The sequence below is a fragment of the Cnephaeus nilssonii genome, assembly GCF_951640355.1.
Source record: "Cnephaeus nilssonii genome assembly, chromosome: 8".
Taxonomy (NCBI): domain Eukaryota; kingdom Metazoa; phylum Chordata; class Mammalia; order Chiroptera; family Vespertilionidae; genus Cnephaeus; species Cnephaeus nilssonii.
The window spans coordinates 13,776,330-14,929,762 of NC_137079.1; the positions used below are offsets into that span (position 1 = coordinate 13,776,330).

The window sequence follows — 1,153,433 nt, forward strand, 5'->3', positions numbered from 1 at the left end:
CGGTCCTTGGGGAGATCAGGTGGGAGAAGCAACTCCTAATTCCATAGCTGGGAGCCAGGGTGGTGTTAGTTGGTTTCTCCAGCTGGCAGTCTGGGCTCTGAGTCTCTGATGGGAGAGCACGTTGGCATTGGTAGGGGCCATGGGAGGGAAAGGAAGATGTTCTCTAATGCTCTTTGTTTCAAAGATCTAGACAAAGATCATTGGATCTTTTCTAATCTGGTCCATCTGTACTGAAGTTATGCTAATTCCTTCAAGAGACTGACAAAACTGGTTATCGATAGCCTTAATTTTTAAAAAAATATATTTTTATTGATTTCAGAGAGGAAGGGAGAGGAAGAGATAAAAACTCCAGTGATGAGAGAAAATCATTGTTCTGCTGCCTCCTGCAAACCCCTCAATGGGGACTGAGCCTGCAACCTGAGCATGTGCCCCAACCAGGAATCAAACCTGGGACCCTTCAATCTGCAGGCCAATGCTCTAACAACTGAGAAAAACCAGTAGGGCATAGCCTTAATTTTTAAGAACTATGCATTTATACCTTTTGTGTGTGTTTCTGTGTATGTGATATTTTAAAAGGGTATTTCAAAGAGAAGAAGAGAGGATGAATCGGTAACAGCTAACGGGCACCACAGTGCATTAATCTTTGAGCTTTTCTCTTTTCCTCTCTGTGCCTTAGACATCTACTAAATATATAGTTGCACTTGCCTTATCAACTATACAAAACTGTAAGGATGGAATGAGATAACTTATGTATTAACACTTAAAGTAGAGATGCCATGCAAAAAGGAAATGAACTCTGGGACTGTTTTTCCTCTTTGTTCCCATTAACGACTAGCAGAATGCAAAACTGAATTATATTTTCAATTTATATTTAAGTAACTTATGTTAAGATGTGTATCTTCTACCACTTAACCTTTGTGCCCTGACAGCAGCATATGATAAAATGAAATCTCCCTTTGTGGGTAATGAGGGCTGAGGTCCAGGACTTGTGGACTACAGGAGAGTCAAAGGCATCTTATGCCTTGTTTCTTCATCTTTGGAACAACTGGGTAACAACTCTTATCCCACAAAAAGCAGGTGAAAGTAATCATGCTAGTTTGCATTTTCTGGGGTGTTGGTACACTTTCTCCTAGTTGTTACACTGTTAGGGATGGAGGTTGGAGATTTTAAGCAAGACAGGGCCAGAAAAAGTCTCTGCTTTGGTGCCTTCTTTCTTCTAAGACTTGAGCTAGAAAAACTTTGTGAGACTTAAGCAAACGTGGAAAATATTAGTATATTTTATGGACTTCATGACCGGCTGGTGGTACACACAGTGATACCACATTATTGTAAAGGCAGATATAGTGACACCCAGAAGTTAAATTGTATAATGAACATAAAAGAATAACTAAAACTAATAACTAAAATTTCAGCCTCATTTTTTCCCAAGGTACTCTGCCCTTTTCATGTAGTAGTAGGTTTAATCATATAGAGATTTATGTGGTTTTATTAGAAACTAGAGGCCCTGTGCACAAATTCGTGCACCAGTGGGGTTCCTTGGCCTGGCCTGTGGGATTGGGCCGAAACCGGCTCTCCAACATCCCCCAAGGGGTTTTATATTGTGAGAGGGCACAGGCCGGGCCAAGGGACCCCACTGGTGCACAATTGGGGCCAGGGAGAGACAAGAGAGGTTGGCCAGCTGGGGAGGGACTGTAGGAGGGCTCCAGGATGTGTCTGACCTGTCTCGCTCAGTCCTGATTGGCCGGACCCCAGCAGCAAGCTAACCTACTAGTCAGAGTGTCTGCCGCCTGGTGTTCGGTGCACGTCAAAGTGAGTGTTTGAGTGGCCTTAGCATATCATTAGCATATTGCACTTTGATTGGTTGAACAGATGACTGGACCCTTAGCATATTAGGCTTTTATTATATAGATACCACTATGATTATAATATTCAAAGAAGGCTGTAACATTTATTTTGCAATGGTAGAATGAAAAATGAATTATGAAGAAATATTTAAATGATAATATAGCTCACTGACAAATTATAGACAATAGAGATGAGACAAAAATAGTACTACAAATCTCTCAATGGTAAAAATTGATTTGATTGCCTAGTGCAGTGATACTACATTCTAATACTTCTTAAACACTAAATAATGATAACGCAGAGAAAGTTAAAAAAGAAGTTAACTAGGTTGAAATAAATATAAATAACTATGCATGGGCAAATAGGAAATCTAAATCATACATTTTGAGATACAATTGGATTGAACTTTGAAAAGAGCATATTGATGAATCAAGTATTGCAAAGATATTTCAAAAAATAGTATTTCCTAATTTTCAAGCAGCATTAAGTACATTCACAATGTTGTGCAACAATCAATACTACCTAGTTCCAGAATATTTTTGTCTCTCCCAAAGGAATGGGAGGCCATGTGCTCACATTTTTAGGATATCTGTTTTTTCATAATGGACACTAAAAATATGCTAAAGATCGAAATGCCTTCTTCCCTGAGGGGTCATAGAAAGAAAGTGAAGCTACATCATCAGAGGTAAAAATTTGGCACCATAAATTTTTTTTAAAGGAGGGGAAAAAAGCTTTAAAATGAGAGTAAATCTTGCTTCACTATCAGCAAAAAAGCTGCTGACATCAAAGCCATCACAAGTTAAGATGTTCTACTGCCCTTTGCATGGTGATAAGCTGAAAGCACTTTACCGTTCAGAAATCTCTGTGCTTTGGAAAGGGAATTGGATGAGCACATCTTTTCTATATCTAAAAACTATACTCTAAAATTTAATAATTTGAAGACCATTAATTAACCTCATCTCTTAATCATTTTAATTTGTCTCCCTTTCTCTGCATTGGCTTATTTTGCTTTCTGTCCATTTTCTCTTGCTTTCCACACAAATTATTTCCTTTACTCCTACACAAAGGCATAATCTATAATAATCTATAATAATAAGAGGGTAATATGCTAATTAGACCGGACATCATTCCAGATGTCCTTGGGGACAAAAACCGGGGCGGGCGGGAAGCCGGTGCCAGCAGCGGGGGAAGGAAGGCCTACTCTTGCATGAATTTCGTGCATCGGGCCTCTAGTGCAACCATAAAAAGGCACATTCAGGAGTCATGCCCCCCTTCTTCAAAAGAATTAAATGTTGCCTTTTCACCGTTAAAGATGTTTATGTGTACATTTGTATGTACATATCTGTAAATCTACATATTCATCATTATGTACCTAATTTAGACTCTAGTGGTTCAGATGAGAGGACCATGTCTTATTGAATAACATTGGTTATAGGGAGCCAAATATTTTTAAATAGCTATGTACATAATTTCTTGGTGGTGGTAATAAATATAAAATGTATCATTTAAACCACTTTATTCAAAAATAATTCAGCAGCATTGAGAACATTCACAGTGTTGTGCAACAATTAATACTATCTAGTTTCAGAATATTTTCATCATCCCAAAGAAAACCCTGAACCTATTAAGTAGTCATTTCTCCTTCTCCTGCCCTCAGCCTCTGGCAACCACTAATCTGCTTTAAGATCAGTATGGATTGCCCTATTCTAGGCGTTTTATATAAATGAAATCATACAATATTAGGCTTTTTTGTCTACCTCCGTTCACTTAGCACAATGTTTTCCAGGTTCAGACATGTTGTAGCATCTACCAGCAATTTATTCCTTGTTGATTCCATTCATCAGCTGGTGGTCATTTGGGTTGTTCCACATGTTGGCGATTATACATAGCGCTGCTATGTACATTCAAGCATATGTCCTTTGTTTGACCACCTGCCTTCAGTTCTTTGGGGCATACACCTAGGAGTGGAATTGCTGGGTCATATGGTAGTTTATATGTTTAATTCATTGAGAAACAAACTGTTTCCAAAGCAGTAAATTTATTTGATATTCTCACCAGCAATAAGGGCTCCCTTTTCCCTCGTATTCTGGTCAATACTTACCTTCCTTTTTAAATTATGTCCATTCTGGGGGTATGAAGTGGTATCTGGTGATTTTTGATGAGCATTTTCCCAATAACTAGTGATATTGAGCATCTTTGATGGCCACTTGTGTATCTTTGGCCTAATATCAACTCAAGTCCTGTGCCCACTGTATTAGTTTCCTAGTGATGCTATAACAAAGTACTTCAAACTGGATGACATAAAACGGAAATTCATGGTCACATTTTGGAGGTTAGAAGTCCAAAATCAAGGTGTTGGCAGGGCCATGCTCCCTCTGAAATCTTCATGGGAACCCTTCCTGGTCTTTTCCTAGATTCTGGTGTTCTGCTGGCAACCTTTGGTGTTCCTTAGCTTGTAGACATATCATGCCAGTCCTCTTTTCATATGGGCTCTTCCTGAGTCTGCTTCACACAGCTGCATTTATATAAGGACTCTGCTCATATTAGGTTCGGGCCTACCCTACTCCAGTATGACCTCATCTCGCTAATTACATCTGCAACAACTCTATTTCAAATAAGCCATTCTGAGGTACTGGTATTAGAACTTCAACATACCTCCTTTGGGGGAAGGAATACAATTCAAGCCATTAACATCCAATTTTTTTAAATTGGGACTTTGCCTTTTTTGTTGTTGATTTGTATAACGTATTTTATATTCTGGATATTAGATCCTCATCAGATTTGATTTGCAAATATTTTCTAAGAATTGTCTTCTCATTTTCTCAATAATGTCCTCTGATTTTAGTTTTTAATTTTGATAAAGCCCAATTTACTTTATTTCATTGCTTGTGGTTTTGGTGTCATATATAAGAAACCATTACCAAATCAAGATTATGAAGAATTATGCATGTTTCCTCCCATTAAATTACACATTTATCCTTATGCTAGTCTATTTGGTGCCTTGTAGTTGTCACTACCGATATTTCTATTACTGTTGCATTGTAGTAAGTTTTAAAATTGGGATGTTTGAGTCTTCCAAGTTCCTTTTTTTCAATGTTTTTATGTCAATGCTATATGGCTTAGTTTACTATAGTTTTGTAATATAGATTAAAATCAGAGTGTATGCTTCCAGCTTTATTTTTCTTGTTCAAAATTGTATTGAGTATTTGGGACATTATGTACTTCACACAAGTTTTAAGATTGTTTTTCCCATGTCTGTGATAAATGCCATTGGGATTTTAATAGGGTATGCATTATATTTGTAGATTGCTTTGGGTAATATGGTCTTTTTAATAACATAAATTCTTACAATTCATGAATAGTTTCTTTCAATTTTAGGTTCAACAGTGTTTTGAACCCTTTTTTTCTATTGGAGAATGATGGTAAAAACTCCTATTCCACCATTTTGTTAGCATCATTTCCTTTATTTCTTCACGTGGCTTTGAGTTCTTGTCTATTCTCCTTTCATTTCATCATGAATAACTTTTTTAGCATCTACTGTAGGTAAGTTTAGTAGCAACTGAGCCACACCGGCCAGGTTGGACTGTACCATTTCAATTAACCTAGCTTCAAGTTCACTGGTTCTTTCTTTTGCCTGTTCTACTCTTGAATTCCTTTAGTGAAGTTTTCATTTCTATGGTGTTGTCCAACATCAGAATTTGTATGACTCCGTTATTTATTAATATTCTTTATTTGGAGAGACATTGTCCATGTGATTCCTTTCATTCTTTGTCTATGGTTTCCTTTAGCTCTTTGAGTACATTAAGTACAGTTACAGTACTGATTTAGCAAGTCCACTGTCTGTGCTTCCTCAAGAACAGTTTCTGTTCATTTCTCTTTCCTGTGACTGGACAATGCTTTCTTGTTTGAATTCCTCTTTGTATGTTGCCCCCTTTTCTTGGCAAACTGGCCATTCTGAATATTGTGGCAGCTCTGGAAATTGGATTCTGCTTCCTCTCCAGAGTTAGCTTTTGTTGCTTGTTGTGGGTTAGGTTGCTGAGTGACTTTCCTAAACTGCTTGTAAAAACTATAGTCATGTGTGATCTATAGTTTCCACATCGTTAGTTTAGTGGTCACCTCGTGGTTTGACAGAGCTGTCCTGACAAGCCTGGAAACAAAAAGAAAAAAGGAAAACAAAAGAAAATCTTCTCCTGGTCTTGGCAGACTGGCTCTGTGTGGGGCACCCCTTCAACACTTACCCATGGTGTTTACAACTCAGCTTTAGCCTTCACTTCTGCTTGGACTGGGGGTATAGATCAGCAAGGGGTAAAAGCTTAGGGCCTTCTCTGAGCATGCATCCTCTCCTGGATATAGGCATGTCCTTCTAGATTCCTCTTAGACTATGTGGGCGCTTTCTAAAGCCCTTATTGCCTGAAGCATTTCCCTCCCCAGCTTTCCCTCCCCGACCAACCTTCGACCTTCGACCTTTGCTGCCTATTTGTCCCAACTGTTACCTTTTGCCCCAGGCAGCAGCATGTTCAATTACCTTAATGTTTTAGGCAAATACTCTCTCTGCACAGCTACTTTTCCATCCTCCTGAGTTAAGTGAAATAAAGGCAAGCCCCTTGCATCAGAACTACTGAGAATCGCTGAAGAGGTCACAACAAATACCATTCCATGGGAAGAAGGTCCATTCTGTTCCCTGTAGAACTAGACACCCATGCTAGTAATACAGGCTGCCATTTTTCAAGACCACCGCTGACCAGGGAGGAAGGGGTGAAAAGAAAAAAGATAAAATGCCATTAAGCTATACTACTGGGTTTCAGTCATCTTTTTATTTCTGAAGCATTCACTACATTGCTGTATACACCTTGCACTATTTTCTGGACTTTCCACATTGATTCTGACATTTTTTTGCTAATTCTGCCCCCCCCCCCAGTGTTTTATATGGAGGGGGATGGGTCCCCAGAGTTCCTCACTCTACCATTTTCATTGACACATATGCATAATTTTTTATTTTTATATTTTTGTTGATTTCAGAGAGGAAGGGAGAGGGAGAGATAGAAATATCAATGATGAGAATCAGAGTGGCTGCCACCTGCACACACCCCACTGGGGATGGAGCCCGCAACCCAGCCATGTGCCCTTGACCAGAATCGAACCTGGGACCCTTCAGTCCGCAGGCTGACGCCCTATCCACTGAGTAAAACCGGCTAGGGCCATATGCATAATTTTTAATGTAAGTAAATACATACACCAATATTTAGGTGAAAATGACATTTTCCTATTATAGTCTAAAGTTGTGATATTTTATTAGCTGTAAATAAGGACTCTATAGTTACATGATATAAACATTTGTATATATTTCAGGCATTTAAGATTAACAAAAGGAATATGCAAAATTCACATGTTAGGTGCTCATGAATTAAATAAGAGAATTTAGGGACTAATATGCATATACTAGTATCATTTAAGTGTAACTAGCCACTAAGCTGACCCTTTCCTACTATTAGAAAAATATATTATTAGCTATATTATTGGCCTGACCCAATATAGCTTCTTGCTGGAAGATGAAAAACATCTTGTTTTCATATTTAAACTTAATGAGCTCTGTGGACTCTAAGGAACATTAAACCTCAAAGAGTTCATTGAAATGTTTTGTCCCTAGATGCTCTAGCTAATGTGTTTGCCCCTGTCACGATGTTAAAACACAATGTTTAATGTCACTGACCTCAAGACAGTATGTCATGCCTTATTTAGAATAACCATTCCCTTCATGTACCCTTAGGATGGTTCTCATAATAGCAAGAAAGGAAATACTTGTCAATCTCTGTAGTTACAAAATTTAATCTCCCCAAATCACCATGCTTGCTGACAAGGAATATTACTTTATTTGCAAAAGAAAATTACAGTAAACACACAACAGTATTGGGCTTACTCATGTGAATACCTAATGCAAGGAACAGTGTGCTGAGAAAAATGCAACATGTTGTTGATTATGTTATAAAATGAAACTCTTTTTGATGGAATTTTATATTAGGATTTTTCTCTAAAACGTAGTAGAAGAGAAATATTTTCAACCCTATCTGGCGATTGTTAAACATATATTTTTAAGGGAATCTTTAATACAGTGCATCTGGTTGAAAAGTGACTTTAGAGAATATAACATACCACACACAAATTAATTTTTCAGTTTAAATTGTTTGGCAAAGGTAATGATGTCATACATCATAGATGTATCTTTGCACATTACATTCTGAAAGCAAACTACATTTGAGCCAATATTTGTTTTTTGGAATTTTGCCCATAGAACTTAATAATAATGACTAGTCTCAAGACAAGTTTATTTCCCTCTAGAATCACTCCCCTCAAGTAACTATTGCCTATAGAGAATCAATAGCTTTTTAAATGATAGAATTCTGAAAACCAACCAACCAACCAACCAACCACAACCCACTGTTTGTGGTGGCAGGTATTCAATGTTCAGAGATTATATAATTTAGGCTAGAAAACGTTTGCTAATATGGGACAGGGAGGTTCTTTTCACCTGGATCACAGTATCTGAGAACTGACTTTGCTCATGATTAAACACTATTAAGCTTTATGGAGAGAACAAATATGTGTTAATATCTTTAGTCGATTGCACACTAACTGGAAAAATTTAGAGCTTTAAAAGGACAAATACACGTAATTATACTTAGTAAATAAGTGTTTATAACATTTAGCAAACTCCAACTATAACGTCTGTTCTACATGAACTTTAGGATGTGAAAATGCTCAATGGACTGAGATTCACAAGTCAAGTGCTACCTAGTAATAGGCATTAAACCAGTGATTGTGTTCCCTTATTGCTCTTCCATAAATGCTGTTCCAATACTAAATGTATCAATCTTTGAACAGGAACTAGGGGAATTAATATGGTTTTTAATAATAGATTTGGAGATAAGTTTAGCATAGTTCTGAATTACATAACTTTTCACTATTGAATATCATCATGTTTTGAAAAAAAGAGGTTTCATACTGCTAGCACAGATATTGCCCCAGGATTGAACTTAATATGCTCCTGTATGCTTTTATATTTTCCATTCTTTATTGAATTTCATACGTACAAAATAAGTAAATTCTGTGGATGTACACCGGTTCCTATTTGAGAATATAGCTAACAAAGTTGTTCGTGGTCTATTATTTGGATCTTAATAAAAATTAGATAACAAAGCCTAATGAGGAAAAATAAAAAGTATATTGGGCTGTTTCTAATTCCTTCTTTGGGTAGCACCACAGAAGTAAAAATTCAGGTTTGAGGTTTAAAAGTCTAGTTATAAGCTCTGTTTTTTATTCTTTTTGGCTTTCAGCTTGTAATATTTCTATAAGTCAGACAAAATTTACATTTCCTGTCTAATTTACAGAATTGCTGTGAAGGAAAAAACACCGTAACATATGAGAAGGTGCTGTATAAACAATCAGAAACAGGATATGCAAACATGATGTTGGACTCCTATATCTGGTTTTCAAAACAGCGTCACCGAGTCACTCACTCATATCAGGATAATTCAGGGAATGAGGTTTTGATGGCAACACGGGGGAAATGGAGAGAGAGTTCTGTGATTCTAAGTGTGGATTCCTAGATGACACCTCTGAAGTTGGAGAGGAACGAATTCTTAGTTCAGGTGCTGCTTCCATTGCCGATGCCTTTGAGGCATGTTGATTTGGCCACGTTTGCTTTCGATTTATAAATGGAAAGAACCTACCTTTCCCAGGTTAGGCATCCAAGTTGTGGGTACTAGTCACCCAGCTCCCAGTCCTGCACACCTTCCTCTAGTTAGGACTATTTAGAACAAAACACTATGTAACCATCCATATCCTTTAACTTGAAATTGCAATAAATATAATTTTTCAGAGCATGACATATTCTCATGCATATATCTTATCTCTGTACAGCCCTAGGAATTTATTGACACACACTTATTTTCCCCTTAGTAACGCTGTGGTTTTTCTTACTAATAAGAACATTTAAGCATGAATTGACACATTGTCATTTATTTCAGTCCTGGAGCACACATTGAATATGATGATATGCTTGAAAAACACAACAGTATTTCCTTTGTTCTTTCCAGTGCTAATATTAAATTTAACCACACATTTCTATAAATTAAATTCACTGGGAAATCTCACATTTATAAAATTACACAAGAATAAGCTACATTATCACAATCAACATGGAAATGTACTGAAGAATTCAAAGTAGAGTGTCAGGATCACTTTATCTTCATGGTAAACTTTCACTTTATGGAAATCCCACTTGGCTTCATTTAATTAAAAAGCTGAAAAAGAAAAATTATGGTGAGTGGAAGTAAGGAAAACAATAACTGTTTATCCCATTCTAAATTAGTACATATAAATATAACAAAAAATGTCATAATTACATCAATTCACCTCATTTTAATAGTTATATGAGGATAATTGTGCTGAATTAGTTCCTGGAATGGGGTCAGGCTGGGACTAAATGTAGGTCAGTGGTGGGCGAAGATGCTGATAAGAACTTGTGTGGTGAAGTTTGGGTAAAACACGCTATTTCTGTGGGCCACTCTCATTGTTGGCTAGACCAGTGGTTGGCAAACCGCGGCTCGCGAGCCACATGCGGCTCTTTGGCCCCTTAGAGTGGCTCTTCCACAAAATACCACAGCCTGGGCGAGTCTATTTTGAAGAAGTGGAGTTAGAAGAAGTTTAAGTTTAAAAAATTTGGCTCTCAAATGAAATTTCAATCGTTGTACTGTTGATATTTGGCTCTGTTGACTAATGAGTTTGCCGACCACTGGGCTAGACCAATGGTTAATCACTCAGACTGGCAATACAGGGGAAATAAAGGAATGGACTGAAATAAATATTTAAAGTGGGTAATTTCAATGCCCTAAATATTTTTATCATTCAATTTACAATTCACTTACATAATATAAACAATTGATGATTTTTTATGAAATTTATAATTTCATTATATTGAACCAGAAAGAAAGTATAATAAAAGCATCATCAGATTCTGATGAAATGGTGCAAATAATTCCAAGTCCCAATGTTAGTAAAGAGAGGTTCTTAGATTCAAGCTCAGATTTGTGTGACTTCAGAATCAGAGCTCTTAACTAATATACAAAATTATATATTGAACTTGAACTGATCTTCTGATTCTAAATACTATTTTCCATGAATCTTAAAAACAGGAAGCAAAGTGATAGAATTAAGAGGATGCTTCTTGTTACTTTCCTACTTGAGACTTGATGTGTCATAAATATTTTTACAGAAACGTTTTGAAGAAAACTTCACCGTGAGTGAAAATGTCAGTGGAAAATATTGGGAAAGTAATTACCCATAAGTGAACACTATCATGTATTGCTATTAGCATTTTGCTCTTCTTAGTAAATAGCACAAACCCTTAAGTTAATCTTTATTTAATACCCAAAATAAATTCAGTGCTACCACTGCAATAATTTTTTTTTAACTATGGCTCAGATGGTAATTAGATCAAATTCTTAATATTGATGTTTCCCTGGTAGTTTCAAGAGACTCAGGAGTCCAATTAAATTCATCAAAAGGTTCAGGGAAAATCTGTTCTTCACTCAACTCAATCATGCAAACAAGTTACTTAATCTTCAGTGTAAAGAAAAATCCTGGTTAGAAAAAGGTAGATTAAATATAAATGAGTTTACAATATTTACATCAGAATTAATTATGATAATAGTTAGTTTCAAACATTTATTGAGTAATTAATACTATGTGCCACTGAGTAATTAATACTATGTAATGACAACGTGCCATTGATTTTACCTGCGTTCTCTCATGCAATCCTTACACTAAGCAAAATAAATATGTAAAATTTTTCTGTTTACAAATGAGAAAACCAAGGTTTAAGTTAAGTAACTTGTCAAAGGACACAGCTAGTAACAAACAGATCAGGGATTTAAGTCAGGAAGTTTAAAAACTTAAAAGACAATCTGGGAGAACTGAGTGATGGTATGAAACATTGATACTGTAGGAAAAAAACCTTGAAGACTAAAAATGCGGGGAAGATTTATGGGCATAGGATAACATTTACAGTAGACTTTTATCCTCTTCAGCATATAGACTGGCAAAAAAAAATAGCAGTATGAAGTACTGAGAAAATGTGAAAGGTATAAATGTTTAAGGTTTTGTGAGGTTTAAGAGAAAATAAAAATGAAATAAAAAGATCACTCTATATAGAGAAGAAACTAAAGACTGTAGATTAAACAGAATCCAAAATTGTGAGGAAAGTGAAAAATTAGTTTACAAATAATGATGGTCGTGGTTCTATGAATCGGGTATTTCTTGGCACAGGAAATGCCAGGATCTGCCTCCACTTCCCCAGCTTCTCTGCTAGGCTGTCCGATTCTGTTTCGTGGCAGCTCCTCCTCAGGGTTTTCATCTGAATCAGGTCAAATTGCATATCCACAACCACTCCTGGGCATGGCTGCCATCTCTGGCTTCTCACAGGAGATGTCATTTGCATGTCCAGCCCCAGGTGGCCCGCTGAGGGCAGGCCTGTCCCTTACTTAACTGGTGAGGACTTGACAAGGGAGTGGGACTGGTCACATAGTAAGGAAGTTCAATGCCACACTTATGTAGACATAACATTAGCAAGCGTGGGCTGCGGGTCAGAAATGCTCACTCTGTATACCTAGGGGGAGGCCTGGAATATGTATTTGAAAACTTCCTGAGGATTTATGTCCTCTCCTGGTGAAGAAATAGAGGACGGGAGAGAATTCTATTAAATGACAACTACTCCTTGGGACAAAGTACTGACTTGAGGAGAAGTCTTCACAGCCTAACAAAATCAGTGCCGTCAAATGTAATACTGTGCAATGAAACTAGGAAAAACTTAATTTTCTCTATTTTCCCTACTCATTACTCTGCTACGTCAGAGAACAATGTAGATGGGGCATAAGTAGGTAGTTGGTACACAAGGAAAGCTAGAATTTGCTCCTCACTTTCCCCATTTCCTGACTGTCAACTAAATAGGGTTTAAAGAATCTCCTAACACCACCCCTTTCTGTCCTTTACCTTTAATAAAAAGAGATGCCTTTTCTTTGGCATATTGTAAGTGCTGTAGATTGAAATGAGTTAATTTTTTTCAGTGTTTTTGGCATCCTAGATAAAAAACATAATTAAAGGGAATACAAATACTCATTTACAAACTAAGACTCAAATTATATAGAACCATGATTCTCAATCCTAGGGTAGGGGAAAGAGAAAAATGTAGCTTTATCTTTCTTGGGCATACTTAACCTTAGATTTGATTAGCCTGATCATTTCACATTTTCAAAACCAAAATTGGCTGGCTATCTAATGTCAGGAACAAAATGAAGAAACTGGAGACTTTACTTGCTCTTTTTATTACTCTAGTTGTCCTGGGAGCTAATGTGCTTGACAACATTTACACTGCAGACAGGATTTAAGGCAGATGATCCCACAGCTCAGACATGTTACATTTCTCCACTCCTTGAGTACATTTATCTTTACGTGCGTGGGAAGAAGAGAGCTAGAATCGAGCCTCTGCCATGTGAGAAGGAAGGTGGGGTTGAAGAGGCTTACTCCTCCACTAAAGCACCACAGGCAGATCTCCCCGTTACGGGATTAGTTTTGTCCCCCAGATAAAGCCGTGAACTGTTGCTGTCATACACATAAAACCATCTTAAGATAACTGAATAGTTCACATGAGGAAGAGATATAAGGTCTGATGAGATTTTACTTTCTATCGATGTATCACTAGTTGCACTAACTCAGCAGTTTTAACACTGAAAAAGGAAATATAGGCCCTTTACTCCCTAATTAAGAGAAGGATGGATTAAGCTATTAGAAGGACCCCGTAGAGAAAGGAAAACATTTATTCTCCTAAGAGAAGCTGAAGAAGGAATATGCTCAAGAAATAAATTTATGCCTAGTTCATGAAATGACCAAGTATTATCTTGCTCACCAATTGTATTAGGTTTTAGTAAAAGTCTAAAGTTTGGTTATAATGAGGTGATTTGAGAATGAATTTTCAACAACTGCCTACCTCCAATCATGACAGTATGTTGCTGGAAATTGTATTAGATATTCATGATGATAACTCTAGTGACCAGAGATTATTTTAGCATTTAATTTTCCTTTCAAGTTGGCTTTTCTTATTTGAAAAAGCTAAAACTTTGCAGAATTCAAAAGATGATGCAAAGTTTAGTACAAAACTTAACAGTAGATTATATGAGAAAAAAACTGAAAATGCAGTCAAAGCCATGATAGATAGATAATCTAAAATAAAAAGAAATTTTGATGAATTCAACAAAGCTTAAAACCCATTTTGTTATGTGGATATGCACATATACGTATATATGAACATCTCTCTAAAATAAGTTATACTCTGCTTGGGAGCAGGGACCATGTCTTCTATCTCCTTTGTATAATCTATGCTGAACACATAGCAGGTGCTCACACTTGCTTAACTGAGTTTAAAATCTCTGGGAAAATGTGTTAGTTATTTACATCAATCCTTGAATATAAATTAACCACTGAAATTCTGTTTATTAAGAATGAATACAGTCACGTTAGTATAACATTACCTATAAGGATAGCCGTGGTACTTGGAACGAAATATCGAAAGCAGAAAGCTGAAGAAGAAGACCACCAGGCCCAATCCCACCAGGCAAATGACTAGAGAGACAGAAAATACCATCAGTGTCTAGACACATGCAACCCAAACGTCTACATTTTAAAATGCATTCAATAATCACAGTGTACTTACATCAATAGTTCATGGCACACACAGGTCCAACAAATCAGATAATCCAAAATACAATGGATTCACTATTTGCCACATTCTCCCCAATGAGCAGGTATGTTTTGGGTATGAAAACAACCAAAGTAACTGATCTAAGTCTTCTGATAGTTTTCCTCTCTTAACAGAATTCCTACAAGTACTAAAATGCCCCAGGCGATAAAAACAAACAAAATATGTGATAAACCACAAATGAAATTATTCCCTGTATTATGAAGCATTAGCTCTATTAGAGACATCTGCATTATTGGAATGCTAAATATAATTTTATTCTCAGGGCCAGCAGTATTTATGAAAAATAACTTTAGATTATTGCATCAGTAAAAACCTGTTACTTACAAATAATTCATTATAATGTATAGAAAGCTAAGAATAAAAGTTTGAAGAGTAAAAGGGAGTATATATGGTATGGTATTCTCAAAATAATGGCCTAGAAATCTGTTAGTCAGTTTTCATTCAACTCTGTAGGGATATTATTCTCTCTGATTTGAGTACAAATTAAGTCATAAGCGCTTAATAGCATTCAATTGTAGTCTCTGTGACATTTCATTTCAGACAAGGCCATATAGGTGAACTTCCAAGGACAAAAAAAGGTGCTCAATATCACAAAATGAAAAAATACTTTTAAAAATATTGTAGAATATCCAATATGCTAGACACCAGGCACTAGATGGAGCATGTAACAACATAGCTAACAACATAGCTTTCAGCAGTCTTACTAAACCCAGACTTAATTGCATGGTGCTTTACTTTATACCTTCCTACATTTAGTACTTTTATCAAACACTTCTTTCCTTTTTCTTTATTTTAAAAAGCTTTTCAGAAGCTGAATAAAACTTTTCCTTTGCCATTCTTAGTAGCCTCATTTGGATATGCGCAGTGGGGAATGAGGCTCAAAGTATGTGAACACATAAAAATATTTACTTGATTTTCTGTAGTGGAACAAAATAATGCAACCAAATACTTGTATATGGATAAGGGAGAGGAATTAAATGGTTGGTGAGGAGTTAGTAATTACTAAATGAATCACTGCAGCCCATCCCAGATAACACACTTGTAAGAAGCAAATGCTATGACACAGAAGCATTCTGACCTGGTCAATAATAATGACAGTGGTTGTATTATATCAATCCTACCAGAATAAACAAATAATTTAAAAATATAATCTCTCTCTCTCTCTTACACACACACACACACACACACACACACACACAATTTGGCAGTGGGGGTTGGAGAATCCTATATAATAAAAGCCTAATATGCAAATTCTTCCCTAGACAGGGAGTCCGAGAGGGAGTTCGACCAGGAGGTGGGGCTGGCCAGCCAACCGCCCCGTGGCCCCTCACCCCAGCCTCTCCACCCCAGCCGGCAGCAGTGGCAGGCAGCCATGGAGGGAGGCCCCGGCTGGCGGCGACGGTAGCTGCTAGGGACCCTACCTGTGCACGAATTTCATGCACTGGGCCTCTAGTTATATATAGAAATATCGACCAAGAGAGAAGAAGTTGGAAGTAATTGTTTCATAGACATTGTGTGATTAAAATATTAATACACATTTATTACTATTACTTAAGCCCGATATGATAGGACATATGGTAATATATCATCACATAAGAATTTGCCTCATAAATGTTATTTATCAATCCTAAGAGCATCACATTGTTTATTCAAAAGATATATCATGAAGTGATATATCTGAACAATGCTTAGCTAAACAAAGTAACATGTTTATTTCTTCAAAATGGTGTATAGAGGACATAATGGAAAATGGTAAACTAAACTGTATATTTCACCCAATACATTTCAACACTTATGATACCTAAGTGTTCAGAAATCACTATGATGTACTAACAATCATTACCCTACCTACAATCCCATAAAGTAAGTCTTTTATTTTAAACTAGAGGCTCGATGCACAAAATTCATGCATGGGTAATAGGGTCCCTAGGCCTGGCCAGCAATCAGGGCTGATCTGTGGGGTAACTGGCAGGGTGATCAGGGGGCCCCCACTGGCACCCACCTTGGCTGGCCTGGGGCCTGCGGGCTGGGGGCAGGTCCTGTGTTGAGCGTCTGCCCCCTGGTGGTCAGTGTGCGTCAGGGTGAATAGTTGTTCCACTGGTCATTCCATTGTTCAGTCGATTTGCATATTAGGCTTTCATTATATAGGATAAATTATTCATCTTTAAACTTCTTAATGAATTGTTAGCCTTTCTCAGGTACCTGTGCTCCTCATACATAAAATCTGGGTTTTAAAAAGGGCTCAGAAATGCACACCTGATTCCCGTGGCATAGAAGACCTACCATTTGACAGTACATCTCTCAGGCTCCCCCACAGCATCCCCACCTCTCCCTGCAGGGTGCATGGTAATCCAGAGACTAGAGCCTCCATGGAGCTGGGCAGAGCACCCCTGACGAGGGTAGAGATAATTTCTCCTTTCTCTGCAGTTCCACAGAAAGTCATCCAATCCCATTCGGAAGGAATATATTTTTAATTATTTGCACACATCTAAGAATAGAAGAGTAAAAAACACTGCAACCTTCCTCAACCAGAACATTTCTTTAGGAGTTTGTTTACAAAGGACTTTTATATTTCCCATTTGATTTAAATGAATCTTAAGTCTAAAACAAAATTATAAAACAACAGCAGAGAATTACTTCGTCTTTTTCCAACATCTCCTTTGGATGTTGCGGCTTCATTTAGAAGAACCATCCCCATGGTGATAGCAGCGTCTACAGTAATTGTCAAGGAAAAAGAGGCAACGGATGCAAATAAAACAAATTAATTTTTTTTTATCTGAACACAATGTTTTCTGTAGTGGAATACTTAAATTACAAATGCACACAGGTAGATACAACTTATTCTATTCAGATAAAATAAGTAAAATTATCATTCTTTGTGTATTTAAATCTACCTTGATTTTTAAAAAAGTATACATTTTTATTAATTTTAGAGAAGAAGGGAGAGTTAGAAACATCAACGGTTAAAGAGAATCATTGTTTGGCTGCCTCCTGCACGCCCCCTACTAGGGATCGAGCCTGCAACCCGGGCATTTGCCCTTGACTGGAATCAAATCCGGGACCCTTCAGTCCGCAGGCTGACACTCTATCCACTGAGCCAAACCAGCTAGGGCTAACTTGATTTTTAAAATATATAACCTAAAACCTTGTTAGATTTTGCAAATAATTGAAATGCTCTTAAATTCCAGGACCCTCACAGCATGTATGCTTTATGTGGACTCTCAAAACCAATAATGACATTTCACATTATACATAAAGATAGTATAGAATCACAATGACACATTACATTAGCAGTCACAGAAAATTAAAATGTATTCAGCATAAAACCAAGTTTGGTCAGAAGTCTAAAGTAACAAGAGAAAAAGCCGTTATCAGCCCTGTTGCAATAGCATCACCCCCTAACCCTCCCCCGGCCTCCCCACCCAATACATGTATATACATCACATACTACCACTAAACTTTTGGGGGTCCATTATACCCAGTTTGAAAACCAATGAAATTCAGATAATTACTAAATTCCTTGAATTTCAATCATGCAGTGATGGCCTGAAAGAATCATGTAAGAGAAGGAATGTTTCATGCTACCAGTATGATAAATCTGTGGAATTTAAGGGCTCATTATTCTTAAGGTGTTTTGGACAGTCTACTGATATAAATTCCCTTGAGCCCATAGTCATAGGGCATTGCTAGTAATGAGAGGAAATATTAAAAGCTTGTATCATTCAACTTGTTCCTATGTGGGTAATTTCTACTGCTTAGTGCTTTGGAGCAGACGGCTATGACTATGTAAGTCCTTATTAAGGAGTCAAGTTAGGATTCTCCTTTTATCTTTCTCTGGAAACACCCTTTTTATTCATGTATACATTTTAATCTATACATATGATTATAGTTACTATGACACATATTGGCAAATATATGAAATATAAATGTTTTAAAATGACCTTATATAGGTATTATAAATAAAGTATTCATTTCATGATTTCATCTGCTAAGAAGTTGCTGAAATCTATACTAATAAAAGGGTAATATGCTAATTAGACTGGACATCTTCCAGGCGACCTTCTGGACATCCTTCCAGACAAAGCCATGATGGCAGGGCTGAGGCAGAGGCGGAGAACAGTTAGGGGGATCAGTTAGGGGGATCAGGCAGGCAGGGGAGAGCAATTAGGGGGATCAGGCAGTCAGGGGAGAGCAGTTAGGGGAATCAGACAGGTAGGCAGGCAGAGGCTATTAGGGGAGATCAGGCAGGCAGAGGAGCAGTTAGGGGCATCAGGCAGGCAGGGTGGTGAGCAGTTAGGAGCCAGCAGTCCTGAATTGCAAGAGGGATGTCCGACTGTAGATTTAGGCCTGATCCTGCAGGCATTGGGCCTAAACCGGCAGACGGACATCCCCTGAAGGGTCCCAGATTGGAGAGGTTGCAGGCCGGGCTGAGGGACACACTCCCCGCCCCGTGCACAAATTTTGTACACTGGGCCTCTAGTTTCATTAATACAATCATGGGGGAAGTGGCATAATTTCTATTCCTGGGGAAAATATGATTTACAAAATGAAATGGATCAAAGACTTAACCATAGATCTGATTTAATAAAACTGCTAGAAGAAAACATAGGGAAGAAGCAACTGTATGCAGGCAATTGGGATGAACACCACACAGGGATTCCTCTCATTAAGCCCCATAACAATGCTGTGAGGTGGGTACTGTTTTATTCTTGTTTGTAAATTGTGATAACGCAACTTACAGAAAAGTTAAATAACTAGAACAAGGTGTTAATAGCGCTGGAGCCAGAATTCAAGGCAGGCCATCTGAGCACAAAGCCCATTTGCTCTTTTCTTCTTTTTTTAATGGTTTGAATGTTTTTATGTTAACACAAATTTAGTTTAAAAAAAAAAACAAAAACCACACACACAAAAAAACAAATATTTCTCACAGATTCAGGAAGCTTATCAAACCCAAAGTAAAATAAATTCAAAGAAGACCCATCTAGGCACACCACAGTCAAATTATGGGAAACCAAAGATAAAGATTCAATATTGAAAGCAGTAGAGAAATAAAAGGCATTACATATAGAGAAAGTGATATGCTTTGGCCAACTTCTCACCCAAATCAATGGAAACAACACAAAAGAAATTACATATTTAAAGTGCTAAAAAAATTGTGAACCCAGAATTCAATTATCTAATGAAAATATTCTTCAAAATGAGGGTGAAATAAAACCATTTTACTATAAACAAAAACTGATAGAATATCTCAGCTACAATGGTTAAGAAGGTTTTTATGTCTGAGGAAATTATACCAGATAGGAACACAGATCTATAGAAAAAAATGAATAGCATTAGGGTAAATTTAAAATATATAATTTTTCTCTCATCACATCATAGTGACCAGTTGTTCAGTCAACTGGATGTACCAGTCGCTTAGGCTTTTATATCTATAACTAGAGGCCCGGTGCACGAAATTCGTGCACGGAAGGGGGTTGTCCCTCAGCCTAGCTTGTACCCTCTCCAATATGGGACCCCTCGAGGGATGTCTGACTGCCTGTTTAGGCCCGATCCCGGTGGGCAGTTGGATCCCTAAACGGGCAGTCAGACATCCTTCTCATAATCCAGGACGGCTGGCTCCCAACTGCTTGCCTGCCTGCCTTCCTGATTGCCCCTAACCGCTTCTGCCTGCCAGCCTGATCACCCCCTAACCAATCTGCTGCCAGCCTGTTTGCCCCCAACTTCCCTCCTCTGCCGGCCTGGTTACCCCTAACTGCCCTCTCCTGCAGGGTTGATCACTTCCAACTGCCCTCCCTTGCAGGCCGGATGCCTCCCAACTGCCCTCTCCTGCTGGCCATCTTGTGGTGGCCATCTTGTGTCCACATGGGGGCAGGATCTTTGACCACATGGGGGCAGCTATATTGTGTGTTGCAGTGATGGTCAATCTGCATATCACTCTTTTATTAGATAGGATAGAGGCCTGGTGCACGGGTGGGGGCCAGCTGGTTTGCCCTGAAGGGCATCCTGGATCAGGTGGGGGTTCCCTTGGGGTGTGGGGTGGCCTGAGCGAGGGGCCTGTGGTGGTTTGCAGGCCGGCCACGCCCCCTGGCAACCCAAGCGGAGGCCCTGGTATCTGGAATTTATTTTCCTTCTATAATTGAAACTTTGTAGCCTGGAGCAGAGCCAAGCCTGGGGCTCCCTCTGAGGCTGGCAGCCATTTGTGTTGGGGTTATAATTGAAACTTTGTTGCCTTAAGCGGGTGGGCCCGGCCAGGGTGTGCGGAAAGCTTTGCTTCCCGTTGCCACCGGCAACCCTGGCCTGCTCTCTCAAGCTCCATTCTGCCGCCATTTGTTTGAATTTATTTACCTTCTATAATTGAAACTTTGTAGCTTGAGTGGAGGCTTAGGCCTAACAAGGGCAGGTGGAAAGCTTGGCTTCCTCTGTTACCTAGGAAACCTTGCTCTCTGTGGCTGTAGCCATGTTGGTTTGGGTTAATTTGCATACTCGCTCTGATTGGATGGTGGGCGTGGCTTGTGGGCGTGACGGAGGTATGGTCAATTTGCATACTTGTCTATTATTAGATAGGATAATAAAAGCATAATATGCTAATTAGACCGGACATCCTTCTGGACGACCTTCAGGATAAAGCTGGGGGTGCGAGGGAAACCCGGGTCCTGGGTGCAGAGGAAGGAAAGCCTACCCTTGCACAAATGTCATGCATCGGGCCTCTAGTATAGCTATAAAAGCCTAAGCGACCATTATGATGGGACAACCAGCCAGTTGCTACGATGTGCACTGACCACCAGGGGCAGATGCTCAATCCAGGAGCTGCCCCCCTGGTGGTCAGTGCGCTCCCACAGGCAACCTCCCACGGTCCCTCCCCCTGGCCAGCCCCAATTGCTGGCCAGGTCGAGGGACCCCACCCATGCATGAATTCGTGCACCAGGCCTCTAGTATAGATATAAAACACATTAACAATAGTTCAAAGGGTGGTGAGTATATGAAACTAACTTTCAAGGTGTTTATTTTTTATATGACTGAGTATAATATTTACTGTAAACATGTGATAAGATTAGGGGAAATATTTTAATTAGAAGTTATTGCTTACTCTATTTCAGGGGTCCTCAAACTTTTTAAACGGGGCCAGTTCACTGTCCCTCAGACTGGTGGAGGGCCAGACTATAGTTTAAAAAAATAACTATGAACAAATTCATGCACACTGCTAAGTTGGCTGCTAAGCAGGACAGGCAGCGGCGGCAAAAACACCCGGCGGGCCAGATAAATGTCCTCGGCGGGCCGCATGTGGCCCACGGGCCGTAGTTTGAGGACCCCTGCTCTATTTACATTCCAAGTAATATTGATGCACTAAGTTTCAACTGACAATCTTTCTAATTGTTATATTTTTTTGTTTGTGTTCCTCCTTAACTGTTTCCATTTGTTTTGTTTTTTTTTAGCTATAAAACAATTTATTATTTATAATCCCAATAAATATCAATGGCAAGTGCAGCAAAATCTAGACATTAAGAAAAATATTGATTAGTTCAAAATTGACATACCTCTTGAAAATTATTTGTATTTATGTGAAGTGAACTGCTCAATACTCACTTGAGAATGTGATGATGATCCCTGGTGTTTTTGTTTTCTGTTTTGTTTATTTTACTTTATGTATTTATTTTAAAAATGATTTTAAATAATGTTACATGCAATAAACATTAACATTTCAAGAAAAACAATCTTAAATATGTTATATGCAAAAAACAGTATCTCAAGCAAAATGATTTTAAATGTTACATGAAATAAACGCCAATTATTCAAGAAAAACTATCTTAAATATAATATTACATGCAATAAACATTAATATTTAAAGAAAAAATAATATTACCAAAACCTTACTAACATAGAATGGTATCACAAAAGTTGTAGGAAATATTAAAAATCTTGGCAAATAACAGGATTACTTCTATTCTAAAATATTTTTCTTCTGGCTCTATTTTTGTTCATCAGTTTATGCTATTCATTATATTCCACAAATGAGATCATGTGATATTTATCTTTCTCCAACTGGTTTATTTCACTCAGCATAATGCTCTCCAGGTCCATCCTTGCTGTTGCGAATGTTAAGAGTTCTTTCTTTTTTATAGTGGCGGAGTATTGCATTGTGTAGATGTACCACCATGTGTTTTGTTTTTTTTTGTGTGTGTGTGTTTTTTTTTAAATATTTTTATTGATTTCAGAGAAGGGAGAGGGATATAGAGTTAGAAACATCAATGATGGAGAGAATCATTGATCGGCTGCCTCCTGCACACCCCTGACTGGGGGGTCAAGCCTGCAACCCAAGCATGTGCCCTTGACTGGAATCAAACCGGGATCCTCCAGTCTGCAGGTCAATGCTCTATCCACTGAGCCAAACTAGCTAGGGCTGTACCACCATTTTTTAATCCACTTATTTGCTGATGGGCACTTAGGCTGTTTCCAAATCTTAGCTATGTGTAAATTGTGTTGCTATGAACATAGGGGTGCATATATCCTTTCTGATTGGTATTTCTGATTTTTGGGAATATATTCCCAGAAGTGGGATTACTGAGTCAAATGGGAGTTCCATTTTTAACTTTTTTGAGGAAATTCCATACTGTTTACCTCAGAGATTAAGAATTATAAGTTTGTCAAATTTTAACTGAGCACAGTAGTTTGGGTCCATTTCTGGGTTCTCTGTTCTGTTCCATTGGTCTATATGTCTGTTCTTGTGCCAGCACCAGGCAGTTTTGAGAACAATGTGTTTGTAATATAGCTTGATTTCTGGTATTGTGATCCCTCCAACTTTGTTCTTTCTCAGGATTGCTGCAGCTATTCAGGGTCTATGAATTTTTGGAGAGTTTGTTCTAGGTCTGTGCAATATTCTGTTGGTATCTTAATGGGGATTGCATTGAATCTATACATTGCTTTGGGTAGTACGGACATTTTAATGATGTTGATTCTACCAATCCATGAACACATTATATTCTTCCATTTGTTTATGTCTTCCTCTATATCTTTATTCAATGTCCTGTAGTTTTCTGAGTATAGGTCTTTTACCTCCTTAGCTACGTTTATTCCTAGGTATCTTAATTTTTTTGTTGTAATGGTAAATGGGATTATGCTTTTAGTTTCTCTTTCTGTGATTTTGTTGTTGGTATATAAAAAGGCCATAGATTTCTGGGTGTTAATTTTGTATTCTGCTACATTGCCAAATTCATTTATTAAGTCTAGTAGTTTTTTGATGGAGTCTTTGGGGTTTTCTATGTTCAATATCATGTCATCTGCGAATAATGAGTTTTACTTCTTTTCCAATTTTATTTCTTCTTCTTAACCATTATGCAATAGAAGCCCCCTCTCTCTCTTTCTCATCTTTTCTTTTAAAATACTAAATATATTTGACATATAATGTATAAATTTTAAGACATACATGTTAATTTGATACATTTGTAAATTGTAATATAATTGCCATTTAGTGACAATTAGTACCTCTATCATGTTATATAATTATCTTTAAGGTTAGAATAATTAAGTTTGATACTCTTAGCAAGTATAATATTGTCTATATTCGATGTACTGTGCATTAGATCTCTAATTAGAGTACCTGTTTGTAAGTTTGTGTCTTTAAACAATAGTTGTCTTAACCTCCATTGCTTCCATCCCTTGGTGACCAGCATTTTATTGTTTTAACACATTTAGTTTTCTTAGATTTCACATGTAAGTGATATCATGAAGTACTTGTCTTTCTGTGTGTCTGACTTATCCCATTGCACATACAGGTTACCTGCGGGTTTCTCATATATGGCCTTTATTTTGCTCAAGTTTGTTCTGAGTAAAGTTAGTCAGCTGAGGTTTTTTATCATGAAAGGATGTTGTTTTACTATTTTCTGCACCTACCGATATGAGCATGAAATTTTTTCTTTCATTTTAGTAATATTATATATTACACTTATTTTCATATGTTGATCCATGCTTGCATCCCAGGGACAAATCTTACTTGGTGGGTGGTGTACAATCCTTTGTATGTGTTCTTGAATTTGGTTTGCTAGTATTTTGTTGAGAACTTTTGCATCTATATACATCCGGGATATTGGTCTATTAGTATAATTTTCTTGTGGTGCCCTATATGGTTTTGGTTAGCAGGGTAATGCTGGCCTCCTAGAATGAGTTTGGAAGTGTTCCTTACTCCTCAGTTTTGGAAGAATTTGAGAAAGACTGGTGTCAATTCTTCTTTAAAGGTTTGGTAGAATTCTCCAGTGAAGCTATCTGGTCCTGGAAATCTGTGTTGGGAGATTTTTAATTATAGATTCGGTATCTTGACTCATTATCGGTCTGTTCAGATTTTTCTATTTCTTCCGGATTTGGTCTTGGTAGGGTGTGTGTTTCTAGCAATGTATCCACTTCTAGGTTATGTGGCATAAACTGTTCATAGATTGTCTTAGGACCCTCCTTATATCTGCAGTATCAGTTGATCTTCTGTGTTAGTCTAGCTAAAGGTTTGGCAATTTTGTTTATTTTCTTAAAGAACTTTAGTTTCTTTGATCTTTTCAATTGTTTTCCTGGTTTATATTTCATTTATTCCTGCTCTGATCTCTATGAACCCCTTCAGAAAGGAAAGTTCATATCCATAAATATGTATATAAAGAAATGCAAAACTTGGTAAACCTTTTACATATAACCCTAAAATAGGAATTTTAAAGCGAAGAGATGCCTAGGTACAGGCTGTGCACAACCCCCAAGTAAAATATCTTATTAGAAAGCAGTAGGGTCAGAAAATAAGTATGATCTCATCCTCGGAATGTTTCCTGCAAAAGTACTGAGAAATGAGCTGTGAACCTACTTTAAACTTGATGGTTAAAATTAAGATATAAGAATTAAACTAAAATGGCTTTAAACTCACCAACCCTCCCTCTTTTATTTGAAAATACTTTTTAAACTTAAGATCTTTGATTATTGAGAATCATTGGGCTTAAGTTCCATAGTATCAAAGGAAATAAAAGTTTTATATTAAAAAAAAGAGTCTATGTAATACTTATCATTTGAGAAAAATAATTCACATTTGTGACAAACATTGGTAGATGAAGGATTAATATTTAAACAGAGGAAAAAGCTAGATGCTCATCTGTCAGAGTTGATGTGTAGAACTCCCTTCATTGGGTGGAAGGTTGAATAATTAAGGAATGCCCCTAGAAATCTGGGAGATTCTATGTCTAACTCTTGGATAACAGATGCTTTTCTGCCATTAAAATTATGGCTGGAGCCAAATTGGCACATTAAAAGAGTATATGAGATGTCAGTATATAGTGGATAAACCGTAATGTTTCTGAGACTTGTTCTATTGTTCTGAGATTAATGCCTACACACACACACAGTCTAGTCCATGTATTATTCTGCACATTTGTATTAATATTGTAGCAATATATAAGGTACTTCAACCACTTGTAGACTGCACAGTTTCTCTGCTGAGCCTGCCAATCATTATCTTATTGCTTAAAAAGTCAAAACACTGACATCCCACATAAACTAGAAGGTGCTATTTGTGTAAATTATATATAATAACCAAAGGCACTGGGCATCCTGCTGAACTAATAACAAATGCATTTGTACTGCATTATAATTCATTCTCAATTGCACATGATGTTAGGTTCACTGTTGCTCCTAGGAAGAGAATCACCATTGCCAATTTAAAGATGAATGAGAACAGATGTTGAAAAATATATTAGCACATTACAGAAGACTTAAAGGGATCTAAATCTAAAATTATCTTCAACTTGCATCCATCATTAATTTTCTCCTATGTTTTTGTCTTCAATATAACACATTAAAATAAAAGAAACATTTTTATCTATCACAGATTGAAAATAAATGCAGAATCAAAGACTCTTTCATGATAAATGGAAAACAAATGTTTTCTCAAATGAAAAGCAAATGTGATCTTTATAATTATATATATATATATATATGTATATATGTGTGTGTATATATATATATATATACATACATTGCTAGTATAGCCTTTGCCATTCATATTAGCACTTTTACTTCCAACTGATATTATCTATGCCATCTTCTTCAGATCTCAGACTTAAAGGACATGGGGAATCATGGGACAGGTCAGAGTTTGTCTAGTTGGTAGTAAAGCCAATACAATACCTCATGTGTCCTGTACCCAATGGCACACAGACTGTAGCTTGGTGAATTCAGGTAAGGTTCAAGTTTCTTAGCAAGGCATGCGTACATTTTCATTACCCAGCCAAATCTCCTCTTCACAATTTGTGAATATTCTCTCTCATGTTATGTTTCTTTACCTGTTGTGCCTCCTACTAGAATATTCTCCCTCACTTATTCTCCAACAGGAAAACTTCTTTGGCTACTGCAGCAAAATGGACCCAACAGTCAGTTGAACTACCTGGACATCCAGGTGGCTCTCTGCTTTCTTGCTACATCTGAGCACTGAGTTTAGCACTGGCCACTGCAGGATAATTCTTTTTCTATCTGTATACTTTCTTGTAAATAGCAAATATCTTATTTGCATCAGGTACTGAAACATAACTAAACGAAAAATAAAGAAAAATAAATTTTTACTGGGAAAACATAAAGGATTATATAAATTCTTCTTGGTTCACATATCTGTATTAAAATGCCATAATATTTCTTATACTTTTATATAGTTTTCTTTCATAGACTACTTAGGATTATTCTTTTTTCTTCCCTAAATAAGAAACAGAGAAAATAAAACACTACTAATAGGGAGAAAAACATTATTTGTAGTAAATATAAGTGTATAACCTATGACATCAAACAACTCCATCTGTTCTTCCTTAGGTTTTTTCCAACAAACTTTTGTATATAGCCATTGCATCTAATCACCTGGCTTACTAACTTAGGAGGAGAAAAACAAAAGGCAGAAATGGTCTCTACAGATTTTTTTTTCCCATAAGGGAAAAATACACACATAAATTGCAAGAGAAAAATATATAGTGTTAAAAAATTAGCAGACTACCAAATAAAAGTAAAATCACAAATTATTACATAATGGCTTCTTTAACTTTTACTGATAATTTTAGTGAGTCTACCATTTTAAAAGAAATGTTCTTTTTCATAAATATCTATGAAATAAAGCAATAAATAATTACTGGTAACATAAAGAGAACAGGGACTTCTAAGTCTTTTAGGTATTCCTGTTAAACTCTGTATGGAAGACTTCACACTGCTTATGGAATTTCTTTGCATCCTAAACTCAGCCTCATGTCAATGAGCCATGAAATGAAACCTTGGAGAATTCCTGCATATAATGGAGCTTTCATTTCTTTTGGGAAGTACTCCTGGTGTGTTTAATAGACTAGCTGCTTTGAATAAAGCATGCTGCTAAAATGCTACATCAAGGATTGAAACAGGGCAGAAAAAAATTATATATATAAATAAATCAGAGCTAAAAAGTGACCTGCAACAAATATTTTTTCTTACCATTGTACTTGAACACAAAGGTATTCTGCTTCATAAACATACAATTAAGAGACGAAGTAAGAGTAAATATGGCCTTGCCCACGTTTTTAGATATGGAGATGTTCCTATAAACATGTTTGCACATATTTCATTTTCTCACTAAAAGCCCTTCTGATATGCAGAAAGGATTAATATCTTACCATATTAACATTGGAACACAGAAAACTGTAGTTACTGATGAAAATCACAAAATTTGAGAATGTTTACTAAAATGTAGGTATTTTCAAGTCCAGTCTAAGAGGCACAGTACAACACGCATAAAAATACTCATCTTAGTCATTTCTTAAATTTGAAGCCATAAAAGATAGGGGTAATTAAATAAATGCAAACAAGAAATGGACGACAGATATGCACAATTCCTTGTATGCGCTAAGGATGTGTGGTCACGTGTGGGAGGAATAAAAAGGTTGAGAACTGGTACGAGGAAGAAGAGGGTCAGGGCTGCTCAGTGAGCTTTAGGAAGACACTGGAACACAAAATGAAGTCATAGTCTCTCTCCTCCAGCTTCATTTCCAAAGTCAAAACACCACACGACTCACACAAACCTCAGTGTTACCCCAAAATACAGCTGTTTGCCTAAAAGGTAACTCCCCACTCAGAGAATTTTCAGTTTGTCTTAAATACTTGAACTTCCTTCCTCCGTATGCTGCTATCTTCTTCTTGACCCTTCTCCCTCCAAATCCCAAGCTGGGCAGAATTACCTGATTCAAAACAACGCATCTGGTATGTTCCAAAAAGAGATTCTAACTGTCCTACATCTCCCTCTTCTGACTGATCATAATATTTAAGGGGACCAGTACTAAAATAATGTTTTTCATCTTGCTTTTTACAATATTGTATGCTCCTCCCCCCACCATTAAGATCCTATGGGAAAAACCATACAAGTTTCACAAATAACTTCTAGCCAGAGATAACCAAGGCAGAGCAAAAGCTCTACTTTAACATCCATTACTCAGTAAAGAAGAGAAAATTAGAGTCTGTTAATGATTCAGAATAAAAGCCAAAATTATAATAGGAAACAATTAGCATAGAAATCAGAAAATTACACATAGCAAATTTAAAATATAATGTCTTTTACAAGTCTTGGTATTTATTATCGGGAGATAGAGAATTAATTTGACAGCACATGGTTTTGTCTTTTTCAATCATCAGTACTTTAAAGGATACTCAGTACCAGAATGATGTGGGACTCGGCCACGAACTGGGCCTGGCTGCTTCCATGAATGTAGCTCTAGAAAAACAAGACAAAGAAGCAAATGTTACAATCTGTGGAATTAGGGATTTTTTTGTATGTTGTAGTTTTATACCATGATGATAATGGAAAAATCTATTAACTAAGCTCCATTTGGAGTTTTTTTTTTTACTGAAATGATTATTTGTTAACTAGAAATAATAGATGGAAGTGTTGGTGACTGATATTACTGTAAACTATAGGCAGCAACTTAATATCAATGTGAACTTATATCTTGTTCAAAGGTTTACCACAAACATACACACAATGTAATAGCAAAAGTTATAAATTAGAGCAAGTTAAGTTTACTAAGTTTACTGAGTCCATTAAAATAAGTCAATAATAATCTATCAAATATTAAGTCACTCTTTTCCACATTATCAAAATAAGAAGGTAGCTTTATAAGTGCATTCATTTTATTAGAACATTTTAATTGATTTTAAAAATATTAAAACTGTTTTAGCTCATTGAGAAATGTATAGTTTTCCATACTTAGTAAGAACTGTATTAGTTGATATCGGTAGATTACAGAAAATCTGACAAAAATCATTTAGAATATTTTGCTTCTAAAAAATCTGACTTCTGCATTATTTCAGCTGTTAATTTCTCATGAAAACTGGTTGCTTGGCAGTTATTTTAAATAAAAATAGTTGTCTAGGTTTTCTGTTCATAAAAAATATTCGAGAGAAAAAAACCTCACGATATAAAATTAATATCCTCAATCTTACATCACATATGAAGAGTAATTGTATCATTCGAGAAGAACCACTTTAGTCCTCTCAAAATTTTCCTTTGTTTTTATTTTGACAATACTTGTGGATGGAAGCATTATGCTTTACTGGAGAGAGTATTTCTGGAAGTATGGAACAGAGTGCAGACTTTCAGAGGGAGGGCGGGGAAACGTGAGTGGGTGGGAGGTAATCAACCAATGACCATGTATGCATGCTAGTATATGCGTAACCCATGGACAGGCTGAAGGCCTGGGGCTAGGGAGGGGATCAATGGGGGAAAAAGGGAGACATATGTAATACTTTCAACAATAAAGCATTATTTTAAAAAAAGAGAGAGAAAAAGAAAACAGTGAATAAAGCAGACTATTTTAGGCTTAAAAAAAAAAGAGAGAGAGAGAGAGAAATTATTCCTTCTTGGCCTTAACCCTAAACACATCACCAAATGTCTCAGATATTCAATAGCCCCTCATTTATAGAATTAGGAACAAAATTAGATGATTCCTACTATCTCTTTGAAGTATATAAAGTCTTTTTTTTTTTTAAATTCTGTCTTGGTATTTTCATGTAAAGGCTGTTCTTTATACTCTGATCTAAACTATCTTTGCTTCCATCTCAAATTTCTCAATAATTTCATAGTGCAACTGCCTCATCCAAAGAGATATTTAGATGTATAAGCACAGCTTCAAGCAAACTGGCTAAAAGATAGTCATTCCTTGGCCATTCACATTATAATTTCAGAGGAATCCTATCATATGTTTTCTTCTGACTCTATAAGGATGCCACTCTATATGGAGATAAGCACAGTTTTGAAAGTCATAAACTAGCTAATCATTTAAGACTTTTAACATTAGTAATGAATGACACTAATGTATCAAAACAAATACTGTAAGCTATGTTGGACAGCAATTTATTTCTGGTTGGAAGCTAAGACCCTCAAAACTAAGAAACAAATGTTTTATTCTAATAATTGTAACAGCAAGAATAATAGTAAGTAGTATTGTACCAAGTATACTAATAGTAATATCTACCAGTTATCCAGCACTCATTTTATGTAAGACACTTAAAAGTTTTCATGCTATATCTCATTTAATTCTACTAATCCTACAAGGTAGGCATTTTTATTACAGCCATGTTATATTTAGATAAGGTAAGTGAGGTTTAAGAGAAACTTACCCAAGTTTTCACATCTAGTGTGTGTAAATGCTGGAATTAGAACATAGGTCTCTGATTTCAGATTCTGAGATTTTATTAATTATGCTACCTTGTTATTTACTGGATGCTTCATATATGTTATCCCATTTTATCTTCATAACCAGAGAGGCCCAGTGCATGAATTTGTGCACCAGTGGGGTCCCTCGGCCCAGCCTGCAGGATCGGGCTGAAACTGGCTTGCTGACATCCCCCAAGGGGTCCCAGATTGCAAGAGGACACAGGCCAGGCCGAGGAACCCCACTGGTGCACAATTGGGGCTGGGGAGGATCGTGGGAGGTTGGCCATCTGAGGAGGGACCGCAGGAGGGCTCCAGGGCATGTCCGGTCTGTCTCGCTCAGTCCCAATATGCCGGACTCCAGCAGCAAGCTAACCTATCGGCTGGAGCGCCTGCCCCCTGGTGATCACATCATAGCGACTGGTCCACCAGTCGACTGTCTGCCCCCTGGTGGTCAGTGCACTTCATAGCGAGCAGCTGAGCAGCCTTAGCATATCATTAGCATATTATACTTTGATTGGTTGAACGGTCAACCAGACACTTAGCATACTAGGCTTTTATTATATAGGATAACCATATAAAATAAATATCAACATGTCATCTTCCAAATAAGGAAACTGGGATTTAGAAAAATTAACTTGCTTAAGATTGCATGACTAGTAATTGGTGGAATTTGGACTGAAACCTGTGTTTAATTCCAAAGTTCATACCTTTTCCACCATAAATTAATGACATCAAAAGACAAGAAGGCAATCAAGTGAAACATTTTATAAAAGCTTTATCTGGCAATCACATAATTAAACAACGATCATTAAAGTAAATAAAGTCAACATTTGTATGACTGAAATATTTAAACATATAATACTGGATATTATACCTAGATTTATATAATGACTAGAAGGTAGTTTGCCTATATTAGAATCACCAATTTATAGAAGAAAGAACTTGAGATATTTTCTAGGTGAGGGATTTCAAAACTTTTTTAAGTAATAGAATCTTCTCTGGTCAAAGTCATCAACAGACGTCCACTTCCAAATTCTATGGTCGTACCTCACTCTGACTGGACTTGATCTGGTAAATCTGCTGCATGGGGTCCCTCTCCTTTTTTGTAATACTTCCTTCCCTTGACTCCTAGGATGCCGCTCTAGATTCTCCTACTTTACTGGCTCCTCCCCACCAGGCACTTCGGCTGTTCCCTTTCATCATCCTCACTCTAAATTCTGGAGTAACTAAGAGCTGCAGAGACTTAAGCCATTTCTCTAGATCCAGCCTTCCCAGGTGTTCTCCTCCAGCTCCATGACTTTACTGATTGTTTCTACAGTGATGATTCCTCCATTTCTATCCCCAGCCCGGTCCTTCAGATTTGCATATGGTCTGATATATATTCAGCTCTGTTTGGTAATCTAACAGACATTAATAGATTCTACTTTGAAGTGTAAAGCTAAAATGGTCAAAACAAACTTTTGATATGTCCACCCACCTTTCAATCCCAGAAACATCAACTTGCTTTTTCCAGTTATTTAGGCCAAAACTTTGAAAATGTTCTTGTCTGTTCTCTCCTCTCTCCCTTTACATATTGCCAATCATTGAGGAAAAAATGTTAATTCTATGTTCAAATTCCATTCCAAATCCAGCCACCCGTTACCACTTCCCGGAAGCACTGGCAGAGGAGCCTGAGGGTTAGACCAGCCTCACCATCTGGCCCGAGCAGTCATCTCTTCCTTACATCATTGCAGGAACCTCCTTTGTTCTTTCTGCCTCTACCCTACAGGCTAATTGTTAGATGAATCCTGTTAGCACTAATCAGGTTCTATTATTACTATCATTACCCTACCAGAACCCTTCAATTCTTTCCCAAATGTGTGAGAAAAATATATCATTAAATATATATTTTTTTGCTTTGAGACACAATGCTAGAGAACCAAAAATACAGCTAGATTAAAAAATTCACACTTGGTCCTTAAAGACCTATTTCATGCTAACAAATCTACAACAATTGTGGCTTATTTCTTGTATACATGTGGCAGTACAGAGTAAAGGCTTGCACAGAATCCTGAGTCTACTACCTGCTAGCTGTGTAATCATGAACAAGTTTCTTAGTATCAATGATCTCATCCTTAATAGGAAGATATTCCTCAAAATATTATCCTAAAAATCACGTAAGACAAAGTCATGTTAAGTAATCAGCACAGTACCTGTTGTGTTTTTTTTTCTATAGTGAGTAATGAAAAATAACCAAGGATAAATCATTTTAAAGTCTATTCCAAACAAGCTATTTCTATTTTCTAAACATTAGACGAGGATGCTTAAATGCCATTCAGAAATTAATTTTATTTTAACTGGTGAATATAGTGTGTTAAACTGGTATTTTGTAAAGATGATACTCAGGAACCTTTACTAACATTTAACTGTTGTTCATCATCTTCAGTTATCAAAATCACATGAAGACCAGATACTCAAAAGACTTCAGGCTTAAATAAAGTAGAATTCATTTAATATATTTCTATTGGACAATTATTACATCTCAGCACTGATTTAGCAATGGAGATCCAGCATAACAAAAAACAGAAAAAAACCCAAAAAACTCCAAAATACTATATTCTCACAAGTTTATACATCCAAACTGTGAGAACACATTTTATCTATCAAAGTGAAACAAAGAGATTATTGGGACATACTAAAAGCCGTGAGCAAATACAAGAATAAAAGGGCAATAAACATTCCAGAGGCCTTAAGTATTGACCTTAGGAAGTTACCTTTCCTTCAGGGCCGCCTACTGCAATGGCTTAATCTAATTAAGATTTAACTGAGGTCTACAATTTTAAGCTGCTCTTAAAAATTTGTATTTAACTGATGCATGCAGTTTGAAGTAATATGTAAAGCAATGAAATCCCTTTACAGCTTGAGCATGATGTTTACTTATATTCTTTCTCCCTCTGATTTTTACTAATTCAGATAAGGGGGATATTGGTAAAATGGTAATTTAATCCTAAATATATACATACTAGAGGCCCAGTGCATGAAATTCATGCACAGTTAGGGTCCCTAGTGGCTACCAGCTGAAGGCCAGGGCCCTCTCTTCCCCTGGCTGGATGCTGCCACCACAGACCAGAGCCTCCCTTTGCACCCCCCTTGGCCTGGTACTGCCTGCTCACCTGCCCCACCATCCCTCCTCGGTCCCGCTCTTGTCATCGGGGCCCATTGGGGCCGGCAGCACCTCCACTGCCACCCACTGCCAGCGCTGCATTGCTATGCTTGCCATGTTCCGCACCACCCCCTGGTGCTCAGTGCATGTCCAACACCCTGTTAGTCGAAGTCTCGCCCATAGGGACATTTTGCATATTAGCCTTTTATTATATAGGATTTAACTTGATCTTATAACCACAGTGCATTTGCAGATCAGATGGCTTGTCAAGAAGAAAATTTGCATGTCCTTTGATATTGGATGCATATCTATTTTTCCATGGAGATAAATGGCTTGACAAACCATTAATATAAATGTTCTTTACTTGTTCTGTCCATTGAACACTTCATAGAGCATACGGATCAAAATCAAATAAAAGAATGACTAATAAATACTACTTTATCAGAAAGTTCATTACCACAACTTACTTAAAAGCCAGTTTTATACAGAATATTAGATGACTTGAAGTTTGCAGAGCTAACATAAATAATATATATGAAAAATACTCTTAATTTCAAGTGACCTCCTTGAAAATAAATTAGTATATTTTGTTTACTACAATGGTCCTAACAGCTGTTACATAACGGTATCAGAAAAGGAAATGGAAAATAACCAAAATGTAGTACATGTCAGAAGATAAAAAGAAACCTCATTCCTTTTATTCCTCAATTCTTGGAAGGTAAAATCATTATATTCTGCTTTTTCAATATTAAGTGTGTGGGCAGTGAGTCATCAGTAAGGAGTCCTTTTATGCAATGGATGTTCTAAAATATGAATGGCCAGCGTCGCCCACTGGGCTGCTGTCTGGGAAGGCGGTCGCTGTGATGAAGAGCACACTGAGCTTGAAAGGCAGGAGTCCTGGTTTCTAGCGCGGATGCTGTGCATTCAATTTGAGAAACTAGTTGTTAATCTTGGTCCGTTCAATCACTGGAGCCTGAGTCTCCTAATGTGTGAAATAAAAACTTGAGATCGATTTTACCAAGAAAACAGGGTCATATAGCAGTTTATAAAATGGATTTTAATCAAAATGTCTGCCTATCCTGGATCTGCTACAAGTATGACCTGGAACAAGATTACTCTAAGCCTCAAACTGTTCAACCAAATAGCGGAATAAACAAAATGTGAAAGTGACTTAGATAATACAGGTAAAAAACTTTGTATCAGGCTAAAAACCCAAAAACAGTCAGTCAGTCTGTTATCTATTATTAGTCACTTGACTCACAGATAAGCATAATGTCCTCTGGTTTATGACTATCGTTAATCAAGAATAGTAGATATGCCTGAGTTAAATTCTCCTGCCAGTGAATAATTGTTTTTAAACTTCTTATTCAAGTCTCTTATATACTAAGCTAATATTAACATTATCATCTATGGAGCAAAAGCAAGATATAAACAACCAATCCGTTTGATAAACCCTAATAAAGACTTTTAGTTAAATGGGCTTTCAAGTAAAATCAAATAGTACCAGAAGCAGAGTACAAAATGCTGTTCAGTGATACATATATTAGTATATAAGCCAGGAAATAACACTTTTGAAGACAATGATATATAGGACTCAAATTAATTATTTCTTCCTTTTTCACTGACAAAATATATATTAGCATCTATTTGCTTTGGTATAAGTTTCTTAAAAAGTGTGCTTAGCCAATCCTAGAGAGATATAAGTGATCTTGATCATTTTAAAAGCTGTAAAGTATTTTAAAATTATTTCTGACACCAAGAAAATGGCAAACGGATAAAACAAGGATTAGATATTGTGGGTGTTACGTAAATGACAATTTGTCTAAGTCCAAAATCAAATCCACAAAAGTGGATTTTTAGGTCCTTTTTTCATTTTAAAATACATGATTATAAAATGAACCAAGAACTGGTCAATATACATTTTCTTTCTATTTTCTTTCTCTGTTCTTACATACATCATGAAAAATTACCTGTGTAAACTCTTTTAGCCTTTTCATCCTTTTTTTTTACTGCCTCCCAGTACAAGGACAACAGACACTTGACATTTAAGAAAATCTTTTAAGTATAATCTCTCAACTATCTAGCATATGATGCTTGTTGCAATAGTGGGAAAAAGAAAACATAATTTACTATAAACATAAAAACAATACAGAATGCAAGTCTTGTATTTTCTTTGGCAGCACTTCCTAAGGAGACAAAAGGGTTGCCCCACTGCTTTTAAATAAATTTATGTCTTTAAAGTTAATCTTGGCTGTTTAAGATTTGCCAGCAGAAAAGCCACAGGTTTCTTCAAAGCCTATGTAAAATGAGGGATCCACTTTTTAAAATTATTATTACTTTATTATCATTAAGTAGCCCTCATAGTATATTTCTCTTAGAAACTTACTTTCATCACTAGCCAGTTGTCACATTTAAGGAAAAATTAATTCCCCCAATTCCTCAGGACCTTAGCCTCCAGATTTCTAAACAAAGAGCACTAGATTTAGAATACAGCTTTACAGCATTATATGAAAAGTAACCTGTCTATATACAGGTAGGCTTGTATATTCACCATTGTGGTGAATCTAAATGTTAATGAACATGGACACCTCAGTAGATAAAAAAGAAAAGCAGGAATGCAAAGTTGAATGTGCACAGTCAATATCTTCCCATCACTTACACCCAGGGTATTACAAATTTTTGTGTGTGACAGAATCTACCATGTGATTCTAACTGAATAAGATGGTATTTCAAAATATGAAAGCGAGTAGGAAAGGAATAATGACACCCTAGTTCCGAGTCTGCTTTGTGCACTAAGGTATCCAGAACACTAAAATAAAATAATCTCTATTCTCTCCTTTTCAGTTTCTTTCTGGGAATATTACTGTCCAGGAAAGGATTTGTTTGAATTGTGTTTTTAATAAAGACCCAATTGATTGGTTCCATCTTAAGCAGGATTAAAGCATCATATAATGGGAAGATCCTAGGATGCCTTTAAGTATTTCTATTAATTTTAACACTAAGTAAGATAGCATATCTCAACAGTTCAAACGAATCCTTTCCTGAGCATTATATCCCACATATGAGTGAGATCATGTGATATTTATCTTTCTCTGACTGGCTTATTTTGCTTAGCATAATACTCTCCAGGTCCCGCCATATTGTCTCAAAGGGTAGTTCTTTTTTTGAGAGAGAAGAGGACACAAAAATAGCATTGTGATAGCTCCTTAAAAAGGCGAAAGATTTTTGCGATCTGAAGAGAAACCAGAGTATGTGTGATAGCTTTTTAAACAACATAAACTGATGAACAAAAATAGATCCAGAGACAAAGAAACACGGAACAGACCATCCAACCTCAGAGGGAAGGCAGGTAGGGTGGTGGTAAGAGATCAACCAAAGGACTTGTTTGCATGCATATTAGCATAACCAATGGACACGGATACTGGGGCGGTGGGGGCTTGTCCTGGGGGGCGGGAGTGGTGGCAGGGGGCAGGGGTCAATTGAGGAAAAAGGTAATACTTTAAACAATAACAACAACAACAAAAAAAACTAGAATAAAAACATATCAGAGCCAACTGAAAGAGCTCCAAAGAATCAAAGCTGGATTAGATTTAAGCCAAAAACTAAAGTAGTATGGATTATAACTTCAAGTATGAAATAAATAAATATATATATATATATATATATATATATATATATATATATATTGATTAAAAAAACAAAACAACAACAACAACAAAACAGTGTGGAGAAGGCAGGCAGGTAGGCTTCTGTTGAGCTGATGGCAAAGGGAGATATCCTGGGTCACAATGCTCCTGAACAAAACAAGTGGAAATACCAAGGTATCTGTCACTCTGACATTCTAATAAAAGATTCCTCTCTTTCTGGTTAGTCATACATTTCCAGCCCTTTCCTTAAGGGTCTTTCCATTCATCAGCCTGCATCGACTCCTCAGAGTCAGCACTAGTCCTTGCTAGGCTTCTACACCAGTGGCAGATGTGACAGAGATCAGACACTAGCTGGGCCAAGCCTTCTGGGTTTGCCTGAAAGAAGAGATATAAATAGGTAATACCTACATCCACGTGACAAAGATTGCCACTGTGTTTGATTTCCCCAGAGGCTATATGTACCTCATGCTTGAAATTCCTAAGTACTTCATTAAATATTTGGCTTGAACTAGAAGATGATTACAGCACACATGAAACAGGTCTTCGTGAAAACACTGATAAATCGGATCGCTTGCCACTCAGGATATTTTGTCTGTCAGATGTCAGCAATAAGACACTGAATGTGGAGTGAGGTACCCTTACCTTCCCCCGCCAGACTCTTCCATTTTACTTATCCCACTGGAGCGTTAAAAGGTTGACCACTCAACAATGGGGTGTTTGTTTTAAAAAACACCCAACCGATTCTTAGACTCCATCTATGCAGATTCTCATACAGTAGGTCTGTGGCAGGACCAGAAATTTACCCTGTTCAGAGCCAAAAGCCATTTCTACCTACCTACATTTTACAAGAGGCTGTATGGGGAGAGGGGACGTGTATTTCTGTAAAAGCTGTCAGAAAGGCTGCATATTCAGAGAAAAATACCTTACTAGTAAGAAGTGTTTTTAACAATAAGAGAATTGTTCCATTTTCAGAGAAAGCATCTTACTAGTAAAACTTATTTTTGACAATGACTTCCTATTTCAGTTGTAGTAGCTTAGAGCTCCATGGCCACACGCCTATGAAGAGTGCTGCCTCCAAATTGGGCTCAAACCACAGAAGAAAGTACAAGATGCTTATCAGCAGGTACAACAGACAGCATCACAGCGTATGTTTACAATTCCAATTTCAACCACCCTGTCTAGTCCGGAGCGGTGAAGTTACAGAGGCAGATGCTGAGCTATTGGAAATGGGAGAACCACACGGCTGGGAGCGCCTGCCCAGGGACATGGAGCAGTGGGCCGAGTTTGGACAGCTTGGCTCCAGCCTAGGTAGGGTATGCTTGGTCTATTCAAGCCCTTCTTCGCAAAATGTTGTCAGTCCTGATAATAAAGGAGAGAAATCTCTCTCCTATGAGATTTACCTGAATTACAGTGTTGGTAATCCATGTATTTTAAGAAGGGGGGTAGTAACAACAAAATAGACAACATCAAAAACCACCACAAAAACCTCCAATCAGTGCTCGGGAAATCTTAAGCAGAATATGCTGAAATAGTTCAATACAGTTGTCCCTACCTACAAGGCCAGTGAGAACAGAGTGCAGGCTGGAACACTTGTAGGGTACCATAGAACAACCCCAAGGCCCAGACACTGGTCATACAGTTAGCATTTGAAGAAGCACAAAAGTGGTAATATGGCCAATGAGAGAGAGCTTCTCATACCAACCGTATACCTTCAAAATTCTAAGAATAAAAATATGACAACATCATAAGACTAAGTTTCTTCCAAGTCTACAGCAAACATTTAAAAAGTCCCATGCTTCACCTTCTAGGTAATTTAGTAATTAATATTTTGTTGACAACAGATTTCTAGACTTATTATCAATTTGTTTTATTCAGTAACAAAAGAAAACTTGAAACATTTTGTATAATTGCTCTCAACAGAATTTTCTTTTGTAACTAAAGTAATAGTATCAAAATGAAAAGCTGTTTGTTATATTCTACAACATTTAACATCCAACTGAATAGGTTTTAATGTGAGAGATACTGAATATGTAAATCTATAATGCTTTAAAAGCTTTGCTAGCTGTCATATAAAAAGGATAATATAATCACACTGAGGGTTTTTTTCCCTCTTTTAATCTCCAGAAAGAAAAAAAACATCAAGGAAGATTAATATTCTCATGTCATTATTATAAATGTAAATCCAAAATGCAAGAACAATGACAACAACAAAAAATTAATGCAGCTTAAAAGTTACATCATTCTGTTACAAATAAAATCACTCATTTCATATCACCCAATTTTTGCATCTTATCATTTGTCTAGAAATGTATTAAGAACATAATTTCTCTGCCCTAATCCAGCTTTGCCAATATTTGAATTATTTCCCCTGGAAAGCCATTTACCTCTGTAATTCATGTGCCTGGTACAGATAGCTTTTGTTATTTATAGGACTATTAGGTGATAAAAAGATGTTATCAGGCAAACTCTATGAAATGCATTGACACAAAAAATAAACAAGAATCACTCTGTTTCTTTCGAAGCTCAGTCTTGAACATCTTTTTCCTGTTTTTGCTGTATCTATAAAAATGGAAGTCCACATTGCCAATTCTCAGTAAACGCTTTGGTAATTCTGTATATGTAAGCATATTCACATAGATGACAAATACCCTGTGTGGCCAGGCCATTATTTCTTCATAATAAACCTTTTAGCATATGCTAGATCATCTTCTGATCATTATTTGTACTTTGTACTTATTCAAATCACTGACTCATTGATTGCAAGTTGAGCACAATATTGCTGAGTCTGAGTCCCATTGCACCACACTGGACTGTCTGCTATGACAGTGTTTCCAGTCCACTTCTTCAGACAGCTTTAGTTTACATCCTTAACACTCCTCTCACATTGTGCTAAAAATGACACTTTCTCTAAAATTCGCCCTATGCCACTGCTTTGCAAGCCCAGAATCATGCACTTCCCCCACATGCCCAGGACCAATGCATCTTGAAGAGCAGTGTGGAAAATCACTGCCTCTAAGTCTCTGACATCTGATCAGAGACTTCATCCTGACATCGGATGTGAAATGTAGTGCAATGGTACGATAAATGAAACCTGTCCCAGAAATAAAAATGACACTGATCAGGATTCAGATATTAGACCCATATAGCATAGCTGACAGTACCATGGCTTTGCAGGCCTTGAGAATGGGTTTAACTAATGATGGATGTTACTGGCTGAACCTGCTAATCTTCCAAACATGACATTAAGTTCTTGGGGTAATTTTCTATTTCTTTCAGCTTACTATTCAAGGCTACAAATGAACAACATTCATCATTATATTTCATCAGTATACCACCCATGTGAATCCAGGTATATGAGAACTATTTTATATGTAATAGGCTGATACACAACTTCTGGTTCTACTATAACAGCTTTATAACCCAAACACAGCAGTCATCTTCAACAGAAGCACCGCACTCTAATGGTCGAGGACTCTGGCTCCAAGTCAGGCCTCTAGGGTTGAATTCTAGCTGTGTGGAAGTGGGCACATCACTTAACCAACCGATGGTTCAGTTTCCTCATCTGTGAAATCAGGATGCCATAATAATACAAAGCTTTTAGAAAGGCATGCCATGAAGTAAGCCTTCAGTAAGTGTTAGCTTTATAGGTGTTCTTATATTTATTTATTCCACAAATATTTATTCAACATCTAATGTGAGAGGTTACCTTTCTAGTCCCTTGAAATAAAATAGTGAACAGAGCAAGTATCTCTGGTTTACGTGTGTGTGTGTGTGTATGTGTGTGTGTGTGTGTGTGTGTGTTGAGGTGAGGGCAGGGAGCAGGGGGTAGAGAGACAAAAACAAAATAAATAATATATGAATATATAATATATGTACATATAAATAATGTAAAATAAATTGTACCATAAGGACATTAGATATACACACTGATTTTGTGGGAGTACAGACAAGGCAGCGGGAATAAGGACCAACACAAAGTCCTTAAGGTAGAAATGTGTTCAACGAACAGTAAGGCCAATGTGTTGGTGAGGACTTCCATTTCACTGAGTCACATGAGAAACCATAATAGGAAGGTTTTGAACAGAAGAGTAGCATGATCTATGTTGAGAATAGATTATGGTGGAGCAAGGATAGAAGCAAAAAGAGGTTACTACAATAATCCAGACAGACGGTGTTGGTGAAGTATGTTAATGGCAGGTGGCAAGAAGTTATTGAATCCTGGATATATTGTGAAGGAAGAACAGTATTTTTTTGTTTCCTGTGTGTTTTATGCAAAAGGAGAGAAACTTTATAGATAACAGAATATGTAATAAAAATTTAGTTAAGGCCCAAATTCGCAGTAAATATATATTGCAGTATTTATACTACTACAAATCTAGAACATTTACTAGTACATGCAATTGGGGATACATGAGTTTAAATAAAATCTGCATAATCAGTTACATGTAGGTTTATTAAAGAAAAGAGGTCACCATAATGGTAGCATATACTTTAATTATAAAGAAAATATCTTACATCATTTGTTTGTGAAAGTTCTATTCTCTCTTTACATTTTCTCCTTTGGGAGATTCGTACTCTTATAGTCAACAGCTCTTCTGTAGCAAAGACCTATTCCCAACCAGGGGTATGTTTTCACATCTTATGGGGTAACTACTACTTGCATATTTCTACTGAAATATCCCACATGAGTGGCACTAACACTATAAAATTAAATTCTTTTAAATGTCAATGTTCTCCGTAACAACTACCTTATCTTTGCCAGCTTCCATGCTTCTGTCAATAACACAACCATTCTTCTAATGACCTAAGTTTCCACTTGGATATCCCTGCCTATTCTAGCTAAATCTTCTAAAAGCTCTCATCAGTCTGCTGCTCACAAACCTTTGAAAATTTAAAATTGCCTCTAGGCCAGTCAAATCCCTTGGCAATATAAGTCAAATGCCTTTAAATCAATCAGTCCAACAACCAATAAATAAATCCAACAAATATCTATTTGGTACTTAATAGGAGATACCGCACTCCATACAATGAGAAAAACGAATAATTATAAAACATGGTGTTTCTGCTCAATAGGAAACAGCATATGTGCATGGAAAGCTATCTGATCACAAAGGCCAAGTACAAGGAGGCCACTATGGTGAATGCTCCAGATGTAGTAGACCAAGATTTGAGTCTGTGCTGGAGTTGCCTCCTTTGTAAATGGGAATACTACTACTATCCTTTTTATTGTGAAGTGCTATAGAATTAAACATTATAATTAATAGGTACTAACTTGCATGATACTTAGTAAAGACTATAATGTTGGCTATGAATTTAGCTATGTGTTCTAGGGAAATATAAAAGATGAAATTACTGTAGGCTGAAATAGAAGGAAGAGACTCCAAAGATGGTTAACTGTAAAACAGGATACTTCAATGTGGATTTTGTAGTGCCCTGCTGTTGTACTTGAGCCTTCATTGTTTTGGGCATGTCAGTGGGTGGAACAGACCATCAGGCTGACTGGCTGTGAGGGCTGGGTGTGTCTATAGTGGAAAAGCTGTTATGTGGGGCTAACCCCACTGGAGTTACTTTAGCAGGGCTCTGGTGGCAGGTGAGTTCACCCTTTGGGTGTATTATTTGTGGAGTTGGTTGAGTGGTGCTCTGGTGTGGTCTGAGGCCAGCCACCAAGTGTGTTGGTTCTGGAGACTTTTGGGAGGGGTTCCAGTGCAGGCTGTCAATTGTGCCCAGCTAGGGGCCACCTACCGGGAACTACAAAGTGATGTGCTGTTGGTTGCCACTTGTGCTGGCCTTGGAGGTGCTTGGGAGAGACTATGCTCCCACTTGATACCCTTAGTGCAAACATGTCAAACTCGCGGCCACAAGGCCTTATGTCTAAATAAGGTATGTGGCCCGCCAGCTGGGCTGAGAGTTTGACATGCTTGCTTTAGTGGGACCCACATTGTTAATAGAGGCCAACTGCTTCTTGAGCCATGTTTGTGATTGTTTATTTGAAGTTATGTCTCAGCTAACACTGGACACAGCTTAGGTCAGATGGCCACCTGATGGGAATTACAATGCAAACTGAGACTGGTTGCCTCTTGTGCTGGGCTTAGGGCCACTTAGCAAGATGCACAGGGCCCACTGAAGCCAACCCCTGACAGTCTGAGGTTTGTGGACCTATAAGGTATTATAGAAAAGCCCACAGCGTGAGCTGAGGCAGGGGGGTCCTGGGAAACGCTCAGGCCAGGCCCGCTGGTTGGGTGGGGTGGATTCTCGGAATCACCAGGGTTGGGTGAACACTGTTAGCTAGGTTAATGGAGAGCTCAGATTTGATGCCAATCTGCACCTGAGGGCTGGGTGAGATAAGGGCTCAACAAAAAAGCAATGGTGCTTATCCCCGGAGAGAGCCATTCCCGACCCCTGCTCCTTCCAGCTTTCACCCCGAAGCCAGTAAATTTAGTTCCTTCCTGTACGTCCCTGGTGATCTTCAAGCTGCTGCTCCCTCCCTGGAGCCCAGAGTGAGTGAGTGAGTATGTGAACGAGTCTGGCTTGGCCCCTGAAGAGAAATGCTTGGGAATCCAGTAGTTCTTGTCTCACTCGGATGCAATCTCCGCTGGCTTTCACAGCCTGCTGTTATGGGGACTCTTCTTCCCCACTAGTGCCTGGGGATGGGGAGCTGAGGATGGGGTTAGGGCTCCTGGCTCCATAGGTGGGACCCTCACTGCCCAGATATCTCTCCAGATTCTTAATTGCCACACATGGGTGTGGGGCCAGCCTGTTCCCATCTCTGCCCCTCCTATCAGTCTTGTGACTTTTTTTTTATATCCCTGGTTTATAAGACTTCTCTTTAGCTAGACTCCATGATGGTTGTTCTATAATTTGGTTGAAATTTTGATGTGGTCGTGGGAGGAGGCAAGCACAGCATTTACTTACTCCACTATCTTGACTGGAAGTCTGCATAATTATTATTTGATTATCAAGTAATGAAATATTTATCTTTGTATTAGTATCTATCTTGTATTACAGACCACATTTTATTATAAGTTGGCTATACAATAAAAACACTGATAATAGTGTTATCTTTTCTCCACTCTTGCAAACATAATTTTAGGATAAAGGTTTCTTCTATTGACATTTCAAATGCTTTTTAAGTATTCACATTATGACTTTAACATCTGTTTGATAAGTGCAAAATCACAAGGAAAGTTTGAACTGAAGGGCACTTTCTTAATTAGCTTAAGAATTACTATTTTAATATCTAATTGAATGACTTTGTTAGATTATACATTATAGAAAATCTTTGTTCTATTTCCTGGGAAAGCACTTCAAATAGAATGTTGTTAAGAGAGATAGTATTTTCTTCTTTTTCGTTGCTTCCTATTAATAAAAATAAACACAAAGAGCCCTGGCCAGTGTGGCTCAGTTGGGTGAACATTGTCCCATGCACCAGGAGTTGCCGATTCCCAGTCAAGGGCACATGCCCTGGTTGTGGGCTTGATCCTGGGTAGGTGGTGGGCAGGAGGCGGCCAATCAATGCTGTGCAATTACATCAATGTTTCTCTCTCTAAAAAATCAATAAACTATTTTTAAATAAATACAAAGAACAGTTCTACTAGGCTCTAAAATGAAAATAAGCACCAGATATCTTACCTAATAATAGAGAAACATGTAAGTTGACCGTACCTCCGCTACACCCACAGCCAATCAGAGTGAGTATGCAAATTAACCCAACAAATATGGCGGTTAATTTGCATACATACCTGGGTCCCGGGAACCTCGGCACCCAGGTCACTCCCAGCCGGCCATTGGGAGGGGCAGGGGGGCCCCTTCCATAGCCTAAAGCCTGGGGCGCAGGCTTTAGGCTTGGGAAGGGGCCCAGCCTGTGATTGGAGGTGCCGGGGGTCCCCCTTCCCAAGCCTAAAGCCTGAGGTGGAGGCTTTAGGTAGGCAGGGGCCAAGCCTGGGATTGGAGGGAAGGGGAAAAAAAATCAATGGAAACATATCCTCAGGTGAGGATAAAAAGAAAAATAAAGAAATGTCATATCCTATGAAAGACACATCTTGAAAATGCCTAAAGAAAGTTGTCATTTTTTCATGGTGAAGGGACTGGAGTTCATGTTGATGAAAATACCTTGGCGGCTACGGTGACTGGCAGTGGCTGCAGCAGCGGGGTGATGGGGCTTCCACCTTCCCCTGATCAGCCCAGTCGCATCCCGCAAAGGGAGGCCAGACTGGAGCTTAGGTCCGCTCTCACCAGGGTGTGAGCCTAAGCCATTAGTAGGACATCCCCTGAGGGCTTCCAGTATGTGAGAGGGGGCAGGCTGGGCTGAGGGACCCCTCTCCAGTGCACAAATTTCATGCACCAGGCCCCTAGTATATATCCTATCTAATAAAGAGGGAATATGCTAATTGACCCTCACACCATCACAAAGATGGCAGCGCCCACATCCAATAAGGAGGGAATATGCTAACTGACTGCCATGTCCTCAAAGATGGTGGCGCCCACAGCCAATAAGGAGGGAATATGCTAATTGACTCCCACGCTCTCAAAGATGGCAGCGCCCACAGCCACAAGATGGCGGCGCCCAGTCCCCTCAGCCCCACCAGGGTGGCAGGCGCTCGGCAAGGCTGGACCCGCCCCCAGGCAGGCCCGGCCTTGCTGCGCGCCTGCCTCTAGAGTCCCCCGGTCCCCTCATCCCCCCAGGGCCGGCCCGAGGCACAGGCAAGCCTCATATAGAGGCTGCCCAGTCAACGCCCGAGGTGTAGGCAAGCCTCGGATGGTGGCTTCCCAACTGCCCAGGGCCGGTCCAAGGTGCAGTCAAGCCTCAGATGGCAGCTGCCCAGCCAGCCAGTGCCGCCTGAGGCTCAGGTAACCAGGGCCGGCCGAGGCTTGCGCTGCTGGCATTGGCATCAGCAGAGGTGTGATGGGGCATTGCCTTCCCCTGATCGCTGGGTTGCCTCCTGCCCCTAAGGGCTCCCAGACTGTGAGAGGGGGCAGGCCGGGCTGAGGGACCCCTCCTCCAGTGCATGAATTTTCATGCACCGGGCCTCTAGTATATATATATATATAAAAAGATAGCATAAATATATACCTTAATAGCCATTCGTTATTCAAAGGAGCACTATGCTAGATTGGAGTATTGGGACAATAAAACGTTCAGTGCCTGTTTCTAGATTACAATCTAGCTCAATTAGGTACAAAACAAAACTGTTTCTCTTAGACTCTGTTGAAATCTGAGATTCAACCAGGCACAATATGAGCATCTTAAAAACTGTATTTAACTAGCATCTAAAAATCTGAATTTACAACATATAAGAAAACAAGTAGTAGAAAATGGATGCCTTGAATTTGATCTCTGTTGAGTCATAGCACAGAGATTCAAGCTTTATAAGCAGGAAAGGGAATATGGAGTTTTACCTGATTATAAATAAGGCTTGGAGCATGAGGCAGTGGATGACGGCATAAAACTAATTCTGTGTCTAAGAAATGTGCTAACTGAACAGCCCCACCTGCCACCCCGCTGGAGGGAGCAGTCCTGAGGAGATGCAGGAGGCCCCTCTTCTTCTCATCCATAACATAGGGTCACGCTCAGGGACAGAACGCAGTCTGCTGAGAAAGTTCTATCAGAACAAGCTGTCAATGCTTGAGCAAGAGTCATTTTAAAAGTAGTTTGGTAGCTCTATCCTATTATAAAAATTGGTTACATAAAGATTTTATTCAATGTGTATGTTAATTAACATATATGGCATTATTGTTAGGTAATCAAATCCTATTTAACAAACATGTTCATCCAGATTTCTAAAATTGGGGAATCAACAGGCAAGAATCTCAGCAGGTCTTCCCTGGCCCAGGGTCTAAATTAAACAGTAACAAGATGGCCTCTTTGTGGCCTCCTTTGCGTAGCTGTTTCAGCTTCTAGAAAGGACTTGTAGAGCCAAGTGTCCTGAGCCTCTCCCTGCCTAAGCGCTAACTACCCAAGGACACGGGCTTATTTAAGAAAATAGGAAATCCTAAAGCTCTCTGTTATCTGAGTTTCTGCCGGCAATAGTTTTCTAATCTTTTTTTGGAAACCACTAACCTTTAGAGGAGGGATTACTTCAGAAATACCACTAGCTTTTCTGTGTTAACTTGAAGTATGGTTTTACTTGCACAGACTCATGACAAATACTTTCTTCCCCCATTCACTTCCAGACAGTACAGCTATGAAGCAAAGAGCAGGTGTTCATTTCTAAGTTACAACACAATGACAATCCCTGGACAATACAGTTCCAAGAATTTTGCACATAATTCTGGTGGTTTTAACTCCCCTCTCTGGACCACAGTTGCCTGTCATTTTCAAGTGTGTCTAGTAATGCTGAAACCTAATGAACCTCAGGTTTAACAGTCTGATGTAGCTACTGGAAAAGCTAAGAGAAAGTTAGCTTTGTTTGTATTACTGATGTTTATTTGTTTATTTGAGCAATATAAATTACCTAGAAATAAAGGTCATACTTCTACCCCTCCCTGTTCAGAACACATCTGGAGTGAGCATGCAAACTTGAGCACCTGCAGTTACGCAGGGGGAAGCTGACTCAACTGCAGAGCAGGATCGAGAACAGTGACCAGGCTGGGGAGTTACAGATCTGCCTGTGACAGCAGGTGAAGGAAGTGGAAATAGGTTGCCTAGACAAGAGTCCAGAATGATAACCCCCCTCCAATGTTTGTGCAGCTGACCTGTGGATCTTAGAAGGCATCACTCTAGGAGACTGGGGGGTGGGGGTGGGGGTGGGGAGGCGGTATTACTAGCATTATGCATTTCAAAGGAACAGTTTTCAACTCAATACAAGAAACATCTTCCCAACAAATAAAGCTAAAACTAGCTGGCTCATGAGGAAAAAGTTATCATCTAAATTGTTTAATAAGAGGCTCAACAACTATTATTTACTGTAGATGTTGTAAAAGGGTTTCTAACTCAACTAGAGGATTCTGGCTTTGATAACTTCTAGAGTATCCTCCAACTGGAAGATCTATGAAAAGTCCCTAAAAAATAAATGCCAAAGTTCAAAAATGAGTCCCATCCAGGCCTGAAAACAGAATCTCTTTATTTTCACTCCACACACAGTATTGGTTCCTTATATAATGGTTCTTTCATTCTCATCCCATTGCTATTACCTCGGTTGCAGCCTTAATAACTTGAAATTCATCAACAACCTTTTAACTTATCTCTGAGAACTGAGACCATCTGTGTCAACATGACTTAATAGTTTCTTCAAAGAAATCTTCGCTTGGTAAAGATAAGATTGTAAAGCCAAAAAATAAAATAAAATAACTTCACTGCTTGCTTCCGGAAATTCTTACAGATCAATTTATCAGAGACAGTCCACACACCTGCAACAAACAGCTTACTTTAAGATTCTTGCCTCACCATCTCCAGAAAACCTAAGCTATTCTGATATATATATATATATATATATATATATATATATATATATATGCGCCTGTATTGAAAAGCCCACCTTTAAACCATTTGAGTCCAGATCCCAAGATCCTATAAATACCCACCTCCTTCTTTTTCCTACTTCTGAGAAACTGCAAAGCCTTTCCTCCTGCAGTAAATTCTAGGGCATTTAGCTTTGTTTGACTAACAGGTTGTCTGGTGACACTGGGGAGTTCAGAGTCTCCACGCACCAACATCTACACTGAACCACTCTCTATCCCCTCCACCCCCCAAACACCTACTCACCTACTGCAACATTAACTTCCTTCCTTTACAAATCATCTTCAATCTCAAAAACACTGTTAAGTAAAGGTATCCAGACACATACTATCATTCCTTTTCAAACAGGAAAATTAATCTATGGTGACAGAAATCAGAACAGTGGCTGCCTTGAGGGAGAGGAATGTAAATGGAAAATGGCCTGAAGAAACCCCTGGGGGGATACAAATATTACACTGTTTGTACACTTTACTTCCATATTTTTTTATTTAATTTTTTTATTGTTGACACTATTGCAGATGTCCACCCAGCCCCCCCACCCCTTAGTTAGAAGTCAATTTAAGACTTCTGACTCTGAACAGATGTTAAGCACTGCCCAAACCCTGGATGTTACACACAAAACAAACATAAGAAGGTTCTGTAAGGTAGAGAGAAAGCACACAGGTTGGGCATCTTAGGAACCAAGGAACAATGAGTTCTCTGAATTTTTTTTTGCACTTCTTATGTCCTGGACTGGATGATATTGGAGAAACCAGTATGTCACAAACATCAATGGGCACAGAGTTTTAAAAAAACCTCAAACAAAAGCCTGCTCTTTCTGGCCAAAGGACCATTACAAGGAAAAACAAACAAACAAAAACAAACAAACACTTTTAGGCAAACATTCTCTCAGGTCACTCTTTTTCATATATGACCTCACAATTTCCTACTGCTCATATGATTGAGAAAAAATTCCGAAAGGGCTTCAAGGCCCTTCATAATCCAGCACCAAGTTTTCTTCAGAGCCTCAATTCAACACCCATAGGCACATTAACTGACTTTCTGTCCAATCTGTCCTCTCTATCTTGAATGTACTTTCCACTTGTCCTTTAAGTGGTGGACTATTAGTTTTCCTACAAACTCACCCTGAGAAAAACAGTATTTCATTCCTCCTTACTCTGTACTCACATACTTGGTTTTTATAATGATTACAGCTCTTGTTATGCTGATAAGAAGTGAACTGTATATTTACATCTCTAACTAAAGTATGAAATTTATGAATGTAAGAATTAAGCCCAGAATATTGGTATAATGCCAGAGCAACATAGAGTGAAAGCTGCACAACAGTTATTCACTGAATTGGACAGAATTGATTTGAAATGTAAATACTGTTGGTGGTGTAGCATGAACTTCATTTTTTCTCAGTCAGTGCCTCTGGTTTCGTGTGTCAGATTATTTGGATTTGGGTGGATTTGGATACCTGTAATATCATCGGTGAGGCTGACTGCTGTTTAGGACAAGGTATATGCAATCTCTACAACTAATAATAGCTTATATTCAAATATATGCAGTAAGTAGATTGCAATGTTAGAATATCCTTAATGTTGACCCAAATCCTGCTTATGAAGAATGAGCGAGCAAGATGTTTTATATGGGTTTTTGTTGTTTGTGTAACTTTTTTTTTTTTAAACACAGAATGTCTTTCCATTTATTTACATCTTTCACAATTTTTTTAAAATCAGTGTTTACAATTTTTAGTGTACAGGTCTTCCACCTTCTTGGTGAAAGTAAAAATTTAGAGATCTGTGAATGGGAAAGTTAAAAAAAATATAGCTATCCTAATATCATGTTTTACAAAGAACTGTGGGTGGGATTGCTAGCACAATGTGCTGACTGGAATCAAGTAAGTACAACATCCTCAAAGTTTTCAGAGAATTTTATTGTCATTAAGAATTAACACTCTGGACTGAAACAAAAACAAAAAACTGCCATTGATCTAGGCTTACATCAATCCTTGAACTGTCAATCATCTGCAGACAGAAAGCGGACTTAGGAAGCTGCTCAGGCCTGAAAGACAGCATATACTTCTACACCAATTTTTCAGATGCGCTCACAAACAATCATGAGAAAATGAAGAATCTCCCAATGGGCCACAAAGAACTATGGACAAGGGGGCTACTGTCAGGTATCAGAAACAGGCCTTTGTGAGTAATGCTCTCTAACACTAAGGGAAACTACCTTCACAATTAGGGTTCTATGGGGTAACAGAATTGCTCTGGACCAGACCAGCATCGGCTGTATGTCTTTACTATCCCCTTGCTTCTATGACATTTGTTGTAAGGACAACCATTTGGTCAAAAATATTTTTAAAGTTCTATTACAACTCTAAGTGCTTTGTACTTAACATTAGATTTTTCCAGTGCCTTCATTATGACTTAATAGAAAGGCTGTTCTCTTTGTGACCTGCACTAACTCTAATAAACCACAAAGCATTTCAGTGGCTTGTCCCTCTTGTCCAAACTTATGGGAGGAAAAACGTCATGCAATATCAAGATCTAAAATTCATTAGGAAATCCAACCATAATTAACAAAGCAATAAGCTTCATTCTGCATTTAAGCTGTTTTCTGGAGTAAGTACCACTTTTTAATAAAGTGTTTCTCTGTGTATTTTTCTAGCTTTACTGAGATACTAGTGGCCCGGTGCACAATTCATGCACATTGGAAGGAGGCCGTACTCCCTCCTCTCTGGTTTCGGGGTGCGTCACCTGAGAACCACCACTGCCAAGTCACCGCAGCTTGGCAGTAAACTAGTTCAGGGCTGACAGTGCCCCAGCAACAACGTAACCCATGTAACCCATGGCCCGACTGAAGGTGGAATCGCGTGGCCCCTGGAGGAGTCAGGCTCCCTCCTCTCTGGTTCCGGGGTATGTCAATCGAGAACTGCCGCTACCACCGCGACTCGGCAGCTCCTGTGTTCAGCGTCTGCCCCCTGGTGTTCAGTGCATGCCATATGTACCAGCCGGTCGAACTGTCGGATGGTCACTTAGCCTTTTATATATAGAGATGACTGACGTATAATATTGTATAAGTGTAATACGTACAACCTGTTGATTTGATAAACATATATTGCAAATTGAGTAACACTATAGTCCAGTGTTAATTACCACCATCCAGTCACATAATTACCAGTTCTTTTTTTGCAGTAAATACATTTAAGATCTACTCTTTTAAACTTTCAAGCATATAATAACTTATAGATCTTTTATCTGGAAGTCATTACCCTTTGACCAACATCTTCCCATTTTCCCTACCCACAACTTCTGATAACCATCACTCTACTCTCCGTTTCTGTAAGTTTGTTCCTTTTTAATTCGACATATATGTTATAGCATGCTATCATACTGTATTTGTCTTTATCTGTCTGGCTTACTTAACTAACCATAATGCACTCAAGTTTCATTTAAGTTTCCAAAATGGCAGGATCTCCTTCTTTCCATGGATTAGCAATACTGATATATATATATCCATATATAAAACCACTTATTCATTTAGAGGCAGGTAGTTTGTTTCTATTTCTAGGCAATTGTGAATAATACTGCAATGAACATGGGTGGTGGGGAGATCCTGTTTTCATTTCCTTTGGACATAGACCCAGAATTAGGATATTTGCATCATATAGTTCTATCTTGAATCTTTTCAGGAACCTCCATATTGTTTTCCATAGTGGCTGTACTTCTCTACAGACTCAGCTTTTTATTAAGGAGTCTTCCTCTCACTCCCATTTCAAAGGACAACTCTGGTGGTAAAGTAGCTTTGTTGGGCATTTCTTTTTTTTTCTTCACTTGAATATATCCTCCCTCTTTCTTGGCCTGCAAGGTCTTTGCTGACAAATTTGCTGATAGCCTTCCAGGGATTACCTTGTATGAGACTTTTTTTTTGTTGTTGTTGCTTTTAAATTCCTCTGTCTTTCATTTTAGACATTTTATTATTACATATCTTAAAAATGATCTTTCTTACTGAAATTCTGTGGTTACCTACTAGCTTCAGAACCTGTATATCCAAATCTCTCCCATATTTAGGAATTTTTCAGTATTTTCTTATATAAACTTTCTACCCCCTCTACTCCTCTTCTCCTTCTGGGACTCCAATGATCCATACATTATTTCTTTTGATGGTGTTCCATAGGTTTTGAAAGATTTCTTCCTTCCTTTTTATTCTATTTTTATGTTGTTCCTCTAATTGGGTAATTTCATTTAATCTGTTCATAGCTCACTGATTTTTCTGTTTAGTCAATTCTGCTGTGAAAGTTCTCTATTCGATTCTTTAGTTCAGCGTATCTTATTCTGCAGCTCTGAATTCTTTTCAACACAATAAATAGTTTTGTTGTGGGGCAATACCTGGTTCTCCACTCCCTTGGGGCCAGTTGCTGCAGGTTTCCCGAATTCCTTTGGTGGTGTCTGTTTCTGATTCTTTGTGATTGCTTAGAGATGTGTAGGTGTGTAAGCATTTTAAGAAGCAGTCATCTCTTCCAGCTTTCATGGGCTGACTTTGATAAGGAAAGCCTTTCACCTGTGGGCGGGTGCACATGGAGTCTGCTGTCACTGGAGTCTAGTGGTCCAGGGCACCAGGTGTGGGATGTGTGGTACCACTAGGTGGGAGGGAGGGGAATGATGTGTCTTCAGCTCAGGCCACAGGGTGTCCAGGCTTGCACCGTGCACTGCAGAGCCCCAAACTGGCTGCCAGAATTGCTCCTGGGCCCCCCCTGAGGGTGGGACAGACTTAGTTGGTGTCTGACCTGTGTGCAGCAGCAGAGGCCAGGGATGGCTGCAGGTGCAGTCCCAGGCTTGGGAGGAGGGGGAGAAACTCGGGCAGCTGGCATCAGCTAATGCAAATACCTGTGGGGTGAAAGCTGGCAAAACATGCAAGGGGTCCATGGATCCCTGTGCTGGCTGTTGGCTTCCACAGTGATGACACCGGCTGTGTTTTCCCCAGAGCTGGTCTCTGTAAAAAGCAATCACTCCCACTGTGTGTCTAATAACAGCCCCTACTTTTCTTTCTTGATCGTGGCTGGCTCCGGACAGCTTAGCTCTGTTGGTCTCGGTGGAGTGAAATTGAAGCACCCGTCACAAGGTTCCTCAAAATGCTGGACAGGAGAATTCTTTCTAGCTGGGAGCTCTCCCAGGGCTGGGCAATACCCACATGCGATTGGATAACACAGGCAAAATGAAGCCATTTTCCTTCTATTTTTGTGCAATTACTCTCAGGTTTGGTTTTTGTTCCACTGTGTTGCTAAAACTTTCTAAGTGGACTCGGGAGGTCTCCCAGAGCTGTTTATATCTGTGGATAGCTATCTATCCAATCGCTGATCTTTGTGGGGGCCAGGGAGGCTGCGTTCCCTCATGTCACCATTTTTTTTGCAAGTATAGCAATTTTAAAAGTCACATTAGTTATCTCAGACCATTCTACTCTTATTAATACCAGATTTTAATTACTGATAGCTGAACACTTTGTTGACTAGAGTTTACTAGCATTAATAAAATCGGAGAAAGAGAGAGAAAGAGAGGCATAAAGATTTGAAAGTTTCTAGAATGAAGAAATACTAGGAGAAAAATGCAAAGTATAAAACTTTCTGTAAAATGAGAATACCTTCAGTGATATCTTAATCAGTAATGAAGTCTAAATCACAACCTAATATTACAGGTAAATGACTGCTACTTATATTTACAGTATATTTTAATAAACTGAGTAGTTTAAAATATGTTGAAGATGATCCATGTTTTCAGGACTTAATATATTAACCAATAATCAAACTGGAGAAAAATAATGCTTTCTAGTGATCAAAACCTAAAATATAAACAATACAAGAACACTGTGAAGACATTTCAATGAAAGGTATGGAAAACACTTCACTTTTACAGAAAAATGAGGAATGGTACGGGAGAAATATCTTTATTATCAAAATATACAGTCAGATACTATAATCACCTAACAGCACATACTATTTTGAAACATGATATTTCTTCCTTACATCTAAGGCTTAAGAGAGTTTGTATGACCGTAACAGCCGTAGGGCTCCTGAAAGACAATTGAGTGGTGTAGCTCTGTCTATCCCACTCTTTCACATTCCAGACACTGTTAAGCTCTTTAAAGCATGTACCATCTTTGGTCCCATGTAACTGAGCATATGAGAATAAGTTGTAGGTATTAGTGTGCATATTCAATTAAACTGACCCAGACAGATAGGTACAGTGGTGTGATTTGACCTCATAGAATGGGCAAAGCGTTCCTGAAGATTTATAGTTTACATTTGGAACCTGAACCTGTAACTTAATAAGTACATACATTGCAAATCAAGTTTCAAACACAATATTATTCCCTTATTATTAAAATATTATTTTCATCCTTTCAGTGAACGAAAACTATAATGTTACCTAACTTTCAGGGCTTTTGACTGATTCCTGCAAAATCTGATGTAGGACACAATAATTTTATTTCTTGGCAGAAATAAATGGTTGCTTTTCATAAGTAATTGCTTCTTTGGGAGATAATTACAGCTTTTTTGCATTATTAATAGCAGCTCTGCTAGTACATCTATTATAAAATTAATTTTAAGAATGAGGCTTATTTTAGAATATTATAAATTTCAACAGTTTTTTAAAAACTTTTTACACTCGGATAAAAGAGTGTAAGTTATAGTAGATGCATATAGTATTTAAAAATTGTTTCAGAACAGTCCATGGTATATATTAACTCTGTATTTCAACACATAGTTTGGGGTAAATCCAAATGAAGTATCTTCTGAATAAGTGCAAATCCTTTTAAATATATTAAACTTTAGGCCTGGCCAGTGATGCTCAGTGGTTAAGCGTCAACCCATAAACCAAAAGGTCACAGGTTTGTTTGATTCCCAGTCAGGGAACATGCCCAAGTTGTGGGCTCGATACCCAGTAGGGGGTCTGCAAGAGGCAGCCAATTGATGATGTTCCCCTTTCATCAGTGTTTCTATCTCCCTATCCCTTTCCAAAAATCAATAAAAATATATGAAAAAACTTTAGTACATGTACTTGGAAGTCTATATAGTCTTTTTTATTTCATCTAAATTTTTTATCCTAAATTTTCTTTTTTCTTTTTCTTTATTGTTTAAGGTATTACATTTGTGTCCTTATCCACGTCTACATAGTCTTATAAAGAAGCTATAATAATGAAGCTATAAAGCTGAGGAATATTCTGATTCTGTGGTCAAGATAATTTCATTTTATTAGTGGACATGATTATGCAAAAAGATGATGTAAAATTGAAAGGAATAAGCAAATAATTACCACGGCCATTCAAAGAACTTCATGTTCACCCAAGGTCATAAAGAAACTACTTCACCAAAATAGTGACATTTTAACTAGGAAGAGAGGTTTTAAGTGTAGAGAAAGGAGGAATGTCATTTCAAGATTACTTATTATAAAAGAAAATGTATATGTGTTCACTGAGAAGCCAAATTAACAGAGAATAAAATAATCTGACTCATTATTTTACCTGGATACCATTCTAATATATGCTTCAGGCCATTAGCTAAAACGACCTCAAAAGTTGAAAATATTTGGGGAAAGGGAGGAAATAGGGGAGAGAGAAATAAAGAAAAGGCGGATGTCAATAGACAGATATAGATCTGTTATTTTAAAATAGCCTGATTTATGCAAAATAATGAGAAATTTCTCCAAGGCACATATATCATTTCTTTCCTTTAGGGTTATTAATTATTCTGAAATTTTAGAAGTCATTTATAACTAAAGCATAATTTGGTCTACAACATGACAAAACTATACTGTGGGATTTTTTTTAATAGAAGAAACAGTACATTTTCCTTCTGTTTTGATAAATATATGTGACATGAAGATATGATTTGTTTAAGACTTTATGGGGTAAAAAACTTCCTTAAACTTATAGAAACACTAAAACAGAAACATGTTTTATTAAATGACATTTAATTTAATCTTTTTTAAACTAAATTTATTGGGGTGACAGACATCCTATATAATCCTATATAATAAAAGGATAAAAGGGTAATATGCAAATTGACCCTAAAGGCGGAACGCCCGATCCCTATGACATGCACTGACCACCAGGGGCAGATGCTCAATGCAGAGGCTGCCCCCTGGTGGTCAGTGCGCGTCCACAGGGGGAGCGCCGCTCAGCCAGAAGCTGGCTCATAGCTGGCCAGCGCAGCGGTGGTGGTAGGAGCCTCTCCCACTGCTGCATCAGTGCTAAGGATGTCCGACTAACGGCCATTAGTCGGACATCCCCTGAGGGCTCTGGGCTGCCAAAGGAATGGCTGGCAGGTGGATATCCCCCGAGGGGTCCCCAACTGGACAGGGTGCAGGCTGGGCCAAGGGAATTGCCCGCTGTACGAATTTAGTACACCGGGCCTCTAGTTTTAATATAACGTAATCTTTAAGTTTTATACAAATTTTCTCAAAGCTCCTAATCTTTTAATATAAAGGTGATGCAAATAATATGAATACTGATGTCATAGTCTTAATGCTAATTCCATCCAAGTTTATGAATATTATATTTAAACTAGAGGCCCGGTGCACGAAATTCGTGCACGGAGGGGGGTTGTCCCTCAGCCCAGCCTGTACCCTCTCCAATCTGGGACCCCTCAAGGGATGTCCGACTGCCCGTTTAGGCCCGATCCCTGGGATAGGGCCTAAATGGGCAGTCGGACATCCCTCTCACAATCCAGGGCTGCTGGCTCCCAACTGCTTGCCTGCCTGCCTTCCTGATTGCCCCTAACCGCTTCTGCCTGCCAGCCTGATCACCCCCCTAACCACTCTGCTGACAGCCTTTTTGCCCCCAACTTCCCTCTGCTGGCCTGGTTACCCCTAACTGCCCTCTCCTGCAGGGTTGATCACCTCCAGCTGCCCTCCCTTGCAGGCCTGGTCCTTCTCAACTGCCCTCCCTTGCAGGCCTGGTGCCTCCCAACTGCCCTCTCCTGCTGGCCATCTTGTGGTGGCCATCTTGTGTCCACATGGGGGCAGGATCTTTGACCACATGGGGGCAGCTATATTGTGTGTTGCAGTGATGATTAATCTGCATAGTACTCTTTTATTAGATAGGATAGAGGCCTGGTACAGGGGTGGGGGCCAGCTGGTTTGCCCTGAAGGGTGTCCCTGATCAGGGTGGGATTCCCTTGGGGCGTGGGGTGGCCTGAGCGAGGGGCCTGTGGTGGTTTGCAGGCGAGCCATGCCCCCTGGCAATGCAAGCGGAGGCCCTGGTATCTGGGATTTATTTTCCTTCTACAATTGAAACTTTGTAGCCTGGAGCAGAGCCAAGCCTGGGGCTCCCTCCGAGGCCCGCAGACATTTGTGTTGGGGTTATAATTGAAACTTTGTTGCCTTAAGGGGGTGAGCCCGGCCAGGGTGTGCGGAAAGCTTTGCTTCCCCTGTTGCCACCGGCAACCCTGGCCTGCTCTCTCAAGCTCCATTCTGCCGCCATTTGTTTGAATTTACTTTCTATAATTGAAACTTTGTAGCTTGAGTGGAGGCTTAGGCCTGCAACGGCTGGCAGAAAGCTTGGCTTCCTCTGTTACCTAGGAAACCTTGCTCTCTGCGGCTGTAGCCATCTTGGTTTGGGTTAATTTGCATACTCGCTGTGATTGGATGGTGGGCGTGGCTTGTGGGTGTGTCGGAGGTATGGTCAATTTGCATATTTGTCTATTATTAGATAGGATCATAGATTATCATTACAGACTTGAAATATGATGCTTGAACAAAGTGCATTGAACAAGAAATATTGAGTCAGTAAACTTTTCATGGTCTTATTTTAAAGTTGCAGAAAATATAACTTTAAAATGCTTTTTTAAAAACTAGACTGAATATGCTTATTATGTTCATATAATTAAATTAATTTTGATAGGATGAGAATAATTTCCTTGGTTTTTAAGGACCACTGGGGTCTATGTAGTACATTACTCTTTCCAATGTACTAAATAATTTTCCAAAATTGGAAAAAGTCTGAACAACATAAACAAGTTAACAAGTAATTTATCCCTTTCTCTGCAGGAGAGTCAATTCTTCTTCTCTTTGTTTTCCTTTTTTCCCCCCTCTGTATTCTCAGAGTAAGTGTGACATATTAAACACATTCTCATTTTGTAGTTGTATAATCCCTCTGTGTATGTGCTTTCAAAATTTTAATTACAAAGTACAAACGAACCTTAGGAGGGAAAAACAGTATTTCCCCTGATATACTTAACATTTTTGAAATGCTGAAAATATAACTTGAATTCCTATTTGCAAAGAATATTTATTCATCTATTCAGCTATTATTTATTTAATGTATGTCCTGTGTGAAATGCTTTGCTATGAAGTAGAATACAAATCCTGTGGTCTATCCTAGGTAACAACAGTTGAAAGGAAGTATAGCAGCAGTTTGGGTTGGCTACAAAAATTGGTAATCAAGATCAGTCAGAGGTCAGAATCAAGAGTGCATAGAGCTAACTGTGAAGATGGAAGTCAAACTAAGTGGACAGAAAGGCAAGGAGTTTTACCAAAGGCCAACTAGGCAGACAAAAACTATGAAAATCAAAAGACTAAAAAGGCAAAAGAAGTAAAATGCAGAGTCATAACAACAAAGTGATCATGGTACTGAACAAAATTCTAAAACAATTCCAGCTTCTAGTACCAGCAATGCAGTAAGAAGCAAGGAAGGCTTTAATGACTGGGATGTGGGCAAATCCATATACAATATTTGTGAGCTCCATGATGTATCTGCAATACTAGGGAAAACATAGTGCCTGGAATTCTTTTTAACAATATTTTTATTGATTTCAGAGAGGAAGGGAGAGAGAGAAAAAAACATCAATGATGAGAGGGAATCATTGATCAGCTGCCTCCTGCACGTCCCCAACTGGGGATCGAACTGTGACCTCTTGGTTGATAGGTCAGATGCTGAACCATTAAGCAACACTGGCTGGGCTAGTGCCTGGAATTTAATGGGCTATCAACAAATATTGATTGGATAGAAAAATAATGAACAAATCAAAGGGCAAAATATCAATTATGAAATCTATTATAAAGTTTCTGCATATCTTTAGTATATTAATATTGTGTTTCTAATATTTTGTATAAAAATTTTCTTCATATATTGACCTTCTCTTTTCTGGTGGTATGAAGAGTACAACAAAAGTAGTAAACTTCCCTGTAAATATATTTATACAAAAATAATTATAGTTAGCTTGAATAAGCATATATACCATAATTTTCAACTTGTTACTAAAATATGTCCCTCAAAGAGCAAGCTTATGCAAATCCCTGAGGCATGAAAGTATAAGGCTGTTAGGCTGCCTGAAACAGAAAGTGTGCTTCCTTAATGATAAAGTCTAGCGTATGCTACATGCCATTTTGCAATAAAATACTTTTGCAGTGCACGTAGAACACAGCTCTTAGTTCTATTAACAACTGAACTGCAATGCAGCGGAAACTTTTGGATTGTATTTGGTAAACCCACAGCAATCTTTAGGCAGCAGATAAAGGCCAAATCTTAAAAAATGCATTTATTTATGTTGGGAGTTATAACCTAAGTATAAGCTTTATCTCAATGAATGCATTTCATTTAAAATGATTGTTTTTTTAACAACAAAAAATGTCTTTATGCCCCAGGTAACTATCCACTTGTATAGGTTCCCTTTAGCTACCCAGTAATGGCTGCTTCTGTGATGACTTTTATGCTGTTAAGTGGACCATTAGTACTTGTGTCACTTCGTAGCATCTTAATAGGAACAAACAAATAACTTGCAATCAGCACAGCACCATACTGCCTGCACTATTCCTTTTCTTTCTCTGTATTAATTTAGATTTTAAGTTCAATACAGTGAAACTTATTCTGGTAGCATTTTTAGATTCATCTAGACATGTTTTATTCCACAATTAGCATATGAATATGTTTAATATTTTTAAAACAAATAGCTAAATGAAGACCCAACAACATCCCCCCCAGTCTTATCCACCCTGCCTAATGTAGTTAGTTCAGTCTAGTTAGAAAACATAACTAGTCAAGCTAGAATCACTAGTCCAGAGAAGACAGACATAGGTTCGTTATGCATCGATTCAGTTCATGACCAAAAACTCTTACCCATTCTGGCCAAAGTGTCCCTGAGAGTATACTGCTGGTTCTGAGGCGAGTGGGCAGGAGGGGTGACTAGCTCAGAGGACTGTCATATATACCACTTCTCGAAAATGCAATGCAAAACACAGGCCCTGTTGCCGGAGCATCAATAACAAACCTACTATAAGGAAACACGTAATCTCTTCATCTGCATAAGAATTGTTACAATGTGTAATAAGAATAATATCATTTCTGATGGATACTCTTTAACTATATGTACACTTTTTTACATTTGCAGGATTGTTTACAAGACATATGACATTGGCTTAAAAAATTACCCATGATTGGTGAGACATTTTGAGTACTATTTGTTGCTATTTCTTGCAGAGCATGGTATCTTAACACCACCAATTCAGAAGTATAGTTCTTCCCAATGTCTTTCCTTTGCTTTGGAATCAACTAGAAAAGAATAAAGCTAGCACATCACTGGGCGTTGCAGTGTACACTGCCTGTGTGTGCCCTGTGTGTTCTCTGGCCCCTACACCTTCAGCCTGGCTCCCACCACCAGCATGGCATTGCCTGCTGGATTTCTTTCATGGCTGACGGCCACCAGTGTGGGGCAGTAATGCCTTCCCAGGGAAAGGGCGCTCAGCAAGTGGCTGAGGAGAGGTGGCATATAAATACCCAGCTGCCCTCGCCACTTGTTCTACACTGGCTCCCGGAGATCCCCAGCACTAACTGACACTTTTTGACTGCTTTCCCTTTCTGTACTCAGTTTTCCCCTTCTGCCCCATGTTTCCTTCTCCTCTGATATAAACTATCGTCCCCTGAATCACTGTCTTTGAGAAGAACCCTCACTAAGATTTTTAGAAGTGCTAATACACGTAATATCATATTTTATCTCATAGACAACTGCAAGGTAAGACAAGCTGTATTAGACTTGTTTTATAGAAGAACAGACAGACTAAGTAACTTCCCCCAAATAGTATAACTGGAAGAGGCAGAGCTTGGGACGAACTCAACCTTGTTTTCTTTCCCTGTTTATTCTGAAGTATTCAGGCAAAGAGTTTGCTCTTAACATAAACCTTTTATAAGTGTGTAAAATGGCACAGATTAAATCATGTTTATTAAGGTATGTTAAAGAACACTATTATACCCAAACTACTTACATCAGTCATATTTACTGATGACATTCAATGTCTACAATCATTCTAAACATTAAACCATATATATATATATATATATATATATATGGAAGTAACCAGTGCTTAGGATCACAGTGATATATATATATATATATATATATATATATATATATATATATATATATATACCCATATTTTCCGGCGTATAAGACGACTTTTTAACCCAGGAAAATATTCTATACGCCCAGTCGTCTTATATGCCAGAAAATACGGTGTATATATATATCACTGTGATCCTAAGCACTGGTTACTTCCATATAAAACACTTTTATAAAGTCATCCTTGGGGTATATCTGCTAGATGAGATGATATCCTTGGCTGCAAAATAGTATGACAAAATTTTTCTAAGGTTCTCTAGCCCTAAACCAAGGTCTCTCCTTTTTAACACTTACGTTTTGTGCCTGATGACCCTTTGTTGGGGGCTGCCCTTTGCACGGCAGGGCGTTTGGCAGCACCCCTGGCCCTACCACTAGCTCCCTTAGTGGGTACTTGTCCCACAGCTGTGACACCCTGGGAAGGAGGGAGGGTGCATCCTTGGTTGCAAAACACGAGTTTTACAGCCCAAACATACCTTCACTTCTTCCTGACAGACAGCCAATCTACGAAGGCAATGATGTTTAATGTGGTCTTGGAACATAAACTATATCTACTTTATAAACTATATCTACTTTGATATTTTACTAATGAAGAAATGTTGCACCTAAATGCTACCGGGTTCCATAGTTAAACATGTGGAAGAAATAGCAGTGGCTGTGAATCTTACGTTTCTACAACATGACTTAATGGTGTTACACAGAAAAAGCTCTGGTTTTGCATGCTTTAGCCCAACAGTGGGCTCTCTGATCAGTCCGTGTTCCCCACTAGTAGCTCGATCGAGCCATCAAGGCATGAGGCAGAACACAAAAGGCTCTGGTAAGAAAGGGGACAAGGAGAGATGCCATGCCTTGTTAAATGCAGACAGGGATTCATCAAAATGCAAAACAGACAACAACATTACCAAGTGCAGCTATTAAGCCTAAATGCCAAAGCACAGAACGCCCATTACCATCCGGATCAATGGAAATGGACACTGGCACACAATTTCTGTGCTTAGGAACTTTGAAGTTCATTTTAGGTTTTCACCAATTTGCCTACATCTATTCCTATTTCCTCTTGTGACGGTCAATACTACTGTGGCAATAATATATAAGTAGAAAAAACAGTTTATGCATATAAATTTGATGTAGGTACATTGGCTGATTTTTAATTCGAAATTAAAGCAGTCCTGACACTAAAAAAAGGAAAACCCAATATATATTGTATATTATGTGCACGTTCATGGCAGAGGTAGCAAACGAGGAGAGAAAGAACTCAGATTCACATATACAACCCTTACTTCCTAAACACTAAACCTAATTCCTGGTTCCTAAATGAACAGAATGGCAGTTCAGAGTATGGATGCTTAGGAAGTGCACCTACCACTTGTCCATTGTGCGGGTTCTTGTGAGCATAGGGCGGTCCACGGATATGATTCCACATCTGACCAGAAGTCATAGCAAAGACTATACACTGAAAGACAGGGTGCGATGTGTTTCCATTATAGTCACAATCTGGCTCATTCTGTTAACATTATACAACTTACGCTGTTTTACAAAATATAGGGGGGAAAGTACAATGTGATAACATACCAGAGATACCATGGCCCAACCAGTCTTGTTATAGATGAACTCCAAGTTGTTCCTTCTTAAATAGAGCAAACCACCAACAAGTGACACTAACAGGGCCAAAGCAATGGTGCCAGAGTAGTTGGGTGGTCTGAAGACTCGAATCTGCAAAAATGCAATGAAAACTTTAAGTGAAAGAAAAATATCAACTTTTTCTCCTGACCACATTCTAAGTCCTTCTAATCTTCAATACAAATAATTTAGAAAGGGGACACCTTACTTTCAGACCTTGCACTAACATTCTTTTTACTCCTTATAAATCAAAAATATATACCTTGAAACATCATGGCAATGTAAAAGGTCTTGCTCTTCATTTTAGGTGATTACAGTAAAACATATGGGAAACTACTTTTGCATATTCAACCCAGAGCTGTTCTGATTAATCCAGGGAACATGGGATCATATGGCAAAGAGTAAAGGTGAGATGGGAGCATAATATTTGTATTATTTCAAATTGGGACCTTTGTAAAAAGGCTTCTTAAAAACAGTTTTATTGATAAATAATCCACATAGCATACAATTTACTACTCAAACTGTACAATTCAGTTTCGCATATTTATTGATATATGCAACCAGAAGTCAGAATCAAAAAATTACAATCATTTCAATAGGAAGTCCCATACCCTTTAGCATTTATTCCTTTTACCCTCCCTCTAGCCCTAAGCAACCACTAGTATACTTTCTGTTGCTATAGATTTACCTATTCTGGACTTTCATATAATATGTAGTCTTTTGTTATTGGTTTCTTTCCCTTAGCATAATGTTTTAAAGGTTTACCCTTGTTGTAGCATAGGTCCATACTTCAATTATTTTTAAGGGTGAATACTCCATTGTATGCGTATATCACATTTTATTTATATATATGCATATATGATGACAGAAGGATACGAGATTTTGGGTGGTGTGCACACAATGCGATATACAAGTGATGTATTATAAAACTGTATGCCTGTGACTTATACAGTGATTTCCTCTTTTAAAAAAAAGTTTTATGGCTAACTAGTTGATCAGTGATCGTCAACCCATGGTCCAAGGACCACTGGTGGTCCACGAGGTCTGAAAGGTTGGCGACTGCTGGTTTAAATCATCCTTGATTATTTCCTTAAGTTAAATGACATGCAATAAAGATATGACACAGAATAGTTATACCACTTTGCAGTGCCAAGAACAGTTTAAGTGTGGCATTTTCTTACATGGCTCATGAAAAGAAGGTGTTATCACATTTGTATCTGCCCAAATAATAGATAAAAATTATACATTTAGCTTTTTAATTAGAAATTGATTATTAATACCACTAGCTTTTAAATTAGAAATTGATTATTAATACCACTGAGTAACATTCAGTATATTTTTTAGCCTCTGAAATTACTTTGTGCCTCACATACAGTTTAATAGTTCTTAAACGATTTTTAGAATAATGATATTTTAAATTCACCTAATTTATAGCTTACTAGTGGCCTGGTGCACGAAATTCATGCACATTAAATGGGACTTAATTAGAGGAAATATTTTAATATTGCTATTTGCCCTTTCTCTATAATAGAAGTGTCAGAGATAAAAGAAAATTAGTAAAATGGATATGAAAATCTTCCTCCTGTCAGAGTCTGGGGCACACCGTGGGACCCAGAGTCAAGTCTCCACCCACCCACATGCACCTCAAAATCCCGTGAGACCCAGACCTGGCCGGTACCACCTCCGTCTCCACTGTGAGCGCAGCCATCTTGTGATGGTGTGAGGGTCAATTTGCATATTACCTCTTTATTATATAGGATAGCTATGAGACAGTTTTCTCTAAGTAAGGAAAAATGCTGCATAGAGAAATTTTAAAAATCCTGTCGCCTTATTACAATGCTCTAACAAACCAAGCTAATTAGCCTATTATTTAAAACTGGGGGGGAGAAATACATACATGAACATCCGTTCTGTCAGCAATCCACTTTGCAAGCTGTTCAGCTGCAAATCCAATTCTTTGAAGGTCAAAAGTATCAGCTCTCTTGGGTCTGCCTTTTGGAGGGAAATGCATGAATGTAGGAGCAGAGTTCATGTTGAGCTATAAAACAGAAAAACATAACGTTAAATATAATATCTTCATATAGTGTCCATCTAACAGCTCATGTATTTTTCTCCATGAATTTTGGAAAGATAGCATTTATTCGAGAAAACCCAGTGGCTTTCCAGAACTTAATTACTGTTTTATTCACCTTAAGGCACTCCTGAGTAAAAAGAACTTATAAATTAGGCTGTGTGCTGAACCTCCACATTCAACTGACATCATTCATATTCTATCAGCTATTTCATTCTTTTTCTACCTTAAATTCCATAATTAGAGTAAAATATGAAGTAATTCAAAGTGCAAAACAGAAATATTGCAGTGCATGGACTATTCTACTTCTTGAGAAAAAGTACTGGCATTTGATGAACAATATAAATATACTCTAGGCCTGGTGCATGGACTATTCTACTTCTTGAGAAAAAGTACTGGCATTTGATGAACAATATAAATATACTCTAGGCCTGGTGCACAGAATGTCCTGTGTGGATCGGGCCAAAACCAACTCTCTGACATCTCCCAAGGGATCCCGGATTGCGAGAGGGCAGTTCTCAGGTTCCAGGTGCTTCACCGGAGAACCACAGCTGTCAAGTCACCACAGCTCAGCAGCTCCTGCCCCCTCGTGGTCATTGCCCATTATAGATACTGGTCGGATGGACACTTAAGCTTTTATATATATAGATTATGGAATTAATTTCAAACAAATTATAAGTAGATTGACCTCTCTTTAAACTTTAAAAATGCTGATGACTGTTACAGAAGCCAACATTTTTGCTCTAAACAATCTGAATTTATCAGACTGAAGCAGAAATCCACAATGATAGTCTTTTTCTGTTTAACTTCTCTATTAATTCAACTGTCTTAAAAATGGTTATATCTCATCTCATTATTATTTTCTAAATGCAATTTCTATTTGAAAAGTGTACTGAGTAAAATAATAGTATAGTATAAATGGTGCTTATTAATAATAAAATATCTGAAAACAAATATTAGATGAATTTGCATTGAGGAGAGAACTGCAAAAATATATACAGATTAAATTCTTGCTGCCCAGGAATTACAAAAAATGTCACAAATTAAAAGCCAAGGGATTTTCGGCCATGACTTGAACTATAGATCAGCATTTCCCATAAGAGCACGGTTCACATCGAGGTAAAGATCCAGCAGTGGGATGCATGTTGTGGACATTTAATTAATGTTTGTTAAGTGGAACAAAACACAGTTACAGGTTCCTTTCTTCCCCGTTTTCTCCCACTCCTGACTGTGTTCATGTGTGTTTCCCCGACAGACAGATGCACATGGGATAGCTACAGCCAACATGGAAATAGAAGATTTCAAGGAAGAAAGTCTCTGCAGTGGAACAATCACAAAACCCAAACTAAGGCTTAACATCCTAGAATTTTAAAGCTAAAAAAATCATATAATTCAAAGTTTTCATCTTAATTAAAATGTACAAATTCCCCAAGGCTACAATAAAGCAGGGTACAATGCAGGCCTGATCTCTAGTCCAGAGCTCCTCCTAACACACCATGTTCATTAACTCCTTGGCCTGTTGTCAGGCACTTAGCCTCAGCCATTGCACAGGAATCACATGTAATTGAAGTTACTTGCCCAGCAAGTCCCCGGCGAGCAAAGAATCGCCAAATTTCTGCACTTGTTATTAATATTGTATTCCAACACCACAATACTGCTGACAGTGCTTTAAAGCATCAGTTTAGAGAGAGTACTTTAACAAAATGTGATTCAATAATTGAGAAAAAAGCGTTAAGCATTAAAAATCTCTAAGTGGTTCTCATGTCAAACAAAATATATAATTCTGTTTTTGTGTGGATTATAATTACCCATAAAAATCATTAACTGCTATAACTTTTATACATTTCTGCATTTAAACATGAAAACTCATTGCTAAGCCAGGGGCTAGGTTTTGGAAAAGACAAAGCGGTTCTATATTCGTAATTCTGCTGAATCAAAATTAGCCTGAGGAAATTTTTCAATTTAAAACAGTCTTGACTTCAGCTCTCATATCTATGCCAAACTTAAAGTTTAAAGCATATAATATAGAAGATTTCAATGATTATCTCTAACCATACAGCCATCTGGTTATATACTGGCAGCCGATAGTCACTGCCGGCACAAAACAGGCTTACTTGGTCTCACAGTTTTGTTTAACCTGAATTAGCTGCCAATATTTTAAAGACAGAGAAATTGTATTGGGATCTCTTCTTGAAAACCACATCTAGATGGGGCTTGCATTTCTTCAGTCCTGGAGCTGGGCTGTGGCTCCTCAATTTGCTGCAGTCCCCACCCACACCATACTGTTTCCTCAACAGTGAGCCAAGGATCAGCTGCATGGTATGTAGCTGATTTTATTTCTTACAGTAGTTAGGAGAATAGCGAAATATATGGCTCCATTGAAGATCTATTTTTTTTAAAAGACAAAGAAAGACTTCGTTGTAATAAGTAGAGAGAGCATATTTTCTCATGCAAGTGAAGAACTAATGTGTTAAATAGGCTAAGGATGTACATAAACAAAGATACCATAACAAAATGACACCAACCCAACCTACTCTCTTTGCTTAGTTTAATGTCTGTCCAGGGCAGACATTTGGGCTTGAAGCTTTTGCTCTAGCAGTCAGATTGGGCCTGGATGACTGTTGCCTATATATGGTAGAGAGGAGTCACACATATAATGAAGAGCACTTCCATCTGATGACCTCTAAGAACAATTATGAGATCCTATAGAGACCTATAAATTATAGGAAGGAATATGTGGCTCTTATAGTACTGTAATTTTCCTTTATAAGGAAGTTCATTGCTCAATATTTGATTGAATATATGAACAAAAATAAATATTGCCAAAATGCAAAATAAACTTATGGAGAAAGAAACAAGCATACTAAAAGAAAGACCAAGGGTAAAGGGTACTGAAGGCAAAAGAGGGAATTTATCTTATTCAACTAGAAACTGGCAAAGATGAATAAATAATCAATCTGGGAGCAAATAAGCAAAAAACTCACTAAGGACACTTTCCAGTTAGTGAGCTAAACTCCTGACAAAACTAAATGGTTCTCCATAACCTGGCAAAGCATTATGCCAGAGTGCCATATGTGAGAAAAATAAAATAGACCAAGATACTCAAACTAATCAATGCCTGGCACTGCAATAAGTTTTACATTTGAAAGGCACCTATCAAGCAGATAAACATTAATAACTGCAGGGTAAGAGCTAGAACTCTGGGAACCAGAGTACTGAACTTATAACCTCCCACAAGAACTTCACCTTGCCATACCTTAATTTCCTGATCTGTGAAATACCCATAACAATACCTTTCTCAGTGGGTCATTGGGAAGCTAAATGAAAGAATATACATGAAGCACTAAAAAGAGTCCTTGGGACCTAACTCCTTGCTGTTAGCAATGACAATGACACAAATTGATGACAACTAGCATACTTATACCACAATTCTGTACCTTGCTCTATGGAGAAGACTAGATGACAACCTATTAGTCTGTTCAGCTGCTGTAACACAATACCAGAGATGGGGTGGCTTAAATGACAGAAGCGTATTTCCTCACAGTTCTGGAGGCTGAAAGTCTAAGACCGAGGCTCCAGGAAGAGTTGTGGCTAGTCAGACCTGTCTTCCTGGTTGGAGATGGTTACCTTCTTTGTGTCCTCACATGGCTTTATGTCTGTGCACATATACTCCTCGTGTCTCTTCCTCACAACCAGATCTAGGAAGTGGTGTCCTCTGCAGACACCAGTTTAAGGAGGTAATTAGGGTTAAATGAGGACCTACTGGATTAGAGTCCCATCCTTATGATCTCATTTTATGTTTATTACCTCCTTCAGGTCCCTGTCTCCAAAAAATGGTCACATTGGGGTTAGGGCTTCAACATATGAATTTGGGAGGGACACTATTCGGTCTACAACAGAAAATAGACTTTTCAAAAAATATTATTTTGTATATAAAGTTATATATCTGCCATATGGAAAGAAGTAAAGTTTAAACACTGAATTTTAAATAAAATTTCATACATTTATGCACAATACTACCTTAAACCACATTCAATTAAATATCAAAATAAGGTTAATGCATGTAAACCGCCATTGCATGATGACAAAACACATTTCCTCCACAATCCAAAAGTTAAAATGTGTTTACTGTACTTGCTAATGGCAAACACTATTCAATGATAAAAATAACATTAGCTGTATTTTAATCCCAACAAGAAATTTATTATAACTGCTACTGTATTAACTTACTTAATAAATGGTATTTGTATCAGGCAAACAAAACATATCAGCCATAACCAACTCTATTAACATATTAGCAAAAGAAAATATAACTTTTACCTGTTGAAAAACATCTGTCCCCTCATCATAGTCCACCATACTGAAGAAGAGTTTGTTACAGAAAGCAGATGAATAGCGCCAGGAGTTAGCCAGGATTTGATATTCTTCATTAGCTTGCCTGATCAGAACAATGGAGCAGAGTAGAAACATCAGTATTTAAGCACTAACAAAGCTGTTAATAAAACAGGCAATTCTAGGGAAAGAAGTGGCCAGTTTTCATATGAAAAGCAAGCTAAGAATATATTTTATATTTTTAATTGGTCGTAGAAAATAAAAATGTGAAATATTCCATGATGTGAAAATTACATAAAATTCAAATTTTATTGTTCATTAATAAAGGTTTACTGCTACAGAGCCACATGAGTCATGAACATATTTTTTCTGGCTGCTATTGTGCTATATATAGAAAGGCAGAGTGTAATTATTGTAACCAAAACCATGTGGCCAAAAGCCCATCTTGGCACTTTCAAAAACAAGTTTAACAACTCTTACTCTAGAGGATAAAATTATTTTGTGGCATCTCCTATATATATATTTAAATTCTCTGATAACTTTTAGTAAAAGGCATAAAGCTATTTTTAAGAATATTTGCAATTCACTTTAACAGAAAAATAATAAACATGAGAACATTTTAAAATTGTAAACACAGTTATACTACACCTTTTTATAGCCCATTTATCTAAAAATGCATTTACATTCAAACCTAAAGGTAATAAATAAATTAAAAAGGCACAAAGAAGCCAATGACACAAACAAGCCTCCTCTAAGAGCATATTTACTTCTATTTTCATTTAATTTCTATTGGACATTTTGTTGATTTTCCAGATAATAAAGCACTATATTTAGGTGTAGGAATGGAAACTGAAATGGTGGTATTGGAGGATGTAAGCATAGTAATTGAATAAAAAAACAGTGATTGCTAAAATGTTAATAAAAAGAGAGAGATCTTCAATATAGTAGTAGCTGATTTTTCACAGGAGTTTTGAAACTAAAAATGTAAGTAAAGAAATAAAAGAGTATACTTCCACAATAACAAAAAGCCTTCAAATAAAAGTCAGCAGCAGATAAGAAATTTCAAGAATATCTGGAAACAAGTTTGTGTCAAAGTTCTGATGGAGAAAGCCACACTCTCAAGGGACACTCAGGTGCATGACCAAGCTAGGAAAAACACTGGATCAGAAGCAGCAGAGACAGGGTCTGAGATTTTATCTCAATAATTAACAAGCTAGCCTGTAGACTATTTCATGGATGCTGGCAGAACACATGAGACTCCTGGGTGAGAGACAAAGGACATTATTACTTCACTAGAGGCCTGGTGCACGAAATTCGTGCATGGGGCGGGTTGAAGGGAGGTCCCTCAGCCCGGCCTGCACACTCTCCAATCCAGGACCCCTCGGGGAATGTCCGACTGCCGGTTTATGCCCACACTTTTAACAGATGACAGCTCCCCTGTTGTTTCTTTCTTTTCATGCTTAAATTCATTGGGATTAGTAGGTATTCAAAGTGTGTATACATTTTGGGGGGACATCCTGTATATTTCTAGTCAACGGTAGGTTTGGAACCCCCAGACAGGGAACCCTGCTCACTCCCTGCATGTCTCCCTACTCCACTTTCCACCTTCATGGGCAGCGGGAGAATCAATATTTTCTCTCATTAACTCGGAAAAGCACACCCTGTCACCCGCTGCCCGGCAGGAGCGTGCTAGGCCCCAAGCGAGCGAGGCTCAGTCAGAGCGGCCTTCACTCATGGGCACTGGCACCCTGAGTGTACATTTCTCCTCTGCAGTCACCCCGACTCTCCCTCCATTTCACTGAGAGGATGGACCTCTAGGTTCCCATTCTCGAATGCCGACTGAAGGCACCTCAGCGAGGGCTGCCCACACCCACGAGACGTGTCTGTCCGCATCTGCTCCCTCCTCAGCACCTGCATTAGCCCAAGGAGGCGATCTTGTTGCCGCACTGGCCTCCAAGGGAAGAGGGCGTCACCACTCCACCCACTCACTGTCATCTCACAGGCACTCATCCCGAGCACCCAGAGCACCCAGACACACTACAAATGACGTGAGCATGCCAGAGGGGACATGCACACATCAGGTGGGGGATGTAGGCACACCGGGGTTGACGGAAGTGCAGCAGAGGGGCAGGGGGGAATGTGTGCGCGCTGTGGTCCAGGACTGTTGCAGGCGTGCATGGGTGACAGCACACTGGGGGGGGGGGGGGGGGGGGGGGAGGGGGAACGTCCTCACGTGAAGGGGGAAGGAGGGCAGAGGATGCATGCACTGGAGGCCTGCGCCTGCACAGATCCACAAACCGGCGTGGCCAGGAGGACGTCAATCTGGCCCGCCACGGTGGCTGTCCCTGTGATTGCGCACCTTCTGGGCCAGGAGGGACTGGCCCAGCCGCTCCTCGGCACTGATGGCCCGCAGGCGGTATTTCAGCTTGGCTTGCAGGCTTCGCTTGGCGCAGCTCACAGCTGCCTCCCCCATGTGGGGAGTACAGGCTACCCTCTGCTGGGCCCAACTCCCCCACCCCTGTCCCCGCTGCCGCTTGCCCAGGGCTAACCATGGGCAAGCGGCAGCGGCCATTGGGAATGCTCACAGCCGCTACCATGTAGGGAGTACAGGCCACCCTCCCCCTGCCCCAGCCCCACTACTGCAAGTCCCCACCCACCCGCGCCTCTTGTGCGCGCTGCCTGCTGTTCTGGTCGTTACGCATGAGGGCATCCTGGACAATTTGCATATTCCTCTATTATTAGTATAGATGTTATTTGCATCAATTTCCTGTGCCTCACAGAGTGACACAAAAGGTATTTGTGGATGCCTGCACACACAACAGACAGTGATACCAGAGAGGAATACTGAGTTTGAGGGACTTACCGTATTTTCCGGCATATAAGACGACTGGGCGTATACAAGATTTTCCTGGGTTAAAAAGTCGTCTTAGCCAAAACCGGTTTGGCTCAGTGGATGGAGCGTCGGCCTGCGGACTGAAAGGTCCCAGGTTCGATTCCGGTCAAGGGCATGTACCTTGGTTGCGGGCACATCCCCAGCAGGGGGTGTGCAGGAGGCAGCTGATCCATGGTTCTCTCTCTTTGATGTTTCTAACTCTCTATCCCTCTCTCTTCCTCTCTGTAAAAATCAATAAAATATATTTAAAAAAAAAAAAAAAAAAAAAAAGTCGTCTTATATGCCGGAAAATACGGTACTGTTTTTATAGTGAGTGATAACAGGGGAGACATGAGCTCACTCCCTCATGCTTGTCCTTGCACACACAATGCTTTGAATTATTGGTATATGCAGTGAGAACTTGCAGGATGCTGGGGCCCATGGCAGACTGCTTCTCCCAAATGTAGTCACATGCACACACAAAGAACAATATAATATAAAAAGGGAACAAAGAAAATAAGCACTTACAAATTTTAAATATGACTGTTCAACCTAAATACCAATATAAGAAGATAGAGTTCAATAAAATTCACAGGACAAAAAGTGACACAGGTGGATTCTATTAAGGGTAAGGAGAGGAAGGGACCTAGAGATTTAATCCAGTAAAGACAATTTTCAAGCAGAAAGAGACCCAGAGTGAAAAGAGAGAAAAAGTAAAGGGAATATTTCTGGAGACATAACACAATTCAAGAAGACTAAGTCTTCAAATTAAAATTATTCCCCAGGTTCTGAGTAAGAGGAATAAGAAAAGACACACACACACTAATAAAGAAAAAAGATGCAAATTGACCATACCTTCGTGTTGCCCACCAGCCAATCAGGAGTATGCAAATTAACCCAACAAAGATGGTGGGTTAATTTGCATATGCAGGCACCACGCCAGCTGCTCAGGGCCTCTGGGCAGCTGGGAAGGTGGGGCCGGAGCTGAGAGGCAGTGCCGGCAGCCAGGGAAAGGAAGGCCCATTCTTTCTTGCACGAATCTTCGTGCATCGGGCTTCTAGTATATATAATGACATTTCAGAACATTATGGATAAAAAAAGATTCTAAAAGTTTTCAAAGTAAAAACATATGTAACAAAGGCTACCAAGGAGAATGGGATTGGACTGGTTATTAGCAACACTAGATAACAGGACAATTCCTTCAAAGTTTTGAGGGCATGTTATTTTCAATCTTAAATTCTATATCAAAATAATTAAGTTTGAAATAAATATGTTCTAAGGAACCTAAGGCATGTGAGATCACCTTAGGATATAATTGATAAAAAGGTAACATGAACAAAAAGAAAATAAGAAAACCTGAGACTATGACAGAAGCTCTAAAAGGTAGGGAACAGGGCAGCTAGAAGTATGGTAAGGTAGGAAGAGTGGAAGTTATATAAGAAAGCTCTGAAGTACAAATTAGAATAGGACTTTACTTGGACTTCAAGATGAAGAGAATAGATTCTAAGCAATCATTAGAATCAGAAAGAGTTGGAAGGTACTAAAACTATAGTAAGTAAGACATTTGGTCCCACAAGAAAAACGACAATGGAATGAAAGTAAAAGGTAAGACCTAAATGTGAAGCAAATTAAAATTTATCATAATTTTGATTAACTGATGATGAAAAAAGGTTAATTATTTTGAACATTTTCTTTTCTGTGGAACAGGGGACATAAACAATGCTTTAGAAAAGGAACCCTAATCATAAGCTACTACTTTGCAGTCAATGCTATTTTCGTACAAGTAACATAAATGCTGCCTATTACCTTTCAACTTTCTAAATAAACCTATACACAGAGCACAGATGTAATTACAGTTATAGTATAGAATGGAAATGCTATCAACTATGACAACATGTAAGTACAGTGACCACAACTTGGTAGGTAAAAGGGAAGAAGGGGAGGTGATGGGAAAGGGTGCACCTGCTAATCTTCATGTTATTAATTAGGGAATCAAAAGATATCACTTATAGATAATGGACAAGAAAAAATATGATAGTAAAAAAATAAAAAGCTACGAAAATGGTAAGGGATGAGATGAATTAAATTCTCACCTTTCACAGTAAGAAATGTAAAGATCAAGTCTTTGTAGGAAATGAATATGAGTATTATGAAGTACTGTTATAAGAATAACTTTCAGAGATATGAAAAAAATCACCAGAAGACAATACAAAGGGATACTAGTGACTACAGTTGAGCACCAGGGATAGGGAGTGCAGTTGTTCATTATAGGCCCTTTTTCAATTAACAAGGAGCACATAGTAATTCTGTGATTAAAATATATATTTAAAATGGCTACATATGAACAGGGCTATAATCTGAGATCATTTACGTTAAGAGCATCATTTTATTAAAGCATAGTCCAAAAATTGACCATTGTAATGATTAGCTTAGGACTGCATTGCAATCAGTAGGCAGAAAATTATATAGTATATTTTTAGAATATGAACAATGAAAATAGTCACAAACTTTTAAAGTTTCGGTGGTTAAATAAGATTTAATTGTAATTCACTGAAAAAGCATTTACTGAGCACCTAAAGATAAGAAGTGAGCTAATCTTCAAGGTCTGCTCTCGAAGAGTTGTTTTGTGTGGTTTTTTTAGTGGGAAGACATAATAAACAACCAAATAAAATACACACAAATAATTGAAAGGTGAAATATCCACTGAGGAGAAAATGCAGTGGATGATATTACAGGAAATGAGGAGGACCTACTTACATGGTATGGTCATAAAAGGTCGCTCACATGAAGTGACAGTAAAGCTCAGATCCCAAGGTCTGAAAGCTAGAGAATGGGCAGTTCAGGGAGCAGGAACCAAGCCCAGATGTCTGCAGAGGGAAAGCACTTCAGATGCTGGCAACTATGCTGGGTATGAATGAGAACGCTCTGTCTACTGGAGGAATGCAGAGCCTACAGCCTCCCTCACTCCCCATAAAACAGGGCCTCCCTGCTCCTCTTCCAACACTAAAAAAATGAGCTAAACGCAACAGGAGCCCTAAAATCTGATCTGATTTTTTTTGTCACATGGAATACTTACAATATTACTGGTAAGTACTCATCACTGATTTTCAAAGAAAAAATGTATAATAACCGTACAGTGACTTGACCCTGACAATGGAGTAGGTCTGAGCCTCTTTGCACACTAATAAACCTTTAAGAGACCAGTGCTACCTTAAAAAATCATTAGAAGAATGGAATTATAGTAAAACACTATATAATTTTGCACCAAAATAATTTTGCTTTTAAAATGTAACTTAGGGAAATAGCAAATCAGCAAAAACTGACATTTTTTTATGATATTCTAAGAAATGGAAATGCTTTGTTCTGAAAAAATATGCAGGGAGAATCAAATTTTAGTATTCAACATCTGTGTATAGTATCTAATGGAATTAGATAAAACAGAGATAATGTTCAATTTCTTTTCCTCATAATGTTCGAACCTAATACAGACCTACTAGACTCTACTAAGCATACATTCATGCACTCGTTAATTCACTCCACAAATACACAGGAGTGCCAACAACATGTCAGCTGATGCAGGAGTAAATAGTGTGTGCAAGGTCCCTGATCTCAGCGAAGAAAAAAAATGCCAGTGAGAAAGAGAGGCCTCACACAAGGAAATACAAAATTTCAGATAATCCCAAGTACTCTGAGGAAAATAATAAAATGTGATAAGGAATATTGATGAATTAAAGAGAATGAATTCATTATGCCTTCAAACTCTGTATCATCCACTTTTTCAGCTTGACTTCTCAATGATCAATCTATCATCTGTTCCAAAATCCTGAAAAGTGTCCCAGTGCCTGCATCATAAAGACAATAGGCAGAGTAGAAGACAAGATCCTCCATACCCTGGGCACAACTCATGTCTACTATCTATGTCTCTATGAACATACCATACTCAAAGGGCCTCTCTGTTTTATGACATTCCATGCTCATTCTTTAAGCATTAAATCCTTTGTTTGGAATGCCCTCACTTCTTTCAAAAGCTGCCTCTCCTTCAGAAGTCATTCCCATCTCTACCCCTACCATACTTGTTCAGGTAACTGTCTGAAATGAAAATTCTGTTACTGTGTAGTGCTACTTATTTTAAGTATGTATCTGTATCATATTATGCATATTATGTTTACACATTGATTGTTCAATGGCTGGGACCCAGTAGAGAACAGGCATTAAATAAAGTTGATGATGGTGATGGTGAATAATATACTTTCCTAAATAGACAATATATCATTTATACCCTAAAGCTAATGAATCACTAGAGACTCTGAACTCTGGAGAGCCTGACTAAAGTCCACTTAGTCAGATTTAAGTCCCAAGATAATGTCTCTTGTAAGACTAATTTGCTTTATTGGTGGTCTTAGGGAGAAAAAAATAAACACTTTAAATCTATGTACCATCATAAATAAATGCTCTTTGTCAAGAACAGTGGTCATGACTTAAAAGGTTGTAATGACTAAATTATCCATCAATCATGTTCTTAATGTTAATTTCATATGCAAATACAGAATCTAGATCTTAATTATCAATGCTATTTATTCAGCATTTTAATATATGCTGCAATAATAAAGAAGTATATCTCAGGTCCCCACCTGTAAGAAGCTTGTTATAGAAAGGAATAGACACATACTAATACATAAATAAGATATATATGTATTTTAAAAGGTTGCAAATCATAGGTGCTATGTGAAATATAGAGGAGGGCAAGATCACAGTGGACTTGGGCAGTTGGACAAGGTGAATATAAAATGTAAAACTACTCAGAAAAGAATGGAGGAACTAAAATTATAAGAAAGAACAGAAAGAATATTAAGGTAACAGAATTAGTGTAAACAAAGACTACCACGTCTGAAATATGTATTATGTGTTCACTGTTAGAAAATAAGACTGGAAGCTCTCTTCTGGTGGAGAGATAAATAGGACCTTGACTTTATTCTGTAAACAGTGAACAATGAGGAGTGTTTTGAAGGAAGGGAATTATGCAAAATGCTAATTAAGAAAGCTGTATCTGGCAACAGTGTGTATAATATATTAGAGGAAGAGAAAATAAATGTTTGGAAACTACTCAGAATCCTATATAATAAAAGGCTAATATGCAAATTGTCCTCTCGACCTGGAGTTCAACCAGGAGTTTGACCAGGGGGCGGGGCCGGCCCACCAACCCCCCACGGCCCCTCACCCTGGCCAGCCAGGCGGGCCAGACACCACCTGTGCACAAATTTGTGCACCGGGCCTCTAGTGTTATTATAATGGTCTAATTGGGAAAACATATGAAGCTATTTAAATAGACTACAAATGAAGATATGACCTATTTCTTACATATTCTCCTTCAGAAACTAGAGCACCAAACTAACCAGCAAAATTTTCTACACAAGTTTCTCTACTTAGGAATATATCTACCTCGAATAGAGAATTTAGGGGAGCCAAGCAAATTACATTTTTCAACACAAATAAAATACTTAGAGAAAACTAAATACTGACAAGGAAAATGGGGGCTTTCTTCTGTTGGGTGTAATTCACTAGCAGTAGGGTCACTGAACAGATTTGTTTGTTATTAAAAATAATTCAATGAGCCTGAGAAATATGAATTTCATGTGATGAAATCTATTCAGAGTATAAAAGACTGATTAGAAAGAATGTGCCCCAATAACATAAACTCTGTTTTCTAAACTTAACTTTATTACACTTATCCCCTCAGTCCAATGTCTTACTGATTAGTAGGGGACAGAAGAATCCTAACTAATGAAAAATAAGAAATTCACTGGATTCTTGCACATGTTGGTGTCAGCTTGGACATTATAACAAGCAAAGTAAGGCATCACTAGTGCTTATTAGCACACTTCAAACTTCATTGCCATCTAAATTGAAATCTGAAAATCACAAATGCTCCCAATGTTTCAGTCAAGTAAGTATTTTTCCAACATTGTTAATTAAAACAAATATTTTCTGTTTTGGGAGTTCACAGGATTATTAGGCCAAATTTTATTACTTCAGTAAATTGTTCTAACCTGAAGAGGGCAGTCAAGTTGCACTGAAACATTAGGGAAGGTTTAAGCAATGTCTGCAGGGCACAGTTGTGATCAATCTGTTCTAGAAAATCTTCTCCATTTTTATTATGGAAAGAAGGAAAAAAAATCATTTAATCCAAATGCTATAACTTTTTATATTATAATCATTTTTAAAGGTTATGTAAAACTAAAAAGAATTAACTCATCTCTAGCTGTATATATTTAATATATTCTCCATGACATTAATTTTTAGCTTTAATTCCCTATAAAATAACAGATTAATATCAAAATCCCAAGTATCCTTTTTATACTCATATTTCATAGTGAAATATATATGTATATAAATACATATTGCATGGTGATTCAAAAGTATGTCATTATGAAACCCCACATTAATCAATTTCTATAGACAGTGATAGATATAAAGAGAGATCTATTGTGAGCAGAAGAACCTATTAATTATGGTCCTGAAGAAAAAAACAAACAAACTGGCTGGCAAAGAGCACCCTACAGAAAGATTTTAACAAAGTGGTTTCTCTGGTTGTGCTACACATACCCAGGACCCTACTGAATACAATGGAATATATTACTAGTAAATAGACCCAATGCCTCTGAAGAGCTGAGAAATCAACAGTTCCCTACCATACTGTAGGGAATTCAGCTTAATTCACTACTTGGTAAGATAAATTCAACAGTTCTCATGTATAGTTCATTATGCTCTGTATTTCCTATACATCTATATTTTCCTTTATCCAACCTAAGTAGTTATCTTTCCATAGGAAACAACTCTAACATGTTCAAAGTGATGAATAGAAAGGACCTACAACCAAGATTACTCTACCCTGCAAATTTAGAATCGAAAGACAGATTAAAGACCTTCCCAGACAAGAAAAAGCTAAAAGAGTTCATCTCAACCAAACCAGTATCATATGAAATGTTAAATGGTCTTATTTAACAAGAAAAGATCAAAACTATTAACTATAGTATAAACATGGCAATCTATACTAATAATAGAGGAATATGCAAATTGTCCAGGACACCATCACATAATGACCAATCAGGATGGGGGCGGGGCTGTGGCAGAGAGCTCTCAGCACACCTGTGCCAGGGGTCCAAAGGGCACAGAGAGGGAGAGCAGATAGGCAGTTAGGGGGATCAGCCCAGGAGGGAAGGGCACATAGGCAGTTAGAGCGATCAGACCAGGAGGGGAGGGCAGTTAGGGGGATCAGGCCAAGAGTGGAGGGCAGTTAGGAGGATCAGGCCATGAGGAGAAATCAGATAAGCAGTTAGGGGAGAAATCAGATAAGCAGTTAGGCCAGGAGGGGAGAGCAGATAGGCAGTTAGGGGGATCAGGCTGGCAGGGAGGAGCAGTTATGCAGTTAGGGCGATCAGGCCAGGAGGGCAGAGCACTTAGGGGGATCAGGCCAGCAGGGGAGAACAGTTAGGCAGTTAGGGCGATCAGGCCAAGAGGGGAGAGCACTTAGGGGGATCAGGCCGGCGGGGGAGCAGTTAGGGACATCAGGCAGGCAGGCAGGTGAGCGGTTAGGAGCCAGTGGTTTCAGATTGCAAGAGGGATCCCGGATTGGAGAGGGTGCAGGCCGGGCTGAGGGACTCCCCCGACTCCCCCCGTGCATGAATTTCGTGCATCGGGCCTCTAGTGTATACATATCTATCAATACATATCTACAAACAATGAACAAGCAGAATAGAAAAGAGTTATAGGCACAGATCACCACCATTGCTACCTGACTCCACTACTGTAATTAAAATTAACACTGCAAGGTACCCACCTGGAACTGAGTACAATTTCAAGCAGAAGATGCAATACAAATTGGACTTGGGACTCTTACCAGAACTTGGCCTGTTTACTTTGTGGAGGAGACCATATTAGTCAGGGATTGTCCCCATCCATTTCTAGCAAACTGACTATATTACCCTACGACCTCCTCTCAGGGCTACTACTGGCATCTACTACTGTCAACACCATTCCCAACTAAGATGTCACTGTTGCAGATAAACAATAAAGTAGGCTTAGAATATCTGGTTAAGCCAGAAAGCAAAGACTAATAGAGAAACATCATGCAGGTCAAATTTAGGGTAACTTGAATAACGAAGAAAAATATCTATAGTAATGAATTAGTGAATAAAAGAATAACCTTTGAGATACTAGTCCTATAAAGGAGAGCTTTACCTACACCTCTCTTTCCTCTTTTGAGCAGCTCAGGGAATTATTATAGAAGGATCGACAGAATTTTAAAAAAAAATCACAATCACTAGTAGCAAATTTAGGCAAAGATTATCAATGGATGCTACAATCACTGGGTGAAATGTTACTGAGAAACAGGATAATTACAAGATCTCAAAGTATCCCCCTCCTCATTCACCCTCCCCCCAGTACTTATTACACAGGAAAAAGGACATGTTTAAACAATACAAAATGTGGAGATCATCACCCTAATGAGGCGATAGATTTCATCACTGGCGTTTGAAGAACTTAACATTATGTGCCTCCTGAGATGATGCAATAAGTACACAAATAACTGCAATAGGACTCCTGCAAAAAGTAATAACTGCATTTAATCACAAGGAAACAAACAACAGACAGATCCAGAGCATGGGACACCACACAAGGCAACTGGCCTGGATTCTTTTTTAAAACAAGAATTTTAAAAGTGAAAAGAAACTAAAGAAGTCTAACATTCAAGTGCAATTAATGAACTTTGACAACATCCCAAATAGGAGGAAAAGGCTATAAAAAACATTTGGAGACAAATATAAAATTTAAATATGGACAGTATAGCAATACTTCATTGAAATCAGTCAATTCACTTAAAAATAATAATGGTAAGGTAAGAATTCCCTTTTCTTAAAAGATGCATACTTCAGTATGTAGCAGTTATATTTCATGACGGCCAACAATTATATGTACATTTGCTGATATGTGAGTCATGTTTGATGTATACTTAGAAGAGCAAAATCAAATGTGTCAAAATGTTAATAATTCGTAAATCTTGGTAAAAGGTAGACTGTGTCCTTGCACTAATGTTACAATTTTCTATAGTTTGAAATTAAGATAGGGGACTAATGTTGGACTTAATATACAAATAATATACAAAACAGAAAGAGCTCGAGACTGTTAAAAAGGAACACGGACAATTGAAAGGTTGCTGAAAAGAGTTGGGGTTATCCACTCTCAGCAAGAAACACCAAGGAAGAAATTTAATATGCTTAAGTTATATCATATGACTTAACTTAAAAAATAATAAACTAGATTGAGCTCAGCAATAACCCTAGAAAATCCTTTATATTAAACTGGTCCTGGATTCAATCAAGCTTGAAACAGTTCTCAGGTATTAGACAAACCAGGCAAAGAATGTGTGAATACCATGAGGGTTTGTCAGTCTTTCACAAAGAAGTGAAACCTTTTGTTCTTGTAGCCAGGCATATTAGGGTGACAATAATTAAGGCCATAGAGAAATATTATCTAAGGAACAGAGGAAATGATAAGGGCTATAGTCCCAAAACCATTTACCAAGCACTTACAAGAGCATTAAGTGATGTACAAGGGTAATTTTATCTATACACAATTTTCACCTTCTGTGCTCACTTTAAAAATCTAATCTCATAAGAGACATGACCTCGCTTTAATGAAACAAAAGGCTGATAGCTCTTTCTGCGTAGTTTTGGCCAGCTATCTCCAACGTGCCAGTTCCTGTTATGAGATGTTACCCTCAATAAAAGCTTTTCATGATCTAATGAGTTTAATAAATGCTGGCGATGGATTCCTGCCCTTAAAAATTAATAATCTTAATTGGAAACACAAAAGCAAAATGCAAATTACAGTTCACAGGATAAAGGCAATGATGAATGTGTACACTTTAAAAAAGCGTTAAACTCTATTAGCTCCAGAGCCACAAATCCCAACCCTGACAGGTATTAGCTGTGTGACTGGGTAAATCATATCTCTCAGCTTTGAGGTTCTCATCTATAAAATGAATTTTTTCAGACCTAACCTTTATAGTAGTAAATATATATATATATATATATATATATATATATATATATATATATATATATAATGTCCTATATCAGTGGTCAGTAAACTCATTAGTCAACAGAGCCAAATATCAACAGTACGACTTAAATTTCTTTTGAGAGCCAAATTTTTTAAACTTAAACTTCTTCTAACGCCACTTCTTCAAAATAGACTCGCCCAGGCCATGGTATTTTGTGGAAGAGCCACACTCAAGGGGCCAAAGAGCCGCATGTGGCTCGCGGACCGCAGTTTGCTGACCACAGTCCTATATAATAAAAGGCTAATATGCAAATCAACCGAATGGCGGACAGACTGGTCACAATGACTTGCTCTGACTATCAGGGGGCAGACACTCAATGCTGGAGCTGCCCCCTGGTGATCAGTGTGCTACCACATGCGGAGCACCGCTCAGCCAGAAGCCAGGCTCACGCCTCCACGGCAGCACTAATGATGTCCACAGGGAGCAGGCCTAAGCTGGCAGTCGGACATCCCCTGAGGGCTCCCAGACTGTGAGAGGGTGCAGGCTGGGCTGAGGAACCCTCCCTGAGTGCATGAATTTCATGCACTGGGCCTCTAGTCTGTCTGTCTGTCTGTCTCTCTCTCTCTCTCTCTTTTTATATATATATATAAAAGGCTAAGTGATGGACTGTATGTACGTCCAACCGACCTGCAGGTACATATGACACGCACTGGCAATTTAAAAATAAACATTGACTGACTCGCACATGCACGATACATATAAAGCTCTCGCTGGCACCAAACACATGTGTGTGTTTCAATATGTCATTGTCAATCGTGAATTTGGTTGACACTTCTATTATAGAGAAAGGGCGAATAGCGATATGAAAATATTTCTTCTAATTAATGTCCTTTCAATGTGCATGGATCCATGCACCAGGCCATTAGTATCCTATCTAATAAAAGAGTAATGTGCAAATCAACCATCACTTGGCTACACTCACAAGCCGCGCCCACCAGCCAATCAGGAGCGAGTATGCAAATTAATCCAACCAAGATGGTTGTGGCCACGGGGCGAACAGGAGGCTTGGGTTGCCCCCAGCGATGGAGGAAGCCAAGTTTCCGCATACCCTGGCCGGCCAAAGCCTCCACTCAAGGCTACAAAGTTTCAATTATAGAAGATAAATAAATCCCAACAAAAATGGCTGCGGCCACAGAGCAAGCAGGAGTCTTGGCTCCACTCAAGGCTACAAAGTTTTCATTATAGAAGATAAATAAATACCAGGGCCTCCACTTGGGTCGCCAGGGGGTCATGGCCAGCCTGCAAACCACCACAGGCCCCTCGCCCAGGCGGCCCCATGCCCTAAGGGAACCCCCACCCTGATCTGGGCAAACCAGCCGGCCCCCACCCGTGCACCAGGCCTCTATCCTATCTAATAAAATGTTAAGAGTAATATGCAAATACTTTAATATGTTAAGAGTAATATGCAAATTGACCATCACTCCAACACACAAGATGGCTGCCCCCCCTGTGGACACAAGATGGCCACCAAAAAATGGCCAGCAGGGGAGGGCAGTTGGGAGGGACCAGGCCTGCAAGGGAAGGCAGTTGGGGGTGATCAAGCCTGCAGGGGAGGGCAGTTACGGGTGACCAGGTCAGCAGAGGAGGGAAGTTGGGGGCGACTGGGCCTGCAGGGAAGGACAGTTGAGGGGGACCCAGGCCTGCAGAGGAGAGCAGTTGGGGGGGACCAGGCCTGCAGGGGAGGGCAGTTAGGAGTGACCAGGCCTGTAGGGGAGGGCAGTTAGGGGCAAACAGGCTGGCAGGGGAGCAGTTAGGCATCAATCAGGCTGGCAGGGGAGTGGTTATGGGGTGATCAGGCTGGCAGGCAGAAGCGGTTAGGGGCAATCAGGAAGGCAGGCAGGTGAGCAGTTGGGAGCCAGCAGTCCTGGATTGTGAGAGGGATGTCCAACTAAACGGGCAGTCGGACATCCCTTGAGGGGCCCCAGATTGGAGAGGGTGCAGGCTGGGCTGAGGGACACACACCCCCGTGCACGAATTTCGTGCACCGGGCCTCTAGTATACATACATATATATATATATATATATATATATAGTCATATATATCACATATTAATATATATGACAACATAGAACTCTAATAGTTTACACATAGTAAACAATAATTTTATCAGATGAGATGGATGTTAGCTACTTAACATTTAATATGTTAATGTAACAATTTATTCAACTCACTTATAAAATACCTTTTTAATCACTAAAATTTTCATTTATTTTGAGTCTAATAATATATCAATCTCCAAGACATCACAAATATTTGGTTATATATGCATCCTGCATGACTCTACGTATACTTTTTTATTTTCCTTCACCTGGACGTTTTCTTCTTATACTTATTGATCCACAGTAATAACCTTAGAAGAGGATATTTTGTTCTCAGAATTTTTTGTGACTTCTGGAAGAGATGAGTAACTTTGTGGTAGAGTACATCTAAAAGATTTAGCAATTATGGGTAATATTCCCTTTAATACAATTTGATAAAGGAAGTTGGAGTTAACACTTATGGGAGGGAGGTGAGAATTGTATTGAGTTGTCTTAATTAACAACTTTATTTGGCCCAGGAGTTCGATGTTAGCACTGAAGAAGGTGAGAATTGAATTCTGAAATTTGTGAACAAACTGAGTGTGTGAAGGAAGAGCAGCATGATTTGCTCAGAGAGCTCACAAAGAAGCCAACAGCTCATTCACCAGCCTAAAGCAACTGGAGAATCTAAGTGTGCATTAACTGTAGAAGAAAATGTCTTAAAGAAAAAGCTGGAAGTCTCACAAATGAAAGCACAAAGATTTTAAAATTATAACTATAAATTTTTACAAATATTGTACAGAATTATAAAAATTATAGCAGTTTTATAAAAAAAATGGCCCCAAATTTCATTGACACTGAAGAACCTAGAATTTAATTCATGTTAAAAAAAAAATGATGGTTGCTTATGATAGGGTATCTCTGTCAATGAATCTACAACTCCGTTTGAGGCTAAATTTAGAATATATAAGAGTATAATTGAATAATTTTTCTCAACACTTTACCTTTTCTTAGTTGAGATCTCTTTGATCTACTCTGCCAACTATCCTATGGGTAACAGTACTCTCTTGGCTCCATAATAGTAAATCTCAGAACAATGCTCATTCACAATTATTTAACAAATCTTCCTTTGACATTTCTATTACTCTATAATATAAATGTATCATCCTCATCTAACAAACTCCAAGGCATCCCTCTATCAGCTCACTTAATTTTTTTCCTCTCCAACTCCATTATCACCCTGAACAATTTCAGTACACATGATTTAATCTAGACATAACCACAGCCCTATAAGTTTCTCTACAACATCAACAATCACCTATATTATACTTCAGTAAATTACTTATAAATTATTTATTAAGTAAACCCTGTATGACATCTTCTTAATTTTCAACCCCATCCTATTTTTACACAAAATCTGTTCTTCACTCTCATTAAAATAGAACTTAATTGCTTCACATCTAATTTATCAGCTGTTCCCTGGCTTCCTTTGATCCCCCATCCAACTTTGAACCCATAACCACACATTTCAAATAGGAATACTGTATCACTAGCACTCTCACAGCACTTCCCTAACCCCTGTACACCATCAGCCAAACATGCTAACCCCTAAGGAAGGTTTTCTTGCTCCTAAATTGCTGAGTATTGGGACAGAAAATGGTCTAACTCCAGATTCCTCACTAAGAAGTTGGGTATTCTGGTTTCAAAAGGGATCCTCAATACTATATGGTCATCCAACTAGTCTTCCCAATCCCATTGCTCCTCAAGAAAAACAAAGAAAAACTATGAATCATGAACTTGCTTCTTATCTTCCCTTTCTCTCTACTGGTTACATACTGGAATTACAGAGATCATGTCTGTGTAAATGTCATTGCCTTGGGGCCATCCCAAAGCAATTAAATCAGAATGTCTGGGTATGGGAATCATATATTGACTCTATATTTTTTATTCCTTTTCAAGGCTTCCCCTGTTCTTTCTCCCTTCTCTAACAACCTACCACCACACTGATTTGCAAATTATTTTAACTTTTTATAATTACTTCAAATGTTTTCTCTCATAAATCTAGAATTACTCTAAAATATGAAATTGCGTTAGAAAACCAGAGGCCCGGTGCACAAAATTCGTAGGGGTGGACATCCCTCTCGCAGTCCGGGACCCTCGCTCCTTACTGCCAGCCTGCTTGCTGCTCCTTAGCGCTGCCCCGGAGGCGGGAGAGGCTCCCACCACCGCTGCTGCGCTCGCCAGCCGTGAGCCTGGCTTCTGGCGAGCTGTGCTCCCCTGTGGGAGTGCACTGACCACCACGGGGCAGCTCCTGCATTGAGCGTCTGCTCCCTGGTGGTCAGTGTGCATCATAGTGACCGGTTTTTCTGGTTGTTCCGCTGTAATGGTCGCTTAGGCTTTTATTATATAGATAGTTTATAATAAGCAAACAAATAAATAAAGGTTATTTTGAGCTCTGTTATTTAAAAAAATTAAGGGTCCAACCCGGGCCAGTGTGGCTCGGTTGGTTGGGTGTCATCCCATACATACACCAAAAACATACCCAGGTTTCAGGTTCAATCCTCAGTCAGGGTGCATGTGGGAGGCAACCAAATGATGTTTCTTTCTCTCTCCCTACCTCCCTTCCTCACTTTAGGATCAATAAACAAACAAACAAAATTAAGGGTCCATATTTGAAAATTCATTTAACAACATAATATGTTAAGCAAAATCATTTAACAGTATATTACGGTTAATGTTATCTAAATATTTATAAGTATATGTAACTGTGAAATAAATACTTTGATAATAAGGTATTTTTAGATTATACCTGCCAGAAATACAATCATCAAATAAATGTATTTCTTCACACAGTAGTGAATATAGAAATTCAATTAATTCAATATTTAGGTGCAAGGAAATGATTTTCCTAAAACATATTTGGTATTATAGCATGGCAAAAGACATTTTGTAGTTTTAGGGGAAACAACTCTTACACAAAAATGTCAATTAAGGTGGTATTTTTCCTGCCTAGGGCTTCACAGCATCTCTTAAGATATATATATATATATATATATATATATACCTTCCCTATCCATACGTGCTAGCCCAATTCTGACAGCAGTATTAATGCTCACTTGAGTCCTGGTCCTCAAATTTGCTAGGAGAGGAACTCGGAATCATCTGAAGTGCTGTTTTTCAAAATACTTTTGTTCACTATCCTCTCTACCCACTGTGAGCCATGCCCTATTATGTATACTTACTATTAGGTTGTGATGAGATCCTTCTTGAAAATTTCAGAACACTGAAATTCTCTTTCTGTAAACTCCTATGAACAGAACTGTTTTGCCTTTCTCATTGACTATGTCACTAATAACTTCCATTTCCACTAGAGCTAACAATGATTCAGACATTTTTAAAAAGTCTACAGATGAATATACAATGTGCAGAGTTTGGGTGTGGAGTTACCACACAAAAAGCAATTGTTTTTCGGAAAACAGTGGTCAAGTGGTCAGCTAAGAAGAAACAGACAATGGTTAAGGAAAAAAAAAATCTCTAGGCCTGAATGGTTTTGCTGAAGAATTCTATCAAACATTTAAAGAAGTAGTAACATAATCTTCTAAAATTGTGTAAGTTTTCACAATCTCTTCCAGAATAATAAATGGGGAGATAACATTTCCCGATTCACTTTATGAGGCCAATATTACCCTGGTACCAAAACTAGACAAAACAACATTAAAATGATATAAAAAGTAACCCAGATCAATATCTATCATAAAGTTAGATGTGAAAATTTTCAACAAAATATTAGCAATCAGAATCCGGCAATGCATAAAAAGAATAATATTCCACAATTAAGTGGGATTTATTCCAAATTATAAGACTGGTCCAACATTGGAAAATCAGTCAAAGTAATTCACCATATCAACAAAATCATATCAATTCACATCAATAAAAACTTAACAAAATCCAACACCCATTCAGGATAAAAACGCTCAGTAAACTACAAATAAAGAACTTCCTCAACTTGATAAAGGACATCTATGAAAATCCTATTGCTATATCATACTTAATGATGAAAGACTGAATGCTTTCTAAGATCATACCAAAATTTAAAACTAAATTCTTAGAAAAAAACATAGGGAAAAATTTGGGGATCTAGGGCTAAGCAAAGAGTTCTTCAATTTTATAAGGAAAGTAAGAAATGTAAAAGGAGAAAGTTATAAATTGGACCTCGCCAAAATTAAAATCTGCAAAGGATTCCATTATAAGCATGAAAAGAAAGCCATGGACTAGAAGAAAATATTTGAAAATCACATATCTGATAAAGAACTAGCATTTATAATACATAAAAAACTGACAACTCCAATTAGAAATGGGCAAAAAAACATACATATTTCACTGAAGATATATGGATGATAAATAAGCATGCAAAACAATATTCAACAAGAGAAATAAGCATATAAAAAGATGTTCAATACCATTAGCCATTAGAGAAATGCAAAGTAAAACCACAAGGAGACAGCACTCCATCTCTATCTGAGTGACAACAGCAATGCTGGTGAGGAGATGGAAAACCACCTCACTTGCACACCGCTGGTGGATGTGTAGACTGACACAGCCACTCCGGAAACATTCAGAAAGTTAAAGTTTCTTGTAAAGCAGAACAGGCAGCCACCATACAACCCGAGCACTATACTGTCTGGTGTTTATCCCAGAGAAACAAAAACTTAAGTTCACACAAAAACCTGTATAAGAAGTTTCACAGCAGTTGTACATGTCATGGCCAAAAACTAGAAACAACACTGATGTCCTTTAACATATGGATGGTTAAAGTGTGGTATTTCCATATCATAAAATATTACTCAGTAAAAAAAGATTAAACTATTGATAAACACAACAACTTGGATGGATTTTAAGGGAATTACAGTAAGTGAGTGAAAAGCAAACCAAAAAGGTCATACACTGTATGATTCCATTTACATAACAGTCTTGACAAAATACAGAAATAGGGAACAAAGTTTGGAGGTCGGGAGTGGAATGGATGTGGGGGTGGCAATAAAGGACAACAAGAGGAATTCTTATGGGGATGGACCTGTTCTGTATCTTGACTGTATCCATACCAACACCCTGCCGGTGAGAGTGTGTATAGTTCTGCAAGATGTTACCACTGTGGGCCAACAGGTAAAAAGTATATGATTTGTTTGCATTTTCTTTTTTTACAATTGCACATGAACCTACAATTATCTCAAACTAAAAAGTTTCATTAAAAAACAGCATTTGCTACATATGTACTTGTACTTGTCCAAAATTTTCTTTAGGATATTTCTACTGAAAAATATTTCATGCATTTCAAATTGTTTACTTCTATTTCACAGGAAGCAAGTTCTAGTCATTAGAGAGATTGAAAACTAAATGGACTTCCCTAGTAAGTGTGTCCTCTCTATAAAACTGTTATAATAGATTAGTGTAAAGGGACTACTTCGCTGTCTACAAGATATAATTAGGTGAACCACAAGGCAATATTCAAACCAAATTCTATCACATTCTTACCTTCAGATAGGACATACTGATAACTATTTTTCATGATTATATATGAAAATGGTCAATAAAAATGTTATATAATACAAGAACATTGGCCTATCAATGTCATTTCCTAGAATACAATGATTTTAGCTTACTTTTAAATGCTCATAGTTATATATGACTAAAACATTGAACTGTTTTATTCTGTTATGTACATTTATCTTACATATAGTAAAGTAAATATATAAGCACGCAATAGTAGTTTTTTTAAATTTTAAATGCTTGATTACCTGCACACAGAACACTGCCGCTGAGGCTGAAGAGCCGTGAACATAACAATCATAGAATAGTTTCGAGGTGGTGCCTTTATAAATTTTCGGAATTTGTCGCCATTCATTCGGAAGATTGAGCGCCTGGAACTCCATTCCATCAACTGTTCTACTTTTTCGGCTAACAGATTCTGCAATTAAATATAGGAATTTAAATTTACACAAGGTTAAAGTCCTTCAGTTTGTATTTCATATAAGCAGAATTACATGAGATTATATTTTAGCGAATGTTATTTTCTGTTAAAAGTCCTTGTTTTGGTGAACAATACCAGATGTAGTATGACACATCAATATCACGTATTCCCTGAGATCCACAGATAAGAGCACATCACCTCCATGGTATTCTTAGCACAAAGGTAAACCTCAATCTAATCATGAGAAAACATTAAACTGACACAAGTTTAGTAAGAAGTCTATAAAATAACTAACCAGTGCTCTTCAAAGGTGTCAAGTTCATGAAAGACCAGGAAAGGCTGAGGAACAGTAACACGGAGAAGAGGGAGAAATGACAACTAAGTGCAATATGGAACTTCTCGCAATCTGGGACCCCTCGGGGGATGTCGGACTGCCGGTTTCTGCCCGATCCCCGCAGGCCAGGCAGAGCGACCCCACCAGTGCACAAATCCATGCACGGGGGCTCTGGTATGCATATAAAATCTTTGGTTAATCTCTTCACACACACCCCCTTCCCTCTGAGATTCTTCAGTCTGTTCCATGTTTCCATGCCTGTGTGTCGAGCATCTGCCCCCTGGTGGTCAGTGCGCATCAAACAGTTGCTTAGGTTTTTATATAGAGAGATACATGTTATTACTTATTAACTTCTAAAATAAAAATTAAGAAAGTACAAGATCTCTATTTTTTTTTGAGTACTCACACAAGGTTAACTTTTGTTCCAATTTCCACCCACAAGGAGCAGTGTGTTCAGTTTTTATATCTCTTGCCTCAAGCAACTTTCCCATTTTAAAGTCAATAATCCAAGAGCAAGAAGCACCTGAAACTGCTATAAGATGTATGGCTTTGATCATCATTTCAGAGCACTCTCTGATCATTTGTCACTGATAAAGAGCCAATGACACTTAGCTACACTCATTTCAGAAATCATAAAAAATTGAGTTTATTTTTTAAATGTAGCATTATCATTCATACTTTAATATAAGGCTTACAACAAACAAAAAGACATGTTTAATGAGTACTTCCAATGTGTCAGTTACCATACTAGGCATACAACATGTCAGGTGCCAACCAACATCCCTATTCCATAGAGAAAAAATTCAGGTTCAGAGAACCTAAATTACTTACTTAAGATCAAATTACTAAGTGGTTAAGCCTGAATTCAAAGTTGGTTTTTCTACTGTTAATTCCTAGGCTGTTTATCCATGTAATAGTGGTGTGTGTGTGTGTGTGTGTGTGTGTGTGTGTGTGTGTTAAATGTTCATGTGTGATATCTCTATACACACATATAGTCTTTAAAAAAAATCTGGGGAACCATTTAAACAAAAGTAGACTTTTCTACACAGTGAGATAGTTTATTATGAAAGTTCCTCTAATTTAATTCCCTGATTAGGCTTAGAAAATAATTCTTTGTAAGCATGCATTCTTTATGGTAAAAAGTAGGCCAGGTAAATAAGTTAACATGTAGTTTCCAGATGCTTAAATGTTTTAAGATAATACAGAAAGATGTGTTTTTAAAGTACCAATACACTTGAAGAAAATAATAGCAAAAATATTGAGCATTAAATATGGATTTAGAACACATAATTAAAGAGAGCTGAGTTCCATATTCTCTATTTAGGAAGTAGTGTGCAGAAGTGAGCCATGTGATTAGCTGTCTCCTTTGTACTGAAAAAAAGGTCTGGGAAGGGAAGGGCATCATGGTTACTCACACTTTCAAGAGCATCCTATATAATAAAAAGCTAATATGCAAATTGACTGAATAGCGGAATGACCGGTTGCTATGATGTGCACTGACCAACAGGGGGGCAGACGCTCAGTGCACTCCCACAGGGGGAGCTCTGCTCAGCTTGAAGCCAGGCTCACGGCTGGCGAGCACAGCAGTGGTGGCAGGAGCCTCTCCCGCCTCCACAGCAGCGCTAAGGATGTCCGCCAGCCAGCGTAGGCCTGCTCCCCGCGGAGAGCGGGCCTAAGCCATCAGTCGGACATTCCCTGAGGGTTCCCGGACTGCGAGAGGGCACAGGCTGGGCTGAGGGACTCTGAGTGCATGAATTTCGTGCACTGGGCCTCTAGTCTATTATAAAGAAGGTTGAGATAATTCTCCAAAGAAAGTATTGTAAGCTGATATAGTAGAAACATTCAGTAAGGAACAGAAAATTGTTCAATGTGAATTCAATGACCTAAGAAAGAATCACAGGTTGAGCTACAGTCTCCAAACGGTTTACTCCACTGCTGCATTTCTCTGGGACGGGACTGTAGCCCTATTTAAGGGCCAGGTTAGGTGCATTTGTCCCTTCGACGTATGTATTTCCATTTCAGGGCCATTTGTGCTCCTCTCTGTTGGCATTTTTTCCTTCTGCTACCATTTCATTTCTGCAGAACTGCTTTCAGACTTCACCACCTTCTCTGCTTGGCTGTCCCTTTTGGTCTCTTAAAGAGAGTAATACTCAGGAACCTTGATTCCCTATTCCCAAGGGGAACAAGGAAAAAAAATATAATTTCTGGGGGAACTTTGTGTGGTACATGTTGAAGGTATCTCTTGATGACACATCCATAAGATGGAATATAATGTAACCTTTTAAAACTGAGAAAGCACCATATGTCTATTTTTAAATTAGAAAAGAATTCAATGGCTCAAGTCAAATGATGCTTCCGTATTTATATGCAATGTGACCTTACAAAATTATTTCTCTGGATCTCAGTTTCTCTATCTCTAAAACAAATAATACCAGACAACAATGTTGGTAAAATTAAATGATTTAATGTATGGAAAACTCATATCAAGCATCCTGCAAAGGACAGGCACTCCAATTTTGTTCCCTTCTCCTCAGGTTAATTCCTATCAGCAACACTGAGAGGAACAGTGGCTCCTGAAGGGACATCTAAGTGGAAAATTTTTTTTAAAAAATAATCTCATTAATATCTTAAATCTCAGAGCTATCTAAAGTTTTCCCAGTACTTAGTATATGACAAGCACTGTGCTAAATTTATAAATGAACATTGTGGATTACTGCTTACAGGACAAGCATTGTGTTAAATTTATGGAAAATGAAAGAGGAAGGAGTATAGCAGGTCCTCCACTCAAGGCCTTATGGCAAAGAAGCTCTAGCAGTAAAAATAATGCCTATATTGGCATTACGGTTATAGCTTTGGTGTTAAATGCCTTAGTGCCATCAGGATAAGATGGCATATAAGATCTCATGTCTGTGAACACTAACTGGATGGTAATGGCTAATTTAAATTTAGCACAGAGGAAAATTCTGAAACCTTGACAGGGGCTATGTAAAGAGTGTGTGATCAATTGGATTTTGTTGGCCAAGGCCAGGATATAGGAACAGGGGTGTCATAAATCTACCAGATCAGAAAAGACAAAAGAAATCTAATATTTAGAATCTTAAAAGAAGAAACCCTGTCCTTGTTTGTTACATTGAAAAAAGCAAGAGCTAGCAGGTCCCACATATTAATGAAGTTAAGGTAATCAGTCATATTAACTCTAGGTGTCCAGCCTATATTTTTATTTTAATATTTTTTATTAAAACTGAATTTTAAGGCAAGTAACTATAATAAACAAACTGGCATAATCTATAATCTATATGCCAATCCTCAACATGATATTACTCAAATTGTTCTCAATTCATGTTTCTACAAACCAATTCCTAACAAAAATACAAATAAATAAATGATACATTTCACTAAGCATCATGAAATAAAATTGTTCATTCTATAGTAAAACTTACATATGGAAAAAAAAATCTCACTAATCTAATACTTTTATATTCATACTAGAGGCCCGGTGCACAAAATTTGTGCACAGAGGGGTGGGGGTGGGGAGGCGCAGCCCGGCCTGTACCCTCTCGCAATCCAGGAACCCTCGGGGGATGTCTGACTGCTGGTTTAGGCCCAGTCCTGCAGTGATCCCTGTGGGATCGGGCCTAAACTGGCAGTCAGACATCCCTCTCGCAATCCAGGACTGCTGGCTCCTAACTGCTCGCCTGCCTGCCTGCCTGATTGCTCCTAACCACTCTGCTTGCCTGCCTGATCGCCCCTAACCACCTCTGCCTGCCTGCCTGATCACCCCTAACTGCCTCTGCCTGACTACCTGATCACCCCTAACCACCTCTACCTGCCTGCCTGATGGCCCCTAACCACTCGCCTACCTGCGTGACTGCCCCTAAACTACTCTGCCTGCCTGATTGCCCCTAACCACTCTGCTTGCCTGCCTGATCGCCCCTAACTGCTCGCCTGCCTGCCTGATCACTCCTAACCGCCTCTGCCTTGGCCCCAACCACTGTGGATTCATTCAGAAGGACGTCCGGAAGGTCATTCGGTTGTCCGGTCTAATTAGCATATTATGCTTTTATTATTATAGATGTTGTTTCCAGCATTTTATCCCTAGGTACATTTTAATGATGACCAGATGCACCAAAACAAAGATATACAGGTGGTCTCATGTCTTAAGAGACATCTACCAGAGGAATAGCCATTCATGTGCCTGTGTACCAGTCACCTACACAGTATTTACTCAGGTACTTGCTATCATCAAAATAGCCACAATATAATTTGCTTACAGTAATTCACAGGATATAGATTTGGAGTGAGAATAAGAAGTACATGTTGAAGGTATCTCTTGATGACACATAGAAACCATGACCCCTTCTGTCTCCCTGTATTTTGGGGGAGTCTTACTTTTCAAGACTTTATATCTAAGAGGTTCACTCAAAGCCCACTGACAAATCAAACAGAAGTAGCCAGATGCGTGTTGTTTTGCATTTGGGAAAAAAACTTATCTTCAATTCCTGAAAGTATCTGTCCCTACAAATCCTTATTCATTTTCCTTAATATTATACAATTCCTCTCAGGTTTGAATACAATATAAAGGGCAATTAATACTTCCAGAAACCAAAATACCAGAGACCAGGCACTCCATCACCCCATGTACATTACAAACTGACCACTAAAGACCACCAGGAGCCTTAAGGACACTCAGAAGACCACACAATAAATAAGAAAATAGACTATTTTGATTTAAAAATATATTAAATGCAAATAATACATATGCCCGGAGAGGGCAAGGATTCAAACAGGCAGTTTAATCAATTAAGAACTCAGCAAATTATGGTATTTCTGCAGGAAATTAACACTCTGTTGGAAAACTCAACTATCATTACTTCAAAGCTGCAAAAGTAAGAGATTCAAAAGACCTTAAATAAATCATCCTGAAAGTTTTTTGATGTATTTAATATCAAGCTCTTTAAAATTACAGAGGAATAGTGGAAATCCTCAGACAATTCCTCCTCAGAGAAGACACTAAAGATGACCTGGTCCGTGAGAAGTACATCAAAGGGAATCGGCATTTGTGACAGGGACAGGGGTATCTGCAAGTGGGAATAGGCTTACACACGTTTCCTAAGACCAACATGTCAAAATAGTAGTACCTAATTCAACTCCCATCTGAATAAAAAACGTAGAAATAAAGTTATTTGATAAAACATTTATTCAAATAGTCATGCCTCTTTTAGAAAAGAGAAACCTTGCAACACTGCAATATTTCGTTAAGTGAAGTATTTCTAGAGAGGCAGTAAAAATATTTTTAGTTACACTCATGTAATTAGTGGCTTTACCAGAATTGGGAGTTATTCTGTTTTGTTTTTTTTTTTACTACAAAGTTAAGACAGTTATTTTGTTTGGGGTTTTTATTTAATTCATGTGGTATTTTGTTGTTTTGGGTTTTTATTTAATTCATGTGGGCTGTCTACGTGACAATTTTTCACTGTAAATTGCTTTAATACAATACTCTCCTGTCAACAGATAGCATCATTAGAATTTTGACCCCTGAAGGATCAAAATATGAAGACATTTTAATAAGGGACAGTCATGAAGGGGGCTAAGTGAGCATCTGTTTTTATTCCATTGCATTAGTTTCAGTCACCATCTTTATTGAACTCCGTATCTTTCTGTTAAATAAATATCCCATTTTAAAAACAGGCACCAGTGACAAAGACTCACAGCAGCTGCAAGAGGAGAGAAGAAACCCTTCCTACAGCTGTACACAGCCATCTGGCCTTACTCTCCTGGGGGCCCGGATCCAGGCAAGGTGGCCATTACCAGTGTTAACGTATATAGCAGAAATCCTATTATAATCATACAATACATCACAAAATAACATATTTTAGAAGCCAGGTTTGTATATAACTCTTCACTAGTAATAGCAACATATAATGTGTTATAGCTAAAGAAAATGTTTTCTACAAGAATATGTGAAAACAAAAACATCAACTATTAATTGCAAAACTGAGAGATGATTTTTCTTAGCAAGTTTATTCTTAAGTCACACAAACTGATCAGTGAAGTCTGTGATGGTTAAATCATTAAAACCAAGAAAACCTAAATAGAATCCAACAGCAAACAAGCCAAGAGCAAAGCTTTAAATGTACTTTAAATGTTTTCCAATGCCTTTCATCAACCAAAATAAGATTTGGTCTACTGAATTACTTCCAAATGACAGCAGTAAAATATTTGGGGTAGAGCAAAAGATTTCCTTTAGTTATTTTGTATAAAAGGTATTAAAATTATCACAGCTACCTACTAACTCAAATCTGTATTACCGGCAGAGGCCCAAAGATTTGTGGCCCCAAGCCTCCAAAGAAACTTCTCATGTGGGGTTTTATGTAGAAATCATCCTGTATACTAAAAGGGTAATATGCAAATTAACCCTAATGGCAGAACAACGCACTGACCACCAGAGGGCAGACGCTCAATGCAGGAGCTACCCCCTGGTGGTCTGCGCACTTCCATAGGGGGAACTCTGCTCAGCCACAAGCCGGGCTGACGGCTGCGAGCGCAGTGGCGGTGGCGGGAGCCTCTCCCACCTAGCCGCCTCGGCAGCACTAAGGATGTCCGACTGCAGCTTAGGGCTGCTCTCTGCTGGCAGGTGGACATCACCCGAGGGCTCCCGGGCTGCCAGAGGGATGTATGACTGCCAGCTTAGGCCCTATCCCCCAGGGAGCGGGCCTAAGCTGGCAGGTGGACATCCCCCAAAGGTTCCTGGGCTGCCAGAGGATGTCTGACTGCCAGCTTAGGGATCGGGCCTATGCCAGCAGGTGGACATCCCCCGAGGGGTCCCAGACTGTGAGAGGGTGCAGGCCGGGCTGAGGGACCCCCTCCCCCCTGAGTGTACGAATTTTTGTGCACCAGGTCTCTAGTTGCATAATATTAGAGAAAATATCCTAAGTTCACACCCGGCCCGAGAACAGAATGAGATGTCCCTGCCACTGTTCCATTTATCCCTACAATATCAAGAATGGATCATAAGTGAAATGTATTATTTATTAAAAGCACAACAGTAATGTAAGGTAGCAAAGCAAGCAAAAAAAATGAATTCAGTACCGAGTAGACCCTCTTAGCAGGGTCCAGGACTACTTGAGGATGAACTCAAGAGATAAATAAAAATAAAGAAATCAGACGAAGCCGGTTTGGCTCAGTGGATAGAGCGTCGGCCTGCGGACTCAAGGGTCCCAGGTTCGATTCCGGTCAAGGGCATGTACCTTGGTTGTGGGCACATCCCCAGTAGGGGGTGTGCAAGAGGCAGCTGATCGATGTTTCTCTCTCATCGATGTTTCTAACTCTCTATCCCTCTCTCTTCCTCTCTGTAAAAAATCAATAAAAAATATATTTAAAAAAAAAATGAAATCAGGAAGAGAGAATCTATGGGTAAAATTCCATTTCATTGCAAATTCATAAACAGATTTACCAAAACACTCTCATTGCTGACATAGGTCTTGGTCCAGACCCCGTTCCCCACCCACTGTGGCAGAATTACTCTTCTTAAAGCATTTGCTATTATGATCAGAGAGAGCAGTCCAGGGCAAAGTGTATCATTAAAACTTGAGAGTAGTCTGTACATCTGGCCCCATGTTTAGTGTGAATATTCATTTGCTAAAAATATTATATAAATATTTTGCTTAATTTAACACATAAATGTAATATGCTATATTAAAAATACCAATGTAAAATGTTAAGAAATAATATGTTATACAATGGTAAATCTTTCAAAGTCACCCTAAAAAGACATATAAAATTTTAATGCATGTACCCTTTAGTGCAGCAATAACATTTCTAACAATGTATCCTCAAGAAATCATCAGTTAAGGCACATGTGCTTATATATAAGCATATTCACTGCAGTATTGTTTATAATTGCAAATGTTTGTTAATCTTATGTGTGCCTATAAAAAGAAGATCGCTTAGATCATAATATGGCACGGAATAGAACAGGATCATCCTACCTAGTAAAAAGGTAATATGCAAATTGACCGTACCATCAACACGCCCACAAGCCACGCCCACAAGACAATCAGAGCAAGTATGCAAATTAACCCAATAAAGATAGCTACAGCCACAGAAAGCAAGGTTTCCCAGGTAACAGAGCAAGCCAACCTTTCCGCAAGCTGTTGCAGGCCTAAGCCTCCACTCAAGCTACAAAGTTTCAATTATAGAAGGTAAACAAATTCAAACGGAAATGGCAGCAGAATGGATCTTGAGAGAGCAAGCCAGGGTTGCCGGCGGCAACAGGGGAAGCAAAGCTTTCCGCACACCCTGGCCAGGCCCAGCCTCCACTTAAGGCTACAAAGTTTCAATTATAGAAGGTGAATTAAGTGCCACAGAAATGGCTGCCAGCGGCGGAGGGAGCAGCAGGCGTGGCTCCGCTTCAGGCTACAAAGTTTCAATTGTAGAAGGAAAATAAATTCCAGATACCAGGGCCTCCGCTTGGGTTGCCAGGGGGCGTGGCTGGCCTGCAAACCACCACAGGCCCCTCACTCAGGCCGCCCCATGCCCTAAGAGAACCCCACCCTGATCAGGGACACCCTTCAGGGCAAACCAGCTGGCCCCCACCCGTGCACCAGGCCTCTATCCTATCTAATAAAAGAGTAATATGCAGATTGATCATCACTCCAACACACAATATAGCTGCCCCCATGTGGTCAAAGATCCTGCCCCCATGTGGACACAAGATGGCCACCACAAGATGGCCAGCAGGAGAGGGCAGTTGGGAGGCACCCGACCTGCAAGGGAGGGCAGTTGAGAAGGACCAGGCTTGCAAGGGAGGGCAGTTGGAGGTGATCAACCCTGCAGGAGAGGGCAGTTAGGGGTGACCAGGCCAGCAGAGGAGGGAAGTTGGGTGCAAACAGGCTGGCAGGGGAGCAGTTAAGCATCAATCAGGCTGGCAGGGGAGTGGTTAGGTGTTATCAGGCTGGCAGGCAGAAGCGGTTAGGGGCAATCAGGAAGGCAGGCAGGCAAGCAGTTGGGAGCCAGCAGTCCTGGATTGTGGGAGAGATGTCCGACTGCCCGTTTAGGCCCGATATCACCGGGATCGGGTCTAAACGGGCAGTCGGACATCCCTCCAGGGGTCCCAGATTGGAGAGGGTACAGGCTGGGCTGAGTGACAACCCCCCTGCCGTGCATGAATTTCATGCACCAGGCTTCTAGTAGTCAATAACAAGATGAGACAGACTTACCTAAAAGAATAGTCACATTTACCTTTAAGTAATTCAAAAGGATTACTTTTCAGTAAAGTACTTATTCATATTTCAAAATAGATGTGATTATTTGTTGAACTTATTTTATGTACACGCTAAATATCTGAAAGGACATACAGCAAACTGATAATGGTTTATCTCTAGAGAAGGTTACTTTATAAATTTCCATGTTGTTTTAAATTTTTACCTACATTACTCTGTAAACAACAGAACAACAGTTATTGCCCCCTGGACAAAGACAGTGGAAGATATTGAAAAAACAGTAGCTAAAAGATAAGATATTGTGATTTCTCCAGGAAGAAATGTTTAACGCAGCCAGGGGTGGATCAGTTACCCTATGCCTCCTTGCTCTTCCCATCTATTGATTGCTCCTACACTCATCTTCCCATCTATTGATTGCTCCTACACTCATCTTCTCATCTATTGATTGATTCTACGGGTATTCTGAAATCTACACTCACTTCACTTCAATATAATCCTTACTTTTGGTCAGGTTGGTATTTGAGAAAATGAGACTGTTTCATTATACTCTAACGTGCAGTTACTACCACATTAATCTTTAGTAATGAACATCTTAGATCATTTCAGAAAAAGGACCTGGAGTATGTATAAAAAAATCTTTCAGTAACCAGGGTTTTATGTATCTCTTTACTAAGAAACTGAAGAAAGCAATCCCAGAAATTTCAAGTCTAATTTAGTGATCCAATAATGTAAAGGGATAGAAGAAATCAATATAAGCCCAAAAAATAAAACTATTTTCCTGGCTCTAGCAAAATAGTTTTGAGTTTTTCTGGTGATAAACATGCCAGAAATGGACAGATTGAATTATAGCAGAGTAACAGAGTTCTAACCACATTAATGGAGTTTCCATTCTGCCACCATAAACATCAACCACTATTCAAAGGCTTACTTTTACAATCTAAATAGAAAAGCAAAAAGAAACAAATCCTAGTCTAATGTCCTCCTCCAATATCATATTAAAACTTTTATATAATTTTGTTTTAAAAACCTATGCATTTATTTTCATTGCTGTAGAGGACTCCTTCATATTATTTTTTATTTCTCTTAACAACGGTCATACAGGTTTTTCCCATTTATTTTTTTTAATTTTTATTTCATTGTTTAAAGTATTAGAAATAGTAGTACATATGTCTCCTTTTTTCCCCATTGACCTTCCCCTGGCCTTCCCGAACTGCCAGCACATGCCCTCACTCCCACCCCCCAGTGTCTTGTGTCCACTGATTATGCTTATATGCATACAAGTCCTTAGGTTAATCTCTTACCTCCCCCCTCCGCTACCTCCCCAGCCTTCCCGCTGTAGTTTGACAGTCTGTTCGATGCTTCTCTGCCTCTGTATCTATCATTTTGTTCATCAGGTTATAATGTTCTTTATTATCCATAAATGAGTGAGATCATGTGGTATTTTTCTTTCACTCACTGGCTTATTTCACTTAGCATAATGCTCTCCAGTTCCATCCATGCTGTTGCAAATGCTAAGAATTCCTTCTTTTTATAGCAGCGTAGTATTCCATTGTGTAGATGTACCACAGTTTTCTAATCCACTCATCTGCTGATGGGCATTTAGGCTGTTCCCAAATCTTAGCTATGGTAAATTGTGCTGCTATGAACATATTTTAAAAATTTATCTTTATTGTTGAAAGTAGTACATATGTCCCCCTCTTTTTAAAAATTCTGTTATCTAAGTGCAGATATGCAGTGATTCACATATCTGTATATTATACTTGAATGTCTGCACATCTCCTACAATATAAATTTCAAATGCTTTGAATAGCATTTCAGACTCTTCAAGCCTTGGCTTCCATTTATACCTGTCCAGCCTCGCCTCATGTTAATCCCAACAGAATCCTGCAAATGCAAAAGGACCCACTACTTGACAGTCCCTGAACGCATTATATTTTCAGATGGTTGTACCACCTGGGGTTCTCCATTTGTCTTCCTTCCCCACCACCACCATCACCACCACCCCACAACACACACACACACACACACACACACACACACACACTCCATATTCCAGAACACAGCCTTCATCAACATGTCTAACTCCTCCTCATTAGTCAAGACTCAATTCAGTCAATTACCTAACTCTGAAACCTTTCCAGTTCTTACCATACAGAGGCATGGACATATCCTTATAGATCACAAAGTGAACCTACCTATACTTATCTTATTTTTGTTAGTTTTTATATATGTCTCCATCACTAAACAGAGTCTCTGAATAGGATATGCTTCAAATTTCCCCTAAAACTGTAAACACCTGCAAGAGTGCTAGTACACATTTGATAAAATTATCAATAAATAATCAAAACAGATAAAATACTATTAAAATTTCTTATATGCAAGTTGAATTTTTCCCCACTTTAAAATACAAAGAGAAAGAAAACAAGACATCCCTGTCCTCCTTGATCCGTCTGCCTTTAAGTCAATGCTTTGCTGAGGTGAACAATCTTACACCTACTCACTGACACATCAATACATTGGCCTCTACCTAATTACTCAAATTAACTATGTCTATGAGGTTCAAAATGTAGAATGTTCAAGAAATATTAAATAAGTTTAACATCGACTAAGATCTAAATATTTTTAACTTCCATAAAAACATTGAACAGTTATACTACTGTGTTTGATCACACTTCCCATAAATAGATTTTAAAAAATATATATTTTATTGATTTTTACAGAGAGGAAGGGAGAGGGATAGTTAGAAACATCGATGAGAGAGAAACATCGATCAGCTGCCTCCTGCACACTCCCTACTGGAGATGTGCCCACAACCAAGGTACATGCCCTTGACTGGAATCGAACCTGGGACCCTTCAGTCTGCAGGCCGACGCTCTATCCACTGAGCCAAACCAGTTAGAGCAAGTAGCTGTTTTTAACATTTTCTTGCAAAATATGGCCCCGTTAGTAGAGGGCAATCTACTTATACCACCTGTCTTCAGCTCTGATTCAGCACATCTGCTTACTCAGGTGATGTTCCCCTTCCTTCTTCTTCCCTTTCCTGGTTTTTCATCCTAAAACTAGATCCTCATTGAAGAGAGTCTCTTCTTAAATAAGAGGGATTTTTTGTTGTTGAGAATAGATAATGGTTCATGCTTCTTATAAATGTACTCTTTTAGGAGTTGTCCAAGAAAGAAAAGAAATCCTTTTTAAAAAAAATCCATTACCATTCCCTTCCCTAAAGAATATAATTGGAGTTGGAGGGGATGTAATTTAATTAAATCTCCCACACAATATGGCGTGTACAATATCCTGACAGTTGGTAACCAAAGGTGAACACTTCTAGTAAAAATTAGTTTGCTATCTCACCAGGTGGCCAATTTCATTTCAAAACTGCGATAATATTTTACATTCTTCCTTTTAGTGGGTACATGTTTACACATGTAACACCCATCTACTGGAACTACTTTTGCCCTCTGGAGCAAAAGTATTAACCATAAAAGATACGTTTAAAAATTCAGAGGGAACAACGACTAGCCTTTATCTTTCTAAGCTAAACCTGTCAAATTAGTACTTCCAACATCCCCCATGTGACACTGCTTTCACACTCTACGGTCCCTGTCAATCTCTGTCCATCTCTGCATTGGCTCTTGCTTTCAAATCTAAAGTGAATGGTATTCACTCTTTATTTTATTACAAAGTGACCATGAATTTATAACACACTTTAGAAAGTAATCCAAAATAGTACTGAATCCTATAATTATTGTGATTAAATACTAAATGTTTAATGCCCTACAATGAGCTTCAAGGGTCTGAAATGCTATTCACAACACTAAGTTTATATCTGTAAAGTGCTGAAAACAGCATCTTTCACATAGTAGTGGTAAACAAGTGTTTGACAAATAACATTAACTGATCCATTGTTTGTTATATTTATATTGATACATTTGTTTGTATGGAAAATAATACAATAATTAATAAATAAAATAATGCAAGAATAAAGTTTTGCATACTCACAACTGTAAACCTACTTTTGTCCCACCCTATGTAGGAAATGCGTATGATCACATGTAAGAATAGTTAACCTAGTCAATACTCGAGTTTTTAAAAACATTTTTACTTTCTTCAATATCAAATTGCCAAAAATTGAAATCTAAAAACCTGCCAAAAATTATACAGCACTATTACCAATCTGTAGTTAGAACCCAAATTAGGATCACTAAACCATTAGAAACAAGAGAAGAAATTCTAAAGCATCTTCAGAAAAAAAAAAAAAATTATCCTATTTTCCCAGCATGGGATGGAATGTAGTGCATGTGGCAGGGAAAGAGAAACCTCATCAGCAGTGACTACTCCTCCTACCAGAAATGTTCAAAGCCATTGACTTATTCAATTGATATTTCTAAATGCTCCCTGGCTAGAAGTCAGAAAATTTTGGGAATGTGAGGGAGTACATGTATCTTAGGATGTATCTTAATGCAGTATCATTGCCACCTTTTGTTTCATTCATAATTGTTTGCAACTAGTGTTTAAAATGACCTTGGGGGGATAATTCTTTAAAATTTTAGTTTAGTTTAGTAAGAATTTAACATAAGATCTACCCTCTTAATGAAATTTTAAGTCACCTGAATTATTGTTGACTATAGCTGCAATGTGGAATAGCACATTTCTAGAACTCATTCAACTTGCTTAACTGAAACTTCACAGCCGTTGATTAGCAGTAACTCCCCAATTCCCCACCTCAGTGCCCAGCAACTACCATTTCACTCTTTGATGCAATGAACTTAACTATTTTCCATACCTCATATAAGTGGAATCATGCCGTATTTTCTTTTCGTGACTGGCATTTTACTTAGCATAGTATTCTCAAGGTTTATTCATGTTGTCACATTTTCTTTCCTTTCTATGGCTGACTGTGCATACCCCATTTTCTTTGTCCAGTTATCAATTGATGGACACACACTGTTTCTGCATATTGGCTATTGGGAATAGTGCTGCAATGAACATGGGGTGCAGTTATCTTCTCAAAATGTTTATTTTAATTTTTTTTTGATAAATACCCAGAAGTGGAATCACTGGGTTATAAGGTAGTTCCATTTTTAATTTTTTTGAGGAACCTCCACACTGTTTCCCATAGTGGCTGCACCATATTGCATTCACATCAGCAGTATGCATTTCAACACATTAACAAGAAACCTTGTGGAAAAAAAATTTAAAAACAATCCCATTTACAACAGCACCAAAAATAACAAAATACTTACAAAACAAACAAACAAACAAACAAAAAAACAGCAACTAAGGAGGTGAAAGATTTGCATAATGAAAACTACAAAACATTGAATAACTTAAAGTAGACACAAACAAATGGAAAAAATCTTGTGTTCATGGACTGGAAGACTTAGTATTGTTAAATTGTCCATACTACCTAAAGTGATCTACAGAATCAGTGAAATCCCTATCAAAACCCCAATGGCATTCTTTTATAGAAATAGAAAAAAAAAACTCCCACAAAACTCTACAATTAATACAGAAGCACAGAAACCACGGTCAAATCAATCCTGAGAAGGTAAAGTAATATTGCTTGTCTTTCAAACATTATTACATTTAATTTCAAGAACCAGTAAAAACCTTAACTACAGCCTGTCAACTGTGTATGCCTTAAACCTATGAAGTAATATGTAAAAAAAGAGCAACTGTGAGAGGGTGGGTACACATTAGTTGTTACTTCTCATTTTAAACAGCATAAATATTTATGTCATTTATTAAACAAATAACTTTAATTAATAGGCGCTACCAATTTTAGTGGGGCAGCACAACCACCATATGTACATATTCTTCACAAAGAACTGACCTCCCTACCTGGGAGGAAATTCACCTAGGAGCTACAGACACAATGGGACAATCAGGGAGGAGGGCTCACCAATCCAGGCTCTCACACAGATCAACCCTGGTTTCAGTGGAGAGCAAGATTTCACAACCCTGTCAACCACATCCCAGCTAGTTTGGTCTCAAAACATGTCATACTATCTCAAAATTAAATTGTTATACTAAGTTATTAACAGTTTAGAAGCCACTGGAATTGTGGAATGTGTAGAATCTAAAATTAGGAAGAAAGATAAAAAAGGGTCAGGTTCTTCACCAAATAGTTCATAGTATTATTAAGTCTCCCATGTATTAATTTCATCATCTGTCCGGTGCATAAAGTTTCGCTAAGATGCTTTCTGGAGTCAGATTTCCAAAACGGCCTTGAGGGGAGCTGGGCAGCCCCTCTTCCTCAGCAAAACAGAAGGCGACTGGTGAAAATTATCAAGAACAATCCTTCTGACTCTCTGGAAGGTAAGGGCATGCAAAACTTGAGAAGCCTTTATTCAAGAGAATCCAAGGAATCTTGGTAAGAATAGCAGGAATCCATGGCATTTAAGCCAGAAATGCTTTGTTTTGCAGACTTTCTATTCTGGGCAAAGCATCTAAGAAGGAAGAGGAGACTCCTTCCCCTCACCCAGCCCCTGTTCATAGGCAGAAGGTGGGGGTTCCACTCTTGGAGGGGCAAGCTGAGAAGACTAGGGGCTACCATTTCCTCTAACTCCCACTCCTAGAGGGGAGATGTTGCTCAGGGAGAGACAGGCCGCCATCTATCTCCACCACCCCCAGCTCTAAGACAGTTCAGCAAAGGCTGTCAGGAAGAGAAGCAAGACAGGAGGAGAACCAGCAGCTCCACAGCACTGCCTGAGGTACTATGCAAAACAAGAGAGAGCATAATGGCAAACAACTGGAGAAAAAAATAGACACTAGAAACAGCAAGGAAAACAATGTACTCAGCATAAATCTAACTGAGGGATTCAGGGTAAGAAAAGGGCAAAAAGAGCCCTGCACAGATGACACGCACCCCTCACAGTCTGGAACACTGCACCTGCTCAGGAACAACTAGGAAAAGTGCCTGCCAGCTGCTAATCCCTGGCTAAATGCAGGGCAGATAGGAAAACTCCCAGATTCGAAGACATCCCTCAAACCTCACACAGATCACTGGAAAGCATGGAAGACTGAGTGGGTCTGGGCTCTTAATCACAACCTCTAACCAAAACCTGGCGATTCCTAGGGAGCCAGGCTTGAAAATAAAAACAAGGAGGAAAAAAACCTAAGCCTTAAAATCAGAGGTTGATCCCTGCAGGAAAAACAGATCACTGCAGAATTAATCCAGGCAAGCCACTACGCAAATAAAAAATTTAAAAGAAAAATTAAAAAGACAACTTTTGTGCTCAGTAACAGCAAATAAATAAAGATCCAAAGTATAATTACTTTTAAGTTTCAACAAGAAAAGAATACTAAGATCAGTCTCAAAATCTGAAACTGGTAATCATTTTCAGTTGCTATTATATTCATTTACAATTAATAATTATTTTTATACTAGAGGCCTGGTGCACGAAATTTGTGCACTGCGGGGGGGGGGAGGAGCCTCAGACCGGCCCTCTCGCAGTACAGGAGCCTCGGGGGATGTACGAATGATGGCTTAGGCCCACTCCCCTCGGAGAGCAGATCAGGGCTTCTGGCTGAGCAGCACTCCCTCTGTGGGAGTGCACTAACCACCAGGGGGCAGCGCTGTGTTGAGCATATGCCCCCTGGTGGTCAGTGCACATCATAGCGACCTGTCATTTTGCGTTCGGTCGATTTGCATATTAGCCTTTTATTATATAGGATTATATAGGATATAAATCATAAATTTCTGATTCACTTTTATAACCCTTTCCTAGATTTAAAATTCACATTAATCTAAGGTTTAAAGGTATCTTTTAAAAGTCTAAAATATGTATAATTTCTACCAAAAATATCTTCTATATATAAAACCCTAATATGCAAATAGACCGAACTGTGGAACAACCGAACCACCAGTCACTATGATGTGCGCTAATCACCAAGGGGCGCACAGAACATGGCAGGCGTTGGCAGCAGGTGGCAGAGCATGGAACATGACAGGTGTCGGCCACGGTGGGATGGTGGAGCAGGTGAGCGGGGGCACCAAACCAAGGCAGGGTGCCGGTCACTGTCACTGGGCTGAGCCTCTGGTGATTACCGAAAATCCTTCGCTCCTGTGCACCGTGGTCCTGCCCGGTGCTCATACCTGCTGCTGGCTCCGTTCGCACCCACTGCTGGGACTGGAGCTGTCACTTGCACTCACTGCCGGCACTCGGTGCTGGCCCTGATCGCTTGGCACCATCAGCAGGTGCAAGCAGCAGCTGCTGGGCCCCATTGCCCCTCAGGGGCTGCCGGCCCCACTTGCATCCACTGCTGGCGCCAGCCCCAACCGCTCCACGCCGTCAGCAGGTGCAAGCAGGGACAGCACCATCAGCACGTGTGAGCGGTGGCGGTGGGAGTAGGGCTGCAGGCAGACAGAGGACCGGGGGCGCAGAGGATGGGCAGAGACCTGCCCCTGTACCCACCACAGCCTCGCGGGCCACAGTTCCTTTCAAGGTGCACGAATTCGTGCACTGGGCCCCTTGTAAATTATATATTTGTAAAAGAAGTATGCCTCCAAGAAATTTAAATATATATATATTATTCTCATAATTAATGAAACAATATATGTATATGCATATATAATATATTTAACTTCTTAATATTTAAATTAGTTTCCATGAAGAGATTCCATTTCACTGAAAAAAAATGACAATTTTAAATAATCACTGCAAAATGAAATCAAATTATTATAGCTCAGTAAACTTTTAATAACATACTGGCCACTTTACAAGGGAGCCTCTGTCATCTTTAAAACTAAGTGTTAAAAATCAAACACATTGCTTCTCGGCCTTTTGGCTAAGATCAGGTGAAGTATCAAACACACAAAAAATGAACTTTACCAAACTCCTATTGTTTCCCAATACACAATATATTTATATACAAAAATATGTATACATATGCAGAAATTATTCAGTTGATTGAATATGTCCCATAAAATGTATACTTTAGATGACAGCACAGTATGTTTTTAAAAATGCTCATTGCTTTTGATTACTAAGCCTATAGTAAGTATAAAATTTTTCAAAACAACAAATCAAGGAAAATTTAAATAAGAACTAAATGCTCAGCAGGAAAAAAATCCCCAAAGTTAAACTACCTTTTCTCCTTCAAAAAAATCTTAACACATAATAACACCAGGATAGTTAGTTCCACAGCTGGAGACATCCCTTACAACTGTAAGTATGAGGTTAGACATGCTTATTAGCTTCTAATTGGCTGATCCCTCTAAATGTTTCCAAGTGATTTACACCTACATGAAAACCCATTTGAACACAAAGTGTAACATCTAGCTTAAAATAAAGTTTTACTGACCTACTTCTCTAAGGTGGTTACAGTAGACTGAATATTTGTGTCACCCCCAAATTCACATGTTGAAATCCTAACTCCCAATGTGATGGTACTGAGAGGTAGGGCCTTTGGGAGGTGATTAGGTCATGAGGGTGAACTGGATTAATGCCTTACGAAATGAACCCCAGAGTTCGCTTGCCCTTTATGCGCCCTGTAGGTTTAAATGAGAAATCAGTCATCTGCAACCTGGTAGAGGGTCCTCCAGAACCCGACTCTGCTGGCACCCGGATTGGACCTCCAGCCTCCAGAAATGAGAAAAATCAGTCACCCAGGCCATGGTGCTTTGTTGCAGCAGCCCAAACTGACTGAGACAAAGATGTAAACCCTCCCAAATTCTCAAGAGGATTGAGACAATGTTAGTTACAACATGAGCTCTAGCTCTTAGAGAAACAACTGTGAGTCAAAATCCTGAAGCAAGTTTTGAGAGGCAGTTTCCAGAAAAAATAATGAACACAGAAATTATTCTCCTGGAGTTAAGAGGCAGCTGAATGGTTTATAAGCCACATCTATTTTCCAGGCACACCTTACCCTACCTGCTCAACGAGGAAAAGAAGCTCCGGTTTTAAGAAAGGGCCTGAGCAGCCCTAGCCGGTTTGGCTCAGCAGACAGAGCCTTGGCCTGCGGACTGAAGGGTCCCGGGTTCCTTCCCGGTCAAGGGCACATGCCAGGGTTGCGGGCTCCATCCCCAGTGTGGGGCATGCAGGAGGCAGCTGATGAATGATTCTCTCTCATCATTGATGTTTCTATCGCTCTCTCCCTCTCCCTTCCTCTCTGAAATCAATAAAAAAAAAAAAAAAAAAAAAAGGGAAAAAGAAAAAGAAAGGACCTGAGCAAAAGAGACTACCTGATGACCTCTAACTGCCCGAGGGAAGAGGTGAGAGCAGGGCAGGGACAACTAAGCATAGAATAAAAGAAGTTGACCATGAGGGAAAGAATGATGCCTCCTATGCAATTTCCCCATTCTCATGAAGTATATTTATACTTATAATCATAGTTGTACCATTTTAGTAACAATAATGAGAAATGCAGCAGGTTAATCTCAAAAGATCTTGAGGGTGGTGGTGGAGGATGGAAGGATGGATGGAGGAAGCTATCAAGTGGCAAAAACTAACAAAAATTAAGAAGTGGATTAAGGATTTGAATGCCAGTTAGGCTCCCTTAACAAGAAAATGCTTAATTCCCCTTACTGTGTCCACCTAAGCCTGATAAAGGATTAAAAAAAAAAAAAAAAGACAGGAAAACTTCCAGGAACAAAATATCACCCCAAAGTGGCAATGGAAAAAGCTAAAATTACCTAAGGAAAGGATTAGCTTAGCCAGCTTCTTCGTTCTGTACCTGTACTATGAAGATAAGTGTGTATTTCACCAATTTGAATTTATTTATATATATTAAATTCTGTATTACCTTCTTAATCAAAGCTGAAAAAGTGATAAATGGATTTCATATTTATCAAAACTCCTTTAATTAAAAATGACATAAGCCTGGTTCAATCTAGCATGGTTGAAAAGGAACTGTATATGAACATACAACAGGGAAGGAAGGAGGGAGACCTGGTTTCAGGGATGACTGGATCCAAGAGCTTGATTTATTTTCTGAATCAGTGGCACCTAGAACAAAGACTGACATAGAGTCAGTACTCAAATATTTACTGAAAATCTCTTTGTTTATCTGCTTAGCTTCTGTACATCAGAGTTTTTCATGCCAGAAGTGATAGGCAACCTAAAATCACATCCTTCCAATTTCATGCGCCAATTAGCAGTAAGATAACCTTGCTGCTGGTTCCACTTAGAAAAATCCCAATGAATGACTCAGTCACTTGCCTCACCGTGTACCAAATGTGACAAGTGGGATACGCAGTTCGAGTAGCCTGGCCTGGTAACAGACTTACCTGTGTGGTCATAAAGGAGGAGCTGTTAAGAAAAAAACGAAGAGGGAAAGGAGGGGAGGCCTACAGAGAACACAGATGGTAAGTACTCCTGCACCTCTATTTAATGTGACCTTCCTTACCAGCAACCGAACACAAACAAGCCACTCAACTCGGCAATTTAATCAAAGGTTTCAGCCACAGTAGATCCTCCTTATCTAAGTATTCAATATGTGCCCAGCAAAAATACAAAGATGCATAGAGAGGCAAAAGCTATTTATGTTATATTCACTAATGTCCAACCACTTATGAAAGTAATACCTATGCAGACATCCATTCTTATTTCACCCAAGCATCTATCCCTACACACCATGTCACACTATTTTTTGGTCATTCTTACCTTTAACTGCAACCTCATAAATAGCAAAGGTTTTAAACAATTTTATTTTTTTAAACTGATACAGGAGAACTACTCAAATTATATGCCAAACCAAAGACAAATGAGGACCTGTGAGAATTATTACAATTAACATATGAAAAGAGAAAGACAAAATGGCATTAGGTACTTCAAAAAAGAATGATATAAATCTGCAAGAACTAAAAGATGCCCACTGAAAAAACTGGTAAGCCTAAGGATATTTTTGTGAAAATGACCTCCAGAATTATGCTCCAAAGGTCAAGTACTGAAGATGTCCATCATGCTATAATATGGTTTTATTGACAAAAATCACAACAAAAACATCACTTATTCATTCATTATTCTTTCTAACAGATTATGACTACTTGCAACTAAAAGTTAAATTTTAGCATATGAGCAACTGACTGAAATTTTATCATTTTGACTTAATTTTATATAAATGACCTCAAAGCTTTTTTTTCATTTCTGTGAAATACTGTTCATCATTTTAACTAGATTCATACACTGGCCTCTTTCCAAGTACTATTTATTTGAGTTAAAGGGGGGGGGGGGAGGGTGAGCTTGTACATTTCAGAAATGTTTGCTACTACTCTAAGTATTAAAAAAAAATACTTAAGTATCTAATCTGAGCAATACACTGGACTAAGTTCTAAGGGAGATTTGAAGATGAATAATATAAAGGACATTATGCTAATATTTGAGAGGATAAAAAATGTGCTATGAAGACATCCAGAGAGTGATTGATGGTGAATAATTAAAAGAAAACAACAATAAGAGAATATTTTTAATTAAAAATTTTAACTTCTGTGCTCCTTTGAAAATAAAGCTCTTCCTACTGCCATAGTGTTTTCCACTCTTTCCTTAAAATGAAAGATAAGGTGTGAAAATTGAAAGCCATCTTTGATCTAGCTCAACTCTGATTTTTTTTAGCTAACAAAGTATTGTCACAGAAAGATGGATGGCTTGGCTTAACCAAGAGGACAGAGTCAAAAGATAAAGCAGCTATGACTAGAACCTTTGTTGTGGATCCCCAATTGGCTGAGCCAAGAGCAGATTCATTAAAGCCCCTGCTGGTAGCCATTACTAACTGAAGACCAAAAGAGGACACGATCCGAATTAAAAGAAACTATGATGCATGCTACAACTTTCAGGAAAATGTATCTCTTGTGAGGCAAGGTAAACAAGTACATATGCCTACACTGAGGCATACCTGATGGGAAAAGAGGCCAATATTTGAGTCACAGCTCTGTCCCTTACCAACTGTGCCACCTTGAACTTTGTGCGGTTCTCTCATCTTGAAGAGATAATAATACCACTTATTCAAAAATAATTCTATAAAAAATAAATTAGATAATGCTGTGGTTTTAAAGCTATGTTCCTCGAGACACCAGCCACTGAGACTTGCTTCTGAGCTCTAGAAACATTTTAAATCTGTTGGAAATATGCCAGTAATCAAACTGCTGCATCCCATAAGAGAGAGGGTATACTATTAAAGAATAGCTACTGAATTCCACACAAGTCTAGACCTTGCAAGAAGTAGATTACATGAGCATACTGTTCTAAATATGCAAACAGCAGCTATATTTGATAATGTAGAGGGAAGCAAATGAGGATGCATACCAATGAGTTAGTTCAGAGGCTGAGATAGTGATTTCTTAATAGGTGATGGACAAAATGTTAGGAGTCGGTTTTCTTTGTAAACTATATTCATAAACATAAATACAAGGAACACATACTGCTCTAAATCAAGTGTGTAAATACACAGAAAGAGATGAGACTTGTTTTAGTATTTAGTTTTATCAACTCTAATTATGAAGAGTAAACCAGACTATAGTACTGTAGCAAAAAAATAGGGGCAGCTTAGAACATCACTGGGGAGACAGGAAAACCAAAGGTAAGGAAAGCAGCTACCCACAATCTCAGCATGCATCACCAAAGCAGGTGATTCTCAAGAGCTTGCCTGGACCTCTTACAGTTCTTAAAGACTTCCACCAAGTATCTTGGTCTACAGCTGCTGGGTAGTTGTGATAGGCTAAACAATGTCCCACCCCACCCCACCCCACGTATTTTTTAATATATATTTTATTGATTTTTTACAGAGAGGAAGGGAGAGGGATAGAGAGTTAGAAATATCTATGAGAGAGAAACATCGATCAGCTGCCTCCTGCACAGCACCTACTGGGGATGTGCCTGCAACCAAGGCACATGCCCTTGACCGGAATCAAACCTGGGACCCTTGAGTCCGCAGGCCAACACACTATCCACTGAGCCAAATCAGTCAGGGCCCACCCCACATATTCACATCCTAATCCCCAGAAATTTGGAGCATATTACAGTACATGCTAAAAGAAACTGTGTACATGTGACTAAAGATCTTGAAATAAGATTAGCCTACATTAGCCAAGTGGGGTTTCAGAGAGGGAGGATCAGTCAATAGTAGATGTGAGGATGCAGCAAGAGGCTGGAGTGATGCAGGTAAGGAATCAGGAAGAACGGAGGCAGCCTCTCGAAGTTGAAAAAGACAAGGAACTTCCACAAGGAACCAGCCTTGCAGACCCCTTGACTTTAGCCCAGTGAGGCTGATTTTAGACTTTTGATCTCTAAAGGGAGGATAAATGTGCAGTTTTAAGCCAGTACATCTGTTGTAACTTGTTACAGCAACCACAGAAAACTAATACCGTGACCTCCTGAATCTACCTCTCCTATTTCTGAAGAGCCGTGGCTTTCTCCTCCTTTCCTGCCTCAGGGGCACCTGGCCCAGACCCTCACAGGGAAGCTGGTGATGAGTCGATGCAGAAGAGTCCTCTGAGCAGGTGGCAGTAGACCAGGCAAATCTTTATGGGCCAGGCTGGAGATGCCTGGAATCCCTTCCAGTCACATGCCATTGCCCAGAACTCGGTCCCAGGGCCCTACATGAATGTGGAGGAAGCTGGGAGTGCAGTCTAGCTTGTGTCTATGAAGAAGAAAAAACTGATGTAGTAAACAACTGTGGCACACCATCAAAGAATGTAGAAAAAAATATAATAAAGTCTGATAAAAAATATTAAAGCCACAGCCGGAAAGCAACAGAAGTAGCTCTCTAGAAGCTGCTGACAAATATGTCCAATCACTGTGAATGCACTAACAGAAGTGGCTATTAAAAAGATGTATGCATCTTTAAAACCACTATAGAATAATGCCATATAAAGTGTCAATTTTATTATGGCATTATCTTTAAATCTTACACTATTCAGACTTAGTAATGAGAATGTAGACAATGGATTTCATAATTTACTTTTTATACTATCAGTCTGTTGGCAGGAGAATGAAGAAGGTAAGGTACTACAAAGAATATTTTAAATGAGACAAGAAATCAATTTTTATTTTAGCTGATAGAGAAATGTCAACTCAAAAACAATATAGTTGTCTCAACTTAGGTATGCTCCTAATGTTCTCTATAATATTAGTAAGGACAATTTGGAAATGTAGGGTTCACTGCTGTGAGGCTTACAAAGATCCATAAAAATGAAAAAACATCTGAACTTACTATTCAGAATAAATAATTTTGCTATTTTGAAACTGCAAGTAAATATCTGATAAAAGAATGGTAGTGGTTTATATTATAATGGGTGGGAGGAGAGAGCATTTCTATAAAATTCTTAATTCCTTTTTAATGTATAATTGCTAGTTTCCCCTGTGAAAAAGAAAATATATATTACTATTCCAAACTTCTTTATCAGTTTAATTAGTATCCTGAGAAAAGCTGGTTCGTGGGTTGATGCTCAATCACTGAGCCACACTGGCCAGGCACATGCCTGGGTTGTGGGCTCAATCCCCAGTAGGAGGCATGCAGGAGGCCACCAATGGATGATTCTCTCTCATCATTGATGTTTCTCTCTCTCTCTCTCCTGCTCCTTTCCTCTGTCTGAAATCAATAAAAACATATTTTAAAATAATAAAATAATTCTTATCATTTCTAACTACTTATTTTTGTGAATAATTATTTCTCAGTACTATGCAATTTCAGAGTGATTAGCTTTATACACTATCATACCTGTTTATGTTGAACTTTGTAAACCACCATTTAAATATATATATATATATATAAATCTAAAAAATGTGAGCTTAACCAATTTAGGAGTTAGAATTCTAAAATAATCCCCAATGACCCTTAAATAATTCCCTCTCGGTGAGCATGGACAAGATTGTAAATGTGTCAGAATAACACTCCCATAATTATGTTACCTTATATGCCAAAGATCTGCAGATGTCAAGTCCCTAATCAGTTGAGCTATTCAAAAGGGGAATTATATTGGGTGGACCCAACATAATCAGGTGGGCCTAACCTAATGGGCATTTTCAAAGCAATTAAAAATGTCAGAGAGGCGATCCTGCTGGCCGGGAAGGAAGCAAATAGCCATGTTTTAAACTGCCTATGGAGCGTGGCTCAAAGGGCCTAGAGAGCATAGACAGCAATAAAATACGAAACCTGGTCCTATGGCTGCCAGAAACTAAATTATGCCACAACCCGAATGAGCTGTAATGTGGACCTAGAGGTCCAAATGAGAATCAGCCTAGCCACACCTTACTTTCAGCCTGTGAGGCCCTGAATGGATAACCTAGCTAGGCCATGCTTCTGACCTATAGAAATTAGGAGATTTTTAAAAAAGTAGGGGAGGGTGGTGGTGTTATTGGAGTTATTTTAAGTCACTACATTTGCAATAATTTGTTATGCATTGATAGAAAACTAACATACAGACCATCTTTGCATTTATATCCCATTTCTTAAATGCTCATATAGATTATTCATCTTAAAAGGAGCATATAAGAGTGATGGAAAGATCAATTGCTAAGCAGTTCTATTACTAGCTATATATACCACACTCTCTAAGAGATGAGATTATTTTAGACCAGGACATTTTATGTACAATCTACAAACAATATCTCAGAAGAAATCCATGAGACTACAGTGGTTGGTAAAATCACCGCAGTTCTTAACTTCAGGCAGTAATTCTGTAATGACACCTTGATTATAAGAAAATGCTTGGAAGAGCTTTTCTCTTCAAAAATCTCTGAAGCCAGAGACTCCTGCCTCATGGTTAACTCTGTTGTTTTTCCAGTTGCTTCTTAGGCATAAAAGCTTACTGAAAAGTTTATTATTACCTCTATTTGTTAACGGTTTTGATCATTTATATGCCAGAATCATACAGTATTAATATATTTTTAATCAGAGAACTATGAATTATTTAAATTCATACTGGCTTATATCTTATAAAATGATCCACAGCTGAAACAGTCTATAAGAATAGCTAATGCTGATACTGCTAAACAAAAGGCTGCAATTTGTAAAATATCATGTTACCAAATTTCTACCAGATCCTTTAAACAGAAGCAATATTCCATACATCTATGAAATACTGCAAAGGCAAAAAGTTTATCTGATTCATAAAAATGTCATAACATCAGAAAATTGGTTTGAGACCTTGAAAGTAAGGTATAAAAAAAATGAAGGTTACCATTAACTGCCTACCAATTTCTCATTTTAAGACTGCAATACTGTCATCATATCAAAGGGGAAAACTTACGTAAAACTTTCAGAATCACAACTAACTCCTTATGTATTACATATCTGTGATGAGTGTTCACTCCCTTAATCTCTTCCTCAGACCCCAGAGCTCCTAAAATGGAAACCATTCTCCTTAATTTTCAGTTGGGGATGAGGGTAGAGTTAGCACCCTCTTACTTCTGTGTCCTCCCATAAAAACTCCTGCTCCTTTAGCAGTCATACCTTAAAAACACAACATTGTCTAAACTAGTTTAGACACTGCTGTCTAATGAACTCTTGGTCACGACCCTTCACCCTCCCATTATTCTGAGTATTGAATAAAGTCCATATAAACCATCTTACTTACACCTACCCTTTCAGCTCCATGTCCCCATCAGTTCCAACAGTAACGTCAACACCACCTCAGCCACCCACTCCCAGGGTCTCATCTGTACTAACAATGGCCGCAAATTCACATTGTGCTCTAGAGAAAGAAGCACAGAGATCCAGCCATGTGAGCACTGAGGAGGAATCCCCATCCGAAACAGGAGGAAGGGGTAACCTGTCTGAGCTGATGTTGGAGGGAAGCATGTATGAGTGGTGAGATATGAAACAGGAGAGTTACACAAAGGCTCACTCAGGAAAAGCACTTAGAAAGCAAGCAAAGAACTTGGATTGCACCCGATAGGCAGTTCAACCATATTTAAACAGTACTCCTCAAAGACAGCACTGGTCAGAGAAGTCGCAGGGGGTATCCTTAACTGAGGTGGGGGAACAGGTGGTGCAAAAAAAGTCACGAGGAGTAAAGGCTTAAGACTAAGTGAAATGTGCCCACATTGTTGGCTTTGGCAAACAGATGCGTAAAAATGCTTTAGCTAGTGTTAGTAACTGTAGGAGGCACAATTTGGAAGGGGGGTAAAGATGAAACAGAAACTTACTTTAATACTTTCTTAATCCATGTAACTGATCATTTTCTTAAAGAAAGGATAAATTATTATAATAGCTGCTTTTGATGATGGCAAAGTCAGTAAGTCCACTGGAAATAATTACAGAATTTGAGCTCTTTTTATATTATCAGAAGTGGCCATTACAGATTAAAACAATTCTAAATGAAGTTGATTAGGTGATAAGTGTTAATGACATAAGAAATAGAAACACCATCAAAATAAAGAAACTCCATGACATACCAGAAGAGCAAATGACATACCACTAAGAGGCTAGTCTCCCACAGTCATATGACAACATGAATAAGGACTCAAAAATTAGTTTCTAATGACTGCATTCAACATAATTAAGGAAAGTGACTATAAAAATCTCTAGTCAATTATCTTTGCCTGTTCACTTATTTCTCTTGACTATATTCTTAGAGAATATAACAAAACTAATTATTTTTTAATGAATGTAAGTATCTCCATCAAGAAACACACACACACACACACACACACACACACACACACACACACATCCATACATGCCACCAATTCTTTCATGATGCAAAGTGTCCTACTGGGAAGTTCTCAAACAATGCAAGAGCTTGGAATTCTCACTGTTTTATAATAAAACTAGAGGCCCGGTGCACAAAATTCATGCACTGCAGGTGGTCCCTCAGCCCGTCCTGCGCCCTCTCGCAGTCTGGGACCCCTCGCTCCTTACTGCCCACCTACAGCAGAGGTGGGAGAGGCTCCTGCCACCGCTGCTGCACTCGCCAGCCATGAGCCCAGCTTCTGGCTGAGTTGCAGTCCCCCTGTGGGAGTGTACTGTCCACCACAGGGCAGCCATTGGGGGATGTCTGACTGATGGTTTAGGCCCGCTCCTTGCAGAGTGGGACATCCTTAGCGCTGCTGTGGAGACAGGAGAGGCTCCGCCACCGCCTTTGCGCTCGCCAGCAGTGAGCCCGGCTTCTGGCTGAGCGGCGCTCCCCTGTGGGAGCGCACTGACCACCAGGGGGTAGCTCCCGCGTTGAGAGTCTGTCCCCTGGTGGTCAGTACACGTCATAGCGACCAGTCGTTCCACCGTTCAGTCGATTTGCATATTAGGGTTTTATTATATAGGATACTAGACAATTTATTCCAGTAACTACATAATTTATAATTATTATATAGTCAGTGTATTTAGCAAAATAATTAATTTTTAAGAGTATTATCACATTTTAGGACCTCATCATGTATAATGCTTTCATTTAAATGCGGAACATATAATAATAGCTACCAATTATTAATCATCATGTTCTACACATTGCACTAAGCACTTTAGATAGTCTTATATCTGTATTTTAAAGCAGAGAATCTAAAAATCAGGAAAGTAAGGTGGTTTGTCTCATGTCATACAATTAGACAGGAGCTGATCTGTAACTGAACCATCTGTTTGACTCAACAACCTATGGTGATAACTGTTACTGTCATAACTATTTCTTCCTTAAAAGTGACTAAGGTCCGCCTGGCCAATGTTGCTCAGTGGTTGAGTGTTGACCTATGAACCAGGAGGTCATGGTTCGATTGCCAATCAGGGCACATGGCTGGGTTGTGGGCTCAATCCCCCTCCCCGCCATGTGGGGCATGCAGGAGGCAGCCGATGGATGATTCTCTCTCATTATTGATGTTTCTATCTCTCTGAAATCAATAAAAATATATTAAATAAATAAATGTGACTAAGGTCCATTCTTGATTCCAGGTTCAACGTCAGACTTCAATTTGGCTTCCCCAGAAAAAAGGAATACATCATTCATAAGTCAGTAATACATAATGTAGTAAATTAAATTCTAACTGCCTTACTTTCTGGTTCAATGGTGTCAAACCTCACACTGGCATGCGGTTCTAAACTCAGCAGAGACATATGCTCAAAAAAGTACCTCATCGGTAACCAACCATTTCCCAACATTTCCAATAAAGAATGTTTTTCTTCCTCTATTGGAAGAGATCAGTTTTTTAACCGAGTACCAGATAGAGAACTGAACAAGATTTCAGAGATATGGGTGCTCATTGAGTATTACAACATCAACTATTTAAGTTATTTTGCTCTTCTTTACCCTTAAATAAAACAGGCGCATTCTGCAATACCTGCATATAATACAGGCATACCTCAGAGATATTGTTTGGTTCCGGATTACTGCAACAAAGCACATCCTAAACTTTTTGCTGGTGGAGGGGCTTGCCCTCAATTTGTAAAAAATGCAACATCTGTGAAGTGCAATAAAATGAGGTATGCCTGTATTAGACTCTCCTGCCTAAAAGAAATAAAAGCAGTTTTGGAAGACAACTTTTTTTAATCCTCAACAATTTTCTCCCTAATTTTTCATTTAAAAATATTTTAATTGAGATGTTATTGTAATGTATAACTATGATAGATTAACAAAGTTTTTCACATAAGTACGCATAATTGCAGATGCTAAGATGTTTTGCGGATGTGCACTTTTTTAGGCCTCTTTTAAAGGTTTTCTTTCAACTGAAAATTACTGTGATCACAGTGTTCTTTCTAGGAGATAAAACAGAATTTCCTCATCGTTTAATTGTTGTCTGCTGTGGTAATCGCCCCCCAAAAATACTACTTTCTTAAGACAGACTATGAAATCTAAAACTCTTGGACCATGGTATATAAATACCAAATGCTAGGAGCCATATCTTTAATTTATATGTAAGTACAGTTTTAATTTAACAATGGTTCTTTTCTAAACCTCTCACCAGAACTCCACCAAGAATTTTATATGGCCCACTTTCATGTTAAAATAAAAAAGTTAAAGGGAATAAAGAGGAACAACTGTAATAATCTGAATAAATAGCAACTTGAATCAATTATTTTCTGTGTGTGGCTTTTTGTTTGTCTGTCTTTCACTCTCTCTACCCCGCTATCAAGGAAGTTGTGTAATATTTGAAACCCGAATTATCTTTTGAGCCACGTGTGTCAAACTTCACCAGGAAAAACCATCTTGAATTATACAAAGAAGATACTCTTACTACAATGATGTACAATTGAGAGGCCTTACTGGCATTTCCAAAATAAACATTTGTCTGATCCTGCTAGATCCCAGGGAAAGACGGATTACTGAAATTTGCAAATAACTCCACTATAAATAAAATCAGCAACTTCGACCCTCACCCTTATCCAAGTTAGTAGAGGCCTAAGACTGGAATCAGGTGACCCGACCTTTACAAATATATCTGCATAAATGTGAGGTCACTCTCACAATTACACATGGAGTTCAACATACAAAAATAAAAAATAAATAAACAAACATACAGCTATAAAAATGTATAAGGAAGACTGCAGAAGAGCATGCACTCTCCATAGGCTCTGTGGCCTCCAGAAAGGGGAAAGGAAGGGAGCAGGGACAGAGGCACAGACACTCCCAAAGGGTATTTCACACCCAAACCCTCAGGTGCATGACTCCAGGGCCTCAAGGTCCTGCTCCAATTTAGGGTCAAACGCGCCCGGGTCTGAAAGGTGTGAGATGCTCAGGGTCCACGGAGGCTTCCTCTTCCGAGAACGCCCAGGGCGAACCCCACCTGGGAGACCAGGGGACCCCAAGGCCTCGCCCCAGGGCTTCCCGCCCCCTCGGCCCGCCCCAAGGCCAACAGCACCCAGGCCTGGCGGCTGGGTTGCCTAGCAACGCGCCCGCCCAGGGAGTCCGTTCTACCTCTTTCTTCTTCTGTCCGCCCCCGAGCTGGATGCACAGGAGCAGCAGGAGGAGGAGGAAGGGGAAGCTCCCGGCGGGCAGGTGCCACAGCCGCCGCCCCGCCGGCCTGCGGCGTGAAGGAGCGCCCCTGGCACCCATCGCCGCGGGGTGTCTCCTCCACGCTCGGTAGCCGTGCGCGCCCAGCTCCGACCGGCGCCCGACACCGGCCACGCTAGCCGCCGCCGCCGCGAGCCTCCCGCCCGTGCCCTCCTGGGTGCCTGCGGCGTCGCCGGGGACCCGTGCGGCGGCCGCGGACGCGGAGGAGGAGGGAACTGACGGAGCATCCGGGTCGCGGGGAGAGGGGCCTGGGACGCCGGGGATGGGGCAGGAAGTGGGCGTGGCCAGGGAGCGGGAGCCCGCGCCCCGCGGTTGCCGTGGAGACCCGCGCGGCGGGGCGGCGTGCATCTCCCGCTCCTGCCGCTGAGGCCAACACTAGTCCGAGGAAGACGCCGGGGCCCGTGCGGCCAACACTACCTGGATCCACATCAGACCCGTCTCCTCGGATGGAGTGGAAGAGCTCTGAGGAATTAGGACCTGGCCACTCTAGTCAAAGGCGCAGTGCAGGCTCCTTGGGTGCATTTTTAGGGACGCGGCTGTGGCTCACCCACGGAGCCCTCTGAACCCCTCTGACATAATCCCCAGCACCTGGAGGCATAGAAGCCGCCCACAACCGCACAGCCCTTCCTTGCACCTGCAAATGAGGAGCAAATCTGCACACCTTTCTTTAGTTCTTTCATGAAGCATTCATGGAGCACCCAACTGCAGGTACTAGACACTTGGAATGCAAAAATGAAGAGGACGCAATTCAGGTCCTGCTCTCTGACACTCCAGGAACAGCAGCAGCAGGCTGTTGAGTGAATATGTGAGATGAGCCAGGTGCTGTTGTCATGCTTCCTCGGTAGCCTTCATTCCTCCTCTCGTCTAGCTCAAGAGTTTTTTCATTTGGATCAGGACCACATTTTGGTAGTCTGAGGAAGCCGACTGACCCGGTCTTAAAATAGTACTTGTCAATGCATGAATTAAATACAGAGGATTCCAAGGGAATCAATTACAATTAAATGCCATTATCAAAATTGAAACAATTCTTCCAACGGGTAGTCAACCAACATTTGTATTTTGGAAATCCTGGAAAGCAATGTGGATGTGAGAACCAATGTGTAAACATTCCAAGTTCACATTGTCATTGAGATATGCAATCTAGCAGCATACCTAACAGCAATTTTAATATAAACTAATTTTGAAGTAGTGATGATAATATTTCGAAATATCTGCTACCATTGTACTGTAACATGAAAATATCTGTCATTTCTACAAGAAACAAAGCCATATGCACGTCTAATACTACCATGTTTTACTAGTATTGCCTGACTTCATGATTGGAGAAAAGATTTTCATCAAAGATTAATAGAAAAAAGATTTTTTTTTGTTTAAATTCAAGGTTCACAGATGCTCTGAAATTCCATGAACTCCAGATTAGCAACTCCTGCTCCACAACTACCCCATCAGATAAATCTTACCAGAGCAATTTTCAGATAAAGAAATCAAGGTCAGAAGATGTAACTCGAAGTCATGTAACTAGGAAAGAGTAGAGAAGGAATTTGTATGTTGACAGCCTCGCCCCATAGCCTTCTTACATACTGTGCTATGCCACCTTCGTAAAAGGAGTTGACAAATACAGTCCAACTTCGTTTCTCCAACGTCTCCCATCTCAAACAGTTCCGTTCTCCACCAAGTTGCTCACAGAAAAAATATCTCCGCTGTGGAACCAAACTTGGTTTTCGAACTGACAACCTTTTCCAGCTGATACCTCAGCATGACAAAAAGCATCTCTGAGGCAAAAAAGGAGAGAATGCTTTTGTAGCATAATTTTAAAACATAAAGAGGCCATCGATGGTGCTAATGTTGCTAAGGGTGTGAAAGAAACAATGATCACAGACAACTGAAGAGGTAGAAAAACTTGATTTGGATCAAGGAAAAGCAGTCAGTGACAGCCATTTCGGAAGCAGTGATATATAAACAAGCAAAGATGTTGCATGCTGACCTGAAAGACATTGTGGACTGAATGCTTAAAATAGACTGAAGGATAGTAGGGGGTGGTTCAATAAATTTAAGAAAAGAAGTGTTTATTTATAGATTAAACAGTACATTGGACATGCACTGTATATAAGAACTTTTAAAATGGCATCTTTGGGCATCTGGAACAGATTAATTCCATTTACATTATTTCAATGGATAAAAATGACTTGGTTTTCAAACAAATCACTTCTCCAACAGCCTTCCAGAATGAATTAAGTTCGAGAACTGAGGTTCCACTGTAAATCTCTCTTCTCTATCTCCCAGGCTTTTAATTTCCCACTCTTCAGTGAGCATTTTTGTCCATAGTCCCCCCCCCCCCCCCAAAGAATAGCTTCTTGCTTTTTTCCTTGGGACTTGTGAAAGTGGCCTCAAATTTTCTCTATTTGAAGACAACAGTAAATGTATGATCTATATCAGCTAAACATCCTCATTGATACATACCATAATCAAAATTTATCATTAGCCCCTTTCTCTCCCAAACTGGTCTTAATCTCTTTATTGTAATTAAGGGTACCCCCATCCCCTTAACCACCAATTTTCAGAGCTTCCATTTTCCCCACTCTCCAATCACGCTGCCACCTATATTTGGTTTTGAAGTTACTCCGACTCCAGTGTCTTAGGAATATGACTTCCTCTACTCACTTTGTAACTCTACCATCCATTAGAAAGACATCAGACATCATCAGTAGTCTGTCTTCCTTCCCTTGTTTATAATCTTACCCTTCTCTACCAGCCTAGTCCAAGACTTCTTAATCCTGCTTCTTTACATTCTATTCTTGGTAGAGCAGCTAGAAAGATAATTTTAATATATAAATCAGTGCAAAGTATTTTCTCTGTCCTTAAGCATAAAAAGCAAAGTCTTTTCCATGCCCTCAGGACCCGACATTACTTTGCCCCTGGCTCCCTTTCTAACTTCATTTCCTACTTTTCTTGCACATTCTAACTGCTCCAGCCAGGCTGGCTTTCTTGTTTTCCTCAAATATGTCAAGTATATTCTGCCTCTGGCCTGTTCTAATTGGTGAAACTCTTTACTTAGATTTCCCATGGCATACTTGATCATTTGATTCAAGTACAGGCCCAGATATCCTAAAATGTTATCTCCTCATTCCTCTTTCTAAAAAACTCTTTACCCTTTCTAAAAAATAAAATAAAATAAAAAATACACATACCCCTTTAACTTTTTAATATAACTTATCACTACCTGAAATTATGCTGTTGCTTTCATTATTTCTAGTCTCCCTCATTAGGATTTACACTCCATGAGACAGGGGCTGTGAATGCACACTGTCCAGAATCATCCCTGTTTTTCGTTTTTTATCGTTTCCATCACTCATTGACATTATGCTTTTGTATTCATTTTCCTGTCCTTTCCCATTAGGATGTAAACTACAGGAAGGCAGGGGCTTTATTTTCTTCATTTTTGAATCCACACTACACAGAATGGTGCATTTGTTGAATGATTGGGCGAGTTTATTCCCTAAAGTACAGCACTGATTGAGTCACTATTTTTAGTCCACAGACTTTCAGTCGGTCTTCACTAGGTTCAAAAGGAGCTCCAAACTATCGATCCTGGCTCATAGCCAAATCCAGCCCTTTATTCCTGTTCTAACACAGCAGGCTTCAACTGGAGTGTGCACCAGGAACTATATAGACAATTGTTTTTAGGAGAATTAATTTCCAAAAATCTCAACTATCATGTGTACTTTCCTGAAATTGATGGACTTAGGAAAGTGCCTGAGGCAAAGGCTATGAATTGTTCTCTTTCTTAGGACAATTGCCTTTTCTCTCTTTTCTCCATCCAGCCTGAGTGGTGAGCTGAGGTGTGCTGCCCCCACTAGTGATAAAAATAATAATACCAATCGAGGGCAGCAGACAAAAGGACAGTCTATGTGTTTGCATAGATATTGAAAAAGTGAGTGATTCTAGTGACTTAGCAAAAACCTTTTTGCTAATCAGAGGTTTCCAATTTTTTGCCTCCAACTGGAGGACATAATCCAGTGGCCCTATAGACAATTTAAAAATCATTTGGGGAATAAAATGCTTTGTAATTTTTGGCACATTACTCAAAAGGAATTCAAAGGATTGAGTGATATTTTGATAATAGACTTCTATTCCTCTCTACTCATTGTGAATAGTTTCTTAGCATATAAGAAAAATAAAAAATGATAATAAAGTGATGCTGAATATTATCTCTCTTGAGCAATAAATAATATTGATTCATAGGTATATAAACTGATTTTTAAAAAACTAAATCATGGTAAAGGTAATGTCATAATAAAATTTAGCTCATTAATATTTTCTCAAATTCATAATGTTATTTTTATCAGTTGGGTAGTACTAATAAATAACCAATGATAAATCAGTGCAAAAGACATTTTAATATAACCTTATGATCACAGTAGTTTGTTTAAATCAATTTACACACCTTTTTGCCAGGGAAAAATTGTTTTCAAGCATTAAAAAAATCAATACATGACTTTCAAGCATAGAAATATATAAATATTACATTAAGATAAAATTGCATCAAACTATACTGCTGGTGGGAGGGTAACTGAGTTCAACCACCTTGAAAAACTGTTTGGCAGTATTTACTAAAGCCGAATATATCTACCTATGACCTAGCAGTTCCATATGGACATATGCTGTATTCACCAAATGACATGTACACATTTGTATAGCAACTTACTTTCTAAAAATCCAAAGCCGGAATGAGATCAAACAGCCATTACTAGTAAAACAAATAATTTGTGATACAGTAATATTATATATTAATGAAAATAAACCAGTGACATCTATACATAATATGGATGAATTTTACCACATAAGGACTCAGCCACAAAACTAGTGTATTTTGGCTGATGGAAATAAATGAAGACCAAACAAGAACAGGCAAAGGCTAATTATTCAGAGCTTGCTTATAGCAAGGGAGTCCGCCACCATCACCTGAGTTTTGGCAGAGACAAAAGCAGGCAGAGGAGTAGAAAGGATTAATAGTAGAAAAAGGAAGGGCTTCAGGTTGTGCCCTGATTGGAGGCCATTGGCATGGGGAAACGGGGAGTAGGCTAACAAGAAAGATGTCTTCTGTGATTGGTCAGTGGTGCATATTTGGCTTTCTCTAATTGGTCCTAAGTTGGAAACAAGGACAAACATTTGGAAAGCTGTCAGTGATTAATCAAGTCCTGGTCATTTGGGGCTAATTGTAACACGACCCCCGCCTGAGGTTTCCGGCTGGTTTTCAGAACCAACCATGCTATTAGGCCTTTGGAACTTTCCACCCCACTCCCTGACCTCCAGGGAGGTAAGAGGGACGGCAGGTCGAATCAATTGCCAAGGGTCAATAATTTAACAGTCATGGCTATGTAATGAAGCCGCCATAAAAGCTTTAAAAGAATGGGTTCAGAGCGTTTAGGGGTAGGTGAACACGTGGAGAAAGTATAGAAGCTCTGTACCCCTTTCCCTTGACCTGTGCATTATTTCCACCTGGCAGCTCCTGAGTTATATCCTTTTATAATAAATTGGCAATCTATTAAGTAAAATACTTCTCCCAATTCTGTGAGCCACTCTAGCAAATCAATTGAACCCAAGGAGAGGGTCTTTAGAACTTCCAATCTATAAGCCAGTTGGTTGGAAACACAGGTGCGAGGATTTATATAGAATTTCAATATCATAACCTGGGGCCCAACATTTGGATTTTTGCAACCTGAGTCCTGAAGCTGTTTTGGAAAGCTTAACTTTGCCCTTCGGGGCTCTGAAACCACCTCAGAGCAAACAGCCTTCCTGTGCTGATTGTACTGGTTGATAAACTGTACCCACTGTGTGGTTGATAAGCAGCACCCCCTGTCCTGGAGCTGCTCAACCAGAAACTAGGACTTGGATAAACGCCTGACGGTGTTACCCATTGTTCTTACCATTGAAAGTCCATTTGCCTCCACCAATCAGAAAATGAGTAATGTGAGTTTATAACCTCGTTTCCCTAGCAGCCTTTCTCTTTCATGATCATCATCTGCAATTTATTTCTTTTAAAATTCCTCCCTCCCCTCCCATGACCCCACGTGGAAGCCTGTCCTTGGATCATAGGGAGGGCTACGTCCTCTGATCCGCAAATCATTCACTTTACAAAGTATGCACCCAAATATTTCCAGTATGCACCTGGCACCATACATAGTTATTACAATATAATTGACTATATTCCCTATGCTGCATTTTACATCCCGGTGACTAATTTTTAACTACCGATTTGTAATTCTTACGCCCTTCACCTTTTTCACCCAGCTCTCTATCTCCCTCCTCCCTTCCATCTGGCAACTATCAGTTTCTTCTCTGTAGCTATGATTTTATTTTCTGTTTTGAATGTTAATTTATTGTTTTTTAGTTTTTACATATAAGTGAATTCATATGATATTTGCCTTCCTCTGTCTGACTTATTTCACGAAGCATAATATCCTCTATGTCAGTGGTCTGCAAACTCATTAGTCAACAGAGCCAAATATCAACAGTACAACAATTGAAATTTCTTTTGAGAGCCAAATTTTTTAAACTTAAACTTCTTCTAACACCACTTCTTCAAAATAGACTCACCCAGGCCATGGCATTTTGTGAAAGAGCCACATTCAAGGGGCCAAAGAGCCGCTTGTGTCTTGCAAGCCGCAGTTTGCCGACCACGGCTCTAGGTCTATCCTTGTTGTTAAGGATGTAAAATTTCATTCTCTTTTATGGCTGAGTAATATTCCACTGCATGTATGTATCATAACTTATTTATCCATATAGGTCACTTCCACATTGTGGCTATTGTAAATAATGCTTCAGTCAATATAATGTTTGTCTACACTAGGTATTTCAAGAGTGCACACATACCAACAAAATATTTTTTTCTACTCTGCAAAATTCAAGCACTAGGAAAAGAGAAGGAGAGTAACAGGAATAGAAAAAAATATGAAGTGAGAAGCCAACTTCAGACAAAAATTGAATTATTGTTGTAAAGGGCTTATTAGCTCATATCTGCAAGAAGAGGAGACAAAGTTTAGATGTAGGAAAACGCATTTTGACATATATACACACACAAAATTAGAGAGTGTCCTTGACAATTTTATCTAGCCATAAAATTTAAAACCCAGTGTTTTTGAACCCTGAAGTATAGAAATGAAATTGAAGAGGGGTCTTCTAATGAAATAAAATAATCTCTCTGTTGTAGACAAGACAATCTCTTCATGAGAGTTTCTTCCCATTTTGTTCCAAAGGAGCCATCAAGTAAACATCTTGCTAATGTCAAAAGTTCCCCCAGTAGTCACTGCAATTTCAAATTGTCTCTGGGAAATGTCACCAGTCAGATGGTATGTAAGCATTATATTTACTTTTTTCTCTTTATTGAATTTATTGGGGTGACACTGGTTAAAAAAATTATACAGGTTACAGGTCCACAATTCTATAACATATCATTTGTACACCGTATTGTGTGTTCACCACCTTAAGTCATGTCTCTGTTCATCACCATTTATTCTCCCAATACCCTCCTCTACCTCCCCCACCTCTACCCTCCCCCCAGCAATCATTACATTGCTGTCCATGTCCATGAGGTTTTTTTTCTCTCTCTCTCTCTCTTTTTTTTTTGCTCAATCCCTCTACCACCCTCCTCAACACACCTCCCTGAGCTGTCAGCCTGCCCTCTATCTATGAGTCTGTCTCTATTTTGCTTATTAGTTCAGTTTGTTCATTAAATTTCACATATGAGTGAAATCATATGGTACTTGTCCTTCTCTGACTGGCTTATAAACCATTAAGGGAACAGGGTTTGGACCTGAAAGAGGTGCAGTTTTAGACAGAAGTTCCAGAACTGCAGCAGTCTGTGAGGCTGGTACTTGTGCAAACTTGTGTCTCTGGAATTTGCCTTGATCAGACGCCACACAAACCCCCTGACTCCAGGCAGATGAAATTAAATAAATCATTTCCTTACAAGACTGAAGGAAAACTCATTTGGAAATGGTGACCTAAAGCATTTTTATCCACAGAACACCGTGTGAGGACACCTGAATTCCTCCTTCCTCAGCACTGGCTCAAGGGGGGACTTTCCATGTCTATTTCTGTCCTCTCCTTACAGACTGTTCCTCACATAGACTAGAAAAGATTATGGCCTGGCCTGCATAGCTCAGTGGTTGAGCATCGACCTGTGAACCAGGAGATCATGGTTCATTCCTGGTCAGGGCACATGCCTGGGTTGCAGGCTCCATCCCCATTGGGGGGCATGCAGTAGACAGCCAATCAATGATTCTCTCTCCTCATTGATGTTTCTATCTCTCTCTCCCTCTCCCTTCCACTCTGAAATCAATAAAAACATATTAAGAAAAGTAAGAAAATCAGATCTTGGAAGTAAATACTGCAAGGCAAGAAAACAGTTCACCAAGAAGCAAAACATATCTGATCATGGGACTAAAAATGTCAAGATAATTTATTTCTAAGTGAAGAAACAAAACAAAATAACCCAAATGCTGAACAATCACAATGAAATATCAATCAGAGCTCAGTTCAACATAAAATTAACCTCCCATCCATGGCCAGCATGACACCTTGAACACGTAAACAGATAGAGATTTGAAGGGTCTTCAATGTGCATGTGATTCCTAAGCCTTGTGTCCTGCTCCTACAGTAAGAGTGTCTGCTGAACTTGGTGGAAACTCCATTTCTGTTAATAGCCTCCAGCCAACAAACACACTTGAAGGGAAACGAGGTTGGGTTTGTTGGCTCATTATTATAGGATTTAGGCTTGTGTTTAATCTTTCAAGGAAGTGTGGTTTTGCTCTGGATTGAGAGCCATCACAAGCAGAGAACATTCCATGACAGGGTATCTTTTTTGTTTGTTTGTTTTTAAATATATTTTTATTTATTTCAGAGAGGAAGGGAGAGGGGGAGATAGAAACATCAATGATGAGAGAGAATCATTGATTGGCTGTCTCCTGCATGCCCCCCACTGGGGATTGCGCCCTCAACCCAGGCATGTGCCCTGACTGGAATCGAACTGTGATCTCCTGGTTCATAGGTCAATGCTCAACCACTGAGCCACGCTGGTCAGGCTTCCATGGTAGGGTATCTTAATAATTTTTGTCTAGAAGGTTAAACTTTAACCTTCGTGACCCATAGGTTGAGAACCGCTGCTATAGAGCCTTAGACCATCAGAAAACACAGATATTTACATTATGATTCATAACAGTAGCAAAATTACAGTTATGAAGTAGCAATGAAAATAATTTTTTGGTTGGGGGTCACCACAACATGAGGAACTGTATTAAAGAGTCGCGGCATTAGAAAGGTTGAGAACCACTGGGTTAAAGGAACAATATAGAGCTAAAGATAAAATTGATTTTTAAAAATGGAGCAGTCACTTTATTAGCTGGGAGAGGCAGATGCTTGGTCATATTCATGGTTTGTATGGTGCTATTGTTCTTGTCTTTGCTCTGACAGATGATGGAAGGGAATTATTTTTGTCTTGCTCAGTCACCGTCACGGAGTGGACTTGTTTGATGTTCACATTCTGTGAAATCTTTTAGCTTCAGCAGAGGAATACTAAGGCCTCTTGTCAGAACCAGATCAGCTCCAAGCTGACTGAAGCCAGGAGCTGATTTGCTCTTTCTCATCTTGAGCAAAATTATCTTAATTTTCTATTTAAAAAAAAATCATAGGATTCTTATGAGGATAAAAATAAATAAAACATGTAAGGGGATTATTACAAAGTTCAAAATATATACTCTTCATAAATATTTGGTAGTGTTCTGATGATCATTTACTATTGCATTGAAAATATGTTTGTTCCCCTCATGCCGAGGACACTCTGAGGGCAGGAACTGGGCTTTACTTTACTTTGTATGCCCTGCACCGCTACACAAAGTAAACTGTTTGTGAACGTGGGCTCTGGAGTTGGATTCTTTGCTCTACTTCTTAACTATCAGTGTGAGCTTAGGTAGATTACATCACCTCTCTGTGCCTCCGCTTCTTTATTTGTAAAGTAAGGGTCATAATAGTACTATGAAGATGAAAGAGTGAATACATACAGAATATTTAGAACAGTGCCTAAGACATTTTAATGCTATATACTAACTTCCATTGTGGTCAGAGGTACTACATAAATATTTAACTGAATCTATATACTAGGGTAAATACAGGAGTAGGAGCAAGAGACAAAATATATGCATAGTTCTGCCCTAGCCTGTTTGGCTCAGTGAACAGAGTGTCGATCTGCGGGCTAAAGGGCCCCAGTTTCGATTCCGGTCAAGGGCACATGCCCAGGTTGCGGGCTCAATCCCCTGTGGGGAGCATGCAGGAGGCAGCCAATCAATGATTCTCTCTCATCATTGATGTTTCTCTCTCTCCCTCTTCCTTCCTCTCTGAAATTAATAAAAATATATTTAAAAATATATATATTATGCACAGTTCTTATCTAACAAGCACAGATATTGGAATGACATGTCAAAGTATCTCTCTAGTTGCTTTGTGGAGAATAGACCACCAGGAAAAGGATGTGAACAGAGACTTCAGCCCATATCCTACTACTGTGTCTGATACAAAACAGGAGCATACAAGTTTTCCCCCCAGAACTATCATACAGAGGCTCATGTTGATGATACAGAACTTGGAAACCAAGGGTTGGAAATATTAGGCATTAGTATTTAATCCTAGCTGCCTTTTCTCATTTCCCTAAACATACTCATTTGTTAGATGATATATCTAAGTTATTTTAGTATTTTCAAATTGGATATTTAAACCAAGTTTTCTGTAAAGAGTGTTTCCTAGAAATATTCCAGAATATAGTCTATTATTTTTAACTGTATCTTAATAAATAACTGAAATATATTTTTTAAAAATATATTTTTATTGATTTCAGAGAGGAACAGAGAGGGAAAGAGAGAGAAACATCAATGATGAGAATCATTGATCGGCTGCCTCCTGCATGCTCCACACTGAGAATCGAGCCCACAACCCAGGCATGTGCCTGGACCCAGAATTGAACCGTGACCTCCTGGTTCATAGGTAGATGCTCAATCACTGAGCCATGCCGGCTGGACAATAACTGAAATATTTAAGTACGATGTCTATGTAATCAATAGGAAGTAAACTATTTTTATAAATATTATTAGACCTCAACCTAAAATCATGTCTCATAACATTAAATTAAAACATGCCTTTTTATTCATATACTTTAGTAGCATTTGTAAAAACCCATTGTATATGTATTTTTCATTACTGTTTGATTTCTGACCTGGAACTTTTATAAAAGCCAACTTAAATTAATATTTAGAACACAGGATAAAGAACTAGTGGAGAAAAAGATTTATGAAAAAGAATCATAGTACTAAACAGCATACACCTGTGCAATTACATTTTCAAACTTATGTTTGGGTTGTTTTCAGAGCAACCTTAATGTCTGATTTGATTATTGACCATTTGGTTATCTCAAACAGCATTTCACTTACTTGTTCAACATATTCCACGTAACTGGAGATGCCAGAGGAACATATATTAGGGTAAAAAAAATCATTTCAAAGAACTGTTCATTGGTTGACTGAGGGGAACATGGGGGAGGACATTATTTTCTCACATTCTTGTATGTTAGATGCTCTACTCTCGATTCCAATAATTACAGGCTGTTGTTGTTCCTTGCAATTAAGCCCAGGTCAAAGCTCAGAGTCTGGCCACTCTTTGGGAGAATGCAGACAGAGTTTTCTAGATGCATTAAGAACATTCAATTTATCTTAATGAAATTATACAGCAGGAAGGTAGGGATATGGACAAATGATTGAAGCTATTTAATTCAAGCAATCTGTAGCAATTTCTTTAAAAAGGAAAAGACTCCACGAGGGTCACAGGCGTGTGTAGAGAGTGTCTCTGAGCTTCTGCAAGTAATTGAAGAAGTGTTCTCCAGAGCCAGGGAAACACTGGAAAGGAAACTATGCGGCCAGGTGAGCAGGAGAGATAACTTCACTATCCTTATTATTCCAAACAAATTGTCTGAGCTTGGGCAGATGTGAGTTTGCTGCAGAATGCCTAACAGTGTTATTTTGATTTGTGGTTCTCATGGCTTAAAAATACTGTGATTTGTTAGGATACAAGTGAATAATTTAACTTATTTTTTACTTCCTTTCAATTATCTTTTTTTTTTGGAATTACACACACACACACACACACAAGATTACATTAAACTTTTAAAATTAATGAGTAAACTATACACTGAATCTCCAAATACACAACTGCCTTCCTAATTTATTTCCTAAACTCACCAGATAAGGTATCTTATTTGCTTATATTCATGTGTCAATATTTTATTTTACTGAATAAATGTTCAATGTAACCTTGTCATTTTCAAGAAAAGAAATGAAGGGTAGTTGTGTGTGCTTTTTTTAAACACCACAAATGCTAAGCTGAGAAGTATGAGTTTATTTTCATATTAAAAGTATTACCCTGAATTTATAATCAGTCGTTAAGTTTTATTGGTAGAATATTATAACATATTCAGTTGGTTTCCTGCAAGAGTTCATCATTTATTCCAGGAACTAAATGCGTCAGAGGATATTTCTCTGGGCTAAAAGCAGGGCTTACCAAGAAGCCCTAAAGTTAAGTACCACAATTTATTAGTCAATGGATTTAATCTACAATGATTTTAGTACTAAAAATTCATTTACTCATTAAAACTATATATAAATCAACATAGGATACAGAAAGGGAGATGTATAGTGAATATTTGTTCAAAATGAGTGAAAAGGCCCTTTAAGTCATGGATTTATTTTATCCAATGATATTGAAACTGTTTCTCATAATGGGGCTTAATTGCAGAGAGTCCCTGTGCCACTTTGAACAAAGCAAGCTTCCCAGCACTGCTGGGGGATACATGGGGGAGGTATCCCTGAGTAACTGGCAGCTAGATGTGAGAGGCAGACTCCTAACTGCGTGTTCTTTGATTGCTCTGGAATTTTAAACCATCTAAAGGTTTTACTGTCTGAAAATAGGTACTTATTTATAAGCAGAAAAAGAACGAATAAAGCAAACATCAGGAGCATGCAAGCTTCACGAAGAAAAGGGTTAATAATGTTTGAAGAACAATTTTAAATCGACAAGACCTGTATTTTCTTTATCATTAAGTGAACAGACCAATCGTGTGTATCAATCTGCAAAATATAGGAAATCTTTAGTGACCTGGCATGATTGACATGGAGAATTCATCAGTTATTCACATTAATTTAAATGTTTTCATACACTTTGCTGATGAGTTCACACAATTAAAAATTCTAATATAATAATTATACTGAATATTTAAATTATACCAAATATCATTTAGTAGTTATGATCCAAAGGCTTCTTTAACATCAAATGGTAAGCCCAGCCAGGGTAGGTCACTGGTTGAGAATAGATCTATGAACCAGGAGGTCACAGTTTAATTCCGGTCAAGGCACATGCCTGGCTTGCAGGCTAGATCCCCAGTGTGGGGTGTGCAGGAGGCAGCCAATCAATGATATCTCTCATCATTGATGTTTCTCTCTCCCTCTCCTTTTTCCTCTCCCTTCCTCTCTGAAATCAATACAAATATATTTTTTAAAAAAATCAAAATATGATTTATCATCATTATTGGTATTTCAGCTTTACTTTTAATCCCTGCTGTGTGCTCTAATCCCCTTAATGCTTCCCCATCACTCAGGTTTCACACCCTCACTCTCTAGCTCTGGTCCCCATCATTTTATACAGGGGCTCCTATGATAACCCTTCTGCTGTTTCCCTCTGTATAGAATCTAGTCCATTACCAAGGTGAATTTCCCCGGAGCAGCATTACATTTATGTCACCCTCCTGCTTGAAAGTCATCATGGCTTCCTAAAGCCAGTCTGACTACATTTCAACTTCCCCGGTCCTGGGTTCCAGCCTTTGTCTTTCTACCTGTCTCTTGTTCCTTTCACTACTTTGTTGCTACTTGCTTTCCCATTTCAGCAAACGGACCCCATTTCCCTACCCCACTCTCTGTGTTGTGCCAGTGTCTTTGCTCCATTGGGCTTCCTGACTAAGAGGCCCTTTCCAGTCCACAATGCTCAAACCCCCCTTTACCATGGATGACCCAATGCAAGTAACTGTGTCTCCAAGAAGTCTTCCCAGAATCCTCCAGTCCACCAAGAGTTGTCTTTCTGAATTCTTTGCCTAATCCTAGAATTAGACAATTAGCGATACGTTGCATCAGTTCTCAAACTTTCTGAACTCAGACCCCTTTATACACTTAAAAATTAGTGAGGACCTAAAGAGCTTTTGTTTATGTGGGCTGTATCTATCAATATCTGCCATATTATAAATTAAAACCGAGGAAAACTTTTACACAATTTATTTAAGAAGAATAGTAAGTTCATTGTTTGTTAACAGAAATAACATCTTTATTTTTTAAAGTTGGAGTGAAGATAGTAACTTTTTTTTTTTTTACATTTTTACCAATCTTATTAATATCTGGCTTAATAGAAGATAGCTGTATTCTCATACTGTTTCTACATTTAACCTGTTGTGATATCACACATCATATAATTTCTGGAAAACTCCATTGTATACTTGTGAAAGAATGATAGTAAAAAGAGTTTTCCATGGAATAAACCATGGGAAGTCACATATAGTCACAATTATTCAAACATAGTTACCCTCTTTGTGGCTTTAAATTTCCAATAAACTTTCTCTCAATACTAATAATGGATATCACTTCCACAATGCCTAGTCTTAATTAAAAAAAAATAGTTCAATATTAGCATAAGCAAAAGCCACTGAGTTTACATCAATGTAAGACATTATTTTTGTTTTAAGTCCATAATATAGTCTATATTCAAAGGAAAATGACCTTAGGAATTACTTAAATCACAACTAACTCTGTCTATTAATTGTCCTGACTATTCACTGTTATTATGGCTAGAAAGTTGTAGATTTATTAAAAGATATTATTCATAGTACATAGGCTTACTCTTTTTAAAAGTGAAAACTAACTTCTATTTAATATTACTACTTTCAAAAATACACAATTAAGTATTTGGTATGATCACAGCACTTAACATACACAAAGAAATAAGTGATTCTATTAAACTGTTAGGATTATGGACAGTTTACTCCTCTACTGAAAATATTTTTAATGTTTTTCTTAAGTCAATTATTTGGAAGTTTGGTAATGCACTTATTATTTAATCAACAATTATTTAGCATGCTACTATAGGGCACATGGCACACTGGTGGGTAATCTTAGGATTTAAAATAAGTAAAATAAGTAATCTAGCCCTCAAAAAGCATACATATTTTTATGGAAGACAAGGCAAGCACTCATGAAAGTTACATAAGGAATCTATACTAATAAAAGCGTAGATGGTTGTCACACTGTCACGCCATCACAATCCATCACCAGGGTGGGCAGGGCTTGATTCTGCTTGTGTTGGCGGAGGAGGGGGGGGGCGGGTCCCTGCAGCTGCTCCTTGCGGCTTCTGCTGGGTTCCCATGGCCCCATGCGTGCTGCGGAGGTGGGACCCCTGGCTCTGGCCTACCTCTTTGGGGCAATCCATCAAGGAGCCCAGGATGGGTGGGCGGGGCCTTCCTCTTTGAGGCGATTGATTGCGGGGCTCCCACACTGTGAGAGGGCACAGGCCAGGCTTGGGGGGACCCCCTCCGAGTGCATAAATTTTGTGCACCGGGCCACTAGTAAGTAATAATACAAGAGATATAGGCTCTGCTTTGGCAATCACTTTCATCATTTTATTGTAAACATTAGCTAAGTTTTTTTCTCTTCCAACAAGACTCTAAGGACAAGAATTTTGAATGTGTCCATTTCTACAATTCCTAGACCTATTACATAGTAAAAACATTGTATTTAAAAAAAAATAATGATAGCATTAGTGGGCAATTTCCTATGGGTAGAGGCAATAATAGGTTGCAGGCTGGAATCAAATAGTTAGAGAGAAATATGAATGCATGATAAAAATTATGGAGGGGTAAACCCATGAATCTCCTCTATCATTTATAAATCCTTATATTTCCAGGTACATGCAATAAAAATATTGTTATCATATGCAGAGGAAGGTATGTTTCATGGCAACTTATAGACTTCTTTTATTTCATAGACATATAGATAGCATTTAAATAACAAGTAGCTAAGAGTAGCCAAAATTTTTCTTAGAACTATATTAGGCACTGGACCAAGAGGTTTGCATGAACTATCTCATTTGCAAGTGAGGCAATGAAGGCTTTCAGAGGTTTAATGTCTTGTTCAAGGTCATAATGCTGTTAAGAGGTACAATTAGAAGTAAAATCCAATTTTACTGTAACATTAATCTTGGTCTTCATGATGTCAAAGATATTTAAACATGTCTATCTACTTACAAAACTAGAAATATTTATTTACAAAGGCCATATCTTATTCTCTTTTGTCTCTCTGTTGGTATTTCCTTAATGCCTTGCAGAAAAGGAGTGTTTGTTGAATTTGAATTCATCTAAAACATGATGAAAAAGGTATCATGTGACTAGATAAAAATTAGGAGATGAATGGATAGCAGAATAAAAGGCAAATTGGAAGGATAAAAATCTAAGAATCCATTGTCAAAGTCTAGGTGTACTGCTGTTGGGGAAGGAGGGTTCAAAAACAATGTCAGTGAAGTGGCCATTCTTACAATCTACTAGTGAGCATACAATCTCCTAATTCTATTATCCAAAGGTGCTCTACTTTCTTTTTCTAGGTATAGTGAGAGTTAATAGTAGCTATAACCACATGCCAAGGCTATTTTATTTCTTATTGACTAAGACAGTCAAAGAATGAGATCATTTTAATGCATAGGAATATTTAAAACTAGAATAAGCATCCAGCTGCCTTTAATGGTAGATATATACCTTTCTACAACTATATCACTATTGTTATAGTGCTATAATTTATAAATAATAAACTAATTGATATCCTGTATATCAACAACACAGAAAAATATGAAAAATGATAATTATATAAAATATACTTCTGGGATTAATATAAAAAAATATTTCAAGCCCCTGGCCTGGTACAATTGGATAGAGCATCATCTCAACACATCAATGTTGCAGGTTTGATCTTGGGTCAGGGCACGTACAGGAGGCAACCAATGAATGCATAAATAAGTGGAACAAATTGATCTCTCTCTCTCTCTCTCTCTCTCTCTCTCTCTCTCTCTCTCTCTCCCCTTCCTCTGTATCAAAAATCACTTAAAGAGATTTCATCTTTTCTTATGGCTGAGTAGTATTCCATAATATACATGTACCACAATCCTATACGACATAGTGCCATTTGTGACAACATGGATGGACTTGAGAATACTACACTAAGTGAAATAGGTTAGTCAGAAAAAGTTAAGAACCATATGATTTCACTCCTATGTGGAATATATAACTGACAATAGTATGAAGGTTGCCAGAGGGAAGGATGTGGGTGTAGTAAAGGGTAAAAGGGGCCAAATACATGGTGACAGATGATTTGACTTTGGGTGGTGAGCACACAATGCAATATACAGATCATGCATCATAGAAATGTACACTTGAAACATAGATCTTAATATCCAACTAGTGGCCTGGTGCACAAAATTCGTGCATGGGGGAGGTATCCCTCAGCCCACCCTGCACCCTCTCCAATCTGGGACCCCTCAGGGCATGTCTGACTGACAGGGAATGTCCCTGTGGGATCAGACCTAAACCGCAGTCAGACATCCCTCTCGCAATCTGGGACTGCTGGCTCCTACCCTTCCAGCCTGCCCGATCACCCCTAACTACTCTGCCTGCTGGCCTGCTCATCCCCAACTGCCCCCCCTGCTGGCCTGCTTGCCCCCAACTGACCCCTTCCGCTGGCCTGATCACCCCCAAATGCCCTCCCCTGCCAGCCTCATGGCCCCCAACAGCCCTCTCCTGCCGGCCTCATGGCCCCCAACTACCCTCCCCGGCCACGGGCCCATCCACGCCTGAGTGACGATGCAAGCAGTCTTCTCCCCCACCCTCGGCCACTCCGTGCCCTCTGCCCAGAGGCCCTCCACAGCCGGGGTGGAACACTTGCCTCGTCACCACGGTGACAAATCAAGCATTCTGCCAGGCTGGCTGCTCACACTGCCCACTCTCAGCAGCTGCCCCCTGGAACTGGGGAACTCCGGCGGGGCTGAGAGGACTGGGTGCCACCATCTTGTGGCTATGGGCGCCATCATCTTTGTGACGGAGTAACAGTCAATTTGCATATTCCCTCTTTATTAGATAGGATATCATCCCATTAAATTTAATTTAAAAATTATGAAACAATGACAACAAAAATACATTAATTTTATAATATTTGTTAAGTTTCAATTATGGTTTTATCTCCAAAAAGTTTTAAACCTATCCTAAAATTAGCCAAATAAGATAATAAAATGCAATCATTATTCTCACAATCATGACTCCACCATCATGCTCCAACAATTTAATTAAAAGATGGGTGATAAATCTTATGTCAGCAGATGTGAATATGAGAGTGAGCAAGTCAATGAGCCAAAATACAGGATGACACAACACTGTTGTAATAATGTCTTTGTTGTATAAGCAAATGCTCTTTTATGTCTTATTTGCATACAAAGATTTCATTTATTGATTCAATTTTAGGATAGTCTTGGGTTATAGGCATAATTCAATGAACAATTTCAAATAGAAAAGAGAGAACAATATAATTTAGATCGATTCTCTTTTTATTTTAAAAATGGAATTGATTCTTCATATTTAGATGCAAATGTAAGCATGAAACTTATGTTTAATTTTATGAAAGAGATGACATATTGCTAACATGCTCTGTTAGGTATGTACTAACAACACCCTTAAATAAACCTTTAATGATATAAAACTGCTTGTAGCCCTATTTTTTCTCTCAAAATTCAAGTGCACTGCCATGACTTGTAACCATTCCAATTAATATGTAGTTTATTTAATGTGTCTTTACAAGTCTACATAAAAAAAAGAAAAATACATAAATATTATGGAAACTGAGAGTATCTTTTGATAAGGAGAAGTGACTTGATGACATCCTAGTCCAATTCAATTAATTAAAAAGAAAATTCTCTATAATACATGTGTGTATATATACACATACAGTATCACATATATTCGCTATAATATTGTATCTATATACTAATATATTATAATAATATGTTATTATATTAGTAGATATATTTACTACATATATATATTTTTTTCCTCTATTCCAGAGAATAAATAAAGATTTTTAAGGGGGCTGATTACATTAATTTTTTTTCATTTCTTTTTTTTTTCTATTTTTAACTTTTCTACTTTTTTCCCTGTATATCATACTATAAGGATAAAATCATAACATGTATAACTTGAGATTATGATAAATATAAGAGCAAGCAAATTAAAAACATATATCATTATGTAAAATACTTCCTTTTAAATGATAAAAGGTAATGATTATAAAAATACTAGAGGCCCAGTGCATGATTAAATCATGCACGTGTAGGGTCCCCTAGGCCTAACCTGCCATCCAGGCCATATCCACTGCCCCGCAAAGCCTACCACGCTCCGCGGACACTGCTAGCAGCCTGCTCCCCGCTTTTGATGGCAGGGGGTCCGCTGGTGCTGGAGTGGACACACAGCTCCCTACTTTCGATCACAGGGAAGCTGTCTGTCTGTCCGCTGATGCACCAGGCCTTTCAAAAGCCTCTGGCGCGGCGGAGGCTTTCAAAAGGCCTGGTGCTGGAGTGGACAGACAGCCAGCTCCCCCGCTTTCGCTCCCTGCTTTTGATGGTCCGCAGCAGGACGTGGGCTCGCTGCCCCAGAGGCCCCTTCTGTGCCGCAGCACAGCCATGGCGCAGACACTGAGCTTGAGCCACCACTGGCGACGCGAGCTCAGCGTCCCACCAGCCCAATCGGCCACCCTGGCCACCCCGAGTCCCTCCCCCTGCGCCTCCTGCTGGCCCAATCATGGGCATAGTGGAGTGATGGTAATTTACATATTACCCTTTTATTATGTAGGACAGTGATGGGCAACCTTTTGAGCTTGGTGTGTCAAACTTCGCCAAAAATCTGAGCATAACTCGGGTAGTGTGTCACTTTGAGGAAAAAACATTATTTTGCAAATGTTTCATCCTCGGCATGCGGCCGTCTCAGCGGCTGCGTGTCATCAGAAATGGCTACGCGTGTCAGTGCTGACACGCGTATCATAGGTTCGCCATCACTGATGTAGGGTATTAAACAAATCATAAAATTAGAAAAAGGAGATTTCAAGATATAAGCACAAACATTATACTAAGTGAAAGAAGACAGACACATATTGTATGATTCCATGTATATGAAATCAACAGAATAGGTAAGTACTTGGAGACTGAAAGGAGATTAGTGGTTATCAAAGGAGGAGAAAAGCAAGAGTAGGAAAAGACTGCTAATGCACATAGAATATTTTTTGGAGTGATGGAAATGTTTTTGGAATTAGATAGTGGTGATGGTAACAAAACTACAAACTTAGTAAAAATTATTGAATTATATACTTTAAAGGGGTACATTTTATTGCACATGAATTATATACCAATTAAAAATCAAAATGAAATTTAAAACTGTATCATCCCTCATTTATTTCAAGATGACACACATACACTATTATGTACAACATTGATAGAAATCTGTTATTTATGTTTCAGGAGAAAAAAACAATCAAAAAAGCTCAAAACTTGGAAATATACAATTGAAGGTGAAATAGTGATATAGCTCCTGTTTAACAATGACTTTTAAACATCTTTTTATTGATTTCAGAGAGGAAGGGAGAGAGATAGACTTATCAATGAGAGAAAATCATTGATCCATTGATTGGCTGCCTCCTACACACCCCCCATTGGGGATCAAGCCAGCAAGCCAGGAATGTGCCCTGACCAGAATCAAACCATGACCTCTTGGTTCACAGGTCAGAGCTAACAGTGATTTAATGTGATGTTTATCAACTGTGTAATATGCAGTATTAATTGAAATACAAATAAAGTCTTCCTTTATGGTATATGTCATTGAATTTGATCATTTTGCCAGGAAGTACAATTATCTAATAGCTGTGTGCAAACCCTACATGTAATGTTGTGGTTTTGTTTGTTTTTTACCTCATATTAAATACTAGGGGCACAGTACAATTCGTGCACCTTGAAAGGAACGGTGGGCCATGAGGCTGTGGTGGGCACAGCGGTGGGTCTGGAACATCCTCCATGCCCCTGCCTGGCCCCTTCCCACCGCAGCTCCCAATCCCCTTTCTGCTGGCAGCCGCCACTCATACCTGCTGATGGCGCTGAGCGATTGGGGCCGACACCCACCATGTTCCACGTGCGCCCCTGGTGGTCAGCACACGTCACAGTGACCGGTTGTTTGATTGTTCAGTTGTTTGGTTGTTTGGTTGTACTGCCATTTGGTCTATTTGCATATTAGGGTTTTATATATATAGGTTAGGAAGCTCTCACAATCACTTAGGCAGTGATGGGCAACCTTTTGAGCTTGGTGTTTCAAACTTCGCCAAAAAACTGAGCATAACTCAGGTAGTGTGTCCCTTTGAGGAAAAAACATTATTTCGCGATATTTATAGTTTAAATAATATAAATGTTTCATCCTCGGCATGTGGCCGCCTCAGCGGCCGCGTGTCATCAGAAATGGCACTGACACGCGTGTCAGAGGTTCGCCATCACTGACTTAGAGTTTAAGTTGTTATCACCTTAGCTTTAACTTATGTGTGTGCATGCATGTGTGTATGTGTATATATGTATATATGTAAAACCATGCTTGACTGTGTGTACCTGTGTGATTGTCAATAGAATAGGGAGGAATGGTGTGGAAGCTGGCTTGATGATTTTGATGCATACAAAGAATACTGAACTAGTAAGTAGGAGTTTTGAGTTCTTATTTCAGTCTTGGGAATAACTTTTCATGACCTTACAGAAATCAATTTACTTCTTTGTTCCTCAGTTCTTTACCTATAAAATAATGGAATTGGAATAAGGTAAATTACGGCAAATAGGTATAATCTCAAGTGACAAATCTGAGCTTCTGGTGAGGCTCCCTAGAGTTCTTTGTTCAGAAAGTCCAGGTTCCCAATGAAAGTGCAGGTATAAATTAGTGACGTTAGTGATTGTTATAAGGGACAGAGGGAATCTAAGCATTGGTGCTATGAAGTAGAGGAATTTTAGAGACCTTTATATTTCTAAATTTTGTTAAGATTTTATTAAGGTTTTTGTCCAGTTGGTATACAATTCAACCAATTTTATTAAAAAGAACATAAAGTTAATCATCTCACCACTTAAAATTAAACTTAAATAATATGAACATTCCAACATTATATCCTACTGTTAAAACCATAGACTCATTTGGAAATATATTATTTGTAGTGGATGGTACCTGTTTTTATATTTTGTCTGATTGTGTATTACTCATCATTTTTATTATTCAGCAAACATTGAGTGAATAGTGAGTGGCCATATTTCATAGGATTAATTGTCTAAATATAACCTGTCTAAAGATGAAGCATTTTTTGCCTTCCGGTTAATGGTAGTGTGAATGTGAGAGAACACTTCAAGTAATGAATAGCAGAACAGAGTTTCATGGAGAAGCCAAATGCTTTCAGCTCCAATTTATAAACCTACACACTTTAATTAAGAAAAGTAATCTGCATGGTAATAGAAACCTAAACCATTTTGGGGGAAAATAATCACCTGCCATAGTACCAAGCGGCTATGTATGTATCAAAAGAAATACAAAGAGCCCAAATGTAATATATTGTAAATGAATGATGCCAGGAACAAACAGAGTGAGAAGCAACAAAGGAAGCTAGAAAACAAAGTGAAATTGTCGAATATTAAGGTCAGGTGAGAACAAGAAGTTGAAATGAATTCTGTATATTGGTTGGCAATGCGTTCCTTTGTAATTGTTTTAATGGCCATTATATGCTGAGTACATCAAGGGCAAAATATAGGAAACATATATCAATTCTAAGATCAGTGAAGCATTTCTGATATACTAGATGAGGATGAATCAAATTCCGTTAACTCAACCATGAAAGTCATTAACAATAGGTAACTATGAAAATCTATACTAACCTGACCTCTTTATATACTCCTCTGAAGTCCCCTAAAACTTTTTTGGATAATTTTACAAAACAGAAAATTCTGGGAAAGTACTAAGAATATAGTAAAATTTTTGAATAATAAATTTCTTGTGTCATATACTGCATAAATTTTTGGGTTTGAAAACACTTGATTAATAAAAACTCCATTGCCATCTTACTCTAGGCTGGTGTTTGGACAGCCTACAAATTTGGTTTCAAATTCTACAACTAATAATGAACCAAGGGAAATAGAACATTTGGACATTTTCTAGAGTCAGGAAGACAAAACATTCATACTAAATATAAGAGAGTAGAACTTGAGTAAAATGTACATCTAGTTTATCTACCAATCTTCCTTAAATTAGTCCATCATTCAGAGGTGTTACTCCTCAATGGAGCAAGTTGGGGGGTGGGGGAGGGGAGTATGTTTGCCTTTGGCAGTATTTATATCTCCTGGCAGCTGGTAGAGCTGGATTAAAACTTCTGAAACTTTGTTAAAATAATCTACTATTGATGTTTCATGTCCTATTCTTTGTGTTATTGTTGATTAATGACTTAAAATGTAATTAACATTATTTAGTGGGGCTTTTTTTTTGTTTATTATTAAAGAGGAATTTTAAAAGGACATGATCAATCTATCAGGCTTAACCAGATTATACTATATTTTGGGAAACTGAGCAAATAAAAAACATTTATTTCTTGTATGAACTTTCTCAGACCAACTAAAATGTTGATTTTTCTCTTCTTTGTGATAACAGTGGCTTGTTTATGATGATCTAAATTCCAAATTGGCAGTTAGATTGTTGATTGACTAAAGAATCCCAATGTTTTTGATTAAAAAAAAACAACTTTCAAAATGTGAAAACCATAAGAGAAAAGAGTCTGTGGGACCTTTGGTGATAAATGGAGAACAAATGACATACAATAGGGCCTCTTGAGAAAATTAAATGTGCATTAAGTATGGAATAAGGCAAAACCTGACTTCCCCTGATCTGCTCACTTCCTTCAAATTTACTCCAAACTTGTGAGTAAAATAAAATCAGCTGCTCAGGCCTCTTTGCACCTGAAAGACAGCTTCCTGCTATCCAATCTGCTGGTCTTCTGCCATCAGAGGCTCTTTATCAGGGTTGGCTTGGAATCCACAGGACTGATAAGGACAACACCCTATTATCTTTATTTATGTGGATTTAATGTGCACTGATCTCCCCTGTCACCTTCCACACTTACACTCTAATCTCTGATTAACTGGCTGCATTCACTAGTATTTTGCCCTAATCTACAATGGCTCTCCATCTACAGAAATACTTCTGCTATTGCCATAGGAATTCATGGTTTGTCATAATTTCCCTGAATGTCCTTTCCTCCTATATAAGTTGAGGTTCAATTAGGTAAACAGAAACACTATGGAACAAAGGGATTTATTATATGGATTTGAACTTACACATTTGTAGAAGGAGTCTATGGAAGGCTCTAGTCTCTGGGTCTGAGGGTGCCTAACCGTCACTCTAGGTCAACAGGGCCAACAGTTGGGAGGAAAAGCTTGAAGGGGAGAAAAAGAAGCAAAACCGAAATGCATGAGGACCAACCAGAACTTGTATATTTTTCATTGTCTCCAACTTTGACAATGCAGGCAATCCGCAAAAGGAGATGAGAAAACCTAAAACACCATTTATTTACAATTTTCCACTTAATCCATACCTGGACTTGTGCAACTAATCACGGTTGAAAAAAAAGACAAAACCATGTTGAGTGATTTAACTTCAACTTCATGGCTAGTAGACTGAATTGGATTCCTTGGCTACCATTCTACAGCTTTCTGGTCCCTGCCCTCTCCCACTCTCCTAGAATAATATTTTAAACCTACTCCTCTCTATTCTAACCTTAAATACTTTCTTATTTTCACTTCAAACTTTTGCTCTTGCTTCCTATTTGACTGAGAAAATAGAAGCAATGAAAAGAAAACTTTTGCAACTCACCACCCCATCTATTCATCTCTGCAATCTGTATTCTTATGATCTCTTCCATTTGGAAGCTATAATCTCAAGGCTGAAACCTAGACTTTCAAATAAATCTCATCCATTTCTCTACTCAAAGGCACCATTTTAGTAAGTTTTAATCCCCTTTCCCAAATTATCAATTTTTCTTTCTTTAATACAAACATACTTTTGCCTTTTCCATCTTAAACAACAACAAACAAACAAACAAAAATCTTGTCTTGAGCACACATTTCCCTTCCAGCAATCTGCCCTCTTTGGCAGCAAAACTCTTTAAAAGAATTGTCTATAATTAGTATCTCTAATTCTCCTCCCATTCTTTTAGAAATGAACTCCAATTAGGCTTTAAATCCTGTCACTCCAATGAATTGCTCTCGTCAGGGTCTCATTCACCAAGAGGTTATTCCTTCTAGGTATGTAGTGTTTCAATAAGTTTTGTGAAAAGAAATAGTTATTCCCTTTCTTCTAGGATATCTTTTAAAGATGTTTCTGTAGCTAACAACCTTTCGAGATAGGAATAGTGTCTCATTCTGGGACAAAAGTCAAGCATTATAAAAAATTAGATACTGCCCAGCCAGCGTGGCTCAGTGGTTGAGTGTCGACCTATGAACCAGGAGATCAAGGTTTGATTCTGATCAGGCACATGCCCAAGTTGTGGGCACATCCCCTGGTGTGCAGGAGGCAGCCAATCAATGATTTGCTCTCATCATTGATATTTCTATCTCTCTCTCCCTCTCCCTTCCTCTCTGAAATCAGTAAAAATATATTTAAAAAAATAGATACCTTAAATCCAGGGATTTCTAAAAGGTGCAGGCGTGGTGGTTCCTTATATCCCTATATTTAATTTACCAGTTTGGTGCCCATGCAACAACCAGGAGGACCCCAGAACATGATGACCATCGACTCAATCAAAACAAACCCTCAGTGGCATCTGCTATGCCAAATGTGCTCTGTTTTGGCTAGAAGAGATCAATGTGGCCTCAGGTACATTGTATGCAGCCATTGATTTGAATAATAGGTTAATTCCATTCCTATAAAACAAGAGTATCAGAAATAGTTTGCATTTACACAGAAAGAACAACAGCATATATTTTCAGTTTTGCTGCAGGACTATGTTCTCTCTCTCATTCTCTGTTGTAATACAACCCAAAAAGGTCTGTTTTGTCTGGACATTCTACATGGTGTTAAATGCAGAATGTGTAGACAGAACATTGGTCCATGGCATAATGCTGATCAGATAAACTCTATAAAGATTTAAAAGTCTGCCTCATCAGTAAAAATTTTAGGGGTCCAGTGGTCAGGGACATTCTGAACTATCTCATTAAAGGCAAAGAACAAATCATTGTTCTTTCATCTCTATTATGGCAAAGAAAGCATAACACCATGCAGAACTCTTTGGGCTCTTAAGGCAGCATATTTCATACCTGGGAAAAATAGTCCAAGCTATAATCTGGATAATACCAAATGCTGCCAGATATTATTACCTGTTAGATAAATCATTGCTCCATGTCACTCGGTTTATTTCAATAAGACTCCATTGACATACACATACGATGAAGGAATTCAGACCTAAAATTAATTGGCTGTATTTGGCACACTGAAAGACCACTGGAAATGACATAATCTCGTAGAAACTTGAGGACAGCAGCCATACAGAGAGTGCAGCAGCTGGTGGAGCAGCAGGCTGGTATGGCGGGGTTATTCTTGAACAAAGATTTCAAGCATGTTATGAGTCTAAAGAGAAGGAAGTACAAATAATACCATGTTGTGCAAATAGCAGCTGGACTTGTAAATCAAAGGGCAATTCTTATGTGCACAACTCACTGAAGAGGTTGTAGCACATTTACTGACTTTTTCAGTAAAATCCATTGGCATAGTCCTTCTGCCTGGAAGAATGGGGTAATGAGACATTCTTATATCTTACTTTCCAAACCCAGTGGAAAGTAAAGATTATAATGGGCTAATTGATTACTAAGAAGGAACATACATATTTTATATTCTAGCTGTAAAATTATTTTAAGTTTTATCTTTTGTGCTTACATTTTTGACTTGTTGGACTTTCAAAATATAGCATCATTTTTTTTTCTAACTGGAAAGTTCAGTTTCTGAAGGAAAAACAAACTATGTTTTATATTTATTTTAAAATTTTATTACATCTTCATAATGCTGTTCCAGTACCAAGAGTTCAATAAATATTTAGCAATTCATTTTTTAAGTTCATGTTTAAAAGTTGGACTCATACAATGCAGTAAAGTAGTACAGAACCTGGAGTCAAACCACAGTAGAATTTTATTTTTTTAAATTTCTTGATTAAGGTATTACATATGTGTCCTTATACCCCCATTCCCCATTACTCCCCCCCCACCCACCCACCCAACAGTAGAATTTTAGCTCTTTGATTCAATGTGTGACTTTGGATACGTTATTTAAGCACTCTAATTTTTTGTATTTTTTAAAAAATAATACCTACCCTGCAGAACTTTTACAGAATTAAAGATTATATTTGTGAAGCACCATGCACTGTGCATGGAACACAGTAGTGTTCAAGAAATGGCAGCCACCCCTTACCTGTTTTGCCTATTTTACAAAATGTATTTTAGCACTTGGTGAAGAGGGGAAAGCATTATCACTAGACAATCCACTCCCTTATTTTTGGAAACTTTGCATATTTTCCGTCTACACAAGGATAAAACGTAACATGGATATCACTAAGTGATATCTTAAAAACTACTTAATTTGTGTGTGAAGTAATCTGCAAAGTCACTACATCAAATCTCCTACTCATGCATGACCTGTAATATTCCTCGGGCCTTCCAGTTTCTGTTTGAACACTTCCAGATACAGGACTCCTACCCCCTCAAGTCTTCAGTTTTGAGAAAGCTCTTAACATTAGACCATTTCATCTTTAAGGTGAAAACAAATTAGGAAGCTCTTTCTCTTCCTCTCATTGGCTTTCATCCTACCTTCTGGAATTGTATAGAGAAGCCTCTATTGTATACAAGACCTTTGAATAATAACATGGAAATACTAGTAACATTGAAAAGCGATTGTTAACTGCCACATTAGTGTGATTGATATGAGGGGTGGACAGTCAGGAAAGACTTCAAAAACCAGCTTTTATTAAGTTAGTTCTAACTCCTATTGCCCTTCATATCATCAGTCTACCCAAATAGGCCTAGCCATTCACTATCATATTGAAAAAGGGTAAATAGCAAGGCAACCCATTTGGCTTTAAAGATAAAAAGCTTTGGAAAACAATAGTTTGATATTTGTATGTGAATATTTTCAGGTTAATTGCAAAAAATCAAGTAGTAGAAAGTAGGTCAGATCATTGAAGGAAGAAAGATATAAAACAAACTATGAGGGTTAAAATAGAAAACAACAAAGTAAGAAAAAATATTCCTCAAATATAATAGGCAATGACGAAAAGAGTATTTTATTGCTGAGCTAGAGAAGAAGGAAAAATGAACAATCTATGTCCTACTAAGGAATGAGAAATTTATACACTCCTGCCCCTTTAGAAAAGATTATGTGTTAGAGTAAAGGCCCGGTGCACAAACTTCATGCACTTGGAAGGGGGGGTCCCTCAGTCTGACCTGCACCCTTTCACAGTTCGAGAGCCCTCGGGGGATGTTGGACTGCCTGTAGTCAGACATCCCCCGAGGGGTCCTTAGTGCTGCCACAGAGGGGGAGAGGCTCCCGCCACCACGCTGCACACATCACCCTTGAGCCTGGCTTCTGGCTGAGTGGTGCCCCCGCTGTGGGAGTGCACTGACCACCAGGGGGCAGCTCCTCATTAAGTGTCTGCCCCTTGGTGGTCAGTGTGCTTCATAGCAATTGGTCGTTTGGCCATTCAGTCAATTTGCATATTAGCCTTTTATTATATAGGATGATTGGCTGAATCATCCTCCAAGTATATTCAAAAGATGCAAGATTGAGGCTATAAGGAAAAAAAATATAGGATATCTGAATAGCATACTTACGGGACTACAGATACATTTGCATTGCTACTAGCTTCCATTTTGAGAAAAGGAATTTAGAATAAATTCCTGAAAATCAGTAAAAGGACAATAATATGTTTATCTTAGAAAATGTAGGAGAGGAAGAGAAGATTATTCTTGGAAACTACAGAATGTTAAAACCAAGTACAGGGGGCCCTTGCTTTGTATAGTTCAGATATGCAACAGTTTCAGTTACCACATTTTAATTAAATAATACCCATCCCACAACACATGCTTCCTGGCTAAAGTACTGCTATATGTTAACCTGAACAAATGCATGGAGTACAAACTTAGCGGTTAGCTTTTTAGTCCACTAATTACTACATAAATAATAGATGTGCATCATGATCAATGACCAATCACATCTCTCCTTTCAAAGCCTGTTATTGATTACTATGCATCTCTCATTCAGTGCATGCACAGGCAGCAAAGTATGTACTTGTGTTGCTTCCTTGTCTCCCAGTGATAAGCCCACGTGACATTCTAGAAACATAGTAATTGAAAGAGGGAATTAGCCAATGAAGAGGGAAGTGCAGCAGAGAAACAAAAAGTGACAACACGGAAAGTGAAATTCTAATGGAGCATTCGTGGAGTTAGAGAAGAAAGGGCTGATAATGGGAATGTTGACGTCGCTGCTGCTCCAAAGACGAGACATGCAGCCGGAGGAACTTCATGAAGGTGAACTTATAGGCACAAAGGACGAACGTGGTTGCGACAAAAGTGTCCTAGAGGCAGTGATGCTGGAAAAATCTCCATTTTTAAAGGAATTCTGAAAAAAATAAATAAATAAAGGAATTCTGGGAGATATGTTCTGACACTGAAAGTGCAAAAGGTAAATAAAATAGCGAATCCAAACTTAGGACAGAGGGGTATGCCTCCCCAGGGAAGAGAAAAGGTGCTTGTCCAGACCATAAACAATCCTGGGAAAAGAAAGCAACGCTGTTCAAATTACTTTTGATAAGTTATTTTGCAAAACTGTGTACAAAAAACATTAATTTTACTGGGTTTCATTTCCCTATTTATTTATAAGCAACAGTACGAAGTTTTTTAAATTTTGAAAAAAATGTTGAAGATCAGTGAACAATCATAATTTTTCCCACTGATTATTAAGATTGCTTTGCATGGTTACAGTTTACATAGTCATTTTTATGAAGAACAAGGTGCTCATACTTAACTTTACAAAAATAAACCTCTTTTCTACTAAGGAATGAGAAAGGGATAGATATGTTAGATCTCAATTTAGTGAGCACTTAGATGTATCTCAGATAAACAACTCTTAAGGGGTTGTTGTGCATTTACTGTATTTTCTATTGTTCTAGGAAATGTGAAGAAAACAGCATTTGCTTTAGAAAATAATCATAAATCAAAATGAGCAAAATGAGGCAACTAGAGAACAATTAGGTATTGAATTCTATTAATTACTAATAAGGAGAGATGGATGTGATGACAGGTTTCTGGGGGAATTGGGCTTAGAGCAGATTGGGGATTTGAGTTAAGACGTGAATCATGTGAAGGCTTGGGAAAAGTGGAGAGGGTTATTTTAGAAATGAGACACTTTGCATAAGCACAAGATCATAAGCGGCTTTGTTTTTGTTCATGTACCTGATATTTCTAAGGCATGGAGTAGCAATGAAGTTTGCCAGAATGTACAGAGAAATATTTGGGGCATGACAAAGGGAAGCATAGATCCTCTGGAGCCAAATGCATTACCCTCTGGGGGTCAGTGCTAGGTCGGGACAAGGTAAGGGCAAGATAGGATGTCAGAAAATAGAGGGTGAACTTACCACTCTCCAAGGACCACACAGATACTGAAATCAAAGGCTAGAAAAACAGGAACTTAAAGAATAGCATGAACTCTAAGAACACCAGTTTTGCTCCTTCAAATTTACATTCCATAATATATATATATATATATATATATATATATATATATATATATATATATATATAATTTTTTTTAAGGAAGGAATCAATTTATAATTTCCAGTCTTATTTAGCCAGTGACCTGAAGATGGCAGCATTGCATTCATTCACTTAATTAAATGGGGGTAAAATAAGGGGATAAGACAGTTGTTGAAAGAACTCAGCAAAAGTACAAGAAAAATGACTGCTCTATGGAAAAATGGATGGAATAACACATCTTCAAATGATAGCTCATAGATGATACATAATTCTCTAATTAATGGGAAGAATGTCAAAGATAGTTCATCTAATATATCAGAACTAAAAGTAGGTCTGCACAAAGCTGCCTTATTTAATCATGAATAAGATGTATAAAATAACATGGTAAATATGTAAACATCCTAGAGTCACAATGATGAAAAAGAATAAAAAGGATAATGCTGTAAAAGATCAAGGAATAGAGACTTTTCCTACAATGCATTATGTAGTAGAAAATCTTTAAAGAATATGAATTAAATTAAATAAAAACTGATGACAAACAACAGATAAGACATGGCGAAAAATAAGGGAATATAAAGAAAACTTTTTTCTGATGTGTGGACTGAAAAAAATAGAACACAAAACGTAATTAGATATAATATGGTATAATTTTCCAGAAATGAACAAGAACTTATTCCAAAGGGCATCATTTATTCCAACAAAAATTATTGTCATTGATATGTATCCTAGTAAATAATTGAATACTTATAATAATAAAAGACTTCTTCCTAATTATAGAAAATAAAAACAAATCACTTCCCAGCAGGGAAAATCAGACTGACTTCAGACTTTTTCACAGTAACATTCACTGCAAGAAGGGAATGAAGCAAAGACCATGAAGGAAAGAAAAAAAGTCTGACTGTAGAATAAGTATAAATGCAAGAAGCAGATTTGCTTGAACATGAAAGATCTCAAGTAACAGATCCTGGACAGCCCCCTTAGAACAGAAAAAAATATATATATAACAACAATAAAATCTACTTGATGGTAAAAACTCTCAGTCAACCAAGAGAATTCAGAAATGGAAAGTTTGTTTTAAAGGGCTGGTGTAGATTATTAAATCCATTTAAATCAAAAGTAAAGTTAAACAATTTGAAAATGTTTGGTTGTACAACCAAATATAAACATTAAAAACATCACTAAAGTAAACATAATATAATATACATGACAGGATGGTCTAAGAGGAAACAAGGAAATGTATAGCAATGCCAAGTATCTATCTTTCATAGTAGAAAAATTAGCAACAGGCAGTTTCCTTTATTCTTAATCTCAGAGGTCTTTTTATAAAGAACTAGCGTTCCCGTTGCAGGAAAAATCCTGCAATAGGGTTTCCTGCTGCACTCTCCCCCACCCCGCCTGGGCTCCTCCCTTGTCCCCCGCCCCGCCTGCTCTCCTTCCTTCTCCCCCGGCCTCGCCTCCGCTCCTCCCTTCTCCTCCCCCCCCGGCTTGCTTGCTTCTCCGCAGCTTTGCTCTCTTCTGTAGCTCTTGGCTTCTTTCTATGCTGTCTTGATATGCAAATTAGCCACCATCTTGGTTGGGGTAATTTGCATACTCATCCTGATTGGTTGGTGGGCGTGGCTTGGCTGATGGGCGTGGCGAAGGTGCGGTCAATTTGCATATTGTCTATTATTAGGTAGGACTAGAGGCTCAGTGCACAAAATCATTCACAGGTGGGGTCCGGCCTGCCTGGCCCCAATTGGGACACATTGGGGCTCGGCCTGTTGGGAGGAGGAGATGGAGGGAGATTGGCCAGCCAGCCCACCCCAATTGGGACCAATCAGGGCAGGGCTGGCTGGGGGAAGGGGCCACTGGTGATTGGCCAGCAGGCCCCACCCCCGATTAGGGTTGGGGGGCCAATTGGGGGCAGGGCCAGCCATGGGGAGGGGCTGTGGGAGTTAGGCCGGCTTGCCCCACCCCCGAATGGGGTAAAGGGTGCCAATTGGGGGGTCAGTGGCCTGGCTGGCTGGCCCTGCTCCTGACAGGGAGAGGGGGGAATCTGGGGTGGGGCCAGGTGGTAGGAGGGGCTACCGGAGGTTGGCGTGCTGGCCCTGCCCCCTATTGGGGTGGGGGGTGATTAGAGGTGGGGCTGGCCAGGGAGAGGTGCTGCTGGCTGATCAGGGTGGTGGGAGCCCATCAGAGGTGTGGCCAACCAGGGGGAGGGGCTGCAGGCGGTTGGCCAGCCAGCCCTGCCCCCTATTGGGGTGGGGGTGTGTGATCAGGGGCTGGCAGGCTTGTGGGGAGGGGCTGCAGGCCTATCATGGTGGGGCAGGCTGAACGGGGATGGGGCTGGCCCAGAGGAAGGGAGAGGGCATTTGGCCATAGGCCCACTCTTAATTGGGGTGGGAGAGTCCCATCAGGGGCAGGCAGGCACGGGGGAGGGGCCTCGAGGTTGGCCAGCCGGCCCCACCCCCTGATGGAGCCGGTTTGCTGGCCACAGTGGGCGTTATAGTGACAGATCTTTATGGTTGTATGGCCGTTACAGTCACTGGCTTTTTATATATATAGATAATAACTCATGATGTTTAAGAACATTTATCTGAAATTTAAAAATATGTTCAGTTATACCCCATTTTCTTTTTGTGTGAAATACAATTAACAACAAAATTTAATAGGATTTAACCTTAAAAGAACATAATATTAACACAGTCTTCTCACATCATATTTCACGTTTCTTCTCTTATTCAATATATGTGATTGGAAAAATACTTTTAATGTTTTGCAAATGTTTAGGTGGTTTTTTATTCTGTAAATGTTTCTAGTTTTAAATAATTTTTCCCACCTAGAATTTTTATGTGGTTTGAATTTTTATGTTTTGTACAGGTAATATTTTCATTTATTAACAGTCATTACTTAAAGTAATGTATATTCATTGTGTAATTTTGGAACACAAGAAAATTGAAAACAAGAAAAAATATCACTTATTCTATCATACAAAGACACTGCAATTAAATTTGTGCTTCCTAGATTTTTCCAACTTTTTTCTATCTTTAAAAATTTCTTACATATAAATTTGTTATATTTTATGTAGATCATGCTTTACTCCAGCACAGAATTAATTTTCTAGGCTATTATAAACACTATATAAACATCCTTTAAATGACTGTATAATATTTCATATGTCATAATTTAGATTAAGTATACCTCATACAGTTTTTCAATTATACAGCCTTGAGTGTTTTGTGCATATGATTGTGGGAACAGAGATTGGCATGCTGATACTCAACTTCTTCTTTAACTATATTAACTTTTACCCATGAAATCACCATGTCTCGAAGAATGAGGACTTGGAGCATGAGGTTGAGTGAGCAAGATTTCTGGACTTAAAATGAACCAACCTAATTCATAAAGCTTTATATACCCATTTTATTAATCAAAAAATAATTTAATTTCCTATTTTCAAAGCCACCATAAACAATATGCGGAAGCAGGTACTCAAATTTTACTCCTATGGTGTAAAGAACTGAAGGATTTAATAATACATCAATGATATATACGTACATATATAGTAATCAGAGTAAGCTGTATGCTACAGAAACAAATGATCTCCAAAATATCAACAAAGGTATTTTTCTTGCTCACCATAGATTCCATTGAAGGTAAGATTCAGATATGCTCTGGGTCGTCTTTATGCTAGGATCCAAATAAACAAGCCTTTCTGTTGGCCCAGAAAGAAACTCACTACAGACTGATTCATTTGCCTGTCAGCATAACCATTATTGCTTGTCTCATTTTCGGTTCTTATAAGTGTATTTCTAATAGCACATGATCTCACTCATCTAGGGGAAATAATGAACAACATAGACTGATAAACAAGAACAGACCCAGAAACAAGGAGGCATGGATCAGACTGTCGAGCCTCAGAGGGAGGGTTGGGGAGGGTGGAGGTAAAGGGGAGAGATCAACCAAAGGACTTGTGTGCAAGCATATGAGCCTAACCAGCGGTTAAGGACAACAGGGGGGTGGGGGCATGCGTGGGGAGGAGTGTGGGCTGGGAATGGGGGGATGAGGACAAATATGTGATACCTTAATCAATAAAGAAATAAAAAAAATAAAATAAAGATGTTTTGCTTTGCCAAAAAAACAACAAAAAACAAAAAACAAATAAACAAGCCTTTACCCATAACAATGCTCAGGAAAAAGAGACCACGTGAGCCACGAGGTGGCTTTTAAAAGTTCTGCTTATATTTCATACTGAGGACCAAAAGGCAGGCACGTATACAGATAATCTCCCCATAGAGAAGGAAATGGGAGTGAGGCAAAGTAGATTATTTGGCTAGAAAACTAGATTAGTCCTGTGGACTGAATTGTGTCCCATTCATATATTAAAGAGCTAACCCCTGACTCTCGATCCCAATAATTACAGGCTGTTGTTGTTCCTTGTGATGAAGCCCCGAATGTTACTGAATTTGGAGTCAGGGCCTTTAAAGAAGTAATTAAGGTTAAATGAGGCCATGTGGTGTGTTCTAATTCAATCTGACAGGTGTCTTTATGAGAGAAGGAGATTAGAACATACCTAGAGATGCCAGGACCATGTGGGCACAGAGTAACAACCATGGAAAGAGGGAGTGAGAGGGTGGCTGTCTGTAAGCCATGGAGAGAGGCCTCAGAAGAAACCAACCCTGCCAACACCTTGACCTCGGACTCCTGGCCTCTGAGAAAACAAATTTCTGTTGTTTTAGCCACTCAGTCTTATATGACAGGCCTAGCTGACTAAGAGAAGTACAGCATTTCTTTTAAAAAAAATATGTTTTATTGATTCCAGAGAGAGGAAGGGAGGGAAAAGAGAAACAACAATGATGAGAATCATCAATTGGCTGTCTCCTGCATGCCCCCTATTGGGGATTAAGTCCGCAACCCAGGCATGTACCCTGACCTGGGATTGAACAGTGACTTCCTGGTTCATGGGCTGACACTCAACCACTGAAACACACCGGACAGGGAGTATAGCATTTCTTCATGAAAATTTCTGTGGATATTTTATTGATTTTTTCCCCCGCATCATGGAACCCAACTGGGAAATAGGCAAGAAAAAGAAAAAGAAAAAAGCAGGAAAACAAGGACATAATTTTGCCAACATTTTCTTATTTATGATCTAGAATTCTTTGACTGTTTATACAAAAACACCATGTGTTCATGCACAAGTATATTTCTCACTATATTTATTTATTATAAGTTGTTCACTGTGAAAAGTAGGGTCAATTTTCCAAGTTAGTTCATTGATTGCAAGTCATTATATGCAGAATGAAACTATCTCTACAATGAAACTTTGATGTCATGTTGTAGGCAGAGTTTATTGAGTATCCATTCTAGAAAACTTTTAAAAAGGGAGTCTTGGGGGTGGGGTACATACATAATAGAAAACTAGATGTAGGCACATTTACCCTCTGGTCAATGAAATTAGAAAATTCCAATATTTGAGCACATTGTAGAATAATTTTTTTTTTTTGGTAAATAACATTTGGAAAATATAAGTGAGCTCTCTCTTAAACCTTAATATCTGAGGATTTACTATCTTCGGTGATATAGCTATTGTTTTCCTTAGAGGGAAAAATCACTTTAATAAATGAAAGGACCATAGTGTGTTAAAATCAAAACACCCTCTAAACCTCTGAACTATACAAAAAGAATAAAGTATAATAGAATACAATATATTACAAAATATACACATCTTGGCTGATAAATGTATTTCCTAGGAATTATTATAGATTTTTAAAATATTATACTCTGCTCACTGTTTATATTGAATTAGATATTACTAACTTTTTTTTTCTTTAAATGGATTTTTTTCTTACACAAGAGCATAAAACCTATTTGAAAAATCATACAATTACTTAGTCATTCTTTGGGTAGAGGCTGCACTTGGGTGTGTTAAAAAAAATTCACTTTACTCAGAATGGAATTTTTAAGTAGGAGCAAACAAGTTTTATAGGAATAATTTTAAAGATATCTTTGAAAGCTTGATGTACAGAAAGCCAAAAAATACCTCATTATGTTGTTAAAGTTCCAGAAGTTCTACGCTACTGAGCTCAAAATGTTCATCAAACTGAGTTATCCTTGTTAGAACAATCTAATTAGAAAGAAATATATTCTGGAATCACTTAAATCTATCAGGGGAAGAGAATTAATGCAGCTATATCATCTAGACTTTCAGAGTGCATACATCCTATTAATGCTAATTACATTTATAAAATGCAAATTACTTACTTCCCTTTGCTCTGTGTATTTATGTTAATGTGCACAATTTTAACTAAGGCAAAAAAACACTTAAGCCGATAATCTTCATATAAAACTAAAATGATTAGTTTATTTAAAAAACAACAACAACCCCAGCTATTGTAATGGTGTGTATCCCAAAGTACTCTAAAGTTTTAATTTTCCAGTTTATTTATTTAAACTTTTTCTTTCAACTCCAAAGAAATAAAAGTACAGGGTTAAACAGTTTCTGATCTCCAAGTTTATCTTGGGGAATTTAAAAATCACTTTTGGGATTTAGATAAGAGGCTGAGAGATCAACAGAAAACTGACAGATGGGAAGAATAATATTGGCACTAATTAACTGAATCCAAAGATGATACTACCTCAAATGCTGCCTTAACTATCTAAGCCCGTCCAAAGGGCATAGGGAAGCTGTGAAGAGCACTAGCTCCATCCCTGGGGATGGACTGATTTGGATTCTGGTCTTAGCTCTGCCCTTTACAAGTTCTATACCTTTAGGCAAGTTTCTTACCATTTCTAGACTCATCTATAAAATGAACCCAGTAATCATATAAGCCACTTAGGGTTGTGAAGACCAAATTGGATCATTTAAGCCTGGGGCTTAGTGCAGTGCCTGTCAATGTAACAATTGCTCAGTAAAATTAGCCATTATAATCATGTTGCATCAAATCATGTATAAAGGGGATAGCTATAAAAAATAGTAGTTGGATTGTAGCAGTTGACAATTATAAAAAGTAGATAGTAGCAAAATAAAGTAAATGAATTTCTGTATCAGCCTCTATCAAAGAGAGTTGGCTTGAAGATAAATGAAGAATTGCTTCATGAGCAGAGTGACTGAAACACTGCTAGTGATGGTTGTAGTGAGGCCGGTTGGGATGCTCAGCGTTGGAGTGGCATGGGAATGGGATGTGAGTGTGCTTGAGAACAGAGGAAGAATATGAGAAGGGATATGATGAAACAAATCCCAAATTCTCCTAGTTACTTCACATATTTTAAAATCAGTCTCTCTCTCTCTCTCTCCCCCTCTCCCTCTCTCTCTCTTTTTTTTTAATGTTCAATTTTAAATTTTTGTACTGTGACAAAACAAATGCACATATTTACCTGTTAAGAAGTAGCACCCATGCTCTAGCCGGTTTGGCTCAGTGGATAGAGCATCAGCCAAGAACTGAAGAGTCCCAGGTTCTATTCCAGTCAAGGGCATGTACCTAGGTTTCAGACTCAATCCCTGGCCCTGGTTGGGGCATGTGTGGGAGGCAACCAATCGATGTGTCTCTCTCACATCAATGTTCCTCTCTCTCTCACTCTCTTCCACTCTCTTAAAAAATAAATGGAAAAATATCCTTGGGTGAGGATTAACAACAACAACAAAAAGAAGCACCCAGCCCCTTTGGCAGTAAAATTCTACAATACCTTCTCTGAATTTTCCCAAAAATGAAGTTAAATTCCAGGATGCATGCTTCTTATCCTGTACCTGTTCTTTTTGATACTCCTAGTGAAATTCAATTACTGTGCCATTAAAGTTAGATAACTTTGTTCAGCCAAACGCGTTTTTTTACTTGCTCTGTGAACCCATAGCTCCAAACCAATGCTTTGAGTGCAATACCAACAGGACTTCAACTCAAGGAGCAAATTCAGATGAAGCCAGCTTCGTTCTATAATGTTTTCAAATAAAAGCGATGAAGGGCTTTTCTGGCAAAAGGGCCAGAAAAAGGGCCAGTGCGAGTGAAGAGTGTGGATGTAATGCCCATTTATCTCTACCATTTCTTTCATGACCTGCATGAAGTAGCCCCTGTAACAGAACTGCAGAGCGGCAATATGACCCAGGAGTCCCTCTTCTGGGTATCTACCTGAAAAACTTGAAAACACTTATTGTGAAGATACATAGGTACCACTAAGTTCATTGCAGCACTATTTACAACTAGAGGCCCAGTGCACGAAATTTGTAAATTCGTGCATGGGGGTTTGCGTGTGTCCCTCAGCCCAGCCTGCTCCCTCTCCAATCTGGGACCCCTTGAGGGATGTCCGACTGTCCATTTAGGCTGGGCAGTCAGAATCCCTCTTACAATCCAGGACTGCTGGCTCCCAACTGCTCGCCTGCCTGCCTGCCTGATTACCCCTAACCGCTTCTGCTTGCCAGCCTGATTATCCCCTAACCCAGTGGTTCTCAACCTTTCTAATGCCGCAACCCTTTAATATAGTTCCTCATGTTGTGGTGACCCCCAACCATAAAATTATTTTTGTTGCTACTTCATAACTGTAATTTTGCTACTGTTAATGAATTGTAATGTAAATATCTGTGTTTTCCGATGGTCTAAGCCGATCCTGCTAGCAGTTCTCAACTTGTGGGTCACGACCCACAGGTTAAGAACCGCTGCTGTAGAGCCTAAGACCATCGGAAAACACAGATATTTACATTACAATTCATTAATAGTAGCAAAATTACAGTTATGAAGTAGCAACAAAAATAATTTTATGGTTGGGGGTCACCACAACATGAGGAACTGTATTAAAAGATTACGGCATTAGAAAGGTTGAGAACCACTGCCTAACCACTCCCCTGCCAGCCTGATTGACGCCTAACTGCTCCCCTGCTGTCCCGGTCACCCTAAACTGCCCTCCTCTGCAGGCCTGGTCACCCCTAACTGCCCTCCCCTGCTGGCCTGGTTGCCCCTGACTGTCCTCCCCTACAGGCCTGATCCCCCCACAACTGCCCTCCCCTGCAGGCCTGGTCCCCCCAAACTTTCCTCTCCTGCTGGCATGATCACCCATAACTACCCTCCCCTGCTGGCCATCTTGTGGTGGCCATCTTGTGTCCTCATGGGAGCGGCCATCTTTGAACACATGGGGGTGGCCATCTTGTGTGTTGGAGTGATGGTCAATTTGCACATTATCTCTTTATTATATAGGATAGCCAACACATGGAAACAACCACAGTTGTATGATGGATGACTGAAATATAAAAATTATCTCTGAAATTGTAGAGTCCTAAAAAGTTCTGTGTTTGCTTAACATCATTGTAATTATATTAATTATATGAACAAAGAATAGGTCAAAACTTTCCTCCAGTTGATGTGTATAGCTTATTTCACCAGATGTAAAAGCAAAATAGGATGGAAGCTGGAGACCGTTGGGTCCAGTCAGTAGATGCTTCGGTTCACTACATTTCTAAGCAGATTTTATTGTTTTCAAATGTACCTGGCATGTTTCTTAATTCTTTATGGCTAAGGTCATCATGAAAGAGAGTTATGATATTCATCTGTGGCTATTATAAGTACTTAGAGCTCAACTATTTGCTTTTGAAGGATGCAGCTGTGATAAAGATTTTTAACTTTTCCTTGCACTATTTTAGAATTTTGAAAGCATTAAGGAAGTGCAGTGCAGGTGAAATATATTAGGACGATCATCTTATAATATTAAGAGCTAAAGCTCTATCCAGATACTAAAAGGTATATGTATAGCTAAAAGCAAAACTAAGATAAGAGAAAGTGGCAAAGCTTGTCTCCACATCCTTCAAGCCATGTCCTCTGGGTAGTCCCAGAAACCAGTCACCTTATTTCTTCATGGAAACCAGTTTCCCTATCTCTAGTTTCATATTTTGTCCTGCAGTCAAAATCTCAAGAACTCAAAAAAGATTGCCTTTCCTGCATACTAATCTATTTAACTCACGTCTACTGAGCAGAAAATAAATGCACTCTATTCAGAGAGCAGGATAATTCCAACTTGGATAAGTAATGCCAAAACGGTAGTTTGAGAAATAGACAGAGTAATGGCTCTGTTATCAGCTAGATCTTTGTTTTAAATTTTCTACTCATTACTAGCAAGTGATTCAATTTTTCTGAATATCAGTTTTCTCATTTGTGAAATGGGGTTGCTGTGTGGACTGGAGACATTGCATGAGACAGGCCAGCAGTGTCTGGAACAGTCTCAGGGACTTAATAATTCCAGATATTATTTCTGCTGATGACCTCAGAAATTTGAGGTAGGCCAGTGGAAATGTTATTTTTGGTACTCCTACAAAACACTTAAAGGCCAGTCTTGTACAATTCATGAGACTACCTTGATTAAATGTGGTGCTTTATAACAGTAATGCACTCAGCAAATTAAATACTTTCTTCGTGCCAGGCATGATCTTCTTTATGATAACAGTCCTTGACTTTAGTATAGGGTTTCATCTTTCTCAAATGGCATTAAAAAAACATTATGGTATGTGATTTTCTCTTGACAATCCCAGGAGTTAGGCAGAGCATACATTATTATCCTCATTTCAAAGACGATAAAATTGAGTATGGTAGTCAGGGTACCATATGGCTCATTCAGTTTAAGTAACATGAAGAGAGTGTAGTCGACACACTATTGACAATTGTGTGGTCAGTTTGAGTACCCCAACAGCAGAGGCCTTTGGGTCCCTGTGGCCTGACGGGCCAAAGAGTGGTAGGAAAGGGTTACTTCAATCCAGGGAGAGAAGGCTGCCTGATCAGACCATGACTTGGTTTAAGAATGCAGTCAGTTCACAGGGATTCAACAGGAATGAAACCAGAGTAATAAATATATGACCATCCTCTTTCTCCCTTTGGTCTACTGTGGTTGCTCCCATAAGCCAAAATCAACGGGAAGCCAGGGGTTAAGGAAGCCCACTAACATAGTGCGTATCAGTCATCCCACTGGGTTACAGAGCAGAGTGGTGAAGGGCCAGTGGCTATGAAGGGCAGCAGGAAACTGTCCAGAACACTGTGTTTTAACAAGGTCAGATGCTTTTGGCTAAGATTATACAAATTTGGAAGGGAACTAGACCTCAGGTGCTTTAGATGATAACTCTTGCTTTTATTGGTAAAACATACCATGTCGTCTTTCTTTATTTTACTAAGTATCTTCCTCCAATGCTTGTTCCCTTTAGTCTTTATTTGTTTTCTTCTTTTTTAAATTTCTTTATTAAGGTGTTACATATGTGTTCTTATTCCCCCATTACTCCCCCCTGTCCCCCAACTCATGCCCTCACCCCCTGTTGTCTGTGTCCATTGGTTAGGCTTATATGCATGCATACAAGTCCTTTGGTTGATTTCTCCTCCTTACCCCCACCCTCCCCTTACCTTCCCTCTGAGGTTTGACATTCTGATCAATGCTTCTCTGTCTCTGGATCTGTTTTTGTTCATCAGTTTATGTTGTTCATTATTTTCCATAAATGAGTGAGATCATGTGATATTTATCTTTCTCTGACTGGCTTATTTCACTTAGCATAATGCTCTCCAGTCCCATTTTTTATAATCTGAAATCAGAGCCCCAGGAGAAATCTCTATTCAGTATTATTTCCCCAAGTAGCTACTGTTTTTCTGAGAACTTGGTTTGTTTTTGACCTGTGGGTACTTGAATTGATTAGATTTCCCTAGAAAAAGTTAGTACCAGAACTGACAACAAACTATTAAGGATGTTGAACTCTTTCATATATATATGTATATACACATATCCATATATGTGTATAATGTAGTCACATACATGTATACTAGTATACAGGAGTGGACAAAAGTAGACTTACAGTTGTAGCAAATAAATAATACAATAATTAATAAATGATATAATAATAAACTCTGTGCTTCTCATACAACTGTAAACCTAATTTTGCCCACACATATATATGATTCTTAATATTATCTCTCAACCTAAATTTATACTATTTATGCTATTAATGCCATCACGTTGTATTTTATTTACAGTTTTGAATTACATTATTATTTTCATAAGAAAGTAATTAAAAGTGACTTGAGGAAGTGTTTTAAATGGTAAAGTACTTATTTATTTATTTATTTGATAAATTATAGAGATAGTAAAGCACAGAAGAAAAGAATAAAGTAATTATTGGAAAGGATTTAACACATTGAGTATATATATATTTTTTGTTAATCCTCACCAAAGGATATTTTTCCATTGATTTTTAGAGAGAGTGAAAGGGAGAGGGAGAGATAGAGAAAGAGAAACATTGATGTGAGAGAAACACATCAATTGATTGGCTCCTGCATATGCCCCAACCAGGGCCAGAGATCAAGCCTGCAACCAAGGTATGTGCCCTTGACTGGAATCAAACCTGGGACCCTTCAGTCCACAGGCTGATACTCTATCCACTGAGTCAAACCAGCTAGGACCCTACTCATCTTTCTGTTTCAAATCCCAATGAAAGAAATATGGCACTGACTGCATACTTGTTGCCTTCTAATAAATCTAGTAAAGTTCTGTCAGAAGAATATATCTGATTATCTGTTCCCAATTGACAATTTGTTTACATTTTTACTAAAACATCCTTAAAAATATAGTACAGAATGAACCTGTACACTGCTGAAAAGTAAGACTGGTAAATACCCTGATGACACAATCTGAAAGGAATTGATGCCTGATTAACAAAGACACACTCCTTAACCAAACTTTGGTCAGGTTCCTCAGAGCCCTCTAGTCAATGAGGCCTCCATTTTCACCTTCTGTCTCCATGGCTTGCTGAGCCTGATCTCAAGGAGAATCCCCTGATCTTTGATAAATGATCCAGCTCCTCAGCAGCCTCCTTGATATCTAAGTCCCCAGTCAGCCTTTAGTAAGAAACCTGTTAAACCAGTTTAGCAAGAATCCTACTATTCTTGATGTCTCCTCTTAGTAATTTTTTAGTCACTAACCTCTTCACTCTGTTTCTGGGTTATAAATCACCAGCTGTCTTTGCTGTATTCCATGTTGAGCTCAGTTCTCTACTGAAGTCTCTCTCCTCTAATGCAGTAGTTTGAATAAAATCTGTCTTGCTATTTTTATAAATTTTCTGTTGCAAAATTTTTCTTACATTAGGAGAATTAATTGATGTAGTCACACACACACACACACACACACACACACACACACACACACCCTGTTCAGGTTACAGCATATGACACATTGCATCTTTGCTTCATGAAATACACAACCTGAAAAGAAAAAAAAAAAAGAAATCATAAAATGTGTTAAAGAACAGTGATGCAGACTCTATTCAGGAGGACTATTGCAACATTGGTCTCAACTACAAAAATAACAAGGAAAAATAGAAATTTATACCCAAGCAACATGATGTGTATGGGGTCAGTAGATGGAAAATTACTAAGAGGAAATACCAGAAGTAAGGGGGATTCTAGCTAAACTAACCTAACAGAATTTTTGCTGCAGGCAAGCCAGGGTGATCTGACATTACCTGGGGGTTGGTGGAGGATGAGGAACCAGATCAGATATTGAGGAACCAGATCAGATATATATTCAGGATGTGGAGATCTGGCAAAACTGACTTAGCAGGATTTTTGCTAAAATTGAACAATGCTGAGGTGAACACAAAAGCTCAAAAGCAGGGCCTAGATGAGAAGAGAGTTTAGAGGAGCCTCACTAGAGTTTGGTCAAAGAGAGAATCTGTCTGTATCTTCAAGTATCAGTTCTCTGACTCAGAAATTGAAAATTTATTATATGTAGAGAGAAAGATAAATGTTTTCCTACATTCTTAACATTATATCCAACAAGGCAGATAGATACCATTTCTCCTGTCTCTCATCCCTTGGTTAATTTTCTTCACCTGGAGAGGAATGCAAAAATCCCAGCAAATGACTAGAAAGAAAGTAGGAGTGCAGTGCTGGTAGAGAGCATACTGCAACGATCTGACCCAGGAGAAGAACGAGCTAGGGACTTGTTTTATCCTACACTATGTCAGCTGAGGTCTAGAGAACAGGGCAGTGGAGGAAAGAAGCAGATCAACAGGGGAAAGCTTATTAGAAATAAAAAATTTGACATGACGCTCTGAACATCAACAGTGCTCAAACTGCAGGTCTGAAGCTACAGAGCAGGAAGAAAGATGGAAGAAAATGAAATGATCTCATACCTATAGTAATGCCAGATGTTGGGCGTCATTTAATGCCAGTGGTCTTGATCCAGCATCTAGAAGGGTTCAGCAATCTGGAGAGGGGGCTGTGCGTAGATTAAATAAGAGTCCAGAGACGAAACATAATTTTGAAAGGCATATTGGGGGAGGCAGAGGAGCCTGGCTAAAGAAACCAAGTTCTCCTTGTCTCAGGACCCCCTGCTTTTTATTAACACAATTTGTCACAAGGCAAGGTGGAGATATACACCTCAAAGGGTAGGGTTTCATCTATAGAGTCCATTGCCAGAATGGGGAATAGCCTGCAGCTGTTCAGGTGTTTAGCCAGTAGGAGGCAATAACATGTAAATTAAGATTCCCTGAGCTGTCTGGCAGCAATTAATCATCTTTTCAGGTTTGGGGAAATGCCTTTAGCCATTCCCAACAGGCGATAATATATGTGACTCAGCCCTTGTTGAGTCCCCAAGTTCTATCAACCTTTTGATGAAACTCTTGCAATTATGACATGCTGGAACTGGCTTCTGGCACTATAGATCTCCTTGTCTCAGGGGTGAGTGAGAATAAAAGCAAAGTGCAGGGTGAGCCCTTGATGGAGGTAGTTTACTTGTACGTAGGGGTCACAGCGTGTGAAAAATATGTTCCCTAGACACTAGTATCACTTGCAAGATGGGGGAGACCCATCCGAACTGAGAACAACCGAGGAATAGAAGATTTGTGGCTTCCACATCACGCTCCCTTCTTAAGAAATTAGTGGACAGAATACCCTGTTATTTAAATTATTTTCTCCTGCTCTGTGAAGTATACACGGTTCAATCGATATACTTTAAAAGGGTATGTGGTGTGATTGTGCTGCATATTGACAAGTGCATATAAAAAATAAAGCATGTAAGGTTATGCCCCTCCCCCCAATAAAAGCAAAGTGTAGGCTATTAAAACTACCACACAATAAGAAGCAAAACAATCTCTCCTGGTGGGTAAAGGCAAAACTCAAAATGATCTATTTGACAATCTATTAAAAAATTCCAGCCATATGCTTGGAATAATCTACACAATAAAGGAAAAAAGGCAACGGTTCCCATGGAGAAAACACACTGGGATAAAAGGTGAACAAAATGAAAGTGTAGGTAACAAAGTAGGACAAAAGAGGAGGCAAATGGAGTAAAATAAAGATGAGACATAAATAAAAATCACAATATTAAAATGGAAATTCATACTGACAGTAAAAATCAAAAATGCTTCTGAAGAAAATCAAAATAGTGATGTGGAGAGCAGCATTTTTACTGTTTTGCAAATGCAGAGAAAGACGTACAATTAAAATAATGAGATAAGATGGAAGAGAATGTAGTGTTCATATGCATAGCAGATGTTCCTAGATTTAGTTCAAGACAAAGTATGAAGAGGAATCTCCAGGACATCTGTATTAGTCTGCTAGGACCGTCTGGGTTGATTTCTTGTGAGGCCTCTTCCTTGCTTGCAGCCACCCGCCTTTTCCCTGCTGTGTCCTCAGATGGCTTCTTCTCTCTGCACAGGGAGAGAGGATAGGCTCTCTGGACCATCTTCCTCTTATAAGGACACTGGTCCTACTGTTTTAAAGCCCCACCCCTTAGAACCTCATTTGACCTTACTTTTTTCCATTAAGGCCTCATCTCCTAATATAGTCACATTGGGGGTTAGGACCCCAACAATATGGATTTAGGAGGGATACAATTCATCCCATTCAGGAAATAAAATAGGTTTTAGAAAAATCCTGAACAACTAGTATCATAGTTCAAGGATGCAACCTTGACATGCAGAAAACAGTAGAGCGAGATCTAAGAGTTTTGGCAGGAGAATGTTATAACTAAAGTATGTACATGTTAGTACGTCAACTGTTAGAAAAACAGAGACCAAAAATAAAAGGACATGAATGAGAAAGCTATGACATTAATGAAGATTAAAGACACAAACTTAAATTACTGTTATATATTTCATTATAAAACTAAAAGAAATATTAAGAAGTATTTCAGAAAGAAAGTTAAAATTTAATATAATATTTTTAAATTGAAATGCTCAAAACCTAAAAAGTTGGTGGGTAAGCAGCTATGAAAAGAACTAATAAAAATGTACGAAAAGCCTTGTTTAAAATAGAATTGACTCAAAAATTCTTTGTCACTTTTGACACTCTTGACACTAACTTGCTTCAGAAATATAGGCTAATGATAACCTTTGAAAAACAAAGGCAATTATGTCACTTGTTCAGTTATTTTCATTTTTTTATAGAGGGGACGTTATATCCACCTCCCTGCAGGAAATCAAGTGCACATGATGTAAAATGTCAAAGAATTATTACCGATAAAAGAAATGGTAAGAGGTGGCATGCAAGAACTTACAAAACCAGAGAGAGTCTCATGTATATGTAAAATAAAGTATAGTCCAAAAAAAGTCCTAAACAATACAGAGCCATATTGTTCAACATGGTAGCCCCTAGATACTTGTGGGAATTTAAATTTAAAATAATTAAAATCAACTAAAATCAAAAGTGAAGCCCTTAGTCACACGAGCACCATTTCAAGTGATCGATTGCCACATGTGGCTAGTGGCTACTGCGTCGCCCAGCAGAGATGGAGAACGTCCCATCATGGAAGGAAATCCCTTTGCACATGCTTTTCTAAAGAGTAAACTCCCACTGATGAAAGGTAAGATGCACCTGTCAGAAGCACCTTTGGAGCCTTGTTCTGTTTCTCAGATGGACCCACATCATATTTCAAATGTTTACCTATTTGAAGAAAATAGTGGGGCAGATGTGAAAAAAAAATGTATGCTTATTGAAGTTTTATTTACTATATTTAAATATTTGAGACAATGTTTTGCCCAATAATATAACAGTGCTGGTGAAATAAATGATGTATCTAACACTATCAGGAAAGTATTAAAATTTGATTTATACTTTTTAATTGAAATGAAAAAGTATGATGCATTGTAAAAAAAAAAAGATTAAGAGTAGTGCTAATGTCTGGCAGGTATACCTCAGTGGTTGAGCATCGATTTATGAATCAGGAGTTCACAGTTTGATTCCAGGTCAGGGCACATACCAGGATTGCAGGCTCTATCCCCAGTAGGGGGCATGCAAGAGGCAGCTGATCAATGATTCTCTCTCACCATTGATGTTTCTATCTCTCTTTCCCTCTCCCTTTCTCCCTGAAAAAAATTTTTTTTATATAAGAATAGTGCTAAAATGGATATGTCACATATATTTATACTCATATAGAAAATTTTGGAAGGATTTACTCTTAACATTTCTTTTTGGATATTGCAATTTTAAATTCTCTCTCCGTGTATGTATCTGTTTACCATTATTCTTTCTCTGTTTTACAAGGATCATGTTTTACTTGTGTGACAAGTTGAAAGTGTGTTATTAAAAGATGCTTTAGAAAATTGCTGCTTTATGTTATTTGACACATACTTTATTTGGGAACTAAATATTTACAAGGCTGACTCTTTTAGTTCCACCGAAGAGAAGATCTTTTGAAAGCACACAATGAGTACATTCCTATGGAGAGAGCTTCAATACCACTGAAGTTCTATCAGCCACAGATCTTAATTCTGCAGAAATAGAAAGGGACTCTGAAAAGAAACATATTTAAAGGATATTGGGGAGCTCATAGAACCCACAGAGAGCTGGGGAAACAGGCTAAAGCCTCCAGAGCCAGAAGGAACGCCTGGAGCTGCCCATTGAGAGGACAGGGATGCCAATGAACCAGACACCAGGAGGGGCACCATTGCCACACCCCTCTGAGGACTGCAGCTGCCAGAGAGGACGCTGTACCAACCCCTTTCCTGGACATCACGGGCTCTTGATTAAAAATCCAGCTCATGATATTGGGTCATGTCCTAGCTGCAAAGGGAGGCTAGGGAAGCATGTGGCATTATCAGCTTTAATGAAGTGAGGTGTTTCTAGATCCTGGGCAGCCCCAATGGGCTGATGATGTCGCATCGGAATAAATAAACTATGAAAGCACTCAATACTGTCACCATCATCTGCCTCATCTCAACTCCTTCAGGTGCCTGTAGCAATTGTGATATGAATTTTACGGTAACAGTAGTTTGTATGAATGGAACCATGGAATTATTGAGGGTTAGCTATATGTGCTAAAAACACTTTTAAAAATATTTAACTGTAATAACACATTTAATTTCTATAAATAACCACTTTGAAATTACCATTACTATAAGTATACCCATACACATGCAGCCACAGAGAAGTTATAAAAATTGACCAGGGTCACAGAGCTAATGAGCCATAGGATAAAGATTTTAATCCAGGAAATTTGGTGTCAGAGCTCATGCTTCAAACTCTGTTGCTAGGCTGTCTTCTGTATCTTCAAATAAGTCTTTTGTGGTGGTGGTAAACTATTTACTGTTAACCACATTTATTAGAATACCCCTGCATGCCAGTAATAAAGAAATGGGAGACACTATCATTTTGCCATCAGTATAGCTGCTCTGTCTTGTCTTGCTTATAGTGAGCCTGTGGATATTTTTGTTTGTTTTAGTTTATTCTGTACATGAGACTGATATGCATGCAAAATGCCAAAAAAAATTTCCCCAGGAAGAAAAGCATTTGTTTGCAATGGAACATTTCCTTTGCTGATATTGTTTCTACTTTCCCTTCTTTCCAAAACTACTTTAAACTGTTTTGATTTTTGGTATAAATACTGCATTTCTCAAGGTCACAAAAGGAATTTGGGTGAACTTGTAAGTTGAATATCAGAAGATCTGTTAATGAAGGCAAAGACCAACTGATTACTACTTTCTTTAATTACATGCAAGTGGAAATTGCTCCATTTCCCCTGAGAGTAACAGTTTACCACTTGTAAATAATATTCAGTTAAATTCTACAACTTTGCCAAACTATAAGAGAAGGCAAAATGTATTGGTGCTATTCCTTTTCAAGTAAGGGTGCTTTAGTACATGGGTGAACTATATAACTAGTGTCAGTGGCTAGAAGAGAATGTCAGTAGAGACAGGCTGATACTTTTGGTGTGTAGACACAGGTGACCAGGCCCATCATTTTGCTTTACCTAAAGATCAGCACATGGCTTATATATGTGATTGCTCAAAAGTCTCAACTGGGACAATGTGTTATTTAAAAAAAAAAGTTTTTACTGATTTCAAAGAGAAGAAGGGAGAGGGAGGGGGAGAGAAACATCAATGATGAGAGAGACTCATCAATTGGCTGCCTTCTGACACTCCTTCGGGGGATCAAGCTGGCAACCCAGGCATGTTCCCTGACCAGGAATCAAACCTCGATCTACTGGTTCATGGGTCAATGTTCATGGGTCAATGTCACTTCACATTGGAGTAGTATGGTGATGATTATTACTTAACCAATTATTTCAAATGTTAATCATGTCCCCTATGAAGTCAATAGACTCTCCTTTCTCAATCATTAAAAAGTAAGTTGAATAAGTCTGTGTATTTATTAAATGTTCTCAATCTCAATGACATTGCCTGTTTACTTCTATGGCGTCACTAAAATAGCAAGCAGCTCCTTTCCTGCCAGCATCTTTCAAGGAAAAGTGATTTTCCATCAGACTTTGACTTGTCAACTTGTGCCAATTGACTTGGTGCAGCGGCTCTGAAGCATGTAACAAATCATTGTCTTTTCCTGTCCAGCTGCAGTTTCATTAGCTATGACTGCCCCCTCGTCAACACATGCATAAATGCAAGGATTTCCTGAACAGCCAAGAAGCAGACAGACAGGGCTTAACTATATTTATAGAACATTCTATTGGAGGTGATCGCTTGGGACTTTATAAAATTACACAGAGGACTTCTTCTCAGGAATAGGAAAAGTATTACCAATGTGTTGCCTATGGGTTATGTAGAGATTATATTCAGCTAAAGGAATCTACTTTGTCTTGCCAGATTTTCTGTCAGGTATTGATACTCCAAGTAGCTTCCAGCTAGCTATTTGTTTCTATCAGGAACATTACTTTGTATGGCTAGCAGTTAATTTTATTTTTTAGGGTTCCTTTTACTTTGTAAAATCGATCAAATATTGCTGTAACGCAGATGGAGCCCCTTATTGTGTATGTATTATGTAACCACAGATAATTTTGAAAAAGAGGTATTAAACTTGTTTTGACCTTCCCAGTTCTTACAGCAAAGTAGGCAGAGTTGGTTTAGTATAAATCCTAAACTTTGCCAGCATATGATTTAATCAGTGGTTTAACTAAGCTTGTCAATTGGCTTGTGTGTATTTATCATACTACATATAAACTGTTTCTGCCTCATTTCCATATTTATGCAAAGTATATCAGTTTAAAATTTTAGAGTATTTTGTTAGCAGCTCTTCCTGGCTCCTTCCTGTAAGATGAATCCTGGGAATGGAAGAGGAAAAAGATCAGGAAAACTGTGGGAAACCCTTGGGCAATGGGAAGGGGCAGGAGTATTTGGATAGGGTGATAGCTTTGACCTGGGCAGGAGACAGCTTCAAAAGGCTATGGTAGAAGTAGCAAAGGAGACATTGGTTGGAGTTCTGCTTTTCCTCATCCCCACAATTGCTTTGAGATAGACACGTGTGAATGAAGACCCTAGAAAAAGGTGTGCAAACGAACTGATCTCTAGCACTTGTTTCCCCATCCCTTCTCCTCCAAAGTCCCAGGGCCAGCAAATCCTAATCTATGGAGTGTCTATGTGGCTTCTCTTGGGGAATGAAGAGTAAAATCCTGGCCTGTAGATAAGTTTTATAGACAGAGAAGCTGGTGACCAGTTTCCTGATGCCTGGGTTCCTTCAACACAAGGCTTACAGATCAAAATGACATGATATTTTAGCAACATAACTATTTAGAAAGAGAAAGAAGAATACTGGACTACAGATTTCCATTAGGAGAAGACATATTGGAAAGATGGACCAAGAATATAAAACTAGTTTCATGAAATATTCTAATCGTTATTAGGAAGAGATTAGCAAAATGTCAATGGACAAGAAAACACGAGAAAAGATCAAGTATAAGTAGTATGAATATTTTTGAAAAAATATTTAGACTAAATATCTAAAAAAATAAAATTAAAAATAATTATTAGAAATCTAGATTAAAGAAATATTCTAGAATAAAAGTTGGGAATTCTTTTCTGTACATGGCCAAAGAGATTCTAGGTTTTGTAAATCACACACGGTCTTTGCCATATATGTAAATAAAAAAAATTTTAAGATGTAAAAGCCCATCTTAGACTGTAGCCATACAAAACATGCATTCAAGCCAATATGGCCACCAAGTTTGCTTACCTCTGGACTAAAAGGAAGAACAAATTGAGTAGAAAATATGAAAGACTGTTATAAAGTACATATGGAAATGTAAAGAATAACAACAGCCAGGAAATGACAGAAGAATTAGAACTGAGAGAAAGAGTTGCAAAATCAGCTATCAGAACCTATTACGAAGTTAAAGTAATTAAAAGTCTTTTGGTAGAGAAACAGTTTTCTATGGAATAGAGGAGAGAGCTTAGAAACAGAGTCATTTATTTATCGAACTTTGATATAGACAGAGGTAGGGAAAAGAGAACTCTTCAATAAATAAGCCTGGAAAAAAATAGTTGCCCATATAGACAAAGACAACATTGAATTCCTATCTTACAGATAAAATTAGGAAAAATAAGCCAAAGGAAGAAGGACAAGAAAAAGAAAAAGAAAGAAGTAGAGAAACTCAACATCTTTAAAACTCATAGATGAAAATTTGTTTTGTACCTTTTAGATACGTGGTAGAGAAATATTTCTTAAGTAGGATTTAAAAGGCATTATCTTATATAAGAAAAGATAGCTATATTTGTTTATATTAAAATGAAGAACATTTATTCACTTAAGGACATCTTTGTGAAAGTGAAAAGACATTTACAAGTCTTTTCTGTTTCATAAAGATCTGAGTAAAAAATGTGAAAGACAATTATAAAGTACATATTCATGATACAGAAACCAGCAAAGGATAAATATCAAGGATGTGTCAAGAACTCTATAAACTAGTAAGAAAAAGCACAAATAAAAAAGTGGATTTCCCTGATGACAATAAAAATTTGGCTAGTATTCTATGTGATCAGTAAAATGCAAATTAAAACAACAAATAAATACTATTTAATACCTCTTTCACAGTCAAAGTGTAAAAAGTTGAACAATACAGAGTTTTAGAGACACTGTGGGTTTATATTTTCATACTCTATGGCCCAGTAATTCATGCAGATAAAATACATTTTACACATATACAACAATAGAGATGTACAGAAATGTTCATAGTAGTATTGTTCATAATAGCAAAAACCTAGAAACAATTCCAAAGCCCATTAGAGGAAAGTAAATAAACAAGTAGCATTATATTCATAAACTGAAATAATTTAAAGCACTCTAGTTATGAGTGAATCTTAGCCATAGAATATTTAGTAAAAGAAAATATTTCAAATGATAACTCACAGCCTGTTACACTTTCTATAAAGTTTCTTAAAACCCAATGTTTAATGTACTTTTTAGGAATACATTCAGATGCATTAACACTAGATATATAAGCAATGGAATGGGTAGCTTAGAATTCAGGATAATGTCGAGAAGATGGGGGAGGATAGAATAGATTTAAAATCTTATGGCAAAATGGAAGCTGAAGGTCAAAGCCCTCACTTTTGTTTGGGATGATGTGCTCACAGGTGCTTATTTTATCATCTACACAAATAAAAGAGTAAGATGCAAATTGACCGTACCTTTGCAACGCCCACCAGCCAATCAGGAGTGAGTATGCAAATTAACCCAACAAAGATGGTGGGTTAATTTGCTTATGCAGGTGCTGAGCAACCAGTTGTGGGGTGGGATGCAGGCGTTCTGCACTGCCCCAGCCACTCTGGGCCTCTGAGCAGTGTGGGAAGGCAGAAAGGTGGCTCCGGCCAGAGTAAAGGGGGTGCCGGCAGCCAGAAGAAGGAAGGCCCATTCTTGCACCAATCTTTGTGCATTGGGCCTCTAGTTATACATAACCAGTTAAATAAAATCAGGCCACATATGGGCCAATGATGAGTTTATCAATGATGAAGATGAATCTATAACCCAATTATTGCACTTGAGGTTCAATTTTAAAAAAGCTAGTGTTTATCCCTTCTCTAAACTTATCAAATAAATAAAACTGGAAAAAAATAGTTGTCCATATAAAGATATTTTCTACATTATTTAGAAGATAAGTAACTTGGGACTAAAAACTAATCTTTAGTAGGGAAGTACCATCAGTTTATATTTGCTAGGACAAATGGCCAGTTTCTTTTAAGCAATATTTACAAAATGTCTTAGACTTTAGTTTTGCATATGACAAAGTATTAATACATAAACTCTATTTCTGAAAGGCTGTCCCGAGTCCACTAGTTGCATAAGCTTGAGGACGCTAAAAATGTCTAAACTAAATTAGGCTCATTCTTGCCTTTCCTGATAAAAATCCTGCTTGAATATTTTTACCAAATAGATCAGATTCATTTTTATTAATTATCTGTTGAAGTTCCTAAACCATTTTTATGATCTCCCCCAATGTTCTACATCTGATAATTTCCTGACTGTCTATATCCCCAGCCCTATCACTCATTTTACTCATTTGATAAAAGTCCTGGAAATATCCCTGACTTCACAAAAATTTCACCAATATAATATTTATTGTGCTTAGCTTAAAGCTATCAAACAATATCTGCTCAATGAATTTTAGTTTTCATCCAATAATGGTGTTGAATTTCTAGGCCTGAAATCTCTTCAGTTCTAAAGTGATAACAAAAATTGTCTTAGATATTTATTGTGTGGCTATTAATGACTGTCAGTATTCTTGCTCAGTTGGGAAGTAAAGAAACTCTTCTTAATAACCAATTAATGTAGAAATTTGTTTGTATGTGAAATTAAAAGATGAAAAAATAGAGATTTCTATATGTGTTCAAATTAAAACTTTAAAATTATGAGATTACAAATAAATAAATCTATCTAGCCCAACATAAAGAAAAATTTATGAAAGTATGAATGTTTGGAGATCATAGCTAAGTCATAAAAGTAAAAAGTGACTAGATGGCTAAAATGTGCCAAACATTACTTACAGTGATGGAATAGGCATCTGTTATTTGGTGATTAATCATTTTCTTTCTTTACTTTTTTTCTGAGCAAGTTGTATTATAAGGCTCTTGGATTCCATGAAATGGCAATGGTTCTTTAATAGATGAGAAGTGTTTAAGGATAAGGAGGGTAGTATTTATTGACTTACAGGTTACTAAGAGAACCTGGTCCAATCTTCATAATAATAACTTATTTATTGCATACCACATCTTAGTCCCAATTCTAGGTACTTTTCAGGTCTTAAATCATTTAATCCTCACTCTGACAAGCAACTTGTATCTAAAACAAGTAAGTAACTATTGCAACTCAATAATAAATAGACAATTCTGAAAATAGAGCAAATGATCTGAGTAGACGTTTCTCCAAAAAGTTTATACAAATGACCAACTGCTATGTTCACTTTGTAGATGAAAAAACAGGCAGACAGACTAAAGAGCTTGCCCATGGTGACAGTCAGGATTTGAACCTATGCAAACTGGATCATAACCTCTACAGGATGACTGCCTCTTGATGTTATCTTCCTTATGGTATTAAATCCATTTTCAGAATTCAGGGCAATATTTCTCCAGAAGAATATAAATTTCACTGCCTTAACAAATTTCATTATTTTGAATAGAAACCAATAATATATTTAAACCAAAAAATTTTTAACAGACATGGCAAAATGTTGGTTTAGAGTTATTCAATTCCTAAAATTCAGTTTATTTAACTGACGTGTGGTGGAACTAATATCTATTTCCCTGCCTGACAATTTTCCTTTGCACCTGTACAAAATTGTTAAAGCTCTGGCTTCAGAAATACTATCCAACAATGAGCAGAAGGGATGCTGGCATCTTAACAATAATTCTAAGTCACCAACTTCCTCTATCAGAGAAGGCAAAGGAAAGAGAATTTGCTTTTACCCAGTGAGTGTGGGACAAGTCAACACCAATTTCTCAAATGCAAAAGGATGTTAAAGAATGACAATAAAAAGAATATATTTAGGCAATGCCTTCTTTTTTCTTCCTTTTTCCCCTTCCCTTCCCTTCCCTTCCCTCCCCTCCCCTCCCCTCCCCTCCCCTCCCCTCCCCTCCCCTCCCCTCCCCTCCCCTCCCCTCCCCTCCCCTCCCCTCCCCTCCCCTCCCCTTCCCTTCCCTTCCCTTCCCTTCCCTTCCCTCCCCTCCCCTCCCCTCCCCTCCCCTTCCCTTCCCTTCCCTTCCCTTCCCTTCCCTTCCCTTCCCTTCCCTTCCCTTCCCTTCCCTTCCCTTCCCTTCCCTTCCCTTCCCTTCCCTTCCTTCCCCTCTCTCTGGTTTACAGACATTTAGGAGACTACTGTTTTGATCCATCAACACATAAGTATTATATCTGAATAATTATGGAATATTTGGAATATGAATTTTCATCAGGAGACTGGTTTACTACAAATAACTTAGCATGAATGTTAAATAACGTTATACATATTGGTAAGAATAAAGTATACATGTTGTTATTTTAGCTAGTCTAAACTTAGAGAGGTTATCCATCTCTATGATGCACATAATAAACTAAGCTCAGAAAAGTTCTTTCTTTCCTAGTCCCTTAGAATATTATCAATAAGAACATTAAGAGAAGGATTGTCTTGATCAAAATTATAATAAAAGAGAATAGTTATTATTGGCACCAGAGTTGGACTGAATAAACGTACTTGATTATGCAATTCATGTTAGTCTCCTTTTATATGCTCTTAATTAGAAAGCATCTGGCAAATGAACACCTGAGTGGCAGAAAGGTAGTAGGATGGAATAATAGCTCTTCATGCTGTTTAATGGGCTGTACTGAAGCAACTTTTTCAGATCATGAAGCCTTTTGATTATTCCCAAATAATTAGTGTTGCAAAGCACCATTAAGTTAAGTTATCTTTTTCATTCACCTGCATTAAAGAGAATCTAAAGGAGGTAACTCACATAGCTTGGTTTACTACCATCCGATGCCAGATATAGTTACCAATTTATAGTTTCTATAAAACCATGACGATTATGCCTATGAGTACCCCATAGTTTGCTATGACATCACATCTTTTCAAAATTGTGCATAAGTTTTGTTATTTGTTTCCCATCAAGCTCTACTTGCCTTTTTGATCATGAGAGCACTTGCACATGGCTTTAGTAGTGTTCCTTCACTGCAGTGTTGCAGATGAAGGAACTGTTGGATTTGTGAAAAAGATTTCTGAAGTTCCTATAAGATCTTACTTAGTAAGAATCTTTCAAACTATACTAAATGCTTTAGAGTTTAATCAATCCATACATATAGACGGTGAATTGGAGCATGGCAAATTGGTCAATATGGTTACTGGTGACAAAGATTACTGATTCTTCGAGGTAAGGACTGGAGTCTGTTTCACTAGAGTATATCTCAGCAGAACAGATATGGAGTGACTAATGGCAGCCAGGGTGATGGCTTGCTTACTGTTTTAAAGTCTCAGGAAATCGATCCAACAATGAAACAAGCATACATGCAAGCTTTGAGCACTTGATAATTTAGGAGGGACTATAAGATACATATACAAATAGCTATGCATCACTGGATGTTATTTGACCTATTAATTAATCAACAAATTTTTTTCTGGCATGCTTATGTGCCAAGCAATATTCTAAATCTAGGCATAACAACAGTAAACAGAACGAGGAGAACCTTTGTTTTCATGATACTTTCTCTGGTGATCTATTTGAAACATGAAACAAATATATGCGGTAAAACAAAGTTATTCAATATTTAAATATATTAGTGCATACTTATTAATATATTTTTTCAACCAATATAGTTAATTTACCTCAGTTAATCAGTAAGTTTTACTTTTTCAACTGGAAATATGGAATATTCATTTTAACCAAATATATAAAATGGTTCTAAACTTTCATTGTTTATAAAGCAAATGGGTTTATATCTCATTTTATTTATAGGTAGTTTTTTCATCCCTCAGAGCTCACACCTTCTTGAGGCATATGAGGTCCTTTTCTCTGTCCAAAACTTGGTTATGGTTGGTATCTTCTAGGAATCCTTGAAGACTTTTAATAAAATTTCTTGCTTACATTGAACATAAGAAATTTCCATTGTCAGATGCATCATTATTTTGGGTAGCATGGTGAAAGCAGAAATGCCCAAGGTATGATACCAAAAGGCTACTCTCTTAGTGTAAGAATGAAAATAAATGGAACTGCCATGATGAAGAGAGCAGGGAACCTGGCATGTCTCAATCATAGCACTAAGTAGGGGGAGGGAAAAGAGTGTATCCTCTCTGAGAAATTGAAGAACCAGATATATATTCTGAATTCACACTACCAATGGGGTCCAAAACGTCATGAAGAAATTTAATTTAAAATAGTCTCAGTCTATCCCAATAATGATCAAAAGACATTAGTGATGGTAAAATGCAAACTGACTTAAGAAATAGTTAAAAAATACCCCTCATATTTAAGGAAATATGAAAGTTTTACTGCCTAAAACTATACTTAGTGTTCTAGATATTGAACTATAAAGGACATACTTTTTTCAGATCATGAAGTCAGGTTCTTGTAGAACTTTCATCCAGAAACACCTTTCATCAAGACATAATTAAAATAACCTATGAGATTGTATAATTAAAGCTCATGCACAAAGGCATTTTATGAATTGGTTCCTTCTCTACAATGTATATCTGTTCATTTGTCTTAAACAAGTTATCTGCTGAATTGGTAGTTTTCTCTTGGGCCTGTTTTAGGCTCTAGGCACCCTCCACGTTAGCAAGCATACCTTCCTTTTCTGTCACAATCCACTTACTGGCTTCCAGTTCAATATAGAAATCTCAGTGGACACTCGACAAATACAAAAATCAATTGTATCCATGTTTTGCAATGTTGTGGTTTATAGTACATGCCTCAAGAAAAGCATTATTGGAGTAACATGATAAAAACTTAAATTCCTTTTTTTTGTTTGTTTGTTTAAGGAGACTTTTGAGTTTGTAAGCCTTAGTGTATTCTTCCTTTACGTCCTGGAGACAATATCTCACATTATAAATAGTCAAATAGTGTCACATTAATTTTACTGAAACAAACTATAATGGAATAACTGTTAATTTGAAAGGTGCATTTTTAAAAATTTGCTTGTCTCTTAAAGGTAATATCTTTTCTACCTGGGCCTAACTATAGCAGATATATTTCTTTGGAACAATTTCAATACATGTAAAGAACTCTTTACCTCAAGAGGAAATCACTGGAAAATTATTTCTCTCTAGTGAATTTCTTTGGGATAAAAGTTTTTTATATTGCACAGAATCTTAATACTCAATGTAATTATAAGACTTTCTGTACTTAGAACCTTATATACATTAACCCAGTATTTCAAAATTATAAAAACTTAAATTTATTGTCAAAGAGGTGAGTCTAATAGAGGAAAAATGCATACATAAGGTAAAAAAAATTGCCCTTAGTTTATTTTTTCTAGTAAAATTCAATAGTGCATGCTAAAAGCTATTAAGAATCTTGAAATAGTTTTTATTAACATTTGAGTCAAGATACTTTTATTATTTTCTCAACTCACATATTAGCTAACTAAAACAAGGTATTTCTCAAATATTCTTTTGCCTTTGTCTAAATTGTAGATGAAGACAAATGTGAGCTTTTCTTAAATCCCTGTTTCTTTTTATTGCTGTCTTTCTTTAAAATGAGTCATTCTTTTTAATTCACTGTTTCTTGTTCTGCTTTTTCTCCAGGGGCATGTACTTCCCCATGTATTGATGGAAAGTATTCTCAATGGTTCCACTTTTAATTTGTCACCGAGAGGACCGTGGATCATTGAACAGTTTCTCTTGTCCACTTACGTAAAGGACTTCTTTCCTTTAGTTAAAAAATTGGTTTTTGATATTTAAATTTATGACCCAATCCTCCTTTTGTTTGCTCCTTCCTTGACATTCGAGAAGTGCTTTTCCCAGTAGATGCAGCAAAGGACAGACTAGGATATGTGTACAGTGTGGCAACACGATTTAAGAGCATGAGATATTTGGAAACAATTCAGAAAAGAGCCACACATTGGGTGAAAAAGTAATAAAAATAAAATATATGGGGAATGACTAAAAGGCAATGGTGATAGGGGTTTTTAAGAGTAGTCAACAATACTTAATGTGCATTAGGGAGACATTGTATTGGGGACTCATTCTTATTTCATTCAAAGGTATTAAACAGGAATGTTATTTAGTTTAAAAAATGTGAGTCCCAGCATTTTTCTATTGATCTTCAATCACAACAACCTTTCTGTGCCTTGGACTAAGTCAACCACTTGACTAGAAAGCGTGATGTGAAAGAATTGACGTGAACCCATTCAAATCAGAATCAATTACTGTAAATTATAAATATAGCTTTATAGCGTAACTCTGCTTTAGAATAGGACACTTTTGTAATTCCTAAGCCGTTTAGTTGTAGTTCTTTGCACTAATTTATTTGCTTTCACCTCCTGTTTCAATGGAGGTTACTAATATTAGTCCTGAAAGAGTAAAGCCTATTCCTTTTGTTACCTTAGGAACATATCTATTTGGCTTCTAGTGGTAACTGCAGCCAGGATGGTAAAATTCTCCACCAAAATCAGCAAGTGGCCCTTTGACTTTATTGCTCCCTGGAGTCTTTGATCCTCTAATGTTCTTGTATGTGTAACCAATTATCTTGAATTACCTTTCTTCTCTGTCCCTCTTTTTTATCTCTCTGCTGGTTTTCAGTGTACTGTTATTTTGCATAAATCTGCTTCTTGCTTAGGACTTATTATTCACAATATCTTTCTACAATATTCTTATTTAGAATACAAACATATAACTCACTTTCTTTCCCATGGAAGAAGATTATAACCTCAGTTTATACAAATAAAATATATATTAAATCTAGATTTGCTGGCATGATGGTGGTGTCAACCTTGGAATGCACTACAAAATATCACATTATTCATAAATAGGTAAAATATAGATTAATTACAAAGAGCATATTATGTGCCTACCTGAAATCTAAAGTGTTTCTGCTAAATGTATTGTTGATGAAACCATGTGGAAAAGGAAAATTGAAGACTATTTCATAATTCCTCTTCCTGAGAGAAACAGAATGTTCCCCCTCAACTCCCACACCCTGGGAAGGAGACAGATGCTCTGGCAAAATCCCACAAACAACCCTTTTGTCTGAGAGGTAAAACTCATTTTTTTCCTAAGAGATAAGAGCCCACAGGGAGCTGAGGCGCTGGTCAAAGATCTCCATTTTACTACTCTGTCCCTCTGTGGACAAGTGCATGGGGGCAGGTGCATCGAGAGTGAACTGCTTTGGAAACAAGACCCTGCATACCCATGGACCTTTCCCTAAGGATACTCCCTATATTAATGCAGAGACATGACTCATAATCTTGGCTCTGCCAATGACTAGAGTTTCATTTTCCTTTCCAGTCTTTCAAATTAGTAAGGATTCTTTTCCTTAAATTCAGATCTGATATTTCTTTTAGAAACCATATGGGACTTGAGTAATACTCATCTTGGTGATAATTTAGTTCTTTCCAGACTGCAAGATAACTCTGACCAGCATGGAGACTTCTAGAAAAGAATGAAGAATCAAAGCAAAAGAACAGTGGGTACAAAATTATCCTTCATATCATAGACAGTATCCTTTATAAAGATTCAAAGGATGTATCCCTTCTGAATACATAATTTAGGAAACTCATATATATTTTAACCATATTTTCAAAATCATTTAAACATTATTTTCCATAAAACCACTCAAAGAAAAGAGAATAATCTCAGTGAGTAAAGAATGTACAGAGATGAGAAACCGAGGTGGCTCAATTAAAAGTAATGAAGGAGGCAGATGAATAGAAGATTTGATCCAGAAAAAAATTAATTAATAAAAAGTAAAGACAAGTCATACACATTTTCTCATAACACAAAGTGAAAAATAAGAATACAGACCAGAAGATAATAATAAAATAGGCATCTGACCTGCAGATCATAAGCTTTCAAGAGATAAAGAAGTGATGAGAACCACAAAGTCATGATTGATGAACTGGACTTCATTAAATTTAAAATTTTCTGCTCTGTGGAAGACTCTATCAAAAGAATAAGAAGATAAGCCACAGACTGTGAGAAAATGTATGCAAAAGACTCATCTGATCAGGACTGTTATCCAAGATCTACAAAGAGCTCTTAAAACTTAACAATACAAAAGTGAACAATTTGACTAAAAAATAGAAAAAAGACCTGAACAAACACCTCACCAAATAAGATATAAAGATGGCAAGTAAGTTTATGAAAAGATGAACAAAAGCATGTGTCATTAGGGAGTTGCAAATTAAAACAACAATGAGATACCACTACACACCTATTAGACAGGCCAAACTAAAAAACACCATCAACACCAAATGCTGGCAAGAATGTGGAGCAACAACATTCATTGCAACATGGTACAGCCACTTTGGAAGACAGTTTGACAAGTTCTTATAAAACTAAAAATTCCTTCTGTATGATTGCATTTTTTGTTTTTATTCAGAAAACCATAAAACTTATGTCTACATAAAAGTATTTACAAATATGCTTATGGCAGCTCTATTCATAATTGCCAAAACTTGGAAGCAACCAAGATGTACTTCAATATGTGAACAAGTAAATAAGCTGTGGTACATCCAGAAAATGGAATATTAACATTGATGAGCCGTCAAGCCAGGGAAACTCATAAATGCATATTACTAATGAAAGAAGCCAATCTGAAAAGGCCACATACTGTATAATTCCAACTATATGATGTTTTGGAAGAGGCAGATACAAGGTCACTGGTTTTTAGAGTTAGGTTGGGATAAAAGGATGACTAATCAGAGACCCAAGGATTTTTAGGGCAGTGAAATTATTCTCTATGATATTACAATGATGAACACATGTCATAATAGATTTGTCTAAACTTGTAGAATGTATAACACTAAGAGTATTCAAACTCTAATGTAAAGTATGCACTTTGGGCATTGTTGACAGTAGGGAGGTTGTGTGTGACAGGAGAGGGGACAGAGGTATATTGGAATTCTCTGTACTTTCTACTCACTTTTGCTGTGAACCTAAAACTGCCTGGGGAAAAAAAAGGCAGCTCATTAATATAAAAAATACAGAACAAACCATTCATAATCTAAAAGTTTTGGTGGAGTTTACTGTTATGATAAGGATGACAGCAGTGTGATTGAACTACCTGTGTTTTATCCCTACTCCACTTATCAAACTTAGCAGCAAATTTCTAAAGAGCAACAAAACGTATATGCCTCAGTTTTCTCACCTTGTACATCTAATAACCAGAAGTTACCACCTGAGTGAGGTACTCAAACTTGAGAGAAGTAGAGTTATCACAGGGTAAAATATCCTGGGGAACTTGGTCTTGGTGATTTCTGAGTGACTGGGATGGGTACCAAAGCATATTTAATTTGAATATTTAATGGATATATTTGCATATTTTAATTGTGAGTTGTGATGCAGGATAAATTGATGATATTTGTGGGAGGTAATTGGTGATCAGGCAGCCTGGCATAACCACTGTCCTTTTACGGGTGGTTAACTAGTACTGACATTTCTAGCCACCAGAACAAAGCCATGAGAGATTTGTCTTGGTAAAAGGTAGAGAATAATATAAATCATTGGCTCTGGTCCACGGGTCCTGAGCATGCAGTTCTCTTGAAATTCATGCACCGATAGCTCAGACTCAGCACCACTTTGAACTTACACACAAACATCTATTTCCCCAAGGTCTTGCCACTGTGCCCAAGGGATGGGTTTTCAGACAACAGGCATCCTCTACTTGAAAAACCATCTCTTTTACCTTCTGTACCTTTTATGTCCCCAAATAAAGAAATAGCCCTTTCTTTAGATCCAGAAGTCATCCCTTAATGTTTGTCATAGGATAATGGAGCTTCCTTTAGAAGGAAATTTCACTTTTCTGCTTATCCATTTGTTTTGTTTTGTTTTTTTTTAAGTATATTTTTATTGATTTTAGAGAGGAAGGGAGAAGGAGAGAGAGATAGAAACATCAATGATGAGAAAAATAAAGAACAAAAAACACCAGAAACATCAATGATGAGAGAGAATCATTGATTGGCTGCCTCCTGCATGTCCCCTCTGGGGATCAAACCTGCAACCCAGGCCTATGCCCTGACCAGGAATAGAACTGTGACCTCCTGGTTCATAAGTCAATGCTCAACCACTGAGCCACGCAGACCGGGCTCCATCTGTCTTTATCGATCCTAAACAGGCTGCTAAAGCATTCTTAAGGAAAAACAAATTACACAACTCTGAAGGTTGGTACCATGACAAATTTACAGTTTCTAACCTCAACTGCGCCCTGAATACAGCTTAGTAATTTATTCACTGGTTTCTTTCTAACAGTCTCCTTACAAATTAAAAACTTTACTATTCCATTTAACCCCAATTCCCTTAATAGCAGATAATCTTTCACTTTAATTGTGCTATTTCTTTGCCTACCTTGGCAAAGCTTACTTAACCCCTAAAGAGATCTCAATTTTTACTGCTTTTTCCAAGGAAACTTTTTGACCTCCACAAGTAGAACTGAGGGCTTCTATCCCAAAAGAAATAGCATTGCTTTAGTACCTTTCTTACTGCATTTTCATTGATATCATTTTTTGTATGTTTCATCACCCGCTAGAGCTAGAAACAGAGAAGGGTGCTGACTACTTTTTATTCAGCTTTGCATTTCTAAGGGTGAACATAGTACTGTTGGGTAAACAGAGAGCTGTAAGCGGATAGCACTTTTATTTGCCCAGAACCTCATTTGGGAAACCACATTTATTTCATTTTCTTTTGATTTTGTGTTTGTTTTTTTTAACTTTTATTTTATTCATCTTAGAGAGAAGGAATGAGGGAGAGAGAAAAATATCAATGTAAGAGAAAAACATTGATTGGCCTCCTCCAGTACATGCCCTGACCAGGAATTGAACCTACAACCCAGGCATGTTCCTTGACAGGGAATTGAATCTGCAACCACAATACTTGGGTGTACAGGATGATGCTCCAACCAAGTGAGAAACCCAGCCAGGACTAACTTTTGTTTTAGAAGGATCACCCTGGCTGCTGTTGAAAATAGGCTGTAGAGGAGTCCATGTTGAAAGCAGCGAGACTACTTTGAAGGTTATTGGGGGTAATGTAGTTAAATGATGACAGGGACAAGAGTAATTTATTCTACATATCTTTTGAAGGCCACCAGGATGTTATGACTGGATAGTTAAATCTATGAAAAAACTGAGATGACTCTAAGAATTTTAGCTTGAACAACTAGAAGAACAGAGTTGCCATCAATATGATAGGGAAGATTATAAATAAAATACTTTGGAGAAGGGATCTGGAACCAATAGTTCAGTTCTGGATGTATTCAGATGGACATGACGATGCCTCATTCTGGCAGAGATGCTCAGAGGACAGTCAGCTATATAAGGCTAGAGTTCAGGGCAGAAGTCTTGGCAGGAGATAAAAAAGAGAGAGAGAGTAAATCTATACATGTAAAAGCCAAGCAGCCAGAACGACCAGAACGACCAGAATGACTGGTTGCTATGATGTGCACTGTGGCCGGCCAACCAGTGCGATGGGGGTGGGCTGGCTGGACCCCACCACCTGTGCACAAATTCATGCACCAGGCCAGTAGTTGCATAATAAAAAATATTAAATCAAAGAAACTGGATGACATCACCAAGAGATGGCATGTTGTTAAAGAAGAGTATAAGATAAAAGACTGAGCCCTCGGTCACTCCAAAGATAGGACACCAGGGAAATGAGTAAGCATCAATAAGAGACTGAGAGCCAGTGACCTGTAAGGCAAGAGAAAGAAGTGTGGCTGCAAGGCCAAGTGAAGAAAGCGTATCAATGAAGAGAGAGTGGACACCTTGTTAAACTCTGCTGATTAATGAGGTAGTCTCTGGAGGCACTGTTTGGAAGTAGGGAAAAGCAGCCTAATTAGACATGGTTTGAGAGAGACTGGAAGAAGTGAGGTAAAGAGAGAAGTTATAATCTTTTAAAAGGTTTTGTAGGAAAGGAAAGCAGATGAATGGGGTGGTAGCTGGTGGGGAAAATGAGGTCAGAGGAGGTTTTGTTTGGTACAGAAACAGATTCCACATGACTTTTGCTTAATGTGACCTTTATAAAAGCCAGTGCTTTATCACAAAAATATAACTTTCCAAAGGTGAGTTTTCAAAGTCAGCACAATACTCCATTAAGTGTGTATAAGCTTGGTTAAAATGTTATCTTTTGCAACATTACATTAAAAAATAATATGATTACATGCTACCCCCAGCTACATTTAAGTATTTGATTAAAAAATAATACTTAAAGTGTATATTTTAGATGAATCATTTGAAATAGGTTGACTTTTACCTTTTGATTTTAATGGTATATGTGGAATACTTTGAGAAATCCAAGAATATGTACTTATATAGGACAGCACAAATACCCTGCAAAATATTGATGTTCTCCAATATATTTACCACGAATTGGACTAAATGATCTTTTCCTCCTTTGTACTTTCCAAAAATGGGCTGAGAAATACATAATACTAAAAACATAACCTTATTTTAAAGATGAGGAAATAGTTGCTTGGCATATAGAAAAGCAAGTTGTGATTACACAGCTACTTCAGTATAATCTTATACAACTTGTATATAATACTCTAATACTCTAAGTGAATTTCTAAATGTAATGGATGACACTTTTGGAATTTATGTTTACATTGGTTTATTGCACTCACTACTTTGCATTTTTTCATGCACATATATGCCTAGACTGGAACATTTTTGAGAGGAGGAAAATTGTGTTAATATTTCTCTTTCATATGTTCACCGCACCAAATTTGGTACTATATGTACTCAATAAGTTTTGGCTAAATTTATGAATAAACATTCTAAACTATTATGATTGCTTTCTCATCATAAAAGCAAAACCTAAAAAGGACTTCAGTTATGAGATCTACAAAACTCAAACTGTCTTCCTAGACATTTAATGCAGCAGGATCTGCAACAAGCTAAGATAATGCAACAGCCCCGTCCTCCCAATCAGCTGCTTTTCTCTGTGTTATAATTAAAACAGTGACATTTGACAATCACTGAAAGCACTTTTAATTTTTATACCATATCTTCTATCCTGGGATAGAATCCTTTTTCTCCTTTCTCACAGTTATCATCCGTCTCTTTATTTGCCTAGGACAAAATTGTTTGGAAGAAGGGAAGTGTATAATTGTTTTATGATGCCCAGAGGAAATTTAGCTGCCAGATACTTTTATTGTTTAGTTCTTAATTTTAACTCGTAGATATTGACAAATACAGCATTGAGCTCTTCATTTTATCCTTATCGACTTCACTCTCACTATACCCATTCCTTTTCTGCTATTTCACATTCTTTCTCATTGCCTTTTGGTACCAATTTTATTAATTTTTATTTCCGACACAAAGCCTTCTGATTCTTAATTTTTCCTCTTTCCTATCTATAACTACTTTTCCTTGACAGCCCTGTGGGGTTACCAACAGCTTTGCAAAATAAACATTTCACATGCATCAGTCATTGGAAAAATACTACTTGTAAAGACCTAAAACTTTTAGGACTCTGGCAGATGTAAAGATTTTATTTGAAAAACTGTATAATCTAAGTTAGAAAATGTCTATTCAAAAAGCGTTTTTCATCGACATTCCTCAGCCTGTCCGGATAAGAATACCACCCATGTGCATCACAGGAGAGACAAACTCTGTGCACAGTGCTAATAGGCCATCCCAGGAACTGACCAGACCACAGGAGCCCCCAGCATACGTGAACTTCACAGTCGGTGCTCAATGACTGTTGTTGACTCATTGACTTGTGTTTGTTTATTACTGTTCTCTGTTTCTTTTTCTTCAACATCAAGAGTACATTGCTTTCTCCCTTTTTTTATTGAGTATAACATTCTCATAACTGGCCATCTATTGGAAAGTCGTTTTTATTTTTTACTTTCAAGTGTTATAAAATGTCACTGTTTCTCAGGCTCATGGAGTTTTAATAATTGGTTCTGTGATGTTGCTAAGAACTTTCCTGCAGCTCATTAATATTGGCAGGTTTCTACACCTTCTTCCCTTTCCTCGACTTAATTAGGATAGCTCCACACCGTGAGTGCAAGAGAAAGACCCCAGTCTTATTTGCCAGCATAGTAACTTAACCATAAGCCAGCGCTAATCAGGATCACTGCTTGTAATATAGTACCACTGGCTGCCTCTCAGAGTATCTCGCCAAGGGGGCAGGCCATCCTTTGAAAGATCTGGAGCCCCACCTTCAGAGGTGGAGGCTCAGTATAGTATGTGAACAAGGAGTGCTATTCCCTCTCTAGTGCAAATTGACTCTCGCTCATTCTTTACATTACACCCTGGCATAAGCATTTTAAGTCCTAATTAAGTAAAAATCCTGCAGTGACGTAGTATCACATGTCTTCTGAACTGGACACATATGATTTTGTAGGTAAGGGTCCAAGTCTATGTTCTAGCTTCACCTTCTGACACTTGACCTAGTCCAGGTAGCATCAGACTGAGCTTAATCACGTTGACTCTGCACAGTCTGTTCTCTTTGCCCAGATTCCCCCCCCCCTCCTTTTCTATGTGGTGAATTTTTGCTTATTTCAGCTCAAATGTTGACCCCACTGTGAAGCCTTTCCTTTTTCTCCACGCAGAATTACTCACTCCCTCTTTTCTATCACCATGTACATGCCCCTTGCAGCATCACGTTGTCATCATTACTCACTTCCCTGTTTCCACCTCCTCCAAATTAGAAATCAGAGCTTTACCTTTGTCTAGCCCCAACCACAGCCTGTGTATTGGGAAGGCTCCTCAATACTTCATAAATGGATAGCTCTTGTTAATATTTTGTTTGCTATTATTTCATAAAACACTACTCTCATATCTGGGACACTTTCCTTAAAATATTTTATAAAATAACATATAATTTGGGATACTCTTTTTGTTTCAAGAACTTGAAGATGACATGTGAACACAGAATTAAAAAAAGAGGAAGGGTGATGAACAATAAGCAGCCTATTCTGTGACTGTGGGTGATATTATACATCCTGTGTAGAAGAGTCCTACCAGGCATCAGTTCTCTAGAAAAGCAATATAATATCCTTTTCAAGTGGTTAGGAACATTGAAAGTCACAAAATTCTTCTTGTGGGCCAAATAAAATCTTTCTTAATGAAGTTCAATATTGCTTCTTGGTTCATTCTGCAAGGGTAATTGATAGTGGCTGCATCTCATCAATCAATGAACAAATCAGCAAATGTTATGTATTCAATTCTTGCTACATGGTCATCACTGTAATCACAGAACTGGCAAGCATAAGATGTTTAAGACATCATGATTGTCCTTCTGCAGTTTCCATTTACTTGTGAGATACTTCATGGAAAAATCATTCATTCATCAATCCAAAGATATTTACTGAGAATTTAATTTGTTCTAGGGACTGAATAAGGAACTAGAGATATAGGAAGAAGACTTGATCTTCATAAGGAATGCAAAGTAAAGCTTATCCTCTCTGAAAATCCAGCTTTCCTATCATAAAAACCTGTACCAAAGTGTCATGAGTTTTGTTTGAAGCCTGGATACTGACCATATTCTGTGGCTACAGTAGAAGCCATGGGTGTTAGAGTAGCATTAATTTTTGCAAGTATCAGCTATCTATTGCCACAATAACATTATATAAGAAACACTCCAAATGGTAGTAGAAACCATTTATTATTTCTCTCAAATTTATGGGTAAGTTGGTTCGGCTAGGCTGGGCTCAGCAAGGCTTATTCGTGTGTCTTTAGTTAACTGTGGGTGGGCTGAGTGACTTTGCTGATACTGACTGGGCTCTCTCACTTGTCTCACCTGAGTCAATTGACTAGGGTTTGTTTAATGTGTCTCATCCTCCAGCAATCTAGCCTGGTCATGCTGGTATGTTATCAAGGAAAGGCAAAATAGCAAGATGGAGAGAGAAAGCAGAAATGTTCAGGGGTTAAACAAACAAACAAACAAACAAACACCTTTTTACTTGAATCAAATTTGCTACTGTCAAATGTCCAAAACAAGTAACTTGGCTAAACTCAGAGTTAAAATATATAGTAAAGAGCACAGCTAGAGAAAGACATGAAAAAAGACTGGCCACTAGTACAATCAATCTGCTGCACAAGAATAGCTAATCCTTAAAAAGTGGATTCCAAGCCAAAGCGACTAGAACCCTTATGTTAAAGATTTTTCAATCCTCTGCCATTTCAAATGCAGGAGGTAGGGGAGGTTGGGCTGACTGTGATTAAACTGGGGATGATCTGATGTACATGACCACAGAATCACCACTCACATATAAGCTTGTAACAAGTGAGCCTTTCAGGGCAAAGAGGGAAGCTAGGGGAATATGAAGAAACCACCCATACCAAAAACCTACCCCCAAGTTCATGTCTACACTAAGCAATAACAATATTTCTCTGCTCCAGCTGCTACCTGTAAGTGGTGAATTTGGAAGGGTGACTTCCCATTATCACACTTAATTGAGATGTCACCATACCCAGAGGGCCTGAGTTATTTGCATTTTTCAAATTTCATGCTGTTGTGGGTTGAATTGTGTCCTCCCAAAAGAGATGTTGAAGTCTTCACCCTAAGTGCTTCAGAATGTGGCCTCATCTGGAAACAGGGTCATTGCAGATGCAATTACTTAAGATAAAGTCACACTATAGTAGAGTAACCCTTAATTCGAAATGACTGGTGTCCTTATAAGAAGAGGAAAGACAAACACAGAGATGAGAATGCCACATGAAAAAAGAGAAACACAGGGAGAAGATGACCAAGGGACGATGGAAGCAGAGATGGACGTGATGCATCTATAAGCTGAAGAATACTGAAGATTGCCAGTTACTGCCAGAAGCTAAGAGAGGAGCATGGAACCGATTCTTCCTCAGAACTCTCAGAAGAAAACCATTCTGCTGACATCCTGCATACAAATTTCTAGTCTCCAAAACAGTGAGGGGGATACATTTCTGTCATTTTAATTAAAAAAACTTTTTTTTTCAATCCCACCTGAGGATATTTTTCCACTGATATGTAGAGAGAGTGTAAGAGAGAGGGAAAGACAGAGAGAAACAAACACATCAATTGGTTGCCTCCTGCGTGAGCCCCTATGTCCTCTTGAATGGAATTGAACCCGGGACCCTTTGGTCTGCAGGCTGATGCTCTATCCACTGGAGCAAACTGGCTAGGGCCATTTCTGTGATTTTAAAACATTGGCCTTGTGGTACTTTGCTATGGTAGCCGTAGGAAACTAATGCAGATTTTGCGTCTGGGAGTTGGTTTAATAAGTACATAAAACTGTGGAAGTGGCTATGAAATTGGATAATGGGTAGAGGATGGAAGTATTTTGAGGTTCATGATAGAAAAATAAGTCTAGTTTGCCTTGAAGAGAAATTGGCTGCAGAGAAATATTCTATCATCTTAAAGAAGAAATATTCCAAGAACAGAATATTATTAGAAATATGGAGATGCTTCTGGTGAGGCTGCAGGTAGAAGGGAGAAACATGTTATTGGAAAATGGAGGAAAGATGATCTTGTTATAAAGTGGCAGAGAACTTGGCAGAATTGTGTTCTGCTGTTCAGTGGTGGAAAGTAGAATTTGTAAGTAATGAAATTTCTAAGCAAGATGTGGAAAATGCAGCTTTGTTTCTCCTTTCTGTTTACAATAAAATGTGAGAGGAGACATTGAGGAACACACTGTTAAGTAAAAAGGAATCAGAACTCGATAATTTGGAAAAATGTCATCCTATCCAGGTAAGAGTGTTCTGGTAATAGGGCTAAGGGTGTGGCTGAACAACCTTTTGCTAAAGAAATTAGGAGTGTGACTCCTGGAACTAATCAACTATCTCAGCAGAAGCCAAGAATAGAAATGTTGTTATCCAGAAAAAATCTGTGGAGAGCCCTTGTATCTAATGGTGTGGATCCCTTTAGAAGACCAACATCCACAAAACACTAACAAAGTTTTGGGGAATGTTATACCAGTTCGAACATTGCCAGCCTGGACTGAAAGAGAAGGAAGTGAGATGAAATAAAGGAAGAAAGGTGCAAAGGGCAAAGCCACAAGTGTAGAGGTCAGAGAGGGCAGAGGTACCACCCAGGGCTAAGGAGTAGAGCCACCCAGTGGCCCCAGAGAGCAAACATCAAGCCATAGAGAATCATTCTCAGATTTTGAAACCCAATGGGATTTGCTCTGTTCAGTTGCAAACTTACTTTAGACCAGTAGCTCCTTCTTTCTTCTAATTTTTTTTTAATTTTAGGATGAGAATGTTTCACCACTGTATTTTTGAAAAATAGCTTGTCTGGTTTCACAAGTCGACAGATGGAGAGGCATTTTGCCTGAGGATCTAACAGCCAGAAACTGACCCCTACTTGATTTAGATGATGATATTTGGTACTTTTTTAGTTGGTTATATTCAGATGAAATCATGGACTTCCAGTTGATGGAATGGGTTAAGACTTTTGAAGATGTTGGCATAGGTTGAACGTATTTTTGCTTATGAGAAGGACATGAATTTGGGGGGCGGGGTAATAAAGCAGATAGTTATGGGTTAAATGTGTCTCCCAAAAGATATGTAGAAGTCTTAACTCTCAGTACTTTGTTATGTGATCTTATTTGGAAACAGGGACAGTGCACATAGCCTCATCTTAATTAATGTCATACTGCTGTAGGGTGGATCCTTAATTTAATATGACTGGTGTCCTTATGAGGAGAGAGACACAGAAAAGAGAATGCCATGTGAAGACACAGAGAAACAGGGAGACAAAAACTATGAGATGAGAGATGTAGAGATTGGAGTGATGCATCTACAACGCAAGGAATACCTAGAGTTGTCTATAACTGCCAGAAACTAGCAGAGAGAGAAAGAGAGAGGCAGGGATCAGATTTTCCCTCATAGCTCTCAGAAGGAACCAAGCCTGCTGCTGACACACCGATTTCACATTTCGCTCCCCCAGAACTTGGAGAGAATACATACCTGTTGTAAACCATCCAGTTTGTGGAAGTGGCTTTGGACTTGGGTAATGGGTAGGACTAGTCTCAGGAGAGCTGTTCTGGGCATGGTACTAGTGTCTGAAGCTCTCAGAACTAGAACCACCATTTGCTCTTCCTCTCCTGTGACCAACTCTCTCGGTATGGCATAGATTTTTAAAAAATTTCTCAAAACTTACATCTTACTTAGATCATTCTCCCAGAACTGTTGGAGCAACTCATTGTGTACCTGTGTTTCTAAAAGAGTACCAACCCCAGCAATTGCAGGGTGATTATCCCTTTTCTTTTCTTTTTAAAAAATTTTAATATTTTTCATTTACAGTTTAGATTTAATATTATTCTGTATTAGTTTCAGGTGAATAGCATAGTAATTAGACAATCATATACTTTACAAAGTTTCCCCCCAATATTTCCAGTACCCTACTGGCACCATGCATAGTCCTTACAATATTATTGACTATGCTATACTTTACCCATCTTATTTTGACTGTGACATTTTGTATTACTATCCCGGCTTTAAAAATCACACATTTAATCTCTGAGCACCCTGGTAGGGCTGCTTACCAGCTATCCAAATAATTTTACCTTTTGAGGCTTTGAGCAAGTCCCACGTCCCCCTACATTCCCTCAAGCACTATAGGCTCTATAGATTGCTTCTCTTCACTAACTCCTTTAGCTTTTATTGCAAGTACCTACATGAGAGGATGCTGGCCTGGCCTGTTATCATTGGGGATTAGGATTCCTGCCTTACAACCACTGTAAACTCTCGCTTCTTTTTATTTTCCCAGGTGCCTAGCACCGTGGTCGGCAAACTGCGGCTCGCGAGCCACATGCGGCTCTTTGGCCCCTTGAGTGTGGCTCTTCCACAAAATACCACGGCCTGGGCGAGTCTATTTTGAAGAAGTGGCGTTAGAAGAAGTTTAAGTTTAAAAAATTTGGCTCTCAAAAGAAATTTCAATCGTTGCACTGTTGATATTTGGCTCTGTTGACTAATGAGTTTGCTGACCACTGGGCTAGCACATTGTAAGGAACATACCGCTGGTAACTTGCTGATTAACTGATTCTTGACCTTTTCTTCAGAGAAGTAGTTGTCATAAATCCATGAAGATTCTCTGGAGGTTTTTTTGGTGGTGGTGGTGGTGGGAGGGTGGGGAGTGAGAATAAAAGGGAGGAAAAGCATCACACGGAGTTAGCGAGGCAGCTGTCTATGCTGCGGTTTGTGTCTGTCTCAGCCATGGACCACAGGGACTGGAATTAGGACCATTAGAATCACTTCCCAAAGATTTTTGACAGAAACTGAATCTAGCTGGTAAACGGGAGATCTAATACCCTGGCGCAGGAGACTTCAGTATTAACTGTGTCCCAGTCCTAAAGGGTAGAACCCAGAGCCCAGGGAGTTGAAGCGGGGGAGAGGCTTCAGGCTGGGGCAGTAGATGCCTGTGAAAGGAATCGCCCTTTGCTCCAGTAGGGGCCCTGTGATTGACAGGGAGCAGGTTAAGCAGCAAGACAATTTCCAAAGTCAAATGGTAGAATAAGATGAAGAAGAATAATTTTTGCCAATTTCTTAAGGCCTATGTGTGGTGGGTGAATTGGGGTGTTCATAATAAGGACAATTTTCTTGTCCCATTGTGCCTCCTCATAGTTCTGATGGGAGGCATGTGTGTCTGGATTTCTGCTTCACTTGTAAAAGCTTTTACATTACAGAAAATATATTCTGAACACTTTTTTTAAAAACAGAGCCCAGGGAGATTTTCACAGATGCAATTAAAAACATCTTCAGCTTTGATTCACTCCTCTGCAATATTTTGATTTCAAATCTGACACTCGAGTCTTCCATAAAAATAGCAAGCAAATTTCACAACAAATACACATTTCAAGTCTAAATGATATTTAGAATAAACCAGGATTAGCTTCATTTTTTAAAATAAAAAATCCCCTATAAATTACAAATATATTCTGATTGGGAATTAGAAAATGACTTTTCAGCACATCCAAGTATTTACTATAAAAAGGTACTTTTTGGTACCATTGCTCTCCTTCATGTTTAAATATGAAGGACAATTGGATATTTGAAGCGGCAGGAAACCCTTGAGGTATTAACGCTGCTTGACAAGGACAACATTCGGCCACTTTACTGTTTGACTGCTCAGGAATCATCTCATGAAGTGAAGCACCATGGAATTGAAGGCCTCCCATCTAAAGGGATTTTAGTGTTTGCCCGGGTTTCTTTGTTTTATAAAAACTATGGTTTGAAACAAAACTACTTAAGCAAGATAGAGAATCCTGCAATTTGCAAACCCCATGCAGGAAAGATACGCCAAATCCTTGGACTAACTGTGGTGAGTAACAGGACCTTCAACAGCCAACCATCTTACCCTGTTGATGTCCTGTTACCTGGAAACCACGTTCACTCTTTTCCTAGATGCTACAAGTAACTAGAAAATAACACTGGACATGGCTTCTATGGTAATATTCAACTATCAGCCAAGTGACAAAAAGAAATTTTATTTGAAGACCTACCCTTAAGACCTCTTAGATGAGTTTAATGGTCTAAGGCTAAAAATATTGTACAGGCGATCACTAAGAAAACTGATGTGACTTTCTTAAAAATTATGAAATGGTATATTGTGGGGAGCCAGCATGGCCATGGCATACTCAGCCCTAAAGCGCCTTATGTGCCGCGCCAGCACGGCCAAGGGTGAACCCGAGTGGGGGCGGTGAAGGATTGAGAAAAGACAGACAAGAGAAGGAAAGCTGGGACACGGTGGGACGCTGCTTCCCTAATGGGGACCCAGCAGCACCTCGGACTACAAGCCATGTCTTTATTTTATAGCCGATGCCATCATGCAAAGTAAGGGCGTGGTCAAGATGTTTACAGCATTCTCGTGGGTTTTGATCCTACTCAATTGCATGCACCTGATCAAGCTTTGTTTGCTTGCAGCCTATATCACTTAGGCACGTGGGGCCACATGTTCGGACCATAGGTTCAAGCTTACAACTATAGCTGTTGGCTATCATTGTGCTGGGAGGGCTCTGCCCTCCAAGCTGGGACTTGCACGTGGCCATGAGAGGACTGTGCCCTCTCATCAGTCCAAGGCTTGAACCTGTCCAAACACTGTAGCTGCGCCCCACAGTGTGTAAATGCTGAAACAGACAGACAGACGGATTATTCAGTGGCTTTGGCCCCTTACCCAATGCTACACAGCTGATGCTACGCAGGAATGCCCTTTCCCTCCCAAGGAAGGCAGCTCACCAGAAGCATTCCTCCCGGCTCCTTTGTAGACCTAATACAATTCTCTCTGTTTTCTTGACATTTGCTGCTGACACCCCAACCAGTTTCTTGTCTTGTTAAGGATCCCCGTGGAGTCCATGTGAAGGCAGAATGAGAGAAGAAAGGAGTCCAGCTGTTAGGCTGTGGCAAATAAAGATGACCTACTTTCCGCTCCCAAAGGTTAGGCCTGTACACCTGGGGCACGTCTGCGCAGGTCACTGCAAGGAGTGCAGGGCCCAGAGCTTGCCCACAACAAAAGGATCTTCAAGAGGCTTTGGGAATAGTTTCTCCGACTGAAAGAGTTATCTCTGAAGGAAAGAAAAGAGAAAGCTTTAGAAGTAAAGCGTATACTCTCTCTTGTGCGTTTAGACTTACAACTTGCAGGTACACGAGGCAGCGGGGAGCATGTGCACATGGGGTGAGGAGAGAGGCAAGCAGGGGAGGTTACCAATTGTTACAGCACTTGCCATGAATTAAACCTGTTTTAGATAAAGAAGGGGTTCGATTACTTTCCAATTGCAGGTGATAGTTACACTCCTTATGCCAAATGCTGGCATTGCTTTCTAATAACCAAGCCATGGGCACTCTTACTGAATTCATGCATTTTGGAGACCAACAGGATGTGTTAGCAGATGATCCCAGGATGCTTTACTCTGCATGGGACATTAAAACGCCCTGCTTGAGAGAGCTGGTCCTGTGTTTCCACATGAGACGCTGCCCTTGGCTCTTGCTCTCCTGTGGAATCATCAGTGAGCAGAATTCCTCTATGGCACACTGGGGGAAGGCCTGCTCTCTTAGGTTCTCTCAGCTTGCAGCTGGAATGTTATTTCCTAGATCTGAAACTCGGACCAAGCGCTGCTGTGTACATACATGGCAGGTGGTTTTGGCAGTTTCCTTCCTGTTTCTTATTGGTCTCCTGTATCTACTGGTTTGCAGTGCTTCTAGTTATGAGTTCGGAGAGATGGCAACGGATGGCATTCCATAAAAGCCGTGATTCCCCACTCTTTTCTCCATCCGGGCACACAGACCTTCTTCCAGCATACCCATCGTGTCCCTTTCCCCCGTACATCTTTGCACACGTCAATTACTTAACCTGGAAGACTGTCCCTTTGCCACTCTGCATATTCAGGGAGACCAGTTAGCTGGCTATTGAGATTATCATTGAAGTCTTGACTATAATCATTGTAATAAACAATAGGAATGAAATAGAATGGTAGATATATCAAAAGAAGAACTGACAAGTTTTTTTGTGTGTAGTTAGAGATGATTATAAGGGAGATGAAAGATAAAATCTATATATATTTAAGCCCTCATGTGAGGATATTTTTTCCATTGATTTCTGAGAGAGTGGAGGGAGAGTGGAGGGGGAGAGAGAGAAAGAGAGAAACATCCATGTGAGAGAGACACATTGATTGGTTGCCTCCTGCACATGCCCCTAACAGGGCTGGGGAACCTATGATTGAGGTATGTACCCTTGATGGAGACTCGAACCTATGATCATTTGTTCCACAGGCCAACACTCTAACCACTAAGAAAAACAGGCCAGGGCAAAATTAATATTTTTAAGCCAAATATTGAAAGGAAATTGGAGTCCATGGTGAACTTGAGCAATTGGCAAGGAGAATAGGAGGAGGGGTTGAAAGCAGCTGGGTTTACTTTTGGAAATAATGACATTGAGCCGATAGTGGGATAGTCAAAGGAATGAAGATTCAATATGTACTTGAAGCTACTGGACTGGATCTCAGCTGAAAGGTTTATGTACAGGCTGATCTGTCTTCAGCCCTTTATCGCAACACTGCTTTGGGTTGCAAAATGAATTACTGTCAGTTACTCTATAGCGGCCGATAGTTTGAGGGTTTATCAGAGGACACCACAATTTGCAAATTTGGAAAATTTGCTTCCTTTTGATCTTTTTCCAATGACTGAAATAAGAATGGTGTAAAATATTAATCAAGCATATGTGTAATATTTTTGGAGGTGAATCGTTTCTTATTTTTATATAGAAAGTCTGTAACTCAAAGTTCTTATTTTTCTTTTGTATTCTAACAGCAGCAGCAACTGAATAACAGTCTTCAAAAAGATCTGTGAGTTTAGATGAGTTCTTCAAGGCAAAAGTTATCCTCAAACCTACAGGGAGAAACCCCAAATGATTTCCTGTTTCAAATAAAAGAAAGGGTTGAGAGGCCTATCTAAGCACAGGTCTTTTGGAGTGAACTTATATAAGAATATAAATACAGTTTTAACCACTTCTAATTTCTTTTTAAAAAATCATATTCATCCTAATGTCAAATTAAAACGTTTACCCTATATAGACTGAAAATGATAAAAGAACGCTACCAGGATTTCAGTACTGATTAAGGGACTTAGGACAAGCAGTCGTAGGAAAGGTTCGGTCATTGTTGCCTTGTGTTTTTATTTACTTGTTTTATTTTCAGAAGGAAGCTTACTCCATTCTCAAGCTAGTGAAATATTTACAGTGCAAAAACACATTTGTACTTTGGGTTTGCTAGCGATAAAATCTTCTCCAGTGAATTCCAATTATTCTTTTCCAGACAATTTTGAGAGAAATGTAAATGTGTTGCATGGTCTCCACGTGGTTTCTACCAATTTATTTCAATCCGAATTCGGGCTTTTTGACCTGGATGTGTTGCGGTGCTATAAGTTTTGCTATTTCAGATGACCAAGGGACATAATTGCTAACACAGCAATCAGTCTATTAAAACAAATTACTGTTGATTTTAAAATAGGAATCAATTTCTCTCTGAAGAATTTCTCTGAATAAGCCATGAAGGGACTTTCTCAAAACATTTATCAGCTGAGCAAGTGTTACGTGTTTGTTCTTTGATGACTATCAGTTTAACATTCAATTTTTTTTCAAATTCAATGTTCTATGCACTGGTTAAACTAGCATAAACAGTAGGTTGTATTTTTAGAATTGTTTTTTTAAAAATCACTTCACAGGATATTATGTACAAAGGGTGATGAATAGAAAACAACCAACCACACAAACGAAAAGGCCTGCATTGAGACATGGAAGCTGGACAGTTAAGTAACTTTGCTCATTAGCTAAGTCATTTACTTCTACACAGCAATCTTATATCATATATTACTCAATTTTTTTGGCTAAGACAATTTGCATCTCATATGAGTCACAGCTTCCCTGTGTCATTAATAATAGTTTTTATTATAAAGTCAAATCCAGGAAGGCTATAATGCACTATAGTACAGGAACAATGATCTATAATAATAAAAGCATAATATGCTAATTATACCGGACATCCTTCCTGAAGTCCTTCTGGACAACCTTCGGGACGAAGCTGGGGTTGTGAGGGAAGCCTGGGTGCCAGGTGCCAGAGGGAAGCCGGTCCTGGCAGCTGGGGGAAGGAAGGCCTACTCTTGCATGAATTTTGTGCATCGTGCCTTTAGTATGACTCTAAATAATGACCAGTGAAGAAAGGAACAACAGGAGTTCCAGTTCAAGAGGGTGATCTCAGAAGGTCTTAAGCCAGTGGTTCCCACCTTTTTTTTGGCCATGCCCCGGCTAAGCTTCTGTAAAATCCTGATGCCCCCCCTGTGACATAAAATTCTTATTATTCAAAAAGTGAACTTCTATTCACAGGAGGAAGTCTAAAAGGCCATTAACTTGGTCTAAACAAGCTTCCAAAGAACATGGCATCCATGAAAGAGAAAAATAAAAGAACAAAAGGACAGTTGAAGCACTGAGAAAGAAATCACTAAGAAATTGTTAAAAAAGAATAATAATATGAAATTATATAAAAAAATAGCAGTTTTAAAACATATAACATATATTTATATGCTATATAAATGTGTCACAATATATATTTATATGCTGTATATGAGGCTCCTAGAACCATAAGAAATGCAAAAAAATTCACTCTTAATAACTCATTCTCAAATTGCCCCCCCCTCAAAAATCAAATTGCCCCCCTGTGGGGCATGTGCCCCATGTTGGGAACCACTGTCCTAAACTATCCTCCTTTCATAGACACACCAAATCTACAGCTATATATGGAACAATTTCCTCTGAAAAAATAAACTAAAAACCGGTAGAGCAACCCTTTCTCATTGGGCACATGAAAGGAAAACCAGATTGAAGTGGGTAGAAAAGGCTAAGTCAATTATACCATAAACCCCACTCCTTACAGTAATTCAAAATCGGGAGGACAAAACATGAAGCTTGTCCCTGAGGAGCAAAGGGTTTGTAGTTCACCTAGGGCACCTCAACTTATAAGACCAGCACCTAAGGAACGAACCCCCCAAACATCTGGCTTCAAAAACCTACCGGCTCATGAGACACAGGGGGCTGTGGCAAAATGAGGAACAGCTCTTAACCTTTTGCACTCGGATGTCGAGTGTGACTCGACACGGTTAGCATCGGTAGCCCATCCCTTTTCTCCCTCCATCCCTCCTCCTTTATTTGGGCTTTTCTTACATTAAATAAATAAGTTTGTATGAAAAGAAACCAGTTTTTTATTCTACTGCCACGCTTTGTAAAATCTGGGGTATTTAAAAAATTAAATCCCGAGTAGAATAAAGGAATCGAGAAAAAAGCAAGCGAGTACAAAGGGTTAAGGCCCTGAGTGCTGACTCAGCTACCCCGCCCAGTGCTGAAGCAGCCCCTTGAAGAGTACTCAGACGTCATATGAAAGAGTCTCACTTGCTAACTTTACAGCATTGGTCTGAGGGGTGGAGGCCTGCTGGGATACTCTGGGGACAGAGGTGGTGGAAACATCTTCCTACTCTCCCGTGGGCACCTTATTATTCTGTCTTCTTTTCTTTTTTAGATATATTTTTATTGATTTCAGAGAGGAAGGGATAGGAAGAGAGAGAGAGGAACATCAATGATGAGACAGAATCACTGATTGGCTGTTTCTTGCACGCCCCACACTTGGGATGGCGCCCGCAAGCTAGGCATGTGCCCTGACCTGGAATAGAACTGTGACCTCCTGGTTCTTAGGTTGACGCTCAACCACTGAGCCACTGGGGCTGGGCTCTTCCTCTTTCTTTTTTCCTTTCCAGCAGGTGCCATTTTTATGCTCCAGATGGCAGGATCCATCTTTTGCACTCTCCCTCTGCTGTGCTAAACCTAACTGGTCCCATCTTTTATTTCCCTCTTATTTATCTTTTTTAACTCTTCTTTTTCTTCTTAAACGTTATTTTTTTCCAGCTGGTGCCATCTTAATTAGCTTTAAGGTCAATTCTAAAGTAAAATGAAAAAGAAATACAATTCATTATAAATTTATTTTAATAAAATATGTAGTTACTCTCTAAGTTTTACTTAGAAGTGTCCATTTGCATATGCAAATGTGATATTTTGTTTAAAATAAAATTATCCTAAAAGGTTATAAAGAAGTGCAATAGCTTTTCAGAAATTTAGAGGTGACTTCCTCTGGCTTGGTTAAATAAGGATAGTAAATATAAGAAGATACAATTAGACCTGAACTTTGAAAATTGCTTGGTAGGGACAGTGGAGAAGAGTGGGGAATGCATTCTTAGAGTTAGAAACACAGTAAGTACACACCCAGAGGAAGGAAAAAGCCAGGGACTCCAATATGGTCATAGGTTTGCTTTGAGTTATTTGTATAGGAAAAAAAGAAACATAATTCTGAAAAATTAGGTTGAGATCATGTCATAAATAGTATAACTCCAAATCTTCTGGGCTCTTTTGTTATCCGCTAAGATTAAGAGCATTTTTTCCTTTGACATCTAGTAACACTTTGCATCTGCCTCATTCATAGGCATTCATTATTTACTTGAGGCCTGGTGCACAGATTCATGCACGTTGAAAGGAAATTAATTAGAAGACATATTTTAGAGGCCAGGGAGGGACGGGGGTGAGAGGGAGAGGGGAGAGATTGGCTGGCAGGGAAGGGACTGCGAGAGGTTGGCACCAGGATGTGTCCAGCCCATCTCACCCAGTCCTGATCGGCTGGACCCCAGCAGCAAGCTAACCTACCAGTTGGAGCATCTGCACCCTGGTGGTCAGTGCACATCATAGCGACTTGTCGAATGGTCAGACACTTAGCATATTAGGCTTTTATTATATAGGATAGTCTTTTGCCATCAGTTATCTTTTTCATGTGTTTGTCATTACTCCAACTAGACTGTAAGACTTTTTAAGGAAGAGAGCCCCTCTTATCTTTGTTTGGCAAAGCCGTATGGCACCTAGCTGCGATTTTGGCATAGTATCATAAACCAAATAAATGTGTGTGGATAGAAAAGTGTCTTGTACTTTTGAAAAGTTATTAATTTTGTAGAATCAATCAACAAAGTAGAATCCCTGCCTGACCCTCTTCAAATCATATGCAGGAACAAGTGAGCTTTTGCATAGAATAGGAGACGTATTACTGGCTTCAATTTATATTGAGGGTTCTAATTCCAGTTATATTACTGGCTTTCTATTAGGCTTACTGGATTCTCCTCTGCTACCTCAATTGTAAAATTGGGTTATTACTACCTGTCTTTTATTTCAAATAACTTTTCTCACAGTTAATAAAAAAGGTAGAGCAAGAGATGGATGACCATATGCCTGAGAGGATAGAGAAAGGATTTTACTGGACAAAAGATAACCTCTGGAGTCACAGCAAACTTAAAGTGTTCATAATTTTATTATTTTAAACGATTAACAGCAAAGGCTTGACAAACAGGGACAGTAGCTACAAATCAAAGGCTGATCTTTAATCCAGTACCGTGAAAAAAGAACATTTGTGCATACTCTGGTCTGCTAAGCCACACTGGCAGGAAGACAGCAGTCATAAGATACAGTGCAAGGAACAATAACAATTAACCTCTCTGGATGGCAATTTCTTCACCTGTAAAATAGGAGAGATGGAGTGGTGGCCTTCAAAGACCCTTCTCGTTCTAAGTTTGCTTCCAGAAACCTTCAGCTCCTAAACCATTTATGCTGGAGAAATGGGAGCCAGCCTAATATTGCCGTTACTGGTGGAATGGAAGAGCCAGCTCTCACTGGCTGGCGAAAGAAGATTGTTACATTTCCAGGAATTTAGGGAGCCAGCTGACATCATGTTGGTAGCAAGAAATCAGCCAGATGACACTAGAGAAATCAGCAATGCTATGAATTAGCACTTCTCCTCCAGAGTTGGCTGTTAAACTTTTACCAGCCGATCACTGGTTCTACTTGATCATGCCATCCTGGATGGGAGAATTTTAGAGGCATGGACAGCAGAAGAGCATGGGACACATAAAGACGAGAGCTTGGAAACACCTTAGAACCAGAGGATATACAAGAGGACCAAGACATGGTGGACAGAAAACAGTGGGCAAGGAGATAGTGGGGGAATTGGACTTCTGGCTCGAATGACTAGAAAGTACAGACTTGAGGTACAGCCTCTGAGTCGGGATTAGTAGAATGTATATCAGGCAGTGGGCACTGGCTCTACTTTACAGGTTTGATTAAAGCCATATGTAATTGTTTGTTTCAAATCAAAAGTATAGATTCTGTGTTACTCATCTGAGGATAGGTGTGATATTGCTTTCCAACACAGTATAATAATTAATTAGTCTGGTTATCGGCTATTGTTGCTATTAACAAAGCCTGTTTATGATGGCAGCTCTTCTCCTTGCTCTGGGTTGGCTTTCTGTTCTGCTTGGTAACAAACTCTTCTTCCTCTCTAGCCAAATGTTCGAGTTATTTAGTCACCAGTTGTTAGGAAATTGGAAGTCATGAACACATAAAAGCATTTTAAGTTGGCAAAACTTAAAATGTGATGTAGCCCATTCATATGTAGAATAAAACATCATTAGGCGAAACATTTGCAATCTTCAGTCCAAACTCTTCTACTATTCACCTCTTGGAACTGGACCTACTTTAACTTTCTTTGAACACTTAAAAAAAATGTCTTCATTAGCTGATATTTATACCTAGCCACAGAGGTCACATTTAAGCCATGTGTAACTTTCAGAAAGTGAAGCCAAAAGCTACCTTTCAAAGATTCTGATTTCCAGTTATTATAATAGGAGATTGATACTTGGAAGAATCTGGCCCAATATGGCCATACAATTTTAAGAGAATGACTTGTGTGTATAGATTATACACACAACTTTTTTTTAAAGGAATTGCACATTTCATAATTTACTTTTAATAAGATAAATAAATATAGTTAAAATGTAGACTATTTTCAACATGAGTTCAGGATTCCCACATTTGGTAAACTTATGACATTTTCCCCTCAAAATCTATTTATTTATGGTCAGAAAGAAATAATTTATCATATTTTTCCTACAGTTTATGTTACCTTATTTTAAAAATACTTTAATTGCATTTGAAAAATCTCAGAACATTACATTTTCAAATGAAGACGGTTCAGGCCAATAGAAATAAATACGTTCTTGCTACATTCTAGACCTGTGCTAAGTTTTATATAATTTAATCTATATGGCAACCCAATGAGGTAGGTACTTGTAATGGACTAAATTCTGGCCCCTCCAGATCATATGTTGAAGTCCAAACCCCCAGTACCTTAGAATGTGACTACATTTGGAGGTAGGGCTTTAAAGAAGTAATTAAGGTAACATGAGGTTATATGGCAGGTTATAATCATATATATATATTTAGGACACAGACAAATAACCATGTGAAGACAAATGAGAAGATGGCCATCCACAAGCCAGTAAGAGAAAATTCAGAGTTAAATCAATCCTTGGTCTTAGACTTCTAGCCTCCAGAATTGTAAGAAAATAAATTTTTGTTGTTTAAGCTCTACCTCACTCCAGTCTGCATTATGTTTTTTTATGGCAGCCTTAGCAAACTTATACCATACTGTTTTAATTTCCATTTTATACATAAATAATCTGATGTTTAAAGAGATTAGACAAAGTATACAAGACTACATGAATAGAGAGTAGTTGAGTTGAGACTCAAACTCTGGTTATTCACTAAATAGATATCTCTTTATCACATATCATTGTATAATACCAGATACTATTATATTCAAAGATATGAAGGTAAGGAAAAAAATTCCAAAAGTGGAGCAGGGTTCAAGGTTCCAAATTATAAGTATTTGTTACTTAGAGTGAGGTACATGAACATAATATTAGATTTTCTCCATAATCATTATATAATATGGAAGAATTAATTTAAAAATATTTAAAAATAAATACCTTGAGTAATTTTAAAGATAAAATATTCATGTATATAGAAATAAGTGCCTTTTATTTCAATTTTTTGTTGTTGACCAGAGAATGCTAATAATATACTAATTGTAAATAATTCTATCATACATATTAATAATTAGTAAACAAAAAAACTAGATAAATCTACACTAATAAAAGAGAAATGTGCAAATTGACGGTACCTCTGCAATGCCCACCAGCCAATCAGGAGTGAGGATGCAAAATTAATCCAACAAAGATGGTGGGTTAATTTGCATACACAGGCGCAGAGCAGCTGGGCGGGGCGGGACGCCTGCTATGAGGGGGAGGGCAGGGGGCGGAGGGAGCTACAGGAGCGGTGCTCTGGCTGGAGCAGAGAAGACTGAAGGCTCCTGCCGGAGCCAACACTGAAGGCTCTGGCTGGAGCGAAGACTCCAGCCGGAGCAAGATGGAAGGCAGTGACAGAGTGAAGGCCTGGGTCCCAGGTGCTGGAGGAAAACCGGTGCCAGCAGCCAGGGGAAGAAAGGCCTATTGCACAAATCTTCATGCAACAGGCCTCTAGTATATCTGATAAGATGATAAATTCCATCAAAAAAGTTTGAGCAGGATAGGGAAGTGAGGAGGCAGACATGGGAATAAGTTATGATAATTTGAAATGGGATAGTTTGAGTATGCCTCATTGAGAGGGTGATTAACCAGGGCCTTGAAAGAGGTGAGGGAGTTAGGCAGGAAGATACTAAGAGGAAGAGAATTCCAGCAAAAAGCCAATGTCACTATAGAATTTTGTCTACTACATCCAAAGAGCAGTAAGGAAGTGAGGTTTTTATATAAAGAGCAGCAGAGAGATGGGGTCAGTAGCTCAAGGGGAAGTTGGGATCAAGAAATCACTTTGGGGAATGAACCAGGGTAGAAGGAAAAACACTGCTGAGAGAGAGAGGGCAGAGATGTTTACTGGGAAGAGAGGGACAGGTCTCATCATCAAGAAGGACCGCATGTGGACAGGAGATGGAATGGTCAGCAAGACAGAAGATGGGTGCTGATGCAGACAGGTGAGACCACATGGTGGGAGTCAGAGGCCATCAGCTGAGAGAGAGGATGGGAGAGGAAGGGTTGGAGGTTTGAGGATACAGGGCTAGATGTAACATAGGCTCTAGGAGATGGATATAATAAATGGGGTAAAGGCACTACAGTGTAACTGCTGGGCTTTGCAAAGGCCTGCATACTGTCTGTTATTTATTAACAGTGAGAATAATCTGTGTAGTTGTTTTTCTCCAACTATATTCAGCTAAATAGGAGCAGGTTTGGGGACAGCAGAAAGTTGAATTTAATCAAGACTGTGGTTTTGCTAAGGGAACATAACAATTTTGGGGGGGTGGATTGGGGGCATATGCAAGGGATGATTAATAATGTTTGACAGCAGATTTTGAGTTAAATAAGGAGTCTACTCAAAACTTGAGTAAATTAAGGGTAGTTAGTAAGATTAGAAAACCAAAAATGCTGGGGATGCCTTAAAAGAAGTACAGGGACAAGTTAAGTTGTGGAAACTAGTGAGTGGAATGCAATGGAAGTTATGGAGTGTATGGAAGAATTTACAATGAATGATCTTGAATATGACCATCAGAATGTGAGTGGGTGTCTGGGGATGAATGAGAGATGGGATCATTGGAAGAGAGTTCAAGATAGTGAGAGGCATCTGTTGAACTTGGATGCCCTTATTCTGGCTGGAGTGAGAACATATTGTTGGGTCTAAACCATCCATCTCGGTTGGACCTCAGTAATGGCATCCACGTGAAGCAAAGCAGCCAAGCAGAAGAACTGGAATGCCCTGAGGACTTTGAGGTGCAGAATCTGTTTACCAGATGACTTGGACTGCCTGTCTCTGCATGCTCATTTCAGATAGTTTGTTGATGCCTGTCACTCATAGCTCAGTCTGCTTCTTTTTAAAAACTATATTTTTATTGATTTCAGAGAGGAAAGGCGAGGGAGAGAGATAGGACATCAATGATGACAGAGAATCATTGATTGGCTGTCTTCTGCACCCGCCCACACTGGGGATCGAGCCCACAACCCAGGCATGTGCCCTGACTGGGAATCGAACCGTGACCTCCTGGTTCATAGGTCGACGCTCAACCACTGAGCCATGCCGGCCAGGCTCAGTCTGATTCTAATTGATGCACTGTGAGCCTTTTACTCCCCCTTACACCATTTTCTCCCTCACCTTACTGTATCTAATTAGCTTAAATGCCAGAATTGGCTTTTAAAAAAATCCTTTAGGACTCAGAATAAGAGCCCAGCTCTCCATAAAACTTTACCTGGCTCCCTCAGGCAGGACAAACTTTCCTCCTTCCCTTCCTTCATGTGTCTCTAAATTCTGAATTTTAAATTTTACATTCTGAATTCTTTGTATGTGAAGCACACGTATCCTCGTGCCATCTGTGTGCATGCCCCGGTGTGGTGTTTAGCAGATAGTAAGCTCTCAAAATAGCAGTTGAATGCATGGCTGATTTGACACCAGCCGCACAGAATGCACTCACCAGAGATCTCTGACATAATAAAGGGCAGCTCCGATGAATACTCACATGGCTCTCACCAGTGTCAGCAGATCAAACGTGAAACGGACTCTGACTTGGCATGTACATCAGAGAGGCCTCAGAGAGAGGGCCACTCCTGAAGGACAAAACGCATCATGGAGGTCTGCTTCAGAAGCACGACACCTCCAGTCTGTCCCAGATGAAAAAGGAAAAAGAAGAAGAAGAAAAAAAAGCCTGGCTGTGATTAAATGATTAAATGCCAGGATAGAACTTGACTACGGGCATTTGTGAACTTGTGACTATTTCTTAGTAGGGTGGTTAGGATCAAGGCCCCAGGAGTATAGAACTCTCATGGACAGTGTTAAAAGCCAGCCGTTAATGAGTGTGTCAGAGAAGCCAGGGCAGGCAGCCCTTCATCAGAGAATATTACCCAACTTAAAAAGACACACAGGTCCAAGTAACATCACACCAGGAGCTGTGCCTCAAGTTAGCGTTTGCACAACATTTTGCCAGAGCAGCAGTACTGACGTGCCGTTGCAGCTCACCACACTGTTCATAAGGCGCTCTATTTCCGTGTGTGGTCTCGCCCAGGAATAGAGCCATCCCTGGACGCAGGGACAAGCGGGTTCTGAGTTCTAATCGGCTGGTTTCCCTCCTGCAACGCTCAGCAAATGCTTGCTGCCTGCTCTGCTTGTGCCCTTGGGAATTTCGTTTGTTTGTTTGGCTCTGCAGCCCTGTTATAATCTGAGTACTCAATCCTGTTTCTATCCCCTGTCAGCTACACTCTGATGGTTCACTGCTCATTCTAGCTTTTTTTTTTTAACCTCAAAAAAGGTTTTATTTAGCTCCTTTTGAATGAGACTATTTTTTTCTTGGGGTTCAAGCTAAAAATACCCCCACGCACTTTGGTTAATGGTATGTCAATTACTTGTAAGTAATTCATTTAATACTCTCCCAATCAATGACAATAGTTACAGGTACAACTTAGCATTTCACAGCCTTAGTAACTTCTGTCCATACACAAAAAGAATCCTATCAATTGAGTGTAAATTTTCAGTTTTAAGCTTTATATATGCACTGGAATCAAGGGGACATTTAGGTAACTAAAGTTCCAAGAGTCTTCTTTTTCTAGAAAACTTGATTTCTCTCCACCCGCTGCTCCTTGCCATACTCTCTTTATCATTTTATTTCAAAATTGCTTAATTTTCTCAGTTCACTATCTACATTCATAGGACGTGTCTAGGTAACTAAAGCTTAATTTTGAAGCACTTGTATCACGTTGTCTGCTATGTATTGAGTGCCTTCAGGATGCACGGAATTATATTATGTGGTTGGGGAGGGGGTGACAGGGTTGAGAAATGACAGTCCCTTACCTTTGCCTAAAACCTGAGATTACCACAAGCCTACTGACAGAAAGAGGAGGTGGGGAACATTATTAACAAACATATAATTTTGATCATAGGATTTCGAAAGCTGTGCTGGGCAGGGAGAGGTAAATTTTGGGAGCATTGCCATTAGAATTTGGTCTGGATCTTCTAAATATCTAAGACTTTATACCTGCATGTGTCCTGTAATATGGGTTTTCATTGCATTTTAACAGTCTTATTTGTCTTGCGAGCTAAAGTGCAAAGGTGAATGAAGGATCCCCTTGAAATGCATGATCTCTTTCTCTAGTGGCCAATGAATGTTTTGCATAAAAGGAGGTTGAGTTTTTAATTTCTAGGATAGGGAAGAAAGTTCATTGTGCCTCAGTGCTGTACAACTTGCCCATACACCTATTCTAATGCTCACTAGCTATTTCTAGCACGTACTTGCTGTCTAAGGGGAGAAGCTAAGAAGATAGAAAGGAGTTTGGCTGAGCAGTAGAGCTTGTGTGATTTAGTGCCTGCTAAAACCATTGGGCAGCAGTGTGACTGGGCCCTGAGGTGTGGTGGGATGCAGCAGTGAAGGGGTGAGGATGGGATAGGGGTAGAGGAGGAGGGGGTGACTCTAAGCTAACTTATATCTTACTGGTTACATGACCTTGATCAAACTAAGTTTCAGTCTTTATTGTATCTCACCAATATGTGAAATGATAAATTTCTAAAAAAAAAAAAAATAACAGTATTCAATAACCAAAAGGGTGCTGAATACTTTACCTAGCCCCATCATAAGGACAGTCTGTGTTTACTTCTTAACGTATTTTACAATCTCCTTTCATTAAGTGTGAATTGTAAGCACTTATTATTTAGTGTTTACCAGCATTAAGCAGAGTGTTGGGTATATAAAACAAACAAATGTATACTTTCTGTTCTCAATAAGCTTGTATATTCTTTTGATGAAAAGGGCATGTAAATAATTTTGCACATATTACTTGCATTGAATATTTATATACAGTACCTAAGTTAAATTCAAATAACAATAAATACTTGAGTGTCTACTCTATGCTAAGCCCTATGTTAGGAGCCGGGTTGCAAAGACTGCGGAACTTGGAGATGAATTATTGGCCTTATTTTTATTCAAAGCATTAGCTATAAATAAAATAAAATAGTTATACATAAAAAAATTTCCAAACTCATATATGTTTGATAGTTTATTCTCTATTTATATCCTAGTCTATAGCAGTCTCAAAGCCATAAACTTATAAACAAGTCATTAATAATATTGTGGATCTGTCTAAAGTTCTTTGGGTTTGGACATAATGCAAATTGACACTTTCATCACATAATTTCACAAATGTGTGTCCTTTTTATTTCATAAACATCTTTAATCATTTCAAAATATTTTATAGTGTTAAGATATTTATCAAATCCCACTGCATTTCTGGTAATATTATTTTATATGGATCTTTCTGTAAATTAGTCTATGGAGCACTATAGTTGAAATTAAGAGTGCTTACAATTAGCTAATGCTTTTCATTCAAATTGCCATAGGAAATACATTGACTTCTTGGATAAAGTGGTTACCATTAATTCATTCAATCATTCAACACTTGAATACTACTTATTGTTTTACTGGAAACTATGCTAGGCATAACTTCTGGTGACTGAAAAATTGGCACAGTAGAGAATGGTATCTGCTTTCATGGGAAGTTTATTTTTTGTTTGTTTTTTAAGGACCATTGAATATAACTATTGAAAGATAATAATAGTTTAACATAAAGTAATCAAATGACATAATTTATTTAATAAAATTGGTATTTTGAAATTAATTTAATCCTTGCTTCTCCCCACCCCCAACCCTCAAGCCCCTTCAATCTACACTATTTGCTTGTGGTCCTGTACTTAATTGCAGTGCTCAATCTTCCCAGCAGATGGCAATATATGGTGATTGACAGTTACACTGAGCCAAGTCATTCATTTTCAGCTTTCATTCCAACTTGGATGCTTTCTAAGAAGACTATAAAATTACCCCAGAAACGGACTAAACACTTAAAGTATATTAAACTTTTCTGATAAGGTTCATAAACTTTGTTTACAACTGTAAAATCCATGCATTTGAAGAGCCTAATATGAGGAAGAGGGGTTTAAAAAATAGATTTCTAGTCTTTCATTTCCCAAAATTTGTTATAAAAATAATCAAAGTGTATTTAGGGAGGATTAAAATAAAAGGCTCCCATAAAATTTATTTTAAAGGTGAATTGTTTTTGCTTTTTTCTAACACAAATAGGTATGAAATGAAAAATGTTAGGGTGGTTAGCATAAACATCATGTAATTTTGTTTGTGAGAGAAATATAGAATGACATTAATAAAAGAGCTATATAATAAATACTGTAAGAGTAGAGAGTAGCTATATGATTAGAAATTGATTTTAGAAGGTTTCATCTAATCTTTTCTGAATCAAATGCAACCCCCTGGAGGTATTTTGAACACATGCAGGACTTTTAGAAATACAATTATCTATTTCTTCTTTTAAATCTTTAACACAGTTTTCCTAATGCTGTATTTTGAATTTTGTGCTAAACAAAAACAAAACTCTATCACAGACAATAACAAAATTAGGACAGGTAAAAGAATGAGTAAATTATGAAAAGAATAGATTAGTTGAAATATATAAAAATCCTTATAAATAAGACATTTTAGTAAACTTCTGGCAGAACTTTTGTTGAATTGTATTATTCAATTTTCCTATAGTTGGGATCATAGAAGTGAGATATTGTATGAGTTCAAGTGGGAAATTAGGCTCTTGCTTGATTATGTTCACAGTTGAAGGAGAGCAGGATATGCCTGCGATGGAAGATGGTCTGCTTGCCTCTCAAGAAGCCTCATGAGTTGGATTTTATCAACATGTCAACAGAGATTTGTTTCTTTGAGCTGGACTCATTAACCAAACCCCTGAGATAGACATATGAAAACACACTACCAATTTATTTCACTCACAGTAAGTCCAATTGTCACAAAACTGGAATACTTGTCATGGATTACATAATTTCTTCCTCTGGAGGCAGTATTACTAGAGAGGCCAAATTATAATCAGAAGTTTTCCTGGTGTTTATGTATTGTAAGACATTGTTTAAATCAGAGGCAGTCCTAATTTCGTTTCTTTAAAAATATCGATGAATTTGAAGTTCCATGAAACCAAGAAATCAGATCAGTCAAAATATAAGTATGCTACATCTTCATTCTCTAGTCAAGACAATATTACTGAATATCACTCAATAGTAAAATGGATAAACAAATTATTGCACATTCACAACATAAATTATTACGCACAAGAAAAATGAACTATAGCTACATATAACACACAATGAATCTCACAAGACATAAAATATTATATGTATTATAATTCCATTGTCATAAAAGTAAAAACAGAAAAAAACTGTATATTTCTGAAATACAATCTTAGGTATTGAAGCTTACTTTATAGATAAAGTGAGTAAAAAATAATTATTACAAACATTCGAAGAGTAGTTACCTCGAGGGCTGTGTTTTGGCAATGCATTTTTTTCTTTTTAACTGAGTACATGGATATTTGTTAACCTGTACATTGTTTTGTTTTATGCCTTTTTAAATATATGTATTAGATTGACTATTTAAAATTGACCGTGTTTTCACATATAAAATAGCAATCTCATATGGTTTGACCTAAAAAAGTTATATTTCATTAATTAAAAATCATATTACTTAATATATTTGTATCTATACAGATAGGTAAATATATAATAACATGTAGATATACATGGGTTTGTTGTATACACATATATTTCCTTGCTCTGTAGTTGAGGAGAACTAAAAGCAATGATACCCCATTAGCAATGAGCATTTCTAGCACAATGATAATGGTCTCTGATATCATTCTCCAATAACAAGAACCAGGGTTCTTTATGGATGATTATAGGACCAAAGCAGGAAATATACAAGATGAGCCTGGAGTACCTTGTAGTGTCAGAATGTACGGAAATGCACAAACACACATGCATACACACACACACACACACACACATACACACACACACACAATGATGGGGGTAAGTTAAAGAGACATAGGGGCCCAACTGAAATAGTTTCCAGTGGCCAAATATGATATAATCTGAGCAGCGAAATAAATAAAGTAGTATTCGGTTATAACCATGGTTATAAACTAAATATGCACAATGCATGCTGATAATAATTAATGATTGGATGAATAAATAAATGGGGGAGAATAGACAAATAGCCCACATAAAATTACAAATAATTTTTGCAGATATTCACCCTCAAGGGGGAAAAGCATAGCTCCCCACTCCTTCAGTGCTGCACACAAATGTTTTAAGATATTATTTATATAAGACATAGTTCCTAAATTTGGTTCTTTCAAAAGAGCAATGAGTTTGGTCTCTCAGCATGGTGATCAAGGTCAACATCAACAGTGATAACTCATGTGGATAGTATGTACTCTAGATATGATGTAATGAGAATGACACTTTATCCCTATATTCTTCCTCCCCCAAACTCACAAGCCCAGTCTAATAATGACAAAAAAAACCACACTGAGGGATATTCTACAAATACCTTATCAGTACTAAAAACTTCAAGGTCATAAAAAGAGCAAGAAAAGTCTGAGAAACACACAGCCAACTGTCTAAGAAGAGACGATGACTAAATAGCATGTGATGTCCTGAATGAGATTCTGAAACAGATAAAAGACATTAGGAGAAAACTAATGAAATCTGAATAAAGATGGACTTTAATTAACTGTAATGTATTAACATTGGTTTATTGATTGTGACTAATGTACCATTACTAATGTGGGTATTTTAATGGGAGGCTCTGGCTGTGGAGTTTATGTGAACTCTCTGTTTTCTCTTTACAATATTTCTCTAGATCTAAAACTGTGTCAAAATAGGAGTTAAAACAAGTTGGCATGTTTTCTTCCCCCACCCCCAAATATCTGAACAAATTAGTACTTACACAGAGAGCATTGCCCATAACTAGATATGTCTTCCAAGTCAAGGAGATGTTCTGACCTTATTTGTACATTATTTGGTTGTCTTTGGTGAAGTCCACTTGAAACTCCATTACCATTCAATGGACAGAACACTTCCTCATCCTTGTAAGCAGAATTAAATAGCTCAGTTCAGTCCAATTATGGTCAAAGGGATTGATAACATTTATCACAGGCCATACCCATTCTGAGAGGGGGATTGACTGACTTTGAGGATTTGCCTGTGATACTGCCATGGGGAGAAATAGGGTGGTTTTAGTGTCTCTCTTCATTGGCTACGCAATACTGGGTGGAAGGAAATATTGACAAAGGCTCCAAAGCCTCTGAATGACAATAGTCAGCCAGTGGGACCGAAGCCAGTTGTTCTCACTTACAGAGGTAGCTTTGTGTAGCTATGTGCGGGATACTTGAAATAAGAGGCAAATTTTCCATTTCCCATCAATTGTTATTCTATCTCCTCAAACCAGGGCTAGGAGTTTGGGAGGGGATGCCTCAGACAGGTGGCCAGAGTTTACCGTTATTGCATGTGACTGTGAAGACTGACAAACTCCTAGCTAAATATACTATATCTGTGGAGGATATACAATGAGATTGAGGATATTTACATGCAGGAAATGGCAACGTCAAAGGATAAATAGCTGTGTCCCACACAGAGCCGATCAAAGTGGTACAGCATTCTCTAGACACAAGAATAGTCCCTTTTGCTGAGTTCTGTGCTCGCTTCAGGGTAACACTGTTTTAAAAGGGCCACAGATACCTGACCTGGGTTAAAGGAAAGCAAATGAAAAGATGAGAGAACTGGGAGCCATAACATTATATGAGGAAACGTGAGGTATCTTTAGCTTGAAGGAAAGGCATGGTTTCTATTTTCAAGTTTTAGTTTTTTTTTTTTTTAAGTTGTTATTATGAAGAAGGATTAGACTTATTTCATGTTGCCCCAGATAGATCAGAGTAGTAATAGGTCAATGTTACAGGAAACAGATTTTGGAATCCTGTAAGGAGGCAATCTCTAATAGAGCTTTTGGGAGATAGGTTAGCTATCTTATAAGTGAGATGCTTTTCTCTGCAATTTTCTAGGCAGAAGCTAAACAACTTCCTGAGAATGTTGAAGAAGGAAATCACTCATTATGTAGTTAGACGATGGCATAAAGAAAAAGGAGAAGAGGTATGAGAAATGCAGGGCAGAGGACAAAAATGCATGCTCTGGGTCTGAGGCCACTGTAAGTGGGCAATTTGGCAATCGTGACTCACAAGGACAAGTCCACTATGGATACTGTATTATTCAGGATTCTTTGGAGGACAAATTCTAAGATCTTCCTTTAGCAAGCTGCAAGCTCAGGAGAGCCAATGATGTAGCTCAGTCAGAAGGCTAGCAGGCTGGAGATCCAGGAGGATCCTTTCCAAAGGCAGGAAAAACATCAGTGTCCCAGACTGAAAAGTGGTCAGGCAGGAGACATTCTGTCTGACTCAGGGGAGTTCTCCTGAGGCCTTCACCTCATTGGAGAAGGCCCATTCACATTAGAGAGGGCAATCTGCTTTATTCAGTCTACCAATTTAAATGTTAAACACATCTAAAACCACTCTCACAGAAACACCCAGGATTATGTGTGATCAAATATCTAGGCACTCCATGACCCAGTCAAGTTGACACATAACACCAACCACCACAGATGTAAGATCTTAGAAGACAAAGGCCAGGATTAATGCTGAATTGGCTTAGAATGAGGAACATATAGAGTGTTTGATGGAGGAGGGAGGTGATGAATATTGGCTATGGATTTGAGATCAGCTAGGCAAGAGGGTCTGCCATTAATAATCTCAGGTCCTTTCAGGTATTGTGAGTGGCCACCACCACAAGAGTTGAACATACTAATGGGTACAAGTGGACCTGGAAAGTGAAAGGGGTACACTCTTGTGCAGTACATCAAATCCTCTTATGCCCGCTCTTACACCAAGCACTGTTGTGGAGACCAGTCTTACATAGGTTTATGCAAGCACAACATGACACCCCCACTTGGGATTCTTTGATGCTATAGCTCAGAATGTCCACAGTGATTTACAGTGCACAGTGTCTACAAACTGGAAGAGGAGAGTCAATGCCCCGGAGGCAATTCTTAACCTGGCATTTATCACAGGTCATACCCATTCTGAGAGGGGGATTGAAAGCTGATGGATACGTGCTTGTCCCTTCATTTCCTTCGTGAGATGTACTTCAAAGGCTCCTCAAAAGAATCCTCAGCATTGAGTTTTAGTCCCCAGTGGTCATGGCTGACTTGTAGACACACTCTTCTCTGTTTTACTCACCTTAACCTTTATTACTGCTCCCCGAAAACACTTTCCAAACAAACCCCATGAGGCACACCTTTGCCTCAGGCTCTGCTTTCCTGGGGGAGCCTGGTCAGGACACCACCTTAATGCTCAAAATTCTCTGAAGAACTAAACTGGTTTCCTTACTGTTTCCAGAACATACTGGGCCTACCTTGCTTCAGGTGTTCCACCATCTGCATGCTTCTTCAGTTTTCTGAAGATAAATAGTGCCCACACCCAAGTGAAAACGATCTAAAGCGGGTGAGAGGGAAGCAAGAACCATTTACCTTCACAGGTCTTTTCAACTGACCTTCCCATCAACTTAGAAGCATTTGTGGTGGGCATCACACAAATGGAATACCCCATCTTTTCTATAAAGTGGCTGGAGCTTCTAAGCTTCTAATATCCTTTTAATATTCTTGCCCTGATGGGGTTTGAGCCAATGAATTTGTATTTCAATTTGTATTTCAAGCTTTCTATCACCCAGGTATTCTTTGCATTATTCCCAAACTCCAAAAACAAGAAAAATAGGATCTATTCTAAAAGTCTGGTACCATTCTCTCTGTGTTTTCTGGTTTACATACTAAGGCAGGGATCAAGCTTCAGAACATGTAAAACTAATATTTTTGTTAAAGTTTCCAACAGTGCAGTTTAGGGGGAAAAAAGACTATTTTTTTTTTCTGTAGGTATCTTGGTACCCAACAAAAATACTGTCTATTTTATATTCACAGATGTCTTTCTAAAATGGTCACTGTTCTCAAGTCAAGGATTAGCATCAATGCTTGTAGCAAATAGTCAAAAATAGAATTGCATTATGTAACTACATAATATGGAAATTTGGAGTGAAGATGACATACATTTTAGATTTGTAAGATATCCAAGTGTAAATGCCTCATATTTATGCTGTACACAAAAAATACCCTTTCAAGGGGAATTCTGTGCAACTGAACTGATTGGCAATATATGCATTTAAAACTAATGTGCTTATAGCATAATTATTGTAAATATGCCACATAGAAAACAAATGCCTCTAAATGTAGTATGAAATTCTTAATGATTCCAAATTGACTTTATCAACTTGTTCAGTATACTTGTAGGGATTTGTTGACTTAATCTTGAATGAGGAAGTCAGAAACTGGTTTTGAGTTAATAGGTTATGCCAACTAGAAGTGCTGAGTTAGTAAAAATCAAACCCTAAAATTCATAACTGGTTAGTTATCCATTGAACTCCATGACAGTATAGTTTTAGGAATGTCAGGGTAAGAAAAGTGCATATCAATAAAACCATAAAGGTACATTGCCATCTTTTTGTTGTTGCTGTTAATCCTCACCTGAGGATATTTTTCCATTAATTTTTAGAGAGACTGGAAAGGAGGGCGAGAGATAGAGATACATAGATGTGAGAGAGACTCATTGATTGGTTGCCTTCTGCACATGCCCCAATTGAGGCCAGGGATTGAGCCTGTAACTGAGGTACATTGAATCCAAGACCTTCACTGTAATGGAACCCGAGACCCTTCAGTCCATGGGCCAACACTCTAACCACTGAGCCAAATAGGCTAGGGCTACATTACCATCTTTTGATACTATGGAAAGCAATCCCAGTTTCCTGCTAAAAGTTATGCCTAGCAATATCTAAGCTAAGTATTCCAGGTAATAAACTGAATATTTTGGGGTGTTCTAATTAGAAAAAATTGTAGTTAGGATGTCCTTGTCTTAAACACCAGATTTTAAAATATTAATAAAAGCTCTTTAAATGAAACTCATAAAGGAACACTTGAAACTCAAGTTTTAATTAAGTATTAAATTCTAACTTAAGGGGAAAGAGCCAGTAAAATATGACCATTATTATAATCGATGAATGCAAACTTAGCAGCATTAATTTTTCTGCTTCCTCCTCAGCCTCCTACATCTCTCCTTCCCACCCTCTCTCCTGCTGGGTGCTTTAAACAACAGAATTATTTTCTAACAGTTCTGGAGGCTGGAAGTTTAAGATCAAGGTGTTGGCAGACTTGACTTCTCCTGAGGCCTCTCTCCATGGCTTGCAGATGGCCGCCTTCTGGCTGTGTCCTCACATGGCCTTTCCTCTGTGCTTGTGCATTCCTAGTGTCTCTTCCTCTTATAAGGACACCAGCCCTATTGACTTAGGGTCCCACCTTAAGACTTCATTAACCTTAATTACCTCCTTATGTCCAAACACAGTAATATTGGAGGTGGAGGTTAGGGCTTCAACATAAGAATGGGGGGAGGGGGAAGCACAACTTAATCTGTAACAAACAGGATTGATAAGGTTTCCTATTCCCTTACGACTAGTACATAATCTTCTTTAGTAAATTATAAAATTGAAGAAGTTGATGCAACAGAATTCTTACTGAAGAAAAACAATTGAAGTCCTAAATTACTAACGTTGCCATGTTCATTAGGTTCCATCTTGGCTAATTTGTGAATTAGCTAAAGATTATTTCTAATGTTATTTCTATCTTCATTCATCTTTGTCACTTCTGTTAACATTGGTTTCTCCAGTAAACTAGTTCTTCTTCCAATTCCTTATTTTTTTTTACAGCCTCAACTGTCTTGTCTTCCCTATTGAGGACCTAACTCCCCCCCAGCCTCTATAATCAGTACCTGCCCAATTTTTAAAAAATCCAGTTGAAATGAATAAATTTTTATTTTACCTAAACATTTAGCACCATTTGACACTGTTGACCATTCTCTCATTCTTGTGTCAGTTTCATACACATTTTGAAAATTTCCAATATCTCTTTACCTCTAGTTTGGACCTCTACTTAAATTCCAGACACACATAACATATTGACTACCAGACATGTCCACTTGGATATCACACAGACACTTCAAATGCAGCATATTCAAAATCAATATCATCATTTCTTCATGCCTTCCCTACCCAATGTTCACATTTCTGTCTCAGTTGCTTACTCATTCATTTCTTATTCAGTTGCCCAGTCACACATTTGACTCCTTCCTCTCTTCCTACATCCAATCTACTGTGTTTTATCAGTCTACAAAGTACATTTCCCCCCACATTTTACATCCTAAAATTGTGGTACTTCTAACAATCAATGGTGGTCCATATTTTGTTAACTAGCAGATTTTTCCTTCCTAGTGTTATATAAAATGATATGTTTTAAATCAGAGGAGTTTTATATGCCATGAAATATAATACTGTCACATCTGGTAGATTGTACAACCTCATATCTTTGAAATATCCCCACTTTTCTCCATTTCCTCTGCTACTTCTCAAGGTCACACCACTCTCCTTTTCCCCGAGGGTTATTGTAAGCGTGCTTCCACTTCTGCTGTCGTTCATTAACCCTCAGGGCTGCCTGCCACCTCAGCTGTCTCCTTTGAAACTCACATGATCATTTCATTTGTTTTTAACCCTTACTCAAGGACATGCTTAAAGAGAAGAAGAAGAATGAGAGAGAGAGAGGGAGGGGGGGAGAGAGAGAGAGAGAGAGAGAGAGAGAGAGAGAGAGAGAGAATGAGAGAAACATCCACGTGAGATAGAAACATCAATCGAACAATTGATTGCATTTTGTTCGTGTTCCCACCTGGGGATCCAACCCGCCCATCCACGTATGTGATATACCCTGATCAGGAACCAAACCAGCAACCCTAAGTAAGCCACTCTGCTCTGGCAACAGCACTAACATGATATATATATATATATTTCAGAGAGGAAAGGAGAGGGAGAGACAGAAATATCAATGATGAGAGAGAATCATTGATTGGCTGCCTCCTGTATGCCCAGGACTGGAGATCGAGCACACAACCCAGGCATGTGCCCTGACTAGGAATCGAACCGTGACCTCCTGGTTTACAGGTTGGCGCTCAACCCCTGAGCCACTCCCGCCAGGCAACATGATCTTTTAAATTAAAATTATTTGTCTTCCCCAGGCTTCAAACATCTTAATGACTTTCTATTGTTCACAGAGTAAAAACCAGACTCCTCCCAATAGCTTACAAGCATCTGCATCAATCCAACCTATGCCTGACTCTCAAGCTCATACTCAGCACTTGTATCTCATTGTGTGATCTGTAGACTCACTGAATTCCTACCAGTGTTCCAAGCCTTTCTCTTTCCTCAGAGACTTCACACACTGGCTTCCCTTCCCTTCCCCTTTCCCTGGCTACCTCTTATTCAACTCCCAGGTTTCCGCTTAGACTTTAGTTCTTCCATGAAATTCCCCTGACCGCCCCACGTCTGGGTTAAACACACCTCTTCTATAACATTTTATAATTCTCTGGTCGGCATTTACCTCTGTTTGAATTGCCTATTTGTCTGTAGAATAGGATAAAGTGTATCTTTATTACAATGATTTGTATTTCCTCTGCTTCATTTCCCTTCTCCCACTAAGAAGTCTTTGCATATTCTTTGCCTCAGGCCTTTTTTCAAGGCTAAAAGAACTTAATCTTTTCCAAAACCTAAACTCATTGAAGAGATTAAGATAAAAATGACTTTAGGATAGGTTTGGAAATGATGATTTCCCTCTGTAAAAGCTGCAAGAAGTTGGGACTTGTTCCTTATTTTCTCAAAGCATCTAAGGAAAGTATCAAGATTTGAGAAGGTTGAACTCTTACAGTTAGGGAAGTTGCTTCCTAGACACATGGGCCCCAGGCTTATCTGAAACTCTAGGCCCCAAGGATGCTAGATACCGATGCATCAAGTGGATGATGTGAGATGGGGGACCTCAAGGATGAGCAGGTAGGACCTAATGCCTGTGGCCACATAAAGACGAGAGGGATATCTCTAGAAATAGGGTGGGAGCTGGATGAGAGTTTCCATTGACAGGGAGCTTTCTGCCACACTGGTAAGGTGAAGTCTACAAAACAAGAGTCAGGCTGATTAAAGGAAATTAAGAAATGCTATATCTCTTCTGTGGTCTGGTTTGTGGACTGAGATTCAATCTAGTAATATCTGTGTCCTCCACCACTTTTTCAGGGCATTTCTTTTCTGCTGCTTTCTCTTGTGTTTTTTATTATTATTATTATTATTTATTTTATTATTATTTATTTATTCAATGCTTTTCCTGAATCTGTTGATAATGTGATTTTTCATTTTTAGTCTGTTGATGTGGCAGATAACATTTAGTTGATTTCAGGATGCTGAGCCAGCATTTGTATACCTGGGATAAATTTCACTTGTTCTTGGTGTATAAAAATCTATTTATACTGTTTTGGATTCGACTTGCTAGTATTTTGTTGAAGATTTTTTTGCACCTGTTTTTATGAGAAATATTGTCTGCAGTTTTCTGTGTTTGTTTTGCTTTGGTGTTAGGGTAATGCTGGCCATGTGGCATGAGTTAGGAGGTATTCCCTTGGTTTCTAGTCTCTGAAAGACACTCTGAAGAATTGGTATGTCTTCCTACATGTTTTGATAGCATTCCACCAGGGAACCCAGCAGGGCCTAGTGCTTTATGATCTGAGAGGTTATAATTATGAATTCAACCCCTTTCATAGGTATAGGTTTATTCAGATCATCTATTTCTTCTTGTGTGACTTGGCAGATAGGGTCCTTCAAGGAATGGTTCCATTCCATCTAGATTGTCAAATTTGTGGACATTGAGTAGGTCAAGGTAGTGTATAGCGCACTGAAGCTCTGTTCAGGTTTTTTCAGCCTTTTTTTTTTCTCTCTCAGTATCGCATTTTGGATCATTTACATTGTTACATATATAAAGTTTAATTGTTATATTTCTGATTATTTCTTCTGCAATGTTTAGTCTTCTGTTAATGTCATCTACTGTATTTTTTAATTCATTTTTAAGTTTTAGAGAAGTTTTAGTAATTTCACAGAAAAATGGAGCAAAAAAGTATAGAGAGTTCCTACATGCTGATAGCCTTCCCCTCCATCAATGTATCTTTACACTCTGGTGCATTTGTAACAATCACTGAACTATCATTGATGGGTCATGATCAACCAAAGTCCACTATTTACATTATGGTTTACTTTTTCTGTTGTAACTCTTATGGTTTCCGAAAAATGTTAAGTGACATGCAACCAACCTTATTGTTTCATACAAATTAGTTTTACTTCCTCAGAAGTTCCCTGCATTTCACCTGTTCATCTCTTTCAGCTTCCTCCCCAGCCCCCACCCAAGTCCCTGGCAACTACAGATATTTTTTAAGGGAGACATCATTGATATATACTACTGTATTACTTTTACATGTATAACATAATAATTTGATATATGTACATATTGCAAAGTAATTACCACAATAAGTTTAGTTACTATCTATCACCACACAGTTACAAATTTTTTTCTTGTGATGAGAACTTTTAAGATCTATTCTCTTAGTAACTTTAAATGCAGTCAGGCATCATTTGATGATGGAAAAACATTCTGATAAATGCATCATTGGGTAATTTAGTTGCGTTTTGCAAACATCATAGGGTGCACTTACACAAACCTAGATGGTATAGTCTATGCACACATGGCTATAGGGACAACCTATCGTTCCTAGGCTACAAACCTGTACATCATGTTACTGTAATGGATACTGTAGGCAACTGTAATACAATGGTAAGTACCCGTGTACCTAAACATAGAGGAGGTATATTCAATATGAATAGACCTTGCAGGACTGAAGTTGCTCTATGTGAGTCAGTGGTGAGTAAATGTGAAGGCCTAGAATATTATTATATCCCACGGTAGATTTTAAAAACACTGTAAATGTAGGCTACGCTAAATTTATAGAATAGGAGATTAAATCAAGCATAAGAGAAAATGATGCAATCAAGAGATGTGGTAAATATGAGATTTATGAGGCTGCTGCCGGTATAATACAACATATTGTTTTACAGTAAACCTTTTTTTTTTAAATAGAAAAAATACAAACTAAAATCAGGATAAAAAGTACAGTATAGTAAAGATATAAACCAATAATATAGTCATTTATCATCATTATACAATATTATGTCCTGTACATAATTGTATGTGCTTTATACTCTCACCTGACTGTCAGTGCCGGAGGTTTGTTTACACCAGCATCACCACAAACATGTGAGTAATGCATTGAACTACAACATTGCCACAGAAACAAGAATTTTTCAGCCTTGCCAGAGTGGCTCAGTGATTGAGCGTCGACCTATGAACGAAGAGGTCACACAGTTCGATTTCAGGTTAGGGCATATGCCCAGGTTGCAGGAGGTAGCTGATCAATGATTCTCTCTCATCATTGATGCTTCTCTCTCTCTCTCCCTCTCCCTTCTTCTCTGAAATCAATAAATTTTTTTTAAATAAATATAAATAGTTTTATTACTTTTAGCACTACCTCTTGTCTCTGCCTCTGCAATCTGATCTCCCCAGTGATTTTGGGGAGCACAATGTCATGAGAGTATGTAACGTTGGCAATTATAAAAGGCTAGCTTCGCGAAGATGCTGGTGTCCACTTCACCAGTACAACCTGAGTGTACACTGGGCCACCCCATGAACACAGAGAGGGAAGGAAAGAATGCTCCATTCTCATACAGTAAATCCATTCTCCCAATCCTCCATCTCCAAGACTTTTGACCTGTTCTGCAGTGTTCTATCAAAGCAATTATCTAATTTCTACCTCGTTTACCAATTATCTAATTTCTACCTCATTGCCCATTGTCATGTCCAGCTTCAAAACAACAACAACAACAACCACAACAACAATAACTCATACCCGCAGGGCATGGGCCCATGTTGTAAGTACTCTTGCCATCATGTTGAACACGGAATTATTTCATTAAATCATCCCTTAACCATCCTATATTGTACACCCACCCAGTCCAAAGCCACCTCACATACATTCTCAAGCATCCTGCTGCTATCTATGAGCCAGGTCCTATGCCTCCTTCATTGTGCAAACTCTCCCTTCTGTTCCCTAGGTTGTTTTGCTGCTCAGGCTGTGCTGAGCCCTGGCCCTGGGCATTTTCCTGGAGTGAGTGAGAGAGGCTGGGAGCAGAGGCTGCGAAGGACAGGCATCGCATCTCAACACATTTACCAAGTGTTTAGATTCCCAGGTCTATGGCGGCTCCTCTCCTTCCTCAGGAACTAGGTGGCTTAATTAAATAAATAATTCATTTAGTCCACAAGTGCTTTTGCGTAATTACCACTCCCAGGCACACTTCTGCTTGTCACTGTTTTCTGCAGATTCAGGTCTCTTGTTTGAGGCAACAGCCTTTTTTTTTTTTTTTTTTTTTTCCTTCTGTCTGCCAAATTCTCTAAGAACAATTAGCTAGCGATTTCAACTTATGTAACTGGGTTCAATCCGTGGTTTAAACTTGAAAGTAAATGTAGCCCTTCTTGGACAATAGGAAATCAAATAGGGATGCGATTTTATCAATATGTTTTACAAGACCTGACCCTGATCACCCTGTAGCTATTGTTACTAACGGAGAGTGTTGGCTGTATGCTCATGAAGTCTGCAATCATGTAACAGGAGAAAACTGGTTGAAGAAAAGAAAAAAAGGACATATAACATTTTTTAAAAGCATATAATTACTGAGCTAATATGGAAAAGACATACTAAAGCCAAGACTAACAAGTACTGATAATGCAACTATTCCAAATGAATTCTGGAACTGTGCTGGCTTACAAGGCCTTTTAACTCACTCACCGTATTTCTGGAATCATTCTCCCCTATTGAAGGAAAAAGGGTAGGGAGGTAAAAATCACTCTCTAGCCTATCCTATATGAGAACCAAATAGGAAAAAATTTTTTTGAAGGATCTTTAATGTTATCCTTACTTGTCCTCAATAACCTAAGAAAAATGGTAATGGAAAAAGGGGCCAGTATTCTTGACTTATTTTTGACCTGTGGGAATAATTTTCTCTTAGTACAGGAACATACTTATTTTTTCCCTGTGTATCTAAATTGGGAAATTAATCATAACCTATGCAATAAGCAGTTTCTCTTTTGAGCCACGGGGGTGCATTGGTGGCTATTCGTTAGGGAGTTCAGAAGATTCATTTTCCTGTGTTTGCTTTTGCTTGGCAAGAGTAGCTCTCTGTGCCACTCTGGCTCACAGTGAAGGTTTCTCTTTAACCCACTTTTGAAAGCGTCCTAGGAGAATGAGCAGCCATGTTAACTACACCAGCGTACAAGGGATGCAAAGGTGAATGGCATCTATCATTTCGTAAATGATTTAATAGGAAATTCTTTGTTTTCTCTCCCTGGAATTCTACATCCTTCTGGATTGCATGTCCTTATTCCCAAGAAAGGAATGCTTTCATTGGGCTACCGAACCATGATCCAGGGCATAGGATGCTGACTAGCCCCAGCCATGGATTACTCCTCATGTGCTAATGGAGTGAACAATTAAGAGAGTTACGGTGTAATCTTTTTTTTTTTTCAGGTTGAGATTTGCTTTTATTTTTTAAATTTCTTTATTGATTAAGATATTACATGTGTGTCCTTATCTCCTCGTTACCCTCCCCACCCCCCCCACCCCCAGTTGTGCCCTCACCCCCCTGTTGTCTGTGTCCATTGGTTAGGCTTATATGCATGCATACAAGTCCTTTGGTTGATTTCTCCCCTTTACCCCCATCCTTCCCTACCTTCCCTCTGAGGTTTGACGGTCTGATCGATGTTTCTCTGGATCTGGATCTGTTTTTGTTCATCAGTTTATGTTGTTCATTATTTTCCATAAATGAGTGAGATCATGTGATATTTATCTTTCTCTGACTGGCTTATTTCACTTAGCATAATGCTCTCCGGGTCCATCCATGCTGTTGTAATCTTAATCAGCAGAAAGAAACAGGTGTGCTTATAAGTAACAGAGAAGAAAGATGTCGTCCAGGGCCGGTGCTTCCTCTGGGCACTTACTAATGTTGCCATGCTTAGGGTCTGAGAAACTAAAGCAACCACAAGCAAGCAAGTCCACCAAAAGCTCACATATCTTAGAAATTAAAGTTTGCACCCTAGCCCGTTTGGCTTAGTGGATGCTGTGTCAGCCCTCAGGCTGAAGGGTCCCAGTCAAGGGCATGTACCTGGGTTGCAGGCTCCATCCCAACCCTGGTCCAGATGTGTGTGGGAGACAACCAATCGATGTGTCTCTCTCACATTGATGTTTCTCTCTCTCTCTGTCTCTCCCCTTCCTCCCACTCTCTCTAAACATCAATGGAAAAATATCCTGGGGTGAGGATTAACAACAACAACGACAACAACAACTTTGCATTACTCTGCAAAAGCATACTAACCAGATGAATTGCTGACTGAAGACAAATGGAATGTGAGAAGATAATGAAATTAATGAATATTAGTAGTTACTCCAGATGATAGGAATTAGTGACATGTGTAGGATATTTGGAACCCAGAGCCAATAACCTGTCAACATCTGTCATGAAAGACAGCCTCAAAGATGGAGCCCGATGACTCCTCCCTCTTGGCATCTATACTGCTGTGTAAGGTCCTGCCACACTGTAGCAGGGTTGGTGTGCATGACCAACAGGACATGGAAGACGTGAGGCTGTGTACTTCCACGTTTAGATTATTAAACAAATACGCATGGCTTCTGTTTTGGTCAATCTCTCTGATGTAGATCCCTGCTCTGAGGAAAGCCATGTGGTGAGCACTCTAAGGAGATGCTAACATGGAAGAAACTGGAGCCTCCTGCCCAGAGCTTTGAGAATGAGCTGGGAATCAGGTTCTCCAGCGCCAGTCATGTCATCAGGGATGCCGCCCGGTCCAACAGCTTCACTGCAATCTCAGGCGAGATGCAAAGCAGAAGCAGAACCATCTGGGCCGGCATTCCCGATGCTCAGAAATTTCGTGAGTTACTAAATCCTGCTTTTTAAGTTGCTAAGTTGTGGGGGCAATTTGTGATACAGCAATAAGTAACTATGCACACCCTTCTTATATCTGACAAAATTACTTTTAGTAATAATGACAAAATAAAACAAGAAAGAATAATGGCCAAAAAGCAAGTGTAGACAAGGAACATTTTCCTATTTTGAAACTGTATATATACATTTAGTGGCCAGATTATTATGATCTCTGAACGCATAATAATCTGGCCACTCAGTGTGTGTGTGTGTGTGTGTGTGTGTGTGTGTGTGTGTGTGTGTGTGTGTGTATTAGAGGCCCAGTGCATGAATTCATGCATGGGTGGGGTCCAGACAGCCTGGCCAGGGGGAGGGGACATGGGCGGTTGGCCAGCCTGCTGGTCGAACTCCTGGTAGAGGGGACAATTTGCATATTAGCCTTTTATTATATAGGATATACACTGAGTGGCCAGATTATTATGCGTTCAGAGATCATAATAATCTGGCCACTCCATGTAATTGTGCCAGTGTCAAAGAAAAAATTAAAAAATCAAATAAATATTGCAGTACAATAAAGGAATGAAGTAAGGAATGCCATGTAGTAGAAAGACAGCCTCTAAGAGGGAGCCCAATGATTACAAAATTAATATTTTAAAATTACATTAACACTTTTTTTTTCTAAAATGGGAATAGTTTATATCTATGTATGGCCAGTTGCAGTTTCTGTTTTGGGGACTTCTGCCAATATGTTCATATTTTTGTTAAAATTTATCTTCTTTGTGTATTTATGTTCAATATATAGTATAGCCATATTTTTTAATGTATCTTAGCTTTGTTGACAAGTACTTATTACAAAATATTTACACAATGCAACAGACATATAATGGTTTAACAGGTCTTACCTCCTGTCTTTTTCTTCTCCTGTATTATTATTTTTAACCCTGTTGGCAGTGAATCATACTAAACTTTCTTTTCTCTTTATCATATCAATGCCTATAAAAAGAAGTTGATTTATTGTCATCTTTCAGTCCTGTGTCACTGGAATCTTGTTTCATTTCTAGAATATATTCTCTGGATGTGTTTCTTCAATTTTTTTTTTAAACTATACGTGATGTTGAAGACATTACATGTGTTCCGAAGTGGATCTGACCCTATCATGGTGATTCCTCGGGATCTACTAAGATTGGACTTTGGCCCTGACTAGAATGTCTCAGTTGTTAAAGCATAGTACCATGTACCAGAAGGTCGCAGGTTCCACTCCTGGTCAGGGCACATGCCCTGGTTGCAGGCTGGGTCCCCAGTAGGGGGTGCAGGAGGGAGCCAATCAATGTTTCTCTTTCTCTCTCCCTTCCTCTCTCTCTAAAATCAATAAAAACATAGAAAAAAAATTGGACTTTGTTCAGCTTAGAAATACTTTCATTTATTAAGTAATTTTTATTCTATTCCAATTTTCAGTATGCCTTCCTCAGGAATTCCTACCACTCATGTTGTCAAATAGCTATTGTCTGTTTCTTATCTTTCATTTTCTTTCTCATTAAAAAAAAATTAATCTTTCCCTCTGCATCCTGGAGAAAAATCTCACCTGTTATAACCCACTTTTCTTTTAAAATTTCTCTAGTGTATAATCTTCCTCCACATTTCTTTCATTCTGTCTTTCCTAATTTTTCTTCTAATTTCTGTTGGACTTTTTGGACATCCTTTATTTCAGTACTTTGTCATATCATATCATATTTATCATGTCTTACACACAACTTTTATTTCTTATATAATTTTGCATGAATGCACATCATTTACTTCCTCTTACACATTTATGAATTTATGCTCTAACATGCTAAAGTTTCCCTTTATTTTGGAGAAACTTTTGATGGCCCACATGTCTAATTGCTGTGGGTGTATGCAGGTTTGGCATTTTATGTAAAGCAGAAGGCATGGTTCACCATGGATTTTCAAAATGAATACTGAGTAGTTTTAGAATTTTCCTCCCAAAATTTTATATTATGAGCTTAGTGAGTCAGACACCCAACAGAAGAAAGGTTAATCCCAGAACTGTGAGTGTTCCCAGTAGAAATTTCCGCTTTGTCTAACTTCTCTGTTTGACAAAATTGTTCTGCTAAAGGCAGTTTTCTTTTGGAGCTGTTAAGTCAGAAATTGTGTGAAAAGTCTGAGAGTTTTACCCTATTTGCAAGCTAACAGGCTAGCCTGCCATAGTTCTGTAGATGTAGAAAAAGGCATAGAATTTCCATCTCCACCCCCACCACTATCTCTGTCTCTATCTCTTAACTCCCCTTGGGTCAGAGAAAGTGGGTATTATTACTCATGGCAAAAATGGTACCCAGAGCAGTATTTTGCATCCAATCCCCCTGTTCCAATACCCACCAGGGTGATGTGATGAGGACTGGATAGAACAGGTTTAGGTGAGCAACCCTGAAATTGGGAAACTGAATTTTTATGGAACTGCTGGAGAAGATATTACTCAGGACCTGGGGATATAGGCAAATCCCCTCTAAGGATGTGAGGGGAGAGGTATCTCCAGTTTTACTACCTGGAATAGAAGCAAATGTCTCTGGGAGAGAAAGAAGGTTCCATCTACTACTCTGGAACATCCCAGGAAAGTACATCTCAAAGCTTTCCAGATGAAAACACTGTTTCTATCGTCTAAGATTGATATTCAACACACCTTTTCTTCAGCAGGCCCTGAGCATGCGGGAAGCACGGGACATCCATAAACTGTCCCCTGACAGGAGCCCGATTTACACCCCAGGACACAGGGCGGCTTTCTCTGGACTCCGTCCTCGCACTGATCCTGTTCCATCAGGTCTTGTCTGGGCTGTTCCCAACTAAGCCCTGCTATCCTCCTGAGAGTCTGCTTCATATACCTGTTTAACACCTTAAGCCTCAAGAATAGTTGCTTTTGGAGTCTGATAATACGTTGTGGCTAAACGCATCCTAGAAGGATATCAGTACCATGATCTCCTTTCCCCTCCAGCCTTCATCCTTAGCATTAAATCAAGCCAACACCTCATATCATCACTTCTTAGGGATGTACCTGGTTTTTTCAGAAAATAGAGTTGGGCATTAACATGGACCTGTGTCTATCTCCTAATTTCTAAGTTTTATTTGTATCACATTCTAGTAGAAATTCTTCTAACTATAAGGCACATAAGGGGTGGATTTCCGTAGGTTCCAGTTGTAACACATCATGTTTTTAACTTTATATTGGGACTTGGGATAAGAATGGAAAGAATTTAGAGGCCTGTTTTCAGCTCATCATTTTAACCAGAATTCTTGAAGTTTTATAAAAGTTGTTTCTATCTTATAAAAAATCTTTTAACGTGATACTATATAATTTTTCTTATTGAATTTATTTTCCTTTTCCTTAAAAAAACAGTCTTTTGATTGGTTCTTAGTGAGACCACCTTGAAGACTGGATTGAATGGAATAAATTAAATTATTATTTACTACATTTAGTGATATAGGCTCTATACATAAAAATATTTATAACATGTTTCTTATATGCGTGTAAGCCAAAACACAAAGATAAAACATTTAAAAATATATTATATTAAGTTTGAAAACTCCTTTTCAATAAAAAGTACGAACAATAGAAAGAAAGCCTAAGTATACTGAAACTTCTGATTTTGAGCAAATTAAGACAAATTTCAGGTCATTCTACATGGAAGAAATAAGTGGAAGGTTTAGGATAGTATGCATTTTTAGAGCATGAGATTTAGCTTTTTATTTGCTTAACAGCATCATTTGTTGATTACACAATACTAAATTTCCAGTAAATATATCCAAAAAAATATTTTATGTATAAACTATAAGAGGTTGTTAGAAGACTATAATCATATTATCAGCATGCAATATGATTTCAGAATACAAGCATAAAATATATAATTAATATATAATCTGGATAGAAATTGTAACTTATAAATCTTCCTATCTTTTTAGTAGTGACAATTAGAGATGTTATTGCTCAAATAATGTTTTTGTTTCAGAAGATTCATTTTCCTGCAAAGCTCTCGATAATCTTCCTATGTTATTTCTTAAAGATGTATTTGCATTTTATGTTGAATGTTTAAACATTGTTTTCCTATAGGCCCTGGCTGGTGTAGCTCAGTTGGTTGGAGTGTCCTCCTGTGCACTGGAAGGTTGCAGGTTCGATTCCGGTCAGGGCACATACTCAAGTTGTGGTTCAATCACAGGAGGCAACTGATAGATGTGTCTCTCTTACATCAATGTTTTACTCTCTCTATCTCCCCCGTCCCCCCTCTCTAAAAACCAGTTAAAATTGTTTTTCTATAAAGTCACAATAGTTGTAGAACAAAGGGGTGTGAAATTCCATAAAATAATTGACAATTAAATGCTAACATATTTACCATGGTGGTAACTAAGTACATAGAAGTTGCAAAAAGGCATTATACATGGGATTATACATTTGAGGGAGAGAGAGATAGAAACATAAATAATGAGAGAGAATCATTGATTGACTGCCTTCTGCACACCCCCTACTGAGCCTGCAACTTAGGCATGTGCCCTTGACTGTAATCAAATCCGGGACCCTTCAGTCCACTCGCTGACACTCTAACCTCTGAGCAAACTGGGTAGGGCAGGGACCATACTTTATCTGTGCCTAGTATATTCCAGGCTATCCAAGGGATTTGCATGTGCAATCTCATTTATTCCTTTGATGTGTCTAGATTATTATACAGTCTTACAAACCAGGAAGCTGGGGCTCCAAGAAACTGATCTGCAGACATTTGGGCACATGGAGACAGAGATTATAGGCAGAAGAATATACTAGAAATACAAGGCTTGAAAAGATAAAAAAGAGCAGGGGCAAGACTCCTGGGAAAATTAATATATTTATGCAATCTTATACAGAATTGGAATTAAAACTAAATACACAGGGTAAGGGATAATGCATAACCAAAAATGGTTTGAGAGAGCCATGAATCTTTAAGCCAGACTGAATAGTAGAGTTCTTTCTCTGTCAAGATTTGGGAGAGGCGACTGGTTTTCAAATATCGTAAGCTTAAGGAAAGGTCACAAAGCATAGAAAGAAACAGGGAAGCATTCAAAGGAACAAAATAAGTCTCCAGAAAGATTCTGACTTGCTTGCAAAGGATTTAAAACAATTGCCTTAACTATGTTCAATGAACTAAAAGAGAACATGGACAGACAGCTAAAGGAAGCCATGAACAAAGTGAGAGTATAAACCAAGTAATAAAAGTTATTAAAAAATATCACAACAAACTCAACCAAACAAAAATTCTAGAGCTGAAAAATACAATAACTGAATTGAAACATTCACTAGAGGGTTCAACAACAAATTTAAACAGACAGATGACAGAATCAGCAAACTTGAATTCAGTCATTTGAAATGAACAAGTTAGAGGAGCATAAGGAACAAATGTTGATGAGAATGTAGAAAAACTGAAGCCCTTTGCACTGTTGTTGGAAATGTAAAATGATACAGCTGCCATGGAAAACAGTATGGTAGTTCTTAAAAAAACAGAATTCCCATATAGCTCAGTAATTCCACTTCTGGGTTATATCCAAAAGACTTAAAAGCAGAGTCTCAAGGAATATTTGCACAACTATGTTCATTGCAGCCTTATTTACAATATGCAAAGGGTGAAAGCAACCCATGTATCCACTGATACAATGGAATAATATTCATCCTTAAAAAGGAAGGGAATTCTGACACATGCTACAACATAGATGGACCATGAGGACATTATGCTAAGTTTAAAAAGCAGGTCACATAAACACCTGTATTGTTTAATCTCACTTATATGGGGTTTCTAGTTAAATTCACAGATACAGAAAGTACAATGCTGATTTCAGAGGGGAATGGGACTTATTGTTTAATGGATGTATTGTATTATCTTGTTTATTTTTTTTCAAGAAGAGAAATTCTGAATATTTTGCACAACAATGTGTATATATTTAACACTATTGAACTCTACACTTAACATGGTCAAAGTGGTAAATTTGTTATGTATATTTACCACAATAAAAAATATAAAGATGTACAGATTCATAGCCTATATGTAATAAACAGTATGTTAGAAATAACTAATAAATTACTTACATATCTTCTAAATAATTTACTACAATTTATAAAAACTCTAAACAATACTTCATAATTGTCACAAGCTATTTCACAGGACTTGAAGGTATATAATATATCTTTGTTTCCAAATGTTTGAATCTCTATTTCACCTGGGAAATCTGTAATTGTTTTTCAGACACTGGTGACTTTTTTATGGCCATTCAAACTTGCCCTTTTTCTTATGGAATTCTTACATTCCGATTGTTTTCCTTTATTTATTGTACTTAATCAAACTGATATACGTATTTCAACTATAAATAGTGAGTGGTTTCCTCTAGCTTACCTCTTTTTGTTTATCTTTATCACTCACTAGTCACTCAAAATATTTGACTTTAAATGCTAGAAAGTTTCCCTCTGTGTCTGATTACATGTTATGTGCATGACTATTGTTATACCCTTGAGCTTCATTTAGATCATTTTCACTTTCATATTTAAATGAAAATAATCCTGATTCCTCCTCACACACATAGTTGAAAGCCCAGCATTTTTTCAATCACAATTAGGAGTCTCAATGACATTGTTTTTCCCACCCCCATTTTTCTCTGGTTTCCTGGGTTCTCTATCTGTGGCATGTGTCACCTCTTGCTCTGCTTTCGCTGCTCTAAATGGAGGCAGGTGACCAAGGCTCTACTCACCTTGATTTTCACAAAATCATGGTGAGAAAGCAATTCCATGCAGCAGATTTTACAGCTAACTTAGAACTAATCCCATCCACTTTGAAGTGAAGGTTCATTATTGCTCTTTTGAACACTCCTCTGGCAGTTCCTGCTCAATGGAATTTACTTCTGTGAACATTTCCTACAGGCTTTCTGTCTTGGCAGGAGGTGGTCCCTGCCCCTTACATATGTTTCCTCCTCTGGTCTCTCCTCCTCATTTACCAGGTCCCCACACCTTCAGAGTGAATCCGACAAGCACTTCCATTTTTTGAAAAATTTTGCAATGACCAATCATTTCAAAACACAAAAGTACAGTGTACATGTAGAAAAGTGCACAAACCTTTAAAGTATAGCTCAATGAATTACCATAAAATGAACACATCTGTGTGGCCACCACTTAAGTAAAAATAAAATAGAGCATTATCAGTCCCTGAAAATTTTGATTATGCCCAAATTCTTCAACATTTTTTATTTAGCCATATTAATATATGACTCCAAAATATTTTCTATATTTTGTATTTTAGCTCTCTGTTCCACTCTGGATATTTTGATCTTATCAAATTTCCAGTTAATGAAATATCTCTTCAGTTGTATAATCTATTAAACCCATCCCTGAGTTTTCAATGTTCTGTCAAATTCTTACCCTCATATTTTAATCCCTTTGGCATATTAAGTGATATCTTCTTTTTTCTGTATCTCCTGTGGTTGTGTTTATATGTCATGTTGTTTCTGTTGGTTTTCACTAACATGGCCTTATTTTCTTCTATGCCTGATGTTTTTGATGAGTGGGGAACATGGTATAGGAAAAAACTGAGAGCTAATTGGATGCTCTGGATGATCTTATCTTTCTCTAGGGAACAATGATGTTTGCTTCGATGAGGCACAGCTGTAGTATCAGCTAATATTAATCCAGTCAATACTTGAGGGGATTTGAGCTGGCTTTTCGTTTTTGCTTATGGAATTCCAGATCAGCCTTCCTTAAATGTCTACTTGTTGTGTTTATCAAACTATTTCTTACTGGTGGCTCTAAACACATTTTTTCTCCTTGTATTCCATGGGTCTCTTGAAACCTATGGTCAGTTTCTCAGTCTCAGTATCTGCTTCAGATTCAGTAGAAACATCTAGACTCTAAGGAAACGTTGCCCTATATGCTGGGTTAACTTCTCTGGGTTATCTTTTCTCCTGTCTGTTGTGTTCAAAATATATTTCATAGTTTGTCCTGCTTTTCTAGTTTCTCTCAGCAGGAAGATTGAACCATCTCGTCTGCCAATGATTGAAATGAAACTCTTGCCCTTTCATTTCATAAAAGTTGCTCCTATCACCTACCTGGCTAAGGCTTTGGTTTTACATTGCCAAAAACTAATGTGTTCTACTTAATAAAAGGGTTAGGGAAGGAAACAATCATTTCAGACTTTACTCTTTAGCAGCAGTAAGGCTCTGAATTTCAGGTTTTCCTTGATCACTCCCATGCCCATCTAAGTGAAAGGTAGAAATACAGAGCTTTATTTTTTCCATTGATATGAATTATGACGTCCATGCAAGAAGCAGTAAGAACTGCAGTTTGTTCTATTTGTTGCCAATAAAGAAATAATTTATTTTTCCTCCTGACAGATCAATGGTGAGTGTATCAAGGGTAAGGATTGTATCTTAATGTTTATTTTTACATGCCATACAATCAGTTGTTGTTGAGTTAATAAATACATGGAATAAAAACTGAGCCAGTGCTATATGCTAAGAGCACTGTCCAAATAGCATTTTGAAGAGCTCCAGACAAGGAGCTGGAGATTATTTGATTGTCTTTGAAATACTACCCACGAAGAACAAACATTTTCCTTTTTATTATGAAATAAAAGAGAAATCAGGAAAACAGGTAACTTGACAATTAGAAAATTTGATATCTGTCATGTGCTCATTTGCATCATATGAGTGATATGTTATTAATAAGAACTTTTTTTCCTCTTCTTAGTTTAATGAAAATTACATATATATTTAAATTATGTTAGGTATTTATTTCCACATCCTGGTTTCATAAGGCATAAAGTTATAGAAGAAAAGAGAATTTTCTTAAAATTTTGGGGAGTTTAATACAAAACTTTATGTAGGTTGACTTATGCAAATGATGTTGAATACAATCTTGCTAAATGGACTTTAGCAATAAGTAGAAATATCTAACAGGTAAGCTTATGAGAATAATATATATGAAAGCACGTGAAAAGAATAAATCTAAGACATTAATCTAAGCAGAATTTCTGTTGCTAATATCTTATATATAGGTTGCTAGGCACACTCTAATGAAATAAAGTAAATGAACATTATTTCAAACCTACTCAACTCAAATTCATTTGTTATTTTTAAACTCTTCAAATCAGAATTTGGATGCATTGACAGGCTTGGGGGTAAAATTATAGTGTTCTATCATTTCTTAGAGAATAGAAAAGAGTTCTAAAACGTGACAGCATTTAGTTAAATGATATAGTACCCCCACTTAAGCTTAGGCTTGAACATGTCAAATCAGTTATTGCAGCTTGATTATGATAAGTATGCCTCCCTACACACCTGATTTATCTTATGTTCTGTTTCAACTTCCTTTCCACTATGATATGCAAGTTTGGAATTTATTGAAGAACAAGGAAAATGCACGGGAGAACAACAAGGTATATAGTCACATGGCATGATGAAAAGATGACCTGAGATTTTTGTCTAGGATTTCTTCCAACTGAGATGTAATACTTGACACAAAGAACTAGTTTTGGGCTATTATCTACATCAAATTAAAACGAAAGATAATAGATAATTATAATGTTCTTTCCAGTTTTGCTATTTTAATATCCAATTATATTGTACACAATAAAACCCCTTCCCACATATAAATGTCATCTACTTAAATATTCAAAAATATTTCTTTTTCTATAAGTGCTACAATGATGCATATTCTAAAACTTTGCCAAAACACCTAATTTGTTGATCTTATTTTGGTTATTTTTAGTCTCATGAGTAAAAACCACAAATAAAGTGAGAATCTGTCTCTAAAACTTCTTGTCTATATTCAGTTAACCTGGGTTATTAGTAAAAACACCAAAACTATCAAAAAGCAGATCCTCATTTCTTTCCATAAAAGGTATATTTGACAAAATTACAGTAACTTATTGAGTATTTCCATATGAAGAATATGCAAGTAGGTACTTACTCAAGCAATCATCTTTTTTTGATTTAAAAATACACAAACTATTAGTTTTTTTCAGCTAAATTATTTTCTTTTACGGTATTTATGGACATGTAATTTTCACAGACTAATTTTTTAAACACCCACCAACTGACAGAAGTTAAAAATAATCTGGAAGCATAGAAGGTGCTAAATGAAGTTGGTTTAAAAATGTTCTTAATTTCATAGGACATTATTTTATACTGGGGTATTAAGAGTCAGATTTCTAGGTGGAAAAATTTGCTGGAAAATTTATCTAAAGATGTTTTATGACAAAACAGACAAGGAAATTTTGTGTAAAGATGGCAACAAAAGTCTTTAAGATTGAGGGAGGACTCTTCCAGTTCATTCTTCGGTGACCATAATTCTGCTGTCCCATTTTCCAGTAATTCAAAAGCATTTGGGAACATATTTACTTTCTTCATCTCCCAAAACAAGTAAATGCAGTGTAGGGTGCCATTTTCAATTTTGTTCAGCATCTGAACCTTCCCTGCAAAGGAATCTATACTTGAAGAATATATTATCACACAACTAAGGGTGAAACAGCTCCAGTTGGGCTCCCTGTGGGGCTCACAGAGACCCCTAGTGGTTGTAAGGTGAAGCACAGTTTGAAACCTGCCAGTATAATTGAGAGACTTTGCTTCAAAATCAGACAAACATGATAGTTTAATACCAGATTCACCACTTAACAGTAACGTGATGTTGGACAATTTACTTAATTTCTCTGACCTCCAATTTCTTTTAATAGATTGCCTTCAAAAAGGGCTGTCAACAACCTAGCAAATGGCCCTGCTAACGTACAATATTAAAAAGTAGCACTTCGTTAGAAACAATTATTTTTTTAAAAAACAACTTTGTCCTCAAAGATGGGCTCATAGTCCATACCAAAAAGCCCTCATAGTCCATTTGAATAGCCTTTATATAGCTTAGCTTGCAGGAATTGTTCTCACACACGGAAACATGAATAACATACAGTAAATTTCCACCCATTTGCAAGCCTTTCTAGTAAGTAATAATGTATTTACTCTGATTTTAATTGCAAATTGTGCCCTCAGAACTCCTTTGTAAATATTTTCTTAGTAAAGCACTGCAAGAGCATATGCATCAATTATGCCAGTCAGTAAAATATTTGCATCTAAGTAATATTATATGTGATAGAAGCAAACGAATTTCTCCACTAAAATTTTTGTCTTCACATTTTTCTAAGAAGCCTGGTCTTACTAAAGTCTTGATAACTTAACTCAAAGAGATACTGCTCTTCTGAGGAAGAGGACCAGTTACAGGTCTGATATATGACTGGGTGACTAGACATTTTGGTTTGCCCAGGACAGGTCTGATTTATGCCAGTTGTCTTGGTACAATTATTAATCATGCTCTCTTTCATTCATGAAAGTGTCTGTGGCTTGAACAGTAAATTATATCATCATCATATCTATAACTGCAGTATCTAAACAAGATGAACCACAAACCACGTATGAAGGTCTACACTCACAAATAATCAGATCTCAGGCTTAAATCACAGCATACTTAACTAAAATTAAGCATTCCCTGGGAGAAATTATTTGAAAACCATATGTCTGGTAAGAGTTTAATATCCAAAATGTATAAGGTATTAATAAAACTCAATAGCAAAATCAAAACAAAACAACAACAAAACCAAACACCACAAATAACCAAATTTAAAAATGGGCAAAGTACCTGAACAGACATTTTTCCAAAGAAGACATACAAATGTTCAACAGGTACATGTGGATGAAATGATGTTGAACATTACTAATCATGCAATTCTGCTTTTTTAATGTCTTCTTTATTTCAGCAATATTTTGTAGTTTTCAGTGTGCATATTTTTGTCTCATTAAAATTTATTCTAAATTTTATTCTTTTGGATGCCATTATAAATGATATTGTTTTCTTATTTTCTGTTTGGGATTATTTATGCTACTGTATAGAAAAGCATCTGCTTTTATGTTGCTTTTAAATTCTGCAATATTGCTAAATTTGTTTATTTGCTCTATTAGTAATTTTGTGGATTCTTAGGATTTTCTACATAGCATGTCATTGGCAAATAGAGATGATTTTACTTCTTCCTTTCCAACTTTTTAGTCTTTTATTTCTTTTTCATGCATAGTTTTTTTTTTAGCTAGAGTTCCCAATATTATGTTGAATATTAGCAGTAGAAATGGAATCCTTGCCTTGTTTCTTATCTTAGAGTCTTTTACCACTTAGTGTGATGTTAGTTATCTGGATGTAACTTAATTTTAAAAACTAACTATAATTTGTCCTGAAACAATTTTAATGATGCTTAAAATGAAGTTGAGATATTTATAATATCAGTTTGAGAACTTGCATTGTAGATTGTCCAGATTTATCAAGGAAGAAAAAATTAAGGTCTTGGTTTCTAGAAAACAGGACTTGACAAACCGTATCTGCAAAGATACCTGTTTGTGTCTGAGAAAGGATCTGATAACTTAACCTCTGGAAACAGTAATTGTTTTTTCCCTGTTTACATTTGTCATAAAATTTAATCTGTTAATGAGATTATAAATGAAGGATGAATTATAGAAACAAAACACCACACACACACACAGGCACACAAAACAAGGAAAATCCACGTCCTTAGATTAAACATATTTTGAGAAAAGGTTTCTCAGAAGTTATTGGTGAGAGCTTCTGGTAAGAGCAACAGATAATGGAACAGATTTTGATGTCTCATGAGCTGCTTACTAGTTAAGTTGTTGCTACTGTCACCATTCAGTATTTCATCACTGCACACTATTCATGGGGGCTTCTCCACCTTGCTGCACAGACTATGTAGTTCAGCAAAGAGTGGACAGTTGAAATATTTTCTACCTTTGAACTGTCACAGAGAAAAACCAGAAACAGTCATCACTTGGGGAAATGAAGGAAATCAACTGCAGTTCTTTTAATTTTTTAAAGTAAAATACTTGGTTTTGCCTAAGTTAAGAAAATATAAAAGAGAGCAGGGTTTTTAAAGATGATTTTATCATCAGTGGGGAAATACATCTTTGAAGAAATCCTCCCTATTGCCTTATCACAGGTTTAATGAAGCTCTTTTTTTATGCCTCTAGTTAGTTTTTCCCTCCTAGCTTTATTTATGCAGAGGAAAGACTGAAGAATTAAATACATGTCATGAGTTGAAGAAAATAAGCTCAAGCTAAAAAGAAAAGTTCATGTTTAACTGTTTGGATGTTGAAGAAAATACTTACATTGTGTGGAGGGTTAAACCAGATGACCTCTCTAAACCATCCCAATCCTAAATTCTGCAATTTAAGAAATTGCCATTGTGCTTAACTGTGTGGTAGGCTCCAATTAGCCATCCTGTGGGGACCTTTGTGAACCTTACAAAATTTATGCAAACTTGTAATGAGAGTTAATAAGGAGTTGGGAAACTACTTTATCTGGCAGGAGGAAATTCATTTTAATAACACTAGAGTAATGCAGTTGCCTTAATTGCCTGAGCAATGTCATTTAAAGTTAACCAACTACATATGGACACACAGGCACTGCAGAGAAAATAAAGACGAAGGACATATTAGACTTACATTATTCCCAGCAGGCTAAATTTAGACCATCTGTGTAATGAATTTATTGCTAAGTTTTCAGGATAAGTGTCAAGACATAAAATGAAAATAATGACACCTTGAGTAAAATATGGTTCTAGGATGTCTATTTTATACAATCTATGCCTTTTTCCTGACATACAACTATGTGTTTGTATGTATGTAAAGCTATTATAGTTATTACTTTCATGTACACATATACAGTTCTGTTTACATAAAACATATGCATATATTAGTCATCAACTTCTAAAAACTGATTAGTGTATGAGTTGTATGAAACAGACTTACCATATCATGTTGGATAAAATGAAATAATACTGTCAAAAATTGATATCCTATTAATAATAAATGTAAAATAATTTTTTTCTCATATAGGAGCTTAAGTTTTATTTTGAATCCAGAATAAATATAGAAAGATGGAAGAAAGCAAATCACAGAGTAGAGATCTTTTAAATTATTATTGTTTTGTCATTGTTATTGTCACTTTCACATGGTGAGTGGGAATAGCTTCTGAGTGCCATTTTATAAGTTGATTTTGATCAGATGATGGTGAGAGCTGTGGTGATATTGATATAGTAGGTAAAAGATCCAAAAGACTGGTGAAATAGACTAAATCAGGAAGGTGCTTAAGTTTGAGTGTGACCTGATCTGGACCTAAAACGATTGGTATACTTTGAATAATCATAGAAAAACTTAGAAATCATACCATTCAGAATGAATTTAAAACACTATTTTTTATGCTTAATTTTTCAAAGTGGAAGTAGCTTAATTTCCTTTCTGATTATAAAAGTAAAGATCATATAAGAGTAATAAGGGTAGTGAGGCTGTGAGTTCGGTATGTGCTATGTGTAGAAATTTTATATTTTAGACCCATGGTCAGCAAACTGTGGCTCACAAGCCACATGTGGCTCTTTGGCCCCTTGAGTGTGGCTCTTCCACAAAATACCATGGCCTGGGCAAGTCTATTTTGAAGAAGTGGTGTTAGAAGAAGTTTAAGTTTAAAAAATTTGGCTCTCAAAAGAAATTTCAATCGTTGTACTGTTGATATTTGGCTCTGTTGACTAATGAGTTTGCCAACCACTGTTCTAGACCATTTATACATGAACTCTATAATTATGAATATAAAATAATCATTAATCAATTGGAAAATTATATATAGGCAATGTTATTCTAATTCAATCATATTTTTTTCTTATCTAAAGTATACACAATTACATTGTGTTAGAGCAGGACATATAGCTGAGAACTCGGCATAATTATCCAGGACTAGAGGGCCAGTGCACAAATTCGTGCATGGGTGGAGTCCTTCGGGGTGGCCTGCAGAGATTGGGCCTCATCTTGTGCCCCCAGCCTCGCACCTTGCAGCCTAGCATCCCAAATTGGAACCCCACCTTGTCCTGGTGCCACCTTTTTACCTGCTCCACTATCCTGCTTGCAGGGTGATTGATGGGGGCCAAGTCTTAGTGCCTGGGAGTGAGGTAGTGGCCCCGCCCCCCACCACTGCTGCTGGTCACCATCTGCTGGGTGATCGGCTGGGCAATTGGGTCCCCCGCTCGCACCCGCCTTGGCCTGGTGCTACCTGCTCACCTGCTCCACCATCACGCCACAGTCCCACTCTTGTCGGGCCCCATTGGGGCCAGCATTGCCTCCACTGCTGCTCGCTGCCAGCCCTGCATCGCCAATGCCCGCCATGTTCCGTGCCACCCCCTGGTGGTCAGCGCACATCATAGCGAGCAGTCAAACTCCTGGTCTCCAGGTCGAACTCCCAGTAGAAACACTGCCCGAGGGGACAATTTGCATATTAGGCTTTTATTATATAGGATTGAAAGAAGGGCAAGTTCCCATCTCAAAAAAGATCTATCTCATTAGGGACCCCTGATTTATGGACAGCAACTTTGAATGAGTGAATAAAAGTCATCTGAAATTGTCTAGAAGCATTACCTTTTACTCTTATACACAAAAATCTCCAATTCATGAAGTCGGAGCACTCCTGCCTATGGCCTTGTATGACCGGGTACTGGTAACACTTTACCTGGGCCATGAGTAGCTGACAAATTTTGTGAAATATTTGTCCTTTATTCTAGACCTACTGTAGCGTAGTAGGTCTAGAATAAAATCACAGATGAGTTTAAGAATATGGGTTTCCATATTCTCTCCTAGTATAATACATATATGTACCTTCACCCAAAACAGTGCATAAAATTTGGGGTGTTAATGGACTTCCTTAAATTAATTTACAGATTTTTAGATATAGAGTCAAGAACCTTTCATAAAAAACCTCGATCTAGAAAACACACACTTTTATAGTTTCTGTCATGTAAGTGAAATATTATATTCATTCAATAAATATTTTACTTTTGCCATGGCTCTATTCCGAGGTGACTATTGTATGTGTCTGTTGATTAAATTTATGTACCAGCCTCTAGGAGATTACACTTATTCCTCAAAGATTTAGTAGCTCTTCAGTCTTTATAATGAGGTGGATTCTAAGGCACCTATGAACTCAATGGGGAAAGTTCTGAACAGGAATGTTGCCCACAGGTTGTAAAGTAGACTTGAGCCCTGGTGGTATGGCTCAGTGGTTGAGCATTGACATATAAACCAGGAGGTCACGGTTAGATTCCCAGTCAGGGCACATACCTGGGGTTGCTGGCTTGATCCCCAGTAGGGGACAGCATACCAGAGAATAAAAATGTTTCCTTTAAAATAGCCATCTTTGAAACTATAAATTTAATTGTTCATTGACTATAAAAAGAAATCTATAATGAATTTTAAATATCCCCGAAAGAATGGTACAAGGGATTTTCATTTTAATTGCAAGATTTGAAGTTACATAGATTCCCAACATTATCAGCTCTTGCTATGTTTTGTTGGGTTGTTTATTCTCACTTGGCCTGGGAAATGGCTCCTCTCTCTGACTCAGAAGACTCTGTTATTAATGTTGGTCATTTTTGTAAAGATGATTGAGTTTATAGATAATTCAAATATAGAGGAGTTACCCATAGACAGAATGAGTCCATACAAACACAGTTAAAGGCATGATCAAACTTAACTCATCATGGTGAATGTGCTAAGTGATCAAGTGGGAAATTTAAATTACTGTAGAACTATAAATTTTAGAGGAAAAAGACTAAACAAATACAATTTGGGCATATCTGACCATGTACAGATATAACACAAAAACCTAGGAGTTACAAAATGGAGAGCAAAAACCTGCAGAATGTCACAGTTAAGAAAACCAGCATGAGAGAGGAATACAGTAGAATAATAATATTGAATTTAAATATAACGTGGTGACCTTTTTATTATATCTTAGATTTTCCAGTGAATATGGCCACAAAAAGCTGGATATAGTTTGGATTTCATCCACATACCATTTGAATTAACTTCTTATCTTTCCATTCTAATTTTCTCAAAGGCTACATTTTATACCTTTGCAGTTAAGTACAAAAAGGTGATTAAAAGTCAACTAATAAAAAAGAAAATTGGGGTGAATTGGTCTGAATTTAAAAACTGGGGAATAATTTGATTGCTCTTAATCAGATAATGGGAACTAGGTTATTCCTGTTTTCCCTTATTATAAAATAAGTGGAAGTCTATATATTTTATTTATAAGAATTTAAAAAGTTGAGTTCCACACCTAATTTATTTTCAGATGTTGGCCTGATTGAAATTTATCAAAAGTTGACTGAGTTGAGGTTGGTCTCTTGATATACCTGCTATTCCTCTGATACTATAAAGTTACATTTTCTTAAACCTTTTAAAATATATAAATATGTCCAGTTTTTAAAGATATATTATTTTTGTTGAAGTGAGTTGTATGTTAGTCTAACATTAAGGTTACTAATATTGAGGACAAACTCTATCACTTTAAAAATAATAATATATTTGAATATTAATATTTGTTTTCAGAATTATTCCTCTCCTTAAATTTTATAAGACAGCTGAAGACTATCCCAAGTCAACAGGTTTAGAGGACAAGTCTTAAAATTAATGTAATGAAAATAGCTATTTTTAATAATACAGGTTTGTTCTTCTATTCTGTTCACAAATGACAAAGAAAAATGATCTAAATTTTTAAAAAGCTATAAATATATCTCTACCTGCATGTATATTTATATAGCTATACATATGTTATTTGCATATTTAATTATGTATATAAATTTATCTATATATGTATGTGAATGTGTACAATTATATATATTTAAAGGTAGAAAGAAAATGGAGTATAAAATGTAACTCTCTAATCAATATTTTAAGAAAATATATTTTTTCAAATCAATTCATATTATTTTAAAATCAAATCCAAGAGCATGGAGATATATAGAGTTCAGAATAAGTAAAAATTATTTCTGAGTAATAAATATACAAAAGATGACTAAATGTTGCCCACTGAATTAATGAAATAGCTAAAAGCAGAAGAGAGATATTTAGAAACACACTCAACTTTTTAAAATACCTGCTGTTGTGTTTTTTTTTATTTCAAGGAAAATATATATCTTTTTACTTAAAAGAAGATGATATCATTCAGAGAATGTCAATTACACTCCTAATGGGATTCTAGAATGGCATGTAATTATATCAGCAGGAAAGGACTATGTGGATTCCATTATTTAGGCCTAAGCTTGGAAGTAAACGAAGTGACAGGGTGAAAGCTAGTTGTAGGAGATAGTAGTCAGGAATATCATTTTTGTGTAAGTCAATCTCTTATGCTGATAGAGATATATAAAGAAAAAAATTACAGTGTTATATACAAATTGAATGTAAATTAAAATTATTAAGTTTTTGACTATCAGATATTAGATTTAAAATGGTGGAAAGTGATCTTTTAAGAAAACTTACACAAAAGAGTTTTATAAGTGAGAAGATTGTCAAGCTTTAGTTTTTAAGACTTGTAAATTTAATATGTTAAACCCATAATTCAAAACCATTCAAAAATTAGGATATTTTTTTCTCACTATCTGCCATATGTCGGGTATTTTAAAAATGAATGATAATGTTAATTGTAGGTAATTTGAAGAGAATAAAATAATATGTAAATAATATTTACTTTTTAATGTAAGTTAATTATTCCCATATAAGTGAGCTTCCAACTAAAATTATCCAGATTTTATAACACTTAGTTATCATTAATTTTTCCTTCCTTCCTTCCTTCCTTCCTTCCTTCCTTCCTTGCATAATTTTTAATTTGTTATGGACTGAATGTTTATATTCCCCCAAAATTCATACATTAAAAGGTAATCCTCAATGTGATGGTATATGGAAGTGGGGACTTTGGGAGGTAATTAGGTCAGGAGGGTGGAGCTTTCATGAATGAAATTAATGGCCATATAAAAAAGACCCCAGAGAGTTCGCTCACTCTCTTTTTGTCATGAGGGGACACAATTAGAAGTCTACAATCCAGAAGAGGAATCTCACCAGAACCTGATCATGCTGGCCTGATCTCAGACTTCCAACCTCCAGAACTCTCAGGCATAAATTTCTATTGTTTGTAAGATACCCAGTTGATGGCATTTTGTGCAGCAGTATGAACTGAGTAAGACGTATTTTCAAACTGAATGATTCATTTACTAAAATTCAAAACCAAACATACCTAATCTATGGTGTTAGAACTCAAGAAGTGGTTATCTTTGGATAGGAGGAGGGGTTATAATTTGGGAGGTGGCCATAAATACAGCTTCTTGGACTATGATATATTTTTGTTCAATTGAATCTTATATAATTCTTGACATAATCAGAGGTTAACAGATTTTCATATAATTAACTGAGCTATATAACTCTGATTCAACAAACATTATTTGAGAATCCAATATGTACAAAACATTGAACTGAGCTTTGAATTTAGGACATCACAGATGACAGACACTGTCCCTATCATGGAGTACACAGTCTCGTGGTGAGTAAGACAACTACAGGGGTCCTTCCAAGGCAGTGGGATCTGTGCACATGAGAAGCAACAGTAGTTGTCCCCAAACTTGGATATGGCATAGAATTAAGCAAAAACTTTCTTTATGAACTAACATTTATGTTAAAGCTTGAAAGATTGATAGGGTTTCTTTGGAACAAAAAAAAAAAAAAAAAAAAGAAGAAGAAGAAATGTATTCCAGGACAATAACAGAAACATAGATCTAGAAATGAGACTGCATTGGTCCAGAAACTGGAATTTGCTTAAGATGTAAGTGCTCAAGACACAGAAATATTCATTCTTCTCATTTTCTTTGCAACTAATTTGCAATTTATTCTTGAGATATTTTGTATATTGCAAATGTATAATAAGTCTTTTTATTTTTAGCTACTGGTTTGTTGTTTTTTTTAATCCTCACCCAAGGATATGTTTTCCATTGATTAGAGAGAGTGAAAGGAAGGGAGGCAGAGGGAGATAGAGCTGGAGATAGATTAAAAAAAAACAACAACCAATGTGAGAGAGACACATTGACTGATCGCCTTGTGCATACACCTGGACTAGGCCAGGGAGCCTACCTGCGACACCCGTCTGTGGGTCGATGCTCTAATCATTTAGCAAACAGGCCAATGCAGCTACTTTATTGATTGAAATTTTTCAGGCTAAGCTAATGTAACAAAAAGAGAGAAAAAATGTATTTATCTGATATGTAATACTCTGGAGTTTGGTGGTGGTGTAAATCAAGAAAGTGGGTCTGATTCCAGAAAGATTTTCAGCTATCTAGTTTCCACACCTTATTGTTCTCAGCATATTGTCCTTATCTTCATTTAACATTAACTCAGTTCCTTGTCTACCTTCTAGTTCATGGGGAGAAAGAGAGATTAAGATTGTGGCAAACAATTTTCATTTGAAAGAAATGATGCAGCGGTTTATAGATCACTTCCACTCATCTTTCATTGGTGATAACATGGTCATCCATATACACTTAGCTGCAAGGGAGGCTGGAATGTATACTTTCTAGTGGGCTGGCCCTGTGCCCAGCTAAAACTCTATTACCATAGAAGAAGGGCTGAATGGACTTGGGGAAAATGAGCATCCTATCACAACTATTTATTTTTAAAGCCCCTTTGTGTTTGTGAAAAAAGATCATGATTCCAACACAGGTTAATAGGTGGGAGATCATGAGAGATTTCTTAATATCATAATTAATGTTTCTATATTATTTAAAAATAGTTTGAGGCCATTTATGAGTTATAATCAAAGGAGTGGCACTATCCCATTTTCATTTTAGAAAAGTACTTTCTGGATGCAGAGGGAGGGAAATCAATTTTGAAGCACTGGAAAGAATCTGATTGAGATACAATGGTGACTTGGACTAAAGGAATTTGTAGCGAATACAGAAGGTCAAATATAAAGAAATCAATGATATGAAATGGTTAAATCCATGCTCATCAATAATATCTGAGGGTAGAAAATTTAGGGGCAAACAATAGTGAAATCAATGCTAGCTACATAAAATTGTGACTTTCAGTACACAGAGGGGTATTAGTTAGAAGAGAGTGAAAAAGATGAGTTCAATGTTGCACACATAAAATTGCAATCACTGTACTAATTAGGCAAAATTGTGTGGATAGATTCATCCCAAAGGCATCTGTTCAGAACTCTGTTCTGGAGTAATCCTAGAATGGGGTCCTAAGGAAAACCAACAATTAAGGGGAGACAGAGAAAGTGAAAGCTGCATTCACTGACAGCCATTTGTCTATAATAATTTATCCTATTCACCTAATCCCAATTTACCAAATTCTACTACATGGAATAGCACATCACCATTCATTGATTCCCTGTGCTGCTGATTTGTCAAACTCATTTTGCTATAAGTGTTGTCCATTTTTTACCCATAGAATATAACAATTTAATTTTCTTGAAGCTATTGAAAGAATTCGTGTTTTTTTTTTTAGTGAATTGCTGAAAAAACAATATTATTATGTGATTTGAAATTAGGGGGGAGGGAAGAAAACTAGGAGAGTGTAGTGTTAGGTACTTACATGGAAAGAGTATTTCATTAGGGAAGGTATGCTCAGCGGTATCAAATGTTCAGGATACCTTGATGTGTCACAGAGAACAGGAATTACTTAAGGCTTCTCTTTGCATATTAGTAGAGTTCCTGAGGTTACTATGAACGTTCCTTTTAAAGCACTTTAGCTTAAAGAAAAGTGTTGGATCCAACAGCACTGGTTGTAGGAACTCATAACCCTTTAATCTTTTTGTCAACCAAATTGGTCCCCTGCCACTCGCAGCCTCAGCTCCCTCTGATACAGAGCGAGCTGGAATTCTGCTGAGGCAGTTCTTTCATTCACCTATGTTGGGTGGAAGTCTATGATTCCACAGGCGTCCATCTTACAGACACTTGTCAATTTCTAAATAAAACTCTCCCCAGTTTTCTAGTACTTTTACATTAACATTCTTACATCATTTCAATGGGATTGCATTTTCCATGCATTTCATTCCTTTTTTTTTAGATCCATGTTTCTGTCTGGTGTCAGTTCACTGGTGCCTAAAGGACTTCCTTTGACATTTCTTATAGTGTATGCAGGCTGCTGGTGGTGAGTCCTTTCAGCTTTTGTATGGATGGAAATATATTACAATTCGATTTTAGAAATATATTTTTACCGAGTTTAGAATTCTAGGTTGAAGTTATTTTTCTTTCAGCATTTTAAAGATGTTGCTCTATTCTTTCCTTGTTGGTATTTTTTTTCCAACAAGCAATCCATGTTTTCATTATCTTTGTTTCTCTATACATAATAAATATTTTTCTTCTGGATGCTTTCAGATCTCTTGTTTTTGAGTAAATTGATTATGATGTATCTTGGTGTAGTTTTTTCATATTTCTTTTGCTATGGGTTTGCTGAACTTCTTAGATCTGTCAGTACAGGTTAATTTTTATGCTGGATATCAATAAGGTGAGAAAGTTCCCATTTGAAGGCTGTCTCTTTTTTTGTGAAGTAGGAGGTCATCTGTCTATTGAGCATGAGGTCATAAGTTGTGAGTCAGATGTTTAAAGAGACGCAAAATGTTTACTGTGAAAAATATGAGAGTTTTGTTGACATTGATGACTATTAATGTATAGTTTCACTAATCTCAAGATTTTTTTATGTTCTAAAGAAGTATTTACCTTTTCTTATATAGTTTTCAAGTTGATAGTTATTTAAAAAAAATAACATATAAAGTTTGCCTGTTGAATGATGGGCAATTAAATCCATATTATACCAGGAAGGAAGTGAACAGAAGAGTTGGTTGAATGATGAGGAAAAATCTGAGGAGGTCAAAGAATCATAGATTCTGGGGTGATGAAGGAACAGATATAGATGCATAATTTGGAGATATAAAAGAGTAGGAATCTAGGGATAAAAATATGAAACATTTTAATTTAGCATTTCAGAGTTGCTGCATTTCTGTGTGATGGCATGATCCAGTGTGACCATGGGAAGGCAATGCCAGTATAGCGTGGACATGGGCTGTCAAAGAAGTTAGAAGGCAGAGACTAGAATAGATCATCCACATAAAGGTCAAACCATCCAGTGCATTAACAAGAGCATTTGAGCTGAAAAGAAAATCAGAGACAGGGCCCAAATCTTCATTACATGAGGTGGAGTTCTGGAAGTTCAGTAGCTGATCAGAGAAGAACAGGAATAGACTGTGGTAGAAAGGTGGAGTGGCCTTGATGGTGGGAAAGTAATGTAGGAGGCCTGAGAAAATGAGCACACTTGCTCCAAGCTGCTACACCAAAGAATGTGGGACATGGCTTACTGGAGAGGGATCATCACTCAAACGGATGGAAAATGAAGCAAAAAAAAAAAAATCAATATTCTGTTTTATTGGTTAAAACTTATTCTGGGTAGATCTGGTTAAATAAATGGGGGGACAAGAATAAAGAAGAAAATAAATCATATGGAGAAAAGTACCACTGAAAAGAGAAGATCCTATTAAGCTCTATAGTAAGAAGACAAATATATTTTAAAAATATATTGAAACAAATAATCACTGTAGTATTCTACAAGAAAATATCAAGAAAGTGTTCGACATCTGAAGATAAAACAAGACATAGCCTCTATTAGATAAAAAGGATATTTTCAAGGAAGCCCCAAATAGAAAGACAATTAAAATACTTGTTGGAGTCAGTGAACTGAAAAAAAAATTAAAAATCATCTCAGCAATGTGAAATGCAGCCATGATGCCATATTAGATGAAATGAAATACAAAGGTTGAAAAAAACACAAAACGGAGGCAGTATATGAGACAGAGTTCTAGACCCAACACCTGAAGAATTTAAGGGTATAAAAAAGGAACAGAGCCCAGCAGGTGTAGCTCAGTGATTGGCATTGACCTATGAACCAGGAAATCACGGTTCAATCAATTCCCAGTCAGGGCACATGCCCGGGTTGCAGGCTGAATCCCCAGTGTGGGGCATTCAGGAGGCAGCTGATCAATGATTCTCCCTCATTATTGATGTTTCTATCTCTCTCTTCCTCTCCCTTTCTCTCTGAAATCAATAAAAACATTTAAAAGTTAAAAAGGAAGAAGAAAAAGAATAATTTACTCAATTAAATTGAAAGGACTACTGTGCTACAGACTAAAATGCATAAATAAAAACATATTGAATTATAAAGATGTAAACACCTAAGCAGAGAACCTGGTCATCCTACATTATGCAGGTCTGCATTTTTGGCCGATTTTTAATTTTTTTCTGCATGGGTTTTGTATTTCAAAAAAAATTGTTGATAAACAAGCATTACTGTTCTGATAAAAATAGCCATTATTTAAAAAACGAGTTGAAAAAGACATATCAAAATTATTAGTGAACTTCTTTATAATACTGAAAAATATTTCTAGGAAACTGCATTTTTATTTTAGGTTTTATTCAGTAAAGAAAATATTGTTTCCTAACCAACCAAGAGTTATTGTTTGGTGACTGTGGAAATCTTTTCCCTGAAATAGAACTAACATAAAGCAAGTTATTAAGTGGTGGAGTGGATAGCATCAAATAGTCTGTGAAAAGAGCTCTTAGAGTTATGGGAAAGTATCTTTACTTAATAGAAATGTTAGCACGTCCTGGGCTCACTATTGTTTGGGAGTGCACCAGAGTTTGTTTGCTTCATTCCTATCAGATTTCCAGGTCACACAATTACTTCCAGTTAAATCCTACACAGTTCTCACTAATCATTCAATGACAGTTTCTTTGATTCACTTTAACTACCCTGGTGATATCAAGGAAGGCGGAAATGTCTTTAAAAAGGTTTATGTATTTTACTGACTCAGCTACAGAATAGCATTGATTTTCAAACTGAGACTTAGGGTAAGCTGAACATTGGAAACGAACCTCGTAAGCATTGTTCTGTATGTATCAGAATGGTGCCAGGCACAGAAAGAAACTCTTCTGAAGAGCATAGAAATAACTGAAGGAATATGCTTTGCTATCCCTTAAAGCAGAGTAGAAAAAGTCTGTTGGAAGATAGCAGTCTATCAGGATGAGTTGCAAACTATTTCTCACTGGGCAAATTCAAGTGTTCTGGGTACAGGACCTGAGACTAGAACGTAGCAACAGACTCAGATGCTATAAGCGAAACAACTAAACAACCACCCAGCTGGTGTAGCTCAGCGGTTGAGGTTTGAGCCAGGAACCAAGAGAACGCTGGTTGGATTCCTGGTCAGGGCACAAGCCTGGGTTGCGGCTCCATCCTATGAGGGGCATGCAGGAGGCAGCTGATCCATCATTACTGTTTCTATCTCTCTATCGCTCTCCCTTTCTCTCTCTCTCTCTCTCTAAAAAATCAATAAAATATATTAAAACAAAAAGAAACTAAACAATTTAAAGTACTTTTTACATGCAGTTGTCATTTCTTATAAGACTGTTTTATTTACAAAAGTTACAAGGGCACAGTTTCCTGAAATCATGTTCAACTATGTTATTCTACAATTTCACTCTAGGATTGAGAAATAACTATTGAAAGCGTTTTTGTAGGAGGAATTCAGAAGGGTTTCAAAACTGTGGTAATCCTCCCAAGATACAATCCTCCTTCTTCAGTTATGAATATGGCAAACACTCAACGCAAAGGGTTAGGGGGCCCTTCCCTGCCATTTGCTGGAATGCCAGATTTAACGCTGGCGGCCTTTCTCTCCAGATGTGCAACTTCTCTTAAAAAGCGGTTATATAATCTCATTAATTTTCTCAAAATCCCTGTGAGAATGGTACTGAAAGAATCTGAGACAGCGACCAAATGACTGATGATGAAGCCACAAAGAAAAACTGCTTATACAACCGCAGACAATTGGCGTGGACGCTCTCAATTAACATAACTCCACTTGCTCTTCTTTCTGAATGAGTCCCCTGATGCCATCGCCAGTCTGTTCTAAAGGTCTCTGAGAATTGGGAGAAGCAAGCAATAATGAGAGATGTAGGTCAGCCCAGGAGAGAAAATGTTATTTGTACAATTTCTTCTCCCCATTTCTATGGAGCCCTTTCCTCTTTCTAATTTTTAGCATGCTAGAATTTATGGATGAGAGTTAACGATAAAATGGGGCTTTAGAGATGGGCAGTATAGATGGGCAACTGGACAGTCGTCCATTTTCAGGAAAATTGGTTTTTAGTTTTATTTTAGAGATAGAGCAACAGAAGCCCTACTCCTACCAAGCAGCCTCTCCTCTGGGGGAAGCAGATGAGCTGGAATCCTGAAGGAGTCTGCCCAGGTTGGTGAAAAGAGGAAAAACAAAAACCAAGGAATGGTGTTTGACCCAAGTCTCAAAATAGAATGAGTGCAATCCCACGTAGAAAGCCTTTCCTATTTTGACTGGAATCCATTTTAAGAAATAACTACGGTTCATTAAACATTGTGACTGGGACTATTTAAAGCGTTTTATTCATATTATTAACTCGTGTAATCTGCATAAATCCCAAGAAGTAGCTATTATAACTTCCACCCATTTTATAGCTAGGAAAACTGAGTGAAGTGAAATTCTGCGACTTGCCTGTGGAGCTACTTAGGTAGCCTGCCCTTGGGGTTTACACTTGTAACAATGATGATGTTTGACTACTCTAACGATAAAAGGTTATTCTTTATATTACTGTTAATACTGCTTTTAATTCTGTGGAAGATATACCCATAGACACTGTGCCGCTTTCTCTGGCAGCTCATAGGATTAAAAGATAGCATGACAAATTCAAAGGCACATTCCAGGTGGTATCACCAGCGTTAGACTCCCCCCTCCATACAAATGACAGAGAAAGGAAGCAATGGCCTCATCAGGTGGTAGTAAATCAGCCATCACGTGGCTTCTGGGACCTGATGGCAGTAGATAGATGTGTGTTTGTGTGTGTGTGTATGAGAGAGAGAGAGAGAGAAGAGAGAGAGAGAGAGAGAGAGAGAGAGAGAGAGAGAGAGAGAGAGAGAGAGAGAGAGGCATTCACATGACCAGAAAGCTTACATCTTTCTCTTCTGGCTTATACATGCTTAAACTATGCATTCAATACATTTTATGAGCCACTGTCCTTCATTCTGATGAAATAGGATTTGAATAAAGGAACAGGAAACTGCTTTCAGAGCCAGGCAGACATGCAGTGGCTGCCTATACCTGGAGCGGGAGTGGTGGGCCAGAGCCACCTACTTGGCTGCTCTTGCTGAGATAGTGAAATGTGTCCCTGTTGTCGGCCCCTGCTGGCCTTTTTGTTTATGGTTTATCGGACCTCACTGGAGTTGCTTCTACCTTTGCTGACTGTACTTTCTGGCCTCTTGCTTATATTCTAGGACAATGTTTTCTAATTTATTCCTTTCTGCTTTTAGCTTTGTGGATATTCTTTATGCTCTTTGGTCCTCCAAAAATTAACTATGTAGCTATTTTATAAAACTTATATTTCAATTATTTCTAGGGGTTTGTGTTGAGGAAGGAGACATCAGTGTGTGCTCATCCATCATGTCAAAAGTGAAATTCATATCACCGTTGTTGAAAAGTATTTTTGAAAATCCTGCTTTGATATTGTGTTCATATCCTAAAATGTATTACTTGGAATTTATTTATAGTATATATATATATATATGTATTTATATTCACCCTTTGAATTGATCACAAGAAATCAATTCTGGGTTAAAATGGGTGATTAAGTGGAATAAAAACAGTTTTTGGCAAAAAATAAATAAAATTAACATGTGGCATGGCCATAAAGTCACACAACTGATTTTCCTGAAGGCAGAGTTAATGCCCAGCACATCAGTTTTCACTTATTTATTTGCTCATTTCCTGTGTTTGTTCAAGAACTATTTATTCTGTGCCAAATATTTTGTATGCATTCTTTAGGCACTCCCATCTGTTCCCTGATTATTTTGGAGAAATATTAAAATTGAACATATTAATTTTTCAAACAAAGAATCTTTATGTCTGCAGAGTACTTACCGACTACTTCTGTCTCCCTTAAGCACTGCATACAAGGATATTTATTAGAAGTAATATTATATCTGGATAGTATACAGTGAGGTTTGTATTAACCTATATTAGCCAACTTATAGAGAGTGAAATAATATTCTCTATAATTCGAAGACATTGGTATTCATGTTAGAGCTTCTAAACACTTTTCAACCACATTCAGATTATAACAATAACATAAATGTTCTTCTTGAGTTGTCTCAATAAATGTTAAACTGTCAAATTACTTATCCATCATGTCTAGTTTTTAAGTTGTAATTGTAGGGCTTTTGTTTATCTCACATAGTATCTTTACTAGTGAGTTTGACAATTGCAGGGCTAAGACATCAAGATTTTCAGGTGTTAAAATGGCATTCGTGGTTCTAGGAGCCCTTTGTCCAGAAAATAATTTTCCTGGGTGAAGTGTTTTCTACTTCTTGCTCCAGATATGGAATCCAGATATACAATGCACAAAAGAAATCAAAATAGTATTTTAATAAGTTGATATTTAAGGAAAAGTATTTATGAAGATGCTATCCTCTTAAAACGTTTAATAAATAACATTGCTACTCATAGTTTAATGATAGTGTAACATAAGTATGTATGTATTTATGAATACAGTACATATGTGTTTGGAGTTTTTATAATCTAAGTCTGATTAGTTCGCTCTACACTAGAGCTAACTTTTTGAAAATTATAATCCACAATTTTAACCACCCATCCTCTGCAAGAAATTGAAAGGGGAGAAATTCAGTATTAACCGTCAATATAAAAAGTAGAGTTAAATAATGCAGAAATCAAAAAAAAATTAGATATGTCATGTATACTTGCATGGTTATTTTTTTAAAGCATTTAGCAGCACAACTGGACAGTAACAATACTTTCCTACTTTAAAATTGATCAATCTTTAACTTTCAGATAATTCTTACATGTTGCAGCTAGAAATTTTCAAGAACATAAACATCCTTTCATTATGACCACTTAAGTTCATGGTTTTGATAAAATTAGTAATTATTAATCTATTTCATGAATTTAACATTATTTGAAGATTACTCTTTTTCTGGCTTGGATTACTTTTAATTTGCCTACCATCTAAAATTTGTTAACATTATTTTAAGTAAAAGGTATCTCCCTTATTCACACTAAGTGCGACTACTAAATTATGTTTAACTTCAGTGAACATTTTCAAGAAACTATGTGTGACAGAAGGTACTTTTGCATTCTTTGATTTCCAAGTGCAAACGTTTAGAGAGCTGTGGAAGACAAAGTTACCAGATTTGCTTGGGCTGACTTGCGCATCAGGGGAGAGGGAGGCTGTCCTGGATCAGTGGCATGGTGTCCTTGGCCATTTGGACTCAAAGAGAAGAACACGGAGCCTGGACAGAGAGTACAGCGTTCTGTGAGGGAAAGTCTAGCTCCTTGTCTTTCCTTTGGAGGGGTCATGGGAGATATTCTCACCTGGCTTTCTTTCCTAAAGCTAAGGCCGTGCGTGAATCTTCGAAAGACTCGTTCTTCAAGTTCGGTCATATACCCCCAAGGATCGGCTGCCATCCCTGCTGGATCTCTGCGGAGGCCCCAGGCAGCTAGTTTGCCCTGGGGCAGCCAGGAAGGCTGTGGACAGGGAATGAGATGGCACAGTGGGAAGCTGAGTCAGAGTGAAAAGGGAAGATGAGCCGCATGCGCCCAGGCCGGGGCAGATGGACGATGGCTCCTGCCTGGGCTCACAGCCCCATCGTGATGAAACTGGAGGCTGGACTTGTGCACGGGAGCACCTTAGGATGACACAGAAACTGGCCTCGCAGAAGAATGAAGCAAGGGTGCTGCCCAGAGAGGGGCTGAAGTGACCGTTTGGTTGTAAAATGACATCCAGCTGGCAGTGTGGGATATGCAGCTGAATATGTACATAAGGAAGCTGGAGGTGAGGAAGGAGCTGGAGAAATAGCTTTGAAAGTCATACAGAAATAGATGATATGCACTGATGCTATGGAAAGTGACTGTGATACAGAGAAAACACGGTGGCCCAGGATGGGGTTGGGGGTCACCTCAGCATTGAGTGGTTAAGCAGAGTGGATACAGTCTAATCACATCACGACGTTACTTTGGATCTTTGCCCGGCAGTCTAAGATGCCACTTCTAATCACAATTTATCAATCTGTAAAGTCGGCCAAGTGATCACTCCTGCTGGATTTTCCACAATCATCACAGCTTGGAAGCCCTTAACTCTTCCTCCCTGCCGAAGGCTGTCATGTCACCTTCTGGCTCTTTGGTTAGTTTCCCTACTAGTTTGGTTGCTGTCACAACAATACCTTTATCAGAACTGTAGGACCCCTGACAGCCTTGGATTTCTCTTGTGCAGCAGCCAGAGTCCCCAAATCTGGATGAGCTTTATCACTTGCTTTCGCTGTTTCTTGTACTAAACTAATGAACATTCCTGCAATAATTCACAAAAGCATCCTCTACAAATGCTTGGTGTCTGTACCTAACCGGTGGACTTGAGATGGGAGCCCTTTCCATTCCTAGCAGTTTTTATTCACCCCTTATAATCCATTCTACCCACCACAGTGGTTGACCACAAAAGTGGCCCAGTATTTTTAAGCTCCATCTCAATGATCTATCCTCTCGTTCTCAGATGTCCCTTGTATTTTTCTCTGATCATGACAACGTCTTTTGAACCCTTATAACTTTACATATCTTCCACTCAGATCCTCCCATTATTTTGATATTCTTCCTTGTAACCAGTTGCAACCCACATGCTCTCCACTCCCATTCCCTTATTTTCTTTTAGTACTTTGTTTGTGACCCTCTCAGAGCTCTTTTCTAAAATACATTTATTTTTACCTGTGTATTGTTACCTTCTCCCTGCAAACACAAGTATTTAGGTCTCCTCTCTCTAAAAACAACCCCTCCCTCAAGTGGACCATTCTTTTTCTATTATTATTGTTATTTTTTTAATCCTCACCTGAGGATATTTTTTCCATTGATTTTTAGAGAGAATGGAAGAGAGAGGGAAAGACAGAGAGAAATATCGATGTGAGAGAAATACATCGATTGGTTGCCTCCTACACGAGCCCTGATTAGGGCCCAGGCCGGAGAGGAGCCTGCAACCAAGATACGTGTCCTTGACCAGAATCAAACCTGGGACCCTTTGGTCCATATGCTGATGCTCTGTCCACTGAGCCAAACCGGGTAAGGTTCTTTTTCTATTATTATAAGTGGCAGAGAGCACTGTGTGCCCACCACCCAAAGTAAAATCTTCTTCTGTCATTATAGAATCTTAATCTCTTTTCTTCCTTGCCACACATCTTGAAAAAGTAGTTACACTTACTACTTGAACTTCACTGCCACCTTTCCACCTCCTGTCATTTACATCCTTAGCCCACCACTTTGGTAGACTCCCTAATAGCTGGTTCTGCACTAACTTCCCAAGTTTTCCTCCTCCTTCATCTGCACGCATGGTGGCCACCCCCACCTTCCTTTGTGAGCTTTCCTTGTTTCCAGAATATTAGCCTATTTTTACCATTTACTCTAAACTTCCTTAGTTTTTTGCTTGATCTTCCTTTTTGCACATTCTGTGTCATGTTTTCCTTAAGTTTGTTTAATTTTTACTGTTACTCTCAGCGCCGTCCTCTTGCCATCGTCATCGTTATTGCCATCATCTCCTAATTTCTCTGTTCACAATCTGTTTGTCCTCAGGGTTTCCCCTTCCCAAACGTGTTCTCTGCAGAGCGCTTATCTTGCTTTCACAGCTGTCAGATCTATTTCTATATTCTGCTGGGTTTTTTACTAGTACCTTAAACTTAACAGATACAAAAATGAACTCATTCTACTTCCCCCAAACGATTCTTTCCCTCAGCGTTGACATTTTTATTTATGATAGCATCATTCTTTCGGTTACTTGGGCCAGAAATTGTCAGAGAAAGCGTTTTTTGTGGTTTTTTTTTGGTTTTTTTTTTTTGCTGTTGCTCACACTTCCCAATCATTTCAGCTACAAGTAGCCACTTTTCCAGCCACAAAACGCTTTCCTCTTTACCTCTGGATTTTGCCTTCCCTGTCTATTCTCTTTGCCAATTGCTAGTTCCTCTGGTTTGAGCTTGTACACTGCTCCCCAGGTTGCTTTTGGTATTTCCATTTCTCCATAATATAATTTATGCATCTATTCCTATTTTCTACACACAACCTCCACACTAATTTTCCCTAAGCACAGAATTAATCATTTAATTCTCCATTGCAAAATGGTTTCCCATCGTCTAATAAATTACATCCAATCCAATGTATGATTACCATTTTCCTTTCCAAACTTATGCCCCATTACTTCTTTTTCTGTGTGTGTATTTACCAACCCTGAATACTTCTTTCACTATCAAAAAATGTATTTATTAGTTTCTCATACTATTTCCTCTGACTTGCACTTTTTTTTTTGCCTGGTACATTTAAAAATATATTTTTATTGATTTCAGAGAGGAAGAGCAAGAGATAGAAACACCAATGGTGAAAGAGAGTCATTGATTGGTTGCCTCTTGCACACCCCACACTGGGGATCGAGCCCTTAACTCTGGCATATGCCCAGATCAGGAATTAAACTGTGACCACCTGGTTCATAGGTCCACACTCAACCACTGAGCCATGCAGCCGGGCTGCCTGGTACATTTTATTCTCTATCTTTATTTATTGTAACTTTAAAAATCACCCTTCCATGTAGAGCCTTTTCGGATTTCTGAAACTACAAGTGATTGCCTCCTTCAAAAAGATCACCTCTTAAAAGCAAGACAGAAATTAAAGATGTGTTAAAAGGTAAACTGGTGATCATTGGCTCTAGAAGGGTAAAAGGTAAAGTTAAGCTCAATGACTGATTCTCTGAAACACAATATACCAAATACTGAATGGGGGAAGTTAATGCTACTGCATTGGGAACAAATATGAGAAAACAGTAAACTAAATAATGTAACAGATATGATGTCCTGTTTTGAATGTCCACACAAAACCTCCTTGTTTTTACAACAGCAAATTCAACAATTCTGACACCCCTATCCACAGCAGTGGCTCATCACGGCAGGGATTCTCATGGGCTGAGACAGGAATAGGGCAGTAGTATCATTGCTGTAGAGAACATATTCCAATCTCAGCCATGGTGTCAACTATAGATTAAAGAAAGCACCTCAAAGATCATGAATAATCGCTTCCCCACCCTGCTTCCCCTAACCACTGTACTCACCAGAGTACATTATCTCCCACACTAAATACTAAACTTTTTGAAAGTAGAAGCTAGGTAATATTCATTATTGATCTCCAGAGCACTGAATAGAGTGCATAGTACATAGTTGAGACTACATAAATCTCTATTATGATTGAATGAATAGGCAATTTGGATTAAAAAAACCCCCACATACTTTCCTTAATTACAGAATTAGGGTAATTTTTCCTACTTGAATGTAATGTAAGATCCTCTTCATTGATAAGCCTTGAGGGCAGACACAATGATTTCCTGCTTGTTCTTGATAATTATTTAACAAAATATCTGATTCTATTCTCTTATTAGAATATTGAAGCCTGGAAAAATCATAATTTTAATAATTTACAATTAAATGTAGTTTTATCCCAGACCCCAAAGTTTTCTAATCTTTAAATTAAAATTTTGTGGGAATATAATAGACCTTAAAGAGAGATGAAAAGAAAATATGAGTATAATTGATTCCTTAAAATTTTCATTAAAGGGAAATGTATGCCCATACAAATTATTTTGACAAACTATTTGACAAATGATCTCAACCAATATTTCACTTTCTTTTAAAAAAAAATTGACACCATCAAAAGATAAGTATAGGGAAAATGTAAAAGAGGCTTAGTGTGACATATTTTAAAGGAAATATTGATTTTTAAAATCTATGAAATATCAAGCCCAAGATGGAATAAAAAAAAATCTCAATTGACAAGCAAAATTTCATATTATTTCTAATATCAGTTTAGACACATGTTAAAGAATAATATTAAAAGGGATTAATTCTAACTATTGAGATGCTACTTTGTATCAGGCATATTTTTAGTATATTGCATACCCTATATTAATGATTATTAATATTACCAAGTGCTTTATACATATTATCTCTAATATTTCAATGACCTTGCAAGGAATGTATCACTCTCCTCACTGTACATAATAATAAACTAAAACTCTTACAAATTAGTGCCAGACTAAATATGAATGTAGGTGTGCCTAACTCTAAATACTTCTATGTCATCACATAGATCATCTTTTGCACCATACTGCAATATTTTATGTAGAATGTTTTGGCAAATATTATTTGATTTCCTCTTTTGCTTTCTCTAAATTTAGATATAAGTCAAGTGAAAGTAGGGTAAACAAAAATGACCTATTGCTCACCAATGAGGAAGCTTTCTTGTATAAATGGTTCTCTTGCTATACCACTACACACCCCTTGGATTTGAATACCCAACCTAATAAAAGAGTAATATGCAAATTAACCATCACTCTGCTACACACTAGCCATGCCCACCAGCCACGCCCACCAGCCAATCAGAGTGAGTATGCAAATAAACCCAACCAAGATGGCTACAGCCACAGAGAGCAGGAGGGATGCTTGGGTTTCCCAGGGAATGGAGGAAGCCAAGCTTTCCGCCTGCCCTTGCCAGCCTAAGCCTCCACTCAAGGCTACAAAGTTTCAATTATAGAAGGTAAACAAATCCAAACAGAAATGGTGGCAGCCAGGGAGCTGGAAAGAGCGGGAGGCTAGGGTTGCCCCCGGCAATGGAAGAAGCAAAGCTTCCCACACACCCTGGCCAGCCCAGGTCTCCGCTTAAGGGTACAAAGTTTCAATTATAGAAGATACACAAACCCCAACAGAAATGGCTGCTGGCCACGGAGCGAGCAGGAGGCTTGGCTCCACTCCAGGCTACAAAGTTTCAATTGTAAATGGTAAATAAATTCCAGATATCAGGGCCTTTGCTTGGGTCGCCAAGGGGCATGGCTGGCCTGCAAACCACCACAGGCCCTTTGCTCAGGCTGCCCCATGCCCCAAGGGAACCCCCACCCTGATCCGTGACACCCTTCAGGGCAAACCAGCCGGCCCCCACCCGTGCACCAGGCCACTATCCTATCGAATAAAAGAGTAATATGCAGATTGACCATCACTCCAACACACAATATGGCTGCCCCCATGTGGTCAAAGACTCTGCCCCCATGTGGACACAAGATGGCCACCACAAGATGGCCAGCAGGGGAGGGCAGTTGAGAGGGACCAGGCCTGCAAGGGAGGGCAGTTGAGAGGGACCAGGCCTGCAAGGGAGGGCAGTTAGAGGCAATCAACCCTGCAGGGGAGGGCAGTTAGGGGTGACCAGGCCGGCAGAGGAGGGAAGTTGGGGGCAAACAGGCTGGCAGGGGAGCAGTTAGACATCAATCAGGCTGGCATGGGAGTGGTTAGGGGGTGATAAGGCTGGCAGGAAGAAGTGGTTAGGGGCAATCAGGAAGGCAGGCAGGTGAGCAGTTGGGAGCCAGCAATCCGGGATTGTGAGAGGGATGTCCGACTGCCCGTTTAGGATCGGGCCTAAACGGGCAGTCGGACATCTCTTGAGGGGTCCCAGATTGGAGAGGGTGCAGGCTGGGCTGAGGGACACTCCTCTGTCCCTGTGCACAATTTCGTGCACCGGGCCTCTAGTTTTTAATAAAATAGTTTATGCAGCAAATCTGGTACTCTCTCACACACCCACCACACACATATATACATGCAAATTATATGTTTTGCATAGCAAGAATTCCAGAGGGAGGGATAAGTAAACCAGAAATCAGTATTTCTTAAAGAGACAGGAACACAAACAAAATGCACACAAAGTTGTTTTTTTTTTTTTATATTAGTTATGAAACAAAAGTAGAATTCTTACTATCAAAGTGCTCTGAAAATCAGAATATTTACAGGGCTACACATTCTGCCAAACCCCTTGAAGAAGGCACTTGCTATTGAATGTAGCCTCAGACACTGTATTGGGGCTAGCCCATCTGTTATTAACAAATGCTTAGTTGCCAAAGAGAGGAATTCTGCTTCATGTTTTATGGTGAAATGATATTACATAAAGAAGTGCTTTATGTCATAATTTTTGAATTCATAACTGATAACCACAAACTGGCCCAAATTAAATTGTGACTCTTCTGAAGAGGTCAATAGGAAAAGAATCAATAGTGTAGATATTTGTACAGCTTGTCAAAGAAGGCAAAGGATATTTTAGGTGTCTAGGTCAGGAGAAGTCATTCAATAATTCATGCACCATAAATAGAAATAGGATGTCCAGTTCCATGATATCTGTTAATTTTTCTTTGTATGAGTGGCATCATAAAATGAAACAAAATATTGGGGTCCTTTGACAGGCCCCCTCTGTTTGGTAGGTATGCAAAAGCAGAGGATCCACTGTTTACATGCTTTTAGAATACTTAGGCCTGGCTGAATTCACTCACAAAGGTGGATCCCGTAGCCATGATTTTCTTGACTAGATTTTAGCACTAAATCTGTCACTGTCCCTGTCTTAGTCCATTTGAATGTTTTAACAAAAATGCCATAAGATGGCAAACAACAGAAATTTATTTCTCAGGATTCTTGAGGATGCGGAGTCCAAGGTCAAGGCACCAGCAGACTTGGTCTCCATTGACAACCAACCCTCTTCTCATTTGGCCAACTGTAACTTCACATGGCTGAAGTGGCAAAGGATTTCTCTGAGGTCTTTTTGACACTAATTCCATTCATGAAAGTTTCACCTTCTTGATCTAATCACTTCCCCAAATCTTCACTTCCTAATACCATCATGTTGGAGGTTAGGATTTCAATATATGAATTTTGGGAGCACAAATATTTAAGCTATAGCAGTTTTTCTATATAAAATTCATATAACATAATATTTTATATGAGTCAGGTGGAAGTTGTGCATTAAATCTGTGGAATCAACATAGAGAGCTAAATTAAGTGAATAATGATTCTCAATACACTTTGAGTTTAGAATATTAGGATAATATTAAGTGGATAATAGACAAATCTGTATGCACTTGGGATGCTTAAATATGGCCTCTATCTGAAGGCATTATTTTTCTGAAAACAGACCTAACAGAATATGTTGATAATGCCACATGGTCTTCATGCATTTATTTTCACAGCAGTTGAGCAAAAAAAGATTACCAATAATTTAAGGATTTAAAAAATATATTGGTTTTGTTTCAAATAGTGTTTTTTAAAAAATGTATTCCTGAAGAATAATGGTTCTGTAAGCTGTTAATAAACATTAAGTGAAAATGGGTTCTGAGGGTAAATATGTTTGAGAAAATATGGGATAAAAAAGTAGTCTCTTTCAAGACATCTTAGAGTTTGTAAAATGCTAATGAGGGGAGGACTGGCTCTGGGTAAGATGGGTTAAGCACACATCCATTCTGTCTCTTACTGATTATAGCTTCAAAAATGGAGCAGACTACATGGAGAAGCTATTTGAGATTTCTTAAAAGTAAATGGAAGTGATAGTGGATGAATTGAGGAAGATTACCAGAATCAAAATAGCAGTGATGTAGCTGTGAGCTTACCATCATAGCCCCTATTATGTCTAACTGGTCTGGATTCAAGGCATGCTGAACCCAAAGTATACTTCTGGGTAGATAGAAGGAGTTCCAGGAGAAGTCCTTTAGTTTATATTTGAAGAGTAGGAAAGGGGTCCTCTGGCATGATGGGGAGGGGAGGAGCAGGGACATGCAGTCATGTAAAATTCTGAAGATGAGGAAGGAAGCTTCTCCATTGGGAGGAGATGTGGTCCAGGAGGGTGGGGGTGAAACTTTTTTCTCTCTCTGTTTTTCAGGCCCTTGGCTCAAGCCATGAGTGCATTTCAGGGAAGTACATGGCAAAGCAAGGTAAATAGACTCCCAGCTTTATGGCCAAAGGCCCAAAAAAGGGGAACAAAAGTACCAGAAAGATCACAGAGCTCAAAAAGGTGACCCAACATAGTTGTTTATGGACTCCTGTGCTCAGCCCAGAGCTACCCATGCATGGATCTAATCATAAACAATTTACCACAGACTTTGAGAACTGTAATAAGCAATAGACCATCTCTCAACTCTCAGAATGGCCACAGGTGGCACATACATAGGACCGATCCTGAAAACACTCAAAGACTTTGTAAACAGAAGTGACATTGAAATAATAACCCACAAAAGACTGATTTGAATATGTGGCTGGAACCAAACTGTGTTTATGGCCTGCTAAAACAAACATTTATCAACATTCTCCAAATAATTAAAATAAATCTCATATCATATTTAAGATGTTCAGGACACAGTCCAAACTTACTTGGCATACAATACCTACAAGCCTTTTGAAATGAATATGGAGGTTTGGGGGATTGTGGAAGGGTAAGTGGGCTTTTATGTTGTTGTAAAGACTCAATTTGTAAGACAAGTTGTCCTCAATTTGTAGGGAAGTTGTTTTCTTTTCTTTTTTGAAATATATTTTATTGATTTTTTACAGAGAGGAAAGGAGAGGGATAGAGAGTTAGAAACATTGATGAGAGAGAAATATCGATCAGCTGCCTCCTGCACACCCCCTACTGGGGATGTACCCACAACCAAGGTACATGCCCTTGACTGGAATTGAACCTGGGACCCTTCAGTCTGCAGGTCAATGCTCTATACACTGAGCCAAACCAGTCAGGGCTATAGGGCAGTTGTTTTAATTCCTCAAAGAATTGGGTTGTAACCTGAATGACAGTAAGGCACTGAGCCACCCATTCAACTATATTATCTTCAATTTGTTTCCTATATCAAGGAAATCTTGAACAAAGATAGAAATCAAATGATTCCTCCCTTCTAGATGTAGAGCTGTTTGTCTTTGGGATTTTTTTCCCCTTTGGGAACATAGTTTCATGTAGCTTAGGGAAGAAGGCCTAAAATTACTTCCTATCAGGCTCTGAATATCAGCTTCCAATTTGTCCAACTTCTGACCACAGTTACTTTAAACAATATTTTCAAATATCTTGTTAAGTTTCAGCAGGAAGAAACAGTAAATATTTCTGGCAGTATTAAACAACCCCAAAAGATATTACCCTCCCAAAGTCCAGAGTCACTCCCAAAAGATAGCCAAAAGAAAGAAAAACTGAGACAATTCCCCTGAGACCTGGCAACAGCCAGTAGGACCCTCGCCACAAATGAAGGGTAACCCACATTTCTGTCCAGCCATTTTTGGAGCCGCCAACCTAATGGGTGAGCTGTCTGCATATGTAAGAACCAGCAACCTGCATGTCCCAGGTTCTCAGAACACCAGACAAGACAAACAAGAGGGCAGTGGCTGTCCCTGAGGGTGAAACTATCCACACCCAGTGGGCACCCGGGAACCAAATTCACAAGAGTCTGAACTTGGAAAGAAAGGCACAACATGTTTCTACTTCCCTTTCTCAACTGGACACTGCAGAGATCCAGGAGAGCTGACTCTGGTACAAATTCGCACCCTTTGCTGGCTTTGGACATTTTCCCCAGGATTTTGTCTGCTGGCTCCAGAGTGAGAGGGATTTAAAGTAGAGAGTGTAGCTCCATTATCTACCAGAATTTGGTAAGGTTTTCATTGGTATTAGTTTTATTTTTTCCTTGGCTCTTTAAGGGAATCACTCGGAGCCCTTAATAAGAGAACCCCTTGGGTTCCTGTCAACTTTGGGTAGAGCCCATGCAGGAGCCCTCCTTCCAGGGTAGTTATGGGGCATTCGAGTTGGTATGGAAGAATTTGACAAAACCTTCAAGGACAATTTTTTTCCTACTGTCCTGTTCTATTGCAAATGATACACTAATTTCTGGGCCAGTGTTTTGTGATGGACCCCCTAGAAGGGTGCTAGGATGGAGGCCCAAGTGTTTCAGGTTTTAGCCTTAGAGCGATTGTAGCTGCCAGGTCACAAATTTGGTGGACTTTTGTTTACAGTCTTGGGATCCTGTAGAGTGGAAAGGCAATGAGATAGAGGGTTAGTAGCCTGAGTACTCAACTCAGTGAAGATAGAGGAGCTCATGAGGAGTCACATCAATCGTATGGTCTTTTGTCTTAGGTACCTCTCATATATTTAATTTTTTATTAGCCATTGCAATGAATCTTTTGATGAAGCTATTTTGGAATCCAACGCATTTTAGAGGCCTTTGCTTGCCAATTAAAATAGGTGTCTCATTCTCTTTTATTGGGGAACCCTTGCGTTCAAGTGCATACCTTAAATGAACAATCTTGTCTAACTGAATCAGTCTCACAGTGGCCATTGTAATTCTAGGTTTTCTTAAGATTTTGCCATCTTTGTAGATATGTTCAGCTTTGGGACCACAGTACTTAGACATAAAATAAGCAGGTGTGCCAAAAGGTGGCACATTCAACTGTTTGAAACTTCAAGGGTCCCATTTCTTGAGCTAAGCCATGGGTCTCTTAAAGATAAATTAAAACTCAAGAGGGACGTGCAGCTGGGTTAGGGGGTTTGTGGTGATTTTCAATGTATGTCATTATATGCAAGTTTTCTTGAAGGTGAGGGTGACCTGGAGTGGATCCAACCTGTTCTGTGTCCAGCTTATCCCAGCACGGAGTCTTAGAGTTACGCAGAGAGCGCTCTCACAGCTTTTAAGTGTTCAACCTGTGCCCTCTGACTGCAGCTTTGATTTCCCAGATACCCATTAGCAAGAGATCTATTATCCCTTTTCATGAGATTTCCTTATAGTGGCTGAGTCCTGATGGCTTTTAATAGCCTGACTTGATTTTGATGGTCAACACAGTCTGACTTTCTTCATTGGTTTTCCCAAGTCCTCCAGTGCGGTGGACCTCGGGCTTTGTGAGTCCCCTATTTGTGGCCACTGATTGTGGACTCCTGAGATAACTATCCCAGAACCTTTTAAAAACTCCAGAACATTTCCAGGAACAATCAATCAATCAATCAAAATAAAATTTGTTTAGCTCAGAAAATTGCTCACAAGAAAATGGAACTCAGATCCAAGAGTGACTTACCCATAACCCTTCATAACAGCAGGCACCCATCCGTGTGTCTTGTTGTCCAGAAGGCCAAAGGCTATTAGCAGTCAGCTTTAGGTTTCATTCCTCGTCACCAAAAACTATAAAAAAGTAATTAAAGAAAACTCATTAGTTGATACAAAAAACTTCACTTAACACTTCATGAAGTAGACAGTCTCCTGTGGATAACTTCAAAATAAGGCAGAAGGTAGGAAACTCTTTTGGATAAACAATATAGAATGAGAAGGAGGACAAAGAGAAAATATCTGATTGGCTGGGACCATATAGTTTGGGGTGAGAAGGCCCTGTTTTCTTGGCCTTTGGGGATTGGCTGACTAGAAATACTGTGTTTCTGGTCAAGCTGAGAATTTAAAGGGATACAAAAGTTACCTCCTTTTGGGTTTGCTGCTGTGGCATCCCTGGCAAGAGTGGTTCCATCTTGAGCTTAGGAAGTCATTTCAATGCAGAAAAATTGTTAGAATCTCATTTGAAATGTGCACTAAAGCTGTCATATAACTTGATCATCTGTTATGCCAGGTGAATAAGGGTTTAAGTGGGATTCGACATTTGTTCAGACATTAGTTTTATTGTCCATAAGTAAGAGAAAGACTACCAAGAAAGGAGTGGCCATGAGTGAGAAATAAATCTTATGTTGGCTCTATGCCTGGGACTAATGAAGGAAAAGAATGCGGGCCAAAATGAACAGTAATTCAAAGGGGAAACTGTATATTCTTTCATTGACCTTTTTCACAATGTTCATGACCCAGCGATATCAAAACATGTGAGCAAAATTGGGGTTTGTCAATCCACAGAACAGATGTTACCTTGGGCACTATATACATCAGAAACTCAAGTTTCTCAGAAAAATAAATGACAAAATTTATTATTAAATAAATTATACACACATGCACACAGACACACATAAAGTAATTTCTTGACAGTGACTTACTCTAGCAGAAGCCAATTTTCTGTCTTTTATTAGCATATTGGCCTGAGTCACAATTCAAGACTGATTGCACTTTCCTTTTAAAATATGAGTCATCTATATATGTAAAAGCCTAAGTGTCCATCCAACCATCTGACTGGTAGCTATGATGTGCACTGACCACCAGGGGTCAGATGCTCAACACAGGAGCTTCCATGATGTGCACTGGCCATTTAAAAATAAACAGCACCTTGTATGCATGCATATAAGCCTAACCAATGGACACAGACACCAGGGTATTGAGGGCATGAGTTGTGGGGGCAATGGGAGGGTAAGGACACATATGTAATACCTTAAGCAATAAAGAATAAAATTATATAAAAAAAATAAAATAAATGGCACCATGGACCTGGTGCTGACAAACCAACACTCGGCTTCCCCCAAGTGGGACACAGGTCATGCCACCTCCCTGGAACGACACCCCACCAAATCGCAGACAACGTTGCCAAGACCCCATGGTGCAAAATGCAGCCTACAGCCCAGCTCAGCCCAGAAATGGTCACTGTGGGTGCTGGGTAATGACGTCACATAGCAACACCCGGCTTCCTCTCCCTAGTGACTAGCCTCCTTGGAGTTTCTTCAGCCCAGGAACAGGACTTGCTTTATAACCAGGTGCAAACACTTTACACTTTAACGAAATGTCTGTGACGTGTTTTCCCATGCCTCATCTCATTTGATCCTCACAGAAGTCCTAGAGTAGGTAGATAGGAGACTTAGTGGAATCCTATTTTCTTTTCATTAGCCAGAAAATGGAGATTTAGAAAGCTTAGAAACTTGACCCAACTGAAAAGAAATAAGAAATGATGGACATTGAAAATGACTTCAGGTTTTCTCACTGCACAGAATATAGTCAAACACTGCTGCAGTTAAATATTTTATCCTCTGTTCTCCCTGCGTGATCTACAATAATAATCTGCTTTATGTTGATATTTACTGCTGTGTTGCTAAAAATTACCTGAAAGAGAAGTTGGGGTGCTTCACTGGGCTGGAAAAAGTTTAGCTAATTCAGAAAGCAGGTCTAATTAAGCAAGTTTATTCCATACATATAAAAGGCTAAGTTGATTCGTGCATGCGCAATACATATAAAGATCTCACTGGCACCAATCTCACGTGCATGTTTCGATCTGTCATTGTTGATTGTGAATTTGGTTAATACTTCTATTATAGAGAAAGGGCAAATAGTGATATTAAAATATTTCTTCTAATTATGTTCCTTTCAATGTGCACGAATCCATGCACTGGGACTCTAGTGGTAAAATAAAAGGCATTTGGATACCTACACAATTTTTCAGTACCCTCAAATAATTAGTTACTTCTATACAGAAAAAATTAAAACAAGCAGTGGACAACTAATTAAATTAATCAATTAATTAATTTCCTTAGCTTTCGATTTTAAAAAGGTATCATGCCTTCCTAAGAATCTTGAATAATCTCCTAATACTTGCATATGTTAGGAAAATGTAAAACACCAAGAGGTACATTAAGGGCAGGATTATGGTTAGACACCTCAAGGTGCTTTAAGTATAAATTTACTACGAGAAAAAAATAGATACTATCGCTTTTACTCTTTTTATTGCCTTTTGTGTATGGGAAAAGTTTATAAGTGTTTCACTCTATCATTTACAGTACTTATGTTTCCTTATTATATAGGCTCTCGCTATAAAGACAACATTGTATAAAAGCCAGCATCCAGTGAAGTCTGACTTCATCACAGGCAGGTGTGCTTGGCAGAAGTACATCACCCAGTACATGAGTGGATAAAAAAGCTATGGTACATTTACACCATGGAATACTAGGCAGCAGTAAAAAAGAAGGATCTCTTGCCCTTTGAGATAGCATGGAGGGACCTGGAGAGTATTATGCTAAACAAAATAAGCCAGTCAGAGAAAAACAAGTATCACATGATCTCACTCATATGTGGAATCTAATGAACAAAATAAACTAAGGAACAAATAGATCCAGAGACATAGAAGTATGGAATCTCAGAGGGAAGGTGGGGGTGGGTGGGTTGGAAGAGATCAACCATAGAACTTGTATGTATATATGCATAACCCATGGACACAGACAATAGGGTTGTGAAGGCCTGGGGTAGGAGTGGGGCAGGTTAGAAGGGGTCAATGGGACATTGACATATGTAATAAGAGGGACATATGTAATACTTTCAACAATAAAGATATAATTTAAAAAAGAGAAGTATTTCACACTATAAAGTAGGAATTATCCCTGTCCTTCCCACATTACCAAGTCATTGTGAGGCTCCAATGAAATGACAGCACTCGGTAAAATGATATACTATTAAAGGCACTGATTCATTTCTTCATCATGACTGTTACCTCATTCATATTCTCTGCCCATCCATGCCTGTTGAAATACCACTTTAATTAAATTGTTAGTTTATTTCTATTCATACTTTATATTTATACACTGTCCCTTTAATCTTGGTATTTGTGTTACTTCTTTCAGGGGCCATTTGAGTAGAATAATTTGTGGATATAAGCATATGAGAAATTACAACATCTACCTTGGTGCCTTGTTCGTTACTTGTCTTTAATAGATGTTCATTGACAGGAACCCACCAACCCCATGCAACGGTGGGTAGTGGATACATATATTCCCTGCTCAAAGCCTTCATGAGTTTGGCAATGCTCAGTGAAGAGAGAAGGCCTTGGAGCAAAATCACTTGTGTCCTATCCCCATGTACTGGTTTCCCAGTTGTGTGATCTTGAACAGTGACCAAAACTTCTCCACATTCCGCTCAATGGGTAAAATGAGGATGACATCAGGATCTACGTCATAGGGTTGTTGTGAAGTTTAAAGCATGTGAAGGCATGAAATACTACTTGGCATATAGTAAGTGCTTAATCAGCATGCATTACTCTTGTGTGAACACAGATGAAAATCTATAGCAAGGGTTTGTGTTATTTGGCCACTACTTATCTCATGTTGACTATTCTGTAACCCCTCCCTTACAAACCCTTTCCACAAACATACTTTTTTTTAGTCTAGCCATCCCTGTTTTCATTAAATTCTTGGATCATGAAACTTGGACAACTTTATCCCATCTTAAGGCATTCATACTTTATTTCTCCTCTACTTGGAATAGTCTTTCCACTTCTTAATTGCTACCTCTCTTTCAGAGCTCATGCAAACTACCACTTCCAAAGAGAAGTCCTCCTTCGTATACAAGATTGGGTCCAATCTTCTTGTAATCACTAACATAGCTCCCTGTACTTAATGTTTAGAGTACTTATCATCTCAGTCACCATGAAATAATGAATTTTGAAATTCAATATTTATTGTCTCTTACACTGAAGTTCTCTTGCTTACTTCTGTATTCCTAGAACTTACTTCTATGTCCAATAGATATCCATGGAATACATAAATACAAGAATAAGTAATAAAACCCCACTTGGTAGTCTCAAAGGCTTAACTTCAATTGGTAAAAAAGGCACATTTCAAAATGTCAAAGAACCACGGTTTAGAATACACTTAAATTGTAAATACCAAATGAGTTATTATGTATCTAGTTAATACACAGATTTAAAGCATTATTGTAATTATTACTAGCCAGTATCATTTCATTTTCTAAAGATCAAAATAAAAAAGTGCATAACCTGTAAATGTTCCTATTCAATCCATTCTCCCCCAGAAATCCTATAGGCTGGGAAAAGACTATCATAAATCTGCCTGTATAAAAGTATACGTTTAGAAAATGAACAGGTTTTTCAGAATATTTCTATAGCACATTTTAGAGGGAAGCACTGGGTAATTATTAAGTAACATGCCTCTAGTCTAAATTAGACTTGAATAAACTGAACAACCTCCTATGCAAGGCAGAGCTTTGAACAGGTTTTCATTAACATCTGGTAATTCCCAACTCACTTTTCTCATTATCAAAGCCAATAAGTGGCCTGGGTTGAGTTTATTCTCAAAGGGTCCTTAGAAGAGAATTGACCAGATCTGTTTATTACTTTGCTTTCCAAATGCTTCCCAAAATATCATTTGGTGATCAATGCATGACTAGCATTCTAGAACCTATTAAGAACAAAGAATTTGGAATTTTCTATGCTCTAGGCTTCCCTCCTAGTGGAACCTGTTAATTAATTTGCTAAGAAACCTTTTTATATAAGAAACTTATTTAAAATACTTATCCCTTCTTGAAATTCAATCCAAGTAAAAAGTTCACCCTGCAGGTAAATTTTGTATATTTTCTCTGATTAGTCAGAATTCTGTATAATTAAAAATATTTCCATTTGTTCTTTTTCCTTTGATATAGTTTTGACTGACTGTAGCAAGTAACGAACCTGAATTTTCTATGGACATCTATATAATTTATTTGCCCTGTGTAATATACTGTCAAATCTTGTAAGGGGACTCAAAATCAAGCAGATATATGTAAATTCTTATTTACAAACAAGAAAACAAAGAAACTGACATGAACTCTATAAAATGCCTTTTGCACATGGGTGATAATTCCAACCTCCAGACATTCCCCAAAGCTGCTTGATGCTTAGAAAACTTAAGGTGAACCAGATTGATGACTTTTCTCTTCTTATAATAACCATTCAGGTAAAAATAGATGTTGTGATTTCCCCCCCCCCTGAAGCATCAATAAAGAACATCAGGAAAATTTATTAGATCTTAACTCCAGCATGATTCTCTCCTTGTCCTCTTTTACATTGGCTTATCCTCAAGGAATGCCCCATTTCCCAGCTGTACGGGTGAAATCAACTAACCAGGTGGCAAATGACACTGCAGAGCCAGGTAGACGCTGTCTGCAGGTGGAGCCCTGATCTGTCCCCTTTCCACTTTTTACTAATTAAAGAGAAACGACATGGGATCCTGGCGGAACAGAAAGACAATATGATTTCAAGTCAGTCAGCGGTAGGTTTGGATCCTAATTACTTCACTAACTACCCTGATGTGGGCCAAGTACTTGATTTCTTTGTGACTCAGCATCTTCTCGTGTCAAATCTGTGTAAGGCTGCTAGGAGCATTCCATGGAATCATGTACATAAACGGCCAGACAGAGCGTAGGTGTTTTCAAGGACTGGTTAGTGGCGTTAGTGCTACTGCTATTAATAAAAGCATTGGTGGCCTGCGCGTGGCCTCTTTTTTGTTTTGTTTTGTTAATTCTCACCCGAGGATAATTTTTCATTGATTTTTAGAGAGAGTGGAAGGGAGGGGGAGAGACAGAGAGAAAGAAACATTGATGAGACACATTGATTGGTTGCCTCCCATAGGAGCCCCAACCAGGGCAGGGGATTGAGCCTACAACCAAGGTACCTACCCTTGACCAGAATTGAACCTGGGACCCTTCAGTCTGCAGGCTGACACCCTCTCCACTGGGCCAAACCAGCGAGGGCTGCATGTGTTCTTGACTCTCTCAGTGAAATGAAATGGATAAATGGGTGATTTTTTTGGCTCCCAGGAGGAACTAGCTAAAATGAAATTCGCATTCAAGCAACCTAAGAAACCAACAATGAGAACTCTAATATCTTTTCACTTATGCGCACTAAATTGGAGGATAAAAAATAACCATGTAATAAACATATCAGCCATGGCTGGTCAAGGAGAAAAATGCGTGAAAGCTCCTTTTACCAAGGAATCCTTTTCGTTTAGGCCCCTCCCAGGCCAGTGTGCTCACTGTGGCCCTGGAGGATAGAGTCTTTCCTTACAGGCTTCCTTCCCTCCTACCATGATGTTCCCTCAGGATCCAGTCCCTCTACACAAGGCTCTCAGTTAGGTAAGTCGGCAGACTCACTCTGGGTGTGATGGTAATGGCTGACAATAGCTTCCCATAATAAGTCTTTCTTGGTGACATTTACCTTTGCATAGGACTTTTGGCAGTTGAAGGGGGTAGCATTTTTGAATATGGGTCCTTTTGAGTTTCACTGTGGAAACATTTACCAAGGATTTTAAAAAACTGAATGCTAATTAAAAGAGATGCTGATGACATTAGGGAAAAATGATTGAATGCACTGTGGAGACACGAGGTGGAACTACATTAAACAGATTCATTTACTGTAATACTGCTGGGAGCCCTTAATAGGCAATGTGCACTGTGTACAAGATTATGCAAAATCAATAATTCAACAACTATTTATTGAGCATTTCCTATATACAGGGACTGTTCTAGGTGCTGGTGATATAGTATTGGATACGATAGTTAGAAACTTGCTCTCAGGGAGCTGACAACCAAGTACTATCTATTTATTCAGAAAATAAATATATAAACAAAGACATGAACAAAATACTTTGAGAACATGTGAAGTTTTAAGGAGAAAATAAAATACAGTGAACTGGTCAAGATTAACTGGTGAGAAGAGGCTGCTTTTGATGGAGAAATCTGGAAACTTCTATAAGAAAAGAGTCCTATAAAGTTATAAGGCAGGAGAATTTCAGAAAGGGAGAAATAGAAGAAACTAAAGTGGAAATGAGCTTGGCATGTTCACTATCATATGACATTGATTTTGAAAATCTTTTTCACTAAACTTTACAAAAAAACAGTGTTCCACAGAACCTAGTTTGGGAAAAAGTGATCCATAATGTAGGCAAGCCCATGCTGTTAACAGTAAGTCCCTCTCTTTCCTGCCATCACCTGTGAGGCAAACTGAACTACCTGCCTCATAGAAGCTACAAGACTTTTAAAAAGCGCCAAGGAGAATGCCTCGTACATGGAGATACACAATAGCTGTCACTCCCTTTTCACTCTTTCACGTTGAAAATCGTCCAAGAAAAGATATTTAATTCTTGGTATATGTTCTCAATGGTGACCAGTCTCTACTCCTAAGGACTAGTATTCTTCATTTGTTCATGCTAAATCACTTCATGTTGTTATTACTAAAATGCAATTTTGTGGGGAAGCACAGGACTTGGTTGGGAAGTCTGTAAGGAGGAATCTCTGAAAGGTTGGGGTCCTCTGGGGGACCTTGCCGAAGGCGGCAGACCCTGCCTTGACTCTTCCAAACAAGTCTGAGCCCCCGGGTGTTTTACTGGAATCTTATGTTTAGACTTCAAAATGTCCTTGCTTAAAGGACTCATGTGTCTTCTCAAGGATGCTTACCCTGCTGATAGTATCTAATAGTTAATTTTAGTTCAAGCTGTTGTTATGATAAAAGCCTGAGGAGGCCGGTGAACCAGGCTGTTTTGGCTCCTATAGCCAAGGATCCCTTAGCCTCTCTTTCACAGAAACATGTGTCAGAGTAATCCATTCATCCGTTTCTCAGGGTCTGCTGCTTAGACCAGGCACAATTTCATACCAGCAATATCAGAGAAAGAAAAGTAGGTGTAAAAGTTACAAAATGACCAATACTTTTATTTTCATAATAAAAGAGGAATTCTTTTTTCCCCTGCTAAATGGTATCCTCAGAAATTTACCATTGGGTTCAGATAAAATCCTAGATTAACTATTCATGTTTTGTGTTGTGGTTTTTTGTTTTTTTCCCCTGAAAATAAGTTTTAATCATAAATACATGTATTAGTAAATATATAGGCCATTTTAAATATAATTATAGAAGATCATTTGATCTATCAATTCCATTCAGTTATCAAAATTAAATTGAGTCTCATATTTAAAAAAATGTAAGAAGTATTAATCTTTTAATTTATTCAAGAGGGAAGTGTTAGGTGAACTTTTCTTAGTGACTCATTTTCCACAATTTCAGAGGAAAAGGATAGAAATGGAGTTGACTTTAGACATGAACAGAAAATTATCTGTCAAAACAAATACTTTCATGTGACTTAGAAAGGACCTATTTAAATAAATTATAAAGATTTCTGTCTAAAAGATTTTAATCTTAAACACACAGCATTAACAAGTTTCACACTTGTATTTCCATTAGTATAGGCAACTTAGAGGTAAAATAAGATTATGCTAGTAATTTGTTTTCATTCTTGCTGCCACAGAATTCATGTGGGAATTTTTGACAGGCAAATTAGTCAAATATAGGATAAATGAGTAAAATGAAAATTGAAGGGCTAGTGTAATAAGGCAAAACTATAAAATGACTAAGGCTTTTAAAAATAAAATAATGCATCTTCATTCAAAAACAAAACAAAACATACGGATAGACAGAGAAAGATCTTTCACTGGCTCCAACCCATAGTCCTACTTTACAGGGCTAGTCATTATTATAAGCATAATTTTTGAATGCTTCAAAACATTTGACATACAGACAAGTATATCAGATCATTTTTATACAAATGGGTATATTATTAAACACTAGAGGCCAAGTGCACGAAATTCGAGCATGGGTAGGGTCCCTAGGCCTGGCTAGCCATCACAGCCGATCTGTGGGGTGACCAGCAGAACAATCGGGGCCCTCCCAGCTGGCACCCGCCTTGGCTGGCCTGGGGCCTGCAGCCTGGGGGCAGCTCCTGGGTTGAGCGTCAGTGTGTATCATAGCGACCAGTCGTTCCATTGCTCATTCCACCATTCAGTTGATTTGCATATTAGGCTTTTATTACATAGGAGGATAATATCCCTCACCTGTTGTTTAATTTTTAGCTTCTCTTATTAATGATACTTGTTTTCCATTTAACAGATTTGTCACAATTTGTTTTGCTAATCTCTAATTGTAGTAAGCATTTATTGTTTCTATTATTTTTCTTTCACAGACAATGCTATTCTGAAATTATATATGCAAGCCCTGCCATGTTGTCTGCTGGTTGCTTTTGGCCCCTAATGCCTACCCAGCTCTTTGTGGAACTAGGCTGAATGGCCTAAGGCAGTGGTTTGAACACAACCCAGTGAAAAGGGCTGCAACAAGTCAGGAAGAGGCAGGAGAGGAATGAGGAGTTTGGCTTTGCCTTACTGTCCATACTACCTACCTCCTTCTGTAAAGCTGTTAGACTTGAGTACTTCTACTGTTTTCATACTTTTTCACTTACAAGTTCTTTGACATATTTTGGAAGTAACGTTATATTATCAGAATATTGACAATAAATCCTAAAGAACATTGGATAAGCACATTTAAAATTTTTCTACCCTCTTTCTCTAACACACACACATACACACACACACACACACACACACACACACACACTGACCACCAGGGGGCAGATGCTCAACCCAGGAGCAGCCCCCAGTCTGCAGGCCCCAGGCCAGCCAAAGCAGGTGCCAGATTTGCTAAAGCCACATTTGCTAAAACCACCACTGTCATTGCCCATTACTTTTTTGGTGCACCTCAGTACAGTGGCTTGGTAATGATGATAGCAATTTCCTATGGGAATGTCTTTCTTCAGACTTTTCAGCTCCTCTTTTTGTATCGCCATCCCTACCCCACATCGTCCAGTCCCACCTCTAGACATGACAGCTGTTGGCCTTGCTCCATTGAATGATGACTGGGGCAAGGCTGTGTTAGTAGGTAGTAGAGCCTTAGAATGGCATGCCTCCAAGAAGTATCTGCATGGTACATGCAATTCAATAACCACGTAGTATGCAGCCACTAGAGGGAATACACGAATAATACAGAGCTCCTTACCCCTGAGAATCTCATAGTATAATAATAAGGTGGGTGAAGAAGGGGATGGAATAAAACAAGGTCAGAATTCACTGAAATGAAGAGAGAGAAGGGAAAAATAACATGAATTTCTGGCAAAATTTGGTAGGGATACGCAGGAGAGAGCAGCATTTGGTTGCCTCAATTTGAAACAAAGATTGATAAAGAATCTGTCACTTTATTCAGGTCTTGAAGGATCCTTACATTTTTGGGTCAGGAATGACTTATTGTCTTTTTTAACTCACCTCTGCTGTTGACTTCGAACTATGAAACTAGCGTCAGACTCTCATCTTAAGTGGGGCATTTTGGTTGTCTGACTCACAAGAGCTGACCCTGGGCCCAAAGTGGAACAAATCCTTAGCTCCTGCTATTCTTGTTATTTACTTTCAGTTATCTCTCAATTTTTTCTCTATCTTTATTATATATTGGATGTGTTGGAGTATGAATTGACACCAAGTTGATGCATATTCTTAGTTTGATTGCCTTAAGTATACTAAATTGAAGCATCCATGTTGTATAAAAACTGCTGTTTGAAATTTTAACCCTGCTATTTTGGCTTCTGTAAATGCTTGCTTGCTTAAATAATAAGGAAATAAGTCTATTCCCATTCCAGAGAAGCCATAAACCTTCCCCGGACAAAGTTATCAGTGCTAGCGCCAGGTCAGGCCTTTGGTTGAGGTCTCAAAGTCCCAACACAAAGGGCTCTTTAAGAACTTGCAAAGGGGACCGGAAAACCCCATATTTGGGAGACAAAGAGGGTAAAAAGATATAAATAGGGAAACTTCCTCCATGTTTTTTTCCCAGACTTTGAGAGACATTTTTCTCTGAGCCCATGCGTAATAATAATAATAATAATAATAATAATAATAATAATAATAAATGTAACTCCATCTCTCTAAGCATTGCTTGGTTCTTCTCCAGTTTTTCTGTAACAAAATGAATCACACTTTGGGAAATAAAATACATGTGAAGCACATACAGTCAAAGACATTTTGGAAAAATAAACATAACAAAAGAATGCAGTTAACAAAACCACTAGGTATTTAAAACATATCCCAAAACCTAGTTATTGGAATAATATGGTCCTGGCAAAAAGACAAGGGAGTAGAACAAAATACAAAGCTTAGAAATAGACTCAGGTCAATGGAAATATTTTGGAAATCTTGGATTGTAATTAAAGTTGGCAGAACAAATATGGATTGCTTGATAAATGAATATATTTAGGTAACTATTTGGAAAAAATGAAGTTAGAACTCAATGCCTCTCACCACAATGATAAACATGAAAAATGATTAAAATTATTTGAAGAAAATATAATTGAATATTAATTAGAACATGGGCTTAGAGTTTATTTTTCTAATAAAAAAAGGAAGCCATGAAGAGAAAAAAGGGCATATTAAAATGAGACCTAAAAAAGTAAACTAGAAATTAGAAAATTCTAAATATATGGATAACACTTGAAAAATTCTAAGAGAGAGACCAACACACCTATAGGAAAAATGGGTGGGAAGTTCATTAAAGAGTGTTAAAACAATAATAAAAATAATACAAAGTAAAACAAAGATGAAAAAAATACAAACCTATGTAAGACCAAGGAAACGCATACATTTAATGTTAGAAGTTAAATTGAAACAATCATTCTAAAGGGTACTTTGATAACGTAAGACACATTTTCACCCTTCACTCCATACTCAGGGAAAAATAAAATATGTGCACGGAGACTACTGTAAAAGATTATTCATCATAGTTATCAATAGTCAAAATGTGATATGTAACTTATGAAGTAACTATGGCACATCCACAAGATATATTGATTAAACTAAAAATCTTGCTGTAAAAGAATATTTACTGATTTGAAGATATGTCCCATGGAAAAAATCATATCCAAAATATTACAGATGTGTGTATATATATATATATATGTATAGGGGTTGGCAAAATTAGTTTTACAGTTGTGAGTACACAAAAGAAAGTTTATTCTGGTATTATTATTTATTTATTACTGTATTTGTATTGTTTGTTTTCTTCTTACTATTATTATTTTTGTTATTTCATATCCTTGCTTATGATTTATCTTTTAAGCAATGATGGCTATGCCCTAGCTGGTTTGGTGCAGTGGATAGAGCATTGGCCCTCAGACCAAAGGGTCCCGGGTTCGATTACAGTCAAGGGCATGTATCTTGGTTGCAGACTCCTCCCCCACCCGGGTCCTGGTCTGGGTGCATGCAGGAGGTAACCAATCGATGTGTTTCTCTCACATCAACATTCCTATTTGTCTTTCCCTCTCTCTTGCACTCGCTCTAAAAATCAATGGAAAAATATCCTCGGGTGAGAATTTAAAAAAAATAATGATGGCTGGTAATTTAATATACTTTTGCCCACCTCTTTATACATCTAAAAACGTATGCACCATGGTCATCTTTGGGCAATGGGATTATATGTGATTTTTATTCCTTAATTTTATTTTTTTATTTTTCACTTTAAAAACCTTTCTGCACATGGAATGTGTGTGTGTGTGTGTGTGTGTGTGTGTATGTATGTATGTATGTGTGTGTGTGTGTGTGTGTATATATATATATGTAATGAGAAGAAAACCACAGCCCAAAACAGCCAGATAATTTTTCCTTATTTTTCAGCCAAACCTCTCATGTTCCTGTCAAGATCTATTTTTTACTTTTCTACCTTTATGTGAAATACAGAACAGTTAAGTACTATTTTTGTGCAGAATATCACCTATACCTTACAACCCTTGGGTATTTCACAACTGTTTTAAAATTGCCTTCAGCCTTCTGATCTTTTGAGTGAATTAATCAGTTCTTTCAGCATTTTCTCTTGTCTTATTTTCGGATCACTATGGATTTTTCACTGAACTCTCTGAGCTCTTCCAAGAGTTTTTATGACAGAAGCAGACAAAATATAATGCATGAAAAACTGTCAACATGGCTAATTGGAGATCCGCTCCAGAGAAACGCCAAATGGAAAGCCAGTGTTTAATGGCAAGAATCAATGTGTCCCCTAGCACTTCTGTGTGGGCAAGCCGTCCTGTACGGATGTCTCCTGGCAACAAATGGGACTCCTGTGCACACAAAGAGTTAATGTAGCTTCCCAACGCACCTCATTTCTTTCCAGAGACTGCTTTATGCTCTTAGAGAATTTGCCTCACCACACGACAGGTCCCTTTGCTAATAGTGTCAAGGATAATAATAAAAACCAAAAACCAAACCCTACTTTCCTTTTTTTATAGTTTACTTCCATAATTATTTTTTTTATACTGCTCACATATCAGGCTAGTTTAGTATACACATTCTCATTTATGGATATTTTGAGGATTGTCAGTTTGGGTATGTTATAGACTGTTCTGTGAGTGCAGTTTGGTTAAACTAACACTCCTGCTAGCCCAGAAATTTGAATGCTGTTATAGGGAAAAAAAAAAAAAGGCTAGTTTGTATCAAAAAATATTGCTTGACCTTGCATTAACCATCTTGTAAGTTAATAAAACTAGGACCAATCTATTATTAGATCATTAGATTTATTGGAATGGGCTAATACATTAAAATACACATTGTATTAAATATGAATATATTTTTAAGGAACAATGGATTTGAAATTCATCCAGTTTTTCATTGTATGCCCTGCTTCCTGTTGTATTTTCATCAGAAAAATATAAGAACATATACTGTATTTTGACATATTGCAATGACATGAAGGATTGCTAGATGTTGTTTATATAAGGACATCATAACACATAATTAAGACTAATGTCTGTTTACTCATGTTTCAGGTTCTTCGGCTAGTAGATGCTTACACAGAAATGGCTCAATTACCTTTTTCATGCCAATCTCTGATGCTTTCTATTTTTGAAACAAATTCTTCCAAGCTAGAAAATAATCCCTGATTATAAAGTAAGCCTCGTTCAAAGCTACATGCAGTTTTTTGAGACCAAGATAGTTGAGCCGAGAACCTTTGGTACTTGTTTGCACTTTGCCAATTGGGTGCTATGCTCTCGTGTGTCCCCGCGGCTGTAACTTGACGTCACTGTGCAGGTTAAAAACACCCTGAGAACTGGCCTGTCTTTACACAGACATCTTCATGAGCTTTTGTACAAACACAAATGCTTTTTTATTCCTGTGTAATCTGGAGTAATGGCATTGAGTATTATAATATATATATATATATATATATATATATATATATATATATATATATATATATATATATATTAAGAACTGGGATCAGCTGAAACCGGTTTGGCTCAGTGGATAGAGCGTCGGCCTGCGGACTGAAAGGACCCAGGTTCAATTCCGGTCAAGGGCATGTACCTTGGTTGCGGGCACATCCCTGGTAGAGGGTGTGCAGGAGGCAGCTGATCAATGTTTCTCTCTCATCGATGTTTCTGGCTTTCTATCCCTCTCCCTTCCTCTCTGTAAAAAATCAATAAAATATATATATTTTTTAAAAAAGAACTGGGATCATTGTTTTATAGTTTCTATGGGTGTTGGAAGAGGTCACGGAGGGGTCATGACCGGGAGTTGGACCGCAATCAGGGGCGCCTCACCTTCCCACCCAGGTGCCTCTGCCTACCGTTCCCACAGCAAAAGCCGTTTGTCTTCAAGGTCGAGCAATGCGTTATCGAGACCACCTGGACGGTACACTGACCGCGCAGTTCAGGCCTCTCGATGAACCTCTAAGATTCCGAGGGCCCTGCGGGGATCTCCTCATGTTGGGGCCGCCAGAGACAAGCCTCTCAGGTCCATGTCCTTGCTGATTCCACCTGCCAGCGCCCATCTGTCTGCATCTCAGGTCTCTCCTTGCCCTCCACGTTTCAGATTTCCCCTGCGAAGCTCCCGAGCTTCCGAGGAACACACGGGCAGTGCAACAGACCTGACATGGTCTAAGCACCTTTTAGCTTCGTGGCTTCTGGCCGCCAAGAACTTTGGATGCCTGGCAAATGCCCACCCTCTGAGGCTTACCTCCCTGTAGGAGCCAGAGGGGAGCCTGCTCCCCGTCTTCCCGTGCAGCGGAGCCCCGACCTGCGTCCTAAGCGGGTGTGTGGGCAGGAGAATGGGCGTGGGGGTCAGCAGTCTGGGAGGGCCGTGCTGCGCAGGCTCCGTCTATGTGAGGACCAGGATGGCAGGTGCATCCGGCCTGGGTGACCACGGTGCGTGTGGGGTCTGGGCCCCGGCTGCAGGAGTGGCGTTCTGGCTAGCGCTAGGTGCAGTTGCAGTCAAATCAGGTTCTTTGCAACAAATTTAAGGGGGGAAAAACACACACACACAAACCCAGAATGTACAGCTTGTGGGCAGGCGAGCCAGTGACAGTGGTTTTGCTCCTTGTCCTGTGGTGTGGTTCAGAGCATTCTCTTAGGAAGTTTAGACAGAAACCTGGTTTCCAGCCCCCTCACCTAATATTTACCCAATCAACTCCTCTGTGTGTGTGTCTCTCTGTGTGTGTGTTTGTTGCTTTTTGCTTGACCAGGCACAATCGGCTTCTATGGTTTGCAGCTGAGAATTCCTAATTGGGTTCTTATTGTGAGAAGTTTATTTATTTACTTTTTGGCATAGACACTTGGCTTTATTTCTCCTCTTAAGCACAACAATTATACTTCATCGGAACTAGTTTGCTGGTTGTTCTAGAATACCCATCATACTGTTTTAACCAATTCACATCTGTCTTCAATTAAAACTATCCTGCTTTATGAGTAGTGCAGGTACTTTATGAGCCCTTCCGGCGTCTTATAATATTTCTGCCACTTATACACTTATTCACGTGCTGAAGCATGCAATGCAGTGTTGCTATTATGGCTTTAAACAGTTATCTTTTACAGCAAGTTATGAACAGAGGAAACGAGATGGTTTATTTTACTTTAATTTTAATAAATTAATTCAATAAATAAATTTAAAAAGTAATCTTTTTCCATAGCTCTTTTTTTTCCTTTGTGTAAATCTGAGTTTCTAAACAGTGTTTTTTTTTCTTTCTGCCTGAAGAACTTTTTTAAAAAACGTTTCTTGCAAGGAAGGGCTGGCAGCAGTGAATTCCCTCAATCATTGTTTCCTGGAGATGTCTTTATTTCTCTCTCACATTTGGGGAGAATTTTGCTGGATATAGAATTCTAGTGTTGTTTTTTAACACTTTAAATATTTTATTCTTCTCTCTCTGTTAGTCATAGTTATTTCAAATTCGATCTTATAATTAATTCCATTATCTCAGTCTGATGATTTCTTTGTCCTTTGAGGATTTTTTTTTCTTTTGTTATGCCTTGTAATTTTTGTTGGTAGCTGGACATGTTTCATGGAGTAATGGCAACTAAGGCAAACAGTCTTTATTGAGAGGATCTACGTTAACCTGGCTAGGAGATGAGGTGTGTAGGTGGGAGAAGTTTAATATTCCTCTCGTTTTCTTGTTTTCGCCTCCCCTTACAACTTAGGCTTCCCTCAGTACTCCTGAGAGAGCCTGTCTTGTAGTTCTTGCAGCTGTGACCCACTGTCACTGGATTGGAGCCTGCGAGTACGGTGGGCATGGGGAAGTAATGTCCAGTCTTCTGGTTACAGAAGACCAGAGAAAAACCAGGCAACGCTTAGAGAGATGGAGTTACACTTTATTATTACGCGGGGGCCAAGAGAAACTGTATTTCAAATTCCAGCCTCAACATGGAGGAACTTTCCCTATTTATATGTTTTTACCTTTTTTGTCTCCCACATATGGGGTGTTTCCGGTCCCCTTTGCAAGTTCTTAAAGAGCCCTATGTGCTGGGGCTTTGAGACCTCAACCAAAGGCTTGGCCTGGCGCCCGCACTGATAACTTCGTCTGGGGGAATGTTTATGGCCTCTCTCGAGTAGTCTTATTTTCCTTATTATTTAAGCAAGCAAGCATTTACAGAAGCCAAGATAGCAGGGTTAAAATTACAAACAGCAGTTTTTATATAAGATGGATGCTTCATTTTGGTGAAGTGTCAGCTTTGAGTGGGCCCGTTTTCCTGGGCTGTGACCTTCACAAGCATTGCTCCCATCGGTTAGCTTGTTCTTGAGGTGACCCAGGTGGGATAAGGGGGCTGGATGGAGAGAATGCCCTCCCTGCCCCTGCAGGTGGAATATGGCTCTGCAAAGTGTTTTTCCCCTGGAGAATAAGCCTTTTTAATGGAGAACAGGTGATATTCCTCAATGATTATCCTTTTTCTCCCCCTGCCAGAGCCACCAGAGAATCTTTCCTGGCTCTTTGGGTAAGGTCATGATGGGCTTCCTAGAGGCAAAATTCACAAACCCATGATCCCCCTTCCCGTGACGGAAGCCCTGGAGCTCCTCACCCTCGTGCTAGTTTACGCTGAGGCTCCAGCAGTTTGTTAGCATTGCTAGTGGAGTGTTCCTACCATTTCATGGTCCTTGTGGCTTCTGTGCTAAGTAAGCAGATAAGACGCTCCAGATTTCCCTGTCTCTTCAGGTTTAGGGGTGGCCCTTGGCTCTGCAACCACAGTTCTTTGATGACTCCAGCACAAGCCATTGATTTTTAGTATGTTCCAGTTCTCCTAATTTAAGGGTGGGAGTGCCATCTTCCAAGCTCTTGCCATGTTGTAGCTCAAGCCACATATCCATGGATTTGTTTTTTATACACATAGAGAATGATGTCTTGAAAAGATACATTGAAGAGATTCATTTTTCTAATATGTTCTTAGCTTTGGAATAATAATAAAAAAAAAAATCTAGCCCTAGCCAGCTTGGTTCAGTAGATAGAGCATCGGCCTTCTGATCAAAAGGTCCAGGGTTTGATTCTGGTCAAGGGTACCTACCATGGTTGCAAGCTCCTCCCCAGTCTGGGCTTGGTAGGGGCTCCTGTAGGAGGCAACCAATTGATGTGTTTCTCTCACATTGATATTTCTTTCTGTCTTTCCCTCTCACTTCCACTCTCTCTAAAAAGCAATGGAAACATATCCTCGGGCGAGGATTAAAAAAATAGAATAAAATTAGAGACATATTGGGAGATTAAATGTTAGGTTAGATACATAATGGAAAGTAGAATTTGCCCTTTGAGTTTCCTTCATCAGGGGCCCTGTCTTCAGGCAGAGGACATCACTGGATGCCTGGTAAGGGGTCAGATGAAATCACTGTCCCCAAATGAGGTATTCTCCTAGTGCACGGGGTCACTGATGGGATTGTAGATGGCTCATGACTCCTTCACCCTCAAAATTGAAGCTTTCCATCAATATCAAAGTTCTCTGAACGAAGGAAGTACAACCAGAGCTTCAGGGCCTCCTAGCAAAATCCGCCTTCGAAGGTAGCTTCCGAATAACGTGCCACTACTTAGCTGTGGATGGTAGCTTCACTTTCAAGAAGCTACCTTCTCCATTTCTGCTTGACTTACAGCAGCAGTTTTAAAACTTGTGCGTTCTGCTGGAATCAGGGCTGCGTGTAGAGGTTAACCAGTGTTGGGGACAGCTTTTCCTTTCAGGCCATTTGGGACGTTTTCAAAATCCTTGTTGCTGAAGGCAGCTTGAGGGACTGTGCTGGGTGTAGTATATAGGGTCAGCTTTCAAATTGGTGGATTTGTGGATTCCATCTGACTAATCCAAATTTAGAAAACATATTAAAGGATTCCGATATTACATACGTAACAACATTTTAAAATGAGGATATTTTATTGGACATACTAAGCTAGCTGGCAGTTTATGAAGCCATCATTCATCTTCTCTTATTTCGGTGAATATTTTTGTATTGCAGTCCCATTTCTTTCATAAGGGAATTTATCTTCTTTTAAAATTCAATATTATTATCCAGGGTGAAAAGTCTAAGTCCTCACAATGGCCCCAAATGCCTATTACCATTCGATCTCACCTCCTACTTCTGTTCCTCTTATAACTTCCCTCTAGCCATGGCTTTCTTATTGTTTTGAATATATTATGTGTGTTCTCATTTTAGGACTTTTAAAAAATATATATTTTATTGATTTTTTACAGAGAGGAAGGGAGAGGGAGAGTTAGAAACATCCATCAGCTGCCTCCTGCACACCCCCTACTGGTGATGTGCCCGCAACCAAGGTACATGCCCTTGACTGAAATCGAACCTGGGACCATTCAGTCTGCAGGCCAATACTCTATCCACTGAACCAAACCAGTCAGGGCTCATTTTAGGACTTTTTACTCACTATGTGTCTGCCTGAAACATTTTTTTGTTTGTTTTTTGGTTGTTGTTTGTTTTGTTTTTTAACTTTATTGATTACTCTAAATGCAGGCATCACTCCTTTATCTCCGCCAAGTTTTTAGCAAAATGTCACCTCGAGAAGGACGATCTTACCACCTTATTTCATTTCCAACTTGCCCTCTCCTGGTTTTCCTCATCCTTGTTAATCTGATCTTCCTTTTCTTTTTACTGGGTCTTCCCATGCTAACATGCTAGTTACTTACTTGTAAATTTTCTTTAGAATTTATTGTCTGGTGTCCCTGTTAGGACATAAGCTTCAGGAAGGTGGTATCTTTCCAAGTTTTGTTCCATGAAGCATCCAGAGCATCTAGCATAGTGCCAACATAGTCGGTGCTTTGTTTCATTACTGTTGAATGCATGAATGACCAAGCATTTATACTGCACTAATTCTATGTCCCAGACACTGTGCTAGGGAAACTTATAGTGAATAAGACATAGATCTTGCACTCAATAAATAAGCAAGTGAAATATGTAACAGTAATAGTAGGGAAAAATGTAGATTGGAGGGTATTGAGCAAGAAGTGATACATATCAGAGCTAGAGCTGTGGGAGTGGAAATGGTTTAAAGGTAGAATCTGGAAAAATAAAGGGTGTCCCAAAAATGTATACACCCTTTGAATAATTACTAATCCCAGTGGGTTAAATCTGAAAAGAAAGAAACATCAATTGAGCTAGCAACTATTAAGTGTGTATACATTTTGGAGGGGTACCCCCATATTTTTAGGAAAATAAATTGAGAAGTTTTGGCAACTGCTTAGATAGTAGACCGTGAAGGATAAACATAAAAATAATGTCAACATTTTAAAATTGAGATTAGGAATGCAGAGAAATAAACACAAGAAGTGAATATATAGATTCATTTCAGAATGTGTTAAATATGAGACACTGGTGGTATGTTCAGGGGTTGATATTTAAAAAGTCCAGAGCATAAGAGAAAAATCTGACCTGCAGATATAAACCTGAGGGTCATGCCTACTTAACTGGTAATTGAAATTGTGCTGTGAATGGTATTTTTCAGGAGATGGGGAAAATAAAGGAGATCTAGAAGAGCAGATATAACATCGAGAGCAATTTGAAAGGCTGGAGGAGAAGGACCTATGGAGGAGCATGAGAAGGTGAGCCTGGAAAGGTAAGAGAACACTCCGATGTCAAAGAAGAAGAAAAGTTCAGGAAAGGAGCAGGCAGTAGTGACAAAGGTCGCAGAGTCATGGATGCTCAGTGGAGAGATAATGTAAAGCAATAAATTATCTAAAAATAACAGAATGTATACATATCAGAGTAGTAGTAGATGTGCTTGAAAGACATGTGCGCTTAAACTTTTGGGAGTAAAGGTTTTGAGTAGTAAGTACATGGTTGATTGCAATTCACAAAGTTCAGTCATAAAGCATCCAGGCACTCTTTGCTGTATTGCAATGTTATTTAGTTCTTATTATTTACTGTGGGAAGACTCTAGAATGGATATGTTTTCATGAGCTATCAATGGATGGACTTAGAGGGTGAAGAAAGCCTATTTCTACTTGATAGAAAACACTTATGCTGTATTTATATGTGCTTTAAATATATGCAAATGTTTATATAGCTATTTTATTCATACATAGCAGTGAAATGAATGATATCAATGGATATTTAGTTATTGTGTTTAATATAATGTGATATTAGTTTTCTGGATAAATTTGCAGGATCTAATAATGAAGCACGCAGCTCTGAATATTTAGTGTGAATGAGAAATGTTGATTATATTCATTTCCTTGGACATTTTTTATTTTTCATGGAGAAAGTTAATATTCCTTTACTAAAAGTGGTAATGTATATTTTTATGAGTGTCAATGTGTATGCTTTAAACTTCACTTTGAGGAGGCTATGGGAAATGCTTTATGCTTCTGGCATCTGGATTTTTACTTAATCTGTGGCTGTTTTCTTCATGTATTTTATTGGTTGAAATGATAATAGCAGGAAGAACACATGTTTCGCGTATTTTGGCTTATTGAGTGTGAATAAATGCATTTTACTTTCTCCCCATAATATATAGCATGCAAAGAAAGAAAGAAAGAAAGAAAGAAAGCATATTTCTAAAACCTGACATGCATTAGAGGCAAGGTGTGTGATGAAAACAGGTGAAAACAGACAGGATAGGAGAAGTTATATTGTATATGACAGCCTTGTGAAACATAATGGAGGTGAAACATAATAGGAAGCCATCAAAAAGTTTTAGGGGAATGGTTATTAAAGTCTGATGTGATAGCATAGAAAAATGTCCCAGCTATGGCCATGAGATTGGTGGTATTGAAGGTGGGACATATGGTCATCCTCATTACATGAGCCCAGTATATTTTCTTAGACATTGTAGCTGCCTAATCAATAGTTGCTGACCCAAAGCAAATGTTCTAGGTTTATCTCTGGAGCATCTCAGGTAGAGGAAACGTACACAGGCTCTGAGGCATGAAAGGTTCTGGCACACTGGGAAACTGTGTATCGTTCAGATAGCGTTGGTTTTATGAGTAGACCATTATCCTAAAAAAGTAAGCCTTGTAGGAAGTGGGAGATCACGTCCAGATTTAAAACAAAAAGTTGCATTTGATTAGCGTTGTAGAAAGAGGGTTCTGGTGGTAACCTGGATGCATCAACTTTTGAGAGGAAAGGACAGACGTAGATGAATCTGCAAAGGGTATCTGGGCTGAGGAGGCAAATGAAATGCTGTGGAAGGCAATGTAAGTGATTCAATTAAAAGATGTAGAAATGTTAAGTAGAAACCCAAAAGTACCCACTGGATTCAGAATCATTTCATTATTGTTGTCTTTGCTCTCCCTTTGGAGAGCTTAAACCAGATTACAATGGATTGAAGAGTGAACGGGGAATGAGCAAACAGAAAAGGCAAGTTTACAAAACTATTTCTAAGCACTTGGCTGGGATGGGAAGTTGGACACAGAGAAATTGTAGGATTTAAAATGTTTCTATATTTGAAGAAACAAAGATTTGGTTGTCTTTATATAAACAATGGAGAGAAAGACCTTGAAAATATGAGAGGAGAGTATGCAAATTCTGGTTGAAAAGTGAAAAACAAACAAACAACAGGATATAGGTGGAGGGTTTAATTAGTCTTAGATAGTAGGAGTGACACCTAACTTTCTTCTATCATGGGAGGAGGGGGAGTTATAATGGTTATAGATGTAAAGGAGTTTGTAAATGCAATTAAGAAGTAGGCTACTGAAACAGAGGGTTGTTGTTGGCCACAAATGCAGAAATGCATTAGTAAAACTCGGGAAGTAATTTTCAATTTCTGAAGCAATGGTCAAGAGCTCACTGTTTCAATTAGACTAAAAAGTACCGTTGAGGCCTATAATATGAGTTGGACTAAAAGTGGATTTATAAACTAATGATGCTAGTCTCTTCCTTGACTCTTGCTCGCATTTTACTTATTATAATAGTATCTACTGGGCAACAAAACTATTTACAGAGTGTTCTACTTATTTTCTTGAAGACGAATTAATATAGAAATATTTAAAAATGCATATCTATAGCTCTTTTCTAATTTATCCTTCTCAAAACTTCTCTCTACTTGTATTTATTATAATTTCTAAAATTGTTGTCTTTTGCATTTACCTTGCAGTAGCACATAACTACATAATTATTGCCTTCAAGGAAGGACAGGATTATCACATTTCATGCATTTTAAAAACAATCTAATATATGTTATATTGAAGCCACCCTTCTATAAGTAATCATGAAGTTCAAACAAATCACCACTTTTGCATGATATAGTGTTGTGATTGTGTTGTGTGTTTTTTTGGTTTTTTTTTTTAAAGGGAAAGAAATTCTAGGGAAATGCCTCACCTAGAGGTTACTCAGTAAATGTTTGCAGGATCCAAATGTTTGTTGGAAGCCAGACCGAAGAAGACTGGGCCTCTGGCACGGCCGATGCCGCTGTGACTGGGCTGCGCTGATGCATCAGCTGTCATGACTGAGGGCCTCGCAGCCTCAGGGAGACCTGAGGAGGCCTTGGCAGGAGCAGCCCCGACATTGGCAGGAGCCGGAGCAGTGGCAGCACCCGGGGAGGCTCCGCGGTGATCCTATCAAAGGACTTCAGAGGCCAAGCTCCATGTGCTGGCACACCAGCCCCCTGGGGTGCTGTCCAGGGGAAATTGCAGACATTACACTATTATCAGGGCGCTCATCTATGGAGACCAGTGAGACAACTCTGAGGCCATCCCAGAGGCATGGGGAGAACCTGCGGTGAAAGATTTAGGTGATTTAAAAAGCAGAGGCAGCCAAAACCGGTTTGGCTCAGTGGGCAGAGCGTCAGCCTGCGGACTCAAGGGTCCCAGGTTCGATTCGGGTCAAGGGCATGTACCTTGGTTGTGGGCACATCCCCATTAGGGGTGTGCAGGAGGCAGCTGATCGGTGTTTCTCTCTCATCGATGTTTCTAACTCTCTATCCCTCTCTCTCTCTTTCTCTCTGTAAAAAAATCAATAAAATATATTAAAAAAGAAAAAAGAAAAAAAGCAGAGGCAAAGAAATACTGCACCAGAGCTGCTGTTCAGATCCTCTTTGTAATCCCCAGATGGGATGGCCAGGGAAACGAGGGTGTCATATGTACAGGCCTTAAATTCTTCTTTCCCCTCCTACTCCTAAGTCCTTATCACTTTTTATTATGGTCACTGCTGCTACTTCCACTGCTACAACGACAGAAATAATAATGATTACAGCCCTTTGTGGCATGTGATGTTTTACAGCGGCATGCTTACCCGCTGCACGCTAGTACTTGGTTAGTTTTATCTGAATCATCTCATTTCATTCTTAAAAATCTAAACCCATAAGATAGGTCATATCCTCATTTACAGGTTGAGGATGTTGTGAAAGTGAAACTTAAAAGAGATTGCTATGGGTAGTCACATTGACGTACTGTTAGCGCTGCTCTTCCTGCTAAAATGTCTTTGACTCTTTACTACAGACAGGACCTTAGAAGTCCAGGTGCTCCTTACTCTTGTGTGCAACAGACTTTCATGGGTCAGTGACAAGAAAAGCCCCGTGTGGCAAATAATTCTATCAGAGAAGGCCCCCTCTCCCTCCTTTTGGCTTTGAATAAGTACACTTGGTTAACCTGTTTAAATAGGAACACATTGTTTCCTAAGTTGATATCAAATATGAATTTATACGAATTAGTCTGATGGTAGCAGAAATTACAGTGATACTGCTATTGGGTATTGCATGATTGGTTATTTTGAGTAGAATTTATCATTGCATTTAACCTATGTATATTTTTAAGATTATTGAACTTCCTTGTGAATAAAATAACCCCAACTCTTTTATATTCATAGTTTTTAGTTCATGCATAATATGATTATAGTATTATGATGCTTACATTAAAAATTAAATGAAAGAAGTCTTCCTACTTCCTACATATGCTTATTATTTTTTTCAGTTGATATAATAAAATTTTCACTATGGATGACTTCTCAGAACTTCACCTTATACAAAGTTATTCAGGTATAGGTCATTTATTATTAGCACTAAGAAGCAAGGCCAGTTACTCATGCAAGAATAAGGGATAGTAATGTAGTTCATATAGGAAGTCAAATATGTCTTGATTTTTTCATGGTATTACTATTGATTATACATTTTTAAATTTAATGAGTAAGAATTACCTAAAATTATTTCTCTCTCTCCCTCCCCTACCTCTCTCTCTAAAACCAATAAAAACATATTTTAAAGAATTATCTAAAGTCATAGCCACATCCTGGTAAATATTATTCTCTGGACTTCCCATTTAATGAATGCACAATATGAACATTGTCATTCTCAATCAATCTCTTAAAGCAAATACAAATATTTTCTCTTATTAAAACTTTAAAACAGGAAAGACTAATACAATTTCCTTTTAGAAGCAGTTAATCTTGACTAAAATAAACAAAATAGTGTCTTAGTCACTCCATAAAAGAATATTATTGAGATATATCAAGGAGAGATTGGTTCAGCCAACAGATTCATCAACCAAAAAAATGACAGTATCAGTAAGAAAATGCAAATCTGTTTGAATAATAATATTCCATAAATTGAAAGATGCTTAAGGCACTGCTTCTCATCCCAAATCACAAGCACAAAAATGAAAAGCAACAATCAGAACTTTCCCTACTTGTCCTGACATCCTGTTCAATGACCATTCCTTTCACATGTGTATGTATATCCTCTGCTTATCATCTGTTTTGGTTCCCTTTAGAACTCAGCTACTCAGCCAACCACTGGGTCTCCCAGCCTGTAGATTACCCCTAACTTCTGGGCTTACTGCATATGAGCTATAGCAATAATCCTATATAATAAAAGGGTAATATGCAAATTGACCGAATGGAGGAATGACCGGTTGCTATGATGCACACTGACCACCAGGGGCAGACGCTCAATGCAGGAGCTGCCCCCTGGTTGTCAGTGCACTCCCACAGGAGGAGTGCTGCTCAGCCACAAGCATACTGCGCTGATGGCTGGCTAGCGCAGTGGCCTGCCTCCGTGGCAGTGCTAAGGATGTCCGACTATGTCCGAGGGCTCCCAGACTGCGAAAGGGCGCAGGCCAGGCTGAGGGGACCCCCTCTCCCCCAAGTGCACAAATGTCCTGCACCAGGCCTCTAGTAATGATGACAAAAACAATAGCTTACATTTAGCTATTGCTTATCAGGTGCCCGCTATTGTTTTAAGCACTTGGAATTAAGTAACTAATTTAATTTCCACCCCTCCTTCCCCCCAATTATGGCTAAAAATGATGTGCTTATGCACTATGTTGTAACAGTATTCCATAATAGAAGAAAATATTGCTATTGCTTATTTTAAAAATTTAATAGAAAATCTGTCATTGATGAGCTATTAGCGGTACTAAAACTGAGTAATATTCAACTTATAGTTAGAACAAGAAAAAGTTGTAAATTGAAGTACTGGAGGGGGAAAATAAAAAAAAACATAGTTTACCTATAGAAGATTTGAGCATATTTTCAGCATGCAGGAAATTACTATGGATAATTACATAGAATAATCAAATTTAGTAAACTTTTGTTAATTCTATAATTTCTTTTTTCTTTATATCATTAAACATGTTGGCATATTTTGAGATAGCTCTCCATTTTAATATTTCTCACTCTATCCTTGGAGAGGTTCTAGTTTTGGCTCTGGTACTATCTACATTAAACAATTCTATTTGTGTGTACACCTGGGTTTTTGTTTTTGTTTTGTTTTTCTATAGAATGAATGTTTTCCTACATTATCTTTATGGTCTCCAGTTTTAAAAATTGCTCTGATCCCACAAGACAGTACTCATAAAAGACAAAGTCATAATTATGCTTTACTATGAATATTCTTCCAGTATTTGCTGGAACACACAGTGTCTGGAAATAAATGTCTGGAACAATTTGTCTCGCTCGTCTTGACCATTCTATTTCTGACATCATGGGTTGTTTAACTATTAGATGTTCCCATTACAGGCTTTTACTTGGGCCCAGGCCTGGATTTTGTTAATGGTCACAGGGCTTTTTCACGAGGGCAGAGAAAATAAAGGGCTCAGGACCTGGGAGGTAGAAGGTTCCTAATTAGTATTTGTGAATGAACGCGCCGATGGTGGGTGGCATGGTATAAATTGGTCACATAGGGGTGAATACATGTGTAGCTGCATGCTTCAACCCCCCAAGCCTTTGAATTTCTTTACAGTCTTACAACATACGTTTATATAATTAAATACTATTAACCATGTCTATAATTTATTCAGTTTTACATGCTTTCGTACTTAAGGGTACGGAACCAGACCCATGTATGCAGATATATATATATCCAGTGTTAATGTAATCTTGAGGTTTTTTGTTGTTTTTTTGCTACAAACATCGAATGGGCAAACAATTTTCTATGGCTTGTGTTGGAGAATGTCAGTGATCACACATGTCTATATTTTCCTCTCCTTTCCAGCTCTCTATCCATACTGCATTGCCCAGGTTTCTCTGCAGTTAGCTTGGGCCGTGTGACCACTTTATTACTGCCGTGTAAACAGAAGTGGTGTACATCATTTCCTGACTTATTCCCAGCACTATCTCCATGCCTATCCCTTTTCCTTAGCCAAAAAGACCTAAAATGTGGCATTGGCTTATCAGTCAACCACGGCAAGGGGCCAGATAGGAGAGATGGGAAGGTGGGAGAGCCCTGTTATACATGGCAACAATCTGGTTGCCAATGATAACTTGGAAAGCAGACCATCTACCTACTGAGCTTTCAGCTCAAGGGGAAAAAGCTTGAAAAAATGCTCAGAGTGTGTATTCACTGAAATTAGCTGCCTTTGGCAAGGGATCATAGGACATACAAGGGGAAATAAAAGGGAATCGGAAGAGTCCAGAAATTTGGGGCACCAAAAGATGGAAACATCCACTGCTTTTAGGCCCCATAAAGTAAGAGAAAAATTTTAAGAAGCTGTATGTGACAAAGGGTTAGAAAAAATTTTAAGTTTGCCCTAGCCGGTGTGGCTCAGTGGATAGAGCGTTGGCCTGCCTATTAAGGAGTCTCGGGTTCAATTCCAGTTTAGTGCTCTTTCTAGGACATCCCACGTGTCTTGAAGGAATAAATAATATATTATATATGAAATCCAATGATAAAGGTTGAGATATTGTGAAGTCCTGACTGTAAACTTGGAACAGGATTATGGCACTTGTGTGTGTCCTAGAGCAGGTCTTTGAATTTGTGTTTGCATTATCTGCTATTGATTATAATGTAAAATTTATGTGCTCAGGGTTTCACTGCTTCTTAACACTGTATGATTTCAAGGGTACTGACTTTGAATAAATATTACTGATTAAGTTAAATTGCATAGTAGTTATAATGATTATATTGTTAGTTGTTCTAACATTCATAATATAACTGAGCCAAAAATTTTCCTTTTTTTAACAAAAAAATAAGTTCACTAAAAGTTAAGAAGACAGTTTTTCTTTTTATCAGAAAAGAAAAATTATTTTTTTTATTTACCAGAACTATGGAAAATTTATCTTTAAGTCAAGGTCTTATATAGCAGTAAAGTTTGATTGGCATATAATAACATATAGTCTTTTTTGGTAACTCAAGGCTATGTCACATATAGGCAGAAGTAAAAAAAAATTAATTCTTCAGTTCCATCATTAATCAGTTCATCAACATTTATAAAATATATTTATAAAAGGTATTTTTGTGAAATTAGTTTGTAAATATAAACATAGAAAATTCACTATTAGTTTCCAAAGCAGAAAAAGTAGGTAGAAAATCAAGTTTGCAATATTATCATGTGAAATAGAACAAGACAGTAAGAAAGAATTATGAAGGTGATTTTATAAGAAGAGCTACAATTTACTATACACTGAGATTGCTTCTAAAATGGATTATTGGGAGACAAATCTATAAAGAGGTTTCATTCTGTCTTTAGCATTGAGACTTCTAATAAACATGCATTTTACCCAATATGTACTTCAAAACGAAACAAAAATAACCACAGATTAATTAAGTCTTTATTCTCTAGATCAAATAAAGTCACATGTCTCATTATGTTTTTAAAAAATTTCGTCCTTTTCACACATTCATTTCCAAGTGTATCCTCTTTGAAAAAGAAGAGGGTTTGCAGTCTTTATTAGATACATTCCGAGGGACACCAGAGAAACAGGCCGAGTTTTTTATCATGCAAGAGTGGAGGGGACTGCATGCATAGCAGGAAATTTAATAATAAAAAAGGAAAGAAGCTAAAGACCCCGCATTTGGGGAGAAACACCTGCTGCCTAAAAGTTATCAGCAAACACATGAAATTTTGTATGTAATTAGGACAAAGATGTTTCTGGGTTTTTAGGAAACCTCTTGTCATGCTGACATATGGCATTATTCAGGCTGCAGTGTACAGGGAATGCACTCTCAGCTCCATATCAATAGTATCTCAGTTTATGTAACAAAAATGTCATACATCCTTAGGCTTTAAAATACTCAGATACATGCTCCCTAACTTGGTCCTCTCAACAGTCACAAATGGATGGAGTGGGAAATGAACTCAGAGGTATCATGCTGCACAGACTTCCAGTTGCTACAGCTGATGAAGCAGTTTGTGAACACTGGGTGTAAACATAGTTTGTCATGCAAGATAGATGATTCTAATTCACAGCTCCATAAGCCCCAACTTTGCCTTTCTGTGTGTGTGTTGTTTTTTTTAATAACAAGTCAATAGCAAGTATTACTTGTTTGTTTATTTAGTTATTTATTTTTAGCTGTTAGATCCAATCGATGAATTCAGTAGAGTTGTAGGAGACAAGATTAATGCACAGAAATTAGTAGTTTTTCTATAATGCTAATAACACATTTTTTTAGCCATCTTGACCAGAAGTTTTCCCTTTTAATTTATTATTGTTACTTAATTTTAGTTTTTATTCTAATTTATTGGAGAACTTTGAAAAACTTCATATATAATAAGAATATTAACAGTGACCAAAAACTCAAAATTGTCTTCTTAGAGAAAATTGTCATAGTTTTAAAAGTCCATGACAATACCATATCTATATCTATATATATAAAAGCCTAAGTGGCCGGCTGACTAGCTAACTGGCCGACCAGCCAGTACCTATGATGCACACTGACCACCAGGGGGCAGACGCTCAACACAGGAGTGGAAACCACAGGCATGGAAACATGGAACAGGCTCATGAATCTCAGAAGGAAGGGGGAAGAAGGAGGGTGAAAGAGATTAACCAAAGATCTTATATGCATACTAGAGGCCTGGTGCATGGATTGATGCACTGGTGGGGTCCCTCAGCCTGGCCTGTGGGGATCAGGCTGAAATCGGCTCTCCGACATCCCCAGGGATCCCAGATCGCGAGAGGGCACAGGCCAGGCTGAGGGACCCCACCGGTGCATGAATCCATGCACTGGGCCTCTAGTCTATATAATAAAAGCATAATATGCAAATTAGACCAGATGTCCTTCCGGACATCCTTCCTTCCAGACAAAGCCACAGTGGGTGGGGATCGCTGCAGAGGTGGCAGAGGCCCCCAGCCATAGCGACAGCGGGGGGGGGGGGGGTATGGCGGGGGGAGGCCAGGGCCAAGGACTTTGCATGAATTTCATGCATCGGGCCTCTAGTAGTGATTATAATAGGAAAGTCGTCAACAGATATTAGTAAAATTAAAGTTTGGAAAGATTTTGAACTTATTCTATCCCTCAAATAGGGATGAATTGAAAAAATCATAATTTTATTATTATTATTGTTGTTTAGGTATAGAATATTCTTTACAATTCAATTTTATATATAAGCAATTTGCTAAGGTACATCAGAAGATATTATTTCATTAAATATAATTTTATGCATTTAATCATTATTTCTATATTATTTAGTGTATACATGGGAATAAAAAGAAAAGAAATTTCACATTGACTGATATTCTAAAACAAAGTTTCAAAGAACAATCATATGCCAGTAAACAGACCATAAAACAATAATGTTCTGTTTTATGGTATTAGTCAGGCGTCCTCAAACTACGGCCCGTGGGCCACATGCGGGTGTTTTTGCCGTTTTGTTTTTTTTACTTCAAAATAAGATATGTGCAGTGTGCATAGGAATTTGTTCATAGTTTTTTTTTTAAACTATAGTCCGGCCCTCCAATGGTCTGAGGGACAGTGAACTGGCCCCCTGTTTAAAAAGTTTGAGGACCCCTGGTTAGTCTTTGTTATTCTCAGAATAGGAACATTTCAAAACTAGAAGTTAATTGAAAGTAAGCGGTCTATTTTGGAATTTAATCGCATTAAATATTGCCTTCCAGATTCCATAGATTTATTTCTTCGTTTGTTTGTTTATTTGTTTATACTCCAAAGGAACTTCATCCAAGGCCAGTATAACTTACGGTTCTTCCTGGCTATTAAGACATTTTCCTTAGAATCAGTTACTGTTTTACTCATCTCCCTCCACATCTGTGGCTCTGCCTCTCACATTTCTCCCCTTCTTGTTATAGTGATGCCAGTAGAACACACTGAAACACTGACAGTTTCTGAGGGCTTTATTGTTATTGGTATTATATTGGTTTCTCACTCTGTGTGTGTAGGTGGTCTGGCATAACACTTTTAGGTTCTTCTATTGGAATAGAAATATTCCCAGAAAAGTCACTTTCCTTCCAACAGCTTAGTTTAAAAAAAAAAATGATAAGTGGCCTGTTTATGGAGATTAATTTTGCAAAAGAATTGTGCTCTTGAACTTAAATGAACCAACTGACAAAGTCAAAATGAATAATGAAGCCAAAGGTGTTCTTTTTCTCTAATACTAAGATTGTTGGTCTGAGGATGAAGGTGCAATTAAAAAATTCCTCAGAGTTTTATAGTTATAGTTTTTAGGGTTCATTATTTCTGACCACTTAAAGCTTCTAGGTAAATGGATAACCTTTTTTTTTTTTTTTAATGGAAAAGTGCATTGAGGATCAAAGTGCCTTGATTGAAAATGTTTGACAACATTTCTTCCACATTTATTTACACTTATATATTTACAAAGTAAGGCTCTTTGACATGTACTGGCATGCTTACATTTTGTTTGCATTATTACTGTGTTTTAGTATTAATTGCTATGCATTTGTTGTGAGTTTTAATGCAAGAGTTTATCAGACTATTTCTTTTGTAGATTTGTTATGCTTATATTTCTTATACTACATAGGAGATTTAGCCTTTTGAGGGGGTTTATTTTTAAAATTACAAACTATAATTATCAATGTTCATGACTCTGAGATGCAATAAATAAAGATTTTTGGGGGATGCTGTTAGTATTTATCACAAACCTCTAAATTCTGCAAAGAAGATTATCCATTATCTTGTAAAGACTACTATAAAGAAGCATAAGTATTCTCATGACATGGGTAATTTTTAAATTATGTGGCTAAATGATTGAATATAATTTCACCTAATAATATGCATTTATCAATATTTTTCTCCATTAAATCTAAAAGAAAGGGGAGTTATGTTCCCAGTTTCATTTTTTTGGTAACTTTCATTCTACATTCTGGCTTCTTTTGGGGCTTATCTGCATAGGCATGTTAGTCCTCTTAACTTTTCTTGTCTTTTTCTTTCTTTTCTCTCTTTCCCTGTTTTTAATATTAAAGAGTAGGAGTATAATATAGTTTGAAGGTGAGCAGAAATTATTTTAACTTAACTTCAACATTAATTAAAAAAAATAGAAAATAAGTATCTGTGCCATAGTAGAGATGGTCATTTTGGGGAAGAGCCAAAGGATGTCTTTTCAGCTATATCACAAAGTTAAAAGTTTATTCAACTTATTATTCCTCATCTATTCACATAACATTGATTACGTCTCTTACTCATAAAAATTCTAATATTTTATATTTTAGTATCTCCTGCTACATATGCTTAAAAACATCTTGGAATAAAGATATTTTTTTGCAAAAAAAAACCCTTTTCTGGGGCAAGTTTTTAGAGCATATGAATAGAAATGCTAGTTACTAGAAACTAAGTAGGGTCAACTACGTAAATAAATTATTTGTTACTCTATTTTAAGGAATAATAATATACCACTTATCCATTTAATAATTACAGGAAGTCAAAATAAATTTTGATCTTACTCTGTAGTAAACTAAAAAAATAAAAATAAAAGCACAAACATTGTAAAATTGTTTAGAGAGTTGTGAGGCGGGAGGCCTACAACATTGAAAAGTGTTTTTAAACCATATATGATGAATGAAAATTATCTTGTCTACTGGAAAAAATATCTAAAAAGTTCCCAATTTTTAAAATTAGTTAAAATAAGGAACCTCATAATGGCATGTGTACCTGTGCTTTGATACCTTATGGTAGAGGTGACATTGATGAATGTGTCCATGGATGAGTGATTCTGAACTGTAGCATCTCATGACCTGCAGGTGTTCCCACTGCCTTCCCCTGCTTGGGGTTGTAATGGCTGTTTGCAATTTGTCTGTGAATTATACATCTTTGCTAAAATTGAATCTTACTCCTTTCACATGCCCTGCTATGTGCCAGCATGATCTCCTGGAGCAGCTGTGGATAGTTGTCTTCCCTTTGAAATTGTGGTTCAGGGCATCTAGATAAATTCCTTTTCTCAGTTCACTTCCTCAGTCTTTCACTGCCCTATTTCAGATGTTTAAAGTTATTTCATTTTCTGATGGTTGTCTCACTTACTCACATGTCAGTTGAAGGGGAACTGAGTCCTGATTTCCTTGAAAAGTTATAGAAATATGTTTCAGCAAACCATGTTTTTGTGATCAGATTCCATTTTTGATTTTAGGAAATTTTAGCCTAATAAATGTGCATGGGAATTCTTGAAATAGCAAAATACTTGGAAATCTCTGGCTCTGTAGACATTTAATTAGACCCAGATTTGGAACTGATTTGGAAATCACCTATAGTTTCTGTAGCTCATATGTCAATCTGGTCAATATCAAATGTTGAATATAATTTCATTTTATTAAAGATGAATTGAAGTCACTATATATCTGTGTGTATATATATTATATATATATATATAATATATATACATATATATATTATATATCCTATATAATGAAGAAGTAATATGCAAATTGACCATCACACCCTCACAAGATGGCTGCATACAACCAGGCCAGCAGGGGGTTAGTGAGGGACAACCAAACAACTGAACAAGCAGGCTACATGGGGCAACCAGGCAGCAGGGGGGTTAGTGAGGGATGACCAAATGACTGAACAGCAGGCTGCATGGGGTGGCCAGTCCAGTGGGGGGGTGACCAGGCTGGCAGGGGGGCAAATGGGGGCAACCAGGCCAGCAGGGAGGGCAGTTATAGGCGACCAGGCTGGCAGTGGGGGGCAGTAAGAGGCGACCAGGCCGGTGGGGGGCAGTTAGGGGCAACCAGGCTGACGGGGGGTTGCAGTTGGGGGCGATTAGGCTGGCAGGGGGAGATGAGGGGTGACTAGGCTGGCGGTGTGGGGGCCAGTAAGGGGTGACCAGTCCGGCGGGGCAGGGGCAGTTGGGGGCGACCTGACTGGCACCGGGGGCTAGTTAGGGGTGATTAGGCAGGCAGGCAGGTGAGCAATTAAGAGCCAGTGGTCCACGATTATGAGAGGGATGTCCGACTGCCAATTTAGGCCCGATCCAGCCGGCAGTCGGACATCCCCTGAGGTGTCCCAGATTGGAGAGGGTGCAGGCTGGGCTGAGGGGACCCCCCCCCCCCCGCCACCATGCTAGAATTTCGTGCACTGGGCCTCTAGTAAATATATATAATTTTTTAAAAATATGGTTAAGCTTAGCCTTTATTATTAAGTACAATATCACTTTTTGTCCAACTATAATTTTATGTCATACTAAGAAACTATCTGGAGTCTGCCCAATCTGAATGGTGTTTAAACATTATTGTTTATTAATTTTTGTATCCTCACCTGAGGATAAGTTTATTGATTTTAGAGAGAGCAGGAGGGAGAAAGAGAGAGAAAAAGAGAAACCATCTATGTGAGCAAGAAACATCAATCAGTTGTCTCTCGTACATGCCCCGACTGGGGATCGAACTGGCAACTTAGGTATATGCCCTGATGGAATCAAACCTGAAACCTTTTGGTGTAAATGATGATGCTCCAACCAACTCAACTACCTGGGCAAGGCAAAACATCATTGCTTACTTTTGAAGCTATCTTTCTTGAGCTGTATTTTCACAGTTGCAAATTTTAAAGTTATTTTAGAGATAGTATCACTTTGTTAATGCGCTTAAAATAAATTTGCTTATTATATTCAATTTTCTAAAGTTAGGCAGTAACAAGCTAATAGGGAATGTAAAATTATTTTTTATGAAGAAACTTAACTTTTAAAAAACAAGTAGTTATGTTATTCATGTTGAATTATTGATCATTTCTGGAAAAGGAGCTTTTTAAGCATTATACATTTTATATAAATTCATTTATTCTCAACCTGCAACCTTACATTTTATCATATACTAGAGGCCCGATGCATGAAATTTGTGCCAGAGTAGGCCTTCCTTGCTCCAGCTGCCAGCACCGGCTTCCCTCTGGCACCCAGGACCCAGGCTTCCTTACAGCCCAGGCTTCATCTGGAAGGTCGTCTGGAAAGGATGTCCGGTCTAATTAGCATATTATGCTTTTATTATTATAGAGACTATGTAAAATAATTATGCAAGGTGAGTACCTAAAATTTATTTTGAGTATTTGATGTTCAGCTCCACTAAGTATGGACTGTTGTCTACTTGGTGTTAATCTTGAAAGCTGTAGATACCAGGTACAAGTGGAAGTGTGAAAGGAAGCTAACTTTGATAAATCTGTGGAAGAGAAGAGTCTTCAACTGAAGAACTCTGTATGCTTGATTATAGCGCTGAACACTCTAGGCTTAGCTGCTGACTAGGAAGGGATCAACTGGCATTTGTGTGTTGAGGGGTGAGGAAGTCATGGAGGTTTTTAGACTTTAAAATAACTGGTTAAAGGTTCTTCCCACACATATTTATCCATTCCAGGCATATTTGTGTGCTTTTTATGTACTAGACTCTTGGGATGTATTGCTGAATTAGAAAGGTACAGAATTTGCCTTCCAGAGCTTATAGTCTACTGGAAGAATTAGACGAAGAAGCAGAACAGATGCATACATTAAATAACGATAAAGTGAATCGACTGCCATGGAGAGAGGACAGAGCAGGAAAATATCTGAGGGACTCACCCGAGGAAAATGCTCTCTGAGGAGATGACTTTACGGGTTAAACGTGCGAGGAGGGATAGAGAGCTGTCTTGATTGAGGGACAAGAGTCAGTGGCAGAAGAAAAGGCAGGTGGACGGGTAGATTATGTGGCTGGATCACAGACAGGGAGGAGGGCAAAGATGAATTTAGAGAGGAAGGCCAGAGACTGGTGGTAAACATCTATACATGGGGGGAAATTTTTTTTTAACAAATTCAGTAATTTACTCAGCTCATTTTCTGAATGGAGAAACATTTTTATGTCTCACTAGCTTATGTGCCGTAACAAAATAAAAAAGGAAACTGTTGAAACCCCTTCAGAAGTCAAGCTTTTGCACAAAGACATTAAATGAAGAAAATGAGCCTTTTCCCCAAAGGCACACCCTACAAGTTAAGTGCACGGAAGAGTCACCGTCTATTTGAAGAAAAAATTTCCCAATAAAAGATTGCTTCCCCATAAGAAGCATCACTGCAAGACATTTCCTTTCCTATTCCTATTGGTCACTTTCTCTAAAAGTCATTCCGAAGTTAAAACCCCAAATCCCTGGACACTCAAAGCAGCAGAGATGGGAAGGGAATCCATGTGTGAGAGGCACACACACACACACACACACACACACACACACACACACACACACACACGTTCTCCCCAGATCTGTGAGAATACCATGAGGCAACATGTGACATGAATGAAAATGCCTGTCAGCGGCTCCCGGGCAGAGGGCAGTCTCTAGGACCCAGCAGCGCCGTGTAGGTCTGGAGAGGAGAGGTAGCTTTTGACAGCGGAGAGCCGTCCCCTCCGCGCCGGCTGTGGGAAGAGAGAAGGGAAGTCGGTCACCTGGCGGCCAAGGCCAGTAACACAGCAGAGCGGGGAGGACCCTTTCTCTCTCCCTCTCTGGCTTCCTCCCTCTCCCCCTTTCCTCTCCTCCGCGGGAGCCACCTCCTGTTCCCCCAACTCTCAGAGCATCACCTTCCCAGGAGAACACCCCCTCCAGACTTTCGGATCTGTCCCCCGCGGAGGGAGCACCGCTGAGCTGCAGAGCCTTCGGGAGGTCGGGGCAGGACTTCTTCGGGGGTTTGGTGCCCGGGAAACTGGGGAAACTGATCCCGGCTCCAGCTCGGGACTCCCCGGGTGCGGAATTAGCGGCGGGAGGCAGCCTTTCACCCCGGACTCTTCCCTGCACTTTGCACACATTTGCTTGACATTTGCCGCATGACGCCGTCCGGGGAAGCGGCTCCTTTCCTCGGGAGGCAGCCGCCGCCGCCGCTCGCCGGCTCCTGAGCGGATCGCAGGAGGAGGAAGCGGCTCAGGCGGAGGGCAGGTCTCCCCCTGGCTGGAGCCGGCGGAGCCGGGCTGCACCGCGGTCAAGATCACCTGTCCCCGGGATCTGGGAGGAAGTCAAACAAAGTGCATTCTGAATTATTATTTATTGATTGATTGATTATTTATTATTATTATTTTTTTAAACCGGTGGCGGCGGCGCGATCACGGAGAATGAGACTGAGAGAGGCGGCCAGGGCTGGGAGGAGGATAAAGCTGAGTTTAGGCTGGAAACTGAAAGACTAGGTCGCTTCTGGGGACCCCCCTGCCCGGTGCCTCCCTGCTTCCTCCAGCTCCGCTCCATGGACAGATCCACAAACCTGGACATCGAGGAGCTCAAGGTACGGGGTCCTCGGGGCGGGCGGCCGGGCGGCCGGGCGGGCGTCCTTCCCTCCGGCGCCCCGGCTCTCTCGCTCTCCCCTCTCCTTTGCCGCTGCCTCTGCCTCCCGCTGCGGGAGGAGTTGGTGGCCCCCTGGGACGGCGAGTGGGCTTTGGGGGTGCGGCTTCCCCGAGCGCCAGTGCGGGCGCCCCTCGGAGTGGCGCCGCCGAGGAGGGCGCGCAGGGGCCGAGGACGCCCCGGGCGGATTTCTGGGGCTCGGCCGGGCTCTGGGGCTGGGCTCCCCTCCCTGCCGGCTCCTCCTGACAACAGTCGCCCTGTCCCCCCTCGGGCTCAGCTGCAGCAGCACTTGGGGTGCAAGACCAGCACCCAGGACTGCTGATCGCTGGGGGAGGCGGCGGCGGCAGCACTGTCCGTGCCCGCTGGCTGCCCGGCGAAGTTGCCCGAGCTGCGGCCACTTTGCCTCGGCTCCCAGCTCCCGGCCCCTCCGCCCCGCCCGGCCGCCCGGCCGCCCTCGGGAACAGCCTGTTTCTGCTGGTGGGTCCGCGCCACTCCGTGAGCCCCTTCTCCCCACGGTTGCATTGCCCCGGGCGGGCGCGAACTCCTGTTCACTGGGGGGTGCGGGAGGGTGGGAGACCAGCAGCAAGTGGGGGGCTGGAGAGGTTCCCCCGTTCACCTAAGGAAGCCAGCACCGCAGATGCGCCAGCTCCTACAGCCCCGGCTCCGAGCGGGGCTGGGAAGTGGGTGGGGGGACTGGAGGCTACGGCTGGTCTGGGCTGCAGGCTGGGAGGTCACCTGGGGAGGCTCCCAGCGGCCCTGCCCCGCTGCCGCCCTGGGAACGCACTGTCCGGCACCAGCGCTGAGCCCCAGCCTGGCCGGTACCCCCAGGGCGCCCTCTGGCTCCCCAGTCCCTGCTGGGCTGTGAGGGGCTGGCGGGCAGGAGCATCAGGCTCAGTTTACCCCTCTGCCCATGGGCTCTGCTGCCTGCAGTGCTGGTTTAAAAAAACAAAACACAACAACTAAAAAACAAACAAACTAAAAATAAACCACCTAAAATTAAAAAAAAACAACACACCAACAAGCCACAAAAAAATTTAAATGTCCCGCTCACTGGAAATGAAAAAGCTGGAAAGGGAAGGTCCTTTCTTTTTATTCTTCACCCTTCCTATGGCTAGGCATTTTTTACCCTCTACTCTGTTGCTTAAAGGGGTGGTGTATTTACTTTTACTTTCACTAGAGACTCAATTCAGATGGTCTTTGTTCAGGTGAGGGTTTCAGTCACTCCTGCCCACTGGGGAGACTTGACTGGTAGAGGTTTTCCCAGGAGATGCCAGAGGAATGAAGGTGCCCAGTAAGCGGAGAGGGTTGGCTACTCCCCCTGTAGGGGGCAGAGGGCTCCGTTCACCCAGCGCCCAGCCCAGGAGCCCGCCTCTCCTGGTGCTCTCACTGCCTGAGGGCAGAAGGGGCAGAGAAAGGTGGTCTGGGGCTGGGCTGATGGAGATGAAGGTGGGGTGGGGAAGCCTGGTCAGAACTTACACACCACTTCAGTGGAGATTCTGGGTTTGTTGGGAAAAGATAAGTAAGGATGAGGCATATTTGCTGCTCCGGTTAAAGTTGGGGGACAACAAGTTTCTGTTATGGCCAAGGTCATAGTCAGTAGACCTCGGTTGTCCTGGAATAGAGATCTCCTATTATCTCTGTACTGCACCGAGATGGGACACAGGCATTTGTGTTTGAAAGGATCCCTCGCTGCCTTTTCCCAAGCATCCGGGTCGCTGGCTAGGTTTTATTTGAGATGCAAAGAACACAGGAATGCCTTTCGTGACGTATATGTCACGCAGAGGCAAAGTCTCCAGATTTTTATTATTTTTGTTATATGTATAGGTATGGCACGGAGGAAAGTTTTTTCTTATGAGAAATGGAAGAGAAAAGTGATTAAGGGTGATCATTTCCCCTGATAGCCCATTCGTTTCTTACTAGTTTAGTCTCCACTGAACCCTGGAACCACTTATTAAATTGTTTAAATCAGCAAAAGAGCAAACCCACAGAAGTGGGAACTTCTGTCTACTTTAGTGGAAGATCACAGCTTAACCTCGGAACTACATATCAATTCAGACTCTCACAGCCAGAGTGTGCTACACTTTGTGGAGGAGTAGCAAAGGGTCGAAAGGGAAAGGGCTTGGGAGTGAGGGAGTGTACTGGCAATGACCGACTGGGAGGAGAAGGCTGCTGGAGGCGAAGATCTATTGAGATTGCTGAAAAATTATGGCAGGGACAAGCCACTGTTGAGAGTCAAAACTGGCAAGAAAGGAAACGTCGTCAGGCTTTATTTAAAGAGAGAGAGAGAGAGAGAGACATCTTCCAGTTTGTGAAATACATTTGTGTTGTCAGGTTCGTCTGCACTTCTGGAACACAGGGCTTTGAAACTTACTCTGGACTATGTACACTCCGTAGAGGTGGGCGCACTAAGTGTGGAATAGGTTGTCTGGATTTCCTCTGCTCAGCAGAATCCATTGGCTTGGGTTTTGTAGACAGTTCTCCTTGAAGTTATTTTCTGGTGGCTTCTTGCTGAGGAGACCCTCATGGTGGTCAGTGGAGAGGGGGTGGTGAAGAAAGCTGGGCTATTGTTGACAGTATTTACTTGTTGACTTTTCTTCCTGTGATCCAAGAATACTTACATTAGGACACATCCACATAAGAACTTTTTCATGTAAATAGCATGAAAATAAAGTATTCATTGGGGTCTGAGAAATAAATAAATGTGCATAATAATACCACGTGGCTTAGTTTTAGATCATCCCTATTATTAGGTAAAGCTGCTTACCTTAGCTCTTAGGAAAGAAGTATTCAGCCAATTCTTTATATTTTTGGTAAATTATTTTCTCTTTAGCAGATTTTAACAGAAATATATATATATATATATATATATATATTGCTACGCTGTATGTGTGGATATTGATTTTTTGAAATATTGTGTTCAGTAAATAGTGCTGTCTTTTGCAAGTTTTTAAACTAAAAATAAGCTTCAATAATGAAGGGTTAAGCCATTGCTGTCCTTACCATGAAACCAAATAGACTATGCATATTAAAATATTTACGGGTGGAAAGTGAAAACATAGTGATGTGTAGAAGACTTGCTAATGAAGGTACACCTGTTTCATCTTCTCTGCTGATGAAACCGATCAGTGTTGAAAAGGGAGAGTTCTCATCCAAAGAATTTCAGTCTGTTCTTTTCCCTTTGATCTCTCTCTCTCTTTCTCCAATAAATGTATAAGCTTTACTCTGGATTTTGCCCTGGTGTTTGTTTTAAAGAAGAAACAACATCAAACAACCCAAAATATGGGTTATTGCTTTGGAAATGCGGGTGTTAATGAGTATTGACATTAGAGAAAACATGCTTTATCCTGGAATATCTGAGTTATTGAGGACTTTTAGGGGTTGATATTTAAAATAATTACTTTAGCTTTTCTTTTTTTTTTTTTTCTGTGTAGTTGCCCTCATTTAAACAACGTATGTTATGCCCTGGAACAGAGAATGCTGCTAATGTTCAGAGCTAATACTTGTAAATTTGCTTTTTGTAGCATTTATTTATGAGACAGTAGGCTGAGTAAATGGTTATACTTAAATAATACACATAACTCTAGTGAGTCCTTTACTGAACTTTTGAAATACGAGTTTTAATTTACTTATATTAACTTGGAAATCAAGAAATTATGCTTTCAGATGCTAAGCACTATTTATAGGTAATTGTAATTTGCTGAGAGTTTAATAAACATAAAACAAAAAATGGTATATATAGCATAATTTTTGCAGTCTTATTTGATCCCAGCTTTTATTTATTATTTGTCAGGATTGTTACCTTAATAGGATCCCTGGCTAGAAGTTTAAAAAATGAAATGATTGTTACTTGCAGAACATAAACAATATGCTTCTGAAATGTGTTATTAGTTATCATTTTCAAAGGTGCCAAAATCATAAACTACATAGTTAATCCTGAGATACACAAAACAGCTTTTCAATAAATATAATTGTACTTGTTAGACTTAATTAAATGTAGTTCAGTCACTGTTGCTTAATTTTATCTATTAATTTAAATAAAATTTCATCTATAAAGTATTTGAAACATGTCCTAGATAGTGAGGTAAAAGCTTCCCTGAGTAACACAATTAGGTCATTAAGAAAGTATTGCATGGGCAAGAAATAATCCAGCAAAAGTAAAATTGCACAAGTCTTTAAACAAGTGGTTGGTTCAAAATTGCTGAGGTCTAAAACTAAATCTTGTAGTACATTCATCTACAATTTTAACCAAGTAAGAGAGTTGGTGCCTAGAAGAATTCTAAAAATGTTTTTTGTTTCATCAATAAGACAGCCCAGGAAAGTCAGGCTTACTGAAGTGTAGGAGGCTTTGTGATGAGTATAAGTAGGTGGTATTTTTTGTTAGTCATTCCATAGTGAAAAATAGTGCTCTCTAACAAATGTCATATTTTTAGCAATCTGCCTTTTATATTCATTCCATGGCTTAGAATAGGGAAACATATTTGCGAATACTGAATTATTTGACCTCTTTCACGTCTAGAGGCAACTCCTCCCATCCAGGCCTAGTTCCAATTCTCTTTTGATCACAGGAACCAGTCATGAAGATGTAGCGACACTTAACCTGATTTCTTTATATTCAAAATACGGGTTTGTTTTGCTAAAGTTGAAATACATTGCAAGTAACAGTAGTGAAACATTCTTTTTTTTTTTTTTAATATGGTTCAGAGCAATGAGTGAACATTTTTTATATGAGTGGTAAAAGAATTAAGAAAAATACTTTTGAGGGAAGTTGTGCAAATGACTATTTTAGAAATCTTTAGTGTCCTGCTGTCATCACTAAGTATATATTCCAGTCTCCAAACTGGCTATTATAGCTTTGCTGATCTCCGGACTTTACCAGTTGAAAATACATCAAATTTTGAAGGTTCATTTAAAAAGGATATTTTAAGATTTATGGACTTAAAATCACAGCTATACAAGTGGCTTAATGCTGTAAGACAATCATAAATCAGCATGTGTCTTTAGGGACATTCCTTTTATAGGATATTTAGTGTTTCCCCTACCATATTGGAATTTCAGCTAAAATATTATTTGGCAGAGCTTACAACTCTAAGTTACTAAGGAAAATGACCATGTACTTTTACCAAATCTCTGTGAAGTTTTTGAGTAATACATTTAAATGGGTCAGTTGTATCAATGAATAAAAGTTTGTGTCAAAATAAAAGCGTGTAAATTTAATTGTTGAGAATTGTGCTTGATTTGTGATAAAATTCTTAGCTTCTAATCTCTATGTGACTAAAAAGTAAGCTCCTTCATTGAATATAAGTGTAGGTTTTAATATACTGACATCTAAGTTTTTATTTATTGTCTTCCTTTCCTTGACAAATGTTTAGAAGCATGAGGTGGTCTTATAACCTAATAAACCTTACTACAGACTTCTAGGCTAACCACAGAATGAGCAAATTCATGCATCACCCTCCATCCCTTCAAGAGAATTCTTTAAAAAATCACACCCTGTCTTGAGAACTTTCTTGATGCTCCTAAACAATGTTTTTGTAGCTTGACTCTGAAAAATATTGTAAGCCCTTGTCACATTGTGGAGCATTTATATTACTTTGTTGGTATTAAATAGGTTATCTAGAGTGCTCTATGCCAAGGTGACATCAGACTCCTTTAAAAAGAAGGGCTTTCATTATCCAGCCAGAAAGGCTTCAATTGCCATGGAGATCTCCATCTGTGAAACAAGAGCTCAAGCTTCAGCCTTCGATAGTCATGGAAACAATCACCTCCCACCACAATGAAGTTCAGCAGGAGTCAGGAGTCACAGACACCCCAAAGTACCAAAGCTCTCACCCCAAAACTAACAGCTTGTAACCTTTAAGGAGATTGATTTGTGTAGTGGAAAGGACACTGATCAGGTTGAAGCACAAACCCTGGCTTTGCTGTCCATCGGAGGTGACACCTTGGGCATGTGTTACAATCCTTCTTTGCCTTTGGCTTCTCAGAAGATAGTGGCACTGCAGGGTGGGAATTGAATTTGATTCGTAGGTTTTGTTGTAATCATTTTTAGCCACCACAGGTGAAGAATTTGTTCAAAAAATGTTTTCTAAACAACCACAATGATCTGAAACCAATCAAAGGGGAACAGTTCTGTTTGGGACGAAAGAGGCTGGGGAGCTCTATCCAGTCTACTTCCCCTTGACCCCTATAGTTGACCCCAGGAAGCTGCCTAGAACTGTAAGAGTGAAGAACATGGGTAAACACCGCAGGGCTAGTTGATCTCTTGCTTCCAGGTCTGGGAGTCTAGGGTTCTAAGTACTTTTTTGAGAATGACTGCTTTTGTGCCCTTCTGGTAGAAAATCAGTTTCGGATTGATAAAGTTCAAATAGCTCTTTTGATTTCCCAAACATTGCCTTGTTTAAACATCATAATAGGTTTATCTGATGACTCATTATGTTCTCGCTTTATGAGTACCAAAATGGAGACCGGGAAAAATCAAGTGAAATGTCTAGGCTCACAAGGTTGGTAAACAATGGACTAAGAACATAAATCTATGCCCTCTATTTCCAAATACTGTGTTCTATGCAGTATGCAGGCCAGAGCACCAGGAAGTTCATAGAGCTTCTGATGGTAGAAGTTTCAAAGAAAACTAAAGGCATTTGAGCTATAGTCATAGCATTTAGTCTTGTCACAGAATAATTGTTCACACTCCACCTTTTTTATAACTAAGATGTTCATTCCTAATCTGTTATTTTGGGCTAAATTACTACTGGTTGATATTTGTAATAAACCCAAGAGAAAGTAAGGGATAAATCATGAATTTAGGCCATTGGATAACCTCCTCCCAATGTTTTAAAATAAACACTATGCATTTTGTCTAACGCTACTCGTTTTCCTCATTATTCTGCCTCTCAGATCACTGCAAACAATTTTGATTTTATTGGGACCATAAATTAGATTTAACCTCCAAGCTAGCTTTGACGATCAGCAAAGAGTACATTAAGTATTAGTCTTAAAATTAAGAAAAAAAAGAAGCTCTGAGTGCTTGTACTTACACTAAATTTATTAAATGCTTAGCTTATATGATATCCCTCAAGTCTGGAAATAAATAACATGATTTAATCCATAATAAAACTAAAATTCAATGACAGTTTTGGAAACTTAACAGAATTAAATGTGATTATAACATAAATTTAGTTTTGAATCTTGATGTAATTTTTATGTCATTTTATCCAAATGTTATTTATACCAAGAATTACAAATGACGATATATGGATAACTTAATACTATTTTGGAGAGACATTTCTCTTCTATTCATAATAGGGTCAATATTGAAGAATACATTTTTTGAGGAATGCTTTTCAAAACCTTTGCAAGTCTCAACATTTAAGAGTCTAACTAAATGGTGTGATTTATCCGATAACACATCTTTTCTCCCTAAGAACTGTCACTTTCTTACATCTCTTCCCTTTGATCATCAGAACTAGGTTTTGGCATTTTCCTAGAGGACTCTCAAAGAAACACAGTTTCTATCCTTCACCACAGTGACTGCTTATGTGACATGGAGAAGAGAATATAATCAAGCTGATTTGAGCTTTGGCATCTGGGTGATGGATCGGGTTGACGTAAACTGTTAGTGCTTTCATAAGCACTTCTGCTTTGTCAGAGTATCAGCTGAGTTATTAATGGCTGTGAGTCTTAAACATTCTGGTTATTCTTAAATAGTTAAAAATGCAAACCTTAAAGCCATAAGAGCCCAGAGACTCCTATATTCTTCTTTTCTGGAGGCATGTAATGCTTTAATTACTAACTCCCACATTGTCATCATCTAACTTCTTTTCACATTTGGGTTTTAAACTTCCATCATTTTTTATAGACTGGCTAGAAAAATACATATTATATACCTAAGATAAAAGAGCCTTTGATTATTTCTCGGGTAGAAACAACCAATTCAGCTGCCATGAGCAAGAAATGTTTTTTGTGAAATATGATATAATAAATCAATGTCACGAACGGGAAAATAATGTTATCATTGCAATTTCACAAGTCTGTATCTTCTCAGAGTATACGGGGCTTTTAAAAATCCAAATCAGCAGGGGAAGCTAACTAATTCAAGGAAAGAAATTGCTTACTTAAGACTTACTGGATTATAGTCTGGGTTTCTACCTTCCTCTCAACATGAGACTCATGAGGGAGAAATTCTACCTAGTCTGAGTACCAGAATTAGTTATACTTCTCAGAAACTGGTTTGGTAGTTAATCTTATGAGTCCTTTTCGTCATAAAGCTGATTGCATTTCCTCCTTTGCCTTAGTTGCTAAAAAGCTTAGAGGCAGATTTGTGGCCCAGCTCTAACAAATATACCTCTGTCTTAACCTAATTCCTAGGCTCAAAATACTCTTCCCCCACCCCCCCACTATTCTTAAATACTTTTATAAAGAATTAGTGGTTTTAAGTAGATATATATTTAAAGATTATGAAGATTTTTTTCATAATGTCTCAGTGGCCATGCCTCAATATTTCACATCGCTTCTGAACAGCTTATAGCTCTGTGTGCATTGACTTTAATTTGTCAAGGGCTGCCAAGTTTAGGAAGCTTGACATGCTGTGTGTGTGTGTCTATGCTGTGTGCCTGGCTTCCATTGCATATAACAACTGCATAACCTGTACACCTGTGTGCCACAGAAAGACAACCATGCCCTCCTAGAGCCATGGTCGGCAAACTGCGGCTCGCGAGCCACATGCGGCTCTTTGGCCCCTTGAGTGTGGCTCTTCCACAAAATACCACGGCCTGGGTGAGTCTATTTTGAAGAAGTGGCGTGAGAAGAAGTTTAAGTTTAAAAAATTTGGCTCTCAAAAGAAATTTCAATTGTTGTACTGTTGATAGTTGGCTCTGTTGACTAATGAGTTTGCCGACCACTGTCCTAGAGTAAGAGACAGCTATTTAGCCCTCATGCGATCGGAGCCTTCACTGGTTCTAAGACAGTCTGTCTGAAATCACTCTTAGTAATCGTACTGTTCTCACATTTGGCCTTTGTGGAGAAGGATCACTGAATTTCTAAATCTCTGCGATTCTGATGCCTATTATTTTGTCTGGTGTGGAGACATTATTTTACGGAAAACTAAAATTAAATGAGCTCATTATAATCAGCATTTTCACTTTTTTCAGATTCAGTTTGTAAAACCAATGGTTTGATCAGTTGATTGCTGTAAGCAGCACAGGCAGTTAGATTTTAAATATTTTATTTCGTCTCGTCAAGTTTTTTTAAAGTTCACGCTTGAGACATGGTTCAAAAAGAAAGCAGTTCCACACACAGTGTTGTGTCTTAATGATAAAGATTCTCATTATTAAAGCATTCATAGGAGAAATTATAAGCATTTTGTAATTATGGATGTGAATATCGAGCTGGATTAGGTTGAACATATTTTTTGGCATGTGGCAAGTGAAATTGATGATTTTTCATTTGCTTCTGAGTCCAATTACTATACAAACCTTTCATTTTATAAATACTAATATGTTGCTACATATACTAGTATATATTTCACTTGTTTCCTAAAACAAAAATAGCTCTGAATACATAATAAAAACACAACTGCCTTAACGTATTTATCATTTGCAGCTAGTAATGTTTTTGTATTTGTTTCAACATGTTTCACATTTATACACCCCTGAGATAAATTTCAGAAACATTTGGAAAGATATTATTTTAACATGCTAAAAATTTAATTCTAAGTGATGGTATGCTATCTCAAACAATTAGTTAATGCTATACTTCAAATTGATTTCATAGACTTGTACAATTGTAAAATTATTTGTGAAAGTATTCAGAGAGTAATTTTTGTCTTTTTCGTATCACTGATGTTTAATGAGATGCACTACCCATTTTATTTTAAACTCCAAGTTGTAGCATGGAACTTTAGTGTTGTCCACATGCACAAGGCAATCAGAATCCCAAAGACTGGAATCTGACTTTTTCCACTGCTTGTTTTCTGCCGAACAGTATTGGAGTACAGATGAATAAAAGTATATAGGAGAAACATGAACTAAAATTTGGGCAAGTTAAAAGCCGTTTAAAGCTTCATTGAAAAAGAAAGACTCCAAGTAAACACAAAAATAAACAGAGTGAATATTACATTCATACCTCAAAGGAACTTATGACTTAAATAATATTCTGTCCTTCTCGTTGATTTGAAATAACCCAGTGTCTAAATTTTACAGGATGAGACCCGTGATTCACTATGGCATTTTGTTTGTTTAGCAAATCACCATTCACTTGGCTTCCCAAGCTGGAGCTCCTGGGATACTCTTCTATTTACCCATTGGCTCATCCTACTCGTCTAATTGATCAGCAACCCCATCATACTGCGGAGTCTGAGTTCTTCCCACCTCACCTTTTGTTAAAACCCTAGAGCAGTTTCTCATCTTCTCCAAGCTCAGTTTTTGTAAAATGCTCTCTTATTTCAAGGAGCATACATTTATTTTAATTTTGTTTGCAGTGATGCTGCCTGTATTGTAGTGAATTCCAATGTGATGTTGCACTTGGGCCCTAGGCTGAGGGGTGGGGTCAGACTCACTGTGGAGGGATTGACACATTCTCTTTCTAATTTTAAGTCATCTCAGGGTAACTTGGGGAAGAATGGAAATGGAAGAAAGACGGACTGATTTGGAGGTTTTTAGAAATGCTTTGGGTTACCCTAAAAAATGACGGGAAGATGGTTTCTGGAAACTAGGCATGATAGTATTCACTGATTAATTATGACTAAATCGGGGGGAAAGGAAGCTACAGATTATTTAGCAAAAATAATGATACATTTTAGTTTTCTGAAATCTTTGCATTGCACTGGCCCAGGATCCTGAATTATGTTTGACAATTTTCTTAGATGATTTTCTGTATTTTTGACAGTTTGATCAGATTTTTCATAGTCAAAAATATTCTCTGCCTCTGGGAATTTAACAGCTCTGCCTCTGAAAGGCGGCCTAAGGACAGTATGCGAACAGAGTGAGAAACCTAACCAGGTAGAGAGCAGGCCTGAAGGGAATCTCAAGAAAGATAGGCCAGGGTGCTTGTATTCTGAAATGTGCATTATAGCTAGTGGACTTGGTTAGTTCGTGACCTATAAATCTCAGTTCTTGGTTTGATGGCTTTGTAATTATTTTATTCTTGTTACCATTAGTCTTTCAGTAAAAATTACTTAATCATCAGAGCTTATAGTATGAACTAAGAGTCAGATAGTGCAGGTATGCATAGATCAAAGTGGGAAGGGGGGCACAAAATCTAACTGAAGATGGCTGGTGATAGCAATAGCTAGTGATGAACTCTAAGATGCGAGAATGGGGGAGTCTAAGAAACAAGATCTGTTCATGGCTCCTCAAAGGGCATTCTTCTTTATTGAGAAACCAGACAGCTTCCTGACACTATCCAACTGGTCTACCTCTCTTTAGCCTATTCGATCAGCAACCTACATTCCACACTTCCAGATTTCTCTTTTAGAATAAGATAATAAAATGTAGACCCTCACCTGCATAAAGGTCTTTGTTAATTTCCTGTTGCTTACTTTGTAATCCATACTCTTCAACGTGATACAACATGATATTGAGATTGCTCAATACACACACAGGGGTTGGCGAAGGTAGGTTTATAAAGAACTCTGTGCCAAATCGTGCTTGAGTATAGCAAGTACTCGACAAGAATGTGTAAATAATGAAGGATGGCAATTTGAGCAATTACGAGGTGGTAACTCAGTGCACTGTGCCATTGTGATGTTCTTTTGCATTAATAAAGCTATTGTGATAATCATAACATGCATGTCTTTTTCCATATGAACAACTGCAAACCTACTTTGCCCCACCCTTGTAAATAAATATATGTGTGTGTGTTGTCTACATGCACAGTGCAATCAGAATCCCTATCTATCATCTGTCTGTCTATCTATCTATCTATCTATCTATCTATCTATCTATCTATCTATCTATCATCTATCTATTCCTAAATGTGTGTGTGTGTGTGTGTATGTATATATCACACACATGCACATTCTATCTTAACTTCAATGAATAACTCACTTCTTGTTCATGCCGGTTCCTTTCCTTCCTCTGTAATATTTTATATGTATTTTTCTGAAAACATTTTTGCTTCTTTGCTGAGAGAACTATTGAGTTCTTGAATAATACTTAGTCCTAGGAAGAGGCAGTTGTTTCTTCTTTTGTGTTCCTATACACTTTGCACACTTAATTCCACTATACATTCTTAACTCAATTGTATGTAGTAGAGAAAATGGTCTGTGTGATACCAGTCTTTTGAGGCTTGGTGAAAATTGCTTTAGTGGCAGTATGAACTCATTATTCATAAATGTTCTGAACTTCCTTGAAATTAATATATATATTTTTACTTGTTAAGACTAAGTCCTATCAGATTAAGTTTATTATTTATATTGCTTTTATCTCTCGTATATTTCTATTTTTTGTTATAAATTATGAAAGAGATATGATAAAATTTCTTTTATGAGGGTGTTCTTGCGGATCTCTCCACTTTTGCCTTATATGTTTGAGACTATGTTTCATATACACATAAGTTTAGAATTGTTATATTTTCCTGGTGAATTGAGCTCTTTATTATTGTAATGACCCTCTTTGTCTCTAGTAATAATTTCTGTGATAATTTTATTTTTCTAATTTTAATATAGCTACATCAGCTTTAACTAATATCTCTCTACTATTACCCAACTTTATTTCTGTTAATATTTCTGATATATATTTCCTTCATGCTTTTATTTTTAACATCTTTGTATAGTTAAGTTTTATATTTATCTCTTGCAAACAGTTTAGAGCTAGATTTTAGAAATCCATTTGGATATATCACATTTAGCTTATTTATATTTCCTATAAGTTATAGTACATTTGGATTTATCTCTGCTACCTTACTTCATGATTTTTCTTTATTCCAGAACCCACTTTCCTGTTGTCTGACGTACATGAGGTGGTGGCAAACTAGGTTATCTTGGTTTTTAAGAAATTTCTTTAAAATATCTTTGTTTCATCCTCATGTTTGAGATATTTATTTTTCTGGGTATACAACACTAGATGAATAGGTATTTTTTTCTTAGAATATTGAAGGTATTATTTCAATATCTCCTGGCTTCCAGTGTTATCAGTGATAAATCAGATCTTAGTCCAAGTGTCATTTTGTAGAGATAGGACTTCTTTTCTCTTTAGCTACTTCAAAGATGCAGTGTTTAGTGTCTTTAATGTTCTTCAATTTTACTATGATAAATCTATTCCTGATTTTCTTTTTATCTATCTAGCTTACTATTTTATGTTTTCTAAATCTTTGTGAAAAGAGAGAAAAATTGACTCTGTTATTAATATTTAAAACAACTTTGCTATCTTTTTTATAGCTTTGTTTGGCTTAGTAGTTTATTCCTTTTTTATTGCTGAATGGAATTTCACTTTATGTATGTTCTTCAGTTTGCTTATTCATTCACTTATTGGAGGAGATCTTGGTCGCTCCGTTTTTAGTGATTATGAAAAGAAGTGTTATAAACATGTGCACCCATGTGTAAGTGTGGACATTAGTTTTTAAATCTGTTGGAAATACCTAGGAGCACTACTTCTGGATCATATGGTAAGGCTATGTTTACCTATTAAGATGCTTTTCCTAGCAACTGCAACTCTGGTGATTATGCTATATCTTTTTTTTAGATCATACTAGTATGTGCATATGTAGTGTGGAACTGAATTTGTTTTATTTTATCTGAACTGTACAAAATATAAACATGTATATAGAAACACTGAGGATTGTAGATTGTGTTTTATATTTTACATACTAGATCTCTGACATGTTAAATATTTATTATATACTTATTGTATATTTAGTAATATTTGATACTTGACAAATATGCTATAATGGAAGAAAAAGTATATTTTATCTTTTTTATTATTATTTTTATGTTACCTGGTCCAACACTGACTAAAAAAGATGAGTTAAATGATGAAGTAGTTCACAGTTCCTATGATTAATAATTAACTACACATTGCTAGGCTTTTATAGGTTCAACACTACCCTGCAGTGATGGTATAAGACATCATCTTTGGGTCAGGTGGGGCAATTTCCCCTTTGGATTTCTGGAGTCAACTTTTAACATGTAGGGTATATAACCGAGATCCTACTGCAAACTTTCCATGTGCAATTGACTTTGAGTTTTATATGTAACACTTAGCTTAGAGGAAATTTCCTTGCATTTTTCTATATCTTTGCTGTCTGGTTTAAGGAACTAGTGGCAGTAATCCTAGTTCAGCTCAATTTCAGATTACTCAGAGGAAGAGATTGTTTGGCATCACTAGGCATCATCTCAAAATGTTGGGGAAATAGAAAGCCACCTATCTGGTATGATTTAGATTCTTTAATCTCCCTACCACCCAGAAAAAAATATTTCTGAATTGTCTGAAATTTCTGTCTTTTTTGTTTTGTTTTGGTTTTTATTTGAATTTATTGGGGTGACTTTGGTTAATAAAATTATATAGGTTTCACATGTACATTTCTATGATACATACTCTGTATATTGCATTGAGTGCCCACCACTCAAACTCAAGTCTTCTTCTATCACCATATATTTGACCCCTTAACTATCTCCCCACCTCTCTTCTCTCTGGTAACCACCATACTTTTGTTTGTTTCTATGAGCTTTTGTTTGTTCTTTTTTCTTGTTTGTTTATTTGTTGCTTTCATTTTATATCCCATATAAGAGTGAAATCATTTGACTCTTTTTATGTCTGACTTATTTTATTTAGCATGATATTCTCAAGATTCATTCATGTTGTTGCAAATGGTAGTATTTCACCTTTTCTTATGGCTGAGTAGTATTCCATTGTGTATATGTACCACATCTTGTTTATCCAACTGTCTCTCAAAGCACACTTTGGTTGTTTCCATGTCTTGGCTACTGTGCATAATGCTGCAATGAACATGGAGGTGCATATATCTTTGTAAATAAATGTTTTCAATTTTTTCATTTGGATTAAGAGAGTACTTCTCAAACTATCTATAATAATAAAAGGGTAATATACTAATTAGACCAGATGTCTTCTGGACGTCATTCTGGACATCCTTCATGACAAAGCTTGTGGCTGTGGGTGCCGGGTAATGATGTCATGTAGCAACGCCTGGCTTCCTCTCCCTAGTGACTAGCCTCCTTGGAGTTTCTTTAGCCCAGGAACATGACTTGCTTTATAGCCAGGTACAAACATTTTACACTTTAACCAAATGTCTGTGAAGCATTTTCCCGTGCCTCATCTCATTTGATCCTCACAGAAATCCTGGAGTAGGTATACAGGAGACTTGGTGGAATCCTATTTTGTTTTCATTAGCCAGAAAATGGAGATTTAGAAAGCTTAGAAACTTGACCTGGCTGAAAAGAAGTAAGAAATGGTGGAACTTGAAAATGACTTCAGGTTTTCTCACTGCACAGAATATAGTCAAACACTGCTTCAGTTAAATATTTTACACTTTGTTCTCCCTGCATGATCTACAATAATAATCTGCTTCGTGTTGATATATACTGGTGTGTTGCTGACAATTACCTGAAAGAGAAGTTGGCATGCTTCACTGGGATGGAAAAAGTTTAGCTAATTAAGAAAGCAGGTCTAATTAAGCAAGTTTATTCTCTCTATATATAAAAGGCTAAGTTGATTCACGCATGTACAATATATATAAAGCTCTTGCTGGTGCCAATGGCATGTGTGTGTTTTGATCTGTCATTGTTGATTGTGAATTTGGTTGACACTTCTATTATAGAGAAAGGTTGAATAGCAATATTAAAATATTTCTTCTAATTAATTTCCTCTTAATGTGCATGAATTCAAGCACTGGGACACTAGTTTTAAAATAAACGTTGACTCGCGCATGCACAATACATATAAAACTCTCGCTAACACCACTCGCATGTGTGTGTTTCAACCTGTCATTGTTGATTGTGAATTTGGTTGTTTTTGTTGACATTCAATGGTAACCACATCACAATTTATTCATCGACTGTCTGACCTACCGATCGGCCAGTACATAAGACTCACACTAGCGATTTAAAAATAAATGTTGACTTGCGCATGTGCGATATACACTGAGTGGCCAGATTATTATGATCTCTGGACACAATAATCTGGCCACTCAGTGTACTGCTCTTGAGTACCTCATTTATTTGATATCAAAGATACTATAAATTGTGCACCTGGTCAGTTTTCCCATTTGCACTGCCTGATAGAAAGCTCAGGGCAAATAGGTGGTTGATCTCCAGCAAAAGTATAGAATACTTTTGGTACCCATTTGAAATACAAATACACTGAGTGGCCAGATTATTATGCGTTCAGAGATCATAATAATCTGGCCACTCAGTGTATATAAAACTCTCACTGGCACCAATCACACGCGTTTTAATTGTATATTATATTGTATTATATTATGTTATATTATATTATATTATATTATATTATATTATTATATGATATATATTATTTTGACAAAATTTTTTGCAGTAATGTAATTACTGCATGAATATTTCTTCTAATTAATTTCCTTTCAATGTGTATGAATCCATGCACCAGGCCACTAGTATATATATAACAACAAACTAAATCCATTTGTAAAAATATTTACTTCAAATGTAAAATAAAGGTGCTGCAATAGGTGATTGCAAATAATCCCTTCTAATTCTGTGATAGAAAACTACAGGGGAAAGCTAATGCATTAAATCATTTGTGAGCATTTCTAGCTGAGTACAAACATATTTATCAGATTTGCTAGTTAAGCAGATCCCCAGAGGGACATTTTTCCCATTGGATAGGATATTTCCCATTTCAAAAAAGGAAGAAGTTTCTCCCAGGTATTCCCTGTCATATCATCATCTCAGGTTCTTGTAGTGGCAGTTTCACGTTCCAAAATAAGCTTTAAAGAAGATTTCTGTTTATGTTTTCTCCCCATAAAGTATATATAATCTCATAAACACAGTGATATTGTTTGTTCAATCTATTCCTAGTATCTAGATTGATGACTGGTATATAGTACATGCTTAGCAATTGTATTAAATGAATGAAGGAGTGAATAATTGAATGAATGAGAAGGCCCGTATAGAGCAATCTGGTATGAGATCCTATATAACCAGAGAACAGGGAAGGACCTTCTAACCGTAGTGAAGAAAAAGGAATGGGGAAAGTAAAGGTGGGCATACTGAAATGGGGGAAAGTGCTAGTTGGGGAAGATGTCCTAATTTATGTCATCTATGATTATCGTTGTGCCAAACCTATAATGCTATTGGAAAATTCTATAATAGGCTATCTGTCCTGCCTGCATCACTGGGGGTGGACTGCACTGCCCTAAAGGGTGGACCTTGGCAACTTTGTTTTAATTTCTCGAGTCTGGCTACTTAACCATAACTATAGGGTGTCACAGAAAAATGTATACACACTTTAACCGCTTATAACTCACTTAATTTACACTCCTTTTCAGGTTTAACTGATTTGAAATAATGGGTGAATCCAGACTAAGCTTTGAACAAAGGAAATGTATCCTAAAGTGCCACTAGACTTTTTTTACGGGGATACATGAAAGATAAAGTTTACAGTACAAAACTGGCAATGGTCAATGAATTGAGGGTATACAAATTCTGAATGAAATGATTCTTGTTGTTTGTGATTCCATTGCTTCGTGTTATTCAGCAGAGCCTGGACAGCCATCAGTTCGAAAACAGGCATTGACAAAAAAGAATTCATTTCTGTAGCTTCTTTTAAATTTTGAAAAATGAACTGTACGTTAATAAACACTGATTTTATAATCATTGAAAGTGCGTATACACTTTTTGGGACACCCTGTACGTGGAGCATGGAGAGGCATCTGACCCATGCTGAGCTAATTAGATTCTCTCTCCCTGGTATGTAGAAGGAATAACCAGATTGCCAACCCTGTTGGATCCAATATCTGCTTTTCTAGCTAATCATTTTTGTAAAACCTCCTTTAAAATGCTTTTATTTTATAAAATGCTTTGCTAATATAACTCACTTGCAACCATCTTTTAGAAAGCTCCCTTTAGAATTGTCTTAGAAAAGCTTTGATAATATAACCTACTTACTCATAATTTCAAAAGTATCATGACCTAATTGCAATACAAAGGAGAAATAAAAGGAAATAATAGGAAAGCATTTTATGAGGTTTGATGTATTTCAATGTGTAAATTTTAGGATACAGCAAATGCAGAAGCTACAACTTCAGATAGATGGAGATGTGTTGTGTATGCCACTCATGTTCCTGGTGGTGACATGACATTGCATCTCTTGATAAACTCTGAACAAAAGAACGCACAGCATTTCTTTCCAAATACATGGTATGTATTCCTAGGCAGTTCATTGACTGTGCGAAAATTAATTAACTTTTGCCAAAAAAGCAAGTATAAAATAAACGTGGGTTCCGGGCACAGTGGTCTACAACTGTCCCACACATGGTTAGGTTTTTAGCCAAATCACTGCGACAACCAAAAATGTCTTCACAAATTTAAAATATTCATCCCAGTGGGCAGTATTGCCCCAGTTGCAATTACGAGTATTGAATTAGCCGAGGATAAGTAGACCTATTTTGGGGGTTCCTAGAATTTTAAATTGTTAGAAAGTAAACCTTTAGTCTATGGAGTGCAGGGCACAGCTGTTGATGTGGGCTCCTGCTGCTGAAAAATAAGGAAGCCAAACAGACAGGAGAGAAAGGGTCCCATTCTTTCTGGAGTCCTAGGATGTCCCCCTCGAAGGAAATGTTGCTTCTTGCTCCTCTTCAACCTCATCTCTCCTCATACACACACTAACTTAGTTTGATTTCTCTCATTTTGAAATTAAAATAAACTTTTACCAGGTATTATTATCCATCTCTTACTGAACCCAAAGGAACTTTGGAGTTTTTCATATTGATTTCTACATCTTAGAGCAAATAAAATTATTTCAATGTTCTATAGTTTATGCAGTTTTTTGAAAGCGTATACCTTTGTTGAGACAAAAGGGTCCAGAAACTGGATGGTTAGGATCCAAATTGTCTCTGAGTGTAACCAGAATTGCCCAGACTATCAGAGGTGGGGGCAAGGCAGGCCCCACTTGCTAAGGCCTGGGGCTTAGGTGTTCCCCACATTCTCTCTTTTAGCCCCAGTGAGCCACTGCTGTACATAACTAACATGAAGTAAGCATGCTTCCTGTTGTACCTATGATTCTCACACTTAATGGAACAAGATGAGGTAACAGGAAGTTTGGAGTAGAACTTTGTTTATATAAATATCAGTTTATCCAAAGAGAGCTACAAAAATGACTTTTTCAATACCACTTTCATATTTATTAATTACCTCAAACACTTCTGATTTTAGTATATAGTTTAGACTATCTTGAGAAAAGTGATTTTTCCTATTATTTTAATTGATAAATATGTTAGTCAACATTGTTGTTTTCTATTTGTTCTTGAAATTATTTTAAGATGCATATTTGTCAGTCATAAATGTCTATTGCAGATATATACCAGTACTTCCACGGCACTGTTAAAACCTTATGTATAATACTTGTGAGGATTATGTTTAATTAAATGAGTATCTTCTGTTTCTATATTTTTTACAGCTATCATCAAACCATTTTTACATTTTAAAAAATGTGTTTTATCTCCAACAAGTGTGTTGCAAGAGTAGGCACTGAATGAATATTGTTGAATTAATTAACCTTTGAAGGAAAGTTGTTTTCTAATACTCATTTTACAGCTTTCCCCACTCTCAATTCATTATGAGACACAAGTGAGTAAGTGATGAGAAATGATCTATATGCTCAGGACAGATTTCTCCTTAGTTAAACCACCTGTTTCATTCCATATTTATTTAAATAAGGTGGATAACAGTCAGCATTCAGGCAAATGTGTCATCTACTTTGGCTCCTGAGACACTGCATGATTGTGTAATACAATTATTGGGATATGAATAGTGTCTCTATGCATCCCAGGGTGAAGTTCTCATCACCATCATAAGGGAAAAACAAGTCTTTCCCAAATGACCATTCGACTGAATTTGGTATTCTATCTTTACCTGAGAGTAATAGGAAATAAATGATAGTATGTTAAAGTAGAAGCCTTACAGCTGGTGCATCAGAGTTTATGAATTATATTGACTCAGCAACATATTTTAACTCAGCATAGACAAATCATGATTGTTATTTTATAGTTTGCCCAAATCACACACTTACATTTCTCTGTAAACTATATCAAAACAAAACTGTTTTGGAGAAGCACGTAAGAAAATTCAGGAAAATAGTATTATGACAGTAAATCATATGCATAATCTCTGGGAGAGTTAAATCCATAGCATATTGAACTCTGAAAATAAATGAATTTACATAATGATTGATAAATATGTTATGATAATAGCCACCCACTTAGCCAATTATCTTGTACAAAAGTACTCCATACAGAGTTATTGAACAGAGTTTAATTTGACTATAAAACATCTTTGCTTTCCTAATCATGGAAAACTTAGAGTAGCCCTGGATGATATTGCTCAGTGGATAGAGTGTCAGCCCACACACTGAAGGGTCACAGGTTCAATTTCTGGTCAAGGACACATACCTGTGTTAGAGGTTCCACCAATAGATGTCCATATCTCTCTTTCTCTCCTCCTCCCTCCCTCCTTCCTTCCTTTCCTCACTTCCACTCTCTTTCTAAAAATAAATACATAAATAAATAAAAAATCCTCTGGTGAGGTTAACAAACAACAACAAAGAAAGTAAAAGAAAACTTGGAGTAAAATGAGTTGCAGCCTGACCACAGAAGGAGAAACTCACAATCTAACAGCCTCTGAGAAGCCAGTTCTATTGAATGCTCTCTCATTGCTCAGCTTCAGAACCACACCAACATGGATTCATTACAGCTCCATTTATGAGCTGTGTGAACTTGGCCAAGATGTTTACCTTTACTAAATGTCAATTCTGTCAAACAGCAAAATGGGATCAATAATTGTACCTACCCTATATCTGTGGTGAGGCTATACTGAGATGGTTATGTAGGTAGAGTCACCAGTGCTTGACCCGGAGCTATTTACCCATGTACCAATTATCATTTCATTATTATTGTTGGAATGATATTCAGGAGAGCTGGTGTGAATGACTGAAGCATGACTGGGATGTATAAATAACGAGTGTATTCACCTGTGTAGGGTGGTGGGTTCACTCTGGGAAGAGAAGCTGGTGAGCTGGCCATGTGGAACAGTATTGCCAGATGGCCACGTAGAATCTCTCCTCGGATGAGATGCAAGTGTTGGTCTTTGCATAGCTGTACGGTAGAAGTAAATGTAAGCGCATGAGTTTAATAATACCAAAAGCTCTCTCAAGGTTCTTAGCTGCCTAAAGGCAGCTTTTAATTTTCAGCACTGAGAAAAGTCAATCAGCCTCTACCTAAAAATATTCATTGGAATGTGTTTTGCATGCATTAAAACCTAATTTCACATCTCACCAAGTTTAACTACTTTTTTGCTCAACCAGTCTCAGATTCTGGGTAGTTTATTTATTTACAATAGAGCACAGGGGTTGTTTAAACTTAGACAGGTCTGCATTAAATAACTATTCTGCCTCTTTGCATGTTTTTAGCAATGTTGTTTCCTTGAGATATTTTAAAATATAAAGGCTTTCAGTAGAAATTTAAGAAAAGTTATAAACTATAAATAAGTTTTCTCTCAACCCACTGGGGAAAGCAAAATCTAATGGGATGAAAAAGCAAAACTTAATTAAAATATAGTCATATTGCATAGTCAATATTTTGCATAGAATTTGTTGCATGTATGTTTATCAAGGTAAAGTTAAAGTGACACATTTATTTGTTCTGATATACAGATCTCTTCAGTGTGCAGAGCCCTTGTTTTGCAAGCCTTATTGCTATCACTTCTCTTTGTTCAAAGACTTTATACAAGAAATTTCATCTTTTACTTTGTATAAGTAGACAAGCTAGTTAGTTTGTGTATGCTGATATTTCAAAAATGCTAAATGGAAAAATGAGTGCCTGCAATTCAGAAAATAAAGAGAAGGAATTGCTAGTGAAATCCCTCTCTCCATTTTTTCATTGTGGGGTTCAGGGCAATGGGGGATAAGTAGGGGGGACAAGAAGTTTGATTATAGCCCTGCCTGGGTTGGTGTAATTTGTTATCTCTGAGAATCCAGCCTTCAGGGTACAGGAGTCAAACAGATACCACCACTAAATTTCCAAGAAGTTAGTTCAGTGAGTTCAATTCTTAAACCTCCTTTGTGGCTTATAATAGTCACTTTTTTGATCCGACCAATTTTGTAAAAGAATATATGCATGTAAGCAGGACAGGATGCCTGAAAGGTAAAGAGAGAATCTATCAGTTCTCCCAAAAGATTGCCTTCAGTATAATGGTTCAATTCATTACCTATGACCTTACCTCTTAGCCAAAAAACTTTCCAGAACTTTCTTATAGAAATAGTTCAAGAAATGATGACTTTTATTCTCTCAATTCTAGCATTCTCTCTGTTTGTAACTCTATTACTATCACAGCTGCAACTATTACAACCACTTCTATCCTTTTAGTTCTTTAAAATACTTGACATTTAGAAAATGCAATTCCAGAAATCAAAAGTAACACAATGTTTTCTATATTTTCTTTAATAGTGAGTTGATAACAATAGTAGTATCCATGTATGTGTTGTTGTTTTTTTTTTGGCAGTTTTTTTGGGAATTCAGAATATTTATACAGAACTTGCACAAGGTCTTTGATATGTCCAACTGATGCCATTGTAATAATCTGGTTATTATTTAACAGGAAAGGGACGAATGGAAGATCAGATAATATAAACATGCCTTTTGTACAGCTTTGCCAAAAAGCTGCATTTAACGTTTTCCAAGTCTGTTCCCTGCTGATACATGGGGGAAGGGAATAGACAAAGGCAGTTTAGACACATGCCCAGTAAGGTCTGAGTGACATAAGGAGGTGCCTACCTACCTGCCTGTCAATCACACCTGAAAGCCAATGAGTGGCCATAATAGGCATGGCCACTGCAAGTATGAGATGTTTAAATTTCCTAACTAGGGAGGTCTCTCTCTCTCTCTCTCTCTCTCTCTCTCTCTCTCTCTCTCTCTCTCTGTTGGGCTGCCTTCCTGGCCCTCCTGTGGCAGGGGCATGCGCTCCGCTGTGCCCACATAGTGCAGGGCCACGTTGGGCTCCACGCGTGGACTCATGGACTTTAATAGCTTGGATGCTGAACCACACCAGCTGCAACATGGAAGGGATGCTATGGACACTGACCTTCTCACTTGGTTGAACTCCCAGCTGCCCCTCTCCCAGGCCGGACTACAGACCCGAGAAATGTAACTTCAAGCAAATAAAATCTTCTTCCACATCCCACCCTCCCGTGGGGGCTTCTGAAAATCCTTATTTCAGTGGCGCCCCAAGAACCTCCACCTCGCTCCCCCGAATGACTGGGGAGTTTCATTTTCTGGGATCACAACTACCTTTAGAACATTTTTGGAATAAGATAAAATGCTACATTAAAATGTCCTTTTTCTTGAAACTAGAATTGCCTTTGATTTCATTTTTATCCCCAGGGAATGAAATGACTGGCTCTGGGCAGATGCTAGGAGTAATAGATGTCAGCCTAGATGGGCCATACATGAGATGTTTGGGTGCAGCTGGGCTGCGTGAGCTCCGTTTTTCCTAAACTACAAGGGGCATTAAAGGTGCCTGAGCACCGGGAAGGCTCAGGCCACGTGCAGGCATGCACTCCAGTATTCAAGCACAATGGAAGGAAAATGCGTTCTTGAGAACACTCACTGATAGCTTTAATTTTGGCTTAAGGTTCGTACTGCTTTACCACTATCTCAGTTTGCACATAGACCCCTAGAGTATTTTTCTTATGATGCCTTTCCTCTGTTTGTTATTGATAAAAAGCACCTTCGGTCCTTCCAATGGGTGACTGTTAGTCGTTATTACTATTCCAGAGCTCACCGAATCTGAGCCGAGTTGGGCAGGGTCAGACTGCGGTGGCAAATGGTTCAGTTCAGCTTGTCTTGGTGATGAAGCTTTGTAATTTGGACCAAGATAGCTTCTATTTGCTGCTCCCGTTGTGCTAAAAAAGACCCAGGGCAGGCTTCATAGTAGTCTGCTATCGATTGTCCCTAATCATCCCGAGTAACCATGAAGTGGCTAAATGCACTCATAAACACCTGTAGGCATTGCTAGATAGATAGCAATGGGTATACGTGTGCTCTAGACAGAAATATGAAATCTAGACTTGCCCTGAAGCCAGGAAAACAGTGCCTGTGAAAATAACGAGTTCAGCAAGATTTCGATTGTTTGTGTTATATTCAGATAATGGAATTTTCCTGAAATGTTCAATGTTTCCTCTTGTGGATACCAAACACAGTGAATTTCAGGAAAAGTTTTTTACATGCCGTCTCCATAGAACCACTTTTATGAAGTAGAAAGCTTTATACAAATGCAAAATATTCCCATATTAATATCTTGAAAAGCAAGGATTATCTTAATTGTAATTCTGATGTATCTAGTTTAATGCCACAAAATGCTGCAATCTACTTCAGTTAAGTAAGAGGCTTATAAGCTAATTTCTCACAGTGTTTTGCATATTCATCAGTCTACATTGTCATTATTTAAGGATGGGAAGAGGGAGTTGTTTCAAGATTAAATGTTAAAAGATGCAAACTAACATGCTCATTTAATTAAGAAAGCATGCGGCCGGGCCTGTGGGAAGAGTGTCAACCTTAACGTTGGGTTTTATATGTCGTCTCCTCCACTAGTTTTCATCATCGTCTCATTATCTGAAACTTCTCGTTTCTTTCTAATTGAAAGAACACCTGCTCTTCATTTCTTATTGAGTTTGCTGTTTTCATTTGCTTTTAGTAACATCTCTAAAGACCAATTGTCAGATTAGCTGCTTAAAACTGTTCCTGCAGCAGCCTGGATAGGCAATTAACTTGGAGAGGGGAAGTCAAGTCCACGCGTTCCAAGTTTGTGTCTGAGGTTTCTTAAATATGACCTCTGTAAGGGATGCGCCTCTTTTGGGAACGTAAATTGGAATGCAAGCTCCTCTCTGTCCAGGAAACTGGCCTGAGATTGCATAGGAAGATGGGCATGTCTAGCATGGCAACACCCAAGAAGCAATTAGGAACTGAACAGAGGTTTTCGATTTCAAACCTCATTTTGATTAGCTAGTACACTGGGTATTATATAAGCAATTATGCTCACAGACTCATCCAAGTTGGATGAGTCAAAATTAAAACAAATAAACCTCAATGAGTGCTCACTTTTGAAACATTAAATGAAAGACGCAGGGGTGGGATTTTATTTTATTTTAATTTTATTTTTTAATTATAGTTGACATTCAATATTATTTTATATGAGTTTCAGGTGTACAGCATAGTGGTTAGACAATCATATAATTTGCAAAGTGAGCCCCCCGATATTTCAAGTACCCACCTGGCACCACATTTAGTTATTACAGTATGATTGACTATATTCCCTATGTTGTACTTTACATCCCTGGGACTATTTTCTCAATCCCTTCACCTTTTTTACCTACCAATCAACTCCCTCCCTTCTGACAACCATCAGGTTGTTGGTCCTCCCCCCCCCCCCCCCCCCGCTGTATCGATGCGTCTACTTTTGTTTGTTTATGTTGTTCTTTAGATTCTGTATATAAGTGAAATCATGTGATTTTTGTATTTTTCTGTCTGACTAATTTCTTTTAGCATAATACCCTCTAGGTCTATCCATGCTTCACAGATGGTAAGATTTCATTCTTTTTATGGCGGAGTAATATTCCATTGCATGTATGCACCACAGCATTCTTTTTTAATCCACTCTCCTATTAATGGGCACTTGGCTTGCTTCTGTATCTTGGCTATTGTAAGTAACACTACAATGAACATAGGGGTGCATATAACCTTTAAAACTAGTGTTTCGGGTTTCTTTGTATATATACCCAGAAGTAGAATCGCTTCTGGGTATACTATATACAAAGGAACTTCTATTTAAAATTTTTTGAGGAATCACCATACTGTTTTTCATGGTACCTATACCAGATTGCTCTGCTGGTGGGGAAGCAGTGGTAGGGTTTTAGATTTTCTGATAAAGTAAAAGTTTTAAGTAATAAATATCTTTGCTAAAATGTGCATTTTTTTAGACAATCACTGTGCATGTTTTTATAGTAAAACAAAAATATATATCAAAATATACTTTACATCGTATATTTTATAATTCCAAAAAAGAAAAAAAAGTAAATAATTTTATATTGTGGATCATTCATATTTTAACAGATGTTTTTAGTGACACTTTTGATGCCTAACTTTTTATTATATATAGAAATAGACTTTCTTTTAGATGGCTGGGCACTGGTTAGCCCTTATACTAAATTAAAAATTATGAAAGTCTAAAGTGAATATGCAAAAGCTTTTATTAGTCAATGGCATTAAACAAGGACTGATATTAAAACAAGATCGTGGTAACTTGTACAAATCTGTATTCTTAAAGGTCACAGAGTACAGCTAAAAGATAACCACACATGTATAATTTCATGTTGCTAATAACATAGCTGCATGCTTAGAATTACTCCTTTTCTTTTTCCCAGAGAAGTTTCATCCTGTGGGAAAGGTAGAAAGCATTCTCCTTTTGTTAAAAGTGTTTCAGAAAAATTGAGACTTTCCCATTTTCTGAAGACTTACATAGAATCATTATTTTTGTAGATCAGAAAGTTGTTGGGGGTGTTTATGTTAAGCAGCTTCTTCCTTTTTTACTGTAGGAATCCTCTGAAAATTACTTTCCAAATGTAGAGAGATTCCTATATTTCACAAAACTTACAAATCTGTGTAGGAGTGGGGCATTTAGGATTTGTCACTTTTTTGTGTGCATACTGATACTACATAGCAGATGGACCAGTACTAGGGAGAATTTTAACTAATAAGCCCATATTAGAAATTTAACTAACTGGCCTATGGTACTAATAAGCCTATGTTAGAAAATTTTCTCACAAATGTAAATCTTTGTATCTTCAAATGCTTCTTTACATATAGAAATACTGAATTTTTGCTACAATAAATTTATGTATGTTTTCTATATGCTTTCCCAAAGGAAAAAAGTATCTTTTTACCTTTTTGTATATTTTACTTACAAGTAAAATATGATGTAACATTTTTAATAACCAAAACCCCGAGACAATACTTAAATGTGTTTAGCTGTAGAGTTACTCTTCTTGAAATTATATAGGTAAAACTTTTAAACTAAGAAACACTAATTTTCCTTAAGCGTTCTATGAGCTTATGTCCAATTAAGTAGGAATTATTTAATAATAACTTTAGTATAAATTATGCTTGCCTGATAGAATCTTCTCCCTTTCACTGTTACCCCTCAGTGGTGGAACAAGAGGTATTGAATGCTTTTGTGCATTTAAATTGTTAATTTTACTGAATTCTATTTATTAAAATTCTAATTTTTATTATGTTGAGCATAAAAATAGACAACTATCTAAACCAAGTTTCCATGCTTTTTCATTACAACAGATCAGTGATCAGTTGTAATCGGTTGCCCCAAAGAGGGAAGCTGAATACTATCTATTTTTTTTAAATGATGATGTTGAAGCGTATTATAATATTTCCCCCATTACAGCCATAGACTGTTCTTTAGTCCCCTAGAAAAAAATCTAATCATGCCCACTTTTAACATATTAGTAGATTTATCAGCTAAACTTCACATCATCTCTATGACATTTGTGTGTATTGCCTAAGATAGTGAAACACCTTTGTTCTCTTATCTGCAGGCCCATGGGTTCATTTTAGGGGAAATTTATGTATTTAAACAAAATAACAACATATATTTTTGAGCTTGGGTCAAGACTATCAGTACATCCATATGATGTACTGATGCAGTCAGAAGCTGGGAAATCAGATCCAAGAAGAGAGAGCAACATAGTGAAATTCCTTCCCAAGTTCAGTTAAAACAATCATGACAAGTGATCTGAAAGCATTCTATAAAGCTGTTTAAAAGAGCTGGTGTAAGAATCCTGGGCATAATTATTAGGATCCTTTTATAATGTCCTAATTACAAAATAAAAATGAATAAATAGAGTTAATCCATTAAGATGTGGCTTCGGAAGGGTTTTCCTCACATGTAATTCTATACAACATACTTCTTATAATGTTAGCTTGTGCTGATGTCAGTATAGAGTAGCTAAATCATTATAAGAACAACGCTAATTAAGAATGATGGATCTTAAGAGATTTAAGAAGTCCCTTGAGAACAGGAAACCTAGAACTAATCTTGAACTTATTGTTATTTAGCTGCTCATAAAGTCATTTCTTAAGACCCTATAATCAGCATGGGAGAAACTGTAAAGCTTTTGGATCTGTTCTATGCATGTAAATGTTACTATTATGAGCAACCTGGCTAATATACATACTCAAAACCCCATCTGATAACATTTCTATTTGTTTGTTAATCAGTCTGCCCTTTGCTCACTGTTCAAGTCAAAGCTTGAATAGCACATAACTAAAAATGTTACACCTGAAGCAGAAGCTAATCAATGATACTTCCATTAAAAGACAAATAGTCCTAGTTATGTACAGAAGTGGAATATGGATGCTTACACATTCTTTCTTTCAAATAATCAGTCCATTTTGTGATAACTTGGTTCAACCTCATGCGGTGGTAACAGTTCAAAAACTGGAAGCCCTGGCTGGTGTGTCTCAGTTGGTTGGGTGTCCTCTGGTGCAGCAAAAGGTTCCTGGTTCAATTCCTGGTCAGGGCACATGCCTGGGTTGAAGGCTCAATTACCAGTAGGGGCCATACAGGAGACAGCTGATCAATGTTTTGTTCTTACATCCATTTCTCTCCCTCTCCCCCTCTCCCTTCCCCTCTCTCTGAAAAACCAATTAAAAACAAAAAGCAAACCAACCAACCAACAAACAAACAAACAAAAAAAACCAGGGGAAAAAACAAAAGTCAATTCATAATAGTTTACCTGACAATTATGTGTCCCCAGAGTGTTTTAGTACACATTTTTCAATTAGTAAATTTATTTTACTGAAATATGACATGATGTAGAAGAAAATGCAAATATTTAGGTATTCTTTAATATAATTTTTGCTAATTACAATGATTAATTTTATGAAGATGATGATGATAATGTTTATAAGAAATCTGTTTCTGAAGAAATATTCACCTCTATAAAGCAGACTTATACACTGAGTGGTCAGATTTTTATGATCTCTGGATGCATAATAATCTGGTCACTCAGTGTATATCCTATATAATAAAAGGCTAATATGCAAATTGTCCCCTCTACCAGGAGTTCGACCAGCAGGCAGGCCGACCAACCGCCCATGTCCCCTCCCCCTGGCCAGTCTGGCCAGGTCCCACCCATGCATGAATTCATGCACTGGGTATATATATATATATATATATATATATATATATATATACTGAGTGGCCAGATTATTATGCGTTCAGAGATCATAATAATCTGGCCACTCAGTGTATAAATGGGGAGTAGCTAGAGGAAGATGTGAAATTGAAGGATGGTGTATTGGTTTCTAAAAAACACAAGCTTAATGTTTTAAAGCAACACAAATTTATTCTCTTACAGTTCTGGAGGCCAGTAGTCTACACCGAGTCTTACTGTGTTAAATGACGTGTCAGCAGGGGTGGTTTTTTCCAGATGCTCAGGGAGAGAATCCATTTCATCTCCTTTTCTACCCCCCTGCATTCCTTGGCTTATTACCCTTCCTCACACCAAGTCATCTTTTCTTCCCCTGCTTCTGTTCTTACATCACCATCTTCCTCTTCTGTCATTAAACCCCCTCCCTGCCTTTCTCTTTTGATTAAATTTAGGGCCCGTCCAGATAATTAATGATAATGACCCATCTCAAGATTCTTAATTTTATCACAGGGACCAATTCCCTTTTATCACAAGAGATAACATTCACAGGGGCCAGGGATTAGGACCAGGTTATCTTGGGAAGCCATTATTCAACTTATTACAGATGGTTTCACGTTTTTCTTTTTAAGAAGGGAGAACTTGGACATTTTTTTTATTTTGCTGAAAAAGAGCCAATACAGAGGAAAGGTTGAAGATATGAGAAAATCAGGAAAGAATCAGTGAGCCAGTCCCTCTAGGAGACAGGAGAAGAATGGACCTTGAAAACAAGTAGAGGGATTACCTTTATAGGAGAGGCTACACAATTTGCTTGCCAGTGAGGAGGAAGGAAAGCTGGGTAGAAGTGAGTCTGAATTTGTAGTGGGTGTAGTGGCACGAAACAGGGATTCCTACCTGAGTGGCAGGAAGCAAAGGGATTCTCTTTTGGCTGTTACATTGGAGACAGGTCTTTTGCTGGGAATGGAGGGGTGGTAGTGAGGTAGGAGACTGAGGGAGGCTGCAGATGATGAGAAACTGTTGTATGGATAATGAGGAAAATAATAAACACAGGAAACACAGAAGGCATATTGATCAGGAGAGAGGGCCTGATCTCTATTGAAGATTGTGAATTAATCCATGGGCTCTGAAGTTGTTTATAAAACCAAGGAAAGGTTGGAAGTTGTGGAAAATTTGTAAAGTGGGATTGATCCAAGATTTCTAGGCAGTGACAATGGAAGACTGGGGGACTAAGGGAGTTGAAATGATAGATATTAGATTCTAAGCTGGTTGGGGGAAATGTAAAGAAAGATTAATGGGAGTAACTGAGTGCAAGCTCTAGGGATAGGCGATTTTTTTTTGTCAGAGAGTAGGAGGCTTATGTTTAGACTAGAGGCCTGGTACATGAAATTTGTGCACTTGGGGGGTCCCTCAGCCCAGCCTGTGCTCTCTTGCAGTCCAGAAGCCCTCGGGGGATGTCTGACTGTAGGCTTAGGCCCACTTCCATAGGGAGTGGGCTGAAGCTGGCAGTTGGACATCCTTTGCACTGCTCTGGAGGCGGGAAAGGCTCCCACCACCATCGCTGCACTCGCCAGCCATGAGCCTGGATCAGGGCTTCTGGCTGAGTAGCACTCCCCCTGTGGGAGTGCACTGACCACCAGGGGGCAGCTCCTGTGTTGAGTGTCTGCCTCCTATTAGTCAGTGGGCATCATAGCGACCCGTCATTCTGCCATTCAGTCGATTTGCATATTAGCCTTTTATTATATAAGACTAGTAGCCCGTTTGCACGAAGATTCGTGCAATAGACCTTCATTCACCTGGCTGCCTGCACCAGTTTTCTGCCGGCACCAGGGACCCAGGCCTTGGCTGTGGCCACCGCCTTCTGCCTTTTTCAGGGTCGGGGCTTGGCCCCGGGCAGTGGCCTTGGGCTCGGCGGCACCCAACATCCTTGCTAAGGATCGCAGGAGCCGACCCCCAGTGGTTTCCTGCGATCCATGCAGGCTGCCCACTGGTGCCCAAGGCCGGGAAAGCCTCTGCCCCAGGCTTTCCTGGCCTTGGGCTCGCCGCACCCAGCGTTCCTGCTACCGATCACAGGAGCCGACCCCCAGTGGTTTCCTGCGATCGGTGCAGGCTCCCCGCTGGTGCCCAAGGCCCGGAAAGCCTCGGCCCCCGGGACCCCCGTGAGTGGCGGGAAGGGCGGGATGGGCCCGGCCACGCCCCCCCCAGGTGGCCGATCGCCCCCCGGGACCCCAGGGAGGGGCGGGAGGGTCAGGCCACGCCCCCCCAGGTGTCCGATCCACACCCGGGACCCCCGGGAGGGGCGGGAGGGGCCCGGCCACGCCCCCCCAAGTGGCCGATCGACCACCAGGAGGGGCAGGAGGGGCCGGCCATGCCCCCCTAGGTGGCCGATCGACCCCCGGGAGGGGCAGGAGGGGCCGGGCCACGCCCCCCCAGGTGGCCGATTGACCCCCGGGAGGGGCGGGAGGGGCAGGGCCACACCCCCCCTGGTGGCCGATCGCCCCCGGGACCTCCGGGAGGGGCCGGCCACGCCCCCTGGGTGGCCGATCGCCCCGGGACCCCCGGGAGGGGCGGCATGGGCAGGGCCACGCCCCCCTGGGGTGCCGATTGCCCCAGGCACCCCCGGGAGCGGTGGCATGGGCCCGGCCCACCCCCCGGGGTGCCGATCGCCCCAGGCACCCCTGGGAGCGGCATGGGCCCGGCCACTGGGCACCGCCATCTTGATCTTCTCAACGGCGGATATACCACCCGGAGTCCCGCCCCCAGCCTCCTGCCGGCCCAATCGTGGGCATAGCGGAGGTGCGGTCAATTTGCATGTTTCTCTATTATAAGGTAAGATTTTTGAGCTAGAGGAGTCCTAGATGAGTGTGGGTATGGGAGTGCATGTCGGAAGGGGACAGGCAATAAACTGTACAGGAGATTAGGAATATAAGGTGATGAGAGAGTATTGCATTATTCATTTCATAGGTATTTATTTGTTTGGTTTGTGTTAATCCTCACCTGAAGATATATTTTTAAGTTGCTTTTCAGAGAGAGTGGAAGGGAAGGAGGTAAGGAGGAAGGGGAGAGAGAGAGAGAGAGAGAGAGAGAGAGAGAGAGAGAGAGAGAAACAACAACTATGGGGCAGGAAGCAAACCTACAATCCAGGTATGTGCCCTTGACTGGGAATCAAGCCTGTGACCCTTTGGTCCACAGGCCTACCTTCTAACCACTGACCCACATAGGCCAGGACGTTGCATAGGTATTTAAATCAATTAGGAAGATGGAAGGACTTAGGTCTAGAAGATAGTGAGTGAAGGTGAGTGATTACCGAGTTGGCCCTTGGGGGAGTAATTCCTTAGTGAAAAGCCAACAGCCAGGTTGCAGCTAAGGCAAAAAGGCAAAGCGTAAGTTAGATGAGCACATTGTGACCATAGCGAAGTTTTTACTGGAGTAGAGTTATAAAGGACATAGTAAAAGAGTTTGGGGAGAAAGAATACTATAGGAAATTGGATCAGTAAAGAGGAATCACAGAGAATTCTTATGGGTCAATATATTGGGAGAAGAGAGATCCAGGAAAGACTTTAGACCATGCAGTGACTTTAAGCTCTGGTGCTTTTGCCTAGAAATAACAGTAAATCCCACCTCAAGGCGGCTCTGATGCTCTGAGTATTTACTGTCCCACATAAGTACCCAGCCAGAGTTTGTTCAGTTCCAGGTTAATTCAGCAGTTCAGTCATGGTGGGCTTCAAATTCCATCTTCCTGCACACAGACATCCTTTCTATTCTAGCCATTTTTTTCAGGCCTGTCCCTTAGGATCATAAAATAAAGTGTAACAAGCATTTTCAAAACACACAAACTGGCGGGAAAATAAGAAATGCCACCCCACCCCCTCCTTTAAAGGTGAGTAAAGCTCTCCTAGGAACTTCGGCTCTGGCATCTCTTCAAATATAATGGCCCAAATTACATCACTCATCCATGACTGAACTCATGGTGTGATGATGTTAGAGAGGCCATGTGATGAGCTGAGACTAGTAAATATTGACCTCCAGGGGCTGGGGAAGATCCAGCCTCCTCTGAAAGGATGAAGGGCAATGGCTTTGTTTAGGCAACAAGTGGTGGTGGCCAAAGATAAGAAAAACTTGCATATGAATTTGTAACATATTTTCTGTCAGTTGATAAGTGTGGCCTTGAGCAATTTACAGCTTCCTCCCCTGTAGAACTGGGATTTAATTTATGCAAAATGCCCAACCCACAAAAAGGTATACAATATCAGTTTCTGCTGCTGCTTTTTATTTATTTATTTATTTTTTGATGCTTGGAATAGTTATTTTAAGACAAGCTAAAAGTCACCACTTTTACTTTTACACTGACCTTTAATTTTTTGGTCCTTATAAAAATAAATGAAAGAAGAGATTATGGGAATAAAAAAATGATAATTGATTATGTATCTTCCCCATCCCAGAGGCTTTAATTTTTAACACTCCTTTCAAATAGTGTCAGAAGTCTCTCAAAGGAGAATTTCCTTATAAATTCATGCTGTATGAAATTCAAAATAACTTTAGAAGCCTTATGATACAAGGATTTAATTTTCCTTGTAAATCTTGTTAAGTACATAAAGTAATGCAACACAAACTGATTGAGAAACATATAATTTTGGTTCTAAAAGGTGCTTTAGAAGTCATTTAATCTCAACCATTTATTTTAAGATGGAGAAACTAAAGGTATTTGTGATGCATTCAAGATCATTAGTAAGTATGAAGCTTGGAACTACACGTCGTTTCTTAGAATTCCAAGTCTAGGACACATTTTCACTCTACTACACCACCCTAAAGGACTCATTTATTTTTCCATTAAATATGCAGTATTTTATTCAAAAGTTGCATCTCTTTAGATAAGAACAATTATCTCACTGTCACTAATATATATATATACACACATATACACTGAGTGGCCAGATTATTATGACCACCCCGTCAGTACTTCATTGGGCCACCTTTTGCCTTCAATACTGCGGCGATTCTTCTTGGCATTGACTCCACGAGATGTTGAAAGGTGATGTGAGGAATCTGACACCATGCCTGATGAATAGCACTGTCCAGTTCTGTGAGATTTTATGGTTGTGGAACCAGCTGCCTGATGGCTCTTTTAACTTTGTCCCACAAATGCTGAATTGGATTGAGATCTGGTGATTGTGGGGGCCACCTAAGCAAGGTAAAGTCTCCCTCATGTTCTTGCAACCACTCCTGCAGAATATGAGCACCATGCCATGGCACATTGTCTTGTTGGAAGAAGCCATCTCCATTGGGATACGCCATCATGTTAGGATGAACTTGATCAGCAATGATACTTAGGTATGTTGTGCTATTCAGACGTTGTTCCACACAAATTAAAGGGCCCAAATCATGCCAGGAAAACATGCCCAAACCATAATACTGCCTCTACCAGCTTGAAGTGTTGTACTCATGCATATGGGGTGCATGCTTTCATGTTGTTTCTGTAAAATTCTCACTCTGCCATCTGCATGATGCAACTGGAAACATGATTCATTGGACCACATGACTTTTTTCCAATGCTCGACTGTCCAATCCTTGTGTTCCTGTGCGAATTGGAGACGTTTTATCTTGGTTACTGCAGACAGCAAAGGTGTTTGAACAGGCCTTCGGCTTCCATATCCCATATGATGCAGTATATGGCTAATTTGCCTACATACATCAGGTGGTCATAATAATCAGGCCACTCAGTGTATATACTATACTGTACTATATATTATATTATATTATATTATATTATATTATATTATATTATATTATATTATACTAGAGGCCCGGTGCATCAAATTCATGCACGGGTAGGATCCCTAGGCCTGGCCGGCGATCAGGGCCTATCAGCTTCCTTGCCTCCCCACCTCCCCCACTCCTCCTTCCCTCACTCCCTCAGCGTCCAAGGCCACCACTGGTTGCCCACCATGTTCCGCACTGCCCCCTGGTGGTCAGCGCACGTCATAGCGAGTGATCAAACTCCGGGTAGAACTCCCAAGGGGAGAATTTGCATATTAGCCTTTTATTATATAGGATTATATTATATTAATCAGTGGGGAGAGGTCCTCATTTCTACTGGTTGCTAGTGGAAGTGGGCTTCTTGGGATATCCTGAGAAAAAGAATTTTCTGAGACTTGCATGGAAGAATGAGGTATTGTAGAAAACCATTTTTTGTGTGTAATTAAACTCTTAAATTTCCAAAGTCCCATTTCCCTCTGTCCTGCCATGGAAGAAGCCCCATTTTGCTTTCAGCAGAGCTCAAATCAAAGCCAGTGCCCAGAGTTTCCATTCCATGTTGGGACACAGTCTAATTCAGCATCAGACTAGTTGCAGTCCATTAGTCCATGGTGTGTGGGGTCGGCATGGCCACATGACTATGGAGGAAACACTGGCAGGAGGAGCACAGCCAAAGGACCAGAGAGCTGAAAGAGCCAGGAGAAGAGAGAGCTCCTTTGTCTAGGGATTATGTATTCCCAAATGGGTGTGGGCTTGCAATGACTCTGCCTACTCTAGTCAACCCATGGTTCCCCAGGCTTGATTGACAGGCACTTTCCCTGTGTCACCCTGACACGTATGCCAATCTTCCCCTTTGTTGGACCCCTTCCCCCAATGACTTGCAGGGAATCGACCAGTGGTCCCCTGGGGCGTGGAAATTGCAGCTTCCTGGTGAAGCAGCCAAAATGGCCATGCTTATAACGTCTGGCTTCCCTTTTGCTCTGTTCCTATTATTAATAACTAGATAATTACAAAGGTATCAATATTACATATTATATCATAGTAATTTTATGTGGTATGCATATATTTATATATCATATCTATTTTTATATAAAGTAGGGATTATTAGTAACATACATGTGCAATGAGATTATAAGCAAATTATTTGGATGGATTAGTTATAAATTCTGTCCCAAACTGTACCTGTCATTGGTGATAATTGATTTTTTTTTTTGCTATTATGTACCATACCTTATATTGGAAATAATAGATGACATCACTGGACTGGATCTGATGATCAACTTCCCTATCCCTTTTCCTGAAAACCATGAGTATTACTTGCTTCATCCTCTTTATACATTCTTCAAGGAGCTCCTGTTGGCCTCTAAAGAAATTATTTTTCACTATATCTATCTTCCAATGTGGTTTTGCTGTTTTATGACTCTTCTTTAAACAACAGAAGTAAACAATATGTAGTAGGCATATCAAACAATTTAATAGAGATTAAAAATTTTAACTTAATGATACCTAAGGTTTGGGGGGAAGTTTAAAAGCACATTTAGCAACCAATGAAAGTGCAAGCCTTTTATCAGATTATAGTTTGGAAGAAGTTACATTACAATTTTTAAAATGCTAGATATAAATGTGTTTTCTTTATCAAACTTTCTTTTAAACTTAGACGTTTTAGCATCTCCTTCACGCTCCACCTTCCTCTGTATAAAAATGCTCTGGTTTCTCCTATCTTAATGCCCTTCTCTAAGTCTTCTCATTCTTTCTAGCTCCTTCCTTTTTCCCCTTCTTTTCTCTTCCAACGTTTTTAGTTGAATGATGGGGAAAGCCTCTGCTTCTACTTACTCAACCGCCCTTCTTTCCCAAACTCCGTGTACTTGCTGTGTAACCTGCTTACTCTAGGCGTCCTAACCTTCTCAATGCTAAGTACAGTGACTGACTCTGGGTCCCACATCTCCTTATCCTCCAGATGCCACTGAGCTATCTGCTCCTCCCTTCCCTCTGCCTGAACACTCTTCCTTCACTGCTCTCTACCATCCACCTCTCATCTTTCCACTGTCTCGCTGATCATTTTTCTGTCTCTTTCTCTCATTCCTCTCCAACCTCCTGTCTCTTAAACATGATTACGTGGTTATTTTAAAGTGTGGTCTGATCTTTCATGATCCTCTCTTTTGGGAATACTTCATTTATTCTTAGGACTAAAACCTTCATCTGGGAATATGATTCCTACTAAATGTCTAGCCCACTCTTCTTTCAAAGTTCTAGTTTTCCAATCACTTGCCAAGCATTTCTGCTTGTTTAGCCTGCCATGGACTCAAACTAGCGTGTCTGGAATGAAACAGCTTTTGCTCTTATTATACTCCTTAGTCTCTTGAATTCCCTGTATCTTTTCATTGTCTCCAAGAAACTCACTTTACAACCACTTGAAGTATAACAACCACCCCTTTGCTCTATCTACCTCTCAAGCTCCCTATCACTTAGAGTTTCTGTGAATTATTTCTTGACAATGCTGCTTGCTTTTAATCCTACTCCTTTTCCCCCTGCAGGTTTTCCTCTTCTAGGTCCTTATTCAATAACATTTTGAATCTTTCTGTTCATATCCGCCATCCCATCTTTCAGTCTAATTCTAATCCCTTCTGCATTCTAAAGGCAAATTCATCTTTCTGCATTATCACTCTGATTATGCCATTATAAATGAAATTTTGGATGACTGCTATATTGGAAAAAAATCTCTTTAGTCACTCATTACAGACTCTTTCCAACGTAAAAGCAGTGTATCTTCCTATTCTCATCTTTCTTCTCTAAAGGATCCTCCTGCTCCAGCTAATAGGATCAGTCGCCACTTTCACAAAATGCTGATGCTCTTGTTGGCACCCTTCCTGGAAGACCCTTTATCCTGTTCACAACCAGCACAGCCTGTAACAGAGAGCTCAGTTCTCACCACTCTGCAAAGCCTTCCCGTACCACCCTGGCCCGAAGTAATCTTGGCTTCCATAAACGTTGACATTTGTTAACCGATCAATTCATTTTGCAGTCGTGCACTGGCATGGCAACCTGTGTCATCATTACCTTGAACTTTTATTAGAAATGTATTTTCAAGGACTAAATCTATTTTAAAATATACTGAAGATGTCCTTATTTCTACTTACTTAATTAAAGTAAAAGACCTTAAAGACAAGGGCCATGTTCATTCATTCAACTTTTACTAAGTGTTTTCTGTGAAATATTTGGAGAGATAGAACCGAATGAAATATGATCCTGTCTATAAACGGTGACACTCTGATGAGATAGGCTGGTAGATGAGTGAATAATTCCTAAAGGTTGTTTTAAATGTTATACTAGAAAGATGTGTGGGTTCTAGTTAGGAAATGAAGGATAGATGACCAGTTCTGTGAGGAGTGTTTAGAAAAAGTCACTATGATACAGGAGTCTAGAAAGGCTTTTAAGAGAGTAATGCTTAAGATGGGTCTTTCTTTTGTATCATGTTTCATTCTTATAGAGTGTCGTGAGCATTTCCAAGGAAGGGAAGACCTAATTAAGTGAGGAAATAGATTACAAGAAAGCTAATCCTGAATATGTACATTTTCTAGTAAATAGAATGCATACAAGTTCAAGCCATTTTTAAGAACAAGGTAAGCTGTCCAGTTTGACTGAAGCATAGGTGTTAAAAATAATGTAATAATAGATAATGTAGACTTAATTCATGTTATTTTTTTTATTCCTATCTAAAGTACCTTTCTTTTATACATTTCCTTCTATAAACAACTGTTAAGATAAGACATGGATGTATATTGCTTTTGAATTTATGTTGGAAAAAAACATTATCTGACTTTGGCTTTCTAGAATTTATAAGTTGCAAACTCTACCAAGTGCCCTCAACTCCATATAATTATAGTGAAACAATCTTAAGGTGGCCAATTGTCTCTTTATTATCTTGTATATAGAATGTTCACAGCAACAGTTTTCAATAAGTTGAAGAGATGCAGGATGATAAGAAGCAGGTCTGTTTAAAGGTGGAGTAAATAGATAGTATCATTGGTCATGATTTGGAAAATTAATAATTCTGGCCACACGAATTTCTGTTTTCTCATATATGACAAATCTGAAGATAAAGCAACAAGAAATTGAAAAATATTTTTATTGTTAGTCACCTAAATGTAGTCCAAAAGGTAATTTATTAAATAAAGAAAACTTTGGTTTCATAGCAAAAGATATATAACACCCAGTAGATAAATCAGTTTGAATTCTGTTGGTATATTATGTAAATTCACGGCAAAGTTAGTCTTCTACTTATTTTAAAATCATTGTCACTTCTTGGATAAGAAATGCAAAAGGAAATTATTGGTCCGTAGGTGGAAAAGGAAATGACTGATTCTGAAGCACTGGCTAAATTACATGTGTTATTTTAGCTAAATCGCATGTATGTTTTAAGTGACTTTCTAATGGTAGGCCTTACTCGATCTTGGCAATTCATTTATTCTCCCTTTTCCTTACATTCTGTTTCATCGTGCTACAGTCACTATCTGATATATACACACAGCGCATTTCTCTATTTAAAAAAAAATCAAAACCAAATCTAATTTAGATTTTAAGTAGCCTGTGGCATTTGCATAAAGAATCAATGTGCTTCTTGCTAGATGGTTAAACCCACAAAGTCAAGACCGTGTTTTACATAAGTCCTGTGCATTCTACCTGAGCCAGCCTGATAAAAATGTGCATAATGAAACTGCAGCCCTGTCAAGGGGTTTGTACGCTCGAGCTTGACATTGGTATAATTGAGAGGCCGAGTAAAAGTCCAATCACCATGCCTTTTGTTATCCCCAGTGACAATAGTGATAAAAAGAAAAAGATGTTTAGGAACTTCCAGAATATGCATTCATATTTTAATTTTCATTCATCACTTAGAATAAGCAAATAATATTTTTAGTTGGAATAGAATACAAACTTCTGGAAGGGGGACTGAATCCTATCTAATAAAAGAGTAATATGCAAATTGACTGTCACTCCAAGACACAAAATGGCTGCCCCCATGTGGTCAAAGATGGTTGTCCCCATGTGGACACAAGATGACTGCCACAAGATGGCCAGCAGGGGAGGGCAGTTGGGAGGGACCAGGCCTGCAAGGGAGGGCAGTTGTGGGCAATCAGGCCAGCAGTGGAGGGCAGTTGGGAGGGACTAGGCCTGCAAGGGAGGGCAGTTGTGGGCGATTTGGCCAGCAGGGGAGGGAAGTTGGGGGTGACCGGGCCTGCAGGGAAGGGCAGTTGGGGGGGACCCAGGCCTGCAGGAGAGAGCAGTTGGGGGGAACCCGGCCTGCAGGGGAGGGAAGTTGGAGGTGACCAGGCCTGCAGGGGAGGGAAGTTGGGGGCGATTGGGCCTGCAGAGAAGGGCAGTTAGGGGTGACTGCGTTGGCAGGGGAGGGCAGTTGGGGGGGGACCAGGCCAGAAAAGGAGGGCAGTTGTGAACGATCAGGCCAGCAGGGGAGGGCAGTTGGGAGGGACCAGGCCTGCAAGGGACGGCAGTTGGGGGCAATCAAGCCTGCAGGGGAGGGCAGTTAGGGGTGAACAGGTTGGCAGGGGTGTGGTTAGGGGGTGATCAGGCTGGCAGGCAGAAGAGGTTAGGAGCAATCAGGAAGGCAGGCAGGCGAGCAGTTGGGAGCCAGCAGTCCTGGGTTGTGAGAGGGATGTCCGACTGCCTGTTTAGGCCCGATCCTACTGGGGCCCCTATCGGCAGCTGGCAGCTGGGGAAGGAAGGCCCCAGCTGGCAGCTGGAAGGCCTCCATCAGCCTTGATCATGAGCCAGGCCTAGGGACCCTACCTGTGCATGAATTTCGTGTACTGGGCCTCTAGTCCTGTATAATAAAAGGCTAATATGCAAATTGACCAAATGGCAGAATGACCAGTTGCTATGACACGCACTGACCACCAGGGGTAGACGCTCAATGCAGGAGCTGCCCCTGGTGCACTCCCACAGGGGGAGTGCCCCTCAGCCAGAAGCTGGGCTCATGACTGGCAAGCACAGTGGCGGTGGCGGAAGCCTCCTCCAACTCCGCAGCAGTCAGACATCCCCTGAGGGCTCCTGGCCTGCAAGAGGGCACAGGTTGGGCTGAGGGACCCCCTTGAGTGCACAAATTTCATTCACTAGGCCTCTAGTCTACATATATATATATAAAACCCTAATATGCAAATAGACCAAACGACAGAACAACCAAACAACCAGGTGCTATGATGTGCGCTGACCACCAGAGGGCATGTTGAACATGGCGGGTGTCAGCAGCAGGCAGCAGAGCATAGAATATGGCAGGCATCGGCTGTGGTGGGATCATGGAGCAGGTGATCAGGGGCGCCAGACCAAGGCGGAGCACCAGTTGCTGTCATCAGGGCCAACCTCTGGTGGTTACTGAAAAGGCTTTACTCCCGCACACCATGGTCCTGCTGGGTGCTCACACCTGCTGCTGGCACTGGCCCTGCTCGCACCCGCTGTGGAGCCGCCACTCGCACCTGCTGACAGTGCCGGCCCCACTCGCACCTGCTACTGGCACTGGCCCCAATCACTCTGTGCTGTCAGTGGGTGTGAGCAGGGCCAGTGGGTGCGAGCAGGGCCAGCACCATTAGCATGTGGGAGCAGTGGTGACAGGAGTGAGGCTGCCAGCAGACAGGGGACCCGGGGTCGCAGAGGGAGGGGCTGGGTCGGGACGTGGAGGATGGGCTGAGACCCGCCCCTGTGCCCACCGCAGCCTCGCAGCCCACAGTTTATTTCAAGGTGCATGAATTCGTGCACTGGGCCCCTAGTCCTAATATATAAAAAGCCAGGGGCCGTCATGACCAAAACAACTGGATGGAAAACTGAACAGCAGGCTGAGTGGGGTGACAAGGCCAGCAGGGGGGTTAGTGAGGGATGACCAAATGACTGAACAGTAGGCTGCGTGGGGTGACCAGGCCAGCGGGGGGGGGGGGGGGGCGGGGGGCAGTAAGGTGTGACCAGGCTGGTGGGGGTGCTATTAGGGGCAACCAGGCCAGTAGAGGGGGGCAGTTGGGGGCGATCAGGCCGGCAGTTGGGGGTTGTTGTTGGCAACTAGGCCGGCAGGGGGGACAGTAAGGGGCAACCAGGCTGGGCAGGGCAGTTAAGGGTGACAAGGCTGGCAGGCAGGCAGGTGAGCAGTTAGGAGCTAGAGGTCCTGGATTGTGAGAGGGATGTCTGATTGCCAGTTTAGGCCTGATCCCGGGGATCGGACCTAAACTGGCAGTCGGACATCCCCTGAAGGGTCCCGGATTGGACAGGGTGCAGGCTGGGCTAAGGAAACTTCCCTCCCTGTACATGAATTTCATGCTCTGGGCCTCTAGTATATATATAAAAGCGTAAGCAACCCAATGACCTAACGACTGAACCACCAGTCGACTGGTCGCTATGACATGCACTGACGACCAGGGGGCAGACGCTTAACACAGGAGCTGCTCCCTGGTGGTCAGTGCACTCCCACAGTGGGCGTGCTGCTCAGCTGACTGACCCATCCCAGTGGCTCACCAGCCAGGCGCAGCCACTCCTTCCCTCAGTAGTCCTGCAGGTCCAATCTCCAGAGAACGGGCCAGGCACCGATGGACCAGTGCCACCAGCACAATCCCGGCAGCGCTGCCTCCCTCCTGGAAGTCGGCCTCAGGCACCGTGGCTGCTTCCTCTCACTAGATGTTCCCCAGGATATAAAAGCGCTGCCTGATGGCTCCCGATAACAGGCGCCAATGTCAGCGGGACGGATCCGAATCCCTGGCCGGTAAGGGTGTCCCACTGCCCACCTGGAGGGCTGATGGTGTCCCAAGCCCCTCCACCATCGAAGGACAGGTGCCAGAGGCAGGGCTCACAGCTGGTGAGTGCCGCTGCGGCAGGTGTGAAACTCTCCTGATCAGGACTGACTGGGCGTGCAAGGCCGCGGCAGGCACAGCAGGGCCAGGATGAGCGGGAGTGGCAGGCAGGAGTGGCAGGCAGGAGTGGCAGGCAGGAGTGGCAGGCGGCATTGGATTGCCAGTTTTGGCTCAATCCCTGCAGGCCATGCATAGGGACCCCACCCATGCACCAATTTGTGCACTGGGCCTCTAGTCTCTACTAGCAAATAGCAATAGTTCCTACAATTCCAGAATATAATAAATTAGCATTTATGCCTTCCGAATTTACTTTAGATTTGAAGATTTTGGTTAAGGAGTTTGTGAAAACTCAGAAAGCACATACCCAGAAATGAATTTCTATAGATTGGAGCCTTTGGGTTAAATAATTTTCCCAAATAAAATTTGAAAATTTGACTTGTGTCCTTTAATTAAGAAAAACGTTAGCATCTACCCCAGCAAATATTTCATATAATCTTAAGGTGCTGTCTGTCTTTACAAATCCTCCGATTTATTTTTATAATTGGCACTTAGATTTTCTTCATGTTGTAACTGGTTGGGTAGAATAAAGAAATTAATGCCCTTAAAAAATGCTTGCCCTAGTCCACGGAATTGAAAACAACAAGAAAAATGTTTTTCACGTACAGGTTTGATACTTTCCAGCAACGGTTTTGTAACCATCATTTATTTCGTAATTGAGAGTTATTTATTCTAAAGCTAATAAAGTATATCCTTGGTTTTTCTGGCACATAGGTTTTATGTTAATGACTAATTTCTGCTTTAATATATTGGCAAGTATTAGCAAACCATGGATTTACTTTATTGCATGTAGAGGGGTATCAGCTGGTTTACTTCTTTTTTTTATAAAGATGATCTATTAATTTACTTTTTAATCCTAAATGGAAGCCATAATTTGTTTCATGCTTTCCCTCCTGGCTGAGAATCATAATTAGTTATGGCTCTGGAAAATTGCAGGATGACAATGCTTTTGAGAACACAGGGATCATTCCAATCTCATAAGTAATGGTGCTACTCAATTTTATTACACACATTTAAAAGATTAAAAAATTAAACATAAGACAGAAATAAATATTGTGTTTAATGGGGGTGAAATTATTTTAGTGGTTGAGTGAATTACATCTATGAGCTAGACTGAAACTGAACTTCAGATTTTTGTTGTTTTTCTATCACTAACATAATGCACCTTTTAAAAAGACTAACATTGTGGTTACATATGGCAATCATTCAAGAAACATTTGTTAAATGAAGAAAAAAAAAAAAGGAATGAATACATTGGTATGAAATGCCATCCCAAATTCTGTGAAAATTCCAAAGTTCTGCGCATCATTCCTATCTAAAATTAAAGTTTCTAAAATTTACAAGGCTTTGGTATTTGGTAGCCAGTTTGGGTAGAGGAGGGTCATGAAATATCTTTCAGACAAATCATTGTAATATTTATTTTTAAAGATTTAAGGACGTGGTGTGTTAAAAATTATATGCCACGTGAATTGCGCATGTGAATTGCACTTTGTGTAGATATTCCATCAGCCTGCCTACCTGTGTCTTTCCCTGACTCTAGATTGATGTCCTTGATGAGAAAGCACAGTGGAGGGTGAAGAACAGGAATCACAGTCACTCTGGCCTTGAGCTGTGAAAGTTGGGCTAGATGCTTCTCTCATACTCAGCGCTGTGTGTTTAGTTAGACCTAATTGACAGAGACTGGCAGACAGCAGCCTCTCAGTGAACAGTGGCCATTATTGTGGTGGCTGTTGTTACAGTTATTATTCCTTTTATGACATAACTTAACAACCAGTAAGGAGCATTTGTGGCTATTTGCTGTTGTTATGCATTCATCTGAATTGTTTTTATTCTAAAGTACAATAGTTCGTTTTCCTTTAATCCTCACTTGAGGATATTTTCCCACTGATTTTTAGAGAGAATGGAAGAGAGAGAGAAAGACAGAGATACATATTGGTGTGAGAGAAACACATCGATTAGTTGCCTCCTGCACAAGCCCGACCTGGGCCCGGGGCCAGGGAGGACCCTGCAACTGAGTTATGTGCCCTTGACTTGAATCGAACCTGGGAACCTTAGGTCCACAGGTTGATGTACTATCCTCTGAGCCAAACTGGCTAGGGCAAGTATAATAATTCTTTTCATAAGATTTTTACACATATGAATTACTCCAGTTTAATATAATAGTTTAAAATTTTTTATTTCTTAACTTAAATTTTCAGTAGCTTCCAAGCACAGTCAGTAGAATGTTATAAAGTAGAATACATATATTTAAAAGGCTGGCAAAGTTTAATATCTAAATTATATAGAAAAATTAGGAGAAAATCCTAATTTGAAATTTATTTGTTGAGATAAAATATGAGTCCAATGAAAAATACTCAACCACTTTTATTTTCATACTTCAACGTTGTTATGGATTGCATTTTTGTGTCTCCTCTCCCAAATTTATATATTAAAACCCTACTCCCCAATGTTAATGGTATTTGGAGATGGGGCCTTTGGGAGGTAATTAGGTTTAGATGAGGTCATGAGGATGGGTTCCCCAGAACGGGATTAGTGTCCTTATAAGAAAAGGAAAGGAGACCAGAGCTCTCTCTCTCTCATGCTCCTCTATGTGAGGACATAGGGGGTAAATCTCCTGACATCTTTTTATTTTATTTATTTTATTTTATTTTATTTTATTTATTTTATTTTATTTTTATTCACTGATTTTTAGAGAAAGAGAGAAACATTGATTTGTTGCCCCACTCATCCATGCACTGTTGATTTCTGTATGTTCCCTAACTGGGGATTGAACCTGCAACCCTGGCCTATGGATGATGCTCCAACCAATTGACTACCCAACCAGAGCTCTGTTGGCTTTTTATTATTTTTTTTAGAACTTTTTTTTGGATTGATTTCAGAGATAAAGGGAGAGGGAGAGAGAGATAGAAACATCAATGATGAGAGAGAATCATTGATTGGCTGCCTCCTGGGATCCGAGCCCAAATGTGGGTATGTGCCTTTGACTGGAATCGAACCTGGGATCCTTCAGTCTGCAGGCCGATGATCTATCCACTGAGCCAAACAGACTAGGGCTCTGCTGGTATTTTATCTTGAACCTCCCAGCATTCAGAACTGTGAATCAATAGTTTGTTGTTTAAGCCACCTCGTCTATGTCAATTTTTAAATAATAGTTCTAGCAGACTGACACAAACATAAAATCATATTTTGGTATACAAAGTAGGAGTAGTTAAGCTATTTAGTCAAAGTTACTTAGTTTTACATTTTTAAGTAGCCTACTCAAAAATGTTAAAATATTTATAGCTTAAGCAATAGTCTTTTTCTCTACACACACATATATATCAATATATATAATTATATGTAATTATATATCATAATATATATTATTATACATAATAGGTAGGGGCCCAGTGCACAAATTCATGCACCTTGAAAGGAACAGTGGGCTGCGAGGCTGCAGTGGGCGCAGGGGCAGATCTCGGCCCATCCTACTTGCCCCCGCCTGGCCCCTCCCTCTACAGCCCCTGGTCCCCTGTCTGCCTGCAGCTCTGTTCCCATTGCCACCCGCTCCCATGCGTTGATGGCGCTGGCCCCGCTTGCACCCGCTAACAGCGTGGAGCAATTGGGGCTGGTGCCAGCAGTAGGTGCGAGCGGGGCTGGTGCTGTTAGTGGGTATGAGCAGCGGCTGCTGCCCTGATCACCTCTCAGGAGCAGGGGAAGGTGGAGAAGCCCTCAGGGGCAATCAGGGCCAGCAGCCGCCGATCCCACCCACTGATGGTGCCGAGCGATCATGACCAGAGCAGGGCGCTGGCGTGGGTGCGAGCGGGGCCAGCACCAGCAGCAGGTGCAAGCACCCTGCAAGACTGTGGCACGTGGGAGCAAAGAATTTTCAGTAACTACCAGAGGCTTGCCTTGATGATAGCAACCGGCACCCTGCCTTGGTCTGGCGCTGGCGCTCACCTGCTCCACCATCCCACCGTGGCCTATGCCCACCATGTTCTGCGCTCTGCCGCCTGCTGCCGACGCCTGCCATGTTCTGCGCATGCTCCCTGGTGGTCAGCGCACGTCATAGCGACCAGTTGTTCGGTTGTTCAGTTGTTCCTCCATTCGGTCTATTTGCATATTAGGGTTTTATATAGAGAGATAGTATAACCTCTTATGTAAAGGACTAGATGAAATAGCTGATAATTGATAAATAAATTTAGCTGAGGTGTTACATTTATAGTAAAGGATATTGCAATAATCTGTTATTTTAAGGCGACCCCCCCCCCTTTTTTTAGGCAGAGCCCTCTGAGTCTAGCAATGGAATGAGGGCACCACTAGGTCCTAAGTCGAAAGCTCTGGTGCGAACTTGGCTGCCTGTCATTTCTTTTAGTTCACGACTAGTTTTCAACCTAGGTTCCCCAGCATCTTCTGTGAGCTAGCTACCTTTTTTACAATAAAGTTCTTTTTTGCTTCCCTTTCTGTTATTTACAATTGACCAAACAGCAGGCTGTGTGGGGCGACCAGGTCGGCAGATACAAATGCCTTCTTCTCCATCTTCTTATTTTTATGAAATGTACTTTCAATTTGTGATTTAAACATTTTTTGACTTTTTCATACTTTTTCTGCCACATTTCCACTGGGATATTTTGATACATATCTGCTGTCTTCACCCATTCACTATTAATAGTGCTATATAATCTATATCCTGATATCATAAATATTACAATGATTTAATATTAAAATATTATTTAAAACAACTTATAATTATTTTTTTTTCTTTAAATATGGAGGGGCTTCTCTTGAGCTAAATGGTGATAATGAAATACTTTCAAACCTAATTTTGAACTAAAAAAATTTTGCATTAAGAAAAGAACTAGATCTTTGTATTTAAAATAAAGGCACCTAGCCTTGACTGGTATGTCTCAGTTGATTGGGCCTTGTCAATCCATGTACCAAAAGGTTACCAGCTTGTTACCAAGACAGGGCACATGCCCAAGTTGTGGGCTTGATAGGGGGTAGGGGGCGTGCAGGAGGTAACTGATTGATATTTCACTCTCACATTGATGTTTCTCCCTCTCCCGCTCCTTCCCCTCTCTCTCTAAAAAGAAAAAAAAAAATCCAATAACAATATTAAAGGCACCTAATTTGTAAGGTAGCATTTGAGAGGAGAGTTGTTATAATTAAGGTTAGATCTAAGCCTAAGAAATTATAAATGTATAAAACCCAGTAAAAATATATAAAAAACTATTAGTTTATATTGTCTCACTTCAAAAAACAAGCAAACAAACATACAATTTAGATTATTATAAATTCCCACTGGAATGTGGGAGGTAATATTTTTGATTTAACTAATGGGTCTTAGCCCGAGGGTTGCAGTGTTGTCTTTAGGAGACTGATCAGTGACAGTGCAGGCCTAATGTTGCAGAGAGACGTTTAATTGCCTTACAGTAAGTAGAATTTCACTGATGGAATTTGATCTCCAATCAGGTAGAGACTCGTGTGATTAAAGGGATAAACATATATAACCTTTCCCATTATTTCAGCTTTGCCAGAGAGGAGGCTGCTGATAGCAAGAAACAAAGATGCAGGAGACAAAAAATGCACAGGTTAGAAAGAGCCTAGGGCTGGGCGTGAGGGGGTGTGTGTACCAAGGGCCAAGCCCATGGAGGAAAGTCAGCCTTGTGTCAACAGAGCCAGCAGCAAGCACTTAGCAAAGAGAAGGTGAGCCTTCAGAGAAATCAAATGCCAGGCACTCTGAATGAGTAGTCACATACCGGGACCCTCTGCATAATCTTCAAAGGTTAATAAGGGCTCTGGCAGGAGGACACAGCTCTCCTGTACAGGAGACCCGGGGCAAGAACACTGCAGGCACAGACAATGATTACTGGGAAAATGATGACTAGGATAGCATTGGTCCAGTCTAGATCTGTACTCATACTGGAAGCCTTTTTACTAGTTCCCTCATCATGAAAGCTCAATGTGGATCTAGGGAACACACTCCGTAGTATTTAGTTTATTGAACGGACATAGCTGCTTAAAATAAAGACGATGGTAATTTTATTCTAAAGGAAAGGGTGAGTCATTTTTGGTAATTCCTTTGCATTTTCTTTTGTATTATTTTAAAAACTATGTCCCAGTTTCTAGATACTTTCCCACTGTATGAGTTTCTTATTGCTGTTGTAACAAATTATCACAAAGTTGACTGCTTAAAACAATACAGATGTATTTGTTTACATTTTCGGAGGTCAGAAGTCCAAAATGGGTCCCATGGGCTAAAATCCAGTTGACAGTAGGGTTGTGTGCTGCTAAAGGCTCTTGAGAAGAATCTGTTTTCTCACCTTTTCCAGCTTCTAAAAGTCGCCTGTATTCCTTGGCTTGTCACCCCCTTCCATCTTCAAAACCGGCAGCATAGAATTTAAAATATCTCTCCCTTCCATCCTTCCATCATCTCCCGCTGACTCTGACCCTCCTGCATCCTTCCTACGAGGACCCTGTGAGGCCATTCGTCCCACTCTGATAATTCAGAAAAATTTCCATCTCAATACCATTAACTAGTGACATCTGCAGAGTCCCTTTTGCCAAGTAAAATGTCATATTCATAGGTTCCTGGGATTAGATTGTGGATATTTCTTTTTTTTGGTGGGGAGGTGTCAGGGGGTGAATTATTGTGCCTACTGCACTGTTATATACTGGTATCTGATCTTTTAGGATAGGGCTCTGATGCCCACTGGGCATAGATTTATGTAGGCACCACTTCTTAGAGAATGCTTTACTAAGGAGACTGACTTCATTCCTGGGAAATTGTACAAAACAAAGGACAAGGATGTGTGTGTGTGTGTGTGTGTGTGTGTGTGTGTGTGTGTGTGTGTGTGTGTGTGTGTGTTTAGGGCTTGGGCATGGGGAATAATTCAGGTCAGAGCTTACTGGGTAAGAAATACTGAAACTACATGGAAACTAGGGTTATTTAAGCAAGGAGAAAAATGTTTTTGCATAAGGGTCAACTCAGAAAACATTAAATGTTAACAGACCTGATTTTATTTTGAGCAAAGTGAAAAATAGCCTTGTCAAGCCTATAAGTAGAAGCATGTATATCTAACAAGTCATATTGCCTGGTTTTAGAGTAGAAAAATGCCAATGAGATTTTGGTTCAGTTTTTTAGCTACTAGAATATTAATAAAGGAACATGTTTAAGAAGTAGCAATGTTATCATTAACTTCTTATATTTTGTCTTAAAATGAGGCCCATGGTTATAAATGCCCAAGCTAACTGGGCCTTAGTTTATTCTTCTCTGCTTTAAATAATTTTTTGATTATATTTGGCCAAATGGTGCCACTCGCTGCTAGTATTTTGGCCTGAGATGCAACTTTTGAGAATACTAAGTGGTACTATTTGCAAAAAGGAAGGGAAGATATTACCATATTCTTTTCTGGCTTCCTTGCCTCTCTTTTAAGAGAATGATGCTTGAGAATGTGGGCACAAGATGTAGACTACCGGAGTTTAAATTCTTCTCTCTATGACTTCTTGTGTGTGTTTTGAGTAAGCAGTTTAACTACTCTGTGCCTCAGTTTGTAGTTGTTGTTGCTTGGTTTTGTTCTTTTTATTTGCAGAGTACCATTTAGCAGTAGCTGTTCTATAGGATTTCTATAAGGATTAAATGAGTCTCTGCATGGAAAATGCTTAAAACAGTGCTTAGCAGACAAAAGCACGCATTAGATGTTAAAATAAACAGGAAGTCAGTCCAAAGTTTCAAAATCAAATGTGTGGCAGTTCTGAAGATATAATCAATCGTGTTTGGACCTAAATGCTCCAGCATACTTCCCGAAGCATAACATTATATTCAATGACATATTGAAATAGTCTCCCTATTGCTGATAATTGTCCTGCTACTGAGTGTCTTTCAACAATGCTATTCTGATTTATATTCCCAGTCACATTGGAAACTTGAGAAGAAAAAATACATTTTATTATTGGCACAGAAAATGATTAAATTTACCTGAAGGATATTAGCTTTTTTAGTCAAATGCTTCTACTGGGCTTCCCTGCCTAATTTGGTTTTCAGACAGCGATATCCCTCATGTCCACCCCCACTCCCAATATTTACCATTTTAAGTGGAAACACGTTAGTGGTAGGCATTAAATAATTTCCACTAAATGGGCAGAATGTGACAGTTGTCATGTCACTTTAAAACACATTTTTTGGTATTAATTTAATTTTTTATCTGGGAATTCTTATTTCAATACATTTTTGACAATCATCTTTTGTCTATATGCCTAGTTTAAAATAAACACTGTTCAGGCTGTTTTTGCTTTTTTTTTTGTGTGTGTGTGTGTGTGAGGGGGGGGGGGGGGGGAGAATGGGAAACCACAAGGACACAGAACCCAGAAGAATTTCCTCAAAGCAGCTCAAAATTCTCTCTGAAGTTAACTGCGAGGAAGCAGAAAACTTGAGCAGAAATGATAATTTTAGGCGCTGCACCACTACAGAATAAGCAAACCACACAGAACTTCACGGCTGTGAAGCAGGTTTGTTTTACTGATGAAATGTGGGATCCTTTGATGTGCTTGACATTGGTGCCAGTCAACCATTAAACATTCATCCCTAGACTTCGGATTAGTTGCTAGTAGCTCTCCCTTTGAAAAACAAGGATTTGGAAATCCACTTTTCAAAGTCGGAGAAGAAAGTCAAGAAGGGATATTTCTAATTGTTACTTAGTCACAATAACTGGAAGATATTCAAATGGGATGATGCAAATCTTCTTTTAAAATGTTGTCTGGCATATTTTATTGCCTGTAAACTGAATGAACTGTTAATGCTCCAGCCTTTGAAAAGCCGATTGTACAGTTCAGGTGTAACTTAAGTGATCCTAGTGTCAGGCTTCCAGTTTCTTCCTACATTACTCATTAAAACAATGTTCCGAAGAAGCTAACGCTGTGTTCACATCATCTCCAGGGAGGTTGGCCATTGAAAAGAATAAAAGGATGCTGCCAGCCCAATTATCTGTACAGGCAGGGGGATTCAGGAACAACATTTTACACTGATGAAGAAATAGTTCAAAAACCAATATTATTGGGTGTAGGAATATTGCCATTCTTGGGAGAAGAGTCCTCATGGCAGAGTTAAAAGCACTGGGCTATAATAATAGCTCCTATGACAGAGTTTCTGTGTTGTATAAAGTTCCAAGTGTTTTATACATATTAAGTTATTGAATCTTCACAGCCCCTTCATGGGTCCTACTTTCATACCATTTTTCAGGGGAGAAAGCTGAGACACGGCTTTGCCCAGGCTTGTATAGCTAGAGCTCAGTTCCAAAGCCAGTATCTGGCCCCTTCAAGATTCTGTCCCAGGGTTGGGGAGGTGGAAGTGGAATCTTTTTCTCTTAGATTATTTTACCCTTAATATTTCAGAATCATTTTGTACGGTTATGCGGGTAGGACTCATTACTGACAAAGACTTAACTCTCTTTTGGAATATGCCAATACTTCCTCAGCTCCTTTTATTCCTACGATGTTATTTGTGCATATATCTTATTACCACAGATAAAGCACATGTGAGGCATTTACTACACATTAGTAATTGTTTATATCTTTGCTGTCTGTTTTTCCCAAATCAAACATTCCCTACTTTCATATATAGTAAATAATTAAATATTTTTTTAAAAATATGAACAAACAGAGATATGATTCACGAGAGCTTGAGGTCCTAGCATGTGGTTTAAAAGTACTAAGGTGTTTTTTGTTTTTAACTTCAAAACCTTAACTCAAGTTGTTTTCAAGGTTAAATATAATTCACATTCTCAAATTTATAGTTTCATTTAAATCCCTTAAGCAGTGACATTCTACTTGGTCAAACATATTTTCCACATCATTTGTTATGATAAGTTTACCTGCCTGGCCTAGGTGTATTTGCAAATATAAAATGAATACAAAAATTGTTCTCTTTTGGCGAGGGAATGAAATGAATACAGACTAGATAACCAGAAAATTTAGAATTTCTCAGTCTTAAACAATGTACATGTTTAAGTTGAGATCCTTTTCAATTCATCAGATGAATTATATCTCAATAATAATCCTGGAAAAATGGACCCAAAGGCTTTTAGTTAGATTATTTACATATATTGCATAATTATTAAGCTTTTGAATTGATTTCAGTTATAATTATTATTGTAATTAAAACAAATTTGGAAGTTTTTATTTTGTGACACTGTATTTGTTAAAAATATATTTTTTATTGATTTCAGAGAGGAAGGAAGAGAGAGAGGGGTATAAACATCAATGATGAGAGAGAATCATTGATCGGCTGCCTCCTGTGAGTCTGCACAACGGGGATCAAGCCCCTGCCTAGGCATGTGCCCTGACCGGGATCTGAACCATGTCCTTCTGATTCATAGATCAACACTCAACCACTGAGCCATGCTGGCCAGGCTGTGACATTGTATTTTTGATATTTATAATATAAAGTTATACAAGAGTGGAAAGATAGGGAGCATATTAGCTTATTGGACACCCCTGAAAACTTGAAACAAATAATTGCATACCTTTCCCAACTGCAATGGAATTTAAATAGTAGCCCTTTAGCTGCTAGGAACCTCATTTGGAAACAATTTCTCAGGCCATTGTTACTGTAGAAGACTTTACCAAAATTGTGCCGTGCCAGCACAGCCAAGGGTTCTGTGAGCCTGAGGGAGGGCGGTGAAGGATGAAGAAAAAGACAGAGAGAGAATAAGCTGGGTCTAGGTGGATCTTCTGTGCCTGGCTGAGGCCACAGAACAGATCCAGACTGCAAAGCTGATGCTTTATTTATAGTCAGGGGTAAACAAGGTAATTTACAATGTTCTTATAAGTTTCACTTGTTTTGGCAGCATTTGCTGCCCCTCCCACAGCCCATTAGCTACCCAGGAAAGATCTAGGGAGCAGTCACAAGATCAAGCCTAATTATACTTAGAGGACTGTGCCCTTCAAGCTGGGACTTGTTTGCGACTTTGCCAGCAGGTCAGTCTAAGGCTTAACCCTATAACCGCTCCCTACACAAAATTTCCAGTCTTTGTTGATAGTTTTAATGGCTAACAAACACACACACACACACACACACTTTTAAATGAGTTTAAGAATTTAGGCAAGCACTTTGATGGCTTTGAAACTATCTAAAACATATCTGAATAGTATTAACCAATATATTTGTATCATCCTTCATGCTGGACGGACTGATTTCTGAAGCCAGCTGGGCCACATTTTGGAGAGAGTCTTCCAATCTTTGGATTCCTTGTCTGTATCTCTGATGAGCCTGTCAGTTAAGGGGCAGGCAGGGCTGCATCTTGTTCACCACCATCTTCTCTGAGTCTGGTCATGCCTAGTGCATTGTAAGTGCCTCATACTTAGTATTGGGATGAATGAATGAATAAGTGAGTTAGTTATCTCTCCTCTTCCCGATTTGCTCACAAATGCTATGCACAGACTGCTCTATGAAGGTGAGGACTGATATCAGAGTTCCTTAAAGCCTGAACAAGCTATAGCATAAAGGATACAAAAATGAGGCAAGGATCTTGTGCCTGGCTATTTGATGGTGGGGAGTAGGGACTCAGTATAGAGAGGGAAATTTCAGGTAGAGCAGACCTCCAGGCATTTGTGATATGGTTGGGTTGTGCAAGTTGGGAGAGGAAGTCAACCGGCTGTAACAGGCAATTTTGTGGAGAGCTGCTAGAAATGAAGGTAGGTGGGTTGTAGTTAGGGTGTCACAGGCCTGCACTGCCAACGTGAGGCTTTTGGACTGTAGAATGCAGGAAGTTAATGGAGGGCCAAGGAGGAGATGAAATAAGGACCATTCTCAAGATGGCAGGAGGTTTTACTTGGGAAAATCTTTCATCAGCTTCCTAACGAAGTATTTTGAAATGACAACAGCATATGAAGAGTCTTTTAAGCTTAACAGGAAATGAATGCCAAGACCGTTGGTTGGCTAACATACCTCAGGTCCCAGGTAAACTTTTGGAAGAAAAATGTTCCTTACAAAAACCAAGGCTGATCAACTGAAGCAGGCAATTCAAGAAAACATCCCCTCAGGAGGTCATAAATTCACTGGTGAAATGGGCTTGCTTTTGTACAATGAGCACGTTAATACAATGAATAACTCATTGTGTAGAGACCGATGTCAATTTCTTTGCTCTTAATTGTTTTTTATTTTACTTCCTCATGAAATTGTCCTTCCAAATTTATTTCCTTTTAAAATGTAACCTAGCACTTTTTTTCTTACAGAATTCTTACTTCTAAATGGCAGGAAATGCACATTGAGCTATAGTAAAGCAAAGAATAAACTAATAAACACAAACAAATTTTTGTGAAAGTATGTCCAACTTCCTGAACCTCTTTGAATGAACAACTATGTATTTATTGCCTACTTTGCAATATACTCTTAACAGTTTTATAGTTTATTCTATCTCTAAGATAATATTTATGCTATTTTCTGAATATTTAATAAATGTTTAAGTAAATGGAGAATTTAAGTATCACAGTGATACTATTGTATTAAAAGAAAATATATTGCCACATTGTTTTCTGGCATTTTATTCTTTCCTTTTTCCTCCATCTCTTTTTGTCTTCCTTTCTTCTTCCCTCCGTCTTTCCTTTCCAAATTAACACCTCCTGATACAGTATGACAAAGAATGTCTTAAAGGAAACTATAGTCATTTCAACAAAATTTCAGAATGTATATTTATTATTCCTCATGTGAAAATGGCAGTTTGAAAAACTTCAACACATTAATTGTTTATATGCAAATAAATTCTAAGTACAAAGGATCCTTATCTGTTTGTTAAAACAAGCACAACAGGACTTTCACTTGGAAAATGTTTCTAGTATTTAGAGCTTTTCTTTGTAGGAAATGCTAAATGAGTCATGCCATGAGTGAAAACAAAACAAACAATCCTAACACATTTTCTGACTACCAAGTAGAAAGACAAAGACAAAATTTTTTCCCAGTGAATTGAGTTTTTTACATAGGCATATGCCAATTCTATAGTTACATTTTTAGTTAATTTAGATCTATAGATACATTTAAAGAAGGACATTTAAAATATACTAGAGAATATATCTATACAGGGAAATTCCTCCTGTAAACAATGCTCTAATTCAATTTAAAAGCTCATAACAACAATAATAAAAAAGACATGTAAACTATGAGCACATGGGGGGCATTCTTTTTCATTTATTTTATTTGACTTGTAGAAGTCCCTCTTTATATAATAGTAAGATTAATTAGTCATGGTGTTTAGAGAAGTAGGCTGCTATCAGTTTCTCTAAAGAATATTTGAATCCACGAAAATGGAAATTATTGTTATGGTATGGTTTAAAGTACATATACGTACACTAATATATGTGTTTATAGGCAGAATAATATCTAAAATATATAGAACTAAAGCAATTCATAATTGTTCTGTGTCATACATATTATTTTATTAATTCTTTTTATTATATATGATGGCATTTTGAGAAGGCATAGATGATTAGCTAGCTAGCTAGAGTTATAGGTGTAGATAATCAGATGATTCCTGTATCTCAGGTGAATAATACACAAGAGAGTACTTTAAACTAATAGGGACTTCTATGTATATAACAGGACGTGAGGTAGTATCCCAATGAGTATTAAAGCTGTGGCACCAGCACTGTGCATTTTCCTGAAGCAGAAAGTTATGTAATTGTTTTGATGAAACTAATTATTTTATCTTAAAAACAAACATGTTATGTAATTCTCACACAATTATGGTGATACCTGGGAGTTGTGTTTGGCTCTACCTAATCCTTTGTCACCACTAGTCCTTCAGCGGAAGCCTCAGGGAATGCTCAGCAGAAGGCTGACCTCAAACTCTGCCCTTCCCTCTCTTTCTCCTAACTCCGAGTTTGCAAATATGTGACTTTCGTTTCAGAGGGGCGATTGTGAGGTTTATCAAGTCCCTAATTAAAATGGCCATTATGATTATATTGCTCCAAAATTCTGACTGTAGGTTTCCACTTTAGATGTAGCAGGGCGACATTTGTATCCAGACCTAAAAGGCACCTTGGGAAATAAAGGGAACACTGCCAGTACAAGGCCATTTTAAACCTAATTGCCTTTAGAATCTCCAGTATTTACTAGTAGTCTCCCCTTGCTAGTCATGGGTCAGGCAGGATACAGCAGACATAATTAACTGAGCTTTTGATGAGAATCTAATAAAGAAGTGATTGAAAGGGAACCGGCAAGGGATGTTGAGGCATACGGAGGTTAGCAACAGCTAGAAGCTATCATCAGACCCGGGTCCAGAGGTAGAACCGATATTACCAAAGCCTGGTGAAGACTGAATCCGTGGCTGCTGCTTCCAGAACCCCAACCGGAAGGGCCTGCGCAAAGAAATAGCCTGCCCTCTCTCTACTCCCTCAGTCGCTCATGGTAACTCTCATAAGTGCGGGAGAGGTAGGCCAATGCAATCCTGGGGCCACCTGCCAAGGCACAAATCAGCACAAAACAAACAAATGGACAGGCAGGCCGAGAATGAATGGAAAGTGGCAAATGAAAATAACCAGCAAGTCAGTTTCTAGTACAACTCCCCAAACTGTGATCCTGCAACTAAGAACCAAGTATGTGGTGTGTGTGTGTGTGTGTGTGTGTGTGTGTGTGTGTTTAATTAGGTGTGTTTCCATTTTGAGGGGATGCAGATGCACCTATTTTACTTTTCAAATCAGTGAGTTTGATTCTATGATACTTACGCATTTGCTGCCTAACTAGAAGTGACATACATTTTGTTTGTTTCTGTTTTGAGTATGATTGGAAAATTTTAAAGTGGATCTCGAAATGGGTTTGGTTTCCCACCAATGAAGGCATATAAAACAATTCAGTGTATCAGTTTACTTAAAATGACAAAGAATTGATCATAATTATCATTCTCTGTTATGAGCAAGCATGCCAGGAAAAATTAAACATTTTGAGCATAATTATCTCTCAGAAAATATAGAAAATGTGTAATTGGAATGTGCTTCTGAAACGCAGATTGCAATAAATAAATACATGTATTTTCAGCACTATAAAAGCAGTTGGCTGGGTATCCACTCTGAATTTGAGCATTTAAAGAGATTTTTTTCATCATCCTTTTTTCTATCTATTCATTCTCTTGGCTTTACATGGGTTTTATTACTCTGTTCAGTATTTAGTGATTATACTTGGTCCCAGAAAATATTTTTGAATAATAAATACTAGCTAACAAAATTAATTTTTGTTAAGTTTGAGTAGATTTTGTGAGAAGACAGTGTATTTTATAACTAAGTATCAAAGTATCATCATGATGTTCATTAAAGCAAGCTGTCCTGTATTTACAATCAAAGTCACCAGTAAATATAAATTGGGAAAATTGTGTTGTCATAGTTACCCTATGATTTTATAAGAAACTAGAGGCCCAGTGCACGAAATTCCTAACTTCCCTCCCCTGCTGGCCTGGTCACCCCCAACTGCCATCCCCTGCAGGCCTGGTCCCCCCCAACTGTCCTCCCATGTAGGCCTGATCTCCCCCAACTCTCCCCCCTATAGGCCTAGTCCCCTCAACTGTCCTCCCCTGCAGGCCTGGTCTCCCCCAACCCCCCCCATAGGCCTGGTCCCCCCCAACTGCCCTCCCCTGCAAGCCTGGTCCCCCCCAACTGCCCTCCCCTGCAGGCCCAGTCGCCCCTAACTGCTCTCCTTTGCCAGCCTGGTCGCCATCTTGTGGCGGCCATCTTGTGTCCACATGGGGGTGGCCATCTTGTGTGTGTTGGAGTGATGGTCAATTTGTATATTACTCTTTTATTAGATAGGATAAATGGGTCCTACCTGGTTTTGCTCAGCGGATAGAGTGGACTGAAGGTTCCTGCGTTCAATTCCAGTCAAGGGCACATGCCTTGTTGCAGGCTCGTGTACGGGAGGCAGCCAATCAACCAATCCATGTGTTTCTCCCACATTGATGTTTCTCTCTTGCTCTCTCTCTCTCTCCCTTCCACTCTCTCTGAAAAAATAAAAGAGAAGAAAAGAAACATAGATGAAAAGTGAATAAGCTGATATTAGTGATTTTTCTTTCCCAACTGGCAATTTAAAGAATGTGTCATAGGATCCTTTTGGATTCAACCCAGTCCTCTGAAACTTTCCATATCAATTAGAATCCTCAAAGCATTAAAACACAAAGTGACCCACAGGCAAAATAAGATAGTTTAGCATTTCTGAGTTTTCAAAGGTACAATCTGTTTTATAGTATTTGCTATACTATTAATTTGTATTACATTGTGCTCTTTTATGCTTTGATGATGATGTAGGTTTGGTGTAATTCTCTGTCTATTAATTTAAAAATTAAATTAAGGATATAATCCATATCTGATAAACATTTATGAAATGTCAGGTATATATTATCGAGATTTATTTGATGATGAAAAGTTGTCATTTTGTAAATAGAGGTGTCTACTTTAACATGTTTGCTATTGCATCATTTTAGAATGAATAGAATGGCTTCCTCATTATTTCTTGAAATAGTATACTTAGAATGGAGAATCAATAAGGAATGTACCACGCTGTGACTTACCTGCTGTTCTTTGAGGATGATTTTTGTCACTTCTTTTTGTCAGTATCTGGGATGTATCAGAGGTCTAAAAATTGAAAATTAGAAGCCTTAGAAATTATCAGGAGAGCAAAGAAACAAGGTATAAATTTTTAAATAATCCAATTTTATTTTTCCTTCTAGATCCAAATATGACTTTATTTTAGATATTTTTGTCTATCCTTTACTTAATGCAGTAATAAATTATACACACACACACACACACACACACACTCATATATATAATTAAATAATAGCTGTTTGGTTAATGATGTTTTGTCTTAAGAATTCTTGAAAAGTTACACACTTTTAAATGACATTCTATTTTACTACAATCTACATTAAATAAGTATATTTTAAGAAGCAATAGTTTAGCATTATAGTTATAGGCAAAGATACACTCACCAATTTACTGAATACTACAGTATATAATCAAAAAATATCTGACAAATCTGAATTTCACATATTGTTTATATCAACCAAATCCTTCTGCTTTGCTAATCGTGTGTTGAGAGGACTGCTTAGCCTAATGGGCACTCACTATTTTCTTGGTATATCTAAGCTTTATCATTTTTTAAATTAAAAACAAAATTGTAAAGGAAAAGAAAAACAAACAAACAAGATTACAGATTTTGTATCTTCTAGCATTGAGACAGGCAAGTAAACCAGGGCAAGTGGAATAGGGAAACTGAGAAAGATAGTTAAATGGCCAAGCAGTTTACAACCATCTAGTAAATCGCAAAATCCTATCTTCTCTAACCAAGGACACTTGTGAGTAAATGGTTTATATTTCTTTTTCCCAACCAAAGAGTAAATAGCTTAAATCACCCTAGTCAAGGAGAGAGAGAGAGCAGAAATCCAGTTAGTGCCATTTGCCAACCACACTCAAGAACAGATGAAGTTAAGGCAATGAATCTCATTTTGATGCATCAGTATAGAGCCGATAAATATTCTAGAGATCCCCCACTAAGACCTTTCCTAAACTCACAGCCTTAAAACCCTCAAAATGAAGCTCCCAGTGCACTCTTCTTTCCAGGACTACCCCCTTCCTTTTCTCTCTCCCTCTCCTTCCCGCACAGGCATGCGTCTCCTAAACCAGTGGTCGGCAAACTCATTAGTCAACAGAGCCAAATATCAACAGTACAACGATTGAAATTTCTTTTGAGAGCCACATTTTTTAAACTTAAACTTCTTCTAATGCCACTTCTTCAAAACAGACTCGCCCAGGCCATGGTATTTTGAGGAAGAGCCACACTCAAGGGGCCAAAGAGCCGCATGTGGCTCACGAGCCGCAGTTTGCCGACCACGGTCCTCAACTTTAAGGGACCCAGGAGGCTTGCAACCAGGGAAGCAATGGGCAGCGGCAGCTCATCCTGGGCTAACCCCTGACCCTGCTACTGTTGTAATGAAGCTAGTTATTAATAACAGGAAAGGAGCAAAGGGGAGATAGATGCATAGCTGGTAATGTTGGTGTTTGCTTGTCAGTCACACTTGAGAACAAAGATCATTGGCCGGAATGGGCATGGCCACTGCGAGAGCAGGGGTTTGGGATAGTGAATCCCCTGAACAAAGGCATTTGCTCTGTTGTGTTGTTACTGCTCTTGGGACTCGTGTGACTCTGGGTTCCTGGGGCTCCCCTTGCGTTCACCCACATGGCCCATGGCCGTGTGCACCCCCCACACAATGGACTAATGAACTGAAACTAGCCTGACTGAACTGGACCCGGCTCTAGCATGGAAAGGACACTCTGGACACGGGCTTTGCTTCCAGTGTAACTGAAACCCCAGCTACACTTCTTCTCTGACTAGACTAAGAGAAATGGGACTTTGGAAACACAAGACTCAATTCCAGAGGTTCCCCTCCCCTCTGCTTTGCTTTCTACCACCTCTCTAATCTGTCATCAGTGGACTTCATGTAACTCACACCTCCTCTTTTGATGGTCATGTATAAAATAAGGGGCAAAACTGCCATTCTCGGGAGAATTTGCTCAATCCAATGAGGTTTTGATTCCTGGCCACTGTCATCAGTTTGGTTCAAATAAACTCAGGAAAATTCTTACAGGTTTAGATGTTTCTTAAGTTGACAATTCCATAATGTTTTTGGCACAAAGTTAATATGTTTAAAAAGTTAATTTATGGACACTGGAATATTCATATATTGTTTTTTTCCATATGGATATCCTGGGAGACTTTTTAATTAGATTATTTTGCTGCCAAATGCCAAATATTTATAGATGCCACATGTATAAGAAATCAATGTCTTTAAATTTTGAAGTATAAAATATTGTATGGGAAATAAAAAGGAAGAGAAGAAAATTCTATGGCTAACACAAGTGATAACTCGTGGCTGTGGTTTCCATTAACACATGACTAGGGAGTAATTTTCATGCTACAGTGGGAGGTGGATGAGCATGAAGTCTCTGTTAGAAATTATCAGACCTTTTAAATTAAGCTTTCAGTTTGATGTATAAGAATTATCACTTAAAAATTTGATAGCATATTCATTATAATCTATAATAATAAAAGCATAGTATGCTAATTAGACCGGATAGCCGAACAATCTTCCAGATGTCATTCCGGACATCCTTCCAGACAAAGCTGCAGCAGCGGGAGCCAAGGGAGAGGCAGTTAGGGGTGATCAGGCATATCAGACAGAGTGGTTAGGGGTGATCAGGAGGGCAGGCAGGTAGGCAGAGTGGTTAGGGGCGATCAGGCAGGCAAGCAAGAGGTTAGGGGCGATCAGGCAGGCAGGTGAGTGGTTAGAGCCAATCAGACAGGCAGGCAAGCAGTTAGGTGCGATCAGGCAGTCATGCAGAGGGGTTAGGGGTGGTCAGGCAGGCAGGCCAGTGGTTAGGGTTGATGAGGCAGGCAGGTGAGCGCTTAGGAGCCAGCAGTTCCAGATTGAGAGAGAGTGCAGGCTGGGCTGAGGGACACCTCTCCTCCCGCACACGATTTTGTGCACCGGGCCTCTAGTCCTATCTAATAAAAGGATAATATGCAAATTAACCATCAATCTGTCACTAAAATGGCAGTGCCCATAGCTGACGGGACAATGGATGCTGGTGGCGTTGCCCCAGCAACGAGCCCCAGCATCCCATGTTCCCCAGCCTGCAGAGGGCGGGTGGGTGGGCCTCTGGCCAGAGGCTGGCTGGGGTGTGGAATGCTGGGTCGTTGCAGGCCGGGCTGAGGGACCCTCTCCACCCCACCCCGCGTGCACGAATTTTGTGCACTGGGCCTCTAGTATGTATAATAAAAGAAAACTTTTCATCTATAACTAAAGAATTTCTTTTTGTAATTAATTTAAATAATTTTCAAAATTTATAATGAACAGTACATTTTAGGAAGTTTAAACTTTTCATTGTTGTGTTTAATGCTGTCCACAATAAAGCCTCAAATGATCTTTCTATTCGCACCTCTAATTAGCCCATCTTTCCTCCAACTTCATTACTTTATGTTCCTGACATGGCTTTTCTCCTTTTTAACTTGGTTCTGCAATCTTCCTCACTGAGAAGCCCTTTTCTTTCTCCATTTATCTAAATTCTGCCTGTTTCAACATTTTTAATAAGCTATTTACAATTTGACTCCTCAGCTAGATATAATGTGAACTTACTTTGTATTCTCTTACCACACCCACCCTACTCAACCTAGCAAGTTAGTAATTGATAAGAGTTGCTAATTCCTCTACCAGAGACTTCAGGATAAGGACACCTTATTCATCTGTGACTACCAAGGCACTTGTACAGTGTTTTGTACTTTTAACATGCATTGAAGTTGATGTTTCTAGAATATGCAGAATGATTAATGATGGCCCATAATTGAAGTGCAAGCTAAAAAGAGTATTTAAATAATATGCCTATTCATGAAGAAGTTATGTCTGAGGGAAATGATAAATACCACTTAAAAATTCTTTTAGTCAACATTTTAAATTTACAAAACATGACAATTAGGGAATGATTTGTGTCCCCCCAAACATTATTTTCAAATGAATCTGAAAGAATAACACAAAAATGAGCTTTTGTAAAATGTGTATCTTATATATTTTGGATATTAATCCCTGTTTGGAGCTGTTGTTTACAAATTTCTTCTTCTACTCTATTTGGTATTATTGTTGTTTTATTTTGTTGGTGGTTTCTTTTGCTGTGCCATTTGGTCCTGGACTTTTACTTTTGGGGAGGTTTTTGATGGTTTCAATTTTCTCACTGTTGATCAGTCTATTTAGATTTTCCAATTCTTCAGCATTCAGTCTAGGAAGTTTATATAATTCTAGGAACTTACCCATTTCTTCTAGGTTATTCAATTTGGTGGCATATAGTCTTTCACTGTAGTCTAGTATGGTATAGTCACTATGGAAAACAGTATGGAGGTTCCTAAAAAAATTAATAATGGAATTACCATATGACCCAGCAGCCCTATTATGGGTAGTTACCCCCCAAAATTGAAAACATACATTCCTATGTTCATTCCAGCATTATTCATGGTGGTCAAACATGGAAACAACTGAAGTGTCCCTCAGTAGATGGTTTGATAAAAATATGTGGTACATATCTAATGTAATAATAGACAAATATGCAAATTGACCACACCTTCGCTACACCCAAGCCACGCCCACCAGCCAATCAGGATGAATATGCAAATTATCCCAACAAAGATGGCGGCTAATTTGCATATCGCGACAGCGTAGAAAGAAGCCAAGAGCTGCAGAAGGGAGCAAAGCTGCAGAGAAGCAAGCAAGCCGGGGGGAGGAGAAGGGAGGAGCGGAGGCGGAGCCGGGGGAGAAGGAAGTTGAGCAGGCGGGGCCGGGGGAGAAGGAAGTTGAGCAGGCGGGGCCGGGGGAGAAGGGGTGGGGCCGGGGGAGAAGGGAGGAGCGAAGGCGGGGCCAGGGGAGAAGGGAGGAGCGGAGGCGGGGCCGGGGGAGAAGGGAGGAGCGGAGGCGGGGCCAGGGGAGAAGGAAGGAGCGGAGGCGGGGCCGGGGGAGAAGGGAAGAGCGGAGGCAGGGCCGGGGGAGAAGGCAAAAGCAGGCAGGCTGGCAGAGAAGGCGGGCCGGGGGAGAAGGGAGGAGCGGAGGCGTGGCCAGGGGAGAAGGAAGGAGAGCGGGCTGGTGGAGAAGTTAGAAAAGCAGGGGGGCTGGAGGAGATCGCAGGGCGGGGACAAGGGAGGAGAGCAGGCAGGGTGGGGTAGAGTGCAGCAGGAAACCCTATTGCAGGATTTTTCCTGCAACAGGAATGCTAGTCTATATATAAAAAGCCAGCGACCAGAATGCCATAACAACCAAAACTACTGGTCACTATGATGCCCACTGTGGCCAGCAAACCGACCCGATCAGGATGTGGGGCTGGCTGGCCCACCACCCACAGCCTCTCCGCATGCTGGCCCCACCCCTGATCAGCCCCCATCACCCTGATCAGCTCTCGGCCCCTCCTCAGCCAGCTCCACCCCTGATTGGACCCCCCCACACACACCAATAGGGGGTGGGGCTGGCTGGCCAGCCTTCCATGGCCCCTCCCCTAGCCCCATTCGTGGTTGGGGCTGGCTGGCCCACTTCCCACAGCCCCTCCCTATAGCCGGCCCGACCCCCAGTTGGCCCCCCCACCCCAATTGGTATGGGGCCTGCTGGCCAATCGTCTGTGGCCCCTCCCCCAATCAGGGGAGGGCCCCGATCGGGGAGGGCCGGCCGGTCAACCTTCTGCCATATCCTCCTCCCAACAGGCCTGGCCCCGATCCTCCAATTGGGGCTAGGCTGGCTGGACCCCATCAGTGCATGAATTCGTGCCCTGGGCCTCTAGTATACAGTATAATACTACTCAGCCATAAGAAAATATGAAATACTACCATTTGCAACAACATGGATGGAACTTGAGAATATCATGCTAAATGAAATAAGTCAGACAGAAAAAGTTAAGAACCATATGATTTCACTCATATGTAGGGTAGAAAACAAACTTAATGACACAGACAATAGTATGGTGGTTACCAGAGGGAAGGGGGGCCAAATATATGGTGATGGAAGATGATTTGACTTTGGGTAGTAGGCACACAACACAATATATAGATCATGTATCATAGAAATGTACATGTGAAACCTATGTGATCTTATTAACCAATGTCACCCCAATAAATTTAATGAAAAACTTGAATAAATGTTTTTTTTAATGCGTATCTTATAATTTTTTCCAGATTTATTGGGATCTGACTGACAAAAATTATATACATTTAAGGTATAAAACATGTTTTGATGTATGTATATACTGTGAAATGATTACCACAACCAGGCTAATTAACATATCTGTCTCCTCACATAGTTATCATTTTTGTGTGTATTGAGCACTTGAGATTTATTCTCTTAGCAAATTTTAACTATACAGTACATTGCTGGTAACTATAGTCATCATGCTATATACATTGGGGCTTTAGAACTTATTTATCTTATAACTGAAAGTCTGTATTCTTTGATCAATATTTCAAATTTTTCTCCACTCCAAGAATGGTAACCACCATTCTATTCTCTATTACAATGAGTTTGACTTTTTAAGATTCCACACACAAGTGACATCATGCAGTATTTATCTTTCTGTGTCTGACTTATTTGATATAATGTCCTCTAGGTTCATTCATGTTGTTGCAAATGAAAGAATTTCTTTAGTTTTAAAGACTATGTCACATTTTCTTTACCCATTTACTTATTAGTGAACAATTAGATTTTCATATATTGACTACGTGAATAATGCTGCAATGAACATGGGTGTGTAGATATCTCTTTGAGAGAGTGATTCTATTTCCTTTTGATAGACATTCAGACGTTGGATAGTTGAATCATATAGTAGTTCTATGTTTTATTTTTTTGAGATACCTCCACACTGTTTTCTATAAGAGCAGTACCAATGTACATTCCCACCAACAGTGTATTAGGTTTCCCTTTCCTTCACATCCTCTCTTAAAATTGTTTATTTATTTATTTTTGTGACAGCTATCCTAACAGGTGTGAGGTGGTATCTAATTGTGGTTTTGATTGGCATTCCCCTGATGATTAGTGATGATTAGTGATGTTCATATACCTGGTGGACATTTGTATGTCTTCTTGGAAAACATGACTATTCAGGCTGCTCATTTTTAATCAGGTTTTTTTTTTCTTTTTGCTATTGAATTGTAGTAGTTCCTTACATATTTTGGATATTAACCCCTTATCAGATAGATGGGTTACAAATATTTCCTCCCATTTTGTAGTTCGCTTTTACATTTTGTTTATTTTCTTTGCTGTGAAGAAAAATTTTAGTTTTATGTAGTCCCAATTGTTGATATATATGTGTATGTGTATATATATATATTGCTTTTATTGCCATTATTTTTTTTAATCTCAAATTTAAAATCTTATTGCCAAGATCATTGTCAAGGAGCTTTCCCCTATGTTTTCTTTTAGGAGTTTTATGGTTTCAGGTCTTATGTTTAAGTCTTTAATAAACTTTGCGCTAATTTTTGTGTAAGGTGTAAGATTACAGTCTGATTTCATTCTTTTCAATGTGACATTCCAGTTTTCCCAATATCATTTATTGACGAAACTATCCTTTTGAATTATTTATTTTTGACACCCTTGTCAAAATTAGTTAACCCTATACATGGGTTTATCTGGGGGCTTTATAATTTGTTCCACTGCATTTTAAGTGCTATAGTTTGCTCCTCACTTTGTGAAGATATAATACATATTGTAATACACAGGACACTTTTGCATTTACCATACAATTCAAGAGATTCATATAATTATTCCTGACACTTAGTGGTCCTTAGGTATGTGCCAGGTACTGTGTTGTATACTTGATAGAAACTGTCTCATTTAATCATCATAGGAACATTAAATGATACTATTGTCAACTGATGGTACTTGGTACCAATTCAATGCTAACAGGAATCCCCAGTTTGGGGTGTGGTGAAGAAGGACACTTTATTCAGTGCAAAACAGCTCACTTGTTATACAGCAGGACTGTGAAAGCAGCACAGCTGTGAGGCAGCCCCGGGGACTGGTGGCCCTGGGGCCAGGCCTCTTTTGGGCTAGACAGTTCTGTTCTGCTCTGCCCTTCAAAGGTTTGCTTTGTGCTGCTCTGCTCTGCTTTGGCCAGGCATCTGTGTTTCAGCTCAGTCAGGGAGACCCAGCCTTCATTGTTCCTTGGAGAGGGAAAGTGCTCTCTCAGAGCCAGAGGGGAGCTGGCTTATATGAACAGAAGTCTTCGTCCCTGGTCCCTAACTGGTCCATGTTCATGCAGATAGAACTCCAAATCTCTGTTTGATTGGTCCCAAAAGGCACTGTCTTGATTGGTCAGAATGGAACTGCTCTGATTAATCAGAAATGAACAGCTCTGATTGGATGGGGAAAGCCTCAGTTCTACTGGTTGAAATAGGATTCTAGAAACCTCTTTATAAGGACAGGTTGAAATAGCAGAAATGCAGTGCAGACAGTGCATACTTCTCCATGAGTACAATTTGCATGAGAGTTCACTTTTTGCTGGGCTCTGTTTTTGTTTTTTGCTTTTTTAAGTTTTTAATGAAGTTAGCCATCAGGAGTCCTTCTTAGTAGGTGTCTTTTCCCCCCAGGATTCAACCTCTGTTTTATAGATAAGAAAACTGAGACTTAGATACATTGAAAAATTTGCTCAAGGTCATACAAATAGTGAGTCAAGCTCACTATTGGCAGCAAGCCTGGACTTTACAGCCCTAGATTTACTACCTTCTTGAGGCTGTATACAGTCTCTTAGACTCCAATGAGAAGAAATTAGTTGACCATGTCTAATTCAAGTGCTGTAATGAATAAATCATTGCAATATTGTTATACCCCTCCCAATACCAGTTTAATATAATGACTTCTTTGACATTAACTGCTAATAATCTAATAATCAGTTTTTAGTAGTGTGAATCCTTTACTCTTTATGGACACAACTTAGCAATAAAACTATGTACTTATTGCTATGAACAATTCAAGTAAAATCTATGTCTGTACTATTGCATGATTTTGAAAAATATGCACTTTTGCCAAATATTCTGGAGATATAGAAAATATTGGAAATGCTTCTATACATTTTAGTAAAGGTTAATTTTATTGTAGGAATATTTTTTTTAATAGACTGAGTGTACAAGGTGGGGCAAAAGCAGGTCTACAGTTGTTCATATGGAAAATAATACAATCATCTATACTAATAAAAGGGTAATATGCTAATTAGACCAGACATTTTCTGGACAAAGCCATGGTGGTGAGGGCTGAGGCAGAGGCGCTTAGAGGCTATCAGGCTGGCAGGGGAGGGCAGTTAGGGGCTATCAGGCTGTCAGGAGAACAGTTACAGGGTGATCAGGCCGGCAAGCAGGCGAATAGTTAGGAGCCAGCAGTATAGGATTGCGAGAGGGATGTCTGACTGTCGGTTTAGGCCCAATCCCGCAGGAATCGGCCTAAACTGGCAGTTGGACATCCCCCAAAGGGTCCTGGATTGGAGAGGGTGCAGGGCAGGCTGAGGGACCCACCCCATGAACAAATTTAGTGCACCGGGCCTCTAGTTAATAAATAATAATACTAGAAAAAACTCTGTATTTTGCATACTCAGAACTGTAAGCCTACTTCCCCCCCACCCTGTATTTGTCAGAATGAGTGCCTTTTATGAAATTTGGTAAAGATTTATTTGATATTTTATTAACCACATATACAAATGGGGACAATCTTTTTATTTTATTTTAAATTTTTATAAGTTAATATTTTGAGAACTTAGATTAAATAGTTTGCTTAATCTCCTGATTCATAATGCTGTGTATTTTCCACTAGTCATATGCATAAAAAATGGTTTCTATTTTATGAAAAAAATTTAGAGTAAAAGAGGATTTTTTCCCCTATAAGCAAAAAATAATATAGAATAATTTGATGTTGCTTAACTGGCTTCTGTAATTTATTTTGTATAACCATTGGCTATTCTAACATAGAAACCTTCATTTAGAAGATATTAGTTCTCTTGGCTGACACAAAGAACATGCATGGGATCAGTATCTCTTTTTCCTTTTTCAGTGGAATAAAAAACATTGTTCACCATGTAGGTGAAAAATACTAGATGGGAAATGGATACACAATTGCTTATGACTTAAGAAGGAATTGAATAAAGGTTTCACTCGGAGTCCCTACCGTTTTGACCAAGATAAAATATTTGACACACACAAAATTTCAAATTTCAAGTAAACCACCACCAACAGGCTTGACACTTGCCTTCCCCACCAAGAAAGATGATCAAGGGCTCACACTCTAACAAGATTAAGAGGCAAGCATTATTCAAAGTGGAATCAGAAGAACTTCTAACTGGTAGGAACAAAGTTTATTGCTGCAGAGAAATCTGAACTTAATTGAACTTTTACGTGATGCCCAATTGGATCTCCAGATAAAAGAGAAAAAGCTTGCAGACTTTGAATAATTATCAGAGCACAGTGGCCTGAAGGGCTGGTGTCCTTCTGATTGGTGCTTCCTCCTTTATAAGAAGATCAACCTGGAATCTCCTGTGCCTGATAAAGTGAAATAAAATGCAGTTAAACATTTTAAATAGAAAAGGGTATTTATGTCTCCAGATCTGTTTTCAGCTACTCAAGCGTGATATACTTTTTCCTAAGGCTGAGCGACTGCCGAGAATTGATATTGCGTCCTCCTACCCTGCAAAATCTCTTTTTCCCTTTAAGCTTTTAAAACATACTTCTTTGATTTTTATAATGCAGGCAAACTAATTACCTCCAAGACTACTTTATCTTTTTTTAATTAAAAGAGTAGGTAGCAGATAATATCTGTATTCAGAGAGCTGGCTCAAACATCAAGCATTTAGAGGTCATTCTCCTTATCTTTCTTCTTGATAAAATGGGTTCTGTTGTTTAAAATTATTGTTCTCACTTTTTGTTATGTTTCTGAGGACCTTATCATATTTTATTTGTTAGTCTAAATATCAACTGTACAATCAATTCAACACTTAGAATAATCTAATTCTTGTCCTTTTCATTTCTCTAAAGCTTTTCATAGGATTATATAAGAGCACATCTCATTTTTGGTGGATTAAATGATTCATAGATGTTTTGCTATTTCCTGCCTTCTTCATTTTGTACACTCCATATCAAAGCTCTGGTTGATTTTTAAAAATTCTGATGGACAACTTAGAAATATTATAGGGACACCTTGTAAGCCTATATATTGAGATATTTAAAAGTTAAAGAACTATTAAATATTTATTTTTAGTAAAGCACTTTTCTAGTTGCTTTTGCAAGAGAGTAAATAGAAAGGTTAATAAACACAGGATTTGTGGATTCCAGGCACACATGATCTAGTGGCCTCTTCAGTTTAAAGTGGGTCGTCAAATTTTATTCTGTCCAATAAGAAATGGATCAGCAGCTTTGTGTGGCACAAAGAAAGAATTTGAGCTTTAGTTACAGACTGGTCTTGAAGAGGTATCTTGACTTAACATTATGAAAAATTGTCCATTTATTTATCCATTTTCCTAGTACACATGACATCCTCAAGGCCAGGAAATCCTACTTTTTTCTTTCGTCATCGTATCTCTGTGAAGGAGGAGATGCTCAATTATTTTTGTTTTGTAAATGACTGATGGACTAACTGAGTAAATAAAAGTAAAGTTCAAGATCCAAGGTGGCCTTGAGCGGGAGTGGGCCAGTCATGATGTTTTGATGTTCATACGTGTATGAAAGTCTAAGTGACCAGCAAAATTCCAATGGTGGTCGGGCAGACACCGGGGGGGGGGGGGGGGGGGGGTGTCAGAGAGACAAAATGTAATATTATTTATGGCAAAATGACCTCAGTTTATATGTGGAAAATTTAATTACTTATCTTTAATTATATTAACAAAAAGTTTTTCAGTTTCCATCTAAAACTTTTTTTTTTCCTGCAAAAACTTTATTGTTTCATTCGGTCCAATCATGGGAGAGGGCTTCAGGGTAGTTAAAAGAATGGCTAGTAGTTTGGGGGAGCGGCTCAGGTAAAAGCCAGACACCAGGGGAACACAGAGGGACCCCTCCAAGGCCTCTGGGCTCCACAGGCTCCTCGTGGTGCTGGAGGTGAGCCTTTGGGAGAGACTCGCCCAGCCCAGCCAGGCCGGCAGCCTGCGGAGGTGAGTCAGGTGGGGCCCATCTCCTTGTGAGTTTCACCTCCTCACCCCGGAAGTGGTTCTGCAGGAAGTCACAGAGACGAGGGTCTGCGGGGAGACCCAGGGCCTGCAGCTCCCAAAGGGCCTGGGTCAGGTTCCTCTCCAAGGCCAGGCGGCCTCCACGGCGCCCTGAGTTTTGCCCACTCGTCCTGGGGAGGCTCCAGCACGTCCTGGAAGGGAATGCGGCCCCCGCGCTGGTTTTGCATCTTAGGAGCCGCTCAGCGCCCTCCTGCTTCTCCGCCAACTCGAGGAAGAAGCGGCCCAGGCCCTGGAGAGCCACATCCTCACGGTGGGAATAGAAGCCCCGAGAGAGGTGGGTGTGGAGGCCGCAGAGGCGGGTTGGCCAGGCGGGTGACTGCAGCCTCCACTGGGTGGAATAATTCTGATGAATTGGGGAGCTCATGGCTGTTGGGCAATAAGGAGTTAAGGTAGGAAACACCCGGTGTGTTGGCTGGTCCTGGAGGTGGTCCTGAAGGTGGTGACTGGATGAGACGCAGGAGAGAGGCCGGAGGCTGGAAGGGGCGTCCCTGGGTCTGTTCTGTGCAAACACTGGCAAGAGACAGATCCAGACCGCCGAGGGCCCTGCCTCTGAAACTTATTTTGAACAACCTCTCAGTTATTCAGTATTTTAATTGGAAACCAGTATCTGTCATGGAATTAAATAGTTTATTCTTTACTAAGACAATGTCACACAAAATATTTCAATTATAGAAATGGTGAGCCACAGTATGGAGAGTTAAATTTTTTCATGGACAATGAACTTTATTGTTTCTCCAAACTTCTGCTTGGCACATTTTACTCATTTTTGGCTTATTAAAGGGCAAATTGCCCTAAGTAATAGATTTTTAAGAGCTAAAAAAGTCCTCAAGATCAATATAACAAAGTTGGAAGCTAAAGAGAACTCTAAGCAAATTAACATTAAATTTAATAATAACGTATGTTAAAACCTCTAGTTAGGCAATAGGTATTAACACTTCTCTTTGAGAAATAAGTCCTGGCTGGTGTTGCTCAGTGGTCAGGGCGTCAGCCCTTAAACCAAGGGTCCTGGGGTTTGATTTCCCGTAAAGGGCGTGTACCTGGGCTGTCGGTTTGATTCCTGGCCTTAGTTGTGTGGGGCAGACGATGGATGTGACTCTCTCACATCGATGTTCCTCTCTCACTCTCTCTTGTTCCTCACCTCCCTCCCACTCTTTCTAAAAATTATTGGAAAAAATATCCTCGGGTGAGGATTAACAATAAAGGAAATAATGTAAGAAAATCATTAAATATTTTTATCATAGCTTCAAGATTGAATAAAGGGTAAAGAAACCATAACATCAAGAAAAATAAAGGGAAGTTAATTAAGAAGCTTCCAGAATTAATGTTTTCTAGCCTAAGAGCATATATAGAGGTGGGCAAAAGTAGGTTTACAGCTGTAATACAAATAAGTGATACACTACTTAATAAAACATAGTACAAGAATGAGCTCTGTGTTTTGCGCACCCACAGCTGTAAGCCTGCTTTTGCCCACCCCTTTATAAATGCAGCTTCCAGTGGAGGTACCCTTGAGCCTGAAACTTGGATCCACCACTCTGTAGCCCTGCCCCAGTTTCCTATGCTCTGGAGTGAGGCTAATGATAGTGTTTACCGTATAGGGTACGGTGAAGATTAAATGTGTTTATGCTTATAAAGTGATTAGAACAGTGGCTAGCACATGGTAAATGTTATATAAGTGTACGCCAAGGTAAGTAAATGATAAGTGTGTTTATAGCTCTTCAGAGATGGTTCTAAGACCTGTTATATGCAGAAGGCTGAGTGACCACAGCAGGGAAAACAAAAAGCCGAGAGTTCCTCGGTCATCTCTCTGCAGTCCCAGTCCCAGCATGCCTCGTGAGCATGAAGTGAGTCTAGAATAGTGCTTAAAGAGGCTATATTGATTATGGAAATGTACTGCTACCCACTCGCACCACTTTTCTTCTCTGTTTCATCTTCATTTTCTGCATCTTTGTTATTTAGGCTGTTTCTGTGGTTTCGTTGTTGCTTTACTATTGTAGTGTAATGCTTTGGGACTGTTTTTAAAATGGTACTGCTAAAATCTCTCCATATAGTATTTGAACTCTTTGCAGGTAAGATGTTTGAAAACCTAATAAATAATTAAAAGGTTACAGAGGCAATAAGAGGAGGGATACTTAGAAGTGGTATGCTTCGAGAATGACAATAAGGCATCCTGGATATAATTCATTTCAGAGAGCCACGATTTTCCTAACTCTCATAAAAAATGCAGTGCAATTCTAGACTGAGTGTGAGTTTAAAGGCTGATGCTTTCAAGATATGGTTTGTGATAAGTCGGGGAGGGGCAGCTCTTTTCTTGCATTAACATTGTCTGAGTATTAAAACACTTTGGACATATAGAACTTAGTCATAAAAAATACCTGTCGATGTGCCTTTAAGCTGAAGTATCTATGACTCTCTGAAAGTCATGTGCACATAACTTAGGATAAAGAAATGGATTAATTTAGTAAAACTTGAATACCATTTTCTTCAGTAACCCCATTTAAATTTATTTTTTTGTGTGTGTGAGAGCTGGGACAGGTGCTGACTAGAAGATTTTTAACTACTTTGAAAAATTCTTGATTATTTCTCCATCTCTCTCTATCTATTGAGTAATGTAAAGCTATGAGCATGTCTTAGTTATTTGTCCACCATCTTACCAGATCTAAGTAAACTTTACTTTAAGATAAACTGATTTTGTTACAGCGAATCTCTACAATCATAAAGTCAAAGATGTTTGCTTCTCGTTTTTTCCCCATAATTTCTTAATCACTGACTATTTGCCACACCATGTTATACTTTGTCAACGAAATAAAATGCAAAAATCTTACGTTTTTTGGTTTCTACATTTACATTTTTCCTTAAAATTCACTCTTCACATGCATTATTCATTCATTTGCACATATTTAATTAATTCAACAAGAATCTATTAGCACTAACTAGTTGCCAAGCACTGCTCACTGCTGAGACCACAACAATAGGCAAAACATAAAATCCTGACCCTCATGAAACACATTCTGGTGGTGGAGAATTGACAGTATCTAAGAAAAATAAGTAAAATGTACAGTCTTTTGAGAGGTGGTAAATGCTATAAAAAATAAAGCTGGGAAGAGGAATGGGAGTGTTTCAGGGAATGAGGAAATTGCCATTTTAAATATGGTTGCCTGGGAAAGACCTAATAGGAAATGTAACATTAAGGGAGCTGAGGATGATGTGGGCTGGGGGGAGTTAAAGTAGCTGTTGTAAGGTTGGGGGAAGCTGGCATCTGTGAGGGAGAGCAGAGGGGCCAATGTGTCTGGAGCCATATGAGGAGAGTGGAGAGTAATAAGAGGTGGGTCCAGAGAAGGAGTAGGGACCAGATTATGTAAGGAATGAGAAGCCATTGCAAGGACTTTGGATCTTACACAGAGAGGGAGGCTTAGCTTTTGAAAGACTAATCAGGAGAGCATCATGATTTGACTTAAGTCTTGAAAGGATCTCTCATTGTGTTGCGAGTAGATAGAATGGGAGCAAGAGCAGTGATGGGCAGGGAGTTAGGAGGCCATTACAATGATCCAAGTAAGAGATGATGGCAGCCTAGACTACAGGGTGGGGGATGGCTTGGATGAGTACATTAGTTGAGGCTACAGTTCATAGGATTTGCCAACAAAAAAATAAAGACAGGAGTCAAGGATGGCAGTATGCCTTTTGGCTTGAGCAGCTACAAGAATGCGGTTTCCCTTAATTGATAAGAGAAAAGCACCAATAGGAGCTGGATTTGAAGGGAAGGTCAAGAGCTTAATTTTGATGTTAAATCTGAGATCCCTATTTGCTATATCAGTGGAGATGACTGCTTTAATATACAATTTTCATAAGATAACAAGGTATCAAAAAAAGCTTAGAGAAGTTTGGTGATGAATGTAACATGCTTGATTTTGACTCTTTCAAAGTTGACCCTCTTGGAAAATAGAGTTATGCTGCTGGGTCAGGCTTTGCTGACCCAATTGTAAGTAGCTGGACTGACTGCTACTTACAATTCTCACCTCACATGCATGTACATAGCAGCATGACTCACAATAGCTAAAAGGTGGAAGCAACCCAAGTGTCCATCGTGCAAACAAAGGTGGTATTGCAGACTCTGGAATATTATTCAGCCTTAATCAATAAGAAAAATTTAACCCATGCCAAAACATGAATGAACCCTGAAGACATTATGCTAATTGAAATAAGCCAGTTATAAAAAGACAGAGGCTATTTGATTCCACTTATATGAGGTACTTATGGTAGTGAAATTCATAGAGACAAACAGTTCAATGGGTAGAGTTTCAGTTTTGCAAGTTGAAAAGAGTTCTGGAGATTGGTTGCATGTACTTAAGACTACTGAACTCTATGCTTAACAGTTGTCAAGATAGTAAATTTTGTGTTAGGCATATTTTGCCACACAAAATTTACCATGTTGCTGCTGCTGTTCTCTCTTACAAGTCCATGCTAGACATCTCCTCTCTTCTTCATTCTTCTAAGTCCCCTCTGGCACAAGATTGTGGCAGACCTAGAGTTTATAGACTGCCAAGATTTGTAGCTAGAGAAAGGGCAGAATCAATAGGTGGAAGTCAGCATCAAATTCAATATCAGACATCACTGGTCCCAGAAAATTATCTGCCATGACCTGACACAGACTGATCACACCCTCCTGGGGTGCAGACTTTTCATTTTATTTCTAGGATCTTTCTCCCTCCCTAGACCTTTTTTCATCACTTTTGGTTTCACTATCCCTAAGACCCTCACCTTCCATCTCCAAAGCAAAGCTGTTCTTGGGAAATTTGAAGCTCCCCTAACTTTATTTTGTAGCCCATGCCCTGGAGGCCTCACCATTTGTATTCAAAGAGTCGATTGAGGTATTTCCCACATGAATTATGAATTCCAAATGAATTATAAGTTCCCGATGAATTTCTAAATGAGAATTATTACCCTTCTTTAGTATGCTGAATATGCTTCAGTAGGTTTTAGCATAAAATATTAGTATTTTTTTCTTCATACTACTCACGAAAAATATGAAATCATACTATGCATCTTGTAGATTAAATATTGAGGAAGTCTTTTTAATGCAAGTATATATCAAACGCGACAGCTATAACGTTGTTTTTATTGCTATATGTACATAAGAAAATGCATAAATACAATCTTGGCTGAAGTTCTCAGCTGAATTACAAACTATCCCATTTTGACTTGTAATTGCTTGAAGTTCAACTTTAAGTGCAATGCTTCTCAATAGTTAATGAAAGACGGTTGCTTCCTCCAATCTCCTGTACAAATTGTCCACCACCTTTTCCTTGTAACACACACAAGGCTTGATGCTACAGTGTTTTGCTCTTTCTGACTCGGTTGCATTATTTGCTCAACATATTTGCTGCCCTCAGTACTGGGGCCTGTCCTTGTGTGTCCCCTCTCTGGTGCCCCTTTAGGTGAGCCTGTGCATGTGACACTCTGGCCCAGGCATGCTGGCATTGAGCAAAAAATCTGTAGTCCCACATTTGCTTTTTGCTCCAGAAAATATCTTATTTCAGATGAGGGTTCCTTGTGTAGCATAGCTTTCAGTGAAGGGACACACGTAACCAAGAAGCAGCTGACCCATAGCCAACAGGTGCAGAGAATGAGAAATACACCTTTGTTATCTTGAGCCATTGGGACTTTATTAGCAAAACTAGTGAAAGCTGAGTCACACAGACTCTGAGCTGTGGCTCCGCATCTGGCAGCTGCTGTGGATTCTCCCTTCCCGAGGTGATGGACTGTTTTATATGCTCTGGTTTAAATAGGAGGAGCCAATTCCACTGAGGTACCAACAGGGCTTTCAATATATGTCTTATGCATGTTGTATATTTAGACATCTATTTTGGTGCAGCAGCTCAAAAATGTAATGTTTATATTTTCAATCCAACTATGCAAATAGCTTTACAAGAGAATTAGCCCCTGATGGCTTGAGTCGTCCATTCTATGTAATGAATTCTCTGATCTCCTCTATGGGTAGAATGGTACTAGTTATAGTCAGTCCCTGGGGGTATTGAGAAAACGGTCTCTCAAATAGTTTTCTGTGTCCTTTGGTTCAGGTGAAAAACCTTGGGTAAGTTATCAGTGGCCATGGAAAAAAAAACAACCACCTTTGTACTGTTCTGCAGTTTCATATATTCATTTGCTTGAGGCTTAGAGGATACAAGGCAGGACTCCAAACTGATAAAATTCCTTTCCTCTGCCAGGTAGCCAGTCCCCTTCCCCACACAGACTGCCTTAGCCTAGGAATCAGTATAGCAGTCAGATACACTTGGGCTCAAGTACTTTTGCTTCAGACAATACACGAATGTTCTCAATTGAGACATTAACCAAAAGAGACTGTTTTGCAAATAAAACGTACTATGATTCAGCCTCAATAAAATTCTTGAGCTGGTAAGTTAAACATGTCTAAAAAAAACCCCTAAAGTTATCTCGCATGTGATTTATATCCTCTCTATTCCCATCAAAGCCTTCTCATTTTTTCAAATTGATGATAAGATAACTGTTTTCATTGCTCTTCTGTCATGTTTCATATCTGCTGCTATAATCTGTGTTGACATCTGTGGCTGGGAGCTCGCAGAGGTCTGTTTTTACCCAGAGCCTGGATTTTCTACCAGATGCACTGGCTGCTCTAGCTCTTCCTCCGGGCCATTTGTTTGCTTCGTGGTGACAGCCCTCTGTGTGCTGTGCCCCATTATTGCAGCTGCTGTTCTGCTGAGCGTGACATTTCCACCTCCTCTTTCTTACATATCTGTTCTGACCCCGAGCTCACCATTCTTCAAGTTCTGTTACTTTGCTTTATTCTTCCAGGCTTAGCATAGCAACCTGTTTCCTGTGATTCCGTAATTCTAAACTACATGGCTAACAGCCTGGACTTCAGGATAAGAAGTCCAGTTACTTTCAAACGACTTCAGGACACATCACTTAAACACACACACACACACACACACACACACACACACACATATATATATATATATATATATATATATATATATATCTTTACTGTTGCAAGTATTTCATATGTCCCATTGACCTCTTATCGCCCAACCCTGCCCCCTGCCCCAGGCCTCCACCATCCTATTGTCTGTGTCCATGGGTTATACATACAAGTTCTTTGGTTGACCTCTTCCCACTCACCCACCCACTCCCACCTTCCCCTGAGATTTGACATTGATTTCAGAGAGGAAGGGAGAAGGAGAGAGAGAGATAGAAACAGCAATGATGAGAGAGAATCACTGATCAGCTGCCTCCTGCATGCCCCCTATTGGGGATCAAGCCCTCAACCCAGGCATGTGCCCTGACTGGGAATCTAACCGTGACCTCATGGTTCATAGGTTGACACTCAACCACTGAACTACACCAGCCGGGCAAGGCACCTCACTTTTTAATGAGGAACAAACAACAAAAACAACTCAGAAAAGTGATTCTTTAAGAAGACAATTCAAATTAAAAAAAAAAAAAAAGCTTTGTCACTTTATGATACTTTCTTGTTTTTTACTTGAACGCTTGCCTCAATTGAAGTTCTAAAGCTATTGAGATCAGTTTAATGTCACCTTGGATTTTTGGCTTTTAAAGTATTTTCCCTTAATGTATGTGGTTAACACACAGAGTATCTGGTTCTACCATACAAGATTATTTCACAACCAAGGTTTCTCTGAGGGTTATAAAACTTGTATATTGATGGGTAATTATAGAGTTGAAAAAGCAATTATTGCTGGGGAGTTTATTTGCTGATTTATTCTTTCAATATATTTGTTCAGTGCTTAGATCTCATCGATACTGCCTGTAAATCTGCAATGTTCCTTAATCTGAAATATTATTGAAAAGTAATTCATGATATAGTTGACTCATTTTGTGTATATATTATATACTTATATAGATTTTTATACATAGGTATAAAATAAATAGATATTTTATTCCTAGAGAGCTAAAAATTACAAATTCCCTATTGAGACCTTAAATTTTCAATGTTATATTTCCAGCTTTTCATGGATAATTATTTAATCTTGCACATTTCTCTTGCAATAGAATGAATTATTTCAATAGAGATTATGCACTTGAAATCATTATTGCAACATATCAAAAATATTTATTATCTCACAGTTTATATTGGTCCAGATTCTAGGAGCAACTGGATGGTTCTGGCTCAGTGTCTCCTTTGCATTCGCACTAGTGGCTGGGGCTGTATCCTCTGAAGGCTTGACCGGGGCTGGAGGGTCTCTTTCCAAGAAGCTCACACACATGGTTGGCAGTTGGGTTGGAGTGATGGCTGAGGACCTCCCTCTTCCTTCTCTTGGCCCCTCGTCCTACAAGGCAGAATAGTCTGGACTTCTCTACATTGTGGCTGGACTCTGTGTGAGAGAGAAAGAAAGTGGAAGAGACAAAGACAGAGACATTAAGACAGAGTGACAAGACAGAGATAGGATAGAGAGTAAGAGATAGAAATGATAGATAGATTAGATAGATACATAGATAGATGATAAAATATAAGACAGAAAGCCAGTCCAGTTTATCACTGAGGGCCCATCTCTTCTGCTTTATTTAATACTTAGAAACAAGCCAGCAAATCTAGTGCCCACTCCAAAAGACTGGGTTTCTTAGGATTGCATACCTGAAGGTGGGCATCACTAGAGGCCATTTTATTTTATTTTATTTTTTTAATCCTCACCCAAGGATATTTTTCCATTGGTTTTTAGAGAGAGTAGAAAGGAGAGGGAAAGGCAGAAAAGACAGAGAGAAAATCGATGTAAGAGAAGCACATCGATGGGTTGCCTCCTGCACGCAACCTAAGCAGGGAAGGAACCTGCAGCTGAGATATGTGCCTTTGACCAGAGTTGAACCTGGGACCCTTTGGTCTACAGACCAACACTCTATCCACTGAGCCAAACCGGCTAGGGCACTAGGGGCCATTTTAGAGACTGCCCACCAAAGTCATCCATGGCAAATAGTCGAAAACTACACAAATTTAGCTCAAGTCAGAAGAATTTATGTTCTCTTCTGGCAAACAAGCAGGGAGTCAAATTATCATGGTGAGAAACTCCTAGAAACAAACCAAGCCAGCATCTTTCTTTCTGTAGATACACACTTTCCCCATCTCTGCTTCTCTTTTGGTGTCCGAGTGGATGTGGGCCTCTAAAATTCAAATATATATTTTTCAAATTGAACACCAAGAGGGACCAACTTTAATTGCTTTTTTCTAATTCAAATCCCTGATAAGGAGACTCTCATAAGCCCCATGGGATCTTATTCAGCCAACTCTGTGTGCGGGCGGGCGGGTGGGGGTAGGTGAGCGTTCATTGTGGGAGTGGGGAGAAGGAAATGAGGAAGTGACCTCAAAAGGGAAATATAGGTCAGTTAATTAAAATAACTGGCTGACTTCAGTATCATGCAGGTCTGAAATTTTACATTTTATATGGTTGCCAAAGCTAACAATTTTTATTTTTTCTCAACTGTAATAACTCTGCAAAAGTTATTTGTCTTAACTTTATTATTATGCTCCTTTCCTGATTTCACTAAGTTTTCGAAAGTAACAGACAAAATGCAAACAAATAATGAAACAAGCTGCTGTCCAGACAGATCATGTGATGCTTTAAAGCAGAGCTCTTACTTGTCTGTGAAATTTCCAAAATATTTCCTTATCAGGAAATGTATAAAAGTCAGGTTTTGTACAAAAGCTATTTGGGTATGTCCATGCCCAAGGAAGGAAAGTGCAGGTTGTTTAAAAGCTATATATTGTAATAGATACCTATAATTTTAAATTATACACTGAGTGGCCAGATTATTATGATCTCTGAACGCATAATAATCTGGCCACTCAGTGTGTGTGTGTGTGTGTGTGTGTGTGTGTGTGTATTAGAGGCCCAGTGTTTGAATTCGTGCATGGGTGGGGTCTGGCCAGGGGGAGGGGACATGGGCGGTTGGCCGGCCTACCTGCTGGTAGAATTCCTGGTCGAGGGGACAATTTGCATATTAGCCTTTTATTATATAGGATATACACTGAGTGGCCAGATTATTATGCGTTCAAGATCATAATAATCTGGCCACTCAGTGTAAAAGCAGTACATCTTCTTTATTAAATATCCAGACAAAAGGAAAGTGAAAATCCCTCATAAACCCACAAGCGAGGATAACTACCACATCCATTTTGGTGCAGAGCCTCTCAAACTTATTTTCACTGAATATTTTCCAAAGGCAAATATAACTAAATATAGACATACACAATTATTTTTAATGACTACACTGTATTCCTTTGTATGGTGTCTCATAACATTCCCAGATCTCTATTGATAGACTTTTTTCTATTTTTTTTGCTTCTAATTATTCTCCATTATCAATAGAATATTTTTGTGCTACATCTTTGAGCACTCATCTGATTATTGCTGCATATTTTTAGCAGTGGAATTGCTGGGTTAGTGAATATACACTTGAATTTGGAAGCAGATTGCCAAGTTATCCTCCAGGAAGCTTGTGCTGCAGTTGGTAACTCTACCTACAGTCTTGCAGGGTCCCTGACTCCCTTACCTTCACTCCAGCTAGCTGTTTTCAATCTGGCAAAGATGTCAGGCAAAGGTGACATGTCATTGTTGTTTAATGTGCACCTAAAATCTTATCCTTGCCAAGCCGCGTGGCTCAGTGGTTAAGCGTCAACCTATGAACCAGGAAGTCACAGTTCAATTCCTGGTCATGGCACATGCCTGGGTTGTGGGCTAGATCCCCAATGTGGGGCATGCAGGAGGCAGCCAATCAATGAGTATGATATTAACTGAGAGTTTGTCAGATATGGCTTTTATTATGTTGAGGTACTTATCTCCTGTACCCAATTTATTGACTTTTTAAACCATGAATGTATGTTGTATCGTATCAAATATGATTTCACTCATATGTGGGATATAAAATTGAAAGCAATAAATGAGTAAAAAAGAAAAACAAATAAACAAAAACTCATAGACACTGACAACAATATGGTGTTTACCAGAGGGAAGGGAGGTTAGGGTTAGTAAAGGCTAAAAGGGGTTAAATATATGGTGTCAGAAGGTGACTTGCCTTTGGATTGTGAGCACATAATGCAACATACAGGTCATGTATCATACAAATGTATACTTGAAAGCTATGTAATCTTATTAACCAAAGTCACGCCAATAAATTTAATAATTAAAACTAGTACAGAAAATTCAGGGGTTGTATTAATAGGGCAAAAATAATTGATGGTTACTTGATAGACATAGTAAGGACAGCACAGAGCATGCCTCCTTGTGATTCCTATCACTTTGGAGAAGACTGTTTTAACCTTTGATTTGCTAATTAATTAGGGAGAAATATAGTCATGCTATAATACCCAGGAGGTCACACGGCTGCACATGTAACTCAATTTTATATGAAGGAAGCGAATAAGCAAAAATTAAGCTGATGTCAAAGTAAAGTTTTTATTTTTTCTTCAAAATGTAGTACATTAACCACCAATGAAGCTATTCAGCTAGTGTCCTGTATCAACTTAATGCCCATCAGAATTTCGGCATACCCTACAATCGTCACCCCAATGACTGACTCAGGTCATCAAGGAGAGGGTGAATTTTTATGTTCATTTTATTGGAAAGGCATCACTGTGTGGATTTTATTTTAGACAAGTTCTTATTGTAAAGAAATTAGCTAAGTTGAAAATCTTTTTCCACATAGTCTTTGATGGGCTGCCTTAGCTCTGCCCTAGCCTTTGACCTTGTAGCTTAGTATCCATCTTTACCCTTCTGAGAATGAAAGGCAGCTCTAGCCATATTGACAGCAGGACAGCAGATGTAAATTTGGACCATGGGACCAAACTGGGAATTCTGGTTTTCTTACTTAGTAGCATGACTCGACACTTCACCATGATCCTAGAAAAGCCATTCAAATTCCACCATGGACAAATAAATAATTGACATTCAATAAAGTGTATCCAGAGGCCACAGAGGTAGATGTTTACATTGCCTATTACATGGAAAAATTAAGAAAAATCTTTCTTCAGCGTCCCTGCCCTCCCACACCGAAGTACCCTCCCTGACTGTGAGCTCCTTCCCTCCAAAGAGGCTTCCCACTTTAAGGACTGCATTGGCCCAGGGGTCCAACTTTTTGGACAAGTGTGGCCCTGATACAACCCCGTGTGGAAAGTTTTCTCTCAAGCATTCTCCTTGAGGGATTCACCCTGTCCAATCTCAAGTGGAATGTCACAGCATTAACCAAATAAACTGATCTTCCTTCCTCCCTCCCTCCCTCCCTCCCTCCCTCCTTCCTTCCCTTCCTCCCTCCCTCCCTTCCTCCCTCCCTCCCTCCCTCCCTCCCTCCCTCCCTTCCTTCCTTCCTTCCTTCCTTCCTTCCTTCCTTCCTTCCTTCCTTCCTTCCTTCCTTCCTTCCTTCTTTCCTTCCTTCCTTCCTTCCTTCCTTCCTTCCTTCCTTCCTTCCTTCCTTCCTTCCTTCCTTCCTTCCTTCTTTCCTCCCTCCCTCCCTCCCTCCCTCCCTCCCTCCCTCCCCCCTCCCTCCCTCCCTCCCTCCCTTCCTTCCTTCCTTCCTTCCTTCCTTCCTTCCTTCCTTCCTTCCTTCCTTCCTTCTTCCCTCCCTCCCTCCCTCCCTCCCTCCCTCCCTCCCTCTCCCTCTCTCTCTCTCTCTCTCTCTTTCTTTCTTTCTTTCTTTCTTTCTTTCTTTCTTTCTTTCTTTCTTTCTTTCTTTCTTCTTTCTTCAATATGAATGTACTAGGCATACTGTTTAGATTATAATAAATGCATGTTTTCAATTATCTATACTACCGTAGATCTAAGTATTGGAAGACAACTTCCAGATGATCTAGACCCAGTACACTGAATATGCATTCCAATTTTCAATGCTTGAAAAGTAAATTATATATTAAGAGACACTTGGCATTTTATTTACATGAGAATCTGTGTTAGATCTTGAGTTAGGGGATGATTAATTATAATTCTTTATGTGCTATATGATTTTAACTTAACAATATTAAATTAATGGTAACCTAACCAAATGGTGTCTATTAGGATATATATTGAGGAATCATTCAGACAGTGTCATACATCTGTTATATTCTTTTATAAAAATTATATTTTCCCAAATAATTCATATATAATTTAAAAGAAAAGTAGCACAACAAGAATTATAATGCAAATGAGTCATTATTTGTTCCATCCCTTTCCTGGAAATTACTTTAAACTGTACTAGAGTTCTTTTTAAGTATTATCTTCATGTATGAAAACAAAGCTACAGAACTACCACTATGAAAAACAAACAAAATGCACTACTTATACTACTAGTTCTTGATTTTTTACAAATTTAACTTCCCTAAGTAACTAATTAGAATTTACCTCTCTTACATTCCTAATCTCCACATATAAATTTACTGTATTTTCTGGCATATAAGACGACTTTTTAACCCAGGAAAATCTTCTATATGCCCAGTCATCTTATATGCTGGAAAATACGGTATATTCTCTTCGGATAAAAACTCTATAGTAAATATTACCATCATTCTATCCTTGTAAGTACTATATAAGTTTGAGTCATTTTTCACTTTGATTATACTTCATTTCTGTACAACTTTTTATTTTTCCCAGTTAATATTTGTCTGATTTTTTCATTTGCTTAGTTTTCTATGTTAATTGATTTATTTTGAATCACTCAGAATTATTAATCTTCATTCCTTTCTAGTCACTCCCCCTTCCCTCATTCTCTGACATTGTTTGTGGGCTGTTATCCCTCCTCTTGTTCTCTTTGCCCTTGTGGGGTTTATACAATTTTATTTTCTTGACTGTCATTTTATCCTGGTTCTGGGGAGGTAGAAGAGAGAAGAATGTTTTTAATGTTCTGTGATTAACATAAATTTCTGTGCTACATTCTTTAAACATTTTACCAAGTATTCATATCAGTCTAAAAGGTTGCTGTTATTATCCCCTCTTCTATATGTAAGAAGACAGGAGTTTGGAAATATTCAGTGACTTGATCATTCAAATTTGTTCACAGGGTAGATCTGGGATTTCAAAGCAGTCTGTGGTCTCCAGAGCTCCCCTCTCACAACTCCACCACAGAATATCAATAATGTGACAGCCCTTGAGCTCCCTGGAAAGCTTCTTATCAAAATATCATTTTAATTTTTGTGATGTTTTCAACTAGTTTAATTATTGGTCCACCTACTTTAATAGTCGATCTAATAAAGACAGAAAAGAGAATATATAATGGCATGTCTGAGTTTCAGCATATTAAAGAATTAGTGAAAACGTCCCCAGAGAAGCCAGAAGAACTGAGGAAATATGGCAGGACATGGGGATTGTGTACTCTGATCAAAAGATGGCTAGTGACACTGTGCAATTGTTTGAAAATTAAAGGAAAAATAAATCTGCATGTGCTCGGGAGAAGAATTTAGAGCTAACATTACAGGAGTTTATTTTGCTAGCCAAACTTGATTTCTATTGTCTTTAAAATCATGTAGTGGGTGAAGAATATGTAAGAAGCAGATGGGAGGTATCAGGGCTTAATTACAACCCTTGATATAGTACATTAGAAAATGTCAGGTAAAAATTAATTAAAATTCATGTCTCTCTAAGTATAGTTGCTTTCACTGAAGACAACTGAAGATAAATATATCTTTAAAGATGATAGTTTCCCTGCTAAAGTAAAGAGTATTTCTATAAACAAATTATAGGAACACCTTTAAGCTACAATGAATATCTTCATTACACTAAGGAACACGTTAATATTTAAGGGTGCGAAACAATTTTATGTAACCCTGGGATATAAAAGTAATGAAAGATGCTTAGAGTCTTGTTGAAAATATTCAGTATGTAACTAAGAGATATATGATCAAATACATAAATATGAATATTTTAAATGTAAGCCTCTGCCTCAAACTGACATCATTTACATAGTTTAATTTAACTGATTATAAATCAACATTTTGTTACATCAATTTTAAAATGCCAGCAACTGATGTTTTACTTCACTCAGAAAGCAGAATTGAAGCAGATATATTCGTAAGTCGAGGAAGCCACTGCAGATATATAAACACGTGAGTGACCACAGCCGCATAAGCGATTACAATGATCAGGCTATGAGGAAATTCTAACTTATTTTACAATGGAGAAGCTGAACCCATGGAGATAGGTTAATTCCTCCAGTCTCAAGGTTATTAAACCAATGAATTTTCTGTGGACTCTTATTTTAACAAGGCATGGTTTTCTAAAGGAATCATTTATCAGAAACAAGTTTAAAATGGCACTGTTAGCTAATATCCGAAGATACGGCTATTATCAATACACTTTGGGAAATGGTGAAGAGGATATATAAATGCAAATTTTCCATTTATGTTTCCCTTAAAAGCATATTATTTCTTTTTCTAAGAGAATTTCCTGGCTTGAACGTTATAGAAATTACATAGTGGGGGGAAGAGAATGGAAAAAGCAGATGGGAGGTATCAGGGCTTAATTACAACACTCCTGAGCAGTAGTGAGAAGAAACACTCTTACTCCATCAGCAGACATTAGTGTAATATTACTTGTTCTAGTCGGTCCAGGCTGGGGTGGAGGGCTGAGCTAACACCTCTGGTCTCTGTCTGATGGAGCACTCATTTCAGTGCAGAGCCAGGCTTTACCAGTATATTATGCTTGTAGCAGGCAATGTAATCACTATTCTTCTTATTTCTAATGTCCATGGTTTATGGTTTTCACACTAGCTCTCCCATAATTATTTGGACATTGTACACATATAGTATCACTCGACAGCCACGGCTGTGCAATGTGGTTCCTTAGCAACTGCACACCTACTTTGAAAAGGCAAAGAAATCATCCTGAGATGCTCTAAGACAACAAGTCCTTATCAAGAAATATAGGTTAACCTGCAAAGCATAATGTAAAATAACATTTTTTTGGGTGCTAGCTAGTTTACCTGAAACCTCTTTCCCAGGTGTGCTGTGTGTTTGAGCAGGGCGGGATGAGGGCCAGGTCCCAGATTCGCTGTAAGCTTCCCTAGTGGCACATTATTCTGAATTAAAATGATTGGAAAGGAACTTCTCTAGGCTCTAGGTGCTCCCTGTTTTAGAGGCTCCACTTTATAATGCACCAAATATATAATGATGTAGCAATCCCGTATTGAATGTAATGTAAATTATGGAAGATTATGTTGAAAGAGCAGAACTTCTCAGAGTGCACTCAGAAGCAACATCTACCCCACCCCGCTGCCTATCTAAATCGTCTCTGTGGTGCATACCTTCCCTTCTCCTGGGTAAGCTCTTAGACTCCAGAATCCAGATGCTTACTCTAAGTTGGTCAAAAGTCCTCTAGTCATTTTGTCAAAAGAATGATCTCATGTAGCTGGAATGAATATGTCCATTCCAATGTGATGCTCAACCCAAACCTCAGCATCAGAGGCTCTCCCTTCGTCCAGCTGTGGTAGCAGTGCAAGGTCGACAGTTGCTCTTGTGAGGTCATTTCTGAGCTCCCCAGAAGCCCTGGTGCCAGGTCCCTGCAGCTGAGTCACCTCCTGGGGCTGCCTGCTACTCTAGACCAGGCTCTGCATCCCACAGCTCTTCTCACCAAGGCCTCGCTGTGACTAAAGCCTTCTTGGAACGGGACTTTTAAAGAAATGTCCCCAGACAGGCATCTAAGCACTCAAATCACACACTTTTGTTTGTCATCATAATGATGAGTAGAGTTACTTCCTAAAAGCTGTCCCTGCTTTGCCATCACAAGAAACTTTAATCAACAACATGTAGACATCTTTTTAAGTTGTGAGTCGGCTGTAAGTGCTCCATGCTTCCAAAACTCCAGGCCATACATGTTCTATAGCCCAAGCCCTGAGAATTTATATCTAAGTCATTGGGATACAAAGTCAGTGTGGAGGCAGCAGGCCCTACTGGGAAAGATGTGCGCTGTGAAATCAGATTAAACTGGATTCAAACCCACAAGCCTCCCCATCACCTCCATCCATGGCATTGTGTGGGTGGTACAAACAAGACATGTTATTCAACTATTTTGAGTCCCAAATTAATTAATTGATAATTCTTCAGTGTTTGGCATATATATATATTTCCTAGATGTAAGATTATACAACATGATGAGAATTAAACAAAGCAAGAAGTGAGGGCAAGCGGAAAGTGTAAGCAGAAACTTAAGATAGGGTTGCCTGGCCAGTGTGACTCAGTGTTGATCCATTAACCAGGAGGTCATGGTTTGATTCCAGGTCAGGGCACATATCCTGGTTGTGGGCTGGATTCCCAGTGGGGGGTTTGCAGGAGGCAGCTGGTCTATGTTTCTCTCTCGTCAATATTTCTCTCTATTCCTCTCCCTGCCTCTCTCTAATAAAAATATATATTTTTAAAAAGATATAGCAGGGTTAATTTTAGTACACAAAGTATGTCAGCACAGTTTCCTCAAGGCTAAAGTGTAGCAACGAGGCCCTGACATATAATAGTTACTTATTAATTATACCATGCCCATCATTATTTCTGGTATATACAACTGGTCATTGCAAATGCTGCATGGGTGTATTTGTCTCCATTTTACACTTGGTTTTCAGTTCTACAAAGGCTATCATGAGAAGATAGAAATGAATGGATTTTGAAATGAGGATGGATCAATCAGGATGAGTAAGCTGTCTTGATGGATAATAGATAAAGTGCAGCCTGCACTAGAGAAGCTCAAGGAACCCAATAAAAGCAGGCACTATAGATGGAGAAATAAATTATATAATTACTTATACAAAAATGTAAGCATTTATAAAATCATTGTAGGAGAGGAAGGAGGTATTAAGGGTAAACAATTTGGATGATTTTTGGTTTTGTTGGTATTACTATTATTATTAACTGGCAACTAATTTTTGTTGAATTGTTAACACAAGCTAAGCTCCTCAATGTATGTTATCTCACTTAATCCTCAAGGGAGAAAACATTTGTTAAACTCTGATAGACAGATGCGGGTTCTGAAGTTTAATTCACCCAATATCACACAGGATTCAAGCTCAGCACTTAAAAAAATATTTTTATTGATTTCTGAGAGAGAGCGAAAGGGGGAGAGAGATAGAAATATCAATGATGAGAGAGAATTATTGATTGGCCATCTCCTGCATGCCCCCTACTGGGGATCTAGCCCGCAACCCAGACATGTGCCCTGCCCAGGAATCAAACCGTGACCTCCTGGGCAACACTGGCTGAGCCCAACACTGGTTTTAAAGCACCTTTTAACCATTATACTATTTATATTATTCCTGAGTCCTAAGTAATCTTTGCAACATGTGCATACCCACATTTAATGTATAGAGCAGAGGCACAAACACTTTAAAATGTATCCTGCTTTAGCCTAGAATTAGGCATAAAATAGTAATGAATTTGACAGTGGCTCCTATGAGACATGGGAGGATTTCAGTGACCACATCATTTATAGGCTCTAATACTGAAAAAGCTCTCACCATCACAATAATAATGGTTCTATTGAAATGGATAATTGACCTTATAAAATGTATGAATAATAGCATATTTAGAAAACTTTACTATGCTTATTGATCCCTAACATACAGTCTAGAAAACCACTGTGCTTGATGCTTTATAAAGGTCCCCAGACGTACCCCGCCCTCTCCCACATTTGATAAATGTTGTTGTCCTTAGCCCTTTCTTTAGAGAATTTCGAAAGCATTAGGACATGAACTCTGTTCAGAAAATGTTATTACTGAAGTTACTAGAGGAATTTGGTTTTGATGCTTATTCTCTGGTAATATTTACCCGCAGGAGCTGGAGAGCTGCCAAGCCCTCTGCAAAGGCCTTCGTTTTCTGGCCTGCTTATACTGATATTAATTTACCCCATTTGTCAGGGAGGAAAAGAAAATTTAGAGAAATGTATGTAAAAAGCAAAATGCTTAACCTAGGTAATGTCTGAACTCAACATTAAGTATCAGTCTGTTTAAAAATCGAGGAATTGCCAAAACCGGTTTGGCTCAACGGAGAGAGGGTCGGCCTGCGGACTGAAGGGTCCCAGGTTCGATTGCGGTCAAGGGCACGTACCTTGGTTGCGGGCACATCCCCAGAGGGGGCATGCAGGAGGCAGCTGATTGATGTTTCTAACTATCCCTCTCTCTTCCTCTCTGTAAAAAATCAATAAAATATATTTTAAAAAAATCTAGGAATCAATAGAGTTGATAGGAAACTATTTGATCTGTGTAATTGGCATTTGCTCATTACATGACTCAGACTTCCTTTTCCATCCTGAGCTCCATCCTCTATGCTCTCAGTTCCGCAGGTCTTTCTTTGGTTCTCCCTCCTGAGACCCATGGGGCAAGACATTTCTAACCTGGGCGACCTACTCCACCCCGCCCACATCACAAGTCAGTCCTGTGTGAGATGAAACTTGTTGCCAACTATGCTGGAGTGACAGCTAATACTCAGAGGAGGGCACATGGAGCCCCAAGTCACTGGGATAACTCTCTCAAGTGCTGGAAAGCATTGAACCATACAAGCAATTCATTGTTGGTTAGAAGCAGTCAGCTGTGGCAACGGATGTTTAAATAAGCGTGGACCATGCACAGTGGCCCTAAGCAGATAGAATATACAATTGAAACATTATTTGACAATTTTACCCGCCCTGATGGAAATACAAAGCCAACATTTGTAAGAGCTACCAGAATTTGTAGAGGTCTAATACCTATAATGTGAAGACAAAAAAGAATTTCTTCCCTCAAGTTTAGCTCCATCTACTAGAGTTGGTAAATATTCAGAGCACTGACTATACAGATTTCTATACATTTTAATAAGAGACTGGTTTTGACAAGGTGACTTTGTTTCCTTCATTTGCTGGGAAAAACATGAATGGAAGAATTATAGAATGTCATTTTAAATTTAACATCATTTTAGAGCTCTCTTTTCAAATGAAAAGCTAGATTAAAATGCAAAATCAGCTAAAATGGTCCAATGTAAACAACTCTCATTTTTTTTTTTCTGACTTGTTTATCAGAAAGTGTTCAGCAATATTTTAGGTGGAAAATCTTACCAGAAATATAATATCAGCCTTTAGGGAAATATATTGATCTACTTAAAAAACACAAAAATATAAATGGTAAATTGAATGCTCAGAACCGTAATGCATCTACAATTTGGAAAGGGTCAAAAATCAAGAACTAAAGTTGTACTTGATTTGTTTCTCTGCTTGCAAGCTGTGGGGAATGAGCCGTGGACAGCCCATTGGATAGCAGGATGTCTAAATGAATCCAGGTCCCTCTGAGTTATCAACTGAAGAGCAAAACTGCAAGCAAACCAGCAGCAAACTTACCACAGTTCAAAACATTTCTTAAAAGAACTACTGGTTTTCAGAAACAAATAAAATTTTCAGAACGAACTATTTTATAGTCAAATGTTTTTTTGTTTTCTTTTGTTTTGTGTGTTTTTTTGTTTTGAAACACTGCATTCTGTGTTCCCTACTTAGAGATTCAAAAAGTATATTCACATATTAAAAGCTCTAAAAGACCTATTTTCTTTTTCTGGTACACTATGTTCCAAACTTTCTCATTATATCCTTTTTGGAATATCATGTCTATTATCTTGTCAAACACAAGTGTTTCACAAAAAGAATATGAGATCTCTGCTTGGACTTCTTTGGTGACTACCTGGATTATGTAGAATTAACTGCTTGTGCTTAAATCTTGAACATTCATGCAGGTACATGCTACTTCGAGAGTTCTTCAAAGCTTACTGAAAGTCATATACTAAAACTGAAAGGACTTATTTTTACAAAAGAAAGAAACAGATTTTTAATTCAATTACAGAGAGCTTCTCACTACCTAGCTAGGAAAGAACTTTCTTTGGAGGGATTGTGATTATTCAGGAATATGCCTTAGGGTAAATATCTTAAAGTAGAGTATCTAGTAGTTTCTTGGTCATGTAATTTAGTTTGTTTGAATGTTTAAAATCAACAAATTATTGGAAATTATAAAACAGGACCCAATTTTCCTACCACTCAGCTCTCTTTAAATATCATAGGCCTGTTAGAGTTGGCATTCCCATGGAAGTGAAGCTTTTCCATTGGATACTAGAAAGATTTTTTTTCCTACTGTAAAGGGAAAGTAAGTGTAATGGAGATAATAATGTGTGATTGAAAAATAATGCTTAAATATTTATGGAATAGTATTAGAAAAAATACAGAATTAATTGGCCTGAGTCATCTGCTTTAATCAAGTATATTATAGATGTTAATCATCATACACTTAAAAGATAAAGCTGATGAATCTGATACTGTTAATATTATTAACTTTCTAGAATGCTTTTATAGTCATTAGTAGTGTTAAATAATAGAAAATCAAAACAGATGCCTAAAAAGTAGGCTTACTCGATAAAATAAACTTTACTGGATAATTAGAAAAGGAGAATTAAGTGGTATCCACACTTTGATGTTAACACTTTTTTTCATAAATCTAAAATTAAAATTCTAATTAGGTTCTTTTACTGCTCAAAGAGAATATAAACTTCAAACACTAGATTCTTTGGATAAGATCTGATTTTATAATCTTTGTTGTGAAGCCTGATGGTTTGTTTTTCTGTTGCTGTGGTGAAAATGAAGGGGCATTAACTCATAAGAAAGGACGAAAGAGTGAAAGGCATCATTCTGCTGTGGTTATGTTGCAGATTTGTTTTTTCCTATGAGTGAGGTACTGTGAGTGGTTCTGATTGCAGCATTTGAGTAAAGAATGAACAGGTCCTGAGAAGTGTGCCTACGAAGAGCCACGATATAAGGTGACTCTAAAAGAAATGGACTCTTTCAACCTGAAAAGGCCAATGCTGAGAAGGGATTTCACCAGTGGCTATAAAATCACAAAGTGTATAGATTGGGAGGACCTGGCTTGTTTGACCAAATGCATTGACTTTTTAAGACAATTATTTTTGCACTTATCAAAATATGTACTTATTTACAAATAACTAATTAAATTTAAATGGTTAATTATATTTAAAATACTAAATTAAAAGTACTAAGAAGTAGACTTGATAAAAACATATAAAGAGTATGGAAAGAAAATGTGAGCAGCACATCATGAGTAGATTACTAAGAAATTAAGAACATTGGTAATATTTCTTTTATTTTTTGTGTCAGAGTTTTATGAAGGGCTTTGCATAGTATTCTGGCAAGCAAGCTCTCAAAATAAAAATTAAAAAAAAGAAAAAAATGAAGCTTTGATTATTAGTATCTGTGCTGATTGCTATGCTGTAAATACTAATCATGATTAATTTTAAGCTACCAAAATTTAACAACCGGCATCCAAAAATTGTGAATATTTAACAATTGGCTCCCATGACTCAGCAAATTCACCACTTAGGTCATATTGACAAAGTCTGTGAACAAAGTCATTGTCAAAGAAAGACTATTATGGTCAGACTATTAATCTGAGTGACCAATAGGAAAGAAATCCATTCTATTCCCATAAATTGGATTAAAATGATAATTTAAAATCTAATTTCATTCATTTTAAATTCATTCATCCCCTATAACTTCACCATGTGGTATGTGGGCTGCAAGAACAGGAAGACTTGGTTGAAGAGGAGATTGAGGTGCAGGACTCCATAGTCTGACAGGATATGTCTCTCTGGGCATGTAGAGCAATGTACCAGGGCAGAAAGATACCACATACGCTGCATCTATAAGGAAGTAAACGATGATGGTGCTGACGGTGTGAGGAACACAGAGCAGCTAATGTGACCATTCTCAGCTATAAATACCCTTTAGTATCTTCCTTCCTTTAACTTTGCCCAAGTGTGCATGGTTCTTGCTAAAAGAATGGCCATGTTGAAAGAAATTATATGAAAAAAATAATAGCAAGACAATGAATAGTAATTAACTGAGTTAACAACTTCATGTAAGCAAAATGAGCAATTTACAGGGGCTTTTATGTATTTCCACCAATGGATGGAAAGAATTACGATTAGCTGGAAGGTGTTAAATTCCTAGCTCTATTACAAATAAAGACTTGCTTAGTAATTAACATCAAGGAATTCACTTCATAAAAGGGTATTAGTTAATATCTTGTCATAAAATAGGAAAAGATTAAGAATGGAGATGAAGAGCAAGAAGCTCTTTGAGGTTGAGAAATAACTTTTAACCCAACCAAAACTACATTTATTTTTCTCAAGACGTTTTAGCCATTCACCATGCCAGTTTCATGGCTTTCTTTGTAGGATAAGCAGGAGTTTGGTCTATGCTGATGTATATGATGATAGAGCTGGTTCCAAATACTTGTAGAGGGCGCAGTGATATTCTTAACTAGGAATTAGCCATTCATTGATGAAAAATTTGCTTTCAAAGAAAGTGTCTTATGTTTATTCAGCTAGCCAATAAAAATTAAAGAGTGCAATACTTATATAAATACTTACCAATCCCCCAGAAATCAGTTTCCTTTGTTTAAAAATATTAAAAAAAAACTAGACTATTTCTGATTTCATTTTATTTGGACATGTGAGTAAAATGTTATTGAGTTGTACACATAAGATATATTTGGAACTTCCTGAGGCACGTTATTTATTTTAAGTCATTAGGTAATAACCTACTATTTATAATGAATAAAATTTTAAATATTTGGATATAAATCTTGAAGTGTCCTAGGCGTTTTCATTGATGGCATTCTGAGAAAGAATAGGTAACTTCCTTAGGAAACAGCAAGCTCCTCAGGTCATTTCATTTTGTCAACTCCACGTCTAACACAATGGTTGGCACATAGTAAGTGCTCAATAAATGATTGTAAAATGGATAGAAGGTGTTAAGAAATGTTAACTAATAGCCCTAGCTGGTTTGACTCAGTGGACAGAGCATAGGCCTGTGGAATGAAGGGTCCCAAGTTCAATTCTGGTCAAAGGCACATACCCTGGTTGCAGGCTCAGTCCCCAGCCCTGGTAGGGGCATGTGTGGGAGGCAACGAATGCATGTGTCTTCTCACATTGATGTTTCTGTCTCTCTGTCTCTCCTACTCTCCTCTACTCTCTCTAAAAATCAATGGAAAAATAACCTTGGGTGAGGATTAACAAAACAAAACAAAACAAAAAAAAGAAAAGAAATATTAAGTAATAACCACTATCTTCAACTTAATAGAATTAGTAATTATTTTATCATTCAGATCTATTCCGTAGACCTAGGTGATGGACATTCAGAAAACATAAGAAATGCAAACTTAGGCAGTATGCATAATTTTGGAATATAATCACTGCTTACAATTTTACAATTATTTGTAATATTTAATGGAGGTAGAAAATATTTCCATCAAAGTCATTATAATAACATTATATTATTTAACAGACATTGGAAGGGATTGAAATAATGAACCAATGCAGATAAATATTTCTTTTAAAATGTGACTGTCAACCTGCTGACATGAGAAACATTTCCAAAGACTCTTTAGCTTAGTACAGTTTAGCTTACTGTAGGATGCATTTACTGTTTGTTGATAGAGACCATTTTCTTTTTGTGTTTACTACAATATCACAACACTCTGAGTAATTATGTGTTTATTAAGCTTTTCTATTTGTGTGGACTTTTTAATTGCCTCATCATATCATGCCTTCTCTAATTTGAATATGTGGAGTTTGTGCGAAGTGCTGAGGCTACAGACTTTTGTTTCCGGGGGCCTTTCCGGGGACCCAGTTTACCCTACAGTGTAGCCCTTAGGATGACAAAATGCTCACTGCCACTCCTCCCTGCCCTCCTCCCCACCCCCCAACCAGGATGCAGGGGTCTCCTGTCCTCAGCTCTCCAGGAACCTTTGGAAGCAGTAGGGCAAAGTGTAGGGATAGATGCTACACATTCTTTCAGGGATTGCCAAAACCTCCTGATAAAGAAATATAATTTCACATAACATCAAAATCATCCAAAATATGACCTTGATAAAGACCAAAAGGAGAAGAAAGAATAACTCACACTATTTGGCCTATTGATCCACATCACTAGTATCATGTTTAAAACACCGAGCTTGCTAAATACTACATGCAGATATATATGTATATATGCATATGTGGGAGAATATTTATCCAACTTCACAAAACAGGTTCCTGCCATGGCTGTTTGAGGTCAGAGACATGCAGGGAGGGGCGCTCACAGCCCCCAGATTCTTTTCAATGCTACCTGAAGCCTAGCTACTTCCTGCAAAGGGAGTCACACTGAAGCTATGCATTTTCACAAGGAAATTAAAGGAAGAGCTGTGATTTTCGAACACAACACATCTCTGAATTTACCTAAACCGAATATTGTGACATTTATGCTTTTACAATCTTACATTAAATCGCGTTGTCCCTATGAATGGCTTGTGATCAAGCTCCTTCTCAAGTAATAAGAAACATTTTTAAAAAATAACATGATTTCTTCCCTTACTTGTGAGTTTCTGACAAATTACTTAAAATCTGTAAGCCTTCCATTCTGCATGTATGTGATGAGAGGATATTTTATGGCAATGACATTTGGTCGTCTTGGAAGAGTATTAGATGAAAAACAATTTGGATGCCGCTGTCTAGATTTTGACCAATAAAAGATATTATGGATTGGATGGATTTTAAGATAAGAAAGCCAATGCAATGAATTGTGGTGCAAAGACTCATGCAATGCTTTGAGAGGAAGATTGGAAGGGTATAGGGAGGCATATGAGGGGGTGGTTGTAAGGGTGTGTGTCTGAATCAGTACAGTTGGTGGGAGGGGAGGCACAGACTACCCTAGGCCAGTGGTCGGCAAACTCATTAGTCAACAGAGCCAAATATCAACAGTACAATGATTGAAATTTCTTTTGAGAGCCAAATTTGTTAAATTTAAACTTCTTCTAACGCCACTTCTTCAAAATAGACTCGCCCAGGCCGTGGTATTTTGTGGAAGAGCCACACTCAAGGGGCCAAAGAGCCGCATGTGGCTCGCGAGCTGCAGTTTGCCTACCACGGCCCTAGGCAACTAAAGTCCAGCCATTGAGCCATGCAGGCAGAAAGCTTGCTACTGTGTTTAATTTAAAAAGTTTGGATTTAATTGAGACACATTATTCAGAAGGATTATTGCCAGAGAGGGGGAAGGGTCTTCTCTGATAGGGAGATCACTCCAACCAGGAGATCTGAAAGTGTGTCAAGGGTCAGGCCAAAAGAGCTTGTCTTTTATCAGGAGGAGTAGGCAAGGTTTGAAAGAGCGAGTTTTGGAGAAGTGAGTGAGGCACGTTGGTGAGGGATGGGCAGTTCACCGAATGGCTTGCTCAGAGGTCAGGCATGCTCTCCGGAGGGGCTGTGAAGGGACCCATGCTGGCTCAGGCTGAGGATGGACCAAGTGCAGGATCCAGGGAAAGGAGAGAATCTTAGCGAAAGTTTGGTTAGCAAGCATTTTGTTCCGATTGATCGGTTAGTCATTGATGAGGCAAAGAGAGCCCTTGTCACAGGTAAACAAGAGCATCCATGAGTCTTATGTTAGTTGTATGGGAAAGAATGTTTCTTTGCAGGGAGCCGTTTCTTGGAACACAAAAGGGTGGGAAGGTTTTGTAACCTTCACAGTTTTCCAGGACCACAGGACTTGGGTAAAATTCAACACTGTCAGGATGCCAAGAACTAATGAGAGTGGAGAGACAGGCAGAGCATAGAGATGGGGAGTCCCAGAGCAGATGGCAAGCTGAGATCCACTCAGGCAGGTCTGCAAAACATCTGTGTGAGGAAGGCGCATACATCCGGCTGCAGGGTCTCAGGCATGGGCAGAGGCAAACTCATTCATCAGAGGTAGGGTGTAGAGAATAAGATGGGACCCCACTTTCAAAGTATATGAAGTAGCTTCTGGCTCCGGGAATAGGAAAGCTTTTCCAGTTGGAAGGAGCAAGACATCAGCAGAGCTGTATTAAATCAGGGCGGGCAGATTGGAGATTATTAAAGATAACTCTCCTTTCACCAATGGATGCGATTCATTCCAAACTCCAGAACTCAGTTCATCTCTTTGGAATGGAGGAGAAGTGAGCAGGCAGACATGGCACATACTATCTTTTTAAGAAAGTTTCTTCTTAAAGAAAATCAATTTATTTTCAGTCTGAATAATGGCCTACTGCAGCACGAACCTCTATCATTTCCATACTTTCTACTTAGGAATTTCTTTTTGTTTTATAGGTCAACATCTTGAGTATCATATGGGAAAAGCATAGTTAAATTTAGGAAGGAAACAGAATATAAATAGCTACATTAAAGGATTGTAAGGTTTGAAAAATTACATGTCAAGATTGGAAATGTAAAAGTTAGATTCTTTTGGGTTTCTCTATTTTTAAATTTTTGTTTCTCCTCTGTTGATAACATTAATGTTGAATATTGAATTTAACTTTATCCAAATGTTTAGTGTAGGTTCTACATGCAGTATGTGAGATTTTTATAAATGAATTGCATGTGCTTTATCATTTACTTCCCTTAGGTTTTCTTAAATTTATTTAAATATCAAAGAAGCTCAGATAATATATACACATAAATGTTGCATGACAGAAGAACCTGTCTTAGTGTATTAATTTATGAGAGTATTTTTGAAAGTTTTATGTACAGGCAGAAAACATATCATTTTCTTGACCCTTTATCACACAATTCCCAAGGATGAATTCAAATATAGCAATCGCTTCAGAGCAGCTCTCCATGTCTGGTTTAGCAAGCCCTGAGTTATTTATTCAAATTCCTAATGTGTATTCAGGATGCAGAGTGGTACTTAAGATTTCTCTGCTGAATCGTGTCTCATAACATTTAGTCATAACTGTGCTAATAACACCTATCCTGGCATGACTTATTTGGGTTTTGGGTGTAAGAAGTCATAGAGGATGGTGGTTGTACTTTATACATCTTTGACAACCGTATAGTTCTTAAAATGGTGTCTCATTCATGATCAGTATTCAGTATATGTGGTGATTTAAATTAAAAAGTAAGTCTTAAAATGGAGTGTTATCCTTTTAATCTATGCATTTCAATCAATCTTTAAAATGACATCATGCATGGAATTATGAATTATGCATAGAATTAGGATGTGTCTAGAGATCTGTATGAGATGTCAAAAAAATACAGAATGGTTTTTCTCCCTTAGTCCCTGATTGCAACCCACCCTCTCATCTCTGTTCCCAGTCTCAGTCCCCAATCCCTCCCACAAGAAAAGTCCAAAGAGCTTTCCAAAGTAGGAACCCTTTAAAGACCTGACCTTTTTCTGCCTCTCTAAACATCATCGCCAGGTTTCTCTCCTCTTTTGCCATATACTTCAGTCATCGGTAACTGTAGGCAGTTTCCTGAATGAGCCATGGTTTTTAATGCCTTTGTACTAGTACACACTATTTTCTCTTCCTGTCAAGCCCTACTCATCGCATTTCCTGGTGAACTTGCACACACACTGGGCATTCTCTCCTACTTCCCCATGTAGAGTTTGCTTTTGCACCCTCACTATGCCTTCTTCTTACCTCCATTTTAATCTCAATTCCTTGATACTGCCTTTATCTGTTCTTGTCTTGTCTACCTACTGCACCAAGAACTCTTTGAGGGCCGGGGGTCCAATCTTATTCCTATTTGTATTCCGAGTGCTCTGCCTTGCACAATGCCTTGCTCGTAAGTGTCAATGAATGCTCACTAAATTAATAAATAAACAGTTTGTTTTCAAATTTTTTCTATGGAATTACGGGGGTAGATTTTAGTAAATGAATACCCTTTTGATAGCATTATGTTAATTTATCTGTTTTAGTCAGTTATCCCACATTTTTGAGTAACATTATAGTACAGGCATTGTGAAAATGACACATTATGGTAATGGATAATCATTTATTATTATGAATTAAATATGAGTTTAGATATGTGTCAGTTTATATATGTTTATACTATATCTCTCACCTCTGTTTCATTGATCCTGTCTAGTAGTCTATGGAGAATATAAAAGTATAGTAAATTAAAATGTTTTGTATCTATCTACTTATGAGCCTTGTAAATCAAAAGTATAGTAGAAAAGTTGATGAAGCATAAAGATGAAAATAGTTAATTCTTTTTGGAGAGGTCAGGGAAATTTTTACAAAGAAGCTACTTTTTAATCTAGATGTTTGATGATGACTAAGACTTTTTTGGAGAGCAGGCATCATTTTACCCAGAAAAAATAGCACAAACTGCCAAAAAGTGGTCCGAGCATGCTGGGTATGTTTGGAGCTCAGGTCAGAGTGGCCATGGTCCCGTGTAGATAAAGCAAAATGAGTGTGAAAGGTGGTGAGAAAACAGTGGCTTGAAAATCTCACAACAAAAACAGCAATTACATGCAGATATCCTTTACTATTCAGAAAAAAAAGTTACTTTTCTTTTGTAAGTGGATCACATTCTTTACTTTATTGATGAGATATTCACAAGAAGTAAATAATATGTTGCAAAAATAGTACTTGCTAAACAACAAAGATATGAAAAAATCAACATCCATAGAATGAATACAAATCTCTGTAGATTCTTCAATGTTTAACATTGTAATCATTTTTCATAATTTTCAGAAAATGCCAAGTTTGGATATACTTCCTTAAAGCATCTATTACTATATGTAATATTTAAATATCTCCTCTATTTTTAGACATATGTTTTTTTTTGTTTGTTTGTTTTTTCAGAATTTATTCCCATAATGTATTATGGCATAAAATAAAATGTTTTACTAATTTATTTTAGAATCAGAATTTATGGATTTCTTTTATGTAAATGCCATATTCTTCCTCACTCTCCTCTTCCTCCTCCATTTTCTTTTCTCTAAAGGCCATAATTGCATTCTCTTGCTTCGGTAATGGACAAATTTGAACTAAAATGCAATCACATTGTTTGATCTTATTGTTCCTTTTTGGCACTTCCAGTGTTCAGAGCTCATAATAATTTAAAAATTTAGGTTGGCACAGGAAACCGCACAACCACAAAACTAGTCAGAATTGGCAGAGCAATCAGGAGCTGGGCTGACGTTTTGGCACTTGCTTTTGCAATTGAAGAGGAACTCTTTAAGTAAATAGACTATTTCGGTATTTTGTGTTTTGAGAATGCTTATTTTAAAGCACTTTTAAAATTTTGAATTAAGCCATGCCTATTTATGGCTGGAAAAGCTGCCCTGGCATTGTGAACATGATCTATCTGGTTCAGGACTGATGTCTTGAGAACTGAACCAGTTCTGCCCCATCAGTGGGTCTCAATAGACCATATCAATAATTGAGGAGCATAGTTTCAGTGACCACAATCTGAAATTCTTCCTTGCTATGGTTTATTTACTTCTCAAAGGTAAACACATGTTCTTTTCTTCTCATCCTGGTAATATAGATACAATAAGGACGGCCTACATTCAAAATATTAGCGCAAGCTCACTTTTTTTTTTAAATTGAAATCAAAGTCATCATTGTTGGTTGCACGGATTATTATAATAGTTTTCACTTTTTCTGATCTTATACCCAAGCCTCCCCTAACCCCATTCATTCCCTACATCACAGTCAGAGTTTAACCAAAAGATACATTTGAAAGAGTCTCCTCCCTACCTAAAATCTGGGAATGGATTTCAGAATAGCAATGTAAACTTACTAGTAAGGCTTCAAGGCCATTCATGATCAGCCCCGCCCACCTGTCCAGTCTCCTGTTTTTCTTCCCCTGGCAAAATCCACCGCCATTCCTTATTGTGAACTGCCTTCTATAACCTGACCATCATTTTGTTAACTTATGCTTTGGTTCTCACATGACAAGTGTTTATTTATTTATTTAAAAAAATTTTTTTTATAGAAAACCTCCTCTGATCCTCTAAGCCTAGGATAGATGTTGCTCTAGTGAACTCACCACAACGTTATTTTTACTGCAATATACTTATTTATTCTCGATTTCTACTCATTTGACAGAAATTATGAGAGTAGGTGCCTTGTTCATATTTTCCCTTGTATCATTCTTGTGACTTAGAAGGTACTCAGTAAATATTTATTAAATGGATAAGATACGAACTATAAAAAGCATGAGCTAGGTAAGTCACCAAAGTTCTTATCATCAACTAGGTGACAAGTCTTGATCAGTTTATTTTAATCTCTCTGAGCCTGTCCCCATTTCTTCAACTATAAAATGAGGACATCTAGTCTACACAAATTATATATCTCATCTGATTTAAAAATCCTATGACTCTATTTTATCATTATGCTCAAAATTACCAAGTATCATGTTTTACCAACAAAGCATTACATGTAAGATGCAATGCAAATGACATGAAAGAAGCTAAAAAACTAGTTGCAGAAAGAAGGCCTGGTAAATAACAAGAATAAAAGGCATACAGCTTTATATTTGGTAATGAATGGGAGCTAAAGAGTGGTAGCATTGGTTGGCTTTATTTGAAAAACGTTCTTGAAAAAATTTAGGATGCTACATAAAGTTAGAAAAAGCCTCAAAGTGAGAAGGTGGTGTGAAAAATGTTATCAGTGTCATGGCTGCGGGCCCTTTATAGCAGCAGAAGAGCCTTAAAGCTTTTCACAAAAGGGGATTTTCTAGTTACAGAGCAGTACCAGAGTGCTCTTAAGTGACAGATATCTATAAGTAGATTTGGAGCGGGAGTAATGTTTTGGGTCAGTTTACTTACTCTTACTATAGCAATAGACAATGATTCAATACTACTCACATTGAAAGCTCTAAATTACCAAATAATAATAATAACCCTTTGCATAGTATAACATTAGGAACACCATGTCATATCTGAGCATTTGGGTTTTTCCTGTCTTCAGTGGACAGATTTAGTTTTTCCAGATCACCTGAATCCTGTGATATCTTCACAGGAAACATTTAACAACCAAGATCTGTTATTGACTAATATTCATAGCTAAGCTTATTTGTAGGAGCTTGAATTTGTAGTAGTAAAAGGAGATAAGATAGAAAACCTGGAAAACATTTATAATTGGCCTTTATTGTTAAATGAGATATAATAAATAGAGCAGAGAGAGGTACATGATAGGCACTCAGTGTTATTCCCAGGACTTCTTGTTTGCTGCCTTCTTGGTCAAGATATTAGGCCATTAAAAATATCTATCTTCAACACTCAATTATTTGTGTTTATTCTTTCCAGTCCACGACTTCCCTATCCAGAAAGATGACCAATAAGAAAACAAATATCTAGCTCTCAGGAAGTAAGATATTTGAGTACATTTTCTAATACGTATGCCTAGAAGGTGATTTTCTTTATGGGAGGGAAAATAAACAATCTTATTGATCAAAACTTAACTGTTTCTAAATCTTGAATGTCCTTTCTTTCCATTTCTTAATTTTTCTCACACTTTAAGATCCTGTCCAATATGCCATGATTCTCATTAAGACTTTCCTGAGTTCCTCACTTGGGAAAAAATGTTTTTCTAGTCTATACTCATTGTAAATTGCAGGGATTTTTTCTTTAATACATCCATAAAGTATTAGCAGTGGGAGGAAATTTAAAGTTATTTTATCCAATCTCCAAATATAAAAGATGAAGGAACCAGAGAGGTTAGTAAATTAGTCATTGTCTGTTTTTATGTACAGTTTCTCACATTTTTGTGTTATACTTATGTTTTATTTTTGCACATCAATATATCTGGTATTTTCAACAACTCTATCCAGTTCAAAAAGCTCTCCCAAATTCTTACATATCCAACTGACCTTTATTTTCTGCAACCGTTCAAAAGTAAAACTGTTCAGGTCAGAAGTTTTTGTTTTGCTTTTATTTTTTCCAGAATATACAATCTTCTCCCCATATATTAACACCATTTTTGAAGCTTTGCTTACTGGACTTTGTCTTCTTGGTTGAAATGATTTCCATTCATTTATCTTGCCAATCTACCTTAGTTAGGGCCCAAAGCCCTGTTTGAGATGAGCTTTAGTGAAGCTTTCTAAGTTACTCTAGCTTGAGAACTTTCTCTAACCCTTTGTGCAATTAACTTTCTATGTTAAAAAATTCAACATTTATTCATTGGTTATTTCATGCACTTATGCCATATACTAACAACTGGATTAATATAATCATCTTTCTGCCCAGTGCTGTTACCTGTGTGTGTTCACTAGTTGCTCAAAGCATCTTCTTGGTACTGAGGAGAATAATTTGCTATGTCCCACATTTTGTAATCTTTGAGGTTTAGATGTGATGTTATACAGAATGTGTTAAAAGTCCTATGCCTAGAGGCAATATACCACCTGGGTCTAAAAGAAATGTCATTTGTTGTCACTTATTAAAAGAAATTGGAAAGATCTGGGAGAAAAAGTGAATGGTATTAGTGACTGTGATTGGGGTGAATGAGGATTTTTTTTTTTACAATACTGGTTTGTATGGCTATAAACTATAATTTCACATAGTTCTTTGAAAAGATGTCTCACAGTAACCCAAAAGGGTACAAGGAAATTGCATCATGCATTCAGTGTACAGACTTATTAATCAATTCATGTTCCCATTACAAAATCATGTGGCAACCCAATGAAAAAGCAGAGAAGGTGATGTTTGAAATCACTTGCCCATTGGCTTGCTTATCCAGTGTGTTCAGATAAATGCGATCCGACAGAATTCCCAGCAGGGCTGCTGTCATGGCCTTGATGCTTTTGATTAGATATCAAAAAAAGCCATCTTCAGAGGCTGTCATTTGGATTAATTCCCAGGGCTGAGAGCTACCAAGGTATCTTAAAAAAGAAATACTGTTACAGGGTATTCATATGCAAATGAGACAGTGATCTAATATTGCAAAGTTTGAAAGAATTGGGAAAATCAACAAAACCTGTTCTTTGAAAATTTTGTTACTATCCAGTTGAAATGAAGGAGATAATAGTTTTGGGAGGTAGACAAAAAGCGTGGGTGATAGGCCTGCATGTCAATGTATAGTCTCAGAGGGGGATAATGGAGTCTTTGTAGAAGTCCTTATCTATTGTATCACAAGATGAGATTGCTAAACCCTAATACCAGATTGCTAATATTATCATTGTAGTGACTAACATCTGGTGAATTTTAAAAGAAATAAGCTTTTCAATCTGAAAGTTAGTGCCACATTAAAAGAAAATCTTTGATAACAATAGCTATTAAATCCCTTAAATTGGTCAATATACTTGTTTGAAATAATGAGCAAAATATAGCCTAGAGCTGAGATATATTTGATAGTGTTGGGGTTAAACATTATACATATAAGATTTTTATAAAAAACATCTAAACAATCTGATGAGTGAAAGCTTGATTATAGTTGCATGAAAATTTCTCTCAAGTTACATATGGTTAAATGCAGCTTTTGCAAATAGGGTAATCCCAGCACAACCATTGAAATTTTTGAATCTTCAAGTTCTTTTTTTTGTATGTATGTGTATATGTAATATGTATTTATTTATGTGATAATGTTTCATCACAATTGGTGAAGCATTGTTAGAAAAATATAAAAGCACTTATAAGAACCGAAAATGAGACAAGCAATAATGGTTATGCTGAGAGGCAAATGAATCAGTCTGTAGTGAGTTTCTTTCTGGGCCAACAGTTCTTTTGAGTCCCAATTTCAATGTCAAACAGTTCCTTATGTGTACATGCCAGCAATGATATTTCAGTTCTGGATGGTGGACAAATAGTGGTACTGCAGGTCCAACCCTCTCTGTTTTGGTCCTGGGCAACCTGCAGTGACGCACAGCTGCTGACTGCTAGTATGGCAAGGTGTTGTCAGTGTCTTCCATCTCTGGACTGTTTCTCTTCTGTCTTCATGGCTGGAGCAGTCCTGTCAATTCCTCTCTGTTGCAGAAATCCACATGGTCTTGGAGTCGTTTTCTGAAAATATACAAACATATTCTCGAACAAAAGTTAATAAAGGAATATTTTCTATAAATTTGACTTGGGATCCTTTTTAATTTTTTGCCCAAACAATTTTCCAGAATTGAGACGTGGTCAGGCCACATGGAGAGGACCTGAGGACATGGACCTGATAGGGGAGAGAAGGAACTAAAATGGAAATTTCTGCACACAAAAGTGCCAAAGGAATCATATCCCTAAGTACTGAGCTGCTTGGGAAGGGAATTGAGCTGTTGTCTAACCTAAAAATGGTATGACCCAATTTTACCATCCATGGACATTTTACAAAAAAAAACAACAAGATTTTTTAAAGCAATTGATTACTATTTGAAGCTGTTTACTGCCACATAAATATCTTTCACGTTCATTGCTATCTCTGTCAGTCGTGCTATACTTACCTTGTTAACAAATGCTTCATTACATCCTTAAAAGGGGTAAGGACTAAGGCATACTTAAGAAAATGTGCTTCTGAAAAAATGATCAAATCGTAATTTATTGCCTGGTGTAATTTTCTGAGAGTCCCTGCTGCTCAAATAGCAGTGAACCGGGAGAAGATGTCCACTCCATAATTTAGAAAGCTCATGTTAGGCGTAGAATCTCAGAGATTTTCTCTGTATAACATTCATAATTTCATCTGGAACATATCTATAATCCTTTAAAAAGCCACTGCCACAGCGGCAGGCACCTTATTATTTAAACGCCTGTATTTATAACTATTCAGAGCTGATCTCAGGGGCTGTCACATGGGGAAAATAACCTGCCATAATATAGAAAGCGTGGTTTCCTCGGTGGCCTCGAACATTTTTTTCTAGATATCTCAGTTTGGACAGAATAGCGATTTTATTCCCAGTACAAGTCTAAGCTACTCTTGAACCAGGGTTTCTTAACCTTCCTTTGGACTGACCTATTAACTACATTAGCATAAAGAAGGCCCTTTGAGCCACCCACTCAGCTGGCTTCTATTTGGCGTTCAGCTCACATACATGCACACAGAGAGGTTTACATGAACCTGCTCCCAAAAGGCTCCACAGGGGCCAGGAAGGCAGTTCTGGGTCCCAGTGCTTTTCCTGCCCCCCTTTCTAGCCCCTTCCCTCCTTTGCTGCCTCTAGAAGCCAAACTCAGTGAATCCAACTAAACAAAAGATAAGCTTAAAGCCTCAAGACTTTTTATATTTATTTATTTTTCCCCCAAATATTTTTATTGATTTCAGAGAGGAAGGGAGAGGGAGAGAGAGATAGAAACATCAATGATGAGAGAGAACCATTGATCAGCCGCCTCCTGCACATTCCCCACTGGGTATCGAGCCTGCAACCCAGGCATGTGCCCTTGACTGGAATTAAACCTGGGGCCCTTCAGTTGGCAGGCTGACGCTCTAGCCACTGAGCCAAACCAGCCAGGGCCAGATTTTTTGATATTTAAAAAATAAAAAAATATTCTCTTGAAGACATTCACCACTTTTTTTGCCCTATTTAGAAATATAGGAAATCCCTGAGAAAGGCTGATAACATTGCTTGGGTATCCAACCTTAAGTGCTTTTATGATTTAACTGTTGAATTCTATAAAGTCTTATATGTGATTTATAAAACTTATACTCCAATGAGATTTGAAGATGTTTTCTCCTTCCTAATATCAAAATGTCCCATGAAAATCTGCTGAAGCAAGGAGACAAACTACAGGGAAATCTTATCTTTCATAATAATTCAACATAGATTTAATCATAGCACTTTAGCTACATGCATGCTAGTTATAAAACATATTTCCCCCAGGATAAAATCCACATTTATTATGTTGAACATAGTAATTAATACCTAAGTGTATCTGGATGATATATATTGAGCTTTTGCATTTGTTCTAATATATAAAACATATATTTGTTCTAATATATGGAAATTTTGGCCTTGGAGCGTAGCTGACTGGTAACATGTTATTGTTGATGAATGGGATAAGGCAGCCATTTATTTCCCAAGTAGTTAAATTGTCAATTTAGTAAATGGATTTTCTTATCCAAATGGGAGATGGGGGAACTAATAACAATAACTCATATATGTACAGCATGTAAGTTGTTTACAAGTATATTATCTTATGAGATCCTGACAACATAACAAAAAGTAGGTAGAACAAGTGTTCTTTTCTATAATTTACAGATAATAAGACAGGAATCCAGAGAAGTTGTGATCTGACCAACATCACACAGCTAATAAATATAAAACCTGAGTCTTTACATCTTGTTTTCTGACTCTGCCTTTCCCTTGTGCTATGACTGGTTTATAAATTAATAACATTTGAATGGAGATAATATTTGCTTTAGAAAGTAATCGATGTCTAGTATATTTGGAACAAATACTCTTACAAATGAAATCATTTAAATGAATTGTTAGAGAGCTATAATATGAAGACACTGCATTTTTAAATTAAAGTATAGTTAGTTGGCATAGAATATTGTATGAGTTTCAGGTGTACAATATAGGGATTCAACATTAATATGCCTTATGAGGTAATCACCATAAAAGTATAATAACCATCTGTCCCCATTCAAAGTTATTAGAGTATTACTGACTATAGTCCCTGTGCTGTACATTACATCCCTGTGTCTTATTTATTTTACTAAGGACCCAGTGCATGAATTTGTGCATCTTGAAAGGAACTATGGGCTGCAAGACTGTGGTAGGGACGGGCGGGTCTCAGCCCATCCTCCGTGCTCCCGCCCAGCCCCTCCTGCCGCGGCCCCTGATCCCCTGTCTGCCAGAAGCCCTGCTCCTGCCACTGCCACTGCCACATGCTGTCAGCACCTGCCCCGCTCACACCCACTGAAGGTGCAGAGCGATTGGGGCTGGCGCCAGCAGCCGGTGCAAGCGGCAGCTGCTGCCCCAATCGCCCCTCAGGAGCAGGGGGAGGTGCAGAAGCCCTGAGGGGCAATTGGGGCTGGCAGCTGCCACTCGCACCTGCTGATGGCACCAAGCAATCTGGCTGGCACTGGGCGCCAGCAGTGGGTGCAAGTGGCGGCTCCGGCATTGGCAGCGGGTGCAAGCGGGGCCGGTGCTGGTAGCAGGTGCAAGCACTGGGCGGGACCATGGCGCGTGGGAGCAAAACATTTTCAGTAACCACCAGAGGCTTGCCCTGATATCAGCGACCAGCACCCTCCTTGGTCTGGCACCTCTGCTCACCTGCTTCACCACCCTGCTGTGGCCGATGCCCACCATGTTCCATGCATACCTCCTGGTGGTCAGTGCACGTCATAGTGACCAGTTGTTTGGTTGTTCTGGTTGTTCCACAGTTTGGCCTATTTGCAGATTAGCCTTTTATTATATAGGATAACTGGAGTTTTGTTCCTTTTAATTCCCTTCACCTTCTTGGCCCATCCCCACACAACCCTCCCCTCTGGTGCCATTAGTTCTCTGTGTTTATGAGTTGAAAAAACAGCGCTTTAGTAGTAATATAAGTGTTACTGTACTGGATAGATGGACTAATAGCATGAGAATTCATGAGCATGGCTATCTTAGAACTACTAATCGAGAAGAAAAATAATACAATTTATATCCCTAAAATTATACCCGTACAGAGACCATAGATCTATGATTGCAGTTGCATTTCTGGAACAATAAGTTCTAACGTTACCCAATGACAGCGTTTATAGATTACTAGGTTTCTTGCCGTTTTAAAACCACAATATAATGGGTTTATGACACTTTAGGAATGAGAAAAATGATAAAGTACCAACCAGAAATATTTTGAGCAATAGTAAGCAAGCTGTTTCCACTAAGTTTTGTGTAAAGATTAGAACTTTTTCTTTATCCTTCACTTTTCATGTATACTTTATTATATATATTTCACATCTTATGAGATACTTTTTTCCTTACAGTCAGCCTTCTTGTACCTGTATTTTCGAGAAGCGGTAGTTGAATGTAGTTTAATAAAGTAGGACTTTTCATTCAGCCAAAAAACCCTTAACAAAACCTAGTCTACATTTTTAAATTGATTAAAAGCCATATTTATTCAGTCTACTAAACTTTTATCCATTTCTTGTTGGAATATATTATATATGAAGTAAATATATTTTTTAATCTGAAATGATAATTTAAAGAATTATTTTATTTAAAGGTATCATTGGACTATATTATACAATAATATTTTGGAAAAAAACTACATAATAACCCATTTATATCAATTAATTTTAACATAAATATTACTGATAATAACAAATGTGTATATTCTGGCTCTGATTGATTTATGATTTTTTTGCCTAGAGATAAATTTTAAAATTATTTTAAACATAATATCTAGCACCATTTCAAGATTGTAGATCAGGCGCTGGAAAACTATTGCCTGCAGACCCAATATGGCCACACCAGGTTTTTGTTAATAAAGTTTTATTGGAACACAGGCACTCTCATTTGCTTACATGGTATTTAGGGCTGTTTTCACACTACACGGGCCAGATTGAGTAGTTGCAACAAAGACTGTTATGTCCCGCAAAGCCTAAAATATTTACTATGTTGCCTGTTCTGAACTCTGTGAGAGAGGTTCTAATTTGTAGTCTACTTAGTACTGTTTTCTACATGCATTTTTCTACTTAATTATCTTTACTATTTCCCACCTTTAGAAATATAACTACTTTTAGCAACAAGACAACTATTTATCTGTGAATCAACCTTCTTACACCTTTTAAAACTGTGTTTTTTAATAGATTAAATTTCTTCATATACAATTATTCAACAGCAATGACCTAAAAGAACAATAGAGTATCTGAATCCAGAGTGACTAAGACTGATTTATTTTATGCAAATGAACATTTCCTAGATAGCTAGCGATAAACACTGAAAATATTTCTTTCTGTAACCCTTAATAACATAGCAAGTGTCTTGTTTTGAGAGGAAAGCCCTTGGCATATGTTCCTAAATTAATCGTTATTGGTAGCTAATGTGTAATCTGCAGCATATGATTAACAATTTGAAAAGGCATCCTAGGTAAATACACCTGTCTTAAAATCCTAGCCTCCCATCAGGTTAGACAGTTTTGCCATTTTGTGTAGAGATCTCTAACGCCTGCATAATTAGCCATGTTTCCACTAGGCGTGACCTCACAGGAAGGCTCCACTTCCAAGACCTTGCAGTTAGAAGTAGTTCTAGCCACGGAAATGTGCCAGAAGTCATGTGTGTGACACTTGCTTCCAAGGCTTGTAAAGGCCAGTGTGCCCCTTCCATGTCCTGATTTGCCCTGCCTCTGATTTCTCAGGAGCCATGGGCAGAGGTGGCTGCACCACAAGTGGAGGAAGTGTGGGTCTCTGAGTCACTGGATGGAGGCAAGGCCCTGCTAACCCCTCTGACTTTGTGTGGACTAGAAATAAACTTTTTTTTCCCCCCCAAGACTGTCAAACACTTAGGTTTGGGAGTGTATGGCCAATCTGGTCATAGCTAATGAAATAGATGACTTCTAAGAAATTATAAATCTCCAAAATTGATCTCCGAATTGATCCATAGCCATGGAAGAAATGGGGAATGTCTTCAAAGAGTAAACCTCCAAAACGTGCTGGGCCAGTCATTTCGGAAGTGAATTTTGTAAAACCTTTGACGCAGAGAGGACTTCAATGTTATCCAAGTTGTTGCCAGGGTAGAGAAGAGATATTCACCTGTCATTACTATGTCTAGAAAAATACCCAGCTTCTGTTCGCCCAGCAATGGGGATTTTCTCAACCTTGGTGGTAAATGGGTTGAGTGGGGGATGCCCTGTGACTGTGTTTGCATATGAGGTCAGTCTTCTATGGGTCACACCTGTGTTTCCATGCACAGACTGTTGCAGCAGAAGTTCAGTGCTTTTCTCTAAGGAGCTCAGAGCCTCTTTATATTAGGGTACTTACTCTTAGCCTCATGAAGTGGGTGAACCTGAAGGGAAGCTCCAAGACTTAGAGGTTGTAGATAATAGTGCCCCGGACAGTGTTTTCCTTTATCAAAGGTGTGTATAATTGATTGTACTTCGTATTCCTTGTGAGGAGATAACGTATACGTTTCTAAAGGCTTCTGGCTCTGTGCTTCATAGATAGGGAGCCCACGTGTCCCATTTTGCCTGGGACAGTCCCAAGTAATGCCCATGTGCCCCTCACCCTACTCCCGCCACCATAATTGTTGACAGAGCCTCCTTTTGATCTTGAAAGTGTCCCAGTTTGGAAGATGAATTATATGGTCCCTCTGTTCGGGGACCATAATAAAGCCAAATGAGCTAGATCTTGTAAGCATTAGATAAGGCACAGTCTGGTCTTCCTCCTGCTAGCCAAGGCCGGCTGGTGAGTCCACGCAGCTGAAAGACAGCACGGCCTGTTTGGTTCCTTGTGGCATATCTTGAGACATTTCTGATTGGTTCCAAACACTGGATTGCTCACTTTTGTGAACCAGTTCATCCGTTTGAGAATTAGTTGACCAGGTAAATTGCTTCTTGAAAAGGCTTGATCTTGGTTGAAAATCAGCTAGATTTAGGGTAGAGTGGAATTATCCGTTCAGTTTTCCTGGGACTATGAAATTGTTGAATTTGCACAAAGAAAGACACATTTTGTGTGATTTGCCAACTCTTCAATTACAATTCATTAAGAAGTGTAGTAAAGTTTGGAAACTGGGAGCTCTGACTGCATTCACCCTGTGTTATCCGACTGCATGCTTCCATCAGACGACTGTGCAAAAGAAACGCTTGCTGACTTGACAAAGAGCGGGGCTTTTGGTTGCATGAATTATGCCTGGTAACAAAAAAAAATTTGGGAAAATATGTATTTCTTTTCTGAAAATCTGAAGTCCCCATTCTGTTGGGGGCTCTAATTTAATTTTAATTGAAAGGAGAACTGCTAACTCAACTGCATGCCAACAACCAGGGGATAATTTGTGAGTATGAGGAAGGTATAAAAGAGAAAACCTAGTAAGGGACTAACAGAAATCACACAACTGAAATGAATGTTATCATGTAATTAAAAGACTTTCTCAAAATCTATTGAAGATAGAGGTATAGTAGATCTCCTAACTTCACAATCAGAGCCTATTGGTTTTGGGTCAAATGAAGGTAATATTATGGCTCATCTCATGCCGCTTTGTGTCTTGCTTTTCCAATTGTGCTGCCTCTCTCTGTTCCTGGATTGTGCTAGTCTCCCAGTACCTCTGGGCTTTGGGATTGCTTTCTTTCTTTCCTTTCTTTTTTTTTTTTTTAATTTTGTGAGTGCTCCTTCCAGAGAGAGTTCCTTTCTGTCATTCAATTCCCAGCTCAAATGTCCCCCCAGAAACTATTCAGTCTAAGGGGATTGTCCTATTCCTTTTCATCTCATTGCCCTGCATTATTTCAGCCACAGGAAGCTATTTAGATTTACTTTTAAGTTTATGTAGTTTCCTTTTTTTCCACTAGCAGATAAAATCCACGAGGACAAAGGTCTTGTTTTATCCTGTACATTGCTATACCCCAAGGGTCTGTAAAATACCTGGCATGTGGAATCTAAATTGCAATTTGTGGAAAAATGATGTTGCTATATTTCTATAAGTTGACACACATAAAATTATTGAGCATGCGTATAAATTGTTTAATGAACACATTATTGTGTATATTGTTGGAACTTCTGGTCTCAATTTATAATTTAAATTGTGCCTAACACATAAAATCTTCACAAATCAATTAACCTGGAGGCCAAAGTAATACAATAAAACACAGCTTTTTACTTTGAGGCATAATAAGCAAGTCCAAATGTTCTAACATTATTTAGTGAAAAGGTACAACAATCCGCTATTTAAACCAAATGCAAAATTGGAAAATTTTGTTCCTCAATTCACACAATATATACCTGCTTTTCCCAAGTAAATCTTACTCATGTTGGCATAATTGAGGTAAAAAAACCCCAAAAAACAGTAACACCCTGAAATACTTTTCTAAGCAATTATTGAGCTTTATACTGCAAAAATATTGGAAATGAAGCACATAATTAACATAGTAGATAGAATATGAAAAAATAACTTTTAATCTTATATAATAAAAGGCTTATATGCAAATTGACCAAATGGCAGGATGACCAGTCCCTATGATGTGCACTGACCACCAGGGGGCAGATGCTCAACACAGGAGCTGGCTCATGGCTGGCAAGCGTCTCCCGCCTCCACCGCAACGCCAAGGATGTCCAACTGCCTAAGCCTTCAGTTGGACATCCCCCGAGGGCTACCGGACTGCAAGAGGGTGCAGGCCAGGCTGAGGGAAACCTCCCCTCCCCCAGTGCACAAATTTCGTGCACCGGGCCTCTAGTCTGTATATAAAGATACTTCAGTTTTGAGTTACGGTAACTCAGCTTCAACTCCTGATGAAAAATATGAACTTCTCAGAGAAGTTGATAGAGTGGTTAATAAATTTGTGCACATTTGTGACCTTCCATGAGAGTCAACCAGACATCAGATTGTCTATTCTTAAAAATCTTTGGAAACACTTTTTACCCTAAGTCTAAGACGACTTAACATTACCTTTTTCACTGTTGTATTATTGCTGTTGAGAATGATGAACTGCTAAAGAACAGGGCCAGGGTTTGAACTTTGTGTTTTTAGAGTGATGACTGACTCACCTTCAGAAAAATTCTACCAGCATCCTGGGGAATGTGATATGAAGAGCATGCACTTGTCATGTGTGGCCAACAGCAATCTGCAAACAATTTCCAAATGATAATCTGCATATCTGAGCTTTATTTGGATGCCTACATTACCGCTCTTCTATTAGCTGTATTATCAAATTGCTTTGAGTGGGTGTAGTTTAAATATTTGAAAGTTTTTCCATTCTTAAGAAGCCCCGATAATGCATGTGAGGATGATCTCAATTATTTTCTATCATGTTGAATTTTACAGGACTTGTTCAGAATGTAATAGAGAGATATTAAAATATGGTTTCCTAGTTACTTTGAAATGTAGAATTTTAAAAGTTATATTGAGATCACCAAGGAGATTTAAAGATTGGCAGGAATTTTTATGTCTTAAGTATCCAGATGTTAATGTAAAAATAAACTTTTAAGATGTATTTTGTTTCTTTGAGTACACAGCAATGAATATTCATATAATATATGTACAAGACAAATTTTCTCCTATCATTTCTCTGATTTAATATTCAGCTATCTATATTTTGTTTAAAATTCTCTTTCCTACTTCCAAATTATTGTAAACACAAAGTAAGCATTTAAAAATAGTTCAGTGGTAGCAATAATACACATTTACATGTAACTATTAAAACTTGTAACATAAGTTATCTGTACCCAAGATTAATTAGAGAGTTATAAGGATTCATAGAACCAATGGAGTTGTAAAATGGCAATTCTGCAACTATGGCTGTTAGGACTGAGAGAGCAAAGTCTTTGACCACTCAGTGAAACAGAGTTAAACTGCATATTGGAGACATTGAAAGACTGTTCTAAGGTTACAAAGCTACTACTAAGTCACAGGGTTTATGTTCCCTGATTCTAAGTCCAGTGTTCTCACTGACCATATTACTAGTATGGGCTTTTCATATAGACATTCTCAAGTAATGAGTATAACAGCAGTGATTTAAAATGAGAAGTTCTTGGTGAATCTTTGTTATAATGTCTATAGCAACGAGTCTCAGACTTTGAAGGTTGCACAAGGATTATATCAGTTGCTTATTTAAAATAAAGATGTTTGCATTCCATCTCCAGCAGGACTGTGGGATTGATTACCTGTGGTAGAATTTGGGTCTGCATTTTTAACAAGGTTATCTAGTGATTCTGAATTTTTCAGTAAACATTTTGAGTTATAATCTTTACATTCAAACATAAGGTGTGCATAAAGTATGTAATCTGAAAAGTGTATATCAAACATCTAGGATCTCTATGTGGCATTGGATAATTGCCTTCCTGAGTGATAAGGATTCCTAAAAATACAAGTGAATGTAAAACATATTTAAAAAAATACTTATGTTCTTGCCCAGCTGGTGTGGCTCAGTGGTTGAGCGTTGACCTATGAACCATGAGGTCATGGTTCAATAGATTACTGATTGCAGGCTCATCCCCAGCTCATCCCTAGTAGGCGGCATACAGGAAGCAGCTAATCAGTGATTCTCTCTCATCATTGATGTTTTTATCTCTCTCTACCTCTCCCTCAAATCAATAAAATTTTATTTAAAAAATATAAATATAATGTTCTTTTTTAGGATTCAGAAGGGTGTTTTGTATAACTGAATCATCTCTGTCAAAAGTTATTGACGGCACATGCTTACCCACCATGTGTCCTGGCCAAAAGGGGAAAAGAAAAAAAAAAAAAGCTGATTTCAGAAGAGTGATTGCCCTATCAATGTAAATGTCAGTGGAAATAAATGAAAACATTTATTTTAATATGAAAACAGATTACTGAATGTCTCCATTTTCTATCCTAAATATGTATATAACTGTCAATCAAATAGATGTCAACAATTAATGTGCAGAATCAAAGTAATCAGCTTTAATTGTTCAGGAAAATTCAGGTCACCTATCAGCCTAGATGAGGAAAGATGTCCAAATTTTCTGTTGGCTATTTCGCATTCCCCATGGTAATTTGCTATTTTAATTTTCCAGCCTCCTAAATTAACTATTCAACCTTTCCCTATTCAGATTTCTGCACAGCATCTGTTTGGCATGAGGACATAAAGGGTTAGAAGAAATTATGTTTGTGAGTCTCATACCAGTCCTTTTAGCCACTGGCAAGTCCTTAACAATCTGTTTGCTTCCTATTAACCCTGGTTGTATCTTCCAATTTCCCACCTGCTGGAGCCCTTGCAGACAAAGTCCTTGTTTGGTGACAGTACCTGCCCGGTTTCTCTGGCTCTTAATCTTTCACTTAATTCCTAGGATGAGAGCGTATCTGGTCCTTTCAAGAATATGCTCAAATTGGACTTGCACTTCTAGTGATGGAGTCTTCTGGTTTGGATTCAGGACTGCCTACGTAGTGCCTACATAGTCACGTAGACCACTTTTTTCTCTAGTGTCCTCTAACTTCCACAGAAATGCATACATATTGGTCTTGGGAACTATTTAAGTCAAACCTCAAGTACTAGTTTTAAAGACTAAACTATATGGTTTGACCAAACTGTACCGTATTTTTTTGTTTACCTTTACTGCGCTTCTTATAACTTTTGAGGTTGAACCTGTGGGTCACTATGTAAATAAATGGCAAATAGTGTTTGATTAATTTTATTTTTTAGGGTTATTAAGACCTTTGCCTACAAACTGTAAAATTTAACCAATTTTTATCTGATAAACACATTTTCATTTTTAGTGTGCTCTGTTAGTAACTGAAAAGTTGGCAAAGAACGTGTTGACTAATTACATAGAACCAAACGATACTGGAAGTTATAAATATTTTTTACTACCTTGATTAGACCACAGACTTTGAAATTAGATGATCTGACAAGTACAGCATTTTATACAATATGTTTGGCCCACATTTTGTGGAACACTGCCTCCATACTTGATTGTTTATTTCTCACTCAGCCTTCTCTGATCATAACATTAACTCACTCAGCAATAACTTCATCCATAAATTAAAATTGCATTATTACATTTTGACAGCTATATTGATAAAATACGATCCATAACAATAGCTGATTTATTGAGTGCTTAGCCTGTGCAGGGCCCTACTGTAAGCACTTTCTGTGTATGTCCTCAGTCCCTGCAAAACGCTAATGACACAAGTACTGTGATTGTGCAACTGTGGCACACAGAGGTTAAGTAACTCACTCAAGGTCAGGAAGGTTACACTAATTTAAATTCAAGGAGCATTTAAGTTGTCCAGGTCCCAGACAGGCAGGAGAAATGTTGAAATTAGTATCATGCTTATTTGAATATGTTAAAGTCTACTCATTTCAAGTCAACTTAATGTAAGAACAACTAAAAGAAAGGAGATAAAGAAATGAATACCAACTAGTCACAGTTTGTTATATAATTTATAACAAAGTCTTATATCAAATTATTATACTTTAGTATAGTCAGATTAGTCATGTGTAATTGTAAAATTTGATTAAATACTTATATTATGCAACGATGTAAATAAACCAACATTTTGATGTCAAATTTTCAGTATGTTCAAAGCATGTTTTCTCACTGACACTAGAAATAAAAACAGATTCAGAGACAGAGAAACATTGATCAAACCATCAAACCTCAGAGGGAAGGTAGGGGAGGGTGAGGGTAAGGGGGAGAGATCAACCAAAGGACTTGTATGCATGCATATAAGCCTAACCAATGGACACAGACAACAGGGGGGTGAGGGCATGAGTGGGAGGGTTGGGGGTGGGTAATGGGGGAATAAGGACACATATGTAACACCTTAATCAATAAAGACATTAAAAAAGAAATAAAAATAAAATCTATAACAATAAATACTGTACATACAAATAAGTTTAGAAAAAGGATGATATTTACTCTCATGACAATTAGGAGCAACCATGACTATTATGAAATTATAAACAAAATTTAAACCATTGTTAAATTCTAAGTAAAAAGAAAAGTTTAGCCCTGCCCTGTGTAGCTCAGTTGGTTTGGAGCAGCATTATGTGCACCTAAAGGTTGCCAGTTCAGTTCCCTGTCAGACACATACTTCGGTTCTAAGTTCAATCCCCAGTGGGGACACGTGGGAGGCAACTGATAGATCTTCCTCTCTCTCTCTCTCTCTCTCTCTCTCTCTCTCTCTCTCTCTCTCTCTCATCACCTTTCTCTAAAATCAGTGAAACATATCCTGGCATGAGGATTTTTAAAAAAAGAGAAATTTAAAATACTGGTTTATTTTTGTCTGAAATGTTCAGAAGGAAAGCTGAAAGTAAAAGAGAAGTTGTTTGCAATTGTGGTGCAAAAGCCATGTAAGTTGATCCCGTTTTTCTGAGTGTCCTGGACGAGAGTGTATATTTTATGACACATTCATGGTTTAGACCAGCGGTCACCAACCGGTGGTCCGTGAGGTCCGAAAGGTTGGTGACCGCTGGCTTGGACACTGGCATCTGGGAGGACTACATCTTTACTGGATGGTACACAAGTCAAAGAGGCTGATGTGAGGACAAGGGGGGAAAGGATGTCCTATCAGCAAGGCATACTAATGCTGTCACCTGGGCTCTATTCTCCTTTAGAGAGAGGAACTCATACTTGCCCTAGTTTTCAGTCTCAAATGTCTGCTTTATGAAAGCATCATTCTTGTATCTTTAAACAACTCTAGACGCTGCAGTTCTCTCCAATAGTTGACATCTCCATTTATGTAAAATAAATGATTGCAATTGTGTTTTTTTTTAACATATTAAGGCAAAGTCATTTTTATGGTAGAGAAATAGAATCAATTTTCAACACTTATCATGAGTGTGAATTTAGTCACATCCCTAATTACAGTTGCCTTATATAACACATGAACAGTCAAGAATATGATCAAACACCAGCATATATAAAGTGCTATGGATATTGCATAGCACACCGATACTCAGGAAATGGTAGTTTTCTACTTTCAGATTATTTTTCTATTCAGTGATATTGGTGATTTGACACATACCTTGGCTGCCGGACATTTACATTATCCCCTTGCTGCTGTGCTAACACCATGAGATAAGAGAGAAGTGAAATACGAGGTATATGATGATAATGGTAACTGAAAAATAACATTTGATGTAAATGTTACAAATAAAAATATAAAGACCCATTTTAATTTAATTTAAGTAGTAAGAAATCTAGGTTAATAAATGCATGCTATGCATTATATTTTCTTAGTTGGATATTGTGTTAGGTATACTAGCTTATTTGCAGAAAATGATACTCTGAGTAAATTTAAGGATTTAACCCTCTTTTTGTTGTTGTTTTTTTTCTCCGAATCTTTGAAGCTTTAATATGGTACTAACTCAGCTGAACCCACATAAAAAGAAGATTTACATTAATGAATAATTAACTACAGTATCTGAAATTAAAATCAGTCTCATTAAATAAACACTATCAATTTTTCTGGCAAGTTATTTGGTATACCCATGTGAGCAAGATTTATTCAGAATGACAGTTCATTGATCACAATGGTATCTGGAAGTACTTTGAAATCAGTCGGACTTTTGTTATTGGCAGGAATACATCAAGATTCCAAGTGTGCCAAAAACAACATGGGAAGTAAAACTAGTCTTTGAGTTGTCAAGAATGTCTCATTTCTGCTTTTACAGCAGGTACGTTAACAATGACATCACATAGGTAGGCATCCCAACATGCATGTAGGACTATGCTGAAAGGCATACAGCAAAGACTGGAAAATTACATGTCATCTCCTCCACAGGGTTGAAGATCTCCTGAGCCTCTGATGTACATAGTAGATTCTGGTAAAAGTTTAAAGCATCCAGCAGGATGTCCTAAGTTAGCTATTTTGGAGCACTGATTATGTGTTGTACACTTTCAATCCCCACAATAGTCCTATAAAGTGAGTTGGTTTTCTTACCCTCATTTTGGCTGTCTATGTTTATAAGTTATTTAACATTCTGAAGACTCATTTTCTTCATAAAAACTCAGACAGTTGATTGCATAGATATCATGGGCTTATTTTGAGGATAAAATTTGATAATGTGCATCTATCAAATGACTTGGTCACTTGGCACAGAGTAGATTGAGCATGTAATCATATTTATTGTCACTAAATTATACTGACCAATGCTAATGAACTAAGAGAAAGAGGAAATGTATTTGGTTTGGTTTTATAAAACAAAGCCTTAGAAGAAAAAGTCTTTCATTTGTAGTTAAGTGAAACTCACATCATATCAGAGATTAATAATAAAAATATATTGCATTAGACATCAGGATGTACTAAGACCCTGATTTCTTTGGAAAATCTTTTAATATTGCCAGCTTTGTTGCTTAGAACAACTTATTTAATGTCTTCATATGTTTATTTTGCTCATCTGAATAAGCAGTGACATGTAATCAATAATCTTTGGTCCTTTATAATTTGTAGCAGATGTAAAATGATTAAAATGTCAATATAGGATGTATTTGATTGTGGTATTTAAAAACATCACAGACATACTTATCAAAAGAAGATATCTGCGGTACCTATAAGGAACTTAGAACAGTAACTATGGGCACCATTGATCTAAAGAACATTAATGACCATTTGCCAACCAGGATTCCACATTCTTCTAGAAAACAGATTTGCTCATTTGGAGATTTGCCACATGCAAGGCAATCATTTCTTTAAAAACTTTAAATGACATAATACATACTTTCAAATGTAGTCTCATGACCATGAGAATATATTGTGATTATTTTACTGATTTTTTTATAGCAAAGTGATCAAAGAATGTAAAGAACTATAAAACATTCATTTAAAAATGAAGGAGGGGTTAATGGGGGAAAAGGGGACAACTGTAATAACTTTCAACAACAAAAATAAAATAAAAATAATAAAAAATGGACCATGAAACACAAGAAAGTATTTAACTCTTAAATCCAATTCTCTTAGGAAGAGATGGAGGAAAGTTGTCATGGATTTAATGAAATAGTAAATCCATTTATTAAGGAAAAACCCTATGTTTTTCAAAGGCCATTTTATTAGAATTAGAAATAAAGATAATTTTTATTATGGCAGATAATTTACCTAATATATTAATTTTTTAATGAAGAAAGTTTAGATTATATGAATACTACATGTGAAAATTAGTGGCAATCATTTTTAAGAGAATTGACTATGTGCTTACTCATTCTTCAGTGATTACAAGGCTTAATTGATTTAGCTTTGATAACAACATGGAAAATTAACTGATTTGTAATTGATCAAAAAAATGGGAAATTGATGTGAATTGATCAAAGAAAGATGGGAAATTGATGTGAATGTTTACCATCAATTTTCTTCGGGCATTAATACAACCCAGTCTGTATTATTTTATTTGTGTTAAGATCTATATACCAAGCTACTTTTAAGGGTACGTATTTTATCTTAACATGACTATGAGTTAATAAGCTGCAGATCTAAGAGAGCCTGTCCTCAAACAGAAATTTCTCTGTAGAAGTAAATCAAATAAATAAATTAAATATGACTGTGAAATTCAGTGTTTTGATCTATACTCTCTACATTTTGGGGGGCAAAAAGCCAGGAAGTTAAGTACTGTCTGAGTAAACTTTTTGTGCATAAATGATCTTTAAAGTCAACCTTTCAGAGTAAGGTCATTTCAGAAATGACAGAAAGTCAACAGAGCAATAATCAGAGAATTGTTGCCTTATTCAATTAAAGCCCCACTAATGGTCTTTAAGTCATATTGACTTGATAAGAAGATGGAAAAGGAAATAACCCCAAAGTTACAAAGGTCCTCTGAGGGATAATAGATGGAAATTGTAGACAAATAAGCATTGAAACATCATTTCTACTTCCAGGTCACTTGGAAATGACTTTGCATAATAGTATTGTATTAGATATGTCCTATCCCAGTTTACAATAATGAAGACAGAGATCTCACTCTTGCTTATCTTTACATGGGCTTAGTAATTTTTGAAAATCACATAGTGTTTTGGAAATCAACTTGCATCCCCAACCCCTCTTTGTCTTTCTCTCTCTCTCTCTCTCTCTCTCTCTCTCTCTCTCTCTCTCTCTCTCTATCTCTCTGTTAATTCGTCAACATGTGTTTATCTCCTACTTAATATTGCCTGAACACCAAGTTGTAAAGTGGGTGGGTGGTGGGAATTCAAAATAAGTTAAACTAAACCACTTTGTCTCCATTACACACACACACACACACACACACACACACACACACACACACACACACACAATATGTGACACATGGCTCTTATCCTTAAGAAAATCACATTTTAGTTAAGGATCAAGAGTAATAAGAGCATCAAATCTAAAGAACTACGTAAGTAGTGCAGTGCCTCAATCCATTGGAAACTTTAGTGTTTACAATTTTTTCTCATTTAACTTCAGGTTTTTTTTTTTTAATTTCAATGAATTCCTTATAAATATAGTTTACATTCTGAGGTACTAGGGGTTAGAACTTCAACATATGAATTTTGTGGGAACACAGTTCAGCCCATAACACATGCCACCAAACCACTCTTTGGAGAAAGAGGCCAGGATGCCAGGCTGTTGCTGGGAACTTTCCTGGGAGTAAATGTGGGTGATGACAAGTTCACAAGCAGGGTCCTTCAGGTAATGTGGATGGAGGAGCGTGACTAGGCTTCATGAGCAGTGTTGCTGCTTCTGAGAAACTGGCTGGAGAAAGGTAAAGGATAAGAGCCACACATGCTGGAAATCCAGTGTCATAGCTTTGCTTGAAAATCAGCCTGAAACATGGCCTGGAGTTACCCTATCAATGCCTCCCTCATAAATAAATGAGCCAGGACTCAACATAAAAAGGTATTGAAAGGGAACCAGCATGAAATCTTTACAGGAATGCCACACAAAATAAAAATTAAAAAAAGAATAAGACTAAAGACAAAGCAAATGAAAAAAAAAATCACTAGAGAATAGTTAGAGGAGAAATGGGACAGAAATGAAAAGTTAAACAGTAACAGAGAAATGTGGCAAGAAATATGAAATGCATTTTGTTAGTACATCTGAACAAAATAAGGAACAGAAAACCTTTAAAGAATACAGGTGAAGAATTTTTTTTATTAAAAGAGAAAGCTTGAATCCACAGAATGAATGGACCAAACATATCCTTAAGAAATTAACAGGGAATAACTGCACTTGAGACATACTGATAGCCTAGTAAAATTACTACATGCTGAAGAAAAAGTTATTTGCCCTAAGCAGATACATAAAATTCAAGTCATCTCTAAGGCAATACAGTTAATTTAGTCTTATAGTTACCCACAATGGTCAGGACTAAAAGAAAATAGAGCCTATAAAGTTTTCTAAAAAAGGTGTAAGTCAAAGACTTTATAGACCAAAGCAGGCAAAGTGTGTACAAAGGCAGCAGATAAATATTTTTTTGAACATGAAAGAAATCAATAAATACAGTTTCCATGGTCTTTGATGAAATTATGATAAAATTTGACAACAATAACTTAACAAAGACTGGCTGTGAGCAATGAGTCCAATTAAATGTAGGACAAAAGACTGGAATCACTCTGCGAATTATGGTTTTAAAACAGAATGTGAAAATTCTAAGTCCTGACAATGTAAAAATTACATCTTTAAAAGGCTGAGCTTGGGAGGAGGGAAGAAGAGAAAAGTGGGCAGACTGTGCAAGCATGTGGATTTATAAAGCTGAGGGTCAAAATATATAATTTAAAACTCATAAAGCAGGTAATATAAGTATTAGTATACTTAAATAGCATGACGATAACCATTAAGAAAATTACATACTCAATGAAATTGAGAGGGGAAATATGTTGCTTAAATTGTTACTTACAGTAGAGAAACTAAAGAGAAAAGGGGATTATAATATTATATAAAATTAGTTATAAGTATAACCATGAGAATAAAAATACATCTAAATTATCAGAAGAAAGGTAAAGAAAGCAAAGACTGTATATATAGAGAACATAACCTATGATGACAGAAGTAAGATCAAATACATGTCATATCAATAAATGTAGATGAATATAAGTAGGCCAAACATCCTATTAAACCAAATGATTCATCAATTGGATCAAGAGGCAAAAATCCAACATGTGCGCTGGTCCTGCTGATTGCTTTGTTGGGGCTGGATTTGAAAGAGCTAAGTCTGGAAATGGGAAAACCAGTCAAAAAGCTATCGCAGATTTTCACAGGAGAGATGATAGGGTCTTGATCTGAGATAGAGGGTGGATTTAAAAAATCAGGAGAATCTCAAGAGAAGAAGCATTTGTTGTTAACTAGATGTGGGATTGAGAGAGAAAGAGGATGTCTACAAGTTTTCTAATGGGATCACATTCAACTGAGACAGAGAATATTAGTAAGAGTTTTGAAGAGAAAGATGATTCATTTATCTTCATCTCTTGAGCTGGATGGGTCTATGGGCTACCTGAGTAGATCTGCTGGGTGTCTACATTAATCCAAATCTCAGTGGACAGGTCTAGGAAGAAGATAACTACTTCGTAACTTTTCCCAGTAGAGGGGGTAGAATAAAGCACATGTCTAGTGTGAACCATATATTAAAGACAAAAGTGAAACTTAGGATAGTTCAGCATAGAAGGAGGGTAATGGAGATAGAAAATGGGAGGGAGAAGAAATCCTATTTTTCTTCTTTATATAGAATAATTGAGTTTCTTTCAGTGACAGCCATATTTTGGGATATACACTGATTTTTAATATGCTAATATGTTAAGGATTTCCTAATGCTAATGCTAATATAATTCTCACAGAAAGATCTTATTTCTATTATTTACAGTAAAAAAAAAAATCTTCCAAGCACAGCACTCCAAATTACTGCAATAACTGTTGTAAATATAAGGAATGTACTTGTGTTCTGCTGCATGGGTTTATTTAATGTTAATAGCTCAATTTCTCTAAATTATTTCTTATCAGCTACAGATTTTGAAATGATTTTGTAATGGATCTTAACACTGAAGCCATTGTAATGCCTATTAATGATACAATAGAGTTAAGTCAAATGTATCCTCAAAAGACTTTGAACTTCTCACTTTTCCTATTATACGTGACTCCCCAAAAATCTATTTCATTACAGCAATGAGGTTCCATATGGAACATTCCACACAAGTAATTTAACATTTCAAGTTGTTAAAATCACTGTGCTTTGGGCTTCAGAACTTAAAACACTATCCACAGATCACTGTAATTATGTAGGAATGTATAACTTGTAAAATATCATAGCTTTTAAGCTCCCAATCAATTGAAATGAAGCATAGTCCATGCAAGTCTTTGCCAAAATGATGTTCCTTATTGAGAGATGACACTCTAAGAAAATATCACATTTTATTTTCCCATTTGTGAGACAGAAGAAGAGAATAGCAAAGGAAGAGATATAAGGTGGGGAGACTAGAGAAACATGCCTACCTGTGCAGAGAAAAGCAGATAGGAAGGAAGAAGAAGGGATATTTACTTGACTTTCTTATTGTTTTAAGTACTTTCAGGAGTACAGAACAGTTAGAGGACACAGACCTGGAGCCACCTTCATCTTCTGGCTGGATTGGGATTGAGACTTGGGTGCGGATGGAGGTGGTGGGAGACAGCTCAAATTCTAGAGAACAGTTACAGGCGAGCACATGATCAAGGTTGGGAAACTAGTTAATGGATACCTCCTTACTAAAAGGACAGGAATCAAAGGCATGTTTACAGTAGAAGGGGATTATACAAGAAAAGTTAATTCTGGGTGATGTGTGGGGACTTTGAAGAGGTCCATCTCCTTCCTTTTTCCTTATCTTCTTTCCTATAAACTTCTCATTCCTTCACTTCAGTATAGTCACAGTCCCTACCTCTCCTCTTCCTCCTTCCCTCTGTCTTTCTCTCTCCAATTGCCCTCTGGTCTCCATAATCACCCATATCACCTCTAATGTATATACTGTTCTCCTCCCTTCTTATAATAAGTCCCCCTTTCTCCAAAATCCTGAACATTTTCTGAGAAAGGCCAAATTAATAAATACAAATAAAAACTCACAAAATAAATTTATTTGGATGTGTTTCCTTCATCTTCTTATACTTGGAAGAGAAAAAAGGCACCCATTATATGTTCTGGCTTCTTCTTTTAAGTACCTATTAGAAGTCATAATTTACACAAAAAAGTCATATCTTTTAATTTTATCTATATGTAATATTAGTTCAATGAAAAGTAAATACTTGTTAAGTTTATAAAGTGCTGATTTGGGGAGGAAGTTTTCTGGTATGTGTCAAATGATTTGTGTTTCTAGCAAGCACTTACTGGTGACTAGAGGCCCAGTGCATGAAATTTGTGCACTGGTAGGGTCCCTAGTGGCTGTTGCCTGTCTGTCTGCTGGGGCCTCCCTCCCTTCTCCCAGCTGGCCTCGCCCCCTGGTGCAACTTTCAGACAACTCCTGGTCAAAGGGACAATTTGCATACTACACTTTTATTATATAGGATTCCTGGATGCTTATATTACTTTAGAAATAATTGATTGCAAGCACAAATTTCTTTTAGTGAATTAGACTTTACAGCAGGAAAGCATTGTCTCAAAATACCAACATGTACAAAAATTAGAGACTCTTGTCTATTCTGCATGTAATACTAAAGGCATTTTGTGTAATTGCTCATCTAGGTATAGGTAGCTTATGTTAGTACCTGCAATAAAGAAGAGGTTTCTAATGTGACAATCTCCAGGATAGTCTTGTCCTCTGTGCTCTGCCATTAACTGGCTTTGTGCCTTTCGGCACATCACTTAGAGTCCCCAGGGTTCAATTTACTCATTTACTAAACATTGAGTGAGCTGTGCCCCAGGCCCCTGTTAGCTCTGTACCACCATGTTGCTTTGTAAAAGATGCTTTAAAAGTCATCTTCATGCTCATTTCCTTTGGAAAGTTCAGTCTGCTTTTAAAAGAAAAAGACCCCTTCAAATGTCAGGGAATTTTTAAAACAAACACCATCTTGAAATTTAAATATCTTCCATGTCTAAATTATTTAGATACACTCCAAATCTGGAAAGCACATTCCTTGGTTCAGAAGCACCTACCCCCGAAGTAGGAATGATACCCCACAATTTTGTTTGAACAATACAGTTGGCCCTCTGAATCCACATGTTCTGCACCCATAGATTCAACCAATCAAAATATTTGGATAAAATATATGTGGAAAAATAATTCCACAAAGTTCCAGAAAGCAAATTTTGATTTTCCAAGTACTATGCTGAATCCACGTAAATGAAGTGATGTGTAGGTGTACCATGCTGTATTCTTTATGTAAATACAGGTTACATGCAAATACTAAGCCATTTTACATAAAGGACTAGAGCAGCCATGGACATTGGTATCCAGGGGGCTCCTGAAATGGATACCTTATGGATACCAGAGGGACCATTGCATATATTATAGCTACAATATTTATATTTTCAAGAACACATACAAAAATTCTATCTTTCTATAGTTTGAACTCTGAAGAAAAGAGATTTCTAAAGAAAGATGTTAATTTACATAATATATTATTAAATTTAATTTCAAATCCACTGAACCAAAAGAGAGTAAAGCTATAGGCTGTTCAGTGCAGTGTCATTGAGGGCATGCATGTGACAGCTGCTGGGTTGGGTCTGAGGGTGCAGAGGAGAATGAGACCATTCCACAATGTAGTCACGGACACTGGGGTGTAGTGATAAGTGATGTACAGTCAGAGGTTGGAGTTGATGTACTGGGCTGAGCTACTGCATAAGGTGATGATGTCTCAGTTGAATTAGGAAAGATGCAAAAGTGTATTCTAGGTAGGCAACAGGAGGTTGGCCAGAGGAATGGTCATGACCGGCAGATGACAGAGCATGTGCGAAGGCTCAGATGTAAAAACAGTACCATGGATTTAGAGAAACATAAGTGGTTTTAGGGCTGAAGAATAAGAGGCAGAGAAAGTTTTACTGGCAGGAGAGGACAGAAGGGAGCAAGCAAGTGACACAAGAATGCCTTGTATATTGTATTTAGGAACTTACAATTCACCCTGATTGCATCACAGAGTTAAAAGAAGGAATTTATTGATAGGATGCCTTTTGGAAATATTTTAAAATACTAAGAAGAGTGGGGTGAAGTCAAGAGACAGGGACACCAGTCAGGAAGCCATTGTAAAAGTCTATTTGAAAGATGATGAACTATGACTTGTGTATTAGGGTTCTCCAGAGAAAGAGGCCAATGCATAAAATATTTTAAGGAATTGACACATGAGATTTTGGGATCTGGCAAGTCTGAAATTCATAGAGCAAGCTGGTTAGCTGGAAATTCAGGTAAGATTTGACATTGGAGCCTTGTGTCTGAAATCCTCAGGACAGGCCAAGTAGACGGAAAACACAGGCAGGTTGTTAAGTTTCTGTCTTGAGGCCAAAGTTCCTAGCTTTTCAGGAGACCTCAGTTTTTGCTCTTCATGATTTCAACTGTTAGGATGAGGTCCACCACATTATGGAGGGTTATTTGCGTTACTCAATGGCTACTGATCATGTGATCAAATGTTAGGTCTAAAAATGAACCTTCACAGCAACATCTAAACTGGTGTTTGATCAAACTGGACACCATAGCTTAGACAAGCTGATACATCAAATTAACCATTCCAATGTATCATTTTCATTAAACTTGTTTGCTAATTTATTGTAAATTATTACTCAGGATTTTCAAATTATGTGATTCATTTTCTATTCTTGTCCTTCTCTTTCCTCCTTCATATTAATTCAGAAAACTAAAGTAGGATACCACCAACGGATGCAAAATGACATTATAACCAAGCAATATTTTCACTAGTTGTTATTAGCAGTTATGAAGATAGTCTGATTATTACAGCAGTGAAATGGGTTATTTCTCTGAATTAAAACAAAAGTAACAACAAAGATCCAGCAATGACATAGCATATTTGCAGGACCTTTCTCTACTGTCTTGGCATCTCAGTAGTACTGGCCTTTAGTATCTGTGTCTCTACATGAAGCCCTCATTGGGATGGGCTATGATCAGTTTATAGGAAACTGAGGATGTCTTTGTCCTTAAAATGAGTCTTCTCTATAGCAGCTCTTAACTTTATGCATAAAGCTTGTTAAAAAGAATCATAAAATCACCTTACCCGGTTTTGCTCAGTAGATAGAGCATTGACCTGCGAACTGAAGGGTCCCAGGTTCGATTCCGGTCAAGGGCATGTACCTTGATTGCGGGCACATCCCCAGTTGGGGGTGTGCAGGAGGCAGCTGATCGATGTTTCTCTCTCATTGATGTTTCTGATTCTCTATCCCTCTCCCTTCCTCTCTGTAAAAATCAATGAAATATATTTAAAAAAAAATAAAAAGATCATATAATCCCTCCAACAACACCAGAGAAGCCACCGTTTTGTGAATAATCTTTGCAAGTCTAAGTGTGAGTCTCTTTCTGGGCCTTTGACAGAACATCATTCTAAGAGCCATATGTTACTCTCTAAAGATGAGTTTTGCATTTGGGAGCAGAACATGTATTTATTTGGACCAAAAGTTGATCATTTAATGGAATCTGCCCCATTAAACAGATTAAATCATTTATTAGAATTATTAAGTTTATGAAATGTATTGTAAAGAGTCTTCAATCTTACCTTTGGAGGTCTGTTCTCTCTTCTAAACTCCCTACTATGATTTCTTACTCAATATTGACCTTTCTGGTTATACTCCTGTCCCATATTTTGGGCTTCATCACCAATTTAATGTTCTATATCTATTTTGAGCTAAAAAAGCAACAAAATCAATATGTGACAGTAGATTATAGAGTAGGTCAGGACAGGTTGGTGTTCCTTATATTTAAGCCAGTGTGTGATCCTGTGAACATGCTGTCTTTGTAGAGAAGATGTTTTGATCACTGAGGTGAAATTAATAGGAAGGATTTAGACTTTCAGAGAAATCCGATGGTGGTGGAGTGGGTTTGTTGTTGCTGTTGCTGTATTCTTGGTACTCTTCAAAGGACACTATGGGTATGTAAATGATTTACACTAACTGCAATATCTTTAAGGCTCTGCGCCACCTTGAATAGCTGTGTGTTTTATAAAGATGAGTTTTATATAAGGCACACTCCCTCAAAGGTCAGGCCCTAGCATTATTCCGAATCCCCTTCCTATACTTCAAGATGAAACATGAGCAGCAATGGGAAGCTTCCCAGAATATAAGTCCAGTAGGTGGAGGGAGAATCTTACCTGAAGATAGATTAATTGCTGGTAAATGGAGAGGATAATTTCAGTGGGTTACCAAACTGAGAAGAAAGAAGCTAACTTCACCTGATGGAGTTTGGGGCGAGGGACTGGAGGTCTGTGGAGATGGATACAAGTCAGTGTCTAGTCAATGAGAGCTGTCCTGAGCAATTTCCTGAAAAGAAGTGTGCTTCTGATTATTATAGGTCACCACTCATGCCCTGTGGGAGGCCTGATGAGGTAGACAGTTGGTTCACATCTATTTTACTTATTCTTTGTGCATATTCACTTTCAAATCATCTTCCTAAGCTCCTCCCCTGTGAAGTGTCAATCAGATCAGACAAAATACCCATATAAATGTGCTACCCACAGAAAACCTTCAAAGCTGATCTTTGTTTTAACTTTGATGTTGGAACTTGAACACAAATTATGCTATTGTATTTTAGAAGTCATGTATATACTGTGAATCATTGAATGCATATTTTTCTGATTTCAGAGAAATTTCATTTACTAGTAAAATGGAACAGTTGCAAAGCTCTTTTATACTGCTATAAGGTATATTTATATTGTTTTGTTTAATCCTTATACCCCTGTGAAGTAAATAGTAAGTCTTTTTGTTCCAATTATGTGGAATGTTTTAAGTTTCTTGCTTAAGATCAGAGGGATAATAAGAGTTGTGAGTAGAACTTAGCTTTTCCTAAGTCAAATCTTGCTCCCTTTATCTCATCTCACTCAGCTTTAAGGTTTTATCAAAGAAAATTAGTTACCCTTCAAAAAAATTCCTGGAATTATATGCTAATTTTTCAGATTAAACAAATAAATAGAGAACCCCCTCTAAGAAACCTAGTTGGAAGAATATGCTCATCTCTCATTTTTGCTGCCTTATTTGATCAAGTTGCCTCTGTAAGTAAAATTTATGCAATATAAACATCACTGAAGACCATATATTAAAGAGGGAACTTTACTTAAGTAAATGATTATTACTTTAATAAACGAAATTTTCTTCCCTTTAAAAATGAAGAAGCATTCATAAGTAGTCATATTCTCCTTAGATATTTTCTAGGATAAAAGTTACCTAACACTTCCTGAGCATCTACTATGTACACATTATCTAAACTCTACTGAGAGAGATGTAGTGTTATTTCCCCATTTTATTGGAGACTTTACTAACTTGTCTGAGGACCTTTGACTGAGTTGGCAAATCAAGGGTGGACACCTCAGTGTTTTGACAGCAACTCCTATGTTTTAACTGCTGTATTCTGCTGGACTGGTCTCTAAAACCTTAATAAAAACACTAATATACTCATTCAACTAGAAGACTACACCTTTTTTTTTTGCCTTTCCAAGGAGTTAAAAGAACTTAACTATAAAGCTTGTAAAATATTAAATCTAAATATCACACAGAGCCTTGAATAACTCTTTAAAGTAACATCCCTGTGCTGTAAAAATCCATTTGCAATACATTTTCATATGCAAGCTAAAGGATTTCAAAGACTTTCTGAAAAGCCCATGGGCCCTATGCAATTTGTACTCCTTACATTCTTTCCTCTGAGTGCCTAGAAATTCATTGTTTAAATTACCTTAAACTCAAGCCCCAGTCAATTACATGTTCATTTTAATTTTATGTGTATAAATGTCTTACTTTTGCAGAAAAAGAGAAGCTGTAAATACTGAGAGTGTCAGCTACATTATCAGTAGCAGAACCATGAAGAAAACTTGTAGATATAGGGAGCTTTTCCAGGTGTCCATGTACATAGGCGAGACTTCAGAGACGATGACCTGTAAAGTGAGCCCTCATGATATATGCAAATGATCTAGTGTTTATAATTTGCTTAGTGCAGTTATTTATGTATTATGAATCTCTCAAAATTATAATTATGTTAAAACTATATGAGAGTAGGTAATATAATAATAAAAATTGTAGGTATTTTTCTTTTTGTAGAAATGACAGGTAGCAGGTGAAATGACTGCTCATTTCACACTGGAAGAATTTTTACTGGACATTGGTAATTTTGCACAGTGCTAAGGCAGATAATCTTAAATTCACCTATTTCTTTATTTTTAAAATAATTTTTTTATTGATTTTAAAGAGGACAGGTGAGGGAGAGAGAGATAGAAATATCAATGAGGAAAGAGAGTCATTGATCAGCTGCCTCCTGCACGCCTCACACTGGGGATTGAGCCCGCAACCTGGGCATGTGCCCTGACTGGGAATTGAACCTTGACCTCCTGATTCATAGGTCAACACTCAACCACTGAGCCACGCCAGCAGGGGCAATTCACCTATTTCTTTACCCCAAATACTTCATCCTTTAGTCTCTTCTTGCAGGAGTGTGTATTTTGTGTGCACGGGTGTATATGCACTTACGTGTTTAGGCCTAACAAAAAAAAATAATAAAATATGCATGCACACACACACACACACACACACACACACACACACACATCTATGGCTTATGAAGGATAGCACACAGGTTTTAAAAAATAAGAGAAATGGGAAATTTCAAGATGTAAGTGCATTGTTTATTATTGGGATAAGGTACTTGAAATAGAGTGTGGGGAATGCATTCTCTGACTTTGAAGATGCTATTAAGTGCTTCAAGTTAATAATATGCCAAGATGACCAAAATACATAATGGATGTTTGAGAAGACCATGGATTTGAGGTAAAGTAATATATGAATTCCATGGTAAGGCAATGCATTTAGGGGACAATGATCAGAACTGTATAATAGAAGTGAAATTAATGGGAATCAGGAAAAGAACCTGTAGGTCCCCAAACATATTATCCTACAATATTGTTTGGTGGCCCTCACCCAAAAGAACATAAGAAAAGAACATGAAGGCAAATTCTACCCCCATATAAAGTTTTGAGGTGACATGGAAAATACTAACACTTACACGAATTTTATATTATAATAACCTTGTAAATATTAAGTATTTCTACACTTCAGAAAATATCTTTTGAAAACTCAGCACTGTCTCAAACTATGGAATGAAACCTTTGGTACTTAGAGTATGAACTTGGGTTATCAAATGAAGAAATTGTTTTTGGAAAATTGTGTAGTGGTGCTGCTAACCAGGCAATACTTCATTCTCAGCAGTAGTCACTTTTCTGTCCAGGGAGGTTTAAATTTTTGAATGTTAGATTTTATTGTATTTTGCTCTTATCCTATATAATAAAGAGGTAATATGCAAATTGACCATCACTCCAACACACAAGATGGCTGCCCCCATGTGGACAAAAGATGGCCGCCACAAGATGGCCAGCAGGGGAGGACAGTTGTGGGCGATCAGGCCAGCAGGGGAGGACAGTTGGGAGGGACCAGGCCTGTAGGAGAGGGCAGTTGGGGGCAATCAGGCCTGCAGGGGAGGGCAGTTTGGGGGAACCAGGCCTGCAGTGAAGAGCAGTAAGGGGCAACCAGGCTTGCAGGGGAGGGCAGTTGGGGGCGACCAGGCCAGCAGGGGAGGCAGTTAGGGGTGACCAGGCTGGCAGGGGAGGGCAGTTAGGGGCAATTGAGCTGGCAGGGGAGCAGATAGGCATCGATGAGGCTGGCAGGGGAGTGGTTTAGGGGGTGATCAGCCTGGCAGGCAGAAGCAGTTAGGGGTGATCAGGCAGGCAGGCAGGCAAGCAGTGGGAGCCAGCAGTCCTGGATTGTGAGAGGGATTTCAGATTGGAGAGGGTGCAGGCTGGGCTGAGGGACACTCACACACACACACACACACACACACACACACACACACACACACGTGCACGAATTTCATGCACCAGGCCTCTAGCTGTTTTATAAAAGTGAATGTAAAACTGAAAAATAAAGTTGCTGACACTAGTATTAGAGGCAAAGAGCCTATAAGCCTAATATCATAGAGAAAAATTAGCAAATATTTAAACTCTGTCTGTGGCTTACTTGTTTTAATTGGTTGACTATGTGTGCCGAGATGATGAAATAAATTCTAAAAAAAATATGATTGATTAAATTAGGGGGATAACAAATTATATTAGTATATATCTTTGAATATTTTAACAAATAGGTAATTTCATTGTATAAAATGCATTTAATTGTGTTCAGGTTTTGCATATTAGACTTTTGGTATATTTTGCAAATTACATTATATGTAAAAAAAGTATGGGGATGAAAATAAAATGGATATAACACTAACACTATAAGTTTATTCTAAGCTATGCAAATTTTGACAAATTACTCAACTTTTCCAAACATCAATATTCTCATCTGTAATTTTTGGGTAAAAAGGTTTTTATAGTAATAGATCAAGATAACAAATGTAAAGCACACAGCACAGTTCCTGACACAGTTGTGTACTCAGTTGTGGTGGTTATTATATGCTCTAACACTAAACCCAAAATGTTACCACTGGTTTACAGAGTGGGCAGACCAGAAGATAGATATGGAATTGGAAAACTTCTGTGCAGGATAATTACCAAAACAATAAGTCTCTCTGGAATGGGAATTAGAATGGTTTCCTCACTGTGAGACATTAGAATGAAAGGTTAGCTCTGTACTCCTTGTTGTCTTTAGGATAAAATGTAACATTTCATATATGGATTTCAAAGTTCATGTTGAATTGGTCCCTGTTCACCTTTGTAGTTGCATCTTTTATGACAGTGCTTTTATATTCTAAGACCATGACATTTTATTGTATTTTTAGGTGTTCCATTACTTCTGTGCATGGTCCTTCCTATGCCTAGAAAGTGATTGTTTAGTTTATTGGCTACTTCAACTCATCCTGTAGGTCTCATTTTGGTCACCATTCTTCTCCTCATCCCGTCTTCTAGATTAGATGTCTATCTAAGGTGCTGCTACATACTGGTAGCAGCATGACCCAGGAGGCATGGGACACTTTTCAAGCTGTATTACGTAATTGTCTATGTCTCTCACTAGACTGTGAGCTCTGTGATGATGGCTTATGTATGACTTCTTTACCTTCCACAGTGCATAACATAGAATAGGTGACCAATAAATATTCATGGATGAAAGTAGAGTTCTGAGGTTGATAGGAATAAAGTAAGTGTAATCAAATAAATTCATATGAAATTATTTTATCAAGTTCAGTGTACTACGAAGTGTTAAAAATTTAAGTACAAAAATGTTTCAAAAATGGCTTTGCAAAGCTGTTGAATAACAATTAGAGGTACTTTACATAAGCATTGCCCAAGATACTAGGAATAAGATTAAAAACCCTTATTCTTCAGACATCTGCACCTAATACTCACTGGATGACCCAGTTACTTAACTTCTTTGGCTATAGTAGATTTATCTATAGGGTAGGGGTAATAAGATTTATATACCTAAACACAGAGGTTGAATAAAAGAGATCCTTGAGGTTTCTTCTACTTCTAAGACACAACTCTTTAGATAATTATAAAATTATAGAAACCTAGAATTGTGATATAAAAATGTTAGTTTTGCATATTTAAAAAATAATCATTATGAGACAGCGTGTGTGCTATACATGCAAGCAGGACCCCATGGTTTTGAATGAAATAAGATTCTATGTGGGAATAAATGACTGAAAATCATACCACATATTCAATTATAGATCATGGCTCTTCAATATTATAAGGAAGTTTTAGTTCCCTAATTATTGATTATATCTTTAAAAATGTAAATATAAAAGTGAATATAGATGATCTGTATCAAGATATTACTTTTGAAAAGGATTTTATTTGCTTTTTCATTTCAGGTCATTTTTCATATACAGAAAAATCCTCCTGTTTTCCAACAATAATACTCCCCTATGATAATGTATCAGGCTTGATGGCAACATTTTTTGTGAATAAAAATCTCAGTGAAGAAATAGGTGGCAGAATTTGAGAGTTATGAAATGGAAATAAGCACTGGTCTAAAAGCCAAGTGATTCACATTCAAAAGAAAGATAGAGAAAAATAACATTTAATGTACAGGGATGATTAAAAATGGAAAAAGTTGAAGTAACTTAATATACTGGTATAATATTTTGGGTTGAAACTGTTATGTCAGATGGTGCCAAATAGAGCAGAAAAATATTCATAAAATTTGATGATGAAAATCTTAAAACAGTAAGCAAAGGTAAAATAAATCTGAAAAGTCCAAAAATAAGCTTAGTTATCGTGTGTATTATCTTTACAGATATACAAACAAAATATTATCTTTAGACTATTAGAACAGTAATCATAATGTACCACAAAAGGGAAATTGGAGCCTAAAAATAACCCCAAAGTGACATAAGAATTAAAATGTAATATATATATATATATATATATATATACTGAGTGGCCAGATTATTATGACCACCTGACGTTTGTAGGCAAATTAGCCGCACACTGCATCGTATGGGATATGGAAGCCGAAGGCCTGTTTGAACACCTTTGCTGCTGTCTGCAGTTACCAAAATAAAACGTCTCCAATTCGCACAGAAACACAAGGATTGGACAGTCGAGCATTGGAAAAAAGTCATGTGGTCCAATTAATCACATTTTCAGTTGCATCATGCAGATGGCAGAGTGAGAATTTTACAGAAACAGCATGAAAGCATGCACCCCACATGCATGAGTACAACCCTTCAAGCTGGTGGGGGCAGTGTTATGGTTTGGGGCATGTTTTCCTGGCATGATTTAGGCCCTTTAATTCATGTGGAACAACGTCTGAATAGCACAACATACCTAAGTATCATTGCTGATCAAGTTCATCCTATCATGTTGATGGCATATCCCAATGGAGATGGCTTCTTCCAACAAGACAATGCGCCATGCCACAGTGCTCATATTGTGCAGCAGTGATTTCAAGAACATGAGGGAGACTTTACCTTGCTTAGGTGGCCCCCACAATCACCAGATCTCAATCCAATTGAGCATTTGTGGGATGAAGTTAAAAGAGCCATTAGGCAGCTGGTTCTACAACCATCAGATCTCACAGAATTGGACAGTGCTATTCATCAGGCATGGTGTCAGATTCCTCGCATCACCTATCAACATCTCGTGGAGTCAATGCCAAGAAGAATTGCCGCAGTATTAAAGGCAAAAGGTAGCCCAACGAAGTACTGATGGGGTGGTCATAATAATCGGGCCACTCAGTGTATATATCATTTCAGAGAGGAAGGGAGAGGGGGAGAAAGATAGAAACATCAAAGATCAGAGACAATCATTGATTACCTAACTCCTGCAGCCCCCTACTGGGGATCAAGCGAGTAGTCTGGGCATGTGCTCTAACCTGGACCTCCTGGTTCATAGGTTGAGGCTCAATCACTGAGTCACACCAGCTGTGCTAACATAACCTCTTAAGTTCACTAATAAAAATACTAGAATAAAGTTACTAACAGTAATTGAGTTAAGTAAGATAAGATAGGCAGAGAACTGAATCATTCAAAATTGCATTTATGAACATCAAAGTAAGGTCATATCATGTGCTCCAGCTCATGCTATAAAGTACTAGGCTTATAGAAATAGATATTGTGACTTTGAAGAATGCATGACCTATTCAGAGAACTAATCAGTAACTCAACAATTACAGTGCCATGTGGTAAGTGATGTCACAGAAAATAATAGGAGTAAGCATAGCATCCTAACAAAGCTTCCTGGGTTAGGGGAAAGAAGTCTTACCAGGAATAAATGCTTGAATGTTGCCTTGAAAATGAAGAAGGAATATCAAAGTGTGTGTTTGTAGGGGAAGAGGTGGAGGAAAATGGAATGTGAAATAGAGGCCGGAGCAAGTTACAAGGAACAGAGGAATGCATAACACTTGGAGCAAGTAACTGTGTGGTTGAGGGATACAGAGATGTGGGCGGGCAAGAGTTGAGACCAATGGTAGATGGATGATCAGGGTCCATATTAAGAAAAAAATACTTTAAAAAATATATTTTATTGATTTTTTACAGAAAGGAAGAGAGAGGGATAGAGAGTTAGAAACATCGATGATAGAGAATCATCCATCAGCTGCCTCTTGCACACCCCCTACTGGGGATGTGCCCGCAACCAAGGTACATGCCCTTGACCGGAATCGAACCTGGGACCTTTCAGTTCACAGGCCGACGCTCTATCCACTGAGCCAAACCGGTTTCGGCAAGAAAAAAATACTTTTATTGATTTTTTTTTTTTAAAGAGAGAGAGAGGAAAGGAGAGAGAAACATCTATAGGCTGCCTCCAGCACATCCCCTACTGGGGATTGAGCCTGCAAGGCGGGTATGTGCCCTGACCAATGGAACCAGAAACCTCTCGGTGCCCAGGATGATGCCCAGCCAACTAAGCCACACTGGCCAAGGCTGGGTCCAGATTTTAATGGGTGGAAATAATTAAAGTTGTGCCTTGGGAAGTCCCCTTTGCTGATATTGGATGGAATTAATTCAGTGAAGTCTTTTGAAATTACACTGGGGAAAAACTGCAGATGATATAAATTGAGATTGAAGTTGAGTGGACATAATGATGAAAATGAACTAAAAAGAATCAATAGGACACGATTATACAATATATGTGCACTATAGGAGCAGAAAAAATTGAGAATGGCTAAATTTTGGGTTAAGTGACAGAGAATGATGATATCGTTCACAGAGACATGAACTGCTAGAAGCCTGAGGGTAGTAAGTGATGAATTCTCCTTTAGATATTTGTGATTTTGTGCATTTGAAACATATACATAGGTATTTCCAAACATTAGTTTGGAGCACAGAAATTTAGTATGGGTGATGCATGACCACAAATGAAATCACACTGGAATAAAATGAAAAGAGAGAAAAGAATTGCCAGAGTGGGGAATTTTGGAGAACAATGACATTTGAAAAATAGTTAGAGAGAGGATATACTTAGGTGTCCTAAAATGTAGAAAATGTGAGTCTTGTTCAAGGCCTAGGCGATTAATTATATGAGGACCAGACTAAATTATTGAAATAATGAAAAATAAAATAATTTCAGGAAAGAAAATATTTTTATAATATAAAGATAAAAACAGATCTTGAGTTAAGACCACTCTTAACTATAAGCCTTAGGCAGGAAATGAAATAAGAAAGATGAAGCGGGAAAAATTATTCATAGAAAGAAACTATAGTAAGTTAAATTTCAATAGTACCCATGGCTTAATTTCAAGTAGAAATGTCCCATGACCTCCCTTAAGTCTTGTTCCGGATATCTTTCAAATTTTGTCAGTAATAACCAGTCGCACATACTGGTTCACTGGGCTTCTGTGAAGCACTATATGTGTAAGAATAATTTAAACCTTTGGAAAAGCAATATCAAAGTCACTTCAGAATAAGGAAGGCAGCAGCAATGGCAAACGTTGAAGTGCATTAAAGCCCTCTGAACTTTAAAGGAGTTTATAAAAGATCACTGAGGGTCATGAAGAGATAAATTGAGCTCCCCTCCATTGTAATAAAACATATTATTGCCAATAATTTGTCAGTAGAGTTTCTAAATTATTTTGTAAAACAATATTTTTGTTTTGTTTCTAATGTAAATTTTCTCCTAGGAAGTTCCAAAGAAAACAAAGTTTGTCAAATTACTGAGAAATCATATACAGTACAATGGAGCTACATTAGTCTTGCTCCAGAGAAGAGTTTACTTTTGATTTAGTCTCTAAAGAAAGGATTTTCTAGGCAAACTGAAGACATACTAGTGTCTAAGCTATGGGTGAGATTAAATGTCTTTAATTAATCTTTAAGTACATTGAAAATTCCATTCTAAACAATTGGTATTCTTGCTAGCATGCCCCTTAAGGACTTCTAGTAGGCAGTACATTGTTAGCCTAGGACTATTTATTGAGTACTCCTGAAAAAAATAAAACTGCATGTCTTTGAATATATTACCTAGCTCTGTATCTAACTAAAATGGGTTAAATTAATTATCACAGGTAGTGATATTTTACACGAGACTATAAAAATAACCTTAAAACCCTCCAGAAGATTAAATGATATCAATTTATTCTGTTCCTTTATAAAATAAGTAATATATTTTTAATTTATTCTCAGAACAACAGCTTTACCTGATGTTTCTCTCTTAAAAACATATGATGGTGTTAAGTTAAAGATGTTATATATTCTTCTTTTATAAATAAAAATGTGACATTTCAAACTAAGTTTATTACTATTTAGTGGACTAATGTTCTCTAGGTAAGTAAAGTATGCATGTGTATAATAGCTACAGATCTATTCAAATGCCTGCTAGGCCATCCTGAAGCTCACTACAATCATACCAAACTGAGATGGGAGTGGTGGCCTTTTTCCTAGAAATGTGAACTCTAAAAACTTGATTTAGTCAATAATTTAGTTACAAGTCTTAAATTTAAATTTTATAAAAGTATGGCATTGTTTTCATAGAAGAATTGATTTTATTTTCAAGTTTTATTTAAAAATCAAGTCCCATAGGGCTTGCATCATTACTTGGATGAGATGCCCATTTTAGTTTTTGCTCTTGTAATAAGTTTACCTTTTCATTGAATGTGGTAAAAGCTTAACAGTGTTTTGTTTTTTTAAAAGATAAAAGTAGTTCTTATAAATTAGTGGACGTTGTCTCAAATGTTAAGTTGGGTTTTTCTGCTCTGTGGAATATAAGATACAGTGTATGGAGTTTGACTAGTATTTATGCAAGCTTTATAAGAAACTGACAGTTACTATTTTTGATAGCTTAGAGTTATAGTCACCTAAGTAAGACTATGCAAATGTTTATTTTTATTTCAGAATTCCATATTAAAGAAGTATAATTATAGATATTTTCCATGGAAAAAACATTTTATCACCATGCTTTAAATAGGAAGTATAAAATAGCTTCAGGCATTTTAACTGCCTGGTAATGCTTGCAGAATTAACAAGTAACTAATATTTTAACAAAATAATTTGATACAGCAAACAAAAAAAGGTGAATGTGATTCAAAGAGGCATTTGAAATATGCCAATAGTTAAAAAATTGTTTTGATGTAATAAATTTCTTCCCCAAACATATTTTTAAATTATCTATTATTTCCCTTTTCCACTTTCAAATACAATTTTCTATCTGTGAACAATGAGCATAGGCACTATATGTATGGATATACTAAGGATGGTTCAACTATTTTTGAGTTGCAGTAGTGAAAATTTGCGGGGGCCTGATGCGGCGGGGATCTCCCTTTTCCATGGCCAGTACGGAGAGAGATGAAACTGGTTCTTGATAGAGGCGTCCAGGGATTGAGAAATAAAGAAATAAAGAGAGACACAGAAGTAGATGCAAGCTGGGTCCCGGGTGGGTCGCTGACCTCTTCTGCTGGAGAGATAGATGACTCCCTGAGCCACACAGCACATTTATTTATACTCCCATATACAAGGGGGGTTCACTGGAAAACTTAAGATTAAAGGAGCTTGGGAGGGCCCAGGTCTATTTCATTTCCTCTTTTCTGGTGCTAGACTGGTTCCACATCTCAAAGCCCTGTTCCGGAACCTAGACAAAGGTAAGCCAGGAACTGACAACACCTCTGCACTCCTGGGGCGGGGTGCAACTGACATGACTCTGTCAAATATCTTGGGCTTAGTCAACAGCAATCTAAAGAATGTCCATGTGTCTTCCCAGGGGGCCCTCTACAAAAATTAAATGTAACACATCTTTTAATCTTCATGTTGAACTTTTAACACAAGATTTCTTTAAGAGAACATATAGAGTCCTATGATCACTGCTGTGCCACAGGCTTGGTCAACAGTTTGGACTTAAAAAGGCAGATGGAAATATCTGGGAGGTTGATCTCCAGGGGAAAACCAAATGGAATGAACAGATTATCTGATGCATTAGATCATTTAGTATTTAAAGATGTTTGACAAATCTCTTGAAATGTTAGCAAAATTAGCATTAGGTGCCTGGATAATTAAGAAAAACCAACCCTTTGCATTTGCTTGCTTTTTTCTGGATTCCTTTATTCTAATGCTAACTGTGTTGAGTCACACTGACATTCGAGTGCAAAAGGTTAAAATTTGTGGTAGAATTTATTATTGTATGCAAATATCCTTCACATCAGGAGGGTACATTGACTGATAAAGATGATGACACACTAATGACTCTCAAGGAATTCTTCTTTGGCTTTTGTTTGGATGTCCAGATATTTATATGCATTTATTTTGGTATCAAGCAATATCGGCCTTTCCCAGTGAGTAATTTATAAGATTTTCAACTATAATTCAATATCCAGGTCTTTCCATTCTTGATGGCCTCACATTCGCAATCCACTGCTGTAATTGGGTGCTAGACCTTGCCATCACCCAGGGCTGTACTGTCTCTCAGATAATGTTAGGTTACGCAGAAAAGGAATTTATCAAAAGATATTTGGTAGCACACAAAATCTTTACATATGCCCAGGAACCAAGACCAGAGGGTTTGCAGTCAGGAGCAATGCCTACATTTCCACCAACCCTACTGGGAACACCTCACCACTGCTCCTACTACCTGGACAACGCAGCAGACTCCATTGTGTGGGTACACGATGCCACTCTGCCACCTCTGCCTCTGTAGGGGAATGAGTATGTTGTCACTTTTTCTGAATGCATGTTTTCGGGGTACATGTTCCTCCTGGCCACCAGCTTCTGAATCAAACTCTGCCCGCAGAGTCCAGTTGGTGGATGTTAGACCACAGTGCTGCAAGTAGGTCAGGAAAGTGAATTTTAACCTCTAACGTGAAGAAGCATCTTAACTTCTAATTCCTAACATGAGGAGCTTCTAAGAAAAAGGAGGGGTGGTCAGTGTTTTTCACTAGCGTTTTCATTGTGAGAAAGAGGGGCAGAGAGAGAGGGAGAGCACGTGAGAGAATGCACTATTCCTAAAAATCTCCGAAATGCCATTTCATCATTCTAGGCATGTCATTGTTCCACAACCAGCTTTTGTCCTTCCTGCTATTTTAATCCAGAACCCCCGTTCTGAAAGTTCTGCAAGTTCATCCAGACTGCAAATCCATTGACTCAACTCTTGTTCACTCTCCATTACACATGCTTGCTCCTTCTTTACCCAGGTGCTACGGGTCATTTATTACAACCACTTTCTTGATCAAAAATGGGTGTCGGATTTTGTCGAATGCTTTTTCTGTGTCTATTGAGATGATCATGTGATTTTTGTCTTAATCAATTTATGTGATGTCTCTACAACCACTTCCTTGAAAACATGCTTTGCCCCCATGTTGTTGTTTCCCTCTGTCATACTCATAAGGCAAGAATCTCCGCCAGGGCTAAAGCCCTTAGTTGCTCTGCTCTGTGCCTGCTGCGGAGCACCTTTATATATATTGCCCAAAATATCACACAGTTGTACTAATTCCCCTTTAACACCAAAATCTCAAAAAAGGCATTCAGTCCTGCCTGCATTCTAAGCACCCTGTAATACATTTGCCTATTCAGATGGCACCACACTATTCTGGTTTTCTTCCTGCTCAGGAGCCCCTATCCAGTCTGTTTCCTGCTCCTCCTCCTCATTGCCACCTCTTTAGATCCTACTACACAGATTTTAATTTTCCCAAGTCTTCTCCAATTTAGCAAATAATACTTCAATCCTCTCCTCTTTGTTGCTCCAGTGAAAATTAGGACTGATCAAGTTTTCTCTTTTTCTCTGCCCTCACACCTCATCCATCATGAACTTACCCACTGTACATTCACACTGCTCTCACTGTTGGCACGCCGCTGCAATCTTCTACCTGGCCTTCTGCAGTGCCATACTCCTGCTCCTGATGCCATCCCTCTTACATTCTCTAAGCACAACAGACAGAATTCACTGCCCATGGTGTAAAATTGTCACCTCAATCCCTGATGTAAAAGCATTCCCATTGAACTTGAAATGAGAATCCAGATTCCCCAAGGTGGTCTTAAAGTCTAATATGACTTTTGGGTCCACTTCTTTCATTTAAAATCATAATATGTGGTTTTTTAATATATATATTATTGATTTCAGAGAGGAAAAGAGAGGGAGAGAGAGATAGAAGCATCAATGATAAGAAAGAATCATTGATCGACTGCCTCCTGCACAGCCCCACCAGGGAACAAGCCCTAGTTCATAGGTTGATGCTCAACCACTGAGCCATGCTGGCTGGGCAAAACCATATTATGTTTTTTAAAGAACATCATCACTACCTAAAAATATCTTGTTAATTGATTAGTGTACATGTATATTGGTAGTATCTTTCCACTAACATGTGATAGAAGCATATATTTTAACCATCTTAATTAAATTAACTGCCTATTGCTCTCTACTGATGTCCTTGTTTTACTTCTCTTTAGGCCTGGTGACTTCTCTCCTTGGCATGTTGCTATGGACTTTCTCACATGTTAAAATTGGTGCCACACCAGAATGTAAGCTTGGGTTCCTATGACCAGAATGTCTCCACCACCTAGAACTGTGCCTGGAACAGATGAGGCTCTGAAATTCTTTCTTTCTTTTTTTTTTTTAGTATATTTTATTGATTTTTCACAGAGAGGAAGGGAGAGGGATAGAGAGTTAGAAACATCGGTGAGAGAGAAACATTGCTCAGCTGCCTCCTGCACACCCCCAACTGGGGATGTGCCTGCAACCGAGGTACATGCCCTTGACCGGAATCGAACCTGGGACCCTTCAGTCCGTAGGCCGACGCTCTATCCAATGAGCCAAACCAGTTAGGGCTAGGCTCTGAAATTCTTGAATGAATTACTAAATTAACTACACAATAAGGAAGATACAGGATATAAATTCATAACATTTTAGGCCTGCAGTAGGTTTTTTTTTACCCCCTGTAGTTGAAAATGATTAGCTCCGAGTGAGAAAACTGAGGCCCAAGGAGCACAGCTAATTATTGAAAGAATTGGGACTAATTACTTAGCTGTCACCTCATTTACATTTCACCATGCTGCATTGTGTCCTTCCTAAGTAAATGAAACCTTTTTTTTCTGGCCTCCAATTTTCTGCATGCCTAGGTCCATTATCCCTTGAATGGGTTTGGTCTGTTGCAGGTGCTTCATAAACTTGTTTAATTAATAAATGAATAAATAATGAATACTGTACTAATGTGCACTGATAAAGTATGTAACCTGGTAACATTTGGATTGCGCTATTTCTACTTGCCATCGATTCTCTGTGGTGTGCAATGCTATCGACATCTTCTCTTTCAGTCTTAGAAAGAGGGAGGTAGTATCTGTGTGCCTCCGGGACACATTTTAAAGTCCTGGTGCCTAATGGGAGAACTGAGTGGGGCGTCTCTGAGTAGGAAATGATCAGACTCCTTTTCCGACAGCACTTTCATATGGATCCTTCCTGCATGTACTTACTCAAGATAGGATATGGTGATTCTTCAAAGAGGGTTGCTGGCTGATCCTGGGGTGAAGCCACCCTTTGAACATCTGCACTTCCCATATGCTCTTCTCCTAAAAGTGCTGTGCTCCAGTCTAGTGCCGATCGGCCCACATAGTGCTAATCAGGGCAAGGCAATGCCGGAGCATGTGCTCCCAATTAAGGACACTGCAGCCCACGCTCCCATCCTGGCTGCTGGCAGCGTGACCTCGCACACTGAGAGCCCTGCACATGCAATCTGGCAGAGGCGAGGGCTAGGCTGTGCTCCGCTGTTTATACATCCATCCCCTTCACCTTCAGCTCGCCTGTCATAAACCTCCCCTGTCAGGATGCTGAGCAATAGCCTGGAGAGGTGAATTGGGTCCATGATGACTAACAGGTGCTGCATTGCTGACACAGGCACAATTTGGGGACTTTTAAAAAAATAAATTTTATGCAGTTCAAGCCGCTAGAAAGGTGGATTTAATGAAGTGGAGCAGTATGAATAATACTGACATTTTAGCTCACATTGAACTTGCATATAAACTGCGTTTTGCAAAATCTCCTTTAGCCAGATTTGACTATGAGAGAGAACTTTATTTAGGAGAGAAAAAAATGTTTAGATTGAGATACAATTACATAAAAGAAATGCATGCACGTCATATCTGGATTTAGACATTGTCAGTTTAAAATAATTTCTTAGTTTTTAATTACAGTTGACATACAATATTGTATTACTTTCAGATATACCACCCAGTAATTGGACATTATATAACTTACTAAATTATCACCCTTATAAATCTAGTACCCATTTACAAGGATGTAAAGGGCACTGTCTGGTTTTACATATATACCTAAGCAAAGAAAGCTTGGATAATCAAAATTCATTAATTCAATAATTCATCTGTTTACTCATTAAATAACAAGTTTATTGTTCATCTAACTACGGAACTGGCATTATGTTTGGATGCCAAAAGAAGAGTTCCTGTTTTCAAGTAACAGAAAATATAATGGGAGGCACAAGGGAAAAATATTTTTTTCTCTGATTAACGTTCACAATAGAACAGGAAAACACTAGCGTATTCCTCTCAGATCTGTTCATATTAGCCCATGCAAGCAAATGGAAGAAGGTGAAGAACTCCTGGCCGAGGCTGGAAGCTCCAAAGGGTACTTAGATCTGAGGGTTTGGCAGGAAATAGTCCTTGTAATTAGTGTTAGAAGCAGCTATCCTTGACCCAGGGTCAGGGGCAAGGGCGAGGAGGCTGCTTCACAGAAAAGACATTCTGGACCAAGGCCTTCAGAGAGGAATTGACTTGCCCAGGAACAAAGAGTTGATTTGGAGCATTTTCTAAACAGGTTTAAAAATGAACTGTAGGAGAGTATCTTACCACCACATATCTTTATCCAGTTTTCCTCTTGGTATACTTCCCCGAAGCTAAATACCGTGTAGTTATTAGGAAAATAAAGGAAAACGGAGATGTAGGTGAAAAGGACAGTTCAAGGAGGATACAGGCCTTTTTGGCAGTTGGAGCAGCACAGTCTTGATGGGGTGTTGTTTCCAAAGTATCAGGCTGGGTGTGTGGAGAGACGCAACCCAAGGACAGTGATTCATTCTGCTCACAAGCTTTATTGAGCATCACAGGGATGTGATTGAGCTTGGAGAGCTGAGCAAGCACTGCTTCTCAAGGTCCCTCTCATGACCCTCACTGGTTGTGAGTGGCAGCCGGCAGCCCTTGACAAGTAGGAATCCACATGGTCCCGGAGCCTTGGGTGTAGGGCCCCCAGACCCTGTCCTTCTCAACCCCACAAGGGCTGGACTACTGCCTGGAAATGGTTATGCTTCCATATAAACCAATAATGCTGCTACTCATCTAGTCATATATCTAGTTTTCATGCTTCTTCTGAGACTCTTGTACAATCATGCATTGTCTACTCCATTATAGGACCTGAAAATCTTTCATTTATGTACACCCAGAGGCATATTTTGGACAAAGCCTACCTCAAATATGAAAGGGTAGCAAAAAATAAAAAAGAAAGAAAAGAAAAGCAATAACACTAATAAGTAACATTTCTTGATAACATATATGTCAGACATTATTTGAGTATAATACCCATATGAAGTATATATTATTAGAATATCTGGAGTGTAGAGAGGCCAGAAATGTACTCAAGGTTGCACAGCAAATCATTGGTAGTGATAGGCTCTAACTGGAGCATGAGAGTGGCTTGCAAGTGTGGAAGGCATATTATGAGGAGCCCTGCATGCTCCACCACAAGGAATGCATTGTATCATGGAAATGGAGAGCTATGCAGGGATTAAAAGCAGAGCAGTGGCATGATTATATACAAACTAGTTTTTAAGCCCTTGTAAAATTGAATCTTAGAGAAGTTAAGTTGCAAAGATTATACACCAGGGACACAGCAGAGCTAACAAAATCAAGCGTGAACCCAGGGCCCACACCTCAAACCACTTTATCTTACCTTTAATCCGAGACATGGTGCAAAAGGGGTCAAGTAGGCAGATGGGTCTGCCCATGGAGGGAAAAGATAGTGTCCCTTATGGTAGCACTCAGGAGCTAATAACTTCTGGATACTTCATCTGCGTGGTGTGGAATTGAGAGTAGGATGGACACCACGTAAATATTGAACTATATTTTACATGTTTTTATTGATTTCAGAGAGAAAGGTATAGGGAGAGGGAGGTAGAAACATCCAACGATGAGAGAGAATCATTGATCAGCTTCCCCCAACCGAGGATTGAGCCCGCAACCCAGGCATATGCCCTGACCAGAATGGAACTGTGACCTCCTAGTTCATGGGTCCATGCTCAGCCACTGAGCCACACTGGCCTGTCTACTGAATTATTGATAGACTCTATGCTATTTCCTGCTGGAGAAGTGGGGGCCAGCACATATTTAAATGGAAATCGAGGGCCACATGAGTGAGGCTGGGTTTGAGTTAAACTGACCCATATTGATTAACATCAGAAAGGAACTAGGAGAAATAAGGTGGGTGACTATTTTTAAAATATTTTAATTACTATTGAGATGATTTTGAAAATAGATGATTACCACTATTTGGTATTTACATATAATCTCATTCTGAACAAAAGTTCATTATTTACTCATAGATAGATGCTTATCAATATCTGGAGGATGATGCAGACAACATCATTTTACTTAGTTTTTGTCAAGGCACTAAGTTTTGAAGCATTGCTAAGTCTGTCTTTTTACATCACTTCTACTCTGTAAAGGTCAAATGCATCATGTTAATTTTATACCTTAGATGCAAAATTTGTATCTTGCTTTGAATTTTGTCAAGGAAGATAAGGTAGTCGTGATTTAAGAATGGGAACTTTTGGGTCTGTGTGTCAGATTTTGACATTCATAGAGCAATGTGACATGCCAGTTTATGTCAAGCACATAATAAGCATATGTATAAATGGTGAGAAATGCTTTCTTCAGAATCTCTGCTCAGAAATATCCAAGCTGAGTGACGGTAATCCAGGGAAATATCAGTGAGAAAGAAACCTACATGACAGTAAAACATCTCTGAAGAGAGGAGTTCTCTGACATTTTCTTTGATCAAAAAGACAAAAGAAAGAGAAAAAAGAAAGAAAAGTAAAATCAAACTTGTCTCCACCAACTCTCTCTTCTATGGTTAATAAATTTTGTTATACTCAAAATGGTATTAAACCATTTCCCCCCTTTATTACTCTCATAGGCCTGCTCTTAGTTATTTGTGGCTTTAATAATGGAGATAGCTAATAAGCTATCTTTCCAATTGGATGCTTAGGACCAGGTGTGCAGGTTAGCACAGAAAGTGATATAGACCAGACATATAGCCCATGGAAGCAAGTACTCATGTGAAATCAGCTACAGAGAATGAGAGGAATCCCAGCCAGGCAGAAAGGGCTAGAGGAAGAGAATGGAGATTATCCATCCAGCAAAAGATAAATAAGTGAATATGTGTCAGAAAAAAAGAAGAAAAATTCAAAGTTATTGGAGAATAAATAAGAAAGGCAAAGGTCCTATCATGCTCACAGAGGTTGTGGCTCCAGTTTCCGGAAGGGCTGACATGAACTTGACAGGGTCTTAGGCTTGGATGGACTGAATATGAAACCTGCCGCCAAAGCAAAGTATCAAATAGGAATGAGATTACACTTGTAATTAAAAAAAAAATTAGACACTTCAAGAAGAAGCTCAGCTACTTGAATCTGGCTTAGAAGTAATGTTCCTTAGATCGTATCTGTTGGAGTTGTGCGGACTGAGCCTATGGTCAAGGGAATCTCAAACTTATATATATATATATTTTGACAAAATAAAAATACAGAGGAGTGTCTACAGACTTAGCTATTCTGGGCATTTCATATAAATAGAGTCATGCAATATGTGGTGTTTTATGTCTGGCTTCTTACTCAATGCTTTTCAAGATTTAGCCATGTTGTAGCCTATATCAGTACCTCATTTTCTTTTTAAAATATATTTTTATTGATTTCAGAGAATAAGGGAGAGGAAGAGAGAGATAGAAACATCAATGATGAGAGAGAATTATTGAACAGCTGCCTCAGGGGATGGAGTCTGCAACCTGGGCATGTGCCCTGACCAGGAATTGAACCTCCTGGTTCATAGGACAATGCTCAACCACTGAGCCACAGTGGCCAGGACATACTGTTATGTGGCTTAGAGTGCTGTGGAGAAGAGTACCAGGTAGGTAGATAATTTCTTCACATCAAGAGTAAATATGTTAGGACAATGTTTTCCATACACAATTCAGTGGGCACCATTATCCCTCAACATATTATTTAATGAAATATCTCATAAAACACTGGGTTAAGCAAAATTAAAATTGGCTATTTTTTAAACCACGTGACTATATTATATTTAAATGCTCTACTCTATATAATGAGAGTCAGTCCAAAAGCACGTTACCACAATAGCAATTGGTCAATGTAAATAAGTGTGCTACCAATTTAATAGAATGTAGTCTATGTAATATGAATGCATGAATGAATGTTGAAGACTGTGGCAGTCTTCTGCATTCATGTCAGGACATACATTTAAGAGGAAAAACCTATCAGCCAGTTTCTGGATGTTAGTTCATCTCATTAAGGTGTGGCGTAGAGTGTTCCTGGTCCTTTTCTCCTAATTTGGTCTCCCCTTGGCTAGGGAGGATCTGTCTGATTGGATAGTGTCTGCACAGAAGGGAACTGACTACTACTCTGATTAGCCACTTTGTCAAATGTCACTTGCAATCAATTTGGCTGATGGAAGGAGCCTTCAACGCTGATAAGAACATCTGTTTTGTCAGAGCAGCAGAGCAGCGGGATGCAGATCAATGCGGTCACACTTGTTCCATATCTGCAAGAGGGGTGTAAACATAAACAAATGTGCTTTGCAAGCATAAATAATTAATAATAAGTGATAAGCACAAGCGTGACATCTCAGAATTACTTTGACACTGTCCTACTAAGATAATCCCAATCTGAAAGCCCAAACTTCTGTGGCTTAGCCCCAAGAAAAAAAGAGCTGGATGTTATTGATTTAAACTGCACACAAACAAACATGGTTTAATTCAGGTCTAGAAATATAAAGATCTGTGAAGTCATATACATTTGCCCTAGTACCTGTCTATAGAACATTATTTTCATTTACAAGACAAAGTCATTTTTACTAATCCTGAATCCACCTATTATTTAAAACTAGCTCAGTTTCTTTTTTAAAAAATATTTTTTATTGATTTCAGAGAGGAAGAGAGATGGAGAGAGAGATAGAAACATCAATGATGAGAGATAATCATTGATGGGCTGCCTCCTGTACGCCCCCTACTGGGGATCGAGTCTACAACCAGGTATATGCCCTTGACTGGAATCAAACCCTGGACCTTTCAGTCCTCAGGCTGACACTCTATCCACTGAGCCAAACCGGCTAGGGCAGGCCTAGTTCAGTTTCTATCAGATCTACAAAGGGTCTCTGACTTGCCAGACTACCTATATTATACCCTGTCTCTACTATTGTTTGTCTCTCTGAAATAATATTACTTCATGTTTAGCCTTGAACTACTTCTTTTTGTATTTATATTTTCTACTAGAGAGGTATTTTACATTACTTATTAACCCAAGAATAATGTTTATTATGGCAATAAATATATATGAAATGCTCATTGCATTTCTCGTGTACATGAATTCTATATCTTATAAAAGGTACATCTAATGCCCTGTATAAATGCACAAACCAGGAGCCAAGGTGATTTTATTGAGCTTTATTTTTTTTAATCTAAATATATATAAATAAGCAAAATTATAAAATTTAATATTATGTAAAACTTTATTCATACTGTTATAGACATTAATATTTACTCTAATGAAATGATATGAAATTACCTTTGCCAAACATGCGTGTAGAAGTTCTTGTGTCTATTCTACCGGTGTTCTTGGTAGAAGATAAGTCTCCCTAACTTTATCCAACCCTCACCAGACCATATAAACACTAATTAACTCCTAATTAATCGTAAGCTCATAATGTTTTGCAATTTTCACAGCACCAAGCTAAATAATTTTCATTCAGCAAATGGTTGATGAATGCTTTTCAAATTGAACACAATTATGAGTATTAGTATGTTTTAAACTCAATCCAATAAAAAAGTCTTTTATCTACTGTATATGTTTGGAAATCTATAAAATTTTACTGTTTTTAAATAATAATTCCTGATTCTATGAGTATTTGGGGGGAAAATTATTTTGTCTACTGTGAAGTGAAACATTTTCATTAAAAGGCGAAGGCAGACTCTATGGAGAGTACTGCAGAAACTATACATAGGATGCCTGTTAGAGGCCTGCCAACGAGTTCCAGCCTTCCCAGTGGGACAATTGATAAGCTAATGGACCCAAATGTGAAGTGAATTTTTCAAGTTGACTTAATACTGTGGGCAGAACTAGAAGCATTTAATTGATGGAGAACCAGGTTTAATAGCACACACCTGCCAAATGGACATGTGGCAAGCAAAAACTAATTTTACGTTGAGTGTTTTTCTAGCCCGTGATATTTAGGCTTATTCAATGCAGCATGGACACTGTACATGTTATATGTATACATCTATTAATAAGATGTTGTATATTTATTTTTATAAGCTATGTTTATATGTATTACGTATATTCTTATATACATAAGCTATAGAGTATGGGATGAGTTCACCTGGAATCAAAGCTTTATCCAAACATAAATCAACATTCAAATAATATGCAAGTACAGGGATGGCAATTAAGCTTCGTTTTGCAGGAGAGCGTGGGTGTGTGGGCAGAGGTTGTCTGGAGAGGTTGTTGAGGGGCAGGAGGGTTACCAAAGGTTTTCAAACCTTTGCAGAGAGAACCCCATGGGAGCAGATTGGGAAGGGTGGCCCAGCATAGTGAAGGCTGCTGATTCTCCCATGTAACTTACACCAAAGCAGCATCCTGTTGACTACTTCGTATGATTGGCTTTCACAGGTGAGCCCCACCACATACAGCCACCGTTTATTGAAACAGGCATTTTCCGAACGTTTTGACTCACCAACTTATTGTACTGTAAAATATAATCTCATAGTTATTCTAAAGAATTACAAATTAAGCTTACATGTTATATTATTAAAAATTATTTCTTCTAAGAAATATGGAGACATATTTTAAAATGTGTATTTTAATTCCATTTTATACTACATTATTTAGTTTTAAAAATATTAAGAAAATTTTTTATCCTTAGTTGTTTCTAATGAGTAACATGTGCTATTTAATTTACCTCAGGTTAGATGAAGCATTATTTATTTAAACATTTAAACCAATCCCTTCCATTGCTTGACGTTATTTATCTATATAATGTGTCATCTAAAATGGACCAGTATAAATTTATATCTTTAAAAGCATAAATTTAACTAAGAATAAATTTAATTAAAAATAATATTAGGGTTGCCATGGCCGGTGTTGGTTGGAGCATCATCTGGTGAGGGCACATACCCAGGTTGCAGGTTTAATACCCAGTCAGAGTGCTTACGGGAGGAAACTGATATCTCTCTCTCTCTCTCTCTCTCTCTCTCTCTCTCTCTCTCTATTTCTCTCTTTCTCTCTCTCTTCCTTCTTCCCTCCCTCCCTCCCTCCCCCCTTCCTCTGTCTCTAAAAATCAATAAAAAATAATGTTAGGGTCAAAACCACCAACAAAGTTAGTCAATGTCAAGCCAACTTTGTAGCTGAGTTTCCTAGTCTTGAGACACATTGAGAGTTTTCACCCTATTCTGCTGAAAAAAAGGTTCTTTTATTTATTTATTAAAAATTAAAATCAAAACAATACCCTTATCTTCTTTGCTATAATGAATTAAGAATCCCAATCAATGGTTGAAGAAACTATGGTAAAAAATTCCATGCAACTATTCTAGACAGAGTATGCTACCACTACAGAGTGCTCTATGGTCAAGGACTAAGTGATTAAGGAAATGAGCGAAAATAAAACATCTAGCCTGGCCTGCGTGACTCGGTGGTTGAGCATTGATCTATGAACCAAGAGGTCAAGGTTTGATTACCAGTCACCCAGTGTGGGATGTGCAGGAAGCAGCCAATCAATGATTCTCTTATCATTGATGTTTCCATCTCTCTATCCCTCGCCCTTCCTCTCTCTGAAATCAATAAAATATATATATCTTAAAAAAGAAAAGAAAGCATCTAGTCAGGAAGTTCTGCCCTGACTGGTTTGGCTCAGTGGATAGAGCATCGGCCTGCAGACTGAAGGGTCCCAGGTTCGATTCCGGTCAAGGGCATATACCTTGGTTGCGGGCACATCCCCAGTAGGGGGTGGGCAGGAGGCAGCTGATCGATGTTTCTCTCTCATCAATGTTTCTAACTCTCTATTCCTCTCCCTTCCTCTCTGTAAAAAATCAATAAAATATATTAAAAAAAGGAAGTTCTCATATCTATGCCTTTGAAAAACTACTACTGACTCCTGTTATTAAAGCAGAGAACACTGCAGTTGAATATCAAATGATCTCACTCATTTGTGGAATATAATGAACAACATAAACTGATGAACAAAAACAGATCCAGAGACAGAGAAGCATCAAACTTCAGAGGGAAGGTAGGGGAGCGTGGGGGTAAGGGGGAGAAATCAACCAAAGGACTTGTATGCATGCATATAAGCCTAACCAATGGACACAGACAACAGGGGGGTGAGGGCATGAGTGGGGTGGGTTGGGGGGATAATAGGGGGATAAGGACACATATGGAATACATTAATCAATAAAGAAATTTAAAAAAAGAGCCAATGAAACTGTTCTTGTCTGAGGTGGGAAGGGAGAAAGTGCTATAATACAAAAAGGAAAAAAAGAGGCATTTTATTATGTTAATTAGTATTTCTCAAGTTTATTAAATATAAGTTTATATTTAGACAGGTGCACAGAGTTTCACACCAAATACCCATTTTATTAGAGGGTGGGAGTGTATAGACTTTCAGTAAAGAAGAAAATTGCTTAAATATGGCAGTAAGTTAACCCCCATCAGTCAATAACCTGCCCGTGGATTTGGTCTGTTATTTCTAAGGACATATTTGTTCATTTTAGGTCAGCCTTAAATGTTGGTAATTTGGAGGAAATGTAATGAGCTGTTCAGAAAGGAATTATTTGGTGACACAGTGGGCGGGGGCAGTGACCGGGCAGTGTTACAGCTGACTTGGCAGCTCCCCAAGCTGGGGTCTGATGCGCACCTTGCTTACTCTATGAGAAGTGTGTGCAGGATGGCGGAGGGCTGGGGAGCTAGCACGGTGAACCCCAGCAGAGAGGCCTCAGCACGAAGGGGAGCTATCAGCTGGACTTTAACTTTCTTCTGACCCGGTAACGGGGCTGACTAGAGAACCACAGGTGCCAGGATGTGCTGGTAAAGGCAGCGTCTTTATCATCTCATCATGAACACAAATGACTTTTCTCACAAAGTGAACATTTCCCATCAAAAGAGTATGAAGAGAATGCAGCCAAAAATACATTGAAAGAGCATACTAGTTCTTTTCTTCCTTTAGCCTTTCCATGTTCATATGTTCAGCATTATATGGTACTTCCGAATTAGTTTCATGATTGAAAAGGAAATAGAAGGGACTTGGACCACGTCTGAAAAATAACAGGATGTATTTCAAACTGATTAATGATCTGGTGTCTTTTGGGTAGTAAGTGAATATATTCTGTTTGCTTGACTCTCCATATTCTGGCTTACATATTTCATTGACATATAATTGGAGACATCCATTTGTTTCCGACATAAGGATTCAAAAGTCTTTCTCCATCTGAAAAGTTATTTGTGTGTACACCTAAATTCCATGATAAAATTATTTTATTATTTTCAATAAAGAAAAAGTATTAAATGCATTAAAATAAGTATATTAATTTTTATGCAAATTCTTATCAAATTTGAGGAGGAGTTACTGTTGATGATTTATTGACCCATTGCATATGAGCTTTAACTATGTATACATAGTTAATTAAATAAAATTATATAAATTATATAATTATTATTATGTATTGTATATTCATCTTCTTATATGATAATAAGACAACCCACAGAATTATTCCACATATATGGAATTTTATAATTTTCAAAGTTATATTTGAAATATATAATCATTATAATATAAATCAATATAATTATGTTTTAAAAATTACTTTTTCAAAAAAGGATAACTCAACTTTCATAAATATACTAATCTTATCTAACAAATTTAAACCAATTCTGAGCATTTAAGAATTTTTTTCTCATGGTACTAGATCATGGTGAAATATCTATTTAATATGAACAGATTTAATTGAATTCTTCTGAAAAAATACATATTATTTATAAAGTTTAAATAGTGTAAGCTGCCTCATTAGTCTGTAAAACAGAGGATATGTTTTATATATTCCATATCCATATATTTAGAAAATATATTTCACTTGTTAATAATTTTTATTATTATTTATTTTATTTTATTATTACAGACATATGTAATTTTTATAAATATTTTCCAAACGATATACTTGAATACAATTATATAGTTTTATAATCAAATTTCTAACAACATTTACCATTCTGTAATTTTATGAACTTATTCTGACTTTGGTGTGTTTAGAACTATAAAAACTATATATATACTTAAATTTATATGTATATACTTAAATTACACTGCAGCTCACCTCCATTGGTGATATTTTGTAGGACTGAACTGACATCTCTAACCATTAAAGAACATTTACCATGAAGAAGCAATTCATTTTAAACAAAGCATAGGTCAACTAAATGTAGTCATACTCTTTTACTTGGAACCAAAATCACTTAAAAAAAAAAAGACCATGGGAGACCTAAAGCTAGTTTATTACCATGATATATCCCTGCTCTAGCCATTGGAGTGGAGGAAGAAAATGAGGAGGGATGTGGTATAAAAGAGCTAAAACTGTTGTTTCTTAGAACTGTAAGTATTTAAATATGTAGAATTTAAGTGGATCTATCCACATAGCTACTTAAATAACAAATTTACTATTCCATGGTCTTATAAAATAACTCCTATGTGAGCTGAAATAGAAAAATTCCTTCACCTATTTGATATTAAATTACATTTTCAAAAAGCTTGCTTGCTATTAACTTTTAAAAAATTTAAACGTATCAAACATGAAGCATGGGTTATAAAGGAGAATTATCCTGCTACATTATAATGATGATTAAGAGAGTCATATCATAAAGACTAATATCTTAAGATAATTTCTGCAATTGAGAAGCATGCTTAAATGAAGTTACATAGGACTTTATCAATTAATCAATATTTTATAGAAATAATTTTAAGTAAACATCCTAGAAAATGACCTAGATCTCACTATTTCTAAAATTCAAGCATTAATCTAGAATACAAAACAATCCTCTCTAATAAAATGGTAATATGCAAATTAACCATCACTCTGCTACATAAGCCATGCCCACCAGTCAAGCCACGCCCACCAGCCAATCAGGGTGAGTATGCAAATTAACCCCTTCCAAGATGGCTACAGCCACAGAGAGCAAGGTTTCCCAGGTAACAGAGGAAGCCAAGCTTTCCATAGCCGTTGCAGGCCTAAGCCTCCACTCAAGCTACAAAGTTTCAATTATAGAAGGTAAACAAATTCAAACAAATGGCGGCAGAATGGAGCTTGAGAGAGCAGGCCAGGGTTGCCGGCGGCAACAGGGGAAGCAAAGCTTTCCACACACCCTGGCAGGGCTCACCCGCTTAAGGCTACAAAGTTTCAATTGTAGAAGGTGAATTAACTGCCACAGAAATGGCTGCCGGAGCCGCAGGCTTGGCTTCGCTCCAGGCTACAAAGTTTCAATTGTAGAAGGAAAATAAATTCCAGATACCAGGGCCTCCCCTTGGGTTGCCAGGGGGCGTGGCTGGCCTGCAAACCACCACAGGCCCCTCGCTCAGGCCGCCCCAAGCCCCAAGGGAACCCCACTCTGATCTGGGACACCCTTCAGGACAAACCAGCTGGCCCCCACCCATGCACCAGGCCTCTATCCTATCTAATAAAAGAGTAATATGCAGATTGATCATCACTGCAACATACAATATAGCTGCCCCCATGTGGTCAAAGATCCTGCCCCCATGTGGACACAAGATGGCCACTACAAGATGGCCAGCAGGAGAGGGCAGTTGGGAGGCACCCGGCCTGCAAGGGAGGGCAGTTGTGAGGGACCAGGCCTGCAAGGGAGGGCAGTTGGAGGTGATCAACCCTGCAGGAGAAGGCAGTTAGGTGTGACCAGGCTGGCAGAGGAGGGAAGTTGGGGGCAAACAGGCTGGCAGGGGAGCAGTTAAGCATCAACCAGGCTGGCAGCAGAGTGGTTAGGGGGTGATCAGGCTGGCAGGCAGAAGTGGTTAGGGGCAATCAGGAAGGCAGGCAGGCAAGCAGTTGGGAGCCAGCAGTCCTGGATTGTGAGAGGGATGTCCAACTGCCCATTTAGGCACGATCCTGGGAGTCCCAGATTGGGGAGGGTACAGGCTGAGCTGAGGTGCAACCCCCCGCCGTGCACGAATTTCGTGCATCGGGCTTCTAGTATTCTTTATAAGAGTTTTTAAGGAAAGAGAGGGTCATTGGCTTTGAATGATTTCCCTGAGTTTGTACTCACAGGAATGAGCCATAATTTTATTAAATAGAGCCACATGTTATGTGTGTGTGTGTGTGTGTTTTATCTTCATAAATTATTCTTATAAAATATCCCAAGGAATGTTTTTATAATTCTTTTAAAAAGCTTCATGAGCTTAGGGTTATGTTTGTTTTACCAAAGTTTCTCACAAGCTTTAAAAATTACTTGTAAAAAATTATCATTCAGGAATACTTAAATAACATTTACCCCCAAAAATGTCAGCACAATATTGGATAATTCGGTATTGAGTAGCCTATGTATAGACCTAAAAATGGAAAACAGCTATGATATTTAAACACATCATCTCATAGACCACATTATAGAACCTCAGGATTCATATGCCTTTCTTTTGAAAATACCACACATATTCAGTATCTTTTTTTTGTCTTTGTTCATCCAAACTACCCATTTCCCTCAAAATATAATGTCAAACGAATAACTGGAATATGGAACATTGCATAAGGATGTTGCAGTCATTGCCAGACCACATACTAGTATATGACAGTAATCCCATGAAATTATAATGGAGCTGAAAATTCCTATTACTCAGTGAGATGGCAGCCATCATAACATTATAGCACAACAGGTTATTCACATTTTGGTGATGCTGATGTAAACAAACCTATTGCACTGTATAAAAGCACAGCACATGCAATTATGTACAATAAATAATACTTGATAATAATAGTGAACAACTATATTTCTGGTTTAGATATTTACTATACTTTTTATTATTATTTTAGAGTATGCTCTTTCTACTTACTAAAAAAGTTTGCTGTGAAATAGTCTGTGGTGTTACGGTGGCAGCAGCCTCATACGTCTTGAGCTCACATCTCTTGGTTGCATCTTTTCCTCCAGTGCTTGCTCGAATCCTGTATTGTTTTGTACAGACCTGCTGTACAGACTTGTAGCCTAGGAGTAATAGGCTACACCATGCAGCCTAGGTGTGTAGCATGCTGTCCCGTCCAGGTGTGTGTAAGTGCACTCTGGGATGTTCGCACAATGACAAAATCACCAAAGGTGCCCGACTGGCGTGACTCAGTGGTTGAGCATAGACCTATGAACCAGGAGGTCACAGTTTCTTTCTTTTTTTAAAATATATTTGTATTGATTTTTTACAGAGAGGAAGGGAGAGGGTTAGAGATTTAGAAACATCGATGTGAGAGAAACATCGATCAGCTGCCTCCTGCACACTCCCCACTGGGGACGTGCCCGCAACCAAGGTAAATGCCCTTGACCAGAATTGAACATGGGACCCTTGAGTCCGCAGGCCGACGCTCCATCCACTGAACCAAACCGATTAGGGCGAGGTCACAATTTAGATTACTAGTCAGGGCACATGCCCAGGTTGTGAGCTGGATCCCCTTTTAGGGGCATGCAGGAGGCAACCGATCAGTGATTCTCTCTCATTATTGATGTCTCTATCTCTGTCTCCCTTCCTCTCTGAATCTATATATATATATATATATATATATATATATATATATATATATATATATATATTTAGAAAAATAACCTAATGTGCATTTCTCAGGAGGTAGCCCCATCCTTAAGCAGCACATGATTGTAATAATCACAGATGAAATCGTCTTTTTAGATTTAAATAATTAAAAGTAGAAATTATATATAGTATATAAATATATTCAAAGAATTAAAAGTAGAAATGTTACATTAAAATAATACCCTGATTTCTTCATGTACACAGTGACATAGAAGATGTTTAGGAAATAATGCTTTGGAAGATATATTGTATAGCAGGCATTGTGCTAGGAGTTTAGGCACATGTTGTGTTGGTCCCAGCCTATTGATAGTACTGTTCTTGGCTAGGACTGACTTTACTCCTAGTGTGCCCCACAGACTCCTACCCCACCCCTTATGATTCTTATGATTGCAGGATGCGTATCAGCAAAACCATTAGGGGACTTTGAAGAAAAAACATTTATTACTCACAGGTTCTGGAGTGAACGTGGCATTCCTAAGGGTCACACAGCAAGGCAGAGAGAGAAGAAGGAAGTCTGAATCTGGGGCTCTGATTTTATTAGAATTCAGCTTGGGGGTGCCTATACTTTCCCAGGTTTACTCTTTATTAGGGAATATAAAGCATAAGATTGGGAATTAGGACACAGGAAGGGAAACACAGGGTCACTCAATAGATCAGTTCTCTAGTTTACCTAGGGGGTTCTAAAAGGGAATGTCATGGTTGTGGGCAGCCTGGATCCTTATCTAGGTGTTTTGCTAGAGGCTGTTTTATGCAGCTGACAGCATGTTTATTTAAGATGGATGTCTGTGCGATCTAACGCTCCATGTCTGGCTCTGACTGATGATTCAGTTAGTTGAAATGTCATCTTATCTACCAAATGGTTGTGGGTTTGATTCCCAGTCAGGGAACATACCTGGGTTGTAGGTTTAATTCCTGTTTGGGGCGGTATTGAAGGCAATGGAATGTTTCTCTCTGACATCAATGTTTCTCTCTCTCTTCTCCCCTTGCACTCTCTCTAAAAATCAATAAAACATATTCTCGGGTGAGGATTAAAAAAAAATCAAAAAGCTCCATGTCAGGCACTTACATTACAATATAAAAGCTTCATGTTGGACATTTACACTACAGTACTAGTATATCACCTCATTTTACCCTAATTAAGCTAGATTTAGGTTATTTTAGTATACTCACTTTAGACATCAGAACTCTGAATTCAGAGAAGTTATTTGTGCAAAATCACAGACACTGGGATTTGAGTCTATGAAACTCCTGAGCCACACTGTTTATCCTCTCTCACATTTGGCAGATTTAGGATGAAACGAACTAGGTTAGAGGACTGCAGAATTGAAAATACCTCGGCTGTCTCCAAAGTCGAGGAGCTCAGAGAGGTTGCCTGCCTGCATGATTCCTGTTGACTGTTTATTTGAATGATAGTATTTGAATATGCATTACTACTCTTTGGGGCATTTCTGATTTAGCAGAGTGCCCTGTGAATAATTTAGCATGGATGGTTGACAGGGAGGCTCTAATGGGAAGCTGGCAGGAGTACTTCCCCTGTAGTCTACTGCCAAGGTTGGGGGCTTCACTCACTAGCTGCCATCCTGGTGCTCTTTCCTTGACTTGCTTGTACCGTAGTGTCTACCCCACAAGGTTATTGTACGGATTAAGTGAATTAATACATGTAAAGTCCTTCAATGATAGAAATCCCTTTGTAAGCGCTTAATGCATGTTAGCCATCGTTGATATGGATTCTGTTTCCAAGGGCTTCAGCCTAAGGCAAAATAAATACTTCTTAAGGGATTAGGTTGAGATTCAACACTCCTCACTCCCTGGTGAGTGGCAGACATCACTAATCAGACATGGCACTCTACCTTCAGGCCCAGACAAGGCCTTCCGATCTGTACACCCAATGCTTCAACCTAACATCTAAGAAGCAATTGGCTTTGACATATAGGAGTGAATTTATTTTGCCATATTGGGCAATACGATTTTTTTTTTCTTCATTAAAAATACTTCACTAAAAGCAAGAGCTATAGCATCCTACCTAGAATTAATCTACTGCAATACAGATTGGCTTTATGATACACCTTTCTAAGAATTTGTTTTAAATGAGATACTTCACACACACACACACACACACACACGCACGCGCGCGCGCGCGCGCGCGCGCGCACGCGCACACACACATGTGAGGTATGGTATAAGGATCTAACATGAAATATGAATTCCTCTCCTGAATGATCCCCCAGGGAATTTGTATCCATATAGTACGTTCTCTACGATTGCAGTTGGTCTGATATGCTCATTGCAGCACCAGTAAGCTCTATTTCTTTAACTTAAACTGCACTTCCTGGTTCCTTTACATGGCTCTTTCTTTAGCCTTTCCCTTGCTAGTGGAACCTCTATGTAGTTTTGTGGGTTACCTCTGCTGTGGTCTCCAACATGTAATCATCACTTAGTAAGTTTTCTCCCTAATATGGTAGACTCCAATGAAATAAAATTGCTTTCAGCTGTGTATTCTAGGAGCTAGGAATGAGCCCTGTGTGCAGTAATTAGTCAGTAAAGATTTTACTTAGTCAAGTTCTGATGACTTTACCTAAGTCAAATGATATATAGATCCTTCATATATTTTAACTCGGAGGTTTCATCCCTTCTCATTATTTATTCCAGCTCCTCCAAGTACTTGGACAGCTAACATATATTACTTTAGACACAAATGTATCCCTAATAGTTCATCAGCCATTGCTTTGAAAATATGAAATCTTTACCAATCAGATTATTTTTAAAAATATTTCATTGTTTTATTTACTCTAAGGATATTATAGCTATTGAATTAAATCTTATTCTTCCTCCCATTCTGGGATAGAACTATGTTCAATGGGCTATTATAAAGGTGAAAATTAAATTACAGTTACAGGAAGAATAAGATCTTTGGTATTAAGAAAACTTATTTATCTTTCACAAACCATCTTTTAAATATAATTTTATGCACTTTTTCTTGGGGATTCTTTCTAATTTCTATGCTGCTTCTAAGTTTTGTACACAATACAACTATTACACACATGATTATATACTATATTATTTTAAATATGTTCTATTTCTTAGGAAACTTTTAGATTCATGGAAAAAATCAACAATAAGTAAACAGATTTTACATATACCACCTCCCCCCACCCATGCATAGTTTCTCCATTATCAACAACATTCCTTTCCAGAATGATACCTTTGTCAAAACTGATGAACCTACATCGACATGTCCTTATCACCCAAAGTCCATAGTTTACATTAGGGTTCACACTTGGTGATATACATTCGGTGTATTTAGACAAATGTATAATAACATGCACCCACTATTATAATATAATACTATAATATGATATCACATTATAATATCAGAGTAGTTTCACTGCCCTAAGAATCCTCTATGCTTCACTTTTCATCCCTCTGTCCCCTATAACTCCTAGAAACCACTGATGTTTTATAATCCTCATAGTTTTGTCTTTTCTAGAATGGCTGCTTTCACTTAATAATAGATATTTAAGGTTCCTCTCTGTCTTTTCCTGGCATTATAGCTCATTTCTCTTTAGTGCTGAATGATATTCTATTGTCTGTATGCCCCACAGTTTATTTATCTGTTCACCTACTGAAGGACACCTTGGTAACTTCCAGGTTTTGGTGACTAGGAAGCTGCTATAAATATCCATGTGCCAGATTTTGTGTAGATGAAATTTTTTCCATGTCCCTCTCCTTAAAAAAAAGTGTGAGCTCTGTGAAGAGTTTTTGTTTGTTTGTTTGTTTTTAATCTTTATGTCCCTTGCATTAAGAACAGTGCCTGGCACCGAGCAGGTAATTTTGTTCGATTGAAAATGTGTGACACAGTGAATGGAATAAAGAAGCACATAGTTCAGACCACTTGCTGGCTCTGAAAGAGACTACATAAAGAATTTCTAATTCAGAATGATCCATTATAATCAGCTCATGGAAACCATTATTTTCAAAAGGCACGATGATAGCTTCGCTGTGTTGAAATAGATTATAAAGGCTTTGGCTAGAAACTCTTCCACTCAAACAGTGAAAGCATAATAAAAAATTGATAAACTTGTAGGGAAACAAAAATGGGATTCAGTATTTTTTGCTTATTCTACAAAGGACAAGGGATTTCTGATTGGTCTTTATATCCTCAAATAATATTTTCCTCTCAAATTTTGATCCCCAAAAAATATTCTTTTTATCTATTCACTGGGGAATTATGCCAAAACTACAGTTTCCATACTGAGGTTCTTTGATCCAGTTTTAAGAGTCCACTTTAATGTTACACACACACACACACATGCACACATACACACACACACACAAACACACAGAGGCTATCCAGTGAAAACTTCACAGATAAAGACGATAATACATATATTTGGAATATGGCCTAAATGCAATTGTATGTAATATTATCTTAAATATATGCACATATGGGCATAGGTTTTGTTTCTGTAAGTAAATCCCAATGTTGAAATGCTAATCTGAGATGCTTGAACTCCAATTTTCTAAGGCAAATTTATCAGAATCTTGAAAATTATTAAAGTAGGATACCAAAGCACATTGAATTTTCCTTTTGTGTTATATATCATTTGCTCTTCAGTTTTGTTAGTATAAACAGTATATATAGTATAAACATTATATATAGACTATTACTTAATCAAATTTGTTCCATGAAAATATATTATTTGGGATTCTAATCATTGTGTCTCCCAATCTTCTCCGCTTAGGCACTGGTGTTGCACTAGGTAGCTATGCCTCATGTGGATGGTGACTTTTGCTTCATCAAAATGCAGGAGAATGTTTTTCTGTTTAAATATTTATAATAATTCAGAAAACTTGAATTATGAACATGTTTGCAAACTGGTTTTTAAATTTTCATAAATATACTAGAGGCCCAGTGCACAAAATTCATGCACTTGGGGAGGGGTGGTCCCTCAGCCTGGCCTGCACCCTCTCACAGTCTGGGAGCCCTTGGGGGATGTCCGACCGATGGCATGGGGAGCGGGCCTAAGCCATCAGTTGGACATCCTTAGCGCTGCTGCGGAGGCAGGAGAGGTTCCCACCACTGCTGCTGCACTCGCCAGCCATGAGCCTGGCTCAGGGCTTCTGGCTGAGCAGTGCCCCCACCCCCACCCCCCACCCCTGTGAGAGCGCACTGACCATCTGGGGGCAGCTCCTGCATTGAGCATCTGCCCCCTGGTGGTCAGTGTGCATCATAGTGACCTGTTGTTCTGCTATTTGGTCGATTTGCATATTAGCCTTTTATTATATAGGATCCTAAATGGATAGGATTGGGAGGCTTTAGAGACCTTGATACCATGAAAGTACATGATTTTATTGTAGTATTGTGTGAGGATTAACAATGCAGTCTTCAAGTTAGAAATTCGGATCCTAATCTCATAAATAAAAGTACCAAATCTTTGCATCCAGAAAAGGAATAATTGAAGCTATTTGTAAAGGAGACACCTCTGAGATCGATGTACTTAGCTTTTACACCATAATTTTCAAGGTTTTATATTTTATCCTCTTGAATCAACATGCCTGAAGGAACCTAAGAAGCAACAAGCAAATTTATTTGGAAAATATGTCTTTTATGAAACTGGTCTCTACATATAAAATCTTCAGAAGCAAACAAAGAATGCCCGTGACTTTCTAGCCTTTCTTAGAGCTACAGAATTGCTATAGTCTAAAAGATTAAAAAGCAAGCTATTTGTATAGGGCAAACTTACTCTAAATTCCAGTAGAGTTAAATTTTTCTTAGAATTATGATTCAAATTTTTATTATTTGACAAGTCAAGAGACAGTTGTAGTAACATTTTATAATCTCTAGAAGTAAAACAAAGCTGTTAGACAGCATTGTGCAGTGGTTAGAAGTATGAGTGCCTTTCTACCCTTTATTTTACTAACTGTGTGTCCTTGGTCAAGATACTTAACCTATATGTGCCTTTATTATTTCACCTTAATATGGAGGTAATAAGAACTCATACCTCCTAGGTTTGTTGTGAGGAATAAATGTGTTAATACATATCATCTGCTTAGAACAGTGCCAGACATGGAATAAACTAAATAAATGTATACTATAAATTGATCTTAAATTTTAAATAAAAATTATGAGGCAGTGTGGTTGTTCCTTTCTTTCTCTTTCTTTAAGATTTATGGTCAGAAATTGAAACTAGGGCATTATACCATGGATGCTGACTTGATAAGGAAACAGATTTAATATATTTTTTACTTTGAAGATTATCTGATAGTGTGCATATCTGAAGTCACAACTTAATCTCCTTCAATATCTTCAGATTTATTAACAGAATTCTGCTTCTGATTACATAACAGCCTGCATCTTTAGGTATAAATATTATGTAAAAATAAAAGATATCTACCTGTAAGTATCCTAGAATGTCAGAATTTTACTTAGAATGTATCAAGTTCAATACAACTTGTGCCATGAAAAGATCAGAATCTAGTAGCATAGTGTCTATATATGGTAGTTTCTCAAAACTTATTCCTTTTGTTGTTTGATCAAAGACAAATTTTGATCACAACAAAAGATTCTTTTTAAATTAGCAACCCATGAAATAACTTTCTTCTCTGTGTTAAATAAAGCCCTAGGCTATTGTTTAATAATAGGGAAAAGCGTTCTATAGGGAAACAATCTTATATTGAAGAGAGATGAATACATTTCTTTTCTTTAGTCCAGATCATCTTAGAATCTTTAAAAGGTGCACAGGATTACTCTGTAAGAGGATGATCAAAGACATAGATGAGCAAAGATTTCTTTTATTATTTGCAGCAAAATAAAAACAATCTCATGGGGTTAGGGTTTTTGGAAAACTGCCTTTGGGAAAGCTGCCATATTTGTGGCACACAATTCATAATCTGCAAGTGAGACTTCATTTTAGGTTCAAAACAATAATAATGGCAATTATTCTCCTTTGTGGTTCTGTCAGTGGTGCCACTTTTGTCCCTTGAAACCACTCTCAGAAATGGGGTTGAAAGGGTAGCAACCATCAATAAATCTGCTGATTGTTGAGTAAACATAAGGGACTTATGTTATGGCTCTCTGATATTCTACCTCCTGTGTGTCCTGGAAAAGATAATTGTAGAGTGATAAGAGAAACCCACCGTCAAACTTTATTTCAAAGCTAGTGTTCCTTGCAATAAATAGCTAAGTATAATAAAGAAATTCTGCAGTGTCTTAGTTGCACAATGCATGGTTGTTCATAGAGACAATAAGTGAAGCAGACACTGAGTTCCAGAAGCTTTATTAGGGAATGGCTTGGACAATGACTCTCTCAAGCCAAGCCTTGATTGGCAATTGAGTCCCTTTTATAATGTCACAGCTGTGCAGCAAGCTCTAGTGGTATGTGAGCACAGCTGGGATCTGGCGTTGACAATATATATAAATGGGAATTACTGAACTTTTGTTTGAACTTCTTCATGCCTTACTTTAAGGCACAATAGCAAAGTTTTTATCCACAATTTTTTTTTTATCTCAATCTGTGATTTGTGTTCCTTTGTTTTCTGGAAAAATCCACTCTATAGTCTTCACAAAGTCCCTTGTTAATGATTTAAAAATCAGTACTCTTGCTTCACCCAGCAAATGCCAGTGCTTGAAAACAAATAGAAAAATTGTAGCATATTCCGAAATCATGCCTTTTCTATCATTTTAGGTATTTTCTTTCAAAAAAGAGATCAAACAAATTTTTGAAATGTTGAAAAGAAAAATCAGGTAGGGCGAGAATTTCCCCCTTCTTTGAATGAACTTAAAGGAACGTTTTGATCATTCAAATTAGACTTTGATATAAATATGAAAAATTCATTTCTGTTGGTCCTGAATGGGTATGTCTTAGCAGGTGAGGCCAACCCTTCCATATGGCTAGTCCTCAGAGGCTCACTGGCTGGTGGGATGTGCTGTCCTATGAAGTGCATGTTTCATTTTTTGGCCAATTTTCTATTTGGTTGTCTGTCAAGTCTGATTATCTTCTTAAAATCACATTCAGATGTAAGCCATTTGTCAGGTGTGTGGAGCCCATGTTTCCTGATCTGTATTTGCTTTTTTTGTGCTTTTTATCATGATTATGGAGAGAGTTCTTAATGTGGTCTCATAAGATGTTCCTTAAATGTTACATATCGAACTTGATTTCTCAAATACCAATAATACAGATGGGAAAAAATCAAATTCTTCCTATTTGCTCTATTGGAATGCTGTGGCCCTTAACAAATGGAAAATGTTTTATGGGGTAGTCTAAAAAATCAAGTACATAAAGTTACGACCTTTGATATTTTAACTTTGTATATATGCAAGTCTTTAAGGTTATACCTTTGAAGAGATTTGAAGCTAGTTGTACCAGACTGTGACAATATGTAATATGCGTGCATGGTCCAAAGCACCCGCTAACATTTACATATACCAAACCAAAAATAATATTAGTAGATAAAAGCATATGTTAAATAAATCTATATAAACAGTTCTAAACATTACAGCTTAGAATTACTTCACATGTGTAAATGATATATATGGAACAAAATTTAAAGGAACAAATGCATATGTACAATCTAGTACTTTCCTCGCTAATTTCTAATCTCAAATATCAGAAATTGTTCCAAGACTAATTTCCTCTCCATCCCAAATGAGGATGTGGTTATGAAATCAAACCTAAATCTGTGCTGGGATATAAGGTCCTCATGGCCTGTTAGCAGCTCTGGAGTCTCAAGTGTTGGGTTTGCTCCTCCTAATGGCCGATTTGAGAACACTGGAACAAAGAGGAATGAATGCCAGGCAGAAGAGGAAGGCGTGGAAGTGTGAAGGCAGACCTGTTGGCATTTCAGTTGAGGACAAAATGTAAATATAGACACACTTCACCTGCCTACCAAGCAGGTTTAATAGTCTACCCTCCTTTCTAAAACCTACTTACAAAGAGACTGCTGGAGAAAGCTCTCCAGCTACTGTGAGAGTTGACTGTGACTTGTGCACCAATGCCATGAACTTGATTGATTCCAGTAAGAAGCTCTCCTCCAGACACTATTTAATGTTTCATGTCCAAGTTTCAGCAAGCTTGATTATCTGATTTTTTTCCAGCTCATAGACTAGAAACAGATGATGACAGCTGATGGCAGGAAGAAATAACTGTTCTCTGGCAACTGGAAGAGTTGATAGCTGACTGAATAATCAGACAAAAAAGAGAAAGAAAATGCACAGAGTAGTCTATGGCCACTTAATGTGGGGCTGACAAAACCTAGTCACGTATCCATAGCTTACTGTTCAGATACGTAGCTATTGTGTGTGCTTGGCTGTGACCCTTCAGTTACTTAAACTCTCTAAGTCTAATCTTTATCAATGAAATGTGGAAAATATCTCTTTCACAAGACTGTTTGTAAATCAAATAATAGAATATATATTAAAGTACCTTGTAATTGCTAAAACAACTATATCTATGAAAGGTATTACTTACACGTTTCAGTGAAGTAGAATTGTGTTGTTTAGTATACTAATCCTATATCATCAAGATTCATTTTCTAAAGAGTTCAATAGGAATTTCAAAACACTCCTTTCTTAAATCAGTAGATTTCACTACTTGAAACAATCACTTATCTCATTACTTAATAAAAATGTCTAATAATTTTTATTATATGTATATTTAAACTAAATGAAAATACAAATAAATAAATGCTACTACTTTAATTTTATGGAATGCATCATTCCTTGACAATGACAAATGGTAGAATTTAGAATTTCCAATGTTACCTTGATCAGGTCACCTCAACATTTTTGAGCCTGTCACATTATGAATTCATGTGCAATGCCCACAGGGCCAGTTCATGGCATTATTGCAATGACCAAAATATGAAAATCAATTTACATGCACCGTTATGTTTTTATTTTATCTCCTTATGGCTATAAATTGGGGATATCAGGATGTTTCTTAGAAAAGTTATAATGTGAACTTTAGCCTCAAAAAAGAGAGAGTAATATTTCCATAATTCTAGAGAATCACAGAAGGAATTCCAGGCAGTGGTCAAGGTATAGGTAATGGGTCATAGGTAGTAATGCTCATTTGAAAATTCCAGGAATAACAACAAAAGAAGTTGGTCATGTGGACAGATGGAACAAGGCTTCAGCAGTGAAGAAAAGAACATGGAGACAAATCCTAATTAAGGGAATACAGTGGAGAGTGTGAGTCTTATGGTAAGAACCCAGGCTCAGAATAACAATTCACGTGACACAGAGAATGAGTTGCATTCTCTGTAATTTACTCTTATTTTTTCCTTTTCTTAACTCCCTATGTAAGAGGTTTTCAATAGGTTGACTGAGAGATCTCAGTTTCTAGCCAGTTGCTCTAAAGTGAGTAAGACTTGATAATTCACTTTTTGACTTAAAAATGGGAAATCAGAAGGGTGTGCCACCTCAGATAAGCCAGGAGATTCTGATCTACTTGCAATGATTGAGGTTCTTGAACACAAGTCTGAACAGGCCCTTTCCCTCTTATCTGCAAGCTTGTCTAGCATCCAGCAGACTCAAGGTAATATTTTATCCAGTTATAGATAATGCCAAGAGGTCTGAATTCACATCCTCTTCAGATATAATCAAATTAATTTGCAGTGAAACCTAAATTGCAGTTATTTTGCTTTATTGCACAACTTATGTAGTAGTTAACAATTCTAAATCTATCAGACTTGTAAGCACAGGAACATTTTAACTTAATACCATTTTAAAATGGCGAATTTTCTAAATAAAATAGTTCCTGATATTGATCTGTTTCATTAATTTGACTAACATCTATTAAGACCAAAGCATTTTAGGCAGATGAACTTGCTGGGTTGAAACACTGGCAAAGTTTCACGAATATATAATGTCTCTTTATCCAAATCCTGCAATATTGAAGGATTTCAATATTTAAAAATGTTTTTATGAAAATACAAATTTGATAATTTTGAAGTTTTAGGCTATGCTTTGAATTCAAGAAACTGGGCATTAAAAAAAAATTGTAGATGCTTTTCCAAATCCAATAATATCTCACTTTTAGCTGAATTTTTAAAATTTTACCAGTAAATCATATGTAAATAACGAGGGCCAGAAACATTGACAGTGTACATGTGAACAACTCCTCATACATACCCCTCTGTCCCCAGCTTCCATCCCCACCTCAGTTCTGCACAAGGTAGTCATTTAATCAATGTGGGAGGCTCAGCCGCATGAGCCTGTTCCTGTAGAGTTCAGATGCCTTCAATGTCTGTGGCAGTGTGTGGCTTGGATGAATTAGAGGTGAAGTGCTTGGGATTTTTAATTCAATTTTATTTGCATCAAATCATTTACACTTAGCCAGCCAAGGATAAATTGCTGATGGTTGATCTATAAGAAGTACACTTGGAATGCCTTCTGGCATAGTGTGACTCAGCTAAGATGATTTGGGACAGTTGGCATGGAGACACCAAATCTGGTGTGAGGAGTCGGATCTCTTTTAAAAAGCACAGTGATATTGATGGCTACTGCTCTAGTCCATTTTGCAACCTTTTATCTACTCATAATATTTATTTGTTTAACAATGACTTGCCAAGAAAATCCTACGTGTATTTTTATAATATGTAAGCCAATGATGCTAAATTGACATTTCTGCCGCTGATTTGCATGAGTTGACTGGAAATACCCAGCCTTTTGTCTTTCAACCGTAATATGTCCCAAGCAGACCTCTTGCTTCCTGATTCCCCCGAATATGCTATTTTGCCAATATTTCCTCAGAGAGATGCTGAAGTCAAATGGAGTGACAAATGGCAGATTTATTGCTGATCAAAGCCACGATGGAGGATGTGCTTAGTGGTAGTCACAGTGAATTCCCATGACTGTACCAACTCCCAGGGTGAGCTACCCCCCACCTCTACCACCTGCCTACACAGTCTGGGAGAGCAGAGTATGTACATCTTCTGAAGCCAAGTTACATGAAAAGCAGAGAGGAAGGGGCTAACTCCTTATGCTTAGTTTCTTTTCCCAAATTGACAGATCATGTAAGTCAAGCCCCTTCCATAGAAAGGAGTGATGGGGCTGAGAGTGGGTGGAGGGCTGCTTCTATGGAGGGTTCTCAATTTGGAAACGTGAATCTATGAGAAAGCAGGTCCCTCCAACATACCCTGTCATAGTGATTGACTCTGCTCAGGTGCACAAACCACAAATCAACACTGTCCTCAATTCCTCCTTTGTGCCTGACCTGCCTAAATCAAGTTCTGTTTTGTTTATCCTCAGACATAGCCTGAATGCTTCCTCTTCTCTGCACCTGGAAAACTACAGAAGCCTCATACTGATCCCCCAACTTCCAGTCTTTTACCCTTGCAATCCATTCTCAGCACTGTTTATCATTTGAAATCATATTCCTATTTAAAACCCTTCAGTGGTTTCTGAACTCCAAATGTGATGGTATTTGGAAGGCAGGACCCTTGGGAGGTGTTTAGGTGATGAAGGTGGAGGCTAATGAAGTTATTGAGTTAATAATACAGACCCCACAGAGCTCCCCCTAGCCCATTCCATCACATGAGGAAGATACAGAGAGTAGCTTGTCACCTGGAAGAGGGCCCTCACCCAACCATGCTGGCACCCTGACCTCAGACCGCCAGCCTCCAGAACTGCGAGAAACACATTTCTATTGTTTATAAGCCAGCCAGTCTTTGGTATTTCATGATAGCATCCCCAAAGGACTAAGACAGGAAGGGTTGGAAACTCATGTCTGAAACACATTATTTATTATTTATTGCTTGTTCTATATACTTATGTTTCAGGTAGCCATATGATAAACTGTACTCAATTTTATTTTATAATGTGAATTCATATGTTCTCAAATAATCCATCTATCAGCTGTGTTTGTCAATTGGCTTAAAGAAAGTCTCTAAATTTGACTACAACCATTTTGATTCAATAAACTCTTTCAGGACATTCAGAATTCTACAATCCATAAAGAACAGACCACTTCTTACAGAAGGCTGCTTGGGCAGGCTTATTTCTGCCTGGAGATACTAGCTCTGTAGCAGTAACTGATAAATCATGGACTGCTCACTGGTATTGAGCTATAACTGTTCTGGCAGGAGATTGAGGCTTCCACAATGCTCATGCCTACTCTCATGGAATCAATTATTTTATATAGAGTTAAGATGGATTATTGGTCATGGAAATATCTCCAGTTTGGGGGATTAATATGCATCTAAGGGTTAACCATAAGGAGCGCATATCCAATGGGGTATTTTAGAGAAGAGAGCCACATATCTGTGCTAAATGGCCAAATGCTATGGACACTTGACCGGATAGGTGGCTGGTGACTAGAGCCTCATGTTTCTTGAATTAAACATGCCAGGGCTAAGGCCGATCAGAACAGCTTCACTGAAACTTTCTCAGCAATAAGCATAGCTACAAAATAACTATTTGTAAGTGCCTAGTGAATGGGGTGAATAATAAGCAGCCTTCATCCGGAAAGTAACATTCCTGAGAACGTGGATAAAAATCATTCTGGACCTGCACCGGTGACCGCGCACGAAAGCCACAGTGTAGATGCCTTGGGGACCTGACACCATGCCCGGCACATCCTTTGGCCTCCATGGAACTAGCTTGTTTACTGAAGAGTGGGGCCATTGCATTACTGGCAGCTGCCTGCCAGCAGGTCCTGTTCACTGTGGTGGTTTCCCAGCTGTCTCCATACTAGTAGACGCTACAGCCTCAGGCTTGTTTTCAGTATATCCTTAAAGTGTTTCTTGAGACCACTCACCCTTGCCCTATGTACCTTCTCTCATTTCAGAAGGTAAATGTCTGAGCCAACAAATAGCTTTTATTATCCTCACTAGCCCTGAGAAATTGAGTAGAGTTTGACCTGTCTTAGATCCAGCTCCCAAATGTGGCTGCAGTTTTAGGTTTTGCTCCTGGTCATCCAGTCTTCATTGTGGATAAAAATCATCAGTAACATGAACAGCATTTAACAGAGAAGGTGTGTGCCATAAAGGTCTATGCCCAATAGAAAAGCAAACTGTTTCTTTTCCGCCTGTCCCACAAATATGAGTTATTTTCTATTTTCTTGGTGTTTTGTCAGTTTAACTTTTAAAATGTATACTAGTATATGTTTCTCCTTAATCATAATCACTGCTACTTATTGAGCATATACTATATGACATATGCTTTTTTCCATATTACTACTTATCTTCAAAACAGCCCTGCAATGTAGAAAACTGAGAATCATAAAGGCTAAGTCATTGATCCAACTGCATAGAGTTAGTAAGCACTAGAGTCAAAATCTGAAAATCAAGTTTGCCTGTTCTGAGTTATTTTCCACAACATCAAAAGATTACTGTAGCTTAATCAAAGGATTGGAAAAGAACCAAGGAAGGAAGAAAGGAAGGAAGGAAGGAAGGAAGGAAGGAAGGAAGGAAGGAAGGAAGGAAGGAAGGAAGAGAGGGAGGGAGGAAAGGAGGAAGGGAGGAAGGGAGGAAGGGAGGAAGGGAGGAAGGGAGGAAGGGAGGAAGGAAGGAGGAAGTTCACTAGGAAAAGGAAAGAGGCATATTTAGTGATTTAAAGTACTTAGGGAGGAACTGTTTAAGGTTACATATTCCTTTGTATTATAGATGGTAAGGGAAAATTTAAATAAACCCCACTTCAATTTGTAGGAATAAAATACATACTTAAAGAAGCTCTTTCTATCCATACAACTTTATGATTCCATTTTTCAGATAATTTTATTTTCAATCTGCTATCTTGCTCATAAGGTTCATTTCAGTACAACCAAAGAGCAATGTATTAAGACAATGCAATCCATCTGGATTTTTATTTCAGAAAAGGGATATATATCTCTGCAGCAAATAATCAAATAAGGGAGCTAAGTCTAAAATATTTTCACTTAATGAGTCACCGTGTGATGCATGCATTTTCCTCTAATGCACATTAGATATCATTTTGAAAATGTTACCATAACTCCATTCCTTAAAAATCCACTTATTTACCATTAAGAAGTTGGCACCAGACACTATTTCTGCAGAATAGCTCTTCAAAGTATAAACTTACTTAAGAGCAAGATAACTTTTAACATTTTACATGTGGTTTAGTCACTTATCAGTATATGAGAAAATAAAACCAAATACTATCTTCTGGCCTTAAAAACAAGTAGAAAAAAAAATCATTGAAAAGCAAATGCCAAGCAGTGATAAAGAATAACTATTTAATTTATACTGTCACCTGTTGAATTAATAAGTAAGCAGTGAATATAATGTGTATGCAGACTATAATTGGAAAAATCTCTATCTGGCCAATTAATCCATTAATATAGATAAGGAGGGAATTTAATAGCTTTCTTAATAAAGTAATGCAATAGGGTAGAATCACAGAGAATTCTATATGTAGGCTCAAAAATAGATGCAAACATGACCTAGTATTGAAATATCCCTGTTTTGATATAATTGCTTGATAACTTATGCCAAGACTGGATAATATGTTTCTACAGTTAATTGTTATAGTTAAATGAGAAAAGAATGAATTGATAGTACACATGCACTCATAATGTTGTGATTTTTCTTTATCAACCTCAATATAATTAACATTGCATATTTGAGGTGATAATTTTATGCAACAATAAATATTTTGAATAATAACATTATATGATATTTTAAACAGGGATATCATTTTGCTTTTATCAGAGTAGAAAACAGAGTTTGACAACTACCCAATTTTCTTCTAGAAAAATATTACCAATTAGAATTTACTAAGATAATTTAAAATTTCAGTATTAAAATCTAGTATATAAAATTTCAGCTATCATAATAAAAATATTATCTTGCAGTTGGCAATTCTTAATGTGCTCTTATAAATAAGGTCATGTTAAATATTTATGTAAATAGTTTTTGATTGTTAATCTTTATTAAAATATCCATAAAATCATTGGAGAAAACCAAATTTTAGATTTTTCATTTGAGTATTTAGAAAAGCACCACATGAATTGCTTTAACAAACATACAAACAAAACCATGATGACACTTCCAAATGGACTCTGTGATGCCCAGTCATTTTCTTTCAAGTTCCAAAAGACAAAGAACATGATTAACAGGCTTAAAACTCTTGGGAGATTCTGGATGAATTTCAGTAACCTCATTTAAATATTCAGTCATACAAATATGTAATCAGAGTTCAACTGCTTTAAATACATAAGGATAAATGAAAATTTTTGACTAAACATTTAAATAACAAGTCTATCTTTATGTGACCTTTACTGCCTTGAATGCATAAATTAAGAAATCATAAATTAAGAATTTTTAAGTTAATAAAGAAACAATTTATGTATAAACTATTCACAATTGAAAGCACTCTTCTTTGTGTTTTTCTATAGAACAAATATTCAGGTTTGTTTTCTTTAATTAAAACAGAATTTGAAGGCCATTTATTTCTGCTATTATTAACAACAGGCTAATGTTATTCTTGTTGCTAGGAAATAATTATTCATTTCTCAATAAGATCACGTATCCTCTTTTTAATGGCAAGTAACAAATATATATTTATATTTACACTAGAAGCCCGGTGCACGAAATTCGTGCACAGCGGGGGGTTGTCCCTCAGCCCAGCCTGCACCCTCTCCAATCTGGGATTCCTGGAGGGATGTCCGACTGCCCGTTTAGGCCCGATCCCACCAGGACTCTCACAATCCAGGACTGCTGGCTCCCAACTGCTTGCCTGCCTGCCTTCCTGATTGCCCCTAACCGCTTCTGCCTGCCAGCCTGATCACCCCCTAACCACTCTGCTGCCAGCCTGATTGATGCCTAACTGCCCCTCTGCCAGCCTGTTTGCCCCCAACTTCCCTCCTCTGCCAGCCTGGTCACCCCTAACTGCCCTCTCCTGCAGGCTTGATCACCTCCAACTGCCCTCTCTTGCAAGCCTGGTCCCTCTCAACAGCCCTCCCTCGCAGGCCGGGTGCCTCCCAACTGCCCTCTCCTGCTGGCCATCTTGTGGTGGCCATCTTGTGTCCACATGGGGGCAGGATCTTTGACCACATGGGGGCAGCTATATTGTGTGTTGCAGTGATGACCAATCTGTATATTACTCTTTTATTAGATAGGATAGAGGCCTGGTGCACAGGTGGGGGCCAGCTGGTTTGCCCTGAAGGGCGTCCCGGATCAGGGTGGGGTTCCCTTGGGGCGTGGAGCGGCCTGAGCGAGGGGCCTGTGGTGGTTTGCAGGCTGGCCACGCCCCCTGGCAACCCAAGGGGAGGCCCTGGTATCTGGAATTTATTTTCCTTCTACAATTGAAACTTTGTAGCCTGGAGCGGAGCCAAGCCTGCTGCTCCCTCCGGGGTGGCAGCCATCTCTGTGGCAGTTAATTCACCTTCTACAATTGAAACTTTGTAGCCTTAAGCAGGTGAGCCCGGCAAGGGTGTGTGGAAAGCTTTGCTTCCCCTGTTGCCGGCGGCAACCCTGGTCTGCTCTCTCAAGCTCCATTCTGCCGCCCTTTGTTTGAATTTGTTTACCTTCTATAATTGAAACTTTGTAGCTTGAGTGGAGGCTTAGGCCTGCAACAGCTATGGAAAGCTTGGCTTGCTCTGTTACCTGGGAAACCTTGCTCACTGTGGCTGTAGCCATCTTGGATTGGCGTTAATTTGCATACTCGCCCTGATTGGCTGGTGGGCGTGGCTTGGTTGGTGGGCGTGGCCTATGTAGCAGAGTGATGGTTAATTTGCATATTACCATTTTATTAGAGAGGATTTTATACATATACGTTTTTTCTTCAAAAACTTAAACTAAGGGTAATTTGTTAATAACTACTTATTATTAGTAAGTTTAATATTATTACATAATCTTATATTTAAACTTGAGTGAAAGAAACAAAAGACTTTTAAAAAATTTAGCATGGTTTTGATCAGGGTTATGTAATTATCTCCACAGAAAAAATTATTTTAAGATACATTATGAAATTATTTTGAGAACTACTTAAATAAAAAAAAAATATTGAAATGCTTCATTTTTAATAATGTATTCTGCACATAATTTTGTAACAATATCAAAGTCTAGCATACAAAAATGGAGAAAATAGATTTCTTATATAAATATACTTTTGTATTTAAGCTTAGAAATGCTCATGGTAAGAGCAATTTGATGTGTGATTAACTATTAAATGGAACCTTTCCATTTTGTTTTTCTTTTTTTGCACTAATGTTGCAACAATTAAATGTACCAGCTAGTGCCAACTTAGTGTATTACATTCTCTCTTAAGTGATTTTCAAGATTTATTATTTCCTTTTTTGAAAAATAGCTATAATTTGTCCTTCAAATGCATGGGGCAGCACTTCACTCCTTGATATTTTAATATGCAAAAGTCAACATTTTTGTTAGCTTTCATTGTATTACAAAAATGTCTAAAGAGGCACATTCGAGATTTCCTGATGGCATAATTTCTATTATTAACAGTCATGTAAAATTAAAATTGAAAATTTCAGGATACATTTTGTCAACTTATCTATAAAAACATTGCTGGGTTAAAATATAATCCCATAATAGCATTTTAAAGGGGGGATAAAAGGTGATGAAAGAAGACTTGACCTTGGGTGGTAAACACAAAATACAATATACAGATGATGTATCATAAAAATGTACACTTGAAACCTATATAACTTTATTAACCAAGGTCACCTCAATAAAGTCAATAAAATGTTTTAAAGTATCTAATTAATCCTTTGACACCCCCTACACTTAGTAGATCACTAGCAGCATAAATTCCAGCATGACTCCTATGATTTCCTATATTGCTGAATATATATTTATCAACTTTTGTTATTTTGGGGGACTTATCCACAACATGAAAATTGGTTAATTAATAATTTATCTTTCTTCCTGAGATACACGAGCCAATAATTGACTTTCTTTTAAGATCAATACACTCATAATTTTCAAAAAAAATTAGGCTAAGTTTCTTGACTTGTGTTTGTCAGTGTCAGATGCCAAATCATTATTTACTCTTCTCTAAATCATACCATTGGGTAGCAGAACTTTCACCATTTCTTGTTCTGCTTCAGCACCAATACATGTTTGTTAGTATCGCCCAATACTGGCCAATTCTAACCACTTTGCTGTACATTTGAAACTAATACAGAATAATATTGAACATAAACTGTAATGAAAAAATAAAATAAGAAAAAACAAAATAAAGAAAAACACAATAGCAGTAATATCAACTAATTTTGTTTTTTTTAATACATGCCAGACAATATTCTAAATTACATTATCCTCTGTTTTAATTTTTCAACAACTATATGTGGTTGAGGGTACATTGCTATCCCAAGGTGACACAACCAGTAAACAGAGAAATGAGGCTTAACAGCCAAGTAGTCTGTCCTCAGAGCCCATAATTCTCCCGTAGCCTCTCAGTGACTGAGCCTGAGAATGTGACTGCCTTTTCTGCATTATTAATTTAAAAACTTCATAAGCAGCAAATTGAACCTCAGCTGATGTTTAACCTTATTATCAAAAGACTTAACTAGACCGTATTATGCTGACACCAGTCTCCTAAAATAAATAGTTCTGACCTTATAAGGTTTGAATGTTTCATTGTAATATGACATTTCAGATGCCTGAGAATAATTGCTGTGCTATTTTATTTTAATTGTCATGCATAACATACAATGGAATGGGGAATTCTTCTTTCATCAAACTTGAACTATCAGATGCTCCTTTCATAATGAATCTTGGAATTCTAAATATTTGGTTCTGTTTTGTTTATTAGGTCATTGATGGTCCTCACACTGTTGTGTTAGCATAGCTTTGGTTGACTTCAGAGTGATCTCACCCCACACTCTATTATATTTTCATATTTTCAATGTATGTATTCTGGGAAAACATAGTGGATACATGGGAAACTAGTTTTCATGATTTTTTAGATATTCCACATATGGTAGAGCACTCTAAAAATAGCATTAAATATATCCATGAGAAGTATACTTCACTCCCTAGACCAGTATAGAAAATGGTCTCATTGTCTGTAAAAGCTCTAAGACGTTCATTTGCAGATCTTCAGAACTGTGTCCCTATTCGAGTGGAACACTTTACTATCTGTTATGGTTCCCTTACTACAACCTTCTGGAGGGTCCAGGAAACTTTGTATCTTATTTAGTGTACTCTTGGTCTTACTCGAGTGTCTTGCCTTGTGTTAGCTATAAATTGCTCCTGACAGCCCTATATCATGCATGGCTAGTTCCTCCATAGTAGGAAAAATAAATTACATAGGTTAGTCAAAATTTAGTGGTTGGATTATAACTCCCAAGGTGGTAACTCAGGGCTTTAGGAATTGGAATTGGAATGTAGTCCGAGATTCCTATGGTGAATTTGATTTCTATGTTGTGTGAGGTCATGGATATAGCGTGAATGAGAAGGTTATGAAATTGGAACAGGGCTCTCTCTTTTACTTAGAAAAATGAGTGTGTGGTACGGCATCACACCATTTCCTATAAACATCAAAAGCTACTTGTAATTTGGATGATTACCAAAACTAGGAACTCTAATGCTTTTTATGAAAATTATGTAAATGGTCCAACCATGGGTAACTTACTAAAGGGTATGATGCTCCTTTTCCCAGAGTTCTGTGCTGTCCAGAACATCATCTAAAGCTATCTAGAGAGAAGAGTGCAAGACAGAACAGCAGTTTTCAGCATGACTGCCTCCATCAGGATCAACGTGGGAGCTTATTTAGAAACACAGAGTCACAAATTTATGCTGGATCAGAACTTGAGGCTTAGGGTTTAGGGCAGGGGTGGGGAACCTTTTTTCTGCCAAGGTCCATTTGGATATTTATAACATCATGTGCAGACCATACAAATTTATCAGCTTAAAAATTTGCCTGCTATATTTTGTCAAACATTTAATTAACTCACCCCTAATGCCTTGGCAGAGCCAGAACAAATGATTTTGCAGGCCTTATACACCTGCAGACTGGGCATCACCCACTCCACCAATGACCCTCACTAGTTTAGGGCTTCAACATATGAAATCAAGGTTAGGGTCAGGGTGTGGGTCATTTAGCCCATAGCACCTTTCTGATAACTTATTCACACTTCTGTCCCAATCACCTTTCTAAAACAAGAGATGGATCTTGCCAGACATCTGTGGAATACTTTTGGTGTTTCTCTCTTGTCTTCTGGATAAATTCACACTCTTTGGTAAAGCATACATGCCCTGGTCCTGGTAGCCTCTTGAAGTAAATTAATTGAGACTGCCTGGGATGCTGTACTGAGAACTGTCAGGCTGTGAGGAAGTCCATGAGGAAGGGTGCTCCAGTCTGCTGAATGCTTATGTCCCTCTAGAACTCATATGTTGAAGTCCAACCTCCAATGTGAGGGTATTTGGAAATGGGGCCTTCGGGAGACGCTTAGGCCACTATGGCGGAACATGAATGAGATTAGTGCTCTTATAAAAGAGACTAGAGGCCCGGTGCATGAAAATTCATGCACTGGAGGGGGGGTCCCTCAGCCCGGCCTGCCCCCTCTCACAGTCCGGGAGCCCTCAGGGGTGGGAGACAAACCAGCTATCAAGCAAAGGCGATGCCCCCATCACACCTCTGCTGCTACCACTGCTGGCAGCGCAAGCCTCAGCCAGCCCTGGTTACCTGAGCCTCTGTTGGCGCTGGGTGGCTGGGCAGCTGCCATCCGAAGCTTGCCTGCTCCTTGGGCCAGCCTGGACAGCTGGGGGACTGGGACTCTGAAGGCAAGCACCCGGTGCGGCTGGACCTGCCTGGGGTGGGCCCGGCTGTGCTGCAGGCCGGCTGTTCCAGCGGGGGTGAGGGGACTGGGTGCCGCCATCTTGTGGCTGTGGGCGCTGCCATCTTTAAGGGCATGGCAATCCATTAGCATTTCCCTCCTTATTGGCTGTGGGCGCCACCATCTTTGTGAGGGTGTGATGGTCAATTAGCATACTCCCTCTTTATTAGATAGGCTATCAGAGAGCTCCCTTGCCCCTTCCACCATATGGAGACAAACAGAGGAGGTGGCTGTGTATGAACCGGGGTTCTCAGCAGACATCGAATCTGCACGTGCCTTCATCTTGGATTCCTGAGCCTCTAGAACTGTGAGAAATAAATGGTTGTTGTTGAAGCTACCCAATTCATGGATTTTTGTTACAGCAACCTGAATGGACTAAGACAAATACTATGGTCCCGTGAGAAAGTGTGCCACAGTGTCAGGAGGCAGGGGGTGCCATACTGCATGGAGTAAATTTGCTGACCCTCTCTGCCCTCTACCTAATACTCCAGGCTCATTCTCACCGCTCCCCTTTTCCGTGGCCCTAGGAAGGACCTGAGCATTCTCCCCAGGTGCCACTCTCTCTTGTTTTCCCTTGTTTGAGCAAATGCTATTTCCTTGTTGGGGCGTGGCCTTTTGTCCCCCTCCTTTTTATTTCTTTGCCTGCCTATCTCCTTTTCCCTTTCTAACTTCAACTCACATTTCAACTTTCCCAAGTAGCTTTCCTGGTTTCTTTTTCTTCACTGTGGCCTCTTTTTTGTGTGTGCAGGAATTACTCTCTCAGCAAGTATTAGAATATATTACAACTGTTAGCTCATTGTTCTCCATCTCCAAATAATGGCTTGACCTTGTTTTAATCAAGCAAAATGTTTTAGACTTAACAGAAGCCCTATGTATTTGATAAGGGACTAGCTGCCACTGTTTCTCACATACATGTGGTTACCTGGTAACATTCACACAATATTTTGTATAACAAGAAATGAACCCATTGGATGCCGTTATTCAGAACATTTATACTTCTGCCAATCATTATATAATTTAAAATATCCTGGGTACATTAGTGGTTAAAGTGGATAAGACTGTTCACTTGATGTTAACTTCTGTGTACCCAAGATTACAGAAGAAGCTAATCCTAACTAGACTACAAATTCCACAAAAATATTTGAGTTTTATAAGAAACCTCTTCCGTTCCATAGCCAATATCAATGGCTTGGATGCTATGGAGATAATTTGAATAGTTTTTACCATAATTTTTAAAAAAATCAATAGTTATTTATTGACCTCAGTTGAATCTGGACCAAAAAGCACATTCAACATGCTTCTGCATTCATGTCCCTATTTTATGCAAGAATTGCAAATCTGCACAAGCCATGACTGATATTAATAATTGCCTTCAGATGGAGATTCATACACCATAAGATTTCTGGCTGTTGCTGTTGAAACTTGTAATGGCAAATTGAAACTGCTGTAAAGCTATGAGCAAAGTCAAGATGAGTATTCCACTCTGATTGGTGAGTGAGAATGATCCTTAATGAAAAAGTTAACTTTTTAATGTATTTAATTGGAATGTATATGTCAAAGCACTAAATATAGGTAAGTAGTGGTGCCATGCTATCTATCATCGTCTTTGCTGTTGAAAGCATGCCTCCCAGGGACTGAAAGTGTGTGTAGATTAGATCATAGCATTTTCTCACTGCAAAGGTTGTAAGTATAACCCAGCAGTTTATTCAGAGGTTACTTTCTACCAGGGAGTACTTGCATCTTTCATGAGTAAGATGCCTTAGTCAGAGTTAAACAGGCCTCTTCTGTTCTCTAGTTTATTTCATTGTCTTTGCTGAGGAGCTGGGAAAAAATATTTATGAACATCTGTTCACTTCTTTTCCCCCTCATAGGCTGGTGCTCCTGGGCCTCCAGCTATTGATAATTTTGCACTAGCTACACTACGTTCCTGTTATATGTTTGAAAAAGCGTGTAATACTTTAGTGTGTGTTTTACTCCTTAGCTGATCCTTCTCAATGTTTCTGGCCTAAGAGAGAAATGCAGCTGGGAAATTACATTTCTTTATCCATATGCTGAAAGCAGAGAAGGACCAGTACTCTTTCTAATTACAAAAACTTTAAGTCTAAGATGTGTTACATTTTAGAGGCACAGAAAATAATGAAAAGCTGATACTCCTGATTAACATAATCACATATTAATAACAGCTAATTAACTTCCTTTTGAGGCAGTGCAACTGGATTATATGACATTTGGGCATATTTTGCTGTAACAAAAAAAATCCTGCATGATAACATATTTTTGCTTTAATCTTTATTAGTAATTAAATCATATGCTGCTTATTTATAGAGACTGTATCAATAGGATTTCCCTGACTACATCACTAGGATTTTTTTAGATAACAGAATGTCTTATTTATCATCAAAGCATATAACAGATAATATTTTCAGTCATCTGCTGGAATAATCCACAGAAGAATATATGTTTTACAGTATAAAATATTTTATCGCTGTTTAAAATCCTAATAATTTTAGAGAGACTTCCTAGAATTGAATATTATTAGCTTATTAACTATGTAAATATAACACAGAGGAGGAGAACCTGTATGGCTGTGTGAATGTGGGGGGGGGGGGAAGGGCAGAAGAAAACAAACAAATATATGATCATAAAACAAATGCTTAGCCTCCAACATCAGAAATTTAAAGAGAGATAAATTCAATTTTCAAAAAAGCTAAGAAAGCCGAAACCGGTTTGGCTTAGTGGATAGAGTGTCGGCCTGCGGACTGAAGGGTCCCAGGTTCGATTCTGGTCAAGGGCATGTACCTTGGTTGTGGGCACATCCCCAGTAGGGGGTGTGCAAGAGGCAGCTGATTGATGTTTCTCTCTCATCGATGTTTCTAACTCTCTATCCCTCTCTCTTCCTCTCTGTAAAAAATCAATAAAATATATTATAAAAAAAAAAGCTAAGAAAGATAGAAGCATCCTCAAGAAAAGAGAAGTCTCCCAATATCTACCCATTTAAAAAAAAATTCTAGACAAAATAGCACCCTCCTTATCAGCCTTGTTGCTAACAACATTATAAGCATTTTCATTAAAGGCAAATGGGACTCAGAGCAGTAATTAGGGGCTAATAGCCTAGTACCTTCTTGTGTCACTGGCCACTGTATTACTGTATGTCGGAATTTTAGGAGCCAGGGCAGGAGTGTCAGTGCCTCTCAAGTCTGCCCAGGAGCTGAGTTTTGAATAAGGACCATGCACAGGGAGTGGCACCTGTGCACATTATGGTTTGGGGCAGAGCATGTCTTAGCCCATGTCACATTGTGGTCATGGATGACAAGGACCTGGGGGGGAGATCCAGAAGGTCTCTGGAGTCCCTCAGAGGTGTGTTCCAACCACAACTACACTGTAAGAGACAATGCAGGGAGGATTCAGAACATCTCATTGCAACTGGAGAGTCAGTTCTAATTTGCATCTAACTTCCTGCAGAACCAATGCATGAACCATCATCAGCTGTTACAAGAGCTTCCATCCCAGTCACCCTCGCATGGTGTGCCAGTTGTTGAAATGCATGTTAAGGACATTTTTTCAAATCATTTAAAAATGGATTTTGTCTCAATCAGAATCTTGAATTTTTATATAAATTAATACTTCCCAGAAATGAGCACTCGCATAAAAATAACTCACTAAGTGCTGCTGGCTTCTTCTGGGATGGGAGGTACAGGTTGTTCCTTTAAGTCATCAATTTTCAACTTTTTCATTTCATGGTACACATAAACTAATTACTCAAATTCTGTGGCACACCAAAAACATACATATTTTTTTCCAAACTGACCAAAAATAGGTGTAATTTTGATTCATTCAAACGGGATGGCTATTGTTTGCTGTTGTCATTTTTTTTTTTAATTTGACAATCTAGGGGAAAGGAGGTCAGTGTCTGTGACTAAATAGTCAGTATTGTGTGTTTTAAAATTTCTTGTGGCACAATGGTTGAAAATCGCTGCTTTCAGTTATTTCTTTCTCCAAATGCCACTAAGTTTTCAATTTGCCTCTGATCTCCCACCCTGAGCACGGTGCTCTGTGTTTTTAAAGTGTGCCATGCTGATCGCCACCGCTTTAATCCCTTTACATGACTGTGTATGGGACAACAATTGACTGAAGGTTTTAAAACTGGGAGGGGAGTGCATTGGTTACTAGCAAAGAGCCAATGAAACTCTATTTCTCTCTCTCTCTTTCTCTCTCTCTCTCTCTCTCTCTCTCTCTCTCTCTCTCCTCAACTCAGAAGCAGCCATTTCTGCTGAAGACAGAAAATGGTGTGCTATAAGAATTTTTAAACATGCAATACTTGACTATTTAGTCAGGGGCACTGACCACTTGCCCTTTAGATGATTAAATAAAAAATGACAATGGCCAACGCAACAATTGATGTCCAATATAAATGAATCAAAATTGTACTTACACCCATCAGCAGATGAGTGGATTAAAAAACCATAGTACATCTACACAATGGAATACTATGCTACTGTAAAAAAAAAGAAACTCTTATCATTTGCAACAGCATAGGTGGACCTGGAGAGCATTATGCTAAGCGAAATAAGCCAGTTGGAGAAAGATAAATATCACATGATCTCACTCATTTGTGGAATATAATGAACAAAAATAGATCCAGAGACACATAAGCATCCAACAGACTGTCAAATCTCAGATGGAAGGCAGAGGAGTGGTGGGAGGTAAGAGATCAACCAAAGGACTTGTGTGCATGCATATAAGCAAAACCAATGGACACAGACAGTAGGGGGATGAGGGCATGTGCTGGGGGGTGGAAGTGACTCGGGAGAGGTCAATGAGGGGAAAAGGAAACATATGTAATACTTTAAACAATAAAGAATTTAAATGAAAAAAATGCAGAAAATGTAACCATGACAATGGAGGTTAACTAGGTTATTTCATGATTGAAACATGACCAGTTTAAGGCTCTCCTTGGTCAATCCAAGATTTCCCTATAACTTGTGCTTCCCTTACTGAATTTTCAGTGAGAATCCATACTCTTGAAGTCCCATGTAAGAAGAGCATTTCTTTCATAAAAAAACAACAATTATAAAACAGCTTTTATGAAACTTAAGTTGAACAACAACTAATTTTTTTAAATTTAAAAATTAAAACTAAATTTTTAAGCGTAATGACATTAGCCCTCCTCTCCAAATGGCATTGATCCAATTAGTGGAGGGCCACATTGCAACTTTGCATATCCAGAATAACTAAGCATTAAAAACTGATCAGTTAATATTGCAAAAATAGTTTCTTCTATATTTCTTAAGAAGAAAGTAATAATTATACCTTTATTCCTCATCCCAGATTGTTTTACTTTTATGATAAAATAACTCTATTAAGATGTTTTCACATATATAGTAAATATTTCTGTGTAATTCTATGACCAGATATGAGAATAACAGCTTCCCTTTTGTTTTGTAATGCTTTTTTTTTAAATGTTAAAAAAAGAATAGATTCATCAGCTACATAAAAACTATAAATGATTTGAAATGCAATCAATTCTAACCCCTAGAAAAAAGAACACTATTTTTGACCCATATTCTGGCTAATAGTAAATTTTACCATATAGGAAAACTCAAGCTTGTCAAGATGGCTTGTGTAAATATATTTCCACAGGAAATCCCAGGAAGAGCCCTTAGGGATATACAGTCTATCAGGTTATACCATTAAAAATTAGGAAGGTAGATTCAAATATAAAAAGACAAATAGAACCATAATTATATACTTGGTGATTATTGTAATTAAATTCACTCTGTGTTTTACATGTGAATTACTTGACATTGAGATGACACTGAAGAAAGTTCTGCTGCTCTGAAAGTTTGGGAGCAAATTAATTTTTCAAAACACTACTGGCAATTTAATATACATATTAATTGATATTTAACTTTATGCAGTGAAATTGTTTCCTGAAAAATTAATTACCTTATCCTCCATTTGGCTTAATTATGAAGCAATACAACTTCAAATTAAAAGTGTAAATGGTTTTGATTTAATTACATTGTGATCATTAATAATATAGGTGTATTTCTTCCACTTAAGGTACCTCTGATCACAGAATATTTTCCCAAAAGATTCTTGGAATATATTTATATTGTATTTTGCAGAAGAATGCCTGGGTATGTAAGTGGAAGATAAAAGTATATTAATAAGAAAAGTTACCAGTGGGATTCCTATGCAGAGTCAGAATTTAAAAAAAATTAACAACTATTATAGTATTTGCTTAATACGAGAACAAGATTTAATAGTTGGAAGATTATCAAATTATCCTGTGCATGTCAATTCAGTTATTGACAGAAATGTTGAAAAAATGAGTCTTTAAAGTATATAACATACAATAAGTAGGATGTGTAAGGACACTGTTTTCCTGTATAAGACAGGTGTTTCAATGCTCGAAATGCTTTCTTTTCTCTTCCGAATATTTCCTTTCCTGGCCAAATTTATTTCTTAAATTTCAGTGTTTTGAGTCAATGCCATAGTATTGCTTCTTTTTTTAAAAAAAATTTCTTTATTGATTAAGATATTACATATGTGTCCTTATCCCCCATTGCTCCCCACCCTCCCAATCATGCCTTCACCCCCCTGTTGTCTGTGTCCATTGGTTAACCTTATATGCATGCATACAAGTCCTTTGGTTGATCTCTCCCTCTTACCCCCACCCTCCCTTACCTTCCCTCTGAGGTTTGATGGTCTGATCAATGCTTTTAAAAATATTTTCTTATTGATTTCAGAGAAGGGAGAGGGAGAGAGAGATAGAAATATCAATGATGAGAGAGAATCATTGACTGGCTGCCCCTGCCTGCCCCACAGTGCGGATAGAGCCTACAACCTGGGTGTGTGCCCTGACCAGGAATCGAACCCTGACCTCCTGGTTCATAGGTCGATGCTCAACCACTGAGCCATGCTGGCCAGGCAGAATCGCTTCTTTTTAAAATTACATTTCATTTTGCCCTAGGCTGTTTGGCTCAGTGGATAGAGCATTGGCCTTTGGACTGAAGGGTCCTGGGTTCTATTCCAGTTTAAGGCATGTACCTTGGTTGCAGGCTCAATTCCTGGCCTTGGTTAGGGCACAAGCAGGAGGCAACCATCAATATTTCTCTCTGTTTCTCCCTGTCACTTCCACTCTTTCTTAAAATCAATGGAAAAATATCCTCAGGTGAGGTTTAACAACAATGACAGAAAAAGTACATTTCATTTTCATCTATGAAAGAAAATTTCTTGCTATTTAGCTAATAGTCTTTATGTACCTAGAGGGAGAACCTAACAAGTCCTAGAAACACTGTGCATTCACAGCTTTCTAATCACAGTTGCTTTCAATAATAGTTCTTTTTCATTGTATATTCTGTGCAGAACAGGGGACTTAAATTTGACCTATAGACATCAGACATGTAATGTGTAATTTAAAAATCTTTGAAACTTATTTAAGGAAAAACATTCCATAGTGAATCATCAATTAAAGTTTATAAATTGACCCTTTATATTCTCCTATTTTGATGTTTTCCCCATATTTCCTAAAACCTTTTACTCTTTTTCTTATACTGAAGAGTGATGAAATAATTTTCATCCAGCCCTGGCCAGTTAGCTCAGTTGGTTAGAGCATCATCCTGTCATGATACGCCAAGGTTGTGGGTTCCATCCCCAGTCAGGGCACATATAAGAATCAACCAATGAATGCATAGATAAGTGGAACAACAAATCAATCTCTCTCTCTCTCTCTCTCTCTCTCTCTCTCTCTCTCTAATCAATAAATAAAAAATTTTAAAAATGTTAAACAATAAATTTGAATCAATGATGCCACATACAAAAATACTGTGTTAATTTATCAAAAACACTGAAATAGGCTCCTTAAACTTCTATTATTAAGTTGTCGGGTCATGAAATCTTGCCTTGGGCTTCCGTAGCTCAGTCTTACATGGAGAAGCATCAGGTCGAACAGAGGATCTTGCATTTACAGCATTCTCTCTCTCCATATAGATTTTAACCTCGCCGACTCAAAGAAAACGTTATGCAAAAATTGAAAAGTATTGGATGATATAACACTTAGTCTAAATGTGTAATTGGCAAATATATAAAATTAATCAGTAAAATACTATTCCAAATTTCTACATATTCAGCAGGAAAATATAATTTCCCTAAGATTGAATATTTCATCAGGAACAAATCACTTCAGATTTATTTGATGACTGCTAAGAATTTGAATGTAATAACAAAAATCTCAAAGTAATTTACCACAGTCAATGTTGACAGTACTGCAATAGTGCTAGATGCCCTCCCACATAAAAACTGTGTTTCTAGAGATATTTTGTGTATATGACAGTAAAATATCTTTTCTACAATTTACCCAAGAACATAAAAATACTTATACTTCTCAATTTACTATATCAATAATACTGGTCATTTTAGACTTTATTATGATCTGGGGCCCCCACCAAAAACCAAAGCATCAGAAAGTTTTTAATTTATTTTCTTTTATATTTATTTCCTTGGAAAACTATGGCATTCGTATTTTGATTTAAAGCTTTATTATCCCATAAAATCTTAGCACTGAAATAATTCTAAATACTCAGTGAATACAGTTTGGTTTTCACTAGTGTTTCATGGGATGTTCTTCAACTACCTTTCCTTTTAGTTATAGCCCATGTTGTTTTTCTGATGAACTAAAAAAGGACTGTGATACTCTGTACTTGAGTCCAGGCTTGAATCCCTCCTGGATGCACAATGCAACAATTCATTTCTGGCCATGAATTGAATAGAATACATTAAACACTCATCCTGCATTCTAAACAGCTTTCTATTTTCTTTGAATTCTAATTCAAGGCATTGAGGTGAGTCTCTAAAGCACTGGATATGTTAGACTATAGTTTTCTCATGAATGTTCAGCTCTTTTTGCTGTGTCCTATGGCAGAAAATAGCCTGAGATAAGGGGACTTCATGTGTGTGATGTGGGTGTAGGAAAAGGAACAAGGCTCTCTTCTCTCCCTTCCTCAGAAAGGTCTGACAATATGCTTTCTCACACAGGTACCAGGACAGGAGAGCACGCCAATACCGCACCCAGCTTTTGTGAAACTTCATGATTCCTGGTGCTTTGTGCTCTCCAGTCCAATGTAAAATACCGAGAATAGCCTCCTTGGTGTACTTTTCCTCAACATTAGTATTCTTGATTGGCAAAGATAAGAATCCAGTTCCAAATCTTTCAGGAGTATTTATCTCCTTTATTCATGTTTGACCATTGGGTATTTATTTGTTTAGATAAGCAGAGCTGGAAACAAAAGAAAGGTGAAAGATTACCAGTTTAATAAAGGACCCTGACATTCTGAAAGGAAAAAAGGAGATTAATGGTGATTTTATTGGAATCCATACATAGAAAATGCACAAATGGATCATGAATGTGACGCAAGTATCCAGAATATCAAAACTTGTGTGTAGAGTTAATAAAAATATTACTGCTGTTGAAAACAATCCTCAAAGAAGAATGTTGAAAATATTAATATACCCTGCCCAAAGTAATTTTAGTTCAGTGATTCAAAAATGTCCTGGAAGGGCACTAGATAAATAAACAAGATCTATCAAACTTATAATATTGCATTATTGAAAAGACATTTCGAACCTGAATATGATCAAATGTCCAACTCTCAGGACACACAGTGGTCAGAAAACAAAGTTAAATGATACCAGGGGTTGTGTCTACCTAGTACAGACTAAGGGACACTCAAAAGAGCAAAACACTAGCCTGTTATCTTATCCCCCCAAAATGCCATATAAAAATAAATAGAGGAGAACAGAGCTATACATCAAAGGAGAATTAAGAAACATGAAAAATAATCTCTAAACGTGGGCTTAACTTGCATTTGACTTAAAACAAATATTCTAAAAATCATCAGAAATACTTGGGATATGCAGTTTCAGACATGTGACTTGCTTATAAATGTGTTTTTGGCTATTTTATAGACAGTAATTGAATTGCAGTTATGTTTTGTCAAATTGCCACTGTTTCATACTGAAATAGTTAAAGGCTAAATGCTATAGTCTCTAGAAATTACTTTAAAATAATTCAAGAGGGTTGGAGGTATAGATGCACCCATATTGGCCATGAATTGATAATTAAAGATGGAGGTCCATTATACTATTCTCTATATTTATGTAGATGATTGAGTTTTCCATAATAAAAAGTAAAAATAGGTTCTTGAAGCTAAGCTAATTGTTCTCATAGTAGCATTGCTATTCAAATATCACTCCACTCTGGTCCATCTTTGTGATGTTGGGTACTGATGTGGTGTAAGTCTGCATTAAAAGAGTATTGGTTGAAAGAATCTGAGATAGTAAAGAATTTGTGGTACATGGGTAGTAAAATATAATTCCAAACATTTGAATTTATAAAGAGGCAGAAGAATACAAAGGTAAAATAGATATGAATATAGTTGAGGTTTTATTATGACAAGTAAAAGTAAATGAGCTTAGGGGCAAGAAAAACCAGGGTCTGATGTTCTCATTTGCTTCTTGTCTAGTTAGGAGGCCATTGAATATTCTGAGCCTCAACTTCCTCTTCTATAAAACTGGTAATAAGTGTACTTACCTCAAAGAGGTATTGTGGACATTTAATAATTTATCAAAGCTCCTAAAACACTTGCTATTTTTTTCTAAATATGTTATTAATATATATTAACTCATTTAATCCTCACAACAATTCTGTGAGAGGAGTATTCATACTAACAGGTTTTACAGATCAGGGATTAAAAGAACCATTTACTAACTGGTTTGGTTCAGTGGACAGAGTGTCGGCCTTTGGACTGAAAGGTCCCAGGTTCGATTCCAGTTAAGGGCATGTACCTTGATTGCGGGCACATCCGCAGTGGGGAGTGTGCAGGAGGCAGCTGATCGATGTTTCTCTCTCATCAATGTTTCTAACTCTCTATCCCTCTCCCTTCTTCTCTGTAAAAGATCAATAAAATATATATTTTTAAAAACACAAGAACCATTTTAGGACAAGCAGCTAGTAGGTAGATGAGTTGGGACACAAACATGCCATTTGTCTCCAGAATCTCTGCTCTTAAACCAGATATGCAATATATAGCAAAATGACACTTAGTAGGTGCTTAATAAATGTTTTCAGGATAAGTAGCAGTTGTTGCTTTTAGTGGGAGAACATACAAAGAAGTTAATTTTTATATTCATTTGGGTCAACCCCCTTCCAAAATTATAGCTTGTGTTTGAAAACTAAGATTAAAAATGTTTTCTAATTTAATTTCTCTTTGGCAAACTGTCAAATTGAGCATGTACAATCTCACAATCACTGTACTTTACACCACATATATCAGCTTAGTTTATGCTCACAACAGCCACAGCAGCCAACTAAGGGAGGGAATATTATCCCTATTGAACAGATGAGAAAAGGGAAGCTAAAAGATGGTGAATAACTCATCAGATAACATACAGCTTGTAAATGATGAAAAAACTCTTTGTACATGAAATGTGGTACAGTTGACTCCAAAGCCCATTTTGCTAATGTTATTATCCAAATATCTCAGGAAGAGAGAGAAAACTAGCAATTAATTTGCATCTGTTATACTAATAATTTTAACAATGATATCATGCTATCCTTTCATTACAATTTTCTGAGAAAGGTGCCATTATCTTATCTTTCTATATAATAAAACTGATGCTCAGTGAAATTAAGTAATTTCCTAAAAATCACACAACCAGTGAATTATGAAGCAGGTATTTAAGACTAGCTTGGCCTATCTCAAAGTCCATGCATCTGGCACTATATCAACTTTGGCCATTTTTTTTTTCAGTCACTTCAGACAAAAACAACCAACATTAGTATCCAGCAAGAAATGGGCCGTTTCACTCTTGTTTGTATTTTCATATAATGTCATTCTCGTTTGAAATGCTTCTCTTGATTAGAGAATACACTTGATCTGGCTGTTAAACGTCCAAGTGTAAATGATTTATGATTTAATGTGTAGTAGGTTTGTACACTAGGCTTATGAGCAGCTTATTCATTGTCATGCTTGTTTCTCCATGTATATGTACACAAACATATGCTGTTCATAGAATCATATATATTGGCCACAGTAAATTAGAAATCTTCAAATTTTTGAACCACAAGAACAAAGATCTTGAGTTGGGATAGAAGAAAGGGTCATTATTACAAGTTAGCGTTTAATGCATTGCTTGAATAGTTAAGACAAATTAATGCTAAGGATTATTCTTATACCTTCCTTCTCCTTGCTTTTTCACATAGGAAGCCTGGGTATTAACTTGGTTTATTTCAGTAGTCATCCAACTTCTACCAGCGGCTTCCTTCCTCATTGAGTCACAGGAATGGACTGAAAAGAAATCTAATTTGTACTCCCTTCATTTTGGCAGCATCTTAATGCAGGTGGAAAGATAAAAAGAAAGTTATAAAATATGTTCTGATGATAAGATTACGGAAAGAACCAGTTAAATTGTGGCCGATTTAGTCAGGCAAGATTATATAGAAGAAATGGGATTTGAACTGAGTAGCTAAGGGGTTAATTTCAGTAAAGGAGATATGGTAAGATGAGATTAGAAAGGTTTTCAGTGCAAGGCTAAGGCAGTGTGCTTTATTCCAAAGCAAGTAAGAATCGATAATAGACTTCTGAGCAAGGGAAACAATTTTATACAAGCCATATTTAAGTTAAGATTTAGTGTGGCAGTCTTATTTTTAGTGAATTGTGTCAGGAGAATTTATGAGCAAGGAGGGTGCTCTGATAGCCATCCAGATGTCAAGTAATGAGGTATGGTGTAGAGAGAGAAGAAAAATCAACCAAGGATGAGAATAGAGAATGCACAAATGGATGGATAGATAGACAGTAGGTAGGTAGGTAGGTAGATAGATAGATAGATAGATAGATAGATAGATAGATAGATATTGTTATTGCTAATTAAAATAAAATTAAGATACTATTTTTAAAAACTCAGGCCCTCTAAGTATGGTGAAATAAATGCTGTAGGAGGACATTTCTGGTTTTCTTTCAATATTTTGGGATTCTGAGGCTCTCTGATCAATAAGTAGTTTCCTTCTTACTCTTTACTTCCTTTAGATTATTTTCTGCGTTGGATCTAATCTGACTCACTTTTTTTTCAGTCTAGGGGAAAGAGCATGACCAGGCCAGGAAATGTCCTTTTCCTACAGTGCCAACCATGGTCCACAGACAAGCATGCCATCAGATGGCCATGCCTCGCTGCCAGGGAGCCCACGCACTGGAGCCTTTGCATTTATGTGACCGCCATCATTTCACTTATCTAAATATTGAGATCTCCATTGGTAAATCAGTGTCTGCATTTTTATAAGGAATATATCAACTTTTTTTTGGCTAAGATCATGTGTAAAAATAATTACTAATATTGCCAAATTTTTATGAATATATTATTACCAGTGGTTAACACAGTGTTAGTGTAAACTAGGAAATTACAAAACTTCCTTTTGCTCACTTTGTTTCATTTAAAGAATTATCACCTACCCAAAGCTATCCCTACCTATTCATATCCTAATAATCATTTTAGAAAAAGGAAATTATGACAGTCTTTAGTGCAAAATGTTAGCTGATTTAAAAGACATGGTTTTGAATTTTAGGGACTAGTATTCATGATAATAGTGCCTTTGGTTCAAGTACACTTAGCAAACATTTTCTAAAATGCAGTCTGTGCCCAAGGTTTGATTCATTCACTCCCATAAGTGAAGTTTTCTCTGGGGAGATCATAAGATAGCAGTTAACATTAAAGCAATGCTAAGCAGCCATAGCCAAAGGACATTAAAAAGGCATATCTATTTGACATTCCAAAAGGGATTATGTAAGCATCTTGCATTCCTTTCCCATCTTTGGAGATCATTTAAATTTTAATGGCTATAAACTTTTGGGATCCTGTTTTTTTTTTAATTGTAGATGCAGATAATTGACTATAAATACTTTAACAATGAAATTTAACAACTCCCAATATTTATATATTGGAATTAAGTGTGTATGTGTTTTGGCATATGTGTGTCTGTGTGTGTGTGTTGTGTGTCTGCGTTTGTGTGGTATGTTATGGTCATACACATTTATGTTTTTAATGACAAGAATATGCCCTCATAGAAATTTTTGTTTATTTTTAAGTCACCTGGGACAACACATTTTTATGTTCAAGTTAGTGCTTTTTTATTATATTTATCATTCTATTTGTCCACTGTTTTGTATTGAGCTCTTATCTCTATAAGAAAAGTAGACTTTTTGATGGCAGGAACTGGGTAATTAACTCTTGGTTTCTCTTTGTATTAGGGAAATAGTAAGTGCTCCATAAAGCCTTACTTTATTAAAGAAACGTATTTAAATACTTCAAATGCATGTTCCAGGTTTATTGGTTGTTAGGTGCAGGTAGCAAAACCCAATTACCGCTATGTGGTAACAAAAGCTGGTATACAAAATCAGATATCTCTTCTGATAGAAGTTTAGAGTAAAAGACATCAAAGGCAAGCAGACATAACTTACATAAAATAGCTTTTAGAAACTAAAGTAAAAATTTAAGGAAATAGAGATGAGTTGAGGTGGTATATGCTAAGCTGATAGAAATCACCTAAGAATAGCAGATAAAATTATATATGTAGCATATATAGGTATGATTTTTCTCTGATTTTGAAGGGTGAGAATTAGTTAATGATGCGCTTGCTATGCCTAGAAAAATGTGTCACTTAACCAATAGAGAGGACTTTCATTTTACAAGTGTGAGGAGCAAGGCATAAGTCTTAGGGTAAACCTTGGTTCAGATTTGGGCTTTAACATGGTGCTGCTTGTATACTTCAGGTAAGCTTTTCTTTTTTCATATTTCCAAGTTTTCCTTTTCCTGTATTTTAAAAGCAAATGATAATTTTGGTAGGTTTAAATGAGATGGCATGCAAAGCACCTTACAATGTGTCTGGGACATTAGTTCTCAGTGTTAACATGTGGGAAAATGTTATTATGATAACGTGAATAAAAAAGAATAATGTTGCAGTTATGGAACATGATAAAGTACTACTTCTTAGAACTGCTGTTAAAGTAAATGTGTATCAGCGTACAAGTAAATATGAAATAGCTGTTTGGTGCTGGGTGAAGAGATTCCTTCCTTATTCATTCAGCAGTTGCTTATTTAGCACCTGCTTTGTACCAGGTCCTGTTATAAAGAAAGGGAGGTTCCCATTCTTTCAGGAGATCTGGAGGTTGGGTAGGGTGGGGGCTCCCTGTGAATTAGACATAGCACCTGTCCTCAGTAGATTGTCTAGTAGAACACTCTTGCATAGGTTTCTGTATCAGAGTATGTCAGGAAAATTATTTCTGGTGAGGGAATGATATCCATGAAAAGGGTTACAACAACAACAGCACAAAGCAGTATGTTTCCTTGAGGGCAAATACCTTGCTAGGCTCATGTATTGTCCAGATGCCATACTGTGTTTGAAATGCATCATTGACAGAGAAGTGACAACTACAAGTGATTTTAGGTAAAGCTAATGTTAAGTTCCATGGTGCACATCACCCACATTTTAGAGCAAATTATTTTTCAGTCCTTAAAACACTGCATATGGCAGGTCAGGGGCAATCCTTGGCCTGTCTACACTTTTTTTATTTTTATTTTTAGCACTCAGGGATTCATACTAACGGAAGCGTGGCAAATGTTCTCTAATTCGTGAGCTTTAAAGCAAAACGAGCATTTATCTCAAGATTAACACTGGTATGCAATGGTGTAAGTGTTTCATACTGCCTTGTCATTTTTGCATGATGTGTCTATTCAATACCCTTCATTGTGGGCTGCAAGTACCCTACTCTAATTTGGGAGTAATGCTACTGTAAGTGAAAATATGTTCACACCTCATGTGTTGTCAGAAACTTCACAGGCAGAGGTAGACATCTTGCACAGGTTATAAGTTTAAATATCTATAAATATATTTATAAGATACAAGGTAGCTTACGAAATACATACAATACTGTAAGTTAAAAATAAACCAGGGACGGCAGCAGCAATTAAAGGCAATGATATTTTTTTCAGAGGGAATATTAGTATGTAAATTTTGTACATCTAGAATTTTTTTATTTATTATGAAGCAGAGGCACAAATTAGTGTCTCAACTTCCTGGTCAAAACACAGGGAAATAGCAAAGTTACAAAATTATATTGTCGATAAGGTAAAAATACACCATTTCCTCTGGGAAAGCACAGCATTTTCTGACCCCAGAACTGGGGGAAATATCTCTTGTGGATCATTCTGGAGACATTCACGGGCTCATTCCATCCGAGACAACAAAGGTACTACATACATTTCTTAAAACACCTCTCAATACCAGCTGGAAGTCCCATCTTAAAATATAATCCAGTGAAAACGATCCTCTATGGTCAAAGCAGGGTGCAAGGGGGGTAGTTTTCCTCATAGAGGGAAAAGTGTAGACTCACTAGCATGGGACTCTACCTATCCTACAGCTTATTGTCTATGAATATCATCTTATGCATCCAGACCCGCATTTTCTCTTCAGTATTATTTGGTTGACCATTTCTGTCTGCTTCCCCTTGAGATGCGCCGGGATCCTTTGGTGTTGTCTCTGTTTGGACATTGTCAGGCCTAGATCTTGGAGACATAACAAGGAGACAGCCTGAAGTCCTTTCCCCACTTGAGATGGCTGGGAATTGCAGCTGCCCAGTCACTGGGCCACCTAGAGAGCTGAAGTGATGTCATTCAATTCCCTTCCCACTTATATTTTCACCCCAACTGACTTTGCCAAAAGCAATTTTGTCTCCAAGTATTTACTTGTAGGATCACTGACTACGGGTTATGGACAACAGGACATGGGCCTCCGAGGGTGGATGTGAGAATCACCATCAAACCATGTGTTCAAAGTACTCAGTACAGGGACCCTCACAGTGGTTCCCACATTGGCACTCACTTTGAAACACACAGGGAGCTTTGAAAAAAGACTTGGGCGGTGTTTCACCAACTGAGATCGTGTTTTAATTGGTTTGGGGTATGGCCTGGGCTTGGGAAGTTTTTAGAGATCCTTAAGGAATCCTAAAGTGTACAGGAATATGGGAATCACTGACCAAGCATGTAGTAAATGCTCCTCAGGTTAGCTCTTCCTGTTCTCAGATATACTTTGATAAAAGCTATGGCACCGTAGGCATAGCATGCTAATTTAAATATCCCACATGTATATTCAATATTACAATACAGGCCATATAAAAGAGCATTTTTTGTGTTTCTGTTAAGGGAAATTACAGTATACACGTTTTAAAAGTACATAAGAATGTACAATGTAACTTCCACTACTAACCGTATCTTTTTCTATATTGAAATTAAAAAAAATCAAATCATGAGTCCAACAATTATGGGCAGTTCAAGAGCTGACTTTGCACAATGTCAACAAGTAAAATGATGTGCTGAAGCATTCAGTAATGATTTGCAAGTCAGCAAATAGCGATCGCAGCTGCTTTATTGGGTGCAGGGAAATTGCACCACGTCTGCACCCTCAGGTGATATACGTGTTTCATTCATTTCCCGTTGTGAATGTGAAAATGATCATCAGACTTAAAAAAGCAAAGTCTCTTATGTCAAGCACATAAGTTGATGTAAATTAACTGATTAAAAACATAGATGCACTGAGTTAGCCTAAATCATCAACACGGCTGCAGCAAGAATAGAATCAAAGAGCTTCCAAATTCAAAGGCAAAATAAGCGGCCTCCTTACCAGTCCTCTCATCTCGCAGAGGAGAAAACTTTTTATCGAGGTATCAGCAACTTTTCCAAGGTCACAAGAGGATCGAGGAGGAGAATATAGAGTTGATTCTAGCCATTTGCAAAACCATTGAGCCTTTTGGTTATGTGATGCTGACTTCTGGGAAAGGGTGTGCTTTGGATGTCAAAGTTCAAAGTACAAAACTAGGTTCCTGTAAATCAGAGAAGAAAGTGAATGCCTTCAGGTGATGTCAAAGGCAGGAGAGACTTGAATGTTGTGTGTGTGTGTGTGTGTGGTGTGTGCTGGAGTGAGAAGAACATGGGCCATCCTATTTGCTTTGGGCAGGTTGGTTTGACACAAAGGGAAGGCGAATGGTGTTTGGTGCTGTGCAGCTCTAGCAAGGTGCCTGCCAGTTAGGCCCTCCCCTCCCACAGAGACTGTGAGGTAGGCGAGTCCCTTCTGGGAGCATTTCCTTTCCAAGGGATGCCTCCCCCGTTCTTAAGAACGATATTCCTGGATTATATGACTGGCAAGAGGCTTTTAAAAGATTTATATCTCAAAGGGGCAAAGAAAGAATGGCCAAAAGTAAAATAATAATAGTTAGTTAGTTAGTTAGTTAGTTAGTTAGTTAAAAAGGAAAATTAAGCCCAGTAACTATGGCTCAGTGGTTGAGCATAGACCTATGAACCAGTAGGTCACAGATCAATTCCTGGTCAGGAATTGGCACATGGCTGCATTGTGGGCTTGATCCCCCGTGTGGGGTGTGCAGGAGGCAGCCAATCAATGATTCCCATCATCGATGTTTCTATCTCTCTCTCCCTCCCCCTTCCTTTCTGAAATCAATAAAATTAATAAAAATGTATTTTTAAAAATAAAAATAAATTTTTTTTTTTAAAGAGAGTGGGTTACATATTTAATTTTCTGACATCTCTCTATTACCTTGAGTCTTGAATAAATCATAACTATTGCTGTTACTGGGGAAAAGAAAAAAGAATGGACGAGTACAAGTTTTCTAGAGTAGATGCTCTAAGAAAAGGCAGGTCAGGGGCCTAGACCCAGCAGGTAGCCTGTCTAAAGTTTAGGCAATCAAGGCAAAGGTTAAAGCCATTTTGGTCAGAAGAAACTTTCTGTTTTAATTTTTAATAATATCTTATATTTTAAGTATTTATTCATTTCAATTTTCTTGATTTTCATAACAAGGAAATTATTATCATAAAAGTTAAGATAGTGGCTACTTTTTAGGAGAGGGAGACAATTGTGATTGGGTCTGGGGTAGCTGGCAAAATTCCACTTCTTGATTTGGATGGTAGTTTCAAGGGTATTTGATTTTATAACAATTCATTAAGTTTTAGCATCCAAGCACGGATTCCCTAAACATTGTATTTCATGCTTCCCATCCCATTTCTTTTTCAAGTTTGAATTTCTTTTCTTCCCTATTCATTATTATAACAGAGGTGTTAGCCAATGAAATCACACACACACACACACACACACACACACACACGTGAACACATACAAAGAAAAAAAAAAGCCTCTTCGAAAAAGGAGACATTACACTGTCTTTATTGAAAGATGACAACCATCCAATTAATCAGACAGAATTATAAAAAAGGCTACTAGAACTAATAATAGCAAGGTTGCAAGATAAAAGATCAATGTATAAAATCAACGATATTTCCATAAACTAGCAATAAAAATGGAGATAAATAATGCTAATATAATTTTCAAAAGCAATAAACATATACAATGTTTTGGGATAAACTTACAAACAATGTGAAAAAACATGAAAATGTAAAATGTTGCTAAGAGAAGTTAAAAAATAAATAGGTAAACAGAAATATATGCTGTGTTCATGGGTAGAGAAATTAAATATTTTTAGCATGCCAGTTTTCCCCAAATTGATCTATAGTTTCAATGCAATGCCAATTGATAATGTAAAAATTGGCAAACACAGAATCAGTGTAAATGGAAAGTAACTAAAGCAGAAAAAAAATTGTACTGAAAAATAACTATACTGGAGGACTAACAACTCCTGATTTCAAGACTTTATAGTCAAGCTTAGGTAGTATTGGCACAAATATAATAATGGCACAGAACAGGTGCATGCATATGTGAACAACTGATTGTCAACATAGAAACAAAGAAGGTGACCCTGTTCAAGGATGATGTTAGAACTGCCACATGTTCATATGCAAATAAACAAATGCAGTCTGTAACTCATACCATATAAAAGATGACTCAAAATATATCATACACTTAATAACGAAGTCTAAAATATAAAAGTTCTAATATATCTGGGGACCAAGCCTTTTGTAAATGACAATGAGATACCATCTCACACCTGTCAGAATGGCTATCATCAACAAATCAACAAACAACAAGTGCTGAGGAGGATGCGGAGAAAAAGGAACCCTCGTGCACTGCTGGTGGGAATGCAGACTGGTGCAGCCATTGTGGAAAACAGTATGGAGTTTCCTCAAAACATTAAAAATGGAACTCCCATTTGACCCAGTAATCCCACTTCTAGGAATATATCCCAAGAAATCAGAAACACCAATCAGAAAGGACATGTGCACCCCTATGTTCATAGCAGCACAATTTACAATAGCTATAATTTGGAAACAGCCTAAGTGCCCATCAGCAGATGAGTGAATTAAAAAACAGTGGTGCATCTACACAGTGGAATACTACGTTGCTGTAAAAAAGAAAGAACTCTTACCATTTGTAACAGAATGGATGGACATAGAGAGCATTATGTTAAGAGAAATAAGCCAGAAGGAGAAAGATAAATATCACATGATCTCACTCCTTTGTGGAATATAATGAACAACATAAACTGATGAACAAAAATAGATCCAGAGACACAGAAGCATCAAACAGACCGTCAAACTTCAGAGGGAAGGAGGTGGGCTGTTGGTCAGAGATCAACCAAAGGACTTGTATGCATGCATATTCGCATAACCAATGAACACAGACACTGGGGTGGGTGATGAGCACACGTATTGGGAAGTTGGGGGTGGCCGGGGAGAGGTCAATTGGGGGAAAAGGAGACATATATAATAATTTAAACAATAAAGAATTTAACCCTAAAATAAATAAATAAATAAGCAAGTAAAAATAAATAAATAATTTTTTTTAAAAAAAGAAAAGTTTTCTTTTGTATACCTAAAGCACAATCCCTATCAAAAAATCATACTTGATCTATTTGGAAAAAAATCTACTCTTTCAAGAATAGTGTTAAGGAGTATGAAAAACAAAGCCAGAGTAGGTGAAAATATTTGCAAATTATGTTAAAGGACTTGTATCAGAATATTTGTTCTTAGAACTGAATAACAATAAAACAAAGAGCTTAATTAAAATCACCAAAGCGAGTATAGAAATAGGAAGCAAGCTCAAGAACAGTTGCTCAGCCTCATTCGTTATTAGGAAACTAGGAATTCAACCTGCAATGAGTAACCAACACACACCTGTTAGAATGGCTAAGATTAAAATGACTGCTTTTACACAGTGTTGCAGAAGGTGTGGAAGAACAGAGACTCGCATAGAGCCGGAAATGTAAACGGACACAAACACGTCAGTGTGTAGTTTGACAGTTTCTTAGAGTGGAAACTTATGCCTACCATATTAGTCCTGAGTATTTAACCGATACATATGAAAACTATATGTCCATATGAAGACTCATAAATAAATGATGCTATCAGCTTTTATTTATAATAGCACCAAACTGGAAATAACCCAGATGTCCATCAACAAGTGAATGGACTTTAAAAACCTGTGGTATATCATACAATGGGATGCTACTCAGCAATAGAAAAATAAACAGCTGATAGTTACTACAACATGGAAGAATCTCAAAATAATTATGGGGAAAGAAGCCAGATCCAAAAAACCTACATTCTATATGATTTCATTTATAACATACTAAAAAAAGTAAACTAATCAACAAAATGTAGATCAGATATTGCCTGGAGACAAAGGTTGGGGAGTGATAAGAAGACAGAGGAATTACAAAGGGGCATGAGAAAATATTGTGGGGTGATGGATCTGTTCATTGTCTAGAAGCAATGATAGAATTAGAGTTATATACATATGTCAAACTTATCAAATTATATACTTTATATATGTGTTGTTTATGACAATTACAATTTTAAAAAAAAACGTTATAGAGTAAATGTTTGAGTATACAATTGTACAAACCAGATAGGGTGGGGTGTCACAATGTGGTGACCTAGAAATTTAATATCTCATAGACATCCAAATTTATTAATATGTCTTAATAACAAACATACATTGGAAGTTGTGGGAGAAACAAATGCAATTCAGTGTTTTTATTTAAAAGAGAGTAAGATGTCAAATTTTATTGCATGTAAGAGTACTGTATTAATTGCATCATATATTCGCAGTAACTTTACCTCTTTCTTCATCCGGTCACCCTTGCCAAAAAATGCAGTACTATTAGTAGCATAATGATGTAAATGTTCTCATAAGGTTAATGTAGACTATGGTTAAAGGAAATATTTGTCTGCACTTCACAAGTCCATCTTTTATTGGCATAGAAAATGTTATTTGTGAGATAAGCAAAGCCCAAATGAAGTCATCCAGCTCTTTAAAATAGTATATTTGGAACTTCATAAAATTTGAAAGCCTTAGCCTCCAATTATTACCAATAACTTCCAGTAAGCTTATGTTTGAATTAAATAAATAAGCTAAATACATACAAGTGAAATCACAAAAATGCTTCATCTGCCCGGAATGCCTTCCCAAATACCACAACTAAGAAGTTATTTCTTGCTCAGCTGGTGTGGCTCAGTGGTTGAGCTGTGACTTAGGAACCAGGAACTCACAGTTCGATTCCTTGTCAGGGTACATGCTTGGGTTGTGGGCTGATCCCCAGGGGAAGGTGTGCACCAGGCAGCCAATCCATGATTCTCTATAATTGATGTTTTTCTCTCTTCCTCTCCTTTCCTCTCTGAAATAAATAACAAATATATATTTTTAAAAAATAAGATATTTCCTTTTAGCCTTTGAGCACTTCTATTAGGAGCCATTTTCTCAAGGCAGCCTCCCCATACCAACGCCATGTCCCTTAACTGTTTATATTCCACTTTTGATTGTGTTTGCCCAATCATCTGTACAAACATGTTCTATAGCACTGAGTGCTTTCATTTCTATTACCCATCGACCATCGACTGGTTAATTTTTCCCATTAGATTTTAATATCCCAAGAAAATGTAATAATGATATAGCCACATGATCCTAACCTAGAATCTGCTATATGATAAATATTTCATAAAATGTTAACTAAATTGATTTTTTTTGGGGGGGTATATTCCTGGTTTATAGCAAATCCAGATAAATCCCTCTTCCACATCCCTCTTTTTCCATTATGTCTGCTCTATAAATCTAAGTTAGTAAACTTACATAAAATGCTAAGGTTCTAAATGTTCCCTGGTAATCCATTTATGTAACTTTAATTAATCTGTCACAAAGATCAGAATAGAAACTACAATTATGTTGTATACTATATGTTTGATAGTATCAAGATGAGATACAACAAATTGCTTGAATAAATCAAATGAAAGAGCCATATGGACTGTGGATTCTGATAGTAATTGAATCACTAAACTAGAGCCACACATTGATTTTTTTCACCAACCTGATGAGACACCAAAATTGTTACATTTTATTCATATGCTTATGATACAGCCATACCCAGATTGGGTTCAATAAATTCTAGTTGGATTGAATTTTGTACAAGACCGGTACACTGCATTGCCTATTTATTTAATTCAAACAAATGCCTACTGGACATTTTGCATTTAAAAATAATTTCCCAAAGGAGAGTTGTACAATAGGAGTGACTGGCTCTGGTGTGGGCAGAGATCCCATAGGCTGCTCAGTTATTTGGCTGTGAACATGCAAATTTAGGCATAGATCATTTTTAATCAACATTTTATTCTATGTATTTCTTGAGTATTTACTTTGTTCAAATGCTGTTCTCGTGCCTGAAAATATATGGGAAATTCTCTATATCACTTCTTCTCTGAATAATCTATTGATTTATTTTAAAAGTGTATTATTATCTCTGATTAAGGTTGTGGTGCTTTAAATTCCTCTTTTGTATTTTTAACCACTTTTTATTCCTTTTATATTGTGGTACATGGGCTGCATAAAGGCTTGTGATTATCGCATAATATCCTGCTCATAGCTACTTAATTCTGGCCTAAAATTCTACATTTTAAATAAGAATTATGTGTCACTACCCATAACGTTTTTTTCCTATATGCAACTTTATCTCAGAGTCTGTTTTTCAGGGAACCTGGTTAGCAACACCATCTCCACAGAAAAATGAAGATAAAAAGGTCTAGGCAGTAAATCTTTCTGATTTCTAGTGGTGGGAAATTTTTCCTCTGTGCATGTGGAGTTGTCTTAGGGAATAAGAAATGAACAACAATGTTTTATGTCAAGGCAGCATCTTGGTTCCATGTCTCACGATATTAGGACTTGTCTGTGTTCACTTTAATGAGATAATGGGTTTTGTACTGAAATCTTGCACACTTAGGCTAAATCAGGAAAGAAAGTTTTAATTAGATGGCCAATCAATTCGAATGGTGACAGAATCACAAAGTGGAAGAAGTAGGTTGGGGGGAAAACTTCAATTAAACCAAACCAATCAACAGATCTGCACGGCTTATGCTGTTTCTTCAGTGCATGGAGTATATTCTGTAAATTTCACATAGGATTTAAAGAAGGGTTTTATTTACTCGTAACTTTTTTTAAAAGAATCATTTATTGATTTTTAGAGAGAAAGGAAGGGAGAGAGAGGCAGAGAAAGAGAGAGAGAGATGGATGTGAAGGCATAACATGATCGGCCACCTCCTGCACGCCCCCTACTAGAAATCTAGCCAGCAACATTTTGGTACACAGGAGGATGCCCAACCACCTGAGCCCCACTGGCCAAGGCTACTCTTAAAACTTTTAGAGACTTCACGTGCTTTCATTTTAGGGACTCTATAGAAAAAAAAAAATACTCTAGGATAAAAGAATGATAGGTAAAGATTTTTAATTTAGTAGGATTGGAAAGAAATTAATAAATTTGAAAGAAAGCAGGAAACTTTAAGACTACAGTGAGTGATCTCTGCTGAAGAAGCATAAATAGTACCTTTAAGTGGACTTCAGGAAAGGCTGCAAAGGATTAACTGCCTGAAAGTATTTCCCCTCCATTTCCATCAGTTTTAACAATTAGCAATTTCCATGAGCTAGCCTGAATTGGAAAAAAAATGCTATTTTGAAAGTTCGAAAATGAATTTATGCCTAACTAGGTAACTCCACTTTTAAAAGTGTTGCTTTAAATTCTAGTTCCATTTTGTTGTATGTGTACATTTGTTCATTTTCCATTACATATTTATTGTGTACCTATAATATACCTTATACTGTGGGAAGGCTATCTGGTTAATTTCTTTCTTCCCAGAAGTATGAATTAAAACTTACATCAAACAAATTTGTGGGCTTTGGCTTTAGTAAAGGAATATGCAAAAATAATGTTTTCAAAGCAACACCAGAGCCTGAGACACCCTTGGAATTATGGATTGAACATTATAGCTAGTGATTCTGAGTAGCACTAGGCAGGAGGAACCGTGGAGGCTGGGAACTAGAAATTAGAAAAAGAACTAAAAACTAGAAAAGGGTCTGCTTGCTAGCATGTGAGACAGGACTGTGTGGTGTGGTGAAATCCAAAGAAGACCACTTATAATTATAGAGAGTCTTCATAATTAGAAGGGGATTAAGAGTTATTTATATTTACAGGTAATCAAATTAAGATACAGATAAACTAGAGACTTGGACAAACTTATGTTGCCATTTAGTTCATAAATTGAATGAAGTATAACATTCAAATTTCTTTCCAAGAATTTCCCATTCCGCTAACTTGTTCGTCCTCCTATCTCAAAATGTTGCCTAGAGCAAGCCCTGAGGAGACCTACTTTTTACTAGACCAGGGCTAATCCCCTAATGCTAGTGATATTTTATATGGATTTTCTTTTCTTTTTTTTTTTTCATGTCTGCAACGGAAAAGAATGAACTGTTCTCACCATATGTAGCAGAAATTATTCAAGCTCTCTTGTTCTGCATATCTTACCTCTGACAAATTTATGTAGGACACTTGCCCAAGTGCAAACATCATCTGTGGCCCAGTCCCTCTATTCGGTTTAAACATACTATTTAAACAATTATCTTTATGACAACCTTTCACATAAATTCCAATTGATCTAGCATTTATTTAAATGACTAGAGATTGTGTAGCTGTTCTTATTCATTACTATGCCAAATATACCAAAATGAATTTTCCATATTTTCAAATTGGAAAATGATTTCATATTTTAATAATGAAGTACAGAGAAACCAATAAATACTTAAACTGGATAAAGCTGTGTATTTTTAAAATTAGTATTTGAGCAAGTTCTTCTATGATATTTATTGTATCTATAAATAAACATAGAATACTAATTCATTTTTCTTGTGTGCGTGATAGATCATAAATTGTACAGACATATATGTGATGACCTTGATTTGATGTATTTTCTCTTTTAGTGTTTCTTTTAGGAAGGGTAAATGCTATTAACATTTGAGGCAATATGTCTTTTCTTAATTTCATGGTACCATATATTGAGGAATAAAAAATATATATAAACTATTGTCTATATAAGAAAAACCTCATCCCTTGAGGGGAAGAGAGACTGGGACAATAAATCAGAACTGAGAGACGTAATAATTCATACACCATTTTGGGAATTCAGCGACACACTCAGTGCTCAGGAAGCAAAGAAAGAAAACTTCTCTCTTGCCTTCCCTTTTCCTTGTCCTTCTTTCCGTCCTGTATCCATTGAGTGCTTGTCACCAGGTCTTGGAATTTGGCAGGCTAATGGGAGAGGGGAATGTAAATAAAATAATTAAAGAATGATATAATAAATGCTATAAATAAGGGATTAAAAGTATATAGGCCCAGCCAGTGTGGCTCAGTGATTGATAGTTGACCTATGAGCCAGGAGCTCACAGTTCAATTCTGGGTCAGAGCATATGCCCAGGTTGCAGGCTTGATCCCCAGAGGTGAGCATGCAGGAGATAGCTGATCAATGATTCTCTCTCATCATTGATGTTTCTATCTCTCTCCCTCTCCTTTCCTCTCTGAAATAAATTAAAAAGTATTTTTAAAAAGTATACAGAAGTCCAAATAAGTGTATGAAATATTTTAACTTTTTCCCTTGTGACTGTGGCTAGGGAGTCGTTTGGGGTTTATTACTATACATTGATGGCCCGCTTCTGTGTTCTGCATTGGGCAGTCTTGTTCTACATAACTGCCCATTTCTACCAGGTGTGAGACTCTTTCCTCTATGCTCTTGGTCCTCCTGTAAAGCACTTGTAATATACAATCCGTTCCTCTGAAGTAACCCTGTGACATCCTCATTTGAATCTAGAAGCCAATGTCTTTTCCAAAATGTGTCAGAGAATTTCACTCTTCCTACAGTCAATAACTGGTCAGTAGGTAGTCCGTTTGACTCTAGGTACATAGGATTGGGAGAGATTTACTAACACATAAAAATATGGATGGAAGGAAAATGATGGAGCAGGAAAGATCAGTAGATTGTTTAAGATCATTAGTGGACAAAAAGTACCCAGAGATTAAAAGGCATAATTCAGTGAACTTCATGCACCATTGAAGCATTGATTCTCAACTTCTGCCAAAGAGCTGACTATTAAAATTGTAGGCATGTAAAAGGACATCCACCAGTAGACAATGATGACCTCTATTCTTTGGCAAAAGTTAACACTAGCTGTGCAATTTTGCTCCATTATTTGTGTGTGTGTGTGTGTGTGTGTGTGTGTGTGTGGGTGTGTGTGTGTGTACCATTTCCTTAGAATAGGAAGATGATATTCTTATTCCCTTCTGAGTAGATACAATCTACTTTTAATGGCTCTGTAGTTATGTATTTATAGCACCAAATCACCTGCAGGGTGTGTAAAATATTATTATTAATTTCTTTAATTGACATAGCAGAAAACAGTAAGCACTGAATGGTTCTGTATAAATAGGAATCTCTGGCTGTTTCACAGCTCAGAAGGAGTTCAGTATTTTTGGCCACTGATTATTCACATCATGCAGTGTATTATGACTTTTCTATTTCACATTGATGTCTCAGTGATGTTCAAGCTTCTGTGACAGGGCTGGACTCAATTTCCTCACACTCTGGCACTGCACAACCACAGCCCCCAAATGTGACTATTGCAGCTGTTCAAGCAAACAGAAAAGCTGCTCAAGATATAAAATGAAGATCATGTTCTTCAATTGCTGGTGGTGAAGTTCAACAGTGTCATACTTTGTAGATCTTCTAGTATCTGAAAATCTGACTTCCAGCATTTTCTTAGAATAGTTGCATCTTCAAGCTTATTACCTACTCTCAGAAGTGCTCCTATGGTACAATTCCCCAAACCATCAAAGAAAATAGGGGAAGACACTTGTGTTCCATGGTGTTTTAACCTATGGCTAAGAATAAAATAATCAAACCAAGCAAATAATGGAATTTTATTATAATAGCAACTGATCAATGGGTCTCAATAATTGGAAAGTCTATACTGTACTGTCTTTTTTTAAAATATATTTTATTGATTTTTTTACATAGAGGAAGGGAGAGAGATAGAGAGCTAGAAACATCGATCAGCCGCCTCCTGCACACCTCCCACTGGGGATGTGCCTGCAACCAAGGTACATGCCCCTGACTGGAATCGAACCTGGGACCCTTCTGTCCACAGGCCGACGCTCCATCCACTGAGCCAAACCAGCTAGGGCAATACTGTACCATCTTTTATGGAGAAAATACTGTTCTCTTTCAAAAAGCTCTGGAAAAATATTATTTCTAGTTATCCTAAAATATTTTATGGAAAAAATGTTACCATAATTTGGTTTTGCACATGTATTTCATTCTTCACCTTTATAATAGGAGCAATCTCTTTGCTTCTGATTGTTATATGACTGATTTGGCAGCAAAGCAAAACTAAAGGGTATTGAAATGGCAGCATGAGCTCTGTAATGAAAAGGTTTTGGAAAACTTTTGATTGGTTGCTTGGTTCCATAGTAATCAGTTAAAACTGGCATTCCCTTCAGGGCATGCTGTAAGGTCAGGGCAAGCTAATCACCTGCTGGCTGTGTTTGCCTTTACTCTTCTTTTTTAAAAACAGGGAAGTGACTCTTTATTTGGGGTAAAGACCATTTTCAAGTACAACCAGCTAAATGGTAAAGAGAATGAAATGCCAACTAATAGAATTTAAAAAGTGAATAATCACATAGATCTTTAAAATATAATAACAGTTTGTTTTGAATGGACCCTATTTTGCTCTCAAATATATATGTATAGTAATAACCTTAAGTATTTAATGATGGCACTTTTTGCTGCTACAGGTAGATATTGAACAGAAGAACCTGAAAGCCCATATATGGATATCATATGTGTGTTTTTTATATAGACATTTGCATTAGGTATTGTTAAATCATTTATTTTACCCTTTTGTATCTTTAAAGCAAACTCATCCTCAGAGGGAACGTAGGGGCAAGAGGGGGTAAAGGGGAGAGATCAACCAAAGGACTTGTATGCATGCATATAGGCCTAACCAATGGACACAGACAACAGGGGAGTGAGGGCATGAGTGTGGGGGGTTAGGGGGTAATGGGAGGATAAGGACACATATGTAATAACTTAATCAATAAAGAAATAAAAAATAAAGCCAACTCATCCTATGTTTTAAGAAAATATTTTGACACATATAGTATAAGCAGCATTTGATTGACCCATTAACTTGGGGGTTACTTCACATATGATATCCTTGGAAAATTTAGTCTGCTAATTTTGAGGTGTTTTTCTGTTTCACTCCCACTGCAACAAAATCAATATACTGGTCAAACAAACACGGAGAACAATATTACCATCAGTTATAAAGGAATCAAGGATACGTACTATGAATTCAGTTATATCTCCATTATATCAACATAGATAAAGTGATTTTCCAACGTATCATAATGTCCATGTGCCCCTAGGTGAATAACATCTGATATCTTTCAGATCTCTCAAATATTTATGACCGTATGTTGTTATAGTTTGGTTGTATTGTTGAGAGAAAGACAGTATTTGCAATCTACTGGTAATTATAAGTATAGGTGACAATGGTGCTTTTATAGTAAATTGGCATTACTATTTGCATACCATAATGAAGAAAAATATATTTGTTCCACATTCCTAGTAGGGATTCTTGATATCATTTTCATTTTGTTCAAACAATGAGAAAATTTCAAAGTTATAGAAGGATTAAAAGGATTTTCCAGTGAACCTGTATATCCAACACCTTGGATTCTACAATTAATATTTTGCTATCATTGTCTTGTCTTGTGAGTAACCTCTACCCAGCTCTCTATTCCTCCTTCAAATAACCAAGGAATTTTTAAGCATTTCAAAATAAGTTGCATATATTGGTGTGTTTCCTTCTACTATTTCAGCATGTTCACCGTAGAGTTCAATATTATTTAGTTTTTATGCTTTTGAGATAAAATTTACATACAATAAAATGCACAAATTATAAGTGTAACATTTGAGTTTGTGCAAATGCATACAACTTGTGTAATTTAAATTATTATCAAGATATGGACCTAACCACCTAGAATGTTCTCTCTTGCCCTCTTCCTGTCAGTTTCACAGGCAACTGCTGATACATTTTTTTTTCATCATGGATTAGTTTTGCCTGTTCTAGAACTTCATGTAAATGACATCATATACAATGCATTTTTTCATACAAGTCTTCTTTAATATGTTTTTGAGTTTATTCCTGTTACCTCATGTATCGATATGCCATTTCTTTTTGTTGCTAAGTATACCTTTATATGAATACTAGAAGCCCAGTACATGAAATTCATGCACAGGAGGGGGGGGGCCTCAGCCCAGCCTGAACACTCTCCAATCTGGGACCCCTCGGGGGATGTCCGACTGCCGATTTCGGCCCAATTTTAGGGATCGGGCCAAAACTGGCAGTCAGACATCCCTCTCACAATGTGGGACTGCTGGCTCCTAACTGCTCAACTGCCTGCCTGTCTGATCACTCCTAACTGCCCCCCTGCCGGCCTGGTCACCCCCAACTGCCCTCCTCTGCTAGCCTGGTCACCCCTAACTGACCCCCCCCGGCTGGCCTGGTCACAACTTAGTGTCCCCCTGCCAACCTGGTCACCCCCAACATCCCCCCCCCCCCAGCCTGATCACCCCCAACTGCTCCCCACCGGCCTGGCTGCCCCTCACTGCCCATCCCTGCCGGCCTGGTCACCCCATGCAGTCTGCTGGTCAGTCGTTTGGTCATCCCTCACTAACAACCCTGCCTGCCTGGTCGCCCCACACAGTCTGCTGTTCGGTTGTTACTGTGAGGGCGTCGTGACCAATTTGCATATTACCCTTTTATTAGTATAGATACTTATAGATACTACTAATTTTTTATTCATTAACCAACAACATTTCATTTGCTTCTAGTCTTGGGGTATTATGTATAAAGCTATAATTAGCCTTTTTTTTTCCAATTTTTTATGGATGTATATTTTAATTCTTTAGGATAAAAACCTGAAAGTAAAATTTCTGGGTCCTTTTCAAGTTTTACTTATAAGAATAAGTAAAATAAATTGTTATTCTTTTATATTTACAGAAGTATAAAAAAGGAAAACAGATAAAAACTTAAAATAAAATAGCCCAACGGATCCCCTACTGATTCTATCCATCATGATATAAAGTAAAATTATTCTTTCATGAGTAATATGCTCAAGTAAACCTGATTATGTGATAAACAAAACTTGGTTTTATGACTTTTAAATGTGTTATTGTTTATCCCCTTAAGAGAATGTAGGCTTCAGTCTGGACTTTAAAGTTTTCTTTTATTTGTAAATTTATTTCAGACTCTCATATTCCCACAGGATTTTTCTGTAAGTCTTGTTACCTATTACTAAATGAATGGCCATTCATTTCATGAGATATCTTAGGCTTTCAGGGTAGCAAAAGCTAGCTATTTGTTGTCTTTCATTTTATGTGTATTTCTAAGTACAGCATCCAACATGAAAAGGGACCTGAATTCACAATACATAAATGTATATCTGTAATATATTAAACTGAATTTGCAATATATAAAGTTACCATTAAAAATAAGGGACTAAAATAATTATTATGGAACCCTATAGATCCCAAAATAGCTTACCTCAAGTAAAACATAGCAAGCAAAGTAGTCCTATCTCATTACAGATTATGTCAATGATTTGTAAAATTCAGGTTTGGGTACTAAATATGTATATTAAATATTTAATATGTTTCAGTGTCAAAATAAGTTTATTTTTAAAAGTAAACAAAATCCCAAGTGATTAAGAGTAGAAATTAATGAAAAATACATTTAAATAATATAGATATAAAATTTCCACATACAAATTAAAGTTATTCCAAATATATTTACCACTAAACTTTCATGCTAACCATTACATTTAAAAAAGATGAAAATTTATATTTTCCAAATAAATTTTGGTGCATATGTTAATACATATTTATTCATTCTACAGAACAATGTCAACATCTGTTTCCATATTTACATGATTATTTGCATAAGAAAGATAAAACAAAATTATTCATATTTACAGAATTTATTTAATGATAATAAATGTAATCAAGTTCAATTTTATGTGGAGATAGATAGGTTTTCATAGACCCTACAAAGTAATTTTCCCCAAGCCCTTCAAATTAATTTAACCATCAATGCTTATAGAAATTATCATAAGCCTGCCTTTACATAATATACAAAAATTTTGCAGGGTGTTTTGTTTTTTTTTCTTCATGCTAGGAAACATATACGTGTGTGTGTGTGTGTGTGCATGTGCATGCCCCCCCCCCACACACACACACACTCAGAACCAATATTTTCTTAGCTTGAAGAAAAATACTATGCTCTCAAAAAAGACTGGCAATTTACTAAAACTGGCAAATGTTAAAATTCATCATTTCATAAAAAATAGAAGAGTTGTAAAATATATTACCATATTATTCTCTTAGCATGCAAGGGACTAAACAAAACTGGGTATTGTTCTCTGATCGTAAATTCTACAAATACAGGAGTGGGCAAAAGTTGGTTTATAGTTTGAGTACATGAAACACGTATTATATTCTTGTATTTTTCTTTATTTCCTAATTATTATATTATTTTTTGTATTTTTCCATATGAACTACTGTAAATCTACTTTTGCTCATTTCTGTATTAGAAAATGTTTATCTAAAAAGGAAGGTTGATTTACTTTATTTGCTGTGCATGACCAATTTATGGTTTTGGCAACACACAGGTAACCTAAATGAAAAGTCTGTGTGTTGCCAAAACCATAAATTGGTCATAGAAGTTGAGATTCCATATCCTTGAAATAACCTGAGAATTTGGAGGATTTTTTGTTAACCTTGGGACTATGACTTTAATCATTTGACCATTTCAAATTGCAACTTATCACTTAGTCATACATTTACACTAGTGATTAATTATAATTTTTTAATGTTTAACCAGCTGTAATGTCAACTTAATAATATTTAAACTTCTGAAAACTCACTATTATCAGATAAAATTTGACATGTCCACAGTTAATAATTATTTTGTGGTAAATACATCTAGTATTTTACTATATAATCTCATAGCAGTATTTAAGGGTAATTTATCACGGTCAGCATGTAAAAAATATCCTTCTCTTTTTTTCTTTCTTTCTAAAAACAATGAATTTAGCATGCCACACAGGTATTTAAACTTACTCTCTAAAATACAGAATTTGTGTGATGTGAAATGCACAAGAAAATAAAATGTTTTTAAATGTTCTAAATATAATGCTAATATTTCATAGCATAGTTCTTGAATGAGTTTTGTATGTTTAACAAAATTAATAATTTATGTGTTTAATACAACAACTAGGATTAAAGTGTATTTATAAAAATAAAACTGTTTAGTCTTACTTTTGTGATAGCTTTTACCCCTTCTTAAGATCGTGTTAGGATCATTTGTTTAAATACTGTGCTTTCTATTAATAACAGCCAGATGAAAACAAATGTTAGTCCCTCATCTGATTTTGTGCACAAAATTGAGGATAGGAGAAACAGTGATCATTTAAATATAGACCCTAATTTATTACTTTTCAATTTTGACATATTTTCACATACACTTGAATCTTTTAATTTTAGCACAGAGTATTCATTAAATTTTGTTCTTTCCACTTAAATTTAAGACTTTTTATTAATTTATTATCAACTATTTAATTTTTTACATATTTTACTAGAGGACATCTACACTGATTTTATTATGGACTAGAGGCCCGATGCACGAAATTCATGGAAGGGGCTTAGCCCTCGCAGCTGCAGCGGCTTGCCTCAGCCCTCGCAGCCCCGGCTTCATCTGGAAGGTCATCCAGAAGGATGTCTGGAAGGTCGTTAATAAAAGCGTAATACGCTAATTAGACCGGACAGAACAATCTTCCAGACATCCTTCTGGGCAAAGCCGCAGTGGTGGGGGCCAAGGCAGAGGCGGTTAGGGGCGATCAGGCAAGCAGGCGAGCAGTTAGGGGCAATCAGGCAGGCAGGCAGGCAGGCAAGTGGTTAGGAGCCAGTGGTCCTGGATTGTGAGGAGGATGTCTGACTGCCAGGTTAGGCCCGATCCTGCAGTTGGACATCCCCTGAGGGGTGCAGGTGCATGAATTTCATGCACTAAGCCTCTAGTAGATAATTTAATTAATAATACAGGTTTATATTTAAGTTGTTTCATACTACATATTTTCATGTATTTAACTTACGTATTGCTTATTTTTTATTTTTGATCATTACATTTACATTTATGAATTAATATTCCTCCTACTTGAATCCCTGTGTTACTAGAAGTTTTTAATGAACTATAGCTTCATTTCCAACAAACTATCTTTAAAAGTACTCTTTCTACTAAAAAGTTGAAAACTTGAATTTACTTAGACATATCCAGTGTTGTTTTCATCAAAAATGACTGCTAATAAACTATGTTAATCGGGATTGTTACAAATTAATTAAAGATGCTTAACTCTTGGCCTTTTTGTTACTACTGAAGAAAAGAAAAAAAGAAAGGAGAGAGAAGAAAGGAGAAGAAATTGGAGAATGGTTTGGGTAGGAAGAGGAGAGGAGGAGAAGAAGAAGAGGAGGGGAGAGGAGGGAAGGGGGAGGGAGAGGAAGAGAAGGGAAAGGAAGGAAAGAATATACTGTACTTGGAAATTCAGAAGTTTTTCATTTGGTCTGTTTCTACTTATCATTCCCCATAAAGATCTAAAGATCTTCTGGCACATTTTTCATTTTCTCTGAAAGATTTTGAGAGTGGCCATTCATTTATTGGATGCTGTGGAAGATGAACTTCATCTTGCAAAAGAGAATAGACTACTCCTGAGAGAGAATGAATAGTTTCAATGTTTTAGGAACAGTTTAGTATCACTTGTATCCTGATTTATTGCAATCTGATTTGAAAGCCTTGAATAGTGAGCAAGGCACAGTATTTGAAAAGGATAAAAATCTAAGAAATAATCTGGTATTCTCATTTACTGTCACATGGAAAGCGAAAATAGTTCTGTTTTATTTACATTAAAACATTAGTTTTAAACATGAATTACATTAACTCTCCATCTTTTGCCAAACTCTTTTATATTTCCTTTAGATTAAATGGTTTTTTGTTCTAGAATTATTGCATTGACTATAAACCTTTATTACTTCATTTCTCATCTGCCTTGGTTTTATTGATTACAGTTATAGAGCAAAACAAAACTTTGTAATCAAATGTGGAGTAGCACACATTGTTAAAATACAGCAGCGATAATCCAAAAAGATAATTTGTTTTCCTTTGTTTAATAAAATAAAGAATATCAGCAAAATGACCTCCAGAGTTGCCAAAATATAAATGCCCCAGTGTCCCAATAAAATATATTGCCTTCAGTGCTCAATTCATGCCAAGATTTAATGATCTCCAAAGTATTGATTTTATTTTCAGTTCCTGAAATAATAACTTCTTATGATAATAAATCTTCATACTCTAGACAAACCAGTCATGTGTAGTGAAATCAGTCTTTTTATACAGTAACATTTTGGTCTCTATATTGAAGGCTCTTCTTTTTAAAGAAATAGGTGCCTATTTTAACCCTAATTTGTTCTTTTTTATTCAATTTGTATATAATAGTCTAAGGTAAAAAGTAAAGCAATGTTCCTAGTCATTAATTTTCTGAACAAAATCTGATCAGTCTCTTCCTTCTTATTTGGTGAAAAAAATTTCATCTCTGTTATCTTCATTTAAGGCTTTTACTTATTCATTTATTACATGGATTATCATCCTTCTCACAGTCTAAAAGGGAATGTGGGAACATAGCTTTCACCCTAAAATACTTAATACATACACTACTTTTTTAGTTGTCTTTACAGGTTGATTCTTGGGTTTCTGGTTGTGAATTGGAGAGATCAAATTCTGGGACAGTGCATGTTTCAGAGAAAGTGAGCTGGATTTATTTGAGGTCTGGTGCATGGAGATACATGTGGGGAATGTTTGTGGATAAGTCCGTACATATCACCCAAGGTCAATGAGGAAGGAATGAGAACAAGTGCGACCCAACTGAAGTCAAAAGCTGAGAAATCCCAGGTTTGACATATAGATTAGACAAAGGAAAGACTGAAACTGAGTCAGAGAATGAACCAGCAGGAAGATAGAAGCAAAAAAAAAAAAAAAGCCAGTTGTGTGCCATGATGTGGAAGTCAGGGGAGCAAGGGGCTCAAGTAGGAAAAAAACGTTAACCGTTAACTTTGTGAAATGATGCCGTGATGGAACTAACGTTAGAATTGAATGCATCCAGTTTGTAAAACAGGAAGTTTTAATGACCTTGGTGGGAGGAGTTAGTGGAGTAGGTTAAAGAATACATGCAATGTGAGAAAGTCAAAACTACCAGCTTAGGTTTTGCTTTTAAAAAGCAGAAGGAAAGGGAAGAACAATAGTAGCTAGCGCTAGGGAATAGCTATTCTTTTGTTCTTTTTTGAGATGAGATGGATAAATTTGAGGGCAATCTGTCTAAAATATCTATTAAAACAGAGTTAATAATCTCTCCATTTCTTTCTTATACTATGAGTCAATTTTAGAACTTAAGTGGCCTCTTTAATTTTAAGTTTCCCAAAGCCAGTATATTAGGGGTGAAAAATAATCACTTTTTCTCATTTTATCATGACTCCAAGTCCTTTTACAGAGTCTATCTCAACCAACTAGAAGTATTAAACATGATATTTTTCCATACATCTTCTTTAGTCAGCAATTTAAATTTAATCAATCCTAGGATTATTCCTAGTAAGAGAATAAAGTATGACCATTCTAGTCACGGAGAAGAGAAAAATAGCGACACTGACTGTCCCTCTGCCCCTAGCCTGCTATGGCCTCTGGTAGCTCCTTCCCCTTCCTCACAATGAAGCAATCTCCTAAGCTTGGCCTTCTTCACACACTTTAAAGAGTGGCTTTTAAAAAGCCGCTGTTACCATTAGATACAGCTTTGGTGGAAAGAGGTTGAAAAAATAACCCACATCATCAGGTTTCAAAATTCAATCTGGTAAGTTTTATAAAGAAATTCTTGTTCTTCAGTAACTGCCTACAAGGCAAATCAAATGGCTTATTAAAACATTAATGCTATGCTTGAAGTCCAAGTTATGCTGAATGAGATGCCCTAATGTCTTATACATTAAAATTAGAGGATCCTTGTGAGGTGGCATTATATTTCATGCTTTTCTTCCAAGTGTCGTCTATAATGGATTAAACATAGTGAATAAAATACTTGATGATATTTGCTCTTGCTCACATCACAAAACCGATTATTTGTGTTGAAGAGGCACCGTGGCTTTACTAGCATAAGCATGAAAATTTTATATTCAGTGCAGTTATAGAGCAAAGTGGACTCTCCCACTCTTCTCCCCACCTCCCGTCACGCTACTTTTTCCAGCAGAAAATGTTAAAAAATAAAGGATCAGTGATCTGGGAATTTTCAAATCTTACAGAGGTTGTTCACATTAGGACAAAGAAACAGTTATAAATGAACAACAACAACAACAAAAAGGCCAATCAATTTGTTCTTCAGCACTGCAATGGCCAAATTGATCTCACTCTTTGATTTTAGCCTCAGATCAAAAGAGGGCCATCCACCCAAATCCAGAGGGCTACCTCACTGAGTGTTTACTAATGGTCCATTAAGGACTTGAATTGCTTCCAGGATATTTTGCTTTTGTCCTACTCTCATTTTTATTTTTTTATTTTTTATTTTTTGGCTCCTGGTAGGATCTATTTGTCTTTCCCCAAACACTCTCTCATCACTCCTAGGATAGATGGGAGTGTTTTTACTCAAAGCTGGATTGAACTCTATTGATATAGCTGGGGTTACATTTTTTTTTTTTTTTGAGGGGGAGGGATAAGAGGATACAGAGACTTCAGTATTGTTTCATTTTTCTCAAAGTTCATTTTATGTTTTTGAATGCAATATAGAAAGAAGCAAAAATTCATGTTTCTATCAAATCATCTGATTCGAGTGTGAGGTATTTGACCTTGCTATTTAATAGCATGTCCCACACTGGCTATATATACCAGTATTTTGCCTTAAGACACTCAGCAGAATACAAAAGATATAGATTTGTTCTCTGTATGGTGATTTTATGTCTTAGATGGAGAACTCAGTTCCATAAGTGGAAATACCTAAAGCACATTCAGGGAATTGACACACTAATGTTCCCAGAAAATACCCTGCTGAGATTGGCCATGGTGCAACTAGACATGAACACAACTTGTAGCTGCCTCTGGCAATATTTCCTTATGTTCTGGGTGATGAGTAGATGTGGCCATCCTTGGACTAGCAGCATATGAGACAAAGAGCCTGAGTTTATTAACTTTTCCAACTTCTAATCTGCACTCCCTCTTGACTATATTGACCACTGTGAGGCTCTAGGGAAGAGGCAAGGATCTGCGCAACCCACTGTGAGAGTGAGAGTGACATCCTTTGTTCTGATTGCTCTGATTCAGGAGTAAAGCAACAGGACAGTGACCTTAAACAAAAATCGAATTGTCATTCTTGCCAGTCTTTGAAATTCAACCAACTCTTTGTGATGCTTCTTGGAATGATTGCCAAGCACAAAGGCCTTAGAGTAAAACAAATATACAACCTTCTAAGTTATCACTGAATTCCTACTACGAGTCTAACACAGAATGTGAGAGAATTAATCAGGAAATACAGCTATGGCAGCGGTTATAGAGGAAACAGGGAAATGATAATGAAACTTTTTTTCTATATGTCTTTTTGCTTGCATCATAGTTAGTCTTATTTATAACAGTGCTTCCCCATAAATTTGGCTTAGAAATATGTCATAATGGTTATCTGGACTTCCTCTGCAAAAAGACCTTTCAATGGCTCTTACTGTAACTGCCTCATTCTTATGAGGTTTTCTTGTTCATGTCTTTCTTGAGTAGGGACCTTTTTCTTGTCTAGCTCTAGAAATGGGGAAGATTAGGCTGAAATGGTTCAAAAGACTGATGGTCATGCCTTATATTGATGATAGCATGTTCTGCAGGCCACCTACCAGGAACTTTGAGCAGCACAGCTCACATAACTTGATTTTCACATCTAAAAATATTATAATATGGATATACATAAATACATATGTAAGTATAAGGACATATTTTTATTTAGTAATATAATTTATGGAACTACCTATCGTTTACTGACAAGTATAAACTAATGTTCTGTTATTTTACTAGTAAACTAGGTTATGTGGTATTTTATCTGCATTGCTACCTATTCTCTTTTATTAAGGTAATATGACATAACTACCTAAAATTCATTTTCAGAATAATGGATCCATAAGGTAGCTTTAAATTTTCCAATACACTTATACTTCCAATATTTGGTTTATTGTTGTCAAAACCGCACCCTACTGGCAACCATGTTATATTGTTATTGTTCAGAAAATTTGATCACCAATTCAGCCCTATGTTAATTATTTTTTAAAGATAGTACTATCCTGTCACCCATTTATGACCACCTGGTGGCATGGCATCATTGGTTCATATAGTAATACTGGAGGCCTGGTGCATGCATTTGTGTACTGGAGGCCTGTGCATGGTGAGGCCCCTCGGCCTTGCGTGCACCCTCTCACAATCCAGGACCCCTCAGGGGATGTCAGATAGCTGGTTTCGGCCCGATCCCCGCAGGCCCAATCCAGAGAGGAGGGACCATTGAGCATCTGCCCCCTGGTGGTCAGTGCACATCATAGCGACCAGTTGACTGGTCAACGGGTCACTTAGGCTTTTATATATATAGATACTTTTATCTTTAAGGAATTATAAGACTAACTGTTCTATGGAAATAGCACTTGTCGTATTAACACCCAATTGGCAACTAAGTTCAAAACTGAGGACTAAAATGTGCTTAGAGAGCTTCCCCAAACTGCAGCAACATTCCCTGAAATTGACCAAGAGGTAGAAGAAACAGCTACCTTCAACCTGCAGGCCTGACCTTTCCTGATATATTAATTAGAACAAAGAGGAGTGGGCTGTCAAATCAGAGTCCCAAATACTCAGCTTTATAGACGTGCACTGGAGTTTCCCTTCCATTCTCCACAAGGAAGGAGAGGTTAAGATAGGACTAGTTATCTCCCAATTGGACCCAGCACACCCCATCGGAGTCAACCTGCATCCAAAGACTCAACATTTTGTTTGTTCTAAATGTTAATGGCTTGCGACTTAGAATATGAGGTACTCAATGCTGCTGTTGTTTTTTAATTATTATTACCTAATTGTACAATAGTACAGTTTTGGAGCAACATAAATGTTTTACTCAACATCCTGTCCCATGTTTAAAGTGGGAGAATAAAATATTTCCTACTTCTCCAGAGTATATAGCCACATTTTAAAAATGTTTGCATCTTCATTCAAAGGCTCCGTTTCATAGCTTTGAAAATGGATCCTTTGCTGACACTTAAATAGTCTAGATTTAGTGAGTCAAGGGAACAGTACAAGTATTTTGAATGCAGTGTTGTGAATCTCTTTCTGTATATTCAGTGAATGCTAGTGAAATATGACTGCATTATAACGATTCTTCATTGTAAATAATGTTCTATTTTTCACAGTTAGAAGATATAAGAGCTGAATATGTCTGAATAAGACAGGCGTGATTCAGCAATCAATCTAAGAATATGGGTGCAATATGTTAAACAATACTCTCTTTAGAACAGTAATACAACCTATTGTCAGTATTTGGGGAACTGCAAAAAAGTGCCTACAAGAACTTGAAAATGAGGGATATAAGATGGCTTTTTTTAACTTAAATTGCAAGATAAATACCTAATGAATCAGTATGTGGATATGAAATCGCCTAAAAGAGGCAAAATTGTTCTAATTATAGAAACCCTGGGGCTATAATGTGATTGAACACATTAGTATATCCAAAGGGGGAAATGCAGCGGTGAATAAGTTGTCAGCCTTGGAAACTCAGGAAAATGGGTATTCCAGAGGGAAAAGTTGGCTCATTCAAATGCAGCCCAACAGAGGCACTTTTAGCAATGGAAGCTCACCTGGATACCTTTAAATACTTGCTAATTAATTAGATATCAAGCGATCTCTTGATTATTATTTGAATCCCCATTGTGTCATCCTATAGGAAACCTATGGGTTTCAATTTCTCTAGCCCATATTACTCTTATTTCTCATAATTAATATATATGTTAGGGTTTTGTTTTTATTCTGATGAAAATTATGTTTCAAATGAGTGCATTAGGATTCTGTTCTATGCATCTCTCTTGGCTGAATATGAACCTTCCCAGGAGAGGAAGGTTGTTATTTCTACAAGGACAGAATGGGGTTAAGTACATTCAAGGTAGAGCACCATACCCTGGCCCCAGGCAATGCTCACCAGCCTAAGATATTTCTATGGACACAGCCTAGCTACAAGGTATGCCTCTTGCTGGGGATTCCTAATGTTCCCTGGGACTCATTCTAAGGGTTTCAACCAATTTTCCTGAGGTTATTAGCAAAGCTCCAACATAGTATGATACTATACTATATCATCACATAGAGTTCATTCATTTAAAATTTTATATTTTAACTTAAGTATTTCCAAATCAAATATTTCTTTATTTGACTCAGTAAAATGAAAATATGTACTGAACTCATGAGAGCTGAATACCAATCAAATGTATTATTTTATTAATCTATTCATGGAATTTTAAAAATCTGTTTTTTGTCTCTGTAACATTTCTGATTGGTTAATACATATTTTTATTTTATTACAACTTGCATTCACATATGAGATAAATTTGTGATATGGCATTTAAAAATAAAACTGACAATATTTATTTGAGGAGAAATGTCATGTATTAGAAATAGGGTTTATAAAATAAATTAATAAAGTTATTATTTTAAGACTTCCATATAATTCAGACTTATTTGCTATTGTGGTAAAATATAAGCTCTAGAATAAAAATGAAATTCTACCTTTGTGTTATATTTTTTCCTCCTGAGTTTGTTTGATTTTCATTTTCTAATGTCCTTCTTTGGCTTATGTATGAAAGTTATGTTTATCAATAAGTTGTAGACATTTTGTAGAGTTTTCTAATTTTTATTTCTTATGTATGAGTTGGTTGGAATTCTGTGTGTTTTGAATGTTTATTAGAGATGACCTGCCAAGAGATATATTTATCTAAACATCTTGGCTTTCATAAAATATTTTTACATGTCATGGATGGCAGTGTGACAAGTCAGTTAAAAGGGACCAGGACCTAAAACTACCAAAAAACAGAGGCATCCAGCAGATGTTGGACGAATAGCGAAGTCTCTGGAGGTCAACTAAGGAGTTGACTATGATGGACATTAGTCAATAACTTCCAGGTTCTTGGGATGTTCCAAAGTAATCAAATGTGTACTAATGAGGATGGTTGAACTCTGTTCTATCATGTGTGAGGAAAGCCCGATATTATGTGTACTAATTGTTGACAGAAGAAACTTAGAGTAGAATGTTACCCCTTAATGAAGCAGGGCAGTGCTAAGTTACCTCATTTTGCTTGTAAGTCTTTAATTGTTTTATCTCACTCTGCTAATGTATTAAAAAGATAAAGAAACGCTGCAGTAAAAGTATTTAAAATTTTCCTATATAAATATTTGGATCTTTTCCGTTCAGTGCTCTGCCTCCTTCCAGCTTATACCTCTCCCTCTCCTGCCTTTTTTCTATGGTGTCATGTTTTTCTCTTTCCTCCTTTATTCTCTCTCTCCCTTACATTTACATAGTACAAATAAAATCAGCCTTTCAAGTTTTTAAAAATATTTTTGAGTTTAAGAATCAAGTTGTCAGTCTCAGCCATTTCTGCCCTTCTATTTATAGGCATGCAATCCTTGAGAAGGAAATGCAAGCCTTTGAGAAGCATCTTTTATAAAATGCTCCATTTAGCCCTGGCCAGCGTGGCACAGTTGGTTGGGTGTCCTCTGTGCATGGAAGGGTTGCCGATTCGATTCCCCATCAGGGTACATGCCTGGATTGCAGGCTCAATCCCTGGCTGGAGGTATGTGGGAAGCAGCTAATCCATGTCTCACCCTCATAGCGAAATTTCTCTCTCTCTCTCTCCCTCCCTCTTTCTAAAAATCTTTAAAAAATAAATAAATAAATAAAGTGCTCTGTTAGGTCAATTATTAAAACTTTTTGTTTCTTAGTTCATGAAAGTAAAGGGCAAAACTGTCAGCATGAAGTTGTTTGTCTCTCTCTTTTTTTAAAAAGCTTGGGTTCTCCTACTATGAGTGCAATAAATTACTGATATTGAGAAATTAAAACAAAAAGAAATGCCATGTGAATTAGATTAATGTTCGGCTGCAAAGAGAACTTTGTCTTTGATAATGATAATCTGAGACCATATAAATATTGCGTGAGTGTGTATACATATATACTTAATAAGAAAATCAACTGTTACATTTAAATGCTGTACTCAGCAAATGTCTTCAATTCTTAGATAAAGATTTGAACAATATACTTTAAACATAATTAATGATAATAACAAAACTTAAATAAGCTTTTAACATATTGGAATGCTTAGCTTCAAATTCAGTTGCTATGTTGAAAACTTATGAGGAACTTATTCTATTTGATTATTTTTTGAAGTATATCTACATAGAAAATAAATACTAAATAAATATCGTCACTAATAAACACATCTGCACTCTGAAGAATATTTTTTCTTTTTTTAAAAATCTGAAATTATAAGAGTAAGCCTTTGTTTCATGTAAATTGGAAGGCATACTTTTTTGTGTATCTAGTTTTGATTATTTGAATTATCTTCCTTAGTTAAAGAATACCCAAATACATAAAACTTGCTATAGGCATATACTTTTAATTGAGCTATTTTTTTCTAGTATACTTTTTTAGAAAAAAAAATAGCTTAATTATCTTTTGTCAAATGGCAAAATGGCGAGTGCTTTTTACCTGCTGGATCTGTCCCCGCAGAAATGCGGCTTTGGCTTTGGAGATGCTCATTAGCAATAGATCTGTTTTCAAGAGATTTCTTTATACAGTGATCGTCCTGGTGGCTTTAACTGTCTGACTTGAGCCTATGTGGATTTTGATACACCATTGGTCAAAACGGTCTGCATTTCCCCAGGTCCCTAGAGATTTTTGTTGTGGACTTCCTGAGTCTTCTAGGCTTCCATCTTGCTTTCTTAGGTGGAAGGATACCCATCACTTTCCCTTGTTGAAATAATCCCCCCAAATTCAGCCAGAATAGCTATTTTTCTGCATTTTTCTGAGAGTTGTCAGGACCTTGGGAAGGCCCACCTGGCAGGTGAGGTGAGCCACTGACCCCAATCTCTCACAGCCCATGTTTCCATCTGGACAGATTAGGAGAAGGAAACCGGAAACACTCAGAGGACACAATAAGTGGAGCATCATGGAAGAGAAACTTAGTGCGATGCCCAGAGAGCAGCATGGGAGGCTGTAGACCAAAGGCTCTGAGCACCTTCCGCTGGTCCAAGGGCCTTGCTGGGCTCTGCGGAGGCTGTCTTCACATCTTGTCGCCCCAACGAAGCCAAGTTAGTGATGAGTTTGTTATCCTTTATTGGAAGGAAAACATGGAAGAGCAAACACTATGGAAACAATTTTAGTGTGACTGTTACTATATTCTGTATGGTATATTATAGTGGACTAAAGGCGCAATGCACAAAATTCATGCAAGAGTAGGCCTTCCTTCTCCTGGCTGCGGGAACTGGCTTCCATCTGGCACCCAGACCCAGGCTTCCCTTGCAGCTCTGGCTTGGTCAAGAAGGTCGTCTGGAAGGACGTCTGGTCTAATTAGCATATTACACTTTAATCATTATAGATATTAACTGTATCTATATTTTTGTCTCTGCAATCCAGTTCTCCTGTCTCTGTAGATCTGGGTATACATTCAGAGAGGTTCTCCTTTTCTCTGAAAGTTGAGAAAGCTAAATTTACACACATTTTTAGAAAAATACACTCAATAGATGTTTTTAATTGTCTATTAGAAATATTGCAGCAGATAATGGCAACTATTTAATGAAGTCAAAGCAGAATTTAAAAACATTTTGATTAGTCAGTTTTCTAGGGGCCAACACTATATTGCCCGGAAAAGCTGACTTTACCTACACTACTGCTCTGAAGTTATAATATACTGCATTTTAACTTGAGTTCTTATTTTCCTGCCAGAAAACGTCTTTAAAACACATACAAATGTTTAAGTTCTAGTTCAGAAAAAGATGCATTTCTTTTTTTAAAGGCTTCAACTCCATTTGAAAGACAAAGATACACCTCAATGGGTAGATGTTCAAATTTCAAATATAAAATTAATTTAGAGTTAGAAATTGATGATGGAAATTTTAGTTCTCCCTCTGTGGTTGAGTTTAAAAGACATACATCTGTGAAAGAAGATTATTTTCCCTAATAATTTTCCATGACCTCTCTGGATCTTGACAATTCAGTGTTTCTTTCCACTTACAGTACCTTTTATTTCTTGTTCTACATTTATAACATACTAGAGTCCTGGTGCTGGTTGTTCTGCCGTTTGGTTGATTTGCATATTAGGCTTTTATTATATAGGACACATTTTGCCTAAAATTGTTGTTTTGTCTTAAATATTATGAAACGATACTTTATGCTTTAGAAGATGAGTGTCCCAAGTTTGGCTCATCATTCAGACTGGATTGCTATATTTTTATTGCTTTTTTATAACATAATTTTTTTAATGGGAGGTATGTTCAGTTGACTAATTTATTTAGTGTCTTACCTCCACTGAATATTTCCTCCTTTAAATATTTTCTCCTTTAAGTCCTCCTAAGTGGTTCAGAACTTCCTGATTAGCAGTGCATGTGAACAAGTCTGTCCGTCTTTCTTTGCAATGCAAACAGTGGAATCTGAAGTGCCAGATTTGCTGGCATGGGATCCAGGACTCAGTAAGTGCCACTTTCAAGTCTTATAATAGTGCCACTTCACTGTCGGTTATTATGATCTTCTTAGGCTCTTCTGAGTGTCTGACAGCCTGGTCTAGTAGACAGCAGCCCCAGCCCTGCAAAAGCCATGAGCTAGAATGCTCTCCACATCTTACTCAGTTTATTCAGCTTTCAAACAATACATAATCTACCTAAAGCAGCTCAGGTAAGTGTCAGTCTTATCTGTACCATTTACTAGTGTTTCTTTCTGCAATTTTATAATGGGAAAACCAGCTCTATGTAAAAGGTTATGGTGAAGCTAAGTAAAAGAAGAATAAAGAAAAGAGTCTAGTAAATATTATCAGTAGATGTTCGGTAAAAGGTAGACACTGCTACTGTTGAAAGGTACCATGGATATAATATTAACACTAATTGGTCTTAATTATACAATCAGAATCTGTATTTTAATTTCTTTTATCTTTTTATTTGTGTGTTCTCCAAGATGAGTAAAAAGAATAATACACAATTGATATCCGGGATATTTTTTTCATTTTATTTGAATAATACCAACATGTAAGTACACTATTCTAAATAATTTAAAAGTATTAACTCATTGAATTGTCCTGGCAATTTAAAAGCTAAGTATTTTTTTTTATCCCTACTGATGTATAAAAAATGAACATCTTAAGCAAGGTAACAGAGGTGAACACTCTGGGGCGGTTTTGAAGCCACCCTGCTGTCCTTCAGAGTCTCTGCCAGTAACCAGAACATATGCTGTCTCCAGAGTGATTAATTTTTCCATTTACAGTTTTCAAGATATTTTCATAAAATTTATTAGCAGGCTCTTGGCAGTGGCCCTGTAATGTATTCCAGTCAGGACCAATGTTCTTACAATGAAAAGACTGATTCTCTGACGATGACGGGATATGCTTATGCCTCCACACAAAGTGGTGGGTGGAGCAGCAACCCCATCCAACTTCTTTTGACTGCGTGCTCTCGCCAGCAGAGTAATGAAGCCTTCCCCAAATATATTAAGTATCAAACTTACTGGTTGTTTAATCAGAGGCAGTAATCTTCTAGAAAGATTTGGTGAGGATGTAAACTACAGAGTTGTTGCTATTGTAACAAATTAGTCTATTTGATTGATTGGTCACTTGATTATCATTTCTTTTGTTTATATGTGAATACTAGTGGCCTGGTGCACGGATTTGTGCACATTGAAAAGAAATTAATTAGAAGAAATATTTTAATATCGCTATTTGCCCTTTCTCTATAATAGAAGTGTGAGCCAAATTCATGATCAACAATGACATCAAAACACATGCGTGTGATTGGCGCCAGCGAGAGCTTTATATGTATTGCACATGCACAAGTCAACCTTTATTTTTAAATTGCCAGTGTGTGTCACATGTACCAGTGGTTGGTCGGTCAGTTGGTCGGATGGACGGACTGTTGGTCACTTAGCCTTTTATATATATATAGATTTCTAGACTCCAGTTAAATATTCCACTTTTCTAAGGGTTAGGCATATTCTTCTTATTAGAGGATTCTTGAATTTATAAAACAGTTATGTAAAATTTGTGGTTTGTTTGAAAGAGAAATGACAGATTTTATTTAAAAGTGATGTTGTAAGAGAATCCAAGAATATAACCCAAAGAACTTGTCAAAACCTTTGGCTTTCTTGAGTAAGGAATCTTGTTTTGTTTTTCAATGCTATACCTATATTATCTAAACAGCACAGCTATTGCTATATTTCTAGTTATAAATATTTTATAATCTTAAGGCAATAGAGAAGAAATCAAAGATATTTAGTAAAAATCTTACATATTACTTTATTATTTACCAATTTATCATAGAATATATTTTTAAGCTCATTTTTAAAATTTACTACCATGCAAAAATAATGTTAATCCTTATATAGGTAGTGCCACTAGTATCTTACAGTACAAACCTGTATGTATAATATAGTGTGTGTTTACTTTATACTTTAAATACAGAATCTAGTTGATAAATCCCAACAATTTATTAATCTGAAAAACATGTTAAAAAGGCTAACATATATTAGTAATATAAGACAACATATATTTGATTTCCAGAGTACACAGTTTCTCAAGCAAAATTGCCATAGTAACTGATGTACATATACAAATGGATTTTTTTCAAATGGCTTAATATTGAATTTATAGATATTTTGGTGTGATGTCATTTATATAGATGCATGAAACCTTGTAAACTTCATACACCTTTAAAACTATGGAAGCTAATATACTTCATTATGTTTTTAATATGAACTCTTTAAGAAGGAGCGTGAAAAAATGCTAAAAAGAGTAGGATAGATATGGAAGATATTTTAATGGCTGAAAAAATTACTTTTATAGCAGTGAGAAACATAAATAAAGTTTAGCAAATATGTGTCACGCTCAATTCCAAGTGATGCCACCCACCAGTCCTCCTTTTGCTTACAAAGGTTTTGCAGCCTTCGTAACCTAACAGAAATGATCTGGGGGGAATCTGGGCTGGCTCCAAGCTAAGTGGCAAATTCTTCTATAATGTGAGGCCTTCTGAATTGTGTGTAAAATGGTGTTTCCCAAAACAGCTCCGTAGTGTGCTGAAAGGAAAAAATGTGTTTTCCAAAAGTGTACAAGGAATTAGTAATATTAGTGGAGAATCTATCTTCTTGTACTTTTGCCTACATATTTGATAAGATTTTTGGAACAACACTTGAAAGAGCATTTTACCTGTGATTTTAAATGCCTTCATTCTTTTGTATGTTTCTTCATTTAGATTTTAAAATATTATTCTGGTAGGTATTGTTCTTGGAATTTATGTACCTTGGCTAAAAGTTCTCACTTGGTATACCTCTACAGTAGGCATTGTTCACTGGATCTTACTGTTTCTGAACAGCCTTTTGCCAAAGTGATTTCTTTGTTGGCCAGGAAATGCCAGTGAACAGAGAAAATTCCCCTGACATAAGAGCTTTAAGAGGTACCCAGTAGTGTAGATATAGGATGATTGGTAGAGGCTATAGTTGCCAATATGAGAAGGAATTAGAAATGAAGCTGAGGGATGCAGAGGCTAGCATACATAACAAATGGAAATTAAGATATTTATACCCCTGACACCCCCTTATTCTTTTGTTTATGACATCAGTGCATTCACATTACATGCATACAAACCCACAATTTGTATGTGTGCACATTACATATGTGTGTTTGCATAGAAGTATATATGATTGAAGGTTACACAATTTCTACAAAGATATTTTACCCTTTAGAAATGTTTGTTTATGCATAATGTCTCATACCCTTAAAATATGCATTCTTGTTAATGTAATAGTAATCTTTATGTTTTGCTACTTTATATACTCACTATTAAAATATGAAAACGAAGGTGGTTACTATGTGAGGCAATGACTATGTTAATTAGCTTGATTGTGGCTACTACTGGTATTTCACAATGTATACATATATCAAATCATCAAGTTGTATACCTTAGTTATAAACAGTTTTTGTCAATTTTACCTCTGTAAACCTGCAAAAAATGTGAATTTTATGAGTATACTAGGATGCTATACTAGGACATTTTTGTTTTTTCTTTAACAAACGATTCCTTTTCTCTCTCACATTAATGAAAATCAGTTGTGCTAGGGATTGCTCTGAAACAAGATAGCATTAATTTTATCATTCTAAGAGCAAGGGAGCTGTATTGATTTTTCTCTCAAACAACTTCATTTGGAAAGCCTATTACTAAAGAAATCTTTGTTGCCTTTCCTGCCTGCTGCCATTTTTCCACATTGATTTCTGACTGATATTTTTCTGAGACCTGTTATTATATACAACAATTTTTAATGAGCATCGGATTGTCATTTATTAAATATCTCTCATAATTTACCATAATAGTTGCAGAAATAGATTTTACTAGAGTTTCATGGCAAAATTAAGAAAATAGGTGATACTGTGGTGGAGGGTGTATTGTCTGAGCAATGGACTCCTTGCATACTTTTGTTGCAGAGACATCTTAGTGTATTCTTTTAGGGAAACATTAAGCTTTTCAGAGCTATTTGATGACAGCTTGTTATGAAAAATGATGCTATGAAATAATCAATGTTGAACTAGTACTTTTTAGTTTGCTTAAATATTTCAAAGCCTTTAGCATGCATAGATGTATTGTGAACCTTTATGAATGTTTTCTTCTCCCGAATTTATTTAACTTGAGACCCTCTTTTCAAAGACCATCTGGTATTTGTCACACAGTTAAGAAAATATTGGTCTGGGTATTGGGAATTATAATATGAAGGTACAGAAATACTTATTTGCTACACATTACTTGCATGTATTAAATTATTTTTAAAGCTATGCAAGAATATATTTGAATTTTTTGTTAATATCAAAATTCTAATTTTTAAAGGATACACTGAACAGTTGGGATGAGGTTTTCTTCATTTTTAATTAAACCAAAATGAGTTATAAAAGTATGTGCCAATATATGCCTTCCCATATGATTTTTATTTCTATTCACTCTACCATATTGGACATACTTATGACAGCATGTATTATTAAAATTTATTATAATATTTTATTAAGTTGAACAAACAAATTGACAATCAAAGTCAAACAAGAATGATTAAATAAGTGGGTGGCTACACAATATATTCTGTCACTGTGGGGTGTCAGTCCTTTTCCATTTTAGAACCCAGTTAAGAATTGGAAGCAGATCCGTTGCAAAAAGATACTATTGTTTGTCATCCAAAAAGAAAGAAAGATGTATTTCATTTCCTGTTGAGATCACATCCAATACAAAATTTTCTTTGTCATTAATGCTGGAAGCTTCTGGGTTCTGGCAAAAGAATGGTATTTCAAAATACAGCCAAGATCTTTATATATGCCATCATTTCTGACATTCTTATCTGGGCCTTCTCAGGTGAGTGGTTCCTTTCTATCCACATAACTTGCATGTACCCCACTGCAGAGGGAGAGATGGAAGACATACCTCTACTGGGCTCAAACTAGTTTGTATTCTTCATTAAGAACAAAGTTACTAACAAGCACAAGCTACTTACTGGAGACATCTAAATCATAGATAACGTAGTACTTTTCAATAATTAACTGGAAGCCAAAAAGAGCACTGTGGGAAATAGCACACATCATATTTTGGAGGATAAATTAACTGGATAAATTAAGTTACTACTATTTTATAGACTAATGATTTACATTTTATTGATCCACTAACGTGTGTAAGACTAGTGTTATGTTTGCAGGCAGAATACAAATAAAAAAGGTCATATGGTACCAGTTTGAGTTGCCTATCAGATATAATTTAAGGTTATTGAATTGATATAAATTCTCCAATAGTGTCAGAAATACCACCTTTTTTTTTCTTTCAAGTGTATATATTTGAAATTAGTCTGACTTTATAATGATGGTGGATTCTAATTTATTGCCTTACTCTTTCTGACATGCACCCCTCACAAGGAAATGCTTTCTCTCATAAGGGCCCAAGTTAGACAAAAGAAATATTTCTAAAGTAAACAGAACCATACACACCTGTTGGGTGGTTTCAGTTGCTTTCGCAGAAGTATATGTGAGGATCACACAGTTCTGTCATTTAACCTTATTCTTACAAATCCTAGTTAGTTAATTTCATTATTGGTGATGGGTATAACATACTCAAGTGAGTAGTTCTTTTGTAGAATAAATTTCAAACTTTTGAAAATCCAAAGTCTTTATTTAAATTAAATTGTATACCATAGCAATACACATGTTAGTGTTTGGTAGAAATGAAAAAGAAAAAAAAACAATTTTTTTTTTTACCTGTAGATAGGCTGATACATCTTCACAGTAGTTAAGAGCATTGGTTTAATAAACACCAGGTGTCTTTCTGGGTTTTTACTTCTTTATAAGTTTTGTAGACATTTATGTAAAAATAGTCTGTTTTAAGAGTATAGAAAGAGTAATGATTATATAACATTCAAATAGTCTCAAGTATTATTTAAGTATATTATGATCTTTATAGTTTACACAATTCTTTATATAAAACAATAGAGGATATCTTAGAGTTAGTATAAATAATTCTAGATATTGCAGTATGTGGAAGAGTTACTACTCTTAATATATAAGTAGCTTTTTCATATTTATGTTTATTTATGTCTCAAATACACAGTATTTTGTTGGTCTGAGTGTGTGGCACAGTATCAACATTAGCCTTTTTTTGGCTTTAAAATTTTTATTTTATTTTTATACTTCAATCAAACACTATCTCTCCCTTATTATCCTTTATAAATGTGCTTCCAATGTACTTTTCATAAATTTACTAAGGTGCATGTACAGTTGAATATATTTATGGTTGAACATATTTATAGGTATATGTGTTTATTATATTCTGTATAGTTAGCTTATATAAATGGCTTTGAGCTTTAAATTTCATTATTTTCTCTTTTTTCCTTATTTTTTTCTCACTCCATGTTTAATTGAACATGTGTCCATGCTGCTATCCATCTGGTCTGTAGCTTCTGACAATTTCTTTGTTATATAGCTTTACTTATGTATTTCCCACCATGGATTCTTATGTTGGTTCCAAATATTTGATACCATGAGTAACACTGTGAGTGGGCGTCCCTCTGGTGCATATTGATAAATGTCGGGGTAACAGGTTATACACATGTTCACTTTCACCAAATACTGGAGATTGTGCTACAAACTCGCTGTTCCAGTTTCAATGCCAATCGGCAGTGGATGAGGGTTCTCAGTCCCCCTTTCTATCTAGAATTTAAGTGTTATGTCATTTTGCATTTTTAATACCTAATATATTAATGAGGTAGAACATTACTTTATCATTAACCATTATCATCTTAATCGGTTGTTCCTTTATATAGATTTCCTTTTTATAACTTTGACTGTTCTCCTGTATAGATTCCAGCTCTTTTATTTGTTTTTTTAATCATTAAAGAAGTAACTGGACTATTCAAGTTAGTAAATTCCTATCGACTAGTATTAACTTTGTCTATGATGTCATTACTTGATAAAACAAATATTTAGTTTTGAAGAAATAAAATCCATCAACTTTTCTCTTTATAATTTGTGACTTAGGGCTAGGAGTAGAACTATTATTTGGAAATATTTTCTAATTAATGGGGTCACAAGGATATTGCCCCCTATTTTCTTATGTTATTTTCATGTTTTAATTTTTACATTTATACAAGACACATTTATATAATGAACATATATTACTAATGATAAAATAAATTTCTTTTGGAAAGAAATACAAGAAGGAAAGTTAAAATAAAAAGAATGGTTATCTAAGGAAGAAAAATATTCAATGAAAAAACACAAAGGAATTAAATTACAAAGGTAGTTTTAAAACCAGAAGTTATTGATATTGGGTAAAATAATGTAAAAACCAGCAGCCTTAGAAGAATAACATAGAATAGCTAATTCTATATAAATATAAAATATACTTTAATTAAATATACAGCTTTATATGAATTAAATGTATTCAGGATGGAATCTCTTAAAAAAAACAAGTTATGTTTTTGGCTGAGTAAAGATTTCATCAGGAATTTTATTCTGATATAAATAAAGCATTTTACAGAGAATTCTTAACTTTTTTGCTGAAATTACTTTATAATGAGTTTAGAATAAAATAAAAAGTAAAATTGTGTTTCTAGTTCACAGAAACAAGAAGCATGTGTATTATTTGATAATGAGATATTTTGCATGGCATTTTGAACCATGTCTAATCTATTTTGAAAAGGATTAAGATATTTAGGAATAACATTGTCATTTATACCAAAACATTACTAGATTACCAGTGTCTCTGTACTTGGAAGCAATGTTGTTTTCAGGGAAAATACTCTTGATTTGTCTGTCCCTTTCAGCCTGCCCTGAAAACAACATTGCTTCCAAGTACAGAAACACTGGTAATCTAGTAATGTTTTGGTATAAATGACAATTTTCCCAAATAAATAAGGCCAGGGGAAGAATTTGTGGGGGAAAAAAGGATGAGGGCAGCAATTCATGCAGCATTATTTTCCCCCTTACATACATCTGAATCTATTCTAAGATTAATACATTTTATAAAACACTAAGTGAATAAGGTTAGAAATTGAGAAAAATATGACTATTTTTACTTAAAATTAATAATTTTTTTTCCTTTAATTGACTTTTTCAATTGTTCTAGCCTCCAAAATAGCCATTCTATTCCTCTAATACTATGGGATGAATGGTCCAGAATTTCCTGATATAAAATTATTAATACAAGAAAGGACATCACTATAGAGTATGTTTTCACCCATTTAATGTAAATACTTTCTACAGTTTCTCTTGCCTACATATCTCCCTATTCCTTATATTTCAAGTCTTGTCACTTTTACCTAAGACTAGGAATGTGCCTTCTTTTTTTTAAATATTTTTGAATAATTGCATGGATGGAATAACCACTCATGCTTGGCCTATGATATAACGTGCCCCACTGGCATTGTATATCACTATTAGAGGCTACAACAGTTCCCCTACTAGCTGTCAGTACAATATCCTCTTTTCTAAAACTGTTTGCCACTTTTCTCATTTTTATCCATCCTAATGGTTAATACCATCTATATCTATCTATCTATCTATCTATCTATCTATCTATCTATCTATCTCTATATCTATCTATCCTTCAACAAATTGACTCAAATACTTATGGAACACGTTAATAGTTATCCCATTGGCATTTACTTTTTCTGTGATATCAGGATTTTAAGATTTATATTTTGATAACCTAAGTCAATGTACCATGCACAATTATTTGTGTGTTTTTAAGCAATTACAGGTAGCCATCTTTGGTTAGAGATGGTCACAAGTTTTCTCTGCTGTTACATCACTGTGAGAGATGATGCAAATCTTAGAAAGAATTAGGGACACATTCTGTCATTTACTTGGCGTTAATCAGAGAACATTTTGCTTAATGAAAATCTGTTGCTTAGTGAAATCTCAGTTTTCTGTCCTTCAGGTGTTCTGACCACATAGTACATAAAAGGATAAATGAGGCAAATGCTATAATATTCTAGTGACGGTTTAATTAAACTTACTGTGGACATATGTCTGCCTTCATAGATGGATATAAGGTACTTTTGAAATCCAGGCTTGGCACCATCTGAAGAGGAAAGATGAGGGGCTCAAGAGCTCTTTCGATCCTGTTTATGCAAGAGAGGAAATGCTTTGAACATATTGTGGCCAGTTCACATGTTTTAAATATCACTAATTTAGCCAACAGAAAACAACTAACATTCATTATGCTAACAGATTGTTTGGACTTTTGAGAACATGCCAGCTATACCACCATGGAGCATGTAGTTCTGATTAAGGTAACTGATCTTACAAGTAAATGAGCATATTTACCTATGCATAAGGGTTGTAAAGGCAAAATAAATCAGATGTTTGGTTTGTAATATTTATATCTATCTTGATCAAATTCAGTGTCAAAACAAGTCAGGAGCCAAATTGCAGTAGACAGCAGTCTGAAGAGGAATGCATGTGCAACATACAAAGGCATTCATTCACCAAACCCAAATGGTGCTTCCTCTTTTGGTGAACTTTGTCAGAGGGATAGTGTAAGAATGTCCATATCAGAAAGGAGGCTATGAGGAGAAAGCTGACTTTATATTTATATTTAGGTCATGGACTTAAAAAGCTGGTGTCTGACACTTGATCCTCCAGGCAAGGAATATTCAGGTCCAGGGGATCCTTGGATATGATCTTCAGAGTCGACAGAGAAGTCATGTTAAGCTAGGGAGCTCCACAACCCTGTCACAAGGCTCACAATGCCTGGGAATAGTCAAGCAATATTGGTTAGGAGAGAGGATTCCAGACATGGAAGCAAGGACTAAAATAGATGAGAAGCAGTAGAAGACCAGGACACCAAACAGTGGATATGGAATAGGCACAGGTGGAGATTGGAAAGGGTGCTGAGTATGAAGATACAGAATAAATCCTCCACAATGAAGCTCTGGCTTTTATGAGATTTTGTCCTTCCCTAACAGAACTGTGGACTGAATGAAACATACATTTACCAAGTGTTATCCTATGCATTTACTGAGCAAAATAATATAATATAAATAAGGTGCTTCTTTCTGTCAGTATTTATGAGTTATATATTAAAATGATTAATCATGATTATTATTTTTTGACATTGAGAGTATGTTTTCTTTAATTTTTAAATAAAAATTATTTATTGTTTAAAGTCTCCTTTTTCCCTCATTGACCTTTCCCTGGCCACTCCCATCCCCTAGCACATGCCCTCAACCCCCTACAATCTGTATCCATTGGTTATGCTTATATGCATACATACAAGTCCTTTGATTGACCTCTTACCCCCTCCACCTCCCATCCTCCCCTGCCTTCCCGCTGAGGTTTGACGTTCTAATCGATGCTTCTCTGTCTCTGGATCTGTTTTTGTTCATCAGTTTATGTTGTTCATTATATTCCACAAATGAGTGAGATCATGTGATATTTATCTTCCTCTGACTGGCTTATTTCGCTTAGCATAATGCTCTCCAGGTCCATTCATCATTATTTCTTCCATGAGTTATAAACAAGGATCATTTTCCCATGATTTCTTTCATGCCTTATTTTCACTTTAGATGAACAGTTCCTTTTCTTGCACAGTCGGTTTGCATTAATGTGGCATTTTCTGCACATGAAAAAACATATATATATATATTCTCTAATTTGTACAGTGTGTTTTTAAGTGTCATTTGTACATGTCTGGTACATTGCTTGGCACAGTTTTATTCATTTTTTCCAAATAACTATAGTCTTTCTTCCCACAATGTATGTACACAAATTTCTTTAAATAAAAATTTTGACTTAGTAATTTTTTCATCTGAAACCAGGTAAACTTTTAGTAATTACTAAAAATGCTCTACTATAATAGAAAAAAACTTACGGCCCTAAATTTTATTCTTTTTTTTAAAATATATTTTATTGATTTTTTACAGAGAGGAAGAGAGAGGGATAGAGAGTTAGAAACATCGATGATAGAGAAACATCAATCAGATGCCTCTTGCACACCCCCTACTGGGGATGTGCCCGCAACCAAGGTACATGCCCTTGACCGGAATCGAACCTGGGACCTTTCAGTCCGCAGGCCAATGCTCTATCCACTGAGCCAAACCGGTTTCGGCTAAATTTTATTCTTAATGCTCTTTTTATAACCATAGGAAATATTCAGGCTCAAATTAACTAATGACCTTGTGTATGGTGACTCATTAGACATGTTTGTGAGGCACACCCATGGATAACGGACAGGTTCCTTTTTATTCATTCAAGTCATTATGAAACTACTGCCACCAGTCAGTCATCATAGGAGAATTTTATTGGCCAATTATTTCTTAAGTATGCTTATCTAATTTAGGATTTATTAAGATGATATAAAAGTCTCCCAACTAGAAGTTGTAACTGCATCCAATATTTTATTGTCCATATTTATAATTACACTAATACTTATGCAGGGATTATGCTAAGTTTGGGAGTGACAGAAATTGAAATTCTTTATTTGAGTAAGCATTCTTTCACTATATAAACTATACAGTATTTTTAAAATCTTGGTATTAATAAATTTGATTATCAACTCTCAAAGCCCGAGTTAATTAGAATAAACAGTTCACAGGGAAAAAATCATATTTAAAAAATAAGACTTTTAAATCTGAGTATAAATCTAATAAATCAGAGTACAAATTAATAAAACATTTTAATTTTTAACATTCCTACAATGTGTCAATATGACAAGTGTGTATTCTTTGAAAAGATTCTGAATTATCACTACGCCATTTTTGGAAATATAGATAATAGTCAATGATATTCATGAATATTAAGTAAATTCAATTGCACTTTGTATTCATTTGATTTTATTCCTATATAATAAAAGGCTAATATGCAAATCGACCGAACAGTGGAACAACTGGTCACTATGATGCACACCCCTGGTGTCAGTGCCCTCCCACAGGAGAAATGCCACTCAGCCAGAAGCCCTGAGCCAGGCTCATGGCTGGTGAGCGCAGCTGCGGTAGCAGGAACCTCTTCTGCCTCCACGGCAGCTCTAAGGAATCCCCCGAGGGCTCCCAGACTGTGAGAGGGCAGAGGCCCGTCTGAGGGCACCTCCCCTAAGTGCACAAATTTTGTGCACCGGACCTCTAGTGATAAAATATCTTTCAGATTTCCTATTGTAATTTCAAAATGAAATTCAATATCAATTTCGCTGATGGCTAAACTGAAATAAAACCTAATGTTCAGCCTACGTTGACAGGCCTTCAATGATTCCAGCATTGATAATTACGCTCATTTTGAATATAAGGGCTGATAGGTACAATCAGGGCTGCCATTCAGCCAGTACATTGGAGTATAGTTGGTTGTTTAAGAGCTAGAGCCCTTTTACTGTTAGTGTGCTGGTTTTGATTGGTTGGTTTCTATGCCGTACAGACTACTGAATATCATTACCAGGTACAAGCTTCTTGCCCAATGTTATGGGCTATACTATTCCTTTTACTATCAGTCACTCACCAGATAAATGAAGAAATGGTAGAAAATAGAACTGTTGTAAGTTTATTAAATCATTAATTAGATAAAGTAAATAATTTGTAAAAAATAAGATTTTACTCTCTGTTCAGGACTTATTTCCTCTAAGATGTGCTCAGTAAATATAACTATTAATGATTTTATTTTGATTATAAAAAGCTATTGCCTAGAGTCAAATATATATTTATACTGATCAATTTTTTATGAAAAAATTTTTAATTTTTTTTTCTGACAGCTTGGAAGAGTTTATGGCACTTATAAAATACCTAACTTCAGAGAGTAACAATGAAAAACCTGAAGGGTCTTCTCTCAAAAAATGAGGAAGATGCCACCCTATGTTATACATGTTCACCTGTAGTCATTCGAGCGATTATAACCACGTACAGGGTGCCAATACCACTTTATCTCTTTGCTCTTGTTTAAACATTTCCCTTTTCTTCTGAACACCCTTTTTCTCTTCTTCATCCTTCCTTTTCCTTCCCTACCCCCCTGTTTCCCCTTTCTCCTTTTCCTTTCTCCTTCCTCCCTTCCTTTCCTCATTCTGAGGTATCAGCTGGTATAGCTGTTGAATTATGCCCCTCCCCCCTCCCCACACACATTTTTCTTTTTCTATTCAACCTCCCAGGTGACAAACAAATGTGACTGTGTCATAACCCAGTATGTTGTCCGGATCAGATACTGTCGCTCGCATACATTTATAACAGGGACCCTCAGAACACACAGCTGCTTTTCTCTGCAGGGTAAGTGTCGATCACAGGCTTTCTCTGGCCTGTCTAGTGCACCGCCCTTGTCTGTTGAGGAAATGGCTATGCACTTTCAAAGATTAATATTTCTAGAGCCTTCTTTAAGCTATATTCTTTGCTCCCTTTGAGAAATGTTTAAATCTCTTTTAACTAGACTATAAAATCTTTAAGGGCAGGAAATCCTTTATTCATTTCTATAACTTCAAAGTATAATAGTTGTTATATAAATATCCCATGGATGGATGCAGGAAGGCAGAGTGGGAGGGGGAAAGGAAGGACTGCAGCAGGAAGTACTTAACCAGCAAGTTAATGTGATGGTTATGAGATTTTCCAAGCATTTTAACCCACAACGTCTAATGCACACATTCATTACAACAGGGTGGCATTATGTGAGGATTTCTGATAAATTATTATTAAGGCAGCTTTATGTAAGTAACCTTCACTCCAGGAACACAATTACAATTTCCTGTTAAATAAAATGGCTTCTCTTTTTCCAAACAACTAGAATTGAATATGTTAAAAAAAAGTTTGCTACTCAAATAGACCCAATTATCTTGCCAACCCTCTTTTATTACTCTATATTCTCTTCATTCTCATGAACTTACTTACTGATAAACCAAAATCTCCCAAGTTTATTTTCCCAGAAAAAAAAAAAGTCATCTCTTAAACTCCAGGCTCAAATCAATTATTTAATAACTTCCCACACAACATCTTCACCTGGAAGCCTATGACATAGACTTCTTCAACAGACACTGTCATTGGTTGAATTATTCTTTTATGCATCTAAATATAGTCCCAAGCAAGTAGTCTCTATTTTACATATTGGCACTCCTATTCATCCTTTAAAGCCAGACACCAGGAAGTTATTCTTAAACTTGACTTTCTCACCTTTTATATATATAATTCATTATCAAATCCTTCTGGTTCTACTCATACATAGTCTCAAATTCTATTACTTCAGCTCCTGTTATTCAATTCCAATGATCATCTTTCAAATTATTATTGCTTTTCCCAATCTGTTCCTCACACTAAAACCAAAAGAATGTTTTAAAAACACAGACAGCTCCATATTACTCCCCTGTTTAATAGCTTCTCATTGATTGTAGAATAAAGTGAGAAATCCTTAGCTGAGCCTACATGCCTACGCAAACGCTACCCTCCAAACCTCTCTAGCCTTTCTTACACCACATCTCCTGTTGCTTTCTGAGGGTCTGCTGCAAGCTCACTGTTGTTTCCCTGGTTACATACAGAACTTTGGCATAGGCTCTGTCCATTGCACAGCTAGTCCTTCCCATCACTCTTTGTCTGAATCATTTCTCCTCTTTTTTTTCAAATTCATCTTGAAGTTACTTCCTCATAAAGTACTTTTCTGGGTGGATGACCTCGTCATATACCCTAAGCATATATGTTCTTTTCAGTTAATCACAAGTCTGATTAAGTAATTTTATCTTAACATTAATTTCAAAATAGACTATAAGCTTCAAGAAGACAAAAAGCACATGTTTGGAAACTTCTTATGCCATGATACTTAAAATAGTGTCGTTCACCAGGGAAATATGCAAATATATTTAAGTGATTGATAGAGCAGGACAGAATATGTACTGAATGACAGGAAAGGGATTCAAAAGTTGGTAGGTGTGTACCAGATACCTTCAAGGCCAGTGATATATACTCATGCCAAACGTTTATGAGGAGATGACAATGGCCTTTAATTAATAAGATAAATTTGTAGGAAAGTAAAGAATTAATGTCATGGTAGTGTGGTCTATGCAGAGATAGAAGCATTATGTCTTATAATCTCCAGGGGCTTCATTATGATTCATTCTTTTTGATCAAATAATGGTTAAAAATGGAATTAGCACTGACCTCTAATTAGGTCTGCACAATGATTAGGCTGAGGGCACAATTTGGGATCCTGCTGCACCATCCACAAATTGAGTGAGGAGACCCTGTGAGAATAAAAAGCACACAAATCATTTCCACCTATAGGGTATTGTTTCAAGAACCCTGCATAAAGCTTAAGAAGGAGCGCTAGATATCACAAACCATTGTTAGGTGGGACTCAGTACAACAGGTTGTCTTTAACTGTTATTTCTTAAACTTGTATGCCTATCATCAGACAAGAACCTCCTAGAGGACACCAGACATTAATTTTATCATAATAGTTCATTATATATACATATATATACTGAGTGGCCAGATTATTATGATCTCTGAATTCATAATAATCTGGCCACTCAGTGTATTTCTCTTGAGTACCTCATTTATTTGATATCAAAGATACTATAAATTATGCACCTGATCAGTTTTCCCCTTTGCACTGGCTGATAGAAAGCTCAGGGCAAATAGGTGGTTGATCTCCAGCAAACGTCTAGAATACGTTTGGTACCCATTTGAGATACAAATACACTGAGTGGCCAGATTATTATGCGTTCAGAGATCATAATAAACTGGCCACTCAGTGTATAATATTCACTGATCATTTACTTTTTGATAAGTGTTCTATTAAACTATTTACATGATTGTCTCATTTATTTCTTTGAACACTACCAAATAGTATTATTACCCTCCTTTTGTAGATGAGAAAAGCAAGGTCTAGATAAGTTAGGATGGTTTTCCATCATCAGTCAACATTAAATGTAGATTCAGTATTTGTGTCCAGTAACTGATTGAATAATTTACCCAAGATTCTAGAGCAGATGTAGGATTTCAGCCCAGGTAGTATTCTTTTAAAGTTCCTGTCCTTAGCTATCTCATTATATGGCATAACATGCTGGGAATAAATGCTATAAAAAATCAACATTAAGTTACTAAATTATTAATTATATAAAATGAATAATAAATGTTAACGACTATAATGATATTTTATTAATTCAAAATCTGTGTGTAGTGTAGCAACTTCTGTTGAAGTCTGCATTATTATCATTGTTATTCCCAATAAAATTTGACTTAAAGTTATTAGTGTAATATACATGTATTTTTGGTACCACCCTGGTCCCCCAAATTTCAGTATTATATATAAAAGATATAAAGATTTATTTGGACTTAGCATCCTCTCAATTTTCAGTCTTCCAGTTCTGCCAACTATTTATGTTTATAATATGCATCTCCTTCATTCTATAGCCTTTAAATTGTCAAGAACCTTTAGAGAGAAATGAAATGTTGTTCTTTGATTGATTTTAATAAACGAAAGAGGGTATTATTTGTTTATTTATGGTTTATAGTAAAAAAGATGACCAGCTGTTTTTACCTGAAATAGTTTCCAAAAAACAATAAAACCATTTGTTTCTTTGGCCTTACTTGAGAAACTTGTTTTAGTCATCTGGTAATTTAAACTATTGCCCAGTAAGATCAATAACTCTCATTTGGGGAATGTAAAAATCATATCACCAGTATGAGAAGCCCAGCAAATGCAAACACCAGAAACAAAGGAGACAAGCTCATGTTTGTGACCTGAAGGAAAGACCCTTGGGAAGCAAATTTGAAGAATCTCTGTCTATTTTTGCCTGGAGTCATCTCCAGGGAGGCAGGCTTTTTAAAAAAAGCAATGAAAAAGCCAAATTCATCTTTCCCTTTAAGACTTCACATTGACATTCAGTTATCTTTGCCAGGTGGAAATGGATTTTCTAATGATGAATGCATATACATTTGAAGTATGCTCTTCAAAAGACAACTGAGAGAGGCTATGAGAGAGACATCCATTTCATTAATTGGAGTTAACTTAATTTTTCAAAGCAGTTCTTTATTTAAAACCCAATACTGATTTTTAAAAATATAAAAAAAGTATAAGTAATGTAGAACAGTTGCAAATTTTCTATATTTACTGAATGTTTTGTATTTAAATTTTTATTATCTTAAAACTCAGATGCATGTCATAAATTTAAGCTTTATACATCTATATTTAAAGAAATTTTACCCATGTTTTCTCTGAGGATATTTGAGGCTAATTAAAAGGAAAACTCAAATCAGACAGCAGCATCTTTTGATACAGTCAATTCTTCCCTGGATTTAAGAGTGTTGCAAACAGCATAGAAGAATTGCTGGAATAATAAAGCTGAATAAAAAAGGCATATAAAGCTGAAATATTAGGTAAAGTAGGTACTTTTGACGTCTTATAAAAATACCAAAGTCTTGTGAACAGATAGTTACTAGTGATGTTTTCTCCAGTCAGCAAAGTGGGGACATTAAATCATTTAACATATTATTCAAGATACTATGTGACATTGGTAAGTAACATTATATTTATCATAGCTAAAGAAGGTCAGTCATAGGCATTAATCATAATATCTCTTGTCTTGGACTCAGTACTGGATCTTTGATAAATGACAGCAATATTTGTAAAGCTTTATGGAATTCATAAATGATGAAAAATAGTAGATAATTATTCACAATCTAACATAAATACTATTAAATTATAATTTCTTTTATTCTAAAAGAGAAAACACATTTGTTCCTTTTTTTAAAATTATTTCTATCGCTGCTTTAACAAATTGCCACACTTTGTGGTTTAAGACAACACAAGCTTGTTATCTTATTGTTTTATATATCAGAAGCTTGACAGGCGTCTCAGCGGTCGAAACTCAAGTTGTTGGCACAGCTGTTTCCTTCCGGGAGGGTCCAGGAAAGAACCTATTTTCTTGACTTTTCAGCTTCTAGAAGCCACTCACATACCTTGGTTTTTAGCCTTTCCTCCCATCTTCAGACACAGCAACATAACATCTCTCTGACCTAGAGGAGTATAGGTCAGTCTCTTTCTCTGACTCCTTGATAGAAAGGTTCTTCTCTTAAAGGGACCCAGGCGATTACATAGGCCCGTCTAGATAATCCAGGAACATTTCCCCAGAGTAAGGTCCTTAATTGAATGACATATTCAACATTCTCTTTTCCCTGGAAAGTAACATAGTTACAGGGTTAAGATGTGGACCCTGCCATTTTTCAGGCAACCGCATGGACTACATGGAAGAATGGTTTCGTTACAGCTGATCCTTGCTTTATCAGTCTTGCTTGTGATGTGGGTACTAATTTTTCTCTAATCATGACCTAGTTTTATCCTGATTTTAGAACCACAGAATATTGGATTAGGAAGGAAAACGTGGAAATCCTCTAGTTTAAACTTTCTATTTTGAGGGACAGATGGATAAAATTCACCAGCAAAAGTAAGTGATCTCAGCCATTAATTGTGTTTTTTTTTACATCTTTATTTTATAGAGGAGTTTTAGGTTACAGCAAAATTGAGCAGAAAGTACACAGATTTCCCATTAGTGCTTGCCCCCAATACATGCATAGCTTCCCCCATTATTAATGTTCCCCACCAGAGTGGTACATTTCTTACAATTGATAAACTTACATCGACACGTTATTATCACCCAAAGTCTACAGTTTACTTTATATTTCACTCTCAGTGTTGTATATTCTTTGGGTTTGGACAAATACATAATGACATATTTCCACAATTATAGTATCAGACAGATAGGTTAACTGCCCCCCAAATCCTCTCTGTTTAGCTCACTCATCTCTCTTCATTCTCAACCCCTGGCCACCACTGATCTGATCTTTTTATTATCTCCATCGTTTTGTCTTTTCCAGAATAGTACGTTGTTACATCACCTAGCATGTAGCTTTTTTCAACGGGCTTATTTTACTTAGTGAGCCTCATTTTTTCTTCTATATTTATTGTTCCTCAACAAGTGTCTAAAACCTAATGACATGTATGTATCAATAATATACTGAATGATTAACTACCAGAAAAAATTTGGTTTTACAAGAAAAGAGAACAGAACTTTAAATTTTTCCAAAGAGAAGATAATATAATTTAGATTTCTAGACTGCCACTTTTAATGTTACAGAGTCCCCTTTTACAGTCACATCCCACAGAACTCAGTTATTCGAGGGAATAGTCATCTTAGAGTCAATACAGTGAGATGACCTCTCTTTTATTTACATTTGTACATCATGCTTTTGAATGTGAGAAGTACCAAGTACTCCGTTACTCTTCAGTCTTTTTGCCCATTCATTCAAACAAACTCTATATTAGCATTTTACATATTACCAAGTGATATATATATATATATATATATATATATATATATATATATATATATATATATATACTGAGTGGCCAGTTTATTATGACCACCCCATTAGGACTTCGTTGGGCCACCTTTTGCCTTCAATACTGAGGCGATTCTTCTTGGCATTGACTCCATGAGATGTTGAAAGGTGATGTGAGGAATCTGACACCATGCCTGATGAATAGCACTGTCCAATTCTGTGAGATTTGATGGTTGTGGAACCAGCTGCCTGATGGCTCTTTTAACTTCGTCCCACAAATGCTCAATTGGATTGAGATCTGGTGATTGTGGGGCCACCTAAGCAAGGTAAAGTCTCCCTCATGTTCTTGAAACCACTCCTGCACAATACGAGCACCATGGCATGGCGCATTCATTGTCTTGTTGGAAGAAGCCATCTCTATTGGGATACGCCATCAACATGATAGGATGAACTTGATCAGCAATGATACTTAAGTATGTTGTGTTATTCAGACGTTGTTCCACACAAATTAAAGGGCCCAAATCATGCCAGGAAAACATGTCCAAACCATAACACTGCCCCCACCAGCATGAAGGGCTGTACTCATGCATGTGGGGTGCATGCTTTCATGATGTTTCCGCCAAATTCTCACTCTGCCATCTGCATGATGCAACTGGAAACGTGATTCATCGGACCACATGACTTTTTTCCAATGCTCGACTGTCCAATCCTTGTGTTCCTGTGCGAATTGGAGACGTTTTATCTTGGTAACTGCAGACAGCAAAGGTGTTCGAACAGGTCTTCGGCTTCCATATCCCATATGATGCAGTGTATGGCTAATTTGCCTACAAATGTCAGGTGGTCATAATAATCTGGTCATAATAATATATATATATATATATATATATATATATATATATATATATATATATATATTTTGCTATTTTTGATGGAGTCCTGCTTCCATTTTAGTTTCTAGTCAGAGAATATCTTCACCAATAATCAAAGCAATTCAAAACAGTCTGGCTGGTGTGGCTCAGTGGTTGAATGTCAACCCATGAACCAAAAGGTCACTGATTAGATGCCCAGTCAGGGCACATGCCTGGGTTTCAGGGTCAATCCCCATTCTGGGGCATTCACGAGGCAGCGGATAAAATATTCTATTTAATTATTGATGTTTCTATTTTTCTCTCCCTCTCCCCTAGTCTTTCTGATATCTATCTACCTATCTATCTATCTATGTGTATATATATATATATTTAATATATTTTAAGAAGAACTATTGTAAAATAATGGTACAAAAACATATATGAATGTAGTTCTTTAAACTAACATATCCAAAAATGCAAAATAAAATGCAAGCAGAAAACTTAAATTGTCACAGGTTTTTTTTGGAAGATAATTTATATGAATTAATCAGGAAACTCAGAATCTAATACCTCATGTATAATTATCTATGGAATGAAAATGGTGAAAAATCTGAGTAAAGATTTATACATGAGAATAGTCTATTTTAAGTGTTTCCATGCCAAAGCTAAGTATATTTACATCTCCAGTCAGGACTTTTCCTTTGAATTCCAGATTTGTACTTTTAACTGCCTACTTAACATCTGCAATTAGATATTAAACTAAGGATGTGGGAAACGGACAAGGCCTTAACCCTCAACCTGTTCCTCTAATACTCTGCTCCATCTCATTAAATGCAATCGCCTTACCTCCAGCTGCTCAAGCCGAAAATGCTGACATCATCCTTGGCTCCTTTTACTGTGTTGCACCCCACATCTTATCTAACAGTAAATCAGAAATGGACTACTCCTAATCTCCACTGCAACCCCAGGCCCAAGTCATTATGCCCTCTCCTCTTTCATGGCAGGAGCTTCTCAGTGGGCCTGCCTGGCTCTGAATTGCCCCTTTTTGGTCTATTTTAACTAGGAAGCCAGAAGGAACTTTTTAAAACACTCCTTGCATTATGCTGCCCAGCTGCTCAAAACCTGGTGAGTAGAAGTCAAGTAGTTTAAATGGCCTGAAGGGCCAAAAGATTGATCCTCCTGGGATATCTTTGATTTTATCTATTTCCCTTCTCAATCAGTGTGACTTTTTGCTGCTCCTTAAACACACCAGGCATGCTCTTTCTCAGTGTCGTAAGAGCTTATGCTTTCCTCTGGAGTGGTCTTCCCTCCTCCTCCAACACCACCCTTTTCAGGATGATTTTATTCCCTCACGTACTTGATATCTTTGCTCAAACTTTTTCTTAGTGAGGACTTCTGTGGCCACCTCATTTCTTAAATGTGTGACCATCTTCTCTTTCACTTCCGTGCTCTATTTAATTTCCCCTCAGCATTCATTTTCCTCTAAGGTACCATATGTTATTTTATCATGCTTATGTTTTGTCTCTTCAGCTAGTATAGAAATTTTATGAGGGCATGGATATTTGTCAGTTTCTTCTCTGCTATATTCCAGCGTGTGAAACAGTACCTGGTACATAGAAATTCCTCAGTAATTATTTATTGCAGTGATATGAAATTACCGATGGTTGTAAAAAATTATACACTATCTTCAACAGATAATGATCAATACTAAGTGACTGGTTTTAAAAGCTGTGGGAATTCATGGATAGAATATTATGCGGTCAAAAATTCTGTAATGACAGAAAGTATGCTATTACATTAAGTGAAAAGGCTAAGTAGAAAATAATTTATATGATATAAGATCATCTGTGGTTGAAGAAGACAGACTGGATGGAAATGTGCTAAAGTGCTAACATTGATTGATCTGAGTTGTAGAGATACATTTCATTCTGCTTTTTGATATATTTTTCTTTTCAAAATGTATACAAAGAGTTGTGTTACATTTTTAACCAGAAAAAAAAAAAACATTTAAAAATAGCAACATAAACAACAGCATAACAACATAAACAACAGCAACAACAAACTCCACAAAGACTCAGTTATTTCAAGAAGACTAATTAAAACAAAAACCTGACATTGGTGTGGCCTTTTTCAAATCATGTATTCACAGTTCTACAGTTACTGTGCCAATTCTATGTCAGGAACTGAGGGAAGATAAAAGACGAAAAATGCCCACTTCTGCCTTCAAGGCCTAAGTTAAGAGAGTAGGGACACATTACATCAATGACAAGGGATCGTAAAGCAGGCTGTGATGGAGGTTCAAGCAAGTGTCAGAGAGGGCAAGGCAGACAGTAATCCCATTCAGCTGGGTTATTGAAAATCAGACTACTCTTATTTTGAAGTTTTCAATCAAAGAGGGGTCCAGCCCTAGTAATTATTCTGCATGACAGCATGTATTTGATGTATCATACTCAATAATCACACTGAAGGGCCCTGAAATTACAAGTAAAAGGGGTATTAGTACATAGGCGTAACAAGTAGATCATGCACTTCTCTATGCCAAGCATAGGAACATTCATTAATCCCACTGTAACTCAAGCACTATACTGGGTGCCAAAGATACCATGCTGGGCAGGACACAATTCCTTTCTTCAAGGAAACAATAACTAAACCAATTAGGAGATCAATAGAAACATGGGCATATTAAATAGAGGGTTGTAAATGGTACAAGGTTATGCCATTGGACCAACACTTAACCCAGCCTGGGATGGGATTTTCAGTGAAGGCTTTCCAGAAAAGGTGATATTGAATAGAGAGAAAAAATACAATTGAGAATTTTCTAAGACATGGGAGAAGGGAGAAGTCATGGCAGGAATGGGGAATGCTGTAGACTTTGGGGAAGAAGAAGGATCACAAGAAGGCTCAGCAGAAAGAGAGAGTACTCCTGGGTCCATGTGGACCACATGACTTCAGTATGATTGAAACCAAGAGCACTGGAGATTGAAAGCAGGGGAGAGAAAATATTATATGTATTGTAATGTTTACATTTTGTAAAACAAATGTTGATATGTACTAAAATGGATGAATTGTATGCAATATACCTAATATCTAATTAACTTTTTTAAATAAGTGAACTCTGAATCTCTATTCTTACAGTATTATATACAGTTAGATGAGCCCCATCACTTTTCTCTGCAAGTAGAGGGGCCTTTAACAACCATGGACATAATACTGTTTCTGATTTTGATTTAGGTTTAGTTTGTAAGAAACTACAATCTAAACTTCCACCCACCAAGAAGGAAATTACATAAGAATAAAAACCTTATTTATTTATAGTCTATTACGAAAAAAAAACAAAACTTGAGTCGGTTAATTTACCTTATACGACTATAGAAATAATTATCTGTGAATTAATTAACACAGATTATGTGACATTGGTCCTTAAGTCAATGTCTTTATAAACCTTATAATAGACTCAGCCCAATATGGTGCTTGGAAGCATGAAAGGATTGGGAAGCTTTGGGGCATTAAGGGGAGGATGCACATTGCATATATCCAGGGCAGTGCATTCTATACAAGACATTTGTATTTAGAATTAATCAGACTCTTAGAGAAACACAGTGATTGTTTATTCAACCCGATGCTTCAAACGATCTCTTTCCATAGCCTTTGAAACCAATCTGTCAAATAATCATCAGGAGTAATTAGTTTATGCTAAACTCCCCATATGAAATTTAAGGATGACAAAACAAATGGTTTACTCCATGCAATTCAATTTGTTATTACTTGATTGCTATCCTAAATATATGAGTGAGAGGATGATACTTCCTTCATCATACCTATCCAAAGCTGCCTTTAAATACTTACTGCTCTAAACATAATAGAGGACCTGCAATGCCCTTTAACATTTGAAGTTAGAACAGAAACAAAAGAGATTACTATTAGGAAAAAGAACAACAACAAAAAAAACAAAACAAAACAAAAAAACAGAAATCAAATATAGATGCCAGCAAGGGTAGTTATGTGGGTTTCAGACCAGGTCAAAGTCATACTCTTGATTAGTAAGAGCTGAGTATCTGGGCCTCTGTATAAGTTCAGGAGATACAGGCTACACCAATAAACATTAAAAAGTAGCTCTTAAAGAGCAAAGGGAGGAAAATATGAAGTAAGAGAGTAAATGTTGGATCTGATTAATTGAATTTCATTCTGGGCCTTTGTGTTTCATTATTAAATAAGGTAAAGGTTAGATCAGTAATTCTCAATTATTTTCTTTCACAAAATATTATAGGTATTTAATGCATAATATTTAGTGTGATGGTAACAGAAATTGAGGTGAGCCCAGAGTCCTGCATTCTCTGCAGCCTCTCACTCACAATGGCCACTGAACCCCTTAATAATCCAGGATTCCAATGAACACAGATGAGAACCCAGGAGGAGGTTCCTTCTGCTTCTCACCTTGTGCTCTGTTATTTATAACGAGACCAGCATTGAGATGAGGAGGTTCATAGACTTCCCTCTCCACGTCAGAGGTTAATTAGTTTGAAAGATAATGTATAAAATGAAATGGAGTTTACTTCTGAATTGGTAAACCAGAAACAAGAACAAGAGATTGGGTAAACATTCATCGTTTTGTAATTTCCAAAAAAGAAATAATTCTTTTTTAAAATAATTATTTATTTTGTGATCCCATTCATTTAACAATTAGGTATATTTTATGTAGACATAAAATTAGATAGAATCAATAAACTAAGAATGTTAAAATGTTTTAAATCAATAACTATTTTGCACTGTTCTATGTCATATGTTTGTTTCATTCTGTGGGGAAAGAATTTACAAGATGGGCCGGACTCGAAATTGTCCTGAAAAGACGGTGGCGAAGGCAAGTAGGAAAGGAGTAGAAAACCAGAACAGATTGGCACTAGAGATAAAAGACATGAGGGTGGACTTGAAGGAGATATTGGAAAGGGTTGTGCTACTGTCAGGAACCAAGCTGGTCTAATTGCAGTGGGCCCTAGGGTAAGAAATCTAGATAGTTGGTGATACTCAAAATAAAATGGAATGCAGAATTGCCATTCTGCATGATTGATGAAAGAGCCTAACCAATGTACCAGTATGTGCAACAGTCTGCTTTGCCTAGTAGTGTCTCTTCTACACAACTATATTAGATGTTGGGATTGTATCTATTGAGACAGCACCAACAATGTTTGTTCTATTACATAGGAAGTATGAAAATAATTGTATATCTACCAGATCTACAGTTGTCAGATTGAATGAATCTGACAGATACACTTAGAAGGTAAAGTAGAAAAAGAAATCCAACACAATACCACATTGACATAGCACCTACTAGTATGTGATATTTAAGAAACTCTTAGACCAAAGCAGTGGGCTGCCTCAGGAAAAGTCTGGCAGGATACCTCTCACTTGCTAGAATATGAAAGAGCTTAGCCAGTGTTGTATATTTTGACAGGGATCTCCATTATTTATCATTTTGTAAATCTGTGTGTTTTTTAAAAAAAAATAACATATTCACTTTTAGTCTTAAAATGCTTTAGTATCTTAATACAGGTATGAGTAATTAAAATTATATCTATTGCATTTATGGAAATATGTGAAGCAACTCAAAGAACTCAGTTAACCTTCCAAAGTATTGCTTTCACTAATGTACTCATGTCAGCTGTCCAACTGTTTGTTGAAACTGTTTTCCTTTCACTGAAGTAGAACGTTAACTGCTGTTTTCTCCTTATACTGGGGTGATTTGTGTTTCATGGCCTTTGCCATGCGTTATTTACTGCTTGCTTCTTAAACAGCATGGGGATTATTTTCATTATAGACTTTGCTTGCTCTGTTTCTCCTATAGATCTTGACGTAAGTGTTCTGAAAGTCATTCCATATGCATATGTTTCTTAAGTCAACAGAATCCCTAACACTGCTGTATCATCTTGGAAGATATTAAAATTCAACTTAGATACTTTATATAGGCCACCCTCTCTCATTCCTAGCCAATCAGACATCAGAGCATACAGGCCAAGGGCAAACTGTATCAGAACCACCATGCTACTTATTTTTCCCATGTAGGTAATAAAGCATAGGTACTATCTCTCTTTTTAAATAACTTATATCATTTGTCACAGTTGTTAATTATATTTTAACTTGAATAATATATGAAAAGTGTGGGGAAATTATAAAGGCATTTCTCTAAAACAGGGCAAGTTCCTAAAATAGAAAAATTTTAGAAGATTCTGAAGAGTCAGCATCAATTTATGTTTTCTGTTAGCATTATAAAAATATAAATAAATAGAAAGAAAGAAAGAAAGAAAGAAAGAAAGAAAGAAAGAAAGAAAGAAAGAAAGAAAGAAAGGAAGGAAGGAAGAAAGAAAGAGGGGCGTGTCTTATTTTGGCTTTCAAGTGCAAAGTCATGTCTGCTTTCTAGGCGCATTAAAGTTTCTTCTGGGATATTCTCGCATGAGGAGGGGACGACACTACAGCCAAACCTCTTCTGTGGACACGGAGCATTCAAGTAATCTTACTTGGAAAGACAATCCTTACCCTTGTCTCTTAGATTTTCATAAAAGAACGTTCAGTCTCAGTGCAGCTCATTTCTGTGCAGCAGGGATTCACCTAACATCTGTAATTCCACATTCCATTGGAAAAAAAGTGCATGCATGTAAGAATAACAGAGACTGAGATTCATCAGAACCATTGCAAATTACCAGAATTGTCCGTTATTTCTTATCATTTGTTATATAAGAAATCCATTTATTTTATAAGAACACAGATGCTTCAGAAGCTTCAATCGTGAAACTAATTTGGCCTTATCTTAAAAACTCAGATGGATTAATTCAAAGAGAACCTGTATATCTGTGCTGGACAGCAAAAGGCAGTTCTCACAGTTCAACATAATAGAGAAATATGATTTGTTATATCTTTAAAATCTCAACTCTCTTATTTTCAAGAAATGTCTTCGTGTAGATAATAAATGCCAGAAATTTACTCAAAACATATAATGTGTGATGGAATACACATCAAATGCTCACCTGGAAATAAAGTCTAAGCAATTATCAGGACTTAGAAACAGTCTGATTTTTAATACGTGCCTGATTCATGTGAGTGTATAAAATAATACATTTTAGATACTAAAATATAACCCTTTTATCATTTAAAAAGAACTTATTTCTTTATAATGGTACCAGGCAGGGGTAGCAGAGACTTTAACCTGCTCAAATACATATACACATAAATATAGGCTCTCAGACATGGTAGGTAGGTCCACTCCCCACCTCTGGACTGAAAAACATCTACAGAACCTCTCCAGTGTGCTCTGCTTGGTAACAAACCCCATTGCAAGGAAGGGGGTCTCTGGGGAGGTGGCCGGAGGAACAGTAAAAGAGAATGAATGTCATCTGCTAGCTCTTATTTCCCCTTTGTTATATACAATTTATTTTGCCTAATTCTCGATATTTACTTTTATCTCTCTCTTAATTCTGTTTCAGCCAACTAGTTCAAAGCAAATAAAATGAGCTTAATGTCTGTCAATAACTTTCCAGTAACATTGTATAACTTTTTTTTTTTTTAAATCAAGTGGCCAAAACTTTTTTTGGCATCTTAGCTGAGATATCTTCTTTTGGAGTTATATTTCACATACCATAAAATTCACCCTTGAAAGTGTACAGTTCAGTGGTTTTTAGTATGTTCATTTTCTTTCTGGCTTTATGGATTTGCCTATTCTGGACATTTCACATAAATGGATTAATACAATATGTGGTCTTTCGTTACTGCCTTCTCTTACTCAGCATAATATTTTCAAAGTCCATCCACATCATAGCATGTATCAGTACTACATTTATTTTTATGGCCCAATAATATTTCATTGTTTGGATATACTACATATGTATCCACTTATCAGTTGACAGATATCAAGGCTATTTCCATTTTTTCTCTATTATGAACAATGCTACAATGAAATTCATGCACATGTTTCTGTGATGATCCTCTGTTCTCAGTTTCCTTGGGTAGATATCTAGGAGTGGAACTGCCAAACTGTTTTCCAATGTGGCTGCACCATTTCACATTCCCTCAAGCCATTTATGAGGGTTCCAGTTTCTTCACATTCTCACAAACATGTATTTCTCTCTTTATATTTTAGCTATCCTAGTAGGCATGAAGTAGTATCTCACTGTGTTTTGATTTGCACTTCCCTAATAAATAATGATGTTTAGCATCTTTTTATGTGTTTCTTGACTGTCTATCTCTTTTGGAGGAATGTCTGTTCTAATATTTTGTCCATTAATCAGTTTAGTTGTCTTTATTGTTGAATGATAAGAGTTATATTTCTGTGTACAAGTTCTTTGTCATATTTTTGATTTGTAAGTTTTTATTTTGTTCTGTGAGTGGCCTTTTCACTTTATTGGTTGTGTCCTTTGACATTCAAATGTATTTTTTTATTGCTCTTATTTTATATGCCATAACTAAGAAACCATTGCCTAACCCAAGATCACAAAAATTTACTCCTATGTTTTCTTCTAGGATTTATGTAAATTTCACTCTAACAATTAAATCTCATATCCATTTGAACTATTTTTTGTGTGTGGTGTGAGGTAGGGCCACACATTCGATATTTTGTTTGTGGAAATCTAATTGTTCCAGCAACATTTATTTTGTTTATCCTTTTGTTTTGTTTTGTTTTTTGACCAATCCTCATCTGAGGACCCTTATTCCATTTTTAGAGAGTGAAAGAGAAGGAGGGTGGGAGAGAGAAAGATAAACATTGATGTAAGAGAGACACAGGGATTGGTTACCTCCCCAACTTGCCCCAAGATGCTGGTGTACGGGCCAGCACTCTAACCACGGAGCACACTGGTCAGGGCAGTATTTCTTGAATGACTATAATTTTCCTTTTGAATCATCCTGGCACTCTAGTCTAAATCAATTGACCTTAAATATAAGGATTCATTTCTGAACTCTTAATTCTAGTTCCAATATCTATGTTTATGCTAGTACCACAATGTCTTAATTACTGTAGCTTTTTACTGGGTTTTGAAATTGGGAAGTGTTAGCTCCTCCAACTTTGTTCTATTTTAAGAGGGTTTTGGTTATTTAGTATCTTGCATTTTCATACGAATTTTAGACCAGCTTACTGATCCCACTACCCACCCTCCACCCACCCAAAAGGTTTGGATATTGAAATGATCATGTTGACCCTATAGAACATTTTCAGAATTATTGTCATCTTAACAATGCTAAGTCTTCTGATCCATGAAGATGGCATGTATTTCCATTTACTTAGATCATTTTTAATTTATTTCAATAATGTTTGTAGTATTCAGTGTATAATTCTTATACTTCTTTTGTAAATATATTAATTTACTGTTTTGTTATTTTTAAAGAGTCTGTTTTATAAATTTAATTTTCAGATTTTTCATTACTAATGTGTGCAAAGTATTTGATTTTTCCAAAGAATCCACTTTATGTTTGACTGGTTTTCTATATTAATTTTCTGTTCTTTATTTTGTTTATTTATAATTTAATCTTTATTATTTTCTTCTTTCTGCTTGCTTGGGTTAAGTTTGCTCTTCTTTTCATAGTTTCTTAAGGTAGAAGATGAAGTTATTGATTTGAAATCTTTCTTCTTTCTTAATGTAGACATTTACAGCTATAAATTTCCCTCTACATTCAGCTTTAGCCATATCCCATAAGTTTTGGAATACTGTGTTATTTTTATTAATTTCTTCTTTGACTTATTGGTTATTTAGAAGTGTATATCTTAGTTTCTACATATATGTGTATTTCACAAGGACCTAAAGGTTTGGACAAAACATTGAATGTTCTCTGGGATGGTGCTTTTAACAGAGGTCCAAAGGTGATCAGATCTGTCTATTATCTGCAGTGCTGTCTGCTTTTGCTACCACACCACTGAGATAGGAGGAGGGATGGGAATAGTTTCAAGTTAAAGAACTGCTGTCATAAGATGTTTAGTAGTTTATCTTGATTAGATGATTTTTCACTTGTTCTGAGGCTTTTGTTGGCTACCAAAGTTCTAAAATGTATCACAGTGAGTGAGTTCAGAAAATTCCACACTGCCATCTTAGTAGTTGATTCCCCAAAATAACTATTTTAATCTTCACAAAGTGTTTTGAGTCACGATGGTTTTATTCCCATTTTCAACCAAGCGAATCACAGTCCAGAGATGAAATAGTCTATTCAAGATCATGCTGCTCATTTATAAAATAGAATTTAACCTAAATGTTTCCCCCTAGTACTATATTCTTTTCACCACATCACAGCTCTTTCATCGCACTACCGTTTACATAAATCTTAGATGCCTTAACCTAGAAGGAATCTCAGAGATGGCCGGGTTCTATTCTTGCATTTTACAGATGAAGAAACTGCAGTCCAAGGTGGTATGGTGCTTTACAAAAGATTTTATTGCTAGGACCTTTAAAATGTGTTCTTTATACCTTATGCCCAGTGACCTAAATTGAATGATGAGTTAATTAACTTGTTGTTATGGATATAAGGGGACAATTTTTATTTTCAAAATCAATTCTTCATTCTGTTTTAGATTCAGGACAGACAGACCCACAAGTTTCAAATATCTATAATGGTGATGTTCTATTTAACTACATCATGGGTGTATTCATTTCTATTGCTGTGTAACAACAAGTCTTCACAAACTTAGTGGTTTAAAGCAATGACCACTTATTATCTCACAGTTCCATAGTCAGAAATAGGGACATGGCATGATTGGGCCATCTTCTAATTCTTTCACATGACTAAAGTTTATCAACGTGTTGAAAGGTCATAGTCTCATCTGTTGCCTGGAGTACTCTTCTGAGTTCATTCGGGATGTTGGAAGAATTTCGTTCCTTGTGATTATAGGAAGGAGGTCCCAGTTCTCTTTCGGGCTTTTAGCTATGGGCTACTCTCAGCTCTCTGAGTTTGCTTTCAGACCATGCCCCAAAGCAATCTGTGAAGAATCTTCCTCTCATTAAGTCTTGCTTATACTTTAAATCTTCCCAGGAATAGCTAAATCCCTTTGAAGGTTAGACTCATCTGATTAGGTCAGGCTCACCCAGGATAGTATCCTTTTCTAAAATCAGTTTATTTGGGACATTACTTACATCTATAAAATCTCTTCACAGTAGCAAGTAGATTACTATTTGACTAGATGGCTAGGAGAAGTTGAGTGAGGCTAAGGGAGTAGACATTTTGGGAGCCAATTAAAATTTTAACAAAATAGATATGCCTTCTTTTCTTTTATAACATGCTGATTCAGAGAACACTACTTAGGCCCACATGTATTCACTGACAGTAATACATCGCTTGATGGACATTTTGGAATTTACTATGCCCAGTTGTCACTGAGTTTAAGAAAGAAACCTTAAGGTTCAAACTAGACTTAATATTAGTAGACAGAAGAGAATCAGCATATCAAGAAGGATGCGTGGTAGAAACAATGTAATATTATGAACATATTATAATATTTCCATACTTTAAACAAATTTAATATTTAAACCAATAGTTTGTATTGGTTAGTTGAACACTAGTTGATGAGCAAATAAAAATTTCACTCTCTGCCCCTAAGAATTTATATTTAGTAACACATTTCCTTCATAATATTATAATTTAAATTAATCTAAAAATTTGCTTAGAGAAGGAGCCAGATAACAATTATAACCCCAGTCACATTAGCACAGAAGCTCTGGACGATTGACTTGCAAGCAGCCCAGGGTAAATTATTATGTTTAATTAAACAATGCAGCATGACAGTCAGGTTGACTTAAGAAGACCATTTTCTTTTCCAAGTTATTGAAATGCATGCATTATTTTCAGGGAGAACTAGAAAATCACTTTACAGAGGACATTCATTTTTTTGTCACCAGAAGAAAATGAAGTTAAATGTTCTCAAATTGCTAAATAATATTGACAGCTGAAAAGTATGTTTCTGACACTCACTACACTTTAATCTATTTTCTTCAGAAGTTCTAAAAGTCAACTACAATTTTCCTTTGCTTACAGCATTGGTGATTATTATTTTTTGCCTTATAATGCTTTGCCTTATGACTGTAGCATAATCAAGGACAAATGTTTGCATGTCAGATAGACCTTTCCATGAGTTATTTAAAAATGAGAGTAGTAGTATTAAAGAAAGCACCCTTCTGAAATTCAATTTCCATTTTTAAAGGTTGCTTTTTCTAATTAAATATACATTTGGTCAAGGGTGTTTTAAAATAAAATGATATTCTTCAAACAGTATCTGAATATTGGGACACCAAAATCAGCTGAAGGAGGTAGGGTTCTTCATGTAATTCCAATGAAAATCTCTTCTTATCTCAATAGTCATCTGGAGTGGACTCAACCCATGGCTGATCACAGAAAGTCTGTTCTATTGATGAGTTAGGTCCCTGAACTCATCTAAGTATTTCATTTCCAAAAACATACAATCCTATAATGGCTCCTCTTGGTCTCAAGTTATGAACATCTGTGTGTTTCAACCTGAGGAATTTTTTCTGGTTTCTAGCAGTTCTACTCCTAGGAGAATGGTCACTTCTAGGTCAGTTTATGACTAGTCCTGAAGTTTTCAGAACTCTGGAGTTTCAGAAGTTGTTCAGAGGCAATCTACAACTCAGTGGCATCAAGGGCATGTATTGTAGACTATAAAAATATATGGTATCACTCTAAGAGATAACTGGATAAACCAATACATGAATTGAATATATACTTCTATGCCCTTTTCTCTTTTCTAGCACTTAAAGAACAGGTATTGTGTAGCAGGATTTTAGATCTTTTAGCCTTAGCCAAAGGTAGTCTCTGCTGCCTTCCATGCATTCTGTTTACCAATGTCTCTAATGAAACACATTTATATAAAATCCATTCTATTTTTTGATAACTGCTATTATCAAAACAGTTTTTATTAAATTTAACCAAACTCTGACTACTTCTAACTTATTACATGGATCTATATGGCTATCTGCAACCGCACACAGTTAATTAAATCTGTCAGATATTTGCAAAACACTATCATTAAATATGTCTCCTCTTTTTTTATTTCTAATTCCCCAAAACAGTGAAATTTTTCCAGATTTCTTGTAATGGCAGTACGAAACCCAATATAAAATTGACTAATATTTATTATGAATCTACCATGGTTAAGGCAGTATGCTTAAAAGTGTGATAGAAAAAAGATAAATAAAATAGGATAGGCATATTCAAGGAACATACAATTAATTTAATAGAGTATCCTATAGTTATCTTTATTCTTTGATTAAAAAAATATTTCCAAGAAGGACAGGAAAGTTTAGCAGATGACTCAAGCCCAGTAGGATCAGTGGTGCCTTTAGGCTCCATGGAGATTTAGTGCCTACATATGGACATTGTGTGGTTTAAAGAATTGCCTGCAGATTTCTAAACTGTATTCTGTTCATAAAGAGTTAGGAGTCTTTTTCCCCAAGGCCAACTTTTTAGCTTTTATAAAAGATACTGATTCTATTACCATTGTGAATTTCTAATTAAGCAGCATATTTCTAAAGAGTTCAACCACTCCAGATATTAATAGTAACCACCTTTGTAATAAAAATACTCACACATACATACAGAACCACATAATAACTGTGATTATTTTGGAGAACAATAGAAGAGCATTATGATTTTTTATATTTCAAGTAGCATAATTGAGGTTTATTATAAGAGGATTTTATATTCATGTAAGAGATTAGATTCACTAGTGTCTATAAATTTATATTTTAAAATTCTGTGCTAATTCACTTTTATATTAATATGGGCTTTGCATTGGCTTCTACAGTACATGTAAACCAATATTGAGACTGTAATTCAATTTACTCTCTCCAAAAATATGTTACTCAATTTAGTCATTCCATTAATTAATTAATTCATTCAGTGATAAGTACTGTACTGATAATTTAAAAATGAAAGAGATACAGCAAGTTCACTGTTTCATAAGGAATCAGATAGATAAATAACCCTATGAAAAGCATTTTGTTCAGGACTCTAACAGGAGTATTAAAGCTGTACCAGTGTCTCAAAGTATTGACAAGTCTTGCCTGGAATGGTCAGGGACCACGTCCCAGAGAAAAACACACAGAAGATGCAAGATGCAAGCAGGGTTTGCCAGGAAGGAAGGATGCTGAGGTCCTGTGTGGGCAGCAACTGTGAATATCTTTTTCACACTGTATTCCTGGGACCTAGCACCTTATTTCCAAAGAGTAGATTTCAGAAAAAATATTCAGTGAATATATGATTTTCAGGTGATGAAAATGGCAAATGCAAAGTCATGGCAGTGTGAAACAGTTTGACAGAATCTTGAAACTGAAATTAAGCACGTCTGTCTAAAATATATAGATAATGCTAACAAGGTGGGCAGGGACTCAACTTTGTGGAGTTTTGCACATTATATAAGATTTTCTTAACAGATTTTCACCACATTTTTATTTGTTCAGGTATTACAACCTTATTTTTTTAAATGAAATTCATACACAAATTTTAAAAACCTATGTATTTGCTTTTCCAAAAGAGAAGGTAGGAGAGAAATAAGGGAAGGAAGAATAGAGGGCTACAGAATATGAAATAAATTGCATTTGTGATAGGGATTAGCCTAGAAATTAGGAAATAGGTTTGCAACCAAGAAATGGTATGTGTGGAAATGTTAGCGTCTCCAGAGTTTCAGTAACCTTCACCAAAACACCCCACATACACATACATTCTCAGGAAACAAACCAAAACAGTGTGCTTTCCAGTCCATTCCCACCTCGGGGCAGTATCCCCGGAATTCTGCTTCTTTCCCCTGGCAGACTGCCAGCCCCCACACCTGTCACATGTGGAAATTCTGTAGCTGACATTTTGTGCAAAATAAGTCCCATATTCACTGTCAATGTGTGTCTTCCTTTCTCATATCACTGAAACAGTCACCATGTTTGCTTTCAAAAGCTTTTGAATGTTAATGAAAAAATACTCAAAGGAAAACCAGAGCTTTAACTCTTAATCCATAGTAAAAATTCAGCCATCTGCCCCTGGGAGGTGAATTAGTTTTAAAACAACAAACTTCAAACAGTAAACTATTTAAAATTTATCATTACTTAGACGAAGAAAGAAGTCCTGAAATTTTGCTCCCAGATCAAAGATATATAAATAACATAACAGACCCTTTATTTAATAATAATTAAAAAAAAACATTTATTGCTGGTTGCCTGAAACAAAATGATTTTAATATTAGAATGTTACCTGTGGAGGTTTTTTTTTGTTTGTTTGTTTGTTTTTTTTTTGTTTTTTTGTTTTTTGGTCTACTGGATGCTTTAAGGCTTAAATAGAAAAGCAAATACGGCCTTATTAACATTCTATAGAAGATCAAAATTAACAGCTTAAATTATCTATAGCCCAATTTTCTTCAAAATCTTAGAGATTCCTTTAGAGCCTGGTGTTTATAGAAGCAAATTAATAATGAGGGGTCCCTAAAGTGCAATTTGGTGATATTGTGAGCACCACCCCCATAAGTACTTTATAAATTAAGGGTTGATTATTTGCTTTGCCAAAGAATTCTTTTCTTCACAAGAAATTCACAAGAGGATTCCTTTAATTAACTAATCCCCTAAGTGCATGTAAAATAAGGAGATGCTAAGGCTCTGTGCTTTTTAGCTCCTTTTAGATTATCCTGTTTCTGTTTTTAACTTTTTGGATTAAGTGTTGCCTTTATGCACATCTCTTGGCCTGACCCATTACCTAATTTAAGTACACGAAGATCTGAACATCCTTCCAGGCTCTGGGTTAGATCATGGAGTACACACGCATGAGTGATGCCTGTACCTGCAGTCACAGACCAGAGACACGCCACCACCCCCTGCCAGGTGGCCTCAACCAACTCTGTGTCACCGGAATAATGCAGAGATTGTTATTCACAGGGGTTTATTGTTCTTCATAACTGTTGGCATAAGAAGCAATTGACTCATAGAAGAAAAATATTTGGTTTTAATGATAGACATTACAAAGAGGTGTGGGGTAGGAAGCTTTCTAGGAAGAAATTCATGCCAAAAATGTCAAGATCATTATGTATCACGAGGCATGTTCTGATAGTTTGAGCAGAGTTTACCTGGAATAGAGACCTAGAAATGGGACAATGGGATGAGATGAGAAAGTAAAGGAAAAATAGTGTAACTTGAGGTCTGATGATACAGGACCTTGAATGCATTACTAAGGAAACTGAATTTTGCTTTATAGGTAGCAAGAACCATTACATTTTTAATAACTAAATGTTGTGATTGTATCATGGTTTTCCTGTCCAAAAATTATAACAGAGATTAGAAGGGATTTGAGAATATAGAGGAAAAAAAAGAGACTCCAGACACAAAGTTTCATTAAAGTCCATCTGAAAGAATAAAGGGAAGAGAGAATAAATTGAAATGTATGGAGAGGAGACTGTAGAACTGGCAGACAAACTAGATAAGGATCACATCTGAGAGGAAGAGACACATGTGTCTTCTGATGCTGACCACTGGCAATGCCATAAACCAAGAAACAGACTAGAGCAGAAGAAGAATTTAATTTTTTTCTGTATTTACTAAAAACTTTTGAGTTTCTGACTATGCCTTCTATTTTATATTGTGTCACTTGTAAAGAATGTGGTAGAGATATTTTGTTAAGACTTGTGTTTTAAAAATTTGTAATATAAAAATTTTAATATAAAAATATGTTTTGACTCTTTTAAAATCTAAAACAAGCCATTTTCAACAGCAATTCCAGTTACTTATTTCACATTGTCTTGGCTATATCTCTGAGGTGTCTCTCCCCATTGGGGAATAAATACTGCATTACAAAGGATGGTCACCTGATTTTATTAATTTATTTGGATTTTAGAGTTGGAGAAGTCTTCTTCTTGACCAGGGTAGAATTCTCTTCTTGTATTATGTTGCCTGTTCTCATTATTACTCTGATTCTAATAAAGAAAAGGAAATGAAACCAAGTTATCTAAATCTTATTATTGACTGACTTATTTATCAACAAAAGTCCTCTAGACACTAGATTCTAGTGGAACAGGTCATTGATCTATTCCAAAGAAGTTACTTTTAAGATGGAAGATTGTGTGTTATATGCTTATAAATATGTGAGTAAATCTTTGTCAGACTTGACAAAATTTATGACAGATTTTCAAAACATAAAAGTCTAAGTCCTTAGAAAGATGCTACTTCTCTTTAGTTTATCTTTGTTTCAAATTGTTGGAGAAGTTACAACATATGAGACTGAGTAATATAATTTTTTAATACATGTGGACCTGAGGTAAAATAAGGGGTGGAAATCCAGGAAAGACATAAATGCTAGAAAGTAATTATAGAAGTTGAGGATATTTTTTACCACATTAGCATTCATGGTGATCATTGTTAAAGATACAAAGATGTTTTGTCCTTACTGTCTAGATGATCTCTTCTAGTTCAAGAATATTTTGAAATAATAATTTACTACCTTTGTGCTACAGGGAAATATATTGATGTGGGAATTGGTGAGATCACAGAGAAGGTCGAGTTCTCTCTCAAACCTGTCAGAGCCTTTCTATAAATAGTTTCCAATTTTCTGAATGTATTTGCATGTACTTTGTAGTGAATAAAGCACCCCCCCCCCCCATTTCTTTACCCAAGAAGCAGTAAAGTTTTACATAGAAAAAGAGAAATCCGGGCAACCTCTTAAGGTAAGGCACTACTTGCCTGCTGAGTACATTAGTGTATATCAGCATTTGTAACCAGGTCTTCACAGCATGTAGACAATTTAATTTTTGGGCCATCTCAGAGAGGAGGGTACTCTTTTTATTTTGAATATTTCTTCTTGCTTTATCAGCAGCAGACCTTTAGTATCCAAGAAAATAATATCTGAGCTACATAATAGAGAAAAACCTTTCCTCATAGGGTATTGATTTCCCTGGTCTCTCTTTTATTGAGATGTAGTTGACATAGATCATTGTTTAAGTTTAAGATGTACAATGTGTTGATTTGATTCACTTATACACTGAGTGGCCAGATTATTATGCGTTCAGAGATCATAATAATCTGGCCACTCAGTGTATATTGCAATGTGAATACCACCCTAGTGTTAGCTAACACCTCTTTCACATCACATAATTATCGTTTCCTTTTTATGGTGAGAACATTTAAGATCTAGTATCTTAGCAACTTTGAAGTATACACTACTGGTACATTGACTAAAGCAGAAAGAATTCTAACAATTGATAGGGCTATCAGTGCTAATTTTACTTGCTTTCTAGGTAACTCAGTCACTTACTTGGAATTAACGCCATCGAAGCCTTACTGTTTAGATTGTAGGGGTGTATATAAATGCTTGCCCTTGAGAATCATATTTCCATTGCAGAGCTGTGAGGCTGTCTACATAAGGGACTGCATAGAGGAGTGAAAAATACAGACTGTGGAATAGGCAAGTCTGGAAGTCCTGCTTTGGCCCATTCCTAGCTGTGTAACCTAAGGCAAGTTTTTTCTGAATATATATATATATATATATATATATATATATATATATATATATATATATACATTTTTAATTTTTCATTGATTTTTTTCTTAAAGAGAGTGGAAGGGAGGGGGAGAGACAGAGAGAAACATCGATGTGAGAGAGACACATAGATTGGTTGCCCCCCACTCCTGCCCCCTCTGGGGCTGGGGATCAAGCCTGCAACTGAGATATGTGTTCTTGACTGAAATTGAACCTGGAACCCTTCAGTCCATGAGCCGATGCTCTAGCCACGAGCCAAACCAGCTAGTTCTGTTTCTGAACTTTTAAATGTGTGAGATCAAGAACCCTGTGATAAATTCATCTTGTAGCTTTTGAATAACCTCAGTAACCAATGGGATTTTCAGATATCAAGTCATTTTCTTTGTCTTTACTTCCCCTTGAGTTGGAGTGCCACGAGTTAGGGTCAACTCTGAAGCATATCTGCTTGCAGCTGACTGAGCTGCTTCCTGAAGAGAGAAGCTGTACTCGCTTTGAAGGTTAAAGCACTATTTTGTCTGGGTGACTTCTCAGGTTGATGGACTGTTGTCCTCGGTGGCTATATGGACTCTGGAGGACAGAATAATGCCTAGAGGAGGTTTCTCCCTGTTCAAACATTTCCTGCTCTCCTCAGTACACAAAGGGAAAGAAAGGTCACTTTGCTCTTGATTATAACCGCTACACCAGTGGTCGGCAAACTCATTAGTCAACAGAGCCAAATATCAACAGTACAACGATTGAAATTTCTTTTGAGAGCCAAATTTTTTAAACTTAAACTTCTTCTAATGCCACTTCTTCAAAATAGACTCGCCCAGGCCGTGGTATTTTTGTGGAAGAGCCACACTCAAGGGGCCAAAGAGCCGCAGTTTGCCGACCACGGCACACTGTTTCTTCCAGTTACAGTCTTTCTGCAGTGGTCATTTTATGTTAAGACCAAACATAAAAGTGTGTTTGAGAAACATTTTAAGTTTGTATTCATGTGACTTTTATAAAACTACAGTGTGATGTCATCCTAGATGGTCCTTTTGTTTCAAAGAGTGAATAGACTCTGAGTCTTGGCTTCATTTCTTGACATACTTTTAAAATGTTTTATTTTGCCAACATCCTCTAACAATTGGGGCATCAAAAGCCTGTGTAACATGATGACTAAACACAGAGATCATGTTTGCATTTTCCCCGTTGGCACAACAGCCACACCTGGGGACCCATTGCCCACTGTAGAGAAGGTATCTGTGCTGCACTGATGGCCAGAGTAGGAGTTCTCCAAATGGAACAAATGGAGAGGATGTCCTCAGAGGACATGATCCCCAAAGGCGTCTCTGAATCTCAGCGCCTTGGTTCTCAATTGAATGATAGGAAACCACTTAAGTAGTCTTCCAGTGGCCTAAAGCCGTCAACGTCTTCCAACCTTATTCAAGGTTCTTATTGAAGCTGGAAACAAGCAGCCTCTGTTTTCCTAAATGCATCCTTATAGATGGAGCAGAGGTTCTCTGAGCACAAGCAAATGAAGTAAACATTTTACTTATTAGTTAATACGCATTTTATCCTATTTGGAGAAGAAGGCATACTCTAAGTAAGGAGCAAAGCATTATAGCTTTCACCAAAGAGAAGTTGATAATTTGATAGCCTGACTCTCCCTAAAGAATTTCTCAGGTGGTCTGAGGATTAGCAGCACTTCCAGCAAATGTAAAGAATATAATTTGTGGCCCGGCCTGTGTGGCCCAGTGGTTGAGCATAGACTTATGAACCAGGAGGTCACAGTTCGATTCCTAGTGGTTGTGGGCTAGGTCCCCAGAGTGAGGCATGCAGGAGGCAGTCAATCAGTGATTCTCTGTTATCATTTATGTTTCTATCTCTGTCCCTCTCCTTTCCTCTCTGAAATCAATAAAAAAATATTATTGATTTGTGGGGTTGAGTACAAAATGAAAATGTAAGTCTCCTTGTTAAAAAAAAAGGTGCCATTAGAGGTTCTAAAATACAAATTCTTTCCTTTTCTTCCATAAACTTTCAACTTATCAAAGTGTTTTAATTTGCTATTTATAGTCATTCTATGTAAAGAAAAATCAATTTTAATGATTAGCATGAATTTTACTATTCATGCTTATGCAAATATAAGAGGATTTGTGTGCAAATAACTGAAAGTCAAAGGTTTTATTTTGTAGCTTTATATGCATATGTATTTTATTCCTAATAGAACAAAACAATCTGAACTGTTTTTATTTCACTTACTATAGCTAATACATCTACATTCTACCCATATTCTTTACCTTCACCTTACTGATGAGTAAGGAAGGACTAAAGAAAAAGAGATTATGGTTTGTCTACCTTTCCCTGTCTTTCTTTGTCATCAGTGGTCAGCTAATACATAGAAAACATGCATAAGAATGCACACAATAGATCCTAAATTTCTTTAGCTGGGTAGGCAAGTGGCAATCTGCATTCCCCCTGCTGCAAGCCCCATGCCCAGCAGGTATTAGTTGCTGTCTTTACATTCCTTTGCTACAATCTACCCATCAACTCTGAGTAGCTCTGAGATTTGTGCCCCAGTAGCGGAGTTAGCACCCTTTCTGCTGCCTACCTTATGCTTTTATACTCGGCAGTTTTAACTAAAATGTGCAAGACGGGGTCAACTTTGTCATCCACTCCCATTTTCCTGTTATTGAAAATCAAATGTATAAAGAATGGTCATAAAGTGAATCTTCACTCTGAAATGATAAATAGTAAAAGCAAATAGGAAAAATAATTAAAGATAATATGGATACCTAAACATAGATTTAGGTGTTGAATTTCAAAATAGTATATCTTGAATATGAGATTTGAAATTTACATCAAGGTAAATTCAAAACTTGTAAAAGAAGGTGCCAGAGCATTCACTTTTCATCACAGTCCATGTTCTTCCTTCCTTCTTTCCCTCCCTCCTTCCCTTTCTTCTTAGGAACCATTTTGAATGAAGCCAAGGTCAAAGGTCTGTGGAGTAAAGCCTGCATTTACCTCTTACTGACACTAGATGGGGGTGATGCATCATAAAGGTGAAATGTTGCAACAATTTGCCCTTGGGTATTAGATATCTAGACTTGTAGAAATACTAGCAGTATTTGTCAGGTATTTTTTAAGTGAAGTGTTCCATCAAACTGTAAATGAGAAGGAAACCAGAGTTTTGATAGGCATTTTTAATCAATGGGAGTAATTTCTCTAACTTTTATACGTAAATCACTCCTTTGTGTGTCCTCTATGGTTTCTAATTTCCAATTCTTTAGAGGAGAATAAAGCAGTGAGGATACCCACTTCTAGATTTCTATCAGTTTTTCCCCTTTCCTCATGTCTTGTCAGCACATAATTTGGCTTTTAAAAGTTGTACAGACATTCAAAGATTCACCTTATTTTCATAGAAATAACAAATCTGATTTTCAGTCAACAACTAGCAAATATGCACTATGTGCCCATTGCTCAAGGTGCTGGGGGTACAACAGTAAATTCAAAGCTGAAAATCCCTCCCTTTGCGGAGTTTAGATTGCAATATCAATTCCCTTGCATTGGCACACAGATTCCACTGGTTTATATAATATTTAATTAAATTGTAGAATACTGACAACATGCAGACACAGATTGAAGAGTTTACCTAGGGGATATTGGGTAAGCTCCTAATTGAGCTATGGGAGCAAATGGATTAGAGAGAATCTGTGATGAAAGTTCATCACATTGAAGTCACAGGTATTATGTGATGGACAGAGGAGAGCTGCTGCCTATTGGTCTCCTTAGTGGATCAGGGCTGGAAAGTGTAGTCTGCAGACCCTAGTGTGCCCCTCATGCTCCCTCCCTCAAGGGTCTTCTGGCTTAAAATGATCTGCATAATAGCACTACGATTTCATTTGCCTCTTTTGCTTCTTGATGTGAATCAAGGGGATGGTACCAAAATGTCCTCGGGGTCACGATATCCATTACCATTACGCACTGTTACTTAAACATATCCTTAATTAAGCAGTTTAAATGATCAGTGTTTCTTAAAGGCTTTTACCCATGTGATGAAGTGGGAAGTACGCACGAGACACTTCAGCTGCATCCCAGAGTACCGTGACTCTCTGTAGGAAAAGGATTGGTGGGCTTGTTTGCTCTGTGATCTGAACTTGCTGCCTTTTCATGAAATGCCATTCCCCTTAAAAGAACATAGAAAATTTAGTCAGACATGGATATTTGGTCAAAGGGAAAACTGACCGTGTTTGTTGCCAGAGATGAACTTCGAGCTTTCAATGAAAATTGTAATTTTGGAAAACTTGCACTTACTGTCATGAGCTTGTCAGCTACCTCTATACTTGGACTTTTTTTTATAAGATGGGTAGGGATTTAACGAAGTGATCTTTTAAAATGATAAAATGAGTTATATCACCATTTGGAAAACTGGCGTAATTCAGTGGACCAATATTTTCCAGATGACCAATGTACCATATTATGAAACCAGATGTGGGTAAAAAATTCATTCCAACTGCCAGATAAACCAAGGATTTTTGTGTACAGTGGGAAAAGTTGATCAATAAGTTTCAGATTCTACATTGCAGCTAACCTTTGAGACACTAGCACTTGAGTTTTATTATAATATCAAAGAAGAATGTCCAATTAGCTGAAAAGGACTGTCTTCCCTACCAACTAGATCCACCTCACATTTGTAGGAGTCCAGATGTTGTTCACATTTCAACAAAACAACACAACAGATTGAAAACAGAGGCAGATATGATGCTATAGCTGTATTCTTTTAACTTAGCAGTCTTACAGTCTTGCATCATCTCTTAACTAAATTTTAATCACTACAATAGATGTGTTAAGAATTGAACTCATATTTTGACTCTAGCCACCATCCCTTACCCTGTTTTTAAGTATTTAATATGTTCTATTTTTTAATTAAATTCTTTATTATTTAAAGTATTACATAAATCTCCTTTTTCCCCCATTGACTTCTCCCTGGCCGCTCCCACCCCCCAGCACTTGCCCTCACCCCCTTACTGTCTGTGTCCATTGGTTATGCTCATATGCATGCATACAAGTCCTTTGATTGATCTCTTACCCCCACCCCCTTCCATCCTCCCCTGCCTTCCCGCTGAGGTTTGAAGGTCTGTTTGATGCTTCTATGTCTCTGGACCTATTTTTGTTCATCAGTTTATGTTGTTCATTATATTCCACAAATGAGTGAGATCATGGGATATTTATCTTTCTCTGACTGGCTTATTTCACTTAGCATAATGCTCTCCAGGTCCATCCATGCTGTTGCAAATGGTAAGAGTTCCTTAATTTTTACAGCAGAGTAGTATTCCATTGTATCACTGTTTTTTAATCCACTTATCTGCTAATGGGCACTTAAGCTCTATCCAAATTTTAGCTATTGTAAATTGTGCTGCTGTGAACATAGGGGGACATATATCCTTTCTGATTGGTATTTCTGATTTCTTGGGATATATTCCTAGAAGTGGGATTACTGGGTCAAATGGAAGTTCCATTTTTAGTTTTTTGAGGAAACTCCATACTGTTCTCCACAGTGGCTGCACCAGTCTGCATTCCCACCAGCAGTGCATGAGGATTTATTTTTCTCCGCATCCTCGCCAGCACTTGTCGTTTGTTGATTTGTTGAGGATAGCCATTCTGACAGGTGTGAGATGGTACCGCATTGCCATTTTTATTTGCATCTCTTGGATGATTAGTGACTTTGAGCATGTTTTCATATTTCTCTTGGCCTTCTGTATGTCCTCTTTTAAAAAGTGTCTATTTAGGTCCTTTGCCCATTTTTTAATTGGGTTGTTTATCTTCCTTTTGTTAAGTTGTATGAGTTTCCTGAAAATGTTGGAGATTAAACCCTTATTGGAGATAACATTGGCAAATATGTTCTCCCATGCAGTGGGCATTCTTGTTGTTTTGTTGATGGTTTCTTTTGCTGTGCAGAAGCTTTTTATTTTAGTATAGTTCCATTTGTTTATTTTCTCCTTAGTTTCCATTGCCCTAGGAGCTGTATTGGTAAAGATATTGCTAGGGCATATGTCTGATATTTTGCGGCCTTTGGATCCTCCTAAGATTTTTATGGTTTCCCATCTTATGTTTAAGTCCTTTATCCAAACAATATGTTCTATTTTGATGAACTCAAAAAGTGCTAGTCATAAATTTAAACACTTCAAGTAAAAATATTGAATAAATTACATGTGTCGTATAGGAATGGAATTGTCAGTCACTATATTATAGTATTTGTTATCACTGAAAATGTCTTGCAAATTTCAGGTAGACTCTTACTAAAGAGTTGGGTCTGTTCCTTTTGTGGCTGAATCTCAAATCACCAACAGTGTGAGTCATGAGAAATGAAAGCCTTAGCATTCCATCGAGTGAATCATATGCCGGTAGAGCTATTGTGGGGCTGCCTTTTGAGTTTGGCATTACTAGTTTGTTCCTGGGCATGTTCTGCTTTCAAGCTCATGAAAACCAAAAGGAGAATGTTTCTCAGAGAATTTCCTAAGGCTCATTCGTGCCTCTGTGGGCCTTTGCAATCATACAAGTACCATCTGACCACATGTTTCCTTTTAGTATTTTTGATAAATTTTCAGGGTCAACGTCAGTGAGTCAGTGTTGATGAAAAGGCACTCGGTAGCTGTCAGGGTTGCCCTGAGGATAAAGGGCCAAAGTTGACCTTCCGGTCAAGGCTGGTTTTAAGTTGAACCCCTGACCATAATCTATCATCTAAACTGGGCACTGTTGGGAGTAAATGGGTCCAGTTTTTACATAGGAATCTCAGGAGTGAACTAGGATGGGGATAGCTGTAATGAGAGCACAAAGCACAGACATTTGATATCCCAACTGGGGGCAATTAAGACTGGAGATTCCTAGACAGTAGCATTAAAGCTGTGTCCTGGTGGGAGAGTAAATTAGTCGAATAAAGTGAAGGCAGGGATTTTTCAAGAAAGGCTGCACAGTAGGACTGCTCAGACCTCTGGGAACATGCCCATTTCTGTGTGATAGTGGTCATGGGCCTTCAATGGGTGGGGTGTGGGAGACAGGAGAGGGACATACTCTGAAGGGCTGTATGCCCAGCTAGGGAATCTGATGTCAGATTCCCTCTTCCTATCTTCTTATGGAAAAAAAAAAAAAAGAACAATAGGAACAAACAAAATTCCTGCTGATACTATTGAGATCCACAAACATAAAAAATGTTGTACACCTGAACTTAATGAGATAGTGTATGTCAATTACACCTCAATTAAAGAAAAAAATCAGAACAACCAGTGAATAATTTATTTTTTCTTCAGTAACATAGAAATCCATATATATTTTGTTATATTTTATATTTATTATAATAACAATATTTAAAAAGACTGTTTGACAATCAGCAAAAACAATGGGTTTCCTATGATGAGCACAAAAGTAAAGACTATTGAATTTAATATATTGGTTTTAGAAGTTAGTTTTACTTGCCAATTTATTCTTAGTATATATTGCTAAAATAAATGTGCACATTTTTATGGTTTCTTACTGCTTTAAATTCTTTATGGAACAATGTAGGGTCTAACAAACTATAAGTTATGCATTTTTAACAATTCCCATGTATTAACTTATTTTATGTAATGCAAATTAACTATTTCATGACCTTTGAAGGAAGTGGTATGATGAGTCTTTTTTTTTCTATAATCTTTTAAACACTGTCTCTTGGTTAAGAGCCCAAATATGCAAGGCAAAAGTTCTTTTGCTTAAAAATTACTAAATAGTTAAGGAGATGAGGTGAACAAGAAAAAGCAAAATAACAATTATGTACTTCAATTACATTTTGTGTCTGTACCAGGAGAAATATTGTTAGTTCAGATAGTATATGTATGGTTATCAGAGCAATCACATGACATTTGGAGTGTTAAAGAATGAATGATTGTGAAGCAGATAACATTTGACCTTTGAACTGGGTGTTAAAGATGCTTGAATGATGGGTGTAATTTGTGTTGGCAAGGAGGAAGGAAGGCTTCGGATAAATAAGATGTAGTAATAAAAAGATATTGGATATTGTGAATAAACTGGTCTTTTGGTTCATGAAAAGAAAAACTGGAAAATGTAAAATTTCAAAGACTGTTAACATAACCTTGTTGATTTTTCTCCCTTCCTCTCTCCTTTCCCAAATATTTCCTTGGGAAAGAAAATAGCTCTTCTCTTGGTACCCATGTAATACTAATTTATCAGTATTGTCATGCTAAGAGCTGTCAATGATTGATGATGAGCTATTTAGATTCAGTTTTTAAAAGGACAAAGCAAACCACTCTAGTGACTGGATATTTTTTTAAATCTGCTACGTGTATTGTTTGATATGCCTGCATAATTTATCAAGACACTTCAGAATCTCCAAGTCACCTGCTCCTCAGATCAGAAGGTGATTGTGGCTTTGGGTAGATATTAATCAGCCACAGCACTACCTGGTCAGAAAGAGCAAGTGTCCTAGCCTTTTTCCTCATGAGACCTTGGTGTCCATCCAGCATAGGCCCCAAGGGAACTACCTGTGGTGGACTGGAGTGGCCGGCATGCTTCAGGTGAGACATGAAGTGCAATGTTTGACTTGTGTTTAGAAGCCTCTCTTTCTCATAAAATACCTGTTACTCACATGAGCACTTTTATTGTTACTATCTCTTCCCCATGCTTTAAAATGTTTATACTATAAAGGAAAATAACTTGAGATTCTATGATGGAGTTAGAAATCCATGGGCAAACAATTTTAAGCTGCAAATAGCACAAATTTGCATATGCATGTTTTCATTTTACGTTCTGTAAAGGTGAATGCTGGTTTAACTCATGAATGATCGGGTTATTATAGAGGACAGTTTCTATGCATCCTCAGAAACAGAGATGGCTTTTTCATAAGGACTGTGGCTGCTGCCCTGAGCAGCACATGCCCAGTCTTCTTCACCGTTGTTCCCATTATCAGGAAAGCAAAAGCACCACCCAAGTGCTGAGATATGCTTTTAGGAGCTAGTACCTCAGTAGAGTTAGGTTAAGGAGAATCTGGGAACAATACCCCAGGAAGTCTGGAAAGACATCGCTGTAGAGAAATGCTCCTCCTCCATGAAACACTAGAGGTGGGTGGTGAGCCAAAGAAACATTTCTACAATATTCCCAAATTTGGTCCTATTCCAACATAATTATACAAGCTTTAGTTGGCAAAAACAAAATGTGAATAAAAACGAGAAAGAAAAGATGTGTGTAGAGAGGATTACAGGCAACTGGTGATAAGACAAAAAAGTCAATAAAAGGTTCAATTTATATGAAAAATAATTCTACAAATGTTTTCAGGCAATTATTGACAAGGTGTTTCCTCAGGATTATGTATTCCCAAGAGTAACTCTTATTGAATGATTTTTTTTAAAAATTTTGATGGATTACTCAATCATATATAAAATCCAGAGGACTGGTGCATGGATTTGTGTACCAGTGGGGTCCCTCAGCCTGGCCTGTGGGGATCAGTGGACCTCCGTGCCATCACAGCCAGGCCTTACCCACCAGCTTGTTGGGGGGGAGGGGTGCACCACCAGGGGGGCAGCTCCTGCATTGAGTGTCTGCCCCCTGGTAGTCAGCACATGTCATAGCTACCAGCCAGTCGTCCGGTCGTCTGGTAGTCCAGTCATCTGGTCACTTAGGGTTTTATATATATAGACTAGAGGCCCAATGCATGAAATTCTTGCAAGGGGCTCAGCCCTCACAGCCACAGCTGCCTTGGACCCTCGCAGTTCCAGCTTCGTCAGGAAGGTCATTCGGATGGTCATTCTGCTGTTTGATCTAATTAGCATATTAGCTCTTCATTATATAGGATTGGAGCTTCCCTTATTCATATTTTCAAAATACTTAGAAAAATCAGAATCTTCTGTAGGCATATATCAACGAGAGATATCTTTGAATATTATATTTTTATCAACTACCTACAAAGTTTCAAGACTTTATGTAATACAATACTTTTGACCTTGATGCAATGTTTCCATATTCTGAATGATTCATAGGCTTGAAGGTTAAGGCTATGCTGTCCATGTTCCAAATATTTAGAGATATTGTATGCTACTTTGGGAAACACTGCACTTGAATTTTTCTGTTTCATTTCCTGAGATGACTTGGCTGGAGAAGTTTTAAGGTATGGTCTCTTTTTAAAAATTGATCACAGAAGTTTAGGAATCAACAATACCCTTAACTAAAACAAACAATCGCTCATACAAAGGAACCTTTGTGTGTGTGTGTGTGTGTGTGTGTGTGTGTGTGTGTGTGTGTGTTCCAATAAAGCTTTGCTGGTCAACATGAAAATTTTATGTAATTTTCACATCTCATAAAATATTATTCTTTCAATGTTTTTCAACAATTAAAAAAATGTATAAACCTGAAGGTACAAATAGATTGCTGATGTTTATTTCCTTGGAGGGAAAAATGTCAAATGTGGTTCTAATTATCTTTCAAATATTTTTTAATGTCCATTATTTTTCTTCTGTGTATTTTGAAGGATCACAGCTGTTATTATTTTTCTCTAATAAAACTGGTTATCCTGTGCATAAACCTGCTTTTATTCTTGAGGGGAAATAATAGTTATACAATTAGGGAAGTTAGGCACAATTTTCCTTCTTAGTCCACTGAGATTCCCAAGAAAGCAGTTCCTCTAAAGCCCATAAGTGCCCAGCAATCGACTAAGATAATTATGGCATAGAAAATAAATACAATTGGAAAACAGTATTCTTCACAATATTACCTCAAAGAAACATAAAGTATAAATATATTTCCTATGCAATATGGATGGCGATTTATTTACTTGGTAAAGCGTCTTAATAGGACAATAATGAAAGCATCTGGAGTTCAAAGCCATCAACATATCATTACGTTAAAATATTTGGATGAGCTGTTTGGTTGTTGTAATTATTGTGTTTTAGTAAAGGTGCTCTTACATCGTAAGAGGCCAAGATTTAATGCCAATGTGTTAATTTATTCTCAAGCTAGATGTGATCATATCCCTGTCTTGCATAAATTCTTTAAAAGCTCCCTCTACTTTCAGGATAAAGGTCAGCAGTGTTGTATTACATATATGCCATTATCATAAAACTATAGAGGCCCAGTGCATGAAATTCATGCAAGGGTAGGGTCCCTGGTGGCTGTCGGCCAGGGACCCCTCCCTTCCCACGGCCACCTCCCACCATTGCTACGGGCCCCACCCCCTGGTGAAACTCCAGGTTGAGGGAACAATTTGCATATTAGACTTTTATTGTATAGGATTTTTATCTTAGTTCCAGTTCTGCGAGGCATCTTTATGTCTTGTACATAATATTCCTTTTTTGCATTTTTGTCTGTCTCTAACTTCACTCATCCTTCAAAACTCTGCTCATTTGGTTCTTACTCCATGAAGCCTTGCCTGAATCATGCCTTTCGCACTGCCAGCACTCCACAAACTCCCCAAACGGAATTAACCCTTCACTTTGCCTCTCAGCATTCTGTCATTATAATTCTCAAGTATCCCATGTGTATTCAACAGTAGTTAATTATTATTTATACAGCTTTCTCTTTTAAAAGACTCTAACTACTTGAGAATAAGGTCCTTTTTCATTATTTGTAACCTCAGGACCTAGTACAATGCTTGCATATTTTGGCTGCTCAGTAAAATGGTTATAGAAAGAATATTTGAATGGAAATACTTACAAGGGTATCCTATCTAATAATAGAGTAACATGTAAATTACCATCACTCCGCTACGCCCACGATTGGGCAGCGGGAGGCTGGGGGGCGGGACTCGGGGTGGCCTATCCAGCCATTGAGAGGCACGGATCCGCTGCCACTGAGGGGGGCTACCCTGCTGTTGAGAGGCGCAGGGGGCGGGACTCCGTGCCTCTCAACGGCCAGATCCGCGGCCGCTGAGGGGGCCTGCCTCGGACACCCAGCTGCGCCTTTCAATGGCAGGGTAGCCAGGTGTCCGTGGCAGCCCCCCTCAGCGGCCGTTGAGAGGCACAGGGGGTGGGAGTCCCACCCCCTGCGCCTCTCAACAGCAGGGTAGCCCCCTCAGCGGCCGCGGACCATCAAAAGTGGGGGAGCTGGGTGCCTGTCTGCTCCAGCACCAGGCCTTTCAGAAGCCTCCGCCGAGCTGGAGGCTTCTGAAAGGCCTGGTGCACCAGCGGACAGGCACCCAGCTCCACCGCGAAAAGCGAAAGCGTGTAGGGGACCCTACACGTGCATGATTCAATCATGCACTGGGCCTCTAGTTACATATAAAATTTAGCAGCCAAGTAATATGAACTTTTTTGAAGTAATAATATTGTTCATCTTTTGCCTTTTAAAAATCACCATCCCCTTTTGGATTAGTTTTCCTTATTCTTCAGATGTCAGCTTAGGTTTCACCAATTCAGGAAAACAGTTCCTACTCAGAGCTCTCCACTTGTTCCTTGCAACTCCATTTTTTTTTTCCAGAACACTTATCTTTATATATAAACTAGAGGCCTAGTGCATGAAATTTGTGCATGAGGGGGTGGGTGGGTACCTCAGCCAGCCTGTGTACTCTTGCAATCAGGGACCCCTTGGGGGATGTCAAGCCTAAATCAGCAGTTGGACATCCCTTTCACAATCCGGGATGCTGCATGTACCAGCAAACATACTTTTCATACAATGAAAGGCATCTTGCTGTTGTATGGGCAGCTACATTTTTTTGCCCTGATTATAAAAAGTAGTACATAACATGATCCTTCTGAGGCAGTAATACCATTTTCCTCATCTTATGGGTGGAAAAACTGAAGCAGAGAGAAGTAAAGTAATTGGCTTTGTCACACAGTTATAAGTGTCAGAATCAGGGCTGACCACAAAATGTGCCAGAGTCCATGCATGTCATCGCTGCATCATCCTGTTTTTTCAGTGTTAGAGTAGCCTTGCCAGGTTTTAATTTTTAAATCTAAGAGACTGTTCCCAATATATAGGGTAGGGTCCCTAGGCCTGGCAAGCAATCAGGGCTATCTATGGGGTGACTGGTGGGCGGGGCGATCGGGGGGCCCCCAATGGCACCTGCCTTGGCTGGCAGCCTAGCACTGCCCACTCGCCAGCCCTGTCCTCCAATTGCAGCTGCCAGTCGCCTCCCTCTCAGGGGGCAGACACTCAACGCAGGAGCTCCTGCATTGAGTGCCCCCTGGTGGTCAGTGTGCATCCTAGTGACCGGTCATTCTGCTGTTTGATCAATTTGCATATTAGGGTTTTATTATATAGGATATAAATCCACTGATGAAAATTTCATGGCAACCACCTTATCAGTTTTGTCTTATTATTGTATGACTAGAATCTACTGCAGGCGCTGACACAAAGTAGATGCTTAGTATCTATTTGTTAAATGAATAATTAAGCCTGCACACACCCATGCCCACATCCACACCTATGTAATTCAGGCTTGGAATGAAGAACTAGTCTAGGATTCTGACCCTTAATATGGAAATTAGAACAATGCACAGAGCTCTTGGCTCTGTGTAGGAGGTTCAGTTCTAGTCTTCTCTTTACCATTAACATTTTGATTTGAATAAGGGAAAAAAAAATCTAGACCTCAATTTTCTTATTTGTAACATGAGAACATTGCATAAAATGATTTCTTAAATCTGTTCCTAGTTTATGATTGAATTTATGACAATTTAAATTTATAATTTGTGTTTTCTGCCAATAATTCCAATTTAAATGAGCTTGTCTCTTTTAAAAATATATATATTTTATTGATTTTTTACAGAGAGGAATGGAGAGGGAGAGAGAGTTAGAAACATCGATGAGAGAGAAACATCAATCAGCTGCCTCCTGCACACCCCCTACTGGGGATGTGTCCGCAACCAAGGTACATGCCCTTGACCCGAACCGAACCCGGGACCCTTGAGTCCGCAGGCCGATGCTCTATCCACTGAGCCAAACTGGCTTGTCTCTTTTGATAGCATCCTCTACACAAATTTGAGCCACTGACAAATTAAAATTCCAAGAATTTCTTAGTTTAAAAGTTGAAAGAAATTACTTATATGATATAATTTTATTTTTTTCTCGAAGCTTACTGTTTAAAGTTCTTGCAAGTTATTAAATTTCCTGCTCCAGTGGCTACAATCTCCCGCCGAACAGTCATCTAGTTATGCAGAGAGTAGGATTCTTAAAAAGAATATAATTTTAGTTTTTTAAATACCATGAATATGAACTTTCTCATTGCAATATTTACCGGAATGCAAGTTAAAATCCAGTTAATAAAATTCTATATAGTAGACTTTTCAAATTGTCTCTTCCATTAAGTTGCATTTAAGATTTTTAGAGCTTATGTTTGTGAATGCAGCAGAAAGGAAGAATCTGTTTGCAAAGCTCTTTAGTTTGCATTTGATGATTGAGACGTAGTACAGTACTCTCTCTGTTCTTAATGCCTTTTAGGTTAGGTATTTCAGGCATGCAATATTCAAACTGAAGGAGCACGATTTTGTAACCTGTTTTTTGTTTTTTTTTAAATCTTCTCACATACCTATTTTTATGGTGTTAGAATAGATTCAGTTCTCCATTTTCCTGCTATAGGACCTCAAAAAGAATATATTCTCATAAGAATCTCTTCATCTGTAAGATGAAAATAGTAAGAGTAACTTCATAGAAATGATGGGAAGATTAAGGTAACACTCTTGTTATAATACCTAATATATAGTAGATGCCCCAAGTATAGTACAGATTATTACAGCAATTGATAACTCACTGCCAAAATAAATGCACAAAAGCTACATATCAACAAATGTGGCATTTTTAGAGTCTCATAAGACTAAGGTAAACATAAATTTAAGATGTTTTCTCATCAGATCCCTTCACACTAAGTTCTGTAAAGATTAAATGGCTTATAAAAGATAGTTCCTGACAAGACAATACGGTTTATGTCTCCTCAGTTTACATGTCATGCTGTACTTCTGAGCGGCCTGAAGACAGTTCCTAGAGCAGAAGACAAGATCATTTTAGAGAAATTAGATTGGGTTGCTTTGACATTGATTCTGATTATCTTCCCCATTAGCCCCAATTATCTGGATACAGAATTTTAATGAGCAACATCAGAAATAATATTTTCTAGAATTTGATAAAGTACTTTTATCATGGTTTTTACTGGCTATAATAATATCCATATATTATGTTTCTTAAAATTGTTTTATTATTACCACTGGAACATGACTGATCCAAATTCAAATAAGGTCTTTAATGTTTCATACTAATAAGTATTCCCTTTTTGAATTTTCATATTGCTCTAATGCTTATCTTTTAAAATATAATCATTGGCAAGAAGAATTCCTTATTGTTCAGATCAATAATCAGTTCTCTTGTGTTTAAAAATTTTATGTGTTTAAAATTATTTAAGCACAATAGTCTTTCCTTCAGTTTCAAGTAGAGAATTATATTAAAATCATATTAACAATTTTTTATTAGACATCTACTTTACTTAAGGCTTAGCGGTTTGTGATGTGTTTAATTAATTCAGATCTTCACAAAATGTCAGTCTAAAAGTGTTGTTTGGTTCCTTTGCATCACTGCTATAGTGCTAAGCGTGAGAATCTTTCAATATGAAAAATCCAAAGAACCATACTGTGCCCTTTGCTTTGGGAGCTCTCACTGGCCTGTGACAGATTGCTTGGCAGTGAATCGGGAGATTATATGGGAAAGGGAAGAAAATGTAAAAGCTAAATTTTCCAAACAGCAGTGAGGATTTAATAATGGCCCCTATCTTAAAATGGTCTCCGAACAATCTTGTGGCATAGGCATCATTTTCATGTATTTTACAGACAATGATATCAAATTTTATAAGATAAGTGACTTCGCTCATGATTAAAGAGTTAATAATTGGCTCACAATAGATTCGTGTGCCTACAAACTGACTTTATGCTTTTAGGATATCATAGCCAGCGGTGCCATAGATCCTTGCAAGCGTAGAGTCTGTTTATCAGTGCCCTCTGATGAGGGGCAGGAGGTGAATTGTGGGGAGGCAGTGAAAAGGATGGGTTGAAGAGTGAATGACCCTGGATGGCATCAATTCTGTTAGAGGGTTTCAGGGGAAGAGTAAATTTACCAAGGATGGCAGGGGTGATTTTAGCTCCTCTGCTTTGGGTTTCAAGTACTGGGCATCTTAATTTGTGTTAGTGTGTAGAAAGCATTGAAAATAAGATTTTAACTATTCACTTACAGTTGAGGATGTTAACAGCTTTATACTGCAATTCATATTTTTTAAATTTCTTTATTGATTAAGGTGTTACATATGTGTCCTTATTCCCTCATTATCTCCCCACTCCCCCAGCTCATGCCCTCAACCCCCTATTGTCTGTGTCCACTGGTTAGGCTTATATGCATGCATACAAGTCATTTGGTGGATCTCTCCCTCTTACCCCCACCCTCCCCTACCTTCCCTCTGAGGTTTGATGGTCTGATCTATGTTTCTCTGTCTCTGGATCTGTTTTTGTTCATCAGTTTATGTTGTTCATTATATTCCATAAATGAGTGAGATCATGTGATATTTATCTTTCTCTGACTGGCTTATTCCACTTAGCATAATGCTCTCCAGTGCCATCCATGCAACATGCAATTCATATTTTTACAAATTCTTATTTTTATGATTTTGTGATTAATATTTCTACCAAAAATATTTCCCAGCAACAGAGACATAAAGAAACCCACCTTTGGGCTAGGAATGAATGGCTTTTGGCCTCAGCAATGTAAATACGTTCACACAGTCAGCTTTACCAAGAATCACAGAGATTCTGTTGTAAGGCCAAGCACAGGTTGGCTGAAGAACAGCGAACTAAGTAATGATAAATGGGGGATATCAAATTAGAACAGGTGTCTAGCAGGAGGCCTCAAGGGTTGGTACCTGGCCCAGACGTATGTAACACTCCCACTAATGAACTGGAAAAGCAGGTAAGCAGGAGGCTAAGCTTGGAGAGATGCTGTGAAAAGCAGAGAGAAACGCAGTAACCTGCAGACACTTTTAATCCTAAAACACAGTTTGAAGTGAAAGATGAGAAAACAGTTATGTGGTTGGGAGCTGTATTTAATTAGATTTATATACCTGGAAAATAAGTAATGAGATATGTAGGTCATCATTTGGATTAATATTTGCCAACTTTGAATACATTAATCATAAAGAAGAAAACAAAACTATTTACTTGGAACCTTAGTGTAAAAGGAGCAGTCAGCTTAGTTAGGAAATGACAAGTTTTAACTGCCCCAGGCAATGTGCAGCTACTCAGCTCTGGAGGGATAAACATCTTTTCACACTTGTAATTCATTTGACGAAGAATGTTGGGATGCTCTAAGAAAAGCCCCCGCCCCCCCCTTTTTTTTTTTGACAAATCTCTTTACAAACTTAGTTAATGGCAATAGAACTATTTATGACAAAAGAACAAAATTTGAGCCTTTTAACTTTATATTAACTTTAGAAAATAATTGTTTCTCAATGGTGTCATAAGAAGGCCTTGCTATTTCAATATAGTTAAGATTATTATTATTGGTTTACTCTACTCTCATTTTTATTATTAACTAGTGGCCCTGTGCATGAAATTCATGCATGGGGAGGGCGTGTTCCTCATCCCGGCTTGCCTCCTCTCCAATCTGGGACCCCTCGAAGGATGTCCTACTGCCAGTTTACAGGGATCAGGCCTAAACTGGCAGTCGGACATTCCTCTCGCAATCTGGGACTGCTGGCTTCTAACTGCTCACCTGCCTGCCTGCCTGATTGCCCCTAACCACTCTACCTGCCTGCTTGCCCCCAACTGCCACCCACTGCAGCCTGCTCGCCCCCACATGCCCCCTCCACCAGCCTGATCACCCCCAACTGCCCCCCTGCTGGCCTGCTCACTTCAAACTGCCCCCACCCACTGTCCTGATCACCTCCAACTGACCCCCAGTGATGGCCTGCTCATCCCCAACTTGCTCCCCTGCTGGTCTGCTTACCCCCCAATGGCCCCATCCCCCACAAGCCTGATCACCCACAACTGCCGACCCATCCTGGCCTGATCACGCACAAATACCCTCCCCTCTTGGCCTCTAACCACCTCTACCTCGGCCCTGCCACCATGGCTTTGTCCAGAAGAACGTCTGGAATGTCTCCTGGAAGGTCTCCCAGTCTAATTAGCATATTACCCTTTTATTAGTATAGATAAAGGCCTGGTGCATGGATGGGGGCTGGTTGGTTTGCCCTGAAGAATGTCCCGGATCAGGGTGGGGGTCCCCACTGGGGTGCCTGGCCAGCCTGGGTGAGGGGCTGATGCCTGTTTGCAGGCTGGCCACAGCCCCTTCAGGGTGGGGGGTCCCGCTGGGGTGCCTGGCCAGCCTGGGTGAGGGCCTGAGGGCTGTTTTCAGGCTAGCCACACCCCCTTCAGGGTGGGTGTACCCACTGGCGTGCCTGGCCAGCCTGAATGAGGGGCTGATGGCTGTTTGCAGGCTGGCCATGGCTGCCAGTGACCCAAGCTCCTAGCCCCTCCTTTTTTTCTTTTTTGTTTTTTAGTGCCTCCTTGAGTGGAGGCCAGGGCCGGCTGGAAGCAGGTATCTGGGATTTATTTATCTTCTATAATTGAAACTTTGTAGCCTTGAGCGGAGGCCAGAGCAGGCCAGGGAGGGTGGGAAGCTTGGCTTCCTCCATCACCGGGGACAACCCAAGCCTCCTGCTTGTTCCAGCTCTGTGGCCACAGCCATCTTAGTTGGGTTAATTTGCATACTTGCTCTGATTGTCTGGTGGGTGTAATGGAGGTACGGTCAATTTGCATGTTTCTCTTTTATTAGCTAAGATGTATTTCTAATTCCAGATTATAACTACCAATGACTAATCATCTTATAAACCTCAATACAATATAATGCAATTAACTACTATTTTAAAATTTATCATTAAACAGGGATTAGGATTTTTCATTATATTTGTATGAAGCTGTTTATTCAAAAGAGATTTGGTGAAGGAAAATATCTTACCCAAACACATGCAGCTAGTAAGTGGTAGAGCTCAACTTCAAGCCCACATCTATCTGATGCCAACAGTTCTTGAACTCTGGAGCATTGTGTCCCAGAACTGTGAGCATCCCAAAGACAGTGGGGAAAGATGGATAGTGGAGTCATGATGGCCCCAGAGAACACAGAGGCCAGCTTGCTTTGATTGCCTGAATGTATAGGGTATAGTTATAGTCCCCTTTCTACCTTATCTAGTGGTCAAGTTATATATTTCCATATAATATATCACAATGTGCCATTTATTTTCGAATATCTACAAATGGAACCCCCTGGCTATTTTGCTGTCATATAATTTCAAAATGTTTCTTGACCTCTGTACTCCATTTTCTAATCCTTCAATTAGCCATGTCATTCACTCCCATAATCATAGACACATACACTTTGCAGTTGGAAAGGAGATGACTTAGTTGTAGAAGATATTACTCTCTTCTCTCTTACATGATGAATGGGCAAATGGAGACAAAGTGATATTCCCCAAAGCCATGTAATTATTTAGGAGTCAAGTAAGATTTTTACATAGTTGTCCTGACTCCTTTATAGAGTTATCCTTTATAGAGTTATTTTCTAACCCAGTGGCTCAGTGGTTGAGCATTGACCTATGAATCAGGAGGTCATGGTTCAATTCCTGATTAGGGCACATGCCTGGGTTGTGGGCTCGATCCCCAAAGAGGGGCATACAGGAGGCAGATGACCAATGATTCTCTCTCATCATTGATGTTTCCATCTCTCCCTTTCTTCCTCTCTGAAATCAATAATAAATAAAAAAAAACACCTATGTATTTTTTAAAAAGAGTTATTTTCTATTCTACTTTCTAACTTAAAATAATAAAAATATTTAAATTTCTGTTTAGTCCAGAAGGCCCTGATAATGTCTTCATCATTTTTTAAAGGTTTTCATAAAATTATATATTTTTCCTTTAATATAACTGTAAATTGAAAGATCTTGCATGCCTTTTAAGATTTTATGATAAAATATACATAGATTTTAAGATTTATTAGAGCAATTTTAAGTAATGACTTGGTATATCATTTGGCTTTTACTCTGGGTGAGTAGATATGAATGTTCTTGAACTTAAGCAAATTTAGTATCTGAAGATCTTGTAGGTGCTAGATGATACATCCACAGTAATTTTGAGGACACCCAGGTTGATTACAGAGCCTTAAAAGGAAGATCATGTAACCCCGGAGCCTCATATTTTAGAGATCATTGGGGAATACAAAGAGCTCAATAGATGAGAAGACTGAATAGATGAACATGCCAGGACAGGGGAGCAGTGAATGCATTATCAGGCAACCTCCTCTAATGCAGTAGGATGAGGGAGCCTTCTGTGGTGAGACTGAGTGTGGCAGGACTGCGTGTGCAAAGTGTAATGAGGAATCGGTGTGATCATTGGAATGGGACTAAGAAACCTAGAAATTGTGAAGTGTGGGAAGGGCTAGACTGCAGGACCTGGAATGAATACAATTTTTAATGTAGATTTGAGACATAGTAACGTCATTGGACCTCCAGTTTCTAAGTGAATCCCTGGAGTCAATGGTGAGGTTAGACATGGTCATATTAAAAAATAATTGTGGCCGAAACCGGTTTGGCTCAGTGGATAGAGCGTCGGCCTGCGGACTCAAGGGTCCCAGGTTCGATTCCGGTCAAGGGCATGTACCTTGGTTGCGGGCACATCCCCAGTAGGGGGTGTGTAAGAGGCAGCTGATCGATGTTTCTCTCTCATCGATGTTTCTAACTCTCTATACCTCTCTCTTCCTCTCTGTAAAAAAATCAATATGTTTATAATAAAAAAAATAATTGTGATATTTGTATATTAATGTTAGGGCTGAAATTAATAAATGCTGACAAGGAAAAATATAAACTGTCCTATTGGTAGGTGCATTTACTTTTTACTTAATACATTTTACTAATTAAATGAGTCAGTTAAAAAAAATATGTACAGAGGTTATATGGTGTCTACAATTCTTTTATCAGTAAACTCCCTCTATTGGTGAATTCAATATTGTTAAATTTTTCAGTGGTTTTCTTATTATTTTTTCTTATATTTCTTATATTCTCCTCATGGCTTAACTGAAGTAGTAACTTAGTATGAGAGAAATTAATGTCTTGAAAAACTATATCCAAATTCATTCTATTGCATGTTTTTCATGATATATTATTCACATATTTGATTATATTAATAGACAACAAATTGGGTTTCACTATGAACCATATGTCATACATGAAAAAGAGAAAATTGACAAACTGAAACTAGTTATTATAACATTGAACTTTCTGACGAATCAGTGAAGTCTGTGATACCCTATAGTAGGTACTTGTAACACACACTTTAAGTAATTTTTCATAGTGTTTGAGAAATTTCTGATGATGTGTTCCCTGAACTCGTGGGAGCAGAGGAACACATAGAAAGATGTTGAAAAGGTGCTATAGCTCTGTGTTCATCAGTCCCATAGCCATGAGGCATGCATAGATATTAAGCTAATGAAATGTGGCCAGACTGAATGGAGACATGCTAAAGTGTAAAATATACATTGGATTTTGAAGACTTAATGTAAAATGTAAAAAATGTAAAGTATTATTAATAATTTCAATTACACATTTAAATGACTGAAATAAGTTTTACATAATGTGCTAAATGAAATCTATTATTAAATTATTTTCACTTGAGTCTTTTCATTTTTTAAAAATCTGACTGCTAACCAATTTAAAATTACATATGTGGCTCATTATTTTTTTATTTAACAGCGCCGCCGGAGAGGGTGGACCAAAGCCAAATATGTTAAATTTATATCTTTCCCTTTGGCATACAACTATTCAAAGTGATATCTTCAGAATCCCCCATATACTTGCACATATAATACCTATATTCTACCATAATGTCACACATAATATCACATATTACCATACAATATTTTCTACAACATTTTAGATTGCCCTCAACTATAAGGGATTTTTTAGCATCTTGTCTTCTCTGTCTGGCTGGAAGCCTCATGTTGAATGAAATAGTTTGTCTGCACTATTACTCATACAATAGCTTGAGTAGGAAGACATCTCAAATTCCCATACTTAGCTTGCTGTGTAGCTAGCAGTAATTGTTGCCCAGGTGGTAATACCTGAGGAATGCCTTATCGGCGTCTAATATTTCTGTGACATTTAAGCATGACGGCTGCAACAGTGTCTGAATCATCCAGAGAGATTTATTCCTGTTAGATACATTGCCAGAGGGACATTTTCTTCAAATGGTCTTGTTCTCATTCTCACTCCTCATCTCTGAATACATCTAGTCCTATCTTTTTGCTAAAATAAGCAGCTATGAATCACATACAAAAAGCTCATATATAAGTTGCTTAAAGAATTGGCAAATGTAATGATGAATGGATAAATTTTATTTTTAGCATTTTTTACTAATGACAGGTTATAAAATGGATTTTTGCTTTTCAATTTTTGTAGTTGCTTCTAAAATTAAAAAAAAAGTCTGAAAAAAGAAAACTACTCAACAAGTTAATAATTCTGCAGAAAAATCCTAGCAATCTACAATGATATTGAGCACTTTCTTCTCAATCTATACTGAGTAATTGAAGCATAAACACAACTGGCTTTTGACAGGATGTCATGTTGGGACAAATTGCTCCAGTTAATAAAGTCAATTAACACATATCGTAGAATCTCAGCTTTAAAATCAGACACATCAGAAACAAGAAAACGGAGAGGAAGGGTAAGTAATCAGTCAGGAATAGTGATTTTTTGCAATGACCTATTATAGAAACAATAAACAGTAATTAGTATGAAAGAGCAATTATATTTATGTAATAAAATTACAACTCTCCCTAATGTATTATATTTACAAATTGCTCTCTGCATAGAGTTACTAGGGTTTGGTAAAAGAGTGCTATTTTCAAAGTTATAATACCTTTCCCAAATAAAAAGCAAACTTAACTGACCTCTGCAAGGACTCAGGGACTTTGATACAGATAGAATGATAGGCTTAGCCTGAGCACAGTGGTGGGGCAAGGTATATTTCGATAAGAGCTATCTGACCTTTATTTTCAGGGCTCCTCTGATTTCTCTTTTGGAAGCCTCCTTTGGAAACAGTGTCCTCCTCTTGCCTCCAGAATATTCAGTACCCTTGTCTGGTGGCTACAAATATTAGTGGACAAAAGGGTAAACCAAAAATATATGTATAGTGTATAAGTTCCACCTGCTGAACTGTTATGAAATACAATCCCTGCTTGAGCTCTCTGTTCTCTGGATTCTTACAAGAATCCTGTGTGCTTAGTAGGGCCAGACAACAGGACACGCATCAAGTCAATTGCCACTTTGACTACAAGATGCTGCAGTGGAGATCTAGTCACTGCCTTCAATTCTGAGACACTTCAGGAGCCTCCATAAGGAGCTCAGGAGGGTGTGGTTCCATTAGCAGAGACAGAATAGTCCCATCTGTTCTCCCTCCTCCAGCTCTACGCTAATGGGGATGCAACTCTTAATCTTGTGCCTTGCCCTCTTCTACCTGCTTCCCGTGCTCAGGAGAAACTCAACATGGCCCCTCCTTCTAGAGCTTGATACCTTTCCATTCCTCTCCCTCAGGCTCACCGTTTCCAGAGATGGAGGGCAGTCTGGTTCACTAAGTCTCTAAAACATGAAGCACAGTATGGCCTTTTTGTTCTGAGACATGAGATACTTTCTCACATTGCTTGTTTCTTTCTTAACTCTCTCTGTCCCATAAGATATTTGCTCTTTCAGTTTCAAAGTTAAAATATTTCCTGTATTCAGTTCTTAATACTCAAGGTATTTAACACGAACCTCTTCGAAGACATCTAGTACCGGGTACTGTACTAGGGGCTCCATAGGCATTGCCGAGTTATCCTTTTCAACACCCATGAGTATCTATAATAATAAAAGCATAATATACTAATTAGACCAGATGACCTTCCGGACGAAGCCGGGGCTGCAAGAGAAGACCGGGTCCCAAGTATCGGAGGGAAGCCCAGGTCCCGGGTGCCAAAGGAAAGCCAGTGCTGGCAGCCAGGGGAAGGAAGGCCTACGTTTGCATGAATTTCGTCCATCACGCCTCTAGTTCAATAATGTTATCGTTAGCTTTCAGATGAGGTGATGGTCACCCCCCCGCCCCAAGATTGAAGAGAATTGGCTAATCTCAGGGTTCTGTGGAGCTGGAGTTTCTGAACAGGACATTCTTAATCCAAAGCCTTTCATTACAATGCTAGACTTTCTCTTAGTCTTACCTAACTTTATTATTATGGAAAGAAATTATACATGTTCCCCAAATAAGCAAAGAAGCATAGTGCAACCATGAATTTCTGGCTGTGCACCCTAACTATTCAAGGTTAGCCTACCCCAGTGGTCGGCAAACTCATTAGTCAACAGAGCCAAATATCAACAGTACAATGATTGAAATTTCTTTTGAGAGCCAAATTTTTTAAACTTAAACTTCTTTTAACGCCACTTCTTCAAAATAGACTCTCCCAGGCCATGGTATTTTGTGGAAGAGCCACACTCAAGAGGCCAAAGAGCCGCATGTGGCTCGGGAGCCGCAGTTTGTTGACCACGGGCCTACCCAGTCTGCCTTTCATATGCATTTCCCTGCATTTTCTCTATTCTCTCTCATCAGGGAATGAGTGAATTAAGATCCAGAATTATTTTCCTCACTCTTAAAATAGAGGTTATATAAGAAACTGAGGAAATGTCAATAGATTGAAAAAAATGTACATTATTAGATGCGAAAAGTTCCCTATGAAAAGTTCTAAGTATCTCAGGGTTCTTTATGCATTAAAATAAAACCTTTGTCATTGAATAGAATCTTTGAATTATTGGAGGTGTTAGCTGGTTATGAATCTCCCCCAATATTAGCAATGTACCAGTTTACTACAGCCAACAACATACTTCAAACAGTTTATATATTGTGATTTAAGAATATTTTAACATTTTAATTAGCCCACTATATTTTAGGGTCTCTTCAGATTTACTGAAACCCAGCATTTCACGTCCACTCAAAATCATTTCTTGAGTTATATAATTATGTAGGCCTGACATATTAAGAACATTCAGAAATATTCTCAAAAGGAGTTTTCCGAGTGCTAACATCAGAAGGTTTGCAAAATGCAATTCTCTTTTCAAAGTTCAATAAACATCACTGATAATTGTGAAAGCTCATACATTAAATGAGAATCTCGGCAATAATTATAAAACGTGTTATGTTTTACCTTATAGAAGATAGATAGAAGAGGAGAATGAATGTGAAATAGTCATTTAAATTATCAAATTGTCTCCAGAATAATCTTATTCATTCATTGTAATGCACATGAATCATATGATATTTCAGCTCACTTACATAATTTTGTGCTATACATGTTATATAATGTTTGGAAACCACCTAGGTTATGACCTTATCAAAACAAGATATTCAGTCTTGAATTATGGGGAGAATTCAAATGAACTGAGCCTTTGAGCAGTTTAAACACTCAAATGAATGTCAGATCAGCAAGACATATAATACACTTTATGGTGTGCCACAGAATTTCAGTAATTAGCTTATGTGTGCCATTACATGAAAAAGGTTGAAGTTTGCTGTATGAAAGTCATTTGGTGAATGGAAAGAGAAAGAAATTATAATTACTTTTAAACCCAAAGCTTATATACAAGTGGAAGCCAGGCACTGCTCTCTTTGTGGTTCTACTAACAACCTTCATTTTTCCAATGTGCTACTTCATATGAAAGAGAATTGAGGTAGCAGCTCTGAAAATGGCTCAGGTGAATTTGAAGTCCGTAATTACTTCTAACAGTCGGGATCTGTGCTTTCGGGAAGAGGAGACAATGGGTGACTTCACTTGTTTTTCCTAACCTCTCTCCTATGCAATTTATGTGAAAAGAGACCTCTTCAAGCAAAAGTTTCTTTTGTTCTGGCTGTCTGCTGTAAGATGTATAAAGTATGAAGCTTGAGTGTGGTGCAGGGAAATAAAAAACGCCGTGTCCATCTATGAGTATATGACACCAGGTGAATGACACCATGCCTCTGGCCCCCGGTTTTGGTTAATTATGAGTGTTTTACTTTTAATCTATAAATGAGGCAATTGGATTAGACCAATGCTCCTCAAACTTGGTTAAACTGTATAAAAGTTTACTTAAATAAAGTATTTAGCATGATTTGTTGTATATAGATATGTAAGTACAACTTTATGAAATTTCCTTTTAAGTTTCAATTCATCATGTTTTTTAATGACAGACACTAAATGGAACACTGAACTCAATATAATGAACACAAAAAACAATATAAGTTTATGCTTAACAAATTATTTGTTTCTGTATCGTATTTATAGCAAATCCTGCCAGCTTTTAAAAACTTTTTTTTAAAGCATGTTTTTTATTTCAGGATTCTCGAATTAAACTAATCTAGAAATTAACAACGGAAGCACCAAGAAGTTTTTATCTCAAAGTTCAATCATTTAGATGTGTAGAAACTGATCACATTCCTCTTAAAATTTCTCCAAGTCAAGGAAATTAGGAAAACTTTAAGTAGGTTTAATTCTCCAAGTTATGCAAAAAAAAAAATATATATATATATATATATATATATATATATATATATTTTGTATTATAGTAAGTCAAATGCTGGTAAATGTTTAATAACATAAAACAAACAGGTACCTGATTTGTAGTTTTTACCAATTTCTGTGGTTTAAAAATTCAAAGCATAGCTGATTTCAAGATATTAATTAGAAGTCACTGAACTAGAAATTGGAAAAAGATGCACCCTATGGGCTCTCCCATGCTAATTCTAGCTGGCTCAAGCATACAGATGAATTAATATGTTCATGTATATAATTTTAAAAAATCTCAGACTTAGGATCTGTTGTTCTGCTTGATATTGAATAAAGGTTTTAAAACATTTGTGTGTGTGTGTGTGTGTGTGCCTCTTGCATCTAAATTTGAAACATCAGTCTCATTCCTGATTTCATTACATAATTAGAATAGTAACACAGGCTTAGTGAATTGAAAATTTTGGTTTATTAAAATAATATTAGCTAAATATACACACTAATGCACTCATGCTTAAGAAATCTACACTAATAAAAGAGTAACATGCTAATTGACCATACCTCCAGGACGCCCACCAGCCAATCAGGAGTGAGAATGCAAATTAGCCCAAAAAAAAGATGGTGGGTTAATTTGCATAGGAAGGCACCAAGTGGTGGGGATGGGGCGGGACTTGCGTTGTAGCCATGGCGACGACACAGGTGCTCTGCATCACCCCAGCCCTCTGGACCTCTGGGCAGTGTGGGGGGGCGGAAAGGCGGCTTTGAGCAGGAGCGAAGGCAGAAAGGTGGCTCTGAGCTGGAGCGAAGGCAGTGCTGGCAGCCAGGGAAAGGAAGGCCCATTCTTGCATGAATTTTCGTGCATCGGGCTTCTAGTATAACGTAAATATGGTCTTTATCATCACTTCAAATATTTACAGCACACAAAATTTGACTTAAGTAAAGGTAAATTATGGAACTTCTTTCCCTTTAGATTATATATAACTGAAGATTTTGTTTTTAAATTTGCTATGTATTAAATTTACTAAGAGTCACAATTTATTTACATGGCTGAGAAAGAGGGCCAGCACCCATGCAATAGCCATGATGATATAAACTCATTGTTGGTCACTCCTGAAATTTTCTTGCCATTACTTTTGTACCTTCACTAATAAAATTACACTTTTTTTCTAAAATTATAAAAAGGTCTGTTAAAATTGATCTGAAAAATAGACTTTTTCTTTTTTGAAAATATTTTTATTGATTTCAGAGAGGAAGGGAGAGGGAGAGATAGAAACATCAATGATTAGAGAAAATCATGGATCAGCTGCCTCCTGCACACTCCCCACCCCCTGGGAATTGAGCCCACAACTGGAGCATGTGCCCTTGACTAGAATCGAACCCGGGGCCCTTCAGTCTGCAGGCCGATGCTCTATCCACTGAGCCAAACTAGCTAGTGCTGAAGGGTAGACTTTTTCTTGATTTGTATATTAAGTGTTTCATCCATATGACTTTTTTAAAAACTAGAGAACCATCCACAGGAAAATAAAGATATTCTGAATATCTAAACACTTCACTAATCAATTATAAACACCTTCTCAAATGTTAGCCTTTAACAAATCAGAACCTTCCTTTGGCATATATTTTTAAACAGCAGAATCCATTGCACTTTTGAATTAACATATTTGTTGTAGTATTAACAGCATAGGATTGAGAAAGGTTTACCCTGAAAGAAAGGTTTCTTCCTCATGTGTGCTGTACTCACTTATTCTAACCTGCATTTCCATTTTCAGTTTTAGATTTTAGATGCAAGAATTTTTTATACGATAAAGCTATTCACTTTAAGCTGCAGAGAACTGAGTATCTTATATTTATTCTCTGCTCTGTTCTATTTCAAATGATGTTATAATTTGATGGCAACCACTGAAAAACTAAAAATAAATTTTTAGTTATAAAGGAAACCAAGGACTGGTAATTTTTATTACCATAAAAAGTGGCCACTTTGACAGTCTTTCTCTCTCTCTCTCTCTCTCTCTCTCTCTCTCTCTCTCTATATATATATATATATATATATATATATATATATATATATATCCTCCAAGATTTGTCTTTTGGTGACTGTTTTTGACACAAAACACCTATTTTGTACCTTTCTGTTAATATGCTGAGCATTAAAAGATCATTTGCTGCTGCTCCAGGCAAGTCTTTTTTATGTGCCTGGCTTTATTGCACTTTGCAGCTATTGAGTTTTTACAAATTGGAGGTTTGTGGCAACAATACATCCAGCAAGTCTATTGGTTCCAACAGCATTCGCTCACTCTCAAGTCTTTGTGCCACATTTCTGGGTTATTTTAGCAGTCAGTGCAAGGAAGGACGATGCCTGGAGTAAGGGGGTGGCAGGGACGATAGAGTGAGTAGATTCCAGTACATTTTGGAAATGCCATCTAGACTTGCTGATAAACATTGGGAGTGAGAGAAAGAGATTCTTAGAGTTTTTAATTTAATCGATTGTGTATTGTTTTCTAAAATGGAAAAAATAGAATAACGTGAGGATGTAGACAAAAATAATTATCTTGTAGTATGTCTGGTGTGATGCTTATTAGAGAATCAATAATGATATCAAATGAATATTAGAGTCAACAGTTCGAGATTGAGAGGTCAGAGATGGAAACATATGTTTGATAGTAATCAGCACTCCAAAGGTATTTAAAGCCACAAAGCTTCTTGATATCACCTACAAAGGGAGTCTAGTGAGTGAAAATTCTAGGAGCAAGGTCTTAGGCATGCAGACTTGAATGGCAAGGGAGAAGATGGGGTGCAAGCAAAGGGAATAGAAAAGTAGCCAGTGGCAAGAAAAATAAAAACCTGGAAGCCAAAAGAGGAAGCACTTAAAGATGGAGGGGATGTCACTTCTGTTGAAAAATGCTGACCTGCCACTTACCCTGAAGCAAAAGTGATTATTGGATTTTGCAACTTGGACATTATTGTTACCTTTGATCAGCATGGAGAGGACAGAAGCTTAACTGAACGGGCTGATTATAGGATTGGTGACGGTGAGATGAGACTTTTCTATAAAACATCTTTTCTATAAAAATAGCTGGCAGAAAGACCTGTCGTATGGAATCAAATGATTGCTTTTTTAACGATACTGGATTCGTATGTCTATAGAGATACTGAAATCTTAATACCTCAGAAAATGTTTACAGCCCTGGCCAGTCTGGCTCGGTTGGTCGGAGCATTGTCCTGTCCATCAGAAGGTGGTGGGTTCCATTCCAGTCAGGGCACTTGCCCAGGTTGGGGCTTGGTCTAAGGCAGTGGTGCATAGGGGAGGCAACCTGTTGGTGTTGCTGTCTCACATTGATGTTCCTCTCTCTCTCTCTCTCACTCTCTCTCTCTCTCTCCCTCCCTCCCTCCCTCCCTCCCTCCCTCCCTCCCTCCCTCCCCATCTTTCTCTAAATCACTTAAAAAAAAAGGAAATGTTTATAGCCATATATTTTATAACTATGTAACCATATGCTATGTGGTTATAACATTTCACGGAAAATGTAACATTAAATTACAGGTGAACTATGTTATTATATATTTCTATGCATAGGTGCTATTTTTATGACAATACGTGAAAAAGCAGTATCTATGAAACCCTGGGCTAATGCAATGTTTCCTTTCTATTTATTAGCAACTGTTTTTATTACACTCCTGAGCACCTGCCAGACCGCTATACATATATTTTTTCAAATGAATTACATAATTATTTACATCCTATCATTTCACTTCTATTTTCCAAAATAATGAGCTCCAAGCTGTGCTTTGCCTTTGAACAGCGTGGCTGGAATCGATTTAGGTAACCCTTCCACATCATTGTACTGCACAGCAGACCGCAGATTTATTATCGCCTGATTTTTAAAACAGAAAGGCTGAAGACATGCAATATGCTGGTGGTTCCGGACCGCTCATTGGAACCTATTGCTATTGCTTCGCAGGGATTACTGAAGGCTGGATCAAAACACAGAATCATATGCACAAAATATCCATCCGGGCTGTGGCAGCCACACAGGCTGCTGCTTATGTGCAGGCTTATTTAAATAGGACATTCGCCTTCCGCTGTGCAGTCCTGTCCCAAAGATGTTAGGGTAGATACTGCCCAAGATGAACAACCATTAGCTTAAGATAGCTTAATAGTTTGAATGCAAAGGGAAAAGAGTACCTTTTGTACTGTGAGGTAAATAAAAAGGGATGGGATTGGTGGGTGGGGGATGGTTTGGCCAACTGCATAGTGTCCGTTAGGTCAGTGCTTTTATTTTATTTATTTATTTATTTATTTAAAATATATTTTATTGATTTTTTACAGAGAGGAAGGGAGAGGGATAGAGAGTTAGAAACATCGATCAGCTGCCTCCTGCACGCCTCCTACTGGGGATGTGCCCACAACCAAGGTACGTGCCCTTGCCCGGAATCAAACCTGGGACCCTTGAGTCCGCAGGCCGACGCTCTATCCACTGAGCCACACCGGCTTCGGCAGGTCAGTGCTTTTAAACAGATGACTGTAGGGAGATAGGAATGTCAGGTTGTCAGAAGAAAAATAGGGGGATGCATTACCTGTGAAACTAGATCTGTTACAGAAAACTGCCTCCGAGCCGGTCACCCGCCTCGCAGGCTGAGTCCAGGGCAGCACGCACCTGTGGAGCAGTGACTGGGGCCTCCGCGTGCTGTGTGGCGCACACCCGGCACGTGTGTGATGGTCAGTGTCTGAGGGAACTTGACCACAGACTCTTTCACTCGCAGGAGCAGCCAAGCTCAAAGAAATAATGCAGAAACGGAAGGATGTGGTGTTAGAACGAAAAGATTTTGGAAAATGATGACTTGTTCTAATTAAATAATTAACACATGCACATTATAGGATGTCCAGGATATTAGCACGAAAGAAACGCTGCCAGAGGCTCTGTTTGGTTCCAACAGTGCTGATGATCAGAGTGTGTATATTGCATTGTATCCCGTTTTGCCGCTAAATATAATTTTTCAGTGTTAGTATAGTTATTGCCATTATTTTTAAATTATTTTAGTTTATTAAATGAATTCATTTTGAGTACTTAACTATTTTTGTAGTATTACACCCCATGTTTTTAATTGAAGAAACGTAGGAGCAAAGATGTTAGGGTAGATACTGTCCAAGATGAACAACCATAACGGCAGCAGCAACTTCAACAACAACATTTCTACTTTTTCACAAACTTCTTTTTTTCCAAAATGCATGTCATTGGGTTCCTACACACTTCTCTGAGGTTGACAGGGGACATAGTCTTCCTCCTAATTGACTAGAGCCGTGACAAAGCAGTATCTATGAAACCCTGGGCTAATGCAAACTGCGGCTCGCGAGCCACATGCGGCTCTTTGGCCCCTTGAGTGTGGCTCTTCCACAAAATACCACGGCCTGGGCGAGTCTATTTTGAAGAAGTGGCGCTAGAAGAAGTTTAAGTTTAAAAAATTTGGCTCTCAAAAGAAATTTCAATCGTTGTACTGTTGATATTTGGCTCTGTTGACTAATGAGTTTGCCGACCACTGGACTAGAGAATCCCATGTCCAGGGTCCTGCTGCTAACACTGCCCTTTCGCCCTGCCTGCACCTCCTGGAGCACAGAACTGATGGGATGGAATACACACCCCTGTTACTGCCTTTGTGCTTCCTCCTGAGACCTGAAAAGGCCCATTAAGAAGGGAATGCTTAGCCCTCTCTCCCTGGGGCAAGAAAAAGGAGGAAGACATTTTTTGACTAAAATGCATCCATGATTTAGCCAGGGGTGGGGAACATCCAGCAGGCAAGGCCTGGGAAATCATGTGGTCTGGCCCTGCCAAGGCATTAGGGGTGAGTTTGACCAAATATAGCAGGCTAATTTTTAAGTTGATAATTGCGTATGGCCTGAGAACGATGTTATAAATATCCAAATGGCCCTTGGCATAAAAAAGGTTCCCCATTCCTGAACCTTTAAAGGTTCCCCACAAAAATTTCCCTTTTGGTAAACTTGATGCATCTTTATCCAAAAACCTATCGACATTCTTGGAATAAAAAGTGAAGAGCTTGACTGGAACAACAAGTTGTTGTCTAAAAGTAAATTATTTTTACCTATGTAATATCTTTTTCATAAATGGTCATTATGAATTGACTGAACAGGCTTAAACTATAGTTATCTTTGAGGTTGAGATATTTGGCTACATTTTTTCCCATGCAGAATAGGGAAATTCCCTTTAAATTAGACTAAAACCCAATCACTACTCTTTTCATAGAAGATTGATTCCAAAGAGATTCATTTATCTTTCAGAGTGTAAAATTTACGTTTTTGAGTTTTCTAAAATAAATAATCTCAAGATACAAATTTAGCTATTTAATAAATATAATCTACTATTTTCTCAATTTAGTATCTATTAGGAACTCCTAGTCTATGTGACATAATCACAATCCCAGTTCATTTATGGTTCAGGATCCTGTATAAATTCTGGAAGTTTACAAAGCTCCAAGGTATTATGTTTTGGGGGTTCACCTACATCTCAGTGTGCTATGCTCATGATGACATCCCCCAGTTCTTGGTTCCTTCTGGTGTGTGACATCTCCCTGCAGATAACGGACTTGTAAGGCCTGGCTCTTTCCTCAGCTGTTGGGCACTTGGGGACCTTTCTGCTGCTTGCATGTCATAGTGCTTCAAGCAAAAGTATCTGGGCTGTCACAATCTATTACCATAGATTTCCATACATTCTATTTCCATGGCATTCTCAGTCACACAAGTTTATGCTATTGCTCCTGGGTCATATTGGCCTTCAGGGAACTTGGCTAGGAAGGCTGGCCTGTAGTTATCTTTTAGATACACCATCCAGACATATTTCTTGGGGAACTTGCAGACTTCCAAATGCTCTCATTCCCCAAACTTACCAGATATCCAGGCATTTCTATTTTCCACACCCATTTCTCTCCCTTCATATCCCCCCTACATGCGGTGTGAGAAAGGGCTTTTTTGTTTTTGTTTTTATCAAAGACCTTCTGAATCTCTGCATCCTTACCGCTTTTCCAACTCTTCCACCATTCTCCTAAAACATAGAATATTTAGCTCCTTTCTGGCTAGGAATGTCTTATTCTAATTTATGACATTTTCATATTTCCTGAGTTCTTTTAGATATTTGTAATTTTCAAGACATTACCTTTGAAACAACATAGTATTTTCTTTGTGTTTCCTTGCTTGCCTATTTATTTTTCTGCTCTGCTACAACATTTCTTCCCTGAGGCAGTGAATGGCGTAAGAAGGCTTAAGATAGCTTAATTGTTTGAATGCAAAGGGAAAATAGTACCCAAATCATTGGTTATTATTTGAAACTTTTGTCCACCATATAGTATTATTTTCAAGAACACTGTACCATGGTCCATAAAAATAAACCATAATGGAATATGGTCATCTTCTGAAATTACATAAACATTTATACTGAATATAATGATGTCATTTTCTGGGAAGCTATTGTCAGTACCATGGAAGTATATATGCAGCTGTTTTGAGTTGAACACTTCTGTTCTTCATGATATATTATTAAGAGCTACCATTGACAATTGGGCATTTTTATAATGAGTCATTTACGTCTCATACCATGTTATATAAATCTTGATATCTGTTTTTTTTGGTCTATGCTGGTGTGTATGTGTGATAAATATTACTTAAAGATAGAGATTTTAGAGTTTCCTTGCAACGTTGGGTGCCCATCTGTGCTTTAATACTTCAAATTATTTCATACTTAAAATTCTTTAGCTAGGCATTAAAACCAAGCTCTCATATTCTTATTGTTGGAAAATTACAATTATGTGGATTTATCTAATTAGTTGGTCTTTGCACCAACTGTGAAAAATTTTTATTTCAATACATTATTAAAAATATTTAATACTAAATATGTTATTACATTTATTGTTATATATGTGTAAAATTAAAAATTATTATTTTTCAAAGAGCCTAGTTGACTCTTTGTGATTGGTTGCTCTTACTTTTTTTCTTATTGTATTAACTCTAGGTTAGGTTTTGGTTAGCTAATGTAGGCTACCAAGGCATTAAAGCCATCTCAGTCTAATGGCTCCCTTATTTGATTACTTTAACATATCCCATTATTTGTGTAAAAAAAATTTATCATTTGTAATTAATGAATGTTTAAAACAATTATAATTTTTCATTGTTAAAAGCATTTCAGTGAGCAGGCTTGTATATATATCTTAACTTTTTGTTCAGTACTTGTCCAATAACATTTATTGGGCAAATTTCTGGTAGTAGAAATATGATACCAATGTGGTTATGCTTGCTTACAAATACTTCAGACAGCAGTCAAGGTAAAGCACTGTGATGATCATTTGTTCATTCACTGCCAAAATTATATGCAAAAATTGCAACTTGTTTTGAGCACTTCCTGCCCTTGGGCATCTGAACTACTAGTTCTCAGCAGCATCCCCCTCTGTGGACCTCCCTGGCCACACCAAGTTCTCAGACCTTGGGCTTCAAACTGAATTATCCCACCAGCTTGCAGACAGCATGTTATGGCATGTCTCAAATTCCATAATTGTTTGAGCCAATTCCCATAATAAATCTCTTATATATCTTTATGTGTCCTATTGGTTCTGGTTTTTGTTTTATTTTGTTTTTTTGTGTGTGTGTTTTGTTTTGTTTTGTTTTGTTTTTTTTGGGGGGGGCAATCCTGACTAATACAGGTACCATTTGGCTTTTGAATCACATGAACAATACAATCAGACCTTCATAGACTCTCAAGACCTGCAATATGCCTGTGTCCAAGAAATGCATCTTATCAAGTTGGCAATAAATACTAGCAAATATATGGTAGGATTTATGGATAGTCTCCTTAGAGTGAAAGGTTTCCTGTTTGTTATTGCATCGGGCAATAATTTATATCACCATCTCATAATTCATTAAAATCCCTTATCTATCCCTAGCCTGGCTCATAATTGGATTCTTTATTCATGTTTATAGCAGGCTGTCAATGCTGGAATGAGTCTTGTTTAGGTGGTTCCAGATGGTTAATTCCTTTATTTCTGTGAAATGTTGTGACAAATTTGTGAGATATATTTTTTTAGTGTTAGAGTTCTGAAATATGGAAGAAAGAGACATTAGACCTTAGAGGTGTAATAGATCACACACACACACACCCACACACACAATACAACCTCAAAAAAGAAGATTTCAGAGATTCACGTTGTGATTCAGCACATTTATGGTGAAGTGTCTGGGACAGGGATTTGCATTTTCCACACATTTAAAATCCATCTTCATGAAATCTGATTTTCTTAATTACAATGGCAGATTTTTACTCTAATTATTCCAAAATATTACTTTAAACTGAAGAAGCGCTCAATAAGTATTAGCATAGATCATAGAACACTAAACTTTCTTCTGACAGGATTGTCAGGAATCATTTAAGCCAGTGATCTGCAAACTGCAGTTCGCGAGCCACATGCGGCTCTTTGGCCCCTTGAGTGTGGCTCTTCCACAAAATACCATGGCTTGGGCGAGTCTATTTTGAAGAAGTGGCATTAGAAGAAGTTTAAGTTTAAAAAATTTGGCTCTCAAAAGAAATTTCAATCGTTGTACTGTTGATATTTGGCTCTGTTGACTAATGAGTTTGATGACCACTGAGCTAGGGCATCAAGTGATTTTTACTAATAAGCAGTTGCAACAAAAGTTTAACAGAAAAAAAAATGTTTTGAAGGAAAAGAGACTCTGATTTGTGTTTCAGTCTTCTTTAGAGTATACTTTCATAGAAGGAGAGGTAGTGAATTCAATGAGTTGTCTTTCTAATTATACAGTACTAGAGGCCCGGTGCACAACATTCATGCACTGGGGGGTGGGGTAGGGGGGTGGGGCTCAGCCCGGCCTGCGCCCTGTCAAGTCCAGGAACCCTCGGGGGATGTCCACCTGGACCTAAGCCGGCAGTCGGACATCCCCTGAAGGGTTCTTAGCACTATCGTGGAGGCAGGAGAGGCTCCTGCCACAGCCACTACACTCGCCAGCCATGAGCCCAGCTACTGGCTGAGCAGCACTCCCCCTGTGGGAGCACACTAACCACCAGGGGGCAGTTCCTCCATTGAGCGTCTGCCCCCTGATGGTCAGTGTGCATCATAGCGACCCATCGTTTGGTCAGTTTGCATATTAGCCTTTTATTATATAAGATTATATAGGATGATGGTAACACTGTCAAAGGGCTGGTTTCATCTTTCAGGCATATATACTAATTCAGTTTTATACTAAATATCTATAGGATGATTAAGAAATGCTGCTTGTTTAAACTAATTGCTTCAGGTCTTAGTTTCATGATAATATCCTATTTTTTTCTTTTTCTCTTATCTCTTTGACTACACAAAATTTGCTTATTTTATTTAATTTTGAGAATTTCTTCTTTTTCCTGAATGTTTCTTCTTCCAATTATGTTTTAGAATTCATTAGTTCAAAAGAAAAATTAAATCCAGCTAATGTAATTTATTTTTTTACAAAATGCTACTGATTTCAATAATGAATCAGAGAGAGAGGATAAAAATATCCAGGGAAGTGAAGTTCATGTTATACATGTTTTAAAAAATCAATCTTACTGTTCTATATTCAGATTTTTAAAATGGTTAAATTTTACTTTACTTGAGTTTCTGTGACTGACTCCTTTCTTACAGGTTGATCCCAGGAAATCTTAGCTTTTATTCTGCCAATTTCTTAAATTTGTTAAAAAAATGATGAGAAGTATTGGAAAACAATGATGGAGACAGTCTCTGTTTAGAAATGTTATATGACTGGTAAAGCACAGTCAGGGAAGCCTTTGAAGAATGGTAGGTTGTCAGCTGACAAGAGCAGGGAGTTGGTGAGAAATCCGTTAGAAATAAAACCAGAGCCACCTTTGCAGCCTGATTACAGCGTCTGGGAAAGTCATGCTAAAGAGACTGGACCACAGTGGTTTCTGGGAAGAGGAGTGACCTTCCTGATTTTTAGAAGAATTTGTTTGTCTGCATTTTGAGAGGTACAGGTTGAAGTAAAGGGGAACAGGGAGGGAAACCGAGAAGCTAGGATACAATGGCAATCATTGAAGTAAAATAAAGTGAGGATCTGAACAAGAACAATAACGGGGGCGGGGGGGGGGGGGAAGATAACAAGGCTGTATGAAGGAGATAGCAACAAACAGATCTTAGACTCTGATGGGATGTGGAGACATACTGATCAAGTCTGAGGAAATCCTATGCCAGGACCCTGTATCCTTGATTGAAAATGAGCAATGGGTTTCAATCAGCTCTTGCTTTCAATTTGTACAAAATAGATATAAATTAAAACTAAATAAAAATTTAAAAAACTACAAGAACAGAACGATTTCATCTGAGTCAAATGTTGAGCTAGCTCTTTATGTTAACCTGAAAAATGCAATTCTTTCTGCAGACTAACTACCATGAAGATTATATGCTGACCAGGGCCACGCGATTGAACTTTGGCTTCAATGAGAGAGGCAATAATTTGGGAGAGAGTGAGATCAGCCTTCAGTTGCCTGTTTCAATGAATACTGTCAGTTATTCTAAATTAATATTAAATTACACCTCACTTCTCTTCTTGCTTTTATTCATTTTTTAGAGAAATTGAAGTAATTGGGTATGGAGCGTTCTCTTCCTTTCTTGTATTGCTGATTTAGATTTATGGACCATCATTCACCATGTCACTGTTCCAGCTTTGTGTGTTTTTTTCCCGTTTGCTCAGAGGATGAAAGCATGCACTCCAGTGTTGGCAATATAGAGAAAGATTAGAAGTGATTTAATTTTGATCATTGTATTTATTCTAAAAAATGCTTCTCTTACAGTGGAAGGGCATGACCTGTTCTATGAACAAAGTGCACTCTGTCCCCTGAATGGAAGGAAGGAAGCAGCTGGAAGAGTTTGAATGGGTGATCATAAGGCTTAGCTTGTCCCATCTGGATACATAATGATATCATTAATCTTGATAGAAAATCCAAGAGCAGGAACAAAGGGACTTTGTTGTTGTTTATTGTTTGTTTTCAGGTCTGGGCATGGAGGGCAAATATGAGTCAATATTGCATTTGAAAACTTGCAAGAGAAAATGTGCAAGTTTTTTGTGAGTTAAATTATTTAACTTATGCAAAGTCATTAGCACAGTGCTTAGTATATAATAAATGCTGAACAAGAAAGGAGGTACACTATACAATATTTCTGAGAGTGATCTTAATTTAATACAACTAAAATCAGGTTTCACAGCTATTTGTTAGTATCATAATAAATTCAAAGCAAATAAAACATATTTTTAAAAATGTAGCCTTGGCTGGTGTGGCTCAGTTGGTTAGGTATTGTCTCATGCACCCAAAGGTTGCTGGTTCGCCCAGGTTGCAGGCTCAATCCCCAGTAGGGAGCATGCAGGAGGCAGTTGATCAAAGTTCTGCTCTCACATCAATGTTTCTCTCTTCTTCTTCTTTCCATTGTACTATTCTTATAACTTTTCAAGAGATTTAAAGTGTTTTCCAAAACAAGGTGGAAATAAAAATAATATGTAAAATGCCTAGCAAGATTCTAGATACACAACACGTATCCAAGAACTCACATCTGGTATGATGCCCAGGTTTCAGAGTTCTGACAAGTTCCTGTGTCTCAGCCTTCTAACAGTCCCAGTAAATGATGCCCTAACTCATTTTTGAGACCAAGAGTTGATTCCTCTATACCCTCCCAGAGTCATCAAAAAAGGCTGAAATATGTTTAGTAACCTTTTAATGATAGGAATATAAAAAAAATAAGATAAATGTATTTCATGAAAGTGATTACATTTTGAATGGTTCTGAAAGAGAAAAACCTCTTAAATATATATATATATATATATATATATATATATATATATATACATATATATATATATATACACATATATATATATATATATAATTTTACTTTCTCAGAAGCAATAGAGATGCAGTCTATATAGACTCATAACTGGAGGCCTGAAATATAATTTAATGCTATGCTATGAAACTAAAATAAATCCCCCCCCCACTTTATCCATTCACAGACAAGTGGGCAGCGACTCCCCCAGAATGGAAAGGCAGATAAGTAGACAGCATGAATGTGTTACCCCTCCATATATTCTATAGGGAAGAATGTTGAGCAACAATAAAGTTCCAGTTACACATGAAACTAATATGCACGAAACATAAAAATTACAACTTTCTAAAAGCGTCAGTAACCTGGATGGTGTGGCTCAGTGTTTCAATCTATGAACTAGGAGGTCACGGTTTGATTCCTGGTCAGGGCACATGACCGGATTGCTGGCTCAATCCATAGTGTGGGGTATGCAGGAGGCAACCAATCAATGATTCTCTCTCATCATTGATGTTTCTATCCCTCTGTCCCTCTACCTTTCTCTCTGCAATCAATAAAAATAGATTATAAAAAATAAAAGCTACTGTAAACAAGTGCATTTTATGGCATGACAAAGCTAACAGTTATGACAAGAGAAAGCATGAGAAGAAAGTCATGGTAAAGATCAAATACCAAATTCCCTTGCTCAGAAATGGTTAAAATTCTGCCTATGAAAGCCTGTAAAAATTATAAAATCAGAGTGACAAAAATAAAAGACAAATATTTAAAAGAGGCATTTAATTTTGGAGAAGATAGGATGCCAAGTACATGAAACATCATCATAATCATCATTATCTTCACCAATTATTTACTGACAAACTCTTGTGTAAAATATTCATATTTATAAGGAAATCCCATTAAATATGGAAAATAATTATCACACACACACACACACACACACACACACACACACACACACCAGTAACCTGGTAGATGGAAAAAGTCAGTAAGAAAATAATGAAGATAAATTATCGAATAATGTTGCTAATAAAGAATAAAGTGTAGCAAAAAACATTAGGGAGCAAGGAGAAAGCATGAGGAAACTGAGCCTCAGTAAAGTTAAATGGATTGCTATGAAGCAGCTGTATGAATAATTAATTCTATACTATTTGCATCTCATTTTGTACTGCCCTTCCTTTGAGACTTACAGGGGAGGGCAGTATAAATTTGTATTCTGATCAATATAATTTTTAGAAATGACTATTCTTTTAAAAATGTGAAGGCATATTTTATAATGCAGCATTAGTTCAATTACACATTTTCAAATATGTACTCTTAAGTGTTATCTGAATTAAAACATTATTGGAATAATTAGGAAAGAAAAAAGTAAGTTAATTTTCTTTCTACAATAGTTTCAATCAGAGAAATTGGTTTGTGATATATTACTATACTGACTCCTAACACTATACTCTATAAAAAATGTTCATAATGTGTCTATACTCTGCCTGGCACTGCTCTAAACTGTGGGTCTATAGTAATGACAAAAAGCAGATAAAACGCCTTTCCTCATGGAACTGACACTTTACTGTGTTGTATAACACACTCATAAATAAGTAACATGGAGATTCAATACATATTATTTAAATCTGATGTGAATATGAGGCTAGAGCTTTTTATGTTTCATAGTATTGACTCAAAGAAGAAATTATGCAACTGACATCCAAATAAGGCTTTATTTTTAATTGATTACACTCATTAGAAAATGAATACTATTTTTTGTAAGGATCTAACATATCTTGGAATACGTTGATTAGCTCTGAAAATAATGCCTATCACTGTATTCAAGGTAACATGATTAGTGCCCTGTCAAACATCACAAAAAGTCAGATTTTTTACCTTCTTGCAGGCTAAAATGTTAGGCTGCCACAGTTCCATACATTCTTGCATGAGATCAAGACTCCTGGAGACAGGCTTTATTACACACATACAGCAGGCAGCATGACCTTCATGTGACCTTTATGTTCCCCAATTCCCTCAAGTCCTTCAGGTGTCCAACAAGCCGACCTTGAGGGATGCTACGTACACTGTGGACTTGCAGTACACTGGAGGAATTCAGAGCTTAGGAAACGCAATCCTATATAATAAATGCTAATATGCACATCTACCAAATGATGGAACGACCGTTCGCTATGACATGCAATGACCACCAGGGGGCAAATGCTCAATGCAGGAGCTGCCCCTGGTGGTCAGTGCACTCCCACAGGGGGAGCGCTGCTCAGCCAGAAGCCAGGCTCACAGCTGGTGAGCTCAGCGGCGATGGCGGGAGCCTCTCCCACCTTCACGGCAGCGCTAAGGATGTCCAACTGCTGGCTTAGAGCCTAAGCCAGAAGTTGGACATCCCCCGAGGGCTCCTAGACTGTAAGACGGTGCAGGCTGGGCTGAGGGACACCCCCCACCCCCCGCCTTCCTGAATGTACAATTTTTGTGCACCAGGCCTCTAGTCTTTTATAAGGGATTGCAAGCCACCTTTGCCTCAGTTGGAAATATTTCCTTATTATACAGGACAGCCCAAAAATATGCCCTGAGGGAGGCACTGTCTCTTATCTCCCAAGGTTGATTGCTGTACAAATTTTTTTGAATACTTAATACTCAACAGAGAATATCAATGTCTCTACTCACAAAATGAGCAGAAATGTGAGCTATCCATAGGGAATTGTCTTCCAATATGCTCTACTCTGTACTACCAGTTTTCCATGGCTTAAAAATGAAATATCACTAAAAATAATTACTTTTGTTTGTGCATATAGGCGAGAATGGCATATTTAGATCACAGGTGTGATGATGGGATTGGTCATAATGTGTCTAACTTATAGATGAGGAGAATATCTATGAGATATATCTATGACCCAATATTCCATAGTTAATAAATTTCAGTGCCAGGATTTACATACTGAACATTGGATTCTTTTGATTATTGAAAATACCCAGGATTAAATTCTGGCACTGACATTTCCCTGCTGAAAAACAATAGCTTTCAGAATGTCATGTCAATGTGACATCTACATCTATTTGGCGTTAACTGCATCATCAGCTTTCACCTGAGACAAACTTGCCATTATGTAGTTCATTCTACTGAAAAATGTGCTGGCATGAACTACTGCTCACAGGTTAGAGAAACTGGTGCAGTTCTGACTCCATGCAGCTGAAAGATGATCTGTTAAGGGTAACATGCTGAAGGATCCTAGCCCTAGTGAGCTCTAAATGTGTCCAAATTAGGAATGTCTCCAACTTATTTATGAGTCAGACTCTACAGGTGGATCACAGCAGGTCCTAATAGAATCTAATAGCCATTGTGGAAGGAATGCTTTTTTTCCTCCAACAAAATAAAGTTTGTATTCTACAGTTTGGTAGATATTTAATTGTCTTTAGTGAGCAGGTTGGCTTTTTTAAAGTATCAACATGATTTAGTAACTGGAAATATTTCAATATAATATTTAAGGCTCTCAAAAGTAGACTTTTCAGAAAATTGCTTTGTTAGAGTGTTTTTTTGTGTGTGATTTCTTAAATCCCCATTTTCCAGCTGACCAAGGTTCATGCAATTATATGTTTGGATTAATGAAGACCATGAAAGCACTGTGACAGAATAATTATCTTTAATTACACTAATTACATAAATGGATAAAAATTGATGATTAGGGCATTGCTGTGTGAGAATAATAGCTTTACATTAACAATCAGATCTTCTTGCAACTTATCTTCACCATCCCTCTACCTCTTCTGACCTACATTTGACATCTAAAAGTTTAAGGAAACTTTCAAACTCATATGACCCCATATATATCCTGAGTTTCTATGCTTTTGTGACTTAAGTAAGATGAGTTGGGTTGCCAGGTTTGGCAAATAAAAATACAGGGCCCTCCGTTAAATTTGAACTTCAGATGAATAGTGAATACTTTTTTTAGTTTAAAATTAGTTCCAGATATTGCAACATTAGAGATGATTCCTGTAAGGTAGTCCATTCAGTGACTGTTAGTTGGATGTGTTTTTATAGGATATATAGCCAGTATTCTATTCCTTACTTCCACAGCATACAGAAAGAGTTGTAAGGATTTTATTGAAATTTGAATTAGCCCAGGAGTTAAATTTTTAATGTTCAGTTTTAAACTAAAAACAAGTACCCAATTACACCGTATAAAAGTTAAATGAGGGTTACATTCCATTCTTTGATTATAAAATGCACGCATACAATTTTTTGTTAAGTGATGTTTCTATTCCAGTGTATCTGCTATTAAGGTAGGCAAATTATTTTTGCGCTATATATTTTCCCCAGTCTAGTTTTAAAAGGAGGACAAATATTTTTATAATTTTCATGGATTAACAATACTTTAAATCCCCTGTATCCATCAAACAGCTGTTCTCCTATCATATTGTTGATTGACAATGCTCATGAATTATTTATTAGCACTTTGTAATGAGTTCCTCCTTTATTTGTTACTGTGTATACATGAATATTCAAGAATTACCTTAATTTCTATTGTGCTCTGGTTATTTGGTGAAAGTGAAAAAGCCCTAAGTAATGACATGACTTCTGGGCATAAGAATCACTCAATTGCATAACAACGTCTGAAATCTTGAAATATAAAGCTATGCAAAGCCCCTCAGTGTGAGAGCAGTTGTGCTTGACCTAGAGAGAGAAGTTAAGGAAGATGCTTCCTGTAAAGAGAATATACTTAAGACGCTGTTGCTAACTTTCAAAGAGCACTCAAGAGCTAATGATTTTCTTCGGAGAAAAGTTTATAATTACAAGTTCTGAAATAAAAAGGAGGTTTGTCCCAGAGTCAAATCTTAATGACTTGTTTGCTCTTTGGATCCTGGGAACTGGGCCACATTGTGGAGGTCTAACCTTTCCCCCTTTTAAAATAGCCCAGGGCAGTTGTATTGGGGTGCCTGTGCAGGCAGTCATGGGAGTTTAAGTATTGTGGTGTCCTTTACCAAGGAGAGCTGACAGGCTTCCAAAGCCGTCTCAACTGGCTAACTCTGGTCCAGATTCCTCAGGGATTAATTGGCCATGGGTGCTTGTGAGCTGATATACTGTCATCTCAGCTGTAGATCTGTCAATTTAATACACAAGGTAATCAAGTCCAGTAATAGACTCTCCATGAATGTTAATAGCTTCCCTAAGCAAGAAATCGTTAGAGGCTGTTTACTTGATGTCATATGGAAGTGCATACTCTGCACTTAAAGTTAAAGATCATTAGATATTTTGTGGGATACATTTCCTTTCCCAAACTTTACTAAAATATCAAATATTTTGATATTTGATATTTTAGTAAAATATCAAATTGTGTTTGTTTGTGGTTGTTTTGAGACTAACTGCAAAGGAAAAGGAAGCTTTAAGATCCTAAGCTTGAGAAAACAACTTCAAAGTGAAAAACAAAAATAAAATAGAATTTTTTCTAAATACTTTTTAACGTTATTTTTAGAAAGGTTCCATCAATCAGAAAAGCACATAATCGAGTAAAAAGTAAAAGCTTACTTTTCACTTGTCTCCAATTGTCTTCCAGAGATAACCTGGTTTCTCTTTTCCAGAAAAATTTCTATTAATTTATAAATAGAGTTTTATATACAGAGACATCTAAAAAGATTTGTGTATTTTCTTATATCATGGGATTATAGTATACTTTTCTTCAGCAGCATTTCAATTGTCAGTATACTATAAATGTATCACATTGTAACAGTTATGTGATATTCCCTATAGAGGTGTATTTTAATTTGTCTAAATATTAATTACATTTCACTTATAAAATTTTGCCTAAGAAAATGAAGGAATGAGAAACAAATTATTTAATTTCAAGCTTAGTATTTGACATATCATTTGACTCTGCATCTGTCACATATATTAATGTGTAAGGCAGAACTCAACACCTGCAGCATTGTAAGGTATCCAAGGCACTGAATTTTTATATGAAGTTTCACACTTTTCCCCTAGAATTTTCAGGAATGATTAAACTTCTAATTGAACAACACTTGAGAATATTTTTCTCTGGCTTTGGTCCTTATTAGTAATTGTCCTATGTTAGGGAATTATGAGAAGGGAGGGGAGAATGATGAAATTTTAAATTGATCAGACAAGATGCTGACTTGGCTGAAAAGGGAATTTGAGCCTCAGCCATTGAGTTGAGCGATTTTTGCAATCCCAATTGCTGGGAACCGGCCTTGAGGTCTGCCAAAGACTTCCTGAGGTCAAGCACCAGCCAGAAAGAACTTATTACACAAGTTCTACACACACCCGGTATTCTTGACAAGTATTCTATGCACAAGCTTTTTGTAAACCAGGTGAATGACTGTGGACAACCGGCATATCAGAATATGTGCATAGGGAGTGAAATAAATACCATTGTACTTTATCAGCCATATAGGTATAGATATAGCAACAACAAAAAGCATGCAGAAAAAAATTAAAATTATTGGATTTTTTTAAATTTTAAATCTTCAAATGGAGCATATAATTAATTACTGAACTTCTGTTATCATTGTATTTAGATTCCTGTTAGTAACCAAGCATCCTATTATTTCTTATTATTCCTGATATAAAAAAAAGTCATGTGGGCATTCAATATGTTTAAAATCAAGTTAACTGGGAATACCAGTGATATAATAAAGTGAAGGATTTAAACATAAAAACAATAAAAACATAGTGGGAGTGGGGAAATGCAGAGTATTCTTATAAATCTCTCTGAGAGATGCTGTGATAATTCTTGTAATTATCACAGAGTATTCTTGTAAATCTCTCTGAGAGATGCTGTGACACATTTACAGCATTTTCAACACATTGAAATCATATTTAACACATTCAAAACTTTTAGTATAGAGTTTAAATTGTAGCTGCTTACTAAATCGTGGTTTCCATCTTATAGTTACCATTCAGTTAATCCTATATAATAAAGCCTAATATGCTAAGTGTTCGACTGATCAGTTGACCACTCAACTAGTCGCTATGATGCACACTGACCACTAGGGAGCAAACACTTCGACTGGTAGGTTAGCTTGCTGCAGGGGTTCGGCCGATCGGGACTGGGAGAGAGGGCAAGACATGCCCTGGAGCCCTCCCGTGGTCCTTCCCTGGCCAATCGGGGCTGGCCGGCCAACCTCCCGGGGTCCCTCCCCTGGCTGGCTGGCCCCCATCAGCCCCGATTGGGACTGGGCAAGACAACCCCGATCTCCCCTGATCACCAGCCAGGCCAAGGGACCCCACCCGTGCACAAATTTGTGCACCAAGCCTCTAGTAGATCATAAAAATATGGGTGCATATCTTAATAAATGAATAATAAAAATCATATCTGACAATACTTGTTAGGAATTTTAAGGTTTATTAAGAAAATTACATTTTATGAGAAAGGAGGGGATAATGATGAAATTTTAAATTGATCAGACAAGACACTGACTTGAATGAAAAAGGGATTTCAGCATTAACACTGAGTTGAGCGATATTTGCAATCCCAATTGCTCGAAAGAGGCCTTGAGGACTGCTAGAGACACATGGACAAATCTTTGTGATGTGGCTGGTTAGTATTGTTATGGGACTGAAGGAGTTCTCATTCTCTCTATTATACTATCTGGTACTCAAACCTGAGGGTGGTCTGGCAAGTCGTCTCTTCCAACTTTTTATGTAAAAGGCAACGATTGGTTTTAAATAAAGATTATATGGCAAGAGTCCAGACTGCAAAGGTTCTATTCTATGAACCCGCAGGTGTTAGTGGAGAGAGGGAAGGAATGTCTGTATTGGTTCCAGCCATACATCTACCTCAGAGAACCAGGCAACCCTGGCAGTACCTATAAAGATGGTGGCACCTGGCTAGAAAGAGTGATTGTCCAAAAGAAGGATGACAAAGAATTGAATGGTGAGGTAAGCCCAGCATGAGAGAAAGACTTAAATGTGCTTGGCACATGTGAATGTTTCCAGAAGTAAATCCACTATTATCTCAAACAAATTCAGTACATGTTCTGCAGTTGTACAAGGTTGTAATAATGACATTTTGTTGGACTGTTATACTTAGTGTGATATCCTTTGAGATTTTATGGAATAGTATTCATATCAGAACAATTTCAGATACATCTGAATATTTGGCAAAGTGTTATATCTTTACCTATTTGAGTGAATAGGATACTTAATACAAAGAATATTTATTTCTATCACCATTTAATAATCATCTAGTATTTGTGGACAAAAAGGTAAGCTCTAAAAATAAGTTGGACACATGACCATTGACCTTGAGGAGCTTATATTGTAGTGCAGGAGATAGAAGTGTAAGTATATAATGATGATACAGAAAAATACTAGAGTACAGGCATAGGGGAGAGACTTGTGGGAAGAGAAAGGGGGAATTTATGCATGGAGGGCATCTAGAAATAATTTCCAATGTTATCTTACATTTCTATCATATTTCAAATATATTCCCAACTTAGTTTAGCCTGAACGTCTTACATTTCAAATATATTCCCAACTTAGTTTAGCCTGAATGTCTTTCACAGTATTGCCGGCCTGCACTGATAAATACTTACTGAAATCTAAACAGAAGAAACTCCCTCCTGAATAGTTAGGTCAACATTTAACTCTTTTCACTAAAATATCTTAGTATGTGTGTTATTACTTCTTTTGAACTACACGTTTATGCCTTTATCTTGGGTCTAGTCCAAATTCACTAAAGTAGAATTATCCTGAATTTGCCCCAAATGTATTGTTCATTTCCTTGTTTTTTTCTTATCTATACCCTATACATTGCAGAGTAGCAACTGCAGAGGAGATGGACTGCATTGCAATTTTATTTGTAAAGCATTCATTGCAGTTATGAGCCATCAGGGCACTTGCCAGAGCTTTATTGGAGGTGAATTTTACGAGTAGAGATCATGGACCCGATACAGAAATTTATGAGAATCTCATTCTTTGCCAAATTATTTCTTTGTATATATTGTCTTACATAGCCAGATCACTTACTCATGAATAAAGGCTCAGCAAGAATCATTACTCACAGCAAATAAGGGCTTGAAATTGTTAAGAGCTTACAATAAGAAGACCATCATAGGCAACTATAAAATACTGTTCCTTTGCACTTTCTGCTTGTGGAGACCTGTGAGCCTTCCCTAGAATTTTATGAAAAAAGAAGCTGACACTTTAAAAGCCAATTAGTAGAGCTACATAATTGTTCATTTGGATTTATGTTTCTCTCAGTCAGTTTATCTGCTAATGTTTTCAATAACAGCAATTAGAAGTACAGTTAAATGTGAAAATCAATGCTAGTAGAGATCAACAAAATCATAGCCACAAAGAGAAAGCAAACTAGCATTGTTTTTAATCAGTTCAAGCAATAGCTTGAATTCTATTTTACTGAATCCATCAAAGAAAGACTAAATTTTTAAAAGGTGAGTCAATTGCTAGTACAAATGAGACAGAACAAAAAAATTCTCTGAAACAAATATATTCCCAACTGTATTTTGAATAAGCAATGTAAATAAGGCATTGAAATATTAAAACTCACTGTGAAAACCAACGTAACATTAGGTTTATAAATGCAAATTTCTAAACACAACCTTTTTGTAGTCTGCAATTGTAGAAATGTAGCTCAAATACTATTGTTCAATAACTTTTTTCTACAAATGTTTATTGGACACATACTATGTCAGACATTATTCTAGACTCCCAGAATACATCTATGCATGAAGCGAAGAAAATTATACTCATGGAATTTAGATTTAATGGAGGGAGAGCTGAATAAAATATAAGCTAAAGATGTATAAATGTGTAACATAGCATGTTAGAATGTAGTATTTCTTATGGAAAAAGAAAAATATGGAGTAGATTGATGGAATCAGGAATTACAGTGCTGGGAATGGGATGATGGCAATTCTAAGTGGCATGACCATTGTAGGCCTCATGGGGATCTATTATTTCCAATATTAGAAGTACATGAGGCTGATATTATTAAAGTAATATATTTTTCAAGGGAATATAAGAATAATCAAATGTAGCCACTGGCCTCAACCAATCCTATATGTCTTTGAGGTCCCTGAGATATTATCAAGGACAAAATAAATGTCTATTGTATTAGCTAGAACTTTCATTGCAAAACTCAAAATAGAACTCTATTGACATGAGCTGATGAAAAAAAAAAAGGTTATATGCTAGGTCACTCTGAATGAAAACAATAAATAAGGTGGGCTTCATTTATTTCTATTTTGAATAGTAAACCAGAGTCTGAAAGCTGCCCATTTATATGCAAGGGCAGTGTGGTTTTGTCTATGCCTTCCAGTGCCAGATCAACACAGTACTGGGGAGAGGTGGGCCTGTCTATCCAAAACAATAGTCCCAGGCTTAGCTGTCACTTAGGGGTGAGAGAAAGAAAGAAAGAGGACTCCAATAAAACTAATTTAAAATAAGTAAAAAATGGTAATGGAAAAAAATAAAAAAGAATAATAAAAAAGAGGAGATTCAACTCAACTTGGCCTAAGCAAAAGTAAAAAACTATATATATATATATATATATATATATATATATATATATATATATATATATATATATATATGTTTAAACTTTTATTCTTCACCTCCCAAAATCAAGACTTTTTTCCATCACCATTTATGCCCTTTTACCCTCTTGTATCTGCCCTACCCCCCTTTCCCTATGGTAATCACCATACTGTTGTCTGTGTCTATGACTTTTTTTTCTTTTTTTTTGCTTAATGCCTTCACCTTTTTCACCTTTGTCAACCCCTGTTCCCTTTGACAACTGTCAGTCTGTTCTCTGTATCTATGAGTCCGTTTCTATTTTGCTTGTTATATATTTTGTTCATTAGATTCCACATATAAGTGAAATCATATGGTATTTGGCTTTGTCTGATTGGCTTATTTCACTTAGCATAATATTCTCCAGATCCATACATGCTGTTACAAAAGCTAAGGTTTCCTTCTTTTTTACGGCAAAGTAGTATTCTATTGTGTAAATATACTATGCTTTTTTATCCACTCATCTGCTGATGGGCACTTGGGCTGCTTCCAAACCTTGGCTATTATACAAAATGCTGCAGTGAACATAAGGGTGCATATATTCTTTCAAATTAGGCTTTCAGGTTTCTACTCAACTAAAACCAGTTTAAATGTAAATGAGATATCATGATATATATAACTAAAAGGGCCAGATAAACAGTATTTTTTGTTGTTATTTAGAATTTTGGTTCTGTTGCTAAATAGTTTTTCATCTTTGCCCTCTTTGTGCTTAAATTTTCTTTCACTTTGGCTCCTTTTGTTGTAGCGAAATATTGGCTGTAGTTCTGTTGTGTCCTAAAAGCCCCTGAGATTTTAAATTCTTGGCCTGCCTCTTGTAAGGCAGTATCATACCCAGACTGTTTAGGTCAATCAGACCTTCCTAAACTGCATAGATTCTGTTAAACAGCTAAGTGGGGAGGAGCGATTAGGGACAGCTAATTGCTGACCACAGTGTCCATCTCTGAAATTAGGGGAAACTGATAGCATAGTCTAGATCCTAATATACTAGTATGTGATATGTAAATATTATGTGGGATTTTAGATCCATGTGATTATGGTATTTATGTGGTCTTTATGATATTATTATCATTTATTGCATATTAAATAATGGATTCTACTTTTTTTTTTACCAGATATTGCACAAGAAAATTATTCTAAGAATCACTGGTCAATGGACTCAATAAATGTGTTTATTTTTACTAATGAACCCTACTACTGATTCCATTCTTTTTAGGATATACCAGCTATTCAGGAAGTCACTGACTCTTAACTTTTCTTCTATAAAATACATGTCATTTGCTAATTCACTAATTTACCAACACAGAGAAAAAATGTCTCTATATATCATTCATCTGCTCAAACTTTATGTTCATGAATTAAAATTATATATTAAAAGATACTAAAAACAATAAATTGAAAATGTAGGCTCACACCAAGAAAGATATCTTAAAATCTGTGGTTTTTCTTACTTTTGTAAAATTAATTGTAACTTTTGCACATTTGATAACATTAGATTTCATTTTAGTAAATAAATGTAATACTAATTTAATGTTATGTAATAATATATAAATGTAATATTAATTGATGATGCTTCAATAGAAATGCCTATTATTAATCTGGTTGCTTTCTGACTACAGTTGTCTATTAGGTATAATCTGTTCTATTCATAGGAAGGGAGAGTAAGAGAAAAGGAGAATTCAGTTACCAAAGCACAAACTTGAATAGTCACTTACAGTAACAGGCATTTAGCAAATCTTATTTCATTTTATATGCAAGTGATTTTTACTAGAGTTAAGTAAAGGTAGTTAACTTGATTAAAGGTATGTGCCTGAAGATAGCATTTTTCACAGTGTTTTACATAATTCTAATTTATAATAAGATGAGCTTAACTCCTCCTCCATCATAGCACCACTGAACTGCCTGTCTTCTTTCATGTTTGATGTGTGTTAAAGGCTTAAAAATAAGAATCAACAGCCCTAACTGGTTTGGCTCAGTGGAGAGAGGGTCAGCCTGCGGACTGAAGGGTCCCAGGTTAAATTCCGGTCAAGGGCATGTAACTTGGTTGTGGGCACATCCCTAGTAGGGGGTGTGCAGGAGGCAGCTGATTGATGTTTCTCTCTTACCGATGTTTCTAACTCTCTCTCCCTCTCCCTTCTTCCCTGTAAAAAAAATCAATGTTTTTTTTTTAAAGAATCAACATAAGATTCTTAAAAATTACATGATTAGAGATATTCTGTGTGGTAATAAAAGAAGTGTCTGAGATTCTCCATGATGATGAGAGTGAGAGACAGCTCTCTCTTTAATTACGTAGATGTGTCACATACTGAGGCAGAAATGGAAGGAACACTGTCCCTCTGAATGTTCCAGCAAAGTAAAACTTACTCAGTTCTTAAATATAGTCCAAATAGTTTATTTCTTTGTATTTTCTATCCATTAAAGAACATATTTATTGGATTTTTCAGAGGCAAAATCTTTTAGATGAAAACATATTAAAATTACCTTTTTATCTGCACCTAGAAGCAACAATGCTAGAGTATACTGAGTTTTTAGGACAGGAAACAGAAAAGCAATATTTTCCAGCTCATCTTATTTGTTTTATGTTACTTAGTTATCTTACCTCTGCTTACCCTTCTTTCTTCCAGGTATGAAATGTACTCCTTCAATCATACCTCTAAAGATATTATACATATCAATTTACATTACTCAATTTAATTTACTTGGATTAATACTTTTAATTACTGAGACTAATAAATAATCTTAAAATCCCCTGTCTTAACGTAATAATTCTATTGATTTACTATTTTAACTCATTTCTATCAGTTTGAATTATAAACTTTAATAATATTATTATACTTAAATTTCACAAACATATTAATTCAACAAGTCAGTGTGTATCTTTGGATTTTTGTACATGATATTCTTTATTCAGTTTGCCATTCTGGATTTAAATAATGCCACTTAAGTTGGGATTTTAACTATAGGTAATATTCAAAGAATTCTTTCTTCCAATGGGAGCAGTATCTCAGACTTTGAGCAAGAAACTGAAAACACTTTTTTTTAAATGTATTTTTATGTGTATTTCTTTGTCCTGATAAAAATTCTACTAAGCATGGGTGGTTATTGACACAGTAAATTATTTAAACTTGGACACATTGCTTTTAAAATTTGTCCTACAGTAGACTATCTACAAAATAAAATAAAAAAATACTTTGGTACAGCAATCACACAGAAATGAAACACTTTCCTCTCGATAGTTCTTTGCTGGTGGGAAGCATCCTACCTAATAATAGACAAATATGCAAATTGACCATACCTCCGACACACCCAAAGCCACGCCCACAAGCCACACCCACCATCCAATCAGAGTGGGTATGCAAATTAACCCATCCAAGATGATGGTTAATTTGCATATCAAGACAGCTTGGAAGAGGCCAAGTGCTGCAGAAGGGAGCAAAGCTGCAGAGAAGCAAGCAGGCGAGGCTGGCGGAGAAGGGAGGCAAGCAGGTGGGGCCGGCCAGCGGAGAAGGGAGGCAAGCAAGCAGGGCCGGCCAGTGGAGAAGGGAGGCAAGCAGGCAAGGCCGGCCAGCGGAGAAGGGAGGCAAGCAGGCAGGGCTGGCCAGCGGAGAAGGGAGGCAAGCAGGCAGGGCAGGGGAGAGCGCAGCAAAAAGCCCTATTGCAGGAATCTTTCTGCAAGGGACTACTAGTCTTTTATAATATTTGAGTTAATTAAGCAGATCAGACAGGTCATAGCTGGTTAGTAAGCAATTCAAGCTCTTGTGGCAGAAACATTCTAGCAAACCAGTTTTCTATTAAAGGCATACACATCTCAAGGTTTTAGGTAACTGCCCATTAGAAAATAATCATTAAACATTTATTCTTATTAGTAAGCAGACTAAGGATGAAATTAAACCTTGTGCTGAAAAGGTAAAAAGTAAACACACTTAACTTTACATTATTAAGTAGCTGAAATGTAAATGCATTCTAATCTCTTCCTTATCTATCCTAGTGTGTTGCATTCTTGGGAATATTTGTGTCAGTAAACACCTTCACCTTCATTAGCTAACTTGAAATTTATGGACTATAATTTTTGCTTAGTTAGAACTAAAGTATTCAAATTAAGTATGAGTATGAAAAAATATTCTTAAAATTGAGATTAGAGTAAACTGACTAAATTATTTTTCTTGCTTACCCTTCATTCCCTGCATCTCCTTTGTTTTTCTATATTGTTCATGTTCATAAAGGGATGTGTTAGCTGCTTATACATTCCTCTTAATCTGCATAGGTGAGTGTAAAAAATGACAACCTGTACTATTGGACTGAATCATTATTGAGTTTTAAAGTTGATAATTTTGCAAAACTAAATACTGGCGTGTGTGTGTGCATGTGCTTGTGTATTGTAACTCAAGAAATTTATTGCAACTATTCACCTGTGCTGTCAGTGTTTAAACATCCCTACAGATGCATCATCAGGACAACTACAGATGGTTTATTTGAATTGCATGTTTAGATGGTTTTTGGGATATAAACTTTGGGCCCATGAGTCATCTCTAGAATATATGCATATTTATAAAGTTAAATCTAGTTCTCTCTAAATGCAATACCCCAGTTACCATTTTAATACTGTCTCAATCAGAGATCCATAAATAGTTATTGTATTTGTGTATTTTGTATATGTAAGACTAAGCAGATAGGGATGTTTAACTAGTTTAAATTTTGGAAACAAGTGTATGTAATAGTTGGAACTGCTTCAGAGAAATTTTTAAATTAAGTTAAAGGAATTGATGTTATTCTACTTATAAGATTATTGAATTAAGCTTTACCAATGCAAGTAAACCTTTCTATGTCTTTTGCAGTGCTGTGAACTTATTTAATGATTCATGTTCAAAAATTAAATGTGATTTACATTTCATTTTCTTATCGACATGCTTTTAGAAAAGCAATTTAGGCCAATATCTATATTTTATATCTTCCATGGTTCTAGCATGGTTTATTATTAACCAATTCTGGCAATATTATAAAAAGCATTTACTTAAGTTATAATTTTGTTCAGATGATACATTTATTAGTTCTGTAAAATAATAGCATGTTAATGTTTTGATGTAAATGTTTATTAGTTATGACCCATAAATATTATGTGATGGAAAAACTGAAATTCTTAAAATATTTTTTTTAGATTTAATGCTTGGCCATTATAAAACATGAAGTCATTGTAGTACCATCTATTTAGAAGAGAGATGGAATAGAAAGAAACAGTATATGCAAGGGGCTTTGATGGCTTCCCTTATATGGATCTACTACAAATAGAAAACTTACAGTTAAATGGGTTGCTTATTTCTTGGTTAATGTGGTTCAAATTGTGGGCTTAATTTTAGTGGATGTCAGTTACATAACAGTGGCTATTTCTCAAAAAGCAGTGTGCATCAAAGGAAAGGTACATCACCGAACAAGTATACCCTCACTTTTTCCCAGAAAGGAAGAAAAGGATTGTGAGCCATTGCCTTTTAACAGTTATTCACACAGCTTTAATTTGGACAAAACTGAGTTTTAATTTCCATTTCACTCGGACTATAAGTTACCAAGAAATTTTTCATCTGTTTTTTGAGGTCAAACTGTTTAAGGCAAAATAATAAGTATATAATTAATGATACTAGTTATTTTTATGACAGATTTTACTGAAGAATGGTGTATGTTGTAGTATTAATAGTTTCTATGCTTTATTCTGAATTATTCATGCCATCTAACGCTTACTGGCAAAAGACACAATATGTATTCAGGAAGTGAATATATCTCTGACTCAGTACATGCCCATATATCTACCTGCTAATTTTGCAAAGATGATTTTTTTAAAAAAAAAAATTTCTATTAAGACCTCAGTATGATTCAGGGAAAAGGAGTAGATAATAAGGATCAAATGAAATATATAATGTTACTCCCTGATATGATCCAAAGTATGATGTAAGAGCTCTAGTAACCCCAGAACAACTGAGAAAGTGCAGAGTTGACTAATATTAGCTGTGTAGCACCCCAGGAACCCAAGTTGTGCCTATGTCAGCTCTCAATTAGCGCAGCTCCACACTGAGAAGGAGATTTAAAAACAATGGGACATCATTAGTGGACATTCATAGTACAATATTTTGCCAACCTACCAAATGTCTGTTTATGAGCCATCCACAGGGTCCCACTAAAAAAATAAAGCAATTTCTTAGCTCCTTTGGTAGGGAAACTTGGGCACAAGGATGAGATTATAACGTGAAGGGGAGGACCACACACACCTACCCATTGATGGACCCCTGTTTCTTAATAACCCTAACATGGGGTAGTGCAGTCAGTTAAATCACAGTAAGGATCCTTCTCTGGAATTAACAATTTGAAGAAATCCAACTATCTTGGCTAAAAGGTAAGCATTTTAATATATGCAAATCTTTGACTTGGAATAATTTATAATGTCTTCCAGGAGATAGAAAGTCACGGAATCTAGAAGCAAAGATCAAGAGGCTGAAAGTGACCTCTAGAAGTAGTGTAATACCTGATGGCATTATTCACTTACCTTCCTTACTATTTTTAAAGGCCAATTTTAACCCACAGACAAAGGATATAGAAAGGATTTACTTTGCAATGGGTCTTAAGGATGTGCTGTGAAATAAGCCAGGGAGACCATTTCCATCTGCAGATGCTGGTTCCTATGTGTGAACGTAGGTATGCCGCCTCTTCTCCGTGGTACAGAAATGTTATGTTGTAGTAAAATTAAATGTGAAATTGTGATACCACTTTACTGGATCAAAATGGAAGTGTTGAATGGCCTAGTATGGTGAGAATTCCCTCTGGAATATGAATAGAGAGCATATTAGAGTGTTCTTTCCTCTTTCCTTTTTATGTTGAGATTCTTTTGCTAGCAAGGAGATGAATTGTAAGTAATATCCTCACTATCATCTTTAAGGCTTTTGTTACTCATTATATGCATGGCTGTACAGAAATGGAACTGTTTTCTAAAAAGAACACTAATAGTAGAAAAATGAGCATTATATTAAAAGTAAATATCACTGGTTAGTTTTACATTCTTTAGTATTAGACTTCCGTGATGTGTATTATCTAGCTGTTGGATAATTTTTGAGTTCACTAGCAAAGAGAAATAAAAGTGTGTAATCTATATTTTTTTCTAAATGGTTATCTAGATAATTAGGCTTTCAATTTGTTAGTGTCCGTGTGTGTGTGTGTGTGTGTGTGTGTGTGTGTGTGTGTGTGTGTGTGTATGTGTGCAATCTAAAATTATCAGATCTCTGGGGAATTAAATTGACTTTGATTTTATTTTCCTGTGTAGAAAACTTTACTGAATGTGAAATAAGTTAAATTAATAATTGTAATCAGTCATCATTGAATAATACACTAGAAATTATTTGTTTTTATGTAATGATTTTTTCATGCTATAACTTTCTTTGCAGATGCTGTACTAATAAGGTATTAGCTTACCCCTTAAGAGGAACATCATGACTCTTAAATCCTATCTCCCACCTTAACAATGAGAATCTAGGAATTTCCCTAAAGAATCTACTTGCAACACAAAAAAAACAAAAGTGAACAAGACATAGCTATTAAAGATTTTTCAGAGAAAGAGCTAAAGATGAGATACGCTGTACAATCCACAGCTAACAAATTTAACATCCTCACAAGACATGCATATTCTTCAAGATCCTTTGTCAGCCCATAGCCACTGCGGTTTGTGGTTGCAGTAGTTGCTGATGTTTACATTTCTAGGATCTTCCTCCCAGAAAGATTCTACCTGGTTGAATGTCATATATTGTCAAAGCAATTCAGCCCAGTCTAGCTTTTTCCTTCCCCTACCCCTGCTTTCATTTCGAACTCACTTCCAGAAAAAAAAACACAAAAACAATAGCAAAAAAACACAGGGTTTTTATTTGTCTTTAATTAATAGGACCATCTTCTTTTGAAAGTTGTTTAACAGACAACTTTTGTCACTATTGTATGTCCCTGGGATATCTTCATTCCTCTCTATTTTGGCTCTCCACTAAAGAAAGAACTGTTAATGAATGAAATATTCTCAGTTTATAAACCCAAATTGTCTTTAGAAAGTCCTGTAAACTCTCAGAAAAGCATTAGAGGTGCAAGAGGGAAATAGTGGTGCATCAGAGTAGTAAATTCAAAGAAAATTTTATGAATGAAGAGTAATTCTCTTAATGAGGATGACTATGAAAAGGATTATTAGTTAATGACCCAGGTTTTACTGGTGAAGGTAAAGAAAACATTCAGTTGTGTGGGTATAGCTGAGTAGCTGACATCGCTTTATTTATATATTTACATTTTATTTGATAAATTTGACTTGTTACAATTTATAATTTTAAGGTGTAGAACATGTTACTTTGATACATTAATATATTGCAATGTGATTGCCATTGAATCAATATTTATCACTTTATATCATTATAATGTAGTATTATTGTATACTATTATTGACTACTAGAGGCCCGGTGCACGAAATTCGTGCACATAGGCGGGTTGTCCCTCAGCCCAGCCTGTACCCTCTCCAATCTGCAATCCCTCTCACAATCCAGGACTGCTGGCTCCCAACTGCTTGCCTGCCTGCCTTCCTGATTGCACCTAACCACTTCTGCCTGCCAGCCTGATCACCCCCTAACCACTCCGCTGCCAGCCTGTTTGCCCCCAACTTCCCTCCTCTGCCAGCCTGGTCACCCCTAACTGCCCTCTCCTGCAGGGTTGATCACCTCCAACTGCCCTCCCTTGCAGGCCTGGTCCTTCTCAACTGCCCTCCCTTGCAGGCCGGGTGCCTCCCAACTGCCCTCTCCTGCTGGCCATCTTGTGGTGGCCATCTTGTGTCCACATGGGGGCAGGATCTTTGACCACATGGGGGCAGCTATATTGTGTGTTGCAGTGATGATCAATCTGCATATTACTCTTTTATTAGATAGGATAGAGGCCTGGTGCATGGGTGGGGGCCAGCTGGTTTGCCCTGAAGGGTGTCCCGGATCAGGGTGGGGTTCCCTTGGGGCATGGGGCGGCCTGAGTGAGGGGCCTGTGGTGGTTTGCAGGCCGGCCACGCCCCCTGGCAACCCAAGCAGAGGCCCTGGTATCTGGAATTTATTTTCCTTCTACAATTGAAACTTTGTAGCCTGGAGCGGAACCAAGCCTGGGGCTCCCTCCGAGGCCGGCAGCCATTTGTGTTGGGGTTATAATTGAAACTTTGTTGCCTTAAGCAGGTGGGTCCGGCCAGGGTGTGTGGAAAGCTTTGCTTCCCCTGTTGCCGGTGGCAACCCTGGCCTGCTCTCTCAAGCTCCATTCTGCCGCCATTTGTTTGAATTTGTTTACCTTCTATAATTGAAACTTTGTAGCTTGAGTGGAGGCTTAGGCCTGGCAAGGGCAGGTGGGAAGCTTGGCTTCCTCTGTTACCTAGGAAACCTTGCTCTCTGTGGTTGTAGCCATCTTGGTTTGGGTTAATTTGCATGCTCGCTCTGATTGGATGGTGGGCGTGGCTTGTGGGTGTGTTGGAGGTATGGTCAATTTGCATATTTGACTATTATTAGATAGGATATTTATTATGATATTCATTAGATCTCTATGACTTTATTTGTCACTAAAAGTTTGTACTCATCAATTTTATTTCTCCACCTTACATCCCCTGTTAATTGAAAGTTTACTCTGTATATTCTATAGGTTTTACTTCTTTAGATTCCACTTATAAGGGATATCAGACAGTACTTGTCTTGCCTGTTGGACTTAAGTCACTTAGCATAATGTGCTCATGGTCCATCCATGATGTTACAAATGGCAGGATATCTTTCCTTCTCGTGGCTAAATAACATTCCATTGTGTGATATACCATGTCTTCTTTTGTCCTTTCATCCAATGATGGGCATTTGTGTTGTTTCCATATATTGACCATTATGAATAACTAGAGGTCCGGTGCACGAATTCGTGTACCATTGGGGTCCCTCAGCCTGGCCTGCAGGATCAGGCCGAAACCAGCTCTCTGACATCCCCCGAGGGATCCCAGATTGCAAGAGGCTGCAGGGCAGGCTGAGGGACCCCACCAGTGCACAATTGGGGCCAGGCAGGGACATCGGAGGTTGGCCAGCCAGAGAGGGACCATTTAAGGGCTCCAGGGCATGTCCAACCCGTTTTGCTCAGTCCTGATCAGTCGGACTCCAGCAGCAAGCTAACCTACCAGTCGACTGTCTGCCCCCTGGTGGTAAATGCACATCATAGCGAGCAATTGAGCAGCCTTCACATATCATTAGCATATTACGCTTTGATTGGTTGAATGGCCGACTGGTTGGCTGGACATTTAGCATATTAGGCTTTTATTATATAGGATGCTGCTATAAACATGGTTTTACATATATCTAACAATATACCATTTTTATTTCTTTTGAGTATATATACTCAGAAATGAATTGCTGGATTCTATGGCAGATCTATTTTTAATTTTTTGAGGAACCTCCACTTATTTTCAATCATGATTGACTAATTTACATTCCCTTCAACAGTGTATAAGACTTCCCTTTTTGTCACAACCACTCTGAAAGACTCTCTTTCCCATTCTACTTATGGACTGAATTGTGCCCCTCCCCCAAAACTTTATGTGTTAGAATTTAAACGCACCAGTATTTAGAATGTGACTGTCTTTCAAGATATGGCCCTTGAAGAGGTAATAAAGATAACATGAGATCTTTAGGATAAGCCGGGATCCAGGATAACTGATGTTCTTATAAGACAGGTTATTATGGAAAGCAATGTAGAGACCCAAGGAGAAGGAGGCCATTTATTAGACAAGGAGTTTGACCTCTGATGAAACCAACTCTACTGGTACCTTACTCTTGGAATTCAAGTCTCTAGAATTATGAAAACATAGACTTCTGATGCTTAAGTGCCCTGATCTCTAGTAATTTAGTACAGTAGCCCTAGGAAATCAATATGGTTCCTGAATCAGTAAGAACAAAACGGATGTGAGTTGTTGGGGGAGGACTGTCTGGAGTAGAGAAATGTGGATCCCCAGTGACCATAGAAAATGTACAACTTAACTAGCCTTCTATCGAAAAGGGTCACTTTAGTTTGTTTCTAATTGACCTTCTATATCTGAAGTTTTGGTTTTGTTAGAACTTGGAATAAGTTTGTACAAACTAAAACTACTCTGTACCAATATAGGAGTCTGATTAACCTTTTACCATCAAAGAAAAATATCATTTACTCATTTTACTTTTATAGCTACTTTGCTTTTGGAATATTTTGAGGCAAGTTACTTTGTTAAATTAATGTAGAAGGCAACAACTGATGTCGGATGTCATATGGGTATGAGATTTATTGGGATGATCACTTAGTAAGTTATATAATGTCTAATCACTAAGGTGTACACCTGAAATTAGTATAAATTGTATCTCAACTGTAATTGAAAAAAAAATATTTCCAAAAAGAAAACATGACAGTTAAAAAAATATAGCAAAAAATAAAGGGAAGGCATGTCTCTTAGTTATAATGACTGTCAAAATGAATAAATTTGCACTGTATTGGCTGTGAAATTTATGAGATCTTGAAGCTAAAAGAATAAGCAGTAACGTGCTTGAACCTGCACAAAATACGGCCAGTATTTTCAGATTTGTGGCAGGAGGTGAGTTTAAGCAGGGGAGCTTAGTTTAGAACATATCAGCAGAAGGCACTTACAATTATAATCTATGGTCTGGAGATATTTAAATGAAGGCTTAAATGCAGAGTAAAAATTATATACTGAGATGGGTTATTCACAGTCAGAGTGCTTTCAATCTTCATAGTCCTCTTCATTTACCAAAAGTTCCAGAATATATAATGGACTTTTGTGCCTGCCTTTTTGCCTTTGCTTATGATGCTTACGTGGTCTGGAATGGATGTACTCATTCTTGCTGCCTCTAACCCCTGATGAACTTCTGCTCGGGCTGGTTGTCCTCAAGCTTTAAGAGCACAAAGGAAAATTTTCTACCATTTATGTTTCCATGACATGTACATCATCTACATTGGGTCAGGCACTGTGCTTAGGCACTAGTTGCACATCTGGGGCGTATTAAAATCGATGTTTCTCTTTCATTTGTTTTCAGATCATTTTGTGAGCTTCTTCAGTATGGGGAATTTGTATCCCCACCCTCAGTCTTTCTATCTCCTATACCTAATGCTTATTTGGACAAAGTAAATTTATTTATTATAGTTTTACTGTTCTGAATTTGACACCCTGTTTACTGTATATATAACAAGATACTATTAAGTATTTGAAAAACCAAAATTGCCATTCCCATACCAAGTTAAACAAGATAAAAGTTACTCATCAACATTTGGTGTAGCCATTTAGTGTCTTTAAATTTTTAATCATGGAAAATACATATACATTTTTATATGAGGCCTAGTGGTGAAAAAAAAATCCTTTAGTAGAACTATTTATTACCACTAAGTAAAATCATAGACAGTTTTTCTTATTAAAAATCAAATTCTCCATATAGTTGTGGAGAAGGGTGTTTGAAGTAGGTGGTGAGGCAGACACAACACCTTTGAATTGTCTCTCTACAAATCTGTTTGAGAGGTGAGCTTATAGTTCCTTCAATAGTCCTCAATATTCTATTCAGATATGAGGCATTTAGAAAAAATTATTTGTTAATATTTTATTAAAAAATGTGACATTGATTTTAATTTCCCTGAGCTGCAGTCCCTTAGTATACCTCTTGGAAGATATAAAATATATACTTTGATGTAAAAATTTCAAGGAAAATGCTTATATATTCTCTTTGTACTCTGTTTAAATTTAGAGATTCAAATAGTCTTGTTGCTGGAGCTTTCTTACCATTTATTATTCAGTGATTAAGTCCTACTATTTTATTATATCTTTACAGATAATTTTTCTTCTGCCTCAATTCACATTCCTGGGAATTCAATCTTGATAAAGCAACGTAACCTTGACATTCCCTTTTGCTACCCAGTTACCTCAGTCACAATGCAGATTTGCTATTTTATTCCATCAGTTTGTGTCAGGGCCTTGTGGTAGTCTCCCTTGGCTTTTTGACCTGTGAAGGCTTCCATGATTGCTGCTTCTGTTTTTATGCTAAAGCCCTTCCTTTCAAGGTACATAAGTGCTAAACACAATGGTTTAGAAAACCAGTTCAGCTTCTCTGTTAACTGATTTATGGACATAAGATTCACTATCTCCACAAATCTCTAGTCAAAGGAGGAGAAAAATAAGAACTTCATGGGTATATGATTAACAAAATGTAATTCCAAAGCTTTGAAATTGCTTTCATTCATCCTATTTTATAGCAAGATTTAGAACTGAGTTAAAATTAACCCCGAGGTTTGTGGCTTCTTATAGAAGGTATGATTATTATTTAAATTCTCTTTCAATCCTGTTATCATATCTGCATTTATATAAATGCATTTAAAATGCTTTTGAAAACAAATTGTAATTGCAAAAGGAGTAATCAGTATTGCCTGTTTTAATAATTAAGGCCCTATAAAAAAAGAAAATATTTGACAAAATATTCAGAGGATAATTATTTACTTAAAATTAATATGAGTATATTACTTTTTAAAATTTATTTTAAGGGCACCCAGGATTTGCTTGAAAATAGGTCTGGGAATGCATGAAAGACATGTTAATATTCCCAGATTCCTAGAAAGAGGGTGAAGGGCAATTCCTGTAGGGTCAAGGCTCTAGGAGGAGGGATGAGGGACAGTTGGGCAAGAGCCTTTAGTGTGGTGTTACCATGGGAAACAATCAATGACTAAGGAAAGTATTGGATGGTCTCAGTGACTTCAGCAGGCTCTGGGTTACAGAGGATGGTGGCCCAGAGTGATACTTGTGAGAGCCAAAGACTCTGTTGGGGTGTGGGCTCCACATTGATTGGTTTACATATCCAATGTATGCCTGCAGGTGAGTTGCTTACCATCTCTAGGAATGGCTAGCCTTGGGTGGGGCAGTCTCTCCAGGACCAGGGAGGACTCAGATGTCACAGCATCAAAAGTCCATGGTTAATATACGTACATTTCTTATATTGTAACACCCATGTACAACCAATTAAATCTACAGATAAGATTTAAAATGTGTTTTAGAGCATGATGCCCACGGCATCATTACTGGACCTGAAATTATCCTACCTAATAATAGACATATATGCAAATTGACCGCACCTTCGCTATGCCAAAAGCCACGCCCACCAGCCAAGCCACGCCCACCAAACCAATCAGGACGAGTATGCAAATTACCCCAACAAAGATGGCAGCTAATTTGCATATCAAGACAGCTTAGAAAGAAGCCAAGAGCTGCAGAAGGGAGCAAAGCTTCAGAGAAGCAAGCAAGCCGGGGGGAGGAGAAGGGAGGAGTGGAGGCAGGGCCAGGGGAGAAGGGAAAAAAGCAGGCTGGCTAGCGGAGAAGGCGGGGCGGGGGAGAAGGGAGGAGCGGAGGCAGGGCCGGGGGAGAAGGGAAAAACAGGTGGGCTGGCGGAGAAGGCGGGGCGGGGGACAAGGGAGGAGAGCAGGCAGGGCGGGGTAGAGTGCAGCAGGAAACCCTATTGCAGGATTTTTCCTGCAACGGGAATGCTAGTACTTCAGTGTAATGGACAATGTGGTGCTGAGTTTCTTGTGCCTGATCTATAGAAAAGACAGCTTTTGGATTCTCTATTGTGCTGCCAATAGATATGCTAAAGCCCTTCCTTTCAAGGTACATAAGTGCTAAACACAATGGTTTAGAAAACCAGTTCAGCTTCTCTGTTAACTGATTTATGGACATAAGATTGTGAGTCCAGAGTGAGTTGTAGATTATGAAAACTTTTACACAAAGTATTTTGTTTGTCTTGCCCACAATCTTGTACGTGGTCATCCCTCTCCGCCGCCCGATTATAGAGAGAGACATGTTGAAAGAGGTTAAGTAACTTGCCAGAATCACTCTATCAGTATATGGTTATAGAATCGCAATCATCTACTTCTAAGTCTCATTGTCTGCCTTGTGCTCTGCTGACTGCTCCTCTGGTGGAGTGAGGGGCTTAACACACAGTGTTTGACAGCCACAGGAATGGCCAGTTTCCTGATCGTGCACACATTTTAAGTGTTTTTCATTAAACTTCAGCAAATGATAAAAGAAATTTTAGTTCTTTCACTTATACCATAGAAATATGCATTCAAAATAAACTAGATGCACAGATTAAAGAGTACTTTCCCCCGAAGTACCCTGAAAATTACACATAAAATGTTAATGACTGTGATAAATTTTTAAAAATTACATTATTATATTGAGTGGGGGGGATGAATACTTATCACTATATTCTACTGCACTTTACAATTTTTTTTCTATAATTGTTTTTAATTGTTGGATTTTTCTTCTATTATTTTATATCCTGGTCGGTTCTCTTCTCCAATGTATGATATTGATCCAAATGGATACAATTCTTCGTAACCACAACAATAAAAAAAGATCTTATGCTAACAGACTAGTTTAAATCATTTACTGGTAGACACCATGTGTACCTTCAAGTGTGTCAGTCCGTCAACATTATCCCATATTTTCACATTTCAGGTTGTTCTATCTCAGTAATTTATCATTCTCCCCTTCTGACTTCACACTGATTTTCCTTCTACTTTTGCTGTGACTGCTTCACAAATTATGTCAATAATGATATTGTTTAACACTAACATTTTGGTTTAAACAATGGATCAGAATATTTGAAAATGTAAATCAATTTGAAATGTTGATGTTTTTGGAATTGTAATATAACCCTGAGTTTGACATACTTGGTCATTTATTTAAGTTCATTTAGATTTCTTATATAAATTATTAGGCATCTTGTCTGAACAACATTTGCAATTGAATCTGGTACTCCTAGAGATCTCATTAGTTTCTAATCATAGCTAATCTATTTAAATTCCTGAGAAACTTTCCTAATATGCTTGTGAACTATTATATTATGCTTAGTTAATTACTCTTTAGTAAAAATGACCAACGAGGGGCTCACACAATAGTTTAGCAAATGAATCCATTTGTCACCTAGATGTCCTCGTCATGAGGAGAAAGTGTTTTATGTCTTGGCAATGCTGGTCAATCTCCTAATTGGCCTATTTTTAAAGAACCAGGCCAGAATTTGGAACTGCCATTTTTCTGTATGCTTTATTGGCAGCACAATAGAGAATCCAATGACTCATTCCCATCACAGAAGTAAAAATAGGGTTGTGTTTAAATATGGTTTCCAAAGTGTGTAGGAACCAATGCTGAACCTGAGTTTAGAATACTTATAAAATATATACGTAAAAAACTATGTGTGCTAAGTAATGCAATAAATAATTAGATGAATAAAAGTATTCCCAGGGCTACCTCATACGGCTGGGCAGTGTGTGTCCTGCTCAAAGGAAGCCAGCTGTGGGGATGAGAGGGCTGGCAGCCAGGAGACGCTTCCCTTGCCAAATTGTGGGCTCCTTCCTGTTCCAGTGATGCCTTTTGTCTCCCCAAGAAGGATCACATTTTTCTAATATTTCTGCCCAACCTTTTTTTTCACTCTAAAATGGGGTTTTTTCAACATTGGAAAATCTACAAACAATATATACATATTACAAGGTTATAAGGTTGATGAAAAATAAAAATATAAGTAAAAAACATCAATTCAAATTTACCCTTATAGAAGTCATCTCCTTTAGGATTTGTTCATTTTTTTTTATTTTTTTAAAATATATTTTATTGTTTTTTTACAGAGAGGAAGAGAGAGGAATAGAGAGTTAGAAACATTGATGAGAGAGAAACATTGATCAGCTGCCTCTTGCACACCCCCCACTGGGGATGTGCCCGCAACCAAGGTACATGCCCTTGACCGGAATCGAACTCGGGACCCCTGAGTCCGCAGGCCAATGCTCTATCCACTGAGCCAAACCGGTCAGGGCATTGTTCATATTTTTTAAAAAACCGCAAAACTCATCTGTTATAAAAATCTAACATGCATATTTTCAAGAAGTAAAAAGTTTCTAAATACCTGGATTTAAGATGTTGGTGTAATGTCTCTGTGTGTTCTAATGGTCTGATTGATAAATACCAAACTTACTATTCATTTCGGAATGCCCTTTACAAGCAGATGATCCGACACAGGCTCAGGAATGGCAGAAACCTCCTATGTTGTATACATGGAGTAATAGATAAGAAATAGCAAACAGCTACTATGTAAATGTTTATTTCACTCTAGTGCACACATGTCCAAATGCTGCAAAACAGAGAGAAAATATAGGAATGATTGCTTATTTATAAAATTTCTTCACTAGGGTTTCTGTAAGTCTTTACCTCTTTGATTAATATATGCAAAATACACTGATCAAACTGGTAGGTATTTAATGCTTCAAGATATTTCTGTTGCATGAATTAATATTCTATGTAATAATCTCAAATGCATAACTTTTTTCAAGAAGTTGAATTTGTTGAATTAGTCTGCTTCGTGGTTTTATAATTTCATTTTATAATTTAAAAGTTACTATAAACAAAATTAAACTGAATATAATTTATTAAAAATAATGTCATTAATAATTTAATTTAAATGTATAACAGAAAATTAAATTTAAATTACTGTAGAAAAATTAAAAAAAAATAGAGTTTGGAGTTTTTAAATGTACTCATATGCCTACATGCACAGCAAATATTATTTTATTGAATTTCCTTTCAGTTCTTTTCATACCTTTCTTTCTTACAGTGTTGGTCATTATGGCATAGTTATTTGTGTTTTATCTACTTAACACTCATCACAACCATTTTTCATTCATATTATTTTAATTACTACATATTACCGTTATATGTATATAGATTAGAGTTAATAAAAGCTAGAGTTTTAAATCTAGTTACAACAGTTAATTTGTGATTTATTTTGCCTCAGGCAAATGGACACAGGAAGGAGACACTGAGGGCATGTTCTCTGTGGTCCAGGGCTAGCCAGAGAGACTGGTTGGTTTCCTCAGCATCTCTTCTAACAATTGTTCATTTTAGTTTGCAGTCAAGTAAGTGTTGTGCTAATGGTTATCATTTTAGAATTGTTGCTAAGATTTGAATAAGTAAATTAAAGCCAGCTAAGAAGCCATTATTTTTGTCCTTATTCCTAGGATAAATTAATCACAAAAAATGGTACTTGTGAATATTTTATCTTTCACTATTTTATAGAAATTGGGTTAAATTTCTCTAGTTTTTTGTTTGTTTGTTTGTTTGTTTCTGATAGACTGCTGAGCAGGAATTGGACCTGAAACCAGAAATTTGTATACTGGTTCTGTTGATTTCTCTCCTTGCTCTAAAAATGTTAATTTTGTTTATGACTTCTACAACTATTTCTAAAACATTCTCCATTATTAATTCTGCTAATCAGTTTTTGATCACTGAAAATATATTTGGCAAACCAAAATGCATTATTTAAAAAAACTCTGATGAAATAACAAAATAAGCTTTGCTAAGTAATCTTGAAAACATTTCTCTAATGATGATGATTTCTGGTTATATTATGCATTTATAATAAAACCATTTTATAAACTTAGGAAAAGTTTTTAATCAAACTTGTCATCTGTCTCTAACACATGCACATGAGTGTGATATGCTGATAAAAAGTGTAGTATTTTTATAATAATGCCATAACGTATATTTTAAATGACTTAAACATTACTGACACACTTTCATTAGTATTATAAAACTAGAGGTCCGGTGCATGAAAATTCATGCACTGAAGGTGGGGTCCCTCAGCCTGGCCTGCCTTCTCTCACAGTCTGGGAGCCCTCAGGGGCGGGAGGCAACTCAGCAATCAGGGGAAGGCGACGCCCCCATCACACCTCTGCTGCTGCCACTGCCAGCAGCTCAAGCCTCAGCCGGCCCTGGTTACCTGAGCCTCGGGTGGCCATGGGCGGCTGTGCAGCGGCCACCTGCGGCTTGCCTGTGCCTCGGGCTGGCCCTGGGTGGCTGGGGGGCTGAGGGGACTGAGGGACTATGGAAGCAGGAGCGCAGAGCTGCCTGACATGCCTGGGGGTGGGCCCGGCCATGCCACATGCCTGCTGCCCTGGCGGGGCTGAGGGGACTGGACACTGTCATCTTGAGGCTGTGGGCACCGCCATCTTTGTGAGGGTGTGAAAGTCAATTAGAATATTCCCTTTTTATTAGATAGGATAATTCATTTTTTACTAATCTGTAGATTTGCTTTAGCCATTGCTAAGCTAAGGCTTGGTTTCCAATATAATAGGCTCACAAGTTGGCAAAGGTGATGGCATATAATTAGAGAGTTGGATCTTCAAATACCAATTCAGAATTTCTAGACTTGATAAACTCTAAGATCTTATTCAACTTTGGTTATTAAGACTAAGACATGGTCCAAGTCCTGAAATGACTGGAAAATATTTACATATATTTTTATGGCCACGAAGACAGAATAATAGAATCTCTGAATATAACTTAATTTCTCTAGAGTTTAAGAACATCCTTAAGTGAAATTGAATATGACATTTGGTAAAATGTTGGTTTGTATAAACATCCTAGAGATTTAACATTAAATATATATGTCAAAAAGAATCTTCATAGTGAGAGAAGATTTTGATTAAAGAGAGTAAACTCGCCCTAACTGGTTTGGCTCAGTGGATAGAGCATCGGCCTGTGGACTGAAGGGTCCCAGGTTCGATTCCGGTCAAGGGCATGTACCTTGGTTGTGGGCACATCCCCAGTAGGGGGTGTGCAGGAGGCAGCTGATCTATGTTTCTCTCTCATCAATGTTTCTAACTCTCTATCCCTCTCCCTTCCTCTCTGTAAAAAATCAACAGTATATATATATATATATATATATATATATATATATATATATATATAGAGAGAGAGAGAGAGAGAGAGAGAGAGAACAAAACTTTATATATTCTCATTTTAAAAATTACAGTGTGACATGGGTTTATCTAATTTTTAATTCAGACACTCATTTAGGACAAATGATAATGCTCTTAACTTACAGCTGAGATTTCAATAAAGACTAGAAAGACATTAGGATATGACAAAAAAAATCTAGATTCCAGAGGAATGGTTTCTTGAATAGGAAATCATAGTGCTTTTCAAAAGGGAAGTGAATTTCCTTTTTTTATATTCCCAAATTATTCTTTATTTCTATTTGGATACTAAGCTGTGTATTTAACTAATAATTATGAGATGCCAAGTGTTATAAGTGCATCCATGTTTTAAACAACTAATTCTGGTGGGAAAGATAGACAGTTTAAAATAATAGTAATGCATTATTCAGAGAGCCATAATAGATATAAAATATGTTCAGAGTTCTAGAGACTGAAGAAGAGAGAGTAAAAGATGGACTTAGGGCCAAATTAATCATTTTAGATATGTTTTCCAAAGCTACTTTTATTAGTTTCTATTCAGATCCTTTGCTTCCCAAATTATGAAGGTATCAATGTACTCTTGGATGTACTCCTTAGCATCTAGGGCTTTAAAGCACACCCTTCATTTGGAAAGCAAATGCACTATCATTTTCTAGGAGAATCAAAACATTTCCATCCATTTTGGTGCTTAAAAACTAGAATGAAATACATTATTAATGCAATTCTAGACAAAGTTTGAGGAACACTCTTGCTCTTTTTTATTATAGGGCAGTAATTTTGCTTTTTATCACTTCTAATACTCAAGGCACACTATACAGATGAGGAAACTGGAATTCAAAAAATATTTGATTAGCTCTAGTGGGCTCAGTAGATAGAGCATGGGACGGTGGATCAAAGTGCCCCAGGTTCACTTCTGGTCAAGGGAACATACCTTGGTTGCAGGCCCCTCGCCGGCCCAGGCCCTCATTAGGGCTCATGCAGGAAGCAACCAATTGATGTGTTTCTCTCACATCTATGTTTCTCTCTGTCTTCCCTCTCTCTTCTATTCTCCCTAAAAATCAATGGAAAAATATCTTCAGGTGAGGATTACAAAAAACAATACTTGATTAAAGTCACATAGTCCATGTATCACACAAGAATCAGAAACCTTGATGATCAAATTTCTAAGTGCATGTTCTTCATGATGTAGACAAAAAAAAAAATCTTTATGCCTGTAATTATTGATATCTAAAACCCTATATTTTATACTCTCCATCCAAGTTACCTATTGCATAACAATATTATTCAAACTAACTATTAAACGCTGGTTCTATACTTGTCATGAGGATCATAAGATCTAAAAAATGCTCTGAATGAACTAGCAGTGACTTTATGCCTCAAATGCTTTATTAGGTACTGCTGGTCTCCATTTGTACAGTTTTAAAATTTCAAACTGAAAAGAATGATCAGTCTATTAAATTAAATATCACCATAAAAATCATTAGTTTGGTGGTCATTAATCTATATCAACATTTTCTACTAAATGCGAATTGCAGACTATTAAAGTAATCAGGCTTTTTGGAGACTTTGTATATGTGCTAGTAGCAACAAAGAAAGTTTGATTAACAGTTATCTTAGTTCTTACAGTGTCTTTGAATTAAGGGGATTTGGCTCACTCATAATTATATATTCAGTGGGTGACATTTAGTTTATGCTTAAGAAATATTTTTTAAAGAATGGCAGGATGAATGTGTCAGTGTTTCAAGAGGGGTACTAGAGTAGAAAACAATACTTATTACATGTCTACTATAAGTCAGTATTTCATAAAAATGTATGTAGTTGAGCCACACAGCAATTCTCTATAACAGATTTATCCTTATTTTAAAGATGGAGAAATTGAGCCTTGAGAGATTAAGCTAACTTTCCAAGGTCACAGTTATGAAATGACTGATCTGGTATTAAATTCAGCTCTGACTTCAAAGTACATCATTTTGAGAAACACACTTTTCTCTGCCATATCATCATGAAGGTGACTTCCTAAAGTGTATATGAAATTTGACTATATATGGAAGAAAGAAGAGTTTTAACCTTTAAAGAAGCCTATAAAGATTTAATTTAGAGTATAAAAACAGCATGGTTTTGAAAAAGCGTTATTAAGTGAACATATATGTATGAATTAGTTACATTTTTTTAAAAATGGTTAAATGGATTTGGCTTTTTTCTCGAGATGATAATAAAATTAGCTATGTTTAAAAAAGTATTTAAATATTTAGAGTGTTCATTAAGAGTCTTGGCAATCCTTACTGCTATTATGATTAGCTTACTATACAAACATATTAGAAAAATATATGAAAATGCATTACTGTATAACCTTAAGCTAGTTACCACAAGGCTAAACCTAAGTATTGGCAGTATGCGGTGTGTAATGTATTTTACTAGCATAACTTATATGACTTCTGATTTCTCCGACTGGTACAACTAATGTATGTGAGTATGATTTGGAGGATTAAGTAGGCTAATTTCTCATGAAGAAGAAAGTAGAGAAGAAATTATTATTATTAAAGCATCAATTCAGTTCACTGACATCTCACTACTTCAGAAAAATTAGAGGGAAAATTTCTGCTCATTAAACTTCAGAGGCACCATAGCAAATTCTAATGAGTTGCTTATTAAATTAGCAATCTTCTATAACTGGCATGATTCATCAACTTCTCTTTCATTTGCAGTTTTCATATTAATAAGTAAAGGCCCAAATTGCTTGACATGGCTCTTCAATCAAACTTACTGTTATTAAGAGACCACAGCCACTAAAGCCATTTTGAACAATCTAGTGAGAGCAGTATTTCAGGAAACATTGTTTCCTAGTTGCTGTCCAAATCTTTTGGAACTATATATGAATTTATGGCTGCAAGGAATGCCATATAATATGCTTGCTTATTTAACATATACTGAGTTTCTTCTACATATATGTCAGAACAGAACAGAGTTTCTGCCCTCATGGAACCTAAATAAATGATATACAGGTAGTACCAATTATTATGAATAAAAAATAAAGCCTCATAAGGTGATGGATGGTGTTGAGGAAGATACATTAGATTGCATGAACAGGGAGATCTCTTAGATGGTGGAATACTTGAACAGAAATCCTAATGAAAAGAATACTTATGCAAATATCTGGGCTTAGACCACCCAGTCAAAAAGAGGAGCAAATGCAAAAGACCTAAGACAAGTGTGCTTACTGTTTTCAAGGAACAATAGAAGGTCAGTGTGACCAAGGAGAGTGAACAAAGAGATGAATGGTAGCATATACAATTAAAAAAATAAATAAACAGCCAGAGCCGGATTTATGTAGCACTGCAGAGACCAAAGTAAGTATCTTAAATTGAGTTTCAGTGGTGATGGAAAGCCATAGAATGTTCTGATTAAAGTGGTAATATAATTATATATTATACTAGAGGCCCGGTGCACAGGATTCATGCACTGGTGGGGGCGTGGCCTGTGGGGATCAGCCTGCTGTGGGAGCATCGCTTATCCCTGTCAGCTGAGCAGCGCTCCCACTGTGGGAGTGCACTGACCACCAAGGGGCAGCTCCTGCATTGAGCATCTGTCCCCTGGTGGTCAGTGCGCATCATAGCGACTGGTCGACTGGTCATTCTGGCTGTTCACTCGCTGGGCTTTTATTATATAGGATTACCACTATCTGTATATGTTGATTTCAAAGAGGAAGTGAGAGGGAGAGAGAGAGAACATCAATGATTAGATAAAATAATTGATAATCTGCCTCCTGCATGCCTCCTACTAGGGATCATGCCCACAATCCAGACATGTGCCCTGAACAGGCATCAAACTGTGACCTCCTGGCTGGGCATAAAGTGATGATATAATTTGATTTAACATTAAAGGAATACATTGGTTAAAATATAAAAAGTTAGAGAGAAGTTATAAGGGTGTCGCTTCAGTACTTAGGAGAAATGATGGAAGATTGTCCCTGGGTAATAACTATGGAGAGGTGAGGAGTGGTCAGATTAAGGGTACACGTAAATTGTAGAGCCAACAGAATTCACTGAAATATTGGAAGTGGCATTGGATAAAAGTCATCAGAGATTCCAAGGTGTTCCACTTGAGCAACTAGATAAATAATGATATTCATTATTAAGATGCAGAACACCAAAGGGAAATTGGTTGTGGAGGTTTGGATCAATGATTTTTTATTTTGGACTTAAGTTTGAGTTGCCTCTCGGTTATTCATGTGGCGATAGAAATATAGAAATCTGTATGTAGCAGTTTGGAAATTAGGGGTGATGCAGAGCTGGGACTGGAGGGCTATCTTTCATCATCAGAAGTGTGAAGAATCTATACCCTGTACTCTGGAGAACACAACAGGGCCAGATTAAATTGCCTATGCAGGGTGTGTAGATAGAAAACTGAGCCCTTGAGTGTTTTAATATTAAATGTCAGGAGGACGATGAAAAGCACCAGAGGAAAGATCAAAGGAGAAGACATTCATTTGGGAGGAAACTCAAGAGAGGAGATTTCCAAGTGTAAATGTGGAAACCAAGTCAAGAGAATAATTCAAGAAAGAGGAAGTGACCAACTGTGTTATTACTTCTAAGAGGCTGAGTAATAAGATAACTGAGGATTCCTCATTGGATTTGACAAAGTGAAGGTGATTTGGTGAATTTGTCAAGAACAGTTTGCTCAAGTGTGGAAAGGAAAAGCCTGATTAGAAAATCGAAAGAGGAAGTAGACAATGAAACGACAGTGAGTATAGGGACTTTTAAGGAATTTATTCATTAACTGAGAGACCTGATCAGGACATAGACAGAGGCAAAGGCAAATCTAGAGAGATTTATTTGTTTGTTTTAAAGATGAGATATATTGTAACATATTTAAGCCTATGAGAAATGAACAAATAAAGAGGAACGTCCTAATAATGAAAGAGGGGCAGGGGGTTATAGAAGAGCTGAGTGGCTGAGGAGATGTGCAAGGATGGGATCCAGTGCACCATGGAGGAAGCCCATCCATGGTGGGGGCAGCAGGAGGTCATGCTGTTAATGGTAATGAGGCAGGGTACTCATAGCAGTGAGGCCAGGAGGGTGGTAGCACTGGTGGTGATGAAAGAATTCCTCAATGAAATAAGGAGCATGATCGTTAACTGACCATGAGAAAGGAAGAGGAGGTTGGACAAGCCAGACTGTATGGATCCATTGTCTAGGAGAATGGGAAGAGTTCATTGACAAAGGAAGTGTAGTAGCCTTATCAGGCAGCATCTAGTGTCCATAGAATTTGTGGTACTAAATTTAAAGTGGTAAAACCAGGAAACCACAATGTTGTTTTCTTCTACCTACTCCGATCTGCTCAGGAGCAGGTGCTGAGGAGAATAGAATTGGGTTTCAAGCAGGGTTGAGGCTTTATTTCAGATGAGCAAATAAGAAAATAAAATGATGTGAGAGAAATACGTTGTATTTAGTGGTCATAATATTTCCATCATTTAAAGAAGGTAAAGGTACTTTTGTCAATAAAAGTATTGCTCATTTTTACAATAGTTGGACAGTTCATTCCCAAATAGTTTATATAATAGAAAAGAGTTAAAAACTAGATGGGGTCTGCAAATGATGATTTGAAGAATCCCATGTTGTGATCACCTTTAGTAATACATATTTGTTCTAACATTTAATTTAGATTCAGTTTCTCAGAGTGTTCTTTTCTTTTGCAACATTTTGTTCTGGATGTCATATGCTTCCATCTTTCCTTTCACATATTTTCAGTTCTTTTCTCTCACTAAAATTTTACAACCTAATGACATTTTATGGACTAATAAATGAAAGAATTCACTTCCTGTGTGAGCCTCTTCACATTTCCTCCTTTCATCTACCTACTACCCATTCTTTCTCCTTGCTAATTATTATCCATTTTCCTCATAATTACTGCCTGTTAAGCCTTTTATTACACCACCTTTCCTTTCTGGTGAGAGTTAACCTTTTATTATAAAGAAGTATTACTTTAAAGAATTGACTTTTTATGCACTTTTATTCACAAAAATACTAATATTTGAAATGTATTAGGTATTTTGTACTTGTTTGAAGGAGAAATTTTCTGAACATTATGTATTTTTTTCATCTTAAAAACATATTATAAAACTCAGAGGTTGATAATTATTACCATGTTTCTTATTAAGAAGTAGAATTTCATTTATAGAATGACATTGACAAATACAATAACAATTTCTACTTATTGTTCACCTATAATCTACAAGGTATTATATATACATACATATCTATTTTTTTTAATCTTAACCCTCACAATAACACTTACTATGAATGCTATTGGTCCTGTTTTCAGAGGGAAAAAATGGAGGCTAATAGAAATGAAGTAGTCTGTAGGCACCCGGAGGGTATATTGCGAAACCTGGATCCTAAACCATCAGTGTACTTCTTTTATACCATCTAGTCTGTGCCAGTGTTTTGTGATAAGTGATTATGCAAGATGTGAAAATTACCTTTATATTTAACATGAGAAAATGTAAAACACAAATGATAAGTTTATAAATACTCAATAATATTATTTTTCTAGCAAAGAAAGTGATCAAAATAATGGAAAAAATAGAGATACCTGCTTACATTTATTTTGTTGTTGTTGATACTCTTAATTCTGATACTCATATAATTAAGGCTGGGAGGGACCTTCTCACATCTTTTGTATTTCTTTACATTAAAGCTCAAAGAGGGTAAGTGCTTCCGATCACATTGGTGTATTTTCCCTATTTAGTTTCCTAACTTTTTGTCCTACTTTTTTTTTTTTTACCATATTTTATTTCATCCCCTTTTATATACTTACAGCAGCAAGTTCTGTTCTGGTTGAGAATTGACTCCTTCAAAGTTTTCGGGGTAACGTGATATTTATCTCCCCTGCTTTACCTTTTAGTGAGTAAAACACACATTTATATTGACCATGCTCCTCTCATTTCTGGAAGTATAACTCAATTTGTTCCTTGTTTTATCTAACTTTCTTTAAATACATGATGGCAGTAACATGCATCAGCTCTCTGGGTGAATTAGTGAGTGTCCCTTGGCTTGGTTTAGTCCACAGTGCTCACCCCCACTGAGAGCAGCCGTGTCTGAAGCTGAGCATTATCTGCCTCCACTTAGAGACGAGGATATAAAATGCCATGGAGTAAACAATTATATGTATATACTAGCGTTCCCGTTGCAGGAAAAATCCTGCAATAGGGTTTCCTGCTGCACTCTACCCCACCCTGCCTGCTCTCCTCCCTTGTCCCCCACCCCGCTGCTGTTCCCTTCTCCCCCGGCCCCGCCTCCGCTCTTCCCTTCTCCCCTGGCCCCGCCTCCGCTCCTCCCTTCTCCCCCGGCCCGCCTTCTCCGCCAGCCCGCTCTCCTTCCTTCTTCCCCGGCCCCGCCTCCGCTCTTCCCTTCTCCCCCGGCCCGCGATCTCCGCCAGCCCCCTGCTTTTCTAACTTCTCCACCAGCCCGCTCTCCTTCCTTCTTCCCTGGCCCCGCCTCCGCTCATCCCTTCTCCCTGGCCCTGCCTCCGCTCCTCCCTTCTCCCCCGGCCCCGCCCCTTCTCCCCGGCCCCGCCCCTTCTCCCCCGGCCCCGCCTCCGCTCCTCCCTTCTCCCCTGGCCCCGCCTCCGCTCCTCCCTTCTCCCCCGGCCCCGCCCCTTCTCCCCCGGCCCCGCCTGCTCAACTTCCCCCGGCCCCGCCTCCGCTCCTCCCTTCTCCTCCCCCCCGGCTTGCTTGCTTCTCTGCAGCTTTGCTCCCTTCTGCAGCTCTTGGCTTCTTTCTACGCTGTCGCGATATGCAAATTAGCCGCCATCTTTGTTTGGATAATTTGCATATTCGTCCTGATTGGTTGGTGGGCGTGGCTTGGCTGGTGGGCGTGGCTTGGGCATAGCGAAGGTGCGGTCAATTTGCATATTTGTCTATTATTAGATTAGATAATCATGTATATGCATATGTATAATTTTATTATATGTGTGGCTGAATGCAGAAAGCATGCAGTTTTTTATAACATGTTATCTCCATAATAGGCTGCTTTTCTTTTCTTTTTTAAAAAAAACATATTTTTATTGATTTCAGAGAGGAAGGGAGAGGAAGAGAGAGATAGAAATATCAATGATGAGAGAGAATCATTGCTCGGCTGCCTCCTGCATGTCCCCCACTGGGGTTTGAGCCCGCAACCCAGGCACATGCCCTTGACCAGAATCAAACCAGTGACCCTTCAGTCCGCAGGCTAATGCTCTACCCACTGAGCCAAGCCAGCTAGGGGTAGGTTGCTTTTCTGAAAAATATTATGTCTGGTGCCAAATTTCTATAATTACAGTATTTGGGTTATAATTAGATATTATACTTACATATTTTACAGTTTTAATGAAATGACCTTTACTAAAAGTCAGGAGCAAATTTTTTCATTACCCCTTGACACTCAATATAATAACTAGTTAAATTTATCAATTTAATTTGAAGTTAAACTATAGCAACTTTAGGTACCAGAAAAATCTTTGTCCACCAATCTGTAATATGTACTTTGCTTTCCCAGGACCAATGCCTAATGGGATCAGTATATTAGGAACCATGATGTACTTCAATAATAATTTCACATAGGAGCATACTTTACTAAGTTATTGGTGCTAAAAATGTAGAGTAGCATTTCATTCTTGAAGCACATGTCATCACCATCTTGGTGCAAATGAGGACTACAGCTCAGAAAAGTTAAAACTTTAACCCAGGGCTTCACAATGGACAGGGTTATCCACCTCAAATCCTTTTGGAATGAAGTGGAATAAAAACAAACCACAAGAGGAAGTCACACAGGTATTTGACTGTGGAGCTGACCAAAGCCATTGCTACTGCTTCTACGTGGCAGTTTTCAACCAAGTGCAGCAAGAATTAGTAAAACATGAAACACCTGACTATTTTATCAGGGGCACTGACTTCTTTTTTTTCCAATTGTCAAAAATAAATAATAACCGCAGCCAACACAACAATAGCCATCCAGTATGAATGAATCAATATTATACCTGTTTTTGTCAGATCAGCAAAAAAACTATATCTAATGTAAGATTACACTAAGCTCATTTCCAGCTCATGATCTAAGTTTTTTGTTTGTTTTTTTTTTTGCTTTATTTTGTTTCATTTACTTTAGCAATATTAAATTTCCAGATTATTTTCTACTATAACCACTGGAAAAACACATCTTTGTTGTCCTCTAAACTTCAACATTGAATGCTTTTGGCAAACACACACCTATGAATCTCACGTATTAGTTGTGTTAAAACCAATATGTAACATGCAAAATAAAACAGGGCAACACAACTCAAAAAAGCAAATTCATAAAAGCAGGGGAGCCACAGAGACTGAATAAAGAGAGGGTCATAATAAATCTTGAAAAGACCATCAGAAAAGAAACTGTTGGGAATGAGTAGGGTCAGAAATAATTTTGAATCTAATATACAGTATTTTTTGCCTCTGATTACCAATGCAAAGCAGCATTCTTTTGGCTCTGTAATTATTTTTCCATGGATGTGTGAAAAGAGGAGGCTTTGACATTCTCTAAGCTCAGGGAGGCTAATGCTTTAATGAACAGTTTGTTATCAGCTGGCTCTCGCTCTGCCTTGCTTGCAATTCCCAGCCTCATTCAGTCAGGGGAGCATCTTTGTGTTAAGTGTAAACATCTTTCATCCTGATACAGCCTCAGCGCCTTAGTCCCTAAAGTTCTCATATTTGGAATTTAATTATCTGTTAATTAAATCACACAGTTTAGAGGGGGTGTTAGATGAAAGGAATATTAAATGTCTGGTTCACTTTTATAAATGTGACACAATGTCACCCCACATACAATGAAAGCACTAATGGAATACGCATGTTAGGGAAATGCAGTTTTCTATAACATGAAAAAGCAACCAAAATAGAATGGTATAAATCAACTGTTTTTATAAAAATATGATTAATTGTCATATGAACTCTTTGGAGAGTTAAGGTGAAAGGAATAAGGAAACTGGTATAAAATTCCTCAGATATGGTATAGCTGTCATAGGCAATTTGGGGTGCTTTTGTTTTTAATATTTCTTTTATCTTGGTTGCACAGATTAGAAGTACTCATGTTCCTCAGTTCATTAACTATTTTCTTTATTGAACTGGTAATGCCTTTGTCTTGTTTTATTATATCCTCCTGTCATTTCTAGGTCTCCTCCCATTCCATTCACCTTTGTAGGTAACTGTGTCAATGAATTTATGTCCTTACATGTGGAGGCATCTTTGAAAACTAGCATTTGTTTGTGTGGGGATGCCTCTAATTTGTATAAACAACTGCGTTATATGAATTTCAGACTTTTCCTTACCTTTATACGTGAACTAGAATCCCAGTATCTGCCTATATGTAAGTTAAGACCATCACATTTGGTCTCGGCATAGCAGCCCTTCAACTTTGCATCACATTCCTCCTGGTGTGAGACCCAGGCTGCCTCCTACGCCATGCTGCCACAGCAGATGTCGTGGTATGTGTCCTCTTACACGCAACTTTTAAACATGAGATGCATTTTTTGGCATATTGCTAGTGGTTCTTACTCCATGAGCATTTACTATTATTTCTTCTGCTGTTTTACTTTGCTGTGATAAGTGAAATTCTGTATTCTTTTAAGGGTTTATTTTCTAACTTCCATTATTGCTCTGGAAAATGACAGTGATCCATAAGAGAGTTCTGCATGCTCACTGAAGGCAAAATACCATTAATATCATGACTTCCACCATGAAAATCATCTCTAGTCTTCGGCTGTTACCTGGTGTTAACTCCCAAACCAGCTCCTATTGAGCATCCCCTTTCTTGAAACTAGTAGTGGACATCGCTTTCCTTGGACATTAGCCACTTTGCTTTTTCAGCTCAGTGATTTGTCTTCCGAAGCACTGAAAGTCCTTTCATTTTTATTTTTTGTGTTGGTTATGTTGTTGTATATCATAAAGGTCCTTCTGTGAAGTAACTTTTTTGAAATCATTTTATTTTCTCTTTACATTAAATGTTGCATTTTGAGTCTAAATTTGTAATGAACTTTGGAGAGAAGGCAAACTGATTTTTTTTCCCCTGGAAAGTATTGAACAGATATATTGCTAACCTGGCAACATTTTTAATGACATTTTAGGTAACAAAGTAATATTTTTATAAGAATCAGTTTAAGACTTTGATTTAAGTAACTATGACCCTGTAAGAAAGTCTATATCAAAATGGCAATAAGGTTTATTTAATTCCTCCTGGTGTGAGACCTATGCATATATAAATAGAATATAATTATTATTTCCTTATTTGACAGAGCTTCCCATACAAGTACTCCTAGCATTAAAGGGTGATAAGCCCTGAGGGGACTGATTCATGTCCTTATAATGGACTGAAATAAAAATAAATTCTTGAATGCTAATGAATCTGCAATTAGAATTAATTGTGACAAGAATCCAAATATGCAAATACCCCACATCAATAGATTCTCTCCCTGTAATAAAGGGCAGTCATCATTTCAAAGAGCACTTTTGTAAGAATAGAATAAAAACTTAATTTATACTGTTATAAGTTTTGCAGTTAAAACAGTTTCATCAAGATAACATTTCCTATGGAACCAAGGTACTTGGTGTTACAAATCTTCTCTGCCCTTCCTGTGCTTAATATGCACTTAGGGTTATATTTACCCTCCACCTGTTTTTCTATTTATCATATTTCATTAGTTTTATGACGCACTTTCTCCAAATATTAATATCTGTGGATTTGTTCTGTGTTTTATAATCAATGTCACTTTACATTTGCTATCAGCCAGTCAGCATTTACAATATAGTTGTCATTACCTCCAAATATGTGAATTATTAGGAGTAAAAATATCCTTTTTAGGTGATATTATTCATACCTGTGATATTTAGAATTAGCTTATCCTTTCTTTCCAAGGGGCACTTAGTTATTAGCTGACATGTATTTTATAGACTCTCTGCCACCTAAATGTATTTATAAAGATTTTTTAGCTTTTTAAAAACTAAGATAAATTAAACAGCATTACATTTAAAGTGCAAACAGCTACATGGGTATTTGTTTCTTCTGTATTGTTCAAATCAAGGCCATTCATTCATTAAACAAATACTACATGTCTCACCCAAGTACTGTGTATTTATTCAGATACAGCTTATTCATTACTGACGAAAAAAAATCCTGTATGTAGAAGCTTAAGGTTTAGTGCAGAGACAGACAATAAAAATAATAAATGGGTTAATTTACATAGTATATTAAAAAATGATACATATAAAATAATATGGCTTATAGTAGCTTCTTGATTGTTTCTCATATTTCTCTCATAGAATGTACATTGAATTCCAATCTTATACATGCCTGGGTATACTGTCCATAATGCCTTCACAATATGAAATTCTTTGAGTACAGTGATTACTTCACTTGAATAACTTTTTCTTTATTTTTCTATTAAATTTATTGGGGTGATAATCTAAAATAATAAAAGCATAATATGCTAATTAGACCAGATATCCTTCAGGACATCCTTCCGGATGACTTTCTGGATGAAAGCCGCGGTGGCGGGGGCTGAGGCAGAGGCCTCCGCCGCAGTGGCGAGGGCCGAGCCCCTTGTGTGGATTTCATGCATCGGGCCTCTAGTCTATATAATAAAAGCCTAAGTGACCATTAACAGTAGAATGACCAGTCGCTATGATGCACACTGACCACCAGGGGGCAGATGCTCAATGCAGAAGCTGCCCTGTGGTGATGATCAGTGTGCTCCCACAGGGGGAGCATCGATCAGCCAAAAGTCGATCACTGTGCTCCCACAGGGGGAGCGTCGATCAATGCAGAAGCTGCCCTGTGGTGATCAGTGTGCTCCCACAGGGGGAGCGTCGATCAGCGTGGGCTCACGGCTGACGAGCGCAGTAGTGGTGGCGGGAGCCACTCCTACCTCCGCGGCAGCAGTAAGGAGCAGTGAGCAGAGCAGTAAGGAGCAGCAAGCAGGTGGGCAGTAAGGAGCAAGGAAGGGTTCCCAGACTGCGAGAGGGTGCAGGCCAGGCTGAGGGACCACCCCCACTAGTGCAGGAACTTTGTGCACTGGGCCTCTAATGGTTAATAAAATTACATAGGTTTCTGTGGGCAAGCATGGGACTTGGTTGGAATGTCTGTAAGGAGGATTCTTATTGGGTTTATGCAAACAAACATATTACTATGAGAACAATAATTACTAAAACTATAATTATTTTTAGTCTGTCTTATAGTCAAATTCTGGTTCTCCTGATTTTTCTTGCCAGTATTTCTATAAATCTAGATACTTTATAGAATAATATAAATGACATGGAATCTTGTCCTTTTTGTAAAACACAATATTTCACAATATTATAAGTTATAACAGTTACAAATGAAAGTATATTAGAATCTACTTAATATGCATGTATAAATAGAATATAATTATTATTTCCTTATTTGACAGAGCTTCCCATATACCTTAAGTATAAAATTTCCTTCATAAGGAGAGAAAGCAAATCTTAAATTTCAAACCCTGGGAAGGCAGTCAAATATATAATGTTATTATATATTATTATTATCATTATCATTAAACAGTATTAAGTAATATATTCATTTAACATAATTAACTTCCCGATTAACATAATATAATTATTTTAATAATATATATAAAACTTTTGCTTCCTAGGCAAATACAGGACAAACTTTTTTTCCCCCCTTACTTTCAGAAATAGGCTTATTTTTCTAATGGAAAACATACTGTCATTCTTAAGAAGTATAACAGAGATAGTGAATTCCTTAGCTGAGAAACATTTTCCTCGAAATTAGAAATCCCAAGCGGGCTCCAATGACTTTCTTCGCAGTTACTTTCATTTTCTTACTCTTAGTTTTCGAGGGTTTCATTGCATTCCTTTGTCCTCACACCCAGGGTTGTGGGGGGTAACACTTTGCCAGGGCTGACCGACCCTGAACGATGGATGAATGATTACTCTAACACACGTTTCTGTGAAAGGGAGGGCTAAGGCACTACTTACCAGTAGCTATCACCGCCAAGCAGCCTGTTTGCCTGCCTCCTTAGGCTTTTATTGTCACAGCAGCTTGAACTAAAATTAACCTCTGGATACAATTAGCAGGGTGAGCATCCTTGAGAAAGCACATGCTTCTACAAAGTCGGGCCTTTAAAGACTAAACATAGAGATTCTAGCGAAACACCACAACTTGTTTGGAAAAGTCAAGGTAGGGGCTGCCGCCTTCCACAAGGTCCCCTCAGAGGCCCCCGACCTTTCAGAGATTCCTCCTTCCAGACATTCCAACCAAGTCCCGTGCTTCCCACAGGTTTCAGTGTACATTTCTATGACACACGCTCTGTATATTGCATTGTGTGCCCACCACCCAAAGTCAAATCATCTTCGGTCACCATATATTTGACCTTCTTTCCTCTTTGCTACCCTCACCCCACTCCCTCTGGTAACCACTATAATTTTGTCTGTCTATGAGTTTTTTTGTTTGTTTGTTGCTATTTGTTCATTTGTTGCTTTGAGTTTTATATCTCACATATGAGTGAAATCATATGTTTCTTTACTTTTTCTGTTTGACTCATTTCACATAGCATATTCCCAAGATCCATCCATGTTGTTACAAATGGCAGTATTTGTTATTATGGCTGAGTAGTATTCCATTGTATATATTACCGCATCTTCTTTATCCACTCATCTATTGAAGTACACTTCAGTTGTTTCCATGTCTTGGCCATCGTGAATAATTCTGCAGTGCATACATCTTTGCAAATAAATGTTTACACATTTTTCAGGAGAGGGATTGCTGAGTTATGTGATAACTTTATTGTTAATTTTGGAGGAGCCTCCGTACTGTTTTCCATAGTGGCTGTCAAGTTTACATTCCCACCAGCAGTGAATGAAGGTTCCTTTTCCCCCCACAACCTCTCCAACACTTATCCCGACCTGTCTTGTTGATAATAGCCATTCTAACAGTTGGCATAATAAGAATAACTTTAAATCTCGTAACACCAACACGGAGTTTTGTAAGTCATACATATTTGATCATGTATGCCCAAATCCATATTCAATATGTGTAATAACCATTGGAGCGAATTTTAGAATTATGGAACTATTCAAATAAGGAAGAGAGATTACTTCAAGGTAAAATTTATGAATAATTTTCAGACCATAGTATAGCTCTGCCTCTGAAAGCACTTCATTCACTTGCTGCTGCATCTTATAACAAGTAATGGGTGCTCCAACATGACCCTGTGGAAACCCACAGACGTTTTTAAACAAATTTAAGATGACACGATGGACTTAGACATGTCTGTGGGGATCTTGTTGAATTCTCCAACTGCTTTTGTATTCCAAAATCTTCCTTTAAAAATAAGAAGATTTACCATAGTCTGATTCATTAAACTTTTTTCTAACTTTAGTCAAGAAACGTATCTCTAACTTTATTCAAGAAAGTCACTTGTAACTTTCTCCAGTAATTCCTTTATCATTGTTGTTGGGTATTTGTGCGTGTGCATGTGCGTGTGCCTGTGCGTGTGCCTGTGCATGCGTGTGTGTGTGTGTGTGTGTGTGTGTGTGTGTGTGTGTGTGTGTGTTTGTGTTTCCTCCCCATGGGTGCCCTCTGCCCCATGTCACTCACTCTTTAGCAGAGCCAGATAATGCAGCAGATAGGGGTTCTCTTGAACTATGCTTCTGTTGTATGAATGGTTATCCTCTGCCCAGGTCTGAAAGAACTAACAGTGATTACACAGTTTCCTGCTAAAAATATGAGCAGGTGCAGCTGTAAAGGTCCCTGATTAACAATTTTATTTAAATATTATAGCAGATTTCTGTAGGGCAAATTACTCCCACTGGTAAGGAGGTGTACTTTTGAATATAATATAATTCACTAAATCTAGAATTTAATTATGCTAGCAATAACCAAGTCCTTGGTGTGATCAAAATGTTCCAGATATACCGGCCCTCCATCCAAATACCTACTGCAAAACAACAAAATTGTTACTAGAAATGCTCCTGATGAAGCAGAAGCATAAATTATCTTTAATCGTCCTACTTCTGGGGGTCATGTATACTAATTAGTGCTAATGGAATGAGAAATAAAAATAATTGTTTTAATATTAACATGTAATTTATATTTTTTCAGTACTGCCCTTAATTATATATACACTGAAGTTTCTAAATAAAGTAAAACATTTGGAGATTTTTGAGAAATGTTTTTTAAGATCTTTCAACAACTATTAGGAGTAAAATATGTTGAATTTTAAAAAATCATCTTTCAATTTATGATTTTATAGTTTTAAAAAATAAATTTTGATTAAGTAGAAATCTTTTTACTCTAAATTGTAAGCTGTTTGAATCACAATTTCTTTTTAGAGCAGTAAACTAGAGAGGAAAAAAGAAGTTTTAATTTTGCTTTTCCATCTTCCTTTGTCTTGTTTATACCTTCTAGCCATTTGACCACTGTTGCAAATTTAAGTTTTAAAAAATCTTATTCTTCCAGAAAAATCTTTGTAGATAATTTTAGTAAAGTAAACTAATAATAGAATTAATAGATAAAATATATGCCTATTTTTTCTCTTATGATACCCATTACAAAACTTATATTGATTAACTCCTCAGTAATATGTCAGCATTAAAATAAACTCTTGTAATAATTTTAACAATCCAAATAAGAAAATTGACTCTGCTTGATGTTTAAAAATTATAAAATAGATTTTTCTTTAAAGTATAAAAAGAGCTTTAGGAAATAATAATCTATATTGCAAGTCCAAGCCTTATAACCAAATTTAGGTAAAGTTTTAAAATTATATCTGTGGCCATTTCAAAATAAAATGTACAAATCTTTGACATAGACAGATATTTGCAAAAGTAGAGAATACTTGGGGGGTTATTTTGTTTTTAAGTGTGACTGTTTAAGTAATCCTACATTCAAATAAATGCAAAGATCTTCTGAGGTGCATCACAGAGTCAACTTGACTTCATCGGCCCAGTTTGAAGATGCAATAATGGTGTGTTACTTTCTTTCTCCTATTGATGATCTAGCCACCTGGCAATGTTTTCTAACTGTCTTTTGATGGCTCTTCTTCCTTGTCGGGCAACAGGCCTTGGTCACCTCTTTGCACTCACTACATGTTTATAATATTTAAATCCGTGCATTAAAACATAGGTTGCTAATTCCAAACTGCTTTTGTGATCTAGTCTACACCACCTGCTCCACTATGTACACAATCTCTGAAATGGCAACAAGTCTACACCTGAACTCTCGATAGGACCCTGGATCTGCTATTTCTTCCAGGAGTCCTTCCTCCTAATTAACAGACTGGGATCTTTAGAACCTGAAAATCTGATGTCAGCTTCTCTCCCTTCACCACACTCCTCCATATGATCTACAGACTAGATCCACTTGTAACCAAATTTTATTCATTTTCCCTTTAATAACATGTTTCCTATCAGATCCTTTCTCTTTCACCTTATTGCTCCTGATTTAGTTTCTGATCTCATTGTCTCTCACCTCAGTTACTGAAATAATCTCCTAATTGTTATTTCTGTTTTTAGAGTTCTGTAACTTATCTCTCTCTCTTGTAAACATTTTCTTTCGTACTCCAGAGTTGATTTTTTCTTTCATTTGTTGATATATTATTATATTCTGTATATACTTCTATCATAGTGCTTATAACATATTAAAGTAAATATTCATTTGGATATCCTTATTATGCCTAAAATCAGAGGTAGATCTAAGACTGTTTACTCAATCCTAATTTAAAACAATAGTCAATAAAGTGTTGAGAGGGCAAGAGTCATTTTCTATATCAATTTCCCAGATGAGTTCTTTTATGGAGTGCGTGGGTAAGAAGATAAAAAGATTGAAGTTCAATGTTGATATTAAAATGTTGATTGAGAAGAAATATTCAGTTTATAAAAAGTAACTTGTTACTTAATAATTGATGTAAATATGGGCTTCTACAATTCTTTTTTTAGACCACCATATTGAGTCTGAATATCTATTAGTCCATTTAGCTAAACTAAAGGAATTCTAGAACATTGGTTTGTGGCAGTAACTTTGTGACTGCTTTTTGCTTTAATGAATGATCTGCTTATTGTTTAATGATTATTCATTGGAAATATTGTGGCTATATCTGTCTTATAATTTATAGTACTTAAATATAATTTTCTGAAATTAAATAATTCATTTTAGTTCACACAATCTACCTGTACATGCAATAGAAGTTCATATTGACTTAGATATAAGTAGGAAGGATATCTAAGTATTTAACAAGTCATATGCTATAGGCAGTGATTAAATAGAATAATGTGATAGCTCACCAGTGTCAGCCCTTAAAAATGGGCGTGACCTTATCGGAGCATTGTATTAAACTAGGAGCCCAGCACGTGAAATCACATGGCCCCGCCCACCCACCTGCCACCCTGCCTTGACACCCGAACCTCTCCATGCAGAGCTCCAGCGTGCTTGGCCCAGTCCCCTGACCCTCTAGCCTTCTCTGGCTTCTTCAAGCTCCACCCTCAGTTCCTTGAGTTGCCTTGGGCTGGTCTCTCCTTCTCCAGTTGCCCCCCCACCCTCTTCTGCCCTGTCTCCTGAGACACACAGTGGCTCCTCCCTGTCATGGTCCCAGAGGAGGGTGTGGAAGCCTCCTGCCTGCTGCACTGTGCTCCTTCTCCTGGCAGGTGGGCGGTGGGGCGCTCTGAGTGCGAGCAGTGGGTGGCAAAGGACTAGTGAGGGGGTGCTACGGGCTCTCACCCCAACCTTCCCCAGCACAGTATGGTCCCACGTCCTCCAGGTGCCTCCCCACTTCTGCCCTGTCTCCAGAGCAATGCCCTGCCTTGCAAGTGCAGGCAGCCTCCTGAGATTGGTCATTAAAGTCACGGCGTCCTGACCATTACCATATTAGCTCTATATTATTATGATAGCAATGCCAGCAATAGATATGGGTTGCCCAAAGGATGTAATTCATAAACAGGGTTTCTGTCAATAAGTTAACTGTGGCACTGAAAAGGTTAAAATTTGTTCATTTAGAGGTTGTATCTGTATTTTCATTTTTAGATGTAATTTTAACATGACTTAGTAACTGAAACTAAACTTTTAACTCTGTCCAATTCTCAATAGTAATTCATAAATGTTTTTATTCTTCTCAATGTATAATAAATATCTTCCCCAAACAACATATAACAATTAAAAAAATTCATTTCACTCATATGCATTTATTATTTTAACTATTCTTGGTATAAATAGTTGCTTTTTGGGGGGGAATATAAAAATAGCCCAACATAAATGTAATTTGAAAATTCCAATTCCCTTCTCCAACAGTATCAATTTTAAAATATTTAAACTTCAGTTCAATTAACATGGTTTAAATAATTTCAAATAATGAGTCCTGTGGTACAGTCAAGATGTCAAAGACTAGTCCCACATATTTCAAATTAGTGGTTTCCAACAATTATAAATTATAATTTATTATGCATGCCAATACATAGACAAATTTTGGATGCACAATTAGACATTTAATTACATTGAAAATGCCACTGCATATTTAAACCGATGACCAGGTATTACAGTCTGCACAGATAACGGAATTACCTCCCCCACACGTGTGAGTCACTGAAAGCTCTGCTGTCTATTGAATGACAAGGACCAGCTGCTGAGTCTGAAACATTATATAATTTTTAAAAAGAAATACTTCTTTGAGATAATTTCATACATATTATGGTTTCTGTTAAACTGTTTTCTTTTGTTTGTGGTTTTTTTTGTGTGTGGGGGTGTGTGTCTAAAAAAATTCAACCTGACAATTAGTTACATTACATCTTAAAAAGTACTTGGTATTTTTACCTTTTTATTTGTTGGATTGTTTTGTAGATATTTTTTGATCCACCAGGAAAAACAAAACAAAAACATATGCCTTTTAACTAAGAAATCTAATTCAATAAATCAATTAATGAGTCATGAAAATATTAGATGCAAATACAAATTTGAATAACTGTAATTATTTAATAAGGCACTCCTAAATTGGTGTGCTGATCCTATCTAATAAAAGAAAAACTTGCAAATTGACTGTACCTTTGTTACACCCACAAGCCACACCCACTAGCCAATCAGGAGTGAGTATGCAAATTAATCTAACAAATATGGTGGTGGCCACAGAGCTGGAACAAGCAGGAGGCTTGGGTTGCCCCCGGTGATGGAGGAAGCCAAGCTTCCCGCCCCCGCTGGCCTGCCTTGGCCTCTGCTCAAGGCTACAAAGTTTCAATTATAGAAGATAAATAAATCCCAGATACCAGGGCCTCCACTTGGGTTGCCTGGGGGTGTGGCTGGCCTGCAACACCACCATAGGCCCCTCACCCAGGCTTCCCCATGCCCCAAGGGAACTCCAACCCTGATCTTGGACATCCTTCAGGGCAAACCAGCTGGCACCCACCCATGCACCAGGCCTATATCCTATCTAATAAAAGAGTAATATGCAAATTGACTGTCACTCCCAACACACAAGACGGCTGCCCTCATGTGGTCAAAGATGGCTGCCTCCATATGGACACAAGATGGCTGCCCCAAGATGGCAAGCAGGGGAGGGCAGTTGGGAGGGACCAGGCCTGCAAGGGAGGGCAGTTAGAGGTGACCAGGCCAGCAGAGGAGGGAAGTTGGGGGCAACCGGGCCTGCAGGGAAGGGCAGTGGTGGGGGCCCCAGGCCTGCAGGGCAGAGCAGTTGGGGGGGACAAGGCCTGCAGGGAAGGGAAGTTGGGGGGACCAGGCCTGCAGGGGAGGGCAGTTAGGGGTGACCATGCCTGCAGGGGATGGCAGTTAGGGGTTACCAGGCCTGCAAAGGAGGGCAATTAGGGGCAATCAGGCTGGCAGCAGAGCAGTTAGGCATCAATCGGGCTGACAGGGGAGTTTTTAGGGGGTGATCAGGCTGGCAGGCAGAAACGGTTAGGGGCAATCAGGAAGACAGGCAGGCAAGGAGTTGGGAGCCAGCAGTCCTGGATTGTGAGAGGGATGTCCGAATGCCCTCTGATCCTACCAGGATCAGGCCTAAATGGGCAGTTGGACATCCCTCGAGGGGTCCCAGATTGGAGAGGATGCAGGCTGAGCTGAGGGACACACCCCGCCATGCACAAATTACGTGCACTGGGCCTCTAGTAAAAATATAGGAAGGTAATTTATTTTTTGTTACTATTACATTAATTGTTTGCAAAAGACCGTCTTCAAATACCCATGTGATGAGTCCTAAACTTTATGGATGTTTTGTTTTGTTTCTTTTAATCCTTACCCCAAGATATAATCTTATTGCTTTTCTCTTTTTAGGGAGGGAGCAAGGTAGAGGGAGAGAAAAAGAAAATCATTGATGTGAGAGAGAAACATTGATGGTTGTCTCCTGTACCCACTCTGACCAGGAATAAAACCTGCAACCCAGGTGTGTGCTTTGATTGGAAATTGAACACATGACCCTTCAGTACACCAGAGGATGCATTCCAACCAACTGAGTCACTTTTTAAAAAAATGTGTTGCCCTAACCGGTTTGGCTCAGTGGATAGAATGTTGGTCTGCAGACTGAAGGGTCCCTCAAGGGCATATACCTTGGTTGGGGCACATCCCAAGTAGGGGGTGTGTAGGAGGCAGCTGATCAATGTTTCTCATCATTGTTTCTAACTCTCTATCCCTTTCCCTTTATCTCTGTAAAAATCAATAAAATATGTTTTAAACAATAAAAAATAATAAAACATGTGTTTTTATTGATTTCAGAGAGTTAAAGAGAGGGAGATAGATCCAAACATCAAGGATGAGAGAGAATCATTGAATGGCTGCCTCCTGCATACCTCCCACCCCCTGGGGATTGAGCCTGCAACCCAGGTATGTGTCCTGACCATGAATCAAATGGTGACCTCCTGGTTCATATGTAGACTCTCAAACACTGAGCCATGCTGGCTAGGCTGAGTCACTTTGTTTTAATGGTCAAGCACAATTACAAAAAATTCCTCTTTAATAAAATCTAATTTCACATTATAATAAGTTTCATACTTATTGAAAATGTGACATTTACAGATAAACTTACTAAACAACAAAAATGCCTGTAATTTCAAAATTAATCCAGAATGTAACCCCTCTCATGAAAAACTTAGCTCTTTTGAAGGTATTTTTGTGCATGCATGATGGTTCATATTGATATTTTTGGGAGGGAATGAGTGCTGGAAATTCCTAATTTACCATTTTGCTAACATAATTTCATATTCTTTTAATTTTTAAGGTATGATTTATAGCCCCAAAATCATTCTTAAATAGTATAGTAATGTCATATAGGAGCTCTTTGATAATGATTGTCAAATGTATCCATAGATGAATGAAAACTTTAACTACCACCTTTTAATTTGAATACCTTATGATGTTTCTTGCAATAATATTCTTTAAATAGTAGATCAAAGTAATCAACAAATGTTGATAGCTGACCTATCTAGTGTAGAGTATAGACATAGGGCCTTAGATGCTTAGGCAATTAATCACACATTACTAGTAACCTACTGACTGAAAGGTATTTTAAGTAGTTCAGTAAATAATGTTAAAAAATGAAGTTATAAGTAACTGCCAAATAGATAGTGTAGTTAGCACAATACCTCTTCAGTGGATTTATAAGGCACAGAGAACTTTTGAGCCTTTTAAAATTTGTACAGCATTTTCTGTTCTTAGTATTATTCCCCTGTTTTCAAACAGAAAGGAGTCAAAATAATTTAGGAGTCTGTTGGTAACATTGGTGATATTTATTGCAAAATAAGAAAAGGGTCTTTATTTTTTAATGTGGCTATGTCTTTAGGTTTTAGAAATTCTGTCTTATGAGATTAAAAAGATGACTGGTAAAAGATATTAGAATAATTATAATTTGTTAGTGTATTTATACTAGGAAAATACATGTTCTAGAACTGGCTTTATGGGGGAAAGGCCTCCACTCTCTATTTATAATTAGTAGAGAAATAAAGCATGTATTTGTGTGTTTTTTCTTTTGTTTGTAGTTTTGAATTACTCATATTATTATCCCTACTGTTTTATAAAGATATTTATAGCCATGGCCGGTTTGGATCAGTGTATAGAGCGCCAGCCTTCAAACTGAAGGGTCCCACGTTGGATTCCAGTCAGGGGCACATGCCCGGGTTGTGGGCTCCATCCCCAGTAGGGTGCATGCAGTAGGCAGCCAAACAATTATTCTCTCTCATCATTGATGTTTCTATCTCTCTCTCCCTCTCCCTTCCTCTCTGTAACTACTCAGGCTTAATTTATGAGATTTTTGTTTCTGTTTTTTTTTTTTTTTTTTTTTTTTTTTACTTTCTTAATCATTGTCTTTCTCATCCTTGCCCTTATCTCAGCTGGACACTCTGAAGTGAAGATTGTAATGTGAAGTTATGCAATAATTCCTTCTTGAGGAAATTTAATTGTGTTTGTGCTAGCCTATAATTATGCATTTCCAAAGAATTGCATAAACATCAGTTAAAATAGGCAGCATTAAATTCATAAAAGCTTTCAAATTGGCCTTTTTCTTTCCTGGATAAAAATTTAAATCAATTGATGTCCTCCCATCTCTTCATAAAAAGCATTTTACCTTAACAATTCATAAAGTAGTCTTATTAAGTAAGTTAGGTCCCTGAAGTTAAAGCCCAATTATGCAATGCCAGAGCAGAGATGGGCAGAAGAGGTCATGCAAGATACCATGGTGAGTGCAGCCAGACGCTCTTACCTACACATTTTTAAATGTTTTGAGAGAGTACAGAAGAAATTAGTTTATAGGCAGATGACTCCTTCTTCTTGTCTCTGAATCTGAATTGCAGAGGACCAGTGACTTGTATAAACCCAGAAGAACTGGAGGAAAGAAAGAGACTAGTGCTTCTCTCCAGCCTTGCTGGACTTGAAGGAGGCCTGAGGGGTAGGCACTTGGCTGCTTCACATACATACAAACCAACCAGTTCTTTCTCTGCAGCTTTCTCACTCCTGGCTGTATCCTGGGCACTATAGCTACTACATTAAACGTGTGGACTGTGCAGCCAGGTTGCTTGGGTTTGAATGTTAGCTTTACCACTGACTAGCTATAGCTGTGGCAAGTTATTGAATTCCTTTGGACATCAGTTTCCTCTACTTTAAAATGAGGGACAAGAATAGCACCTACCACATGAGTTACTTAAAGAATAAATGAGTCAAAATACGCACAGAACTTAGAACAGGGCTGGGAACGTTGAGAGCACCCACCTATTTCTTGTGGTTGCTCTTATTATTACAGAATGTATCTCGATTCAGATACGAGTTGGATTATTTTACTCAAGTATAATAATTTTTAATAGTTTATAATTTGATATTTTGTTGGTCTTAAATTTAATATAATTGGGCATTGCTGTTCTTATTGGAGGTTGGTAGCATATAAAAGACTAAATGATATGTGAAAATACTTTAACTGTTATTATAAACTTGAGGCCTGGTGCACAAATTCGTGCACAGGTGGGGTCCAGCTGGCCTGCCCTGATGGGGGCCTATCAAGCTGGGCCAAGAGCGGGGAGGGACTGTGAGTAGTTGGCCAGCCGGCCCCGGCCCCAATTAGGACCAGTTCGGGGGGAGGGGCGCGACCCCTGTTGAGCCAGTTGGCCGGCCGCAGTACACATCATAATGACTAGTCATTCTGGCATTCCGGTTGCTTGGCTTATATGTATACATAGATCGTTATTTTTTCAGACTAATCAAAAGTACCAATTTGAGAGACTAGTGATAACTTCTAGTAATATGCAATACAACTAAGACAATGTTAAATATAAATTCAAGTGCAAACTGTTTGCTCTGATTTTGTGGGGAATTGTAAATAATTATTTATTCTACAATTTAATATATTTAAATCACCAAACTAATGAACACATTATAGCTATATTAGAAAACTTTATACTTGCAGTATATTTGGAAACACAGCTTCTCAGTTTTCTAAAACATGACATATAGGCTGGAGCAATTCTTTTTTTTTTTTTTTTAATATATTTTATTGATTTTTTTTACAGAGAGGAAGAGAGAGGGATAGAGAGTTAGAAACATCAATGAGAGAGAAACATCGATCAGCTGCCTCTTGCACACCCCCTACTGGGGATGTGCCCGCAACCAAGGTACATGCCCTTGACCGGAATCGAACCTGGGACCCTTGAGTCCACAGGCCGACGCTCTATCCACTGAGCCAAACCGGTTTCGGCTGGAGCAATTCTTAAAGATACATTGTGAGTACTTTACCAAAACTGCCAAAGACAAACACTTTTAAATTCCTGCTGAAGTTAATGTACCTAAGGATGAATTTGACTAGTGACAAACTATGTTAGCTAACAAGGATAAGTTTGTTATTGATTCCAAAATATCATAGTAAATGTCTATGTGTCATTTTATGAGCACCAGGGGGAAAAGTCTGCCCCCATACCTGGATCTTCTATTCTTTGTCTTGATTTCTGTGTGGATTAAGAAAGAATACAGTGATAATGAGACTGCATGATATTGGCATTATGACTCACAACCCTCATATAAAATTTTCCTGGTTACCATCTTTGCTGTTCTGTGACAAAATAGTGCCTCCATATTTTCTCATAACTTCAATCTATGGTCATAGAATTGATTGCTTTAGGACAAAGGCTATTTTTCATAAGACATATAGAGGAAAGAGTAGTCAAAATTTAGATTTTAAAATAAGTTATGAAGTTCAAAACAGAGCTAGGAGTGAATTCCTGATTATAAATCTGGGTATATTTCAGGTTTTAAATTTTGTCTAGATAGGCAACAGCTCAATTTATCATGCCTTAAAACAAACAAAAAAACAAACAAACAAAACCACTTTAGAGTTTGAAACAACCTGAGGGCTTATTTTTTAAAGCAATCAAACAAAGTATAATCTAAAGTCGGGTGTGTAGTTAGCCAGGAAAAAAAAAATATATATATATATGTGCTAGATATGATCATAACAAAAATTCCTGCTTATGAGCATGTATTGAATTTATTTAAAATAATTCTAGGCTGCTTAGTGGATCACAGTTCGAATTCCCTTGAAGAGGTCTATGTAAACTCTATTTTTAGGTATGCTCAAGAGATCTGAGCTCCTCAGATGTACGAAAATATTTATTTTAATAATTATTTGTTCATTATTTTTCACTATCATCTATTTTTTCCAATTTATATGCCCTGTCTCAATTGCTAGCTCTTTGAATCTAAGGACCATGTTTTATTCATTCAGAAATGATAACAAAACAAAATGCCCTAAGGTTATAAACATCAAATATTTATAATAATGATAATTCTAAATATTATGATTTTACTCTTCTAAAATAATCATACATTTTTGTGTATCTTTGTGGTCTAAACTGCATGTAAATGCACAGTATTCAATACAGTGGCAGCACATCAAAAGTATAATAAGACGACTTTATTAATATCTGTCTTTAAAAATAGTGGTTTCGATACAGTTCTCTGGAAGCTTATGTACGAGTAGTCCGGTGAAGAGAGCTTTCGTGTAACATAAGGTCGGGTAGGTGTGGTGGTGGCTGCAATCTCCCACATTGTTTATACATGGTTCCCAACTTGTCAGGTGATGTATCAGGAGATGATAGTTTGAAAATTTATTCTGAAAGGCTTATTAATTCAACTTGTCAATCCACACTTCTAGTGCCCATATAATTTTTTTCTAATTTTTTATTTTTTATTTATTTACTTTTTTAAATATATTTTATTGATTTTTCACAGAGAGAAAGGGAGAGGGATAGAGAGCTAGAAACATTGATGAGAGAGAAACATCGACCAGCTGCCTCCTGCACACCCCCCACCGGGGATGTGCCCGCAACCAATGTACATGCCCTTGACCGGAATCGAACCTGGGACCTTTCAGTCCGCAGACAGACGCTCTACCCACTGAGCCAAACCGGTTTCGGCCTAATTTTCTAATATAGACTTATTCTTGAATCATACTTGCCAGAGGGATCATGCAAGATTAGTTTAGGCACTAGTACACCCTCCAAATATTTTGAATGACTTTTGGCTCTTCCACCATAAGAAAAATCACTTCAAAGTGATTCTTGGAAGCTATAAAGTTTCCATTTATATCATCCCTACTTTCAGGCAAATTGAGTATTAAAGATAACACTGTCTCTATCTATCTATCTATCTATCTATCTATCTATCTATCTATCCATCTATCTATCTATCTATCTATCTATCTATCTATCTATCTATCCATCTATCTATCTATCTATCATCTATTTATCTACCTACCTACCATCTTTGTAGAGTTTATTTTTATATAATACTTTATTATATACTTAGATTAAAATTTAAATAAGACAGAAGAGTTACTATCCCAGTCCCCCAAACCTGTAGGTATAAGCAAAGTGATGACAGATATTATTCCTCTCAATATAATAAAATAATGATTAAATGTACCCTACTTTTATCTTTTTTCTTAGAAACATATGCTACAATTATTTTTTTGCAAATCTTAGAATCAAAATATATGTCATTGTCTTTCTGTCACGAAAGTAATTTGCTTTTTTTCTCAGTTCCAAACTCTGATAAATGTGTTTTGGTTTATCTACAAAAAAGAAAAGAAAATGCCACGCAAAAAAATGTTGGGCATTCATCTGTGTGCTGATAGGATATAATGGTCATATTATTTCTGATTTGCTTTTACAAACTTTATCCCACTGTTTGTTAAGCAGACAAAAGATTGTTAGTTTGAAGAGGCACTAACATTTTCCTGATTCTCTGCAGCTAGTCACCAATTACCATCATAAATGAAAAACATTAATTCATATGTAAGACAGGTTTTCAAAGACCTTGCCTGTGAGTTCTACCATCCCCAAAGCCCCTCATTGTGAGTACCTGTTGAAAATAGTAATGTGAACATTACCAGTAACATAGAGGCTGCATTTATTACTTTACACACTGCCACTATTTATTTTATGCCTTACAAACATTTGAGTAATGGAATGCTTCATCAGATTTGGAAACCTTTGTTAGAACATTTAAAAAGATGGTGGACAGTAGTCAGAAATATCAGGAGCTACATGCTATGTATGGAAGACATACAGAGGCTAATGTTTAACCTCAGATGGAGCCCATGTTCACTCCCTTGGCAAGATCAGTGCCTTGCCCATGCTTATGCCTAATGTTGCAAGTGTCACATGCTGCCCAGGAGGTGGGGCTGCTGTCCATGTCTTTCTCTCAAAGCTTTTTCTTTAGGATTATTTGCATTGGGGGTGCTTAAATACACTGAGAGAGAGAGAGAGAGAGAGAGAGAGAGAGAGAGAGAGAGGAATTTAATTTGTTCAATTCATATTATTTACACAAAATATTAATTTATAAATTCCTTTTACTTAATTTCAGAATTAATATAGGACTTTTGTCATCTTGTACTGGAATCTGGTAAAGAGTTGGATATAGATATTAAAACAATTGTAGAGGAAAATATAAGCATACCGGTAACTTCTCTTTGCCTTGGTTGGTTGTATTAAATACTATAAAGATGATGATTGTGATATGTAAATTTCCAAGTAAAGACGTTTGAGTAAAACTACAAAGACAACATTGCTTTTTCAAAAATAGTAATGCAAGTAACTTTGACATTTATGGAATATTTATTGTATGGCTGATAATGTGCTAAGAGCTTTATAGGCCATATCTTCTTTCATTTCCTCCTAAAAATGTAAATGGCATTTTACAGATAACTTGACCAGAACCACATAGTTGCAAGGTTGGGCTTCAAATTCAAAACTAGGTGACTTGCTTACGGAGCTAGTTCCTCCAAACACAATCCGTATCATACAGCTGTAGAAAAGCACAAGATATTTAGCAACAGATGCTACCAGCTTTTCTTTGAACACGTTTCTCATAGAATCCAAATTATTAGTGCAAGTGATATCAACAGTTGATGTAAAGTTTTTAAAATCAGCAATTTAATGAGACATAAAGGTAAATCATACACTAATTGAGATACATGAAAACAAGTCATTTTAAAAATGTAATACCACTAGTTGGTCTCACCCTGGTTTTAATGAAAATATCTGAGTTGTCCTCTTTCAAGGGATGATAATATAAATGGTATGTTTGTTTCTCTATTCAAATCCTGATTCCCTAGTTGAATCCCCATGTTTTTATTTTTACTCTTGTCTATTCCGCTAAACAACATTTAGATCCATGCAATTTAATTAAACAATATTGGCATTACTTTCCTTTTCAGACACTCTTCCAAGCACAGGGAAACTGATGAGTAAACAAATATGGGCTTTATCTTCAAGCAATCTATTATGCTGATAGATATTCTGACCCCAGCCGCAGTGGCCAAGGGTTGTAGCTGACTCAGTGAGGCAGGCATGCATTGCTCCCCCCAGATTCATTCACCGAGTCAGCCTTTTGTGTTCCGTGAACTGGCAAAGGGCCTAGGGCTGAGTTCAAATAGCATTTAATACATTGTCTTTTATAGCATAAAAGCAGAAATGAGTGTAGATTTGCAGAATTTGTGAAAGTTCCTTAAAATCATTTTTCTTTTCATCCCCCATGTATATGTAATTATGAAATTTTATAATTTATGTCTTGAGATAACTCAACATAATTGGAGCAGACTTTGATTACATTAAGGCTCTGTTGCTGTGACACAGCAGAATAAGAAAGAGTGTGTTTTGGAACCTGGTGCCCAGGCAGCTAGTTCTCTGAGATTATTTCCCATTTTCTTCCTCTCAACTTTGATGCACATAACTGGTTCAGTCTCATACCACTTACATTTTCCTTTAGTTATGGCAAAATGAACCTCTTACCTTGGGTCATCTTTCTTGGCTCTGTCATTAGCCATATGAGCCAGCCTTTCACCTTTTACCATTCCAGAGCCAGCAGCTTTTTAGATCAATGCTCAACCATTGAGCCACACTGGCTGGGCTGGAGCCAACCAGTTTTGTACAAGACCAGCCACAGACAAGTTTGTTGAATATCTCCATTGGAATGCCAATGCTTGCCTCCCACTCTACACACAAATATAGGTAATGAGGAAGCACCTGGCAGTTAGAAAATATCATAGAACTCTGACAACTATCTTCAAATAAAACCTCCTATTCAAATTTCAATTAATCAGTTTTAAAGCTCCCTCTTCCAAAACCTTAAGGGCTATATATAGGTGGTGATGGGCTAAATTTTTTTTTATCTGTTTATAGAAACTTAGGTTGTTTCCATATCTCCATATCTTTGATATTGTCAATAATGTTCCAATGAATATCAGAATGCAGATATCTCTTTGAGGTTACTGATTTCATTTTCTTTGGATATGTACTCAGAAGAGGGAATATACATCATATGGTAGTGCTATTTTTTTTTTGAGGAACCTATATTCTGTTTTCTCTAATGGCAGTACTAAATTATATCCCCCCAAACAGTATATAAGTGTTCCCCTTTTTCACACCCTCACCAACACTTGTTATTTTTTAGTTTATCCTAACAGGTATGAGGTGATATATTATTATGGTTTTAATTTGCATTCCTCTGATACTTGGTGATATTGAGCACTTGTTGGTCATTTCTAAGTCCTTTTTGGAAAAATATCCATTCATTTTCTTTGCTCATTTTTTAATTGTGTTAATGTTTCATTTTGTTTTGTTTGGGGCAGGGGGTTGTTTCACTATTGAGTTATATGAGTCCTGTTAGCACAAATAAATGAATTCAGTAAAGTTGCCAGATACAACATTAACATACAGAAATCAGTGATGTTTCTCTACATTAATAATGATCTATGTGAAAAGGAAATGAAGAAAATGAACTCATTTATAATAGCATAAAAATAATGAAATATGGTTACATTTAACTAAATAGGCAAAATACCTGTTCATGGAAAATGATAGGACAGTCCTTTCTCCACAATTTTTGGGTACAGGGCTGATTATAGAAAATTAAAAAAAAATTATTGATTTGAGAGAGAGATGGGGAGAGAGAGAGAGAGAGAGAGAGAGAGAGAGAGAGAGAGAGAGAGACCTTAATTGTTGTTCCATCCATCCATCCATCCATCCATCCATCCCTCCATCCATCCATCCATCCATCCATCAAACATTCATTGGTTTATTCTGGTATATACCCTGACCAGGGATCAAACCTATAACCTTGGTATGTTGGGACAATGCTCTAACCAACTGAACTACCTAGTACGGGCATAGGAAATTTCTGAAATGGAATGCTCATGACTTTTTCTGTCCCTTTACACCTCTGTTCTATTTCCCACAATCTCAAGATTGAACTGAACCTGGTATTTTCCTAACTGGCTTCCTAACCAGTATGTTGTTCCCAAATCACTTATATGTCTCTTGGAAGAAATCCTATTTCATTAAAGTGATTGCAAATACATTTTGTGTTCTAAATAATCTAATTGAGCTACTTTATTAATTACTCCCGTAACCTTCTGAGCTATTTGCATTTATAACAATGAAATCCATGAATCTAAACAAATCTCTATCAGACAACATTTCAGGTACAGTGCCAAAATAAAATGGGAAAAAAATAACCTGCATTAAATTTGAGGAAATATTGCCACCTCTGAGGCCCACCAGCCTAATGGTGGAGTGACTCTCAATGTTCAGTTATGCCAATAGGGAACAGTTTCTTACTTCCACTGTTGTTTTTTTTCATAGTCTATTTGCTACTCGTTTTCTTTTTAAATTTATTCTTTTAGAAGTGTATATGGAGAAAGGAGAAAAATTCAAATGAGTGCATTAGTATAGCATCTTTGCTTTATAGAAAACAATATCAAAGTCTAAATATATTTAGTTAACAAATAATATTGAGCCCCCTCTATTTTTAAGTCATTTTTCCCCAGGAACTTGGAATACATCAGTGAATGAAATAGAAATCTCTTACACTTCGAGGCTTACACACTAATGTATACTAAATAACATAACTCTAAGTAATTTATTGCTCTACATTTTACAAGGCAATATAAATCCTCCTTGTTATATTGAAAAATCATGCTCTGTTTTCTTATATATGCCAAGTTACTTACTTTCTTAAAACTGATAAATTTCTAAATTTGGTCAAGAAATTATATTTTAAAAAATAGACCAGTTCTCTGATGCCTGCATTGAATTTAAATAGGAACAGCATTGCAAATAAAGAAGGAAGCTATTTATGAATACTTGCATAACAGTTGGAATAAAAATATTTACCACGGAGACTGAAAATGACAAATATCGTTTTCATCTAGTTGCGCTTTAAACCAAGGTGTTAGAAGAAGCACATACGTGACATAACTAGTAAGGTTCTATGACAATTTCTTGAGGACAGATTCTTTCTAATCATCAAAAGCAAAGGGCTATGTATATGGACCACAAAAATGGATGACTTCTTTTAGGCTCGTATCTCTTGAATAGGTATGAAGAAGTGGCAACTTATTCTGATTTATCAAGTACATGATATGCCTCCCCTATAATTTTATACCAGTTATATAAACACAAGTCAAGAAATAAAAGTGGTGTTGTTGCATTTCTTTTATCCCTTTTTAAATGATTTTATCCCATGGAATTTTTTTTTTCATTACATTCTCATACTATCAGAGAGGAAGGGAACAGTCACATTTGAGCATTCTCATTGCCCATGACATAGATATTGAACTGAGCTGAAATGCCTTACTCTGACTCCCAGTGCTTTTCCATTGCTAAAAAAAACTACCAGGCGAATTATACAAAAACAAGCAAACAAACAAAATGCAAAACTTTCTTCATATTGTAAGTAGAAAAGAATTACATATAAATAGATTTATTGCATAGTAGTAAAATAGAAAAAATCTGAGATTATCCCTTGAGAAATACACCTTTAGGAAGTAGGTAGTTTTTGTTACAAAGTAATTTTGTCTGTTATTAATTTTGTCAGCCTATGTGACTTTGCTGATTTCTGCTACTCTCAACTGCAGGCAGTAGAATTACACTAAAACTGATTTCCTTATTCTTTTTATTCCCATAGGGGTAAGTATTCTAGAATTGGGGAAAGAACTCCAGATTTTCACTCATTATAATCTAGAAAGTGGATTTACAATTTCTTGAAATTTACATGATTTGAACTTCATAGAACAGCTGATCATTCCAAAATCCTTCAGGGGTGAATAGAAAATATGTATTTTTCAATGAAATATATTGTGTTTTGAAAATTGTGATTAAATTATTCCTTAGTAATGCTTATATATTAATCCTCAGAAACAATACATTGTTTTTCTTGTGTCTCTGAACAAAGGACAAAGTGGAATGAAAGACAGCTGACTTGGAAACTCTAATACAATGGGACTGGCATTTAGAAGTTTTTCAGGGTCCTAGAATTGCTTATGAAGAAATTACTGTGACTTACCTCAAACCGTTTCCTAAAATTCAGCTATTTTAAGTGTTAAATTTTTTATAAAAATAATGTTTTAAGTTCTTTAAAAATATAATATAAATGAGGGGCAGCATGAATAATGGTGCTGTATTGATATCTTAAGATATATGTGTGTGGTTTAAATATGTGCTGTGTGTGTTATACATGGGTATTATATAGACGTGTATGTGTGTTTTGGGGATTTCGTTGTCATTAACTGATTGGAAGTAATGCTGTAATCGTGTAAGACTTGAGCCAAAACATAATTGATAGTCTGGACATAATTTCCTAATAGACTTTTGAATTTGATAATGTCTGCATTGCATAGAGCAAGATTTCACATCAATATTATCCCTGCAGAACTGATACGTGAATGAACAAAATTGAAACAGACTCATAGACACAGAGACTGGACTGGTGATTGCCAGAAAGGAGAGGTGTTAGGGGACTGGGTTAAAGAGGTGAAGTTAAGAAGAAGTACAAATTGGTAGTGACAGAATAGTCATGGGATGTAAAATATAGCATAGGGAATATAGTCAATAGTATTGCAATAACTATGCATGGTGACAGGTGGGTACAGGAAATATCAGGGGGAACACTTTGTAAAGTCAATGATTGTCTAGTCACTATGTTATACACCTGAAACCCATACAAAATAATGATGAAGGTAAACTGTAATTGAAAAATAAAAAAATAATTAAAATATAAAAAATATAGAAAACAATGAAATGGTTTAAAAAATATTTGCCCTGTGACTCCTAGCCACATGTGTCCAGCTCTTCTCTTAGATATGACATTTGTTCCACTTGGCTAGTGCCCTTAATTTAGTCCACCACATCCAAAGGACACAAAAATTGAAGGGACTCCAAGGATGAGTAGAGTTGAGTGTACTTGCCTTTCTCCATGGAAAATGGGCTGTGTGAGGGCTTCTCAGATTGGAAGCTGCAGGATGTCCTTGAACTCCAAAAAACTCTCTAAGTAAAAGTTTAAACTTAAGTGCAAAGCTATTTTAATTGCTTTTATAATTCTGCCCAAATCTTGTTTCTTACTATCTTGATTTAAACCAAATCTTCCCTAAAAGTCAGATAGTAAATGTAAGTAATATGTGCTAAAAAGTTATATTAACTTTTTAATATAGGGCTTTTATTAAGAGACAATTTCAACATATATGTGCTTATTCTCAGTGGGAGTAGAGACTTGAGCAGACCTGGGACATTTATTTTTCTGTTCTAAGTTAGGTATCCACTGTTGTCTTTTGACAGTATCTGAATTGCTAGTACAGAATCTCCAGGAATAACTGTACCAAGTTATTCTGCCAGAATCCCATGAATCACATGAACTCACTTTCCTTGGAATTTCCCCTACCTCAGCTAAGAAAATAGCCTTTTACATGAAGTTGATTTTCTATCTCTATGTAATTTTAAAACATGTATAAATACTGCATAGGTGAATGTATTCATGTTAAATATGTCTTAAAATTATTCCATACTGTATTACCAACTAATACTGCTGAGACATTAGCTTTCAGTGTTAAATGTTGAAATCTGATGATTTTCCAGAAAAATGAAGTACAGTAACAGTGATTTGATTTATCCTCCTGGTAATTCCTAATATCGTTATGAAGGACTTTATTCCCTTGTTAAAGAATATGGCCCATAAAAGCTTTTGCTCTTTGACTTTATGAGCTCATTACTAATGGATGGAGCTTGAGGAAAAGTCATTCTTAATGGCAGTCTCAGGTGGCTTTTAGGAAGGATATATTAGCAGTGAGCCTATCACCAGTGGGTTGCTATGCTGACTTTCAACAGAATTCTTCTTTTTTTATATATATATTTTATTGATTTCAGAGAGGAAGGGAGAGGGAGAGAGAGATAGAAATGTCAACGATGAGAGAGAATCATTGATCAGCTACACTCCTCACACTGAAGATCGAGCTTACCGTATATTCCGGCGTATAAGACGACTTTTTAACCCAGGAAAATCTTCTATACGCCCAGTCATCTTATACTCCGGAAAATATGGTAAAAACTGGGCATATGCCCTGACCAGAAATAGAACCCTGGTTCGCACTCAGCCACTGAGCCACTCTGGCTTGGCTCTTCTGATTATTTTTAACAGGCTTTCATTAAAATTGGTCTCCCTTTTTTGAAGTAGTATTCCTAAAGATACTTATTCTGTATTCTAATAGCATTGCCTTACTTTTGGTATATTATTGTTTGTGCAAGTGAACTATGAGATTTTTATATATAATATATTATTTTAATATGTCATCATGTTGAGTGCATAGTATGATTTTGTAACTGTTCTAAATGTGGAAGATAGACAAATAAATTTTCAAAGAATCTTTCCATAAAATTCACAATGTAGCTGACAGAGACTCACAGGTTAACTGAGCATTAAATCTCTAAAATCACAAAAAGAATATTTGACTCTTTAGGGTGCATAGAAGGGCTAAGAGATCATTTAGGGGAGGTGACACCTGAGCTGAGTCTGAGGAGAAATGAGTTTACCAGGCTGTGAAAAGGAGATGCTCATTCTAAAAGAGGTTAAGAGGATGTTTGGGGGTAGCAGTAAGTGAGTTTGTCCAAAGAGGTAAAGCTAAGAATCAGCATGCTCAGGACTTTAAATTTGTATTGAAGAAAGTGGGGAGATATTGATTCATTTTAAGGAAGTGATTGAACTAACTAAATTTAAACTTATAAAAATTACTTTGTCTTCCTAAAGGATGACTTGGAGGAAGGAAAATGATTTATACTGGGTGACTTATTGAGAATACATTCTCATAGAGTGAATCAGATTCTGCTTGTCTCCAGCATTATTTGTCATTACTAGGGGCCCAGTGCATGAATTTGTGCACCTTGAAAGGAACTGTGGGCCCAAGGCTGCAGTGGGCACAGGGGCAGGTCTCGGCCCATCCTCCATGCCCCCGCCTGGCCCCTCCCGCCACAGCCCCCAGCCCCCTGTCTGCCAGAAGCCCAGCTCCCGCCACTGCCGCTCCCACACATTGACGGCTCTAGTCCTGCTCTCACCCGCTGATGGCGCAAAGTGATTAGGTCCAGCACCAGCAGTGGTGTGAGCAGGGCCACTGCCCCAATCGCCCCTCAGGAATAGGGGGAGGTGGAGAAGCCCTGAGGGGCAATCAGGACCAGCAGCAGCCGCTTGCACCCGCTGACCGCGCTGAGCGATCATGGTCAGCAGCAGGTGCAAGTGTCGGCTCCTGCACCGGCAGTGGGTGCGAGCAGGGCCAGCGCCAGCAGCAGGCTCAAGCTTCCAGCGGGACCACGACGTGTGGGAGCAAAGAATTTTCATTAACCACTGGAAGCTCACCCCGATGACAGTGACCAGTGCCTTGCCTTGATCTGGCGCCCCCGCTCACCTGCTCTACCATCCTGCCCCTGCCAATGCCCACCATGTTCCATGTGCGCCCCCTGGTGGTCAGCACACATCATAGTGACTGGTTGTTCAGTTGTTTGGTTGTTCCACCGTTCGGTCTATTGGGATATTAGGGTTTTATATATATAGAAGATATATAGATGTTTCATCTCAGCTTCTATCTAACCACACTGAATTTCTATTAGGTTCTCAGACATCTCAAACTTTTACTCCCCTCTAGATCTTTGTATATGATGTTCCAGTTACTTAATATTCTAATTCTTCTACTTGATTCATATCTTCTCAGGCATCTTTTCCTCTGCAAGCCTTCTCTAGCTAATTTAATGGTGTCTTTGCTGTCTTTGCACATCGCCAGTCTTGCAATTCCATGTTTTCTTATAGACTATATAACCATGTAAAATACAATTTCTGTAAGGTAGGAAATGTGCCCATTTTCCCTCCATTTTAGCCCCAGAATCCATTACAGTAGTTGGCAAATAATAATTGCTCTATACATATTTTATGAATATATTAAATAAATGAGGGAGATGTTTTTTATGTTCTAAATTGAAGAATAAGAGATTAAGCAAGACCTTGGGTGAAATGAGAGTTGCTTTAAGTATAGTGAAAAGTATTCGTAAAGGTTGGAGAAGTTGCCCTTTAATTAAGAAAGGAGAAAAATTGAGCAAATAAATTGAAATAGAATATTTAGTTTCTGGCATGGAATGAGATGGTTTGAGTTGGTTTATAAAAAATATCAATTTTACTTCATAGGCTTTCCTGACAGCTGTAGGATAGCTTACTGTGTGAAAAGTTAATGTGAAAATACATGTAAAGCAAGAGGGCTTTGCCTTAGCAATTCTTTCAAGTCAAGTCTTCCTTTGCCAACCAGTCTTGCTTGGAAAGGTGGTTCCAGACTTGTAAGCACCCTTCAGCCTTTTAGAAAAAGAAATAAAGTAGAAATAAAAAAATATATGTAAAGCTTCAGCCTTAACTATAAAATGTCTACCTAAATTTTTATAATAAAAATTATACTATTTTAATTAATTAAATATATTTAAATATAATAATACTAATAAAATTCAAGTGTAAATTTTAATTTTCACTCTAATGAGTCATTTAAATACCATGATGCTTTAGTCAAATTCTTAATTTAATTAGTACTGCTTTATGTAAATTTTAATTAAATGAAATTTATCATAGTAGTATCCATTAAAAATATATTTATTGATGTAATTTATCAACATTTATTTTTTCCGAATTATTAATTTAGCAATTCTTCTTGGTTTAGGCAACTGTATTTATTTCATGTTCTCAGTGTTACCATAAGTTTATGAAATTTTATTTTTCCACATGTATCTGAGTCATTCATTCCTGTCAGTTTCCTCTGTTTTTGGTTCTTTTTGTTTTTTAATAAAATCTTTATTGTTGAAAGTATTACATAGGTCCTCCTTTTTCCCCCATTAACATCTTCCAGCCTGCTCCTGTCCTCCCCTCCCTCCAGGCCCTCACCACCCCACTGTCTGTGTCCATGGGTTATGCATACAAGTTCATTGGTTGTTCTCTTCCCACCCACCCTCCCCTGCCTTCCCTCTGAGATTCAACAGTCTGTTCATGCTTCTATGACTCTGGGTCTATTTTTGATCATCAGTTTATTTAGTTCATTAGATTCCACATATGAGTGAGATCATGTTATACTTACCTTTCTCTGACTGGCTTATTTTGATTAATACCTATAGGGAGTTCTAGTGAAATTGAAAACCTCACTTGTTTTTACTCCTTCAAGGTAGCTTTTGTTCATAGTCATTTCTTATTGAAATTACCTGGTTCTTCTTAACTAAGCCAAGGGTTCAATCTGATTTGTTTAAAATATTTCCACAAATACCATAAAGGAAAATTGTTTTAGTATTTTTTTGCAATAATTGCTATACCATGGCTTTAGGTAAATTTTAATTTGTAATTAAATGTTTAAAAAACAAACATAAAAATAAAAAATATTAATATCCATTTTTAAAATGACTTTCATTTTGTTTTCTTAAATAAACAACATAAACACTATTTGTCCTCATCTCATCATTTAGTTTGATACTCTGGACACAAATCTATTCATTGTAACTCATTGAAAGATGCCTGTGCCAGCCAGATAAATTGGAGACGAGAAATAAAAATGTATTCAGGGCTTTCAGAATGCTTCCTGAACAGGAATGTCTCAGTCAAATAGCTGCTTTTCTATATTGAATGTCAAACTACATATCACCTTGTCTAACTTAAATTGTGTCCATTTTGGCAAAATTTCTGAAAAATCTTTAATAATAAAAGGGTAATATGCTAATTAGACCAGGCATCTTCTGGACATCATTCCGGACATCCTTCTTGATGAAGCCTGGGCCAGAGGGAAGCCAACCCGGGTCCCGTGTGCCTGCAGGTGGTCCGAGGGAAGCAGCCCAGGTCCTGGGTGCCAGAGGGAAGCAGGTGCCGGCATCCGGGGGAAGGACGGCCCACTCTTGCACGAATTTTCATGCATCGGGCCTCTAGTGTATTATAATTATTTATGCCAATAGTCTTTGATCCCAGAAAACAGAAAAAGCACTATTCGTATTCACTTTTGGACTGCCAAAGTTGACACTTGTCATTAAAAATTATTTTGTTGAATGCTAAAATAATAAAAATGCAAAGAACGTTTCTTTGTGAAGTTAAATGAATGTTAAAGTGAACTATGAATTCAGCTTTCATATTTAACTTTAGCATTGGGACTTTTTAAAAATACAAAGTTCTGCACTTTTGCTAGCTCTACCTCACTTGGTGTTAATTTTTTTTTTTTGCTGAATCCACAGACCAAAAAAATAGAGTAAACCAAAAATTAGAGTTATATGAGTAAGTCGAAAAATTTGTTATAATTGCCCTAAATATACAAAAACAGCTCACATGTGGCCAATTTTCTTATACCCACAAAAACCTGTGCAACTTCGTTCCTATAATCATTTGCCAGCTTTTTTTTCTAGTTAGGGAATAGGAATGATAAATAATAGATGCTTTTGCTCACAAATGTATTTATTTTGTTGTAATAGCTTTTATTTCATGTTTGCTGTGTCAATATTGTATTTAATCAAAACATCTTATGAGTCATCATATCTGTTTTAGATGAGAGAAAACTGTTTATAAAGCATGGAATGGAACATTGTGCAAAACAGGTGACTTGCTCAAAGTCACAGAGCTAATGTAGAGAGCACAAGAATCCAAACCTCAGTGTATCTCATTTCCAAAGATAAGTTTCTTCTTCAAGGAGCAGAAAAAGGGGGAGCAAGAGAAGGAGAATAATTCCAGATAGATAATGCAGATAAGAAATGTTAAAAGATGCATTTATTCATGAAACATTAATGCAATGCAATTCAACAGACATCCATTGTATTGCAAACATTTTGCAAACATCATTGTTATGACAGTTACAAGACAGATACAGGAGGGAATCCATGCTATTTGACTACTTCTTGTCCATTTTTGGAACCAAATCCTTAAACAAAAATTCATTTTTAAATAGTATTATGTATAACACATTAATTGACATTTAAAGCAAATGCAAATATTGTTCTTATATTTTCTTTCTATTGAATTAATATTTGCTTATATATTGGTCCTTTTTATAAAGTCTAAAGAATTTAATTTACTTATTTATTCACTGCATCTCCATTTTCTCTATGTAGAGTGCTGTATAACTCTTTTTATTATTAAAATTACCCATTTAGTTTTATTTTTATTAAATATAGAGATAGTCTATTAGATCTCAAAAGCAAATCAGGTTTTCTTGAACTAACAAAAGGGAAATATGCCAAAGTGCAACAAAACATTGGATGGGAAGAGAGAATAAGTTAAAATGTTCCAGTCTTGAAACTTAAGATGTTAGATTTTAGAGTTAGATGTTCTTAATCTTCTGTGTATAAATGGGTTTGGACGATTGGTGAACCCTCTGAATTGAAGGCTCATTTAGGCAGATTCTGTTAATTTTATTCCAGAAAATGTACTAAATGAAGTAAGTGTTAGAGAGTCTTTCAGAAGAAAGACAAGAGTTTATGTTTAGCTTGCACATTCCAAGTAATCTGTAAGTAATTTTCAACTAACAGAGACCTTGCTAGCAAGGTGTATTAGTAACTTGTATTTTAATGTGCATTAATTCTTTTCTAAATATTATTAGATTAGTGGCCTGGTGCACGAAATTCGTGCACAGAGTGTGGGGGGGGGGGCGGTTCCCTCAGCCCAGCCTGAACCCTCTCCAATCGGAGAAAATAGGTACAATTTTGATTCATTCACATTAGATGGCTGTTGTCACTTTTTAATTTGACAATCTAAGGGAAAAGAACTTAGTGCCCCTGACAAAAGAGTTAATGCTGCATGTTTTCAAAACCCTTGTTGTGCATCAGTGAGCAGTGGCTCACTGATGGAAAATTGCTGATCTATGTCATTAATGCAGAGGCTATGTACTATGAGCTCCAGTATTGAAACTTGGGAAACTATTATAAGTTTACCTTCCAGTAATGGTCAGTTATTGGTAAAGAATTCTCTGGGTATGAAGGCCCAACCAGATTATTCCCCACATTCAGTCTGCCCATATTTTGCTTGTAAGGCCATAAAAATACTATGCAGTAAAGCATCATGCTGTATATGCTCTTCAGGCCTGAGCATAAGTGGCAATAGAGCAGAGATGGTCTGTTTCTCTTTGGGAAAACCTGTCTTCTGCTCCAAATGGCCATGCATCAGCAGAAGCTGCTACTGTAAAATGTCACTGGATGATCCATGAAAGGAAAGCAGCAATCAATTACAGAGATTTCAAAACATGCAGTATAATCAAGGCATATTGTAGTATGTTCAAAAACATTTCATTTTACTGAAAGAACAATATTCTAACATTACTGAGCACTAAACAAAAAGAATAGATTTAAATAGCAATGCATTATATTGCCACAACATTATTATCAGCTTGTCAGATAAGGTGACAAAATTTGTGTGTTTACTAGACAATAGTACAAAACAAATAGTTTATACATTTAAATACATTTAATACATAGAAGACACATGTAAAATGAAGGAAAATACCTGTGGGAGAGTTTTAGATATAAAGGAGTCTGTGCCTTTTGTAAAACTTCATTTTTACAAGAATCGATGACAGGTATTTGGTCCTGGTGATGGTATTAATGTTTTCTTACAATTCCTTTTATTTTATCATGAATCTGCATAAGAAAAACTACTGGCATCATTGATATGTGTTTCCATTGAACACATTTATCTTCAGTCAATGCATCTGTTACAAATGTTATTTGCAAACTCATAATTTTATAATTCCTACTGGCAAATAAGTTGATGTGTTTGCAATGAATTTGACACAACAGGCATGAGAACCCTAAAAAATCACTTTTTTGCCATGAAAAACATTTGTCATTGGGAATTCCTAAGGCTTTCAACAAAGATGAACTTCCTGTTGAGGTTGATCTACTTCCTGTGTAAAACATTAAGAACATAATGTTATTCATGTTTCTTCATTGGCCCTTATAGAAATTAAATATGCACATGTAAAAATTGCTCAAAAGTTTAAGGACTGGTAAAGGTACTTAATGATCTGATACATAGTAAATATTTGTTGAATATATCCTGAATAAAATAGAAAGGGTGTACACTTTATAGGTGGGAAACTATGCTAGGACCTATATGTAAATTGGTTAGGGTTTATGCTAAGCGCCAGTAACAAAGACATTAAAAATTGCAGTGGCTGAATATAACAGTTACTTTCTCCTTCATAAAAAAAGAACAAAAGTGGGTGTTGTGAGCCGTCCAGGGTGGGGGAACAGTTACCTTCCACGGGACCTTTAGGAACTCAAGTCCTTGTCTGGTCACTTCCATCCCCTAAATTATTGATACATTCTGTATGTGAAAGCCACTCTCAGCCCGTGACCACCCCCAACCCCAGGGGAGGGCAAAGAGAGTGGAAAAGCATGAAAAATTGTAAGCATCACTGCCATTCATAATCCACTGGCCACACAAAGGGGTGAGAAGGCTGGAAATGTAATCTCTGTCTGAAATTCTATTAAGAGGAAAAAGGAGAAGTGTATATCTTGGATAAAATTTTAAAATCCCTAAAGACACATGAGGTGATGATTTTCCTCCTGTGGTCCTCATAAGGTATATTAAGTATTCCTACTGTCTTGAGAGACACCAGGCCAGAGGAATCTTCCTCCTTAGCCTGTTATTTGTTCACAGTGGGATGGTTGTATGCTTCTCAGAATATGTTACCTCATGTGAAGAGATGTTACTCTTAATTACAAAAATATTCAAGTATCATGTCTATATGTTTTCTTTATCAATTACTAGGGGCCCGGTGCACAAATTGGTGCATGGGTGGGTTCCCTCGGCCTGGCCGGTGATCGGGGCCAATCAGGGCTGTCTCGGCCAGTCCCCATCGGGGATGATTGGGGCCAGCCGGCTGGGGAGACGGATCATGGGAGGTAGGCTGTGGGAGTGCACTGAGGACCAAGGGGCAGCTCCTGTGTTGAGCATCTGACCCCTGGTGATCAGTGCATCGTCATAGCGACCGATTGACCAGTGAGCGGTCGTAATGGTCGCGTAGGCTTTTATATATATAGACTAGAGGCCCGGTGCATGAAAATTCATGCACTGGAGGGGGGTCTCTCAGCCTGACCAGCCCCCTCTCACAGTCCGGGAGCCCTCAGGGGCAGGAGGTGACCCGGCGATCAGGGGAAGGCGACACCCTATCACACCTCTGCTGCTGCCACTGCCAGCAGCGCAAACCTCGGCCGGCCCTGGTTATCTGAGCCTTGGGCGGCCCAGGGCGGTTGGGCAGCTGACATCTGAGGCTTGCCTGCGCCTTGGGTGTTGGTTTGGCAGCTGCCATCCAAGGCTTGCCTGTGCCTCAGGCCGGCCCTGGGCAGCTGGGGGGCTGAGGGGACTGGGGTACTCTGGAGGCAGGCGCCCCGGCAGGGCTGAGGGGACTGGGTGCCGCCATCTTATGGCTGTGGGCGCCAGCATCTTTGGGGGTATGGCAGTCAATTAGCATAGTCCCTCCTTATTGGCTGTGGGTGCCGCCATCTTTGCAACAGCATAAGGGTCAATTAGCATATTCCCTCTTTATTAGATAGGATGTTTTGGTACAAACCAATTGGTAAGAATTTTGCTTTCCAATACTTAGTTTGTTTTTCAAGCTTAGTTTGAATTTCTAATTTTTCTTTTACATTAATGTTATATTCTTCATTGTTGGTTTTTTTGCTTGTTTCCTTTTTGCCTTCTTGTGTCCATACTTTTTTATTTTAAGTAATACTTTTTGGTAAGCATTGCTAAATTCAAACAAACTGAATAGAGTTCTGATAAGGCCCATGAGGGTGGTTCTTGTTTTGCTGTGTTCCGGGGGATTATTCTGTCCTCTGAGGCATCAGAAAAGTCAGGACCCATTTTAGTGCATGCACGTTCTTTCATCTCTGGTACTGGGATCAAGTACACACATGGGGTTTAATCAGAATGGAGGAGAAAGCTGTATTTCAGTTCTCCACTGAGCTCACCAAGGTAAAAAATGAAATGTCTCATTTTATTTAACTAACTTGATTTAAAATTTAATATTATCTTGAAGGCATTAATTACATCAGTATAAGTGACTCTAATTTATTATTGGCACCATTAGTCTTCTGGTTTCCTAATGCTTTATACTATTCTCACGTAACATCATTATTTCTTCATCAAAGTGTTACCGCAGGCACTTGCCTACTCTGAACAGTCACCTAAGCTTTCCCCCCATTATGTTTTTATTGGCTTTCGGTTTATTTTGAATAACTAAATAATTTATTTAAGAAGAACAAGAAAAAAAGTAAATGAACATAATTAACAACACACTTTTCAGGCAATAGCTATTTATTATTAGCAATTATTTAAAACTAGAGGCCCGATGCACAAAATTCATGCAAGAGTAGGACTTCCTTCCCCCGGGTGCCGGCACTGGCTTCCCTTTGGCATCTAGGACCTGGGCTTCCCTCGCAGCTCTGGCTTTGTCCAGAAGGTCAACCGGAAGGATGTCCAATCTAATTAGCATACTTTGCTTTTATTATTATAGATGTGCATGGTCTAACTTTGTGATAGCACTTTATCTAGAGACTGTGTGTTGTTGTTGTTTTGTGATGGAAAGAGTCCTACACTTGGACTGTTTCAAACTCTGCAGCCTTATATAGAACATAGCCCTGCCCTCAGGAAGCTCATAGAAGAGTCTTACATTGTTAAATCCAGTGTTCAATACTCAGTAGACATCAGCTGCAGTTGATGGTTGCTCACAGCCCTTATGTGATCCTTTTGTTGTTGTTGTTGTTGTTGTTGTTGTCAGGACAATACATATTCTGAGTTTTCTCCAAATTCAACACTGAATCCCTTTCAATCCACTTTGCAGATTTATTTTCTCCCCAAACTCTTCTCTTTGGAGGCCTCTAGGGTGAGTCTTCGGGCCTTTTCTCTTTCTATACAAACTCCTTAGATAAACCTCATATCCTCTCGGACCTCCAAACACCACGTATATGATGGTTTATAATTCAAAATTTGTATCTACAGACCATATTGCTCTATACCCACTAAGATATCTGAAAAATAAATATGAATTTTTACTACTGTCCACAAACATGTTCAAATCTACTTTTCTACATCTCACATTATCCTTACTCCATTATTACATTTACCCAGGCCAAATTTTGGCATCATACTTGACTTTGATTTTTACTCATAGCCCCCATCCAATTGGTTAAATAATCTTTTGGGCATATCTTTAAAATATGGTCTATCATAATCTATTCACTTCTCATGACCCCTCTGGTTATTACCCGGATGAGCTGCCATCTTCTCTTGCCTTAATTAGTTAATAAATCTCCCTATGTCAGATCTCATTATCCCCCTGTTCAAATTTCTGCAATGGTTCTACCATACTTTTTACTAAATTATAGTCTTTTTAATGACTGCGATTGATTGCATGAGCTGCCTGCTCCATCCCCCTCCCCTTGTTAGCCTTTTGTTTTCCTCTGATATTCCCACCCAGGCTTCTACTAGTCACCCTGTTCTCCTTGTTATCTTTCAATATGGTAGGGGAATTTAGGATTTAGGGACCCCACACAGGCCTTTCTCTCTGCGGGTATTATCTTCCATCAGATATCTATATGAGCTTTTCTCAAAAAGCTTACCCTAATGAACTTATTTAAAAGTACAATTGGTTCATCCAGCCAGTGTGTCTCAGTGGTTGAGCTGTGGCCTATGAACCTGATGGGTCAAGGTTTGATTCCAGATCAGGGAACATGCTTAGATTGCAGGCTCAATCCCCACCCAGTAGGGCACATGCAGGAAGCAGCCAGTCAATGATTTTCTCTCACCATTGATATCTCTCTCTCTCTCTCTCTCTCTCTCTCTCTCTCTCTCTCTCGTGCTCTCTTTCAGTTCCTCCCTCCCTCCCTCCCCCTGCCTATCTGAAATCAATTAAAATATATTAAAATGAATAAATAAAAGTACAATGGATTCTATTCAACTTGTCTTTCAAATCAATGTCCCTTTTCCTGCTCTCTTTCCTCTAAAACACTTGTATAACCCACCATATAATTTACTTTTTATTATGTTTATTACTGTTTTCCATTATAAAATGTAAGGTTTGCAAGGGTTGACATTTTTATCTGTTCTATTGCTAAATCATCTTAGGTACCTAGAACAGTGTGTGGCTCATAATAGCTGCTTTGTAAATATTTGTTGGGTACCTGGAAGGACATAAAGTTAATTTATGATCTATCATCTAATAGATTATTCCCGTTTTACTGAGAAAAATTAAAACTCAAGGATGTCTCTGGATTGCACCCTTGTTATTTGCAAAAGGGAATGATATCTATTTCTCTCTACTTCCTACACTTTTGTGATGATGAAATAAGTGCACATTTATAGAAGTATGTTTACATTTTAAAGTCCTACACACACAAAAGGAATTACACAGAAGTACTGTCCCATATTCTTTAATATGAATTCTCTCTTCTAATCAGAAAGGTAATTATAATATTTCGGTTTTTTTTCCTTTTTCTTCTTCTATCACTCTGTCTTCTTTCTTGCCCCATGACACTTTGCTTCTCAATCTAACTAAATACTACCTTTCCTCAAAGGCTCAGAAAAGCCATTTATATGATATAAGTTTTCCCCGAATAATCCTCTTCACATTTATTTCTGTGTTCTCTGAACTTCAGGTGCATTTATAGTTAAGACTGAAAAGCTTAAAAACAAGTATCCCTGGCTGTTTGCCAAAATACATTTCTTGAAATTGCCTCATACAGTTCATCATTTTAAAGCGCAGTGCTCTAAAGATATGATTTTCGGATCAAGAACATAACTTAAATAAATCACAACTATGACTAATGAGACATCCTAAAAGTCCAGATAGAAGAGACATGATAATTTAGAACAGTAAAATGACTCCAAATATACCAGTTCTATACCAATGCTATAAAACAGGGTACATATTGATTTTCCCACGGTCTGCTAATACTATTTATAGTTATAAATATCACATATGAATATAGCTTTCTTGTATCACAAATCAATTATAAAACATATATGGTAAGTATAAACACAACTGCTAAAATAAAATACTTCTTTTACTTTCTTAGTATTCAGAAAGGCTTTGAGGAATTAAACCAATTAATAGCCATCAAGATAAGTTTAAACCAATGCCTTCTTTTCCTTACAATTTTCTATTAATCAAAATTATCCCATATTCCCTAGAACTCTGCTCCATCTTTGAATCCTTTCTTTTCTTAACTATCTAGATTGCCCTTTTCTTGTTACTAAAAGGCATGGGAGTGCATAACTTGTATTGAATAAATGTGAAAGTGGGAAACAGGGAAATAGATGGCTGTTTAAAATAGCTGGGAGATGAGAAAGAACAGATTAAAGTGATTGTGCTGTGCCTGGCCAATTACAATTTTATGTTCCTTGAGGACAGAGCTGAGTCTTTTTTCAGGTTGTCCATAGTGCCTGTCTGCTTTTATCACTGAGCCTACTCTTGAGCCATTTCTCCAGCAGGAAGAAACAGGTTATTTTATCAGTTTCTTGACAACACATCTCATCTAGACGCAAGTGAGGAAAACTGTACGGGATGACATAATTTAGTGTGATTTAATCTGGAGGATCAAATCTATTCCTAATCATGTAACTTGCTATGTGTTTTTCTAATGAGGTTCAGTGACAGTGAATGACTTGTACTCATTGAAGGAAGCACCTCAACTGACAGTTTAAACTGTCAGTGACTTTAGTTAGACATGAATCTGTCAGTTTCATTAACAAATCAGCTAGTTAGTTGTATGATGGCAAGAGAACATTTACTTGATGTTGATATTCTTCTCTTTCTACTTTTCTTTATAGCATTAATCCATAGAATTAAATACTTAATGTAAATTGGTTGCCATTCTTATTTCAATTTTTCTTCTTAGCTATGGATGACCAACTTCATTACACTTCTTCTAAGCCTTCACATCTTATCCAAAACCTTTCTAAAATGTATGCCTTCAGATCTTTATAAATTGCAAAGTGATTCAGGTAGGCTGGGTTCCGATTTTTTCATCGCTATCTGATAACTATTGTTTTTTAGCGTCAGTTGTATAGTAAATAACATTGCTTTCATTTGCCTAATCTCTCTCTGTGCTTGGCCTTTTTTTAGAATGCTGGCTTTCTATTTAGTATACTAGAGGCCCAGTGCACAAAATTCGTGCATGGGGGTGTGTGTCCCTCAGCCCAGCCTGCACCCTCTCCAATCTGGGACCCCTTGAGGGATGTCCGACTGCCCATTTAGTCCCGATCCCGGGAGGATTGGGCCTAAACGGGCAGTCGGACATCCCTCTCACAATCCAGGACTGCTGGCTCCCAACTGCTCGCCTGCCTGCCTTCCTGATTGCCCCTAACTGCTTCTGCCTGCCAGCCTAATCACCCCTTAACCACTCCCCTGCCAGCCTGATTGCCCCTAACTGCCCTCCCCTGAAGGCCTGGTCACCCCTAACTGCCCTCCCCTGCAGGCCTGGTCACCCCTAACTGCCCTCCCCTGCAGGCTTGATTGCCCCCAACTGCCCTCCCTTGCAGGCCTGGTCCCTCCCAACTGCCTTCCCCTGCTGGCCTGATCAATCACAGCTGTCCTCCCCTGCTGGCCTTGTCCCTCCCAACTGCCCTCCCCTGCTAGCCATCTTGTGGCAGCCATCTTGTGTCCACATGGGGGCAGCCATCTTTGACCACATGGGGGCAGCCATCTTGTGTGTTGGAGTAATGGTCAATTTACATATTACTCTATTATTAGATAGGATTAGCTTAATATTAACTCTTTTATTTCTTTGTGTTAGGGGGTAATGGATACATTTGTTTTTCCCTAAGCCAAGTTTCAAAATTCTAATTATGTTTTAAATGAGTAATTTAAATTTTTTTTAAAGTTGTTGCATTCTTGCCTGGCCAGAGTAGCTAAGTAGTTGAGCATCAATCCAGGAACCAAAAGGTCTGGTCAGGACACATGCCCAGTTGTGGGCTCCATCCTAGGTGGGGGTACTTTAAGGAAGCAGCAGATCAATGATGTTCCTCTCTCATCGATGTTTCTATCTCTCTATCCCTCTCCCTTCCTCTCTCTCTAAAAATCAATAAAAACATTTTTAAAAAGTTGTTGCATTCCTTTTTGTTATTTACTCTTACACAGTTAAAATTTATATTTGCCTTGGAATGTAATTGTTATAAGCATGATTTGTATATTATTTATGCAACCTAATGGAGTTTCACCTTTGCAAATTCTTCATGCATGAATGATCCTATATAATAAAGAGGTAATACGCAAATTGACCCTCATGCCATCACACAAGATGGCTGCCCCCATGTGGTCAAAGATGGCCACCACAAGATGGCCGGCAGGGTAGGGTAGTTGTGGGCGATCAGGCCAGCAGGGGAGGGCAGTTGGGGGGGACCAGGCCTGCAGGAGAGGGCAGTTGGGGGCAACCAGGCCAGCATAGGAGAGCATTTAGGGGTGACCAGGCCTTCAGGAAAGGGCAGTTGGAGGCAACCAGGCCTGCAGGGGAGGGCAGTTGGGGCTGACCAGGCTGGCAGTGGAGGGCAGTTGGAGAGGACCAGGCTGCAGGGGAGGGAAGTTGGGGGTGTCCAGGCCTGCAAGGGGGGGCAGTATGGGGCAACCAGGCCAGCAGGGGAGGGCAGTTGCGGGGGACCAGGCCTGCAGGAGAGGTTAGTTAGGGGTGACCGGGTAGGCAGAGGAGGGCAGTTGGGGCCAACCAGGCCGGCAGGGGTGGGAAGTTGGGAGGGACCAGGCCTGCAGGGGAGGGCAGTTGGGGGCGACCAGGCCTGCAGGGGAGGGCAGTTTGGGGGGGACCAGGCCTGCAGGGGAGGGCAGTTTGGGGCCACCAGGCCAGCAGAGGAGGGCAGTTGGGAGCAACTGGGTCAGCAGGGGAGGGAAGTTGGGGGTTACCAAGCCAGCAGGGGATGGCAATTGAGGGCGACCAGACCGGCAGGGAAAGGAAGTTCGGGGTTACCAGTCCAGCAAGGGAGGGCAGTTGGGGGTGATTGGACCAGCAGGGGAGGGCAGTTGGGGGCAATCAGGTTAGCAGGGGAGCAGTTAGGCGTTGATCAGGCTGGCAGTGGAGTGGTTAGAGGGTGATCAGGCTGGCAGGCGGAAGCAGTTAGGGGGCAATCAGGCAGGCAGGAAGGCAAGAGGTTGGAAGCCAGCAGTCCCACATTGTGAGAGGGATGTCTGATTGCCAGTTTAGGCCTGATCCTTGTGGGATCCTGTGGGATTGGGCCTAAACCGGCAATCGAACATCCCCCAAGGGGTGTCAGATTGGAGAGGGTTCAGGCTGGGCTGAGGGACACCCTCCCCACCCCCCAGTGCATGAATTTCATGCACCAGGCCTCTAGTTATGTTATAAGAAATAAATCACACAGGTGGCAAACAAATTAGTATTTGCAAGATTATATCATCTTAAAATTGTTACTCAATACATTTCAATTCAAGCTATCCGAATTTTATTATTCCAAAGGAGCAGGCTTTATAAAATTTACTCAAAGAAACTCTGTTTTGACACAATATTTTACCATTCATTCTGGTAATGACCCACCTAAGTATGGTTTCAATCACAAACTTATGAATTTACTAGTTTCATTCAATGCAATACACTAGCAAGGTCAGATTATGTTATGAAAAAAAAATCTGTAGAGGGAAGCAACAATGTAAATTCTAAATGTAGATTCTAGTTAAAACTGCTCTGGGACTTCCCAGGAGAGTCCTGCAGGGCTGTGTGGATGGCATCCATTCATCGTGTACCTACAGCAGGGTCACTCCTGGGCACCAGGGGAAGACTCAGGCTCTCTCTCCATGCATGCACCTGCCTCTGGAATGGACTCCTCTCCCCATGTCAGGAAGGCTTTTTTTGTTTGTTTGTTTTCATCTCTTTGTTGTCCTAAAACTATCCTCATGAAAATTCGGCGCTCTTCCAATCTATGGCTTTTTTGGGGAAAAAGATAAACAACAAAAACTCCAGGTTCTGACTAATCCAAGCTTTGTGGCTGTAAACCTTAAATCCTCTTTTCCTATCATATAAAAACAAGAACAAGGACAAAAAAAAAAAACTTGCTCTTGTATATGAAAACACAAATATTCATAGTTAATGCTTCCTGAAATCTTAACTTGGAAAAAGAGCTGAATACTGTTTGTTGTTTTTAATGGTTTATTCCTTTTCTTGAAGAAATTATGCTTTGTCCTAGAGTAACAATGTACCAAGAACTAAAAAACATATCCATATCCCAAATGACTTTAACATATATTTTCATATCATACATATATTTTGTATAGTATATATACTGTCTATATTTACTACATTGAATCATGAGTGAGAACCTTTGAACCAAAGCAAATTTGTTTCTGGTTATTAAACGGCTACTTAATAATCTATTGTGTTGATAAGCCATATTTTATTAAGACACTTCCTTAATATTAATTCAGATACTTTCTAATTCATTGCTAGCATAGGTCATATTAGGACTTTAGCTGCATATTGAAATATTTCTTGCCGAAACCGGTTTGGCTCAGTGGATAGAGTGTCAGCCTGCGGACTGAAAGGTCCCAGGTTCAATTCCGGTCAATGGCACATACCTTGGTTGCGGGCACATCCCCAGTAGTGGGTGTGCAGGAGGCAGCTGATCGATGTTTCTCTCATCGATGTTTCTAACTCTCTATCTCTCTCCCTTCCTCTCTGTAAAAAATCAATAAAAAATATATTTAAAAAAAGAAATATTTCTTTATGAACACTCTTTCATCATTACATTTCCCTGACATTTTTTTCTGAATTAGAGGTTCTACTCCAAAAATAATGTTCTCATTAGCATTTTACAGAGTTTTATGCTTAAAATATATTTCAGCAAAAGATAAATATATGTATTTGTACAAATCAATGTATAACTCTTTATTAATTTATGTTAAATCCATTTACTAATGACATTATTTATAGAAATTTAACATAAAGACCAATAAAAATGGTATTTTAAAAATTCTGAAATAACCTTATTCCCAGAAACAATTTTTAAAAGCCACTAACCTATAAGTGACTTTTTTTTCCAGGTAAAGTTCTTAAGTGCACCTCACATACACAGGAACCCCCCCCCCCCCACACACACACACACACACATACATACTCCGTTAGCCTATCCCTGTGAAGTAGCAAAGACTGTTTCCCAAAGAAAAAATGATAGTCCTGCTACAGGTGAAGAATCAGTGTTCAGATGTCTCACATTAAGTATCACTTTGGAGTCAAAGATTTTTTTAATGAAAAATAAATTAATAAAACATAATAAAGAAAATACTTAAATGTTTTAGGTAATTCTAACCCCTGGATCTCTATTAAGCTCATGATTGTTTTTTGTTTGTTTGTTTGTTTGTTTTTGTTTTTTACTATTTTGCTACAAAATATTACTTCCCCTATTTTTGCTTATTTTTATTATTAAAAACACATTTAACTCTTTTGTATCAAACAAGTCATGGTATCAAACAAGTTAGCAAATTTAATTTTTAAAGGAGATAGCTGGTTTGAAGTTTAAATGTGTATCATAAACATAACTGGGTTGCAATCCCATTAATATTATTTGAATATTTAATTATGATTACCATGCATTTGAATCTTCAACTTATAGTTCAGTTTCTGAAGACACAATCTATGTCTTCACGTATGTGCTTCTGTGAACTCATGTAACTCTAGGTAAAACTTTCAGATTTGAATCTTCCCTCACTTGTGACAATGTTTGTGCATTAAAAGGTCTTATAATAGATGTATCTTTTATCTTTTATGAAACACACTTTTTGCTGTATATATGGGTTCTCTATGAACTCTGTATCCCCACTTAAAGGAGTGGCTCTGACCTGGCATCCAGAAATGTACCCTACTCCTTGTGGATTTTCAGCTGGGCCTGAGTCCATGCCTACAACCTTATAGATCCTCAAAAAATATCAATTGGATTAAAATTGTAGCAGTTGAAATCTCCACACTGAAAAGACTTACAAGTTCCCAATCTAATATTTTCTTATTTATCTTGAGTTTATTTGCTGATTCATTAAATCAGGGTGCTCAAATCTATCAGACTGATGATGTATAATAAAATCAGATTATGTATAAATGAATAACTCTTCTTCACCATGTTCCTGATGCCTCTTCTCCTCCTTCTGATTATTTTTTTTTTTTATTGTACTACCTAAAAAGAAATGTAAGTATATATGAGCCACTGTTCCTGGTGAAAGCACCTTTATTACTTCGTAGGAAACAAATTTAGCTCTGGCTTCAATTCTGAGTACCAGGTTTTAAAATGTCGTATCAGAAATGCTGGGTTTTAAAGTGCTGAATAGCAGCGTGACATTCTCATATCTAAACTTTGTATAGTCTTGATCACTGGATGAAATTTACCTCAATATGTTCAATTAAATTTTACTTTTTTCATGAGGTACTTTTTCAAAGAAACGTATGGTATTATTTATCTAGCATCTTCCTTCCAGGGATCTCAAAATGATTTATAGACATCTGGTGGCAGAAATTATCACTTGAAAACTTCTGTTGACATAATTTGGTACTGTTCCAAGGTTATTTTCAACCAATCAACAAATTCATTTTATTATAATTCCAGTATTATTATTATTATATAATATTAAAATAAGAGAATAAATAAGTTAATAGACTAAATATCAACTCAGGTAAAAACCTGTTTATTCTTAAATAATCAGCTCAGTTCCATATTATTACAATCTCAAATGGAATTTATATTTAGCGAAAGGCAAACGTTGAAATATTTAAATTCTTTCCAAAAAATAAAATTACACATAATTATTTAAAAGGTATAAAAATAGTTCTAATAGAAACATTTGATCATTTCATCATACAAAAAAATCAAACACCACCAGTAAAAAATCCATCCATCATCTGTAAGAAATTTTAAATGTAGAATTGTTTGATCCAAACTTTTTCCTATTATATAGTCACATGAGTCTAGTTGCATCTAAATTTTACAACTAAGTTGTTTTATCTTGTAGTATTCATGATCTTGGAGAAGTTGGATCTTCTTTTTGACATTTTTTCAAGTCCAAAACTTTAAAATGACATGCTGGTATTTACCACACTTTAAAAGCCTCAAATGACGCACATAATTTGAAATGAATTTGTAGAGAGCTGTGCTACAGGTTATTTTCATTATACTTTCAGAAGAGTTTTGGCACTTCACTTTTGAAAAGTAGCTTTTTAGAATCTTTATATTGTAATTATAATTTTGTTGTGTTCACAAAAATCAAGTGACAAAGGAGTAGGATGTACTTTTCCTGTTGACAATAATTGATCACAGTACAATCTTAGTCTTCATTTTTAGGATCATATAACCGTCTTATGGAAACTTTCAGAAATCTCTTTAGTTTTGTTTTTGTTTGTTGTTGTTTTTTTGTCCCTTACAGCAGGAACAGTCAATTATTCCTCTACAAGTGGCCCAATCAGATTTTTCAACTACGATTAAAAAATGTTCTAGAGTAATACTCTGAAAATATATTTCTAAGTTTACACAGGGCACAAGTGTATAGTTTGTATATGTGCTCCCATCTGTCAGTGTTAACACAATGGTCGAGATAAGTCTGAAATGCTTGTTCAATTGGAAACTTTTCATTTCCCACTTCTCTTTACTTGATCATGTAAATCCCACAAGCTGAGCTCAAAATTTTTTCTAGCTATTTGGTAATTGTCACTTTATTTCATTTTGCTGGGCCTCAGAGTTTGGACAGTGAATTGAAATTGTCATTTGGGTGGCTTTCAAGAGTTCATGGTATTAAAACTGCTGCCAAGTTGTTGTGGGTTTTTTTGCATAAATGTTATAAAGAATTAATGTACCGTATTGGTAGGGTAATGTTTGAAAATGGATTGTTTTAAATTAGGACATTACTGTGTTGAATTATCAAATTGAATGAATTAATAGTATAGGAGATGAAATCTATCATAGACTTTGAAAGATAAAGACACTAAATACAAGTTATGTTTAAGTAATCTTGGTGCAGAGAAAAAAATTATCAATGCTGGAAATTGCTATATGAGGGGCAGTTAACTCTTTGACAACCAAAAGCAATTAATTTATGCTGATAATTATTAGGAAAGGTAAGAGACAAAATTTGATTTTATTTAATTTTTGTTATATGCCCATTGCTTTATATGTATATATATATTTACAGCTTTCATCAATATCCAAAAGAGGTCCATAAGGTGGAAGTCAATAGAGCCAGTTTACAGATAAGAAAATTGAGGACAAAGCACAGTCAATGAACAGTGGAACCAATGGTTTTCCCATTGACTATATGATGTATCATATATATATATATATATATATATATATATATATATATATATATACACACACACACATATATATATATACTAGAGGCCCGGTGCACGAAATTCGTGCATGGAGGGGGGGGTTGTCCCTCAGCCCAGCCTGTACCCTCTCTGATATGGGACCCCTTGAGGGATGTCCGGTGGGATCGGCCTAAACGGGCAGTCGGACATCCCTCTCACAATCCAGGACTGCTGGCTCCCAACTGCTTGCCTGCCTGCCTTCCTGATTGCCCCTAACCGCTTCTGCCTACCAGCCTGATCCACCCCCTAACCACTCTGCTGCCAGCCTGTTTGCCCCCAATTTCCCTCCTCTGCCTGCCTGGTCACCCCTAACTGCCCTCTCCTGCAGGGTTGATCATCTCCAACTGCCCTCCCTTGCAGGCTTGGTCCCTCTCAACTGTCCTCCCTTGCAGGTCGGGTGCCTCCCAACTGCCCTCTCCTGCTGGCCATCTTGTGGTGGCCATCTTGTGTCCACATGGGGGCAGGATCTTTGACCACATGGGGGCAGCTATATTGTGTGTTGCAGTGATGATCAATCTGCATATTACTCTTTTATTAGATAGGATAGAGGCCTGGTACAGGGGTGGGGGCCAGCTGGTTTGCCCTGAAGGGTGTCCTGGATCAGGTGGGGGTTCCCTTGGGGCGTGGGGCGGCCTGAGCAAGGGGCCTGTGGTGGTTTGCAGGCCGGCCACGCCCCCTGGCAACCCAAGCAGAGGCCCTGGTATATGGAATTTATTTTCCTTCTACAATTGAAACTTTGTAGCCTGGAGCGAAGCCAAGCCTGGGGCTCCCTCCAAGGCCAGCAGCCATTTGTGTTGGGGTTATAATTGAAACTTTGTTGCCTTAAGTGGGTGGGCCCAGCCAGGGCGTGCGGAAAGCTTTGCTTCCCCTGTTGCCGGGGGCAACCCTGGCATGCTCTCTCAAGCTCCATTCTGCTGCCATTTGTTTGAATTTGTTTACCTTCTATAATTGAAACTTTGTAGCTTGAGTGGAGGCTTAGGCCTGGCAAGGGCAGGCGGAAAGCTTGGCTTCCTCTGTTACCTAGAAAACCTTGTTCTCTGTGGCTGTAGCCATCTTGGTTTGGGTTAATTTGCATACTCACTCTGATTGGATGGGGGCATGGCTTGTGGGTGTGTCGGAGTTATGGTCAATTTGCATATTTGTCTATTATTAGATAGGATATGATGAATATGAAAATAGTACCATGTACTATTAGAAGCAACAATATGGCCTTATATAGTGAATTATATCCTGGCTTCTCTACTTACTGGGTAATTTACTCAGTACTTAATAGTCTAATACTTAATAGCCTCAACTGTAAAAACTTTCCACAAATAAGCAAACAACTCATCACCATCACATGATAGAACACTACCAACCACAATAACAGTAACAACAACAAGCCACACCATAGGATTCCTTCTTACTCGCCTTCCCACAAATATGTATTTATCCCTTAATATATGCCAGACATTTTGATGGATACTGCATGTACTGTGGTAAATAAAATATCTCTGCACCTTTCCATTCAGAATTTTAGTCTAGTAGAGGGAAATAGTAAACAAACAATTGTGTTGGTGTTTGGTTTTTTGGTTTTTTTCCTTGAAGACCTATGACAAATTAGACTGCTAGGAGAGAAAAACGGGGTAATTCAAGTGATATACTCGCATAACACGTGCTTGATACCTGAAGATGCAGAAGATGAGAAGGAGCCAGAATGCTGAGAAGTGAGGGCAGGAACATAACAGGTAGTGGGAACCGCATAAACTAAGCCTTCAAGGATCTAAAGCTCTTTGTGGTGTTGAGGAACTATAAGACCCTAATAGCTAGAACTTATATAGAAAGGAGGTGGCATCAGTTGAGGGGTGTAGAACTAAGTAAGGACTACAGCAGGAAACCATTGGTGTATCTGAGGCAAGAGCATAGCATCATCAGACATGTTGAAACCAAGTCATAAGAATGAATTGGAGGTGATGGGGCAATGTATAAAAGGGGTGAAAATAAAGGGGTTATTTTAGCAATATTAGTATGGGTTGATTTTATCTTATGTCGACATGGCAGTAGAAAAGTTGGAGAAAAATAGATTTGTCAATGATATATTTTAAAAGTGCAATTGTCAAAACTTGCTGATAAATTCGATGTAGTCCTGATGTAGAGGGAGGGATAAAGAATGATTCTCACTTTTCTGGCATATTATAAGAATGTTTTATAGAAACTGTGATTATTTAATTGTATGTAAGGTGAATAAAATAACAGAATTAGAAGGCAATACTTAGTTTTCTTTGAATTTTAGCAAAAATCTATCATATTCATTTATTCTTTCTTAAGTGCTACATAAAATTCCAGGATATTTTCTAACATAAACATGTTAATCTTGACTCCTATTCCTCAAAAATGATATTTCACAATTCCTAATGGAACATTGCCTATATCTGCAATTAAGAAATTAAATGTTCTTTATGACTGTTTCTCTTTGATACCAACCATAAATAAGTAAAATTCTAGATTATACCAAATATTTTTGTTTCTGATGGAAATAGGATTTGATTGTTACTTACGGATTGTTACATTTCAAGGAAAGATTTCTCTGGGCAAAGTGATTAGTGTTCTGTTGAATCTTTTTGGCAAGTTAATTGGAGCCAGAGTATAGTCCAAAATCAAGATATTGAAAATAAGGCATCTATCAAAGTTAGAAATGGTAATTGCACTCAGCTTACTAAAATTGCTTCAAACTTGGAAAGCAAGATTGAGGTTAAAAGCAGACAGTAAGTAATCATAAAATCATTAAAAAATATTTGTTTGGTACAAACACAGCACTTTGACATTTACTGTTAGTCAATGTGATCCCCGTGTTCGTGTTTGGAGACCATATTCTAAAATAAGGGGCATCAGAAGGCTGTGGAATCAAACATCAACTTTTTGAATTTTCGTTTTTTATTTTGTAAAATGGAGATTCCCTTTTTGACATCAAGGAATGCATCGGAACGCATTTAAGTAAAAGTAACAAATAATTCTCTCTTGGCTATTTTTTAAAATGTTATAACAGTCTATGCTCAGAAAGGCTCAATACTGGACACAATAGTATGAACAATGACACTCTGTTACTTTGATAATAGTATTCTGGGGAATGGCCATCCTTTTAGAGGTCTGTTATCACCTCATTGGAATATGTGGTAAACAAGGTTCCCAAAAGTCGGGCTACCTTCTTAGAATTTATTGCACCTGTCATGGCAGTCATCTGGCAAAGATATGCCTATCTCTCCATTAAAATGACTACATATTTTAAGCTCTATTGCACAGTTAAGAAAATTCATGGCTTATGTATTGTCACTCACTCTCCCCTATGCCCATGACAGACATCAGTAATTGATCTTGCCATGCTTTCCTGCTGAGCCTACACTGGGCTCAGGATTCCTCTGAAAAATACACACTGCAGGCAGCCACTGGGGATCGATTGAGTCTGGCAACAGAGTGAAAGCCATTTGTCATCCTTCCTCACTTTGTACCTTGCTTGATATGGAAAATGACATCCTAACATTACGTTAACATTTTGATATGTTTCATAGGTAAAAACCATAGTAACAGCCTGGCCAGCGTGGCTCAGTGGTTGAGCATCGACCTATGAACCAGGAGGTCACCGTTTGATTCCCAGTCAGGGCACATGCCCTGGTTGCGGGCTCAATCTCCAGCAAGGGTCGATCAATATTCTCATTATTGATTTTCTCTCTCCCTGTGCCTTCTTCTCTGAAATCAATAAAAATATATTTTAAAAAATCGTAACAAATCAGAGTGGTATATTTTAAGCAAACAATAATTTCTCTGGGAATAAACAGTGTGGCTTCTGAGCTTTAGTGGGACTGCTGGAAGCATTGTATGGAAAATTGAGTAATTGCTAGGAACTTTTTTAACAATGTGAGATGTGCTGTTAGGCAATCTTACTTTGACAAAGCAATCAGCAGGTCATGAATAACTAAAGCATTTCATCATATAGTTTTTTGAACAATTACAATGTAGTCAAAAATTCATAGTATTCTGAAAAGCACAAACCAAAGATAAGAGAGGGACCTGACCTCAAGAAGCTTAGTCATCAGATAGCATGGGATTTCTCAGAAGAAAGCAGCATCGTTGTATTTGAAAGTTGGTGACAAAGTAAAGCCCGCTGTCATGGAAAGAAGGTGACATGTATACCTTACAGAGAACAGAACCCAAGTTCATGTCAGTGGCAAGAGAAAGTATCAATCATTATCTGAATTCCATTTGTGGATCTTTCTATCTCACAATACAAACTTAAGTGAAGATTTAATTTTTACCTGAAATAAACAACCTACACTCTTCATTATGACCTTATTTAAAATCCCACTATTTTATAAATGCTGTTACTTTAAAGCTACTGGAAGGTAGAACCTATTTCTTTTAGAGTTTGTATGCTTAACCTCCTTCAGTAGTATTTTTAATAAAGGAAAAAGTTCCTTTTGAATGAACATAACTATAATATTTACATAGATGACAACCATTCCTTGGAATTTGAATTTGCTGAGTGATTGCTCAAGTGACTGCTCAAATGACCTAATTTATCAGGTCCTCAGTTTTCCTAACTGTGAAATGAAATGTCTTCTTGTCCTGTTTCTTTTTCTCCTCTTTTTAAATTTTATTTTCCTCTATCGCCATTTATCCCCGCTATATCTTCCTCCATCCACCCCACCAGTCACCACCGTATTGTCCCTGTCCATGAGTTATTTCTCTTTTTTTCTTTTTCGTTCAGTCCCTCCAGCCCCCTCCCCTGCCTCCACAGCTCTCAGCCTACTCTCTATCGATGAGTCTGTCTCTATTTTGCTTGTTAGTTCAGTTTGTTCATTAGATTCCACATATGAGTGAAATCATATGGTACTTGTCTCTCTCAGTTTGCAAAGAATAAAAAATGTACTATATTCCAAAAAAATCCCATAACCTTCATTGCTTCTTAAGCCATGTGGAAATTCTTCTATGAAAAATTATAATAAAGTATATGATGGGTACATCAAAATGCTAATTACCAGATAAAATCATTTTTATTATTGAATGATAAAATTATATTTTATTAAATCTGCTTACATACAAATGAATTTACCATTCAATCATACTTTGAAACAGTTTTTTTGGAAGTGTTATACCATGTGCTGGGTAGAAAGAGGTTAATGCAAAGTTCCTACCTCTGCCAAGAATTCATGGTCTAATTGGGAGGGTTCTGTAAAATATTTTGCTGGAAGCCAGTCATAAAGGGCCACATCTGGGGCTATCAATCCATTAAGATGAAAGGCCTACAAACTCTGCGGAGTATATTTTCACCCTTCATCATGACAGATACTAAACAAGATAAAGACCACAGCCTGTCCCGGGGATTCAAAGTCCATCTGTCTGACGGTGGCAGGCTTTATTCCTCTCATTATTTAACACTGTAGACTGATGTGCCGGAGGGCCGAGGGCTGTCCACTTGTGGTGTGTTCTTGAACACACAGTTTGCATTCATTTTGAGTAGGTCTGTTATTTTTCCTACGTACTAAACAGGCCTAAAAGTTTCTCTTTGGTCAAATTGACATAGAGTTTAGGATATCCGTTACGTTCATGTGGCAGACTTGCATTTTTAAAAATGTGAAAGTGATCAGAACACTTTCATTTACTGCTCATTGGGTGAGGCTCCACTCTTGTTTTCTCTGTAAGCCATTGTATGATTTTCTCCTGTAGGCAATCTACCAAGGCCAAATCACAGGATCTTCAACGTGGAGGGGCTTGAGGTGTTGAGCAATTTGATACCTTAATTGTTTCAGAAGAGATAAGAGGTTGCAGACAGATGGGGTCTGCTCAAGGCCAGTCAGCTGCTCATTGGTGGAGCTCTGTTGGATCCCAGAGCAGCTGCACTTAGAATCCACCACTGTTGTCATTAAAACATGCTGTGTCATTATCATTCTAACTATGCATCAGTTCCTTTCCCTTTCAGCTGCCTGTCAATGTGTGTGTGAGTGAGTGTGTGCGTGTGCATGTTATATATTTACTAGAGGCCTGGTGCACGAAATTCCTGCATGTGGGAGTACCCTCAGCCCAGCCTGCACTCTCTCCAATCTGGGACCCCTCAGGGGATATCCGAATGCCGGTTTAGGCCCTAGGAATCGGGCCTAAACTGGCAGTCGGACATCCCTCTCACAATCCAGGACCACTGGCTCCTAACTGCTTACCTGCCTGCCTGCCTGATTGCCCCTAACTGGCCCCTGCTGGCCTAGTCACCCCTAAATGCCCCCCAGGCTGGTTGCCCCCTAAATGTCCCCCCCGCCAGCCTGGTCACCTCGTATTACCCCCCTGCTGGCCTGGTCGCCCCCAACTGGCCCTTCCTCCAGCCTGGTCTCCCCTTACTGCTCCCCTGCCAGACTGGTCGCCCCCAACTGCCCCCACCAGCTTGGTTGCCCCTCACTGCCCCCCTGTGCCAGCCTGGTTGCCCCTCACTAACCCCCCTGCCAGCCTGGTTGCCCTACACAGCCCGCTGCTCAGTTGTTTGCTCACCCCTCACTAACCCCCCTGCTGGCTTGGTCAGCCCACACAGCCTGCTGCTGTCATTTGGTTGCCCCTCACTAACCCCCCCACTGGCCTGGTCGCCCCACACAGCCTGCTGCTCAGTCGTTTGGTCGCCCCTTACTATTTCCCATGCCGGCCTAGTCACCCCACGCAGCCTGTTCGGTTGTTCGTTCGGTTGCAATGGTTGCTTACGCTTTTATTATTATAGATATGTATGTAAGTAGACACACACACAACATACATAAAGGCACGGATACTTGTCTTGTATGTACTTGTTTAAAAACTTGCTAGGTATAGATATACCTTGACTTTGAGGGACTGTTTAGTATGTTTTCTAAAGAAATAACGAAACACTGCTCTTTTCAAAAGATTTGTATTTCATTTTGCCTAAAGGGCTTTAAACAAAGGGTAATGAATGACAGCAGTTCTCCGGGAGAAAAAAGGCCTAATGGGAAACATGAGAGTGGAACTAATCCCAGTTGCATTCATCTTCATTATTGATGTGAATAAAATGTTAAGGTGATAATAAATTAGAAAGCAAAGCACACACAATAAAGCCATTTATATGATATAAAAAGTTAAAATGAGATCATTATATAATAATTTATTATAGAAAAGATCTAAAGTAAGTAAACTACTGTTTTACTAATTAGGATAAATTCTTCTTTTCTCCATAATGAGTATCTACTGTGTTTTCAGCAATAAACTATAACAATGTAGATATAGCAGTGTCATTGTAATAGTAGGAACGCAAAAAAAATTTTTAAAGAAAATAAAGCTTAAATGAGAATATTAAAGATTTAGTTCTCAAATCAGGAAACAATTATTTCAGTCCATCTAATTAGTATGATATCTACACAAACATACCGACACAGTGCACACACACACACATATATTCATGCACACATGCAATTTTTAATTTCAAAAGTAACAAATGTATATACTAAAAGCATGAAAAATGGCAAGTAAATACTTACTACATTTATCCACAGAAAACCATCCAGATAATTAAATAACATTATCATAGGCATAAATGGTTGACTTTTATTAACTAAAGTTACTATGTTTTATATGACCTTACATTCTTACTTAAATTTTTATGAATAATGTATTGTTTTATTATCCCAACAGACTTGTGAGATTGTTTGGACAAAAAATGAAGCTGAAAGTTACTGGAGTTAAGCAATTTCATAGCTAGAAAGTAACAAATATATGAACCTAGATCTTCTGTGTTTCATATTTTTCACTACATTAGGGTTTCTTAAGTTCTGGTCTTTTGGACCAATAAAATGAACATCATCCGGAAACTTGTTAAATACACTTTCTTGGATTCTTACCCCAAACTCTGAGGGTGATGCCCATTAGAAAAGCTCTCCAGTTAATTTTGATACATGCAAGTCAGAAAATTGCTGTCTGTCCAATAATTAGTCAGGACTGAAAGTTAGCCTTTGAAGGTGTAGGCTGTGACTCTGGGGATAAAACCCAATCCAGTGTAAAATGTTTGAGTATATGACAGGTTCCAACATATGACCATTTCTCAGTAAAAATATGATACTATTTTTCATCATTTGTCTTCTGTAGCTTTTCTTACTTTCATGTAGAGATATCTCAATATTTTGGAAACTCTTATACTTTCACTACTATAAGCAAACTGTCCAAATTAAAAATCAGTACTTATAAGGTGGGGACAAAAGAAAATAATTTTGCTATTTCTTGGTAAGCAGGTGCATTGCTGCTGTAACAAATTACCACAACCTTGGATTAAAAAACACAGATTTATTCTCTTGCTGTCCTGGAAGTCTAAAATCAAGATGCCAGCCATTCTAGGTTTCTTGGGGTAACACATTTCCTTGCCTTTTCAGCTTCTAAAGTCTGCCAGCACTCCTTGACTATTGGTCTTTTTCTCAAATACTTCAATCACTTATTTCTGTCACGACAGCTCATATATCTTTCTATTAATGCTTATCTTCCCTCTTTTCTTATATAAGGAACTTTGTGGCAGTTCAGAATCATCTTTGCATCCAAGATCCTTAGTTTAATTCCCTCTTCAAAGTCTCTTTTCCATGTAAGACAATATAGTCATGGGTTCTAGGGATTAGAACATGGACATCTTTGGAGCGATGGGGCCTATTCAGCTTACTACATAAGGGCAAATATAGTTGAAATTATTTATTTGACAAAGATATTCCAGTACATATCTGAAGCCACGATGTGATAGGCAAGGGAAGCAAACAAAAATTTCATTAGATTCACGTATTTATACACCTTATACTTGGTTAAATTGGTCATGAAATTACCTAATGATAAGTGAATCATGTCATTGGGTTAGGGAGTGCAGAAAGACACTGGGCTGTACTGTCATTATATCTCTACTGGTCTTTCTAGCTAAACTCTGAGCACCTTTCAGGGACAATCCTGTTTCTTTCAGAAATTTGAGATCTCTGAGCCCAGCTCAGTTCCTGACACGTAGTCAACAGTAAGACTTAGTCAAATGTCCATGTAACTTAAAATGAAAATTTGTAGAAAATAGCCTTGAATTTTGCTAGAGAATTTTTATGACTATTAATCTTTGACATGTCTGTTAGAAAGTATATTTTTTATAGTTATTCTTGTTTTTGAGAATAAGAAAAGTAGTAAAAAATGCCAGGTTTTTAAGACTTAATAATGTGTATGAGATATATTGTATCAGGGCAGATGGCAGAAAATAAAGCATAAAGCTCAGAAGAGCTAAACCTCCTATAATTAAGAAAGGAATCAATTAGTACACTAATTAAAAGTAGAATTATGCATATGAATCCTAACATATAGTTTAAAGCTATGGTGGTAAGAAAAAATACTGGGCTACATCAGCCTAAAACGTCAGCTTTAGTTCTAAAATTGGTATTGTTGTGAGTAAACAGCAATCTAATCAAGAAGAAGAATTTCATTATTCTTCATTTTTACACATTTATTTGGAGGCATATCAGATATCCATAAATTCTAGGTCTCTCAAATTTCACACCAGGAATCTACAGTCTAGAGATAATGTATATTCTGAATTATGTTTAAATGAATAAATGAGAAACAGCCCTTATGTAGTACCCTTCCGAAATCAGAATGCTGCTAAAAGCAAAATTTCCATTGCATAAACATTTTTAAGTTTTGATTATCTTTTGTCAGATGATATAATTGTATAACAATATTTAAGACAACAACTTTTATTGTCCCTTTGCAGACCATCATTCCAATAACGGGTTAGTAGTGCTGCATCACAGGAAGAAAATTGTGTACCTCAGCTGCTGCCTCCCTGTGCCCGTAATGAAGTCCCTGTAGTAATATAATTGTATCGACTTAGCAAGAAAGTGGAATTATAATGGACAATATAAAGCCAAGCAAATTGCACTATCAGAAGAGACATGCTGACTTAAGCCCTGTTGACATGAATGTCAAAAGTACTCTTTTATAATGGCTAAAGTTTGCTTTCTCTGAATTACTCAGCTTCAAACATTAAAATTATGCAAGAAACTTAGTGTTTTGAGTTTTATTACTCACTGCCGAACTTCCATGATTTAGAAAAATGTTGATGGACTTTATCAATATCCACTTATGCTAACATCTTACAAGATCCATAAAATATGAATTCAAGGATAAAAAAATAATTATGGAAATGTTTGCATCACAGATTCTGATTCCATTTGTATATTATTTTCCTTTGAGGGATAATACATCTTTTCTCTATTCTGAAAATATATTCTATAGATTTCTATTTCTTGCACTTTTTGAATTAAGTTTATATATATATCAATTAATAGTTAGGCTGAACTATATAAAAGCTGTTGAAATCAGCATTTTTAAATGAAATGTAAGAAAAATAACATATCAGTGGTTTAGTTAAAGGGGGCCTGGATTATTAAATATAGGAATTTTTATAAAACATAATGTTTAGTTTGTAACTAGACCTGCTTAGTAATCTTCAGAGGAGTTAGAGTAACAGCTAAAGCTAAAAAAAAGGACTATAGAGCTCCCATTTAATAGATAACTTATTTGATATTACTAAAATAATGATACTCCTCTCAATTATTTAGCCATAATTTATAAAGAAAGAAAATATAAAGCATTGAAATAATACATGAGATTTATCAGATGACTTTGGCCTGTTGTTCCTTTTTCTCATTTATTGTTGCACAACTTTGAAAACATCTCTTGTAATTTCAGTCTGAAATAATGATGACACAATATCTGTATAAAATAAATGTTATATAAAGCACTCTGTGTGTGTAAATTTCTCTATAAAGAGAACACACAGTTCAATAAAGGATTGCATTGGCTTTGCCATGTGTTCCATTTTCATAAATTAAACTTAAAGCAAACGCTGGTCCACTATTGAAATGAAGAATATAATTGAAAAAGTAAATAATAGAATAAAGTATAAAAGAAAATTATAATTTTAAAAGATAAATGTGAGTAAAATCATAATTTCTTGATTTTAATTAATATTTATCATACACATTATAGTGCTATGCATAAAATGGAACATAGAAAACAATGTTTCTTGGCCAATTAAAATTTATTCTTTACATTGTTTAGGAATCCCTTCATGAATTTCCAAAACAGTAGCAATTGCTCTCTTTTGAATTCCTTCATTATTTTTTCTTGTCTGATTTTGTCTGATTCCAATGATACTATATGGTTTTATTTTTTAATATTATATACTAGTGGCCCAGTGCACGAAATTCATGTACATTCGTGCATGGAGGGCAGGGGGTCCCTCAGCCTGGCCTGCACCCTCTTTAATCTGGGACCCCTCAAAGAATGTTCTACTGCCAGTTTACAGGGATCAGGCCTAAACCGGCAGTCGGACATTCCTCTCGCAATCTGGGACTGCTGGCTCATAACCGCTCACCTGCCTGCCTGCCTGCCTGCCTGATTGCCCCTAACCACTCTGCCTACCATCCTGCTCGCCCCCAACTGCCCCCTCCCCCGCTGGCCTACTTGCCCCCAAATGCCCCCCCGCCAGCCTAATCACCCCAACTGCCCCCCGTGCCAGTTTGCTCGCCCCCAACTGCCCCTCCTGCCAGCCTGCTTACCCCCAACTACCCCCCCTGCTGGCCTGCTCATCCCCCCTTCCCTCCCCACTGGCCTACTCGCCTCCAACTTCCTGGCCCCCACTGTCCTGATCACCTCCAACTGACCCCCACTGGTGTCCTGCTCACCCCCAACTGGCCACCCTGCTGGTCTGCTTACCCCAATGGTCCCGCCCCCCACCAACCTGATCACTCACAACTGTCACCCCATCCTGGCCTGATCAGCCACAACTGCCCTCCCCTCTTGGCCTCTAACTGCCTCTACCTCGGCCCTGCCACCATGGCTTTGTCCAGAAGAACGTCTGGAAGGTCTCCTGGAATGTCTCCCAGTCTAATTAGCATTTTATTAGTATAGATAGAGGCCTGGTGCACAGGTGGGAGCCGGCTGGTTAGCCCTAAAGGGTTTCCCAGATAAGGGTGGGAGTTCCCTTGGGGTGTGGGGCAGCCTGGGCAAGGGGCATGTGGTGGTTTGCAGGCCGGCCACACCCCCATGGGGTGAGGGTCCCTGCTGGGGGGATGTGGCCAGCCTGGGTGAGGGGCTGAGGGCTGTTTTCAAGCTGGCCACACCCCCTTCAGGGTGGTGGTCCATGCTGGGGTGCCTGGCCAGCCTGGGTGAGGGACTGATGGCTTTTTGCAGGCTGGCCAAGCCCCCCAGTGGGGACCCTTACCCCATAGGAGTGTGGCCAGCCTGGGTAAGGAGCTGAGGGCTGTTTTCAGGCTGGCCATGCCCCCCAGTGATCCAGGCTCCCAGCCCCTCCTTTTTTTTTTTCTTTTCTTTTTTTTTTTTCAGCGCCTCCTTGAGCGGAGGCCAAGGCCAGCTGGAAGCAGGCATCTGGAATTTATTTATCTTCTATAATTGAAACTTTGTAGTCTTGAGCAGAGGCCAGGGCCGGCCAGGGCGGGTGGAAAGCTTGGCTTCCTCCATGGCCAGGGGCAACCCAAGCCTCCTCCTTGCTCAAGCTCTGTGGCCGCCTCCATCTTGGTTGGGTTCATTTGCATACTCAATCCTGATTGGCTGGTGGGCTTGGCTGGTGAGTGTAGCAGAGGTATGGTCAATTTGCATGTTTCTCTTTTATTAGTGTAGATTTACATATATATATATGTGTGTGTGTGTGTGTGTGTGTGTGTGTGTATATATATATATATATGTACTAGTATATTCTGAATTCATTATATAGGTTTACAGTATTATTATCCAACTTTTTAAATATCTCTGTTTAAAACTAGGAGCCACTGAAAAAGGTGTACCACAAAGAGTCTATATAATTGACAAGGGACCAGTGGATACTATTTTGAGTCTCTCACAAACTTAGCCAATAAATGTATTTATAACACAATTCTTTTAGCTAATCTAAATACCAAATCTACTTACTGGATTATTTTAATATTTGTTGTTTGGGAAATGTAAAAATAAAGACTTTTTGTTAGTTTAATTTTATTAATATAGGTACTGTACTTAGGATTCAATATCATTTAAAAAGGCATTACTAAATCGATAGGTAGAGATGAATCATAAGATCTGCTTCCTATAAGACTGCATGCATCTGTTCTATTGATGGTGGAAGGATATGCACTGTTACAAGATTTTCACGCTTGTTAATTAAAATGGCATGAGCATTTAAAAATTGAATAAAAAATATAAACAAGCTTCAGAAGTATCTTAAAATTGAGTTATCCACAATGCTAAGAAAGTAAAAGACATACCATTGTGGTGATTATGACTGATGATTTGCCTGTTTGATACTTTGGAAGTTTTCTGGATTTATAAATTGAACATAGATTTATTTTGCTTCCTCATTACTCTGTGTTTTGCTTGTTTTTGTTTTTTAACTCCAAAGTGTATGTGATTTCATTTTATCAGATCCATTGCATTTTCTTTATTATGGAATTTTTAATTTTAAAGGCCAAGACATTTTAAAGAAAATATCACTATACTCACTAAACCCTTTGTCATTTAGCAATTTTTTGAAATCTTTTTATGAAATGAGAAAATTTTGCACAACACACTGATGAAACACTTATTACCAATTGTATATATATTATGTCTTTCATTCTTATGCCTAATTTTATGAATGTATTACTTATTTTTAATATAAAATGAATGTTAAAAAGAAAAGGTTTTTGTTTTATTCACTTACTATAAGAATTAGGTAAAGATAATTTGCAGAAAATTTGATGTCTGAACTGTGTGATTTAATTAATTTGTTCTACATGGAATAAAGACATGATCTTTATAACTTGTAATTTAAGCAGGTGATCATCATCTTCAAATAGTTTATTTGTCCTATTAAATTTTTCTCTTTATCTTTTATCTTGGAAGCATTTGCAGGAATTGTTATTCTAAGAAAATTTGAAAAAATAAATAGTAAACCATTTAGAAATAATAGTATACATAATTTTTAAAATATAGATTTTTGAAAAATGAAATTATGATGATACACAGTCTTTTTTTCTAATACAATTGTAGTCATTCACCTGGATCTGCCATATTGATCATAATAAACTTTCTGAAATGCTTCATTGAATAACTTCACTTTCCTTAACAATACATCACTGCAATTATGAGGACTTATTTGGATTTTATTCTTTGTGATAAACACAACCATGTGATCAGGTGCACTATTTCATGGTTGGCTGAAAGTGCTTTAAAATCTCTTCATGGGATACTCAGAATTGACAATCACACAAATCCTTTGCTTTGTTTTCATTAAATCCTCTTATCTATTTTCTGGTAATAAATATTTAATTAATCTTTGAATATCAAATATGTAAGTAATATATTGTTAATATATACACAGTACTACTGTTAATTCTGTATTATTCATTTTTATGGTGATTATATTTTCAAGTTCAAAGAATGTATATTTTCATAAAAAAATAACCTTTGTAGGATGAGAGCAAAACTTTACAGACTTGTAAAATACTCTTTAATATTGCAGACTTGCAGACTTTGGGAGTATACACTTTGCAGAATATGAGAGAAATTATGTATTAAAATAGTTGAGTAACCCTACTATAATAGTGTCTGGAGTATGGTAGAATGCCATCCTATATAATAAAAGGCTAATATGCAAATCACCGAACAGCAGAACGACTGGTCAATATGACGCACACCTACCACCAGGGGGCAGACGCTCAACGCAGGAGCTGCCCTGGGTGGTCAGTGCACTCCCGCAGGGAGAACACTGCTCATCCAGAAGCCCTGACCTGGGCTTATGGCTGGCAAGCACAGCGGCGGTGGTGGGAGCCTCTCCTGCCTTCATGGCAGCGCTAAGGATGTCCGACTGCTGACTAAGCCATCAGTGAGACATCCCCTGAGGGCTCCTGGACTGTGAGAGGGCACAGGCTTGGCTGAGAGGATTACCCCACCACCACCACCACCAAGTGCAGAAACTTCATGCACCGGGCCTCTAGTAATTTATAAAAAAGGAAGAGAGAGAGGCTGATAGAAAAATGACTATTAAACACGTTCTGTGGTAGGCTTTGACAGTTTGTAGAACTGTAGGAAGTGCTACGCAATTTTTCTTAATAAAGAATAAGAACTCTTGGTAAAGCCATCCAGACGCTGAGGCAACATTATGCAAAACATGAGTGATTCTGTGTTGTTTCCAAAAACTAATGTAGTTCACTCTATGCTTTTCCTATGAGTTTATTGCCTCATGATGTGGGCTTGGAAGTTTATTATGAACTTGGATCCTAAAGCCTTCAGTTATTAATGCACAGTAAGCACTGTGAAAATATTAGTAACAAGCATCTGAGACAATTCATCGCCTCTCCCTGGAATGTTACTGTTTGAGAGGAGAGTACCTCATAGGGAACAGTGTTGTGCACTACAAATGATTCTCAAAAAGGCATTTACTTTTGAAATGACAATGTCCATGTCCAATTACTTCTTCCAAAGACAGAAAGGACCATAAATATGAGCAAATTGTGTTTAAGTGAGTCAGCCTGCTGGACGGTCATTAATCATGGCCTTCCTTCCCGGGGAGTCTGGGAAAGGCCTCCCACTGCCTCTCTCCAGCAGCTGCTATGGCTCGATCAGGACGGGCACATTGATGTAACCAGGCTCTGTGTTAAACAACACCTACGCTTGTTTAAAGCATCCTGTTTGTGAAATGTAAAAGGATAATTACTTACTAACACATTTTTTGAAAATTAATAAAAATTTTACTTTATTCTAGTTCATGTGTTGATAAATGTACCTCTGATTTCTGATATACCAAATGATACTACTTAGTTTTTTTCTGTTTTTATATCCACAGCAATTTATTTTTGTTTATTTATTTGTCAGTTTATCTGTTTATGTACTTACTCATTTATACTATCATTATACTCTATTTCTGTTAAAGGTTTTCTTCAAATAAGGATTTTAAGAATGATTTTAATGATGAGTAGATTTATAATCTCTTATTTATATGTTAACTTTTAGTGCTTTTGAAAGTTTCTGTTATAAGAATCCTTCAATTTAAAGTATTTTTAGTGTTTTTTTTATTGATTAAGATATTACATATGTGTCTTTATCGCCCCATTGCCCCCCACCCCCCCCCCCACTCATGCCCTCACCCCTCTGTTGTCTGTGTCCATTGGTTAGGCTTATATGCATGCATATAAGTCATACAAGTCCTTTGGTTGATCTCTCCCCCTTACCCCCAACCTCTCCTACCTTCCCTCTGAGGTTTGACAGTCTGATCGATGCTTCTCTGTCTCTAAAGTATTTTTTTAATGTTCAAAATTGTTTCCTTGAAACTTGTTCAGATACATGAAAAATTAAAAAATTAACTACAATATTAAAAAATACAAGAAAGCAATGAAATAGTTTTAAAAAATATTAGCCCTGTGACTCCTAGCCCCATGTGTCCAGCTCTTCTCTTAGATATGACATTTGTTCCACCACATCCAAAGGGCACAAAAAATTGCAGGGACTCCAAGGATGAGCAGTGATGAGATGTGCTTGCCTTTTGAGTGAAGTGATGATATATAGTTTCTGATGCATTGAAATTCTAGAATAATTCTGGTTTATCTATCTAGTTACATGGTCAGAAACAGTCTGATCTATGTTGTAGCCAGGACCCAAAGCTGAGGGGTTATTGGCCAAGGGTTGAGGCAGAGGGGAACTCATGCCCTGCAGCTGGCTGTTTTGCTGATAACTGGTGGATACCCCAATACTCCTCTCCATTCCTGGCATGGGCTGTGGAGGTCTAGGAGTAAACGGGGCAGGGAGCTCACAGGCAGTGGCTAGGTGGAATTTTGCACCAGGCTGAGTCACCCAGTGTTTCAAAATGAGTTTTACTTATCATCAGTCTTTCTATCACCACATCTACATGTGTATTTTTAAATGTATACCCCTCCCAATTTAATAAAAGTAGGTACCAGTGTTCAAGGTGGAGTGTAAATATGAAAGGTATACAAGGATTGGGAAAGCTGGTCATCATTTCCCAGTCCCCTTAGATACTACTGTACAGTTTACTTTATTGCAGTTCATATTAAGGTCATTCTGCTGAAAATAGAAAACAAGTAAAAATTAACATGTAGAAACCGAGAGTAGAAAGTGGCCAAGGGCTGTGGTTGGGGAAATAGGAAGAGGTTGGCAAATGGGTGCAAACTTTCAGGTATAAGGTCTGACGATCTAATGTGAAGCATGATGACTATAATTGATAATGGTATTGGATAAGTGAAATTTTCTAAAAGTGTAGACCTTAAATGTTCTCACACAAAAAACAAAGCTAATTACATGAGATGATGGATGTGTTAATTAACTCTATGGGAGGGAATATTTTCAAAATATGGACATGTATCAAAACACTACATCTTACCATTTTACATGTCAATTTTATCTTAATAAGCTGAAATTTTAAAAAGTTACTCTTCCATTCATTTTCTCATTGATTCATAGAGTATTTATTTTATAAGGGAAAGTTTATATAGAATGTTACAGAGGTAGTTGTAGTGAGCCAGCTGGGCTGTGTGGGTTCAGGAAACATGTTGCAGAAGCAAAAGAAGGGACCTTGGAGCTTAGGAGAGAGAAGGGCAAAGTTAAGGTCCTGGGGGGAAGAAAAGGCACAGGCCTGTCTCCAGAGGGACAACACTCAAAGGCTATTTCTTTATGTATACTTATTGATTTCAGAGAGGAAGGGATATGGAAAGAAAGATAGAAACATCAATGATGAGAGAGAATAATTGATTGGCTACCTCCTACATGCCCCCTACTAGGGATTGAACCTGCAACCCAGGCATGTGACCTTGACCAGAATGGAACTTGGACCCTTCAGTCCGCAGGTCAATGCTCTATCCACTGAGCAAAACTGGCTAGGGCCAGAGGATGTTTCTTAAGTGTTTACATGGGTCTGGCATAATTCAACCTGGAAATAAATAAGTGAATAAGAATATGATCAATTAGTAAAACATGGCCTGTTTGACTGCAAAGGACACATAGAATTTTATCCAGTTTGTGAAATTTCAATAAAAACCAGGTACATTATTGTGATCTGATTAGAGAGTTAAATGTTGAATATCATTACAATTTATTATTGGCAATGGTGTTTCTTTTCTTATTTTAATTTTCATAAAATAATTAGTGTGTGGAGTTAATTTGATAATGTTGAAGATAAATAAGATCAAATAAAATTATAATATAGATATATTTCTAGATGGGGACAGAAAAATAGTGGTAAGTTGCTTTTAGTACATCTATCTATTTTTATTGAGTGGTTAGAAGGTCCATATGGCATAAAAGTCTTATTAATTACAAATTCTCAAATGCACTCAGCATGATTTACATACTTTTAGTATGAACTTAGTAATATAGACCTCATTTTAATATCTGTTTGGCAGTTGGAAATTTTGATCAAGAAAGAAATATACCATTTGATTTCCACCTTTATTTTTTTTAAGAATCACTTAATTTTTTTCCATACAGTAAATCTCAAGCATGTTAATCCTTATTGCCTAGTTTCATGGAAGATTTTTTAAGGTGATAACCCTTTATCCTGGGTGGGGAGCTTTTTTTCTGCCAAGGGCCATTTGGATGTTTATAACATCATTCATGGGCCATATAAAATTATCATCTTAAAAATTAGCCTGCTGTATTAGGTCAAACATTTAATTAACTCACCCTTAATGCCTTGATTTCTGGGGCCTAATGTGGCCCGTGGGCCGGACATTCCCCACATCTGCTTTAAATGAACACTCATGTGGGTAATCTAATAAGCATGGACGATCTTTTTCCCCTCCTTCACTTCTCCTTCTTATCCTGACAGGATGGCAATGCTCTCTTATTTGAATCCCATTCAACATTAGAGAACAATGAATTATATTGAACAGCCACCACGCTCTTGCTGTGTGCTTCTGCTCATGTTTAGAACACAACGCTTCTTCCAATGAAGTTAATTTCTGTCCAAGAATATTGCAGTTGCCTGTGCCCTGTCGTTCTCTAACCTGTTCAAATAAAAAGATTGTAGAGAACAGATGTATGAAAGCATGCCTAGGCCCTTAAGCTATTGTCTTCAGGTCACTGTTCCCAGGAGATGGTCTGCTGGAGTCCATCTCAGGGAGGTAAAATAAGTTCCTGGAAGAATGTAATTCTACTTCAGTTTTGCCAATTTTCCTATGTGTAGATAAATAACAAATGTGCTATTCCTAAAACATACCTCAACCACCTTATCTTTAGCTCTCATTTCTATTACGTGGCCCTTCATTAGACGACACAGTTTCCCTTGTTATGCAGCACCTGGGTTCTCCTTCTTCTTGCCTTGATTACAAATTTCAGGGTCTTTTTCCTTTAAGAAGACTCAGCTCAGGACACATTTTCTTCATGGAGCAATGATACACAAATGTGACCTCTAATTATTTCCCTCTCATCCTCCTCCTACACACACACACACTTTTTATTTGTCTATACAGTTTCAATATACAGTCATAAATGGCTCAAAACAAGCCCTAGGCAGATTTTCATCAATCTCATTTTATTTTATTTTGTTTAAAAATCTTTATCATTGACAGTATTACATATGTCTCCTGTTTTCCCCATTGACTGCTTTTAGTCCACTGCCATCCCCTGCCTTTACCACACTACCGTCTGTGTTCTTGGGTTATGCATATATGTATACAAGTTCTTTGGTGGATATCTTCCCACCCACACCTTCCCTCTGAGGTTCCACTGTCTGTTCCATGCTTCTGTGTCTTTGGATCTATTTTGTTCAACAGTTTATTTTATAGAAAAAGGAAATAGAGCACCCATCTCATGTCCATGTTCACTCACAGAATAGACAGAAGATAATAACTATCCTGGTATAGGTTTATATGCTTCTTTCAACATACTTTTATATTGTTACTAATTAGGCATATGAGCATAAATTTTGTGTGGGTGTAAATGCATATACACTGAGTGGCCAGATTATTATGATCTCTGAATGCATAATAATCTGGCCACTCAGTATATATAGCCCGGTGCATGAATTCGTGCATGGGTGGGAGGATTCGGCCAGCCTGGCCAGGGGGAGGGGACATGGGCGGTTGGCCGGCCTGCCTGCTGGCCGAACTCCTGGTCAAGGGGACAATTTGCATATTAGCCTTTTATTATATAGGATATACACTGAGTGGCCAGATTATTATGTGCTCAGAGATCATAATAATCTGGCCACTCACTGTGTGTGTGTGTATATATATTTGATATATATTTGGAGTATTATTTGCTTTTATATTTAACATATTTTTGTAATCTATGGATGTTAATACATGAAGACCTAATTCAATTCGTTTTAATTATCTGTTTTATTCTACTCTTTAAAAATGCTAGTTTTATATATACATTCCCTATCAAAGGACATTTGTGAGATTTTCTCAATATTTTAATATTGCAAAACATTGTTTGAATAAGTTTTGTAATACCAGGGTTCCTGTAGTATGTATACAGGGAAATTCTAGGATATAGGGTGATACATCTTCAACTTACAGATTTTGTTTTAAATGCTCTCCAAAGTGATATACCAATTCATTCTCCTACTAGTGTTTTTGAGAATTTCTATTTCACCATATTTTTCCCAGCACTTGGTAATCTTAGTAAATTCAAATTAACCGTATCTAAGGGACCATTTCTGAAATTTCCATTATATTCCTGTGGTTTATTTTACTACCCCTGAATCAGTAGCACACTGGTTGAATGTAGATTTATAATAAATCTTGATATTAGGTAAGGTAAACACTGTTCTTACTCTTTCAACCATTTTCCCCTATCTTTCATTCATCAATATGAATTCATTTCCATTTTGAAGTAGAAAATTAGTTTACTATAATTCAATATTAGAAAAATAATTCAGTGGACAGATATGGGTGCAATCTTATTCTGAGAAAACAAAATTATTTTTTATAAATATAACTGTAAACCATCCTCTCTTATTTTTAATTTTTCATGTGTTTTATATGTTGGTTATCAAGAAGTTACTGTCATATTTTCTTTCTTGTGCAGCTCAAGTTTCTTCAAATATGCTTCACAAGTTTTGCATTCCTGTTCTCTTGCTTTTTCTTTGCTCACAATGCCACCACCCAGGCATAGTCTATATTTATTCAAATGTTAAAGGTTATATGAAGCCTGCTTCAAATACTTCTGGTAAGCCACCTGATATCATATCCAAAGAGTGATTATTTTCTCCATCAAATTTCTAGAGCATCTCTTACTCACATGGAATTTATCAAAAGACCCATAGCTTCCTGGGCCTTTAAGAACTAACCACCTCCCTAGTCCTCCCTACTGTTTATGCTGAGTCCTCTGTGTTGATTTCCATTCAAACATCCAATTTCTACTCAGTTCCTATAAACTCAGGCGACCTCACTATCATGGACTTAGCCCATTTAATTTTCAGATAGCCTAGTTAGAAAATGATTCCTTTTTGTATCTATGGTATCTTCCAAACGTTAACCACTTCCTACAAGCTACACAATTTCCCCCATAATTATATAGCAAGTATGCTATTTCTTGAATATTATTCTTTAATCAACTTACTACCTCTACCTAAATAAACCTATATTTAAAGGACATTTAGATGGACATAGTGAATTGGAACCAGTTCTATCTGCCAAAAGACAACAGGGAGGATGTGGCACCTTCACCTGCCACAAGATAACAGGAAGGATAAAACAATGAAAACAAAACAAAGTTATCATCCAATTAGAGAGATGATATTTAGCTGAGAACTTTTCTAATAGATTTTTTTGGGTGGTGTGGAAGGGTGTCTAGAAATTAGGAATGTGCTTACTAGCATAAAATGACTTTCTATGTATGTGACATGCTAAAAAAGCTTGGAAACAAATATAAAAGAACTAGTGGCCCAGTGCACAGATTTGTGCACATTGAAAGGAAATTAATTAGAAGAAAGAGTCATGTGGTAATTACGTTACTGCAAAAAATTATATGTCAAAACAGTATATATAATATCCTATATAATAAAGAGCTAATATGCTAATTAGACTGGACAGCAGAACAACCTTCCAGAAAGACCAGTGGGTGGGGGCTGGGGCTGCAGCCTAGGTGGCCAGGGCTGCAAGAAAGCAACCTAGGTGGCTGTGGCTGAGAGGGCCTACACTTACACGAATTTCGTGCATTGGGCCTCTAGTAGTATTATAAAATTAAAACACACATGTGATTGGTGCCAGCGAGAGCTTTATATGTATTGCACATGTGCAGGTCCACGTTTATTTTTAAATTGCCAGTGCGTGTCATATGTACCTGCAGGTTGGTTGGACGGTCGGATGGATGGACGGTTGGTCACTTAGCCTTTTATATAGATAGATAGATTTCTCTTTATATGAGTCAAAGATGTTTAATGCCATGACTACCCTTGTTACTTAAAACTATTGTCCTACCACCAGTAATACAAATCTCAAATTAAGAAAAGCACATATTATATTCATTTACCTGTTTATGATTTTGGAGGCCGTGCTGTATATATTTAAATATATTGAAGTCCTGTGTACTAGATATTTAGTAAATATTTGTTTGGAAAGTAGTTTGACATAGTTAAGGAAATGAAAACATCAGTGATAACTCCCACATTAATCTACAGACCTGAATCTAAAAATGAATTATCTGCTCATTTGTAAGTTTGTTGACTTTTGGAGTTTTGTATTTTTAATTACTAAAATGGGACTTTGAAGACTCACTTGTATAGAGTGGTGTTGATGAATAAACATGATAACCTATGGGAAGGACTGGCTCTGTGTTTAGCCCATAGACAGTGTAGGGTCTGGCTGAGAAAGTGAGTTCAGGGATTGGATGGTGCCTCTGACATTTCTTGCCCTCACTAACTCTTGCGCCTAGTAGATCTTGGAGAAATTTCTAACCTCTCCAGACTTTTTCTCTTTATCTTATAAAAAAAGGAAAATAATAACAGCTTCCCTCTCTGGGTCGTGGTTAAGATTAAATGAGTTAATACTTACTGGGGCATTTGTGTCTGGCACTTGAAATTTCTATGCAATCATTTTGCTGTTATTATTATCATTACTAACAATTCCCGCTTTTCCCCTTGAATGAGGATCAATCAGTGTTAAATATGCTATTCCTTTTTAACTGAAAATAATTCCCTCTCATTGTGTCGTAGAAAATAATTTGAGCAGCTATGAATAAAAATGAATTACTTCATTTTTCATTTTCAGATTAAATAGGAACACTTAGCCTTTTAGTTTAGGAATATAACCAAACATGGCTGGTCATAAACATATCTATCTAGTAGGAAGCACTAAAGTGTTGTTAAAATGCAAAATTCTGCAGATTAATACTGTATCATGGAAACAATCTAGTGAATAAGCACTGTGTAGTTTATCACTCAATCGGTATAATGTTTCAAATTAATTTTAATATGTGAATTTTTGCTTATTCAAAGCAGAGTTTCAAGTGTTTTAAACAATTAGATGGTTTTAATTTTTGTTTCTTTTCCTATTCATCCCAACCTATTTTTTCAAAAGTACTATGTGCAATATGTAAGTAAATAAAGAATATATACATATGCGCATATATATATATATATATATATATATATATAAAGCATAATATTGGCTACTCATATTGTCAGTTATTCTTAGAGCCAACAATTAACATGTTTTTAGACATTTGTTTTATATTCATTTAGGTGAACTCCCTATCTGTGTTTTTTCTTGATTGTGAACCAAGTACTTTTAAACCAATTAAATGCAATTTACAAAGATGACCAAGGCCTTTTCAGATCACCCTATGAAAGCTTAAATTAAGTATTGGGACCTGGAATATAGCTTTCCAGAACTCTGGAGAGAATGCATTTAAAAAAATAAATAATTTTGTAAAATGCAATCAGAAAACAATTTATACATTGGGAGAATCTGCAAACAATACTTATGGAAGCTTTGGAGAAAGCACTTTGCTCACCACACAGAGGAGGAATGGGGATGGTCAGATGGAGACATGACAGCAAGCTCTGTGCAGCCCGCTGGTCCTCTGCCCTGTGGATGGGTGTTGAGAGTGCAGGGGAGGAAAAATAATTTTGTCTACTCTTTTGAGTTCTTGGCTGAGGGCCCTGTAATAAAGGACAGGTTACCAGAGAAAACCAAAGAAATGTTTATTAATATGTAAAAATCTAATGTATGTGTGGGAAATACCCAAAGAAAAATGAGTAACTCCCAGAGGTGGCTTAACATTCAAGCATAAATACCAGTTTGAAAGAGAAAGGGAGGGGGGCGATGTAGGCCTCTTGTGGGAGAGTAAAGATTTTTAGGAGAGATGAATGGGCCCTTAGCAGAATAGATGGGAGTATGATCCTTTGTGACAGATGTGTCTGGGTGTGAAGTCAGATTCTAGTCTCTTCTCCTGACATGAGTCAGGCCTCCCTGGTTGATGACACTCCTGGGGAGGGATCTGTGACAACCGAGTTCCTCTGGGAGGATTGACTTTAAGCAGATAAGGGAGCTCAGAGAAGGCCTTTCCCGGCATTTGCTGTTTTTCAAGTGCCTACAGATCAAACTAATCTACATGCCAAAGTGGGATATTTTGGGCTGGCATATTCTGCTACTTTCACAAGCTAAGACAAGAAACAACCATATACAACAGAAAATAATAGAAGGAAGAGGATAACATATACATTCTCCAAAACTCCTCAGCTAACAAAACCAATCAGTTTATGTTTAGTTTCTTAACACTTGTATTGAAAAGAGGCTGATTTGTGGCTTGTTTTCCATCTCTGGTGCAAAGGCAGCTAATACTCATGATCTGGGTGAGCTCAGCCAAGGCCAGTGTGAGTAATGATAGGTGTGGCATTCATCTCGCCTGCTGGCTCTTGTCCTCATGTACAGCAGGGAGAGAGTGGAAGTAACAGGGCCCTTCACGATGACTGTTCATTCTTCTTGTTACATCCTTCCTTCATGCCACTGGTTGCTGGACTGGTCTGCATTTCCTCTCCGCTTTTAACTTGTTATATCAAAACTGGGCCTTGCCAGGCCAGTATGGTTCAGTGGTCGAGCATTGACTCATGAAGCAAGAGGTCACTGGTTCAATTCCTGGTCAGGGCACATGCCCAGAATGCGGGCTCAATTAATTCCCAGTAGGGAGCGTGCAGGAGGCAGCCGATTGATGTTTCTTTCTCATCGATGTTTCTCTCTATCCGTCTCCCTTTCTCTCTCTCTAAAAAAATTAATAAAAACATTTTTAAAAACTGGGCCTTATATTTTTTTATTCATTTAAAACCTAAGTAATTCAAGAGAGTTGAAGTCTAATTTTTGGCCCAAATGCTCTGTCTTCACCCAGGTAGTCAACATTTAGTAATGTTAAGAGTAAAAGCTTATTTTGGCTGGATTATGTTGTTCTTTACAAGGTCATCTTTTGTTTAATCAATTTAAAGCAAAAAAAATCTAAATTAAAACATATTCTTTATGAATCTTCTCTTTCCTCAAAAATAAAATAACCAAAAACAGAATTCACTAGAAAATTGTGCACCAAAGCAAATTTGACTACACTATACATAATTTAAAGTAATCTGGCAAAATGTAACTAAGGTTGTCAAAGTGGGGGGAAATGACTTTCAAGAGACTATTTAGAAATTAGTTTGCAAAATGTTTCATACACGGTGACACTTTCCAATGAATCCTCGGGGCTAGAAGCCATACTCTTACCTTCTTTGTTCTCACTGAGTTTTTCTACTAACTGTTAAAAGCCAATAAACTTTTGTCTTTCTCTGATTCTCTTTGTTACCATTGTTCTTTAAACACGTTTTGCTGTTACTCTTTATTACTTTAAACAGTGTGGGCTTTCCACTTGCCCAGATGAGCTTTCCAGCTGTGTTTCTGGCAAATTTGTTTTTCCTTAAAGATTTTTCCTTTCCCCCTGCTGTGTGTGTGTGGCCTTGCTTGCCAATGGGCTTCTCCTGCTTGCAATCTTAGTGTGTTAGGGTACTCACGGCTGTCTCTGTCGCTTTAGCTCTCAGTGCTGATATACCTGAGTGGACAAAGACTTGCAGGCCTCCTTCAAAATTGCTTTAATGGCTAAGTTTTTCTATTAATAATACAAGAGAGGATCTGAGAATTGAGTTACTTCAATGTTAGGAACCTAAATCTAAGCCTGTGCCTTAATAAAGGCCAAAAACGGTGATTGAGTTTTATTCAATAAATACTGAGGAGTTATTTCCTATATAAAAGCACCCAATTATAGAGTGCATGAAGTATGTAGAATAAGCTAAGAATGACTGCCGCGTCACTGAAGAAGCTCTCTTTAAATGTCCGCATTTTTATAAAACGTTTATTCATCTGGGAATATGTCTCCCTTTTAATGCCTGTTCAGGTTTCTTTCTCCTGTCACTCTTGGCTAGAATCCCCTCTACTTCCTATCTCAGGAGGCCCCCCATTTGACTCAGATAACATCTTTCATCGTTCTTGAAATTCAGTGGCCAGGCTGCCTCTTTTCTGGGCTGTAAAACCTAACAACAGCGTTTTCCATAAACCAACAGGAAAAAAGATCCATTCCCAACAGACTTATTTTTTTAAAATAGCAAACTTTACCGTCATGTTGGAATGTGCCTTTGAGAATTAAGTATCATAGGTAGGGGGAAGGTTATATCACCATGGTAAGTGGACTTTACCGTCTTAGTTTCAGTCTCCCTCAACTTTAGGAGGTGTTTAGAGACTCATTTTCTGAGAACAGAAAAAATTCCTTTCTGCTGTGTAAAGTTCAGACCGTATAATTTGGACACTTTAAGCATTTTGTTTTTTAAAGTTATAGTTCATTCATTTAAAACAATTCCAATGTAAATACTTACACAGCACTTAAGTAGGAAACTATTAGCTAAGGAGTAGATGATACATTTTTAAGCATTTTTACCATTTAAAATGAAAAGGACACTTGCGCATCCTACTTTTCTACTCCGGATTGCTCTTGTAGAAGTCAATGCAATATTCATTTGAGAGCAGAGAAAACTGGGGCAAGAAGAGCTAAGTGAGTTGCCCTAGGAGCACAGAGCAGAATGGCCAGGCTGGGATTGCAGCTCGGCACATAAATCTGAGACTGCATTTAGTCTATCGTGCTCCATCCCTGTCTGAACAAATAACTGACAATTGTAGTGCTAAATCTACATGATCAGCACTTAATGAACAGTGACACCAACGTGACATTTACCACTTCTTCTAGAGTATGGCTCCTCTCAGGAGGGTAAGAGGTTTTGGAGCTGAGGTTCAGTTTTTATGGTCACAAGGATGTTGCCTAGTGCTACTTAAATGTGTCAAGTGCTAGCTCCCTAACCAGAAATTAAAATCAGTTTTGCAAATTGTTGAGCTTATTTTCTAGGAGACACATGCTTCTCTTTTATCTTCTTATACCCCATAACAGGGGACACAAGGAACAAGTCTAAGCAGAAATTAGATACTCAATTTATAGTTTAATATGTAGAAATCAAATGAGTGAGTGAGATAAATACTTTGCTATTTCCTTCCAGTCTTTGTGCTTACATCTCTGCATTATACCCAGTGTTTCTGTGCGTAGCATTGTAAAATGGTTAATGTGATATTAAAAAAAAACACAATTGTATTAATTATATCACTTCCAATATAAAATCGGGTTCTCTTTACAGCTTTATCATCAGATTGGCAATTTAGTGGCAAAATCTGGACTTTAGATAATAGGTCCTCAATACCTGGGCTTGTACTACTTTCTTTTCTAAAATATACTTTTATTGATTTCAGAGGGGAAGGGAAGAGAGAGAGAGAGAAAGAAACATCAATGATGAGAGAGAATCATTGATTGGCTGCTTCCTGCACGCCCCACCCTGGGGGATCAAGCCTTCAACCTGGTCATATGCATTCACCAGGAATAGAACTGTGACCTCCTGGATCAGAGGTCAACGCTCAATCACTGAGCCACTCAGGCCAGGCACTTGTACTAACTTTCTAATGTCGACAAGTTTCTTGTGCAAAATTGGAGAGTCTATTCTTGGTAAAACTCAGATTGCAGAAAAACTCACCCCCAGGCTTCTCAGCTCACTGCTGTTTTAAGGTTGTTTGAATCCCTTCTCTTTTCGGGTCATGAAGATACACACCTGTGGCAGGGTCACTTGGTCATCCTTTCAGACAACATTTCCCCCTAACAAAACAGAAAACAGGGCATTCCTTCCATCGCTCTTATTTTTACCCTTAACCAGCAGCAATCTGAAACATTTATCTTATGCATTATTATCGCCCTTGACCTCTTATTTTCTGCCTTTCCTCTATTCTCACAAAGAGTAACAGAGGTTGAATCGTCTTTAGCCTTTCCTGTCTATCTAGAAAGAAGTCTCAGCACCACCCGTCCCCCCTTCAGGCACCTGCAAACGTGAACCACAACAGTTAGTTTTGCATATGCCCGTGTGAATTCTCCATGTCAGAATTCTAGTGTATGAGCTGGAGAACTAGTCTTCTTGGGTTATGATAATTATAGCCTGCCCATATTACCCCCGCTGGTGGGACCCAGATGCTTGGGTAATTCGTCATTGTCTCTAGTTCCTCCACCACCACACCTCTGAGAATGCATAACTCAACCCTTGGTCCCAGCTTTGTCACCTAAAGTTGGCTCCATATTAAGTGTCCTTATTTCCTTTCCATTTTCTACCTCCTTTTATATAGATTTGAACTGGCCCCTGATTTACTACTCCAACACCTGACTCCATACTCTCATATGAAATCCCATTGTTGCTCTTCTTTCCCCCCTCAGAAAATGGTCCACATTCTTCACTTCTTTATTTTAAAATTTTAGTTAGATCACTCTAATTAGGCTTTTTAATACTCAAAGATCTGTTTTACCTTTCATCTTAGAAGACTTTCATCATTTCAGTCTCATCTCAGATACCCCTTTTTCTAAGAGGTATTCTCTTTTTACCACATTTACAGTAGTCTTCCCATTATATTACCTTGTCTATTAGCTTCATAGAATCTATCACAATTTAATAGTATATTATTTGTATAATTTATCTATTATACTTATTTTGTTATTTGTATATTATTGTATTTATTATTACATATAATTTATGTCATTGTACTTAACTATTATATTATTGTATTTATTATCATCTTCAGAATATGTTACAATTTGATATATTTTCTGTTTCTTTATTGTGTTTTCTCCAAATATGTGAAATTCATGAGTGGAACAATATTGAACTCTACCTGCACATAGTTGTCACTAAATACATATTTTGTCAAGGGAAGACCCACTTCTGCCTAGACTCTCAATTACTATGCCCTACTCTGAATATTTATATAAAATAAATAATGACACTTGTTACATTGGAATAATTAGTATGTTCCTTTGGCCTTAGTATTTTGTACTATTGCCTCCTTCTGTGAGACAAGGGGGAAATAGCCAATGTTCTCTGCTATTCTAGTTAATATCTCTGACATTCCTTCCAGCTCAGTAGACTTCACCAGAATTTCTCAAGGTCATTCCAGAACATTTCATTCTCTTCTAGTTTTTATTTGCTATACTATTGAATTTACTGAACAAAATAGCCCTTCCTGAAAACCAGATTGCCCATATCTTTAGAGAAAGATGAATTTACAAGGTCTAATTCTATTTGACCAGGCATCTCTCATATAACCACGTAACATGTTGGAAATTTTATTCACATTATCAAGATTTTGAAAATATGTTTCTTCATAAAGAAACTGCAAAGTCCACATTTAAATCAGACTTTATCTAAATTACAATGGGTTATAAGTAAGTCCATTTACCTTATTGTGAATAATACTCATCTTGATCCAAGGAGGTGAAGACTCCCTTGCTATTAAGTAAGAAAAACTGTATTTTAGGAGTCATTTGACTATAATGAATGCTCTGTCAGTATGGAATATGGTATGAAATAGAATTGCAAAAGTAAGATGCAGAAGGTAGTAATTACTTTAAGTACCCAGGAGGAGTGTACACAACCTTGAACACCAAAGGAATTTCAAAGAAAGGTTTTTAAGGATATTGAATTCATATTGCAGATGGAGATAGAGAGGACTGAGCCAGAGAGCTATCTCAGTACAAGGTATTTTCTCTCAGGGAATTGTGACCATCACTCTCTCTTTCAGGAGCCCTACTTAGCTCTTCTGAGAAAATTAGTATCTCTGCAATTATAGATTTTTTTTAGAATGACAATAGCAGTTGGTAAAACAATGCTCTATATTACTTATAAAATCTCATAATGCCAAGGCACCAAGATATTTTAGAATACGCTCAATACTTGAAAATGGATCAACATGTTACATCTTAGGCAAAGGTTGTAAAAGTTTCAAATTTAGGATTGTTTCCTTAATCTGTTAGAGTTCTATGTTGTTATTCTTTGCTGGTAATATCACTGCACTGTACCAGCAACTACCACCTTTTGTGATCTTGAAAAACCATCTGTGAGATTTAAGAAATAAAGCACTTTTTCAAGAACACTTTTTGCAATGTACATGCTCTAAAGTATTTTGTGCTGAAGAAGGTATATAAAGTAATAATGCTAAATTTATCTTTAAGATGAGGTAATAAAATATCTTTCATTAAATAACAAAATATTTCATGTTTTCTAGACAACCTTTTCTCTTGGCCTTTTGTTATCCAATTGGCTCTTTATAATTGTTAGAGGCATTTGCTATGTTTTCCGGATCTCTTGGTTTTCAATAAAAATCCTACATAATAAAATGGTAATATGTAAATTACCATCACTCCGCTACGCCCACAATTGGGCCAGCAGGAGGCGCAGGGGGCGGGACTCAGGGTGGCCGGGGTAGCTGATTGGGCCAGCAGGATGCTGAGCTCGGGTGCCACTGGCGTCGCAAGCTCAGCGTCTGTGTCATGGCTGCGCCGGAGGCTTTCGGAAGGCCTGGTGCACCAGCGGACAGCCGGCCAGCTCCCCCGCGATCAAAAGCCAAAGCGGGGGAGCTGGCCGGCTGTCTGCTCCGGCACAAGGCCTTTTGAAAGCCTCCGCCGCGCCGGAGGCTTTCGGAAGGCCTGGTGCACCGCCGGCCAGCCGGCCAGCTCCCCCGCGATCAAAAGCCAAAGCGGGGGAGCTGGCCGGCTGTCTGCTCCGGCACAAGGCCTTTCGAAAGCCTCCGCAGCGCCGGAGGCTTTCGGAAGGCCTGGTGCACCGGCGGACAGCCAGCCCGCTGGTGCACCAGGTGCATGATTAAATCATGCACTGGGCCTCTAGTTGAAAATAAAAACCTATTGCTGAAAGATCCTTTTCTTTGTAATTTGTGTTTGCTTTATTTCAGAGACCTAATACATTTTTATTTCTCTTGAAGTTCACACTAATCTCCACTTTATGTCTAAATAGAATTTAGAGAAATAGAGGATTGTAGGAAGGAAGTGTACTTTATTATGGGATTAGAGGCAATGCGTGATTGACGTACCCCCAATTTGATGTGTCATTTTTCAGAGACCAACTCCAGAAGGGAAGGTCTCCCTGCTAGTCAGGTACATGCAGGTTTCTCCTCTCCTGTACCTATGTTCCTTGTTCTTCACTTTCCTTGTGATGGTCCCTAGAGTTACTCTTTTCCTCTTCATATAATCTGTTGTCTATTCTGTAATCACAGCCACTGCCAGAACTATGCAATTTTCAAAAAAAATCTTCAGGCAAAGAAAATCCCAGTGGCAGGTTGTTATCTACTATACCACTTATGTTACATAGCAGTTCATAGGTTACACATCCATCTCCCCTGCAAATTTGATCTAATTAAGAACTAAACCTGTTTGGTTAGTTTCAAGGAAACATTAAATGTTAACTTGAATAGTAGGAATAATAATAAAAAAGAGTCCATTCTTTATATTATGAAAGAATTTGTTCTTGATCACCTAAAATTATTAATAGCACCTCTAATTGGTTTTAAATTATGATTTAATGTATATAACTATTTTATTATATAATTTAATTATAAAATGTTGAAAACAATATTTAATATTACATTAATACAATTTGAAGTTATAGTTCTAAAATTTAAAAAAATGGGAAAAGCCAAATAAGAACTTGTGTTCTTTGCATTTTTCAATATACAGTTAAAAATTTTATCTAAAGTAGGATTGGGTGAATAAAAATCATAACTTAATAATTTTATTGTACATATTTTATATTACTGGACAGGTCATTTTAATTCTTTATTGTTGTTTTATTTTGATAAAATGTATTTATTATTATTTTGTTGGTATATTACTTAGTTAACATGCACAAGAAAAGATATCTGAGAAAAACCTAAAGAGAAAAGAAAACAAAATTATTCTTCCATAAAAATCATTTCATTCAAACAAATTTTCATCCTTTAGGTAATAAATGTGTTATTCTGAAAATTGTATAATATATATATATATATATATATATATATATATATATATACTTTTTTTCATATTTCTGGGTTGTATCAAACAGTAAACAAGTGTATTTTCTTTGTGAAAGAAGTAATTTAGGTCCAAAATTGATATATTACCCCTTTTCCAAAACTGACTTTTGCTTAAATCATTATATTATATTGTAGCAGCAGTTTTCAACCTTTTTTCATCTCATGGCACAAATAAATGAATTACTAAAATTCTGCAGCACACCAAAAAACTATTTTTTGCCAATTAGACAAAAATAATTGGTATAAGTTTTATTCATTCACACCGATGGCTATTGTTGTGTTGGATGTTGTTCTTTTTTTATTTGACCATCTAAGGGAAGAGAGGTCAGTACCCCTGACTGAATAGTCAGGTATTGCATGTTTTAAAAATTCTTTTAGCACCATTTGAAAACTGCTGCATTTTAGGATAATATAGCATATTGTTTCATTCTTTCAGAATTCAGTTTCATCCTGATAACTCATTGAAATACAACTAAAATAAAAACCAACGAAGTTCTAAAGAAAAGTTTCCATTAAATAACTATATAATTTCAAATAAAAGTATATTTTCTTTCCATAAGTCCTAGCAAAAGCACTGTGGTTTTATTAAATCACATACACTGAGCTACTTGTATACTGCACTTTTAGATAAAGGCATACCAATACCTTGTCATACCGTGGTCTTTGTCTACCCTAAAGAATATTTTTACTTTTTTTTATTCCAAGGATATCTTGAATGTTCATAGAGTTGTTGGGTTTTGGACAACTGGAAGTAGAATTGAGTATCTTCAGAGACTCCTGAGAGAAAAGGCTACTGTTAGGGTTAGACAAAGCTGACTGAAAATAATATATATCTTAGAGACATAAGAATAATCAAATAGCTCTAAAGGGCTGCATCGATTATAATGAGTTGAGGGGATTTTTAACATCTGAACCACATTTAATTAAATGAATTAACTTATTTTGATTACATAGCAACAATGATGTGAGTGCTCACTACCCATTATTCTTAGGTATTTTGTGTCTTTCGATTAAGAAAACAAAACAATGGCTTAGATTTTGAATGCTTCTCTTTTTCTTTTTGCTCTCCAGATGACACGAGAACAATACATACTAGCAACACAGCAGAATAACCTGCCAAAGGCTGAGCATGCACAGCTGTACCGTGTGGGCATTTATGGATGGCGAAAGAGGTGCTTATACTTCTTTGTCCTTCTGCTGTTGGTTACCATGATAGTTAACTTAGCCATGACAATTTGGATATTGAAAGTTATGAATTTCACTGTGGTAAGTACCACCATGATTTTATTTGACATCTATTGCTTTTGGTTCAAAGACCATCCAACTGTTATGTTTTAATTGAAAGTTATTCATTTTCATCTTTACATTTATGTATCTTCAAATTAAAGTCCAAAGGCTGTCACATGTAGTCTTAAGACTACATTCAATATGTGTATTCACGAAATACATCTGACATTACTACCTGCCTTTTAAGTGTGGGAAATTTGTGTAACCAGACAGTACAGCACACGGATTCATTAGAAATTTAGAAAACTTTTAACCAATACACAGGAACTATTGCTTGCTCTACCTGGGCATCTACGAAATGAGTCTGGTATTTCATGATAATATTAGATGATATTTCACAATAATACTAACATAAAAAATCATAAGTACCTTTGAAATTCTTCATATAGATTATTTGCTTTTCTACATATACTGCATGTTCAAACCTAAACCTTGGAATTTTGCCTGGGCTGCATGAACCAATGTCTATAATTGTTATCAGATGGTAACCTCATTTTTTTAAGAATATGTATGATAAATAAAAGACAAACTAGAAATTAAATCAATTTTTATGAAGATGAATAACCTAAAATAAAATAATTTTATAATTCATTGATGAATTTAGAATATGTACAATAGACCTATTAGCATGACTTATCTGGAAAAGTTCTCTGCATCAGCAAAGTATAGCTTAGTTCAATTTATATTTTCTGGCTAAATTCTTAAAGTTCTCTACTCTGCCCTTAAGCCTTTTGGCTTTTACTTAGCGACCACAGATACCTTCACAGTCAGGCAGGGATCTTTCACTTGCTGACCAGACGGCTATTCTTTACAACTCTGCATCCTCAGGGCAAGAGGAAAGCTGATATTTAACTTCACTGATCTTCCTATATTGGATGTCATTTTTGAAAAAAAATGAGGAAAAAAACCCCTCTGCTGTGTATTGATTTAACAGAGTAATTTCTTTCTAACTTCACTAACATCTAAGTCGAAACAGAATCTCAAAGGGCAAAATGAGCCAGCATTGGTCCATAGTAAGGGCACTGTGGTTGGATGCAGAAGGCGCCTGCGAGGGCAGGTGGCCTACCCTTCCAGAGAGAAAACAACCACACCTGTGCAAATCATGATACAACAGCGTATGCTCATAGAGGAAAAGAAGCTGAGCAAGGGCTCCATTTTATTCAAATCAGTGCAAATTTGGAAGGGTGTTCATCAAAAACGAAATGGAAGAGAAAACAGGATGGGCAGGAATCAGTATGTTCTAGGATTTGAGAAATTACCAGTATCCTAGGCATGGATACATGTCATTGATCCAGGCCTGAGCCTGTGGGTGCCTAGAGGTGGATGTGAGGGTCACTAGGCCAGTCGCTGCTTTCTGAGACTCCGGTGATACATCTGAGCCATTCTTTCATCTCAAGAGTTGGCTCGGTCAGTCCTGTCCTCTCCTCTTCCCCTACACATGCTCGGAGATATTTTGGCACAAATGTTACTAATTCTACCCCTAGACTTTCTGTTCCTATGAGCTCTGGGCCTATCTTCTCTTACGAGTGTCTGGGTTTCATTTTTAATGAATCATTTATCACATTAGTAGGGGCAATGTGTATATTTCTGCAGATTCTTCTCTGCTGTGGTAACCATCAGTCAAACTTGCAATGGCTGACAGCAGCTTTCTCAACTTCATTATCTTAAACCCCCAAAAAAAATAAAATAAAATAAAAAAATTAATAAGATATAAGAGTAGCTTTTTCTCCAGGTTTTGCAATTTTGAGCCTTTAATTTCCTCTACCAAGAAGCATCTTTCAAAACCTCATGAAAGATGTGATCAATTCTCACCTCAGGGGCTTTGATCCCACTCAGGGACCAGGCCACAGGATTTTTCAGAGTCAAGCCATGTAAGCTTCTCAAGCATATTTAAATTAATTAGGAAAATAGACTTAAATGCATAATTACATGGCTGCATGCATCGGGCTCCCAGTGTCTTGCCCCATGCTGAGGCCAAGGCTAGATAAGCCATTCAAGGAAAATAATTGAAACAATCACCTTTGTCCTCAGGATCCACGCAGGCCTCAGGGTGTCTGTGGCATATGGAGCTATCTAATTTGAACCTCAGCTGGCAGAATAGTAAATGTCATCATATTCCTGGGGATAATGAAAAGGAGTCTATTTCCATAGGAGGCTCGATATTTGTATATATAATTTTTAATTTGGGGCATATCTCACTTCTTTTGAAATTAAAATTTTACTCTTCTATACCCAAAATAGAAGACTATCCTTCCTTCAGCCATATAAGCGATTTGTATGCAGCTAAAATAAAAAGGAAAGATGAACTTGTAACTACTGCATCAAGTTTAACTTTGTAAGGTAACATATTCCCTGTCTCACTGCAGTAATTCATAATTCAGAAAAATTCCAAATTACTTAAGTCGTTGCTGAATTTAGTGGTCCTGAATACTGCACATCAGATTAAGTTGTATGTACTTGAAAAGTGTGAAATAATTTGTAATCTTCTTATATTAGAGCAGTAAAAAAAATCAATTTTATGTTTTCTCTGGTACATTACGATTGTATCTATCTCTAGAGTGAATACCAAAACCACTTGCCACAATATAGTAAGAGGTAGTAAATGATGTGTAAGTTGTCTGGAGATTATTATTGATCTGCACAAAATGTGTATCTTTTTTATTTTAACTTTTCGGCATCCAACAGATAAAAAAATATGTGGCTGTGAACATCTTTTATTTGAAAAAACTAGGCATATTATTGTTATCAAAATATTGTGTTTTCAGCACAGCAAAGGTAGCTGCCAACCTATTTTATAATACCTCATGAAGTCTACCGGTATGGCCAGTATTATACATGATCTGTATGGTTGATGTGATTTTTTTCTGTTTCTCATTTTGTTGGAAATAAAATCACTCTGCTATTGAGATATTTAACTGCACAGAATGAAGAAAAAGGAAATGAGTTTATACTATAGAATGAAAGACATGGATATAAATGCCCGACCAGTGTGGCTCAGTGGTTGAGCATCGACCTATGAACCAGAAGTCATGGTTTGATTACTGGTCAGGGCACATACCCAGGTTGCAGGCTCAATACCTGGTGGGGGGCATGCAAGTGGCAGCCGATCCATGATTCTCTCTCATCATTGATGTTTATATCTCTCCCTTCCTCTCCCTTTCTCTAAGAAATCAGTACAAATATATTTTTTAAAAGTATGGATTCTGGCACCTGACCATTGGGTCCACATCCAGCTTTTGTAGCTTACTAGCTATGTTACCTAGGGCAAGTTATTTAAACTGTGGCTGTTTGCCACTCTGTAGAATGGGTGCAATGTTATTTATTTCATTAGATTGTTGTAGAAATCAAATTAAAATAGTAAAAATTCATTCTTTAGATGTGTCTGGCATGTCCAAACAGCTATGTAAGAGTTTGTTACTATTACTCTTACTCATTTTCTGCTGTTTCAACTTCACAATTATTCCAGACATCATGTAAATTAACTTGCATTTTCTATTGAGCATAAACCATCCTACACACAAAACGATGTGTATTAAGCAATAAATTATAAATAGATGAGAGCATTTGTAATCATGTTCATCCTAATGACATGCCTAAAGGTTAAAAGAATGAGTGTTGGAGCTAGGTAGCCAGAGGGCATTCTGGCTCAGTGATGACCAGTAGCAGCATGACCTCCAGTGAGTTACTTAAGCTCTCTAACTCCACCCACTTTCTTCATCTGTAAAACGGTTAAAGGCACTGATCCACAGAGATATGAGAAATATTAAGTACCTGAACATTTGGTGTCAGTTATGTGTATTGACATATATGATTTCCATCTATTATTAGCTGTTAATAATTAAAGTTATTTTATATGATGTATTTTATCACAGGAAATGTATTATTCCCTTGGCATGATAAAGGATCATTAAGATTTCTTTTGAAATTCTAATTTAATTCTGAGGTATAACACAGTTCACCTAAAACTTCTAAGAGGAACAGTTCAGCTGTCAAAATCATCGTTATTTTGATGACCTAAGCTATTTATTTTCAGAACCTGCACTACCTGAACGTGAGCCTCCTGGCCTGTCTGAATGAGAAAGCTCATTCACCAGAAAGTGCTAATGTCTTCTTAAACCATTCAAAAAAAGTAGTATTTAAAAAAGGAATGATATAATGGGATTTCCATTCTTGAGCCTAAATTTTTCAATATCCTTTAATGTCCAGAGTTTTAAATTATTACTGGATTGAGATATTGTAATCTGAATTATGTTTACAGCAACCTAAATTATAACCTTTAGGCTATAACTCTTCAGTTATGAGATTGCAGTTTATGTTGTCTGGGATCCTATTTTTATTTAGCAAGATTATGTGCTTTAAAGACCAGACCTTGACTTTCACAACAACACTTCCAAGTGAATGTTATATCCCCTTCAACAATTGAAGGCACAGAGGCTTAGGGAAATTAAATAAACTTCCCCAGGTCACACTGGTGAGCAAAGTTAGATGCAAGGGCTGTACGATTTTAAACCTTATGCTTTTCCCACCACATTTTATGACGTTAATATTAGTAAAATTAAATTAGTTTAATATTTTTCCTAAATGGCTTGCTTCCCTGTATAACTCAGTGCATTTAAACGCCACCATTAAATATCTACCTATGACATCACTGATTTTTAATTGTATTTTGAATTTGTTGGGCAAAAGATCTTTCAATCCTCTCAACTGTTATTAATGTAATGGAGGAATCTACCCGATCTCTCATAGCCAGTGAGTAATTAGAACAGTGAAAACCCCTCAGTAAGTCCCAGGCATGACTCTACCTTTGAGTTTGGCAGAGTGGACATTAGACTTTAATTTCTGGATGGAGCAATGAGATTTCTTAGTGGCACCTTTATAAAGCAGACAGTGATTTTCATAAAGGCTATTTTTCCTTTGATTCCCATCCATTTCTTGCCCTGGTTAAACTATATTTTGCTGGGGAGTAATGAATTGGTCATGATAACAGACCGATCTGAGGGTGATTTAGGATCATAGTTTTTGTCCACTTTCCTGGGCTGTCACTTTCATTTTCCCAGTGTACCCCTCAGTACATGACTCATGATGTCTAGCCCACGCCAAGGTGGGACGCTACCTTCGGAGGCTATGAGCATCCTGCAGGAGGATGCCAGCAGTGGAGCCGGCCTGCTGGAGAGCCATCAGGCCCGCACCGCCCCTCAGTGTGCTGTGTGTGGATTTATTGCAGAATTTATGAGAGTGAATGATATAGTTAATGTTGCAAGACCACTTCCATTATAACTCTCTGTTTGTACCTCCTCATAATTTTCTGACAAATTGTTCCTCTCAGATGAAATATTTCATGCTTAGTCTTAGCCCAGCAGTACATTTTCTTTCCTTGAGTTTATAAAGAAAAATTTAGTCATTTTTATCCAAGTTCAAACCAGTACCAAGTGGTAGTTTGTGTTATTGAAATAAACTACAAAAATAGTGGCATAAGATAAATCACAAACGATATACAGCCTCTGCAAAATGAAGTACACTGTAATACCAAATATTCTGCAGGAAAATAGCACAGGATTAAGGAAATAAGCCATTGAATAATAAGTTCTAAAAAGTACAGACTTGTTAGCTCATATGTTTGTAAATATATTTTTTTTAATTTTTCAATTAGTTGCCATACAATAGTATTTTAGTTTCAGGTGTACTAGACAGTGATTAGACATTTATAAACCTTATGAAGAGATCACCCTAATTAATCAATCTAGTATCATCTGACACCGTGCATAGTTATTACAATACCATTGACTATTCTCTGTGCTGTACTTTACATCCTTGTGACTAGTCTATAACTTCCAGTTTGTACTGATTAATCACTCCACCTTTGCATCCATTCTCCCATCTGGCAACTATCAAAATCTTCTCTGTAACTATGAGAACATAGTTTGTTCATTTATTGACTAATTCAGTGGCCTCATTTTACATAGTAAAGATGGAAGTCCAGAAAGATAAAAGTACATGCCCATGTGGGCGACTCACAGGTAGAACATAAAATATTATGTTAGGTCACATTGAACTTAAGGTAGTATGCGCATGAGTGCTAATTCTCACAAATAATAGCATTTGGTATGTCTTACATAAAAATAATAGCATTTGGTATGTCTTACATAATTTGTCTATTTTAGTAAGCACTTTGGCAGTAGTTTAAGTTTTAAAACCAATTAATTATAATTATCTTAAGAGGGGTTAATGTTTTGCTATTTTATAAAAATAAGATAACCATTTGCTTTTTAAAAAACAGTTGAAATGTCATATGTGTTGTTTCTAAGCAAAGATATTACTTTACTAAGAATAATCTTATTGGACAGGAATTTATATGAATTTATTAATTTCAATAATAATATTTTAATTCTTATTGTTGCTAGCCTTCAAATTTATCTCATATTTTCAATAGGGGCATGCCATTGAATATTTTCTACTTAATTTTGGAATTATGGTGAGGTTATTAGTTTAATCTCTGTTAATATTAACTTATACTGTTGCTGTATTTTCCTTTTGATTCAATATCACACTTATAGCATATTAATTGTAACAAAAATACAGAATAACAATACTTCCTCTAACTTTTCCTGTAATTTGTACAAATGCAATGTAGTCTCTTATCTGAGTATTGTTTTAATCTTATAAGAAATTATAGCAATGCTTAACTTTTAGATATAAGCAGGCATTTTAAACAGGTGCAACATACCAGTGATCAATTGCCACAAGAATGTTATACAGACACAAATCCCATAATTGAAAACAATAAATATTCTATTAATTTAGGTATCTGTGGATTGACTGTGCATTTCCCTCATCTAATGTTGGCAGGACTTCCTCATGGATCTGCAGTCAGCTGTCCAGTCATCTTGTAGCTGTCTGATTTATTCCCAGACTTGACAGTCATTTGACTGTTGGCTAGAGTTACCATAGCATGTCTTTCACTCTGAGTACACAATCCAAATTTAAGCAGGTTAGAAGTTACAAGGAAGAGCTTAGATATATCCACCATTATAGTATAATGCATAGGCATTTAATTGCCATAAAAATCCTTTGATATGTACCCTAAATATAATTAGAAATGAGGAGAAAAATTTGTGTCTAAAGAAGTGCATATTATGTTTATATGAAAAACACAAAAATCTAAACAAGAAAATTAAAGCTATAATAATAAATGTGTGTGTGCAGTTTTAATCATTAAACTTAATTTTTCAAATAATAATGATTTTGGATAAGTGATTAAGGTAAAACAGCAAGTGAGAAATTCATATTTAAAACAATGTATGCAATATTATGCCAAGTCTCTAAAAATATCATAGAAAGAGATTATTTTGATGACAAATAATAAACATTAATGAACTTAAAAATCAATTAAAAATTGGCAAAACATGGAATATTATTCTCAATAAACTAATTTACAATAAGTAGCAAATGGATAGAAGTTTTCAACTTCTGTATTATATATAGATCATTTAAAATATTTGTATCTAGTCACATACATTATGGTAAAGATGGTACTGTTTTGTAGGTATTTCTACATCTTTTTGCTTCATGGTTACATGGGTTTCATTCCCTTTTTAATGTAAATAAATGTTATGCTCTTGATCAAGTGTATAAATCAAAGCGCCTTTATTTTAATAATCCATGAGTGTGGATTTGAATTTCTATTGCCTAAAATGGTTTTATTTAGACTGATTATGTAGAGGCTTGAATGTTTGTTGGAGGAAGGAAGGAAGGAAGGAAGGAAGGAAGGAAGGAAGGAAGGAAGGAAGGAAGGAAGGGAGGGAGGGAGGGAGGGAGGGAGGGAGGGAGGGAGGGAGGGAGGGAGGGAGGGAGGGAGGAGGGTCTCCTGCTCATACTCCTAGCTTCTACATTTAATTCTTCCTTTTCTCTAAATGTCTGTTGTTGTTATTATTGTTTTAATTCCAGTGAGCAGACAAAAAGTGAGCAAAGCCTCAGAGTGACACATTTTGTTGCAAAATGCAGAATTTAAAAATTAAGCTAATAACTAAAGGTGAAATAAGTAAGAGCCTTAGAGTAATGATTGAGAGATGAAGAATCTTCTTTACAAGCTATGAGCTGAAATTATCCACATGCTCCACCTAAATCCAGTGACATCTTGCCAACCACCTATGTGGAAAATTTTCACAAGGTGATGAAATTTTACAGAGGACATTGTCATTTAAACACATTTTCAAATGCCCACTTTTAAGCAACGGTAAATAAAAAATAGGAAAAGCAATAGAGATGTAGTCAAAGCTGTCTGTGTAATTAAGCCAAAATATCTCTGCAACTTGAATATTGAACATTAGAAATTGCAATGGAGGTTCCAAAGGCTCTGCAGGGAGTACTGATACCAGGAAGCACTCAGCCTGCAGTGCAGAGAGAGTCCATAGGTTAGAAGACTTAGGGTGAAGACATAACCACACCTGTGGTTTTAAGAAAACCCTGGGGAAGCAATCATACTAGAGGCCCATTGCACGAAGAGATTCATGCAATATGCCTTCCTTCCCTTGGCTTCCAGCACCGGTTTTCCTCAGGCACCCAGGACCCAGGACTTCGCTCTGGCCAGAGTCTGCCCTCTTTGTCTTCACTGCAGACTCCGGAGTCTGCAGACTTTGTCTTTGCTGCACCAGAGTGCTGCTCCTGTAGATCCCTTCGTGCCCCCTCCCCGCCCCCCGACCCCACCCTCCCTCTCATAGCAGGCGTCCTGCACTGCCTGGCTACTCCCCACCTGGAGCAGTTGTGCGGCTGCCATCTTTGTCCTTCTAATTTGCATATCCCCTCCTGATTGGATGGTGGGCGTAGCAGAGTGATGGTCAATTTGCATGTTTCTCTTTTATTAGTGTAGATGTATATCCATGTGAAGTCTCTTACCTCAGGGTGTGTATAAGCCCTCTTTACAGGGCTTCTAACTGGTTAAGTCATGCACAGTAAGGATAATCTTCCTTTTGATTAGCTTAAAGCCAGATGTTTAGAGAGGCTAATTACAACTGAAGCCCCTAGGTTAGTGTTTGATTAACTGGGAGAAATGGCCACTGCCTCTATTTTTCTCTCCAACTATCTCAGAGCATATTTATCGAGGCTACCCTATTCAGCAACATATAGAAAGGCAATTATGAGGAATATAGTTCAGCTTACCCAAGTTGACATATCACAAAGCCATCACATTGAGCTTATGTTAATGGTTTCAGTTATTTCAGATTTTGCTAGTATCATACACAACCTTTAATTTTTTTAAATATCATTAGGGTATGTGCCAAAGCAACTTAGAACTAAGTGGTTTAAATTGTCATTTGCAGTCATCATCTTGGGATTAGACTAGCCCAGTGTTCGGCAAACTCATTAGTCAACAGAGCCAAATATCAACAGTACAGTGATTGAAATTTCTTTTGAGAGCCAAATTTTTTAAACTTCAACTTCTTCTAACACCACTTCTTCAAAATAGACTCGCCCAGGCCGAGGTATTTTGTGGAAGAGCCACACTCAAGGGGCCAAAGAGCCGCAAGTGGCTCGCGAGCCACAGTTTGCCGACCCCTGGACTAGCCTGACCTGGAAATGCAGTATTGCTCATGGAAAGCAGCCCTGTTCCTACCTCAATCTTGCTTGAGCTTATATTAGGCTCAAAAAACAATGTTTAAGTGCTTCTATTTCCCATAACAGTATTTTACCCAAAGGGAAAAAAAATCATCTGTTCAAATATTTGTGAGAGTTTCATTGTTTTTCTTTAAAAACTTTGTTTAGTGACTTCTATATGCCAGGGAGCCAGTTGTGTTCAACTGGGACCCTGGAGAATTAGATATAGATCTTATCTTTAAATAGCAGATTATTACTTTTAGATCAAATTTAGACATTGTTTTATTTTTATATTGTGTGTTTACATTTTGATAAAGAAGGACTCCACAAAAATACTATACTTTCAGGTATTTTGTTCTGACTGTATTGCAGTTTTGAAGATAATTTAATAATATTTACATTTAGTCTGTTTGCATATTTTCCTACTGACATCTGTCATGAATTGGGGCTCTTACTATTTATTTTTAAGGTAATGAGAAAATACTGAAGTCTAACTGTACTTAATCAGTTTTTCTCATTAATTTTAACTGATATTTATAAAAATATCATTTTGTTTATTGTAAAATTTTATTTCAAAATGGTTTAAAACTTAAAAGAATTTTAAAAAATATTATAAAATCCCCATGTACCTACCACATAACTTCCCCAACAATAAGATTTTCATAATCATCTTACAGCTTAATTTTGGTTCATGAATATTTCTCTCCCCTCAATTATTGCAATGTTATCTAATCTATCACATTAAATTTCTTTATTTCCCTACACCATAACCTAAATATCCCAAGAAGTATGTTGAAATTCCATTGTCATTGTAGACTCTTCTTAAAGTAATTTGGAGCAGTCCTGAAAGCACTGAATGATCTAATGATAGTTATAAATGAAAAAAAATATGAAATGAGTTATATAATTTTAATAAATTGCATTTCCCTTTTCAGTAAAATTATTTTGACTTAACACTGCAAAACCAGCTTAGTCATAGTAAGATTACTTCTCTTCATGTTTAAGTAATACTTTTTGGTAGATTGAATAATTTTAATTACAGCTCATGTGGAGAGAGAATATAGTAGGCTAATCAAGTGGTAACCATGATTCATTCTTGTACCAGATGTAGTCTTTTTTTTTTTTTTTTTATGTCGAAGCCACTGCATCGACATAACTAAAATTATTATTAGGTACATGCTAACTTAATTTCAGAGTAGTTTTTAAGAAAAAAAAGGAATATTTTCTTACTCATTAAAATTTTCTTACTCATATTACACTTTGTTCAACTCACAGAGATTGCCTAAAATTAAAAAAAAAATAAAGCATTATTTTGCTTTTATTCAAACAGAACATTGAAATATATCATAATAAGCCCGGCTGGCATGGCTCAGTGGTTGAGCATCAACCTATGAACCAGGAGGTCAGGGTTTGATTCCTGGTCAGGGCATATGCTCAGGCTTCAGGCTTGATCCCCAGTCCGGGGCATGCAGAAGGCAGCCAGTCAATGATTCTCATCATTGATGTTTTCTATCTCTCTCTCCCTCTCCCTTCCTTTCTGAAATCAATAAAAAATATATTTAAAAAAAAGTATCATTATAAAATCTAAATAATCAAATTTAAATCACTTTAATGTCACTTGAGCCCCAAATAAACTGTTTTATACTGCTTTAGGTGAATTAATTATTTCAGCTTAGGCACCAACAGGCAGATTAGTGAATGGGTACAAATTACTGAATGAAGTATAGATGCCGAAATCTAACACAAATCACAGAGTGTTGCTGAGTAATCCTAAAGGGTCATGAAGACTTTACTGAATAGTTATCCTTACTTTATTAATTCAACTTTAAATATAAATAACTAAGAAGAGTATGCTGATCATAGAAGCTATCCCTGTGTTTATTCATAAGAGGGTTCAGTAATAAATGACCTGAAAAAACATTTTAAAATTGCAATGGCTCTCAGTTATATCAGCCTAAAATATTCAATATTCTGTGATATACACTGGGTATTGGAAAAAAACATACAAGTTGTATTTTCTTTCAGTGAGTTTGTACCCTGTTTGTAGATGGCAGAATTGCATATATTGACCCTTAATACCCTTTTCCCTCCCACCAAGGCAATTGGTCAATCTTACATCCAGGGTACTGCTCCCTTGTGTGTGGTAATTAGCTCTTTGCTTACAAATCTCCTGCACTAGAAGAGTGAACGCCTCAGAAATAAAACTCCATGTTTGTTTCCCCATCACTGCAAAGTGGTCCTCATGTATTAGATGATCAATAAATACTTAGCTATTGATTGAATGAAAGAAAAAATAAAGGAAGGAAGGCAAATAAATAAGATGACAATTCTAAAAATGGAATGCGTGGTTGTTCAACTGAATAACTTTTAAGTATGAGGAAAGTCACTCAGCTCATCTCAAATATTAAACATTCAAGAGCAGTTCCACAGTAGGAGTGAAAGAACCTATATTATAAAAGGCTAATATGCAAATAGACCAAAAATACAGAAAGATCAGTCGCTATGATGAGCACTGACCACCAGTGGGCAGATGCTCAACACAGGAGCTGCCCCCTGGTGGTCAGTGTGCTCCCAGAGGGGGAACTCCACTCTGCCAGGAGCCAGGCTCATGGCTGGCAAGTGCAGCGGTGGTGGCGGGAGCCTCTTCTGCCTCTGCGGCTGCACTAAGGATGTCCGACTGCCGGCTTAGGCCTGCTCCCTGAGGAGCAGGCCTAAGCCGGCAGTCGGACATCCCCTGAGGGCTCTCAGACTGTGAGAGAGTGCAGGCTGGGCTGAGGGACCCCCCCACCCTGAGTGCACAGGGCCTCTAATCTCTAATAAACAGCTTCTCTCCCATCTTTTTTATGGGCATCTAATTATCCCTGCCTCTCTCTATGCACCTGCTTCATTATGCCCTCTCTACAAACAAGCTCTGTCTGTGCCCTCACAACAACTGCTACCTTGCAACGTCAGCTTTCATCCAGCACTTCAAGACTCCTCTGGTCTCAACATCTGCACCACAGTTTCCAACTGCGTGGCCAGATGCCAGCATGCATTTGGATCTGTTTAGCCCAGCTCATGTTTGTCGGACTATGCTATTCAGTGTGCTGCTGCAGTGCTCATGGATTCACACACACACAAGCACAACGCATTTGCACTGTAAGTCAGCTCATGGCTGGTTTCCTCTTATATTTTTCTACATTCCCATTTTCTCCGAGAAAGGGATGCTTTTCCACTTGCTCTCATAAGGTTTAATAGCTGTTAGCTCTCCTTGTCTTAGCTCAGATTCTTCTTACAAAATGGTACAATTTTAAAATTCTGAGCCAATTCAAAGTCCATCTCATTCACCCAACGGAGATACATGTAGCATTATTATGGAGATTACAAGTGATTATTCTGCTGGTGTCCATTTTCTACTAAACTATCTACTAAAGATTGCTAATACTCTAGTTAGCTAAACTTAAAGGTTTACTCTAGCAATTTTCTGTTGCTTAAAAGTAAGTATACTCTCACAATGAAAATGTTAGTTTTTTTCAGATTCTGGGACACAAATAATTCTATTCTCCATCATCGGGACACCTCTGTGATTTTTAGTGTTGTACCTTGGCATACAGACATATCTGTATGGTCCTTATATAGTGAAATTCAGGTATTTCAATAATATTTTCAATATATATTTTTAAAATTTTAACAAAAACAATTATCCAATGAAACTATTAATTACTTTTATATTTGTTCATTTGTGTGATAAAATTAGCCATTTTAAATCAAGTTTTATACTGAAATGTTAATTGCAACATCTATTTTATTAAGGCTGGCATTTTTTCTTTAGAAATCCACGTACCTTCTAAGATTATTTAACTTTTAGCTATTTTACATACTAGTATGATGGTTTTAAATGCATTAATGAAATTTCAATCTAGTAGCTATATGTTATAGTGCTTAGAAGATTGGATATGATTAGTCTATGAGTAGGAGAGGAAATAAACTAGTAGGAAAGGAGACAATAGTTGGGATTGAGAAATAGAAGTAAAAGAGGCAATCCATTAATTGGCGTACATTAGATTCCTTTTTATTATCTTTGTGCCTATTCTTTGCATCCTCTTCAAAACTACTAGGGTTATTTCAAGATTCTTGTATTGTTAGGAGCCTTTAGACTACCAGCTACTCTGAAATCTCAGGTCTCATCCATACACATAGAGTAGAACTTCACTTATTCTTTATGGTCAAGACATGAATTTTTCTACATAAGTGAATTTTCTTGATAATGTTTTTACCACTCAGTAAATATTAAAAATTATACCTGATAAAAATATTTACTTTATAGAGCTTTAAAGTAATTTAATTACTTTTTAACAAGTCATTTTAGTATTAAATATTCAGTAGTGAACCATGCAATATTATATTTTTTGCCAATCTCCTTGTCCCTTCAAAGAATTAACAAGAGCACTTTTGTATTTGAGACATTAAATGATATCTCATAGTGCTAGCTGTTTTGGCTCAGTGGATAGAGTGTCAGCCTGTGGAATGAAGAGTCCCAGGTTTGATTCTGGTCAAGGGCACTTGTCCGGGTTGTGGGCTCCATCCGCAGTAGCGACCGTGCAGGAGGCAGCCAATCAATGATTCTCTCTCATCATTGATGTCTCTCTCTCTCTCTCCCTTCCTCTATGAAATCAATAAAAATATATTTTTAAAAATGATATCTCCTAAATGCCAGACATTTATAAATGCCCTGAAATGTGCATTTTTAGGCCAAGATGCTCAGAATATATTTGATGAATTAACTTAAGCTGGTAATAAATAATAAAAACATGGTCAAACAGAATCAGATGTTTCTTCTTTACAAAAAAGGAGAATTAATGAATGTGTATATTGGAAATAATAGTACTATCATGCATTTGTTGAATGATCTATGAGCAGGTAATATGTTATAAATAATTATTACATATTAGGTTACTTATATTTTGGAACTGATTGGAAGAAGAAAAGGCATACTGTACTTTGAGGTTAATAACATATTTTATCTTCACAATTATGTTTTCTTAGATATTTTAAGGACAGACATGTAATTTTTATGACTTCAAATAACTGTAATAGCACAATATGCAAATGAATGTTTTTGCATACTGGAATATGTGGGGCTATTTATTTAGTATCTTTCAGATTAAGCCTTTGGCAGATTAAAGATATTTAAATATTTAAATACATTTATCTATAGCAAGCCTAAAATCAGGCATTGCCTATAACGTAGCAGTTCTGCCTTCTGCATTCCTAATTTATAAAATAATTTTTCTTTAATTACCATTCCTGATAGGAAAGGCATAGATCCCATTTCAAAGTACACTACACATTTTTGAAATGTGTTTCTACCGAGGGACACTAATATATGTAAATTTTATTATTGTCTGCAATGAAGATGAGATAAAGGGAATGCTCAAGGAGTTGAAGTCAAAAGTGTTTAGTAAAACTTACAGAGAAGCATTTCTATAAGAAAGATAGATATGCAACAGTTACTAAAAGAAAATATGCTTAATATTCTGATCTCATGAAACACATAGGAACATTAGAGCAAAAGCTAGGAAGTTTTTTTTTTTTTTGGTAATGTGTGCATATGAACTGTACCTAAGTGTCTCGTGTAGGTCCGATGATATAAAGAGCAATCCTAGATGAAGGCTAATGCATCTTAGTGAAGTTCTCAACTGAGCTGATTGAAACTGACAGGCCTGTGCTATTTGCAAAGAAAACTTCATGGAGAGTTAGGAACAGATGCTGAACAATATGGCACATTTGATTTCATGCTGCTCACACATGCCAGCTCCCGGCAGTCTTTATGAGGTCAGAGGATTAGTCAAATTGTAGTCAGCAGGAATACAGGGCATATGAGTGGAAGGAGCCAAGCAGGTGTGCTGAAATGAGTTAGGTGTGGGCTTTTCCCATGTGTGTCTTACTTGCCCTTCAACATATGGCCATAGAATCAGAAGGGGAGAAGCTAATGCTCAAATAATTCAATCTAAATAATGCAACTAGTTAGGCCTTTATACATGTTGAATATAAAGAATATATATGTTGGACTAAACATATAACTTAATTTTAATGTTTATCTTAATTTTAATGTTTCTTTTAAAATCTAAATTTGTATTATCATTTATAAAAATATATCAATAAAAATAGAAAACTATGTTGATGACAACTAATTCAATTAATGTTACAAGGCATTTGGGGTTCAGATGGTTCTGGTTTACTTGGTCTCACTTTATTCTATTTATCTCTATTAAAGTAAGCTCATGTCTATATTTTTCTCAACCATAAATTATTTTACTAATTTTTACAAAGATTAATGATGAGCTATACTCACTCATGACCATTTATGTCCATATTGTTTAGATTTGTTGAGCATTTCCTAAGTCACTAATGGCTAGAGTTTTATCTATATATATAAAAGCCTAAGCGACCTTTATGACCAGTCGACCAAATGACTGGTTGACCAGTCGCTATGATGTGCACTGGCCACCAGGGGGCAGATGCTCAATGCAGGAACTGCCCCCCCCCCCGGTGGTCATTGTGCTCCCACAGCCAATCTCCCCAGGCCAGCCAACTTCCCACGGTCCCTCCCACGATTGGTATTGGACAAGACGGCCCCAATCGCCCCAATCTCCTGCCAGGCCAAGGGACCCCACCCGTGCACAAATTCGTGCATTGGGCCTCTAGTTATTATATGATGATAAAGAATTTACAATAATCAGACTTCAGAAATATTATGAAAATTCAATTCTATATGGGTCAAAACCTAAATGCCACTGACACATGATTCACTCAAATGCATTTCCAAGATTAGCTACTAAAATGAAATGCCCACGAGGTTTACCAAGACAGCAATTTATAATCTGTATTGTAGTACTGATTATTAGACTGAAGCACAGAGGAAAAGATAAGTATTTTTTTCCTTGACTTCTTTTCCCTAAAATGTTTCTTACTGGCAGTAATCTAAAATAAAAAATAAAAGTGTATTTGAAGCAAAATAAAATGAACAAAAATAGATATAAAGTTAAAATGTAATCATATTGATATCAGTTTTGCTTTATCTATCACAGAATATAACCAACATTTGTTTTTTGTGGGTTCTTATAACTCCTTTTTCATGGGAAAGTACATAAATTCCTTAAAGGCCCAAGAGCACTTTTTAGTATGTTACTAAAATGGGTCCTGCAGTTAGTTAGAGATCTCAGCTCAAATAACATTGGAAATCTCCATATACACACCTCAGTTGAACACTCCTAATAATTTACAGGAGTGTGTAGTGCACTAAGAAATGCATGGTTTCTTTTCCCTTAAATGTACCTTGTCTTTTGATCCACTGGAGTGTATGTATTTATGTCTGTGTATCTCAGTGTGCATGAGTGTGTGTGTGTGTGTGTGTGTGTGTGTGTGTGTGTGTGTGTTAAACTGTGAACGTTCCTACATGCTCCCTGTAAGAAGTATACTCAAAGTGGCCATAAAATATTAAGACAAGTAATCGAAATTGATCATTAATGTTAATGGTGAACAGAAGTCTTCAAGGTGAAGTTAAATGAAGTAATATAACCGAAGAAATTAGATATGTTTAAAAAGTGATGAGTAAAATGAATCAGGAATATTTTTTAAAATTTTAATATCTTATGAATGTGATATAAAAATAGGAATTATAAAGTTGTCAATTGATTAAAAACAGTACTTAAGGTTTGTGCTAGTAGAACAGATGTGCATTATCTTCTAAGTCCACAGTTCTGTCTCAGGAATGACTTTTTAAAAAGAATATTATTATTTCTTTTTGATGCTGATATCAAAATACCTTAAGAGAGCTTATGTTATAATCTGGAGCATTGAAATAAGAGGTCTGGTTTCTTTTAAAATGCTATTTCTGTTATTTCAGGGTTGAATTAAAAATCCATTGATTTCCTGAGCTATTCTCTAGAAAACAGCCTGGCTGTAATAGTCACTCAATAAATGGTTGTTGAATGATCAAATTAACACTTTGAGTCCATAAATTTTAATTTCACCTGAAAAATACTGAGTTTATGTATTCATCAGAGACAGGTGGGAGAGAAAATGGGAAAAGGAAGTGAAAGAGAGAAGGAAGGTTAGGAAGAAAGAGGAGGGAAGAGATTGAGGCTAAGAGGATGAGAACCAGCAGGCTTCATTTGCAGTGTATTTCCTACTGTCACTGAGCTCCATTTCTGAGTCAAGTAAAACCTATGCTTTGAAGCACTTAGTATCAGGCTAAAAACAAACAAAAACATGGTCTGTCCTAAGCAGAATATAGAAGGCTATTGATATTCTACCTTTCCATACTATAATAAATAACTCATGACATAAATTTACGAACCATTCTACTTATATAAAATGTAGATTAAGTTTTGTAAACAAAATGTGAATCAAAGGTCACTGATCAAGTGGATGTGGCTGTGAGATCCAATCAATGTATTTGCCACATTTTAAAGACTCATAAAATGCTAATTTCAAGTATTTTGTCTAGTTTGTAATACTTTGTTTTTACCATACCATTGTTTCTTAGTACATATGTTTTGTGCATAATAAAAATGCAGCAACACACACACACACACTGACCAAAATTAATTCAGATGGTCAAATGGGGTCTTTGGGGCAGAGAGTTAATTTAGATTTTTTAAAGTGCCAAGCTTGTTTGAATTATATTTGTAAAACTCTTAATAAGAAAGAGCTTGCTTAATTTTGGAGACACTCTTTTGTATCCATTTCATAATTTGTGGCTACTGAAACAGATTTATCTACCCATAGGCATAATGAATATTATAAGTAATAGTTTAAAATGTTGAATTTTCACAAGCCATTGTTCTCATTCTAACTTTTAATGCAACCACAGCCCCCTACAAAATTGTCTTGTTTAATCTAATTTACTGTTAATTAATATTTATATAAAATGGTAATTCTGCAAAAATTTAAATTGCTTTTTCATGTTTAATAAAATGATGAGCCTGAAAGAACCATGGGTTCTCTAAAATTGAATTACTTCATATTTAGTTTCATTGTTTTGTAGTAGTTTATCTTTATATTCAAAATGCATAATTAACGAGTTGGTGACAAATTTTCATGTAAAAGATGCCACTGTATCCATGAATAACAAAGAGTAAATCTCTAGAAAGTAACTAACTTTGAGTTATATGTCAAAAAAATTACACTAGATGTTAAACAGGTAAGGAAGACTTTACTCAACACTACTGTGATAGGGGTCAAGATTATTGAAATGAAGGAGAGAGATTGAACTCAACTGTCTTCAAAACAAAAGATGGGAGAATTTTTATGCTTTGTGACGAATTAGTGGAATCCAATAAAGGGAATTAAGAAGGAGTTTGGTCAAATTGGATGAGGCTAGATATGTCCCCTAATTGGTGCTGATGGAAATGAGGCTCCTACCTTCTCACAGAGACTGGGAGGTAGGGGTGTTGTCTTTCTTCATGACTGCATTAGAAAGGGATGGCTCCCAGGTCCTAAAGTAAGACCTCCCTGGGTTGTCAAAGTGGCAGAGGACTTCCAGAAGATTTATCTCAAAGGGGTAGGAAAAGAATTTACAATTGCAAGTTTTCTAAACTAAATGCTCTAAGAAAAGGAAGGCCAAGAGCTTGGAATCAGGAGAGAACCTTCTGAAGTTTAGCCAGGCTGAGGGAGAACTTTAATGCTGTCTTTAAACCAAGAAGCTGTTAAGAGAATGTCCTAGAATGGGCGAATGCAAGCTACTAAGAAGGCTTTTGTTAAACTTTGATTATATTACCTGGGCTTGGGAGAGAGAGGCTTTGCTTTTAAACTAAGCAACTTTTTTCCTAATCCTTCAGGGACTTGTTTTGAGTCTTCCTTTTATCCAAATCCTTCTCACAGGCTGGGCAGCTCCCCTTTTTGGTCACCATCTTGGCTCCTACTGCACATGTGCCCAACAGAGGAAATTCCCCTTTATTGTTTTGTTTTGTGGAGTGTTGTTTTTTTTTTTAATATATTCTTATTGATTTCAGGGAGGAAGGAAGAGGGAGAAAGAGAGAGAGAGAGAGAGAGAGAGAGAGAGAGAGAGAGAGAATGATGATGATGATGAAAGAGAATCATTGATGGGCTGCCTCCTGCACACCTCCTACTGGGGATTGAACCCACAACCCAGGCATGTGCCCTTGACCAAAATGGAACCCAGGACTCTTCAGTCTGCAGGCTGACACTCTATCCACTGAGCCAAACTAGCTAGGGCCCCTTTATTGTTTTGTCTCTCCCTCATAATCCTGGTTAATGGCTGATTTTCCCCTGGGGAGATTGGAAAGCCAGTCCTAGAAGAATGAGGGCTGGTAGGAGGCTCTTCTCCATATGTTCTCCCAGAAACACTGATTGGCTGGTCCTTAGTACCATACTCAACAAACATCCTCCATCTCGGTCCCAAAGGGACTACAACAGTGCCATGTTCCAGGCAACTTCAAGGGGGGAGAGGAAGTGTAGGGCAAGTTCGTTCTCTAAAATGATGACTTAAAAGTAATGTGAATGAATAATTTATTGTCCCTACCTGGACAATTTTGAGAATAAAAGGGGTGTTAACCTACTTATATACTTTTGAAAATATTTATTAACTGACAAATAGGTTTTATCCTGATAGATCTGAAAAATAGTTTTATTTGAAATATAAATTACTTTTTAAATATATCTTATGTTCATGGGCCTGATATCAAAGAAAGGAAGGTGTTGGTTGATTTGTACCCAGAAACATTGAGAATAAAGAGACAGATTATCTTACTGTTCATCTTTAAGATATAAGTTTATGTTGAAGTAAGAGCTTTATTCATTGTACCCTCACAGGAATCCTACACAGAAGAGATGACACTGAGGAAGAAGGTGGAAGCACAAAGTGGAGGTCCTACGTTAATCCTCAGGGCCTACTTTAACTATCCTACATAATAAAAGGGTAATGTGCAAATTGACCCTAAGGGCAGAACAACCAGTTGCTATGACACGCACTGACAACCAGGGGGCAGATGCTCAATGCTGGAGCTGCCCCTGGTGGTCAGTGTGCTCCCACAGGGGGAGCTCTGCTCAGCCACAAGCTGGGCTGATGGCTCCGAGCGCAGAGGTATTGGTGGGAGACTCTCCTGCCTCCTCAGCAGCACTAGGATGTTAAGGATGTCTGACTGATGGCTTAGGCCCTCCTAAGCCATCAGTTGGATATCACTTGAGGGCTCCCGGGCTGCCAGAAAGATGTCCACCTGCCAGCTTAGACCTGAGAGAGGGTGCAGGCTGGCCTGAGGGACTCCCCGGCCCCCCACTGAGTGCACAAATTTCCGTGCACCTGCCTCTAGTTAATAATGATAGTTAGTAAAAATAAAAATAAAAATTGAGGGGAAATGCTAAACCAGACAGGAAGATGTAAAGATGGCTAGGATAGATATTCTTTCATTGGATGGCCATGTAGCCAGCTAAACCTCAAATAAAGAACAAGAAAGTGATAGTAGTTCCCGAATAAATTACTAGTCTCTGATGTAGTGACTTAACTGGCTTTTCTGCTTTCATGCTTTAACTAGTGATTTCTAGCTCTTTAAAAATACAAATAAAACAAAATATTTGTAGAGTGTAAGCAAATGATTGTAATTTCAGAACAAAACCATCTGGGTTCTCCCTCCTGTGGTATTTTTCAGTTTTTTCCAGACAGAAATCTGAGACAGTTGTGGTCTAATGTTGTTTCCTGTCTCACTTAGAGACAAACAATCTTTAGCAGCCTGTTGTCAACTGTTTTAAAACAATTGCCTCATATATTTTGTCTATTTTTTCAGTTTTTTTTATGATCTCAGCACAAGTCCAGAATCAGTTATTATATTTTGATCTGAAGTGGAACTACTTATTGACCAACCTTTCATATTTTTTAATTTTAATATTATTCTGAATAGTAATGAATTCCCCCAGTATAAAATTCAAAAGTTAAATAATACATAATGAAAAAAAATCCTCCTAATTTGCCAGAGGCAACTAATACTACAAGATCATTGTTTATTCTACTAGAGTTATTACATGTATTTACAATATAAAACACAATAAACTAAGGAATGATGTGATTGCAAGGTCAAAAACTTCAATAATACAATGTTGGGTCACATTGATTGTGAGATTGAAAACAAATAATTTTTTTTTCTTTTAGACTAGTACTGTCACAGAAAAACACAAAGTTAATTATTGTAAAACTTATACTTAGCATTACTGACCAAACAATAAATTGAGTATGTCCCAATTGATCATGAGACATAATCACTAACTTCATTACTTCATTACTTACTCACTTCATTACTTCCAAGCCATGTATGAATCTCCCTATTCCATATCCTCACTGAGGCTTGTAATTGAAACTTAATTCTGTCAACATGATTAAAGTATAATGTCATCTTGTCCTATATTTGAATAGCATTTCCCTGATTACTGAGATTAAACATCATATACCCATTGTTTATTCATGTTTTCATATTCTATATATTGCCCATTATCCTGTTAGATTGTTTTATTATTCTCCACATATTCTGGCTATTAACACTTTGCTGTTTATTTGTAGGTTATATTTTACATTTTCTTCTAATTTATGAGTAATCTTTTTATTTTCCTGACAGTATCTCTTGAGAAACAGAGATTTTAAGCTTAGCAAACATTTTCTTAAGATTAATCATTAACTCTTTTTGCATTTTTTAAATAAGAATATTATTTTCATGAAAGTCAAAGATATATTTACTTCTATATTTCAACAACTGTTAAAATTTTACTTTTTACATATGTTTTTAATCTTCAGGAAATTCTTATTTTTGTGTATGGTGTGGGATAAGTACTGACTAGGGTTTCTGTTGTTCCACAACCTCATCAACATTTGGTGTTACCTGACCTTCATTTTCATGTCAATTGCATTTATTCATATATTCCTAAAGTGAACGTTTTTGTCTTAAACTCATCTCCTATTCTTCTTTTATGGACAACTTTGAGTTCCTTGAAATGTAAAAAAGTTCCAGGAATAAAAGACAAAAAAGGAAAACATATTAATAACCATATATTAAGAGCTATAAACTTCAGAGTAAATAAATGATACTAAATTCATAATGATGTGCCACCTTATTAACTGGACGTATTCCAATAGAGGAAGAAGAGGTATTATATTTCAATATACATTTTCTACATTTTCTTCCATTTAAAAATTTTTAAACATAAGATAGTCTAAAATGTGTGCTGTGATGAAAATCAAAGCAGCTAAAAAATTGCTCCTATGTTTAAAAATTTAGGCCTAACATTTTTCTGTTATTTAAGATTTAGCTTAACAAAAGCATTTATTAGATATTGTTTTAGACAGGTTTAGTAGATAATAAACTACTGAAGTAGAATAATATAGTATAAAACTACTATGAGGAGGTATCTAATAAAAATAAGATAATTGTGTCATTTCTACTACCCAGACTCAATTTTGAATACTAATAGGGTAATGAAAATACCTAGTATGTAAAACAACTCAGAGTGGTAAAAAGCATAAAAATATAGGTAGTAAATGTCGATGAAGAATATTAACATCCATTAATGAGCTCATAAAAAGCAAATGCTTAAAACCAAAGCACTTCAGTATCAAAAAGTTTGTTGTAAAGGCTTTGCCAGCAGGTTTGGACTTGGTCTTATTAATGACCTGCAAAAGTAGCATGTCAGTAGAAATTCATGTAAATTTATGGAGAGATATTTTATGAAGTTGAATATTAATGAGTTTATAATTATCACTGTAAATTATTTACAGAAGTGAAAAGAAATAAAAGGTGAACTTAATGGAAGGACATGTTATGTAAAGTAGAATGAATGAATATACCCAAATTATAAATTAGGGGATGAGCATTTGTTACTAGCCACAATTCTTTAGAGATTTCCCAAAAGGAACACGATATGTGTGTTCTATGGCTCAGGATCACAGTCTGTTTATAGATACATTTTGAAAAGCACAATTAGGGAAATAATAGTTATTACAGAAAAGATGAATGTTTGCCTCTTTGGAAAGGCATAGAGGAGTTTGGGGACTGAGTCTTCAGGAGAGTGAGGCACGATGCAGAACGTCTGATTGCAGTAGTCAAACAAGGCTGGAGTTTACTTCTTGCGTGGCCATTGAACTATGGAAGACCCTGGCAAGTAACTTGGCTTGTTACAACTCCATCTTCTCATCTGAAAGTGGGACTGTTAATGAATGCTTCACTGAGCTGTTGTAAGAATCGGTGCATTAGCATTCATAATGCTACCCATTCAAAGTTTAGAATACAGAAATAATAAATGGAGGCACATTACACTTATTCAACACTGATTAGCCATTGATAAGTAGTTCTCTCAAAAGTTAGAAAGATTTGGTATTTGTGGGCTTTGTTTTAATTATTAATTTATTTAAGATATTAAGTTATTTTTTAGGTTTTTACTTTTAAATAAATTATACACTCACATGTATATACAATATTGTTGTATATATGTCATGTACAACACACATGGAACATGCCATATACTTCCTTACCTGGAATAATCTCTGATTAGTTTTTACACTGGCTGTGTTATCCTGTTTATAATATCTGCAAAGGCTGGCATAGGGGTTTTGGTTTTATTGTAGTTCCAACAAATTCTAGCACAAAGTATTCTTGTAAATAGATACCAACCAAAGAATATAAAACAAATTAAAATATTAGCTTTATTAGTTGCCATCCATGAAAATTTAATGTTAATAAATATTCATTAAATGTATTCTGTTTTAAAAACAATTACTATCATTAAAATGAACCATTTATGGGGATCTCAGTTTAAATAACAAGAGAAGGGCATTTCTTTATAAACATTATTAATTTAATAATGATAATATTTTTACTTTATTATTCATTTGCATTACTTTTGTAATTACTTATTAGTTGTTTTTCTTGTAGTCTGGCACTATTCCCACAATTCTGTTACTATGAATTAGAAAACATACCAGTTATATAAAGGGATAATACTTAGACATTGATATGCATTTGGAATAAGTATAAAATATTTTGCATCAGCATCATATTAAAATAAGATTCTTTTGTTCTTTAGTGCCACATAATCTATTATATAAAAAGCCTGTGGTCATCACTCCATCACGCCATCACGCCGTAATGACCAATCAGTAGGAGGCTGTGTTGCGTGGCAGGAGCATGTAGGTGGGCAGGACTGAGTAAGCGATGAGGTGCATGTGGGTAGGGACTTGACTCTGTAGGACTTGACCAGAAGCGTAGGCGGGTTTCTGCGTCCTGACTCCCCCCATGGCTGCGGTAGCAGCCACGGGACTCTTTCTAGGTCCCACCCCCATGCCGACACGGCGGACACTGAGGTCTCACGCGATTTCACATGCTGGGCCCCTAGTTAAGTATAAGTTGGTTCAGGTTGTAATATAAGATATACAACTCTACCATGCTGTTCTTGCATGATTTGAAATATTCATTATCTAAAATAACAACATAATAACTTATTAAATAAGTCCACATTATGATGTCTGATTAGTGAGAAAATAATATATTTCTGAATATGCATTTCTTTGGGCATTCAACATAGATTTTTGGCAGCTTCCACTGTAAAGAGATACAAATAATAGCTTTAATTATAGCAGATTTGACCTTTTCAAATCTCACACATTTTGGAATGATGCACTTACAAGATTAAAGCTGTCAGTGACTTAAAATTTTCAGTATCTCTTCGGTGGCTAAATTCATTTGGATATAATAAAAGGTTTTGTGAAGGGCAAGTAATTGATTTTTCAGTGTGATTCAAAATATAACAGTAAATTTAAGTGTCTTAGCTTCTGAGTATAGTTTCAAAGTTCTTTGGAGGAGACTGTCTGCAGTATATAATTACGGAAAGTATTTTTCCTTTCAAATGGACAGATATATTTTAATTTTGCTAAAGGGTTACCTAGTATGATTTATTTTTTCCATTCTTAAAATTAATTCATATAGCTTCTTATGAAGTAAAAAATGTGCCTAACATTAAAAGAGAATTATGATGACTATTACTGCAAAATGTTTTCTGATATTAGAAATGGATTTAAGAACTAATTTCTAGCCTTTCTGTATGAACATGAGTTTATACATGTATTCATCTATATCATTGTGTTTATAGACTTAGAAGCACATATACCTATAATTTCCAAAAAAAGCATTTTAATAATCTACACTAAATTTGAGAGACCTGAAAAATAATTCATAAGTTTGGATATTTACATGTGCAGGAAGTAATTATAGTCCAAATTGAAACAATATGGTTATCTAACCCATGTGTTTTACAGAGTATCTTTAATACTTCAGTTTTGAGTGAAAAATAAATTTTTTCAGAAAATGCTAAATCATGTGCAAGTAACTCTTTCTAGTAGCAGATGCCATTTATCAATGTAAACATTCTATTCTATTCAACAAAGGATTTGTTATTTCATCTGTAATATTTCCCCCACACAATGAATTAATCAACATTTGGCAATGAATACTACAACAGATAGAAAAATAATTTTAAGACATTAGTTTTATGGAAGTTATTTTTCCTTCTGTTTAAATTTAGTATGAACAGTCAATTCTATTTATTTCTGTACTAGGGGCCCAGTGCATGAATTTGTGCACCTGAGAAAGGAACTGTGGGCCGCAAGGTTGCGGCCCATCCTCGGCGCTCCCGCCTGGCCCCTCCTGCCATGGCCCCCGGTCCCCTCTCTGCCTGCAGCCCTGCTCCTGCTGTCGCTGCTCCCATGCACTAACGGTGCCAGCCCCGCTCACACCCACAGCCGGTGCTGGAGCTGCTGCTCGCACATGGAGCCGGCACCCGGTGCTGGTCCTGATCACTCAGTGTATCAGTGGGTGTGAGCAATGGCTGCTGCCCCGATCGCCCCTCAGGAGCAGGGGAGGTGGAGAAGCCCTGAGGGGTGATCAGGGCAGGCAGCCTCCACTTTCACCCGCTAACTGCGCTGAGCGATCATGACTGGCGCTGTGTACAGGCTATGGTTACTAGCGGTGCCTGTGCTGGCAGTGGGTGCAAGTGGCAACTCCAGCACCAGCAGAGGGTGCGAGTGGGGCCGGCGCTGGCAGCAGGTGCAAATGCCAGGTAGAACCATGGTGCATGACAGCAAAGAATTTTCAGTAACCACCAGAGGCTCACCCCGATGACAGTGACCGGCACCTTGCCTTGGTCTGGTGCCCCTGCTCACCTGCTCCACCATCCAACTGTGGCCAATGCCCACATTGTTCTGTGCATGCCCCCTAGTGGCAGCGCACATCATAGCTTCCGGTTGTTCGGTTGTTCAGTCATTCCGGTTCTTCCACCGTTCAGTCTATTTGCATATTAGCTTTTTATTATATAGGATTTTTATCAAATGTTTTCACTAATACTTATATAGTTGAAAATATTTGTGGAAAATTGATATTATTTTTTGTAGAATCATTTGTTCATGTAATGAATTCATTATTTTTATATTGTATATACTTTCTTGTCTAATATTTATTTATTCCAGGGTTAAGGGTAGGAAATTAGTGATGTTTTTAATCAGGTTATCTCACATGTATAATTTATAATAAAAATAAATAACTTTGTTTTAACATGAGGGCAATAGTAGATGCAGGAGAACATTTATTCATTCTTAATTATCTTACACATTAAAATATAATTTGAAATTAGTTATCTATAACCTATTATCTTAGTGAAATATAACTTTATTTCTGTAATTAGACATAAAGAGAGTACATAAACCATTGTAATGTATTTAAAAATGTATGAGAGCAGGTGTAGATTTTATTATAGTTTTTAATTCATTCTAAATTACCCATGTAATATTCAGTGACCAAGACTGATTTATTTTTATTGAGCATTTATCTTAGATATCATTTGAAGTTAGAAAAACCTAAAAAATATAAGTCTATTAATTTTTGCAAACACATTGACTATTACTTCACAACCAGTTACCTTAACAGAGTTTTGCAGTTCTTACAAAACATAAAAAGATGAGCTACTATTGTGGTGTAGCATGCAGGAGACCTTTGCTAAATTTTTGGGGGAAGGTTATTATTATTTAGCATTGATGCCATCACCTTGTTTTGTATTTCAAATGAGAAATAGAAATTTTAACTATAGCATTATTTGCAGAAAAATGTGTTAAGTTTTAAAACATAATATACCCATGTACACACACATATTTATATAGTATAAAAAGAACATTTTTGTTTTGGAATAATATTTAAATATTGATATATTTATTTTTTTAGTTCAATCAGAATTATACTGTACCTTGTGAAATCATTATAGGAGGATTCTTTTAACATGAAGAAACATGTATTGCCACATCTGATACATTATAACTTAGTTTTCTTATCTATACTAATAATAGCCTGGGTGGTCAACATGTCCTCACGCATCACGCCCTAACGTCATCACAAGATGGCTGTCACAGATGGCCGTCACAAGATAGCCATCACAAGATGGTCATCACAAGATTGCCATCACAAGATGGCCACACGCATAGCGGAGGTGGGGCCTGGCGGAGGAGGCAGATCACGGCAGGGGAGGGCAGTTGGGGGCGATCAGGCCGGCAGTGGAGTGCAGTTGGGAGCGATCAGGCCGGCAGGGCAACAGATAGGCAACAATTAGGCCAGCAGGGGAGTGGTTAGGGGGTGATCAGGCTGGCAGGCAGAAGCGGTTATGGGCAATCAGGCAGGCAGGCAGGCAAGCGGTTAGGAGCCAGTGGTCCCAGATTGTGAGAGGGATGTCCCAGATTGGAGAGGATGCAGGCCAGGCTGAGGGACACCCCTCATGCATGAATTTTGTGCACTGGGCCTCTAATCTATCTATCTATCTATATATCTATCTATCTATCTATCTATCTATCATCTATCTATCTATCTATCTATCTATCTATCTATCTATCTATCATCTATCTATCATCTATAAAAGCCTCATATGCAAAGTGTCCCCTTAAGTGTTTGGCCAACTGGGAGTTTGATTGCTCGCTATGATGTGCGCTGACCACCAGGGGGCAGCGTGGTATGAAGGAAGGCCTCGGCCAGCCACTGACAGACGCTAGGACCCTTCCTGTGCATGAATTTCATGCATTGGGCCTCTAGTAATGTAATGATAGCCTAAAATATGTGAAAACTATATAGAAAATAAAGGAACGTTTTAACACTGATATTTTGATCTGATAGATTATTTTAGTTTGTTCTTTTCAGTATATGTATTTTTTGGTATTGGTAAAACCAAAACCATTTTATTTAGAGTTAGACTAGCACCAATAATTGTCCATCATAAAAGTTTTATTAAGGTACATTTCACTATGATAATATGATTTCTTGAAAGTTACAGATGCCTAGAATTATAGATTGAATGATGTGTTACAATTAAATATAAGCCATAATACATTTAAAATTAATATAAGTTGTTACACTATATTTTCATTATGTCATATAAAATTAAGATAATTTCCAAAGAAGTTATTGATTGGGTTTATTGAAAGTAAGATGTATGGTAATTCCTCTTTTCAAGAAGTTAACATTGTAAAGAAATTAAATTTATTTTCCATTAAACTATTTTTAGTAAAGAAATATCTCAATTCATGTTTTATTCAGTAATAGGATAAACCCACTTATATCTTGTTTTCACATGCTATAACAGATTGCAAAAGATCACTTTCATTAGCTCAGCCTGAATCATTGTAGACCCTACAAGAAAGGGTAGGGCCATTAAAGTAAAAGATAGTCCAATATTTTTTACTCTTACATATTGAAGTTGATTCACATTTATTGGTGAATCCCATGGTGAGTTTGCCTATTTGCAAAAATAAATTGTAACTCCCAAATCAATATTCTTTAGTGCGTTTGCTGTCAGTCATTCAGGGACATGTGCAGAGAGGGGAAGAATTTGAGTCACCTCCTGTGCACATTGCAAACTGAGGTGCAACAGGGACTTGGCATTCCTGTTTCAGTTATCATATTGTCAATGAATGTTTGTTTTGGAATCTATTTAGTGCCAGTTTTTGTGTGTGTGTTTTTGTTTGTTTGTTTTGCACTTTGGTGGTGTTTTTAAATCAGCATTTTTCAAACTCAGTTACTCATTAAATAGAATCGTTCCCTTTAACAAATGTATACTGGTTAGAGGCAGAGCCTACAGGGGATACACATCCCTTACCCCTTGATGTCTCTGAGCGAGTGGCTCATCATGTCACTAGGCAGGATAATCCTTTGCAGCTAGAAACTTCTGCAGAGGATGCTTTGTGAAAGGTCCTCTGTCTTAATTATCTCGTGTCTTCTGAGATTTATAAAATTCTTTTGGATTATAAATGTGCTAAAAAAAATGAAAAGAAAATGCCTCTTTGGAAGTTCATTATAATGCCATCTCTGGCTTAAAAAATGTTGTTTTATCTAACAAATGATAGGCTAAGAATTTTGTGATGAAGAATTTTAGTGTTAAAGTATCATTAGAGTTATGGTTTTCTAATCATGAATTATCTTAGTATTATTGCAGTATTTTAGGCTATTTCTGAGACAGATTTATTTCATTTTTATGGAATTAATTTTGCTGGAAAATGTTGGTTTAGACTCTTCAAATATCTGATGATTTATATTTTCCAGCTTTATTGAAGTATACTCCTATCTAATAAAGAGGGAATATGCTAATTGACCATTATGCCCTCACAAGATGGCGGTGCCCACAACCAATAAAGAGGGAATATGCTGCCCTAACCAGTTTGGCTCAGTGGATAGAGCATTGGCCTGCAAACTGAAGGGTCCCAGGTTCGATTCCGGTCAAGGGCATGTATCTTGGTTGTGGGCACATCCCCAGTAGGGGGTGTACAGGAGGCAGTTGATCGATATTTCTCTCTCATCGATGTTTCTAACTCTCTATCCTTCTCCCTTCCTCTCTGTAAAAAAAATCAATAAAATATATATTTTAAAAGAAAGAAGGAATATGCTAATTGACTGCCATGCCCTCATAAGATGGTGGCGCCCACAGCCACAAGATGGCGGTGCCCAGTCCCCTCAGCCCTGCCTCATCCAGCAGGAGTCCCCCAGTCCCCTCAGCCCCACAGGAGAAGGCAGTTTGGGGCAATAGGGCCAGTAGGGGAAGGTAGTTGGGGACAATCATGCCGGCAGGGGAGCAGTTAGGCATCAGTCAGGCCAGCAGGGGAGCAGTTAGGGGGCGATCAGGCTGGCAGGCAGAGTGGTTAGAAGCCAGCAGTCCCTGATTGTGAGAGTGATGTCCCAGATTGGAGCGGGTGCAGGCTAGGCTGAGGGACACCCTCCATGCATGAATTTCATGCACCAGGCCTCTAGTTGAAAAATAAAATTATATATATTTTCAGTGTGATTATTTGATATACTCATATACTGTGTAACGATTATCAAAATAAATTTAATCAACATCTATCATCTCACATACTTACCTTGTGTGTGTGTGTTTTGTGTTTGTGCTAAGAACATTCAACCTTTTGCACTCGGATGTCGAGTGTGACTCGACACGGTTAGCATTAGAATAAAGGAATCGAGAAAAAAGCAAGCGAGTGCAAAGGGTTAAGATCAACTATTTTGGTAAATTTCAAACATACAATGCATTGTTGTTAACTGTAGTCACCATGCTATACATTAGATTCCAGAACTTATTTGTCTTATGATTGAAAGTTTGTATATTTTGATAACCATTTCTCCTTTTCTCCCACCCCAATCCTTGTCAATCACCAGTCTACTCTGTTGTTTAGTAGCTTTTTTAGATGCCACCTGTGAGATTATATACTATTTGTCTTCCTCTGACTTATTTCACTTAGTATAATGCCCAGAAGATTCATCCATGTGGTCACAAATGTCAGGGTTTCCTTCTTCTTTATGGCTAATGACATTCCACTACATAATATTTTCTCTATCCACTTACCTGTTGATGGATACTTAGGTTCTTCCCATGTCTTGGTTGTTGTAAATAATGCTTCAGTGACCAGGAGAGTGCAGGTATTTCCTTTAAATATATACTCAGAAGTGGGATTGTGGGATCATTTGGTAGGTTGCTTTGTTGTTTAATTTCTTAGGAAACCTCCATCCTGTCTTTTGTTGTAGCTACATCAATTTGCATCCTCACTACATTCTTGCCAACACTTGTAATCTCTTGTCTTTTTATGATAGCCATTCTACTATCATGATATCACAAAAGATGTGAGATCCTATCTCATTGTGGTTTTGATGTGCATTTCCCTGATGAATAGTGATGTTGAGCACTTTTTCATGTATCTGCTAGCCATGAGTGTATTTTCTTTGGGGGGAAAATGTCTATTCAGTTCCTCAGGCCATGATTTAATTAGGTTTTCTGGGTTTTGCTATTGAGTTGTATGAGTTTTTATGTATTTTGCATATCACCTCTTTATCAGATATGGAGCATGCTAATATTTTCTCTCATTCCATAGGTTGTCTTTTCATTTTGTTAATGTGTTCTTTTGCTATGCAGAAACCTTGTATTTGGGTTTAGTCCCACTGCTTTATCTTTACCTTTGTTATCAGTGCTTTTTGTGTCAAGTCCAAAAAATTGCCACCAATGTCAGGGAGCTTCCTGATTGTGTTTTCTTCTAGGAATTTAATGGTTTCAGTTCTCATACTCAAATCTTTAACCCATTTTAATTTATTTTCCAGTATTGAGTAAGATAGGGCCTAGTATCATGCTTTTGCATATGGATTTTTCGTTTTCCCAGTACAATTTTTTGAAGAGACTGTTATTTTCCCATTGTATAGTCTTAGCCCCTTTGTCATAAATTAATTGACCACATATGTATAAATTTATTTTTCTGGTCTGTCTGTTCTGTTCCATTGATCTATGTGCCTGTTTTATGCCAATGCTATGCATACATCAAGCTTTGTAGAACAGTTTGAAATCAGGAAGTGTAATGCGTCCTTCTTTCTTTTTCTTTTCCAGATTATTTTGGCTACTGTGAGTCTTTGTGAGTCCATATAAATTTTGGGATTGTCCTATTTCTGTGAAAAATTCCATTGATATTTTTATAGAGATTTTATTAAATCTGTATATCACTTTGGGTAGTATGTACATTTAACAATATTAATTCTTGCAGTGCATGAGCATGAGATATCTTTCCATTTATTTTTGTCTTCTTCAATTTTTTTTACCAGTATCTTAAAAGTTTCAATGTACTTATTTTTTTACCTCATTCGTATTTTATGCATTTTGATGAAAATGTAAATGGTATTGTTTTCTTAATTCTTTTCCTAATAGTTCATGATTACTGTATAGAAACACAACTGATTTTTTATGTTGATTTTGTGTCCTGCAACTTTATTGATTTATTTATTAAATTTACAAGTTCTTTTTGGAATCTTTAAGGATTTTTATATATAATATCAATCTGCAAATAGAGGTCGTTTTACCCTTTTCTTTCAAATTTGGATAACTTTTTTTCCTTGCATAATTTCTCTTACCAGAAAAAGCAAACAAAAAACATCGACACAGACAATATTACGGTGTTTACCAGAGAGAAGGGGGGTGAGGAGTACTAAACAGTAAAAAGATCAAATATATGGTAGTAGAAAAAGATTAAACTTTGGATGGTGGGCACACAATGCAATATACAAATGATGTATCATAGAATGGTATAACTTGAAACCTATATAATCTTATTAACCAAGGTCATCCCAATTAGTTTAATTAAAAATGTTAAAATGTGTTTTTTATTTGCTATCGTCTGATAGATATTCTGGATACAATCCCTGTTGCCTTTCAGTACTAGATATGTTGGGGCACATTCTTCACATGGAAGTCTTAAAGTTAGGTTACTAGGTATTGGGTCCAAATTCTTCTCTCCTCAGGAAGTAGCTGGGGGTTGTGAGTTCACTTTCAATTGTATGTTGCTGTAACAGGGGTGGGATTTATGGACACACCATATATTAGCCTTTTCTATCCATTTTTTTGTTGGGATTTTCTCATTTGCCCAATGTAGGAGTTGCTCAATAGTTTCTAGGGTTTTTTTGTTTGTTTTTGTTTTTCAGAAACAATTGTTTTTTATGTAGCTATAGGTACACTGTATCCATGGGAGAAGGTGAATTCAGGATCCTCCTATGTTACCTTCTTGGACCAGAATTCCTCTATGTATCTTTATTTTGAAGTTTGAAAATAGTAAAACAAATCAGTTGTTCTGTCTGACCAAAATTTATGTCTATCTGAGCACTCTACTATAAATTCAGGATTTTTTTTTATAACATGCAGGTGATTTAGCTTGATATGACATGTTCAGGAATTATAAGTCTGGTTACTGGAATAAAAATGTCTTGAAGGTGTACTGACATTACATGTTTATATTTGCTCTGGGACCCCAGACCAGGTATGTGTGTAATTTGAGCCAGTGAATAAATTATACTTTTTGTATTGGTGAGGTGTCCTCTGTGCCCCACCTGTTACTAGAGGAAGTGGAATTCTTGGGGTGCCACAGAAATAAGAATTTCCTGAGGCCCCAATGGGAGGATGAGACATTGCGGAAAGCCTTATTGATGATGTAACATTAAGGGAGTTCCCTCCAAGGCCCCATCTCCCTCCGTTCAGCCATGGAAAAAGTCCCATTTTATCGTCAGCAGAGCTAAGATCAAGGCCACAGCCCCATCTTTGCTCCATGTTAAAGCACAGTCCAGTCCAGCACCAGCCTAGGTTAGCAGTGTTCCAGCTGCAGTCCATTACATGGGGGTCTGCATGGCCATGACTCATGCAGCTTCTCGGGCCACGTGGCAGGCTAGCACAGGTCACAGAGCAAGGGAGAGCAAGAGGTACAGAGAGAGAGAGAATTCTTTGTCTTGGGCTTATAACTGGGAGTTCATCCAATTCATCCTTCAGGAGTTCATATGCTTATAGTGCCTCTGCCCCCCTAGCCAATGATCTTTGTTCCCAGGTTAGACTGACAGGCAAATACCATCTATATGTCACCCTGACTGCACTGCACATACACCCATCGCCCTTCCTGCAGTGATTTGCAGGAAATGGACCAGTGTTCCATGGAGACTGTAAAGTTGCGGCTTCCTGGCAAACCTGCCCAGGTGACTACGCTTATAATGTCTGGCCTCTCTTTTGCTCCTTCCCTATTATTAACATTAATAACTAGCTAATTACAATGGTAACACTATTAGAAAAAAAAGGTTACTTTTCTGCATCACTGGGGAATTCTAGTAAAACTTTAGAAAACATTACAAATTACTTGATATTGTTCTATATGGTAAATGGCAGGAAGACACAACAAAGAACAATGTCATTTAAAAAGACAGTGTGAAGTGATGCTGACCTGTGGTATTGTGACAGGAGAGGGAAAGGAAGAGTGTGATTAGTATTTATGAAACTATTTCAAATAAGAGAACGTTAGACTGTTCCCATGGAAGTGCTCTAGCAAAATTACCTGACATTTTTTAAGATATATGTTTGATTAACTTAATGAGGAAAGAATGGGGGGAAATCACAATTCAGAATTATTTAAAATAAAGCCATCAAGAACTTCAAAGTACTATACATATATCTTTTGAAATAGTATGACCCATTTCTAAGTCATATTATAAAGTGGTAAAATCATCATGAGCATCTACAAGTCATTTTATTAAATCTGGAAAAAAATCACATACAAATATAAAACCACTAGTCCTTTCTATATAGACCTACAAAATATACTCAGACTATTTTAACAAGAAAAAAGAGAATAAAAGAAACATACTCACTACAGGAAAGAATGAAACTTTAATGTTGCTGTGCAAACATTCTCCAGCGAGGGCCTTGGGAGGAAGTTTGCACTTGTTAGTGTTGGCATGCCAATCACATGTGTTTTCTATGGTTCTGCTAAGTGGCCTTGATCTCTTTGTGTTGGACAAACAGGATTCTGAGGTCAGAACTTCAGGGCTGTCAATCATTTTGGTATCTGTCCGGCAACTGAAAAAGGAAAGGAATACATTCAAGAAGATAAGAAAAATGTTAGAGAAAACATTAGAGCTTAAAACTAAATATACTAAAGCCAAAATAAAAAAAAAATGGATAAAGACTAACAGGCAAAGCTGAGAGAATATGTGTGGAGATGTAAGCAAAGATTTTGTTATGAATACCAATGGGGTAATTGTGAATGGCAATAATTAGTAACTGTTACTCATCGTTTTTGTGCTAAGGTATAATATAATATGTGATTATAATGATTTCTTTTTTTTTTTTTTGGTCTTATTTTAGACATCTTTGAGAGAATTCTAAAAACAAAATGAAAGAAGATTGTAAAAATTAGAGTCAAAATAGTGAATAATACAGAATTATATAAAAGGTAAAATTATTACAGGTTCTATAAGCCTTTCTATACAGTTAAACAGGCTGCATTATAATATAGAATTTGAATGCAATAAATACAACGAGATTAATATGATTTATATAGTAGTAATACTGGGAATAGTTGTTAACATCAAATTAAGAAAATATACTTCCAGCAGATCACATTTGCTTCTCTGTCCTATGAATTTTGAAGCAAAAGATAAACCATTGTTTGTAATTATATTGATGATGAGAAAGGTACACACTTTCTATCTTTATGGAAACAAATGTAGTCATTTCAGCATAACACTTTGAATTCAATAAAGTCAACATTCAGTATTCTTAATTCTAATAAGTTTATAATGTCACATAGTAATTGGAAGTTGGACAGATATGGACATTGAACACACATTACACAAAAGCAAGTTTAACTTATTGTTGTAAACTGGAGTAGTACAGAAATGGGTGGATGAGATTTTGTTTTTATCATCATTGCTAGAGGCCCAGTGCACAAAATTCATGAACAGGGGGAGGGAGTTCCCTCAGCCCAGCCTGCACCCTCTCTAATCCGGGACCCCTTGGGGGATGTCCAACTGCCCGTTTAGGCCCGATCACTGGGATCGGGCCGAAACCGGCAGTCAGACATTCCTCTAACAATCTGGGACCACTGGTTCCTAACTGCTCACCTGCCTGACTGCCTGATTGCCCCTAACTGCCCCCCCCCCCACCAGCCTAATCACCTCTAACCTCCTCTGCCTGCCAGCTTGATTGTCCCTAACTGCCCCCTCGCTGGCCTGGTCGCCCCCAAATCCTCCCCCCCCCGCCAGCCTGGTCGCCCCTAACTGCCCCCCACTGGCCTGGTAGCCCCTTAGTGCCCCCCCACCAGCCTGGTTGCCCCCAACTACCCCCCCTGCTCACCTCGTTGCCCCTCACTGCCTTCCTCTGCCAGCCTAGTCACCCCTCACTGACCCCCTGCCAGCCTGGTTGCCCCCAACTGCCCCCCCTGCCAGCCTGGTTGCCCCTCATTGCCCCCCCTGCCGGCCTGGTTGCCCCAAACAGCCTTCTGGTCAGTCGTTTGATTGTTCCTCACTAACCCCCCTTCTGGCCTGGTTGCCCCACGCAGCCTGCTGTTACTGTGAGGCCATCGTGACCAATTTGCATATTACCCTTTTATTAGTATAGATAGTTCCCATTATATTAAGAAATAATTAAAATGTGCAATTTCTCTGTCACTGAAGCAAGCAAGGGTCTAAATAATTGAAAATGCTATTTTTATGCTGATTAGATTCATAAATGAGGTAAAATAGCTTATTAAACTAATAGGCCCTCTAAGTCAGGAGGAGATGTTTCTGTTATTACTCACTCTTCCATCTAACCACCTCGCAAAATTTGTAGCATGCGGCAGGCAAAGCCTGCCAAACAACTGGTACAAAAAATCAGGTGCAGGGAAGACACTGGCAGGACTAGGAAGAAAAATACATTTTTACAACCACTAATATCAAATGTCTGATGGAAAAATTTGAATCTATGATAAAAACTTAAAAATCTAGAAAATATGATGCCAGTTCATGATTCAAAGGAAAAACTAAAACTTGTATTTGAGTTCTGAATAGCCAAAAATAGGACAACTTTAATCATTATTTGACTATATAAAGGAGAAAAACACATTAACCTCTAATACTAGGAACATTTTTTAAGTGGACAAGGAAAAGTGACATTTCAATCATAAAAAATAATATATCCTAACATTAAACACATTTTATATAATTCTAATAATGTAATTTCATCCCATTGTTCTCCAACTTCTGCCAACACATGGACAGAGAACACACAGCTTTGTTATGACTGAGGAATGTAAATTGATTAAATAACCAATAATGTGCACACCGAAGTAGATAAAAACAGTTCCCAAGTTAAAACATTCTTTTTCTTATCCGGTTGTATTGAATTTTTCATGTGCATTTTAGCTCGGATCTTAATGCAATGTGTGAGAAAAACAGTTTCCTGGGGAGGATATGTAACAACTCACATTATAGCCTTAAAATAGTGAAATTATTTATAATGCTTACATATTCAGCAACACTTCATTTTATCTGTCAGTCTCCAGTCAGAAAAAATTGAATTCATGTATTTCAAGGGAGGGAATTTAACATGGGGAATTAATAGCAGGAGTTAGGAGCAGATGAAAACTCAGAGTTGATACTCACGGGCAGCCCATATCAAACCTAAGGCTGGGCAGGAGGCAAGCAGATGGTAGTGCCAGAGTTCAGGAACCAGTGCCCTTCATAAAAAGAACGAAGGAAGAGGATACTTGAGGATTTAAGTTGCTGGGTCCACCAGGCCGGACTTTAAAGCACGGACCTTAAAGCACCTGGCCAAATCTGTAACCCCAAAAATGTTTTAAAAAATGTATTGATTTCAGAGAGGAAGGGAGAGGGAAAGAGAGATAGAAACATCAATGGTGAGAGAGAATTATTGATCAGCTGCCTCCTGCATGCCCCACACTAGGGATCCAGCCTGCAACCCAGGCATCCAACCGTGACCTCCTGGTTCATAGGTCAACACTCAACTACTGAGCCACACCGGCCAGGCTGCAGTCCCAAGGATTTAAAGCCACTGTCAGATTTATCATAATGCACCGAGGAAAATGGAGCAAATGCACTTTACTTCCCCTGTGCCTTTGAATTGGTCAAAGCTAGCTCAGAATACTGCGGGCAAAGAAACCTAAACTGTCATTTCCAGGTTTCAGATCCTTGAGAAATGAGTGGAGCGAGGTGAAAGCCAGGCATGGAGCTGGGAGCAAACAAGAAAATGATGGGTGCTATGTTAATTATCACACCTTAAGTGCAGGATTGGAGAAAGGGCCAGGCAGGAAATGTACTTCCTTTCATAAGTAAGTCAAATATCCTCCTGAATTCTCAGTGTGCCAAATAAGAAAGGTCTTTTCTAATGATTAGGGAAAAATAGCACACCATCTAATTTGAAATGACAACCTGAGGTCTGAGTTTTCTCACCTAATTTGAAAATCTAAATGTCATTTTAATCACTTATTATTATTTCTGAGTGTGAAAAGAACTTCTAAAATTATATGAATTTCCTTCTAACTTTCTCCTATCTCTTCCAATGTTCATAAATGCCTGCATACTCTGAAATACAGTCTCCTTTTAAGAGGATGTGTTGCTGTTACATTAATGCTCATATTTCATAAAATGGATGTTTTCTTAGCATTTACAAGGTAATTTATTTAGAACAGTATAATGTTAAAGATTTTATAGCACAGTGTACACACACTGAGCACTGAGGAAGTTTACGTTATTTTAAAAAAAAGAAAATTGCACTAGATAAATGTAGATAGATGGGGTGTTTACAGCTAGCTGTGAGTGTATGATTGTTATAACATGAGATGAAATTTTAAATTGAGTTACAAGTAATGCATCTCCTCCTCTGGCATCATCCCTCCTCTGATCTCAAGTAGTTTATTCTCCTTCATGGTACTCAAGTATATCATTTATTAGTTTCCCCATCCATCTTCTCAAGTCTCTCTATGTGTCTTTGTCTTTGAGCTTTATGCAAGGCACATACCCAGTTGCCAGAATACTCACTCCTCTTCCTTTAAATTCCTTATCAGAATCCTTCTCCCAACTAAAACCTAGACTTTCCTGATGTGCTCGATGATTTTTAAAGCTCTGAGGATTAAAAAGCATATAATTGACAGGTGTAACTCCAGGTAAAACAGCCTTTAAACATACATTTTATATAAATAGTGTACATATATGTCTTTTTCTTAAACTTCAGTAATGCACCTACCTCCTTTGGAGGGAAAAAGAATAGCAGTTGGAAAAATATTGGCTAAATATTGACCAACTAAATTTTCTTATAGAAACTTAGGTAAATAATTTACAATTATGGTTTATCACTGCAAAGATAGTTTTATTTTATAACTATCAATCTCTTTTTGAGATAATCATTGCCAGGGTAGCAGAATTAATAAACAAATTTACAGAAATTCTCAAACCCCAAAGATCATGTTTTGAGCTCCAAATACTGTGTCTCTCTCTCTTCCTCATCACTATCAGAATATGTCCTGTACTTAAATATAAGAACACTTTTTTATAAGCCCTGCATTTGTGATTCATGTTACTTTCAATCTGTTGAAATAAATAAGACAATAGAAAAAGAAAAATTAATGTTATTTTCTTTAGAATTATTACCTACTATGGACAGGTGTTTCACTGATGATATAAATAATGCAAAGAAATTTAAAAATAGTACATGTTGTTGCATTACTATAGGCAAAATCAATGTGGGAAAGCTAATTGTAGGTGTGAAAGGAGCAGTCTTTGAATGACTAGGATCTATAAAGTGAAAGGAAGATTATGCAAGGGCCATTAACAATAGAGAGAAATCAGAGTGTAGGGTGGGACTGACTTGCTTGTGGTGAATCATTGGTTTTCAAGTCATGTTCTTTGACCACCAAGACTTCCTATATTATGCAATATGTGGTTAGGTCTTCATTGTTAGAAACACATTTAACATAACAAAACAGAAATATAATCACCATATATATTTTGCTACATAAATCATTTTGAACTCTTTGAAGATCTACAAACAAATTAACTTGTGCAGCCAGGCTAACTCATTGTTGAGTACTCCATGAATGCAGTCCGTTTTTCATCTCCCTGCATATAATTTACTTTCTGGTAAATAAACTATTGATTAGGAAGTTGTAGCTTTATAACAAAAAAATACAGATGTGAGAATGGGCATTCATAAATAATTGCACACAAGATAGCACAAGCATGACATTTTGATTAAGACATGCAAGTTTCATGTCAATTGAACATGTTCTGGTCACATAATAATATAATAGTCATGATATACAAGATTGAATATGATAATTTAAATAATGTTTATACACATTATAGATCATTTTTTTTGGAATGGAAGATCCAATAGGAACCAGAAATTACACTTGTATTTATCCTGAAAAGATAAATGCAAACATGTATCTACACAAAACTTGTACTTGCATGTTTACAGCAGAATTACTTATACTAGCCAAAATATGGAAACTACTGAAATGTTCATTAATTTATGAATGATACATAAAATGTGGTGTATTCATACAATGGAATATTATTTTACAATAAAAATGAATGAAATGCTGATATATGCTATTACATGGATATAATATCTCTAAAATATTATGCTCAGTGAAAGAATCTAGTCACAAAATACCCCATATTATATGGTATTATTTATAGGAAATGTCTGGAATAGGAAAATATAGAGAAATATAAAGTCGATTTGTGATTTCCTTGGCTGGTTGGTAGAGGAAGACTGAGGGGTTACAAGAAGACAGGAGAAGAAATGGGAATTGATAGCCAAAGGGCAGAGTTTCTGTATGGTGTGATAATGTTTAAAATTTTTTTTATGTTGGTGACTGCATAACTCTGTAAGTATACTAAAAATGTTGAATTGCCTATTTTATTTTTTAAATATATTTTTATTGATTTTTAGAGGGGAAGGAAAGGAGAGGGAGAAGCATTGATATGAGGGTGAAACATCAGTCAACTGCCTCCAGCATGCCCCCTACTGGGTATCAAACCCACAACCAGGGCATGTGCCCTAACCAGGAATTGAAACCAAAACTGGCAACCTTTAGGTGCACGGAACAATGCCAAACCAAGCGAGATACACAAATCAGGACTGAATTGCCTATATTAAAGAGGTAAATTATATGGCACATGAATCTTAGCTCCAAGAAGCTATGGTGACAGGAGAAGATTTGACTTTGGGTGGTGAGCACATGGTGCTATATACAGATTTTATAATTTAGAAATCCATACATGAAACCTATATGGTCATGTTGACTAATGTCACCCTAATTAAATTTAATTTTTAAAAAAAGGAAAAAAAGAAAGGATAGATAAATATTATCAGCTATTGGTTGTTACTATTTGGAAGAGCCTGATTAAGAAATGTAAAACATATCACCAATTAATTGAATAATATTAAGCCCAAAGCATGCTGATGGGTTCGGAAGGGGTTAAAAGCAACTAATAAGATAAGCTTTTGTATACAAGTGGCTCATTATACAGTAAAAATAAGGATATGTAATTTTGAAGTTGCAAAGTTCTGAAAAACTTACTACAAAATGTCTCTCTAAAAGGTCATTCTAACTTCCAGCTAGAAAGACTAAGAAATTTTTTTTCATACTAATAGAGCCTCTGTTATGTGGGAAAGAATATATGTATCCAAAGCATCAATCCATGAGAAAGATGTTATAAAAAAAGTCCAGCCTGTCACATTCAATGGAGCATCATTGAACTAATATATTGTAGGCACTATTTGGAATCAGGTGGCTGCCTAGGCCTGTGACATTCTACCAGTGAAGTAAACTATTGGTTAGAAGCAAATTCTGATTGACCTGAATAGTTATATTCACACAATATTTTGTAATGAACAATAATTATTATATAAAAGTCTCAACAAAAAGGGCATCCAAAGAAGGCTGAAACATAACCAGTAAGTAATAAATGAAATATTTACAGTCAACACAATTTTAAATTCTGAAATTCTATTTTTCCCAAAAAACAATGATAGTGCCACATTCTTCTCATATCTCAAAACAATAATGTTCAAATCCAGTTTCTGAATCCAACAGGCCCAGGAGACTGAAGCTTAGAAAAAGAAACATTCTTTTGGAAGTAGTTAATAGTCACAAGTAAACACTTCAAGTTATATCAAAATAAATATTGAAATTTATCATTTAAGTCTGTTATTTATTTCAGTTAGCACTTATGCTTGTTGAGACGAGGCTCCATAATTGATGGCTGAAGACTAGTATATACAAAACGGTCCTAACCTAGATCTTTGGTGGTAAAAGTGAAAAGAACTGGGTTCCCATCTAGGAGGAAAAAATGTGTGGATGACAGAGACCTAATCAATAATTGGGGCATGTTAAAGATATAACTTTATGTAATTAAAAGCAGTTCTAAAGGATAACTAATGCTAATCCCATTTAAAAGCTGAGGAAATTAGGTCTTGGAACACTCAAATATCTTGCATACCTTCACGCAGCTAAATGAAGCAGGTCCATCTGCCTGAAACACTTGTCCTTTCACTGAACTCCTGATGTCAGTTGGGGGTTACAAAAATCTCTCACTTAAATTGGTGGTAGGATGCATTAACCAACACAGACATCCTTACAAAAGGTGATTTCTGAGATCAAAGGAATGTATCTGATGATCTGCCAGTAGTCAGAGAGCAGGGCTCAGGGGATTGAAATACAGCTTGAGGGTGTTTTGATGAAGAGGAGGAGAGACATAAGTGTCCAAGGCTCGCTCACAGTGAGCAACCCTAAAGGAAGTGCCCCTATAAAAGACCTTTGATGAGCCAGAAATTCAGTTGAAGATGCTCATGACAGGGAAGGTAGTAACTGGTAAGCTTCTGTGATATGTGAAGGATTTCTTTGGCTACCAAATACTTTTGTGCATCCTATCTCAAGGAGAAATTATGAACATTTTTATTAAAAATGAAATTACTCTCATCTCAACTGCCTAAATTTGAAAAAATGTTAAAATAAAAAATTGCTACAATATATATTATATATAATAATGCAGGCTTCCAATATCATGATACAGGTAGTTATTTTCATTCTTTACATTAAACTAAATAGGTACTATCACACCTTGATTAGAAATATTATGTCAATGCATATTGACAAAGAAAAAGAAAAGAAAAAAAATTATTCCTGTGAGGTAATTACTTACACTATTTTCAGTGATGAATGCCTATTAGAAGCACTCAAAATTGAAAGTGATTTATGGAGTTTGTCCTACTTATAAATTATCTAATTTTAGTTTTCATGCTTTCTGTTGCACCAGAAATGTTATGATATTCTAATATTAATAGCTTCTATTAGCTTTAAAAATATTATAGCCTTTCATATTTATGACATATCTTAATAGGAAGTGAGGAATACTAGTAAACATCTCTCAGGGAGAAATAAGTCAGTCAAAATTTTGTACCTCCTGTTAGTAGAATACACCAAAGCCCATAGATTTAATCTGAATAAAGGTAGGAAACATTATTCTCATTTTTAAAGATGAGAAAATTGACTCTTACCCAGTTTAAATAACTTTGTTAATACTTACCAGTAACTTCTCTTGGGCCTCATTCATGTATTATCATTAATTCCCAACAATCTTGTACTGAAGGATGAATGTGATAGTGTTACCAATGAGAGAACTGCTTCTCAAAGCGATTAAACAAATTTCCCTGGGTTAAAATTGGAGCTCTCTGCAATACACTAGACTGCTCCCATGACTTCCTTCAGATAGCACTGTATTGCTATTTAACCCTTTCCAAATGTTCCTCATGGGCTGTGCTTTACCCTGTGCAGGAGGGAAGAGTCAGGATGTCAACCCAAAGCTCACATCTTGTAACTCAACTCATCTGAGGTCAAAAATAAGCCTCTAAGTAGCCTGACAATGAAACTTGCTGTTAGGAAAACCCTGGGCAATGTGAAAGGGGGATGTATTAATCAGTCATTATCTTAGCTATCAGCTACTCTCAATGAAATATCTAGTGAGACTGGATGGAGGCTTATCTACCTTGTCCACTTAATTATCCTTAGCACCAAGAAAAGAGCCCAGTAAAGAGGAATTTCTCAATAGGTGTGCATGGAATATTGAGTGAGTGAATAAATATGACTTTATCATGAGACAGACGTGATAGGCTGGATAATATCTCCAAGTCCTCCAAATCTAACTGGCCTAATTCTCACCATTGTCCATGATTTGCTATCAGATAGGGATTTCATTGACTTAATTACCCAGTTATCACTCCCATTGCCTTGAGAGTTGTCAAAAGTTGGAAATAGCAATAGGAAGTCAGAGCAATTGAGTTAAACATTATAAAAGCACCCAATTTTCTTGTTTAGAAAATAAATCCATTTGAAGTTCCCACTTTACACTAAATTGCAAGTATGTTGCCCAGGAACTCAAAGAAGCAGAAAGTGAAGTTATCCCAGGATGGTTCAGGTAATCTTTCCAGCTAGACCTCAAGAGTAATAGATCGCAAGGTATAGGCACCTAGAATGGCAAGGGTAATAATTGCCAGAAATGGCAAGCAAATAATACCTCCCTTCTGGTATTACCTTTAAAAACATATCTTTCTTTTGTACTATCCCTCTCCCTCATCTTAAATATACATAAAATAAAGACACAGTGAATGTAAATCCTAAGTCTATTTTAACTCTTATTTTGTTCCTTTGAAAATGGAAGGGTCATCCAATACAAAGGTGTCCAATCAGAATGTAATGCGAAGCCTATGGTTATATTTTCTAATTGTCTTATTTGATACTAGTATATCTACTTGCACGAATAGCCCCTCCTTTGGACATTATGTGCTGGATATCATGCATTTGTCCTTGCATATTTGCTCTCCACCCTTCTCCCTGATATTTGCTTTGGGCCCCTTACCCTCTGATACCTGGTTGTGTTCACCCAACAGGTATCCCTGTTGGGATAGCAGAGGTTGTGAGGAAATTGAGGTCAGGATGCTTTGCAGTATTTATTCCCCTGGCTCTCTCCTCGTCACTGACTGGCTGTGTCCTGTTCTGAAGATTAATGATCCTCTCAACATTCCCCTTTCTAGTCAGTGCTCTCCTTCTGAATTAGGGTAACCACCCCCTCCCCTTGTCCCCCGAAGGCTCCACATTTATTAGCACTAGTATGCTGCACTATTCCTTGTCTTACAGGAAACAGCTCTTTGTGAAATGTCCTCCCTTTGCAATAGTCTCTGTTTTATATTGTCCCCAAACATCTGATTCTGAGCAAGTCATCTGTTTTCTTCTGCTAACCTGACTGATAAACCCTGCATCCTCTTTCTGTGAGAATCCTACTCTTCCATTTCTTTGCTTTCTTTTCTTTGCTATTCTCATGACGCTAACTTTTAGTTGAATGCATAATTCTGAACCACAAAACAATGTCTGTATTTGATAGAGATTTTTGAGTCATCAAGTGCAATTGGAAACTATTATAGTAGATAAAATGACCTTGAGAGAGCATGCAGACTGTGACAGAATGTCTAAGGACAGAATAATTATAGCTGTCTTTTATTGAGCATAGAGACATGTTCTAAACCCCTTACATTTTTTCTAAGTACTTTTCCTATTTAATTTGATTTAATCCTCAGAATTCTCTGAGGTAAATACTTCTATTACACCAATTTTACAAGTTAGAAAATGAAAACACCAAGTGGTTGAACAACTTGTCCATGTCACCAGCTGGGGAATAGTGGGAAAGATAAAAACCCAAGAAATCTGGTGGTTTTGTTCTTGATACCTGCACAATACTATCCATATACTGACAGAGCAGTTGGAAACATGGGCGGCTCTAATGTGTTTATTTAGACTCCTCTATCTTTATTCTGAATTTAATTGCTATCTCTACCCAATCACCAAAACTAAAACCCTGAGCTATTTTGTGTTTGTTTGTTTGTTTTTGGTTTGTTTTTTTCCCCCTCCACTTTGTCTATATTACCACAGGGTTCATTTAGGCCTTGGCCATTTTACCCACAGAGTTCTATGAGAAGACTGAAATCCACGCAAATGAATGGATCACAGTCTTAAGCCGCATAAGCCAGACATGACCTCAAGTATTTGAGTGTGACTCATGTTATATGTGTCATCTTAAAAAGCTTTATGTTGTTGTTGTTGTTTTTAATATCAGTATGTATTTAGGAAGTGCATAAACTAGCTTAGGATATTACTGTTCAGTTATATTTTTATTTTCCTTTTTATACTAAACATGTAAAATATTTTTAAAGAAAATAGCAATTAAGAATACATTAATATTTGCCTTAAAGAGAAGGCACTTCTAAAGTTCACACATTAATTAAAGCACGAGGCCAAGAAACTATGCACATAAAAAGATGGCAAGATTTGAACGTTAATTCATACTGAGGAGGTATTAGAAAATTTTCTCCTAAAATTTTATGGTTTGTACAATGTTCAGAGTTCATTAGGACCTGTAAATCAATGCACTTACTGGAGTAATTTCTGGAAGCATCTAAAGGCATAAGAGATATTTGCCCTTCTGGTTTATAAATATAGGACATAGCACTACTTTATCACTTATACACAGGAGACATTTACATTAGACTCTAGAAAACAAAGATATTAACATTTAGAAAGGCAACCGAGTCAAAATAATGCAGCAGCATTTCTCTATCCCTCTCCTCCATTTGGGCCCCCCACAGAAATCTCTACCTAGAATTATTTCAAGATTATTACAAATATTGTTTGAGTTTTGTTCTTAAATGTATATCTCCTAATAAAACACAAAGTATAAAGTATAATAAAAAGTAAATTAAGTATAATTTTTTCTAAGTTAAAGGATACACATCCTATCTAATAAAATAGTAATATGCAAATTGACCATCACTCCAACACACAAGATGGCTGCCCCCATGTGGTCAAAGATGGCTGCCCCCATGTGGACACAGATGGTCACCACAAGATGGCCAGCATGGGAGGGCAGTTGAGAGGGACCAGGCTGGCAGAGGAGGGAAGTTGGGGGCGACCGGGCCTGCAGGGAAGGGAAGTTGGGGGGGACCCAGGCCTGCAGGGGAGGGCAGTTAGGGGTGACCAGGCCTTCAGGGGAGGGCAGTTGGGGGTGACCAGGCTTGCAGGGGAGGGCAGTTAGGGGTGACCAGGCTGACAGGGGAGGGCAGTTAGGGGTTACCAGGCCGGCAGGGGAGGGCAGTTAGGGGCAATTGGGCTGGCAGGGGAGCAGTTAGGCATCAATCAGGCTGGCAGGGGAGTGGTTAGGAGGCGATCAGGCTGGCAGGCAGAAGCGGTTAGGGGCAATCAGGAAGGCAGGCAGGCGTGCAGTTGGGAGCCAGCAGTCCTGGATTGTGAGAGGGATGTCTGACTTCCCGTTTAGGCCCGATCCTACTGGGATTGGGCCTAAACGGGCAGTTGGACATCGCTTGAGGGGTCCCAGATTGGAGAGGGTACAGGCTGGTCTGAGGGACACACACGCCTGTGCATGAATTTCGTGCACCGGGCCTCTAGTAATAAGTATAATTTTTCAATTAAACATGATAATTCACAAAGGTAGAGCCCATGTGTAAGTCTCAACTAATTTTTATTGTAGAGTTTAATCTTTTAAGATTAAAGTTATTAAATATCTAAAAAATAATGCATTATTTATATGCATGGTATTAAGTTACATGTAATTTTATAATGGTTTCCTAAATTCAAAATAATTGTACTTGCTTATATATGTGCTTAAAGTACTCTTTTTTATTGTAATTTAAGTAATTGTATTCTATCTACCTATGTTATTAAACTAATAAAAATAGACCTGATATCAGTGTGTAAACCAGTATTCATCTAAGGTTCAGTGCCCCATGTACTACTCTTGGATCTAAAATAAATACAGCACAATTAGCTTTGGGAACTCTTCTCACTCCAGTTTTCTAAATCAGCAAACATTTTATTACCACTCTTATCCAATTGTGGTAACGGGTTTTAAACTCTTCCACATCATTTTTATCACTCTCTACTTCCTCAGTTCAGTTAGAATGACTAGTTGGTCTATCTAGAGAATCTTACTAGAATTGAGAATCAATTCTTCACACCACCTCTTTGTGGTACTGGAGTAGTCTCCTGACTGGTTCCCAGCAGTAGCTTTCCTATGAACCCTTGTCAGTACTGTCACTGAGCATAGTACTCCTTGCTTGAACAACATCAGTAGCTTTCCATGTGCTGTCATACAAATCTGACATTTTGAGATACATCCTATCTAATAAAGAGGGAATATGCTAATTGACTGTCACACCTTCACAAAGATGGTGGCACCCACAGCCAATAAGGAGGGAATATGCAAATTGACTGCCATGCCCTCAAAGATGGCAGTGCCCACAGCCACAAGATGGTGGCGCCCAGTCCCCTCAGCCCTGCAGGGGCAGCAGGTGCGCGGCACGGCTGGGCCCGACCCCAGGCAGGTCTGGCCACTCGGCGTGCCTGCCTCCAGAGTCCCCCAGTCCCCTCAGCCGCCCATCCGCTCAGGGCCAGCCTGAGGCGCAGGTAACCAGGGCCGGCCGAGGCTTGCGCTGCTGGCAGTGGCAGCAGCAGAGGTGTGATGGGGTGTCGCCTTTTCCTGATCTCCGGGTTGCCTGAGGGCTCCTGGACTGTGAGTGGGGGCAGGCCAGGCTGAGGGACCCCCCCTCCAGTGCATGAATTTTCATGCACCGGGCCTCTAGTATATGTATATACATATACATATAATCTCCTAGTATATAATGTAGGACATAGTCCAAAGTCTTGACAATGACTACTTCTACACTTTAGGGTTATGCATGGTTTTTCTTTATTTGTTTTTCAATATCTACAATAATTATATGCTATGTTGTATGTAAAGGAAGCACTTTTTAAATTAGAGTGTTTTGTTTTTTTGTTTTTTTTTACTTTTCTATCTTGAGACTGACCATATTAGGGAAGAAATGTTTTCAATGATGATGACAGATTATTTTGCTTGGTCAGTCTTATTGTTTCCAGTCTCAAACCAGGCATTTTATCAATCCATTTCTAAATTATCCCTTGAACCCCAAGTAGGGTCATATATACTTGGGTTTCTTAGCTCTAAAGATTTGTTATTGGGTAGTACTGGAAATGGAGACACATGTTTTATTTAGTTCTGTGCATCTGGAAGTAGGTCAGAAGTTTATTATACTTGTCATACCTATTCATTGCAGGTTTCCCCAATCTTTTCTTCCTTCTGATTTGAATGTGTTAACTTTATTCTTCTGATTTCTTTTTAGTGGTTTGGAAATTGGGTTCTGCATTATTATTTTAATAGTTCTAAAAATTTATTATGCCTATATTAATTTTTATCTATGAAATAAACATATAGTGTCATTTGGATAATTTAAAAATTATTTCTATTATTTGAAATACTTTGGATACCATCTTCTATTTGTCACATCCACCCATTCTCTTTCATTTTCCTTCATCTTGTGTAGTTTGTAACTTCTTTATCATTAGTCCATTTTCAGTAAAGATTTGTCACAGTCCACCCTACACCCCAAGTTTGGAAGGTTGAAATTAGAGTTTATTCTTTCTGAAATCGAGCGCCTTTATGCTCCTAGACTAGTTTTTATGTTCATTTTTCAATTTAATATTCTCTTTCTATAGAAAATCAGATCTTTTGCTCATTCATTGTTGAGACTAGTGTTTTTTATTCCTCGGTGTGTGTGTATGTGAATATTTATTTTTTAAATTAAAGCTACCAGATGGGTAGGAAGATTTCTCTCATTTTCCAGACCATTAGGAAATATTTCTTGCCTTTCTCTTTCCCAATCAAGTGCTTGTTCTTAACAGCCACTTTGCCTGCAATGCTTTTTACCCCATTTTACCTCTCAACATTTAGTTTCAGTGAGAAGGTGTTACCATAAAAGTATCTTTCCCTTAGGACCTCCCTTAACAAATGGTCCTCACTTTCTTTTTGGTATTTAACATCTACCATGGCTAGTATTATCAGCGCACATGTCCTTTATCTGGGAAGATCTAGAATTGGAGACTTGTGAGTGAAATGGAGTACTCCAACAAATTAGGTTAGAACATACTGTATAACCAGGAAATATACAGGGTACATTGGGGCATATTGTCATTTATCTTTAGGTCTCTTTCTCATAATCATAATCTTCTTCAAATAGTGATAAAATCAGAAAGGAGACATTTAATACATATTACATCAATTTTCTTCAGAATTAGAGCTTTTTATTTTGTCAGTTTAATTAATCGATTTTATAGCTAATTTGATATGGCTTAGACATAACAGAGATTTCATCTTGATTTATAGCCTACTGACATCTACTGCAGCTTTATATTTGGAGGGTGGTTGAGCCAGATCCAACAGATACCATTTTTATAAAGTTGGGGGAAATTCTGGGAATTAAACATAGCTGCATCTCTGCTGGGCTGTATTCAGGTATATGAAATGGTGAGATGATTCCACATAATTTTTCTTTCAGGATACAGAACAGCTTTCTGGGAGGGAAGTGATCTTAAGACAGAACCGGACATGATGAGTTATAGCCAGTATCGAAAATTGAGTCCATAGAGGACAGTAATCCATCTTAGTACAGGACTCTAGCTGTTTGAATTTGGTGTCTGGGAAAGAGCACTGGACACCCCTGTGTGTTCCAAGGAAAGAGAGGGCCATAAGTAAATAGTGCAGAACTGCTTCATTAAACTCACTTATGTATTCAACACTTTGCCCACCGGTGTGTACTAATATGTGACATTTCTACATCGTGGTGCTCTGAGCACGTATCTTTTCATTCAGAAAAAGTTTATTGATATATATTTTGGAACCTCCTCGGAAAATGTTCTTTACATCCCTAATAATGATGTCTGTGGCACATATCTCTCTTCACTTTAAGGAACTTATGTGTGCTGACATATGCAGAGGAGTCCCAGGGGAAAGAATAGCTAATACATGATTATCTCACATTCAGCATGCACCTGCTCTATGCCAGACAATGGTCTAAGTACTGTGATCTTATTATATTTTTCTTTTGTTGGTGACTGTCAGACAGGTCTATGTATTTCTGAGCTCTGTGTCTTGGATCTAAGTTCTTTTTTATAGGTCTTGGTCCTCATTCAAAACAGTTGATATTTATACAGACAGAAAACTCTTGGATGTAAATAAGTTCTGCAAATATTCTTTTTTTTTTAGATTTTTTTTTTAGAAAGAGAAGAAGGGGTTGGGGGGAAGAGAAACATTGGGTTGCATGCCCCCTACTGAGGATCCAGCCTGCAACCCAGGCATGTTCACTGACCTGGAATTGAATCAGCAACTTTTTGGTGTTAGCGTAGATGTCCAGCCAGCTGAGCCACACTGCCAGGGCAGTAAGTATTCTTAAATACTTGTGCTTCTACTACATACAAGGCCTCAAGAGGTAGTGATATCTAATCCACTGTCAATTTAGCAGAAACCTAGCCCGGGTTTAACAGGCACAATCTGTTTCGCAAACAAGGCACCCATGTGGTCCCCTTTGTCAGTGTGTAGGAAGGAAAGCTGGAGGGAGTGTTTATCCTTCCTGTCACTTTTACTCAATATCCTGCATGATCATTTCTCCAGGAGTCCTCACAGGAAAGTTCAGGAAATGGTAAGGCTATACAGTGAGCTCATGTGACCAGGAAGGAACAATTCTCCCAGAGGTGAGAAGGCTTAGTGAGGTGTCAGCAGAAACTGGAATGCTTGGCAGAGAGGTAGAAGCATTTTCAGGGAATACTGACTAGCGAAACCATGTTTGTATGTGTGGGTAAACTCTGGGATTTCAATATTTTTGGGGGAGGGGGGCTGTTGGAGGTCATGAATCATGTAGGACCAATAGATGAAGACATGGTATAATATTGATTATTATTCATAATGTGACCCCCTCAGAGCCATCAGGGTGGCTAGGCCTGAGAAATTTCTAGAAAATTACCTATTTTTACACTCAGAACTTCTTTCTAACTCTACTCTATTGAACCCTTCTAATTTCTTTTCTGAAAATTGAATATATATATATATATATATATATATATATATATATATACATATTCTAAGAAGTTTTGTAATGACTTCAGCCAAAAATGTTAAGAGTTCAGACTCAACCATTATAATTAACACAACCATCCATATATCTAAATCCTATGAATCTGATTCAAGTTTTTGTCACATATTCCAAGATATATTTTTACCGCTTTTGAGGATCATCAGGTCAGATGAAAAAAAAATGTGGTTCAGAAACTGACTAGTTATGAGAATAAAAAAATGTATGTGTAGTAAAATGTGTCAAGAATCATTGACAATACTCACTAAAATGTTTAAAATGGAAATCTCTTGGAATTGGAATTGAGAGCATGACAGATGGTTTTACATTTTACATTATACAGTTCTTTATTGTTTGATTTTCATGACTGTATTTCTTCAACTAAAGAAAAATGCAAACAAAATCAATAAAGAATTAATAAATTGTTTAATACATTGAATTGGAAAAATTGACTAGCTACTTGGAAAATATATTTTGATAACAGTTCATCATATTATACTTCAAAAATAAATTCTAGATGAATTAAAGTTAAAATAATGACATCCAAATGTTATAGAAAATATAGGTGATTATCTAGTATTGATTAAAGAAAACCTTTTAACAAAACATGAAAGAATGGGAGATAGCAAAGGCAATTTGACAGTGTCAGTGACATCATAACTGCAAACCACAGACTGGGAAATATTCACAATAAATTGGCACATAAAATGTTAATGTAATAGATAAAGATTGCATATATTAATAAGAGAAAATTATCATGTGTCAATTGAAGAATGTGGCAGACTTATGGAAGAGAAAATGCAAATGGCTGATAAGATTAGAAATACTCAATATTTTTGGAGTTGTTCTAATGTTTTAATATCTGGTTGGGCAAGACAACTCTCCCCTTATAGCTTTTCTCTATCAGCATTTGCCTGGCTATTTATGCATGCTTACTTGTTCATATAGACGTAGCATCAAAATGATTAGGTCCCAAATACTGTATTTTTATTGGAATTTTATAAATTATCTTAAGATCATTTGTCATCTTCTGATATTCAGTTATCCTATCTGAAAGCAGAGCATGGCTTTCCATGTGCTCAAGATATGCTTGTAACTCAGAGGAGTACATTACAGTTTTCATGATGTAGGTTTTTCAATTTTTAAGTTTATTTTTAAGTATTTGATAGGTGTTGTTATTGCAAATGGGTTTTCTCTACCCTTATATCCTGTATCTAGTTATTGTTTGGGTAACCTATGAAGGCTATTGATGTCTATAAGTTAATTTTATCTTTTGCTACCTTACCAAATTCTTTTATTATGAACTTAAAAATGGTAAGTTTTTTTCATTGATTCTGCAAGATTCCTAAGTATATAATCATTTCAATGGCAAAGAGAAATAGGTTCAGTATCTGTTTTCCAATTCTTATGATTATAGTTGATTTTTTTCTGCTTGCATTTGCTGATGGTTTCAGACAAATTACAAATGGTAATGGAAATGTGTGTATGCTTTCCTTTTCCCTTATATTAATGGGAAATCTTGATTTATTGTCCATTAACTACATGCTGGGCTAAGAATTATGGTAAAGAGATTATATCTTTTAATAAAAAATCCATTAGTGTTTATTTTTAAGTGATTTTAAATAAAGGAGTTTTTCAAAGGCTTTTAAAATCTATAAAAATAATCATGTTTCTTAAATCTGTTAATATGTTCTGTCAATGGTTTTTAAATACTTAACCCACATTGCATTCCTTAAATAAATCTTTCCTGCTAATTTTCTTAATGTAATACTGAATTCTGCTTGCTAAAATGTCACTAAAATGTTTACCTGATGTTCACAGGTAATATTGTTTTGCGATTTTCTTTCTTTTATCTGAGTTAGATACTCATATTACATGTTTTGCTAAAAAGAGTTTGGAAATAGTCTTTCAGTTTCCATGGTTGGAACAAGATGTGTGGCATTAGGGGCAAACTATCTGTTTTTGAAGTCTGGGAAGATTCCCTTGTAAAACAATCTGGGCCTGGGCCTTTTTATCTTTACTTATTCTGTGGAAATTGATCTAAGTTTTCTATAACCAATTGAGTTAATTTTTAGAAACTGTGCTTTCTGAGGAAATTATATAACTCCTCTAACTTTTCAAACTTGTTTAGATAGACATATTCAAAATAATCTCTTCTTTATAAGTTTGTGGTGGTTTCAATAGTTATTTTTCCTTGTTATCTCTTATTTTGTCTTTTTGTAAAATAATCATGCTTTTTTTTCCTTGAAAGTTTTTTCTACACTGTTTATAATTCCTCTCATCTCATTCTCTCTTAATGTGTTTATTACATCCCCCCCACCCCATAAATCCACTAAAATTGGTCTTTTCAAATCATTAAGGAGTTATGTAAAATCCAACAGTCACTTTTAATCCTTCTTACTCATTCCTTGCTCCAAAGGTGTTTTTTTACTTTGATTTCCAAAATAGGAATCTTCTATAGCTGGTTTTACCTCCTTGAGCCAAATAATGTTTGGTCCCTGGGGCAGAGTCTGAGGCTTCACTGTTTTACTATCTCCTCTGAATGTCACTCGTTTCATTGCTCAAAATGCCATGAATGTGCTTAGTGCTCAGAAATTAATATCTCTAACCCAGACCCCCTGCAGGAATTCTAGAATTGTATATCCGAGTTAGACTCAACCACATAGTAGCCATACACAAATTTCAGATTTAACATGTACAAAATGGGACTCATAATCTTTTTAATTTAAATATGTTTTTATTGATTTTTAGAGAGAGAGGCAGGGAGAGGGATAGATAGAAACATCAATGAGAGAGAAACATCATTTGGCTACCTCCTGCACACCCTCTAACTGGAGGTTAAGCCCACAACCCCTGCATGTGCCCTGACTTGGAATGGAACCAGTGACCTCTTGGTTCATGGGTCAACCACTGAGCCACATCAGCCAGGCAGAACTCATAATCTTCCTTTCATGTTCCACTAAATACCATTTCAGTAAATGCCAGTACTGTCTGTCACTTATTTAAGCTGAATTCTGGATATCATCCCTCTCTTTCTTGTTTAACCTCATATAAGATCAGCAAGTACTAAATAGTAGAATGTGATTTCTTATCCAATCTACTGCTACCATCCTTTTACAAGCAATCATTTTCTGTCCTCTAGATTATTGCAATAGCCTCTTGACTGATCTCGATGTTCCCATTCTTTGCCATCCAAAGGTTATTCTCAACTCTTCTGTGAGTGCCACCCTCTATTTTATAGAAAATCAGATAGTACCATGTTGTTGCTCTTCTGCTCAAAATCTTATTGTGGCTCTCTGCCTAATTAGAGTGAAAGTAACAATGTTTGCAATTAACTATCAGGTCTCTTACAAACTGCCTCTGCAGCCTACTTCATTATCTCACTGGCCTCATTTTCTACTCATTTTCCTGGGAGCTTTTCACTCAAGCCCCACAGGCCCCCTTGCTGTTCCTCCGATACTCTAAACAGGCTCCTGTATCCTGGGTTTTGTATTTCCTGTTTCTCTGCCTTAATGTTTGTAGTTGTTGTTGTTGTTTTTATGTACAAATGTTTTTATTTATTTCAGAGAGATGAAGAGAGAGGGATAGAAACATCAATGATGAGAGAGAATCATTGATCAGTTGCCTCCTGCACGTTCCCTACTGGGGATTGAGCTTGCAACCTAGGCAGGTGCCCTGACCAGGAATCAAACCATGACCTCCTGAGTTAAAGGGTCCATGCTCAATCACTGAGCCACACCGGCCAGGCTGCCTTAATGTTTTTATTTCCTCCATTTATCTCAAAAATTCCCTAGAAGATCCACTTCCTCATCTCCTTCAGGTAGTATTTGCACAAAATGCTACCTATTCAATGAAGCTATTCCTGCCTACCTGCTGAAAATTGCACCCCACCAGCTGTGCTTCCTATCCTCTGTCTATGCTTTATGTTACTCCATAGCACTTTTCACCAGCGCATGTGATATACAACTTGTTTTATGAGTTTCCTGTCCCTTAACCAAGTGTAAACTCGGTGAAACCATAGGTCTTCTTTCTTATTTACTCCTCTATTCACAGGACATAACTGATCTAACACAGAATAAACAGTAAATATTTATTCAATCCAAGAATGAATAATGGAATTAATTTTATGATATTTCTTTAAAATAAATATCAATAAATAAGATATACATATTCCACCCTAGCCGGTTTGGCTCAGTGGATAGAGCGTCAGCCTGTGGACTGAAGGGTCCCAGGTTCAATTCAGGGTCAAGGGCATGAACCTTGGTTGCGGGCACATCCCCAGTAGGGGGTGTGCAGGAGGCAGCTAATCGATGCTTCTCTCTCATGGATGTTTCTAACTCTCTATCCCTCTCCCTTCCTCTCTGTAAAAAATCAATAAAATATATATTAAAAAAAAAGATATATATATTCCCCATAAAATCTTCCTGAAGCACAGGTTAAACTTATGGATAAGACCCCCTTTCATAATTTTAGTTCTCTTATAATTTTCAATACTCATCCTGGAATTGTTTACTTTTGGAGATTCTACAAGTATTTTCTTGGGGATCTATAAACTGTTGTTTGGATCTCATTTCCTATCTTGTGATGTAGCCTAAAATTCCTGCAAGGTTTTTCAATGTCTCCTCCATGAATTTTCCCCATATTACTTCAGCACATATTGATCCCTCTCTCTGTTCCCTTGAAAATCTCATTCATGCCATATGAGGATTATCTTATAAATTTAGATTTTGATTTATTTTTATAGGTAAGCTTGGTTTACACAGATGCACAACAAATAATATAATGGTAAAGACAGCTTTTCCTAATTTTTATCTATTACCTTATCATTATCATTATAGCTAGCAATGTAGAAATTTAAATATCTCATTTTAATGAATATATTTATAAAACATAGATTTTATAGCAGAAATTCTTTTCTAAAATCAGAAAATCTTATCACTTAACTAAAGTGACTTAGTTACAAAAAGCCTTAATAATTCTAATGATAATTTTTATGATCTCTTATTCAAGAGTCTTAGTTGCTAATTGTTCCATGAATATGTTATAGTAAATTATACTCTTTTGTAGACATCTGGATTCTTTGAAGGGAGAATTAACTTTTAATTCAAATTTGATAAATGCCAAAGATTTCCTAAGGCGCCTACCATCTGGGAGGAATCTTATTATTTATTTGACTATTTTAAACATTTTCATATGGAACAAAAGAGGAAGAAGAGAATAATTTTATTGGCTCCCAAATGTAAAAGTATGTCTCCTTTTAAATGTTAAGTTATCTATTTGTGTGTTTCATTTGTAACCTCTTTGTAATGATGTATTAATGGTTGTGGGTAGCGAAAAAGCTTAGACATGTACTCTGACGTGCCTCATTCTATGGGGCTTCCATATGATGTTTGTATCACATGTCTGGTATGACAAATGCAAACTATATTTGCATTGGGTAATTTCTAATTTCAAGTATTTATCTATAAATATGAGTTTTATTCATTAATATCTATATATATATATAAAGCCAGTGACTGGAACGCCATAAAGACCAGAAAAACTGGTAGCTATGATGCCCACTGTGGCCAGGGAACAGGCAGGATCGGGGGGTGGGGTCGGCTGGCCAACCTCCTGTGGCTCCTTCCCCCCGCCAGTCCGCCCCTGATTGGACTCTCCCACCCCAATCAAGGGTGGGGCAGCTGGCCAACCGGCCTGAGGCCCTTCCCCCCAGCTGGCCCTGCCTCCGATTGGCCTGCGCCACCCTGATTGGCCTGCAGCTCCACACCCGACTGGCGCCCCCACTCTGATCAGGGGCAGGGCCAGCTGGCCAACCTCCCCCAGCCCCTCCCCCAGCCGCTGACCCCCGATTGGCCCCCTCACCCATCCAGGGGTGGGGCCAGCCAGCTAATTCCCCCAGTCCCTCCCCCCAGCTGGCCCAGCCCTGATTAGGCCCAGATTGGGGTGGGCCAGCTGGCCAACCTCCTGCCATCTCCTCTTCCTGACAGGCCTGGCCCCAATCCTCCCCAACTGGGGCCAGGCCGGCTGGACCCCACCAATGCACGAATTTGTGCACTAGGCCTCTTGTAGTTATATATACTTATTCAGTGGATACTATATGCTAACCTTTGAGCTAGGAGTTTATTACTTCATAAGCAGAAAAAAATCAAGAAGTCTGCCTATATAACTGTTATGTCCAATTGAGTTTCCATATATTCTTTGTTAATTAATTGTATCAGTATTAATTAATAAATTCTCATTTTTAATATACACATAGAGGATATTTTATGTTAGCAATAAAAAGAAAACCAGTAAAAATATTCATGTGTAAATCTGCTTACTCGCTGTTATCTTCATTGAATTATATAAATTCTCAGAATTTTATATGTTTCATATTTAGAATTTTGTCAATAATATAAAATCTTTTGCTTTAGTAACTTTACATAGCTTAATGATTTTTTGGGTTGTGCTTGTCCGAATATCTGAGTTTTGAAAGTCACTATATTTATGAAAATTTAATAAAGCCTGTTAAAGCAATATACTACAGGCTATTTAATTGAGGAATATCAGATGACTGACCTGACAACTTCATAGCCACTTGATCAAGAGTGTCTTTGTCTACTAAGCTCTAGAATCCTTTGGCTTACAGAGAACTGAGAAGTGTGTTTCTATGCCAGTTTACTCTTTGCCTTTAAAACTCTCCTTTCTCCTCCTTGGTGCTAGCTCTTGTGTCAGACTTGTCAGCTCATTAGAACTAAAGGTCTTTTTAACTCCCCACAGAGCTCTGAAATGAGGATGTTGGCCACAACTGTGGGAGCTGTCCCCAACCCTGAATTACTCTGCAATGTTCCTTAATTGTGTATGAAGACAAAGATATGTCAGCAATTTAGATTTGAAACCTGACCTTATCATTTCCTGAACTTGGCTTTTGCTTTTTTATTTTTTAGTTGTCTTTTTTTTATTCATTTCAAACATCATGACATATCTTATACAGATCAGAACTAACTTCCTGAGTCCCAAAGTAAACTTTCTTCCTATAATGTAAAAGTTATAAAATATTTAGAAATATTTAGTTCAATAGACTACTGATATTATAAATTTCGCCCATACCCATGCAGATCTAAATTTAAAAAACAACAACACACAGATTAATTCAATCAAGCCAATAAATTTTGAAAATTGTCACTTGCCACCCTGTCTCCTCCCCTCCCTCCATAACTAGAGTGTTTTCAGGGTTTACAAATGTATGAAATCTAGACAAATCTAAAGGTCTCCTGGCGGGAGATGTTCATAAAGGAAAAGAAGCAAAGCCTGAGGACTATTTGCAAATGAGTCTTGTGCACTCTTAATACCTGGTGCAACAGCTGCCACCAAAGATTTGAAATGAGTAAATGATTGAATGCTTTTTACTTTTTGCCAGCCAGTTGGTAAGGTAAAATTCCTTAAAGCACCAAATTATCAGATCGTCTTTATTGTTAAAAGTAAATTGTTGCTTGGGGACAGGGGGGGGAAGAAAAAGAAAAAGAATGATGCTCTCAGACCACAAATACCCTTCTGTTCTAACTGCACCTCTGAGATAGTTACCTATGGCTATAAAGCAAAATGCCCAAGTGCTGCTTGCAACTGCTCCAGAATTAAAAGGTGCCCTCTGTAGCTTCTGGATATGAAAAGTGCAACCTCTAGATTATAATTATAGGAGTTAAGTCTCAGCCTAAAAGTCAGCATTTTTCTCTTCATACTTAGCTCTGGCCATTCACAGTGTATAGACTGCCGGTAAGTAAAGAATGAAAGAAAACTAGTATGGATGCAAGGTATCCTATATTTCATATTGTCGTTATAGTACAATTCTACCTCAAAGGGAAAATATGTCAGCTGGCAGTCACACTGATGTTTTCAGATGTCTTTAGTCTTATGGAGGTAGAAAGGAAATAAAGAAATGCTTTCCCATTTAAACTCCAGATTAGAAACAATTTATCAAATTTTCACCTTTCTCCAGACCGTCATCTTGAAAGAAGCCTTGAACATGCAAAATTGACATCCACAAATTGAGAACCTACAAAATTATTTTAAAAATTCACATTGTACCGTGTTGAATAACATATAATGAGTTATACCAAAATACTTTAAAAATACATTTTCTTAATATATAGTACTATATTTGTATACATGTATTGATAAAATTTGCGTGTGTAAGGAGTTGTGTATCTCTCTTAAGTTTTTATTTAAAATATTAAAATGTAAATAGTCAATGGGAGAAGAGTTTGATCTCTAAAAGCCTAACTACAAAGGAACACAAACTAAAGAAATAAAACAACAATTTAGCAAAATAAACATTTGTTCAGCTAAATGAGGTACAAGCTCAGAACAAGGATACTCAAAATAATAAAGCGAGGAAATAAATTCAATAGACCCAGAAGTTAATTCCTACTCTGAAAGGATGATTTTATGAAATAAAGTTCTGTCCATATGCTGTTTCTTTAGTTACGAAGATTAGAGGATGTAAGACTGGAGGTTTCTGTTTGGCCTTTGAACCAGCTCTGAGAAGTAGCAGAACACAAGGGCTCTCTTGGAGACTCTGCAGGAACAAAGATGCTCCCTTGACAACCATAGAACATCAGAAAACAGTCTATAAATATAACAGCTAAGGTATTTTCCAATCACAACCCCAGCAAGATTCTTTGCAGATACAGACTAACTTATCCTAAAATTCGTATAGAAATGCACGGGCCCTGGAATAGCTAAAGCAATCTTAATGAATACAGTGGGAGTGATCACCCTAGTTGATACTAAGTCTTACACTCTTAACTACAGTAATCAAGAGAGAAGCAGACAACAATGGAACAGAATAGAGAAATCTACATTGACCCACACTAATATACTCAACTGATTTTGACAAAGCTACAAAAACAATTCAATGGAGAAAGGATAGCTCAGTGGTCGGCAAACTCATCAGTCAACAGAGCCAAATATCAACAGTACAACGATTGAAATTTCTTTTGAGAGCCGAAAACCGACTTCTGCGCATGGGCCACGAAGTTTCAATCTCACTGTATGTGCATGTCTGCAAGTGGTATTTTGTGGAAGAGCCACACTCAAGGGGCCAAAGAGCCACATGTGGCTCACGAGCTGCAGTTTGCCGACCACTGGGATAGCCTATGCAACAATTGTGCCAGAGCAATTGAATATTCATACGCATAGAAACAAACTTCTAAGTCTCAAATTATACTATATATATATATATATATATATATATATATATATATATATATAGTGGCCAGACTATTATGACCACCCCATCAGTACTTCGTTGGGCCACCTTTTGTCTTCAATACTGAGGCTATTCTTCTTGGCATTGACTCCATGAGATGTTGAAAGGTGATGCGAGGAATCTGACACCATGCCTGATGAATAGCACTGTCCAGTTCTGTGAGATTTGATGGTTGTGGAACCAGCTGCCTGATGGCTCTTTTAACTTCGTCCCACAAATGCTCAATTGGATTGAGATCTGGTGATTGTGGGGCCACCTAAGCAAGGTAAAGTCTCCCTCATGTTCTTGAAACCACTCCTGCACAATACGAGCACCATGGCATGGTGCATTCTCTTATTGGAAGAAGCCATCTCCATTGGGATACGCCATCACCATGATAGGATAAACTTGATCAGCAACAATACTTAGGTATGTTGTGTTATTCAGACGTTCTTCCACACGAATTAAAGGGCCCAAATCATGCCAGGAAAACATGCCCCAAACCATAACACTGCCCCCACCAGCTTGAAGGGTTGCACTCACGCATGTGGGGTGCATGCTTTCATGCTGTTTCTGTAAAATTCTCACTCTGCCATCTGCATGATGCAACTGGAAACATGATTGATTCATCGGACCACATGACTTTTTTCCAATACTCCACTGTCCAATCCTTGTGCTCCTGTGCGAATCGGAGACGTTTTATCTTGGTAACTGCAGACAGCAAAGGTGTTCGAACAGGCCTTCGGCTTCCATATCCCATACGATGCAGTGTATGGCTAATTTGCCTACAAACATCAGGTGATCATAATAATCTGGCCACTCAGTGTATAAATATCCTATTTAATAAAAGACTAATATGCAAATTGTCCCCTCGGGAGTTTGACCTACTGGGAGTTTGATTGCTCACTATGATGTGTGCTGACCACCAGGGGGCAGTGCAGACCGAAGGAAGGCCCTGGCCAGCGGCCAGCAGCCAGGGGAAGGAAGACCCGAATGGGCCTTGATCTAGCTGGCCAGGCCTAGGGACCCTGCCTATGCACAAATTTCGTGCTCTAGGCCCCTAGTATATATACGTCATAGACTTAGATGTTAAATGTACAATTACAAATCATTAGGATAAAAAATAATACCTTTGGAATATGGCACTAGACTTGGCATTAAACACATGATCTATAAAAGAAAAAAAGGCTAAATTGGATTTTATCAAAATTGGGAAATTTTTGCCCTGTTATAAGACAATCAAAAGAATGACTTAAAATATATTCAAGCTACCTTTGATTAAAGACTAGTCAAAAGAATATATAAAGAATTCTCAAAACAAATAATTCAGTTAGGAAATGGACATAATAAATGAAGAGGCGTTGTATCAAAGAAGATATGCCAATGGAAAATAGCACATGGAGAAAATTTTCAACATCATTAGCTACAAGGGTGATGTAAATTAGAGTCACAATGAGTTAGGACTATACAGATATCAGAACGGCTAAAATAAAATAAAAAGTACAAGTAAAACTGTGGTAATGTGAATAATATCAGTGGACTGTATAAATGTCAATATGCTGGTTGTAGTATTGTACCATACTTTTGTAAGATGTTAATACTGTGATAGTCTGGGGAAAGGGTACAAAGAACTGATGATCACATGTGACTGCAACCATCTCAAATTAAAAGTTTAATTAAAAATAAATGGTAATGCAGATTTGAAACCAAGCATATTTGTCTTCTCAGTAAATGTGAATGTACTTTACTCACCTATTTTGTGTTTAAGCAAAGGCGTGCTATCTTTTCCCACTTATATAGTTGGAAAATTATAATATTTTAAAATTCAGAAATTCTGAGAATAAGGTAATAAAAAATTAAAAGCAGATTTTATAACATGTAAATATAGATTCCATCTAGCCCTAGCTGGTTTGGCTCAGTGGAGAGAGTGTCAGCCTGTGGACTGAAGGGTTCCTAGTTTGATTCCAGTCAAGGACACATGCCTGGGTTGTGGGCTTGATCCCCAGTAGGGGATGTGCAGGAGGCAGCCAATTAATGATTCTCTCTCATCATTGACATTTCTATCTCTCTCTCCCTCTCCCTTCTTCTCTCAAATCAATAAAAATATATTTTAAAAAACTCTATTAGATTCCATCCAGCTAGTTTCCTATATATCAATTTATATCTATTTCCAAATATTGTTAGAAACAATTTTTAAAAACAAATTTAAGAGGTCCCCTATTGCTTTTTTGATAGTTTACTTTTCCAAACAGGTTATCATTACCGTATTTTTGCAAGTAGTTTCTATTAACAAGATTTTAACCTTAGTAGGCATAGCATTTCAATTTAATTGTCTGAAATTCCTACTGACACCAAACTTTTGTTTAATGTACATAGGTCATTTCTTTTCTGTGTATCTGTGGATATTCTCTTCATGACTTCTCATTTTGGTGGGTTTCATAGGATTGTAGAGTTCTAAGTCTTTTTTGTAGGTTAAAGTAGATTTGGTGGGAGATACATTTTGACTTATCAATAAGTATTCCTTCTTTCTTACTCCTCTTCTCTTCCTTTTTCTACTTCTTTATCTCTTTCTCTCTCAACTTCTCTACATGATTCAGGACCATTCCTCCTTTAATTCTCAAATGCCTACTATGGACAATCTAACCCAAAACATTTAAGAAATAGTGAGATCTTGATTAGTTTGATTTAAGAATAGTTTCGTATCTTGTGTATTTAATATTTGCTATTGTTGTTATTATTATTTTCTTCTTGTAAGATAGCATCATAGTTAATTGCTCAGACTTTGGATTTAAACCAGATTTCAACACAAATATTATCCCTAATGATTTTTAACTTTATTATTTAGGTGACATTATTTACATGTTTTGAGTTTAATTTAACCTTTATGTTCTTTAAAGCATTAAATGATATAGCACATACTAATACAGTTTATAACAGGGCCTTGGTTCTATGAATTGAATGAAGCATCTATTTTTATTATTATTATTTTCTGTAGAATCCTCTTAGTGAGACTAAGGAGGAAAAAAGTAATGAGCAAGCTGCTAATATCAAGAGTTATGCTATTGCAGTTATGTTCATTTTAATTGGGAATATCTCTATTTTTTGAAAGTATAGAAATTATTTGACTAAATTTATTAAATGCCATTGCTAGTATAGCTGCTCAGCTTAGCCAAGCGATAAAGTTACCAAGATTACTTTCAAAGTCATTAATGTTGTATGGGAAGTGATATATTCTGTATTCTAGCACTGTAACACTTGTAACAAAAGCCACTTACTGTATGTCTTAAAATTTAATTTAGCCACTTGAAAAACAGTTTGTGCTTATGAGAGAAATGCAAAGTCCTCAGTGATTTGAGAAAACTGGGTCAGTTATGTTATCTCAGTGATTACACAAAGATATAATCAAGGACGTTGCAAACCTTAAATGACTTTCATCCTCTTGTAAACTCAAATCACACTCTGAGGAAAGTATTAATTTGTTTGGTGCTTTAAGTAACATGTATTTTCTCCTTTAGTACTAATATCACAAACCTATATGTCATTTGAAGAAGGTTAATCCTATCTAATAATAGACAAATATGCAAATTGACCATACCTCCAGCACACCCACAAGCCAAGCCCACCATCCAATCAGAGCGAGTATGCAAATTAACCCAAACCAAGATGGCTACAGCCACAGAGAGCAAGGTTTCCTAGGTAACAGAGGAAGCCAAGCTTTCCTGCCTGCCCTTGCCAGGCTTAAGCTTCCACTCAAGCTACAAAGTTTCAATTATAGAAGGTAAACAAATTCAAACAAATGGCGGCAGGATGGAGCTTGAGAGAGCAGGCCAGGGTTGCCGCCGGCAATAGGGGAAGCAAAGCTTTCTGCACACCCTGGCCGGGCCCACCTGCTTAAGGCAACAAAGTTTCAATTATAACCCCAACAGAATGTCTGCCGGCCTGGAGGGAGCCCCAGGCTTGGCTCCGCTCCAGGCTACAAAGTTTCAATTGTAGAAGGAAAATAAATTCCAGATACCAGGGCCTCCACTTGGGTTGCCAGGGGGCGTGGCCGGCCTGCAAACCACCACAGGCCCCTCGCTCAGGCCATCCCACACCCCAAGGGAACCCCTACCTGATCCAGGACACCCTTCAGGGCAAACCAGCTGGCCCCCACCCCTGTACCAGGCCTCTATCCTATCTAATAAAAGAATAATATGCAGATTGATCATCACTGCAACACACAATATAGCTGCCCCCATGTGGTCAAAGATCCTGCCCCCATGTGGACACAAGATGGCCACCACAAGATGGCCAGCAGAAGAGGGCAGTTGGGAGGCACCTGGCCTGCAAGAGAGTGCAGTTGAGAAGGACCAGGCCTGCAAGGGAGGGCAGTTGGAGGTGATCAACCCTGAAGGAGAGGGCAGTTAGGGTTGACCAGGCCAGCAGAGGAGGGAAGTTGGGGGCAAACAGGCTAGCAGCAGAGTGGTTAGGGGGTGATCAGGCTGGCAGGCAGGCAAGCAGTTGGGAGCCAGCAGTCCTGGATTGTGAGAGGGATGTCCGACTGCCCATTTAGGGATCCGACTGCCCACCGGGATCGGGCCTAAATGGGCAGTCGGACATCCCTCGAGGGGTCCCATATTGGAGAGGGTACAGGCTGGGCTGAGGGACAACCCCCCTCCGTGCACGAATTTCATGCACCGGGCCTCTAGTTATTAAATAAGCTTAAGTGATATCTTCTTCCTTAAATGAATCTCACTTAATACATGAACAGAGAAATTAAAAATATGTCAGTATAGGCACTGACCTATCATTTCTAGAACTAAGACAGGGATTAAAATGAAGTTGAATCATCATTCTGAGGCTCTACTGAGACTATCAGTCTAAGAATAATTAATATAAATGTAAATTATGGCCCTCATTTGGAAATTTCTCCTGTATCCTTTACAAGTGAGAAGACCATAGGTCAATAAAAAATGTCACTTTTATAATATAATCACAATATATTATTTTAAAGAGAGATATTACTAGCATGAATGTTATATTACTGACCTCAGTAAATGATAAAACAGGTTATTTACATGAATTATCTTCTGTGTTATATTTTCAAACTAATGCTAAAATTCAGTAGAGGAACCATCAACTCTTATTTTGTCCTTAATCTATTGTGTAAGTGGTAGCAATCATAACTATTTAAATTCAAAAATAGTGGTACATGGAATTTAAAACAAACCTGAAAACAGAGCATATTAATTTTTATATGTGGTAAATATTAGGATTATAATGGATTCTTCCAAATTGTGTACTGTATCTTAATAAAATTCAAGAAGCAAGCACAATTTTGTGAATATATCCAAAATATTTCCATTGATTATGTGTGTGTTTTTAGCATAGAGATGGTTTTTAAGACACCTTAAGTTTAATTTATGAAACAAATTGAAACCAACATCATAAACCATCCCACTAGTGTCCTGGAGCTCCTGATAACAGCCAGGGGATCAGTGAAATAAAAATGGCCCCTTTCCTTCCCACCAATGCCCCAGTTCCAGGCACCAGAGTTAAGCACTTTTAAATGCTTGTGTTTTTATTCTTAGTTTTTAAGATTAGTTATCATCATAAGTATTTTCTGTGTTATCAGACGTATATTGACTGTATTGACTGTGAAAGATGAGGAATTTAATTGATCAACACCACCTCTGTTTCCTTTTACTCTATTACCTAACATTTCTACTTCAGACATTTATTTTTTAAATTCTAGGACTCACCCTCATAACTTTAAATTGTATACTTCTGCTGAGTATTACATTATTTATTGTCAAGGTTTATAACAATTACATTTTGTTTGTTAATATTGTCTTCAGATCAAATCTAAAAATTCAGGTGTAATATAGAGAAAAATATTATACTTATATAGATTATTTTTATTCAAAATCAAGTGGTTTTGAGCCTGCAGAGTAGCATTAACAATGCTATTTTATTAATATTGCCATTAAAGAGGCAGTATTTAAAACATTATAAGAAGTTTTACTTTCACAAACTCTAGCAAATGCTCAAAATCTTTCCATAAGTTAGTTTGCTTTATGTGTACAAATATTTCTTTGTAGATTATCTTTATTCTTGTGGGAAAAACACACAAAAATAACTAAATAATTTCATTATATCTCATCAACAAAAATATCCAGATTTTTTATATCATATACTTTGTTAATTGAAGACTTTTTTTTTCCTCTCAAATGCATTCCAGTTAACCCACTAATTTTGTTGACTTTCTAATATTATTTCCTTTTTCTTAATACACAATATTTCAATTTCTCTTTCTCTTTACTCTGTTAATTTTCTTCCAGTATCTAGAAATGTTTGATAGCTTATTCATATTTTAAAAATATATTACACTATTGACAAATAGCAATTGCTTGTGAAGGATTTCAGGTAACATGTATATTATATATTAAAATATTTGATATGTTGTGTATGTTACCTATATGTTATATGTATATAATTAATGGCCCCTCTCAGACTTTCTCAAGTGTCAAAAGAGAGAAGATCTGACACTGGAGTCAGGCAATTTACTGGTTTGACTCTTAGAATAATATATACCTTTCTTTGCTCCTCCCTCAACTGGCTCCACTCAATATGCAAGATATTGGCTGATTGGCCCAGAACTTCCAAAGAGTATTTACTTAATAGTTATTTTTAATGACTGTATTATTTTCATAAGCTTTTACAGTGTTCAATATTTTATAAAAATATTTGATAATGATATACAATTTTATCTTTTTATCAAATTGATTGAGTAGAATGGGCATACATGATTATTGCATTTTATAAATTATTAAATTAAAATCTTAGATGAGATGACTTTACCAAGATATTAAAATGGTACAACTAGAGATTCAGAAAAACTGCATAGAAGTAAAATAAATATATCAATTTCTTGCTGAAGAGTAAATGAAATTTTCTGTCTTGTAAGGTTTGTGAACTTTATGTTCAGAAATAGAAAGTAGGCTAGCTACAATCAATCTAGTTACTATATCTAATTATGACAGCAACTAGTTACTATTCTTAGCAATTAAATTATTAATTTATTTGGAATGAAGAAAATAAAGAATATAGACTTTGAGTTTTGTAGCACATAAAAATTTGTTCTTGTTTTACTGCTGATCAAATATATAAATAATCTGCATCCTGACATGTTTATAGCAAAACATCTGCTTGTACCTTATAAACCAACAAATTACACAAACACTTTGGAATGAATAAAATGTGCAATAAAAATTGAAGGAATTTACATCATAAATTATATATAATAACAACATATTTTGATTCAAGGACAGTGTTATCTCCAAATGCCTTATTTGTAATAGTATAATGTTAACTTGCCAATTGAAATAGAAATATACCTATAATTTTTGAAAATATGCATCAAATATTCTTGTTATTAATGTTGTACTATGGAAAACTGCTTGGGAATAAATCCAGATGCTTACAGTCCCATTAGGTCTGCTTTTGAGAAAAAGAAGTTTTATCATTTGGATATAACATTGTATAACAATTATGTTATTTCCCTTACAAAATATTTGAATATATAAGTGCTAAGAATTGGATAATAAATAGAAGTTAAGAGAGAATTCAAAGTTCTTTAGCTTCGGAATTTCATTGCAAAGTGTCTTTTAGAAATTTTAAAAAGCAATTTATGAATATATAGGGTGGGACAAAACCAGGTTTACAGTTGTAAGTACATGAAACAGTTTATTATTGCATTACTATGTGTTAATTATTTATTATTTTCCATAAGAACAATTGGAAACCTACTTTTGCTCCACCTTGTATTTTATGTGCTATACATATATTTGGGATACATAAATTACATATATATATACATATATATATATTTAATAAGGGTACTCACATGTTTAGGAATTTTATACTACATAGATAATATAATATCATGTTTTACTTGTTTATGGTTTTTCCTCTCTGATTGACTCCTATAGTATGCGTATGTCTTCTTAGTACGTGACATACTATAAATATTAGAATATCAGTGTGTTAGAACACTACCTCATAAAGAGGAGCATTCTGAACTTATATGGGAAGATGCCTTCATAAAGATATGCTTGAATTGCTATGCAAAGAATGAGACAAAGATAACCAAATAAAGGAGGAGTGGGGATGGTTGGAGAGAATAGTGAAGAATCAAGGAGCTTGACTTAACTAAAGAATTTAGCCATGGAAGTGGGTGTGGTTACCAAGTTGGAGTGTGAATACAAAGCAGACATTCTGTTAAATTGATTTAATGGTTATCTTACTATACTAGTAAGCAGGATGAGATAATTTACAGGATTATGGCAATGAAAGAAGTGTTGAAAAGAAACTACACGACAACATTTGGGGGAGATAGCTAAGCATGTGTGCTTTAGAAAGAACTAGAAACAGGGGTACAGTTGGTAAGGGGAATTAGCCTCCTTTATCCTCTTTGCTCTCCTATCCTAGGCCTATTCTGGCTTTCTCTAAATAACTTAAAGATCGTCACTGTTAACTTCAGTTCTACATTCAAAGAGAAATTGTTTAATTGGTTGTCCTTAATTTTGAGTTCAAGATATGTTAGTAAAAGTGTCTGATTGACTGACCTGGATGTAGTGATGAACTCTTGCTTGAGTCGCCAGTATTGTAAGCATGACAGACCAGGTCAGGAAATGGCAGCTTCTGTGGAAAGCATGTTGCTGAGAAGGGCTTGCCGAAGGGGGAGGCGGCAATTCCCACAAGAAGGATTCCATTATGGGCTGAGGCCTGTGTTCAACATGACAAACAAGAAAAGTTTGGGAAGGATGCCATTTGGTACTATCATAAAGTATAATAGCTAAAATGTAGAAAAGCATGGCATCTTAAATATTCATCTAATGGTTGTTACTACTACCTAAAATGAAACATATATTAGAGAAGAGACGCTAGACTACATGTTTTAGAAAAAAAATCCATTATTAAAATTCAAGGGTGAAATTGATGGAAATCAATAGTACCCTTCAAGGAAACTTACAGAATCTCTTAAGGTCTGGCTCAGAGACGACCCGTTGCATTTCCACGTGAAAGGTTCTCCTTCAAGATGAGAAGGATCTTCAGATGTGCTAACAAAGCCTCAGAGACTACGTTAGTTTAAGAGGCCACATGCTACAGCTTTATAAACTCAATATTGTACATGGCAAAACGCTGTGGAGATTAGAAAGTCTGTGAACCATAAAATGACCCGAAGTCAGAAAACTCTTATCTATAGTCTCACTGCCTAGTTCCACAGGGAGAATCAGCTTGCTCATCTGTGTCTTCACGGTGTATCTGTCCTGTTACGAATGACATTTACTTCATGTCCCTCAGTTCCCAGTTAGCAGGATACCTACAATTTTAAGTTCAAGTTCATTTTACCTACCCCTTCTGTGCAACTCACCACTTCTAAATACACACACGCATGCTCACATATATTGAAGCACACACCACACACACACACACACACACACACACACACACACACAACTTAGTTATAGGATGAGGCTAATTACAAAACAATTCATAAAAAGATTGTGAAATGCTTATTTTTTTTTCTTTACACAATATCTTGTTTTTAGATTTCTTTAAAATGGTGTTTGACTATACAAATATCAATAATTTGTCCTGGGGGCTTCATTTCCAAGGTGAATTTGGTAATCGTTTGGAACTAGAGTTTTTATCTCACTGAAGAACTTTCTTCAGAATACTATGATACAGATCTGAGCCCAAAGAGAAATATGTGCTGTTAAATGAAGACAGAGAACAAAATTTAAAAAAACAAAACAAAAGAATGCAAAAATTTTAATAAAGAAGAGATACAAATTAACTCAGAAATAATCATAAAAATATTAGGATTTCCTCCTGGGATTACCTAAGAAAGTAAATTTAACTTACGTTTTCTATTTCCATAGTTGCCAAGGTTTACTAGATTTGAGGCTAACTTCCTAGCTGCATAAAATCTATCTAACTCTTTTTCTTTGGGTGTTTTAATTAAAATAAGGGCAATAATGTGCCTATTTCCCAAGATTGTTTTGATAGACTATTGACTCAGAATTTGCTAAAGTGCTCACTGAATTAAGCTTGTATGCCTAATTTCATAACGGTTAGGGTGGAAATTGAAGATGCTGTCTCGAGATTCTGGAATGACTTCTTAGACAAGACCTTACCATGTAGGCTACTTATGTAGAGTGACCATACCTTCAGTTCTTGTCGTTAATTTGCAGATCCAGAAATGTGATTCTGCTCAAGGCAACAAGTGATCCTTCTTTTAGGAACTAAATTATGCTCATAACAACTGACAAATATCATGTGCAAAACCAGAGCTATGATCAGCATTACCTCTCTTTCTCACTTCTTATAGACAATAAGAAGTTGCATTCATGAAGCAGATCAAATTCCCAGCAGTGTTCAGCATATTCTCTCCAGTATTCAAAGACAGCTGTGAAATCAAATTATAAACAGAATTTAGTGGTACTATGCATAGGCTATCAAAAAAAATATTTGTGGAGACATAGCTTTTAACTCTTTTTAAACCTCGATGCTATACAATGCACTTCCTTTTTAATAAGTATTCCTACAGTGTTTGTAAAATACAGGTGATTAAACTGGTATTCAGGGGACATTATTCCACCTGTTCTGAAATACAGGTGAGTGAGTCGGGGACCCATTGGGGAAAATGTTTGGGGAACTCTGTACTGAACAAAGTAATTAGGTTTCTTTATTGTAGACATCTAGACTATTTAGGATACTAATATGCATTATGAATCTCTGAATGGGAATATAGCAAGCAATAGTTTTCTAAATTTACTTGTAAACTGAGCATTTTTTTTCACTAGGTTTTTTATAATTCTGGTATTCTATTAAACACTAGAGGCCCGGTGCACGAATTCATGCACGGGTGGGGTCCCTCAGCCTGGCCAGCTATTGGGGCCGATCAGGGGCTGTCTCTCCCAGTCCCAATCCGGGCCAATTGGGCCCGGCTGGCCTGGGGGAAGGACCACGGGAGGTTGGCCTGGCCGTAGGAGGTTGGCTGTGGGAGCGCACTGACCACCAGGGGCAGCTCCTGCGTTGAGCGTCTTCCCCCTGGTGGTTAGTGCGTGTTATCGTGACCAGTCGTTCGGTCGTTCAGTTGCTTCAGCTTTTATATATATAGAAGTTTGAGAAAGACAGGAATGCTAATAGTGAACCTTTAGGCTTTATATTCATGTTGCAAAGATTGAAATATGGATGTTTCTCAGACACCTACTTATGGATGGCAGACTTTAGGGTGCATAGCATTATTAATTCATTATTTAATATTTTTCTTAAGTCAAATCCCTGAGGTTTTTTTTAGTTGTCACATTTACCATCAAGAAATGTGATGTGTTTTAATAGCACTCTCAGTTTTCCTAGAACATTGTTGATTAACAAGCCTGTCTTCTGCCAAGGTTTTATCACGTCCTTAAGATGTGAACTTGAATTTCAAGTTAAAGCTGCACATTACAGGGATTTCCCTGCACATTTAAAGTTGTGTTATAAATTAATATTAGATTAGTAGGCTGGGTCATAGAAATAATTGTTTCCTTGCAGCAGTTCCTGTGGGAGACCTTTTCAAGAGTATTGAACATAAAATGCATATGTATTACAAATGTTCCTACTGGATTAAACAGCTATGATCTATTCTCCATTCACTTCAAATAAACATTTGCTGGTACCTTATATATAATATCATTACTATAAGGCTTATATCTTTGCTGATCCCTTATACATAGTCTCATCAGATTTATTGATTGCATCCACTTTTTCTCCACTTACTGGATGATTGTGATCATATCTACCACGTCATTAAGTGTATTATTGTTTTCATTTTAATTTGCTTCAGCACATTTTCATTCTGATTATTTTGTCACTAAGCAATTGCATATGTTCCAAGAAGTGAATGATATGTGGGTTGTTAGAAAAAGAAGAAAATATTTGTCAAGAAATTATATTTTAGCAAGAGAAAATTTAGAAAAAATTGAATTTTATTTTATTATGCTTTTTAGAAATCATTCACATGGTTAAAAGGATGCCAATACAAATAAAAGATACCAAGTGCAATGTTTATTGTCTTATTCAATATATGGAAACAGTTAAAACCTTTTCACAGCACAGACAATTTGTGGTATATAAATTATTTGAAACTTTGAATATTAGCTAAGAACAAAGGTAATATATCATGCTCCAGATGATAAAATATATTATACTAACAATAACCTAACAATAACCTATAACGATATTGCTATATAAGCTGAATTAGAAGCCAAATTTATAGGTCTATCAATTATTATCAATGTAATATTTATTTTCTAATAATAGACAGGAATAAAGAAGGTCAATTGAAATGAAAATAACTTACAGGCTAACAGCAAACAGCATAGTAAAAACACATTCAAAGCAGGCTGTCAAGTTATGTTTTTATTTGTTCTTCCTCTTATGCTTGAGAGAAAACAGTTTTATATATTATACTAGAGGCCTGGTGCATGAAATTCATGCACTGGATGGGGGTGTCCCTCAGCCCGGCCTGCACCCTCTCTAGGTCCAGGACCCCTCGCTCCTTTCTGCCCGCCTGCTCACTGCTCCTTACTGCTCAGCTCACTGCTCCTTAGTGCTGCCAGGGAGGCAGGAGAGGCTCCTGCCATCACCTCTGCACTCACCAGCTGTGAGCCCGGCTTCTGGCTGAGCAGTGCTCCCCCTGTGGGAGCGCACTGACCACGAAGGGGCAGCTCCTGCGTTGAGTGTCTGCCCCCTGGTGGTCAGTGTGTATCATAGCGACGAGTCGTTCTGGTCATTCCACTGTAATGGTTGCTTAGGCTTTTATTATATAGATAATAAAAGCATAATATGCAAATTGACCCTAGCAGTGAAATGACCTGGAATGACCCGAAATGACCGGTCACTATGATGCGCACTGACCACCAAGGGGCAGACATTCAATGCAGGAGCTGCCCCCTGGTGGTCAGTGCACTTCCACAGTGGGAGCACCGCTAAGCCAGAAGCCAGCCCATGGCTGCCCAGTGCAGAGGTGGTGGCAGGATCCTCTCCTGCCTATGCGGCAGCACTAAGGATGTCTAAATAACAGCTTAGGCCCAGGAAGGGGGCCTAAGCTGTTAGTCGGACATTTCCTGAGGGCTCCTGGGCTGCCAGAGGGATATCTGACTGCCAGCTTAGGCCCGATCCCCTGGGAATCGGGCCTAAGCCGGCAGGTGGACATCCCCCAAGGGGTTCCAAACTGCGAGAGGGCTCAGGGACTCCTCCCCCTCCCCCAAGTGCACGAATTTTCATGCACTGGGCCTCTACTAAATTATAGGTAACAGCCTAAAACAGTTTATATACATATAAACTGTTTATACATACACACATACATATATATATATATTTTTAAGATATGTTTTCTTTAGGAGTTGGAAATTATATATTTTCTATTTATTTATGGTACATTAAAGAATAAATAATGCCCTAGCTGGTTTGTCTCAGTGGATAGAGAGTCTGTCTGTGGACTGAAAGGTCCCAGGTTCCAGTCTGGTCAAGGGCACATGCCAGGGTTGTGGGCTAGATCCTCAGTAAAGGGTCTGCAGGAGGCAGCCAATCAATGATTCTCTCTCATCATTGATGCTTCTATCTTTCTCTCTCCCTCTTCTTTCCTCTCTGAAATCAATAAAAATATGTTTCTTTAAAAAAAATTTAAAAAGATTAATATTGAAACAGGAATTATGTTTGTGATAGAATTTTTTTTTACTTCCCTAAGATAGTTCCACATTAGATGTGTTCAGAGCAACTCCATGGGGAACACTTCAGAAAATTTCCTTCAGATAGGATTTGACCATATATATGGACAGTCACTGTGTGAGATTTAGTAAGGGAAATCCCTCTGAGGAAATATAATACTTTAAGCCGTATGTCATTTCACATGTTCTAATATTATCGGCTTTCTGAATTATAGGGAGTTCTGTCTCCACTTCTCCCACCACTGCCCAAGTGTTCTTTAGGCCTTGTCACATCTGGAAATTCTCTCACTGTCAAGATATCAATATCAGAAGCTCCATTTTCTGGTGATAAATCTGACTTCCCCTCTCTCATCTTTCTAAACCCCTATTGATCTTGGTCATTAATTCATTATCAATCATCATTCGTTGACCTTGTGCTATTTTACAACACAACAGTGCTGTTCTGGCTTCACTTGTTCCTACCCAATAAGAAAAATAATGGCCTGATATTTGAAGGGCATAAGTTTTGCTACTTTAGAATGCCACATCCCTATGACTCTGCCATTCCTGCCTGTCACATCCTCAGGTCTGAATCTCTAACTGACTTCTGCCTCTGTCTGTTCCTACATAGGTAGAATGTTGTGAAACCATACTAAGTGAGCCAGTATATCGGTGGCCATGTAGTTAATTTCTAAATCAGAGACACGTTTCACTTTTGAGAGTGAAAGTGTCTGTTATAAAACTGGTATAAACAGCTATCTCAGAGAAACCAGGGTGTGCCATCATCCCTAAACAGGTAGACCATTTTCCCATCGGAATTAGCCTTGAATGGTCCTTAAAATTCTCTCTCTCTCTCTCTCTCTCTCTTTTTTTTTTTTTTTTTTTTTTAGTCAGTTCCATGTTAGGCACTTCCAGTGTCTGCTTTAAGTCGGGGCCTCAAGAAATGAATTTCTTCTTCCCATCCCCAGTTTAATTCAACCAAAATCTATTACTTTCTCCTTTGATGAGAAGATTTAATCCTCACCACATAAAAAATTCTCTCTCTTAATAGTCATTTTCCTTGTCTAACTTAAAAGCCTTTTAATTCTTACTCAAAATTGTATTTATACTACTTCAATGACTCTTTGGGGTGGGGGAGTGAAGGGTGACTGGGGCCATCAGAATGTCTTGGCTTTCCTCTGATATCACTGGTCACAGCCTCCCAGAATGTATGAAATAACTGTTTTCCAACGCACAAACCTAAGTCATTATCTAAAAGTTTTAGAGTAAAATTTGCTCATCCACCATGATCGACTCGAGCATGCCTTAAGTGATTGGCATCCCCCAACCCACTTTCTACAGATGCAATGATTTATAAATAAGTATTTGAAGTTGTCAATGTTACCTCAATGTTAGAAAGTCCAAAGCTAAATTTATTTTTGCTATTCAGCCTACAAATTTCCAGGATTCAGTATAAAAACCACTATGTTCCCTTATTTAGTCATAGAGGTGAAATCTTGGATTAATTGTAAATACTCCCTTTACATTATCTCCAGATATAGTTAATCACAAGGTCTTATAAGTTTTTCTTCCACCACACCCCTCACACATATGCCATGTTGTGCATTATTAACTGATACTCTGTCAATTAGGCCCATATAGTATACCAGAATTGTCTTAAATCTTAAACACTGATAATCTGAGCTATTCACAAACTTCTGTTTCTTCTCTTAAAGACTGAAATAAGTACAGACTTCTTAGCTTTGTATTCAGGGCTTTCCTTTCTCTGGCCTCAAAACATACTCCCAGTTGTATTCTCTCACCATATTTCATACACTATCCAGATTGGATGGCATTGTTATGTCCTATGTGTTACCAGATGTTCATTTTGCTCCTCTCTCCAAGGACATCTCTGGTTGAAATTCCATATTCTTAAGGCCTTTATCATAGTCAATCTCTTCCATGAGATATGGCATACTCACTTGCCAGGTTTGAAATCTTCTTTTTAAATTCCCAGTAGCGTTCTGTTCTTATTTATTTTACTCTGCCTCATAAACATTATTTGGTACTTTTTTAACCCTCCTCATATAGTATTATTTTCTAAAGGAGAGGACATATGTTTTATTTATTATTTGAATACTAAAACACCATGCTTACTTATACTAGTCAATTATTAATTACTTATTGAAATTATTATGTGAATGTGACTATTTGAATATTATAGAAATATGTATATACCTGTAATGTGAAAATATCATTAGATTTCTTCAAATAAAGTTGTTCCCAATAATCAGGTAGCAAGTATCATTATACCTAACAAATAGTTGAACTGGTTGATGCATGAAGAAAGTACAGGATTTATTCATAGATACATCCTAGTCTCTGATAGAGCTGAGAGAAGATACCTGGTCCTTTATATTCCTCTCATCCTGCTTACGTTAAACAGAGCCCTCTATATGCATGCAAAATGCTGCAGTCATTCATTAAATAGATTCAATCTCTCATTTTCCTTAAATCATCACTGACTTGAGCTTACTGTTTTCTCAATTTAGGCCTAAGAAAATTATGGCCAGTTATTCATTCTCTCATTAACCTAAAAGTGAACTATATTTCATTGCTTGTAGGATGGTATGGGAAATCTGAGAGTCACCAAGAAGGGAATTCGACTTGAAGGTATATCTGAGTTTCTACTTCCATTGTATGTGAAAGAAATTCATTCCCGAAAGGTATGTGATACTGGCTTTGGCTTACTGTAAAAGATAATTTAGAGGTTATGTTTTAGCTTGAAATAAGAAGATAGAATCCCCTTATCTCTTCAGTATGTAATTAAGTTTCCTTAAGCTAAAGACTTATTTAAATAAATCAAAGCAATTAAAAAACTGAAAAACTAGTGAAGGGTAGTTTCAAAGTAACACATTAGAGAACCATTTAGAATTAAACTGTAGTATTGTGTTTGTTAGTCTATAAAATGTGCCCCTCTATTTTCAATGGAAGTTAAAAATACACACTTGTAGGAATTCCAAAAGGGGCATTTGATAAATCATGAGCAATTTTTGCTGGAAGCATTGACTTGAATAAATGATTTTATTTTAATATATTATATATATTTTAATGCAGATGCATTTTCTAAGAGATGACGAAGAGTCTTAGTATAGAAATTAAATTTTTGGAATTTATTTAAATCAAGTAATAATATTATCCTTTCACCTGTGTGTGTGCTCTGTGTGTTTTGTCACTTACCAGCATGTTAAAACTCAAAAGGTTATAAATGAGACATTGTTCATGTTGCTTTGTGTGTTACTTCTCAGAAGGTAGTAAGTATTCTTGGTTACCTCAAAATCTAACTAGAATCTTTCAATCTATAAGGCATTCCCTGAGATATGTATGTAGGTGTGGAAATACATTTATTAAGACTGAAAAAATTGAAAGCATGTGACATAAAATTTGGAAAGATTGTTAAACTCATTTCATAAATATGAAAGTATTTTTAAAACTAGAATTATATTTAAATATTACTGATATAACATCTTAGGAAATTGGGTACATAGTAAGACATAATTTGATAATTTGTTTCAAAGCCATTGTTTTCACTTAAATGTCATAGTGACAACAGAACAGAGCATTATTTTATATAAAATCTTTAATGAGGATGACTACATTGTTTTTTATTTTATTAATATTTTTTATTGATTTCAGAGAGGAAGGGAGAGGGAGAGAGAGCTAGAAACATCAATGATGAGAGAGAATCATTGATTAGCTGCCTCTAGCACACCCCACACTGGGATCGAGACCACAACCCGGGTATGTGCCCTGACCGGGAATTTAACTATGACCTCCTGGTTCATAGGTCGATGCTCAACCACTGAGCAACACCAGCCAGGCTTAACTTTAAATTTTATTTTGTTATATGTAAACCTACTGAGTTTCAATAATATACTATATTGACTTTGGGTACTAGAAAAATTATACTGAGATTACTTTCTGCATTTTGGTCAGACAACACAGTAGGCTAACCTTACTAGTACATGATTAACTATAAAAGTAATTAAACTTAAAATTAAAAACTGATTGATGTTTTGTTTTATTTTTGTAAAAACTGAACAATACCATGCTTACACAGGTTAGTGTCTTTCCTCCTACTGGAAGTTAGTGTTGTGTTTGGATTAAACAATTTAATCTTTGAAGAAATGATAACTTGACCATGGAAATCAAGAAATTACTTAATATGGGAAGAAGGTGAGAGTCATCATAGGCAGGAACTTCTTTGAAAATTCATCCATTTTAGACCAAATTATAGTGGCTGCCTGGGAATACAATATAGAGAAAGATAGAATTTACCTTCTCAGCTGGAACATCTTTCAGAGCTATGGGTGTAAACTAGGATTCTCCTAGTACAGTTGGATGAATGTTTACTCCATCTATTGACCTAATAAGAAAGAATCCACTGATTCTCTAATATTAAAGTGTGAGGTGGTGGCAGCCAGGCTTCCTAAACTTTGTCCCTGGAAAGTTTGCAACCTCAGCTCACCAGCATTTCTAAAGCCCACCGTGGTGATCGACATCTAGATGCCGCCTTTCACATCTCCAGTCCTGCTGCTTGTCCTTCCCGTGTGTCCTCTGGTCATCACCTGCCTCTAGGGAACTGTGAAGCGAAAGGTGCTGCGCAGGCAGGAGGCATGGTCCGTCTGCAGTCAGGCACGGGGTGTGGCTTGGGAACAGAAGAAGGAGACCCATTTACTTCCTGAAAATTTCTCTACACATACACTACCAAAAAAAATTTTTTTTTGATATAAAGAAAAAGCCTGGACAGTGTTGCTCAGTGGTTGAGCAACGATCCATGAACCTGAAGGTCCAGGTTTGATTCCTGATCAGGGCACATGCCTGGGTTGTGGGCTCCATCCCTAGTAGAGGTCGTGCAGGAGGCAGCCGATCAAAGATTCCTTCTCACCATTGATGTTTCTATTTGTCAGAAAATACTGTTGCCCACAGACACACACTTCTAGTCTCTCAACCTATAAACCAGGGGCTGTTCCTACTGTCTACATGTTAACTGGCCTCCTTTCCCCACCTCTAAATGTCTATAGATATTTGGAGTTCTATTATTATCTATCACAGCTTACTCTCTGCTTTATGCTTTGAAAAAAAAATCAACCTTTTCTATGGTCCGTTATATCAGTGCACAGAAAATCATATCTGCTTGAAATATCTTAGAATTCAATGGACCTTTTCAAAATTAACACATTGTTTTCAGAGAGTTAGAACTCGTTGAACATTTGTAAAATTAAATATATAGTTTTCTTCGATGAGAAGGAATAGTGAAGGATATGTAAGTTGGGGCTACCTCAAATAAATGATTACATTCTGAATCAATCTTCAATGCATATGTCCTAACATTAGGTCAGATGTTCTAAAATAGCAGGAAATTAGGACATGTAATCACCAGGCTGTGTAACTGAAGTATGTTTCCCAAGATTTCATGAGTCCACAGAACTAACTGCATTTCACTGATTCTTACCAGAAATTTGGCATCATGCAGGTCTCTGGAACTTCTTCAAGCATTACCCAACTTCATCTGAAATAAGCTAAACAGCTTTCTTGTTTACTTTTTTAGTTAAGTTGTTTCCTCACCACTGCCCTGGGATCCCAGCACCTTACATACGAGATTGATACTTGTGCTGGGGAGCCATACCAGATCATTCCAGTTTTCAATAACACCCAGCAAAGCAAACATGTTTGTTTTCTTTATGGTTCCTGTGTTAGCGGAGCTGTGAATAAGGCTCTGCTCCCTCCTCCATGCCCACTCATTTCACCGGGCATCAGTGCTCGGATGCTAACTCCGTTCTTGGTGACAACCAGTTTCTTACCTTGTGTAATCAACATTTTTTATAGAGTTCAGACACAGAGCCATGGGGTCAGGCAAGCTCAGCAAAACTCATTCCTGGTTACGTAGAGTGCTAATCTCCAGACCCTGTCTTTTTTCAGGTACCTTTTCTCCCCTATAAATCTCTTTGCTGGTTTCTTTCTCCCACGCAAACCAATTCATGCAAAGAGATATCTGCAGGCTTCTATAATCATTTCCTCATTGTCATTATCATATTGCATTTAGATGTATACTACAGGTGAAAGTGATTATTTTACTGTAATGTCTTTATTCAAGTTAAAAGAAAAAAAACTACAAATCATCCCAAAATCTTTACACTCAGAAAAAAAACCACTGTTAAGATAAATTGAATATCTTCACAGTTATATGTTTATACATCTGCACAAAAAGATAAGTATGTAGAGAGACATGGACATGCTTTTTACAATAACAGTCATTTAGGAGAAGAAATATAATCTGAAATAAATTAAGAAGAATTACTGAATTTTAATTTTTCTTCACAACAAGAAATTTTTAAAGCTCGTCTTTATGTTCAGAATAAAAGTTTATGAGTACCATTTAGAAGCTGGCTGCCTCAGCCCCACGTGTCAGTGTTCATTAACTCCCTGCAGTGCAATTTGAGGTGATTAGCTCCTCGCCAATTTGTCCTCACCCTTTTTCATTTTCAGTTTTCTGGACAATTATATTATTTTAACTTTGCCAGAGTTCATAGTAATTGCATTCTGTTCTGCAACATTAATTGCCTTGGCACTTTGATCTTAATTCTATATATAGGCGGCTGCAGAATTCACCACCAGTATTCCATTATGGCTTCTCTATGACCGAGTTCAATATTTAAGTCATCCTCCTTACATGTATTTCACTGCTAATTAGTTTTGTTTGTGTGTTTGCTTGCTTGCTTGCTTGTTAACCCTTGAAATATTTCATGCTAAATATGTCTGTTTTCTTGTTTTTTTCTTTTTTCTGGGGACATTAGTAAGGGCTCATCACTTCTTTTACTGTTAACTCATTTCCTATGACATTCTAGCACTGAACATTGGCATAAAATGTCTGAAGGCAGCCTGATACTTTGCTCTTATTCTGTCTGATCTGATACATTTTTGCACTTTCACTTTTTCACCTCAGGGAAATTTTCTCTATTATGCCGTTCAATATCTTTCAGATTCTTTTGTTGAGTCTTCACTTCAGAGAAAGCAGTAATTCGTATGTTGGATCATCTTTGTCCTTCACAGCTATCATAATGTATCCAGTTATTTTAAACTCTGTTATTTTCCTCTGACTACAGTAGCTGCCATTATCTAGAATCTTTCTTCCATAGCATTCACTTATTTAAAGTTTTGAAAATATGAATTGTGCCCTTGCTTTCCCTCATTCATCTATTTTATATACAAGGATGCTGTTTTGATCCTCAGAATTCCCATTAGGTCCACAGTCTCCTTCTAAATCTTGTCATATTGGTGTCTTTGAGCTATGGTTTCATTCAGTTTACTTTTTTTAATTCCAAAACTTAAAGCACTTGTCTTACCTAGCTTGAATTATCCATGATGAGTCACAATGTGAGGTAGAGGAATTAAGGGCTAGCTACTTGGTTTATTTTAAAGAGATAGTAGGTGAGAAGGGGAAGACAGACCGTGACTGGCTTTTTCCCATCTGAGGTGCTACAAAATGGCTTCTGCCAACCAGACATGGACCATTTTAAATCTATGGGTCTTGGTGGAATATTTCCGGTGGTATAGACAGTCCTTCATTCTTGGTAGATTTTCCTAGCAGTGTCTACCATTATCTTTCCTATATCTTGGTTAGTTTATTTGCATTAGACTCCTCAGATGTTAACATTCTTTTTTGTTTTTCTTTCCAGGGTACGGGTGGAAGTAGTATATGGATACATGGTACATGCTGTTATGAGATAACCTCTTTTCTTGGCTTCCACTGTCTTAGGATTATAGCATAAACTGGTATCAAGAAATTGTGGGTTGTTCTAAAAAATTCGATTTTTTAATAAAAACCATTGTGGTTTACTTTGTTAAGTAGTAAGGGAGAGAAGTTTTTGGAAACATTTCTATTTTGAAGTATAATATCAGATAGGGTCACTTCCTTCCTCCTTCCCTCCCTCGTCTTCTCTTTCCGTTCTTTTCTTCCTTCCTTCCTTTCCTTCTTCCCTTCTTCATTTCTTTCTCTCTTTTATGGCCAATAGTACACAATACCATAATTTGAATAGTCCATTTTTACCATCAATTATTTGACATACACCTTTTGTCGTATACTGCATTCTTAAATGTACATAAATTTATTTCTGGTGCCTCTGTTCTATTTATATACTTGGGCAAACTTTAAGGAATGGTTTTAATACCTTTTAGAGCAAATTTTTTTTATTGTTCTTTTTAAAGAGCTTTTGCCTATTGTGTGTTTTATTTTATAAATAAACTTAATGATCAGCTGTCAAGTTTCATAAAAATTCCTGTTGGTAGTTAATTGTGGTTATATTTAATTTGTGATGTGAAGAACTGGAATCTTTATATATGTACTAGAGGCCTGGTGCACGAAATTCATGCACAGTGTGTGTGGGGGCGTGTCCCTCAGCCCAGCCTGCATCCTCTCCAATCTGGGACCCCTTGAGAGATGTCTGACTGCCTGTTTAGGCCCGATCCCTGTGTGATCAGGCCTAAATGGGCAGTTGACAACCCTCTCACAATCCAGGACTGCTGACTCCCAACCGCTCGCCTGCCTGCCTGCCTGATTGCCCCTAGCCACTTGTTCCTGCCAGCCTGATCGTTGCCTAACTTCTCCCCTTCCAGCTCGATTGCCCCCAATTGCCCTTCCCTGCAGGCATCTTTGCCCCCAACTGCCCTCCCCTGCAGGCCTGGTCCCTCCCAACTGCCCTTCCCTGCTGGCCTGGTCCCCCACAACTGCCCTTTTCTGCTGGCCTGATCACTTACAACTTCCCTCCTCTGCCGGCTCTGCTCCCCCAAACTGCCCTCCCCTGAAGGCCTGGTCCCCTCCCCCCCCGCAACTGCCCTCCCCTGCTGCCCTCCTCTGCCGGCCCAGTCACCCCTAACTGCCCTCCCCTGCTGGCCTGATCACCCACAACTGCCCTCCCCTGCAGGCCATCTTGTGGCAGCCATCTTGTGTCCACATGGGGGCAGCCATCTTTGGCCACATGGGGGATGCCATCTTGTGTGTTGGAGTGACAGTCAATTTGCATTTTACTCTTTTATTAGATAGGATAAATATATATATGGGGGCCTGATGCGGTGGGGGCCAGACATGGCGGGGATCCACCTTCTCCGCGTCCCACGCGGAAAGAGAGATGAACAAACCAGTTCTAAGTGGAGGTGGCCAGGGATTGAGAAATATTAGAAATAAAGAGAGAAGACACATAGATAGATTTGAAAGCTGGGAGCTGGGTGGGACGCCACCATTCTCCCTGATGGAGAGGCTGCAAAGATGACAACCCGAGCCAGGCAGCACGTTTATTTTTATAGGCCTAGATTTACATATCTAGTCCCGCCCCTGCCGACACCTGTACTGCTATGAAGTCAGAACTGATTAACATGTCCAGCCTTATTGGGGAAGCATGTTCCCAGGGCGTGGCTCTGCCTACACCCTGAATTCAGATGATGATAATTAAAGAAAAATGCCCATGTGTCTTCCCAGGCAGCCCTCTACATATATATATATATATTTATTTTATCCCAAGCTTAATTTTTTGAGAACTTATTTTGTGTTGTTTGGAAACATTTTTAACATTATTATTCATATAATCATCATATATTTCTTGTCAGTCATTTTATGATTCTTATTGTTTATGAGAATGGGTTTTCCATTCATTTTTCTCATCAGTCTTTATGTTTGTATAGAAAAGCTGTTCTTTTTTGGTGTTGCAAATGTAATCTGTCAATTTTCTTGAAGTTTTATTGTTTTAGTATATCTCAAATTATTTTTGTGGCTATTCAGAGAAATTATGATTTTTAATATTAGCTAACATTTATTGTACACTAGATCTCTGGAGTCCAATTCCTAGTTTTAAATCCTAGCTCTGTCACTTAGCAGTTACTAATTACCCTGTTTAATCTCTCTGTGCCTTACTTTATCATCTGTAAAATCAAGTCCATAGTGTCCCCTAATGTTTTTAAGGGCTAGAATATTATGCCCTACAATTACCTGATATAATAATATAATCCAATGTTAAGAATGATATGCTTAAGAAGCACAAATCATTACGTGTTACATACCTGACAATTCATCTTGAATAGCTCTTGCTACCAATTATTAAGTAATTTCTACATGTTAACTGCTATGTGAAGGGCCTAATATGCATGCATGCTTTTCTAATTCTCATAGCAATCCACATGAAGTAGACATCATTACATTCATTTTACATATGAGAAAAGCACATGGTTCAAAAAAGTTATATAACTTACCTGAATATCTCAGCATACAGGGCAAGGATCAGTTCCATGTCTGTCAGACTCATATCCATGTCCTGAGCATCTGTGAAATCTCCACATCAGTGAATGGAATAAGCCATGTCTTATCAGAATAGGTGAAGGGGATTTCTATTATGATTCTTATTCTATGAAACATTCTTTACTTTATATAAAATATTTTTGAAAGCCATGCTATAGAGTTTGTTTTTAAATAAGAACTCAAGCCCTTTAAGAATTTTTCTTGCAGGAGATAAAAAAAAAAAAAAATGAGCCCTCATTATTTTGAATATCTTTCTCCAGTGAATGGAATTTTAATAATGCTTCAATGTCACTATTTATAATGGAGCTGAAAAAAATTGTCCTCCCAAAAGTGGATTTCTTCACTGTCCCACACTTACATATCCACATGAATTTGTGGACTTAATATTATTATACAGGTTCATCTTTATTCAAATCTCTGAGAGCAGACCACAGTGAATATAGTAGTGACACATACATTAGCTCAGTGTGTTTTCAACATTTTTTCGTATGAACCACACTAAAATAAATTATATGTTGTACATGTGATACACTCTGATTTTTCTAGTCTAATATATTATAGTAAGATGGTACTATTTTATTTCATATATATTAAAAATATGATATATACCCTATCTAATAAAAGAGTAATGTGCCAATTTACCGTACCTCTGCTATACCCATTAGCCATGCCCACCAGCCAATCAGGGGCAAGTATGCAAATTAACCCAACCAAGATGGCTGCCACCACAGAGCGAGCAGGAGGCTTGGGTTTCCCCAGTGATGGAGGAAGCCAAGCTTCCTGCACACCCTGGCCAGCCCAGGGCTCCACTGAAGGCTACAAAGTTTCAATTATAAAAGATAAATAAAATAAATCCCAACAAAAATGGCTGTGGCCACTGAGGGAACAGGAGGCTTGGGTTTCCCCAGCAATGGAGGAAGCCAAGTTCCTGGCCTTCCCTGGCCTCCTCTGAAGGCTACAAAGTTTCAATTATAGAAGGTAAATAAATCCCAGATACCAGGGCCTCCGCTTGGGTCACTGGGGGGCATGGCCGGCCTGCAAACCACCACAGACCCCTTGCCCAGGCCACCCCACACCCCAAGGGAACCCCAACCCTGATCCAGGACACCCTTCAGGGCAAACCAGCTGGCCCCCACCCATGTACCAGGCCTCTATTCTATCTCATAAAAGAGTAATATGCAAATTGACCATCACTCCAACACACAAGATGGCTGCCCCTATGTGGTCAAAGATGGCTGCCCCCATGTGGACACAAGATGGCTGTCATAATATGCCCAGCAGGGGAGGACAATTGGGAGGGACTAGGCCTGCAGGGGAGGGCAGTTAGGCATCAATCAGGCTGGCAGGGGTGTGGTTAGGGGTTTATCAGGCTGGCAGGCAGAAGCGGTTAGGAGCAATCAAGAAAGCAGGCAGGCGAACAGTTGGGAGCCAGCAGCCAGCATTGTGAGAGGGATATCCGACTGCCCCTTTAGGCCCGATCGCGGTGGCAGTCGGACATCCCTCGAGGGGTCCCAGATTGGAGAGGTTGCAGGCTGGGCTGAGGGTCACACCCCCCATGCACGAATTTCATGCACCAGGCCTCCAGTTTTATATATTTATAATGGATATATATTATGTGCATATATTATTGCAACCCATTACATTGATTTAAAGGCCCCAATATGTGTTTGATTTGAAAAACACTGCCCTAGCTATTAGCTACTCAGATAGCATGTTCAATAAATTTATGACCAAATATTTTCTCTTCTCTCGGGTATCATATAAATAATGGACTTTTCAGTGGGGAATGTGAAACACTTTATTTGAATTTCAAAGGACAAAGAGTGAAACATTTAAATTTCATGAGAAAAGCAGTCATGTATTTTGACAACTTCCTATAACTGCCTGATAGGTGAAATTCCCAGTGAAAATTTTTAAACCCTTTATCCAATATAATTGCATACATATCAGTGTATGTTTGCTTTACTGAGATAATGAATGGTTGATGTATTCAAAAATGTAAATTAAAACCACATAAAGAGATGTTTCTCTATTACATTAGACAAACAGTATAAGTGACCCTATTACACCAGATATTTTATATTTGTTTCACCAGTTTTTCCCCAATGTTGAATCCTAGAATTGGCTTATATTGCATAAGAAAAAGCAATCATATTAATTTAATACTTATAAAGATACATAGTAGGTCTCACCTGCATGCCCTAAAAAGAATTGAAGAGAACAGAAGTTCTAACTTTGAATTATCAGAGCTTTATGATTTATTATGATCTTGCTGATATAAATATAACTGGTTCATCATCTATGTCCCCAAGTTAGTACCAAAAGTAACACAACCTGGGCCTACTAGAGTGGTCCTTGAGCCACAAATGTCTGCCTTATGTTTTTGTGTGCTTTTTATCTCTGTAATGTTGCTTGTAAAATAGCTTTTATTAATTAATGCATTTTTTAAAAATTTATGTTTACTTATTTATGTTTCTTGTCCTTAGAAGTTAGGCCTGGGAACTGAGCATGGCAACAATATTAGTGACTGTATTTTGACTTTAGATTGGGTCTTCCACATGAAATAAGAAACCCAGGATGCCTCCATATGGAAGAATTTCAGCTGGGCTTTGAAGAATGATGGGGATTTGAATTTCAAATTAGATCATATTTGTGAGCAAGAAAATAGATTATAAAAACCATTGTTTGTTTAGAAAATAGAGTAGAGCAGTTTGGTTTGATTTGAGGAATTCTATAAAGCAAGAGTCTAAAACTCAAGGGTGTTCCAAGATTTTTCAGGTTTTACTGAGGCATTTTCTCCATGCAAAGTAAGACTCATTGTACTGATTTAGGTCAGTGGTCGGCAAACTGCGGCCCGCGAGCCACATGCGGCTCGCAAGACACAATTTTCCATTCTGTTGACTAATGTGTTTGCCGACCACTGATATATGGCAGGCATGTTTTATCATTTGGCTAAGCTCAATTTGAGCTCCAAAAATTTGGAGTGTTGCACAAAATACATTTGAAATACATATACAATATTTAGCATCAGATATTTTATCTCTTACAAACATTAAACTTTTTAAACCAAAATATTGCATATATCAGCTTAAAATATTTGAGAAGGCATAGTCTAAAAAACTATTTTAGGGGATGAGTGAGAACAAATATACTTAAAGAACAGAGATATAGAGGAACAGGGAAACATTGATTGGAAAAGTAGCTTAGGGCTTCACACATGCAAGAATGTTAAGGAACTTAGAATTTGTTCTCAAGGTAATGAAACTCTAAAGGGCCTATAGTATTAAAATTCATAGTCTACTATATTTCAAGTTAATAAAAATGCATTTCTTTAAATATAATAAACAGAAATTTCATTAGCTGGAAAAGCTGTATATTCTTTCCCATTATTTTTGGTAACTGAATTTTAGTGTGCTAGATAATCATTCTTTTTAATATTTCTAAGACATAAAGTGATAGAAATTTTATAAAATGCACTATACTCAGCCACAGCTAAAGTAGAAAAGGCTAAAGGTGGGATAAATGGTGATGGCAAGAGACCCAACTTGAGGTAGTGAACACTCAATACAATATACAGATGATGTATTATAGAATTGTACACCTGAAACCTATATAATTTTATTAACCAATATCACACCAATACATTCACAAAGTAAAAAACTGTGATATAATAAATAAACAAGTAAAGACAAACTTAAAAATATATTCAGTATCTTAAAACTAAAAATGCATTACTCTTAATTATTACAAATTATTTTATTTGTTGGATTGGTGGTTTATTAATAACTTTTAGATATGAGAGTTGCCCTTCAAATAAAATCTTAGTAAAAACAAAATCAATGTAAAGCAAATGGACATGAAGATGTATTCCATCAATGACAGTAATCTGTTGGACATTTGGTATGCTTGCATTATAGGTGGAAAAACACTGGCTTTGACCAATACCTCTAGTGTTTCCCTGCACTTTTCTTATTGTACAAAATTAAATTAATCACTAACACTATAACTACTTTGTATTAATATTTTATCATAATCTTCCTCTTCACTGTAAAGGCCCATAATTTATTGTAGTCATGATTTTGCCTTTTCACACATTTCTATCACACTTCTGTGATTTTCCTTTACATTAATAAAATAACTGAAAGTTTTAGGGTTGTTAATCTTAAAAATAAAATAGCTAGTTATTTAAGGAGGAAAAATTAGTTTATTTATAAACAGCACAGGAATTGCAATTTGGGACATGCAAGCTTCAGCAAACCATAGGCATGTCCAGAGAACAAAGGAAACTTCCTTTATAAAGTAGAAGGGGAAGTTGGGAGGGAGGACTTCGAAGGAAAGGCCATTGGACGAAAGAAAACAGTTCAGGGTGGTGACAATCTCTCATTGGCTGATTTGTAGCCATTTCTCATTGCCTGGGCTGTTGCTGAGGAGAAAAATGTTCCTCCTGCAGGAGTGGTCAAGTAGGCTTTTGTCTGTTGGGAGGATAAGGTGTACTTCTTCCTGCTGGAGTCTGCAGTGTCAGTGGGTAGAAGTGGTGAGAGCTCCACTTTCAGACCTTCTACACTTTGATTTTTAAAAATATATTTTATTGATTTTTTACAGAGAGGAAGGGAGAAGAAGAGGGATAGAGAGTTAGAAACATCGATGAGAGAGAAACATCAATTCAGCTGCCTCCTGCACACCCCCTGCTGGGGATGTGCCCGCAACCAAGATACATGCCCTTGACCAGAATTGAAACTGGGACCCTTCAGTCCAGAGGCCGATGCTCTATCCACAGAGCCAAACCCCTAAAAGGCACACATATACTTGCATGTGTTTTTTTTAATTTATTTTGTAAAGACCCCACTGAAGTTTTAAAGACATGAAATGTTATCACAACACTGAGTCATTCTTATTCTCTTGTCTCTCCCCTTTTACCCTTTCCCTTTTTTTCAAGATCAGCAACCAAAAAGTTATTTTTTCCTTTGATATGTTGATGTTATACTTAAAATTATAGAATATACATTTGTGTGTTTTTCTATAAAAAAGGAAAATGTAATGGAAAAATGCCCAACAATTTGTTAACAGAATTTACCTCAGATAATGGAAGTAAACATGAGGACAGAAGACAATTTTAATTTAGACACTTTTGTGTCTTTATTACAACAAGTATATGTCAGAGGACAACATTTTAACTCAGTTCACAGCCCTAGTTTTAATGCTCTGTCCCTCAGGGCCAAGATAACCTTATAATTCCCTTTGTCCTCCTTTTTATATACCAAAGAGGAAAAGTTGTTTTTGCCAAAGAAAGTTTAGATTGACCTATATAATTCAAGTAATAAGAAAAAGAATGGAGAGAGGGAGAGAAAATCTGGGAAAAACCAAAGGTATTTGTCAGATTCTATAAAAATGTCTAGTAGCAGAAAAAAAAATTAGATATTTTCATTGATTTTAAGATATGCAAATACATGTTCTGAACTGTTAAAACTTACTTTGTGTTGCTGAATTGTTTCTTTGATCCTCACACTATTATGGGTGGGGTGCTCTTTGTGTCCGCACCTGTTGCCAGTGGAAGTGAGATTCTTGTGATGTCATGAGAAAATTAATCTTTTAAGAATTGCTTGGGAGAATACGTGATATTTATTTGCATGGAATTAAACCACTGAGTTTCCAAGGTCCCATCTCCCTCCATCCCTCCAAAAAAAAGTGCAGCAATGTCTTCAGCAGAGCTAGCTTTAAAGCCACTGCCCAGAGTTTGCTCTCCATATTTGCACAGTCCATTCCAATATCAGGCCAAGTTAGCTTGTGTTCCCAGACACAGTCCATTGTGTGTGAGGTGTGCATGGCTGTGGCCATGCAGCTTCTAGGGCTACATGGCTATGGAGAGAACATGGGGGAGTACTGCCAGGGCTGACCAGCAGACCCTGAGCAACGGATGAATGATTACTCTGACATAACATTTGCTGTGAACGAGAGGGCTAAGGGACTCCCTGGCTAAAGGAACCAGATAGCCTCATTAGGCTTTTATTGTAACAGCAGTTTGAGATAAAGTTTACCTTTTAGATACAATCAGTAGGATAAGTAATCTTGGGAGGGCACATGTGTTTGCAGTGTCCTTTAAGCAAGGACACCCAAAGATTAAGCATAAGGATTCCAGTAAACACCCAGGGGTTTGCGTGTGCACAGGCTTGTTTGGAAAGGTCAGGGAATAATTAGGGGAGCCACCTTTGGCACTCCTCTAATTCAGAATTCCAATAAACAGGGTGGGCACCTTCTACACACTTCACTTTTCTCAGAATGTCCTCCTCACAAACTTTCCACCCAAGTCTTATGTGCTCCCCAACAGAGTACAAGGAAACAGAGCAAAGCCAGAGGAGCAAATCAGCTCGGCTTGTGGCTGAGCAGAGCTCCCCGCTGTGGGAGTGCACAGACCACCAGGGGGCAGCTCCTGCATTGAGCATCTGCCCCCTGGTGGTCAGTGCACATCATAGCGCGTCATTCAGCCATTAGGGTCAATTTGCATATTACCCTTTTATTATATAGGATAATGTTTAATTGGTGGAATAGTCACACATCTCACCTGCCCATTATAAAAAATTTTTTGAGATTAATGGACATAGTTTCTATGGAAAAATATATAAAGTAGTTTTTATTAAGACTTTTATGTTATACTATAATGTTATCACATTAACTTATTGTTTTGCTTTAGTCCTGCTGTTCTGTAGACTATATTTGTTATGATAGTTATGAAAATTAGTTTAGTTGCATAAATTCATTATATGAAGATTGATCTAACTAGCTTTTGCTGCAAAAAAAAAACTATTTTGCTCAAAACCATAAACATTATTCTCCTCAATTTTGTGCATTAGCCAGGCTTTGTCCTAACTGGTCTGGAGCTGGATTACCTAAAACATCCTCACAGGCTCCTCTCCCTGGCTATAATGGCTGAGATAGCCCTCCTGTAATGCTGAATCTTGTAGGAGTTGGTCCCAATTTGAGCACATGGTGAAAAATGGTTCCCAGCAGCCAGCCCCAATGTGCAAATGCAGCTCAAGCCTCTGCTATGACAAATCAGTTAATGGCTCATTAGCCAATACAAGTCACAGGCTGAGCCCCAATTCAAGGGGTAGAGAAATCAATTCTACCTCCTGATGGTTGAACAGTAAAGTCATTTTCCAAAGGGGGTCCAGAATAATGGAATGATCTTTGGCCACCTTTCAGCTTACCACAAAAGCTTTCATTATTTCTTATCTTAATAATTTTATAGCACTTTTTCATTTTATAGTTTACCAGTAGCACTTTGTATGAAAGACAGGATTGTATACTTAGGCTTTTGTTTAAAAAAAAAAGTAAACACTTGTTAATTAAACTTGAAAGATCCATATTATTTTTTCACTTAAAATCAAATAAAATTCCTAGATTTTTGCTCTTTTATGTTTATAGCAGAACTTTGTTTTAAGCTATTAAAATCAATGGTTTTTGAAGATATGGAAGATCTTATTTTGAGTTATTTGAAAGTTTTAGTATTGTGGCATCACAATTTTAAAATAAGCAATATAAATATGAGAAATATTGGGTGCTATGACCATATCAACAAATGTAATTTATTTGGCATTACTATGACTTATGAGGCATCTATCATGCTAAACATTACTCATCTCTTTGAATTTATGTGATTATGTTGTCCTTCTGACAGCAATATTGGTAGATTAGTTGTTGATATTGATTGACCTATGAAGATTTATAGCTTGGCTTTTTATTATTTTAAAATAACTACCAGTGAAAATAATATATGTGTTCAATCTATTTTATCTAGAATCTTTATACAACAAAGCACCCTAAGCTAGGATAGATTACTGTAATGCTTTGTAAGTGCTGTTTGTCTCAATATTTGATTAAATGAATTATAGATTTTGGTGTAATCACCATGGTCTATTTTCTCTAGGTTGCTATTAACTGATAATCTTAGGAATACTACAAATCTTGGAAATTTTTTTAAATTAATTTCTATATCAGGCAATTTTTTACTACTATAATATAACAAAATTATATCCATAATTAATGTGAAATAGGTGTGCTCCTTCTAGAATTATAATAGAATGGATATAGTGTTCATGTTACACAGTTAAAACAACCTTAAAGTTTAAAATTGTCGCCATAGAGAACATTTGTTTAAATAGTTTGGCCATTTTTTCAGGAAGTGAAATCAATCACAAGAGGTGATTCATCACCATAGCAATGGAATATAGAGCTATGTGCGATATATACAGTTTTTTTTTTTTCTTGTATACACATGCCTACATTAGTACCACTTGACAATGAGATTGTGGCATTAGTGTTAGGTGATCTTATGATTTTATAATTCCTTTAACATGTAAAAACATTTTACAATTACAGCTGACTATATAAATTGTCAGTTGCATTATAGTGTTTCAGAGAAATACTAAGAATAAATTGAAAAAAATGATAATTGTAGTAGAATGAGATTTTTATTGTCTTAGAAATGTCTTTATTTCAGAAAAAAACTGTAACTATTTGGCCAACTGAGGGAATCATTTTTTTCTAAATAATATATATATATATAATACAACTCCAATATTATTCTAGTGAAAATAAAGTAAAAATCACTAACATTATAATTACTAAAAATGAGTGAGTCAATAATGAAATGAACATGATGTAATACTTTTTAATTTTTAGAATAAAAATATATTGCTACTCAATTTAATGGGTTATCCATTATTTTCACAAATGTTTCAATATGTCATTATTGGTGCACAAAATTCATGCACGGGAGGGGGTCCCCTTATCCCAGCCTGCACCCTCTCCAAAACGGGACCCCTCTCACAATCCAGAACCACTGGATCATAACTGCTCACCTGCCTGCCTGCCTAATTGCCCCTAAATGCCCCCCTGCCAGCCTGATCACCCCTAACTGCCTCTGCCTGCCAGCCTGACCACCTCTAACTGCCCTCCTGCCAGCCTGGTCACCCCTTACTGCCCCCCTGCTGACCTGGTCACCCCCAACTGCCCCCCACCGCTGGCCTGGTTGCCCATTACTGCCCCCCCTGCCGGCCAGGTCACCCCCAACTGCCCCTCCTGCTGGCCTGATCACCCCCAACTGGCCCCTTTGCCAGCCGTTCACCCCCAACTGCCCCCCCCCAACGGCCTGGTCCCCCCAATTACCCCCACCTGCTAGCCTGGTTGCCCCGTGTAGCCTGCTGTTCATTTGTTTGGTCATCCCTCACTAACCCCTCTGCCAGCCTTGTTGCCCCACACAGCCTGCAGATCGGTCATTAGTGTTACTGTGACGGCATCCTGAACGATTTGCATATTCCTCTATTATTAGTATACTAGAGGCCCGGTGCACAAAATTCATGCATGGGGAGGTGTGTCCCTCAGCCCAGCCTACACCCTCTTCAATCTGGGACCTGTCAAGGGATGTCTGACTGCCCGTTTAGGCCCGATCCTGGTAGGATCGGGCCTAAACGGGCAGTCGGACATCCTTCTCACAAACCAGGACTGCTGGCTCCCAACTGCTTGCCTGCCTGCCTTCCTGATTGCCCCTAACTGCTTCTGCCTGCCAGCCTGATCACCAACTAACCACTCCCCTGCCAGCCGAATTGCCCCTAACTGCCCTCCCCTGCAGGCCTGGTCACCCCTAACTGCCCTCCCCTGCAGGCCTGGTCCCCTCCAACTGCTCTCCCCTGCAGGCCTGGATCCCCCCCAACTTCCCTTCCCTGCAGTCCCGGTCGCCCCCAACTTCCCTCCTCTGCCGGCCTGGTCACCCATAACTGCCCTCCCCTGCAGGCTTGATTGCCCCCAACTGCCCTCCCTTGCAGGCCTGGTCACTCCCAACTGCCTTCCCCTGCTGGCCATCTTGTGGCGGCCATCTTGTGTCCACATGGGGGCAGCCATCTTTGACCACATGGGGGAAGCCATCTTGTGTGTTGGAGTGATGGTCAATTTTCATATTACTCTTTTATTAGATAGGATAGAGGCCTGGTGCACAGGTGAGGGCCAGCTGGTTTGCCCTGAAGGGTGTCTCGGAATAGGGTGGGGGTTCCCTTGGGGTGTGGGGCAGCCTGGGCAAGGGGTCTGTGGTGGTTTGCAGGCTGGCCATGCCCCCCGGTGACCCAAGCGGAGGCCTGGTATCTGGTATTTATTTATCTTCTATAATTGAAATTTTATAGCCTTGAGCAGAGCCAAGCCTCCTGCTTGCTCCGTGGCCACAGCTGTTTTTGTTGGGATTTATTTATCTTCTATAATTGAAACTTTGTAGCCTTGAGTGTAGTCCAGGCCCAGCCAGGGTGTGCAGAAAGCTTGACTTCCTCCATTGCCAGGGAAACCCAAGCCTCCTGCTGGCTCCACAGCCATCTTGGTTGTGTTAATTTGCATACTCGCTCCTGATTGGCTGGTGGGCATGGCTTGTGGGTGTAGCAGAGGTACAGTCAATTTGCATATTACTCTTTTATCAGATAGGATATATATATATATATATATATATATATATATATATGAACAATGAAATAAATGTATAACTTAAAAACAATGCATGAAGTACAACATGATGAATTTTTAAAATATTAAAATCAAAAGTTTTCCCAAACTTTCAACTTATTCACCTCAATGTTTATTTTTAATTTTCTATCATGTAGTCAAATGGATTTGGGGACAGAGATGCTACATTGAATGGATACAGGTTTTCAATAAAATAAACTAATGCCAAGTAGCCAAGTAAATTTATTCTTATTTTAGATAAACTGTTATCATCTATAGCATCCTATATAATAAAAGGCCAGTGACCAAATGGCAGAACCACTGGAACGACCGGGACAACTGCAGCCTCTCGCCCTGGCTGGCCCACCCCCCGATTGGCCCCCATCGGGGCAGGCCAACTGGACCTCCCCAGTGCATGAATTCGTGCACCAGGCCTCTAGTTATGTTACAATTGACAATGATGGAAGATTTGTGTATATAGTTTTCTGCCTAGTATATTAGATTAACCTGTCACTAATTTAAATTTAATCTCATTTGAACAAAATCTTAAGTAATATAGCTCAGAAAGAAGTCTGTTTGACTTCCACAATTTTAAAAAAAATGGCAAAAGTAAAAGGAATTGAGCAAAGCTGACTAATTTTTATATTTAGACTTAGGTCACTTAGACCAAGTTCAGTATTTTATTTAATAGACTGATTTAAAGAATGAGTTTTCAGCCCAGCTAGTGTATCTTAGTGGTTAAGCATTGACCTATAAACCAGGAGGTCACTGTTCGACTCCTGGTCAGAGCACATGCCTGGGTTGCGGGCTCATTCCCAAAAGGGGGTATACCAGAGACAGGCATTCAGTGATTCTCTCTCATCATTAATATTTCCATCTCTCTCTCTCCCTTCCTCTCTGAAATCATTAAAAATATATCTTAAAAAAAAGGAATAAAATAGAAAAAAATTGCATATGACATGAATATTTCAATTCGTTATTAAATATCACAATGAATGCTATTTAGGCTGTGAATTTCCTCTGCAGACACTAAGAGTGGCCTTCTGTCATCTTTGTGGGATAATATATGACTTCGCCTGCCAAAAGTTACACAGTGAACGTAACATCCTATCTAATAATAGAGTAAAATGTAAATTACCATCACTCCGCTACGCCCACGATTGGGCGGTGGGAGGCTGGGGGGCGGGACTCGAGGTGGCCTATCTGGCCATTGAGAGGCACGGATCCACTGCCACTGAGGGGGGCGGGACTCCCGCCCCCTGCAACTCTCAATGGCCAGATCGAGGCCAGATCCACGGCCGCTGAGGGGGCCTGCGCGGACACCCAGCTGCACCTCTCAACGGCAGGGTAGCCAGGTGTCCGCGGCAGCCCCCCTCAGCGGCCGTTGAGAGGCGCAGGGGGTGGGAGTCCCGCCCCCTGCGCCTCTCAACAGCAGGGTAGCCCCCCTCAGCGGCCACGGACCATCAAAAGCGTGGGAGCTGGGTGCCTGTCCGCCCAGGCACCCAGCTCCCCGCGATCAAAAGCAAAAGTGTGGCAGCTGGATGCTTTTCCGCTCAAGCACCAGGCCTTTCAGAAGCCTCCGCCACGCCGGAGGCTTCTGAAAGGCCTGGTGCACCAGCGATCAAAAGTGAAAGCGTGGCAGCTGGATGCCTGTCCGCTCAGACACCAGGCCTTTCAGAAGCCTCTGCTGCACTGGAGGCTTCTGAAAGGCCTGGTGCACTAGCGGACAGGCACCCAGCTCCCCGTGATCAAAAGCAAAAGCGTGTAGGGGACCCTACACGTGCATGATTCAATCATGCACTGGGCCTCTAGTTATCTAATATTGTGGTATGATGACATATGCCATAGTTAAGAATTCTTAATGTATCATTTCTTTTTTTGTTATTAATAAAGTAGTTTCAAATTTTTTATTGTAAAGAAATTGAAGAGATTTGTGGAGTCCTCCAGTTTTCTCTTTGTTCTCTTTAGTATACAATGGGTTAAAAAAGAATTCAAATCTAAAAAATATATATATATATACTTCAAAATTTTCATACATACTGTTGTTTCCTGTAGCTTTTGAACAGCTTGTTGTCTACAGTAGGGATTTTAAAAATAACAATATACAGATGAATCTTAAATTGTTTAATGCTTTTCTAACGTTTATTAATGTATGTTTTAGTAATGATCTTTTCTGGATTCCTGATGAAAACCAAAAGTGAACTCACATAACTAGTTTTTTAACATTTCCACAAAATATAGCAGGTTGTACTTTGTAGCTTTTTAATCATTTGTTTGCATCTGTACTCAATATGCCCTGGAAATTTCCATGCACTGGTCATAGAAGTAGTTACTGTTGTTTTTATAACAAACATGTAGCATTCCCAGGGCTGGAATTAGAAAATGAAGTTTATTTAAATTTGAGAGACAATTGTGTAGTGATAAACAAGCAAATAAATTAACCTTGCTTCTTATAAAAGGTATAAGACTAATGAATTAATAAATAAGTCAAGCTGTCTTTCAATTCCTTTTCAAATGGTCAGTGAAAGTTTAGATCATTATTATATCTACAGTTAAAATATTATAAATCCCTTCTAACATGGGTATACTATTTTAACATTTATTCCAAAGATATTGTTACAGTAAGCATCCATGTCGATTTTATGGCCATAAGGTTTTATGTAGACATTTAAAAATTTGGTGATGGGCACATGGTGCAATATACAGATCTTGTAACATAGAAACCCACACCTGAAACCTATATGTCCATGTTGACCAATGTCACCCCAGTCAATTTAATACATAAATAATTAAATAATAAAAATTTAAAAAGTTTCTAGAATAAAAATTTAACAAAAACAACGAATTCGTTCAGTACCAGTAATTATTCAAGGTTTTTAAGCTAAAAATAGAGTACAAATTTGAATTCAAAGGTGAAGTAATACGGGCTATTGATTCTTTATCTGAAAACTCAATCAAGTGAGGTTCCAGAGTCAAGACAGGTTTATGAATCTTGTAACTGAAAAACTATGATATTACAGTTATCAAATGAGCATGGTTATGTTCCAATAAAACTGCATCTGAGGACACTTAAACTTGAACTTCCTATAATTCTCATGTGTCATAGAATAGTACTCTTCACTGGATTTTTTACAAACTATTTAAAAATGTAGAAAAACTGTTCTTTGTTTGTGAATGTAGTAAAACAATCAGCTGGCAGAATTTGTCAAGTGAGCTGTAGTGGTTGATCCCGAAGGCAAATGGAAAAAGTCCAGACCAAGAAGGTCTTTCAAAAGTTATCAGGAATGATTGAAAAAGGAAAGAAGAATTAGAAAATGTTTGGATATGGAGAAAAAAAAATAATGTGGGGATTATTTAGGATGCTTTTTAGTTTTCTTGCTATTCTTGCTCTCTGTTCTAAAATTTCTATGATGTTAGATTTTGTATTATTGGGAAAATAAGACCATTTAAATCTGAAGCAAAACATTGAACTGTAAATCATTGACTACCCCATTCTTCCTAATGTATATCAAGTATTCATCAGTACTTAGAGTTTGAGGGGCATGTGGAACATAAAATTTCAGATTAATACATCTCAAAATTAGCCATAGTCAGAAAATGTTTGGATAATGTAGCACTTACCTTTAATATGTTTTAAAAGAAAAAAACATACCCACATCTGTTTTCTTTCTTTTTTTCTCTAAAACTATAGTCTCTACAGACACCCAGTCAGGTTCTTGAATTTGCATTTTTTAAAATGAACTGGGTATCTGTGGTTGAATGATCAGAAGCTAAAAGAAAAACACATTTGCTATTCTTGTTCTCTGTTCTAAAACTACTGTTTAGTTAGTGGGCTAGACAAGCACCTCTTCAGATTGAAACCTCAGAATTCTGTACATTTCTCTACTGGAGTCTCAGTTCCATTAGTGACCCTGATGTGAGCTCTTCAGCATCACTATCCTTCCCCCCAAACATCCTCAGGATGGAACAGGATACCCTACAAATACTGGCATTGACTCCTTCCCCCAAAGCGAACAATTACCAATGACAGCAACCATTTGTCACTAACAAAAGAAAATTATTATTTTGACTAAAATGATACTCATAACAGACAAGTACCATAAACATTAGGGAACATAAGTCTCTACTGTTAGGAAACAGTGCTTCATCAGATCCGATAGCTTCCTTCACACCACTCTCACTGTGCCATTACTGACACCCCGCTGTTTTCAGTCTCCTGACCATCCCTGCGTAGAGTCAGGAAAGAAACTCTAGGCCAGAGCTCTGAGGATGAGATGACCCACTTACGGAAACTCTCCCGCTCCAGTGACTGATGTTCTCCTTTCTCTGTTTGAAGCAGTTCAAGAGGGTTAGTTTGTTAGACTGGAAGCTGATCTCCTGTTTACTCTTACTTGGTCAACTGAAAAATGATATACAATTGTTTCCTCTGAAGCAAGCACACAAAAACAAATAAGTAAGTAAGTCAGTAAACCAGCTACCTGAGGTAGTTAGCGAGATCTGAGGCCACACTGCCTTTACATATTGATGTCATGAAAAGACATGAGAAGGAGGTAAAGGCTTCTGTATAAGCTTCACTTTGGCTCCATGCATTTGCCTGGTTTGCTGGATGGACGGACCCGAGCAACTGGTTGAATTCGTTTCTAGTTATACAGCTCATTCTCTGCTGCTGCCACGGCAGCCCATCCTGCAATGAAACCCTGCGCTTGACATTGACTGGCCAAAGATCACTGTGAACTTGACTGACCAGGTTCCACTGGAGCTCTGGCTTCCTTACAGCTGCCTAGAGAGACCTGGTGTGTGTGGGGGTGGAAGGGAGGAGGTGAATTATAAACTATGGCACAGCTTTTGATCAGTAAGGGGTAGGGAAGCAGATAAGCACTGCCCCTGACAGATGACTGTCCTCAGATATCATTATTCCTAAGGCTTCTCTGACGAGGGATGATTATCAGTGACCATTTAGGTCTCTCTCCTCAGTATAAATGTTCTTTCTTTTTCCATGCCTCACTACATTTTCTTCCTTCTCTCTTAATCACCAGTGACTGATTGGAGTCCTTAATAAAACGTTAGCACATAATATTTTACTCAGGCTCTGATTTTTAGGCAATTCAACCTTAAGATAAGTAATTAAGATTAAATTGCACACCAAGAACAAAAGTGAAGCAATATATTCCTATTATTTCATTTTAAAGAGGCATGTCTCCATTAAATGTCTAGACTGAGAATTAGAGCTATTTCCTTAAAACATCAATTCATCAGGGGAGAAACATGCATTCTAAGAGTTTATGATAGCAATTTCCATATTTTCATGGGCTGAGAATTTAAAACTACCTTGTGGCTGATTGAGGATATTGCTCAGAGGCTTGTGCATATTCTGAGTACATCACAAACACAAAGTCTCATGTAGAGATAGATCACAGGAGAACACCCGCTTCTTCATAAAGATGCCTTAATTGGGGGGTTTGCTACTGTTAATAACCTAATAACCCTACCGTATTTAGGAGGAGATTCAGCTTCATGTTGGGAAGATTATACAAAAAAAAATGCATAGCTCATTTGTAGAATACATGCTGATTGGGAAATAATCTAGAAAATACAAAAAACCTCTATGAGTTTGTCATCACTATTTCACAATCTTTTATTCTCTTTTAAGACCTTTTCACCTTGACATGAATTGCCCAATAACTACAAGTAGTTGATCAGGAGACTCTTAACACATTCAAAATACTGATTCTGTGTATACTTTTACCATAGAAGTCACTTTGCTCATAGTAGCCTTAGTTTGACTAAACTATTTGCAAGTCTCTGTAGGGAGAATCAGACCACTTAATGTGGTAATATTCTGGTGACTATTAAACTGCTTGAAAATAAATGGAGCTAATAAATGTTGTATAATTTACACAGTTAATCCTCCCATTTCATTCTCTCCATTTATATTCCAGATGCTATGCTTATGATGCTTTTTTCTCCCACCAACACCCTAGCAATTTAACAATGTTTAATTTATTGATTGTTTAAATCATTTATTGATTGATTGATTATAGTAAAGAAACTACTCTTCAGTCAAGTTGAAAAGACAGATATGTAGACAAATAATATAGAGTAATATATGCATTAATAGCATATGGTCTGGAGTTAGCAGAAATGGGGACGTGAGTATTTCTGAAAGGAGTTGTAAAATATAATTTGCACTGGCACTTGAAGTTGACCAGATAAACAAGAGAGGAAGGTATTCCTTGAAAAGGAAATACATTTGCAAAAGTTGGAAATTATAAAAGAGCATGGTCCAATCTGTAATCTCTTTGTGGTTGAATGTTATTGAAATTCAGTAGGGTAAAAGTGGTGGATGGTACAAGTCAGTAATGGGGAGTTAGACAGATTTCACATTGTAAAAGTTGTTCGTGTCTTGCTGGATAATTTGGACTCTTCAATAGGTGAGAGGAAAACAGAAGTGGGTTAAACAGAGGACAGAGTATTGGAGTGGAATAAAAGGATCAAATTTTAATTTTTAGAGTAATACCCTTGAAGACAGTATAAAATAATGATTAGAAGGAAAAGGAAGTGTTATAGAGAAATAAGAATGTTTAGAACAGTCCAAGTGAGAGGTGAAGAGCTAACTTAAGTCAGTAGATAAAGAAATGGTGTGCAATGGGGCTAATATTTCAGTGATAGAAAGGGTGTAAAATTAAGACTCAGTGAAAAATTTGTCATTGAACTCATTGGGAGAAAATAAATCAAGAATCGCTTACATGTTTGTTTCTCTGAGAACACATGGTGCAGGATCTAAATTAACAATCACTTCAATCATTCTTTTAAAAAAGCAGTTATTTAATACCTGCTATGTTTCAATCACTGTGATAAGCACTGGGAATGCAAAAAAAAAAATGAATGCTACATGTTTTCTAAGAATCTGTGACAACATGATTAAATGAAATTGTTTTAATCACAGTCTCAGTTGAGACCCCAAGAAAATGCACACTGATTCCAAAGTAATGAATGGACTATCCCATAAGACTTGGCAAAGAAGCATGGGAAAATAATTTACATTATTCACCATACCCACCAAACTAAGGATACAGAGGTATAGGATTTTGTATAAAGAAGAGAAGTTATAGAGCTTTTCATGAACAGGTCCTCTGCTATTCCCCCAGGGAAAGGCATGGTCCCTCTAGCACAGGGGTCGGCTCCCATTGGAGGATGTTATATATGACCGTAGAACTTGGGACATATAGAGAACTAGTGTTTGACTCAGGCCTGAGAGATTTTAAAGATGATAGGTTGGCACATTTGAGTGGCTTTCACTCCCAGAGTTTGGCAGACAAAGAATGCTGAGGTTCACCCCTAAGCCAGATGGTGGTCCTCTGTGAGTGAGAGCTATAGCTTAGGGTTGCATTACATAATCAATAGGGATAAAGTAACCTGTACAGAGGTGGAGCCCAGGATTCCCAGGTATAAGAAAACAGTTTCTTTTTTTTTTCTTTTTAAAAATATATTTTATTAATTTTTTACAGAGAGGAAGAGAGAGGGATAGAGAGTTAGAAACATCGATGAGAGAGAAACATCGATCAGCTGCCTCCTGCACACTCCCCACTGGGGATGTGCCCTCAACCAAGGTACATGCCCTTGACCGGAATCGAACCTGGGACCCTTCAGTCCGCAGGCCCATGCTCCATCCACTGAGCCAAACCGGTTAGGGCAAGAAAACAGTTTCAAATTACCAGCTGATGAAGAAGCGTTCCACTTCATAAAGGGTCCTGCAGGAGAGGGATCCCCAGCCATTGGGAGGTCCCACCACTAAATCAAAGAAATAAGTGTTCCAGAAAAGTGCAAGGAGATGCCTCCAAGTACCTGCCATGGGCCTGACATGCAAACTCCAGCCCAGAGCAGTATTGGTGAAGGAACATTGTTCCCTCTTTATTTGTTCTTGTTGTTGTACTCCATGTTGTGAGGATGAGGAGGAGGAAGAGTAGAAGTTTTGAGATGTGAGAGAGAAAGGAACTAATCTCCCTTTTAGTTCAAGGCAGTGAGTATCAGCAGGCCCGAGCTGAGGAATTAGAGGGGATATTTGAGGCTTGGCTAGTATGTGGATTAAATAATTATTACAAAGAGACCTTTTAATTTTCTGAGAGTATCCTGAAAATGCATTGGACTTTGACTAGATTTCATCTAATGGGACAGGGAAGAGGTTGTTCTACGGAGTGGGTTAGACTAGACAATGGGGAAAAACAAGGTAGGATCTAATTTTACTCTGTGGGTTTACATTTACTATTCATGATGATTAGAAACCTTTCAGTTTAAAATGTTCAAATATTTGATGTTGGTTAGTTTACTGAAATTTGTCTGTGAGTTAGAAGAGCTAGGTTAGCTCTGACCTGTGTTACTGTAGGCCCATGATCACACCACCCCATGTTCTCTGTGTTCTCATACTTACAGTAAGGATTTAAACTGTTTTTTCTCTGTCATGTCTCACATTCAGTTCTAAAATTCTGAGTTCAGAAAATGAGTAATATGACTGATATAATTTATTTGTTTATAAGATGCTAATGAAATAAGGAAATGAGCTGCCAAAAGTCTAGGGAGCAATTGAATTTGGGGCCTCAATTTTCACTTTACACAATGCTCAGAGTATTATTATTATTATTATTACCTCACTGCAGTTTATACAATCATATATATTTTATGTGATTGCCTGAGAAGCCTACATAGAAAACTACAAACAGTAAATTTTTGTGAAAAATAATAAAAGGAATAAAGAAAGGCCACCTTTGAAGTTGTTTAAATATACTTTTAGTAGGTCTCCAAATGAGCATCATATAAAATAAAAGTGTATTTGGAACTTATTTTAAGGAGATTGTCATATATAATAACACTAGAGTCCCGGTGCATGGATTCGTGCACCTGTGAAGTCCCTTGGCCTGGCCTGCAGGGATTGGGCTGAAACTGGCTCTCCGACATCTCCCAAGGGGTCCTGGGTTGCAAGAGGGTGCAGGCCAGGCTGAGGGATCCCACTTGTGCATGAATCCGTGCACCAAGCCTCTAGTATCTCTTCCTGCCCTCCTCCGTCCTCCCTTCCCTCTGAGATTCATTAGTCTGTTCCAAGTTTCCCTGCCTGTGGTTTCCACTCCTGCATTGAGCATCTGCCCCTGGTGGTCAGTGTGTGTCATAACTACCGGTGGGTTGGTTGGTCGGCTGGTCGCTTAGGCTTTTATATATATACGTAGATGTTTTGATACCAAGAGAAGACTATATTAAGTCTTGGTAATAACACTAGATAAAAACAACAGAAGAATACTGTACAGGGGGTTTAGGTTTTTTTTGTAACTTCAACATGCACTCTAAAAACAAATTCTATTTGGTCTTATCAAATGTTTCTAAAGTTCATCAGAAGTGGAAACAAGCATCTTGTGCATAACTTGGTAAGATGAAATATTTATGTGAACCAACTGTTTCTCTTGTGCAGAATTAATCATAAACTTTAAAATGCTGAAACGTGTGGAACTCACTTGAAATTTCTAGTGAACTCCTGTTATTTTTCAATACTTTATTTTTCCTGTCAAATTTTTGAAATAAGATTTACTTTATTACAATTTAAAACAACAACAATAGTTTAAGAAATTGTGTGCTTAAAATTCTATATCAACATATGCAGATAAAATCTCAAAACACAACTACATGTGAAAAGATTAGAGTATATTTTAAAGGAAATTTAATAAAAGAAAGAGACCCTGAGGAATCTTCCCTTGACACCTACTTAGAACAAATGGTATCAGGAGGCAAGGCCATCTGTCTCAGTGTTTGCTTGTTAGAAACGTGCAGGTATGTTTGTTAAAAATCATCCCGTCTTCCTTGGAAAATAACAAAAAGAATTTGACAACTTTCAAATTCCTAAATTAGAGGGTCATGAACTTGCTACATTTTTGAGCTGAGACAAAATATTAAATATAATGTTTTGTTATACATCCCTTGAGAGGTTATTACAATGCTCATTAGCTCTTATATTTAGTATTCAAGTTGCATTTGATATTGCCTGTGCTCCCTTTCTTTGTTAAGGACAAATACTGAAATAGTTTACCAACACACATGATGGTAAGTTATAATGTATATTATCTCATATCCTTGGATTTCCTTGGTTGAGGACTCAAAGTAGATTTTTCTAAATATTCTAAACCTTAAAACCTAAGGGTTGGAAGTAGTGTGGTAGTATAGTTGGACATTATGATTGACAATGTTTAAAATTCACATTTAAATGTCATTATGTGGGTTGGGAACGCTCACTAGGATTTTTATGGGCACGGATTTCTTGGAATGCCCTGGGAGAGTGCAAGGTGTTGAATTGTATTCCCATCTCACGGCGCTTTGTGTGCAAGAAATGTGAGGCACATATGCATCATTTCAGGAAGAGTAAGAGAGAGGACTTCTTCAATTCAAAACCAGAGACGATTTATTGAGATGTAAAAGAAAAAAATACTAAGTCTTTTTTTCAAGGTGCAGTATAATTTGTTGTAATTAAAATATAAACCCTAAGCCTAGGACTAAGCAACTAAGAGGAATAACACAGAAAAAGAAAAATTTTCTATTAGTTTTATTTTCATTATTATTTATTCTTTACAAATATATTGTACCTATTTAAAATAACAGCCTGAATGATTTATTGTCACTGGGGAAAAGCTTTTCATTATGAGACTTAGGTAATAAAAGCATTCCACAAATAGCACTCTCATTTTACTTAAGTGTAAAATTTATTTTTAATTTGTCATTCACAGTGATATATTTAAATTAATGTAGAGAGGGAAAAATAGATTGTTGTAATCCTCTCCATTTAAGAGCTAATCCAAGTGATTTCTGTAACAAAAATTGTTACGTATCACCTTAGGTTGTAAAAATTGTTACAAATAACATTCATGTGTAAATTTGATTTCTACTGTAGCTTCTTCTAACACAGGTCAAAGCTAAGGTTATAAACGATTTTTGCTGATATTATAAACAAAGCATTAATACAGTTTCATGCCATGATCTTCTCTATAATAATTTCTATGAAGCCAAATTTATTTCAGTTCCCTACTTTTCTCTTTTTTCCCCTATGTTTGATTGGTCTCTTCCCACTACCAGACATTCCCTTCATTTCTTTTTGGATCCCTACCTTCTCCTGGATACACATTATTGAGCATTCAAATATTGCAGAAAACCTCCCCTAACTATGCCTGTGTGTAATGAGTCCTTTGGTGCTTCTATAGAGCTCTACAAAACATATATCATTTTATTTTTCCATTCTATTGCATTAATGCCTCACCCACCAAAATAGAAGACACTTTAAGACAAGGATCATGCCTGTTATATTTGTACTAGAGGCCTGGTGCACGGAATCTGTGCATGGGTAGGGTCCCTAGGCCTGGCCTGCGATCAGGGCTGATCTGTGGGGCGACTGGTGGGTGATCGGGGGCCCCTGCTGGCACCTGCCTTGGCTGGCATTGTGCCACCCACTCACTGGCCCCACCCCCTGCCGCAGCCGCCAGTAACCTTCCTCTGGGGGGTGACCAGCAAGGTGATTGGAGGGCCCCCACTGCCACTCGCCTTGGCTGGCCTGGGGCTGCCAGCTGGGGGCATCTCCTGCATTGAGCATCTGCCCCCTGGTGGTCAGTGTGCATCATAGTGACCGGTTGTCCCACCGATCGCTCCACCGTTCAGTCAATTTGCATATTAGGCTTTTATTGTGTAGGATTGCTTTAATCTTTGCTCCATACTAATGGGTCATTACATTTTGGTTTAATTCATATGAACTGGTACTATTCCAGACTTTGGCATTTTTATTAGTCTTTCCAAGAAGAATTATTGGACCAACTAGAAAGAGATAGTACTAGCAACTGACCATAAAATACATAAACTATTTCGTATTAGGATTTCAGCCACTTTTAGAAAATAACTGATTTTCAATTCTCTTTACAAAAGTATATGTGGCAGGTACTTGAATTCTATCCATTAAATGTTGACTTTATGAGTTCTATAAATATAGTATGAACCCAAATGACTCACAGAGTGTCAGAACTGAACATACTAAGACTTAGGTAAAGTGCCTTTTGATCTCAGAGTTGTGCTAAGTATTCAAGATTGGTACTCAAAAGGAGTCAGCTGAGGTAGCAGGGGCCTGGAGTTTAGATAGACATATACTGGTCCAACTTAGGCTCAGTGGTCTTCTGCTGGCCTGTGAATCCCTTCCTGTGCTGAGAGCGGTCTTGTGTAAGAAGAGAGCTACTTGGAATGAGACTCTTTAATACAGACTAAATTATTAAAATTGACAGTTTTTATGATTTTAAATAGGAAGAATTGTTTGGACTTATCTTTAATTCTAGCACTTAGAAGTTGACACAAAAGGAAAAATCCTCTTTTTATCTTGGGAACATTGTCAGAAATAGGACACAGACTTATCAAAATACAAATCTTCACAATGGTATTTTTAATGATTTTTAAGTTTTTTCATAGACTTGAAAGTTAGTACCATATGCTTCTGGGTTATTTTCTTTCATAAACTGCTATACTTTTATTTGCATTCTACAATTGGTTTAAGGAAAGTTTTAAAATGTTATTTTTTTACTAAGTAGTATTTAAGAAAAATCCCTACTTTCATTACACACAAAAACAAGACAATGACATCAAAACTAAAGCAAAAACCATGTTTTAATATAAAGCAATTCCAAAGTAATTATCTCCTCATTCTTCACAAAATGCATACTTACTTTAAAATTTAAGAAAAAAACAAATCCATGTAAAAAACACAAAAATATATAAGTGATAGTATAAAAGAAGTTGATAAAGGACTTCTCAATTTTGTTTTTGTTTATTTAGCTGTTGTAACATAGTGAGTACTTAAGGGTGTCGGATTCTATTTCTCACATCTTCATCTTTCTAATTTAGAAATCTGTGTTCATGTCGGATTTTTTTCTGCAGCATTGTTTGAAACTTATTTTGTTTAAGGTTTGCATTGTTTTTAAAAATTGTACATTAATCCTCACATATCATGATATATCTTTGATAATGGCAATGATATATGTATTATTTATTCATTTTTGATGCTTTAAAATTTGAAAACAATAAAAAAGTAAAAGGCTAAATGTAATAAATTACTTTAAGCAATATAAAAATAATAATAGGTGTTCTGAAAATTGAATACAAAAATTAGAGGGAATGGATTCTTTAAAGAGGTTACTTTGATGGGACTGGATAGTTCTATATTTTTATATTTTCCAATACTATATCTACTAGCCACACGTGGATATTAGATTTTAAATTAATTAATATTAAATAAAATTTACAATTAGTTTCTAATTTTAGGTGCTAATTAGATACCTGATACTGGTGGATACTCTATTGGATAATGCCAGCAATTCTCATTATCACAGATAGTTCTCCTGGGCAGTGCTGATCAGTTGACGTAGGGCAACAGAAACAGTTGGGAGGCCAAGAACAGTTTACCTATTAAACCATATGTCATTTCATAACATTTGAGCTTTATCCATGAGGTTCTTAATTTTTAACCTGTTACTATATTTTTTAATTACTAATGATTTTATCCACAAAATTAAGGTTCATTCAATACAAGGTTGATTTAGTGCCATTTAGTGCAGTTTTTTACTAATTGATAACTATGTGATCATCCAAGGATTAACACAGTCACAGATTAAATTATCTCAAAAACTATAGCCTGTCCTTTCTATGAGTGTCTCATTTGTCATGTTTAAATTTCTTAGGGCAGAAATAGGTCACATTTCTATTTATTCTTCAACTAGAGGCCCTGTGCATGGAATCCGTGCATAGGTAAGGTCCCTAGCGGCTGCCGGCTGCAGGCCGGGGCCTCCCTTCCCTAGCTGCTGGATGCTGGCTGAGGCCTCCCTTAGTTTTGCATCACCCCCTGGTGGTCAGCGCCCATTATAGCAAGAGATCGAACTCCCAGTTGGTCGAACTCCCAATGGGACACTTTACATATTAGGCTTTTATATATATATAGATGTGTTTAACAATACCAAATCTTATAGGAATATTTTTATCTTGAAAAATCAGCGATTTTTTTACACTGATTTTGGTTTGCTTCTGAGTTTAGATCCACTGATGGTCTTAAAATTCTCAGTTGACTTTTAATAGATTCTTTTTTACCCTAAAGAGAGAGCCTGTACCCCCTAAAAAACAATACTTTAATAGACAATTTTTGGAGACCATTACTCTAGCCCACAGTGAATACACACCTTTAAAATGGTTTGATCATTTCTTTTCCAGCTTTAAATTGGTAGATTCTCAGCATTACACTTTGGTCAATATATTGACATGGAAATTTAAGAATAACAAACATTGAGTTACCTCAACTAGTCAGTTTATACTTAACATTGATCCTAATGAGCAAATTAGATTTGCATTGTTCTACAGAGGTTAATAAAATAGTATGTTCAGTAAAACTTTTTAAGGAAGTAAATTTATTATAGATCTTCATTAAAAAAATCAATATATTTATTTGCCTTTATTGAACTAGGTGTTTAGAGAAAGGCCTTCCTTTTTTAAAATTTTACTGTCTCATTCAGCTAGTTTCAGGTAGCACCTCAGTTGCCTATGAGTTAAAGAGAAGCAAGGAAATATAATTTTGCTTGGGCATAATTTCTAATGGCTTAAAAATTTAGTGAAATAATTTCATCTTGCAAAAATGTGTTTTTGTTTTCAAGAGGGACATAATTTGCCTTTTCCTTCAATGTTTCTCTGGAGTCACTTCTACTCATGTTTCCTTATTAATAAATCCAGTAAATATTTTATATGAGTATGATTGGAACAGGCTATGACAAATTGATAATTACATTTGCATTGTAAAATATAGTATTTCCAACCCATATACTGGAGGCTACATTGGCTAAATGTATTTTCATAAGATTAATGGCTCAAGTATTAGAAGAAGTTTTAGCATCCTCTGGAATCAAACACAAAGTGGCAGCCAAGTATATGTCATGATGACGGTTAAGCTGCTTATTGAATATTTTGTAAGGCTAAAAGCTTTCTGCCTTTGCATTATGCTACATTATTTAGAATGTCTATTGATTTTTTGAAGTTAGGTTGCTAGCATGAAGAAGGCAAGGCCATGTTGCAATGATTTCTATAAACTGACCTACTTCTCATTTATTTCTCCCAAGCTACACATCATTCTCAGACTTGAAGGTCATAAAAATTTTTCTAAAATATCTTAAGATGTTCAAACTGTAGCTTAATTAATGCCTGTTTCCCCCACTTGCAGATAAACTGATCATAGACTACCACATTAGCCCAGTGACATTTATATATTTTCATGTTATATTAAATGCACTCTATAAGAGCTCACTATCACAACATGTAGATGAATTTTGAATGTGAGGTTTATTAGTTTATATAATGTTAGCACTTATTTTTTTAGGAGAAGAAAATCTTCTGTTACATTTGTTTTTACTCTGTCCATTAATTTACTGTACCTATAACCTGTGAGTCTGGTGTTAACCTGGTAACCTGTTAACCTTGGCTCATTCAAAATGTCAAGTGGATTTCTGGAGCTACTATAAGGTTCCAAATTATCTCTTCAGTAATAAGCGATTTTCACTTTTTTCTAATGCATAATCAGAGGATTCCCAGATCAGGGGTGTATTGGACATGAGTACAGAAGACTAATGCACTGCTACATATTTTCAATAAAATATTCCAGACTAGTGATTAATAGTGTAATTTTGGTGTCCGGAGAAACTCTGAATTGAAAGAAAAGAATTTTTATCTTCTTTCTCACAAGGACGCACCTGCTTTTTAATTATTTCCATTGTAATCTTTATATGTGGAGAAAATATTTCTTTAAATTATCTTAAGATATGCAAATAATTATGTAATATTTATATTCTCTGGTAGGCTATAATCTTTCTAAAAATCTAAAGAGATCTAGTAATGGATGGTATTTATTTTGAAAAACACATTACTATGTTGGTTGTTTTATAGTTAAAAGCATAGCTTCAACCAAAATGTCTGCAAAATTCTAATTTCAACAAATTCTCTTGTCACTTCATTGTTTAAAGGCTATGGAAGCAAATTATTCTTTTATTGATCTTAAATTGCTAGATAGGTGTAGCTACATAACTTTATAACTATCTATCTGTATTCATATTTAGACTTTCAGCATTTCTTGGTGTCAATTTAAATGGCGACAACATCATTGTGTCATGTTGAATATGTGCATATGCATATTAACATAATTTATACTATTGTACATTATTTTTCCTATTTACACCTTACCTATTCTAGAAACTATAGTTAAAATAACAAAAATTGTACAAAAATATAGCAAGATATAAACAAGAATAACTTAAGGAAGGCTGGACTGGAAAACAATAGAACAAAAGTAGAGCAGGATCAGAAAAGAAGTAAAACTCCTTAAATCGTTTTTATCCTTCTTCTTCAATTATTACTTCAGGAAGTAAAAGGGAAAAGAAACGTAATTGGTTACGGTTTATTCTGCAGGCTCACTCCTGGGTAGTAATTGGGATGAGGAGGGCCTCAGGAGGATGCCTAGACCGCTGTGTTCACTACATCGCCTGAAAGAGTCAGGGCAGAGACAGAGGCCAATCGGGAGTTAGAACATCCTCAGAATATATTCCTATCAGTGACTTCCGTGACTAGATAATTCATAACAGAAAATGAACCACAGTGAGGAAATTCTCAGAAAACATGTTGAAAATTGAAAGAGAAAAGTTGATTGATGAATAAATGCTCTTTCTCCTGCACTACTTCACATTCAAGTTAACATATGAACACTGATAATTCGGGGAAGTCAGTCTAAGAGCTATTGATATATTCCTTTCATTGATCAATGCTGATGCCTTTAAAATATGTATTTCAGCAATTAAATAATTTGCATTATGAAGAAAACAATTTCAATGAATTGTTTTATTAATCAAAGAATTTTAAAAATTACCTGTTTTGCAGCTTCTTGAGTGGTTTGAATACGTAAGGAAAGGAATGTGATATCTGCCTTGAGCAGCAAAAGATGATGAATATAAATCAAATCATAATGTGATATGACTTGTTCCACTTAAATGTCTTTAAAAAAAACACCTTGCTCTTGGTAAAAAAAAAAAGAATAGTAGCAAGGTAAGTTCTGTGTGATCTGAACACAAACCCAAGTGAGCACATGCAGCCTGACTGCATCGTAAATGTGTAAGGATCAGTTCATTCCCTCAACAGGCATTTATTGAACATGAAGTAGGTACCAAGCATGATGCAAACTATACTTGCAAAAGTCTGCTTTTGGGACATTCCAGTGTAATGGAGAATATAAACAAAGGAATGGTCAACATGAAGCAAAGGCAAAAAGTCCTGTGACAAGTACTGTCATCAACCCCAGCTGAGGTGCTGGAGAGTGGGAGGTGCCTTTTAACTCGGGAGGGGCAGGAAAGCATCACAGAGGACATAACTGTCACCTGAGACTTTAAAATAGCTACAGTTTTGCCAGTTTGGAGAAGTGGATAAGAATCTCAGGCATAGGGAACAGAAGATGAGAATACACAGTAGTGGCATATTTTCAGAAAAATGGAAATGTGGGTAGTTCTTGCATGGTGTAGGGTGTGAAATAGAGCTACAAAAGTACAATTGGAGCATATCATAAAGTACTTTATATGTTAAGAATGTAAATTTTTTTCATACTGGGAATGAGGAATCAATACATGTTTTATTTTGTTTTGCTTTAATTTAACTATGCCAATGTTTTCTTATTTAAAAACTAGAGGCCCGGTGCATGAAAATTCATGCACTGGAGAGCGGGGGGAATCCTTCAACCTGGCCTGCCCCCTCTCACAGTCCGGGAGCCATCAGGGGCAGGAGGTGACCTGGCGATCAGGGGAAGGCGACACCCCATCACACCTCTGCTGCTGCCACTACTGGCAGCACAAGCCTTGGCTGGCCCTGGTTACCTGAGCCTCAGGCAGCGCTGGGCAGCTGGGCAGCCGCCATCTAAGGCTTACCTGCACCTTGGGCTGGCCCTAGGCAGCTGGGCAGTCGACATCCGAGGCTTGCCTATGCCTCGGGCCCACCCTGGGTGGCTGGGCAGCTGCCATCTGAGGCTTGCCTATGCCTCAGGTCGTCCCTGGGCGGCTGGGGGCTGAGGGAAGGTCCTGCCACACCGTGCGCCTGCTGCCCCCCGGGCTGGACTGAAAGGACTGGGGGATTCCAGCGGGGCTAAGGGCACTGGGCACCAGCATCTTGTGGCTATGGCACTGCCATCTTGTGGCTATGGGTGCTGCCATCTTTATGATGGTGTGATAGTCAATTTGCATATTCCCTCTTTATTAGATAGGCTATTTTTAAACCTAAGAGTGGATATGAAAAAAATCAATTTAAGCAAGAAGTGTTTATCATGATGTGAGTTACCAGTCTGTTACAGGAGGGGTCACAGGAAAAGGTGTATTTAAGAAACATTTCTGACATAGCTGATTGGATATTGAGGAAAAGGGAGACAAAGTTTGGAGATAATGTAAGTTATTACAAAATTTTATAATTTTGTCAGTGAGGATTAATTAGAAAACATATCTGGTAAAACTCAGGTAAAATCTGATAAATTCCAGAAATGACATATCAAATTTATGCCATCTACATGGAATGATATGTATCATTGATTCAAGTTATCTTTGAGGATAGCAATTAGGGAGGCTCTCATAGGTGATGTGTTCTAAAATGTGTGTGTGGAGGGCATTGTCAGGAGTATCCGCCTTCCTCTCCAACCTGGGCAAACACAATGAACCAGACCTACTGAAACTTGGATGATGCTACTGTGGAGGTCAGATATTACATCTCAGGCAGTATATGTATCAGATATTTCAGAGACTGAGATGTTTAAAGCAAGTTTAAATTATATTTGTCCCATTATTTTGAATTTATTTTAATAGTTTGGTTTGCCATTTTAGAAAGCCTAGAAATTAATCACCAACGAGAGAGACAGTATCTTACCGTGCTTGGCAGGGGAGATTCTAGATCCAGACTGCTGGGTTTGACTACAGCCTCTGTTATTGATTAGCTGTGTGATTTAGAGCAACTGACTTGTACTCTTTGCTGCAGTGTCTTCACAGTGAAACACAGCGGATGGTAGCTAGTACTGTCATTAGTAGAGTACTGAAATGCAGTGCGGAATAAATAATTAAAGTAAACACTGATAGTGCCCCTAGCAAAGGTGAGGCCCTCGTCTGATCATTTTGTATATATTATATCATGAATTCCTTAGAAACCCCACAAATCATGTATCATTACCCTGTTTACAGATAAAGAAAGGATGGTACAGAGATGTTCTGTGAATTGCTAAGTCAAGCAGTCAGCGTTTGGTAGACTCACTGTTTGAAATCAGTCAGGGTTCACTGCCTGTCTTACAACCACTTTCTTAATTTTTTTCATGGGCAATTTTACTTCGCACTCATAGATGTAAAGTATTTAGAGCAGGATCTAGCACTGATTAATTACCAGCACATCCTCGCTGATGTTTCTACTGCTATTTCTACTACAATTTAATAGTTAGTCTTGAGAGAATGAATATAGGAATCTGAAGTGCCTATATACATGCAACACCTTATATACATATATACACATCTTCTCATCAGCAAAACATACTTTTTTAGAGAAATGTCTATCACAGCAGCTTGTGAGTAACATTCTCTGTTTTGTCCTACTTTTTATTTACTTGGTTTATTGTCTGTGTGGCTTGGTAGATTATGAAGTCTGTAAGAGAAGAAAGTGTGTCTCTTTCTTTTACTGTTTTACACACATTGATGAGCAAAGAGCTGGGCACATCATAGGTACTCAGTAAATATTTATGATAAACAAAGGTGAGCTCAATAGAAATACAAAGAAAAGTGGCAAGAACCAATTCCAGCATGTTATAATTACAAGAGTTCCATCAAAAGGTTGATGGGACTTGGGCGGCTCAACAAGAGTGAGCCACATATGTAGTTTACCTATTGGAAACGGCTAAAAGGCACTTCCCCCAAACCTGAATAGGATGATTGTCTGCTGCCAGACAGATCAGGACATTTTATTGCCTCCTGTTGGCCAAACACCGTAGGCTACTCCCCAAACTGATAATGCTTCTGTACCCTTTGATACCTTACCCTTTGAAGTGTATATTTCCACCTTGCCTTGGGACAAATTGTGTTTAATAAAAGCACAGGGTTCTGAGACAAGGAGAATCTTCAGTTCTCTTCAGCTGAAGCTCCTCTGAACCCCAATGCCTTTCAAAACTATCTTTCATCTCTGGACTTTTTAAACATCTACACACAGCCCCTTTCTCCAGAATGCTGAACCTGTTGTAAGGCTTGGAAAAGAACCCCGGCAGAAAAGAATCATTTTTTTCCCCTTACTCAATTTCACAGCCTATAACAAAGGCACTGCAATAAGAAGAACATTTTGCATTATTTTTCTATTAGAGGCCCAGTGCACGAATTCTTGCACCAGTGGGGTCCCTCGGCCTGGCCTGTGAGATCAGGCCAAAACTGGCTCTCTGACATCCCCCAAAGGGTCCCAGATTGCAAGAGGGTGCAGGCCATGCCGAGGAACCCCACTGGTGCACAATTGGGGCCGGGGAGGGATGCAGGAGGTTGGCCAGCCGGGGAGGGACCACAGGAGGGCTCCGGGGCATGTCCAGCCCAACTCACTCAGTCCCAATTGGCCAGACCCCAAAGGAAGCTAACCTACCAGTCAGAGCATCTGACCCCTGGTGGTCAGTGCACGTCATATGCTAAGTGTCCGGTTATCCGGTTGTCCGGTCATTAGCATATTACACTTTGAGTGGTTGAACGGACGACCAGACGACTGGACACTTAGCATATTGGGCTTTTATTATATAGTATTAGGCTGTTATTATATAGGATAACCATTAGCAAGGTTACAGCCAGATCCTCATCTAAATAACGTGTGCTTGAAGGAAATGTAAGCAGGGTTCTCAGGCCCATTTAGTGGTGCCATTGCCTTTCTCCCTCTACAGGCAGTCCTCGGGTTACGTCGAACTCAATGTACATTGCGATCTCCCATTTATTTATTTTTTTAAAAAAGTTATGTCATTTCGGCATATGTACATATGTGCTTTATGCTTTTTATTACTTATTTACCACTAGTAAAGGTCAGGAATTGTTATCTTTCTTTTAATTTTTTTTACTGTTTCACTTAATTACTGCTGTGTATGTGCTCCATGTGAGTGACGTACGTGCTTATGTAAGTGGGCTCCAACTTACGGCGAAAATCACTTATGTCGTGCTGTAGGAATGGATCTCTGATGTAACCCAAGGACCTACTGTATCTTCTACTGGCTTTGTCTCAAGAGTAGCATAAGAAGCATAAAGAGCATAAATATATTTCCTATAGTTATAGCCAAGATGCAGGTCAGCTCCAGAGAACTGAAATACCTGATAATAGAGGATACCTTAGTTTTGGTGGAAAGATACTTGAATCTAAGCATGACGTTTTTCTTCCTCTAAAGAGAATAAAGGTATTCATACTAGTGCATTGTGCAGACTAAGATGTCACCTGTTCATCCTTACTATGTTTATTCCTACTCCATGAGATAATACCACCAAATAATTTTCTAGCAAAAATAAGCTAGACGGGAGTACTGTTATCTCTATTTAATATCTGAAACTAGACTGGCTTTCCAGGTTTTGGAACACAGAAATGCAATATAAAGGAGCATGAAGAGAGAATGTAAAGAAGAGAGTAGAAAGCTATGATCTGTTAGTGGAAGTGATTTTCTTATGTAGAGAACATTGGAGAAATGAATGCAAAGACAATATAAAACCTTAAATGTCAATCTTTTGGGGGAAAGAGGTAGTTTCTTGGTACTGATTTTCACTTAAAATGGCTTTGTTATCAGATTTATAAATAGTTTAGGATTGTATCCTCTTTAGATGATTGAAAGAGATGGTATCATTTTTACCATAGATATTTTTATCACATACATATTTTTAAATTGGTACTGAAGGAATTTTGTGTAAAAGGTTATGAGTTGGAGCTAAGATAAATAGGCCTTGGTTTTAACCCCTCAAAATGTTTCTGTACTTATCTATAATGCAGAAATGATGGTGTGATTTGTCAATGAAAATAATGTTCTTACATGCATTACATTTTATTTACCAAAAATAGTTACTTGGTATTGATTCAGTTCACCTGATCACATTTTACCATACAGGTGTAACAGTAATATATAGATGTCTACATGAATATAGTGTAGCGGATTGTTCATTACCTCTGATAGCTGTGTGTTTATATATTTTTTAATTTCTTTATTGATTAAGGTATTACATATGTGTCCTTATCCCCCCATTGCCTCCCCACCCTCCCACTCATGCCTCACCCCTCTGTTGTCTGTGTCCATTGGTGAAGCTTATATGCATGCACAAAACTCCTTTGGTTGATCTCTCCCCCGTACCCCAGCCCGCCCCTACCTTCCCTCTGAGGTTTGAAGGTCTGATCGATGCTTCTCTGTCTCTGGATCTGTTTTTGTTCATTACTTTATGTTGTTGATTGTATTCTACAAATGAGTGAGATCATATGATATTTATCTTTCTCTGACTGGCTTATTTCACTTAGCATAATGGTCTCCAGTCCCATCCATGCTGTTGCAAATGGTAAGAATTCCTTCTTTTTTACACAGCATAGTATTCCATTGTGTAGATGTACCACAGGTTTTTAATCCACTCATCTGCTAATGGGCACTTAGGCTGTTTCCAAATCTTAGCTATGGTGAATTGTGCCGCTATGAACATAGGGTTGCATATATCCTTTCTGATTCGTGTTTCTAGTTTCTCGGTACATATTCCTAGAAGTGGGATTACTGGGTCAAATGGGAGTTCCATTTTTAGTTTTCTGAGGAAACTTCATACTGTTCTCCACAGTGGCTGCACCAGTCTGCATTCCCACCAGCAGTGCATGAGGGTTCCTTTTTCTCCGCATCCTCACCAGCACTTGTCCTTTGTTGATTTGTTGAGATAGCCATTCTGAGAGGTGTGACATGGTACTGCACTGTTTTGATTTGCATCTCTCAGATAATTAGTGACTTTGAGCATGTTTTCATATGTCTCTTGGCCTTCCTTATGTCTTCTTTCAAAAAGTACCTATTTAGGTCTGTTGCCCATTTTTTTATTGGGCTGTTTATCTTCCTTTTGTTAAGTTGTACGAGTTCCCTGTAAATGTTGGAGATTAAACCCTTATCAGTGATAATTTAGGCAAATATGTTCTCCCATGCAGTGGGCTTTCTTGTTGTTTTGTTGATGGTTTCTTTTGCTGTACAAAAGATTTTATTTTGATGTAGTTTCATTTGTTTATTTTCTATTTAGTTTCCATTGTCCTAAGAGCGGTATCGGTGAAGAAATTGCTTCAGCATATGTCTGAGATTTTGCTGCCTGTGGATTCCTCTAGTATTTTTATGGTTTCCCATCTTATGTTTAAGTCCTTTATCCAGTTTGAGTTTATTTTTGTGTATGATGTAAGTTGGTGGTCTAGTTTCACTTTTTGCATGTTATCTGTCCAATATTCCCAACACCATTTATTGAAGAGACTGTCTTGACTCCATTGTATGTTCATGCCTCCTTTGTCAAATATTAATTGAGCATAATAGTTTGGGTCAATTTCTGGGTTCTCTATTGTATTCCATTGGTCTATATTTCTGTTCTTGTACAAGTACCAGGCTGTTTTGAGAATAGTGGCTTTGTAATACAGCTTGATATCTGGAATTGAGATCCCACCTACTTTGTTCTTCTTTCTCAGGATTGCTGTATCTATTTGGGGTCTTTTTTTATTCCAGGTGAATTTTTGGAAAGTTCATTCTAGGTCTGTGAAATATGCCATTGGTATTTTAATGGGGAGTGCATTGAATCTATAGATTGCTTTGGGTAGTATGGACATTTTAATGATGTTGATTTTACCAATCCATGAACATGGTATGTTCTTCCATCTGTTTATGTCTTCTTCTATCTCTTTTTTTCAGTGTCCTGTAGTTTTCTGTGGATAGGTCTTTTACCTCCTTAGTTAAGTTTATTCCTAAGTATCTTAATTTTTTTGGTGCGATGGTAAATGGGATTGCTTTTTTAGTCTATCATTCTATAAGTTTATTATTGGTATATAGAAATTCCAGTGATTTCTTGGTGTTAATTTTGTATCCTGCTACATTGCCGAATTCACTAATTTAGTCTAATAATTTTTTATGGAGTCTTTAGGGTTTTCTATGTACAATATCATGTCATCTGTGAATAAGGACAGTTTTACGTCTTTTTTTCCAGTTTTGATGCGTTTTATTTCTTCTTCTTATCTAATCGCAATGGCTAGTACTTCCAGTACTATGTCGAACAGGAGTGGTGAGAGTAGGCATCCCTGTCTTATTCCTGTTCTTAGGGGAAATGGTTTTAGCTTTTGCCCATTGAGTAGATGTTGGCTGTGGGTTTGTCATATATGGCTTTTATGATGTTGAGGTATGATCCTTCTATTCCCAACTTGCTGAGAGTTTTTATCAAGAAAGGGTGTTGGATTTTATCAAATGCTTTTTCTGCATCAATTGATATGACTATGTGATTTTTATCTCTCAATTTGTCTATGTGATGTACCATGTTTATTGATTTGTGGATATTGTACTAATCTTGCATCCCCAGGATAAGTCCTACTTGGTCATGGTGTATGATCTTTCTGATGTACTGCTGGATCCTATTTGCTAGAATTTTGCTGAGGATTTTGGCATCTATGTTCATGAGGGAAAATGGCCTGTAATTCTCTTTCTTTGTGTTGTCTTTATAAGGTTTTGGTATTAGGGTGATGCTGGCTTGAAAAAATGAGCTTGTAAGTGTTCCTTCCTCTTGAATTTTTGGAATAGTCTGAGGAGGATTGGTTTTAGTTCTTCCTTGAATGTTTAGTTCTTCCTTGAATGTAAAGCTCCCCTGTGAAGCAGTCTGGCCCTGGGCTTTTGTTTACTGGAAGCTTTTTGATGACTGCTTCAATTTCTTCCATAGTTATTAGCCTATTGAGATTTTTAGATTTTTCCTGATTGAGTTTTGGAAGGTTGTATTTTTCTAGGAATATGTCCATTTCCTCCAGGTTGTCTAGTTTGTTGGAATAGAGATGTTCATGGTATTTTTTTTTAACAATCCTTTGTATTTCTGTGTGGTCTGTTGTTGTTTTGCCTCTTTCATTTCTGATTTTATTTATTTGGATCCTCTCTCTTTGTTTCTTGGTGAGACTGGCTACAGGTTCATCAATCTTGTTTATCCTTTCAAAGAACCAGCTCTTGGTTTCATTGATCTTTTGTATATATATATTTTTTGGTTTCTATGTCATTTATTTCTGCTCTGATCTTTATTATCTCCTCCCTTCTACTCACTCTGGGCTTTTCTTGTTGCTCTCTTTTTAATTATTTAAGTTGTAGAGTTAGATGATTTACTATCATTTTTTTTCTTGTTTTTTGAGGTAAGCCTATTGAACTATAAACTGCCCTCTCAGGACTGCTTTCATTGTGTCTCATAGATTTTGGATTGTTGTGTTTTTATTGTCATTAGTTTCCCATATGTTTTTAATTTCTTCTTTGATCTCTTTGGTAACCCAACAAGATGAACCCGAAAATACCCACACCAAGACACATCATAATTACAGTGGCAAATGTTCAAGACAAAGAGAGAATTTTAAAGGCTGCAAGAGAGAGACAGAAAGTTACGTACAAGGGATCTCCCATTAGATTATCAAATCATTTCTCAACAGAAACACATTAGGCCAGAAAATAATGGAAGGAAATTTACAAAGTTATGCAAAGCAAGTGACTGAATCCAAGAATACTCTATCCAGCAAGGCTATCATTCAAAATTGAAGGGAAAATAAGGAGCTTCACAGACAAAAAAAAAGGCTATGGGAGTTTATCACTACCAAGCCAGCAATGCAAGAAATGCTAAAGGGACTGGGGTAAAAAGAAGAAATAAAAAGTTAAGAAGGAACACAGGCACAAAAAATAAAAATGGCTACAAACAAGTACCTATCAATAATAACTTTAAATGTACACGGACTAAATGCTCCAATCAAAAGGAATCGAGTGGCTGAATGGATAAAGAAACATGACCCATTTATATGCTGTCTACAAGAGACTCACCTCAGAACAAGGGACTTACACAGACTGAAAGTGAAGGGATGGAAAAATATCTTTCACGCAAATGGAAATGAAAAAAAAAGCTGGGGTAGCAATACTTATATCTGACAAAATAGACCTCAAAGTGAAGGCCATAAGAAGAGATAAGGAACGCCACTTCATAATACTAACGGGGTCAGTACAACAAGAGGATATAACCCTGATAAACATATATGCACCCAATGCAGGAGCACCCAAATATATAAAAAAAAAAACCCTGGAAGATATCAAGGGAGAGATCAACAACAATACAATCATAGTAGGGGATGATTTTACACCACTGACATCACTGGATAAATCCTCTACACAAAAAATCAGCAAAGAAACAGCAACCCTAAATCACTCACTAGATCAGATGGACTTAATTGACATCTTCAGAACATTTCACCCCAAAGCCACATGGGTCATTTTCAAAAATAGACCACAACTTGGGTCACAAGCAAAGTCTCCCCAAATTCAAGAAGACTGAAATCATATCAAGCATCTTCTCAGACCATAATGGCATAATATTAGACATAAACTACAATAAAAACAATCCAAAAAAATCCAAACACTTGGAAGCTGAATAGCATGCTATTAAATGATGATGTGTGTTTACATTTTTAATCACTAAAAAGATTGCTATTTTAATCATAGTTTTTAAATTATATTTAAAAATGTTCATACTTTTTAAAAAAATGCTACAGTTTACAGAAATTTAGATTTAATAATGCAAACAAAAGCATATAGTGTCATTGATTTTAAAATATCTAAACTACAGCCATACATGTTATATCATAAAATATTGAAAAAATGTGAATGAAATTCTACCAAAATTTTGTATGTTTTGAACAGCAAGGTGCTTTATAGGCTTCTGCTGTTCTAACATTCAAATTAATGTTATTTAATTCAAAGCTTTTTAAAAGATACATAGGTAACATGTATTTATTTTGCCAACATAAAATGAAATACTTTTTGTGCTTTTATGAGCTTTTTCTTTGTGCATTATCCTTACTGGGTATAATTCTTTGCAAAAAAAGTCCTCAGTCTCAATCTATATTGTAAGAAGAATTTGAACATATTTCTTGAAACAAATGATCAAATTAATTTAAAATACTTCAGATATCTTCAAAGATGAATACCTGAAGCATAGAAATATCTATGGAAAAATATCAGATTTCTTTTAATCCTCACCTGAGGATATTTTCCTTTGATTTTTAGAGAGAGTGGAAGAGAAGGGAAGACAGAGAGAAATATCAATGTGAGAGAAACACATTGATTGGTTGCCTCCTACATACACCTGTCTAGGGCCGGGGCCAGGGAGGATCCTGCAACCTAGGCACATGCCCTTGACTGGAATGGAACCCTTGGGCCCTTTGGTCCACAGGCCAAACCGGCTAGAGCAAGATAAGTTTTTTAAATTGCAAAAATAACACTATTTTCAAAAAGAAATAAGTTGTGATGAGAATGAAAGGGAATGAAATTTTATTATAGTGGTTTTTGTACAACTCTGCCTCACTTCACAAAATACATATCATCTTCAAAATGTGGAAAATTATTTTTAAAAATCAAGTCTTAGTTTAGATATATTAGCAAAGCACACTTTAAGAGAAAGTTTGTGTGTGTGCCTGTGTTTGCTAAGTGCTTTGTATCTTGCCAAAAAGGGCACAAAATAGCTTTAGAAAAAAATGCCTATAGTCTTCCTATGTATATCCAAATCACAGATTCCAAATCCTAATCTAGAAAGAGTTTTTATATGGCTTGCAAATGAAAGTACGTGTATATTTACATTGACATGGAAGTGACACACCATCTTGATTGTGAAGATACTGTTGGGAGATATTTTCATTGTCACACAGAGTGAGACAGCAAATATTTGTTGAATGAATGAATGGACAGTGTAAATAATCACCCTGCTTACGTTTTAGATCATAAAAATGATAATGTGGTCAGTTGTAAGTTAATTGTCTGAGACAGGTGGTGGCAAAAGCCTCATTCTTAGGCAATGATAATGTCCTTCCATAAATGATTTTACTATTAAGTACTAGGCCAGCGATAGAAGGAAACATCAACCAAGGTTATGCATACTAAAGGAGAATTTACAGGCAAACACTTTATGTTCTATATACCTCCTTACTTAAATCATTCTGTGATTCACAAATAATTTGTACATGGGGTAGATGGTTAAATAATTGTCATGAAGATGTATTTATCCATTCAGTAAGCACTTAGTAAATGATTTCCTTCAGCGGTATGTTAAGTAGTAGGGATATAGTTGTGTACACATGATAGCCATGGTCCCTGTGCCATGGATGGTTTCTCTCATGACAGAAACAAGTAAAAAATCAAGTAAACCCATAAATGAGCAAAATAAATTCCTTTTATGATCAGTACTTTGAACAAAATAAGTGAAGAGTGGGTATTTGGGAATTGAATGAATCTATAGTTACAGTTTTCAGGGGAAGCAATTTAGAGGCGATAACATTTAAGCTGAGATCTGTAAATTGCAAGTTCAGCTTAAAAAGAGACTGTCTCAGTTGGATAAGGTCTAGAATATCTCCAAAACCAGGCCCCTGGGAGGGGAGAAGGAGAGAGACTAGAATGCCTATGATGCATACAATAACCAGTAAAGTTGGCAATGCTTGCACCCAATAGTTAATGCCCATTTACCAATGTAGAAACATTCCTATTCTGTACAGTAGTTAAGAAGCACCCATATTTTTTATATTGTTCAACCAATGTTTGGGATTTAAAATAACTGCCCAATATAAGCAAAATAGAATTTTGATAATACCCAAACAGAGTATAGTTTTATATATTAAGTTATGACTATATTTCTATTTTTTATTTGATTTCTTTATTTTATACATGTTTCCCAGGATAGTCCACTGGTCTTACAGTCTGACAGGAATGTAACAGTGAATGCAAGAAATCACATGGGGCAGTTAACTGGACAGCTGACAGTAGGTGAGTCTTTGGGGGTAAAATTGCTTCTACCATCTTACTCCATTTAAAACTCTTGTGGTTGTTGAAATTGGGAAAAGCAAAAGTATATTATTTCTCTAATATGTAACTAGACATCCCATACAGCCCAATGATCTTGCACATGATTTGATTTGTCATGAGGCTAGCTATGGTTTCCTCTGTCCGGTAGTTATTCCTCTTGTCAATGTGTTATTATGGGGCTGAATTATATATATTTTGCTATTATTACTCTTGAATTATAAACTGCACAGTTTTGTTACCAAATATATCCCTAGTATGTGTTCAATTGTAGTAAATAGGCTTGAACAAACATGTAAGATATAACATTATGTGGTTTATGTATCCTTTATTTTAGGCAAATAATTTACCAATAAATATTATTATCAGCTTATATAAATTAAAAGTGACATAATAGTTGAATGTAATAAATCTAACATTTATGAATTACTTATAAATTTGATATTGAATCATCTAAACTTTAAGGCTAATAGGCTTTAGAAGTAATAAATATAGGTTAATGATAAAATACATATTTGATCATATTGTCATAATTTTAATATAGAGGTTCATAATACACTAAAGGCCCAGTGCACGAAATTCGTGCATGGGTAGGGTCCCTAGGCCTGGACGGCAATCAGAGCCAATCAGAGCCTTCCTTCCCTCAGCTGCTGGCTGTTGGCTCGGACCTTCTTTCATTCCACGCTGCCCCTGGTGGTCAGTGCACATTATAGTGGGCAGTCAAACTCCTGGTGGGTCCAACTCCTGAGGAGATAATGTGCATATTAGCCTTTTATTATATAGGATGGCATTATTATTTGAGTCAATTTTTGTAAGAAGAAAGGCAAAGTAAAAGTTATAGTTATGTAAGATAATACAAAGATTGAATTTATGTGTAATTGCTAAAATATTTTTTTAGAATATAACAATTTTCTGTGGGAAAATTGCCTACCAGTTATTGATTTTTTGTGTGTGTTATGTGTGTATGTATGAAACTATATTACAAATGGTAAATTACAATTTTGAGGACTGAGTTATTCTTATCTTGATAAGTACAGCATCATTTTAATGCACATGTATGTTTCTAATATTTCTAATTAAACTACACAAAATTATATCATTTAAAACATGAGATTTATAAACATGAGTTTGATTCCTTCTAGTTCCTTTGTAGGTATATGAAATACTTCTTGGTATGCTATATATTTTATGAAACCAAAGTGGAACTTATATCTTAACATATATTTCCAAAATATATAATTTCATTTTGATTATAATAATTAAATTTTATTTTACATATCTTTAAAGTATAAGAGTTGGTCAGTAGGTATCTATTAATTACTAATACTAACTGGTTAGTATTTTGTGATATATAGAAATATATCAATTAGGAATTGGGATCATATGTAAATGTATTCAAAATTAGAGAAAATAAATATGTCTATGGATACAGAACTGGTCCAGAAGCACCAGGCACTAGTGTCAATGACCTGCCAACTCATTATTGTTACAATGTTAGAACTGCAGAAACAGTTTTAAGCTGGCAGATTTTTTCATATCATGATTTTCTTAATGTTGAGAACACTTTAGATAGATAAAACTTTCTGTTATATCCTGATCTTGATTTAAAAAAGGAAAGGTTCTTGGTGGAAATGCCTAAATGTGTATTAAATACAAAAAGACATATACAAGTGTCCACTGTAATACAATAGCTACATAACTATTGTTAATAGAGCCAAACAGCTGTTTGATTATAGGGAGAAATCAAATGCCATTTGCATTTGCTGCATGCTTTCCTGCTGGAAATATGAAGAAAGATAGATCATGATTTTATTTTCAACCTTTGCTTCAAATTGATTTTAATATAGTATTGGTATTTGTCAATTGAGGGGGGGGGAGAGAAGAATGAAAAGGCAGAGAAAGGGTAGGTGGAAGGAGAAAGGTTATGCTTTGTTTTAAATGAAGCAAATCAATAAGCTAATGATATTAATGTATATGTGGATGGAAATATACTCAATCCATTGAGGCTTAAACTAAAAACTGTTTAATATCCCGGTCATTGGGGTCTACTGTTGGTGACCTCCATCTTTTCGTTGCTTTGTATTTTTCAATGGACCTGAAGAGGACAAAGGAATATGTAGAAAAGGGGAAGCATAGAGAGAATTAAGTGTTAACGTTTGAAGTCAAACTATCGAGACTCCCAAAAATAATTTATCTCTTGGAGACTCAGTTATTTCATCTCTAAAACAGAGATAAGGACACCTATTTAGAAGAGTATTATAAGAATCAAGGCAATTTCAGTACCTCAAATGGTAGACAATTGTATTTTGAATCAGGTTTTTTGATGTTGGTGATTGTAATCCTAATATATAAAAAGCCAGAGGCCGTCACAACCGAAACAACCAGACAGACGACCGAACACAGGCTGCATGGGGCGACAAGGCTGGCAGGGGGTTTAGTGAAGGACGACCAAACATCTGAACAGCAGGCTGCATGGGGTGACCAGGCTGGCAGGGGGGTTGATGATGGATGACCAAATGACTGAACAAGCAGGCTGCATGGGGTGACCAGGACAGCAGGGAGGGAAGTTGGGGGAAACCAGGATGTGAGGGGGGGGGGCAGTTGGGAGCAACCAGGCCAGCGGCAGGGGGGGGGGGCAGTTAGGGGCGACTAGACCGGCGGGAAGGGCAGTTGAGGGCAACCAGGCCAGCAAGGGTCAGTAGGGGGCTACCAAGCTGGCAGGGGGGGCAGTGAGGGGTGACCAGGCCAGCAGGGTGGGCAGTGAGAGGTGACCAGGCCAGCAGGGGGGAGAGTTAAAGGTGACCAGGCTGGCAGAGGGGGGCAATTAGGAGCAACCAGGCCAGTGGGAAAAGCAGTTGGGGGCAACCAGGCCGTCAGGGGGGGAATTTGGGGGTGATCAGGCTGGCAGGGGGGGCAGTTATGGGCAATCAGGCAGGCAGGCAGGTGTGCAGTTAGGAGCCAGCGGACAAGGATAGTGAGAGGGATGTCCGACTGCCGGTTTAGGCCCAATCTCTGGGATCGGGCCTAAACCGGCAGTCGAACATCCCCTGAGGGGTCCCGGATTGGAGCGGGTGCAGGCTGGGCTGAGGGGACCCCTCCCCCTCCGTGCACGGATTTCGTGCACCAGGCCTCTAGTAATTATATAGTCACTTAAGTTATAAATACATTGCTATTACTTGAGAAATTTTATGATTATTTTCTATCCAATGTATCCCTGTGATAGTAGTTGAGGAATATGTACTGGATTATAATACTGTTGTGAAGATATACTACAAAACACATCACAGTAAGTATACCTGATGTATGGAAACATTTGAAGTCATATCAGGATACATTTATCTCTAGGTAGAATTTGAAGATATAATAGGATGAATTTAAGCAATGTATTCAATCAGTATTCATTTTTAAAGACTTTAATTTTAGTTGTATTGACATAAAATAGCTATTTAACCTTCTTTTCCTGCTACTTTTTAAATTTCTTTCACTTTTTTTAGCATAGAGATTTATAGTATAAACATGATACTATTTTGCAATATTTTAAAATATACTTCCAAAAATGGACTCATTTATAAAAAATAAATTTATTTATTCTTCATTTTCTAAGTAAAACATTTCTAATTTCTACCCTAAGTCTATCAATTTCCATTAGAAAAGTGTGATAGACTGAATTCTTTTTCTGCGTTTTATTCCCATTACTTAAGGGAAAATAAAATGTCTCTTATCAGTAGCTACCTGTGTCATATTTTCCCAAAATTCTATATATGATTGGTCAACAAAGAAAATATCCATGTCTCTTGTATCCTGCCCTTCTCATTTTTTCATACAAGCCTACCTTCCTGCTGATTACATTTGCAAGGGTAATGGAAGGCAGGCCTGAGCAGACCTGATGTGTTTATTCTAACCCAGACTCTTTCTGAGAATATGAAACCAGATCATTTCTGACTTAATAGATGCAAAGAAAACATTTTATACATATGACAGCTCAGACATATTCAAAATTAAATAAATCAACATTTTTAGATTTGGGGTTTAAAAATCAATTGAAATATACTTTGTGTGCTTATAAAATTCTAGGCTTTGTATTAAATTTATGTTAATACCAGAATACTGCCCCCCAACCCCCAATGACATGTAAGATTTCAGTTTTTCATAGAAGATGAGTGAATTCAATAATTCCTTACACAATTTATTTTTCTTAGAATAAAGCTGAAAGAGAGGACTAAGATTGTTTTTAAGAAGTGATTAAAGAACATACAAGATCCTAAGAGGTCAGATTCCTTCAAGAAAAAAAATAAGAATTTTCTTAAACATGTACCAGAATCATTAACCAGGTCAAAATTTCTACTTTTCAATCGATAAATGTCTATGTTAGCAGAGTGTTCCTCTTTTATATGTGACATAAAGGGTGTGTGATTTTATATGTTATATGTTCATATAATATATGTTGATAGCATAATAGTTTCTATATTACAGGACATTTTCATCAAATAACATGGGTAAAATGTGAAGTATGCATTTTGTGAAACATATCACATTTTCTTAGGAAACTGCTCTAATGTGATACACAGAATAATAAATCATTTTTAGGGCAGTGCATGTGTAATATTATGTTGTTTTGATATAAACTCTGTTCATAAAACTGATCATTAATTCTATAGTAATTGGATTTTCTAAAAATATAATTACCTTTCCAATCATATCATGGAGATAATTATCTTTTATTTCCCAATAACATTACATTGATCTATAATAGAAAAGACAAACTATGTTAAATAGTTTAAAAATATAAATGTTAATTTCACCAAATTAATTGCTCTTCAGTACCTCTTAGCCAACTTGAGTAAGGTATTAAAGTATATGTTGCTTATTCTTACATTGCATTAGAAAGTATTAGTTTTGATAAAAGCAATGGCTGAAAAGTAATAATATATATATTTTTTACTTTCGTATGTCTTGTTATCAGTCAATAGCAGGAAAATAAAAATAAAAAGAGGATAAACTAAAAACTTGAACATGGAATAATATTACTGAGAAAAGATAGTTTTGGTTTTAATTATTTTTGTTTAGTAGCATCCTTATTTTAAATTTCAGTCACAAACAATGTTGATTTAAAAACCCAGAATGATTGCTATGTGGTCCTGTGTTGAAAAAATAATAAACTCCATGCTGCCACATCTATATCATTGTCCCAGTAAAACATTAAGACTAATTGGGTATTAAATAATTAGAATGTCATTGTTCTGAAATTTTTCTTTTAAAATGTGCTTCAGTCACAATCTTATGCTTCAAATGGGAACTTGTATTTCATCATAATTCTTCTTATTTAGTGCTCAATAAATTTGGGAAAATTAATTAACTCCTAGAATTGCTAGCTGTTATTGTCAGAATCATTTACTCATCATTGATATTGTCATTTTCATTTTTCAAGAATCAGGGCATATCAAATTATATAAAAACCTCAATTACAATCTACAGTTCCTCATTTTTCTTTCTTTAAAATTTTTAAAGAAATCACCAGAGTATACGTTTTTATTGATTTTAGACAAAGAGGGAAGCAAGGGAGGGAGAGGGGGGGTGGAGAGAAAGAGAGACAGAGGGGGAGAGTAACATCAAAGTGAGAGAATAACATGGAGTGGTTCCTTTCCATATGCACCCAACAGGCCACCTTTGGAGACAATGCTCCAACCTACTGAGCCACACCAGCCAGGGCTTTTGTTTTTTCAATTTTGTTTGTTTGTTTTTTGTCTGTCTTTAGTCACTATTTCTTCAATGCTTTAAACTTCTTCAAAGTAATTCTTAAATACATCTAACTATGTAGCAGTAAGTAAAAAATGCCATGGGCAAGAAATTAAACACATTGACATTTACATTCAGTACCAGTTTTCTTTAAATATTTCACATTTTCAGGCTTAATCACCACACAATACTGCAAACAAGTGCAGAGGGCTCTGCAGGAGAGCGGACTCAGGCTTCTTCAGCATCTGAGGAGTTTGCTTGCCTTCACTGCCCTGGGGACTTCTGAGGGAGGTACTCGGGGAGTTGGGTTGATGAATGAGCAGCAGATGGGCCAGAACAGATTGGCCGCACTGGCCTTTTGCCTTTTCCAGGGTCTGTCAATCCACTCCACACTTAAACATCAAATTCATTTTATTTATGACTAGAGAAGATGTGCTTGATAAGAAAAAAATTACACTTTTAGAGTTGTGTAAGGAAAATATTTCCCTCTGATTTGTTTTCTTCTCACTTTGAGTTGATATATACAAATAATACAGTTCATAGGATGAAACAAACATTTAGAAAATATAGTAAGTTTATTAGGAGATAAAAATGTATACATATATAAAAATACATTAAAATTAGTACAGTTTATCTATATATAAGCTATTTGTATCCTATAGAGTAATTAATTAAACTACATTGACCTTCCTGGTAGTAGAGTTACAAGGGAATTGTAACTAATTATGTGCTACCACTACATTTAAGGAAAAAACATATGAGCTTCTTATGGGAAACCAAAATTATACTGAATGAAATGTACACATCCTATATAATAAAAACCTAATATGCTAAGTGTCCAGTTGACCAGTTGTTCGTTCAACCAATCAAAGTATAATATGCTAATGATATGCTAAGGCCGCTCAACTGCTTGCTATGACATGCACTGACCATCAGGAGGCAGATGCTCCAACCAGTAGGTTAGCTTGCTGCTGGGGTGCGGCTGATCGGGACTGAACGAGACAGGCCAGACATGCCCTGGAGCCGTCCTGCAGTTCCTCCTCAGCTGGCCAACCTCCTGCGTCCTTCCCTGGCCCCGATCATGTAACAGTGGGGTCCCTCGGTCTGGCCTGTGCTCTCTCGCAATTTGGGACCCTTCAGGGATGTTGGAGAGCCGGTTTTGGCCCAATCCTGCAGGCCAGGCCGAGGGACCCCACTGGTGCATGAATTCGTGCACCGGGCCTCTAGTTGATTAATAAAAAGAAAACTGGGGGATGCAGTGTATATTGCTTTTAGCAACTCTACATCAAAGAAGCATTGGGCCTGCTCATACTTTGTCATAGTGCTTCAAAGAATGCAGAGAACAAGGCAACAAAGTGCAGTTACATAAAAATAATTGTGGGTGGCAAAATATAATATGTTTACTGGTTCAACTTAATTCAAGGATAAAGATCTAGACCTACCTGCAAGAGATAATGTGTGTGACCATTGTTTCAGTGATATGTACCTTCACCTGGACTTGTCATTGATCAGATGAAGAAAGAGCCCAAAAATCTTAGTGACTGTGACTGTAGCTGGATCTTTTCATTTCAAAAATCAAGTAACCTGATGATAAAAATGATACACTTGAGTAAAAACTGGAGACCCTACGTCTTTTAACTGTGTCAATGGCTCTCTGCCCACCTCAGTACAGCCACCAAATGCCAAGATAGACAGATATACTCACACACACACACACACACACACACACACACACACACACACGCACTCACACACACACACGCCACAGGCGTCCCCATAGAAGGAAAGCAAAGCCAGCACAACTTTAAAGAGACATTTCTGAGTCTACCACTGCACACAGCAGGGTTGATGGAGACATCAGCATTTTATTCTGTTCAATATGCTCCAAGCTAATTTGCTTAGGAGCTTTTTAAAAAAAATTACCAGCCAACTATCATGACAAAATAAAACCTCTGAAAAGCAAGAAGTGCATTAAATCACCTAATTTTAAGGATTAATCACATCATTAGTCACAAAATTGTAATAGTGACTATGTTATAATTAAGAATTTAATATACATTGATGCTTATTGGATTGTTTAAACCACTGAGCATTTTTTAATGTTCCACAAATTTAAGTTAATTCCTATGTCCTAAGATTTTACAAGATTAGACACAAAACATGTGCTAAAGAGGCACTTTGATTATGATTAATTATTAAGAATTATTCTAGAAAACCAAAAAATTAGAGCATAAGTTCAATGAAAAGTATTTTTTAAATACAGGCATATATCAGTTTTAAATAATAATAATAGTATGAGGAAAAAATAGTATGAGGACTTGTTTAATAATGGTTTATATATCAAAACAATATAAAGAAATATGTTCACCTAGAAATCATCATTTCCTGGGAAACTAGTTTTTGGAAGGTATTGCATTTTTTTCTTTATTGATTAAGGTATTACATATGTGTCCTTATCCCCCCATTGCCCCCCACCCCCTACTCATGCCCTCACCCCCCTGGTGTCTGTGTACATTGGTTAAATTTATATGCATGCATACAAGTCCTTTGGTTGATCTCTCACTGGATGGATGAAAAAATCAACTTATGGAAGGTATTACATTTTAATAATTTATAGCACTGGGCCTAGAACAGCTGTCACTTCCCAGTTCTGTGACCTTATGCAAGTCACACTGGACATCCCCTCCAGTATTCATCTCATAAAGTAGATGTGAGGATTAAATAAATGAATATATGCGAATTTTGGGGAATAATTGCTGAAGCATTATGTGTATGTTAGTAAATTGTAATTTTTATTAGATCTCCGTGTAAATAATTCTGTATAGTTGACCAAGTCTCTGGATTTTACTTTGCTCATCTATGAAATGGGTATAATGCTACACTGCCTCCATGTTTCTCTCCTGTTCCACATCTAAAAATGAAAAACTGTTTTTTACCTTTAGAGAAGGAAATTAGTTGATGAGTAATTTCGTCCATTAAATTCCCCACTGTGTAGTAGTCCTGACAAAATGACACACTATTTGAGTAATTGAAATCTTAGCCACAAATTAGAAGTATTTTATATTTAGAATTAAGAATGTGAATAGACACAACTAAATCAACATCGTTATGTTTTTATACTTTCAGCAAATTTTATAATAAAATTTAATACACAAATTAATTCAACAAGCCCAATCAGCTTATTTTTGTAAATACTAAACATCAGCATGTTTTGTCCTGAAATAAATGGAGAAAAATGTAGATGAGGATTTTATAATAAATATTTAAAGACCCCTAAAGTGACATGTAATCTTGCATTGAAGCAATTACTACTGTGAACACCTGGGAATTGCTTAATTGACTGCAGATGGTGTAGAACATAAAAAACGTAGAAGGTTACAGATTATTCTTATGTACCAAATTTATGTTTTTTTCATTGACTCATTTTTTTTAACTTAGAGAATGCTGTAGTAGTCTGGGACAACTTAATAAGGATGAATATTTTATGTAAATAGGCTGCAAATCTTGGAGAATAGATCAACAAAACACTTAGGTTTAATGTTACACATACATGTAAAATGATTAAATACATCGTTGATTTTTAAGGGCTCATTGTTAATATCAATCATATTAATTAAACTACTATTAATTAATTAATTACTCCGTTTGGGAAAGTAGTATATTGAAGCAGATGCCTATGATTTTAGGACAAGATTGCATTCTTAGAAATTAGGACCCGTGGTGTAACTCAGTTATAATGAAAATTACAGTAATTAAATAAAATAAAATAATGTGCATGTTTTGAAAAATTATATCACATGAGATTTTTATGTCATTGTCATAACATCCTGAGTCATTACACTGCCTTTTTGGTGTTAGTTGCAAATTGTTATTATAATAAAGACAAAACAAATGCTTTGTCTCAAATATTTAATTAAATTCTCAAATATGTGTAGAGTTAGGCATTCAGGATCAAGGAATGCTGAGGATTTTCTTCCTGGAGGACCTAGACCGAATTCTGAAATAGATGGTTTGGCTCAGTCATATCTAGCCTTTGCCTGCTTCTGTACTCCTGCTCTTATCAAGTACCCATGCCCTAGTCTGAGATCCATCATTGTGGTTCTTCGAGGCCAGTTCCACTTCACAGTTCTCTGTTTTATGGTCCTAAAGACCATCCCTGCAAGGTGTTGGCCTCTCCTTGTCAAGACCATGGGTAGCTAATCTGCTAAAATTGTCAGGGATACTAATGCTTTGACTGGTAGGAAAACGTCATGGAATGTCTTCCTTTTCAAGCAAAATATATGTTTCAAAATATGGTAATAATGCCTTTAGTTGTCAAAGAAATAAATCTAGTCTTGAGTATTTAGGAATGAGCATGTGGAATAAAATGAAAAATGGTGGCTCTATTAGGACTTATTATAAAGGTCCATACTCACCATCTTAGCATTACCTAGGCCAGTCCATCTCTTTAAGTGGTGATAAAAGGAAGTAATATAGTTTTTTCAATAAATGCAATGTAAGAGTTGAGTACATATTTATAACATAATACTAAGGAAAGCACTAAAGAGCTGAATCACTATTTTGTTAATTATGTGATTACATTAAATAACTTAAAATGTGCCACAACTATAGCTCAGTGTTTAAATTTTAATGGTAAGAAGATTGTAATGAAATAAAAATGATATATTACAGAGCTTACTACAGGATAAGAGTAAAATAAAGTAAGCAAAATACAAGAGTGTTTTTTTTTAGTTCATATTTTAGATGTTTAGTGAGCACTAGAAGTGTATGACTTATCTGAAATTAATGAGTCTATAGTTTATACACTGAACCAAACTTTGTTTTTAATGAGGCTCCATTTGTGGGACCTCAGAATTGCAGGTGCTTTGAGTTTCATATATAATTGACTTATTGAACATGCAAATTTTTGTTGGCCTCAATAAGAAACTTGTCTTTGGAAATTTGCTTAATGGGGCATACTGTTCACAAATGTAAGGTTATGGGACTAATTATCTGAAAACATCTGTGGTAGGAAGCTAAATAAGGCTTAGGGGTCCATGTGTACACGGAAGATTATTTATCTCAGTTTTAGGGACTTGGATGAGGTTGCAGTGGATCCCAGACCACTAAGGAGCAATACTAATGGCCTGGCCATGGAATACAGGGAGACAAACTGTGGGGACCATTACTTATGATGGTCTAGTTCTATTAAGTGCATTAGCTATTTTCTCAAATTTCACTTTGGAGTATGTGTCTATTCTTATGTGTAGTTTTGGAGAAATTCCAAGTCAGATAATGTATACATCAGAAAAATAAGCACAGTGGGAATAGAAAATGGAGTATAGGAAAAGGGAAAAAATGAATCAGAGCAATTCTTGTTTCCAAGTATATGCTGGACCCCTGATAATATACTCCGTAACAGTATTACCACATCTTCCTAAGACTGCCTTAAAATTGCTATCAGTCCCTTAATCTGAATTCTTTGGTTAAAGTGTTTAACTAGCTCTGAATTCACTGGCAACCTTTCCCCACAATATCATACTTAGATATTTTGTCATATATTTGCCTAAAATCAAGAATATGAAATCTTATACTTCCCTCATACATAGATCCAATTGTGGCATGGCTAGTTTTCAATGTTTCAGCTGAGGTCCTGTGTCTGCTCCTTTCTTTTCTAAATGCTCTCAAACACATCAGACGAGTGCAAATTTCATAGTCCATCCTCCTTTAACCCCTCCAAGGAATTAGTGCATGTTAACGCCTACTATTTAAAACCTATCTTCTCTCATGTCACAATATTTAGAAAAAAATCATTTCTAATTTTGCATTGCTTTTGCCATTTTGTATCATTCCACAAAGATTACTGAAAGTAACTTACAGACCAGTCACGATACAAGTTATTTTGGGAGTCTAGGGGCTCTGTGGTTCTAAAAAATAAGCTTATTTTCCCCATAGTCTGTCTTCCTGAGTCTTCATGATTGGATCGCCTTTTTTCATCTCCTGTGGCCTCATTTTTCACTCAATTTTCACTTTTAAGTGAATCATTAAATGTATCCAAAAAAGCCGCACTGGGGAATTGTGGGAAATAAAGTCTTCAATGTCATACACTAAGACATCAATTCTATGTATTTTTACATTAAAGGCTCTGAGAAATCATAAACTGTAGCCATTGCAATTACTAGAATGAAAGATGCCGAGAACACCAAGTGCTGGACGAGATGAGTCCCATAAGCTGCTGCTGCTGGGGACAGAATGCAGTAGCCACTCTGACCAAGGTTGCCTGTTTCCTGTGAAGTTAACAGGGTCAAACTGAGGCTTTCTTTCTGTTTGTTGGTTTGTTTGTTTGTTTGTTTTTTCAATTTCAATAAAGCTAATCAGCTTCCCTTCAAAATACAGCTCCTGTTTCTGTTTTCTCACCCATAATCAACTGATCCTTTAGAAGAGCCCTTGTTTAAATACAACATTAAATAGGTCGCCTCTGCTTTTGAATAACCTCCTCAAAGCTCAGTGAAAATAGAAATTAACTCTGGAATTCATTTGTTGATATCACATGGACAAATGCAATGAATAACAAAGGCAATGAATGCAAACAACGTGAAACTATTGAAAATTCAACCGACGCCACTGAATAGTTTATGGTTCTTAGGATGAAGTAGTTTCAAAGAAAAGTGTGTTCAGAATCTAAAAGGAAGAGATGCTGCGAGGCTGGCTTCCTGTCAGACAGAGGGCACAAGGCCCCTGGCTGAGCACGGAAAATGATGAACTCCTATGGGCCTTTTCAAAATACACCAAGAATTTTCTTATGTGTAGAAAATTTAACGGGTTACGGAAAGTGTTAGTAGGGTCACAGTGTAAGTAACGAGAATAAACAGTTTTGAGATTCTAATAAGTGTTTCAAAGCAAGAACGTCATGTGATATTAGAAATGATTTAATAATGATTACGATCTTAAATGGGTTTGTTGGCCTCCTTCCACTCTCTCCTTTATCGTGCCTCTTTTCCCCCGGGTCATTTTATAATTTTTATAGTAACATAATAAAAGCTCTTTCATGTCAGAACATCAATAGATCTGAATTTATTATTTTTTTTTCTTTCTGTGTAGCAGACACATTTAGAGGAATGAAAATAAAGAAATATTATTTAGCATAAGTGAGCTTTCACTTAGGGGTATATGTCAAAAAGCACAAAGCTATGTGACATACTAAATAGTGACCATGCGTTTTGGTGCAAAGCCATGGAAGGCACACTTAGAAGGTTTAAATTATTTTCCAGCTCACTACTTCTGCATCCCCCTGGCTTCAGAGCCCGAGCTCTTCCCCCTGCACCTGCCACCTGGTTTATACCCATCAGATGCCCTAGTGATGTCTTATCTGCTGACAAGGAGAATTCTGCAACTTACTGCATTATCACCAAGGTTCTCGTTTGTCCTTGGTATTTCTATCCCCTTATAAATATATTTCTGGATGCATTAAAGTAACAATCTACTTTACTCAATTTAAAAATTATCTACTTTGTTAGAACAGGTGGTTTGTACAGGTTTAAACTTGAAAAACCAGTTGGGTCCGTGTTGTATCATTTTCAATAGAAGTCCAAAAACTGTGGGCCTTATTTGTTATGCAGAGTCACTTTAAAAGTTTGAGCTCAGAGTGTTGCCATGGCATTAAAGATGTGCTTTGTGATGCAAATTAGAAATAAACTGATGAATGGGTGCAAGTATGTCTAGAGGATAAAGGATGCATTTAACACATTTTCCTTTGGGATTCCTGGAGAAGATGACAAGCAGAAAGTATATAGGAGGGTGCTGTTGAGAGGCACACAGGTAAGAGAATGAAGAAGGTATGAAGACAGGACTGTGGAGAGGAAGGAACTGACCCTTAATGCCCTGCAATGGAGGCCTCAATTTGTCTTAGTAATAGGATCTCAGGGACTTAACTGCTGCTGGGAGTTCAGCATCCATTCAAAGTGCCATAGGAAGCAGAAAAGCATCTGAGGGAATAGCAAGGACTCTGGAGACAGGCTACAGGGATTTATTTTCATTCATCCATTTACCAACTGTGTGATTTAGGCAAGTAAGTTAACCTCTCTGTGTCTGAGATTCCTAACTGTAAAATGGGTATCCTACCTAATAAAAGAGTAATATGCAAATTGACCCTAACTCCGCTACACCCACAAGCCATGCCCACCAGCCAATCGGGAGCAAATATGCAAATAAACCCAACCAAGATGGCTACAGCCACAAAGAGCAGGAGGGAGGCTTGGGTTTCCCCGGTAACAAAGGAAGCCAAGCTTTCCAAGTACCGTTGCAGGCCTAAGCCTCCACTCAAGGCTACAAAGTTTCAATTATAGAATGTAAACAAATCCAAACAGAAATGGTGGCAGCCACTGAGCTGGAAAGAGCGGGAGGCTTGGGTTTCCCACGGCAATGGAGAAAGCAAAGCTTCTACAGCCCTGGCTGGCCTAGGCCTCCAGGCTACAAAGTTTCAATTATAGAAGAACACAAACCCCAAAAGAAATGGCTGCCGGCCACGGAGTGAGCAGGAGGCTTGGCTCCGCTCCAGGCTACAAAGTTTCAATTGTAGAAGGTAAATAAATTCCAGATACCAGGGCCTCTGCTTGGGTCGCCAGGGGGCGTGGCTGGCCTTCAAACCACCACAGGCCCTTCACCCAGGCCACCCCACACCCCCCCACCCTGATCCGGGATACCCTTCAGGGCAAACCAGCTGGCCCCCACCTGTGCACCAGGCCTCTATTCTATCTAATGAAAGAGTAATATGCAGATTGACCATCACTCCAACACACAATATGGCTGCACCCATGTGGACACAAGATGGCCACCACAAGATGGCCAGCAGGAGAGGGCAGTTGTGGGCGATCAGGCCAGCAGGGGAGAGCAGTTGGGAGGGACCAGGCCTGCAAGGGAGGGCAGTTGGGGGCAATCAAGCCTGCAGGGGAGGGCAGTTAAGGGTGACCAGGCCAGCAGAGGAGGGTAGTTGGGGGTGACCGGGCCTGCAGGGAAGGGCAGTTGGGTGGGACCCAGGCCTGTAGGGGAGAGTAGTTGGGGGGGAACCAGGCCTGCAGAAGAGGGCCGTTAGGGGTGACAAGGCCTAAAGGGGAGGGCAGTTAGGAGCAAACACACTGGCAGGGGAGCAGTTAGGCATCAATCAGGCTGGCAGGGGAGTGGTTAGGGGGTTATCAGGCTGGCAGGCAGAAGCGGTTAGGGGAAATCAGGAAGGCAGGCAGGTGAGCAGTTGGGAACCAGCAGTCCTGGATTGTGAGAGGGATGTCCGACTGCCCATTTAGGCCCGATCCCACGGGCAGTCGGACATCCCTCGAGGGGTCCCAGACTGGAGAGGGTGCAGGCTGGCCCGAGGAATACCCCCCCACTGCCCCCCATGCACGAATTTAGTGCACCGGGCCTCTAGTAATGATAATATTTGCCTTGTTATTTTGGTCATTAAATAAGTTGATGTAAGTGACATTCTTAGCACATATTAAGTACTACAGATGTGCTAGCTGCTAGTATTAGTAGTATGTCTTAATGAGAGAACCACCAGAAAAGATTTATTCAGATGTACCATAATTTTTATTGGATGGTGATCACTCAAGGTAACATTTAATTCTAGCATCTTAAGGTTATTGAGTGCTATCGCTTGATTTATTGGCATGGGCAGGTGCTTTCACATGTCATGACATTCACAAGACTACTGCTGGGCGATAAGCACAATTAAATTACCCATAGCATCTGGCCCTTTAACCAGTCACTGACAGGACATTAAGGTTTTATATTTGTTCTCTCTTAGTTTTCTGACATTCCAACAGCTCATTAATTCTGGTAACAATAAATTATTCTAGATGTGAATGTTTTATATGAACATAAAAATGAGCAGTGAATAATGCCTTATATTAATTGTATTACTTTACATTGTTATTGAAAATATACATGAAAAAAGTGAACTCTAGAATATGCATCTTTATTAAAGTTATCAGTTTCCCACAAAGTTAACTGACAAATGTAAAACAACTTGAATGAACATACTAATGGGTATTTCACAACTTGATAAAATATTTCCAAACAATATAATTTAATGAAAAGCCAAGAGAATTTTAATATGTGTAACATTAACTATTACAGGCACAATAACTAATACAATTTGGGGTTAAAAAGAACAAAATCAATAACTAGAACAAGGAAGTTACCATGTATCTACAGTAATTCAACATAGGTTAAAAGTATCCTGTGAACTCAATAGGAACATAAGAAGGGGAATTACTAAACACAGGAAGTTGACTTAATTGTCCAACAGTTTAGCAGCAAGAGTTAAATCTCTACACCTTTATACAATAAAACAATAAGTTGACCTTGGAGAACCATAATGGTTTTATTTGAAATTTGAAACAAATAATGGAAAATATATATATTAGAAGAGCCATGTGATCTTGTGTGGAGAAGGTCTTCTAGAGTATACTGTACATTACAGGCTGCAGAAGAAAAGACTAATTGATTTACATAATGAAAACTTAAATTCTTCTAAAAGTCAATATGCCCATAAACAAAATTGAATGCTAATATGTAAATATTAACAAAATTACCATCTTATTTGAGTTTGCTCTATAAAGAAGTTTTCCATTTTGAGTTTATTTTTGTGTATGGTATAAGTTGGTGGTCTATATTATAGGAATCCTCAGGCAGCAAAATCTCAGACATATGCCAAAGCAATATATTCACCGATACAGCTCCTAGGGCAAAGGAAACTAAAGAGAAAATAAACAAATGGGACTACATCAAAATAAAAAGCTTCCATACATCAAAAGAAACCGTCAACAAAACAACAAGAAAGCCCACTCTACATGGGAGAACATATTTGCCAATGTTATCATCGATCAGGGTTTAATCTCTAACATTTACAGGAAACTCGTACTACTTAACAAAAGAAAGGTAACCCAATCAAAAAATGGGCAACAGACCTAAATAGATACTATTCGAAAGAGGACATGAGGAAGGCCAAGAGACATATGAAAACATCCTCAGTCACTAATCATCTGAGAGATGCAAATCAAAGTGACAATGAGGTACCATCTCACACCTGTCAGAATGGCTATCTCAACAAATCAACAAATGACAAGTGCTGAGGAGGATGTGGAGAAAAAGGAACCCTCATGCACTGCTGGTGGGAATGCAGACTGGTGCAGCCACTGTGGAAGACAGTATGGAGTTTCCCCAAAAAACTAAAAATGGAACTCCCATTTGACCCAGTGATCCCACTTCTAGAACTATATCCAAGAAACTAAAAACACCAATCAGAAAAGATATATGTACCCCTATGTTCATAGAAGCACAATTCACCATAGCTAAGATTTGGAAACAGCCTAAGTGTCTATCAGCAGGTGAATGGATTTAAAAAATGTGGTAAATCTACACAATGCAATACTATGCTGCAGTAAAAAAAAGAAGGAATTCTTTCCTTTTGCAACAGCATGGATGGGACTGGAGAGCATTATGCTAAGCGAAATAAGCCAGTCAGAGAAAGATAAATATCACATGATCTCACTCATTTGTGGAATATAATGAACAACATAAACTGATGAACAAAAACAGATCCAGAGACAGAGAAGCATCGATCAGAACGTCAAACCTCAGAGGGAAGGTAGGGGAGGGTGGGGGTAAGGGGGAGAGATCAACCAAAGGACTTGTATGCATGCATATAAGCCTAACCAATGGACACAGACACTAGGTGAGTGAGGGCATGAGTTGGGGAGGGGGGGCAATGGGGGAATAAGGACACATATGTAATACCTTAATCAATAAAGAATAAAGAAGTAAAACAGCACATTAAAAAAATAAGGTTTCCATTAGGTGGCATCAATCTCTTGGTCTCTCTGAGGAGTGCCATCATGGGCATATGTTTTCCCCAGTCTCTTCTGGTTTCGAGCCCCAGTCCTACTTATGATTGGAATCTACACTGTGATATACTGTGGGCAACAGAGTAAAATTTTTATTGTAGTGTTTAGTGCTTGCCCATTTATATTTAACTGTAATTATTGATATCTTTCCATTTAAATATACCATCTTGCTGTTTCTTTTCTCTTTACTTCCTCTATTTTTTGATTGTCTTATTTTCCATTCCTGCCCTATTTCATCAGCTGATTTCTTTTTAGTATCCCATTTTATCTCCTCTATTGCCTTTTTAGCTAATCTTGTCTCATTGCTTAAGCATTCATTGATTCCACTCAGATATAATAATTCTATCAGATAACATTTATTCACTGCATGTGATATGCCTTTTTTATTTTACCTTTATGAATTGAAAGAGCATGGATGCATATAAGATGTAAACAATTTTTGAAGAATAATAAGTCTCCTACAAACTTTGTGCCATCTACAATTTTGAAGTGCTGTAATTTTATGTTTGTATACTATGTAAAAGCCAGAATATTTTGCACATATGTAGTTTGATTGGGACCCTTACATGAAACAATAGGTCAAAATGGTCACTTTCATTTCTCTTAAACAACTTGGTCAACAGAAGTGGAATAAAGAGATAGATTTTACCTGATGCTCAAAGTTCATAGAAATCAGGCCCAGGAAAAAAAAATACCATAGTAGTTTAGGAAATGGTTGGCTAGGTAGTCTATAAGTATTATTATTATTATTATTATTATTATTATTATTAATCACCAAAACAACAAGAATACAAGTATAAAAGATTACATTTATACCATTAAGGTCAGGTTTTAGAAAAATCTAAATAGAACTCTAGTTTGCCCAATACAAAAGTCTATAAGAGAATTTGCCTCAGTAAATGATAGTAGCCTTCTCGACAGCATCATTTCAGCTATATATATTTAAATTAGACACTGATGAATTTGTGCAGCGATTCAGTGATTTCTATTTGAGGGATAAAGGGACAGAGAGAGAGAGAGAGAGAGAGAGAGAGAGAGAGAGAGAATGACTGCACAAAAAACATAAAGAAGAAGAAAATAAAGAGTAACAAAAATGCAACTAAAAGAAAGCCAAATCACAATGTATGTACTATTCAACATGGGTGTGGTGAGTAATTTATTGATTCATATAATTGGAAAGTCCAATTGGTTTTTCTCTGACCATACCCAGTTGTTTAAGCAATTATTCAGGATTGTCTCTCTGTCCTTGTCTTTCTCTTTCTGTTCCTTTCTTGCGGATTGAATGAATTTTCAGGCAGACTTTTTCCACATGGGAGATAGACTTAAAAGCTTCAAGTGTATATCATGGTCAGTGTCTGTGATCTGAAAAGAAGAATGTGCCTCTTTCAAAACTTAGCCCAAAAATCAGGAGAGTGTTTGAGTCAGGTGCTTATGCATGAATTAATTGCTTTGGTCAGAGAAAATAATACCACTCTAAGAAATGGTATTCTAGAGAGTCAGCACGACTGGCCCCATGGACTGACTCTGAGGAATCTATTGTCAGTAAGACTGAAGAGAAGTGGTATTTAAATGATGTTTATTCCAACAGTAATCAGGGAATTGTACATCGAAACCAACTATGGCATATCTCTTACATGCTCAGATTAGCAAAAATTTTGAAGTCGGATAACACTGAGTGTTTGCAAAGATGCAGAGCTACCGGAACTCTCATATTCTCTGGGAGGAATGTTAATAGATACAATCAGTTTGGAAAATAACTTTTTGTTATCTACTAAATTTAAAGTACATTTTCTACTCTCTCACACCCAAATATAAGCCCTAGAAAATTCTTGCCGAAGTATAGAAGCAATCTTGTACGAAGTTTTGCAGCATCATCGTTACTAACTCTGATATCCCAGAAACAACCTAAAAGATTATCAGTAGAAAATGGATCATTGACCTGTGGTCTATCCATCTGATAGAATAAAACAGTGAATACGAATAAACTGGAGATACATGTATTGAAATAGATGAATCTAACAAATTTAATGTTGTATGCAAAAAATCTAGTCACCGAAAAATATAAGTACTATAAAGGTATATTGTATACATATATATAACTCAAAACATGCCAATTTTAAAAAACTGTTTTAGGAATACATACATAAGTACAGTTATAAAATGGGAGTGATAGAAACTAATTTCAAGATAATGTTGACATTGGAGCTCCCCAGGGAAGGAAGGGACACGTGATTAAGAAAAGGTTGCATTGAACATTTTATCTATGTTGTTAATATTTACTTGTCTGGGTGGTTGGTAACACTATTTATATAATCTTTATATGCGTAAGTTTTTCATAACTTTAAAAAAGGATGAGGGGGAACAATAATATGTGATTGTAGAGATGTATAGATAGGCGAGGGCGTGATTAACAAAGCACTGAAGTACAAATGATGGAAAGAATTGGAATTCATTAAAGTTTAAAAGATTTTTATTGAGAAATTATTATGCAGTGGTCCAGACATGGGGTGGAAGTCTCAAGTAGGACTACAATGGAGAATGTAACTTCAGAGTTCTTGTAACAACCTTACTTGCTGGAAGAGAATGGTTCCTCCTCTGATTCCAAAGCAGACAGTTCCTTTGTGTGTGTGTGTGTGTGTGTGTGTGTGTGTGTGTGTGTGTGTGTGTGTGTGTATGTGTGTGTGTGTGTGTATGTTGGGGAGGCAGGGGGAGTGGGGGGTAAAACTGATCTCTGGCAGGATCCTATGAAAATTGCAGATTCCAGCCTGGCCCTGGTGACCTCTTATTCTGCTTCTCCTCCCCTCCTCAAGTACACTAGTACATTTCCCATGCGAGTTTTTAATGACACACATAGTGTAAAATAAATAAAGTACAGGGCCTCTTTATATCTATATTTCATTAAAGCAGCTTCATTTTTTGTTTCCAACTTTGTTTTGTTTTGTTTGGCCCATGATAATTCTAAATCAGGACTTTCAGAACACCGAATTTAGTTGAGTATATTGAATCTTGTTTTTGTTCTTCTCATGGGGATTTCTAATCATTTAATAATACTCATTTTTAAGACCTAGGAAGTATTGACAGACATATAAAATTGCAGTTATATAGACAAAAAAATTCATTATGATATGCTTGAGGAAAACACAGTAGAGATGATCAGACATACTCATTTTGATCTTTGTCTTATTTTCTTTAAATCAGTACTAAATCATACCATAAGGCCCAATCCTATCTAATAAAAGAGTAATATGCAAATTAACCATCACTCCGTGACAAAAATGGTGGCGCCCATAGACACAAGATGGCGGCGCCCAGTCCTCTCAGGCCCGTAGGAGTCCCCCAGTCCCAGGGAAGGCTGCCGCTGAGAGCAGGCAGCGAGCAGCCCAGCCTGTTGGGCTAGGAGGCGGCTTTGCCCTCCGGCCAGATCTTCTCCTAGCCCTGAACCTGGCCGTGGGTCGGGGAGGCACCCTTGCACAGCCGCCATGATCAGCTGCCCGCCCTGACCCGGGACATGGGTCTGGGAGGCGCTTGCACATGGCCGCCATGATCAGCTGCCTGCCCCGACCCGGGCCATGGGTCTGGGAGGTGCCCGCGCATGGCCGCCTCCATCAGCTGCCCTCCACGACCGGCCACCTCCATCAGCTGCCCTCCACGCATGGCCGCCTCCATCAGCTGTCTGCCCTGACCCGGGCCGTGGGTCTGGGAGGCGCCTGTGCACAGCCGCCTCGATCAGCTGCCCTCCGTGACCAGGGCCGTGGGTCTGGGAGGGCCGTGGGTCTGGTCTGGACATTGCAGTTACATTGTGCAAGGCGTGCACAATCAGCTGCCTGCCGAGGCCCGGGCTGTGGGTTTGGGAGGCGACTGCGCAAGGCCGGCACAATCAGCTGCCCACAGCGGCCCAGGCATTGGGCCTGCAAGGTGCCCGTGCAGGGCAGGAGCCATCTGCTGCCTGTCCCAGCCTGGGCTGTGGGTCTGGGAGACCCAGGCTGCCTATACACCTCCCTCCCACCCCCCCACCCTGCCCCCTCTGAGATCAGCTCCCATCTGCAGCTGGAGGGTGTAGGCCTGGGAGGTAGCTGTGCCCCCCAGAGCTATTCCCTCCAAGAGGCAGCCTGGGGTGTCAGGCTGCACCCCCATGGAGTTATCCCCCACACACACTATAGCCTTGGAACTTCCCTTGCCGCCAGCCGAGTGATTCCAGATGGGCGGTGATATCTGGGCGATGCTGCCCAGCAAACCTCTCCCATTGGGTAGAAAGTTCTGACCAGGTTAGGGAGGTAAATGGGTTTTGTTTAAAATCTTTAGGAACCACATGGAAATGTCTGAGATAGGGTTTCACATCGGAAGTAACTTACAACTAATTTCTGAAGGCAAACCTGGACATTGCAGTTACATTACTGGAGAGTACCCTGAGGTCCAGAGGTTGGCTCTGCAGCGGAGGTGGCAGGTGCTACCCACCCTGGTTCCTCAGCACCTTGGGCAGGGCTTGAGCCCACCCAGGAAGGCCTTTTCCCCTACAGTTTTCACCAAGGCAGGGAGGTTTTGTAGACATGAATAAGAAATGCCCATGCACAAGTCCTGAAGATGCCGGGGCCGGCAGAAATGACAATCAAACCGGGAAAAGAGCAAAACCAGAAACACCACCGATCCCATCATAGATCATCTTTTTCTTCAGATGACTGTGTGTTTCCCTCTTCTTTGTCTTCTGGAAGCAAGACAGATTCAAGTACTGACAATTCTACCAACGGAAAAGTTAAGAGAAAGAGAGGACAGAAAAGGAATAAAAGGAAAAAAGAAAGAAAGGACAAAAGTTGAAACATCAAGAAAAAGAAAGAAAGAAAAAAGGAAGAAACAACCACATCATATCACCTTCCTAAGGTCTCATGAAATTCCTGTTTAAGTTTATTTTATGACACTTTTAGTTTGGGTTTACATTTTTACTGGTTTGTGAAGACCACGGCAGGTACACTGTCCAATATGTTAAAGCAAAAAACCCTATCTACTAACGAGGTAATATGGAAGGGAGAGCATTTGGGGGTGACTGGGCTGTCAGGGGAAGGCAGTGGGGGACAACTGGGCCGGCAGGGAAGCAGTTAGGCATCAATCAGGCTGGCAGGAGAGTGGTTAGGGGGTGATCAGGCTGGCAGGCAGAAGTGGTTAGGGGCAATCAGGAGGCAGGCAGGCAAGCAGTTCGGAGCCAGCAATCCTGGATTGTGAGAGGGATGTCCGACTGCCCGTTTAGGCCCGATCCTAGTAGGATCGGGCCTAAACGGGCAGTCGGACATCCCTTGAGGGGTCCCAGATTGGAGAGGGTGCAGTCTGGGCTGAGGGACACCCCACCCCCGTGCACGAATTTCGTGCACCGGGCCTCTATTCTATATATATAAAAGTCTAAGCGACAGTTCGACCATTCGATCGGTAGCTATGATGCACACTGACCACCAGGGGGCAGACACTCAATGCACAGGCATGGAAACATGGAACAGACTGATGATTCTCAGAGGGAAGAGGGGAGGGGGGAAGGCAGGAAGAGCTTAGCCAAAGATCTTATATGTATATTAGAGGCCCAGTGCGGGATTGGCCAAAACCGGCCCAGTGCATGGATTCGTGCACCAGTGGGGTCCCTCGGCCTGGCCTGCGGGGATCGGGATGAAACCGACAGTCCAACATCCCCTGAGGGGTCCCAGATTGCAAGAGGGCACAGGCCAGGTTGAGGGACACCACAGGTGCATGAATCCGTGCACCAGGCTTCTAGTGGTAATATATTGTTTTAGCACCTTTGGAGATTTCTATTGAAGAAAATTTTCCAGTTCATGTATTTGACTGATTCAGTGTAGAAAATTCAAAGACAATAGATAAATTATTAGAGCCTCTCTACTTCCCATCAAAACATGCCTTTGGCTACTTAATATGACTATAAGAAATGTGGATGTTTTAAAAAGCAACGGAACAGAATCCCACGGTAACAAAGAAATTAGCTTAGTTGTTATTTTGGTTTGTTTCTTTGTGAAGAATACATAGAACATTAAATGAACTAGAGAAAATATTTGGATATGGATTGAACTCTTCAATCCTTTTATGGAAACTATTCTTTTGCTTACACATTTTCTCTCTTTTTCCTGCCAATTCTCATTTCTTCTACCTCTAACTGCTCTTTGTTTGATTTTGAAGTTGCTAGAATAAATGTCCTCAGAGATATACCTAAGAAAACATTTAGTTTTGATATTTTATAGTTAGCGAGTTGGGGTTTAAGATAACTAATAAAATATAGAACTGCCTTAACAACCCCATCTCTTATGATCTATTTAAGGAAACAGAGCTCCTTGCCCAGAGTCATCAGGCACATTGCTCTCTGGCAGCACCGGAGGCCTCACTGGTTGAGATACAATTGAATTGGACATCACCTCTCCTGTGTACACTGGATCCTAAGTGGACCAAACCTGGAGAATCTATGATGCCAGGAACATAAAAAAAGGAATAAGACAACACAGTGCATGTTAGGATGTAATAAATTTAGTTTTATATAGCCTAATATACTAAATTTAAGCATAAATATTCACAACATTGTAATATATGCTCAACTATACATATTTATTGGTTTTCATTTGCAGAAAAGAAAAGCAATGTACAGAAGCACAATATTCAAAATTATTTTCTGAAGTGAATGTTTATTTATTATCAATGCATTGCTAATTGCTTGCAATTTTGTCTTCTGTAATTACACTAATATGTTGAATAAAGTGTAGTCTGCAATAATAATTTATGTATATATTTTAATAATTCTGCATGCATTTATTTTTTACCTAGATGCTTCTCTTCTATTGCAGATGCATTTACTTAGTTGCTTTGCTTATTTAAATTTAATGAATTAAGATTTCAATTCACCTTGCCATACCCAGACACTTTACTTACAGTTCTAATAGTTTATGACATACAATATCTCATTTTGATATTAATAAAGCATCTCTTATATAATGACATTAACTATTATGCCAAGAAAAGTTTTGCTAGTGTGTGTATATATTGCTTATATATGTAGGTATGAATGTAAGTATGTATGTAGTGTGTAGTGATCTAATGCACCTCAATATCTTTTAAGTCAGTGATATATTGTGCAGACCAATTCACCCAATAATTAAGTATATGTGAAGGAAGTAACATAATATATATGTTAAGGTTTTATGTGTATAATAGCCATAATATCTTTCAGAAAGTTAATATTTAATATATGCCTGAGTTCCTTCAAGAAAGATTAAAACATAGAGGCCACAAAATTCACAGTTCACATTTATCAATACATGGGCCTTAGACGTTTTTTCAAACATTACCCAGTTTCATTACTATGTTCAAAAATTCAAAGAACAATGTAGACTATAATTAGAAGAAAATACACTCAACTGAATGCAGGCTGCTGAAATAACTTTTCCAAGACCAAATGCAATGACTGTTATGAAGGACAATAGGTCTTCCATGGTTTTTTTCAATATTGTCATTAAATTCCATAAGGAAAGTTCTTTGCTTTAAAGACAGATAAAGAACTGATTTTAAAATATAATTCATGCTGTTTTAAACTTGACAAGCCTGTGAGGTTGTCATAGCAGCTTTTCAAATTTTCTGTGTTGAACTGAAAAAATGTATGTAGTTACAGAATGTAAAAAACATGTACATCTTTTTTTCAGAGAGTTATCTGTCATGTTATCAGGGTTTGGAATTAACTTTTTCCTCTTGTTCAGTGATCCTCAGAAGCTATGATGATGGCAAGGTGTAAGTTACTAAAGCCAGTGGGCTAGGATTGGGTGTAGGGCTGAGGACTAAGGAAAGCAAAGTAAGCTTAAGTGTAGAATTTAATTACCTAACATTGTCCTACTAAGCACCCACTAGAAACTAGAGACAATTTTAAATTTGGAGGATATTTTAGAATACAAAGATGATCTCATGTTTTCAATTCCAGAGGGTCGTATCCTATATAATCAAAGCCTAATATGCTAAGTGTCCAACCATTCAACCAGTCGCTATGATGTGCACTGACCACCAGGGGGATAGACACTCCAACTGGTAGGTTAGCTTGCTTCTGGGGTCTGGCCGATCAGGACTAGGTGAGAAGGGCCAGACACACCCTGGAGCCCTCCCTCGGGTCAGCCCCCACCCCCCCGCCCCAATATTACACCGGTGGGGTCCCTCGGCCTGGCCTGTGCCCTCTCGCAATCTGGGACCCCTCGGGGGATGTTGGAGAGCCAGTTTAGGCCTGATTCCTGCAGTATTTAGTAAATAATGGCAGTACATTTTCTTAGTTCAGGCTGCCATAATTAAATACCATTGGCTGAATGACTTAAACAACAAAAATAAAGTTATCACAGTTCTGGAGACTGGGAATTCCAACATCAAGGCACCAACAAATCCAGTGTCTGGTGAGAGGCCTCTGACTGGCTCACAGAGAACCAAATTGTCATTGTGTCCTCACTTGGAGGACTGCAGAGAGAGAGTGCACTCTCGTGTCCTTTCGTAAGGGCACTAATCCCATTCACAAGGGCTCCACGCTAATGGCCAAATTACCTTTTAGAGGCCTACCCTCCTAACAGCAATACACTGGGGGTTAAAATTTCAATGTATGAATTTTGGGAAGATGCAAACATTAAGTTTATAGCATGTGCTGAAATAAATGAAAAGAAGTATGCTCAGAGTGTTTCATGCCTAGGACCCTGACTGGGCTGCATTGTAACTCGCAATAGTTTCTGATGTAGGTATATGGCAAAGGAGGGATGTTCCAAATATTAACAAGAGGGGAAGATATAGATCCATACATAAAAACAAGTAAATGTTATGGAAGGAACAACTCCTCACACTCTGACCTGTTTTCTCTTCTTACTGAAGCCCTACAAACTCTCATATTCATTGTGTTTTCCAAATAGGGGAGATGGGTTTGTAGTCTGTGAATGGATTAATATATAAAAGTACCCAATAAATTAAAAAAAATAGATTTCAAGTCTATACAGTAATTATATGTATTTAATATTATATTTTAACAAATCAAGAAAAAAATTATTAGAAGACATGTTGGGGAGCACTATAATACTTACATATACATAAATATATATATGTATTCAAGATTATTAAAGATTCATATTCAGTGATAGTAAAGGGTGAACGAATTTCAATATTAGACTCTGAAATGTAAAGTAACTAAAGTTTCACAACTGAATAATGCTTTATAGGTATCTTGTGATGTGGCAGGTATGAGCACTATTTTCTGCATGTAGAGAGAAAACATGAGTCATTCAGCCCATAAGTATTTATTGAGCCTGCAGCAGGTGCCGGGTGTAATGCCCCATTTTCAGGCTGCAACCAAGCACAAAGCAGAAATTGTCTCTCCTTGTTTATATACAGAGTTTTGAACTAGCTAACCCCACAAACATTTTTAGGATCGCATCAGACATTTAGATGTCAGATGTATGCCCAACCATCCTAGCCTAGCAATATTCTTCCAAATTGTACAGGCTACTGAAAATGATAACAATTAAAAATATTAATTTGTGTGTAAAACATACTGCAGAGATAAACTAAACAATATATGCATTTCTCTTATCTTTCTAAAAGTACATATTGATGATTTCCTGCTTACCAGTTTCATTTGTAAACCTTCCCTCTGACCACAGGATCTGATGCTGTGGAAGCTCAGTGTAAAAGATTTGAAGTGAGAGCGAGCGAAGATGGCAGGGTGCTGTTTTCTGCAGATGAAGATGAGATTACCATTGGGGCTGAAAAGCTGAAAGTTACAGGTACTGTAGATTGAGGTATTGAAACATTGTTTACTACTTGAAAGAATTTATAACTGGAAAAGAAGCTACTTTATGAGGTGTGTGGTCCCCATGTCCAAAATTGAGTTTCACATGATATCACAACGTTTGATTTTCCAACAGTCTTCAAAGAGAAGGCACTGGTTGTGGATGCTGAAACAAATGTAAACATTAGCCTTGTTGATGTATAATTAAGCTGTGGGTCTCAGGGAGGGATAGGTGGAGGAAAGTGGGTATGAATGGTGGAAGATAAAAGGTAGGTCAAACACTAAGTAAAGCTTTCTATTGGTAATAGACATATAAAATTTAGAGATATTATTTAAAAATAAAAGATATATAAAAAGAGAACTAACGTGTAAATACCAACTTTTAAATGAAGTAGGGGAAGATTATAATATAAGTAAACTAAATGATTGTTCTTTAGGGCTCATATGTATACTTAAAAAGTATATAAACCAAGAAATAGTACTGATCACATATTATTTAGGAGTTATTAATTTAGGGTTCTAACATTAGGGTCATAAGTCAATCAACAACTGAAATTGAAAAGCAAGAACAACAAAAAAAAAAACACACACATACCAAAAAAACAGAAAGTTAAAGGGATGATTGGGAGCAGCGAATAATTTTTAAAGACAATTTTAAGCACAATTTCTATTCAATTATTCCATTCACAACAATAATACATGTTTTATTAAAACTAGCCAAAGAGGCCTACATTATTTTAAGAAAGAAAAAAAGATGAAATGCCTTTGACTTAGTGTTATCCAGATCGGAGTTTGGGAACAGCTCCTGGGATATCTGTCATATCTAATTAGGTCCAACTTAGTCCTCTGGGCCGTGTGAGAGCAGTTAGCATGGTAATTGGCCTCTGCTCTCCATGGGTTTTTGGGTTGAATCCTATCTCCACTATTCAATATTTTAAATAAATTATCATGCCTCCAATTTTTCTTAACCTAAATGATAATAATAAATTTAGTGTCCAATTATGTGTGTGTGCGCACATGCATGCCTGTATGTTTAGAAGGTTTTCCACACATAATAAAGACATTGTAAGAGTTAACTCTTTATTCTTACTAATAAAGAGAAAAATAATATTGTCAATGCCCCAGACATGGCTGCATGGACTTCAAAAAAGATGTATTGTTAAATAACAATGAAATTCAACAAGGGTTGTTGGAAGGGGATCTTCATTGGGCATCCCTTGGATTGCTCATAACCCACTACCACCCTCATGTCCTCCTATCTTTTGTGAGAGTGTCCTGCTGAGTAGCTGAGGCCTGTAACATCAGATTGGTGTTTGGTTGTGGCCCCTATTACTGTCCATCTGCCTTATTTTCCGTTTTTTCTTAAAATTCCTTGGAAAGGTCAGGAAAGGAGGTATGCATGCGAGGCAAAAATTAACCACATTGACCTTTCTGAGTCCTGTGATGGGGGCAAAGGAGACTTAAAAAAGCATGAAGATATATGGTTTGTGTAGAACACAGACAAATCACTAAGAACATTGACTTTAGGGCCCTTTGTGCTAACATGTGAGTTGCTGGTTGGTAGAAAAGTCGGGGATGTGGTTAGAAATGCACTCAGGGAGACTGGGCACATGTGATTTCAATATTTAACAATCTTTGAACCTTGGTAGTGCCTACTGGTTATCAGCTTTGATAGCAGCATAATTCTGAGATAGCATTTAGGATATTACCCAATTACCCCAAAATTATTTAATCAGTTTTCATATATTCCCAGGGGGTACTTTGCATTCATAAATGAAGGGAAGTTCTAGAGCGCTTGACAGCTTTTAGGATTCATGGAATTGTAACTTTCTCTGATCTTTATGTTACCTTGACATGTCTCATAACAATTGCAGTAGAGTGCTCTTCTTTACAAAATTAGACACATTCAGTAGTTTTTGAATTTTTTTCTTTGAGGTAGGTGGATACTCAATTTTATTTTCCTCTTTTTCTTGGTATCCTTGGGCTATCATTTGAGCCATTAAGTCAGGGGAGAATGTGCCCCCTGAGAAATCTAAGTTTTTCTGCTTTTTAATTAACTGTCTTGAGGCAGTCATCTCTGCTAACCTGTTCATTTTTTTTCTTGCTCTCTCTCCCCCTATGTGTCTGTATGAATGTGTGTGTGTATATGTATGTATAGTATATATGAATAGTATGTATGTATATATGTATGTATAGATGGATAAATAATTTTATCTCACTCTGGCTCTCTTTTTCTATTTCTTTCTCTATCTCAAAATTATACACATAACTGAGTTTATTCTTCATATATCCTTGATTGATTTGTATTTCCCAATGATCTCAGAAAATTAATCAGTTTTACAATAGATTTATGTGCTATATGATTCCAGAGGATCCCAAACAACAAAATAATGTAATCCCGAGACCATCATTTCTGAATCCAACGTAATTTTGTAAGGGTTTGAAGAACAGCACTTAGGATGAAAGAATGAGAGTGCCTCTCCACATTGTTAACAGATGCATGGAGAGTAACTTAACTGATTAGAACCACCACCACCTCCCCAAGTCTCCAGGCACATTTCTGTTTCTCACAGACACAAGCATACACGTGCCCTCTACATGCCCTGCTAGGTCTGTACTCCTTTGCTAGATCATTGCATATTAATTTTATAGTAGTTATGTTCCTTCCTGTGAAAGTTCTAAAATAAAGGGGAAAAAAGATATCAAAGGCAAATATAATTTAGAATTTTACATGCTTGGAGGAGAAAATCGTGCATAGCGTAGCATGCAATTTAGGGGAACGAGAATTGATTAGCAAGCCCACATATACTTTAAAGCAGTGCTTGAATCATTTAACACATAACACTGCAAAGAAACATTGACTCCCGGGCACTTCATATAATTAGTTAGCTGCGCTGACAAGACTTCAAAGTTGAAGTGACAAGAGATCTGTGTGAAGTTTATTCTAGAATTTTAACTTTGTGACACAAAAATGTTCTATTTAAGGAAGATTCTTAGGAATTAAAGCCCTTCCTAACTTTATCCTTTGCAAACAATGGCATTTTGTACATGGACTTCTCTTTCAGGGCGACAGAAGTATATGCATTTATTTAGTGTGTCTATATACCTGAGGCAAAATCATTGCTGACTAAAGTTATTCATTGATCTAGTATCGCTCAGGATATTTACATTTACCCTTCCTAAAATGTAGCAGGAATTTACCTCATACATGTAAATACTAGTTTTCAGGAGGAAAGAAGGAAAATGGCAAATGGTTACCTGAACACAACCACCCCTCAGTCTCCTATCACCATGCTGAGCAATCATACGCTTGAAATGTATAACTCTTTACTCTTGATATTACTTGACTTGCTCAGTAATTATTTACTTAAATCTTAATTTTTGTTTCTTTTTTCATTTAAAAAAAATATCTTTATTGTTTAAAGTATTATAGATGTCCCCTTGGGTGTTTCTTTTTTCCCATTGATCCCCTCCACCCTGTACCCGCCCCTCCCAGGCCTTCACCACACTAGTGACTGTATCCATGGGCTATGCATATATACGTATAAGTTCCCTGATTAACCTCTCTTAAATCTTAATTTGAATATACTTATTTGACCTTTACATGCCCTCTCTGTGTCATTGGATATTTTGGAGTTTCACATGTTAGCTCACATATGCATGCTTGAATGCAAACCTTATTTGCACTTTGTATCCCCTAATACTGGCCAATGATATCACTTAATGCAATTATCTTTTGAGAGCAGATAAACAAATAAAAGATAGAAACCTTTACACTCAGAAGACTCAAATTTAGTGCTTTCAGGCAGAATCTATCAACTTCAATTTGTACTTTCATTTGTATTCCATGCCGTACATTCACTTGGAAACAAAGTGCATGTATAAGTCCTTTGGCTTTATGAAGGGAAAGACTTTAGCCCTATAGAATACCTTAATGTTAAATTAAATGCTATCGGTTCGACTTAGACCTCTCTTTTTTGTATTTGAGTGAAAAAGGAAAAAAACAAACAAACAACAAGAAGCTAAATGTCTGAGGAGAAAGAGTATGTCTTTTATTTTCAGAGAGTAGAAATTAAAACTGGCAATCTGAAAGAATAATGAATCCCAGCCACGCATGTACCCAATGCCCTTGTGTTGACTTGAAAAGCAAGAGTACCACTCCTTTGTCTCTGTTCTAGCTGAGCGCCTGGGGAGATTGACACGTTCTAATGCCTGTGTGACAATTGAAGAAAGGATTTTCTGAAGAGCTGTCTTTTAAATTAAACACCATGTTTCTGGGTTGAAATCAATATTTTCTGGGTTGTTTTTATTAGTTAGTCTGCTACATCCTTGTTCTTGTCTGTTAAATTGGCACATGGTGAAGGGGGCAGCTTTGGAACCAAGCGTTCTGTTATGCAGGACCATCGCCCCCCCCCACCTGTCCAAATGCCAAGAATGTGTACCACTCAGCCAGCAGGATGGATGGAGCTCCTTGGTCCAAATAGTACTTGAAGAAATGTGATTAGATCAGGCTCTGAGGAAAGTACTGTGCAGGCATTAATTTACTCAAGTGTGGCATTTCAAGTTCACAGACTAGGGTAAATCACCCAACTCACTCACCTAGTTTTCCAGTTGCTTTTTAAACCTCCTGAGGAGAAAGATTTTGGAGACACTAGTGATTAGTGCCACTCTGCCTTATGCCCAACTCTCCAGGTAAAACTTTTGGAAGGTTCTGAAGTGTATAAATAATGAACTGGGCCTTATTGGCAATCCTCTCCATGACTTATTTTTCCAAGCTATCATGTAAATCTTTCCTACTTTTGTTAAAGCGAAACTTGAAATTATACTTTTATAATAAAAATGTGAAAAACGTCTTAAAAGAGGACAGTCACTTTAAAAAATAATTGGGGTGTGTTGAATTAACATATTTTTGTTAGTGGTTTTAAATTTTTCCGTTGATGTTTAAAATTTATCTTATAGCTATGGGCCTTAAAATCCCCAAATATCTCAAAGATATAATTTATCCTTTCCATCACGTAAATGAATTGTCTGATTTCTTATATATCATGATGAAGTTTAAAAATATATTACTTATAGAATGTGGTGTCCTGGAATTGTGTGCAGTTTCTCTGTTTGCTGGCTGTCAGCTAGGAGCTGGGATTCCCTCCTGGAGGCCACACATCTTCCTTCGCAGGTTTTCCAAGTCTCCTGCCTCCAGGAGCACTGGGTTGAGTTCCTCTCATGATTCAAATCCTCCAATATCCTCGTCTGCCGTAGCTGGAAAAAGGTTAGCTGCTTTTAATAGCTCATGTGATTACATTGCCTATTACATTGTCCAGATGCCTGCATAATCCAGGAGGATCCTCCTATTTTAAGGTCAATAGGTTAATAACCACCATTACATCTGTGAACCCCTTTTGTCATGTAGCATATTCACAGGCAGAAGGATTTAGGGAGTGAACATCTCTGGAGAGGGGGTCATTTGTCTGTCTTCTGCACTGTACCAATCATTGAATCTCTCTAAGCCTCTGTTTTTCTTCTTTAAGGGAGTATTTAGAGGAAACACCACATAGGATTTTGGCAGAGGTAAAAGATATATTGAAAAGCACCTAGGAAGAACCCTAGCACAAATTTGCCATTTAATAACAGCCACCATATCATACGTTTTAAATACCATTAATGTTCTCCTGATTTGTTTGATGTTTTTAAGGTAGATGGTTGTAAAGGAAATTAAAATACATTGCACAACAGATGAAGAAAGAAAAGAAAATAAGAGAGTTGAAAATACATGGCATGGAAATTGTATATTCAATATTAGAAATGGAAAACTATACACTTTACTAGATATTTAGAGATAGTAGAAGGGCGCTTGAAAAAATGTCAACAGAGGATAAAATATGGATAAGTAATACTAGTTATTGTCCCAAAAGACAGGAGCTCAAACAGTATACATTTTATTTTTCTCTCCTATCAGAGTTCAAACATTGGCAGATACTAAGACATCTAGAGATAATAGGTTCCTTAAAACTTCCATGTCTGCAACCCTTTCCATCAGGTGGTTGCCCCTCGTGATCAGCTTGATGCTGTCACATATTGGCCAAAATGTAGTCGTGCGCTTATGTGTAGCTGGAAGGGCTAGCTCTAACTGGAGGTTATGTCCTTTGCTAAAACTTGGGATGGGAACTTCTATTAGTAAAGGAAGAATGTATTAAATGAGAAAAGGAACCGCTTCTGCCACAGGAAGTGATTTAATAATATAGAAACCTAATCATGACTTTGAAGGGAAAGAAAGAAAAAAAGCATTGTTTTAATATATTACCATTTAAACAGTATCAGCCTTCAAAATGTGTGCTTTTCTTCAATCCACAGCAATCTCCCTTATCTTATTTTACCCATTGCAGGAGATGCCTACACAGTTAATTCTGACATATCTGTTTTTTGAAAGTCATTGCTATCAGGTCATACAGGAAATGTAAAAGGAGCCAAATACATGGTGATGGAAGATGATATGACTTTGGGTGGTGGGTACACAATGCAATATACAGATCATGTACCATAGAAATGAACATTGAAACTTACATGATCCTATTAACCAGCGTCACCCCAATACATTTAAATAAAAAAGAAATCAAGAAAATACCTTCACTCCCTATTGTCATCTTCATCAAACTAAAATCTTACTGCCAGTATCAGGATAAAAAGGTTTATTATGGTACATTTGAAAAATTTCTCTCAATGTATACTCTCTAGGTAGATCAGTCCACTCATTTTTCCATCCCTTTGCAACTCTAAATGGTTGACGTGAAGAACTGAGTTTTGGAGAGTTAAAGTTAAAGTAGAAAATTACTTTTAGGCAACTCAGAATGTCTAGCACTGAATGAAAGGAGTCAAGTCAAAATCAATAGAGGAATTCTGACATTGAAATACCCAGGAAATAGCAAGCAAACTGCAAATCCAGAAGATTAATGGCTGAGGTGAATTTGGAGATTGAGACAATATTTCAGAGCTGGATAGATAACAGTTTGTGAGAAACTAAGTTAAAAACAGATAATTGTGCTGTGTTGTATTGAGGGTAGAAACCAGGCTTGAGTATTTACATCTCCATTTATGGGACAAAGGCCTATAATACAGATGTAGAAGCTCATTGCAGATGAATGGATAACAGCTTTTCCCCTTCCTCCCTCCCTCCCTCCCTCCCTCCCACCCTCCCTCCCTTTCTTGTTGCCTTTGAAAGACAGTCAGTTAAGAGCAAAGACAGACCAGAGGAAGCAAGAGCAAGTAAGTGGAAGGTGAAACGATAGGGGAGTGGCACTTGAGCTTGGGAAAGAAGCATGGCAGGGACAAGAGCTCAAGTGAAGAGGGCATCAGAGCGGGGCAGTGGAGGTGGATCAGGTTGGTAACACGGGTTACATGTGCGGGATTGAGCAAACACAGAAAGGTTGCATGTAACATTTAGCCAGTTCCCCACAGGATAACAGCTTGCAAAACAATGTCATAAACAGGATATTGACAATGATACAGTCAAGATACAGAACACTTTCATCACCACAAGTTTCCCTTCTTGCCCTTTTGAAATCACACCCTCTCTCACTTTAATCTTTTGTCTGTTAAGAATGTTATTTAGAGAACCACTTACTGGTGACCCTCTGAGATTGTTTTTTTCACTCAGTGTAATTCATTGGAGATTCACTTAAAAAAAAAAAAATATATATATATATATATATATATATATATATATATATATATATATATATATATGTCAATCAATAGTTTCTTCCTTTTTATTACTGAGTAGTATTCCACAGTGTGAATATACCACAGTTTATTTAATTATTCACCCACTGAACAGCATCTGGGTTGTTTACATTTTGGGGAATTATGAATAAAGTTACTATGAAAATCTGTGCACAAGTTTTTGTGTTACATAAGTTTCACTTATTTGGGATAAATGTCCAAACAGTTCAATTACTGGGTGATATGGCAGATATATGTTTTGTTTCACCAGAAACTGCCAAGCTGTTTTATACAGTGAGTGTGACATTTTACAATTTTTCTAGTAATGTGTGAGTTATTCAGTTTCTCTGGATCCTCTCCTGCTTTGGTGTTGTCACTATGTTTTTATCTAAAATCTGTGTATCAGTATGGTGAATGCTGTGAAGTTATACTTCATTATGCATTTTTTTAATATATTTTTATTGATTTCAGAGAGGAAGGAAGAGGGAGAGAGAGATAGAAACATCAATGATGAGAGAGAATCATTGATTGGCTACCTCCTGCACACCCCTCCCACTGGGGATCAAGCCCGCAAACTGGGCATGTGCCCTTGACTGGAATTGAACCTGGGACCCTTCAGTCCGCAGGCTGAGCTCTATCCACCAAGCCAAACTGGCCAGGGCTCATTATACGTTAATTTGCACTTCCCTGATGCCTAATGATGTTGAACATTATCCTTTCATGGGTCTGTTTTTTCATCCATGCACCTACTTCAGCAAAATATCTATACATTTTCCAATTGGAATGTATGTATTTTTTTTTTTACTATTGTTTTAAGAGTTCTTTATATATTCCAGAAACTAGTCCTTTGTTGGATATATGGTTTGCAAATATGGAATCCATCTCTGTAGCTTGTCTTTTTATCCTCTTAACAGGGTCTCTAATGGAGCAAATTTTTAAATTATTTTAATATTTATTGTTTAAAGTATTACATATGCCCCCTTCTTTCCTCCATGCTATTAATCCCTTCTAGCCCGAAATTTTTAAATTTTGATGAGGTACCATTTGTTCTTAATTTTGTGGATCATGCTGTTGTTATCAAATCTAAGATTACTTTGCAAAGCCCTACATATCAAATATTTTACTTAATTTCTCTTTAAAAGTTTTATAATTTTGCATCGTACATTGAAATCTATGATGCATTTGAATTAATTTTTGAATAAGATGTAAATTTAGGTTAATTTTCTTTTCTGTGTGTGTCTGTGTGTGTGTGTTGCCTATAAATATTTTATTGCTCCAATGCATTCATTCCCTTTCTTGACTGAATTCCTGTTACACCTTGGTAAAAAAAAAAATCAATTATACATATTTATGTTTCTTTCTAAATTCTCTATTCTTTTACATTGTTTGGGGTGACTGTCAGACAATATCATAATATCTTAATTAGTGTAGCTATAAAGTAGGCCGTAATATTGGGTAAAGAGAATCCTTTAAACTTATTCATTTTTAACATTGGTGTTTTTATTCTAGAGCCTTTGCTTTTACATATAAATTTCATAATGTATATTTCTATGTTTAAATTCTTGATTGGATTTTGATAGAAATTGCATTAAACCCACACTTAATTTTAGGAGAATTGACATCTTTTCTATAATTGAGTCTTCCAGTTATGAAAATGTATGTCTCTCAATTTTTTTTAGGTTTTAAATTCTTTCATGAACATTTTTGTCACTTTCAGCATACACATTCTGTACATATTTTGATAACTTTTCACTTCCTTCCAAGTACTTATAATTAGTATAGTTGTTTTTCTTTTATTTTCTGTATGTTCATTGTTAACATATAACATTTGATTGATCTTTTTCATGTATTGATCTTATATTCTTGTATCATATGACTTTATTGAACTCAGTATTTATAGAAAATTGTGCAGATTTAGGGGATTTCTTATGTAAATAATCATGTCATATGCAAATAGAGATGATTTTATTTCTTCTTTTAAGCCTTATGATAGTGGCTACAGATTCCAATACTATTTGAATACGAATAGTGCAATGGAAAAAAGAGATATTTTTCAAGAAAATATTTTGAAAAAACTAAGATGCTCAGAACTTCTGAGGTTCTGGCCAGTCTATTTCAAGATTAAGGATTCTTTACATTGTTTTCTTGTGAATAATATGTAGCATTACTTATATGGGTTTTGTGATAGAATAAGTATATAAAAGCCATCAAAAGTCATGAACATGCCACAGAACATATGGAGTCTAATTACTTTTATATTGCTCATGAATCAAATAAAAATTCAATCAAGGAAAAGTACTAATTATTACTTCAAAATTACATAAATATTTGCACATTTCAGAGGTCATGATGAAAAGTGGCATTCTTTAAATAACAAAAGTGTCCATCAAAATTGTTGAAAAATAATAGAAAAATGTACAAAATGAAGTTATAAGCTAAATAAATGGTATATATATATATATATATATATATATATATATATATACACATATATATATCAATACATTTACATTATTATAGATTCAATCCCCAATTTGTAAAGTAATGACTAATTAACAATTATATTTTGTTACTGTTACAATGAAAGATGCTAAGAAAAAGTTTTAAATTTTGGCCCACTAAAACTAGCTATAAGAGATTTATTCAACAAAATAAGTTCTGGACCATGATAACCTGTCACTGAATATAAATACAAATATAAATATATTTAGTTTCATGACAATCTAGCTGTGTGTTTTTATTGTTTTGTTGTTGTTGTTATTTCCTCACCCAAGGATATTTTTCCATTGATTTTTAGAGAGAGTGGCAGGGAGAGAGGGAGGGGAAGAGAGAAGTGAGAGAAAGAAACATGGATGTGAGAGAGACCCATTTAGTGTTTGCTTCCCCCACGTGCCCCTACAGGGGAAGGGGATGGAACCTGCAACTCAGGTATGTGCCCTTGACCAAGAATTGATCCTGCAGCCCTTCAATACACAGCCAATGCTCTCACCACTGAAGATCACTGGCCAGGGCACAATCTAGATTTTTTGAAGGGTCAGATGGGAAAGGAGTAGGGTTAGAGAGGAACAGACTAGGGCCCAGGGGTCCTCAAACTTTTTAAACAGGGAGCCAGTTCACTGTCCCTCAGACCATTGGAGGGCCGGACTATAGTTTAAAAAAAACTATGAACAAATTCCTAAGCACACTGCACATATCTTATTTTGAAGTACAAAAACAAAACAGCAAAAACACCCGCATGTGGCCCGCGGGCCGTAGTTTGAGGATGGCTGGTAGGCACAAATTACTGAAGGGCTTCAAAGGGTAGTAGTGATTGTAAGCATTGCCTCTGGCGTTGCAACTCTTCTGCTTTCCAGAAGAGTAATTATGGGCAACTTAATTGGTAGGCTTCAAAGTCACCAGTTCCTCATCTGTAAAACAAGGATATAAGAAATATCATTTAATTAATTTGAACTGAATCATGTAAAAGCCTGATATCTGACACATAGTAAGTGGTCAATAAATGTAGGAAATAATTATTGTTATTATAACCATTATAAAGACTTTAATGTTATGTTTTAATAAAACAACATTCTTCCTCTTATAGCACTTATTGTAAAGTCCTTCTAAATTTAATTGTTTATCATTTATCTCGCATATACACATAATAATATACAATATAACATGGAACATTTTATGTAATACTGAATAGTATTCAATCCAATGTAGGTCTTTTAGAGGTATTGAAGTGAAAAATGATATAAGGTCACAAGAAGGGAAATTAAAACAAAAATTAAATGTAGAAAATGTATTATATATTAAATTTTAGAGCAATAAAGTAAAGCATCACAACTATCAAAATAAGAACATTAATAACATATAGGCATAACTTTTGCTATTGACAAACAACAGTCATTTACATTAATTTGTTTACACCTCACTACTTAAGGTGATGTGTATTATTGTCTTCATTTTGCAAACTGAGTCTCAAGGTTAAGTGATTTGCACAGAATGCCAGATCTGAATAGCAGGCCATTTTGCAAACTGAGTCTCAAGGTTAAGTGATTTGCACAGAATGTCAGCTCTGAATAGCCAAGTCTCATTTCTGCTTTATCTGCGTGGATACATGCGTGTGTCTGTAATACATTCAGATCCCGAATAAGAATTTCTATAACAAGAAGTAGAGCTCCTGGGATCTGATTTATTTAGTAGCGAGGTCATTATTTCAAGCAGATTTATTTAGTAGTCTGGAAAAAGTTCGAGGTGAAGAGGAACGAGCATACTTAAATGCTATCTTTCTGACTTTCTCCACTAAATCACAGAGAGCTCCCGGAATAACCTCTCTGTCTTCATGTAGCTATGTAAATTGAAAGCTTAAGATATGCCTAACGATGTCAAGGGGAAAGATTGAGATGAATAATTGATGTTCTAATCACTTTGGAGAAACAGTAATATAATCTTGGTCTGTAATTTTAAAGGCCTATTGAAATTTGGGGAAGAACAAATTTTAGTTTTAAATCCACTGTGTATTCATTCATCAGGCTGACCTTTATCTTCAAAAGGATTGTCTAAAGTATGTCAAAATGAATTTTATTTCTAATTTCACTGTGGAGTTTTCTGTGTGTGCTTTACATAAGTGGATAAATTCTGTGTTCATATAAATCAGGGGTGGGGAACCTTTTTTCTGCCAAGGGCCATTTGAATATTGATAACATCATTCACAAGCCATACAATATTACCAACTTAAAAATTAGCCTGCCATATTTGGTCAGACATTTAATTAACTCACCTTATGAACCAGACCAACTGATTTTGCAGGCCTTCTATGGTCCGAGGGCTGGATGTTCCCCACCCTTGATATAAATTATAACCAGGACAATCTTTAATCTATAATAAAAAAAGCATAATATGCTAATTAGGCCAGACAGCTGATCAACCTTTCCTTTCCGGGGCTGCAAGGTCTGAGGCAAACCTCCACGGCTGTGAGGGCCGAGCCCCTTGCAAGAATTTCGTGCATCAGGCCTCTAGTTTCACTATAAAGGTAGAAAGGGGAGAAGAGAGATAGGAAAGAAGAAAGGGAAAAGATATTTGCAAGTTTGAAGGGGTTGCCTACATTTTCCAATTACTAATTAATTGCATTAATTTCTATTGCTGCTATGATAGTAATTCCCACAATCTTAGTGGCTCAGAGACAACAAAAATGTATTATCCTCAGTTCTGGAGGTTAGAAGTCTGAAAAGGTTCTCACTGGGCTAAAATCAAGTGTCTGCTGGGCTGTGCTCTTTCCTAGGAGAATCCGTTGTCCTGCCTTTCCCCCTCCTAGAGGCCCTTTGCATTCCTCGGCTCCAGGCGCTGACTTCTGCTTTGAAGCGAGCCTAAGCAGGCCAAGTCTTCCTCATGCGTTCCTGTCTCTGATTCTCCATTGTCACCTCCCTCTTTTATTTCCAATGATCCTTGTGATTTTTTTGGACCCTCCTGGATAACTTAGGACAATTTCCCTACTTTAAAGTAATCGAAGTAGCAATCTTCCATTTGTCATGGAAATTCGCCTTTGCTTTTAAGGAAACATAGTCACGGATTCCAGAGATTAGGATGTGGAATTTGGGGTGGGGCCAGGATAGGAAGAGAATCATTCTGCTACCACACTAAGTATGATTGATCAATTTCATCAAACATTTTTACTCGCTAAATTGAGAGTTCCTGGAAGATTGGGAAAGTAAACAAAGGTTTCCTAATTTCTTGAATTCAGAATTGGCAGTGAGAAAAAACACACAAAACTAGACATAAGCACATTTGTACTAAGGGCATAATTAGTTTATACTTTTTTCTAACTCTGGGTCATCTAAATGCTAAATACTTTTGGACAAGCTAGCTATGCCCTGTGTGCTTTCATTTCATCAACTGTAAAATGGGGACATTATTTTTTAAATTGGTCTCAGAGTTTTATCGTGAAAATTATGCTTTTTGAAATGATTTTTCAGTGCTTAATACATGACTGAATTAGTGTAACTGTTCAAAAAATGCCAGCCATGATTATTATTATCTCTAGGAGGAAGGGGGAGTAGAAGGAATAGTGCTATCTCTCTTCCTTGGTTAGTTTCTGACCTCCTCACAAGGTTAATCTAAGAATCAGTCATATTATGTGTGAGAGAAGACTATACAAATGACTTGAAATTAGGGCCAAGTATTTTTCTTTTCAAAATGTGGCCAACGCAAAAAGAGAATTTCCCAACTGCCTCTCATAATTGTCCAACTGAAAGGCATGAGGCTGGTGCATGTATTCATTAGTTCGCTGCCTCATTGGTTGAAGGTTTTCTCAGGGGTGCTAACTCCCTGACAAGGCATTTCGGGGGTGATTCTTGGGTGCTGCTTGTGCTGAGCATGCTTTCTGGGGCTCTGAGAAGCAGAGAGAGGCTCACACATGTTTGAAATAGAATGTTGTGCATATGAGTCTGAGGTGTCCACATCTGTGCCTGAAACCAGATATGAGCCAAGGAAATTTGCCCATTTTATTAAGAAAATAAAATATATTCATTTTGATCATGAGGTATGAATCCTGTGACATGGGAAGAAAGATGTTTAAGGATTATGTTATTGTAATACTAGTGGCCTGGTGCACAGATTCGTGCACATTGAAAGGGAATTAATTAGAAGAAATATTTTAATGTCACTATGCACCCTTTCTCTATAATAGAAGTGTCAACCAAATGCACGATCAACAATGACAGAATGAAACACAGGCGTGCAATTGGCACCAGCGAGAGCTTTATATGTATCGCTCATGCGCGAGTCAACTTAGCCTCTTACAGATAAAGAATAAACTTGCTTTATTAGACCTGCTTTCTGATTTAGCTAAACTTTTTCCAGCCCAGTGAAGTACCCCAACTTCTCTTTTAGGTAATTGTCAGCAACACAGCAGTAAATATCAACATGAAGCAGATTGTTATTGTAGATCATGCAGGGAGAACAAAGGGTAAAGTATTTAATTGCAGAAGTGTTTGACTATATTCTACACATTGAGAAAACCTGAAGTCATTTTCAAGGTCTACCATTTCTTACTTCTCTTCAGTCAGGTCAAGTTTCTAAGCTTTCTAAATCTCCATTTTCCTGCTAATGAAAAGAAAATAGGATTCTACCAAGTCTCTTATCTCCCTACTCCAGGACTTCTGTGAGGATCAAATGAGATAAGGCACATGAAATACTTCACAGACATTTGGTTAAAGTGCAAAATGTTTGCACCTGGCTATAAAGCAAGTCATGTTCCTGGGCTGAAGGAACTCCAAGGAGGCTAGTCACTAGGGAGAAGAAACTGGGCATTGTTATGTGACGTCATTACCTGGCGCCCACAGTGAACTGCTTCCAGGCTGGTCTGGGCTGTGGGCTGCATTTTGCACCATGGGTTCTTGGCAGTGTTGGCTGTGATTTGGTGGGGTGTCACTCTGGGGTTGTGGCGGGGCCTGTGTCCCACTTGTGGGAAGCCAAGTGTTGCTTTGTTGGCTCCAGGTCTGCAGTGCCATTTGTTTGTAAATGACCAGTGCACGTCACAGTAGCTCCTGTGTTGAGCGTATGCCCCCTGGTGGTCAGTGTGTGTCGTAGTGACCAATTAGACAGTTGCATGGACACTTAGCATTTTAGTCTTTTATATATATAGATAAATGGTGCCAATACTTCAATATCAGCTATAATACTCATTTATAGGATTAGTTTCTTATTTAACCTACAAGCCTTTAACATCACTACTTTCCCCATATACCAATACAAAGCCCATATGAACTTTGCAAATAACTTATGTTTCACTGCATGGCCTCTTTAACATTTATAATTGAGAATCAAGTGAATTATTATTTGGTGATTGTTGATAAATATCCTGGTTGTTTGGTCCTTAAAACAAATGGATCAGAATAAGCTTTCAGTAACCAATCTCTTTACTCATCACTCCTTTACTGTTCAGGGATGAGCAAAAGGAGGTTTACAGTTGTGAGTACATGAAACAGTTTATTCTTGTATTATTATTTGTGAATTATTGTATTTATTTGTATTAAAACTGTAAGCCTACTTTTCCCCACTATTTTTAACAGGTAAAATAGTTATCATGGAATCTCAGCTTTAAAACTATCTTCAATGTTAATTACTCCACTTTTCAACCACGTTCGCATCATCTTTATTTTATCTTTGTAATATGGTCAGTCATTCTCTCTTTCAACTCTTGGTAACCGAAATCTCATAACCTTTCAAGACAACCTGATTTTATCTTTAGATAAGATTAACTTAAAAAGTCACTTTATCTCTAAAGTAGATAATAAAATATTTTATTTAAGATGACATCTCTTTGAGATACTGCAACATTTGAAGAATAATTGTGTATATTTTGTTCAGGTACCTGGCTCATTTTTTAGTAAAAGCTCTTTTATGTGTTAAAAAAGAGAACTTTAAGATAAGATAATGTTTCAAGCAATAACTTTGGGTTTCTAATAGGGATGAAGGAGAAAAAAAAAAAGAGACTAAAAACAAGGGGAGAGAAAAATAAAGGTGACTATAATTGCAAAGAAGGCTGCCAAATGGCATTTTGACCAGCTAATATTTTATGAGACTCTTTAACAACATAGATATTTATGCATATATTAATATTAATTTTTAATTTATGCCATTTAGAAGTGTCCGGTAATATTTAAATGGCTAAAAATATTGTTGAACCACAATAGTTTATTAATTCTCTATTATGGGACATTTGGTTTATATCTAATAAACCTAAACAGAACTTTCATCAACTTCTTTGTAGTTACTAACTTTTTGTGCACATAAATATCAACCCCGTTAGGATAATTTCCTTGAAATTGAATTATTTGTACAAAGTATAAGGACCCCAGAAAAAATTCATTATTTTGCCCTCTCATAAGAAGTAAATGAAAATTCCCATGTTGCTGAACCACCACAGATCACTAAGTCTTTAAATTGACTTTACATATATCAATAATGCTAAACAATCATGAAGTACACATTATAGTGTAGTGTGTAGTATGTAGATATATGTAGATAGATGATAGATAAATAGATAGATAGATAGATAGATAGATAGATAGATAGATAGATAGATATGATAGGTATAAATAATAATCCTTTAAAAAAATCTTACACAGTCCTATGAGGAGAAGAGAACACATAGATTTTAATTTTACATATAAGAAAATTAAGATTTCAAATATCTAAATGACTTATTCATTGCCACATTGCTAGTAAGACAAAAAGTTGACCTGGAACTCAATTTTTCTATGATATCATGTGTCCTCTCTGTTACTATAATAGAAAAACTATAGATTTTCTGATACTTGTGTAGTGAACTGAAGAAGTAAATATTTCTGCACAATAATTTAAATAGGAAACTTTAAATATTCAAATTTTGAGCCTGAATTCTATTTTCTTATTTATGTAGGATTTTAGTCACCTTGGCAACAGTGAAAAAACAAAATATTTATATTTTGAAATAAGCATGGAAATTTGGTAAAACATACATGTCATTTTAATACAGCTATCTTAAACAGTTGACTACTTCTAAAAATGTTATTTTTGTTCGATGAAAAATGACCTTTTTATACATTTCACACTACTTTAAAATTGAAGGAGCTTTCAAAACTCCCACTAATGGCACCTAAAGTGGAAGATGGTGAACAGCACTTTATCTCAGCCATGAAGGTGATACAAACCAGCATGACAGGTTGACTTTTCTAACATCCTGGACTCTAGAAAAGATTCGAATGAAATTAAATGTTGTTGTTTTTGTTTTGTTTTTTGGTTTGTTTATTTGTAATGCCAGAATTTGTAGTGATGCAGAGCTCTTGTGTTTTTTGTTTGTCTTGTCTGTTTGTTTTTAATTATCATATTGGCTATCCAAGTCTCTTTTTCTGTGAATTGCCTATTCACATTTTTGGTCCTTTTAAAAAATGAGTTGTTTGTGGTTTTCTTATTGATTTTCAGGAGTTTCTTTTATTTTATTGGTGGTATTTGTTTGTCAGTTATATTTGCTGTAGACTATGTGTACATACTTGGTTTTGGATTTTAACCTTGCTAAAGGTGCCATTTATTGTTAAGAAAAATGTTACATTAATAGTCAAATGTATCAATTGTTTCCTCAAAGCTTTGTATATTTATCTTAAGAATTTATTCTTACCTTTTCGTAAGAAATATGGTTTTGATATTAAAGTCTCTGTAAAACCAGAGTGTTTAACTTGTTACCACATTATGAGTTTTAATTTGCTTTATTTTGATTACTAATAAGTTGAGGTGTTTTTTAGGTGGTTATTGACTACTCATAGTCCTTTTGTGAGGTGTCTCTTGAAGTTCTTAATTATTTTTTGTTTTGTTTATCTTTTTCTTATTGCTTTTAAGAGTTCTTTGTATATTAGGAAATCAGTCTTTGTAAGTTTTATGTGTTACAAATATCTTCTCCAAGGTCAAAGTTTTGCCTTTTAACTTACGTTGTCCTTTGTTGAGCAAAATTTCTTGATTTCTGTATATAAAATTTGTCATTTTTTTACTATATGATATCTCCTCTAATTTGAAGTCAACAAGGTATTCTTCTATATTGTCTTTCACATATTTATAATTTTACCCATCACAGTTTTAAGCCATCTGAAATTGATATTTGTATAGTGGTAAATACAATTTGATTTTTCCCATCATTTATTGTTTGCCATTTATATTCAGTAGTGACTGTCATAAATCCAGGATGTAAGACTGTTGGTCTGTTTCTGGGGTCTTCTTTTACTCTATTGGTCTATTTCACTAACTCTAGTTCACAGCCACACTAGGATTTTTATTATCTGGTAGGGGAAATCTGCCCACTTGGAATTTTGGAAGGATTCAAAATTGCCTTATTATTCTTGGTCCAGTACTCTTCTCTATAGATTTAGAATCTGCTTGTCAGTTTCAATGAAAATATTATTGATTACCTGGGATTGCATTAATCTAAGTTTTCAGAAAATTAACAATTTTAGGTTATATCTTATTTATGATAACATTATACTCCCATTATATTTAAAATTTCTTTAATGTCTTTAATTAAAATTAATAAATCAATCTAGAAAGGACACATAACTTTTATTAAATTTAAGTCAAAGCAATTCTCTTACTAATTTTATTAAATTATCTGTAAGTTCTTTTAGGTTCTCTATGAAGAAAACCATATAAAAATGGAAAGCATGAGGATTTTGTTACTACTTCCCTAATAAATTTGTTTTTCATATCTCTACATTTTTCCTTCCCTTACTACCACATAGTAAGACAACAACTATAGTTGAGAGTTGAATTGAAGTAGCAATTCTAGTCACAAGGTAAACCACACAGAACCTTTGTACTGTTGCTGTTCTTAAGTGAAATGTTTTAACACATCACCAATACTTTGAGGATGCTGTAGGTTTTGTTGTAGATGATATGTATTGGTGGGAAGAAATTCACTTTCATTCCTACTTTTCTAAAAGGTGATAATTATTGTTGCTATTGTTAATCATGAAACAAACAGTCTTGAAGTTCTAGAATGACTTGTCTACATCTTTTGATATGACTAAGTAGTGTTCTCCATTAATACATTATTATGGATAATTTATTAACTTTCTACTGTTAAACCAAATTTATATTCCTATGACAAATCCTAAGCAAATAGTCCCAATATTTCTTAAATTATTTTTGGTTGAATCATGATACTATTTCTTTAGGATTTAGTACCTATACCCATGAATACATGTAAGCCTTTAAACTCTTATCTTATACAGTCCCTGCCTAATTTGGCAATGAAAATAATCTTGATAATTTTCTAGATAAGTTTCTATTAGATTGGAATTTGGAGGAGAGAATATTGTTGATACTTACAAACAAAAACATCTGAATTTAGTACTACCCAGTGAAATACCATCATCTCTACACACACACATACACGCTCACACACACACACACACACACACACACACACACACACATGCTTCCTAGGAAAGAAATGAACACTTTATATAAAAAATACTGCATACCTGCTTAACCAGTCCATGGTAAGATATTTGTGGAGTATATCAGGGGATTGCAAAAATGTGCAAGTATAATCTTGATTATTCTGTTGTACATTACCCATGATTTCCCAGCACAGAACCATTTATATCAAAAGGTTAAGGAAAACTCTAAAACATTATTTTGTAGCTCAGAGGGCCACCATCTTTAAAGATAGTTGGGTGTGGTGCATAAACAACCACATCCATAAATTACAGGGTGACATAATAGCACAAGAGTTTTTAAGATCCCTGGACTTGTACAAAGCTTTAATGGCTATTGTAATTGCTCTAAACATAATGTGAAGGTGTTCATGGCAATCATGGCTGGAAATGCCATGAGTGTGCTTAGTGAACTTCATTATAGAAGAAAACAGTGGTTAGTTCTAGTAAAAACCAGCCACTTCTTTCAATTAATTAAAGGTCATGTTCCCAACCCTCTTAGGGGTAGAAAATAATCATTAATAAATGAAGCTCTCTTTGTTTATCTATTAGAACACAGGGAATCCACAGGAACAATCTAGAACATCAAGAGGTAAAAAGAATGTATCTCATAGAAGCAAAAGGATGAAGGGAATTTATTTCAGCATTAACACATGTGCTTTCTGATGTCTATGTACCTGCCTGTTCCCACTTGGATACTATTATAAATGCCACACTAATCTGTTACTAGAGGAGACTTATTTTTTTTACCTGAATTTATTACTAAATAAGTGAAATAATATATTTTAGAGGAAGTTGAATGCACAAAGATTCCAGTTTCTGACTGTCCACATCTTCAAAGATACTCCAAACATGACAGGTGACCCGTAAATGTTTTAGAATCAGTTAGATATCTGGAAATGAAAAGTCTAACTGAATTGTGTTTAGTGAGATTCCATGTTAAAAGTCTTAGCTGTGTTCCCATGGCAATGTGTATAGATTAATCATATAGCTCACACTTAAAAAACTACTCAGATAATTAGTATCTTTTTAACATACAAATTTTTTCACCATGAAAAATATATTGTAGAAAGTCTCAGATAAATCACTAAACAAATGTAACATCTGAAGCTACTGATGACAATCAGGTACCATCTCTTTGGGCATCTTCCATACTGACTTTTATTTCCATAGAAATCATTTTGATGGCCATGTATCAAAAGTCCTCATGGGAGAGAACCATTAAGAAATAAAAGTGCTGCTGAGATGAGCTCTATTCCTGTGCATTCCACTTGGTAATGAGCAGCATCACGCACCCATTGGAAATGTAATCTTCCCCCCAGTGATTAACAGCAGTAAAAAGCCCATCTTACTTCTCTTCAGAAATCTATATAGGGGTGAAGAACTGCAGAAAACAATAAGACCAAACAAAAAAAAAGGCTGGATTAAGTAATTTTAATTTTCCCAAATAAATCTGAGTTTATGTGCAACTGCCAGATTTTTAGATAACTGAATTTCCACAAGGATCACAAAAGCTTATATTGCATAGGATGATGATGTTAATGAAGGAAAGGGTTACACAGAAAATGTGCCTGCTATCCTATCCATATATTAGGTACCATGTCCAAACCTCAGAATAAAATATACTACTAGCTTAAGTGTATCAGAGTTTTAAAAGACTATTTAAATGTGGTAAAAAGATAATTCATCTAGGGATCCAGTCTTATTAACTTCCTAAATGTCTTCATGCATTAATCTCTTATGAAGTCTATAAAAAATTTAACCGTATAGTTTATTTATCAAGTTATTTCATTTTTATATTTCAGTTTATGTTAGAATGTTTATAATGTAATGATAAATCAACTCAAACATAGCTGCATTTTAATAAATTTGTGACAATAGAACCATACGATTATGTTTGCCTAAGACAGTGGTCGGCAAACTGCGGCTCGCGAGCTACATGCGGCTCTTTGGCCCCTTGAGTGTGGCTCTTCCACAAAATACCACGTGCAGGCGCACACGTACAGTGCGATTGAAACTTCGTGGCCCATGCGCAGAAGTCAGTTTCTGGCTCTCAAAAGAAATTTCAATCGTTGTACTGTTGATATTTGGCTCTGTTGACTAATGAGTTTGCCGACCACTGGCCTAAGATATGTTCTGGGTGGCACTTTTTCATTTAGTATTTACTAAAGGCCTCAGATGGGTATTTCTTCTTATTCCTTTAGTAATTACTAAAGCCATGGGGGGAAAAAAAACCTTATTGATTATAAACTTTAGGTTTACCTATTATTTCCTGAAAATATATATCCTCGGAGTGAAAAAAAAGCTCTGTGTAACCATTATAATTATTTTTGGAGGTTAGAATTGGAAAGAGGGCTTATTTATGTGTCTTTCCTAGAAGAAGTTTCTATCAAGCCACATATTTAATCTATTTGAAAACAATTTATTTTCACTTATTTTTCTTTACTAAAAAACATGAAAAAATTAACAAATGAAGAGTTTTTTACCCTAAAAATTAGAGACATAAATGTTAGTAAAATCCAAGCTACCTGAAAGTTAAAAAAATATAAGCAAGAAGGGACTATGCTTCATTTCTAATACTGATCAATTTAAGACTTATTTTCTTTATTAGTTACAAATGATTTACTTTTGAAATATACTTCATCAATGGAGAAAATAGATTTTGTTCTAATGCATTTTCAATATGATCACCAAGTATCTTTCCCATTATCTCTTTTAATCTTCTGAAACCTTCACAAGTGGGGGAGACAACACGAATTGGCATCATCTGAGGGTAAATTCCTAGGGATGTTTTTATAATCATGAAAAATGTTGACTGAAAAGTAAAAACAGATTTTGAAATATTTTCTTTTTGGAAATCTTGGCAGCTTATTCTCCAGTCTCAAATAAACAATACGGTGGGTTTTTGTTTTCCATCAGAGAGAACAATTTAACAACATTGTTTTTCACATTTTGCTAGAAATATTAACATTGGATAGGCTTATAATAACAGTTTCAATAAATTCACATTATCCCCCCAAGATATTTATAAGTTGATTTGTGTTAAAGTATGAAACAAAGAAATATCTTAGGAAACTGAAACAACATGTTTGGCATATAAATTATAAAATATAATAATTTTAAATTATTCTTCTTGTATTAATTTTTCACTCCCATTCTTTCTTTTATTTACTGATCCTCAGCTTTGTATCAGAATCAAGAAATAGCACTAAATGTACAACATTGATTAAGACAAAATCCTCGAGTTCAAGGAACTCATATTTACCAAATATGTGTTTAAAGCATATAGCAAAGCTTTCTCATGTCAGATTGTGATAAATGCTGTACCAGTAATTTTCAAGGAGCTGGAGAAGCTGGACTGAGGGAGGAAGGGCAGTAAGGGCACATAATATGTTTCACAGAGGAAATAATCTAGAATCAGATCCTGAAGAAAGAGTAGAGATTACCATCCAAAGGGAGGAGGGGTGAGGAGTATGCTTAGAAGAAGTAATACTCAAGACAACCCCTTAAACATTTCAAAATCTGTAAGAGTTGTACTGTCACTGAAGTATAACATGCATATAGCTGCTAAGGGCTAAGTCCTACCAAGGAATTTGTACTTGACTTCTATAGACAATTGGATACTTGAAGTATTTCTAGTGAGAATTACACAGTCAGGTTTGTGTTTTGGAACATTATGTGGCAGTGATATGTAGGAATAATTAAAAGAAAATAAAAGTGATATTGAATTTGTGGAAAGAGGTAAACCAATAAGGAAGTTGAATAAGAAAGAGCATCTCAGTATACTTCTCCAGTTTCTGAATTGAGTGTGTTGGATATGAATGTATCATTACTCAAACAAGGATCAGAAACAAGAGAAAACAGCTTTCAAAGAGAAGGGCCTTAAAATATTGACCCTTATCAATATTTATTAATTATCTCACCTATGTAAGACACCATGTTGTTTACAAGAATTCAGTGGAATACAAGGGCTATGCCTTTGATTTTTTTTTTCCTTTTTGGGGAGTAACACATAATTTTAACTGTAAATTTCAGAACAGATATGATAGGTTCCAAATGAGTGTTACAGGTAGTAACGCCTAAATAGGCTCAGAAAATGAATGGATTACAGTTACTTTAGCAGGTGGCAAACCTAGTAAAGAGAGTTCATAGATGAGAAAAGGAAAAGGAATCTAAGTAGATGGATGGGGTCAGATTGCAGAAGTCTTGAATACTGAGCAAAAGCAGGATCCAGGTATAATTATAGCTTTTTGTCCAGATGAGGCTCAATCTAGCAATGTGTAGGTTGTATTTTGCAAAGTTAGCTGGAAGCCAGAAGACCATTTATATTATTAAAATAACACAAGGAGAAGACTTCTTTTCTTTTAAAAGATAATGATGCTTTCAGAATTCAGAGGAACTCATTTTAATGGAGTAAAAGAAATGACACTTAATAATTTACTTTTGCCAATATGATTACTCCATTCCTTCCCCAAAATAATTTTCTATAGATATGTAAGGGAAATCTCATTTCCACTTGTATTTAAGGAGAATTGAGAGAGTTATAGTATACATGCTTTGACATGTTGAAAAAAATCATATAACTGTGAGTTAGAAATTGAAGTACCTTAGAGATCACATTATTCAGAGCTTAATTTTACAAATAACATCCAGAGGGCTTTAAATACTTGTCAAAGATCAAAGAATAAGCTAGAAGCAGATCTGGGAATAGAATGAAAGTGTTCCCTGTCCAATCTTTGACTTTACCAATTTAAATTTAGGGCAAAAGAGATTTCAAATTAAGGAAAAAGAAAACAGAGTGTGAAACCTTCCAAAGAATTTGAAATACTCAATAGCAAAGGTTCAAATTTGAAAATAAGGAATAAATAGGAATCCGTCTGGCCCTTGAGAACTAGATGAATTTACCCTTGAACCTAATCTGTACTCTAGTGCAGGAATTTAAAATGCTGCCTAAGACTCCATTGTCATGGCCAGAGGGCAGTGGACATAAAGGCTCATGTTCTCTTAACCCCCTTAGCCTCCTGGGCTTGAATTCCTCTCCTGTTGTCTTTTCTGTTCTGAATTGATCTGTATGTAAAGCTTAATCCCTTCTTTGCCCCCCTTCAAACAAACAAAAATACCTCAAAAATGTAATTGATCATGGTAGATTTTATTGAAAACCTGAAGTCAGGAGGGGTTCTCATTTGGCATTTATCAAAACACAAAGCTTAAAAATAGAATTTAGATATTTCTCTTTTGTAATATACTAGAGGCCCAGTGCATGAAATTTGTACATTCGGGGGGCTCCCTCAGCCTGGCCTGTGCCCTCTTGCTGTCCAGGAGCCCTCGGGGATGTCCCACTGATGGCTTAGGCTCCTCTCAGGGAGCGGGCCTAAGCCATCAATCGGACATCTTAGCACTCCTGCCACCGCTGCTGCTCTCACCAGCCGTGAGCCCGGCTTCTGGCTGAGTGGCGCTCCCCCTGTGGGAGTGCACTGACCACCAGGGGGCAGCTATTGCATCAAGTGTCTGCCCCCTGGTGGTCAGTGCACATCATAGCGACCTGTCATTCTGTAGTTCCTTCGGTCGATTTGCATATTAGCCTTTTATTATATAGGATTTTTATTTTGCTGATTTCAGAGAGGGAAGAAAAGGGAGAGAGAGAAACATCAATGAAGAGAGAGAATTATTGCTCGGCTGCCTCCTGCATGCCCCCTTGTGGGGATCCAGCCAGCAACCCCGGCATGTGCCCTGACCAGGAATTGAACTGTAACCTCCTGGTTCATAGGTCAAGATTCAACCACTGAACTATGCTGGCAAGGTCAATTCTACTCCTCTCTAGCTTTCTTTCCCACAGGGGAAGGCACCCCAGTCTTTCCTGGTTTCTTTAGTCCCCTGCCTTCTTGGCTTGTCTCCTTTTTCTTCTTCATTCTAGCACTCCAGAACAGCAAGCATCCTGTGCCCGGCCTTCACCTCCCCTTTCAAGCCCTTTGTGACAGCATATATGAGGCCCTAGTGAAGGCTGAAGACGCTCCCTTCCTAGGCAGTATTCTCCCACTATGTTCTTCATCTGACTTCCACACAATGAAAACAGTCACTTACTCAGCAACATCAGATAGACATATTAATGAATGTCTATATTATGCCAGATAAAATGCTAGGAAATACAACTGCAGAGTGAAAAAGGCCCCTGATATCAAAAAGAATAATAAAAACGATTTATAATTTATTAAGCGACTTTCAATTTAATGTACCAAAGAATTTGTATGCATTCAATAGCATAGGATCAAACTTGAAGAGAATGAATAAATAGAAAACTTTTTTTTGCTCCTTCGATCTAGATGTATTTGCTCTGGACTCAGCCCTATCCCAGGGTGGGAATTTAAAATGCTATCTAAGGTTAATTGAATTTTGATTATTTAAAGTCTTCTAACAATCTTATAGATTGGATTTGGGAGGTAGTGTGACTAATAATTACTCAAATTTCTTCCCTTAAGTTCTTAGAGCTAATTGCTATGTTGGAATTTTTACCAATTCAATCAAGATTTCACATTGAAAAGAGAAATAGTTCAAGGAATGGTGTCCTATTCAACCCTTCCCTTAACCCTTGCTTTTATTTTTAAAAGGAAAGTAAAACCTTGGTAGAGTTCAGGACTGTTTCACCTATGTCAGTTATTGATATGATGCATTTCTATTATATCTACACAGAGAATGAATCAGCCTAACACACAGAAAAGTCAGAGCATATTTTCTCAATATTTTCAACAGTAGGCTAGAACTCAATTAGAAGTGAGATTGTGCCAAATACAGCATTTTATTTAGAAGAAGCCTCACTGAGTGCTCAGAGCTTATTTGAGCATTGACTGATCTTATCTAACGCCTACATCGGGGAATTCCTCAATTTACTGAACAGCATTTTGTTTAATAAAATGCATTTTCTATTTGACATTTAAGAATCTCTTTACAGTGTCTAAATTTCAGATTTCAAAATTCAGCATGAAACTATGACATTTTGGGAATAGAGTGACCCACGTTGGGCCATTACCTCTGCACACACAATGTGTAGATCTTCTGTGGCTGACTTATAAAAGGGGGGAATTAAGAAATACTGAATCCCTACAATGAACCAGGGTACATTTACATCCTATTTAAGAAAAATCTATCTTAAACTGTAGGTTGGCATTACTATTTTAATTTTTGTCTGAGGAAATGGAGGTTTGGAGATATTAAATAACTTCTCAAGGTCACTTAGGTAGGAATGAAGAAGCTAGGGTTGCTTTCTATGTCTACTTATGTCAAAGTGAGCAGTGTACACATATGAAAACCTGAAGGCCAGGATTCTAGCCTCGTCAATGAGGCATTTTATTTATCTGACAAGATCTTTCTCATTATTCAGCTGTACACAATGTATTATCTACTTACGTTTAAAAGTTCTGTGAGGAAAAAAATGAGATGATTCATGTAAAACTAATATTTAAAAGCATAGTGGTATCCTCGCTTGGCTTCTATGTGTATTACTGATCCTAAGTCTCCCACACAAGGCCAATGTCATAAAATTGTGTCTGAAATATACTGCAGTAGAATTCATGAAGCTGATGGCTGGAGAGATGCTGCATTTCACAGAACTTTCTTCTTTTCAGTTACTGTAAAGTTAAGGAAGAACCTGGGAATATCAAATGTTTTTTTTATTTCCATTTCTTATGCTGCCTATTTTGAGGCAAATGACTTCCCTGAGGATGTGTGGATGCCAACAGGTTCATAATGAGTAGCTTAGAGGATAGCATTTACAGTATACATAGCCACATAAGGAAGGATGTGTACATTTAATTTTAATCATTTGTTTTCATTTTTTGTGGGGTGATATTTTATGTTGAGCGCTTGTAACATCCTAGCTTATGCCTTAAACTGTCTTTAAATATAAAGTAGAAACACATTCCATATATACTCTTTCTTCTTTCTAGCAAAACATTCTATGCCATCCTTATTTTTTTATTTTAAAACCAAAAATTATCATATGAATGAGATCCAGGACTTTTTGACCCTGAAGTTTGCTGGGCTCGTTTTTTTCTTGATTATTACAACAGTTAACAGTCTATGTTTTCCCTAAGTCTCATAACATCAATTTCACTTTAAGGTATCTGAAATATTCTTTATCATCTAATGTTTAATTAGTCAATAAGTTTAAATACATAATAGTAAATGTCTATACTCTTTTCTTTTTGTCCTTTCTTTCTCTCTTCCTTTGTTTTCCATGGTTTCTATAGCTTACAATGTGGGATTCATCGCACATACTTTCTTTTTCTAAAGTGAGAATAAGTTAGATCTGTACTCTTTGCACCAAATGAATGTTGACTAATGACTGAGTTAATTTTTAATTTCATATAAGCAACAAATTATTTCAGTATAAGTATATTCTCTTTGAAGATTGTGTATTTATTCTAAAAATGATTTAAAGTTTACCTAAAATTAAAATTTAATTGGGTGGCCTATATTTTTCATTGCTAAGTCTGTGTCCTATTAATAGTCAGACACTTCCCAATCTGTGGGATATATATCTTTTTACTTTTAAGTTTGTTGTGTGCCTGGCTCAGATGGCTTTTATCCCCTTCACTGATTTCCTAAAATTATCATTGTTGCTTATTAATTTGGGTCCCTTTGGCTCCTTCTGGGACAAAAAATGAAAAAGATGAGAGTAATTTTCTCATTATCTGGAGGCCTGAACTTAGCTAATTATTTTTCATTCACTTTTCAATTTAGCCCTGTAGGTGGTATGATTATACATTTATTTCCTCAAGAATTATTTTTTAAATCATTAATAATGTTCTATATTGATACTTGGAATTGAGACTTCTATCAGTTTTTATCCTCCTTGGTAAGTTACACTTTTGATAGCATTCTGCTCTCCCTTTCACGGATATATTCTGTACTAAATTACTACATGTGTCATTCTGTATTTGAAAAGCAATATGGCTACTGTTCTTTAGTTATATTTCTGCTATCTCATCTTGGAAGTTTATAACATTTGAACTTTATACATGCGTCCTTTTGGAAGTTATATTTTATTTTTTAAATGCCAAAGGAGCCTCCCCTTGAGATATGCAAATTTATATCTTGGAATGTTGTTTCAAATGCCACCCCCCACCACAATCACAAAATTAAAGTTTTATCTAAAATTGTCACTTTATTTTCAAAGACCCATCTCTAAGAATTTTTTTCTCACAGAAATAAATATCTTACAAAATATCAAAAGAACAAACTCCTTAAAGAAATCATTTTGTAATAGTTGCCCATATAACAGTGTACACCCTACAGAGCCTCTTTTTTGGGGGGGAAAGCACACTGAAAGCCAGTAACAAGTCAAAAATGCCAATAGATTTTTAGCTCATAAATGAAAACCTATAATCTTAGAAATCTACTACAGCAGACCCTTATATATTTACCTTAGAATCATAATATAGATGAAACCATACTATAGTCTTTGAAAAAACTTTCCTCTCCTTTTGTGATTCAAGATCAAGGTCTGCATTGCTGTTGTATGTGGAGGAGTCATCCGGTGATTTTATTATATTTCCTTATATAACCATTTATATTCAAGGCATCTAAACATTGGCTGTATTTCCTAGTGGCAGATTCTTCTTCGGTTATTGAATCAATACATTTATATTGTTCTTCACAATAAGCAGAAGCAGCTTCATTTAGTAGGTTTAAAATTTGCATTTTTCAATGGCATTGTATCATTAAGCTAGTGTTGATGCTGTTGATGGAGGAGGCATCGCATTCTTACACAAAGATATTTGAAGAATATTAAACCAAAAGAAGATAACCTTTATTCTGCAAGAAATGATATAAAACATTTATGTGAAGTTACAAAAGAAAAGAAGAGTGTTTTTTTTTCCCCATCATTTTCTTTTAAAAATGTGTTCTGCATTTAATTTTTGAAAAGGAAAAACATTCTATTTAGCTCAGTTGAATTATGGAAAAGCTCTGAGAACCCGGGAAATCAAATGGAGTCAATAAATGAAAGCTTCAATTGTTAGAGTGCAAGACCTCTTCAGATAACTATGACCCCATAAGAAGTCAACTCTAATAAAACGAATTCAAGCAATTCATGGTCTTAGATGGAGCCTTGCTTCCAGCGAGGTCAAAGGAAGGTGCCAGTTCTTTGCAGTTTGATGATCACTCTCATCAAAGGTGGAAGCTCTACGTGGGAAAAATGCTCAAGGCCCAATAAGTCTGATCTATGCCTTTAAATATTTAATAATATACTATCCTGGAGCTCTTTCCCGTTTTCATCCACGCTCTGCTGTTTGTAAAAAGACAGAACTGTATATTGTTTAGACAAAAGAAAGTTAGATAGATAGGAGTGGGACCAGGAGAGGAGGAAGTGAAACTGGGAACCCAAGGAGGCAGAGATACTAAGGCACCCCAACTGGGTGGGGAAGGAAGGGTGCGCTGAGAGGCATGAATGTATGAATGTTGCTAAGACAGACAACTTGCAGATAACCAATCACAGGTAGTAAGGCATATAAACCAATCCCAAGGATGTTGCTAAGGCAAAATTCTTTGAAAAGACCAATGAGGAGCTAGCATGGCTGTCTCCACCCCCTAAATTAAAAGGCATGCTTACGCTCAATGAATTCTGGTGGGAGAGCACATTCCTGTGCACAGGTGGCTTATGGCCATGTGGACCTCAACACATGGACTAATAGACTTTAATTAGTTTGGATGTTAAAATACTGACTATAACATAGAAAGGAAGCTCTGGTCACTAGCCTGATTCTGGAATCCCTCGACTTCATTCGATTTCACAAAACAAGGAACTCGGACTCAAACCCCACACTTTGGTTTCATTATGATTTATTCTTCCCTCAAATTCACTTACCTGGGAAATAAAAGAGGAGAAGAAGATGGGTCTTTGTTCTTTGGTAAAAAGGTAATAATTCTAACTCAGTCTGAACTTTAATAAATAAGATCATCTTAAAAGCGGTCAATACAGGCACATTTAGCTTTGTCCTCCAGCCCTATGCTACCTTGAACTCTTTTTCCAGTTTTTCTCTTAATTTCTGTATTCCTGTTTCCTGTTGTCCCATGAGTGGAAGCATATTCGATCCATAAAAATAGAACTTAAAAACACTGTATCTGTCCACTTGCTTGTATTGACATGGGATTCATGTTGCCCTTAGGCACTGAAGGAGCAGTATTCGGGCACTCAGTCGAGACACCTCACATCAGAGCAGAACCTTCCCAAGACCTCAGGTAAGTCCTGGCTCTTACACCTGTATCATTGTTTTCACCACTGTTGATCATCCTCGATATATAAAGAACTAAAACAGAAAATATCCTACATACCTGTATGAAGAATTGACATGTGCTGCTACATGGTAAATAGTCAAGTATTGGATGCCTTCATCCAATACTTGACTATTTACCATGTAGCAGCACATGTCAATTCTTCATACAGGTATGTAGGATATTTTCTGTTTAATAAAGGACAATAAAATATGTCTTTTATTCTAAAAATAACCATCTGGATATTTTTTCCAAATAAATATATAATGAATATATATATTAGGAGTGTGAAAAAATAAAGGAAAAGGCAGCTTTAGTATAGTTAAGAGGAGGATGAAGAATAATAGGCTTGCTGGAAAATCTGTGATAGATGATGAAATATACTATGGTGCATAGGCTTAAAGAATAGGGAAGCAGAGATTAGGAGAAAGCTATTAAAGGCCATGGAGTGTTATGTAAAGGAAATGAAAATAAATATGGATAATAATTAGGGAAAGGCAGAACTTAATTGTCCTATGATGGACTCATCAATCTGATATTTCCAGTGGAATAAGCTGCTTCCTGTTTTTAAAAAGCACAGTTACATGTAAAAGCTCTCTCTACCAAGAAGATTGTGAGATGACAGTATTATAGGAAATTCTCCCTGGAGTAATCATGGCAACTGTTTATTAAAGTTAAAATAGTAAAAAACAGTAACGGATCCATGGATGTTCTCAATTCAATAAGTGAGTTAAGCTTTAGGAGTAAAAAATATTTTATGTAATTTATTGTGGTGATCATTTTACACTATCCTATCTAATAAAGAGGGAATATGCAAATTGACCATCACACCATCACAAAGCTGGCAGCGCCCACAGCCACAAGATGGCGGCACCCAGTCCCCTCAGCCCCGCCGGACCTCCCGAGTCCTTTCAGCCCTGCTGGGGTGGGGGGGGCGGCAGGTGCGCAGTGCGGCTGCCCCCCCCCCCCACCCCAGCAGGGCTGAAAGGACTCGGGGAGTCCGGCGGGGCTGAGGCGCAGGCAAGCCTCAGATGTTGGCTGCCCAGCTGCCCAGGGTGGGCCCGAGGTGCAGGCAAGCCTCAGATGACAGCTGCCCAGCCGCCCACGGCCGCCCAAGGCTCAGGTAACCAAGGCCGGCCGAGGCTTTCACTGCTGGCAGTGGCGGCAGCAAAGGTGTGATGGGGCATCGCCTTCCCCTGATCGCCAGGTCACATCCTGCCCCTGAGGGCTCCTGGACTGTGAGAGGGGGCAGGCCAGGCTGAGGGACCCCCCTCCAGTGCATGAATTTTCATGCACTGGGCCTCTAGTATACATATAATATATACATATTACACCCCTTATACTAATACAATACTATGTGTTGTTTAAAAAAATACTTTACATAATTAATTTTGGATGAGTAAATTACATCCTAAAATGCATTTGCTAAGGTATTTTTATAAAATATCAGCATGAAATACTGCCATTTGGGACAATATAGATGGACCTTGAGAATATCACGCTAAGCGAAATAAGTAAGTCAGAAAAGCTAAGAACCATATGATTTTACTGATATCCTATATAATAAATGCTTAATATGCTAAGTTGTCTGGTCTATTGTTCAACAAATCAAAGCGTGATATGCTAATGATATGCTAAGGCTGCTCAACCACTCACTATGTAGTGCACTGACCACCAGAGGGCAGATAGTTGACTGGTTGACGAGTAGCTATGACATGCACTTACCACCAGGGGGCAGACACTCTGAGCAGTAGTTAGCTTGCTGCTGGAGTCCAGCCTATTGGGACTGAGCGAGACAGGTCGGACATGCCCTGGAGCCCTCCCATGGTCCCTCCCCAGCTGGCCAACCTCCCACATCCCTCCCTGGCCCCAGTCATGCACCGGTGGGGTCCCTCGGCCTGGCCTGTGCTCTCTCACAATACAGAATCCCTCGGGGGATGTCGGAGGGCAGGTTTCAGCCTGATCCCACAGGCCAGGCCGAGGGACCCCACTGGATATACAAATTTGTGCACCAGGCCTCTAGTGTGGGATAGATACAGATAAAATTATGGTGGTTTTTAGAGGGAAGGTGGAGGGTTTAGTAAAGGTTAAAGGGGGTCAAATACATGGTGAGGGAAGATGATTTGACTTTGGGTGGTGGGCATACAATGTAATATACAGATCATGTATCATAGAAATATACACTTGAAATCTATATGAACCTAGTAACCACTGTCAACTCAATTAATTAATTTGAAAAGGACAATATTGATATTTCAAAAATAAATCAAATATTACAATCATATTTAAAGCTAACTCAAAGTATCTACCTGAGAGTCTTTGTCTTGAAAACGCTATGAAAATAGTAAGAAAAAATATTTATTTCATAAATATCATCTTTAGCCCTTCCCATTTTGATGAGTGGGGAAACTGCTCAAGTGAAAATAGAAAAATAAAGTAGGAAAATGTTAATGCCAAAATAGACATGCTTTTAAAAGTGTAAAATTTTCAGACCTTATAGTTCTATGATAAAATTTCCTGAAGAACTCAGTTTCTTGCTAGTAGAGTAACCCAGATTGAACAAAGCTACTTAACAATAACAGCAGGTGCCTTCTTACTGTGATCAAGGTATCTATAATAATAAAAGTATAATATGCAAATTGACCAAACGGCCAAACTGTGGAAAGCATCTGAATGACCTTCCAGACAAAGCCGGGGCTGCGAGGGCCTAGGCAGCAGCCGAGGTGGCGAGGGCCTACCCTTACATGAATTTCATGCATCGGGCCTCTAGTTTGTTTATAAGATAACCACAATAATTATTTACGCTAGGCCAAAACCCCAAGGATTTAGAAGGATTGAAGAATATGTGTAAATAGTGTCTCACAGTGTGTTATAGTCTTGATTTATGATTCTTTTCTCAGGAATTTAACATTTTTGTGTAATTATTAATGTTATCCCTCTCCACCTAACAAGGTTGCCGGCTCTATTAGAACAGATCTGCATCTTCTTTGCTTATTATCTTTAGTTCTATAGCACCCAGCACTGTATCTCACATATTATAGTGTCTGATAAGTATTTGTTCACTTGAATTACTGAAATTTAGCAAAACTGAATAATGAAGACTACTAAATGCATGAATATAAGGAATGTGTCAGCATTTGTTGTCCTATTGCTAAGGCACATTTAACAAACACTGATTTCAGTTGCTTTTGAACTGTTTTAATACAAATATCAGAGTTTGATAAGTCATTCAATAAAAAATTTTAAAGTACTAAGTTCTAAAATAACATTTTTTACTTCTAACATTTTAGTAATCATGTACCCATTTTATGATTTGTCGTCAGGAAAAGTATATTGCCCAAAGAGGAAATAAGAACCAACTGGTATTTTAATTACCTAGCTGGTGTGTCTCAAAATACACAAGGGGAAATGTGGATGAAATGATATTAGTATATAGTAGTGTACCTAGTTTTTAATTATTCATCAGTGATTTCAAGATTGACTTAAGCTAGGCTTATCTGTGCTGCTAAAAGCAGATTGGCAGCCCCCAAGACGAGTGATACTGATCTAAATTCCACAACTGAAACATAAATAAAGCAAAGTAGTGATGGGGTTATTCAATTATTTATTTGTGTACTGAAGATTAAAATTAGAGTGTCTGAGATTTTTACAAGTTTTGCTGACAATTTTTCTTTCAGGGCAATAGAAGCACTCCTAGTTGACACCTAATTTTAAGTAACAAGGTGGGATGGTTGGGCAGGTAATTAAAATGGTAATTTGGGAAGTAAGTAGACATATTGCCTTTGATTTTGCTTTTGTCAAAAATAAAAGGCTTTAGAAAGGAATATCCCAAAACATTTATTATAGAGTATAGGTAATATTTTGGTATAGAAATGTAGTAGATTCCTATAATTTATTTATTCAACAGATGTTTGATGAATGCTTAATATGTGCCAAGTTCTGTGCTAAGTTTCCATGTTCATTTTAAACCTACACGTTGGATCTCTTTGATTCTTTTTATATCAGGTGAAATTGTGTTTTAATAGAGCCTGTGTTTTAAAAGGCTAAAAAAACATGCTGCATGGTAAGGAGATAATGCCATATTTGCCTGGAGTAACTCGTGTATGAATGTTCTTCCTTTTATATTTTTAAGTAAAATATTACAGTTCAGTGGGGTTTCTGCACTCTACGGTGAGAAGTGATGAAATCCGTTATGTAATGCCCACTGCCCAAAGATTGTTTGAGTCCAAGTTCCATTAACTGTTCCAAAAATAAGACAAGAATCTTGACTTGGAATCAGTAAATGAGTTTAATATTTAATGATGTAATTGGCATCTTTTCATCGTTTCTATTCTTGCATGAATATAATTTAAAACTGAAATATTGAGGTTTTATATTACTCTCTGGAAACACATTGTTCTAATTTACATCATTTTTAAATTCAAGGAAAAGCCACCGTTTATTAAGTAGATGAGTATTTTTCTTTGAGGCATTTTGTCAATAAAGGGGTAAAATACTTTGCTGGTGTTGTTCTGCTAATTAGAGAAGAAGAATCCTTAGAGTAGTATTTTTCTCCTCTCCTTCCCTCCCTCTTTCTTCCTTCTTTCCTTTTATTCTTTCATTCTATGTATGCATTTATACATTTATCTAGAGTAAGTAACAAATGAGCATTATGAGAAGCTTGATTTAGCTTGCAAACATGGGGAAACAAAGACAATTGAGCTAGAGATTTGTTTGAGATCATGTGATAGAAGAAACCAGGATGGCATGTGCTAGTGAGGAGAAAACAAGAAAAATGGAGAAAACAAAAAGAATGGGATTTATTCTCTTCTGGTCAATGAGGCGGCGGAGCAGCCTCCCCAGCAGACGCAGAGACGCAGATCTTTGTGAAGACCCTGACTGGCAAGACCACCACCCTTGAGGTTGAACCCAGTGACACCATTGTGAATGTCAAAGCTAAAATGCAAGGCAAGCAATAATGGTTATGCTGAGAGGCAAATGAATCAGTCTGTAGTGAGTTTCTTTCTGGGCCAACAGTTCTTTTGAGTCCCAATTTCAATGTCAAACAGTTCCTTATGTGTACATGTCAGCAATGATAACCATTATTGCTTCTCTCATTTTCGGTTCTTTTAAGTGTATTTCTTGTATCACATGATCTCACTCATCTAGGGGAAATAATGAGCAACATAAACTGATGAACAAAAATAGACTTGAGACAGGGAAGCATCGATCAGACTGTCAAACCTCAGAGGGATGGTTGGGGAGGGTCAGGGGGAGGGGGAGAGATCAAAGGACTTGTATACATGCATATAAGCCTAACCAGTGGTCACGGACAACAGGGGGGTGGGGGCATGCGTGGGGAGGGGTTTGGGATGGGAATGGGGAGATGAAGACAAATATGTGATACCTTAATCAATATAGAAATTAAAACAATAAAATAAAATAAATAAATAAAATCCAATACAAGGAGGGCATCCTGCCTGACCAGCAGCGTCTGATTTTTGCGGGCGAACAGCTAGAGGATGGTCACACTCTCTCAGACTACAATATTCTGAAAGAGTCCACCCTGCACTTGGTGCTTCCTCTGAGGCCTGGCATCATCGAACCCTCCCTCCGCCAGCTCGGGCAAAAGTACCACTGCGACAAGATGATCACTGCGACAAGATGGTCTGCCACAAGTGTTACACCCACCCGCACCCCGGTGCTGTCAACTGCACAAGAAGAAGTATGGCCACACCAACAACCTGCGCCCCAAGAAGAAGGTTAAATAAGGCCCCTCCACCAACTCCTTGGGTCCACAGGGCAGCCTTCTACCTGAACCCTGTGAGGCTGGGGCCTCAATAAAGTTTCTCTTTTGTTGACTAGGGGGGAAAAAATGTGATTTGCATCTGAAGAAAGCTCATTGTATCCTGAAATGATAAGACAGTAAAATTTCTTATATATTCAAGTCACAGTTGGCATTAATTTTTTTCTTAAAACACTTTTCTGTTCAATTCTCCATTCATGCCATCATTGAAACCTCAAATAATTCATGAGTGCCTGCTATTTCTCTGGCACTTTGTTAAATATTCAGCAAAAACAAGATACATGATGCTTAAGTCCTACTTAAGTTTCTATTTAGTAATTGCATCCTGGGATTTTACTTTAAAAGAATTCTGAATTCTTTTCTCAGAATGTTGAGACTTCTTCTAAGAGCTGCACCTTTCATTTTCAATGAGAACTGCGCAACCTTCAAAGCAAAATCTTGTTGCATCTTTGCTATGTAGAAACCATGAAAACCAAAATCACTTGGAAAAACAGGCAGACGAGAGTTCAACAGTAATGCTTCTCTGCTATATAATCTTTGGGTACGGACTCTGAAAAATAGTCAGAAATTCATTGCTGTGAATTTAATACTTTCAAAATGAACACTTTTATATTTTATAGTTTTTTCCTTTGAATGCATAAAATGGAAAATTAGGTTATGAATTTTCTTCTAAGTTTCTATTGAATTTTATAATCGGTGATTTCTTTATTACTTTTTATATTTTGAATAGATGAAACAGGAAGTTATTCCTGCAGAGTGTGTTAAGGATCCAACGTTATTTTCTTCAGTTTAGTTAGTCAGTTTTTTAAGCATCACTTACTAACATTTATTAAGTAACCTAGTATTTTCCAACACAAAATGATTGCACATTTGTCAGATATTTCTCATACTTTCTATCTATTTTAGATTGAATTGTGTTCCAATGATCCAATATCTATTTCTAATTCCAACATCATTTTAATTAAAATAATTTTAGATTAAGTTCTAATTTTTTTTAAATCTTCCACTTTATTTTATTTTTAAAATCTGGTAATTGTCACACATACTTTTCTCCCCCAATTATTTCGACATAATGTTTTAACTTTCAAGAGATTCTATTGAGATTCTTGCTGGATTTTTATTACATGTTTTCATTACTTTGTGAAATATTGGAAATTTCATGATATGATATATATATGAGTTTATTTTTATCCAGGAATATCTCCAATTCTTGAATTTTCAAGTAAAGAATATTAAATGTCTGTTTTATACATCCTTCTCCCTAAAATAATTATAAAATACAGGCATTAAATCATATAGCATTTATATTAATATGACAATTTAGCAACATGAATTATATAGTTTAAAGGTGTCCCTACATGCCAATAACATTATTTATTACACCTTAATACAGTTGATGATGAAATTAACATCAATTAACAATTTCCTACTTATATTTCCATAGCAAAATATTTTACAAATTTTGTGTAAAAGGTAGATCATCCTACAAGATCTGAGACCACACCTCTTTCCCAACATCTTATCCTATGGCTACAGTGGCAATGGATACCTGAATGTAATGAAAAATTTCTGATTAAATAATTAGTAAACCCTAAAATGGAAAAACTGAAGAGCCCTGAAATCCTTAATATATTTTAATGCTCTAATCGCACATTTAATATGGACATTTTACTATTAAACATATGAGTAATAACTCCAACCCCTTATCCTCAGAAACAAACTAAATCATATCAATTATTTGATAAAGTAACTGTGTTTTTCCTCCCACTTTATAAGATCACTGAGTTTCCATGAATGTAAGATTCATAATCTGTTTTAGAACTTTAATCCTCTTTTATTAAGTTTTTATTTGACTTCTGTTTAAATGGTTCAATAATATCCAAACTTAAAGAATAGCATTTTAGAAATAAATGGCAGCAGAGTAGGAGGATGCTGCATGGACATGCTCCCAGGAACAAGCTGGAATTATAACTGAAATACGGAAAGGCTTCTGAATAATCAACAGAAAACTCATAGGAAAGAACCCTGATACCCAAGGTCCGAAGGTGGAGATGGCATAGAGACTGGTAGGAGGGGAGGAGGCTCAAAAGGTCTGGCTGGGCACCCACAGACAGCAGCTGAATTCCAGGAGAGATATCTCAGCTGTAGGGGGGTGCTCCTGAGAACTTTGGGATCTGATCCCCAAGCTGGGCTTCCCAGCAGAGAGCACCAAACTGAGGAGGGTACCCACCTAACATCTAGCTGTGAAAAGTAGTGGGGTGCTGTCTTCCAGGGAGTGGCAGCTGAAAGTTCAGGCACCCTCTTAAAGGGCCAAAGCACAAAAATTCCCTGTGGAGCCACCCGTCTTGTGCTCTGGCAGAGGGAGAGTGAAGTGGACTGGAGCTGTGAGAGCAGAACCCAGGACTGTGGACTCGGGGGATAGAGCTCAGAAGGCAGACACCCCAAGTTTCCTGGGTTGAGTCATTCCCTCTTTCAGCGGAGGGAGGACATCTTTCCCATATAGACATCTGCCTTGCCTGGGGGAAAGATAGTCCACATACCCTATTGGGAAAAAACCTTGCCTGAGGCCACTTAAGAGATTAAAAGTAACAATTAGCCTCCAGGAAGAAACAACTGCCCCACCCTGTTGAAAAAAAAAAACACTCTCCACACCCGAGGAAAATTGCCTGGGGACAATTCAAGTCTGAATCCTATTAGTCTGTAGACAGAAGTGGTCTCTGGAGGCTTTGAGTTTTTGCCTGGTCCAGTTAGTCAGAAACAGCCTTTAACACTGACCTGCACTAGAGATTGAGAGGTGTAGAGGATCTGCCTAATACATAGTCACAAACCCAGACAGACAACCAAATTAGGACACAAAGAAACAACCCCCAAACAAAAGAACTAGCAAATTCTCCAGAAGAAGAGATAAGATATTTATCTGAAACAGAGTTCAGAGTAATGATGTTAAAAATGCTCAACAGTATGAAAAAAGATATAGTAACTATGAAAAAAACACAGTCTGATATAAAGAATGACATAACACAAATAAAGAACACATTGGAAGGAATACACAGCATACTAGGAGAAGCCGAGGATTGAATCAGTGAATTAAAAGACAGAGCTGAAAATATCACTCAATTAGAGAACCAAAAAGAAAAAAAAAACAATTAAAAAATAGGAGGACAGCTTAAGGGAGCTGTGGGACAACGTGTAATAATATTAGAAGAGTAGGTGTGCCAGAAGAAGCAGAAAGGGAGAAAGGAATAGAGAAGGTGTTTGAAGAAATAATGGTAGAAAACTTCCCTAACCTGCTAAAGGAAAAAGTCACATCTGTTCAGGAGGCACAGAGAACCCCAAACAAGAAGAATCCAAACAGACACACGCCCAGACACATTATAATTAAAATGCCAAAAATTAAAGACAAAGAATCTTCAAAGCAGCAAGAGAAAAGAAAACTGTTACCTACAAAGGAGTTCCTATAAGGCTGACATCTGATTTCTCATCAGAAACTCTACAGGCCAGAAGGGCCTGAAGTACTCAAGGTAATGGAAAACAAGGATCTGAGACCAAGATTACTATACACAGCAAGGCTATCATTCAAAACAGACAGTCAAATAAAGAGCTTCCCAGACAAACAAACAAACAAACAACAACAACAACAACAAAACAAATAAAGGAGTTCATCACCACCAAGCCAGTATTATAAGAAATACTAAAGGGATTGCTGAGAAGAAGAAACAGAGAGAGAAACCTAGCCATACAGAATTAAAATGGCTATAAATAAGTACTTCTCAATAATAACCCTAAATGTAAATGGATTAAATGCTCCAATGTAGGGTAGCTGAATGAACACAAAAACATGACCCAACTATATGCTGTCTACAAGAGACCCAACTCAAAACAAAAGACACACAGGATGGAAGTGAAGGGATAGAAAAAAATCTTCCATGAAAATGGAAAATAAAAAAGCTGGAGTAGTAATACTCATATCTGACAAAATAGACTTTAAAAGCATCATGCTAAATGAAGTAATCCAGACAGAGAAAGATAAATATCATATGATCTCACTCATTTGTGGAATATAATGAACAACATAAACTGATGAACAAAAATAGAGCCAGAGGGGAAAAGTATTCTAGAATATAATAGAAGTAATTCTGTTATTTGCAGATTTTTAATATTTCCTACAACTTTTATGATATCATACTATGTCAGTACAGTTTTGATAATATTATTATACTTAAAATTCTTTTATTCTTGAAATGTTAATGTCTGTTGCATGTAATATTATTATATACTAGAAGCCCGATGCACGAAATTCGTGCACGGTGGGGGGTTGTCCCTCAGCCCAGCCTGTACCCTCTCCAATCTGGGATTCCTGGAGGGATGTCCAACTGCCCGTTTAGGCCCGATCCTGGTGGGATCGGGCCTAAACAGGCAGTCGGACATCCCTCTCACAATCCAGGACTGCTGGCTCCCAACTGCTTGCCTGCCTGCCTTTCTGATTGCCCCTAACCGCTTCTGCCTGCCAGCCTGATAACCCCCTAACCACTCCGCTGCCACCCTGGTTGATGCTTAACTGCTCCCCTGCCAGCCTGTTTGCTCCCAACTTCCCTCCTCTGCCAGCCTGGTCACCCCTAACTGCCCTCTCCTGCAGGGTTGATCACCTCCAACTGCCCTCCCTTGCAAGCCTGGTCCCTCACAACTGCCCTCCTTTGCAGGCCGGGTGCCTTCCAACTGCCCTCTCCTGCTGGCCATCTTGCAGTGGCCATCTTGTGTCCACATGGGGGCAGGATCTTTGACCACATGGGGGAAGCTATATTGTGTGTTGCAGTGATGATCAATCTGTATATTACTCTTTTATTAGACAGTATAGAGGCCTGGTGCACGGGTGGGGGCCAGCTGGTTTGCCCTGAAGGGTGTCACAGATAAGGGTGGGGGTTCCCTTGGGGTGTGGGGCGGCCTGAGCGAGGAGCCTGTGGTGGTTTGCAGGCCAGCCACACCCCCTGGCAACCCAAGGGGAGGCCCTGGTATCTGGAATTTATTTTCCTTCTACAATTGAAACTTTGTAGCCTGGGGCGGAGCCAAGCCTGCTGCTCCCTCTGGGGTGGCAGCCATTTATGTGGCAGTTAATTCACCTTCTACAATTGAAACTTTGTAGCCTTAAGCAGGTGAGCCCAGCCAGGGTGTGCGGAAAGCTTTGCTTCCCCTGTTGCCGCCAGCAACCCTGGCCTGCTCTCTCAAGCTCCATTCTGCCGCCATTTGTTTGAATTTGTTTACCTTCTATAATTGAAACTTTGTAGCTTGAGTGGAGGCTTAGGCCTGCAACGGCTATGGAAAGCTTGGCTTACTCTGTTACCTAGGAAACCTTGCTCTCTGTGGCTGTAGCCATCTTGGATTGGGGTTAATTTGCATACTCGCCCTGATTGGCTGGTGGGCGTGGCTTGGCTGGTGGGCGTGGCTTATGTAGCGGAGTGATGGTTAATTTGCATATTACCATTTTATTAGAGAGGATAAGATTATTTTTCTTGAATGTTTGGTGCTTATTGCATGTAACATCATTTAAAATCATTTTTCTGGAGATATAAAAAAAAGAATAACATTTTATCTTACCTTATAATAGACAAATATGCAAATTGACTGCACCTTTGCTACGCCCAAGCCACGCCCACCAACCAAGCCACGCCACCAACCACGCCCACCAGGAAACCGTTGCAGGGACGTTGGGGTGTGGCGGAGCCCGAGGCCAGGAAAGCCTCGGGCGGAGGCTTTCCCAGCCTTAAGCACCAGCAGGGAGCCTGCACAGATCACAGGAAACCACTGGGGGTCGGCTCCTGCAATCCCTAGCAGGGACGCTGGGTGCGGCCGAGCCCAAGGCCACCGCCCGGGGCCAAGCCCCTACCCTGAAAGAAGGCAGAAGGCGGTGGCCACAGCCAAGGCCTGGGTCCCCGGTGCTGGCAGAAAACTGGTGCAGGCAGCCAGGTGAATGAAGGTCTATTGCACGAATCTTCGTGCAAACGGGCTACTAGTATTATAAATAATTAACAAATGGAAATAGTAGGGGTCACAGATATACTGTTTAAGGTGATGTAGATTTGGAGGAGTACCTGGGAAAATTAATTAAAAATACACATTTTAACATTCAGATTTTGAAATTAAATAATGTGTCAAAGTATAATAATTATAAATAAAAAACGACAAGTGATTTTTCCTTTTCAAGTTTACAACTATTCTGTAAAATGTGTGATTTTGTTTTTAAAAAAGAAATAGACAACATACAGATATTTCTTTAAAGTATCTTATTCAGAACCTGACATCACTCCTTACTCCTGCCAGGGATTTTTTTTTTTTTAAGCACAGGCTTTAACTATGTTTTTAATTGCTTTTTAGAAAGAGAGTAAGGGAGAGGGATAGAGAGAGAGACACATCCATGAGAGAGAAACATCATTGTCTATTAGCTGCCTCCTGCACACTCCCTACTGTGGATCAAGCCCACAACCAGGGCATGTGCCCTGACCAGAACCAGACTTTGACCTCTTGAATCCTGTGTGGACTCTCAACCACTGAGCCACACTGGCTGGGCTCTGCCAGGGATTTTTATGAAGATGTCCAAGAGGCCCATAGGGATGAAAGTTTCAAAGTTGGTTTTTGAGTGGAAAAAAAGAAGAAAAGTCACTTGAACATGCCCAAATCTCTTTTCTAAGTGCTGGCAGGAGTCCCTCAATATTACTTTCAACTTCACTACTGAGAAAGAGAGAGCTGATCAAACTGTTTAATGTGGTTCTCTCTACAAAACAGCTCTGGATCTACGGCCTCGCTGTAAACCAGCTGCTCAGAGTGATGGTGCCTGTGAGCCTGAGGGGACTCTTGTCCTGAATTCCTGTGGTCCAGAGAACACAGGCCACTGCAGCCCAGAGCAGAGCACTTATCCAAAGCCCAGTTCAGGGGACAGCGTCTTCTCACACTAGTGCTTTTTACGACTGTATTCTATTTTCTGCATTCTGCCTTCCTTGGCTCTTTTCTCTAGTTTTATATTTGAAGATAATTTTGAAACTGCCTCCCAGCTACCTTTCTTCTGCAGACACAACTATCTTAAACACTTCTCTCAAAATGTATGTAGTCAATCTTGAATGACTATAATCTCAAAATGTATGCAGTCAATCTTGTATATCATCCCTTAATTTTCCTTCCTTAGACTAATGTCTTTTATTCTGTGGACATTTTCCTCGACCAGTAGAAGTCAGTTGATGGAGGAAATGTCTTATTTCTTCATTTTGATTAATTTCTTTGAAGGGTAAAGAGTATTTTGAAAATGTTCAAGTTTACAAATGTTTACTGTGCGTGCTTGGCAGTTTACAATATTCATGATTTTCATTAAAGCTCTCTCATCTCCACAAAATAGGGACTCTTTATTGAGGGATATTTATATGCTCAGTTTGTAGAAATGTCTTTATTAAAACTCCATCATTAATATTGAAAATGTATAAAAGATTTAAACAAGTAAACTTATGACCTATTTTCACGTGTATTGTGAAGGGAAACAACATAAGAAACTAAGTAAATCAGTTTACAAATGAGAGCAAATCATCGATGCCAACAAATAATTTCATAAAAAGCCAAAAAATAAATAAGGCAATCAAAAATCATTATACATGTCACTTGTTTTTTTTTGTGTGTGTTTTTTTAATGGCAAATATTTTTATTTATTCCTACCCACTTCTCTGTTTTTAGTTGACTAATGTTATCTTTTAGTCCATCATAATAATTTTTTATTTTACTCTGAAGGATTCCTTTGTTTTCCCCTTAGGCTTGAATCACCAACCAGGTCCTTGATAATGGAGGCTCCTAGAGGGGTCCAGGTGCGAGCTGCTGCAGGAGACTTCAAGGCCAGCTGCAGGAAGGAGCTGCACTTGCAGTCTACAGAGGGCGAGGTGAGTTCCCAGGGTAGTGGGTGGCTCTCTACTGGTGAGAGTCCTTCCGCTCAAAGTATATGCGTATGGTTCCAGCTGAGACATAGAGAGCGGCTTCTGAAGATAGCAATAACGATGACCATATTAATACTTCTTCTTGAATATGAAACTTGGCAAACCTAATGTTATTTTCTTAAGTCGAAGCTCTATTTATTTTATATTGAAAGATATTCATTCATATGTCAAGAAAGAATGGGGCATCTGAATTCCTATAGTTTCAAAATTGGCAGATACACATCATAAATGTCAAGATACTATCAAGAATAAATTAATCTTTTTTTTTAAATTATATTTTGGTCTTGAAAACATTTTCGTAAAAAGTACCTTGAATGTTTGTTTCTATGGAAACAATGCCTAGCCCGGCCGGCATGTCTCTGTGGTTGAGCATGGACCTATGAACCAGGAAGTCATCAATTCCTGGTCAGGGCCGATGCCCAGGTTGCTGGCTGATCCCTGGTAGGGGGTATGCAGGAGGTTGCCAATCAATGATTCCCTCTCATCATTGATGTTTCTATCTCTCTCTCTTCCTCTCTTAAATCAATGTAAAAACATATATTTTAAAAAATAGTACCTAAATATTTTTTAAAGGAAAACAAAATGAAAGTTTAATTTACTATTTAACCGTACTGTTATTTCCTGGGTAAGGAGCTACTCTTTAATAGTTTTTTTCTGTTCACTTCATTTCCCCCACAAATCTCCTTTAAGTCTATTGTCATTCCTTTAAAGACCATCTGCTTTTTTTCACTGTCTGCTCTAAAGAACATTTTGTCTTCGGTCTTCCACTCTTGCACTCTAATGCAATAGTCACCATTTATTCCCTTTCTCTTACTTGCTCTAAACATTGTATTGTTGTGTCTGTAGAGTCACATTTTTGTCAATTCTGCAAGTTACTCAGCAGAATGTCTTCACATATTACCTCTCCTTGTTATCTCTGTGGGCTTTTTCTGGAACTCTGAAAAAATGCTAAGACTTTTCATTGTTTTGCCCTAAGATCCCTTAGCCTCTCCTTCCTACTTTCTATTTCTTTGTCTCCCTGTGCCTCACTCTGTTTATTTATTCAGATCTACATGCCCAGGTTCCTCTTCAGTATCTTATGGCATACTTAATCCCTACATTGAGCTTTTAATTTTAGTAATTATGTTGTTCACTTCTAGGATTCTCATCTGTTGTTTTTTCAAATCTGCATGGACATTTTTGTAGTTTCTCTTTTGTTTGCCTGTTTGTTCTTAATTCTACCTTAATTATTTCAAAGCCTTATACATAAAACATATTCTATTCTCTATATTTTTACTGTGACTCCCAAAGCCATGGAAGGGCTAACTCTGTTGTATTGATGTTTATGCCAGTCAATTCCCTTAGTATTTTCTTCCTTTGTGTGCTTATTTATTTTGTATTATGAGTTTAGGAAATTTAAATTGAGAAGAAAAAGAATAGAAGGCTAATGTAAGAGCTGTTCTGGAGCATTTTATACCTCTTCAGATGTAAAGATGAGGGCATAAATTAATAGAATCAAAGGGAGACATTCTTTTTTTTTTTTTTTACTTTTATGCCATTATCTCAGTTGTTGATTCAAGATACATTTTAATTATTTATTTTGCTTCATTTTTATAAACAAAGTCATTGTCAGAATCACATTAGCATCTTATTACAACTTATATGAACTAGAAATATGCTTTATGATATTTTAAAAATATATCCATATTACCTCTTAGGGCTCTTTCCACTACTATTACAGACTACAATACTTTGTCGTCCACAGCAAGACAGAAATCGTTCTAAATATCTCACATTTCTTTTAAAGAGTTGCTTTTATCATGCTAATCATTCAAAGTATTCATAGTGAATCATCCCATAAGAAATATTGGTGGTTATTAATCTTTGTTCTTTTCTTACTTACGCACCATTTTACTGATATTCTTTTATTCAAAACATTAGCAGATTCCTTGGATCAATTACAGGTTGGCATTTAATTGTGAAATGAGTAAAATGCTATAAATAAATCATATCCAGAGGTATTCAGCTGTAGTCATTTTTATACTAATAAAACAAAGATGTAGAAAGGCATAGCACTTTATATTAGAATAAATAACATGTAATTTTCCTACAAAGAAATGTGAAATGATATAAAAATCTTTCTCTTTGCTTTACTTACTATGCCACAGAAAGGCAGACTGATCATTTATTAAACAATATAGAATGATGTCAAATCTATCTTTAGATAGTTTTTAAACTAGTTAAAATCAGAACAGGCATAGCATTGAAGTTACCAAAACAATGGACAAAATGTGTAAAAATGAAATTACACACCAAATCAGCACTGTAGAAGATGCCGTTATTTCTCACAGTGTTACAAGGAATTTCAGATTCAGCTCTGAGGACAATGTAAGTCATAGCTGTAAGGACACTGGGCATGATATAATAATATATGCAAAGCAATGGTGTAGTTACATGTTACAAGATCACAGAGGAAGGAGAAAACAATATTTATTTTGCAAACTGATTAAGATTTTTTCCTACAGCAATAGGTCTTATTTCAACAGGTAAGGATGGGATAAATGAATTCTTAGTGGAGAGAACACAATGGGTCATGAGTTAAAACCTCAGGGGTGTAATTTTGAATACCAGAAAGAGTTTCCAAACAAATGGATTACATGGTTTATAGGACAATATAGAATAGAAATATAAATTTGAGAAGTTGGAAAGTGAACAGTATTACTAGCAGACAGAAAGAGATACGAGCAAGCCCATCCACGCTGCAGGAGCCTGGAGAAGCTGAGCAATGTTGGGTTGAAAGAATCAATATATATTGTCCCTTTTACCTCTTAACTTATTTTCTATCTAAGCCAGTAAAATATAATTTTCTCTTTTTACAGGCCCTGTTCATTTCAATTTATCTATTAATAAGACATACCTCCCTTATGTGGGTGAGGATAGAGTTTGGATCTCAGAAGTTTGTGGAATTAAGTATTGTCATAGAGCTAAATATTGTGTAGAGCAGCCCCTAAATGGACAGGAGAGGTGGAGGGTAGTGCTATGAAGCTGAAGTGGGCCACACACCATAAGGTTCAAGGCTAAGGCCACTGATGAGGTCTCTACATCTGTGTTTGCTTCGAAGGCTGCCACCTGCTTGCCCTTCCTGTATAAAAGCAGCTACTCTCAGCATTCATTCCCTCAGGCTGCACCAGTGGAAAGACAATTAGCTCCCAGCTATAAAAGCCAGTGTAGCAGCACGGGGTCAGCATGCCTCTGCCAATCACCAGGGCTAACCAGTGACAAGTATTTCTGTGTTTATTCATAAGTGAACCATTCACAATCTATAGTCATTTGATCGATCCCACATGACCTCCTTATCCACATGTTCTTTAGCTTTCCATGTTCCACTGTTTGTCATCTAGGTCTCAAGTTTTCTTGGGCAAAACACCGGCCCTAACAGATCTTCAGAGATCTCACCTCCAAATGTACAGACCCAAACCCCACTGTGCCAGAGCTTGACCCTATAATATTTTTAAAACTTAAGAATGTCTGCAAGTGTGCTAGCTCCTAAAATAAATGTGAGGGAAGGGGGATGAGCTCTGCAATCCCAGTTCCTCTCTCACACTCAACCAGGAAGGGCAGTCTTCCCTCCTCCCCTGTGGAGAAATGCAGGAAAGAGCCCAGCTTATGTAACAATGTGTTACAACCATTAATGTCCCTCAAGGAGGAAACAAAAGCCAGAAGAAATGAAGCCCAGAATCTACACCCAAAAATGTATTGGCATTCTATTTTGCTGGTTTATATTTCTAAAGTTTACATCAGTAAAACAAATCTGGAAATAATTATTTTCTCTCTACTTTTTTTTCTCTCTACTTTCCTCTCACTTAACCCAGGAGTAATGATGCTTTCTTAAATTTGAATACTGTTGTTAAATATAGTCATTCATTTATTTCATAATCCATTTAGTCAACAACTATATTATGTGGACACTGTAAGTGCAGGATCAAACACTGTGGAATTATAAAAATATTCAGGAGTGGTCCTTCCTTCAAGGACAAAATTTAGTAGAGAATGTAAGATATAAATATGACTATAAAATAGTATAATAAACTAGAGGCCTGGGGCACAAAATTTGTGCATGGGGGTTTGGAGGGGTCCCTCAGCCCGGCCTGTGTTCTCTCGCAATCCGGGACCCCTCGGGGGGTGTCGGGCCTAAACCAGCAGTCGGACATCCCTCTTGCAATCCAGGACACTGTGTGCACCAGTGACCACACTTTTCATACAGGTGAAAGGCATCTTGCTGTTGTATGGGCAGCTACATTTTTTTGCCCTGATAATAAAAAGTAGCACATAACATGATTCTTCTGAGGCAGTAGTACCATTTTCCCCATCTTATGGGTGGAAAAACTGAAGCAGAGAGAAGTTAAGTAATTAGCTTTGTCACAAAATGTCCAAGCCAGAGTCCATGCATGTCATTGCTGCATCATCCTGTTTTTTCAGTGTTAGAGTAGCCTTGCCACGTTTTAATTTTTAAATCTAAGAGACTGTTCCCAATATATAGGGTAAGGGTCTCTAGGCCTGGCCAGTGATCAGGGCCGATCTGTGGGGTGACCAGCGGGCAGGGTGATCGGGGGCCCCTGCTGGCACCTGCCTTGGCTGGTGGCCTGGCACCACCCACCAGCCGGCCATGCCCCTTGATATCCATCGCCAGTCGCCTTCCTCTCGGGGGCAGCTCCTGTGGTGAGCGTCTGCCCCTTGGTGGTCAGTATGCGTCATAGTGACCGGTCATTCCACTGTTTGGCCTATTTGCATGTTAGGATTTTATTATATAGGATATCAGCAAAAATAAGAGTAATAACAATAAAGTGCTACGGGCGAACCAAATAAAAGGAGTCTTTCCATCGTGGAGCATCAGAGAAGGGTCTGTGGAGGTTAAGGCGAATGAACAGGACTTTGGTGGAGACACATGTCCAAGGTGAAGGAGGTGCGTTATTTCACACACCATGTACTCCCACGGTTCTATATACTGTTCCATAACCATGAACCAAAGGCAGATTCTGCCCTCATAGAGCTTACTTTTAAGTAAGAGAAGCACAATAAGTGAACACATACAATAAATGTTAAGAGGGGAGGGTTACTATAAAGAAAAGCAGAACTGTCAAGGAGAAATTAATGAATGGATTAGTGTTATTTTAGTAAAGTGGCTAGGCAAGTCCTTCTTTCTGAGAGGGCAATTGCAGAACAGACATTTGAACAAACATGCTCACATCCATATCTAAAATATACACGACATTTCTGGCTCATTTGCATAGCCAATCAATTACTGTTTCAACATTTTAAAAATATGAAAGAGGCTAACAGTGGAAATTTCCTTCCAACCCTGTTATTAACCACCTAGTTAATACCTACCCCCCACTTGTACATATCTGCAGAAACCACCTAGTTAATACCTACCCCCCACTTGTACATTCTTCAGGCTAAAGAAGTAGGGGATAAAATCCCCTGAGGTCAGAGTTCTTTTGGTGTATTTGAGAACATGTAAGAGCCAGAGCAAGAAGAATGATAGGAAATGATGTCAGAGAGAGAGGCCCGGGTACATAGGGCTAGTGGGTCTTGGAAAGAAATAAGGATTCATGTTAAGTGTAGTGGAGGCCATTAGAAAATTTTGAACCCTGGGGTGCCGTGGTTTGATCTGCAAAAATTTACTCTAGCAATATACACAATAGACTATAAGGGATCAAGAGTGACAGCTGGGTGGGCCTATTAGGCAGCTATTTCAAGAGTCCTAGTAAAAAAAAGAATGAAACCTGGATGAGGATAAATATGTAGAAAATGGTGTATTCTCTGATTCTCCTGTCACTTTAAAAATGTGTTTGGGCAGTAATTTACTACATAACAGTAGAAGGAAAGAATAGCCACACAGTGTTTTTTCTTTGCTCATTCAAGTTCAGGATTCACTTTTTCTTTTTTGGGGACATCCCCCATGCATGTCTAAACCATGCGATCACTGCCCCTGAAAGTGTTAAGTTCATGATTTGGAATAAGTGAAGTAATCTTGCAAGTTAGAAGATACAGCCAAGTGGGCTTTGAGTACAAATAATATATTTCATGGAGACTTCAAACCTGATTATCCTCTCTAATAAAAGAGTAATATGCAGATTGACCATCACTCCAACACACAAGATGGCTGCCCCCATGTGGTCAAAGATGGCTGCCCCCATGTGGACACAAGATGGCCAGCAGGGGAGGGAGGGCAGTTGGGAGGGACCAGGACTGCAAGGGAGGGCAGTTGGGAGGGACCAGGCCTGCAAGGGAGGGCAGTTGGGGGCAATCAACCCTGCAGGGGAGGGCAGTTAGGGGTGACCAGGCTGGCAGAGGAGGGAAATTGGGGGCAAACAGGCTGGCAGGGGAGCAGTTAGACATCAATCAGGCTGGCATGGGAGTGGTTAGGGGGTGATCAGGCTGGCAGGCAGAAGCGGTTAGGGGCAATCAGGAAGGCAGGCAGGTGAGCAGTTGGGAGCCAGCAGTCCTGGATTGTGAGAGGGATGTCCATTGAGGAGTCCCAGATTGGAGAGGGTGCAGGCTGGGCTGAGGGACACCCCCACCCCCGGGCACGAATTTTGTGCACCGGGCCTCTAGTAGCTAATAATTATCTGTTGTTAATCCTGCAGATAATCTACTCTGAATATCTTTTAGACAGTCTGCCAACATGATTTTAGGAGTATATTTTAAAATTAGGCCAGAGTCATTTTTTTCTTCATTTTTTTTACATTAGTTTCCCTTCCCTTCAATAATCTCATCTCCAGGAAGACCTTCTCCTCCCCCCATGCACCTATGACATGTGTGTGAAAGCCTCATCGGGGATCCAGGAGAGACTTTTAAGTTCTTTGTATGTTCTTTAAACTAGGCATGATTAAGAAGTTCAATGGAGAGACGCTGTCAAATCATTCATTTTCTGCGGTGTTTGAGTAAGTGGCTTGGTTCCTTAAGCAGACTGCACAATGTTGCTTTTTTCAGATGGAGGCCTTTCCATCAAGAACGCACGGGTGTCTCAGAGGAGAAGATAGCTGTAGAGCGTTGGGGCTGTACCTTAGGAATGTAATTTGTTTGCTCGACAAAGCATGGCAGCTAAACCAATAGAGTTGTTTGTTGTGTAGTCTTTCTCACTAGGCCATGTTGTAAAGCTCTGAGGACTGGAGAATGCGACAGTGAATTAAAATGCAATTTCCCCCCCGTAGATATTTTTGAATGCGGACACAATTCGGCTGGGAAATCTGCCGACCGGCTCTTTCTCGTCGTCACCCAGCTCTTCAAACACTCGGCAGACCGTGTACGAACTGTGCGTCTGCCCCAACGGCAAACTGTACCTTTCCCCAGCAGGACTTGGCTCCACCTGCCAGTTCAGTAGCAACATCTGCTTGTGGAGCTGAAGTGACTGATTCCTCCTCACACCAGAATAGCCTTTTGTTCCCGTCTGTCTGCTTCACGGTTCTGCTCGGTTTCCCTTGTGATCAGTCCAGAGCTTCTGCGAATGGTCCACAGGTCAACTTCCTCCGGCGTAAGCGGGGGCTCGCCTCCACCTGCTCCTGTGAGTTACTGTACCGCTCAGCACGGAGGGTGTGAGTGGCAGGACAGCTGAAACTCGTCTTCAGCAGGAAAACTGGATCATCACTTTTGCTCAAAGGGAGAATAACATAGGTGCCTTTGCTACATGAAGTGAAGCACACAGTTTTAGATTTTTGCAGGACCTCGATATGAACTGCACATATGACCATTACACAGATGAAATTCCCAGTGTCCAATGGCAAGATGAAATGGTTAACCCTGTGAGAAAACTAACACTAGAGTCTGAAAGCACAATTTTCCATTCATCTTTTTAGATGTACACTTCCCCCCCCCAGAATTTTAAAATTTTAAAGCATTATGTAATGCTTGCTTTACTAAAAATTAAATTCAATACATGGTTTTTAACAAAACAAAACAAGACAGAACCCCACCCTGAGTTTTGTTTCTTTACATTCAGTGTGTTGTTACTCTTTGTCTACTATGTCAAGAATTTTGTACATTAGCTAATTTTGAAAGCACTCAGCAATATATTTACAGAATTAACCATAGGCCACCATGCTGTCATTTGTCAGGTCTGAATGTCCTTATGTAGTATTTACTTGGCTATTGCATGTGACATATTTACTTTTAGCAAAACATCTAATTTATTGCCATATAAGATAGGATTAAGAGGGCCATACAGGTGGTGTGGATCCACATGCTATTTGTTACACGGAGGTTCTAATGGTACAATTTTTGTTTGCACCGTTCACTTTATACTTGACTCTGACTGATAAATTCAAACATCCTCTAAATAAATGAATACTAATGTACTGCATAGTGCTGAGAATGGGTTCACTTTCCACTGGAATAGCATCTTCAGAAGTATATCTATGTATTTTTTCACTGGAGATCAATATTTAAGGACAGTAGAAATTAAATTCAAAATTCCTTCTCAAATAGTAAAAGAAATATAAATGTTCACAAATATTGAAAATGTGTTTACATCATTAGATTCATATTTTAAGGAATTTGTTCTTTCAGCCCTTAACATTTACTTTTGTCAGACTCTTAAGCTGCCCTCCTACCAGAAATCATAGTTTCTTCCATTCTTCACTGCTTATTTTTGTACATTAGCTTCTAAAAAACAACACCAGAATACTGTAGGTTCATTTATCACAACACTCCTTAATTCAAATTTTTTTGAAACTTGCAGAATCCAAGAATGTAAAATTGTAGTAAACATTTTCTATTATGGGGCAATGACTTGATTACTGTAAGGTAAGTCCTTAATTTTCATATGTCAATCAATGTTCCCAGGCTCTCCCATGCACACTGATCCAGGTGCGTGGGAGCTTCCTTCTGAGGGACCGTGACTGTGGACACTGGAGTTCAGGCCTCTGCAGCACAGAGTCAAGTGGGACAGTGGGACTTGTTGAGGTTATTCAGGTAGTGGAAGCAGGAAAACGGGTATTGTAAGCAACAAAGTGAACCATTTAGCCAGAATTATCTTCTTTGCATGATCCATTATATCAAATAACTGAGAAAGCTCCATTTCATTAAATAAGTTCTATACTCAGCTGAAGCAGAAAGCTAGTGCAATCTTATTACTTTCAAAAGAGAATTTAACTTGCATTTGGGATTCCTTAAATAAAACTTTAAATCAACATTGGAGGAAGAATTAAGATATGCTATTGCTGCTATTGCTTAAAAGTCATATCAGAACACGAGACTTCAATTTATTTAAGTTAAAATATTAGAATTTAACATGAGAAATTCTCATATAATGTTTTTCACAGTATACTAATACAAAGTACAACACAAGAAATTTTGAGAAATTATGAACGTTAATCACTGTTACGGACTTTTTCGGAAATCACTACATATTCATTTGAGTCATATTTAAGTTGAAAACAACTCTAAATTAAAACAGTTAGAAGGGTTCTTAATCAAAAGGTAACAGGTTTTCTTTTGTTAGTAATTAGCTGTGTTTCAAATCTCAGCTCTGTCTTCTACTGATCCTGAGCTGATTTAGGCATCTGGGGACATCTCCAAGCTTCTGTTTACTCAACTTTGCAACAAAAGTATTGAATCAAATGGTCTCTTGAGATTCCTTCCACCTCAAACATGTTCTGATTTCAAGAGCAAATATTATAGGAGGTGGAAGGGGCCACAGAAATGTTAAATTATGTTATAAGAGGAGAACAGATGAAAAGAGTGAGGAGACAAAACCCTGTAAAAACCAAATCTAGTGAGGGGCTGTCAACGTTTGAATTTTTGAATTCAAATATATTCTGAAATGTTACAGAAATAATTAAAAAGAAATATATAAGCTAAGAGATTGAGATTATGTCTAGATGATATAAAAATATCTGTTCAATTTAGTAAGAAAGAATGTTGATACAGATGGCTTTCCTCTCCAATACCAAATAATTGGTGACTGGCTGCTTTACATTCCTTGGTTTCTATGTATAGACTCAGGCGCAGATTTCGAGCTTCTGTTGAGGACATGGAAGATTGCTCTTACAAGTCCTTCACTTTCTTATCAAAGATTTGATTCTTTCCTAATAAAGCACTCCCTCCATTGCAGACAAACCAGACAGATTCATCGTCTGTTTTTCCAGTACCATTTTTACATCACAACATATGTAAATAGAGTCAAGTTTACTTTGTTGCAAATTTAATCTTTTCTAAATCAAACTCAGAAAAAAAAAATTCTTTAAGTGTAATACATGAACCGTAAATTTTACATTCGGTTTAGCTATGGACAGCAGGAAGGGGGAGGGAAGAAGACAGGCAGGTAAAATAGGAAGGAAGAGAGAAGTCAAGGGACTACTCCTGGCATTTACATTCTAAGCTAGGAATGAACAGACTGAGAAGTAATTGAGTTCAGTTGATGGAGCTAAAAGAAGCAAAGACGACCAATCCTTCCCCCCGCCCCCCCCCGCCCCAGAATATTTCAGTAAGATACTTCCAAAAAAAAAAATACACTTCCAAATTTCATGTTTCCTTTGCTCTATATCGCTAAGATGTCTACCGTATACTGCTTTATCCTGTTTTTGTTTGTTTGTTTGTTTGTTTTAGGTTATGAATCATAAGCTTTATAATCTGGTACAAAATTATTTATCAAATAATTTAAAATAATGCTTCAAATTTTACATTAACCAGAAAATCATAGAGTTCATACTCCAAACCTTTGACAATGGAGCCAGGAGTTCTAATTCTAGTTCTGCTCCCCTACTCATGTGACCTAAAGAAATATAATTAATTATAGGGCCCATGCTTACTTGTCTGTGAAAAGGGTATATCAAACTAGGAGGATTTTTTGGTTATTTTCATCTTTAAATTTAATTGGTTCACTTAAGACTCAGTAATCTTGAGTTCAGTAGCCCAGTCTGAACTGGCATCATTAATCTCCTCTATACCTTACTTAACATGTTGCTTATAAATGTTGGAATGCAAATCTTCCAGCTCCTTACGCCTTTGTTTTCTATGCTCCCTTTCTTGCTCTTACCATTTGAACATTGAAGTTTCTTTTAAAAAATAATGCTTTTTTGACAGGTTTCAGTAATTTGGTTGACCTTCAAAAGGAAAAGAATGTATTTGGATCTTATTAAAATGACTATTTAGGGAAATAATGGAAACATTTACCAAATGTTAATATCCTGTTGGTCATTCTATTATTATTTATTATATCAAACTAAAAACCAGTGTGCGTTTCTAAAGGTAATTTGATCAAAAAGGTCAATTGCTAAATTTTTTTATAATATGCCATTCAAAATTCCTATGTAATTCTAGCATCTGAATTACTCAATTGGATAGTGCCTCATTTTATAAAATTGGCATTTGATACAATAAAACTTCTAATGAATTATGCCATTGCAAAAATGATATCGCTGAATGAGGCAGCAATAGGTAGAGGGCTGGTGAGTGTTTAATGCATTTACATGGCTAAATTTTATAGCAGGTCATGTCAACATCATAATATTAAATTGTTGTAGTTAATGCTACTTAATGGCCAAATTCTATATAGCCAGCAAAGCAAACTCACAGTTCAGTTTTGTATTAGTGAGGTCTTGTCACCTTCTTTCAGTAGCTTTGGTCTAGTTAAAACTGCTCATGTGACCCTATTTAGAGATACTTATTTTCTCTATATACTCTTATACATTATAGTAATGAATATTGCAAAATATCATAAGTAAAATAATATTGTCCTTTTATTCTTTTAAAAAAATCATAAACTAATGAATGTCCTCCCTGAACATTGTTATTCATATTGTTTAATATTGCAGTTCATTAGTTGTTTAAATCTCAAAGACCAAAGATTGAGATTTCTATTATATTTAACTCTAAAACACTGCTGCTTCTACTAATTTATTCAAATTAATAGCAGGGCTTATAATTATAATGTGAGGTAGTAAACATCCTCCTTGCCAGATTCTGAGCTGTAGATGATTAATTAATGCTTTTGTTTTAGAGGGAAATCTTTCTTAGAGTAGTCCACTTATCTTTTATACATGCATAATAAAATCCTTGTTATCCACAAAACCAGTATGTAAAGACTATATCCCCAAATGGGCCCAGGATGGATTTACTCAGCTGAGTTTACACTTTCCTTGCTTGCTAAAAATTCCTTGGGGAATATAATTAATTTGAAATACTTTTAGAACCACAGGGCTATTTTTTATGTTGATTGAAGCGATTCCAATCTTTGAGAAAGTCAATGAAAAACATTAAAGGAAATGAGGTATAATGAACCGTGATTCTTTTTGTTTTTGCGTTCTTAATATCTCATTTGTGTGAATATTTATAAATAAAAGCCAAACAGGGTTAACAATGTGCAAGGACATTCACTAACAATGGAGATGTGTAATTTTGTGTTTCAGTGTCTCGTTATTTTATACAATTCTTTAAACCAGGTCCACTATTCATTTATTTTCTTTTGTAATTTTCATGTAAATGTTTTCTTGTGTACATATGACAAATGGAACTATTTTCTTACACATACTATGCAATATGTTTGTAAAATTGCAATATTACCAAAATTACAAAAGCTGTGCTTTTGTACTCTATCTTGCTTTATGTAAAAATCTATCTTTTTCTATTTAAATGGACTATCAGTTCCATAAACTGTAGATAACATATCTATTCAAAAATCAGTCTATTGTATCTTTTGTTTAGTTTTGGGTAGAGTGGGCTCTATTTCTTTTGGGAGAAAATGCACAAAGTTCGGCAGTTGGAAACTTCTTTTCCTCAGAAAATGAGACCTTTGATGCATGCAATGAGCTCATATAATTTAAGATCTCTCCTGTAATTCTTGTATTTTGTCATAATTTTGGTGCTACTGTGTAACCATGATTAAATGTGATAGTCAACAAAGAGGATCAAAACTCATATGCTATCATTTCATTTATTTTATTGAGAAAAGTTCATAGAGAAGGGAAATGAGTATTTGTAGGGAATAGAGACCCTTTTCAATGATGTGTTTTAAATATCAATTCTATTAGGATACATACTTTTACAATTTTAATTTAATTTATAAGTTTATACTTCATAAAGATCCTTCTCTTATGCAAAACTGAACATATGTTCCTCTTAAACATATGATCAATGAAACTAAAGAATTCAAATTGATTTAAAAGTAACAGTTACTACATTTAACCAGATGATTAGCTAAGAGTTTAACTGTGACTTTTGGGGATAATACTAGGTAGATGCCATTTGCTCAATCACACCTCTCTACACAGATGTATATCATCACACATAAATACACATTCACATGCAATGGTGAATGTAAACACATACTAATTGTAAGTTTACTTGAATAATGTTGTATTTCTTCACTTCCTTGTTACATTCAAAATATCAAGAACCAGCACACCTTCACCTTTTGGAGAGAGAATTCCCAGTGCAATATGTTCCATGCTTTGAGAGTGACATTATTCCTCAGAGGTTCCAAAAGAGCAGAAGTATCCATTGGAAGTTGTTGTGCGTGTTTTTATGACATGATCATTGTTTTCTTTCTCTACAGCCCACATATCTATATACTCTAGTCCAGATATTAGGGGGTGGGGGAACAAAATCAGAATCATTTACACTCCTCACAAAATCTTTCAAATTTAATTCTAAGTAGAAAATAAATGAGAGCATTATTTTGGGAAATCATATACAGGGTGTCCCCCAAAAACGTATATACACTTTAACAGCTGACAGCTCAATTTTGAAAATTAAATGTATTTTAATAAAACACTGCCTTTATGATGAATCCAAGTGTGTGTACACATTTTGGGGGACACCCTATATATTCTCCAGCAAAGTCTGGGATGGTTTTAACAAGCAACCAGACACATGCATGCTTATTTCCAGCAGATCCTCAGACCATTTACCAACCATTGTAATGTCTTCTTTTTAGTAAACTCTTTTCTCTTATGAAGTGTGGGTATTGGAGAGTGAAGGTTGGGGTGGGTATAAGTCAGATAATTCCAATGCAACTTTATATTCGTGTTTTCAGAACCTTGGCTAATCACGGACAGAACAGAAAGTAGCACTTCTGGGAACTCTAAATGTTGCTGTAGCTTCTTCTAATTATCAGGTAGAAGATTACCCTCTTTGTGTCACATGACAAATTTTAGAGGGAAGACACATTTTTCTTACATTTTTATCTCCCTCAATAAGAAATAATCTTTGCCATAAAAGTAAGGTTTATAGTAACGGAAAAATATTGCTTTACAGTATTCACTAGTGATTTTAAAAGTCAAATATACTCTGCTAGTAAAAAATTATTCTAACTCAAAAAAAGAAATCACTTGAAATTACTGAAAGTATAAATTGTGACCCTGACTTTTTACCAAAGTAATCCCATTGATACTAAAAAAAAAGAAACACTATGTAATAAAGGAAAGATTTAATTGCACCTTACAAATATATGCTAAACTTTTTATCAGAACCAGTCAATCTACTGATTTTATTCCAGTAGTGGATATAAATTTTTAAAATAAAATGAATATATTAGCTTTGTTCAAAAAGAATGTTTAGTATCTTATATATAGTTAAACATAAGATTAAATTGCATTTGCAGATATGATTTTAGCTGATTTAATCAGTGTTTCTAGGTACTAATCATTTATTTTTTTAATAATTTCACTTGTTTTCAGAAAGAATATTAAATTTTTTACAACATAGAGTAATCTTTAAAACAGAAAAAATAAATTAAAATAAAGGAAGTTTTTAGAAAAGAAAAAAGAGAACAAAACTTTTATCACTAAAGCAAAAACTAGTTAATATGTTGAATGTTAAAGGAACATTTATGTTTCCTGAAAGCCAGATATTTAAAGGGAAGTGGCATAGGCTATTATTTGAGAAAAAAATATATACTGCTTCAGAATATATTTTTATGTTAAATCTAAGTTATTTGTTGCTTAAATATTTATGGATCTGTAAAGAAAATACAGTGCCTTAAAGAATAATTTTATTTAAAAATAATTTTTTTTCTATTCACTTAATAATTATAGAACATAAGATGTTGGAATTGCTTAGTATGTTGCAATATATGAGAATCGCAATTGATCCATAATTATAAACCATTAAAAAATATATAAATTAACTCAAATGTCTATAAACTATGCCAAATGTTTAAAACATCAAACATAAATGGCATAGATCTAAAGCATTTGATATTTTGACAGATATTTTCCAAATATATAGTGCACTTAGTATATAAATTATATAGTTTATCTTATTATATAATACTTCTGTCTTTTTTATAACTACTAGAGGCCCAGTGCATGAAATTCATGCACTCCGAGGTGGTCCTTCAGCCCGGCCTGCACCCTGTTGCAGTCTGGGAGCCCTCGGGGGATGTCCAACTGATGGCTTAGGCCCGTTCCCTTAGTGCTGCGCGGAGGCAGGAGAGGCTCCAACCACTGCCACTGCGCTCGCCAGCAGTGAGCCGGGCTCTGGCTGAGTGATGCTCCCCTTGTGGGAGCACACTGACCACCAGGGGCAGCTCCTGCATTGAGCATCTTCCCCCTGGTGGTCAGTGCATGTCATAGTGGGCAGTCGTTTCGCGGTATTTGCACATTAGCCTTTTAGTATATAGGATCTATTGATGAATTCAGCAAGTAATGTTGAAGAGTAAACATTGGGAAAGTATTGTAGATGAAACATCTTGGTAAAACTCTACACCACTGACATTTTAATAGCTTGATGAATTCGGTGTTTTCCTTCTGTTTACGACTTGGCAGAAGATTCTGAATTCACTGGCCACCAGAATAAAGAGCTTTGCAATATCATGAGGAAAGTTATCTATATTGTTCTCAAAATTAATTAAAGAATTATAAAGCCAAAGAAAGACCTAGCCAAAAATCTAGAAATATATAATATTATTTTAATTGGGTCAATCTCATTACCCAATTAGATATTATGGGCTATCATGAATTTATAACTGACAATGGCATTCCACTATGTTTTGAATGAATAGCACATTATATGAAGTCACTGTTTAAAGAAAGTCTGAAAGTCCAGAAAAAATAAACTTTAGTTATAGCCTCAAAGAAGAGCATTAATATAACAATGTAGATTCATTAAATAGTAATTGAAACTTCAAAGTAAAATATTAAAAGAATTAATATACATTTCCTTTTGCATTTCATTATTTGACCTCTTTAATTATTTTTACTATGATCCATTATCCATCTTGAAGTAATAAAATTCCCGTAAGTAAAATGGATTTGATTTTTTAAAAGGGGCATCAGCAAACTAGAAGTCAAAAAATCAGATTCTAATTCCTGAGTTGCTTTGAACGTGAAAGGTTGAAACTTCATCTATGATTGTGCCTGGGTTTCATCTTGCAAGCCAACTCTAGCCACCTGAAAAGGCTACCAATATAAAACACTGTATTGAGTCTGATTCTAGAACTAAATCCAACCTCTCAGGAAGAGTGGCATGTCATCAACAATAGCAAAGGATCTGGAGTCATTGAAATGCAGGAGGTGTATGTTAGCAGTGAGTTTATCTCAAGGGCTTTCTACTCAATGTTGGGGCTTAGTTTCCTGAATTATACAATAATGTGGTTAAATACAAAATATTTTAGAACCTATTAGTGTTATCTTCTTTAAGATCTTAGTGTTTAATTCCATGCTATATAGAATTGACTTTTACTCTAATGTGGAATATACTTCCACATATATAGAGCAAGGTACTGAAATGAAGGAATAAGGAATAGAGGTGGCAAGTTGTTAAACATTTAATAAATTATGGCCCATTATATAATTAAAAAAACACAGTGGGATTATCTGGGTTATGTAAATTATCTAAGCTCTGGATAACAATTTTACTTGATGTCTACTTTTCAAAGGTAGGAACAAATGAACTAACATAGGTGAACTACATATTGTTTACTCTATACTGAATTAAGAACAATTAATTTATATTACTTTTTTAATTGTAAACTCAACTCTCTTGGATTAAATTTAATTAGTCGCTGTTTTATAGATCAGAAAGCTGTGTTTTGGAGAGGTTATAATAGGTTCCACATCAGCCTATTATACTTTTTTATTAAATTTTAATGCATTCATTTGCTCATTTATTTAATAAATGGTAACAAGTATCTCTGTCAGCCACTGTTCTACTACTCTAGTCACTGGTAAACAAACAGTGGTCAGCTAAAGAGAGACAGAGAAGGCTGGGACTCTTGTAGAACTTCTGGGCTTGCTGGGGAATGCAGACCAGACCAGACCACTGACAATGTAGAAATAAATAAGATAATGACATAATGTGAAAAGTTCTCTGAAGTAAATACGCAAGGAGGTAGTGACAGGGTTTGTCTGCCTCACTATGATAAGCACTTTAAGAAGAGAATCTTACCATTTCAAGTCACAAATTACATTTTGTTGAGTACGTTTTCTAGGTGGTGTGGTAGGATATCAACACAACCACTTGAATACCAGGTGTCAATCAGGAAAATATCCCTGGGAACAACGACTAGGAACATTATCTTGAGTTTCAATAATATAAACAATTGTTTACCTGAAGATATATAAAGGAAGAATAAACATTCATTGCAATTCAATCTACAGTTGCATTCTTATTCATAAATTGAGATAACAGTTTTAATCATAACCGCATGTGAGAGTCCATGTTTGGCCTCAGACACTCTCTCTTTTAACAAAGTCCTTTATTCCTGTTGATTTTTTCTCCTGGGTGCATGTGGGAAATTATGTTGTTTTGTGTGGAAATAAGATGCATTACTCAGCATCTACAAAAAATGTATTTCCTATGAATGACTCCCTCCTAAAGATAAATCTCAGAATGGTATTCTAATAAGAAGTATGAGCCTTGATATTGTGAAAAGAAAAAGATTGTTAATTCATTGTGCAATCACATCCTACCAGGAAGCCATATTTACTCTGGATTTTTACCCTCACAAAATGCTTGTAACCTCAGTGTTGTTCATGTTATATCAAATGATGTAAGTTGCTTTACCTCTTGATGTGTCTATTAGAGTGAGTTTGCTATAAAATCAACCTGAGTATTATTACACGATGGATTTATAAAATCTAAAAAACAAAAAAGTAAAGCAGTTTATTTCTCTCTGGGATAAATTTGTTGTCAGTGTTTTTACATTATTCTGGAATATTTTAATTATAGTTTCAACATAAATTTGCTAGGTTATCCTGGTTAGTTAGACTAGATTATTTCTATCAGGCAAATCTATAGTGATTGAAAAAAAATTATCAATCGTAATATCTTGAATTGTTCTGAGGCATTTTAAAAACATTTATTACTGAACATACTAAATTATGAAACTACACCTTGGGCATGTGCCCCTAAGAAAAAGTAGAATCCTATAAGTAGGGTAAGAGTTTGGATAAAGTATTCTTTTAAAATTGAGCATCCTAATGTTCTCTTTATTGGAGGCCCCTAGAGGATAGTATGATATATCTTCATGGTAAAACATATTGATTGGCCTAAAGACAATATAATATTTGCAAGTTCCAATATTCAATTTTACACGCATACAACAAATTACATAGAGATTTTTTGGACCAGAAAATTTTCCAACTCAGGAACTTTAGATTTTATGAATTTTGCACAGCCACCTCATTTCCCTGATTACATCTTGTTATAATGTTGCATCATTACCTTAGCATAGTTATCATAGAAAAATTCATGGTGATACCTATTAATAAAAACAATTAAAACAGAGAAACAATTGAATCAGACCCGTTTTCAATATTAGGAACTTAGAGGTAACCACCATTTACAGTACAGTAACTATGGTTTTGCAAGATGGGTCAGTTCAGTTTGGAGCTATACTTACTGTCAATGGTGATACTTAAAATAGATTCCCAGCCTCAGTACTAGACTGATCCAACAACTTCCCACCCTCTTTAAGGAAAATTGGCCTAGTGTGTTTTTATCACTCCCTGAATGGGTACAACCAAAAAAACACAAGTATCCTCTAGACTTCTAAAAAACATACACATTTCTTCTGAGAACTGATACGTCAGTGTTATTTGATAATTTTTTTAAGTTATTTTGTTAATAGTGTCCCAGGATAATCACCTGTCCATACTGATGATCACAAAGGTTGAAAGTCCACTTGAAAATCAGGAAATAGAAATAAAACGAATTTAACATGTTTTCCCCTCTTTATCTTTCTCTGTTTTTGTTTTGTGTTATTTATCGTCAAAATGTTAATTTTCATTTAGCAGATGCCTATATATGGTTGTGTTCTACTTTTCACACTCTTAAAAGTTGAAGATTGATCTAATTGTATTAATGTGATAATGTGATTACAAAAAAAATCTGTTAAAAGTTTTTCCTACCATAAAACAGTAATTGGAATAAACTCTGAAAAGTGATATGCAAGATAAGTTTTTATCCTTTGCAATATTTGAATGTGGTGGCTACGTTGTCTAAAATGTATGGTTCTTCTTATATAGTCTTAGCCACATACTTTCAAATTTAGGAAATGCAATGAAAATGTAAAGAAAATCAGCATTGTATCTGCGATATTGTGTTAAATTGATCTGCCAGGGTGGGGAAATGTATTTCATTCATTCTATGCACTGGCAAAAAGACTTGGTCTGAATTGTAGGGCAATGGGTTTGGCTTTTGTCCTACTAAACCTTTAAGTTCTGCAATGGTGTGCGAATGGATAGTCAGAGAGAGTGCAAATGACTACTGATCTCAGAACAGTGATCAGTCATTGTCCATAAAACAGTCGGTGTTCAAAAATGAGAATAAGTTACAGGAACAAAATAGCATTATATTTTGAAAATCAAGAGGAAATGAAATATTAAAAGTGATCATTTCCACTAAAACGCATAATTTGCTTTCAACTCAAAGCCATTATTTGTAAATACGATGTCTTCAACAAATTGAAGACTTATGAGTAGACATCAACTGTAAATTTTTTGTAGACTTACGAGTAGACATAAATTATAATTTGGGAACTAAAAACTACTGAATAAATCATGTGGCCTAATTTTTAAAAAGCACAAATTGAATAATATATAAAAGGCAGATGGCATCCTTCAAAGTAATACAATTTCCACAGGCTTACCTTCTCATTTCATAGTGTCTGGATTAATCTGCTTTTTCATAACCTCAGAAAAGAAGAATCATCTCAAAAATCAATAAACAGAAAAATAGGTGGTTGAGAATTTAATCACTCACTGTTTAAATGGGTTGGCACTTCTGAATCTGAAGATGTATTTAAGTTAATAATAATCTGGTACCTAAAAGTTTTCACTTAATTCTCTGCACTTTTCCTCAAATACATTTATCAAATAAATTAAAGTATAATTGGGATGCCTTTCTTTACCCAGGGAAATCCAACACAATGGTCCTAACCTAAAACTCCCAAATTTCCTACTTGCAAGCACTAAGAAATGCAACAAAACAAAGATGCTTTCTAAAATAAAATATTGGATTTTTTAAAATAGTTATAGGAATAAATTTTAAGTAGCATTCCCTTAGTAATTGCTTAAGTATAGATAATACAATTAGTTGCATCTTATTTTTATCCTTCGCTAATAAAGGCATGCTCTATTTTTATTTGAAAATTGGACCACTCAAATGAACTCCAATATATGGTTTTTCACAGAAATTACTTTGTGACTAGAGAATATATTTATGCTTACCCAAAATTAACATGTGAGCTAACTAACACACACACCCTTAGTTTCCTTTGGAAAATTTTGAAATATTATGTTAACTTTCACAAAGATGAATGAAAGTCTGTGAATTTCATGATTATAAGCCTTGTCTGAAGAAAAACACATTGCCTATATATATTGTGTACTGGAATCATGCCATATTTTTTTCTTGGTTATTGGGTTTTGTTTTGTTTTGTTTTTAACACCCTATTTCAAAACCTTACAAATTCTTTAAGCATAATGCATTTTTACTTTCTCAACATACATAGTACCTTGTATAAAATGAAATTTTTATATCTAAATAAAAATTTATTAATTGCCATATATTTTGGATAACAAGAAAAAATAAATTTTGACCACATAACTCCACTTTCTGAGACTATCATTTTTATCTGTTTAGTTAATGTCCTCATATACTTTTAAGCTGTGTAAGCATTTGTTCCAAAAATATAATATTGTACAGTTTAATTTAAAATATCACTTTAGTTAAATTATTGTTATAATAAAATATTTCATCCTATTAATGTTTCTATAGAGTGTTATTGTATTCTTTTAGAAATATGTTTTGTTGGGTTTATTAGAAAAATAAATGCATGTAATAATATTGTAAAATTTTAAAATGTATATTAAATTGAAATTTTTTAATTAAATAAAAATATTTAGTACAAATCATAGCCAAATGTGGTAACTTTGTGTCTCATATAGAAGTTTTTTGCTATTGTAATAACATCATTTATTATAGGAAGAAAAATATCCCCTGGTAAAATAGAGGTAAATAAGTTATATTTTAAAGCATCAGAACATCTACCAAAGTGAATGCCAAATTGAAATAGTCACTCAGAAGGTGAACTGATCCTTTATTTCTTCCATAACAACATGCCTTTTACTTTTCATAAGTGAGAGTGTTCTGCAAATATGCATTTTCTTCAATTAATTTTCTGTAAGGAACCAGCCTGCAGAAGAAGATAAAATTGTGTCCGTTGTAACCAGATTGATATATAAGTTCCTTAATGCAAATTGATAGCACATTGAATTTATGTGTCCAAATGTATGTTTCCTTGAACACTATTCCCACAAAATATAAACAAGAGTGTGAAAAAAAAAGGCATATGGACAAAAACCAAAACCACACTGAACAACAGTAATAACAAAATCACAGGAAAGACTATATAAGAAAAGGCATATACATTTCTTTATGTGCTAAAGCCTTTCCTGTATATTGAATAACTTCAAAACGGAGATACATGTGCAGCGACTCTCAGTTATTTAACCAGGAAAATGCCTCCTTGGAGAAAACATCATACTGAAGACTATCTCAGGAAATGCTGCAAATTTTCAGTAGTGTGTAATGCTGTGGAGACTTTGCTCACATAAATCACCCACATTATTGTGCAAAGAAATGCACTCAAGCCACCGGTCAGGAGCATACTCAGATAACTTAGTATTTTTTAGAAAATAAAAGACTTTCCAATGTACCCTAAGAATGTTCCACATGTTGTAGTTACCCTGCCAGTTTGAATTCTGATTCTCTCATCTTACTGCCTTTTTGACATTTACCAAGCCTTCTATGTCTGCCTATAAATGTTTGACAGATGGTATTTATGACAGGTATACACTGTAACATGATATATTACATAAAAATTGTTTTAAAACTGATCATCGTTTCCCCATTACAACAGTTCAGACTGCACCTGGGCTAAGGCTTGAGAATCTGGAGAAGTGTGACATTTTTACATTTAGTAATAACATATAAAACTAGCAAAGCTACTAGTCCATTCTTATTTCATAATACTTTCCTTACATTGTATATTTAAAGTATTAGCTTTCCCAGAGCATCTTTTAGTTTATTCTCCTTTAATTTAGATCTCAAAAGGTTTTCGTTAAAGAATTATGAGAGTAAAAATGTAGTCTTTGATAAAAATATTCTCTTGTTAAAAGGTAAATGAAGATAAACTCAACTTTGAAGATAAGGAAAGCCAGTAGTCAGATAATCTGTTAGTCACTGATCCAAATCTCTGTCTTTTTTCATTATTTGTAAGCATGAATAACACGATTCTATTGCTTCTAGACCATACCTAATGAATCAGAATGCCTGATGCCCTTGCAAAGGATACCTATATAAGTTTTATTTTAGAAAAATGTTCCTATATTTAAAAAAACACACATTTATTTACATTATTATGACATCCAAGTACTACTTCAAGCAAAAGATAACAGAAGAAAAGCCACAATTCCAAAGACTATGAAAAGCCCAACACACTGATAAAGCATTAAATAAAATTGTATTCCTTGTTTTAGTAATTTGTACAGTTTTATAAATATCTGCTCCCTCAAATTACATTTAGAAAAGAGGAAACTTCAATCCAATAATACAAAAAAGTTTTACTGGTCGATGAAGGATTTAAAAGGACCAGCCTTGCGCTAACTGATTTGGCTCAGTGGATAGAGCCTTGGCCTGCAGACTGAAGGGTCCCAGGTTTGATTCCTGTGCACACACCTTGGTTGAAGACTCCATCCCTGGCCCTGTCGAGGGTGTGTGGGAGGCAACCAACAGATGTATCTCTTTCACGTTAATGCTTCTCTCTCTCTCTCTCTCTCTCTGTCTCTCCACCTCCATTCCACTCTCTCTAAAAATCAATGGAAAAATAGCCTAGGGTGAAGATTAACAAAAAAATAAAATAAAAGGACCAGCCTTTTTGTGTCACATTGAAACAACTCTAAATGGCCCTCACAGTGAAACCCCTCTCTGCCTCCTTTTCCACACATGTTGAAAGGTCTAACAATCCACGGGTGCTGCTCTTCCTACCGAAGCCTGTTTTCCGGGGAATTCAATCTGCAACAATTAGCAAACCATTCCTGAAAACCAAAGGGAAGACTCAGTAATTGGCGGAGGGGACAGTGATGGGTCATTGTAGGAATGTCAAAACTATAAACAGTATTGCAGCGTGTCTGTTTTTGTCTCTGTGAGAGAAGGCAGAAGCATTGTTTTTCTAGTATCTTTAACCTTTTGCACTTGGATGTCGAGTGTGATGACACGGTTAGCATTGGTAGCAGTAATTCAAAATTGCTCTTTGAATGTATCAATAATTTGAAATACAAAAAAATCCAAATAAATAAGTTTGTATGAAAAGAAACTCTAGTTTTTTATTCTACTGCCGCGCTTTGTAAAATCTGGGGTATTTAAAAAATTAAATCCCGAGTAGAATAAAGGAATTGAGAAAAAAGCAAGTGAGTGCAAAGGGTTAAGCCATTCAAGAAGGGTCCAAGATAAGGAACTTATATAAAAAAAAATCTATATATATAAAAGCCTAAGCGACTGTTATGACCAAACAACCGGAACGACTGGTCAACCAGTCGCTATGATGCACACTGACCACCAGGGGGCAGACGCTCAATGCAGGAGCTGCCCCCTGGTACTGGCTGTAGGAGCCTCTCCAACTCCATGGTAGCACTACTGAGCGGCGGCAGCAGGCACAGTGGGCTGAGATGAGCGCAAGCGGCATGGCACCCGGCCCCAGCTTGGGCTCCTCCCTGGCCGCCTGCCACATGGTGCACTGCTACATCCCCCGATGGGTCCCAGATTGCGAGAGGGCACAGGCCAGGCTAAGGGACCACCCCCCCTGCACAAATCTGTGCACCGGGCCTCTAGTAATATACAAAAGACCTTGGGAAATGGTGTGTGCCTTCAAGACAAGCTTAGGGGCTAAAGCTTCCTCCCTGGCCCATGCCTGTCTGGAGCTGTTCTGAACAGCAGAATGAGAAGAGCGAGTAGGACTGATAGCCAGCTGTCATTTGCCTGATGGTGGGTCAAGGATGTCTAATCCCCATGGGCCACAAGAAAGACATCAGAGGTGGCTAAGTCCGTCATCTCAAAGGACCTCATCACAAAGGGCTTCCTGATGGGGCACGTAGATACCAGAGAAGAAATGTTACAGACTGATATTAAAGAAAGAAAGGTAAAATCATAACATAAATATATATCAAAGATTTTACCTTATTTGCTAATGAGAGAATCCAAAGAATAAATGCATAAGCCCATCAGGAATTGATATGTTATGAAATTTATTTGCTTAATAGATGCAAAATGGGCAACAATCCACAGGACAATAATCAATTGTGTTGTACTGGACACGGCTTATATTTCTATGACCATGAATCATTTGCATTTCTATCCATTTCCTATCCATTACAGTTGTAAAATAGAGGAAAAGATAACTCAGATAGCTAGCTGAGTGACCTACTTGGAAAGCCACTGATAATCTGATATCACCAAAGGACAGAAGCTAAAGGACAGCTCAGAACAGCAGCATAAGAGTTCATGTCTATGTAAAAGGGCATGGTTCATGATGTGAAGGCCCCCAACCATCCCACAAATACCCCATAAATGAATGATCAGTTTGGATGTTTGCCGTGACGGAGAACATTAATCCAAGGGCAAGGAACAAAATTGATTAAAAAAAAAAAAAGTTTGGGTTTTCTTTACTTTCATTCATATCCCTCATGGCCTGCTCCAACCCAGAATGAAGCAGAGGCAACACAACGGCTAGGGGAGGAGAAAAGAAAAAGGCTGCACAAAAGGGCTGAAAGTCAACTGATGGCCGCCCGGGCTGGAGGAGGGTTAGCCCTCAACTAAATGTGAGATTCAGACTGGATGGGCTTTTTAACTAGAGACCGAGAATATTATATTGCCTGATGTTTGCCAAAAAGCTGTATTATGGTGGTTACTCTATGCTTACATCTTCCGATCCATTCTTTGCTGTTTTCTGCCCTGCTCCTTCACAGAAGGCTGCCCCTGGCATTTTCCTGGCCCGCATGTCCTTTGGCTTCTGAGCATGTTCATCCAATTAGGGTGGCAGTGGGACATCAGAGAGAGGAAGGAAGAGAATTTGAGATATTCCTTCCACTTACACCTTCTGTACCGGGATTGGCTGGGTAATGTCTGGGTTACTTTTCCATGGTGATAGCGCCTCTGAGTTCCATGGCTACGGTTCGGTTTTCTGCTTCAAGGGCTCAAGTACCAGTTCCCTAACTGCAGCTCTGAGGGCATCCAGCAGGTACTGGCATCCACTGTGGGGCATCTCTGTGCACTTCACCATCTCTGCTTGGTTTCCTTACTCCAATTATTATGTCTGTAAGACGGCCTTGTTAAATCCCTCTTTACTTCAATGTTGAGTGTGCCATCTGTTTCCTGATGTGACCCAGACTGATGCATATGGGAGCTGTCAAAAATGTCATCTAAAGCCATTGACTATGTGAGGGAATGTGATTTAAACAGTGGCCTGAGAAAAACAAAGCAGTTTGCTTTTTGCACTTTACTATGTCAAGCTAGTTCAATGAAAAAGACTTTTTATTATATATATATATATATATATATATATATATATATATATATATATAATCTTTTATTTAAATTAATACATATGTTTAAAATTATGTAAAGTTTATATGACACGGAATATATATTAATTTTAATATGCTTAATTATTACTTAAGTATAATACATTATTTTATAAGTGGTATATTATAACCCATTCTTTTTTGTGAACAGTGTTTCCCAATAAAAATGTATCAGCCGAAGCCGGTTTGGCTCAGTGGATAGAGCGTCGGCCTGCGAACTCAAGGGTCCTGGGTTCGATTCTGGTCAAGGGCATGTACCTTGGTTGCGGGCACATCCCCAGTAGGGGGTGTGCAGGAGGCAGCTGATCAATGTTTCTCTCTCATCGATGTTTCTAACTCTCTATCCCTCTCTCTTCCTCTCTGTAAAAAAATCAATAAAATATATTTTTAAAAAAATGTATCAGGGAGATCTTTGATAGTCAGTATCCTCTTTAATAAAAGAGAAACATGCAAATTGACCATACCTTCGCTACACCCACAAGCCATGCCCACCAGCCAATCAGTGTGAGTATGCAAATTAACCCAACCAAGATGGCAGTTAATTTGCATATCCAGGCCAGAGCGAAGACTTGAAGATAGTGTAGAAAGAAGCCAAGCACTGCAGAAGGGAGCGAAGCTGCGGAGAAGCAAGCAAGCGGGGCAGCGGAGAAGGCAGGGAAGCAGGCAGGGTGGGGAGAAGGGAGAGAAGCAGGCGGGGCAGCGGAGACCACAGCAGGAAGCCCTATTGCAGGAATCTTCCTGCAAGGGGCATCTAATCTATATATATATATAAGCATAATATGCAAATCGACCAGATGGCTGAATAACCGGTCAGCTATGATGTGCATTGACCACCAGGGGGCAGATAGTCAATGCAGGAGCTGCCCCCAGCCTGCAGGCCCCATTCAGCAGATGAGGGCCTGCGGCCAACCTCTGGGTCCCTCCCCCTGGCCAGCAGGCTCTGATTGCCCAATGGAGAACGGGGAACCGGGGATGGGTGGCGGCAAATGTGGGTGGTGCCTGGGCCTCGATTGCCCCACCAGTTGCCCACACACAGAGGGCGACTGGCGGCGGTGGTAGTAGGGGTTGTGGCCGGCTGCCGGCACCCGGGGAAGATCTGCCCTGATCGCAGGCCAGGCCTAGGGACCCTACCCATGCACGAATTTCATGCACCAGGCCTCTAGTCATTTATAATGACTCATAGTATCCTATTGTCTTGATACACAATTAATTTATCCACATTCTCTAATCATAAATATTTCCTTCCAGTTTGGTGCTAACATAAACATTGGTTTGATGAAAGTCCTTAATACCTTAATACACACAACCTTGCATTCAATTCTAACAATCCATTCTATATTGCAGTCAGAGTACATTTTCAAAACATAAATTATACCAATTTCCATCTCTAACAGTATTGGATATGAGTACTATTTTCTCCCTATCCTCAACCAGCATTATGAACAAACTAATGTTAATTGAATGTTTTCTATATAATACATATTGTATTAAAAGCTTTATAAAACCAACTTATTAATTGTCATACCTTATAAATTAATTTTGTTAGTCCTTATTTTTTTTCTAATATGGTAAAAAAAGCATTAATACTTTAATTTTTACTGGTAATTTCCAGACACTAGGCGATTAAATATTAATAATTTGTATTTTATTTAATAACAGCTTGTTCATAGGCTTTATTAATTTTCTTTCAATATATAAGAACTTTATTTCTGTTTGTAAATATTTTTAAGTAATGTAATCATTAATTCATTGTGTGGCATATTTATCTCAGAAAAATTTATCATCTCTTTCTAGTTTTATTTGTTTTTATTTTCACTTTTATAGTTCTGTCATATGAAAGATTTCACTTATGAATTTGAATCTAAACATGATTTATTTATGACCTCCAAGTTACTTATAAAACTTGATAAAAATTTCAGAAACTGAAAGATTGTGAAAATATTTACCTATATTTTCCTCCACCATCTTTATGATTGAAACTTGACATTTAATATTTGATCCATTTATTATTTATCTTTGGTCTGGCATGTTTTATTTTCCCACAGGTAGCTGGCTAGATATTTCATCACTACTGAGGCTATTGTCTTGAACTAAAATCACCATATGTATTATCATCACTAAAAAGCTTCTTTGACCTGAATAAAATTTGAATGAAAAACTGGCATGGAAATTTATATATAACATGGCCAGAAACTCCAAGGTGGATATCTCTCCTAGTAAGTTTCCAGAATTGTTACCTTCTCAAGGCAGCTAGTGACTAGGCAGGTAGTCTATAGAATAAGGATAAACCATATATGAAAGGTCTTACAAATTTGTTTAAATGTAAAACTTTTTTTTTTGGGGGGGGGGTGCAATGAAAAGAGAAAGATAAGGCAAAATTTAGGCTTATACATGGACAGATTCTTATTTCACAAGTGTCTAGGGAGTGATATGTTATGGCAACAAAATATACCATTTCACATCCATCAAGTAGACAAGAAAGGACATCTCTGACGATATAAAAGTTTGAAAAGGACATGGGAAATTTCAAGATATTAAACCCTAATGAGGAGTGTGTGATTTATACAAACATGCTTAAGAGAAATTTAGTAATGCTAAGTTGCAGAGTTGGTTCCCTATGACCGAGTGATTTTATTTCTAGGATCTACTAAAACCAACAAATTGTGTCCTGAATAAGAGGGTTTATAAGGCCAAGGGTAACTTGGAGAGCCAAACTCATCTTCTGCTGTGCATGCCAAGTTACACACCCTGAAGTGGAGCTCACGCCCCCTACATAGGTGCTTACTAATTTCCACAAAAGTGTCTCATGAGCTCACCCCAGCTCTCCCTGGAGAAAGCGTCATGTGTGTGCATAAGATACAACAACCCAGCCACTGCACCATTACGGCTAATAGCAAAAATGTGTAGGCTGCACACTGTCCATCAGGAAGGAAAAGGATGATTAAGTACAGTTTCCCCTAATATTCATATATAGGTATACATATAAATAAAATCTGTATTGGTCAATAACAATTTTTTAAAATGCAGAGAAATGCAGAAGAGTAAAACTGTATCATGCCATTAATGAAATTAAACATTCATAGCAATAATAACATGTATTGGGATAAGTGCATGCACATGTCGTTTGGGACATGTGCCAGTGTGTATAACACTAAACATTAGTAGTACATGACAAACACACATCATCTTCAGGATGGTGGGGTGGGGAGTGGGAAAGAAGGAAAAGCAATAGGAGGTCTGGGACTCCAGTGCTATCATTTCAGTTTGCAAACGTCTAATGCACAAAGAAAGGGTGAGAGATAAAGAAAGTGAAGGAAAGGGAAAATACTGTTAGATGGAAGTGAGTCATTTTGAAAGGATGAGGAGATGAAGAAGAATCTCATTTCTCTTACCTTCAATGTCACTAAATTTCTCCAGTTAAGAGTAACTGTATAATTTATATTGCTTGCATTTATCCCCCTGAAATAACTCTCAGTAGTCAAGTAGTATGATTTTTTCTGGACTGCTCTTCAAAGTAATATAATATACTAGAGGCCTGGTGCATGAATTTGTGCACCAGTGGGGTCCCTCAGCCTAACCTGTGAGATCAGGACCTCTCTGACATCCCCCGAGGGGTCCTGGATTGTGAGAGGGCACAGGCTAGGCTGAGGGACCCCCTGCTGCAAAACTGGGGCCCGGAAGGGAGCTGGGGAGGGTATGCGGGAGGGCTGCAGGGCATGTCCAGCCTGTCTCCCTCAGTCCCGATCAGCCAGACCCCAGCAGCAAGCTCACCTACAGGTCGGAGCGTCTGCCCCCTGTTGGTCAGTGTATGTCATAGTGAGTGGTTGAGCAGCCTTAGCATATTACGCTTTGATGGGTTGAAAGGCCGACCAGCCGACCAGACACTTAGCATATTAGGCTTTTATTATATAGGATTCTATCTAGGGCTAAGACTTCTGTCTAGGGCTGTTTTAGAGTCAGCTTAATATTTCACTTCACAAATTGTTACTAAATAAATATGGACCTACGCATTTTTGTGTATTAGAATTAACTGAATTGATAAAGGATCTATTCCTTCGATGATATTATATTTCTCTGACTTAAAAAAAAATGTTAAATTTGTAATGATGAAAAAGGTATCACTGTGGAGCAGCATCTAAAAGTTACAGATTATAAAGTAAATTTGCCTGTGTCTCCTAATAGCACAGTCAAATGAGAAAGCTACAGCAATTTCATGGTGATTTTCTTGCTCTCCAGACAAGAATAGCTGCTGCTTAGAGCAGACATATCATCTGATTGATGATCACTTGTAATGAGTCACAGGTTCTCTCTGAGCAGCTGAAACATAGTATGTTCTTTTGGCATAGACGACAAGTTTAACACATTAACTCCAAATATCATTCCAACTTGGACCTGTACATTTTGGAACTGTGATAGTTGATTTAAGTACCTTATTAAACTATCTATTATTGGAAAAGAAAGGTACTCCAGGGAAAGGACGTCCTAAAAAATGAAAAATTCTGGCTTCTAGTGTTTAGCCACCTAACATGGTGATCTATAGATTACTCACAGGACTCTGTATGCCCAGTTACTCTTATTTGAAAAGACAAGAATAAACAAACTTGTACATGTTGAATTCTATAAACATACACAGAATGAATAAACAAATACCAAGGATGTGAAATCAAAACCATTCTCACTATAGCCATCCTCTTGTTAAACTTCTTCAAAATTATCCAGAATTCTAAGATAAATTATAACTATTTATGGTCTCCAGCGTACACCTTCAGACTTATTGTTCACTTTCAATACATTAAGTTGGTTTAAAAAGTATAATTGGCATCCCCAATATCCTATTGTTTTAGGTATACATCAAGTGATTCCATATTTATGTATATGAAATGATCATCACACTAAATCTGGTTATCGTATATCCCATGCAAAGTTATTACAATATTATTGACTATATCCCCCATGCTATACATTATATCCCATGACTTATTTACATTACCATAAAATCCAGCAATTCTACTTATGGCTATTCAATCAAAAAAAAGAAAAACATGAATTTTCAATAATATATATTCTCTGTGTTATTTGGAGCACCATTTATAATAGCTAAGATATGAAAGTAATTTAGGTGTCTATTTGTATATAAATGGATAAAGAAGGTGATATATATATATGTATATATATACATATACATATATGCATATGTATACATATATATACACATATATCTGTATATGTGTATATATATGACTGCATATATATATACACACACATATATAAACTATTATTGTCAGCCATAAATCTTGCCATTTTTTACAACATGGGCAGACCTGGAGGAGATTATGCAAAGTGAAACAAATCAGACAGAGAAAGACAAATACCATATAATTTCATATGTATGTGCAATAAGAACAAAACAAAAAAAGCAAACACACAAAGCAAAGCAGAAACAAATTCAGGTACAGGAAACAAACTTGTGGCTACCCGAGGTGTGGGGTTTGATGGGTGGGTGAAATAGGTGAAGGGATTAAGACTTCCAATATGTGAAGTCTTAAAGATAGTCCTGTGATGTGGATTTCCGCACCTGCTGCTCAAGCTATGACACTTTGCTTCTAGCTAATTCCTACTTAGCGTTGGAAGCTCAGTTCATACGATACCTCTTCTGGGAAGCCTTCCTTGATCATAAAATCAGTCTCCTCTACTGCTCCCATACACCAATATACAAACCTTCATAACACATACCATTCCTCCAGTTATTGAACTTGCCTTGTTTGAATTCCTAAAGGCTTAGCTGCCTTATCCATTTCTGTATCTTATCGTGCCTCATAGCATTCCTAATACACAGTAACCATTCAATGAATATCCTTTGAACGAATGTATGGAAAAAAGTGACACCAGATCCATTCCCTTCATGCAATTTATGTTGTCTTATTTTGGAAAAAAATAAACATTTCATGTAAGTTTACTAATACTTGCAGTTACTGTCTAATCATTCTAAGTGGAAGTGTGTGAGTTAAAACTAGTAGCTCAGACATTAAATTAGTATATCTTGGTTTTCCTCACTTGTGAGGTTATATCATAAAAAAAGTATACATAGGCAAAAACACTTGTCCATGAATATAAATTATTTTATTTATAAAGTAAATAGGTTTTATCAAATCTCTGGAAAGTAAACATTATTTCTTAATATCTCATTTCTTCCATATTCACATAAGAAAGCATAAAAAGCAAAGCTGAAAAGAGGATAATGATCAAAAAGATGAAAATATGAGGACCAAGACAAGAAAACACAAATTCAATATTCTATGAACACACTGCAGGTAATATCCCTATTGTAATTTATTCTTCTCAAATATCTAAATTTTAGCATAATTTATGTTTTTCTAACATAGGTACCTGAGTATAAATTCTGGCAGGAAATATATTATTTTTTATTCAGATAATGACCAGACATGTTTATGGATATATTAGAGGCCCAGTGCACGAATTCGTGCATGGGTGGGTTCTGGCCAGCCCGCCCCAATGGGGGCTGATCGGGCCAGACTGGCAGGGAGGTTGTGGGGGAAGGGGGCAATCAGGGGCGGGGCCAGCCAGGGGGAGGGGCCACGTGAGGTTGTGGGGGGCCGATCGGGGACCCAATCAGGCCAGTTGGCCGCCACAGTGTGTGTCATAGTGACTGATCATTCTGACTGATCATTCTGATTGTTCTGGTTGTTTGGCTTTTATATCCTATATAATAAAAGAGTAATATGCAAATTGACCATCAAACCAATATACAAGATGGCTGCCCCCATGTGGTCAAAGATGGCTGCCCCCATGTGGACACAAGATAGCTGCCACAAGATGGCCAGCAGAAGAGGGCTGTTGGGAGGGACCAGGCCGGCAGAGGAAGGAAATTGGGGGTGACTGAGCCTGCAGGAAAGGGCAGTTGGGGGGAACCCAGGCCTGTAGGGGAGGGCAGTTGGGGTGACCAGGCCTGCAGGGGAGGACAGTTAGGGGTGACCAGGCCTTCAGGGAAATAGCTAGGCATCAATCAGGCTGGCAGGGGAGTGGTTAGGGGGTGATCAGGCTGGCAGGCAAAAGTGGTTAGGGGCAATCAGGAAGGTAGGCAGGCGAGCAGTTGGGAGCCAGCAGTCCTGGATTGTGAGAGGGATGTCCGACTGCCCATTTAGGCCTGATCCTAGGATCAGGCCTAAATGGGCAGTCGGACATCCCTCAAGGGATCCCAGATTGGAAAGGGTGCAGGCTGGTCTGAGGGACACACACCCCTGTGCACGAATTTCGTGCACCGGGCCTCTAGTATATAGATAAAATCAGGAGCATGCTCTAGCTAAAAAAGGGATATTAATGAGGTATGCAAATGGACCTCTCATTTGCCTTTAGAATAGTCATAAAAAGTAAGTTACTCATCTAAGGAAAACACAGGCCCCATGCAGCACATCAACCACATCGTCAATCTTTTTTCTTTTAAGAAGACACAGTATCTTGTGGTGTCAGGGAATGCCAATGTGGAATATTTCAGGTGATTTATGCTGCTTGGTGCATTTTATTTTCCACAGACAAAAAGTTGCTCAATTACAAATGGACACCTTTCTCCAATAGGTGTGATTACTGAGATTAAGAATTCCCAGTTGTTGACAAATCAGATGGTTAAAGCATTTATAATTTAAATGCTTCCTTTTACCAGTGTTTTATGTGCCAGTTTTATGCTGTGACCAAGCATGTGTCGATTTAAAAGCCTTCCTCCGGGCTGCAGAATACACAATGTGACACAGAGAGAAAGCTCTTATGCATCCTCCCTCTTGTCTTTTTGAACGAAGAGGGAAGCATTCCAGAAGTTACAACAGCTCAGTTTGGCATTTCCCACACCAGGCAGCAGCACTGGATTTCTTCCTATTAACCCTCACATAGACAGCAGCCCTCTTTGAGCATAAAAGTGTCCTTTGGCATTTTGGGTAAGGTTCCTCACCAGGGGTTTGTTAATGGCGCTGGTATTCGTTCTTAGCACAGGGCCTGCTACCCTGCTGGAGGCAGTCCGCTGGGGCAGGATAACTTCCCCTTCTCATGCACATGGAGAGATCCACAGGAGATATGCCCAGAGTGTAGGTGAGGGGGGACTCAGTCTCCGCACATAAAAGCAAGCTAGTGGATTCTAGCAAGGACTGAGATCCATTCCACAGGGCGACTGGAAAGTTGGCCCTCTTCTAGTGGGCAAACCCTTCTGTCACTTCCTAGGTGTGAGGGCGTGAAGAGAACAATATTCTAGAACAAGTGCCCTGAACTGGATCCAAAAGCTCTGGGGTCCCTTCCAAGGACTCTTAGTTGGTAGGTTCTCAGCTATACAGACTTGCAACTTATCACAGAATATAATTGACCAAACTGTTCTACCTAAGCCCTAGTCATGACCAAAAACAATCAAATTAACAAACAAAAGCTCTGAACAGGGAAGGCTCACTCTTCAAACTCTTCCTTGAAATATTTAGAAGTAAATTTGCCTCCTATGATTATGATTTTGCTTGTGTGTTTATGAGGGTTGCTAAGAATTGATTTTCCATAAAAACAAACAAACAAACAAAAAACAGATTGAGCACCTGAATACTCATGTGCTGCAATAGATAATTAATTCGATCTTTGCATGAGCCTGGCAATGTAATCTTTGTAGGGACCCTATGAAATAGGTATCATTATCATTAACCCCGTTATAATGTCATAACTAACATACACATATAACTTAACTGAATTTTAGTGAGTGCAAGTGACTTGTCCAGGCTCATAGATTCAATAAAATGGCAGTTCATGAACTCAATCAAGCCTGTTTAATATACTAGTAAAGTTGCTGTTCTTAACCACTTTGCAAACTTTCCTTTACCGTCTCTGTAGATTTTCCTATGTTCTAACATAGCTTGTAGGCACACTGTTTCTGTAAAGGGCTAGAGAAGTAAATATTTGAAGCTTGGGATCAACAGGCAAAATCAAAGCTATTGTATAACTATTTATACAAAAAGATTAAAAATTGTATAATTTTTAGACATTGGTATTGATAAAAATTTAAATATAATTACTGTAATTGAGAATTTTTTTGGGAATACAGGTCTACTTATGAGAAGAATGGAATTCATTTCTCACAGGAGGATAAAGTTTTATTTAATTAAGGCTTGAAGTTAGTGTTCCTTATCATCAGATCCATTATAAATGTTTATCTGTAAAAAGCATTCTGTGCCTTACAGAAGCAGGCAGGACCTGATTGTCTCATGGGCTGTAGTTTGCTTTATAATCATTTGCATTCAAGGGAGCTGGGGACCAGTTTTATTTTGTTGTTGTTTTGTTTTGTTTTTCAAATTACAATGCACCAAGATTTTTCTAACAGTTGTACACAGAGGACTATTTCTTGGTGTAGTAAAAGTATTTCTCATGCATACACTTTCCCTGCAATTGATTCAGCCCTGTCATCTACTCAACACGCAGAGAACTATACTTTGGAGGTCAAATCATAATTACACGGTATTTGTTAGATACATCTTAAAGCCCCTGCATTATTGGTTATACAAAATTTAAACATGTGAGCCATACTGCACTCAAAGCAAAGTGTCTTTTATTAACTTGTAAAATATTCCAAAAACCGAAAAGAAATGTAAAGAGCTCTAATTACATATCAACTGCTGATTGAAGAAAATCCTCTTAAAGCTGAGGATAACTCAAATATTTGCAGAACTGGAGCTAGAGAAATAATCTAACTCAAAAGATTCTTAATTTCAAATGTACTTTAATCAGTTTTCCATTATGAAGATCTAGAAGTTTTGATCCCCCAAAGTGATACATGCTAATAATATTATAATCTTAAGGTTATGCAATTCAGATTAATGGGTTTAAAACCCAAATAGATGTTATATTCAATTCATAGAAAAATTTAATTACATTCTATTTGAGATCTATTCTTAACAGAGGCTCTTCCTTTACTTTTTAAAATATATTTCTTATTGGGAAAATGCAATGAATGCCCAAGTTTCAGATTCATTATTCTTAATCTCAGCTGATTGTTTTCAAAGAGCAGTGTGATGTCAATGATGCAATTAGAGATTCTTAACAAGCCTTTTAACACTGTTTTCCTAACCCCAGGACCTGACTCTTATTTGCTTCTCTTGTAGCATGCTGATAGGGGTGGGTGGTGCTATTTTTTTAAAAAGAATACTTAATAATTTTAGGTTTCAGTCACAATTAATGAGGTAAAAATGAATTCATTGAAAAACTGGATGAATAAACCCCTATCATTCTGCTGTTTGTGGGATAATAAGGATTTACCTTTTCTGGGGGTCTAGATCTCAAGTGTTTTTACGATTTTCCAACAAAGTGTCTGAGCAGATGATGTGACGATATTATTGATAAACTCCTTCCCACTTTTTTTCGTAGCATCTTTCAATGATAATCTTTGTCTTCACTCTGGCTGTCATCTCTGTAAGAGCTCATTGAGAATTCCAAGGCTCGAGGACTGGGTCAATGGTACCAATTTTGCTTTCAAGTTAATAAAAGAAAAAGCGGATGATGTACCTAACATTATTTTTAAGACAAGCATGAAATGAAGTTCTTGCCCCTGTGAGTAGGTTCAGGAAGCCAGACCTAAGGGAAATCAGTTAGTCGCCTAATAAAGCACCGATGATCATCAATGATTGGTTTACAATAAGCCAGGGGATAGGAAAAGCTCTTCAAAGCGCTTATTGAGAAATCAGTGAAGTGAAGAGCTGTGGAGACAGACTTAAGAAGAGCATGGAAGAGGCCACGGCTAATCTGTCACAGATTCCTTTCTTCGGAAGTTAAAACTGTCAACAAGCTCTTTCCCCTTGGAAAAGCATATGTTACCATACATCACTTGAAAAGTGTTGAGAGAATTTAGTGGGACAGTTGGAAAGTCCCTTTTGGTTGGTGAAATAGATCTTGTGGAAAGACTGCATCAGGATCAATTACCCCAGGTTTCTCTTGAATGGTGGCAAGCCAACTGAGCAGGAGAATGATTTATAGGACTACTTAACAGGTGTCATGCTGGGTGGGTAGTATCTATGGGATGTGTCCGCGGAGGAGAAAATAAAATCAATTCTGTAATGAAATATTTGGCTGGAGTTGGCAAAAGATAAATTTCAGACAAGGAGTTGCCCTAAGGAAATACAGTAGGAAGTGGGGGACATTGTGCATTGTAGATTATGAGGGAAAAGCCACAATTCACATGATCCAGCCAAAATCCTAGATCAATGGCTAACGAAATAACTATTAAATTTTACTAAATGTCCACTATTTAAACATAGAAATCTCAAACCATAGCTTAGGTAGGAATAGTGCCTCCCAGTCTCATTCCCAGCCCCAAATCTTAAAGTCTTAAAGTGCCTTCTGAAATTTTCTGATTGTAACACCAACTTTACTCTAAATTCTCCATATCAGTTCTCTGTACTAATCAGATCACATAACAAATTGCTTAGTTCTACATTCTGTTCTCCTCTCTCTCTCTCTCTCTCTCTCTCTCTCTCTCTCTCTCTCTCTCTCTGTGTGTGTGTGAGTACAGCTATAGAATTCAACTTTTTCTTTTGAAATGTTATTATTTCCTATAGTTGTGTCTTTTTTACAAAAACCATTCGGTGAATCCCCAAAATAATCATGGTCAGCAGATAATTTTATTGGAGACTTTTAACTTTACTTGGAATTTTTTTTTTTAGACACAGCAAAGGGTTCATCTGCATCATTCCTAAACTGTATGCCCAAAAGGAATTTGCTATTAGGAAAAACACTGTGGTTAGCCGGAGTGGTGAAAATACCAATGAACTAGGAGTCCTGGCGCCAGGATATGCCAGAAGCCAACAGACCAAGTAAACAGTAGACCAAAGCAAGCATGTTTCTCACGTGTTAAGATTATTTTCTATTTAAAGTGCCTCTTTGAGAACCCCTGCCCTCAATATATGCACAATGGTAATGACAAAATTATCTCATCTACAAGCCAAAGAACTTTATGCCACTTCATCTCAGAGTCAAAATTTCAATTAGCATAAAGTATCCTTCATTATTTTCCCCCCTAAATATTATACTCCCTTTTGTCTGAAAGTATACTGGGACTGCTCTTTTCAAATAAGACATCTAACTATGCTTTTAGATTTTTGCTTTAAATTACTCTTACTCTCCCCATTCTCAAAATGCATTCAAACACATACATCACTTTTTAAATATTTTAGCCTACTGTAGTTGATTTCTTCAAAAAAGGCATGTTTCCTCATTGAATCCTAAAGCAATTTCTGAAAAATGAATGGGAGAGGAAAGCGTGGGATTGAATAAAAGAGAATCTATAAAAACAAGTATTTTAAGAACTAGGGTGTGGTAGCTCCCCCTTGTGACCAGAAGTTAATCCCCTTTGTTTTTTTCCCAGCATGCATACAGATCTTAAGCAATCAGTTTTTCAGTTTTGTGTTCTTATTGCCACAGAATGGTATCAATCTCTAGAGTTTCAAAGGAGAATGTGTTCAAATAATACAAAAAGTTTGAGTCTCTTTTAGCCACTGATATGATTCAGCTTCAGCTGGAGAAATATGACCAATCACTGAGACAAGAATATAAACCAGGTTTTAATATTCTGATGGCCGAACCATCTTTAGTTTAATGTGATCGAAAACTAAAATTAAGGATTAGATTTCTCTGTGAAGTAGCCAATGCAGTATGTTAACGATTCATTCTGTGATATTGTTTTTGAATAAGGCTCACTTTACTTTCTAAAACAAAATATGGGATTAGAAGAAGAGGTTATTTAATTTTAATAATATGATATATAAAACTGAGTGAACTAGTTATGTTGAGCATCCACCTATGAACCAGGAAGTCATGGTTCCATTCCAGGTCAGGGCACATGCCCTGGTTTCCAGCTCGATCCCCAGTATGAGTGTGCAAGGAGGCAGTCAATCAATGATTCTCATCATTGATGTTTCTATCTCTCTTTCCCTCTCCCTTCCTCTCTAAAAACAATAAAAATATGTTTTAAAAATATTGTTTAAATATTATTCTAAAAAATTTTGAGACTACCGAAACATAATGTGTATTGTACAAAAAGAAAATGAAAATTACTCTAAATTTTACTCACAACAACTTTGAAAATTTGGGAATACATTCTTGCCAGCTATTAATTTTTCAGCATAGTTAACACATGAAAAATTTTAATTCTAGATATAAAATGGCATTTTATAAAAAGCTTGGAGGAACATTAAAAGCATTGTGTTGTCATAACCAAATACAAAGTAAAGTTCAAAATATTTTATATATTCTTTGTTCTTTCCTTATCCAAACAACATTTTCCCTCTGCTTATTTCATTGTTTATCCAAATCACTTCTTGCATTCACTTTTCTCCTTTCTCTTCCCAATGTAAATAACATAAAAAAATTATTATTTATCATTCCATATTTTCCCCCATGAACATCTAGTCGTATACAGATATAATAATATATATGGACTCATTTTCATCTATAAATATAGTTATTTTTCTGTTTTACAATTCTATGATTATATCTATACTAGAGGCTCTGTGCATGGATTCGTGCACCAATGGGGTCCCTCAGCCCAGCCTGCACCCTCTCACAATCTGGGACCCCTCACCTGAGGGAATCGGGCCCAAAACTGACAGTCCCTCCTCCCCCAAGGCATGTATTAGTGTGCAAAGCGGCAGGTGGCCTGGTAGGAGCCTGAGCTGGGGCTGCTCCCACTCATCCTGGCCCCGCTGTGCCTGCTGCCACTGCTGGTCAGTAGCACTGCCGTGGAGGCAGGAGAGGCTCATGCCACCGCAGCTGTGCCAGCCAGCCTTGAGCCTGGTGTTTGGCACCCCTTGGTCAGCTGAGCTGCGCTCCCTCTGTGGTAGTGCACTGACCACCAGGGGGCAGCTCCTGCATTGAGCATCTGCCCCCTGGTGGTCAGTGCTCATAATAACAACTCATCGACTGGTCGTTCAGTCGACTGGTCACTTAGGCATATATATATGTTTTTTATTCAATTATACCTTTTCAGAAAGGATTACTCCTTTTCTGTTTTAGGCCAAAACAACAGCAATGATGAAAAATAACAACCAGAGGAACTAAATGATCGGGCCTAAACTGGCAATCATACATCTCTCTAACAATCCAGGACAGTTGGCTCTTAACTGCCCCCCACCCCCCCTGCTGGCCTGGTCACCCCTTACTTTCCCCTAACCCCACCAGCCTGGTTCTGGTTGCCCCGTGGAGCCTGCTGTTCAGTTGTTTGGTCATTCCTCATTAACCTCCCTGCCAGCCTGGTTGCCCCATGCAGGCTGCTGTTCAGTCATTCGGTCGTCCCTCACTAACCCCCCTGCTGGTCTTGTCACCCCATTTAGCCTGCTGGTCATTACTTTTACTGTGACGGCATCCTGAACAATTTGCATATTCCTCTATTATTTGTATAGATGTTTGAATTTTGTGTTTTTTATTCAACTATACCTTTTCAGAAAGGATTACTCCTTTTCTGTTTTAGGCCAAAACGGCAACAAAAACACATCTTGGCCCCACATCTGTACCAGCAATGGTGTTATTATTTTCTGTATTTTCCCATTCTGATAGATATAAAGTCAAAACTTATTGTTGTTTGGATTTGAATTTCTCTATCAATGAGGTAATAATTTTTTTCTGTTTGTTAGTGGGATTTGCTCTTCTTACAGTTGTTGAATGATGTTTTTATTCACTGATTTTTTTTTCTAGGACCTTTGATCCTGTCTGAATTCGCCTGACCTATCTATCTATCTCACCTCATGGGGCATGACCTGCTAGGCTACCGAGGCAAGAAGGGTTATTATTGGCCGCATAGCCACAACCCAATCATTTGACCAATAACATATGATAGTCTTTTTAATGTATTAATCCTGTCAACCAAAAGCAGAAATCAACCTTAAACATTATTTGAGCCCAGGGACACTTTATAATTGTGGAAGTTTGAACAGACCCAAATTTCAAGGACCTTTTCCATGGGCCAAATGTCTCCATGGATATTTTGGACAGGATCAAATGTCCCCTAATCACTTTGTTTATCCAATTCTTGTTAATTTTAAAGAATTTTTATACAATAAATAGTAGCCTCCTTTCTATTATATGTATTTAAATGTTTCCAAATCTAGTTTGTCTATTGATTTTGTTTTTGACATCTGCTAACTGTTCATCTCCCTCCTCTCTCGGTTCCAAGCTTTCATGTTTCTGGTCCTTTAGAATGATTTCCCAAGGCATTTAATTTCTTCTGAAACTCTTTTTACAAACTCCATGTTGCTTCTTTTCTGGTCACTGATGTTTATATGACAAAGAATCATTTCCTTCCTGCTATTTACTTAAAGCTAAGCATTCAACTTGTCCTTGACCCTGTTCTCTAAGCACTTGGGTTCTGATGTGATACTCTTCACAGTGGCCTTTGAGAGGCTGGGATCCTGAAACCCATGTGGCCCTGCTGGACTCAAGTATGATGTCTGGTTCACTCTCATTTTTATGAATTTGTATTCTTTTGATTTGTTTGTTGGACCAGGGCTTATCTGGACCCCATTATAACTACTAGTAACAGTTGATAATGCCTAATCTCCAAGGACTTTCCTAGGATGAGACTTGCCACCTTTTTACACACACACACACACACACACACACACACGCACTTCTATTTCCCTCTTGTCGCCCTCTCTCCTTCTCTTCCTCCCTTCTTTCTTTCCCCCTATATTTTGACAAACTATGAGCAACTATATAATCAAGTAATGATTTGTTATGTAATTAAAAAGAAAGAGCAGTATTAAAGACATAAGAAATCGACTGTGATAAGTGGAAAAGACACCTGGCTAATTCAAAAGTGATCTTTATTTAAGTTCATTAGCAGATGTTATATTATTAGCAAATTTCTTAACTCTAGGTGTCTCCGTTTTATCATTTAGGAATTAAATGATTTATACTTGATGATCTCAACATTCTAGGATTCTATTACTCATGTCTGTCCATCAGTTAATTAACTTGTGATAGTAAAATGACATACATGCCAGTTGGGAGATATTAGTATAATTTTTCACACTAATTTATCTGTTTATATTTAAAGTAAGGAAAAATAGCTAGCTCACTCCAAGGACCTATACTTATAAGTCATGCAAAGTGAAGGAATCTTTCGCTGTTAGCACATTCTGTAATGTATCATACAAGAAGAAATTGGCATTTGGATCAGTACCAAATTCCAACTCACTAGCATTTCATTCGTTTACACATATTTCATACCAATACAAGTTTGGAAACAAAAATTAATATGTTTAAATAGGTGAATGATGCTCATAATTCTTTTAGGACAGTTATGGAAAATACGCATCCTAACTAAAAGCATAATATGTTTACTTACCTGGAACTTTTAAAATAGAACAAAGACTTTATAAAGAGAATGATACAGGAATAGACCAAACTTGGCTTTTCTAGTTTGTTTTTTTCCTCTCCTCCCATCGCCTCAACAAAAAAATAAAACTAAAACTTGTAGCTCTGGTAATTACTGTAGGTATTACCTGCCCAGCACTCCTACCGCATTTCCCAGTCCGTCACACTTCCACTCTCCTAGCTCATTAGTTCTTACCGTCACTCTGCTCAAATCTTTAGCAAATCCCCATCTGCACTGACAAATGATGCTTTCCTATTCCACTGAGAAAGCAGCAATGATGAAAAATAACAACCAGAGGAACTAAGTAAAGGTGGCCAAAAGATACAAACTCCATTTATAAAATAAATAAGGTCTGGGTTTGTAATAATGTACAGCAGGACGACTCTAGTTAATAACACTGCATTGCATGTCTGAAAGTTGCTGAGAGAGTGGATCTGAAAAGTTCCCATCACACACACGAAATTGCCATTATGAGTTGATCAATGTTAACTATTATGGCAATTATTTCACAATATATACACGTATTAAAGCATTATGTTGTGTGTTAGAATAACAGAAAAGTTACATATCAATTATGTCTTAATAAAACTGGGGTAAAAGGAAACATCCCCATGTGCTCAGCAGGGTTTCTTTAGCCAGTACCCTTGGTGTTGCCTGGTTCCTTGTCACTATGACCATACTGTCTAAGCAACTGCCTCTCACCATGGTGCACAAATTCTAATTGTAGGTCCCCCAAAACTGGCGCTAGCAATTCTCTCTTCTCTCTTCTCTCTCTCGAATTATTTTGTTTTTCTCTTTAGTATTCAAACATGTTGTTTCTTCCCCTTAAATTTCTAAAGCTTCTAAATCACAACTATCTTGACCGCAGTTATCAGCCTGTCTCTCTGCCTCCATTTGCAGCAACATTTCCTGAGTTGTCCAATTCCTCTTCTCTCACTCAGTCTTGAACAAACTTCAATCATGCTTTCACTCCAACCCTAAAAAGCAATTCTTTTCTAGGCCATTATGACCGGTGTGTTGATAGCAGTCAGTTTTCCGTCCTAATTTGACCTCTCGGCAGCTTTTGGAACAGTGTTTGACCTGCTCCTTAAAACACTTCCTTCACTTGGGCGTCCAGGCCCCTGCTCCTCCTGCTTCTCCTGCCATCAACTCAGCCACTTCTCTTTCCGTTCCTGGATCTGCCTTATATCCCTGACTTCTGAAGCATCCGTCTCTATCTTCACCTCTATTATCTCTGCATCTCCTCTCTACCTCTGTCTCCTTCTCCGTACATGAGCTCATTCAGTCTCTATAATTTTTTTTTAAAACTATCTTTTTATTGCTTTCAGAGGGGAAAGGGGAAGGAGAGAGAGAGAAACATCAATGATGAGAGAGAATCATTGATCAGCTGCCTCCTGTACGCCCCATACTAGGGATTGAGCCTGAAACCCAGTCATGAGCCCTGACTGGGAATCTAACCGTGACCTCCTGATTGGTAGGTCAATGTTCAACCACTGAGCCATGCCAACCGGGGCCACTCTCTCTTCTTAAATGTCTAAATGTCTATCTTCTCTGAAGTCCTGACTGAGATATCCAACTTCTTTCCTCTTGGATGACTCGTGACACCACAAACTTAAAATATCCCAAAACGTGCCACTGACCCCCTCCGTCTCCAGTCCAGGCACACAGAGCAAACCTGGAAATATCTCTTGACCAGACTATTGTAAAAACCACCCAACTCGTCTTCCTCTGTCTCTCTTCTCCCTGCCCCGGTCTTCTCCACATGGTAGCCCCAAAGAACGTTCCAAAGAGTGAGCTAGAGCATTCCAACTCTCTTGAGAGGAAAAGCAAAGTCCTCATAGTTACAATCACACCCTACATGGCCTGGCCCCAGCTCCATATCCTGTTTCAGCCCTCACATCTCCCCCTGCTCATTGCATTCTGATCACACCAGCCCCCTGGCTGGATCTTGACGAGAGCACGCTTCCTTCAGCTTCAGGACCTTTATAGCTTGAGTTCATTCCTCCCCAAATGTTCTTCCCACTCAGTTCCTTCATTTTTTCTGTTCAAATTTATTTAATTAGAGAGGCTTTTCCTGAAACTTCTAAATAAATATCAGAAGGCTCCTGACAGGGTGTGGGGAACCTTCTTCTGATATTGTTTTCCTGAACTCTGATATGTTCTTTTCTACAGCTTTCCCCTACTCTGATTCCACATATTGTTGACTTGCTTATTGACTTTCTCCCATTAGAGCACAAGCTTCATGGAGACAATTATATCATTTTCTTCCTTGTTGTAATATTAAATTCCAGCTCAGAATCTGGCACACAGTAGGTGCTCAATAGATGTTTGTTAAATGAAGAAATTACACAGATAATAACAAATAAATGTACATTATGCAGTAGGATTTCAAAATGTCTTTAGTTTATAATCATTATTTTTCTAATTTGCATTTTACATTATCTTGGGTGGACTCAATTTGTGATGGGGAGATTGAAGCCCATGAGAATATCATTGAAGAAGGGAAAGGTTTTTACATCTGATTGGAAATGATTTTGTCTTCTTCTCAGTATTTGGAGAGACAAGTAACAGCACTAGTTAACTTCTGTTCAATTAGTTTTTAAAACATGCCCCACAAATTAAATAGCTGACACATACTGTGGGTAAATCCAATAGCTTTATCTAATCTGGACAACATAAATTTAGAAAAGCACAATTAACAATCAAGCCAATGTCTCAGGTCTGGGTAAAACAGGTTGACCTACTGGAGGAGACTGAGCTTTGGGGATAGATCTAGGTTCAAATCTCAGTTCTGCCACATACTAATGATGACCTTGACTGGATTCTTTAATCTTTTTAAGCCCCTTTGTCCTCAGATATAGGGATTTTCCTTCATATATAGGAAGTGCCAAACTCATGTTAGCTTGTCCATATATTTTTAATTATACATAACTTCTGCATTTCACTTAATCAAAAGAAAATGTGTTTGACCTCTATCTGCCCTACGTGGCTTATTTAAATATCTGACCGGAGTAAAGTGTTCTAGCATATAATTAGTTTCCCTTTTCAAACAACTCTTGCAAAATCTCTATTTTTTAATGTAGATAATATTGCCTTACTCTGTATAATTTATATAACTGTTATTACACAAAACTGAAAATTATATAAGGAAAACATTAAATTAAGAATAAGGTAATTTACAGGATATCTAACCCATTTTAATGGCTAATAAATAAGCCCCAAAATATGACTGCAAAAAATTGAAATACTAAGACATTTATTATAATGAAATACTTTCCTAATAAATTACAAGATAATCAATGTTACAGATTACTACCAGTATGGAATCCTATTGAAATTGTGCGTATTCTTTAAATTGTCCCTAAGCAATATACAGTAGGTCCTCGGGTTACATCGGAGATCCATTCCTATGGCGCGATGTAATGCAATTTTCACCGTAAGTCAGAACCCACCTACATAAGCACCTACATCACTCACATGGAGCACATACACAGCAGTAATGAAGTGAAACAGTAAAAAAATAAATAAATAAATAAAGATAACAATTCCTGACCTTTATTGTGGTAAATAAATAATAAAAAACATAAAGCACATATGTACATACATTGAAATGACGGAACTTTTTTATTTTTATAAATAAATAGGAGATGGCGACATAACCACAAAACGATGTACGTCGAGTCCGACGTAACCTGAGGACTGCCTGTAGAAAGTTTCCACTTTGCACACTGCTGTATTAACAGACACACACACATATCAGAAGAATGTCTCACTTTGCAAGATTCCCATGTACAGAAGAATCCATCAACATAGTGCCCTATAGTGCTTAAAAGTACAGATTCTGGGTCCAAACTCTCAATGCCAACACTATCATTTTCCCTACCTAGGTGTATGCCCCTAGGAAGTTTACACTTGTTTTCCCTTAGTCCACTCATGTATAAAATGAGGAAAATAATAATGCCTCCTCAAGTGTTGTTGTGAGACTTAAATCTATCTATATAATAGACGAAAATACAAATTAGCCAGGACGCCGTAATGTAATGACCAAAGAGCAGGGACTTGAGGCTGCATGGTGCCTGGCCAGGGCAAGGGACCTCAGGCCATAGCCCCCGCCCCGTGGGGCTTGACAGGGGACCTCAGGCCATGCCCCTCGCCCAGCGGGGCTTGATGGGGTATCTCAGGCCATGCCTCCTTCCCCGGCGCTGGGCCTGGAGACCTCAGGCTGCAACTTCTGCCTGGTGGGGCTTGACGGGGGACCTCAGGCTGCACCCCCCTGCCTGGCAGGACTTGATGGGGACCTCAGGCCGCACTCCTCACCTGGCGGGGCTTGACAGGAGACCTCATGCTGCACCCCCGGCCCCAGCGCCAGGCCGGGGACCTCAGGCCATGCCCCCTGCCCAGCGGGGCTTGACGAAGGACCTCAAGCCATGCCCCCCCACCCCAGTTCTGGGCTGGGGGAAATCAGGCTATGCCCCCTGCCTTGGCACTGGGGGACCTGAGGCTGCACCCCCACCTGATGGGGCTTCACAGAGGACCTGAGACTGCGCCCCCCCACCCGGTGCCGGGCCAGGGGACCTGAGGCTGCACACCCCACCTGGAGGGACTTGAGAGTGGTGGTACTGGCCAGGTCTGGGTCTCACCCATTGGGGGTGGGGACAGCTGGGTCTGGGTCTCCTGTGTTTTCGAAGTGCGTGCGGGAGTTGAACAGGGACTTGACTCTAGGTCCTGTGGCGCGCCCTAGACTCTGACAGGAGGGAGATTTTCATATACATTTTACTAATTTTCTTTCACCTCTGACACTTCTATTATAGATAAAGGGCAAATAGCAATATTAAAATATTTCCTCTAATTAATTCTTTTAATGTGCATGAATTTCGTGCACCGGGCCACTAGTGAATTAATAAAACGAAGCTTTTAGAACAGAGTCTGGTACTTTGCGACAACCTATACAAGTTAGTGATTTATTTTATTCTTGTTATTAGTGACAGTTCTTGAGATGTCTGGGTTTATGTAAAGACTGAATACCAAGGAATATTACAATATTAATTTTGAAAAAATTAACATCTGCTCTCTATCAATAGGAGGTCTGACTTGGGCAGAAGGTGAGCTTCCTTAATTACAGCATTTCTAGGTAACCTCTTAACATGTGCAGAAAAGGCAGGTGTGAGTTGATTTATTGGGTTTGTCATTTACTAGTTTTGCAGTTTTTAATCTTTCCAACACTGAGGTTCTTCATTCATAAAATGGAGATGATAACAGAACCAACCTTCTTCATGAGGTTATTGTGAGCACTAAATATATTAATATGCATTCAATAAATTGTATCTGCTATTACCTATGAAGTATCAAATGAAAGATTTTCCTAAGAATCATCTGGTCAAAACACTTATATAACCAGCTATAGAATTCTAAGAATTGAGTTATTAGACACTATAATCTCTTTAATTTTTTCCAGTGCTGTGAGGTACTATATTGTTTAACAGGTAGACAATCATCCCTATTATTGATGTGTGTTTTTTTTATTTAAGCTGTATTGAGTTATAATATGCATTTAATAAAATATACCCACACTCCATTAGTGTAATCAGTTGGAGGTTCAACAACTGAGAAATTTGAGTTAATAAACCTGTCCTTATTACGTAAACAATCTCTCCCACCTCCATAAAAATTACCTAGAGAGTTAACAAGTTCGTGCAATTTTAAAACTCTAATTTTTGTACACCTTAAAATAGTTTCTCACATTTATAATGTCCTAGTAGAAAGTAGTGATTCATTATTTTGTTCTTGGGCCCCCTTATTGCTTTACTGAGTTGAGTTTCATCATTTCTTATTCATACAAAGCTTTTAGATTTGATATGACTTAGCATCCAGCCTTTCTTCCTTTACCTGCCTTCCTTTATTTCCTCCTCCTTTCCTTCTTTCTTCTTCCTTTTTCATTTCTTTTTTTTCCTTTTTTGTTTAAATTTAGATTTTTAGGAAGGTACTGAATTTCATATGCCATATACCCTAACAGGCTTTTGTAGCAGCACCTATAACAACCCCATTAAAATTCCTGCCCAAAATTTATAAATACTCATACAAACTGGTATAAATAAATAAATAAATACAATAAATAAATAAATAAATAAATAAATAAATAAATAAATAAATGTCAGTTTCTTTTTAGCTAAATTATTTCACACAAGGTATCATTACGCTATGACTTTTGGAAACATTTTTGCTTTTCAGAGTTTCTAGGGCTTTGGAATTTCAGATAAAGAATTATGAAACCATGTTGCCTTCTGTAGTCAAAGACTCCTTGTTGAAATAGTTGCACATTGAGAAAAAGGGAGAGCTGAGAGCTACTTTATCATTTTCCTTATCTTCCTAGGCTTAATGTGAAGCAGATAATCACACATTCCCTATCAAATGAAAGAGCATCCCTATCCTCTCCCTTGTCTCCCTACCCTGGTATCTTCTCATAGGAAATAATAATTTATTCCGGTCTGCAGTTTTATTGAATAGGTGCTATGTGCAGCTTTGCATTTTATTTTGAAGACTCACCTTTTATCATTGTTGTCAGAGCAACGGTAACATGTACAGAAATGTAACAAATAATAGAAAACGATATTGTATTACTAAATTGTAATATTTTAAACTATGAAATGATGTTTCAGGGAAGAGAGGAATTAATGCAAAGAGGTATTATTCCACAAGATTTCACTGAGGAACTAAGGTTTCTGTAGGGTTTTTGTATCTAAGAGAGGCAGGAAGAACATCAAAGAAGTTCATAAAAATAACCAAAGGGAGAAAAACAATATTTATGGAGCAATTATTCTGTGTCAGACAACATATTAGATTTCTTAAATGCATGATCACTTTAGAAACAATTTATGTATAACATAAAGAGAAAGCTCAAATACGTGCAGGTGAAAACCTGTGTGTTACGATTGCTAGACAATGAAGTACATAGAATTTACTACCATTGTGGTCAGCTATAACAGCCAAAGACTAGTGATGTGCCCTCATGTCTCATAGACAAATAAAAACTGTACTACGGGATGCTTCTTTTACTTCTGTTTTTCACTAAGTTGTTTAGCAACCGTTCGAAATAAAGTTCTTTGGTTGGTTCAGTGGAGTGGAGACTACTTTGGGCAAAGTTAGACTAATAGGAACTCCCCGTAAATGTGTGTGCTATACAGAATCCTCCCCTCGCCAAAGATGTGTTGATCCCTGGGACCTGTGAATGTTATGTCCCATGGCAAATAGGACTTTGCAATCTAATGAAGGTTCCACACCTTAAAATAGGAAGGCTATCCTGCTTTATCCCCATGGGCCCAATCGATATATATATATATATATATATATATATATATATATATATATATAAGCCTAAGCAACCAGTTGACTGGTTGCTATGATGTGCACTGACCACCAGGGGGCAGTTGTTCAACACAGGAGCTGCCTCCTGGTGGTCAGTACACTCCCACAGCAGGAGCACCGCTCAACCAGAAGCTGGGATCACAGCAGATGAGCACAGCTGTGGGGGCGTGAGCCTCTCCTGCTTCCGAGGCAACACTACTGAGTGGCAGCAGCAGCAGGCGCAGTGGGACTGGGATGAGCGAGAACAGCGCCAGGCCCCGACTCAGGCTCCTCCCCAGCCATCTTCCACTTCCCGCACTGCTACATCCCCTGAGGGGTCCTGGATTGCGAGAGGGTGCAGGCCAGGCTGAGGCACCCCATCAGTGCATGAATTCATGCACCGGGCCTCTAGTGTAATCATGACAGCTCTTAAGAAGCTGAGAACTTTCCCCCCTGGATCCGGAGAGGATGGCAGGTAGAGAGTGGGAGTGATGAGGCAGAAGGGCAGACCTGAGAGATTCAAAACAGAGGCCATCCAGGTCTTCTGATGTTGCCTTTGAGGATTATGGGGTCCAGGGACTGCAGGAACCCTCTAGAAATTGAGGCTGATCCTCAGCCCGCAGCCAGCAAGGACACAGGAACTTTTGTCCCACAGTTCCATGGAGCTGAATTCTGCCACAGCCAGCAAGCAGATTCCCCTGGCTGACCGAATACTCGATTTTGGCCTTTTGTGAACAAGAGCTTGGAAACAGCCAAGCCAATGGAACTTCAGTAACAAGCACAGACGCTTACAGAGCTGTGATATAATAACTCAGTGTTGTTTTAAACCCCTCAGAGCCTGATGATTTGTTATAGCAGCAAGAGAAAACAAATACACTGTAAGACTGAGGGGATGGACACAGTGACAAGTATATGAATGCATTTACTTAAATGACTTTTTAGTCTATGTTTCTTGGTTTGGGGATTTTTAAAAATCCTTTTCCAAATTGCCCACCAAGGCATCCTTCCCTTCCAAAGACATGGCTTTCTAGTGTAAACTTGTTTTTAGTCTTGAGTAAAAAAAAAAAAAAAAAAAAAAAAAAAAAAAAAAGCTTAAAATGCTATCACAGAGCCAATGAATTTAACATTTCATGAGTTAAAAATTAAGAGAAACTTTCAAAGAGCTTCATTTATTTTCAGAATCATGGTTTCCTTCTTTTCTCTGGGGCAAAACAGCCTTTACTTTAATTCAGTAAATCTTCCCCAGATTTGACTTTGGGATAATAAATTCATATGTCATAAACTTACCCACTATGCTTAGAGATCATTTTTCATTAAGGGTGTAATAGTGCACACACATTCATTAACTCTGGTAAGCTGTGCTAATTACGATGGATGCTAAAGTTTCTCATACTTCATTTTTTTTCTCAATGTCATCTCATTAAACCTTTAGGCCAAATGGCTAAAATACTAGGAATACACATTCCTGCTCCTAGTATCGTATCCATAACCTCTAGATGAGTGAAAAATACTACTGATTATGATAACACGGGCAGGAGCCAAAGCTAATTTTCCAGTGTCCCCAGTGCCTGGTAATAAGTCCTCAGCATTAAATCTCGGGTTGTAGAACTTAACTATTTGCATTCAAACGTGTCTATGAATATGTCTATTGTTTCTTTTGTCATTCATAATGTACAATATTAATTCAATTGTCAAAGGTGTTGGTTTAATATCTTCTTAATGGTAATTACTCTAGCAGCAGTAAAATATATGGAAGCCTATTTTTTATCACTTCTCTCAAAAAATGACTAAGTAGCAGCATGATAGCCTAGGGACATTCTAGTAGAAATTAAGAGAACGGAGATTTAATCCTGAGTTAACTAACAAATGGCTGTATGGCACAAGGAAAGCCATAGGAAATTTACTATTTCCTAGGCTGTGAATTTGCTAGGAAATATATGATTTCCAGGTGGCCATTTGTCCATTTCTGACAATAAGGATTTAGAGTAGGTCCCTCTGAGAGTCCATCCATATGTATGACTCTATCTGAATAGAGCATCTTGCTAAAGTAGCTTTGGAAACCAGGATTTTGTCTGTTGAATGTGTGGCCCAGATAGATTGCAAACTGACCTTGAAAAATGGTTCTGTGCAAAAGCAAACCTTTGTTCTATTATAAATGTTGCCTTTTTATTCTCCTCATTATCATTTTAACAGTATGGCCAGGCTTAGAAACCCCTGGAGGTTATCAGCCCTGCAGCAAAAATTCAACTAAAAAAAATAAACAACTTAATGTTTGCATTTTTGCTTTAGGATGGATGAATAGTTAAAATGGCATTTGGCTCGATTTTTTTTTTGTATTTGTAAAATTTATTGTGAATATATTTTAGTTTGCTGCTAATATTTTCAATTTTTAAATGTCAATGGACAAATTATCCATTTCCTTTAGATCATCTTGAGCAAGACAAGAGATGAGTTCATTTTTTATGAACTCTGATGTGTATTTTGACATAACTGCATATTTCAAAAAAAATTTTAGTCACATTTCAAAACTAGGTTTGATTTGTTTTGTCTACTTACCATTTGCTGAGCTCATTAGTAATAAATATTGATTTTTCTTTTAAAACTAGAAATAGCAATTTTTAATGGTAATATTTATTATAATCGAGTCAATTTTTAAACTCCTATTAAAAAGATGATGATCTGTGAAAAGAAATACACGTAGAGAGGAAAGATGACAAGCAGACACAGAGAGAAAACCCCGACCACGCAAGGAAGCCAACATTTCACGCCATCTACAAATCTGGGTTTTCTTATATCTTCATTTATTTACTTAACTACTTATTTTTTCTGTTCATCTATCCATATATAGCATTACCTAATTATTTATTTTATTATTCCTTTGTAATTACTAATGAGAGGTAAAGGGACTATGGCATGTACATTCAGTTGTCTCAGAGAGATGGGCAGAAGACATGGCTAAAGGTGGCTGTTGGGTTTTATGTGTTTAAGTTCTAAGGCTCCATGGTTGCTGATAATTTTCAGTAAATATATCGAGAACCAGCCACTGCACATTTGATAAGTTACTTATTTATTTTTGACTATTGCACCAGCCAAAATATCCAGCTCAGTATTTGATAAAAGTGGTAAGAATCTATATCCTTGGGGTTTTCCTGATCTTAAGGGGAAAATGCTTAATCTCTCACCAGTATGATAGTTTTAAATTATTTACCAGGTTGAGAAAGTTTAATAGTAATTTTAATTTTTTGAGGATATATTATCTTAACCTTGAAAATTTTGTAGTTACAGAGATTCATTATTTTGTCAATTTTCAATTTTCAATGTGGTAAGTTCCATTGATTGGATTAAAAATGGTAAGCCAGTTCTGTGTTCCTTGAATAAATCACATTCCATCAAGATGCATTAGCTTTTTATATACTGTTTCCTTCAATTTGACAACTCACAGAGTGCATTGGGATGCATTCCCTCCCCTTCTGTAAGAGATTATGTAGAATTGGTTACACTTTTTGTCCTTACATTTTTTATGGTATTCTAGTATTAAACGACTAGTATTGCGGTTTTCTTTGTGGGGAGAAACTTGAAACAAACTTTAATAAATAGATATGTAGTTATCAAGATGTATATTTTTTCTTGGGTAAGATTTGGTAGATCGTATCTTTCAAACAATTTTGTTCTTTGCCTCTATGTGGTCAAATTTATTAGCCTAATGTTCATAATGTTACTACATTATCCTGTAAATACCTGTTTGATCTCTAAATGGTGTCAATTTTATCATTTCTGATACTGGTACTTTATGCTTTTTCTATGTTTTATTTTTTGATTTGTAAGACTGGATATTTATTAATTTTTTTGACCTACTTAAAGAAACAGCTTTTGGTTTCAGTAATCTACTCTATTGTAATCTTTGGCTCAAAAGCCAGTTTTTCTGCATATGTCAGGATAATTATTTTAAAATATTTATTAATCTGTTTCTTTACTAATGTTTCTTCTTCATGGTGCTTAATAAAGCATAAGTAACAAAAATGTATGTAATAAAATTGATGGGTATTATAACACTTGTTTATAAGTCTATTAATTTAAATAGTAATATCTTCATTAGGGAAGGTAAATTAATTAAATATATAAACATCTTATAGTGTAAATCTTTGCCCTATAGGACTTTTATACTTATTTTCCATTAAACAAAATCATAAGAAATAGGTCAATAGATAGATTGGTGAAAGGATTAAGATGTATGTACATATCTCTTTATATGTATACTAGAGGCCTGGTGCATGAAATTCATACATAGGCAGGGGGTGATTGTCCCTCAGCCTGGCCTGCATCCTCTCCAATCTGGAACCCCTCGGGGGATGTCCGCCTGCTGGTTTAGGCCAGATTGGACATACCTCTTGCAATCCAGGACCGCTGGCTCCTAACCACTCAACTGCCTGCCTGCCTAATCACCCCTAACCCCTTTGCCTGTCTGCCTGACCACTCCTAAACTCTCTGCCTGGCTGCCTGATTGCCCCTTTGCATATTTAAAGTATGTGGACAGATAGTCTTGTTATATTCATAAAGAAATGAATAATCACTTCCAGCGATTATCTCCTGTATTCTCTGCCTGAAGACCACTCTGCCTGCCTGTCTGATCACACTTAACCACTTCTGCCTGCCTGCCTGATCACCCCTAACCACTTGCCTGTCTACCTAATCACCCCAAACTGCTTGCTGGGGATGTAGGGCCAGCCCTGCAAGAGGCCATCTGCCTAGCTGATTGCAACCACTGGTCTGCCTACCTGATAGCCCCTAACCACTTGCCTGCCTACCTGACCACCCCTAACCACTGGTCTGCCTGCCTGATCGCTCCTAACCACCTCTGCCTCGCCCCCCGTGGCTTTGTCCGGAAGGACATCCAGATGGTCTTCCAGAAGATGTCCAGTCTAATTAGCATGTTACCCTTTTATTAGTATAGATACACACATGCATATATATATTCTTTATTAAATAATATATCCCATATGTACCACTTATGTTGTTTGAATTTACTCTGAGAATGTTCCTTATTTCTTTATGAATATAACAAGACTATCTGTCCACATACTTTAAATATGCAAGCCAATTTTATAAAATATGCAGCATTCTTGAAATTTGTTTTATTTTCAAGTATACTTCCTATATCCTGAAATCCACTGTTAACTATAAATAATAGCAGTGAAACATTCACTCATATATAACACTTTTTATTCTTCTGAAATATTACCGGATCAAAAGATAATCAACTGCACTTGCTTACTATATCATTTCAGAGTTAACACTATACTGACGTAGCTATTGGCAAAATCGGTATATGAATCGCAGCTTAGAAATCTTTCAGCATCTCAAATGAATTCAAGACACTGAATAAGTATAAATATCATAAAACACATGTGTAGTACGATTAGAGTTTAAAAAAAAAAGAGATTGATATTCTCAATGTCAGTTCTAACCTAAACTCACATTCACATATATGTGGACTTGATGGTTAGGAAGATGCCACGCCTCACCCATATCCCTTCAGCCTTAAATGTCTCAATGTGTGTCTGCCACACTTCCAGCGATTGTCTCCTGTATTCTCTGCCTGAAGACCTTGGTGTCTACAGTTCCTGGCAGGCCAGTGAGTGAGAGAATGAAAGCCTCTCAGCATCAGCTCTTAATCAATGTAAATAATCCAGTTCCCGGAGGCTTTGGGTGAAATAACTGAAGGGAGAGCTACACATTCCCCAGAGTCCCCAAGTGTAACTGAGTTTCAGGTTTTTTTCATTCGTTGTATATTGTTAGCATGTCATTTTATAGTTTACTTATAATATAGTTCTTATATATCTGTATCTTTCTGTGTATATCTTAAATGCCAATAAAAATTCGCATTGTTACTAAGGACTTAGTGACTTAAATCCAGTTGTTTTAAAAGATACTAAAATAAAAAGTAGGCTTCCTGCACTTTTAAGAATTCCTTTAGGAGTTTTAGTTTTTAACACAAAATATTCATGAAAATAAACCTAGAAAATACCTCAATTAAAATGATTAGAATGATTTGCTCTGTTCCCATAGAAGTGAGTTATTTAATGGGTTAGATTATTGCCCTGAAACATTAGTCATTCATAATTATGTCTTACTTATAGAATTAAGGAATGAAGAGTTGTTTTTTAATAATCCAGTGATGCAGTAATCTTTTCTTTTCCAATTAAAAATTAATTTTTCTTCTAATGAAGACAAATAAAACATCAAATCTAATTAAGATTGTGTAAAAGGCTGTGTTAGCCTCAGTAAAGAAGCCTAATAGACAACAAACTACATAAATACTAAAGCTCATCTCGTTCCTTTTCCTAGAAAGTCCTAGAGGTAAAAGCAGCTGCAAAGCATTCTTTCTCCTTCTGTTTTAATTGCTTTTCATAGGTGAACTAGAAAATGCATTATAAATACTCACCATAATGCTTTGCGTCATGGTAAACAGAACAAATGCACCAGGTGACAAGTTTATAGCACTGTATTCTAATAGCCAGGCCGCTCCTTGTATATTTCACTGCTCTCTGTGTCACACAACTAAGAGCAAAGGTAATTGGAAAACAAATAAGGAAAAATGAACAGTAGAACAGCCAAAAAGACAATACTAATTAGGAAACAAGAAAGTCAAGGCATGTCCAGTTGAAGTGTCTTAAACTGGGATTGGAAGAAAAAAGAACAGTGATAACGATGTAGTTAGAATACTTTATTTCCACACATTTTCATTGAGATATTTACTTAATTTTAGGCACCAGGTTAGCTTTTGGTATTGTGAGGATGATTAAATAATAGACCAAGTCCTTAAGAATTCACAGTTGAGTAGAGGAGGTAAAGATGTAAAACAATTATCCTATAATATTTAAAATATTAAGATAGAAATTTGTTCGGAGTGATGCTGGAACCTATAGGGTAAATGACTTATTCTATCTTGGATAATCAGAAATGTTTAACAAGATAAATATAAACAGTTTCTTTAAGAATAATAATTCCGTCCTAGCTGGTTTGGCTCAGTGGATAGAGCGTTGGCCTGCAGACTGAAGGGTCCCAGGTTTGATTCCGGTCAAGGGCACATGCCTGGGTTGTGGGCTCGATCCCCAATGGAGGACTTGCAGGAGGCAGCCAATCCATGATTCTCTCTCATCATGGATGTTTCTATCTCTCTCTCTCCTTCTTCTCTGAAATCAATAAAAAATTATTTTAAAAATAAATAAAGTATATATGTTAATTCTTGAAAGATGAGTGGATAAAAAAGCTGTGGTACATTTATGTAATGGAACACTAGTTGGCCATAATAAAGAAGGGAATCTTACGTTTGGTGACAGCACGGATGGACCTGAAGAGTATGATGCTAAGTGAAATAAACCAGTCAGAGAAAGATAAATTTGTTACCTTCCAGCTCGGGAGATCGGAAGCCCAACGTGGATCTGACTGGGCTGAAAGGAAGTGTCAGCAGCGCTGGGGGTTCTCGGGGGAATTTCATTTCCTTGCCTTTCCCAGACTCTAGGGGCCGCCTCCATTTTGGGTTTTGTGGCCTCTTCCTCCACCTGTAAAGCCAACAACAAGGCTGCTTCTCATTTCTCTCTGACTCAGTCTCCTGCCACCCCTTCCCTCTAAGACTCTTATTGTTATAATCTGTCCATCTCAAAACCCTGGATGCAGTCACACGTGCAAAGTCCCTTCTGCCACCTCCAGTAGCATACTCAAAGTTCAAGGGATTCGGATGTGCACATTATTCTTCCTACTAGAGTTTATGTAATTCAGCTTTATTTATTAATAAATATGATTTAGCTAAAAAGCTAAGATACTTCTTCTGTATCAGATTCTTGTCGAATGCCTTAAAGATAAAAATAATAAAACAACCTCTGTTCATTGTAAAGCATACCTGGCAATGAATTTCTTTTGTTTAAGTAAAAGGTGTTTTGTTTTGTTTTTGAAAAAGATGTTATTTTCCCAACATTTTGGATTCACTGCTATATAAACTTGAGGCATGCTATAAGGTTAGATAAACAAAGCTCCTGGTTTCGGAAGAGAACTTGGTGAAGATGTGAGCCCTGGACAGGTTGCTGATCTAAGGTCTGGAACAAAAATATAACATTGAAGAAACAATTCTCTAGAACTTCCAACATTTATTCTACTATGATGAGGCCAATCATGGAATAGTTGGGCCAATGCTACTTAACCAGAACCCAAAAGATGCATCAATAGTGGCATCTTTCAGTATAGTCATTGGTTTTCCACACTGGCATGCAATGGCATTTAAAAAGCACTTAGGATCCTAAAGTATATGTTATTTGCTAGAAGGCAAGTTCATCTGATTGACCTTTGAAGTCCCATCATGCTGAGAGGTTTTCTCGGGAGATAGGTACTAAATATAATCTTCTCTTACACAAAATATACTGACTTTTCAGAGAAAAATCTTTGAGTCATTTATTACTAAATTTGAAAACAAATCTTTATTACTCATTCTAAACAATATAATTTTGAGGAGAAACAATGCCCAAAGACAGTTTCAAAAATGATTCACCAAAATTGATGGACACATGTGGCTTCGTAAGTGAGGTAAATCTTTTGGTTCAAGGTCACCTAAACAGCATCAATAGTTCTACCCCAAAACCCATGAGCTCATTTGGTTAATCTGCCATTTGGAAGAGGAGACTAAGGGACATAACTTTGCAAAACTTTCTAGTGCTCCAGAGGGTTGAGAGACACAAATATATTAACTTGGCTGCAGACAGAAATCTCCTGATACTTGGACACAAGGCAGAGTGCTTTCAAAGCAAGGTTGCTTTATGTCAGCCAACCCTAACATTGAAACATGGCTTCACATCGTCTTCTTGCTGACGAAGCCATCAATGGCAGAGGCCTTGCCAAATCGAACCTCACTCACTTCAAGACAAAGTAAATGTGAAACATAAATTCAATGCGGGATGGATCGGAGAATCCTGCTTTTCTTTGACACAAGCTGTCACCGCAGAGCAGAGTCAGCAGTGAGGGTCCACACTCCATTTCTGTTACGTGCCTCTGTGTGTCGGGGACTCTAGCTCTATAGTGCCAATAAAGCTGAATCAAATGGATTGGATTAAAACAAACAAACAAAAAAAAACAACCTTGGTCATTGTTATATCAGAATTCTCATTGCAATTTCAAAATTGTATTCATGCCAAACAGGAGCCTTATCACTTAAATTTACTTAAAGTTGGAACTAAAATGTACTTTTCTGTTTAATTTGTCCATTAAAATATATTTCTTTTTTTTAGGAGGAACAATTAAGTATTTTGTATACAACAAATTTTATACAGGGTGTCCCCCAAAAATGTATACACACTAACAGCAAATAGCTTAAATTTGAAAATGAAATGTATTTTAATAAACACTACCTTTATAATTATTCAAAGTGTATGTATATATTTTTGGGGGCACCTTATATATAAGGCATACATTTCCACTTTAACCAAATGAATGGCACAGATATAATGTATGTATGTCATCGTATGTCATTTTCTGTCAAAACTCAGATTTCCATCAAAATCTTATAAGGGTCCATGACCCCAACATATTTACAAACTAGTTTAAGATATTATCTTTATATCATGTACCAATGCAGATATGAAAATGAATATACTTATTGAAAATAAATATACTTATTTAAAATGTGTTCCCCATTGTCTTATACATTAGGAAAGTAAAATACAATAAAATAAAACCTATTTGCAGGTGGGGTAAAAGTAAGTTTATAGTTGTTCCTATGGAAAATAATGTAATTATTCATAAATAATAATACAAGAATAAACTGTTTTTGCCTATTTACAACTGTAAACTTAGGTTTGCCTCACCCCGTATGTTGGAGACAAGAGCTATGGAAGTCTGTCTGCTCCAATCTGCCACAAGTCCTTATACCTCCCTCCAATCCCTTCACTCCATGGAGAATTATTTCTTAACAATCTTGTTTTGGTGTTTTGTGATAAAGAATATGGAAAATGTCTAAAAAGAGAAAGAATGATTAAAAAATATAGTCAGAGAGACTAAGCCAGGCTATTTAAATATTATAATTTGAGAAAGACTTGAGAAGAACAGTAGAGAGGGGAAAGGAAGAGAGAGACAGAGGGACAGAACCAGAACTTTATTGGGTTAAGAATTAAATAGATTAACACATGTAAAGCACTTAGAACAATATATGGTACAGAATAAACACCTAATTCATGTTACTTCATTCTATTCATTCTTGTTATTTTCATCATCATCATCATCGTGATCATCACCATTGAATGTCGGGGGACAAAAATGTGAGGGGCTTCAGGGAAGGTGCAAGATGTCAGAGACAATGAGATGAGCATACAAATAGCAACCTTTAAACACTATTTTTTTCTGTAGCATCCATTTTGGATTCCCTTCCTTCTTTGAGATATTAAAATGAAAAGTAAATTTCTCTTAAATCACTGTTAACTGAAGTTTTAGAATTATTTAAAAATATCTCTGAATATCTAAATACCCAGTTCTGGGGTAGATTATATTTTGAAAACTATTGTACTGGATTTGGGACATACACTTCCATGTACAGCTACAGTTCACATTGGCACTGTCAAACTACTGAAGCCAGAGTTGCAGGTTAGAGCACAGAGGGAAAGTGAAGCAGATAGAAGCCATTATGATTCTCAGAAACCAAGACCATGTTAAAGAAACATCCTGTGGACACACTTAAGTCAAGCAGAGAATTCGATTTCCTCAACCTTATGAAAGTTTACCAAAATTCCTTTATGAAGTGCTAAAGTGGAATTCAATTTTTCCTTTTACTCTCTTGGAAATTCAGTTTCTTATAAAAGCAGTATATTTTCTATATTCGAGAAAGCAATATCAGTTCTACGCTCTGAGCTTTGGAGACTATGTCTCCCAGGAATAGGGATGCTACCATAGACTTTCAATTAAAAGGTTTTCTAATCATTGGCTGAAGTCATTTCTTTTCAGAAACTAAACCTCCATGTGAGTGACAGGAATAGAAGACTGGATTATGGTGATTCGCATGATTCAAGGATGGAAAGGTTTAAAACCTGAAAAATGGTAGACATTATAATATACCAAAGCCACCCATATTTAATTTCTGGGGAAGAGTATCTTTTTGTTCTAGAGCCCACATAAAGCTTAGTGTATGGTATGATACTTGAGTATTTATGTCAAATTTCTTACCACATGTAAGCCAGTTTCACAAATATGTTGTCTCTAAAAGAATTAGCACAGTTGGATAGATATGTTTTGTATAGGGGTAACAAAAATAAAGTTTTAGAACATTCAAGAAGGATAGCCTGGCCAGTGTGTCTCAATGGTTGAGTGTTGACATATGAACCAGGAGGTCACAGTTTGATTCCTAGTCAGGGCACATGCCAGGGTTGGGGGCTCGATTCCCAGTAGGGAGCATGCAGGAGGCAGCCGATCAATAATTCTCCCTCATCATTGATGTTTCTATCTCTCTCTCTCCCTTCCTCTCTGAAATCAATTTTTTTTAAAAAGAAGGATAATATGCTCACAGAATATTCACTGATGATAGAGCTATTTACCTTGAAAATATACTGTGGCATTATGCACTTGGGCAGTTGGAATTAAGGCTAATATTCTTTTCCTTCTTTAAATTTGACCTATTCAAGGAGGACTTGGTGTGTGTGAGCAAATGCATTACCCACCATAGACCTCTCCCTGCAAGGTAACCCAGATTTGGGTTTGGAGATGGTTACAATGTATTTTGCTTCTTCTGTGGTGGATTGAGTTACAAGTGGAATCCGCAAAAGCAGGTGCCCATTTGTTCCTCGGATTTACAGGCTTCAGACAAAATGGGACAAATCAAGTTTACTCCCAGTCAGCCAAAAACTTTGGTGTCTATGTGTGTTACTTTAGCAAGAGGAGCAAGATGATCCGACTACTCTCAGAAGGGAATGAATCCAAGACTTACACACGAGCCCTTACTCAGCATTTTAGGAAACACCCAGTAAAAAATATCCTGATTCCCTATCCAAGTTCTAAATCAATTTAGAAATAAGACAATAACGTAAATGGAGCCAACATATCACTTTAATTTAGGATAAAGCAGCTATTAGAGAATAGAGCTTATATTTGCAGAGAGCCGGGCTTCCTAATACCACATGCTTAGATCCAGGAAACCAACACTGGAAGCACCAAGGACAGCTACTCAAACCTTCCTCCTTCTAGAAGCAAAGCCTACCCTTGGAGGACCCAGCACAATGAAGGTTCTCTCCGTGGGCAGCTCACTCTCTGGAACAAGGCAGGGGGAAAGGGCTGCTCATGTGTAATTGGGTCTTCTTTCAAAGATCTTCCTCTGTAAGAAAGTGGTGAATAATAGATAACAAGAGTGCAGCAGAGTTAAACTACGGGGGAAAAATGCTCAGTGTTAGGGCACATCCCCACCACATCCCTTCGGTAGTGTTTACATACTAGTTACACAGATCTCCGAAAGGGAATGGACTAAAATCCAACACAGGTATTTCTTGCCCAGGAAATAACCCATTTACAAGACTCAAAGCATTTTCCAGAAAGGCCCTTGACAGGCATGACTGAGTTGAGATTAGCTGCAAAGATCCCTTAGTTGTATCTCTTTGCAGAGGTGTGCATGACTTAACCTTGCAGGAAATGTGATGGGATCTCAATTCATTAACTTGGGAGTATGTCCTGCCTTCCCATGAGGAATGGGGTGCTAACTGTAAACCTATTTTCAGCCATCTACATCTCAGGATACAGCAATGAAAGCACTGATTTGAATATGCATGGCTCCCATTTGCTTGTAATTAATTTTTTTTCATTAAAGTGATAGCTTTATCTAGTTGGTTGAATTGTTTTCTCTGCTTGGCAAATCCTTCTGCGATAGCCTGCGTAGTAGCACAAGACATCTAGATCCATCATCACCTATTACTGATTGGAGAACTGATTTGCATATGGGAAATGAGGAGCAAATTAAATAGAGTCTGCAGTGACTTTTTGCCAGAGAGCAAGAAAAGGTAGTTCTTTGTATTGAAATGAGTGCTCTGGGGTCTATATTAAAATACAAATAGAAATAAGTCTGTCAAAACCTGAGATATATTGTTCATACCTCTGTTGGATGATAAGCTAGCCACAGTTAGGTGGCACCAATTCAACACACCATCTGTCAGAGGTACACAACTACACCAATTTGTTTATTAAAAGATAATGATCTTACCTCCACTCATTTAATAGTCACCATTTACATGAGCTAGGACAATTTTTCATATGTTTGTTTGGGAGAACTCTGACAAAGGCCATTCTATTTCTTCCTCCATTATTGCTCTTGAAAGTCTAATTTCCCTCGATGAAAATCTGTTTCCAATGACAGAGAAAAGTAATTAAATATGTTCAGTTCATAGCAAACTTATCGCATTGCCAGCCATCTAAATAGCTGAATAATTGGGAGAGGAGAACAGCAATAACAGTGATAGGAGTTACAGGAAATTAGGAGCCCATGATTTGTCGCTCTGGACACAGCCTGTTACTGACTTTTATGTGACCAGAATGGGCATACTGGCTCACATTCATTGCCCTGTGTGCTGTGCCCTTCGCTGTCACCCACTGATACGAACATAGCTGGAATAATTGAAAGGAAGGTGTGTGACAGGGCTACGTCCATCTGTTGAACTTGAAATCCAGGGACCAAAGTATTTGGCAAATAAGGCTTCAAGCATCCCTTTTGCATTTTGTTTTAGCTTTTAAGCTTTATTTTAAACTAGAGGCCCGGTGCATGAATTCGTGCACTGGTGGGGTCCCTCAGCGTGGCCTGTGGAGAATGGGCTGAAACCAGCAGTCCAATGCTGCCTGCCACTCCTGCCTGCCATTCCCACTCATCCCAGTCCCACTGTGCCTGCCACAGGCTCATGCCCAGTCAGTCCCCACTGGGAGAGGCTTACACCATTACAGCTGCGCTCACCAGCTATGAGCCCTGTGTCTGGTGCCCATTGGTCAGCTGAGTGGTACTCCTGCTGTGGGAGCACATTGACACCAGGAGGCACCTCCTGCATTGAGCATCTGCTGCCTGGTAGTCAGTGCATGTTATAGCAACCAGTTGACCCCTCGTTTGGTCATTCATTTGTTCAGTCACTTAGGCTTTTATATATATATATATATATATATATATATATATATATACACACATACTAGTGGCCCAGTGCACAAAATTTGTGCATGGGGGTGGGGGGTGTCCCTCAGCCCGGCCTGAACCCTCTCCAATCTGGGACCCCTCAAGGGATGTCTGACTGCCAGTTTAGGCCCGATCCCACAGGGGACGGTGCCACCCTGGGCAAGGGGCTGAGGCAGTTTGCAGGCCAGCCACGCCCCCTTCAGGGTGGGGGTCCCCGATGAGGTGCCTGGCCAGCCTGAGTGAGGGGCTGATGGCTGTTTGCAGGCTGGCCATGCCCCCCAGTGGTTACCCTCACCCCAATGGTGGCGTGGCCAGCCTGGGTGAGGGGCTGAGTGCCGTTTGCAGGCCCCTCCCTTGGCGACCAGCCCATGTGACCCAAGCCTCCCATGCTCAGGCCGGTTCCATGGCCACCGACCACAGGCCCCTCCTTCAGTGGCCAGCCAGGGGTCCATTGCCAGGGGCGACCCAAGCCTCCCACCCACTCTGGCTGGCTCCATGGCTGCCTCCATTTTTGTCCCACTAATTTGCATACTCACTCCTGATTGGCTGGTGGGCATCGTGAAGTGACAGTCAATTTACATATTTCTCTTTTATTAGTGTAGATGAAAAATTTTCCATAAAAGGTTTTGTTTTAAATAATGAAACCAAAATGTGAGATTTGAATCCGAGTTCATTGTCTCCTGAAATCAAATAATGAAATTGCAGACAAAACATGATTAGTGGAACCAAAGTTTATTGAGAGAAGCCAGTTCTTTAGTTAGCTCCCATTCCATGTTGCAGTTGAGTGTAGTTCAGCATCCAAGCTAATTAATAAGCCGCAGGGGAGCATCCCCTGCCACAGGAGCCAGGAACCTAGACACTGGGGGGAGAGAGCGGGATAGAGGAGCTTTCTAGCTTCTGATTGGTTCTTTCAAATAATTCTACCTTAGTAACATCCTTGGGGTTAGTTATACACTTCATTGCCTTGTGATTGGTTATCTGCAAGTGGCTTGTTTAAGCAATATTTATATATTTTAAAGCTTTTGTCTACCACGCACACCCTTCCTTCCCTGCCCACTTGGTGAAATAGGAATTTTAGAGGGATATAGGCAAGTTTAGGGAATTTTTAAAATTAGGGGCTTCATGAAAAAACACAGGGCTACAGAGTTGCAAAAGATTATACTTCCATAAGACAGGGAGCAGGGAGCCAGCAGAAGTTACATTTCCATAAGACAAGAAAGTTGGGAGAGGCAGCAGTTACATTTCCATAAGACAAGGGAATGGGGAGTAGCCAAAGGTCTATGTTTACAAAATAAAGAAGGAGGAAGAAAGCCCAGAGGCGGATGGGAGAACAATGAGGGAGGAGAACCTCACGTGTGAGGTTTGACCTTTGAGCTCAGGAGTGACCAAATCAGAAAGAAATATTGACCAATCAGAGAGGATATCAGGACACAGGGACTTAGAGCCTTTATAAAGGGGGAGGGGAGCAGGGCTTGGGGGCGGGGAACTCAGTGGGAGTCTGTGCTATAAGATTCTTTCCCCTTCCCCACATGGAAAACTGTACTTGTTCTTCAATAAATTTCCACCTTTGCTATACCACCTGCTGTCCATGGATTCATTCTTTGACTCCAAGGGACACAGAATCCGGGAACCATCCTGCCCAGGGGAACACCCTGTGTTCCAGTCCAAAAATCCTGTATCATTGGGTTGCCTTAGTAACTCTACCTAGTTGGGTTCCTGGTTCTACTTTCTCCCCTCTCCATGGACCCGATTCCTGACTACCTAGCTCCCCTCTCTCTCCTCAATAAGACCAGTGCTTACTTGTGCAATTTAATGTGAAGTTGAAAACGAAAATGAGAATTCTGATAGTTTGTGATTATTGAACCCAAACTGGTTCATTATAGTGGGAAGTCTTTCAATCATCTAGTTTGGATGGAGAACACTTACTGCTTGTAAGTGACAAACCTGTTTTGAAGCAGATATCCTCCTAAATGGACTCACAGAGACTGGCAGTGCAGCTCACCAGCAACCAGCAATTAAGAGGAGTTTTTAGGGGTAAAATAGGCAGATTTAGGGAGATTTGGGAATTAGGGAGTCCATGAGGGAGAACTGCAGAGTTGCAAAGCTGGGAGCTGCCAGAAGGTGTACATTCACAGAATAAGGGGGCTGGGGGCTGCCGAAAGGTATACCTTTACTGAGTAAAGGGAGAGGAAGAGGCTCATTCACAGCATAAAGAGGAAGGCCACAGGGAATAGGAAAAAAAAGGCGGGGAGATAAAAAGAGGGGGACCCCACATAGGGTTTGAGTTCAGAAAGAGGGGGACCCCACATAGGGTTTGAGGGGGACCCCGCATAGGGTTTGAGGATCATATTAAAGAGGGGACCCCACATAGGGTTTGAGGATCAGATAAAAAGAGGGGGACCCCACATAGGGTTTGAGGATCAGATTAAAACTATGTATTTTCTCTCCTCCAATCATCTAAGACCTACATAATAAATAAATAGCATTTCTATAAAATGATATTCTGTTCACTATACTCTAAGTGCAAAATAAATACATGAATTTTAGCTACTTAGAGAAAAAAATGTGATTTTTCAATCAGTAAAATAGCTTTTTAGGGTCATTATTCACAATTTTTTTAACAGGCAACCTGACAGGCTGCAGCATTCAGGTGTGTACTTACGTACCTGCATGCCTTTGTAACGCAGGCATGCCCTTCCTATTCTGGAAAGCACGCCAGAGTACAGGAAAGTAAGGGTGGTACTGTTTTAAGTATAACAATGTACATGATTTATTTTTAAGCAAAAGCTTTGAAAATGTTAGCATATGAAATATTATCAAAAAATGTCTTGCAGCACTTCTCACATCTCATAAAGTATGATGTTTGTGTAAGGCTATCAATGGTACAATTTATCTTCTTGTCTGGTAAGTAATTGTTAAGTATACTCTCTTCTGTTAATTCTGCTTTGATAGATGTAAAAACTAAAAGAATGTTTCTATTCAATTTATACTGGATGGCCCTAATCTACACTTGGAAAGTAATAACAACTAATGAGAATCCCTCTGATTGGTCACTATAGCAATTTCCAAGATCAAACCCCACGTGGGGTTCCCCTCTTTTTATCCAACCCTTTTTTTCTATTCCCTGTGGCCTTCCTCTTTAGTGTTATTACTAAATCTCTTAATCCTTTCTGTAAATTCCCTTGAAATTTTACTTCAAGCCTAACCCCAAGTGTAGAAAAATATCTTAATAATACATTTAATGTGTGTAAGATACAGATACTGAGCTATGAGTGGGGAGTAATTATTCCAAACCAGGTCATGTTTGAGAGGGAATGGGCCATTGTCCTAATTTTAGGAGACAAGTGGAAAAATCTGGGGCTGTCTTAGATTGTGACCTAACCATTAGTGTTATCAAAATCCCATGTCTTTGGAGTTAATTATTCATGAGCTAGAGGCCCAGTGCATGATTAAATCATGCATGTGTAGGGTCCCCTAGGCCTAACCTGCCACCCAGGCCATATCCACTGCCCCACAAAGCCTAGCACACTCCACAGACACTGCTAGCAGCCTGCTCCCCGCTTTTGATGGCAGGGGGTCCGCTGGTGCCAGAGCAGACACACAGCTCCCCGCTTTCTATCGCGGGGGAGCTGGGTGCCTGTCCTCTGGTGCACCAGGCCTTTCAGAAGCCTCCTGCATGGTGGAGGCTTCTGAAAGGCCTGGTATGGGAGCAGACAGGCACCCAGCTCCCCCGCTTTCGCTTTCGATCGCGGGGGAGCTGGGTGCCTGTCCACTGGTGCAGGAGCCTGTCGATCATGGGGGAGCTGGGTGCCTGTCCGCTGGTGCACCAGGCCTTTCAGAAGCCTCTGGCACGGCAGAGGCTTCTGAAAGGCCTGGTGCCGGAGCGGACAGGCACCCAGCTCCCCTGCTTTTGATGGTCCGAGGCGGGACGTGGGCTCGCTGCCCCAGAGGCCCCTTCTGTGCCGCAGCACAGCCATGGCGCAGACGCTGAGCTCAGCGTCCCGCCGGCCCTATCGGCCACCCCGGCCACCCTGAGACCTGCCCCTCCGCGCCTCCTGGCCAATCGTGGGCATAGTGAAGGTATGGTCAATTTGCATATTTGTCTATTATTAGGTAAAATGCCTTTACTGTGGGTCTCTTTCTCTCTCTCAGTTCTGCTTTTTCAGGGCTGAATTTCTTCCCAAGCCACATTCATGGGCTCCCAGCATGTTAGGGCTCTACCATATATCTCTGACACAGCATTTCTATTTGTTGTCGGGCTTTATTCCTCAGAGAGACAAAATTGCTACCAACATGTAATCCTCCTAGCTCACAAGGAAAGATAACTATAACAACCCCAGGAAGGACTAATTGTGCCACTTTGGTCACATGCACAGCCCCAAGCCAATGAGGTTCGTCATTACCACTGCAGAGAGAGGGTGGGATACATAATTGATTACCACAGGAGGACCTTAAAGGCCATTCTGGACCGGTATGAAATCACAAATATTCACTCTTCTAGGCTCACACTAGTAAGTTATGTAGATGGGATTTAAACCTAGTTTCTGGTAATAAAATCCTTGCTTTCTTTTAATATATCATGCTGTCTGTTCTACACATAAAGATAATAAATGATGACAAGTTTTAGGAAACACATTTTTTTTAACAGATTTCAATTTGTTCTAATTCATGTGGCTTATTGATGTAGTTCTCCACATGCTCATTGACAGTGATATATTGGTTTATTAAGACACTGGTTCTTGTCAGTTTCTTCTTTTCTGTGTTAATTATGGACTGTGGTCAAAAGGCCGGATATGATAGCTTTGGCGGTCAATGAACTCTTCAAGTTGAGTGTGCAGCCATACTTCCTTTTACTGTGCCTTGTTTCATTGTGTTACACAGATGTGTATTTTATGAATTGAAGTTAGTGGCAATCCTTAACCAGTAAGTCTACTAGTATCAGGAAGTGCCATTTTTACAAAAGTATTTGCTTACAGATCAGCACAATAAAGAGAATATTGCAATAAGTGAATCACATGAATTTTTTGGTTTTCCAGGACACATAAAAGTTATGTTTACACTGTACTGTAGTCTATTAAGTGCACAATAGCATAATGTCTAAAAAATGTTCTATATATACCTTAAATTAAAAAAAAAAATACTTTCTTGCTAAAAAATGCTAACCACCACCTGAGATTTCAGTGAGTCATAATCTTTGCTGGTGGAGGGCCGTGATGTTGATGGTCATTGACTGATCAGAGTGGAGGTTGCTGAAGGTTGAGGTGGCTGTGGCAATTTCTTAAAATAAGACAAAAATTAAATGTGCTGTATCAATCGACTCTTCCTCTCACGAATGGCTTTCTTGGAGCATGTAATGATAGCCTTTTACCCACAGTAGAACTTCTTTAACATTTGGAATTGATTCTTTTAAACCCTGCCAATGCTTTATCAAATGAATGGAATACTCTAAATATCAAATTTATGGAATACTCTAAATCCTTTGCTGTCATTTCCACAATCTTTGCAGCCATACTTCTTTTTGTTGTGCGTTGCTTTCACCAGGAGTAGATTTTATCTCAAGAAAGCCCTCTTTTTGCTCAACCATAAGAAGCAACTGCTCATCTGTTCAAGTTTTATCATGAGGCTGCAGCCAGTCAGTCACTTCTTCGGGCTCCACTTCTAGTTCTAGCTCTCTTGCTATTTCCAACATCTGTAGTTACTTCCTCCACGGAAGTCCTAAATTCCTCAAAGCCATACATGAGAATTGGATTCAACTTCTTTAGAATTTCTGTTAATGTTGATATTATGACCTATTTCCATTAATTATGAGTGTTTTTAATAGCATCTAAAATGGTGAATCCTTTCCAGGATCCTTTGCCCACATTCATCAGAGGATTCATTATCCGTGACAGTTATAGATTTACAAAATGTATTTCTTAAATTATAAGACTTCAAGGTGAAAATTATTGCTTGATCCATAGGCTGCCAAATAGATACGTGTTAGTGGGCATTAATCTATTTGCATATCTCCCTCAGACCTCTTGAGTGACCAGGTGCATTGTCAATGAGCAGTAATACTTTGAAAGCAATCATTTTTTTCTGAGCCTTGGGTTTTATCAGTGGGCTTAAAATATTCAGTAAATCATGTTGATAAAAAATGTGCCATCATCTAAACTTTTATATGGACAGAGTAGATTTTGCATAGTTTTAAAGGGGCCTAAGATCTTTGGAATGGTAAATGAGCATGGCATTGACTTAAAGTCACCGGCTGCATTAGCCACTAAACAGTCAGCCTTGAAGCTTTGAAGTCAGGATCTTCTCCTCTCGAGCGAGGAAAGTCCTAGGTGGTATCTTCTTCCAAGAGAAGGGTATTTTGTCAATGCTCAAAATCTACTGTGTAGTGTAGCCACCTTCTTAGCTAGATCTTCTGGGTAACTTGCTGCAGCTTCTAGATCTTCACCTTTACTTTTATGTTCTGGAGATGGCTTCTTTCAATTAAACTTAAGTAACCAACTTGCTGGCTTCAGACTTCTCCTCTGCAGCTTCCTTGCCTCCTTCAAGGAATTTAGAGAATTAGGGCCTTCCTCTTGATGAGGCTATGGCTTAAGGCTATGTTGTAGCTGAGTTGGTCTTTTTCCTAGACCACTTATTAGCAATAAGGCTGTTTTGCTTTAGTATTATTCCTCTGTATACTGGAGAAGCACTTTTAATTTGCCTCAAGAACTTTTCCTTTGCTTCCACAACTTGGTATAACTGGTGCAAGAGGCCTAGCTTTCAGCCTATCTCGGCTTTTTACATGTTTTTCTCACTAACTTTAATAATTTCTAGCTTTTAATTTAAAGCGGGAGACATGCAACTCTTCTCACTTGAACACTTAGAAGCTATTGTAGAGTTATTAAAGAATAGCACTGGCCATATGTATACTCAGATGGCCCAATGATAATTCACAGAGCTAGAAGCACTTTAAACATTCTGGGAGAGCAATGTTCTTGTCTTTTCCTAGAGAGTGCATTATCAGTGTATGTCATATACACACAGGAAAAAATAATACTAATATGGAATATTGTTCATCTATGTAATCTTTTGAAATATTTGAGTGATTGTCTTCTACTATCAGAAGCTCTGCTGATATAAAGGTGGAAATCAATTTCAGATATGTTAAAATTCAATGCATATAACATTTCAAGTTCCTGGGTAATTATTAATTTGTCCATGTGACATAAAATACTCTGGACATGTCCTACCATTCCACACTTAATTGTTCATAATAAAAATTATATCATTTAAGTTTAACTATGGATACTCAAACTCTGAGCACTATAATAAGAACTTCAACTTCCAACATAATTGTAAACTTTTCAGTTTATTTTTTAATGTAGAATTAAGGGGGAAATTAACTCTTGTTTTTTAAGGAGATTGTGAAAAGAGGCAGTAAAAAGTCAATTTCTACTTAATGACAGTAATAGCTAGATTCAAATTTTCCCCAAATAAGTGAGGATACTTCTCTTGTGTTCTCTTAACCTCCTTCTAGATCTTTACTATGTAAACTCTTTTTCTAGGAGCACCAAAACATTCACTATCCTCTAGAAAACTTGTTTTGCTTTTTAGGTTTGCCAACTATAAACTTGGGGCAACAAAGTTTCATTATCGTATCTCTTGCATTGAATCAAAACCATCCTTAGGTTGTTAACAAAACAGATTTGGAGTGATTTAGAATATGAAAGTTTGTAAACTGTAAAGCATTTTATAAATATTAATTACTAGTTAATTATTAACTGCTTATTATTAATTACATAAGCCTCTCTGGAACTGGATAACATTGACTCTTAGATGATATTTATAATTTAAGTGGATACAAAGATGTATGTTTTTCTTGTTCAAAATTAGATATTGAATAATATTTAGTTTGTCTAACTGTATCATATAAAGATGAGAAACAAGAAAATAATTTGAAAAGCCACCTAAAATATTATAATTATTCCATTATATTATAATTATTTTAAATACATAATATTTTGGAAAATTAGTTAATCTTAGCAATGATTGGAAATATAATTGAAATCATCATCAAAATAGCACTGTAGTGATTTTCTGAATAAGTTTCACAGATTATTATTTTAACGTATTCAAAAACAAATATTTACTTCTCTAAATACCCACTATTCTGCCAGGCACTGTAGGAGAGGGGAACGGACTAGATGACATACCTCCTTCATGACAGAACCCTCTTCTTCGGAAGATAGGACAAGCAGAAATAGCTTGCAAATGGCACATGGGAACATACACCAGGTTGCATTATCTTCTCATTGGCTAAAGCTGTGTCATAAAGGACTGAGCAGACAGCTGTGGCATTCATCAGGGAAGTGGGTATTTCCAGATGAAGGATGTTTGATCAGGGAAAGAGGATACATCAACGGCTCCATTGCTCTTGCCATGAAGATTACTGCGTGGGATGACACTCAATTTAGAATAAATATTTCTTGCATATAGAGCACAAACTAGGAAACTAAGACAAAGAGATCCTTCACTGAAGAGGAGATTCTTATTGAATAATTATCTTCATTTATGAGCTCATGATATTTACTCTGTAAAACTAATTTAGTGTAGTCAAGAAAATGATTGTAATGAATACTTGCCTGTGTTTCTAGTTATTTAATGTCTGTAATAGAAAGTGGAAATTATGATAAGAAAGTATTCTATCTTTATATTATGTAGTTTTTCACAATTTCCGACTTATTTAGTACTTTATTTTGAATATAAAGAATGATAGAGTTAAGAATTTCTAGACATTAGCTGGCAAATTCATGAAGAAACTTTTAAAAAAATATATATATGTATATATATTTTTTATTTCAGAGAGCAAGGGAGAGGGAGAGACAGATAGAAACATCAATGATGAGAAAAAATCATCGATTGGCTGCCGCCTGTACATTCCCTACTGGGGGTGTGCCCTGACCATGAATCGAACCATGACCTCCCGGTTCATAGTTCGATGCTCAACCACTGAGCTACACAAGCCAGGTTCACCAGCTCCAACCATCTCCAGGACCAGACTGAACTACCCACTCTTCCAGCTCTCATTCCTGTTATTTTGCTTCCTCTATCCCTTTAACTGATAAATATACCCCTCCTTTGACTCAGTATTTCCTTCTATATTAACCCCGTTTCTTCCTTACCATTCAGTCTGCCATGGAGTTGTCTCCTTTGTGATAGTTCATTTTCTCACTTCTCTTTCCTTATTCTGAAATAAACAGTCAGGATTTTGCCCTCACCACCCATTGGAAGATGCTCTTCCCAAGTCCTTCTACAAATTGATGTTTCAAAATGAAAGGAAACTTTTTGGGAGTAAAACACATATTGATTGCCCTTTAAAAAGTAAGTATTTCCTTGTCTCTACCACATTCTCTTTTTCTTTTAATCTTTATTGTTGAAAGTATTACATATGTCCCCCTTTTTCCCCATTGACCCTTTCTAGCCCGCCTCTGCCCACACTCCCCCTCCCCCCAGGTCTTTACCACACTCTTGTACCACATTCTCTTCTAGTTCTCTGGCCAGTTTTTCTCTATTTAGGCTTTTTACCATTCATCTCTAAATTATTTGAGTGCTCTTTTTACAGCCCTGTCTTAACCCTCATATATTGGTGTGCCTTAAGCTTTTGTTCTTAATCCAGCATTATTTTCACCCTATGTACTCTCCCTGGATGGTCTCATCTACTCTCATAATTTGAACTACTCCTTCTAGGCCAATGAGACCTATTTTCCCCCCATTGGTTTCCTCATTAACCCTAAAACGGTTGTTGAATCTTCAAGCCACATATTCACACTCCAAACATAAAGGAGAAGGAACAAGGTAGGTATATAATTTCTGTCAATATTCTGATGCTAGAATTGCATCACATGGTCACACTTATTGTCAAAGGCTATCCAGATGTGAAGTCCTTGACTGAGAAACCATTGCTCAGTGACAACCCTACCCCAAGGAAGGGCTGGCCACGATTTTGGCAACAATAGCTTCAGCTATAATTATATTTTCCTCATTTTAAAACTTCAGTGCCTGGGAAGTCTACAATTTTATTATAGTAAGATTTATTCTTTAAACCTGTGTTGGTCTATGGGCTAACTGAGGTTCTAAAGACATCTTTATTTAAAAAATCTCCTATAATGAATTTAGCCTAGATATTATTATATTTTTAAGTATGACTCATCATACATTCTTGCTATGCCTTCTTTCCTTTGCCCTTGAAAATATAAACAAATAAAAGTTCTATTTTTTCTAAAAATAGTTTATCTGGTCTGTGGAATGGTTCTAATCCTTATTCTATGTTTGTTCCATCTGTCACGCTTTAAGGCTATCATTTAAAAATGTCTCTTTTGCCTTTTTGGCTTAATGCTGAGAATAGTGTTGATTTGGTTCTCAAGTGTCAGCCATGCTCATCACGTTTGACCCAATGAACTTGAAAGATGTTTTCCACAGCTTGACAGAAACAAAGGAATTCAGCATCATTTTGAGTGTGCGACTACAGCCTGAAGGGTCCTGATGAGACAAATATTTGAGAACTGCGACAATAGTGCTGAAATTAAGCTTGATATTGGATCTGAAATTACAATCCTTTCTGAATACACAGAGCCATGTCTGGGTGACAAAAAGAATTCTAAAATGCTGGAAAACCATGTTGAAACTGTTCTTTCAACTGAAGAGCAGTAAATTTGATTTTCTAAAATTTGTTTTTTCTCTTAAGCCAATATATATTTGTACATATTGTGAGTGATTATTTAAAAAATAACCATTAGTCTTCTTTTTGAGAGTTGCATTGGGAAAATATTTACATACCAACTAGGACAAGCTCTGACCTCCTTTCTTCATCTTTCCTACCAACTCCCTCGGAGATTTTGTAAAAACTCTATGAAGCTTTCATAACACTTTATTCCTAGATGTGACCTTTCATCAAAAATTTAGCCACAGATTTCTTTCTGAGAGCTGGGCATCCCTTCTTGTGTATATATTCCCATCATAAATGGTCACCTTTTTGCATCCAAGTGTGTTATAGTCCTCCAGATCCAATCTTTCTCGCCTACTCATTTTCCCCAGTGGCCCTTCTTTCTTTCAGTATCCAACTTTAATGACCAAGAATAATTTGGCCATGGACATAACCTTGGAACAACTTTTCTTATTATGATGCAGTTATCAGAGGTTAGTATCACGCCACTAACATTTAGGATGCAGTATTACAGAAAGAACTTTCTGCCGAAACCGGTTTGGCTCAGTGGATAGAGCGTCGGTCTGTGGACTGGAAGGTCCCGGGTTCGATTCCGGTCAAGGGCATGTACATTGGTTGCGGGCACATCCCCCGGTGGGGGGTGTGCAGGAGGCAGCTGGTCGATGTCTCTCTCTCATCGATGTTTCTAGCTCTCTATCCCTCTCCCTTCCTCTCTGTGAAAAATCAATAAAATATATTTAAAAAAAAAAAGAACTTTCTAAGCAGTATAAATATTCTGTTTATACAAATTCTCATTCCAATTCATGCCTTTACAGGTGTTATTAAAGTATAATGCCTACTCACCTGCATACTCTTAATTCTGTCCTTTTTTTATTCTACATTGAATATAAATTCAAAGTAATTGAGTGTCATGGGCCCTTCAGGACATATGTCAATGTCTAGTCATAGATGAGGTAAACATTTTCCTAAATCTAAGAGCTATCTTCCACAATTTTGAGTTTCCATTCCAAACACAAATATTCTACTGTTGGAGTGTTCTACTTTGAATCAAATTTGCAGTAATCATAATGATATTAGCTTGCAAAGACACAAAGGTCTCAGTGTGAGCAGTGTAACTAGATCTTAGACCCAATGGAGGTAGGGTATGACCCACTCGTAGGTTAACATTCTATAACACTTAGTATCAGCTGTAAACATTTTACTGAATTGTGTGTCTATTTGGGATAAAAACTTGGTCATGAAAAATTAAGCTTATTTGTTTAATGCTTATTTCTCCAGCTAAATAGAAATATCTGTCTTACAAAATGTCTCCAAGATTCTAAATACACAAGAAAAAATATAGTAAATATTTAATGATATATTTATATACTATAGTTAAGACTTCATAAATTTGTGAACTGGAATTAAGATATAGGTTGTTGATAGTAAATAAAATGGAGCAGATATGACTTTCAAAATTTTAATAACAGATTGGCTAATGGTTACTCCAGTATATTAAACATCAAACTGGAATAGAGTCTGAATTTCGTGTTGTCATGAAACCAACCATTATTTTTTCCCAAAGCCATGAACAAGGTGTTTACTCTGTCTCTTTCTCACTGACATTTCACTGTTCGATATTTTTCTTTCACACCCTTACTGTGATTTTTAATATGTGTCAATACCTTTGAATTTTTTATATAAAATTCTATGGGGACAACTGAAGTATAGGGTTTATACTCAGCAGTGAGGTATAGATTGTGTGCAGCTTATCAAAAATCATGATCACAGTTCATTTTGAAAAAGTAAAGAGTAATTTGTTTTTTTTAGAAGATTGATACTATGCTGGACAGTTTGGCTCTAGTCAGGTGTACCTCAAGATTGTGGAAACAGAATAACACATTTAAGATAACACTGTTTACTTTAAACACATCTCTAGGGGAAACAACTGTGCAATAACATTTAATAATGTATTTTTATAAGAGTCAGAAAGAGTGAGACTAGACTTACAGTTTTCTTTCCAATTTTCTCCAAAGTGCTAAAGAATATCAGTCTCTCCAGGTATTTGGCACAAATATAGAAAGTTATCTGCCTGTTTCTTTCTTCTCTCTAAGAAATTAAACATTGAACCAAAAACCTGAAATCTATGCTCTGCCACTTCATCACTATTTTGACTTTTGACTTTGACAATTGCTTTTAATTTTGATTTTTTGGTTCTTTTATACTCAGAAGTTAATACATATCCTGTCAAAAATCATTATCTTAACATTATTATTTTATAAGCATTCTTATAAGAATAACTTGTAGTTTATTTAAGTTTCTAGATATTTTCATATTTGTCATCTGATTCAGTTATGGGTTGGGGGAATTATGCAGATCATAATCCTCCTCTTAAAACCAAGGGAAATACTAAGATACCAAATGCATTGTATATGGTAGCACAGCTAATTAGTATTAGAGGTCAGGTCTTCTAATTCTATGCTTACATAAGTCCTTTGATTAGATGAGGCTCACACATATTGTGGAGGGTAATTTTCCTTCCTCAGAGTCTACTGATTTCAATATTCATCACATGTAAAATAATATGTTCACAGCAATGTCTAAGCTGATGTTTGATCAAACAACTGAACACCAGGGCTTGGCCAGCTTAAGACATAAATTAACCATCACAAATTGTAAGTAGGAAAATGAGAAAAGGCCCTATGACACAGAAATATCTAGGTCAAGATGTGGTTTTCTGGGGTAAAAGTAATCAAACTAAAGATTGAACAGTGGCCGAAACCAGTGTGGCTCAGTGGATAGAGCGTCGGCCTGCGGACTGAAGGGTCCCGGGTTCGATTTCGGTCAAGGGCACGTACCTTGGTTGTGGGCACATCCCCAGTAGGAGGTGTGCAGGAGGCAGCTGGTCAATGCTTCTCTCTCATCGATGTTTCTAACTTTCTATCCCTCTCCCTTCCTCCCTGTAAAAAAATCAATAAAAATAAAAATAAAAAAAGATTGAACAGTGAATGTCATGTTTGGGAACAGAGTAGTGGAGATGAATTCTGAGGGGGGGGCTGCTCCTGTATGTCATTGCACCAGGGTATATATCTGCTTTCCTCTTACTGCCTGAGGGAAGACGGGCACATAATCTTACTTAGTCTTAAAATAATCCCCTAGCTGCTATGGTAATTACAGACTGAAGTGAAACAAAGGCAGGCACAGGGAGCTCCCTTAGAAGATAAAAAAATAGTCCAGGCTGGAATCCATGGCGACTTGAACTAGGGTGGTACGTGTTTGAGTGGTGAGAAGAGATGAGAGTCAGTGGAAAGGTGGTGTCTGAGGGCACTGTTGAGCTGCCAGGCAAGACCTGCACTGCCCACCCTGGAATCCTTATTCCCTAGGGCTTCTGTAACTTCTAGTTGAATGCCTTCCCAGATGGCAAAGGGCTGAGTCACTCAGCTTTTTTCCAGTTTGCCATTCCTACAGAGCTTCCTAACTGATGTGCCACTGCACACTGGTGTCTCTTGGTAGACGAATCCCTTCAGAGCGAATGCAAGAGGCTGGGGGTGGTTGAAACATCTGCCAGCAGCCTTGCCTGGGGCTCTGAGTTTCCTCCAGTTAACAACAGGTGTCATAGACATAGTTTCATGTGTGTGTGTGTGTGTGTGTGTGTGTGTGTGTGTGTGTGTGTGGCTGATGTGAAAATGGCGGGGAAGCACTGTACTATTGTATTGAGTGAAGCTCCCTTCCCCAGAGTTTTAAAACCGTATTTCCTATCATGCCTTCATCATTTATGTGCTTAATAGTGGATTACATTTATAGAATGCTTACTATATACCAGGCACTGGACCAAGCATCTTACATGTATTACCATGTATAATTAAAATAACTGTATTCAGTGTAAAGCACGGTAAAAAAAAATAACTTTCCCCATGATATTCAGTGGTAGAGTGTTGCATGTTGATGTGAATATAATTCTTTACTTCTCAGAGGCCAGAACTGATCTTGAATTTGTTGCTCTTTCCTTGATAGTTTCATGATATGTTCAGTCTGCTCTCCATTTTGTCATCCTCTTTTTACATCCTACCTGTGTGTCTGCTACTCTACTTATTCTCTCTGCTTTCATATTTATCTTGTGCCTTATATGTAATTCTTCTCAGCTTTCATGGAAAGGTTTTTATAAAATAGGCAGGTTAAATAGGAAGGAAATGTGAAGGATTGAAGGCATTATAGTCCGTCAGAACCCCATATGTGGGAGGCTGGCCAATAAGAATGTACCAGCATCCCATTCCAGATTCTGCTCCTCTTGGCCATATTGATCCCTGTTGAGCACCAAACAGAAATAGCTCAAGCTCTTTCTTGGTTTGAAGTTCTTTTGAAGACCTAAGGCTCCAGAACAGGTGTCCTCAAACTACGGCCCGCGGGCCACATGAGGGTGTTTTTGCCGTTTTGTTTTTTTACTTCAAAATAAGATATGTGCAGTGTGCATAGGAATTTGTTCATAGTTTTTTTTAAACTATAGTCCGGCCCTCCAACGGTCTGAGGGACAGTGAACTGGCCCCCTGTTTAAAAAGTTTGAGGACCCCTGCTCCAGAAGGTTATGCATCCTTAGCAGGGATTTCTCTTCATTCTCTTGGCCTAAATTATCTTAACATTTAAAGATCCTAATTTATGTTTTCTTTCCTACAATTTTTTAAATTGTATTACAAGTTACCTATGTCACATGACATTAATCAAACATTGCCATCAAGAGCATAGGAAATATACTAGACACAAGCACTGCAAATCATGCAGTGCAATCATAGGAATATGATAGCATTTTTATTAGCTAAACATGCCAACCACTACCATGTGTGCCATATTTTATCATGGTTAGTCTACAAGAATGGGTTTTTCTCATGAGACATCTTTGAACTAAGGTATATAAAACCATGAAGAAAGGATTCTCGTCTTAGTTCAATTTCAATATATATTAAATAATCTAGGTATTGCAGGCATGCTTTGCAGTATAGCAGGAGGATCAGAGCAGATGCTACAAGCTTATAGATTTGTGAGAATAATCAATGAAGGACCCCTTTAGTTGGGCCTTAGACTACAGATAAACGTCAGGGTATACTTTGGTTTTCCTCCAAAGTGTGCATAATACATATTCAAGTAAGTAATTTAACTTATATATATGAAACAAACTGTCTAAATATATAAAACTAGACACCTGGTGCACAAAATTTGTGCACAGGGGTGGGTGTGTCCCTCAGCCCAGCCTGCACCCTCTCCAATCTGGGACCCCTCGAGGGATGTCCGACTGCCCGTTTAAACGGGCAGTCGGACAGCCCTCTCACAATCCAGGACTGCTGGCTCCCAACTGCTTGCCTATCTGCCTTCCTGATTGCCCCTAACTGCTTCTGCCTGCCAGCCTGATCACCCCCTAACCACTCCTCTGCCAGCCTGATTGATGCCTAACTGCTCCCCTGCCAGCCTTATTGCCCCTAACTGCCCTCCCCTTCAGGCTTGGTCACCCCTAACTGCCCTCCCCTGCAGGCCAGGTCACCTCTAACTGCCCTCCCCTGCAGGCCTGGGTCCCCCACAACTGCCCTTCCCTGCAGGCCTGGTCCCTCCCAACTGCCCTCCCCTGCTGGCCATCTTGTGTCCACATGGGGGCAGCCATCTTTGACCACATGGAGGCAGCCAACTTGTGTGTTGGAGTGATGGTCAATTTGCATATTACTCTTTTATTAGATAGGATAACTAAATAATGAACAAAAGTAGAGAAGTAAAAAAGTTATAGAACTGAATAAAATTAGAAGCAAAGCAACTAGGTTAAGAATAAAGTCATTTTGAACTGTCAAAACTTAAGTAACAATATGGACAAACATGTATAAGTTCAGGAAAAAGTGACTGTATAGAGGAAAGACTTGTTCAGAGTGCTGCAGCTTTAAAATGAGTATGTAGTCATAGGTGAGGAATTTGCAGCTGTCACTTCCTCAGATCTCTCAAGTGAGAATCCTCTAAGAGGAGTATGTCTAGCTGATGGCCTTTAGCCACAGTGCCTTGGGGATCTAGCATGGTGTTCATTCAGGTCAAGGACAGCTTTCTTGACAGCTTCTAGCCAATGACCCAGTTCACTGGAGTGGCTGCGGCCTGGCCATTTCTGCCCAATCTTGATGATGAATCTCCCATAGGGCTGTCCTAGACATTCTCAGAGATGCATCCCAGTTTCAGGCTCTTTCTACTCAATCTTCCTCTTCCTCCTTCTCTTTTCACAAGTGTCAGGCTTTCAACAATGTCAAGGTTCTTGACTACTCCTGCTCTCCCTCTCCTTTATCTTTCACAGGCATTCTCCCCAATAAACATCTTCTACTTCTGAATCTTTGGCATCTGATTCCTGGAGGAGTCAAACTAACACAGACTTCAAACAGTCCTTCTTCCCTCCACAAAATATCTTCATTGACAAACCAGAATATTCTCCCAGACTTTAAAAATCCATAAAAATATGCATATATGCCTTGAGAAGTTGTAGTAGCCACTTCCTTATCAGGAAAACTAAACAATTATAGTACTATGTAATATAAATAATTTGAATAGGACTTAGAGGAGGTTAATTTGGCTGGTGATTAGCAAGATTTGGTGGGGATAAGGTAAGACCCAATGTGTGTGAGTCATAACAGTGAATTGAATTAAGTGGGTTCATTGGTCAAGAGTTGACAGAAGGAGATAGTTGGGGTGCATTTGATAGGGGTATATCTGTCCCTTAGGAGTAAATATAGTAGTCCTGAAGGTTACTTCACACATCACAATTTTGCCTGAAGCTCTTCTGGGAAGTGATTGATTATAAGAAATAGGCACCAATAGTAATGTGCTGGTGTTGAAAACCTTAGAAAGCCATAGTAAAAAGTCTGGTTCTGATCTCAACTATGATGGACAGGGGATAGTATGTGAAGAATATTTTAGTAATATATACAGAATTTTATATGTAGTGAAAAAAAAGAGATGTGGAGAATTTTGAGGTTGGAACATTAGAATTGATATCAGTAACTACTTTTCTTGGAAAATTTAGTATTCTGCTTTTATTTAAAATTAATATCGTCTCTCTACTTTAATATGGCAAAATAGGTTCACAATTTGCCTATTAATATCTGTGTATGCATGTCATCAGAAATATATTCAATATTTAAGTCATCTTCATATCAATTGAGAATTGTGGAGGGTTCTTGAAAAATAAGTAGCATATGCCCCTTTAATACTTTCTAACTGCAACGGAAAATGTTATACCAATTTTATCCACCAAAATAATTTTATTTAAAAATATATTTATATTTCTGATCATTAACATGTGTTAAGCTTATATTAATTTAACCACATTTAAGTTCTTGTAAGAAGAAAAAGTTGTTTATTTGTCAAAATGCAAATTCTTTATATACATCGCAAATAACTATGACAAAGCCATGACAGGATTACATTTTTAGATGAAAACGGCAAGTAGCCCCAGAAAATTATTGGCTCTATTTACACAGAGTAATCACCTCAGTTATTTTTGCATTCATTTTCTTTTGAACGTCACAAATAGAATTAAACTGACAGCCTTTAAAGCAACCGATTAAATAAAACACAGACTTTCTTTTGCTGCATGAGACATTTAGGATAAATTTCCATGCTGCAAAAGAATGGTGGAAACTACAATAATTATAAATGTCCAGAGAGTAGATAGCATTTGAAGCAAGAATTATGATGTCTATGATGTGTATGATGTACATGGATATTTGCTGGTGCTCACGTTAATAATAACCCCCCAAGTGTCTTCCAGGTTCTAGAGGACACTGAGCATTGTTGTGATTATTTAGCAGATCCTGTGTTTGCAAGATAATTCCTGGTAGCTTGCCTCTTTTTTGTTTGTTTGTATTTTTTTGCTTTTTGTAGAATGAAATTTATTAATATCGGTTAATAAAATTATATAGGTTTCAGTGTACAATTCTATGATACATCATCTGTATATTGCATTGTGTGCCCACCACCCAAAGTCAAATTTTATTCCGTCACCATATATTTGACCCCCTTTACTCTTCACTACCCCTCCATCCCCCCCCCCACTTCCTTTTGGTAAACACCATACTGTTGTCTGTGCAGATATTGGAAAAAGGATTTTAATTGCAGAATATTTAAGCCATGCGACTTTAGAATTTCACCCGATTACAATCACTATCCATATAATAAGCCTTTATCATACATATTTCTACTCTAAAATTATAGTAAACATAAAATCGACTACATGAATCTAAAAATCTTGATTTAGATACAAGACAGGCAAAAAGCAACTAAAAAGAAGCAAGTACACAGAGAATCGCTTTATGTTGCTGCGGAGGGGTGAGGAAACGCATCGGAGCAGTTCACACTCAGTCTACGCATGCTTTGGCAGAAGACATGCCTTGAGCTATTTGGTTTTCTCTGCACAGTATTTTTTCTCCCAGGTAGTAGCAGTTTAATTGTATTGGTAGAACATGGGCTGTTCTTTTGCAGACTTTTGCAGCAATTCTCTTCATCTTTTAGAAACTAGAGAAAATGCTGCCCAATGTGGAAGGGGCCTATTCTGCACCATGACAGAGAACAACCGAGCATTTACTTTGAGTCCTGTCTACTATTACTATATGTTTTGTAGTCCCCCAGACCAAATGGAGTAAGAAATAGAATTATTAAGTCACCTCAAATAATTATGCCCAGTGACCAATCTGCTCATCCTCACCATGATGACCTTTACAGAATTAGCCCTTACACTCAAAGCCCTAAACTTCTGCCAAGTGCCCTTGAAAAATCACAATGAGAAATAAAATCTGTATTCTGTGTAGGTTTTTAATACAAATGATTAGAATTTAAATTCTTTGAGTCAATAAGTAACAGCCATGAATGTTTAGTGTGAGCATATAAATAAAGCAGGTGAAACTTCTGGACATACATTTGACTACCCCTTTATATGTTCATAGTTGAGAGATGTAAGAGAATTATGTATTCTTTAAGTATGGTACTTATTTGTGAATTTAACAGATTGAATAACTTTTACAGATATTTATCTGCTTGCTATACTTGATTTTTAATTCAGAATTTGTTTCAATATTCTCAAATTAATAATGTAATATTACACTTTACCCTTTAATCAATTATCTAACTAAAGTATTATGAACATTAAACAATGAATAGTTTCAAAATTGAAACTGAATTAAACGACATACTGCTGAGATGACTATAAATGGCATTATAGCTAGGTATAATCACAACCTAAGTACAAAATTTTCAATAGCAAAGATCAGTATTTAAGAGTCATTATTTAGAGTAGAAAAAATATATATTACTCTAAAATTAGGACAACTACTGTCCTGGTATTTTGAAATAATTCTTGAAGGAATCTGTGTACTTAAATAAAAAGGAAAAGTTAAACATCAGGCACCAATGCCTTCTACTATTACTGATCTCTGAGCTCTTCTGGCATTCATAAACCATGGTAGAAAATTCAATTTATGCTTGTCTATTCTGATAAAACTCATGAATAAGTTGAAATACTGAAAATTATGGAATAATTATAGGAAGTCTCCAAGGTATGGGGCATATTGGAATAAAAATAGACCTCTGAGCAATACAAGGCTGGCCTATCTGCTCTATTACAGTACATAGCACCCTACCGCCAGTTGCATATAATCAAAATGTTTTATTCCAATAATTAAGTTGCATGAATGCTTTTGGCTAAATGCGAATGTCTGTCTTGGCAGTAGAGTTGGACAAAGTCACTGGCTATATGGACTCACACCATTTGCCTGTTGTGGTAAATAGGCCTACCTGGCTCTGACCATTTCTTTTTAGCTGTAAACACAACTCTAAGTATTTCTGCTGGGACATTTTTGATTGGGGAGGGGGAATAATATATATATTATTATTATATATATATTATCCTTTCTTTGCTTCACCTATTATCCTTTCTTTGGGGTTATATTAGAGGGTTATGTTGGCCTAAAGAGTTAGTAATAAGTTAAGTGTACCCAGTAATTGGTAGAAGGGGAACATGTGCATTGCATGCATTGTCATTATCAAGTGACTCATTTCATAACCCAGTGGTTCTTAATTTCCATTGTAATAATGTTTTGCTTACATTTTCAAGAATTAATTGACCAGAGTCTTAATTCTCTTCTGTAGGTTACCTTGATAATCCTTGTCTTTCTCTCAGAAGCATAAATCAGTTGTTTCCAAACTGTTTTGATGGCTATCCACAATTTGAAATATATGATCTCCCTACCCCTGTACTCCTAGTGGCTTCAATGAACAGTGCCTGTGGGATTGTGAATGTTAACCCATAGAGTAGGAACCCACAAATTCATGTAGGAACAAGACGGCTTTGGTCCATCCTAAGTTCTTCCCCCAAACTATGGAAGTCATTTTCCATTTTGTGGCAGGTCAGTCTTGCCGTGGCACTGTTTATTATTCTCTTCATGCTTATATTGGGGTAGATGGTAGAGGAATTCCCAAGGACAAGTTGATAGTTACACTAATTATACACTACTTTCTAAGGTAAGCATGTACACGTGTAGCCAGATGCTTTTAGTATCAATATTTTGTCTGGATTTGTCTTTTTTTCAAGACAATTTTTTAAAGAGCAGACTTAGGTTCACAGCAAAATTAAAAGGAAGGTACAGAGATTTTTTTCATATATTCTCTTCCTCACACATGCATAGCCTTCCCTATTATTAGTATTTCCCAATAGAGTGATTGATACATTACATTCGTTTCAATGTTGAACCCACAGTAACACCTTATAATCACCCAAGGTCCATAGTTTATATTATGGTTCATTCCTGGTGAGGTGCATTCTATGAGTTTGGACAAATCTATAGTGGCATGTATCCATCATTGCAGTTGTATACAGAGTATTTTCACTGCCCTAAATATCCTGCGTCTTTTGCCTATTTGTCCCTCCTCCTGCCAGTTTCTGGCAACCCCAGATCATTTTACTGTCTGGCTTTGCCCTTTTTAGAATGTAATATATTTGGAACCATACACTATGTGACTTTTTCAGATTGGCTTGATTCACTTAATAATATGCATTTAAGTTTCCTCCACATCTTTTCGTAGCTTGATAGACCATTTTTTAGCACTGAATATTCCATTGTGTGGCTGTACCACATCTAATTTATTCTTCACCTTCTGAAGAACATTTTGATTGCTTCCAAGTGGTGCAGTTATGAATAAAGCTGCTATAAACATCTATGTGCAGGTGTTTGTGTGAACATCAGCTTTCAGCTCCTTAGGGTACTTATCAAGAAGTGTGATTGCTGGCTCAGGTGGTAGGAGTGTGTTTAATTTTGTCAGAAACAGCCAAACTATCATCCGAAGTGGCTGTACCATTTTGTATTCCCACCAGCAAAGGACAAGAGACTCTGTTGTTCCACATCCTTGCCAGCACAGGGTGTTGTCAGTGTCCTGGCTCTGCCAATAGGTGTGCAGCCTGTACTCAGTCAGATTCAAATGTTAATCTCAGGGAGAAACCCCCTCACAGACACACCCAAAAAAGGCCATGTTGGAAACAAAAGGTTAATCTACTTTTGACTTTTGACTGGCATTCTTATGAGCTATCTTATTGCTCATCACTATCTTTTATCATATTACCAAGCCATGGTCAAGTACAGTCCTGTTTTCAGTTTTCCTATAAGGAAATCGGTGGAAGATGACTTGGCTGTTAATTCAAGCCCCACTTCTACTCAGGAAAATTAACTTTCTCCATGTTTTCCTCCTTTATTTTCTCTAGTCTCTTATCTCAGGGATTCCATTAGACAAGATTCTCTGGAATCCATCTCCATGCCCTTTAACTTTGTGCTCATTCCTGTTATCCCATTTTTTTATTCCAGTTTTGAGAATTCCTTTCCACTCAGTGTTTAGCCTACTTTCATATTCCTTCTGTTATTCAACCTTTCTATCCCACTCGGTTTCTTTTGATTTTCATTTCTTCATGTTAAGTCATTTGCTTCTTTTTCTTACACGCATATGTGTTTTTAGTTTGTGGTGTTTATTCATTTCTCTGAGGATAATATTTATTTTTATGTTAAAGTTTGCCATAGTGTCAGTTCTAGGGATTTTTCAGTCTAGTGATTTTCTTTCATGCTGTTGGTTTTATTCAAATATGCAGGGATTTTAGGCTGCCTGCTTAATTTTCATGAAACAAAAGCTGAACTTGTGAAATATTTATAGCTGAAGTGTTTTCTAAGTGCTTTCTGCTTTCTGACAATAAAAATAAAATGTTATACAAGGCAGAGGCTGTGCTGACCAACTGATGTGAGAATCCAGGGGTTAGGGGTTGGCATTTGGATTAGTGAACAGGCTGTGAACATTAGGTAAATGGAAAACGTATTTTCTAGGGATGCATTTTTTATGTCCTTCGAAGTTAACCAAATGGAAACTGGTTCCTGTTTTGCTTTTTTGCCTGACACTAACACTGATTTTGTGAATCCCTGTGGCAAAACTTCAATGTATTTTAAAAGGTATCATTGTGCCTTTATCTTGAAATCTAGGGCCAAACGTAACAGCTATGATAACAAGATATTGACATAACTTCTCCAGAGTCTAAAATTCATTTATTTGAAGAGTCCCTATTAGATTCTGCTGTCTCTGGCCATTTGACTTGTACAACATTTTAGTGGGAAACCTCACTTTCAGGGGTACTATATTTTGCCTTTCTTGTGTTTCTATTCTACAAACATGTTGCTTTCTTTCTCCATCAGTCCGAGTTCATGTAATTTCTATCTTTTATCAGTTTGTAGCTTCCTGAAGTGCCTGTGACCTGATAAAATTGTTATAACTTTTCAAGCTCTCTAGACGTCAATGCACTATTTTAAAAAAAATTTTTTACTGTTGATAGTATTGCAGATGGTCCCCTTTACCCCCCTCCTTCCAGCCTCTGCCCCACCCCAGGCCTTCACCACATTGTCTGTGTCCATTGGCTATGCACATCTATATGTATAAAAGGCTAATATGCTAAGTGTCTGTCCGACTGGTAGCTATGATGCACACTGACCACCAGGAGGCAGATGCTCAATTCAGGAGCTGCCAAGCTGTGGTGACTTGGCAGAGGCAGTTCTCAGGTGACACACCCAGAAACCAGAGAAGAGGGAGCCCGATTCCTTGCAGGGCCATGCGATTCCAACTTTGGCTGTGGGTTATGTTGTTGCTGGGGCACTATCAGCCCCGAATCTGGTTTGCGTTCCACACCCTGTATGACAGCAATTTTGCAGAGTGCCCTTTGCACTCTGGAATCCCTCAGGGGATGTTGGAGAGCCAGTTTCAGCCTGATCGCTGCAGGCCAGGCCAAGGGACTCCACCTGCCAGAGGGATCCCACTCACTCGCAAATGCCCTTCCAGCCACGGTGCCATCCCAGGTGAGGCTGGCCAGGGAGGGGCCATGGGAGGTTGGCTCCAGGGTGTGTGTCCAGCCTGTCTTGCCCAGTCCCACCCCACCAGCCACCTTCTAATTAATTTTCTTTCAATGTGCACTAATCCGTGCACTGGGTCACTAGTATGTATATAAATTCTTTGGTTACTCTCTTCTTGTCTATATATGTACCTTTACATTGCTCTATTCCATCAACTAAATTTGAGGAAGAAAAATAACTAAATATTTTTGTGAAGTTAGACATCTCAACCTATAGAATTATTTCAAAAGTTTTATGTTTATCTCAGATGTAGAGTTTTGAGGTGATCATATTCTTCACTTTATGACACACTATTCCAATAGTCATTGAAAGCCTCCATTCTGTTTATTTTTTAATCCCTCATTTCTGAGCCTAATACACATCCCTCCACATTCACTCAAGTGGTCTTATGTATAACACTAGGATTTTCATATCTACTAACTGCTGTAAGATGTTTTACATAAGTATCCAACATATTTTATTAGCATTTAGACTACATTTATTTATTTACTTTGCTACAAGTGATGGTGACACGAACATCTTTATATTAATTCTTTGCTCTGGGTGTGGTTTGAATTTTTCTGGCAAATGTACCCAAGAGTGCGGATTTTTGGTGATATGATTAACACACTTTCAATTTTAGCAACTATGGCAGCAATTTTCTCTAAAACAGCTGCAACAAATTTTACATAAAATAATCAGGTATTAAAATTGTTTCCCCATTCAGCCATTGTTGATATATAATTTTATTTTTGCCAAGATAATGGATGGATGTTTTGGAATCATATTTATTCTAAGAATTACTTGAGGGTAAATTATCATTTTCTTATGTTGGGTTTTCTCTTCCAAGAATATGATATATCGTTCAATAGTCCAGGTGAACATCCAGGATTGTTACAGAATGTTTATTACATAGATTTTGCACATTCTTTCGTTAAGTATGTTTGGAGATTATATTTAATTACTATTGTAAATGGAACTTTTACTTCCATTATAACTTCTAATGGGGTTGGTTTGTACATATGAACCATATTTATTTTTGTATATTAATTTCATATCCCACTAGCTTACTTTCTTATAGTAGTTTTCAGTTCATTACTTGGGTTTTCTAAATACACAGACAAATCTCAAGTAATCATTTTATATGATCTACTGCAATATCTATACTGCTAACTTCTTTTACTGTCTAAATACAAAAGCTAGTACATGCTATTTAGAACTGTGTTACTAAAAACTGATGATTTTTCAGTTATAGTTTCCTTATTGGCTTTTTATTTAATCTCACAAGAAAGTCAGAGAACAAACTTCGTATGATTTCAAATTTTTAACTTTTTGTATTGTTATATGGCCCAGAATATGATTTGTCTTGGTGAATTTTCCATGTATACTTATAAATAACATGTACTCTTCAATTGTTAGGTTGAAGAGTAATTCTGCATGTTTTTATAATGATAAAATGTGTTGAGTTAAAGCACTTTTCTCTTTCTGTATGTACTGAAATAATCATGTTTTATTTTTCTCTTTATTCTATTAATATGGTGAATTACTATTTGCAATTCTAGCTAGTTGCCACATGGAAACAAATATTTAAAATTTTACATTAATATAAATTGCAAACAAAGTATTTACCTACATTATAAATTCTAATTTAAAATATGTATTTAATAGCATAAACATTAAATATATTTTATTAATACTTAATGAGAGCATGCAGTAATTAAAACTTTAAAAGCTTAGCAATTGATGAATAGATGAATTTGCAAATAATTTTTTGTACACTTCAGATTCAGAAAAAAAAAAGATTTCAGCTCATGTTCTAGTTTTTCTGAAAAAGCCTAATATTATTTTTCTAACTTTCAAATATATTTAAAATTTATTTTGGATTGTAATTTAGATGTATAACCTTTTCTAATTTTTGTGTGTGCATGCATGTGTTTTTATGTGCTAAGCATGTGGCCATCTAGAAAAACATAATTTGCTGCTGGGGCTGACCAGCAGACTTTGAGCAATGGATGAATGATTACTCTGACACAACATTTGCTGTGAAAGAGAGGGCTAAGGGACTGCCTGGCTAAAGAAACCAGACAGCCTCGATCGCCTGCCTCATTAGGATTTTATTTGTTATAGCAGTTTGAGATAAAGTTTTTCTTTTAGATACAATCAGCAGGGTAAGTAATCTTGGGAGGACACATGTGTTTGTAGTGTCCTTTAAGCAAGGACACCCAAGGATTAAATATAAGGATTCCAGTAAACACTGGGGGTCTGCACGTGCACAGACTTGTTTGGAAAGGTCAAGGAATAATTAGGGGCACCACCTTCGGCACTCCCCTAAGTCCGAGTTCCAATAAACAGGGCAGTTGGCCTTCTGCACACTTCTCTTTTCTCTGAATGTCCTCCTTACAAACTTTCCAACCAAATATCATGTGCTCCCAAACAATTTGCATGATCCTCTGCTTTCATAGAAACAGAGTGATGAAGTGAACATATGTGTTGCCATCTGGGCTGCTACCACAGGTATATTATTATGTCACGTACATAGAGAATCACATTGGAATGGTTGCTTCCAGACAGTTAGGGTGCCCTTGTCACTTTCTATTAAGTTTGCTGCAGTTGAGGAGGTGCTGAGGTAAAATCTAGTTCATTGAACTGAATGTCAATTTTTTTTTAGATTAAGGAGTTAGAAATGTAACCTGAACTGAAATGACAAGTATAGCTATCAAATTATATTTTAATTTACCTTGACATGCTATACATAATATTTTGCATGCTGTGAACTTATATAGTATCCTATGGTGTAAAGAGCATATATTTGAGACATGCATTTTCAAGGCATTTCGACACGTCTCGCCTTTATTTGCCACACATTTAATATGGGTATTTCTCACATGCTAGTTACTCCACTCCTGAGCAGCACTATGACTTCGGATAAATTTCTCTTTGCTGTAGTCCTCTGGGACTTGTGAATGCAAGCCTGGTTGACTACCAGAGCTAGGTGACTTGGGGTTCATCCCTCAGGCGATATCCATAAAATTCAGGGTGCTAGATGCATTAATAAGCTCCTTCCATAAAAACACTGGTGGCATGATTTTATTGCTTGAGATGGCCGGAGGGAGAAGGAGGAGAAGTGCACACTGACTTTTTGGGGCTTCCAGAAGGATCACAGTCATCACCAAGATTCATTCTAAATAGACGCCACATCCTCAGACAGCAGCATGTGAGGTATGTAGTCAAACCCCTTCCAGGGAAAGACTTGGAGATGAGCATATTTACCTGCATGCTATGCCCTGGAGTGAGACTCAGGGAGCCCTGTGTGCCCTTTAATAACCTTTCTTTGTTTGCTAGACTTTTGTACTTGCCCACAAATGTCCCATTGATTTTCTCTCATTTATTTTAAAAGATATTTTTATTGATTTCAGAGAGGAAGGAAGAGGGGGAGAGAGAGAGAAACATCAATGATGAGAGTGAATCATTGATTGGCTGCCTCCTGCACACCCCACACTGGGGATCGAGCCTGCAATCCAGGCATGTGCCCTGAATGGAAATCGAACCATACCTCCTGATTCCTAAGTCCATGTTCAACCACTGAGCAATACAGGCTCGACCCCATTGACTTTTAGAGCTAGGTGTCTTGGGGGCTTACCACTCAGGTGGACATCTTAAATGCAGATGCTGGATGTGCATTATAAATCCTTATCTCTAAAGGGAGAAGATGGGAATTGGATGTCTCCTTCTGTTCATGGTGAGAATGTCTTGCCTTTATTTGCTGCACATTGAGATATGGGCATTTCTCACTTGTTAGTTTCTGGATTTCTCAGAGGAAATTTCTCTGCATGTAGCTGTACATTTGATGTTTCTTCCCTAATACATTTTAGAGTCTCTGTTCCTTTTGCTCTTCAATTGTTTATATTCCACTTTTACTCTTTACTAGTGGCCCGGTGCACAAAATTCATGCACTTGGGGTGGGAGGGTGGTGGTCCGCCAGCCTGGCCTGTGCCCTGTCACGGTGTGGGAGCCCTGCAGTTCATCGCCCCAAAGAGGTAGGCCCCACCCACACATCCAGGGCCCTTGAAGAGGTAGGCTAGTCGGCGAAGGCTTGCGGACCCCCGGTGCAGGCGCACGAAGTCCCCCGCCATGACCACACCCCAAGGCCGGGACACAGAGGAGGCCTTCAGACCTCTGCATGCCTCAGGACCCCACACACACACGTGCGGAGGCCCCCGCTGCAGCCTGCCCCCGGCCCCAATGCTGCAAGTCCCCACCCACCCAAGCCCGCTGCGCATGCAGCCTGCTGATCGGTTGTTACTGTGATGGTGTCCCAACCAATTTGCATATTACCCTATTATTAGATAGATTGCTCCAGCATTTAACCTGTGTGTTCTGACTTAAGTATCATTAACACAATTATGATTCAATCTTGCTGTTTGACAACTTTTATGGGCTTTGCATTACAATTATCCATAATCATCAATTACTCTCTGAACTTCACTATCTTTGTTACTATTATGAAATATGTTTTCCTATTTGGCATATTTCTGAAAGAATGTATTCTTAGGAGCAGCATATTTTGTAATGATTTCCATCATCTTAAATGTAAGTACATAAATGCAGAAAATTGGTTATGAATTATTATATGCTGATAATGTATAATCATCGCCATCAGAATGGATTGTATACAAAATACAGTATAAAATTAGTTCATTTCTCTATAGTTCACTATCACAAAGCATGCATCCTAGGATACATCATCAAAAAAAAGTGATTTTAAAAATATAAACAATGTCCTAGATAATTCAGGAGACAGTGGCACATGTACTCAGAATTTTGGATATTCTTACAACAGTTTCTATGCTTTGGTTAATCTTGTATGTCTGTAGTTATATCTTTGAAATTATGAATTAAGCGATAAAAATAAGGAATGTGTGGCATTATATATCTTCCTTGGCTTATTTCCCTGCTCCACCTCCCCTCACCCCAACAGAGTTAAACTTCATTTTACATCAAACTCTTATAATCCAGCTGTCTTAATCATTCATCTTCTGTACAAATAAAATTGACTCATAAAATGTCAGAACAGTTTGTTTCACAGTGAGCAGATGTGGGTATACATTACATGGCATCCCATCTGTGATCATCATATATCTCCCTGAATCAAAAAAATTATCCATTCTCCTAAAGAAATGTTCACCAGTGGAAGATTCTGCACCAAGATCCATGTCTGAGCAGGAGGACTGGGTATTTCTTATTGAATGTTCTAGGGCTTACTGGGCCACCATGGATCTCCTACAAATATAAAATGTATTTTTATGTAATTAAAGTAAAATCTGTCAGATAGAAATTTGAAAAGAATGCTTGTAAAGCAAGACATAATGTAAAGTAAAAATACAATAAGAGTAAAAGGTTAAAAAGAGGGAAATGTAATGTCAAACCAAGACCGAATATATATATAATAGAGGCCTGATGCACAAAATTCATGTGAGGGGCTCAGCCCCCACCGCCAAGGCGGCAGCCTCTGCCTCAGCCCCTGCCCCGCGGCTTCATTTGGAAGGTTGTCTGGTCTAATTAGCATATTATGCTTTTATTATTTTTATGCAAATCGACTGAATGGCTGAACAGCAGAATGATGATCTTCTGGATGAAGCCGGGGCTGCAGCCATGGGATCGAGGCAGCCGCCATGGCTGCGAAGGTCTACTCTTGCATGAATTGGGCCTCTAATATATATATATATATATATATATATATATATATATATATATATATATACGCGCACACACACACACACACACACACACACATATGTTTTTTTGGGACTTGTAAAAACTATTTCATGAGTGTACTAGTCACTGGCTCAGAAAAAATAAGCTACGGTATTCAGAAAGAACAATGCTTAAAGGGTAATCAATAGCATGGAAATTATGGAAACATTTTAAAAATCTGATTCTTGTTTCATTCACATTAGTTTCTGTAGTTATTGGATAAAATCTAATATTTAAAAATCTGAGTTTTGCAATTGTGGCCTCACATGATCCCACGCTTCTGGCATCCTCTGCCTTACGTAATGCTTTTCCACTGAGTAACGTATTTCTAACCAGTAGGATAAAACAATATTGGGCGGGAAAAAGGATGAAAAAACAGTTAAAAGTCAACTTGTCTCTGGTAGATTAGCTATCAATTTTCTGATCTCTTTGGTAAAAATAAGTTCCTATTTATGCATATAATATGTGTATGATTCTTTATTGCAGCATTATAAATTACCTCAAAACTTAGTGTCATAACGTATCACACATCTGTTACCTCATTTTCTGTGATTCAAAACTCAATTCACAAATTAAGTGGGTCTCTCTATATATGGTTGATGGATATAGCATCCAGACAGAAAATCAATAAGGAACCATTGGACTTAAACTTCACATTAGACACATGCAGACACATACTAGTACTGAAAATTCCATCCAACAGCAGCAGAGCGCCGATTCTTCTTAAGCACACATGGAACATTCTCCAGGATAGATTATATGTTAGGCAATAAAACAAGCCAATACGTTTGAAAGTATTAAAGTCACATTAAGCATCCTTTTGGAAAATAATGACATAAATTATAAATCAATCACAAGAAAAAAACCTAGAAAATTCACAAATATGGGGAGAGTGAACAACATGTTTCAGAAGAGCCAATGAGTCAAAGAAGAAATCAAAAGGGAAATAAAAAATATCTTGAGACAAATGAAAATGGAGAGACAACCTACCCAAACTTTTTGGAGACAGCAAAAGCAGTTTCAAGAAGGAAGTTTATAGTGATAAATGTCTAAATTAAGATGAAAGAAAGATGTTAAATAAACAACTTAATTTTATACTTCAAGGACCTAGAAAAAGAAGAACAAGTTAACTTCAAGTTAGTAAAAAGAGTAAATAACAAAGATCAGAGCAGCAATAAATAAAATAGAGACTAAAAGACCATTGAAAAGATCAATAAAACTAAGAGTTAGTTTTGAAGAGATAAACACAGTTGAGAAACCTTTAGACTAACTCAAAAGAGAGAGAGAGTAGCCTCAAATAATAAAATCAGAAATGAAAGAAAAGACAGTATAACCAATAGCAGATAAGTACTAAAATCATAAGAAACTGCTATGAACTCTTACATCCCAACAAGTTAGATGACCTGGAAGACATGGATAAATTTCTGGTGACGCTGCCCAGGGGACCATGCTTACAATGTCTGACTTCCCTTTGCTTTCTTTCCTTTATTAATAATAACTAGCTAATTTCCATCACAGGATGGCCTGGGTGAAGAATAGCTCAACAAAGCAAAATTTCTTCAACTAACTAAACTCTAGAGAATAGATAAATTGAAACTCCGCCAGAGCTTTTATTCAGCGAGAGTCAGGATGCATGAAGCAGCAGATTGTAGGGAACATTCTAACTTGCTTAAGAATTATGAGATCAGACAGTCCAAGGAGGTTGTGGGAGGACTTGCTGAGGGAAGGAGGCAGCAAGACCCTCAGGAAAACATAAGGCATGGAGAACCTTGTTAAGTAATTAGTAAAAGATACTAAAAACGGCGCCCCTGAAGTGACACATTAGTATTGGAACAGTCACAAAGGTATAACAAAGGAGAGGCCGGGCAGCGTGTTGAATGAACTAGGAAAAGTCATGAAGAAGGCTATTTTTCACTGTATTTTTGCTGATGTAATTGCAGATCACTCCCCGAGAAGTTAAAGAAAGGATTTTTATAAAGGATTTAAAAGTAGAAAATTGGAAAAGCTTTTTTTATGTCTTCACCTTTAGACAATTTTTAAAAAGACATCCTTCTTAGTCTATATGAAAATTACATATGAACTCAAAATGTCTTCAAAATGGAAATCTCTTGAAAAGCAAAACTATGAAAAGGATGTTGTTTGCTGACATGTATTGGCTGTGTTTCTGGGGGATGCAGGAACTGAACCGACTGTCGTTGCTACAGAACATGTGTCAGCACTGGTTATGTAACATATCAGGCAAAAGAAGAGGCAAAGCTATGGAGTTAGAAAGACACTGAGCTCTCTAGAATTTCAGATCTTTAATACCAATTCTTCATTTCAATTCCATTTATAAAGTATTTCCTCTCTGTCTCTGTGCCTCGTTTTTATTTTCTTAAAAAATGTCAGGTAATATTTTTTAAATGTATGATTATCAAGTTTTGTAAACCCAAGTTTATCAGAAAGCATAAGGTTTTCTTTACCCCATAAACTTCAAGTTCTTCATTTAAATTCAGGTAACATGAAATCAGAGATCACTGCTGGAGACCACTCCAGGTATCCTGTGATATGTTCCTCAAGCTGGGATACCAGGCCAGCAATGTTCAACGGGGCCACAAGAGTTTTTAAAACATGCAATACCTAACTATTTAGTCAGGGACACTACCTCTTTTCCCCTAGGTTGTCAAATTTTAAAAAAATGACAACAGCCAACACAGCAATAGCCATCCAATGTGAATGAATCAAAATTATACCTATTTTGGCAAAAAATATATTTTTTGGTGTGTCACAAAATTTTAGTAAATAGTTTATGTGTGCCATGAGATAAAAAGTGTGAAAATCACTTTACTGGGGCTATACAGAGGTTATATAGGCAGCCCTCATAGCCTCCAAATAAAGATGATGAATGAGAAGTATATATATATATATATATATATATATATATATATATATATGTATATATATATATATATAGATATAGATATAGATATAGATATAGATATAGATATATAGATATATAGATATATAGATATATAGATATATAGATATATAGATATATAGATATATAGATATATAGATATATAGATATATAGATATATAGATATATAGATATATAGATATATAGATATATAGATATATAGATATATAGATATATAGATATATAGATATAGATATGAAAATATATTAACATTGAAACAAACAAAGATTTACTATTAAATAGAGTCCAAAATTCCATTAAATAAAAAAGACAAAGTTTAATGAGGCATTCCTCACTTTAAAGATCTTTAAAGCTACCAGATTTCCTGAGCTATCAGTTCAATATCTTCATTGTTAGGGGTAATTACTTTGAAAATATGAGACATTAATATAACACATGTTTTATTTTAGGAAAGCAGAGAGATTTATCGCTTATGACAAGTATCAAAATGCATAAATTAAAACATAATAAAGGGATTAAAATCTTAGAATGCTAGATTAATTAAACTATGATTTATCAAAGAAAACAGAATTCTTGAAGAGACAGAAATAAAGAGCCTGAAGCATGGAAGAGATAAACAATTTTAAATTAGACATCGAGCTACTGAATTCAGGACTTTGGTTAAGGAGACTTAATCAAATTCTGCCTAATGTATCCTTGAGTTCCTCAAACTGATTGTAGTTAGTAAGGACGAAATGCAAATGGTTTTAGAAGCTTACTTGTTCTCTGAAAACCACCAAACCATCTACTCTTTGTAAAGTATTCTTAATATTCATGAGAGAAAAACACAATTATTTAGCACATTCCCAAACAAGCCTTGTCTAAACTGGAAAGCTGGGCATTATTGCTATGACTAGCTTTTGGGGGGGGGGGGGGGGGTGGAGACAAACAAACAAAAAACAACAACAAAGCATGGTATCTTTTATTTATTTTTTTAATTCCTTTTTTGTTGCCAATAAATATATTTTACTTACACTGTTACTTAGACAAGTGTGTGTGTAGATGTATGGTTGCACAGATAAAGAATAAGCCATGAAAATGAATCAATACCTAATGTAAGTACATTTTTCTATTTAAGACTTGAAGCATCTATGAGAGTGCGTTTCCATGTAGTTATAGCAAATTCATTGCCACTCTTTTTGAAAAAAAATATTCAATAAAATCTCTATATATAAAAGCCTATGTGACCATAGCAACCGAACAGACAACTGAATAGGCTGCATGGGGCAACCAGGCTTGCAGGTGGGACAGTTAGGGGCGACCAGGCCAGTGGGGAGGCAGTTAGGGGTGACCAGGCTGGCAGGGGGGTCAGTTGGGGGTGACCAGGACAGCAGCGGGAGGGGGGAGTTAGGGGAGATCAGGCTGGCAGGTGAGTAGTTAGGAGCCAGTGGTCCTAGGGATTGAGCCTAAACCGGCAGTCAGACATCCCCCGAGGGATCCCAGATTGGAGAGGGTGCAGGCTAGGCCGAGGGGGGACTCCCCCCATGCACGAATTTCGTGCACCGGGACTCTAGTTAGAATATATGTCTTAATTTGCTTCTCCTTTAGAGCTTCATGCTCTTCAGAGGATCATCAAAGAATGAATGCTGACTTTCAATCTTTTTTTTAAAATTACTTCATAAATGCACTCTGAACTCAAAGCAGATCCCCTATTGAGTACCCACACAGGTACAATGACATATGTCAGAGTGCTAGAGTGGCTCAGGATAGCATATTCCACTGGAACTGGAAAATGACCACGGTTATTACTTTTGTAAAGGTTACCACGGTCAACCAGATTAACCACAATTACACACCCCTTTAATGAAGGTATTCTCAGAGACAACTGGTTATATAGAACTTAAATTTCTAAAATGTAATTCTTACATGCTGTGTTTCCCAAACTTGTAACCAGAGAAACCCCTTTTCACAGAATATTGATTAACTACAAAAGAAATACTCCAGTGTTTCTCTGACAATGCTCTGAGAAAAACTAGTCCAGGTCATCAATCCAATTGTTTCCCAGGGAACGAATTCTAGATACTTGGGGTTAAGTAGTGAACAAAACAAACCAAAAAATCACAACTCTAAAGAAGCTTTTACTTTTGTCGGGACAATATTATTTTAGTTTTGAAGGCTTTTGAATGCTCCTAACCTAATACTGTATATTCATTCCAATTTTCTGCAATTTGGTATGTGAAGCACAGAGTAATAAATTTTATTTTGAGAATTTAAAAAAATATTAGCATAATACTGCCTTAGAAAAATAGAGTAACATTAGTAACAGCATAATTTGAGGTCTGGCATTTAAAGTTGTAATCATTTATTGTCTAAAATCTTATTTAAAAAATATCATCCTTCAATGTATCAACAGTACTAAATTATAACCGCAATTAGTCCACACGTAATCTTGCTCTCACATTAATTTTAACATAATTTTAAAATAAAACTCTAAGTAGTGATGTAACATAGAGTCACAATTCCTGTGCCTGCTTGTGTCTCTTCTCCTATATCGTCCTTTTTCACTTTTTACATTTTTATTTATAAGTACAAATATTTTTTCATTAGTAAGTGTCCTTCTATTCTCTTTCACAATATCTGATACCATTGGGAATCATTGCAAATATTTTTAACATTTTTTTTCATATAGATTTTCTAATGTTTAATGTTAAGCAGGGTCACGTCTCCCTTTTTAGAGAGAAGTATGTTATGTAGTGAAGGAGAACTTCGAAACGGATCCACAGGCTGAAAAAGCACAACTTGCTAATAGGCAAAAAATGGAAGGATCTGTTAAAAGGTCAGGTTTACTCTAAGCTTTTATCTTTTCAAAAGCTAGCCCTGTGGGAACATGGGTTATCGACAGAGACAGTAATATCTTGATGATTCCAGGAGATAGATCAGAAAGGCAAAAAACAAACACACACACACACACACACAACAAACAAACAACAATAACAACAACAACAACAAAACACTCGGAAACTCTACCATAACATTAAATTTACATGGACTCTGAGTACAGGGACAGCCCATATGCTCCATATCCAATGCAGTATTTTTAAAGTATAAAGGTACAAGCTTATCGCTCTGGCCCTTGTGGCTCAGTTGGTTGGGTATCATCCAGTGTAAGGAAGGATTGCTGGGTCCAGGCTTGATCCCCAGTAGGGGGCATGTGGGAGGCAGCCAATCAATGTTTCCTCTCACATCCATGTTTCTCTCTCTTTCTGTCCTTTCCTCTCATTCTAAAAAAAAAAATAATTACAACATTTTAAAAAATAAGATGCAAGCTTACTAATGACACTACAAGCTGATATTTTCCAGAGTGCTGAAAGCAAATCTGTTTAGAGAAGTTAAACAATAGGATAAATCAACTCCCTACCAATTACATTTCAGATTTATTTAATCAATAAAGGATTATGTAGAAGACTCTCTAAAATGTGTGTGTGTGTGTGTGTGTGTGTTTAAACTGGTTAGTTAATTTCTTTTCTAATGTTGCAATTTCTTTAGCTGACTATTTAAGCCAGGGAATGAAACAGACAGAAAAATAGGCGGGCCTGTCCAAAAGCAGAGATGGTTATTTTGGGGGGAATTTTCCTGTAACCTCATTCGTCTCCCAGTTGAGAAATGAAAATGTACCAACCAAAGGTGTGTCTAGTCTGGATAGAGAAAATTTAGATACAATTATATTGGGTTACCTTTTCCTAAGTTGTATGTTGAAGCCATTTGTGTTCAGATACTGCCCTTTATTCCTAACCTGGCTTTTATTTGAACTATATTCATCACTGAATAATGAATTGGGATGCCAAAGCTCTCTCTCCATTATAGATATAGCATGCAGGGTGGAGGCCAGAAGAAAAGCACATTCTCCCAGTGCAAAAAGAGTCCACTCTGCAGAAAAAAATCCCACCATGGATTATTCATGATTTTCGATGTAATACTTCTCTTCACTCTTCTTTTTAAAATATACCTATTCCTGGACAGAGCCACTCATGCAGACCATAAAATCTTAGAGTAGATGAATTTATGGAATCTATGTGAGACAGAATAGGGACACAGAATCAAAGGATATAGGAACAAATGACAAAAACAAAACAAACCAAAAAAAGACAAACACACACAGAGAAGGTAAACATCAGAAAGAGACAGAAAGTAATAGAAAAGCAGTGCACTGGGATTCTGGGATTCCTAATTCCCAGTCTCATTACTATCATTAGCTCGTTGTGTTACTCAAAGGAAGTCCACATTTTCTTCATCTCCAAAATGAAAGGATGGGACTCTACCACCCCAAAGATTATTTTCAGCTTAAAATGTTATGGAATTCGTTTACTTCCTTGTATTTCCTGGAGCTAACTCTGCCCTCCTCCAGGCACTCAAGGTGAATTCAGGATGATCAGGCAGGTGAATACCCAGGTGCTGCCCTGAGGACAGAGCCTGGAGTAAACAGCCCCTTTGAAGGGAAAGGTACAGAAAGGGCTCAAAGGAGACTCTCCTTCCCTCTAACCCCGAATGACTTACATTCTGTTACTTTACAAAGAAGAAAGGAGCATAGTGTTTACAGCCACCTAACAGACAGTGCACTATACCTTCAATGCCCTTAAGAGTTCCTTCCCAGCCTAAAAAAGTTACTGCAGGGAGTAAAGGCCCTTTTCTGCAAGGATGTAATAACTATGCACAAAAGAGCCAGCTCAGAAGGCTTTGCAGAAGGCTGATCACTGTATTGACAGAGAGTACATTTCAACTTAATTTCAAGCAGTTAATTGCAACTTTTTTTGTCAGTTTTGTCGTCACTATTTTCTCCAGACTTTTTCCTTGCCATCACCAATAGCAAAGTTTTTCTTGGAGGGAAAAGGGATATTTTAAAAACCAATTATTCATGCTCTGATAAATATAGTTTCCTATGAGTATGACAATTTAAGTTTGAGCAGAGGAACAATTTTGTTGCTTAGTAAAAGTCTAGTGTCAAAGCAAAACTTGTACTGGACAAACTTAAACAGACCTGGGAGACCTTATTCAAGGCCATTGCAACAGGGAGAGAAGCCAAAACTCAGTCTGTGCTCAATTCCACTCAGTCTGTGCTCAATTAAAAAAAAAAAAGAGTTTTTAAGAGATGGGGTCAGGGAAAGGTGGGTGGAATTATAAACCATCTATTTTTGCTAACTGGGCTGTTTACTCCAGGCTTAGCCAAAGGAAAGGTGACTTACTTGTATTTTATTGACAAGCGATAGTTCTGTAATTTCAGGATGTCTGGTGGAAGTTTGAGTTCTTCTCTGCCACAGAAGCTGGGAGTTCGGGCATCCCCTTTCTTGATAATTCCATTTGAAAAGGTGGTTTTCAGGTCCTTGAGAAAGACAGTCCTAGGCTGTAAAACTGGCAAGAGGCTTTTAAAACTGATTTCCATCTCCAATGGGCAGAGAAAGAATTTACCCTGACATGTTTTCTAAAGTAAAGGCTCTACGAAAGGGAGATCCAGAACGAGAGTCTGGAAGAAGTCTGTTAAAGACCAGTCCAGCAGAGGGGAATAGGCACATACCCAAGTCAAACTCAAAAATTTTTCCCAAAAATGTCTTTTTAAAAAATCTTGACAGTTATAATCATCACTATCAACAGAAACAAATAAGCACAGAGGTTTTAGTAAATGCGGGGCACTGCACTAAGTGTTTGTACACAAACAAGTATAAAACGCAGTTCCTGTTTTCTGGATGTTTCTAGTCTAGAACAGAAGAGGAAATACTATATAATAAAAGCCTAATATGCTAAGTGCCCAGTCGTTCAGTCGTACGTTCAACCAATCAAAGCGCAATATACTTATGATATGCTAAGGCCACTCAACCACTCGCTTGACATGCACTGACCACCAGAGGGAAGACGCTCCAACTAGTACATTAGCTTGCTGTTCAGATCCAGCCGATCTGGACTGAGCGAGATGGGCTGGACATGCCCTGGAGCCCTCCCATGGTCCCTTCCCAGCTGGCCAACCTCCGCGTCCCTCCTCGGCCCCGATTGTGCACCAGTGGGGTCCCTCAGCCTGGCCTGCACTCTCTCATAATCCAGGACCCCTCGGGGGATGTCAGAGAGCCGGTTTTGGCCCAATCTCACAGGCCAGGCTGAGGGACCCCACTGGTGCACAAATTCGTGCACCAGGCCTCTAGTTAAAAAATAATGAGCAATAAAATATAAATTGGTATATTTTGAATACCAAATGAGACATGCTGTTAGAAAGGCTCTAAGAACTCAGCAAGGAAAGGATGACCCAGGCATGGACACAAGCTTTCATGTGTGAGGTTCTTTCAAATTAACCTTTTAGAATTTACTATTATTATTATTGAGGTCACAGGCTCTTTTACCTATGGATGTGTACAGTTAGCAAGGAAAATGGGCCAGGAAATCCTAGATGCAGGTATCACTGACTTGAATATGGTTTTCAAACTGCGTTTCCTGGAGTTCCGTGGAGTAACCAGTGCACCACAGAGGGGTTTTGGGGGAAGAGCCGGCACAGACCTTCAGCACTCTCCCCTCACAACATCGTGCTACAGTCCTAACTAGCCAGCTAATAGTGAAATAGAAAAAAGCAAAGGGGAGGCCAGGCATTATAAGCATGGTCATTTGGGCAGCTTCACCAGGAAGTCGCAACTTCACATTCTCTACTAGGGAACCACTGGTCCATTCCTGCAAATCACTGGAGGAAGGGGTCCAACAAAGGGGGACAGTGAGGTGGGGTGCTTGCCTGTCAGTCTAGCCTGGGAAAAAGGATCATTGGCTTGGAGGGTGGAGCCATTGCAAGCATGCAAAATCCTAAAGGGTTAATTGGTTAAGCTCCTGCTTATAGTCCCCAGAAAAAAAGGGTTCTCTCTCTCTCTTGTCCTCTTTCCCACTCTTACTATCTCTTGCTCTGTGACCCGCATTTGCCATGCACTCACCTGCTATGTGGCCTGAAGCAGCTGCATGGCCATGGGACCCTGTATGCAATGGATTGCCGTAGGGAACACAAGCTGAGCTAACCAGATGCTGGACTGGACTGGACTATACTATGGAGTGGGGACTCTGGGCAGTGGCCTTCATCCTAAACCTGCTGAAGACAAGACTGGACTTTGTCCATGGTGGGACAAAGGGAGATAGGACCTTGGAAGGGAACCCCCTTAATTTTAAATCATCAATAAAGCTTTCTGCAATGCCTCACCCTCCTGTTGGGGCCTCAGGAAATGCTTTTCTCAGCAGGCACCCCAAGAACTCCATTTGCACCAGTAATAGATGGAGATAGAGAGGGGACTTGACCAATAACAACAGTGGCTATATTATCATGTTCCCCCTATTAAGGTGGTAAGTTTCTTTGTTTGCAAAAAACACTTATTACTACTTTAAGAAGGAACTGAAAAGCTGTGGAAAACAAAACAAAACAAAAATACCATATGAGGAAATCCATCTAAAAATAATCTGATAGTATAATATTTATTTGTGGAGGCGTTCGCTTTCATAATTCTGCCCCTCCACTCTGCCTTTCTTGCACAATTACCAAAAAGGCACTAGCCTCAGCTGAAAAGATAAGCATTTTTTTTCCCTAATTCATGTCACACTGTTCTGCAATGATGCCATTTTTGTAATGGCCTTGCAAGAACAAGGGTATGAAAAGAAGATAAAAAGTATAACAAAGAGACTGCAAACATCAGAACTATACCACATCCTAAGGGAAAATTCTAAACCTTCTTGGTTCAATAAAAGGGTTGATAGCTGCCACCCAGAACTGGCAACAGTTCACAACTGATATAAACCCATGCACACGTCATACATGAGTTGTGCTGACAAATAAGCTGAAAATGATAAAAATGTAGGTTAGTACAAGATAGGAAGCCTTGATGATAGGACTTAGGTCCAAATGTAATTCTCTAGACATAAAACTTGATTTTCGAAAGTCTTAGTGTACAGTTATAGATAATGCTAAAAACAATGCAGTTGGTAAAAACAAAATCATATTAATTTTACACTAATATTTAAGTAAGATGCCCTAGAGCAAGCAATTTCTGAGTACAGGAAAAAAAAACAGAAAAGAAAGAGATAAACAATTTGGGTGCACAAAGCATCTCTGGTGAGCAACTTCGCACCAGCGCTGACCCTCAGTGGGGTCTGTGGGGGTTTAGGAGGGAAGAGGTAAACTGGGAAAGATGTTAACCCACTTTGCCACTTTTCATTAGACAGACCTGGGACTAGGATTAGTCTGAACATCAGCAAACATTCCACCTGGAAAAATGATCTCAGACTAGTTTAGTTTCCTAAGTTCCTTTCTGTTTTCATTTTTTCTGACTAATATGTTTTTTCTTTCTTCAGAGACAGAGAGAGAGAGAGAGAGAGAGAGAGAGAGAGAGAGAGAGAGAGAGAGAAGGGAAGAAGGGACCAGATCAAACTCTTTTTCTCCATCTTACCTCCCTCAAATTCCTCCTTCCTACCTCAGAGAGATCTTATACTCCCCCAAGCTCCAGGCTAGAGCCTCTGAATGTCCTTCATTAAAAGCCAAGCAATGTGAAGGAGCATGTACCCTGGAGGCTGTCATTTTGCATCTTTTGCTTCCAAATGCAATTCAAAGCATTGACTGATTTCTAAAGCCTCAGAAGTTGGGGGGGGGGGGTGCTTTCTTAACTTCCAGGTGGCATCTTTCTTTATGCAGCATCACAAACTTTGACCTAACGCTAGCAGAGCTCAGATCCCTTGGTTAGAGAGATTGGAAGTTCAGGGCAAAAATATTTCTTTGCCAACTTGATTTGGCAAAGCCCAAATATGCTTACCTCTAGAGAAAGCTTTCAGATGTGCCTTTGTAAAACAACCAGTTTTATAAGTGTTTTCCATAATATTTAACATTGCTGATTTTACTTCATGCATCTGTTTTAATGGGTCATCTTTTGTATTTTGGTGTCCTGACTTAATTCCCTAACAAGGAAAGTTACCACTTAAGAAAAATTCAATAAATAATTGAACAACTAACATGCAGTTGAGACTTTATTTTCTATTTGTATTTTAATAATGCTGGAGCTTAGCTTCCATACTAAGTTCACTTGCAGCACTGCCTTTAAAGGACCCAAGATGCTTCTCCGTTTTAGAGTGATAATAATTAAAGGCCCATTTCCCCTCCCTCTGGTGTTCTGAAGCATGGAATAGACAGAAATGTGTGTGAGAAAGTGACATTTATCAACATAAGAAATGTCCAAACCTGTAGAGAATTTTTGAGTTTATTTTATACATTATAATCAAAGGAGAAGGCATAAGGAGGGTTACATGAAATTCACTGGTATTAGATTAGAGAGGCGGGAGAAACCAGAAGGGGGATATGTCTGAGATTGGATAAAGAAATAAAATGAAGCCCTGGCTGGTTTGGCTCAGTGGATAGAACGTCAACCTGCGGATTGAAGGGTCCCAGGTTCTGTTCCAGCCAAAAGCCCAGGCCTGTGTTGGGGACTCGATCACCAGTAGGGGCATGCAGGAGGCAGCCAATCAATGATTCTCTCTCATTGTTGATGTTTCTATCTCTCCCTCTCCCTTCTCTCTACAATAAAAATATATTGTTGTGTGTTGTTGTTTTTTAAAAAGAGTAAAATGAAGAGACAAATAGTTATTTGACATTGATGGATAGAGAATAGTTAGCAATTAACAAACACATAGAGATGGTATTTGGGCAACAAGATAACAATGAGAGGTTCTGTGGTCTCACGTTCTGGTGGGAGATTGTGCCATAAGGGTTCTGGAAAAAGGAGATTACTCTGACATTCCAAAGGTATGTTATCATAGATGCAAAAATACAACAGACAGGCTTAGTTACGTTAAAGACTGACCTTTGTCAAGGAATATACCAGCCTAGGACATGCTTACCTGCTATGACTCGCTTTTAGTTGGGAAGGGTTTGTGTGTGTGTGTGTGTGTGTGTGTGTGTGTGTGTGTGTGTGTGAGAAATATATTTTTATCGATTTCAGAGAGGAAGGGAGAGAGAGAGAAAGATAGAAACATCAATGATGAGAGAGAATCATTGATTGGCTACCTCCTGCACCCCCCAGACTGGGGACCAAGCCCACAACCTGAGCATCTGCCCTGACTGGGAATAGAACCATGACCTCCTGGTTCATAGGTCGACGCTCAACCACTGAGCCACGCCAGACAGGCTAGTTGGGGAGTTTTAATTTCAGACCATCCTATGTGGTTACTTTAGGTCTCTGAGTTTATAAGGCCTCCCCTGAGCTAGTCAGGTTTAGCATGTGGCCCCTTTTTCATCCACAGATGTCACCTGCCCAAAAAGCAGGATATTCTCCAGCACAAATGACATTGCTATAGGAAAGGTCAACCTGGATGATGTGTTTGTTTCAGAAGATGGACCATTCGGTTTCAGCTCTTATCTACTGTCTCTCTGACTGACACATTTAGGGGCCCTGTTTGCACCTAGAGACGCACTGAGGGTTATTTGGTGTTGTCCAAGAGGTGTTCCCCTATTCCACCCTGTGCTCACTTTTTCAGGGGTGCCTTCCATCGCACAAGTAATTTCATGCTCAGACTAAGCTTGTGTTGGAACAGCTGCAATAAAGAAGATGGGTTCTAACTCTTCCATTTCTAAAAAGAAATGATATTATTGGGTAGCATTAAGGCTGCACAGCTGCCATAATGTATGAATTGTTAAGGAGTTAATTATCATTATAATTAATTAGACACTCATCTATTTAGCCTTACACTGCTTTCTTTTATGTTTTCAGTATATTTGTGATACTGGTAATGCTTACACTTGACTGAAGCTTACTGTTACATTTAGTTCTCTCCCTATTTCTTCCTTGCTTCCTTGCTTGTTACATAGGTTTATATTGGCCAAATTGAGGCCTGTGAGAATATCCTACACAAAGAGGAGGATGAAGTGTGAATGTGTAGTACTTTTTTTCTACTTGAACTCATTCATTGTATACTTGTAACCCCATCAGACCACTACCAAAAGCTCCAAGTTTTGATATTGTAAGGACAAATAGAAATAAAAAATAAGAGTCTTAATTCTCCCTGTCGAAAACAAGGAAAATGCTTCCCTCCCTTCCTTTTTCTTACTTCAGAAAAGTTGCAAGCATAAGTAGTCTTCTCTCTTTTAAATGTATAAATCCTTTTAAAAACTAGGTAGGCTTTTTGCCAGCGTTATGACCTAGCATAGATTTTTTTAGAGGACCTCAGAGCCATCTCTTCGAAATGTAAATATCAAAGGAGCTCCCACTCCTTTCTCCCAGTCCCTGGGGGAGGGTAGGAGCCTAACTTTGGTGGCTGCCTAACACCAAGTTGCAAAATAACCTCCTGTTATGAAAATTTGTTTTATATCTGGATAAAATCACTTAGCCAACATAGATAGTCACTTCAATTACCAGGTGAATTTATGACAAACTATGTGTGACAAATGGTGCTGTCAAGACTATTCACTAGAGGACTAGTTATTGCTGATCTTGAAAACATGTATAAATAGATTGCATATGCTTCACTATATTAAAAGATGAGATGCCTTTCTGTCCTTGCAGTCTCTTAGCTAACAGCTTAGTGCACATCATATCTGGTTTAATGGTTATTTAATATTAGAACTGTTTTTTTTCTACCTTTCTGAAGAGATTTTCTGGGTTGGATGAAGATTTTAATTCTATTTCCCCAATAATGCCAACCATAGTTTGCCAGTATGGAGACAAGTAAAGGAGCCATCATTCATTTCCCACTGACTGGAGAAGGCAGATAGTTGGAATCTACCAGCATCTTTACCTCTCAGGATATTTTCTCACATTTAATTCTTTCCCAACATATTTTGGTTTAAATGTTTCTTTTTATGCATATATGGATGTTCATCAAACTATGTGTAGATGTTTTCATAGTCAACTGAAGTGGGTTGGTAATTTTCTCCCATGACACATGGACATGTAAGGCCTAACTCTGAAACATAAACATAACACTAGAGGTAAATACCATTCTTTTAATCAGTGCTAATTAACTCTACTCTGTCATATTCTACAAAAGATGAATTACTGAAAACACATCCTGAATTCCAATTAATTTTGTGACTAATTGTTGTGTAACTCTGGGTAAATTATGGTTCTTCAGTAAATAGTCATGATTTACAAAATTAAAAAAAAAATACTATTCAATGTAGACAGCTAAAAAAAAAAGCAAAATTAAATTATAAATTATAAAATATGTTATGATTATCCCAGTGCACAGCTGCCTTAATGTATGAATTGTTAGGAAGTTAATTATAATTAGAATTAATTGGATACCCATTTATTCAGCCTTACAATGCTTTCTTTTATGTTTTCAGTATATTTATGATACTAGTGATGTTTTTAAAAATTCACTCTATCTTACCCAATAATATCATTTGGGGAACAGATATATATTTGTCTCATAGATGCTGTGATCACCTGGCAGATTTTTAGAATTCCAGATAATCCACCACAAACAGTAACCTTTGCAGGAACCAGGACTGGGATAGGAAAATCTAAACTCTATTTGAGGATTTGCTGGCAGCTCAGTATGTACAAGATACAAACTCTAGGGAGTCCAATCCTTTGTGAGTTTTACCTTCAAAGGCTCTACCACATTCTCAGAGAAAATGGGGAGAAATCTCCTTGGGCTTCCAGAAGGGAAGAGTAGAAAAATAATTATTGTAAAATTGAAAAAAAAATCTGTTATTGTAAACAAAGTCTGCCCTTGAGAAATATTTAACCAGTGTCTAACTTTTGGGGGTTTTATCAGAGCATAACCAACCTGGGAGAAGGGAAATACCCAACTCCAGCACGCTGCAGCCATCCCATCCCATCTGGAGGGGAGGACGCTGAGAAGCACATGCCAAGTTCACAGTCTGGGAGAAAGGCTTGCTGAAAGACTGAGACCTAGTCTTAGGACTTAAGTGCTTCCCCTACCCTCACACTGGACAATGCAGTTTGATTTTACCTAGTATGTCATGTTTGACTTTCCATAAAAATTACAAGGCATACTAAAAGGCAAAGTACAAAGTTTGAAGACACAGAGCAAGCATTAGGACCACACTCAGATATGACAGGGAAGTTAGAGTTATCAGGCAATAGAACTCCTAAACAATAACACAAAAGAAACCTAGATGATGTTGGGTGTGGTAAGGACTTTCAAGATACAACACTAAGGGACAATTAATATAACAAATAATTGAGCCCTGGCCCCTGACTCTGGTGGTTGGAGTGTCATCCCATATACCAAAAGGTCCCAGGCTCAATCTCTGGTCAGGGCACATATCTAGGTTGAGGCTTTGATCCCTAGTTGGGGTGCTTGCAGGAGACAACTGATCTATGTCTCTCTCTCACATAGATGTTTCTCTCTCTCTCTCTCTCTCTCTCTCTCTCTCTCTCTCTCTCTCTCCCTCCCTCCCTCCCTCCCTCCCTCCCTCCCTCCCTCCCTACCTTCCTTTCTCTAAACATATCCTCAGTGAGGATTAAAGAAAATAAAAGAAATAATTGTGCAGGTGGACTTCAATAAAATTAAAAACTTCTGCTCTAGGAAAGACAATGCCCCAAGAATGACAGGACAGGCTACAGACTGATGGAAAAATATTTGCCAAAAACATATGTGATACAGGGCTGTAGTGCAAAATATGCAAGCAGTTCTTGAATTGAACAATAAGATGAACAGCCTCATTGAAAGCTAATCAGAGAACTTGAGTGGACACCCCACCAGGAGGAAATACTGGTCGCAGATAACCATATGAAAAAATGAAAAGATGTCCCCCATCTTGTCACCAGGGAATTGTAAATTAAGACAATGGTGAGAGACCGCTGCATTCTTATTGGAATGGCCCAGATCCAGAACACTAATGGCACCAGGTGTAGCTGGGGATGTGGAATGATGGGAATTCTCCAGAATACAGGAGATAATGCTTTACCAAGGAGTATGTATTGCTATATATAAGAAATATTTGCTAAAGGTCACTAAGAAAATGTTTGCAAATAATAAATTAAGCAGAAAAGTTAAGTGCAAAACGGTATGCCTTAATTAATATTGCATTTTAGAGAAAATAAGATTCAAAATTTTTTAGTTTCTAATATTATGAATTTTTATTCATGTCATTGAAATGTCAACTTCCTAAATGTATGTGCCAGTATTCAGAAATTGCTCTAAACAACTGTATGCCTTCTGAAATGTTTGAACAGAAGTTGCTTAAAGGATTTCATATTCAGTCATGCTGCAGGATAAAATCTCTGACTTTTAAATTGGAATATTAGAAGTCTTTGATCCTCAGAGAATAGGATTTAATCAGATTGAAGCAAGATAGCTGTGACGGACAGTTATTTATTTAAGAGCAGTGTGACTTTTCAGTTTTGATAAGCAGAGATGCCCTCTTTTAATATTAAAGTTGACACCTGTAGTGAAGTTACTTTTAAGTTCAGAAGGTAAGATAATGCATTTTTATAGAAACCTGGGAAGGTTTTTATGTTTTACACTGGGAAAAAAAGTATACCCGGACACCAATAAGCTCTACTGTAGAGCTAGCTGTCTGGGAGAATTTTAAAACCACTTTACTGAGCACCCTGAGGCCCCCACACCAATCCTCTCTCTTTCTGTTGCTCAGTGCCTTACACCTGGCTCACAGGATGCAGTCAACAAATAATTGTTAACAGAAAACAGACCAACAAACAAAAATACAGAGCCGCAGGATATGCCCTTCCTTAGGGATGGACTGTTGTCACTGAAAGTAATATTTTTTTTCTCTCCCATAAAAATGTGTTTTGAGGAGTAATAAGAGTACTGAATACTTTGTATATGCTATATACTGTTTTAAATTACCTTTTTACATATCAGCTCCTGTAATCCTCACAGCAACACCATTGGGCTGTCACCACAGCTAATCCTTTTATAGATGAGTAAACTAAAGAATAGATAAATTAAGTATTGTCTCCAACCAAACAACCAGTGTGCAGGGCTCTGAAGTCAGATATCGTTTCCCTATCCTAGCTCTTATCTACACATCAACTTTCCCCCCAATATAATCAAGACTTTCAATGCAGATAAAAATGGTTTCACTGATTGTGAAATAAATGCATATATAAGTTATTTGCCTAAGGCCATCAAGTAAAAAATTATCTAAAAGCTAACTCAAATATTAAGCATAGCATCTTATGAATAAATCTTAGCAACAATAAAACTATGTACTTTTTTAAAGCATCTTATGACCATCACTGAAAACTGCTCTTCAAAAAGTTCCTATCTCTCAACTAGTAATGTTTTGCTAATAGATATCCCCATCAAAGGAATAGCCATAGTAACAAAGGTAATAATTAAATGGAGTAATGCTTTTCAACATTTTCCTTCCATCTACCCCAGAAATGGTATATGGAAAGATAGTTGTAAGCTTGAGAAGAAAGAGAGAAGCCCTCAATGGGAGCTGTAGGTAGAAGGTAGGCATCTATCTACCTGCCTTCAAGGAGTCTTCCTGTCACCTGTGCAATGGAATTTCTAGAGATGATTAACGAAAACCACTTCTGTTTTGCTCACTCCTGAATATCTAAGAAATGTTGGTAGATGAAAGATGAGACTCCAAACTGAAAAGAGTTTCATATCCAAATGTTTATACTAAAGTCCGCATGCTTACAGGGGGCTGGTTCTAGGCATGAGACAGGAATCCCTTTAGGCTTTTCAATCCTGAAAATGCCATATCCACTCTGTGAAGCACTGTTAAAACTGATTCTTCCAATTAGATTTCTCAGTTAGACTTCTTCCTCTGAAACTCAGACCCCTGAAAAGTATAGAAATTGGGGCCTTATAAGTCAAGATGGATAGATCCATAGGCCAGGATTCTTCTCCACCTCAGATGTAGGAGAAGTGCACGGAGCACAGTAATAAAAACCTCATGATGGTGTTCCTCTATATGAGGCCGGTCATTTTTAAAAATATATATTTTTTATTTATTTCAGAAAGGAAGGGAGAGGGAAAGAGAGAGAGAAACATCAATGATGAGAATCGTTGATCGGCTGCCTCCTACACTCCCCCTACTGGGCATTGAGCTCACAACCTGGGCATGTGTCCATGACTGGAATTGAACCCAGGACCTTCAGTCTGCAGGCCAATGCTCTGTCCACTGAGTCAAGCCAGCTAGTACTGAGGCGAATCATTTTATTTCTCCAGGCATGCTTCTTCACTAGTAAAATGCAGTTGGTGGCCTGGAGTAGCTCTAAGATCTCCCACTATATTGAACTCTCTATGGTTCCAGATGTTCTTCAATTCATAAAATTCTTTCTCAGCTTTATAGTATAACTACCATCTAGTTTTCTCCACAAAAATGATGGGTAACAATGGTGTTATTTTATCATTGTTGTAATTTAGCAATAATGTCTGTGTAATTTTATTCCAGTTTGGAAGTCATTTCCATATATTACAATCCCAAACCAAGTCATGGAAACAAAAGCTACGATCAATCTACCTTTGATTTTGCCTGCCTTATTGCCAGGTGAGCGTTTATCAGGCTGCCTGTACTCTTCTAGAAGCCAATTTAGATTTTACCATTTTATCTCAATGATTGAAGTATTACTGACTTTTCAATTGCTCTCTAACATGAAACACATAATCTCTTCAAACTGTTTTGAAGTGCCTTTGTCACAGCCAAACTGCCGAGGAGGCTTGAGTGCGGTCTTTAATTAACATACTTTATTGAAGTCTTTAGGAGAAATCAACTTTCCCATGCTTATTTGACATAGGTCCCTTATTTCAAATATCTTTTTCATCTCAGAACTCTTTGGTTTGTGAACAGGTCCTACAATTCAAATTCAGTGACACATATGCCAAATTAGAATTCATTTTTCATTATGTGGTAATGGATTTCCCGGCTAAATTTTCACTTGAGTTAAGAGGTAAAATGAAGACATAGCATGAACATGAGGATAATATGCTTGAAATAGTTTCTCTTTTACAGAAATATTTAGTACCATCAGTTACTGAAATTTCCATTAAATATGTTGCTGTAAGGTTTAATTTGAATGATGATGCTATCTCAGGAAGTGAACGAGAAGAAAAATTAATGTTAATCATATGAGAAAATCTCATGAGAAAACAGTGAAGCAAGTTAAAGGGAAATGTGGTATAATTATAAACTAAGCCTGTGACAGTTATATGGCTATACTGCAGCTCATACTCTCCAGTGGTATAAGTCTTGTAATTGGAAACATTTACAGTGCCTGATAAATAGAAGAGCACTACATTAGAGAGTAGCTGAAAAGTCATTGTGGCTACTGCCATGTACTCTCATGTAAAGTCTTTTCCTAGGTATTTGAGGATTGGGCTAGATGAAGTAACATAAGTACAGATGTGCCCTTCTTTATAGAATGCAGATAAATGTGTAGAATAACAGTAGCTCCTATTTAAAGATTACTTGCTAAGAGCCAAACACTATCCTGAATATTTTGCATACATCATCATCATATTTAATCTTCACAACAAGTCTAGATGTTAGAATCTATTAAATTTTCCATGTAGTGATAAGGACATTGAGGCACAGAGGAACTGGGGAATAACCCAGGTAACCTCTGTACTAGCACAGGATTTATGTTAAACAGTCTCAGGTAGACCACAACAATAATTATTAGAACCATCTAGTATTGCTGTAAAATCTACCCATGTGTCACCTCAAACCAGCATACACTTCAGAAAATTTAAAATTTTCCCTTGGATATGCTTCAAGAGCTTGCCCAGGAGACTGAGAACAGGCAAGCAAATGAATGCTTTTCCCGGGGCACAGATCAGGATTACTACCATCACTCTTCTATCCATTGCATCTAGATCTTTGTAAAAAGTTAATCTTTAAGAACAATGTCAATCAACATTTCTGGGGGGAAAGTTTAAAGATGGTTAAAATCACTTTATTGACAGAGATTCTCTTATTATAGATCAGTATATCAGTTTGGATCTCAGCAGGAAATAGAAGGCACACTCAGTTAGGATCACTAAGAGCTTTTAATGAAGGGTGTGGGAATGTTTAAAGTTCCCAGCTAGAGATGTCACAGAAACCAGAGAATACCAACAGCAGGAGACTATGACCACCATTAGGCCTCAGTAGCAAAGGGAAGAGTGATTCTGAGTGTGAGCTAGATGGAAGAAGTGGGGGTTCCCAACAGAACCTATCACTCATAGAGAGAGGCAGTCACTACTTGTGTGGCCAGAACTGAGAAAGGATGTAGGGAAGAACTACCCCTGCCACTCTTCCCTCTCATTCTATAATCTATTGTTCTGCCCTCCATTGGTTGAATCTAACCTGAAGCCAGAAGGCAAAAAAGCCCAGGGAATGTAGATGAGAGGGGTTGACTCCTTAGAACACACAAAATAAAGTAGCAGAAAATAAGTCAATGGGGAAGTAGAAAGTGATAAATGGAGATTAGCCAACACTCCACACATTTTGCAACTCAACATCCATTCTTGTCTAATAGAGAGCAAATCACAAAAATCCCATATGTCAACAAATCAGCAAAGGGTGAAGTCAACTTAATCATGCCCTCCATGAATCCTAAATTACAACATTAGCCAGATGGCGTTATAAAAAAGGGGAAGAAAATCGAATTATTTGACATAAGACATAGCTACTATCCCTACCCCTTTAGCCAATCACAAGATCAAAGTCAATAATTATAGTTCTCTTCTTCCCCTATCTAATTTCTTATTTCCTTTACACGAGTCAGTAATATTGTTGGTTATGGTTCTCTACTTCCAAAGAATTAATATCTATGTTGGTCTTGACCTGACTCAGTCATCCAAGTTTCCAACTTACATTATTACTGAACATGGGAATACAAATAAATTCCTTAAGAAGTTCCCAGTTCCAAGTGTAGTCATCCTTCTCTGCTTTGTGCAATAATAGTTTCCCCGTGGTAATTTGGATGAATCACCACAGTTTACAAATTGATCCCCTATTTCACTCCTTAGTTCAGTAGAAGAGGAGTTCAAAATGGCTGGGTGGCAATTTCATTTCCCAGTTCCATTACTAGGATATTTGGAATAAACATCTCTCTTGGGTAGTAGGACTTCCAGTCCAAGTTTGTGTAGATAGGAAGAAAATGATTGTGAATGAATTATTAGGTACTATAGTGAGAGAGTACTCTTTTCTTCATCAAATTGAATGACTATGGAGAAACGACACAATATATGTACGGTCTATTATTTCAAGGCATGCCACATCTTATAGGGAAGGACCTCAACTTTTTTGTTGTCGTTTTTTTTCCTTGTCCCAGATGGCACTGCAATCGAGTAATTAGTTGTCCATTGCCACCATTCTATCAGGTCAGATGATTTTGAGTGATGGGCTCAAAGTAAGGTTGGTAGATTCTGTGGCATGATCTCTGGCATTCTTTGGTAGTGGTAAAATAATAAATTACTTAACTAGAAGCAATCTTGCATTGGCTAAATGGCAAAGAATAAGCCATTCTGTAGATGTACAAATGGTGGAACTGTCAGAAGTATTATAGAAAGGAATGGTTAGTCTGCATCTGTGTGAACTCTCTATTTCTGTGAGGACAAATCACTCCCTCCTTTCATGAAGGAAGACATTTTGTATAATCACACTTCAATTATGTGGCTGGTTAGTCCACTGGAACATGATAAATTGGGTCAATATTAGCCTCGTTCTTTTTTTGTCACTCGGGCACAAAACAGGTCAGCATTGTTCAGAAAATGTCATTGAGCTCATGCAGTCTCCTTCTCGCCAGCATAGTTACTGAGCAAGAACCAGGAATCTGTAAACAGGTGTACTGATTTTCACAAGAACACCGAGAACAAGACCACAAACAGGTCTTCTTGTCTCTGATTATCAATACCCTTTTCTGCAGCAGATGCTCTTTTGGAAATTGAATCCTTGCACTTTGTTCCTATTTAGATAGATCAATTCAACTTTCATTATTCCAGACTTCTCTGTCCGTAATCTTCAATCTTGTCCTTTATAAATTCTTGACCAGCCAACCAAACCAGTAGGCATTACTCAGAAATTAGTGTAGAATTGGACCTTCCAAATACAGCAAACAGTCAAATTTACTCCTCAAATCATTGCCAACTGGAAAGATTTCCCTTCTGTCTGCCTGTCCCTTTGTGGTGCCATACTCCAGCTGGTGACTGCTGTACACCAGGCAGGCCCATTGGCAAACCAGGTCTCTGTGAATTCATCATCTGTTAATTGGCTCATTGGGTTCTCTTCTGTTATTCAAAACTGATCATACCATTGGTAGGGGGTTGGAGAAGTACAGTGAAGCAGTAATATATATATATATATATATATATATATATATATATATATATATATATATATAGACTAGACTATATAGTCATTATATATAGACTATATAGTCATTATATATAGATTAGACTATATATATAGTAGTTAAGCCGTATGCTATGTAATTTACTTGTGTCTTCCAAACTTAGCCCTGATCTTGAACTAGCATTTCCAATAATATTGGAATACTACTGCACACCAGTGGCTTTATGATTTGATGGGTCAAAAATTACTGGATTACTTGGCAAACTACATTGTACAGTGATCAACCAGGATCTTCTTTTCCAGTAAATAATTTTTATAGAGAGAAGAGATTATCGTAGCTTTGCTTTATTAAATGAGTATTACTTATTGGTCAAAGTTCCACTGACCTTTAGCTCTTTTGTAAAAAGCACAGTAAGCTCCCTGCAAATATTTGGTAAATAATTATTCAAGTGATGTCACTTCAGTAATTAATTTTAAAGGATTCTTCAAAGAGTTGCTAAGGTGGCAATTTTAGACTCATTGCTGACTGTTTATTTTTAGGTACCATTTAAGTAAGTTGTGCAAATCAAATTGGTTGTGTGTGTGTCTTAAGACAGTTCAGGAATTCAGAAATTAATCATAGTTAATTCAATAATGACAAGGCCAAAGTGATTATTGAATTAAAATCTAGATGCTAATTTGTATTCTGCATCCTAGTGACTTTTGCATTTTGTTTTATTGTAGAGAAAATTGTAAAGAAAAAGTATGTTTTGAAAGTGGAGCTCACATCTACCTCAGAAAGCTTAGGAAAACTCAGTACACATTTGAATATCCTAAGTGACTTGGATCATGATTTAATCTGATATCTATGCAGAAGAGAACTTGGAAAATTGAATGAAAAAAAGAGCTTATTCAATGTCTTGAATATTGATGAGCCTAGGCCACCAATGGATAAACAGGTAATGTTTAAGAGAGTACATATAATAATTTTACTAGAGATCTTCTACATACTTCTCTAATTGAGGTCAATTTAAAAGTGATTTTTGGCAATTTGATTAGTGTTAATCCTCAAATCACAGATATAATTGGCTGTGTTGGGGTATTTTTAATTTTGTTTTGTTCTTTGCACAGGTATGGCTCTGTCCATTTAAGTCACTGCATAGAATAGATCTATTAGTTTTGTGGAATTAAATTTTTTTCTTTAAAAAATAATATGTTTTTTATTGATTTTAGAGAGAGGGGAATAAATAGGGAGAGAGAGATAGAAACATCAACGAGAGAGAAACATCAACATGGATCAGCTTCCTTCTACCTGCCCCCCAACGGGGATTGAGCCTACAACCTGGACAGGTGCTCTGACCGTGAATGGAACCAGTGACCTCTTGTTAAATCACTGAGCAACACTGGCAGGCTAAAATTTTCATTGTTTTATTTCAAAGGATATTTTGGGACACTGGTATATGAACCCCATGATATAGACCCAGTTATTTATAGATGCACAGTAATTGTTCAGTGGGTGGCCTCTAAGTAGATCCTGTGGGAATCTACATAATACTCACTAAGGTCTGAAGAGGCTCTGGTGTGCACACAAGAGTTTTGACTTTTTCTAGGACAATTTACTTGTTTAAAGTTTTCAAGTTTTCTGCATGACAAGTCTCCAAGTGTTTAGGTTTTTGGCAAAGTGACATAAATCAAAAATTTAAATTGAAAAAGGTTCAACCCATTTCTTTTAAATGAAGGAGCTGACAATTTTGTGATTTATAAGCATTTAAGCTGTCACTGGCCACCTAGTGCCTTGCTAATGATTTTTCCCCTTTAGATGACAAATCCAACTGATTAACTGCCCTAATTGCTACTGTGCACATCCTTCCTTAGCAGGAGTCTAAGTAATTTGGAAGATGTTTTTTAACTAGAAATTTGCTTGAATCATTCAAATGCAGCTAGAAAATTTCTTTATAAATATACTTGCAATACTCAAATTCACTATGTGTCTGAGTTAAATAGACAAGTAACCTTAGACATGTTTGGTGGTTTATTTGAATAGTAGGGGTATGTTAATCTTTAGGAAGAATGTCTATATAATGTGATATAACAGATTAAAGACAAATGTTGTTGAAAAATAATTATAGACATAAACGAAAGGTGTATTACTCAAAACACAAATTAACTTAAACTCATTTAAAAAATAGTATTAGAGGGTATAAATTTTATGCACCATATCCTTAAGATATGTCATATGATTCAAAATACTGCAAAAATTACATTGATTACTTAAAAGGGGTAAGTATTAATAAAACAGAAAGGCAAGTACTGCATGATCTCACTTACATGTGGAATCTGAAAGAGTCAAATTCATAAATTAGAGAGTAGAATGGTGGTTGCTAGGGGCTAGGAGTGGGGAAAGAGGGGCATGGGTGGCCAAAGAGAACAAAGGTTCAGTTTCATGGGGTAAATGAATTCTGGAGATCTAATATTCAGCCTAGTGACTAGTTAATAATGCTATATTGTATACTTGAGTTTTTCTAGGATAGTAAATCACAAGTGCCCTCACTACACACACACACACACACACACACACACACACACACACACACAAACACACACACACAGTGGTTACTATGTGAGGTTATGAATTTGGTCATTAGCTTGACTGTGGTAATTATTTCACAATCTATATATAAATCAAGATGTCACATCGCATACCTTAAATATATACAATTTTTATTTGCATCGCTCCACTTTTTGTTTTTGTCAGTTACACTTAATGTCATGTCCTGGAAGCTATCTCCTGCCAGTATAAATGGTTAAAGCAACAAAATTAAACTCTTACAGAGAAGAATAATTACATGTTTTATAAGCTAGAATTCATGAGTTGCTAAAAGGTTTATTTAAATTATTCTGTGTTATTCATTAGATTCCACATGTGCGTGAGATCATAAACTGATTAATAGAATAGATCCAGAGATACAGAAGCATGGAACAGACTGAGGAATTTCAGAGGGAAGACGGGTGGGTGGGTGGGGAGAGATTAATTGGGGAATGTATCTATATATATAAAAGCCTAAGTGACCATTACGACCAGACGACCGGATGACTGGCCGGTAGCTATGACGTACACAGACCACCAGGGGGCCAGTGTGCAGGAGCTGCCCCCTGGGGGTCAGTGTACTCCCAAAGCCAACTTCCCATGGCTGGCCAGCCATGATCTGTCCCAATTGGGACTGGGTGAGATGGCCCCAATCGGCCCTGATTGCTGGCCAGGCCGAGGGACCCCACCCGTGCATGAATTCTTGCACTGAGGCTCTAGTGAGCATATATTCATAGCCCATGGACACAAACAATAAAGTAGTGAAGTCCTGGAAGGGGCAAGTACAGGGTGGAGGGGGTCAATGGGAAAAAAAGTGAACATTTGTAATACTTTCAACAATAAAGATACATTTTTAAAATAAATAAATAAATTGCTCCATTATATTCTAACAAATGTTGTCTCTGTTGATTATCCTAAGATCTCACCCAAACTCTGGCATGCACATCAAAAAAGCTCAGTTTATGTATTAGTAAGCTGCTTTTACTTCCAATTTGTGCCACAATGTTATTTTTGTTTGAACATTTACTCCTATTCTCCCCTCTGAAGTGTTCTGAAGTCAATTTTGAGACCCTCTGACAACTACACTGTCCACAAAGTCACCTGTAGAAGCTGTAGCATCACCACTGTCCATGAAGGGAATGCCAATGTTTATCTACACTAATAAAAGAGAAAGATGCAAATTGACCATACCTTCATGACACCCACCAGCCAATCAGGAGTGTGTATGCAAATTAACTCAACAAAGCTGGCGGGAGCGGCCGGGGGCGGGGCGGGACGTAGGCGTTCTGCACCGCCCCAGCAGCTCAGGGCCTCTGGGCAGCGTGCGAAGGCGGAAAGGTGGCTCCGGCCAGAGCGAAGGCAGTGCTGGCAGCCAGGGGAAGGAAGGCCCATTCTTGCACGAATCTTTGTGCACCAGGCCTCTAGTGTGTGTATAAAAGCACAAGTATAAAACTGAAAAACGTTCTTTGTCCATAGGGTATGAGGTCAAACATGTCACCTTAAACTTACTACATCAGTCTTAAACTCTTCAATCCAGTTTAAACAGTGAGTTAAAAAATTGTTTCAGATTTAAATTAGTTGACTTAGCTCTTAATATATATACAAGTAACAACAACCAAAGAAAATACACAAGAAAAAAACACAAAATTGAAAAGAAGGGTGCAGTCAAAAAAGTATGTGTTTGGTGTGTTTTTTCCAGATTTTAAATGAATATTCAGGGAAAAAGATTCTGTGAGCTGCAACTCCTGGAAAAGATGGTTATTCTGTAAACCACATGTAGCTTTTCACTATCTTGTCCTGAGGAAATAGCGGAATGTACAATACATAATTTATCTGACTCAGATGGCAGTTCTGTTTCTGGGAAATAATAACAAAATATCGTTAATCTAACACTATCGCCCATATTTGACAACTGCACTAATTGTCAGAGATTCAAATTGTATTCTAGCAATGTGTATACATAGCCACTAAGTGGGGAGTAGAGGAAAGGGGATATATGTAACTGTCCTTTCAGCCAAATTAATTCTGGAAAACCTTTCATAACAAACTGGGTGAGTCCCCAACTTCTTGTTTAGTTAACGATTTGCTCATTAATGGCTTTGGAAACACTTGTGGTTGAGCAGAAACTGTCTATTTAAAAAGTAATGAGAAAATAGTTCAAGCATTCTGACAGATTGTTTTTAAAGAATAAGTGAAAGTAACATGAAAACAGATACTTCCAATGGGGGAAACATATTCTGCAGTCTTATTTGCATATCACCTCCTTTAAAGTACCATTATCTCAAACATCAGTAGCTGCTATATTTCAAAAGGTTCCTGCAAGCTTTTTGAGTTTTATTTTGTTTTTGTTTCTGTGTTTGCACTCCAAAGGGCTCAAACAGGGATTTGGCAGTGCCTTTTAATACATATTTCTAAACACATTCTGACTTTGCAGAGATACCTTTCTAGGTCTTAGCTATGGGGAAGAAAGTACTTCTAAAGTCATGGGGAATTCAGGCAAAGGCAACACTTAGGCAACACCTCCATCTTCACTCGGTGTGCTCCATACAGACCCAAACTCGAAACGCCAGAGAAAAAACTAGACATCAAAAGTTTCTTTTTTAATCCAACTATTCATTTTGTTAGGCAGACAGACTACTGATATACTATGATAGTTCAGAATTAAAGTTTGGTAAATATGGCTTCAGATGAACACTGAAGAGATTTGTGTTTGCCATTGAATTATCTCTGGTGTCAAGTGAATGACTGCCGGTAAATGCAGGCTAGCCAGCTGTCCAGGAATCCCATGTTTTTTAAAAGTATAGACATTAATATATCTGTAATTAGCATAATTATTAATATACTAGAAGCCCAGTGCATGAAAATTCATGCACTGTAGGGGGGGTCCCTCAGCCCGGCCTGCCCCCTCTCACAGTCTGGGAGCCCTCAGGGGCAGGGGATGCCCCCATCACACCTCTGCTGCTGCCATTGCCAGCAGCGCAAGCCTCAGCCTGCCCTGGTTACCTGAGCCTCGGGAGGCCGTGGGAGGCTGGACAGCTGCCATCCAAGGCTTGCCTGTGCCTCCAGCCCGTCCTGGGTGGCTGGGGGGCTGAGTGGACTGGGGGACCCCAGAGGCAGGCATGCAGAGCGGCCAGACCCACCTGGGTGCGGGCCAGGCTGTGCCACACGCCTGCTGCCCCAGCAGGGCTGAGGGGACTGGGAGCTGCCATCTTGTGGCTGTGGGTGTTGCCATCTTTGTGAGGGCATGATGGTCAATTAGCATATTCCCTCTTTATCAGATAGGATAATTAATTCATAAGTATACTATTATTATTACCTTTCTGATGGTGATGATGATGATTAGTGAGTCAAGTTTAGTGATGAAGAAGATGGAATTTAAATCTGAATTACTGATTTTGAATCCCAATTTCCAATTTAGTAACTTGAGGCAAATTACTTGATCTCTCTGTCTATTTATTCATGTATCAGATTGTATCTAATTCATAGGGTGTTGTCAATAAGAAAAGTTACTTGTACTTCTGCTTAAAGAAAAAAATATTAAGTGATATTTTTAACAAAAGAAATGAAAAGTATAATTTTAATAAATATTAAAATTTATTTAGTAAAATATTAATTATTGTGTCAAATTCTGCCATGGGCATAATTTTTATTTTTATAGACAGGTTATAAATCAATAAATACAACAGAATTTATTGTTTCATAAGTAAGAAGTAAATTTTGTATTGGGGATGTGTTTCAACAAACCTTTTATTATTTAATGCTGACTGACAATTATAACAATTTTAAATATGAGACATCTGCATAACATTTTTATCTAACCAAATGAAAACAAGTATAAATTGCTTTAAATCATTTTATAAATATAGATACATTATCTTTGACAACATATTTATGTGTTTTATATATATGCATGTTATGTATAAAATATATGCATGTATGTATCAAGTATTCTTCACATTTTTGCTTAAACTGTCAAGCAATTCTGAGTAATAGGGTAGAAAGAACACAATTAAAGTCCATTTTTAAATTGTAACTAAAATGCATTACTATTTATAAATCAAACCAAGACAATTTTCTATGAAAACTTGGAAAGTGGAAAATATTTGGTTTGAATTCCATATACACATATGAAGGACTGCAGGAAGTTCTGAGCCTTTATAACTGGCAAAAAAAAAAAAAATGCTGATTCAATAGACAGAGTAAGAAAGTGTATTAAAATTGATAAATGCCTATGTTAGTTAGAAATTTCTCCATTGCAAGAAACAGGCCAATTAATAAAATAGTATACATATTTGAGCTTAAAAATTATGGTACATATACCTAAAACTGGAACATGCCCAGAAATTGGGAAGGCATTAGCCAGGCTTGAATATCTTCAAAGACTGCAATTTCTTGTATTCCCTTGTCTGTCTTTCATTGTGACTGCTCCACACCAGTCTGGAATTCCTCAGAATTATAGAATGGCTGCTTCCTCACTCAATTCCAGCAAATGAAATTATTCTCTCCAATTAATTTTTGTTGAAAATTAAGAACACTTTCTTCCAAGAAGCCTGTATAGAGAATATATACTCAACTCATATCTAATTCACTTTAATAGGATCAGAGCCCATCCCTCAACAATAAAAATCATGAACAGCTTGAAGAATTATGCTGACTACCTTGGAAGAAAGATTTGAGGATAGGTTCAGGGTTTACAGAGTTCGATGGACTGATGGGGAAGGGGTGAAGGCCTGAAAGGCAATTCAGAAAATGTTAGCAAAATGAAAAGAGAATAGGTAATGGTCAGCCCAAATCAGTAAGTTATATATATATATATACATATAACTTACTGTAAGTAAAATCCGTAAGTTATATATAACTTACAGCCCAAATCAGTAAGATATATATATATATATATATATATATATATATATATATATATATATACACACACACACATACACACACACACACACACACACACACACACACACACACACACATATATTAGAGGACCAGTGCAAGAAATTGATGCACAGGAGGTGGGGGTCCCTCATCCTGGCCTGCAGCCTCTCCAATCCGGGACCCCTTGGGGGATGTCCGACTGCCGGTTTAGGCCCGATCACGCAGGGATGGGGCCTAAACTGGCAGTCGAACATCCCTCTCGCAATCCAGGACCACTGGCTCCTAACCACTCCCCTGCCTGCCTGCCTGCCTAATGGCCCCTAACCACCTCTGCCTGCCTGATCACCTCAACCACCTCTGCCTGCCTGCCTGATCACCCCTAACTGCTTCCCTGCTGGTCTGATCTCTCATAACCGCCTCTGCCTCAGCCCCTGCACCTGGGATCCAGCTTCCCTCCTCTGGCCGGCTGCAGGCACCCAGTACCCAGGCTTACCTCCCTCTGGCTGGCCAAAGGCACCTGAGACCCGGGCCAGCTTCACCTGGGCCGGCTGCAGGCACATGGGACCAGGGGCGGCTTCGCCCAGGCCTGCCACAGCCACAGGCTCCCGGGACCCTGGGCGGCTTTGCCCGGGCCGGGCTTTGTCAGGAAGGACATCTGGGAGGTCGTCCGGACTTATTAGCATATTACCCTTTTATTAGTATATGTTTTATTAGTATGTATACATACATATATATATATATATATATACATATATATATATATATATAATTAAAATATTGTTATATCCTATAATTCTTGAAGGATAAAATGTGGATATAGTGGTATTATGAGAGTTTATATAGAAGTAATAGAGAATTAATTTCAAATAGGAAAAACAATATCAAAGCAGAAGGAATGAGTTTTACCCATTAGATAACTAGTCCTTCAGTTTAGCATTCTGGGACATTGGTGGAAAAATTATAGCAGGAGAAAAAGAGGCACTAAAAAATTGTTGGTATAAGTTTGAAGGAGTAAATCCACCATGTAAGATTTTAATGTAACTGAAGACTTTCCTAAACTAATCTGACTCGAACAAGGGATCTTCATGAAGCCTGAAATTTATGGCATTCAGCAGAACTGTTTACAACCAGAAATTAAGCTCATTTTAGTGTAAGAAGCTTTGAATAAGGCTGATTTTTAGGAACTGCTGAAATTCCAAATTAAATAGCTTTAATTTACTGGTATCCCTGCTTTGCAATACATGCAGTCCAGCCTGGTATCTTTGTTTCTCATTAATCATTGATGCTTTCAATTCACTTTGTTAAGCACCCACGTAGCCAATATATTGGACTACACACATTTCTCAACTGTTTGTCTCACAATAGAAAATCCATGTGGATGTGGCAACAGCTCTAAAATTTACAAAGAGAAATAGAAAGACAGAAAAAGAAAGAGGAAGAAGGAAATGAAGAAAAGAAAGATAAGAAAAATCCTGTGTCAGTACAATACATATCTGATGGTTACACATTTCCATTCAGATCTCAGATATATAAATAAATCTGTCTATCTTGTCAGGATTCTACAAGTTATTAAAGTCGTTTTAAGAATTAATTTCTAAATTTCTTCAAGGATCTTCATTCATCGTTTAGGCACCTTAATCAATGTTTTTTCTTCTTTTACTTCCAAGTCTGTGCTATTAATGATTCCGTCCAATTACTCAGTGTCTAATATGTACCTGAAACTGGGCCTGGAGCATTATTTATCTATAACAACGATTTTTGTTCAAGTTAATTATTCTAGCCCACATATGAATTATGGAGAAACAGAGATTCAGAGAAATTTTTTAAATTATCCAGCCAATAAAACTGAGAGGAGGCAAAGCCTAGATTTTATCTCAGATGTATAAAATTATTTTCTGAGCAGTAAATGCCACTGTAATCTTTCTATTGGGTTACATTTTTTCTTTGTTTTCTCATATATTAGGGCCAAAAAAGGAAATATTTATGTTAAGGAAGGAATGCCTCTTGCATATTACCAGTGTTTTAGAAGTGTAGATTTCTTCATATCTTAACACAATAAAGTAAGACAAAGGGAAAATGTCCATTCCTGGATTTCATAAAACATCAACCCTCCAATTTGAAAGACTGAAATATTTGGGGATGGAATAACTCACTTTATTAGACACAGAAGAATAGAGTAAAAAACTAATGTTTACCACCATTGTGTCTACAAAAACAGGGAGTAACCAATCAGGCTTAGAAATCAAACATCAAGGTGTTAGAATTAGCTGAAAATTTTCTCCTCTTGGCCTGATATTTTGTGTTTGCCGTTCCAAGTTCACCCTCTAGACTTTTCCTCTTGCAACACTGGAAGCTGACCTATAAAGGCTGTATCTACCTGCTCCCAAATTTTGGGGCTTCTGTTTGGGTTCAGCCAATGGGGAGTTTTAGTAGAAAATGGGGGTATAGAAAGAAATTGAGGCTGTGTTTTTTATTTTATAGACTCCCTTCCTTCAGGGTCACATCTGTACTCCTCTAAAAGGGAGACCATTTCTTGTTCCATCTTTTTTCCAGCTAGGACATTAACTAATAAAATAATTGGCTTTTAAAGTAGTTCTAGGAAACAGGACTTCCCACCTTTTAGGATTATAATAGCATATCAAAATAAGATTCCATGATTGAGCTGCTCCTACATTTGAGAAGAGAACAAATAACCTTCTTGCTGTGGATACTGGGCCAGTGTAATTCCATGGCATGTGGTTGCATCAGGATAACTCAAATTATCCTCACTGGTAGCATGGGATGAGGGATGTTATGCAGATGGAGGTCAAGTGGCTAAAGCACTTGATAACAACCCACCCAAAACTCACACACATTTAAGAAATCAGAATTTCTCTTCATAAAAGATTGTGTAGATGTATCACATGATCTCACTCATCAAGGGGAAATAATGAACAACATAAACTGATGAACAAAAACAGACCCCGAGTCAGGGAAGCATCGATCAGACTGTCAAACCTCAGAGGAAAGGTAGGGGAGGGTGGGGGTAAGGGGGAGAGATCAACCAAAGGACTTGTATGCATGCATATGAGCCTAACCAGTGGTCACGGACAACAGGGGGGTGGGGGCATGTGTGGGGAGGGGTTTGGGATGGGAATGGGGGGATGAGGACAAATATGTGATACCTTAATCAATAAAGAAATTAAAAAAAAAAAAAAGATTGTGACCATTGATCCCTGAATTAACCAGGCCTTTTTCTTTCTGTATTCTGAAGCTTTGACATCTGGAGTCTTGCTGCCCCTGAGGATCTGCCCTCCCAGGGTGAGCCAATTTCAGAGATGGTAGACAACGCAAATGTGAGCATGCTTGTCAGACACAAGCCAGCTGATCCAGAGCCCACGCCCCAACCGCCTCCCCTAGGACTCTCACTCTCTGGACCACCATTCACCTGCCCCAAACACCACAAGGGCCCCAGACAACCAGGGACAGTCCCTATGCACCAGAGCCCACTGAAACTGGACAATCCTAAGCCTGTTCATCCTACTTCACCCATTCTTTCACATGAAAACCACAATAAAGGTTCTCGCTCACAGTCCCCTGTCTCCCTCTCTCTGTCCCTCTCCCTTTGCCCCATGACTGACCCTGGTGCTTCTTCATATGCGCCCCCTCCCCCCAATAGCACAGCACAGCACAGCATGTCCCTTCCTCCTGGGAACAGTAATAACTATTTTCTTACTGTCAATTATTTCCTGATCTTTTGGCTTTACTATATCTTAAATTTTCTATTCGTATACTATATTTTATGTCTCAAAATATATTTTATTGATTTCAGAAAGGAAGGGAGAAAGAGGTAGAAACAACAATGATAATGACAATCACAGTTAAGATGCTTAACTTAGTGACTTTACTAGAGTTAATCAACACACACGGTCTCTTGTGTGCAGAAGATTTCTTTTGTCCATTCCTCTTAATAAAATTAAGTGTCATCAGTGATGTAAGTATTCCCTTACTCTCTTACTTAGGGCTGTGGTCATAAGAAACTTGAAAGATCTCTTGTTTGTGCCAATATCTCATTGCTGTGAGATATTGATGAGAATATTCTAATTGAATGTGATTATGATAAATTAACAAGTCTTCAAAATGCTATAGTAAGATACATCTACACAATAGAATGGTTTATAAACCTTGTAAAATTTTAGAAACTTGCCACCTCAAGAAAGTGTTCTTGGGTTCGGTAGTATAGTGATTATCTCAGAATATCCTCTTTAAAGTTAAAGCAACTTGCTGCACCTTGCACTGCCCACCATGAATAAAAAGGTTCAATGCTTACTGGGACCCTTGGATTTTGAGACAACATGCATCAGATTTATGTGGACTTCCCTGACCCATTACTGGATAACTCATAAATCTGCCAGTTTTGAATGGTGCCTAGAATAACTAAAGACTCTGCAGCAGGGAAAGATGCCTTTCAATTTGGAGTCAATCAGCAGACCCGATAGTATCGGAAATGTTTATGGCAGACAGAAATGTTCTATGGAGCTTTTGGAAAGCCCCAACAAGAGAATTAGCACTGATCCCCGAGTTTTGAGAGGAGGTCATGGATTTTTCAGTCACCAACTCTTCTCCATTTGAAAAGTACCCTGTGACCTAATATTGCTCCCCAGTAGAAACAAAATACTTGCCCATGGGATAACAAATAATCATTCATCTCTGACTGCATATAATCAACAGGATATTAACTGATCTACTGAGTTATAAAATTGGATGAGTACAGTAGGGTGTCGCTGTGTAATGGAAAAGGAATTTATGAGACTGGACCTGAGCAGGTCTGAAATGCACAGATAAACTGCAGAAGAACTGAATTCAGTGATGCTCATATGCCCCTGTTGTCACTGCTTAACAATCTCTCTCATAACCTACATATATGGTTAATGTGATCACAAAGTTAACATCTAAACCAGGACACCCTTGAGAGTGAAAAGTGGCACTAAGAATAATTAATAGACAGTGGGTGTAAGTCAGCAGTGTTCTCGACAAACCAGGATCTATCATCACTCTACATATGACTCCTTGATAGACAAAAAAAATGAAAGAAAGAAAATGTATGGATTTAATTTCTAGATAATGTAAACCATATGCAATAAATGGCCAAAATTTGATAGTTCCTACATTGCAGTCCCAATCAGGAATGTCCTTGAAAAGCCATAGTATGGGGACATCCCTTTAGTCAGCAGTCTTTGGGAAGAAGAGTTACATCACTTCATATAAAAGGAGAGATAACCTGAGAAACAGATCCATGAGTAATGGCTAATCAAGGACTTAGAAAAAGCAAAAATTGGAAGATTAGTGACAAGGGAGTTAGGGGTGAGGTATGGACCTCTCAAAACAAGCAAAGAGTGTAAAAATATTTCAATCCTTATAAATGTCTGCCAGTAGACTGTCACCATGAATGAAGCCTTCAAAAAATAAATGGAGCATATGAACTACCTTGTGACTGCCAGCCATCCAGGTACTTTCTCAATGGGCCTATTTACAAAGAAGATACTGATTATGGGAATGGGGTCTATCTATCTACTGAATAAGAGATGTTTTCCCTCCCAGGTTGATTTGGCTACAGTTATTGCTCTCAAACTGCCAAAAGTAAAGGCCAGTGTTTCACTCCCAATTTTGTTTTATTTCTTGGGGGTAATAACTGGCCACCTGATGACATGCTGATTAGCTTAGGAGCCTTAAATGATGGAGATGTTGATTAGATAGACTTTGTTACAGTAAAAATCAATCTCAAACTATCAATGGCTTAAAACAATAATATCAGCAGCAAAAACTACTTCTCTGTTCATGTTACATGTGTTCATTGTGGGTCTGCTCCATTTGGCTTCATTTCTAATATTCTAATCTGAGGCCAACTGTTAAGGACAATTTCAGCCTGGGATATCCAGCTATTTTGACAAAGAGCAAAATCAGAAGAGACTGAAACAAATTAATCACATAATTCATTAAAAGTCTCTACTCCCTGTGTGCAAATAACATAATCACATCCACTCATTTTATTTTGACCAAAACAATCCACATGATGAAGCCCAGTAATAAGGGTGGGAAAGTATACTCTAACTAGAGGCCCAGTGCATAAAATTCGTGTACTGGGGAAGGAGGTGTCCCTCAGCCCAGCCTGCACCCTCTCCAATCTGGGACCCCATGGGGGATGTCCGACTGCTGGTTAAGGCCTGATCCCTGTTGGGCCAAAACCGGCAGTTGGACATCCCTCTCACAATCTGGGACTGCTGGCTCCCAACCACTCTCCTGCCTGTCAGCCTGATCACCCCCTAACCACTCCCCTGCCAGCCTGATCAATGCCTAACTGCTCCCCTGCCAGCCCAATTGCCCCCAACTGCCCTCCCCTGCTGGCCTGGTCACCCCTAACTACCCTCCCCTGCTGGACTGATTGCCCACAACTACCCTCCCCTGCCGGCCATCTTGTGGTGGCCATCTTTGACCACATGGGGGCAGCCATCTTTGATCACATGGGGTGGCCATCTTGTGCGAGGGCATGAGGGTCAATTTGCATATTACCTCTTTATTATATAGCATACCATATATCAGGAGGATGGGCAAGTCACATAAGCAAAAGGCATTGGAATATAATTATTTTACAAGGAAAGGAGCTGATAGCTGTGACAATAATTCAGTCTTCCTCAAAATGAGAAGAAACCACTTCACCTGACCCTGTAAATACACACAGGAACAGACATATATTCCAGAAGCATGTTTACCATCTCTACCCATGATTATTCTGCTAGGACTTCCATATATGCAATTACAAAATGCTTTCTCAAATGCCAGGGTATTCCATACAAAATACCCTTTGATTAAGAGACATATGTTATAGCAATACAAAAATGACACTCAGAATTCATAGGTCTTACCACATCTTCCATCACTACAACATGTTTTATAGCATATCCAATAGTCTACAAGATTGGGGTATCAATCAAAAGGATGTATTATATGCCTTAAACCAGTAGTCAATATGCAATGTAATCTCTTCCATAGGTAGCATGTGTGTTTAAGAATCAAAGAATAGAATTGGTAGTGATTTCTCTCCCTATTAAAGTCCTAACCTATTGGAAGGATTTTAGCTCTTCATCTCTATTATACAGGCTCTCTGGTTATTTAGATTTCTGTACTCACAAAATGAATACTTTCACCAGGAAACACCATTATGATTTTATTAAATTGGAAGCTAAGACTGCACTCTGGTCAGTCTGTATTCACTACTATTTATTTTATTTTGATCCCACAGGCAAAGAAAAGATCATTGTATTACCTGAAGTAACTGATGCTGATTTCAAAGGAGAAAATTTATTTCTGCAACATGGGGAAAAAAGACAATGCCAGGAACCTCTGTGATTCCGGATTCACAAGGCTCCCCTTAGTAGTACCTTAACCAATAGTTCAGGTCACTGGAAAAATACAGGAGGATAACCAAAGACTTAAATCATGTAGAAATAAAGATTTGAGTTACTCCACCAGATAAACAATGCCAATCAAATTGGGTGTGATTAAAGGTTAGGAGTACATAAATTGTGGTAGAAGAAGGTACCTGTGATTACTATGGCTAGCTAATAAAGTGAAAATGATTACATTTGTGTTTATGGTAATTGTTCCTTTTCTTTCCTTTTTCTGGTAGTATCTAATACTCAGTGTAGCTTCTAGGACTTTTTGTGTCCTTTGTATTAAGGACACACATTTTTCACCTGGAGAAATGATGAGTGGGTGCCAAGAGATGAGTTATGCTCTATATTTTTCATCTCCCTTTCCAATATACTCCCCATTCCTTTCAAACCTACTCTTTGACAAGTTGGAACTGAATAAAATGCATCATCTAACATATAAATCGATTTATGAAAGTTAGCAAAAGGACTTAGATTTTGTTATTACATTTGAACACTCACAGTGAGTATCCACCACAAAAGAGGCATTAAATAATCCAGTAGACAACGCAACCTGGCCAGGTGATGTCAAACAGCCTCTGTCATCAGCCATGGCCAATGCTGGCAAATTTCTCTTAAATGGAGTAGACATGGTGTAGTGCCATGGATGGAGGCTACGCATGGGCTCAACAGCATGGGCTCTCTTACCAAGGCTACACCAGCTACTGCTACTTCCAAGTGTCCAAACTTCTAGCAAGTGGAACCAATTCTGGAACCCCAAAGAAACATCCTAGAGACCGATTGTAGTAGTAAGTTTTGTAGTTTATCTAATCTTCCTCTTGATAGTTTTCTCAAAGAAAGAGACTAACCATAATCCTAGAAGGGCTGTTTCCAGATGAGGTGAAATTATAAATAGCAAACCGATTAGGATGTAGTGGAAGCTACGATGTACCTCTCAGATGCGGCTGCTAGGGCTGAACCAATCACTTCCTCAGCTCCTGGCATATTGGCTGCTAATGGCTAACAGCTAATTCTCTCTTTAATGTTATATGACGTATGTGGGTCTTATTGTGGTAGAGATTCAGTAAATCATTTTAATCTAAAGGTTAATATTTTCCATTCTAGAGAAATTTCTCCTATCATTGCTTTGGCTATTTTCTCATAATTTTCTCCTTTTCTTTCTGGAATTAATAGTAGTTGGATGTGTTTTATTTTTTCTCTTCTATTTTCCATTGCTTTGTCTTTTTCCTTACTTACAAAACAGAAAGTTGGTGAGTGGTAAAAGTAAGAGGTTTAATTACTAGAGATGAATTTAACAAAAATACCACCCCTTTTTCATCTTTCACATCAACCACTGATGTTCAAGATAGTGGGAATAGTATAATTTTGCTCAGATTGATGGTTACATGAAGTGGAACTTTCCTGTCAATTTGTAATAGACATGTAGCATAAATGAGAAATAAACCTCTCTTTGATATCTTTGAAATTTGACATTATTACTAGTATATCAGTGCCATTTGGTCGAATGTGATCAGAAACAACCATAGTAAGCAAAGTTGAGGTTTTGGTTACTTGTTGCAACAAAGGAGACCACACACAGTGGAGAACTGTGAGGAATGTTAGTATTTGGTTGTAGGATAAAGTTGTTCATAGGATTTGGAGTGATGTTAGGTAATTTGGGGAAGGTTTTAAATAATCAAGCAGGTTTTGCTCTGGATTGGGTGTTTTCAATAAGCAAGGGTATAATCCTACGTTTTAGTATCTCAATTTCTTTTTTAATTTAGAAGGCAAGAAGAAGAGAGGAGCAATAATTGGTAAAGCAGCAGTTACATAACGAGTCAAATGAGGGGGATGTTTGGATGTGATCATGTTTTACACAGATTTCTTTTCTTTTCTTTTCTGTGCTCAGACATGATTACAGAGTGGTCTTGTTTTCATCTTGCTTTGTCATGGTTAAAATAACCTTGTCTAATGTTAGTGTTCTGTGAAATTATTTATGTCCAGCATGATAATACTACATCTTAGCCGTTAGAGCCAGGCCAGCTTCCAGGTCCTCTCTTTTGTCTAAGGCCAAAGTCAGGAGGGAGGACCTTAATCCAAGACATCCACATCTTTACCATTGTCAAAATTTTGCTGATGAGGAAGTTGCCTAGACAGTGTGCCTGTTTTTGACCTGGACTTAGTCTCCAACTCCTTATGTTGCAGAATAAATTGTTTAATCATATGACTTGACATTGGCTGTGCAGTTGCATTTAAAGCTCTAGATAGGATATGTAGACTAACTACAACACAGGAAAATATCAGAAATAAAATGGTTGCATTAGTTCTTATAAGGGAACTAGATGATCCAAAAAGGCAATAAAAAACATATCTGAAAATACAAGCTTTCTTTGAGAGGTATATTTTTTCTTGAGCCTAGTCATGAACTATATTCTATTTGGCATATCTTATTTAAATAGGTTTAGCAAGAAGCATTTGTTATAGCACAACTTCCCCTTCCATGACTAAACTAAGAGGCAATTATCCTATATAATAAAACCCTAATATGCTAAGTGTCCAGTGGTCTGGTCTGCCATTCAACCAATCAAAGCGTAATATGCTAATGATATGCTAAGGCTACTCAACTACTCGCTATGATGTGCACTGACCACCAGGGGGCAGACAGATGACCGGTTGACCAGTCACTATGATGTGCACTAACCACCAGGGCAGACACTCCGACCGGTAGGTTAGCTTGCTCCTGAGGTCCAGCAGATCAGGATTGAGCGAGACAAGCCAGACACACCCTGGTGCCCTTCCGCAGCCCCTCCCTGGCTGGCCAACCTCCGGTGTCCCCGGCCCCAATCCTGCACTGGTGGGGTTCCTCGGCCTGGCCTGTACTCTCTTGCAATTTGGGCTGAGGGACCTCCCCACAAGTGTACTAATTTTGTGCACTAGGCCTTTAGTATGATTGTAAGGACTTTTATGATTACATTGAGTCTACTCACATAACTCAGGAAAATCTCTCATTTCAAAATCCTCAATCATATCTTCAAAGTCCATTTTTCTACATAAGGTAACATATTAATAAATTCCTGGGATTAGGACTTTAACATCTTTATGGGACCATTATTCAACTTGTCACTGTCTGCCCTCTTGCCCCTAAGCATTCACATTCATTTCACATTCAGAATGCATTTACCCTGTCCTGATGTCCCAAATAATCTGAACACATTACAAAAATATCAAGTCAAGTTTAAAATCTCATGTATTGCTAGCTCAAAATACCCCAATTCTCATTATCTAAACCATCTAAAGTAGTAGGTGAGCTCTGGCTATATTTCATCCTGAGGAAATATTTTTCTCCATCTCTAGATCTGTTAAGATAGAAAAAAGTAATTTACTTTCCAAATAAAAGTGTAGAACAGGCATAGAATAATTGTTATGAATATTCTCATTCAAAAAGGGAGAAAATGAAAAAAATGAAATACCAGTCTCCAGCAATTTCAGACTCTGTCAGAACTATGTTAGGTTTCAAGGTTTGGGGAATAATCTTCTGTGGTCTCTGACTCCATAGGCTTGGACCATGGCTCTGCTCTCAGAGTCATCTTTCCATTTTCATGAGAAGTAACATGTATTTGCAGCTGAATAGCTTTATCTTAAACCCATATATGTAACATATGAACATATATAAATTATAAAAATGCAAATGGATATTTAAATAGGTTTAGCAAGAAGCATTTGTTATAGCACAACTATAGCACAGAGTGTAAAATTAAACATCAAATATCCATATTATATGTACCACCCCAATACCTACTGCTTCCACTAAGGAAACATTGGAATTATAAGTTTGATTCTTATTTTACAGATATCTTTTTATCACTTTACATATCTATCTATCTATCTATCTCTATATCATATATATATATATGATATAGAGATAGATAGATAGAGAGATCTAGATAGATGACAGGTACAATTGGTCCTAATATTTTAAATAGTATTGGGAAATAGTATTTGTCCAGTTTATTTGCTAATGTCTTCTCTGTGATCTATAGAAATAAAATTTCCATAGAATGTGCCAAGATTAATAAAAAATTGTCAAAGTGTTAGGTTGTTCCAAAGAAAATGTCAATATTTCCATATTTTAAAAATGTTTCAAATAATTCAAAGTATTCTAATTTCTAGCTCAGTCTTCTTTTTGCAATAATTACACTTTAGCTTTACTTTTGCCAATATCTCACCTGCCTACTCATCTCTCCCCAAGGACAGTGTGTCTTTCACATTATATCACATAGGGCTAGTACATACCATGGATATATCATTGCCCAACAGCATGTAATACTGCAGTATTCATGAAATGTTCCATCTATTTCTTTAACAGCAAGAGGCCCAATTATTTAAAGTAGAATTGGCAGCTAACACAGGAGTGTGAAATCAGTGTTAGCATCTACAGAATAGTTCTTCATATTGCATTTTAGTCACACTCTCAATTTTTCCTCTCACTGCTCTGGTGTAAGATATTCTTCTCTCTTTTTTTCCTTTAGCAGGTGTTACTAAGAGTCAGTTTTCAAGCTATTTTCTTTGCTGAATTTTTGAAAGATATTTAACCTGAACAGAGATTTTGAAGAAGGGCTTCTCTGTGAGAACTAAATGTTGTTTGACATCAGTCACATCAGGATTCTTATGGTTATTTTCCATTTTGTGCAATCTGTAGAGCTCTTAATCACACAAAACTGGGAGGACCACATATTCTAACAATGCTGGCTGCTTAAATTACCATTTCCACTACATTTACCTTCTTGTACAGTGATGAATGTAACAGTACAAATTGCCACAAACAGAGTGTGCCCTGTTGAGAGAAGAGTTCACAGATGGAATAAAGCACCTCTGTATTCTTCATGCTTTCATTCTGTTGTATGCGAAATACTGTCCTTTGAGCCATAGGGGGATTTATTACAAAATTCTATGTATTGCATGTAGTGAGTGGAAGTACAAGCAGGTGTATTAACACATTAAAAAAACAATATAGTTCTACCACAAACTTATGGAGAGGAAGAGAAATCTCAACAATTCAATGGTTCTCTTGACCTCCAAAGTAAGGCAATCAACAACACTAAAAATTTAGCCAAATGAAATTAGATTTCCTAATGTCTGCATTAATACACATATGTGAATTAAATAATACTTAGACTGAGGCTGAGTCAGACATACTCCTGAAAGCTCCATACCCCAGAAAAATGAAAAATTTTAAAGATTATTGAATGAAAAGGACAAATGAAACTTTCTTGGATAATGAAAATGTTCTCTATATTAATTGGAATGACAATTCATGGATTATTACATTTGCTGAAACTCTAAACTTCATATTTAAAATATGTGCATTTTATCACATATAAGTTATCAATTAATAGATAATAGGATGCAATGGAGAAAGAATGCAAATACATGTGAGCTTGCATGCAAGATGAGATAGCCGTGTGTCCCAAAATATATTTAAAATGCATGGGATAACATATTTGCCAATTTTATCTTCAGTAAGAGATTAATCTCCAAAATTTATAGGGAGCTCATACAACTTAACAAAAGGAAGATAAACAATCCAATCAAAAAATGGGCAAAGGACCTAAATAGACACTTTTCGAAAGAGAACATACAGAAGGCCAAGAGACATATGAAAACCTGCTCAAAATCACTAATCATCCAAGAGATGCAAATCAAAATGACAATGAGGTACCTTCTCACATTGTCAGAATGGTTATCATCAACAAATCAACAAATGACAAGTTTGTTGATGGCAAGGATGCAGAGGAAAAGGAACCCTCATGCACTGCTGGTGGAAATGCAGACTAGTGCAACCACTGTGGAAAACAGTATGGAGTTTCCTCAAAAAATTAAAAATGGAACTCCCATTTGACCTAGTGATTCCACTTCTAGGAATGTATCCCAAGAAACTAAAAACACCAATCAGAAAGGATATATGCACCCCTATGTTCATAGCAGCACAATTCACCATAGCTTAATGGTGAGAGAGCTTTGGAAAGAGCCTAAGTGCCTATCAGCAGATGAGTGGATTTAAAAACTGTGGTACATCTACACAATGCAATACTGCTGTAAAAAAGAAGGAATTCTTACCATTTGCAACAGCATGGATGAATTGGAGAGCATTATGCTAAGTGAAATAAGCCAGTCAGAGAAAGATAAATATCACATGATCTCACTCATTTGTGGAATATAATGAACAACATAAACTGATGAAAAAAATAGATACAGAGACAAAGGGACAAAATAGCATCAAACAGTCTGTCAAACTACAGCGGGAAGGCAGGGGAGGGTTGGGGAGTAAGAGATCAACCAAAGGACTTGTATTCATGCATATAAGCATAACCAATGGACACAGACCCTGGGGGTGGGGGTATGTGAGGGCATGTGCCGGGGTGTAGGGGAGGCCGGGGAAGGTCAATGGGGGGAAAAGGAGACATATGTACTACTCTTTGTAATACTTTAAATAATAAAAAGTCATTTACCACTATTAGTAAAAGCCAAAAGTTAGAAAATGACCAAATTTTACCAACAGTAGTATACACAAGTAAATTATATTTTCAGAGTAAAGCATTATAAAATAATGAGAATGAATGATTTACAACCATATACAACATAATGGATACATTTCCACAACATAATTTTGAGCAAAAAAAGTCATACAGACCTATCATGTACAAAATATCATATCCTATCTAATAAAAGAGTAATATGCAAATTGACCATCACTCTAAGGCCCAAGATGGCTGCCCCCATGTGGTCAAAGATGGCTGCCCCCATGTGGACACAAGATGGCTGCCACAAGATGGCCAGCAGGGGAGGGCAGTTGGGAGGGACCAGGTCAGCAGGGGAGGGCAGTAGGGGGGGACCAGGGTGCAGGGGAGGGCAGCTGGGGGGACCCAGGCCTGCAGGGGACGACAGTTAGGGGCGACCCAACTGGCAGGGGAGGGCAGTTAGGGGCGACCAGGCTGGCAGGGGAAGGCAGTTAAGGGCAATCGGGCCAGCCGGGGAGCAGTTAGACATTGATCAAGCTGGCAGTAAAGTGGTTAGGGGGTGATCAAGCTGGAAGGCAGAAGCGGTTAGGGGCAATCAGGAAGGCAGCAGGCGAGCAGTTGGGAGCCAGCAGTCCTGGATTGGGCCTAAATGGGTGGTCGAACATCCCTCAAAGGGTCCCAGATTGGAGAGGGTGCAGGCTGGGCTGAGAGTCCCCCCCCGCCCCCCCCCCCCCCCCCCCCGTGCACGAATTTTGTGCATCGGGCCTATTGTATTTATATAATGTACAAAAACATATCAAGTAAATCCATACCACAAAGAAGCAAATACTGGTTTGGTGTAGAGGAGGAAATATAGTGACTACAAGTATGTAATGAAGACTATGTAAGATGAGAGATTTTTGTTAAATGACCTATATGGTTATTTCTACCTCTAACACTTTTTGAATCTGTTGTTTAAGATAGATATAATAGTTTAAAATATTTTATTTTTAATGTAATTCAAAATACAGAATGGTGGTATAATATGTAATGTTTTTATTTAATTACTAGAGGCCTGGTGCATGAAATTTGTGCATGGGAGGGGGTCCCCTCAGCCCAGCCTGCACTCTCTCCAATCCGGGACCCCTTGGAGGATGTCCATCTTCCGGTCTAAACTGGCAGTCGGACATCCCTCTCACAATCCTGGACCGCTGGCTCCTAATCGCTCACCTGCCTGCCTGCCTGATTGCCCCTAACTGCCTCCCCCCCCCCCCGCAAGCCTGGTTGCCCCCAAATCCCCCCCCCCACTGGACTAGTCACCCCTCACTGCCCCCCCTGCCAGCCTAATCTCCCCCAATTGCACCCCCCCACCAGCCTGGTCGCCCCACACAGCCTGCTGTTCAATCATTTGGTATTCCCTCACTAACACCCTGCTTGCCTGGTCGCCCACGCAGCCTGCTTGTTCAGTCATTTGGTCGTCCCTCGGGCCGGCCCTGGGTAGCTGGGCAGCCAACATCTGAGACTTGCCTGCGCCTCGGGCTGGCCCTGGGTGGCTGGGGGGCTGAAGGGACTGGGGAACTCTGGAGGCAAGTGCGTGGAGGGGCCGGACCCACCTGCCGCCCTGGCGGGGCTGAGGGGACTGGGTGCTGCCATCTTGTGGCTGTGGGCACCGCCATCTTTGAGGGTGTGGCAGTCAATTAGCATATTCCCTCCTTATTGGCTGTGTGCACCGCCATCTTTGTGAGGGTGTGGTGGTCAATTAGCATATTCCCTCTTTATTAGATAGGACAAATAATCTCTTACTTATCAAAAGGGAAAAATAACTTGTTAAATTCTTTATCCCTTTGGCCTTAGCAATAGCTAACATAATGATTAAATTGCAATTGAAGTCTATTGAAGAGCAAATGAAATCTCAAAAGTTGCTTAGTGCCAGCCGCATTTTTGTGGGCCTTCATCTCTCTAAATTTCAATGTGATTTCATTAAATGAGGTTTAAAATATTTATGTAAGGCTTCCGTTTAGGAGAACAATTATCCCATCTTCATTTTTATGATTTCTATATGCCACGTTAACCGCATTGGTATCGATTCAGATAATAAAGTGACAATCAGTATTCAATGAATTGGATAATAGTCGTATGAACGTGAGGGCCTATTGTCTATCTGCTTTTACATCCATGTTTTTATTTCAGCTCCCAGGAGGCCTTTCTTTCACAAACCATTAAGTTTCTCAGTGTGTGGAGGCTTTTAGATTATTTAGCTTACAATAAAACAGTCTATTCAGTATAATCTCTAGAAAGGTAGGCCACATCTGAAATGATTTTTATTTATTCCTCTTTTTTATAGCAATAAAATGATGTCTATTGGTTTTATAAATGCATGAATAAACATTTTAGGAAAACTTTCAGGCATTGTGACTTTTAATTTTTGTTCTCATTCCTGAGCCAATAGATTTATACATTAGGATTCTTCTCACTGCCAACAACAACAACAAAATAAAAATTAAAGGTCTCCTTATTGAAAACTATAAATGTTAGGAAAATAATAAACTTAATAGAACAAGAACTATTAACATTTATAGCAGCCATCTATCATCAATTTTCACTTTTGAACACAATCTAGCCATCCTTCTAGTAAGCAGATGATTCCTGTTTCCATTAAACCGCTGTCAGAGCTACTATGAGCCTAGCTTAGTGGATTAGAAAATACAACTCCTGTGAGACTCATCTTTACCCTGTCATTTCCTAAAGCAAATTTGAAGAGTCCAGAGTCATGTGGGGCTATAGCATCTTTGCCATATACTCATCTTTCTACCAACTTGGCTTGAAAAAGTTTCATAGTCACAACATTCAATGTGCATAAAACTGAACTCATCATCCTCTCAAATCTGTTTTTCATGTTTTTATAAAGGACACAAATTCCCAGAGTTCATGTTCCTAGGAGAAGGGATCAAGCTACTGGTAATACTTATTCCTGTTTATCTTTGCTTCTTATCTAATTGGTGCATTTTCAAGAAGAAAGCGAGTAAACGTGCCTCACTTACTTTAGGGTTTCTCTTATCCAGTCTGTAGAGAGGATGCTCTTAGCTCTGCTTTCCCACAATGCATCTCTGAGCGAGGTGTCCCAATAACATCTCTCCCTAATACTGGGTGGATAAATCTGTTTAATTCAGAGATAAAGATTGGAAGTTCATTGTGCCCACCTATGAATTGATACACTTCAATTCTGCTTTATATATAATACTAGAAGCCCGGTGCACGAAATTCGTGCACGGCGGGGGGTTGTCCCTCAACCCAGCCTGTACCCTCTCCAATCTGGGACTCCTGTACTAGAAGCCCGGTGCACGAAATTCGTGCACGGCGGGGGGTTGTCCCTCAACCTAGCCTGTACTCTCACAATCCAGGACTGCTGGCTCCCAACTGCTTGCCTGCTTGCCTTCCTGATTGCCCCTAACCACTTCTGCCTGCCAGCCTGATCACCCCCTAACCACTCCGCTGCCAGCCTGGTTGATGCTTAACTGCTCCCCTGCCAGCCTGTTTGCCCCCAACTTCCCTCCTCTGCCAGCCTGGTCACCCCTAACTGCCCTCTCCTGCAGGGTTGATCACCTCCAACTGCCCTCCTCTGCTGGCCTGGCCACCCCTAACTGCCCTCTCCTGCAGGGTTTATCACCTCCAACTGCCCTCCCTTGCAAGCCTGGTCCCTCTCAACTGCCCTCCCTTGCAGGCCGGGTACCTCCCAACTGCCCTCTCCTGCTGGCCATCTTGTAGTGGCCATCTTGTGTCCACATGGGGGCAGGATCTTTGACCACATGGGGGCAGCTATATTGTGTGTTGCAGTGATGATCAATCTGTATATTACTCTTTTATTAGATAAGATAGAGGCCTGGTTCATGGGTGGGGGCCAGCTGGTTTGCCCTGAAGGGTGTCCTGGATCAGGGTGGGGTTCCCTTGGGGCGTGGGGCAGCCTGAGTGAGGGGCCTGTGGTGGTTTGCAGGCCGGCCACGCCCCCTGGCAACCCAAGCAGAGGCCCTGGTATCTGGGATTTATTTTCCTTCTACAATTGAAACTTTGTAGCCTGGAGCGGAGCCAAGCCTGCTGTTCCCTCTGGGGTAGCAGCCATTTCTGTGGCAGTTAATTCACCTTCTACAATTGAAACTTTGTAGCCTTAAGCGGGTGGGCCCGGCCAGGGTGTGTGGAAAGCTTTGCTTCCCCTGTTGCCGCCGGCAACCCTGGACTGCTCTCTCAAGCTCCATTCTGCCGCCATTTGTTTGAATTTGTTTACCTTCTATAATTGAAACTTTGTAGCTTGAGTGGAGGCTTAGGCCTGCAACTGCTATGGGAAAGCTTGGCTTGCTCTGTTACCTGGGAAACCTTGCTCTCTGTGGCTGTAGCCATCTTGGTTTGGGTTAATTTGCGTACTCGCCCTGATTGGCTGGTGGGCGTGGCTTGACTGGTGGGCGTGGCTTATGTAGCGGCGTGATGGTTAATTTGCATATTACCATTTTATTAGAGAAGACTAGAGGCCCGGTGCACAAAATCTGTGCATGGAGAGGGGGAGGTTCCCTCAGCCCAGCCTGCACCCACTCCAATAGGGGACCCCTTGGGGGATATCCGACCACCGGTTTAGGCCCAATCCAGGCCTAAACCGGCAGTCGAACACCCCTCTCACAATCTGGGACCACTGGCTCCTAACCACTCACCTGCCTGCCTGCCTGATCGCCTCCAACCTCTCTGCCTGCATGCCTGATCACCCCTAACTACCTCTGCCTGCCTGCCTGATCACCCCTAACTGCCCTCCCTGCTGGCCTGATCTCACCCCCAACTGCCCTCCCCTGCCAGCCAATTTGGTTCTGATTGATCAGTTTCTATGCCAGTCAGGTCAAAAGCTCCACCTCCTAGGCAGCCATTGGCTCCTTACATTCACCCAGATTTGGTTCTGATTGGTCAGTTTCTATGCCAGTCAGCGTCTCTGGGCCTATCAACGGGGCCTGATCAGAAAGCCGTGGCTGATCATCAGCCCTGGTGGAGGCCTGGAGAGAAATGGAGGCGTGGCTCTTGGCCAGACTGGGAGAGAAAGAGAGAGGCAAGTGCTGATCAATGGCTGCCACAGAGGCTAAGGATCAGACCCTGCCTCCATCTCTGCAAACCTCTCTCCAGGCCTGATCCACAGCCCCCTAGGCAGTCAGTGCTGGGTCGGGGCACTGGTAGTGGCCCCAGTCATTACTGGGTCACCACAGCAATCCAGCACTGACTTCCGGTCTGGTTGAGCCTTTGGTTGTAACAGTCGTTATGACCCTGGCTCTTTATTATATACATAATTACTATTTTGAACTCTAATCACTCCTATACTTATCTTTCTATTTGGGGGTGAGAGAAGGGTGGTAGAAGGGGGTTAGAAAACAGCAGGCTCACCAAACCTGTGTGTGTGTGTACTTTTATTTTATAGAGATATAATTAAAATAAGATTTTTTTACCTTTCTAACATGTACAATTCAGTGGATTTATGTATATTCACAAAGTTGTGCAACCATCCCCACTATAGAATTCTAGTATATTTTTATCATGGGAATAAAGAAATGCCATGATGCCTATTAAGGCAAAAACAAACAAACAAAAAATAGTCGTTCCCCCTCAACCTTCTTTTCTACTCCCCAACTCCCTGGCAACTACTAATCTACTAACTCTTTGTATTTGCATATTCTGGACACTTCATAAAAATGGAATCATGCACTATGTGGCCTTCGGTCTGGCTTTTTTCACTTAGCCTAATGTTTTAAAGATTCATCCATGTTGTAGCATGTATCACTACTTCATTTCTTAGGATTGAATAATGTTCCATTGCATTGGTATCCTCATTTTGTTTAGCCATTCATCAGTTGATAGATACTTAGTCTGTTTCAATTTTTTTTTTCAATTTTTTTTAATTAAGGTATTATATGTGTACATATGTTACCTGTTTCAATTTTTGGGCTTTTATGAATAATGCTTCTATGAATATTTGTGTAGACATTTTTTCATGGACATATGTTTTCAATTATCTTTGATATAAAATGCCAGTAGGAGAGAAGATTGATAAAACTGGACTGGAGCAATGGTGAAGGAGGTAAAGAAGGTGCTCATAGAGTGTGGAAAATATGAAAAAGGAGTCATTGAGAGGCATACTGAAGTAAAGAATGAAGTAGAAAAATGTTTCACAAATGCAAAGTGATACAGGATATGGACCGAGAGGTATTTCAGAGATTCAGACCTCAAAGGCAGTACTTTCCACTAACAATTAGATGAAAATTGTAGCTATTCCATTGAGGATAAAAACAGAATTAGATTTTTTTCAAAAAACTATATGCAGGAGAGATGGAAGAGTATCCACATAAATTTTTTTTAAATATATTTCTTTATTGATTTCAGAGAGGAAGGGAGAGGGAGAGAGAGATAGAAACATCAATGATGAGAGAGAATCACTGATCGGCTGCCTCCTGCACGTCCCCCACTGGGCATCGAGCCCACAACCCGGGCATGTGCCCTTGGCCGGAATCGAACCCGGGACCCTTCAGTCCACAGGCCGACGCTCTATCCACTGAGCCAAACCAGCCAGGGCTCCACATAAATATTTAATTCCCCAATAATGATGATAGGAGATCAGACTAAGAGGCTTTAGATTTGAGCTGCAGATAATCAATAAGGTGTTAAGCAGGAATGAAAGTTCTTACAGGCAAATTCATGTCAATTAATAGTGCTGCCTGGAAAACACACTGTACTGAGAATGATTCTGAGGCTGGGCCAGGTTCAGCAGGAAAGGGTGATCTATGAGAATGGAGAGAAGATAAGGAATTTCTTAGCAGTTGAAAGATTACAAAAAGTATACTAGAAGGGAATGGAAATCCTAGACTACGATAGGGGAGGGGCGGGGACTAATAATCAGGCAAAGGTATGTAAACCACGTGTAGTGGAAAACTCTCTTTCCCAAAGCCTATGCAATGGTGATGATTGGAGAAGCAGGGACAGGAGACTCTATGTAAGGAAACTGATCAAATTGGATGGAGGTGAGAGGAAGACTTGGATTTATGGGAGGTAGAATTGTTTAAGGAAATAAGTTAAATAAAAGTTTAGAGAAATTATAACTCAGGTATTTTTAGGAGAATGAGTTTTGGTGTGAAAAGCTGGGCCTCTTTCTTGCCTCAGTGTCATATGGCTGTGTGTTGGGAACCTAGGGGACATTATTATCTTCTCCAAATTTTCCTAAACAGTGAAAATAAAGGGTTGTTTTTTGTCTAATTGCAATAAAACATCTCCCCCCAGATATCTTACCCTCTGAGGAGAGTTGGATTTGCCACACAAGTTATCATTAAGCCCCATTACTTTTCTTAAGCTGTTTTTAAGTTGTTTTGTGTTGATTTCCATTACATAAATACCATCAAAGTAAAAAAACATAGGATTTGATTATCAGTTAAAATGTCAGTTGAATTAAAAATCAGTGGGTGGAAAAGCTCAAGAGCCACTTATGATTTTAAAACCAAGACAAACCCAGTTGAGTAAATAAATGTTGCTTTTAAACATCACATTACTGTTGCTACCCCAGCTAAAGGAAATGCTATTATGGATGGTCCTTCTAGTACTGAAATTACTGTTGTTCATAATTTTGACATGTCTTTCTAAAGCACACGACCCACTTTAAAGGGAATCTGGGCAGGATGCACTTGCATTACCTAATGTCAACAAAAAAGGGTCATAAAGGACCCATGTCCTTTTATTCACAGATATGTGGCTAGTTTCAGATCACGTGGAATATTAATATTCTACAGGTACCTAGGGGACAATAATGGCAATGTCTTTGGTGAAATTCATGTGTGATATGAGTGGCATTATTTTTCAAGACATACATTATGTAATGAGGTCATTATTGATAATACAGTATTTCCTGTGATAATATTAGCTGATTGCAAAGCTTTTTCTAAAGCTGAAATGATTCACATATATATTTATTTACTAATGAGTCCATGGGAAGCCTGTCAGTAAGAACTTCCTCTCATTCCCACACTTCATGCATTCCTAAAGAAGACTTATGCTCATTCAACCATAGAAGAAATATACTTGGCCGCCCTGGCCCATTTGGCTCAGTGGATAGAGCATTGGCCTGCGGACTGAAGGGTTCCAGGTTCGATTCTGGTTAAGGGCATGTACCCTGGTTGTGGGCACATCCCCGGTAGGGGGTGTGCAGGAGGCAGCTGATTGATGTTTCTCTCTCATTGATGTTTCTGGCTATCTATCCCTCTCCCTTTCTCTTTGTAAAAAATCAATAAAATTTATTTTTTTTAAAAGAAATATACTTGGCCATAATAGAAGTTATAGTTCTAATTCCCCAGATGTAAAAGAGGCAGGTCTGTCATTATTAGCAGCCTTCTCTTTTCTTCATACTGCCCAAATACATTGTATTATCAAGATATAAGGCTGTAATTTTCAAAGAAATAAAACATTGAAGTAGCTTATAGAAATAAAACTCTCTAGAAAACAATATTATCATAATATGATAGAATAAGATATTAGTGATGTAATTAAATTGTAAATGGCAATGCCTATCATTTTATTATTTAGCATCTCTTCAGAATGGAGATAATGTGCTAAGAGCTGAATGGAATATTACACACATACACACACAAACACATATTTTCTCTAGAAATGTATATGTTGAAAAGTCTAAGAAGGCAAATTTGAATTCAACGTATACTGGATTTAACACACACGTAAAATAAAAATGCAACACAATATTAATGACTAGAGGCCCGGTGCACGAAATTCATGCACGGGGGCATCCCTCAGCCCAGCTTGCACCCTCTCCAATCTGAGACCCCTCGAGGGATGTCCGACTGCCCTCTCACAATCCAGGACTGCTGGCTCCCAACTGCTCACCTGCCTGCCTTCCTGATTTCCCCTAACTGCTTCTGCCTGCCAGCCTGATCACCCCCTAACCACTCCCATGCCAGCCTGATTGATGTCTAACTGCTCCCCTGCCAGCCTGTTTGCCCCCAACTTCCCTCCTCTGCTGGCCTGGTCACCCCTAACTGCTCTCCTCTGCAGGGTTGATTGCTTCCAACTGCCCTCCCTTGCAGGCCTGGTCCCTCTTAACTGCCTTCCCTTGCAGGCCTGGTCCCTCCCAACTCCCCTCCCTGCTGGCCATCTTTTAGTGGCCATCTTGTGTCCACATGGGGGCAGGATTTTTGACCACATAGGATCAGCTATCTTGATCTTGTGTGTTGGAGTGATGGTCAATCTGCATATTACTCTTTTATTACATAGTATAGAGGCCTTGTGTACATGTGGGGACCAGCTGGTTTGCCCTGAAGGGTGTCCTGGCTCAGCGTGGGGTTCCCTTGGGGTGTGGAAAGGCCTGGGCAAGGGGCCTGTGGTGGTTTGCAGGCCAGCCATGCCCCTGGAGACCCAAGCCTCCCTTATGGTAGCCATCTTGGTTGGGGTTAATTTGCATACTCGCCCTGATTGGCTGGTGGGTGTGGCTTGGCTGATGGGTGTGGTTTATGTAGCGAAGTGATGGTTAATTTGCATATTACTCTTTTATTAGAGAGGATTAACTTACAAGTGTATAAGACTTCATTAAAATGAAAAAAAGTAAAGAGCATAAAAGATCAAAATCTGAAATCACATATTTATGGTTCAGTTAAAACTCAAACATTAGGGAAGAATTGTGGATTTACTCAGAGAACTCAGTCTAAAGGATGCAGTAGACACTTGTATGCAAATGTATAAACTGATATTTTAGTTGTGTGGCTAAAGATAAGTATTAGTAAGAAAGACAATTATTAGATTCCTGAATTGTGTTTTAAAGGTTTATTTCCAAAATTAATTAAGTTCTATTTTCTGCTTTGTTATGATCCTATGTAGTACCACCTACTAATAATGTGATAACAATTGGCACCAACATTTCATTGGCTTCCAATAACATGCATGCATTTGTCACTCACACTACTAGTACATGGCCATGCAAGTCAGCTCTGACTTTGCTCTCTGTCACTGCCATTTTGGGGCTCACATTAAGGAGAAGCCCCTACCCCAGACAATACAGGTCTCCCGAAAGATAGAGAAAAAGATTGGCAAGGAACCTGCTGGCAAAAGCAAGACATCAATGTGGTGGTGAAAAACTCCTCTCGTGGCAAAGGAGACCCATAGGGAGCAAAGTAAATCTACTAACAGTAAATGGAGACATCCCAATATATTAATATACATCTTTACTTGACACCCTAATCTGAGTGAGGAGGCAGGGAATTTGGATGGGAAGCTGAAATGGACAAATGTTTTTAAAATGTATCTTTATTGATTTCAGAGAGGGAGGGGGAGAAAGCGATAGAAACACCAGTGATGAGAGAGAATCATTGATCGGCTGCCTCTTGCAGGGACCACACAGGGGATCTGACCAGGAATTGAACTGTGATCTCCTGGTTCATGGGTTGAAGCTCAACCACTGAGCAACACCAGCCGGGTTAAAATGGACACATTTTAACTGCTTTTTAAATCTTAACACAATCTTAAATCTCCGGCCCATCTCCTATGTTTTTAAGTTGTCTTATTATTTACTGCCTCTGTTTTTAATTAAATCCCTCATCTCCGTATGTTGTGCTGTTTCCTGATAAACTGGCTGCTGTTTTCTGCTTATGTCTTCAGAATAGTGATTTGACCATTGTGTTTCTCTCTCTCTCTCTCTCTCTCTCTCTCTCAACTTGGGTTGCTTTAATGTGCTTCCAGTTTTTGGGAAGCTCAATAATTATAATTATTCTGGACAACAAAAGGAAACAAGACCGTCCTTATAGATCTTTTCCTGCCTTGACCACAGTTCTTTCCCCAATGAATCTAACCAAAACTTCTCAGGAAGACAGACCAGTTTTTTGTGTGTTTTTTTTTGGCATACAGTATGTATTTATATACTACAAACTTTGCATTTTCCTTTAAGATCCATTTATGGAATTAATATGTAATATTTTTTCTGAAGTAAATATATCCTATTAGAAATATAAATATCTTCATTTTAATACCATCTATCAGACGTTTACACAGACAAGCTGTGTAGCTGACCTATTTTGTTATTCCCAATGAATAAATATACACGAGCAAATTTATAGCTTTAGACCAAATTGGTTGGAAGCATTCTTTTATTTTAAAGGTGAGCATTGATTAGTACATCTGGAAAATTTATTTTTCAAGTGTACAATCCTGACAGATATTTTACAACAGAACAAATTAAGGAACATGAAAAACAAAAATGGTATAAGAACCTAATGGCTTTTTATTGTACATAACTGAACTGTTTTATTTAGGGCCCTTTTTAATGAGAATACATAAAATAGTATAAGCTAAGGATAGTGACTTTGCCAATTACACATTTATAGACATAGTGTGTCTTTTCATCTGTCCAATAGCGTGTATCTCAGATAACCCGGAATGACAGGCGAGGAGTGTTACAGTTCAGGAATCCCCCTTCCTCCTCCTGTTTGTTACTGTGTTCTCAGAAATCATAAAGCCCCATTTTTTTTCTCGCCTTTAGTGTATTTTGTTCACAACTTAAAGCAACTATTATTTATAAAAATTCTTTGCATCTTGTTAAAAGAGGGGCATGAGCTTCTGATCTCAGGTTGGGGAACTGGGATGGGATGGACATGCACTGATGAACCCTTTGTTACAGGCATCACTGTAATTTTCCCCAAATTATCCATAAACATTAGGCATATCTCTCAAGAGAGAAATAATCTTATTGTATCCTTAATTTCATTACAGCTTGTTTTTTCCCTGTTTGTATAACTATAATGTGTGGGCTCACCAACTGGTGCCATACATGATTGCAAGGAAGGACCCACGAAAGAGGCAAACTGTCCAGGTCCTAGGAGGCAGGTGTACTAAGTAAGGGGAGCCAACCTATGAGGCTTTTCTCGGGCAGCCTCGAGAGATGCAGATCTCTGCACCACCCATGAGAATCTTAAAAGTTTGTATAGAAGCCTTACCTGTGTTCACTCAATATTCCATCCAGATGGTCTCAACCACACTCTGCTCTCTCAGGGTGTGTCCTTCAAAATGGCTTTGACTGTGGGAAGGGTGGGCACAATGGATGTACCAAAGACAGGGGGGATGGAGAGTGCCTGATATAGCTCATGAGTCAACCACTGGTGACATTCGCTCCATGACCTCCTCCAAGGTAATATGACTGAGTTGAAAGAGCATCTGTGTCCATCACAATCCTGAGGTATAATGCGAAGTCTTCCACTAGCTTGAGGCTGTGGTCATGGTCAATTCTTCCTTCTCAAATTCTGTTCTCCATTCCACAATGTCATTTAAAATATATCTGTGATTCTATGCATAGGTACACCTCTGTGCACTGGGAAAACAAAATAAAAGCTGGCAACATCCCTGATCTTCACCTTCTGTTCAGGAGTAGTGGTAGATGTGGAAATAGAGTCAAGAATGGCAGGAAGAGTAGTTCTACTACATCAGCGATTTTCAACCTTTTTCATCTCATGCACACAAACTAATTACCAAAACTCTGACCAAAAAAAAATAGGTATAATTTTGATTCATTCACACCAGATGGCTATTGTTATGTTGTCTGTTGTCCTTTTTAATTTGTCAATCTAAGAGAAAAGAAGTCAATGCCCCTGACTAAATAGACAGGTATTGCATGTTTTAAAAATTCTTGTGGCATACTGGTTGAAAACTGCTATGCTACAGTTTGATTCAAATTTCTGAAAAAGTGCTTTGGCTAGAGTGCAAAGAAGGGAGATGTGCATGAGGGAGTATTTACTTCTATCACAGAATTATTTTTATCTCTCCTGTTGTTTTGAGTTCAATAGCATTTTCCTTGCAAATTCCACCAAGGCTAATTTTCTCATTAGTCTCATAAAATGCTACATGCATTTGTGCCTTGTCTCCTTACTAAATAGTCATGCTCCTCACCCAGTCCTATCATCACTGGTTACGTCTTTCTCCAGAAATCAGTTAATTTTTCTAGTTCCTTCATTAAATATTCCCAAGGCATATCCATATTTCTCTCTTCCCATTTATTACAATGTAATCAATACTACTTCATATTTTTATAAAACTACCAGAGATATATTATTTTTCAACATGTTTTCCATTTACCCCTCATAATAACAGAGTGATCCATACCTTGTTTTATTTCTGTATGATAATGCCTCTAGAAAATCAAATAATAATTGTATATCACTGTGCTGGTCAACTCATAGCAAAACACCCACTCAGCAAAGTCACCAATAGATGGTCTTTCCTGAAACCCTGAGCCATAAGGACACTCATTTGCAAGCAGCACCTGCCTATCACTGTGGGGTGGTGGTCTGCCTAACTTGGGACTGCATGATTAAAACATGTACGTATGCATAATGCTCTCCAGGTCCATCCATGCTGTTGCAAATGGTAAGAGTTCCTTCTTTTTTACAGCAGTGTAGTATTCCATTGTGTAGATGTACCACAGTTATTTAATCTACTCATCTGCTGATGGGCACTTATGAACAACATAAACTGATGAACTAAATTAGATCCAGAGACATAGAAGCATTGAACAGACCATCCAACCTCAGATGGAAGGTGGGGTGTGGGGGGAGGCAAGAGGGAGAGATCAACCAAAGGACTTGTATGCATGTATATAAGCATAACCCATGGACACAGATAGTAGGGGGGGTGGTGAGGGCATGTGCTGAGGTGGGGAGAAACTGGGGAGAGGTCAATGGGGGGAAATGAGACACATGTAATACTTTAAACAATAAAGAATTTTTTTAAAAATGTAGGTATGAACAAAACAAATCCAATATAATAAAAGCCTAATATGCTAAGTGTCCGGTCATCCGGTCATCCGGTCATCTGTTCAACCAATCAAGCGAAATATGCTAATGATATGTTAAGGCCGCTCAACCACTCGCTATGATGTGCACTGACCACCAGGGGGCAGGCGCTCTGACTGGGAGGTTAGCTTGCTGCTGGGGTCCGGCCAATTGGGACTGAGCAAGATAGGCCAGACACACCCTGGAGCCCTTCTGTGGTACCTCTCCAACTGGCCAACCTCCCTCATCCCTCCCCAGCCCCAATCTGACCTGCACCCTCTCACAATCCAGGACCCCTTGGGGGATGTTGGAGAGCCAGTTTTGGCCCGATCTCACAGGCCAGACCGAAGGACCCCACTGGTGCACGAATTCATGCACCAGGCCTCTGGTACCTAGTAAATTAAGAAATTGAACATATAATAACTGATGAACAATATGTGAATAAAATTAACTCAAAGAAAGTGCAATGGCAATCATTTTTAAACAAGATGATTAAGGTAAATTACATACATTTTAAGTAAACCAAATGCAGCTGCTGTTTTATTTACAATTATTTAAGAAAGACAAATTTTAACTATTCTGTTTCTGTTGATGATGATAGCAAATGCTTCTATGGTGCTTACTCTTTCTCAGGTCCTGTTCTAGATATTTTATATACATGATCATTGCATTTAATTTTCTCAACAACCTTCCTATTTCCATTTTACAGATCTAGAATAATAAGGTTGAATAACTTAGCCAAGGCTACATAGCCCCATGAGTCTGGGATAGAAACATACATACCCTAGAGCAAGCATGTCAAACTCGCGGCCTGCAGGCTGCATGCCTAATTTTTTGGCCTGTGTTAGCCTTTGAGTTTGACATGCTTGCCCTAGAGCCTACACACTAACACATTATGTCACGTTGCCTCTCTTATTACTTAGAGTCTCCCGATTATAGAAGTGCATGTCACTGTGCTAAATGTCATTTCAGAGGTCAACAAGATAAGTCCATCTGAGAAGTATATATCGGCCCCTCACTGTGAGTTACAGTCACTTCACTGTGTCCCACACTTGTTGAGAAGTTGGTGATAAACACTAAATAAGGATGGCAATAATTCACACAGGCACCTGAGTAAATTTAACCATCCACAGAAAAAAGGAAGAGCAAGTGTTAGGCAAACTAATGTAATTTGCCTCGCCTAAATGTATTTTCACACCAGGTGTAATACAGACAAAATATAAATATCATTGCTTAATGGACACTAGCTATAGTTTAGCACTTTTTAGTAATGAGGACAAATTTATCACATTTGGGCAAAAAAAAAGATGCCAATATGGTTCTGAGGTATTTGCAGATAGCTTATAAGGGTGTTTTCAAAAAGTGATAAGTACAAGAGTATTTAAATCAATAGAAGTAAACATAAAGGCAGGCTTGTGGGCTTCAGAATACAAAAGAACACCACATAATTGAATTCTGGCTATTGTTTGTTCCCCCAAATACAGTTATTGAGGCTAAAACTGAAGTTATAAATGTCCCACAGAGTTCACTATAACAAGCAGCAGAGGAATGTTATTGGACCCACAAATCAGTGGAAGAGGTGATTCCATTCTGCTTCAGCTGCCAAGAGGACAATCACTTTTCCTTTAGGAAAGTGTGAGCTTTTTTGCCATTCACACAAGGAAAATAAATCCTCCTATCTTTGCTTTTATTCTCTTGAAGCTTAATGTGTTGCTCCATTTACTTTCATCCCTTCCTGGCTATCAGAATTCTTAAAATTTTTATACATAAAGTCTGATGTGCCCAAAGAATTTCTACTTTTCCCTCTTGGGATACTCTCCTGCTTTTTCTAGAATTTTCCCCACTCCCTCTCCTCCTCCTCTTCCAGTCTCTTTCTTTCACTCCTTTTCTCTTCACTCTTCTCTCTCTTCTTCCTCTGAATCTTTTTACAAAACACTGAATCCCAGACGACATTGATCTCTTATTTTTCTTCTTCCTTGAAATAGGTAATAAGACTAAAGGTCAAGCTCTCCCCACTCACATACTATCTTCCAAAGGATGGTCCATCCAGAGGCCATCCACTTTTACTAGTTCTTTTGAAAACATATAGTCCTATATTTTTCTCAGAATACAAATAAATGATAATATTCTGGACCTTGCTCTTTTCATTTAAGAATGTACTTTAGTCCTGGCCAGTTTGGCTCAGTGGATAGAGCATTGGCCTGCAGACGAAAGGGTCCCAGGTTCGATTCTGGCCAAGGGCATATGCTTGGGGTGTGGGCTCGATTCCCGCCAGTGGGGGGCGTGAGGGAGGCAGCCAATCAATGATACTCTCTCATCATTGATGTTTCTATCTCTCTATCTCCCTTCCTCTCTGAAATCAATTTAAAAAATATGTTTAAAAAAAGAATGTACTTTAGAGATTTGGCTGTGTCAATTCATATGACATTCTCACTCTTTAATCTTTCTTTTTCACCAGCACTTTATATTTTTAAATTATTTAATGCTGTGTAATATTATACAAATATTATATAAATATATAAGTAAAATAATTAAATTCCTATGAATTCTGTCTTACATAATAATATAATAACACAAATATCATTCCATCTACTAATGGGCCTCTTCCTTATTCTCTCCCCCATTTATCCATAAAAAGAATTATTCTCTTAACTTTTGTGTTATAGTCATTTTGTCTTTAAAATTTTGATCTCAATTTCCTTTATTTTTACTCAGAAACAATATTTTTTCATGTTTTTAAGCTTTATAAAAATGGTATAATGCATGCATATCAGAATGTTCAACTTTAGAAGATAATGCCAATTTTTATTCAAAGTGATTGTACAAGTTTATACTTTAACCCACAATATAAAAGTGCTTCCATCGATTCACATCCATGCCACCACTTGGTACTGCCAAAATTCTTATATTTGTACTCATTTCAATTGGGTATATATCTAGGAGTGGATTTACTTGTCACAGGTAGTTGTATGTTTAACTTTAACATAAATCACCAAACGATTTCCAAAGAAATTATATATCTTCTTTTACCTGAGGAAAGGAATATTTTAAACCTACTTTTATCTATTTCTCTTCCTCTGGGCAGAACTTTTCACTAAGTAAATGTTAAAACTGGGAGGTTGATACCAATCAGGAAAAAATGACTGTTATTTTCTGTGTTTCTTTCTTCTGTCATTATTTTATAGAGACGAATCCTGTCCTCCATTCCCTCAACCAGGGCATGTTGGCCCAGATGTCAACATGCTGTGGGACAAGTAGGCTCTGGTGCACCCGGCATGGTGTGTTTACTTAATTTCCTTTTGAAAAAATATGTAATCCTGTCCCTCAGCATGTCTAATGTCTACGAATCCAGAATCTCTCTGGTCACACTTCTTCCAGTTATTGTAGGGGCGGAAGTTGAAGTCAGCTGTTTGCATGGGATGGAGAAAGAAATGAAGATTCGTTTTTTGTAAAACAGACTTATAATCTGTCTTCTCTCTTGCAGATGCCTGCCCCTACAATTTCGTGAATCACAAGGTTCATTTGCTTGCTTCAGGTCTTCTCTCATATTTCAGGGTGGGTTTCAGATTCCTCCTGACAAGTCAATTAACACTTGTCCTGCTACTTTTCACCTCTAAGGTTTGTTGCTGTCATAGTTTCTCTCTCATACCCTCATCTGGAGGGCTGATGTAAATTGAGTCTCATTATCTGCCACTTTCCTTTAGCCTCAGAAGGAAAACTAGGTAAATCTATGCATTTCATTCGCCATGCTTCTCACCCTGATCTTTCTACTTGACTTTCTCCTCCCCCTCCCCCACCTCTGGGACTAAACATATTTCTGGCTTTTCCTTTTGGAGGCTAGTTTAAATCCATTTTGATCCATTCTGAGAAATTTTCTAGCTATTCCAAATATCTTCCATTGCATTCTTCAGAGGAGTGGTTTCTCAAACTTTTTCAGCCCATGGCACTTTTGATGAACATAAAATCATTCTGGATTTTTTTTTTATGTAATTCAAAAGCAGAGAGTATACCTTTCTTAAGAATCACTATATTGTATATTTAAGTCTAATCGGAATCCTTTTTGACTTACGATATGTTGTCAGTAGTATAAAACATAACAACAGATTTAATGTATTTTCACTCATGTTCCAAGTATGCTCACACCGTATATCAAGTTTTCCTCAATGTAGGGAGGCCTAAAATCATTGCCCTTTCAGTCTCACTTGAGATATAAAAAGCTGCCTTATGAGTTGCAAATCATTAAAATGTGCATATTTCTCCGAGAGTATTCAGCAAGTCAGAAAAAATGTGTAAGCAAAGTGAATTCATTGAAGTTGTTAAAAATGACAGTGAGTGGCAGCCTATGGGTAAAAAATATTTATATCTTGCTAATATAATAGCAGTTGCAAAATCTAAAAAAAAGACTCTAAATAAAAATCTACACATCTTATTTATTTCTTAATCAGAAAAAATGTTTTATTGACAAAATTTCTCTTACCTTCTATAAAAACACTAAATGAGTTAGAAAATATTAGAACTAATACCTATGCACTTTATTGACTCTTTCTCTGTTGCCTTCCATCTGAAGTTGGAATCTGTTTTTGTTGTATTTTTTCCACTATTTTTACAAAGCCTTGGATTCTTGCCCTTCTAATCTATTTTTGGTGACAACTGAACCAAGAAACAATGACTATCTTTTGTTTGCTCTAATGTTTTGTTTTTTTAATAATGTAACTATACATAGATTATACAGTGACCACATTTTTCACATTATCTTGATATCCCTTGTAGTGGGTTGAATTGTGGCGCTCAAAAACATATGTCCAAGTTCTAACACCCCAGTACTTTTCCATTACTTGGCGGGGGGAGCATGGGAGAGAAGGGGGGAGTCTTTGCAGATGTAATTAAATTAAAAATCTCAAAGTGAAATCATCTTGGATTTAGGGTGGCTCTTTATCCAATGGCAAGTATTATTTTAAGAAAAGGGTAAGACACACAGACACAGAGGCCTGATGTACTATGATAAGAATTGCCAGCAGTCACCAGAAGCTGGGGAAGTAGTGATATGGAAAAACAGATCTTTTCTCAGAGCCTTTACTAGTAGAAGTAACTATTCCTACCAACAACTTAATTTTGGACATCTGGCCTCCAAAATTGTGTGAGACAATACATTTCCGTTATTTTAAAGCCACCACATTGATGATAATTTCTTATAGCAGCCCTAGGAAAGTAATATACTCTATTGTCATCATTTTCATGATTTATCAATGTTTAATCCACTAGAAACAGTATAGAGCATGCTAAAAGAAAATAAGCTTTGGAGATTGTCTAGGTTCAATCCTAACTTAGCCACTAGACTAAAAAAATGTATAATATTGCAAAAAATATTACAAATGCCATTGGACTTGTTTCAGGATGAATTATAGCATGTATCTAAAGCTGATCACAGATATAAAGGAACCACAATAAATATTAAGGAATGCTGATGGTCATATAACTGCATTGTTCACTCTTAATTCAATTTACTCTATCAATTATTTATTGATTTCCCCACTTGAAAGGCCTCTTTTTAATCACCATTTCTAGAGTTCTTAAATATATTTTATGCTGCAATAGAGAAGTGTGCACTTATCATTTCTTAGAAGCCTTTAACTTGTATATTAATTCTGCTCTGCCTCTAGAATACCAATACACTAAAAAGAGGAATCATTAAATTTTCCAAAAGGGTTTATAATTTTCTGAGAAAATCATATTGTTATTATAACACACCAGAATAATTATAACCACTAAGAATCCATGTGGTTCTTTCCACATGGAGCCAGATGTATTAATTTTCTCTTCTTCAGGGCCCAGAGTAACCTGTTCTTATGTGTCTAGACCATGTCACACAACCCCTACTCTAGAAGACTCTGGCATCTTTATCTACTCCGTCTTAAAATTAATTAATTAGCTTTTTCTAGAATGAATCAAAATTTATATATATATATATATATATATATATATATATATATATATATATATATAGTCTGTCTAGATTTGTATTTGGGAAAATCTAGGAAAAATAAAATCTGATATTCTTTAGATTCACTGAATGTTTTACCTCCTATTTTAAAATATTTCAGAAAATATGTAGTGGTTATCACTTTAAAAAGACCACAATGAGAATATTAGGGCTCAGCCAAAGTACTATAGAAATCAAATATTTGAAGGTGAGTTAAAGTACCTTAAAAAAGTTAAAAAGATTTCCAAGAAGAATAGTATATTTGAAGAAATAGAAAAAACTACACTAGAGAATGAGAGATTTACTCACTTAAAGGAACTCTTATATTTAAAGTAGCAGAAAGCCTAAGGCACAGATGTTTCCACATGAATCTAGTCCTTGGGAAATTACTTTGGAAGTGTTATTGAGTGATTACTAAGTCTTACTCTGTGGTAAGTTCAAACAGCACTGTGTATAAACTTTATATGGGTCTGGAAGATATTGCTGACTCAAATCTTGGGAAAAATGCCTATGCAGAAATAAGTATATTATGGACAAAGGTATTTATTGGTGTATAATTGAGGTGAAGAGAGATGCACGAGCTTAGATTTCCAATTAAATTCATTCTTTTCTATAATGTTAAAAAAACCACATACCATGTGTTGTTAATTCAATAAATGCATCTTTTGTGCATTTATATGTGTGTCAGCAATGACTAAATAGTGGAAATAAATGAGGAAGCTGTGGATATAGCCTTCTGTGGAAAACAAGTAAAATAGTTAATTAAAATAAAATTGGTGATCAATACAGATTTATTAAATTGATATATTATTATTTGTAATTTGTTGAGCAATTACTAATAAATAGGCTAGTAGTTAGAGATGTGCAGATAGATAGATCACAATTTCTACCCTTAAGGACCTCATAGTTCAATCTGGTGATTGGTTGAAGTATGCCGAGTGTGGAAGTAGAATACAGAGAAGGCACACAAGGCCCAAGACACAGAGGAGTCAGGAAAACTTTCCTACAGTGAGGCTAGAGCCCAGCTGGCGTGGATCAGTGGTTGAGCATTGACCTATGAACCAGGAGGTCACAGTTCAATTCCCAGTCAGGGCACATTCCCCGGGTTGTGGGCTCGATTCCCAGTGTAGGGTATGCATGAGGCAGCCGATCAATGATTCCCTCTCATCATTGATGTTTCTATCTCTCTCTCTCCATCTCCCTTCTTCTCTGAAGTCAATAAAAAAATAAAAATAAAAAAATAAAAAAGACGAAGCTAGCTGAGCATAGCCAGATTTTTGATGGATTTAAATACCATATTAAGAAAGGTATTCAATGTTTTTTGCTGCTGGGGAGCCATTAAAGGGGAACTAAGCTGAGAAGTGGCATGGCCTGTCTGTGTTTTAAATAAAGCATTCTGGCTGCAGTGTGGAAGAACATATTGAAGGGAGACAGGCAGAAAGACCAATTAAGAAACTTGCTGTGGTTCACATGAGTCAAAATAAAGACACAATCAAAGAAACAGTGTTTGGAGGAATATGGGACAGAAGTCAGTTAAGTATGAGGGAGCGCTTGTTAACTGAACATGAATTATAATATTTACTAAGAGGAGATAAGAATAAAAATTACAAATATGTATACACTGCTAAAGCAAAATCAAGTAAGAATGTACATGATGATCTCACTCGTTTGTGGAATATAATGAACATAAACTGATGAACAAAAATAGAACCAGAATCATAGAAGCATCAAACAGACTGTCCTACCTATGAGGGAAGGAGGGAGGTAAGGGGGTAAGAGATCAACCAAAGTACTTGTATGCATGCATATGACATAACCAATGGACACAGAAAGTGGGGAGATAGGGGGTGAGAGCATGTGCTGGGGGTGGGGGCAACCGAGAGAGGTCAATGGGAGAGAAAGGAGACTTATGTAATACTTTAAACAATAAAGACTTTAAAATAATAAAACAAGAATGTACATGATGAAATATGTTTGGGAATAGAAAAAGAGAGTGAATATATTTTCTACACATTAATTTTTGTGAAGTAGAATAACCATATAGAGATATGCACCAAAGCTATAAATATATATCTAAAGTAAAAATACGTCATATGACCTACTAGTATAAATTTAGGCATTGGCATTTATTTGCTATTAAGATCACAAGAATACGTGAGGCCCCCTAACGTGAGTGTGCAGACTGTAAGAATTGCTCCTAAATGCCAACAGAGGCAGGAGGAGACAGAGAATCCTATCAGGGAGAAGGACAGAGAGGTGTGACAATGACCGGAAGAGTGCAATGTCCCAGCAATGAAAAGAATTCAGAAAGGGAAAGTACACAGAAGTTCTCTGGAAGGCAGGGTTCATTCAGTGGAGGGACCTAGGTATTTGAAGCAGGCAGGTATTTAAGCTGATAATTAGGTTTGTACAATTGTTAGACATCTGGAAGGTTTGGGTTCCAGTCTAGGTCTTCTGGAATGCTACTCAAAACAAAGTGAGATAGTATCTTCAATGGAGCTAAAGAACATAAGAAGGACTGGGGCTTCTCTCAAGGACTCTGCCAAGGGGAATGCTAGAGAATGGGTCCGCAAACCCGAGGTCACTCCGTGAGTTAGAAAATTAGATCAAGAGTTTGATGCTGATGTCAGTTCTTGACAACAGGATGTTGGACAACAGGAACCGGGACACAAGTGAAAGTAACCCACCAACTTCAGTACCCTAGATTTCTCTGAGTTTAAATACTAAGAGATTACTTTTTTTATAAGAAGTAGTTAAATAATTGCTCAATATGTATTTAGGGAGTGAATATGTAAATAACTAAAAGACTAACATCTAAATTGAATTTATGGCTTGTTTAGGGTTATATTGGGTGAACCAAATTAAATACTAATTTACATTATAGGTAATAACTAGATATTTTTTACTATTATGAACTACAGATGGCAACTTTTGAGTGACTACTAATGTATGATCATGCATATTAAATCAAATGTTTTTTTCTTTGCCCTCCAAAGTCATGAAAACAAAAATTCAAAGGCCTAGCAAAATAGGTTTTCAAAAACAGTTTCTATTTGTTCCATTTACAAGGCAACTTTCTTTTGACATTTAAGTTTTATATTTCTTCGAACTGATAGACATCTTCATAAGATATACCAACTGTTATTTGCCAAGCTTTTATTCAGGGACTTTATGGGCAATTCTTTGCAGATTGTTTATATTCTTTATGAGCCAACAAGCAGGCTTTGTAAATGAAAATGTGCACATTAGATTTGGTGTTTCTAAAAAAAAGCAACATTGCAGGTGAGAAAATCGGACATTCACATTTTAAGTAACTATAAGTAGCTGTACATTAAATTGTTAGAAGCAAGAGCTTCTGCATTCTTCAAGGCCTATTGGGGGAAAAAAAACTTTATATTTTATTACAATAAACTGTCAGTTCATTCAAAAGCACCATATGTAATGTAATCATTCTAAATATTGTGAAGATCATAATCAGAATAATTTTATAAATTATATATATCTTAAAACTGTTTCTTGTGTTGGCAAAGGCAATGTTAAAAAATAGGTCTGGTGTCTGGTGCTTAACAAGAGATTTTTTTCGAAGAATACAAATCAAAGTATTTATTTCTTTGCCTGTTCATAAAAACAAAATCATGCTGTTCCCCAAAAAAGTATGATTATTCCATATTTCTAATAACTATAATTTTATTTAATAGTGCTACATATTTTATAGTCTCTTTTGTCACATTTATAGGAAGAAGTAATACTATCAATATATAGTTTTCTAGATTCCATTTTTAATGTATTTTAAAGGATAGAGAAAAATGCTTCAAATATAGTGAAAAGAAAAATTTTATAATATTTCTGAGTAGTATGACTTTTAAAATAGCAATGTGAGAAGCTCATTAGGCATCCAATGAAATATTTATTCAAGATGAAATATTTATTCAAGCAAATCTACAAAATCTTGGTAAGAGTAAGAACAGTGAGTCTGTGACACTTAAGCCATGATCCACTCCATCCCCATTTCTCCCATCAGCTCAGCATTGTATTAAAGAAGTAAAGTAAGACAAGATGAAAATATTGTATCAACTAAAGACTATTAACAGACACATATTACGCATTAAGATAAGCAAACGGGAATTCTGGAGTTGAAAAGTAACTGAAAGCTAAGTGAAATAAGCCAGAGAAAGACAAAACCATATGACTTCACTTACATGTGGAATCTAATAAACAAAATAAACAAACAAACAAAATGGAAACAGACGCATAGATACAGAGAACAGACTTGACAGCTGTCAGAGCGGGGAGGGGTTGAGGAGCTGGGTAAAAAAGGTGAAGGTATTAGCAAAAGAAAGAAAAAAAAAAAGAAAACTTATAGACCTATATAACAGTATGGTGACTACAAAAGGGAAAGGGGGATAGGGGGAGGTAGGAAAGGGTAAAGGGGAGTAAATGGTGATGGAAGGAGACATGACTTGGGGTGGTGAACACACAATACAATATAGAGATGAAATATTATAGAATTGTACACTTGAAACCTATATAATTTTATTAATCAATGCCCCCACAATAAATCCAATAAAAATATTTAAAATGCATTAGAGGGGCTCAACAACACATTTGAAATGAAATGGATAAATATCTGTATTTCAACAATTTAACTATCTCATCCTTCTTTTTCTTTTCTTTTTCTTCCCCCCCCCCCCCGCCCCCCCATCCCGCCCCGCTTTCTGTTGAGAAGTGTGAGATTTTTCTTATCTTTGTAGCCATAAAATGATACTATTTTCCTTTGGCTGATTTCAAAACTTGCTCTTTATCGCTAATTAGAATGTGCATCATGTGGCTTTTTTATGGTTTTCTTTTTTGAAACTTTCGAGCTTCTTAAATATGTGGGTTTATAGTTTTTCTTAAATTTGAGAAAAACTATCTTTATTTCTCAAATCTTTTTTCTGTTCCAATTATGCACATTTTAAGACTCCTAATGTTTCCCTAGAGTTAATTTCTTTGTTTTTCCACTCTGGAATTCAGTTTGGATAGTTTTTATTGCAATGTGTTCAGATTCCCTGACTTTTTTCTGTAATGTTCAATCTGCTATTGGTCCCATCTAGTAAACTTTTTATTGTAAAAAATTATATTGTTTAGCAAAAATTCCCTTTGTTCCTATTTTGTATTTTTCTTTTTTCTCTTCTTCATGTTCATGTTATTCTTTAAATTCTAGAATATATATGTATATATAATAGCTTTTTAAAGTTTTTATATGCTCTAATTATATAGAATATTTTTCTTTTTGTATATTACATTTTTTCTGCATTTTTAAGTGTTTCATAAACTTTGATTCAATACTGTAATTTTGAACTTTGCGTTGTTGAGTACTGGATATTGTGGTCTTCCTTTAATAAGTGTCAGACTTCATTCTGGAAAGCAGTTAAATTACTTACAGATAAATTTAAGCATTTCAAGTTTTTAAAAAGGTATTAGCGTATTCTATAGTAGCCTTTACTGTAGTATTGATTTAGCTCTATTATTACCAAGGTGTGACAGATCTGCAGTATTGAATGCCTTATGAATTCATTGAGGATTGTCCTCTGGCTGGTTGGGTTTCCAATATCTCAGTCCTGTATGAACTTGGGGATTGGTTTATTTACAGCCTTATGGTCATACTTTGTCCAATCTTATGATATTTTATCCTAACGTAGGCTTAGCTTCTAATTCAGCAAGATACTAGAGATTCCAATCAGATTTCTGGATGTGTTTGTTCAAGTGGCAACCTCCTCCCCAGTTTACACTCCACGATCTCTCATCTTGATCCCACCAATTCAGTAAGGCTGTCTTGCTTTGCATGGGTTCACTGCAGTACAGAAATTCCGCAAGGCAGAAATCTGTAATGATTTTAAGAGTCACCTTCATTGTGCCCCTTATCTCAGGGACCACAGTCCCACACTGCTTGTCTTTAATTGTATAAAAAATGTTTGCTTTATACATGTTTCTGATTGTTTACAACAAGGAGGGGCAACACTGGTCCCATTTACTCCCCGTCTGAAAGTGGGTTTTCTAAAATAAACTTTGCAAAGTGCAGCATGGGTATGACACATTGTGAGGTTAGGGTATTGCCATTCAAGATGCACTATGTGCTTGAAATAAAAAGCTATTATGTGCTGCCGTGTTCCCAAAGAGGTAGAAGGCATGTGTTTTGAAGCTAAGATGTAGATGTAGAATAGACCGATTAATTTCTCTGCTGGTGACTCCCTTGGGAAATTTGTTCTCCTTGTCCCGGGCACATTAGGCTCGGTGGGAATAGGTATCTGGCTTGCAGAGGGATGCAGTGCTTATACTAGAACCACACAAAAAGTTTCACTAACCTTTGCCTTAATGATGTGAGTTAGACCTTGCTTCACTTGATCTAAAAGTAGGCTTCCTATTGATTTTACTTCTAGGGAAACCATGATCAACCAGCAAATGCCATGGGGCCGCATGAGTCACACTCTTCAGACGGCGGCTTTGACTCTGCTATCCATCACGGTCACTACAAAACCTGATATATGGCATTGTATGTAGAGCAGCAGAAAAAGTATAGAAATTTCCAGTTATCTATGCTGAGACATCATTTGGGAGAGAAAAAAATAGAGATCTATTTCTGCCAAAATCAATTGCAGATGGATTAAGGTTTTAACTGTGAATAGAAATCTTTAAAACTTTAAAAAGAGAATATCTTTATTGCTTTTTCAGGGAGGAAGTGGATCATATTTCATAGACATGATACAAATTTTTTTTAAAAAAAATTATTTTAGAGAAAGGGGAAGAGAGAGAGAAACATCGATTTGTTGTTCCACTTATTTATGCATCCATTGGTTGGTTGATCTTGTATGCACCCTGACCAAGGAGCAAACCCATAACCTTGGCTTAGTGGGAAGATGCTTTAGCCAATGAGCTACCCAGCCAAGGCTAGACATGATACAAATCTTAAAATCCCAAAAGTAAAAGAAGGTATTTGAAACACATAATTAGCTATCAGAATGTGTTAAAAAAAATTCCAGCGATTCAATAAGCAGAAGCAAAAAATATCCAAAAGAAAAACAGATTCCCCCCCCCCCCCCCAGAAAAAGAAGCCCACTGTGTTATCTTGGAAGTTAAGTAAGAAATACCAATAACATACCTAACCTAAATTCTATGACAGTGGAAAGTATAATGTTTTCAATCCAGGGCTGCAGTGTTCTGAATTACTTTCTCTCTGGGCCATTAGCTGAAAACTTTAGAAGTATATGCTGGTCACCGATGTAGACTGATGTTATAGAAATTATACCACAGGGATATTAGAAGAATATTCCTATTTTTTAAAGTAATATGTTTTATAATAGAGATATTTTCAAATTGTTAAATAAATATAGTCACTTCCACATAAAAAAAAGTCCTCCAAAATGCAATGCATATTCTGATAGAAAATAAAATAGTACTTAAATAAAACTGAGTGATAAATAGTTGTTGCCAAACTGCAGAGTGAAGGAGTGTATTCATTAGTCAGAACCCTCTTTTACAGGTGTTCATGGCCCTTCGTCCTCTGTGCAATATCACCAGACCTATTAGCTTCAGCTTTCATTGTCGTGGGCAGCATTAGCCTTTCTTTGAGACCTAATAACTACTTTGACTTGATAATACACTTTCTGATCTTCAAAAAAAAAATCTTTCTATCTTAGACAAGCTCTTACACAGAGATTTAATAATTCCAATTAAAGGCAATACGGCTCTAAAGTTTAAGAAAATTTAATGACCTCTTACTTCCTGAAAACAAATCCCTAATTGCTTTTTCTAACACAACTGATATTTAAAATATGCATTCTAAAACTTTAATTGCCCCCTATTATTCTAGGGAAAAAAAATCCCAACATATGTTTAATATCTCATTTATCTTCTTATGGGCAGAGGGATGATATCAATTCCCACTTTCATCAGCAGAACAATGTAATTATAATAGAGAGGTGGCCGAGGTCAGAGAGAAAGTCTGCAACGAAGCGAAAACTTGCCCTCTAATCCTATGGCCTTTAAGCAGGCTCTTGTCAGGTAAGATTTTTAGTTTGCTCTGGGGGTGTTTTTATCCTTTTTATAGTTTGAGCATCCTTGTTTTGATGTTTTATACACTATCTTAGTATCTCTACACCAAAAGTATACATAGCAATTTCATCTGCCCTAGTTTAGAGAACAACACTGAAGTTTTTAAAGAGATTTTTGGTGGGTTACATACAATAGGCAACAAACAAGTTAGTGCTAGAGCAAATTGTGCGGTATGGCTGTAATTTCTGATTCCAGGTTCATGATGTTCCTTGGATCATGTAAATCTCCAATGAGTGGTTTTTGAAAACTAAGCCAGGATTTAAGAAGTACCACCTGTCCAGGCAATCCGTGCTGCACTGTTAGTGCCACAAGGTGGTTTGAAAGCTGGTAGATAATTATTTTGTTAACCAAGAATTCAACATTAAGAGCTTTATTTTGGTCTATGTTTCAGGAGGCACACAACATCATACACTTGTTTTGTATTTATTGTATAAAATATAATCAATAAAATTATAATTATATATTAATATGAATATTCATCTTCACTTAGAAAATTATAGAAATCCAGGAAGTAGTAATATAGACATGTTACTTTCATTAAAAATATGGTTACTTCAGTTAAAATTATATTTCCATTTAGATATATGTTTTTATATATACATATATATTTAGACTTAAAACTTATTTTCCAGGAATGAAAAGTATCACATATAATTCCAAGTTGTGACTACAAAATAGCGGATTCAAAAGAGGTACAAGCAATTTTACAGAAATGCCATCCCTCTAAAGAATATACCTTTTCAAAACTGAGCAAATACGGTTGATCAGAAGGCACAAAATGTTCCAGCAGCAACAGACCTCTCATTTAAAAACTGAGAAACTGAAGCCCTGGGAGGGACTTCCCTTTTCCCACCTCCTTATCATTCTCCCTCCCAACCTGAATTTCCTTTAAAGCTCTGCCCATCTAATGTGCTTTTCATACATGCAAACCAAAAATGTTTATTGATAATTATCTGTCTAATCCAAAATCCTGAAAGTAGAGAGGGAAACAAAATAAATGGAGCAGTTCTGCTTAAGAATTTCATAGGGAAAAGGGACATGATCATGAGCATTTATAATTGCAAATTATGTTGTGATAGAATGGAAAAGAATGTACTATGAGCTCTCAGCTGAGATCAAAAAGGTGAGTGAATAAAAGTCAAAGAGTGAAAAAGAAGAGAGAGAGGTGGAAATGCTCTGGGAAGAGCCTGGGGTACAAATAAATCTAATGCATTAAGGGAACTGAAAAACAGCTGGAAAATACAGACTAAGGGGAAGACTGGCATGCGACTGTAGAACTTTTGGTCTTTATCAAAAAGCAAAAAGAAGCCAGAAATGGATGTGAGCAGGGAAATTATATCATCACAGATTTTCATTTATCAAGTACTAGAAACCCAGTGCACGAAATTCGTGCACTGGGGGGTGAGTCCCTTGGCCCAGCCTGCACCCTCTCCAATCTGGGACCCCTTAAGTGATGTCCGACTGCAAGCATAGGCCCGGTCGCCCCCAAATGCCCTTCCCTGCCAGCCTGGTTGCCCCCAACTATCCTCCCCTGCCAGCTTGGTCACTCCAACTGCCCTCCCCTGCTGGCCTGGTCGCCTATAACTGCCCTTCCCTGCCAGCCTGGTCCCCCCCAACTGCCCTTCCCTGCAGGCCTGGTCACCCCCAACTGCCCTCCCCTGCTGGCCTGGTCACCCCTAACTGCCCTCTCCTGCAGGCCTGGTCACGCCCAACTTCCCCCCCTGCCAGCCCAGTCACCCCTAACTGCCCTCTCCTGCAGGCCCAGTCACTCCCAACTGACCTCCCCTGCAGGCCTGGTCGCCCCTAACTGCCCTCTCCTTCAGTCCTGGTCCCCCCCAACTGTCCTCCCTCCCCTGCAGGCCTGATCGCCCCCAACTGCTCTCCCGTGCATGCCTGGTCACCCCCAACTGTCCTCTCTCCCCTGCAGGCTCAGTCGCCCCCAACCGCCCTCCCTTGTTGACCTGTTTGCCCCCAACTGACCTCCCCTGCTGTCCTGATCACCCACAACTGCCCTCCCCTGCTGTCCTGATAGCCCACAACTGCCCTACCCTGCCGGCCATCTTGTGGCAGCCATCTTGTGACCACATGGGGTGGCCATCTTGTGCAAGGGCATGATGGTCAATTTGCATATTACCTCTTTATTATATAGAATGAGGAACAGATGTGGATAGTGAGAAGTGGCTGTAGAGATGAGTTAGGGCATTTGGGCCACATTCTAGCAAAAGAAGTCAGTAGATCATAGACCTACTGGAAAAGTCGAGGAGATAGAAATGAAAAAAATAGGTGCTGATATTAATTCTCTTTTAAGAATCTCAGATAAGTAGGTACTATTTGATAATTATGAGTAAATTGTTTTACTGTGCCCATTTTAGGCACTCTCAAAGTAATAAAAATATCTTCAATAAACATATATGACTATCTGATAAGTGATGTGATATTTCATCATTGCTTCTGTTGAAAATCTCAAGGTGATATTGAGTTTTGTTTGTTGGTCCTATCAGTACATGAATGTTACTTGAAAGGTAATTGTTATTGAGAGACTGTATTTTATTACCTAAGAAAAGTGGCTGTAACCTACAATCTTGGCATGATACAGTAGTTATATTTCATTCTATTCCTGGATACTAAATTAATCATACTTCTGACTAGCCCTCCTAGGATTTAGTTTATGTAACATCTTTGACCCTCTCTTGCTCCTATTCATCAATAATTTGCATTTGTGGGCGCAAAGCTGTTCCAAAATTTTGGACCCACATAGCTTTACATTTAGCTTCCTTATGCAAGTATTAGGTAGGAAAACATTTTTGTTCAAACACTGAGGGTAAGCCAAATAAATGTTACCTTCATTCCAATGCTTCAAACATTCTGCTCAATAAAATTCAAATAGTTTTCTCTATTCTGCACTAAAGTTCATAAATGGATACTTAAGTGTTTCCAAACATATTAGTTCACTTGTGACAGAATTTTACTTCTGTCACACTGACTATTGGCATCTATAATAATAAAAGCATAATATGCTAATTAGACTAGACGACCTTCCAGGCGAAGCCACAGCTGCGGGGGCCAAGGCAGAGGCAGCCACCGCGGCTGTGAGGACCGAGCCCCTTGCACAAATTTCCTACATCGGGCCTCTAGTTGTTCAATAAAAGCACATGCACTTGAAAATTCGAGCATGTTTCCCTGTCCAGAGTAGCAGATTCCATTTTCATTTCTCACCACTTTTAAAGCCTATCCTATCTAATAAAGATGGAATATGCAAATTGACCATAACTCCACGACAAAGATGGCGGTGCCCACAGCCAATAAGGAGAGAATATGCAAATTGACATAACAAGGCGAGAGGCGAAGGCGGCTCTGGCCAGAGCAAAGGCGAAAAGGCAGCTCTGCTCCGGCTGGAGCAAAGGTGGAAGGCAGCAGCCAGAGCGAAGGCCCAGGTCCCGGGTGCTGGAGGGAAGCTGGTGCCAGCAGCCAGGGAAAGGAAGGCCTATTCTTGCATGAATCTTCGTACATCGGGCCTCTGGTTAATTATAATGTCTATAACTGATCATTCTCAGCTGCATAAAGCAATCCTGGGAGCTAGAATCCATCACAAGTCATGGGAAGCCAGCAGAAGTACCTGCAATTTTGTGGATTAGATTTTATTACAATAATATGGGAATGTAAGCATTTTTCCAACAGCAGTTTTAAATTGATGTTCCCCTGAAACCTGTGCCAGAAGTGTCCTTGAAAAAAACACAGGTAATGTAATTATCCAGAGCGTGTATGTTAGGATTACAGTTGACCTTTACAGTGGAGGATGGAGGTGCCTTAAATCTGCCCCAGTAATAGTAACTAGAGAAAATCCAGGCACCAGAGACCATCTAGAATTCTCTTGACTCACAGTGCAACTAGAAATCTTTCATGCTAAAGTCCTCACCACAAGTTGAAATTCCATCCCTTTTCCAGAAGAATTATCCTGCAGGTCTTCCTATAACTAAAGGAAGGAAGGGAGGGAGGGAGGGAGGGAGGGAGGGAGGGAGGGAGGGAGGGAGGCAGGCTTGGGAATGAGACCTGAATTGAAAGTCCTGAGGTGCCACTCTTCGAGCTGGATGACCTTGTGCATTTGTTTTTGTGACCAAGACTACTTTCCAGGATGTCCTCCTTTGCTGTAACACTTATGCAATCTCTTCCTTTTCTTGTCTGTATTTACCTGGCTACATAGTGCTTCTCTTGCCATTTTTTAAGCAACAGGATAGCATCAAAGAGGATAATGTAGAAAGGAGAGAACAGGAGAAGCACAGATGGGCTTTTCAAGTTACCTGGCCAGCTGTCCTAGAGTGGCAGAGCAGAAACAGCTAAGGAGAACTTTGGAGGGGAGGGACAACGTGGTCATATTTGGATAAACACAAATTAAAAGCTACCCTAATGACATGGCTCAATGTGAGAAATATAAAACTCCTATCTGACCCTAATCCACAAGGAGGAAGGTTAGGCAAGCTTACAGAATTGGGAAAGGCATGGAATGAAAGATAAGAGTTTGTTTCCAAAATATAAGCATTTTGCTTCATTTACAAAGACTGTACCATGACCCACACAGCTTTGGCCTCTGAGAAGCCAAAGCTGTAAAAATCTCAGTGGTTCTAAATAAGTGTATTAGATTTAGAGGATAATTACTAGATATTATTTTTATCTGTTTAAACATTTACTAGTAAATACGCATTTGTTCAACTACAGTCATTGAAAGGCTGTTTTTCATCTTAACTCTAAAACATTTAAAGGCTGTTTTTTCATCTTAACAATTCCAAGATAGGAATATAAAACTTAAACTACAGTGAGGTAAAGGTGATATTATTTTAAGAAGCGTTGTGTGAGCTCAAGAGAGAGAGGAGAGAGAGGGGGGAAGGAGGAGGAGAGAGGGAGGGAGGGAGAGTCAGAGGAGAAAAAACAAAGGAGAGGAGAAAAGAACAAACACAAACACGTCCATGAGTAAATCTAACCAATCAGTCACATTCTTCCAACATCCCCAATAGATGAAAGAAAGTGATACAAACATAAAGTATTGGGAAAGGATAACTTCCTCTTTGGACTGGTCACTTGTAGTCAGTTTTAGCCAAAACATGATGTCATTGCATATAGCTGCAAGGAGAGCTGCCCTGAGTGGTTGACTGCGTGATGAGATTTGCACATCCCTCGGGGCAGAGCAGGATTCGGCTACTGCAAACAAGAAATATGTTACCAGGATTTGGTAGTGATGTCACAGATCTTTTCTAGCTGCAAACCTAATTATCTCTTAGCAGCCCAAATTTATTTTCCTTTAGAATTGGAAGGTACAGGAAGATCCAAAAACACATAAAAAAATATTCTTCTTCCTTTCTTCATTATAATAGTTCCTAATTAGCTCTGTCTGGAAACCAGTGGCTCACATGTTGGTAGAGCTCATGTAACTACTCTAACATTTAAAAATCTCATTTTATATTAAGCTATAACATTCACAAGCTTACTGTTGTTTTGTCTCTATTATTCATGACAGGAACTAAAGCAAATATGTTACTAACATAATTTTGTTCCCTGAGAATTTGCATTTCTGTCAGAAGAAAGGTGGTTTAGATATTTATTATTATTGAAGAAATGCAGTCCTTACCTTCTGGAAGGCACCTTCAATTTACTAATACATTATGCCATATTTCAATAATAGCAGTATTCCAGGAATATATATATATATATATATATATATATATATATATATATATATATATATATACACTAGAGGCCCGATGCAGGAAGATTCATGCAAGAAATGCAAAAATAGCAAGAATAGGCCTTTGTTCTCCTGGCTGCTGGCACCGGCTTCACTCCAGCATCCAGGACCCAGGCTGCTTTGCTCCTGCCACTGCCAGGCACCTGGGACCTGGGCTACTTTGCTGCAGCCGCTACCCACCGGGGGTGTGCTCCCAGGCATGCAGCAGCCTCTTGGAGCACGTCCCCACCCCTGGTGTGTGTCTGCTGGGGCTTGGAGGCAGCACGCAGTACCCTCCCGCTCATCTGCACGCACAGCTCCTCCTGAGCGGTCATGATGCAGCCTCCTCCTGAGCCAGTCGTGATGCCCCTCTAATTTGTATATTACCTGTTTATATATAGATATTCCTCACCCAAGGATATTTTTCCATTGATTTTTAGGGAGAGCGGAAGAGAGAGGGAAAAACAGAGAGAAACATCGATGTGAGAGAAACAAATTGGTTGCCTTCTACACCTGCTCTGATCAGGACCCGGGCCAGGGAGGAGCCTGCAACCCAGGTACCTGCCCTTGACCAGAATCGAACCCGGGACCCTTTGGTCCATAGGCCGACGCTCTATGCAATGAGCCAAACCAGCTAGGGCTATTTTTTTAAATTAGTAAAAGAATGTCTATATTTCTTCTTCCAATTTTTCTTTCTAGTCATTCAAACAAGAGTGTGGGATGAGTCATGGTACCATTTCTCCTGCTTTTTCCTCTGATCCTTGGAATTCTCCTTGAGATGCTCACCAAACTATCAGCAAGATGCCAGCAGACAGAAGCGAAGTTAGCACTTGTGTGTCCTTGCTTTCTTCCAGCAGTCAAGTACAGTCCTCTTTGAAATTACAGAAGTTTCTCAAGCATATAATTTGTGGCTTCCAATGAGTTTGAACTTCATGCTTGAAGTGATGCACAAGTAAGTGATTTAATTCATGCACCTGTATCAGGATTTTTTCCCCAGTCATAATGGCATGGGTAACTACTTCAGGATTTACCTAATAAGCATTGCAGCAAGACATCAGAAAGTCACTGATTGGCATATTTGGGCAGGCAAAGGAAAAATGAGCTTCCAGTAGAGCTATGATAGGCATCTGGGTTCAGCCCTTGAGACAAAAACCGAGCATTTCTCAGCTCCCAAGGCCAAGCTCTCTGACTTCAATGATGCACAATTTTCTCATTACAAATACTATTGTACCCAAAGGAATTCCTGTCAGCTTTCTAATTATTTTCTCAGTTTGAAATAAGACCTTGTCTCTAATAGGAAAGGGGGTTGGGCATGTGATTGTTTTTAGCACCAACACAGTGCAGAGAGTGAGAGCACCGGGGAAAGGGAGAAAGGTACTTTGGAAATAAATGCAAATCATTTCCCACTAGTGGTTACCAAACAAGAAGTGATTATGCTGAGGTCAAGTACTGACGTCTTGGGCAAGAGAGATTTATAAAGTAAAAAAGAAAATATTTGCCTGACCCTCTGTCTTTAATGATAACATTTTCATAGTTATCATTGATGAGGTTACACATAACATTTTTCTTAGAATAATGTTATGCAGCACATGGCCATGTTTGGGAGCTCAAAAAAAAAGTATGCAATTAAATGATCTAGAGTAATTTTAGAAATTATCAATCTGAATGTGCCCCACAAACTCATGTGATAAAATGTAATGTTGCCCTGATCAGGTACACCATCCTGTACACCAAAAGGTTGCTGGTTTGATTCCCGGTCAGGGCACATACGTAGGTTATGGGTTGGATCCCCAGTCAGGTGTGTACGGGAGGCAACTGATCAATGTTTCTCTCTAACACTATGTCTCTCTCTCACTTTTTCTCTCTCCCTTCCTCTCTTTCTAAAAATCAAAAAAAACATATCCTCACGTGAAGATTTAAAAAAATAATGCTACTAAAACATTATTTTCATTTCTATTTTTAAACATAATTTTAAATTCTCTTAATTAATATCTTATATTTAGATACAGTTGGAACTTTTCTTATTAGATTGTCTAAGTTCAAAAATATAGTCTGGAGGTCTCAAGTTATTCACTAGAGTTAACCAAAGCTTAGCCTATGCTTCTTCACTTTATAACTGTTCTGGCCTATATCTAAGCTTCCTCTATCTTTTTTTAAAAAGTTGATTCTATATTTTATCACAGAAATTTAAGACAATTGCATATGAAACTTTGTCTTAAAAATACCATTGTTAGGCATTAATAACAAGCCCATGTACTAAATATTCTAGAATCTAGATGCTGAAAAGAAAGAATATTAAGAAAGCTTTCTCCATATTCACTGAGTACCATAATATTCATATTTAAAACTAGTGGCCATGATGAATGCTTTTGAGCATATTCATAAATGAATCATTCATAAGACTATTGTTCTATGTATTTTTAAATTCCTCCATATTTTCAAACTGATTAATGATGATGAGCATACTAATAAAATCACTAGCCTGTAGAAATACAGTAGTAATTTTGTGAGATTAGGCATCAATATGTGTGTAATTCAATGGTCTCAACAAGCTTCTATATGTCACAAACCCAGTGACCCATGACAAAAGATTTTCTCTTTTGTAAGGACTTTGCAGAATACAAGCTTGGACCAAATTTAGGCACTGACGTCATGTTAATCTACTTCTTACCTAGGCAAACCTTATGTGTCTGAAACCTTCATTAGAAAGAAATTTATTCACTAATCATGAACATTTACAGAACCATGTCCATGTTTAATTTTTCTAGTCAATTATAAACCGATTATTAATGTTTATAAATTTCTTTATAATTACCACATCCACAGGGTCCTCCTTCTATAATATTTCTCAGTTGACTATTTGACCAATTATCTAAAAGGAGTCCCATGAAAATTCTTATTTGAATAGCTGAGTGATACTTAATTTGCAAGTGTTTCCCTATTTGTTCTAAGGAAATCTGCCCCTTCCATATGATTCCCCTCCATATAAATTTGTTAAATACTTACTAGTGGGAGTGTCTGATTTAGCATATAAAAATATTGCATTGTGACATACTTATACTAAACTTTTGTTTATTATTTATCTGAAATTGAAGTGTAAATGGGCATCCTTTATTTTATGCCAGCCCTGTATATTTGATCATTTTTATGAAAAGTGTGTATAAACTTTCCTCCAAGAGTCTCTAGAGGTTTCCATCCAAGGGCTTCCCCAGTTATAATCCCTGTGCCTTCCAGTTCCTGCAACCATCCCTGGTCTACTTACTGGGAAGAAGGCATCTCCAAGAGCACAACCATGCTGGCACCCTGATCTCAGAATTGCAGCCTCCAGACTGTGAGAAGGTCACTGTTGTTGAAGCCACTCAGTCTATCGTCTTCTGTTATTGCAGCCTGAACTAAGACACCAGGCTTAACAACAGGGAATTCACTATTTCCCCCAAATCTGTGATGATAGCCTTGAAGATTCCTATAAGGCACTCACTCAAATATCCCAAGAACATCAGATTTATATAATTCTACTACACACCCATTTTTAAAAGACCTCTTTGGAGAGCACTTAGGCATTTCACATTCTCTTGGGGTATTGGGGTAAGAGAGAAAAATCTATTAATGTCACTGCCAAAAAGAAAAATTGCACAGAGCAGCCATGTAAAATAAATTCTAATAACCTCAATTTTCAGAAGCACTTTTGAAAATTTATCAATATAGTAGTAAAAAAAAAGGAAAGGAATAGTGTGGCTGACCTAAGAATAATTTATTTAGCTATGCTTCAGCTATGAACCTGATTGAACATATATCCACTGCTACATGTATCTATCTTATATCACAGCTGTGTGTGCGTGTGTGTGTGCATGCCTATGTGTTTGTGTAAATTCAATGAACCTGTCTGTGGTGTACAAATGCTGAAGATGATGTGTAAATGAATGAATACATGCATACATTCATATGCTTACAACCTCTTTAAATTCTTACAATTATTTTTGTGCCATGAAATTTAACAATCATTTACTTTCATATTGGCATATGTAAGTCCATTTAAAATCTAAACTCCTTAGTAGTTCGACTTTTCACAGTCACACAGAAGAATGAAATCCTGAGGGCAAGTCAACAATGAGAGGAACAAAATGAAAATCAGGAATCTACTAGGGACTGGACACGGAAAGAGACTTGGCAAAGAGGAAAACCAACTTCATGAGACGGGTGTCAAGCTGGGCAAGCAAGAACCACATGCAAGGATAGCATTAAAGAAGATGCCAAATGCTCATAGAGGCAAGCAGGAGACTGAGCGCTCCTGGACAAATATGACATCGACACAACCCAGAACCACAAAATGATAAGGCAGGGCCTGGTGTAGGCCTGCAAATGACAGATGATAATGCATGTGAACAGTCACTAATAGAGAGAAAATTAAATAGGTCTGGTGTCCTGCTTCTAGACACATTGCCATCAGCTTTAAAGACAAACTCTTTTGCACAGCTATTTACTCTTCCTTCTTTTCTTTTTTAAATTAAATTTTGATTCTGTTGCACTCAGCACAATATGACTGTATTTAAAAAATGCTGGTATGGATGGATCAATGTTAACCTTTGGGCTCTCACTCTATGCTGTTTCTAGACATTATTTTTAACGACTGCTGCAATTTATATTGCAACAATAGTTCACATAAACACTGCAATGCGTCATCTCTAAGTTTTGTCTAAAATACAACAGCTAGATGGACACTAACTAGAAAGTTTAAAAGTATGTGAAACAAACATTTATCCATAACTAACAAATTCAAAAAAACATATTTGTTTACCTGGATTGGTTTATCTCTACCTATGACTCTAACGATTGTTGACACTGCATGTAACAAAAATGACAGTCCTTTATGATGTATTGAGGAGCTTGGTGACATATCTTTTGGTAGGGCAGCTATTTCATAGGCTTGGGAAATGTGCATACATATTCAAAAATAAAACTGGAATAAACATTGATATGATGCTGTCCAGCCTGAGATATATGTAAGCCCGATGATAATGTTCTTGCTGTTTCTGATTTGATGCTAGTTTTTAATTATTCGTTGGCCATCAAATGATAAAAATCCTGAAATTAGAAGGACTCTGAGGTACGGAGAATTGGTTATACGACATCACATGAAACCTGGCTTAATTTGACAACAGAATGCCATCAACTGCACATTAAATGATGATGGCCCTCACATGTCCCATGGAGTACTCGCCACTATAAGAGGAAGCATCTGCTCACTGGAGGAGGCAGGAATGTTTTGGAGCTTTTCCATTGACCTATCTATGTCTCTTTGGACATGTGTGTAAGTATATTTATACTCCCCAATGGAGCAACTTTGCCTACATAGATTATTTGGGAGGTAAAAAAAAAAAAAAGTTTAGGATAATGGTCAAAGGTTCCCTCTAGATAGGTCTTAGGTTGAAGGATTTTAGATTCTAGCCCATAATGATTAAGTCACAGTATGCTCTGTCATTTAAAAACAGTGGTGTTTCATAGCATTTGGGTAAAAATCAAAATTGAAGGTCAGGGTGGGAATGGCAGTTAATAACGTTGTACAGAAAAAAAAATATTTGAATGACTAATACAAATAATGCTGGTGAAAGTAGTTAAGTACTTAGAAGAAGAGTTTATTTAAACTTGGAAACAACCTTACAACATGGGTATTGATATCGCCATTACATATGTGGGGAAAGTGCCGCTTAAAGAGATTAACTGGTTTGTTTTTGTCACAGAAGAGTAAGTGGTAAAGCCTAATTCAAACCTAGGTCGGAGATTCCAGCAGCCTGTGTTCTTGAGCATTAAATGGTTGTTTCATTACTAGTGTCACATCGGCTACCATTAGGTACATGTATTATGTTCTGCCTCATTTTATTTCTTCCTTCCCCCACTTATAGTCACCCTGTGTGCCCATTTTCATAAGTAACCCAAAAGATGTTCAAAGACTGAGTCATTTCACCCTCTTCTGGAGGAGCTGAGAAGACTGGCCAGGCCCATTTGTCATCCATACAATTTTTCTCTAAAACCACTTGTGATGTTGGGTAATAATCCCAGATGGAAGTCATTAAAGTTTAATTTGTCTGCAAATGTGACATCTTGCTTTTCAAATCTTTTGACTTTACTCTTTCCATTACTGAAACTAATTTGGTATATATGAGAAATAACTAATTAAAGTGAGTGTAAAGCAGTTTTCTCAAATATAAAAACATGCCATAAAATGCTAATAAAACTATAAAAATATGTGTAAAAATCTGTCAATTACAAAATTAACTTTAGATGGGAAAGCAAATATTATTTATCCTTGACAATTCGCAAATAAATTATTTGTTTGGCAGCTAAATGCTCTGTTGCTGAATATTAATAAAATTTCAAGAATAATAATTGTCTTCATTTCAGAATAAAAATTTAAAGATAATCATTGTAGTTATAAATTAAATTTAAAACCAAACTCTAAATAGCTGTTTTCTAGGACCATTTTTTGTTATGGTTAAAGAAAAGTGGGCTCTCTGGTGCTGGAAAAACTGGAAAGCCACATGCAAAACAAATGGAACTGGATTACAGTGTTTCCCCATGTACGAAAAGTAATTCAAAATGGATCAAAGACCTAAATATAAGACCTGAAATAAAAGTTACATAGAAGAAAACGTAGGTACCAAACTTATGGACCTTGGTCATAGAGAACATTTTATGAACTTGACCCCATAAGCAAGGAAAGTAAAGGCAAAAATAAATGAATGAGACTATATCAAACTAAAAAGCTTCTGCACAGCAAAAGAAATTGACAACAAAACAAAAAGAGGCAGCCAACCAGATGGGAGATGATATTTGCAAACAAAGGTTTAATCTCCAAATTTTATAAAGAACTCACAAAACTGAACACAAAACAAAAATAAATAAATAAATAAAAAACAACCCAATCAAAAAGTGGGCAGAGGATCTGAAAATACACCTCTCCCAAGAAGACATACCAACAGCCTCCTCTCTCTCTCTCTCTCTCTCTATATATATATATATATTAGAGGCCCAGTGCATGGATTCATGCACCGGTGGTGTCCCGCAGCCTGGCCTGTGGGGTTGGGCCAAAACCAGTGCTCCAACATCCCCTGAGGGGTCCCAGATTGCAAGAGAGTGCAGGCCAGGCAGAGGAACCCCACCAGTGTATGATCAGGCTAGGAGGAACTGCGGGACGGCTCCAGGATCCGGCCCACCTCACTCAGTCCAGATCAGGCGGACCCCAGCAGCAAAGTAACCTACAGGTCGGAGGATCTGCCCCTGGTGGTCAATGTGCATCATAGCAACTACTTGAACGGTCAAACTGTTGGACACTTAGCATATTAGATTTTTATTATATAGGATATGAAAAGGTGTTCAACCTCACTGGCAATTAGGGAAATGAAAATCAAAACCACAAAGAGATACCACTTCACACCTGTTATTATCACTCAGTCATTATCAACAAAACAAGCAATAACAAGTTTGGGGAGGTTGTGGAGAAAAGGGAACCCTCATTCACTGCTGGTGGGAATGCAGATTGGTACAACCACTATGGAAAGCAGTACTATGGAAAGCAGTCTGGCGATTCCTCAAGAAATTAAGACTAGAGCTACCATACAACCCAGCAATCCCTCTTCTGGATATATACATGAAAAACTGAAAATCATGTATTCACAAAGATATATGTACCCTAGGTTCATTGCAGCATTATTCAAGGTGGCCAAGACATGGAAACAACCAAAGTGTCCCGCAATAGAGGACTGGATAAAGAAGATGTGGTCCATATACACAATGGACTACTTCTCAGACATAAGGAAAGGATGAAATGGTGCCATCTGCAACAACATGGATGGACCTTGAGAACATTATGCTAAGTGAAATAAGTCAGTCAGAAAAAGCTAAGAACCATATGATTTCACTCATATGTGCCATATAAAACAGAAACACGTGAACACAAACAGCAATGTGGTGATTGCCAGAGGGAAGGAGTTGTGGGGAGAAGGGGGTCCTAATATGTGGTGACAGGAGAAGATTTGACTTTGGGTGGTGGGCACATATACAGATCTTGTAACATAGAAACCCAAACCTGAAACCTATATGTTCATGTTGACCAATGTCACCCAAATAAATTTAACAAATAAAATAAAAAAAGAAAAGTGGGCTCTCTCCAGACACTAGATCTACCAGTAACTTAATATTGGATTTTTTGTTCTCTTGAACTATGAGAAATAAATGTTTGTTGTTTAAGCCACCCAGTCTATGGTAATTAGTTACAGCAGCTTAAGCAGAATAAGTCATCTTCTTAAAAGAATTTAATTAGTGTTAAGATCAGTAGCCAAGTTTCTTAATAAGATACGTTATTTTGTATTACTTGCAAAGCCACTGTACACATTTTTTTTTTCAGGTCCAAACCACATCTGGGACAATGCTACAATATCCTAAATGCTACTATTGCTTTGTCAAAATGTCTGGTTTGTGTGTTTTTTTTGTTTTTTTTTTCTCCATGTGTAAGTAGACAGTATACATTTAAGGAGGATCCAAATAGTGTTAAATAATTTTTATAAATTTTTATCAACCTTGTTTGTTGGGAACTAATGAATCAGGACAATTGGAGGACCTGAGATATAGGAATATATAAGTATCTCAAAGACAAAAGTTCAATGCACCTAGCTTTCCTTCTGATTATTTAGCATTATGACTGCAAGAAATTGCTCACAAAGAATAGTTTTCTTCAGTTCAGCAGCCAAAGAAGGAGAAAACATAAACATAGAATCCATTAGAGGGCTATTATCCGTTAAATCTTTAGCTTTTCATTAAGCTTTAACCTAATGAAAACCAAAGAGAAGGATTGAAAACAGAAAAAAATTATTGAAATATAGAAAAATTACATTGCTTTACAGAGGAGTAGATGAGAAAGATCACTTTAAATTTTTCTGCGTTTCAGACAGAGAAGAGGTAAAGAAGGTATTGTCAAGACATTTCTTGAATATTTATATGCCTAGTAAATATTTTCTTCACAATACTGCATCAATTAGGAAGTATCTTCTGACACATGACTTGCTTGTGTGCCACATGGCAATTCAGCAAGAGCAGCCATGCATCTCTGCTGTCCCCCAGCCCTCAGCCACCTTCTGACCCACCTGGACATAGAGCTATCCTGTGACTTCCAAAGTTCAAACGAGGAGATATAGAACTTCCCAACTACAGAGAATCTAGTGTTCACTGCTCATCCTATCTAATAAAAGACTAATATGCAAATTGACCATCACTCCAACACACAAGATGGCTGCCCCCATGTGGACACAAGATGGCCGCCACAAGATGGCCTGCAGGGGAGGGCAGTAGTGGGAAGTTAGGGGTGGCCAGGCCCGCAGAGGAGGGCAGTTGTGGGTGATCAGGCAAGCAGGGAGGGCAGTTAGGGGTGACTGGGTCGGCAGAGGAAGGCAGTTGGGTGAGACCAGGTCAGCAGGGGAGGACAGTTGGAAGGGACCAGGACTGCAGGGGAGGGCAGTTGGGGGAACCAGGAGTGCAGTGGAGGACAGTTGGGGGGATCTAGACCTGCAGGGGAGAGCAGTTGGGAGGACAAGGCCTGCAGGAGAGGGCAGTTGGAAGAGACCAGGCCAGCAGGTGAGGGAAGTGGGGGGGAACCAGGCCTTCAGGGGAGGGCAGTAGGGGGAGACCAGGTCTACAGGGGAGGGCAGTTAGGGGTGACCAGGCCTGCAGGGGAGGGCAGTTAGGGGTGACCAGACTGGCAGGGAAGGGCAGTTAGGGGTGACCAGGCTGGCAGGGGAGGGCAGTTAGGGGCAATCGGGCTGGCCGGGGAGCAGTTAGGCATCGATCAGGCTGGCAGGGGTGTGGTTAGGGACTGATCAGGCTGGCAGGCAGAAGCAGTTAGGGGCAATCAGGCAGGCAGGCAGGTGAGCGGTTTGGAGCCAGCAGTCTTGGATTGTGAAAAGGATGTCCAACCGCCCATTTAGGGCCAATCCTGGTGGAATCAGGCCTAAACAGGCGGTTGGACATCCCTCAAGGGGTCCCAGATTGGAGAGGATGCAGACTGGGCTGAGTGACAGCCCCCCGCCCCCTGCACGAATTTCATGCACTGGGCCTCTAGTATTCCATAATGGCCATAGTCAAAACAAATTTTCTGTATACTTCCTAGTTTTGTAGCACTCAAAATACTGACTTCAGGAGCATTTGGTTAAAGATATTTTTTAAAATCAGCTCCATTCAAGTTCCTTTCCTCCAAGAATGAGATATCCTAAAGGGATCTAACCTGAGCCCCAAGAAACATTCATCAAATTCATGTTCTATTGCCCTCTTTTCCTATATCAAGTGTGTTTCACTTTTTCTATATCAAGTACACTCGACCAAGTGTACTTGACAAGTGTAAATTCTTATCATGACACAGAAGTAAGTAGGTGTCTAGGGTTAGTCTTTAAGCACCTAATCAAAGGGAAATGTTGATCTTTATTTTCACTTCTCTGGCTAACAAACTCTGTGTCAGGTTAAATGGACTTTCATAAACAAAGATTTTCTCTGGGTTTAGAGATTTTCATCTTTGAAGTAAGAGTTATAAACAGTAACCAATCTTCTAATCCTATTTCCTATTCAATAAAATAAATATTAATTATCCATTTCCTGTACATGAGGCTTTGGAAAAGCAAAAATAATTATTAAAAAATTTACATATAATAATGACAATAATATTTTTGAGTGCACATAATGTGGCAAGACCTGTATCAAAACAATAGGTTATTTATTTAATCCTCATAACACAAATAGGAGGGTCCTTTTATTTTCTCAATTCTGAGAAGGGAGTTAGAGAGGTAAGAAGACATATCCTATCTCAACAAACTTAAGATGCTACAAATTTTAAGTTGCAACATTAATTTTACATATCAATGAGGGAGAAAAAAAGTTGGAAAAAAAACTGACTAGTCTTTTATGCATTCTAATTAATAATGTGGTAAAATGTGAAAATGTATATCTTATAATCAATAAAATAAAGTATCTAGTTCAAAGTTAAATATCCTGTAGAAGTCTCTAAAGGAAAGTGATACAGTAAAAGGCAATGCAAAAAATATAGCTGGAGTAGGTGGCTGCCTTCCAAAACAGATGCCAGAACAGGCATTTAGCTTCTAGAATTTACCAGAGTCCTGGGTCCAGCACCTGCCATAATAATTAAAAATGCATTTTATTGATGTTCCAGAGTTGATTGGAAAGTAAATGCTGATTTATGTAACCAAAGCTCACAAGAGACTTTCTAGAAGGTCAATTTATTAGGTCAATTTATTAATTTGTCATGAGAAATATATCTGCCAAGACTTTCTAACTGAGTGAACCTGACCAATTTATTGTTCCCCACAAGCAAGTTACATAGGAAGGCACATTTCCAAGAAGTTGCTTCGTAAGCAATTGTTATGGGCTGAATTGTGTCCCCTGTCTTCAATTCATATGTTAAAGTTTTAATTCCTAGTACCTTCAGAGTGTGACTGTGTTTGAACATAGGGCCTTTACAGGGGTGATTAAGTTAAAATTGGGCCTTGGAGTAGGTCCTAATCCAATCTGACTGGTTTTCTTATAAGAGGAGTAGAACACACTAAGAGACTTAAGAGTTGTGGGACCACAGAGGAAGAACATGTGAGGGTATAGCAAGAAGGGGTCTTTTTTCAAGTAAATGAGAGGCCTCAGAAGAAACCAAACCTGCCAGCACCCTGGTCTTGGACTTCAAGCCTCCAAAACTGTGAGAAAATAAATGTCTGTTGTTTAAATCACTTAGTCTATGGAATTTTGTTTAAGCAACCCTAGCAGGCTAATACAGAAAAAAAAATGTAATTAGCTATATGTATCAAAGATTTAATGGACTGAAGTTCTATGACTTGGGACATGGCTGCAGTGAGGATATATCTGACATACCAAAAATGGAACTTATCTCATTGGAAAGAAAGAGAGCTTATTCTGTTGGAAAGTATTTGAATGGGTCTTCAAGTTGAATTCCTTTAAAAAAAGAGACATCAAAATTTTAGTGTTTGCCAAAGGCTAAATACGTACTTTGAAGCTACATTCATTTCACTTTATAAAATCCTTTAAGAAACTCTAGTTAAAGGAATTTTGCATATTTATGATGATCTGTGTCTTGATTTTCAATATTTACTCTCAGACATCATGTTTACTTTTATGATTCATCTCATATCCATGCATAATCTACAAGACAAGCATGGCTATAAATCAATATAAGTATCATAAAATCAAAGCACCACATAAAGTCTTTAGAGAGACAAACTCTATTCAGAAGATCCAGAAAACGAATCCTGGAAAATGGTCTTGAAGAATGGGTAAGATTTTAATAAAATGGAGATTAAGAGGCAAATTATTTTAAACTTTAAGCTACCTCATAAAACAAAAAGAAAAGGAAAGTATTCCATATAATAAAATAACTGAGAATAGTCTTCCTGAACAAAATTGTAAGGGAAGAAAAGAGAGGGAACCAAGCCTCAAGTAGAGCTGTATTATAAGGGCCATTGAATAACAGGATAAAGAAAGTTAATATAATTTGGAAGATAATAAAGCCAATGGTGGTACATCTATTCAGTGCAATACAATTCGGCACTCAAAAGAAAGAAGCTACTGATACATGGTACATCCTGGATGAATCTTGAAGACATTTTGCTGAGGGAAAGAAGCCAGTGGAAAATAATTGCATACTGTCAGATTCTTTTATATGACACTAGAAGCCCATTGCACAAAGATTCGTGCAATAGGCCTTCCTTCCCCTGGCTGCTGGCACCAGTTTTCCTCTGGCACCTGGGACCCGGGCCACAGCGGAGCCTTCAGTCTTCAGTCTTCAGTCTTCAGTCTTCAGTCTTCGCTCAGTGCCTGCATATGCAAATTAACCTTCCATTTTGTTGGGTTAATTTGCATACTCACTCCTGGTTGGTTGGTGGGCATCGCAGAGGTATGGTCAATTTGCATCTTTCTCTTTTATTAGTGTAGATTCTGAAGAAGACAAAAATTTAGGCAGACTTTGGACAGAGAACAGATAAATAATTTGGAGGGTTAGAAATGAAGGGAGGGTGTGACTATAAAAAATATGGCATTAAAAATTTTGGGGGGTGATGGAACTGTTCTGAGTCCTGATTATGACAGTGTTTATCTAAATTTATACATTTTTTTAAAAAATTTGTAGAACCAAAAGAAAATGTCTATTATATGATATTACCAAAAGGAGTGAAATGCAATTGTAATTTTCATAAAAGAAAAATGGATGTGAATATGGCATTTTAAAAAGATTTTATTGGCTTAAACTAATAGTTTATCATGAAGGAAGAGGCAAGAGAGAAGGAAATCAAAGATTTTTTTAGAGGATTACCCATGGACAGGAGAATAAAAAATTTTTGTGATGTTAATACAACAAACAGTAAACTCAGAGAGAGGTACAAGGAAAAAGATGATTTTGTATATAATATTTTGCCTGCCAAAATATGCTCTGGAGCCCAGCCAGTGTGGCTCAATGGTTGAGCATCAACCTATGAACTAGGAAGTTGTCATTTGATTCCCGGTTAGGGCACATGCCCAGGTTGTGGGCTTGGTCTCCAGTATAGGGCGTGCAAGAGGTAGGCAATCAATGTTTCTCTCTCATCATTGATGTTTCTATCTCTCTTTCCCTCTCCTTTCCTCTCTGAAATCTATACAAATATATATTTTACAGTATATATGCTCTGGAGATCATTACCAATTAGTTGGTGATATGGATCTGGCATGTAAAAGAAAATTTTAGAACAGAAGTACCGTTAAACACATAGATTTTAGAGTCAACCAGCTTAGAAGTGATCATTACAACCATAGTTAAGGAGAAAGTCAGTCAGCAGGAGCCATAAATGAACATGCTGATGAAATCTTGGAGGTGTAAATTCTATGGGGGAGAAGAGGCACTAATGAATCCTTCTCTGAAAGCACCAGCCTAGCACGTGCTCTTCTTGAATATCTTACAATATTCATTTGGCATTAAGTATTCATTTAATATTTTTAAAACCAGTATGAGCTCACTTTAGAAAATTATATACAAATTTAAGCATTTACCCAGTAGGTGTACACAGCACACCTACAATGTATAAGACAGAGCTAGATGATATAATCTTACTATTTATTTCTTGGAGACAGGCCTGGATTTTTATTAAACTCTAGGAACAAATTATGTAGGTTTGCGAGCTCCTAGCTCATTCTTGCAGTGAACAGAGGTGATAAATCGAAGCACTGAGTGTGGGAGTGAATATGCAGGGTGCAATGTCTCATCGATTGGATTTCGGGTAGATGAAACTGTAGACTCCTTTCCTATAGTACTATATTTTTTCTCAGAAAATGTGCCCTAAACTTCACTAACATTTTATTACTTTTGTTATAAATAATCTCTAAAAGCTCTTTTATTCTCATAATATGAATCTTTCACAGAGCCTGTGTCTTATTTTCTTGTTTTCCCATTGCTGTTGTGCATTATAATGAGTAACGATGATGACAATTTCAGGTTGAATTACCCAGTCAGAACCATGTAATTTCCAATAACATATACATGTTGTAAATGACCTAAACATTCTTAAAAGAATTTATTTTTCATGCTGATGCCTTTTGTGTCTAGGAACCCTAAGAAAAACTGAGGGAAGCCCTTCTACTGAGTTGTGATTGAAACCTCAGAAATTGTTTATTGGAGATAACTTAAAGAAAACAATTTTAGAGATACATCATTGTGATCTCGCTCACCAAAAAACACAATGCACCTTATGAAATAGGGTCTTGGATAACTACACAAGTGCTCCAACTTAGAAGAAAAACAAGGTGGTAGACTTTCTTAAAGTAACATATTCTAAAGTATTTGTCAGATTATAGGAATGAAATGTATAGATTCTCCCATAGCAATTATTCATTAAAAGAAGAAGAAGAAGAAGAAGAAGAAGAAGAAGAAGAAGAAGAAGAAGAAGAACAACAACAACAACAACAACAACAACAACAACAACAACAACTACTGGATAATGTAGGTTGGTTTACTCAAAACCTGTGTTTCACTTTTCATCTAACTGAGAAGCTTAGAAATCAAAACAAAACAAAAAGAACATATTTCCCATATTCCTTTGAAGCAAAGGTTCTGGAGGCAAATTAGATCTGTCAATCAGATGCATGGGCATAAGATCTGGAAGGCAAACTTGAGGCAGAAGCTAGCTTCCTGTCTAATTTTTTTTCATTTTGTCTGCTTCTGCTCAGAAACTCCTGAGGAAACTAAGATTTATCTGCAACAGTAAAGTAACATTTTTTCCTTACCCTGCACTGCCCAATATGGAGTCTCTAGCCCCATGTGGCTATTAAGCACTTGAAATGTGGCTAGTCCAAATGAAGATGTCCTCTAAGTGTAAAGTACAGACTGGATTTTGAAGTCTTGGTACCAAAAAGAGAAAGAAAGAAAGAGCATAAAGTATTCCATATCCTATATAATAAAACCCTAATATCAAATCTACTGAATAGCAGAATGACCAGTTGCTATGACGTGCACTGACCACCAGGGTGAAGATGCTCAACACAGGAGCTGCCCTCTGGTGGTCCGTGCGCTCCCACAGGGGGAGTGCCACTCAGCTAGAAGCCGGGCTCATGGCTGGTGAGCGCAGTGGTGGTGGTGGGAGCCTCTCCCGCCTCCGCTGCAGGCGGGTGGTAAGGATCTAGGGGTCCTGGAAGCAAGAGGGCTCAGGCGGGGCTGAGGGACACCCCCGCTGTGCACGAAATTTCATGCACCGGGCCTCTAGTATTCTTATATGGATTGCATTTTGAAGAGCTTCCATTTTGGTTAAATAAAACATGTTCAATTTAATTTTACCCTATTACTTTATTTTTTAAATGAGGCTACTGGAAAGTTTGAAATGACAGATGTGCCTCTCATTGTGTTTCTATTAGGCAGTGCTGCTCCAGCTTCCTGTGTGTAGAGAGCAAGTCCTGGGGTGAAGCAGTTATGAGGCTTCTCTGTGCAGCTATCCTGCTCCTGGTTGGCAGTTATGGACATGGGTTCCCTGGCTCCTGGTTTGTTCAGAGGTTGTGGGGGTAGGCTCCTGATTCTGGCTAGATTCAGTGACAACCTCAGAAGTGGCCCTCCTGATGGGTCTGTCTTGTATGGTCCTAGGAGTCATCCCTGCAGATCTTGCTTAGAATCCATTCCTTCAGTCCTTTTTCCTATTTTGTAAATATCTACTTCTCTGTATTATAGTTCTTATTCTTTCTTTTTGGAAATTATTAATGTATATTCTGTTTCTTGAACTGAACCTTGATTTTTTTAAAAAGGGTAGCCTCTTAAATAGTAGGAGTAATTTCTGGAATAGAACTCCTTTAGTTTAGATTTTTTTTTAAGTTTATGAGAAAATAAAATCTATTTTAATGAAAAGCCTTCCAAAGCTATGAGAATGTCCCTAGTATGTGCTATTGGGGAAGGTGTGTCCATCCTTCTGGCTGAATATACCACTTGTAATATCTGGATTTGCATATTCCAAAAAGGTACCTGCCTTGAAATGATTTTTTAAAAGATGCCTCCACAAGGGACACTGTTTTTTAAAGCGAAAGTTTAAGGAGAAAACTGCAGTAGAGCAGGAAGAAATGAGATGGCCTCCCTCTGAGACCAGGAACCATTCCCTGGTGGAATCTGATTTCCATGATAAGACCCTGCAAAATTACTTGCAGTTTTTCTCATTTCAGCGTATCATGAGGGCATCAAAATAGTGACCTCCCTTCCCATGTTCCTATGTTTCTGTTGTAAAAGCTATTTATTAATCTGCCTGGTTATCGCTGGGATCATTCTATTTTATATAGAGGTTGCTGCCTATTTCCCACATAAGCTTCTCTGTGCAGTAGTACTGGGCATTCAGTGATGATATCAGAGCCGTGGAAAATTACTGCCATCGCTGGTGTGTCTCTCCAGGTTGCTTTTGCAGCCGGAGGCAGTGCATGTGCTATCCCCAGCCCTGCAGGGTTTTGGATGTAAATTAATAAAGCACCAGCCTCTCCCTGTCACAGTGAGGAAGTGCAGGAGTTGTTTAAATTCAGAAACAGTACAATAGTCATGTGGCTCCACGCATTCGCATCCACACACAGGGTGTGTTCCCGAAAGACAAATTCATTTTTCACCTGTCCTAGTATATCATGTGTTTAACAGTGCGCTAAGAGATTTTTTTAAACAGTTTTTGAGACACAAGGGCTAGGAATTGCTGAAGAGGATTTTTGGTTTTGGGTGCTACTATTCAATCTCATGTTTTAGATTGAATTAACCTAGTCTTTAGCTCATTACATTTCTTGGTATGGCTTCAAGTGCAGTAATGTTAGGATAATGGCTAAAAGACTACATAAGCACAGACAAAAAATTTTAAGGCTATGACATATTTGAAAGGAAAGGAGTGCATTTCAGGCCCAAGGTCAGCTTAGTTCTAGGGTGAGAAGCTCTCGGGTTATCTGATCTAAAGATTTATGGATTTTTGCACTCAATATTTTATAGATATATAATTACAGGCCTTTATGGCTTAGATTTACTTATACTATGGAAAGAATGGGAAAAGCTGAAAGAAAATATAGGAAGAGAGAATGGGAGAAAAGATATAATACAGGAAAATGATGGGGGGATAATGAGAAATGGAGACTTAATAGAGGAAATAAGAAGAAAAGCAGGGAGGTGAGAAGGAAAAAGAACAGAATGAAGAATGAAGAGAGACTGGTGGGAAATTTGTGAAGAATTAATTTTTGTTAAACTAAAAATTCAAGTGCTGTGTGATTTTCCTCTGTGACTACCTTGATGGGCCAGTTGTCTCTCACCGCTACAGGAGGCATAAATTATTTGCAAGGAAGTATGACATAATGGATTCCATTTCACTCCATCACCCACACACCTTACCCTGGACGAAAGGAAGACCTGCAGTGGAGGTATGGGAACTCAAGAAATTGAGGAGTAAGAAGCAGTACTCCGATGCCCATAAGCTATGAACTAACCTGGGAGAGGAGGGAATTTCTTGATTTCAGAATATGTAGAGTTTATTCTATTTCCTGTAGGAAAGTTTTTGGAAAGCTGCAGCTCTACTACCATGCCTCATACTAGTGAGCATGGAGAATGACTAAAAATAAAGCCAAAAACAAACAAACAAACAAACAATACAACAACATAAAAGTGATTTTGTGCATATAGACTTTTAAGGGCTTCTTCTCCACATGTGTTTACCACAGCAAAGTTGGCACATAGAAGACATTTGTGAATTATGAGATTCCCCAGACTTGAATTAAGAAAATTAAAGGGAGAGAGAGTAGGCATTTAGCAGATTGATCCCTGCAATGTGAAGGGACTTGCACCAGAGGGGACTTGCGAATGACTCACTAATGAGGAAGGATAATGAGGCTGCATCACAGTTCACCAAACTCAGGAAGAAAGAAGGAAGAAGGCGACACATTTTTTTAGCATTTATTATCTATCTTCACATTTAATTCACAACAGTCCTGTAATTTAGGGCATTATCACTCCACTTTTCCTTTGAGTAAGAAGAGTAAGGAAGGGATTGCAAGTGCAGATAGAAAAACTAGGAAAGAGTGCTGTGAACTGACTGTGGGTTAAAGGTCTGGACAAAAGAACATCCAATTTAATAATTTACCAGTAACAGGCATAGCAAACATGGATCAAAGAAGCAGAAGGCAAAGAAAATGTTCTTCTCCAAAAGTCATATATGAGTGACAGTCCCTTTGCAATCAATCTTCTTAATTCATATATAAATATTTGTATATTTCAATAGCACATTGTTGACCAGAATCGTATTTTGTATGTGCTATCAAAATGATAGAGTTTACATAGATGTAACATAACATCATTAGTAAAGCTGAGTTGTAAAATTTAATCTCTCTCAGTGCTACATTTGAAGTTTTATCTATATTTTTATTTTTTAAATGTAAAAAATGTCAACAAGTGACTCAGCGACCTTTTCCCTCAAACAAATGAGCTAAACCTAAGCACAGACTGTATAAATATCATAATAAACTTAAATGTGAAAATTTAATCAATTCCTATGCTACTTTTCTGAATTGACTTTGAAAAGGATTTTAATAGATAGCTTATTTTCAATAACTAGTATTTTTTTAAAAATCATTACCTAGATGAGAAAAACCTTTATACAGGGGGAAAATAATACAAATTATCAAAATGTGGAGGCAGAGAGTACATGAGAAAACTCTGTAGCCTCCTGTCAATTTTGCTATGAACCTACCATTGCTCTAAAAAATAAGGATTACAGTCCGATGGCGTGGCTCGTGGTTGAGCATCCACTTGTGATGGTCACAGTTTGATTCCACCTGTGATGGTCACAGTTTAATTAAATTATGGCCACACGGATCAACATGGTTGAGTCACCCTATCTAATAAAAGAGTAATACGCAAATTGACTGTACATCCACTACACCCACAAGCCATGCCCACCAACCAATCAGGAGTGAATATGCAAATAAACCCAACCAAGATGGCTGAGGCCACGGAGAGAGCAGGAGGGAGGCTTGGATTTCCCCGGCGATGGAGGAAGCCAAGCTTTCCACCTGCCCTTGCTGGCCCAGGCCTCTACTTAAGGCTACAAAGTTTCAATTATAGAAGGTAAATAAATCTCAACAGAAATGGCTGTGGCCACGGAGCGAGCAGAAGGCTTGGCTATGCTCAAGGCTACAAAGTTCCAATTGTAGAAGATAAATAAATCCCAGATACCAGGGCCTCTGCTTGGGTCACTGGGGGGGCGTGGCCCACCTGCAAACCACCACAGGCCCCTTGCTTAGGCTGCCCCATGCCTGAAGGGAACCTCCACCCTGATCCGGGACACCCTTCAGGGAAAACCAGCTGGCCCCCACCCATGCACCAGGCCTCTATCCTATCTAATAAAAGAGTAATATGCAGATTGACCATCACTCCAACACACAAGATGGCTGCCCCCATGTGGTCAAAGATCCTGCCCCCATGTGGACACAAGATGGCTGGCACAAGATGGCCAGCAGGGGAGGGCAGTTGGGAGGGACCAGGCCTGCAGGAGAGGGCAGTTAGGGGTGACCAGGCCTGCAGGGAAGGGCAGTTAGGGGCAAATAGGCTGGCAGGGGAGCAGTTAGGCATCAATCAGGCTGATAGGGGAGTGGTTAGGGGTTGATCAGGCTGGCAGGCAGAAGCAGTTAGGGGCAATCAGGAAGGCAGGCAGGTGAGCAGTTGGGAAGCAGCAGTCCTGGATTGTGAGAGAGATGTCCCAGATTGGAGAGGGTGCAGGCTGGGCTGAGGGACACCTCCCTACCCCCCGTGCATGAATTTCATGCATCGGGCCTCTAGTAGAATATAATGTCAAATGTTGAATGAAAAAAGTTGCAGAGAAGTAGAATATGGCCCCACTTCTACAAAGTAAAATAAAATGCATGATGTTTTATTTAAGAATATGTCCATTTGAGGGAAACCATAAAGTAAAATGACGAAAGACACTACTTTTAACTTAAGCATGACCTCTGGGGAGACAGGAGTAGACTGGCTTTGTCAGGGACCAGAGAGAACATCAGCTGCATAGATAAGGCTTAGTGGGAGTTTCACAAATGCTAATTTAATTGTGTTGCTTCAGTGTATGTTATACTAATTTGTATACACAAATATGGTATATACTTTAGCTATGTGAAATTATAAGATTATTATTATGTTAAAAATATATTTTAGAGCCCTACCAGTGTGGCTCAATGGTTGAGCACTGACCCAGAGACCAAGAGGTCATGGTTGAATCCCAGGTCAGTGCACATGCCTGGTTTGGGGGCTCAATTTCCAGTGGGAGGCATGTAGGAGGCAGCCTATCAGAGATGTTTCTCTCTCCTTCTCCCTTCCTTTCTCTCTAAAAATCAATAAAAACATATTTAAAGATATATGTATTTTAGAAAGCTCAAAACAAATACAATTAAATTATAGATACTGAAAATAACTTTACTAAATCAAATGAGTTTTAATTTCTTTCCTGAAAGAATTCATAATAATCTTATAGTTGTGTAATAAAGTAGGGCATAGTTAAATGTAATCTCAGCTGGGAACTCAAGTTGATTAATCAGCTAAGCAAACTCCTTTATTTAACTACAGATTTTTGACAGCTCATAGTGAGACCTTTCGAAATATACCAGCTGTAAAATATTTAGGTTCTCAGAAAATGTCTTCTTTTTTTTGCAAGTCTTTTGTCTACTTTTCTCATGTAATCATAGTTGAGAAGAATTGGGGTAAAACAGTCCATTTACATTTTATTTTACTATTTTCTTAACAAAAAGAAGACATAACCTGTTGTTCCACAGTCCTCCCTGGGCGATTTTTTTTAACACCAGCCTTCTTCAGGATTAAATCTGTAGGAGGTACATAATTTCATTCTACTTTGACCCTCTTTTCAACTCTCTTTCCAAGTACATGTTATGTGATACTTGTCCAGACTCTTAGTGAGGTAAGCCTCTTTGCATTTTATTAACAATGTAGTTTAAGCAGCATCTTATCAGCATTAGCTACTTATATGCTAGTGTACACCTAGTCCATAATCATAGGTCCAGTTCATGATCATATGCATTTTAGGGTTTGTATTTTTAATCACCAATCACATCATATTTAGATTTTAAATTATCTGAAATATATTGCAGCATTTTTTCCCAATGATACTACACATCTTTTTTTTCCTGATCAGAATAAACTCAGTTCTGTAAAACCATAGTTCTGTTAGTCAAATTTACCTTGTAATTTAAAATAGAATATTGATTGTGTCCATCTTAACTGGTTCTAAAATGTTAGCCAATTATCTAATTTCTAAAATTTATTGGATACTTTTTACATGTTGGGAAAATTATAGTCACAAACTCATCCAACACACCTAGTGAAAAATTCAACAATTATACACTACAGCATGCCAGAGATCAATCAAATCTTTATTGCCATCAAACCAGTGGGTGATCCATTTTACCAAACCTCATTTTAATCCTGCTTCCTAGGACAACTTTGGATACTAATTATCTTAGATAGTTCCTCTAGAAAGAGATTCGAAGATGAGATTTGTCTGCAAAAAGTTAATTGGGAAGTACATCCAGGAACAGCATATCTAAGAAAGCAATGATAGCAGGAATAGGCAAAGGACAAATTTAAACTCTGCTACAGTTACATCAGAGGCCTCAGAAGATTCCAGGTGGAAATTTAGATCTGGTATGGTCCTTAAGATTATGGCAAGGCCTTGGTACCCACTGACCAGTTATTGGCTGTGCACTGCCCTGGGGAAAAGAATGTGAATTTGAATGAGGCAGCATTCTTTGGCTCAGGGCAATTCCTGATGGCAGCCATCAGCATCCACCAGGGCAACGAGTGCCTCACATCACAGCATCTACTTGACATATACTAGCAAATACGAATATTAGAGAAACACGTTTTTCTTTTGCCTTTGGATATAAACAAACAACAAGATTGAACTCATCATATTCCCTAAGATCAATCTTAGCCAGTTTATGTTATCCTTGCTTTCTTGTGAAAGCCATTGAATGGCACATAAGAGCCAAGGGAAATGATAGAATTAGTAAAATATGATTAGCATCCTTCTTCACTCTACAGTCTAAACCAAGTAACTCTGCCCGAAGCATTTAGCCACGGGCGCTGCTCATTTATTTTCCTACACTGAAGACCTCAGTTTGATCATTTGGTAGATTGTTTTGTTGACAAAGCTGATTCATAACATGATTATTCTATCTTTATGCTGTAAGGTTATTAATAGTATGGGAAATGGTCAATAAATCTTTTTCTGGCGCAGTGCTTATCAGTACAATCACAAAATAATCAGTATAATCACAAAATATTCAAGAAGACCAGTATATCTAGAACAGGGAGATTAAGGGGGAAGTAATGGGATATGAGGTAAGAAATAATGGAGGGCCACAAATGATGAAAACGGAAGTTTAAATTTGCTTGAACCAACAAATGCCCTTTGAGGAAAGTGTTTCCTGCTCTCCTATCTCTCTGAATTCTGATTTTTCCCTTTTAGTTTTATCTGAAAATTCCATTCAATCTTTTCAAGATTTTGTTTCTTCAACAGAGGCATTTGAAAATAATTTTTAGCCAAAGACTGTAGTTGTTTTCAGCAGGCCATTTGGTCTGAATAACCTATTTGGCATTCTGGAAAACAGAGTCCCAACAGTTTGTTTTCCAAAACTACAGCTGTCCTACAGCATCCCAGCTGGTTCTGGCTGATGTAAATAATGAGCAAACGTGTGCATGACTCTCTCAGGTATGACACACTTTATTTGTAAATTGACCTTTAAAGCGAGTACATGTGGGGATCCCAAACATTTTTCTGTCATTGATCATGTTAGCCTTTGCTCCTGGATAAACTGAATTCCATCCCGAAAACTTTCATGTAGTGATGAAAACAGATTAATATAAACAACATTTCCCCTGGATGAAAATCAAGGTGTATTTACAAAATGCAATTACAGTCAAAATTGATCTGCTTTTCTTTTCTTTACAAAATAACCTACATTATAGGCTTGACAAATTGGGCAGGATTAACAATTCTATTGAGCCAGGTTGGAAAATTGGAAGCATACTAATTGCATTTCATGATTTCTATCTCCTTTGTTCTCGTATATCATCTAATAGCTTCCATGACTGACGAGAAGAATACCCTTAGGTGACCTTATAAGTCATTTAAAGGGTCAAAAAGTGATTTGGTACAAAATAGTTTCTTTCCATCCCTGAGAAACTCTTTGAGCAGGGGGTCTGATCTTTCAGGGAAAATATAGTTTCTTCCACTTTTTATGAACAAGATATTTTTTTCTGGAATGACAGTCTTAATTACAGTAAAAGCAGCTTAATAAATGATGCATATCCCAAGATCTGGCAATGACAGTAGCTATCCTTGCCCAGAATACTGTGCATTTTTGAACTTGCACTTGGCTTGTGACTTTACTTTGGAAGACAAAAGGTATTTTGTGCCATAAGAAGCAAACTCAGGATTTTCTAAAGTTTAGTTTTACTTTAGAATCTTTATGACCTTTTGGGGACAGAGAAAAAAGTGAAATAAACTCATCTTGTTTATAAGCCTCTTTTGAAAAAAAAAAGCTAATGGAAGATTAACTAATATATAAGAACAGAAGAGCTAAAAAGACACAATATCATCCATGTTTTTTTGAGGATTTGCAAGAATAAAGGATGTTCTATGTGGCCTTGTAATACAAGTATCTTGGAAGCTTTGATATAAAATCTAAGAAAATAAAAATTTGCTAGCAGGGTGACATGGAACAGAATAACAGATTGAGAATGAATCTATGATTGTGAATTAGCAGCAGGTGGGATACATAAAAAATATCTCAGCCAGATCAGGGACAAATGGAAAAGAAGGCAATATCACTGCATTTAGTGCCCAGAGGTGCTGTACAAATAGAAACATGCTTCCTAATTGGCGATAGGGGTATTGCAATGGCTTTATCAGAACTGTATCTCTCCTGCAATAGAAATTGGATGTACTAGTTGAATGCTTCCCTGTTCCTCTAACCACAAAGAATCTGGAGCAACTTGGGAAAGGACTCTACCGTTCTGTCTGCTGGTCACTGAATGATCAGCCTCATAATCCAACCATATAAGCACAATGAAACAAACTAATGGGGGACAAAAATGTAACAGTCTCTTGTAAGTTGTCACTGGAACAACAAACTGTGGGGAGGGACTCAGTTAAGTCAGCAAGCGCTGAGTATTTTGTTCAAAAACTCTCTCAGGCCCTAGCAGTTTCGGCTCAGTGGATAGAGCATAGGCCTGTGTACTGAAGAGTCCCAGGTTCAATTCCAGTCAAGGGCACATGCCCAAGTTGCAGGCTTGATCCCCAGTAGGGGATGTGCAGGAGGCAGCCAATCAGTGATTCTCTCTCATCATTGATGTTTCTATCTCTCTCTTTCCTTCTCCCTCTCTCTCTAAAATCAATAAAAATGTATTTTAAAAAAAGAAAAAACCTCTCTCAGTATATTTGATCTCCTATCTACTAGATGGTGTTCAAACTTGGAAAGTGACTTAAACTTTCTGTAATGGGTAGGAAGTAATAATGGGGAGGACACATTCAATAGAATGCAAGTTGGTCAGGTTAAGACCCAAGAAACACTGTGTGAAAGAAAATCTGTGCGGCATTAGAAACCTTAGTAAACAAGGAGCGGCTGGGAAATCTTAAGTTCTAAGAGCCGTGCTGCTTGCCCCTGTGTTGTTACTGGATTTGGGTGTGTTTAGTATGTACGAATGGGAAAACTGAATTTTTCTAACAGCATTGACAGAGCAGAGATAGAATTGTTACTCTTCAGGATCTGCCAATCAGGAAATGGAAGTTCATTAGGGCATTTGGCCTATCAGAAGCTTGGGCTGTTACCTAAATCTGAATATGGGGTTAATATGAGAACTGTTTGCAATGATCTTCCTCAGAGTAAGGGCCCCAGGACCAACCTTAGATTAGAGCCCCAACCAGTCTTATTGACCCCGGCCTCCTTCCTTACTCCTTACAACAGAGGGTAGGTCCTCTGTTTAGCCTCCCTTCTTTATGATTTGAATTTCTGTCCTTTTTTAAAAAAAATTTTTTTAACTTTATAAAAATGGGCAGCAACCACTCTGAATCCATCACTGTAAAATCACATAATCTCAAATAAGGGAGCATCCTAACAACTGAGCCTTACTATTGTCTTCTCCCATAGGTAGATGATCATGTTAATGAACTTTATTTATTCTCTCCCATGACCAAGTGGACACCGATCCCAAATGTCTCTCAGATCCATGTCTCATGCTCCCTTTCTAAGGTTCTGCATTAAAGTAGACCTGCTGTATATCTCACTTACAAATTCTACTTGCTCTGTCTTCCTTTCAGATAACATCCTCAGATCATCAGTGTGGCCTGACAGTCCCCAACATTCCTTGATGAATATAACATAGTTATTCTCTATAGTTAAAAAAAATCAAACACAAGGGTATTTAAAATTTTGTATAGTTATCTTCTGTCTTATTAATTAATTAAGACCAATTGTATTTTATGCTAGGTCTATAGCATGTTTTTCAGCAAGTTTATCTGCTTTATAAATATCTGAGGGATTAAAAAATGGTAGTATCTCTCCTGGTGGGTGAGTGAATGACATGTGTTAGTTACAGCCTACATTTATTCATTGATCAAATACATATCTTTTTTTTTGAAGAGTAAATGTATTTCTGGGTAGTAGGAATACAAGGTGAGTAAGAGAGCTCCTGTCCTCATAGATAATGAAACACACAGTTTTAATATTGTGTGATGACTTATACAAGAAAAAGATTCAGAAATACTTAGAGGACAGGGTACTTTAGAGCACAGGGAAGAGGTAGGTTATAGGGTGAGAAAATGCCAGCCTTGAACAGAGAAAACATTCCAGGAGGAGGGAAACTATCATCAAAGGCCAAGAGGCCGAAGAGCAAATTACAAGTTCTTCAGACCGTTTCTAAGGGTCAGTCGGGTAGCTGGGAAATCGGCAGGAACCAGACCTAGAACCCCTTGTATGCCACTAGGAAAACTGTGTGTTACACTGACAGCAAGAAGAAACCACTAAATAAGTTTAAGTCGACGACTGGCATTGTGAGATTTATTTTTGTTTTGCTTTAAAAAAATATTCTGGTTGTATTTTATTTTGAAATGTGCATTTGGGAGAGAAAAGCTGAAGGCAGAGAAGCCTTTGAGAAAGCTACCTCGGGAAACGTGAAGAATAATAAAGAATTGCAATAAGATAGAGCTGGGTACTCAACTGGAGGCAGGAGCATGCAACAGTGTAAAAAATATAAATTGGGGATCAGATTTTAGAGCGTCAGATCAGTGAACAAAACATGGGGTTTTGTGGTAGACATGATCATTTGAAGTGCCTAAGTTAACCCAAATGAAAAGCGACAATAGGCAACTGAGTATGCAGGTCTATAATGACAATAGGGAATATTCCCCAACTCACCCCAAATGAGCGCTGGCCCATTTCTAGCACAGTGTCACCGAGCCAGTGGGGGAACAGATGTCATAAGGATTGCTATTTCTGGTCATGTCTCCATTTCAAGGGGGCAGCTTACTAGTGCTGCTGCTGCCAGAGAAGTTAGCATTCTCCTGGCTTCTCAACATTTCCATTTTTCTGGCAGCACACATTTCTCTGTCTTAAATCATCAGACAAATTAATCTCTGAGGCTGCTTCCTCCATTGCGGCATTATTCCTTCAGTTTTGGCAACCACAGGAGCTTTCTTTCTCTGATAATGCCAACTAAAGGGCAAGCACTTTAACAATGTTTAGAACACACCCTGCTTTTCAAATGAAGAAGCATGTTCGTGGTTGATGATTTATTTAGACAGGATAAAAAATAAATCAGAATGAGGGCCCTGAATTTTAAAAGTCTGAAACGTGTGGTGGCCTTGATAAAAGATTGAGCTAGAATCTCTTTGGAGGTACTTTCGGAGAGTGGTAACCACTTGATGTAGCCAGAGGGTGATTTAATGCCTTGCTAATGTGCTCAGCCCCGGTGAAAACCATCCTGCCTCTCGAATATCGCTCTTCCATCCCCCAGGTTCCATTAGTAGGAAAACTTGAGCAAAGATAAAACATTTTTCTCTGAAGATCTTTGAGATGCTAACAAGATAATGTTTGAGTACTAAGTCGATAATTACAGCATACGGAGACCACGTATCTCCCTCATATATCCTTGGCTCACTCTAAATTTCTAAACTAGCTGGTCAAAGTAATGCCCTTGCATATGTTCGATGAAGGCTGCATCCAGCCCAGCTTCCTCTGCTCGGTGTTTAGATTCTTTCATGACTGGGCCCCTCTCAGAGGCATAGTTGCCATGAAAGTAATGAAGCTGGACATCCGTGCTCTTCACTTACACTGGTATCTCCCAACGGCTTGAGAAGGGCACCCCAGCACTGAGTTCTCAACATCACATGTGAAATGGACAAAACCAAGCCTTTTCTTAGTTAGGATGGCTGCTCTTCCCACGCCTATTTCCTACTTGCCCCTGTGTCAGGTAATATCGAAATGACTGAAGGGATTTGGTGGATCCTGCTGCAAGAAAGGCGAGCAGACAAGACATTTAGTTCTGTGCTTAGTAGGGTGTCTGTGCAGTCCACATTAGTAGGGTGTCTGTGCAGTTCAAATCCTGCCTCATTAGATTGTGGCCATATACTTGAGAATTCAAATTTCTCTGTATCAAAACAGTGAATGCATGCTAATTGTCATCCCACAAGATTGCAAACTGTACCTGCCTGGACTCCAAATCTTGTACTGAAAAAAAAAAAAGTGTATCACCTAAGTAGGTAACCTGCCAGTCCCCACTGGTCTGCTGCACTTTCTTTATCATCTCTACCTCACCGTCATGCCTGGGTAAGTCATTGCCCTGGATAGAAGTGGCTTTCAGGAGTGTGTCTGCCACCACTGTACCAACGGACCCTGTGTCATGACAAGAGGTGCAGGGCAAGGTGACATATAGATGTCCTAAAGGGCCTGCAATCCAAATAGGAGAGAAGAGGAGGGGAAACAAGGTTTGAAATGTATCAAGGGACATTTTGTGAGGGATTTTCCAAGCTTCGGTAATTTAAAACTGTAAGCAGAGGATTTATTTCTCAGGGGCAGCTAGTTACTCATCAGTAATGAAAAATAAAAAGCTCACACTAGAGGAAAGGCAGAACTATCTTTCTGTTCTTCCTGTATAAAAACGATACTTCAAAAGGATTAGCATGTGAAGAGGTGATTAGAGAGAATACAGCCAAATCGCATGGGGGGGAAAGAGTGCCAGAGAGGTGTGCACGGTACGAGGTAATACAAATATTATAGAATTTTCATTAACTTTTCAGATTTGTGATTTGTTGTGATTACTTTTCTTAATCCAAGTAAATATTTCCCTTTACAACTGAGATAACATCCAATCGCACTGTCCAATCAGACCCTTGTGATTCAGATATCTTACCTCCACAGTAATTTCATAGGCACAAGCAAAGGCAGAGATATGAGGCAGAGACAAAGCAAAAAAAAGAAAAAAAAGAAAAGAAAAGAAATAGCCAGGACCTAGAATGCCACTTCCCAGGGACTTTCTTCTCACTTCTGGGTCCAGGTCAACACAAGACATGTCTAAGCAAAGTGCGCACTCACCATATTTGCAGAGGGAGCCATTTGGATCCTGACCCATCTCCATTGTATACATAGACCGTTACCAGTACACAGTCCGTGTGATGTTTTCCAGTAAGTTTGTAGATTCCAGATTTATTTACTAGAAGGGTTCAATGAAGTCAACCACCTTGGGTATGTGGTGAGTACCCACCGGACGCTCCCCCTTAGCATGCCTTTGACTATTCCACTGCTGCTTTATGATTGGCTTTTGCTGGTTTCTCCATCCCTATTCAAATTGCTTTGATGTCACACAAAGCATGATTGGTATTTCTCACCCGAGACTTCTCTGAAATGGGTAGTTTTCACCACGGCCCACAGTAAGCTGACAGCTGCTTCCCAATGATCAGTAATGAGCAGCTGTTTCTGACAGTTTACAAATCCAAAACCTAAGTCTTTGCCTTATTTGATTTCTCCCAAAGGCTTTGGTCTGTGTATGTTCAGTTATGGTTTATAATACCAAAGGTCTTCCCATACCGCCTTCTTCTCCAATTTTTTTTAACGTATATTTCTCTATTCATGACCCTCTACACATTAAATTTTTTTCCATTGACTTAGTGTGTGAATAGGGGCCATCAGGATTTCTAGAAGAGGAATATAATTTCTCTGGCGCACCTGAAGAGTCCTGATGGCCTCCTAGTGTATTTCTTATTGGCAGGGTCTGTGAGAACATATCTCTCAGGAAAATGTCCTTCGTTGTCCAAATATACATAATCTCTATAATTTCACAGACTAAGCTAGGCCTTGTGTTTTAGTTGGATATGTCAGCCAGCCTCTGTTAGTTCTCCAGTTTTTTTCTCTGAGGAATCTGTGATAATCATGTCATCAATGCAGTATACTCACTTGCTCTAACGGTTATCAAGTTCAAATCCTGCCTCATTAGATTGTGGTCATATACTTGAGAATTCAAATTTCTCTGTATCAAAACAGTGAATGCATGCTAATTTTCATCCCACAATATTGCAAACTGTACCTGCCTGGACTCCAAATCTTGTACTGAAAAAAAAAGTGTATCAGCCAAGTAGGTAACCTGCCAGTCCCCACTGGTCTGCTGCACTTTCTATATCGTCTCTACCTTATCAAGTGCGGCTGGAGCAATCAAAGAAACCACCTTGGCTAACCCTCCATAGTCTAGTATTAGCCTCTAAACACTGTTTTTCGTAAGTACAAGTCATATGGGACTATTAAAAGGGGAGATAGAGAAATCAAAACCACCACCGCAACCATTTCCTCACAGCAATTCCGTTTCCTTCTTGGAAGTCTCTGTAGCTTAATAGCTTACAAACTTAGGCTTGGTTGCAAAGGTCCCCATTTATCATGGCCAATTAATACGGCATGAAAGACTGATTTAGCAGACATAGTCCTTATAAAGAGTAATGTGCCCCATTTGCATATAATACCCATCCCAAGGATACACTCAGGGAAAGGGGAAGGGACCGTCCTTATTCAGTCACACTTTCCAAATAGTAACCCACCTCTCTTCTGGTTCCCTCTGGCAGCACCTCTCACCCTCCCAGGATTTCCTCATGCCAGTTAGAGCACAGTTCCGACCATCACCTCCCCATCAGAATTACTTTTCGCTGGGCACCTATATCTAACGTTCCTAAAAAAGTTTTGCTTACCAGGCCATTCGATCTAATCGTTGCATACAGTCCAAGTTCCCCTGCCAGAGATTAAGCAAGCAGAACTTGGGCCTCTTTTTTGGAAGTTATGGCTTAGCCTTTATCTGAGGTAATAAATTCTCCCAGACAGGATTTAGAGGAAATTTACCATGGCCCTTTAAAAGCAAAGAGTGAGACTCAGGAAGCTTCCTCACCTTCATCTATGGCAACCTGTTAGGTGCAGACCATCCAGATGTCTTTGCTTATAAAAGGTCTCAGCCACTGGAGGATCGGCCATCAACCAAAATAGTCACTTCCATTCAGCAAAATATAGTGTCAGCAATATGCCTCTCTGATTGCTTTCTCTAAGAGACCATGCCAATAGTTATTCTCCAGGATTTTCTGGGTTTTGTTTTTGTGTGGGTTTGTTTTTTTGTTTGTTTGTGTGTGTGTGTGTGTGTGTGTGTGTGTGCTTGTTGTGTGTGTGTGTGGTGTTTTTTTTAGCATCCTAAAACCTGAATGGGGAAAAAAATCCACTTGGCATTCAGTTACCTGAATCGGGTCCGCAGCTATTTATGTAATTTTTTGAGTAATCAACAATCATAGCTGAGGTCTTTGCTAATGAACATAACATCTCTTCCCGATTATCAAAGAGACACGAGAAGCTTTCCAGGACTGGAAAATCTGATCTTACTGATTTTAGACTTTTCCACTTCCACCTACTCTTATTTTATAAGCCTTGCTTTTATCCAAGGCTGTTAATAACCATCAGGTTGTAGAATTTTTAATTAAGTTACCCTTTTTCCTACACTTCCTATCTATCCACTTAGCCATTTCCCCCAGATCTAAATGGATCACCTACAAATTCCATTGATAAGACTTATCCCAACAATATGCATTGGGTTTTCACAATTTCATACAAAAGTTGATAGGTTGCTAACTTTGCATCAAATGCTCATGATACTTCCCCCATCTCATCATTTTTCTTGCCAAACTAATGATAATAATAACAACAACAATCATAAATGTTTTAGCTGTTGTCATTTGTGGATAAAATCCTGCTCAATGCACCAATCTGAAATAACATGAAGGTTCATATCCTCAAATTAGATTCACACAAATCAGATATCTTACTGAGTATCAAATTTCCCAATAATTTAAAGAATTCAAGTAATAATAAGGCTCAGTCAACACAGAGAAAGTCCAGAGCCTCCCGTGCAGCTCCCCAGATGTGTTTTGGCCAACCCTATATAATAAAAGGCTAATATGCAAATAGGCCGAACAGCGGAACAACCGAACAACCCAATAACCGGTCGCTATGACATGCACTGACCACTAGGGGGCATGTGCAGCACATGGCGGGCATTGGCCACAGTGGGATGGTGGAGCAGGTGAGTAGGGGCGCTGGACCAAGGTGGGGCACCAGTCGCTGTCATTGGGGCGAGCCTCTGGCGGTTACTGAAAATTCTTTGCTCCCACACACCACAGTCCTGCCCAGCACTCGCACCTGCTGCCAGCGCTGGAGCCGCTGCTCGCATCCACTGCCAGTGCCAGCCCCACTTGTACCCACAGCCAGCACTGGAGCCGCCGCTCACACCTGCTGCCGGTGCCTGGTGCAGGTCCTGATCACTCAGCGCCATCAGCAGGGGCAAGCGGCGGCTGCCAGCCCCAATCTCCCCTGAGGACTTTTCCACCTCCCCCTGCTCCTGAGGGGTGATTGGGGCAACAGTCCCCATTTGCACCTGCTGTTGGTGCTGGCTTCAGTCGCTCTGTGTATGACCCATGTCCCACGTGGTTCAGGGTTCCGGCTCTAGAAGAGGGGCCACGTGCAAATGAAAGAAACAAGATAAGAAATAATAATTTGGAAATTGGGGGGCCAGGCAAAGCCTAACGCAAGAGGAAGGACTCCGTTTGTGCTCAGGCCTTGCCATCCTTTTATTCAGTTTTTTATACATCTATAACCCTTAGGTAGGCAATTTCCAGTAACAGACAGACTATCTTATCAGTAAGGATTTACATGAGACTATCTGGTCCGGAAGTTGCTTCAGCCACCATTGTTTCAACTAAACAGTCTGTGCATAGCTCTGACCTTTGCCAGGGCTCAAGGTTCCCCAGCATTCCGGGCTCCTTGTCCACACCTCTCTGCTAGTGAAGACAATAGGTGGCTTCCACAGCAGTGGGAGCAGGGCTGCCGGCAGACAGGGGAACTGGGGCCATGGCGGGAGGGGCCAGGTGGAGACATGGAGGATGGGCTGACCTGTGCCTACCAAAGTCTTGCAGCCCACAGTTCCCTTCAAGGTGAATGAATTTGTGCTCTGGACCACTAGTATCCTCTCTAATAAAATGGTAATATGCAAATTAACCATCACTCCGCTACATTAGCCACGCCCACTAGCCAAGCCACGCCCACCCGCCAATCAGGGCGAGTATGCAAATTAACTCCAATCCAAGATGGCTACAGCCACAGAGAGCAAGGTTTCCCAGGTAACAGAGCAAGCCAAGCTTTCCATAGCCGTTGCAGGCCTAAGCCTCCACTCAAGCTACAAAGTTTCAATTATAGAAGGTAAACAAATTCAAACAAATGGCGGCAGAATGGAGCTTGAGAGAGCAGGCCAGGGTTGCCGGCGGCAACAGGGGAAGCAAAGCTTTCCGCACACCCAGGCCGGGCTCACCCGCTTAAGGCTACAAAGTTTCTATTGTAGAAGGTGAATTAACTGCCACAGAAATGGCTGCCGCCCCAGAAATGGCTGCCGCCCCAGGCTACAAAGTTTCAATTGTAGAAGGAAAATAAATTCCAGATACCAGGGCCTCCGCTTGGGTTGCCAGGGGGCGTGGCCGGCCTGCAAACCACCACAGGCCCCTCGCTCAGGCCGCCCCACACCCCAAGGGAACCCCCACCCTTATCTGTGACACCCTTCAGGGCAAACCAGCTGGCCCCCACCCGTGCACCAGGCCTCTATCCTATCTAATAAAAGAGTAATATACAGATTGATCATCACTGCAACACACAATATAGCTGCCCCCATGTGGTCAAAGATCCTGCCCCCATGTGGACACAAGATGGCCACTACAAGATGGCCAGCAGGAGAGGGCAGTTGGGAGGCACCCAGCCTGCAAGGGAGGGCAGTTGTGAGAGACCAGGCCTGCAAGGGAGGGCAGTTGGAGGTGATCAACCCTGCAGGAGAGGGCAGTTAGGGGTGACCAGGCTGGCAGAGGAGGGATGTTAGGGGCAAACAGGCTGGCAGGGGAGCAGTTAAGCATCAACCAGGCTGGCAGCGGAGTGGTTAGGGGGTGATCAGGCTGGCAGGCAGAAGCGGTTAGGGGCAATCAGGAAGGCAGGCAGGCAAGCAGTTGGGAGCCAGTAGTCCTGGATTGTGAGAGGGATGTCCCAGATTGGAGAGGGTACAGACTGGGCTGAGGGACAACCCCCCCCCCCGTGCACGAATTTCGTGCACCGGGCTTCTAGTTAAATATATGAGATGTCCAAGTAATGTGTGTAGTAATACCCCTTACACAGAGGAGGCATTCTGGTCATAAAAATATATCCATTATATATTCAGATTTTCCCCAGAGCCATCTAACTTCCATGTTTGTTGGCCACAGCAATCCTAGAGAACCAGGTTCATATTTTGGAAAAGCATTCCAAGGTAGTAACTCTTCTGCTAGCAAATACCATTGGTTTGCTTGCTAAGGGATCTGTCACTAGCAAGTTTACAATGAATTGTGATTATGTCACCATCTTCCCTGGAAACATCCCTCATCCCTAGAAAGGGGGTAGAATGGATTACAGACCTGCTGCTTGATATTTACTTTATAATGCCTAAATTTATATTTGTAATCTTGGATTCTTTTTTCCAAAAAAGGGGGCTCCAAATGACACCTTTCAAGTCCCTCCAAATGGGTCAATCCCTGGCTCTGCTATATGCAAGCAGTTAGAGAAGAGTTAAGATACCTTTCCATCTTACTCCCTTAATCCTAATATACCCTTGCTTCTGCACATTATCCAATTTCCTCCATGCCCCATTTATCCTGTGTATATTTCATCCTGGGCTCCCACATACCTGTGTAACTCTGCCTGAAGTCATCGCCTCCTCTCCTGAGGCAAATCCTTTATACCGTTCAAATCACAGTTTACTTATCATTACCTAAACAAACCTTTCTCTAATTTTGCTGCCCTTTACAAACACATTCTTTCTTGGAAATGTCATTGCTTATGCAAACTGCTTTGAAGTAACACTAATACTAAATACTAATAGCTATTTCAATGGAGTGCCTACTATCTGCCATGAAATTTTCTAGATAATGTACAGGATTGATGATAACTATATCAATCTTGCAAAACAATAACCACCATGCACTTTATAATCATTTGTCCAACATCATATAATTAGCAGGTAGTCGAGTCTAAACTGGGATTTCACTTTGTGTCTGACTGCCTTCAAAGTGCAGGATCCTTGCACTATAAGGATGTATTGATTCTATCCTGCTTCATCATTTCTCTAAATGCTTAATTCTTACAGTTTTAACTTTCCTATTAAATGATACACATTCACAGGAAGTACCATATATTTTAATCTAGATATCTCTCTTTGCATTGAGTATTATCCTATCCATCTTATAGCAGGGTAGTAATATCTGTTCAATACATACATGAATAAATAAATCTATATATATATATATAAAAGGCTAATATGCAAAGTGTCCCCTCAGGAGTTCAACCAGGAGACCAGGAGTTTGATCACTCTCTATGATGTGCGCTGACCACCAAGGGGAGGCACGGAACATGGTGGGCGACCAGCAGTGGAGGTGGTGGGGTGCTGAGGGAGTGAGGGAAGGAGGAGGTGGGGAGGTGAAGAGGTGGAGAACTTAATCAGCCCTATCTGCCGGCCAGGCCTAGGGACCCTACCTGTGCATGAATTTTGTGCACCGGACCTCTAGTTAGATAATAAACGTAAAGGATAAACTTTTTGTTTATTTTGCATTCCCTGTGGAGGGAATATAGTATAAATATATCTATAAATTCTTGCTGGCTTACTATTTGTTCAGGTTGATATATTTGTTAGAGTAAGGAAAGACTATTCCAGTAAATACCAAAATGCAGGGATTTAAGAAATATAGGAGGTTTATAGCTCTTTCATATAAAGCACTGAGCTAGGAGGCTGCCTTTAATGAGTTAAGTCATCCATGGGCCAAAGATATGGGGTGAGCTCTGCCATCCTCAACATGAGGGTTTCGTGCTTACTGCAGACATTGCCCTTTCTAACCAGAAGTGAGGTAAAAATGTGCCCCAGGGAAACAGATATCCTTTCAAACAAGCAATATAGAAGTTGAAAACATCAATTCCTTTCCCATTTTGTTGGGACAAACATAGTCACATGGCTGTAAGAATGGCTGGAAAATGTAGCCCCTGGCCCTCTAGGTGACAATATGCCAGGCCAAAATGATTAATATGTGTAAGGAAGGATGGACGAGGTTATTCTGTGATAACAGTTGATTCTCAGCTCTCAGTGGCTTAAAAGAACAAAGTTTTGTTTCTTACCCATTCTCCACGTGCTTCATGGGTCAGATGGAAGCTCTGAACAACATTATTTTCTCTTTGTCCTTATTCTGAGATTCTCATTGACTTACAATTACTACTTCTTGGATCTATGCCAGATGCTGTGACAAGAGGAAAAAGCAACCCTTAACAGTCTTTCATTGGCATCATTTGGTCTATATACACTGAGTGGCCAGATTATTATGATCTCTGAACACATAATAATCTGGCCACTCAGTGTATATCTTATATAATAAAAGGCTAATATGCAAATTGCCCCCTCTGGCCAACCGCCCATGTCCCCTCCCCCTGGCCAGGCTGGCTGGACCCCACCCATGCATGAATTCATGCACCAGGCCTCATATATATATATATATATATATATATATATATATATACACACACACACACACACAGAGTGGCCACACACACACACACACACACACACACACACAGAGTGGCCAGATTATTATGCGTTCAGAGATCATAATAATCTGGCCACTCAGTGTAAGTCTCAACCAACCACAGGGGGCTATGATGCACAAGCCTACTTTACAATAGTCAGTGAGCCCCAATCTAGAAAAGGGAAAAGATTGATTTGGTTTATATCTAACACTGGCTGCCTCTGCATCTAAAACAAAGGCAATCAGTATATAATTAATTTTTAAGTTAGATACAAATAATTGGATTTCTCATTTTGGGATTCATTCTAATGGAGGAGAGAAAGTTTCCATATGGAATAGTTAATAATTGTTGGTTTCTTAACTCAGTATCTTACCAGCCCCAACATTCTTGCTGGGAAATGAACCTCCCCCTTACTAAACTATATGGTTTGAATGAAGTGAGTTCTTACTCACATCTAATGGTGGGAATTTATTTGTCTAAATCAATCAGCATAATCTTATTCCACGTGATCATACTGATTTAATTCAGAAATAGGCCTATAAAAACTTAGCCTAGTCAGCAAAAAATTCAGAATTTTAATTTTAAAGTTGAAGGACAGACACACTCTCTGAGAATAGATAAGAAATGTTATCTTATTTATTGGCAAATGTTAGCATCTACCTTTCTGAAAAGGGCCACCCACACATGAAAATCGTCATTTTTGTCATTGTTCAGCTGCTAGATTAATTAAACCTTGAAGTTTTATTTTTGAATACAGTATATGGTTGATATTCCATACTGACAATATAAACTCCTAAATAATCAATTTGTCCCATAAGACTTCAGAAACTTGCATTAGTATAATTACAAGAAAACACATGTTTATAAATCGAAATGGAGGAATGTTACTTACAAAGAAGTGGTGCCAGAATTACCCTTAGCAGCTGTGTTGAAAAACAACATCATGAAATGAACCACTCCCTACTCTTCGCCTGTGTCTCTGTGTTGGCATTTGCCAATTTTTCCTATAAGAGAACAAAGCAACTCTGCCAACTATAGAAGAAAGCATTTAGAGTTCTTGAGATAATCTGAGATAGAGAAAACAAACCAAAAAAAAAAAAAAAAATGAACACGAAAAACAGAGACTGGATAAATTGCAGAAAGCTCTGAGCTGTGCAGTTGACCCTTTCCTATGAATAGCCGATGCCCCCGCCCACTATATATTCAATCAAGTCCGCTAACCTGATGAATACTTGGCATCAGAGACTTACTTTTTTAATGAGTCCGACATAGGGTGGTGCAGAAGCAATGCCCGGGCAGCAGAGGTGGCCCCGAGACCATAACCACACCTCAACTCTGGGAATTAGCAAAAATCTGGGTGAGGGCATGATGCAATTTGGAGAAGAGATTAACACTCAATTATATCTGTACTTCAAGAAAGCATCTAGACTACTTTGAAAGTTACATGAGTAGAATGATTTTTACTTTCTCCACATGCTTCATCCCCTGAATCTATCTAAAGGAGTAAAAACTTTTCTCTCCTCCTCCTGGGGAGCATTTAAATGAGCACAGATTGATAATAAAGCCAGACCCATTCACAGGGTATATACCCCAGTGAGAAGTCAGTCTGAATTTCTGGTGTAAATGAGCCAGGCCAGGAGTCAGGAGTTTTACATCTTATTGCAGGTTAGCTATTATTAGCAGAGGGAGGTTTCTGGGCCTAACATGTGAGGGGATAGTGTAAGATTGCCTTTGGCTCTATGAATCTGTGAAAAGTAATAATAACTGAACACATGGCATTTAATATTCATCTCATGCCTACACTCTGTTTCAGTGTCCCTGCTAGCCTGTAATTGTATAGAACAATACACTATTAACCTACTTGTATATGAAATTTGAAAATCCCTTTCCTGTATAGCTCGCATTTTCCTTGTACAAATTCTGTGCAATAGAATGGCCAATTAATATTGTGACCATCTCACAGATACAGAAACTGAGCTAAAGTGAGAGCAAGGTATTTGTTTAATGTTATAATCAATAAGTGGCTGAACTAAAACGAGAATCCAAGGCATTTTCTTTCTTACTTAGACAGTTGGAACAACAAGAAACTATAGTAAAGTGCTTTTTATTGCTGCAGAAAGAATAATGAGTGATAAAGAGAATAAATGCCTTGTGATGCTGTAACCCAAAATACAGTTATCCTGAAGTAGCAAAATATGCTTAAGAGGTACATAATTTTGTTGGGATAGACAAATTTGCAACACATATATGCCAGCATTTATATGAAAGAATAGTATCCCAGACCTGATTGAAGCAAACTAAGCGATAAATTACAGTACCGTAACTTCAGTGAATTTTTAAAAATGCATCACCAACCAAAGATTAATCCCCAAGGTCAATGAGCACTGCTTGCAATAGAGGGGAGTGAATCCAGAGACAAATGACTTCGAGAAAGGAAGTTCGTCACCACTAAGGGCAGTGACCAGCGAGTTGCCATGGGGATCAATATAAAGACCAATTTGACGCACTTTTTATTTCTAGGGAAGCAAGTAGTTAAAACAATGAAGCTTGCAAATGCAAAAAAATAATAATAATAACCCTGAAGAGAGGGGATAGGTTGGGAGAACATAGCTGAATTCAGAATAAACTTTGACAAAATTGGAATCCAGAGAAATAATTTACTAACTGATATAACTCAACATGAGTAAATAAATATCCTATATAATAAAGGGCTAATATGCAAATTGACCAAATGGTGGAACAACCGGTCACTATGACATGTACTGACCACCAGAGGGCAGACACTCAACGCAGGAGCTGCCACAGGGGAAGCACCACTCAGCCAGAAGCCAGGCTCACGGCTGGCGAGCACAGTGGTGGTAGTGGGAGCCTCTCCTGCCTCCGCAGCTGCAGTAAGGATGTCCAACTGCCTAAGCCGATAGTTGGACATCCCCTGAGGGCTCCCAGGCTGTGAGAGGGTGCAGGCCAGGCTGAGGAACTTCCCACTCCCACCCCCGACCCCGAGTACACGAATTTTGTGCACTGGGCCTCTAGTAAAATAATAAAGCTCATGATAAATATAGCAAAACAAGCAGGATGCAGCGATCCTGAGCAGAACTGTAGCCTCGTGAGGTTTTCAGGTACCCAAGGATGGCACATTATACTAACCAGTTCAGTCACAGGGTGGCCATGGAGAGTAGCAGCTTCGATGAGTCAGTCTTGACTCTGGCAGAAGACAAAGGGACATAGTTCTGTAACTCTGTTGCCTATTTCACAGGTTTCTTGTTTTATTTTCACCAGGTTTTAGTTTATGCCTACTCTCACCTTTCACATATAAAATATTTTTTTTTGTTTTATAGCAATCACCGATATTTACAAAGTAAGGGAATTTGAGTTTATCAAGTCCAACAGCTCTGCTTTATACGTGGAGGAGATTGAGGCTCAGTATCAATAGTCCATAAATTTATCCGATGCATTTTATAGTCACTCTGGTCCTATCCATCTCTGAAGTTTCAAGAGTGCCTGAACAGCATTCCACATGTCTGGATAGGACTGTAACCTAGTCCTATAAGAAGGCAGTAACAAGGGATGCCTTCTACAGGTGGATGACTAATTCACACTGTAGGGATATTTACCTGTGTCCCAAAGGTCTATAATATGAATGCTATACATTGCAACTATCATGAACATTACTTTTGTACTTATATTCGGTAATTGGAATGAACATTTCCACCCGAATTAGAAATGTCAGATTTCATACCTTCCCCAAGGTTTTACTACTTGCTGTATAATTCCAAAATTCCCTTACAGTTCATCCTGGCCCTCGTTACAACTATGTTACATCTAATCCCATCTCTGTGCCAAAGCTACTTCTGCTAAAAAAATAAAACTCATATTTTGTCCCTTTTAATGAGGAAGCAAATCTTGGAGGGGACCCAAGCTGCAGTAAAAACCCAGGCGCATGGAACAGCTGTTTCATCCCTGTGACAGCAGCACCTCCTCCAGGAGCATTCTGGAAGCCAGGGCGATGGAAAGCCCAGCTCTGGAGGGAAATTTGAAGAATGGGCTGGAAATCTCAGAACAGAGCAGCGTTAGCGATTGCTAGTGCTGGCCCTTCACTCTCCCCGCTTCCTCCCAACTCTGCTGCAATTCCATCTAGGGGTCCTACGTCTAGCCAGATGTGGTGTGTCCCAAACCAGTCCAGACCAATTTTAGCGAACTGAACAAGAGAGAGAATGCCCTCGCTCAGAGGGCAGCCACTACTCATCTCATGTAGCAGTGGGGACCCTACGTGGCCAAACATTAACTTGAACTTTTTAAAATGCTGCTAATATGACTCTTTATGTAAAATATTTAAATTTTAAGATGTTGATAATCCGTTGTGTGCTATTTTTAAAAGATACTGTATTGGCCAAAGAAAATGTCTCTGTAAGCTATTTGTGGCCCATGGACAACTTATTTGAGATTTATGTCTCGGTCCAAATTCTAACATGTAATATACAAATGCATCTATTCTAAGCCAGAATGTGTGAAGAGAATCCGTTTCCTTTTTTAGTAGATCTATGATGACCTTAGAGGAGCCATATACCCTGTAGGGTTTGGGAGAATACATTGTTTCCCAGAACTATTGCGATAATGAAAGCAAGTTCAGTTTTTATATGACTCCTCACTGGAATTTGTTGAAACAGTGACATGAGGCCTATAATCTTTCAGATAACCTGACACTTAATTTCAATTTTTATTTCCATAAAAACTTTGGAAAATTAGCCTTAGATTTTTAAGTGAACTTAGCACCCTACTAAAAGCAACCATAAGGTATTTTAAGTGCATTCAATCTCAAAACAAAACATTGGCCACTACAAATGGTCAAATAGTCAAGGAGAATAAAATCATAATGTATGAAACCTATATTCACTCTGATACAGTTTCTCTATTTTTAATATTAGGTTGTATAAGCTAATGGGCAAGGACAGGAAAAACATTTAAGTTAATGATATTACCAGTCAGAAGGACAAACCTTGAGTAAAAATTCTGTGCCTGAATATACAAGACTGACTTATAGATATTATTTTAGATCTTAGTTGGATGGTTTACTAGTATAGATCTGAAACCTTATTAATCAATGTCTGAATTTAAATAAACTCTGTGAGAGTTATTTTATTTTGTTTCTGTTGTCATTTTTACCATCTTCATTGATTTCCTACATACCCAATAAGTCAAAGAGAAATATTTAGGTGTAGCATATTTATTCTTTTTGGTCCTTGGGACATCTTTTTAAAAAGAGTATGAAAGTAAAGTTTGAAGAATAAGAGAAATAATGACCACACAATTGTCAGTATCTAACTTTAAATATTACCACTGAAATTAATATTATCAAACCAGGTATTGCATTTGCATGATGCTATAGGGTTAGAGTCCAAATAAAGTGAATGTGGACTAAGCAAAGTCTTGTTTTAGAACTATTATAATAAAAATATATGTGAATATACATAATAAAAATATATAATAAAAATTATGTTATGTGACTTTATTTCAGTTTTTAAAAAAGTAATTTCGGTCTTATAAAGAAGGGGTGTGCTCTCTCTTTATCTTTCCTTCAGATCCCTGGCTGGGATACAGACAAGGTGATAGGAATTGTCTTCCATACGTCATGATGGCAACTCACTAAGGAGACATTAAGATAGAGAAGCTGTGTCTGCTACCACAAAGTTAACCAAGCAAACTTGCACAGCATTTTCCTAGACAATCAGGTGGAAGATAATTAAAATTTAATTTAGTTGAAGCTTCTGTTATTTAAGGTCTCTGTTATAGGAGACAAACCTTAATTGGAATTCAATTATTAAAAGAAAAATTATATAACTTTCAGAATTGATGGTAAATTATTGCTCTTATCTTTTAACTTCTGTCCAGCCATCCATATAGAGGTTGATATTCTAAATAACATTTCAAGAGAAGCAGAGTGGAGCTGTGTCTGGGTGCATAAGATTTGCTGTTAGACAATCCTAGATTCTAATCCTATCTCTGAAGCTCACTCCCCATATGACTGACTCATTTATTTAATCACCCGGCCACAGTTTCTCACCTGTCAAAGGAAAATAACAACATTAACTTTATGCCTAACGCATAGCAAGGCCTCAATGACCTGTAAATCTTTAGAATGAGCACTTACACTTGGAGTATTGTTTAAAGTTTTGGTTTTTCTTATTATATGCAAGTTTTTCTCCAGGGAAATTGTTACTTTTATTTCTTTGTCTTCTGCTTTCCCAGTCCTCTACAGTTCTAAAATTGATTGCTGACAGTACAGTGAAATACTGCTTCTTAATTAATGTTCAATATTACTGGTTAGGAAATGAATAAGAGCAGTCAACATCTATGATTTGCTATCACTAGTAGTAACTAAATGAACAGGTAAGAATAAATCAGAAATATTTGTGATAAGCTATTTTTCAAAGCAATTCAAATTAGGTAGTCTTTTGTGTACACACTCTGGGAACAACAGTGTTCTTGAAAATTGTTATTCACGCCCATGAGACCTGCAGACACCACACTGCAATCTCTAAAAACCTGTGTCATTCAGCCTGATGCATAGTGCCAAGTTGCAGTTGGCAATCTGGGGGAGAAAGTGCTAAATTCCTGTGCTTGCTGACACCTTTAAATGAACTTTAAATGAACAATTCATCTCTTGAGCTCAGTATGCTGCAGGCACATTACTAAGTGAAACCTGTTGTCTAGTAAGAGAATTTTCCTAGTCCATAAGGCCCCAGATAATAAAAATTATCTTAAATATGCATTAAACTAATGTATAAGCTCAACATTATATGAAGCACAAATTATTCTGATTGAATACTGTTTATTCTGATTCATTACAATTTTATTAAATCAATGGATGTATCTGAAGTTCTGACTTTAAGATTTGAATTTGTATAGATTGTTTTTACCTAAATATCATGAATTGCAATAGCTATTGAGTAAGGGAGAGAAATAGAATGTAACCAAATTATTGGACTTATTGCAGAGTTTTTGCATGGCTTTTATTTCAATTTTAAATATTTTATACTATTTAATAATTGTAAATGTAAATCTGATTATTATTAAAGTAAAGGTTATGGTCAAATGTGTATAGGATATTGATCATAAAAAGAAGAACTAGTATTTACTGAGCAATCTCTTGGGTGGTGTATATAAAATAAAATAGTTTCCATGCACAATAGTTTCTTTCAAGCTTCACAACAAATCTATATGAAAGAATAATTACTAGACCCATAACAGAGCGGAGGTAACTAAGACACAGTAAGGTTAATAAAGGACAAATATATTTTAGCCAAATTTTTATTGTTTATTTTGGAGAGAGAAGGAAATGACCACAAGCATAGTATTAGGTTTTTTGTATATTTAGAAGCTGTCTCTTTGTAAAATTTGTGATAAAAATAAGTCAATAAACCTTTCTGAGTTGTTGCAGAAAGTAAAATTTAGAAGAGAGCTCTTTTCATTTGCAAATATAATAAAGTATATGATGGATGTAAGGGTTTGTGCAAAGGGCAAAAGACTATATATATATATATATATATATATATATATATATAGATACATATATATATATCACATATATACATATATATATATATATATATTTAGCACATTTGGTTCAAGATCATGTTTATGTTAATTTTTAAAAGTTACGATGTTATAAATAGTTATCAAGATCAGTTAATAGTTGAGACATGACACCTTAATTGATTAGTTCCTGTGCTAGGCATATTTACTGCTCTCTGGTGGCTATCGCCCTAACAACAGAACCATTACTAAAAGCAGGGTGTACTAAAATCTTTAAATCAGTCTTTTAGAAAATATTATCAAACAATCCATATTAATAATCATAATAACCATAAAACTAAGCAATTATATCCTTTCATTTGATTCTAAAAAACTAACTTTCTTTATAAAACTATAGTCCTTAACAATTCTTATGCTTATAAAAAGATTGATATGGGGAACTTTTAAATTAAGGAGTCAGGAGACCTTCAAAAGGTCTAGTTTTGCTATCAATTGAACACCAACTGAAATTTGAAAAATTACTGAATCATATCAGTGCTTCTATCAAAGTTGGTTCTTTACATATTTGGCCAAAGTTACATGGCTACTTTTAAGTATCCATGTAACAATTTTACTTTATATTCTCATTATCATCTTTTCTCAAGTGTATATCTAGCTTAGGTTCAGCCCTATAGTAACTTGCAATGTTTCCATAAGATTGTAATATTCATTTCAATATCCGAGTAAGCTTGAAGAGATAAAAATAAATGAAAACATGACTATGTTTTCCATTAAGGCAAATCCATCAGTCTTGGTCATTTTTAATAAGAAAAATTATAAGGGGATATTGCAGAATATTTGACTTAGGAGTTATTACATTATTTTTAACTAATCATAGGAAGCATCTTTTAAAAATGAAGTTAAATATTAGGAAGGACCTGATATATTCTAGGGAACATTCATTAATCTAAAGATATCCCTATCACTCAATTTCTAACCATGTATCTCCTATGATAAATTTTAAATATTAGTGCATAAGGATGTTTTCCATTTCTATAATTGAAAAATATATTTTCAATTTTTTAAATTATTTTTAAACTATTGGCATGGTTTTTAAACTATTTTTATTCTATTGGCATGGTTTAAGTGAATACCTGCTAAAAGTTAGGCAACATGTACTCAATAACTTAGCCAGGCTTTTAAATCCGATGCAATTTTTTAGTTTTTTTTTCATTTTTCCTATTTCCTAAATAAAAAACAGTTCACATTATTAATGGGAATTTTACAAACCATATTGAAGGCAACAATGTCTATTACAATGGCATGGCTCTCTTGTGCTTGTTTTTACATAATCCTCATTTCTCAATCTTTCTCTTTTTTAATGAAATTATTGTTACTATAATGATAATCTAAAATAATAAAAGTGTGATATGCTAATTAGACCAGATGTCCTTCCGGACATCCTTCTGGACGACCTTCTAGATGAAGCCAAGGCTGCGAGGGAAGCCCAGGTCCTGGGTGCCAGAGGGAAGCTGGTGCTGGCAGCCGGGAGAAGGAAAGCCTACTCTTGCATGAATTTTGTGCATCGGGCCTCTAGTTTAGATGATAAACCTGGTAAGTTTTTGGGCTCTTAGTCATTTATAAAACCTAAAATGGCGGGGGCCAGATATGGCGGGGATCTCCCTTTTCCGCATCCAGCACAGAAAGAGAGATGAACCAGTTCTGAGTGGAGGCGGCCAGGGATTGAGAAATAAAAGAAAGAAAGAAACAAGACGCAGAGATAGAAAAAAAGCTGGAAGCTGGGTGGAACCGCTGCCTTCTCTGATGGAGGGACAGGGACCCAGAGCCCAGGCAGCGCGTTTATTTATATATCCCCAAATACCAGGAAGTATCACCAAAACTTAGGATCAAAGGAGCTTATTTGCATTCTTGAGAAGGCCCAAGCATTCCTGGTGCTTGACTGGATTTACATATCAAAGTCACACTCCCCCTGGGCAAAGTTAAGAGCCAGTACTAACAACATGTCCACCTTTCTGGGGAAGCATGTTCCCAGAGTGTGGCTCTGCCTGGCCCTGAGTTCAGCTGACAATAATTAAAGAAATGCCCATGTGCCTTCCCAGGGAGCCCTCTACACTAAAATAATAATAAAAATAAAGTACACAACTCACACAATTAATTTAAATTAACAAAGTTAATTTCACAATGGTCACTAAGTTGCTAGTTGTAACTAAATATTATAAATTAACAAAGTTAATTTCACAATGGTCACTAAGTTGCTAGTTGTAACTAAATATTATACTGTTCTGGGGCAGGTAATTTGGAGGGCAGCTGGTGTACCCCACTGTGAGATGGATACGGATACAATTGTTTCATTTTATTTACCCTATTCAAATTACTGGGAAACTTCATTTTATGTTGAAAATCTCAACATCCCTTAAAACTTTGTTGATAGGTAGTCCTTAAATGTATCCCTATTTAGAGTTTCTTATATTCTTCTCTAACCTCTAGTATCTCATTCAGTAAGAAAATGATCAGTGCCAGGCCAGCATGGGTCAGTGGTTGAGCATCAACCTGTGAACCAGGAGGTCATGGTTCAAGACCCGGTCAGGGTACATGCCTAGGTTGTAGGCTCAATCCCTAGTGTGGGGCATGCAGCAGGCAGCCGATCAATACTTCTCTCATATCATTGTTGTTTCTATCTCTCCCTCCCTCTCTGAAATAAATATATATATATATATATATATATATTTTAAAAGAATATGATCAGGGATGAGTTAATCAGACGTTTACTTCTGTGTGTACCACTCTGTACATCTATACTGCAATGCCATGTTTGACCTCTTAATCAAGTACAACATTGATCATGCAAGTTAATTTATCATGCCTGTGGTAAAATCCTGTAGTTGTTTCAAAACATATCCACAAACTCT

The 1,153,433-nt window shown here is 37.7% G+C and overlaps 2 protein-coding genes and 1 pseudogene across 4 annotated transcripts; 2 read left to right on the forward strand and 1 right to left on the reverse strand.

Moving 5' to 3' along the window:
* Positions 1–7,704: 7,704 nt before the first annotated feature.
* On the reverse strand, positions 7,705–123,579 carry TUSC3 (tumor suppressor candidate 3). The gene is made up of 10 exons (XM_079779415.1): positions 123,277–123,579; positions 91,774–91,943; positions 70,953–71,070; positions 66,459–66,599; positions 64,514–64,654; positions 64,305–64,394; positions 29,321–29,384; positions 17,294–17,368; positions 14,427–14,517; positions 7,705–10,145 (listed from the first exon to the last, which is right to left on the reverse strand). The coding sequence occupies exons 1-10, from the start codon at positions 123,412–123,414 to the stop codon at positions 10,130–10,132; spliced, it is 1,044 nt and encodes a 347-aa protein (XP_079635541.1). The 5' UTR covers positions 123,415–123,579; the 3' UTR covers positions 7,705–10,129.
* Positions 123,580–309,769: 186,190 nt separating this feature from the next.
* Positions 309,770–941,755, forward strand: SGCZ (sarcoglycan zeta). 2 transcript variants are annotated; one of them, XM_079778790.1, is made up of 8 exons: positions 309,770–309,922; positions 736,623–736,817; positions 814,895–814,996; positions 862,120–862,207; positions 889,509–889,631; positions 920,460–920,532; positions 934,137–934,260; positions 941,511–941,755. In XM_079778790.1, the coding sequence occupies exons 1-8, from the start codon at positions 309,884–309,886 to the stop codon at positions 941,700–941,702; spliced, it is 936 nt and encodes a 311-aa protein (XP_079634916.1). In that variant the 5' UTR covers positions 309,770–309,883; the 3' UTR covers positions 941,703–941,755. The 2 variants fall into 2 exon arrangements, with proteins under 2 accessions (XP_079634916.1, XP_079634917.1); XM_079778791.1 differs by lacking the exon at positions 889,509–889,631.
* LOC307104416 (ubiquitin-ribosomal protein eL40 fusion protein-like) lies at positions 920,719–926,395 on the forward strand (annotated as a pseudogene). The gene is made up of 3 exons: positions 920,719–920,737; positions 925,387–925,517; positions 926,012–926,395. The product of its transcript is annotated as a ubiquitin-ribosomal protein eL40 fusion protein-like (transcript).
* Positions 941,756–1,153,433: the final 211,678 nt, after the last annotated feature.

Excerpts from the sequence above, each read along its gene's own strand:
- TUSC3 (XM_079779415.1), bottom strand. The coding sequence starts at position 123,414 with ATGGGTGCCAGGGGCGCTCCTTCACGCCGCAGGCCGGCGGGGCGGCGG. Across the intron at positions 66,600-70,952 it reads GGACAGATGTTTTTCAACAG|CTCAACATGAACTCTGCTCC; the intron begins GTAAAAGTTATA and ends TCTGTTTTATAG. Across the intron at positions 14,518-17,293 it reads AGATGTTGGAAAAAGACGAA|TCATTTGCCTGGTGGGATTG; the intron begins GTAATTCTCTGC and ends CTGTCTCTCTAG.
- SGCZ (XM_079778790.1), top strand. The coding sequence starts at position 309,884 with ATGGACAGATCCACAAACCTGGACATCGAGGAGCTCAAG. Across the intron at positions 814,997-862,119 it reads AAGAAATTCATTCCCGAAAG|GATAGTCCACTGGTCTTACA; the intron begins GTATGTGATACT and ends CATGTTTCCCAG. Across the intron at positions 889,632-920,459 it reads TGAAAAGCTGAAAGTTACAG|GCACTGAAGGAGCAGTATTC; the intron begins GTACTGTAGATT and ends TGTTGCCCTTAG.